Source organism: Camelus ferus, chromosome 29 (genome assembly GCF_009834535.1).
Source record: "Camelus ferus isolate YT-003-E chromosome 29, BCGSAC_Cfer_1.0, whole genome shotgun sequence".
Lineage (NCBI taxonomy): Eukaryota > Metazoa > Chordata > Mammalia > Artiodactyla > Camelidae > Camelus > Camelus ferus.
Window position 1 is genome coordinate 21,174,226 of NC_045724.1, and position 1,130,209 is coordinate 22,304,434.

At 41.9% G+C, this 1,130,209-nt stretch overlaps 5 protein-coding genes, 3 long non-coding RNA genes and 2 pseudogenes across 18 annotated transcripts in view; 5 read left to right on the forward strand and 5 right to left on the reverse strand.

Moving 5' to 3' along the window:
- GGH (gamma-glutamyl hydrolase) overlaps positions 1 to 8,658 on the forward strand; it is a 17,752-nt gene extending 9,094 nt beyond the window's left edge. Inside the window, exons 4-9 of the mRNA XM_032470178.1 lie at positions 163 to 247; positions 1,649 to 1,787; positions 3,889 to 3,995; positions 4,088 to 4,178; positions 6,658 to 6,795; positions 8,289 to 8,658. Of these exons, the coding sequence (XP_032326069.1) occupies positions 163 to 247; positions 1,649 to 1,787; positions 3,889 to 3,995; positions 4,088 to 4,178; positions 6,658 to 6,795; positions 8,289 to 8,410 (682 nt within the window). The 3' untranslated portion in view covers positions 8,411 to 8,658. The remainder of the gene's footprint in view (positions 1 to 162; positions 248 to 1,648; positions 1,788 to 3,888; positions 3,996 to 4,087; positions 4,179 to 6,657; positions 6,796 to 8,288) is intronic.
- A 21,608-nt stretch (positions 8,659 to 30,266) lies between these two features.
- NKAIN3 (sodium/potassium transporting ATPase interacting 3) lies at positions 30,267 to 439,536 on the reverse strand. Of its 3 annotated transcripts, none has more exons than XM_032470214.1 (7): positions 438,992 to 439,536; positions 234,370 to 234,507; positions 223,924 to 224,004; positions 132,676 to 132,873; positions 57,113 to 57,173; positions 40,164 to 40,233; positions 30,267 to 31,202 (listed from the first exon to the last, which is right to left on the reverse strand). In XM_032470214.1, the coding sequence occupies exons 1-7, from the start codon at positions 439,043 to 439,045 to the stop codon at positions 31,193 to 31,195; spliced, it is 612 nt and encodes a 203-aa protein (XP_032326105.1). In that variant the 5' UTR covers positions 439,046 to 439,536; the 3' UTR covers positions 30,267 to 31,192. The 3 variants fall into 3 exon arrangements, with proteins under 3 accessions (XP_032326105.1, XP_032326106.1, XP_032326107.1); XM_032470215.1 differs by having other exon boundaries at positions 40,154 to 40,233; XM_032470216.1 differs by lacking the exon at positions 40,164 to 40,233 and having other exon boundaries at positions 438,992 to 439,534.
- Positions 439,537 to 443,555: 4,019 nt separating this feature from the next.
- Positions 443,556 to 536,921, reverse strand: LOC116660517. Of its 3 annotated transcripts, XR_004316091.1 has the most exons (6): positions 536,294 to 536,921; positions 532,909 to 534,930; positions 531,515 to 531,635; positions 453,032 to 453,147; positions 446,438 to 446,733; positions 443,556 to 444,374 (listed from the first exon to the last, which is right to left on the reverse strand). It is a non-coding gene; the product is annotated as an uncharacterized LOC116660517 (long non-coding RNA). The 3 variants fall into 3 exon arrangements; XR_004316092.1 differs by lacking the exons at positions 443,556 to 444,374; positions 446,438 to 446,733 and adding an exon at positions 448,205 to 448,790; XR_004316093.1 differs by lacking the exons at positions 443,556 to 444,374; positions 446,438 to 446,733; positions 453,032 to 453,147 and adding an exon at positions 484,966 to 485,199.
- Positions 536,922 to 548,640: 11,719 nt separating this feature from the next.
- LOC102507263 lies at positions 548,641 to 550,160 on the forward strand (annotated as a pseudogene).
- A 48,041-nt stretch (positions 550,161 to 598,201) lies between these two features.
- Positions 598,202 to 761,035, forward strand: ASPH (aspartate beta-hydroxylase). Of its 7 annotated transcripts, none has more exons than XM_032470005.1 (26): positions 598,205 to 598,579; positions 630,412 to 630,561; positions 633,612 to 633,680; positions 659,720 to 659,812; positions 661,512 to 661,586; positions 665,557 to 665,673; positions 666,082 to 666,114; positions 666,604 to 666,660; positions 667,155 to 667,202; positions 667,656 to 667,688; positions 672,309 to 672,347; positions 672,698 to 672,733; positions 676,289 to 676,333; positions 685,039 to 685,080; positions 706,681 to 706,766; positions 711,919 to 712,005; positions 714,877 to 715,027; positions 717,399 to 717,535; positions 723,002 to 723,100; positions 725,138 to 725,227; positions 729,436 to 729,573; positions 743,506 to 743,641; positions 749,253 to 749,344; positions 749,713 to 749,846; positions 751,734 to 751,819; positions 755,829 to 761,035. In XM_032470005.1, exons 1-26 carry the CDS (start codon positions 598,456 to 598,458, stop codon positions 755,909 to 755,911), a joined length of 2,280 nt encoding a protein of 759 aa, XP_032325896.1. In that variant the 5' UTR covers positions 598,205 to 598,455; the 3' UTR covers positions 755,912 to 761,035. The 7 variants fall into 7 exon arrangements, with proteins under 7 accessions (XP_032325901.1, XP_032325899.1, XP_032325896.1 ...); XM_014560193.2 differs by lacking the exon at positions 598,205 to 598,579 and adding an exon at positions 624,831 to 625,020; XM_032470008.1 differs by lacking the exon at positions 723,002 to 723,100 and having other exon boundaries at positions 598,204 to 598,579.
- On the forward strand, positions 699,353 to 699,465 carry LOC116660545 (annotated as a pseudogene).
- Positions 759,713 to 873,708, reverse strand: CLVS1 (clavesin 1). The gene is made up of 6 exons (XM_006185807.2): positions 873,406 to 873,708; positions 861,272 to 861,899; positions 813,738 to 813,912; positions 776,804 to 776,914; positions 773,324 to 773,559; positions 759,713 to 759,800 (listed from the first exon to the last, which is right to left on the reverse strand). Exons 2-6 carry the CDS (start codon positions 861,724 to 861,726, stop codon positions 759,713 to 759,715), a joined length of 1,065 nt encoding a protein of 354 aa, XP_006185869.1. The 5' UTR covers positions 861,727 to 861,899; positions 873,406 to 873,708.
- Positions 807,082 to 812,910, reverse strand: LOC116660463. The gene is made up of 3 exons (XR_004315998.1): positions 812,900 to 812,910; positions 811,970 to 811,975; positions 807,082 to 807,159 (listed from the first exon to the last, which is right to left on the reverse strand). It is a non-coding gene; the product is annotated as an uncharacterized LOC116660463 (long non-coding RNA).
- Positions 847,623 to 861,277, forward strand: LOC116660462. Its single transcript, XR_004315997.1, has 3 exons — positions 847,623 to 847,828; positions 854,157 to 854,319; positions 861,151 to 861,277. It is a non-coding gene; the product is annotated as an uncharacterized LOC116660462 (long non-coding RNA).
- A 177,035-nt stretch (positions 873,709 to 1,050,743) lies between the features above and the next one.
- Positions 1,050,744 to 1,103,627, reverse strand: LOC116660461 (translation initiation factor IF-2-like). Its single transcript, XM_032470004.1, has 2 exons — positions 1,102,460 to 1,103,627; positions 1,050,744 to 1,051,435 (listed from the first exon to the last, which is right to left on the reverse strand). Exons 1-2 carry the CDS (start codon positions 1,103,004 to 1,103,006, stop codon positions 1,051,416 to 1,051,418), a joined length of 567 nt encoding a protein of 188 aa, XP_032325895.1. The 5' UTR covers positions 1,103,007 to 1,103,627; the 3' UTR covers positions 1,050,744 to 1,051,415.
- Between the last annotated feature and the right edge of the window lie 26,582 nt (positions 1,103,628 to 1,130,209).

The following is a 1,130,209-nucleotide window of genomic DNA, read 5'->3' on the forward strand; positions in this document are numbered from 1 at the left end:
GGGTGGGATTATAAATATTGTATATGTTCTTTTTGCCTTTTCTCATTTTCTATAATGATCTTGCTGCTTATGTTATAAGGAAAAGTTGTTTTAAAATAAAGAGATGGTTTATTTCCTGCCGGGGGCAGGGGTTGAAATGCACCCTATTTGACGCTGTTTCAGGGTCCTTTTCCCAGGAGGAAGCGTTAACCTCAAGAAGTCAGGTTACGCCCAGGTGGCCAGAATATTTTACAAGTTGGCCATACAGGTAAATATCAGTTATTTCCTGTTATTCCAGGTGAGTTTTTGTAATTTTCTGTGAGGATAATCCTTCCCCTAAGCACACAGTAGTGCTTCCTTCACAGTTCCTGCAGCCCGTCACCCTATCACTTTCGGGGTGGCTCTCGCCCATCTTCTGTGTGGCTCTCTTACTCCTGGGCTTCCAGGACCTTCCAGGGCCCTGCTGCCTGGCCCTCTGTGCTCGTTACTGTGCACCAGGCCCTCCTGGTGGCTTAGTGAGCTGTTTTTATTATGTACTGGGCATTGTTCATGTGTTACTAACTCTCATCTCCCCTTGAAAGCTGCTCTTCGTTCCAGCTCACTCAGCCCTCTGACCTTTCTTAACAATTTCCTAAGACTGTCAGACTCCACGTGCGGTGGCTTGCAGGGCCTCTCAGCTCCCTGGGGGTCTCACACCAGGCCTGCCTTTGCACCACGGCTCAGACCCTGTCTCTCCCCTGAACTATCACCAGCAATTTTCCAGTAAATCTTGCTGGCTCTATTCCCCTCCCGCCTTTAAATAGTTCTCTGAGGAATTGCTCTTAGCATATGAGATGCCTGTTTGAAAACTTAATGGCTGACTAGATAACCTGTAGGTTTTTATACTCTTTGAGTCAAGACGTCCAGTATGTCCACAACCCACTTTTTCTAGACTTCCCTTTTGCGGGTAATTGAAGCCAGGCTGGTGTTGCCAGCACATACTCTGCCCTCCCGCTTTCCATCTGTTGCTTTCTGCCCCGTCCCTGACTTGTGCCTTAGCCACCTTTCAGGGCCAGGGGGCAGCTCCTCTTCTGTGGAGGTTTCCCTGCCTACCCCAGCTAGAGTGGCATCCTTCCCCCTCCTAACTTTTAGAGTATTTTGTTGTAGAATTGTTCAGACACTCCAGCTCTGTGACATGACAGGGTCTGTGACCTTAAGGGGCTTATATTCTCAGAGACAGATTATCTTGACATTAGCTGTTCGTGTCTCATCGGACGTTGTGGTCCTGACGCTTTTTGAGGTCTTCCTCATTTCCTAACGTTTGGAGCACCTGGTACATGCTCAGTGGATAATTCTGGAAAAACTAGTGAAGAAAATTGAAATTTGATAATGTGAGTGATTTAAAAGGCATTCAGGAAACATATACACGAACATTAATAAAGTCTCTTCCTTTTGCTTACAAAGACTTGTGTAACTGGCTTTTTCAGTTAAAAAACAAAAAAATAAGGAGCTACCTCACCCATAAGACTCAAAGATCTATGTTTAAAATGTGATTAGCTACTGGAAGATTTCAAAGCAAAGGAAAATGCTTAGCAACCTTGAACTTCCCTGTCTTGTAATCACAAACCAAGTGTATAATTTTTATTTTGAGAAGTTTGAATGAGCTTTTTTTTCTCGTTACTCTGCTAAGAGTTTTGATGATGGAGACTATTTTCCCGTGTGGGGCACGTGCCTTGGATTTGAAGAGCTCGCCTATCTGATCAGTGGAGAGTGCTTGTTAACACTCACGGATACTGTTGGAGTTAAAATGGCGCTGAACTTCACCGCAGGTAAGAATTCTCTTTTTGACCCTTTTCGAAATATTAACTGGGCAGGATTACTAAGTAGCAAATATTGAAGTAAAAAATGTCAATAACATTGATTAATTTAAAAATTGTTTGTACAGGCTGAAGATGTGAATGATCACTTTTTGTACTGAGTAATGAGGATGTTTTAAGGAATTTTGATTGTTGATAACTCATTGCTTTAATCAATTTCAGGACCATATGTGATTAAAAACTCTAAAATTGGACCTGGTTTTGAGTCCTACCTTTTGTTACTTCTGCCTTGGGGAATCATTTAACCTCTGTCACCTTTAATTACCTGATTAGTAAAAGCGTTTACCTCTTAGAGTTTTTTATGAGGATTAAATAAGATATAATGTTTTCTAGGTACAGTGCTAAGCACTTTAACTATAACGCTCATAAATGTTAGCTATTTTATTGTTGTCAGCATTTTTCCCTTGGCTGTGTGCTGTGTTTCAACCCCAGCTGGTGTGGACTGCAGTTCCATTCTGGACTAACCACCTGGAGTTAGCACAGGCTCCAGTTAGAGGTCATCTTCCTGACTAGACTGCCCTTGGGTCAGATACCAGCCACAGGGCACGTCCCTGAGCCACCCACACTTCTGACCAACTCGCCACAAACTTGGGGATTCCCGTACTCCCTCTCAGGTTTAATAATTCATTGGAATGACTGACAAGACTCAGGAAAGTACTGTGTTTGCAATAACAGTTTTGCTGGGAAGACGCACATGGGATGGGGTCTGGGAGAGGATGCAGAACTTGCATGCCCTCTCCCTGTTGCGTCAGGGTGCCTCGCTGTCCTCACTGTCCTGGTACATCAGTGTGTACACCAGCCAGGAAGCCCCAGTGAGCCTTGGTGTTCAGAATTTTTACTGGGGCTTCATGATTAACTCTTTGACTGTGTTATTGAACTCAGTCTGCTGTCTCCCTCCCATCCCTGGAGGTCAGGCTGACTCGAAGTCAGACCTCCTCTAACCATGGTTAATCTTTCTAATGACCAGCCTCATCCTGAAGCTGTCCAGGGGCCACCCAGTGTCACCTCATTAGGTTACAGAGACACATCTGTCACTCTTGAACTTCCAAGGGTTTTGCAAGCTCCCTGTCGGGAACCCAAGACAAAGACCAGACAAATTCTTCATTATTCCACTCTGGGTAAATAATGATTCTTGTAAGTTGCTTGATCTCTGAATCCTCAGATTTGAATGCTACCAAACATTCCTGTTCTCATAAGGATTTCGGATGGAAAGTAGTGCTTGTCACACACAGAACCTTTAAAATGCTCTGTACTTTTCAAAGCTCTTTCTCACAGTATCTCACTTAATTATTGCAAGAACTCTCTGGGAAGTATATGTATTAGGTTAATCTGTTTGGGCCATGTGTGGTGAAAACCCAGTTTATACAAAAAAGGAACAGAATTTGCTGAAGATGTCACTGGGTTTTCACTATCTGGGGCACTGGGATTCTCGTGGAAGCCGTAAGCATCATGAGTGAGGCTCCTTTAGGGACAGCTGGCACCAGGGCCTGCAACACCATTGGGATTTTTTAAATCCCTTTGCTGGTGTGTGAGTCTAGGTGTCAATCTCCAGAGCCTTCAGTGAGGTAAATTGCTTTTTTAAAAAAAAATCTATACCAAGTAGAAATTTCTTGGCTTCATTAATGTTTTCTCTACATTGTCGGTATTTTTAATCTTTTAAGTCCCAGATACCTTTGAAAATATGTTGAAAGTTCTGGATCCTTTCCTGGGAAGACAACTATATATACATGTGGAAAATTTTACCTATTTTTCAGCCCTGTCTAGAGATCTCAAATTTAAAATTCTCTGCTTACTCTGTGGCTAGCCTGCTAAATATCATGTCCAAAGAATTTTAGTTATTCATGTTCCAGTTCTAGAGGAAAAGTACTCAAGTGTGGAACATGTTTGGATTTATGTGTTAAACTTACTCTGTGCTTGGCTGGAGTATTTTTGTGGAAATGATGTGTTTCCTTGTCATTTAGTCATATTGATTATGTCTTAGTAATGGCCTCTCTCTGGCTGTAGATCAGTGACTTCAGTGGATTTTACTTTCTCTGTGTTTAAATTATTTCAGGTATATTGCACAGCAGAATGTTCCAGAATTTTCCTGCCAACTTGCTGCTGTCATTAGCAAAAGAACCTCTGACTGCAAACTTCCACAAGTGGAGCCTCTCCATGAAGGTATCCCATTAATCATACAATGAAATTAATGCATTTAGATTTAATAGAAGTAATCGTTTTGTTTTCATTTTTGTTTTATTTCTGTACTTTAGAATTTTACGATGAATGAAAAGTTAAAGAAGTTTTTCAACGTATTAACTACAAATACAGATGGCAAGATTGAGTTTGTTTCAACAATGGAAGGTATGTTCACTGCACATGTATGCTTTATTTCACTTATTATGTCTGTATTTATTAATTTTGACTTTATAATTCTCTTAAGAATAAAATCATTTTACTTTGGAGACTGAAGTTGGAAGTTAGGGCATTTGTGGAGACAGGAGACCTGCTTTGTCCCTGTTCCAAATCCTTCTTCCTCGCCCCAGTCTGGAAGATGAGCCAGGTCCGCCTCCTCCATCCCACTTCAGCATCAGCCATCTCCCACCTGGGCTGCAGCAGGAGCCTCCTAACCTGTCCACAAGCCTGCCTCCCAGCCGGCCGCCGCCTATACCCTGCATGGCCCTTCAGCATGTGGAGGGTGGAGCCTAGATTTACCGGATTGTGTTCTCTGCTGACTCTCCCGCCATCATCACTAGCCTGTGTTCCCATGCGTCCCCTGGCGCACACAGCCCTCCTCCGCAGAGCAGCCTTTTTCAGCCCTGTGCTTTTTCCTATGTTCTTTCTTCTCTGAAAAGCGTCCCTTCCCCCATCCCCTCTGCTGATGAGCTCTCAGCTGGCTCTGAGGACCCAGGCCGGTGGTCACCTCCCGGGGGGCTGTGCCTGCCCGTTATGCTCCCCCCCCCCCCCCCCCCCGCCACCGCGTCTGCAGTGCTCCTGAGCCACCTGGGATGGCTCTCTGCCTTATCTGCTCCTGCTCTGGCTGTCCCCTTAGGCCTAGAGCTCATTGGGAGCTGGAGCTGTGGTGTTGTCGTCTTTGTTTCCAGGACTTATGTAAATCTCAATAGAGGTTGAATGGATGACTCATTATTTAAATGAAAGACTATTGGGTTGGAACTTAGGAAATCAGGTTCCATGTTTTTTCTCTTCCTGGCTATGTCATCATACTAGGCTCGTTTGGAAATTGTATCCTCTGAAAATGTTCTGACACCTGCTAGCTGGGAACACGTGCGATGCTCTTACTCGCTTATTTCCTTTCTTTTCTTGATACTTTTGTTCTGAATTAGTGAGGCAGGGCGTGCTTCCTACAGTTGTTGGGAGCCTGCGTTGATCTCTTAGTAAAGCAGTTTACAAAAGAAGAGTAAATCTCACTTGTTTCTGGTTGTCAGTGTGTTTCTGTGTATCCTTCCATCCATCTATCTGAAAAGTCTTTGTTACAATTTATCACTTAAGGCATTTCTTATCCTAAATAATACTTTTCTTATCTCAAAGAAGTACATTAGAAGATCTGCCTTTCAGTTGCCTCTGTGTAGCAGTTCATTTCCTAGTCATCCAGGCTGGGGGTCGCCTGCTGGTAGCTTCACGTGTGGTCCCAGATGAGAGAGAGGGAGAGAGAGAAGGAGGTCACGAGGAAGCAGGGAGAGGGGCTGTGGGGAGCGGCGGAGCCGTATGACCAGGGCTGCTTGCTGGTGGATTTTTTTCCTTGTGTGAACCCCAAGAAGCTGGGATAAAATATGTTTCCTTCTTGTGACGCGATCTCTAGCAGCAGGGTTTCATGGGCTGTGAGAGGACAGTGCCCTTTCCCCAGCTGCTGCTGCTTTCAGGACAGGTCCTTTCTCCAGGCGTTCCCCCACGGTCGACAAGGTTAGAATATACAAGCAAAAATAATAACAGGAAGGAGTTTTTTCCAATTAAAATGAGGCGAGGCATATGTGAAGAAGAAAAGAGATGAGTTTATAAATTTTTCAGAAGGTAAATATTACACTCATTCACATTTTTTAAAAATTGTGGAATTTTAAAAACAGACTTAGAAGTAGAGTAATCTAGTGACCCCCAGGACCTTTCTGTAAGCGTCAACAACTGTCACATTTGTTTGGCCGTTCTTGTTTCATAGCTACTTTCGCCCCATGCCAGGTTATTTTTGAAGTAAATGCTAGGGATCATGTCATTTTAAGTATAAAGGTATTTAAGAAGTCTGAAAATAATTGAACTATGTTACCAAAAATCTTTCACACCAAATTTAAACTTTTAAAGACTATTTAAAAATTGTCACAGTGAGGTCACAAGCCATTCCGCAGACTGAGAGAGAGACATAGTTTGGTTGAGACAAACTGGCTTACATAAAAGGACACCAAAAATACTGGCATAGTTCATATTCATTTGCGTAAGTCGTTACAGGAGAGGATGAAAATGCGGTATGAAGTGGGGGAAGAGAGACCCTTGTGGAAGGTGTTTGTTTGCAATCAGATGTGCACTTGACTGTGGAGCTGGGAGCTACTCAATTATTTCACTCTGCTCTGATTACCTAGTAAAGCAAATCATGTTTCAAATTGTAAAAGGTTGAAAGTCAGTGAAGTATTGTATTATGAACTTTCGTATCGACTGAACTGAAATTATTTTGTCTGAGAAAACGTGCACATTGTACTTTCATACTGTGAGTTATAAAGTAATGTTTCACATCGGATGTAAAACATAATTTAATATAGGATGGAAAGCGTAATTTAATACGTAACATCCTAGACCATTCTTACTGCTTAATACTTAGCAGTTCGTGTTCTTCCTGCAGGATACCTGTATCCAGTATATGGCGTCCAGTGGCATCCAGAGAAATCTCCTTACGAGTGGGGAAAATTTAGAGGCATTTCTCATACATCTAATGCTGTGAAGGCTGCATTTTACTTAGCAGAGTTCTTCGTGGCTGAAGGTAATATGTGGGGGTATGATTTTATCACTCTGGTGTGGTTTTGAAGGAAATTGCCCTTGCCTGAACTTTTGCGTACTCTCTTGCTCTATAGCTGTTCCCTAGATTTAACTTTTAAAAACATTAATTCATGTGAAAACCCTGAGATTGAGATATTAGTCATTTAAATCAAATGGACAGTCATTTCAGTTAACAGTATTATACACTCTAGAGTGGGCTGAATTCTTGAACAACAGCATAAGGACTGGTTTTTTTTTCCTTTCTTTCTTGAATACTTTATTTTTTTTAGATTCTCCCCATTACTCTTTTCAGGAATAATGCTTGTATTTTAACATTCTCTGAGAATGGGATCTTATTTTTTAAGACAGTTACATAAATCGAATCTATACTCATCAGTCTGTGATTTTAAGGCTGCCTGTCTGTGAGCATTGGTACACTGGAGAAAGTTAATACACTTTGCCTGCTTTTTCATGATGGAAACACAGACGCATTCACACTTTGTTATCTTCATGGGTTAGCTGAGAATTTGGTCATAGGTGCTTAAGTTTTAGTTGAGCGGCACGGGTGTAGGAGCTGCAGACCCAGCCCGCAAGGAACAGGGCATCACTCAGGCGAGGGGCGGCTGAGAGGGAACTTCAACGAGCCTTGTTTGCATCCTTTCTCCAAGATGGCCCCAAGTTTTTATCAACCCTCCTATCTACCCTCACAGGTAAAGTGCCTCCTTCTAAGGTCTCTGTGCTTTAAAATCATGCTCAGGTGATAATAGTCCCAGGAAACATTTTCATGTCCCGTGTGTAGGAGTAAATGAGGAGAACAGTGGGCAGAGAAAAGCTTTTTGCAGTATTATCACCGAGCAAGGCCATTTGTGGTTTGCATTTTCCAATATCCCTCTTTCTCAAGATGCCGTAAAAGCCTGTGTTTGCTTTATTTTGCCTTGAGGGTAAAGTCTGAGTGCTCACACCCTCACACCCAAAGTGTAGCCACGCCAGCTTCTCTGTGCCTCCTTGTTCTTCACATTTCTGCCTTCTCTTTGGGGAGTGCCTCACTTCTCCACCTGCCTCAGCTTTGCCAGTTTCTCCATCCTCTTTACTCTGAAGCATCTCCATGCAGTTAGTCTATAAAAACATTCCAGTATCCGATTCTGTGTGGTTGCTGGACCAGACTTCTTGAGTGTTAGGACCTCGCCCCGTGTGTGTTTCTGTCCACAGACCCTGCATCGGGCCTTGCACACAGTAGGCACCTTGTAGGCATCTGAATGAAAGAGGGGGCTGTGGGTACCACTTGGGGTCCGGTGCAGGGCTGGCGTGGCTGCTGTCAGTCGGTAACTACTCCAGGTCAGGTGCTGCTTTACTTGGGGGAAATTTGGGAAGACATGTCTCCTTTTTGCTGGTATTGTCCCACTCAATAATGCTGATTATAAGAAGAAATGTTATAAAGTAGCCTTTTGAAAATTCTATTCTGTCTTTGTAAAAATTAACGCTTTCTTTTTCTTGCAGCTCGGAAAAACAATCATCATTTTGAATCTGATGTTGAAGAAGGCAAAGCACTAATTTATCAGTTCAGTCCAGTTTATACTGGAAATATTTCTTCATTTCAGCAAACTTATATATTTGATTGAAAGCCTTTGATGTGTTAACAGAGGAATTTTGATTAATTCCATGATTAAATTGTTAAAATAATTTGCTATACATGGCAAAAATAGAAAGTCACAGAGATTCCTTTTCTGTGTGTTACTGGCTCTGATCCTTCATTCGGTTTATATGACTATTTATATCACATTTGATAGTCAGTGAGACAAATGATCATAGTGTATTTCACAGAAAAACTTTTATGTGAGGTTTTGACAAAATAAATATTGAAATTACAGATATTTTTTCTAACTGATTGATTCTGGAAATATAAAACCACTCCCTACCCGTCCACTTCATTCTTGCTGAAGATTGTTTTTTAATTTTTTATTGAGTTATAGTTAACATACAACATTATATGAGTGTCAGTTATGCAAGAGTGATTAGATATTTTTATACATTTCAAAATGATCGCCACAATACTGTCCAGTTACTGTCACCACATGATGTTGTTACGATATTACTGTGTTGTCTATGTGTGTGTTATATCCCCATAATTCATTAATTTTATAACTGAAAGTTTATATCTTTTAATTCCCTTCACCTGCTTTGCCCAACCCCCTACCTCCCTCTCCTCTGGTGACCACCTATTTGTTCTCTGCATCTATGACTATTTCTGTTTAGATATGTTTGTTCATTTGTTTTGTTTTTTAGATCCCACATGTAACTGAAGTTATACAGTATTTGTCTTTCTCTGTCTGACTTATTTCATTTAGCATAAGACCCTCCAGATCCATCTATATTGTCATAAATGGCAAGATTTCATTCTTTTTTATGGCTGAATAATATTTCATTGTGTATATGTATATGCACAGTGGAATATATATGCGAATATATAGGTGTAGATGCATATATGTGTATATACATACACGTGTATGTGTGTATATACGTATCTGTACATATGTGTATGTATATGTGTGTGTATGTGTATTTATACCACATCTTCTATCCATGGACACCTAGGTTGCTTCTGTATCTTGGCTGTTGTAAGTAATGCTGCAGTGAACATGGGTGCACCTGTCTTTTTGAATTAGTGGCCTTTGCTTTCTTCAGATAAATACCCAGGAGTGGAATTGCTAGATCGTATGGTAGTTGCAAGTTCAGTTTTTTGAGGAAACTCTCCATCCTGTTTTCCATAGAGGCTGCACCGGTTTACATTCCTACCAGCAGTGCATGAGGGTTCTCTCTTCTCCGCATCCTCACCAACACTTGCTCTCGCTTGTCTTTTTGATGATAGCCGTTCTGACAGATGTGTGATGGTGTCTCATTGTGGGTCTGATTTGCATTTCCCTGACGATTGGCTGTGTGTCTGAAGACTCTTTTTAAACCTGCCTCTAGTTCACTGTGATGTCTCCCTCCTTTGAGTCTCTGGAGTATTTAGTGTGTTTGTGTGTGTGTGTGTGTGTGTGTGTGTGTGCGTGCGCGTGTGCACGCACCTCCTGAAAGCAGTTTGTGTTTTGAACTTTTTATCTCCCGCAATGTTTAACACAGTAGGGCCTCAGTAAACAGCTGTGACTATTTATAAATGAACTGTTTTCCATGGGAAAAATTACTTGAGTGCTGTCATAAATCTACTTGGGCATATTTTAATATATTTCTCAGTCTAGACTTCCCTCTTCCACCCTCCCCATCCCATATACCCTCAAAAACACTGAATTGCAGGCAGTACAACCAAGCAGGTAAAAGAGAGGATATTTTGTGCTGTTTCTGACAGCATGTGTATGGCTGCGTGTCTGTCTTACCTATCAGAATAGCAAGAAAATCTATCACTTTCTCGTATGAGAATAATTAGGAGAAAAAGGCCTTTTGCTCATTAGAGACAGAAACTTTATTATTAAGCTTATAATTTTCTGGCATTTAAAATTTTTCTCTCTAAAAATGAATGAAGTTTGTAGTCCATAAAACACTTTCATTCTCATGGTTTAGAATTAATGGAAGGATTTTGCAGAGATGAGTCAGGAACACTAGGTGTCAGGAGAGAACCAGCTAACCTGATGTTTAACAGGTTGTGTTTCAACCTGTTGAACCAGTTGGAAGAGTAGATATTTTTTAAAAAACACCTTTATTGTGTTTGGTTCCTGTAAGAATACGCAATGGAGAAAAGACAGTTTCTTCAGTAAGTGGTGCTGGAAAAACTGGACAGCTGCCTGTCAAAGACTGAAATTGGAACATTCTCTAACACCGTATACAAAAATAAACTCAAAATGGATTAAAGACTTAAATGTAAGACCAGATACTATAAAACCCCTAGAGGAAAACCTAGGCAGAACACTCTTGGACATAAAGCACAGCAGTTAATTTTTTGAATCAGCTCCTGGAGTAATAGAAATAAAAGGAAAAATAAATCAGATCTAATTAAACTTAAAAGCTTTTGCACAGCTAGGGATGCCAACAACAAAATAAAAAGACAACCTACAGAATGGGAGAAAATATTTGCAAATGATGCCACCAACAAAGAACTAATTTCTAAAATACACAAACATACATCTCATACACCTTAATACCAAAAAAACAGGTAACCCAGTCAAAAAATAGGCAGAAGACCTAAACAGACATCTCTCCAAAGAAGACATCCCGACGGCCAACAAGCACATGAAAAGATGCTGAACATCACTAATTGTCAGAGAATTGCAAATCAAAACTACAGTGAAGTATCACCTCACACCAGTCAGAATGGCCATCATTCAAAAGTCTACAAACGATAAATGCTGAAGAGGGTGTGGAGAAAAAGGAACCCTCCTACACCGTTGGTGGGAAGGTAAATTGTTGTAGCCACTATGAAGGACAGTATGGAGATCCCTTAAAAAACTAAAAACAGACTTACCATATGATCCAGCAATCCCACTCCTGGGCATATATCTGGAGAAAACTGAAAAAAGACACATTGCACCCCAATGTTCATAAGCACACTATTTGCAATAGCCGAGACATGGAAACAACCCAAATGGCCATTAACAGAAGACTGGATAAAGAAGGTATGGTATATATATATGCAATGGAATACTACTCAGCCATAAAATAGAAGAGTAGATTTTATTTAGCTCATGATTCTGTGGGTCTGCTGGGCAGTCCTTTGGCCTGGGAGGGTAGTGAGTTAGCACGCACGTGCCCTGCCTGAGACCCAGGTCCTTCCCAAGTAGGCCTAGGAGGTGCTGAATGCATTGAGAGGGGGTTAATTCACTTCTTCAGCTGTGAACTGTGTCTTTTGTCCAAGCGCTGGGCCGGTTGTCCACTGTGGCCCTTTCAAAACATAGAAGTAGAACTGCTAAAATTTTCAGCCTCAAGGCCGACAACCTGCTACTGCCACTGAGCTATACCCAGCCCCCCTTGTAATATATTTCAATGTATGACTAATGCTTTCTTACTGGATTCTTTTTAAAGAATTTGTTTTGATATCATTTCCTTTTTATATGTTAAATGAGTGTGAGAATTATTTTGTTGAGTCCTCAAAACCCTCCCCCTCCTCAACATGGATTTTTATTGCCAGTACAATAAGCCCATATGTTTATTAAGAAAAACTCACACCTTCACAATGTTTAGGTTTTTTCACACAGAGGTATACAATGCATCTTTTATTCCTCTTAATTTAGTTAGGTAGTTTCATATACATTTCTTACTAAAAATTTTCATAGGTGTTTTGTTGTCTATTATTATTTCTCAATGGGATTTATTAATTTCCTTTCTGAATGGAAAACTTTAAACATACATCCCTTGGACTCATCAGAATAAGATGTCCTTTAATATTTTTAACAGATTTTTGTGTGTGGGGGCTGTGGTGGGGTCTTGGTGTACTGACCTTCCACTGATACTTGTCTGTAAATCTTGTGCCTGTTCTTTGTTGAGCCATTTAGTAATTCTAGTAACGTTTAAGCTGATTCCTAAGGGCTTATGATATTTTACTTATTATATATAATATATGTGTCCGTAAATGTCTATAACTGTATATTACACATAAATATATCAGGATTATTAATTGACATTTTCTTTTTATACGTGTATGCCTTTTCCACCTTCTACATGATGATTCTTTCCTGGAAATAAGAAATTGAACGTGCAAGTTAAATTAAGGAGGGCCGAATCACTTGGATATTTAAATGGTGCAATTAACATAGAATGGTTGAGGTATACAGATGTGTACTTTACACGAGTAAAAGCATTCCAGGAGGCGAAGGAGTATTCACAGCATGTAATTGTCCGGATGGCATTAGCCCAAGCCAGCTGTTTACAGGCAGGATCGGGTGTGTGTGTGGATTGCTGCTGCTCTGGTACTTCCAATTAAGCTTTCACCTATTCTTTACTTTCAAACAGAAAGGTCTGACAAACTGTGCAGTGCCTCCAGGTCCTCCTGGAAGCCACACAAGTGATGCCCTCGTGTTGAACTGCAAAGAGCTGATGCTGTGCTAATGAATGTGTCAGGAGACTGCAGTTCCGGCCTCATCGCTTCTAATTAAGGCCTCAGGAACTCTGAGAACCTTGCCAGGTCTCTGCCTTGGGCCATTTTAATGTGTTACCATTCTAAAGTCTGGCTGATAATTTTGATTTTTTTCCCCTTCTGTAGGATTTTCTCAATTGTTGTGATAGAAAAGTCATTTACTTTCTCTTTCATAATAGAAACTTTCTTTTTTAGAAACTTTTAATTTTGAAATAATTTGTTCTTACAGAAAACTTGCAATCCCTATGCAAATAATTCCCATCTGTCTTTGACACAGATTACCCAGTTGTTAACATTTTATATGTTTGCACTATCGTGCTCTCTGTCTCTGCTTTGTGTATGTGTGTCTATGTGCACTATGTATGCATACGCACACACGCACACACACACACACTTTTTTTTTAACTACCTGAGATTAAATTGCTGGTGTGTTATTACCTCTTACCCCGAAATACTTCAATGTATATTTTCTAAGAACAGGAATATTTTCTTACATGATACTGTGTAATTATCAACAGCAACAAATTATTAAAACCTTGGCAGTTGTCCTGCTATTGGTCTTTAGAGCAAATGAAACAAAAAAGGGTTGGGGGAAGGGGTCAGGGATCTAATCCAGAACCACGTGCTGCATTTAGTTGTCATGTCTTCTCAGTCTCCCTTAATCTTTTCCTCAGTCTTTATCTTTCATAACCTTGAATTCCTAAAGACTATAGGAGAGTTATTTTGTGGAAGCTTTCTCTTAATCCTAAAAATCCTCAATCTTCAACTAATTCCAGAGGCATGACCTTTAACTTGCATTTGAGGCTTTCTTGCTTCCCACTCAAATCCCTTGTCAAACCAGCACACACAGAAAGGAACATAAATCTGACTCCAAAAAGCAATGAGGAGTGATAGGTCTTTAGTGGAAGTTTTCATTTTATTTTTTTATGAGGCTGTGGAGGAGGTGGGCGAGTGCATGGTCACAAGTACACTGGGATTTCTTGCCACACTCTGTGGACCTCGCGCAGTAAGTTCCGTGGTCCCTCCAACCTCCTGCCCTCTCTGCTCCTGCAGGCTCTCCCAGACCTTGCCCTCTTCCTGCTCCTCGGTCACCTGTCCCCAGTCTTCCTTCTTTCATGTATCTCCTGACGCTTGTAGGTCCGGGTAGCTTTCCTTGGGTTTTGTTTGGCCACAACCTGACTCCACACTTAGCACAACAGAGGGTGAGAGGTGAGAGCGAGGGTCTTCCTTCCCCGCCATCCCAGAGCACAGTGAACGCTCCGAGTTTCTTTGGCACTCTGGTCACTCAGAGTGTGAAAGTGAATGGGCGGGACGGCCGCTGGAGGGGGAGGCGTTTGGGGTGTGTTCCCTGATTCTCAGCCCAGCTGCACCCTCACGAGGGGAAGGGGAGACTTTCAGCCCCCTTACTTAGTCTGGATGGGAAGTGTCATGGCGTCGGTGCACGATGGGCACTTCTAATCGGCAAGGCTAATTTTACTGTAAGGAGGGCATGATGAGCAAAAGGTTACATTCGGACATTGGCGATTCCTGCTTTTTCCCATCATTTTTTGTTGTCCTCCAGTACACTTGTCACCCAAAATGTGTGATTTTTTTTTACCAGTCCAGAGGTTCCTGCTTTCCTCTTTCTGCCCAAAGACCCCCATTGTTCACAAGATGTATGATTTCCTGCCATTTGGCCCATGCTCCCCTTTCTCTGCTCATATCTAGCTATCTGCCTGCTCTAACAAAAGAATAAGAAAATGAATGAGAGAAGACTAATGTTCTAGGGGACTCACTCATACGTCAGAGCCTGTGTTACCTGCTCTCCGTGTATCTTCTCACTTAACGACCAGATGGGATCGGGGTCAGCCTCCTTTTGTGGGTAAGAAACCTCAGGCTCAAAGACGCGGAGTGAGGGAGTGATGGAACTGGAGTGGATGGAAACATCAGAAATGCAGAAAGATTAGAGATGGGAGGGAGGGAGGGAGGCCAGGGAAGACAGGAGAGGGGACGGGGCCAGTGCAGAGCGTGGGATGTGGTGGTACCCTAAGCAGCACTTCCTCTCTGACTGCCCGCTCCTCCGTCCTCCTAAAATGTTTGCTCTGTAACCGTGCCCGCAACTCAGGGAAACTGCTTCAGCTGGCTTTATTCCCCAGGACACATTATCCCTGAAGGAATTGTTCAATGAAGAGCTCTAAAAGGACAGCATTAACTGAAGTTAACTGAAGATATCTGGTCTTCTTTTATTCCTCGTCACCAAAACAACGAAGACAGAACAAGGCACCATTAGTGCTGATGCTCCAATCCATGCGGGTCTTCATCGGAGCCTGTTCACACAGCCGTTTAAGGAGGCATCAGCTTTTGGGGAAAATACTTTTTGAAAGCAAACCTAATGAAGTCATTTCTACACAGTCTGGAAGCAGCAATGTCTCTTATGATTGAATCTCCATGTCCAAAGTATTGACTAACGTCAGGGATCATTTATTGTGTGTCACGGCGATCTGAATAAGCATCTACTTTGCTCTGCGTGGGCATCAGTGTATTTTCAAAGGAGAAAATGAAATCAAATCTCTGTTGAAGTAAGAGGCATAGTGCAGCGCCCTTGTTCTTTGCCAACATTTTGGTTTTTAAAGAAGCATGCAGTTCCTAGTATTTGGGGGTATGTGGTACTCAGAGAGGTAGGTTTGGATGTGACTCGACTTCCGCGGTGCCAGTGGGGCCAAATACCCTCCAGTGGTTTCTCACGGAATGAAACCGCCACTTGCACTGACCTACAAGGCTGTGAGTCTGGCCGCTACCCTCTGCCCTCCACCTCCCAGTCTTTTCCCACATCTCTCCTCCACACTCACTGTACTCCAGCCACGAGGGCTCTGTCCAGTTCCTTGCTTGTGTCCTCTTCTTTCTGGACTCAGAGTGTTTGCACTTGCAGTGAAATAAGAGGTGTCACCTGACCACTGTGTCCAAGATAGGGCCCCATTCCACGTCCCTTCGCTCTCCATCACATCAGTCTGTTTCTGTTTTCACAGCATGATCTCCATCTGAATTTATTTTTCATTTGTTCATTGGTTTGCTCCAAGTTTACAAACCCTGGGATTATTGGATTTGTCTTTGCTCATCAAGATGTGAGCTTCTTGACGGCTGCTAGAGACCAAGTCCCTAGAAATTTTCTTTAGTCTTTAGGAGATTTTATAAATGCAAATGACTAACGGTCAGCATTTCTTCACTTTCTCTGATAGAAAGAATAACGTCCCACACAAACATTGGTAAATGTCAGTTGAAGTCCCACATAGTTGAAACAAAGATCTAGCTGGATTCCCAGACTGTAACCATTCAAGACACAGAGAATCACCATGTGAATCTCTTAACTGGAGAAATTGTATCTGTTTGGCTCATGGCTAACACCCGTGTCCAGCACAGAGTCTGGCACATTATAGACATTCAATGGCTACTTGCTGAAAAGTTAAATAAATAACACTGCAGGTAAGATCATTGCTCTCGGTGAACTGGGAGGCTCTCAGAGGATGAAAGAGATGCTAGAAGGCTGAAAATGGACAACCAACGCAAGAATGTTTAGAAAGTGGAAGAAAGCAGATTTTACAAATCATAAACTGATGAATTTAGTGAAAATCCTAAGTAAGACGCTAAGATATTATAAAATCTTGTAAAAACCAGTTGTGGTGGTTAAGAACTAATATGAATTCAGGTCAGATACATCATTTCTTCTTCATAAAGTTAAGATATTAGACTGCACTAGAGAGATTAGGAAAATGATGAATCTGGGTTTCAGGACAATGCTCTAAAGGAGAGCATTGCCTCAGATTCAAAGGAAGCATTCGAGGTCTGACAGATGGGACTATGTGGTAATTCAGCAGTAATCTCTGTCTAACTTACCCTATTCAACAATCTGTAGCCTCTGTATAAAAAAAAACATCTTTTTACATGTGTAAGTCACGTGAATTTGAGAAGAATAACCAATAGTTTGATCTAAAAAGTTGGAAGTTACAATAACATGATCCTATTGAAATGATTGGCTGAATCTAAGGAAATTAAGTTTGCTAGGAGACAATATGAGTACCTGAAATTGAGTCGAATAAACCTATCGGGCAGATACGCAGGGTGGGGAGTTTCTACTTGACAGTAGTAGCGTGTGGGAGGGAAAACCCCCAAGCTTTTGGCTCGAGGTGATGACAAAATTAATAAGTATGAGCAGAGTAATATGACTGCCAAAAAGCTAATGTGATTCACATTCGTAAAGCACTCAGGAGACTCAGAATGTAGTCAGTGCAGTTAGAGTTCAACATGGAACTATGGAAGCAGAACGGAAATTCTCGGAGTAGAAGGAGACCCATTCTGTCCACTAAATTCAGAATCTTCCACGAGTGAGAGCCCCATAATTACATGTGGGTTTTCAGTGGGATAACATTTGACTTGGGTCTTGAAGATTGAGTGAAACATATCTAGCCTTCGAGACAATATGAGCGTTCTACGTACAGAAAAGGGCTTCCATGTAACAGAAGCGTGAAAAAGCAGGAGAAATGTTTGGACACGAATGTGAAAGAGACACAGAGGATGTGACAAAGGGAGCAGTAAGAGGCAAGGCTGACACTGTACGTAGGGTCAGATGATAGGAGATCTTATATTTCAAGCAAAGGAGTTTGAATCTGATTCTTTATTCTGAGATTTTACACAGGGTGATAAAACAACGCTCAGACTTGCTGGTGTGCTGACCCCAGAGCTTTTAGGGAAAAGTGGAGGGTCTAAGCTCCATTAGCAGGATGTTAAATAAGAGATGCTGAGGGTTAGAATGAAGGTGGTGGTGTTAGGTAGTTTAGATAGAAATGAGCATTGGGCAGGGAGAGAGGAAGAGGAAGGAACAATCCAGAACACAAGGAACCTGAGCTGTCAATCAACAAATCAATCAAACATTCAATCAGTCAATCACGAAACCATGATATAAAAACAGGAAAAAGGAGGGAAGGGCGCCATTTCTCCTCTCTTGGATGGGCCCGCTCCCGATTCTCAGGAGTGCACTATCCTTCGCTATTTTTTTACTTCACTAAAAAAATCTTGCTTATATCATGCTTTTTGTCTCACGTCAGAAATGCTTTTTTTTCAGGGGACTAAGCACCGAGGTAATTCTTATTTCCCTTTTCCTGGTACCAGTGGCAGTGGGATTGGAGAGGACAGGCTAAGAGATGATATTTAAGTCATTGTCACACAAGTGAAAAATGGAGGAAAAATAAAATTCAACATAAGCTTAGTGTAGGGAAGGAATATATGCTAGTCCGTTGTTTAAATTCATAGCTGTGATTAGATTATAGGAGTGGCTGATATGATTTCTCTGTGTCCAGCTAGGCTTAGAAATTCAAACTCCCATTTGAGGGAAAAGGCAGTAAGAATAGCAATTTAAATGTTTCTTTATTTTGCTTGAAAGCACATGGGAACCTGGAGACTAGACTACGTTTCAATTTTTTTGATACATGGAAAAGGAAAATGTGTTGTCTTTTATGTTGTACTTGCATCTCTGAGGGCAGAATCTGGACTACACCACTGAAACACCCCCCGCCCCCATCTTGTAAATAAACTTAGTTTTAGAATTATAGAAAAATTGCAAAACTCGAGTTCCCATGCATCCCAATACCCCTCCCCCCTCTTTTCTGGGATGAGCCCACTGTGAGTTGCTAGTCAGTTGGTTCAAGACAAATTCATTCACTGTTCTTGGGGAAGCCCAATTTGGGGACAGAATCCTAGTGCACACACCTCAGGCCAGATGTTTAGTACTCTGGCAAATAATGTAAGTAACAGTACTCTCTTCAGTAATCTCTGGAGATAACGCTGATGTTAAGGAGATTTTACTCCCTTATTGGGGTGAGGTGAGGGTGTTTTGACAACCCAACCGGAAACAGTGCAGAAATCAACAGGTCTCCTGGGAGGAGGGACCAGGTGGGAGTTTAAGTGGTGAGGGGCTGCAGAGACGGCCCCAAAGGTGAATTCAGAATAACCCCAGGCCCACTGGTACCTGAGATGTACTTTTAAGCTTTTCTTTCTGGGATGTAAACCCCTTATTTCTTGTCAGACCTTAGTAAGATTTATCAATTACAAAGGCTGGTTTCAGCTTTGTTTGGGAAATAAAGCCCTGGAGTTCCTGCTTCGGGGATAAGTTGCCTGGGGTGAACCGTGAGGACAGGAGGACATTACGAGGAAGTCAGAGTCATTGGCAGAGCGGCCGTGAGTGGCTGTCTGCAGGGAGCCCATCCAAGCAGCACCTGGGTGGATTTATGGAGCACTTGAACTCTCCCCAGGGATGCCTGGAAATTCGTGGGGGAAGGGACTGGGCTTCCTAGAGCCTGAGATGTAACTTTCATTTGTTTATGAAATACAGGGCTAACTCCTTGAAATCTGAAGAATGGAAGAACATTCACGATGCATGCCTTTTCTAATTTCACTGTAATAAATACATACTAGAATGGGGAGAAAACTTATTAAAAACAATAGTCATCTTTTACTTCAATGTGCATTTTTATTCATCATTGAAAAGAATAATCTATTATACTGCTAATTTATTGTAAATGTACCCAGAAAGGGTCCATAGAGACATAAAAAAATGTATGCAGTTTCTATTAAATAACACTTTCTGGTCACTTTGGAATATGAGTATAATACACAAGTGTTATATGCACAAAAAATGTAAAAAGGAATTATGAAAACAAGTTTTACTACCAGTTTATAAAAGAAAAAAAGGCATTCATTTTCCACAGGCTACCAAAATCATATAGGAGGGTTCCTAACAGAATTCGACCTTTTCAGTTAATTCATCTGGTAGCTCAATTATCTGTAGAAAAGAAGTTAATATACAGTGAAGTCACTACACAGTGTTAAGGGGCAGTAGAAAGTCATATCGGTACAAAATATTATTGGAGATTTTTACATTAAGTTGCAATGTCAAGATGGGGACGCACCTTGGCTGGCAAGTAATCTAAGAATTGTTCAAGATTGAAAGTTTTTCCTTTTTTTAAATGACATCTGTTGGTAAAAATGGTAAAGGTTAAAAACTTGTAGAAACAGACAGCAGGTGCAATGTCCTTGTCTTCTTACCAGCAGATCCTTGCCTTTGAAACATGGTGCGAAGCCTTCTATGCTTCCCAAATTTTCCATAAGATGGCAGAGTTGATATTACAAACGGGAGCGCAAACTCATTCCTTTGATCACAGCAACAAAGAGACTTAGAGGCATACTAACTCTTTCAATACTGCCGTCCTCTTTCAGTAAAAAATAATAAAAGCAATAATACTGAGTTTGTTAGAAACAATATCAAAGAAGCAATCACATGTGTAACCTCGGCAACTGCGGCATTACGTGGGGACTGAAAGCAGTCTGAAAGTCTGAAAAGACTGCTTTTGCCCCTTGACTGAGTGCCCTTACCCATCTGCTCGGGGTTTTATTTAAACACTGACCCATCAAACTAGGCCCTGGGGAACCACCCGCGGACCACCGGATGGAACAAAAAAAAAATCTGTTGATATGACTGAGGGCGTGGTGGCCCTGACTGCCTTTGTTTGCGAGTCGCTGTAGACTTGGTATCTTTGCTGTGAAGGCAGAGATCCTTCACACCTGCTTAGGTCCCTCTGAAACATGTGACTGCAGTTCTGGAATTGTTATCCCGGTCCCGGGCAGTAGAGGGCTCACTTTGTCCATTTGCTCTACCATCCAGAGTCACAACAGAGCATCAGGCACAGGTCTGCCCAGGCGAACCTGGTAGCCTGTGGCTGAGTGAGACCTCAGTCTGATAGAGTGAACAGGTGTCACTTATGGGGGCCGAACCCAAAGGAAGCAGCTTATGACCACCTGAAAGCTACTAGGATTTCTTGTGTAAACGTCTCAAGGATGTGCGTTTGATTTGTTTTTGTCACTCCCGCAGCTTCCTGTGCAAGGTAGATGCTCACTGAGTGTTGGCTGAATCACAGGGAGAGATGGAGGGAGGCTGTGGAGGGGGTCTCCTTCCTGCTGGGGAGGCTGGGACCCAGCATCTGGAGGAAGGAGAGCCCCGGGCTTCCCCGCCAGGCCCGGCTTGTGCAGAGCAGAAGCTGGCATTGACCCGGGGCGTGGCATTAATACGCCTCTTCCCCCCCGGACTGGGAGCTGCTGGTGGGCAAACTCTTCTGGGGTTTGCCTGTGCATCTCTGGTGCCTGCACAGCCCCTCGCGGTCAGGAGGCGCGCAGCGGGGTGTTCTGAGAGGAAGAGGCAGCAGCCTTTGGTCGCCACCAGGGGATTCTGCCGCGTGGTGTAGCTTCCAAGAGGCCAATCTCCACCACGGAGACGGTGGACCAGAGGCTAGAAGGGTACCTATCTGCAGAGAAGCTTCGAGACCAGGAGTACCTTCTGCATATGGTCAGTTTGACACACCAAAGTGCAAATCAGACTCGTCTATGAATGAAGGCGTCCCAGTGTGTGAGAAGCTGCCATTATCAAGAGAGAAGAGATTTCCTTCCACAGACGGCTGACAGGCCAAGAACGCCCCCAGGAGGAGTGCTTTGGGGAATGGAGAAGGAGGGTAAACACTTCCCGTGGAGAAGGCAGGCGCCCCTCCAGCTTTTTGCAAAGGCTTTCCTTGTCCGTGAAACATCCCAGGACTTGAATATTTTTGCAACTGAAAAAAATCAGGGCAGTCTACTAGAAGAGGTACTTTTGCAACTACAAGAGTGAGAGAGAATTTACTGGAGGGGAAAGTTGCGGAGAGCTAATTCCAAGGCCCACAATCTTGAGAATCTGTTCATTTTTTTCTCTCCGGAGAGAGTGGCTCACAAGAGCACGGCTCCTATACAGAATATTTGGGGAATGTCTTTGGTACTACTGATACTTTAACCTTTTAAATACCTAAGCATCTTTATTTTAACCATTTTGAACAGTGAGTTTTCCAAAATCAAATGTATGCACCTATTTAGGAAGACTGTACCCGCAGCAGGGCCAACGTATAAAGCTGTGCGGTTATACAGGCCCTGTGACGCCACATTTAAAGGGTTTCCACTCAAATTACAGGCTTTGAAGATCTGTATGGTTATTTGAGAAATTTTCCAGTTGATGATGAAGTGTCTAATTTAAATAAAAATCAGTAATATATTTTAGGACAAATGAAAGTATCTTGATTAAGGGGTTCCTGTTCCCAATTTACAAAAAACCTTTTTACTGATAATCTGGATTGATCATTATAGGAATAAAATGCTATTGTTGGAAGCAGCACAATGTTGCCCACAGACTCTACCAAGTGTATTCATTCTCACCTTATATCTTTCCAGACAGCTGTGCTGTAGATTTTTGTTTTTTATTTTTTGAAGTTCACTTTTTTTTATTGAATTATAATCAGTTTACAATGTTGAGTCAATTTCCAGTGTAGAGCACAATTTTTCAGTTATACATGAACATACTTATATTCATTGTCGCATTATTTTTCGCTGTAGGTGTTTATATTAATTTTCTATCTCTGTTCGTTTAGTTAGGGAGAGTATGTTAAATTATTGTACGTATTTCTGCTTATTTTATACAATACCCATCTTTCTGATTTTCTGCTTGAAATCTGTCATGTGATAGAAAACAGCATCATTAAGATAATTAGAATTGTATGTAAATTAAGAGTAAACAGGATTTAAACAAAGGGTTGGGAAACTTTTCTATGGAAAAAACTCAGGAGTTCAGAGCTGGATTTGATAACATGCTTGGGATGGTCAGAGACCTTTCCTGTTTTTGCCTCGGTTCTCGGTTCTGCTGTGGGCAGAGGCTGCCCGGAAGCAAAGGTCTTGTCATATGTCAAGGAGTCTCAGAAAAACTTGAAAAGTAAGCACAACTGAGAAGATCACGTTTCCTCGTCTTTTCATCGACAACGGCAGAAATCCCTTCGTGTTTTCAGATCGGGAACGTCTCAGGGGAAGTTCTCACCTACGCACTTCTACCGCGGGATGAGAAATAACTTTTGTTATTCTGAAAAGAGACTAAAACAGGCATTTTGCTTTAGGAAATTACTACTCTTCGCTTCAGATTTTCCCCTAAAGACTTAGAAGTATTTTGAAATGTTAATAGCCCAATTCCCTTTGAGTTAGACTGGAGGAAACTGGGATATCCATGTCTTTGCAAGAAAACAAGACTTTTCGCAGTTACCACTGATGCTCGTGGTACCCTGGGCTGCGAGCATCTTAGGTTTGCAGGGAAAGTCTACTTTCTTAAGAGGTTTTAATTTTCATGCTTCCCCATATTTATAGATATGGAAATGTGAAGATCAGGCAGAATAAAATCAAGGAGGGTTGATGGCCAAGGGGCCCTGAAACAAAAGAGGAAAGAAGAAAACGGGATCAGAAGCCCTCCTTCCTGACCCTCCTCTATACTTCATTCTTGACAGAGATGAATCGGGCCGACATGACCCAAGCTCGGAGACTTTAGAACAAAGTGTTCACCGGCCCGGAGCACAACCAGAACTTTACAGAGGGCCAGGCGGTTTCGATTTCTGGGTGAACTTTGGATATTTGAGTTCCGTAATTGATGGCTTTTCTCTGTGCAGTTACAAAATCTAAAGATCAATCGATTTTTTTTTCTTAATTCACCACACTAAACAAATGGTTTGAAAATAACAAATAAGATGGAATTCATGAGCTTTGCTTGCCCTATAAAAACAACTTAAGCATGCTGCATGAATCGCCCCTATTTCCATCCTCTAAGATTATTTAACGTTGTGCTCTGTATACTCTATTTTGCTTTAAAATGTTTTGCACAGGAAACTAATTTTCTTATGTAGAGTGATGGCAAAAATAAGGAGCCATGGAAGGACCTAGATAGATATTTATAGGTATTGGTTGAATAAGTGGGTTAAGTGTGACAATTTATAATACTGAAACCCCTGGATGGTGCAAAGAGAGGCCTGCACAACACAGTGCAAGTTATGATGAAGGAGCGGGAAGGCCAATCGCCCTTCACGTGTAGAACGTTCTGTTTGTACCGTCATGATCTGAATGCAGCAGGAATGCATACCATGATGAGGCTCTTGGCTTCATACTACACAGGGGACCCGAGTAAACTATTCTATAAAACTGCATTCAGTGACCGCTATTTTAGGTTTAAAAAAGATTTAAGATGCCAAGAGTGGAAGAGAGTTAATTCCATTTAAAAATAAAGAGGTTTAAAGAAGTGAAACCATGGGAGGCAGTTAAAAAGTGACTCCAAGCAACTATTTACAAACTCACTTCTCAGGAACAAAAGTCTTTAGAAGAGATTGATATTTGGTAGTTAAAAGTCAACTACCTTCTGGCTGACAACAAAGCACGAGAAGGCTGGACCAGGGCAGGCAGAATTATGTTGAAACCATGAGTGAAAAAAGAAGGCAGGCAGGACTGAGCTGTTCTTGTCTTGAGGAAGCAAAGAGCAGTGGCTTGAGGCCTGGGATTTTTTGTTCGTCCTGAGAAGACAAAGTGCTAAGATGTGAGCCCACTGAATGGGGGGGCTCTCTGGTGCTGAGATCCAGGCAGAGGGGAAGTGAAGGGGGAGCAAGTGTCTTTCTTAGCTGCCCGAACAGTGACCACCAGGGCCTGGAGCACATGTGAAAAACATCATCAGACTGCAGTCAACAGCCAAGGCCCGGTTCCGTCTGCCCTTGTGACATCCAATGGCCACCAAATGTAGAGGAAAGAAGGCTAGACAAAGCTTGCCTAGCAGACCGGATGGGACCGGGGACAATCCCTGGCACATACCAGCCTCCATCTTCTCTCTGAATCAAACAAATCAATAGCTGAGGTCCTTTCAACACTACAGGCTGATCTTAGAAAGAACATGTGGTCCCAGGCATCTTACTTCTTTCAAACTCTCGCTCCCTATAATAATCCTACACATTTATCCTTCAGGGAACTGGGTCACATGGTGCATTCTAACAATGTGATTGTCAGAAAGGGATGTACTGAGTGAAGTTTGTGTGTGGATGTGTGTGTACTGCATGGATAAGGCAGCCAGTCTGATCTCAGTTATCAGTGTCAGCTGCCAGATTTGCAGGCACAAGGTGTGGGGACAGTAGAACCAGCTATTGTCACTGATGGAAATCACTTCATGGGAGATTGTTTAATGAGTAGTACCTGGAAGGTTTCTGCCTCTGTTTCTCTCTCTTTCACACACACACAAACACACACACTGAGCCTAGGAGAAATAGATGATGAAATCTAACTGCAAAACGTTTGATGATTTCCCTCAATTGTATTGTTTTCTTAGAGAAACAGATTATCAAGTAGTTTAAGATGCAGTCGGCCCCTCCGTATCCGTGGGCTGCCACATCCGTGGACACGGGGTGTGTTGGGTGGGAGGTGACTGTGTTCACATTTGTGCCGTTTTATTGAAGGGATCTGAGCATGGAGGATTTGGGGATCCGTGGGGGCTCCTGGATCCAACTTCCCATGGACACAGGGGGAGGACTGTACACACTCCGTTCTAGTCAATATGATGTTCTTAGAGAAAGACAGATGAAAGGAAACACAAGGCTAACTTGTGCTGAGAGAAGATAGCAGAAAAGGAAAAATTATATACTTTTCACTTGAACGTCCTTTCTCACCTGCTTAAGCATCGATGTCCATTACATATTTGCTGAATTGAATGAAAAGGAGATACTGACACTACTAATCAATTCAGAAGAAGAAGTGCTGCCAAAATAAGAGTCAAAGAGTTATGACCAGAGAAGAATTCCTGTATTTTTGAGGCAGAACAGTGAGAACCAAGGCAAGAATTAGATTGGTTCTTGAATTTTAAGTTCACTTTCCAGAGAAGGAAAGTGAAAATAAGCTCTGCAGAATTATGGGAAACACAGAAGGGTCTTGTGTCCTAGATTTATTTTTTCTTTCTGAGAAGAAAGGCAGGAAGATGAGGTAGAAATTCTCACTTCACAGAGCTGATGATTAATTCCTCACAGTATTGAAGAATTTATGTATTTTTTGTAATGTATTATAATTAAAGTAAATGAAAACATGATTCCAAAAAATCATGTCAACTAGTTTGAACTGTGTGGCAGAGACTGTCAAGCATCCTTTAATGTGCATTTCCTTTTCTTACTATGACATGAAGCCCTTAAACTCTAGATGGGTGCGAGGCCCCCAAGAACAAAGGCTACAATTGCCAACTCTTCTTGCAGCTGGATTTGATGTGCAACTTGTGAGACACACTTTGAAATGAAAGAAGCACCTTTCTCCCATTTTCCTCCTTTTTGGCTGGAATACAAATGCAATGGCTGGAACTTTGGCAGCCATTTTGAGCCTCCTTAGGACCTTGAGAATGGCAAGACACATAATGAAGCAGCAAGAGAGAAGGAGCCTGGGTCCCTGTCCCTAGGAAACCTACATCCAACTCTTTGCCATCTCCAGAATTTTGAAATATGAAGAGACACAGACCTGTATCTTGTTTAAGCCATGTTCATTTTTCTTTTCCTGTCACGTGTAGATAACCCTAGTCCTAACTAATGTAGATTGACAAGGTTGTCTGCCAAAGCAATTCCATGAGAATAACTAGAGAGATTATTGGTTTCTTCAATTGTTTTCAAAAGCTTAACTCTGGAGAGCAAAGAAAAACATGCCCTGGATGGAAAATGGTCCAGTGTTTGTTTTATCAAAGAAACAAGAACAGCAACCCTGAGTTAAAGATTGTTGTGTCCAAATCCAAAGTAGGTAGACTTTCAAATTTGAATTTTTCCTTCCTTCCTGCCCCTCTCCTCCCTTCCTCTTTCTTTTCTCCTTTCTTTCTTTCCTATCTTATTTCTTCTTCTTTTTACCTAATTTAGTTCTCAAGTTCAAGTGAGAGCATATTTTGGATTCTTTGAATATTTTATTTTAAAAAGTTTTGTCTTTAACCCAATTCTTGCCCTTTATATGCTAGCAAGTCTAAGGAAGATGATTCATTTTTAACCTGACACCAAATTTTTCTACAAATATCAATATTTAAGAAGTTTACCGACCTTCTAGAAACAGCATTTTTTTTGTAGCCCTCAATAAAGAAATTAAGCTTTTTCAGGATGAAAAGAGAGATGCTGCCTACAGATTGTGACTTTTTTGAGAATTCTCTTTTTTTGAAGAATTCTTTATTAATTCATTCTTATATAAAATACATCGGCTTCCTTTCTGCATTACACACTCTGTGGTTACGTGAGAAGTAATTCCCTCTATGAGTTCTACTTTTGGGCATAACATCCTTGAGCGGGGGGCCTATTTATCATGGATTTTTGAGCAGGGTTCATAAACCTTATCCAGCAAAGGTTACAGATGACTCTTATATGGGAAGAAAACGAAAACAGACATTTAAGATTTCTAAGTTTAAAAAGATCAATTATTGCTATTGTTTCCTACTTAACTGAGTTATCCACTGGAAACAGCCACCACCTTGGGCTGCAAGGTCGAGTTAGAACATCTGTGTTCTAGTTCACTGTCAAAGTTCTCCTGGTTACATACTAAAGTAACTCAGAAGTGACAAGCGAGTGTTTCCTTTGAGAAATAATTAGCCAGAATGTTTACTCCAGAGTGAATCCACATTTTGGGATACTATACATTTTTAAATTAGGTATGAAATGAAGATCTGTTTATTCTTGGCAAGATTCCTTTCTAATTTGCAAAGATTGAAAAGAGCAATTTTGGTTTTTACTTGCTTCTCAATTAGCAGAGTCATGATGGCTCTCCCCGGATTGGCAATGTATATTTTAGCTGATGGTGATGAAGACAGATTCCTCTCCATCACGAGTGTCCCATTCATTAAGTGAGACAGATGGCAGCCTTGCTTTGTTTTGTTAGATGCAGCCTCCTGAAGCTGGCTTGTCCCTTTTTTTAGGTCTAGAGGAGATAGCAGGGCTTATTTTTCTGAAGGAAAAAAGAAAGAAGTCAATATTTTGCTAGGCAAGATGTCAAGTTATCCTCAAAACAAGGATGCCAACAGCCTCGCAGAGGGGAGTGATGTGGACATAAGTTTTGTTTCAGGGACACGTACCCTCACGTTGTTTGGCAGATGGAAGGCTAAGATACTTGTGGACCTACTAGCTGGGAGCTTCTCCCACGGGGTGTTTGAGATTTCTCTGACGTAGGCTGCTCCACATCCCCAAAAATGTATTCTGTCCCTTGGGACTTCTCTAAGTAACCCCCTCTGCCCCCCGCCACTCCCCTGCTTAATTTTTGCTGCTTTGAAACATGGCTGGAAGCTGAAATAAAAGGTAAATGGAAAGCATCCCAGTGGCCTATGACTCCACACATATAAGGGTAAGTCACTGACAGAAGATAGAAGGCACGGCCAGGGCAGGTTTGACCAAGGTTCCCAAGACACCATCCCAGGTTTGTTCAGAGAGGAAAATAAACCTTGATTTTAACTTTCCCCTTCTCCATTCCTGTCAGCACTGGGGATGATGGGTAATGGGTGTCCTATCTCCAGCTTTACCAGGACCACTTCTGAGGAGAGTGCTTGAACCTGGCGCTGGACCATCTCTTAGGATGCGGAGATCCTAGCAAATGAATACAGGCTGAATATACACCTTCATCTTCCCTCGCCCTGAGCAGACACACACTTGCATAGAGAGTCAAGATTTGGCAAGATCGTAGATACAGTGAACACGTCCTTGTCGAAACCCTGCTTCCTGACGCAGGGTGCAGTGTGGGCGGGGAGGGGCAAAAGCTGCAGAACCCGGCCATGGTCGCGTGTAAGAGGCAGCCCGCTCGAGGGTACCGCGTCGGAATCACCCCGGTCACAGGGCGGCGGCCGAGTGTTACTGCACAACCTTACACTTCTTTTCATCCTTTGGTCTTAAGTAAGCAGAACCTCTAACGACTGACCAGGAAGAGGAGAGGCAGGGAGGGAGGAGGAGGGGTGGGAGATCCGACTTGTTTCTGATGATTGGCACATTTTCTGGAACTTTAGAATTATTCTGGATTGCTGTGATTGGGGGTTGAAAACAGTTACAACTTAATTACATAAATGAAGAAAGATTAAAAACTAAAAACACACATACCATATTAAGTAGTTACCTCTATTGAATAGCCATAGAAAAACCACCAGTGTAAGGCTTTCCTCCTCAGATCTGTCACCTGCAGGGAGACAAGCTCCAGGACCCTGCAGTGCACCAGAGACGTATGTACACTTACGTGGGGGTGAAACAGCAGCACAGGTTAGCGTGGTTCTAGTCTGTGAAGTGTTCACTGTGTTTTGTTTATGTGTGTGTGGGGGGTGATGAAATGATAGTTTACAATATTTAACTGTTAATTTTATTCTTCTGTCTTACTGATTTTGATAGTCTATTAGCTTTCTCCATAATAATAACTCATATTAGTCCTGACATTGGAATGCAAAAGTTATTTTTTAATTGAGAAATGCAATGTTTAGTGTATCTTATTTCTAATCTCTTAAATCTGGGCAACTTTTTCAAGCTACTTTTTACAAAACTTGGAAGAGTCTGGCGTTTGCATGGGCTTTGCACCTCACTTGAGTGGGTGGATCGCAAGAGCTCTAGACAGGATCCAACGTGCTGTCTGACATTACAGAAATAACTGCCCTTTTCAACTGTGGCGTGCTGCACAGTTTACGGAATGATTTTTCATTTGTATCTACTCCTCACCACACCCTTGGGAGGTGGAGATTAGAGTCCTGCTCTATGGATGAGGACATTTCCAGGGCTGAGGTGTCCAGCCCTGTCTGAGACCTCAGCGGTGGGCTGGGGCTTCAAGGGCCCCCTTTCGCCCTCCAGCTTCTCCTTCCTTCGGCTGTAACTTGTGTCCTCTGAACACAGCAGGACTCCAGGCCCCACACCAAATTTATGAGGCTTCAGGCTCCCTCAACTGTACAAAGGTAGCTTGGATCGGGCCTTCTCCCCAGTCCCTGCTAGCTCCTCTTCTTTCTGAATTTGGATTTATTCAGGGGAATGAAAAGTGCTGGGGTTCAGTGGGTGTCAGCTGACTGACCAGGCACAGTCCAGAGGCTCTGAGCAAAACAGGCCTCCAGGAAGCCCGCAGGGTTTGTCATGAACTGGGAGCAACCAGAGCAGGATTTATTGTATAAATTCTGACTCTTAAGCATCTCATAAAATATATGGGCTTCAAGGAAGAAGAAGAAGGAAAAAAAAAAAACCCCTCTACACACATACAAAAATTTGCACACGATTTTGGATGGTTTTAGGCTGGCTTCTTAGAGCTGTATGGACCAAGTTAACAACTTCTGGATAATTAGTGCCCATGGATGCAATTTCATGGCCTATAGAAGGCCTCATCTTGGTTGTTACACAACATGAGCAAAGCTTATTTTGAGTTGGGAAATAGTCATGGAAAGACAGGAATGGAAAAAACTGTGATGTGTTTTCAGGACAATTTTTTTTCATGGAAAATTCTGTTTCCCATGTGACTTTCTTGGTTATTGGGAGGGGGAAGGAGAAAGAAAAGTTGATGTAGGACAAATATAAATATCTTCTTTAGAAGTGTTTATGGAGAATTCCACATCATTTGAATACTTTTTTGGAACATCTTAAGAGCAATATTCCTGGTGGCAGGTTTATGGTTGCGATTTCTGTCCCAAAGAGCCACAAGCTGTATATTTAGGTCCGATGCCAGTGTCAGGAGTGGCATAAAGAGTAGAAAATCTGAACCTCAGAGAGACCCAGAGACCCTTTGGAGGGAACGATACTCTACTAGTCCTTTCACTCTTTCGTACTCCCATGACATATATTTTTCAGAACATAGGAAGAACAAGATGTCATGTGTGAATCTGAACATTCAGATGCCATAAAATTATTCTGCATTTGGGAAAATCGAGAACAAATTAGGACTCCTCCTTTGGTCTTGCGATGCTGAAAAATGGTCCCTGCTGAGTCTGAAAGCCTGATCCACTATCTGTATCCATTTCTCAGCTGTCAACCACAGCATCTAACTCCCTGCTGAGGAGCCCCAGGTACTGTCCGCAAATGCAAACTCCGTCCAGCCTGGGATCACCCCAGCAGTCAGCGGTAGGGACTTCACAGCTCAACAACACAAACCAGCATTTCTCTTAGAATTGGCGGTAGAAGATTTTCAGAGAATGGTTTTCATTTTGCATGCCTCACATTAAATATTGTTAAAAAATTAAAAACCCATTTTTTTTTTACAATTTACAAGTATTCCTATAAGAAGGAAATGACTAAAAAAATACCCACCCAAGCACCCACCACTCATCTAGCGAATAATGCTAAGAATACATAGGCTGTGACCGAAGAAGGCTGTGACTCGTGGGGAAGCGGGGAGGTGCAGCCCATCCTCGGGAAGAAGGTGAGACATGTGGATGCAGAGAGGTGTGGTCCACGGCGCTTTGCTTCCTAAGTCAAATTCAGCAGCCACGTTTCAGAGCCAAGGCCATTACTTATTTCGACCTAAAACAGAAGATAGGAATTGCTTTAAAAGACTTCAAAATTGAAAGCTAAATTTCCTTTCTGTTCATCCAGGCTTTTCAAAGATGAACTGTAGCCAGAAGAAGGATAAACCCCTGGGCTCCCTGATTTTCAGGTCAGGGCAGGGCCAGCAGGTGTCAACACCAGAGTATCAGACTTGTGGTTTCCTGGGGAGGAAGTGCCAGCCACATGGCAGTCAGGAAGTGACGTCCAGGTGTGGCCTTTGGCTGCCTTGGGGTAAAGATGACAGGGCAGCATTATGTCCCCCAGTTGCCAGCTACACCCCTAGCCTAATCTCGCTACAGCTTTCTGTGGGTTGCCTGCTCAAGAACCACCCTCGCTTTCCTACAGCCTGACCATCCACCCACGTCCCTTACATACATCCCGCCCTGTGATGGTCAGTTTTATGTGTCAGTTTTGCTAGACCATAGCACTCGGATACTGGGTTGAACACCGGTCTCAATGTCATCGTGAAGGTATTTTTTAAAGACGAGATTAACATTTAAATCAATAGACTTTGAGTAAAGTAGATTTGCTCCGTGATGTGGGTGGGTCTTGTTCCATCAGTTGAAGGCATTAACAGCAAAGACTGAGGTCCCTGGAGGAAGAAGGAATTCTGTCTCTACACTGTTCTTAGATTCAAGCCTTCCCTGGGTCTCTAGTTGGCCAGCCTACCCTGCAGATCTTGGACTTGCCAGTCTCTGCAACCCCATGAGCCAATTTCTTAAAATTCTCTCTCTCTCTCTCCACACACATACACAGCCTAATGGTTCTGTTTCTCTGGAATTCACACTCATCTCCAGTCACTCTTGTTGCCATACATCTGACAAACACTCTGAGCGTCTTTCTGACTCTCCACTAGGCAGTGAGCCTTTGGAAGGTGAGGGTCCCAGGCTCACACATCTTCCCACAGCATCAACCTCAGCACAGAGTCTGCCACGTAGTTGGCACCTAGTAAATATTTGTTGGGTACTTTTTGCTCTCATTGTTTCTCTCATGTGGAAAAAGTCTTAGCTGATCCAAATCTAGTCATCTTTGAGGTTCAAGTTGAAACTGGTTCTCCTCTGTGAAGACTCCACCGCGACCTCAGCCGCGTTGCTTTCTCAGCCTGCTAACGGCAGCTCCGTGCTATCCGCCAGGCCCCACGTGGAGCCCACGGTGCTCGGCGCCACGACTAACTGTGCTCTGATCGTCCCAGTCAGCTACGGAAGTTCTCTCCCTCCAGCTAAATGACGAGCAGCTTGCCAGTGGAGACTGTGTTTCGCACTTATTTTTATGTCCCCATCAAGCAGTGCTCTCCCATTAACTCAGTTCAATGACTTTCTCTTTGACTTTTTAGTCATAATGTGAAATAGCTGAAAAAAATTCCCAGTTTCCCTGTTTCATGTTTTGGCAGCGGCTCTTCTCCCTGGAAGCTCGGTTCCCTCCCCACCGCTTGGGAGTGGGGGCTCTTCAGTTCTCTCCTCATCTTCCCACACGTTTTCTCTGCCCTGTATTCCTCTACATTCTGGAAAACATAGCCCACATGCTTGCCCTTTTACCCCGCTGTTGTTTAACAAGGATTTAAACTGAAAGCTAAAGGGATGAGATTAAAATGCTGGGCTATTTACAGTTTTATACAACCTTCTGGAGTGTTAGCTTTGGGCATTGGGAATAACGTCTGCAAGGAGTTTTCAAGAAGAACATAAAGCAACTTTGAGAAGAGGCATTGAGAGGGAAGCCTAATGGCAACCCTGCCTTAGGTTTTATTAACAGGTTGATTTTGAAAAATCATACATAACCAGAAGTAGAGAGAATGGCATTATGAATACTTACAGTACCCACCGTCCTGCTTCAAGTAAAATAAAAATGATCTAATCAAGTCTCATGTATTCACTATGGCTTTTTTTTTTTTTGTGGCTAGAGTATTTAATTAATTAATTAATTTATTTTCTCTTTGGTGCAGAGTTAGTTTATTGAAGTATCTTTCCCCCTCCTTTTTATTGAAATGTAGTTGATTTACAATGCATTCATTTCTGATGTACAGAATAGTGATTGAGTTATACATGTATACATACAAATATACTTTTTCATATTCTTTTCCATTGCAGGTTACTGCAAGCCATTGACTACAGTTCCCTGTGCTCTACAGTAGGACCTTGTTGTCTGTCTATTCTGTACATAGTCTGTATCTGGGCTGGAATGTTTAAAAGCACATCCTAGACATGTCATGTCCTCGTCAGCACATCTTCATGACTGCTCTGACTCAGAGATTCCTGGTCAGGGACGTGAACCAATTGGTTGCCATGGTTTGGCAAGGGGTGTGCGTGTCTGTGCTCTTGGCAGCTAGTGGGTGAAGGGCGAGAATGGTGCCAAATGTCCCCAGATGCACAGGGGAGCCCCCACTGCAAAGAATGATCTGGTCTAGAGTTAACAGAGGTTGAGAAACTCTGCTCAACTGATAAGAATTTATTTTTCTTCTTTTTTTTTAACCTATTCATTAGCATATCCATCAAAATAAACAATAACTTCTTAATATTATTTACATCCAATCCATAGTCACATTTCCCCAATTGTCTAAAAGCATCTCGTTACCGTTGGTTTGTTGAAATCAGAATCCAAACAAGGTATACACATTGTATTTGACTAGCATGTCTCTTAAATCTCTTTTAATTAGTAAGAGTTTGCTCACCCCCTCCTCCCTTTTATTCATTTGTCTTATACTATTTCCCACATTCTAGACTGGCTGATCGTTTCCTTGTGGTGAGATTTAACTTACTCTGTTATTCTTGTATTTTCTACACTCAGGCCAAGATCAATCAGTCCAAGCTGTTCCCATAGAGGGTGCTGTCTCTTCTTAGCATCACCTCAGGAGACACATAACGTCTAGCTGTCACTCTTTTAATGACGGATCAATGAGTCTGGGCAGAGAGTTTGAGTTTTGGGAGCCCTAAGATCATTGCTTTTTGCAGATGTTTGTAGATATGGTAGCAGTTACCTAAGGGGTACCTATCCTCAAGGCAGAATGAAATCAAATAATAAGATAATGATGTTATTTCAAAGTGCATCTCCTGAGAGCTTGTCATTGTCTCTTTTTCTCTTGCTCTTTTAAGTCTCTCTGTGTCACTTCTGGGTGTGCGTGCGTGTGTGTGTGTGTGTGCGTGTGTGTGCTTGTGTGTGCTTTACTCTGTGTTTTGTTATGTTCTTTCTTATGTCTTGTTTCTCCCCAGAATCTATCATAACATTGAGATTATGCATATTTTTAATGTGAATATAAAATGAAAAAAATATACTTAACATAAGATTTGGTTTATGTTCATACCTTTAATTTTAAAATCAGTGGCTACTTTCTGTTGGAAAACAGGGCCAAGTGAAGTTACTTTTACTTATGCTGGTTAAGCCATCAAAAAGAATGAAATAATGCCATTTGCAGCAACATGGATGGACCTAGAGATTATCATATTAAGTGAAGTAAGTCAGAGGCAAATATCTTATGATATCACTTACATATGGAATCTAAAAATGATACAAATTCTATTTACAAACCAAAAACAGACTCACAGACATAGAAAACAAATTATGTTTACCAAAGGGGAAAGGGCGGGGGAAGGATAAATTAGGAGTTAGGGATTAACAGATGTACATTATTATATATAACACAGATAAACAACAAAGACCCACTGTACAGCACAGGGAACTATACTCAATTTCTTGTAATAACATCTAATGGAAAAGAATCTGCAAAGAAAAATATACATGCATGTATATGCATAACTGAATTGCTTTGCCGTACACCTGAAACTAACATTGTAACTCAACTGTACTTCAATGAAAAATAAAATGTAAAAAATACTTATGCTGATTAATTTTGGGGGAGGGTGCTCCGTATCTCCACATCACTGCATAAATTTGTTTTCTTGCTATTCACATCAATGACAAATACTGAGAAGAATCCTGGGACTTCACACAAATTGACAGCTTCCTTGGAGGGCACCACGCCGATATGAGTTTCTCATTTTGGAAAAGGCTTCATGCGCTAAGGGCCACCTCCTTTGTGCTAAGGCAAGCAGGCAGGGAAGCCCGCCTCTCCTTTGGGACGGCCAAGAGTGCACCCAGGGCATCACCACTGGAGCACTCTGCACTCTTGAGGCAGCTCTCGGGAGAGTTCATGGCTCTGTAAGTGCCCACCATTGCCAGGGGCTGCTGGGAGCCCTCGGGCAACAGAACTCTATGCTGAGTAACGGGAAACATGAGCCAGCCATGGCTGTGAGCAGAGTACAGACACCTTGCTCTGTGTGTCCTGGGGGACCAACACGATGGACGAGCGTGAGCGTGTGAAAGCCAATCAAGGACAAATGAAAACAGTATCAAGCCAGAGGGCTGTCACTTCATGTCTTCAGATGCTTGGTCCAGAAATGAGGAGTGATGAGGTAGATGAAGGTTCCCCAAATGCAGCTCATTAATACATTGCTAGGGTTTTTCAATCAGGGTTTGAAAGCACATCATTGTCACCTCTCTAACCCCTACACACACACACACACACACACACACACACACACCCCCTAGGTGTTGTCCTCCTAAGTGTTTTTTTTGGGGGGGAGGTAATTAGCTTTATTTATTTATTATTATTTTTAAAGGCAGGTACTGGGGATTGAACCCAGGACCTTGTGCATGCTAAGCACGTGCTCTACCACTGAGCTATCCCCTCCACCCCTCCTCGCTGGTATTTAATCTCATGTTGGAAATGCATAATGGCCTGGCAGCGACTTGCAAGGATACTGAAACAAAACAGCTGCTCCCAGGAAAGAGCAGATGGACATCGCCACCCCTGGCTCCATCCAGCAGTCCTGATCGTTGGAGGTGAATATCCTCTGAGTCTGGACCGTCAGAGGCGGAGGACAGGCAGGAAGGGACGGGTGGGAGCTGACTGCCGGGCCAGAGCATTTGTCTTTCAGAACTTAGTTGCGGCAGCAGACACTTGATCAGCAGCGGTCACATAGCATGTAACAATCTTTTGTGAAGAAAAATTAGCCTCCAGCAAAGGCAATCAGGCAAGCCAAGACACCAGAGAAAAAGTCAAGTTCTCATTTGGAAACCTTAGAAAAAGATCAGCTAAAAGCAGTGGGAAAAGCTTTTTTCATCAAGTCGTTCTTAACTGCAGTCACGGGGCGTCTTCCTCATGGAAATGTCTATCATCATCAGATCTCCCTCTGCTTCTGTTGCGAAACTCAGTTCTGAGATTCCACTGCTGTCTTTCTTGGATAAACTGCCTCAGCCTAATTATTTTTATGCAAAGAATTACCTCTACATGGAGCTTAATTTTCCCACTACCCAGTCACTAACAATTATGGTAATTTTGACAAACCTCAAAGTAAGTTCAGCTGCTCACAGTGACGTTCTCTGATATTCTGTATCTCTTTCATGGCTGCATGGGTCTATGCCAAGCCATTTTTCTTCCTGAGAGGTGAATCTGCTTCTGTGAGCCCTCTCCCCTTGGTGACTGCTGCTTCTACCATCAGCTGCCACGTTAGGTGTCCCTTCAAAGCCACCGCTGACCACATGAGTAACCCTTGCCCTTCCCCTGTCGTGAAAGGTGGTCTAGTAGCAGCAAGGAGAAGATCCAGGTTGTACTTGCGTTGAGAATTACAGCCCCGTCATGTGGGGCCATGAAAGATAATGGACCCCAGCACAGGCTACCCTTGACCTGGGTACCACATATCCCCAAGTCAGACCCAGATGACATCACTGGAAGCATCTCTTTAGCCTCCAGTATAAAGAGTCATGTCATTTAGATGGCGAAGCAATGGCGGCTGAGGGTCTCAGAGCATCCCCACTAGAAGCTGTCAAGATTCCTCTTCTGCGTAATCATCTGCTTCCTTATGGATTTGCTGACTTTATGGGAGAACTACGGCAAAGGCAGGCCAGACTCAATAGGCACAAATTTCAGCTTCATCCTCTGTAGGATGGCCAAGCAAATTAGCCTCTATGCAGGGGACCCCTGTTTTCTTCTGCTGCTTTTGATCAGCTCCTCATCATCCTTCCAAAGTCAGCCCAGGCATCATCTCCCAGAGGAGGCTTCCCCCTCCAAGTGAGAAGTAAACGTTCTCTCTTCTGCCAAAAATTGCCTCGGGGACATCGTTTCATATCTACTTATTTCTACGTAGGTCCCCTCTCCTAGATCATTAGCTGCCGGAGGTCAAAGCTTAGGTATTACTCATCCTTGTGTCTCCAGCATGGGGCCCGGTACACACATTGTAAGTGATCAGGAAGCAGTTGAAAATGCAAGTAAACCAATTCATTTGACCAGTGGGCCTTGATAGCTTGATGCCATCACTTTAAAGAGAGCCAAAGCATGAAAGACCAAATCTATACGTAAACTGCCTCATCCCATCCCATCACCCCAGTACATTCACAGGCATTTGGACTGTGGGCCCTAGAAAAATACATTAATGATTATGAGCAATGATATGATCAAATGCAAGAATGAAGGCTCCCTGTACAAGTCTGCAGCATCCGCCACGAACGGAGTGTCTGCTTGTAACCACCCGTCTAGAATTGAAAGTTATCCGTCTACATCGGAGTGCCTGGGGATATGATAAGGATTTTCCCAATCCCCTTAACAAAGTGGTGTCTTAAAACCTGACTTTGGACGCCATGGAGATTAGAGCCTCCATGAAAGTTAAGAGCCACGGTTCACTCCCTCCTCTAACATCTTAGTCCAGAAATTTGGAGTTTTCTCCAAGTCTGTTGCTGGTACAATGGATAGGGCACCACTGAGCGGGTACAACGAAATCCAGTATAAAGGACTTACGGAAAGAAATCAAGCAGGCTGAGTGATGCTGACTGGATAAACTGCAATATTTGCACACCTGAGGGGGGCACACACACTGACCTCTTAAACCGTTTCACGCACAATGGTTTTAATTCAGGGTTTAGTTTGATCTTGCCGATTCCCACTCCCTCCATGGTTGAAAGGCATTCTGTATTCATCTGACATAATAATACGCATAATCTATCAAAGCAGAAACTTGTTCTCTTGCTTTCTGCAGCCTGTGTTGATGCCACATTCAGCTGAAAAGGTGTGGCGTTCAGCACTGAACAGGGTAGTTGAGAAACCCCTTTGAGGAGGGAGTGGAGTTGATCAAAGCCGTTTAGGTAATCTTGCGAAGACGTCTCTTGTGTTCTTGATTCACAGAGATGGAAGGGACTTGAGGGAACAGAGATGGAAGTCCCTTGGCTCTGGGCTGTGCCACCGGACACCCTTTCCAGGTTCACGGGTACACGAGTGTCATTCAAGAAAGGAGATTCGATTACCAACGTTAATCAGTTGCTGTTTTTAATAACCTTCCCTCGTAGAAAGACCTTTCTCACATCTGACCAATATCTTGCCTAGTGCAGTTTCTCTGCCAAGTTATTTTTTTCACAGTGTAGACGAAAGAAATCATTCATCATCCTCTTCTCACATAACAAATACTTAGAAGACTTTCCAAGTCACCACCAGGCATTGTTTTAGCTCTTTTCTCACTTTCAATGGACCGATCATCCTTGTCATTGTCACAGTCCCTGCCAAGTTCCCCAGACCCACAAATATCAGCTTTTGGAGTAGATCCCTGACAGGCACTCAGCAGTGTGAGTAATGAGGTGGTGGCTGCTTGGTTCCAGAGTGTTACATAAGGTGAAAGTCTTTTCCAAGTTGGATTTGCTTTAAGAAAACAATATGTATTTAAACATCTCTCATGTGACAGGCACAGTGCTGATTTTTGTAGCTTCCGAGCTATGTTTCCTTTAGCTCATTCTGCCGGTATAAAACTAATTTCACCTGGGGAGATGCAGGTGCCTGGGCAGGCTTCTCAGGGTGTCAGTCCCCAAAGAAGCTGGGGGAGGGGCCTGCAGACTTGGGCAGGAGCCACTGTGGCAAAGAGGCTGCCGATGAAGCCTTCTCAGACGTGTTTCTTACACCAGTGACTGTTTTTACAAATTTCCTCTGCCACCATGAAATTACAGGGCAATGGGCTGAAAGAATCAGAATCTGAGCAAGTCCACAATGTCATGGTGAGAGTTGACCATCCAGGACAGATCCCAGCTCCACCACTTGCTACTTGAGAGACTAGGAAAGTTGCTCCTCCTCTGAGAACTTCATGTCCCTTGTTTATAAAGTAGATTATTAACTAGTACATTACAGCGTCTTCATGGGGACTAAGTGAGATGAACTGTGCAGAGTGGTTAGCACATGAGCGCTATCATTTTATGCAGCCGTCTGTTTGCTACTTAGAGCTTTCGAAGAGTGGAGTCACTGTATCTATTGTCTTGTTTTCTAGTATTTTATCAATCAACTGACCATAATTCCTTCCTTATACGCAACTGAAATCTGTCCAGTTTGAGGTGTTTTTGTTGTAGCTGTTGACTTCCTTCCATGTTCTCTAGGGACGGTTGGTCAAATATTTGAGTACTGGACATATTCACGGACCGCTTTACAGATGCTCTACGTACCTTCTCCCATTTAATTCATCCTCCTCCTTCTCCGCCTATGAAGCCATATTACAGATGACAGAAGCAAGACTCAGAGACATCAAAGAAGGCCCTTGAAACCACACAGGCAGAGCCTGGATCCCAACTTGGGTTTTCTTCCCTTTTCCCTCTCCTAGGCTGCCCGCAAGACACATATTTAGTCTCTCTTCTGCAGACTGAATCATTTGTTTTTCCAACTCAGCAGTCAACAACTGATAAGAAAAATGAAATAAAACTATCATTTTAGAAACATACACCACGTCACCAACTTCAAATCCTTTTGGGGATGAGCAAGAACAATGATAAAGTTGGGTTACATGTGAAAGGTGTGTTTTAAATATGAGTGGAAAATTAAACCAGTAATTAGTAGCAGCAGGTCCAAATTATGTCAGGTTTGGTTAGTTGTGGCCAAGTTAGAAGGATTAATATTTTCCATCTCATCACACCTTTACTTACAGACGAACAGGCTTTAATTCAACATGATCCTGGTAGTAGGGGTGTGCAGTAAGTCCACCTATGAAATCAACTGAGAACACAACATAGCCCAGTATGAATACATGTGTAAATAAAAACGCACATAACAGCAGGTGCTTAAAAGAACACATACAAGTAATAGCGACAAAACATCTGCCTACCACAAAATGGAAAAATGTGTCTTTCATATAAAAGACTTAAAAATATTACCAATAGTCAAAAAAGGGAAAATTAAAAAAAAACACACACACATAGAACTTGGGATCTTAGGGACTGAAAAATCACAGTTGTTGTTGGCCTTAGTGAAAAATGAAGTAACATTAAATAACATTAGATTTTAAATAATGTGTTTGTCCTTAGGCAAACAGATATGCCCTTTCCCCCAATACATCAAAAGGTATACCATTTCTTCTTGTTGCCAGAATCCATTTTTTTTTCCTTAAGAATATTTATTGCATCATTAGAAAGACCTTTGAGAAGTCACAAGATCTATGTCCTTGCCTTCTGTCCTCAAGCCATCCCTGACAAATAAGCACCTGCCTTTTGAGAGAAGGTTTCATCTCCTCTCCGGTGGTGGTATGGTGCTTGGTTCACAGGCTGTATGGATTCACTATTTTTGGTAATATTCTTCCTAATTTCTTCCTGTTTTGATCAAAGCCTCAACCTTTCTTTTTCAATCCTAATGTCTATGGATAATCTTAGTTCTCTTCTCCTGTTCTGTAATTTTTTTGTCACAGCCCATTAAAAATATTAATGAGTTTATACCAAGCTCTGGTTACATTTGAGGACTCAAACATTAACAGGTCCACGGGCACGGAGGGACACAGCTCTCAGTGCGCACGCACGTGTGTGTGTGTGTGTGTGTGTGTGTGTGTTTAGGTACACAGAATATGAATATTACATCACATCCTCAGTTCAGGACAGGCATGCTAGTGAACTGTGATTTAGGGAGAGGTGAACTAGCCTAGAAGGTGATCTGCTTTGACCTGCTCTCTTGTTTTGTCTCCATTGGAGGAGGTGAGGTAAGGCTTCACAGGTCACTGTGTAGACATGAGCTTTGGAATCCTGCGGGGTTCACAATGACCAGGGGACAAGGGACCCTCTCCAGGTAATCCCCCTGGACACCAGACAAGCATGAAGCCCATCCTTTTCCTATTAAGTCCTGTGAGTTACCTGGATACAACCTTAACAGAGAGAAATAGCGAGAGGGAAGTCAATCTGAGACACTAAAAAGATTTTCCCAGAGAGAACAAGCAGTGCCTTAGGGGCCATGTAGTCAGATTGGATTATGTTTTATAGATCAGATATTTAATCAAATATCCACTGTCTCACCTTGTTGACCAATGGGTGGGAATTTAGAAGGAAGATCATTTGATCGATTAAGATCATTGATTAAAAGTTGAATGACCATATAATTTACAGGACAATTTTAGACATTAAAAGGTGTATTAAAGTAAACAAATTATAAATATATACATTTGTGAGTCAAATAATTCAATGGAAAGATTATATTAACAATAAAATCTATTTATAAAAATAAAAAATCAAAAACGAATATCTGTATTCATTAAAGCAAAAAAAGAAAGAAAACTTCCTTATATTTATCATTTGAATATTAAAATATAACATTAACAGGGTGATTATTTTTGGTGTAAATTCATGTACTGCTGTGAATCCACTCCTTGGCCCACCTCTGTCTCTAATACACCACATCACTGGTATTCTGGGGAAAAACACACACATAATAAATAGTTTTTCAATATGGTCTTATTATTTTGTAAATTTACTTATAATCTTATTCAAAATTTCTTTTTATGATTAATAAATTTGAAAATTTTGATACCTTAATTGACTCTGTAAATCAAAGTATTTTTAACTATGAAAACATTTTCTGTACAAGGTTCTGGTAAATCCCAAGCAAGTTAGCTAAAGGGAGGATCTGTGTGACATAGTTTAGCCCAAATGCTTTCCCAGGAACTGTTATTTTACTTCCACTTAGCACATCTGTCTTTGCCAAAAATTTTACAAGATACAAAACTTAAATTGTATCTATTTATGATTCTTTTTAGGTCTTCTTGTGAATTAACTTCAATTCATTTTGATGCAGAATATAAATTTGTAGAATCAAACACAGGGACTCTGTTAAAAGAGTCTTTTTTTCAAGTTGAGATATTTCAATAGGAAATTATAAAACTGAAAATTAAATCCTGTATAACATTTGAACTCTCATTATTTCATTCATCCAGTTCTCTTGCTTTTGTGAGCATATATTTCAGTGTTCTCCTTTTTTTATGCGCTTTCACTTATTGCCATTTACTAAAAGCTTCAAAAGATAATTTTGGGAATGCTTCATTTGTTGAATTCTATTTAAATTCTTCAACTGATCCTGAATGCAGTGTAACTAAAACGTTGAAGACATTTATACAAATACTCACAAGCATTATAGGAAACGTAGATTAATTTACAAAGTAGTTCTTCAAAGGCTGGAATAACCCTCTCTCTGATGGATGGAGAGAAGCAAAGAGAGATAATGTATTGTGTCATCCTGAAATGTTTTCATTTGTTTGTTTTCAACATCAACTTCTTTACAAAAATATTCTCAGGGAAATGCAAACCATGCTGAGACACTACTTTATATCCACTAAAATAGCTATAATAAATAAAATGAGATAATCACAAATGTTGGTAAAGATGTGGAGAACCTGGAACCCTCATGCACTGCTGGGAGGAATGTAAAATGGTGCAACCACTTTGGAGAACAGTTAGGCAGTTCTTAAAATGGTTAAATATAGAGTCACCATATGACCCAATAATTCTACTCCTAGGCATGTACCCAAGAGAAATGAAAACATATGTCTACACAAAAACATGCACACAAGTATTTATAATAAGCAAAAGGTGGAAAAAATATTGTAGTTCACTTACCCTACTGCGTGTGAGTGTGTATGTATACATACAAATTTTGAGAACTTGACAAGACTGTCAAAAAAGCAACTATTAAGGAGGAATCATTGAAAAGTAGGTGATTATAAAACTGAAAACATCAAGAATCCTTTATGGAGGAAGCACAACAACAGAAGCCAGATGTTTCCATATTAAAAAAATAATGTTTTATGCACACACCAACACTTCCTATTTGCCAGAGTAGAAAGAGAGTTTAAGTCAAGAGAAACACTGACGTGTAAATGGAGGGCAGGAATATACATCTTGAAAGCTTTTTAAAATAATGTTTTAAAAAATCAAGAATTTTATTTTTTTTTAAAGATGATTTGAAATACTTGAAAACAACTCAGCAGGAAAGATCTTTGGCTTTTGAGTGTGCAGAATGGTGATAACAGCACACTGTCAGGAACATAAAGCAACTGTGCATCCTAAAAGTCACTGTCATGAGAAAGATGTGAGAAGATGCTGAATTAAGCAGTTTCTCCAGTAGAAATAAGGAGATGAATTTCAATGAAACATGGGAAGCAACAGAAGAGTCATGGAAATGCTTTTGGAGGTATTAAAAAAGGAAATATCCAGAAATCTGCAGTCATTCCGGCGAGAACACCATCTAAGTGTCTCTGGCAGAAGAGTGCCCTTGGAAGAGACCGGGAAGACAGAAGGAAGGAGGCAGGGGGATGGGGCACAGCTTGCCGGGTGACCTGCAGGATACTTCTGTTGAATTCCATATACTCTGGTTATCAATGTCTTAAAACGTAAAACGAAGAATTAGCACAATTAAGACCTGGCATCCACAGTGCAGAACAACCAGTAACACAAAGCCCTGACCTCTTCCTCGTTCTCAGGAAGCCGAGGTGTTACTATACCAGATCCCTCAGGGGGAGCCCATGGCAGCCAGGAACACCACGGGTTGTTGTCCTTTCCAATTTATTTCCTGTGCCAACTTCAAAAGCACAGCCAAGCGACTTCTTGGAAGAAATTAAGTTACTTGCAACGGAATATCTTTGTGGTGACTCACTGTAACCACTGCAAATCCCTGACAGGGATTCTCACTGACCTGGAGGAATTGCAAAGCTACTTTGGATTGAAAGCATCATCTTACTGTACGAATACTGACTGGTTTTCCACTTGTAATAGAGTCATAGCCAACTGCAGCTTTTCTGTTTGACTACAGGAAACATTCAGTCATAAATGAAGTTTCCAACAGATGGCTGAGGGCGACTGACTCAGTGCCTCCCTCAGACATCGCAAACCTGATGGACACCTAAAGCAACACAGACCATTTCCAGTGCGCACTCAAGCTATCATTCTGTCCCCAGTTTAATATACTCACCAAATAATTGACCAGAGTGGAGGTATTTTCTTTCTGATCCAGCTCTGTTGCACGCTGCCTGGTCCCTGAACTGGGAAACACCAAGACACCACTGTACCACTGCGTTTAGCTCAGAGAAATGAAAAGACTCTGGCAGATGAGGACCGATTCACATATGCATTCTGAATGCTTCCTTGTCTATCACTGTTCCTGCTGTGTGGTTATGAGACTGTTCTAATAAGCATTTATTTTATAAGTTGCCGGCAATAATGTCTTTTTTAAAAAAAAATTCTTTTTTTATTGCCGTATAGGCAATTTACAATGTTAGTTTCAGATGTACAGCAAAGCGATTCAGTTATACATATACATATATATATATATATATATATATATATTTGTTTCTTTTCCATTACAGCTCATTACGAGAAATTGAATATAGTTCCCTTTTATATATAGTAATGTGTATCTGTTAATCCCAGACTCCTAAGTTACCCCTCTCCTCCCCATTTCCCCTCTGGTAACCACAGTTTGTCTTCTATGTCCCTGAGTCTATTTCTGGTTTATAAATAAAATTTGTATCTTTTTTAAGATTCCACATATACGCGATAGCATATGAAGAATACTCTCATTTGACATCAGTAATGTCTTAAGGAAGCATTACTTCGGCCCTTTAAAGAATTCAAATATGGAGGTCGTCAGATGGTGATTGACTTGTTCCGTGATATGAATTCATAAGAGACAAGCCGGGGAAGAGGCTCGACATCAGCTGAGTTCATGCAGAGAGGCCCTTAAAGACCACTGGGAGGCCTCTGCAGCTTCCCACAGGTAATGAAAGCTTTTAGGAGAGACCAGCTATTTCAGAGGCAGTCAGCCACTGAACTCTGCCCGCGTTACTAGGGAACCAGCCAGTTCGCAGCATTACTGGTCTCCTGCCATCTCCCGCCTGAAGAATCAGAGCTTTCAGAGGGCACGGCCCGCTGTGCCAAACCGCAGGCCACGGTCGGGCTGCTCACAGCACATGAAGTGGCCGCAGGGGTGCCCGGATGGGCTGCTAAACCCAGCGCACTTCACAGTGTCCTGAAACGCTGCTGACGCCCAGCGCGGAGAAACTTCATGAACCTTGAGAGCTGTTCAAGCAGGCAGATGACACCCCGAGGGCAAGCTTTGTGGCTCTTCTTTACTGTGCTCTTTATGATGCAAGAAGTTTCAAATCTCTTCCGCCTTTCAGAAAGCATGTGAAGCGGAAGAAGGGGAGCAGTGGCACCAGTGAGATGCTCCAGGCGGAGTCGGCCCCACCTGGAAGAGCAGAGCCCACAGCCCCAGAGGCTGTGTCATCCAGATCAGAGTTTTCCAACACTTCTATCTCTTCCTGCCTGGTAACAGGCAGATGGACTCCTCTCACCTCAGTCTAGTTCCCCTCTGTCTTAGGCAGAGAACTGATACAGCTCAATTGACCTGGCTGGCAATTTGGCCTGGAAAACACTTGACAGTTGTCACCGGGGAAAGTCTGGAGGGTCTAGAAGCAACCCCAGGTCTGTCTGGGAGTCCCAGCCCCTCCTCATCCGAGAGAGCAGGAGCGGAGGCAATTCGAGGCCAGAAGTCTTCAACGGGGGGCTGCGTGCGCTGGGCAGAGGGGAGGACTGCCCACGTGGTGTGTGGGCAGGCACAGCTCAAGATGGTTAATTCCGAGAGCCTTATTCCAAAATGCATGTGTCCTGAGAAGGTACCTGTGACCATTCTGGTGGTTGACTCACTCCTCCTCTTCCACAGTTGTCTTCTTTTCGCTGTGCTGAAGGGCGTCTGCCCCCGCCACCAGGACGGGCTCACATCTTAGTGCGCCGCCCAGGGCGCGACAGCCTCCAGGGCACTAAACAGAACGGCATCTTTAATTTCTTGTGATGGATGATCACAAAGTGACAGCTACTAACCACGAGGCAGGTGGTTTCCAATTTTTGCTTCCAAAATAATTGAAGGAGAACCTAACCGATTTGTCAGTTGTAACACTTAAAAAGTAATTTTTGATAATGGATCACTGTATACTTTCGGATATATATTTCAGCTACTTTATCTAGAATTCCATTCGTTCCCATTTGTCCTGTCCCCTTTCCTCCTTTATTGCTTCTCTTTTGTATTTATCACCATTTACCATGCTGTACTATACATCTTACTTTAAAAAAATCTTATGTGATGTCTCACCCCTTCACTACAATTTAAGCTTTATAAGATAAGAAGTTTTGTCTGATCTTGTCTGATTTTGTTCCTTGTTATATTTCCAGCACCTAGAACAGTGCTTGGGACAAGGTAAGCCCTCAAAAATATCTGGGGAAAGAAGGAGTTGAAACAAGCAAGGGACATTGTTGTAAACAGTTTCCTCTCATTCTCATATTTCTTTTTTTCTGTGAACAGAAAATATCTATAAAAAAATTAAACAGAAAATTTCTATAAATACAACACTAGCACCAAACATTGAAAGTCCCTGAGGGTAGTCTATTGGATTCTAGGAATAACTAATATTCATCCATGAATACATAAACTAATTGAAACAAAACCACTCTGTCCAATTTATTAAGAGTTACCCCTTCCAATAACTATTTCATTTGATGTGTAAGACTTATTCATCCATATCTGTTAATATATTTATGTTTGCTCAGTCATGTTAGTAACCAATAATTGCAATTATAACCCCATCTAAAGAAGAATTTTAACACTAAAAGTCTGGTCACAGGAAAAAAATTAAATTCTTATTCATAGGAATAAATCTAAAAATTTGCATATCCTCACACTGAATACAACAAAATATATTAAGAGAAATTAAAGATGCCTTAAACAAATGGAAGAATCTAGAACAGTCACAGATTGTGAAATTCAATATTATAGCTGCCAGTTAATTTGTGGATCAGTTAATCTATGGATTCAAAGCAATCTCAGTAAAGATCTTCGGCAGTTTAATCAAGATGCTGATTCTAAAACGTATGTAAAAAGGCAGAAGAATAACTAAAGACTAGTTAAGACTAAGTCTCGAAATAAACCATAAAACTTCCTAATTTAAGATTTAAGAATGATAACTGGATTATACAGATTAAGAACTTTTATACAGTGAAAGATAACACGGAGAATGACATGTAATCTATAAGCAATTTTTCATTGCAGACGTGTGGAAGACTAAGAAAAAACTTTCAGGAATAAATATGTTACATTAAAACGGAATTTTATGACTGAAAAGGAACGGAGGTCTAAGTTCAAAAGAAAATGGAGCAATTTAAAATTTCCACTGTTAATTAAAGTTTGTTTAGGTACTTTTAAGTGGGTAATTATGAACATTAAATTGCTATGACACTGAGACCACATGGGATACATTGGAAAGAGTAATGCCTCAGATTTATTACTAAATACTGTAGTGATTTTGTAATGGGTCAACCTCTCTAAGCTGGAATTGTGTCTCCTGAACTCCCTGCGTCTATGGTTCTAAGTTAGTGTTGGCTACACGAGATGTTTGTGTGGGACGTGAAAGACAGACGTGAAGCTCAGGAAGCTGGTATAGGGTCCAGGTCCCACTGTAGCTTGTACTTGGAGGACTGACAGCCAAGATCAAGACGTGTTTGACAACGGAGACCACCCTGGACCCTTGCACAGCTCCGTAGATGCCAGCAGGAAAGACGGGAAAGGACAGGGGCTGCACAGTCCTGCCCCGCACAGCTCGCACCGCATCAGCCCTGAGCTCAGAATCAGTCCTGGGAGGAGCCCAGCCCTCCCCACGCTGACACCTGATGTGGCCGAGAAATCCCTGAAATGGCTGAGTTCTCCTGGCAGTGATCACCAAGGGGAGGACATGCTGAATCTGGTTTCGTGAAAAGAAGGGAAGGTATGTTTTTGCTTTTTAAAGATCATACCCACAGCATTTATCATATCATATTCTGTTACATTTTACTGAGCCAGACTTGAATACTGACAGTCTTCTAATTTCATTGTATAGCCATACGGAATTTCACAGTGATTAAAAGTGAACAGTGTTTTGGGGGGAGAGGAGACGGAGAGTTCTGTTTTCACAATTTTGTAGTATTTGAATTGCATCCTAAAATTCTGTTATTCTAATGATAAGCCTCACATGGTGAATGTTCTTGCTAACAAGACAATTGATTTGGAGCAAGGTCACTGGGCGTGTTACATCACATATGCCTCTCCATGTCCAATTAAATTCTAGTGGGCTAGCTCGTTATTTTTCTCTACATTGTGCAAATAATTTACATTCTCACTCACTATTTAAATATGAATGTCCTAGTTTTAATCTAGTGAGTCACCAATATATCTTTCTTTATCTACGTATAAAGAATTTTGTTTTTATCCTTGTTGGAAAGAAGGCACAACTGGATGTTTGAAAGCCTATGGACTTTAGTCCTGGAAGCTTCTGGATCAAATATTAGTTCCATTTCTTCGAGGCTGTGAGTTGGGAAAATTCTCAGTGTACTCGTCTGTAAAATGGGCATAATGACAGCCCCCTGGGATGTGGTGGCCCTAGATGAGATAGGGGCCATGGAGTGCTGGTGCACAGGAGGCACGCAGCTGACACTGACATAATTCACCATTTATCTTACTCTGCTGACACAGTCCTATTGATTGTTGATTTCCAAAATGTCAAAAGGTTCATTTAGCTTAGGATAACAATAGTTTGTGAGAATTCCAACATCCTGTTTCCTCTGTGCTCACAAAGAGCGTCTGTCCTTGGGGAATTTGTACTGAGCTTGTGTCTGGCTTGATGTTCTCATTTTAGAAAGAGTAGCCAGTCTGGAGGAGGGGAAACTGATTACTCCCCCACGTTCTGAAGCCTGAGGTTTCATATCCTATGAGCATTTTCTCTTCTGGAAAAGTAAGCCTCCTGGTATAAAGATGTAGCAAGACAGAAAGTAAAGCTCCCTGGAGGCAGAATTTTCAGAGTTGTGTCACGTGGGATCCCGGCTCTTCCTCTGTCCAGGGCTGGTGTTGAGTATTCCCTGAGCACGTGTCTGGCCCAGGAGACCCGCCCCGTGTACCCGGGACACTCCTGATGACCATATTTAAAGCTTTTGACTGGCTTTGCCTTTATTCTCTACTTCTTCCCCACAGCAGCACAAACCCTGAGGGGAGATCTCTCTCTCTCTTTTTTTATTGGTATTTCAAGTCACTCCGTGGGATTCTTTGTAGATAATATATCTTTTTTCTGTGCCAAGTGCACAGAGTGACTTCTTCCTAATGCTTTCAGCATTACACGTATTTTAGTTACTCTGTAAGGATCCCAGGAACTGCCTTTAGCATTTTGTCTGTGATTCCCGCGCAGGGGAACCTGTATAGTGGCCCTACAGGGTGCTTTGATAATAAGCCCCTGCTACCGTGGCTCCTCTCCTGGCTCTGGTTTACGGGAGCTGTGTCACCTTTATGCAGATGCTGTAACACACCAGCTCCCACCGACCTACTTCCTCCACGCACATATGCTTTTTACTTCTGATTTTTCTTGTGTTCGAAAGAAAGGCACTAGGTTCTTTTCTAGCCCCCTTTTCTTACTTCAGTTTTCATCTATAATCATATACTTTATTCCCTTTACAGTTACTCAGCTCTTTTAAAGCCACACGGACTGTGCTATACTTACCCCTTTGGTTAATCTGCATCAGTAGCTCAGTACTTGAGGGGACTGGCTACTTAACTCTTGTAACTACTAGTTTGGCTTTACTGAAGACCCTTTCAAAGTTTCTCTAATTTTTCAATTACTATCTGCTCAAAATCACTGGTGGCTGAAGGCCTTTGTGTCACTACTGCTGAAGCTCATTCAGAAGAATACTGTATTCTAGAGAAAATAAGATTTTAAAAACATTCTGAGAAGACCTCCCTTTTCTATTCTTGGAGCTCCCTTTTCGTTTATATTCGGCTGCATTCCCAGCCTTTGTTTCTCTCAGTGGGTCCAGATCTCTGGAATCAGATGTTCCCATAATCAGTGCTGACAATTTCTTCCCATTTCAAAAATTTTCTAAGAGTAGACAATATTAAATAGTGGAATGATGATATTTAAATAATGGCATGGATTTTAAAAATCTCTTTGGGGTCAATAAGGCAGAAGAAATCTCTGAGAAGAAAAATATTGCTTAAAAAAGGTAGGGGCTAAAAGCAGTTCTAAGAATTTGTCGAAACAGTTATAACCTTTTCCTTATTTTTTTCTCAGTTATCCAATTTTTCTCCCAATGTAAATATTTTTATCATTCTCATTTAAATCTACACAATATTTTACTTTGCTCTATAAATCAAGTGACAAACACTCGTTGACTCTGAAGTCTCTTTATAATTAATTGCTCTGCCTGCTTCTATGGTTTTTAACATTTCCCCTTTCAATATTATTTTCTTTTTAAAAAATAGCCTCTATTTTTATTTTGGATTACTCTTGATATTTTTGATTCTGGGACAGTCTCCATCCCCAAAATGCCATTTCTTCAGAGATCATCTTTATAAATTCTTCTCTCTTTCTGTGAATGACTGTTCAAAGAAAATTGAATCTGATCATATTCTTCCCGAGATGAAGTCCATTCACTGACTCCACATTATCTACCAGAGCATCTCAGCTGGTGTGACCTGAGCAGGTACAGATGTCACCAGACAATTCCCTCATTCCCTGGTGTGTGTGTGTGTGTGTGTGTGTGTGTGTGTGTGCTGAGTACGGCTTGGGGTAGCTAGCCCTCTGGGTGGTCATTTCTTACCGAGTGCCTTATAAATATTAGCCTTCTCTGTAAGTGTCGAGATATAAAATAGGTGGGGAATCACTGGGGTAAGACAGAATCCAAGGTCCCTCAAAGACCGACCCTGCCACTCACTTAGTGGACTGAATATACCCAACTGCTCATCACTTCCTGTGTCATCCAGGCTTTCCCCAGGCCTTGCTGAGTATCTCATGGGTTTTTTTGCTGAGTATCTCATGACATATTTTTGCCAGTATTTTAAATGTGTTTTCTTTGCTCCTTTCCTGGTGATGTAACATTCTTCATACAAGACCATGTTCTCATGCTCTGAGCAGCTGTGCTGGATGCTCTGACTCACAATTAGCCTCTGCTTAACTTTTCTGTGCATCTGATTCACTTTATACAGACCATTATCTGCACTTCACTCTTTCATCATTATTTACATGCCTGGCTCACTTATTAGAATGTAAAATCTCTTAGGAAAGGGACCAAGTCTCATTCATCTCTGTATCCTTATGGTTTAATACAGAGAAGTCTTTCAATAACTGTTTCTTGAAGAAATGAATCAATACATCAACAAAAGATTAGCTATTTAAGCTTGTTTAAAGCCCTAAAATTAAACAATAACATGCTGGATCTGGACGGGTTAATGGAACTCAGAACAAAAAGAGATACGAAAGAAATGCAGAATCCAGTCAAATATTTAAATCTTTCTGAGAAATGGCAACCTATGTGGACTATAGGAAGAATGCAGAATTCCATCACGAGATATGATTGAAAGAAGTAAATGGAATGTCAACAAAGCATCTGAGTCACATGAGAGGACATTAAGATGTTTTGAAGAGTTAGCAAGTATAAAACCAACCAAAAAGAGACTCTTAAGAGGAGTAAAGTCTTCTCTCTACTCATCTAATCAGCTTAGTCCTGGTGTTGTGTTGCTGTTGAATTAATCACATTTGAAGGGTATGGAATGAGCTCTCCTCTTCTTCCACCAACTATTTAAAAAAGCTCTGAAAATCCATTAGTGGGAAGTTATAATCCTCTTGGAATTTACAGCCTGCTTCCCAGCTGAAAATCCTCTAACTTGCAACAAACTCCAGTTGTTTGAGATGCTTATTTATTGGAGAAAGCGTTTCCAACACGAGGGATTGACTATAGAGAGAACAAAGAAAGCCAATTCCACAATTTTAAAACACTAAAGTAAAAATTTAAGATTTTGTGGTCATTGGGATAATCTGTGTTTACTTTGTACGTAAAATCTTTGTGTTTCTTAACATAATCAGATCGATGACGTTAGACCTGGCAGGTTGATCATGCAAAATCAATTCAAAATTTGAATTTGGTAATTAATTTTATGCTTGTGATTTTTAGATTGAAAGACATAGGAACATTTTGCTAAATTTGTGTATATTTAAGAGAATTTAAGATTTAATATATGGATACATTTATTTTATTAGATTTATTGGATTTGCTGGAATAGTTTAAAAACTAGGGAGTGTTTTGTTTATTAGGAGGACTGTTTGAAGGGCTTCTACAGAATTCATGAGTGCAGGTTAAGTGTTTAAAGGACTTTAAATCGTAAATGGAATAGATTATTTAAAGGAATTTAGATTATTGAATTTAAGTAGGTCAAATAATAATTAAAAGTTTAATGGAATATTATTCATTAGAAAACCTTAGAAAGGAGTGAAATTCTGACATGATACAATATGGATAAACCTTGAAAACATTATGGTAAGTAAAGTAAATCAGACACAAAAGAACAAATACTGTATAATTCCAATTATGTGAGGCACCTAGCACAGGTAAATACACAGAGATGGAGAATAGGACAGAGGTTCCCCTATGCACCCCCCTAAATGTTCCCCTTATAACTGCTAACCCCCCCTCCCTTCCCTGCTCTCCCCACAATCCCACAGCAAATACCGCCTCAGTGCCCTCCCACCACCTGCTGTTCTGATGCCCACAGTGGGGTGTTTGCTTTGGACGTGTAAGATCCCCCGTCCATTAAACTGTGGATGTGTCTGTCGCTGACTCTGGGCTCCTCCTTCCAACAGGGCTTGCAGGCTTATGGGGTGCAGAACAACAATCCTCAAACATCCATGTCTGCAAGACTCACAAAACAATGAGCAAGTTTCTATTTTGAGGATCATCCAGGCCTCTTCTGTTTTCTCTCCTTCCCCTGGTGCCCGACCTTTGGGTCATTCTACTTCTCTAGGGCTTCTCTAGACATTACAGTGAGGACGGGAGACTTAGAAATTAACACTCAGACTAGTCAATTTCTCTCCTTTTGTTTCTCTATTAAATTCTTAGGGGTTAGGGGTGATTCTTATTTCCAATTCACATCATTGCTATGGGGATACTACCTTATTCTATTAAAAGGAATTCCTGGGAAGACAGGCGAATACATGAATGCTAGCCTGCAGGAAGCCTCAAGGACAGCAGAGACATGGAATGTTCTTCCAAGAGTCAGGCATCCTTCCAATGAAAAGTTCCCCAAAAGTATATTACCAGGGGTCAGATGGTTGCATAAAGAGCTATCTTGAGATGTTCAGTGGAAAATATTGAACCTACATCTGGGGAGTTCATTTCCTTTACAAAAGCTATCACTTAGGGTTTTCAATGTACATTGCTCCTGCCATTCATATACAACTCAGAGTGGCCTTTGTGAGCTCAAACAGATGTCCCAGTTGCAATTTGCAACCTAATATCAGAAGTAATGCTAGCAACAGATCCTCTGAAAAAGCCTGGCAATGTTTATACAAGTTAATAAACAATGTTTATACATCTTTCGCCTCCTCTCCACACTTCCTTGAATTAAAACCATTCTTTTTAGTAAGTCTAACAAGGTAGTAACAAGCCCACAAGTACAGTTTTCACCAGTGGATGGTTCACAAACAAGATGTTGACATATTTTTATGACTACAGGTTCCAGATATCCTGGTGTCACCGAAATGTTCATAGAGATGGAGAGATATTAAAAAAAGAAATAAAAAAAATGAAACAGATATAAATAGGGTTATTCATTAGAATGAATGATGGAAAGCATTGATCCTGCCCAGCAGGACCCTTCCTTTTGTGAGCTTTTTATTTCATTGTCTTTGACCTGCAATCATAGTCTTTATAGGAAATAGTGAAAGAAGCTGAGAGGTAACTAAGAAGCTGAGTGGCTGGAAATAAATGTTTCCTCAAGCATTTATTACCCTTCAGAAATGTCCGTCAGCTGAAATGTTAGTCCCAGAGAACCACTTAAGCAGTGCAGAGGAGAAGCGGGTAGTTATTAATTTTTAAGGCTGGCTGACAGCTTTCAGTCCAAGAACAAGGCTTAACTTTGCATTTTGAATAATGCAGAGATTTTCATTAGTCAGAATAGAAATCGAAATGATGAATGACACATTGTCTGCCAGAATGCTGTGACATTACATTATCTGTTTGCAGTTACCTTTCAGAAGAAGCTTTCCAGAAGTATACTTAGGTAAATTGGAAGGCTACCGGTATTGTTTGCTTATTTTATGTTTAAAGTTTGTAAAAACAATACGAAGGATGCGTCTTCTGATTGTGGGTTGGTAATGCCATATCCGAAGGCCCGTCCGTTATTGCACCTGAAAGCTAAGTGCTGGCACAAATTGTACTGGTCCACGAGATCATTGCAATTGGTTTCAGGCATTTATTTTTGCTCACATCTGCCTTCTGAAGATTCTGGGACAATGTAATTACCAACTGCACTTTGAGTCTTACTTCTTTCAATAAAAAATGTAAAATTACCCTCCCTTGAGAACTATCAGACTAAAAGGTTTGTGATTGCTTTTCTCTGTCATCTCTCTTCCAGCAGATTATCATGTCAGGTTGGTCTAGGGCATAGTAACTTCTTTTGAGCACCCAAGACCCTTTGGCTCTAAGTATTATTTGAATTGATGGCAACACAGCTACTATATTCAGATGTCTCTTGGTAACTTAATGTATGGCCCTAATAACAAACACTAGAATTAAACCAGTAATAGAATAGGCTGCCAGCAGCCGCTTCAATGCCGGTTTGATGGGCATTGAAATAGCTGATTCAGAGATTTCTATGGAGAAACTTAAGCTACTTAAAGACTGTAAAGTCAATGAAACTGCAGTATCTGCCAGTAACAAGACAATCCACATACACTGACATTATTACTCTGAAGATAGGCTGATAGAAGGTCAAAAACCTTCTACCCAATTTAGATGAGCCTTTTATTCTGCATGTCATTTTGTATTTCCAAGTTTTGTTTAAAATCACAAACCTCAAGGAAAGTCCTTTATATATTTATTCTACTAGAGAAAAATAAGACTATTGATGAATCCGTCTGCCCTCTCACTATAAGGTAGGACGAAGCATTAGCATCGTTTGAGAGCCTCCAACCAGTTCAGTGAGGAGGAGGAGAAAGAGGACCCTTTAGGTACCTACTCGAAAGTGCCTGATAAGGTATTCAGTGGGGATTTATCCATCCGTGTGTCATTTTGGTGGAAGTATTTATTTAGCCCCAATTCTAGTCCTTTTCTTTAGGTCCCAATTCCAGTTGAAATTGCTCAGGCTCACCCTCAGCTGGTTGGTTTTTGGCTGCTCAGGCTGTCTTAGCCGTGCGTTGGAAGCACATTGCTGATTTTCTGTACATTAACTTTGTCAGATTGTGGAACTACGAATGGAATACCTGAAAACACACTTTCCGAAGTCAACTTCATAGTCACAAGGGTTGTCATTACAATCGCACTTTTGAAATGCCAGAAAATTTCCAGCTCATTTAGCATTAAAAAAAAATACCGCCAAGCAAACACAAAGGAGATGATGGGGTATGTTTGCCTGATGAGTTTCATCTCAAGGTTTACTATTTCTTTCAGTTGCTTAAATAAATCCTCATTGTCAGCTGGATTCCAGGTCATATACCAGACACTGTTCCTATTTGGTAGGCAAGCACTCACCAGATCCTTTGGGAGTTGTGTTCTAGAAAGAAGTTGTGATGGCTGGCTAGACACTTACCTTCATTCTGTAAAAAAGAGTCAACTTTACAACCCAGACCGTAATCACAGCGATAGAACCAAACCCCTGGGATGGTTGGGTGTGCTTTGCTTATCTAATAATAACTTACTTTTAAAAAGCAAATTAAACATTTTCTGTAGTATCACACTAGCCCAGAATGGAGTTGTGCCAGGAAGTGCCTTATGCATTACCAGATGCACAGTAAACCCCAGCCGTTAACCTGTGCTGCTAAATCTCCACCATATAACTTCAGGTAATTTGTCTGTTTTTTTTTTTTTTTTGAGTGTTCTGCTAAAATGTGACTACTTAGCTTTTTATCATTCCATTAATTCTTTTTCAGCATCTCTTTTTTTGGGGGGTGGGAGTTAATTAGGTTTATTTATTTATTCTTTTTTAGAGGAGATCCTAGGATTGAATCCACGAGCTCATGCGTGCTGAGCACGTGCTCTGCCACTGAGCCATACCCTCCCCGACCAGCAACTGTTGTTTTTTTTGTTTATTTTTTTTAACATCTTTCATTGAAGGCTGTCATTTTCATTTTCTCGGGGCATTTTATGTCATTTACAGACATGTAGCCATTGGCATAATATATTGTTGTACTGATGTTATCGTTATTAGTCAGATTTCAAAATTCTGCAGCCAGCATGCTTACAACTGGTGATGGATAAAACAACTCTCATTTTTCTACCTGGAAGAAAGTTTAGTCTCTGATGAAAAGTTACTGAGATGATACAACAGCAGGTTTTCAGCGTCTGTGTCTCTGGGCATCCTCCCACACCCCTTGGACTGAGAACTTTCATACTTAGTGCCACCTTACTTGTGAGCAGTGTACCTTACGAGTGTCTGGTTGTAACTTTACTACGCTGATTTCAATCATTTAAAATGCCAAAGAGAAACGATTTCATCGCCCTGTAACGGTTAGTTGTGGAAGCAGTATCTCATCTAAAATAACCCCACAGGTAGACACAGGAGTACTTACAGGTGTCCTCTTCTTCCATGAAAATACTGATCACATAACAGGCATACACAAAACCAACCAACTGCAAAGGAGAAAAAAAACACCTTAAAAATCTAGGACAGGTGTCCATGATTAGAGAGCCTATGTAACCAACAGATGAAGAACACACAGCAGTATCACCCATCAATTTGTAACAGGAAAAAAAAAACCTTTAAAATTTTTTATGCTACTTAAATGTTTTAAAAGAACAGCTGTGGTTTTAAAGAAACTTTTCATTTCTACTTGGCTTTAATAGCTTTCTAAAACAGTACAGAGAAATGGGAAAAACTGTAGATGTTTCACTTAGGTTTTGATTTGGGGTTTACAGTTTTTATATTTTAAAATCACCACAGATTATTCAGAACATATATTTTAAAGTTTTGACTATTTATAGAGCAATTTGTAGCAACCCTCATTATTATTACAACTGCTTTAATGTTTAATAACCACAAAGGGAGTCAAAATATGTTCATTGCAAATTAAATACCAATCATTTACTTAATTATTTAAAATGCTCTGAGAATATACACTCTTTTTAAATGCTAAATTGTTTTGTTAATTATATCATAAAGAAAGGCATTATCTTTCAGGTCATTCCTCATAACGTGAGAGAGAAGAGATAATTTACACTTCTGGTACTAAAGGTTAAAAGAATAAATTCAAGGGCTAGGCTGGAGACTTTCTGGTTTTTCCCACTGTTTTCTGCACTTATTCTGCTGAGAAGATGACTTTCATTCTATGGAGCCAGAGACACTGCAATTTCTGGAGGACAAACTTGTCCATGAATCTAGTCTAGTCTAAAATTACTCCAAGTACTTTGATGAAAAATAGATACTTCAAAATAAGGTATAAAGTCTGTCCTCTTGCCCTTCTTCCCTGCACATCTGCAAGTTGAAATCAGACCCAAGCTGAGGAGGAGAGTTTTTAAGTGGATGAGAGTTTGCACTGGCCTGGGCTGGACTTTTAAACATCTACGAGGGACCAAAAGACCTACAGGTTCTGCCTGAAATGTGACCCAAAGGGTGAGACAAACTATGACTATGGAACTGAAGGGCTGGTAGGAGAAGGAATAAAAATTGCCTTTTGATGATATTCTACTAAGTCCAGTTCATTCCATAAACCAGTTGCATAGAGAAGAAAGAGATGGCCCATGAGCCTATAACTAAGAACTTTCTAAGGGATTTTTTCCCCAGTCCTTTATATTATAGTTGGTGAATATCCCAGTTACGTTCTTATGACCCAAGTCAATACTTATCAGAAGCTTATTAATAGCTACCCAAATTTGCACAATTTAAAGTTACTATAATGCATTTAAGCAATCTCCTACTATTGAAAGTTGTTCTCCAAGTTTCTATATTATAAATACTATTATAATGAATAATAATGCCTTTCCTATAGTTTGGATTTTCTGATTTCCAGAGATGCCATCAATATTTTATGCCTTTTTTACACATTCTTAAATTGCTTTTCAAAAGGTTTGTTTTATCTTTTATCCTACGATAGCACAGAATGACAGTGCTTGCTTTGTCATGGCCTTAGTAGCATAAGATTTTTCATTTAAAAAGTATATGCCAGCATAATAGACAAAATGACAGCTCTTCATTTATTTCATTTGCAATAGTTATATTTCACATGGAATATTTTCATATTTTGTTACCCACTTATATTTTTTCTATTCTGAATTATCTGAAGAAGTCCCTTTTCTATTTATTAACTTCATGCTATTTTCGTTAATTTGTATGAATCCTTGTGGGGTTTGTATACTGAGCCTTTGTTATATTTGCTGTAATTTTTTTTTCCTCTTTATCTCAGCAAGTGATAGTAATGGCTTCATAACTGAGGGGTGTTTTCTTAGTAAACTGTATATTGGAAGGCATCTGCCAACAAATAACTTTCTGGTTTCTTAGCAGACTCTATCTTAGGGGGGGTGTGTGTGTGTGTGTGTAACTCAAGAACTTTCTTGTATTAACTCTGATGCTGCTGTAATAAATGACCACAAATGCAGTAGACTAAAATAACCCAGATTTATTATCTATAGTTCTGGAGGTCAGAAGTCTGATAACGGTTCTCATTGGGCTACAACCCAGGTGTTAGCAGGACAGCACTCCTTCTGGAGTCTTTTTGTCTTTTTCAGCTTCTAGAGGACACCTGTGCTCCTTGGCTTATGATCCCATTTTTCCATCTTCAAGGTCAGCAACCTTGAACTGAGTCCTTCTTATGCTGCCATGTCCCTGGTTCTCCCTCTTCTGCTCCTTGTTCCACTTTTAAAAACCCTTGCAATTACATTGGACCCACCTGGATAATCCAGGATAATTTCCTCATTTTTAAGGTCACCTGATTAGCAACCTTAATTCCCTCTGCAACCTTAATTCATTCCCTTTTGGAGCTTAAGACATGGACGTCTTTGAGGGGCCATTACTCTGCCTACCACATCCGTGAACTTGTATTTTAGGTTCTCTGTAAACCTCTGCACAATTTAAAACACAGTGAAGAAGGAGAAGTGATACTGAAGAAATTATTTACGTTTTAATGTATGAAGTAAAATTATAGCATCCTGATTAAAAAAAAAAGAAAGAACTACAGAGACATGAATGTGGAACCAAGTATTATCAACACAGATCCTGTTTCAATCACAGTACAAATGCAATAAAAAGTTCTTGGAATTGAAAGAACATTTATAATAGCTAATATGCATATTTGCTTATCATGTGCTGAATAGTGTTCTAAGCTCTTCTCATAATAATCCACATAACCCTCAAAAGAAACCTAGCAAGTAGCTGCTGTGATGATCTCATTTTAGAGATGGGGGAACAAAGGCAGCAGAAGTTCAGTGACTTACCCAGTGACGGGCACCCAATTTAATTAGCTAGTGAGAGGCAGAACTGGGGCTCAAACCCAGCCTGTCATTGGTAGTGTTTGCCTGTGAAACTTTCCCTCTTAAAAAAATAAAATAAACAGTCCATCAAAACAAACAAAAAAAGTAATTTCAAAATAAAGTTTCAGGCTAACTTCTGAGTATGAGTAAGGTTGTGACAAGGCTTAGTGTTGTATTTGCCGTCCCCTCCCTCCCAGCGAGGGTCTGCAGACCCACAAGGTTGCTGAATCGTATACCATATCAGAAATGATTATCTGACATTAATTAATAAAGGGAAATGCAGGTCATAAAAAAACCAACTTGAAAGGAAACTTTGAGAAGTCACTTTGCACATTAATCCGTTCCTCTCAGGAAATGCCATCTTCTAATATTGGGGAGAAAACTACTCTCAGAAATCCGGTGTCTGCACCTCTAGTCTGTGTTTTCACACCTTTGCCATAAATGTGTATCGACAAGCAGAACATAATTATTTCAAGCAGTTCTGATCTCAAATACATAGTTTCCTGGACAATTTAAATTTTGAAGATATTGTCTCTTTAATTTCATTAGATCATCATCGTTTCCACTTTGTACTGTAGCCGACAGTTTTATATGAGGAGGAGGGTACATGTCAGCTCTGCCATTAAAAAAAATTTTTTTTCCATGCCTGTGTCCATAATTTGTTTTATTTTCCACCCATTGATTCTTGGAGGAAAAGTTTTAAGCTACACGATCATTTTCTGAGCATTAGTCTTCTGAAAACTAGGCTATATAATCTGTAAACCTACTTACCTAGCACATAAGTTAAATCTCGCAAATCATTATTTTTTCATCTAAGTAGGTGAAAGATAAGCCGAATGTTATTGATTGATTGATTGATTGATTGATTTATAATCATTGTACAATGTTGTGTCAAATTCCAGTGTAGAGCACAATTTTTCAGTTATGCATGAACATATATAAGCCGAATGTTTTGACTGAGTGCCGCAGGACTTTTTAGAAAAAAGCTAAGGCCTTCACGATAGCTCAGTACTACAATGAATATTATTTTTCTACTTTCCTAATAGACTACAAATCTTTAGAAAAACATATAGTACTTCTACCTACACCTTTATGTTGATCTGAAGTAAGATAAATCATTCTTTTGTCTTCATTGTTATCTTTTAAGGTGGCAATGGTGTCTAAAGTGTGGATTAGCATATTATTAGCCTCTTTGACAGGGAACGTACTTTGGTGTCTTCTAATATTAGCTCATTCCACTTGGCACGCTGGGTCCATCAGCATTTACTGGTTGGCTCATTGGCATTTACTGGAAGAAAGGCCAGAGGATTGATGAGAAGGACCCTTGAGAGCAAACTCAGTCAACTCAATGTTGAAGCACTGTTTTCAAACATCAATATGTAGAGTTAATTTGATAGGGTTGAAAAAATCCCATCCTGAGAGAGAAGTTTTCACTGAAAACTAAGTCTGCCTCACTCTCCTCTGGATAAGATGTCTGGAAAATAGTCATTGTTAATGGCTGTCCCGTAAATTGCTTTGTGACTTACTTATACATTTAAAGATACAAATCTAAGCAACCCATATAAGATAAAATTTTTGTGTGCGTGGCAAACTTTTTAATGATTCTAATACAAGTTTCCTTCTAGGTTAAACAGAAAGGGGTTGACCAGATGGCTAACACTAAAGAACAAATGTGAGTTAGGTAGCCCTGATCTCATCATTTGAGTAAGTGCAGTGGAAATTCAGGGAGAGGTTTGGGGTTAGGATGAGACACTGAGCAAGTTAGAACTGCGTAAGAAGATGATCACGGATGTACGTTTATAAAGGCAAAAGGGCCCAGCTCATTTGAATAATCTTTTTAAAGTATGTTTTTACTCAACTTTCATTTATCTTGTATTTCTTCCCTGTGTCTTAGGACCATGGATTATTTTGAAATTATTGTTAACTCTGAAAAGATTAATTGTCTATGTACTGAAGATAGTTGGTCAATATGTTTATTTTTCTTTTTCCAAATGAGTCTTTTGACTAATGGAAAGTAAGATCAGCTTCTTAATTATAGTGACACCAGGTTTCCCTTCCCTGTTCAGTGAATTTTTTGTTGTTAATGAAATGTGGGACCAACCAGTTTTAAAATGACAGCGCAATGCACAGCAACAGAAAAGTTGTCAGGTCCAATTGTTTACTAATGGACTTTAATAATATCTTGATAGATGAAAAGAAAGGAATTTTGGCCAAGTAACTGAAATGTACAATGCCATTAGCTGGAAACAGTCAGATAAAGACATGCCATCCTAGAAATATTAGATCATTGTCCAGGCTTTCAAACAGAATTTGCCAGCCATAATCTCAATATTATAACAAATGAATTAATTAAAATATATCCTTTTACTTTTGCTTTATTGATTGGTATTCTAATAAAATATTTATGGCCAAAATTACTTTTGCTATCATGATTAAACAAACTGGCTGTTTAATTAATAATGTTATTCTCATGAGAACGTGTCTAGACATCATGTTAATCACTAATTTGTAGATGGCTGACTGTTGAGTAGTTCTTGGTTTCCCAGAATATGAGTTGAAATAGTCCCTGTGGCTTTCTGCTTATCTCCAAGAAATGGAATAAAATGCGTTCTTGCCAATAGCAAAGACACACAAAATAAATAACAGCAGGGTAATAGTCCTGATTACGTCTGCTTTAAATAAGGGTTTGAAAGAGTCATTCATTTTAAAGACACCCTTTTTCTCTTCCATTAAAGCCGTCCATCTCTACAGTGATAATGTTTACACAATTTTCTCCTCCGTACTGTAAATTCTGAGGGCATAGATTCCATCTTTTTCAATATGTTAAATAGATGCAAATGGCAAAAGATTAGATTCCAACACCCTTTTATGTGAAGGGATGGATTCATTTTTATAAGTAGGATTCGTTTTTTTTTTAATTGAAGTATAGTCGGTTTACAACGTTGTGCTAATTTCTGGTATACTCCAGTGATTCAGTTTTATGTATATATGTATAATATAAAGACCCACATATATATATACATATATTTACATATTTTCATTATAGGCTATTACATGGTGTTGACTATAGCTCCCTGCGCTACATACAGTGGGACCTTGTTGTTTATCTATTTTATATATAATAGTGTGTATCTGCAGATCCCGAACTTAAGGCTGATTTGTCTTGGCCGCAGGCCTTGTGTAACGATTGATGGGAATCAGGTTTCACACATGCAGATGCTAGGATGACACACGCCTGTGTGTCCTGCTAATTGTGGGTCTTAGTAAGAATGAATCCAAAAAATGAGTCATCCCTAAGAGCATGAGTGTCTCAAGGGACCAGTTTGGGGTGACATGCATGGGTAAGAAGAGCCCATTTAGGGATTTCAGAGAGAGGAGCTCATTCCAGCATAAACTTAGGTGAGAGAGTTTGTAGGTCTGAGGGAAGCCAAAAGGATTCTTGAACAGAAAGAACTCTCCAACTGCTCTCGCAAACCTCCCGGCATTCACACCAACAGCGAAGCCCTAAAGCTGAAGAGAATCCGTAAGGAATGACAGAAGTTTCTCTAGTTGACCCACAGGTTCTAAACTGCTTTCTGTTGGTTAATTTTTTCTCAAGTCCAAAATGACTTTGTACAAGTCTCGGCCAAAGCTGTCTCCGGGAGGCAGGCAGAGGCTGACACGCCGGGCTCTGTGCAGGGTCAGGTCCCTAGGAAAGTCATTAAGCGGAACGTCTGTGAGTAGAAAGCTTCCGTATGTAATTTATTTGGGTTAAGGTGTTACGTTGCTTATAAAAAAGGAAGGGCTGCCTCACGTCCAGAGCTGTGCAGCGTCTGGGGTTTCACTCCGCTTGTAAGCTAACAGGTCAGCCTGCTGGCCTTTCATGGGCGCTGGCCGGAGACAAGGATGTCACCATTCACAGCGCAGAAACCAGCACGAGCCTCATGCCTCTTTGCTGTGTCCCCGCGGCCCTTGGGCCACGATGGAGCCCTGCGCATGCGGTGGGCTGTGTTCTGCGAGAGAAACGTTGGGTCATTTTAGGCATTTCTCTAAGTCAAGAAAAAGTCAAACAATAGAGAAATGAGCAAGGAACACAAGTATCTAGCCACAGAGAGAGAAAGAAAACTGACAAACTGTGGAAGGATGTCAGACATCAGTCATACATTAAATGCACACTAAGATTACAAGAAAGTCATTTTGTCACCCAATTTTGCATCTTTTTTTTTTATTTTTGTGGGTGTGTGTTAGGGTGTCAGATATTCTCATATACTACGTTTGGAAGAACAATTTGGCAAAAACCATTATACTCTTTCGCCTTGTAATTTTACCTGTAAAAACCCGCTATGCTGAAATATTTTTTAAATCTCTATAATGATTTTTTTTTGAGCTACTTTTATAGCAAGAGGAAGCAAGCCTCCTGTTTGTCAGGGGTGGGGTGGGGGAGCAGTTACCTCATCCCTAAAGGTTGCTTGCTGAAAACACAACTCTGAGAAATTGCTCAGGTAAAGAGCAATGATAAATTTGGAGGTCATCTGTGTGTCTGTAGATGGCACTCACAGCCACGTGACTGGACTAGATCCCTAAGTCAGTGAGTGAAGGCAGAGAAGGGATCCAGGGATGAAGCTCTGGAACAAGATGACACTTGGGGGTTGGAGAGAAGCCCCGCCTCCTGCAAAAGAGACTGAAAAGGACTGACTCAAGACCTATACAAGAAAGAGATACAAGACAGGGAGAGCGATCAGCCTCCCTAAAGGACTGTGCAAGGCCGAGGGCAAGGAGCACCGTGTTACTGACCACTGGGTTGAGCAAAGCGGAGGAAATGGGTGACCCTGATGGGAGTTGTTTTGATGCAGGGTGGGGCAAAAATCTGATCGGAGTGGGTTCAAGAGAAAAATAGGAGGTGAATAACTGTTTCAGGGAAGGGCATAGCTCAGTGGCAGAGCACGTGCTCAGCCTGCACGAAGTCCTGGGTTCAATCCCCAGGGCCTCCATTTAAAAAAATAATTACATAAATAAACCTAATTACCTCCTCCGCATCCTCCTCCCCTAAAAAAAGACAAAACAAAAACCCCACAACTGTTTCCAGGAGTTTTGCCTAAACGGGGCATAGGGAAAGAAACAGAATCTGGAGAAAGATGAGGTTTTTTGTGTATTTGGTTTCGTTTTTAAAACTGGGCATGACTACAACACGTTTGTTTTCTGATGTGAATAAACTCTTTCTTAAAACATGATTTGCATTCACATTCTGGGGCAATGGAGAACAGACGTCATCCTCCCCTCCCCAGCACACAGACGCGTTTTGTCTGCTTCCAAGCCCTCAATTATCCTGCCTCAGCCTGGCTTTCAAGACTTTTCTCACTCCTGTCTGCTGTGAGCCTGTGTTCCAGCTCCCTGGGCACACCCCATTCTCTGCCTGCCCACGACCCCCTAACCTGTTCTCACATCTCTGTTTGCACAAACCCTCGCATCCTTTCAGCCCTGTTGTTGAGGTCACTTGCTCCGACCTCCCCCATGGCTGCGACTCTTGTCTGAACTGTCTCCACACCGTGTTGCTCTCTCTCTAATGGCAGTTCCCAGGACTGCCTGTATGTGCGCTGGTTATCTTTCCAGTAGATCCTGGAGAGCAGGACCCTCCTGAGAGAGCTGACGGAGTGGCCACATCCTCTGAGATCCTGCCCGGGTCCCTGCGCCTTCCCTGACTTTGGTCCAGCCTTGCATTCCACGAGGAAGACACGGCTCCCATGACTGCACACATCCCTCTGCCTGCCTGTCTCCACTGCCAGGCTCCTTCAAGGTGAGAACTCTTTCTCAGTGCCACTTTGCATTCCTGCCACAGCACCTGGTACAAAGAAGGTACTCATTAGATGCTTTTGGGTGAATAAATGATGAGAAGCAAGGTATTCCAAAGCAAAGCGAGGCAGGGAAACCAGTCTGGCTGAAACACAGTGGGTGAATATCAGAATTCCAACACGGTGGCAATGCAGAAACTCCCACACGGTCCCTGTGCCCCTCAGCCAGCTCTGCTCACGTGCTGCAGTAGCCCTTGACTCGGTAAGTTCCATAGATTTTTGCTGCTTTGCTTTGACACCTCCTGGATCACATAACAAACATGAGAACAAGACAATGACTGTCCCATCTTAGACGGATGGATGAAACAAACATGCAGAAAGAAAGGGATACTGGGACACGAGGCTCTTGTCACTTATGAGTTAACTGTTGGCTGATTCTGTATGAAATCAAACTTTTGAAGTACGTTAAAAATAGCTACAGGAGTTCCTGAATACTTGCTGCTGCCTTTTCTGAGGAGAGGAGAATCAATGTGATGGGATAATCATTTTCCAGCCACTTGATTGAAGAGATACAGTGGTTTTTTAAGGAACGGTAGTGCTCCAGCCCTCGCAGCAAGTCCAAATGCAGCCTGCCCTCTCAGACATCAGGATGACAGACAGCAGACTGTCCAGATGTGCGACACATGGTTGCTAATTTGGGAATCTTCTGGTTCCCTCTACTAGGAGGGGTGAGGGGTCAGCTCTGTGCAGTGGCTCACCCCCAGTTTTGGGCTGGGCGGCGGGCAGATCCTTCCTTTGCAGGGAGTCATTAAAACAACTCCGAGACTGAAGAACAGGCAGCAGGTGGACGGTCTCATCGCACAGTGCTGTGTGGACACATTGCTTTCTCTGTGGCTCCCAGGAGGGCCTTTTCATGCAACTGTCACCCACATCCATCTGTTTTCTCCTGTGTGCCTGGCAGAACAGAAGCCTAGGGTCTCAGGATCCTTGGGGGAGGAGGTCCGAGGAGACACTGGCTTCTCATGTATTTGGATCACTCTGGGGACAGTGTCCTCGTAACCCGAGTAATTCCTCACCTATTTGTTTTTTAATCAAGCTGCTCCTGCTTCTTCAGGAATCCAGAATTAGAGTTATGTCTGTTTATGGAAGGTGTCCTTCGCCAAGTGAAGCCTGAAATTATCTGAAGGCATTTGGTTCCCTGTCCTAAGAGTCCCACTGGCACCCTGGGCTCCAAATGAATCAATGAATATGGAAATAAGTTGCTTTCTCCGCGATGACCATAAAAATGCACAGCAGCAACAGCACCGCGTTTGTTTGGGCTTCGGGGATTTATTACCCTGATGTGTATGAGAAGCACTTGTGTGGATAGTCAAAATGGAAAACAAATGGCTTGCTGGCTTCTACCAAGGAAGATAAGCTTTTTAACGACAGGGTTTTGTGATGCAGACGCTGCACAAGCCAGCTCAGAGGACACAAACGTTACTCTGACTTGCCAAGGGCGGGGCTCTCCGCGCGTTTCCCGCATGGAGTCACGGAGGACTAAGAGCAAACCAACCAACCAGCCACCCGACCTCTTGAGGTTGATCATTTCATCTGCGACCTTTCCAAGTGTCCACTGCCAAGCTCAATAACTCTGCAATGCTACCGTGTAAAACCTGGTAGGGTCATAGTACCTGCGCTACAAGGTAATTTGAAGAAAGATGTTTCTATGAAGGAAAATGTCTTCTAGTTCTTACCCACGTTACAATCCTCACTGTAAAGCTGAAAATGAATAGTGTAACTGTGAGATGAACATAAGTGTAGTTTGAAGATACGGACTTCTTTTTGTGATGGTGCCGGAAGGTGGTGGGTAAGTTCGTGGGTGAGCATACCCGTCTTTGTGGAGATGGGGACTTATTCCAAGTTACCCCAAGCTCTGTCTCCTCCATCCCTGACCCTCTGAAGGAGTCAGGTCCAGGTAACTGTAGTAGAAGCTGGGCTTCGGCAGGAGCCCTCCGCCTGTGTCCACTCGGACTGGCCTCCGACTTGCTTGTTCCATCTCTGTCCCCGTTCCCATCTTGAGCTGTTTATTCCACTCTCTAGCAACTCAGACCTCTTGTTCTGATGACTCATTTTCCATCTGCTCCCTGGCTTACTAGAGAATATTGACTCTTTTTGTGCCTTCAGGGTCAAGGGTGAGCACCCTCTGGTCTCAGGAGAGACAGTCTTGCCAATATGCACTCAAAGCCACCTGGCCGCTGGACCACGCAGCCCAACAGTGGGATGTGTGTCTCCAAACATTATGTGTTGAGAACTGCAATCCCCAGAGCACCCACTGGGAGGCAGTAGACGGCAGAGCAGCTGTGCTCCGAGCCCCAGGCTGAGGCCGCCAGGCACTGCCCCGCATACAGATCTGCATGTCTCTCCACTGCCCCCTGCTCTCACCGAGGACCTGGCTCAGTCAGAAATGGGGTTATTCAGGGGCCATTAACAAATGGCAATGTCTGGAGCCCTGTCTGTTGTGGACACTGCTTCTGCCATCCAGACAGTCATGTAACCTCAGTAGATGTCTCAGCCCCTTGCAGCAGATGGAGTTGTACACGGACATACAGGGTTTATGGCTCTCAGGAGAACCCAAACGAAAGACAGGCGTTCTTTTGCTCGGGAGTATCTACTGAATTTGAGGGGAGACATCTTGCAATAGAAGTCTGCTTGTCTGTGATCAAATGGGGTTTCACAGTCTTCTTTTAATATTTTTAAAAAAACCTTAATGACTTAAAAAATTTTTTTAATGAATGTACCGGGGATTGAACCCAGGACCTCGTGCATGCTAAGTGCTCTAACACTGAGCTATTACCCTCCCCCAATTTTCACAGGCTTCTTAATTTGTTTGAGGGACATTTTGAGAGTCCCACCTAGTGACATGTGGCAGATGCTATGATCCATTTGGCTGAATTAGCATATGGAGTCAATTCCACCTAATTTCACCTTCTTGAACAAGAGTCAGAAGGAGACTGATGATGCTGTGGTCTCATTCTGGGAAGGCCCCAGGGAGTTCTGTGTGAGAAACCAGCCATGGTGCCCAGATGCACCAGCCTTTGTAACTAATGAAGCTTTGAGTGAAGCAGATGTGCAGCCTGGGACCTACTTCACAGTCGTGCAGCAGGTCACCCACCCTCCCCTCAGGGTCCAGGGTGGGGGGATCTCGTGTCATGGACCATCTGACCTCCCTGGATGGTCTCAGTGAAGTAAGTGCTGTCTACTCTATACATTGCTCACCGCATGCCCTGTGCTTTTCAAATGATGATTTAAACAGTCAAAAGCATTTTTTAAAAGCATAAGTACCAGGTTTGAGTCAAAAGCATAAAATAATTCTAAGATGCTTGTGTCTAATTATCTGGAGTTTTAAAACTGGATATTTTTCCAATCCAATGGACAACAGTCATCATTATTCCTTATAATATGCTGAAATCATGAGAAGGGAGACATTTTTCCACTAATGTTACCCACTTTCTTATCACCCTGAGAGTTCCTTTTCTAAGATGGCTTTGGAATGATCTCAGAACTATATGACTATGATGTTTCCCTTCAAATTCTGGTGCCTGTTAGGGTCAAGACAAATTCATTGTTACTGGAGTTTAATTGATTACTGAATGCTTTGTTGAAATTCAGGTGCACCTTGTATTTGGATCCAAGCACAGTCCAGTAATGACTGAAAATGCAACAAGGTTAATTCAGTATGACCTACTGTGAGAAAGTCTACATTGACCTCTAGGGATCCTAACATCTTTGTTACTAAGAATCCTCAAATAGTGTGTTTAAGACTCTATTCCATTGCAGGATGGTAGAGGGATGGAGTTAAGTTTTCTGCTCTACAATTTGTGGAACTTCATCTTTCAGAAAAATCAAAGAGTTGCCAGGTCCAGGAAGGAAAACTTAGAGAACCATTCTGGTAGCAATCTTGGTTTCCTGCCTTGATGAAAGCCAGTCGTGTGATTTATGGAAGTTGGGGATGGGCTCTGAGTTGTAAGAGCCACACCCAAACTGTTACAATCTAAATGTCTCACACAAAGCCGTGTTCTACTGGTGTGGGTCAGTGCGATCCTCATGGGAGCAGCTGCTCCCGGGGTGCCAGAGCTGGCTCTCAGTCACCCTGGCTGTCCCAGGTTGGCCCCTTCAAGGCAGACATCTCAGGTCCAATTGTCAACCTCCATCAAAGAGTAACCACATTCCAGAAAGGAATTCCAGAAGGTATTTGGCAGCTGGCGTGTTAATCAGAAAGGATATTTGGGCTGGGTAGGAGGGGTCAGATTGAAAGACAGTAGTTTAAAAACGATTTTTTCAACTAACTTCTTTTTGGATTAAAATATTATACTCCAGGAACTGGTGAAATTTCTAGATGCTTTAAAAACCTAAGTTATACTTTGCATGAGTCTTTGCAGACATAGTGTACCCACAAAAGTCATAAATAAGAAAATGACATTCTTTGCAGCTTTCTTTGTGAGTGAGAATAAATGGCACCTCTGCTTCTACTTCAGGTGTTTAAAAACGAGAAGAGCCGACAATAGCTCGGACTGTTGGTTTCCTGTTTCCGTTCTGCTTTTTCAGTTATCAGACTGAAACTGTTTCACTCTATGGACATCCCAGGAGGAAGGTTTTAAGGGCTGGTTCAGTGGTCATTAAAGCTGGGTCTCCCTACTCTGCCCCGAAAGGTAGAAACTGGGTGGCAAAGAGCTTTGATGTCACATAATCTCAGCGGGAGAGAATGGTGTTCAGTGAGCTTTAAAAATACACTTCTTAAAATGGCGCTTGAGGTCCCTCAAGGCTTTCTTCCACAGAATCACTGATGGAAAGCATGTGTTCCCTACGTTTGATAGTTTTCTGCTTTTCTACATGATGGGAGCTGAGCTGAGAGAATGAGCTTATTCCTTACAGAGAATTCTCGAGAATATCTCAATGGGCATATGACATTTCATTAGAAAAAGAGACCAAGGTAACCATTTGTAGCAACATTTTGAGTAGTTAGTAGGTACTCAGTGCTAAGTTCTTCAGAATTTAACTTTCACAACATGTTTGTGAGGTGAATATTACCATCTCTCTTTTGTGGATGAAGAAATGAAGGATCACAACATCTAGGATCAGGTTACACAGCTCGTGAAATCAAGCACAAGGCAACAGTCTGCAAAGGTCGATGCCTTTGACCTAGTTCGCACTGTCTCTGCATTCACCGGGCAAGACCTGAGAAGATGAAGTTGGCTTCGTTAGAGCTTCTCCACTGATGGAGGCACCGTGGCAAGTGGCTTCCTGCTGCCCTCCCAACAGCCCTGGGCTCCCGTCCATTTCTGCTCATTGATGGACCAAACCAAGCCCAATCCTGAATCACTTCTGCTCTTCTATTTTTTGCCCCTACTCTTGGGTCACACAGTAGAGCAGAACCACAGTGCTCAGGCCGTGTAAATAAGAGAAAATGATTTCTAACGTCCTCAGCGTCAACTGTGGTCCTCACCTCCCTCCTCAGGTTCACCCCCAGCCTTGCCTTGACCTCAGCTTCACTTCCGGTGCTCGGCAATTTCTGGCTTCGCACCTTGCTCCTGACCTTCAGGGATTCTTCTACTGGGCATCAAATCCCAGTGGCCACCAGATCCCGTTAAACCCATCTTGGCAAATCAGTTTATCTTTTCATTCACAGTTTCCCATCTCTTCAAGCGAGAATACATTAAGAGATTGCTTCCATTGACTTTTCCTGCACTAAACATTTTTGATCCTGCAGAACTCTGAAGTCTAACTCCACACTGTCTTTATCCCTACCTCTTACTTTGTTGAGTGTAAGACTGTTAAAGTGAACCAATTAATATATACACAGACACACCATATTGCATTTCTTTCTCCATGTATGCCTTCGTTCATTCGTAATGCACCTCAGGATAAGGAATCTTTCCTCTTTAAAGATCACCCCCGTCCCTCTAATGTCTTTTCTTATCTTGATTTGCAAAGATCTTTCTTTTGCTCTTTTGAGTTTGTCTCCAGTATCTCCTTTTCACAGACTCTCTTCCTCCTGCCTTCCAAAATGTTTAGTTTTCCCTTATCTCACAAAAATGTCACTTGATTCTGCGATGTCTCACAGCTCCTTCCTTCCGCCCACAAATGTCTGAAATGAATGTTGTTATCAGCTGCCTCCTTTCCTCTGCTTTTCATTCCTTCCTTAATTCACTGTGATTTGGCTTCAGGCCCCATTTTTCTGCTGAGATTGCTCTTTTAAAGGTTAGCAGTCTACATTTTGTCAAATCTAATGGACTTTTTATCCATCCGACCTCGCAGAGAGTCGACATTATGCTCCAACTAGGCTGTGAGTGTTAAGCTCTGCGGGCTCCCCCATCTCCATCCATTCCTCCAGTGCCACTTAGCTGCCTCTGGACTTCAGCAGCCCCAGTGCCTAGAAGCAGCGCGTGCTATGGTGACAGCGGACCGAAAGGCTAGGTCAAGGGTGGGGCTCGGCCATGAGCGACCCTTTGACATTAGCAGCACGGTCTTGTGCAAGTGTTATGTCGACTTGCCCTTGGGTAAAAGACAATGAGCTAGGACAATCCAGGCTTGGCACAGACTGAGGGTGGGAAAGATCTGCCTGGGACCTGAGGGGGCAGGGCTGACTCCAAGACAAACTTCAGGAAAGAGTCAACATCAGCTCTGATCCTGCCTCCAGTCACTAGTCTAGGTTGTTCTGACTCAAGAGAGCAAAGGGGCCAGGATCTGGCTTCAGGGAGATGATACAGTCTCAGAAATGTACTGAGATTAGAGCAAAAGAACCAAGAACGCTGACTGACGGTACAAGAAGGAGTCAATGTGTCAGGACGGTAACCCCTCCGTGTCCGTGGTTTCTCTTTCTGCAGTTTCAGTTACCCTCGGTCAACTACAGCCCGAAAATATTAGATGGAAAATTCCAGAAATAAACAATCTGTAAGTTATAAGTTTTGAGTAGCGAGGTGAAATCTCGCGCCGCCCCACTTCGACTCGCCCAGGACGTGACTCCTCCCTTGTCCAGCGGGTGTCCTGCCCGTTAGTCGCTTAGAAGCCAACTCCTTGTCAGATCGACTGTCCCCTGACTGCAGTGTTTGTGTTCAAGTAACCCTTATTTTATTAGTAATGGCCCTAAAATGCAAGAGTCGTGACGTTGGCGATACGGACATGCCCAAGGGAAGCAGTGAAATGCTCCCTTTAAGTGAAAAGGTGAAATTTCTTGACTTAAGGGAAAAAAAAAAAAGCCATGCTGAGGTTGCTGGGGTCTGGGGTGAGACACGTCTACACGTCTACCTGTGAGACTGTGAAGAAGGAGAAGGGAGTTCGTGCTGGTTTCACTGTTGCGCCTCAAACTGCAAAAGTTACAGCCACAGTGTGCGGTGAGGGTTTAGTTCAGGTGGAAAAGGCGTAATTTTATACAATAAGATATTTTGATAGAGAGAGACTACAGTCACATAACTTTTATTAAAATATATTGTTTTAATTGCTTTATTTTATTATTGTGGTTGTTAATCTGTTACTGTGCCTAATTTATAAAATGAACATTATCACAGGCACGTATGTACAGGAGAAAACACGGTACCACGTATACAGGGTTTTGTCTATCTGCAGTTTCAGGCATCCACCAGGGGTCCTGGAACTTATACCCCAGGATTAGGGGGAAGTACTACATGTGGAACTTTCTGGAAAGCTCTTTAAAGAGAGCTGACTGCTGGGAAGCACATCTTTTTGTTCTTCTTTCTTGGCTGGAATGCTGATGTGATAGATTTCACTCTAGCTACCATTTTGTGATCATGAGGTGACTTTTAGGATGAAAACTGCATCCCAAGAAGGATGAGGAAGAAATATTAAAAGAGATTCTCTAATGACCATGGAGCTACCATTATATGTCTGCTGTGCCTGCTTCCAGATCCTTCTTAGGTGACAGTAAAACAAATCTCTACCTTCTAGATAATTATTATTTGGGCTTTCTATTACTGGTAGCTAAATTCGATTATGAGCTGGTACTGTGTACACGCAATATCTCTGGATAATTATCCACAGAACTGATATTGGCTGTTGCCTCTTGGGAGGAGAACTGACACACCCAGATTTATCAGGGGCTAGGAGGAAAATTTAAATTTTATAGTATTCCCTTCTGTCCTTTTTAGAGTTCCCATTTCAAGAAGATAATAACAACAAAAAGTGCAAATAAATAATAACAAAAAACATAAACAAAACAAAAAAGTGAAACAGAAACAATAGAAATGTGAGAGACTTGACTTCTTGAGTGTTCAAGAAAAACATACTGCAAATTTTCCATCCCTGTTTTCACACCCTTTGAATGGTATTTTCTTTTCATTAAAGGTGAAGGTGGATCCAGCTGCATTTTATGAATTTAATCAGATTTTTGTACATGAGTGGAAATTAGCATGCATAACTGACACTCAGCTCTGATTTTCTATCTTGCCTTCTGTAGAATTTTGTGTCAGCATCACTACCCAAATAATTAAAAGCTCCAGCATTTTTGCCACTAAAATCATATCTCCAAGACTTTGAATTCATATTTATGACTGATAACAAGTGAGTAAAGGGCTAAGGAAGAAGTGATTCTTAATGTGTCTTTGTTGGATGTTGATACAATTTAATCTATCTAACGCAGTGCTGGATTATCCGTGGGAGCGTCATTTTATGGAAATATCCTAGAAGGCACAGATCTTTATGTACGATCAAAATGCAATTAATCAAGATCATTAAAAAATCTTCTGCTTACACAAACACCTCCACTTACTTTTCAGGGCTTTGTTTTTATGACAAAGTCAACCTTCTTTCTCCTCTAGTTAGAGAAAAGTTCTCTCTTTGTCCAGACATTCCTTATTTTCTCTTCCTTCCAACACTTTAATCACAGATCTTTCCAGTGTCTGGATGGCTGTCTCCATTTTTACTTTCCCCAGTTGTGTATATCTTTGTGTACACACATACACACTCACACACACACACACTCATTCAGGGAGTAACTCATACTGCACAGTAAATGTCACAGGCTCTCCCTGACTCCTCCCGGCTGCAATGAATCCCCAGAGGAAATCCCATGAACCAGTGTCCTTTATCTACATCCAGCCCACAGGTATGCTTCTTTAAGATGTTAAGATGGTTGCCAAAAAGATTATTTTGGAAGATGCCACAAAAAATTTAAAATTTTTAGTTTTTCCTTAAAACAATTGGTCCTGAAGTCCTGCGTGTCTACAATCAGCTCCACCTGAACAGCTGCTGCTCTTCCAAACAGAGCAGCCTCAGATATCTGGGGGTCCCCACACCCTGCTGCCTGGCCTCTGAGCTATGTGAGTGAGTCTTGCCCCTGATCCTCTGGGCATGCGGGAGCCTGAAAACGCGGCCCGAGAGCAGGAGTGGGGAGGGGGCGTGAGCGAGCTGACCTGAGCACAGAAGTCGGTGCAGACCTTTGCAAGTGTCTGCGTTTGTCTGGAGAGAGTCACGCCTCAGGCACACCTAGAACTATGTCCCGCCTGTACAAGAGCCCAGCGCGGATTGCCCGCTCCTGCCTGAAATAGTCACACAATTTATCTTCTTACTAAGCCAACTGTTTACACCAATGTACATTTTAAAGCTGGACTGGCATCTACTGGGTGTTAGAGGTTCCCCCCTATATTTTGTAAGTCGGGTAACTGGCCTGCAGAACTAGGTATCACTGCCCAATACACCTTATTACCATTTCTCTCCTGTTTTATGCCTGTGTGTCTCAGCTTCCCAAATTAACGACAGACTCCTGGAGGGAGCGGTACCATTTTTTATGTATTTCTGGAAGCTAATAGAAGACTCTCTATATATGAATATATACATATATTATATATATATGTATATGAATAAGTTGGTACCTAAATGTTCTTTTTACCAAATGAAACCAGGATTTTGCCATGAGAGCATCTTTCCCTCCTAATCTTTAAGATCTCCTTCCTTCACGTTTAAATTTATTTTCACTTGAATTAAGAGTGACAAACCTGGCTTTGTTTATTTTCTTTGACAGTGTATTTGTATCTATATTTTCAAGCATATAATCTGAACATCTCAACAAGGGGCAAATAACCACAGCCTGGAAAGTGAAAGATAAATCTTACTCACACTTCATTAGTTCAAGAAACAGCTTCTCCCATCAGTTAATATGATGATAGTTTTTAAAATGCCTGCCAGCCTCCCCCATGGTGCTGATGTGAAGGGAAGTTAATCTAGGGCCGGAAAGGAAGCGGATTTGGAAAGAGATTTTACAGATGTCGTCTGAAATGTTAACCTTTCTATGCAAGGCTCTGACCGTGAAATAATGTTATCTTGAGTACAGTGCTGCTTTTTCTCCCCCCCGTTTTTTAAAAAAAAATTCTGAAAAGTTTTACCTTACATGATACCTAGAGATGTCTCTTCTCAGAAAAGTAATTAAATGATTGTGTCACAAAGAACCACTAAAATATATTAAATCCTTGTTAAAATGGATAAAAGCCACTTATGGAATCTGCTGTAGCCTTTTCCCCACACGTGTTTGTCTGTCCTAGTCTTGTTATTTTTGCTTTCACTATAGTTTTAATCCTGCGAATAGAAGGATTTTAAGCCTTATTCCACTTACAGATAGATTCTCAAACTGTTTTCAGCCTGCACTTTGCTGACATCCTTTCTCTGCTAATTCATTCAGTTAAGAATATTTCTGTGTGAAGATGGAAGGAGGAAGGGAGAGGAAGGGAAGAGGAAGAGGGAGAAGAGGAGGAAGAAGGAGCAGAAAGATGAGATGGAGAGAAAGAGAAAGAGAAGGAGGAAGAGAGGGGGTGGTGTGCCTGAGGCTGAAACCATGGCTTTTATAGAAATTTTATTTGCATTTTAGAAAAAGCTAAGTCACCATGCAAACTGCCAAATAAGGAAGGAATTTTGTCTTTTTCAAAGACTTAACAGGGGTAGTATTTCAATAGTTAACAGTGAAGTCAAACTGGCTCAATTTGTCCCCCACCTCCCCTCTCTCCTCTGCTCGTTGGCCTCCGGAAGGGTCCAGTGTCACCGTGTTCTTCCACATTGCTCCCTTTCAGATAGTCTCAGATGCCTCATTGGCATTAAAAAGTAATATCACAGCCATCTGGTGGTCTTCAAAGGATAAACTATTGAAGGGATAAAGCCATCCAACGATCTTAAAGGGACAGAGGATGTAAGATGGCACGTTAACTAGCAGCAGAGAAGGGCTTCGTCTAGTGATGAGAGTGGCGACGTGATGGACAGACCACACAGCCCAGAACAGTGCCATGCACTTCCACTCTGGGTGAGCAGGTCAGCCCTGCCGGGAAGGGAACCTCAAATCCTGTCTCACTCCGTGGTGAGTGTGCAAACACGGATGTGCGGGGAGCAGGGACAGCTTCAGGGAGCTCCAGGCAGAGTGGAAGGAAACCCAACTGGAATGATAACTGCCTTGAATACATTTCAGACCTGCTTGTTTCTTCTACACTATCGTCCAAGAGGCACAGGCAGAAATGAAACACTTTACTTGTGGGCAGAGAAATTACCTTCCAATGAATCAGAAAACAGCTAGTGGAACACACATCGGCTGAAAGGAAGAAACGGTCTGAATGGCCAGTTTTCACCTGCATCCTGCGTGTAGGCGGAGGACTTGAGTGAGGAAACACCTGCAGGACCTCTCTCTTCATTGTTGTGCAAGTTAGATAACAAAGGGAAAATCAGAGACATACAACTATCGATGCTCATTGGCTAAAGATCTGTTCGGTGGTCAGTACACTTACTTGCTGTCAGAACTTAAACATGTTTCAATAATCCCCTTCGAAGGGCAGTGTTTTTACAACTTTAGTAACACTGGCCTGCTATCCCTCTGGGAGGGGTTATTAAAACACTTTAATGCTGCTTCAGATCAATGGATTCAAGAAGGATAATGTGGATTCCGACAGAACTGTCAGCTAAGCTGAAGATGTATTCAACTGAAGAACACGTTTGAAATAAATATTCTTACAGCCACCAAAACATATCACACTTAAATTGGGAAGGCGAATATACAGTGCATATTAATTTCAACCAAAATCTTACTGAAGGAAACAAAATTATTTTAGCTTTCATTATGCCACTCCATTGTGGTTTCTCAAGATGAAACTGGAAATATTAATAAGATGCATTTTCTCTCTTTTCAAGCCCAGGCCTGATTCAATGTCACCCCACACTCACACCAGTGTCCGACTTTGCTCCCCAAGTGCTCCTCTCTGACTCTTGGCCATGTCTCAGGGTCGATCCCAAGCTCTTTGCCATGAAAGCTTCCCGAGCACAACTTGGATGTCCCTGAAATTTCATGTCATGTCTATTCTGAGTCTCCAAGAATTCTGGTACCAATTCCATGACTGGGTTTTCCCCCACACCACTAAGCAATTCTCCAACATCAGCTGGGTGTCCTTCAAATGAACTCAGTTCTGATGTATCTACCTGGAGATAACATCAGAGCCCACAAGAACCCCCCTTCCCCCCGCCTTCAGATGCCAGTTGCAAGTCCAAGTCATTACTTGGGCTTCTGACCAACTAGCTCTACACTGGACGTTCCAATGACCCCTTCCTGGGGTTTGTTTATTTGGCTGGTGTGGCTCACAGAATTCAGAGAAATACTTTACTCACTAGATTATTGGTTTATTAGAAAAGGCTACAACTCCGATGTGGCCAGATGGAAGAGACGTAGGTGGTAAGGTATGGGGAAAGGGCATGGAACTTCCATGCTGCTTCCGGTATCCACTCTCCCTAAATCACAACGTGTAAAAAAACCTGGAAGCGTTCTGAATCCCACTTTTGGGGGGTTATGTGGAAGCCTCATCATATAGGCAAGATTGATGAAAACATTGCTATTGGTGATTTTTTTTCAAACTCCAACCTCCCCCAATCTTGGAGGTCTGGGGTTGGGACTGAAAGTTCCAGTTCTCGAATCACATGGCTGGCTCTCCTCGCAAGCAACCCTTCCTCAGGTGCAGTCTAAAAGTCGCCTCATAACATAATAAAAGACACTTTTATCACTCTCATCACTTAGGAAATTCTGAGAGTTTTAGGAGCTCTGTGCCCAAAATGGGGATGACCAAATACATATTTCTTATCAATCACAATATCAGAGTTTCTTAATGACATACCACGTTAGCTGTTTTGCTTAATTTCCAAGAACCGGAACAAATTCTCCCTCTTTACTTTTTAATCATTAAAAAAATATTTATACAAAAGTGCATATCAGAGCTCAATCATGGTTAGATTTTACCAGTAGGAAGTGATAGCTATCTCCTAGATAGAATCACAGGATTTACTCTCTGCAGCCCTAGTTCATCACCTTCATATACTGCATTATCTTGGTAGTCCTTTGAAGGACCTCTTCTAATGTTTAAGAGGATTTAAAATTTTTATCTCATAGTCACTTTATTTTATTTTTCTGTGCAGGCTTTGTCCTAGTTCATTGCTAGCACACCACACTTGTCTGATAAATTCATGCTAAAATATTGAATATAGTTTGGATGAGTGCAAAAAAAGGTAAGAAGGATTCTTCAAAACTAGCTTGGCAAAATCCAGCAACACATAAAAAAGATTATACATCATGACCAAGTGGGGTTCATCCCAGGGACACAAGAGTGGTTCAACATATGCAAATCAGTCAATGTAATAACATCACATCAACAAGAGAAAGGACAAAAACCACATGATCATCTCAATAGATGCAGAAAAAGCATTTGATAAAAGTTTGTATTTATGATAAAAACTCTCACCAAAGTGGGTATAGAGGGAACATATCTCAACATCATAAAAGCTATATATGACAAACCTACAGCCAGCATAGTAGTCAACGGTGAAAAACTCAAAAGCTTCCCACTAAAATCTGGGACGAGACAAGGATGCCCACTATCACCACTCCTATTCAACATAGTCTTGGAAGTCCTAGCCACAGCAATCAGACAAGAGAGAGAAATAAAAGGGATCCAAATTGGAAAAGAAGAGGTAAAAGTGTCACTATATGCTGACGACATGTTACTATATATAGAAAACCCTAAAAGGCCCACACAAAAGCTACTAGAGCTGAACAAAGAATTCAGCAAGGTAGCAGGTTACAAGATTAACGTTCAAAAATCAGTTGCATTCCTTTACACTAACGATGAATCAACAGAAAAAAAAAGTAAAGAAACAATCCCCTTTAAAATAGCACCCAAAGTAATAAAATACCTAGGAATAAATCTAACCAAGGAGGTGAAAGAATTATACACAGAGAACAATAAACCATTGATGAAGGAAATAAAGAAAACTTAAAAAAATAGAAAGATATCCCATGCTCTTGGATTGGAAGAGTCAATGTTGTTAAAATGGTCACACGGCCCAAGGCAATCTACAGATTTAATGCAATCCCTATCAAATTACCCAGGACATATTTCACAGAACTAGAACAAATCATAATAAAATTTATATGGAACCATCAAAGACCTAGAATTGCCAAAGCATTACTGAAGAGAAAGAAAGAGGCTGGAGGAATAACTCTCCCAGACTTCAGACAATACTATAGAGCTACAGTCATCAAGACAGCATGGTATTGGTACCAAAACAGACATATAGACCAATGCAGAATAGAGAGCCCAGAAACAAACCCACAAACTTTTGGGCAACTAATCTTCTACAAAGGAGGCAAGAATATACAATGGAATACAGTCTCTTCAGCAAATGGTGTTGGGAAAACTGGACGGCAGCATGTAAAGCAATGAAGCTAGAACACTCCCTTACACCATACACAAAAATAAACTCAAAATGGATCAAAGACTTAAACATAAGACAAGATACAATAAACCTCTTAGAAGGAAATATAGGCAAAACATTATCTGACATACATCTCAAAAATGTTCTCCTAGAACAGTCTACTCAAGCAATAGAAATAAAAGCAAGAATAAACAAATGGGACCTAATGAAACTTACAAGCTTCTGCACAGCAAAGGAAACCATAAGTAAAACAAAAAGACAACCTACAGAATGGGAGAAAATTTTTGCAAATGAAACTGACAGAGGCTTGATCTCCAGAATATATAAGCAGCTCATATGACTTAATAAGAAACAACCAAATAGCCCAATCCAAAAATGGGCAAAAGACCTAAACAAGCAATTCTCCAAGGAAGACATACAAATGATCAATGGGCACATGAAAAATGCTCAGTATCACTAATTATCAGAGAAATGCAAATCGAAACTATAATGAGGTATCACCTCACACCAGTCAGAATGGCCGTCATTCAAAAATCCACAAACGACAAATGCTGAAGAGGCTGTGGAGAAAGGGGAACCCTCCTACACTGCTGGTGGGAATGCAGTTTGGTGCAGCCACTGTGGAAAACAGTATGGAGATTCTTCAAAAGACTAGGAATAGACTTACCATATGACTCAAGAATCCCACTCCTGGGCATATATCCAGAAGGAACCCTACTTCAGGATGAAACCTGCACCCCATTGTTCATAGCAGCACTATTTACAATAGCCAAGACATGGAAACAGCCTAAATGTCCATCAACAGATGACTGGATAAAGAAGAGGTAGTATATTTATACAGTGGAATACTACTCAGCCATAAAACCCGACAATATAACGCCATTTGCAGCAACATGGATGCTCCTGAAGAATGTCATTCTCAGTGAAGCAAGCCAGAAAGAAAAAGAAAAATATCATATGAGATCGCTCACATGTGGAATCTAAAAAAAAAAACAAAACAAAAAAACCCCCACAAACAAAGCATAAATACAAAACAGAAACAGACTCACAGACATAGAATACAAACTTGTGGTTGCCAAGGGGGTGGAGGGTGGGAAGGGATAGACTGGGATTTCAAAACTGTAGAATAGATAAACAAGATTATACTGTATAGCACAGGGAAATATACACAAGATCTTATGGTAGCTCACAGAGAAAAAAATGTGACAGTGAATATATATATGTTCATGTATAACTGAAAAATTGTGCTCTACACTGGAATTTGATACAATATTGTGAAATGATTATAAATCAGTAAAAAATGTTAAAAAATAAATAAATAAAACAGAAAGGAAAAAAAAAAAAACCTAGCTTGGCAAAACAACAGACAAATAGATCCAATGGAACAGAATGGAGAGCCCAGAAATAGATTCACATAATACGGTCAACTGATCTTTGACAAAGGAGCAAAGGTAACACAATGGAGCAAAGACAGTGTTTTCAACAGTTGGTTTTGGAACAACTGGACATCCACATGTAAAAAAAATATATGTGTGTGTGTGTGTGTGTGTGTATATATATACTCTACACAAAAATTAACTCAAAATAGGTCATGGACTTAAGTGTAAAACACAAAACTATAAAACTCCTAGATGATACTATAGAAGAAAATCTAGGTGACCTCGGATATAGTAATGTCTTGGTAGATAGAATCTCCAAGGCACAGTCCATTAGAGAAATAATAAGATGAGTTTCATTAAGATTAAAATGTTCTCTTCTGTAAAAGACACTGTCAAGAGAATGAGTAGACAAATTATAGACTTGTAAAGAAAATATTTCTTCAGACCTGTTGATAAAAATTTGCCAAAGACAGATCTGATAAAGAACCATTATCCAATGTATACAAAGAACCCTTAAAACTCAGCGATATAAAAATGAGCAGTCTTATTGAAAAATGGGCCAAAGACCTGAACAGACATCTCACAAAAGAAGAAACATGATTGGCAAATAAGCACATAAAAAGATAGTCAGCAGTGTATGTCATCAGGGAATTTAAAATTAGAACTACAGTGAGCTCCCACCACACATCTCTCAAAACGGCCAAAATCCAGAACTCTGACAACCGAGTAATGAGAAGGACACGAAGCAACAGGAATTCTCCTTCATCGCTGGTGGGAATGCAAAGTGGAGCACTTTGGAAACAGTTTGGCAGTTTCCTACAAAATGAAACATATTCTTAACATTTGATCCAGCAATCACATTCCTACTTTGGGTACTTGCCAAAAGGAGCTGAAAACCTACATCCACACAAAAACCTGTGCATGGATTTTTGTATCAGTTATATTCGTAACTGCCCAAACTTGGAAGCAACCAAGATGTCCTTCGGAGGGGAACGTCTGTTTCCTCCTCTAAAAATGAGGGTGGTAATACTATATCTAGCCCATGAGTGGAACATCTGCTTGGATTAACTGAATTATTATAAGGAAAGTGATTAGGTTGTGTCTGGATGGGGTAAGCCTTACATATGCATCTTAGCAAGGACTGGAGATCCAGAATTGTGAGAAGGCTCTGGAGTTTAAGGAGCTTTTATGACCCTTGTGAATAGGATGACAGGTCCCTGGGGGACGGATTGGACCTGAAACCAAACTGCACTCTCAGGAGAGGCTGCTGACCTCCTGGCAACAGCCGTCTCTGTTCAGAGGTGGGCGGTGGGCAGCGTGGGCTCTTCGCAGGGACACGCCCGGCTCTGAGCCCCCTCATCTGGACCCTCGGTTGACAGCTCCTTCAGTCAGTGCCACCTACTGAATGACAGCAAAGCCGGAAGTGAAGCTCTCACAGGGCACAAGCACTAAGTGAAGGCTGGGCAGGTTGAGAGGTTTCAACGGTTAACGCATCCGCCACCAGCAAGACCCTCCTGTCGGACGAGGGAAATCGCACAGTTAGGTTTTGCTTTTTCCGAGAGGATGTATGAACTGATAAGAAAAGGATTATTTGATTAATCAAGGCATTGTCTCCGCTGGGATTTTATAGGTTGAATTCACTCACAGAAGGAAATGTAAACCAAACAAAGCAATATATTTCTTCCTTCAAACATTGAATCTATTTATTGCCTTGCTGAAAAAACCCTCCCAGCATTCTAAAACACCAGAAAAAACAAATCCGGAAGGCTGCTATGAAGCAGATTATTGCGCAGAGCTGATCCCCGGCGGAAACGCGAAGTGTCCTGTGAGACCTCTTTGTATCTTTCTATATGTTGACACCATTGTTTCACCGAAAAATGAGCCTCCTTCCATTTGTTCACGGGGAAAATGGATATTGTGTTGTGAATATAAAAGTATTCGTTTTTGATAGGACTAAATAATGGATCGTTTTTGGCATAAAAAAGGTTAAGCAGGGGTGAGGAGTCTGGCTCTAGGCCACAACCCTTTGTGCGCTCCTTCAGGCCCGACCACAAGCGACGGTAGAGCCCGTGCCGGGTGAGCCCTCTCCCCGCACCAGCTCGGTGACGGCCAGGGCACGCGGTCCACTCAAGGGCCCAGCCCTCCCCCTCCCCCAGCCCTGCTCGTCTAGGGGCCTCCATTTGGAGGCCTATTTATGAAGCAGCTCCCTGCAGAGGCCCTTCGCAGGTGCTTCTGCTGAGACCACCTTACGGGGAGAGGGGCTTGAAGACATGGTCTCCATCTGATTCAGATGCAACACTTTTCCCTCCTGGTCCTTCCCGCCTCACTCCCCTGGCCCCCAGGTCTACAGAACAGCAGGGGCCCTTGGTGTGGGGCTCCCTTCTAAGTGACATGACCCCCCACGCCCCATGCACACCAACACACCTGACCCCCACACTGACCCGGTTCCGTGGGGAAAACAGAACCTGGGGAGCCAGCACATCCTGTCTCCTGCTCACACGGTCACAGGGAGTGAATACGGGCTTGACTGGTTCCTTCGGTTTGGCTCCTTGTCTAACTGACCGCTTGGACCCATGGCCGCTGGGCCCTCTGTCCCCGCAGGGAGCACGGATGGACTCACGGCATTCACTCCTTCCCCTCTGAGAAATATGTCTTCCATCCACAGGGCCATTCGGCTGAGTCATCCCTTTCTTACGCATTCAAAAAGCAGAAGCACACAGTGTGGTACCTCAAGGCTCGAACACAGCCGGCAGCTCTACTGCCTGATGCTTGGGTGGGAGGGCACCTAATGTGAGTGTCAGCTTGGACAGTTTCTGGGTTTTCATCTTCAGCTGTGCTAGCTGTGAGGGGGCCCCTCTGCTGGGCAGGAACCTGATGGACCCCAGATGTATACGCCTGGGGTCTCCTTGCCTCTTAGAGGTTTGAAATACGTAGCTCAGAACCGAGGCCAGCCCTAAGTCCTCTGGGGTCTCTCAGCAAGTTCCTTGTCCTCCCTCTCAGCCTCAGAGTTCTCTGTCCTGTGTCTGCAGGCACACACTTTGCTCTATCTCAAACCCCCAAAGGGTTCTGTTTCTGAAGTTAGATATTTCACTCTCCCTTGTAAATTACTTTTCCCCCTGCAGAGAGCTCGGCCGAGGTATCCCAGATGGGGCACAGATCTCTGTTTCCCCATCATTTTCCACAAGAGAACTGGTGAAAATGGTAATTCTATAGAAGGCATGAAGGGCTCCAGGGAGGGGGCCCCCTCCTGTGTCTCCTGCCGTCTCCACCATCCCAAGCCCTGCTCCCGTCCAAAAGCCCAGCTCCCTTCTGCAGCACGGCCCCTGGGGCTCTGTTCTGGGAAGGACCGCCCAGCCCGGGCTCCACCCGCTGGTGCGGGGCAGTGGCCTGAGCGCCGGGCTTCCCCTGATCTGTGAAGTCTGGGGAATAACACTGTCTTCATCTCATGAGGGATACTGGCTGACCTCTACTTGGCCACTGCCTGGAAGAAGGAAAGTAAATATTCTGTCATTAGGATCGAGTCTTCTGCTGCCTCTAGCACACAGAATCACTCCAAAGCAGAGCGCTATTCCAGACAACTTCCCTCCCAGGAAACGTGTTAAAAACAAAAGCCAGTCTTTGCCTGCAGGGTTCCCAGTCTGAGTTCTGTTGTGAAAGAACACAAACCCCCAAATAGACCTTTTTCTGCCACTTTTCTAAAGCTAAACAGTCACACCAGATGGCTTCTGTTCATGGTTTCCAGCCTTTCTAACCTCAAGTGAATATCTATTTCTTTTTAAAATCTGATTTAAATTCTGCATCGTTTTCTTACCTTGTTATCTTAAAATAAGTTTCTACTCTTCCTTTTATCCCTTTTAATTTCAAAGAATTCTGCTTGGTTTCAGTTCCCTAGATGAATCCTACTTAGTTTATTCCTCAGAAGTTGTCTTCCTTCTAAATTAATCTTCCCACTGGAAAACCACCACCAAAAAATCAATCATTTTATTTTCCTTTCTTAAAAATATTTTTCTAAAAAGTTAAAAACATCTTATCTTTAGACTAGACGTGCCTTTTCCACATTCTTTGCCAAGGACACCCAGACCAGGGCACACCATCCTCCTGCTCTGTCCTTTCCGCGGCCACGTTACACTTCGCTCGTCCTCACCCATGTTTTTCTCATGCTCCGTTCCCATCAATAGTCTGTTGTCAGAAAGCCACAGGGGCAAGGAGAAAAGGTCTTTTAGCTCGTTTTACGTTTTGCTTCAATCTTTTAATTTTCCCCCCTGCCTCCACTGTGGGCAGCAGGGGCAAAGGTCTGAATAATAATTCAGGAGATGTATTTGTGTAGCTTGTAGGTCCATCTATCGGCAGGTTATGGAAATGCTACACGTGTTGTTATAAAGCAGAGCATCTGAAGACAGCCCTCCCGGTCAACACTCACTCGGCTACTTAGAACCTGAGCCTCTCTGGGTTTATAGATGCAGTTTCCCCTTACTAAGTTTTTCAGAATATGAGACCTGAGTAATGATGCTCAGCAGGACACCCTCACAGAAATGATAACACTCCGTGTTCATAAGAGTCCCAGAGAGCAGGCAGGACTCAGTGCACAGGATGAATCAAAGTCACAGCATCGTGGTATCATCAGTACATGAATTTTATGTCTGAAGCCAAACCAGGTCTGGGGTTAATCCAAGCCCAAATCCTCTTTTGTCTCAAACATCTTGCTACTTCGATATAAATTGTTTCTACCTGAATTATTGAGATAAATACCTTCTCGGCCCATTTCCCTTTTGCTAGTAAAGTCCTAGCTTGTAATGGAAGCAAATACCAGGTCATGAGGAGCAAAAATGAAAACGAACCAAGACTGAATGAAAAAGAAACATGAAAAGGAAAAAAAAAAAAAAAAAACTCTACCATCAGGATGATACAATGACTTTTGCTTTCATTAAAGTTTCAGGTCCGTATGCTACACCACGGCAGGTTATTTAAAATTGTCGTGAGCCTCCACTGTTCATAATGTGGCTTTTTATTCTAGTGAGAGCATCTGTTTCCTTTTCTAATCATCACATTTCTCTTCTTTTCCCTTTAAAGGTGCTTTTCAATCTCCAGACACCCTGGTCCTTTAATGCATTCTAGTCAGAGCCAGTATATTCTTTGCAGAACGACAAGAGGAGAGAGTACAAGGTTTCCTGTCAGTTGAGTGATGTGGTCGCTGATTTGCTGATATGTCTTAAAGCCGTTTTATTTTTTTCACAGCTGGATGTACTGCATTTCTCTGTGCATGTGTTTGTGAATTTACGTAGGTATTTTCAGTGTAAACACTCTTGTGCACGTACTGCCCGGTGATCGATTTCATTTGGGGAGATGGCCCAAGGAAAAGCTTTCTATTCTCTGCTTTTAGACCGCTAGCAAAGAGAGGTTATTAAAAGTACGTAATTTGCTGCTTTAAATATCTAAATTCAACACCAGGCTATTAGATTTGTCATCATCAACTAATATGCTTGCTCCTGGGCAGTGCACATTAGTATGAAATTTCTTACGGCAACTCATTATTCCTGGCCTCCAAGAGTTTCCTTCTTAAGTTGCCTGCGGGGTCACAGGCTACTCAGAAAACAGTGTCAGGGATGTGGGGTCTGTATGAGCAGAGGCTGCAGATTCCCATCTGAGTAACAGGGAGCCACCGGCCAGTCAGTTCTCAGTTCTCTCCTGCTATCTCTTATTTTCTTGCTGGACTTTCTCATGTGTCTCATTTTGGTTTAGTACTTAGTATGTTTATGAGTGAAAATAATGATTATAGTGATTTTCACATATTGATCATTGATGCTGGGCTCGATGTTGAGGGCTTTATATGTGATCTCACCCAATCTTTAAAATAATCTTATGAAGAAATTACTACCATTCTAATTTTGTAAATAAGAAACGGAACCGTGGGAAGACTAATTTCATTGCCCGTTGTGATGCAGTGCAGAGTGGCATGTCAGAATCTGAACCTAGTGTGTGTGGCTAAAGATCATGCTTTTAACCATGAGATACTCTGCCTCCCTTAGTGAATGAAAATAAGAACGAGGTCCTGTAATGACTGTTTCTTTGATTGGCCTCTTCCTCAATTTCAGAGATGTATGGTGGGAAGGATGAAAGTGCCTGGATCCTCTGATACAGCTATACACACACACGTGCACACACACGCACAGACATGTACTCACATGCACACATGTGGGTACACACACAGCTACACAAAACACGTGTACATGCATGCACACACATACAAATGCACAGACATAGACACTTACACCTGAAATTGTTCACTCCTGTACTGTCAGGTGGGAAAGTAAACCACTTGTAAACTCTTTTCAGAGTTTATGGGAAAAACAACTTGGGTCACCTTTCCCCCTGATCTGAGACCCCCAAACTTCACTTGTATAATCTAAAGTCTTCGTGGAATATTCTTATTCTTCTCAGCCTCTGTGTTATTTTTGTGTGTGTCTTTATTCTTTCCATTTTTTCAAGTCATTGACTTGTGTTCTACCTTGCCTAAAATCTAAACGTTAATATTATCTTCTCCAATTCCAAAATGATCTTCCATGACCTTTAAAAACTCTTGAGTGTATTTTATTTAGAGCTAAGACTTTTTCATGATTTTCAAAACCCTTTGGCATGCAGGAAGGGAAACTCAGATATTATCATACAAGCTAAATCTTTTTTTCCATGGAAATGTTTTAAATTCTTTTTCAATTGAACTCTTCTTTTCAGGTTTTTAATATCTGATTCTCTTTACCAGAAACCAGTTTTCTTCAATCTCTTTAACTTTCAACATAAAAATATTTTAATTTTTACTTTGTCTTAACTGCAAGGAATCACGATTTCCTATGTGACTTTGTTATGATCTCACTCATTGGTTCCATAGCAGATTTTTTTTTTTTTTTTTGGCAAATTACTCACTACCTTCTTTCTGGAACTGCTTTATACCAGCATCTACACAGAAAGGTTCTTCTTCCTTCTCTTTGACTATATTTTACGTGATGCATTGGATCGGTCCTATAAATAAGAAGTCAAATAATTTTGTTTTTGCCTTAACATACAGAGGGGCGGATGTCTAGCTTTATTAGTATTAATTTTATAATTGGATTCCTGGTAGTATAGTCACCTTTTTGCAAACAGTATCAATAGCCAGACTGAACTACAGATCAAACAGATTGCAGTCAATGCAACACGGTAAACGTAGAAGCGTGGTTAGGACAAGCAGAGCTTTATCATGCCAGGAAACAACTGGAGCCCTAAATGCACCATATGGGTAACAAGAGAGTTAATTTGTTTCACAAGTGACATCAAAGACTAAATGAAAAAAGGTATCATGTCAGCTGCTTCATAGCACATTGAGATAAATCTACCTACTTTATTCCTTCACTCATTTAAAGTTATTTTAGGATATGAAGTTAAGGCTTCTGCTTCAAACCTCTTCGTGGTCTAAACCTAAAATCATTCACAATATCAAATACTGATCAAATGCCAACTAATGAAAAGGTGCAAAATAGTTTCTCGGTAACAAATGCTAATATCCTAGTATAATCTGAAATTACAAAATAGCATTAAAGTTATACTATTTGGAAAGAATAAAGGTGCTGTTTCTTTTATGTCACTAAGTTGACTCCTTTCAAGTAACACAATGAATTCTCACAATATTTTTAAAGTGAACTGAAAACTTGTATGAGGTTGATCTCGTGCTGGTCTAAAGGACCCCATGAATCCCCGTGGGATGAATAACCAAGGGAAGTGTCCCTTTCTGCCATGTCTCTGTTGGCTCATCCGGGCAGATGAGGTGTGAGGAGAGTAGAAGGCCAAGGGATTTGAGGCCATAGCGAGGCACAGGGAACTGGATTCCCAGCACGTCGTTATATTTTTTTAAATATCTTATTTATTTAGTTTTTTGCAGAGGAAGGTAATTAGATTTATTTATTTACTTAATGGAGGTACTGGGGATTGAACCCAGGACCTCATGCATGCTAAGCATGCACTCTACCACTTAAGCTATACCCTTCCCCTCTGTGAAAGGGGCAATTTGACAGAGCCAATAAGATACGGTGGGGTGGGGGTGGGCGTATCATGGTTCCCGTGAGGCTGAGGAGAAAGGTACCATCTCCGCTGTCAGGGCCACAGCGGAGCCCTAAGCTTCAGCAAAGAAGAAGCCGGGATTATGCTGTATGCCAAAAATCGACACATTGTAATTGACTATAATTCAATTAAAAAAGAAGAAAAAAAAAGAAGCTGGGATATTGGCTTTGGCGCAGAGAAGGAGGGAGGATCAAGTCGTAAGAGGGCTGAGCCCTGAGAAGCACCCAGAGAGCTCTGAGGGAAAGAGAAGCTCCGAACAAGATCTGAAGCAGGTTTCTTCTCCCTGGACGCAGTGCAGAGATTGACCCAACCCACCCTGCCCTGGCATCTGACATCGTTGACCCGGTTCCTCACCACCAGGGACAAACTCTCATCTTCCCAGGAGGCCTCTGTGTCTGTCTCTGCTTTTGGGTCATGTCCTAACAAATCTGGGTCTCCCATGGTGTGTGTGTGGGGGGTGCATCACACTAGATAACACAACAATCTTTGCTGTGCTCCCAAATAACTGTATTTTTTGGTATTATTATGTGAATTAAAATGTTGAGTGGGAAGCTCTGCGTGCAGTTCAGCACCATGAAAGAAAAAAGTGGGGAGCCTGAGTTGACCCGTGATGTTACTTGGGACCTGGACTTTGTATTCCTGCAACAGATAATTTTGGAAAGCCCCCCAAAAGTTTGATGAAGTTGGTTTCCTACCAGCTTTGTAGTTGGCTAGTCCAATATAGGCATGAAATGGGCAGCTGAATCTCGTTTTCTATCTCAAGGACTTTCATGGAATTTACTGTTAGTCAATTCACATCACTGATGTGTCTACTCCCTGGCCTTGGAATGGTCTGGTGGCAGAGGGCAGCTGGTGCTTAAAAGTAACAAGGATGAAACTGGTGATTAATACGGCCAGGGATGTTCTGCAGGTAGAGGATGAGTGTGCTTGGAGAAGCTGGCATGGCCTTCTCTGACAGAGGGTATAAATTGAAGTCTAGGCAGTTCTGCTATAATGCTCGCTTTGGAGATGTGTGATTGATGTATTAGGGAACAAATTCAACGTAATGCAAGTTTTACATTTGCTCATGTGTGAGTCTGTCCATGAGAAAAATAAGCAAACACAGACAGCTTCACACAGCGGAACCAAATTGTGTAGAAAAACACAAAATGCAGGTGCGAACACACCTCATACACCCCCAGCTACCTTGGTTTACCACATGTGTTATGAGCTGAGTTACAACTTTCCATCAAATTTCAGGTATTTTTTTCTTCCACCGCCTCACAATGACTCACAAGCTGTAACCCTCTGTCATCCACTTTCACAAGTGAAAAAGTGCAGACCTTTCTCTTTCTAGGTAAAACACCATATTTATTATAATATTCACCCATTTCTTAATCATTTAATATATGCAGAACTATGCTACCATTTTTAATAGCTTCACATTTTTTTATATGCCACTGATTAAATTTTTGAGTGTTGTCCCCCTGGCCCCACTTCCCCCATAAGCCCTGTGGTTTTTATTGTGCAGTTTTTTTTAGGGACACATCTATTCTTTCAGAGCAGAACTGGTGTCATACTTGGTTTATCCACTAATATGATCAGGATGGATTAAAAAAGGTTTGGGAACGATATCTGTGATTGCATTCTGGGATTCTGGGGGAAGAGTCCTTCCAGTCCATCATTCTTGATGGTATGAATACGGCTTTCACAGAATAAGGGTGTTGTCCTAACACTGCCATGAAGAATTTAATAGAAACCAAAGTGCCTGAGAAGCAATGCGGACACAAGGTGGAGGAGATGGAAGGTGATGAGTGCTCTCCTGGGGCCAGCAGGTGCTTCTCCCTGCTTTTTGCTGCTCCAAGGTGACCAACAGTCAGTCTGGCCAGGGCTGCAAGGACAACTCTGCATGTATTGTAAACAATTGGGCAGCTGGGGACCTTCAGAAATTAAATTGTAGTAGGTTGAAAGTGGTCTTCCCGGCTCTGTGATTTGGGAAGGTGCTGGATCTGGCAGTGAGAGGAACGAAGAGGGCCAGCAAATAAACCAGACCTTGGCTGCTTGCGTGTGTCACTGAGATTCTGTTGGTCTGTGTTAATGGGTCATTTGGCTCCCATCAGAAAGTGCTGCCAGCATTTTGTGAATGGATGGTTAGGGTTTGGTGGGAAACAGCTCACCCTCCCACGTGAGCCAGCTGGGCGCCACAGAGCTGGTCTTCAGATGGAGACAGTTGCGTTACCAGCCCTCCTCCCTGTGGGCTTCGCAGCCTTCCCACGCTCCCTCCCGGGGCTGCTGTCCACAGTGACGTGTCACATGTCTGGGTTGTTTAATATTGACTTAATGTTAAATCAGTATATGCAGGTCCTAACTTTTTAATTTTCAATTTAAATGTTAATCTCCCCCTGAGCTTTATTGAGATCTAGTTGACATAGAACATTGTGTAAGTGTAGGGTGTACAATGTGACGACTGTGAGGCATAACTCTTGCTAGACCTCTGACAACTACTGAAACAGCTGGTGGCCTCATACCTGTTTTGTGGGAGCAGTGATCTTTCTTTTCTTTTCTTTTAATTTCTTTTTTTTTAGGGGGGGAAATAATTAAGTTTATTTATTTACTTATTTATTTATGTATTTATTTATTTATTAATGGAGGTACCAGGGATTGAATCCAGGACCTCCTGCATATACGCACACTAATGCTGAGCTATTCCCTCCCCCAGAGCAGTGATTTTTTAAAAGTGTTTTGTGCAGCTCAGGGTGCTTTGAAGGAATGTCAAGAGAGAGGAAGGGGGAAAAGAGAAAGGAAGGGAAAGGCATTGGGCAGAGAGGCCCCTCCCCCACTTCAATGTAAGCAGATCTACCTTTATGTTTTATAACTGGGATTTGTTATTGGCTGAAGTGTGTCCCTTCAAAAGATTTTGAAGTCCTAACCCCCAGTGCCTGTGAATGTAACCTTATTTGGAAATAGGGTCTTTGCAGATAATTAAGGTGAGGTCGTTAGAATGGGCCCTAATCCAACATGACTGGCATCCTTATAAAAAGGGGAAATTCAGACCCAGAGACAGGTGCACACAGGAAGAACGGCCTCTGGAGATGAAGGCAGAGCTGAAGTGATGCTTCTACAAGCCCAAAATGCCAGCGATACCAGAACCCAGGAGAGACGCATGGAACAGACTCTCCCTCACAGCCCTCAGAAGGAACCAACCCTGCCGACAGCTTGGTTTTGGACTTTCAGCCTCCGGAAACTTGAGATAGTAAATTTCTGTTGCTTAAGCCACTTACTTGGTGTGGTACTTTGTTATAGTAGCCCTAGGAAACTAGCACAGAGTTCTGGGTGGAATTCCATTTGACCAAAAAAAAAAAAAAAAAAAAAAAAAAGCATAAAGCATTCTGAGGTTTAAATCATGTGAAAATTACTGGGTTAGAGAGAGGTGGGCCAGGTGGAGAACTGTGGATGCTTCCAGTACAGAACTGTGCCAGTCAAAGGACACAAGACCTCCTTGTGCCAAGAGTCTACGAAAGCAAAGTCAAATGCACGCTTCCTGACATGGGCATCCAGTGGGTGCTTTCACAGTGGGGCTGGTACTGTATAGTTTGAATGAGTCATAAGAAGAAAGACAGATGCTCCTCAGCAACTAGATTACTCAATAACCCAATGTAACCAGGAACAGAAAAGGCTGAGAGGCCTCCATGTACCCCCAGCCCTCCGTATCCATGGGTTCCCCATTTGCAGATTTGAAATATTTGAGGAAATGTCCAGAAAGTTTCAAAAAGCAAAACTTGAATTTGCTGCACACTGGCAACTATTTACATAGCATTTACATTGTATGAGGTACCATAAGTAATTTGAAGATGATTTAAAGTAACAGGAGGATGTGCACGGGTTAGATGCAAATCCTACTCCGTTTTATATCAGGGACTTGAGCATCCGTGGATTTTGGTATCCTTGGAGGGTCTGGGAACCAATACCGCACTGATACGGAGGGACAACTGCATATTCAAAGTGGCCTTGGTAAGTTCAAAATAGGGTCTTCATCTGTTTTTCATGACTATGACTACATGTTCTCAGGAATCCCTGTTCACTATGAACTGTGGGTCACCTGTGCTGGTACACAAGCCAGGAGTCAATGGGAAGGTACGGATTCTGGATTATGAATTTACTTAACAGCTGGTGCTCGTTGCACCAGATGTGCATCCCTGCTTCTTCTCTTGACGAGGAGGAGAGACAGTAGGTGGGCACATGGGTCCCTTCTGTAGATTTCTTTCATTAAATCCCCCACGGATGCCGTGTTTGACTGGTCATGAGCACAAGTGCCTGGCAGATCAATAGCTCAGGCAGAGGGGTGGGAGTCAGGCAGGGTTTGGCTTGAAAAGTCTAAATACATTTCAGAGACCTGGGGTTTCTGGGTTAGGGATGGTGCACTGTGTTTTCTTTGGTACTCCAGGATGTGCGCTGGCAGAGGGGGGATGCGGGGGGATGCTAGAAGTGACGGGGAAAGCACCAGAAGTTAGCCTTGGCTTTCAGAGATTTCAAATGGCACTGAACCAGCCCCTGCATCCTTGGAATTAAAAGGCTGTGAAGGACCAGGTGGTGTCCAGGAATATATATCCGTGGTGATACTCAAAATCACGAGTGGGTCCAGTAGGTCTTGTAGCACTGACCACAGACTGGAATTGTCTTTGGACATTGGGTTCGTGGTGTTGTCACCCAGTTGAAGGAGTTACTCCATCATCACACAGGGTCCTGTGTGTGTGTGGATGTGGCCATCTGTTGAATAGCAGTCTATGTCCCTGCTGGACTAAAGCAGCGCTTGAAGGATCCCCGGGGAATGAGGTTTCCAGCTCAGTCATGCAGCCCCAGCAGCCCTCCCCAGGCCCCCCAGCAGACGTCATCACTGATCAAGGCCTACGTTTATGTTTGTGCTGAACCCAGATGAGGCCTCAGAATTCTTAATCACACGGCTCTCTAGGGAGCTGCTCCCCACAGATGAGCTGTCCTGCAGGATGAACCCTGTCTGTCCTGCCTGCACTAGGCTTGGAGTAGGCATCTGGCATAATGCGAACTGCCTGTCCCGAAATGGGGCCAGCCTGGTGACCCAGTTCCCAGAAAGCTCCAGCATCTCCACTGGAGGAGCTCATCCGGCTGGAAGTATCCAGGTTCTCGTCTCAGATGTATGGGTTGAGGGTCGTCTGGCTGTTGGTGTGAGCCGTCTGCAAGAACACAGGTCACCTCGGCCAGCTGCTCCTAGTCACCACTTGCAACCCAAGGTCAAGTGGTCCGTCCGAGACCACTGGGCATCAGAGTTCACCTGACATTGTTACACTGTAGATGAGGAGACCCCCGACCTCAAAGCCACAAGCAAGCAAGCATGGGCAAGCACCAAGGACCATCCGCAGGGCCTGATCACACACCTCCAGGGTCTGACCCGGACCTTGTTCAGCAGGAAGATGCAGGAGTGAACCACCCCCACCCGCCGCCCAGTGACTGAGAGACTCCCTCTGCTGGGTCTCTTAGCTCTGCGGGGCTGGGCCAGGTTCTCACAAGGGGCCATGGGCCAAGTTCTCAGTCACCTGTGAGTATAAATTGTTTGCAATATTAATATAAAGCAGAAGCAAGGGAGGAAAAGGCAAACGGGCACTGACAGAACCTGGCACCGCGAACACCATCTTATTCATCTTCTAACAGCCCCACGAGGTGGGTGGTGTGGTTTCATTTCACAGATCGGAAGAGCGAAGCTCAGGGACTGTGTACCCTGCCTGCAGTCACAGGTAGGAAGGGGCAGAAGGGAGGGCAGATTTAGGCGTGCCCAGGGTGCCTCATTCCTCCGGCATCTGCTCCACCACACCACGTTCCCGTGCTGGGAAGGGAGCCGCATCTTTCCTATCACGTGTTTTGCTGCTTGAGAAATTCAAACAGCTCCGTATTGTTTCTGGTTTCTACCCCGTAGCCAGAGTCTAAACAGACCTATGAAATACTGTCATCTCCCTACCCAAACTTCTAGTCTGCCGTTCGTAATATTTCTGACATTTCTGAGGTCATCCCTCTTCCTGCCCTCGACACAGACGAATCCGGCTCCGTGATTCAAAATGAAAAAGCAAAATGGCAACAAATGTCAAGTGCAACAGTGATTCTTTCAGACAAAGCACCAAGAGAGCAAAGCTATTAAAAACTTCATTCTCCTCTGCCCTTCCATTTACTGGGCTGCATCCTCTGTGCTGCTGAAATCAGCACCATCCGAAGCGAAATCTCTACGAGTGCAACCCGGGACGCAGCACCTTCTCTGTAAGTGTGAATCTAACCAGAGCAAGACCACGAATAGCTTGCTTTGTTTTGGGGGTTGGTGGGAAAGAGCCAGTAAATTCCATATTTTTATTGATAAAGAAAGAGAGCAGGGATATGAACATAAAAGCTCATTATCTTTAAAACAACTTAGATTTACCTGTATATTTATTTGATTTTGGTTAAATATAACTAAACTCCTCCCAGTGAGCATTATTTTACTTGAAGTAAGGGAATAGACAAAGTTAATGGGAATAAGAAAACTTGCTCTTTACAAGGGAACTATACTTCCATTTAAGTTAGAAAACAAATAGCAAGAAAGTTATGCTTTGTTATGTACATTTGACACATCATCACTGGCATCATTTCATAAACTACGCACACTGACACACGATTAAATCATGCCATCAAGTCCTGAAAAAGTAGTGTAAGACTGATACTGTGTTTTTAACTTTGAATTTAAACATGTGATTCAAATCAACCCTTCATTTAGAAAAACAGAAAACGCTGAACCACTTGTCACATTTCTTACACTCTTGATAAATCTTGCCCTGGTTGTCTAGTCATTGATTTCTCAGAAAATTCATCTGTCAAAGCTCTTTTAGTTCATGCCTCTCTGATAGACATTCATCACTCACTGGACTGAAAACACACAGGCTTTCTCTCCTCACCCTTTACACATCACTTTAGTGGTTTTCATTGCTCTTCTTCTTTGATAGCATGGATTTTGTGTGATCATACACAGATTTAAAACAAAAAAAACTCAAGTACCGAGTGACGTTTTTCTGTCTTCTGGGTTTCAATTCAGTCTTGGAAATTTGACTTTCTGAATTCACTCTTTATCTTCTAAAAGGACTGGAGGCCTGGTTAGCTGTGTGTTGACAAGAATCACAAAGCAGGTCTATTTTTTCTTAAGTAAAATGAGAGAGCACAGAAAAACGGGGTGATGTTTAGGTCATGTTTAGTAAAATTAATGTGAATTTGGTAGCATGTTGGGTTTGTAGTGAACAAAACCTGTCTTTTCCCTGGGTGATTTTTTCTTTTCTTTTCTTTTTAACAGAAAAAATTCTCCCTGCCAGAATTCGATGCCTGATCAGCACACCTGTCTGTGAGGCTTATTATGTGAATGTCTGCTTAAAACTTCCTTTTCTCTCATTTCATTTCACATCTTCTGGGATAACTGTGATGAGCAAAGGTAATAAATACAAATGCTACATCATTTACTTAGGAAGTTTTCAATCTTGACCCGATGCTCTTTCGTCATTCATCTTGGGTCCTATATTCACTCTGTGTCCAGAACTTCTCCCCGGCAGGACTCAGCTTCAGGTCCCATGGGATGTGGACCTTCTTGTTTAGGGGAGGAGCGATGGGGAGTTAATAAGGGCAAGAAGGCAGCTCTGTTAGGTACAGGGTTGTTTTATCACTTCAGCAGCTGGTCAATGAATTTATATTACGAAGGGGAAGATTTATAAAACATGGAACGGGGTGGGAAAAAGAGAATTAAAACTATGTAAGCACTGAAGTCATCCCCTTTATAGCAACTAAAAAATCCAGCACGTGGCAAAACATTCCTGTTTTGCTTCTAGTTACATCCAAGTATGTTCTAAGTCTGGAGAGCCGTTCTTCAATGATTTATGGTTGTGTACAATGTACGTGGTGGGTAGAACAGGCATTATTTCATCCAAGTCTCCTTTTGGATGTGGTACATGAAGATGGTGGTCCTGGTGGGCATTGAGCAGCGTAAGACCTTCTTAGATAGAGTTCCTTGTTGGGTGGTGGTAGTGTAATTCATGGAAATTCATCAATTATCCAGGCCCAGTGCCTCGGTCTCCTGGCAGACCAGGGAGTGACCAATAGCCATGGGAAAGTCAAATGGGGACAGTTGCCACAGAAAAACAAGGTCCTTTCACCAGTCAGTCTTTCTCATTCTTGTCTTTGTCTTGTCAGTCTTCCTCTTCCATAAACTTCAAGAAGACCCCATCAATTCTAATACATCAGCATCCAGATTGACAAAATTAATACAGAACAAGGAAAGAAAGTGTCCCTAGCCCTTATCTTTCCAGGCTGCCCAGCCTTTTAACTAACATCTTTGGGCTACAATATAAATTTAAGTGTTTGCAAAAAAAAGTTAAACCCTGGCTATGGACATCTGAAAATATTGAAATTAGAATCAAAACAGCATCCGGGGAGGGCAGTGGAATGAGGATCTTCTTACGATGCAAAAATTTCCTTTTAATCCATCCTTCGATTAAAAACAAAAATTTTCTTGTGCCTTGATTTCCCACTTTGTTGCCAGTGAGAGCCTAAAACTTAAGTAAGTCTCTTAATCGTAAGTAGTTAATCTGTGGTTTTCTGAGAGGAATCTGAAATCCCTACTGTCCCCAGAAATAAATCCTCCTTCTTGGACGTGAGAACAGACCGTTTCTAAGGAGTTGTTTTATTCTGTGGATACAGTCACTTTCTATCCAGCCTTATGTTCAGTAACCCTGGAGAGCTCCCCCATTATGCCTTCTATAAATAATGGAATCATGTCTTTTCAAAGCTCAAGGCAGAAATGCAAATACGTTGAATCGCAAAAAACAAAAACAAAAAACAAACCAAAAAAACAACTTTCAGGCCAGGGATGTCCTGTCCTATCAGCTAGTGATCTGCGTGTTTGAGGCATTTAAGTTCATATTTCAGCTTTTGCCCCACTGGCAGTTCCTGTTACTACGCTATTAATTTGGCATATCAATAGCTTTTTATTGTGAAGTTGCAAAGTGCCTCAAATCACTTCTTAGTTATAGGTTTTAGGATGTTTCCCATAAAGTTTAGGGCCTTAAACGACTAATGAGACAGTCCTGAAGCTCACTTCTCACGTGGCATTTCACGGGGCAAAGAGGGAAGGTCACGCATAGCGTGAACACCAGCAAAGGGCGGGAGGGATGGGGCGGTGCCCCGGGCTCCCTCCTGTAGCAGCCGTTCATTTCAGAAAGAGATACAGGTCGGAAACAGGTCCTGAAACACACTCTACGAGTCTCCTAGCGCTGCTCGAGCCAATTACCAGAAACTTAGTCGCTTAAAGCAACATAAATTTATCATCTTACACGACAAAGTCAAAACTCCGAGATGAGTTGCCCCTGGCCAACACCCGGGAAGGGCTGCGGCGCCCCCCGGAGGCTCTAGAAGAGACTCCCTTCCTTGCCTTTTCCAGCTTCTAAGCTGCTAGACCCCTCCCGTCTTCCTCGGCTCAGGGCCCCCTTCCCTCTGCATCTTGAATGCGCATGTCTCATTTCTCTGACTCTCTCTTCCGTTCCCCTCTTCCACCTTTAAAGATTTTAGTGATTATATTGGGCTTATTTGCGTAATCTCCTTACCCTGAAGCCCTTACTCTTACGCACATTTGCAAAGTCCCATGTGCCACGGAACGCAACATTTTAATAGGTTCTGCGATCAGGACGCACACATTTTCAGGGGGGGCATTATGCTGCCTACTGAACCCCCTGGACACAGCAGACGTGAGAACTCTCTACCTTGCCTACTCAGTTTGAAAGTCCCTGTGGGAAATGCAAGATGTAACCCACGAAAGTGGGCCCTGAGGGGCCAAGATGGTGAGATGCTGTGCTCAGCTGCTCAGGTGGTTCTTCTTTCTCAAACGTCCTCACTAGGTCACATACTCAGTACAGACTTGTTCTCGTTCCTTCTTTTGTCATCGTTGCATTTTTCCTTTCTGTGGGTTGAGTTACCAGCTTTTCAACAAAGTTAGTAGACACTGAGGACTGAGAAGGTATATAATACTGTTAAAATGACTGGAGAAATCACAGCGTAGCATTTGCCTTGCTGAGAATTATGACATTTGTTTGTGGAATGTCTCTGATCCCAGAAAGTCAATCAGCACTGGGAAAGCAAAGCTTCTATCAGTCTGACACTCAGGCAGTCAGGCCCTCTGGAGCTCTCCTCCTAGAAACAAGTTCTTAAAAACTAAGGAATGTAGAAAGTAGGGAGAACAGACAGGAAGCAGAGGAAAGAAAATCACACATTCCTTTTCATTGCTTTTTTCTGATCCTCCAGATTTAAATAAAGCAAGCCCTAGAGAAAAGAATCACGTTTTCATTGGAAAGTTACTTACTTAGAGAAAGCCTGGTCGTTGCCTGTGGTGGAACTGAGCAGATTACGTTCAACAATGGCATATGCGTTATAAACTCTGAGTTCATAACCAGGTCACTAAATAAGTCACCACCCCCTTGAGATCTTTCTTTTTCGTGTGGAACTAACAACTGAAGAATGATGTGGGTTAGGGAAGATGTATGCGGGAAATATTTTCCCCCTGGTGATAACAGAAAAGCTTGGCTCATGTTGACAAAAGCCACTCATTCATTCAAAAAGTACTTCTTAAATGTCTATTAGGACCGATGCTGTGGGGGAGTGTGTCGCTGCGAATGTGTAAATGTGAAAATAAAACCCATTTCTACCCTCTATCTAGTTTATAATCTAGAAGGAAAATCCTATAATTTATGTGTGATTTGGGGGTTCAGTGAAGACATTTTATAAATGTCTCTGATTTTCTGCAGTCTGAAAGCCACTTCTGATTTCATTTATCTGATCCATTCCAAGTCATCAAAAGAAGTTCTCTAGATCTAAAAAAGATTTATTTCCTTTTATTTATAATTTTAAAAGCCTGAAACACCACTACTTTGGATAGGAATATCTTTTGTTGTTTTGTTTGATTTTCTATTAGTTCGTAAGAGACCTTTTTGGAAGTCCAACTCCATTTGATGGAACCTCCCATCTATCACTCTGTGGTGGGGGGAAAGTGTGTTTTTTCAGTATTGGCCAAAAAACTCCTAAAATCTTTAACTAGAAGAGTCTGTCAGGCTTGGCATATTTTAGGTTGGTTAAAAAAAGACACCTGAGAGTGTGTATACATAAGGGAGTTAAGGAGGGATGAAGAATTCTCGTCATTAAGGCTTTAGAAGGAGGAAAGAAGTACCGTCAGAAAGAGTGTGACACAGAACCAGCTGTCAGCTGCCGCCCGGGAGGGAGCTGGGAGCGGATATATTCCAGAAGAGCGGTGAGCTTATGCCAGAAACATCTACATGCCGCGGCGCTCGGGTGTGGAGCCGTGAACCCAGGAGCAAGGAGGAGCCCCCCAGGCATATAGGAACGTCCCCCCTAGCATCTGAAGCTAAGAAGGTTAATGACCAGTCACTCATCTTCCTGCCTTGGAGGAGTACAAGTTATCCTCAGGAAGACCAGTATCATTGTCTGGCTCAGGCGGAAGGATTTCGATGTATATTCACCTTTTACTCGGATGATTGGAAATTGGTGTCTCGAATGCAAAGGAGTTTATTCCGTTGGATGTGATCATCGATTACTTTGTGCAAATTCAAGCAAATACATGATTTTTTTCTAGCTCTTCTCTCTAATAATTGTATCTTATAAATGCAAAGTCTTTCATATATTTAGTTAATCACTCCCCCACCAACCAATATTCCCATCTGCTTGATCTAAAGGATGGGTTCTCTCTGGCTAAAACTTATGTAGGCCACACCTGGGGGGGGCAGGATAACATTTATACATCTAATAAGACAATTGTGGAATACCTTGAGTGTGACCCTAGCTACAGAATTTTACTTGTTTGCATCTTCCATTTCTTATCAGGTTTCCACCAAATCTACAGGTCTTTCTAAATGTCCCAGCTTTCTCCTCCGGTGTTCAGAGAAGCACTCTGAATAGTGCCTTTACACACATTCTGATACCATCACCTACTTGTCAATCCTAGGATTTAACCACTTCCTCCATATAGTTTTATTTTCCTAACAAGTTTGCAAGACCCAAGAGGGCTTATTTACTCTTACCTCTCATTAGCTTTTAGGCTGTAATTTACCAATAGTAGACGTTTAATAAACACTTGCCAACTATCCAGCCAAACCAATTTAAAAAATGTAAGTTCAAGGTCTCTCTCTTGATATCAACCCCCCCACCCTGAGCATTCTACAGCTCCCAAAACAATATCCCCTTTGTGGGGAGGGGTGCATATTGGATCGTGTTTATGGTAAATTGCTTTTGTGATTTCGAATCATTTTTGGCACAAGAGACCAAGTGAATTAGCTCAGTGTCTTGTTTGTCATTAACCACAAAGCATACTGAATTTAGAAAAATTGTGTGAATGTTATTTGATAGTACATTACATTTTGTCAAACCTAGCTGGGCCAAAAGTTATTCTGTCACAAATCAGTAAACAGATGGAAAATGCAACATTCTGAGCTACAGAGTTGGAACAGAAATTGCATGCTCTGGTCACCGAAATACCACCATGATTGAGTACGAAGATACAATGCCATACACGCTGTTTTCACATTCAGACAAAGATTTCCATTAAACAATAAAAAATCACTTTACGATAACTCTAAAATCTTACTGGAGTTTTCAGGGTACCTTAAATTGCCTGATACTGATTGTGGGGGTCTTTCCTAAGCATCTAAATTACTGAATACCCACGGCTGATCATTATTAAACCATGAATCGCTGATTTAAATATATCATGAAGTAATGTCTTAACCTTAAATAGAGCCGGTGTTACCTTCCCTATCTCATGAAGATGCACAGAATCAATCAACTTCAAACATCTTAAACAGACTGCAAGTTTGTGAAGATGGAAAGAAGATAACATTCATTAAAAATAAATGCCAGCTCATTATACACAATGTCACTCACAAGGTCCTGCCACTGGGGAAGCAGGTTACTCCTTGCTCATGTTTTCTTAGAAAACAAGTAGTGAGGTCCTGCAGGAACGTCAGACGGAGGCAGCGCTGTGAATCTAGGCTTTTCTGTGAGTGAATCTGACAGAAATTGTGTTTACTCCCTTTAGTGATAAACGTACCTGTCACACATCAACGCTCCAGGCAAACCCACTTTTTGTTTATTAAAAGGTTTAGATTTCACTCTCTGCTTAGTTCTTCATTCAGATATTAGTGCCTTGAATGCCTTGAATTGACTAAACTATGCTTAAGTTCCTAGGCAGGGTCCCGAGTTCAGCTTCTTACTTATCTCTGGACAGTTGCTTCATGCCAGAGTCTTCTTTCTCTCTACCACTGACCTCACCATGGAGATCTGGAAGCCCTTAGAGCCAGAGCTTTGGAGGCAGCCCCGGGAGGGGCCCCGCCCAAATCCATCCATGAGCCGGGTCTGCGCACAGCTGACCCCTGGTCCATGCTGCTGACTTTGTTCTCTGCCCTCACTGCTGTCAGACGTGTCCGTGCAATCCTCGGTGGTTGAGAAGAGCAGCTGCTGCTTTGCCTTCTGATTTTTCTTTTTTTCTTTTTCTTTGTTGCATTTTCTTTATTGAGTTATAATAAAGACAGATTCTGACTAGAAGATTTAAAGAATTGGTCATGACTCTTGAAACATTCATTCTTGTTGGTACTAGATCCAACTCCTGAGCCGCAGCCAATGTGATTGCCATCTGGAGTGGATGAACAGTGGTTTGAGCCTTCTGATTTTACTAAAAGGGAATCTACTTTTTTTCCCCAAAGAAATTTTTTTCCCAGTTTTTACTGAGAAATAATTCACATACATCACTGTATACGTTCAAGGTATACACAGTGTGATGGTTTGAGTTACATATATTGTGAAATGATTGCCACAGTAGATGCAGTTAACATCCTCCGTCTCCTATAGACACAATAAAAAGAAAAGAAAACAATTTCTCCTTGTGATGAGGCCTCTTGGGATCTTAATAGCTTTCCTACATATCGTGTCGTAGTATTAACTAGAGTCATCATGTTGGCCACGACATCTCCAGTACTTACTTATCTTAAACTGGGAGCTTATACCTTTCAGCCGCCTTCCTCCAATTCCCACTCCTCCCACCTAGAAGGGAATCTCGAAGTTGGTCAGAGAGGCCCGACTGACTTTGTGAAACTCAGAGTGCTCGAACTTGGGGGTGAAAGATAGGATTGTACTTAATAAATTTGCTAAACCTTTCTTATGTGTTACTGTTACAGATCTTCATGCATTATATTAGAATCCAAAACAAACGGGTGTGCTATATTAAAACATTTATTTTAGATATGGGAGTTGAGTGGGAATTTCATGTTTTATTTTCTCGCCCAGGATTTTCAGCAGTACAACTACTTCTATAGCCGGATATAGAGCTATTTTAATGGCAGACTTTGGCTAGGAGGGTGAACATACATTCAAAAAAATCAGAAAAAAAATCAATAACAGAGACTCTAAGGAGGAAAGGAATTAATTTACCTTTAGAAGAATTTATGGCAAATGATATCAATCAAGCCCTTGTTATGTGCAGGGATCTATACTGTGTTCACATTTATTATTTGATTTTTCATCCCCTTAGTCAATGTTATTTACTGTTTATACCCCCCCTTGAGTTTAATATTAAAACTCAGATTTAATTCTAGTACATACACTTCAGTTTATTGAAGACAGTAGGAGAAATGGATTTGTTTATTTCTTGGTGGGAAAAATTAGTAATAATCAAACATGACTCTGAGATTCCTGACAAGCTGTCACCAAAAAATCATTCGAAGCACGTTCAAAAATGCCGTGCTACATGATGTACGGCCATGGCCCATCATCCAGAAGTAAAAGCAAAAAACAAGAAAAATACTGGTTTGTGAAGTGTATCTAGAAATTTTCTATGTTCTTTCATGAATCTGGGATCTTTTCTGTTTCTGGCTTCTGGAGCCCACTCTGCGCACCCTGAAGTTCAAATATACATCCAATCACAGAATCCCGGCTCCCCCTTCGATAGATGCTCTTGCTTTTCGTGATTGAAACACAATGATGGTTTCTTCAGTTTGTTCATTTCCCACTTCACTTCAAAGCCAATTTGAAGCACATGCAGAAATTTAAAAATAAATCTCTCTCTCATTTCGTGATGGAAGCTGGGAAGCACATCTTCCGGGAGTCTACCTTAGGCACAAAGAGCTTTAAGGAACAAAAATTTTGTATTTATAAGAGAAAGATAGGTGGTTATGTTTTAAAGTGGTTTTTCTTTTAAATATATATGTACATGTGTATGGAATCACCAAACTATAGAAAAAGGAGCAAAAACAAATTAGCCTTGTGACTTTGCCTCCATATGGTCATTCTTCTTCTTATTTTTGTTATTACTCATTTGTCAAAAATTATAAAGTCACAGGACTTAAACACCCTGTCAATATGATGTGGCTATTTAATAAATGTCAGGGTTCCTCTGAAATACACCTGGTCTTACTATCTTTTATTTTCATGTCCATTCAGGATCAACATTGTTGTGCTTTCTTTTGTCTTTAGAACAAAGTTACTTCAGGAACCTCTCTCCCTGGTTTGCCTGTAGCAATTCTGTTCTCATTGAATTTCTTTATCTTTTTTGGCAATGACATGGGACATCACACTCCTGGTCCACCTAGTCCCAACTGATTTTCTGTGTGTCTGAACTGCTGGGGGATGAGACACTAGGATGCACAAGAGTCTCATGGGCTGCTTGTTAAAGATGTAGGTTTCTGCATCTCCAAGAGACTCTTTTTCAGTAGGTTTGGTGAGGGGTGGGGATTTGCTTTTCTCATAAAACTTCAGACCATTGTGGTGCAGGTTTTCGAGGCTGGCACACTAACAAACTCTGCCCTAAGTCAGTGACTCATGAATCTGAGGCCCACTTTTTCCCGAGGAGCTCTCCTGGCGATCCATCATTGTATGACAAACCTCCCCGACACTTAGTAGCTTAAAGCAACCACAGTAATTTATTTTGCGCACAGATTTGCAATGTGGGCAGAGCGTGGTGGGAATGTCTTATCTCTGTCCCCGTGATGTCAGCTGAGGTGGTCAGCTCACAGCTGGAAGTCCACTTCCAGCACAGCTCACTCAGGGTTTGGCAACTTGGCGCTGGCCGCTGGCTGTCAGCCAGGAGCCTTGGTTTCTTTCTACATGGGATTATCCATGGAGCCACCTGGGCTTCCTCACAGCGTGGAGATTGGATTCCAAGAGTGAATGTTCCAGGAGAAGGGAAGTGGAAGCTCCCAGTCTGTTAAAACCTAGCCCAAGAAACGAAATGTTTTGGGGATACGAAATTATTTCCTCTGCATTCCATTTGCCAAAGCTGAAAGAGAGCTCTCGCAGGTTCAAGAGGAGGGGACAAAGACCCTACCTCTCAATGGGAAAGTGTCAAAGGATTTTTGACTATTTTCAATCTGTTACAGTAACTTGATTATTTCAGACTGTGATCACTAAAAGGGAATTTAGAGGGAATCTAGTCGATTGGCTTCCAAATTAAGGTGGATGATGAACGACTGGGGTGCAAATAGAAAATATTGAAATTTCTTTATTTTTTTCATCCTTTTGGGGGGTATATCATCATGCAATAAAGTAGATGATTTTGCTTTTGGTCTCCAGCTATATAAATTTTAATACACGAATAGATTTGCATAGCCACCGCTGTAATCAAGATACAGAACATAACTTTTAACATCTCAAGAAACTGTCTTATACTATCTTTATAGTTACACCTTTACCTCACCCCGGCAAACACTGATTAATTTTCTATGATGACAGTTTCCTCTTTTCAAGAACATCGGAATAGCAGAGTAATTTACCTTTAGAGACTGGCTTCTCACAAGGTATTTGAGAATCACCTATGTTGTTGTACAGGTCACTAGTTTGTTCCTTTATATTATTGATACATTGCATTGTACGAATATACCAGACAGCTTATCTGTTCACCTGCTACAGGACATCTGGGCTGTTTCCAGCTTTCAGCTTTCACAAATAAATCTGCTATGGACACTCGTATATAGAACTTCCTTATATTTTAACTCATCCATTAAGAATATTTACCTGTGAGGGAAGTTTAAAAATGCAAAATAATACATTGGTACAGTAATACATAGTTATAATTTACATATAAGTTGCGTGTAAGTTCTCATTAACTTACTGGCAAGGGTGTGTGATCAAAAAGTTTGAAGATTGTGTTGATCATGGTTGAAGCTGGGTGACAGATACATGGGGCTTCCTTATAATGTACTTTCTATTCTTTTATTTGTTTCAAAAATTTAAAAAGGTTTGCAGACCTCTCTCTGGTCCACTGTACTCGGGTGATGGGTGGACAGCTGAGCCTTGAGAGTATCACGGACTCAGGAGGAGACGGCAGAGACACACCCAGGTCTTCTGCCTCTTTCCAGAGTGTTATCCTGCTAACCAGCCGATTTCGGTGAAATAACAAATTGCATAAGGATTTTAAGTTAACTACATGTCACATTTTAGCATTTGGTAACCACCTATGTGGAAGAATTGATGGATACTTAAAAAAAAATCACACTGGAGAGCAAATTGCAGTCAGTGACACTGCTCTTTTCCATCCTTTTTTTTCTATTCCTCCCTTCCCCTGGGACACGAGACATATGCACTGTGGACAGAACAAATCAGCAGGCTTCTGAGAACTGAAAGTCCTCACTCTCTTTGCCTAGCGTGCGACGAGATCCTATTTTTTCTTGGCCTTTTACTAATGCCAGCAAACAGCATAAAAACGATGGATGAAGCCTTTAGCCTGGGTACGATTCTGCCACACTGAGGCCAAGGGGCTTCGCTGGTCAGAAGCCAGCACATGCCATGCTGCACTTCTTTATTGCTAGGGGTTTGGCTTGGGAAATGGTTTGTTTACTTTTAATTGCTATTTATTTATCTACTATTTCCTGCTCTAAAGGGAAAATTAAACCACCCAGATGTGCTTAGCTTGGCTAAAACCTACCAAAGACAGTTCTTCCCCTTCCACACTTAGACCTCGATGATCCATCAACGACAAAGGGGAAAGACTGAAACTAGGGGGTACAGAGTTGTCTCTGATCCACCAAGGAAACCAAGTTTGAAACACATGCCCATAGTTCCTTACAATTCAGGCAAGTCTCAGCTTTTCAAGTTCTCGCTTACTTCCTCTGTTTTCCCAGCTACAGGACAAGGAGAGCATTGTATTTCCGATAAATAATGCATAATTAATTAGCATTTCCAAAAGCATAGTACCCTTCACATATAGTTGTGTTCTCTGTACCAAAACAGCAGGTACGAATGAGATCAGATTTTTGTCCTGCAGCAATCAGTTCCTGTTGTTTGGCAATTCTGAAGTGCTTAGGGGTGGAACCCAATTTCTCTGGGTTCATCTGTTTAAAATCCACCTTGTTCCTATGGAACGGAGAGAATTCTTCTACGTGGGAAATCTTATTTAACAAAGTTAGAGAAAAAAAGGACACTTGCTCTAAGGAAATTTGAATACGTACTGCCTTAGAGAACTTCATAGTTCTGAATTAAATAGAATATGGAGGTCAGGAGGCAGGCTGCCCACATTTTTGAGTATGGCTACTCAATATTTGAGTAGCCTACTCAAGCAAGTTTAAATACATAGAAGTTTGTTCTTTTTATTCCTGAGACGAGATTTTTAAGTTTATACATGCACACATTTTAGAGATAAATAAACTCTTATTGTAATACCTATTTTATTTATGCCTTCTGGCCTCAAATAACTTCTAAGGACTTTTCAATGATCTGCTGTTCTCCTAACTTAAGAAACAAGGCTAATGTTGAACTTCGGTCACTGAAGTGCAGTATCCATTTATGTATGCAGTTTCACCCTGACGACTGGAGGTGCGAGAGGAAGGGGTCTGAGTTGATGGCGCGGTGGTGATGACTGGGGCTGGGAGGTCTGAACCAGGAGCACGTATTTTGATCTAGGGTGAAGCATTCGTTCTAACTCACCCTCAAGGTTGTTTCTGATGTGCCTGTACAAGATCTGTTCTTTGTTGTTTCCCGAGGTGTGACTTCTTCCCTGTCCTTCGTTCCCTTGCTCCAGGCTCTCTGGGACTGACGGGGCTGCATGAAACCAACCAGCAGTCAGGGGCTGCGGGTCCGACGACTTGACCCTCGGGGGTAGTACCAGGGAGTGACTGAACTCTGTCATCTCACACGTCACAGCAACGCGATTTCCAAATCTGGCTGCACAGAAGGATTACCTGGGGAGCTTTGCACACCTCGGTCTCTGGACCTCGTTTCATACCCAGTCATGAAGATCTCCAGAGAGCAGGACTCAAGAAGCTTTTAAAACACCCCTGGGTAATTCTGCTGGTCAGCCCTCTGTTGACCATTGTTTCAACTGGTTTGCTTGACTGGTTCAAATAGAGGTATAAAGGTAACTCACACACCTACACACTCACCCACACGCTGTCATAACTAGTCAACCCAGCGGGACACTTCATCTGCTGGCTTCTATCGCATGATAGCACCTGGGCACTTGGGGAGGCAGCCTATGGAGATTAGAGAGACAAAAATACCCCCATTTTCTCCATAGTAACTCAGCTGTATATACACACTGCATGAGGGACTTGCCCCAGAATGCTGAACTGATAATAGAAGACACTTAATGATCTTTTTATATATATATATAGCTGAAAAATTTCACAGGAATTATAAGTAAGATCACCAAGTTTGATAAAGCTTGCCCACTATTTTTGGGGAAAAATCTACTTCCTAATGTGTACTTCAAAATGTCCTTAAATTTGCTCAGACTGTGACTCGTGAACTGTTTCATTCACTGCAGGAGACAGAGTGAGGAGTGGGTGGGAGGCCCGGGGCTTTGCTCTAATCTCTGAAATCTTTGTGACGCAATATGGCAAACTTGGAGAAAGTCACAATCTCCTTTCCGGCTTTTTTTTGAAGGGGAGGGGAGTGCCGTGTTCAGTCACCTCTCAGGTCTCTGCGCTCTGTATTCTCTGGCGGTCGTCATCTATTAAGCAGCTGTCAGAACTGTGCTGGCCACCGTCCCCCTGGTGTTCACCACTTAGGGAGGGTGACACAACACCTCCTTGAAGTGACAGTGACATGTAGCATCAGGAACAACTGCTTAGGGCAGAGCAGACCCTCCCCAGGGGCCGGGTCCTTCCTCCTCCAGCTCTGGAGTGTTGGTGGTTGATGGCTCTTTACCCAATCACTTTTGGAAAACTGCTCTCAGCTGCAGAAAGCTGTCCCATCCCAGGTCAGGGAGGGTCCCCATCCAATGGCTTGTACATGTAGGAATAAAAAACCGCAGTCTCCTTCCATCCGAGGGAAGAACCTGGAAGGGCTCTGGCAGCTCAGTGCTCCCTGGGGACTGGCTGATGTCCCTGCCGGGATTTCACTGCAGCTCAGCTCTCCCCTCTGTTCAGTTCACTGCTTCGCTTCACCCCGGGCTTCACCCTGAGGACACACTCCATTAAACTTCTGGTGGGCAAATTTCCATCTCAGAGCCTGTTTCTCAGGGAATCCAATCTAAGACAGCTGGTGTGGGAGTTTAATTTTGGTACTACAGAGTTTGAGATCGGAACAACCCTGCCTTGAGCCCAAATGACACTTTTATGGGAATTCGAAGGAGTTGTCATTACTCATCTATCAGAGAATTATTGCCCTGAATACACAAACATAACGATGAAGGCGGAAGGCGCTCCCGCAGGTGAGCTTCACGTCGGAAGGTGGACCCTTGAAGTGGAAAGGTAGACTTGTGCCAGATCGTGAAGGGCTTTACTAACCAGTTTGTGGATTTTTGTCTTCTCAATGCTACACTGTCATTTATCCTGAAGTTCAAGGGCTGGTCATATGATGCTCACTTTTAAACCAAATTTAAGTAATGATTCTTTTCACAGATGCTGTATTTGAATTTGCTATATGGCTTCAATTCCATAACATTCCTGAAATATATCCTTGTGAGTTTTCTGTTCATGTGATATGCAGTTTATTTCTACTTAGCATTACAATGTCACGGGGGAAAGGATCTGCGATTTCTGGTGTATTTGTGTGTTTGTTCACTGAGGAACATCTTTAGGAGAAGGGCGAGTCTCTTAAATCTGGTCTCCGGGACTTCTCAGGCTACACATGACACCGTAAATAACTGGAACACTTAGCCCCATGATGGCAAACATAATGTGATGTAGCGCCCTCCCATGTCTGTACAGAACACGAGAGTTGAGAACCGTTCCCCAAATTTGGTTCCAACACAAGTCTTTCTTAGATTCCCCTAGATTAGTTAATTTTATTCTGTGATATTTTCTTATAATACTAAACCACACATAACTAGCCTGTGTATTACACACATGCAAGTCAGATTATGAAGGTCAAATGCTTTCAAGATTGATCAACCTATAATTTAACCCATATTAATGCTTTTACTGAAACAATCTTGTCATGCTAACAAGTCAATGGCTTTCTATTTCTGCATTTTTATCAATAGATTTTTTTTTGATGTCTTATACTCAAAATCCTTCAAATATTCTCTCCCATTCCAGAGAGAGGAAATAAATTATGCGCCACCATCAAGAAGATACAATCAGCAATAGAACCACCACTATAGATCAGTGGGTGCCTTTTTCTTTTGACAATATGCTTCATTTTGATAACAGAAGGATGTGGTCACCTTGCTCAACCCAATTTAAACTTCGCAGAGGGTCATAAACTAATCATGAGAAACTAGATTTTCACAGTTGCATCCTGGAGGGGATTTTTTTCCCCAGTCCTAAACTGTAGCTTTGGTCATCAGCCTCTGTGCACTGGCTTTTCAGTAGCAAGGCTTCGGACACGTTGCGCCCAAAAGTAGAGCTTCTGTGGCTTTCTTTTTCCAGTGTGCAGTGAATCCAGCTTTATTATTACCTCATTTCCCTCAATGACAGCGTGTTACTCAGTAAGACCCATTAATGGGCACATGAATGCCAGGACCTGGCACTTTGGGTTTCTCAGGAATCTCCCACCTACTCTGTCCTTCAAATGCGACGAATGTGGGAGCTCAGGAAGGGCATTTTTAGCAACCAAATATGTTACCTTTTATAATCTCAACTAACATTTAAGTTTATATGGATCAGGAAGATGCGGATCGGGCACACAGGCCTGTGTCCTTCACTTTGATGTATAATTTAGAACTTCATGGCCACTCCAAAAATAATGACATGCTTCAAAATGAGACAGGAGGCAGTATTATCTCTCTGATTCTGTTTCTTGCTCAAAAAGTCCTCCTCATTCCACAGGAGATTGCCGATGACACTGATGGAAGGTACCAGCCCGGAATCAACTGCTTTTTCTCCTTCTAAGGTGACAGTCTTTACAGACAGAAACTTTTTCTAGTGACAAGAAAGACATTTAAGTGTTTGAGTATTAAAGCTGATGGTTGGTATGGAGACAAGGCTTCCACTTCAAAAGAGTGAAAGAGGAAATAAAAACATAAACAAAAGAGAAAATAAAATTTGCCACTGCCCTGTCTCCATGCTAATGGCTTGTGATGCATAAAACGTGGCCACAGATTATCACCTGCTTGGGAGGTAGATACTGGAGAGTTGACTTTGGCAGTTATAAAAGAAAACATTTACGATCAATAGAGATGGGGAAGACATTCTACGAGGCAACAATCGGTATCATTCTTACTTCAACTGTCACTTTATAGAAACCAAAAGCTCAAACTCTGTAGCTCATTATTACAAAACATAACTTAGGCTTGAATTTTGCAGGTGCATCAAGGTAAACTGCAATCAGCACTATTTAAAACACTCCTGCTTATAACTACGCCCATGCTAGGTTCAGGAGAATAAAAATAACCACAAAACACATATGGCAAAGATAATTAAACAAACAAAATAAAGCCTTTGTAGACTTAGATTGCTTCAAATTATTTAGCTAAATATGCACATTTGTGTTTATGTTTGTTTACTTAGAATTTCTTCTTGGTGAATTGTTACAGCTCCCTGATATAATATGCTTGCCTCATCAAACACTTCCTCAGCCCTCACCTACTCCATGGAGTTCCAAACCTGACATCAATTTCCCGTGGTTCTCTTCCTTACCTCCTCCCATCGCTCTTCCACCTGCACCTCCTGCAATCACGCCTTAGTTTGTGGGCTCACCAGAGTTCTGCCTTTGATCTTGCCTTCCTGCTCTACATGTCCCCCCCGGGTGTGGCATACCTTACACCCCAACAGAGGACAACTTACCTCCTATTCTCAGCGCTGCCTGGATGGCTGTAGACCTTCAAAGCGAGCGTGCCTAACACCTCCCTCCTAACGTCCTCCCTCCCCAGCCTGTTCTAAGTTCTGTGTTCTCCACTTAGCTTAATGTTGCTACTATCAACTGGTTATTCGGCTTCCTCCCTTTTCTTCTGCTGGGCCTCCAAATCTTAAATAAATCTGTCTCAGCCAAAGCATTTCCTTCCATTCCTGATGTCACAGTGTGGTTCAGCCTTTCATCGCCTCTTGTCTAGACCATTTCAAAATCTCCCTCTTTTTTATGTTGCCGTTACCAGATCGTTCCCCTTTTATCCCACACTGCGTCACGGTCTGATACCTACAGAACAAATACGACTCTGTTATTCCTCCATCTCAAACCTGCATGGCTCTCTTTTGCCTATAGGATTAAAAACAGATTTGTAAGTCTGGAAAAATTTGTTAGTTAGGAAGGGCTTAGCCATATAGTTGCTGTCTTTCAGGTTCATAATCTCACCAGCTGACATGGTTTCCCGTCTACGCTTGGCTCCAGCCAATCGTTTCCTAAGATAAACTTTTTTCTTTTAAATCAGTGCTGTTTTCCCTGCCTGGGATTACTTTCTTTCATCTAGCAGGTCCACCCTCAAACTTTAAATATTTTTCTTTATTTTTTAAAAAATAAAATTTATTTACTAAGGCTATTTGAAGTTTGTTTTCTAAATTTATTAAATTTTCTGTAAGCTTTTGGGTAAAAGTTTTCAAATCCTAACAGCTTATTCTCAGAGTCAAAAGTGTGGGTTTACAATTTCAGAACTGATAAAAATCATTCATAAATCCAATAGTGATGGAGATAAAGAGATCTTTTCCCCAGTAGTTCCTCTGAAAAAAAATTCCATCTTCATCCAGTCCACAGAGAAGGCAAAAATTGCTCCAATAAATTCTCCTTTCCCCCAATGGTACCTAATTGGAATACAGAAGATTTTGACCCTGAAGAAAATATTACTAGTGTGACTGAAAAATGAATCAATGCTGCCTGTGATTCAGAATAAATTAAAATGAAGATTAGGCGTGAAATGTTCTGTTATGTAAGAGGTGATGATTAAGGAACCTATTTTACTTACTATTATGGAAATTTCCAAACATAGAATTAGCTTCGGGAGAATAGTGTAAATGAATCCCCATTTACCCATCAACCAACTTCAACAGTTAGTAACTTTTTGTCAATTGTGAGTCATCTATAATCCACAATTATATTTTTTTGGAGTATTTTACGGCAAAGCCCAGTCATCATACTATTTTATTTGTAAATAATTTGGTTTGTAATTCAAACATAAAAGAGTTTTAAAAACAAAAACATTATATATAACAAAATTGTTATTAACAATATTATACCCTATTCATATTATTACTATTTAATCATTATTAACAATAATTTCTTTTACTATTCCATCCAACCTGTTTTCAAATTTCTTCAGTTTTCCCATAAATATCTTTTTCACAGTTGTTTCATTCAAGCGAGGACTACATATTACATTTGGTTGATGTGTTTAAGTGTCTTTTTACCGAAAATCACCTTTTTCATTTATATCATTTATTTGTTGAAGAAATTAGACAATTTATCCCATAGAATTTTTCACATTCTGAAAAATGTCTACTTAACCCTTTATGACTAAACTCATATGTTCACTCTAGGATGCTGTCACTGATTCCCGGAGACAGGTTTTGCCATCTCTGTGATTCTGCAGCACTTGGCTCATGGAATCATCAGGTTATTTTGAGGCCGTTTACAATGTTTTACTTTCCCAGTAGATTAGGAGGATTTTGAAGACCAGAATCTTATCTTATTCAATTTTGTATCCCCAGGGCTTAATGTCATGCTTGATATGTGATTGGTGCGTCATAAATTTTTGCTAAGTGGCTGAGTAAATGAACAACTAAGATAGAAGACAGTCATACTGGGAAAGGGAAGCTGACATCGGGATTTCATCATTAGGAAAGGAGATAAAGAAAAATCTGATTGATGCTTTGCACGCATCATTCACAGGGCTGAATTCCTTTATAGGGGCTATAACTTGTTTCTCCCCCAAACTGCTTAATTCTTGCATGAAAATGATAAAAAAAAAAAAATCCTGCTATATGTATGACTTTATAACTCTATAAGGAATGGGAAACAAACACAAAAACGATGAATGAAGATGAAGCCTGAGACCTGCTAGTCGCTGGTCTGGGAGCAGGCCGTGGCTCCAGAGTTTTGATCTATTGACAGGAATGTGGTTGAGGGTTTTCCACAAAACACCAGCACAGGCTCACTGAAGCCTGGGGCTGAGGTGAACTCCTTTGACGTGTGAAAGGAGATTATGGCTGAGGACTTGCTGCCTGAAGCTGCGGCTCTGCAAGAAGCTCCCAGAGGCTCAAGGAGCTGTAAAAGCAAACACTCATCTAATCTCCACAAAAAGAACTGGACCAAGCTGCCTGTTGGCTCTGTGATGTTCTCAATATCAGAGGGAGAGCTCTGCAGAACCACTCTAAGACCTGGTCCTCAACTGAAAGCCTGGGGTCAGTGACAGGGGCAGGGAGGGGGGAGGTGACAAATAGACCTGGAGAGGGTGAATTTAGGAAAAGAAAGAGAGAAAAAAGCCCTTCTACTTAAAAAGAATTCATCAACTAAAATTCTAGAATACATGGAAATTTTCATCTAAGAAGCATAGTAAATAAAATCAACAATTGGAACATGAATTTATCTCAGATTTTTAAAAAACCTATGAGTATAACAAAAGCTTTAAGTCATGATTATTTAATATACTCAAAAAGACAATTTTAAAACATCCATCAAAAATGAAAAATAATTATGAAAAATAACCATGCAGTGATAAAACAAGAATAGCTAGATATAATATGAGAAAACCTTTAGAGATCTTTATAATTTAAATAGATACAAAAAACCTTTAGAGATTTTCATAATTAAAAAAAAAAACCCATAGCCATTGAAATAAACACTGATCTTTACATTGAGGAGAGAGTTAAGACACATATAAAACAAAATAAAAGGCTCCAAAATACAGCTGATAGTGGTTCTAGAAAACAGATTGGAATAAATGAGAAAAAAAAGGACTATTTAGAGAGATAGGAAATATTTACAGAATTGAAGAAAAATGATTAATCACATCAAGATTCTATTCCAAGCATTGAACGAAGTGTATAAAAATAAATCCAGATCTGAACACGTTGAAGATAAGGAGAGAATCTTAAAAGCTATCACCCACAGGTAATTAGACTGACAGCAGATGTATACTGCCCATCATTGATACCAGAGGCTGTGGAATAATAGCTTAACACTGCTGAGGAAAAATTTTCTAAACAGCATCGTTCAAACTTTATGATGAAATATTTCAAACCTATCCAAAACTAGAGTCAACCAGAGTGAGCACAAAGAAAAATGGTTTTGAACACAGGATTGAGGAAATCTGACACCCAAAGCATCACTTAATTAACAAAATAATTATTAAAGGCAGTATTTCAGCAAGAGGAAAAATGGACTTTGAGAGAATATGTAAGTCACAAGAAGAGGTGATGAACATAGAAACTAGTTAATGATTTTAATAAACTATTGATTATAAGAAAAATGTCAACCAAAACTTGTGTGTATGTTTAGAACAAGTAGAACAAAAACTCCAGGAAATAAAAACAAGATGGAGGGGTACTCATTGTACTGCTGAAGTGTGACATGGTCTTACCATTCAAGGAGGAGAATAGATATATTAACTAAATTTAGACTGTTAAAATGCATATATACATATATACACACACACATATATATAAATACTAAAGATTAAGAGTAATAAAAGGCATACAGATTGGAAAGGAAGAAATAAAACTGTCCCCATTGCAGATGACATAATTGTCCATATAGAAAAAAATCTTGAAGAATATACCAAACAAAAACCCACCCTAGAACTAATAAGAGTATTATGTAGAAAATCAATCATATTTCTATATGCCAATAATGAATATGTGGAAACCAAAATTTGAAAATACATTTACAATCACTCCAAAGAAAATGAAACACTTAGGCATACATTAACAAAATATGTACAGGGATCTGTATGCTGCAAATTACAAAATGCCAAGTAAAGAAATCAAAGAAGCTCTAAACAGTGAAGAGACACACCATATTCTTTCAGTCTCAATAAAGTCAAAGGTATCATTTTCCCCCAAATTGATCTATAGATTTAATGTGATTCCTAACAAGATCCTAGCAATGATTCTGTAGCCATAGACAAGCTTAATTTTTTTTTTGGGGGGGGTGTAATTAGGTTTATTTGTTTGTTTAATGGAGGTACTGTGTATTGAACCCAGGACCACATGCATGCTAAGCATGTGCTCTACCACTGAGCTATACCCTCCCTTCTATTATTTTAAAATTTATGCAGAATTACACAGGCCCTGGGATACGTGAAGCAATCCTGAAAAAGAATAAAGTGGGAAGAACCATTCTAATCACTATTTGGTCCTCCTGTGTATATAGATTCTAACCTCCTATTTAGTCCTCCATAAAATGGAGTCAGCCATAAAAAAGAAAAAAATAATGCCATTTACAGCAACGTGGATGGACCTGGAGATTGTCATACTAAGTGAAGTTAGCCAGAAAGAGAAATACCATATGGTATCACTTATAGGTGGAATCTAAAAAGATGACGCAAATGAACTTATTTACAGAACAGAAACAAACTCATATAGAAAACAAACTTACGGTTACTTGGGGGAAAGAGGAGTGGAAGGGATAAATTGGGAGTTCGGGATTTGCAGATACACACTACTATAGATAAACAACAAGGTCCTACTGTAGAGCACAGGGAACTGTATTTGATATTGTGTAATAACCTATAATGAAAAAGAATATGAAAAGGAATGTATAAATGTATAACTGAAACACTCTGCTGTATACCATAAATTAACACAACATTGTAAACCAACTATACTTAAATAAATTTAAAAAAAAACTATATATTATGCAACTACCACACAACCCAGCAACGGCATTCTTGAGCATTTATCCCAGAGAAATGAGAACTATGTTCACAGCAAAAGCTGTACACAAGTGTTTACAGCAGCTTTATGTGTAACAGACAAAAGCTGCAGACCATCTTGAACAGGCACGTGGTTAAACAAAGTATGATGTATCTTCATCAAGGAATACTACCAGGACAGCAATGGAAGGGGGTGATTGATACATGCAGCTACTTGGATACGTCTACAGGGAATTATGCTGAGTGAGAAAAAGCAGTCCCAAACCTTTACATCCTTTATAAACCCATTTATATAACATTTTTGAAATGACAACATTGTAGAAATAGAGGATGGATTAGTGATTGCCAGAGATCAGGTATTGAGGTGGGGAAGGTGGGTAGGGGCGTAGGAGAGAGGGAAGTGGGTGTAGGTTACAAAATAGCAATAGGAAGGGTGTTTGCCATGAGGAAAATGTTCTGTATCTTGACTGTAACAATGTCAATATCCTGTCTGTGATAATATTGTTTTGCAAGATACAGTTCTCATTGGGGGAAACGAGCTAAAAATGTACAGGCACACTGTTTATAATTTCTTACAACTACATGGAAATCTATACTTATCTTAAAATAAAAAAGTTCAATTAAAAATGTAAAGAAGAAACTAAATGTCATCTTTAATGGGAGAAAATATATACACAGTTTGCAAGTGAGGAGCAAATAAATACAGAGGTAACATATATAAGTAAGAGCAAGAGTAACTAAAACTATCAAGTTAGCAGAAGTCAGGAAAAGAGAGACAAGAAAGCAAAAGTAAATACTTACCTACCTACCTACCTACCTACCTACCTACATACATACGCTCACAGTACGGTAAATAAAAACATAATAAAAGATGGAAGTTTGTCCAACAAACAGAAATGTATTCAGCTCACATGTTAGAAGACAGCTGTCCCCTTAAGATTTTACATTTCCTAAATGAGAAAACCGAAGTCCATGGAACTTGAATGACTTGTGGGTATTCTCAAAGAAAACTGCATTCAGGGTCCAGACTGAAGCCCAGTCCCCCTAATTCCCATGCTCACAGGCCATAAATAAAAAACAAAAAACCAAAAATCTTTTACTCCAGGAATGACTTACTCCACCAAATATCTCCCGTCAGGCTTGCTGGCCTGCCTTGCGATGCCCTCAAGTAGTAAAAGAAGGGAAATGTGCCTGAAAACTGAATTATGTTTTTCTCCGGAGGAAAGGCTCTTCTGTATTTCAAAGGTCATTTATTTTTCAATTTTGCCATTTTTCAATTTCTCATCACGTGGCTGAGGGAACCTACCCTGAATCTAACACTTGTGAACACGATCACTCAAACCAGTGACTGAGTTCCTAACTTCCCACCTCCTGAAGCTAAGTTGCTTCCCCGACCCTCAGGGGCAGGTGGAGGGTCTGATCCCTGCACTTAGGGGCTAACTCCCACCTTGGACTTCCTGAGGGAGATGCCATGAATGATGTGCTCGCTAAATGAGAGCAACCAAGGGCTCTGGATTTTGATTACTATTAGTCTATTTGCTTTCACTATCATGAAAATGAGTGAATGGAAAAAAATATGTACAAATTAACAAAAAGAAAATCTATCCTTCATTGTAAAAAAGTTTTGTAAACTAAGTGCTAGATTTATAAAAGAGTGAACGAGTAATGTGCGCTTTGGGGAACCCATTATGAGTTTGGATATCGTCATCGGTGCATCCCCTCTGATGCTACCCTTCAGAGGACCTGGGCTTGGCCCCCATCTGATGTGTGCTTGGTTAATGTAGATGGCTGGAAATAAGCAAGATACTGTTCTGGTGATTTTTGAATGCTAGGACAGCTTTCCTAAAATTCTCCAGAGTTCACTGATGCTGGAGAAAATCCCAGGACGGCCCAGCTCCGCATGTCTTCTGATTTGTGTCACGATTTTCTGTTTATTGCAAATTGTTTTAGGCTTTATAATAGAATTCAATACTGAAATGGAATTCCGTTGCAATAGGTAAGTGGCAGCCTGGTAGGCCTGGTCTCTGTTGAGCAAAGTTTGCTCTCAGTCCATGGTCCTGGTGACTTTAACCACCAGACCGGGCTACTTCGTACCACAAACAGCGCCGAGCAGAGCGCCTCCCTCCCTAGACTCCCTCCTCTATGCAGATGTGTAATGGCCAGAATCAATCACTGGCATATACCGATGAATAACCTAGTTGTGTGTACCGGGGAGCAATTCAACATTAAGTAGGAAACGAGCTCCAGACAGACTGGCGCTCTTCAGGATCCGCCGGTTCTAGGTTTTGCATTCCCTCTCCTTACCACACCCCATCCCCGAGAGCCCCACATCCAGTTAAATTTGAGGAAAGCGACAGTGAACCAGCCCAAATTCTGACCTTGAAGCCGTCTGCCAGGCCCTCACGTGCTCCTGCATCCCTGGCTCCTCGGGCAGCCACCTTGGACTTCAGGAGAGCCCAGGTCTGCACCCCACTCAGTGGCGGGGCCACTCCCTCCAGCGGATATATTTTCTCCATGTCTCCTTTCTACATTTTTCGGGACTCTTCCTGCTTCTAAATTCTCAGTTGCTATGTGTATCAGCATCCTGGGGCTGCTTCACAAAGTACCACCAACCGAACGGTTGAAACAGCAGAAACTCACTGTCTCACAGTCCTGGAGGCTGGAAGTCTGAGATCGAGGTGTGCGCAGGGCCGTGCTCGCTCGGAAGGCACCAGAGAAGGATCCGTTCCAGGCCCTCTCCTACCTTCTGAGAGGTCCACGGCTGGTGGCCGCATATTATCCATTCTTCGCATACCTGTGTCTCCAAATTTCCCCCTTTGTGTAATGATACCAGTCATAGGGTATCAGGGTTCCTGCTACTCCAGCTTGACTTCACTTTAACTGTATCTGCAAGACCCCATTTATAAACACGGTCACATTCTGAAGCACCGGAGGTCAGGATTTCAATGCGTGAAGTCTTTGAGGACAATTTTCAACACATAACAACACCACAGTTTCTTTAACTTGTGGAAACACTGTTCCTCATTTAAAATTTTTTTCTTTATTCCTTTGTTCACTTATTCATTCAACCCATATTTACTGAAAGCTCATCACACGTCAGACACTCTGCCAGGCATTAGAAGAAACAAACAAGAGTGAAAGGACTTAAGGACACACAGGTGAGCAAAGACGGACATTCCTTTTAGACTCCTCAGTACAAATTTAAAGAGGATGACTCAGGTTTTTCCCAAGACTGCTTTAACTGGTCAAGATCTGCCCGATTTTGCGAGAATCATTCATCTAACTCACACATCTACAGATTTCCTAAAAGTGCCTGTTGCTAAATTTACCTATAATCGAGGAGTCTTTTGTACTGATTTCATCATTCGTTATTTGTAAACTGTATTTTCGTGAACTTTGAGTCGACCAGAGGACTCATTTATTTAAGTTTTAGAATCCATTTACCATGTTACTGCTTAGCTGTGAAACTGATTTTTGATAAAGAAAGGCACTGTAAGAAAAAGAGTTTTAAGCCCCCTGAGGAGGAATCCTTCTTGGAACTAAAACATTCCGCCTTTTCCAGAGAATGAAGAGTGAGCCAAATGAAAAATACAGAAGAAACAGCAGGAGGAAGATGTTTTCACCCAACTCCTGTTACAGCAGAGTGGAGCTTTCCGTCTCTGAATAAAGTGCACTGGAGAGGTCTCTGTTCTCTCTGTGAATGACCCCGAGTGACCTCATGAGATAGACTCTTTCTTTGCTGGGGGGAAGTCACATTGAAGGTTCTAATGGTTTGTTTTCAGAATGACAGCCTGTCCAGTGATGCCTTGAAATTCCCGTTAGGTTTAGTGTGTGTGTACACGTGTGTACGTGTGTGTGCACGTGCAAAGTAAGAGCTAATGTTCTCTCACCTTAAAAATTCTGCCTCCTTTCTACTGAACTAAACGACACAGCACTCAACGTCCTTGTCCTCTGCACAGCACAAGTCAGGCTAGGACTGGGGCTCCTGGCTCAACTCAGACTCTGAGGTTTAAGTGGTGAAAGAAAGTGTTCTCCGCAAACCCAGCTGTCTGCGTACATGCAGACTTCACAGGCCTCAGTGTGAGGAATTCAGACCGGCTGTCTCCTATCGGGTCGTGCTGTGCACCACGTGTGTACTTGTTCAGTATAGTCATCTGGTTGGATCCAGCAGCTCTGTCCCCTAGGCAGAGACTGGGGGCAGTGTCTGCCATCTGCCGATGACTTCAAAATCACCAGTGACATCTAACTTGGTGAGCCTCAAGCCAAAGATGGAGAACGGAAGGCAGTCATGTTGCACGCTGTTGCCCAAACCAACACACTTTTTGAAATGGTCTTTGAAAGAGCTGGAGTCTTGGTTGGGATCTGGAGATGTGGTGGATGTCTGAGGAGTCATAAATTTCAAGGTTAGGATCACTTACATACACACACACACACGCACACGCACACGCACACATGCACACACAGATGTATACATATGTGTGTATTTAAACACGAAAAATAAATATTAATTTCAACCCCAAATAAGACTTGCTGATGTAGTTAAAGTGAGTTCATGTAATATTGATTTCAGGGGCCTAATGATATTTTAGGTGACTAATATTAGCATACTTTTGAACATTCACGACGCTCCAGGCTACCTTCTGTGTTATCTAATTAAATTAAAAAGCTGTGAAGCACTATTAAGTTTTCAATCCCCTTTTAATTGCATTCTAGAGCTGAGAAAACAAAGACTTGGAGAAATTCAGGCACTTCTAGCTGAAGGTTCTACAGCTAGTCATTCTGGAGCTGAGACTCAAACTTCAGACCACCTGATTCTGAAATGGGTGGGGCTTTCCCCACTACATAACTCGGCTTTAAAATCTCTTTTAAACATGAGGTCCACAGACATCCAAGGGGTTTGTGGATGGAGTTCAGGGGGTCCGTGAACATGGCGGGGAAAAGTGCATCTTTCTTTTCACCCACCTCCAACTGAATGCCAGCCCTTATTTCAGTTATAAATGTTCGCAACAAACCTTAGCAGTATTAGCTCTTGTTTTTGTTTGGATTTATGCTTATGTGGGAGGGAAGAAGAGGGGTGAGATTTGAATAGTGGACAGAGAAAGCAGAAAGGTTACACAGAATCCAGGTGATGGGAATCCAGGTTATACATATTTGTAGCCTTTAAATAAGTGGTACTAACACATGTCAGAGAATCAGAATTACCTTTAGAATTTGTTAAATATACAAATTCCTGGACCTCACTGTCCTGAAATTTTGATGCAGAGGCAATTTCTGATCATCTGCACCATGATATGCACACAGAAGGTACACAATGGGGGTTGAAGGGGATGGATGGATGGATGGATGGATGGATAGAGGATGGATGAATACTTGAATGAATGAAGGAAAAAGACAGTAAAAAAAGAAGCAGGAGCCAAGAGCGAGTGAGGCTGCTGACTGCAGCTAAGGGCTGTGTTCTTGAGGCCACACTGCCTGTCACTGCCTCTCTCCCCACCGCCCCTGCATTCCCACAGAGTTAGACTCTGCTTAATGCTGGAAAGACAAATTATTACAGCGTCTCAGGAGTGCAGGCAACTGTCAGGAAGCCTCGCATTACTGGCAACTCTCCCCCAGACGAATAGAAACTGCAGAAGATGAAGAAGAAAGAAAACAAGGGTAAGGCGGGGGTTGAGACTGAACAGACCTCCAAGACTCCTGCTCACCACCTTTCCGTTTCCTTTGCCAACTCCTCACTCACCTCCAGAAACACTTTAATGGGTTGAAGGACAGTGTTTTAAGTGTATTTGTTGGGGGAGGGAGCGATAGGTTTTCCCGAGAGTAGCTTCAGGCTTGAGCACTACTTTCTAAGCTCTGTTACTGAGTACCGTTTCTGCCCGATGACATTTTATTTATTAAGCACATTTGTTAGTGACAGTTGAATGGATTTTTCTTGTACTTACACACCACATCGGAAGTAAAAAAGGAATGTTCTCTGACATTCGTCTCATGCTCTATTTGATATTTATTGGAGCCAGACTAGAATCTACACATGTTAAAAATAATCACCTCATTATGAAGCCATTTATTGCCAGTCAAGCCACCTTACTTCCTGTAGAGAAATAACATGCCGTGTGTGCAAAGGCTACTAATAGTGGCCAAAAAAAGGAAATAAAACCCCAAAGAGATGATAAGAGAAAGCAAAGCCACCACCAGCCCTGAAGCTCACAGGTTCTCCTAGTGACTACTGGAGTTACAAGAGACGTTTTGTATTTTAAAAACCAAAAAGCAAATACTCATGTATGTCTAAAATGGTAGGTAAAAGGAATGACCCTCCACCATCACTTATATACTTAAAGGATTTAGTTAATAAAACAGGGCACCATGCTGTTGCTTCTTAATTAGTGATATTTTCCTTCCCTCTGGCTCAAACTCCAGCAAAGATAGGGATTATTTAATCCCAAAATGTCAGGTTTGATGTGGATTATGGATATTCTGGGTAATGATATTAAGGACACATTTCTTGGATATTCTTAGAGCTGAAAAAGAAATGTAATGGGGTCCGAGACACACGCCCAACTTTAGGGGGGAAAAGAGCAGTGCCTGCCTGTCACATGCGCTTCCTGGGGAAGCGGCCCCACCCGCACCTCCCGCCACTAACTGCCATGCTATTCCCAGAGTCACAGATAACTGACCTGCAGGTGGGGAGTGAATCCAAAGGCAGACAGACAGACAGCTTATAAACTGGCCTGTGACCTGTAGCCTAGCATCAAACAAGGGGCTGAGCCAATGAGAGTCATCCTCTCAGAATTCCAAAACGTGCACCGTCTCAGTCACCAGAGAGAGCTGAGCCCAAAGGGTTACGACTTGGAGAAGGACGGTGGGGGGGGGGGGTGTATCACGTGTATTGTAAACTGACAGCATGAAGGAGCGGAAACTGAGCAAGACAAGGGAGCCGATGGCTAGAGAAGAAAAAGTGGGATGAGCCATCAGGAAGAACAGCAAGCCACGGCAAGGGCAGTGGAGGCTCACTGTCATCCTAACACAGCAAGAGAAGCCAATGTATGTTGATGTGCAGTGTTGAGAAAGTACCAGAACTTTTAAAAATAAGCGGCTATTTCCTTATTGAGTTTTCCTCTTTGCTCTGGTTGCCAAGGACATTCATAATGATCATGTTTAGTCACTGCAGATTTTCTCAGGCAACAGATTTTGCTCTCTCTCTCTCTCTGACTTTTGATTATGACTTTGTTTTACTAATAGCTGTTTTTGGTCTTTTTATTTCTGGTGCCTTATTATTAGCAGCCTACATCTTTTTGAGGAGTAGACAGGATCTGAAAATATCTGCAAAATCAGAAGTGATAGATTTTGGGGTTTTGTTCGTTCAACATATATAGCACATAGACTTGGAAATGGGATGTATTTATTGCTTAAGCGATGCCATGCCTTTCAAAATAAAAAAAAAAGAATCTGTTTATTTCCTCCAAGCCACGTGGGAGGATTAACATTATGTAGTGTACAGAGATACAGAATCATTTTAAGGAAAGTGCTTTTTTTCCCCCTTCTTCTTTCTCCTTTTGTTCTTATGTTCAGTCTGTTCACAAGGGATTGATCCTTATTCCCAGCCAACAAAGGTAAATCTGCTAGCCCGTGGACTCCACATTGTCCTGCTCCAGGTTGGGGTAGAGAGCAGCTGTGGGTCTGATCGCTCCCCAATGGCAGCATATGCTCACAATTGCCCTCCAGGAGTGCGCCTCCGACAGCTGCATTCAGAGTGTTCACAGGAGCCAAACGCGGTCCAGCCTTTAACATATTAAGAAGTAACCAAATCATCAGGGTTTCATACTTCCCTGGCACCGTGCAGGTTACAGACCTTTCTCAAAGGGTAAAAGCTTATGCTGCTTTCTTTAGTTCAGCAATAAATATTTATGGGATTACCAGCCCATTGTAAATGGGATAACCAAACGCATTCTAATGCAAAACTGCTGGCTGCTTATCTAGCCGTTTGACAGAATGCAATTACACGACCAATTCTCTTTTTTGTGCCCTTCTGTCACTGCTCCCTGAATCACTCATGATGGACCCCTGGTAGGTGTTTTTCCCCCAACTTTTCCCAGCATCCATTGTAAACAAGGTTAGACACATCCACTATCGTATGTTATCCCATAAGTTACTCTGTTAATGTCCTGATATGAAAATATTTTTTTTCTACTGCCACAGAGACAATTTCTATTGACTGTTTTCCCCCACCTACAATATAGGTCACACTTCCCTATATACTGTTTCTTTGTACACTTCATGTCTCTCTTTTTGTTTTGAAAACTGGACATTTTAGATAATATAGAAACCCTTGATTCTTCTTTTTTCCCCCAAAGGGTTGTTGTTTTCTTTTGCTTTACATTAACTTGCCTGAGCTTAATCTTGGTATGTAGCTTCTCAGGCCTCTGTTCAGTTTTTTTTTTAAACCTATTTTTATTTTAGGATCCTAGAGGTCACCACTATGTCTGCATAGCTTAGGAGTTGGTCAGTGATTGGTTAGACATTTGCCCAAACACCTAAAGCTACTAAATCTCCTACCATCTGCTGATGCGTCTATGTGTAGCTTGTGGGGTACATCCGACATTCAAGCAAGGTGACCCCCAATAATTCTCTCCTTCTAGTATTTTTGCCCTTATGTAATCTACTCCTCCTGAGAGTGGGCAGCACCTGAGACTTGCTCTGAACAATAGAATATGGCAAAGATGTATGAGGTGATGAGATGATGAGATGAGATGATGAGACGTCCTTCTCATGACACATTTCACTACATGGCAAAGTGATGAGATGTAACGCTCATGATTATTTTGTTACATAAAACTGGGAAGCTGCACATGTGCAGGAGAGAATCTAGGGGGTACAAGCTCTCCAAACACCCCTGGATGACTGGGTGACTGCACACATATGGAGGACATAGGAAAAAGAAAAATCCAGGAAAGATTTGAAAATTGGTTGAATCCTCTTCTCAGCACAAAGTCCATGTCCATTTCCATGACAGAACTCAGGGCAAGGGCAAGCATCCCATGACCGTAGCTACTTCTTCTTTCCAGATTACACCTCATGGGGGCAGAGAGTGTCCTAGGTCTCGGGCAGAACTCTAAGCCTCACCTACAGCTTCACAAGGAGGAGACAGAGCCAGGCTTTTTGCCTTAGGGACAAAGGGATCACGGCTAATAAACCCGCAACTGCTGCCAATTCAAATACAGAATCTTGTCAGCAAAGCACTAATCAAAAATGTCGGTGATGTCCTATGAGACAAGACTGCAAGATGGGTTGGAAGGTAATCTTCCGGTGACAAGCCAGAAGAGTGGGATGTGAACGAAGACTAGATACTCTTTGATACTCAGGAGGCAGAACTATAGATGGAAGTTCCAACGTGATGGATTTTGGATCTACAGACAAAAAGTCATCCTGAAACCTTGGAGCAGTCCAATGAGTGGGACTGCCTGGAGGGGTAATGAGCTGCATGTTCAAGCAGAGGCCGCATCACCATTTGTCAGGGATGCCACAGATTCGCACTGGCCAATAGAAACATACGGTGACATGCATGTGACTTTAAATTGTCTAGTAGCCAACAGCCAACCAAGGTGGGGCTGGTTTGGGTACGGCTTGATCTGCCTGTCTCCCTCTGTCTCTGTATGTCCTTCTTCACAGCTGGTTTTGCCTCAGGTAGTCCCTCTCCACACGGTGGCTGCCTGTATCTGCAAACGCAAGCCCTCCTAATTCAGCACGCTTGCAGGAAAGAAGTGGTATTTCCTAAAAGTTGGGAATTGTTGAACTGAGTCCCAAGGACCAGCTTACCTCACATGACTCTCCCTGAACCAACCCCTGGGTCCAGAGGAAGCAACATGCTGATGACACTTTCTGGGCCTCGCGTCTAGCCCTGGAGCTGGAGGGTGGTGGGGGCAGCCCCGCCCGGCCGGAGCCCACCTTCACCGTGTAGAGGGCAGGAGTGGGCGTGTGGCTCTCTAACTGTGAGGCAGTGGATGTGCTGTTATCAGAGGCTGGGGGTGTGGAAGCTGGCCAGCAAAGACAATAGATGTCTGCTCTTTCCCGCTGTGTCCCGTACGTGCAGGACACAGAAGTCCCACAAGTTGAAGACGTTGACTTCTACGAAATCGTGAGATAGTTGAGCAAAATCTGCAGATTGACTCTTTAGAACCCTAATATCTTTCCAAAACATATACTAAGTGAAACATTTATATCTATTCTGCCTTTTGCTTTATGGATTAACAAAGTATCCTTAATAAGCACAGTCATTTTGGGATATATCTGAACCAAGTTTGATGCCCCCTCCCCAATGGCTGACCACAGGAAAATGGATAAGATGTTTATGTTGTGTCCCAATTTACTCCTACGTAAATTAGACAAAATAAGGTCTACTCTGCATTACTCTTGAAAAGATTATGCAAGGTGATATTTCAAAGGAAGAAGCCAAGCACATAGTATACACCCAGGAAATGATAGCTATGCTTTTGTTTGTTTGTTTGTTTGTTTTGTGGGGGAGACAATTAGGTTTGTTTATTTATTTTTATTTTTTTTTAAATGGAGGTCCTGGGGATTGAACCCAGGAGCTCATGCATACTAAGCATGAACTCTACCACTGAGATACATCCTACCCCCCTGATTTTTTTTTTTAATTATTATCATTGGTTTTAAAATCCTTTGCAGCCAAGCCTTACAACACGGTTTTCTATTTATTTAGATTAATTTAACTGCCTAATTAAAAGCTGTTGTGTATCCTGAAGATTTTAATTGTTCATGTTTCATTGTCTGCATGGCTTCCCGATTATCTTTGCTACTAAGTAATAATTATGCATTGCAAATATTTGCTTGAATTTTATATAAACCAGTTTTAAATGAAAGAGCTATTTACATAATCAATTTAAATAAAGAGCACCACTTCCTCGCAGCTTTCTTGCTACCAACTTTACTTTTAGTCAAATGTGAACGGCTAATACTGCACTAATTTCTTTAAACCATTATGAAATGACAATCAATTTAAGTGCCATTAGAATGGCAAGACTTTTCCATCTGGGAAGGCACACTTTCCACTTCCAGATGGTGCTCCTTTTAGGCTAACTATATCAGCCTTGTGATATTTCTGGAAGTATTTCTCTAATAATTAAAACTATTTAAAAAAATCTATGTTTCATTCCCATTATTTCTTATGTCAAGAAGAGATGGAAGCTGCCAGTGAAGCAAAGTTCCTGGACTCTCCCATTTTGGTAACTAGCAGCATCCCCTACCCCACTGCTCAAACCCAAGCCCCAAGCTTCGTCTTTCTTCCCTTTCCTCACGTGCCACGTCCTCTCTTCAGCAAGAACTGCTGTGTAGACATTTCTAGTTCTGTTGCTACCACCCGAGTCCAAGCCACCATCTCCTCTCATGTGGTCTATTGGAATAGCCTACAAATTAGTTTTTCTTATTCTGTTCTTATTCTCCTCAGATCCACTCTCCAAGCAGCTACAGACTTGCTTTCCTAAATACAGAGCACGCCCCTCTCCTGGCTGAAACACAGTAACAGTTCCCAGCGTTTTGTAATCCAACTCAAATTCTGTACCATGTCTTCTTTAACCTCTACCACTTCTCTGACTTCACCTTTCATCACTCTCTCCCGTATTTTCCAAGTTCCAGCCATGTGAATCTTTCTGTCTCCTCTGGAATATTCCTAGACCCACACTTGAAATGACTTCTTTTGTGTCTCAGCTCAAATGCTACTTCCCAGGATATGTCTTCTCCGGCTACTCTGATAAGTAGTGACTAAACCAATTTGATCATTTACAGTCTTTAAGTCCTTTTGTGTGTGGGGGGGGGATAGATATTTAGAGGAAGTCAAGGGCCAAAGTTTTTCTCTCTCTCAAACTGGCTACCAGCAAGCAAGCAAAAACCCGTCTAGACTCTGCCACATGTGCACCAATACTGCAGTCAGCACCCCTTTTCTCAGGATTAAGACTGACGTTTCAGCACATGCTAAGCAACTGATACTGGAAGCACTCTCATAGCACTGGATTTAAAAAAAAATCACAATTCTAATCATTGTAAACGTATCAAATGAGATAAGTGGAAAATACCAGAAAGCCATACGCCATCAACCACAACAATCATAACATAATTTGATGATTGTGAAGTGACTTCAGGGTAGATTTCATTTTAATATAAAAAGAAAATCTATTGGGAATCTTGTCTCGCTGGTGTGTTACACGAGGAAAGTCAGAAATCAGCAACTAGTATTTTTGCTGCTGGAAGGCTGAACAGTCTAATCAGGACAATGTGTGCAGGGGCTGAGCTTTGAATGTTCACTTAGCTGAGATGCCAAGGAGTTCATCTATAAGTGATAAGTATTTTAGGTGTGTATACTTTATTCACTACTTCCCTTTAGTGTAAGTTTTTACGTGTCAGTTCAGCTCCATATCCAATAAATACTTTCACGTTGCTATTCATTTGAATTGGAGTTACTATGGAGAAATGACTTTTTGATTCTGACAGCTTTCTGCTGCATTATAAGAGCCTGCACATCATACCATCATTCCACAAAAATGGCTTGGCAATTTTCTATGAATTTTTTTTTTTAAAGTAAAGGAATCTGTTCACAGAGGAAGGGTTCTAGAAAAAATGTTTCAATATTAAAAAAGTTAATAAGAACCTTTAGGACCTAGGATATGACAATAGAGTACTGTTTCACATTAAAATAGACTGAACAATTTTAAAAGAAAATTTGCCACATTTTAAAAAATTCAAAGATTTAAACATATATATTTTGCCACAGTTTCATATGTAACTGCCAGGAGAGTTAAAAACAAACAACAACAACAACAACAACAAAACCCCCAAACAAGACCAGAGAACAGGGAAAGGAAAATCTCTGAAGAAAAATTCCTCAGCATTGAGGTACAACCTCTTTGAATTCAGGGTAGAATTTTCCTTTCATTGAACTAGAGCACGGAAAGATCTTTGGAGTTTTTTATTCTAGTCTTTAGTCTTCCTTGAAAATTTTAATTCAAATACGTTCTAAAACCCTATTTTAAACCATGCATATTTATACGCAGGTTAAAGAACAATAATGAATGAACTACGTAAGTGAGGGTGAGACCACTGCATCGCTGCATCGCGCCTCCCACAGTGGCTCTGGGCTCGGCCACATGAGTTGCTGCCAGGGGGACGATCGCAGGCAGGACTCTCAAGTAGAGGCTTGGTGATGCTTGCACATTGGGCTCCTCTGCTTGGAACCCGGCTGCCTTGCTCTAAGAAAGCCTGTCAAGTTTTCTTCGAAGAGAGAAGCCATGTGGAGGAGAAAGTGGGGCAACAGCCGGCCGCAGACATCTGAGGGAGGGCTCCCTGGGTGTCCTAAGGCCATCAGAGCTCCTGGCTGAGAGGTTCGTGTGAGACACCCTGGCCAGTGTCACGTGGAGCAGAACTACCCAGCTGAGCCCTTCTCGAAGCCCTGATCCACCGAACTCTAAGCAACACATTGATGTTACGTAGTCACAGTTTGGGGTGGTTTGTTACAGAGCAGCAGGTAACGGATACAGTAAGTGACAGCAAGGACTCCTAAAGTCTCTCTGGAAATAATTCCAAGGTACATTCTCCACTGCCAAACGCCTCCTAGACATCTGTCATCTGTTTATTTATTATTAAGCCTGTATCTCTTATTCTGACTCTAACCAGTTGGCTAGAAGAACTGAGATGGCTGACGTATGTGAAAAGGATTGTGAGAACGGCTTTATTGCTCATTGACTCAAACAAAATGCCACATCTTTGTTGGATTTCAAGGAAAGAGCATTATTGATGATGGATATATATTAAATGAATTGCACTCTGCAATGTGATCAAATTGTGGGTGGGACAACCAGGTACAGAGTAAATATCATTAAGGAACTCCCAGCACATGAGTCTTCTGTAGTTCAATCAAGCCACGTCCCCTCTGTTTCTCTATATGGAATTGTACCCTCACAACAAATTTTAGGCACTAAAACGTGTAAGACTCTCTGGAGGAATTTATTTTCTCAAGGAATCATAAATATGAGGTTTATTAGATTGAGAAAGCCAGCGGGTATGTTTGATCCTTCTTTCTCTAAGTGTTCATTCACATAAGGAGCTAACGCGCCTTAGGAAAAGAATGCACTGGAACTAGAAGCAGTAGCAGAAGCGTGTTAGAAGGGAGGAGCCAATGGACAATGCTTCTGGGGAAAAGTGACACAATCCCACTGAATTTTGTGTGTTCTATCTCAAGTTAGAAGCCATAGCGACTAACTGGTTCTAAAAACAAAGTGTCTGGATGCCAAGAGGAAAAAGATGCAATCTGTCATTAAACATAACGAATGCTGGGATAATAGCGGTTACTATCATTGTTCCATGTTCTTACCTGTGGCGTTATCTACCAGGGGACTGTGGACGGAAGGGTTAGATGTAAAATGCCATTACAGAGAGTCCTGATCAGACAAAGACACGAAAGAGGTACTTACAGAGAGGAGAATCTGAACAGCACTGTGGATGACCTCCAGGTACTGGAAGTCGACGATGCAGCCCGTGACGGAGACGTACGTGTAATCGTCCATCATGCCGTGTGCTGACGGGGGCAGCACCCTTCGGACACAGCCGGGCCCGTGTTCCCGCCACCACGACCGGTGTACAGAGATGTTGAATGTCATTAGATCTGTATCCTAGTGGGTAGGAGACAAGAGAGAGAAAGGAGACCATCATATCACATCACATCTTTGCTCTTCACGTTAAGACGAATTCAGGAGAGATGAAATTGCTGAAATGGTTTAAATTTCAAGTAAAAAGTGACGAAAGACAAAGCGAGCAATGGCCACATGTATCGTATGGCTAAGTGGCTCATTTTTCACTGGGGTTATAATTATTCAACGTGGAGATAGAATTCTTCCAATAATAACATTTTAAGGTTAGCACACATCAAAAATCCAGAGATGATACGTTTATTTAAAAAATTCATATGCTTATTTTAAAATTATTTTGTCTATACTGAAATTTTCTTCTGTGTTTTCTTCTTGCTTCATTGTCATTAGAATTATCCTCATGGGCTAACATTTATTGCCCTTAGTGTTTGTGGAGGGTCAGCTATGAAGGACTAAGGTTATAATGCTTTTGTCCTAAACAATGGTTTGAAAAGAATACATGAGGAACCAAGACTCTTGACTCTCAGATAAATTAGAGATTATGGCCGCCCCTGTGGACACCTGAGGAGGTGTGGTGATGGAGAGAGAGCAAGGGTGCCCACAGACCACAGGCCAGGATGTGGATCTGCAGGGAGCCGTGGATATAGGAGCAGCTGGTCGATTTCCCAGCCTCCACTCCCATCAAGCTCACTGTCGCTAGTGCCAGGGGGACATGCGGAGTGGGCACCACTTTTGCTTAGCCGCCCAGGGGCTGCCTGCTGATTGTCCAGGACAAATGATGCTCATCTGTGCATTCCAGTGCCGCTCGGAGGACCATCCCCACCTCAGTGGCATGGAACACTCCTAAGTGTCAGAAATTGAATTTGGAACTCTGAAAACTTAGGGGAAGCTGGTGCAAAGTGGAAAGCCCTTGAACTTCTAGCTGACCAGCGTGAGACCTGCCCTGGACAAGGTCAGTGGAAACCCCTCCCTTGTTATCCTCTGCTCTATGTGGTACCTGCATCTTCAGATGAGAAACATTTCCAGTTCACATTAGTAGGCAGCTTTTCCATGGTTTTAGATTTACCTCAACACAAATGATTCCAAGAATCATTATAAGAATGCCTTTGATTAGATCAATAATAAAACATTTTATATCTTTTTTTTTTGGGTTGTTGGTTTGCTACATATATTCTGTTACCATCACAGCTACAGCATTTTATGGATAATAAGACATTTTCCATCATCTTTTTTTTTCTTTTTTGGTTATTAGTTTGCTACATGTATCATTTATACTTACCCTCTGGAGAGAAAATATTACAGAAAAATAATTGCTCTTGTGAGTGAATTCAGTTTAACACAAGGCAATTTACCTGCAGGCAAACTGCACACTGATCCCTTTCCTGGCCATTAGATTTAATCTCTGGAAGTTAGTCTTGGTCACTACAGAAGAACTATGATTTCCCATCTTAATAGAATTCATCAGGTTCAGGATGAACTAGCATGATCTCAAAATTCATAGCAATTTCTGTTCTGGAAGTGTCCTTACCCAGTGGCCTCTTCTATTGCAGGGCTGTAAGTTCCTTTCAATATGACTTTGACTAAAATTTATATTACCCAAATAAAACAAAAGTGAATTTAAGAACTAATGGTACATGTTTGTTACACTCATAAAAATCTCTCAGTGTGGTTCTCACTTAATTTGCTGGCACTATAACATATTTATAAACTGTATTATTTTTTGCAATGGCTGTATTAAAATTTGAATGAGAACATCAACAGCATCAAACTATATTTAAAATTCTAAACTCTTAATTAAATTTGGAATAAAGTTTTATCGTAAGTTTGTGTCTGATTTCTATCTCCTTCGACAGTTAGATATCAAACATTAAAAAAAAACTCAACACATAATCAACTCAGTTTTGCATGAGGCACATCAGAGGGAATGCAACTCAGAAAACCACAATTTTTTTTTAAATAAAAAGAACTAAATAAATGAATACAGAAGATCACTTATTTTCTTGACTCTTCCGGTTATCATAGCAAAGCCTATAGTTTTGAAATACATGGTTTAGTGTTAAACCATAGATCAACAAAGTGACCTTAAAAATAATTATGAGTAGCTCAAATGTCATTTCTTTTCCATTTCTTGGCATTAAATATTATCTGATAATTTAAGCACACTATGGTTAAAAAAATTGACAAGCAATGTCTTTGCCATCAGAATTTAAAAGATGTAAATAATGGTGTTTGTATTTATGCAAGTGTGTGTGATTACCAAAGGACAGTTGGTAAAACAAAGAAAGCAAGGAGAGAGAGGAGAAACATGGGAGGTGTGGGGACTGCCTGGGAAGAGACAGTGTCAAGGCCAACAGGAGGAAGAATTTCAGGGCAGTTGGTCACACCACGGTCAAAAAGCCTCCTAAAACAAAACATACACACAAACCAACAACAGTGAATTTGCAGATCCGTGGGGCAATACCAGGAGAGTGCTGGGAGTGAAAAAAACGGATTTCAAGGAATTGAGGGGATTGAGACAGATGATTTGATGTTTTTTCACGAAGTGTGGAAGTCAAGGTGGTAAGAACATGGGATGATGGCTTCAAGGGTGCACAGGAGAACACGAGTGAACATGTGGAGAATAAGATACTGGCTGTATCTCCTCACACTCCCAACCTTATGACTTAAAATTACTCCAGAATGTCTGCCCTTCTCTAAATAATCTACTCAGGTAAATATTAAATGTTTACAAGCCCCTTCGTCTCATTAGTGTGAATCCCAAACTTGTTCCCATTTTCTTCGAATACTTGAATTTTTTAAAAAAGAGACATTTCCAGAATGATTTGAAATGTTCATTAACTTGGGTATGCGGACATGCCTGCCCACATTATTTGCAGTAAGTGTAGCCACCGTATTGGAATTAGCTCACGTCCTGAAGAATTCAGTGTTCACTTTCTATTATAGTAGACCACTCTATAAATTTTCATTAATCAAGGAGTTACTCACTCTTATTCTTCTTTGTTCTTTTAATCATCTGCTTTTTTGTATGTGTCTAATTTAACTTTAGCTAATCCTCTCTATTGCTAGAAATGGACTCCCAACCTCTGATAATATTCATTTTTCTCCCCTTTCTCCTTAGTTGTGGCTCAAAGGGTCACTGAATCCAATCTTACATGGCGATCCGCTTTTTGTCTTTTCACTTTCTTTGATCATAAGCCAGCCCAGCTGGAAGTGAAAATGTGACCCTGAGGAGAAGTCCACATGTATTTAAGGAAATAGATTTCAGTTTTAGAGTCGGCTTTGAGTTTACATTTATATAATAGAATTCATGTCAATTGAAACTTCTTCTGAAGGACTGTTCATCTCAGAATAGGAACTGGGAAAGTTGAAACAACTTTCTTACATTTCCAATTATTTTCTTTTCACCCAAGCATCAAACATTTCAGAGCGTACTGTAGATCCATGTAACAAGGGACAAACACAGTGCTTGCTAGTGAGGCTTAAGTGTTTGGAGCCCATAATACAAAGACTTAGTGTCAATTCAAATATCTCAACCAGTGTATATTATTTTCCTACATCAAAAGCAGCTCTTAGAGACAGGCTTAAAAGGCATCCAAGCTTCCATTGGAAAGTGATTGCCATCTGCCGTTGCTCTCTTACAGAATCCTTCTGCAAGCCACCCGCACATCATGACGGTGTTGGCCTGTGCTGCTGGTGCCGAAACTGAGGAAGGTTTGCAGAGGGGGCAGTGGCCATTGATTTTGATTTTCTATTTCTTACCCTTACAACTAGGCATCGCTGGGGCTTTTCAATTGTCTACTATTGATCAGGGGCCAGAGGCAGAGCTAAAAGTAATCAAGCCTTCTGTCTTCATTCTTGGGCTTTAATTCCCTAGACTGAGCCATTTTGGGAAGCCCTGAAGTCTCATCCATCTATTCAGCAGGTACTTATGGAGTTTCTAAAACGAGTTATGCACTGGGATTTAAGAGTGAATGTAAGATCTTATTCTTGCCCTCACGGAACGTATATTCTAGTGGAGAACACAGGCAATAAAGTAGACAGAAATACTTATACGTCTTAAAAACTAACATAAAGGCAATAACGTGGTGGAGAGTGACTGGGATGAGGAGTGGAGTTATCTTATAAGAGATGGTCAGAGAAGGCGTCTCTCATGGTGGGTATTTGGGCCAAGACCTGTTGGATGAGAAAGAACCAGACACGTGAAGATGTGGGGAAAGTGTCGCATGCAAACAGAACTAACAGGAGACGTAGGAAGCAAGCCCTGATGAGGAGTCGGGATTTTACATAAAGTCCAGCTGGGAAGTCAAATCCTCGTCTCACCTGCTTTGCATTTTTCAAAAGATCATTCTAAGAACTGTGTAGAGAATGGATTTGACTGGGGCAGAGGTGGAAGCCAGTTAGGGGGGTATTGTAGCAGGTAAGGAAAGGGGGCAGCCGTAGAAGGGGCAGGACAGGGGTGTGATGTATTTTGGAGGCAGAATAGCATGTGGAGATGAGAAGAGATAAATGAAGGCGACTCCAGCGTCTGATTGAGCAGGAGGGCACCCATCTGCTGAAGGCAGTTCTCTGACAGAGGGGGCAGAGCCAGCCAGTTACTCAACAGCCAATAAGTCAACTGCTGGGGAGTGTGCACACCAGCCCCATAAAGGGGGAACACATGGGGCACGGAAGCAGTATTTATCTGTGTATTTATATGAATTTACCATTTTAAAACCATTTTCCTTATACGTGGGTTAAAACAAGGCATCACGCTAAAGAGTGTTAGAAAAGAGGATTTTCAATGTAAGAGAAAAGAGTCAGTTATGAGATCAAAGAAAATAAATGTAAATACTGTGACCTGCAAAACAGTCTACTGTTCCTGTTGGTAACATAAATTTTAGTAATATATTTTAATCTGTTTTTTTACTTTAGAAACGAAAACGAAAATATTGCCTGTTATCAATTAGTCCTCAGAATGATGACATCAGTTCACTTAAACTTCCTCCGGATGTTATCTAAACAACTTTTAACATCATGCCCTGAGTTGTGGCTCTAGTGCATTCAGTCACGCTGTTAAGTATACAGTTTTTACTAAAATGTATCATGTTTGTGTTCATTTATTTTGTTCTGATCTTTTAATCCAATCAGTTGAATACCTTAGCCCCACAGTAAAAAGCACTTGAAAAAGTAACTATTGCTGAGTCATATATTTGTATTCATATCTGGGTTAGCTGAATTTTAGGATTAGTACAGTTTTAGTCTGGAAGTGTACATATTCATTGTTTCATTTACAGGATTAGTATACGCTCCTGCCTGTCAGTCTTTGAAGGTTTGGTACTGTGGGCACTTTCTACATGTAAGTACTGCTGGGAAAAAAAGTATGTGATGCTAACACTGAATGGAAAATATCAAAATGCACTCATGATTTAAAATTATTATATAAAATGTGTGTGAGTGTGTGTGTGTGTGTGTGAGAGTGGGTATGTGTATCTGTGCATGTGAGTGTGTGTGTGCGTGTGAGATCTCTGTCCACTGAAATGGCTTGGAAACAACGTCATCCCAGCAGCAGTGAGCGTCTCCGGTTCGTGCTCTCTGACACGCTCCCTCACTAAAAAGAACCAAGGTTATTCCCTGGAGAAATGCCAGATCCAGGTGTGGTGAAGGAAGCAACAAGGAAAGTGTGCAATATATCTTTGTGCTAGAAATTAAGAAAACTTTCACAAATTGATGAGTCATGTTAAAAGGACCTGGGGCCAGTGTGAAGGGTCTCCCACTGGTTAATGTTATGATCATCTGAGCATTAAAGAACAATGAGGCAGACCAAACGCATTGAATCAGTGAAGATCTGTGACTCCATAATGCTCAGAAAAGAAAGGCAGATATTAACATTCAAAGGAGTTTTTTAAACAATACCATCTCTGTGCTTTTCATTCAGTTTTGCTATGAACTGCTCTAAAAAAGGAAGTTTATTAATTATAAAAATCAACTTTACTTGAAAAATGAGTGATAAAAGGAAAGGAATTAGGCATTTATTGTGCCTTTCCAGCAGGAATTATGTATCAAGATAACCCAATTGATGAGGTAAAGTCTACCTAACTGGTGAACGCCAGGCGATAAATGTAGAAGGAATGAAAGGATTTTTTTTTAATTACAAATTATAATGAAATTATTTGATTCTTATAAGGATTAGCAATTGGTTATTAAAAATTAAATAGTTAATTCAGGTAGTATCAAAGTACATAATACAGATTTCTTTTTTAGTGTCAAACAGCACTTACAGAATAATAATAATAAAAATAATAATAAATTTCAGAACTTGTGAAATATACATAAAATGATATTCAGGGAAAAATTTATGGCATTAAATATTCATAGCAGAAAAGAATAAAGGCTGAGAATTAATGAGCTAAGCAGGTAGTTCAAAGATTTAAGAATAACAAGTTAAGACTATATGAGAAGAAAAGATGTAGATACAGATTTGATTAACAAATGTATATTATGTGCCTACCCTGTGCTGGGATCAGGGATTAATCCATGAACAAATGAGACAAAATCCCTGCTTTAGTGAAGCTAACATTCTAGTATGAGAAGATAGACAACAAATAGAAGAAAACATGTAGTCTCTTTTGTGTTAGAAGATGAGTATTATTTCAAAGAATGTAAAGTAAGGGCATCAGAAACATATAAAAGCAGAAATGGAGGGAGAAGCAAGATGGTGGAGTAGAAGGATGCTCGTGGCTCACCCTCTCCCACAAGTACACCAAGACTCACATCTACGGACCCACTCAGCCAACCAGAGCACCTGCCGAACTCCGACAGAACATCGCCCTCTTTGAAAGACAAAGAACCATATAAAAGCAGAAATGAATTAAAGATACAGTAGAAAGGATCAACAAAGCACAAATTTGTGTCTTTTAAATGCTAATAGAACTGACAGCATCCTGGTACCAGTGATCAAAGTTGCTACGCTTGTCACTGTCCAGGTGGCGTGGTTTCCCCTCATCCACAGGACAATGATCAGCCTTAAACAGAATAAAGTGGTAACATCCAGAAGTTTAAAATGGGCACGCCGTATGACTCTGCAGTTTTACCCTTCTGAATTTACCGAGCTCACGTACACACCTGTCGTGTTTTACGTTGGTTTGTCTACTGAGGTGCGTCGGGTTCATAGGGAAGAACCAGGGATGTCCCTGCAGAAACAGCCTTCCAAAAGCTGAGCATTTGTGCATGGAATGTCACAACATTTTTCAATGCAATGAAAAAAACATTTCTTACCAGTGATGCCTCAAACATTATTTGTAAAAGTATAATGTACATTCACAGATATTGACATTCATGGTATGTAACTGCTGTGGCTGATGGCACTAAGATTTGCCTACAGGTGATTTTTTCACAATAAGTACACATTTTGTTTGCAATCTATGAATTTTAAACACCTGTAGTTTACTTAGTTAATTGCCAAGCCCATTCAAGACATCTGGCTTCTCTGTCTTTGTGTTAATCAATAATTATTTGATTACAGTGTTATGCCATTTATGCTAATTAGGATTTTGAGACCATAAAATTGTGCTACCTTTGTGCTTCGTGCAGGTACTAATGTGTTGTATTTATAGTTTGCTGTAGTCATAATTCATGCATGCATATGCATGTATGCTCACATTTTCATTTGCACAACAGAAATTTTTCTATTCAGTCTGGTTTTTTTGGGGTTTTTTTTGCTAAGTTTACCATCTGAAAAGAATACCCTTACTCATTTTTCAATTTTGGGAGGAAAATTCCTTGTTTGAGAGAAAAAAAATAGATACTTGTTTTAACAGGATAGAATCCTTTTAAAAAAATAAAGAGGAAAAGTCATATGGTCCTTTTAGTTGCTCCCTTGTTGAAAGGAAGCTGATAAAGAGGGCAGAATTGGTATTTTGACCCATGGATGTGGCTCCTGGTGTGGTTTAAAACCCTTTGCAAAGGAAGATTGTTTTTCTTAATTGCTTCCTTTGCTAAAATAATTGTGAAGCCTGGAAAGAGGTCTGATTAATTGCCAACCTGGATGTGGTAAAATCTCTCTGGAAGGTTCGCATCTATCACCATCCATCTCAAGTTGCAGAGTAACCACCTTGGACGGCTTGCAGGAGGCAGCCTCTAGGGATCCGGAAGTCTCTGAGACAATGACTCAAATACAGCTCTGGCTGGAGTTCCACTGTGGCAGTGGGATGGGTGTCAGCCCGTTCTTAACTGCGTTGGGGTTTCTCGTGTTCCATACAAGTCTTGGTGTGTGTACATATGTTCAGGGGGAAGGGGCTAAACTGAGAATAAAAGCTTACATCTACCCACAGTACTCATTTTGAGAATCTTGTCTCTTTTCATGTCTTCATAGAGCTCTTGCTATGACTGTGAGTAATCACGCCACGTTTGACAATGCTTCATGCCAACATTAGCTCTCTGTCCTCCATCTAAGCAAGATTAGGTGTCACTAGCCACATAGTCCACAAATATTTAAGGCCCAGGGCCTCAAAGGAGCTACCTAAATAGTGAACACTGCTTATTTTATCACTGTTTAATTCTTTGAATGGGGCGGGGGATGCTATTTAAGGCTATAGTTTAACCCCAAGCTGAGTCATGGAAGGATCTTTCCTAATGTCCTGAGGAGCTCAGGGTGCGTCCAAACTACTAATTAAATCATATTAGAAAGTGAATTCTTACTAGTAATGATTAATCCCAATAATTGTAATTCCCCCAAATGAAGTAAAGACCACATTTAGCTCTTCCTTAATTAAAGATGAATCTGAAGTTTTCCAAAGAATATTTGAATCTTTTTCAATTTTCACACCATGGGGAGGCATATCAATGTCTGACTGGCCTTACAGAGAGCAGCTACTTTTAAAACATCCAAACTCGTCCAAAAGCACGCTTAGCTACACTTTCCGTAAGTACCTGAACGAGTTCACACACAACTGAGAAAGCCTCTCCCCTTTGATGGTTCTGCTGCTAGCCGCCAAACAGCCCTCTCGCCACGAGCTGGGATTATTTCCAGGGGGAATCTTGCCAGATGGAATCTTCAAGAGATGTGGGTAGTTATAGTGGCTACATCTTCTGCAGTGTCTGGAGTGGCAGTGGTGCCTGGCTATGCTCTGCCCTATTTCCCCTTTGTCTGAACACAAGGAGACTTCAAACAGTGTAGGTTTCCTCCTTGTAAATATATACATCTAGGTCATTATACACTTAAAAATCTCATTAGGTCACAAGATCTTCTCTGAGAGTGAGTGCACACATTTTTTTTTCTTGCTCATCTCTTTAACAGAAATGCTATCTGTATAGTCTTTGTTCTCTATTCGTCATTGTACCAAGAAATATTTTCATATTTTCTTCATGAGCACTTTATAATCCAAAGATACATAATCGATATTAATTATAATATATTGGTGAGTGCAGAACAGAGGTATTTAGAACGACTTTAATTCAGAGCCATTGCTGTAGGAAGTGACTCACGCAGTCTGATAGAGTTTATCTTTAAGAACGATGCTTCGAGCAGTTTGCCCATCAGTGACAAGGCATGGTGGCTTCTTATTCGTTATCTGAGGATAAATATTGCACATCAGGAGCTCTGTGCAGACTGAAAGGCACGGTGTGGGGGCTGTGGTTTGGGGATGTGGACGGTGGTCCAATCAGTAATCAGAAGATTCCCACATGGCCCCTGCGGCTGGAAGATCTGATCAACCAAGGGTCCAGCTCTTTTGTCTCTGAGTCTGGGAGTGAGATACACAGTTTTTGAGGAAGTCTAGCATTTCCAAAGTTAGTTTGGAGACTTTCCAGAAATAGATCAAACAGGAGAAGATTTTTTTTCTTTTTACTGTCAGAACTATTCTTTCTTTAAAGGTCTGTTTCCTCGGTGAAGGGCAGTGCTTCTAAGGGCCCCGTTTGGCTGGGGAAGAAGGCCCCGTAGCCCTCAAGGGCAGCAGCTGGCCCCCAGACATGGCAAATGAGACTGAAAAGGCACTTTGCCTGCCTCCTCATCATAGCCTCACTGTCAAAAATAAAAAATCTCAATTTGGGTTGCAGGCTATTGGCTGACTTAAAAATTTTTTTTTAAACTTTTAATCAAAGGAGAATTAAAATAGAAGGACAGGCACTCGCACTCACTCTCCAGCCTTGGTCATGCCATTTTCCTTCACCGCTAACATTCTGTCCTTCCAGGCCACACGCCAAAGAGCAGTACTGTAATACTCCAGGCAAGTTCCATAAAATTGCAATTTAAAAGTCCAGGTAGCTCCCTTACATTTTAAAATTGAGGTGGTCTTCAGTAGAAGATTATGCTATTTGGCACATCTGCCTCTATTTGGGGAAAGTTATGTATTTAAAATTCAGCTTCTAGATGTGAGTCTGGTGAGGGCTATCGGACCCCAAGGCAGACTAGGTCATGAGAAAGGCACTGGAATTGGCGAACACGTGTGACATAAATTCTGTAAGGGCAGAAATTTCCCAATTATCCCCTCCCCACGATCTCACCCTTTATTAGAAACCAGCATGCTCTCTGTTATGTGGTCCTCAGTAGAGACTGGTGAGGAAGGAAGGGCAGGGGTACATGTGTACTGCGTACTGATGCATTCTGGGTAAGGATGGACTGACATCACATGTCTCAGAGTTACAGCTTGCTAACAAGATACAGCAGCTGCCTTTTCTAGTGGGCAGGCTAACGTGGGGAAGAACAATTTCCCTCCTCTTCTCACCCCTTTCCCCTTGTCCAGAATCTAAACAGTAGTTTCTCTCTGAGTCATCCAACAAATGCGAGAATTTTGCAGTAGAAAGCCAGGTAACTTGATGGCTTGGGCCATCATTGGCTTTGGGAAATAGTGCATGGAAAAGAGAGCTAGAAGGAAATAAAGGAGAGGAAATAAATGCTGCCATTGTCAAAGAAAGAGCAATTGTCTGGGCCAAGGAGCAAAGGGAATTTTATGGGGACAGTGAACTTGGAATCCATGGGTCAGAGAGCCACGCACTACATACAATTAATGAAAAACAGAATTTGAATTACAAGATAATAATTCCATTGAGAATTTCTGTAGCTATTTAATGATTCATAATATACTTTGGTCATTTATACTAACTCATGACCATGAATCCTGCTCTCAAATTCAAATAGCTTGTAATAGAATGCACTACACGATGCATATTTCTTTATTAACATTTAGAAATAAAGATGTTCCTATAATTTACTGTGAATGTTTAAACATGTTAGGGCCATCATCTCATCATAAAATACCAAGAATTGTTATTGAAAACATTTGGGGACCATCTATATAATTATTCTCAGTATTGAAAAAAAAAATCCCATTTTGGGGATGTATAAATTACAGCTTCTTAGTTCTATAAATATCCAATTTGGCCATAATTACACATAAAATGAGGGCTTTGGTTTATGTTTGTGTGTGAATTGTGGTAACTTTTTGCTAGGTCAATTCCTACATCTGATAGAAATGTATTCAGAAGATTTGAAAGCATGTCAATCAGCCCGTGGCATCAGTGTTGGTAATGGCTGAAACTCACCTGTCAGGCAAAGCATAAGACAAATGGATTATCTGTGGACATTTTGCTGAGACTCAATTGAGAACAAAGCCAGATGCTTAGAGTAAAAATAACAGACAAGATCTCAGCTGATTGTTGGACAGTGATTCATAGGACTAGCTCATCCCTGAACTTCTCATTGTGACCTAAAATGCCAAAGGCTAGTTCCCAAGAGAATGTAACCAGGTTCCCAGTCAATGCAGAGTTGCCAGTGAACAGAAGGAAGAACTTCAGTAACAAGAATATGGTCCATTTTCAGAAGGCTAGTTACTTCTGACGGCTCTTAGATTTTTCATGGAGTGATGGCAGGTCTTCCCCACCTTTCTGCCTCACCCCTGCACCCGCTGCCACACATGCCTCTTGTCCCACAACTGGGAAAAGCAGAATAATGTGGAGAAGACTCCAAGGAGCTCAACTTGCATAGGAAAGAAGAGGGAACGACAGATTCCAAACTAGCCTTCTCTGATCTAAGTTTCCACATCACACACAGGTTAAACATTGCATTGGAAGAATTCTGAGGACCACCCTGTGCCTAATATTTAATGGAAGGCAATCAACGTTCTGATCTTTCTGGACTCATGAGGTGGGAGTAGCAGCAGCAGTGCCTCCCCAGTGACATTTTTCTACTGTCTTTGTCCAGACTTGGACACAGCCAGTTCATATCCAAAAGGACACCTATTTTTTTTCCTACTGTGAGTCCAGCTTTGTAACGAAAGCACCCCATGAACTCAGCATTCTACTGGCAACAAGAAGCAAATCCCAGTCAATTGAGAAACTACCACTATTGGCAAATCTATGTGTCTTCCTGCCCTTTGACCCTTTTCACATTAGTGTAATTTATCTTTTTATGGCTTGTCTTACCCTCCAATTTTATGTTCCTCAGGAGTTGGCATGGATTCATTTTTGTGTCATTAGTGCCAAACATAGAGTGGATGTGTAATAAATGCTTATTGAAGGAATTAGTGATTCTCAAATAAAATAAATAATATACGCACTTTAAAATCAAAAGGTCAATTCCAAATGTATTGTAGAGTTAAACATAAAATGTAAACCATAAAAGAATTAGAAGAAAAGCATGAATATTTATCTTAGGGTGAGGAAGTACTACATAAACACAAATAGCAAAGGAAGAAAACAAGAACATGACAGAGAACAGACAGGATAAGTTTGCTTTAAAAAGTGGCTAATGAGAAGGAGAAGTGGCTGGAATCAAGAACTGACTGCCTGGTGCCTGTGTTACACTTGGCTGCTTTTAGGAGTGGTTTCACTATAACTGAGTATTTTCAACTACATGTTAAAAGGAACAATATTCATGTAAATAACACTGTGTTTACATAGATAAATTGGTTTAATACTTTAGGGGAAAATGCTACGTGAGTTAAACAAGATGCATTAAAATGTCTTTTAAAAACCTAACGAATAATTGTTTTGACTATATTTTTCAGAATTGAGTCAACTATCCTGATATCCCTTTGGTGTGATCTCAGAATTAAAGTACTAGGGAATTACTTATTTGTAAAATATGTACAGTTTGACAAATCCTCAAGGTTGTAACAAGAAAAAGTCCTTCTATCTATCACAGCCTTTTTTTTTTTTTTTTTTTTGCTGGACTTGTTTTACTGGTCGTATGCCACACTAAGCCAAAAAACCCCACCATCGCAGATTAAGGAGCCTAAGAGATAATCAAGAAAAAATCATGTTTTGGAAGATTCATAAATTTGATTCTTATACCAGTAATTTTTGCCATCTGATTCATTATCACAAAGATTTTGGAGAGTAAATTATTGTTTGTCTAGTAAATTTAAAAGGTTTGAAGTTCTGTTTACAAATCCTATTTTCTATACTCACGCAGAAACACATATTTATAAGGAAGAACCAGAACTAAATATTGCTTTAATAAGAATCTTAATCTGTGTACATAAATAATGACACTTCCAAAATTAACTTAATCAACGTAGAATCCAAAATTAGCCCTTGATCAAATTAGCTGGATAATGGTTATTCATTATTTGGTACTGAAAAAAACACAACTTTAATTACAATAAATTATGGAACACATAGCAAAACATACAGCTTTAGTTTTTCTTAAAAGACTCTTGTATCAAAATGTCAGTCTCATTAGGCAGAAATCACTAAACCGACGAAGCCAAGAGTAAAGGGCAGGCAGGACCTAAAAATCACCTTTCAAACTTGAGAAGCATAATGTGTTATAGAAAATACACTATTTCTAGGGAAATGACTCAGTGAAGACTTTCCAAAATATCATAAAATACTTTAGCTGGAAAACGAATATTCTTTCTCTAGATTAAGTGTGAGCATTTAACAATTCAAGCCACAGAGGCTGAGTTGCGCCTGCCTCCCATTTCACAGTCTGGGTGTGACAGTATTTTGACTACTGCAGTCCAACCCTCATTTGCAGGAAAACTCAGTGCTGTCTCCTGATTGAATGTTACTTTGCTGCAGCAATTTTAAAGGAGAACTGAAACTGTACAAAAGTGACTGTGGATATAGCCTCCTTGCTAATTTTGCATCTAAGACATGACTTCAGTAGCAGGTGTTAATTTCTAGGTAAATCCGGGCTGGTCTTCTTGAAAGATAATTCCTACCAGCTGCTGTTCTCTAGGTTTCTGAGAATCCCAGCTTCCAGGACAAAGGGAGCAACTCCCCACGTGTCTGCAGCGTTCTGATGCCCGCTCTTTAGAACGATATTAATCTCGATGCCACGGATTCATGTATTTTTTAATCTACTTCAAGAACAAAAAGGACATAATGGCCCATTAGGAAACATTAAATCCCGATCATTCCGTTAATGTTCGCGCTAATACGTGTTCTATAAAGTTGCTCACTTCTGTAACTAAGACTCTGGTGTCACGGGTTAATGAGCCACACGGTGCCTAATGTTGTACATCGGCTGTTAATCCATTATCAGGAAAGGACTGATCTATCGCCCTAGCAGACAGATCAGAAGTCCTGTAGGGGGAAATGAACCCCCACCCTTTATTGCTACGTCTTACAGATGTGCAGAGCATTTGCACAAGCTATCATATTTGATTCTAAAATCCATTCTCTAAACTCAGGAGGCTGTGTGTTACTATTTGTTGGGAGCGCCTGGCAGGGAAGCACAGCATCCTCGTGGGATGGGGTCTCTTCTTATTGGGAAGGTTACTGGCTGACTGTGCAGCTTCTGGAGGGAGGCACTGGGGACACAGATGTGCAGATACTCACTCAGAACAACCTGGGTGACCTAGTTCTGATTTTTGGGTGAGTAGGCACTGTTTCAACCAAGTTAGCAGTTACAGGGCAGAGGAGGGAGGCATATACAGCTGCTGACTCATTCCTCCTCTCTTCCATTATGCCTTATGTCAAGTTCTCTGGATGCACCAATGCCAGCAGCCTTTTCATCATATTCACAGTAGATGGGGAAAGGGTGCTGAATCTGTTCCTTTATGCTCCCTCCCCGCATGTCCTGATCTCAGCAAAGTGACTACCCTCAGCTCTGGGATGTCCTGATAGTTGCCAAAGGTGAGTCTGTTATCCTATCAGGTAATTGTTCAAGGGAAAGGCTTGATACCCAACTCCTGTAAGGCAGATGTGTGAGAAAATCTGTTGCAAGGACTGGAAACTTTTTTTCATATCTGGAGAGCACCATAATTGCTTTTTCTGGACATTGTCACAACAGCACAACAAGAAAAGCAGCCACCATAATAGAGAACACCTATGTAGCACCTACAATGTGCCAGCCACCGTTTGTAGCACGACATGTGTTTTAACTGACTTAATCCTCACGACAGCACCTGGGGTAGGTGATGCCGTTCTGCTGACCTTGTCGATGAGGAAGGAACCAGCTACCAAGTTCTGAAGCCTAGAACGGTTGCCACCTCCCTGTTTCCTAATGCAACGTTGTCATTCTCAGTCAAAGTTGAGTATACTTGGGCTCATTCTCCGTACAAGTGATTTGCTTGAATTGATAGCCAACAAGGAGCAGATCTAATGTGGGAAGCCAGGCTGAGGTGGCAAAACAGATGTGGAAATAATCAGGACTCTTGATGACATCACCCCATCAATCAATCTTGAAACCTGCTCTACTTCCGGGGCTTTGGGATGTGAGATGCTAAATGCCCTTAATGTATACGGCACTTTGAATCAGAGTTTCTGTTACTTCCAGCATGAAGTTCCCAACTATCCAAGAGTCATCTTTTAGCACTAACTAAGGATGCAGCTACTTGTGTTTGGATTTGGCCTTGTGATTTTGGGTCAGTTATTTTTTTTTTTTTTCCTTCTGAGGGAATGTATCTTTTCCCTTTTTCATTTATAAAATGGGAATGTTAATGGCTCCCACTAACATGTGTGATAAGGATCAGATGATACAACACAGTCAAAGCACTTAAAACAGTGCAGGTGGAGGTCCTATTTGTGAATATTTAGTGAATATTAGTGATTTCAAAATTTATTATATTTATTATCATTACTTTGTTATATTTTATTTTTAAGCCTTGGTATTTTTCTAACCTGTAAAATGTGAATACCAATAAATTTGGAGGGTTGTTATGAGGATTAAATGAAATAATCCATATAAAGTGTTTAGCAGAGTATTTGGCATATGCAAAACGTTCAATAGAGATTCATTTTTTCTTTCCAATTAATTTTTTATTTTAATCAAAACATAAGATGTAAAAGGTTAAAAAATGCTGAAGACTTATAAAGAAGAAAAGCAGTCCTTTCTATTTTATGAGTTAAAGCTATCCTAGCATGTTATTTTCCTTTAAAAAATTATATACACTAAAAAATAATACTGTCATCACTTAGGTAAAGATTTACTCCTCCAATAAACCAGTCTGAATATGAACTTCATTCTTTTTTTATAAATGAAAACCAATTACAGTGTGTGCAAACTGTTGTATAAGAAATGCCATACTACTATACAAGCAGTTGGTCTGTTTCTAAAATGAAGAATGGAGACATGTCTGGCAAATTCCACTGCTTGCTCATCCATAAACTTGTATAGATCAAATATCCAAGCACAACAATTAAATACCTGACACTACACCCCTAAGGAAATATTATACTATCTGGATCAACTGAAACCGTGATCTATCAAGAGCTAGTGGTGTAAGTATAATTCTGGCTGAAATAAATGTTAATAATAACCACCTGATTTGAAAAAAATTCCAAATACATTCCAATTAGTTTTCTAGCTCACTCGGAAACTGATGACATTTTACACAGAAGCAATAAATTAAAATTCCATTTGCATTGTTGAATTTAGTCATAGAATGAGGGCTTCTGTATATCAAAGTCACATTTAATAACATATAAACCATAGAACTCTACTTCAATCTGTTCTTGATTTGGGAGCTAACAAGTTTTAACCTATAAAAATTCACTTAGCAGCAATTCCTAGTAATTGAATAATATCCACTTCATGATAGACATGCCGTGTAACCAAACGCAAACAGTAATCTCGGTAATTCTTAGTGACTGACATTGTGCTTTCTCAATAACTATTTGCTGGATAGACAGGAATACAGGAGTAGATAAAATACCCATTCAAAGTATTGTTAACTTTTTCCAGTGTAGATTCTTAACTTACGGAGCTACCAATATGTTGAGTTATTAGGGAAAAAAAGAGATATTTAATTTTATTAATTTCTCAAATGTATAAATCTCTACTATGTGAAAATGCTGTCATACTATGTTTTGGCTGTACTTAAGGTATTCATCTATTCAGTTCTACAAATACCAGCTCAGTGTCTATTAAGTGCAAAACACTGTCATACGCCACGAGGGAGTCAAAATGAAAACTTGGTCTCTTATTGAGCTGGGGTACTGAAAAACCCTTACAAAAACTATAGTAAATGGATACATTTTAAAGACATAATCTACAAGGGTGTGGGAAACATGAGAGGAGGTAAAGGGCACACAGTTTTGAAAGACAGAAGCAAATGGAGAGAAAGACAGGGAGAGACCCGAGTCACCCATGCAGAGCCATAAAAAGCCTCAGTTACTTCTGGGGTGGTGGTGAAGAGGGCGGCTCTGAAATCAGGCAGCCTGGGCAGAATCTAAGAACCAGTTAGACCTCTGATGTCTTCTGCTCCTTACTGCTGCGTGTGCCTCCTTCGCCTAGAGTCTGGAGATGTATTCACTAGCAAGGGAAAACCAGATATCTTTAGCTGGCCAATGCTACCCACAGTTGAGGGTGTATGTACCATGCTGACAATGTGGGATTAAGGATCAGATGCATGCCAAATGAGGGATACAAAGACCCCCAGCCTCTGTCCCTAATTGGTTCTCAGGATGTTGGCTCTCAGATCCCTCCCCACGAGATAGAAATTGGAAGGTTCTTTCTCGGGGAACTTGATCTGTTCCAAAGCAATAAAGACAAAGATACTAACACCTGGAATTCCTGAACAAATGGTCCACACAGGCCAATTCACAGTGTAACTCAGAACTGAGAAGCCCCATGATGTGCTCAGCAGGGCCAGTCAGGTTTTAAAATCCTCACTCATGATCATGCACCAAAAGCCAAGGATGAGGAGAATCCGAGGAAAGGCTCTCAAAGATAAAGACTCAAACAAACAGACAAACAAAAAAAGGAAAGCAACTTTGAGAAAACAGATTATGCAGGGAGGAAAAACATGAGAAACAAAACAATTCGGAACATGTACACACCAAAAATAGGATGCTATAAATGCAGAACATTCAAACTGAAAAAAAAAAAAAGGAACATCTGAATTAGAAACACAGTAACACACATGGAAATTCAGTAAGATTGGAAGGTAAAGTTTTAAGAAATCTTTCTGCAAATAGAATAAAAAGACAATGAATGGAAAATAGAGAAAAGGCGAGAAACTAGATGAGTGCAGACTACCCGATATTTGAGTGATAGAATTGCCCATTAGAAATGGAGGACGCAGAACACGGAGGGGAGAACATTAGCAACAAATGATTTAAGAACATTTCCCCAAAATACAGGTGCTAAGTTTCCAGAAAGAGAGGGTCCACTAAACGTCCAGCATGAGACGCCTTATTAGTGAAGAGCCTCACATTTCCCAGAACTCACCCATTAGCAGGTCTGGTGATGCTCAAGGGCTCTCAGAATCCCTCAAGCCAGACCATGATTTAACTCTCTCAAGTGCCTTGAAATATGAAAGACTAAATCCTGGAACTCTGTCTGGGTGATAATTTAATTGAAAATAATAAAGCAGGATAAGGAAAATCCCTGGACAGTATCATATTATTTAATAAACATCTTAAAGATAAACACGAGGGAGGATTTTTCCATAATGTCATTATTTATGCAACTTTTAAGAACATTCATCATCCACATCAAAATGTGATGTACCTTTTGGCCTGTTAACTTCTACACAAATGGTGTGTCATGGTTCCAAATTGTGCCAGGTAGTGCCAGTGAAAAAAAATGAATGATTCTTTAGCAGCACTATGTACAATAGCCAAAACATGGAAACAACCTAAATGTCCATTGACAGATGACTGGATAAAGAAGTTGTGGTTTATTTATACAATGGAATACTACTCAGCCATAAAAAGAATAAAACAATTCCATTTGCTGCAACATGGATGGACCTGGAGAATGTCATTCTAAGTGAAGTAAGCCAGAAAGAGAAAGAAAAATACCATATGAGACCCCTTACATGTGGAATCTAAAAAAGGCAGACAGAAATGAACTTATTTACAAAACAGAAACAGACTCACAGACATAGAAAGCAAATTTACAGTTACCGAGGAAAAGGGGAAAGGGAGTGGGAAGGGATAAATTGGGAGTTTGGGATTTGCAGATACTAACTACTAGATATAAAATAGATAAACAACAAGGTTCTGCTGTATAGCACAGGGAACTGTATTCAATATCTTGTAGTAACTATAATGAAAAAGAATATGAAAATGAATATATGTACGTATATGTATGACTGAAACATTATGCTGTACATCAGAAATCGACACAACATTGTAAACTGACTATACTTCAATTTAAAAAAAAGAATGATTCTTAAGCCTTTCATTCCATTTGACTGAATCATTGTTCTCAGCCACAAATGAGCCATTCAATGTCGGGCATGCAAGGATGAAACCAGGCTTTATCTTGTAGGAAGGAGGCTAGGAGACTCTCTTCTGGGATATCTGACAGCTGGAGAGCAAGGCCAAATTACCCCAATATGAAGGAGATGGCCAAGAAGACACAGCATTTGTCAAGCATTTTTGAGCAATCTTTCCCCTAAGATGGGGGACAGAGCCCACAGCAAATGGGGAAAAACAAATGAAGTACTGGGAAGAAACAGACACTCTAATGGCAAAGATAGCTCTCTTCAGAAAAAAGAGCACAGAAGGCAGAGAGAAATGTTCTAACTATGAAGATGAAGATTTTATTAAAAGGGAAAATTTAGGGGAAAAACAATCTTTAGGGTATTGAAAATATTATGGTGTAAATGAAAAGCTCACTTAGAAATGTTAGAAAATAAAGTTAAAGACATCTTTCAGAGAAGTTCCAAAGAAGCTTAAAAAGTCGTCAAGAAAGGAAAAGTATTTGTATTTTACCATATGTCTCATCTGCAAATACCATTTTTATAGTCATAGTCAAATAAATAATGAATAATAAAAATAATAAGATATAGCAAAACAAAATTCACCTTGCTAATTTGCAAGAGTAGATGTAACAGCCTATATTTAATGATTATCTTGCTGAAATGGTCTGCTGATCTTAAAAATCCCAATTAGAAAATGATGTTGTTAAAAAGAAAAAGAATTTGCTTCAGAGGATACCTAGTGAAAGATGACCAAAACGGTGGCTATTATGAGATTAAGCAAATTGTATGACTTAGTTAACTGTGGTTTTAGGTAATATATTTTTAATAAATTCAGGTAATGAATGCGTGTACTGCTTGCAAGGTAGAGGAAATTAAATTTAGTAGCTCTGTCATGGAACAATACCCCTGTCCCCCCAGTCCCAAGAATAATGAGCTCCTTTGGAATATATTATCCTAATGGAGCTCATTCCATGATGCTATGGAATGAAAGGATGAAATATTGGTGCAAATGGAGGCAATCATTAATGCTGACAATGTGATTCAGTGCAGCACAGCTCCCCATGGTTTTTATTTTTAATTCTTCTGTTATTACATGGCTTGAAGTTTACATTGATGTGTGGCGGGATATTAACAGTCCTTAAATTTGACTTAGGAATCAAAATAAAACAACCAGCCCAAATTTCCCAGAATGAAATTCTGGAGACACAACTTGACATGTTGCTAAGTGGGTTCTACAACAACAGAACTATTTCAGAGACAAAAGTTCAAGTCAAATCATCTAGAATTTTCAAAAATGGACCTATGACTAATGATACAACATTGGTGACAATTTATAAGAATCTTTAAAATAAAGTGCTGGCCCCTGACTCTAAATTGCAAAATGTAAACCATCTAGAAAAATCCCCAAACCGTGTCTAGGCTCAGGCATCAGTGTTCATCCCTGGTAATACAAATAAAGTAATTATTAGTTTGATGGGGAAATGAACTGTCCACAGGCTCTTTGTCTTTTTATATACGTGATCTGCATAAGAATCTAACTTTCAAGATCAAAATAAACAAACATTTGCTTCTAAAATGTCCACAATTTCCATATTAAAATATTTTCCCAGTGCTTTTGACACCCCTTCTCCATTTTTCTCAAACACTGTAATTGTGTGCTCTTCTGTCTTAAACGGATGAGTTCTGAGTGGAACGATACCAACAATATTGGTTTAGAAGATGTATTTTTTTTTGTCAAATATAATACACACATGATATATTCAAATTTTAAAGTGAGCCCAGGCGGCCATGGCAGAACTGAAAATTGCATCATTTGATTCGAGGTCCAACATTCATTCTACTTTTTCAGCATCCTTTGGTTGCAGGCCTTCAAGTGCAAAGACATCGTGGGGATGACCCAAAGGGGTGCGGTGCAGCCACTGACCTGACGATGCTTATCATCTAGATATGAAGACAAGCATGTAAAGAACTAGATCACCAAACACAGAAGCATGGAGCAAGGTCCATAACAGGCACAGAAGCACACATGGCAACTGTCCACCCATCAGATGCATGCGTGGAATTGGAAGCAAAAGATGCCACTCTCGTGCATTCTGTGCACCTGGGGGCAAGTGGACGCTGTTGCCTTCAGCCCTGCAAGTTAGAGCTTTGGAAACATTGGTTCCAAATGGGCACACACAGGGGGACTTCCAGGAGAAGGTGGCATTTGGACTTGGAAGAATGGGTAGCATCTCAATCAGTAGAGGTGATTGTACCCTTCACATTACTTTTTTTTTCCACATAGGACCCTGCTGCATAGCACTCTGCAGGTTTTGTGTCCCATTTCTTTCCTCAGTACTGAAAATAGGGTTGTACTTTTATTTCCACACAGACAAGCACAGGAGTGGGAGCAAATTGCGGATCTGCCGGGAGCTGCGCTACCCGCACTGAACTGCCCGCCAAGGGTTTCAGCTGTCTGTCCATCTGAGGGACCCCCTGTGTTTCCACAACCCATAAAACATGCAAGGATTAAATCTGAGATTTTTCTAATTGAGAGTTAGAAAGCATGACGATAACATACGTGACCATGGTAAAGTGTTGGGTACAGGCTGGGCATGGGGACAAATGGCTGGTTACGTTGTGAAGAAATGAGCATCAGATGCAGCATCAAACGTAGACTCCACTGGCCTGATGCCATGTCTGAAAGCACCCAGATGGCCAAGTCCTCACATCTAGTGCATTCGAGCAGCGTTATGCATCAAAATGAGAGAAAAGGTTCTGGGGTCTGCACGTGGTTATAGTCTAGTGATAAAAAGCTTACAACCTAAGCCACACACGGGGATTAATACAAGGTAAATCTGGCTGGATTTAATGCTGACCTTCACGAACAAGTTACTTTTCAGCAACTACAGATGGGTTTATAGGGGAAAAGGCTAGCTGTGTATAATTTTACAGCTAAGATAAAGGATTAAAATGCAAACATAATATTTAGAATTAATTTGTTTCTGGCCAAGAGTACCATGGAGCTATTAGGGTCCATAAAATAAATGGATGGAAGACAATGCTATACAAATATAATATGTTCCGTTTGGAAAACACAGTCTGATGATGATGTGTTCTGTTTTGCCTGTGACAGAGGAAGTCCATTGGCTTCCAACTATGTTTGTGGACGACTCAGTCAACAATACACAGAACAACAACGAAACAGTTAATTGATTGTTTTAAAAATGTGGTGAAATAATTTTTTTAAATGCTGGGTAAACACATGTGCTTCAGACTATGTATTTGAGCTTTTTGTACAGAACTTGTTATTTCTGCATCTCCATCTTCCTTGCCAGGGGTGAAGATTAATAGGTGATTCAAGGTTTAAATAATGCATGTCTACCAAATTGACCATTCTGATTGAATTAGGAGGTGAATGGGAAAAGAGATTATATTTCTGGGAGTCTGCACGGTATTTCATAGTTCATCAAACACTTCCACATTTGAGTGAAATTATCCTGGGGCAATTTTGGAAAAATATCATTTCTCCATTTTTTAGCTCAGGAAATGGCCAATGCAGGTTGCAACAATCTGACTCAAAGTGCCAGCATCAAAGCCACGGGCCTGTGCAGCTTCTCTGAATTATCAAGTAAGTTCACACTCCCAAAACTGCTTCAGACATTTCTTCTCCCCTCCTTTCACCCCCACACTTCCTCCAGTCGATGGTTTAGCACAGGAGAAAAGTGAGTGGCCTAAACTACCTGCTCATCCTGAATTTCAAAATCACCAGCAAGCAATTAAGTAACCAAGGAATTTTTACTAATCTGCTCTAAAAATGTCAACATACTAAGTAATAATTCATAGATCACTCATCTTTCCATTCTGCATAGTGGATAATTTTGAGTAGCATAAAATCTGTGAACTTACCTTTCTGTGGTATCAGACCGCGAGGACCACAGTTCCTGACTAACTGATCATAATTTCGGGAATGCTAATAAGAGCCAAGCAAATTTAAAGCTCTTCCTTTGACAACACCAAATGACAGGACAAGGATGAATAAACCATGGAAAAAGGAGGTTAGGCTTTTGAAGATCTTAAGTTCAACTAACAGACCCCCTCCTCCTCCACCCTCCCTGTCTCCCCTCCCCCAACAAAAGTAGGGAAGTGATGGAAGAGAAGCAGGGATTTAGAAGCACTGGATACGCAGGGCTTCCTGGTGAGTGACAGCAGCAACCACTTCATCAGAAGGTCTACAATATCGAAAGCAGTTTATTTCAGTAGCACTCATTCCACGCTGCAGGGCAATGCCAATTAAAGACATTTTTAATTGATCATCACTCATGGTTTAATATAGATTCTCAATGTAAGTGACTTAGAAATGAGCACAATTATGGAGAAATCTAGCAATGTGCTTCCTAGTAATGCAGTGTATCACACTCATTTCCTTGAACTTGTCTGACCTTTGTTCAACAGCTTTTGCGGGGCTACACCACATTCCGAATTTCCAAAAAGTAGGAAGCAATATTGTGAAAATGATTTTAGGATAAATTATTAAGGAATGGCGTGTAAATACCCTGAGGAAGGTCACAAGGAATCCGGCACGTGTCTCAGAACAAGAACATCAGTGTTTATTTCCGTGACTGGGTTGGCAAACGGAGAATGTAGAGAGCTAGTCATTCAGGACTAGGTCTTAAACTGGCAAAATCTGAGACAATACTCTTATTCTGAATGTAGCAAGAAATGCGAATGACATAAGTGGCTTAGAAATTATCTACATCATAGTCCTTCAATGGTGCTCATTAATAAGTTGATGTCAGAATATATATGTTTATATATATGTATAAATGAATCACTATGCTGTACACCAGAAATTAACACAACATTATAAATCAACTAAACTTCAATTTAAAAAAAGAGAAAAATAAAGCACAGGGCAAGTAAAAGATTAAATAAATAAATACAGTGATATCAGTCACAGGGGAAGTTTCAGGAGGAAAGCTGCAGGCTCCCATCTTTTCAACTGTCCTCTTCAGCATTTTTCCAGTTACTTGCATTTCTTACCTAAAGAGACAGAGGCATACTCCCCTCCCCTCAATCTGTAGTTGAAGTTAAATTCATGATTAGTAAATATGCTGAATCAAAACTGTCTTCACATGATGTAGCCATGGACTGAAGTCTAGGAAGTTCCTGTTTAATTGGAAAAAATAAGGTCCTACAGCTGGCTGTACACAGTGGGGAACAGCAGCCTAATAGTCTTAGGAATTCAATTCGATAGGAATTGCATACGAGTCAGTATAGCCCCCCCAAAAGCAAACATGATTGTAGGCTGAATTAATAACAGGAAAATATCTAGAAGTGACAGGGTGGTGATGCTCTGCCCTGTGCCGAAGGGTGCACTCAATTCTGGGTGTGGCTTTGCAGGAGATGGAAGGAGGGCTCAGATGACAGATGAACGTGACCTGAGGTCAGTCATGAAACGCGTCAGTGTTTTTACCTGGATCAGCACAGACTAAGTATTTGAGTGGAGTATGAGAATTCTCATCAAATATTTGAAGGTCTAATATTTAGAAGTGAGGTTTGAGAAGAGTACTTAACCTTTCCCCTTCTGATGGGCATAATCACATTAGTCTATTGACTCTGTGAAAAACGGGAACACATTTTCACCATTTTCACTTTGTTCTATTTTCTTTCCACTTCCCAGTTTATACTGATTTAATGTGTTATTTTAGATCCAATATATGGTTATTACATTACTTGTAATAGATAAAGATGTAAAAGATAAAGCAGTGAACAAAATAGACAGAGATCCCCACTCTTAAGGACTTTGTGTTCTAGCATTTGGGAGGTGCCAGAGGTTGGGAGGAGGAGAGAGACAAACAACAAAAAATAAACATAATAAATAAGGGCATTATTAAGTATGTTAGAAAGTGAAGAATGCTATAAAAAAAAAAGAGGAAAAATAGAGTTTCTTGGGGGTGGAGGAAGTTGGCAATTTTAAAGAGGGAGTGATGAGGATATTCTCATCAAGAAAGTGATATCTGAGAGTCTTAAGGAAGAGGAGGCAGAGAGCCATGAGAATAATTCATGGAAGAAAATACCAGGTAGAGGAAACAGCATGTGCAAAGGCCCTGAGGCAGGCAGATTCCCAGCATAGGGAAACAAAGAGGTTAGTGTGGCTGGAGCAGAGTGAACAAGTAGCAGGAGAGAGGATGAGGATGGAGAGGTAATGGGGAGGTCAGGAGGGATGTTCCTATAGATCATGTCGGGCCCTGTAGGCTGCTGTAAGGACCTGGCTTTTGCTTCGAAGTGCAGTAAGGAGCCATGCAGAGCACTGAGCAGAGGGCTGCCACGTTCTGACCTATGTTTTAAAAGAACTGCTCTGGCTACAGTCTTGAAAATAGGCTGCTGAGGAGCAGGTGTGAAGAGATGCAGACCAAATCTCTTCTGTTTATTCCCCAGTAAAGTACGAAGGAAGCATTTTAACAGTGCCATTTTCCATTTATTATATACTTTTAAAATTTTTTACTAGGAAAAAAATGTCACAGAGCATCTCACAGAGAAATCAGCTGAACTATATGACTGGAAGAAACCTTGAGAAACAATCTATTCTACCTTGCCTCAGTCAGATAGTGCCCCAGTAAATGATTTCAGATATATATGAATCTGTTTTTACCCTAGAATACTTCTCGTAAAAGAAATTTCACAGCTTCTTATAATCCATACTCCAAAGTTTCTAAGATGTCTCTTTTAGAAATGCCTTCTTATGTCAAATAAGAATTCTTCATTCTATAAATTACAATTTAAGTCACAGTTTATTCTCTCCTCTCTCTCTCTCTCTCTGAGAATGGGAACTTAAAGAGCGCTAAAATGTAGAATCAAAAACCCAGATTTCGAATACCACAGGATTCTAACCTCACTGGCATACTGTGTAACCTCTGTGATATCACTCTGTCTCCATGTATAAATTAAGTAGCAGATGTAGACCTTCCTTTAGCTCCTAGGGAGAAATGAGCTCTGTAAGTCTCAGATATAATTAGAATCATTGTTGGTATTCTCTTCTCATTAGAAATGGAGAATTAATCCAGTCCCTTACTAGGATTTTAACTCAGCAAGATGGTGTATGTTGCCTGCAGATATGAAATCTTCAGGGAGCATTAAGTCATTCATTCTGAGTCAGGGGGTAAAAAACACTCTGAATTCACCAAAAGCATTTAATCCAGATTTAGAGTCATTCTTACTCTATTACAATGAGTGACCTTTAAGGAAAAAATCCTGACAGTAATTTAAAAGAACTTTAACAGAACCTTCAATACAGCTAACATAGACTCTCTTAAAAATATACTTTAGGTATTACAGGGATGAAAATTGGGTAGATAACTGAGTGAAAACTTACTTGAAGGCCATTAAAATTTAAAACTCAACAGCTCAGTTTCCCAATTTAAAATATATACATATATATGATTTAATATATGTATATAATTATATATAATTATTTATATATTAATATTATATGATACATAATTATATGATGTATAATTTAATATATTATATATGTATATTAATATATTGATATATATACATATATATGATTTTAAAATATTCCCTTCATTTGTAACCATTTTTCTTAAGGTGCCAGCAATAACTAACCTTGTGCACAGCATAGCGTCTGTGTTGACCATATCTTAAATGGACCTCTTCAGCTTTCTTCCTGCTTTCCCAAGGCTTGTTATTAAAATTATTCATCCTTAGCTCCAGGCTCAGTTTTGGACTTACTGTCAATTATTCCAGTCTGCCCTTCCTGAGCCCTCACAGAGCACTGTGGATTCCACTCTCAGAGACGCTCAATATTCTTTGCCCTACGTCCACGGACAATTTCCCACTCCACCTCATTATCCAGCAGCCTGGATTATCTCACTGCCTCCTCGCTGGTCCCTCGCATATGGCTTCCTCTCTAATTCACTCTCCAGGCTATTTCCGAACTTACTTTCTTAAAGCTTGGCTCTTGTTTTTCATTCAAGTATCACTGAACCATCACCAGATGGCATGTACTGTAGTAGGTGCTGGTGATGTGAAGGTGAATAAGACTTGGTCCTTCCACTTGTGGAAACTGCAACTAAGTTTGGCAGAGAGACATGTAATTAAGTCATTTTGATCCAGTACGATTAGTGAAACATGAGCACATACAAAGTGCTGTGGCAACAGGAGGAAGGGATCCAGGTTTCTAAGGGGCAAGGCATCAGGGAGGATGTCCAGTTTTGCTTTCGAGGGTTGGTTAGATGTAACCCCAGTCATTGTCTATTTCCATGTAAATGACATTTGCTCTTTTCCTAGAGCACACTGGCCTTTGTTTCCCCTAGGCCCATGCTTTTTAAATCGGATTCTTCAGGTCCTTAAGATTAGTTAGAGGTGCTTTGGGAGCCTTGCAAGAGGTGCTTAAGATGGGATGGGTGAGAAACCAAGGGGCAGTGTTCTTGTATCTCTACCCTATATTTGAAAAGAGTCAGCTCTGCTTTTATTTGTTTTATGTGTGAGGTTCCATGTAAGACTGTGTTTGAGAAAGCTATTTAAACAATTTTGCTCAAGATAGTGGGGAGGACTCATGCGGTTTTAGTATTCACTTAGTACTGGCATCAGACTTGGAGGAATAACCATTTTGTGCCACAATGTAGAGAAAGACTGGGCTGAGCCGTGGCTGTGACCCTGGACAAATGACTGTAAGTCTCATGACTATGAGATTCTGGGGCCAAGAGTATATAAAGGTAGCAAATCATATCAGAAAGCTTGTTCCTTCCAGTCTTTCCAGATGAGACATCTGCCTTTTGTCATGGGGTGCAAATTCTAATGTTGTAGGGAGCAGATTACAGAATGCTTCAAAGAGAGAGAAGGTGTTTTATACTTAAATATCATTTGATCAAGATACCATTATGACTTCAATATAATCATCTTCCAATTAAAACTAGGTGAGCTGAATTATCTCTGTCCTTCCTACATAACTTGGAGAACCCAAGGAACCACAGCCAGAGCTAACTGGAATGTTATAATACTGATAACATTTAGGAAATATAATTGATGGGACCTAAGACTAAATGTGAGACATGAGAGAGAGAAAGAATGGTCACGTCTTTACTGAGCTTCTGGCTTGTGCTTTGGAATGGATAATAGTGGTCCTTATCTAAAAGAATACACAAGAAAGTGAGAAGCATAGAAGGAAAGACACTAAGATTCACTTGGAGACAGGCTGAGGTGGGCATGCATGAGAAGCACCCAGAATGTAGTTTGATAAATGAGTCCAGAGCTCAAGACAGAGTCTGGGAGGGGTATAGATCTGGGAGTCATAGGTATGGCATTAGTGAAAATCAATGAAGTGGATGAAATTGCTGAGGGGCAATTTTTGAATGAGAAGAGAAGGCTGGGGATGAACTGTTGGGTGGCCCCAAATTAAGGGAGGACATGGAAGAAGAGAGCTTATAATGAAAACTGAGGAATAAATATTAGATAAATAAGAAATAAACCAGGAAAGAGTGGTTATCATTAAACCCACAGGAAAAGAGAATTTTAGGAACAAATAAATGGCAATCAGTGCTAATGTCTGCAAACAAGCACCCTCTGCTATAACTCATTGTGCCTTCAACTGATCATAGAACAAACCTCTACTTCTTAGTGTGGAATGGAAATCCCTCCCAAATCTCATTTCTGATCCTCTTTCCCACGAACCCCCAGCATCCGCCTGTGCTTCTGTTCTAACCGCAGGGCTCTTGGGCCTTTAAGGAATAGGTTTTCTGCTTTTCACACATTGCTCTTCACACCTGGAAGCTTCTTACATGTTATCTTTGCCAGTTGGGCTCCTACTTATCCTTGAAGTTCGAGGTGATTTGACTGAAAAAATGGTCCCTGTACCTAAGCTTCCTGCAATATAACTTTGAGGAGCCTTCTATCAAGAGGTGGAGTCTATCTTTCCAGCTCTTGAATCTGCGCTGGCTTCTGGACCTGCTCCGGCCAATGGAATGAATCACGTGATGTATTCCAGTTCTGAGTGTAGGTTTCAAGTGGCCTTGAGAATTTTCATTTTCTCTCTTGGAACCCTGCCTGTGACTCAAGAAAAAGCCTAGGATGATCTGCTGGAAGATATCAGACCATGCAAAGAAGAGTCAAGTCCATCCCAGGCCAGCGACCAACAGTGCAGTCCAGGAACATGTGAGAGAACTCAGCCAAGATGAGTGGAGCTGCCTGCCTGACCCGAGCTGATCACAGATGCATGAATATTTCCAACTGAGCCAGAGGCCCTCAGGCTGACCTTTAGACTCATGAGCAATAACAAATGTTTATTACTTTATGCCACTGTTTTACTGTGATTTGTTACACAGCAACAGCTAACTGATAGTGATCTAGCTCAGGTCTCATCAGTTCCATGAACCCTACCTTGATGAATCTTGCTAAGAAAACAAAATAAAAACCAAAAGCAAAGTATATTTGACCCTTGAGTAACACAAGTTTGAACTGTAGGGGTCCACTTACACATGATTTTTTTTTAAATAAATATACTAGGAAAGTTTTTGGAGATTTGTGACAATTTGAAAAATCTTGCAGATGAACTGTGTGGCTTAAAAATATGGAAAAATTAAGAAAGAGATATATCATAAATGCACAAAATACATGCAGATAGTAGTCTATCCTTACACAGGCACACTATGAGTGATATTTAACATAAAATTGATAATGTGTTAGTTTTCTTACTGCTTTTTAATTTTGCTTTCCGAGAATTACATTACTATACAGTGCACCTCTCTCCCTCTTGTAACTGGAGAAACGGAGAATCAGCCTATCATCACAGGTAAATGGTTTTTTAAAAAAGTAATAATGTTTCCAATCCTGTGTCATGAAGATGACTGTGATACCGTGTGCTGTACAAATTTTATAACGATACACTCATTCGTGTACAGGCTGGGCTACCATGAAGCAATCATACTGCTGCTTCTTCATATCAATGCATGGATTGTTATAACCGTAAATACATGAATTTCTTTTTCACATTATCTTTTTATTTCTGATGCCTAGTGTTAGTAATATGTATAACATCTCCAGTGCTCTGTATCATATAAGACGATAGTATGTAGGCACTGAACTTATGTATAAATACAGTACAACGCTGTAAGTGTATTTTCTCCTCCTTACGATTTTCTTAGTAACCTTTCCTTTTCTCTAGCTTACTTTGTTACAAGGGTACAGCATGTAATACATATGTACATACAAAGCATGTATTAATAAGCCTGCTCAGGTTATAGGTAAGGCTTCTGGTCAACAGCAGGCTAGTAGTAGTTAGCTTTGGGGGAGTTAAAAGTTACACAGGAGGGTTTTCATCTGCACTGGGGTCGGCAGTCTCAGCCCTCACCTAGTTCAAGAACCAGCTGCAGTCGCTCCCCTTTCATAGACGCGAGTGGCCTGAAAGGAGGAGATACAGGAAGATAGGACCCAGAACCCCCAGGGCCCGACGGGCTTGTTAAGAATGCCAGAACATTCTCAAAGACATCGAATGTTTTTTTTGCTCCCTCCTTTGGCTAAAACACAAAAACCAACCAACAACAAAGTCTTAAAATTATGTTTAGAGTTAAAAAAGGTTTGGAATCTGGAGGCAATTGGAAGTCTATGTGAACGCATCCAAGAGCGCTCTGTTCCCCTTCCCTCCGTGGCCCCAGTGAGAGCCCCCCACTGTTGTACTCAGCCTCGGCTCCCCGCTCTGCTTGGTTTTGAAGCCGTGCATTTGGACCAGGCTTAGAGTCAGAGACAATGGAGTGAGCGCGTCTCACCCTCTTTCTGAGGCTGCATTCCGCAGCGGAGGCACTTAAACCCCTCCGAGGCTCACTCGAGTCGCCTCTACAGGGACACCTGCTTCGGTGCGCAAGGCCCTTCCGCGGAGCAGGAGATCTCGCGAAAAGCGAGGCAGAGAAGCTACTTGGCTTCAAGCACTTGGTATTTAAAAACAAAAACAAAAACAAAAAACCAACAACACTGAACAATACACTTGAAACCGTGGAACGCTAAGATATGGGAATGTTTTTGAAGGCTTCTGGGAGTCGGACGACTTGATCCTGTGCTGTCGACGATAGAGATTGTGCGTGATGCCCTCCCGCATCGGAGCGGGAACAAACCGTTATCTTCATAATTTATTCCATGGTTTCCAGCGAGGCCCCCAAGTCTCAGGGAACCGGCTGAGGCATTGGGCAAGCGGAGAGTCGCCCTCCACCGGGGCCGCCCACGCCGCGCCCGGAGGCGCCCGCATCGCCTTGCACCTTTCCCGGGGTGCCGCTTACTCAGACGGTCTCAGGCAGCTGCTCCATCAGTGGGACGTTCTGCTTGTGTGAAGGGCGCACAGCTGCCAGGGAGAGCCTTCTGCGCGCTGCAGTGGGAGAAGCTAACCGGCTGGGAGAGCCTCTGTCCCAGCGCCTGGGTCCCTCCGCACCCAGCTTCTGGACGCCTGTCTCCACGTCAGCGCTGCCAGCCCGGCCGGCGGAGACGGAAACTTTCGCAGAGGCGTCCATGCTGAATACCTCCTGCTTCGCAGTGATGGGTTTGGAAAACGTCCCAGCCGGTGCATCTGCCTTGGCATAATCGCTTGTACTTCAGAGAATGAGGCTTTTCAAGGGAGGCAGTGAGAACATCCACATCTCCTCACAGAGGGAGGCTGACATCGCTTCCCTCTTTCAGGGACAAGTGCGCCTGCCTTGTCGGGCTCTGCCCCCGGCGTTGTAGCTGCCGGAGAATGCGTGTAGCCAGGACGGGGCCACTTGGCGCAGGAGACCCGCTGGGGCGGGCCGGGTGGGGGGTGGGGAGAGGGGCTGTGATGGGTGGAGTGGATGGGAGGGGGGACCAGGGCCAAGGAGCCTTTATCTTCCTCGTCACCTTGTAGTATCCGTTTTCCCTTTTTTTGTTTTTTTGCTTGTTTGATTGTTTCTCAGTGTGGAGGCCAGGTGACCCGACACCAAGGAGCTTCCTTTGATACCACTGGAGGAACCTGAGATTTATGTTTCCTGTCTTCCACGAATGTACAGACCCAGCCAGTGCTTTGTAAATCTCTTTCCTGGCTTAGCCTTCCTGCTCTGTGATTAAATCTCACACTTATACTCAAATTCATATAATTTCAGGGTCAAAGAGACAAAGACACAGAAGAGGAAATTCTGTTATGGGTGTAGGAATTCTGGGCATCTGGGTGGAGTTAGCAGGAATATCTGAACATTCCTTAATATAATGTTCTTCTGATATAAATGTAGAGTGAGCGCCTCTGAGGTCCATTTTATGAAGAATGAGAAAGAACCTTTTAAGAACAAGCATATAATCTACTGAGGTTTTAAACCCAGGTTTATTAGTATGACATTGGTTGTTGAATGGACATTCATGGGGTAAATGGACTAAATTAATTGGGAACTTCTGATGAGGTCAAATCCATGTCTGCCTAAAACCCAAAATGTACAATGTCCTAGTGTAAACTCTTCTTAAAAGCAGAAGAAAATGAACAATGCGAGATGAAATCAGACTGATGGCTTAAATACTGGCATGTGTGGGAGGAGGGGCCTGCCCCTGGGTGCTGTGTTCCCTGATGAGGAACACACGGCCAGCTAGACAGAACACCTGCAAGACTAGAGGCATTTATTTCAAGCATCTACTCAGATGGGTGAGCACTTTGGTCCCTTCACAACGGCAGCAAGTCTAGTGATGAGGAGAGACTTAGAAATCTTAACTAGATATCTTAGAAATAACTGCCAAATAAGTTCTCACAAGGAAATAGATGATAGTTTGTGTTAAAATGTATTTCCCTCCTCCACAGAGAAGCAAACAGAATAGCAAATAAAAATTGGTACACAGACTGTGCAAACTATAAAAGGAATGCACGTTTGCCATTGTCATTTGGCACGTTTAAAGGGATTTAAAAACATGGAAAAGGATTTTAAATGATATACATTCTTTATTACCAGGCTTTAAGTTAACTCAAGGAAGGATCTTTCAATATTCCATATTTTAATAGGAAAAACTAAGCCATCTCATGCCCATTTTATCTAAAGAATGGATGACAGCATGGAAATGTTTGTTCTTGAGATAAGACTTTGTAGGGGAAGATAAGACATTAGGCGTGTGTGTGTGTGTTTGTGTGAGTGTAACAGAAAGCAGGCTTGTTCTTCATGATTTCCTTTACATGTGCTGTCTCAGTGCCCTTGTGTTTTCTTTCACAGCACTTCTAACATTTGTAATTCTCTGTTTATTCTGGATACACTATGTCTCCTTAAGACAAGGTATACACTTATTTCATTCTCTGATGTATCACAGGGTCTATTCCATGGTTTGGAATAAGGTAAATGCTGAATCAATGTTTCACAAGTGAATGAAGAATGAATTTTGACCATTAATGGATGGAAATAATATTCAGCAAACATCTACCATGACAAACACGATACCAGGCAATTAGGTATATTTACCTCATATAATCTTCCCTATGATTCTGGCAGACAGGTATTGTCAGCTCCATTTTACAGATGAATAAGTGGACACTTACAGAGGTTAGCTGAACATTTTTGTCCATTTATGTCCAAGGCCACTATTGCTTGGACAATGATGGCCATTGTCTGCTGCCCGTAATGAAAACAGATGCCAATTCAATGTAGGGATGGACTGTCGAAGAAATCTCACAATTCTGGAGTGCACGCTTTTATGAGGAACCGAATGATCTGTCACTGGAATTATGGAGTCCACCTGACCATCTGTCAGGAACATATAATAGAGAAGACGGGAACGGAGGTTGAATGGGAAACCCTCTAATGTTCCTCTCAATGCTAAAACTTTAATTTACTGTCTGGCCATATGCTGAAGTGGCAGAATAATACGGTCCTTTCCCCCTTTTGGCATTTCCCTCTTTTTCTTTTCCTTTTAAAGCAGATGGTTGCTATTGTGCTTGTTGCCCCAGGAGAAGGATGTACAGACAACAGTCAAAGTCGGCTCTCTTTTGGCTTTTCCATTACAAAAGCCTGAGCCTTCAGGGGAAGTGGGAAGCTTCAGGGCACAGATGAAATATTTGAGAGAAAGACTGAAAAGAAAAATAAAATAAAAGAGCATGGCTCTCCCACCTTTTGAAAAAAGATAACCTGGATTGATGAGTTAGAATGAGATGAACAAAGTGCAGAGGAGTTAATGATCAGTGAGGTTCTTGATGCTTCAGAGACAGAGATTCCCTTGAGCTTCCTGCATGGGTAGAGACGTGTCGAAGCAGAACTGCCCCAGAAAGGCTTTGAGGTACTAGAGGATGCTAGAGACCACACCTGTTTCCAAAAACCCTGGGGAGATAGAAGAACCCAGAAAAACATTGCCTGGAAGGGGTACCCAGGCATCCTAGCTGGAGAGGCACCAGGTGACCCCAGGATGAAAGGGACACACCTTGATCCAGGGCTTGGCTTTTCAGGAGCTCCGCCTCCCACCCAGCTAAGCCCAGACGCAACGCTGGGGAAGGGAAGGAACCCTGCCGGGATCAGAAGAGTGGAACAGGGAGCTTGATGATTTGTTCTGAAACCTCAAGGCTCATCAAACCGAAGCTTGAATGTTTCTTCTTAACCCCTTACTTGTCATTCCTGCGGTTTTCTGGTGCTTTTAGCCAGATGAAACGAAAACACACCCGTTCCTCCAGTGAGAACAGTGTGTGTTCTGAGTCGTTCAAATGTGACCTTATGATGGAACTCACGTGTTAATGGGGTTAAATCATTTATTTTGAGAGACTATCTTCATCCATTCATTTCTGTTAGTTCTCCTAGTCTTTAAGCCTAGGTTTGGAGCCTCACATAAAATCACACCTGTCTCCCCGAGGTAATGGTTGGTGGAGCAGGAGAAGGGGTGGACAGCCTCTCTCTAGTCCTTTCTCTAATAACATGCTTTCTCTGTACGTTGTACAGTTTGCCATGTCAGGGTCTTTTGTGAAGCAAACCCCGAAAGCACAAGAGACTGAACGGGGGAAATGCCCGTGAGAGAGAAGGTGCAGAGGGAGCAGGACTGGCCGGGGGAGCTCGCAGTCCCCGGTGCGGGCCTGACACCTCTGAAAGGAGAAAGGGGAGGAGGAGGGTTGCGTAGAGAGGACTCGGGTTTGAGTGCCGCTCTGAACAAAGGCGCCTACGGTTGTAAAGACGGCGTGTTAAAGCAGGGCTTCATCTGGCAGGAATGGCCCAGCTCCTGTGCCTCCACTGTGCTTACAGATGAGCCGGGAACAGCCTGGGAGAGTGGCCGAAAGGCAGTGGGACTGTAATATGGCCAAGAAGTGCCTGGTTTAAATGACCAGGCAATCATCTGAGAACATCTCCTCCCTAACGACTTCACAGTCACACTGTTGCAATGAGTCATTTTCCCCTCACCTCACTAGACAGAGACCTTAACTGTTCATATACAGATGTTCCCTGCTTTGCAAAATTTCATCTTACGCCATTTCGCTTCTGTGGAAGACCTACTTTGGTACCTGTTTTCGCTAACCAGAAGATACTTGAAGAGGATTTTTACTTTTATTGGAAAAAAAGCAAAAATAGCATTCAGTGTTTGTGCTGCAGTGAGCCCAGCTGTTACAGAGGCAGCAGGCACCCTGAGCAGTGGAAGTGGCATCTCCAAGATCCCTACCTGGGACCCACACTCAGCATCCCAGCATCCAGCCACCAAGGCTTTGAACCATGTCTGTGAGCATCTGTATTTTATCTTGATTTATTCTGTGCATCTGTCCTAAGGTCATTGCTTCTTCACTTCACACCATTTCGGCTTACAAAAGGCTTCGTAGGAAACCTCTACTTTCGGGTAGCGAGGAAACCTGTATACAGTTTTGCAGACATCCTTTATATAGATTCCATCAACAGCCCAATTAAACCTCTTGGGGCATGTGTTTGGGTGCCACCGTGACTGTAAATAGTGACGAAGCTTAGAAAAAATAGAATTCCCCACTTAACTAAAAGGATAAGCAAAGAGAAATTAATGTTGTTGAACTTGCTTTGTTAAAAGGAAAGAATGAGGGAAATCCTAGTGATTTATTAAAAGTGATTGTTATTGATCAATTTTCTAAAGTGAGTGAACCAAAGAAGTGCTTCAGAAGCAAAGAACGAAAGTTTATGAAATTCAGTTTCTTCAAGGTGTGAGTTAATGAAAATGAAAGTTAATGAATCTGAATAAAAAGGAAGGTACTTTGCGAGTCAGTGACTAAAAATGAGGGCTGAAGACTTTTTAATATGCTTTTTTTCCTAAACCAAATGGCATAATAATAGAGGCTGACTAGAAGATCTCACCTGAGTCCCAGTCTTCACGGGACCACTTTGCTGTCTTGAGCTACAGCGAGTTTAAGCTCTATATGCCCCAGATGGATGGGATATTAAGAACCCTTCCCACCTGTTGTCATAAACCTCACTAAGGACGGACCTCGGCTTGCTTGGAAGGAAAGCGTCACTGGAGGTAAGAGCCTTTACGGCAGCCTGACACGCTGGCGCCAGTCTTCCCAGCACACGGGGACGTGAGGCTGTTACGTGCAGAGCAGGATGCTGTCTTCCTGATCCACACCTGAGAACAAAGCTGTGTACAGGTAGTCCTCCATCCTTCTCTCACAGAACTGCCACCTGTGGGACCAGCTGTCCCCCACCTGGTTTTGCTGGGAGGTGCTGGATCCACAGAACTCACTTTGCATCTCTCCCATCATGAACTCCCGCCCCAACACACCCCAATAAACAAGATGACACAAAATGATCCCTTTTTCAGGACAGCAGAGTTTGGAAAGGATGGGGAAAGGTGTACTTTGCTTCCCTCAAACTGAAGAAGGAATGTTTCAAGGAACTAGCTCTTTAAAGAGGGCTGTGCCTATAAGAATTGAAGATTGACAGTTCTCTCCTTGTAGGGGGAGGAGAACACGGGGGAGAGAGAGCACGGGGGGTCCTGTCAGCAGGGATGAGCCCTAGACCACTGTCCTCCTCTTTCCCCTTGACCACCCTTGAGTTCCCAGTTCTTGAAAGGCCAGATGGATCCCGAACATGCCTGTGGGCCTCAGGTTGGTAACGAGTGATGGATGAGATTGGGATGACAGACCGCACATATTTCACAGGGATCAAGGGAAGACGCCAGCGGGGGCTGGTCAGGAGATGTGGCCACATCTGACCCATCCCATCCCTGGGGGAGCTGCTGAGGAGTGAGGCCCACTGGTGACACACCATCTATCCTTGTCAAAAGCTATGCACAAGCCACATCAGCAGTGTGAGCATCCAAAACAGAAACACAACGTCACCCCGGGCAGTCCACTAAGAGCCCTCTCATCTCTGCCTCTTCTCCCTACCCCGACCTCTGTGTGATACAAGTCGGGGAGAGTCTTGTGAGAGCCGGGCAGGGCAGAAGGAAGAAAAGAGTTATAAAATGTTTATGAGACTCTGCATGTGACGAACTCTAAGTGGCTGATTTAAAAACCGAATAAAACTAAGTTAAGGATTGTAGCTCTGGTTTTATTATGGGCTCACTGAACAAGCAGAAAAGGCAGGAAGCAGCAGCAGATCTGGAACAGTTATGGACAAATAAGAGTTCTGTTTTCACACCCCCAACACATTATTTCTTAGTAAACCAGCTACTTGTTGCAGATAAAAGGTTAATAATACCCATTCTCATGCTGCGTGAGAGTCTGACCTTGGGCAACTCTCTCTGTGTCCTGGTGACTTGGGAAAGATCATATGTACCAACTACATAGGATACGTATGATAAAAAGTGACCCATGATTGGCAAATTACATCTGGACGGGGAATATCTACGAGAGATGCTGCAGAGAAGCCATAATTTGGGGCTTTCCTGAGTAAATGCCATGTCCCTACCTGGGAATCCATGGGGGTGCTTCAAAAGACACGGAATTCCCTGATGGAAGACGCTTTTAAGGAAATGCACCCCCTGGACCTGGCTGGTGTAAAATTCCTCTTAGACTTGACATGCTGGGAGGGCTGTTTCAAGAACGCTCAAGGAGGAGAGCGCCTCACCGCCCAGTCAGCAAGCTCTGGCTCCTGCCTCAGGCCTTCTCAGTGCTGGGGCCAAGTGTGGTCTGTGACGGTCCTGAGTCTCCACCCTGGCTGTCGAGGGCTCTGGGCTGTCATGAACCCATGGTCCTCCCATGTCTCTGTCCAGTTGTCTGCAGTCTTTCTCCGCCAGCCCGTTTGGAACTCTTGTTCTGCGTGGCCTTCCTACTCTGCTCACACTCTTCCCTATTGGGGGTGCCTTTCCTCACTGTTTCTTCTTACCCTTCCTGCATGTGGAACCTCGCCCATCCTTGAAGGCTCACCTTTTGAGCTCCTAGAAAGCTCCATATCAGACACACTGTAACCTTTTCTGCACTTTCCCTATGTCACATCTCATACTGTCCCACAGTACAGTTAAAGCTAGTCTCCAAGCTCCTTGGGGAAAGAGAATGTGATTTTTTTTTAAATTTTATGTTCTCATGATGGTTTATTAACAAATCATAAGTAATGCTTTACTGAATGGCTAGCTGTCATCTGGTCCCTTAGCGTCTGATCATCTCTAGTTGGTTGGCTGGCTAATGGATCTCTAACACCAGACAGTAGGCTTTATCTGAGAGATCTCATTAAGTCTTTTTCAGCACTGAAACTTCATTGTCCTGGATAGTGTCCAGTATGTTCCAGGCACCTCACCCATCAAGTGTTGGATAAATGAATGAAGGCATAAAACTGAAAATTTAGGAAGTAATTTTGGTGTCTTCATACACAAAATAGAATTATTTAGTGATTCACAGTTACTTTTATACACCAGAATGACACCCTCAAAGTATCTGTAGACTCAGTATTCTTGTATTTCCAGGCAATTTGTCATACTCACCATGGACAATTAACTATTATAAAACATGGACATTTTAAGAGTTTCTAGAGGATGCTGAAGTTTGAGAGATACGAGAGTTAATTATCTACTGTTTCCTACTGCCTGGAATATTCTAATAGGATAACTGCTAACATGCTCCTTTATTATTCTCAAGAATAAGACATTCCTCTGTGGTAGAGAGACCACTTGGAGATCTCCTATATGGTAGAGCCTGCATTTAGAATCTATACTGAGACTACAAAGTCTAAAATGATAAAAGTTATCTTCCACTGGCAGGTGGAAATGGAATTTCCTGGCTTTAATCTCAGACAGACTTGGACTTGAATCCCAGCCCAAACACGAGCTGTGTGCACTTGAACAATTTATTCCAACTCTTGTCTATAACCTGGGGGTGACAGTAATCCAGTTTCAGAGGGCTGTGATGAGGACAAAGTGAGGTACTGAACAGAGGTACTAGTGACAACTCCAGTTTCCTTTACGCCCTGCAGCCAGCTCAACATTTAATGTGAATTGTCTTCACAACAGCCCTTCAAAGTCAATACTATTATCCTTATTTTTCAGATAAAGAAACAAGCACAGTGAGTTGCCTGAGACCTAGTAAGTGCGTAATAAATATATGTTGCTAACATAACTACCTGTATTGATGGATATATACTGTTGCATATATTTTAATCAAGTTATATATTTTTGGTATATACAATTTGATGAAAATATATGCTAATAGTAATAGCTTAAGGAACATTACAATGCATCTGATGCTTTAACACTTCATGTGGGCATCTAATTTAATCATCATAGTATGCCTATGTGATGTGATTATTACTCCCATTTAGCAGATGAGGAAACTGAGGCTTAAATAGTCTAAGCCATGTGTCTGAAGTCACACAGCTAAAAAGCCAGTAGTTAAAGCCTGCCTGCCTAAGTCCAGAGCTGGCATGAGTAAGCCTACCTTGCACAGTGACTGAGTCTAAGCTTCTGTAAAGTGGGGATCAAAGCTGCTTAGCTACCTCACAAGACTGCTGTGAATGTGAGGTTACGTATCCTCTGGGCAAAGACCTGGCACTCTGCCTGGCATGGAAGAGGCCAGTTATGGAGGGGAGCTCCTCTCCCAGTCCCCATAAGGGTTTCTGAGAACCTCCTCTCATGCTTGCAGTCTTCTTCAGAGAATTATTGCAACAGAATTACAGGAAATGGATTCTCTGTGGGTGGGTACTTTAAATAAATAAAGCTAAGGTACAAAGTAACAGGAAGACCAATGTCAAATAAATCCTCTCTTTTCTAATTTAAAACAATTTCAAAATCAGAGTCCATGTGTTATGACTAGAAGGCACGGTGGGCCTGACTGTGTCAACAGATTGAGGATGGAGACGGAGATGGCAGGTCCCCCTGCTTCCATGGGAACCTCCCACCAGGCCGGCGTCACCTCGTCACCTCCTGCCCCACCAGCAAGCCTGGTCCTGCCTCAGAAGCACGCCTTTGCCTGGTGGTCCTGATGTGCCTCTGGCTAGGGAGCTGGGGAACAACAGCTGCCGGCTCCCGTTCACTTCCTCTGTGGTCCACATTGACATATTAGCACCCCTGACCCTCAGGGTCCAGCCAGAACTTCCACAGGTGTCTGCACAGCACTGGGGATGGTGGTATCAACGTGACTGCTCTTCCAGGAAGGAAAGGGGACCCTGCTCTTGGTATTTCCCATTTCCTGCATAAATCAGGTCACCATGAGTTTTGGATGGACTTCCTGGCCCTCAGTCAGAAGCAAAATGCATATACTTGTCCAGGATAGAGCAGTTGTAAGAAAAAATATTCACTCTGATTTGTAATTAATACATAAATTATTTCTGTGAATATCTATTAAGGTGATTTGGAAACATAGGCATTTTGATCATGAAAAAGCTGAATTCAGTGATCTTTGATAATGCATGAGGCATCTGAAACTTTTAAAGGAATTGGCACAAGAAAAAAATCTTCCTAGAGACAGAGAAAAATTGCTTTTCATTTTTACATAACGCTATGAGGGTTACAGAGCTTATTTGCATATATTAATGTGCACAATAATCTTTTCAGATAGGTAGGTTATGTATTCTTAACCTCATTTCACAAATGTACAAATTGAAACTCAGAAACATTAGCATGAAAAATCAATTAACTTCTTCACTCTCAGATGAAAGCTGAACAAAGACCACACTGCCTCCTGGAATTTCCAGGAAGCTTGTGCAGAAACCGTGTGTGGAAGCCTGTGTGTCTACAGCTTAGTCTAAGATACAGGGAGGAGAGTGCGGTGGGGGGGGGGGAGACCTGATGCTGGAACTGCTTTCCCCCTCTTTTAAATCCCCTTCTCTGGAGGTCTGGTAACTGGCCCTACTCTCACGAAAGACTCAGCAAGAACATTTGGTCTACTCTGTGACGTGAGCATCAGTGTTAAAGGATTCTAACAATCTTATTGCCTCTTCCCTTCACATGTTCTCCTCTTGGAGTATCACCCATAGCTAAATTCACTTCCCACCTACAGCTGCCTCGTTGGGCATCTCCACCTGGATGCCCGGCTGGTACTTAAAACTGATCATGTCCAAATGGAATTAGTCACCATCCCCATCAAAATCTATCCGTCTACATGTTAAGCAAATGAATAGCAACACACCAGTCTAATTGCCATTAAGTAGTTAATTATTTGCTTCCTGCCATCTTTTATCTTTTGTGCTTCTGATGACAGTGACACCACTGTAGTGCCCCAACTGCGAGCACAATACTTGGAGATATTTGCTTAATTAACACGAAGTGGGGCAGTGCTAGGCACAAGGAGCTTCATTAACAGAGAGAGGCAGACACAAGGACAAATAGGAACAGGAGGTAGACACCCACAGAAAGGGCACTGAAGCTATAACCAAGGCAGCAGTCGTGCCTGCTTCTGCCGAAGTAAGCGGTGACTTCCCAGAGGAGGGACACCTGGCTGGTTCTTGCATCTGCGTTCACCAGGCAGACGGTCACGGGAGGCAGTTTCAGGGGAAGCGTCGGCACGAGCCGAGGCACAGGCGTGAAAGAGCCTGGACGTCTGGGGAGCTCTGAGTTCTTCCAGACCGTCTAGATGAAGTCAGAGGGACAGGGAGGGATCACCAGATCATGGGAATCTGCACGTGTTTCCTAGGTAGGGAGGAAGTTTTCTGCAGCCCAGTGATCAGCCCTGGCTGCACGACACAGTGGAATCACATGGAACACTCTGTATGCACAACAAAGCCTCTCTGAAGCCTTGGAATCATTTATGATGCCAGAGGTGATTTACAGCTGATTTCTAGGTTTTAAGCAAGAGAATCTTAATTATATTGATGCCATGATTCTGATTCTTATACATACATTTTTAAAAGCAGATAAGCAGAAGCCGAGCGAGGTACGTGTTTGTCCCCGTCCTCCAATGCTGAACACTTACAATTGTTTGTGTGGAGGAAGACGGATGTGATAGATGCTTTCAGGTAAAAAGGGAGCTATATCTAGTGGTTTTCAAGAAATTCATGTTGTTTTCTTCTAGGCTCTCATCTTTTGAAAAATGTTTTAGTATGCTGCCTCCATTCTCACACACTTAAAACTTTAAAGTTTACATGGGAGACAGGTCACCCAGGAGGAGACCAGGTAACAATGTGTCTTACTTCTCTTCATGAGCTGAGATCTTTGAGAGCCTGTCTGACATTTTTTCACTTAAAAAAAAAAAAAATCTTCTCATGCCTAAGAACTTTCTGTTATATCTTTTCAGGTGCTCTTGAAAATAGTTTTAAGACTTAGATGCTTAAAACTGAAAATTTAGTGCCAAGATTTTAATGACTTTAGAATACAGATAAGTAAGCATCATTAAAAATCTCTTCCTGAAAACATCAGAGAGTTGCTTAAGTGGGGGTAGAATCATGTTGGAAGAATAAAAATATCATTTTTTCTGTGAAAGTTTAATACCAGGAAGCTATGTGGTTTATTATTGCATTCTTATCAGGGTTTTTATTTTAAAAATTAACAAAATAAAAATTATTAAGATTCTTTGATAGAAGCAAAAGAAAGCAAATCTAGCTACTTGAGTACGAAAATGTTTATTTGGGAAGATATCAGTGTGCGTATGTGCCGGAGCAGATGTGGGTCTCACAGAAATGGCAGGAGAATAGGGACCAGTCTTAGAAACAGGTGGAAACCAAGAAAACTACAGAGGGACAAAAATCAGGGAGCAGGAACCATGGTTTCCATATTTTAACTTGTCAGGACCCCACTACTGGGATTTAAAAATCTGCATCCATTCTCTCCCAGCAGGACCACACGTAACAGCAGAAAGATCCATTTCCAAAAGAAAATCGGGGCCCTTTTAGGAAGGAGCCACCTCCTGGCTAGCCACAGCAGCACTCATTCTCACGACAGCACCTGTAGATCCAGGGATCCCGAGACCAGGTCCTCCCTCCTCGGAAAGCCACAGAATGGCGAAAGGGTTAGCAGCGCTGTGACCGACTGTGCTTCATGTCAAGAGGCCTAAAGCACTGGGTCCAGTGGTATACATCTCAAGGATAAAACGCCAAAGCTTCAAGATACTGAGACTGAGTCAAAGGGGTGCTTATGGTTATTCTTTATATTGTAGATGGAAGAAAATGCTGCGGGTGCCAGTCCTGTTGTTCTGTCATTCATAGAGATTGAGCCCCTTAAATCACACACACTTAATAAAGAACAGTTGTCCTAAAAGAGAAGGGACAAGAAACCCTTGAGCAAGAAACGAGGTCATCTTTATCCAAGTCTTCATTCTCTGTATCCCTTCTTAGCAAAGGTGAGCTTTGCTTTTAAATTTTAACTTCGATTTTTAGTATTGTTAGGTAGTTAGATAAGTGGGAGAACCGGGCAGACAGGGGGAGGGGGGGGAGGAGAGGGGGAGGGGGAGAAGAAGGAGGTATGGTCCAGAAGATGGCAGTGTGCCCGCCTTCAGCATAAAGGGGCTTTGCTTCCTCTAAATGAGTGCCGGCAAGAAACTGGTTAGAACCCAGAATTAGGTTCTTTACTTTTCTGAGAAAGGGACTAAAACGAGGTCTAGTTTTTAAGTATATAATTTGCCTGGGGACACCTCCTCACTATCCACACACTTAATCGTACATTATAAAACCAGTGGTGTGTTCTGGGATGTTTCCTTCTGAATCTGCTCCAGATAGTCTCTGTTAATCTTCACTACGTCTCTGTGAGGTGTGGCCATAAGATCAACTATTTCCCTTTAAGAGAAAGAAGAGAAGGAAAGTGGTTTGCCCAAGATCACTCACCAAATTAGACCCAGCATAAAGCCCGGGTCCCACGTCTCCTGTTCCTGTGCTCAGTCAGGAACCCTTGCCGCCCCTAGCCGACGGCGTGGCTCCAGGCCAGCCAAGCAGGCAGACCTCCCCCTGGGATGCTCGGCCAGCCGGAGAGGATGCAGCCCACTGCACGGCCAGTCCAGTCTTACCCTCAGGCCAGAAAGCTGCACACACTAAATAGATCACAGCCTCCCATCTCATCCAGCACAGTGGATGGTACTGGAAAATCTCAGTCTCATAAACCCTTTGTTGTCACAACAAGAGCAAAAGCAGAGTACTTGTGAGTCACATTCATCTATTAAAAAACTGAAAGTTTAATACATGTACAACCCTGAGGTGTTTGCCAGCTATCACCCCACTTCACCCTTCCAGAGCACCGCGAGGTACGTGCAAAGACCCTAACGCAGAGCTGGTGCGCCACAGCCAGGACCTGGGCTCAGATCTAACTTCGTCCTCCTTGTGAGAACTGGAGGCCCCTGAAGGCGAGTCCTTCCCGGCGGGTTACTGACCTCATGGGGACAGGAGAGACAAACCCAGGGAGTCATCTCAGAGGCTGGCTCGGCAGGGGCTGGGAGACGGATTGGAATGTGTGTCCCCCTGTTACCTCTGGGCTGTGGTAGGAATTTAATGTCGTGACCTTGGCATAGTCAAGCCCAGGGTCAAAGTGATCCCATGGAGATAGGAATGGTTTCTGATTGAATGGAATCTTGGATGGAGAACAGGATGAATTCCACGTGGGGAGGGGTTCCCGGGATGTTCCTCTCAGGGGGCTGGACCGCCCACTGTTTACCACTCCTTTCTCCCCATCACTGCCCCATTTCAAGAGCCTCGAAGAACTCCTGAATTCCAGATATGCACTCCAGTGTAAATATGCAGAACATTCTGACACTTAAAAATATGTCCCTAGCAAAGTAGGACAGGTTAGAATTACAGTGTAGCCTGTAGGCAGAAGGGAGAGAAATGACTGGGTAATACTTCACTTCCTGAAGTTCCAAGGAGTAGATTACCAGCCAGTTGCTGCAGAGGGAGGCTAAAATTACTAACCAAATCAACAAACGCACAGGCTAGAAAACAAATAAATTACTTCAACACTATTTCAAAAATCCACGTTTCATCAATGATAAATCACTGAGAGGAAGGAAAGCTATGACTACTGTACTTATTTAAAGGGCTCAATATATGACTCAATATCTTCCTGGTGTGATACATTCATTTATTCAAAAGTGCACCATCAAATTATCTGAGTGGGTCAGCCTCGTTTCCATATAATATGCCGAGCAGTGATAAATTAGAACCCTGAGCTTCTGCTGCCTCAGTTCCCCAATGAGAAGCTCAATTTGTTTCTTTCCAGATAAAGCAAACAAATAAACTAAATGACTCTTTCCAAAGTTTACTGAAGAATCTTGCACTACATCCTCAAGACCAAATTAAATTTTGCCAAAGGATGGTGTGTCGTGTTTCTGAGGCTCACCGCACAACTGTCACAGGGCTGGTCATCTAAAAAGAATCCTTTAATGCAGGGGAAGGTTGAGAGACTGTCACGAGAACAGTGCCATAGGGTTGGAACTTTGCAGTGATCTCATGATTTTGTGAAAACACACTCTCAGAATGTTACGCAGAGCGCATTCAAATTTTAATTCCAAAGCCAAACACGAGTGCTTGGGATTATCCATGCCCTGGCTGCTCTTCATTAGTGCAAATAATTAAAAGCCGACGATAAACAGAAAGGCACATGGACTGCCGAAATAAACCGCGAGATCTACATTCTCTGTAGCCATTCTGTTTCCTGCTGTCTGCTGGGTTATTTGCACGTTCCCGGAGTTTTCCCTGTTTGTTCCACTTGATGACTGCTGAGGGACGGGATCAGCAGTTTTATCTTGATCCCTCAAATGAGGAACTTCAGACTGAGACGCAGTCTTGGCCAAGGTCACCCCAGAAGGGGCAGAACAGATAATAGACTGCAGCCTGTTTCCCTGGGCAGGGCTCTTCCTACTGTACCATTTCCACGGTCTGTTTTACAGAAAGCACCAACAGCTGGCACCCTGCACTCACTGAAGTGTATTTACTGATTGCCGATCGCATGCAGGGAACTATTTTATATTTCTGGTACTGTGGACAGAATGCTGAACAGCCTAAAGCTCCTGCCTCCGTGATACGAAGGGGTTGATAAGACAACATGTAAACCATGAAGGTCCCTTCTTTTACTTCCTTCAGCTTTTTGCTCACAGGAGAAATGAACAGTTGGGGGACGGGCTGTGAACACAAAAGATGCTAAGAGGATGAGCTGCTTATTTGTGGGAGCCCCAGTTTCCTTTTACCAAGAACTGGCTGTGGGCACACGGCAAGGTGCACTTTGCTTCTTACCCAGTGCATATGTAAAATGGATCCAAATGAATATAATGAAATGTAGAGTATTGACCAACCAGTCTATTAAAGTAAATATTATTGAATATATGCTACACTATATTATTTCAGTTTCTAAAATGGATTCTGACATCTTAAGAGGTTCCATTGTATACCTATGAAATATTTACAAAACTGTTCTGAGCCGCTGATAAATAATAGCAAATTTCAGACATGCTTAGATAGCTATTTTGAAAAATAGAATTCCATAGATAGGCAGACCTTTTAAACAATGAGAGAGTTGAAAGGTTTTAGATACTGTTTCTAGCCTGAACAAAAGAGCTGAAACAATGAAAGTTATAAACAGAATTAAACTGCAGTATAGCATCACATACTGGAACTTGACCTTTCTGATGCCTGAGTTTAGAAAACATAGAGAATACCGTTTAAAAAAAAAAAAGACTCATTTACACAAAAGGACTCTTAATAAAATCATCAGGTATTTGGTAATACACTAATTTTACTAGCCACGTCCATTGTCTTTCCTTACTTGTGGGTTTCTCTATCTGCCCTGAATGGTCTTAGCTGCAGGCAAACTCAGAAATACAGAACTCTATTTCAGGCTTGTCTTTATAAAATAAGAAAAAACTGACTAGGGCCATGGTTACAAAAGAGCTGACAGGAAAAATGAGAAGCATATTTAATTTGGGGAGTGGTTGGACTAGGTATTTAATTTTATTTTTGGGGGGAAGAAGGTAATTAGGTTTATTTATTTTTTAATTGACGTACTGGGGGTTGAACCCAGGACCTAAGCACGCACTCTGCCACTGAGCTGTACATATCCCCTTGGACATTTAGACTAACCATGAAAAACACTCTTATTCCAATTCACAAATTCAAAGCCCAAAATCACATTCTTTGGGGAAGTACAATTTCTGAGTGTAAGTGCAGTTTATAAAGTGACATTCTAATTTATGAGGCTGAGTCACAGAAGAACCTAAAACACAGGATTCCATCAGTCTCTGCTCCTTGCTTATTTGTTTCTTTCGTTTGCTATGTTTCTCAATGTATGAGATAACAGCTGCTGAAACTCTGCAAGCCTCTAAAATATTCTCACACTTAAAAATCTGTGTCCTGATTTTCAAGGCTGAGATCAGAACAAGTTCCTGAATAAGATTTTCTAAATTGGAAAACAGGGAGCGTCATGGAGAATTAACTGTAGCCTGCATTCAGAATGGCAGCAAATTCCGCTCCGGACAGGTCCCCGCTGCTCTGCACGGTGGCGAGGCCACTGCTCACAGAAGGCAGCCTCTGTCAGGTGGGTTCTCGGCTGCCAGCCTTTCCCTGAGGTCCTTCTGCCGGAGACATCCCTCTGGTCCCTCGGGGAGACAGGGCCATGAGGTCTGGCCTGAGCAGATGATTTTTGTTCAATTGTATTTGAAGATTCAAAGGAAAAGAGGCATATTTTATTTCCAGTACAATCTTCCCAAGATAGCAATTACTTCAGCGTCCACCATTTCCCATACCCGCTATTTGCTCATGATTCACCACAATTCCATGTCCCTCTTACTTTTTCTACTCCTCACGAGGGATCTCCTCATACCGTGTTGACAATCACCTGTTGTTTATCTATCTCCTGTTGCCAAAATATAACATCCTAGCTCCCTCCTGAACTCCAAACCCATTTATCCTGCTGCCTACTAGCCATCTCCAAGTGGATGCTTCATGCTCGAAATTGACCATCTTTGTCTTCCTCTACCAATCTGCTCCGTCTCTCCAATTTTTTTTTTTTTTTTTTTTTTTTTTTTTTTTGGATTTTGGCAGATAGATTACCATCCAAACAGTTGCCTAAACCAGAGATCTGGGACTCACCATCATTCTGCCTCACTTTGCCTTACCAAGTTCTATGTTGAGTCCACCCATTTTTTACATGGATATATCCTGTCCTTTCCTCTCTGTCCAACCTTATAGTCACTTGAAAAAAATATTCTGCAGTATCACTGCAGCCTCCTGAATGGTCTCCTTTCTTCTAGCCTTGCTTCCTTGTAATGTATTCTCTCTTCTGGAGCCAGAGTTAAGAGTTCTAAAATTCAAATCCTAAAATCTGTCAACAACCACCTGTGATACAGAGAAGTGACTTGGGACATTTTTCTGAGTGAAAGTTCACTCTTTTTTATTGAAAGTCTCTCCCGGAGGTGGAAGTACACTTGTTGGACTGAAGCAATGAAGGTGAAACCCAGACCCTTTTCAGCTCAGATTCACCTCCACCCCATCTCTGTCCCCCTGATAGTCTGAAAACAGGTGACTTGTAATCATCGCTTCATGACCCTCAGTTTACCTCCTCATACTGATTCTTACCATCTCTCTTACCACCCACACCTGCATCTCCAAGTCTTTTTGCGCCGTATCTGGACTTTGGAGGGAAGATTGACTGACCTGGGCTGTCGGTGGCCACAGGCTTTCTTCTGTGCCTCGGTCTGGACCACGCCTGTGAGCAGTGATGGTCTGGGATCTCCCTGCCTGACCAGGATGCCCATTACTCTCTCCTGTTTGAGATCTCTTGTTCCTTACTTCTTATGAGTTCTTCTCACTTGTGTGTTGTTTTCTGTTCATTCTCATGTTTGCCAGAACAAAGCCTCCATTGTTGCATGAGGAAAACTGAGTGTGTGTGTGTGAGTGTGAGTGAGAGTACACAGAAGTGAATGAATGAATGTGTATGTGTGTGTGTGAGTGGAAGTGAGTGAGTGTGTGTATGTGTGTGTATATGAGCTAAATTTTCAGAGATCCTGTTTGTCTGAAAATGTCCTTACTATGTCCTCACTTCATTAATAATTGGGCTTGGTCTATATTTATAACAGGAAATAATTTTTCCTCCAATTTTCAAGTTCAGGAGTTTTTCTCCATTGTCCTTTACCTTCCACTATGTCTAAAGAAATAAAAAGTCACTCTAGAGGGAGGGCATAGCTCAACTGGTTGAGCGCATGCTTAGCATGCACAGAGTCCTGGGTTCAATCCCCAGTACCTCCATTAAAGAAATAAATAAATAAACCTAATTTCCTTCCCCCTCAAAATAAAAAGTCATTCTAATTTGATCTTTCTGTATTTGACCTGTTTTTGTTTCTTTCCTCTAGACATTTGTAGCATCTTCTAATTGTCCCAATTGCTCTGAAATTTCACAGTGATGTGCCTGACTGTGGATTTATCTTGGCCATTGGAGCTTCTCAGTCTGACAACTCATGTCCTACTGTCCTAGGGAGTGTTCCTGAGTTGCTTCATTGATTCCACACCCCCACCACCTTTTTCCAGAACTCCTACTACATGGATGCTGGATTTAGACTTTCATACCTATTCTTCTAACTTTCTTTTATTTTTAATTTTGGCTTCCATTCTTTTTACAGGAAAGGAATTTTATCAGCTCTTACTGGGTTCTTTATTTCTGCTATCATGTTTTTAATTTCCAAGAGCTCAGTTTAGTTTTCAGTGTTCCTTAAAGCACCTTGTCTGGTATTGCAAAATCTTTTCTTATTTCATTTAGAATGTTACAATAGAGGGTTTTTTTTTCTCCACTGTGTTTACTTTTTTTTTTTTTTTAGCACAGTCTATGTTTCTCAAAGTTTATTTTATTTCTGCCCTGCATTGCTTTATCCTTCACTTTAAAGGCTCTCTTTAGGTATGTCAGCCTTTGGGTGTCTGTTCATGATTAAGAGTGAGGGATTAAGACAATGATTAGAATCTTGGAATCCATAGGAAGGCTTGTCGATTTCGAGCTTCTTTGTGGTGATTTTGTGTGTGTTCTCAACCCGTAACATCATAATGTTTCTTTTCTCGTAAAAGAACTGAACTAAGTGTATGTCCTGATCATACAGGCAACAAATCAAACTCCATCCTACACCAGTGGAACAGTAGGGCCGCTGCAGCCCTGTGTATGACTAGCCAAACACTTACACAGATCACAGATTCAGTGCAAAGTCTCTTCCTCTGTTAAACCTGCTTTAGTTTCATCCTGCCCCCGGCCCCCCGACCCAGACAAAATTAACTGCATCCTCCTTTGTGCTGTCAGACACCTTGTATATTTCTTTATTTTAGGCCCTGCAATTTTCATAATAACTTGCTTATGTATCACCTTAAATTCATATTCCCTTGAAGGGAAAGCTAGGTCTTTTTCAGCTTTTCAGCTCCAATACATGGACTGGTACCTGCTATGGACTGAATTGTACCCTCTTCTAAAATTCATACATGGAATTAGTGCCCTTGTAAGAACAGACACCAGAGAGATTGCTATCTCTCTCTCTCTCTCTCTCTCTCTCTCTCTCTCTCTCTCTCTCTCTCTCTCTCTCTCTCTCTCTGTGATCTGAGGACATAGCATCGACGTGGCCTTCTACAAGCCGGGAAGAGGCACCCATCAGAACACAACCACGCTGACACCCTGGTCTTGAACCTCTAGCCTCCAGAATGTGCAAAAGTAAATTTCTACTGTTTAAGGCACCCAGTCTATGGTATTTTGTTAAGGCAGCCTAAGCTGACTGACACAGTGTCTGACCCGGAAAAAAAACCCTGTAACAATCCTGACTAAATCAAGGGGGGTCTGTTGCTCTGGACACAAATTCTAAAGAGCTTGGACCAATGCACCAAAATGAAGAATATCACATTCCTGTTTTCCTGAGCTCTGGTCTCTCCGTCTCCTTTCATAAACGGACAGTTATTCGGAGCGTAGTTTCCATATCAGACCTGAGTGTGTCCCTGGCTCTGACACCTGACCAGCGGTAGGACCACAATTTATCTGCAGCTGTTTCCTTTTCTGTTAAAGGGAGCCATGTGTGCATCTACCTCAAAGGGGTGTTTGGAGAATTGAAGGTATAGTGCTTAGAAGAGCTTTTTATGCTAACATTCTAAGAATGAGACGTTTCTCTTATTCTTCTAAAACATGTTATCTTTCTTCTGAGAATGAGTTCAGCCCACCTGACTGGCAGGGCTTTAGTGCAGCTGCAGGGGGGCCGGCGTGAGCAGAGCCTTCGGCAGTGTGTTCACCAGCCAGTCTGAATTCTCACTTCTCTTAAGAGACAGTCTGGATGATTAGTTCGATTTGAAGGGCAGAAGTTCTAGATGGAGGTAATTCCATACAAAGTATTGAAAGACTCTGCTGAGCTGCCATGAAAATTGCCAAGTAATATTCCTCTCAAACCTTCCACAAGGGGGACCATCACCTGGCAAGGACACCTAATGAGGTGAATATTAGAGAGTTATGCAAATCGCTCCAATATGAGCCTTGAAAATTGTTAGTCCTCTTTCATTCCTTGGGTGTTTCTCTTTAGCAATTCAACGCATTAAAGGACTTTAAAAAAAAAAAGCTGTAACACCTTTTTTATCATGCAAATATGAATATAAAATGTGAATAAAAATTAAATTATAAATTATAAGTTGAGGAAAAGGGACATGAATCAGTGTCATTCTGAAAATAAATCTACTTTTCCCAGGGGGGATAATCTCACAAATGCATGCTCTTTTCTTTCAAAAAAAGATGTTTTTCTTTTCGCAGGCACTGGTGGGAAATCAGAATTAATTCAAATGAAGGTTCATTAAAAAAATACACATCTTTTTGGCATTCTCTGGACTTTTAAAACAGTTTGAAAGGTTTAATTAAGATCCTGCAGGAGATAAAACAAAAGCACTCCTGTTACAAATACTGTTGGACTGGAAGTGGCAACGAACATCGTTCAGATGCAGAAAACACTGTTTCGGTTGGTATAAAGCCGCTAAGTATAATTGTTCTGTAGCATCTTTAGTGGTGCCCATACCAATCTTGCATTTTCTGTTTGTCTAAAAGTGTGTTTAAAATGTGGCGTCAGGACTGACTGAGTTCCATGAAATAATGAGAAGAACAAGCAGACCCATGGCAGGCATCTGACCATATACGGGCAATGTGCACCCCCCCCACCCCGTATTTTGGTCCTTAATTGGTGACAATTGAAATCATTGAACTCAGTACCCACACACTGTAAATGGGTGTGTAACCAGAGAAAATACTTGTTCATTGCATTTGTCTTACTCATGAGATGAGACCTGCTGAAAACCATCCCAACCTCAAAGAATTCATCATCAAGTCAGGGAGAATGAGAGGTAAAAAGGCAGAAACACAGACAACCAAAAGTGATAAATGCACATTACATGCTCTAAAAATAATTAAAATTCCCCATAGATATTTAAGAATGTGGTCTCTCACTGTGTAATGTAACTGACGCTGAGCTGTTTAACTCACTTTGGGATCATTTGCCTGGAGGTAGGTCATCTGATGATGGATTAGAACAAACAGTGGCTGGAGGCACAAAGATCACCTTGGGTGTTGTTATTTTAGTCTAAGCCAGAGGTAGTGAGCATGTGAATTTTGCACTATATTTTGAACAGGAAGGAAGAATGGATAAGAGAAGCACTGGGAAAAGAAGTTGAGACTACAGTGAGAGATTTGCTACAAATTCATGTAAAGATAAGAGTTGTGATGCAGTGAAGAATCATATACAATTGATACAACCACTTCTACCTCCATAGTAACTAGAAAGACCAGACATCAGAATCAAAATGTAATTTAACTCAGCCATCAGAAGGACAGGACACTGTGTTCTGTAAAACTCCAGACTGGGTGACTACTGTGGGCTTCTCCTTGCTCAGGTAGGTCAGGCATCTTAAAAGGATCTATATTTAATTAAAGTCCACTGTCTACCTGGCACAGGGTTAAGTAATTGGGGAGAATAGAAGATTAAGATCAAATTGACTTATTATCATGGAAACATTACAACTGTTTAAAGTGGATGGGGGTCTATCTGGGCTCTGGCAACTCTGAAGAGCCCCAGGTGATGCAGCACACCTGTCCCCTAGATGAGGTCCAGGGCAGCAGGGCTCCAAGACCCCAAGATTGTTTGCAGGGGTCATCTCTGCTTGATCCCGTGGGTTCTCTAAACATTTTGTTTGCCTTTCTCCATCCTTTCCCAAGTAGATGAAACTGTGTTTTAAGGGATGAGGAAAGAGGATGAAGAGGCAATAAGAATGTCCTGACTTCAGCTAGCACTGCTCCACTGAAACCATCCTCACTGAAGTTACCAACAATCTTTGTCATTAAAGCCATCAAATCTAATGGACCCTTTTCTGCTTCTGTAAGTAATCAGGTGTCTTTGGTTACAAATGACAGAAAACAACTCAAGCTGACTTCAGAAAAACAAAAGGGCATTTATCGCTCACAAAATGTAAAAGTCCCAGCCTTCTGACTCTTTACCCGTTGTTCTAGCGAAATTCCTGGCATGGAGTCCCACTGGTCTGGTCGGTTCACATGCCATCCGTGTGCTCACAGAGGTCACACACTGATTGTTTGCAACTGGACCATGTACTAACCCTGGAAACCACTGGATGGGGTTCACTCAACCCAAACCAAGGGAACCAGGAGTAAAGGAGGCATGGTTCCCACAGGAAAATGAACGCACACAACCAGAAGCACAGGGAACCCACACACGCGCACTGCTGTGTTCACTGTATTTGACTTGACAGGACATCTGACACTGATGACCCGTTCTAGTGACATGGCCTCTCTTGCTACCTTTGACATTATTCACTTTTCCCAGTTCTCCTGCTCCTCCTTCTCAGGCTCCTCCACGGGGCTTCCCTGCTCCCGTTTATGCACTGTCCCAAACTGCCCAGGACGCCAGCTGCTTGCTCTGACCCCTAGCTGAAGGGAATCCATGGAGACTCACCCTGTTTCATCATTTATGAAATTTCAGCTTCGGATGCCGTTACTTCACCTCCTGACACCTCCCGTGTCTCAGCCTTTCCCAGGGACACTGACTGAGCTGTGGCAAAGCCCCCATCACGTCCAGTGCTTGGAAAGCAGTGGGGACTGGAAGCTCCCTCATGGAGCCTTGACTGGACTCTTGGATGCTCTGGCTTCCCCAGGGCTGCCCGGGAGGACTGAGGGAATGAACACCGTAAGAGGCAAATTTTGATCAATGAGAGACAAGACAGGGAAGGAGGTGGGTGACCAATTGCCCTTTCTTACAGACTTTCAGACTCACAGCAAGTCCCACAGGGCCTCTCGGGAGATGTGTCCCCTGACTCAGCACCAGGCTGCGCTCCCTGCAACGCTAACTGGGTGATGCATCATTGTGCGTTTGCTTCCCTGATTTTCCTGCTTCACTCCTGCTTTCTCTCAGTCTTAGTCTTGCTGAGCTAAGCTTAGCATTAGCTTCACTTTGGGCTTTGCTTCATAGGAAAGCTGGGCTAGGACACTAGACTGTCTTTCTCTGATTAATGCACATTCATGGTGCTCCACAGGGTACCTCCCGGGCCACTTCTCATCTTACAACCCACATCCTTCTGGGGAGACATCACTCTCTCCCACGACTTCCATCACCAGCTGTAATCTGATGACTCCCAGGTCTCCGTTTCCACTCTGGCTCCTCTCTGGAGCTCCAGCTCCACCGACCAGCTGTTACTGGACATTACTCCTTGGAAAGCTTGCAGGGATTTCCAACTCAACATGCCCCAGATCCATCCACATGCCAAACCCAAACTGCTCTTCCCTTGGGATTTCCTTTCCTAGTGGATGGCACCGCCACACGTCCAGTTGCCTAAATCAGAAACCTGGAATCACCTTGATCCCTCACTGTCTCTTACTCCTCACTGCTCACATCCAACCTCCCACCAGGACTTGACATTTCTGTCTTCTAAATAAAACTGAGCCACAACAACGTCATTCCATCTCCACGGCATCTTCCTACCTTGCCTACGTGCGTGCCTCCAGCTCACTGTCTGTGGAGCAGTACACCTTTATTTATTTTTACTATTTTCCCCAACTTTAATGATGTACAGTTGACTTAGAGCATTGTGTAAGTTTCCTAGGTACAATGTGTCAATTTTATACACTTAAATATTCCAAAATGATTACCGGGTGGGTGCTGTGTGGTGGAGGAAGTGGGGGTTACAGGTCAAAGAGCACAGGCTTCCAGTTAGAAGGGTAAGAGCAGATTTAAGATCCTTTAAAACATCAATCTCAAAGGCTGTTATTTCAGATAAAACTTCCTTAAACACGCTTGATGCCCCCTGCCCTACCTTCATCTCCAGGTTCATTTCTTGCCTCTCGGAAATCTAGGAGATTTAGGCTTCACATCCACTGTTTTCACTGCTTCTTCATCTAACTAACTTCTGCTCATGCTTCAGATCTCAGCCCGAGCCTCACTTCCTCCTGGAAGCCCTCCTTTATCTCCACCCTCTCCCCAGTCCAGGTCAGCGGCTACCGCACCTGTGTATCCGCTCTCCCAGCACTTATGGTGCTGAATCTGACATCCGCTTTAATTCTTTTCTTTCTGGAGAGTGGTAGGTCCTCTGTCTGCCTTGTGCATGATTGCTTTCCCCAGAGCCTGACACAGGGACTGGTTTAAAGATACTCCTAGTGCATAAGCACCTTTACAAGTAATTTTCGCACCTGGCGTTTGGTGTCAAGTCCCAGAACATCCAGTGTTTTCTCCTCGGAATTTCAGACAACTGTTGTGTGCAGTCTCACCTATGCACCCTTCCAACACCTCTCCTTACAGATCACAAGTGATGGTATAAAAATGATTTTAAATACATGTGCTCCAAAGCAGAATATATATTGACTAGCTCTACAAAATAACATCACATAGAAATGCGTGCAGGCTTCATCAATTGTAATAAATGTACCCCACTGGTCGGGGAATGCTTATAATGGGGGAGATTATGCATGCGTGGAGGTGAGGAGTCGGTGAAAGATCTCTGTACCTTCTGCTCAGTTTTGTTGTGAACCTAAAGCTGCTCTAAAAATAAAGTCTATTAAAAAAAATTAAAGCAGTATGGGCATAGAACTCGACATGCTAAAAAATATCAAACAAACACAATACTCAAAACAGAGACATAAAACCCAGCTCATATAGAAGGACTTCAATTTGCTGTCTAATTATTTTGAAAATGCTTTAAATTAAGCTGCACAGGAATTAACAAAAGTAAAAATGGTTTCCTTGATCATTTCACCACTGTCAAAGGCACGGGCAACCGCTGTTTTCAACTTTGACCTAGTTACATCTGCCTAAAAAAGAAATGTGAATAAATCTCGATACCTAAAAAAGACATGCATGCAACTGTTATTATATATTGCGAAGCTTGCTTCCATTCTGTCTTCCAGAGTAAAAAACCCAGTGTTAAAGAACTGATTTCACAGCAAATGAGTTAATTAAGCACTTGGCATTGCTTGCCGGGGACTACGGACCAGGAGCTGGGGCTACAAGTCATCTTTTTATTCTTTTATGCCTCTTTGAGCTGATATTCATGGCTGTTTTTACCCCCATGGCTCTCAGTCCTAGAGCTTTGACTCTGTGGCTGATCTAACCTATTGTACCTTTAAAAATATTTTTTGATTATTATAATTTTTGCTTGTGTTTTTATTTTATTCCCTGCTACTTTATGTGATCACATGCATTACATTTTTGCTCTGTTTCTAGCTTATCATCTGTTGGATAGAAGTTGCTGATGGCAATTTTTAGGTTATAAAACATAATCTGGGCTCATATCATGAATGGGCATTTTTAAATGTAATAGATTTCCAAAGAAATCAACTTTATGTAAAAGCTAAGCCTGTTCAAAATGGATAAATACAATGGCTTATTATAAACATTAGGAACATTTAAATTAACCTCCACATTTTATGGTCAGAACAAGCAATTATAGGCTGGGCAAGGATATTTTTATGTCTAAGCATATTATCTTTGACATTAGTTTTCTTTAGTATGTTGCATGACTTTTTTGGAGTTGGGTGAATAAATGAGAAGACTCCACAGGCATGGATTCAAAACCAAGCACTGTGCGCTGTTCTGCAGTTTCATATATAAATAAAAATAAATATATTATTAGTAGGAGTGAATTAGGTCCCTAAAAAATCACTTTCTAAGCCTTATTTAAACCTTTTACTTGAGTTGAGTACGTGGGTTGAGAGGATAAAGTTGACCAGTAGACATGTGACCAGCAATCTCCAGTCAGTCAACATACCTGCACCCATAGTTCCTAAGCGGATGAGAAAAATACGTTTGGATTTTTAGATCATTGCAACCGATATCCCTATCTATCTATCTACAATCTCATATGCTTCATCCCAAAAGTATTTGGTATGCACTTCAAAGTAATCAATTTCAAGATGTAATTATAAAGCTGAAAATCGCTTTTGAGAACAGTTGTTACGGAAACGACAGGCCAGCCAAGAAACAAGCACCACTCGGAGGGTTGGAGTATTCAGATGTATTACGCTGGTGGGCTCAGAGGGGCTTCTGCTCCGAAGCGCTGAGCACCTCCAAGACGTGCGCATGAGGTTTTATAGGGTAAAGTACAAGCTTGGGGTATTCGGCCAATAGGCATGGAACAGCTTTAGCAGCATCATTATCACAAAAGTGGAGGCAGGGAGGCAGCAAACCAACATTCCAAAGCCAGATATATATCTTTGAAAATTCAGCTGGCTAGCAAAAAAACATGACCAGCAAACCAACACTAATTAACTTAGATTTACAAGTTAGTCCAGCAGAACTCAGATCAGTATTCCGATACTTAGATTTGTGAGTTATCTTGTTAGCCCAGCCCAGCCTCTCCTTCACATTCCTAGACTTGTGAGTTATCTTGTTAGAACAGCCTGGCTTTTCCTTCACATGGTTCTATTTTGGCAAGTAGAATATTAATTTCATGTAAATTAATTACACAAAATGGGTCCTCAGATTAACTAGGAAATAATTCTGGAAACTGTTTTCCAGGCTAAACAACTGAGAGAACTTGAGCCCCAGATGATCTGCATCATAAAGTTGCGCTAATGGCAAGAGCACTCGTCAAGAATGCAAACCGCAGAGTATCTTCAATTGTCTAAGGCAAATCTGGTGCTCAGCAGTAACCATGTCCTTTACTTAATAACCCAGCAAAATGCTCTTTAGAAATGTGGAGCCTCGAGCTTTCAGAGAACCCATCTCTTCATATAAATTTGGTGAATTCTTTTATCTTCAATCCAGTGTGATTTTCAATTTAAAAGGGCGGGGGGTTTTAAAAATTGTGTTTGTGTAGACGATCTCGTTACACCCTGATTATTTGAAAGACATTCATCTTCATTCATATTTAAATAAAACCTCAGAAAAACCAAAGGCTGTCCCTCCTGCTACTCTTTTCCAAACACAGCATGACTTCATCGTATTTATTCAGAGGATAAGCAGTGTCGTTCATGTATCACCTGGTAAGACTTTTCACTCCTTGAAAACTGAAAAGAGTAAATTTTTAAGGGAAAGGGAAGATTTTTGGTTAAACCTGTCCAAAGTATGAACACGCAATGTCTCCAAAGAATTGCAGATTCAGCTTCACCCCCGAAATGTCCTTATTTTTGTGCTATCCAACTCTGTGACCTGAAACCCCTAGGGGATCGCTCGCAGATCAGTCGTCATCCAAGCTCTGTTCTTTTTAAACCCCTTGGCTTCTGCTGCCCAGTGGTTCTTAATTAGTATTGGAATCAGACCATCAAGAGACTGCTCTGATTTGCCTTAGGCAAATAAGCTAATCAAGCAAAGTTAGAGCCATTTCCTGCAAGTAAAGTTTGCTGTGTAATCCCCTCTGGGTGTTCCTTCAACCTACCCAGTGAGAAAAGGCAACAAAATTCAGGTTTTCCAGACATAACACAGCTCTGGCTGGTCTGCCTGCCTACGAAGCTACAGAGCTGAGTGGAGATAACAGCATAAACAATTAATTATGCAAACAAATTAATCAGGAACCAGTTATTATTCATCTGTCTGGTGCTTGACACTGTGCTACGTGCTGCAGGTAATAAAGAATAAAAACCTTCCAAATGCATATTAATTTCTGAAGAACCATTACAAAAACCAAAAGGTAGTCAGAGGGAAAATGCTAAAATCAATACGTATAATCAATATGCAGCCATTACTGAGCTTTTTAGTCATAACCAAAAATAACTGATCTACAGTCATCCTCTCCAAAGACTTCATTATGTGAACATCTGATTCAGTTCATCTTAAAAAGATTCCTAAAAGTCACTATTCTGAATTTCTAGGAAATCTGGGATATGGTATATAGAAAGATAAAAGGCTAAATAAATTAAATAGGGATTTATTCTTCCAAAAACCTAAAAATGTCATTTTGAAAGATGTTTATTTCTCCTGGTTTTCTTTAAAAAATATTAGCTGTACTCCTTAATTAAAATGGTGCACCTGGTGTGCGTGAAGATTTCTTATTAAAGATAAGAATATAAAAGCTTCACATTTCAGCCATCAGGGTCCCAAAAGGAAGGGGTTGGTACAATCAATTCAGGATATTTTGAGGAGGTCTAGTTTGCAAAGGGAGTAGTTACGAAGACTGTGACAGGGTCTCGAAGAATGACAGAGGACAGTGCAGGAGAACTTAAAATGGAGTAAGCTGAATGAGACACTCCAGGAAATGTTTCCAGCACTTTCCCTTTGTCCTGTGCCTTGTCAACGTAAACGTTTAACACTGGTTGATGCCACATATCACATCCTGCCTCTAGCTTTGTCTGCATCTCCACGCCTCTCATTTCCAGGGACTGCTCCCTGCCACCGCCCATGATTTGTAGCATGTAACTTCCTGATGTGGAAGACCTGGTCCGCGGCCAAGGAGTCAGAGGAGGAATGGGGAAAAGTGTTTTTTCAAAAATATGAAAAATGTGGGGAAAGTACTGGAGGTGGGTCTTTATTCAAAACGAATCTTTCTCCTACCATGACTGTTTTTTAAAAAAATGTTTCGGAGGAGATTCCATCGCTATAAGGATGGGTCAACCATGCACTTTCTGTAGGGGGTCACTCTATGAACTTTCATATTTTGATGAAGCCACATTTTCAGATTTTTACATATTTCCACAAAGGAGAACATGTTCTTAGAATACTGTCCCGTGAGCTGTCCTAGCTTTAGAAAATTAACTGAAGCCCCCAAAGTTAGCGAGTCTACCAGCTGTTCCTTTTGGGCTGGATAAGGAACTGCTGTAACCACATTTTTGTGCCTTTCCAGGATGCTGTTTGTCATGTGTGATGGGCAGAGGGGTCGACATAAAATAGGCTGTGTATTTCACCTCATGGAAACCCGACCCTCACAGTCTCCCATGTGCCCTTAACCTTGGTCTCTCCTGGTGCAGGACAGACAGACCTCGCCCCCAGACCCGGACACTGGTGGCCTCTTTCTGCAGTACTATTTGCACCACTGTTATGCATCCTGATTCTCTAGAATGAATGACAAAAGCCCAAGACTTAGAGTACTTCCCCTTTGCAGGACAAAGTCATCCATTTAGGCTCATTTATAAGTGGTTCCGAAGGGCTGAGGATTCCTCGTGATGGAACACTAACTGCAGATGAGAACGTCCTCTGGAGAAGCCTCCTAATGGCTTCGTTCCATTATTTTGTTCCTGTGCAGGAAACTCCAGGCTGAGAGAGCTTCTCATTTCTCAGCAGTCATCTGATTAGTGTCTTTGTCCTGGAGTTCTCCCAGAGGGGTGGGCAGAAAAAGAGCAGAAATCACCTGCTCCAGCAGGACTGGCAGATGGGGCAGCTCATCTCCATGCACATGCTCTCGCGCAGGTGCTGTGTTTCTTCCACACGTGGATTGGTCCATATAATAAAGGAATATTGCAGTGAACTCTCTGAGCAGCCTCAAGGGTGCTCTTCAAAGACTCCAGGTGATGAAACGGAAGAAAAGGTTAAACACTGAAAACTTTACTGATTAGAGGAAAACAGTTGCTTCATGCCTCGTTACGTCTGGTATTAGCTTTTGTTATTTAAAAATTTTTTTTGAAACCACGCTTTCCCAAAACACACTGAATTCATATTTTTTTAGAGGAAACTGATAGATACTATGTGTACAAAATGAAAAAGGGAGTTAATTCACTACAAAGGAGCAAAAAATTCAACTTTAAACCATTATAAGTAGGCGGGTGTAGTACAGACTTCATCACGATGGAATGAGCATTTCTAACTATTGTGTATTTTTCAAATATCAATTTATCATCACTAATTACTATCATTATAGAATATGAACATAAGATTAATGGGAATTTCTGAGTTCACTAATGAGGTCCTTTGTAGCAAAATTTTTACCAGGGACATGATTTCCTTTTGTTAGGGCAGCAGTATAATTAATTCAGCTCTCTAATTATGAGGAACATCTTAAACAGAGATAAAAGTTTCATCAATGGAAGCATGCCCACTTAAAATGCTATCTTAGACGTAGCCGCAATTCACAAATGAATGATTAGTCTCCAAGTAGAGAACAAACACTATATGATACCACTTATATGTGGAATCTAAAAAATAATACAAATGCACTTATTTACAAAGCAGAAACAGTACGGTTACCAAAAGGGAAGGGGCGAGGGGAGGGATAAATTAGGAGTGCGGGGTTAACAGATACACACCACTATATATAAAATAGAACAACAACAAGGATTTACTGTATAACTCAGGACACTGTATTCAATTTCTTATAAGAACCTATAATGAAAAAGACTCTGAAAAGGATATGTATATATGAATATATATGTGTATGCATATATATAACGAAATCACTTTGCTGTACACCTGAAACTAACACAATATTGTAAATCAACTCTAGTTCAATAAAAAATCATGCTAGCATATTATATTTAAAATACATAAGTTTTGTGTTAAAATATATACATGTGAGAAACTGCTAAACCAATATAAATCATTGCTCTTCTTACGTGATCACCTACATGTAAGGAAAAAGGGTGTCATAGCTGAGGGAAGGGGGTAGCCATCGAAAAACCACCGTGAAGTCAAGCACCAGGGTTCCCTGGTGTCACACATCGGCAGCATCTCAGCATCTACAAATGGTGCTGCGCTTGTCTGTACAGTGTTCACCTGGCCATGGACACTGTATTACAGTTTCCATGTCTGACAGCATCCAATGCCTGATCTGTGCCGGATACGGAGACAGCCTCATGATTAAAACACCAATATGACCTTGTACCCACCATGATGTGACTTAAAACCTAGTCACAGAGACTTCCAAACCAACCATGAGCGTTTAAGGCACAGATGTTAAGACAGAAGAAAGGGAAAAGGGCCCTGGGAGCTCACAGGAGAGGAGAGAGCTTTGGCAGGAAGGTTTTCAGGGGAGGTGGTGCTGGAGCTGGATTTTGAGGGTAAGGGGTTAGCGATGCAACAGAGGGGGTTCTAGACACGTGAGTGCAGAGAAGTCTCTGAGAACAAAAACAAGCTGGGAACAGATGGAATGAAAGCCACCTGTGGGGGACAGTGAAGAGAAGAAAGTGAAAAATCTGGCCAAGGCTAGTTCGTGAGGGACTCTGAGCATCTTGTTAAGTATTTTGGCCTTTCTTCTGAAAGCTGTGAGCAACTACTGAGGGGTCACAAATATTGGAGTGACATGACCAAGTTTTCATTTTTGGAATATTATTCTGGTATCAGGACGCTGTGGGCAGGAGAGAATGGGGAGGGTATAGAGCCGTTTTTCGTGTTTTGGGAGTAGGTTTGGGTGAAGGGTGGCCTCCCTCACCACGGCACAGGCTATGGGAGAAGGAGCAGGGTGGGGGAGGGGAACGCAAGGTCAGGACATCACAGAGCAGCGCAGAGGACGAAACGCCCAGACACATTCAGAGGCACCCGTGCGGAGGTCAGGAGTGACGTCCATCTAGGGACACGGATTTTAGAGGAAGTTGGAGAGAGTGGTCGAAAGCGTCCAGTGCTTCAGAAAATTCTAGCAAAAGGGGACCAACAGGAACTGACTTGAATTGGCAAGGAGTGGTCATTAATGACCACTGGGAGAGCGACGCCATTGGAAATGGGAGGGCCCCTCCTTCTGGGGAGAAAGTGGGAGGTTTGAAGTAGAGACTGAAAATGGATTTGTCCTTCTAGAAACTTGGCTGTGAAAAGAGAGATACAAGATTAGATGTAAAAGAAAGGTGCCTTTCTCTTAATGTGGGAGACAAGGCTTGAGGCTTGTTTATATGATAAAAAGAAAAATCCAGCAGTGCAGAGAGAATAACAACATTTGAAGGAAAGATGCAATTTCTAGAGGAAGCAGGTGCCAGGCGGAAGTGCGTCTCTTTGTCTCTTTCTCTGAGCCAGAGAGAAAAAGTGATTACAGAGAGAGAGAAGGTAAGCTGAGGCAAGTCACAACTGACTGTCTTTGTTTCCACTTTGAAATAAGAAGCATTGTCCCCTGCAGAGCTGGGTGGGGATGAGGGTCGGGCTTGTGACTTGAGTGACGTATCGGAGACGGAGGTGCTGCGACGGAGGAGGTCCCACGTTCTGCACACATCTCATCTCAGGGTTGGTGACTTGCTGAATATATTTGGAAAATCTAAGAAATACTTCTTTTCTAGGGGCAGATGGTCCATCAGCCTTCGAGAACTAAAGCTTCATTATTATCTGATTATGAAGTGCTACTTTTAATGAAGAGTCCCAGCTCTCCAACACTAATTAGGTGAAATCCCATTAGAATTGTCTGCTGAATGGCTTACCCCTCATTTTCCTGCAGAACATCATTTATATTCAGATGGAAGAAAGGTCATCCTACAGTATGTTTTTACAGTTCAGACTCTACCTCTTGCTTAAACAATTATCTAATGCAATTACATTAGAGTTACTAGTATGCACCTTTAAAGAATCCAAAATGAATCCAACTCTTGGGTACAGATCCAAACGTAAACCTCATAAACTCATATGTCTAATGAAAAGGAGTGAATTTGAAATACGTTAATTAGCATTTTCCCATCTAAAAGAACATGTTTCTCCCAAATTCCATCATAGTCCAATGCTTGGAATTTTTTTTCCTGAGTGATAATGAATTGATATTGAACCATTTGTTCTCCCTCAAGTCCCTCCTTCCTAATCAATGGAAAACATATATTAACTCCTTAATCTATGTATGTTGTTGCAAAATAAGGATGTCTAATATTTATTGAGTGCCTACTATGCATCAGGATTGTTCCAGATGATTTTACTGGTGTCATCTCTCTACTCCGAGCAATCTTAGGAGGTAGGTGCTATTATCGTGAGGACGAGGTTATTTTTCCATTCTGTTTGCTGCTATATCTCTACCACTTACAGCAGTGTCTGGCACACAGTAGGGCTGCAAAACATATTTACTCAATAAGTGAAATTCCATTCGACAGATGGAGAAACTGAGCCTCAGAGATGCTAACTAGCCACCTAAGGTTGGAGCAAATTAAGTGAGCAAATATAAGCAAAGGATAGCGGTGAGGATGGAATGCATTCATATGTATGAGTTAGGACAGGACCTAGCAAACCAGTCACACTGCCCAGGTGACTAGCCAACATTTCTAGGGTTGACGGTTTCCTCTGCATCTTGCCGTCAGGACCAGGCAAGCCTTCTTCTCTCTGTGCTTCCAGCCTCTGAGCCAGTGTCTTACATACATGAGGTTCTACCCAAACGTGCTGGGGGGAAAAAATGTTTTCAAATAGGCGTTTTTGAGAGATCAATGAATTTTTGTTTTAGTACAAGGAAAATGAATTTAAGGCATACATTCAATAATCATTTAACAAATAGTATCAAGGACTATTACATTCCAAGTCCTCTGCTGGGTGTTTGGAATAAAATGTTGAAGAAAAACCAAAACGGGAGGCCCTGACCTCATAGAAGTTGAGAGATAACATAGATATACCTTCCTTTTTTTTCAGTCTTGACTAGGAAGTCACCTAAAACCATGACTTACGCATGAGAAAACCATAAAAACTTCTTAATAACTGGAACACAAATTAAAGTGCTAACAGTGATTAAAAGCATGACCTCAGCAAAAGCATTAAGAACAGAGCACATGTAAAGATTAGAGGTAAACAACACAGACAGGAAAGGATGACTACTTATTAATATTTGGAAGAGGACGACAGAACAGCCTGGAAGAACGACTTTAAATGACTGAGCATTGCCTAATAAGAAGTAACATTCTACAATCCGAAAATGAAATATTTAGATTGGAAATGAAAACAAAAAAAGCTGGTCATGATGAAATTGTTTAGGTAATGGGATAATTTATCCAAAAGCATCCTATTTTCAAGTACTGGGGATGACAAAATATGCAAGATTTGCTATGCAAGCCACGCACAAGCCCAGTGGGGAAAACAGAAGCACATCAATGATGGGTTTTGTCGTGCAGCAACGTGGAAGGGCACCTCACTCTGCGCTGAGGTGAGACATGCCAGCCTCTCACTGACACCAGCTTGGATTTAGCCCCAGCCTCCTCTCCAGGCCCCGAGACTCATGAGCTGTTCCCCAGAGTTGAGATATGAGATCGCTTTCTAGTCTCCATTAAGTTCTTTGACCTTTGCGACCTTCAGCAACCCCACCTGCGAAGTAGAATGATGCTCTCACTCACAATGCAAGCACGGTAACCATATTTATTGGGAGCCCTTGGGGTTTCAGAGGGCAGGATGCCTTAACAGACGCGTGAAGTTGTGGTCACAACGGATCCTGCGTGTTGAGCGTGGAGGGACTTTGTTCTCAAGATCTTATTTCACCTTTTCACGGCCTGGGAAGTGGGCCCTCTTCTTCTCCAGGAGGAGGAACCCATGTCCCTTTGGGATTCAGGGGTTTGTCTGAGTGCATGTGGCTACTCAGGGTGGAAACTGGAATGACCTTTCTGGTTCCAAAGTCCACTTTCAGTCCTCTGGGCCCTGCCACTTCCCAGAAAATGGGTCTTTCCTTCAAATCTCCACAAAACTAGCATCCTAAAGATGACAAGAGACAAGAGAAACATCCTTCCCCATCCTCTATTTTTACCAGAGTGGTGACTTTTTCACAGGCCAAGGAGATTTTAAATGTGACAAGCGTTGTGAAAAGGCTAGTGGTTAAAATGGCTGCAGTCACTACCACGTCGTCATCTTGACCAGCTGTGGTACCCGGGCCGGCATCAGCTTCGCTTCAAAGCATGTAACACCAGCCGAACTCTACACTCTCTCTCTCTGGTCCTCTTCCCATCCCAGCTCCTGAGTTCTCCAGGCTTCAAGAAACACACTCCTCTCATCACCCTTCCCGCAGCGCAGCATAGCTTCTCATCATCCAGCATCCCCTGTCCCAGCCACGTCTAAGGGTAAGGCAGCCCGATCGCTCTCACAGTAACTCACAGTAACCTCCCCACAACTGCTGACCAACCCCAGCCTCCTAGGACACGGGCATTTTAATCACTGACGCACTGGAGTAACAATAGCTGGCACTTGCACGGCACCCTATTGCTCACAAATACACCTGAGGCAGATTTAATTCTCTGAGCTGCTGTATCCGTATTTCTCAAACACAGAAGCTAGATTTTAGAGAGAGTGATTGGCTCAGAGTCATACTGCTGCTAAGTGACAGAGCCACACCTTGAATGCAGACCCTCTCATTCGTGATTGTATATTCCGTCTAGTATCTCTCACAGCTGCCCTTGGGCACTGTTTTTTATTTTATTTTATTTTATTTTTTATTGACATGTAGTTGATTTATGATGTTAGTTTCAGGTGTACAGCAAAGCAATTCAGTTATACATATACACACATATATACATATTTTCAGATTCTTTTCCATTATATGTTATTACAAGAAATTGAATATAGTTCCCTGTGCTCTACAGTAAGTCCTTGTTGTTTATCTATTTTATATATAGTGTTTTATCTGCTAATCCCAAACTCCTAATTTATCCCTCCCCTCGCCCTTTCCCTTTTGGTAACCATAGTTCATTTTCTCTGTCCGTGAGTCTATTTTGGGTTTGTAAATAAGATTTGTATCCCTCCCCCCCTTTTTTTTTTAGATTCCTGGTTTTTGAGGAGGATAACCTTCTTCCTTGGCTCCTTCCTAGTTCTGGCCACCAGCACATCCTTCCTTTGAGCCATAGCATGGATAAAGCATTCAGCTGGCCATCCTTCAAAAACTTGCTAACTATTCCTCTGTAGTTCACTGACACATGGAACAGAGTTAATTGTTAATTTGGCAACACAGAGGCAAGGGCAGATGACTTACTGTCTGAAGTTAGTACTTACGGAAAAATGCTTTCAGCCAAAGTGCACCGTTTTTCTCACTGATTCACTGCATGTGTGGTGGATACTCCTTTCAGCACCTTCCATCTCATTTAACTCTTAGTTCACCCTGCGAGGAACCAGCTGTCATTACGTGCATTTTGTAGATGGGAACTCTGAGGTCCAGCGAGGTAACCTGCCAGAGAGCTGGCATGTGGAGGGGAGAGGCCAACCTCTGGAGTGCGTCCACAGAGCCCCAGCTTTAGACCTGATGCCCCAGTCACTGTGTCGCATGGACCTCCTGGGGACGCCTGCAGAGGCTGGTGGTAGATGAGAGTGCCATCAGCTACGTCCAGGCAGGACATACGACTTTCTACCATGACTTCGTGCTCCTGAGGCTTTCTCAGTGTTTGCGCCTCAGAGGCCACTTGATGTATTTGCTCTAAGAACAGCCCCTGAAATCTCCATTTGATCTGAACTCACCTTCCCCATTTGTGGGATTTATTGGGCCCAGCGTAAAATATGCATTTCTATCAGGAACAAAGAAATCCATTTCTACATTTCCGCCTAAATGTGGCTTTTCTCCAAGGAAATCAATGGAGGTTGAGTGGCTCTGGAGGGCTTGTCTGAGACGTACTAATAGAATCACTGCGTGTCCCTATCCCGTCTACTTGCTGTGTTGGGAGACAAGAAACTCCAGCTGGTGCCTACACCCCAACGGGGAGGGTGGGGGTGAGAGCTAATGAGCACAGAAATATCTCAAGGGCTAGTGAGCTAGAAATTGAGCCTTCCCCCAAAGTAAGCATCTCACAAGTACAGGATTCATGAGCTGTTGTCCTTGTGCAAATTATTTAAACTCTCAGTGCCTCGGTTTCCTCATCACAGGGTTGCTGTCTGGATTATGTCACATTAACACATGCAAAATGTTTGTAACAATGTCTGACATTTAGGTAATAAATGTTCAATACCTGTGATTTGTCTTTGCTGTGAGTAGATACATAATGCTGATAAAATAGTGGTCAGGGCTCAAAAGACCCATAAGAGAAGGGGGGGGGGAACCAGGCAAATTCCAATTCTTTCTCACCCTTCAACTCTCCTGTCACATGTCACCTTTTCTTCTCCATTCCTTAGGCAAACCGAAGTGCTCCTTCTCCTTCATTTCTCATGCTTTATTACTCTGTCAGAGTAACTGCCAGGCTTATCACAACCTGTTAGGCAGGAACTATTCCACTATTCCTGTCCCCTTTTTTCAGATGAGGAAGTTGAGGTGTGATGTGAAGCCATCTGCCTGAGTCACAGAGTTGGTAAGTGGTGGAGGCAGGACTCAAATGGAGCAGAAATCTAGTGATCGGTGTCACATAACTCACTGTAGCACAGCACTTAATTAGCTCTGAGTCAGAAAAATCGGAAGGGGAGTCCAGATTCCACCATTATATCAGCCCTAGGACCTCAAGCAAACTCTAGTTTCTTGATCTGTTAAATGTGAATCATGGTATTTACCCCTTGGACTCTTGTGAGAATTAAATGAGATAGTACTTGCTGGGAACCAGTAGGAACTAATTAATCAAAGCTTTTATTAAAACCGTCTACCACTTCTAGACCTCCATCCCAGCTTCATGTCTCTAAGACAAGGTCCAGCATGTCATGGGTACTGATGAATGAATGGGTGGATGGATGGGTGGAAGAATGAGATGTGAAGGATTAAGTCAAGCTGAGAATATTATGCTCTGAAATATCACATCAAGGTTATGCTATAGATCAGTTGTTCAGACCATAATTAGCATTGTTATTTTAATATAAATATATGCTTTGCTGGACATTTTCTGCATACAGTATTGACGGTAGGAGAAATCATACAAATATAAAAGTTAGGCATAGCCATAAACTTTATAAATGGCTGTGTTGATTGGTTAACATTTCTAGGTACTTAAACAATGTCTATACAAATGTATGATTTTTTTTCTAATTGTAATATCCCTTGGCACTTACATGACAATATCTAGAAGCATCTATCAGTAACGTTACTGAAAAATTTACCATCCACTATTTGTACTCCAGAACACTTTTGTTATGACTATTATGACTAGTGTTCCTCAGACTAGTACCCTGTCCTTTGCACGTGTTGATCATCAACGTAAGTTTCTGGCATTTTTTCTGCCATCGCTGATCTCACAGGAGAACAAGCACGTCCTGAATCGTCTGCCAGGCCTGTGACAGAGGGGCCCCTTATGACCTCACTGCGGGTGGTTTTGAGAAACATCCCATTGCTATTATCCAGACAGAAACATGGAGATTTTCCTTTCCTAAAGCTAATGGTCTCAGATACTGGATGTTCTCTTAGTTTCCGTGTCTCTGTCTCCAGAGAGACACCTTTTTTCTTTTTATTTTCTTCTCTTCTGGAGCCTTTGGACGCTTTGCATGGCTTATGGTCAACCAAAGTTTCCTACATTTTCATCATTCTGTCATATATTTTCCACTTCAGAAAAGAAATATTGACTCTGAGGCATGTCCATTGGCCCCAGAGCACCTTGATTAATGACAATTACAAGGCTGATAAGGAAAGAGAGGAAAGAAGAAATGTGTTTACAAATCCTGAGACCCCAGATCCATGAATTTGCCCTGTTTCTCTCCTGCAGGATGTGCTCCATCTGACATCTTTCCATCTTCTCTTGAGCCGTTTGATCCTGGTTCAGAGCCTGCTCCCCTAAATCGCATTCTTAGAGATTATGATCTGCTTCCATATCCAAACAGCTACGTTAGAGCTGTCTGGGTTATAAGCAAATACACGGGTAGTGCTTTAGTTCAGACTTTTTTATATTTCCTTAGAGAAGGAAAGGCCAGAGTGGTTATATGCACTCATTTTATTTCCAGGGAACAGTTGCTTGATTTTAGCTTATTTGACAGTATTTGAATGCAGTGGTCAATATTAGCACTAAGTTGACATTCTTTTTTTCTTTTCTTTTTTTTCCCCAGCATTATGTTTGCATTTATTTTTTATTGAATGAAAGATGTTTTAAATTCTACAGTGTTTTGCAATTTTCATAAGTCTAGGCCGATATTCTTCATAAATAGAAAGAGAAATAACAAGAGGAATGAAAGAAGAGGAAGACAGGTGGATTTAGGAGATCAAAGACCTCAATAGTTCAGCAGTAGCAACAAAGGGAGAGGAGGAAAGTGATGTGTGTGCGTTCTGGACTAGACCTTTGGAGAACTGCTGAGAGCAGACTGCCGGGAAGAGGACGCAGCTGAGATCCCTCGTCTCAGCTGGTTGAAATGGACTGTAGTTTATCCTCAGTTAATATCCAATTATGTCTTTTTTCTCCCAGCCTCACTTCATCCATGGATTTCTAGATTTAACACACAAAAAAAGCTCTCTCATTCTGAACATGTTAATTCAGTCTTACACAAGGAATAAAATTACAGCTAAATTAATGAACTCAAAATGGGCCACCAGGTTAAATATAAAACATAAAACTGTGAAACTTATTCGAAAAATAAGAAAATCTTCAGGGTCTAGGGCTAGCAAAGAGTTCTTAGACTTGAAACCAAAAGTATTATCCATAAAGAAGGAAAGTTGATAAGCTGCATCGCATCAAATTTAAAAACATTTGCTCTAGTATAGAGCCTGTTAAGAGGATGACAAGACAGTCTACAGACTGGGAGAAAATATTTGTAAACCACATCTCTGACAAAGGACCAGTATCTAGAATATATAAAGAAATCTCAAAGCTTAACATTAAAAAACCCCCAACAAATCCAATTAGAAAATGGGGCAAAAGACATGGAGAGACATTTCACCAATGGCAAATAAACACATGAAAAGATATTCTACACCATCAGCCATTAAGGAAATACAAATTAAAACCACACTGAGATATCTCTATGCACCCATCAGATTGGCTACACTATGTAATAGTGACAACACCAAATGCTGACGAATATGCGGAGAAACTAGATATTCATACATTGATAGTGGGCAGGCAAATGGTCCAGTCACTCTAGAAGACAGTTCAGCAGTTTTCCATGAAACTAAGCATGCAACTACCAAACGATCCAGCAATTACACACCTAGGCAACTATCCCAGAAAAATGAAAACTTCACATTCACACAAAACCTGCACTCAAACGTTCACATAAGTTTCACTTGTGATAGCCAAGAGCTGGAAACCACCTGGACGTCCACCCAGATGTGCGGATGGTTAAATAAGCCAGCACATCCATATCACGGAATAAAAACTCGGCAATAAAAAGGAATCAACGATTGATGCATGTAACAACTTGGGTGAATCTCTAGAGAATTATGCTGAATAAAAAGGGGTTATCCCTAAAAGCTATATACTGTATGATTCCATTTATATAACATTCTGAAATAACAAAATTATAGAAACGGAGAACAGATGAGTGGTTTCCAGACTTTAACAATGGGAGGAAAGTATGTGTCTATAAAAGGGTAACATAAGGGAGCCTGTGGGGATGGAAATAGTCTATTTCTTGAGTGTACCCATGGGAACATCTTGGCTGTGACACTGAACAACAGTTTGGCAAGACGCTACCACTGGAGACAATTGCACAAAGGATACACAGGCTCTGTCTGCATCAATTCTTATAATTCTGTTGAATCTACAATTGTCTGACAATAAAAATTTAATTAAGTGCTGAGCTATGTATATACTAGGTACTCATGCATACGCATACACACAAAATGTATACATATGCCGAGCTTAACAAATGGGAATACTAAAATACAATGAGTGGTGGAATTGGGGAAAGATAGATTTTTTTTCTTCATTATAAGTCAATACATTTTTCAGTTTTTAAAAAATGTTTATATAATAACATTTATAATTGGCAACAACAAAACATAAGAGCTTGGGCCATGGTCACCCACTCAATTCATAGTTGAAGACTTCAGACTTTTTCTAGGAGAGTGTCATAAAAAATGGCAACTTATTGAAAACCTGGATCTGATATTAAATAAATTATCCTTTCCTTCTCTCCAAACTGATGACTTTTATAATTAATGGGCTAATTTCACTGCAAATCTTCAAGTCAGTAATATTAATTAAAGAGAAGACTTGTAAATGACCTTCTGGAAAGGACTTATCTCTTAATTTGCCCACAAATGAGCACTTGCCATTACTTCTTAATCAATACCAGGAAGCTGGCCAGAATTAATACCAAGCCTCTTGGTTTCAGCCACTTTTAAGAGCACTCAGGATCACCATATGCAGACTGTTCAGGACCAGCCCTGCATTACCCTTCAATTTACCTGACCTTTCAGGCAGTGAGTGCATTTAAGGCATTTATAGGCTTGGCCTGAGTAACTGGCAACTTTCATTACTTTAATCATTGACCAAAAGCTTTTGGAAATGTCAGCCTTTTCTATGCCATTGTTTAATATGCTAATAAGATCATTAATACCTTCCTTGACTAAGAAAAGGGTCTGATACATAAAGAAAGTGGTAGGAGGCTGGAGGGGGAGGGGGAAGAATAAAACTTTATTTTTATTTCTAGGAAAAAAATTGGAGCAACTTCCCCACTTCCTTTCTTCTTGGATTCGTGGTAGCATAAATGGTGGCTAGCAGGTTTCCAAGAATTGATACTTAGAGGCAAAATGCACTTGCCTCTTACGGGAGATCTTGGTCTAAAGTCATCACAGAAGGTGAAAATCAAATATAACATATTCCAAATGCCCCCAGTATCCCTTAAACTGTCCAGAAAGACTTGCTAACACACCTCTGCATCTAGCACATTCCTGTAGCTCCTCCTGTCAGCACTAGCCCGTGGTTAGTTCATTTTCTTTCTCAAGGATGTTGATGACTGCGATTTTTTGGGAACATCTTGACAAGCATTTCACTAATGTGTCAACAGTTAGAAAGACCCTGAAAACCACTGGCACGTTCTTTCAGTACATTTTGCCCACGTGCATCGGCTGTTTCAGGCTTGAGTGTTTCCATCCCCTTGATAATATGAGTGACTCAGCATGGGAATGGCCAGCTTGAATTCAGTTAAGCTCACTTGCATCCCTCTGACTGCACTGTAACATCCACCCACTGCAGCAGCATCCTCACATGAGACCCCTGGTTACATTCTCCTGCTTAAATGAAATAGAGTTTCTCCAAGTTGGAGCCTGAGGTCTAACAACAAACATGCATTGAATCCAAATGCTTGTTCCACTGTAGCAAAAAGTGTAGAGTACCTATTTTAAATTGCTTCTCTCCTTTTTTTTTTTCCCTAATGAAGGAAAAAGCCATGCCAAATAAACAAATGAAAAAAAAAATTTAAAAGGCAAGCCACACAAGTAATCGTCCACTGCAAGGGCAGCATTACAACCTGTTTTCACACAGCTGGATGGAACAGTATCTTTGGACCAGCTCCGCTTTAAGATTCACCCTTCTTGCCTTGTTCTCGGCTAGGTTGACTGCTAGGCAGTTACTGGATTCTAGTAAGTCACTGAGATGCTTTCATCCCCAAATCTGCATCCCATCCCCGACGACATCCATGGGTGTGGGTCTGATATTCGAAGTCTGACTCTCCCTTTAAGCACTTATTCAATGTGTGTTCACCAGAGATTTAACATCTCAGAAACATGATTTCCTCGTCTGCAGAGCAGGGTGAACGAAGGGCACAGTGCAGTACTAAATGGGGCGACGTGGCTGGAGCTGCTGTGAATTGCAAGTTTCCGCTGCTGCTCTAACCACGAGGATAACCAACGAAGCAGCAAGCGGGGGGTGGCCAGCCACTGTTTCAGATCCTAATTACAGAGCTGTGAGAAGATAATTTTTCAGATAATTTAGGGCCAAAGCCCTCCTGAAATCTGCAAACACAAATGTTGATTTGCAGCCTTTGATGACTGAATGCACGAGATTACTACGCTAAGTCTCCTTATCACTTTAGGTAGGGTAGCCTGGGTGTCAGCCACGCGGGCAGAGTTCCATTTATTCATAAATCTCCCATGTCTCAGGCTTTCTGGCTGCTTAGATAGGTCAGAAGGCTCTCAGTGGCTGGGGAGGAAGGTATGAATACAGTAATATGTTTGCCCTGGGTTTTTTCTTTTTTTTCCCTTCCATTTTGTGATTCTTTTATATACCAGAGGCAACTGTCAATAACGGATGCAATCTTAGTCTTGGAGACAGCAGCCCAGGATTAAAAACCACATTTGCCAGACATCAGTTGTCTGACCAGGAGTAAATTATTTACTTTTTCTGAACCTTCCATTTTCTTATCTGTGTCAGGGGCAAGGCCACCTTCTTTGGGAGTTTGATGTCAGAGTGAAATAAGTTCCCTGTGCGAACTTGCCAGCTACCCAGCTGGCCTTCAGGTCCTTGTGTCTCCTGGGTTTCTTTTCGCCTTTTCCAATCTCCGCACTCAGTGTCTTTCTCATTCTGGGTGAACCACAGCATCTCGTGTCTGGGTGTTTTGAAAGTTCTTTTCTCACTGGGATGGTCATTAAAGAGGCCATGACTAGGGTGACATAATAAAATATATAATGTCTTTTGTAATTATTCACAAGGAGCCCCTTTTGACCTTACCTGAGTTTATGCTGACAAGGTGAATCTGAGGGAATGAGAGCCTTAGACAGATCAGGGAGAGAGCTGGTTGCTAGCAGGAGCAACCACAGAATGAGAAGGTTGGAACTTTCAGCCCCACCCCTTCTGGGGAGGAGAGAGGGGCTTGTAATTGAGCTCGAACACCAATGGCCAATGGATTTTATCAATTATGCCTGCATAATGAAACTTCCTTGAAAAACTCTGGAACAACCTGGTTCCAGTAGCTTCTGGGTTGGTGAACAGAGCAACATGTCGAGATGCTGGGAGGGTGGCACACCTGCAGAGGGTGCAGAAGCCCCTCCCCGACTCCCTGCCCGCTCTTCCCTGCCCATTTGGCTGTTCCTGAGGTGTATCCTTTATAACGAACCAATGCTCGTAAGTAGAGTGCCTTCGTGAATCCAAGTAAGGGTTTGTAAGAACTCCTGAATTTGTAGTTGTCTGGGCAGAAGTTTGAGTAGCCCAGGGGTCCGATTCGCAGCTGGCACGTGACATGGGCCGGTCTTCGTGGGACTGAGCCCCTGAGCTGTGGAGTCTGAGCCCCTGAGCTGTGGAGTCTGAGCTACCTCTGGGCAGTTAGCGTCAGAACTGAATTGAATAGTTAGACACTCAGCTGGTGTTTGAGATCAGAGAATGGATCAGCGTCAGAATTGAATCACACAGTTAAGACTTTCTCAAAAAATAAAAATATGGATTTAAGCATAACTGGTTCTCTTTGAAATTAGAAGAATTTCACGGTAAACTTACACAAGTTGGTAGAAAAAAGGACTTTCTAACCAACTCTCAGTTTCAAAAGCCTTTTGTTCCTCTCTCTCTCTCTCAATGTTAAAGCCTGCCTTTGCTTGAAAATACCTCACATCTTGGTTTCCTTTTCCCATGGAAGTTTCCTATATATGTATGTGTGTGTATGTGTGTATATATATATATATGATACGTATATGTACACATATATATATTTATGAAGTACATCAACTATTGAGGCAAAGATTTTGATTAGTCTAAAAATGCAGAGTGGATTTATCACAAAATGAAGAAAGTTAGGCTCAGGAAGAAAAGTGAGGCAGGTGAAGTTAAAGAGAGTAGGAAGGAAGGAAGGAAGAAAAGGGCTAGTCGGGAAGGTGGAAGGAGTGGACGCCTCAAAGCATGGAGAGGCTGCTCTGCGTCACAAGAGGCCTTGTCTTCTCACTGCACTCTGATGTCATTACTGTCAACCCTCTGTACTCACAGGTTCAGTATTTGCTGACTCAAACAACTGCAGGTAGAAAATCTTCGAAGAAATATGATTCCAGAACGCTGCAAAATGCAAAACTCGAATTTGCCTTGAACTCGACAACTATTTACTCAGCATTTACATTCTATTTACAGCTATTTACATAGCATTTACATTGTATTAGGTATTATAAGTAATCTAGAGAAAATTTACAGTGTACAGGAGGACACGCCTACACTATACACAAATACTGTGCTGTGTTATAGAAGCGATTTGAGCATCTGAGGATTTGGGTCTTGGCAAGGGTCCCGGAACCACTTCCCTGTGGGTACCTGGGGATGACTGTACTGTTGCTCTCTTATAAGTGAGAAAACTACGGCACCAAGACCGTAGCACAATGGGCAGAGACAGAATTTAAAGCTCTCCCATACACCACCTCTGGTCCTTTAGCAACTTCTGTCCGTTCCGGTTTCCAACTGCAAGTCAGTTCAGATTCCTCTCCCCTCTGCCACTGCCACCACCCTGCCACCACCTTAGTCCAGGCCACCCTGACTTCTTCCTGGGACCACCACAGTCATCTCTCCGTGGGTCCTCTTGCTTCTACGCTTGTTTCCTATATGACAGTCACACGGATTTTTTATCTTGTCATTCCCCTATGCTCAACCTTCCATTGGGTTCTCATTAGATTTGGCCAAATCCAAATCCTCACCATGAACTACCAGGTTCCTACAGGACCTTGTCACTCCCCAGCTCTTCATCCTCATGGCTTGCCCTCCTCACCTGGTTCACGGCACGTTAGCCACACCACACAGCATCCCTGCTGTTAGCGCGCATAGCAGGCACCCTCCTACCTTGGGAACTGGCATCCCCTGTATCTGTGCGTGGCTTGCTTCTGTCTGTCCCTTGGGCCTCTTAACTCTGTCTTTCCATGAGGTCACCCTCCCTCCCCTATCCTGCCTTTTTTTCTCTTGATAGCACTAAACACAAGATATTATATCGTGTACTTATTTGCTGATGCATTATGTCTCTTCTACTTCAGTAAAATCTCTGTGAGAAGATTCTTTTCAACCCCCCAATATATTCTAGCATCTACAATAATACCGGCACAGACAAGATGCTCAGTGAATTTGTTGTCCTCCAGTGTCTGATTCCAAGGCCAAGGAAAGAAAATACTTAAGACAGTTGGAATTTATTTTAAAGAAAATTTCTGTCTTGAAAAATATGTAGAAAATGAACGTTTTCTGGTAAGCACTATGCCTCTGGCACATTTATAGCAGCATTTCTTCCTGCCTTACAGACCTGACAAAGTGTTTTGATGACTACTGTCATGTTCGGTAAAGCCCCTTGAGCTACGTGAAGAAAAACACAATATAAATGCAAAGAAATAATAAACCACCCCTCTGTTTGGTGCTCATAACAGAATACATGAGGCTTCTGATGATTTAGTGAAGAATAAAGCAGGGAGTTTCTACAGGTCAAGAAATAGATCAAGTGAAAAATCATTATAGTCTGACCCAAGCAGCAAGGGCCTTTAGTGGGTAAACCTGTCACGATTGAGACCTTGGGCATTCATTTCCTGATGTTTTCAACAATGGGGAAAGCCTCTCCATTCAAGGCATTCTGTTAGCTGTCACCATTATTACACGAATCTTCAAACAGATAAACCTTGATTTTATTGCCTACAACATAGCTATTTTTAATTAAGCCAACATTTTTCCCGTCTGTAAATATATATATTTACATTAAAAATACATATGCAAAGAATGAACAATGAAACTGTATGATTTCATTGGATAGATCCATCCAAAGCCAAAATTGTAGAAGTAGTTTAAAACTTAACACGTGGTTGCTAAGAGAATTTTTCTACTGCCTTAAATGGCAAAACAGTAAGTCTGCTGAGCCACTGTAGAGCTGTGCCAGTCTTCAATGTAATGCTTTAAAAGTAGTCCATTCATGTGAGTTTTAATTTTATTGATTTTTTTACATTAAAAAAAAAAACCTCTGGGTAAAGCCAGAGTTATGTCTAATACGAATTTCTAGCTATTAAAAATTGATTCTTGGCTTTTATGATAAATGTCTAGCATTTTATATTTTGCTTTTAATATCTGACATAGAGGATAAAAAATTAATTTATCAAAGGGTTATCTTGTTTTCTCCTTTTGGGAAAAGCATGTAGGAAAAAATGCTTAAACAAAACACAGGACATGCCATCCGTCTGTAACAGAGTTTATAGACCCAGCCAGATGGGCAAATAGACAAAGAGCAGAAAGCAGAAGAAAGAAGGCATTTGTCTTAGTTTCTGGATTGATTTTATTGCTAACAACTAGACACAAAGGAACTCTGGACTTATTTCTTGTCTGGAAAACTAAACTCATTAAAAAGTATTATTACTATTGTGATCTGTGATTTCAGAAAAGGAATTTCAGTTACAACTCTGATTTGCGATATGTAAGCTTGTTAGGAATCCTTGGAGGAGTTGATAATGTAAACATTGGGAATAAATTTTAAAATATACCAGAAGTCCAATTCTTAGTAGAGCTCCAAAAATAATCAGTCGTAGGTCATACTTAGTCATATTTAAATTATGAGATGCTGTATTGATGTATGTTCTTCCTATAGAAGTCCTCCTTCGAGATACCCCTTCAAGATACCTTAGAGTATCAGATTCCACCAGGGGCTAAGACCATCTTCATTTCACTTTTTACACATTCAAATACGATGAAATTATTGTTACTGACTTAATCCCAATAGGGAAAGACATGGAAAGAAATTACACTAATAAAAATGGGATTTTCCTTTGATCAGCTTCTTATGAAGAAGCACAAAGTAAACTTCTGGTTCAGGATTAAAGTGATCACACCCCCTAGACAGCACAGGACTCAGGAAATACGTGGACAGTGATTTCTTCTCCAAGAAACAAAGCCCATCACATGCTTTTCTCATGGGCAAGTGCAGTAGAGCACTGAGTGATGCAAAGGTGCTCAGCGGCCCAGGAGCAGGTGCATCGCCCTTCTCCGACAGTGCTCATTTGCATATGCACGTTTAATCCCAGCAGGAGGTGTGCGTTCAGGGGTCTCCCAGGGCAGAAATATAGACATTCTCAGGTAAAAGTAGTTCTTCATAAACTTTATAACCTCATTCCAAACTCCAGTTGTCAGTGAACAGCTTTCCAGATTGACATCTTAAATCAAGAAAATGTCACACGTGTACAGTAACTGGCCTAATCTTTTCTGTAAATTGCTGCCTGTGGTTTTCAAAAACGTAGTAAATTGCCGGCAATTGACAATGTGTCTCCCTGCACGGCTACCTTCACTGCTGCACAGTTAACAAATCAGTCTTAAATTATTCATCAGATCACCCAATGTCTAGGCTCTTCTGACTGTCATTGATTCAGGGACCAGTAGCCAGCCTGCCTATTATACTAAAGCGAAATTCATACCATGCTCTCGGCATGTAAGATTAATTGTATGTAGGAAATAATAACTACACACTTTGTCTCAGGATCTCAGTTAAGGGAAAGCACAACTCACTGCTTCTGCTCAATGCTTCTGCTGTTCTCTGCTGCCCTGAAGCAGGACAGAGTATCTTCTCACACTAACACTTAAAATAGTCTTACTGCCCCCTGATACTTCAAATACACAGAGGAAGTGCTTTTTTTGTTAATTCTATTCTTAAGGACAAGCACAAATGATGAATTTTATGTACAAGTTAAAACATCAGATGGCCCATGTAGAAATGATGCCATCAGACCATTGCATATTGTTCTGGAAATAGGGTCGATGACTCCAGACAGCTTAACCAAATTGAATTTTTGTGGTTAAAATAAGTGTGGGGATAGAGTGCTTGTTCTGAAAGGACTTCTTAAGTCAATGCCATTTTTCTTTCAGCAGCACACAGAGGGCTTTGCAGGAAGCATGTCTGCCTTTCCACTTTGCGAATCAGTTACTGGCTCTCAGCTAAATAGTGCAGTTGTGCAATGAAACAGTCTTACATTTGAGGAGCACATTTGTCTATTATGCTCAGGGAAATGAACATCAGATTATTTTGAGAGGACCACCAGCATTCTGGCATCTTCCTCCAACTGTGCCTAAACAGATATGTCCAGGCCACTGGCAGTCATGACCTGTATACCCAGAAAGCTCCCTTGTTTAGAGCATGTCCTTACATGTCCACCTCCCATGTGACCTTGGCTCTGATGCATGTAACCCCATAGAGTTCTCTCTCCAATATATTCTGGCCAGAAGAGAGTCTGGGAAGAGTGTGGGATGGAGGCGGGTGGACTGATGAAAATTCACTACCGGGAGTTAAAAAAAGTAGCATCTCAAAGCGCTTCTCTCGTGGGTGGCAGGCCAATAAGAGCGTTTGTGTTTGGAAGGTCAGCAGGTCAGCGTGGTGCTCGTAATGCTGTTCTTTACTGAGTGTGTACAGTCCTCACTCACCCCATCTTCGTTCGGAAGCCTTCCCTGATCCTGGCGATACTATGGAATCAGAGTCCTTTTGAGACAAGAGGGAAGGGGGCAGAGCACAACCACTGAAGGACTGACACAGCAATTGAGGACAGGACAAAGTGGTCGCGACCAAGCTGGCAGAAGATTCGACTTCCAGTAGATCTTGAGCCTCATGGCGCACCCACAGACGCCACGACAGTTCCTACGCTGACCATGAGAGATCAAAAAATGGGCAGGGACCCAATTCCGGGAAATCCCTGCACCTTCCCCAGCATAGTTGGAATAACCCTCCTACTGGTTAGCATATAAAATTACCGAGCCCATGAAAACAAACAAGTCCGCACCTCGTGGTCACTCTCTCTCTTGTCTTCTGAGAAGGCCCACACTCTGTCTACGGAGTGTGTATCTGCTTCTGCTTTAAACTAAACACCCCACACCTCTCAGTCTCTCTCCCCTCACCTGTCTGAGATGGCCTGCATTCTGCCTGTGGAGTGTGTGTCTCCTAAGCCATTTTCCCTCCTGAGTGAGACAGACCGCACTCTGTCTGTGGAGTGTGTATCTCTCTATGTAAACTTGCTTTCATTTTTACCAGGCCTTGCTCTTGAATTCTTTACTGTGTGAGGCAAGAACCTATCCTCTGGAAACATCTTTGACCAATTTTGACCTTCTTATGTTCAACCTAGGAACTGTCATGGCACCTGTGGGTGTGCCCTGAGGCTCAAGGACTATTGGAAGTCGAATTTATCCCTTCCCAACTACTTCCCTCACTGGCAACCAATAGTTTGTTCTCTATGTCTGTGAGTCTGTTTCTGTTTTGTAAATAAATTCATTTGTGTCTTTTTTAATAGATTCCACATGTGAGTGATAAATGGTATTTTTCTTCCTCTTTCTGGCTTACTTTGCTTAGACTGACGATCTCCAGGTCCATCCATGTTGCTGCAAATGGCATTATTTTATTCTTTCTTATGGCTGAGTAGTATAACTCTTAGTTGTGTAACTATACCACAACCTCTTCATCCAGTCTTCTGTCGACGGACATTTAGGTGTTACAAAGATTTTTGTGATGAGAACTTTTAAGATCTACTCTCCTAGCATATTCTAAGAATATAGTACAATATTGTTAACTATAGTCGCCAGGCTGTACATTACATCCCCAGGACTTATTCTTCTTATAACTGGAAGTTTGTACCTTTGGGCAACCTTCACCCATTTTTCAAACCCCTCACCCTCTGTCCCTGGAATTCACCAATCTATTCTCTGTATCTGTGAGGTGTTTTTTTTTAGGTTCTACATATTAGTGTATTGTACAGTATTAGTCTTTCTCTGTCTGACTTACTTCACCTTGTATAATGCCCTCAAGTTCCATCCATGTTCCTGCAAATGGCAGGATTTCCTTCTTCATCATGACTGAATAATATTCCTATAATATATCACATTTCTTTATCCATTCATCTGGTGATGGACACTTAGGTTGTTTCCATGTCTTGGCTGTTGTAAATAATACTGCAAAGAACATGGGAATACTTTGGGTGGAATTGTTGGATCATACGGTTGTTCTATTTTTAATTTTCAAGGACCTTCCATACAGTTTTCCATAGTGACTGTCTCACACCTTGGTTTTAGTCCATTGAGACTCATGTCTGATTTCTAAACCTATAGAAGAAGGGTGAGTAAGGTTTGTGTTCTTCTAAGTGTAAGATTTGTGTTCTGTAAGTCACTAAGCTTAAGCTTGCCTCTAAACTGAGTTAGCTCTTGAGTAGCTTCCTCAGAAGTCCTTCACAAGTCTTCTACTTACAGCTCAATGGCCAGAACTTGGATAATTCCACCTACTCATATAAAGGCACAGGAAATAGTTCTTTAGCATTTCCATCTAAAACAGGCCGATTTTCCCTGACTCTTGACCAGAAGGAGGGGCAAGAGATAATGCAAGATAACTAGAAACTGTCTGCCCCATTTAAGGAGAGAGTGATTAGATGGAAGTAGCTGAATACCTAGAAAATGAGGAAAGCAATGTGATTTTTCACAGAAAGTTACATTTCCCTTTTGTAAATTAATTCAGCAAATAGTCTTCCTTTTTCTTTTCATTTAGCTAAAGTACATTCAGTTTTGTTCCTCTCCATCTAATTTTAATCTTAGACATATATATATATTTAAAGTTTCTATACTTTTGGGTGATTAAGAATTACTGATGTTCAGATTTCACAAATAAGTTCTCACAGACCTTGAACCATACCAGCTTCTACAAGAATAAAGCAGAATTACTTCTTTTGAATGACTTCATTTATTTTCACAGCTTCATTTGTTATCTGACTGTGAGATATTCCATCTGGTGCCTGAAGTAGGCTCAGAGTTCCCAGAAAAAAAGCCAACTTCTCAGGGAATCTGGACCACTGGATGCTTCGAGGTGCTGATTTTAACAGGCGAGCACAGTGACAATTCCTGCTTTTCTCCTGTTATTCCTAAGTCAGAAAACAGGCAAAGGGCGGTAAATGCTGTGGGCTTCCCAGGGGTGGAGTAGATACATGCTCATCCTGGGTCCTGGACACTCAGATTCTTCCTGTGTCCTTCTCCCCTTTAATTCTGTCACTCAGATTCTTCCCGTGTCCTTCTCCCCTTTAATTCTGTCACCCTGTGCCTCTGTTCAGTGGTCTGTGCTGGGAGCAGCCAGCTCTGCCTCATCTTCTGGGTGAGTCTTTGCTCCAGGCACTTTTTCTTTCTGTTTTCCTCTCTGTTGGCAGACAGGACAGGAGGAGCTGGAATAACTCACGTTTCCCGACGCTCGTCCCCGGAGCAGGTCCGTGCTGTGGCCACCGCCCTGGTCAGCCCCGCTGCTGGGCCGACATGATATGAACGGAGCTTCACAGCAAAGGACATCTCCTTACAAGGATTTCTGAATTGTCTTTCCCGTAGCACCTCCTTGTGTCAAAAGCGAGCAAAACGTATCTCCCTTCCCAGCTTCTTGTCTTTGGCACTAAACTTCTGGCCAATTATTTTTATTTTTCACATCTTTCCCTATAAGTCTGATTGATTTTCTCATCATTCAGCTCCCATTGTATTTTCAAGCTTATCTTTTCTGAGCCGGGCGGGGGGCGGGGGCAGGTGGGGGACACACAGCATTAGGGTTCCAGCTGCTGCCGTAAACAGCCAAACTGCAAATTGGATGCAGAGGTACATTTACTACCATCTATGTTCAAGACTTGAACTCAGATTAGTCTGAAACCTCACGCCATCACAGGACAACGGCTCAGAGAGAAACTTTCTCTGGGCAAAGAGAACGTTTTAGATATGATTACTGTTAGCTGTGATTTCCCTCCCACAGGCTACGTAGGAAAATCTGATTCAAAGCATTGAAATGACGTGTTTGTCTCTATCTGAGAGTAAAGTCAGGCTCCTCTTTTCCTGCAGGGCTTTTCAGCTTCATGTTCATCACTTATAATCTGACCGTGTGGTGCTATTTTATTTTATAAGGCTACTCGGTGGTATATGCTGCTGTTCTGGTTTAAAAAAGTAAATAAATGCAGCAAACTCAATGTTACCAGTCTCTCTTTTATAATCTTATGAACCGTTGCAAATGTCACCTGAAATTCTTCACCAGCAGGCTTGTACTCTTAACTGGCATTTCCACAACAAAGAGAGTGTGTCTTCAGAACAAACTAATCAGCATCACAAGAAAATCCCAAATCTTAACGGCCTTTACTCATGTTTTATTTGTTCCACATACTGTTGTTCTGAAATGATCTTATGTTCAACTGACTGCATCAAAAAATTGGCAGTAGCCTCTTCACGTTGCCTTTAAAAACACAGCAAAGCATTTGAATGTAAGCTATAAAAGTGTGGTTTCTCTGCAGAATCCAGTTTTTTTTTTTTAAATAATCATGACATGGAAATTCAGCAGCCACATTCCACTCAGAATGGCTTAACATTATATAACCTGTGGCTCTTATCAAACTTACATCTATTGGAATAATTATGGACATGTTAAAATAAATACTGTTTTATCAAATTTAGTGGCAGAATTAGCCAACTTGCAGACTGTCACATGAGCAGCGGCCATTGGTAGCAGCTGGAAAAGCCTAAGGGGAGGACCCTTGCAGCCTGCGTCATCAGCGCAGGGCTAAAGCTGGACGAGCAGGACTACTTCCTGTGTCCTCTCCCAGAGGAGTGGAGTCAAGGGAAGGGAGGAGAGAGACGTGTGTAAAGGCCTCAGGCATGGTCAGCCCAGGTGAGGGGAGAACGGGTCTGAATCAGACAGGAGACCAATTTCTAATGACGAAAGTCATCACAGAATCTGTTGCCCGGTGTAATGAGGAATGGGAATACGGTTTGAAACAAAATAGTTGGGAGACAGTTTATTCAGAGAAATAAAACCGTTTCATAATGATGATCCAATGAGCTGAGACAATAAACTAGTTATTCAGTTACCTTTGCCTGGGCCCTGTTCAACACGGTGACTCTAATTCTACAGCAACAAGCAGCACTCCTCTTGATAGAATAATAGATCCGTCTGCTTTTTTGAAAAAACTACATAAACCTCTACAGAAGGGCCTACGCTCATCACATGAACTTCTGGTTAAAAATCCCTAGCACCACCCAGGCTGCAGCAGCTACTTAGTTTATCGTGGTTTCTATATGTCGTCGGACTATCATGTGGAGGCAAACTGCATTTTCTGAGCAAAGGTTTTCAAAATACTTGTGTGAGATGAAATCTATGAAAAACATAACATCGAGTTTATACGTGCATTTTCTCTAAGGCGGAAAATAAACTATTATTTTACAAGGACCCTGAAGATGTTCTTTTCAGAAGCTATGTTCACCTAGACATAGGCCAAAGGAAAAAGGTAGAGTTTAAGTCCTTTGAAATATGAAATGTCTAACCATATTTTTGCTGCCATGTTATTATTATTTTTTTAAAGAACATAATTGCATCACTTTGGAAAAGGACTGTGCAGGAAACAAACATGAAAATAAACATTTGCAAGGTTTGGGGTCTCATTTTGATTTAATGCCTAAAAGCAGACTGTGATGGTCCTTCCTTTATAGGTCCTGAATGACTGGAAAGATATTCACCACCACCTCCAGGCCCCCTCAACTCCCCAGTCATTATTTCAGACAGAAACATTCTTTCGAGACAGCAGGATAAGTGTATGCTAATGTATTAGTTCAGAACCTGAAATATTTTGTTATTCTAGTGAACTGAAAGCTTATGCATTTTTCCAAAGGGTTTCATTGATACAGATATGTTATAAATAAACCTCATGGTACAGTAAATAGAGTATCATTTTTGTAGTTTCAAAAGTAGGCATAGTTTTGCCGGATTTCTTGGCTGCTATTCCTATATTGTTTGCTGATACATTATTTTCAAATGAAGATATTTCATATCCTAGCTTCAGCCCTGCATAAACAGCACATTTCAAGATTCCTTTTGAAAAATATCTGAGGAGGAAGAAATCAGCAGGAGGAAAGAATAAAGGCAAGTTTAATACTCCCTACTAAATTCAGTTAACTTGTATTCATTTAAATAAGGAAACACACTGTACATTACTGATTTAGTGTGAAACTGCCAACAGAGAAAGAATTCTTTGAGATGTAAAAATATTTAGAATGTTTATTAAAAATAATGGATGGACTGTAAGCAGCTCAAGGGAACTGAGAGTGCTATCTGCTATGCAATTGCTCCTACACAGAGCTCTGTTGATGGTCTACAAGTCTTCTACTTGAAAGTGCCCGCCCAAGGACAAGGGTAGTGGGAAAAGCCAACCTTGAAGGAAAATGAATCTTGATCCACAAGGAGAACTTTCCCAATGAGTACAGAGGGACAATTCAGGCTAGGTAATAAGAATGAGCCTTGAGAAAGAAGAATGATCTCACTGACCCTGCCAGGCTGCTCAGGAGGAAAATTCAACTGAAGAATCTCACGAGAGAAGAGGACCCTCATGAACGTGTGGTGACAATTCAAGTCAAAAGAGGACAAGAAAGTGCTATTATTGCCATTTGGGAAAACAGTTTAAATTCTTGCAAGAATCAAAATACCCACATATCAGGTCACTATAGAAAAAGTACAATCATTAAAACATGATATAGAGAAACAAATGAAGGTAGCTTTCCTTTTGTGTGAAGCCATGTGAAACACCTGTATTGAGGACCAGTCAGTGAGGGCCAGCCCATCTCCCTCCTCAGCTTCTTGCCTAAATTTTTAGAAGACAAATCTTTAGAGAATTTCTTTGCATTCATTTTCATGCCTAAATTATGCTCATGCAGTCATACAAAGTCTGAATTCTATGAAAATGTGTCACACTGAGAATTCTCTAGGATTACTGATGTGTAAGTTCCATGCTTTCAGGAAAAGTCAATTAGAAGAAATATTAGCCTAAAGTTCTACAATTTGGAGTAATCAAAACAGATGTCATGAGACATCCGCTTAATTCATTCAGAATTAAAAGCAAGAAAGACTCGAGTTCTCAACATAACTTATCTTTCAGTATCCTCAAATGTAGCAAATGAGTTGGGTTTTCATAATTACATTCTGAATGTATTCCTAGGAAGAAGAAAATGATTTCAAGTCTTGCAACTTCCAAAGCAGCAGCAATAACTTATTAATTGTACCCTTGGTGATTGTAAAGTGAGGCAGGAAAAACAGCCTTAGAGACTCCAAAGATGCATAAAATTCTCCCAGGGGGAGCAGTAGGGACACCAGGAGAATCTTGCTGCAGAAGCATTTCAAAAAAGCTATTTACATGTTGAAGGAAAAGGGTTTAATTAATAGTGTTACAGCCGTGAAGTTCATATGCAGATCCGAGGTCCTGTCACAAGGGACTGTTATATACTTTTTAAACAAGTCACTCAGTCCTGCATTTTGCCCCTTTTACAGCTCTTGCATAGTAATGAATGTATGTCCCCAAGGTTTTTCAGAATGAGGATCATGATGTCTGTTAATTTCTTAATAATAATAAAGATGATGATGCAGACAGGCAATGAGGAGAATCACTTTTTACTGAAACCTCATGATACGCCAGGATCCTTCTAAGTCCTCTGTATGAATGAGCTTTTTTAATTCTTTCAACAAGCCAGTAAACTCAGTGCTGTGGTTTTCCTCATTTTGCAGAAAAGGAAACCGAGGCTCTAGTTAATTATATAAGCGCAGATGCTGTTGGTTATCTACCCACAGTCATCCCCAACCTGCCCATAATGCACACATTCCTTAAAACTGCATATCCGTTTCCTTCAGGTTCTGGAAGGTCTGGGGAGAATCGGGACCTCAAGACCACAGTAACAATGTATATGCAGAGCTATGGGCAGAATCTGAAGGTTATGATCAAGAATTCCCATAGCAGGCTAGACGTATGACTGCTCAGGGCCAGGAGAATGTGCACTATTAGTTAATCAGAATGGTTAAGTAATGCCCATCATTGGAGGAACACCCAAAGCCACTAGAGATGTTATGGAAATTCATCTGGATCCAGTTTTTAGAGAAATATTCACTCTTTTAGAATGGATATTTTGGGTAAAACTCAAGATGGAGATAATCTTTTAATCTATCCAAGTGGGTAATTCCAAGAAATGCCTTCATGAACGAGCAGGGGATGGAGAGCTCTAGACAGTTAGTATATAAACTAGCACACGTGGACAAGAAATACTTTATGAAATGGAGGGCAACCTGGAAAAGTGGTAGAGGTGCTTGGGTTTATCAAGGGTCCTTAACTCTGCTCTAGTTTCCAGAATAGATTTCCTACAGATTGGAACTGAGGCTTAACTGGGGCTAGAGAGGGAGATGTTACCAGCAACTGAAACAGTAAATATAAGGAGAACAACAGAAAATCTTTAGGATGGATGTTCCTTCTGGAGTCATCTATCCTTTTAATGATCTAGAACACTTGGTTGACTGCTTAATGGCATTTGAATGGGTAATAAAATGAGTAACTGGGACTACTATACCATTTTTTTTTAACCCTGAGCCTAAAGCAATGAGGAAAAAAAAAAAAAAAACCTTGACATGTACATTGATACCAGAAAAACAGTTACAAGAAGCAGTACATAAAGGCCACCTTGGGCAGCGGAGGGAAATCAGCCTTGCGTGGAACAAATCACTGCTATTATTGTTTTATTTTTGAAGAATTAAAAAAAATTATCACAGAATTGTTTTGAAGCTTACCTGAGTTATCATATTTGATGTGCTTAAAAAAATGCTAAACACGAAACAAGCACTGGTTATTGTCACCATTGGAAAATGGTCCTGTTTTTATATTCACAGAGACTTTTGGGGTTCAATGATTTGCCTAAGGGCCCATAGTTTATAAGTGTTAAAGACAGTATTTGAATGAAAGGCTTTTGATTTGAAACTCAACCTTCTTTCAACACACTATGATGACAGTCCCATAGAACACATCTCCTCTGGTCTAATTTATTCCAAATCAATTAATAGGGAGGGAAATAAAAGATAATTTTCACCCAGTGAAATAAAAATATGATTGAAAATGACCATTCAAATCACAAGATACAAAATGCTATGGGTTGAAAAAATGCTATGCTTAACTTATTATTCACAATTATTTTATTCATAAAGTTTGCATTTTAAAATTACTTAATAATCTGCATGTTACAGACAACAACTGGGCATTGATTTAGGTTTTTTTTTTCTAGTCTTAGAAATTAGTGGTGAAATGAGATTAATAGCACAAATATTAAAGGGAGGTACTGGTGCATTTGTACTGGAACTCAGTATTAGAAATGTCATTTCTGGTTCCTGAATACATTTGCCAATGTGAGAAAATGATGACAAGTTCTAATTATTAAGTTATTATAGTGTAGAACAAGCAGTAACTACCTCCGGAGGCTCTGGAGAAAATCGTTCAGGGATTTTTACTGCTTGGCTGAATCAAAAATTCTTTGTTACAAGTGGAATTCAACAGAGCCTGACAATTCTAAAAGTCCCTATGCTGGCCAAGGCAACTTTTCTAAGACCTAAACCACAAATGCTAGCAGAAGACCATTATGTCACTTAAAGAAATTGGAGACCATCACACAACAATATAATAAGTTTGCACACATAGAATTGATAACAAGGAATCTGAACATTAGATTATAGCTTTCTTATACTTTTTGTAATTATACTGTTAAGTTCCTTCTCTACAATTTCAAGTGAGAACTATGCTGGTTTATGAGAAAAATATTTAAGAAACACAACTAGAAACTTAACCCAAGATGCTCTTCCGTTTGGGTGGTAATCAAAAGATGGTTCTGTGACAGTCGTAATAAAAATTATGTGCGTTGCCGACATGAGTGCTAGACAGACAGAAATAACATTTGTGTCATGCTGCATCAACACAACTGTTTTCTGATCAGAATTTCACAACAGGTATCACCACGCCGATGTACTTAGTTGTTACAAAGCGTATGTTCCACTTACACACAGTGAGGATTTCATTCTCTGTCAAACATTTTTCTTCAGCGTTACTATTCACAGCAAAGATAGCAACTCAGTATTCATAATTGCTACATTTACATCTTAGTCAATCCCTCTTCCCACTTTAAAAACAAGAATGTTCAAAACCATTTTTCACTTAATATCTGGGGCTGTGGTCACGGGGACATGAGGCCTTTTTAAACTGAACATGAGGACACACTGGAAGCTAAGTTCCACTACACGTTAACAATCATAAAGCCATGGTTTTGGAGTTCCACTGTATTAAATGCTCCCAAGATCATTCTTTCCTGAATGGTATCCAAATTCTTTTTTTTAAATTAGTGTTCCATTTGTAATGTTACCTGCCTTATTTCTTGGTGTTCTCTTCTTAAAATGTACTTCAAAAGCATGATAATAACTTACCTTAGAGAGCCCACCTACTTCCAAATAGAAGCAGATAATGAACACATTCCAGGTGACCCAGAGGGCAGTCCATACTGTATACTGGAGAGAAAGGGTAGGGGGAGAAAGAGAATAAAAATGTGCAGATGAAAGACATGTAAGCTAAATAAATCAATAATAAAACTGCCAATAAGTCTGTCTTCTGGGAAGAAACAGGGTGCACTCAGAAAAGAGTGCTCCTTACGAGGTCCCCTAAGATCTCTAGAAATTAAATATCCAATAGTTTCTACTGCTTTCAGTAGATGCCAATAAAACTAGATTTATTTTTAAAGTGCTTTGCTGGCTTGCAGTTGCACGTTACATCCAAGTGCTGATTTGATTTTGCTTTTCTGAGTACTAGCTTTTCCGAGGAACACCATTATGCAAATTTCCTGTGGGCTATCTATCTATCTATCTATCCATCTTTTAGTTATAATATCAAACCATCAAGTTTTTAGGAATGTTAGTCAAAACTCTTCACTTCCATATCACTGAATGAGGATCATGTTTGAAAATGGATATGTGGAATAACATTAATAAACTTTCAACTGTTAAACTAATTTATTAAGAGTGAAGTGTGTGCCTCTAATATTATTACAGAATATAATATGAGCACGTAAAATATTTTTTCAAAAGCATAGAAATTAATAAAAAGGATTAAGAATGAGCATGTAAACAACAGATTTCCATAATGGGAAAATACTTTCCAATCACATCCAACACACTCTCCACAGGCTAGCCTTACTGATGAATTGGTTTTATTAATGTATTATGTATTAGCAAATGCCTTCCTCAAGAGTACTAGTCAGACTGAATTAAGATAGCCTTAGATCAAAACTCATCAATGGAGAGGGTCTCAGGGCTCAATTCATCCCGTCACTTTCTTCTGCAGACAAAGGCATGGAGGTCTGGAAACTGACATACAGAACAGCTTGGATGACTGGGGATGGAATTTTCCATGGCAACACAATGAACAGATCACATACAATGGTTTGCTCATCCACTTTCTTTTACTACAAAAATCTATGAATTCTTAACTTCTTAAATAGGCATACTAATTACATTATTGTTTTCTGTTGTTAACTAAGATAAATGTTGAAATAACATACTAGCTATTGCTAAATTAAGATAAATACTGAAATAATTTATTAGCTTATTCTATGCTGTGCCAAATAATAGACTTACGGATTTCAAACACTGTATAAAACAGCCATGTTCTTATTAGAAACCTTATCAGAAGCTCTTTAACTTTTTCTGAAATTCAATTTACATTTTGGATCTTTGTCATTTATGATTTTTAAAAAAGGAATAATACACTTGTAATAATGAGTTAAGGCTCTGAAATGACTGGAGATTTAGAGGAGTTGGAAAATACGTTGAAAAGTTAATGTAAGTTAAAATACATATTGAGGCTTTTGCTGTTTGGGGATATTGTTGACCTGCTGATACATCCTGTTAGCAAAGTCTTCTAGTGTGAATGGACCTGGATGTTTTCTTAACAATGGGCCAAATGCATTGAAATGTATTTTTCTGAACCACAAAATGTTCCCATGAACTTTGAAAATAGCTAACCTACATTCTCAACGTATACTTTTTGCAAACAGATAAAGTCACAATAACCACAACAAATTTTAAAGATGTTGCTAATAAGACGGCACCCAGTATCTGATATTTTTCATTCTAAATAAATCTAATTATGGGTATATGTGAATGAAGCAGCAGTGCAGACCGCTAAGTCATGAGAAAAAACCCAGTGGTAAAGGTTAAGGAAAGGACATCAAATAAAGCAAGACTCAAAGAAGGAAATGAACTGAATTAACTGCAAAACCACATGATTATTAATTATTAGGACCGCGAACCTAAACCTGTAAGTATTCTTTTAGAAATATAAATCAACCCATAGTCATAAAAATACGTAATAAAATGTATCCCTTCAAAATAAAAGCACAGACCTAGTGATTGGACTGTATTCTGATCCCTCCCATTGTACCTTTGGTGTTACTTCCAAACATTCAAAGATAAAATTGTCAGGCTGAGTAGACTCCAGCCATCAGCTCCTAGATTCCTAACAATAACACGAGTCACTACTCTGCGGCTTTCCACACTCCAGGTCCTGTGTTAAGCACTTTACAAGGATCACGTCCCTCAGTCATCACGCTAAAGCCGAGGTAGAGAGTTAGTCACTTGATCACCCAGTTAGTGTCAGAGTTGGGACAGGAACTCTGACAGTTTGACTCCAGAGCTGGGGTCCTTGGAGTCACATGATAGGCTTCACTTCCAAAGATCTTACGAAAAGGACTACAGATTAATTTGCAACTTGGCACTTCACCGAATTTTCCAACTTATCAAATGACCAATTCACCAAATTACCAGTTGACCCAAAATTTATGTCACTCATATGTATTCTATAACTGGCAGTGCTTTTGGAATGATGAAGTCTTTTGTATTTGCTATTAATGTGCCATGCATTCTATAAATGTCATGGTTTTAAAGCAATACTGTAAGTTTCTTTATCCTAACACATTGGTTCGTTGAGAACAAAGAATATAGCAAATAGCAAATATCACTGAAATTTGGATTGTTATGAGATGTAAACTATACACCTCAGTGTGTACCTGAGACTCAAGTCTCTGCATAGAGATAAAAGGAAAGGATTTCTAGCAACACAAATAACACATCCATAGGAATTTACCTAGACAGAAAGTATTAGAACAGCATATGTTATGAGATGGGCTCTCCTCCCTGCCTTCTTTCTGATGTGAGTTAATTTATAGTTCAATTGAAACTAGACTATAAAGAAAAGGAGATAACACTCCATTTTTAAGAAATACCTTTTGGTCATCATAGAGCACTCCCACCAGCTCAGATAACCACATAGACTTACTCGCAGTATAGAAGACTTACCCTCCCAATGCAAAATAAAAAAATCACTTTGTATAATTATCTATCCATCTATTTACCTCTCATCTATCCGTCTATAAGCTATCAATCTATTTATCTATCCTACTTTGCTTATGTTCAGTACACACATTTTAAATCCTAATTTACTGAGACAATGGGTCTAAAGATGAGCAAACATTTGTGTGTTCTATGTGGCTTCCTGAACAGTTCATAGCTTTGTGAGGCTATTTGAGCAGTTTTTAATTGAAATGAACTTTAGAACTCTTACAGTCTATTTCTTTCTCATTCAGCAATTAGTCCATGACATGAATTATTTTTACTTTCTGAGCTTGTCTGTTTTTCAATTGCCAGGAAGGCCATTCAATCATTCATTCATTCACATGTGAATCGATCAGATACAATATTATGCACAATATGTTAGACATAAAAAAGGGTAGACTCCTCGCTCACTCATGGTTCTAATATTTTCTGGAGTTTTGTATTCACATCCAGGGGGATTTAAATCTGGGACCACTGAATGGAAGCCTCACACTCTTAATAGCCACGTTGCGCATTGGCTCAGGGGGGAGACGTATGATGACACAGCGGAAAATGTTCCTGTGAAACAATTCAAACGAAAGCAAGTTGCTGCTCTTTGCATGTGAACATTCGTATGAAAGTCCGAATAACTAACCTGTGCACTTAGCATACTTACTTGGCTTTAAAAAAATTTTTAAAGGAGGTTTTGAGTTAATTTTTATTTCAAAGTTAATCTTTACTCCAAAAAATGTCAAGTTAGCTAATGCTTCTGCATTTAAATTAATGTAAAACTGCTTGATTAAATTAACTTACTACCCATGAAATAATAAATATTTAAATAATTCTAGGACAGAATCTTACTCTGGACTTCATAAGTAAGATTGTAAAATATTTGACATAGGAGTAAAATGTATGGGAGTAACCAGCTGATTCCAGAGCAGTACTTTATGACTGTTCAATATGATTTCCAGCCCACACTCTGCTTCATTTTGTCTACAGCCAAAGAAACACAAAAGGTGCATTCAAACGCTATGATTAAACTTGGTGTTCCCTAATGAATGTATCCCGCCTTGTATCTTAGTTAAAATAAATTTAAACAGTGAAAGAGTTCCATATAACAAGGTTGTTTTTGTGTTCTAAAAATAAATGTAGAAATAGCAAATCTGTACTTCATCAGCTGAGACAGTGTCCAAAGGGGAATTACTGCTCTTTCGTTTTGTGATTTGGGTGAATTTTTCTAACAGTCTTTGCAGTGGGTCCTCCTCAATTACAGAGGCAGGAGCTCATGACGTTATGTTAATTAGAAAAAAAAAATCAGTTGAGGAGTAAGTCAGCTAAGGGTAGGTGTAGGCAGAGCAGGCGTACTAAAATCCACGATGCATTTCATCCTGTAAATCCCAGAGTTCAGATGGAGATAAGCAAGGCTGGAAGGCCAGTTTACTTTGCTGAACTGTTGTTGACAAGTTCTGAGATAAGAAATCACTGTCCAGTCCATTCTGTAAGATCGTTTCATCTACGAACCTTCAATTCATTTATTATTTGTTCAATCAAGTATTACGCACCTTTAAAGGCCCGTGCATATCAGGATAACTTAGAATCCAGCCCTGGCTGTGCAGCATCTGCCTTCCAGGAGGACACTGTTGAGTGAAGCCAGGCGGACCTGGAGGCCACGATGGCAGCTGTGGGGAGAGGCAGGATGGAGTCTCCAAGAACCAAGGGAGCAGAGAGGAAGAGGCACTGCGCCCGGAGCGGGCTGGTCAGGGAAGGCTCTGAAAGGTGACCGACTCCGTTGAAGAATTATTAAGGGTTTTCCAAGCGGGTAAGGAGACTAGGGTGTTGCAGGTAGAAGGTGCAGTGTGTGCAAACCAAGGTGGCAAGAAGCAGCATGTGGTCTTCGGAAAACACAAATCACTCAGCACGGCTGGCTGGCGTGAGTCAGGAAGGTGGGGAGGGCGGGAGGTGCAGGAGAGGTAAGTACAGGAGCAGGTCTGTAAGCTTTGATTTCCACTCTGAGGAGATGGACGTTTGCCTGTGGACGTTGGAGAGCTTGTTCTGTGTGGTCCTCTACCTGAACCATTCTCATAAGGGTGATTGGTTCTTCAAAGTCAGCTGTGATAAACCCTGTTTGTCCTAAGAATTGGCGGTAACTTACCATCTGTGTTTTGATGCTCCAAAATATCTGTTAGCTTGAAATGGATTACATTTAATTGGCATTATTGGTGACTTTCAGTCAATAATGGAAGCCAAGACTAAGAACACCAACCAGGCCAGTTGGGGACAAAAATCTGCAATCAAAAAGCCCTCTCCCTGCTCAGTGAAAAGTCAGTATGGATTTCTGACCCGGTCTTCTCTCACTGCCATAGAAAAGCTGCTGCCTTGGAGGTATCCCTTGATTAATGTCATCCACGCCATATTCATTTGCAGGCATTTTCATATCAGAATTAATTCCAGGCCATCAACTGTGGCTTTAAACCAAAACATTCATGAAAACAACTCAGGGATGGGCCATTTGTGGTGTGATAAAGATAATATCCAACAGCAATACCAAAAGTTCCGATATCATAATTTATACAGACAAAGGAACCACATCATCGGGAATCTGATGGTGGAAGCAAAGCCGAGCTGGTGGTAAAGCAACTCCACAAACCTAACAGTATCATCCACTTCTGCCACTTACTGTCTAGGTTCCCTGGGCAAGTCACTTAACCTCTCCTTAACTCTTACCTTGCCTATAAAATGAGAGACGCTAACACACATCCACAGGACATTTGTGAAGATTAAACCAAAGGATGTGTTTGGCATGGATAATTCATTGCTTCCCTTCTCTCCCTTTCCTCGGAGACGGTCTTGAATGAGATAGCAAATAAAATGATGGCGATTTGGTTGGTATACGCATCAAGAGACAGTCAAGATGAGCAAACACGTGGATTGTTTGTCTTGTAGACATCTTTCTTTGAAGATTCTGAAAGACCTAAATCTGCCTCCCTCGATACACAGGAGGGAGAGGGGAGAGGAGGATGTGAGGAAAAGATACCAGAGAAAGAATGACACTGGTCCTATCGTAAGCAGTCCAGGGACCGGCAGGGAACTAGACAAGAAAGACAATGAGTATTTATTGAGGACCTATTACATTCCATGTGCTCAAAGAACACTTTGTCTAGTAGAAGAGACATAAATGTGAACAAATTATAAAGCATGCCCAGGACACAGAGGCAAAGGAGCAGGCAGTGATTAACTGCTAAAGCACATGGGATGGGGTGAGTATGAGGGACTGAGGGCACGTAGCTAGAGGATGGGACAACGCCAGCTGAGGCTGCGAGAGCCACAGGCTGGAGAAGCAGGTGGAGGGGAGGGTCCTCGATGCTGAAGTGCACAAACCTTCTTCCCAAACCTCTTTCCCTGTCGTTTCATCACCTCCGGAGAGCCCAGCAACCTGCACCTCCTCACTCCTTACATGGTGAGTTCCCGGAAAGCAGGCAATATACCTTCTTTGCTGTTTATCCAGCCCTGGCACAGAAGAGCAGGTCCTCAGTGAGAGCTCAGCGAGGGAATGCCAACTACTACATCCCACTGGGGGCTCGCTGTGCTTCCTGCCCTGGACCCCCCTTCGGTCCCCTGTACCCTGGGGGGCTCACACTCATGCTGCAGGTCTCAGCCCCCCAATCACTCCTGCAGGGTCAGATTACACATCTCGTGGCACAATGTGCTCTTTTTTGACACTTGCTACAGGTGCAGTGTAACGTCTGTGCGGATGATTATATGATAAAACATGCTTGTCCTCACCAGACTGTAAGGCAAGGACTGAGAAGGGCAGGAAATAACATGTCTGTATTTGCTCAGCAGTGTGCCCCACGTGGAACACGATGCCAGGTACAGAGTAGAAACCCAATAAATAAGGCTTGAATAAATAAGTTTAAAAAATGGAAGAAAGGAGGTGGAGAAAAAAAGAAATAAGGGAAGAAAGGAGAAAGGAAGAGAAGAAAGGAAGGAAGGAAAGCAGGAAGGAGGGACTGTGAGACTCAAGTTTGGTCAGGGGTTCAACCAAGAATATTCTTAGATTTTCATCCTGCTAAGAGTTAGTGAAGGTTTTAAGCCAGTGATTTAGAAAATGTACAAAGGACACGCTGGACGGGAGGAAGCTGAAATCAAGCCAGCAGTCCATGCACAGGAAGGAGACTGTGGAGGGCAGGAGATGAGTGAAGAGGGTCCAGAGCTAACATGCAGAGGGAAGAAACATCAGGACTGAATACGTCCCAACAGCATCATCCCATGGACTGCCATCGGTGTCCTAGCCTTCTGGCATTTTGTGTTTCAGTACAACAGCAACATCATAAAATAAAAGGCTGCAGGAAGTAAAAGTGCTCTGTGTTCATAGCAACAAACGGGAACATAAAACCCGGTAATAGTTTGCTATTATGCACATTAAAGTCTCTTACGCTGCAAGCCCGCCGCTGTGAAACCCCCTTCTCCTGGACGCGCAGTGGCTCAGCAGGGGCTGCTTTCAGAGAAGGTGCAGCACGAGCTGTTCAGCCCTGCAACCAGCCGAGTGACACAAACGCCCTCCTGTGCCTAGGGCAGCAAGCCTGAGTTCAGTCATGTGCTGTGGGCCGGTTACCTCCACTTCCGTGTGATATATTGAAAGATACCAAAAAGCCAATTTTGAGATTCAAAAAGAGAATTGATGCATTTACAGAAAAATGTATAACCTTTTTCATTTTGATGGTGTGATTGGATTAAACCAAAATGGAAAGATGGCGTATGTTTTAAGTCTCCATTTTTCCTCCTAGTGAGGCAGTCATTGCTTTTTTTTTTTTTAACATTTTTTATTTATAATTGATTTATAAACATTTTTATTGATTTAATTGATTTATATTGATTTTACAATGTTGTGTCAAATTCCAGTGTAGAGCACAATTTTTTGGTTATACATGAACATATATATATATTGTCACATTTTTTTCTCTGTGGGCTACCATAAGATCTCACGTATATTTCTCTGTGCTATACAGTATAATCTTGTTTAACAATTCTACAATTTTGAAATCCTGTCTATCCTTTCCCACCCCCTTGGCAACCACAAGTTTGTATTCTATGTCTGTGAGTCTGTTTCTGTTTTGTATTTATGCTTTTTTTTTTTTTTTAGATTCCACATATGAGTGATCTCATATGGTATTTTTCTTTCTCTTTCTGGCTTACTTCACTTAGAATGACATTCTCCAAGAGCATCCATGTTGCTGCAAATGGTGTTATGTTGTCAGTTTTTATGGCTGAGTAGTATTCCATTGTATAAATATACCACCTTTATCCAGTCATCCGTTGATGGACATTTAGGCTGTTTCCATGTCTTGGCTATTGTAAATAGTGCTGCTATGAACATTGGGGTGCAGGTTTCATCCTGAAGTAGGGTTCTTTCTGTGTATATGCCCAGGAGCGGGATTCCTGGGTCATATGGTAAGTCTATTCCTAGTCTTTTGAGGAATCTCCATACTGTTTTCCACAGTGGCTGCACCAAACTGCATTCCCACCAGCAGTGTAGGAGGGTTCCCCTTTCTCCACAGCCTCTCCAGCATTTGTCGTTTGTGGATTTTTGAATGATGGCCATTCTGACTGGTGTGAGGTGATACCTCATTGTAGTTTTGATTTGCATTTCTCTGATAATTAGTGATATTGAGCATTTTTTCATGTGCCTATTGATCATTTGTATTTCTTCCTTGGAGAATTACTTGTTTAGGTCTTTTGCCCATTTTTGGATTGGGATGTTTGGTTGTTTCTTATTAAGTCGTATGAGCTGCTTATATATTCTGGAGATCAAGCCTTTGTCAGTTTCATCTGCAAAAATTTTCTCCCATTCCGTAGGTTGTCTTTTTGTTTTACTTCTGGTTTCCTTTGCTGTGCAGAAGCTTGTAAGTTTCATTAGGTCCCATTTGTTTATTCTTGCTTTTATTTCTATTGCTTGAGTAGACTGTTCTAGGAGAACATTTTTGAGATGTATGTCAGATAATGTTTTGCCTATATTATCTTCTAGGAGGTTTATTGTATCTTGTCTTATGTTTAAGTCTTTGATCCATTTTGAATTTATTTCTGTGTATGGTATAAGGGAGTGTTCTAGCTTCATTGCTTTACATGCTGCTGTCCAGTTTTCCCAACACCATTTGCTGAAGAGACTGTCTTTATTCCACTGTATATTCTTGCCTCCTTTGTTGAAGATTAGTTGCCCAAAAGTTTGTGGGTTCATTTCTGGGCTCTCTATTCTGCATTGGTCTATATGTCTGTTTTGGTACCAATACCATGCTGTCTTGATGACTGTAGCTCTATAGTATTGTCTGAAGTCTGGGAGAGTTATTCCTCCAGCCTCTTTCTTTCTCTTCAGTAATGCTTTGGCAATTCTAGGTCTTTGATGGTTCCATATAAATTTTATTATGATTTGTTCTAGTTCTGTGAAATATGTCCTGGGTAATTTGATAGGGATTGCATTAATCTGTAGATTGCCCTGGGCCATGTGACCATTTTAACAATATTGGTTCTTCCAATCCAAGAGCATGGGATATCTTTCCATTTTTTAAAGTCTTCTTTATTTCCTTAATCAATGGTTTATCGTTTTCTGTGTATAATTCTTTCACCTCCTTGGTAAGATTTATTCCTAGGTATTTTATTACTTTGGGTGCTGAGGCAGTCATTGCTTTGCAAGAAAATATTCACTAATTCTACTGAACATTTTATTTTTTTCAGGCTCAATAAGCATTTTAGAGTGTGTTACTCCTAATTACAATTACTTACGCATGCGTGGTATTTCTCACAATGTTTTTGTACATGTGGCCTAAAATAGCTCCCTCTTTTTATGGCAAACAAAACTAATAACTGGAAATAACTCTCAGTCAGTTGTGGAGCACAGCATATGCCTTATTCAATTTTCCCGCAACGGAGGCTGTGCTGACCATGTCTGTCACAGTTTAGAGTATGGGCTTAATGTTTTAAATTTATCTTAACAAAATGTTAAAATGTTTAGTGATATACAGTACATAATACATCAGTGGGGAGCACTAAATAACCTTCAGCACATGCATTTGTAATGTCCTAAATCAATTAAAATTAAATTATATTATTTCCATCAGTTATTAAGCAGTTATGGCTAGGTAGGGTTGCTTTTTAGGGTTAATGGAATACAACATTAAAATGACAGTTAATGCACATTTATATCTCATCTGACATCAAGACCACAACCAGTCCCCCTGCTCTATCCACATCCCATTTTAAATTTCCTCGTGAAACTTGATTTCAGGTACAGTGCGAGCTGCACTACGCGTCTCACGCTTAGAGTCAGGATGCTTTGCTTCCATTTTAAGCATCACTGAGTCTTTCCCACAGATAATCATCTCTCAACAGAGTTCAGTAATGAAGGCAGAGCAGCAACAGCACATGATACCAGAGGGAGCAGCTTAAATTATTTTATTCTTCTCACCACAGATTGGTAGTGTTTATATGAAAAGATACAGTAAAAGTAAGACTTACCACCACAATATATCGAGGTCTGTACTGAATGGTTCCAAACAAACCCAAAATGACGACTATTATATGTAGAAAATTTCCAAGAATGGGCGCCCACTGGAAGCCAAGGAAGTCAAAGATCTGCCTCTCTAAAGCTGAGAGCTACAACAAAGCAAAGAGAGTCCATGAGCATCTTACCTACGCACATCAGACCACTTTAATCTTGGTTTCACAGCTGGAGGAGGCTGGGTAGTCAATTTCAGCCCCACTTATGGACACCATTGTCGTTGAGACTGAGACACCCATTTCATGTACTCTTTTATGCAACTTCTCTGAGCAAATATACTAAGATAAATTTGAGCATCATGACTTCAAGTATATACAGATTTGAAGCCTATCAGGGGAGCTAGACATATAGTTCTGAAACCATTTTCTGTAGCAGCAAATCCAGGCGGTTGCCTTAGGGTATCACACTTTACGATATTAACTCATCATTCTTGGTACACTTTTTCAAAATGAAGCGTACTTATTTACTTACTTTGAGCTCACATCCCTGATCTAAAACTAAGTTAAACAGACCCTTTGAATCCTATTTTACTGAGATCGTACACCTACATGAAAATTCATGTTAGATCAGGTTCAGTCCTTTTTAAATACCCAAATAAAAATTATGTGGCAATAACAATTTTAGACATGTTTCAGTTTATTATATTTGCATTACATTTTTAAGTAATTCTAAAATATATTAAAATACACACTTAAACCATTTATGAGGAAACAGATGAATTTCACAAAGTCCAGTGACTGCCAACAGTGTCATTATCATGTACAAATGATATTTATTGCATTTTATATCTCAAAATTTTTATAATTCCACCTGCTGTATTTGGACACGAATCTTATATATTTCAAGCATTTTTCTAGCTTTACTCTGATAAAATAGTAATTCTAAGAAAATGATCCAACGATTAACTACACTGACGAAACTACAGATTTGAAATGAAAATGGTACCCTAGGTATTTTCCTAGTTACATGGCAGGTGTATGACTGAACAGCTTTAATTTCCTTGGACAGAAAGAAATGTCCTCTCTCCAGTGAGCTGAGTTGACCCTGGTGAAGATTCCCCTTCAACCAGCTGTGGAGGAGAAGGGAAATGAGCAATACCCGAAGACAACCACACCAGAACCACCTTCGTTTCGTGGTTATTTCCTGATCATCAAGTGATTTGCACCATTCCCGGCACTCACCCCTGGGAGGATGCACAGAAATGGCTTAAACACAAAATAATCAGAGCAAGGTGAGAAGCAGCACTGTGTTCTCAATCCCCTGTTTGTCTCTGCTTGGGACTCTGGTTAGTTCCCAGGAACCTTCCCCTAAAAATGCAGCATTTTATTTATTGGCCCATCAGTGATGTAAATATGCAGGTTTTCTTTAAGTGTCCAAACAGGATGGATGTGTTGAGGAAAAAAACCAAAAAATCCTGAAGAGCAGCTGCAGGCAATTCATTCTGAAAAGCAATCCTGTTTTGAAGCTGTGGCGCATCACAAAAACCTTTAAAGTGAACTTTTCAAACAGGGAAAAACCGTCTTCTTTTCTGTCAGAAGACGCACGGATAGCACTCTCTTTTATGGTATCAAAGAAAATGCAAGGAAAGAGAAGCCGAGGTAACACCACTTATTAGCAAATCTGCCTTTCTTATTGAGGGCGCCCTGTATCCCTACTTATTAATATTTATTCTCTGATAACTTAAAATGGATTTATAGTGGCTTGATAAGAGCACAAAGAAACAGTCATAAAAACAAACAAACTGAGGGGAGACGGTGTCAAGGATGAGGGCAGAGGCAGCTAAAGCAACTATATAAACCATGAAAACTACTTTTGAGTATTGGATTTTAAAAAGTCAGCTGACAACGACAAAAAGCCCTTCAAAAGTAAACAAAATACTGTTGCATTTTGTATTAATTATTTTATCTAGTTTCCACGTTAAGCTGCTAAGTCGTTTAGTTTAGAGGCAAAAATAGTCTCTCTAAATGTCATCATCTCTAGAGATACCACTTTCTGCCTTACAGCTTGACATTCATAAGAATAAAGACCTAGGGCCCCCAAATGAAATGAAATGATATCCAGGTTGCTTTGTTAACTCAAGAAAAGCATGAATATATATTATGAATATATTTTAGAAACGTCTCTGTCAAACTGGTCTCACAATGATGTGGTCCAGCCACTGGAGCAGACCAGGGAGGGCAGATCAGGTGCATCTCTTCCCAGCCCCACAGTCAGGAGTGACTTCAAGCTGGGAACTTGATATTGGCCATTGTATTTACCACATGGACATCGGGAAATGCTAAAAAAAAAAAAAAAAAAAAAAAAAAAAAAAAAAAATCCAAAGCCTTGTTTATTTGTTATGAGAGCCTACGGTTATATATTTACCTGTGATCCAAGTGAATATATGGCCCCTAGAGAACAGGGGCTCTGACTCAGGAAAGCAGTGAAGGGAAGTGATCACATGTTCAACGTAGCATCCAGAGGAAGGAAGCATCCAGCTCAGCTGAGAGCAGGGGATGGAGGGACAGCGGCCAAAGGAAATGAGAACGGGGACGGCATGAAGTATTCAGGAACTAGACTCTAAAGGCAAAGTGCATGTGAGCGGTGAAGGATGAATCAGGTCAGCCGAGCTTACATCTTCACTGTGACCAAGGAAAACTTGCTGGTTGGATGCTGTTACAAGTATTAAAAATGAGAAGGAAAATGACAATTTTGAAGTTAATGTGTTGGAATCCCTTATTGGAAGACCTCACTCGGCATCAAATTACATATTCCAGTTGTGGCTTTTCCTTCTCTCTCTTTTTTTTAAGGCAAATTAAAACCTGGTGTGAACGGTCCACCTGGATAATCCCTCAAAGGAAGGAGCTGTGACCTTTCCCCTTGAGCTCCATACAGGTGTGGAGGTGTGGAGGCCCTCCCCTCTCTATCCGTTGATATGTGCACAAAAAGTGAAGTGCTTTTCAGTTTAGGTTAAACCAAATATAATTAGGATAACTGAAACCATAGGTAAGGACTGGGCAAAACATTTCCTGGAAGGAAACTAAAAATAACTTTCGGGTTACTCACTGTTATGGATTATTTTAATAACTACGCTTCTCATATCAACCCAGTTGGCTTGACTAAATACACAAAGTTTCAAACTGTGCGGTTTAATTATGGGAAATGAGGATCTTATAATTGTGGGAATGCTTAAAATATTTCCTTCAGCATCATACATGTTTTGAAAAAATTCTTACACTTTACCAACAGGTTGTTGTCAAGAGAGGGGTCTTCAGACGTGTGTTCCAGCCCCGCAGACACCGAGGGAGACATGAGACAGACCAGGCCATAAAGAAATGAGGCAGGGAATGCTTTGCTTCCTCTTTTCCTACCAAGTCAGTAATGCGCTGAGTGAGAGCTCCACAAAAATTAGGTGGAAGGGAATAATCTGTTAGTGTTTGTTTGAGGATGTCCTTTGATCACTCAACAGGGTGGTTACGTCATTTGATTCAGTGTCTAAGCACCCTCCCCCGCCAGAAGTTACCCCACAGCCTCACTCCTCCCACTGTGCCAAGCAGACACCCACCTTAAAAAAGGCAGTTCCAGTCCATGAAGAGCTCAAGCCAGGAAGAAGGCAACTGTTGCAGCAAAAGCCCAAAGAGCCAATTTGTTACAGAACAGTGACTGAAGATAAAATTCCAGCCCTCCAGTGGAGCCGTAATAGATCCAGGAGCACTAATGCTGAACCCCGACAAACAGCTGGTGGGAGCACACCTGCTGTGGCCTTTCTGACGCCCACGGAGGTGTTACTTAAATGGCAGCTCAGCATGAGGAGACAGAAGAGAGGGTTGTGGGCCAGACGTTTCTCTGAGGGCCCTTTCGTGTTTTTATTTGTAGTAGAGGCCACCTGCAAAATTCCTTCTCTAAAGATTTGCCTTTAAGTGTGCATTTCAGCAAGAACTAGATCTTTCATTTGGGAATGAAATTAAATGTTTCTTCTTTAGAAAACAATATTGAAAAAAATCTTGTCAAAGTATTTATGCTATAGGAAACCATTCTCACTTGAAAATTAGAATGTACAGTAGATACTAAGTAATAGTTAATGGTGTTAAAGTAGGTTAACACCTCCCACTGTCATTATTATTATTATTATTAATTTGAGGGTTCACTTTGTCTTTCTCTTGCTACCCTAGTTTCACGACATAGCAGTGGCTTGAGTGTCCCATTGCTGTCATGTCCTGGGAAGGACGCTGCTGATGCAGCAAACCACTGAACATGGAGGATGTCTTCGACTGCAGAACTGCTGAAACCCTTAGACAATGATTGAGGTGTTTCGGGTATAAACTTGCATTTTACTTTCTTCCTCACAATTATCACTAACCAAGAGCTATGATCTAATGTGGGGACATGGTCTTCATTAACTTGATATGGTGTCTTTAATCTTCACTGTCAGGGTGAGGCAGGAAGGAAGAGGGCAGGGCACAGCCATTCAAGGAAAGACACAGCAATTAACACCAAGGTGGCAGAAAATTCAACCCCCAGTAGGCTTTGAGGCCCAAGATGGCAGGAGATCTGACTCCCAGTAGGCCTCGAGCTTCATTATACGCTCATTGTAATACATTAGCATGGTGAATGACTACAGCCACAGGCACCATGACAGTTCCAAGGCTGATCATAAAAGGTCAAAAAGTGGGCGACCCCAATTCTGAGAGTCCCCACCCCGTCTCCAAAGTAGTTAGAAAGTCCTCCCACTTGTAAGCATATGGAATAACCCAGCTCATTAAACACTAACAACCCCACACCTTGTGGCCTTTCTCTTGCCTTCTTAAATGGCCTGTGCTCTGTCTATGGAGTATGTGTCCCTCTGAATAAATCCACTTTTACTCAACTGTGGTTTGCTCTTGAATTCTTACCTGTCTGAAGCCAAGGACCCACACTTGGCAGGGCCCGTCCCAGGAACACAACTGAGACCAGCACGGGGCCATCCTCTCACCCCACAAACTGAATTAACCACTTTTCAATCGTGCTCATGCTTTTTGGACATTAAAATGTTTCTCAGAAGACCAGAAAGCTGGATCAGCCTCTTGGTTTCCAGGCATTTTTATTTTGTAAGTGTACAAATTGACTCAATAGATTAGGACCTATCATGTGTTCTGTTTTCTGGTCCCTCTTCTAGTGGTAGGGGTTAAATAAGTCAGTTTACGCAGCTACACTGATCATACAGAAATATACTGACGACCTCCTAAGCTTTTATCTCAGACATGCTCACTTCCTCGCTTCTAGTGAATATGCATATTTGTAAATTTTGTTATAAGGATAATGCATTTGCTATAATTTTACGTGTAGTAAGTATAATTACTGTTCCGTACAACTACTTAAAGTGATAATAATAATATAGAAGAACACATTTATGGTGCTTTCATCTATTAAATAGGTTCTGGCACCAGTTCCAGTCTGTGTGGAGGTGCTTTGTCCACACCAATAAACAATTCTTGGGAGCCCAGCTATGTGTTCTAGAATTCAACTCAGTTCTGACATGACCTACCAGGAGACAGCATCAGACTCCACATGCTAAGGGTTCAGCCTAAGAAGACTGCTCTCTGCACCCCGCCAACTTCAGATGTTAGTCTTAAGTCCAGGGTGCTATCTGTCCTTCTGACCGACTGGTTAATAAATCAGAGGTTCCCAAGACCCCTTCCTCGGGTTTGATTAATTTGCTAGGGTCACTCCCAGAACTCAGAGAAACATTTTACTTAGTAGATTGCTGGTTTATTACAAAAGGATATAATTCAGGAACAGCCGAATGGATGAGAAGCACAGGGCAAGGTGTGGGGAAAGGGAAGGGGGCTTCCACACCCTCTCCCAGCATGCCACCCTCGGGCACTTCCACATGTCCCCGACTGGAAATCTCTCTGGACCCTCCTCTCCTTTTGGTTTTTCATGGTGGCTTCATTGCATAGGCATGATTGATTAAGTCCTTGACCACTGATGATTGAACTTGATCTCCAGCCTCTCTCCTCTCTTCTCCCAGAGGCTGGGACTGAAAGTTCCAGTCCTCTAATCAACTGGTTAGTTCTCCTGACAATCAACCTCCCTCCTTAGGAGCTTTCCAAAAGTCACCTTGTTAACATGACAGAAGAAACCTTTGTCTCTCTCGTCGCTTAGGAAATTCCAAGGGATTTTGGAGCTGTGAGCCAGAAAGGAGGTATGAAGACCAACTATATATTTCTTACTATAGATGACAATATCATCCCTATGTCTCAGAGTGCATATCTACTCTAAAGTAAAAGAAGAACGCATGTTTTTACAAATCTATTTTCATTTCTGAGAAAGTTGGGGGAAAAGAGCAAGCTAATATTTGCCCACCATCTACTTCATGGTAAGCATTACATATAATTTTTCTTTAACTGCTAATAAAAAAACTTCATGAAGTACATATTTTACCCTATTTTTACAGAGATTTAAGGGGTATCTACACACTCAAGAAACTCAACTAGTGGATATTAGAATCAGTATGAGAATCGACCTCAGTCAGGCTCCAGATTCCAAATTTTTTATACTACAGTATGACCTTTCCCTGAAGGTTTAGATTAATTCCTACATTGCTTAAATGCTTTATTAAAAATGTATGTACAGTTTAGAAAGTGCTTTCACAGACTTCTTCATTTGTACAAGGTTTCAATCAAAATCACTTGTCAAGCCAAGAACCAGGAAGATCTCAAACTGAATGAAAGTAAGACAAGCAACAGATGGCAACACCAAGAGGAGAGAGATATGAAAATTATCTAAGATGTTAAAGCAGCCATAATAAAAATTATTCAATAGGCAATTACAAGCATATTTGCAACAAAAAATTAGGAAGCCTCAAACAACAAAAAGTGAAATTCCCAGCAAAGAAAAAGGACATATAAAGAATTAAATGTTAATTTTAGGACTCAAAATACAGTAACTGAAATAAAAAGCTCAGTGGGCTTAACAACAGAAAGAAAAGGACAGAGGAAAGAATCAGTGAACTAGATAAAACAATAAAGATGAGATGTGTGTGGTTCCAGCTTTATGAGAAGGGTCCTACACTGCCGGCTTGGGTAGTCCTTTGGAATTTATTTCTTCTACCCCATTCTAGGGTTAGGGTAAGGATTACGGTCAGGTTTACAGCAAAATGATTCAGTTATATATATATATATACACACACACATACATACATACATTTTTTTCAATTTCTTTTCAATTACAGCTTATTACAAGAAATTGAATATAGTCCCCTGTGCTGTACAGTAGGTTCTCGCTGCTTATCCACCTCACATGTAGTAATGTATATCTGTCAATCCCAAATTCCCAAGCTATCTCTGCCCCCCCCATAACCATAGTTTGTTTTCTATAAAACATTTTTTAAATCAGACATTTACAGTTGTTTTTAACAGCAGTGATGTTCAGGGAAAACTATTCTACCATTCTGTCAGAAATACGTCTTCCAAAATGTTTCTGATCTCAAGTAGTATATTGCCTTTACTACATGTTCTCCTTAAGGAATTTAAAAATTCTGCTAATTTTTTTAATTAGGAAACTACTGACATAGTTCATGCCTGGATTTTGAGGCAAAGTGGGAGCTTGCGCTCATTCAGTTCCCCATCAAGCAATATCACTGTTTAATGTAAACACTGGAACAAATACAAGAAGAAATCCTCTTTGATAACAGTGATTAAAATTTGATTTTTCATAATTAGGTTATGCATTTTTAGAAACTCATGATTCAGCCTGTGTTCAGTGGAAAAAATACTGCATGCTCATTCTCATCATGTGAACATTAGAGGACCAGTCTGTGGCATAAGATACAAGGTTTTAATAATCCAGGGCCTGGGTCAGCTTATGTTTGTATCAGACATCAAACAGCCACACAAAGAGCATAGCAGTGTTTTGCATCCTGTATCTGTACAGTAAATATTCGTCAAGTAACATTCTCTTCTCTTCAGAGAAAGAAGACACTTTTTTTGAGAGAGAGAGAGAGAAATTGCAGTGAAAATATTTGGTGGGTAGTTTTGCTTTAATTCATGATGGATTGAGTAAATAAAATGGGCATCTCCATGAGTTGGGTGAAGTAAAGGAAATGGTTTGACAAGTGAAGAAGTAACTCCTGAATGGAGAAATAAGGAGATGAATAATGTGATGATTTATTTATGGTATGTTTCTACATTAAGCTGATAAAAATGGTCATACTAGCCTCATTACCCTTCCCTAAATTACTGAATCCTACATAACTTTTACATGGAAGGAGATTGGGAGCTTTTGTTTCTTTGTCTCCAGCACATCCAGCACCATCTGCTTTTCCTCTCCTAGCCTTCTCGCCATGGCAACACTGTATTGATTCGCCAGCGAGATCGCGATTGTATGGTCAACTTTATGTAACACTCTATTGCCAACCATGAATCCAGCGATCTCCTTTTCCTAACTTTGTTTTCAGAGTCACCTTCCAGCGACTGCGTCGCTGCATTCTAGGGCACGCCACCCAGAGCGGAGAGGTGGTGTTTTTAGTAAAAGGTGCTTTTATCCCAGCAGCTGTCTCAGAGCCAGACCTTCTCCAGCAGTTCTTTTGTGAAAGTTAAGACCTGGCTGGCAACTAAAAGTGTGCACACTTGTCAACAGCATTAACTGAGATTTCAACATCTCAAACCAGACAAAAGAGAAGCAGGGGACCTGGCACCAGTTTCAGAAATAGCACGTTTCTTGCTCCTTTGTTCCACATAGCGCCATTCAGGGGACAGTTTAATAAGAACTGGACGCTTCTTTAGTCATTGAATGGAGACATCCATGACACCAGAAATGTGAGTGAATTGCTCATCAAGATGGGACTTTCTTTCATCTTTACGGTTTAACTAAGAAGAGCTTGCAGGCACGGCATTAGGACAGGTCACCAGTACAAAGAAATCATTAAACTCTCCATCAAGGGATTATCAGATTCACGTTGTGAACAGCTTGGCAAACTTATAGACTGGTAAGTTTCCAGTGAAACTCTGGAATCAGAATGCTATTTTTCATCTAATAACTACTAAATGAATCAGAATAAATCTTCAAATAAGTGAGAAAAGGAACACATATTTAGAAAGTAAAACACAGAGAACACTAGAACTGATTGTGATAGGTAAATGTTGCTCAAACAACGGTCAACAAGGTCCTCACTCTGTATTTCCTCAACAATTACATTTCTGTGGCTCTACAATATTTAGAATATGTTGAATTCAATAGTTGTATGTTGGGTAAATGATTGTATGTTGGGTAAATGACTGTATGTTGGGTAAATGAATTATGATCAAGGCATAGGGAACTTAACGGAAAGACACACGTCCACGACTACTTGGATATTTTGCAGCTAGTAAGACTGATTGAAAATATTTGCCAAGAAATATCATCAAAAAGACAGTTTTTCCATCCAGATATAGTAAAGGTACAGCAAGTCTTTCCAAGAGAGATGTTACTTAAGCCAAAGATGCAGGATCAAATAAAAGTACATGGCAAGCAATATCTCTGATATCAAAGTTTATCTACCAATATTTCAAGAGTAAGTATATTTCGCACATTTCCCATCTGACATCCGCACCTAAAAGTCTTCTTGCTGAAACTACTGGAAAAGTGATGGATTGGTTTTTACAATGATACACCTCTGGTGTCTCTGAATGCAACTCAAATTACCAACTTATTTCCAAAGGTCTCAAAACACCTGCTCAAAGGTAATAGCCTTCTGTCCTCTCTGACCTTTGTAGGTTGAGTTAAAAGTTGGTAAGTCAGAAGCAAGCCCTATTCCAGCATCAAACATTCAAACAATGCAATACTAATTTCTCTCGGTTTTTAATACTCTTATTTTCTCTTTTATGGTAATTATGAAGGCACAGATAGGCATCCTTCCCCCCAGCTCCTTTGATTTTCCTCTTCATTATGGTTCAATTGCACTGATACTTCAAACCAAACTAGTCCATGGTTGAAACAACAACAAAACAACAGAACAAAAACTCTATGGATGTATATAACTCTCTGTTCGAATTACATTAGTCCAAACCAAACAGATACTGAACTTGAAGTGAAATTAGACACCTTAGAGAGTCAGACTTTGCCTTTCCTTCCTCCATCCTAGCCCATCTCCCCTTATCTACTAGGAAGGAGCAGCATTCAGAAAACGCTAAAGCTGATGATGGAGTTACATTCACACATTCCAGAATAGCCACCAACAGAAGTTTTCTCTTCTTCAAATCATCATTCACTATGGGACTTTGCATAAACAGCCCAATATAAGAATGTTTGTCCTCTACTCTCGAGGACTTAGTATGGGGTCAAGAGTCTACCCAAAACCCACAGTCAAGCTGAGGAGATGGGCAAATAAATCAGTCACACAAATACCATGGAGCAGTGATGGGGAGGAGGAAGAGAGCGGCAGAGATGACACTGGAAACCCCCAGCAGATCATCGGTAGCTTCAAGGGGCTTCTGGGACAACAGAGTCAGGGTTTGTAAATAAGATGACTCTCCATTGTTTCCCTTATTTCAGTCAAAGACACATTTCATGTGTTCTTGCTGTTCGTGCTCACTCCCTTCCCCAGCTTCTATACAAAGGAGATCCTATTCTAAGAATCTGTAAGAATTTCTTACACCGTACAGCCCATCTAATTTTATAGGAACACATTAAATGCACCAAAGTATTTTTATTTGTATAAAATGCAATGCTCATTTTCGCTTCAGAGAACTTTAATAAATACGAGTTTTTCCTTGTGAACCCTACTCTTTTAAAATCATTTCTACTCTCCATCTCTGGATAAACATTGCTTAAAGTAACTGTGTCTCATTGTTTGTACAGAATGTCTCAGACTGTAAGTTCAATTCAGCCAATGTCAGTGATGTTCTATCAATCTAGGCAATGCCAGAGATTTTAAAAAAAAGAAGAGAGATCACTGTTTTCTTAAAAGGGCTTTAGAACCTAGTAGGAATGATAAGTCAAGTTCTTAAATGATGAAGCAGAACGAGATAAATGATAGAAAAGAGGTAAAGACCAGGTACTGCCCTAGTTCAGGGAGGGGATGGAATTATAGCTTCTTGAGTGTTCATATTTTTCAAAGGAAAAGAGGGAGCTGGTAAGAAACAGAAGGATAAACTCCCTTTAAAGGCCATGGTATGATAGTGAAGCCAAGGAGAAAGAGAAATATTTACCAACAAAAGTGACGTGACTGGAGATTCTAGCAAAAGGGAAATCGATATGGACATGCAAACTACAATCCTAAGAGCTTACAGTAACTTGTTGGTCCTCCACACTGGTTCTTACATCACTAGCAACAGCATTTGCTCATGCTTTTAATTCACGTGCCCATTCTTTCAAGGAACATATACTGAGTGGTCTGCTAGGCTCTCCAGGTAGCAGGTGAGCAAAAGGAAACTTCTTTTCTCAGGAATGTTGCACCTCTAGACACACGAGGATGCCACGAGATGTATGTGCAGATGTGAGTGTATGTGTGCATTTGCACCTGTAAGTACAATCTCTCAAATATTCTTATAAATATTAATCCAAAGACATTTATCTAGAAGTACAGATCACTTAAGGGAGAAAAAGAGTCAGAGATAAAAAGAGAGAGGAAGAAGCAAGTTGGGGGGGAGACTGGTGGGGACAGACAAGAAAAGTGTCCATCTGGATAAGAGAAAAGAATCAATAGGTCAAAGTAAAAGAGACTTTGTTTGTCGTCAGTCAAACTGATTTCAACATGGACTTACGTCTTCAAATTGCTAAACAGGAATTTTCCTTCTCTGGTGAAAATGCAAAAAGTTAAAGTGACAACATCAGTGGCTAGCTGGTTTTACCTAATAACATTATTTTCAAATGGAAAGGTTGTAGGCAGGAAGATGAAGGGCCATACTTGTTATGGAGGATAGATTTTACACAAGATGAAAACCAAGACATGATTTTAAATTAGGAAAAAAAGTAATGCAATAACACTGATGAACACAGAGGCTATTCCGCTAAGTGAAATAAGCCAGAACAAATATTGTATAATTCTGCTCATATGAGATATCTACAGTAGTCAAGCTCACAGAAGAACAGAGTACAGTAGTGGCTGCTGAGGGCTATGGAGAGAGAAATGGGGAACTGATATTCAGCAGATATAGAGTGTCAGTTAAGCTAGATGGAAAGATCTGGAGATCTGCTTTACAACGTGGTGCCTACAGTTCACAATACCAGATTTTGCACTTAAACATCTGTTAAGAGGGTAGATCTCATGTTAAGTGCTACTAATATAATAAAAATTTAAATTAAAAAATTAGAAAAAAATGTAACTTAGAACAAAAGAGGCCAAAAGAAAAGAGGTGTGGGGGAGAGGGGGGGACATGCTACCCAGTTGGATTTAAAGATGAGGGAGTTTTGCAGCACCTTGTTTGATACCGGGAATTCCTAACGGTCTATAATTCATTTTACTGAACGTCTGGATGAGGACAGTTAAAATGAAGAGGGCAAGAGCTCTTCCTTAATGGCCTTGTAAGTTTTGTCCAATTTTAGGGAATACTAAAGAATTTACAAGAAAAATGAGAACATTAACATAATCTATAAAAATTCATTCACTCTTACAGTTAATGAAATGTTTTCAAAATCTGCTTAGTTTCTCTAAAGGGAGTGTGGACTTCTGCAATGAAATATGTGGCGGGAAGCATGAATGATGTCTAATAATAGTAAAATATTACTACTGTAGTTTCTTTATTGCATAATTTACTGAAAACTGTTATTATAAAAAAGGAACAATTTTAAAAGGAATTAAATCATCCATAATCTATACATCTTAACTAGCTTACACTTCTCTTTTTCCCATCTTCCTGTTATTTATTACTTATGCATATTAAAAACTATGAACACACAAAAACGCACTGTTACAACCATTTTTTTTCCCTTAAGATAATATAAATTTTCATGTTGTTAGAGTTCTGGCAACTATTATTTCTTGAGGTACATTTTATTCTACCAGGTTGACATGTTATAATTTACTTTATATTTTTATTCCAATGGGGATTTTTTTCACTAACGTTCATTGAACATTCACAGGTGCCAGGTGCCCTGTGTGGCATGTGGACCCAGGGATGAATGAGTGGCAGAGCTAGCCGGTCCTGGAGCAGCACGAGCAACCCTCGCACCCCTGACTCCCCAACCCCCACCCCCTCATCATCCTCCTGCCCAAGAAGGGAGCCATGGTGCTAGGATGGGGCTGGAGGGAAGGTGGAACTGAGTCCTGACAGGCAAGTAACTGATTTGAAACTGTCAAACCCTTTCTTCAGCATCACCGTTCTTTAACAAATGCTCCCAAGTTTAGTATTTACAGTTAGGCAAAATGTGAAATATGTTTCAAACAGTAAAATACTGAGCCTATTTTCAGTTCATTTATTAAAGGTCAACTTTAACTCTAGCAAGTTTACTCTGCAAATGCATAGGGGACAAAGGGATTATCAGAAAAAATATCAATCACCTTTTTGTCACTGCAGAAATTGAATTTCTGTTCTCTTCTGTCCAGGGAAGAGCATGGGAGTGGACAGGTCTTACAAGATGAACAAACTCGAGAGATCTTAAATCAACAGAGGTTGTGCTTTTATCTTCAGCTATAATTAAAAGATTTAGAACGTAAGACTTCGTAGTGTCAAAGCGTGGGTGTGGACAGAGGCATCAGAAGCACCTGGGAGGTCGTCCGCAGAATCCTGGGCCCCACCAAGAACTACAGAATCTAAACCAACATTTGAGCATGATTTCCAGGGGACTGTCACGCACTTCCAAATCTGAGAAACTGCCTGAGAGAACACCTTCATCGTGACTGCACGCCACACCGTGTGCCAGTCCACGTGGCCAGGGAAGCCGTCAGCCCTGGACTCTCCCCGCAGCCTGAAGCCCAGTAACAGCTGACCCTTCAGGCCGTCTTTGCTTGCAGGTGATTGGAGAACCGATGCCATCATCCGTTTAGACCATCACTGAGCTGGTGGCCAGGGGCCATCTTAAGGAATGGCCTCGAAATTCTGTAAGCATTTGACAGGTGATTCAAACAATAGAAATGTAATCACTAAAGTCATGGAATACAGACTTCTGTTTCTCCTCACCGCCAGTCTGGTGGCCTCGGAGTTGACCTTTCCGATGAGAAATGAATACACAAGAAAAAGCCCCTGATAGTCAGCTGAAGCTGCCATAAGTCAGCACCTTATTTTTAGTAATTACGAATGCTATTCCTCTTCAAACAATGCTCTTTTAGTTACCTTTGCTTTTGGCAAACCCATATGAGAGAAAATTGAACCTCTGAGGGCTGGAGAGAAGGAGGTATGGTCCTGTGTTAATCGCCGGCCAGGAGCTTCGAGAGGAAGATGGACCAACCAAGACCTCTCTAAGGACAACAGTGAACGCATCATGTCCCAGTGCCAGAAAAGTCAGGCAGCTCCCATCGAGGGCAGATCACTAGGGACAATGGCAACTCATTCAAAGTGTATCTGGTTGTAGCAACTGCTGATGCCACCATGGGGCCCAACTGTGACTCATGAACAGCCTCAACCTTGTCTGACTTCAGATGAGTCCCTCAATCCGTCTTGAGACCTTAGACACCAATGATGTAGGCTCAGCTGTACCAGGTCTTCACAAATCCACTCTCCCCGCTGGCATCACACACCAGATAATAGAATATTCACTGTTCATTTAAAACCATATGCTGCATTGGCACAAACCCCATCCTTCAATATTTACAGCTGTGCTGGCTCCCCTGATGCCCTCCGTCAGAATAGTGGGGATGGCGTGCTGAGGGTAATGGCAAGACTTAAACGTCCACTATTGCATTTCCTTTTGTTATCTGTTCCAACATTTTATAAGCTTATGCTTAAATAGAATAAAATTATATGAATTATTTCAACCAGAGGCAATCCAGAGACTTCTGATTTGAAATAGTGTCTGGTTAATATTCACAACACAGCCTTTCCGAACTCACACAGTGATAATGATGGAGACACCAAAACTGGAAATTCAGAGACGTGCAACACAAACAAAGGGCCAGTTGCAGAATTGGGGAGAAATGATCACTGTTTTCAGTGTTGTTGAACTAGTTGGTTATTAAACTATATGAATGTATAGTTTGATAAAAATTTAAAATAATAAGTCACCAAGGGTGTTACAGTTCTTCTTGATTGAAAGCTGACACATTTATTAATGCAAAGAGGATGCAATGCTTAGACCATTTGTCACGTTTTGTTTTGAATGTGACTGATTGACATAAACAACACACATTAGAATGTTTACTTCAGAAAGAAGTGGGAAAAAAATGCACCCAGGTTGTTTAATGTCTTCATGGGATCGATCAAAAGAAACCCTTTGAATCTTTTTCAAAGATCTGCACACAATATAGCTCTAATCTTGGTGATTTGTAGGAAGAGTCTATGACAATTGGCCAATTTCCTACTGCAGTAAAGCTGAAATCAGTGCTTATACTTGTTTTCTGGCAGTTTGACAACTGACTCTTCAGATGTTTCAGGTAAAGCCCTCAGTTTTCCTTCAGTTTGGGATGTTTATACTTCGCTGCTCCCATAACTTCATCTTTGATGATTCAGTTATTCTTATTGAGTCATCATGCAAGAAATTAATGCTTCAGGATGTCACATTTGTAAAGTTATGCTGCTAAGTTTGCACTCAAGTTCAAAAGGAACTGATGATCGGTTTGAATAGTCCTGGAGCCAATGTAAGAATGACATGCACGTTTCAGGGCAGAGACACAGGAATCAGCAGGTAGAATAAGGCGCCCCACCAGTCGTGTTTATTCATTTGTGGAACATCCACTGACTGCCTCTCGGGAGCCTCGCACTGTTCTAGGTGCTCGGAGGGTAGTGGGAGTAGATAAACAAGTTTTCTATATGCACGACAGTATAGCGGGCGATGACAGAGGGCCCGGGGATGGAGTGGGAAGGGAGATGCTGTGGTATATTTCACTATCTGCTTAAATAAATGTGTATCAGTTCATCTGCTCAAAATTAGTATAAGCAGAGATGCACTAAGAGTCAAGGTGGCAGGAAAAACTCCTTGTAGAAACTGTGCCGTGTACTGCAGAGGAACATACCGATGGCACAAGGACCCAGAAATAACACTAATTTTAACGGAGACCACAGAGGCTGAAGTTGCATTCAGTGCTGATGTAATACCTGAGATTTGTCACTAGTGGAAGAATCCTCCTATTACATGAAATCCCAACAGAATCAGGTTTGTGGCTGAAACTAAGCAATGTGAATTTTATGGCAACACACACGCTGAACCCACTTTCTTTTGGAACTCTGTTTAAGATTTATTTTGTAGGGAAAAAAAGACCACTCGCCATAAAGCGACTTTGTGACAAGAACTCTCTTTCCCAATGACATGTTTAGAGATCAAGCCAGACCTACGATTTCCCGAAGCTCCTCGAGGCTCTGTTTTCCTGCTCCTTCTCCCTGTGCTCTGACACCTGCTTTCTGTCAGGGGAAGTGGCTTCTAGCAGATGTTGGACTCGGGGACGCTGGGCCGTAATCACAGTTGCCATCACTACGAGGTGCGGTACAAAGACCACATAGCTCTGTCCTTGAACTCGGCTTCTCTGAGGTTGCGTCAAAAAGTGAACATCCTCCTGCTTCTGCAAATGCTGTGTTGAGCAGGAGTATCTTTCAAAAGCAACCTGATCAAAGTGCCCCCGAAAGCAGAAGTCAACTCTCAAAGTCACCAGCTCCACTTCGTAGTGACTAGGCGATTTATCTTCTAAGATTCCTAAAAATGTGGCAACTACAGTCTTCCCTCAGTATCCAAGGGAGACTGATTCCAGGACCCCCACCTGCAGGATCACATAGTACTGCAGTGTTTATTGAAAAAAAAAATCTACGAATAAGTGGACCCGCACAGTTCAAACCCACGTCGTTCAAGGGCCATCCGTAGTCTCTATGAAACTACACGCTACAGCTCAAAGGCATTGCTGATTGAGAGCTGTTGGATGAAAAATATAAAAGCGGGAAATTGACTAGAGCATCGCCAGATATAACAAGATGCAATTAGGGGAAAGTGGCCAGAGGTAATGAAGTCTAACTAAGAAAAGCAGAATCTTCCTGGGAAGTGAGGCTGGAGAAGAATGTGTTTCTTATCGAAGCCATTGTACCACTTATGCCACCTTAAAAGGATGTAGAGGTCTCTGCCAACAGGGGCAGCACCAAGGATGAGGTGCTGTAGAACCCCAAGGACATCTATGTAAGTGGGAAAAATCATATAAAAAATAAAGACATCTTTAAAAAAAAAAAACATGGCCAGTACACCCTAAGAAAAACCAGTGCATTTACTCAACAAACACAACTTCAAAACAAATTCCTTATCTCTTCCTTCCAACTAGAGTGTTGCTCCTGTGCCCCATCTATACAAAAATTCTGGAGCTTGGTTAGACAACAACCAGTGACAGCATGACTGGGACATTATGCTGCACACTAGAAACTGACAGATTGTAACTGACTATCGTTCAAAAAAATAATAAAAATGTCAACCGCCACAAAAAAAACCCCCCAACCAATTACATAATGAGTTCCTTTGGTGTCTGGCTGTCAGGACATACTAGCTTTTTGTCTTCATTGGAAATGTGCCTTAACCAGAATTTACTCTACAGTAGAAGTGTAGGGTAACAATTCATGGCTTCGTTCTCTTTCCTAAACTGATGTAGTGCTTCCTGCCAAAGCCAGCCCTTGAGTACATGGTGCCATGTGTGCAGGTGCTTGCTCCCTGATGAGATGGGCCTCCCTTCTGAGGATCACTGCTGACTTTGGGATCTCCTCTCTCCTGGTGGGAAGGCAGAACTCAGCAATACTGGACTGAGTCGACAAATCATGATTCCTCCTCCATGTGCATTGGGAAGATGATTGGAATGTAGCTGAGAATGGTTTGGATTGTATATAAAATGCATTTCAGTTTGGGAGAAATGAATGGAGTTTTACTGCCAGCATTACAATATCACTTAAGAGAATCTGAGCACGTTGCCTCTCTAGACACTGTTTCACTTGTCAGAAGAATTTAATTCAGGAGGTAAGAAAAAGGAGCAGCTATTTCAAGAAGGCTTTATAGGTCCTTCCAGAGACAGTTTTGTGGCCACAGAATCCCTTCCTGTCTAGTTTCTCCAGATCTTCCTGGAGGTGTCCAGGGATCCACCACTTAGACCATCCAGGAAACGCCCACTGCTGTTCTACTGGCCCCTTATCCAATTTCTGTATAGAAGATGCTAAAAGCAAATGCAATTCAGTAAATCCAATTGCTTAGAGTCTATAAAAGGACATATATTAACATCATTGTTAAATTAACACTTGACATACATATAATAGGTGTTTAATAACTGCTCTGTAGGTTTATGCCTAAAATATATAAATATATATTTTCAGATCTAGTAGAGAAAGCAACCAGATCATGCCACCCTTCTCTTCTTCAGCTAGAGACTTGGCATCATGGGTGTTTGCAGTCTTGCTTTCTGAAGGCATTATGATGATAAATTTATGTTTAAATGAATTTTATTCTTAAAAATGTTATAAACACTTTTTTTTAAATCATGTTCCAAATGGCTCCACTTATAGTAATGCTTCAAAAATACTGAGGAACATTTTCTTGAAAATTTTAATGCATGGTCCAAGAGAACTTAAAGATAGATAGATAGATCTATGTCTATACATAGAGAGATACAGATTTACCAATTCACACATGTGTGCATCTATTTATACAATATATGTATATACACATATGATGTGCATCACCTGACACATCTATGACTGAGGCAGCACATACACTGTGACATATGCTACCAGTACTTCAATAAGATGAGCAGTATATGGATTCAACTCGGTGCTCATCTGCCAGGTCTATCACTTTTGGATGCAAAGAGGAATCACTTAGTGTTAACTGAATGGTGGTAATGACTCCATCAAGACAGTCCAATTCCAAGTTTTATAAATAATGCTACTCATAAACAAAACATGCACACAAATCAATTTGAATTTCAATATACATCTGCAATGAGCAGAATGTTATTTGTCGAGCTGTGTTTCACAAGAAGCTGCTTATGAATACTTCCTTTGGGACCATTCGGTGGTACTTTCAGAAAATCAGAAAACATACAAAGAGAGAAACAACAAATGGAAGGTTCTGCTGCAAAGAAAGAAGCATTTCCCTGACAGGGAGTGGTAGCCACATGGAAGGTACCTGTTAGACCAGTGGCTCTCAAAGTGTGGTCCAGGAGCCGCAGAGTCAACAGATGCAAATGTTTCTAATTCCTGCTAGAAATAGAAATGCCTGGGCCCCACCCCGGATTTACAGAACAGTCTGGGCAGATCCCAGCACTCTGGTTTAGCAGGCCCTCCAGGCCATTCTGACCCGTCCTGAAGTATGAAAACCATGCATTAGGCTATCAGATAGTGACAAGGAAGAGCTGGCTTTTCAGTTCACATGTGAGACTCACCTTATGTTGGTGTTGGGGGGGTGAAAAAATACACTTAATTATGGTCAAAGTGACGTAATTCCCAACCACCAAATGAAGTGTGGGCTGTGGTAATTTCATAATTCAGCAGTATCTACACTGCAAAAGAGAAGCTGCACTACAGAGTCAAGCCAGAGGGGGCGCTGTTCTATTTACTAGCATCTCTGTTGGCTGGTCTTTTCTTCAGACTCGCCAGGTGTTCCATCCTATCTAGCCTGGTTCTCACTAACCTTTAAAGGGAGCAACTCTTGCCACTTACAGCTGCTGTTTAGCTGGGAGCCAGGCTTCCCGAGCACAGCCATTTGAACGCACATTGGATTCAGCCTACTAAGGGGAAGCGCTTCCATTTCATGACCATGGTGCTTCATAGAGCCCCAGATCCAAGGCAAGAAATTCATCAGAGAATAAAGCAAGCCCCAGGCAAAGCTCAATAGCTGGACAAAGCTCCGCCCACCTTTCCTCATTATCATGAATTTGCCGTGGTGATGACGATGACCTGAAGGCAGAGCATCGCTGCTGGGGGACGAGCTCCGCCCTCGGCGGACCCCTCACTCTCCAGTGTGCTCCAGTTCTCCACTTCAATCTGCCGCCTTTCCTTCATGTCTAAAACCTTTGTAAATTTGGACGATTTTACAGAATAACTATTATCATAACTTTGTTTTCCATAATTCCATGGTGGAGGAGTTCTGTTTACTCAGAGTCTGGAGAGAAAAGACTTTAAAAATCCAGGCATAATTATCATTTCTGTGAATATAATATGAACTATCAATTTATACATGTGAGCTTATTCTCTCTGTGTAAGTAATGATCAAAGACTCAGAGAAAAGGGAGAACCATTTTAAAAGTTTAAGAAGCTCCAAAAACCCAGCTACACGGGGGTGGAGGGTATAGCTCAGTGGTAGCGCATATACTTAGCATATGCAAGGTCCTGGGTTCAATTCCCTGTACCTCTATTAAGAAAGCAAATAAAAAATCTCTTCAGCTTCAATACACACACACACACACACACACGCGCGCACACACACACACAATCTACAAATTTAAGAAACAGTGTCAGGAAGGAGAAGAATTTACAAAATGAAGGTTTCACCTGAAGAAACTCTGCCTCCCAAATGCAATTATGTTCCTCAGAGGATGATTCTCCCCATCCAAGCATCCTGAAACCCTGGTTTGGGAGGTAGAATCTGAAGATGACCACATAAAGGTCCCCAGTCCTGGTCCTGAGGTGGCTAGAAGCCAAATGATAAAATAGAAGAATTTTTTGGTGTCACCATATGGAATCCCAATCTAATTTCTCTAGCTGTTCCACTGTAGTGGGGCTGTGCTGTAAGCTGCTCTCCCAAAGGGAACAGCTGTTAACAGTTTTAGTTATTACTTGTGAAAATTCCATCTTTTCACATTTTTTTTTCCCTTGGGATAATCACACTTCAAAAGTGTTTACTTAAAGTCACATTTTCAGTGGAGCCTCTCCTGATCAAAGTATACATTACAGCTCCTGGCCCAACTCCCTTTTTATTTCCTGTTTTCTTTTCCTCAGTGGAACATTTCATCATCTCCAAATTACATATTTTATGTATTTATTTGATTTATTTTCTGTCTCCCCCACTAGAATGTCAGAGAGTTTTGTTTGGCCAGTGGTTGTATACACAGTGCCCGGAAGAGCGAGTGACACTGGGTGGACACCAAAAGATTTATGGAAAGAATGAGTAAATGTATATTCTAGGGGACGATATTTCCTCCGTCCAAAATGCCGACTCACCTGTGCTGGAATGTAAAGCACCAAACCCAACAGTGATATGGGAAGTGGAGCAGAATTTTTCATGCACAGTCCCTCAAATCTCACTACCTCTCAGTGTGGACACTTGACCTAGAAGGAGTCGGAGATGCAGGTGCTGGGGAGGGCTGCCACAGTCTTAGGCTACTTCAATAAACTTTCTCACAGAGTGGAATTGAAAGGCGGAGCCGATCACCAAGTGATCACAACACACTGACTTCTAAGCGAACTTATACACCGAAATATTTCCAGTATGGTGTTCACCCAGAGACGCCGAAATGCTGACACGCACACACTACAAAGCTATGCATCATCCCCAAACCAATGCGAAACGCTGAGCCTGTCTGCCAAGGACACTAATTCTTAAAGAGATTAGCTTCCTAGCTCTATCAAAACACAGGATAATTATAGCATCATGTTCATTACGCTGCAGCCAGCAAAGCACACATTCATCCTAATGCAGCTTCTCCCCCTTGGGGCTTCAGCACAAATATAGACGTTATCCTTTGGACCGGATCGTGAAGGCACAGAGCCTCAGTCTAGGGTATTAAACAGGGTATGCTTGGCAGAACCAGACTGCAGCCTTGGCACGGGTGAGTGGCTCTGTCTCTCTGCCAGGCCTTGACGTCACCTCCTGGTGCCACGAGGCTGACCTTCACCTTCAGCGAACAGTCCTGATCAGTGTGATGACAAGGTACATGCTAGGTGATCATCTCATTTCTCATGGATGTCACTGACAGAGGAGAGTTTAATAGAGCCCCTGGCCAAACTGAGCTGTGCTCATCAAAGAAAGCACCAGACCAGGAGCTCTAACCAAAGCACAGATGCCAAAGACAGTCAAAGAGCGTGTCCATGGGGGCTCCCAAGTAAAATTCTAAATGACAATATGTTTCCCCAGACGTGCTGTACTGTATTAAGTCCCTGCTTCATACTGTCATCTGAGGGAACAGGCAGTCGTGAGAACACCTGGCAGGAAGCGCAGTGCGGGGGACTGATCCAGATTTCCAGCGGGGAGCAGGATTCTGTGCAGCTGAGAGCCACGCTCACACCACGGGGGCAGGCAGTGCAGATGCCCAGCAGCTCGGTCTGGCTGCTTCCCTTCCATCTGTCTGTTCCTCCCCAGTCAGACCAGGCACCATCAGAGCAGGGCGTTGGGAGAAGAAAATCCACCAGCCAGTTCTTTACTTCAGACCATCTCTATGTCAATGCATCTTAAACTTAAACAATTATGTTCTCCGTGTCAAACGGGCCTAGTAAAACCTGCTCACTCACACCGTCTCTGGACTTTTCTCTTCTACACGGTCTATTTGAGGGTCTTCGTCATCACTACTATCGGCAGTTGACTCTTCATTTGATATACAGTCAGCTTCTTCCTCAAGTACCTGCAGGTCTCCTGCATCAATAATCCCTAGAGATCCATTCTCATCTACATCTCTTGTACTTCTTATTTCATCATCAGAAGCTTTATCTCCAGTTCCATCTATTTGAATTATCTCATTCACATCATCATCAGTTACCTGAATGCTTAAATCCATTTGAGAATTAGCATCTGTATAGCACAGGGAATCTTAAACTACATGGTGGGTCCTCGTATTTCTTCATTCCTTTACTCAGAAAAAAATTATAAGCCCTCTACTCTGCAGTGACAGTGGGCTGGGGACACGGGAGATCACGATCCCCGTCCTTGAAGAGCCCAGTATAGTTGGGAGAACTGACTCAAGATTAGAGCTGTACACAGAGACTGCTGCCACAGTGGTTAGAAATATATAAAAAATAATAGACCCAGTGGGCCAGGAATTCAAGGAGGGAGCAACTAAGATTGTCTAAATATGGAAGGAAATAACTTATGAAACAAACGAAATTCATATGCTGCTTTAAGGGGAGATAAGTCCTTGTAAGGCATGTTTGGCAGATTTAGTAGAGTACAGTGTGCTGAACACAGACAGAAAGAAGTGAAAAGACAAGAGGTGCCTAATGTTCACAGTCACCTACTGTTCCTGTCTTACTAAGAGGACACGAGGAACCGGCAGGTCTCTGGTGAGCTGTGGGTGTGGGCGGGGGTGTTTGTTACTGCATCTCACAGACAGACACATGTGTTCTAGGTTCAGGAACTGTCTATCTCTGGCCCCCCGAGTCTGGTCCTCATAACCACCATCAGTGAAGAAGGCTGATGTGAAAGAGAGAGACAGGAGATACGAATGGGATGGGACATAAACCAAGATTCTTGAAGTGTCGTTCCTTATTAAAGTGAAAAGCCCACTCTTAGATTGAATGTAAGCAAAATTTAAAACCAGAAAACGTAGGGTTGAGAAAAAAGCAGAATGCAATACTGTTTGCATTTCCCTACATCTGAAGGGAGTTTATACGCAGAGGAAAACAATTTTCTAAGTTGTTTTAATAATTAGTGCTTTTAATCCAAAAGCCAACAGCAGGAGAATCAGTGAACAACATGATGTTCTGGTCTGAATTCACACAGGTCTCCAGCCAGCTGCCGAGGTATCAGTTCTCAGGGCCATAGGACAAAGACCTAGCTTTAAGAAGTTCCTTGGGTTTGGCTTGTAGTTGGGCTTAGGTTCTCCAGCCTATTTAATGGAAGCTGTGCGTGAAGTATGTTTACCACAGAGACTTGTTAAAGAGTTTGGGACTGTGGGATGGAAACAGAAAATGGTTCCAGGGTTTGTTTCATGTTTCAGAGGCACTTCCTGTCTGGCAGTAACCAATTCTCAAATGCCTAATCACTCCCCACCCCCATTTCACTGCTCAGTTCTTTTGACTATTGTTCCATTTGTTGACAATGACAAGTTCCATGACGTTATTGCAAGCCATCCCCAACCTCTTGGAATGTGGTGAGTAAATGCATTAAGTAAAAGCAAACTAGCCAATGCAAGGTCAACAGACCTGCTGCAGCCAGATCAGGTGGAATCCGGACTCGCCGACATGCGAGCTCATAGAGGAAGTGTCCAGCACCACGACTGAGATACTGTGGGCTTTACAACACAGAGACAGACCCACAGACATAGAAAACAAGCTTACGGTTACCAGGGGAGAAAGGGGGTAGGGAGGGATAAACTGGGAGTTCGGGATTTGTAGATACACACTACTATATATAAAATAGATAAACAACAAAGTCCTACTGTAGAGCATAGGGAACTGTACTCAATACTTGTAATGGCTTGTGATGAAAAAGAATATGAAAAGGAATACACATATTATATATATATATGAATGAGTCCATATGCTGTGCACCAGAAATTAACACAACATTGCAAACCAACTATACTTCAATAAAAAAGAACGCAATCATGGTGAATGATAGTAAATACGAAAAAAAAAAAACCCTATCAAACTGAAAAAAAAACACAAAAACAAAACAAAAAGATACTGTGGGATTGCTTTGCTTCCTGTGGAAACATCAGAGCTCGGCTTGGCATGTCTGTGCTCCAGGGCTCGCTCTGCACACGCGCTGTAAGTCTCATGGGCCCTCCCGCGTGTCCTGAAAGTGTAAGAGGGCGTGTCTACCTTATTCTCGTAGGAGGAGGCAGAAAGGAGCAATGTGTTAGTAAGATTTGCCTGAAATAATTCGAAGCTCAACTACAGAAGGCCTTAGTTAGGGTTCGGGTAATTTTTTTTCCTTTTAAATTAAAGAAATTTCAAGGTTATCATGTAAGAATGCCACTCTAACTTGCATCCTGATTAGCTTTCTTGAATAGCAGAGAAAAAGGCTGAATTACAGGAAGAGGCCAGGAACTGCACTCAACCCCAGGTGCGCCCAGGGGAGTGTGCTGAGTATGTGGACGCATCTGCTCCGTGAGATACAGGAGAAGGAGGTGGAGAACTGCTGGTCTAGCAGAATGAAAGCGGGCTTTGCTGTCCCTGATGATAATTCTGCCTCGGCCACTGTGACTTCGGTCAAGTGAGTTAACTTCTAGGCACCTTGGCTTTCTTACCTGTAAAAATTGGCAAAATGGTACCTACCATTTAGTGGGATAAAATGGTATGAAGTGTAGGCTCTCAGTATGTGACTTACGCCCTCTTCCCTCCTGAAGTGTTCTGAATAATTACTACGCAAACTAGGAAGCTTTTGGTTGCAAATAACAGAAAAGCCAACTCAAACTGGCATAGACCACGTGGAATGTGCTGGCCCCGAAAGGGACAAATGTCAACCAGGCTTCATGGGTGTGGTTATCTACTGGCTGAGGCGGTCACCGGGAACCTGTTACTTGGTACCCCTCAAGTCCTCTTCCCACAGAGCCCAAGTATTAGGAGAGCCCCCCTAATGCAGGTGGCTGTCTACCGCTCTCAGGAGGGAGGGCTTCCAGGGGCGAGGGGGAGACAGAGAGACAGAGATTGATCACCATGTCAACATTACTGGAACAACATGGCGGCTACACAGAGGAGACGATGGTATGGATCAGATGCGGGGGAGGCAACCACGAAGTCCACTGCAGTAGCAGTAACACTGGCAGTGCAAAGTCCTCATGGAAACCTTTTATGTTACATTTATTCTACAAAAATACACAAAATAAATGTGCTACATTTATTCATATATATACATATGCATATATGTAGGTACCATATTGAGAGAAGGTTTTACTCTAAGGAGCATGGACAGGAGCAGTAGACCAGGGCCCACACTCTCTGACACCGCCCCATCACCTCTCGGACGGGAAGTGTGGGAATTAAAGGGAGGGTTTATCTACCCTTTAGAATTCACTCGGTTTCACCCAATTGTTTTCTTTTTTTATATAAAATCACACAGATAGATACATTTTCCTCACTAAAATACACACACCAGCAAAATCAAAAATCCTTTTATTAAATCCTTCATCAACAACCACGTTCATCTTGATACCGTCAAGTCACAGCTCAGAGCTGGCAAGCATCCCGAGGCTTCGTTATACTCTTGACATTTCTGAAGCAATTTTATACATAAAGCGTGAACACTTCTGATTAATGTTTATTACCGAGTCCTGACTGGGCTGGAGAGGTACACATACTAATATATTTTCTGAAGCATGTGTTCTCAACCTGTCCATAGCATTTACTACAGAGCAAATATCCTTCCCGTCTGAAATATAGGGAAGAAAACTGAGGGCCAGTGAGCTGACTCCCAAATATATAGTAAATGATCTGCTCATCATAAAGGCATTGTGTGTCCTGAAACTTCCAGAACAGTCACAAGTTCAGAAACCTTACCTTGCTGTTTCAACTGGGGTGCTCTAACCCCATTATTGTAAAGATATGTAAAGATATTGTAAAGATATGGTTCCCGGTTTGCTGTTGTTATGGAGGGGGAAGGTTTGATTGGCCCTGAACTGCAGTTAACGGTGAGTTAACATATGTCAGCCCTTTGACTGTAAGTAAGATAACTTACTTTTTCATTTTCAATAATAGAAGAACCAGTAAACCTCATGGCTATGCTCAGTAAAGTGGATCTGACCACTCCATTCCATTAACTCCTATCTATGGTCCAGTCATTTGACCTCTGAGTCATTTGGCTAAAACATGGGAGGTTTTGGCCTTCACCTTAGCCCAGGATGGGAGGCTGACTGGACAGAACTATCATGTACCCAGTCGTGAGTTTCTGTCTCTCTGGTTTGGAGACCATACTGGGATTCCAGACTGGGGACCAGAAGAAAGATAGAGGTTTATCTCTTAGAGACACTGGTATAAACATACGTGGAGAAGCTGCAGTGTGGGTGGAGGGACAACTGGGGACTGATGCTGGATGCAGAAGCAGGACCCCTGACATGGCACCATCTAACATGTGTGTGGCGGGGATGGCACGGGTGGTGGGTGGATGCAGGAGGGTGGCTTCATCACTGCTGCTGTTGTTAAACTGCAGATTCCCATGGGCTAAGCCTGAACCAAGTGCATGCGGAGAACCATGGAGTGGTCACCAGGGGATACTGCTTTGCCCACTCCTAACCATAAAGCCTTGGGAAGTGCTGAAAACTCTCTGAGCCCTTCCTTCTCCTTTCTAAAATGACATTCATTTCAAATCCAGCATTCCCCGGTTTTAAATTTAACGGGATCATGGCATTTTTGTTTGCTCCATCAAATAAGGTTTGGAGATTTCTTATAATGCCAAACACTCCTACTTAAATATCCTAAAAACGGACCTGGTTTCTTAGGAAGCATATTTCAAGTATAAGAAGCAATCAAGCAACCTATTATTTAAAATATTGCCCTCTATGTAAATAGGTATATAATATTCAGAGGTAATTCAGTTCATCCTCTACTCCACGATAGAATTCTACTCCAAAATACTCGTGATTAAGGAAAAGCCCGCGTCTTGCTATGACTGGAAATTCGCCATAGGGGCCCATTCTAATTTGAGAATTTGAGTTGAACTCTGGTTCTGCAGTTGAACCCAAGGATCTTGCCCTCATTCTGTCCTTGGGAGCGATCTGTCTCATGTTTAAATTTGCATTGTACGTTGCATTATCTTATTGTTGCTTGTGTCCCTCTTAGTCCTCCCCTATCCCACTCACTCTTACTCCTTCAGTCTTCCTCTCACCCCATCCATCCTTCACAGGCCTTTCATCCTGCAGGTTGCCCCTTCTGATCCCGCTAAACGATCGACGTCTCTCACCACACATGCTAGACGTAGTCCTCCAGCTGAGGCATGGCCCCAGAAACCACCACTAAACTGGGGTATGTTATGTCCTTTAAGACCCTCTTTGTAACTTGTGATCTGCTAGAATCCCCGGTTATGTAATGTGAACTGCTGTTTGCTTCCCCTCCCAAAGTTTAACATGAGACACATACATTTCACTCATTACCGTAACCAGCTGGCCTTTGCCCAGTGTCAGGCAAGAGTCAGATTTCCTTGCTATCCCCGAATTCACAGACAGGACCATAAAACTGTGGTTCTATCAAATACTTAACTCAGATTTTTGAAACTTTAGATCAATAGCAACAATCTTGGATTAACCACCTACAAAGGTTTTACCGTAGATTTTAATTCCTTCAGAAGCTTTATATAGATGAGTGAATCTTCATGAGACTATCTGATAACAACCGAATCTAAATGTTTGGAGAAAAGTTATCAACCTCTCAGTGATCTCACCTTGTTTTCTCTATTTTTACTTAAATTCTGAATTATTTCCAATATATACATATAATTTACTCACTGCTGTATTTGTACCAGAATTCCTTTTTTTTTTTCCCTGAAGCACAAGCATAATGGTTGCAGGCATCTTTGTGCAGCTCTCCTTTTAAACTGGAAGACAGATTAAATATAACTTTCAATTATTTATAGGGTCAAAGACAGAGGAACTCTTCCAATGAAACTTTTGCTATAAATCCCTCTGATTAGCACCAAATCCTACCCCATTCCAAAGAGGCACAAGAGGCAGGTGTATGAAATGGAAGAGAAAAAGGCCATCACCCCGCGGGATGCCTGCGCAGGTTTACCGGAAGCAAGGGCTCCTTCTGACGTCATCCTCTCCTCTAGCTGGGAAATCATCTCTTCTCCCCCCCCCCCACCTCCTCCCACTACTCAAAATTTTTTCTCTTGAAATGTCACTTTTGAAAAGGTTACAATTCACTCTTAAGTATGCATCCCTGAGTAAGTATTTGAAAAAATGTAATCAGTTCTCCTTAGGGGGTTCTGTGGCAGGATTCTTGGTACCCAGCTCCCCATTAAAGCTAATCTCAGCATAGCTGATGGCACGCAGCAGAATTAAACAGCTGTCATGAATCGAAGACATTCATACGAAGTCATTTGTTCTTTGAGGGTCTCTCCACACCCTCCCCGCCCCCCCCACCACAGTAGGATGAGGTGACAGAGCAGTAGATGTTTCCATACGGGCTCTTTCTGATGGACCCTTCAGTAACATCAATGCTTATTTGCAATGAACACATCTTTAACACAACCCTTTACATCAACAAACAAAGGTAGCTATTAAACCGGAGAGTCCCAACAATTCTCTGAAGGCCTGTATTCATTTTATAAAACCTCAAGATAACGCTCGTAATGAGAGTAAACAAGTAGCCTGCACCTCGGGTGGACAGAGCACTCTTTAGAATAGTGAGGAACACAGCACAACTGTTCAGTTTAAAACCTTTGCCAAGGAAGCAAAACAAATTTGAAAAGTTCTGGATAGTGACCTTAAAAGGATGGGGCGTGCCTGGAGATTTCAAATAATTGAAGAATGCCACGTGGGTTAATTGATGTCAGCAGAGCAAGGCTGAGGAAGTCACTCACTGTGGATGGAAGATGAATAATTCGTTCCATTCAGGGCTGTTTTCTGAATGACCTGTGCAGATTCCCATCAGCAGACAGAATTAGTTATCTCTGCCAATGTGTCCCTTTAGGGCCTGCTCATTTTTCAACCCACTGCCATTTGGTTGAGTTATTCCCTAAATGAATCAATCACTAATTCATAATTAGATCCAACACCAGCATAAATCTCTGCAGTGGAAAACTATGGAAATGACAACGTGGGTCTTAAGGCAAACCAGAGATGAAGCACATTTGTCATTCTTGAAACCAACTGAGTCTTGGCTTAAACTCTTGGTCAAGACATACTAGCGAGATTTTTGAGTAGTTCTGTGTGATGATCTTAATACTTCACCTGTTCATCTATTCTTGTTTTTTTTTATATACTACATGGCAATCTTTCTAGAGTAGTGGATTTATCAATGTCATTGACATAAAAAGTCTTATCACCAGCTCTGTGTTACAGGAAGTATTATGTGAAAGCAACTATTGTTACTTTAAGGCCAGATTGTCATCCTAGAGGACCAAAGCCGTACAGGAGAAACTCCTGTGGCTATGCTAAAGCTCTATAAAATAATGGACTGTAAAACGATAAAGCTGGCTCACCAGCTGGATCTCTAACTCATCCCCCTCTCTGTGAGGCTTGAAGTCCTGGCATGCCAGGACTGGCATCTTGTGAGAACTCACTGCTTCTCTGTGTCCTTGTCCCACTGACGCCCCAAAGTGCAGCTGACCCTACCTGCACGCGTGGGAGACAAAGGACTAGTGCTTCCTTACCCTCTGCTGATGTTCAGAACCCTGGTGCCTTTGTCAGAACCAAGAGACCTCACCAGAATGCTGTGCACACCTAGAGTGTGGACCTTCACATGTTCCTTTCCTGTATCAGGAAAGTATCTCCCAGTCCTAAACATTTTGATTTCTGGTATACAACAGTCAGTACCAGTGGGTTATTTAATTATGCTCTCTCCCCAGTTCGCCTAGCTGTTCCCTTCTCACTGAACTAACTTAACACTTGGTATCTGTTTCAGTGTCTAACGGATGTGGAGGAATGTGGTCGGTACTGAGAAACGTGGTCACTGTGCTGTTGTGGTCCGAGGACCAGCATTCCCTGGCCCTCTCTCACCAGATAGGGTCTTAGATGAGTGCATGTTTCATGTACAAATATGATGAGACCTGAGCTCAGAAAAAATCCTAGCTTGCTGCCCTTTTAAGCTCTTTGCTTCCTATTCACTCTCAGCCCCATGAAAGGATGAGGGTAGCCATGCAACGTGAATGTCATTGCCACCACTGCCTCCTACCAACTGTCCAGTCCAGGGAACACAAGCCTAATCTCAATCAAAACATTGAGAACGTCTACATCATACATTCAAAATGTTTTAACAGCAATGATAGCATTTAAGAATTCAGACTTCCCCAGACCAGGAAATAAAGTGATTTAGGGAAAACCTTAACTAACTCTTATTTAGGAATAAAGATTTTGATGACATCAGCTGGAGATGCTTTCCAGTTTCTTGAATCATTCTTTCTTGAATTGACAACCCCTGAGTACTCTGCATTGATGAGTCTCTTGAACTAAATTGGAACTGATGTTGTGGAGAATCACATGCTGCAATCCGGGTCCACATCCAGGATGCTCTTTTTGTCCATCATTCAGCTGCCCTGCCCTCAGTGAAAGCAACTCAAGATGTTTGCAAGTGGGGTCAAAGGCCTGGCTCTGTGCATTTAATTCAGCATGGTCATGTCGTCGGCCTCAGCAGTCTTCTGCAGGCCACTTTTTAGTAGGATGTACGTGTGCCCCTCAGAGACACACACAGGATTTACTGCCCACTCACCATGCTCACACTCATGCCCGTACAAGGATTCCTCCACTGCTTCCACAGCTAAGCACTTGCTCAATTATCAACACACTCCCAGGCAAGAAAAAATGTTAGAAAACTCTATAGAACCAGTCATGTAATCACAAAGATTCATTGTTCTTCCAAAATCAACATTTAAAAACAGCTGGCGTGTGGCCTCTCCACCCATGGGCTATCTCACCACTGCAGAATCAGAGCAGGGTGAGACCTTGAGCGAACAGTCCCTCGGTCCTTCAGGAAGCCTGCAACTAAATCATCGCAGACAGGAGAACATCCGTCCTAATTTTCTTGAGCTCCAGGGACAGAGCTCTCACGGCGTCCTAGTCTGAAAAGAGAGAACACCTTTCTTACTGTCAAACAGCCTCTCCCTTTAAAGCTGAAGTCTATTCATCGTGCCTGGCTCTCGTGTGAGATGGAGAACCACCTCTCTAACGATTTTTATGTCACCCACTCTTTCCTCACAGATGGAAATCAGCTCCTGCCTTGAGGGCTGTATTTCCGCAAAACTTTTAAAAGATTAAAATAGTCTGGTGACATTCACTTGTTTCTCAAAGTTATCTCTATTTCTTCTGAGCTCGTAAGTCCAGACTTAAATATTATTTACCAGTAAAATCTAACCAGATCCGAATAAAATAATAAGTCTCTGTGTTGCCCAAAATGGTAGCCGCTAGCCACATGTGTACTGGAAACAGTGGCCAGTGTGACTGAGAGGTTGAATTTTCAATTGTATTTAATTTTACTTGATTTAACTTTAGATTTAAAGACGTACTTGCTACAATGTTTGGAAGACTTTTAAGTATGTTTGGAACAACTTGGGTTTGTGAATCTACTTTTGCAAATGTAAATTTTATGACATACAAATAATGTTCAAATATTGCTGATGAAAATTTAGCACCTGCTTTGAGATCTCTTTTAGTCTATAATACAGAGAGGACTCTGAAATTTTTAAATAAAAAAAAATTTTAAGCATTTCATTAATATTTTTATATTGATTGCATGTTGGAATTAGAATATTTTGGATATACTGGATACTGTGGACTAAGTATTTGTGTCCCCACCAAAAAATTATTATGATTATTATGATTATGATTATGATTACTTTATTGTTGAAGTCCTAATCCCCAATGTGACAGTATTTGGGGCCTTTCAGAGGCTGATAGGTGATGGGGGTGGAGTTCCCGCCAGCACCCAACCCAGCTGGCACCTTGATCTCGGACTTCTGGCCTCCAGAACTATAAGAAATAAATGTCTGCTGTTTAAGCCCCAAGCAGGTGGTATTTTGTTATGGTAGCCCGAGCTGACTAAGAATGTGGGTTAAAAAATATGTATTATCAAAATCCATTTTACTTTTTTTTGAACTGTTTTTTATGTAACCGATCACAATCCTGGAAAGAATCCCTTGATGGGAGTTCTATCTCTTACTGTATTTCCTCTCATAAGCATCATAAATTTGACACAGGATTAAAAGATTGAAAGAGGAAAGGAAGGAAGTCGGGGGAGGATTTACGGTCGTCTATGTGGCCTCAGCATCCCAGCCAGGTGCCAGGCTAAGGCACCGGGACATGTAAGGAACACAAACAAGTTCACTGTAAGGTTTTTTGTTTCTGTTCATTTTGTTTCCAATTTTGCACATGATAGATGTGAAGTGGGAGTCCATACAAAAAGGGCAAAGGCTGAAAAAGGGGGGTTATGCGTCCTCAGTCATCGGCTGCCCTGGGATGGCCTCGGACAGCCCAGCGCAGGGGCGGTGCCTGCGTCACACGTGGTGTGAGGTGTGTGTGCAAGGACGGGGCTGGAGGCTTGTACTCGAAGGCCAAATTCATAGACTAAGAGGTCTTGGCAATTTGAAAATTTAGGAAGCTATTTTGAATGCAACCAGTTCTGAAAATATTGGCAGCTCTGTAACTTGGAAATGATTTTTTGAAGTGTTCCTGCCTGGATTCGAGCTGAGAAGGGGCCCGTCACCAGACCTAGCTCTGTCCAGGAGGAGAGATGACCGTGCAGAGGTGCCCACAGAGGGTGGGTTTGGAGGAAATGGTGTTCACTTCTAGCATCTTAAGTTAAAAGCTGCCTTTTATTTCCTCTTGAACCCCTTTCCAGTGTCTCCTAATGATAGCAAAAGAATATGCTGTGTGTGCTCCATGGGCATGAATATTGCATACGTTCTCATGGATACTGATCTCCTAATAAAGCAAATGTGTAGTGACCAGCAGCTTTCCTTTGATGTGATGTGTATTCATGACAGCACCATTTGAAGGGGCAGGAAAGTGAATCTGGCCTGTTCTGACAGAGAAACTCTCAGGAGGTTAAAAGCAGAAGACATGAGATTTCTGCTTCCAGATCTTTTAATGAATCATCATGAGAATTTTAGCAAGTCAACTTTCCCCTTCAACTTTTCCTTGACGTTTTGAAATACCAACTTTTGTTACTTTACCTACTTTCAATATGCTAACACTGCCCGGAATTCAATCATACTAATATTCGAGACCACCTGAAGGCAGGGACCATCCCCAACTTCTCTTGTGTGTCCTGAGTCTTGGCACAAAGGTCTACATGAAACGTTGTGGGGTGTTTCTTTTTACTTTTAGGAAAAACCCTGTCCACCTTCCCCATTGCTGAAGCTGTTCAGTATTAGGATTGGAATGCTAAAAGGAGTCTGAGAGATTGCCTGGTAAATCCCTCCACGGCAGAACTGACAAAGCTGGGACCCATGCATTGATGTTCACATCTAAATCCTGTAGCTCCGTAGCAGAAAACTGCACTAGAATCCAGGTCACAAGAAGATTTGCTTCTTCGTGCTGCATTTTAGCAACAGCTGTGGTAATGCAGGCGGACATCTAGGGGCGACTCAGGTACACAGACAATGTATTGTAAAGTCTCTTAAGTTGAAAGAGTCATGTTTAAAAGAGTGATTTTTACTGTGTTTTTAAAAAAACAATTGTTAATCTTTTGATGCCTGATGTTCTTGATGCCAAAAGTTAAAACCAAATGTTTCATACACGATGAAATTGTGTATCTTTAGTGCCCAGCATCACTTAGGGAGCATTAACTGTGTGCCAGAAACTGTGCCCAACACGTCACACGCACTCTCTCATTGAATGCGTCAACATCGGGGGAGGTAGGCACTAATGCTGCTGATGCTTTGCGACGAGGAAACTGATACACGGAGAGGTTACCTAAACAGTGCAAAGTCAAACATCAATCTGTTCCAGTGATGAAATCAACTGGGCAGCAGCAGGTGCGGAGCTGTACCTGAGTCTTCCCTGTCTGCTCGCACAGTCAGCTCATTTGGCTAAATATGACCAGGCAGGTGAGCTCCTGCTGGTGATTTCCATGCCATCTGAAGTGGAAGATACAGATATTGATGTAGACAGAGGTATAGTTTCAGATGTAGATGTGGATATGTTTCTCCTAGCTAGTTCTCCTTTGTAATGAAATTCTTAAAAGCAAATATTAAAAATAGACCCACTGTAAACAAACTGTTGACCACAGCATCTCAGGAAAACTTAAAATCCATGATCCGGAGAGAACAAGGCCTTATACATCCCAAGCTGCTAATGCTGGAGTATTTGTTTTTACTTTTCTGGTCATACGCCCTGTGTGGTGGAAACTCTGAGTGCCTGCCCACACCCCATTCTTAAACTTTCTGCCTCTTTGCAGGTAGGTGCTTGTTCTGGACAATGGTTGATGAGTGCATCTTGACAAAAGAGGATATGCTGTGGATGCTCACTACAGTGCTGTTGGTGACATGAAAGAAACAGAAGAAATTTAGGAGAGGGAAGTAAAATGTGCAAGGTTATGTTACGGAACTTAGAGATACATTAGAGGTACATCCGGTGCTTGCACAGATGTTAAAAAGTGTTGAACCGAAAGAAAATGTTGAGTCAGAACGACCCTTTGGCACAGTTGCATTTTCTTTAAATGTAGCATAATGTTGTTTTATTGAGAACAAGCACAGACAAAAACAATATTGTAGTGGCATATTCCCAGTCAAGGATCCAATTTAAGGGCACTGTATGTAAAAAGAAACTAAGCTGCTATGATTAGTAAATCTGTGAACTGGCGTGTAATCTATGCTACTCTTAACCCAACGGAGCAGACCCAACTCTACGCATCCTCACTAATTGGCAAACACCAATTTCAGATGAAACAGAGGGAAACCTAGGTGCAGCATTCGTTGTATTCCAATAGGGATATTTGCTTTAGGAAAGCAATACTTGAAAATTCAGAATCCAGAAATACAAATGGATGTGCAGTGTTGTTTCAGGGTCACAACTATGCCCGTGCCTTGCCTCTAGAAAACCTGAGTGAAGAGCTGGATGCTGAACAAGAGCTGATGAGACAGGACGCAGCTTTGCAAATGCGTTGCCAGAACCCGCATTACATTTCATTGGAGTAAATGGCTTTAGTAATTTTTTTCCTAGCAAGGTATGAAGCAGCCATTTACCATAATGCATTACTACTATTTATACACATGAAACTACACAGGGCTTCTGTCTTCTAGGAACGTAAATGCTTTGATAAGAGAAGATTATTTATTTTTCCCAGTAATGTACTTGATGCTGAGTTGTCCAATTCAGTTTCTTTTGACATTTTATATTATTATTTTTTTCAAAAATGGACTTAACGACGCCAGTAGGAAAGCAAATAGTGTGATAAACTCATTTACTTAGTGAGTTTCCCATATATCCTGCCGCCATATTTTTTTTGTGTGGTTAAAATTTATTTGTTTCTAAATACTTGTTGTGAAGCTAGTTATTTGTCACTTGCTGGTAATGTACCATCTGTTCAGAGAAAATGAGAAACATGATAAATAAAAGTTTTCTTGATCAGGAAGGAAAGCCAAGATGAGGCTGAAACGCAGGATTTACCTGCGCTTAAACACGAGGTTATGTAAATAGACAGCCCAGCTGAGAGGCACGGTTTCATCTGCAGCAGCAGCAGCTCAGATGCAAACAGTGTGACTAACACTCAGTTTGTTCCCTGCACATGAAGAAGATTTCCAGCATCAGTAACTGCGCTGTGGACACTGCCCTTTGGGACCTGTGTCTGTGGGAGTCCCGCAAGGTGTCTCTTCCCCTAAAGTAGCTTCCAGATGAAAAGATTAGTAAGTATTAAGACTGGAATTTGAGATCAAGGGAGGCAGTTTGGAGGATTAAAAAACAGAAATGAGTATCAACCTGAAACAGGACCAACTATAAACCTGGGAAAGAAGTCAGGGGGATCTAAAGCTCCAAGTCCCTTAAAACCAGAGAAAACATGGTCACATATCGGGAAGGTCCTGTTTCCTTGGCCTGAACCTAGGAGGCAGAAATGAGAACACGTTTCCAGGTTTTCATTAAATATTTAAAAGAGAAAACTGAGGTAAAAGAAATGAGTTCAGAGCATTAGAGAGAGGAGCTAGTTGGGGGTACCAGGGACTGGCTGGCAGTACACGCCTTACCCACCTAAACTCTCCCATCGATGGCTACAGATTCATTAGCTGGACAGTCACCACAATAGTTCATTTAATAAATCAAACATCCATCAATTATTTTAGTAGCTTCCATAGACAAGAACTTTTCAAAGTCCTGGGAACATCATATCAAGTCAGCATTATCTCAGTTCTCCAGAACTTCATGGTATGAAATGAAAGTCATTCACTCATTCATTTTGGCTGAGAGAATTCTGTCTGTTGAGCATCCACTCCATGCCAGGCACCATGCAAGACACTGGGCTCCAACCATGAGCAAGGGAGATGACCATTTAGACGACGAAAGGGATATTAATGAAAGAACCACAAAAACAACCCCATGGTCATAAATAAAGACAAGCACCACGCATGAGTGGGGCAAGGCTCTCTGAGGACACAGACCTGAACACTGAGAAAGGCTGCCCCAGGGAAGAGGGTCTTGAGCCGTGATCACTTAGAGATTCTGTGCAGGAAATGGATGGGCTGGACCTTCTGAATAAGTGAAAGACCAGTGGGATTTGGGTGGAGGAAGCAAGAGGGAGGTAAATGTGCATCAGAGATGAAGAGAGAGTCGCTCTGCAGGGCTTTGGATGAAGTGCAAGGCCCTTTGTCCGTCTCCTGAGAATAACAGGAAATCCTTGAAAAGTTTTAAAGCAGAGAACAGTCATCACACTGTTTTTGTCTGGAAAAGATCCTTCCACTGCAGCGCAAAGTGCAGCTTGGAGAACAGTCAGCAGGACACCAGGAGATTAAAAAGAAGACTTTTTCAGTGATCTGGGTGGGGCTCACCTGGGGGGTGGCTACAGTGGGCTTGGGGAGATTTAGAGAGCCATTGGTCACTGAATCAATGACTAAATATAGTGAAATAGGCACTATAAACAGTGGGTTAAGGGACCAGAATCCCCAGAGGCGAGTCACAGGAACTAGACTGCAGGAAAGCGCCCTGAAAGAAACGCCTCTTGAATGAAGCTATGAATGAGGGATTGTTTATTGACTAAAACCAAGAAGAGGAAGTGATATTTCAGGGCCTGCGGAGAGCAAGAGGGGAGACACAGAGGCTGCGATGCGTGCGGGAAGCCAGACCAAAGGCAGAAAGGACACTCAAAAGTTTGTGCTGGAGGTTTCTGAACAGCAAGTATACACCTGGCAAGTTCTGCGTGTCCCATCAGGAGAGGTGAGACAAGGACAGAAACTGGACAGAGACCTTGAAGCCCTGCCATTTATACGGCAAACAAGGCAGGGGGAATCCCAGCGAAGGACATTGAGAAGGAGCAGCTGGTGTTGCAGAAGGAAAACACACGGAGAAGGAGGGTGGGTCAAAGGGTCAAACACCAAGAAGATGTCAAGCGAGAAGACTGAAAACCGACTATGGCATCTGGCCGTATGAGGTCCATCCGTAACATGGCCCCCGCATGTTATCCGCACTTACCTCCCACCACGCTGCTGAGACTCAATGTCCAGGCCGTTCCCTCTCTCCTCCGCTTCCTTCCCCTTCTTGCTAACAGACCTTGTTTCCATATGGGACTCAATCATAAACGGTCCAAGACAAGCACAGCAAGTCCTTCTGTTTTTGCAGTGATTGACCTAGTGACGGCCACGAGTCTCAGGACAGAGGTGAGCTGCCAGGGCCAAGTGGCAGCAAGAGCCCAAGTGCTAAGGATGGTGGGGAGAAGGAAGAGAAGCCTGGGTCGCTGAGGACTCAGCAAGACCCGGGACCAGCTACCTCCAGGCTCTCGTAGAATAAACCGTGAATGCCCCTTCACTTAAAGCTAGTTTAGGAGTTGTTGCTCCTTCATCTGAAAGCATTTCCAACAGATGTAACACCTAACTCTTCACCATTTTGTGTCCATTCTCCCCTTTATTCATTTTGATTCCTCTCCCAAGAGACCCTTTACCAAAATCTTCACGTATCCCAAGTCAACCCAACTTCCAAGGCCCTTTTAAGTGTCACTTTCCATCATGTGGTTTTTCTCTCCGCTTCCCAGTCCTAGGGAACTACTCCCCCTTCCCACCCCCCCACCATCTATTTCCCTTTCTGTAAATCTCTCTGACCATGTAAAGTATAGGTGTCCTCACGCTTGCCTGTGCCCCTTGCTGGACCTTAATTCACTCCAGGGAAAGATTCGTCCAAATTATCTTAATTTCCCGGCACCTGATGCAGTGTTCTGTCCATCGGAGCTCCTTAACCAATTGAGTGACTTAATGAAAGGACTACATGTTTCAACACGTATGAAGCTAGTAATAGAGATATTGGAGAGTGACGATAAGAAAGAAAATTTCTAGTAAAATAGTCAAGGTCAGAGGGAAGAGTAGATAGCAGTTTCAGGCGCAGCTTCAAGGAGAACGGCACATCGCTGGAATCACGGACCCGTGTCTCACGGCAGCGTGGTGGTGACTGTGCACGCTGGCACCAGGCTGCTTATGGTGCTTCAAGGTAAGATTGCAACGGCCCCTGCATTTCATTAATAGCCCAGAGATCAACACAAGGCCGTTTTTGTTAACCCGGCGGCAGGCAGCACTGGCAACAAAAGAAGCGAGCATATGGAGCCCAGACCTACGTGAAAGCAACAGACAAAGGGTGTAAAGAACAAGGGCCACAAGTCTCCCCGGCTGGGACCCTGCACCTGGACAGATGGCCCGGTGGGTGGTCAAGGTGGTTCTGAGACAGCAGACCAGGATTGGCGGGACCAACGAGAAAGTGAGGTGAAGGATAAGAAGACATGTGTCTCTAAATGCTTTTCTCAGCCTTTGACAAAGCTTTTCTAGATGAAACCCCGCTGCACACCCCTCCCCTACTCCCCGTGATCAGGGCTCTGTAGTTTACGCTGGTCTGGCACTCATTTCAGTGCAGGTCCTTCAGCTGTCTGTCCCTTGTGCTGGGTATTTTTGCTCTCCCCATAAGGCGATAAGATAGACCCCACAAAGAAAGCCAGCTCCCCCCTAAAGATAGTACCGAGCGGTGCATATTCAGAGGGGACCATGTATGATTGATGATTATGGAGAGAAGTGACGAATTCCAAAAAGACTTTCCTTTAAAAAGCTCTACTGTGTAACACAGGGAACCATATTCCAAATCTTATAATAACCTACAATGGAAAAGAACCTGAAAAAGAATATGTCTATATATCTATATATAACTGAATCACTTTGCTGTGCACCAGAAACTAACAGAACATTGTAAATCAACTATACTCCAATAAAAATAAAATTAAATTAAAAAAAGAGGCAAAAGAAACCCTACTGAATTGTGCAGAGGCATGAGGGCACACTGGGGTTACTGAAAATGATAATCTTTCTTTTTCTGGGTGTTTGTTACATTGGGGTGATTACTATATGTACCGTTATACACTTAAAATTGGTATACATTTCTGTATGTATGTTATTCTTCAATAAAATGTTTAAAAAAAACTTATTGAAAAGTTCATGCTGAAATATCTCTATACTGAAAGAAAACCCATAATAAAACTCATATGAATATGGGGGCCAGGCTGAGAGCTGAGGACAGGGAGGGACTGAATCTCCCTCACTGTGAACTACTGACCATGCCATCTTGGAAGAATGCTTTGAGCATTTGAGACATGCTCAAAGATTTTGGAGGTCCTCCCAACAGACTCAGGCAGGAGGCACGGCTAACTGGTCCCCAGCAGATGAGGGGCTGGGTGTGTGGGTCCCACTCTAGTTGCAGGAGCCACAGCCTAGCGTGACCGTGTATGGGACATTTATGATGGGAAGCACAGGGAACCTGGTGGTTGTGCCTTGGTTTGAGTGGGCTGGAAAGTAAAGAAAGATTCAAAAAGTGAGGTCCACGGTGGAGGGAGAAGGGGCAAAAGTGAGTCTGAAGCAAAGAACTGAAAACTAAGCCAAAAAAGGTCTTCAGTTGGGAAGCCTGGCCTGGAGTGACCGCGGTTCTCCTCTGAACAGATCAGCTTCCTCTTTCTTGTGCTGCTTCTCTGCATTTGTGGGAAAGTCTCACTGCTCTCCAATCAAAATCTCTCTGGGTTTTCGAGACCTGTCGTCTCCCTGGCCCAGTGCACCAGTTTCAGTGACTATCTAGAGAAAGAGGAGTCAGAGGAATTATTTCCTGAGAAACAATAAGGTCCCACCTTCCTTATGGAGGCCCCACCCCTAAGTTGTGGCAGATGTCTGTTTCAGCTGAGCCTGAAGAACCACACCCCAGGATGTTTTCCAGCACTTTTTATCCTGTGGAACGGAAATGTGGTTCTTTCAGGCACCCCGATGAGCTGGCAGAGTCTTTCTGAAGGTCACCCGATACCATCTCAGGCCCCCATCCCTTTCTTCATGTCCTTTCTGCAAGCCTGCACTCCATCAGTGGCCGGGGCAGTGGGCGGCCCAGTACAGGCATGGTGACTTTTACAGATCCCATATGGAACAGCTTTGAATGTGCTGAATAATTTGTTACAACCGTGGGAAGTGGGAGCAGGTTTGTAACAGAAAGGAAAAGAGAGTCATATTAATAATGTCTCCTCCATCCGGCCTGGGACACTGCTTTTAAAAAAGAGACCAAGAAAGAAATGACGCACAGCTTTGCAGCTTCAACCAGTGGTGTATGCTTTTAACATTTCGGGGAAGGTGAAGGCATTGAGCAGAAAGCCCTGTAAGGAACTGGGAGGGGCCGTCAGCCAGAGCTACGTGGGGACAGCTGTGGCCTGAGGCACCGGTCTGCCCCATAGGTCAGTCATTCCCACAGGATTCAAATTAGGTTGCCTGGGAAGAATACAATCAAACACTATTGGCTAGAGGGGAAAAGTGAAACATGATTCTCTTATTCACAGTAAGTATTTACTGAGTGTGTGCTGTGTGCGGACCCAGGCAGCTGCTGAGGTACTGATGACGCTGGTTTTCAATAAATCCCAGCGAGTAACTAACTCATAATCCACGAGCAGCATTTTATGCTTTGTTCACATTCGAGGCTCAAATCAGAAATCCTCGTCCATCTGGTTGTATCCACAATATTCAAGATTGTCTCAATTTGGTACAGCGAAGCTGACAAACACATAATAGAAATATTTTTTTTTCCTAACCAGTCACACACTTTGGAAAACAATGGGAAATTATTCACACGGTGCAGAATTATCTTTATTCAGAAGATCACATAAGCCGCATGTTCACAATCAAAAACATTTTATGTTCGCAGTAAACACCAGTCATTTATGCAGGAGTTTCCTAGGGTTGGGAGATATTTTTATTGCCTCATTTTGCTTCTGTCAAAGAAATGGAAGAGATGCTTTTAACCTATTATCAATTCTACATCAGGTGTAGAGTCGGGCAAAGCATTAAAAAGAGATAGGGGAGGAGAGGAGGGATCTCCACCGATCCCTGTAAAGGAAGCAGATTTGGACGTGGTCACCCAGACACCCTCTTTAATTCTAACCTTATAAAGCAGGAAAAATGTATATGTCCTAATTCACAGAGGCACACACATCCCCACACACAGTTACTCATGGATTCTAAGGAAATGTAACTTTAGTTACTGTTTCAGGGAAAGGGTCCACGTGTAACTCTCTCCTTTGAGCAGGGAGTTGGAAAGTCACACTCTCCACTGTAAATTAGCAAGTCAGTAAGGCAGTTCGGCAGACAGAATAAAGGCCCCCCGCAAACATCGTCACACTCATCTCCAGATTATTGGATATATTCCTTTGAATGACAAAAAAGCCTTGCCAAGGTGATTAAATTAAAGACCTTACAATGAGACCAGTCTGGGTTTTCTAGGTGTGCCCAGTCTCATCACATGGGTCCTGAAAGCAGAGGCTCTGCCCTAGCCGTAGTCAGAGGCAGGTGTGGCCAGAGAGATGCAATGTTGCTGGCTTTAAAGAGGGGGTGCACCAGCCAGGGGACAGGGTGGTCTCTAGAAGCTGGAAAAGGCCACAGATTCTGCCTTAGTGTCTCCATGAAGGAACCAAGTCCTGCCAGCACCTGGATTTGAGCCCAGTGGGAACTGTATGAGGGCTTCCAACCTGCAGAGCTGTAAGATAATAAATGTGGTTATTCTGAGCCACTGCTTTGTGGTAACTCTTTATAGCAGCAACAAAAGACCGACACAGGTGGGCTGGCAAATAAGGCTTCCTTAGTGCTAATATCTCAAATAAATACACAAAACTGTTTTGACTAAAATGTCAATGATTACTATTCGAGGTAGGTCTGGTTACATTCGGTAACAGCATGGACAAAATCAGGCAACAGTGCTTGATGTCAACAACCATATAGCAAGTCCCTTCTACAGAGTAGGGAATATTAATTGCTTTTCAATATTCATTAAGTCATATAAAGTTATGCTTCTGTTTTGATTATGAAAGCATTGTTGAGGGCCTTACCCTTTATTTCACTCAGTATATTCTATGTAATGTACCAAATGGGAAGTTTCTCTCAAAGTTTAGAACCAGGAGAAATTTTCCTCTTCATATGCATAGTGAACGGTTGTAGACAGTCCCCTAAGATTGTTTCAAGTATGTGACTTAGTCCCACAATTGTGTGTGTGTGTGTGAGTAGGAGCCAGATCTGTCTTGTTCTTAGTTACTTTCAACACCTAGTGCTAAACACAAGGGATTCACCCCCAAATTATTTGTGAACTGAATGAATTAATGACTAAATCTTAACTGAGGAATGGCTCAGGGCGGGGTTTTGTGCAAAGCCAGTCCTTGCCGATTGTCGTGTTGACTTCATCATCAGCAGAACTGCTTTTCTTGGTTCTTCCTTTACTGTTTCTTCTTTCTTTTTTCTAGCTTCATTACATTTGTGTCGTCTGCTCTCAAAGGACTTAGCTTGTGGGGAAAAAAAGAATACTTGCATACTAACTATGATAGGATGAAACAGCACTAAAAAAGATATTTAAGTGACACAGGAACCAAAAGAAAGAAGCGGCTAAAAGTCACTGGCACTTTGTTCTGGGAAGAAGGGCTTCTAAAGTGAAGGAGTGTCACTGACACCGATGGCTGTCTGGGGGACACTGAATAACCTAGTGTTGCTAGCGCATAAACTAGTGGGAGAAGAATCTGGAGAAGATGGTAGGGTAACACAGTAAAGGACAAGGACACTGAGCTGAGGAAGTGCGGTGTCCACCCTAGGCAGCAGCGAGCTCCCCAAGGGTTCTGAGAAGCCTGACGTGCTTATTTCTGTGTTTCAAGCAAACAAAGTAGAACAAAAGTCTGATGACAACATAATGGTTAGTTTCGAGAAATCAGAATGTTGTTGTTACAACACTCCAGGGAGCAAACAGCCAGCACTAAGACCTAGACGGCCTGGGATGGACTTCGAGGGAAGCTGAAGAAGTAGAATGGACACGACCCGGCCAGTGACTGGAAGTGAGGACTGGGAGGGAGGGGAAGAGAAAATGGCTCTGGGATGATGACGTTTTGATTAGAGCAACAGGAATACAAGAGAGAGGCATTGAAGAGACAGATCTCCTCTGTGTAGAATGACAACCCCTTGCCAGGTTTAGTTCCAGACACTTTATATTCACAGTCACTCTACAGAGTAGGTCCCCTCGCCTTCTTTCTCCAGCTGCACGAGGAGTTTCAGTGTCTTCTCCATGGTCCTGCAGCAATTTAGAGGCAGAAATCTCCCCCTGGTCCATCAGAGGACAAGGTCGTGCCCTTCATGGTCTCCTTCACAGTCCAGTTTCATTCTGGACACGGTGAGCTTGAAACCCAGAAGAACAGTCACTCCCAGAAAGCCGTTACAGATGTGCACGTGGTGCCCCTGAGAATACCTGGGGCGTGCGATTTCAAGTCACCTGAGAGTCGATGACGGCTGGGGAAGCATCTGAGGGAATTTGGGAAGGACACATGGGAACAGAGAAGACCAGGAATGTTACTCCTGAAGGGTTGGTGGAGAAGGAGTCAGAAGGGGAAGCTGAGAAGTAGCAGGAGGAGTGAGAAATGAAGGGGAGAGCGGCACAGGAGTCTAGCGGGGCGTGTCCAGAAGGAGCGGGTGGTCACCTGGAATAACCTAGAAACATTACAGGAGGGTGAGAAACAGGAAGGGGTCACTGAATTTTGCAAAGGGAAACCCATTATGGACCCGGCAAGGGCAGCATCGTGTGAACCGTCAGGTTATTGGGAGAGCCCAGAAGCAAGACTGGAGGGCTGGGTGGTGAGGACGAACGAAGAAATAAAGCCTGTTCTTTATGACATTTAGCGTGACAGGAAGAATAAAGACAGGGCAGAGGATGCAGGAACAAGGGGAAGAAAGAGAAGGTACTTTTTTCTGTATATTTGAATGCATATAGGCAAGTTTCATTAGGTACAACCAGCGGTGGAGAGGGAAGAGTATGCATATATGAGAAAGCGACAGATTTTCCTCACTGTCTCGGGAGGTCAGATGTGAATGCTGACGCTCAGCGCTGGGCTCCATCCCCCTGATGGCCACCTGCTGTGGTGGCAGGGGTCACTGCAGGACAGACTGCAGACAGAGCTCTGGGCAGCTCTACGGCACATCTAGAAAACGGGGACCATTCAAACCCTCTTTAACTTAAATATAATATCCAATGAGGTTATATTGGTATTTAAAATGCATCCACTTAGGACAAATGCTGCCTGAGACATGACTCATGGCTTAGCACAGTTGTATGGTTGGTAAATACCGAGGACAGTCACTCGAGTGGATGATTTTACTTTGCACACATCCTGGAGCACCAGTTTGAATATTCACACACAGTGAGTGGAAGTCCAGTGGCTTACGTTTGCTACAGTGATTGATTTCAGCTTTTAAGTGAGCGATCATAAAACAATACTTAGAGGAGGAAGAATATCAGGGAAGGTCTGGCCCCGTCGTACAGATTACACAACAGCGAGGACGCACATTTTGCAGAAAGCTCAGACATCAGTGGTGGAGAGACCAGAATCGAGTCTGAGTCCAGAAGGGGAGCCTCAAGAGCAGGAAAAACTTAGAATCAGCAACAGCCCTGAGAGATGAGGTGACCTGGAAAAGACACGTGTGAAGAGACAGCTATGTAAGGCAGAGGGAGTTGAGAAAGCCAAGGAAGGTTGGCAAGAGAAGCATGTCAGCCCTGAGCAGAAAGTCTGAAAGGAGCACAATCCAGGTTGCATCCGAGATTATTCTGCCCCTGGAAGAGCAATTTTCAAAAGAGAGAAGAGAAAGACTTAGGATTTAGTAGGCTTACGGGGGTGAGGGCTGGGGGTGGGACCTCCCACAGCCCTCATGGAGAGTCATGGTGTGATTTCTTCCTCTACATCCTGTTCTTTCCTAGAGTCACTATATTTTCAACAAAACTGGGGGATTTGGGAACAATACAATTATGTTATCAATGATCTTTGCCTTCCCCAAATTCTCGGCTCAGTCTAGTTGGAAACAGCCAAAAAACAACATAAATGGGACCACTAGAAAAAGGAACATGTGTACACATCTGTTGATGGGCATGCAGTTAGCATAACAGAGGAACAACTGATATATTCTCAAATTTCCTGAAAACCTGAAATGCTTTTCTTTTGGTTAGCGGTCACATTTGGCCGAGTGAACCCCACTTCCTCCCTCATGACAGCCGAGGCACCATCCCCGCTGCTCCCAGGATGAGCGCTGATTGGGCCGCACTCCCTCCCCGGTGCCTTTGGGTCTCCTTCCCTCCCGGGGTCTCTCTGATGACTCCCTCTCCCTCCCTGTCCAAACCCCTCTGCCTCCACCCTGATGTCAAATACAGCTTGTTCTTCCTAGGTCCAACAACAGTGTCCTTTCCTGGACCAGATCCTCCCCACCGCGGGGTCCTTCTCTCTCGCCCTTCTCACTGGTACGTGGTGTCACAGAGGTAACATCTAATCGTCTTCTGATCGTTTCTTACATTTTAGAACAAAGTCTGACATTTTTCTCCTGGGCTTTAAGCCCATGTTGCATTTGTCGTCGGTGGAGGAAGACATGATAAATGCTCTTATCTAAAGCTTTCAACTGCTCAAATAAATCTCCAAGAAAGCAGACAAGATTCAAAGAGCATAGGATTACAAAAAAGAACATTTGCGTTCAAATCCAGACTCTGACACTGACTCACCATGTGGGGTTGAGGACGATAGAATTCTCTGGCACACTGAAATCCCCAGGCCCTGCGACATTGCTCAGTGACCAGCCGTCCACACATTCAGACCCTTCCAAACACACTTCCGTGAAGTGTTCACTGAAGTTAGTGTCAACCTTAAAACATTAGGTCTGATCTTCCTCTTGAAATAAATCATCAGTTCTCCCCTCGTGTTATCAGTTCTTAGAAGATGCTTCAAACATGTCAAGACAGAATAAAAAGGAAGATTAATTGATGAACTGAAAAATCCTTGCAGTGACAAGGACATAAAAAGAAAAAGAGAGAGAGAGGGGAAGAAAAAAAAAGACCAGAGCTAGGGCACTGCCTTCTTTTGTAGTCCTTGTTTATCTCAGGTTTCAAGGTTTTATCAGTGGGATGGCCAGCTTACAGCCTTAAAAACATGCTGCCAAAATTGTTAATAAAGGGGAACATGTAAGTCCTCCTCTTGTCATTAACTAACCTTGATTAAAGCTCCTATTTATAGTGACTTTCAACCCCTTGGAAGATACGATGCCTATAACCTTTGCCGTTTTATTTCCCTTCCCAATGAGACGCAAAACAGCCTTTTCTTCTAAGTTAACATAAATAAAGTTTAATTTTGCTTGAAGACGTTAAATGAAACACCTCTCAAATAAATGGAAGATACCATGAATAGTGCAAAGTTGAATTTGGGACTCATTCAGTGGCATTCTGTCCTAAACAAGCAGCAAAAAGAACAGAAAATCCAGCTTCTATCTTCAAAAAGTGTGATCCTGGCAGCTTCTACCAAGTTCCCATCATGGGCCAGGAAACACCTTTTCATCCTTACAGCAGTCTTTCGTCTCGGTGTCCCATTACTTCTATCTTAGTTATGTTTAGGACAGTCACACGGCACAATCTGACACCTGCTACAGAACCAGGTATCAACAAGGAACCCCTTCCTGGGGTCCAGTGGAGAATCTGAACTGGTAAAAGTGGGAGAACATGGAATAAAAAGGATTACAGGTAGAAAGCTACAAAAGGAGACACTTGAGTCAGTCTTGAAACTATAATGAGATGCAAATAAATGGTATTACGTGGGAAGAACATTCCAAAAGCTAAAATGAAATAAAAGAATAGTGTCTGGCAAGGAAGGTCCACCTGTGCTTTGCTTGCTCCATGTCGGGTGTCCCCACTACGCTGTAAGATTCATCACCTCCGAGGCTCTGCCTTGCTCCCAGCTACAATTCCAAGTCCTAGTCTACAGTAACACAAGCTGAATGAAGGGAAATGCATGTGTAATCACTTAGTAGACTGAGTCATTGACCCAATTCTTTATTCATCATGTATCTGGGATATTTGCCTTGTAACTTTTCAGCTCCTCCCTAAAATGTGACTTTTCAGCTCCTCCCTAAAATGGCCATTCTGTTATGGACTGAATGTGTTTTTCCAAAATTCATATATTGACACCCTAATCTGCAATATGATGGTATTTGGAGGTGGGGCTTTGGGGAGGTAACTAAATTAAGATCAGGTCCTGAGGGGGGGGCCCTCATGATGTGATTAGTGACCTTGTAAGAAGAGAGCTCCCTCTCCAGGCACAGGCATGGGGGAGAGGCCCTGTGAGCCCACAGCGAGCGGAGGCTGCGTACAAGCCAGGAGGAGAGCTCTGACCAAGAACTGGACCTGCTTGTGCCTTGACCTTGGATGTCCCAGCCTCCAGACCCATGAGAAATGTATGTCTATTGTATAAGCCACCTACTGTATGGTATTTTGCTATTGCAGCGTGAGTTGACTAAGACACACTCACTGACTTAGGACTTAGCCATGTAATTTGCTTTGACCAATGAGACTGTATCAGATGTAATCCACGCAGAGGCTTGAAATGCACTTGCTTTGTCTGTTGGGCTTCTGCCGATACCACAAGGCGCACACAGTGGAGTGCATAGGATAGTAGAATGCAAGAGACAACTGAACACTCATATAACAAAGTTGAAGCATTAAGACGCCATTTGGGTTTGAGAGTGGAGCTGGAGGTAGGAATGCGATCAGCAGAAGGCAGCTGAAGGACAGTCTTCATAATCCAATTTAAAAGTTGCCATTTCAGAAGGAAGTCCGAGGAGGAAAGCAATGACATTATAGAATCTTAACAATGGAGTTGAATAAGATAAACCCAAAACTAGAGACTACAGAAATAAGCATTCTTCAGACCAGTTCTGTCCTGCTCAGCGACAGCGGTTGCCATCTGCTATCTTTATGGCCCATTTTTTTTTTTTGACAAAGCAAACAGGGATCTTGTTTTACACTGTGTTAAATATTATTCTCAATCCATCCCAAAGGCTTGATGATTAAAACCTTCCTCACGTGTGATGGTAAAGTACAGTCATAATCAATGTGCATCTGCTAAACACACACACACCTTGCAATGTTCTAAAAACCAAATAAAAAACTAAGCAACAAGAGAGGGTGTGAATGCATGAATGCCAAGTGAAGAGGCTTACCCACCTTCCCCTTTCCCACTCAGCCACTTCAACGGTAGGTGCCAATAGGCTGACTAACGCTAATCCTAAGATTTTTGTAGTTAATAAGCCCAGGCTGACAATGCCAGAAACTCAGTCTGCAGCAATCAGTAAACGAAAATCCCCAAATGCTAGGAACTCAGAGAAACGTAAATATCCAAGGGCATGGGAATCAAAGCCCCAGCTGCACAGCACCAGACTGGCTCTCAACATCAAGTTCAAATTCGGCTCTCGGTGCATTTTATCAGGGGTATTCTGGGTCTCTCCTAGATGCTTAAGGGGCTTCTCCTAATTGGAATTGCCCTCTGTGAAATAGGATGAAGGCCTTTGGTATGTCTCTACTGAAAATAGGCCTGGAACCAAGCAGGAACTGGTGGGTTGGAAGTGAATTATAGGATTAGCAGGCCATTTTCTGCTCCTATTGTAAGAGTTTATTCTAAACTAAATTGCCTGCAAGGCAACAGACACCTTTACAACTTGTGCCAGGAGCTTGAAAAGAAAATTCAGGTTATATCTAGAAGTCCCTACCCACGTATCTTGTATTCCACTGAACTTTGCTTCAATTATCATCACTGGTTTTTGTTGCTAAAAAAGAATGTACATCCCATCTTCCACTATTCATCTTCAAGTCTACAATGGAGACAAGCATTTTATGTTCAGTAGTTCATTTTGCTATAATTTGTCATTCTCTTTCTTTCCCTCAAATTCTACATTTTCATGACTAAAAGCTATTGAATGACATAGTTTAGAAGTTTCCTCTTTCTGTAATAGCTATCAAAAAGCACTTCAAACACTTTGAATTTTGTCAAGGTAAGACATACAGAATTTACTTTAGCCTAGAGCAGAAGAAACAACTTCTTTTCCAGATTATCAGCTCCTTAGTTGGCAGCTGTATCATTAAGGAAATGTCTTTTTTTTTTTTTTTAAGACCTTGAACTTCAATGCCTTCTTAACTGTGAAACTCATTAAGTGTTCAGAAATGACATTATTCTCTAAAGCTCATACCCATTAAGCAGAGCATACCCATTATAGTTACAGAGGTGAGGAGGCAGGAAAATTGGAGACCACAGACTGAAATTAAAGCATTCCCACCAAGAAACTAATTGCATAAACAATACAGAGCAAATGAAACTTCTGCTCCCCCAAAGAGGCGCTAAAATTAGTTTAAGCTAATCACATAGCACAACCCATGTTAGCTCTGCCTTTTTGAAGGAGGGTCTGGAGTAGCTCTTTTCGAAGAGGCAGAAGGGTCTCTCTTCCCAAATTCCCTGACACCATTGAAACCTACTCTTCATATTCATTTTAACTCTACCATGAGGTCTGTTGAATAGATGCATGTGTGAGTAAATGAACGAATGGATGCATGTGAGCTTGGGACAAGCAACGCAAGTGGATGTCCTACTAAACTTGTTTCAGCAGTTCCGCGTGTCAGCCAGAATCAGAGGGGGAGATATTGCTGCATGGAATTCCTTTCTCTGTGGTTCTGCTCCTTCCACGGGAGCTCTCTCCATCTCTGATCGCCATCCAGGAGGCTCTGGACAAGCCCTGACACCTAGCACTTTCAACATCAATTAGGCAGGACTGCCGGTAAAGACCAGAAACTCACTGGAGTTATTAAAACATGTGACTTTTCCCCATGTACAGTGCTCTGGTCAGAAGGCTGGCTATATCAGTTTTTATGCCCCTTGGGAGGCAATGTAAGATGAGCATTATTAGCAGTCTAGTTTAAAACCGCTTATTTCTTCTTGTGTGTATTTATAGTTTTCTGCCTTTTTTTAATGTTTACAAAATTTCAGCAGTAAGCATATCATTAAAAGCTATTAAATTAAAAGGGCATGATGATTTTAATAAAAGCATGTAACTACAAATGACACTTACAAATATAAGGTGTCCCCAAACTCAATGTTCAGTTACTAGACTGAAAATTCCTTGCTTAGACTGATCGAATGGGGGCAAGCTCTGGTTCAACTGTGCAGTGAGTGAGCCCTGGGCTGGAGTCAGCACAGCCGGGCCCCATTGCTAAAGGGTTTTCCAGTGGGAAGGAGCAGGCTTGGGACTCAGCCCTCGGGTTAACTTATTAGCTGTGTGACCTTGAGCAAACTACCTCACCCTTATGAATCTCAATTCTCTTATCTGTAAGTTAGGACTCTTAGTTCACAGAGCTGTTGAGATATTAAGTAATGTGGATAAACAGCTTAGCTCAGTACAAGATAAATCAATGAATGATAGTAAAAATATCTATACTTTGGGTGCTTCAGTTAACTCTCTATAGTTCAGTTTTCTTTCTTTTTTATGTATTTAAAAAAAATTCTAAAGTCCTTCCTGTCCCACAAGAGTTCATTTGTAATCAATTTTATATATTCTCTGTTTAACTAACCCCCAAGAGCTGACAGCAGGTCTGCTTTTGTATCCCCCATTACACTTGCATCACTGATCAAATGAATTTATTGAAAATAGCCAGTTTAGCACTAAAGAGATATACCTACTACGTAATTCTCAAAGTGCTGATTTTAACATTTAATTAATACTCTCTGCTCATTTATTTCTTTCTAGTTCTTAGCTATATAGATCTCCTTTCCTCTGGCTGGCATAGTGTCTATTTTTCTGCCTACATAACAACTCTCTTTTCTTACTAGTGTCAATCCCTCATTCAAATCTATTCTTAATTATTGAATTATTATTACCAAATATGATCGAATCTTATTATCAAGTCTATTCAAAATTATTTAACAAGGATTTACATAACTTATACATAATCGGGCATGAAACAGTCACAGAAGAACTGCACTGCAGCAGGCAAACAGTTTTAACTACAGCTGCTGTAGCAAAGTGTGATAATGGATAGTGAGAGGCAGGAAGTAACCACAGAATAAAGGGCTTCTGATAATGGAGGCAGAGATTTCCAAGTAGACCTCAGACCAGACGTTGCTCTTTCCCTCCAAAATTGCTACCAATTAAATTACTGATAGCATTTTCTGTTATTCACATGCAGCTGCAAAAGGCATAATTGCAAAATTGGTAGAAAATCATACTTCCGACATTTTCACAGATTTGTAAAGTAACAAGTCAGAACATTTGAACTAACTGCTGCAACAAACAATAGCTGGAAGGTCTGTGTTCAGACTGAAATGTGAACAACTGCAGAGAGAGTTGAGTAACATCTTGAGATTATTACGTTAGCTCTGATATAAAGAAGAAAACAATTCAATATGGCAGAGCATGGGCCAAATACACAGCACCTGGTAAGACAAGAAGAAAACCAGGATCAAAGGAGACTCCACTTCCCCTGGCCCTCTTTCTCACCCAACCTTCTGGAGAAGGTTTCTATTAGTCATTCTGCATCCCTGAAATACATAATGTGATTGCTTCATCTCTTATTGTCTCCTGTATTTCTTATCATTCCTTCCTCTCAAAGAGGATGGTCATAAAAATTGCTACTGCATCAACTAGAGAAGTAGAACCAGGAAGAGATAATATATTAGGAGATTTAGTGCAAGGAGCTGGCTTATAATATGGCTGTGAGGCCCAGATATACAAATCTGAAATCATTAGGACAGGCCACCATGAAGGGCAGATTAGAATCCAAGGCCAGGCAGGGGTACAAGTGGAATTTCTTCTCTTAGGGAAGCCAAGCTCTATTTTTGAGGGCTTTCAACTAATCAAATAAGGCTCACTCAGGTTATCTAAAGTAATCTCTCTTGCGTAAAGTCAACTGATTATGAACTTTAATCACATCTACAAAACATCAGCACAGGAACACCAAGATTAGTGATTGAATTACTAGGGACTGGACCTTGCCAGACTGACACCTGGAAAAGACTATCACAGCTGTTATTACCACTTTCAATATGAATAAATAATATTTACTAAACTACGATACATGTTTTCAACTTGCTTAACATCTGATCCTCAAAATAACACTGAGAAATTGGATTAGGGTTTATTGTGCCCAATTCATAAGAGAGAAATCTGAGGCTCAGATAACTTGAATTTATCTAGGGTCATACAAGGAAATGATGGACTTGGACCTGAAGCCAGACTGTTGGTGCCGTGGGCTACTCTTGGCAGCACATCCTGATGTAGATCACTGCTCCAGGTATTCGCCAAAGGCATCAGGCAATATTAATGAAGTGGTCATGTGAGAATTTCAATTTGCAAGGTAGGAAAGTTCTGTCTCAGACGATAATTATAAATTATTTTAAATTCAATGTAGCATGTACTTGGCTTATTGACTGCCTAATTGATATTTGTTATGAGCAAAGAACATGATTAAAATAAAATGCAAACTCACAGCTCTTTTGAACACACTAAATGTTTTGTCTTCATTTTCCAAACTTGTTATACCTAGAACCTACCTCTCATAGCGTTTGATTTAAAGAAAAGAAAAAACCTCCATTATTCAGATATTAAAAGCAAGGCACAGGGGAACATACAGAGACCTTTCACAGACCCTTCAAGTATTAATTCACTCTCAAACAACTGCCTGCCTAACAGGTAACAGATAAGTGATTAGGCTAATATGTTTCTATAATTAAAAGGTTTACATAATTTTAAAGATTACAGGGTGCATATATTAAATTTAATGCTATGAATGCATAATTCAAAACTTAGACAAATGTATGTTTAGCATTGAAATTTTCAAATCCAATAAATTGATGTTTAAGTCATATAATAAATGATACTAGTAAAAATAATAATAATTTAAAAAGTAGTGATAATGTATCGAACTCTTAGCCTGTCTGCCATTCTGCTAGAATATTTTAACATAAAATATCATTAACATTCCGAGGAAACTTCTGTGGCAGGGACAGTTTGAGGGAAAGTAAGGAGACACAGCTGCTGAGCAGCAGATGCACAGTTTGAACGAAGGTCTAACTCACTCCAGGCTCTCAGTTCTCAGCCCCACCAACTACTCAAATGAATGCAGCCTTACACATAGATATTCCTCAAAATCTCAAACTTTACAATGATTTTGTCTTGCTCACAGTAGTCTGTTATTCTTTTTCTTCTATCAGTAGCAGCCCCTTCAGGTATTCAGCTCCCTCTACCAATCCAATTATTCCAGGCTAACAAGAAGCCTACACACAGATAACTTTCACCCCAAGCCTTCCATGGGACGGAAAGGAAATCAGATTCCCAGGAAACAGCAACATGTATTAGTCATCACCTCACTTATTCATTCATTCATAGTAAATATTGACTGGTGGGCTACCCTTTCAGATCAGCAATAGTAGAGATGAAAAAGAAAAAAGTCTGCTCTCAAGGAATTTGTTGTCTTTTGTGGTGGGGCAATGGGACACGTATACAAAACAATAAGTCAAACATCACGATAAAGGAGGGTACAGGTGCTCTGCAATCCCAGGGAAGTTGACAGTTAGCTCACCCATGAAGGATGGATCAGAATCAGGAGAGAGAAGAAACGCCTTCAAGGCACGGAGAACAGGATGAATAGTGGCACCAAGATAAGTCAGAGTCTGAAATGTTTCCAGAACACTCAGACGTTCTTTGTGGGTGAAGCGACCAAAAGCAGGTGAGGAGGTGGTGTTCCTGGGATATGAGGAGGTTGGGCTCAAACTTGGTGGGGCTGTTGCCAAATTTACTGCAGCACTGGATTCCATTCAGCCAAAGGGAGCTAACTTTATAAATCTGAGTTTACAGGTACAATGCTGAAGCTCATAAAAATGAAAATTAGATTTTAAGGTAAAACTTTGCCAACGATGAAATGGACCAGTCCCATCTCCCCAGTGGTCCAGCTGCCTGCCTGAAAATGTCATAAGCTGCAACAGTGAAGTTCTCACATTTGAAGGACCACATCAAGTTTCTGTAACAGATTTGCACGTTTGTCATTCTTCTGGTATATGCCCCCAAACTCTATTCCCACATGCAATCTGTAGCTGGCAATGGAACCAGCCTAAACACAGCAAATAAAGAATGACAATGGGCATGTTTCAAAAGATTGTAATAGGCTTACAAGATGTGTGGTGATAATGGGGTTGCATGACATTAGTATTAAGAGCTTCAGAATAATCCTCCCTTTATCGAGTCATAATTTGTTAAATTGTCATGTGTATTTTGTGATCTTATTTGACAATGCAGATATTCAAAACTCTTGAAAAAAAAATTTGAAAGGAGTGCATCACTCAAACATTAGGCAGTTGAGTAGTCACTGAGCCCACCTGGGATTTCAACTGTCTCTTCACAGTAACAGCATTCTTTGAATTACAACACGAAATGCTGCCTTTGACTCTACAACTGTACCACCTCCTTGACATTCATATAAAAAAAGGAGAGTGAACTTTCATTTTAGAAACCAGTGCCTCCCTCCCAGCAGACGTCCACTGTCCACATTGCCTTTATCTCTTTGCCTCAGCGTGAGGCACTTCCTCAAGACTCTCCCAAACTCTGCCATCCGTGAGCCCTGCACAGCTGGCCTTTTTCCACCGAGCAACCCCCAGAATTCTGGGTTTTTGATGATTACCAAGGCAGCACAGATTGTCTCGGTGTCTTAGCACAACCAGTGCCATTTTGGACACCAAACACAGCATGTCAGTAACCCGCTCTGCCCTCTCCAGCTCATCAGTGCCCCACGGCCAGTGACCTCCTGAGCTGTGTGCGAAGTGCAGTGAGGCTAATTAGGACCTTTGGTGATATTTTCAGTGCTTCAGCCTTTATTCTGACAACGGTGAATTCTCTGATCGAGCCTGGTCTAGGGACTGGGTGTTCCAGTTATTGGTCAATTGAAAGAAAGAAAGTACAGGTGTCAGAGGTGTCTGTGCTTGTGAGAGTCGGGCTGGGCTGAAATGACAAGATTGATTGTGTCAACCTGCTGCCTCCATTCTGTGGAGTCACCAGATGCCTACACAGCGGCGAGGCAACTTCCAAAACTGTCATCTACCCTACTGTACAGGGCCCCCCTCCCCATCCTGGTCCGTCCAGCCTCTCCTCAGAAAGAGGATGCGGAGTGAAGTCGTCGCCAGTCACCGTTTACTGAGCCTTGAGACAATCATAAACAGCAATAAGAGCAGGAAAACTGCGCCGGGAAGATTAATAATGTCCTTCCCACTTTTCCAATCCACGGTGTGTGTCCAAAGTTTTCTCTATGAGTGTTTGTGAAGCTGTAATAAAGGATATTACTTTTTCACATAGCCTGGGGTCAAAGATACCACGTCCAAAATCAAATGCAGGTGAGCAAGACAGCCTGCTCAGCTTCGGGTGAGTGGTACCGGAGATGAATCCTGTTTCCAAGTTTCATTTGAGCAATATTTCAAATTACCATGAGGGGATGGTCTGGATATTTAATACATTAACTGTCTGAGTGCCAAATATTCAGATGAAAGAATTTACACAAAGAAAAATTTAAAAGAAGGAGGAGGAGGAGAAGAGTGGGAATAAGAAGAAGAAAGAAAGAAGGAAACCATATGACCCTGAGCCAAGGATGTGATGAATTAACTCCTTATATGACTGTTCATCTTTGAAGAAGCAGATTCTCACCTATCCAGGTTCCCTTTCTTCTTTTTTAAAAAAATTTTTACTGAAGTGTAGTTGATTTACAACATTTGTTTTAAGTGTACAGCAACGTGACTCAGTTACACATTTACATACATATATAGTTTTCTTTTCAGATTCGTTTCCATTATATGTTATTACAAGAAATTGAATATAGTTCCCTGTGCTCTACAGTAGGTCCTGTTGATCTATTTTATATATAGTAATGTGTATCTGTTGATCCCTAACCCCTAATTTATCCCTCCCCACCCTTTCCCCTTTGGTAACTGTTGTTTGTTTTCTATGTCTGTGAGTTTGTTTTTGGTTTGTAAATAGAATCTGTACCATTTTTTTTTTTAGATTCCATATATAAGTGATATATGATATATGTCTTTCTCTATCTGACTTACATCACTCAATATGATAATCTCCAAGTCCATTCATGTTGCTACAAATGGCAATATTTCATTCTTTTTTATGGCTGAGTAGTATTCCACTATATATATATATACACACTATAACACACACACACACACCCCACATTTTCTCTGTCCAGTCATCTGGACATCAACTTCACATTTAGGTTGTGAGGTTCCCTTTCTTCTTGACTCCAGTGTCTACCTCCCTTCCTGGAACTCTCTTCTCTCATAGCATCACTTTATCCTTCTCAGCTGGGTCTTGACTTCTCCAACTTTCTCAATCTCCTTTGCTGGCTCATTTTATTTTACCTCTTAAATGATGGTGTCCCTATGTCCTCAGCATTTTTTCTTTCTGCTTTGCTGTGTGATTTAATTCTGTCTCCTAGTGTTAACCACATACCAACAATTTCCCAAATTTCCTTTCGTCTCCATTCCTGATCTCACTCTTAAGCTGACACTCTCATCTGCACTGCACATTTTCAGCTAAAAAGCCTACAACTCTTTCCTAATTAACATTGACTTATTGTCATCATTCAGCCCTGCCCCCTACCCATATTTCATAAATCAGTTAATGCATTATCAATCCCCTGCTCACTCAAGCTAAAACACTTCCCTTCAGGCTTCATGTCTGATCTGTCATTAAATCTTGAAAGTCAACCTCCAGAATCACTCTCTAATCCATCGACTCTTCTCTTTCCCCAGGGCCATTGCCTTGTTTAGATTTTAGTCTCTTCTCCCCAAATAAATGCTACAGACCCCTCAGTGACCTCTCCAGCTCTGCACTCTCGTCCCTTCAGCCCATCCTCAGTCCTGCAGCTCCGTAGGACACAGTTCTTTCCTCCACAGTCTACTCTGGGGATTCTCTGATTAACATAGGATTTTATCACACTCAGTGTTTACTTGTATCCCAAAGCCTATGATGATTTCTCTAGTTGGTGGACCTAGTGTCTTGTATTCTATCAAGTCATAAGAAGGCAATGCATTCAACTTGCAGCTTTGGTTATTTCTATGAATTTCTAGACAAACTGTAGCAAAGCTATCCTACCCTGCTTTCATTCTTTTTTTAACTGCATCAATTATTAAATCAATGGACATTTAGCAAATGCTACCATGAAACCGCCTCTGTGCTAGTTAGTGGGAATTTAGAGGTGAGCTCTCAAACAGCTCAGAGTTCAAGTTGGGGCGGCAGAAATAAATGGATAGTTAATATATAATGGGTTATAAGTCCAACGACAGAGTCCTTGCACAGGAATTCTTGTGTCTATAAGGGATGAACACATTACCCAACTTGGGGCCTTCTTAGAGAAAGTGCCACCTGAGAAGAGTCTTAATGGATGAGTAAGAGATGGCTAGCAAAAGGGCAGAGGGAAAGGGAGGTGCAGGGAGGTCAGCAGTCGTACGTCTGTGCAAGGACTTCCAAGACCTTAGGTGCTGCTGGAGCATCACGTATGAGAAGAGGGTGGAAAGGGGAGGAGATTTTGCACAGTTAATAATATCCTTGGTTACAAGAAATCAGAAGTGAATATGAATATCTCAATCAAGGAAAAATTTAGCATCAACCTGTCAAAAAAATCAATCAGTATGAAATGGCAATGAGATCATGATTATAAATATGAGCAGCATGAGAGATGCTGGGTTTTTAAATGACTACGCCCAGGCATCCAGCTCTTCCAGTAACAGTCAGTCCAGGAAGGCTGGGCTGTTTGGGTTTTCTTGGGATTAGTGACTCCTCTGTCTGAGTCCCCTTTTCTGCGGATCCCTGGGGAATTACTTCATTCTGATCATTCCTCAATTTTGTCTCTGTCAATTCTGCATTTGACAGACACCGAGAAGAAGCACCCCCTGCCTTCATTGCTGCCCACCCCCAACCCAGTCTACGACCCATCACTATTCAGCAGACTCCAGAAGTCCAGGACTTTTGTGTCTGGCTTCAAAGAAAGCACCAAAGTTACTCAAGGAATGGTTTTTCTGGATACAGTCCAGAGCTGTCCTTTAAATAGAAACGCAGGGCTTTGCTTAACAAGCCCTGAGGCACCCTTCCTCTGGGACCGTTTTGAAAGTGTCTTAGGCTGACTTTTCCTGGAGGACTTCAGGAAATCCCAAGTCGGTCCTCTAATTTCTGTGTCCAAACAGGAATGAGAATTTAATGACTTCTTCCCTAACTTCATCTTGAAAAAAAAAATGATCACATGGAGAACAAAGAGTGATTTGAATTCCCATTTAAATTCCTGTGAAGAGAGATGTTCTATGAAAACCAAGTGATGTTTAAAAAAAAAACTTTGACTCAAAAGAAAATCAAGCTAAATTCTAGAATATTCTGCGAAGATACAAGGGCTTTTCTCATTGTCTTCTGTCATTCCTTTGTCTTTGCCTTTCTCCCTTGTTTCTTTGTTATTGAGAATTCCACTGAGGGTGACTGGGACAGAAATACTCTGACCAACACGGCACCAAATGAAGCTTGCAAAATAACATTAAATAACTAAGGCTGATTTGCTTCTGAAAGTTTACTCTGGACCCCTGGGGGATAGTATACTCCTAGCTCTTCTCCTAGAGTCACTGCTCTAGGATCAGAGACAACAGACACATTCTGTCCCCTTCCTTCCTCACTTTGAATAAGGTTCCTGTCGAGTGTATCCAGTTTTTCCAGAACCGTCTTAGCCCCTATTCGGCACTCCCTTCTCCTCAATGCCCCCAACTGATGTGTTATTCTCAAGACTGAGAACAATGTGCGGCAAGTCCCAAAGGTGACAAACAATGTCCCATCCACGAAAATGCAAACACGGAGGACAGGGTGGGGTCTTTGCAGCTAGGACCCGGGTTCAAATCCAGACCTCACCACGTGGAAGCCGTGTGAGTCCAGGCAATGTGATTTCTCTCTGCACCAGTTTCCTCACCTTACACAATTGGATGGCAACATCTACCTCACAGTGATGCTTTGAGGATTAAATGAGACCGTATATGTAGAACCTGGGATGGTAAGTGGTTAATAAATTATAGTACTAGTAAGAGCAATAATGAAATGAATCCATAAATATTTAGGTCGGTTCCTGTGGAAACACTCACATCTAGGGATTAATTATTAGACTGCTCAGATTCAGAGCAATCAGCTAAGTAACATGTCAAGTCCAACACATCTTAGGTCCCCTAGAGCCCCGAGGCCAGCACCTGCAGACTACACTGGATGCACGGGGAGAAAAGGGAAACAGGAGGATTGGAAAAGGAGACGGGGTGGGGGGGCAGGGGAGGCCGCCCCTGAGCCAGACCTGCCTGACCCGAGTCCGTGCAGTCGGTCTCCATGCTGTGTGCTGTACACGGCAGGGTGTTCCGTCCTCTGAGAACCTTCTGGGTGCCCAGCACTGTGCCCCCACACACTGCCACATCCAACACCCTGCTCTGCAATCGTAAGAGCATCAGCTGAGCAACACTGTTCTCAGTCCTGGCTGTGCCTCAGAATTATTCAGGGAGCTCTTCAAAAAACCTGACGTGCAGCCCCCCATTCCATCTCTCCACCTTTGATGTCCTGGCTTATTTCATACAGTGCATGGCTCAGGAAATAAGTATTTTTAAAACCTTACCCGTGGATTTTAGAGGACTACCAGGTTGAGAAGCACTATGGAAAAGTGCTACTTATATTAACAGTAAAGATGATTAATAGTAAAGATGATCATACTAAAACTAGCCTGGATTGGAAGTTTACTTCATTAAAAAGGTGGGTGAGGGTAGAGCTCAGCGGTAGAGCCTGCGCTTAGCGCGCGTGAGGTCCTGGGTTCCGTCCCCAGTACTTCACTTAAAAAAAAAGTACTTCATGCTGCTCCCTATGCTCAGTGCAGGTTACACAGCTTGCCAGTGGTGGATTCAGGATTGGAAATTAGGTCTGAATGATTTCAATGTTTGTATTTTTAACCAGTATCACGTATGTGTCTTAGGTTAATTTTTAATTTGATGGGCCATCCATATAATATAACTCAATATTAGCATACTGCATGACTTTACTTCCTCCCAAGGTAACGTACAGTCATTTCAGCCATGGTCACGGGAGCCTACGACCCTGGCATCGCAGGGTGGCAGTTAAAAGCATGCATAGACTCTGGGCCTGGATAACCTTGGTTCAAATACTGGCCCTACCACTAACCAGCTGAATACCTGGCTCTACTAGTTGCCATTTGCATAACTTCTGTGTTCTTCAGTTTCCTCATCAGTAAAATGGGAATAATAATTCTAGTTATTATTATTATAATAAAAAACCTTACAGAGTTCATTGTAGAGGATTAAAGTACTGCGTGGTGAATAGTGTCTGGCATATGGTAAGAGCTATACAAGTTTTGTTGTCTTTCTTCACCATTATGTACCTAATTGAGCCAGCGCCCAAAGGTGGGAATTTCAGGAATCATGGAAGTCTGTTGGGGAGACACTTTGGAAGGTTAGCTCTTTGCCACATTTCTAGGATCACACGACATTTGTGGCCATTCGGTTCTGAATCTTGAGCACGCACGGGGAGTAATGTGTGTCACGTTTTTCTTTCCCCAAAGCACACGGTATATGGATTCATTTTATGAGCTATCTTTTTTCCTACGGAACAATTTCTGTTTCAGGCCTCAGAAGCATCTTAGGTATAAGATAGGTACAAAAGCCTGGTTATTTCCCATCCTTTCTCTTATTAAATTATCCACAAGGTACAATAAAACATAGAACAGTCCTCTGTTTATCCTTTCTGCTTATCAATTTTCAGACTTTGTCAGTGCAATAAGCAGTATGTTGTTGAGGGGTTTTATTTGAGTTTTCTATTTTAGAAATGTCTCTATTGTAAAAAATCTCCTGTTATGTATGTGTTAGTTTTAGTTCACAGAAGCTAGTATGCTTCCTCAGTACCAACTAGGTTCTGGAAACTATTTAATATACATATTTTTTCTAATATTTCCTTAATCTCCTGTATTTTATAGGTGAGCCTGTTTCTCTGCCCTTGTTCCCAGAATGTCATTCCTCTTTTTCTCAACTTCCAGCCTGCATTATGTTTCGATGGGAGTCACGACTACCTGTTTCTTCTCTATTGCTGACTCTCTCTTTCCCATTTTGTCTCTCCGTGGGACTCTTGAGGTCCTACACCTCCCAGAAGCCGCCTCTCAGAATGAAGCAAACACCCCGACCTCCTAGAAATACGGTTTCTCTCCCCCAAGGAAGCTCACTGCATAGACATATGAAAGAGAGAGCCATAAGCATGGTCCTGTTGGGAGAATTGTTTCTGGGGCTCTGTGGCCACGATGAGGGAGCCACAGTGCCCCGTGAGGGCCGTGAAGTAGAGATGAGTAACAGCCAGTGTCGCTCCCTCCCCAGTGGCCTCTGCAGTGGCCCCGCACAGAGACGGCCCACGGTGCGCACTCATCCCATCACCAGGGGAAACACTTCTCACTGCCGCTGGGAAAAGGATGCGCTGTTGTCCCTGTCCTTGGCAAAGGACTCCAGAAGATGCCGGTGTGTGTGTGTGTGTGTGTGTGTGTGTGTGTGTGTGTGTGACAACAGGGATGTAACTCTAAGCCCATCCCTGCCCTCATTCCTGTCCTGGCAAGGAGCCTGTGCCCACGCTGCTCACCTCCACGTACATTTCCCCACGTGATTGATGCTCTGACATTTGTAACCAGCTGTTTCCTCCCCACATGAGCACTTCCTGCACCGCCTTTTCCCCTCTGCCCAGGGGATCCTAATCATTTCCTCTGATTGCTCTTGTACCTGTCCTATGTTTTCCCCAATCAAAGCTGCCTCTGTATTTGCAGTCAAAACACATATCTTTCCATCCTAAAGTCACAGTGTGCTCCCTCCCGTCTCGTTTCCCTTTGTCTTGGTTTGTGGTGATTCATTTTAGAATTCCTGTGATCGCTTTATAGAGAAAAGCAGGATATTATTTATGGAACAAGAGATAGGGACAAACAGATAGAGGTAAAAAAAATAAATTACCCAAAATGTTGTATGTGGGGGAGTGTACAATGGCTTCTGAATGACTACAGAAACAAACAGATGGAAACGCTACAACAGGTCCTTGCGCCTAACAGTCCTTCAGCAGCACAGAGATACATGGTTGTATTCTCTGCTCCCACAGTAATTGTTTCAAACATTGCGCACACTCAACTTTTCTAAATTCCATCTGCATAGCACAGACAATTTACTACCCTGCCACCTCTCTCTGTGTTTTCATACGTCTCTTTCTCAGTGACAACATTTCTATAAAATAAGAGCCATGGGTATAAAATTCCAAGCCTCTTAACTTGATCGTGGCAGAGAGCAGCAAAATCCTTCAGACTGGTCTTGGTACAAAGCTAACGTGAAACTGTCAGCCGTAAACTATAATGACGGTAGCCGTGAACATCTAGTGAACGCTCGCCATGTCCCAGGTGTTCTTCCAGATAACTGACTTCTTTGGTTTCATTTTATTCTCATCACAACTTCAGGAAGAATGTGTTGTTATGTACATCTGGAATGTGTGTAGTTTACTGTACAGAAATCATACCCCAATAAAGGTGATAATAATAATAATAATAATTATAATAATAATAAAAATAAAAAATAATAATAATAATAGAAGAAGAATGTGTTATTACTGAGAAGGACTTGAGTCTGAGTGATTTGCTCAAGTTCACGAGTACAGACCGCTTTGGTCTGACCTCATCACACCCTACGCTCTTGCTCTTACTGACTGCGCTCTACTATGATTTACATTGATTGGTTAAAATGTTTGTTCACATTCTTTATCAATAATTTTTTTTTCACTTTACATCTATGTGAGTTTTCACAGGGCCCTCAGATCGCACCATCCCGGGAGCCCATCACAAACTATGTTCTGGAAGGTCTGCCTCTGGGGTTGGGCAGCGCCAGAGCCCGGGCTTTGCGCTCCTGCTCGTCAAGAATGATGCGATCTTTGTGAACTTCCAGGATTTAATGAGGTGGCAACGTGAAATGGGTCTGGAGAGAAAAGGACATGATTACCAACGTGGTTGTCAAACTTTAGTGTTCCCTGAAATCACCTGTGGGAGCTTGTGAGACACGCAGACGTCCCAGTCTACCCACAAGCATTTGGTTTCAGTTTAAGGTGGATCCTGGGATTCCAAAATTCAAAAGCAGAGTGGCTAGAAGAAAGGATGAGTACAGGGTTTCTTGGGGGGGACGATGGAATATTTTTAAGTTAGGTTATGATGATGGCTGCAACACTCTGCAAATACACTAAAAAATACTGCATCAGATCCTTTAGATAGATGAACTCTAGGGCATATAAATTGTATCTCAGTAAAGCTGTTGGAAAAAAAAATCACAAGCATCACTCACCACATCAGGACAGCCTTCCAGGCAAGTCCTGCTGACCGCAGCTCCTAGAGGCCCGCGAAGAGCAGGGCTGGGATGGGCTGGGCCTCTGAGCTAGAAGGGCTGTGGTTTTTTCATTCACTTCAGAAAACTAAAGTACTTTATGACAAAGGTAGAGAGGAAAACATGGTCTCTTTTCGGTCCTCGAAAGTCTTTGTTCCTTTTTTCCATTTTTTTTTCCCCCAGAGAGGAGTGCTGTAAATGAGTATGTTTCAGTATCTCGTCTACTGGCTTTTTTAGTTAAGCCTCTTTTTATTATTTTTATAATCATCACTCTAGGAATGACAATACACATTCATAATTTATCATGATCAACCCTGAATTCGTATTACATGTTTTCACCTATAATGTAAGGTATTTTAATTGACTTTTTAAAAATTTAAGAGAGAAAATAATCTTTTATATTTACCCTTATCAAACTTCTTTATTGCTTACTGTAGATATGAATTTCCACCTGGCACCACTTCCCTTCAGCCTGAAAAACTCTCTAGCCATTTTGATAGTACAAATCTGCTGCCAGCCATGTTTCTCACCTTCTATCTGAAAATATTTCTATTTAACCATAATTTTTGAAAGTTTTTTTTACCATTCTATAGAATTCTAGGTTGCCATTACCGTTTAGCTTTTGCCTTTTAGCACTGCAGAGGTTTTGCACCATTTTCTTTTGGCTCTTGTTGTTTCTGACAATGTCAAATTATTATTATTCCCTGTAGGTATTGATTTTTTTTTCTTTTTCTTGGCTTGCAGGATCGTGAGGTCTTTTTCCGCTTTCTATCCCAGCTCCTTGCCTCTCTTACTCAGCAAAGTTCCCCAAGATGGAATTGTTAGGCAGAGAGGATTACTTTGTGCTTGGGGTGGCATCAGATTAAAAAATGACACGCCAGCCCAAAGATCCACCCAGTATTTACTGGTTGGAGCAAAGACAGTCCTTCTCTGGCTGGTGGCCTCCTCCGTGCTCCCTGACCACAGCCTCAGAACCTGGTCTCACCTCTGTCGGCCACTCCCTCTGGTGTTAGGCCTTTAATATTTCTTTGTGCTCATGATTCCTCATGTCTTTTAAAAAATTTTGATCATTTCTGTTTGTATGTTGGCCTGGTGATTTCTGTTTTTTTTTCACATAAACAAAGATCTTGCACCTCCTTCTGGATCCAAACTGAAAGTGGAACTCCTCTGTTTCCAAGGAGCTTAAAATCTGACTGAAGACACATAGCAGGACTGGGTTGGAAATGCCAGCTGCTAAGTGAATAAGAATCAATCTCCTGAGAGACCAGAGGAGGAAGCAGGGCTGCCAGATCTGATACAGGACATCCAGCTAAACTTGAATTTCATGTAGACAAGAACACAAGATTTTATGCAAAACTGAAATATTGTGCTCTACACTGGAATTTAACACAACATTGTAAATTGATTATAACTCAATAAAAAAAGTTAAAAAAAAGAATGCAATATTTTAATAAGAGCATATCCCAAATATTGCATGGGCTATAATGATGTTGAAAAATATTCCTTGTTTATCTGAAATTCAAATTTAACTGGACATCCTGCATTTTTTCTAAATTTGTCCCTAATAAGGAAGAGCCATGAGTAGGAGAAAAATGGCTCTAGAAGCAACTAAAAACTGAGCCAGGCTGTTAAAGAAGGACTGAAATGTTCAAATTTGCCACATCACATGTATACAGATGAGTAGTGGTAGGAGAAATGATCAGAGAAATGTGTCAGGTTCAGAATGCCTGAGGATTCTGAATGCCATTCTGAGAAGAATGGACTCTATTTTGCTGGCAAAGATGAATAAGACAGATCCTCAGCAAGTCCCTCATTTTTGACCTCTTTAAAGGTAACGGAAGCAATAAGAGTCAATTTTTATGGTAGAGGGCTTCCTGAAGAACGCCCTTTTCCGATTTTATAGGGCTTTTTGCTTCAGTAAGACGCCATTTTCCTTTTTATGCTTTTCCTTAGGATTTTTTTTTTTTACAGTCTTCATTTGTTCAGGTATGAGAAATGATGATGTCTCTACCTTCAGAAACGTGAAACAAATAAGATTTTCTATTTCTGCCAAAGAAATATAAACCTAGAGCATGTAGGAATTGACAAATGCCAAACAATAGGCTTTCAACCGTGCTTATTTGAAGCAACTTGCTGTCCTTCAGCGCACAATTACAAATCATCCTCTCAAGCTCTTCACAATCTCAGACCTGCCAAGAGCTAATTAACTGCTCTGACGGTGGAAAGACATCAGGCACAGCTTCTGAATGACTGTAAGGTATTTAATTTGAATCAAAGGAGAATTAAAAAGCAGTGGTGAGCGACTGTTGTAGCAGACTGAGAATGCCTATATCAAAGATTCTTATTTGATTTCAAAACCGTCTCCTGGAAATTTATATTGGAGTGAATGGTTTAAAGTGTGGGCCAGCGTTCCAGAGCAGTGAGCAGGGACGGAAACGGTGATCATGAGTGTGTGATGGAGCACCCTCCCAGCAGGGACTGTTTCGTCCTTGAGCATCTTTCCTGCTTTTGATCAGTGGTCAGAACATGAGCGAGGATGCCTGGTGCTTCACTTCATGGTCAGAACAGCTAAGCTTCCCCTAATGTGTGTAACTGAATCCAGTGACCTCTGCATCCAAACTAATTTGAGGAACACATGCATAATCTAATAAATGCCCTCGTCATTAACGTGCAGCTGTTTGCAGTCACCGTGCAGCCTCGCCCTTCACCCCGATCCTAGCCCCAGGTCTGAGAAGTGGCAGCAGGGATGGGATTTGTCCTTAGGTCCCTTCTGAGAGAGCTGTGCAGATAGATGACTTCAGCTAAGTCTTCTGGCTGCTTCTGTCTCCTCCCCATTTCACCCCCAACTACACTTACGTTAACAAGAGGAGAGGAAAATTAGTTTTTGAGGTGCCTAGAACTTTCATGTGTTATTCTATTTAATTCTTACAAGAGTATCTCCAGGGTAGCATTATTCCTATTTTCAAGATTAAAAAAGCCTCAGAGCTTTGCTGTCGTGCACATCATTTAGACTCAGGTGGGCTGACTCCAACCACATCTGCTTCCTCCCTGACCACACAGCCTAGCTTTCCTTCTAGAATCTTCAGCTCCAGTTTTCTGTGTAGCCAATCCCTGATTGAATGCTGATTTCACGTGACATTTCCCTAAAACTTCCCTCCCACCCAAAGGTGGAGTCCTACCTATAACTGAGTTCAGCTCCTTCCAGGGATGGGGTTGAGTTGTCCTTCTCAGGCCATGTGTGACTCAGCTCCCTAAATGGCTCAGATTTCCAGGTCCTTCACCATCCCAGCCCCCACCTCCACCTCCTGTGTTAAAGCAGAAAGTGCCATTTACGTTCATAGCCATCAGAGTCCTTCTGCCTCGTGGGGATTTGATCATTTTTTCCTAGCTAGTTTTCCAAGTCTCAAGTACCTCCTTCCACAGAAGGCAGCTAAGTGTATGCATATACAATTTTTTACCAGTAACTCTAATGTTTTTACAAGACACAAGAGATTTTCCTCTTTTAAATAATATCCTGCAACTTTTCACGGAACTTAATTTTAACAGAACCTATAAAACGTTCCAAGCATATTTAAAAGTAAAAGAAAAATACAGCATCTACATAATTATCACCAAGACTGAACAGATGTTAACATATTGTAGTTTGTTTCAGATCATTTTTTTAAAGAAATACGTTTACAGACATTGTTAAAATGTTACCTCCAGCCCATACTCCTTCCTCCCTAGAAGTATCCACTCTCCTGACACTGGCATGGTTCATTCCCAGGCATGTTTCTGAACTTCTATAATAGAAATAAATTCATCAATAAATAATATGTGTGTGTATTTTAAAGATTTATATAGTTGAAATCTAACTGCACATATTTTTTTTACTTTCTCCCACTTTTTTGTGGATGTCTATCCAAGTAAAACTAAATGAGCTCAAGGAGGTTTTTCATTTAATCACAGTACACCAGAAAAACAAACAAACAAACAAAAATGAAAATCTAATTGCTCCTCTCTTGTGCAGTGTTTACATAAATGTGATTTATGGAATGGAATGCTATCAAAGCTCTCTAGCAGTTAAAATGGATCAACAAGATCTACACATCTTTGTAACACTTAAGTTCTTTTTTTTTTTTTTTCAAAATGCATTTAGGCCAAGGAAAGCAATGAATATAAAGTGAGTTTTTACAATAGTAGGTTTCTGTTTGTGTCTTTTTAAGATTGATCCCTTGGTAATATAAAATATTGAATGATTTAGTACATAAAAATTCTTAGTGTTATCCCTGGTGGAGAAGAAAAGAAAAAAAAAAAAAAAAAACAGTGCTTCGGATTGTCTTTATCTAAATCTCTGCTTTACCTTCAGCTCATGTGTTCAATCCTGCAATGCAGATAGCACAGAGGGGCAGGATTCTGACACTAAATTAAGTCAACGTGTGAGCAAACTCTGACTCTCATTCCGATCTGTCACTGACTCCACTAAAAAGTCAGGATAAAGGAAGTCTACCTTCTGTTCTTAATAAATGATTCCCATTTACTGAACTTGTGTATGGCAGGCAGATCAGTGATTCTGTTCAGAGGCAGGGTCTTTTTGGCTATCTGGTCTTATCAAGTTAGTTCTGAAAAGACTTCAGATAGCTCATTTGTATGCAGACCACAATGTCCACATCAGCAGGTCTAACTACCACAGCATCCCACCTGCCATATATAGCTGACAGTAAATTACTTTCAATATTACCTCCAGACCAGTTACAGCTACAGTGGTGTGCGAATAATGCATGTGTGCACGTTGCTAGCGTCAGTAGGTACTCAATCAATAAAACAATATTGCTCAGTATTTCAGCAGAGCAGAGGTCTGATAAGGTAATGGTGGCCTGAAATATGTTAATAAGTATATTTCGTAAAAGCTCTGTTAGCGGAGACAGGGCCACTATGAAGTGGGAGAGCCGCAAAGCCTGCTGGGACCTGGGCAGCTCAGAGCTGGAATTCTGCTGAGAAACTTTGCCGCGGTTGGACCTGGGAGCGAAGCGATGTGTGAGGCAGGCAGGAAGCACTGAGCCATCACCTGAGTTGGTGAGGCAAAACAGCGATTCTCTGACCTGCCGGAATAGGTCAGGTTGTCCTGCCATAAGCTTTCATTGCGCACTGCAATCTTGTGTAGTGAGCTTATCACAAAAGGTATGCAATTCTTTGTAAAACTGTGTGATTAAGGTTTCTTTCCCCTGCCAGATGCTTCACTGGCTGGAATATGCTACACCTGTCTCGTCTGTTACCTGTCCCCAGTGCCAAGCAAAGCTCCTGGAACACAGTTAATGAGAAAGTTATTAAAATAGTTAAAGGGATATTAAGGGGAGGGTCCCAATGTAGAAGTCCTATTGGGCACCAGTCATGATAAGGCAGGTCTTCTCTGTGTCTCCTCCCCACATCTGACCAATCCAGCGGGAGCAGCAGGTCAGTAATTCCAGACGAGCAATAGAGTGGAGCTCAGATCACAGGTCTGAATTCAGGCCCCTTGGTTGCATTATTCACCTGCGTTATTCACCTGCTATGTGACTTTGAGCAAGTTACTTAACTTTCCTAAGCCTCCACTCTCCTATCTGTAAAATGGATAACGGTTTCATACATTGTTATTAAGGATGAGCAAATCCTAATTTGTTTAGCTAAATGAATAAGCCTGAATGGCTTACTGAGCGAGGAAATGAATACTCAGCAGGAACTGTCAATGCGGATAGAGTTCAAATGCATGCTGAAACAATTCTGGCCACATCTAAGTCTGAGTGGACAGGAAAACACTTTGAAATAGTATGCATTTATGGTTTATTGTTGAAGATGTAATTAGTCCCTGCATTTCTTTCCTTCTTCAAAAGTTTGTTTATTCTGTAGTTATTATGTTAACATTCTTGTTTTATTTAAGTGTTTTCTTGTTGATTAGCACGCATTTATGTAGCCAGGATAATTAGGTTGAATTACATCAATTTGGAGAGGTTAAATTCTAGTAATTATACATTTGCAACTTATAATTAGAGTATAAATTTGATGATGGTATATTACTCGCAATGCATACAATAATGCAATTTAAGAAAGATGTTAACTTAGAGTCCAGGATACTGTTGACTTAAGCAATCTATTTAGTCTGTAAAAATGTTTGAGTTTGAATATTCTAAAAAAAGAAACTGTAAGTTGATACCTTCCCATTTTATAGTTGAAAATATTATGTTGTATCTGTTTTTAAAATGTTTTCCAAATCGGTAGAAAGCCATTTAGGAGATGACGTGAGAAAACAGAAATGTCTTCTACGTGCTTAACTTGGTACATTGAAATGTACATTCCATCTTCACGTTTGAGTTACAGTTCCAGGTATTTTTTACAAACAAATTGTAAGCTGTACTATTAAATAGCTCTGTGATAGATAATTTGTAGGTATATCTCTATTTCAAGCATACTTAGGCAGGTGCAATGTCATTGATATCAAGAAAAGAGTTGACTACTAACATTTCTCAGAGTCAGCACTGAATAACTAGAAAGCTTAGTTGACCATAAACTATTTTGCTTTTCCAAAACAGTTATACCTGAAGCCGCCCCCAACCCATCATGGGGGACTTCTCTTAACATTAGAAGGTTAGAGGCTCTATCTGTCAACATCTTTAAATAGAACATTCTAACTAGCATTTCAGATATACCCTCTAGCATTACAATTCTAACAAGCTTTCAAATGTTTTGAAACAAAAACAAGAAAAAAGGAAGGCGCGCATAGTGGATTTTTTTACAATGTTTTTTATGAATCAAATAATAGTAATTATTCCTTTTAACTTTCTAAATACTGCATCTTTCACTTATTTATTTTTGAATACATTTTATTTGGGAGTAATTGAAGATTTACAGAATGATTGCAAAAACAGTACAGAGAGTTCCACGTACCCTTTACTTTTTGGTTTTTTTGTTGCAGGATATGGAGACAAAGATACATAGATAGATCTCTATAGGCAGATCTTGAGAGAGAGAGAGAGAGATTCAAATATACACAAAGCAAGGGAAAGATCACATATAAAATGAAAGCATTTAGGGACAAAGCGTCAGCTTTAGGGCCAAGGAGAATCAGCAAATTACCGAGTTAATACAGTTTTCCATATTGTGACACAGTTTTTAGGTATCACAAAATTCAGTTCAAGGACCTGAGTTTTAATAACAAATGTTTGTTCAACAGACCCTTGGCCCATTCTAAGATATGTCTGCTAGCTTCCATGGCAGGACTTAAAAAGCACCGAGTTACAATATTACAACGTCAACCATAATAGGAACGTTGTGTTTCTGCTAAGTAGCTCTGTGTTGCAAGGTGGATTGCATTGATTTTCAACATTTTCCAAGGTAGCATCAATGCTAATTGCTAATAAGCCTTATACTATGCCTGAAATAGATTTTAAATTTGCTGGATTCTATTAAACTGAACTTTAATGGGTCAAACTTACTTTCATTGCACATTTTGTTGTTCTTACTTAAACAGAAACATTTATTAGCTCTGAGCAGAATTACAAAAATGAATAAAAAGGTCAGCCTTCCCTTTAAGGAAAAATCTAAAAGGAGAAATAGAAATGAAGAACATACAAGATTCTGTAGAAGACCTAATATGAGATGTGGTGTAAGATTTGAGCCCACAAAAAGCTGTGGGAGCTTTGAGAACATATGTGGCTGAAAGAAGCAGCCTTTAGTCTCTGGGAATGACTGGAATGTTCTGGGCACTCAGTAATAAGGGGGAAGCTCGTTCTATGAAAAGAAAACGGTATGACCCAAGGTTTGCAAAACCAGCCCACGGAGTGCACATGCCCTGTGAAGTGGCTAGTTGTCAAATGGATGGACAACGTTTCAGAGGCATCAGAAAGACCTTCATCTGACAAATGAACGTTGTTCTACAAAGGCAAAGACTTGGAAAGCCGTCTGCCTCAGCTGCTTTTCCAAATCAAGATGAGCAACAGGACATACTTTCTTCTCGTCCTTCATTCACAGCGACAGCTGCTTCAGGGTCTGGAGTGAAATTACCAACAGCCATCATTCACACCACAGAAGGGTTGGGTCAATGACCGCCAAACCCAACCACACATCACGCTGCAGTCTCGCTTCCGTGGACAGGTAACGTTTTGACATGTTGTATTTTTAAAAAGCCTTATTCCTTTTTTCACAAACATGCATCCACTTAACATGATCAGGTACACACACTTTCTCTCTATAATTTTTCTGACTCCTTAGGTGTGGCAAATAAGTTTTTGCAGAGAGAGCACCAGGAGGAAGCAATCAAGTCAAAGGCTGAATACAAGACACAGACACACACTCTCTCAGAAACGGCAGCCTCAACTAAGCAGTGGAGGAACACAGATTAACCTCAACAGAGTCAGACTTGCAGATACTCAAGACAGGAAAACAGCGATGTGCTGTGAATTATCTACTGTAGCGCTATCATTTCTGTTTCCTGTAAAACCAGAACATTTGAAGACCAGATAACACTGGACTAATACACTAACCATTCCCCTCTGGGACCTGCCTATAGACACAATCCAAGCCAAAGAGACAGAAAATCTGCAGGTAATCAATAGTGAGCTATGGCAGTGTGGTGGCTTAGGTAATTTTGGCCATGTGCCTATTTCATCCACCTGAGACAGACTTAAGTAAATCCTCCTTGAATAAAAACTCATTGGGTATTATAAGAAGGTGCTAATGACCATGGTAAGAAAAAGTAATCTATAAGGTATGACAGACTCAAATTGTTTCTGATTATACCTACATATGCCTAATTTAATATACTAGGAGCTATTGTTGTAAATTTGAATCAATGGTAAACTGTGCTTAAATCATGATTTACTCAATATTTTTTATCAATTGTTACCTACCAAGAAAAAAGAGCTCCCAGCCAGAAAAGTAAGAAAATAGATTTTTCAAATGAAATTAGGAAGTGTCTTGCAAAGAAGAAAAATAAGAATTACAAACCACAAGTGGAAATCATTGTGTGCTCAATTACATTAAAATCACACACTCATATACTTCAAGAAGGCTGAAATTTGAAGGAACACTAGAGAAACATCCTCCCCAAAAGTCGCAGATCACAGTTGAAGACGTCAAAGTCAGCATGCCTATTCTCCCACAGGTGGAAGGAATCTGCTTTTTCATCCATCACTGCAAGTGGACTGTCTCATCTCTGAACCCCACCAGTGCCAGAGAAGCTTGATGCTTTACGAGGCAGTTTGCTGTGCTCGTGTGTGCACATTCTGATTTGATTTTAAGTCCTGCTGCCCAGATACAGATCTCATCTTCTGTGTGTTTTTGCTGTATTTTCCTGAGCACAATGAGTGAGTTGTGTTATTCTTCTGAGTGGACCGTGTGGGTGTTCAAACATTCTTAATTAGGAATTGAGGCACCCTGGAAAATAAAGTAAGCGTGTGTATGTGTTCGTGTAAGCAGTATGTGTAACAGGTAGTGTTCTACTAAACAGCAGTGTAATCTTCATGCCCCTTTGGTTTTTCTGACCTCAGATATTTTGCCCAATGAGAGGTAATTTCTGAAGATTCCCAGGTTTGCTTCTAGCTGTAATGTCCTAGGAATCTGAGTACTGGTTTAATTAAATTTAAAATACTTTCCTGTCATCATCTCCATTAGGTATGGAAAAGAACCCCTTTAGTAATTAGGAGACTAACTGAAATATAAAAATAACAGATTTTTTAAAGTCTCAAATATTATTGACTGTGAATGATGTTAAGTAATCTATTTCCACTGTGAAACATTCAGTATTTAGGATTCTACAAAATGTTTTTATGGCAGATTTTAGAGTAGATCTTCCCATCAAACATCCACCAGAGAGCATGAGTCTAGAAACAGATAGCTCACATGGTGCTTATCACCACTTTGCATTTTCTAGGTGAGTTGCTGTCCGACTAGCTAAGTTAACTGCTGTTTGAAATGCTCGGGAATACTGATCAATGCAGGAAAATGGCAGATGATACGGATATTGGGGTTTCATCACGCATCACTCTGACATTTGTTTGAACCTGATTTTTGTTTTGCAAACTCAGTAATTTCTACCTTAACTTCCTGCCTAGCTTCAAGTGTTTTCACCTGTCTTGTAAATTATCAGATATGAAGCAGTGACCTAACAGCTAAGGATGAGCCGGAACACCTACCAGTCGGAGAAAGAGGGAACTGCTAGTGTCATGCTGGGTCTGGAAATGTACATGAGAAAGAGAGAGACAGAGAGACAGAGGCAGAGTGTAAAATGCACTCAGGATGCGACTGGCGAGGGAAATACACAGAACTTAACGTCTTTTTCAAACACTATTTAGAAATATTTATTTCCTTCACTAGTAGCCACATATATGTTATTTAGAACATGTATAGCACATTCTGGTTTGCTTCTCTTCTGAGAAACTCATAAAAAATGTACTTCTGAGAATTCCAGCCTAATCTCTGTGTAAGTTATCTATCTAATCTATAAACCCATAATCATACATTACGCAAGCTTTGGATAATCATCTAATAATCACAGACTGATTTGGGGAATCCTTTGAGGCTTATCACACTGCTGTCTTTGCTGTCCGTGTTGGAATGGCCACTGGATTTTTAAACCAAGCAGACTTTTTAGCACCTAGGATTGTTTTCAAGGGAAGATGATCCAATGGTGAACGACTGGGTTTTTAGTCAATTGTATTTTATGATAAGTGGAGCTGCTTTAAAAATTACTGTAAGCTAAGTCATGAATGACAGCTGCCTCTTCTCCAAACTAATTTGAAAAAAATATAATCATAATTCGATTTAATATTTCCAAAAACTGATGTCAAAACATAATTTTGCATGAATATCACCCATATGACCTTTGGAGAAAAGTCACAACATCTCACTGTTCACTGTATGTATTTCCTCATCGACAAAGTGGCCAATCACCTCTGTCTGCTGTTCTGCAAGGTTGCAGCGATATGCTTTCAGAGTACATAACACCAAAACAATATAAGACATTCTTCCAAACTATTTTAATTATTTAGGAATTGGATCAAAATTTCTTTTGCAGGGATTCAAGGTTCTAGGTTTGGATTCTGAATTATGTGGTAGATCTCTAAGAAGACACCAGAGCAGCAATCAGTGGCCAGGACCCTGGAGCCACACTGATGGGGCTCCATTTCCTAGCCCTGCAGTTAACGCTCTGCGTGACCTGGACCACCTCCTCAGCCTTTCTGAGCCTTAGTTCTTTACCTGCGCAGTGTGGGTAACAACAGCTTGTCCTCAAGGGTTATTCTAAAGGTTAAATGAGTCATTATTTGAAGTGCTTAATGCAGTGCCTGGCAAATAGCTAGCCCCTATATACCTAATAATTATTACCATTAAATTGATTAAGTGGAATTTGCTTTGCAGAAGCAACCCTAAGGCAACTACTGGCCTGTTGTAGAATATGTTAAGAGGTTTGAGATGTAACCCACTTTCTTTTCTATCTTACCCGTACCCTGACACCAAATCTTATCCTCAGTCCACATGAACGAATATTTCTGAAATAATGTGGATGTTAAGACCAAATGATGAATAAGTAGCCATCTGCTCTGAAAGTTGGAGGTTAGGACCCGGGATAATTCAAACATCAGTCCCTTCAAACATCATGCAGGTGATTTTAATAAATCTGGGGGATGTCCTTTTCTTCCTGTGCTCTTGCCAGTCCTTACGTGACGTTCTAGCAAACAGCGAAGGCAAGCCAGAATTTCATCAGCTCACTCAATCATAGCAGCAGTAAAAAGCTCTTTGTTCAAACTAAGATTGCAATGCTATTGATAATAACAACATACTTTGGCCATCTGATTTATGACGATGGTGGCTCTGCAGATGTAGTGGAGTTTTTCAAGTACAATTTGATAAACTAAAGTAAGATTTAGCCTCAGTTTTTCATTTGTATGGTCACAACATTCCTCATGAATTAGCCAAGGATGGCAAAGTGGAAGGAGAGAAATGACTGAAATAAAGACTGAGAGCCACCAATCAGTCACCGAAAGCACAATGGAACTATCCCCTCCCCACCAGCAAGGGTAGAGGGAACAATAAACAAGCATTAAAACTCACTAATAACCTGAATACAAAGAATACTGGAATTAAAAATACATAATTTTGCTTTTGCTGGAGGCTCTGGTCTTAGATATTGTGGATACACATTCATCTTCTTGCTAAGACTTACTTCAGTCAAAGCCATTTATATCCACTACTGACAGATGGCAAACCCAGTAGGGAAGGACCACACATGGTCTACGCCACGTGGTGGCTTAACGAGACCTTACTGTATTTTACTAAAGACGAGTTGTTCCGACACTTTAGTAAGGTGTGAACTCATCCGGAAGTAAAGGGAGGAGGTGGGGGACCCCTGACACTTGTTCTCTTTCTAAACCATAAGCAAACCTTACTTAAAAACTCACTCATTCTGAAGACAGACTCTAACCTCCTTCAATCACATATACATGACCCAAAGGCCGGAAAAGAAAGAAAAAAGAAACAGAACTCAAGTGCATGTCCAAGTTTATTGTTAGTTTTATGACAGAACTCACTGAAATCTGAGAGAGCGGAGACCAGGGCTATATTCCACATAAATGGACAAATCTGCCCTAACAGCCCCATCACAGGGCCACGTATGGGCAACAGATCACTCTGACAGTCCTGAGTGCTCCGTGGGCTCTAAATATTTTATGCCCTCCCCATTTGTGAAGGCTTCCCGTCAAATACAAATATACAGCGGGATAGAGCAGGCTGGCGTTCTGGAAGTCGGGCACAGATTTAACGGACGACAGAGTTAAGCCTGGCTCCTAGCCTGAGGTTTGTGTTCATTCACTTAGAATCTCATGAAGTATTTGTCAACACGGCCCTGTGCAACTTGGAAAAGTATGCAGAAAAGTGGATCCCATAACTCTGTAAGCCCTGCTCCTAAAGACCAGTTGTTTTTCACTTAAATGAAGCTGTCCAACCCCAGATGAAAAAGCATTTTGAGATTTCTGGTGCGCGTTAAACATTCGGAGTTCCTTTACAAATATCACGTTACAGCTTCATGTGGTTAAACCTTTGAGTTAGTGAGTGTAAACTCTATAAAAGAAGAGAAACAAATGGCACAGTTTGAAAATCCTCAGGTAACATCTGCTCCTTCCACTGACATGGGGTAAGACAAGTTTAAAGCCAAACTAGAACTGTGTTCTCATTGCCAATAGCACCAAAGAAGAAAGCAAGCTGGAAAGACCAATTAAGCGGACCATGGGGATTTTTCTGTGCATTTAAAAAAATCCTACTACATCATAACCCTTATAATAAAGGTTTCCTTAATTTTAAGTCTCTTGAATTTGGCAGCATAACCTGAACTGACCCAGAAAGAAACTACATATCTCCTTTGTCCTCTTTGTGAGAATTCTGATGCATTCCCCTGCGGAAATACTAATGTGTTTGGTTAGGGAGCTCTGTCTCCAACTCTACTGAGGGTTTTTTTTGTTTGTTTGTTTTTCACAAACTTTATACTGTATGTGTCATACCACATTTCTGAAAGCTGGAAAGTTCTGAATTCTGAAACACATCTCACCCTATGCATTTTGGATGAGGAACTGTGGATCTCTGATAAAGTAAAAAAAAATTAATATGACCTTACAGGAAGCTTAAAGACTATATATGAGATGCTCATGACAGGTGCTGTTGAGAGTTCTGATGTGACCTAACAGGCATTTCACTCCAGGATTAAACAGGCCAGAGTGAAGACAATACCACCAACCATTTTTTTGCAGAGTATTGTAGGAAGTACCGTTCGCAATAAGATCCACTAACTCCTTACCGTGAAATCCCTTAGAGTTTTGAAAATGCTATAGCTGGACACCTGTCTTCTCTGATTTTATTTATATGAGATTAACCAAAGCAAACTGGGCAAGCACGACTATTTCTAAGTGCTAATGCTCAGAGAGGTAGAGCTGTCCGGCTAATAACTGGTGAAATTCAGACAAGCTCTTCTGATTCCTATGATACTGTGTTTTGTTTTATACCCAGTATATACCATCCAGCCTCAAGATCCTGCACAAAAACTTTAAAAAAATTTTTGTTTTTTAAAAACTTTCCCCATCCCTGCATTTGTCTTATTGAAATTAAAGTGCATCAATGATCACATCTATAGGAAACATACATTAATAAAAGATTGTGACTGATATTCTTAAGATGACGTTTTCAGAAACTAATAACATTAAAGAACTGCTGAGTACTATGACTCAATGTTTAGATTAATAGATAGATACATAGTTTTTATACGAACAGAATAAACATTTTAAGTACACATGGAACATACATAAAAGTCAATGATGAATTAACTCTTAAAGGAAACCTCAATAAATGTCAAAGAATCCATATCGGATACATGAAAAATTATTACAAACCAATAAAAACAGTAACTAAAATTGCATGTATCTGTAAACCAAAAGACTCAGGACCAAACTTGGGTTAAAATGGTAATAATATGGGAAATTAGGAACAGTTCAGAGCTAAATGACAATTTAAAAACTACACATTGACAAGGGCTAGACACAACTAACAAGAAATTTATAGGAAAAATTAAAACTTTAAATGGATTTACCAGAAAACAAGAACTGAAAAAAAAAATTAAGAAATAAGAAAAGGAAAAGATAATAAAGCCAAAAAAATAGAAAGGAAGTAACAAAATTAATCTCAGCAATCACTGAAATAAAAAGTAAACACTAACAATTCAAAAAGATGAACAAAGCAAAATTGATCATTTGAAAATACTAAAAGACAAACTTCTGTTAATACTTATATATTTTTAATGAATATGGGAGATGAAAGATCCATATAAACAAATTATAGAATGTAAGAAAAGAAGTATGTCCAGATATGAAAACTTAAAATATTTTCTTTATCATATGCCACTAAATTTGGAAATCTTAAAAAGGATACATTTCTGGAAAAATATAAAATGCCATAACTGGTAATATTGGTTTAATGAATATGATGATGGCCATTAAAAAATTAAAATATGAATTAAACATTTTCATTTTCATCAAAAAATGTACTCAAGGCCCAGACAGTTTTACAAAAAACTCTATCAAACTTTCAGGGGTAGATAATACAAACTGGATAATGAAATAAAAAAAAAGACATTTGTATGGGGATTTCTCAGGTATGAAAGAAAATCCAAATTAATTAAATTGGCTCCTCAAAATAAAACATTTAACAAAAACAGCACTTTATTTTCAAGAGTGCTTGTTAGGATAAAATATTTTAATACTAGAACACGAAACAATACAATTCATCAAATTAATGAATTAATGGGAAAGTATAGGATTTTCTCAGATGAAAAAAAGTATTTGATGGAATTCAACATCATAATAAAAATTCTGAGAAAAGTAAAACTAAAGGAAAATTCCTTAACTTGATAATGGCAAGGTATCAAAACCCCACAAAAACATAATGGGGTGACTTTGGCGCATATCCCCCCAGTTTTATTGAGCTGTAACTGACATTAAGCACTGTATAAGTTTAGGGTGTGCTGTATAATGATTTGACTTACATATATTGTGAAATAATTACACAATAAGCTTAGTTAACATCCATTATCTCACAGAGATTAAAAAAAGAAAGAAAGAAAGAAAAAGAAAAGATATTTTTCCCTTGGGACGAGAACGCTTGGATCTACTCTCAACAAATTTCATATGTATAGAGCAGTGGTGAATATTTTTAAAAAGAGGAAATGAGGCAAAGATGTTCCTTATCAATATTTTTTGCTTTATTGTTCTATATAGTACTGAAGGTCCTAGAAAATGCAATAAGAAAAGATAAAATGAAAAGAGGTATAAGAATTGAAAAAGAAAGTGATAAAGAGTCATTACTTACCAATATATGTTCATCTACAAAGAAATGCCAATAGAATTAACACATAAATTCTTAAAAATAAGATAGTTCTGGAAAGTTGTCAGATTATGAAATCAATGTTCAAAAATTCTTCTACGCAAGGAATAACCAAATAGGAAATAAAATAAAGTGGAAAATAAGATATTATTCAAACTAGCAAAAAGATAATAAAATATCTTGGAATTATTTATGGATGAATACATAAGACAGTGTAGAGAAAAATTTTTTTTATTTTAAAACTTTATTAACTACTGACAGATATAAAAGACCTGAATAAATGGAAAGTTACACTCTGTTCCCTGACAGACAACCTCATATTGTAAAGATGTTAAATTTTATCATATATCTACAATGAAGACTTGGGGAAGTGACTCATCCAATATATCAAGACATATGAAAAAGAAAAAAAAAGATAAAACAAAGCAAAGTACCATAGCTACCACAGTAAAAAGAATATGGAGCTTAATTATCTCTTAAAATCAGTAACATTATGTGCTAAAAAAAATCCCTTAGCCCTTTGCTTGAACCCATGAGACCCAAAGTGTATTCAAAACTGTACACGAAGTGACAAGCAAGAGGTAAACACAAATAAACAGTGTAGAAAACAGACAAACCAAGCTGAGCGTGTGGACCACTCATCACCAGAAGAAGCCTTAGCAACAGGGGAGGATACATGGCAACGGGAGACAGGCTTGGCATCCAGGACGATTTTGAGAGCAAAGTTTGCACAAGTCACGGGAGTTTTGAAATAGGTCAGGATATTTAGAGCAGAAGTTTTGTGCAAGTATTTATCGCCTCATACTCAGTCAACTCTTGTAATAGCCACACACTGATCTGCCTGCCTCCAGCACCCACGGCCAGGTTAATCTTCCTGGAATGCTGCATGTCAGGAGAATAAGAAGGTCTGAGGAAAAAAATGTTTCATTGCCATCTTTATTTCACAGTCCTTAGCTCTGTCTTGATGAAAAAAGAGAGTGTAGCCACTACAGACTTACTGAGGAACAAGGGAGACTTACATGCATACATGTACATATTATATACAGCTAAGTTATACAGTTATATACCATTAAATGTGTAAATATAATCTTACATATGTATACCTAGTTATATATATGTATAGTTGTATATATAGTTTTATATATATACACAGAAAATTTATATATTTATATATTTGAGCATGAACATGTATGTAGGTTGCAGGGTAACTAGCAGTGGAAGTCAGATGAGCGGGACATGTTGACAATGGAAGAAGATGGAACAGACTGGATGAAGAGCAATTTGACACCACGGTCTGGGACGGGAGGCAGGGATCTTATTTCCCAAGACTGAGTGGAAGTGACTGTCTTGTCAATATATTGGCTCCACTGATTCCTCCCACAGCTACTGACCAAAATGCTGCATTGCCAGCTGCAAATTTTGTCTGAATCTTGACCAGCTTCTCTTCTTCAGTGAAGGTTGGACAAGGACCCTTTGGTTGACATTAGTTTCTGAATGAGACCAAAGAAGTCATAAAATTCACACCTGAAGGGCACCCTTAGTTGGGGTTGGGTGTTGTTCGAGGTTTTCCCTTCTGGGTCCTTTCGGTGTTCCATGTGGAAGGTAACTAAGAAGAATAACAAATCAATATTGGAGACAATGATGTTTTCTGAATTCAAGAACTGCCCTGACCTTGGACTTGTGTGAAGGGGTAAATAAAATGCACATTTCATGAAAGGCAGAGTATCCAATCCCGGTTACAAAGAGGAAGGCAGAATTCAATGAAAAAAGTGGGTCCTGAATGTCTTTCCATTAAAATCAACATCCAGGTGTAAGCAAAAAGAAAAAAAAAAAAAAAAAGCCTTTCTGCTCATGTTAATATCTTCTTCCCAACAGAGTAAGTAAAACAATAAAAACAGCAATAAACCAAGACTGGGATAAAGGTTGATCCCGTGCAGTAAAGTGAACAATGCTTCCGCTGTATGAGCACATGTTCATAATTCAACAGCAAACAAACAAACGAAGATGCTTCTCCGCTGACTGCACCTCATGTCTGGTGGCAGTGGCTGTTCTATGCAAATGAACTGAGGAAGCTGTGAAAGGAGAACATCTTTGATAGCATCTGCCTGAAAACATTCAGAACGCTCAGCATTTGAATCCGTGCAGCTAAGTACAAACGTTAATGGCTCTGCCTTAGACTGGGCGGGGTACCGAGACTGCCGCGTCTGACACGGAACGGAACGCCTCGTGAGGTGAGCCTATCAGTGTGCTGCATGCCTAATTTTCTTTTTACCCTGGATGGATGCTGAGGTGCGGAGACACTTGATGGAAACCTATTCCTTAGCCATAATGATGCTGGTATTTTTAATTTGCTTTCTTGCTTCCAGGCTCAAACACCTGCTAAGTCTGATCTTTTTAAGAACTGAAAAGCCTGGGCCAGAGGGAAGCAATATTACACTAACAGAGAAGCAGGAGCTGCACGGTAACTGTCTTAACACTATCCTAAGATGCTGCACATCCCTTACAATTTGTGAACTGCAAGTGTACTTAACAGGGTCTTCTCTGCAGTGTGGAAGGGTCCACGCTTCACAATCCAGCGGACCTGGGCTCTCATTCTGGGACATCACCCACCGGCTGTGCCAGTGTGGACCACAGCCGGAATCATCATTTACTTTTCACATCACTTCCCCTGCTTGACATCTCTTAAGAGCTCCCTAGTGATCCTTGGATAAAGCCTAATATCCTTAATTAACTTGGCCTAGAAGGTCCTGCATGCCAGGCTTTGCCCACCCTTCTGGTCTAATCTTGTGCTCCACCTCTGCTTACTGTCCATCCCCCAGCTACGCCGGCCTCTTTCATTGCCCAGGACACTGCTCTGGCACCCGGGGATCAGCAACTGTGGGGGTATCAGCAGTCCTGAGCGCAGATGTTGGCACTGTCATGGCGGCTGCTCCTGACACTGGCCTTGAGGACATCTTTGATAAATGGGAGCCAAGGAGAGAGATAATATAGTAGGTGACTGGAGGTGATTCTGGGTGACAGACTGATCTGTCAGCTACGAGGCTCACTGATGTACCCGTAAGTCACAGATCGGGGAAGAAGTGGGGCTTCACAGCAGTGGTAACTGGGTGCAAACGTAACTGTCCTATTTGAGCACACAGCTCACTTCTGACTTTGGCACACTGACTCCCCATACTCAAGAAAGAGTGAACAAAAATTGATTTTACGTATTGCTTTCAATAAGGATTGGACCATTACCTATGGAAGGACAGACAAGAAAAGTGTGAAACTTGCACAGAGAAGCACAGAGACAGGGCTGAAAGGAAAGGAGGAGAGAGGAGCGGGGAAGACAGAGGGGTGCAGAAAGGGGGGCACGGAGCCAGGGGCAGCCACTTCTCCTGCAAGATGCTCCGTGTTCCCTCCACCAGGCACCCGCTCCTGGGATCCACGATGTATTTTCAAATTAGGGAGCATTACATATAACAACAATCAGTATATGATTATTAGAGAAAATTTGGAAAATTAGAAACGCAAGAAGGTTAAAAAGTAATGACCCAAGGTCCTCGCATAGAAAACCAAATCAAGTTAAACCTCTGCTGTGTTCTCTCCTGGTCATTTGTTTGTTTGTTTGTTTGTTTACTTTATTGAGTTATAGTCAGTTTACAATGTTGTGTCAATTTCCAGTGTAGAGCACAATGCTTCAGTCATACACGAATATACACATATACTCATTTTCACATCCTCCTCATCGTGTCTTGACACAGTTTCCAGACTTATTTTTAGTTTTTAACATAGTTGACAACTTATTCCTTTCACAGCAGTTTCTCAAGCTATCCTAAATTCTTCCTAAACTTCGATTTAGAGAACTGTATTGATTCCACCAGGAAGACAGAACATCATATATTTACCCACATTCCCTACTTGGATGCTGAAGTCCCCTCCAGCATTTTACATATAGAAATAGTCCTCATACATTTCCAAGTTCACAGGCCCTACGAGGAACATGAGGACTTCCAAAATGTTGTCTTTACTGCTTCCAGTGGCCATCATAACTTAGAATTTCATGGACCCCTCCCTGCACAGGAAGACAAGAAGACAAAGCCTGTAGCATCTATGAGTAATTTTAAGTCATTGCTAGAAGTGACAGAAAAACACTGCCCAGTCATCAGTCAACTCTGCAGGATGTCCACGCTCACAGCTAAAATGGAGCCTGGGCATAAATAAAACATCTCAATCTTCTGCTGTCTGTGTGTATCTGTAGGCCTGGGGAAATTCACATTAGAAAGAAAACTTTTCTTTCTTTAAGAGTGTTAAAGCTTCATTTCTACTCAGGAGAAATTTTAGGATGATTCCTTGAGGGGACTTCAAATAAGTCAGTGATACCTGTTTTCCTGTTTTAGTGTCTGTCCTGTGTGATATTATATGTCATTAATGATCTAATGGTTCTTCAAATGCTTTTCGTCTCTTCCACCAAAAGAAAGCCATTTTACTTCTGCCCACGCTAATACTATTGATAATTTCACATCTAATAACAGCAATTTCTAATCATACGTCTCTCCTTTCTAACTTACCTGCCTCTATTTTTTATTGAAGTTTTATTGAAGTCAGTTTACAATGTTGTGTCAATATCTATTTTAATCTCATGAAATGAAACCTAAAGTGATAAGAAAAAACAATATATTGAAGAATCTAAAACAACCTTAACCTTTCATTTACTTTGGCACGCTTTACTTAGATTTAAATATAATTATTAATTCATTTTCACATGCATCCCTCTTTTTTGCTATGTCCTACACATTAAAATTACACTTTTCTTTTAACTTTGCAGGATCTTAATTTCTTAATTCTGATTGTGCAAAGTCTGGTACCTTTGACAAATGTGAAAAATGCTGGCTGCCAAGTCACATGGCAACTGTTCTGTAGCCTATGACATCATCATTCATGCTACAACAAGGTAGATTTCTGATTCCCTGCTATTTGCATGAAAAGCTCTTTGACATTTAGATCATTGTTATTTTAGGAAATTGGTCAACGTGTGAGAACTCCTAATTAAGTGACCAAACTAAAATTTCTGAAAAAAGGAGACTGTCTCTAATTTCTATGTGTTAATATAATCGCTTTATTGTGTATTTAACAACTACTCACAAAAAAAGATGAAGACTGGAATCTACTGGCGCTTAAGTAAAATTTCTACATTCATTAAGCTGGTGCTCACAGCTGTTTTATAACCACTTAATCTGACAAGGAGGAATGTAATGGCTGTATTCTGCACCACTCAAAATCTCCATATTAAATACTATTTAAACAAATAAAAGATGTCTGTATAGTTTAGACTCTTCTCAGAAAGTACCCTTACATAAAATTCACAGCCCTGAATTCAGCTGTACCCAAAAGCAAGAAAAACTACCGGACTGCCTTCACTAGAATGCAGCTAGTAGGATTTGGGGTAAATTATGAGAGAAAGAAGACTTTTAAAGAACTTTGATTTTTGCACTTTAAAATCTCCATTTATTAGTGAAGATGAGATACTGGCTCTTCCACATACCCTCTGGTGGACCTGTGAGATCCAAAATATCTGAAGGACAATTTGATGATCTGTTACATCAGAGTTTTAAAATGTCCATGTGCTCTGACTCAACAACTTCCCTTTAGGGATTTGTCTTGAAGGGAAAAAAAAAAAAAAAAAAACAAAGGCAAGCAAAAAGATTTATATCTAAAAATATTTATCCCAGCGTTTCTTTATGATATTAAAATACTGGGAATAAAATAGAGGACAATTACATATGTTAAAAAATTATAGCATATTCATATAAAAGCATATTGTGTAGAATGCTTAATGAGTAGGGAAAATATTACCATCACGTTTTTGAGTAAAGAAGGCCTAAAAGTAGTTTTTGCAGTATGATACAAAGTTTAAAAAACTTATTCTGACTTAGATGTATATCACAGGATAAGTTTCTTAAATGATACAGATCAGAATCACCAGAGAGGTGATTTTTATATTTTAACTATTTAAAAATATTTTCTACATTTATAATAAGCATATATTACTTTGCAATCTTTGAATCTCTGATAACAATACATATTAATTTCTAAGCACGTTAAGGGGTTAAAAGAGTGAACTTTATCTTTGGGTCACTTATATGTACTTATATGCATTGGCACAACTCACTGAAATTTAGCGTAGTTACTTTTAGCAAGAGCTCCCTTTGTAAGGAGTTTGTAAGGAGTTTGTAAGGAGTTTGACTTCATACATCCACTTAAGTTGATGATTTTTACTTTTCATATGATCCATTTGTTTAGCAGTTCCGTCCTCTCATATTATAACTCTGTCAGCGTGTGGTTTGGGTCAAGGGAGAAATACAAGGAGCTGGAGAGATTTTATTGTGTCTACCACCTTTAGTTGTCAGAATCAGAAGTTGCTGTGATTCAGAAACTGGTTATTCGGTCCCCAGGAAGAATGCTTTTAACCATCAGAAAGCCAGCCCTGCCGGCCAGTACAGTTCCCATACTTCCAGCAGCTGAAGATGACTGGAAAAGACAGCAAACCCTAGGGAAGAATTTCAAAGCCCGAACTGTGTGCTTCAGCAGCCAGAGGTGTTAGGGAGGACTAACGATTGTCAATTTATCAGAAATTTCCACTTGATTTTCACCTCCTTTTCTTCTCCTCCTTTTTTCCTCCCCATCCTCACCCCTCTAGTCCTTCCACTTATGCCCTCAGAGCTCACTGACCTTTAGCACTCTCCTGGGTAACGTCCACTATTGGGAAAGAGAGCATATCTTGATGTGTAAGAATAATTTATGTACATCAAACCTCCTTCAGTGTTAATAGATGTTCTATGAAAACTCGAGGAAAAGAAAGGTATTCAATGGTTAGCTCATTTATCTTTTAACCACAGGATTTCTAAGCTCCTTAATACACATGTGTATAGTTAATTCTCAAGAAAGGTCTATAGACTGAATGCTTCCCAAATTTAATCTTCATGTAACCTTTTTCATCATGAGACATATCCAGCACTCATGCTTTCCAAAAGATATTTTTGAAATTCTCAGCCTAAGTCCAGTGGTATTTCCCTTTACGGTAGAGTCTGAAGCCTTTATGGAAAGGAGTGACCTGATCATGATGTAATTTCTTGCTCTGCCTGTTCCAGGTGCAGGGACACAGACTTGGAGGAGAAGTGGACCCTTCCTGAAATCTTCCTCAAATATGCATCGCTGGGTCTTTATCTTAAGACAAACCCTGGTTCTGAGAAAGCTGAACAGTCCTACCACCCAGCAGGGTCTACTCAGGGCTGAAAAGCTCGAGGCTGCATTTTCAGCTACTTCTAATGTCACAGAATCCAGGAATTGTTCCCTGGCTGCTCCCCACGGGAGCCCCCATCTTTGGCATTCTCGTCCCACATTTTTCCTGTCACCTTCTTCCCTGTTTCTTTGTTCTCTGTCTCTCACCTGGTGAAATCTGAGGGCAGAGACCTTGACTGACTCACCTCCAGAGCACTCTCGGCACCCCGCAAAATGCCTTTCACACCTTGGATTCCTCTTAACTATCGTTGAACAAATAAGAAATGAGAAGAAATACAGTTGAGGCTTTCATGCCTCAACCATAGCAACAGGGCCTAAATCCTGCTCAATTTTGAGGGTCAGTTCCAGTGTCAGCTCCCAAAAGACACCGTTTCTGACTTTCTTTAGAAGAATAGAGCTCTTTTGTAATGTCAATACAGCTCATACCACTCAACAACAAAGAAACACAAGCAACCAATCAAAAAACAGGCAGAAAATCTAAATAGACATTTCTCCAATGAAGACATACAGATGGCCAACAGACACATGAAAATATGCTCAATGTCACTAATTATCAGAGAAATGCAAATGGAAACTACAATGAGGAATCACCTCACATCAGTCAGAATGACCATCATTCAAAAGTTCACGAATGATAAACACTGGAGAGGGTGTGGAGAAAAGGGAACCCTCCTACATTGCTGGTGGGAATGCACTTTGGTGCAACCACTATGGAAAACACTATGGAGACTCCTTAAACTAAAAATGATCCAGCAATCCCTCTCCTGGGCATATATCCAGAGAAAACTCTAATTCAAAAAGATACATGCACCCCAATGTTCATAGCAGTACTGTTTAAAACAGCCAAGACATGGAAGCAACCTAAATGTCCATCAACAGATGGCTGGATAAAGAAGTTGTGGGGGTGTGTGTGTGTGTGTGTATTCATGAATATATATATATGAATATATTATATATATATGAATATTGCTCAGTCATAAAAAAGAATGAAATAATGCCATTTGCAACATGGATGGACCCAGAGATTATCATATTAAGTGAGGTTAAGTCAGAGAAGACAAAAATCACATTACATCACTTATAGGTGAATCTTAAAAATATGATACAATAAACTTATCTACAAAACAGAAACAGACTTACAGACATAGAAAACAAACTTATGGCTACTAAGGGGGAAAGGGGGGAAAGGGATAAATTAGGAGTTTGGGATTAGCAGATACAAACTACTATATATAAAATAAACAACAATGTCCTACTGTATAGCATATGGAACTACATTCAATATCTTGTAATAACCTATAATGAAAAAGTATATATATATACATACACATATATAACTAGGTCAACATGCTGTATAACAGAAACTAACACAACATTGTAAATCAGCTATACTTCAATTAAGAAAAGAAAGATGAATGTCAATACAGACCTCTCTCAGAGTACTTATCCCAGAGTGTAACTGAGTATTTTTGCTGCATTTCCTTCACTAGATCTTGCCCTGTTCACCTTGGTGTTGGTGTGGCCAGTGTTGAGCTCACGGAGACTACAGTGTTTGGAGCGAATATGAAATCTGTATTCAAAATTCATTCACATGGTCCAGGCTAAGGAGTTTAAACTGAGATGTACTCTCTCTTCGATAATGCATTACACTTTGGATAGGCTATTTCCCTTGACACAGCCCTCAAGGAAGATCAAAGGCAGCATGAAAAAATGTATGTGTGATATTATGACAGACATCAAATCTCATGCTAACGTACAGTTTCTGTCACAGATTAATTTGATGCATAAGCCCTTAAGTCACATCAATATCATAGAAGGTTTTCTGGGTCACGAATCTAAACCATTCCACAGTTCTCTCTTCTAACATAGAAGTAGTTCATTAAAATGATTGTCTAGTTGCAAGGAAATAATTTCCCTATATCTTGAAGTTCCTCCAAGTGGTAAAAGAGCTCTCAGGCTGTTTTCCCTTTGACTGAAAATGCAGGACTCGGCTGGGAAATTAAACAAAACCACTTCTGCGGGGATTTCTAGTATCTGGTAATTTCTGACTTCCATGGAACCATCATAATGACCCCATTTTCCTGTAGTAGTTTTACAACATTAGAGAACTTCTTTGTGCATTTTTATGGATTATTTTCAGTGATTTGGCCATCTTTTGGGGACCAACAGATTGAAGAGACTATAAAGAGAAATGATCAATTTAGAAGTTACTTTCAGACAAAACAGGAATCAACTGGTTCTCCATGACTTTTCTATGACTTATTTTATTACTTTTGCTAAAAATGATTCTCTCTCAGATAAATGTCTAAAGGGCCTTGACATGGGGTAACTACGTGTCACTTATAGTTTAATTAGGTGGATATAGTTCTTAGAGCAAGTTCATTAACTTTTCCCTTTTTACATGCCTTTCTTTTGATTGTTCTTAGAGCATCTCCAGCAGATAATTAAGCATTCTCCAAGGCACTTTTACAGTCCTTGTTACCATCGATTGCTAACAAGACTTAGCAGAAAATAAATCACCTTTTTTTTTTTAGGTTCCCCGAAAACATCAAAAAAAAAAAACCCTTTGTTATTTTAGAATACAAGAAAATCAATTGCTTCAGCAATAATGCTTTGCAGATACAAGCCTTGAGTAAGTATAAACACAAAGATGTTATTTGTTTCATTTTGTGATGGTTTAATCTATTTGTTAAAAGACACTTTTACTTGAAATTATGATTGTTTCCTCAATCTTCACCTCTCTGAATTTACAATTTCAAGTACGATATTGGTTTACTGTTGGTCACATATCTTAGTCAATTTAACATAAATTAGTTCGGTCAGAGTTCTGGGCAAGTAACAGAGTATGGCTGACAGAAATAAAATGCTATTACTGTGTTTATTTTGAATATAAGCTGTACTTAACTTAAAGAGTGGAGATACAAGTGAAAAAACCATGAGGTGCACCTTAATTCGTTCTGCTCTTTGTTAGATACATTTAGAGAATGAGTTTTCATGTTTTCAGAACATCCGCTTTCAAAGAACACGGCCTGATTAATGACTAGAATTAAAGCAACCCAACCCAGCTCTGACTCAGACTGTGTTTGGCTATGACATAAGAAGACTCACCCAATGAAAGAAAGAATGTTTCCTAAGGAACATTAATATAAACTGCAAAGACATAAACATGTTTGTAAAATGTTGAGTGCTTTATCTACCCATCGTCCTAACTTCTTCCTAAATCATACTTCTGTGCCAATTCTCAGTAAACCAGGTTCCTGCCATGGGTACCAACTTTGTGCCCTATGCCTAAGCTGCCTGCCTGCCTCTCCAGGGTCTACAAGAACCCTACTAATTACTCAGTAGCCACGTGGACTTCCATCCTCTCCATGATTCTTGCCCAGCTGCCCCTCTCCAAGCACATATAGCTGTATCTCTATATATCTAAATTGAGACAGTTCCTTTAATCTACCCTCTTCAGAGGAATACCTGCTCTCAAATGCAAAGTTTCTCTTTTGACTTCTTTTGAGGAGATGGTTAAGAATAGCTCCATTAGCAGTGCAGCCACAGCAGACACGCTAGGCTGTGCTGGATGCGATGGCCATGCCCATGTGCAACACCGATGCCCCTGGCTCTGCAGGAGTGTGTTAATAACCAGAGGTGGCAGAAGGCACACCCTCAACAACCAATCGGCTCTTCTGAGAAAACACACAGAAAATTATCTCTTGGAGGCAGAACCAAAGGCAGCTAGCTCTGCACACAGAGACATTCTCTGTGCGTAGAAAAATGTACTGATAGACCAACTCTGTATTAATGACATTATTAGCAATGATTGTTTTGTGACTAATAATTGTCAGCATCAGGATACACATTACCTCAATTCTTCTTCAGAAAACTCTTTATTATTATCTACACTTCAGATAAGGAAATTGAAGCTACCGGATGATTAGGGACTTGTTCCAGCCAGCAAGCGATGGAGTGAGGATGGGAGCCCACATTAGAGTCTCAGAATATTTAAAGATGGACACCTCCAAATTTAGACACTATATACACATAAAGGTGCCCATGCGTGTGTATATACATACATATATATGCATTGTATGTATATCTATAACATGAATGCTGTATTATATAAATACATAAAGATCTTAGATTTTTAAAAGGACATACGTGCTAGAGGTGAAGAACTTGAGGCTGAGCACAGATGGAGAATAAAGCTCACATCAGTGGGTGAATTCCATGAGGAGGGTTCCATGCCTATTTTTTGCAGTTAACTAGCTGCCCACTCAAATATCCAGGCTGCCTTCTACAATTTCCTTTAGAAAGAGGAAGTCCAGCCAGTGACAACACTTTCTAATTGCTTTAAGGCCATATGACTTTTTCTCACTAAAGTATAAGTGAGTTATGTCACTCCTTGCCTGATGTAGGTAAATATCCTCTATGTCCTCATATTCTCATCTCGGCCAGCTTAGACATGTCAGGGCCGTGGCGAAAAGAAGCCAGGGTTCTTGCATCGTTCCTTGGGTGATAGCTCCTCTATGGAACTACCCAATAAGTAACATCTATTTTGCACAAGCGACAAATTTTTATTGGGTGAAGTCACTGAGATTTAGGGATTGTTTCTTATGGTAGTTTGCCTATGCTGAGAAGAAAATAATTTTTTAATTGTTCTATTTCCATTGTTTAGGATGGTATATAAAAAAATAATCAGTAAGTACTTCCTTTCTGCCATATGCATAGCTGTGGTAGAGATGGTGGTGTACACGTCAGAGATGGAGAATAAATTGAACACCTGGAGTGACTTCAGTCAACTGTGTTGCCTCAAGACCTGAGTTGAAAAACTTCTGGGGTAACATTCATTTACAGTGAGAAAGAGTGTGTAATTGATCACTAATGTCTCACGTGAGTGCAAGATGGGAGAGATGGGACATGTGCCGAGTGTTAGCAATTTGTGATTTTTTAAAGGCCACCCTCCATCCCGTGGTAGGGACTGCCCTTGTGGGTGCCTGCTGCTCTGGTTTACAGTCCTCAGCCCTGTGTGGTGTTCTCCCAGCCACAGAGGCTGAGTTGGATGCCCGAACACGTGAAGGAGATAATTTGCCATGTCTTAAGACCTGACATAGTCATCTGACGAAGTGATGAGGAATTCTGCCTGCTGGTGTTTATGCTATTTTGGTGTAGCACAGCTGTTTAATCCCTGAGCTCTGTTGAATAAAAATTGGACATTACAGAAAATCACATCTTTGCAAAATTTTGCAAAGGATTACACCGTCATTAAATTCACTTAAGTGTTTTTTTAAATTAATTTATGGTTATATATTTAAACTGAACTGAAAGATGGTCTAATTCCTATTTCAGTCTTATTTTTATAAACTCTACAGACATTTTTCTTTCTTCCTGAAATGTGGTTTACTGCTCATGTAAACATTGGGTTAATCTTCACTGATGCAAATCTTCAAACTTATTAATCCAAAAGATGCCCATTTGAATGGCTATTTGGGTAGTTTCTGATAATCTCATGAAGCCTAAACTTGTAAAACGTGACACGTCTATTTTAAAAGGCTAAATAAGCCCCCAATTTTATGCCATTTCTCTATCTCTTGTATTATTGATATGCTTAAGGTCAATAGCTTCAAAAGGAAATAAGATTATTTTCACAAAAAAAATAATTTTTCAAGCCTAGGCTGTATTGCTCTGATACTTAAATACTAAAATGTGCAACATGGAAATACCAATTACATTTTAAAAATGAATGTCTGGATTTGGAATACAAATTGCTTAGTTATTGTAACCACCCTATTGAGTTGGATGTAATCAGATCTGAGGCATAAGTTTCAGGTGGGAGTGTGTGTGTGTGCGTGTGTGTGTGCGCACCTGCGAGAGAGAGAGATCAGATAAGTCTGGATCATGATACACTAAACAAATGATATTTCTTCATCATTGTCATCATCATGATCAACTGTATACAGAGTCATAAAAGAGCCTGAACAACTCAGCCAGGCATATTTTCATTTTGTAAGGCAGAGAGTAACAATAAATAAAAAGCTAATACCGTATTTTAATATTAACTATTTCTAGAGTCTACACTTGCAGCACCCTTCACCTTTATCACAGGTTCTATCACAGATTAACTCCAAACTCAGATTTGCAGGTGGTAATGTGTCAATGTTTATGGATATTCCTCAAGGACATCTTGACTCTAAGCCATAAACTAGGAAAACTCCCCGCATCCTTTTGCTGAAACAGATGGCCTAATACAATCATTTTACTAAGAATGATGCTTTTTTCATACCCTTGATGAGTCCACCTTCCTTTATCTCTTGTTGCCACATCGCAGGTCTTTGATCTCAGGGTGGGTCTCTCTCTTTTGCACACATGCATGTGCGCGCGCGCGCACACACACACACACCCATCTATCATCTCAAGTCTCAAAAGCTTAAGATGCTGAAATGGATAATATTTTTAAGTAAGTCCTAATTCACAGATAAGTAATCTGGGATCTAGAGAGGTTACATACTTGCCTGAGATTCAACCCAAAATCTATGAGATCCCAAACACCCAATCCTAACTACCCTGCATATAAACACTCTACACCACATCACTGACGTGAAAGTATTCTGGGTGAACACTCTTGCAAGTCTCCAAATTTCCACTCTGGTAATACTGACAATTAGTCATTAATGCTAAAATATGACAAGTCTGTATCTTGCTTGCTCACATTCCCTGCTTTTCACGTTATCTCTAGTGGAAAGCAGGTAACACTTCATACATCGTAGCCTAATATCAGCTGGGGACTAAGGTCCTCAGCCAAAAGGAACAAACAGAGATGTCATGGAACACAGTTCTTTTCAGCCATGTTAATATCCTGTGAAGACTTTGTAAGACCAGTTGAAGGAGTATTTATTGTGCTGAACTGAATCCAGTTTGCTGAGGGGGAAAAAAAAGGGTTGAATCATTGTTCCTGTTTCTTTGACTGCTCTTATCAAATCTTCAGCAGAATTGCTAAGAATAGTTGTACCAACACACATTTTGTTAAGAAGTGATTACACCCTAGGACCAAGCAGTGTTTAAGAATAGTACCACTGAGTAATTTTTCTTCACCGTCCCTATTCCTCAACGTGAATGTAAAATATCTGAAAACTAAATCAAAGCTTTGGAATTAAGAGGTACACACTTCCAGTTATAAAACAAGTCATAGGAATGCATTGTACAGCACTGAGAATATGATCAGTGGTACTGTAATAGCTTTGGATGGGGACAGAGGGTTACTAGACTTATGGTGAAGGTCACTATGTAATGTATTAAAATGTTGAATCACTGTGTTGTACACCTGAAATGAACATACAATTGTACATCAACTATACTTCAATAATAAGATAAAGTGTCTTGACAAGGATGTACTGTGTCTGCTTCATTGACAATGAAGCTCTCTATATACAGTACACAGAAAAGTTCACTGAAATAGAACTAACATATTTAAAAGTAAAATCTTGCTGTAGTTTAAAACAAAGCAATATATTCCAAACATGGTCTGTGCTGAAGTCAGGAGTTGCAGTGGTGGGGAGAATTGGGAAAGTTGGGAAAATGGAAAGTGCCTTTTTTTTTTTTTTTTTTTTGGAAAGTGCCTTTATTTAAGTATTTAAGTGGCTTGATTTTTTTATAAATTTTTAATTTATTTTTTAAATCATTTTTTATAAAATCTCAAATCAGACCTATCTATATGCAAATACAAAAATATATTCCCAAAGTTTATCAATATTTATTTCAGATTTTTGTCTTTGTTGATTCACTCAGTGGCTAATCAATAATGTATTATCTATACACCATGACATATGTTAAGTTCCAATTATATCTAATATTGATGAAGTAAATAATAATAAGGAGAAAAATCACGTAAGAGTTTTGTATCTGCAGTAAAATTAGTGATTTCTAAGTTTATTTGAATTAAAAGTTATAACATTAATAATTCATGTTATTTTTCTATCTCCTATTTTAGTATTTAAAGTATGTTAAGGTATAGAAAGTCATTCCTCTACTCCAGCATATTTTCATTTAATATAATGTACACTTATTCCAGGGTAATGACATATTTTATTTCATTGAGAAAACAAGCATAACCAAAACTTCTTGAACAGTCTTGATTTAAATTTCATACTTTAGATATTTCCTTCAGTGTGTTTAGGGATTTTAAAAACAAAGTTTCAGCATTGGTTTCAGCTTAGTTAGCTGTCATTGACTAAAATTCAATTGGAGGAACAAAGTTTTAAAATGATGCTTTGGAATTTGTTGCTCTGCGAAGTCTCTATACATGAACAACACTCATACATTTAAGACTGAGAGCTGCATCCTCATTCATAGCTGAATGACGGAAATATCTCAGAGCTCATTTAAATCTCAGTATAAGGAGAAAAGATGGCAATGGGCATTTTAATTTTTATATTTAAAAGTAACTGAATGAATAACTTTAAGAGTAAGAATAAAAAGATAATTCAAATCAATTTTATTAAAACATATACTAATTCAAGAATAGAAACTTTTTTCATAACATATGTTCCTGGCTTTGAAGATTATGACATGCATAAGAAATGCACAGCATCCTTTGAAGGAAACTGACTGCTCATCAACTTCCATGAACTAGGAACATAGTCATCTTGTAAATTCTAATTCCAAATGTTAAACACATCTTTTATCTTTAATACAGCTTAACAAAACTTCTCATTTTTCTTGTCTTTGAATTGTCAAAATGCAATTCTTTAAACAACTGTCAAGGTTTATAATTTTGTTTTTGATCAATCTAATAGAGTTTTCATTTCTACATTATGTAGTTCCTTTTTACCACCTTTGTAAATGCACTGCTGAATCAGAACTCCGAAGATGGTACCCAGCAATCTGTGAAATATCAGAGGGACTCCTGTTAAAACTAAGAACACAAATTGGAGGATGGCTATTGGTCATAACTATTTATCACTTTTTTGGAAATTCTGGCCAGTGGTTTAAGGCATATAACAGAAATAAGAGATCAAGTTTCTTTCAAGGAAAAGATAAAATGTGTCATCAAGACAATTAACTGAGAAACTACTCCAATTAATGTCATAGTTCAGTAAAATGTCATGTAAAAGATAGAGCCACAGTATTTCCAGCTAGAGTTCTACTGGAAGAAAATTTTGACTCACAATAGTAATGCAAGTGTAAAACATTAAAAAATACTATAAAAGAAATATCCTTGATTTACATTTTTAAAACTACAAGTCTTTAATAAGACACTAAAGAAGATTTGAACAGAACTTAGACTGATGCTTGTATATAAAAAGAGACTATTACAAATCAACGAATTCTTCCAAAGTTAGCTTAATATTTTAATACAATCCCAATCAAAAGTAAATTAGTTGTTTAAAAATTAACCCCCTAAATCTAAGAGAACAAATAATAAGAGTATCTAGGGAAATATTTGAAGTGCTAATTATTAAATATTTATTATTCCATTAAGGTAGAAAACCTACAAAGTGTGAGACTCAAGCAAAAACTAAAAAACAAACCCGAGAGTGATGGTCATATTGCTGAACTAACCATCTGGCAGTCACTAAACATTCAGAATGTGTCTTGCTAGAATACTCCATACTCATGTACCCTAGCCAAACATCAGTTCTGGAGTGCAACAAAATAGAACAGATCAACCTTAAAGTCATGCTAGATTGCAGAAGAATATAACAAAAATTTAAATATAATATCAAACAAATTACTTTAAAATACTAAAAAAAAAAAAGCTACTAATTTATAAAAATAAGTATCAAGTTGAATATTTCTCTTCTTAGCATTTTCAAAAAACAAAACCCAAAAAAGCCTTCTGTAGATAAAAACAGAATTACAAGTGATAAGAACAGATAAACAGAAAGATACTACATGTTCATGGATTGAAAGGATTAATATTATTAAAATGTCCAAACAACCCAAAGGAATCTACAGATTCAATGAAATTCTTATCAAGAGACCAACAGCATATGTCATAGAACTAGAACAAATAATCCCCAAACCTGTACAGAACCACAAATGACCACCCTGAGTAGCCAAAGCAATCCTGAGAAGGAAGAAGGAAGGTGGAGTTAAAAGCCTTTGGAGATGTAATAGCTCCTTTATTCTGGACTCCCAGCCTCCAGGACTGTGCAATTTCTGCTGTTTAGAAGCCACCCAGTTTGTGGTATTTTTGCATGGTAGCCTGAATGGACTAGGGCTTGACTGCATCAGCAATGTGGTCAGCTACATTACGATAAAGAAAATGCATCTTACTAAACCAGTGAAGTGTCACCTGAAACTTATTATATATGAATTTTTTTCTTTAAGTTTTCCCAGATATAAAGAATAAAGTTGTCTACTTTAATTTATTTGCATAACCACATATGAATCTGAGAAGCATACGACTACCCTTTTTAAATGTAGAATTAGACACAGGAATACATAATAGGAAGAAGAAAATTCTTAAATACTTATTGCACTAAAAGATCATTGTTTAAATCAGTGGAAATTCATTAAAACTACTTTTAGATCTTAAAAAAATGGTATAAGTGGTATCTCAATGTGTGTAAATATGCTGTTTTCAATGTAATACTTTAAAGTTAAAATCACAGATTCTATCACAGGGTCTGTGTTTGAGCCAATTTTATAGCCCAGAAATTAGTACACAACAGCTTTATAATGTAAATTTAAAATTACTTTAAAGTAAGAGTGACTAGTCTTCTACATTTTTTTTTAAATGGGAAAGGAAGTTTTTGCTTTATATCTTATATCTTGAGTAACTTACAATCTTATTTTCCTGTGTTTGGAAAATAAATCTTGGGTCTTCATATAAATTTTATGTATTTCTTAAATTTATGTAGATTCTTAAATGTATGTAAATTTATGTGCACCATCTTAAATGCTCACACACAGTTCATAAACTATAGCAGATGCTAATTCTTGTGAGGTGCAGCCTTTCCCACTCTAAGATGTTGAAAATACACTCAATGAAATTATTTACATGCCTTAAACATTTAATAGTTGCCCATATCAGGTCAACAAGCATTTATTGAATACATTGTACATGCTCAGCCATGTATTAGGCATTGAGGAGAGAGACTAAATATAAGCCTGACTTCCCTAAGTAAGGTGTTGGAACAATATTTCATTAAACATTTGTGGTGACTAAGATAAATTGCCCTTGGTTATACTGGAGTGAGCAATATTGATCGAAGAATGTATTGGAGAAAGGAGACTCATAAATTTCACACAATTGGATACTGGTTCAAAATAATTTACAGTCAAGTGATAAATTGCATAGTGTAAATTATTAATACTTTGTTAGTTAAGAGAAGTGAGAAATTAGTGAGCTTAGAAAGGGAGAAAGTCTCATCAAGAATGCTTGGGGAAAAAAGAAAAACGCTTGAGTTTAGACTTGAAACAGGAGCAAGATACAGGCAGGGAGAAAGGGCGAGGTTACAGCTGGGAAGAGCAGAAGAGAAATGCATTGAGAAGGGGGAGAGCAGGGTATGCGAAAGGAAAACTTGGGTGCTCCACAACTCAGAGTAACAGACAAAAGAGTTGCAGTAAGAGTGAAATACATAATTTTATCAGCGAGTTTTAGCCAAATATATATTAGTGATCTGATCTATATTATTACTTTGGAACCATGAGGAAGTGTGCAAATGTGGCCTAGGAACAGCCATGAGGTAATTCACCTAGGGGTGCGAAAAACCAGTAGACAGCCTGCCAGAGAAACAAAACGGACTGAGGGAAGTAACTGAGCAGGCTAGGACCGTAAACCAGGATCCGTGCGTGCCCATTGTATACCGTAGGTAACCGAGAGTTAGCTTTATAAAAAATTTATCATCTATTTTCCAAAGACTGCAGGGGCAGAGAGTGTGATCTAGTGCAGAGAGGACTAATTGGGAGTCAAGAGACCCCAGTTCCACTCCAAGTTCCAACATAGCTGTGCTCTGCGACTTGGAGCAATTCGCCACATTCATTGTATTTCAATTGTCTCCCCGTAAACAAGATATACTGCTTATCGCCCACCACCCTCCGCAAAACTTGAAGATCTAAATGAGTTATTGCTTGGAGAGGAGTTTGTGCTCCTGAGGAAAAAGACGTACATCCTTCAAGATAGCAATGCTTTAATTTAAACAAAATAACTCCAACACAATCATATTCTCACTCTGCATAACAACACAGTGGATTTTAGAAGATTTATGTGGGTTTTTTTTTAAGGAAATAGGTCATTAAAGGCATAGGTGGGATGCTAAATTTTATCTTCTACTCTAATTAAACGTCAGAATGGTAGCAGGCATCAGTGTCTTTGGCACAGCAAGGGCAACGGCATCCTTATGAAACTCTAAAATCTTAAATATGGTGAAGGACACCGCTGATTAACAGAAATGCCATTCCTGAGCTGGGAGGTTTAAGATGATTCCTCTAGACACCCCAAAGAACACCCCAAATGTCCCAATACGCAGAATAATACTTAGTGGACACCTGTTGTGAACTCCATCAGATTGCTAATATATATATATATATAATAAAATTTTATAAAATTGCCTTTTCAAAGGCTCCATCCTCTCTCCCTGAACAATAAACTGAGGTTAAAATAAAGGAGATTAATCATCACACTCAGTATAGAAAATGTTGAAGGAAGTCACTCTAACCTGGTACCCAGGAAACAAAGACACATCAAGAGGATTCTCTGAAGTGGTAGATGGGGACGTTTTCCTAATGGCAATTAACACAAGAAATGTCGTGGGGCAAAACAAATGGAGGACTTGTTCTAGGAGTAAAGTGTAAGCTAATTTAGCGTACTTTCTTGCAGAACAGATTAAGTACAACTAAACATGGAGGACTTAATATAAAGTAGGTTCTCAATAAATTGTTGCTAATATCATATCTCAAAATACAATTTATACCCTTAAGAGACTAAAACAAAAGGTGAGATTTCTATTTTTAAAGAATAGTTTATATCCAGGACAAATAAAATGATGCTAAAGTTCTAACTTTGAGTCTACTCCAGTACCATTCAACAGAAATATAATAGGAACTATATATGTAATATTACATGTCCTTGTAGGAATAAAAAAGTACAAAGGAACAGATAAAATTAACTACATTAATATATTCTGTTTAACTTACTATATCTAAAACATTATCATTTCAACATATAATCAACATAAAAGTTTTTAATAAGATAGTTTCCATTCTTTCTCACACTAAGTCTTTGAAATATGATATGTATTTTATCTCCAGTTGGATACCAAATTTTTACTCATTAAAGTGAAATACAGCCCTACCAAAATAGTAAAGTTACATGTAATGGAAAAATATTTTATGCAGATTATTTTTACATTTTAATTTAAGATAATTAAGATCAACTAAAATGAAAAATTCAGTCCCTCAGTCTTAACAGATAATTCATTAAAATGTATTTATAAAATTTGTCCCCTCCCACTCTCATGGCCCTTCCACTATTCAAAGTAGACCGTGAAGCTGAGGTTTAGTTCCTCAGAGGAGGAGAGAATGCAAATAGAATCAAATGTTAACTTTTGACCTAAAATAAACCTCAAGACCCATAGCAAATAATATTCAGAGCTAATGCATTACATTGTAATAATTAGGCCTTTCTGAATCTCCAAAATATTAAGAACATGAAGGACTTGGAGGGGGTGAGAATTCATGTTGACAGAGAACCTCTTTCCCTGCTCAGAGGAGATGCAGTGGGACAGACAGTCTGTGTCAATCTTCCCATCCCTGTAAGTTCACTTCCCTCTCCCATCCAGAGGTGGGTGCTATTTTCCCTTCTCCTGAATCTAAGCTAGTTTGATGGCTTGCTTTGACCAAGGGACTGCTACAAGGTGCTGGTAAACAGGCCTGGCAGCTTCAGCTTTCACTTCTGGATACCTGAGTGATCATATTAAACAGCTGAGCTACACTGATGGAGCATCTACATGAGAAAGAGGTCCAGCCAGGCCTCAGGTGTCCCAGCCATCCCAGCTGAGGTAGCAGCAATGGGAAGAAGATTTTCAACCTGACTTAAGGCTCCAGATGGCCACAGTCACTTAAATGACCTCAGATAAGACTGACAGAAAATCAGCCCAGATTGCCTATTCATGGGCAAATAAATGGTTGTTGTTTTAAACCACAAATTTGGGATGTTTGTTACACAGCACTAGATAACTGATACAAACAGTTGAATGTAGGCAGGCAAGAGATTCAGCTAACGGCAGAGGTTTCTGAGACAGCACCTCTTAACCTACTATCCCTCCAAACAGTCTCAGTGTGTGGTGGGCATGAGAATTAAAGAAGGTCTATATAGATTTTCCCTTTGGAGAAGAGGTGTCTGTCTGATTGGTGATGAGACCTACGTTGGATTTCTAGGTGAAGACTAAAACAGTACACTTCCTAGGAAAGACTCCAAAAGCAGAATAGTGAAGCATCAGCCTAAAAGAAAAGACGGCCAGACATGTCTGGACAGAGGATTTAAAAGTCTTCTGAACTTTCTCAAAGTAGTAGTCTCAAAGGAGGTAGGGAAATGCTCGTGACTCTGACAGGTGTGCAGACATGGTCTGGGTCGCGCGAGCTGTCTCCAGCAGTGGATGCAATAAAGATAAGGAGAGGTTAGTGAAGATCAGCAGCTTCAAAACACCATTCTGAATGTCAGAAGAGGATGGAGGATGCCCACAGACCAGGTGGCCCTCTCCCCGAAGACCATAAACCCAGTCCAAGCCTCCCAACTCCACACTGGAATTTAGATGCCACCGGAGGGAGAAGTGGGGTCGTGGGGGAGGTAGGAGTGGGGTGGGGAGAGGATAAGAATGCAGAACTGGCTGAGTTTAAACCCTGAATTGAAACTCTGATTAATAATTGCTGAATTTGCCAGTCTTACTCCCAGAAATGATACCAAAGGGAACAGGAACTTGGATTCTGAAGTTTAACATTTATCAAAAAATAATGTTGCATTCCTTGGCCACTTGAGTCTGCGACTACTGCATACATATTGTCTTTATCTTTAGTTTGTGAATTCCTCACCCCTGCCCTGTAACATATCTGTCTATGACTTTTACAAGATCTGGGAAATAGCACCTTTCCATCCATGGTAAACAAGGAGTAAATTTTTGCAGCTTTAGTAGAGTATTACCAATTACATTTTGTTGGTATTTTCCCACCCTTCTGGAGTAATATTCCCTAACTTCTATATACTTTAAATGGTTTTACATTATAGTATAAAAGTTGTAAGAAATTAAAGACTATTCTGATCTGTTATGTTGTTAGGGTGTGTGTGCAGGTGTGTGTGTTGGCATATGTGTGCTCTCCCACACACACTAAAGCCTTGTTTTGGTGTTGCATGTCCAGTTGTGACTGTGACACATATGCATAAGTGAGGTAACTATTAGTGTTTTTATGACCTTACATAATTAGTAACTTTCATATCATCTTTTTTACGAGCCTCTATGATACTAGTAAAGTTTGAATCCTTGAATTCCTTATCATTATTAACAAATGGAAAGACAGTTGCCAATAATAATAAAACCAAATTTACAAGGATGTTTTCTTACCCAAAAAGCATTTATAAGACCAAGTGATACCATATTGAAAGAATTCCCAGTGAGGCAAGAATTTCCTCAAACACGAACAACGGAATATCATGTGATGTTCCAAAAGAAAACACATTGGCTCCTTCAAGCAACTGAGCATGCATTTCTCTGGTGTCACTTCCCAGCTAATAATGATTAATTTACATTTTCTATGAACTAGGAACACACATTCCACTGAAACAGAATATAGGGTTCTGCACTGTCATAACCTTCCTTAACCTTTTACTTCACCTTTTATGCCAATAAATCAACACCTCTGCACACTGTCAACATGGAGATGTGTGCTGCTGTTACGGTGGAGGAGACTGATAGTGTTGAATATGAAATAGAGTTTTCTCAACTCCAAATCATATATTTTATTTCCAGTATTTTTGAAGAGTGTAGTTAGGATATTTTTATTTAAATCCACTCTGCAGCTTTTAAATAACAACACGTATGAATTCTGATTTTAAAAATGGAAAGACAATCACCAAAAATAGTTGCTTCTCTGTTCATCTTACCAAATAGATGCAACACTTTGACAGTTAATCAACATAAGTTTTATTTTTTTTTTCTGCTCTATCTGTCCTGTTCCGGGATGACCTATTCATTTTAATGGTTTGCTAGACTCCCATTTAATGGTTCAATGAATGTAATACATTTGTGCTTTTCTTTGCATAATGAAGTGGCCAAATAAGCAAGATAATTTTTTGAAGCTTATGAAGCTAAAGGCTCTCAAAACAATTCAAATGTTTCAACTTCCCATTATAATTGTAAAACTTGTCTAAATGCTAGCCTTACACGTGAAAACTAGCTCCAAATGTGAGCTTTACTTGACTACAAAATCATCCATCAAATTATACACATGTTTAGAAAGTTGCACTTAAAGAAATGCTCTTCATGTTGGTGCAATAAACTTACTTCTCTGTGTCACATGTGTATTCAGTTTTGAATTACTCTGGAATCAGGTAATTGCCAATAAACTTAACTACTGTTCAGAGTGAAAATATTCTGTAGTAACAATTTTCAAACTGTCCCACTCCTCATAGAATATTGAACTATTTGGCAGCTTTGATAATTTATCAGTCTTAATTTTCTTCTACTAAATATTGGTTTAGTGTTTTAATTAGCATTTTGTCAAGTTGTCTAGTGAACTTTTGGTGGTGGTGGTTTTTACTAAGAGAAAATCAGAGATTAATGTGCCAAAAAGATAGCTCTCAAGTCAGGACAGAATGAGTCAGACAGCGTCACTCCATGAACCACAAGAAAATGTTTGTGATATTTTTTGATACTAAATATTTTTCCCAAATGAATATAATATTTTTCACATATACACACAAACTCGTCTTCATACTACACTAAACAACTGTGGTGTTAAAAACCCACCTATATTCATATTTCCCATTGTAATCTGCAAACTAAACCTCAAAGATTGGCACGTGCCTTTATTTTTATCGTTGCTTTATTTTCACTAAAACTTATTTTTAAGTCACATGTTTATACATTTTACTTCTGATCCATAGGGTTTCCTAATTTTCCTATTTTGTCTGATACGTTTCAGTGTATCTTTTCCCCCTTCATTGTAACCAAATTACCTTTCTGTGTATTACAGGCTGACTCCCCTTTCTTTCGTTTTCATCTTCCATCAGTTCAACCCCAGGTGTAATCTTAATGCTCATCCTTTTTATTTAATGTTGTCTCTTGGTTTTTACCGTATTCTACACCCTGAATTTGGCCATTATTTCCATCAACCAAATTAGTGCCATTTCATTTAAGTCTCATCTAAATAAATGTTTTAATTAAAGCCACCTCTTTGACCACTAAGGCTGTGATAGAGACATGGCCTCCCCACGGAGCAGCCAAGGAAAGTTCCCATGGGTACCAAGACAAAAAGCTGTGTGCGTCCACACAGACAACCACTATTCTGGACCATCTATTCCTGCAGAGGCCAGAAAGGCACATCAGGTTCTCCTTAGACTGAACCGAATTCCATTATTCTCAAAAAAAAAAAAAAAAAAACCCAAAACTAGACAAAGTAACATTGTCTAAGATAAGTCATTACTGCTACTGTGCAATAAATGATACTCAATCGGCCTAGAGGCGTAATTGCATTCCCCTCAAGTACAGAGCTACATCAGGAAGCTATTTAATAAAGTTATTCTACTTTCTTGGCATCTCTTTTCCTTGAGATCCACCTGTGCATATTCCTGCATCCAGATATGCTAAACAAATTTGCTCAGAGTTTCTCTTTTCTGCAAATATGTTTATTGCAAGATGTCGGGAAGAGGAATGAGACAATTATGCAGTGATCCTAAACCCTTTCTACACCCTAGAAAGAGGGCAGCCCAGAGAAACCCTCAGCTCGGTGCAGCCACGGCTGCCTGGGGTGGCTGGACAGGGCCCCCATGGCCAGGCCCCCGCATGCCCACCTCAGCCTGGCCTGGGAAGCACCTCTGCCAGCACCTCCTTTCCTCACTGAAGTGCCAGGGAAGGGCATTTCTACCCTTATTTCTCCCTGTGGCTCTTCTGCACGGGAAAAGGTACCCAACACCAGGAGAGACCTTGCGTTCCTGGGGCCATGTTTCCCCCCTGGGGGGAGTTAAGGTGTAAAAGGTTGGGACTCACAACTGGTTGTGCGACTGGGGAGCTTTTTCTTCTGTGGATGAGACTGTGTTCTGGTTGAGGGGTTTTGTGTTGCCAGTTTCCACGGAGCAACCTCCCTCCCTGCTGCCAGAACCTTTTCAGGCACAGAATCTGCCCTTGGCAGTCTCTCTACCTGCACCTCAGCAGGTGAGGCCAATATGGGCTGTACCTGCAGGGCCCGCTCTAAGTTTTTTTTGTTTTGTTCTGTTTTTTCCCAGTTTTACCAGAGGAGTCCCTGTTTTGGAGGTGTAAGGCACTAGCCTGGCTGCATTAATGAAGTTGATGGACCCAGCTGCTCCCTTAACCACAGAGTGTTTGGTCAGCTAGAGATTTCCTAACACCTGGAGGGCCCAGACTGTGGACCAGAAGGCAAGCCTCGTGCCCATCCACACTCTCAGTACAACGGACAGCAGTCGGATCTGGCCTGAATCCCAATTTGGAAACAAGATAATTGGGAAAGTTACGCAAACTCATTGAGCTCTGGTGTCTTTATTTTAAAATTAGGATAATACAACCTTGATGGCTGTTTTAAAAATTAATTTGGATGACTGTAAAATGCCTGAAGTAGAACTTGGCAGTGCAATATAATGGCTGGGATTTGATAAAAGTAGCCACTTAGGTGTGAACTGCAATTAGTCAACTTACGCCTGAAGATTTTCCTCAAACACTTGGTGGTGTTTTTTGTTGTTGTCACCACATATTACTTTTGTTGGGCCTAAATGACTATGACCAATCATTATAAACAAGTTTTGCTTAGATATTATTTGCTAAAATCATGAAATAAATCTGTGCCCCACATACAATGTTCACCTGTTAAATTAGAGATGGCTATATTTATAATTGAACAAAGAAAATCTAATAGGTTTTATATCTTAGGAATTATCTATATAAATTACTAATCTAAAAAAACACTTTGGGGACCTTAAAATACATTTATAAAACTCAAGCATTTTATTCAACATGTAAAACCTTCACAATAACATTTAATGTTGTAAATGCTGATGCACAGAAGCTGATACGGCATATCAGCTTTAGTCCAATATTAGTAAATTAAGGTCTATAACAATTTAAAAGCAAGTATTTTGGAAAACCACAGATTTTTGAAAGTTAGTGTTCTATGACAAGAGGTAATAATTTATTCTGATACTCCAGAATGTCATTAAATAGCAAGGCATATGAGTTAAATTTACCCAGGCTAAATACGCCAGACCTCATGGAAGAATATTTGGAGAGTAATTTTTTAATTTATATAAAAGAGAAATCTTTTTGTTGCCAGATATTTACCCAGGCAACAAGAAGCCATAAGCAGAGTTGTTGCTCCTCCTTCCTCAAGATAAGACAGAAAAGCATTTGGAACTGTATGCTCAAAATTATAATTACTACCAATCTTACTACAGACACTGTGGAATTTTAGAATTGACAATCGCTGTGCATTTAATCTAGCACAACGTCTTCATTTTATAGACGAGGAAAGTGGGTAAGTGACCTTCCCAACGTGTCAGCAGCACCAAGACATGTGCCCAACTGGAGGAATATGATCACAACAGACAGGTTTTTGCCTTTTTCTCCTCAAATTGGGGGTAGGATCACATGTAAGAGGAACAAAGCTGATGATAGCCAATGTGATCTATTTATTGACCTGTGTCCCCCATAAAATAATGGGTCCTTTCTGAACATAAGCACCAGTGCTGGAGGTAAGATGAACCACTTCACTTAGCGCAGAAGTCAGTTGACAGTGACTTACTCAGAGGTCAAAAATGGCAGCCTGCGTGTGAATCTGCCACGTGGTGCGTGGTGAATCTGCCATGAGCTCATTTTAATTTCATCCACTCTACGTCTGGGACATAAACTTCATCAAGGGAAAAAAAAAATCTAACATTCTGGCTTTATTGAAATCGCATAGGCCCTTATACCACGTGGCCCACAGTTCCATGTGGCAGCATTTGTCTAGAACTAAGTAGTGGTCGATGATTATCTGCTACTGATGGGACAAGAACTCCCCCATTCACTACAGAATCCACCATTCCCTGCTGTGTGACACCCAGGTCAATTATGCTACCTGCCCGGCCTGGATGGGTACTCGCGATCATCTGTGAAGATGATCCTATAAATCAATAAAATCCTTTACTACAAGCAGTATGACCTTTCATGTACATCCCAAATCTTAGAGACACGTCATCTGTTACCATGTAGCTGGGATGTCTGATTCATTATTGCGTCTCTTCCACCCCTTCACGTATTGATTTGGAGTTTTCAAGCTCACTATTTCACTTGGTCCTCACAACAACCTGGGAGTTGAATTGCAGGAGTTTTAGAAGTCACGCTTTGCAGATGAGAGAAATGAGACTTAGAAAGGTTAAGTCACTCTCCCGAGGCCGCTCAGTAAATGGCAGAACTGGTGCTCAAACTCTGGGCTTCTAAGGCCAGCAGGCTTTTCCACTGTATCATGCTGCCTTACTAAGTCAGTCATTCTAATAACCCTGGACACTTCAATCGTGCTGTAACTTCTTCCCCTGATAACCATGTTAGGTCAAAAAGCAAGTTATCATATTATAAATTCATTCATTTATTTATTTTTATCATTTATTTAAAAATCAGACTTAACTAAAATCATGCATTGAGGTGACAGAGCAATCAGAAGCCAGCATTCCTCTTTAAGAGAGACATGTCCTTTATAGTCTAGTGTTTTTTGTTTTTTGTTTTTGCCTAGCAGTAACCTTTCCAGACTCGCCAGGGGTAACTGTAGCTACCGCTTACCAGTGATAGTGCTTTATTAGGAGCTTTCCATTTTCCAAAATTCTTAATTTTCAAAACAATCCTATGGGGTGGGTATTATTATAACTACTTTTACACGTGAGCAAACTGAGATTTGGAGCAAGTAAGAAGCAAGTTACCTGACTTATGAAATTGGCAATGTGACTTTGCCACGTCCTTTCAAAAAGTGGAGTCTCTTTCTCTACACTGCAACTCTGGGGCTTGGCCAAGTGACTTTCTTTGGTTCAGAGAATAGCAAATTAGATGTCAGCAGAGGATGAAAAAAAATGCTTATGCAAGCAAGAGAAGTCCCAGTGCACAAGCACTATTCCAACCACTGCACTTGGTACACTGAGACCTCTGTGTGAGTGAGCCCCACCTACCCTGGGAGATGTCACCTGGAGGAGACCTGAGGCTCCCTGGCCAATAGCCTGGTGACCACCAGTCCTAGGATGAGGCCATCCTGCACTGTTCAATGGATAAAGAAATGATGGCATATATATACAATCCATCTCACCCATGCTGATACACACAGAGACCTGAAGCAACCTCAAGTGCATTATGCTAAGGAAAAGGACCAGGCCAAAAAGCATGCACACTGCAGATCTCACTTTTACACCTTTCTGGAAATGATGAAGGTATAGAGACAGAAGACATATCAGTTGTTGCCCAAGGTGAGGGGCAGGAGAGGGTTTAACTACAAAGGGACAACACAAGGGAATTGGGGGTTAATGGAACTGTTCTGTATATTGATTGTGTTTGTGGTTATATGATGCTATGTATTTGTCAAAACTCATAGGATGGTCATCAAAAAGACTGAATTTTACTGCACGTAAACTAAAACAAAATTTTAAAAATACTCTCTCTTCTGGTTAACTGTGGAATTGTGCAGAGCCGGCAGAGCTGAAGTCAGAAGAACCTGCCTGGATTATTTATATTCTGTATCCACATGTTACTATCTGAGTGATTTAAATAAATAACATAATGTCTCTGAGCCTCAGTTAATAATATGTAAATGGAAATAACAATACCCACCTGGGGCTTTCATGCTTCATTTGTGAAATGAGGCAAGTAATACTCTCCAGAGTTACGGCTTGGAGTTAAATGAGAGCATGTCTGTAGAAGGTCTGGCACAAAGTAAGTGCTCAATAAAGGGACATGATGATGGTACGGATGCTTATGATGGTGGTAATGACAGAGAGGAAGGAAATGACAGTCTCCATGAGGGGAACACCATTTGGGGAGAATTTCTGCTGCTATGGAACTAGGAGGATTCTCAGAGTTCTGATTCTAAATACAGATTGTGTCAGTATGTCCTCCTGAAGGATCCTGCACCGCACCGGTAGTGAGACTTTCAACAAAGGGAGGCTTCCAAGGTGAGCGAACTCAGCAGCCCTATATTAGGTACTTAGTACATGCGACACACTGTCAAACACATGTTCCATGTCGTCTTTGCATTTATCGTTTCTGAAAGGTCTCCTTCAACAAACTACAATGACGTAAGACACCTACAGATCTTCAGCTTACCCTTGATTAAGGAAGCCCCCCTGTAACCCTAGCTGTCACCTCTGAGGTCATCCTCTGGGATCCTTCATTCCTTTATGGAATTCTGGAGTCTGCACCTATGACTGACTTTTCAGCGAAAGCTATTTTTGTTATTCTGGTTCCTTTGCCTGCAGTAAGTCCTTAGAGTCAAGAAAATCATCTAAGTCACTGAATCTTTGGATGATCAATGCTCAAAATATAAACATGGCTCTCGTTCACACCTGAACGCAGCACAGGGAGATCCTTCACCACTGGGGACAAGGAGGGGTTCCAGCTCCCATGTCCTCCTGAACAGGGGGACTTCTCAGCTTAATATTGATGGAGTTTAGCCAGAAGTTAGAAGAGGGAATGATCAACCTGCACATGCAGATTGGTAAAAATATTATTAAGAAATTCATGTCCAGGGGACAACTCATGAATATGTATGTGTTCACTGATACTAACCCCCTATCATTACTTGGAAAGAACCTAAGCTAGGAGTCAGGACACTGGGCCCTAGTCCTGGCTGTAGATAAAATTCTGTCTATTCCATAGAGACCTAGGCTGGAGTAAGTCCATTTGGTTTAACTATTCATATAACCGGCCATGTTACCTAGTTTGGGACAGACGTGGAGAAATGACATACCTTAATATTGCTAAACGACACCTCATTTCCTTGTTCTATGTAATTTGTAAAGTATTTTCCCTTAATATAAATAAAGCACCATCCTAATCAAACAATATTTTATAAACCTAAAGGATTAGATGTTTGACTCCTGGGGGTTGTGGAGGAAACAGTAAAAGGGCACCCTTGTATTAAGTGGCTCCACGCATGCTTGAAGCTTTAGGCAAAGAGCAAAATTTCAGCTTGAATTTGATTAGCAAGATAAGAATGTCTTGGTGAATGGGGAGAAGACTGATTTCAGCCTTCTTACAGGTTCTCATACAAAGAAAAAGTAAGTAAAAATTTTAGCTCCGGGAAAGACTGTCAGTGCCAAGGGGAAGAAAAAGCAAACTAATTAAAGTTCCAAACATTCAGAAATGATAAAGGGTCTTGTAAAGTATGCAAATAGTACTTTATTCACCTTTATGATTCTAGAAAATGTAATATGGAGTAAAGCAGAGTTAATTTATGTTTTAATTGCAAAACCAAGTAATTGATATTTTTAAGAACAGGGATACTCAAGAGTAGATCACAATGGGTTTTTTCAACAGGCCCCGTAAGAAGTAAATTATAAAGTCCCCATTTGTGCCTCACAGGAAAAAAAGAACCCATTACCATTCGCTCTTTATTGGCTTAATAGCTCTTCCGAACGGCTTACAGCCGGGCTTGTAAGTCACACGTGAACGTCTAATTGAGCTCACCTGTTGTGATCTGCTTTAAGTGCCCGTGTTTTCCATGGCAGCTGCAGATTGCTGAGACCAAGGCTCTTACCATAAATGCTTTAAAATAATTGAGGGAGCTCTTTCCTTTGTCTTGCTCTCACTTTACATCACTTGAATGTTAAACAGAAACTACTCAAGTTCGGAAACTCAGGGGTTGATCATGGACGCTTGCCTATCTCACAGGGCTGAGACAGCCTCTCCTGCCCATCCCTGGAGACAGGGCTCTCCTGGACCAGCACCCGCACTCCTCAGCCCTGTTTACCTCTGTCGAAGCCCAGACACAGGCCTGTGCTCACCAGCTGGCGTTGTGAGGGCCTTGGGTGCTGCTGACCAGTGCTGGCAAGCGGGGCGTCCACCTCCCGGACAGTCGATCAGTCAGAGGTGTGGAAATCCCTAGAATTCTCTAGCCCATATTCTCACTGTCGCCTGACGGGGGAAAGAGGTGGAAAGCTTGTTATAGGAATGTGGCAACCAAGGGAACAACCACACTTACGGCCAAAGTGACAGTCCAAGTGGTGGCCTCGGTTATCCTTTGGAGGCCTGCGAATGAGTTCACTTAGCTTTTGAAAGCGGAAAATATTTATTAAGTCAAAATCTTTTTCATGACATCCTAGCTCATATTAAAGGCTACGTTGTCTTTCATTCTTCAGCCAGACGTCTACCTAAGCCATTTCAAACCAGAATATTTTGTCATGTTTTCAAACCATGTTAACATTCTGGTTACCAAACTCCTTTGCCAAACAATTTTACTATTTAACAACCCTCGCTGCCAAGACAATTTTCTCTAAATATAATAGTCAGCTCCCTCAGGTAGTGAGATACAATGGCAGGAGATGTGCAAGGGAAATGCAGGTTACTCTATTCACTACACCGATTACTTTATATTTTCTACTCCATCAAGGCCATAGCATACGCAGAACAGCGTGTTAACACCTCCATGCACTTGAAAATGGCCACCACTTCCCGCATTCTCTTTCCTGACCACTAATGTTGCACATGTCCCTGCAGAGCCCACTGGAAACTGAAACTACAAATGTCCTTAATAATAGAACAAAATTCTTAAAAGAAACAGGTGTTAGATTGAAAACGCTTCTGAAAAACAAAGCACTGAAAAGAAAAATAAGTCTTTAATTATTTTTAAAAGACTAAATGAGAGAATTTGGAAGGTCTATTTTCAAGGAAGAATAGAGAACGAAGTTGTGTTCATATATATGAAACTATGCTTTCCTGTGTGTGTGTGTGTGTGTGTGTGTGTGTGTACAAAAGACAGAGAAAGAGACAAACGGAGAATTTTTTAAAAAGAGGAGTGCACGTGTTCTCAGCAATCAACATTTTTTCATAGTAGAAAATTCCATCCTAATTAAATGCTAATTAGGTAGTAAAATGTGTTTTTATTCTACTGTTAATTTTCCATTACATTAACCTTCTCATCAAAACTTATGTTTACATATTAAAGTTTTCTAACGATAGAATTTCATTAAAAAAAGTTTAGAATGCTTGATCTGCATAAAATGTAGGTCTTCCTAAAGGGTTATCATTTTGTACTTTATAGAGAAATACATAGATGTATATATAATTAAGTGTAAAAGTAGCTATTGTGGTATTAAAGGAGTGCTTTCCACAAAGAAACCATTCTAGATAAGAGAAGAGGATTAGATATTAATTTACCAATATCTAGAGGAAAATGTATTATATTTTCTATTGAAATTATCCTGGAACTGCATGAAAAATGCTCTTTAACTTAAAGAATAATGCCTAAACATATTAGCATTTGAAAACACCGTAATATCATCTGTCTCGTCCTTCCAATGTGTAACTCTTGACTTCCCTGTCAGCTTCTGAGGAATAAAGAATCTGAGTCATTCTGTACGTCTGCCCTCTCCCGGGGGCTTGGAACACATAGGTGCTCAGTAAGTGTCTGCAACCAGATGGGTCTCTCGCTAGGTTTACTCTTCTCCAGTGCAACCTGTGTATTTTCCCCTGGACGTTCATGATCTCATGATTTTTGTCAACCAGAAAAGACTGTTTTCCTTTTTCTCAGCCTATTTCAACTCAATCTGCTTTTAAGCATGGACTCAAACATCACACCCTCATAAAGCTGACCATCTGAACCTCTTCTAAATATCCACCGACTTTTCAGGAAGGAACTGTCACCACAACCAGGTCCAGGTTAGGAGTACAACTCGACAGTGCAGGACCCTTCTAAGAAGCCCACCCAGGGGTACCCCAGGCTGGACGTGCGAGTGCAGGAGCGAGACCGAGAGGCAGTTATCACCGCTTCTCACCTGAAAACACAGGTCTGCCTGCAGATCAGCCCACAGGACAGAGATCGCGGAAGCATCACAGACGGGCCTGGATGCAGGGCGGTCTCAGACAATGGCAGGCACTGAAGGTCTGCAGGCATCGCTTGGGAGTGTCTGTCACAGAAAAGCTAGCTTTTGAGGCTGGGAATGACGTTCCTGGGCACACTGGCGCACTGGAGATGGCACACACATGTGACCAGCCAGGAAGAGAGTGGCTGGAGATGCGAGCTGGGCCTGGGCCCTTTGGGAGCCACCATGAAAAGGAGGCATTCAGGGTCAAGGTGATAAAAGGGCCCAAAGAATTTAGGTTGTCCGGGAAGGCCCTTCTGCACAGATGCACATTTCTAAATTCCATGCAGGAGCTTAGTTGCTAAACTCCCGCCGATACCTCGGCATTTAACGTGCGCCGAGGGCCCCAGGATGGGGAGCCTTAGCGACAAGAATGCAGACAGAGAAGTGTCCTGCTTCTGGGGTGACCTTCTCTTTGACAGGAAGGTTCCCCCAGCCCAGGGAACTGCCCCCTCACAGCTCTCAACCCAGTTGCAGCTCTATATTTTAAATATGATTTGAGTGATTTTCATTAATGGCAGAATGGAGGCGCCTTTAGGGCAGAGATCGGCCCGGGCGTTGACGGGTTCCCCGCAACCGCCGCAGCGCCCAGCGTGAAGCAGGAGCTCCGCGCAGGGACTTAAGCAAACACGGTGATGGGGAAAAGGTGGGTCAAAGCCGCAGGAAACAAAACTGACACAGAAAGGCAGCACCGAGATACATGGACAGAAGTTTTGTGCAGAACAAATCCTGAAAATGTATCATTTTTAAGTATTTTTTTTCCAATAAGAGTTTTAAGAGTGCATGTGAGTTAAGTGTTCTAATATTATTAAAGACTCTTCCTGGAAGCGCTTGGCCATCATCCCGAGCAGGCTGTCAGGCAGCAGGATATATTCTGAATACACTTTGCTTATGAAATACTGAATCTACTTTGAAACACACTATAAAATACTGAATATACTTGGCTTGGTCTCTCTAATCAGTAAATTAGGCGGTAGGACTGGCACTCCCTAGTCCTAAAAACATCATCTATGCTTATGAACTAAAATCTAGCAGAGTGTGCTGGGAAGTGGGGTATATAGCTCAAGTGGTAGAGTGCATGCTTAGCAAGTACGTGGTCCTGGGTGAAAAGGCTGAGCTGGTTCATTCAAAACATATTAGGTTAACTTTAAATTCAACATTGAGAATCATTCATTTGTTTCAAATAATGCATCTCAATTGAGGAGCCTGGATTGTCTAAATCAGGGTGGGGAGAACAGAATATTTACACATTAAGAAATATTGAAAATGGACTATTCAAAAGAGTAACAAACCCACAAAGAAAGGAAGCAAAAACTGTGCAAATACTGCCAATAAATCATGCAGCTCTCTTTATAAGTGCACAGGTTTTACTTGTGATTATTTTTACTAAAGTTCAATGAATCCTGTATTCAAAAAATACACTTTATTGCAATAAATGGAGATCATATGCTGTGACTGTTAACCCAGGTTAAAACTTCTCCTTTTAACGCACCTCTGCTTAAAGTTCCACTGACTTGGGCCTGGTCAGGTTCCCTTCAAACCTCCAAACCTACTCCCCACTCCCACCCCTAAGATCTCCTTTACTACCTGCACCGGTAAAGCTATAGAGGGAAAACCATAAAAACTGACTGCATCAGTGTGCAGTTTGCTACTAAGAGGCCCTCATTTCATGGTTCAAACTCACAGTTGAAAACTAGCAGTAACCTGCCCCAGGGGAAGGGGTGTAAACACTCCTTATTTGGTCAGAGCTGCGCAGCAACCCTTCATGGCTGGATCCCTGAAATCTCAGACCTCTGAGGTGTGTCATTGCTCCTGGGGAAACCACAGCGTAATTTTAGCTTTGCAAATTTCGGCTAACTACAGGTAGGCTGCGATTGCCAATACTGATGAGCTACACTCAGACGCTGCAGAAGCTCTGTGGTCTAGTAAGAAAATATCTTACATGGACTTTTTAAGTGAGTAGCACTAGTCAGAAGTGATTTTATTCCAAAGACGGCCACTAATACCACTCTTTTGAGTATTGTATTTTAAGGGTGGCCTTCTGAGCTCAAGAAGTATCGTTTCTACAAAGGGGACTGGGAGTCAAGTCTACAACTTACTGAGGTGACAACACCTTTGTGATAAGGAAGTGCCTTTGTAGATGGACTGCTGTAACTAATGACACCTCATTTCCTCAGTGCAATAAAATGTAACCCAAGTCTTCATTTAAGAAAGTTTTTGATTGGCTTTGCTTTCCTTACACCAATCTTACATCAAATGATTCATTGTTTCAACTGTCAAGGTGTTTCATGGGAATGAAACCCTAAGTCTCAAATGACTTATCCAAAAGCCTTGCTTTAAGCACTATATACAACAGCCAAGACATGGAAACAACTTAAATGTCCATAGACAGATGGCTGGGTAAGAAAGCTGTGGTATATTTATACAATGGAATACTACTCAGCCATAAAAAGAATAAAATAATGTCATTTGCAGCAACATGGATGGACCTGGAGATCGTCATTCTAAGTGAAGTAAGACAGAAAGAGAAAGACAAATACCATAGAGTATCACTTATATGTGGAATCTAAAAAAAAAAAAAAAAAGACAATAGAACTTAAATACAAAACAGAAACAGACTCACAGACATAGAAGACAAACTTACAGTTACCAGGAAGGGAAGGAGTGGGAAGGGATAAATTGGGAGTTCAACATTTGCAGATACTAACTACTATACATAAAATAGTTAAAGAAATTTACACTGTAGAGCACAGGGAACGATATTCAATATCTTGTAGTAACCTATAATGAAAAAGAATATGAAAATGAATATATGTATGTGTATGTATGACTGAAATATTATGCTGTGCACCAGAAATTGACACATTGTAACTGAGTATACTTCAATTAAAAAAAAAAAAAGCCTTGCTTCAGAAGGATTCTAAACTTCCAAACTGAATACAGTAAGACAGCAAGCAAAACAGATGAGTATGATCTCTCCTCTCTCAATGGGAGTAAGGGCACCTCAAAATATTGGCAGGTAGGCAAGATTTTTGACATTCACGCCAAGAATTCTACTAGCTTATGAAACCATATTTATTTTTATAATAAAGTTAGGAGAATTTCAGTGTAAAAATCTTAAAAGTAAATCTGGCCAGGAAAATTTCCTAACCCATACTTTATTTATTTAGTGATAGAACACTCAACAGGAGACATTTTCATTTTTCAAAGTTCATCTAAAATTCGACAGTCTTTTAGGGTAACCTCTATTTATCTGGAACAAAAAGGGATCATAGTTGGGAGAAAACGTAATACCTCACACAGATCTTGGCACTTAACTCTCATAAACAGCAACGTATGACTCTCTTTCTAGTGATACTTTCAAACAATCCACAGTAATTTTCTTTCAATTTTCTAGAAACCGAATTTCTGAGTCAAAAGAGATGCATGAATTCTACAGTTTTTTTAGAAAAAATGTTTTGCTAAACTGCTTTCCAGAATTTGCTTATCCTAAATGTCAGGTTTAGGGACATTTATTTTCCTAAACAAAGACCAACAACAGAAAATATAGTTTTTAAAAACCCCTTCAAAAAGAGAAAAAGGGAACCGTGAAACTGTTTGCCTTAAGATCAAAAGGTGAAGGACAATAAAAGGCAGAGATCAAACAAGAGGTGCTGGTTATCATTTTATCCTTTGGCTTCAGAATGCTATTTTGACTTCCTCTCAAGTGTAAAGAAAGTGAAGGGAAGTCATCTAAGTAAAGATAAAAAGTTCAATGAACTGTTCTTCCATATTCTGGCCACTCTCCATAATTAATCAATGGACTCATATCTAACAGGACTTTAAGGTCACACACCAGTCATACACATGTTTAAGTCCTTAGAAACCCAGAAATCAGTTGAAAGTTACCTGACAATACTTTTTCAAGTAATAGATGAATTATGTCTGCTTATTGAAAGATCTGTTAGAAAAAACTTTACATGCACAAATACATGGAGGCGGGGAGAATGTAATAGATATTGTGGTTAAATTTTACCTTTGCTTTACTTTTGGCAAGTTTAGAAGCAGCATTGCCTTTTCGGGTGCTAAGAACAGCAGCAGTAATTTTTTAGGTCTGACAGGTACCGAAAGTCCAGTGGGAGTAAACAGACAGCGACACCACACAGTACAGGATCATGAGTTTTCTGTATTTTAATTACATTAGCAAAAATGTGTTTGATCATCTAAAATAACTTATTTGATTCAAACCAAGTGGTAACTAAACCACCTTGGACAGGCAAGTGGCTTTGGAGACGGATCTCAGGGGGCCAAGCAGCACAGCAGAGACAACGTTAGCTGTTTCTGAGATTGACAGCCTTCATTTTCACTTGGCAGAATTTCCACCAGACAGTCCTGACGGGGTCATGTCAGAACCAGCTCCTATCAATGTCTAGTCAACTGGCCTTCACTGCAGCCTCATGCCAGCAAAACGTACTCCTAGTTTTTAGCATTGGAACATCTCTTTCTCACAATAACTCATTAGACTCTGTAGATTTATCCTTCTAGGGTTTAGAAGGAAACTTGAGTTTCAGAATATACTAAATGTGACTCAATTTGACCTACCAGGAATGACTTGTGAAATGGTTACACACACACACACACACACACACACATACACACACACACACACACACACACAAATGCAAGAAGCTCAACATTTATTTTATACCCAGACTACAAAGTTTACAAAGATAAACTCTTTCATTTTTCTATTGGTCTTTTTGTTAAGTTGAATTCCTTTTGAAGCCACATCCTTTCCATTTTAAACGTTTAAGGCATAACTACATGTAGCAAAATTCAGCCACTTCAGTGGACAGTTCTGCAAGGTGAGATAAATACATAGAGTCAAATACCCTCCACCACCACCTAGATATAGTACATTTCCATTACCCTGCAAAATTCTCTTTTGCTCCCTTGTAATCAGCCCCTCTGACAGCCACCCATTTCTCCTACAGTTTTCCAGAGCATCATATAAATGGAATCATTTCAAATCTAGCTTCTTTTACTTCACATGTTGTTTTTGAGATTCAGCCATGTTGAGATTCATCAGGCGTTCACCCCTTTATATTGCGCAACAGTATTCCATTGTGCGGACATACCACAATTTATTTATCCATTCCAAAATTGAAGGATATTTGGGTTGTGAAATCACAGCTTCTTTATTTTAATTTTATTTTATTTGGGGGGAAGGTAATTAGGTTTATTTAATTTTTTTTAATGGAGGTACTGGGGATTGAATCCAGGACATTGTGCATGCTAGGCATGTTTTCTACCACTGATCTATACCCTCCCTCTCACAGCTTCTTGTATCTCATTTTTTCTTCATTAATAGAATTTAAGGTTTATGGTCAAAATTTCCATTTTTATATCTTTGAATTACTCTTAAGCTATGTTCCATTTTAAAGCTTCTGGCCTTGAGATTATACTTATCCATATTATGAATTTTTAAAAATATTTTGTTTATCACTTTTATTTCATTCTCTTGTTATTGTAAGCTTGAAGGTAGATAACTTCTTTCAAAGGTTACCATCACTTCCACATTCAGAGCCTATTTCTCTTCATATAAATACACACATTTTCAATAATAGAGTCTGCTTTAACCTACTGTTGCATCAGTACAAAATCAGCCATCGGTAAATGGAAATACATTTGATTTTACCTTTACATCTAGCCAAACAAGTGCAAATTGTTTCTGGAAACAAGACAAGAGTTTTTTTGTTTTGTTTTGTTTGTTTGTTTGCTTTTTTGGTCTCCTCTTACCATTGAAAATTTTGTTATTGTGCCATGATGGAAATAAATGCTAGCTATTGTTTTAAAAATAAACATCTTCAAGATTGACTGCTTGACAATACCAGGGTCCAGGTGGACTTCCAAATGCAAAGAGACATCCAGACAGACAGATAAATCAAGGTCTTTTTCCTTATCCCTTTCTAATATCTTGTGATGGAAAGAAGAAAATTTGTCAACAGTTAGATGGCCATATGAATTCATACTCTCAGCCCAAACTGCAAATTGCTTATTAATGGTCTCATGTCTCATACCAAGCATAGTTTCTCAAGGGCTTATGAAATTGTTTGATATGAAAAAAGAATTGGCTCTAAACTATGAAAAGAAAATGCTCTCTTTTGCTAGAGCTCTTGAGTATGCAGCAAGATTGCTAAGATGTCATGTCCAATGATAAATAAATTATGCAAAGACAAACAATTTCAAAAAATAAAAAATAAAAATAAACATCTTCAGGGAGGGTGGATATAGCTCAGTGGTAGAGCACATGCTTAGCATGCATGAGGTCCTGGGTTCAGTCCCCAGTCCCTCCATTAAAATAAACAAACAAACAACCATCTTCATGGAAATTGGATTTAATAAAATATTACAGCTCACACTTGAGAGACAATGTTACAAAAAGTGATCTATCTCTGCCTTTTTGTGTGTTCTGCTCTTTTGTAAATACTTCATAATGTTGTGGTTTTATGAGCATATAATTGGCTGCCATCTTCATTTAGATAACTTGGAATCACAAAATAAAAACGGATCAAAAAACAATACCATTTTAAGATGAGGCCAGCATACAAACAAGCATGTAAAACTCAAATTTACCTTTCAAAACTGCAAGAAAGCACATCCCTGTTTAAATAACACCTATTGCTCCAGCCACTTAATTCTGACACAAAATGTGTGATGTGAATATCCACCACCAGATAAAGGTCTAAAGATATTCATTCAGCTGACAGCCTTCTCCTCCTTCAAGCAGAAAACCATATATTTTGTTAGAAACATGAAAAGGCAGTATATTAGTACCAAAGTTCAGAGAAAGTAATGAACTAACTCTCTACCTGCTTAAAAAAGAATAATATTAAGAGACAACAAGCCGCATTTGTTCGTGACGTTTTTGTCTTTTTAGAGAAATTATAGTAAAAATTAACAATGTGCCTTCTGTATATAACTAAATATTATATAAAGTTTATATGTGTGTGTAATATAAAATACAGTTTTTCTTTTTCTTTTTAAGCAGCTGTTTAAATACATAAAGGGCAAAGACTCACACATGTATCCCATTAAGTTCTGATCTACAAGGTCACACAGCTATTTAATATGGATTTTCTTCAATCCCAGAAAATCTAATCAGAATTGAAAGCCATTTTATGTTGATTGGATAAAGCCAGAACTAAGTTATATCTTTGATACATGTTCCTATTGTCAAATATTAAACAAAAGGAAAAAAGAAAAACAGAAAAGCAAAGACATTTTGACAAATCCTTGTCAAAGAGGCAAAGGGGATACCAGTCTACAAGAAATAAAGGAGGCGTAAATAAATCACCAAAAATAATTTACCATAGGAATCAGAAGGAAAGTTTAGAAACTCCCTTAGCATTCTCATTAGTGCCCCGAAAGAACAGGCAAAAATTTGAAACAACAGCATGCAATACAATATAGGTATGTGAAATAAGGAATGAATTTGAGTATATTAAAATTACTACAAAGTGTACAAGCTGAATTAAAACCCACATTGGAGAGCAGAAATTTACATTTCAGAATTTACACTGCAGAAAATAAAATCAAGGACCTGGAGACAGGGAAATCGCTCCGAGAACTCAGAAGTCAAGCCGAAGATATAAAACACGAAAACCATGATGAGCATGGAGGGCAAACAACAGTGATCTAAGCTACAGATCGCATTAGTTGTCCCCCAGGAAGAAGCAATAACTGAAGTACAAAGAAAATGGAGCTAAGTCTTATTTTAGAAATCAACAAAAATGTTCTTACTATGCATGTAAGCACTAATTTCATTCCAGCCAAAAAACAGCAGAAAGTGACCTATATGTAGATGGATCTTGAAAGGACAAGGGAAGGAAAAATAAAATTAAAATAAAACCAAATAAAAAAAGACAAGAAGAAAAGGAGGGATGAAAGCAGAAAGAGAAAAAGACAGAAAAAGAGAGAGAATTAGGGAAACTGACTTCAAATAATGACAATAACAACAACACAAACAAAAGTATGTTGTCTGGATTTGGCTTTCCTGGGGCATTAAATTCGGAAAGACAGAAGCATAATGTTGACAGAGCCTGTGAATGAGTTAGCGGGGTGAGGTGTCAGCCGTATTATTACAGGTGCATTAAAGCAGCAGCAGGGTAATAGACCAAGTTACGCTATGACTCAGGACGTATCACATTTATGTGCTCATCTTTACAAATGTTCTTTAAGATTTAAGATTGCTACAGCCAACCTTGAAAAGAAACAATTCTGCAACTCAGGCCTCAGATAAGACTAGATTGGTGAGTCTACCTCCTGGGTTTAAATCTCAAAGGAAGTAATTCCAGGTGTCTTGTGCAGCCTGGGGCAGCTGGACTCTGCAAAATTCCAGCAGCTTTTCTTCTGCATCTGTCACTCCCAGTCACAAAAGATGAGTTTCTTAAACCACATTCTTGGCCGTGGCTCAAAGAAAATGTTTAGTAATTGTAACAGTTATTTATTACAAAAAGTAGTGTTGGCTCCATTCTTGGTAATATTCCTTATCTACCAATATTGAACATGGTGCTAGAATTATCAAAAAGGCTCTACTTTCCCGTCACAAAAGCCAAGTTGTTACAGAAATCAACACTGTCACAGTGCTTACAGAATATATTTATATTTTGCAAATCTTAAGCCTGTTGAAAGGCATATATCAATTTTTTTCTTTTACACTGAAGACTAATAATTCATCCAATCACAAATATTTTTGTAGCCTCAGCCTAGAACATGTGAATGTTCCTGAGTTAATTCTGTTTAAAATCAATATATGATGTATAGTCATAACCATGAATAATGATATTCAGACGAAAACAAGATAGTAAGGAAATGCATTAAAATGCAAAATGCTAATAGAAGTCCTCCACAAATAATAAAGCTATATGCAATCTCTTTCTTCCCCAGTTCTTTTTTTCCTATGTTTTAATGAGTACACTTGTATTGAATATTTTTGAAAAATATGGAAAGAACATAGGCAGATGCTCAAGCTCACACTGCTCAGATGAATGCACATTAAATCACCAGTGAGATGGCATGTCCTGCTCAAAAGATAAACCGAAATGTACAGTCAGAAAGTCCTGAGTGATGGTGTAGTGGGCAGTACCCGCTCTGGGATCCTGCGGGGAGGCGTGCAAACTGTGACAGCAGGACGCAGCAAAGTCAAAGTCTTGTGTTTTGGTAATTTACTCATTTCACTTCTATAGGCTTGGAGAAATTCTTGTGGTGTGTGTACAAGGAGATGTACATCCAATGGTTTATTTCAACAGAGTCTGTGAGAATAAAACTTAGAAACAACATGGATGTCCATTCGTCCACATAGAATACTGGACAGAAATTAAAGTAAGCAAACTGGAGCTTCACGTGTCAACACGAATAAATCTCAAAAACATTAGGTTCAGCAGAAAAAGCAACAGTAGTGCTACAGGGCACATATTTAAATGTTATGTACTAGCACTTAAATAAAGCTTAAATGTGCAAAAGAATAGCATACTGTTTATGGGTCCCTAAATACAGAGGGAAGTATGGAAAGATTATTGGGAAAAATAAACACCACATGCTGCCATGGGGAGGATGGGAGGGAATGGGTTTAGCAAGAAATACACAGGTGTTGAGTTTTTTCTCTGTACTTTTCTGTGTGCTTGAAAAAAAAATCAAAATAATAATACCGAATTATAATAAGATCAAATCTTTTTTTATTTAAACAATCCTCACAAGTATAAAATGAAGAGAAATGATTTGAAAAACAAGGGATCTAGATTTTGGCTGATTTTTAGATGCCATCTATTTCAATGCCTCACCCTCCAATATATTTGAGGAGTTACAATCAGTTCCCTGTTACATCTGAGCTTTGAACAAATCACCTTTAAGCACTGCTGGTTTGTCTTGAAGAGCAGTTTGGACAGTGAGTCTGCAAATAAAAATTTTGAACACACGTATATTTTAATTAATTGAAGCAAGAAAAACTTAAGTGAACTATGGGACTGAAATACCCCACAGGTAAAAAAACTGATTAGAATGGGAAGAAGAGAAGAGTAAAATTTCCTGTAATCATTCTGAAACTCCAAAGAGGAGAGGAACCACTGTATGAAAATGTTGGCATCTATCAAACAAGCTGCTTGTTTATTTAAAAATAAATAAAATCCAGACTCTAGATTCCAATCAGTGTTTAAAATTACAAGGGGCTAGATGCAGGTCAACAAGTATAGTAAAAAAGACCACTGGGTTTGCTAAATCCTTCGTGATCATATTCTGTAATTTTACAAACTATCTCTTATTATGTAAGTTTCAGGCGAACAGCATTATCATTTCACATCTGTATGTGCTATAAATTGGTCACCATCACTGTCTAGTTACCATAGTTACCATCCATCACCATATAATTGACCTCATTTACTCATTTTGCCCATTTCCCAACCTCCTTTCCCTCTGGTAACCATCAAGCCGATCTCTGTTTAGTTTATGAGTTTGTTTTTGTTTTATTTTGTTTGTTCATTTGTTTGGGCTTTTTAGATTCCACATACAAGTGAAATCATACGGTATTTGTTTTTCTCTGTCTGATTCACTTCATTCAGCATGATGCCTTCCAGGTCCATCCATGTTGTCACAAGGGCAGGATTTCGCTTCATTCTTTTCAGCAGCTGAGTCGTATTCCACTTGATCACGGTGATGTACCTTTTAAAGCATCGCTGGACTCAGCCTGCTGACAATCTGCTGAGGATCTTTGCTTCTTTGTCAAGTACACTGGCCTAGAAATTTCTTTTCTCATGGTGTTCTTGTCTGCTTCCGGTTATTAGGGTAACGCTGAATTTGTACAATGTGTTTTGAAGTTTCCCCTATTCAGTTTTTTTGAAGAGCTTAAGAAGCATAGGTATTAAATTTTCTTTGCATGATTTGTAGAATTCACTAGTGAAGACATCTGGTCATTGGCTTTTATTTGGGGGGAGATTTTTGGTTACTATTTCAACTTCTTTACTAGTAACCTCTCTGTTCAGATTTTCGATTTCTTCATGATTCAGTCTTGGAAGATTGTATGTTTCTAGGAATCTATCCATTTCACGTAGGCTGTCCAATTTGTTGATGTCTAAGTGTGGCAGTCTCTCAGGATCCTTCGTATTTCTGTGGTATCACTTGCAACTTCTCTTTCATTTCTGATTTTATTTGAGTTCTCTTTTTTCTTGGCTAGTCTAGCTAGTTTGGTTTGGTTTTGTTTTGTTTTTTCCCTGAGGTTTTGTCTTGTTCTTTTGATTGGAACATATTCCTCTGTCTCCACCTTTTGCCCAGTTCTCTGGGTTTGTTCCTGTGTATTAGGGAAATCAGCCACCTCCCCCAGCGTGGAGAGAGTGGCCTTACTGAGGAGATGTCCGCAAGGTTCAGAGGTACCATCCCAACGGCTACCTGGGACAGGTGCTCCAGGGATGCCCCTGTGTGGGCGCCTGTGCCCGCCTGATGTGATGGGGCCACTGATGCCGCTGCAGGTGCTGGTGGGCAGGGCTGGCCCCTGAGCTGGCTGTGGGACTGCCCCAGACCATTGCATGTGTCAGGTGGGGCTAGTGCCTATCTCGCTGCGAGGCTCAGCCAAAGCCCGGGGAGGGCAGGGCTCTCAGCCGGGTGCACAACTGTCAGTAACAGGTTAGAGGGAGAATTTGAAAATGGCTCCCACCAGTGTCTCCATCCCAAATGGTTCTGCGTCTCTCTTCAAGATGAGTATAAGTGGGTCCCCTTCACCTGTTGTCCGTGTGCTTTTCCAACTGGTATTTTTGTGCTGGTTTTGAGGTCAAGGCCAGTGTTGGGTGTGGGCCTTTTAAGAGTTGAGTTTTCCATTCCCTGCAATCCTAGATTTTCCTGAATGTATGCCTTGTTGGTTTTCAAGGCCAGTGTTTGGGGGGGCTTGTGTCCCCTGTGCAGGACTCAGGGGTGGGAGTGCCTGATGGAGCTGGAATCCCTCACTCTTCAGGGAAAAGATCTGAATCTTCATGATCCGTCCCGCTTGTGGGTGTTGCTGTGGCTGGGGTGTGTGTTTTCCTTGGTGAGACGGTCTCTCCACCCTTCCTATCTATCTTAATGCTATCCTTTCATCCTTTGTCATGGAGGTTCTGCTCATCCAATTTCCAAATTCTTTTCTGGAATTATTCCCTGTGTAGCTACAGATTTGTTGTGTTCATGGCAAGAGGAAAGTTCCAGATCTTCCTACACTGTCATCTTGAACCCCTCCTACGAACTTTCTAAGTTAGAGGAGTTAAATGATTTGAGAAAAAAAAAATTTTTTACAGAAGTTTTATAATTACCTTTAAGGCATTGCTCAAAGTCTGGATTTGCTAGTTGACTTTTTGTATGTTAATAGGCCTGCATCTATTAATATACTCATGAAGTAATGTCCTAATTTGCTTTAGTGCTTTCACTTAATGGAACAACAGAGGACATATAGAAAACTATTCATTTACTCATTAACATGCCCAATAAACATTCCCATTTCCTTATACTCCAATGGGATTTAAAGAAAGAGAGATGTGAAAATTTTTAAACTCACATTAACCTCTAGAGAAGGAAAATCAAATGAGAAATATCCTCTGGGTAACCATTCCCCATTATTAGGGTACACTGCATCATTCTACATAAGAATTTTTTTTTATTTCTGATCTGTATAGAAAAATAGAAAGAAAATAAGAACGAATTAAACACCTTTCCAATTTCAGACTAGCTCAATTCATTTCTTCTGCTTGAAAAAGAAACTCTCTCTTTCCTCATCAAGTGTTGTCTGTGGGTTTTTCCCGGTGCCGTGCCCCATTCTCCCTCCTTCTGGAGTTGACATGGAAACCCTGGGTACTACCTGGCGTGAGGTGACAGATACACGCCCAGCTCTTTAAAAGCCAGAAACCATTATGACCACTTGGGTTATGCTGAACCCTCTGAATTTGTCCCTTTAATTCCTGCCTCCTGCTCCTATACTGTTTCCTAAATTATGTCCTATTACTGAGAGTGATTCTTACAGCACACCCCCTTGCTTACCCTTGGTGCCCATTCACTCATTCAACATTTATTGGAATTCTCTGCTGGAGCATAGCTGGCACTAGGTGCCAGAGAGAATCTCCGTCGTCCAGAACTGGATGGTCCGGGGTGGGGGGGAACAGACTAAAAGACAAATCAGTTACAGTGACTATGAAAGGCGCCTGAGCAGGTAGCACAGAATGTGTATTCCACCCATTTTGGAGGGGCCTGGGCATGCCTCCTGGAGGAAGAGACACGGAAGCTAAGACCTAAAGTGACAACCGGAGTTAACACGGTGAAAGGGGAGGAAGTAAACATTACAGGCAGAGGAAACCGCAAGTACAAAGCCTAGAGGTAGAAAGAAACTTGCTCGAGACTGCTCACTACTGCAGCCACGGGGCACGGCAGAGGAAGCCTTATTTTTAAACACGTAAGTCTTCACTGCTCACTTGACATTACATCAATTAAAAATAAATAAGGACTTACTAATGTTAAGCATATGAATCATTGAGCACATACTTGTATTAAGACTATGGGTCATTAGGTACAACATTTAAAACCACCACGGACCTGCACGGATTTTCAATAATTCATTTGTCTCAACTCCCTAGAAATTCTGAGTTAGTAACAGTTATTCTCTGTTTAAAACTGGAATGAGAAAGAAAATGGGCTGCTAGCAACTAAATAAATAACTTTTTAACTTCATTCCTTCATTTAATCGTTGTACAAATATTTAATGAGTTCCTCCTTTCGCTGAGCACTTTTCTCAAGATGCTTACTATGCAAGTGGAAGGAAGGAAAGAACAACACTCACAAAGGAAACAACTAAACACATCATGTCACACTTCAAATACAAACATTCGAGGCAGAGCTGAGCAAATGATCCAGAAACCTAAGATCGAGTCACATAAAAATTTTCATTTACTAAAAACGCTGCTAAAATTCTTTCTAATAAGTGGCATTGGTTAGACTTCCTTTGCAGCTTTCGAAATAACCACGAGTCAAGGGTTCACTTCGTAGAGTTGGACTCCGTTGATCAGGGACAGTGAGCAATCCTAGCAGACAGTGCCAAACGGCGCCTTGGGGAGCTTAAGTGCTCTGGCTTTAGAGACTGGCTGTCATCCTGACTCTGGCATTTTCTAACTCGATGAAATTCAATAGGTTATTTAACCTGATACAAATCTCATTCTTTTTTTTTTTTAATAATATAAAGATACAAATGATAATAATGTTAGTACAAACTTGGGTATTTGCGGTGGAATAGGAGTCAATCCATGTTCAATGAGTTCATTCCTGTTAAGTTCTTAGAGCAGCGCCTGGCCTGCCCTAAGCACGCTAGTACCTGAATTCTGATCCATGAAGAGCACAGTGAGGCCCTCGCTTTTCGGAGCCCCGCCGTGAGGTTTATGAACTACTCTGGCTTCCTATGCTCTCAGCAGCCATCACAAAAGGACTATTCACTGCTCCAAACGGTAAAGAAGCTGGTTTCCTTTTAAACAAGCCTACCCGGTTATGTCCTGATAGCAGTTTTCTATGAGATTAAATAATCAGGTGTTAAGCACAATCTGCTTGGGAACCTCCAACCGTAACCAGCCCACCCACGTGCTGATCCCACAGGCAGACGCTCAGCCATTCACACACCGAACCACAGCTGCTCAGTGCAACAGTTACCCTGTGGCTGCATCATCCAGACACACACCGCCTCCCCTCCTCCCTGGCTGCATCCCCTGCCCCCCACCCCCCCGGAAAGGGCTTCAGCACAAGTGCCTCTGCTGTGAGACTAGACTCGGGGGAATCTCGCATGCGGGTGGCCCTGAAGAGCTGCAGGGCGCACGGATGTCACAGAGGTGCTCCCAGGCATAGAGGAGCTTGACACTAGGATTGCTTCTCCTTGTCATTTATGTCATAGTAACTTTGGAATCAACCTCCATCCCCTCAACTGGGAATGTTACCACCAAGCTCCACTTAGCTTTTACACAGGGACCAGAATGGAGGCTTACGTGGGTTTCCCACTGCTTTCCTTAAGACAACACAGGGAAGTGGTGCCTTCAGAGGAAAGGTGCAGTGATGTACTCCTCCCACAGACTGCGTGTGCTGCCCACATCAGAGAACCAGTGCTGGCTGCCTTGCTGGTTCTCATAGAGGACTTGTTCTGGCCTCATCCTGCTCCCCTCCAGGTTGTGGAGGTGTGGAGCGACTATGAGGTGGATGACAGCCACTGGTCCTCGTGATTGGGTGGAGCCTGGAGAGTAGGGTCTCTCTCTGACTTGCCTCCCCTTGAACCAGAGAGGCAGCAATCCTGGGTAAGCATCTCTACGCTGCAGATCCAAACCTGCCCTCTGATGCAGCGGTCCACGCGCTAGCCTGGGGATCAGGAAGTGTTTGTACGTCCACTTCACTCGCTGACAGAAACCACGCAGTCTAATGGCTCTTATCAGGTGAAAACCAAAAAGTCATATTTTGATCTCTGTCAGTGTCTATGTCTCAACTGTTTCTAAACCAGATACACAGAAAGGATAGAAATGATATTCACTGATCTCCTCTAATACCAACCCTTAGTTCTTTAAGAAAAAGAATGTTTAAATATAAGAATCTTATCTCAGGTACATGGGAATTTGTGAAAGACTTTAAAAGCAGAGCTAAGAAGATGGAGACTCCTCTAGGAATTGTCCTCGCACTTTTAATTCTTTCTGTTTGTTTGCTTGGTTTCTGTACTTGTATAAACCGATGAACTCTGTTAACATTTAAGTTGATATTTTATATTTATTAATAAATCTGAGAAAATAAGTGGAATAAGCTAGTTACACAAGCAATTGACTATAACTTAAAGCATGATTTTTTAGCAACACAAATGCTGAAGACATCTTTTAATTCACTGTTAAAGGGCAATTTGTGTCCGACGATCCCGAGGTGCACCGTGTGAAGAGGCACTGGCTTCAGCAGGGCTCACCTTTCAGAAATTACATATTCTATGACTCATATCTAAGAGAACATGTTTAATTTTTTGAACTAATGCATAAAAATGCAAATATGAGCTCATGTATATCTATGCTTACATATCGTGGAATAAAACTTCTTTTTTAGGCTTACGTGGCATTTTGTACCTTATCAACCACCATTAAAATGCATTAAATGGCTCTAATAATGATGCACAATTGACCTGCCCAGCACTTCAGGGCTCCTAATCATGTTGAATTTCTGCCTGAAAATGAAGAACAGCCTAATTATCAAACTACCAACTTCAGGTACTTTTGAGTTTTTGGGTTTTTTTTTTTAAGTCTAAGAACATTAATTAGCTTCAACTCTCAATCTTATAAACTTATGTACTTCTGGGTGAAACTATCAATGACAGAATTCCAGCATTTTCTCCATGTGTGCCTGCGATATTAACAACAATTAGGCTTGATAAATTGGACAGACTTTCCCATTTGCTGACTTTCCCGTTTGCGCTCTCCACAGCATGAATCTGTAATGTATTCCAATATTTAGTCTTTAAAAAAATTTTTTTACTTTGTTTTAGGGGGGAGGTAATTAGATATTTATTTATTCATTTATTTATTTAGTTATATGGAGGTACCGGGAATTGAACCCAGGACCCCGTGCATGCTAACCACGCACTCTTCCACTGAGCTATATCCTCCACCTCCAATACTTACTTCTAAAATATCAACCAAGATCAGAAACCTAATGTTTAATTAGTCCATGTGCTACTTACAAAGAACAATCATCTAAGAACAATTTTAAATATAGAGTAGAACTAGCGAATAGTACAACTTATTAGCATTTCAAGAGTGTAGACTATACTCTCTGTGGCAATCAAAGCCCTCTTTTCTAATTTTAAACTCCTCTGACAGTTACTGGAGTTTGGGGGCAGTGACCACGAGAGGTGAGGTGAGGATGGAGGGAGTAAGGGGGGCCCTGGACCACATTTAGGAGTTGGGGCATTATTGTTCAGGCTTGCCTTTCTTAGAGCAGTAACAGATGTTTTGCCAAACAGAAGAATTTTATTACCAAATAATTTAGGAATATAATGCTACTTGGGAAAACAAAGAGATGCTTTGATTCTAGGACTTCTAAGAGCCTTTTATATGCAAATGAGCATTTTTCAGCAGTAAGAATTTTGAATATACTCCATAGAATTTCCAATTGCCTTTTTACTTGTCAATATGCTTTTTTAAGAGAACATCTCTTTACAGAACTTGGGATCACAAAATGCACTTTAGGTATGACTTTAGGCAAAAAGGAGACATTTAGAGATTTCAATCTTAGGAGTGACATGGTTTGGCTTGTATTTAGGATAGATGTTAACCACTATATGTAAAAATAGATAAAAAAAGAAATTCTGTAGGGCACAGGGAACTATATTCAATACCTTGTAATAACCTTTAATGAAAAAGAAAATGAAAATGAATATATGTATATACATGCATGACTGGGACATTGTGCTGTACACCAGAAATGGACACATTGTAACTGACAGTATTTCAATGAAAAAAAAATATATATAGACTGCTCTGAGGGCTGTGTGAAAAGAGGCTGCATGGTGCTCATGGAGCCAGTCAAGACAGGATGATCAAGGTCAGAACGAAAACAGCAGTGGTCAGGAATACAGAGGCATAATGACTAGAATCTAATGAGGAAAAATAACTGGCAGAACTTGGCAATTAGGTTGATAAGGAAGTACATCAAAGATGCCTCCCAAATTTGAAGTTTAGGTGACTGGGTAAATATGGGTGGCAACCATCCAGGTAGAGAATAATGGAGAAGCATCATGAACAAATACACAAACACATGGAAATAACAGTTTATCAAGTTCTTTCACACTCATTATTTTGTCCAACGCTCATAACAACTCTAAGACGTAAGGAGTGTCCATGGTTTTCTCCATTTTAATGAGGAGAAAAATGGGATTGGAATTTCAAATTACTCAACTGAAGTAAGCTAAAACACATGTAATAAGGTGAGGGCTCCCCTCCACCACCTAAATCACGTCTCAGTAAAGAGAAAATGTCTCTCCATTTAAGCTCTTAGAAGATCTCTCATGGATCAGAGCTCTATGTAATTGTCTGTGTTTTTAAGTAACTGCATTAGCCTAAATATTCTCCACCAATTCTAGTTGAGATGCTTCTAGAGCTCAGCTGAATAAACTGATAGAAAGAGGGAGCCAAGAACCGTAACCTGGATTTAGGATTAACGCTTAGGATTCTGTCCTCACACCTGCCACTGTTGGTGGTTATTGAATTAAAATGTTGCTTGAAAATCCATATGGTGGTGTTCCATTTTAAAGATCACGACACACCTACAACGTAGATGTAGAAAGAACTTTGCTGATATATTTATGGTTTGAGATCAAATTTGTAGTAGCAACATCATATGCAGAAACAAAACCTACCGAATTTTTAAAAACTTCTGTGAATGCAGAAATGATGGTCAAAAACACTGCATTAAATGACCCCAGAGTGACTCCAGATGTGGAAGATATGTGAGAAGTTGAATGACATTGCTTCAGGAAATGAGAGAAAAAGCAGTTTTACAAATATATCATAAAATGACATATGTGATTTTAAGTATGTATGAGTAATTCCAATTATAAATTAAGAATTATAAATAAGTCGTAGACTTTCATCTACATCTCTAAGAGCCATACATTTATATTGGTCAAAAATATTAGTTTCTCTCGTTGAGAAAGTGGGAGAATCGTCTTTTATGCAGAGTTGCCTTTTACTCAGGCTTCCGTGATGTTTAAATCCTGTCCCACTTTTCAAGACCACCACTGTTCCATTCACTCAAGAGATGCCTTGATTAAATTCTATTAAAGCTGAAATTGGGAAGCCAAAGCTGACCTTGGAAGCAAGAGAGGCAGTAATGTGGAATTAGGGATAACATATATGGTACTGACTCTCTAAACTGTGTTGGAGATTTCAAAGTTTGCTTCTGAAATTGGAAGAACACAAGGCTTCCAGAAAATGAAACACTATATGTGCTGTGACTCAGGGTGTTTATCGGGAAACAATATGGTGGCGTGAACAGAGCTCTAAGCTTGAAAACAATCTTGTGACCCTTCTTCAAATGACTCATTTCTGTTGGAAGACAAATCTCCTTGGGTCTTTTGCATTTCTGCACATCTTGACTGTGAGACACTGACTGCCCTTTATTCTGGACTATATTTTCAAAGATGTTTGGCTAGCAAACAGCCTCAGAAGACAAAGACAGTATCTCCCCCAGAGAAAAGGGCAGACATATGTATTCCCCAGTATAATAAAGATCAATCTCCTTGCAGAGGGAGGGGCAGACACACTTTCTGCCCACAGGGAAAGGTTCAGAGTCCTTAAGCTCAGAGCTCTTCTGAATACAGCCCACCACTGAGTCCGTGTGTCAGATGGACTTGGCTATTCCCTCTGCGGGACCTGGGGCTCAGGGGTCAGGCGCACGGATGCTGCCTCCAGTCTCCCGTGTGTAATAACCTGTCTTCCACGTCTGACCCTGGAGCCCTAGGTCTTCTCCCCTGAAACTGTGACCAGCCAACTTGCTCGTGTGCAAGGATGGTGAAATCTCAGCCCCTTCACTGGTCTCAAAATTCCAAGCATTCCTCCCTTTACTTGTCTAGAATAAAAACGGCTTGAGCTAGACCATCTTGAGTTTCCTCTCAAGCTCAATGAGTGTATACGGTTTATATCAAGAATATAAGTAGCCTGGACAAAAGTGGTGCTTCTGCTTTATGTTCTGATTGTTCAACAATTCTTAAAGCTGTTTTTCCAAAAGAATTTCACATCAAATGCTTTGAGCTTTATATTTCCTCTTTCCTAAAACAAAACATAACAAAAACAAAACAAAGAACCCTACAGTGACCTGCATGCTTTCCATTTACTTTTAAGAACAAAACCTGCTCTATTCAGTTAAAACTTCAGCCCTTAAACATCTCAGGCTGATTTGTAATCAGTCTCTTCTCAGATCCCTCATGTGCCCTCACTTCCTTTAACAAGCCATTCAAATACAGCTTTAGTTTTTTGTGCTTGGGGGAGAGGTAATTACGTTTTTATTTATGTATTTTTAACGGAGGTACTGGGGATTGAATCCAGGACCTCATGCCTGCCAAGCTCATACTTTACCACTGAGCTAAACCCTCCCCTCAATAGCTGTAGCTCTGAAGGTTCTCCTGAAAATGTCTATTAACATCATACCTCTGAAATCTTAAACCAGTTCGTCTATTTTATATCTAAAGTTTGTGTTTGCAGCTGTTTCAATTCCAGCGACGTTAGCCACACACACACAGAAAATGTTACTCTTCATGTTTGGTAAGAAAAAGTATCCATTCATATTGGACAAAAATTTCTCTGTAAGGAGCAGGAAATTTATTCATGCATTAATAAGTATTTATTGAGTCCCTACTATGTGCCAGGAACTGAAACAGATGTTATAAAAATTAACAAAATATGATCATTGCCGTCACCAAGTGTCCAATAAAATAGAGCAATCTATAATCTAGTGCTATCTTGTAAAGCCTCATTTTCCTTAGCAAACAGATACTACACCATTCATACATTAACAAGAAGTTCTGAATAATAGCTGAATGAATAAATATATTGATAATGAATGAAGAAATACAATTGTGCAAACTGAGGCGAATCCAGGCTATGTATCAAATACACGCTTTGGCAGCCTGGGGATTTCTGAAATCATTTCAGATCAGGAATGTTAATAAAAACTCATTTCCTTGCAGAAAGCAGAATTTAAATTCTAATTGCGTGAAAATCCCTGGGCTAATATTTCTTAATAAGAACGCACATAGAAACAATTAAACTACACTTAAACCAACCCTGTCTTAGGATCGACCTTTTTTTTTTTTTTTTTAACTTTTGGAAAGCAGACAAAGGTTCACCTGCTGCAGTTTACCCTTGTCAGAGATTTCTCATACTGACCCTCAGGCATATTTGGGGGGCTGGACTGCACCCTGAGGCTTTGTAGGTTTTAATCTTAAAGACACAGATGACACTACATCTGGGGATTAGACTGTAGATCTGATCTGATTGCTGATCTAGCAAGAAGGCAGATGGACTGGTGCTTCCCATGGGTCAGACCTCCACATCATCAATCTGCCTGACTGTACCGAGGGGTAGGTCTGGGTCCCTGAAGCTAGAGCAGAGTTATTACGATGCAATGGGTGTTTGTAAAGGCTGACTCCTTGAGATTTTTATCCTTAATTCATTCACTCCACAGTTACTAATCTGGTGCCTATATTATGGGAGCCTCTAACTAGGAAAAAAGTAGTGGGAGTGCTGCAGAGACAAACGGTGTGTTGGTGGCCCTGAGGGACCCGCAGTGCAGAAGGAGAAAGGTGGGGATCACCAGGAACGTGACCAGTGATGCCCTCGTGGTGGTCGGGCGTTCAGGTGAGGTTCGGAGAGTGTGAGATAAAGTTGTCTCAGGAGATAAAAAGCAACTGTTTCCCATCTGCTTCTTTAAGATCAAGTTTCAGTCTCTGCTTCTCCAATCACACTTTTCCTAAGTCTCATCTCTTCCCCAACGTTACCTAAGACTTATGTTTAGAACCAGCTTTATCGACTAAGTCTATCCCGATTTCTACCAGTTGAACAAATTATAGTCAGTCTCTTCTCTAACATCCATGTCCAGTGCTACTCTTTTCTGTCTGGTTAGGGTTTTGCCCCAAACCTAGGCTTTAACTTTCCTAAATTCACTTCCTGCTCCAAATTCAGCCCATTCTCCACTCCCTGCCTCTCTAAAGCTCCAACACACCCCAGTGGGATAAACTATTTAAAAATCCCATTGCTACACCCCCATACTGAGACACTGGGACCCTCTAGGCAACTGGGAGACTACCACCCTGGGCACACAGCTTCAGCTGCTCCAAAAAGTATGACAAAAAAACACAATGATGTTGTATTATAAGAAATAAAACAAGAAATACTGAGAAACAGTATGAGGCTCAGGGAATAGTCAGACTCTTTCTTTGTCCATATGGAGTTAGGCACAAAGCAACTACTACCAGCATGACATGCTCCAGTTCAGGTGTGTTTCAGCCATAGCCTGCTCAAGGATTACGCAGCGGCTTAAGTGGAAGAGATCATCGCTTCTGCTAGACTGAAATGGGAAAATCTGAAATCGGAAGGGACTTACCTACAAACCAGCTGTAACAGGGAATCTTCTCGTCCCTGCTGAATGGGACATATGGGCTTTGGCTCATATTCGACTGTAACTCTAATCTTCCAGACTAATACCCCCAACTACTTCAAAAGCTTGTCATACAACATGTTTTCATGCATCCTCTAGTTTGTCAGGGTTTATTTTAAAATCTGGGTCCTCCAGGTGAGTGCTGCCCAGTGGAGAGTTTTGTTAATCTCAGCACTGCACACCTGTAGGGCAACCCAAGATTGAGTTACTCCCTTTTAGAGGCCAGACACTCTCTTCCCTAATATCCACGTCCAGTTCTAATCTTTTCTGTCTGGTTAGGGTTTTGCCCAAACCTAGGCTTTAACTTTCCTGAATTCATTTCAGGAAAATGAACTGTATGAATTGAGTTTGTATGGTTCCCATACAAACTGTGAACAACTGAAATCTCTGGCTATTTGTACATTAATATTATTAAATATATATTCCCCCATTTTGTGCTTGGGGGGTTGATTTATATATATAATATATCATCTTATCTGTTTCTTTTCATCATGCATGCCAACAGAAATATTTTTCAACTTTAATAATGTCACTAAATTTATCTACAATGACTAAAAGACCATGTCATCTTCAAACATGATAAGTGTGCTTCCTGGAATTAGCAGCCTTACAAAAGAAGGAAAAAGAGTTTAACTTAGATGACTTGGTTTTAGTGAACCAGGAGGTGTCCTAGTGATGACTACATTCTTCTAAAAGTAGTCATCTTCTGTTCCCTGTTTATTAGCCCTGTGCTGGAGATTAACAGTATAATAACCTACAGTTGCTTGAATTTATCTTTTCTTCAGCTTTGGAAATTAAAATCAAGATCGTCTATTTCTGACAGCCTAGTATGTTTGTAGACAAAGATTTTTTAAAAAAATTTAAAAAAAATAAAAATAAAAATTCTGACAGTGACTCTAAAATTGTACACTCAGACTCTTTTGAGACCTTACAATTCTTCCGCTTGAGATCTCACCTAAATAACCAAATGCTTTCTCACCACCTGATCCCCTATGCGAACGACAAAGAGTCTCTTCCAATTTAAAGTTCATTCTCTTACTTGGACAATATGGAAGAAATAAAAGTAAGTGGTTCTTGCTTTCTCATTCATTCTATAGCCTCATATTCATCGACCCAGACACAGACCTGTCACACCTTTCCTGTTATTCTTGTTCCAAACAGCTTTGCAAGAATACTTCTTCAATTCTTGAACATTTTTCAAAACATCCACCACTCGTAGGATTTGATTGTCTGGCATTACATTAACATGTTTATTCCTCTTTTTCTCCCCAGAATCCTTATTTAGTTTTAAGCACCTTTCCTTTGATCTTTTTACGTGCATCTCCTTTCAAAAGGTTGATTTAATAGGGGTCTAGTTATAGTCGCACAGAGAGTTTTAGTTTTCGATCTTCATTAGAATCACTTGTAACTGTAGAGTCAGGATTTGCATTTTGAAAGTCTCTTACCATTCCCAGATAATCTCTCTCTTTGAACATTGGAATGAATCTCTTTTTCTAAACTTCTCTGACATCTTTTTTTTTTTTTTTTTTTTAAGAAAAAGTAATGTTTGTATCTGGAGGTACCCAACATTCCTTTTTCTCTGCATCATGACTCCTTAGTTAATAGCATGATGGGCTCCTGAGGTTCCCACAAGATTTTAAAGCACCAAACATTTTCCTCTTTGGAGAGAATTAATTCAACAAAAGCTCCTATCTTCTTCCATAGAAATGCAATTTTAAGTTATGACAAGTAGTCTGCTTTTAGTGAACTGAATTTACAGTCGAAGTCTTCACATCAAAATCCTTCATTACTACTCTGCTCTCCAGAACTAACTTAGAACTTGTCCTGGGGAGCATCACTTGTAACTGTATCTGTTCATGGCAGACATTTGTGCTAGTTCTTCAGGATTGGATGCTGTCATCCACTCATTCACTTCTCTAAATATCCTCAGTTCTCCTGACTATCACTCATCATTGGCTTTTTTAGGGTGACCGTAATAAATGAAAGGTAAGCTGAGGATGTGGTGTCAGTCATTTGTTCCTGCAATAAGGCTACTATGCAGTCATTGTGCCCATTACAAATACTATGCAAAGGGGCACTGAGTCATTATACCCTGATGTTTCTCTGGTTCGTGGAGAACTCAGTCTAAGTCTTACAGTCCACCGTGGCCCGGATGATTCTGCAGTGATCTGCTAAGGTAGCAGAACATGACTTGGATGTACCCTTCTGGTGGCATGAAGACCGAGCTCCAGGAACATCAAAGTAGAAGCCTCCAGCTGACTCAGCAGTAGCCAGGTCTAGCCATTTCCTGACCTTTTAAAGCTACGAGGATCAACTTTAGATCTTCAAAATAGCAGAACTGAATTATCCACTCACACGGCTCACTCACTTATTCTGTATGTATCTACTGTTAACGCCTTTGGAATGTACATGTGATTACTTACATCCAAGATCATTTGAATGTATGTTACTTTAAGAGTCAGTTTCAGAGCTGAATAAGGCTTAAAAATCATTGAAACTTCATATTATACTGCCTAATATGGTACACTACACAGTTCCAACCTTTTTAGTTTTAACAGTGGCTTACTACCTGTTTAGCAAACCAGTAAACTGACTTCAGTCAACACATAAAAGCATACTGAGTGGCAGGATTAAAAAATATATATATAGCAATTAAAACTGTGTCCTTATTAGATCCTACAGTTCACCCCTTCCCACTGCCAACTCAGAAGAAAAGCAAAGTACAGAGAAGAGAAAAATATAATGCACCATTCTCTATTAAAGTAGGATGGTGGTTACTAGGGGCTGAAAGGGTGGGAAAATTGAGACATTAGTCAAAGGGTACAAACTTGCTGTTGGAAAATGAGTAAGTTCTGTGAATCTAATGTGCAGCATTGTGACTAGAGTTACCCACACTGTACTATATACTTGAAGGTTGCTAAGACACTAAGCCTTAAATGTTCTCACCACAAAAGAGAAATGATAATTACTTGACATGATGTAGTTGTTAGGTAATGCTATGGTGGGAACCACACTGCAATATACACGTGTATCACATCAAGAATGATAAAGGAAATACAATATGCAACAGCTAGAAAGTTGAAAATAACATTCTATGCTTATATTTTCCACTGAGTTTTTCTTCACAGATTTGCTTCCTATAAGTATACTCTCAGTTTTTCCTCCAAACGTCTGTTATTGGAACATCAGTAGTTATATCAAAATATGCCTTGCTCCATCTTTCTAAGATCTACCGTGACTCCCACCGGATCCTAAGAAAGCAAATTTTAACCTCTCAAGGGCAGCTCTGTCTGTGACTGATGGCCTAGCCCAACTTTTGCACATTATTAATATATTCTTTTCAGAATGCAGTATAGAGAGCACAGGCAGCTGTACCGTGCTGGCTGTGGTGGCTGTGATAACCCTCTTATATTCAACACATCAGTGAAAGAGCAGCCCTGTCATTCAGTGTCACCAGAAGAGAGACATCAAGAGCTCTAGGAGTTCCTTTATGTCCAAGTCTCAGGCTTCCCCACACAGGAGGCAACCTGATGGCCGGCAGTGTGTGACCAGGTGAGAGTCAAAACGCATTAATGGATTCAGGCAGCAAAAAACCCAGCACTTTTGTTAAAGGAAAAGCTTGATTTAAAAGGTTTCTACTGCATTGGTCTTTGTTGATATAATCTGTATTCAAAAGAAAACCTAAATATGTCCCAAACTTTATTATGAATATATGGACATTTATATAAGATGCTGAATAGTTCTAAGTACCAATAAAATATTTCCAATTTTCCAAAGCAAACAAAAAGAAAATGTTTTTATTTTCTTCCTTTCTTTCTTTTCTTTTTCTTTCTTTTTGCTTGAGAGTTGAGAGGTTGTAAAGAGTGATTATTTATTGTTTTGAAATTTTAGAATTCCAGCCACAGCTTTGGAGGGAGGGAGAGAGGCAGACACCTCTTTGGCTTTGTATCCTCCTTTTGCCCAAATATTGAAACAACTATTTTTTCTCTACTGGGAAAAAAAAAGCCAGAGATACGAATGGTTTCCCAATACTGACAGAATGGATTCAACTTTGGATTGACAGTTGAAAGACCTACATCGTCGTCTTGACTTTGTCTCTAAACATTTATTTCTAAATAATGTATAGTTTAATAGCTTTTAAAAGGGATTTGTGGAGTGACTTGCAATAAAAACGTGCATACAAAAGAAAGAAAAAAAACATAAAAGGGTTAAATAGGAAATCAGTGAACAAGACAGAGTAAAAAGGGAGAACTTTTTCCTAACCTGGGGTCCTGGGCACCAAGTGGAAAAGGAAACATGACGGACCTCACGGGTCACTTCTGCGGAAGGGAGGCCCACCAATCCTTGACAGCAGAAGTCGTTTCTGGTTTTTGTTGTGTTTTGTTCCCCAGTTCTAAACTTCAGAAAGAATTTTTTCGTGTAGATCTTTATATAAAAAGGCATCAAGTTAGACTCTTCTTTAGAAAATGTAAAAAGCTCTGGGTAAAGGTTAAAGGTATTTTATTGAACTGTACTTGAGCAGAGGTAATTTTTTGAGAGTTAATACACTGTAGTCAAGTAAATTGTCTTTGAGGCTCTGCCTCGCTGGAAGGAGGGCCTGGATGGCTCCATGACCTCTTTTGCTTCTTAGTCAATAAAGCAGAGATTTGATTAGATTAACATACAAAGCTCTATTATTTGTAGAGCTAATCTCATTTAGACTTTCCATTACTGTTAACATGCCATCCAAACCCAGAAACCCACAGAACAGGGTTTCATATCACCTTTTTGTCATAAAATTAAAATCACAGACATATTTGGAAACAAATTACATACTTTAAGTAAGAGACAAGGTCTGTCATAGTACCTGAAAAACAATGCCTGTTGAATTAACAGAGGAACACAAGCATTTCAAAGTTCCAAATGCCTTTTATATTTTGTCTTTAAAAGTTTCAGATTAACAGATAACAAGTGAACTGCCTGTATGTCCTGTGAATTCTAAATTAAACAACACAGAAACCTTGCTGTAGCCAACGGCAGTTCCAAGGGTAACGGAATAGCACTAAAATGCATGCTGCAATGTGTAGATAAATTAAAATGTAATTACTTTAATGGGTAGTAAAGGTGAGCAAAATATGCCACCCCAAAATATGCCTCTTTGGTTTATTGATTATTTTGAGCTGGTTATTTTTAAGAAATCGACACAGGAGAAGTTCTGAACAGTGAGCAGAAATTACCCTTTTGCAAGAGACATTTTCATTTATAAGGGAAATCTCCATTTGATGTCTCCTCTGTATCAGGAAGAGAAGGAAATTTCTGTCAACTCTTACCAATGGAGAAGGCAATGACTTAAATCTGTGTAACAATCTTACTATTATGCACTGTGTGTTTCTGGGTAACCTCCTGTAGCTGGAATCCTCCCTTTCCCCAACTAACATCTTCTTTTGTCTTCAGTGCAGATGTTACTTAAGGAGGTGGCTCAGGTCCTTTCTGGGAGGAAGGTTAAAAGTTTCACCTTGTCTCTTTCTTTCCAAATTAGATTAGCAGGAAAAAATATTTATGAGAATTAGTACCTAGGGTAAAGTGACTTTGGTAAAGATGTTTGTTGTAAGTATTCTGGTTTCTATTGATTCTCTTTTTCCCAGAGATGGTCATTATTTCCTTTTGTCTCTGTCTTTTGTGTCATCTATAAGAAGGAGAACTGCAGGTCTCACAAGGGTTTCCTTTTGTCTTGCTCTGTCTTGAGAGCTTAGCTTTGTGACAGGGAGAACATTCATTCTGATCTCTCCCAGCTGAAGGATGCAAGGGCTGGCATGCATCCGGCAGACAGCTGAGCAGGCTGTGAATCCATGAGCAGCATTTCCTTTGTCCTGCCATACCAGCTCTCAAGGCAGTGTGTCATAAAGAGTCCTGGTCCAAAAAGGGCTTTAGTCATCTCAACCTTCATTGCCTCATTAGTGCTGGAATGGTCCCATTCCAGGACTGCCTGGCTGGTGACACAGATGAGCAGGTCTGTGACTGGAGGCATCTCGCGTTCTTGTGGGATACCAGAACACCGTGTCCACTACACCATTCTCACCCTCCGTGGCAAAGAAGGTTTCGTCTCTTAGGCTAACTTTGGAGTGAACTTTCTGGATCTTGTGAGGACATTTTCTTCTGCACTCTTTTTTGGAATGCCTTTGCATTCATAGTTAAGCTATAAAAAGGATTACTGATTTGAGTCGTTACTGAAATAACAATCCTAGTTGTCAATGGTCAGATGGATCCTCTGAACTGGAAACACTTTTATATATGAAAGACCAAACTTTAGAGAGCTCTCAACCTAAACAACCGTCTTATGAATACCAAGAGAATGATCAAATTGAAAAGAAGACATGAGGAGTGTGTCGGTCAGCCTTAGGAGCTCCTGTAACAAGACAAAATTACAAAGCCTTTTTTTCCTTCCACTTTCAGAAGAGCCTATTAAGCTTAGAGAAGAGTTAGAAAGACCAGTGGCCATTCAGTCCCTGCTCACAGGGACCTAGGCTGGCTATTAAGGAGTGTTCTTCCCACTCACGATTATATTGATTATATCGTAGTTATCAGACAAGCCAGAGGGCTCCCTGCAGAAAACCTCCTTCACAGGGAAAGCAAATGACCAGAATTTCTCTCAGGTCTTCCTAAAAATGAGCAGAAAGTGGATTAACTGAAGGCTAATGTTCAGTGGCTGATAGAAACAATAGCACAGGTTTTTTCCCATAAGGAAATTTGTTTCAAGGTTGAATTATAAACTCAGAAAAAAAGGAAAGCATTTGAAGGCTTTTGTTAAATACTTTATACAGAACCTTTAAAGCATAATGCATTAAACCCTGAAGCTCTGGAACACAGGACTCTTTATTTCCATTTTAGTTGGAAATCTCCCTGATACAAAGAAGCAAATTGAAAATGTAGTTGGATGGGTAGGTAAGCATCTTGATCATTCAGGCTGCTATCCTGTTCTTTGGGGAACTGGAAACTACTGTCTTTGTCTTGTGAATCTCTCCAAAACTAGAAATGCAGCTAGAAGCAATTCAAAGTCCACGTATCCTCACCAATCTCAAACCTCTCCTACTCATCTCAGAATGCTTGTAAAAGATCAGGGCAGTGGAAACAGAATTGTCCTATATGTAAGAAAAAGAAAGAAAAATTTAATAATTACCCTAGACCTCTGATAATAGGCAAATACACCTCACTTCTTGGAGAAAGACTGGATATTTCTTTTGTGCCTTTGAAATGGAAATGTTCTACCTTGTCTTCTCTAGGACTTAAGAGCCTTTTTTGAAATGCAAAATGTAGGGAAATGATTCTCATCAGAAGGGAAATAAAGGAGCTATTTGGAAATTGGACGAATAAAGAATCTTAAAAGTCTTCTCCACAAATGTTAATAAAAAAAAGCTCTAAGTATCTGAGTAGGTAAACTTAACCTTTTCCAACTTCAGAAACATACTTTGGATCCCCAGCCATTCTTTTATAAACTAGTGAATTTTGTATTATTGTACCTGACTCATGTCTAAAATTTTAGAATGGAAGTTATAAGGTCTCTGTTTACGTCTATATGTTTGTTTTTGTGTTTGTATATACATACGTTGTAAATGTGCGATACTTTTCTACCTCTGGATGGTATTGCCAAACTTAATTTGTAAAACAGCTCAATTTGACTAGTTTAAAGGACACACACTTATATAGACTGGTTATTTCAAAACTCTCAGAAGTATAGAAACTAACCTAAATGTTTTTCAAGTTAAATAATCTGAGATTAATTTTAATAAATAAAGGCTAGTTTAAGTTTGTTGTTTTAATTAACACAGTCATGTCTACAGAGTAAAACTTAATTAGATATACAATTTTTTATGGTACCTCGGTTTACTAGTCATAAGTTCATGTTATCTCTGGTACAAAATTTGTCAGCAAGAAAAATAGCATGGTATAATATCTCACTTTGTCTAATGACTCATAAAATTTTGTGAGTAGTCTAGACATAGTTGTTGGGAGCAAGTGATTCAGACAGATGTAAATGGGATAAGATTTTGGGGGTAAATTTTTCAGCAATAATTATATACTTTAGAGTATGATCACTCAAAAATAGGTTTCTCAAATCTCTTCAGTCACTTGAAACTTTAGAGTTTTGCTAAGTTAAGTTAAATAATGGGAAATTCATTGAATAAATAGATCACTTCCAAATAAAATAAATTATTCGGCATTAATTACTGAACATAGGTTTATCTATTTTGGCTTCTTATTACAGAGGAACTTAAAGTATTTGGGTCTACTGGTAAACATAATTTATGCCACATTGAAAAAATTATACAGTGAGGAAACATATGCTTTGAGAAATTATGAAATATATTCATACCTTAGCCAATCTAAATAAATTTGCTAGTGTAATAGACAGTTCACACTTGCTTGCTTCTTCATTTTTCATTAGAAAGTAAAGTTTTTAGGGGTTAAGAATTCTAATTAATATATGCAAGTAAAACAACTCTGTATGCAAGGAAAGCAGAATGTGTTTTTGGCTAAGAATACGTATGAGATATGAGGATGCATGTTTGTTAAGGGAAGAGAAAGTAAATTTGTCCTAAAGTAAAACTGGTTGTTTCAGAATGGGAAGGAGAATAAAGAACAAAATGAAATAGAAAGTTAGGAAGAGAGAGAGGAGAAGAAGAAAGAAAGAGAAGAGAGTTTTACCCTGTGTAATCAAGACAGCTAAAACTGAATTGTTGTTATAAGGATTTTTTAGATAAACCTTAACAGCAATAGGGTACTTATGTAAAACTAGAACTTATTTTCTTCCATCTGCTAAAAGGGAAAAGTTTTATGGACTATTAGTCAACTCCTGATAAGCAAATATGAAGGGCTTTCTTCATCTTTTAAGTAATCCACCTCGGAAGCATGGATTTTATGTCTTACCAAAATAATTTCCTGTGCTTCATGTTGTCTTTATCAGGTCTTTGATTACTTTAAAAAAAAAAAAAAACTGTCTTCTCAATATTAAAAGAGCAAATTTTTGCTCACAACTATGTAACCTCCTGTATTTACCTTTAAAATCCCTTACCACTTTGGTTAAATAGGTAAGTATTGCTTCATAATCACCTAAGATCCTATTTAGGCAAGTGTCCAAACCCTTTGATATTTTTTATAAACTTCCCCAAATCAAATTCTAAAGGAAGAATTACCTTTTTAACCTTGAAATAACTTTGGATTTTTTCCAGAAGGTGCCTGGAATATGTCAAAAGATTTGTTCTCTCTCCTGATAAAAGAGAGATGCTAAACTAATGAGACTTATTTGATACATTAAACTACGTGGGAAGAATTGTCAAATAAGAGATAATAAGGCGCCTTCTTTATGGTGTATTTGTGTAGCTGCATGTTAATGCTCCAGAAATTGTGAAACAGTCCCACAAATATGATATTTCCTGGTATAATGCTATCACTGGTAATTTTAGTCATTATCTTAAAATGTCACGTTACAGAAATACCCAGATTTCCTCATCAATAGCATTATAATGAACTCTCATCAGACCTTTAACCATGGCCATTTTTAAATCTTTTTGTCATTTGTAGAAGTTACTGTTTTACTTGGCTTCCCAGCTTCAAGGTTTTTAAAAATGCAATCTAAGATTCTGTATGAAAAGTTCCAGCAAAGGAGATTTAAAAGAGCCTATATGATCAATCACTATTCTTGCTACATTTGTGTAAATAATCAGGCCAAGTTTATTGAAACTAGACTTAGTTTGCAAACAAATTAGTGTTTACTGTAATTATCTGTGGTAGAAATGGGGGGTGACTGTAGAGAGAAAAATTATGTATCAGTAGAAACTATAATAAACCTCCGTGGATGTCAGATTCTACTGGTTGAGGGGGGAACTAATATAGCCTCATTCAGCAGGTGGCATAGAGTAGAACTTACTATTACAAATACCACTGAGAATGTACAAGATACCTTTTGGAATATTATCAGCACTGGGTGACCATCTTCACATGGCCTGGTACATATAAATTCCAAATATTTGGGCTAGTTCTCCATATTCTACCAATGCTCTTTTTTACACCGATTCTTGAAGTCACAGGGCCGGAAGATTCATTTTAAATCCACTTAATGGCTCATAGACCTTACACCTAAGGAAGGGCTAGAGTCATAAAACAGGATACAAATCCACTGAGGCAATGCTTTTACTTGCCAACAGTTTGGTGATGGATAACTGTAATTATTCTCTAAAGCGGGATTTGGAAATTTTCTATGGCTTTTAGTTACTCATTCTAAACGCTTTCAAATAATGATACTTGAGCCCAAAGCCATATGTAAAGCATTTAATGATGTCCATTTATGTCTCTATTAATACTTCAGAATGCCTATCACTCTAAAAACGGGAGAAACATTCATGTTGTTTATTTTCACTGTTGATGATAATATGCATAGCTAAGAAAAATAATACATCAGGTTAATGCTTAGTAAGTCCTCTTCCAAAGTGGCTGTTTACACCTGCCTCCAGGAAAAGACCAGATAAATGTGACTGTCACACGATTTCCATAAGGGCATCGCGGTATTTCTTAAATGGTATTAAACCTCACTTAAGTGGCCCCTGGGACACCTATGCAGCATGCAGAATTACTGCCTTAGTATTATTTAAAATGTGTGTCATATTTCCAGATTGCATTCATTTGGCCAGTGGGACATGCACTGTAATGAGCTAGTACCAGATTCACCTGAGCTATAAAAATAAATAATAACTACATGATAATCTTTTGATGTACAGCCAAGAATCATTTAATTTCTAGAGTCATAAAAAGGTGAAACGAACCACGAATTCAAAAATGCCGATGAGTACTTGAAGGGAATATCCTTTAGAGATGGATAACTTTAGCCTTTTTGTACAATAAAAAAACTAATTTCTTAGGGGAAAAGTTGCCAGTAAAATGACACATTTTTAAACTAGTGTAATGGGAAACCTGAAAATATTTTTAAGAGTATTAGCCTGTGCTTTTTCATAATCCATCTTGTAAACTGTGCCAGAAAATCTTTTCATAAAGAAATGAATAATCAAAAACAAAAATAGAAACACCGTATCATACCGAATCGCCGGACCAGAGGTTGCTGATCGCAGACCTAGGTCCATAGCGCAGCTCATTCATAGTTTAGCAGGTTCCTTAAGTCATCTAACCTTGTAAGCCTTCGGACTCCTTATGTACAGAAGGAAAGGATATTACTACCTACATCACTGAATCATTATGATGAGAAATGAGGAAATCTCATGGAAATTTTCCTTGTAAATTGCAAGCCATTATGCAGATGTTACGTTATTCATTAGTCTAGTTGAGAAAGTCACCCCAAATTACAAACATTCACGTACAGTCTCTTTAACTTGAGGTTTTAACATTTCGGTTTCAATATACTTTGTGCTTAATTCTTTCTGAAGGTGAGGTTTTGTTTTTACTCAAAATATAAACTCAGAAAATACCAAACCAGTCACTTACTAACAATGGATATATAGGACAGAAATAAGACATTCTCCTGGAAGTCTAAAGCATCTAATGCTAAAACACTCTTACTGAACTTTCACAAATTCTGTGAGGCAGAAACTAGGGGTTAAGAATGTAATGGACTGAGAAACATTTTCTTATTTCGGGAGCATTTATGATTTCACACGTTCCCTTTCAAAGTCCTTTTAACAGCTCTGACATGAGGCACCACTGCAGCTTCAGAAGAAATGGAGACAGGTTGAAAGGCATACAAATAAAAAGGCTTCCTATTAGAATCAAAATGGAAATAACTCCTTAATTGTTCCCTTCAAATTCATATCATGATCAGTCAGAGCATGTTTCTGCCCAGGTCACCCAGCTGGGGAGTTCCTCACGACTTCAAAGACATCTCCGCTGAGAGGAGACGTCAGCTGAACCATATCTGAAGACAGAGTTAAACATGAAAAAAAAAAAAAAAAGGATTTTTTTTTATTTTTCTGAAAGAGCCCTTATAAAGCACTGTTTAATTGGTCTTTCACAAACAAAGACAAAGACACACAATAACCTACGGATCCTGGAGCTGTGAACTAGTTGTTCAAAGTCTAGTTGGGAGATATTTGCCCCTAACGCTCATTAACTCACTTTCCAGATCAACCAGGATGAAAACCAAACTCTTTCCTAGAGCAGATAAGAAAGAATTATTCAAGCTTTCCCAACTCTTACAGCAGAACAAAGGCTTCCTCCGCTCAGAGCTTTCTTCTTTGGGTGGGAGTTTTCAGAAAAAGAAGTGGAACGTTCGGATGCAGTGCTCCCAGCCCTTCGGCCACGTCACACGCATTTACCATCTATTCTTTGCCAGATGCTGTGCTGATGGGACCAGGCATGTGAGGGATGGTCGCTGCCTTCAAGGAGTTCACTACCCAGCAGGAGAGACTATCACATGGTTCACAAATTAGTATATGGTGGGATGAGACCTGGCAGGGTTGGGAATCAGAGATAGCAGTTTGGTTGTCCAAGAAGGGGCAAGACGCAGGCTGAATCTTCTTGGACACGTGGGCGTTAGCTGGGGAAAGGAGGTGGGGAGCAGTCAGAGGACAGAGCAGGAGTGATGGGGCAGAAATGACCCCCAGAGCTTAATACGGCTGTGCAGAGGGCTTAGTGGGGAGAGAGAGCTGGACGAGGGGAGGCAAGAGGAGTGAGCCAAGGGATTTGTGTCCAACCAGAGTTTGGACCAGGACCTTGGTGACACAGGAAGCACTGGGTCATCAATGGTGTCCATCACCCGAGACAACTGGACCAGAGGAGGAGCACGTAGGAGTTAGGCTTCCTGGGTCCTTCGTGTAGAAAGTGGAAGGCAAATATGCCTAATTATATACGGCAGCATCACCTTCTGCCAATTCTAACTTCTTAATATGCCTCGGATCCAACCTCCTCCCGTCCTCCAGCACTGCCCTCTATCCAGCCCCCACCTGCACTTCCTCACTGTGTCAGCTCCCCCTTGTCTCCAGGCTTACCCTGCCTTGGACTCTGAACTGAACCCATGTTCCTGCCCAGAGATCTTCAGTGGCTGTCCTAGAACTTCAGGACAAAAATCAAACTTCTTCCTTCTCCACTGTTACCCACTCACCTCTCCTCCCTCATTCTTCGTCCCTCCCATTTGCCCACATGAACCCTATCCCGTGAACTGCTCTGCCTGCTTCTGCCCTGGGCCTTTGTTTGATCACCTTCCTCCTTCTGTCTGGAATACTGTGTCTCTCCTGTCCACACTTTGCTCTGGAAACCTCCCCATCCTCATCCTTGGAGCCTCAGATTAAGGATCACTTCTTCAGCTGTTCCTGGTCTCCGGGACTGAGAGAGGCTGCTTCCATGGGCTCTAATCCCACCTACCTCTGGCTTAGCAGTAAATTAGTGCATCATTAGTTTTCCTGGACTAGAAGCTTCTTGAAGCCTGGGACAGTGTCTTATCCATCTACGTGCCTCTGTATTAGTCTACCTAGTATTGTATAAAAACCGTCCTCTGTGTATTAGGGTAAAAGAACAAACACTCATTATCTCACAAAGAGTTGGGAATTCCAGAGCAGTTTTTCCAGGTGGTCCTGGCACAGGGCCTCTCCTGAGGCTGCAACCAAGGTGTCAGCTGGGGCTGCCATCACGTGACACTGGACTGGGTTTGAGAGCATCCCCTGGGCAGCTCACTCATATGACTGCTGGTAGGAGGCTACAGTTCCTCACTACAAGGGCCACTCCCTAGCACCACCAAGGACACAGTTTCCCCAAGAGAATGATTAAAGAGATGTAATGTCCAAGATGGAAGCCACAGTCTTTTATGACCTCATCTCAGAAGTGACATACCATAATTTATGCAGTATTTTACTGGTCACACAGCCAACCTTCGTACAACGAGGGAGTGGAGGGGGCCATATAAGGGTGTGAGTATCAGGAGGCAGGAATCACTGGGGACGAGCTTGAGGCTGGATCTGCCTCCCATGTACAGCCTAAGATTAGCCCGTAAGAGGTTCTAACAGATATCTGAGAATTAATTAATAAATGAATAAATAAAAAAGTAATGAGTTTAAGCAAAGTTTTAGGCTAATTACTCTGGATTTTTATCTTTTCAATATATTTTTCTATTTAAAAAAAAAGTATGCCATAATCTCTGGGAAGTTAAAGTCTTCTTTTGCATAAGATACTTGGCACGATGAGGACTGGTTTAATGGTACACGGTTATTTATTCCCAGAAGGCTGAGTAGACAGAAAAGCTCTGTGAGATAATATTCACAGTCATTTTTTTATATCTTGAAAAGGGGGTGGGGGAGAAATAATGCTACCCATAGATTCTCATGCTTTGCTTGTAATAGGACTCATCTTACTATGAGCATTTTGATATATTTAAGCTGATTAAAAGGTAAAGGAAAACAACATCTGAAATAGTAGGTTCATTAAGCAAGAAAATGAGAACCATAAACAATTCAAAGGATATTAAACTATTTTACTTTTCATTAAACTTGTGAATTCTGTAGAAGGCAATGCTGAGCTTTGTGAGAAGTAATTCAAAAACTAAATTATTTTAATCATAGACTGGTCTACTGACACTGTTTTCCAGCTGAATTGCACTAAATGCCATTCAACTGTTCTAGTAAATTTTTTAGCCCAAAGGTACAATTGATAAGCATTTCTCCATCTGCCCTTAAATAAAGTAAGCTGGCATAATCGATGAATCAATGCACAATGCAACATTGTAATATGATGGTAACAGTGCTGAAGACTGAACCAGTAAGAAAAAACTTATTATTAAGGTAGTTGTTTTAAAATAATACACATTTTTTAAAAAGCTGTAGAAGGAAAACTATAAAGCCTTGCTGAAAGAAATCAAAGAAGACATAAATAAATGGAAGGACATCCCATGTTCATAGATTGGAAGAGTTAACACTGCTAGAATGTCTATACTACCCAAAGCAATCTACAGATTCAATGCAATCCCAATAAAAATCTCAATAACATTTTTTTGCAGAAGTAGAAAAATCCATACTAAAATTTACATGAAGTTTGAAGTAATCTTGAACAGCCAAACAATCTTGCAAATGAACGGAGTTAGAGGACTCACATTTCCTGATTTCAAAGCTTACTACAAAGCTATAGTAATCAAAACAAAGTTGTACTGGATATACAAACCAATACAATAGGACAGAATAAACAGTCCAGAAATAAACCCTCACATCAATGGTCAAATGATTTTCAGCAAGGGTACCATGCCCACTCAGTGAGGGGAAAGAGTCTTTTCAACAAATGGTGCTGGGAAAACTGAATATCCACATGTAAAAGAATGAAATTGGACCCCCACCTAACACCATATACAAAAATTAACTCAAAATGGATCAAAAACATAATATCAGAGCTAAAACTACAAAATTCTTAGAAGAAAACATACAGCAAAAGCTTTATGATATTGGATTTGGCAATGATTTCTTTGATATGACACCAGAGGCACTGGCAACTAAAATAAAAACAGACAAATAGGCTTCATGAAAAGTTAAAACTTCTTGCATCAAAGGACACTATCACTATCAACAGAATAGGAGATAATATTTGCAAATCAAATATCTGATAAAGGATTAGTATCTGGAATACATACTTAGAACTCCTAAAATTCAACAACAAGAAATCAAACAACCAATTCAAAAATGAGCAAAGGATTAGAACAGACACATTTATCCTAAGAAGACATACAAAGGCCAATAAGAACATGAAAAGCTGCTCAACGTCACTAATCATTAGGGAAATGCACATCAAAACCACAGCAAGACATTACCTCACACCCTAATAGGATAGCTACTATAAGAAAAGAAAAGTAAAGAAAAGAAAAGAAAAGAAAAGAGAAGAGAAAAAAGAAAAGAAAGGAAAAGAAAGGTGTCAGCCAGGATGTGGAGAAACTGGAACACTTGTGGACTGTTGAGAATTTAACACGATGTGGAAAATAACATGGCAGTTTCTCAAAAAATCAAAAATAGATTTATCATGGGATCCAGCAATTCCATTTCTAGATATATATCCAAAAAAATTGTAAGCCAGGTCTCAATGAGATCTCTGTGCACCTATCTTCACAGCAGCACTATTCACAAAAGCTAAAACATGGAAGCAACCCAAGTGTCCATCAGCAGATAAATGGATGAGCAAAATGTGGCATATACATACACTGGAATATTAATCAGCCTTAAAAAGGAAGGAAGTTCTGACATATGCCACTCGGATGAACCTTGAGGACATTTTACTAAGTGAAATAAGCCAGTCACAAAAAGGCAAATACTATATTATTCCACTTACAAGAGATATCTAGAATTGTCAAAATTATAGAGACAAAAAGTATAATGGTGGTTGCCAGGTAATGGTTTTGGGGCAGAAATGGGGAGTTTTGCTTAATGCATAGAGTTTCCATTTAGCAAGATGGAAAGAGTTCTGGGGATGGATGGTGGTGATGGCTACATAACAAATAAATGTATCTAATACCACTGAATGATACACACAGAAATGATTAAGATGACAGATTTTATGTTATGTGTATTTTACAACAATAAAACCAATAAAAAATTTGGGGGGGGATCTAGAAAGAAGTGGAAGAAAGGAACAGGTGGGAACTGTGTGGTAATGGAAATGTTTATTTTATATATAGTAATATGTATCTGTAATGAGTTTTTAATATAATCTTATTACTGATTTATTTTTTAGATTGTAAACACTTTAAATATAAAGGTTTTTATTTAGAAATCCAGCTGAGCCAGTTTAATAAAGGTTTGTGGTCCTCTTTTTTAAAAATGGATTTTATTTTTTGGAGCCATTGGAGGTTTACAGGCACATGAGTAGAAGTCAGAGTTCCCATATACACCCACTACGCACCCCCTCTCAGGTTTCCCTATTATTAACGTCTTGCCTTAGTATGGTACCCTTGTTATAACTGATGTATCTATAGTGATCATTTGTTGTTAACTAAAGTCCATAGTTTACATTAGGGTTCACCCTTGGTGTTGTGCATCCTAGGAGTTTTGACAAATGTACAATGGCATTATAGTTTCATGCAGAGTATCTCACTGCCTTAAAAATCCCCTGTGTGCCACTTACCTAGCCCCTAGACTCTGGTACCCAGTGATCTTTTTGCTGGGTCCATAGTTCTGCCTTGTCCAGAAAGTTGTATAGTTGGAATCACATAGTTTGTGCCCTTTCAAAGCCTACTAAAGGACACCTTGGTTACGTCCAAGTTTGGGTAATTATGAATAAAGCTGTTACACACATTCACATGCAGGTTTTTGTGTGAGCATAAGTTTTAAACTCATTTGGTTAAGTACCAAGGGGCGTGACTGCTAAATCATACAATAAGAGCATGCTTAGTTTTGTAAAAAATCACCAAATTGTCTTCCAAAGTGGCTGCACTATTTTGCATTCCCACCAGCAGAGACACTGCTTGTTTCACAGCCTCGCCAGCATTCCAGTGTTGTCCGTGATTTGAGTACTAACCACTCCAAAAGGCATACAGTTTTCAGTTACAATTCCCTGGTGACTTATGACGCTGAGCATCTTTTCATACGTTCACTGGCCATCGGTATAACATCTTTGGTGAGGTATCTGTTCAGATTTTTCGCCCATTCTTTAAATTGGGTTGTTTGTTTCCTTATTGTTGAGTTTTAGGTGTTCTTTGTATATTTTGGACACCAATCCTTTATCGGTTATATCTTTTGCAAATATTTTCTCCCCGTCTATGGTGTCACGTTCTTAGTTTGACTAACTTGCTCACTCATCTTTATATGACCTTCAAAACTTAGAATAGGCTCCTCGCATGGTATTTATTCAGCGAGTGTTTGTAGATGCCCATTTAAAGCGCTTTTCCACTATAGCCTGGGTTTGCAAGAAAACGTTTGTTTTGTGTGGGCACGTTTTCAAATATTCCACAGTAATCATCCTGAGAACAAATGCTGATCTATTTCTACCCACCCTCCAGAAACAAAATTTGAGTTTGCATGAAACAGAGAGAAGCTTGATGAAGATATATCAGTCTGCTTTCAGGACTGCCACTCGTTCACAGAGTTACTTGCATTTTGAGTAAGAAGACTCGTGTTTTTTCCTAACTTGGACAACAGCCGCCAGTGCAAAGACTGACACCGTCACACCGCCGCACTGGGCCACGTGGCTGACGTCCGCCCTTTCTGAAGCTAACCACGCCTGCATCTTTCAGATACACTTACATTTCAGGCAATGGAAGCAGCAATTCCAATTGTCCAAGATAAATGATCTTTAAAAAATATTTTTCTCGCTAAATCAACCCCAACTGAAGCATTACGGACAATGGGGGGATTCCAACTAAGGTAAAGATCACTCATCTCCTGACATTTGCAACAAACCCTGAAGGATCCCTGAGGCTACCCTGGAAATTGAGGTCAAGACATTGAATAGATGGGTCCTGGGCAGAAAGTCCTCTAAATAAGTGAACAGAAATCTGTGAAATAACACTACTCAGGCCATTATGTTTACATTACAATTTGTGTTTGGAGTTGCACTCTGGAAAATTGACTGTGTAGGAGCTTTCTATGAATTCCATTTTCAATCCTATTTTCCTTCCTCATTTCTTTTTAAACAACTCTAACACACAGTGAGGTGGGGGTTCTTACTTAGAGAACACGTGCTAAAACCTATCTGCTGTCCTTGTCAGAAAAGAGAAATGTGTCCTGTATGATGACGGTGTCTCAAAAACCTGTTCAGTCTTCCTGATCTATTTCCGCCAAACACCAGGCTCTTCTGTACCCCAGGAAGGTCTTGCCGGCAGAGCACGGCTACAGAAAACAAAGCAAGCTGGGAGAGTCATCTCATCTGCCACTCAGGGTTACAGCTCCCGAGATTCAACCTCCTGAAACAACAAGTTTTTCTTCACAAGAGAATTTTGGGTTCCGTGTTCATGACTACAGATCCTGGTCACATGAGAGTTTGCTAGCATTAAAAACAGGATGAAATGCCTACTCAAAGGAAGCAGTGTTTGGATTATTGGCAAGTATGTTATTTGGCAAGACAGAATCATCATTGGAGCATCTCGAATGGATAGAGTTCCTTTTAACTAAAGACCACCTATCTGAGGAAGTTCCAAATTCTAATTAACACCCGTTGGGGGTCGGGGGTAGGGGCTGACGCTTAGGTCCTGCTTCTGCCGAGGAAAATGTGTGTGCTGCAGGCCAGCACTGCAGCCGGGGCCGGGCAATGACCGTGGAAGGGAATCCCTTCCACAAGGAAACAGTGGCTTCCTAGCAACAGAGTCAAGGCTGTCTACTGGGGACTCACTAATCTAAGGTCAAGGACAGGAGTCTGGTTTCTTCACCAGTCTTGGGGCTCTCGTGATAGCCAGAAGGAGGCCTTTTCACTTGCTCAACACGATGGGAACAGTAAGACCCAACGGAAGGGCTGGGAAAATGTCACACCTGAGCAGCACTGACCGCCACTACAGCCAGACTGTGACTCTAGATTATGTCCACAGAATGACACTTTAACATTGTAGGAACATTTTTCGAGGTGCAGTTAAACAGTGAGACTTCTAAAATGTGCCTAGTAATTTAGAAATTTATAATTTTTCACCCAATTGTGCTTTATATACTTAACTCAATATTGTATTAAAAATGCAGCATATTTTAAAACTTCCCTTAATTCACAGCCTTATTCTGAGTGCCTGCATAGGAAACTAAGAGATAGATAGTTTTTCAGAAGGTGGATTTACCCACTAAAGGATGCTTATAAATCAGTCTTCCATAGAGAAAATTAGCAGAAGCAATTCTGATAAAAACGCAAGCAGACATTTTTCTGCAGAGCTCCTTAACTGAAAACACTGCTGAGTCTCCCCTCCCTGCCACAGACAGGCTTTATCTCATTGACAGCAGTATCTCCGGGGCTTTGTACACAGTATCCCCAATCAACGTTTTGTGAATGAATAAAATAAGTGAACAAAAGAGTACGGAGATCCAGAACCGTAAGAAGCTTGGTATCTGGTCTGCATGTGGGCTTAGAGCACTGGGAACAGCTGTGTTCATATCTCTATCCTTTTTCAAAAGGTGCTAGAATTCTTATAACACAGTTTCTGAAAGGACAGATTTTTATGCTTTTTGGAACCTGTGAGTGAAAGATGTAGAAATTTCCCCGAACAGAAAAGCCTTTTCATGCCTTCAGCACATGTGTCTATTACTCCTATCAGTAACATCTACTCTTCCCCTTGGGTCCCTTATAATTGATACCGGCTTTTTCAGAATTGCTGACATTTATGCCCTGAGCACTTGCTCATCCGAAGCAATGTTCTGACTTACATCACAGGGAGGTTTGTATGCCAGGTGTGTATCAACACCTGCACTGCCATTTTCCTTCAGCCTTCAGAATAAAGGGAGGAAAAATCAGAATGAATGCCAAATAAAACTCTGCAAAAAAACAGTATTGTTATTTCAAAGATGCAACTTTCATTATTTAAATGACCTACAGCAACGAGTTAACGTCATTCAGTCCGTAGAACTGATTTCCTGAAAGAAAGTCTCGATTATCCATTTAAGCAATAATCGGAAAACCTCGAGAGAGTTTACACAAATTAGTGTTCTGCAACAACTTCATGGATTAAAGCCACACGTCGATAATCAGCTTGGAAGAGAGACAGAGAAGAAGTAAATGGTTCTTGTTTCTTTGCTTGAAATCATAGTTGGTAACAGGATGGAGGGTAGTAGTAGCTAATTTAAACTTAAACGGGAGGGCGTGTGAGCTCACCACTCACCTGAGACTTCATTTCATTACCCTCCCTTATACCAACTATCAAGCATTCTCTCCTCCTGAAAATTGGAGGCACAAAAATATGACAACTCATTAAGAAGAAGACTTGAATACTCAGCTTTGAATCTGCAGATTCCTTCTAGCAGTTTCTTGAGAACACAGTCTTTGCAACTATAAACCCAGAACATGTCCCACCTCCTAGCATGCCTTTTAAAGCACATGTGCAAAAGTAATGTGGGGGAGGGGATGCGGAAGGTGGGATCCTGTATACTTACCCCACTTTCTTCCCTAAAGTAGATCCTATATAGCTGGATGATAAAGAAGATTCCAGCAGGACAGTTCATTCAATCCATGGACACCCAGAATCTATTGTGATCAGCAACATTTTTTGCTTATATAAACCTAACATTTTTCTTCCTTCAAGCCCTCGCATATTTCTACGTATCTGACATCTAAAAAGATTAAGCAGTTGCAAAAGATGCACTTTTCACTGTACTAAGTTACATTTTCAAATAAAATTACTACATTACTCTTTTAATTATATCCTTCAAGTCTAAATATTAGAGTGAATCCAAAACCATCTACTTCGAAGGACACATCATGTTTTTAAGAGTCAGAAATCTTACACAGCTTCTCTGTCTCCTTGAATTCATACTGACATTTTGCATCCCCCGAAGAATTTCATTCTCATGGTTAACTTTTTTCCTTAAAACTTTCATTCAAACTACCTTATTTCTTTGCAAAAATATGTCTACAATTCAGATTTTATTTTCTGTCACTACACATCATTCCTTCTGTCAACCCTAACATCAGTGTTTTGACTGCTCTTACTTTGGTCCTCCACTGGCTTTTACTCCTTTCATGACAGTGAAATTAGGGATGGGTTAGAGTATGGAGTCCCTTGCGGGCAGTCAGTGTGTCCCCAGGAGAAGCAGCTGCTCAGCACCCCCCTCCACCCAGGTCTCATGGGGGCAGCAGACTGACAAGGACGGGACCCCCAGATGCACAGGCTCAGCACTGGCAAGCCCGCTACAGCAGAGTGACATACATCTCAGGAGGGCATTCAGATTACCAAGCTCACAAAAATCAAAGAATGCAACTTGACTCTTCCAGTGCATACTGAGAAAGAAAACCGGTGTAGAACTGACGAGGTCACGACGAGTACATGCCTGCATTTGGTGTCAAATGTTCAGGTTAATATTTCTTGGTGAGTGCTGAGATTGGAAACAGGCAAGTTTGTCATATGATTTGAAAGGGATAATAGCATTAGTGTACGATGGTTTGCAGTGTCTGTCTGCTTGGTGGTCAGTCACTCTGAACGTGGAATTCTTTGACCTGGCTCTTTGGCCAAACCTATCACTCCACTAAAACTCTCAGTTACTGAATGATCAATGTCAAAATTTTGACACTCTAACTTTTCTTGTTCTGTGTTCTATTGCTGATCAATACCTCTCTCCTCTCCATCTCCCTCGCCTCCCCGACACACTGCCTTCCAATGATTGACAGATACACCCCTTGTTATGAATATATTCAGTCAGGTATTTCTCTGGCTGGGAAAAACTACCTCATTAAGAATTTCCACAGTTTGGCTCTTTCTTATTGCATTCTGCGTTCATAGTTCAACTTTCTGAGCTGGTTTATCGCTCTTAACTCTAAATTCTTGGGAGATACCTAATTATTACCCACTGCCATGTACAACAAAAGGTAAAAAAGTCCTCATTTCAAAAACTCCTTCAAGAAGTTTGAAGGTGGTCAAAAGGTACAAACTTCCAGTTGTAAAATAAGTAAGTCCTGCAGATATAATATATACAGCATGGTGACTGCAGTTAATAATACTGCACTGCATATTTGAAAGTTGCTAAGAGATTAGATCCTAAAAGTTCTCATGACAAGAAAAACTGGTACCTGTGTGGTGATGGAGGTTAACTAGACTTATTGTGGTGACCTTTTCACATTATATTCATATATTGAATCATGACATTGTCCACTGGATACTGAAATATTATATGTCAATTGTATCTCATTTAGAGAAAGAACTTCTTGACAAAAAATATATATATACTATTTAGTTCTGTCCCCAAATACTCAAATTCAGTAATGCAAATAATAAAAAAAAATCCCCAGCACTTAAAATAGTAAGACATTTAATAAATATGAAGGAAAAGCACAAGCAGAACTGAATCAGTGGCAGATAAAAACTAAATTTTTTAACAATGCAAGTTTAAAATTAATACATGAAAAGAAAGCTCAGTCAAAATATTTGACTACAGACTAAAACTCCAAGAGCAATATTAATAGTCCAAGGAAGGTGACTACACTGAGAGTGCTCGGTTAGGAGGCGGCCGCTTCCCTGGCTAGGTTCTGGCGTGTTTCTCCGAGTGCTGTCCAGCGCCTGTCACTAGAACCCAGGGAAATGGCTGGGACATGAGTCAGGAGAGAGTACAGAGAGCCAGCGCTTGGAGGCCAAAGTCCCCATTTGCCAAGGCAGTGATGAGAGTGAATCAAAGTCCTTAAACCTAATAATATATCCAAGGACCACAAATTTCGGGAACCCAGATGGAGAAGGTGGGTGGAGACCAGCCTATGTTTCCCTGACCACAAGTTTGTGCCCACGAGCCCAAGAAGGAGGGCCTGGCGACACCATGAAGCTTAGACCTTGGGGAGATTTACAGGATGCTCAGCAGGATTGAGCAGACGTGCAGAGAAAGAGAATGGGCTTCCACTGTCTCTAGAAAGGAAGTCCAATCTTGCCCTTTAAAAACGAGTGGTTGCCAGGGGAAAGGGTCTGGGAAGGGATAAATCTGGGAGTTTGAGATCTGCAAATGTTAGCCACTATATATAAAAACAGATAAAAACCAGATTTCTTCTGTATAGCCCAGGGAATTATATTCAATGCCTTGTAATAACCTTTAATGAAAATGAATATGAAAATGAATATATGTATGTATATGCATGGCTGGGACACTGTGCTGTACACCAGAAATTGACACACTGTAACTGACTGTACTTCAATTAAAAAAAAAAAAAGAGTGGCATCTAGGAGTGCATTTGTCAATAAGAAACAAGGAAGTCAGTGGGCACTCTCTCAACTGTATTAGCACATGTTTATCCTAATTAATAACTGTATTCTTCAATGAGATGAGTTTTTAAGGTAGTTGCAGTTTTTGCAATACCCTCTTGTCAAAATTACATCTGCATGCATTATAGAATTCCCTAACTCAAATTTTATTTTCTCCTAAAACCCTGTTTCTGCTGAATGATCTGTAACCAGTGAAACTTTAAAGTCATATTTAATAGAAAATATCTGTTTTCAAACAGTTATCAACCCTTAAAATAGCAATAAAAATGGATTTGTAACTCTGAGGGTTGAAAGATTAAAAAATACTTTAAATTTTGTATAATCAAGGGTAAATGATGTGTTATGGTAAATATGATGCAAAGAATAGTCTGTTAATGGAGAAACTATTCTGTACCCGGCAATGTGCTATTTCCTTTATGTACCCTCCTTCTGGTCCTTGAAACAGTTCATAACTTTTTCACATTACTGACCTGAAGTCACACAGCAAATGAGGCTTAGAACTGGAGATTTAACCATGCTTCCCTCCCATATTTCGCTCTTTTCCACTAAAATGGAGATCTCCCACAGCAAGGTTTGGTCCATCTAAAAATGGATTTTCTTGTGATTTATAAGTAGCTTCTACTGTCCCATGAACTTTACCTTGGACATGCCTACACCAAGGACACAATCACAGCAGGATGCTGTGACTCTAGGCAAGTTAGAACAGAAGCAGATGCTTTTCTATGGCATCCAGTGGTGCTTAAACTCCTGATATGTGAAACAATTATATCCAGACTATTAGTCTCAGAATGAATCAGCCCGGGGTGCAGGTCAGTTAGCAACAGGGAGGCTCATCTCTTACACCTGCTGGCTCTCGATTCCTTATTCTTTCTTCATTCTACTCGCATACTTACATTTCAGAAAGTATGTGTAGAGTGTCTACCTGTGCTGGGTAAATCGTCTTGGAAGACTCAATTATGCATAAGAAAACTGCTTCTCCAGCATGGTATTTGCACAAAGTGAACTGGACCTCCAAGCTGCACTACCTCCTCTGTCCCCCAATGGGGACTGGCAGAGCACTGATAACTTCTTGCACTGGCTCCCTTCCTGCTGGATTACACACGTAAACAGGTGGATTTGAACAGATACACAACTCCTCAGCAATGCGTTTTCACACCATCCCCTGGGATGTATTCCTGTAGCTGACTCTGCTTGTCCTCTTCCAGTTTCAACAGAAAAAGTCACTTGCCCAGGATCCCGCGGCTGGTTAGGGACAGGAGGAAATCTGTTCCATTTTCTACTTCCCTGCTCCTGGCAACTTCTTAAAAAGACAGCTCTAACCACATTTTCTTTCAAAATATGAAATTAGAAAGAGAAGATTATTAGATACTCCCTTGGAAATTAAACCTATAAAACTGTGACAACTCTTGCAATTCTGCATTGGTTATTTTTATTCTACACATTCATAATCCTATAAAACTAAAATTAAGACATTAAGTTTTGAGCTTTAGATGCTGTATTTCTTTTATTAATCAGGCAATATTTTCAATACATATATTTAAAGATTCGGCAATCCCAACAACTTGGAATTTGAAGTTGCCTTATTTTTCAAGGTAAAATTTTGAAAACTAAGTTGATTCCTACCTAAGATGTGTTATATCCAATTTGAGAGAAAGCAACAAAGGAGAGTGCCTGTCAGTGCTATGTTTTGGTAAGTCAACTATATTTTCTGTAGCTTCCAAATTATGTATGCAAACCCCTTTATCAAATTAAGCTACAAATTCCAAAAGGGTCCTCATTTTAAGGCAATCTATTCTGCAATTAGCATTATCTGGTCCCGATAAGGCTCACTTAGGGAACTTGAAGTGTAGTTAGGTATTAGCAAACACCTTTTGGGGGGAAATCTTATCAAAAATGAGTGGACTAAAAATTGGATTCTCAGTCATTGGCGGTTTTTCAAGAGTCCCATGACCACTTCAGCAAATGAGAAGAGGGAGCCGCATTCACAGCAGAGCGTTTCCAAGGTTATTAGTCTCATCCAGGGCTCATCCCACATTTTCACATATTTCATTTTAATTGTCACAGAATCCATGACCAAAGAGCACAGCTGTTTTCAAAGGAAACAGTAAATCAACCACCAGAGAATGCATTTCCCCAACTGTCCTTGCTCTGGTTGAATTCTATGCCCTGTTTGTAATAGTCCCAAGGAGTCCAAAACCATGATCAGGAAACAAAACTTCTTCATTGCCTGCTCATTCGACCCACGAGAGTTCAGGCTTGCAGCTCGGGTGACTTGCAACATGCACCTGTCACGATGCCACTGCTTCTTAAAAGACCCAAGTGGGAGGGGTCTACAGCCTAAACTTCTACGTAATATCATTGCGGTAAAAAGAAACCCCGAGGATGGTGAGCAACACAAACCATGAATCATTTGACAGAGATGCCCTCAATGACATTTTGTTATGATCGGATCAACCATGACTATCATGACATTTCCTTTCTGCATTTCTTTACCAAGAAGAAAACAAGCCATGGGATATGCTCTCTGGAGATCTACTGTTGGCTTTTCTCACCTCTGAAACAATGTAGAGGATAAGATTCACATCTTTGGATGTGAGGCTATAGCTCAAGAGGTAGAGCACCTGCCTAGCATGCACAAGGTCCTGGGTTCAATCCCCAGCACCTCCTCCAAAGGTAAATAAACAAATGAACCTAATTACCAGCCCCAACTTCAAAAAAATAATTAATTAATTCAGATTCACATCTTTAGGGCAGCGAACATTCACTGAGTGCTTTCTGTGCGCCTGACACTAAGACAAAAGCCAGGAAATCACTATCAAAGTTCTAATGGACATACTGACGTCCCTGATGGTCTCAAAGTTGGGCCACTCTGTGACTCTAATGAAGCACACAGTCGGTTAAAACAATATCTTAAAATTCATGTTTATTTTCTCCTTATCACTGATACAGCTTCTGTGTAATGCACTTTAATTACTTTTCTGTGCAGCACCTAGAGAGGATGCCTGCTCTTTGAAATCCTGACCTGTAGATCTCCCTTTGATAAAAGGGCTGTGAAGCAGTTGGGCAGCCAGCCGAGGTAAGAAGGAGGGCTTTTATTCCTGTGGTTTAGGGCAGTGGAAGAGACTAATGAGAAGGACAGAAAGGCTTTCTTCCTGATGAATAGGTGACCCACATGAATGCCCTCGGTTTACCCACTTGGCGACCCTGACGCAGAGGACGCTGCTAAGCCCACGCCTCGATGAATAGCTTCGCGTGAGAATTCTGAACGTGTCAAGGGGGCAGTTCTAGATGAATGTGTTTTTACTCATCTTGGAAGCCTTGTGGGGTAATTAGGCAGGGGAGAACACTTGGACTGAGTCAGGAGCGGTATTCAGGCTGCTTTTAGGATAGTCTGTGGCAGCAGCTGTTGAAAACCAAGAATTTTCCAAAAGGTACCAGGGTAAGGTAGCTCTCGGTAGGGCTTTTCCAGATGAAATCCACAGCTGAAGGCCCTACCGACATCTCTGGTTTGAGTTCAACTTTGGTTGTGTGCAAGGCAGTGCTCACATTCACTTCAAGGGCTCTTGTATGTGTTACCCTAAAAGGTTGACTCAAACTGAAAGACTAATTTTGGAGTTTTGCTTTTGCCATATTAAAGCCAATAGCAACCACAGAACTTGTGTGAGTGTGTGTGTGTGTGTGTGTGTGTGAGAGAGAGAGAGAGAGAGAGATGGAGTGGGGAGGGGAGAGAAACAGAAGGACAGAGAGAAAGAGAAGAGAGGGGTGGAATTGTTCTGCAATAGAAAAATCTGGATATGTTCCCATTTCTCTGCCCAAGACGAACAGCTTTACTTCTACTCAAGTGTAGCTGAGGCTTGGTAAACTCTAATAAGGTGACTCAACCCTGGTTCTGCTTTTCCCCAGAGAACTCACTGAGTGGTTATAAATTACATGCAGCCCCAGATCTCCTAGGAAAGGTCATCAGACAGCTTGCAGGTGGTGGCAGTGTGTTCCTGTCATGAGGGCAGCATTCATGCCATGCCCAGCTGGGTTCTGGTTGGTGGACATGTTCCCAAATTCTAGGGAGAAGACAGAGACAGAGAGTGCCAGCAGTGTGTGCACTTTACGGGCTGGAGGAGTCCTTTCAAGCTAAATGCTGGCCTCTCTGCTCATCGTCCAGTGGGGGAAGCTGGAGTCACAGGTCCACACAGTGAAGCTGTAACAGCCATCATCACTGCAGGCCAGGCTACATCACACTGAAGCCATCGCCTTTTTGTGTGACAGGTCCAGCGGAGCACTCCCGCACACTGAGGTCCTGGACCAGCGATGGTGACTCTACCTACCTACCAAGTGCCTCCTGACCCACGAAGAACCCCTCCTCACCCCTCATGTTACATTTCACCCTGTGCATGCCTCTAGCATAGTCTTTGTCTCCTTAAATGGTAATGACATGTTTATTGGCTTCTCTTCCCTATCACCTGTGAGTTCACTGAAAATGGGGGCTGTGTGACATCATCTTTGTACGACCTCCATACAGGGGGCAGGACACACAGGCGCACACAGCCATGCCTGACACATGAAAAATTTTATAGAATGAATGAATGAAGCATTAAATTGGGTTTAGCTCCTCTTCAACGCTTCAGCCTCCCAAAGCACAAACAAAATCTTAGAGAGCCAGGTTAAGATCACTGCAGAGGAAAGAACAGTGCAGGGTTTGAAAAGAGATGTGTATTGATCAGAACCAGAGACACTACTGACTCAAATTTCCCACCACCGCTTGCCAGGTGATCGAGTACTACACACTTAACTTCTGTGTGTCTCATGTTACTAATCTCTAAAATGCCTCTCGTATAGAATTACTTGAGGTCTTAGAACAGATGACAGCAATGACACCTGCTGCACCATGTCTGGCAAAGCGAAGGCACATGGCATGTAAAGGATCTTGTTTATAAGATGCTTGAGGACAATGGAGGAGAAATTCGTCATGGGAAAGACGTTTTGTGTCGGAGTCTCCATGGTCCAGTGGCAGGAGGTTATTCCTTTAGGGCTATTACTGGCCTAGATCAAATGGCAGGCTTTTTAGAGCCAAAGGCCAGTGACCTACTAAATCACGTTTACACGGGGAAGATGAAACCCAAGCACTGTGTAGAAAAGATTGCACTGGACCTCACTATAAAAATCAGAGGGTGATGTTTATGAGTATTTGCAGCTTTCAAGGCCTGGGTGGCTTCAAAAGGACTTTGCAGATACTGCAGGTCATCCAGAATCTCACATAGCTCAGGATTACGGAGGCAAGCATTATATATATCTGGTATGTTTCAATATCAGCTCACATATACATTCATTTGGTTATTCACTGATTTGTTACTCTTATACAATTAGTGAACCACAGCACCAGGCATGAGCAAGACAACGAGGAATAAGCCAGTCTATCTTCAGTGAGCTCCCGCTGCGAGAGAGGAAACTCTGTGGTCTTCTAAAATGTGGTGGGTTGCAGCCTCTCTGTCCTGCCTTCAGGTCTCAGCATAGACATCACTTCCTCGAAAAGCTCTCCTCCTCCCCTATGACCTTCCAGACCAGTCTGGGTCCTTCTGATCCCCACAGAGCCCTGATATTTCTCCTCTGCATACTGAACCACATTCCACTTCTCCGGGGTCAATCATCACCACTTGACCAGACAGTCCAGGAGGTTAAGTTCCCTGTGTCTGAAGCACAAGAGCTGTTCAACAGATGCTGAGCGAACATAAGGTGGGAGTCAGAAGAGAGACGGGAACAAACAAGAGTGTCAAGTAGCCTGAGATGTCAGCAGTGTGAAATGCCCCCGGGGAAAACCAAATCAGACCAAAAGAAAGAAGAAAATGAACAGCATCTGTGGTATTTGTCAGTAAGAAAGCCTTTATCAAGGCCAGCGTTAGAAGAATGAGGCAGGAAAAAAGACTGCATTTATTTGAGAAGTAAATTACAGTGGAGGAAGTAGAGATGGCAGGTAGAAACGGGTTTTGAGAAAACAGATTAACAGCTAGAAGGAATGAGGTGAATGAGGGAAAAGGAAGAGGTTGAAAATATAAGAGAGAGAAAGCATTACGGAGTGAAGATACAATTCCTTGAAAGCAACTGAAAGATCTATTTACAATAATGTATATAAATGTGCACATTCTTGTACACTGGACATTATCAGAAAATAATGGTAATTATATAAAGTATATAGAGTCTCAACATGTAGCTCCCAAAGCACTAAATATCTAGATGATTATTTACGTAAAAAAAAAAAAATCTTTCGCATTCCTGAAGCCACATATATTTTCAGTGCTGTTTTAACTTTTCTAGAAAGGGAAAGCCAATGACCGCACACGTATGACCACAAGTGCACATCACATCTAAAGTAGATCATTTAACTGCTTGTCCAATGAAAGTACAAACCCTTTTCAGGCTCTCACAATCTGTCACCCTAGGACCATTACTCTATCCCCAGGCCTGTCCCGGGTTTGCCCAGAGTGAAATCAGCAAATACTCGTGAATAAAAACATGAATAAAATTTCTTCACTCTTTACTTTGCTTCTTGACTTGAAGCGAATTGAGCCCTGTCCCTCTCCTATTTGATCAGAACCTGGTTTTACATCATCTCATCTCTGAGCTTGCCAATCTGAATTCAGTCTTCCTCCCTGCCACCCAGGTTCCCTCCTGGATTTCGCGTCTCCCCGACTTGCCACTCTGGAAATTAGACCTAGGCTCTCTTACGTAGTTTCTGGATTTATCTGTATTCCAAAAAGCTCAGCCCAACTCCTTGACCATGCAGACACCACTTCCCCCAGTGCCCAACACCCAGAGGGATCACATGACCTGTGGGAAACAGGAAGAGGAGGAAAGAGACATATAGGAGGTGGAGCCAGCATTCATTTCTACCGTTTCCCCATTTTCTTCTATTGAGCCAAGGACACTGAAGCTCTAGGACAGCTGACAAAAAAGTGAAAGTGAATCGTGGGGTGGGTCCTCACACCGGAGCATAATGAGATAGGTTTACACAAGGAGATGACACTGAGAAGAGGATGCTACGTATATAAAAAGAAAGAATAATAGAGACACTATAATATAATAATAATGAGATTATACACGAGGGCACTCTACAAGAGAATCCTAAATAAAATAATCCATATAATATCATAATTAGTTCAAATTAAAATCAAATACTTATCTTCAGTGCTAAAAACATATTTAATGACTTAAGATCACCCATTCCTAAAGATATTGCTTGTATTTTCTTGCATAATAAAATATCTATTTCAAATTGACTATCTTGATATTCCAATGGGAAGTGTTAGATTTATGTGGACAGTAAAATCTTTTAGAATAAATAAAAATAATTTTTTAAACTTTCTGATTTTTTTCTTATGATTTTTGGAATACAGGAACATCTTCAAATTCTTATTTTTAAACTTTCTAAGCTTATTCCCAATTTGAGAAACTATAAAATGACAACAAAAAAGATTTTCTAATAGAGCACAAATAAAACATCCTACTGTGGTCTTTACACAATTTTCATAACGTGTGTATATTCCTTTCTTGTGTTTTTAGACATCTTTTTACCTCATTATAATAATAGTGCATGCAATTTGTGTCTCGCTTTGCATTTATCACTGTGCATCAAGCATTTTTCTTTCTGGCTACTTAATTTTCTTTATTGTTATTTTAAAAGACTGCCTGTTTTTCTACAACGAAGATATTCTATATTTGAGTGTCCTCTTATGGTTGATTGTTGTTTTACTTCCAGTTTTTAAGGAATGCCACAATGAACAGTTTTGAGCACTAATTTACTGGGTTTTAATCATTCCACTCTTAATTTTATGAACGCTTATAAAAAGACCTTCGTTATGCTATTGCAAATATTTCCTTACTATTTTGCTTCCTTTTTAGTTTCTGTCACACATTTTTAGCCTTCACAGAATCACAGATCCTTTCTTTTGTGATTTCCCAACATTAAAAAATACAGAATTATACTCCTGCAGAAACTGATAGTTTATGGTGAGGTTTTATGCTCAGCCTTCCCCAAATTTCTAATCAGTTCTTGCAATACCCCTAACTACATAATCCTCCTCATCTTCATTGTTTTGTAATTCTTTCTTCAATCATCACGAAATTCTAAAATATGAAGAATATTTCTGGGAAGACTGTTCTGTTTCATAGGTCTATTTCTTTTGTGCCCAAATCATAAAACTCTGTTTGTAAATTAATTTGCCTTTAATATGCCTATACTAGCTATAGAGGTGTTCCCCTTAAATAACATTTAAATAAAAAAAAATTTACTACTGTTTTCTTCAAGTGAGCTATGGAATAATTCCTTTGAATTTACAAGAATGTCCTCTTTAGATTTTTATTTAATTTTATTAAACAAATGAATTACATTGCAGAGAATTCATATTTGTATACACTGAACATTTTTAAAATACAGCAATGACCAGTCTCTTCGTGTACCAAAATCTTTCTTCTTTATGAAGTTTGATGGTCTTCCATTTGTAGGCCTGCACAAGATCTACTAAGTTTACTACTATTGTAATGTTTATTTTATTTGCTTATAGTGCATTCTCTTTCTCATTATAATTTTTACTTCATAATGGTTAGTATATTAAAGGAACTTCAAAATCCAAGGAGAAGCAAAAGTACACATTCAAGAAACATGTCATGATTCAATGGACCAAAAACACCCAGAGAGGTTTCTGACCCCATCACACCTTCTCTGCTCCACCAAAAATGTTCCTTGCTAGCTGACTATGAATCCTCTAAACCTTTTAAATTATGTATAGGAAAAATGTGTTCAGCCATTTTCCCATTTGGTGGTAAAAATTAAAATTTAAGATGAACTCTGAAAGTCACAGTAAACATGATTTTAGCTGAAAAAGATTTTTAAGTGCTTTGTATTTATCCCATCTGTAATATTTTTGTTTCAGGACTTTGATTTATTTTTAATTATTAGAACTATATATTTTAAAGTAGGTAATAATGAGTCAAAATTGACCGTGGTTTGTATGTCTGTCTGTCTGTATGGATGGATGGATTTATTTATTTATTTATTTGGATTTTTTAATTTAAAAAATTAGTTGTTTTTTGGAAAGACAAGCTATAGTATATGGCTTTTTTTTTTTTTTTGGAGTGGGGGAGATAATTAGGTTGGTTTGTTTGTTCGTTTGTTTTTATTTTTTAATGGAGGTGCTGGGGACTGAACCCAGGACATTGTGCATGCTAAGCATGTGCTCTACCCCTGAGCTATACCCTCCCCCCACAGATTTTTATTTTTTATAATTAGAAATTAAACTTGTTACTGAAGTCTGTCTTTGCTTTTCCATCTGAGTGGATAATCTCATTGGGATCCATACCTACCTTTTATCTAATCATGTTCCCCAGACAGAGATAAGGGACATATCAGCAGGACTATAATTTCATTTGTTGCTTCTCCTTTAATTTAATTTTGTTAATACATCTGTTCCAGAAAGAGTTCTTCTTATCTATTGTGAATTAAAATAATACAATTATGTTTCATGTTATTATAAACATTTTTTTTTCATGTTTATTGCAGGGCCTCCTCTCAGGAGGGATTCCCTCCACCCCTGCCAACTCACCTACACACAAACACCACCGCCACCACCACACAAGCAAACTCGGGTCCAACTGGATGATACAAATGAAGCTTCCAGTCATCAGCAACAATGTGTCACAAACGCTACAAGATGTGAAAATCATTTAGCCCCTCAGATCCTACAAATGATTCTTCTTCTGATTATGATTTCGAACAAAGCACTGCCTTTCCTCAAATTTCCAATTTAGAATTTCTTGATCAACACTCAAGTTCGAAGTCACACATTTTTAGACCAAAAATATAGCACAAAATTGATAACAAAATACAGTGTTTCTTTCTAAATAAGGAGAAATGTGGCAAAGGCAGTAAAATAAAGCCTTTCGATATCTACATATCATTATACTTCTGTCATATTTCTAAAACTAACTAAAAAACTTCTTTTAATATATCAAATATGAACATCACTGTAAGTCTGTTAAATAAAGGAACAAGAAGACTTGGGGTAAGACACAGGAGACTTCCCTTTTTTGAATGACCATCAAGTTCTAAACTCACAAAATGTTTGTTTCTCTCAAATTACCTTGAATATAGATACTATCCATACATGAAAAAGTGTAATGATAGAACAAAATTCATTTACACTGAAACTTTCCATGAAGGGGGAAAATGTTCTTCAACCCTGAGCTCGCCAGCTGAGGAGCTTTGATTCCAGCAAGATGACCGGACTCCAGTCTGCCTGGAAAGTGGAACTGTGAGCCGTGGGAGAGTGAAGCCTGCAGTCGGGGCTGCCTTTCTGGCACGAGCCACTGGACCACTCCATCCAGGCTCCATTTACCGTAAAACTGGCCCCTGACAGTACTTTGTCTGAGCACCCATCACCCCAAAACCTCTGATCCACAGAATCATGGAGGCTCTGAAGGCAATGGTGGAAGAGAATAGAGGTTTTCTCTTTACACAGAGTTTTCTCACTAATTCTAAAAACAAGCAACAAACAAGCAAACAAAAAACTCTAATGTATAAAAAGCTGAAAAATGATGGACTAGCCAGGTATTTTTCACCATGTAAAAACAGCTTATTAACAAGAGAGAAATGACCAAACCAAAACATATATTCAACCTTGTTAGCAAGTTCATGTCAATACAGACACTGGCTGCTTAATTACACCAGACAGCATGGGTTCCTGAGCTCCTCAACACGGAGAAGCTGTGTCTCAGAAATATGGGAAAAACGTTATCTTTCTGTCTCTAAACTTCTTCCCATTCATTCAACCCCTTGACAAAAAATCCACTGAGTACCTACTCCATCTCAGAGACTCTGAGTGATAGGATAGAGCAGTGAGGAAGCAGAGACGGTCCCCCATGCACACTCATTTCTCAAAGTCTTGGAGGTACACACAATACACTAAATAAACACATGGCTACAAGTCGTGATAAATATCACGAAGGGGAAAAAAATAATGGTGATAACTGGAGGAACAGATTGAGGTTATAAAGTAAGAGAAGGCATCTTTAGAAAGAGTGGTATTACACTGACCCCTACAAGAAAAGCCAGCGGGCACACAGTAAACTAGGAGCAGTGGCACGTGGGAAGGCTGTGGGTAGGAAGAGCGTGGGGCTTTGGAGGACAGACCAAAGGCCAGTGTGGCTGCAGCCAAGCAGGAGATCAGGCTAGAGAGGCAGGCAGGGGGCAGACAGTCCAGGTTGTGGACTGAGGATTATCATCTTAACTGCGGTGGGAAGTTGTTGACAGAATTCATACTGTGGTGGGTCCGAATCAGATCTGAGCTATTCCTAGAAAGATCACCAGGGCTGCCAAGTGCAGGATGAGGGGAGGCAGAGCAGCTGACCGAGCAGGTGCCCACGGTGGTCTAGCAAGAGGTGCTGCCATATTCCTGGCCGGCGGTAGCCGCAATGGAGAAAAGCAAATACAGTCAAGAGCTACCCAGGGATAGAACCTGGAAGACTCGGAAATGGATCAGGTAGGAGAAGGGAGGGAGGGAGGGAGGTTCTCAGGTCTCTGTAATGAGCTGCGGATGGAAACGGGTGCCAGAGGTGGAAAACTGGCCAAGTGGGTGAGAAAAAGGAGGCAATCGAGGGCTTTGGCATCTTCCACGAGGGTGGCCAGTGAGGAAGAGAGCAATGGGCTGGGGCCACGTGGGCTGGGAGTGCAAAGGGAGATCTGGGCTGTACCTGAAATGGGACGTCAATTACATCACTTCCCAGGGGGATTGCTTATCAACCCTGGGAATGGAAGAGGGTAACCTTCTCCAGATCAAGGTGTAAGTTAGTGTTTGGTTAGACAGAGAAAAAGGCAGAAGGAGGAATGGCTATTGGGTAAGCAACCAAAAAGTCCACCGCCAAAATCCATTATATCTACAAAATCAAGGAGGGAAACTCAGACGTCACGTTTTTCCAATGCCAAAAAGCATTTGAAAAAAAAATCAAATTAACATTTAATCTTAATGAAACTACTAAGTAAAATAGGAAGAGAAGAAAATTAACAGAAACTAACAGACAATATTATCCTCAACATTAACTCAATATTATCCTTTGTCTCATTTGAAATGAGAGATTCAACAATGACCACTATTCCATTGTTACTTCCCACTGTCTTAGAGGTTTTAGTGAAGGCGATAAAACAAAAAAATTGAAGTAATCTATACAAAAAGAAAATAAAACACTATCTCTTCTGCTGATATGATTAGAAGATATACGATGTCCTGGTATGAAGTAACTGATCTAATTAATACACAGTTTTAGTAAGGTAGTGCAGCACCAAGTAAATGCACTAAAATCAGTCATTTTTCTATATTTTAGCAATATACCCTTGTAAACCAGAATATATCCCATTCTCAACTGTTAAAAAATAGAAAAGCAATATAAAATATTAAGGAATATATATTCACAAGGAAGATAGCAATTCTATGAGAAATGAAAATCTCAGGGACCAAAGGAAAAATGTAATCCTTTTCTTCAATGGGAAGATTTTATATCACACACACAGTCTTCTAATACATAAATTTAATCCAATTTTTATTAGAATCTCACAGTCAGTTTTTTAATGGACAAAGTGATCTTGAATTTTATATAGAAGCACCATTCAAAAATGTCTAAAAGCAGTTGTGAAACAGGAACATATGTACTATGCGTATATAAATAATCTTCAAAGACATGTGTTAATATTCTTGTCTTTATAGAGCATAAAAATGAAACTCGTAAATAACTGTGTTGTCCTCAGTAACAAGGCTAGTCAGTGGATCAGGATTCAAACCCAAGTCAGCTTACCTCCAAGGCACATGTTAGTGCTTTGAAACCACACAGAGTCCACGATCAACAGGATGATGGCCTGACACCCCATCAGCTTTGCTAATGCACTTTTGTCTGAATATTAGAGCTTAAACCTTATAAAAATGAGTCAGAGACTAATCTTACTCTCACATCTGCACATCCTGTGAAGCAGGGGTCTGTTATACCCCATGCCCAGACAAGGGGGCATTCCTCTAAATCCATGTCCTGGTTGTGTCTGCCCCGGGGATACTGAGATGGGGCAAATCAAACACAAATTCAAGGAAAGAAACCATTCTGTTTGATTTTTTGCTCCTTGTCTCTTCAGACCAGCCTTGCCAGACCCCCTAAAGGAAGGGCAGACGGGGGCCATGTGGATTTCCAGAAGAGGAAAGTGATCCAAGGATCCATTTAAAAGTTACTCCCAACAACAGGACACCAACATTGAAAGGTGACACAAAGAGAAAGAAGGACCTATGAAGTATGCTGTATGCCTTGGGAAGGGCAGAAGCTTTGGGTCCTCTCTAGAGTCTAAACTGCAATTAACGGGTTACTTTAACTCACAGGCTCTAGGAGAATTGCAGAATAGAAAGGACATATCCATTAACAAACTCCTCCTGATCAGGATGCCTAAAGTCCCTAGTATTTTATTTTAATAATATCTTTTCTGTAATTCAATTAGAAATACTGCCTATGAAGGAAAGATACTTTCTGACAAAGCTCTTCAAATAAATTCACCTCAAGAAATATTTTCTACTATGAGCAAGGACTATGGATGATGAAAGCTGATTGAAATGCTGTTCTCAGGGAGCCGACAGTCCAGTGTGCAGGACACGAATAGTCACCTCAAGGCAGAATACGGTGCCACCAGAGGCACTGTGGAAGCAGGAAGGAAGGGGAAAGAGGTACTTTCCTAGGAGGATTTGAGCAGGTTCACTGAGGAACAGCTATATAAACTGGGACCAGAGTCTTGACAGGGCAGTGATGGGTGAGGACGGGAAGAGGAGAAGGGAGTCATCAGGTGAGGAAACACGCGGAAACTAGAGTTTACAGCTTATGCTGAAGCCGAGCGATCCAGCGTGACTGGCAGAGCACAGACAGCAGGTGTGTAAAGGTGAGTGTGCTTCTCGGTGGGAAGTGGGTGAGAGACAGCGGGGGAGGATGGCTCAAGGGCAGTAGAGAACAGCAAGCAGTTAGAATCAGACTATGGAAAGATGCTAAGAATTGGTACCTGGTTTTTTTGGGCGATGGAAACCCACCAAAAGACTTTTAACAGATGGGTCATGGAATAACCAGTAATGTCTGTGTCCCACTGGAAATACACTGAGGCTTTCGTGTAAGCTGTTTTCTGAAAAAAATGCAAGGAATTTAGAAATGTTCCACGGTAAATTTTCTAAAAGGAAACCAAACATAGGTCCAAGTAACTATAGCCTGAGTGTGGATAAAAGCCATTGACTTGTTCCCATTAGCTCCCCCATAAAAGCTCCCAAGCAGCTCAGTCTTGTACTGAAATGAACTGGTTGCTGTCCAGTTAAGAATACAAATCAGGCTCCTAGCCCAGCCACCACTGAATGCCATCTCTACCCCTTCAGGTCAGGACTGTTCCTTTAATCAGAAACAACAACTCACTGGGCTACAGGTACTTGCTGGGGAATCACTCACTGACTGATGCTGGGAACTGGCCAAGAATACTAATATTTGAAAGTGATAGTTTAATGGGAATCCATTCATTTAAATTACACAACTTCTATCATATTAAATTATAATATAAATAGAGGATTCCTAGACAGCATTATCTCTGGCTCATGGAGAAGCCCTTTTTCGAAATATGGGACAGTATTGTGTCTTCCACCTTTGAGAGCGAGTATATGAGAAATGTTCACTTAGAGATATTTCTGTATCTTCTTTCACCCAAATAGAAAAAAAAACATAGTCAAGGACATTGACCATTATATTTTACCACTTCTTTACATGAAGCTTGCTTAGATACATTTTGCATTCTTTTTACTTGCAAGGTAGGGTTGATAACGCTGTTTTAGTTTCTGATAACGCTGTCAGAAACTAAATCCTGAACAATGTATTACAAAGGGAATAGAGCACTGAATTTAGAAGCTCAGAGTCAAATTAATGGTCCAATGATGATACTCAGCTGCAGACATCTGATATAATAACTTCCTTTCTTTAAACCATCTTTGCTCTATATTAAATTCAGTTTGATTGAATAAACATTTATTGAGTATCTACAAGACACCAAGCACTTGGCCAGACATTTGGGATGCAGATATAAATAAGTATCTTATCTTACACTTAAAAAAATATGTAAGCTACCACAAGTCCAGTAAATGGAAGAATGTGCATATAAATAAATATGCCCAGATGGATAATACATTTTCAATTTTCTAGGAGAAAAGTTGTGTCTAATTTAGCCTTTTTTTTTTCTCAGTATAGAAGTATGGAAAATTGAGTTGATAAATCACGTAAAATCCTAAGGGAAGAAAAACTTCAGTTGCTTTCGGGCTTCCTGGTCCAGATATTTCTGTAGGACTGTCTGTTACCTTCCTCTGTCAACTCCAGAGGAAAGGGGACTGAACAGGGATGGGATCTGAAGGCCCTTGGGTGTCAAGTTTCGTCCACAACTCAGGAGGTGGCCTCACAAGGGGCAGTGGGGCCAATAACAGTGGTGCCACAAGGATAGCTCTAAAAGCCACCCTGAGGGGACCCCAAATCCTACTGCCAAGCCTGGCCAGGGACAGGAGAGGAGAGACCAGGATGGAATCCCTGAAAAAATGCCCCCCACAATCTGCTTCAGCCCTGGCTGGTTTTAGTTGCAGCCTCTTAACTCTAATTCTCATTCCAGGGACACCTTAAAAGAACTCATAGCTCCTAATACTGAGATACACCAAAGCTAGCGTTTCCAAAAAGATGCACATGCTGTCTTTGTAAGTGAGCACAGCACACATTTGTGTATTCTTTCAACTTGTCTCCATATCATAAAATACACAACTCAGCAGAAGCATTATTTGGCCAAGGCTCTGTAGTTGGCAACCTCAGATCAATGGCTTAGGAAGGACACATTCTCAGTTTTACAGGGACTTGTTCTTCTCCAGTGAGTGTCTCTATTTCAGGGGCTTTAGCATTTGTAAAGTCTGGGACGTATTAGGGGAAAGATGAAAGGAGAAGTTTTATGATGCCTGTTGAAGGGTCCGAGGTCAATCTGTCTTTATTTTCCAGAAATACGCACATAGTGGAAATTACAGTCATTCTAGGGCATTCCTGGACTAACACTTTAATTGACTGTGTTGCTACTTTTCACGAAAAAGAATCTGAAAATTCAAAGGTCAGTTTCTCCACCAGCTTGCCCACAGATATGTGTCTAAACCACTGAACTCAGGTGCCAAGAAGCCATTTGTACCAAACTTATCTAGGATTCTTATTGGCTTCTGTGTAAATAATTACATATGGGGGATTCTCCAGTTTCAGGTTTACTTGTGCATCTCATGCACACCACGTTCATGCTTTACCATTTCCTCTTGCTGAAATTCTGCCCACTGTGCTTGCTCCTGCTGGGTCTTAAAGGGGCTGTGAAACTAGAACAGTAAGGACAGCGCCAAAGAAAGTAGAAAAAGACTGAATGGCCATCGCTGCCACCACCATCTTCCCCTAAGTCCTACTCATGGGGGCTACAATGAGCAAAAAACAGACAACGTCCCAGAGTCCCACAGACAGTTTTCTGAGCCATCAGCACTGACGCCATGTTGCTTCACCCCCAGCCCAGCTGAGACTCCCTTCTTCTACCCTCTCAGGGACAACCCTTCCCGTCTAAAACATAGCCAGAAACAGAGGAGGGAGGCCCTGTGGACTATGTGGTCTAAAGGTCTAAGAAAGGAAAAGTGGAAGAAGGACTTGCTCGTGGGCAGGCAGGGGGGCATTTCAGATTTTCCATGTATCTGAATAATATTTTCAAACTTTAATTTACACATATTGTCTTCATAATTCATACTCCTTTTGTGTCGTTTTTTGCATGATGTCTCTTGAATCTACACATGATTTAAAAAAATAGATAAATGTATCACCAAAGGAGTCAAAGCGGTTCATGAGCCTGTCATATTTATTTCCAAAGTACATAAAATACAAATTTTTTAAAATAGAATGTCCACATCGCCGAAAATGTAGACTGTTATCAGTCAGGGCTTGAAATCAATCCCTTTCAGTCTTTAACTAAGCTTGCAAGTGGAAGCATAAATATCGTCAGTTTATTTGAAAGTTCAGGAAACAAAAGCACTCCAGATCATTGGCTTTAGGGGTTTAATGAGTGCAGCTTCTATTCAGCGTGGTTTCAGCAGCTCCGGCTCGCGCTCCATCAGCAGTTCTTCCTTCCTTACCATCTGCAGAGCCATTAGGGCACCCTAGGCATCTTCCTTAAGCAGGTCTGTGTCCAATGAATATTCTGTCAAACCACCTGCCTAGTAAACAAGGTATCTGGAACTCTAAGGGGGGTTCGGTGTGTGTGTTCCCTAATGCCAGAAATCCTCAGAACAGAAGAAGAGGAAAGTCAGACCTTACCAGGAAAATGGCCTAATTACGTGTTTTTCAGGAGTCCATGAGAAATTTATTAGCAATCAATTGGCCGTTACAGAGAATGGACATTATGGTTAACAAGATGGAAGAAATGGTCTGTGCACTAACTTGCCTTCTAATGAAAGGACAAAATGGAGAACTGAGTTAAGGGTACTGTCAGTACGATGTCTACAGTCATCAAAGCGAGGCACTAGGAAAGCTAATTAGCAGGTAACTGCAACCCGTAAAAATAATTTTTATTAAATGAGAAACACCAAAGAATTCAGACCCTTAAAGTATTAAGAAACATTGCGGGGTGGGAATAGCTCTGTGGTAGAGCACGTGCTTAGCATGCATTCAATCCCCAGCACTTCCATTAAAAAAGTAAATAAATAAAATAAGAAAAGAAAAATTTTAACTATTAAGAAACATTTACACCCAATGAAATGCAAAGATCTTACTTATACAATTCAGTAAGTTTTGACAAATGTATACACCCTTTAGCCAACAACCCAGTGGAGATACAGAAATTTCTGCCATTCCAGAAAGTTTCCACTTGCCACCTTCCAATCCACTCTTCTTCCTCCTCCCTCCATCCATAATGACTTCTATCATAATAAAGGTTCTCCAACTCAAAATAAATACACAGTAAGAACTTCATGTTTTCTTCTAGAGGATCATGTCTCTCCTCTTTCTCTCATTATAACATTTTTGACACTCACTCACTCATGTACTTGAGTGCCTCAGTAGTCCATTCAGAAGCTTTGGGATATTTGGGTTGTTTGCAGTTTGGGGGTATTATGAATAAAGCTACTATGAAACTTGTGTACAAGTCTTCTTTGTTTTGACTATCACTTTCTTATGAAATAATAGGAGAGGGATTCTGGAGTGGAGTAAACCTGTGTTCACATTTCTGAGAAGCTGCCGGTTTTCCCATTTTGCTTTGTGCCAAACATGCACGAGGACTGTGCTCGCTCCACATGCTCACGGCCATTCGTGTTGTTAGTCCTTTAATGGGCAAGAAACAGGACTTCCTTGTGATTTTAACTTGCATTTTCCTGATGAACAATAACTAAGAATATTTTTCATATGCTGACTGTCATTTGTATAGTCCTCGTGTGGATGTCTCAACTCCTGTGTCCATTTTTAAATTGGGCTTTTAGTCTTTTAATCATTGGTTTGTACTGATTTTCTTAAAAATATTCTAAACCCAAGTCTCTTGTCAGGAGGGTGTAGTGCAAATATTATCTATGGTGTGTGTCTTATCTTTTCATTTGTTACGTTGGTCTTTGGATGAACAGAAGGTTTTCATTTGATGAAGTAGTTTCTCATTTCTTTTTCCTTTAAGGGTATTGCTTTTGTACAATGCCTTTGTGTGTTCCAAGGTTGCAATGCTATTCTTTTGTGTTTTCTTCTAGAAAGTTAGTTCAGCTTCTGTGTCTGAACTATGTTTATATCTAAAGTCCATCTCAAATTAATTTTTGTGAATGGAATTAAATAGGGGTCAAAATTCATTTTTTTCCATATGTCTATCCTGAGTTCTAGCACCACCCACTGAAAAGATTTTCTTTACTCCTTTGTATTGTCTTGGAGCCTTTGTCAAAAATTAATAGACCAAATACATGTAGGACTATTCAGACCTCCTTATGTTCCTTTACTCTACGTGTGTACCTTTATGCCACGCCACGCCGTCTTGATTGTTGGAGGGTTTACAGTAAATCTTGAAACAGGGCAGAAGTCCTTCAACCTCGTTCTTCATCATGATTGTTTTGGATATCTGGGTGCTTTACATTCCATTTACATTTTAGAATCAGCTGGTCTATTTCTTTAAAAAACATTAAGATTTTTGATTGGGTTTATGTTGAATCTATTATTCTGCAGCTTTCAGGTGCACTGTTTTACAAATATCAGTTTTGTCAGTTTGGCTTAAAGTGCGGTTTAAATCTTTCACATCCTTGCTGATTTTCCTGTCTGATTTTCCTGTTGATTTCTGAGAGATGCTGAAATTGTCAGTTGTGAGTTTATCTATTTATTTTCCCCTATAGTTCTGTTGGTTTTACTTAATATATTTTGAAATTCTCTTAATAGTTGAATACACATTAGCATCTTTTAATTGACCCTTTTATCTTTATTTTAAAAATGTTCCCCTTTGTAAGTGGCCATACTCTTTTTCTGATTTCCATTTTGCTTAGGGTTCATAAAGCCCACTAGCTTTTTGATGCTTGTTGTTGGCATAGCACATCTATCTCCATCTCAGATTTTTAATTGCATACATTGTAATTTCGATTTTTTTGAATCCAGTCTGGCAACTCACATATTTTAATGGGAGTGTTTAATTAATTTATATTTGATGCAATTATTGATTTGGTTGGGATTTTCTATTGATAGCATCATAGAACTTTTGCTCATTTATCAGCTATGATTTTTATATCATTGTTCCTCCTCTCTTGCTTTTTCTAGGGTTATTATCATTATTATTTTAAATTTTATTTTCTCTGCTGGCTTCAAAGATGTACCTCTTTGAGCGACCTTTTCTGTTTTGGGTAGGGATCATTACATGATCCTTTACTTTTTGCAGTCTACTTAGAAATTAACATTGTAATACTTCTTATAAAATAAAACAATCTTTCAGCAATATAATTCCATTTATTTGTCCCATCTCTTTTTCATAGGTTTTACATCTACTTGTGATATAATATCCATAATACCATGCCATTATTTTTATTGCTTTTTAAAGAATAAAAATTATTTATCCAGATATTTATAATTTCTGATGCTATTCTTTGCAACTTGTGGCTCAGCCCACAGCCAACGTCCTGAGACCTAACTTCATCGGCTCCTTATCCCCCGCTGTGCAGTCCCCTCTCTCTGTCCTCTGCTCCACAAACTTCAGTCGTGACCTCCAATTCCTGCCTCCTCCTGTCAGCAACAGCTCTGCTCTCTGGGTGGCTCAGTCCCTGCTTCACATTCAGAAAGCACTGTTCAGAGTCTCCCTCTTCTCAAGGTCATAGTCCTGAACGGTCTGGTGTCCAACGCCTGAAAATCACCACCTCATCTATTCCGTCCAGCATTACAGTTGTTTACGTCAAAAGAGTAAATTCAGTGCCAGTTACTTCATCTGCCAGAAGCAGAAGTCTACAGATAATTAAAGGAGGATTCTAAAAATAAATAAAGTGAACTTTATTCAAAGCTATATCCAAAATCCATGTTAATTTACTTTAATCCTTCCTTTAAAACAACAAAAAAAAGTTAATCTCTTTGTTTTGGATTTCAGATTGGAAAAATAGCTCTATATAGTACAGTTTCATCATAACTTTAAAGATGACTCTTTATTAAACAGTTCCAGGGAAGGTGATAAAGTTTCATACCACACAAGCTACATCACGTAAGCAATAATGAGTCATCTTCCTTTCCAATGAGAGGTCAGTCACCACCCACAGCCCACAGCCTGCAGAGGGAGAGTCTGCAACACTGGGCAGCCCAGAAGGGTCACCAGGGTGAGAGACAGACATTAGTGGTCACCAATAACACCTGCCCACTCACACACATACACATCGCCACAAACCCACCCAGGTCTAAGTTTAACTTCGGAGTAGACCAGATGCTCAAACATACAACTCTCCTTCTGCTCAATTAGAAATCAGAAATTATGTCACAGATTCAGAAAATACCCTAAAAAGGGGTATCTTGTTTATACAATATTCTATTCAATAACTGTTGAAAAGGTTCATTAAAAACTTAGCTGAAACACACTTGTTTCTTAAATAAATTTATATTGAAATTCAAGAGTATGTATCCTTGAATTCAAAAGTAGTTTGTTTTTGGACATTTTCTGAAAAGGGCATTTTATACATCATTATTAAAATTGAAATTCAGTGATCAATACAATTTAACTATTATTAGCAAATAATTAAATTATACAGATCAAAAGAAAAAATAAACAGTTCAAAGATCAATTGAACAGAATCTTTTGTGGTAAAAGTAAGGAGTAGTAGGAAAATTCAGAAAAGTAATGAGAAAATTAACATTTTATTCACCATTGCACAGAAACATTCATTGAATTCTAAAGCACAGAAATATTACCTGAATTCTAAAAAGAGAGTCAAAATAATTATTTTATTCTGACGACCAACTTGAACAAATTGAAACTATTCCTAATGGAAAAAGCATTGAAAATTACTATTCTCATTAATTTAAGCATGACTGCTAGTAATTATAAATTCCTGGCCTTTTCATTTTAACCTTTCACAGCTCTCTATTGAACACTGCCTGAAAGAAATTGATGAACAAATAACTTGGGAAATTTGCCGACCTAATACAGAAAAGTGATTTTAAAAGACAAAACTGAATATGCCAGTAAATACAAAATTAATACGAAGCATATACATCCTTTATAGTGTGTCATCTCTCATTTTTATAACTGATCGCTAGGATTGAGCTTGAGGTAATTAGAAGTTCAATAATTGCTTCATTTCTAGTTTTTCTTAAGCCCGCTGACATTGCCTAGCAATGTGGAACCTTGTCGCCACTCAAAAATACTTCTCTTTAATTACTAATTTAAAAAATAAAAACCAAAACTGACATTACAGACCTATACTAGTAACCTACCATGCTCTCAAATCTGAATTTTTTTCCTACATTTCCAACAGATCGTGTCTTCTTTAAACCCAAGAAAAAGACACCCTGATTCTCTCCACAGCTAAGTTAGAGCCTCAAATAGTTATTTTTCCTTAACATCTAAAAAGTCACAGGAATTTCCAAGAAGAAAATGAATGGTAACCTTCAAATTCAGAAGAGTGAATATTGTTCAATATGTGTTCTCCACTTCAACACTAAAATAATTAAAAGGCTCACATCATGGTAATATTCATAGAAATAGTTTTCTGATAATAGCATTACATTAGAAAAACTATAATACTATAAAAATTGTACATTGTGAGTCACTAAACTATACTAAATAATACTTTAAATAAAAATTATAAATGGTTCTCCTACTCCTTTAACATAAATAATATTTGGCTACTTTTACAGCACTTAGATTAACTCTATTTTTCATCAAAACTGGACTTCAAACTGGAAAAGTCAGGATTTATACAATAAAAAAAGGAAATTGAAATGTCTCTGACTATGGAAGTAACAGTCTTACAACTTGAGAAAAACGGCAGAAAAAAATCTCAGAATTACATACTCTCTTACTTTCACTTTTTTTGAATCAAGATGGAACATGAAATAATACACCAAATGCCTAAAAAGAAAGTTACACTCAAGAAATACATAAAGTAACCAGACTCCCTGCCAAACACACACACACACACACACACACAAACACACACACACACACACACACACACAAACACACACACACACACACACACACACAGCCTCAGAGAATTCAAGTCTCAGGTCCAACTGAGTGTTACCACAGCGCAGAATCCCAGTGTTGTGTTATCACAGCCGATCGCAGGAACCACGGATCACGACAGCACCCAACCTCACAATGACTAGTGAAGGATACCGACACAGGTTCTCTTTGAAGACTCCAGCCAAGCTCCTCGGAGCTTGCTTCTTGAGTGGGACTGCCACCCTTGGCCTCTGAAGACTGGAGCAAACACTAACACAGCTCCTAACAGCTAAAGGCTGCACGCCAAAGAGGACCCTAACCCTCCTTAAAGTGCCTGCCCGAGAACACTCAAGGCTGCCAGGAGGTTAGTTTGTTCCAGCCGACACCTGAAAGGAAGGTCCCCATCTCCCAGTGTCCGTGGGTGGGTAGCTGAATCCAAATCATAAGTACCAGTTTGCAAACCTTTCCCATGGACCCTCTCCCCCCACTTTGTAATCTTCCACTTCCCCAGCTCCACAGAGCCCCCGCCACCTCTCCCCCCCCCCTTTAAAATGCCCATCACCTCTGTACAAATCCAAGTTGAGCTCAGCCCCCCTGGACTCCTTTCCCTACTGCAGCAGCGTATTACTAATTAAAATCTGTCCTTACTGCTTCAGCTGAGTGGGGCTCGTGCCTCTCTGACAGCACGAGTGACAGCAGGCACACCTGCAGTGATGGAGAACCCTGAACCACCACGGCCTCAAAAAGGGCTTCTTCCCAGACTGGGTGCAATTTGGTTTCAGAGTGACAAATGAGTGCTAAGTATGTGTATAGCACAAATGTTCTCCAAAAAAAAAATAGGTTTAGGGCTTCTTAGTTTTTATATTTCAGTCCTCATCCAAATAAAAAACTCATATGACTAACTTCCACTCTCCTGCCACCTGCGTCACATGAACTCCAGGTTTATTTATTCACAACAGGTAATCAAGACAGAAAAAGAATATGAAAGATATTCTTAGATATGAGCTTCTTAGATAATCTTTCTGTTACTAACTCTCCTTGGAATGTTTGCAGGATGTCTGATGGAAGTCAGCAGTGGCCCAGGGTGTCCTTAAGAAGGAGGAAGGGAGTGAAGGCCACTGTTAACTCTTTCCTTCCCACAGAGGGTCCTAATGGACCCATAACTGACCTCAGAACTACAGTCAGAAGTCTGTGCAGTCATGTTACAAGACATGAAAACCCCATTTGGGCAAATATCTCAAAGGAGCAGGTGCAGGGGTGGGACCAGTAAGTTTTCATCTCTTCTTAGCAAACTGCAGAAATATACAAGTAAGCAGATGATTCACTAAAAGCCAGCTTTATGTGAGAAATAGTAGGCTAAATATAAGGAAATCTTTTTCTGAATGTTATATGTCCAACAAGATACTTGATTCGTCAAGAAAGTGATGGCTTCTGCATCCTACCCTTCCCATCAGAGAACCCAGACAGAGAGTTGCATCTCAGTGGGATGTCATTTACTGTTTTAGGCAAGAATTCCTCATTGTGCAGGACTTCCTGTTCACTGAAGGGTCAGCTCTGCCCTTTGGGCACCTAAGTGCCAGGAGCACCTCATCCACTCCCCACTCCCATCACTGTGACAACCAAAATGTCCCCACACAGTCCAAACAAATGCCCCACGTGAGTGGAAGGATGCTGTACCGCCCTGGATGAAGGCCACATGAGAGAAGGTGCTGTGGGAATTCCAAAGGCAAATTGTGGAATCACCTGAATCCAAGATCCACTTCCACTCCAAAAGTCTATCCGTTCATTCCCTCATTCATTCGCTTGTAGAACAAACTTTCACCCAACACCTCTTACATCAAAACACTACGATCCTGCCGTCTCTTCTGAGGCTGGCTGCAGGGCAGGCTTTTTTCTATAGCTTAACCACCAGTTACTGCCTCTACTATTAGCCACACCTTTTTATGAATTGCTCAGCTGGGCTGTGTCAGCAGAGGACTCCTGCCTCTAACAAACTGGCAGCCAGGCCAGCGGCGTCCGGCTCCCCATGGGCCCTCGCTGGCCGTCCCCTAAGTGTGGCGGGGCAGGGGGCTGGAGAACCGCCGTATTTCAGCATCCTTCTTCGTACGGCCCTGGGAGAGGTGAGAGAGAGGAAATCAACCCTCTCTCTTCTCAGAAGAGAGGGACTGTGGTAGCTGATCTCTAAAACATAACTGAATTCTTTTTTTTTTTAAAAAGGATAAAGATCCTAAATCCTTTCTAGTGCTACCACACCACTGGACCAACGGAACCCTTTGTATCATGAAAGGATTAAAATACAACCCTTGGTAATTGCTTACTGCATGGAAAATACAGCGTTAGGAAAGCATTACATTATCACCTGGATAAAGTGTAACTGAAATTCTTAGCTCATACTACCCTGAACACTTCCTAATACCACCAGGTCAGAGCTGGGGTTTATTTTTCAGCTCTGAGGCACCCCCTGCTACTTTACCACAGACGACAAAACCAGGCTATTCTCCATTCTCTCCCTGGATCTGTCCCATGCAAAGCTCCCTTTTTAAAATCCCCACTGTCTGGGTCTGCCACAAGTCTTGGGCTTAAAGATAATAGTAAGAACAAACAAGTCAAAGAGTTGATTGCAATAACAAAGCTCCTTTGTGGCCCTATCTTGCTGGCATGAGCTATTCTGTTGAAAGTTTAGGTCACGGTAAATCTTACTCATGCTGCATTCCAACCCAGCAAAAACATCGCCACTGAGATTTATAATTTAAGATTTTGATTCTGTGTCATTCCTACCTAGAACTAAAACAGCCTGTAAACACTTTGAAAAAAATTTCAGAGAGAATACTCTGTTTCCTGTTTGATGCTGAGAAATATGTCTGTTCTTATGAGTGACATCTAAAAGTATTAGTTAGGTTTTTAGTATCAATTTTTAAGCTTTTCACAAATTTTCAAAAGAACAGTAAGAATAAAATTTCACCAGGCACCCTAAACTTCCATGTAGCTAGCTCTTCTATACTGCAGTATCAATATCTCATCATGCTCTCAAAATAAAAATCTGATATTTGGGTTAGCAAAGAATGGAGAAAAGCATGAAGACCTCCACATGAACTCAAGTAAAATTAATTAATTAAGCTGGTTTGCATTATTTGTACTGCATCATCAATTATTATTACTATTTTACTTAAACTAAATAGATATTTTTAGAAGATAGAGGGGCTAATTTTGCTCCACGGTTTCTTTTGATGACTTCTCGTGAAATGCTGGATCTGATGAGAAAGTTTAATTATGCATTATGTACATACTAGGGTTTTCCATCCAAAGACAGAGTCAGCAACATTAATGAGATTATCAAAAGCCACACAGGTCAGAGCTGCTGACCTGAAGTAACTTACAACTGACTACAATTGACAATATATGGCTGTGATAGGAAAAATAAATCTTAGGGTAGAGCCACATAGTTTGATAAATGCTAAAATCTTCAGAAATGTGATACTAAAAATGTACATATCTGGGCATTAAAGATGAATGTTCCAAAGTTTGCTTTCAGAGCCCTATACACTTGCTACGTGATGCATGCATTGACTAGAACAGAATATCACCTGCAAAAAGGAAGATCGTCAAAGATAATTAGGATTGTATGCCCAGCTCAGCAGTAGAAAGAAAAAAAATGGACTGCTCCAAAGATACACTGTCTGACTTTTCTCAAAGCAATTTTCTAGGGAATTGGAATATGAGAAGCTATAAGATCAAGAGAGAATTCCATAAACTGGGCAATTTTCAGTTTACCAGAGGGCTTCGTTACAAAGAAGTGTTTGAATGTTGGCTGTCTGGCACTCTCTGGGGTTGAAAATGGTTTCTGAAAGCCCACGAAAGCCCAGGGAAGCCAGAGTGCTGCTGATACATAGTGTTGCCACATTAGTGACGTTTCCAGCTAAATTTATGCACCACGCACAGGGGTTTTATCAAGCAATGGCCTTCTACATTGCAGAATTACAGAGAATAATCTGCCTACATATTACATCTAACCCCATGACAAGAGAGGGGGACAGTGACCCGTGGGGCAGAAATCACATTAACTGCACGTAGAACACATCACCTATTCACGAGAGGGCATCACGCAAGTCATTCTCCCTGGGTTGGACTTTCCCAGGATTCTGATAGCAGGTACCCAGTGAGCATCAAACAAAAAGAGCCTTTGTAACATAGCAGAAAGGACCTGGGTCTATACATTCATGACGCACAGCTCGATTCCCAGCTCTGCTTTGCCTCCCAGTGATGTGACCTTGGGCAAAACACTCAGCCTCTCTACATCTCATTCTCCCTATCAGTAAAATAGGAGTAACACTGGCTATGTGCAGGGTTTGGATGAAAAATAGAATTACATAAAATTCCTAGCATAACAGATACTCTATAAGGTTGAGCTATGACCACACCTCCTGATTGCAACATTGTCAGTGGTTATGCCATTTTCTGCTAATTTTAGGTCTTCAGAGAAACACACAGAAGAGCCACTCTCATGTCCTCCTCACCCGTAGGATGCTGGATCTGTTCATACTGTGAGGAGTCCTGCCCGGCGGCTGGGTCACACTAAACTAGGCCTGGACAGTTCTGCACAGACTGGTCCAGAGAGGGCAGGTGACCCAATACTGGTCAATTAAAGATGCAGAGAAACCTGGAAAAAACTTTCTTTCCCAATGAAAAGAGAGCTGTGAAAGAAGAAAGGCTCTTTTCCATCTGCCCACTTCCTTCCCAAGTTGAGTATTTTCATGTGAAAGCATGCGGCTTGGAACTGCAGAAGGCATAGCGTCACCAGAGCAGCAAAGACCCAGAGAATCCCAGAAACATCACGTACAGCCTGAACATCGTTGAACTGGTAATCCAACCCCAGCAACGACTTCCCTCTCAATTTCTTATCACGTGAGGTTTATTAACAAGCACTCAGAGCTTCTCTGAAAATTAAAAAAAGGAAAACAGACATTTTTCCAAGGAATATATACAAAAGGCCAGTGGGTACATGAAAAGATGCTCAGTATTATCAGTCATTAGGAAATGCAAATTAAAGCCACACTGAAGTATCACTTCATACCTGTTAACATGGTCACCATCAAAAAAAAAAAAAAAAAAAAAAAACAAGAGCTAACAAACGCTGGTGTGGATGTCCAGAAAAGACAGTCCTTGTGCACTGTTGGTGGGACTTGTAAACTGGTACAGCCAGTATGGGAAGCAATATGGAGGTTCCCCCCAAAATGCATAACAGAACTACCATATGATCCAGCAACTCCACCTCTGGGAATAGACCCACAGGAAACAAAAACACTAATTCAGATGGATATCTTCACCCCCATGTTCACAGCAGCATTATTAACAATAGCTAAGACATGGAAACACCCTAAGTGTCCACTGATGGATGAATGGATAAAGAAGTTATTATATGATATATACATAGTAACTGGAATATATATTTCAGCCATAGAAAATAAGAAAATCCTACCTTTTGTAACAACATGGAATGACCATGAAGGCATCATGCTAAGTGAAATAAGGCAAAGAAAGACCAGTTCTTTATGCCCTGACTTACACATGGAATCTAAAAAAAGCAACAAACTGACAGAAAAAGAGATCAGATACAGGCTACCAGAAGTGGAGGAGGGTTGAGGGTGGCTGGAGGAAGGCAGTCACCAAGTACAACTGTCCAGTTATAAGATAAGTAAGTACTAGGGATGTAGCAGTACAGAACGATGACTGTAGCTAACACTGCTGTATGGTGTACAGGAAAGTTGTTAAGAGAGTAGATTCTACTGGTTCTCATCATGAGCCAAGTACGTTTTTTTCTTTTCTATCTCTTTGTTTTGTATTGTGTCTATGTGGCATGATGAGTATTAGCTGAACTTACTGCTATAATCATTTTCACAATGTATGTAAATTAAACCTTCATGCTGTACACTTTAAACTTATGCAGTAGCATATGTCAACTATTCCTCAGTAAAAGTAGAAAAAAAGCATCACTTCTAGATACGCCGGTCAGGGTGCCTCTGACAAGAGCTTAGCATCTGGACCAGCAGACCAACTAAAGCAGACCACGCTCAGGAATGCTGGTGGGCACTATCTGCTGATAACCTGAAGAGAACAAGAGGGCAGAGGAAGGGAGAATTTGCTCTCTCTGTCTGAGCTGGAACATCTGTCTTCTCCTGCCCTTGGACGTCAGCCCTCCTGGTCCTCAGACTTGGACTGGACTTCCTAGTTCTCCAGTTTGTAGACAACAGGTGGGGATGTCCAGCCTCCATTATCACATAAACCAGCTCCTCTAAGAAATCTCCTCATATATGCATATAATGGGATATATGTCTGCACATCATCATGGTTCTGTCTCTCTGGAGAACACCGACTTAGGCAGCCTGGATCCATCCTCTTAGACAGAAGCAGCCCCAGTCCATTCTATTCTCTTTAAAGCGTCATAGAAGTAATTTCCAAAATCTTCTTCCAGGAAACTTCACAACACATCTTGTGCAGACAAAAGTGTTTACAGAGCTGGAGCACGCCTGCCATTTTGCAGAAGAGAGTAATTATAGAGCAGTCACCGCTGTGCCTTCACTGTGGTGGGAAAAGCAAACGGACTGGTAAAAAGAAACACACATCTACCCTCAAGCTCCACGTAGTCATTTTAAACAAGGACTCGGGATGGAGACAGTTAAGAATTGATCACTTGCACACCTAAATTAACGTCAAACTCGCCATCTGTAATGGCACCTTTTATGCACCTGTTTCATCCACCCTGTGCTGCAGTAAGGCGCAAGCTTCTGATACCACTTTTCTCTGATGTCAAGGAAGTGGCTGTTCTGGAAATTTCACATGGCTCCTGTCTCAGCTATACGAGTGAGAAAGGCCAGCTCATAAAACACTGCGCCAGGTGGCCTCTGAGGGCCTCCAGAAGAGTGCCACGCTCACAAAAATACAGCCCAGGAGAGGATTCATGGCATGACACAGGCAGATGGTGGTCACAGGAGCAGCGCCACAGGCACTGTTCCGTTGTAATTTTACCATCACAATGGGCAGCTGAACAGATCGAGCTGCAGCTGGGGTTTGCGGAAGGAGGGTGCTCCGTGATGGAAGTCGGTATGTAAACCTCAGTGCCCGCATCTTTCTCTGCAGTAAGAGATGGATGCACGAAGCACAAGTAACAGATGGAGCTAAATGTGGTGCTAAGTTAACAACAATTGCACCTTCCTAGACCGATAGGCCCAGTGCAGTAACACAGGTTAGAAACACAGGTGAGCAGGTGTCAGACCTCGGGAACCACCAAGAAAGCTTGGGAACCAAGTGGGTAAGAGGGAACAAGGGACCACTCTTGTAAGGTGTCCAAGTCTCCCTGGTAAGTCATCTTGCTGTATTGTTATCATTCATTCTTTCTGCTTCTGAGAAAAAAAAAGTTTGAAGTATATGATTTAAAGTCTTAACGGCAACCAGTTGAAGACTGATGATACACATGCCATTGTGATTGTCAATACTGGTTCAGTAACGGGGCTGGATCAGAATACACAGAGGGGGACAGTGGTTCCAGGGATGAAGGAAACACAGACGGAAGCAGGAGGAGGTGGCGGGGGCTGGGGGAGTGCATTTTCCTTACAACATTCTGAGACAGTTCCTTGTGATGCTGAACACCGTCAGGCTGAACAATCTGAATTCCTCCATTTTTCCATCTGAACTATTTCCAAATTAGCATCCGCTTTAAGTTTGACTGTACATTTCTCAAAATATTTCACTATGAGAAATATGAAATCATCACATCCTTTTGTTTAACCATACCTGATCGGTGCTGACAAGACAGGATTGCTGTGTATCATGCGTACACATATGCCTTTCAATAGTCTCTGCCGTGAGGGTCTCAGGCTGCTGAGTCTTCTTTGTCTGCAGTTATTACTCTTCTGATCTTTATCTCCAGGACTTTCCCGCAGATGGTTATTATTGCACATAATGGAGCTTACACACGAATGGGTAGTTTAATGCTGTCAAAAACACCCTTTCCCCTATATCTGAATATGTTAGAAAAAAGTAAGTCCAAATATCAGGAACTCCCAGAAATGTCCAAGGATTTTTTTCCCTTAGGCTTATAGATGAAGCTTGTAAAACGTGCCGTGACTTACTGCACTATCTTCTCCCTCACATTTACTTCAATCCGGACAACCTACTTCTAAGGTCTGCGAACTTTCCGCTGCCATCCTGGGTCAAGCTGGATCACGTTAAACGCTGTCCTTTGAGCGCTAATCCTGCAGTCTGGTTGCGGTTCCCCTGTAAGGTCAGCCTTCGGTACTCACTTAAGCACGTTGGAGAAAACTGAGTACACCGCAGCGAGCCACCCTCAGTGCAACCCCGAGGCCTGTGGGATGATGGTTCTCCATTGCCTTTCCTTTCCCTGGGGGTCATGGAAAGCACATTGGCGTTGCAGGTCAAGTTTGACCCAAATCTCAATTTCAGATTACCACTTAGTTAAATATAATGCTGTACACCAGAAATTGATACAAGCTGTCAACTGACTATACTTCAATAAAATACATATATAAATAATAAATACATAAATATAATGCAAGATACAAATCAACAAAAGAAGTGTATCTCTATTAGTAAAAAAGGGCTTTAACCACCATTCCCCTAAGGGCATTTTAAACCTTTCATTGGTAGAATGGCAACTCACCTGACCTTTCAAAATCAAATTAAATTTTTTGATGACTAAAAACATAAGAAATACAAGTTTGGATGTCTGAAAATATATTTAAATTATCTCTCCAGCTTTGGTATGGTCCCCTAAAATATGCAAATAATATTATTTCTTCAGTATAATGGAACAAAAGTAAAGCATCTTGAATTGGAATCTGTGCATTTTTTTTCCAACTACCAAACTAATTTGTCATAAATAAAGAAAAATACACTAAAAAAAAAAAATCAACACTCTGTACTTGTGTTGTCTGGAATGAAAAGCGAGCCATTATTTATACCCTAAACTCCCCCAAACCTCTGCCTTCCATCAGGAGTATCGGGAGTGAAGGAGTTAAAAAGTACGTACAAAGACACTCAGGACTAGTCCAACTAACATATTAATAATAGATGACCAGCGCTCCTCTGTATGACGCTGTGAAATGTTACAAAACGTTAAGTCTCCGACTTGTGAAACGCTTCAACACAGCCACGCGTGAGAAGGACAGATCCCCGGGGACAACTGCATCCGTACCTCCAACCACGACTCCTTTTAGATGAAAAGGCTGGGAGGGAATCTTTGCAGGCTTCCTAAAGGTTCAACGGCTTCTTCTAATCTTTTCCCTAATTGGGCCTGCGTTTAAGACACTCAGTCAATGATGTGGCTGCCATATTTAGATCTCTGACAACCATACACTCCCGGGTCAAGGGAGAGTTTCCCATCAGAGAGCAAAAAGGATTCGTGGCTTCAAGTCTTACAGAGAGAGAGGATACTTACAAGTAGAGGCCCCTGATGGTATTAGAAGATTGTATCTGGACAGTGAGAGCACTGTCAGAAGTGGTTTATCTGTAGAAAAAAGTAGAGCATGCTAAAATTGCAGAGTATTTGGTCTGCAGAAAGCTTGCATTTCATTCTTTTGTTGTGGGATAAATGGGGGTGCCTCCTGAGGGAATCTAAAAATAGATAACCATCACGAGGAAAGCTACCTTCTACTAACAGAAATGCGAGAAAAAGAAGGCTGTGCCTAAAGAGTTACATGCCTCTTCTTACTACTTAAGTTACTCGGATCGTCTTTTAAAAATCACATTCTATATAAAGAAATTGCTTGCTTAAAGAACTATGCTTTCACTCAAAAAGTTTGGCCTGAGCCCAGAGAAACAATTCTTCTAATCCAGTCTTCCTGGTAACACACGCAAAATTTTGTTACCCTCAGTTTCACATTTCTGATGCCTTAGCCTGTATCATAGCATCTGCTTTCTGTATACTGCCTAATTTTTCTAAGCTGTAAGTGGGAATAATATTAACATCTGCCTCATGGAGATGTTACAGGGACAAAACAAGGGAACTGAGATGCAATAGGATTTGTAACTGATTATTTTTTAAAATTCAGAAAATAGATTTTATGAGCCAAATAATCTCTTAGGGTGTTCTCAAATAAATCATCTCTCTCAGACTCCTGCAAGACTGAATATTTAGCATTTCAATGTAGGCGACAATGGAAAGTCGAAGCTCACCCCAAGTCTGAAAGAACCGAATGTGGTGTAAGAGGGTAATTTGGTCTTTTTGCCACCGATCACTGGACATCCCTGTGGAAGGAGCTAACGAGGACCAACAGGTAGGCAGGTGGAGCAGCTGGGCACGGAGTGTCCCCCTTCCTCATCCCACTGATGGGAACCAATCAACACCCACTAGCAGAAATGACTTTCCCTCTCAGGGAGGGATTCTAGAGTCTAGTCAGTCACCTGGGAGTGACACTTATGAACCACTGTCAATCCTGGATCACTAGTCACAAGTCAGCTATCAAATACAATGTTTAGGGTGATTCGAAAGCTATCATATAAAAGGAGTTAATATTGGAATTTTTGAAAATAAAAACTTCTCCATTATGTTTAGACAACTTTGCAGATGCACTCAAAGCAACACATGAAACATTTAGGTTAGGAAATATACTTTCTATTCATGCATTAATTAGTTGCCTTAGGGGCTTATAAATCAGTTCCTATATGTACCAGGAAGAAATGGGCTTTCTTCTGACGAAAGCCCCACCCCAGGGCGGCTGGTAAATGATCAGTAACTGGCTCTGAGCAGTGAGAGGAGGGCCTAATTGGAGTCTGTGGACCTTCATGATGTGAATACTTCCACCATAATAGATTTTTAGCTACCAATGTGACGTCACTGGATGCAGAGTTGGAGAACAATGCTAAATAGCAGGCTGTTACACAGAATTTCTACCATAGAGACACCATAGATATAAGCTTGTCCCTGGAGCACATGTAACAGTGCAATGTGGTAAAATAATTAGGAAGGGTTGAGTTTGGGTAAAAGTTTATTTATTTATTTATTTATTATTTATTTATTTATTATGTTTGCCTTTAATACAATTTAAAATGTATACAATGAATGTTCAATAAAGGCTGTGTTTAACAACTGGCCCACAGAATTTCTGGGAACATAAGGGGAAACTCTCCCCAGTTGGTATGAGCTGGTCCCAGCACATCATCGCTTCCATCTGCTACTTATCCTCCAGATAAAAGGCAAATGTACAGAAGATAGCATGGAAATCACAGTGCAAGAAATTCATTTTAACTGTAAGGAGGGTTTTGCTACCAGGAAAAATTTCCATTCTGAGAGATATTTAAGAATCAACAGGAGGGTCTATGGTATCAAAGATCTTCGCACTGTCTTGCTGAAGTGCTAAGGATGGGTCTAGACAATTTCTTAAGGACCCCTGAAGTCTAAAATATGGTACCTTACATAACTATAATTTGAAAGAGCACTCTCATCAAGAATTTACATTTTAAATACAGATTGATAATGAGGTGCCATTAACGAGAATTTTATATTTCCCATTATCTTAATTATGATCAGTCACACCTAGTTATCAGTACGAGTGCAGAGCATTCCACTCTGTACCTTAATTAACCAATTTGACCAGTCAACCTCTATAGACTGGGCTTTCCACACGTAAGCACTTACTACACTACGTATTAATCAACACCAAAGCACACCAGGTCTCCGATGACTGGAAGAGAGAGAAACCGTCAGAAATGTATTTACGCCTTATCATCACATCCATTGAGCCCATAATCGCTTACGAGAATCTGATTGCTAAGATGTTATTCCAGTACCTCTCGTTAATAAAGGAATGGGGCCTCTGTATGAAACCATTCTCAGTGCAAGTACCTATAGACGGGGTGGAGAGAAGAAACCCAAACATTTAATTTTACTTAATGACTCAGGAATATTAATCGGGAAAACCATTCTAAAGAGTGGTCCTCTATACAGAAAAGAAAAAAAAAAAGAAAAGAAAAAAAATCCCTAGAAAGACAGAACAAGACCATTAACATTGCCATGATCTTACCCCAGCTTCGCTTAACAAAGGACCATCTAATTCTTGCCATCAGAGCCCTTGCCCCCACCCCAACTCCTGTTGCCCCCTGGTCTTCACCCTCATTTTCCTTTCCCAATAGACAGATGCTTCTCATCCAAATCAAGGAACTGGGGACCCTCTTACAAGAGTCAAAGAACAATCTGCTAGTTCAACAGTTTCACCTTCCCTAACTTTGTTTTTTACTATGCTCATCCTAAATTGTCTGTTCTCCAGTACTCTACCTAGACAATGTAAAGAATGTTCCATCAAAGGACATTTAGAGCCTATCTCCTATTTTATTTTAGTATCTCTGCCAAATAGATCAAATTAAAAATGTAAATTGGATAGTTTGTGCTCTGTGTCATTGCTTGTTCTACCATATAACTGGCATTCAGAATACAAATCATTGATGAAGTGTAATCTTTTAGCATAATGTTATATTCTGTCATAAATGCTTGAAGGATTCACACACATTAACATCAATTAGTGTTAACGGGGATTAAAAGCATACATTTTTGATGCACCTAAGAAAGGTCCACTTTAACGATATCAAGTATTTACCAAATAGTCCATCTAAAATTGACACTCAAAACGTCTTCAAAGTTGTTTGAAACATCTCTCTTTTTCAAAATTAATGTTAACATTACTTTAAAGCACAAATAAAAAGTATTTCAAGAAAATCAAAATAAACAATTAAAAAGATAATCATTTGTGGTTTTCTTTTTCATCTTCTCGGTTCTAAGTTACTACAAATCCTCACTTACCGATGAATCAGCTTTACTTTCAGAATGATTATATGTATTTATTCTCTGATTCCATATCAGCTCAGAATATTAGGCAGCTAAGTTTCAAAATGCGAAACTGAAAGACACCCCATTCTCCAGCCCTGTGTCAGGGCGCCCCTCCTGGCAAGCAGATTAAGTGCTGGGTTTCTACCTAACACAGAGCAGCTCTGGGCCCGCACGCACACAGCCTTCCGTTAGGGCTCTGAGCGCACACGCTCTGCTCCTGATCTCCCTGCATCCCTCAGTCTTGCTGGTCGTCTGTCTTCTTCCCAGCCCTAGTGGTATTGCTCCATTCACCAGGGCTTTGGAAAGAAGGGAAAGAAGATGGCTTGCCGTTTCGTTCCAAAAGCTCCCCAATTTTGTGTTTTCCATTCTGATTTTTATTTTTACCTTCAACGAGTAATTTTTATTTAGCATTTGAAATCCTGGTTTTTAAAGCAAGATGCACTTCACCTGATGAAAACAAATGCTTAAGAAAATTGTCAAAATATTCATAAATAGACCCAGGGGTTTTTATTCTACTCACATATCCAAACTTTTTCAAATAAATGGCAAAGTTTATATTAATATGTATTTTGTCTCTAATGCCAAAATCTTAAATAATATTGGTTCAACATTGTTGACTTACTATATTGTGTTAGTTTCCAGTGTATAGCATAGTGATTCAGTTATACATTTATTTATATATTTTTTTCATATTCTTTTTCATTATAGATTATTACAAGATATTGAATATAATTCCCTGTGCTAGTACAGTAGGACCTTGTTGTTTATCGGTTTTATACATAGTAGTTTGTATCTGCTAATTGCAAACCCCTAATTTATCCCTCTCCTACCCCTTTTCCCTTTTGGTAACCATAGGTTTGTTTCCTAAGTCTCTGTTGACTCAGAATTTCTTACTCTTAAATCTGAAATTCTTCCTTTATATTTAATCTAGATAATTGCTCAAATCTTTCCTGGAGATCTATTCATTGTAAAATCTGAGAGAAAGGTGAACAAATATGGACAAAGCAGCTAATTTTTTTTAAAAATAGAAAATACTATTGCACTTCTGGGGATAGAAAGCAATTTGTTTTTCAACATCTTATGATAAAGATTATCCTCTCAGGGGGGCAAAAAACTAGGCAAAACAAAAATGCACATGGAAGTGACCAGAATGAAAATGATTTTATTAAAACTGGGGACAATTTTTTTAAAAAATTAATAGTGCCTGATAGTTTATGAAAAATAAAACAAGTCTATATAAATATTTCCATGTCCGCAAACTTTGTTCATTTCCCTTCTCTCAGTTTTACTGCTCTGAGTCCTCGTCTCCATGCTGTGCTCATCTGTCTTGATACCTTCGCTCTTCTGTGATCTCCTCCGGGGCTTTAAATGCCAGGATTGCTCATGGAGCCAAGTTCTGAACCTTCAGTCCAAAGTTGTCCTCTGAGCTCCAAGCTCATATACCTGGCCTCAGTGGTCAGACTCCTACAGTATCTCAGAAAGAACCCTCCCGTCTCCAGACAAACACTCCTGGCCCCACCTCCACACCCACAACACCCAATTTTCCCACTTTCAGTGAAAGCACCACAGTTAAATCCTGTTACGCACAACGTGTAGGTCAACCCCTTAGCAAGCCCTAGTCTTTTCCTCCTAAGTCACGTCTCAAGTCCATCCTTCCCCATCTGTTCCGTTGTGACATGTGTCTGACTCAAATGATCTCTGGCTCAGAATAGCAGGCCAGCCCGTCTCCCGTTTCTTCTCTTGTTTCTCTCTAATCTCCTCTCTACTCAGCAATGAGAGTGTTTTGAAACACAAGTCATTTGACACCATGACTCCGTGTAAAATGCGGATTCACACTGCTCCTTGAATGAAACCCGGGGCCACCACAGAGGTCCAATGCCATCTCCCCGCCTGCACTCCGCCCCATGCTCCGCCCTGGCCACACCCGGCCCCGGTCACAGCCAGGAAGGCACCAGGCTCTTTCAAACCTGGAGGCTCCGCACCTTTGGCTTCCTCTGCTGAGAATGATTCCCCCCTCTTGACATGACTGAGAGGTTTTCCTGACTGTCCACAGCTAAGACCCCCCCGCCCACTTCTCTACGTGTAATACACGTCTCATCTCCTTGATGGCACTTAGTATTTGTAATTAGGTAATCTTTGTTTACACATTTATTGACAGCCCTTCTGCCCTCAGACATAAACTCCATCAGAGCAGGTCTACCTCTGAAGCGTTTGCACCTGTACACCCAGTGCTTGGGACTATATGAATATTTGTTGAATGTTGTTTATTATTCCAAGTAAAAGAAGCAGAGAACACAGTAAAGAGAGTGCAGATTCAAATGTGAACCTGACTCCATCGCTGGGCAATCTTGGGCATGTTATGTAAACTCCTGACCTCAATTTCTGAATCTCTAAAATGAGTGGTTGTGAGAATTACATGATTTCATAGATATAAAGTATCTAGAACAATGCCTGGCACATCAGAAAACACTCGGTCAAGTTTAGCTCTTTATTTGTGCATTAATTTATTCTCCAAAGACTTAGAGAGGGCTTACCCTTTGCAGGGTGTAGTGGAAGATTCTGTGAGTAAATCAAAGTCTTTGCCATTTGTGGACTTGAAATCCAGCAAAAAAAAAAAAAAAAAAAAAGCACACAAAGAGATAAACACAAAGAAACATGTGATTAGTGTTCTTTGAAAATAAAAAATAAAAGACCCGTATTAGTTTGCTGGAGCTGTCATCAACAAGTTCCACAAACTGAGTGGCTGAAAGCACAATAATTTATTGTGTTGCAGTTCTGGAGGCTGGAGGTTTAATACCAAGGTGTTGGCAGGGTTGTGTCCCCCTGAGTGCTGTGGGGAGAACTTGACCCCCGCCTCTCTGGCAGCTCCAGTGGTTTGCTGGCCCTCTTTGTCTTTCTTTGCCTAGTGGACTATTACCCTGTTCTCTGTCTTAATTGTCACCTGGCGTTCCTGCATGTGTGCCCGCCTGTGTCCCGACTTCCCCTTTAGATAATGATACTCATCTTAACTAACCAATTACATCTGCAATTATCCCTTTTCCAAATAAGGTCAGATTCTGAGTTACTGGGGACTAGGACATCAACATTAAGAATTTGGGGAGGGCACAGTTCAACGGACAGGACGATCAGAACACTTTTCCTAAGCAAATGCAACACCCTGGAGGTACATTTAAAGAACAAGAGAGTTACAAATGGATTTGGATTTGTAGAAACCTGGCTAACGCAGATTACTGAAATGATTTCAACACCAACCACGTTATAACTAAAGTCTCGCTGTTAGCCAAAAATTTAATTTCCCTAAACTTTTCAAGTTTCATAAGATGAACCAGAGTATTTAAAAACAGGAAAAGAATAGAAACTAAATGATTACAAATAACATTTCTCAGAAGAGAAAAAAAAAGCCATTAAAATAAAAAACATGTTCAAACAAAAGTATCAGTATATCTACATAGAAAAATAAATGCACCTCGGCACCCACGTCCAGGTGTCTGTGATAAGTGAGTGGCACACTTCATAAAACTTAGTTTAAAAACATGTTACTGCCACTGACACCGCCATCATTCAGGCACTTTTCGGTGCGTTTTATCTCAGCATCATAGTGTCACAGGTGGTCATGAGACAGTCTGAATGTGGAGGGGAGGGAAAGTTAACTCAACTGACTTTCACTTGAAAACAGGAAAGGAAGATTACTAATTTTATTTCGTTTTACAGGACGTTCTCTAAAATAAAAACATAGAGCCCATCGATGTGTTAAGAGCTGCTCGTTTTCTAGAAATCTTCTAAAGACTCCTGTTACTGTGGATATGCAAAGTAAGAGTCTGGAACGTTGTTCCCCTGAACGTGAGGCCTCACTGGAATAGGGTGGTCCCCTGTCCATAAAGCGATGCAAGGAGCAATAAACCTCTAGTCACGACCACATCCGGGGACAAAACTGCCCCCTGTGACGTCGAGAAGACATCGAAAGCTCTGTGGGAGCAAATCCCTGCCAAGCTAAGCTCAGCACTTCACTGTGTGGCCTCTGACAAGATGGCTTGGAGGTACACGTGGAGGAAATTCAGACTTAAAAACAGGCCCTTAAGATTCATTTAAATATGGCGGCTACAGTTTACTAAAAGCATATGATAAAGTGTTTTACACATTTATAATAGTGGAATACACATCATTTTAAAACAAGCAAAATCTAAAGTATCCTCACGAAAACGTGTTTCAGGTTCTGGGATGACTTGCTGAATCTGTTACCCGGGGATGCACTGCTTTTTCAGAAGAGATTTACTTTGCAGTTTCCTCTGGCCAGGGACGCATGCGAGTCACGTGCTCTTTAAGTTCACTAGCAGAATTAAGAACGGGAATGTGAAATTGGAGGCCAACACACAAATGTGCTCGAGGGCAAAAGCCTGGAGGAGGAGTAGTGATGGGAGGTGGTCAGAGCAGCTCAATGAAGGAAGGAGAAAGAAGCCTGAGATTTTGCAAACCAAAGCTCACCCAAACACACACGCCTCAAAACGGTACATTCTCCCCAGTGACATTCCCCAATCTGGGGAGAGGGGAGGTCAGATAAAATGGGAATAAGATAGTAAAAACCTTTTGTTTGTGTCTTTTAACTTTTAGCAGGAGCTAACGGACCATCTTTCAATGGCCCACATAGTTACCTTAGCCATTAGCATGTAGATTCTCTCCAGCAAACGCATCTTCCGAATGCCATTTCCCCTCAACCCCCACACTTACGGACTGCCTCATCACCTCCATCTTCCAACAGTTGGTGGGAGCAGGAAAAAACATGAAAGGGAAAAAAAAGACAGCTGGTTCTGGTGGAAAGAACTCTACACGTGGGAGTCCTACCTGGTGGTATGCTGGAGCAGGTGTGCACCGGCTCAGAGGGCTGGTTCAGCTTTTAGGATGGAGTGAGCCAGCTGTTAAACACGACCATCATTAGTAAATAAGTAATAAAAACTTTAAGGAAATCATGGAAAACAGAGGTACTAAATATTTAAAGCACATCCTTTTCTAATTATTTTACTGTGTTTTACTTTACACTTTGAGGTTATTTGTGCCTGTTTTATCTGTATGATGGAAATACCATGTAATGGCGTACTTGAAATTGACCAGGGTAGGAGTATTTACACCAAAGAAATGGGTAAATGTGAAAAATCAGGGTGTAACGCTGTTTTGTTGATTGTCTAGACTTAAGAAAGCACTGGAGAATTTTTTTCTAATACTGTATATTAAACCTAAAAGGTGTCATGTCATTACATTACCAATAGCACAAAAGAACCAAGACAACCCAATAAAAAAAATGGGCAGAAGCCCTAAACAGACATTTGCTCAAAGAAGACAGACAGATGGGCAACAGGCACGTGAAAGTGGCTCACATCGCAGATTATCAGAGAAACGCAAATTAAAACTACAATGAGGTATCACCCCACACCGTCAAGACGGCTGTCATCAAAAAGCCTACAAACAATAAATGCTGGAGAGGACGTGGGGAAAAAGGATCCCTCCTACACTGCTGGTGCGAATGTAAACTGGTGCAGCCACAATGGAAAATAGTGTGAAGTTTCCTTAAAAAGCTAAAAAACAGACTTACCATATGATCCCACAATCCCACTCCTGGGCATGTATCCAGAAAAGAAGAAAACTCTTAATTCGAAAAGATACATGCATCCCAATGCTCCTGGCAGCACTATTCACAATAACCAAGGCATGGAAGCAACCTGAGTGTCCATCAACAGATGAATGGATAAAGAGGGTGTGGTATTATACACAACGGAATATCACTCAGCTATAAAAAAGAACAAAATATTTTCATTTGCAGCAACATGGATGGACCTAGAGATCATCATACTTAGTGAAGTAAGTCAGACAGAGGAAGATAAATATTATATGATATCACTTACATGTGGAATCTAAAAAAAAAATACAAATCAACTTATTTACAAAACAGAAATAGACTCACAAACTTATGGTTACCAAAAGGGAAAGGGGAGGAAGAGGGATAAATTAGGATTACGGGATTAACAAATACACACCACTATATATAAAAATAGACAGGCAACAAGGACCCACTGTAGAGCACAAGGAACTATATGCAATATCTTATAATAACCTATAATGAAAAAGACTCTGAAGCTATACACCTGAAATGAACACAGTATTGTAAATCAACTACCGTTAACTTTTCTAAAAAAAGAATTGAGGAAATAATTTTCCAGTACTTGAAAACTGTAACCCAATTCAGCAGAGAATCTGCTCTGTGTTGGAGGAGGTCACGGGGAGGACTTGACCTCCAGCTGACCCTCGAGCCGGAGCAGGGCAGTGGGAGGCTCCTCACCCGCCCAGTCCTTGGGACGTGCGTCCTGCCCACCATGCCCACAGTAGGCGCCGTTTCAAGGATGCAGCCTGGACAGAAGAATGTGTCCTTGAGACCATCCAGACAGTGGACATGACTGAACCCAGTGAAGGCTTCTAAAACTTTAAAGGTTCTGACCACTGGAGGTGGAGATCCACTCATCCAGCAGCGCCCCAGACAGACCATAGTAAGTCCCCTCATTTATTAAACCTGCCACCTAGCAACCAGGAGTGGCCTGCCTCTTCTGTCCTTCCTTGTCCTCCGTCTACAGGGGCCAGTTTAGAACTCCCCCTGGGAAAGTTCCCGAGGTTTCAAACCAAAATCACGTGATTGATGGAGTCAAGCTCCAATACTGACTTCCTTGTTTCACTTTCCTATTCCTGCTCAAAGGAAGTAAAAAATGTTAACCAACTTTTATGTCAGAACTACAGAACCAAGAGTTCATCAAGTGCAAAAAAAGAGATTTCTGCCAGAATTAATCGGCTGTGTAGAATTTACAATAAAGAGCACTGCATATTTTATTATTGTTTGTCAAAGTGAGTGCTGTACATCCTCTATATGCACAACACTTAGAATGTATTATGTAAGAATGTAACATAGATATACGTTTTGTTTTGTCCAAGATCCAATCATTAAGTGTTTACCATCACTCTGATGTCTCTACCCACCAAAAACTATTGATTTGAAGAAACTGTTTAACTCTGTGAGGTTAAGGGTGATCTTCCTCACCTGCAAACTAGTAACATGGGTGCCTTCCTCAGAGGATAATTTTAGAAGTAAAATAGTGCTTATGCAAAAGCCCTGTATGGATTGCAAATATTCATTACCATCATCAGTTCAGCAGTATGGTTTGGCTTCTAATATGAGCGCTCCTAAGGACTTGAAAGTTGAATCATGTTTCATCCTTTACTTTCAGGCTGCTTGCAGTCTAGTAATGTGTGAATCATTTAAGAAAAGTAATATAAGAGGATGAACGTGTTCTAACAGAGGAAAAAGCAAAGTACTATGCAATTAAATGAAAAGAAGTGATTGATTTTTCACCTGGAGCACCAGGGAAGACTTCATGGAGAAGGCAGAATTTTGAGATAAGCTTTGAAGAGTAAGTTGCATTTCTATCAACTGAGAAGGTGTATGTAGAAAGGCATTCCAGGCTGATACATGAAACTACAAAACCCATTGTCATCACAACTATTACAACATCAACTAAGGAAGTCATAATTGTGTTGATAAATCTGCTGCATCAAAAACCCTTACATGTTATGTCCATGTAAAACAGAAAGAATTATGCCATAATAGATTACACAATGCAGTGTGCCTGTCTGCAACGTTGCATCTTCAAAGTTTGACTAAATATTTATTTAGTTTTCCCAGCTATGTCCACTTCTAATAACCAAAGTGTAAATTATTCTCTGGCCTTCCTTCCTTAATGAAAGAAAACATTCATGGTCAAGTAAATTTTTAAATTATTTTTTCAAGAAAACTCCATAAAAATACATGCTATTTCACAAGACAGAAGGGGCTATTCCACAGGTTTAAAGGAAAGTAGCCCTGATTTCAGATCCATAAATACATAAATTATGCACACATCATGTAAACACTGAAGAGCACGTCTAAAGTGAGGGTTTAATGGGAGAGTAAAACACCGAGGCAAGAGAAAAGTGAAACCTTTTAAAGCGTTCATGGGTACAAGGACTAACTATTAAAGAAACAGCATTATTTTATCCCTTGCAAGATTGACATTACTCAGTCAAGTTCACTGAAAAGCTTTTTCCTCTTGGGAGTCAAAATATACTAGCTAATATTTGTGGCTTTAACAAACAACACTTGGAAGAAAGGCTGGCAGAGCAGCTACAGAATCTGTCTTAAGTGTAGTAAAAGGGTCTGTTAATCCCTCACACACGAAAGCTGACACAGGTCTGTGGCCTTGACCTCACGCGACTACGGAACAGACCAGGGGGCGGTCTAGGTCCCTACAGGACATGTGTTAAGCAAAGCATTCGCTCCACGCTGAGAGCCCTTTCATTCCCCACTCTGCTCTCCAACTTCCCAGCCCATGCCCTCCCTGGCGAGCCAGCGCGCCTTCTCTCCCTGATGACAGCAGTCAGTCTGTCGCTGTCTGAACACGCGACATGTCACCAAAATTTAAACAGAAATTGGAAGGGCAGGGGCTGCAATACTCTGTTTAAAAACCCAAAGCGACCTCCTTCCCGGAGCGCCGCGACTCCTCAGCCACCCCCTTTCAACCTGCTGAGGGGAAGAACCACCTCTCTCTTAACTGAGACTGGAAGCTGGTCCCGTCTCCTCAGAACCTGGGCTTTCCCACGCCCCTTCGGATTGCGCCGAGTTCCTGAAAACCATCCCGAGAAGAAAGAGCCCGCAAGCCCCAGCGAAACTTGAGCGGGGATGCGGCGGTGCTAAAGCCAGCTGTCCAACCCGGCGGCGGGAAACGCTCCCTCCCCCGGCGCCGGGCAGCGGCCTCGGGACCTCGTGGCGACGCACGGCGGGGTCGCGTGAACCCCCGCGCCCGGCACCTCGAGGAGACCGCGCCCTCCCGCAGGTCAGGGGCGACGCGGTGAGTGCTCGCGGCGGGAGCGCAGCGAGAGTCGCCGCGGTGGGGAGGGCGCGGGCCGGCGGGAGCGCGGGGCTGGGCCGCCCGCCCCGTGCCCGGAGCTGCGGGTCCGCAGAGGGAGCAGGGGAGGCCGTGCCCGGGCAGGGGCCGGCCGGCGGGGGACGCGCGGGGAACTCACCAGCTGCAGCGCGCAGAGGCAGATGAGGGAGCAGCGCCCGGTGCAGCAGCCCATGGTGCCCGCGGCGTCCGAGCGGCGCGCGCCGCGAGAGTCGCGTAGTCCGGCGCCGCTGCCTCCCGACTCCGGAGCAGCCCCCGCGCGGCGCTCGCCCGGCCTGGCCCAGGCTCGCCCGCCCCGCGGCCGCCGCTCGCCGCTCTCGGGGCTGGGCTCGCGCGCCGCCTTTGTTAGTTTCCCGGGCGGGCAGAGGTCAGAACGGCACGCACGACCCGAGCGTCTGGCGGGGGTCCCTGCCTCCCACCGTGCGGGGCTGCTGCTTCGGGGCGGGGGGCGGAAGGGAGGCTACAGATGGTGAGTGGGTGGAAGTCTGTTTAGGGGAGGGGAGTATGTAGGAGGTGGGCGCCTGAAAAGTGGAGTGGGCTGTGGGGGTGGGGGGGCGGCGATGAATGAGAGGGAGCGCCACGGAGGAGGATCGGCCTGTCTTGTTAGGAGTCTTGGGAGAGAGAGGACGAGGGACAGAATGAGAATGAGAAGGAATATGAATGAGCGCGAATGAGGGCGGCTGCGGGTGCTGGAGTCCCCCCTGTGGCGGGTGGAGCTGCGAAGACCCGGGCCGGCCTTCCTCGCTGGGGGCTGTGCTGGGTGTTGGGAGGGTGGTCGGAGGCGCGTGAGGAGGGGACAGGGCTTGGCCGAGGTGCCCCGGGGTGGAGAGGGTGGAGTTGAGACGGCTTGGCGTCCACGGGAAGAAGGGCCCGGAGGACAGAAGCCAAGAGCAGAAAGCGGAGCGCCTGGCCGAGCCCCGGACGGCGGGGTGCGAGCGCGGGCGCGTCCGCTCGGCCGGCGCCGGGCGCGCAGCTCCGGGGTCTCCCCTGCAGCTGCAGTCGGCTGCCCGGAGGGCGCCTCTGCCGGAGTCTCGGAGGGAAAGTTGACCGAGTGGGCTCGGCGAGAGGCGACGCGGCCGAGACGCGGCGGCCCGGAGCGCAGGGCTTGAGCCGGACGCCGCCGGGAGACCTGGCTTAGGTTGCTCAGCTACGCGGCTGTTAGAAATTGTCGCCAGGCGTGAAAGAAGAGAAGGCGAGACAGAAGGGGCTGCGTGGCCTTTTCTAGGAATGGTAAATGTGTCCGGGATGAGGGTAAATATGCTTTCTTCCTCGAATTACATTGTTGGAGAGTTGCTTGGAAATAAGACCTGGTCCCGGCTAGTCAAGACCCCGGACTAACTCTCCGTGAACCACAAGGAGACTCTTACTCCCTGTCACCTGCTAGCTTGGAGCGGAGGAGATCCGCGGACGATTACATTGCTTCAGGCTCAATGTCACACCTCACGGGCACGTTTGCTATACCTGGTGCAGCTACGCAGGGAGCTCGCGAACCTAGAAGAGCAGGGACAAGCCTCCTGGCCCGTTGTCTTAAAAAGGGCTTTCTGCAGAACTTGGCACAGAAACCCCATTCTAACCCGCTGCTGCCCTCCTGGGTCCTTAGTGGTAGGCTAGTGAGAAAAGGAAAGAGATCTTCGCGTTTTTAAAGATTCACTCTGTGCCTGGAAACTCTGCTCAAGCCATTCCTTGGCATTAACTGGCTGTCTAGGAACAGTTCCTTCAGGACTTATGTTTATAATTTAAAACGGTTGTAATTTCCAGGAAAATCGTCGTATATCTTTGAAATGCTAGTAGGGAGGTAGGGATGCACAAGTGACTTCAGGATTCGGGTCACTGAAGGATCAAGAATATTCATCTGTTCCACCTCTGTCCATTGTCTTGGAGAAGGGGAATAATAGAGTCAGAAGCCTTTTTTTTTTTAACTCAACCTTTAAGACATCAGAGATCAAGGATTATGAGAAGCACGCTTCTTTTATGCACAATAAACACAACCATCACCACTCATGATGAGTGGAAAGCATAAGAAACCACAGACCCTGACGAAAAGGTAATTTAGCATATAGAAAACAACTGCAGAAAGTTCCGGGCCACAGAGCCCTCTGAAGAGGGAGAGGACATGAACTAGTCTACCTACAACTTCCAGAAACTACCACAGCCTCTTCACCTGCAGTGATTGTGATGAATGATGATCATAAACCTAGCGGCCCTTCCTTCCCTCCGCATTACATATGTTTACTCCAATATCCTTTTTTTTTTCATCATTTATTCATTTAGGAAGTACCATATTTGCAGCTAAGATGTACTGGGTCCTTGCCAGGCACCAGGCACCAGTCTAAGTGATTTCTGTATGTTCATTTATTTAATCCTCACAACAGCCTATGAAATGGGTGCTGTGAGCATACACTGTGAAAAGATGCGGAAAAGGGAACCAGCATCCCATGGCTACTGAATGGATGATGAAGAAGAACACAAAGCTAGGTCATCTGACTCAAGAGCTTCTTGATTTACACATTCACCATGCTGCCTATGAAGCTTCAGACACGCGTGACACCTGCCCAGGTGCTAACTGCTCGCTGGGAAGTAGGCAGAGTAATCTGCATTGATCCTTCCCCCTCCAGACTCAGTGCCACCCACGTGATGTGATTCCAGGGGACCAGGAGTGTCCTCCTGTACCTTTCCCTTTCCCACTGCACCCTCTACTGACAGATCCAGGCTGGAGTTTCTTCCTTATATGATAAAGACAGTTGAAAATGCATTTGGCTTTGAGAGAGAGGAAGAAGGAAGATGCAGAGATAGCACAATGCTAGTAATAAGAAATTGTGTGAAACTACCTGCAGTTTTCTCTGCGGTCTCTTATTCTCATTTTCTAAACTGAACTGCATCATGAACTAAAAATCCTCCTCCCTTCCTTGTTTCCTTCTGTCCTCAATGCCACCCTCAAATATTTCTTTCTTGCTTCTTTTCTTAATTCCTCATTCTGTCAAGGGCTATGCTAGCTGCCAAGTTTGCAGAGGTAAGTGACACACACACACCCCCCTTTCCCCTCAGGGGCTTGGAGGTGGGAAGGGAGGGCAGAGGGGTCAGTGAAGCAGAGCGCACTTGGCGCCCACTGCTTCCTGGAGTTCCCTCCCTGGGAGGAACAGCCAATCTGATGTGTGGTTGGTTATGCCACTTCCTCACTGTAGAACCTCAGACAAGTCACTTTGCTCTCCTGTGAGTCCTCGTTTTCCTGTATAAAGTGGGTGTGATGGATGGCTCGCCCCAGAGGACTAAGTCTGCCATTTGTTCTGTCTTCCACCTCTGTGTGTCTTGTACCCTCGCCTGATGTAGGTCTCAGCCTCATGTCATGTCCCAGAGAAGCTTCGTTGACCACGCCATCTGATGTAACGCCCCAGTCAGTCTATTGTATTTTCAAGCAAACCACTGATTTGTTTGCTTTATAATTTCCCATCTCCCCCACTCCAAAACAATGCACTTTCTCCAGTGCTTATAACAATAGTTAAACTCAATATTTGTGCATGAAAAGAGACAATGTATGCACACTTTTAGTATAATGCTTCACACACAGTGTTGAATATATACATGTACACACATATATCGCATATAGTACATCTTAAACATATACATATATACATGCACACATACCCTAATGAAATCTGAGTCTGTCTTTTTCTCTTTCTTCCACCTCTTTTAGTTCTCACTTTCTTGGAAAAATTCCTTTTGAGAAACTCCAGTTCGGTCTCCCTTAAACTTGAGAGAGAAGTACATTGTCTCTGCACAGAAGAGTGGGTAGAAAAGAGAGCCCCTAGAGGCCAGACCTGGAAGTGCAGATTTCTAGCTTCCACAGGACTTTCGAATACTAGGATTTTGAGACACCAGCTTGAAGGAATTTAAGTTCTGCCTTAATTATGGCACTGTTTGGGGGGGTTTGTTTTGAAGCCTTCCAGTTGGGCATTTTTGTATACATGAAATAGTGTGCAGTCTGATCAAACATTCCTCTGTCTCTACTGAGGAAAGTTCATAAAGGTGCCACTAAATATGTGTTTTTTCTCTGGTACCTGCTTGAAGGTGGGCCCCTCCTTGGAGCAAGCAAATTGAAATCCTCTGCAACGGGCTTATCTTCATGAATATCTGACAGACACTGTAATGACAGTGTGGCTGCTCGGATGGAGCAAAGATAAGGTTTACACTGGAGCAAAATTTCGAGACGCACCTGTGGAGGGTTTAAAGCTTGGCGGTGAAGGCTGAGGTACATTGCTGGGCTGTCCAATGCTTGTTGAGACCGCAATCAATTCTAGTTAGAATTGATTAACGTAGTAATAAATGTCCCAGAATATTGGGGACATGGGAGAGACAGCAGTTCTAATTTCAGTGTTTCCTTACTCGCTAAGAAGAGAGATACATCTTGCTATTAAAAGCACTTTAGATCATAACGTTTAAAACTGAGCCCCCCTACCAATCCCAGAGGGCTGTTTTATTAAAAGGTAGGATGAGAAAGAAGTGGCAGATGGACAGGTGGTGTGGGAGTGTTTTTAAAGACACCGGAAAGCCCAGAGGATGCAAAAATTACAAAAGGAGAAAGAACAAAAGACATTTCTTTGGTACATTTTGCTTCAAGAATTAGTGATAACTAGTTTTAAAATTTGAAAGAGATAGCCAAGTATCATCTTTTTTAAATTTCCGTTTGGGTTAAAAACTAAGCCTTAATCATATTTCCCTGTCATGACCATGCTGTAGTGGTGCAATGACGCTGATCTGGTGGGTGCTATGACCATGATTGGGATTGCTATGACATGCCTGTAGAGTTTACCAAGCACTGTAGTGGGTGTCGGAAGTGAAACCTGGCCCCTGCAACTGTCTGGAAGGAGAAATAAGATTACAAAGAAATAACTGCAAGCCTCATAACAAGTAGTAGTAGTTACAGTAGTAGACGACTAGGAGTAAGAGAGAATTAGACACTAGGTTAGTAAATTTCTGGAATGCCTGCCTGCGTAGCTGAAGCTTTAATTTCTAGGTCACTTCTATCTAAACTTATTTTATCAGGTACCATTGTCAGTAAAAAAAAAAAAAAAAAATTGAAAATACACCAGAGAAAACACACACACACACACACACACACACACACATACACACACACACACACACACACACCAGTCAATTCTCATTATTCACAGAACCTTTATTTGCAAAGTCTGCTACTAGTGAACATGTGTTTTTAACCCCTAATCACTACCCACAGCACCTCTGCAGGCATTTGCAGGGGAAAATTTGAGTCCGTGAAGGCAGGTTCCCAAGTGAAGACAAATTAGGTTATACTTTGCCCTCTTGTTTCACTTCTCATACTGTAAACATGTGTCCTTTTCCCAGTCTACTTAGTGCCATACTTTCCACATTTTTGTGCCTTTTGCTGGGGATTTTGTTGTTCAGGTGGCCCCCAGTCTTAGTGCTGAAGTGTTCCTGAGTTCTGGAAGTCCAGTGTTCCCAAGCCCAAGGTGGCTGTGGAGGGCCTGGTGGAGGAAATACGTGTGTTAGGTAAGCTGTGTTCAGGCCCAAGTATGGTGCTGCAGTCTGTGAGTCAAAGGTCAATGAATTAACAAAATATATTAAATAAGTCTTTTAGAAGAGAAATAGACATAAAACAAAATCTTGTTTTAACTTTTTTCAGCTGGGCACACAAGGACAGATTATAATGAGTTGATGTAGACAATTCAGGTATTTTTTTTCTGTTTGATTAACTATTAAGCCAAAATAAACATGTCTTTGAATAAAATTTTTAATACAGGCTAATCAGAGCAGGACCCTGGAATTTTACCAGTTGTTCCTTCCATAATACAAGCTTTCCAAAGTCACTGTCCTAAGCCATTTTTCTTATTGAAAATTTTATTAGGCACTTATCCTCTGTTGTGCAGTTTCTATTAGGGATTGCATTATGAAACCCATCACTGTCTGCTGGAGTCCATATAGTAAATGAGACACTACTGTCTTCTACAAATGGAGTCACAGAGACCACAGGAGGAGACTCTCAGAAAACGGGGACATGGTGGCAGCATAAAATGAGACAAAAAGGCCAGTATTTAAGTCTGAAGAAGACTAGAGCATCCCAAATAGGATCTAAATCTATTGAGGGCTAGATTTAGAAAATGGCCTGTAGGAGTTCGGGATTTCAAAGATGAAGGAATGCTGGCTGATACAGAGGTCCAGATCATCATCATGGGAGGGACTGGGAAAAACAGTTAATTGGAAGTGAAAATAGGCACCCAGTAGTCAAAGAACACTGCCTCCCTGAACATGGCAGGAATTGGGATGGAAAGAAGAATCCATGAACCAAGCACTACAGTTCTCCCTAAACAAAGTGTTTTTAAACGGGTACAGCAAATGAGAGTATGTTCGGACAGTACATTTAGATTAGCATGAAGCTCCACTTCTTTGTCTTACAGGGCTGTATGTTCTTTTACACAAAACTTCCTTCCTTGCACTTCTTATTAGAACCATGTGGGCATGGAAATACTGGTAGCTTTTCAGATAAAAGTGCAAAGTGAAATGTATTCTGTGTTTTAGTGGAGCTTTACTCCACTCCTAAAATAAACTACCAAGTGGAAGATTCAAGACTTGAGGTCTATTTATTAACAGGCTGCTAAGGACAGCATTTGTACTGTCCTTTCCTGGAAATCTTACTAACTCGACACTAGTCAATCCATCACAGCTTCACAAAGGAGGCCATGAAAAGCATGCCTGTCTCCTGCACTTGAAATTGAAATTAGCCTGATTGGATTGCACAAACAGTCCTCTGCAGTCAGCCCTCGTTGAATTCAAAGGATTCATATGCATGGAAGAAAAAAAATTCAAAGCTACAAAGAGTTGAGAATGTGGAGCCAATAATGTCCTTTTTTCACTTAAGGTTTAAAATAACAAGCAAAAAACCAAAAACAAAAGCACAAACCAAAAATAAATCCCTGCCGTTTCGAAACAATCAATTTTAAAACTGTACTTAGATGATTAATCTGTTTATTTGTCATTTTATAGCTACAGGTGGCTCTAAATATTACTACTGAAGTTTAAGTCAATTGTCTTTATGTACCTTTTGAAATACATCTTGCTTTGATAAGTGAAAAAAAAAGATATTCCTGAAATTCTGCTACGTTCATTTTAACATTTACAGTAGGTGTGCAAATATCAGTGTGCGCAGGGCCAGGCAGGAGGCGTGGTCATGGAAGCAGTCTGGATGGGAAATGTGGTGAACTTGTTTAAAGGGGCAGCCATGACTCGGCCTCAGCCAACTGCTGCCCTGCAGGGAGCTGAAACAGCACTGCCTGGTCTACAGATTGTCAAGAAAAGGCTGAAAATTGGATTTTTGTGTGGCCTCTCCCAATTTCTCCACAATTGCAATTAATTAAGAAATTAAAACACTGTGTGGGCTAACAAGACAAATGAGTCCCATTTATCATATTTCATAGAGAAATCAGTTGCTAGGGTGTGTGGAGCAAAACATGAAAAGGTAGGGTTGTTTGAAAATTAGTAACTACAAGAAACCTCTGCTTCTTCTAAGTTGGAGGAGGATGGTGGCAGTTACCTCAAGGCTTCAGATGTCCAAGTTGAGCTTCCTGAGCAGGAGCCTAGGAAGCTGCCCTTCTGGGGCTGGGCCGGTACTGCTGGTTCTGAAGCTGCCACCATGAGGACTCCCGTATCAGCGGCTACAGCTGCAGCTGTATTGTCATTACTTCCTGAATTATCCCCATTGCTTCCCCTGGAGCCTCCAGCACAAGGATCCCTCAGTGCTGCTACTGCCGCCGAAACCAGCGTTGTTACTACTTGCAGAACTGTGGCCACTGCAGCAATTACTACCAGTGCAGCCCCCACAGGGGCCAGCTGTAGAGGAAGCAGAAAGAGTCACTCCCCTCCTCCAGCTGCGTAACTTTCAGCCACTTCCTCCCACAGGCAGATGGCATAGAAATGATATGCCGATTTAAGAGCACAGATGCAAAATTCTCCTGAAAATATTAGACAAATATGTTGACCATATATATACAAAAAGTAATCTATCAGTAATACAGAATAATGGCACTGGTTTTATCTAGCAATGCAGGAATGCATGAACAATAGAAAGTCTTTTAATGTCATTTACCACATTAACAGATTGAAGGAGGAAAACTATAGGATTACCTCAGAAGATGCAAGAAAAAAACATAAGATAAAATCCAATACCCATTTATATTAGGGGGTTTTTACCACCCTAAGAATAGAAGACAACTTGCTTAACCTGGTATGTTTATCTATAACAAAACCATCAACATTATCATATTTCATGTTGAAACATAATCCATATTTTCTATAAAAGCCAAGGGAAGGAAAGAAGTGTCTGCTGACACTGCTTGTATTTATGATAGTCTAGAGTTCTTGGCCAGTGCAGTAAGACAGAACAAAGAAATGTTAAGAAATTAGAAACAGAAAAAGACACAAACTGTCATTGTTTGAAGATGTTTAAATTACCTATTTAAAAAACCAGAAAATCTGTAGTTAACACTATTCAAATCAGTAAGGGTTTTAGACATAAAGTCAAAGTAAAAAAATCAACAAAAGTATTATAACACTGAAGCAACAAATTAGAAAGTATTATTTAAAAAATATAACACTTATAACAGCATTAAACATTAACGTACCTAAGACTTAATCCAGAAAACATGTATAAGACTTTGCACTTAATTTTATTGAGTGACATAAATACATGCATATACCTACATAAAAACACAGGTATACCAGTTCATGGATGGGAAGGTATAGCATCATAAAGATGGCAATCTATAAATTTATAGTTATTCCAATAAATACTTCACTAGTATTTTTCTTACACCTTGATCATTAAAGTCATACTGGAAATCAATGGAAAGGATGAGCCATGATTATTTTGAAGTATAATACTCTTTCAAATATTAAAACTTATTAAAATTATGATTAAAATTTCTTGCTTTGACTTAGTGATATACTAATAAACCAATGGGGAAAAATATATAGCATCAAAAATTAGATCCATGGACTCACTGACTATTTTGGACTGGTAATGAGACATTAGGTGTGACAAATCAGTGGGAAAATTATACTATTTAATACATAATGCTGGAATAATTGACTATCCATATATAAATAAAATCTGTATGTTGTATCATATGACAAAAATCCATTTGGGTTATAGACTTAAGTAAGAAAAGTGAATTTTTAAAATATTTAAATGACTTTGGTGTTAGAAAGGGTTTATTAAACAAATACCAGAAAACAGGAAGAACAAAAGAAAAGATTGATAAATTAGAGTATATGAAAATTTATGACTTTAGGCATCCTAAATTAAGGTTAAATGCCAGTTAGAAAAGCTGAATAAAATAATTACTATGAAACCACAAAATATAATATCCACTATATATAGAGGATCCCTACAAATCAATGAGATAAGTAATTCAATAGGAAAAAAAATGGTTAAAGATTCTGATACAATATTCACAAAAGATGATAAAAATGAATGGTGAATTATTGTGGAAATACAATTTAAAACAGCAAGGTACAATTTAACAACCACAAGACTGTGATCATTGCCTGAATGAAAATATAAAACTATGGCAGGAACTCACATATTGCTAAGAGGAGTTTAAATCACAGTTTTGGAGAGTAATTTGACAATATATGGTAAAACTGAAAAAAAAAGTATATGTAAATAATATATATATTATAGGTTGTTATATGTAAGTATAAATATAAATATATGCTACCAGACTGTACATTTTATATATGTGTACACTATATATATGTAATTCCACAAGGTAAATCTTCTTCCTAGAGAAGGTTTCTTCCTTCTTCCTTTGGTACATGGTACACACGTACCAAAAAAAGACATGTCCAAGGATGTTTGTTGGATCTCTATTGGTAATAGGTAAAAACTGGAAAAAAAAATATAAAAGCCCATTATTAGGGGAATTGAAAAGTAAATTGCAATATGTGAATAGAATGTAAAACTATACATCAATTAAAATTAATTATTTGAATGTATATGGATCAGTATGGATAAATATTGAAAACAATGTTGAGTGAAAAAATAGCAGATACCAAAAATATGCTAAAAATGGTGTAATTTATCTGAAATGTAAAAAGCACATATGGTAACACAGGTTGTTTATGGCCACACACACACACGTGGACACACACAAATGTTGGGATATTTGGGGAATAAGATGGGGACAAAAGCTTCCATTATGTTTATAAAATTTATTTCTTATAAAGAAAAAAATGATCTGAAGCAATATGGTAGATATTTACTTTGTATGTTCTAATAAAAAAAAACTAGAAGGAAAAAAGAATGATTTTAACAAATTTAAAGACAGGTGTTTTTTTGAATTTTTATATTATCTTCTATGCTCTATTTGCTTGTCCTACATCAGTATATATTATTTTTATCTAATTTGCACTATATGGAAGCTAATACCATTAGAATTATACCCTAAAATAAATCCTCTTTTATTTATATTGGTCCTAAAGGCTTAAATATTTTTCATACACAGACCCAGGCTTTGCCTTCCAGAAACAGTGCATGCCAAACAGACCAGTAGTCAGGAAAAATATTGAATTTGGATACTCTGTAGGTATTTCTTTTCATTATTCTGCATATCTTTTATTGGCACCCATTCTTCATCCTAGAAGAATATAAAGAAGACAGATACAAGATTTTGGGGTGTCTTAGTCTCTTTGAGCTGCTATAACAAAATACCATGGACTGGGTGGCTTATACACAACAGAAATTTATTTCTCACTGTTCTGGAGGCTGTAAGTCCAAAATCAAGGTGTCACGAGATTCAGTGTGGTAGCTGGTGAGGGCCTGTTTCCTGGTTCATAGACTGCTGACTTCTCTCTGAGTCCTCACATGGTGCAAGGGGCAAGAGATCTCTGTGCTTAACCTTCTCAGATTGTACAAAGTCTTGGACAGGTGAGGATGCCTCATTTGGCATTTTGATGGAATTCTTCACCCCTGCCCGTCAATCAAAACTATCAAAGTAGAATATGAGCCCTGGGTAAAAGGCACTCCACCAGCACTGGGACAGTATTTGCTGAAATAGATGAATAAGGGCGAAGTTGCATGAAGGATGAAGACATGTTTATCCTTATTCCATAGATTAGAAAGCTGAAGCCTGGGCAGGCTAAGGATTGTGCCCAGGGTACCACTGTGAGTTTAAGGCAGTGGCTCCTCAATCTTGCACGACTTGTGACAGTGTACTGTATCTGAATACTGACCAAAATCCACAACCCTAGCTCTATCTCAGGACCCTCTTTTCAAACAAAGCTATCATGTAGATGGTTAGGAAAGGGGCAGTTGTGTGGATCCCAGGAAATGCTGCCGCCGTAGTACATCACTGTCTTTTATAAACGACCATAACCCACCTTAGAGAGGCTGTAAACACTGAGAAGTTGGGAGTGTTTCTTTCCATAAAACTGATCACTCCAAATACTTGTAACGAAATAAAGGAATGTCATTTCAATTATGAAGTCACAAATATTTTAAAAGAGGGGAGAAAAGATCACTTTTTAAAGCAATCCTCAAGATTCCCTCCAGATTCATTTGGCATTTTGTACTTCCAACTGTTCTACAACATCAACTTGTGTTATTCAGCGTTGATACCATAACCCACTTAGAAATACCAAATGTCTTCATGACCACATATTAATTAGCCAAAGAAAAGGAAATACATACGAGCCAATTATTCCAGGACATAATCTTATCCTCAGAAGGAAATTTGATAATAGAAGGGTTTGGCGCACTTTTTTTTATTTTAAGAGTATCAAACTAATTCCTGAATAAAATATAATGCACTAAGATAATCTGGTTCAATAAAAGATACAGCAGCCTTATGCCCTCTCTAATGAAGAAAATTAATTTCCTGGCCTATATGAAATGTCAGGATTCACATCTAAGATTTCCATGAACTAAAACCAATCAACTAATAACAAACAGTTACAGTTAAGGGAAAAAACTGAAATAGTAATGCTATCAAAGAGGTTATGTGATGATGATTTCCATTTAATAAATAAAGATTTTTGTACATTTTCCTAAATATAAATTCTTCAAGGAAAATAGAATGTTCTATTAACACAGGAGAAACACACAAATGGAATAAATGAATATCCTTTCTTCTTTTGAATAAAATAAATGTCAATTACTTGGCCCATGATATACTGAGTTGGATACACAGAAAAAAAGAACGTGATTAAATAGCTTCTCATTTGGTGCATTGTTTATGGATTCAGTCTTGATGATAATGCACTGAAATACAATCAATCACTGATTTTAATTTCCTTTATTGTGTTATAGACAGATGAAAAGGAAAGAGAACTGAATGAAGGATGGTTTAGCCAGGCTGTGCACCGTCTCGGGCTCCAGACGGCATACACTTCCTGTGTTCTTTGCAACATCACTAAGCATGGCTACGCTGCACTGCCCACCTCACACAGTCTGTGCGGTTCACAGAGCGCTCCCCTAAGAGGTGGAGTTAAAAAAGGAGCCGCCACCTTACTCTGTATCTGTGAGGGAATCCATACAGCAATGAACTTACTTTTCATGAATCACATAATAAAAAAAGCCCTTTATTCTATATGTTATTACATGTTCTAAAAACTACAAGATCAATAACAGTTGCCTTTCACATTACCAAGCACTCAATGATCAAGAGTGTATTTGCTAATACTGTTCATTATAATACGGTTGGCACTTCCTGGTTTTTTTCTCCCTCTTTCTCACTCTCTTTTTTAACCAGACAAATGTTAATCAGAATTTATAATATAAAGTGAATGAAATTACTGTGTAGAGATGAGGATAATAATTAATTTTTCTTCATTAAGTTGAATATTTTCTAAGGAGTAGAGTAAAACCTAAAGAAATAATCTGTAATTAAAAATCTGAAATATCTTAAGCTTTATTTCCAGGGAGAATATAGTTGATTCTTGAAAAACATCGGGCTTAGGGGCCTCAACCCTCTGCAGAGTCAAAAACCCACTTATAACTCGTAGTCAGCCTCTGCATCCCGTGCCTCCCCTTACCCCGAGGTTCCTCTGTATCCTCGATTCCACATCCGTGGGTTTGACCAAAGGTGGATCGTGTAGTACTGCAGGAATTACCAGTGAAAAAAAATTCATGTATAAGTGGACCTGTGAAGTTCAAACCCATGTTGTTCAAGGGTCAACTGTAGGGGATTTTTAAGCCTTTTATTCAGCACCCAGGTTTACTACCCGAGCACCATCAGTTCTGAAATCCTTCAGCTGGAGAAGTTGTTTCTTCAAGAAACTTCTTCAAAATGCCTGACTTTTCCTGGAAATCCATACATAGAGCCTCTTATCTTGGATCTCCATCAATACAATGTCAGTACAACTGGTTAAAAAATGTGAAGTATTTGGTGACTAAATAAGGATTCCTCCTTCCAGACCGTCCTCTCTGCTCAAGGGGATGCAAACCTCCCCCACACCACTGACTGCCCCCAAGGCACCCAGTACCCAAAAGGCATTTATTTGCTTCTGTGTATCTTATCCTGGTGACTCTGTGCTCCTTGAGGGACAGAGTCATGATTTCTCCATCCCTGTATCTCCCAGGGCCAAGGACAATGTCTGGTATCTGAGTTTAATAAAATGAAAAGGACAATTGAAGAATCCTCATATTGAAATAAAATCCACTCTTGTATCCCTTGCCATTGAATCTTTGGATATTTATGAATAATCCAAAGCACACTTAAGTCATTCCATATTGTTCTGTGTGTGTGTGTATGTGTGTTTTAATCAAAGGTGTGACTTGGGCTGTGCCCTTTAGGTCCAGGAGGGAGCTAAACCTCTCCCCAGCCAGAAAGGTTTTTAAGATGCCAAAAGGTCATATACAGAAAAATATAAATACATATATATATAAATGACACTCATATCCTTATGAAAGTCTCATGCAAGTCAGGAAGCAGGCAACACGGTGGTCCATGGTTACATTCAGGGTCACGGCCGCTTCTCTGCACCGCCCCATTGCTCCTTTCCTTTCTCAGTATGAAGCCTCCTGGCGGCCTTGCACTTACCCTCCATCACCATATAAGCTGGTGCACAGATGAATGAGACCAGCAGGGGGCAGGGCCCTGCAGTCATGGAGGTAGGGAAGGTGACTTACCAGTAAGGCTGAGAGTCATCACAGGCACGTTATACGGAAGAGAGAGGAGGGACTGGAGCTGCGAGGCTCTCTCTTCATCTGATTGATTTCACAGCTCCTTTCTGCCCCAGTACCACCTGCATAAGAAATCATTCTATATCAAACTGGAAAGAAGACTAAAGAATAAATGCCATAAATAAATCCTTATTATTTACTATCTTCTAGAATATTTCAATAAAAGCCATCAGCCTGAAAATTCTGTCCTGAAGCTCTATGTCTAAGCCAGTATCTGTGATGTCAGAATTTGGTGTGCTCCATTCAAACTGGTTCCCAGTTTAAACTCTAGTGTGGTGAGAATATAAGCTAAAGATTAATCCTGAAAATTACAACTTTTAGGAAGTAAAACCACATAAAAATTAAAATCCACTTCAGTGTATATAAAATAGTTAGGACAAACTGCCCACAGCTCATACTTCAAGGACAAATGGTGGGAAAACAAATAGCCAAGTCCAAGGTCGCAGGTAACTTCCCCATCCTCGCGTGGACCCTCAGTACCAGGATTAGAATGGGATTGAAACCTACTTGCAATCAATAATAATAATAAAAAAGTGCGTCCCTATAACTCCATGGAACTACTTTCCATAAATTTTCACTTAATGGAATTGAACTGAAAGTGGTTCCAAGGCATTCAAAGCAGTCTTATTGTCACGTGGGGACACAGCACAAGAAGCCCCCTTAAACATCAGACCTCAAGGTCAGGGAGAGGAGAGAGACTGCCTCTGTGTTTCTTTCCGCCCTGAAACTCGGCCGTGTGCTAAGTGGCCACGCTGATGGAAGGCAAGAAACAAAGATGTAAACCAGCAGACGTGTCCCCAGGAAAAGCAGGCAGAGCAGGCAACAGAACAGATAATAAATGTAGCCAAAGGAAAAGGAGAAAAGCTCTTCTCTCTTGCCATAAATAAATGGAATAAAATAGCCAGCAGAAGAAAAGTGTACACACAAGGGGAGATGCTCTGGGATGTGTGGCTTATTACCCATGTATTTTTGTCAGGGATACACTTCTCTTTGACTCCGTAACGCCAGAAAATTGGTACACAGTTAAAAACAACAGAAAGGTGAAAACAAATATTAAGTAGAACGCTCAAACTGCTTTTGGTGGAAGTAGAAGGGCACTGATGATTGCTTTAAATCACCACGTCAGACCTTATAGAGATTTGGACTTTAAGCTCTCATTTCCTCTCCTGCCTCGCAAATTGATTTGAGATATAATGAAGTGCTGTTTGTGAAGCACTTGTATCTTTAAATAATGACTGTGAAAGGAAGGCAGATGATGGTCAAAGGAGGAAGTATTCTTTCCAGAGCTGAGCAGGTTTTATCCAGAGACACCGACTCTGTGAGACTTCGGCCGCTGCAGCTGGGACGCACTTCTGATACCTGGACTTCACCTCTTGGCAAGCAGCGACGAGTTGTCCCTATCAACTGTCAGACACTGCTTCCTTGATCTCCCAATCAGATCAAAGCTGCCACTCACCTCTCTTTTATCTCTTTTACTCTTGAGATAAAATCAAGAGTCATTTGTGCATCCTCACACCAAAAATTGAAAACTATCTAACTATGTCACTCCCCCTGGGAAAGAGACTCACGGTATTCAATTTGTAGCCATGGTATAGGATGTTGAAAAGCTAAAACCTGTCTGGCTTCTTGGTTATCAAAAGGAAAAACCAGATACATTGCAACCGACTACTACAGGAGTATCAGAAATCTCAGAACTGCCATGTTGTTTACATTTTCTGCAATGCTGGTAACATTAAGTTAGGAAAGATACTATGTGGTGTTAGAACAGAGTCCAGAAAGTGATATCAACAAAACTGCTCAGAAATAGAAGGAAGTCTTAGCTTTAAACGTCAAGTCCAAATTGATCTGTAGACAGAAAGAGACTCCCTCCTGGAAAAAAAAAAATGCAGCCAAATGCTCAACAATAGAGACAAAAGATGAGCTAGGCAAACTCATTACAGTGACGCGGAAGCTGATAAACCGCAGGACAGACACAAAGCTCTCTGTTAAAAGAGCAATCTGAGGCTCTCCACTCAACCTGCCAGCTGCAGCTAACATGAACATCTCTTAACAAGAAATGTGCAGGGGATGGAAAAAATGAAGGAGCGATTCACTGAATGAGACAGAAAGCTCCAGATCAGTCAAAGGCACCACCTGAAATGCCTGGAGCTGGTTCTGTGCCAATGCCCAATGACGCAGCAAAAAAAAATCCGCTATCAGCTGCTCAGAAGGGGTCAACATTCAGCATACCTAAAACTTAGCTAACTATTTGTCGAACATCCTCCACATCTGGAGCAGGGAAAGCCTGACCCAGCTGAGCCAAATGTCATTTATGGGAGAGAGAATGAGTGCGGAAGAGCAGATCAACCACCTCCTCCTGCCAGATTCCAAACGTCCTTGCGGATTAAGCCTTGTTCAGAGCATCTGGGATTTTGCATGGGATCTAGATGTGTTGGCTTACACACATCTTGGCTCTAAATGAGTCCAAGTCTGCCGGTCTGGACAAATGTTACTCCAAGCTATGGAGACAATTCGGGCCAGAAATCATATATGCTCAAAGATTCAAAATAGGATTGTGCAGCTTGAAAAGAAAGAGGTTTGCAAGAACCAGGGAGATGCTTTGCTAACGCCTCCCGGAGGGTCAGGGGAGCTTCCTATAGAGGAGTCACAGCTTCCAGCTCCTGCTTCTGAGTCCCCTCAAGCGCACACGCCCAGGCCCTGCTTCCCTCCCACCCCATCAGTGTCAGAGGACGTCAGGGCCCTAGAGCCAGCCACGCGTGCCAACTGCGGGGCTCTGCCAGCAGGCCATCCCTGCTTGGGGACTCCCTATCAGCTCGGTGAGACCTTCCCAGACCCACACAGTGGTCTGAGGCCTTTCCTCCCCAGTGGTTCCCTTCCCTTCTCCTCGCACAGGAGCCACCCCTGCAGGACAGTCTAAAGGCTCCTTTCTCCTGCTCCCTGCCTCCCTCTTTATCCTTCATAGCACGTCCTCAATAAACTGCCTGCATGCCTTCCCCTGCCTACCCCTGCCTGGGTAACTGCTGCTTTGAGGGCATAAGCTTGTATCTACAAACTGTAGTCTTTGCTTCTACAAACTAGATTCCACCTATGGAGGAGACGAGAGTGATTCATCAAGATGTTTGTTTAGAATCAGGGAAAAGCACAGCATGGATTTCTTAACTGCAAGTCATGTAAGATTTAAATGCTTTCCTTTCTCAACAGGGTTACTGGAATGACACGTGGGGGGAAATGCAGAAGACATTTGTATTTTCACAAGGCATCTGGTGATGTCTCGCATATGACTGCATTTGGCCTATGAGCAACGAGCAGTGACTAACACAGACTGAGCTCACCAAGGACACTTCAGAGGGAAGGCTGCGAGGGATGTTTGAGAGAGGTGCACTCAGGGAAAATGGAGAAGACTGGGCAAAGACCCAGCAGGCTAACAGCTGCCATCCACTGGGATGTTTTCAGGCCATTTACAGTGCACCAGGCGGTGTATGAAACACGTTGCATGTTGCATACTACATGTATATAAACACACAAAACCATACTGCCGTCCTTTAGATGAGCCCATGAAACATGATTTCCTCCTGTTAAGGATGAGGAAGCCAAAGCAGGGGCAGCTGCTTTAACTTAACAAAGAATGTGCACCGTTGGTTAAGAGCCAGGAAATAACCCCCTCCAGGCACTAACACAGATGCCTCATTGATGGGGTGGTACCTGGGCAGAGTCGCTGGTAGGACAAGGGGGCGGCTGGGGAGGGTGGGGGTTAGGTCAGGGGATGAGATTACTCCCTCTTAATGCCACATCGTAGCAGACATGTCACATGCTCCCCTCACAGCAACGTGGCCCACTTCCGATTTTACTTTTAATTGCGGTGGACAGTTCCACTGAAGCTCAGCCTGCTTGTGCTCTCAGCATCCCAACTAATCAAACACCTGCATCTTTTGCTGTTTTCTCACAAGATCTTATCCAACTTAATGAGATCTCATTTCAGCCTGTGTTCATATGCAGCCTAGAATGACAGAAACTTAGCAGCTCCGTTAGGGAAAGGGAGCCACTGGGTAAATCTGGGGGCATTCCCTCTGCTCTGAACAGCCACAGCAAACTGGAGCTCCCTATCAATTATAGTAGCATCCTAGAAAATTCACCGCTGTGTTGGCTTTTCGTCTTTCCATGTCTCAATTTCCTTACTTCCTCATTCCCTTAAGATCACCTCAAAAATAAAGGCACTCTCATCCTTGTCACAGGCTGTCCTGTTAGGGGACCGTAAACCAAGACAGTATAAGAAGTGATTCCGGAAAGTACTCAGAGTGCGGTTCTGGAGCTGGGTCTGTCACAGAGCACCAGCCCACCTCCGATGCCTGGAGGAGGCGGTAATCCCTGGAGCTCTCAGCATCCCAATTACCAAACCATACGTGAGGTGACTGGGGCGAGGGACAGGAGAGAAGGGTAAGCACTGGGTCCCGCAGTCCTAGCACAGGGACATTATGAGGCAATGGTAAATGCGAAGGTTATGGAGTTGGCTGACTTTTTATAACTGCCTTAAAAGGCTAGAACAAAAAAAGAGAATCAGGCTCAGGTTGGTCTGGAGCAGGCTGTGACAGCCAGGACTCATGGCTACACTTACGTGCCTCCGGCAGACGTATGGGAAAATGTGTTAAACACGCAGCCCAGATTTAAGCGATAAGGATGAGAGCTCAGTGGAAACTGACTGTACCATCTGGAGAGGAATATTCTGCTAAAGGAAGGGCCCTCTTTGGAAATAATGGCCCCTAGAGGCCTGAGCTGGGGACTATTAGACGTTGCATCAAACAGAGGTACAAGCAGAATTGCCTCCCTTCCCCTCACTTCCAGCAACGCACCTGCAGAACATGTGCTGTGCGGGTCTCACGTCCCACACAACACACGGGAGATGAACAACAGAAAACAGTCCACCGGGGACAGTAAGGGACAGCTTGCCCTGAAACTTACTGGATATTTTAGACTCCTTGTTTCACCATAGGAAGGATTATATTTTATAGTGCAATCAATTCTGATCACCGTCAGGAGCTAAAGCGGGAGTGTGGTTGCAATGCGGGGATCCCCTGGGGTGCTTTGGTGCGTCTACGCCTGATGATTACTGAACAGACAATTGCAACAACCACTGCTCCAAACAGGGCAAGGCAATCAGGAATGCAGATCCCTCTGGGATGAAGGTCCGCGGCTCTCTACCAGGTGAGCGGCTTAGTGCTGCCACAGTAAGGGATGAGGGTGAGGGACATCTGGAAGCTGGGGCTGCAGAGGGAGGTGATAAATGCCACTTGCAGTCTCGATACCCGTTGCAGCAGAGAGGACATAGCCTTCTCTACTAAGCCTGCCTATATAAAACTACCTGATAGAAACTGCAGCCAGTCCCACCTTGAAAATGTGGTGACAGAGTGGACTTAGCGAGGGACACAACACGGTCTGAAAAGTGCAGCAGGCTGGACTGCAGCGGATGCCGCTTGGCTCATCTCCTGTTAGCATCACCTGCAGTGCACAGTGGCACGAGCTCTGACTCACCTTGCTGTACCTCAAACAGGCACGACCCGAGTCAGTGCTCCCGGCTCCAGGGCTTTCTAAGATGCCAACAGAACCCTTGCCAGTTGTAGGCACAGCCTAAAGGCATATCCTTGGCAGTGACCTTCAACCAACAGGAGATGAGTGTCAGCAGATAAAGGCTGCAGCCTCCTGCCTTTGGTGAGGACATTTCTGGGAAACATCCTGTTCATTTCTCGGAGGTTCTGAACGAACTGCCCAGTCGCCTTTAGCGGTGGAAACAGCAATGCACACATACTGGCCTTCCTCCCTCTGCATCCTTCTGTCTCCCTCCCTTCCTCACTCTGCTTCCTGAGCTCATCTCTCAGACAAATTACCTGCCCAGAATCCCCTTTTCAAGCTCTACTTTTAGAGGAAACTGAACTAAAACACACAAAATGTCTCCAAAATCTTCCTGTTCTCTGCTTTATGACAAAGGTGCTCACTCCTGCTGGAGGTGGAGCTGGACTGAATATTGGAGAAGGAACATTTATGATTCAGAGCCCAGGAGCAGTGTGAGTCTGGGGTATGTGCCAGATTTTAGATTTCCACTGCTTTGCAGAATCTTCACCTTAAAACTTAGAGATGCTGAAAACCCACTATCACACACAGCCAGATGAGTTATTGCTACTGGAATTTTTAAGTCACTCAGATAACATATTTTTAGAGAAAATCTACCCTAGAGCAAAATTGGAAGCATTGGCGGGAATATTCCTTAGGCCTATAATTTTTCACCTTTCAGACTCTCTTACATACCCAGTTCAAGCTATCATTAATACTGCTTTGGGGCATTCCAAGTTGTCCCCAGTGAGCAGTCTGCTACCAGCTCTAAACACTCTCGAAGACACGTGAAGTTCAAGCAGTGTCTAAGAGCTTAGATCAATGAGTCATGAAGAAGCTAAATGGGATGGCTAGCTTCACAGGACCCCCTGACCCCATGTGCAACACCGAGGAATGCTGACAGATGGCCTCTGAGGCAGAGCAGCTAAAATAACACTCAGCATTCTGTGGTTTCCAGTCCCGAATTATTCACTGGTATTCCACTGCCATGCCTTTGAAATACGTGACATTACCCTCATTATTCTGAATAGAGGAAAATAGATTAAAAGTGACTTATTTAATAATGTAGTGGTCAAAAATTTAAAAACTGGAACTCAGTAGTTCCTGAGTTCAGAATTATCTCCTTTGGCTGTTTAAGCTGGAAGAGTTCAAAGTGAACTGATGTTTCATCCAAGAAATTATTGTTCTATGTGCTATTTCTTGCTGTGTTCCAGAAACAAGTAATGTCAAAAATCCTTTAAATGAAAGGCTTGGGCTTCAAGCTCTTGGGAGCGAAAGATGTTTTGTTGCAATCAACAGGCCAGGGAGGTACCAGAGAATTCAAAAACCACTGCTGAAGACAGTAAAAGAATATTTGCTAGTCTTTACTTATCTCAAATAGATAAAAGAGGAGGTGCAGACCAGGAGTGGATTGACAGTCAGGAGCAGGGAGTGGAACTGACAACTGACTGTGTGTCCACAAGTCATCCAAGACTAAGGCACCGTTCCTTTATTATGCTGCTGAGCTGAATAGCCTTCCATCTAGAGTGCTCATTGCAGAATGTGAGCACAAGGAATTCATTTTTTCTGTACTACAAATTTCCTTCAAAATCTGGTTAAGTTGTAAGGCTGTCAGCATAGCTGACACCTTCTTGGGTTTGTACAGTTCCTCTTGTCCTTTTGCTGACCCTACCCAGGACTGTACTGTGAGGTAAGTCACTTCTCTGTCATCAGGGGCTTTGTGGTTAATAGGTATTTTTTAATAATCATTAGGACAGGTGGCTTCTATGTTCTGTTGGTCCCCAAACAATAATGAAGAGTTTCGCTGCCATATTCCCAGTGCCCATAAGACTAGTTACCCGTTCATAAATCTTGACTTAGGAATATATATCCTGTTTGCAAGCGCAGACCACCCCCTATACCCTAAGTTAACTATAAAATTGTTCCAGTGGCCCCTTAGTGGTGCCGAGTGCAGCTGCGTATGCTTCCGGATGGTCATCCGCCACATCGGATCCTGGTCCCACCCTGTGAGTGACCCTAAAATAAACTGATCCATTGATTACATGGAGCCGCCAGCCTCATTTTTCAGCCTCAAGATACCTTCTCTGTCAGGTAGGCACTTTTCATTTACCTCCATCCTCCAACAAAAATGAATACATTATTTAAATTACTTTATCTTTTTATATAGACATCATTTCTGAAATTCCACAAAGCTATATCCCAGAAAAAGTAACAGTCTTCTCAACGTAGATGAATCTAGTGAAAGCTAATGAGTTTAGGAGACAAGAATTACACTAACATAAAGTAAATTATCATAACATTTGAAAGTAAACACTGAAACCTATATGTCGCTTTCCTAAAAAAAAAACAACTCTGGAATGCATATTAAAAATACAGGTTTCTGGACCTTGTCCAGGACCAATGAATCAGAATGTCCTCGGACAGAGTCCAGGTATGTAAACTTTTAAACAAATTCCACTCCCACCTTCCCCTCCATTAGCACACGACTTACTGAGTCCCGGGAAGTTTGGAGAAACAGAACCCCGCATGTCGTGCTTCTGATCTCTGTGTTTGGAAAGCAGCAAGTTGCATGAAGTCTGGTTGATAAAAGCATACTCGAGTTGGGATTTATTTTTCTCACATACCAAGAAGTCTGCATGTAAGCGCCTGCTGGCTTTGTTCCGACCGTGCCGTGAGGCCAGGGCCAGTGTCTGCAGACCCTCTGGGCCTCTTCCTTGAAACTGTCACCCAACACCAGACTCCTGCTCAGCTCACTTTTAAAAACCCCTGTTGTCGCTCCCCAGAGGCTGCAGCCTGGGGCGTGCACACAGTCATCTGCATTACCAGGGTTCTCTTCAGCTGTCTCTCTTTCATCAATCTGCTAAGCGGTCTACCTCTGATTGTATCATCTGTAGCTTTTAGGTTACACTAAATAGTCGACTAATCGCTCTATTGTTTGCAATAATGGCTCGGGGCATAAATTTTTGAAGTCCCTATTTGAGGTTCGTTCTGACTCCTGGCAGACTCTTTTTTTTTTTCCCCCTTTCTCTGCTAAAGTAGCTGGCCTTCAATTTAACCTGCTGATTTCAAGGAGGTACCAAACCTCCACTGTTTTTGAAAGCAACCTCAGGCTTGAACATACGCACATTCAGTTCCAAATAAAGTCAGAGTTGGGGGGAAAAGCTTCAGAGCTCTAACCTGCCTTTCTCTGTGAGCAAAATCTCTGAGCCACTGTTCTTGAGCTGGGAATGGGGATGTGGTCCCCTTCTTTCAGAATGGCGCTCGTGATTTATGAGGAGGATGCTGGCAAGGCAGCAGACTCGAGTCGCCTCAGGTCGTGTCTCTCAGTTTGAGCCCCCAGGAATAAGAGATCTAGGGGGGAAGGTGATTAGGACCTGCCAGGCCTCGAGGAGAGGCTCTGGCCTGTAAGTGGGGCCGGGTGGAGGAAGAGCCCCAACATCTTAGGCTCACTTGGAATTTAGCCTCTGCAACAAGAAACTGGGAGACAATTAGAAATCCTGGCAGCCTGTTCCTCTGGGAAAGATGTCACAGCCCTGGACCAAGTCCTGCGAGGAGGGAGAGCCTATTTCCCGACTACATCCACCTGAGGAGTGGTTCCTGGAGAGTTGAGTGTGGACAGAGGGAGCAGGTCACGGTCGAGAGATGCCGACTCTGTTCGGACCAAGATTTAGGAGATTTTTTTGAGAGGAAAAAAAAAAGTTTCTTCATTTTTTGGTATAATCTTAGCACAATTTCCAGAGACTTTGCATTTTTAAAAAAACTAATATTCACCAGTTCCGACTGTCGCTGGGGAACCGGTCAGTGGAGCTCCTTCTCACTGTTCTGGAAGTCACTCCTTTCCTTGATTTTTCAGGCCTGTTAACACGTGACAGAACTGACATCTCCATCCATGATATTAGTTGTAAGTTATTTTCTCCCAGTTTGTCATCTGTCTTTCTACATCACTTGCGGTGTCTTGCTTTGGCATGACATTTAAAAATAAAATTGTATGTAGCTTATGTAATCATTTTCCTCTTACTGGATTTTGACTCTTAGTTGGAAAAACATTCTCCCCTTCATGTGATAAAGTAAGATGCTCATTTTCCCTTCGTACTTGTACGGTTTAATTTTTACATTTACACCTCCAACCATTTTCAGTTTGTTGAAGTGGGTTGTGCGAGGTATAATTTTTAAGTCACCTTGTTCTAAACGGCTAATTAGATGTTTCAAACTAATGATTAAAAATTCCATCTTCTTCTGAGGCACCTGAGATCACACCTTTATCATTTAAAAGTTTTCCACATATATTTTATTTGCTTTCAGACTCCATTCTGTTTTATTGGTGTATCAGTCTATTTATGAGTTCTTTTAATTACAGAGACATTCTATTTTTAAATTTTAAATTTTTAAATGGCTAGCCTCTTGCAACTCAATTACTAGTTTTCAGGGTTTTCAGACAGTTATGATTTATTTATTGTTTAATTTTATTAATTTTAGAATTAGCTTGTACAGCTCCAGACCAAGAAAATAAAATTAAGCCTTTTGGATTCTGTTATCACATTAAATTTATACATTAACTTTGGAAGCACTGACACCTTTTGATTGAGTTGTTCTATTCAAAACCATAGAAGTTCTGTCCATCCATTTGAGCCTAACTTTCTCTGCTTTTTAGTGGTATTTTAGTTTTTTCCTCAATTAGATTTTGCACGTGACTTGTTAACAATATTTCTGGGTATTTGTTGCTGTGGTTTTGTCTTCCAACATATTTTATGCATTGTTGCTTTTGGTCGATAAAAGGGCTGTTGATTTTGTGTTTGTGTGTTTTTATAACCTGCTAAATTACTAATTCTTATTGTTTACATTAATTTTTTTACCGATTGCCTTTGGTTTTCTAGGTATGCTATCATAAAGTCTACAAATAAAAATAATTTTCTTCCTTTCTTTTAATTGTTACATCTCAAATTATTATTGTTACATCTCTGAGGAATTGGCTAATTCCCTCAACATAATAAATTAATAGTAAGTAGTAGTGGATAGTAAAGTAATTCTTGCCTTGTTAATGGTCTTAGTGAGAATAAAAAAGATGTTTCCTTGTCAATTAAGATGCGGGTGTTGATTTGCCTCCATTTTCCTGGAATAAACTCTACTTACTTTGATGCATCTTTTTTATGATATTGTTGGATTCTATTTACTAATGATTTATTTGTAACATTTTATTAATATCTGTGATTCACAAAAAAACCTGTATATGAAACTTTACAGCCACTTACTCATAATCATTCCGCACTGGAAGTTCCCCTCATGTCTTTCAACTGGTGAATGGATTCTTTAACAAGGTGGTACATTAATACAATGAAATACTTCTCAGCAATTTAAAACAAAAGAACTATTGATATACACAACACCACGCATGAATCTCAAAAAGGCTTTGATAAGTAAAAGAAGGCAGATTGAAAAGGCTATCTATTGTAGGATTCCATTTATATGATACTCTGGAAGAGATAAAACTGCAGGAAAGGAGACTGTATCATTGGTGGCAGGTTAGGAGACCAGGAGAAGGGCTGACTACAGAGGGACTGCAGGAGGAGTTTTGGGGGAGCAACGGAAGGGTCTGTAACTCGATTGTGGTAGGAGTTGCACAACTCTATGTATGCACTTGTCAAAACTCATAAAACCATACACCAATAAGAGTGTACTCATTATATGTAAGTATAAAAAATAAAAATGAAGTAGGCAGGAAACAGGAAAGTACAAAGGCAAAAACAAGTACAAGGAAAATAAACATGCTGGATATCTTCCATTTCTGTTACCAAGTTACTCTTACCCCTCCTTCACACCCCTCTGTGTGCTGCCCTTTTTAGGCAACATCAACATGTTCCTTTACCATCAGTGCTTGGCGGGCTTGGCCACGTGGAGCCTCCATCATGAGATCAGAAGGGAGGAAGGTGATGCTAGGCTGTGGATTCTCCTGGCTCCTTCCCTGTGGGGCAGGCTCAGGCCGGCTATGATCCTCCACCAACCCCCGGACCCCTCTAGTCATTCCACCAACATGAATTTTCCCTTGAACTTTCCAGTATTTACTTCTCTCATCCCTTTTGATCTAGAAATAATAATGCCTACTCATACTGGCCCTAGGGAATTGCACTATCTTTGATGATTTCCTTACCTCTCTGTTCATACTTCTGTTAAGTATTCCTGTATTAAAATCTCTCAAATCATCCAGTTTTAATTTGCCACCCATTTCATGCAGAGACCCTAACTATTACAGTGACTGAAGACTCATGAGAATGATTTCAGCATGTTCTTGGGAGAGTGAGGCCAGCTTGCCTGAAATAAGAAGTTCTAGTTTGAATAAGTAAGAAATAAGATGGAAACACAGAGTGAGGCCATGATCAGCAAGGTCACAGTATCTAAAACTTGGTTCATCTTAATTATTTCAGGAAAAATGAAACCACTGGAAACTTCTGAACAGAAAATGGGTATTATTAAAGTAACATTTAATAAAGACTGGCTTTAACATGCTGGATGGATTGGAGCTGGAAATAATTGAACAATTAAAAGAATGATACAGTGAGGGAAGCTACATAATAATTATACACGGGAAATGACAAGCTTAGAAAATTAGATTTTGGAAATGAAGCAGATACAAGACAGGAAAGAATAAGATGAGCCAAAGATGACTGTGAAGTTTGAAGTCTAGGTGACTGGAGGAAGGACGATGTTATTAAAGGTGGCATTCTGGAGGAGAGAAGACTGATCTATGGACAAAGATGACGTCTGAAAAAGCCACAAGTAGTGAGATGCAGGGACCCCAAAGAGATGTTTAAGTTCTGAAAAACCCAACATGCTTTAGAGAGTGTGAACTGGGATCCTCAAATATGTAAAGGCAAATAAACGTCTTTTAGATGAGGGTGGCTGGCAGGACAGGGCAATATACACGGTGCAGCAACTTCTGAAGGGATAAGAAGGGGTAGGCAAACTGAAGTTACTACTCTGTATTTTTCAAAGAAATTCCAGTGGTGATGAAGATTAGAGTTAAGAAAAGACTTATCAGAGAAGGCTCAGCAAATCAGCAATTGCTCTAACAAGTTCAGCGCAGTGGATTTCTTCATGCACATACCTCACACGTTTCTTTCATCTCAAAAGATTAAGGCTAAATATTAAGGAGGCATTTCAGCGACTTAACTTCCATCACCTCCAGATGAGTGAAAAAGCACTGCAACAAAGACGACAGCCCAGCTTCTGAGGTTCTGAGTTCTCCCTGGATCAGCTTCTCCAGCAGTGTTTCCCAGTGGTCAGAACTTCATGACTCAAGGTTGACAGTGAAATTTCGAGTTCACATTTTTATCTATGAATCAGAAGGCTCAGAGGAATTGGTAACAGACACTAAAGGGAACCTTACCAAAAAACGTACCTGATTTCCAGAGTCACTTTTTAGTTTCTTAGAAAAAAAAATACATCTGTGATGGTGGATTTTTCAGTTGTGAAAGGTATCACTGCTGTGATATTTGCCCTTAGGTTTTCTTCATTGTCTTCGTCTTGGAGGGTTAAAGTAATAGTACATAGGCAGTTTATGGGTGTAAGCCCCAGAAAAATTAATAAAAGGATACTCTACTCTTTAAAACATATTTATTAACATATCATAAATGAATGCAGAATCCTAACAGTAGGCTTTATTATTAATATTTTATTGTGGTGGAAAAACATTAATTTTCCCAGAATATATGTTGTACACCTTGAGGGTGGATTTCACTCTTATTTGTTCTTAATTTTACTGATATAAAAACTGATGCTTGTATGTGAAGAGAAATGCCCAAAGTCACAGAACAAGCTGGCTTCTATAACACTGCAAGCAATAAACTCACCCCATCATCTAATATGCAACTCATTTTTGACAAAATATACATCAAGAAAAAGTTCATTTTAACATCATGAATAATAGTAAATAACTTAGCTAATTAATGCATTTATCAGACTCACTATAAAATGTAATGGAGCAACACCTCTCAATATCAATATATTATAGCAGATAATAAGGGACATTTTAAGTGGACACATAGACAGGGATTTACTCAGTTCTTGGTATTTCACTGAATTACTCAAGTCACAAAAGCTCTAACAAGTACTTCCCAGCAGGGACGGAATAAATAAAGAAACCTAATTGAGGGAATGTTTCATTTAAAAAACAATAGGCATTGTATTATTTAAAAGTTTATTGATACAAATCTGAATTGGTTCTCTCCTTCAGGCTTAGAGAAGAGTAGACATTCCCTTGGGAAATTTTCTGAGCTTTCCTCAAGGCCGAAAAACTTGGTTTTATATAGATTAATAACCTTAAAATTGTATCCTCTAAGAAACGTTTAATAGCCTGATGGATTGTGGTATAGTGCAAGTGGTCTCGATGAAATGTTATCTTTTACTTGTTTTCAGCACAGCAAAAAGGGACTTCATATAATTGTAGTCTCCCCTCTGCAATGTATTTTCCATTACTCTCTGAGTTTATCATGAAGAGTAACGGAGCTTTGATTAAAAAAGGAACATCGCCGCTCCTCCAGTCAGGCCTCACCAAGGGCAGGCCTGCACATCTTTCTCTAACTCTCCTCCCCATAAACATGACAGACAGCAACGGTAAAATACATCAGATCATGACAATTGTGCAAGGACAGCTATATGTCTCCAGTTCCTCATGAAACATTCACAGAACGTTTCTAACCATTGCCCTGCGTATGCTCATTCATCTTCAGTTTCCCTTCTTCAGAACAAGGCAGAAACGTACTAAAAGGGCCAAAGTCTATCAGCCTTTAGCCCATCAGCGCAGTTGTTAACCCATTGGCATGATTCTAAAGATCTAAGTAGAAAGAGCGACATAAAAAAATCAATGTATTCTGTTTCCTTCTCGTACTTTTCACTTCTCTCATTCGGTTTCTTACCACGCCTACCCAGACTTACTGCTATGGTCTTCCAGCTGATCTGCCTGGCTCTTCGGTTTTGCGTTTCAATCCATCCTTCATGTATTCCAGACAGAACCTCAGGTCTGCAATCTGCATTCTCACTGCCCAGGGTTCCTTCTCTACCCCACTCCCACTCCCCATCCATTCATCCCTCTGCCCCCCATTCTGCTTGCAATCTCTCTTCAGATGTTAAGGCCATCTGGGTTTGCCCCTGTTTGCCTTTCCCATCGTTCCATTGTTCTGGGCTTTATGCTGTTTCCTGTCCAAGTCATGTGATTGTGATTTGATGACGACCTCTCACTGATAAAACCTGATGAGTTTCCAGTGGGCTCAACCTAATACATCTTGCAGAAATATTTGTGTGAATCTGTTTTAGCACACTGGGATTTCTCATCTCTCTTTCTTTAATCTGTGATGATGTTTCTTTCATACTATTCCAATAAGACAATTCCTGGTACTTTTAAAGGCTAACATTTTATGTGTCTGTAATCACTTTAAGCATACAAAAGGCAATTTGACTGTCCACAACGTACTGTCAGAGTATTTTTGAACACTGGAAGCACCTCTGGGCAAAGTGAAGTGCATTGTTCCCTAAATTGATATTGATCTTCCATTTAAGGTTATTACTACAGGACTGAGTATCTTCTACATGTGCGGTTTTACATATGACCACGAGAAATTACGTAAATGCTCACTTAGTCATATGGGCCTATTGTTTAGGATCTACTTTTTTTTTTTTTAATTTTAGGTTGTTTTATTCTTTTCAAAAAAATTTTTGTTGTTTTTTTTTCCCCTGGGGGTGGGAGGTAATTAGGTTTGTTTGTTTGTTTTCTTGTTTGTTTGTGAATGGTGGTCCTGGGGAGTCAACCCAGGACTTTGTGCATGCTAAACACACTCTACCACTGAGCTATACCCTCCCCCCAGGATTTACATTTGTAAATTGCTCATATGGGAGAGATTGGTCCTGCCCTTTGTGGAGATAACAAGGGGGTGATATAAATCCAATGATATACCTCTTGTTCTGATTTTAGGTATACAGAATTAAGTATAAGCAGAAACTGGTTTTTTGGGGTTTTTTTGTTTTTTTTTTTTACTCTCTTTACCCCTTTTTCTCATCAAAGCAAAATTCTGAAAGCCACATAGGCGCATTCATTCGACAATGTAGAATTTGCTGTTGAAAGACACTCTGTCCCAGAGCATGTATCATGTTAGATGGTATCTGCACAAAGCCTTTTATTCAAACTCTTAGGAGCAGATGTGCTTCTGAATGCAGAATTTTTCAAGTTTCAGGAAAGTAAAACAGTGCATGCATCTTCTGTTACAAAATTCTCCCAGGGGAGCCCTAAACAGTATCCTATAATCAAACACAGAAATGTGTCAGCAGTGAAAATCACGACGATTCACTCAGGAATAATGAAGTTTATAAATGGTCTCACATCAAGACAGACAAGGTTTTGCAGCCAAATGAGTTATAGAGACAGTTTTCACTTTTTATAGCTTTTTGGATTTCAGTATGGTAAAGGCTTGTGAACCTGTGGTGTTTAATAAAACCTGGAACATAATTTTTGCCCTCAAGGAACCCAACAAGGGTTAATATTTAATTAGTCCATACTGGTAGGGTCATACTGGTGTTAAAATACCGAAATTTTTTTCCAGTAATTAAGTGGCCACTGTCGCAAGCCATTCAAGGAGTCTTCCCTCCAACCCATTCATTCCCTGGATCTCTGGGACCCTCCCTGCACCCACCATGACCCAACAAGTGACGGAGCAACTCCTGGCTCCACAACCAACCTCTGTGTAGTTGGTGGGGGCCTGAGTCGTACCACTTGTTCACAATTTTGAGTATCAGTCCTGAAGTCACAGGATAGTGAATTTCTTCTAGTAAAGCCAGAGGATTTTGACAGAAAGAGGAGCGGTTGGGAGAACTAAGGAGCCCTACTTCCTTTTATTTTTACTTTTATAGATCAAAGGTTTAGGTAAGCAGAAAGCCAATGAAATAATCTGTGATGCCATGTCTCTACTACTCCAAGAAGGACAACTGTCCCCAAGTGGACAACCAGGGCGAGTGACCCCAGGAAAGAGAGTCTTCCATGATCCCTTCTCAGTGGCTTTCATAGTTAAACTCATTTTATTTACCTCAAATGTAGAAAATTCCATATATACTTGTTAATTTTTTTTCAACTGGTGTTAATTTTTAACATGGCATAATTGAACGAGAACATGATTTGATGAAAGACCTGTTGTTGAGAATGTCTCCTTTTTAGAAATGATAACCCTGAGCACATTCTAACGTCACTGAAAATTGTTTTTTTTTTATTTTTCACCTTTAAAACAAGTATAATAATTCCTATTTGATGCCAGCACGTTTGTGAAAACTGAATGAGATGACGTATATTGCTAAACAAACCCAAGGCATTTATTTTTATGAGGTGAAAAATGCCTCTTAGGTTTCTTTTTGGTTTTTTTTTCCCATTGAATTTGATCAGCACTGATGGCTGTACCTATAAATGAGATGCACTGATGTGTCCCCACCCTGCCCAGCTGCCCAGAGGGCAGTGAATTGAGTGGATACTAATTAGGGCTTTCATTTACAAACTGCTCCGTATTCTAATTTAGCACGAGAGGCAGTACAGCACAGTAGTAAGAGAGCGGGCTCTGGAACATGGCTGCCTTGTCTTAAAGCCCAGCTCTGGCACTTCCTAGCTTGAGCAAGTTTACTTGGCCTCTTTGTTATTCTCATTAGTAAAATAAGGGTAATAATTGTACCTATCTCATCGTATTATTATAACTATCAGTTTCTGCTGCGGTGTTAATGGTGCGAGTCAGTCTGCTGCCTTCGAGGCCACTATGTATTCAGTTTCTCCAGGGCCCTGCAATCAAGGAACTCAGCTTATCAGACCTTTCTTGTTGTCACTGCCACTGCTGCTGCTCTTCATCTCTTTCCTCTTCTCTCTCCTTTTTTCCTCTTCCTCAATGTCCTATCCTCCTCCTCCTTCTAAAATTCATCTGCAGTGCATTATCTGTTAGTACAAAACTCTAAGTAACCTATTATTTTTCGCTCTTCCAACTCTAAAGTCCCCATGCCTGTATTCCCCAGTTCGTCTTGACAACACTGCAAGAGCTCATCTCACAAAAAAAAGAAAGGTCCCCATTCTCTTGTTATCATCCCTTCAGATTTTGACTCCTTCTCCTTTGCAGACATCTCTGTTCTTACCCCATCACATACCTAACATTGTGACTCAGACGTCCTATCATAATCTTTTTTCTGTAGTGTGTGGTATTTATTGAAATAAAATACATGAATGACAGTAAGAGCACAAATAAGGGAAAAGGACATGGATCTACATTCCTCTAGTTTTCTTTTTTTTTCTTTTTTTTAACTTTTTTTATTGAGTTGTAGTCATTTTACAATGTTGTGTCAAATTCCAGTGTAGAGCACAATTTTTCAGTTATACATGAACATACATAGTCACATTTTTTTTTGCTGTGAGCTACTATTATAATCTTCATTACAATGAAGTGCACTCCACCAAATCAATGTCTCCCCTCCCCCAATCTCTCTGCCACCCACAAATTTAGCCATGTTTCTTAGTCTACGTCACAGCTTGCTGACAAGCAATGTTCAATTTTCTCTCCTATTTTTAATGCCTATTCCTAATACACCATTTCAAAGAAATACTGTTAAGGCCACAACATTTAAATGGCCAAGCATGAGCCATCTAAGTCCATGGAGTAAGGATTTTGATACTGTAAGTTTTTACACATTAAAGTTGGTTATGCTTATAAGACATTCCCTATAGAGGTTTTCCTATATCTTCATTTTAAGTCAAAATCTTAGATGACTAACTGCATTTCAGGGTAACACAGACTCAGTAGCAAAGTTCATTACCCTTGCTAACTTGGCATTGCCTTAGAAACCTGGTCTTTTTAACACCATTTCTTCAATAACCTGAACGTTGAGAGAATAACTATGAAACATACAAAGAAGAGTAATTCAAGGTTTTTTTTTCCCTTCTTTTCTTATTTCTCCAGTGGCTTTCAAGTAACAATGGTTGCTTTTGTTCAGGTTTCTCAGCAAAGACAGATCAAGATAAAAGCATATATGCTAACATCTGACTGACTTAGCAACTATAAGGTGATGTGATGATGGAAGCAGAAACTAGGCAAATCATCCAGCAGCCCAGGAATGCCACGGCTGCTGGAAGCTGGAAGAAGCAAGGAGCCGATACTCCCCTAGAACCTGCGGAAGGACCTAGCTCTGATGGTTCCTTGAGTTTAGCCTGGTAAAACTGATTTTGACCCTCTGACTTCCAGAAGTGTAAACAAATGAATATGTGTTGTCTTAAGACATTAAGTATGTGGTAATCTGTTATGGTAGCAATAGGAAACTGATACATATTTTGGTACCAGAAATGGGATGTTTCTATAACAAATACCTAAAACATTGTAAGCAGAATTTTAGTAGAAATACGAACATTAAAGTTTGCAGGCAAGAACTCAGAGGTAATGAGCAACATACTGTTGGAAGCTATACAAAAGGAGATCGTTGTTATATACTAGCAGAAATCTTAGCTGAATTGTGTCACATACTTATATGGAAAGCAGGCTGTGTAATTGGTGACCTTGAATTTTTATCTGAGCAAAGTTTTGAAACTATAGCTTGGTTTCTTCATGTTGATTACAGTCAAATTTGAGAGGAAAGAGATAAATTGAGAGAACTATTAAGCAAAAAGGAACCAGGATTTGATGATTTGGGAGATTCCCAGCCTACCCGGATTGCAAAAGATGCTAAAATTAGGAGATTCTCTATCAGGAAAGAATACTCTGGAGAGAAAGCCAAGGGTGTGTCTGGACAACCTTTTTCCAGTTCCTGGGAAGAATCAAAAGATCAAAGTATTCAGTCACACAAAGGACTCTTTTAAGGGATGAGGCACGCAAGTCATAAATGCTCACGACCATATCAGCAGAAGCCAAAAACAGAGGTGAGATTATCCAGAAAAGACCTCTGAATGGGCCTTTGTCTAGTGGATTGAATACCTGCGACATATGTGGGAAACCTACAGGGATTCTGCAAATGTTGTATCAGCAGAAACACTGCCAGATTGCACTGAAAGGGATTGAGAGGATAAAATTAAAGAAGGCTATTGGATTTTACATACAGGAAACAGGCTGATAAAACCACTCAGCTACAAACATAAATTACTCTTCATTAAAAGAAAGAATAACTCAGAGGGCACATGAGGGGCCCAGAGAGCAAAACCTCAGTCCTAGAGGGTGGAGCCTTGAGCCAAGTAGATGGCGCCAAGAACCACAGAGAATTATTCTCTGGCCTGGAAACTGATAGAGGTTTCTATCTCAAAACTGGATTTCAAAATTACTTGGGAATTCTTTACTCCTACCATTTTATCCCTTTTGGGATGAGAATTGGAATAATTTCTTCCTTAAATATTTGAAAGAATTCACAAGCGAACTCATCTGGCCCTAGTGCTTTCTATTTTGGAAAGTAATTATTGATTTGATTATTTATTCAATTTCTTGTATAGATATAGATCTATTAAGATTTTTTTTCTCATGTGAGCTTTGGAAGATTGTGTTTTTCAAGGAATCAGTCCATTTCATGTAGGATATCAATTTGCCCTGTGATTTCACTTTTCTTCTGGATTTAAGAAGAGATGCTCAGCTTTCTCCTTGTTCTTAGGATAGAGTAGTAACTTCCAAGCTCCTTACATACTGGACCAAATCCAGGAATCTCAGAGTTATTTTGTTAAGCACCATAGTTGAGGAGTGAAAGAATGTAATAAAGATGAAGGATTAAGGGACTTTATTCATTGAGTGCTAGAGACTTGAGCTGCATAGAACGAGTCAACAGAGGGATGAGGTTGCAAGTAGAGAAGAGGGAGAACCAGATGGAGAACCAGATAGGAGAGAACACAGTATTGAACATGGGTGAGAAGAGAATACTTGAATAGAAGAGTGAAACCCTCCTCATTAGAGATTGATGATTCTATTGCTCACCAGGGGGATGTTTAAACACAGTACAGAGTAAGGCTTGATGTCATTCTCCACCCGTCTTCAAGTGGACAGGTGAACCAGCAAAATAAGATACTGAGAAATGCTAATAATGTGTAGTGTTCAGAAGACAAATGAGGTAAGTAACACTTGTGCCAGTCCAAAAACCACATGGACTTTCAATATGCCCTTTATCATACCTTCCTGATCTTCGTATCTGGAAATCTTCTATTCTCTCCTTCTCCTCCCAAACTATGTGACCCTTTATCTCTACTTTTCTCAGTACTAATCTCTCTGTGTGTTGCATTATAGTGACTTCTTAATTTTTTTGAGATGAATATTGATTGGAAAATATTTATTGAGTACTTACACTGTACTCAACAGGCCTCACATCTCTTAATAAAAGGACTGAAATTGGGAACTTTCTGTAATTCATTCCTGATTCCACCAAAGGGTCTGAACCAGGGTTTTGTATTCATGTAGATGACAGGCAGATATTCCGATAAATTAAAAATAAGTGAAGCTATTTTCATGTCAGCATGCTCATGCATGCATTTATTAAATGACAAATGACAGCTGAAAGTACTAAGCTTTTCTCCTGAATTATGTCACTTAATCCTCATACAAATTTGTGATGTAGATATGGTTAGTTCTATTAACTTAGTTTTGAGACTGCTAAATGATTTACTCAAAGTCTCACAACTAATAAGCACTCTGATCCATGCTTAACTAATGCCAGTAGCATATTTTTAAACCACTGTCTTCTTCAGCCTATAAAGTACACTGCCTGTACACATACACTTGACCTTCCACCATCAGAATGCATCAGAAATGCCAAGGTCAAAATTAAGCAAAGGAATGTTGAGGACAAGCAGAAAGGAAGAACTTCACCCAGGAATACTCAAGCTGTGTAATCACAGATAATACAGTGGTACTATGATTTAAAAACCAGCCAACACACACACACCTCCTGAAAAGAGAGTCTCTGTTGGTGACATCCGCCCTTGCTCACAGGACACCAACAAGCGCAGGAACTCAGGCTCAGCCTGTCATCATCTGCTCAGACGTAGTGTGTCTGCCTGTCTGTGCACATAACCTATCACCACACAGCTCGACCACAATTTACCCGACTCCTTGTCATGGTTCATCTTTTGCTTTCAGTCTTGGCCTTGGTGCTTAGACTGCTAAAAAGTGTCCTAAGGGTTTGCCAAGACTATCTGGTGACAATCACCCAGCTTACTGCAGCACAAGCACTCTGTGGAGTTGGGGGCACTTGATTGAAAATCACTTACTCCATCCCCGAGAAGTAATATTTCCAGTTTATTTCACACAGACAACACTTTTTCAAATTCAGAGAGAATGTCTGTTTCCATAGCACAGGTAATTTATTCCAGTTACTTAAGATTAATCTCTAAATCCATGTGCCATTGGTAATTTAGGATGGATATAAGGAAGAATTTCCTGAGAGCCTCATGGGCTATTAAACACTGAAATGTGCTACAGAAGAAAATTGAAGGACCCTCTTTCTTCAAAAGTCTTTAGAAGTGGAATCAATGAACATTATCCAGCGTGGGCTAGGGTGCACCCATGTGAAGGCAGGGATATGGAATAGATGACTTCTCAAGGGCTGGCTTTCTATGATTCATGCTTGAAAATCAATGATCCATGTTGAGAAAAATTCTATCTTATCAGTATGTGAAGAAAGCAAACATAAAATATTCTTGAGGCAATGATAAGCATTGATAGAATTAAACCAATACTGCTGCCTTCGAAGACCTTTACCAAGTTTCACTGATTGCAAACATGGCAGTGATACTACAATCTGGGGGGGAGGGGGGGACCACAGTTTTTAGTGTAATACTTAAAACTCATGCAGTGAGAATGGAGAAAATCTTTCAAAAACACTCACATTTATTTACTGTCTACATTTAGTAAACATGAGGGGTTAGAAATCTTCCAAAATGCTGGCCCTGTATCCATATTATAAACAAAACTAAAGATATAAATGGCTCTCAAAGATAGTACCATGCTATTTTTAAATGGAATATAATCTATTTTTCTATACTCATAGGTTTTTTTTTTAGGTAACTAGTCTTTTTTTTAATATATAAACTTTTTTATTGAGTTATAGTCATTTTACAATGTTGTCTTTTTTTTAAGTTTTTTGTTTGTTTGTTTGAGGGGGGAGGTTTATTTACTTACTTATTTTAGAGCAGGTACCTGGGATTGAACACAGGACCTCATGCATGCTAAACATGTGCTCTACCACTTGAGCTATACCCTCCCCCCGATACTCTTAGATTATTAAGGCAGTTCTCTACTGAACTTGGGATCTTTTAGGACCAGGAAGATAGTAGAGCCTGCATTTGGGAGGAACTTCAAGGGAGTGCCAGATTACTCCAACTAAGAAAAGCAGAAGCCTACTTGGGATTAGAACGCTAATGGTCAATGAGGTGTCAACAACCCCATGGAAATGTCGCTGCCTGAAGTTCCAATAAAGATCCCTGTTGGAAAGGAAACTGACTAATGAGTTGGACAGAACTTGTCTCGGACCTTCTGCTGGATGCTGCTGACTAAACCCCAGAGCTAGTGCTCCTCCTGCCATCGCGTCTTCATCCAGTCCTCCTCCCCCAAATTGACTGCACCTCATATCACTCAATTCATCCACCTGCCCTCCCACCTTTCCCAACTCCAGCCATGTATGGTTGTTCAGGTTGTTTAATAATATACAAAGTTAAAAAGTTTTATTATTTTTTTATGAGTCCCTTCTTGATACTTTTCCAGCCTCTCTTGCAGCTATGGTTGACCGTATCAAACAGTTTAATTCACCTCTATTTGAGTAGTAACAAGTAACTCTCAGATCTGATATTAAGAAATCCCAATTGATCAATAACAACTTTGAATCCGTAATCACACTTCTGGGTGCCAGGCATTCTGTGACAGCCCTATACTCCTGAAAGTATCGGCAACAGCTACACTCCAGCCCAACCCTCCACAGCCAGAGATCAATGGATCCCTAAGTGGTCTTGCTTCTGGACATCATCAGTCCTGAAGTCTGTGCTTCTCCAAGCCCTAAGTAAGATCAGCAATTGCTATATTCAGAGATACTGCAACCTCTAAGCTCAATTTTTCTTTGTCTAATAAACAACAAATTCACCTTTCTGTTTTAGATTTTGAGTGATGACTTTTTTCTTTGACATCACTACTTAAACTCAATGGTTCTCTTTGATCAGGTGTGCTTCCTCTGGAGTCACAAGCTATCACAAAATGTGCAGCCCAAGGAAACAGCCTTCCAAGTCTAGACTGACTAATCCTAAGTCTTTAATAATGCCATTACCAAGTGTGGTGCTCTGATCTTGGGAAATAATTATGCCAATTGTATAGATGACACCACAGACAGAGCTGTCTTTGTAAAAGCAAGATACTAGACAATTTTGGCAGGAGGGCTGTACATGGTAGGGCATGCTGTCTCTCATGATGGAATGTCAGAATCAAAATGGGGAAAATATAAAATGTTTACCTGAGCCCCCTCCACCTGCCATTAATTAAGATCAAGATGGCCTGACCTCTTATCTCTACTGTATTTTTTTTCCTGCATAGCCAGACAGGAAAGAGCCAAAATCCCAAAAAATGGGGATTTATGCTTTTTAAAATCTAGGCATCTAAGGAAGTAAAAACGTTAAATAGGAAAGTTAAAAGATGTGAACTATTTTAATTATAACGTTAGCCACTGGGAAGTATAGTCTGAGAGTCTTTCTAGTATAAAAATAACCTCCTTTGCTTTAGAGATATTTGGAAAGTGAAAGTATGTAACTTTGATAAACATCACTGCTCACTGGATTATAGCCAGCCTAAAAAACAAACAAACAAAAAAGTCAAAACTGTAAACTGCTGAAATTCCCTTCAATTCTGTAATAAGTAAATAAGTTGTAGTATATTCAAATAATAGAATATTAAATGTCAATGAGAATAAAAATCCTACAACTACCAGTAAGTAACAAAGTGGATACTTACCACAAACACAATGCACAGCAAAGGCAGTCAGACACAAAAGGGAAACCAGCACTGTGGTGTCAGACGTAAGCATAAGGGTCGCCAGTCTGGGGATAATTAGTGAGTGCGTGGAGCACTGGGGGCTTCTGGAAAGGTGGTAATAGCCAATTCTTTGATCTGCAAGCTGCTGAGTTTCTGAAAACTCATCAAAAGGTGCATTTAAGACATGGGCACTTTTTGTTTAAGTATATGCTTAAATTAAAAGTTAAAAAAACTGCTTGACCCCACATGTCCCTCAACTACCACACATACACATGATTTAGAATGGGCTTTCCGCAGTAAGTGTTCTATCCTTGCTAAATTTCCTGTGTCCACTTTCTCACACTGATTTCTCTGTAAAACCCAGTCCAGCTGGTCTTTTTTTTTTTTTCACCCACTGCTCAGCAACAGGGCTCCTTTGAAGGCCACAAATGACCCTAAACCAGTGGCTAGTTTTCTGTCTTCATCTTACTTGACTTCCCAGCAGCACTTGCTGCATTGATCATTGTTCTTGAAAAAATTTTATCCTTTGGCTTTGTGACACTACGTTCTCCATGTTGGCCACTTCTCTGTAGTATCCCTTGCTCAGTATAACAAATAAAACCAGGAAAATGACATAACTAGAATTCACATAACACTACAAACTTCAAATTACCCGTAAGTATAGACGTAGACACCTATTTTCAGCAGGGCCATCTCTCAACTTTGCAGACAGATGGATGGTGAAGGTGGGGAGGAGGGCTTGGAAAAACTGCTGAGGAAGAGGGAAGAGGAGAAGAAATGGCCATGACTGATCGAAAATGTCCCAGAAAGAGAAAGTGCACTGTAAGTGTGAAAATACAGAAAAACATTTCCGATAAATAAGAGCACTGACAGGAGAGAAGGGGCGTAACAGTGTGTGGGGTTCCCAGTGACAAGACTGAGAGGCATTATTTCTGAAGGATGAGAATAGGAGAAAGAGAGTGGCGTTTTTTTGGTGACTGGAAAGTAAACAGAAAAAAGAAGCAGGAAGGGAAAAATGTGATCAAGCTGGACGAAAAGAAAATAAAACAAAACCAAGGGCATACAATCTCTGTCCACACTAACCAATAATCCAAACAAATCAAGAATTTTCCACTCTTGAAAATTCAAGTGAAATTTGAAAGGTTCAAGTGAAACAGGGAACTTATAACCCATCCCACTGGCATCTTGTCCACACGCTGCGTAGACGTAAGCTGTCTGTATCTACACACTCAACTATTAAGGAGGGAGACAGTGCTTCTCTCCCAGGTGAAAATTCTCTCTCAGGAGAGAACCACAAAGCAGAAGAAAACACTAACACAATATTTCAAACTGAATTAAATATCCCCAGACAAGTGTTTGTGGACATACAGCCAGAAGAAGAAGAAACGTGCATATTAAGGAAAGGATGAAATGAAAGTTGATTGAACTCAGTGAAGAAGGAGGAGGAGGACGAGGGTGAGGACAAGGGAAAAATTACAGCAGCAACAACGTCTAAATTAGGAGGTTCCCCAGGAGAATAGGCTTAAACAAAAATGTAATACGGGACTTTGGAGAAAATAGGAAAACAACCAAGAGAATGAAAATGAGTTAAAATTAGACATAAAAAGGATAAGAAGAAAATTGGTTAAAATGAAAAATAGGTAAATGTAAAAACATGACATAATAAAAAAATAATAAAACAGAGCCAGTATTTATTTATTTAATATAAAAATTCCTGGAAATAAAATAAGAACTCTTTTTTTTAAATATGGAAGATACCCAGAAGCTACCTGAGAACTTTTCTTGAAACAACCACAGAGAAAAGGTTGGAAGCAGTAAGTCACTCACAGCAACACGACACTTGGCTAGATGGCTAACCTACTGGCCCGAGCAGCAGACACTCAGCCAGACTCCCCAGGGCTCTACTTCCTTCTGTGCCTTCCCCCAGCGTGGGAACACTGCTAGAAATCTGTCTGCTCTTGGCATTATCCAAAAGTCCTGGTGGGCTCCTGTCATAGACATACGACGAGGACCTCTGGTCTATTTCCCTGGACCCAGAGACCACAGCCCAGGGACTCACCTTACTTTGCGTTCACTTGAGCGAGTAATGACTCCTGAATTACCAGCACCCACTTTCTGTGGTTAGGCTGATGCATGCTTTTCCATTGAAAATGCTGCTCTGTTGTTGTTTAGCTTTTTATGTTGCTTTTAAGAAACCTAGTGTCAGTCAATTCTCTTGCCCTTTTAAGTTATTGATCTTTTTTGTCTGTAAGTTGAAAGGATTAGCCTGTAAGTCCTAAAGATTTTTTTAAAGTCTCATACATTTATTAACATACATCTTGGAGTTGACCACGGTTAAGGTCCAGCCCAGCCAGCTCTCTCTTCTGTAAGGTTTCACATGTCAAAGCACATCACACGAGTTGTCATTTTAGTCATATCAATAAATGTGGGTAGGATTAACTCAACTATTGTAAGAAGACTTTTAATTTTACCAAAGAAGTAATGTGAAACCATAATCCTGTACATAAGTAATATACCTAAAATAATGTGATCCAAAACTCTAAAATAAAGTTTAGGGACATATTGGTCAAATGGTCAAATGGAAACATTAAGAAAGTAGGTTTAGAGGGATGGTATAGCTCAGTGGTAGAGCACATGCTTAGCATGCACAAGGTCCTGGGTTCAATCACCAGAACCTCCATTAAAAAAAAAAATAAAATAAAATAAATTCCAAAAAGAAAGAAAGTAGGATTTGTGATCCTGATAGGCACAGTTAAGCAAGTGAAAAAAAATTAGGTGTGACAGAGGACACTTTTAATAATAAAAGCCATGATTTCCAATAAAGATGTAACAGTTACAAACATGGATATACCAAATAAATAATAACTACCCTTAGACTAAAAAAATACAGCTGTTGAAAGTTTTTGGTGACTGTCTGCCTTTCTCCTTACCCCAATTATTATATATTAGCCTGTTCTGCTTTTCCAATTGGAAAAAAAAATCAAAAGTACCCTTGTCGTCCCTTTATGTTGTCCATAGGCAGTTTACCTCCTTTTTTAATCATTAGGATAAATATGTGCACCTAGGATGGCAAGGGAAGCGAGGGGTGAGTCTTGACGTAGCTATCAGCGTTCTGAAAAGCCCTCTTCAAAGGACAGAGGAGCCGTGGTTCTGAGGCACGGGCTTGGGGAGTCACATGCAAACAGTTTGAGCCCCAGCTCTGCCGAGTCCTCAGTATGTGGCTGTGAGCCAGTGATTTAACCTCTCCAACCTTCAGTTCCACTACCTATGTAGTGAGGATCATAAAAGAGCCTTCTTTTTGCTTTGTTGTGGAAAGGTACCGAGGTGATATGCTTGACACGGTGCTGGTGCATGACAGCCGTGGGTAAATTGTACCTTTATTTTTTTTTTTAATTCATCTCTCTTATTAACACTAAATACTCTATGTTATTTATGGAACTCCTTTTGTGTAAATGTATCAAAACCCACATAGTGATACAAATACACAATAAATAATTAAGAAAGGATTATTCACCTCACTGAACAGATCACAGCAAGACCTTCTCAAATTATAAGCCACTGTAATGTATTTACTTTTTGTTAACAAGTAATTCCCAAAACACTTTTCATAAACACATAAATATGTATATAAAGAGAACCAAGCAATTAAGATTTATATACTTGAAGAATATACACATCATATTTATATGTCAGGCATCCTTAATGATGCCACAGCAGTTGAACATGTCATTACCCGTATCAGTGCCTTCATTCTAGATTATCATCAGTTAGTGAACAGGCAATGGCTATATTTAACTTGCCTTCTTCCTTGCTTCCTATTTGTACATACTACTAAAAAATATTAATGTCGACAAGATAACGTGTTTTCCAAAGTTTCTCAAAACTAATCCTGTTACGCAAGTATGCAGTAAAGAAAAAAAAAAAAAAAGTCTTTTTGTGTTAGAATTTGCTTCTCCCTCCAGGTGACTCTACATGTCAGGGCACGATGAAATTGTCCTCCCTCAGGGTTGGATGGACCAGGCTGCTCAGATCTAGAGAGAAGAGCGTAACCGTCTCTGGGTGCAGAAAGCCTGGGTGGAGGAGCTCTCAGGATCAAGAGGACAAAAATGAGAGTTATGTGATCGACCGGTTATCGTGGGGTTGATGAATGAAAGTGAAAATGGTTCCCAGAAATGTACTCATGATTTAAAAAAAATAATAATTCTGGTAGTATTGTAACCTTGCGATTAGGAGACAAGGCAGTTTTTCTGCTAAAAAAATTCAAGCGAATGTAGAGGTTTTCCCTGTTATCTCAGCAGCATTAGAAGGTGGGAGGGAGTTTGCTTTGTTCTCAGCCCTTCCCCGCCAAGCTCCATCTGTGCAGAGTCATCATTTTCTGTACACGAAAAGGCATCCTACCTATCTAGGTCTGAAAAGATGCCCAGGAGAAAGCAAAACACTGATGCGGAATTTAAAGGGCACCGGAAACAATAAAAAACACAACAGGTCGATTGAACCAAGAGTCTGCTGGCCTCTCCGTGTTGGGGGGTTGTGGAGAACTTCACAAAGCGCACTAGGTCAGGGCTCCCCGGAAATGATCGGCAGGAATACAGTCCTTCCTTGAGCACAAAGATTTGTCTCAACCAAGGACCCTCACTGAGGAAAATATTCTCTGTCCTCTGCACAGCGTTTTCACTATTTGACCAAATCATTCTTCAGGTAAAAACTGTCGCGTGGAGACGGTTGATTACATTAGTTCTTTGAAGAAAAAATAGTTTCTTAGAAGCACACCCTCTATCAGGAGACACAAATGTCTTCCAGTTTCACAGGCACCATCTTATACTGGCTAAAATAAAAGGCTACTTTCGAGGCACATATGAGCTAAGTGAACAAGTGTGATACACACACGACGCTTTTTTCTTTCTTTCTTCAGAGTAGAGGTTCTTCCATGAAATGCAATTTATCTGTTTATACTTTCTTGGAGACCAGCTCTACTTTCACAGCCCAGAAAGGCCTCGCTTAACGTCTGCCAACCTTCTCTTTTGAGCTCTGGTCACTCCATCCCCTTCCTTGCTCTACTTTGGATTACCGAGGTGAGGTGAAATACTTCACTGATTTTATGTAAAATCACACTGCACCTACTTCTGTGTGCACCTGTGTGTGACACTGGTTGTGTTTAAGGTGCTCCTTTACTCTTAGTAAGTTAACAAACAAACATAAATACCTAGAGTCTTAAAGGTGTCAAAATGATGTTAAAATCCATTAAAAGAAGCTTAAACTGGACGCAGTTAGTTTCCCATCTCTATGATTGCCTTTGTTTGATTTCCAGGGTCATTTTGAGTCTGTGGCAAACTGTTGCTTTTGTTAGAGTACTTGTAATTCCACAGGGGAGAACAAAGAAAAAGAGAAAGAAATAAGGAAGATCAGAAAAATGTACATAACAACGGTATATTCAGGAAAACATAATATAGATTGCTAACCGTTATGAAAGTAAGATTTACTTTCAAAGCATGTTAGACTTTCACTTGTAATATTGGCATCAGAAACAGAAGTATATTTTTATTTACTTAATTTTTTTAGTTTGTAAGGAAAATCTCTAACTTAACATACCGTTTTTATTGTTGAAAAAGTGTGAATACGTAACCTAACAATTACAAAATGTAAATTCAGAAGACATAACTAACCTAATTATCTTAGGTATCTATCATATCTGACATGGCTCATAATAGTATTGAAAACAGGACTATTCTTAGCCTGACCCCTAGTGTTAACAGCAAATATGTGTGTATTCTGATAGTATTAGGCCAAAAAAATTGTTTCAAAAGAAATACACACCCATAATCTTTTTCACTATAGAGTAATTCATCCTTTGTGAGTAAAGACCAAAGCTCAGAAGCGTCGAACCAGAAGCGGCTCAGAGATTAACACCTTCAACTGATAGATGAGAAACCTGAGCCTGGCAATTTTTAGGATCATAGAATTACTCTGAGTTAGTGAGCAGAGCTGGGTTTCAGTCTTTGCACCCACACCACTGGCCATAAACCAGTTTTACAACCACAGGAAAACAATCTTTGGCTTTAGATCCCTGTCATCACCACTGCCTGAGCCCTGCCACGGCTAAGATGCAGGTACACTCCTTGCGTGCCTGTAGGCGAGTTCAAGTCTCTCAAAAGGGCCAGAGAAAGAATTTATTCTTTATTAATCCAGCTCTGAGTTTAGAGCTGTCTGACTTTACTCTAGTCAACCGACAATCTTAGTAATTATCCACCCATGTACAAGACATTCCCAAGCGCAGCTCCTTAATTCAACCAACTCATGTTTCCTTCCTTTCTCTGGTGGGAGGAAATCTCTTACGGCAGAAGCCCTCTGACGCTTTCCTTTACAACTTCAGGTGATATATACTTAACAGATAAAGGAGAACTGTGGATTGTTTGCTTATTTTTCTTAAGATCTGGTACATCCAGCTCTTCTGATATCCTTTGCACTACATAAACTTATTTCTTTCACATTCCCATTGAGTTATGTGATGCAAAAGTAAACAAGCCTACAGTAGCAGACATTTCTGAGTTTCGTTAACCTGGAAAAAGTGCTCATTTTACCTGATGCTTAAGAGGTCATTTCTCTGGACATTAAATTCAAGGTTAGCAATCAGTTTCTTTTAGCACATCAGATATTCATCTCTCTTCTGCTTGTCATTTATGCTTCAGAAAAGTCACTTGTCCATCAGAAAGCTTCTGCTTCAACTTTTTTAAAATTTGGTTTTCTACAGTTTCACTGTGATGACTCTTGGTATGTGTTTCCTTTTGTGTAACTTGGGACTCATTAGGACTTCAAAAGTGAGGATTAAGATCTTTCATCTGTTCTGAAACATTATCAGTCAGTATCTTTTGAAACATTTCTTCTGTCCCATTTATTCTTTTGTCTCCTTTAGGAATCCATGCTTAGAGCGTCTCATGTTCTTCTGTTAGTGTCTTAACCTCTTTTCCACCTCCTATCTCCATTTCCTTATCCTTTATTCTGGATCCTATCTTCTCATCTATCTTGGTTTTCTCTTCATTTACATCAAATCTGTTACTAGCATGGTCATTGAATTTTTAATTTAGTTAATCTATTTTAGTTAATTTTAGTTTATTTTTATTAGAATATATTTTTACAACAGTTTTAGATAGAAAAATTAAGAAGCTAGTACAGAGAATTCCTATATACTCTCTACCCAGTTTCTCCTATTATTAACATTTTACATTATTATGACACACTTGTTACAGTTAATGATCTAATATTGATATACTATTACTAACTAAAGACCGTAGTTTATTTAAATGTCCTTAGACTTTACCCAATGTTCTTTTTCTGTCCCAGGATCTTGTCTAGGATACCACATTGAATTCAGTTGTTTTTTCAGGCTCCTCTTGGCTGTGACAGTTTCTCTGACTTTCCTGGTTTGGAGCAGTTTTGAGGATTATTGGTCAGGTATTTCGCAGAATGCTCTTCTACTGGAATCTGTATGATGTTTTCTCATGATTAGACAGGGAATGAAATAGCAAATGTTGCTGTAAGGATCTGTTAAGAAAAATTTGAATAGTAACACTGGAATTTCATTTCCTTGAAATTTGAAATGATTTAGCTTCTAGTGTTTTTTTTCCTTGTCTAGGGTAGATCAGATGCCTCTAGGAATTTCTGATCAGTTATGTTTTAATTTTCTGTGTGGTGACCCTGTTTACTCATGTATTTTAAGCATGGATTAGGAGTCAGATTTCAGATGATTTCTTCTCTGTAATTACTGTGATATCACTGAAAATATGTTGATCTCTTGGACTAAGAAACTCAATGTATCAATGACAATGATTTTTACAGGACAATAGTGTTTTACTGAGCTGTCAAAAAAACAATATGTCACACGACATTTTCTTTTGAACAAGATAAAAGATTTTAGATGACAGATCCCAATGAAACATTAATTCCATCAGTATTTGAAATATTAACCAGGGTATCTCTATAGATTAAAAGGTGTGTTCAGAATGTAAAGAAAATATTGGCAGTTGATATGTAAGTTGTTTATCTTTATCTTTTCCCCTACTTAAACGTACAGAGAATTGACAATATAACGGCCAAAGAGGAAGAACACAGAAAAGGGGATTTTTTAATCATTCCTAATTGATCAGCTAAATATTGATTTGAAGTTATCAAGTAACTGATTCATAACAGTATCAACAATTTCTAAAAACTGATTTTCTAGAAGTTGAAATTCTTTACAGAAAATTAATAATACACAAAATTTATATTTTAATACTGAAGTTTACAATGTAATAACCTAGTGAATCAGATTTCTTAAATTTTCTTTTTGTATTGATAGCTTGACTTTTAACTGCCTAAAAATCACTTAAGTCCAGGAGGCCTTGTAACATCAGAAATTGGTATATTCATGCTTTAAATCATCTATAAAATTAAGTTGGATTAAATTTGCACCCTACTGTATCTTGAAAGCTGTGTATTTGAGGATAAAATTCAACCTAAATGGTTCCTTCTGTTTTTCATTATAGAAAAACTAAAAATCACAGGTCATTAGTGGAATATACATAAATTATTCCACCTAATTCATAATTTTTTATTCTATTCCCAAATACTCAATTTACTCTCTATTTGAATTTTACCAGCAAAAATAAAAAGACCAGTGTAAAATATAATATTTTAAGCAATATATCCTATCAAAGAAAAAAATGGAATTTCTGCAAGAAGAAAACCACAATGAGTTTTTAATATTAGCAATGCAATTACCTTGATTTCTCAGGTATGTAATAATATACCAGTCAGAGCTTTATGTGTGTTATTTTAAACATATGGATTAGGGTCCAATGTCACCCTGAAAAAATCCCTCATAAAGGAAGTTCAAAACCTACGGACTAAAGAGGAGCAATCGCCAATGCAAGAGTGCTGATTCTCTAACGTGCTCCTTAGCGCCAGCGATGTTGAAAGAGAAATCCAAAGACTTTCTTCTTCAAGCACAGTTCCTATAGCAACCCCCAAATGGTGGCTGTGTTTTCTCCCAACTTGGATGCTGTGCTGGAAAGCGAGGCAGGTGGTTGGCCTGCTCTTCTTACTGTTGTTTTTCAAACTATTCTCCTTCACTTCTGTCCAAAGACCCTCAAGCTCTGAATTTCACACAGCAGATAATTCTTCTTACAACTAACATTTTTGGTTTCATTTCTTATTTCCGCTCATTTCTATTGATTCTAGACCTAGCTCCTATCACTCCTTTTATGACATGTGGGACTTTCTCTTGCTTTAATTCTTGGCAGTTTTGTTATACACGTACTAATCCTTGCCACGCTCTGGCCTCTCAGTTGCTTGATCTCCTTTTCACAGTGACTTTCTCGATCCACTTTTCTCAGACACTCACTCTCACGGCCATATCTAAGATCTTGTCATTGCCAATCTCTGTACAACAAAACAGCAGCCTCTGTGCAGATCCTAATCTCTGACACTAAATATAAGGACAATCAGCTGCCCCCGTCACCAACAGAAACCTGTTCAACAACAGATAGGGCTAAGTGTCCTGAGACGTTGAGAATTCACACTAGCCCCAACTACTTCCCCAGTTGAAACAGAAAAGATGGAGCTGCTGAACATCTTTTGTCCTTCATAGATAGAACCAAACTGAGATGTGCATTAAGACTCTTTGTGCTGCTTACACCTGTGGTGTTTCAACATTAATCTACAGAAGCCATAAATGTTCTAACACATTCTGCAAGCACTGAAAAAAAAAAAGAAAAGAAAAAGAAGGGTGATGGAAGAAGTAGATTACGATGTTACTAAAAATAATTTTTGTAAACACACAAAATAATAGCTCCAAGTAAAATCCACTCAAAGAAATGGTGATTTGAATTTACCCTTTGAAATCAACTTAAATGAGATTGACCGGGTTAGTGTGTTCAAATTAGGGCTATGATTATCTAGGTTATTTAAATTTAAATTTTGAATGCAAGTTATTGTCAAAATGCAAGGGATTTAGTTTACCCTAGCAAAGAGCTCTATTTGCTAATTATAGGCTTAATGTTAAATTAGGTCCTATTTCTCGGTAGCAGCAATGTAATCAGAGGAGAATCCCGTGCCTCTATTAAACATTTACATTAGAACGGCCTAATTATGTCAGGATTTGTTTGGGTAGCACTGGCAGATGTTCTGAAAGGACTGTGGAAAATGCAGTCACTGATTCATAAGAGATGAGCATTCACTTATGACCATCTCGACATCAGAGCAGGATATGTGATTGCATGAAATTAAGAAATGTACTCGTAGCTTCTCAGTATAATTCATTACAATAGATCATCTGAGCCCCTGTAACGAAGGAACTTGTTCTCCATTTGCCTCGGGAAAATATTGCTAGAATTCATAAAAGAAGCCTAGGAAACTTTAAGCATTTTAAAATTCAGTGTTGTAGAACAAAAAGCTATTTAAATTATTGTAATCATAGTTTTAATGCTGGGGGAAAACAATCACATAAGCTACTTTTGTTCCAACTGAACACACATTTCCTAAGCCCTCTCTAGCTTCACAAAGACACAATAATGCTGTGAGATTTTACTGGTGTAAGTCCTGGTGGCTCACAGTTGAGTAGATGGTACCAGGTCAGTCAATGCCACTCAAAGAGAAGTGCAGCTGGCTCTGTTTCCTCTACTTCATTTCGTGATATGATGCTTGAAGGGCTAATCACAGGTCAGATAAGCCAAAGAAGGAAGAATCAAGGCTGCTGCAGGTGACACAGTTCTTGCCCAAAGACAGAAGCTCCGGGTCCAGACTTACTTCCTGTCTTCTCCTGCACTCCTGCCTAAGGCCCAAGAGTCCGCTATGCTAAGCTCATTTCACAGCGTCAGGACATCCTCCAGGCTCTCTGAAAGTCTTCTGCTCATAATACGCTTGTTTTCACCCATTTTCCCTAGATTCTGCCTCATATCTACGATCTTCCCTGTCTGCCTGGCTCGCTCTCTGACAAATAAATTGGTTGGACAGTCTGCCTGATTTTCTTTTGAAATTCTTTTCCATGAACCTACTCCTTGGGTGACCCCCTGGATTCCACATAGTGTAGCTCATAGAGGACAGACCCCCTGACATGCATGCACTTCCCATGGAATCTGACCAAATTCCTGGGACACACAGTGCATGGAGCCCCTGCATTCTCAGGAAGGGGGTTCAGAGAAAGTACGGTCCTGCTGACAATGTGACCTCCAGCTTCTAGCCTCCAGAACCATGAGACAATTTCCTTGTTTTAAATGAACCGGTTTGAGGCACTTGCTATGGCAGCACTGGGGAACTAACATACTTTCCTTCCCCCTCGTCCCACAGCTGAGCCGGACCAAGTGTTGCAATGATCTGTGGTCACTGATGCAGCCTCCCTGAACTCATCTCGGGAAGGCGGCGCTGGGGGACAGGGCGCTACAGAAACTGCGGGAAACAGTCGTGAGTGTGCCTGCCACACTGGCGCTCCCATCCAAGTACGGTGTTTCGGATTCACAGGAAGCCCAAGGTCAGGGGAGAACAAAAAGAGCACACTCTTAAGAGTCAGACAGACCTGGGTTCTAATCTGATCTCCGCTGATTTCTGGCTTCTGATTTTGAGAAACGTTCCCTAATCATTTTGGTTTTCTGTGTCTTAATGTTTGAAATGTAGTTAATAATATTTGCCTTACTATGTTGCTACAGGATGTGGGAAGAAATGTATATAAATTACCCCAAAACTGCTATTATAGTAACCATAGAGAGTTCAAATTATCTATAATGCACAAAACAAAACGCATCAATTGACAATGGTCTACATCTCTGTTTAAATGACTTTCTCTAATCCTCTTCTGGTGGGACCTGGTTTCACGGCCAGGGATCTACTCTGCATTAATTTGATAATGGGAAAATGTTTGCATAAGAACTTCATTAATGCAAAACAAATTTCTTAGTTTCATATTACTTTAATATTAACAATGATATGTCTTAAAGTGTCCACATTTCATTAAATTTCAGTAAACTGTATAGTTTGAACAAGATGTGAATATAAATTATTCATGTACAAACAAAGCATTCATGTTTCTACCAAAACTAACCTTTGGGGAATCACAGGTACCATGTGATAAAAATGACTGAAAAGCATACAGATGCCAGGGGAAAATGGCATTAAGCTTGATTTTGTAAGTACCCAGTGTTGCCAACTGAAGTGAGGACATAATTAATGTGGAATCAGTTTTCAATATGAGATTTTATAGACAATTATAAAAATTACCCCCAGGTCAGATTTAATAGTTAAATGATTTTCAGGAAAAAAGAGATAATTATTCCTACTCTGTTGCATTCAACAACAAAAAAAAGTTTTTGTGTCTACCGTGTGCTAGATACAGAGATTATAAAGGTAAGATTCAGTTTCTGATTACAAAGCAATTACAGCTACAGGAACTCATGGACTACAAACCACTTTTTAAAACTCATGTAATTTTTCATAAATTTTGGTCTTCAAGTTAAAAAATGAGAATAAAATTATGTATTAATATTTTTGTGAAAGTGGTTCGTACCTGATTAGACATTCACCCCAAAATTCACATTGGGCCCTCAATTATCGGGACTGTTTTTTCATAGACATCTAAATCACTGTTTAGCTTTGTATTTCATAAAAAATCATGATGGTCTTTCTACTTGATGTGTCTACAGCAACAGCACAGCACCTGGCAATAAAGTAGAATTTATATAAATATTGCTAAACAAATGAAATAAACAATTAATGTATACTGAATATTGATATTTTAAAATATGCCTCCTGAGTCCTTGGTGGAATGATACAAAATAATTTCATTATGTAAATGCAAAACAAATTAAAATTATCTCAAATAAAACTAATTACTGAGAGCCCTGGCTGGTGTGAATGAATGGTCTGATTAAATCTGACCACTTACTTTTTGTGAAACATAATTTAGCAGATCTGCACATGAATAGAAGAGGAAAATTAAATTAGTTTACTTAAAATGGAAAATTCTGGAAGAGTTCACAAATGAAATAGTCTCATTGATCAAAAACCAAGTCTTCTGCAATTTGTGAACTATTTAAATATCACAGGAATAACTGTCATTTGAGCCAGGATCTGACTGGCACTGAGACATTTTGTCATTCACCCAGTGTGAGTCCTGAGTTTGGATTATAAACATTAGCAGGAACTCTCTATTCACCACCAACTCTTCAATTCAGCCAAATTCTGATGTCAGTTTATGCAAATGTGGCTCAGTTGCAGCCTTGATTAACTCAGGTTCCATACTCTGACTACTACATAATGTGATGGTATTACCTGCTGATTTAAAACCTTTCTGGAGCCCTCCAGTCCCCCAAGATAAAGTCCACACTCACAAAGTCTAGACGGCTCTCAAGATCTGCCTTTCCACCCTCTGGCCCCAAGTCTGCTCCAGAACAGCCATCCCACTCCTCTCTCAGCACCTACGGAGGCTCAGCTCCCTCTTAACTCCGAGCCTCAGGGTTTGCAGTCCCTTTACGAGGAAAGCTCTTCTCACTCTCCACCTGGATAACCCATTCCTGCTCTTTGAGTGTCATTTTACACTTTATTTCCCTGAGGAGAAAATGATCATATCCTAAGATTGGAGGATAGGTATTGTGTTTACCTTGTTGAATCCACAGCATTAAGTAAATCCCTAGCCTTTATAAAGATTTCATTCATCCTTTCAATCCTTCACTCATCCAACCAATATTTATTGATCATCTAATACCTGCCAGTCATTGTTCTAGACATGAGAGACGTAATAACAATGTGGTACCAAGCCCCTTCCTCCTGAGGCTTACACTCCTGTGATTCATACAGGCAAGTGAGACATGAAGACAGATCATTTCAGAAGGTCATGAACACTAGGAGGAAGATCTGTCATGGGTCTGGGGTAGGGTCTTCTTGGAGAAGGTTTCATTTGAGTGGGGTCTAAAAAAATAAAGCCACGAAGCATCATGGTTTTAGGCGACAGACAAATCCTGAGGCATGCTGCAAGTCCTGGTTTGCAGTTTGAATTTGATTTTAAATCATAAAGCCACTGGAGGATACAGAGCAGAGGAGGGCCATGTTCCCGTAAAGCTTTAGAAAAATTACACTATTGCTAATGAAATGTAGGAGGAGCACGAGTGGAAGCAGAAGTGATGATGGCCTAGGGTTTAGAGGGATGACTGGCAAGATTCAGGATCTAATTTGGAAATAGAGTTTTGAAGCCATCTGATAGTTTAAATGTAGAAGATGAAAGAGAGAAATCAGTAAGTACTTACTGAAATTAATTCTCTTATTTCATTTTAAGAATAATGCAAAAAGAAGAGTTTTACAGTACATCATGGTTTCTCAATCTCAGCACTACTGACATTTTGATCTGGATAATTCTGTCGTGAGGAACTGTCCAGTGTTTTGTAGAATGTCTAGCAGCATCCTGACCCCAACACACTAGATGCCAGAAGCAGCCAATTAAGTCTCCAGACATTGCCAGATATCCCCAGGGAATAAAATCTGACCTGGTTGAAAAACACTGGATTAGATACATAAAATGATACTTCATTTGTAATCATATTGTAAATATGATGCTATGCTATACTTATGGGAAGTGATAATATTTTCTATTCTTAGAATTTTCAAGTAAAAGATTATAACCATCTTTTCTAGATGGCTTGTTGGCAGCTGTTTTGTGAGAATCTTTACAGATGCATCAGTCAACAATTAATAGTTATTTTAATATTTAGAGCAAGGTATCTGCAGTACAAGCCTGCTGATAAATCCTGCCTATGCCATTCATTGGCTGGGGTTAGATGATAACAACCTTTCTCATGGGGATTGTTTTGCACGGAAAACCTGAAAAACACCTACAACAGTTCCTGGCACACAGTAAGCACTCAATACATTAGTTGCTGTTGAGAAAACTACCAGCGGCTTATGGGGGACTCCACAAAGAAAAGTAACTTTCTCTTCTCAAAGAACCATATCTGTACCTCCTACCAAATAACAGTAATATAAGAGGTGATTGAAGTTGCTGTGACTTATTTCAGAGTCCCTGTCAGGATGAGACGAGTCATGGAATGGGGCTTTATCTAGAGGCTGCTTGACACTTGTCTCAGATGCTTCAGGGACATTTCTGCCTATCCTCAGCCCTCCCTCTTCTCAATGTAGAGGCATTTCCAGGGTAGAGTGATTGGGAAAGCAGTGGGTGGCTCTTTGGAAGTTCTGGAGAATGTGGATTCTCTTCAGAGACTGGAGGTATGAACAAGCTGAAGAGTGACACTGATTAGCCATTTAATTCATGATGTACTTAAGAGATGCAATTTTTTTCTTATACAAAACATCACAGTTATAAACTGATGCCCACTATAACTAATCTGACATCATGAGTTATGTGACTCAGTCTCAGAGCAAAGAATGCACAGACCAAGAATTATAGGCAACTACAAAATAACTCAAGTATTCTGTGTATTTTTCCCATGAAGTGAATAGTACATGTACACAGTCCATGGCTATGTTTAGCTTTTTTTCCTTTTCTTCATATAAATAAATCCCTTAAGCCTCATGGCTTATACCTACCATCCCCCAAACGTCTTCCTCAGTCTGAATCTTACCCATCTCTTTTTTTCTACTGCTCCCTTCTAATTTTCAATCTGCAATACAACATTCAAAAGGTCAAATATGGTAGATAAGAGAGGAAGAAAACTGAGCAGGGGAGGCTAGCCTACTCATTGATGGACAAATGGCAAAAACACAAGGGATGATAATACACTGATATATTTGTCTGATCCCAGCAGTGTATAATTTTGCCACACTGTTTTCTTCTTTCCTAAAGTTTCTCATGTTTTAAATTGACCTCCTGATGGACAAATCATGGATCAAATAGTACATTTGTCCAGTATGATCTCTATACTGTCCCATCTTGTTCGATTTTCCTTGCCAGACTCTACTGCCCTCCACCAGTCTCAGGTAAATTAGCATATGTGTATTCATTTCAGGTCACATTTTCAAATCCTCCATGATTTATGGCTTGTACAGTGTCGATACAGGTTAAATTGCAAATATAAGTATACTTATATTAATATTTAATATAATTTAACTCTTATTTAATTAAACTATTTCCTCAACTACTCCAAAAATACTTTGTCGCCTTGCACATATGGTAATCTCCACCTTCACATCATTATACTTAACATGCCCTTCCTTAGTAAAATCCTCCATCCTCTCCTTTTTACCAAATAGTTTTGCTGACATTGAAGGCTCATTTCAGCTGTTTGCAATGAAGCTTTCCTACTCTATTAATTTATAATAATTCCTCTATTTTAACAAGTGAAGCATTAATAATTTATACTATCCAAGATGTCAGTTGACTAGAAAATTTTTTGTACTAATTGTTTTTACTTTATAAGCCTCATTTCCTCAATAAGATTGTGAGATCTTCAATCAGTGGAGCTTGCTGGCATAACTAAAGAAGATTTATCTTAATTACCACAAATGAGAAATAAAATGTCTTTTTGATGTCTCTCTTAGGCATATATTTATCCTTACCCTGTCCCTTAGCACCTAGCACTTAAGTGGGCACATACAAGGTATCCAATGAATATTTGTTCACATGACATGGCAGATAGGCAAATACCTTCATTACATGTATTTATATAACATAAAAGAGAATGATATCCCTCACTAAAGATTCCATGGGCCTGTAATATATGAACTGTGTATGTTATGTGAGTTCTTAGGAAGTGTTCCGTATAACTTAAAAAAACAATATTTAATTGATGCCAAAGATTTTTTTCCTAATCTAGGAAATAAAATTATAAGTTGCTCAAGGTAGAATTTAAGCAGTGGTTCTCAAATTTCAGCAGAATCAGAATCTCCTGGAGAGAATGTGATACATTAAGCAAGCTGCTGAGTTGACCTCCAAGTCTCTGATCAATTGGCCCAGGGCTGGGTGTACTTACTAGAACTTTTGGATTTACTGTGTTAGTGAATCTGAAAGCCTATGTGATTATATGACTAAAACCTGGATGCAAGCGTGGTCTGCCTTTAAAGATGTTGAGATTCAAAATTTTCCCGGCACAGTAGAGAGAAAGGAATGCAAAACTTTTTGCAAGAAGAATATTAGAAACAATAAGCCTGAGAAAAGAAAAACAATAAGCCTGTTCCTCCAAGTGTTGGAACCCTGTAATCAAAGGACAGGCTTTGTATATGAGTAGAATTTAATATTTTATATTCAAGATTCAATTCCTACACAGTTAATGATTCTTAAAGTGTCACTGACTCCTAGTGTGGATACCAGTTTAGAACTGGATCCAAAGCTAGGACTTCTATTTCCTAAGTGAGTATTTTTCTATAAAAGTATAATTTTAGTAGTCAAGCTCCAGGACTTTATTTATTTTTGTCAAAATTACTTTTTCCTAATATTATACAACAGAAAGTAGCCAGACATAATGGAATGACATCATAGGAGCTTAATATTTTACTAAACAGAATAGTTACATATCAGGGTGTTTACAATGAATTCTCAGAGAAATAGAAGACATTATCTGTTAAGAATCTAAAAAGTACCTTTGCCCATTTTGTATTCTGAAGCAATTTTTTTGGATGATGACTGAGAATGTTACTTAATATTATTAGCTAGTTTTAGTGATACTTACATAGATGAATAGGCCACTGTGAAATTACAATCAAGAGGATATGATCTGATGCTGTATTTATTAATAAACTGTGCTTTTTGGAGACTTTCTCTGATGCAAAATATACTGAAATAAATTTTAGGCACATTTTAATGTCTTATCAGGAATCAATATAATGAAACTTTGGACTGAAAAATGGTATCTGAATAAAACCTTTGTATTTTCCATTTAAGACTAAGTGCCTTAAATATCTCAATACAGGAGATATGTCATCAAAGATGTCCCTTTTGGATTAATATATTTAAACATTAATAAAGCACTAAAATTACCCCAATTTTGACATAAACAGTAAATCAAAAGTTAAGAAAAGAAAAAAAACAAAATCCTGTACACTAGAGAAAGAAGTAATTAAGGCAGGAACTGAGTGAACAGAGTGAGAGGAGGAATTCAGGGAATCATTTTTCAGATCAAATCAAGTAGATTGTTATAAAATAACAATAAAGGGAGGATTTTGATATCAGATAGACCTAGGTTTAAATTCTGGCTCTTTCATTTGTCTGCTGTGGGACTTAAGTGTTGTGTTTAAATCCCCAAGTTGCTCTGTTTTTCTCTGTAAAATGGGGCTAATACCTGACTTTCCATATGTCATACTCTTGACTTGGAGTTTGTCTCTGTCCCTCATCACGACTGCACCTACAACCTGTAGTTCACAATTTTAATATTGCTCCTTCAGCAAAGTCTTCCCATGTCACCTGAATTTATCTTTTATGGATTTGACAACAATGGAAGTTGATAAACGGTGGTTAGTGTTTAATGTCTCTCCTCTTTGCTAGTCTGGTTATGAGAACAGAGGTTATTTTTGTATTGTTAGTAGCATCCTCTCAACATATGCTCAATATACATGTATAGGATGGATGGATGGATATCACAGAAAGCGTCTGACACAAGTAGATAGGCAATAAATGACAGTTAATACTATGTTCATCGTTTGTATTTTTATATTATAATTGCTATAATTTACTGTGAAGACTTTAATAAAAATATGCTGTGGTGTTATTTTGTGCAGTGACCTTTTTTGTCCAACACAGATTAGAGACTATAGTATAAAAATCAAAGGGCAAATTTTATCACTTCATCAGATGACTACGCTGGGTCTTAACTTACTTGCAGAGTTTTACAGACGCAGAACTTTTTAGAATAGGAAGTTTTCCTTTTGTTCTGATGCCACAAAAAATGCTGATATTCTCTTTAGTTTATACTTTTTTAAACAATTCACTTTTGACTGTAGGCACAAGCATTAAGACATGGTAAATGATCCACTCAGCACATTCAGGCATCCGCTCTTCTGTACAGCTAGCAAACTTAGCACAGAGAGTTAGAGGTCATAACCCAATCCAGCCAGGTGGCCAAGATCCATCTTTCCTCCAAACAGGACCTTTTCTACCAGCTCTCTGGTCCCAGGGAGGCACTGTCAATTTGCTGGAAACTCATGTGGCATGTATGCACCCAGGTCAGTACATACAAAAGGAGAGGTAACTATTCTTCCAAGACTAACTCCCCCAAAATCCTTGACCCCTATTCCATAAAGGACTCATACAAAAGAAATTCCGCTGAAAGATTAAATTCCCTCTCTGGTAAAGCCTGGACCATTCCCATAATGAGGACTGAGGAATGAATAGTATGAGCCTTTTAAAAACTGTTAGGACCCTGACTTAAACAGCATTACTGAAAAGAAAGGATGCAAAAGTCTATTCCAAGAGTTAATTGTTTTCCTTATAAAAGTCATAGAAATTGATCGTTGAGAATACAGCTAAGCGTAATAACACTACTTACTGAAAACCATTGTCAACAGTGGTGTTTGATCTCTCTGGCCCCTTTGAGATGTATGTGTGTGTAGAAATTTATGATCTAGATAAGATGGATAAATCTTTAGTTTTTGTCTACCTTATGTATACGAAACAAATGTAAAATATTATATATATGAAACAAATGTAAAATACCACAGTACTTCATAAACGTTATTCCATTTTTTTCTACACTATAATTGTATTGATTATGTAATACTGTTATTATAGAATATTTACATAATAACATTATTGTTGGAAAATTTACATATTAACTTAGTGTTGAACATTGTATAGTTTTCTTTCTTTATACATATAAAGCTCTAGCATTTTTCACGCGTATTTGCATATCTGACTGATGGTTTTATCAGGATTATTTCTAAAAGTGTAATTTCCTGGTAAACAGTATGCAAATCTTCAAAGATATTATTACATGTTGCCAAACCATTATCCACAATTTTTGTACCAATTGTACTCATTAGTGCGTATGGAGGGATCTGTTTCCTGGTGCCTCCAAAACGCCAGTCACTTATTAAGCTTAAATGTGTTGTGCTACACTGGTGCCAAGAAAGAAACTGATACGGCTTTGCTCTTCAGGAAAGTAAAGGTGTCTGGGTGGCGCTGTCCCAGACACTCTGAAGCAGAGCTAGTTTTCTGGGTCAGCTGAAAGAGCTCCCAAAAGATTTTCCCTCCACGGGTGACTTTTCCTCCGTCTGAAACTGCCTGTGGGTACGGGTCTGCAGAATTTCTCTGCTCCATAGCTAATGCGTATTGAATGCTTACAATGTGCTTTACGCTGATATAAGTTAATGTTTACAATTACCTTATAACATAGCTACCGTAACCCCAACTTCCAAAATACCTGCTGTTACACCAAAGTTCTAAATGGGAAAACTGAGGCACAATAAAGTTAAATAAATTATAACTTGCATGTTCTGCAACCAGTTAAGTGATGGAACTGAGATTTAAATGAAGCTGGCCCAACCCAGAGTGCCCGCTCTGCACCACGACATGACATGCTGGAGAAAAGAGTGGTGATGAGTGGGAATGCACCTTTCTCTCTGATGTGTGTATTGTGTAGAAAACATGTGAATTGATTTGACATAACAGTTTTTTTTTTTTTCCCTTTGGCAATCCTATTCTTTTCTATGCCTGGAGCTCAGACTGAACTAATTTATGCTGGATCTATTGACACATAAACTTACAGTAACCAGCATTGTATTCAAACTTGTAAGTGAAACACTCAATTTCATTTATATGAGCCAATCGATAGATTCAAATACTGCAAATTGAAACAAATGGCATCTGTGTGCTTACTCTAATTCCAACTTTTATCTGAAAGCATTATTGCTATAGTAACCGATTTTATCGTACTCAAAAAAAAGATTCTCAAAAAAATTCTATTAACCTAGAAATACTGAGTTAGTTTCTGCTGTCTTATTAGCAATCAATGGTAATAAAGACTCTGAAGGTGCCTTAGAGAATGCTTAACTATCTTTTTGAGATCCTCTGTGAACAAATGAAAGAGAGGCTTATAAAAAATTAATTAACTTGTCCTAAAGACTATACATATCCAATTAAAGTATAAATAAAATACTGTTAACTCACCATATGTTGCTTGATGTATAATAGGTGATTTATGCAGGAGGAAAAAATAAGCAATAAAAATATTTTAGAACTAATCAGTTACCTTAACCTAGTTCCCTTTAAAGGCACGTCTTCTAGTTTGAGAATTTTTCTCTATTTTCCCCTTAAATTATTCCTCTTTAGAAGATGGCCAAATGGCCCAAAATAATTCACAGGAACACACAGAAAAGGTCTCTGATCTTGCAAAGATGTCCAGGGAAAAGAGGATCATTATCATGGTTATCTGCAAGTCTGAAATCTTCACAAACTGCTGGGTACAGATCCCTTTAGATATTTTATTTAGTTTTTCAACTCAGTCTTACCTTCCTGGTAGAGGAAGAACTTAGCCAAGGCCCTCTTCATTTTGAAGTCCTTAAACAAGAAATTTGGGAGTATTTTTTTTAATTACCCATCACTATAAAATTATTTTAATGAACTACTAATTAAGAAGGGTTGTCACTCAAAACACTCTCCATGACACTGATGTGAATTAAGGGCTTATACTCCAAAGTAACTTGGAAAAGACACGGTGCATTAGCATGCTTTTTTGTGCCTTATAATGTCATATGTTACATTTTGTCATGTTATCTCTGATCTTTTCACCAGGGAATAGCTTAACTGAAGTGTACTGCACCTTAAAAATTACCTGCTTGTCCTAGACCATGTGACTTGAGTATGAGGTTTATAGCATCACAAAGATTAGATTATGTCTCAATATGAGCATGCAGCACTGAATCTAAGAAACGAGTATTGTGTCCCTTAACATGGCTATCCAGAAGACTGCAGTACGTTTTAGACTTCCTCAGCACTCTTACGTCCACAGTGTTTTCATATGTGATCAGGGCTCAGTCCTAACCACCACTCTATGCCCTAAGTCTCATTTGATGACTTGGTACAGGTTGAATCAGGAAATTAAATCTCTCTCACTCAGAGATATGCAAGAGACCACTCACCACTCTTACAGCAGTAGTAAAACCCAAGTGGAATAATACTTAATTTATAATTAATTCCATAGAACCTTTTATATTAGCAAGAGTTTCACAAATATTGTAGTTTCTGCATTTGGCCAGAAGGCACAGAAGACTCAGGAGACTGCTTTTCTGATTGTAATCCTGAGAATAAGCCAGAGAAGCTGTAAAGTCACAGTAAGCCACGCTGGAGTAACCAGTATCAGATTCTGCCTCCTGGCATAAACAACTGGGAAGACAATTGGGCACAATATATGAAACAGCTGACTTTACACATTGAACAACAGGCAGTGGAGGGCTGTGATCCCTGAGAAAATTAAAATGAACAAAGAAGTTTATAAATTGCCCTGAGGTTTTTCATGGAGGCACTTACAAAATCAGCTTATAAGAGCAGACCATGGAGATTCTGCTGAATTGAGGAGGTAGAAGTTGCATTCTGATGAGGTCCTAGCAGCCGAAATTTTAAAGACAGCGTATTGGAGAGGAGGGAGATGTGCAGAGAAAGAGCTCTAGAAATCTGCGTGGAGTTCCACTTGGATTTATTTCTGAACGTTGATTTGTTCGTGTACAGCATAGATACCCTGAAGCCAGGAAAACAGATACTCTTAATTATAAAATGAACAATTCCTAGAGATCACCCAGAGATATAAGATGTTCAGGTTACAACATGCCATAGAAGAAATGTCTCAGTGAACAATCAGGGTACTCAGTGGAGAAATCAGGAAAATTATATCTCAGCAATAAGGTTAATTTATACCACAGCAAACCTAGTCCAGACCCACCCTAAAAAGCTTTAAAAAGAAGCTTCCATCAAGCTGTTCCACAAATTACTTGATACCAAAACTAACTTCAATATTTTTTTGTGTGTTTTCATTTTGGTTTTTATGGAAGTATGGTTTATTTAGAATATTCTGCTAATTTCTGGTGTATAGCATAGTGATTCATACATAAATATGTATAAATATTATTTTTCATATTCTTTTTTTTACACCAAGTTGTATTTTCATTTTTGCTCAAAATATTTTAAAATTTCTTGAGACTTCTTTGACCCATGTGTTTTAGGTATGTTGCTTAATTTCCAAATATTTGGGGCCAGTATAGCTATCTTTCTGTTATCAATTTCTAGTTTAATTCCACTGTGGCCTGAAACACATTTTGTATGATTTCTATTTTAGAAAATATGTTAAGTATTTTTATGGTCACCCAGCTGGCAAAGGATACACAGGGTTTTTATTCAAGCCCACTGTTTTCTAAAAGGTATTCTCCTTCTACAAGGAAGGCTCACATGTATGCAACGTACTATTCATAAACCTAGCAATAACAGAGGTGGTGCATTCTGGAGAACTATTAGGACAATTACCATGCAGCTCCAACCTCTCAGTTAATATTATTTTGACTCCATTCAGCCCTTCTCTTCAGTTCACAGTAAGACCAAACGAGCAGTGTTTAAGCATAAAATTAAAAGTCCAAACTGAAACACAAACACTACTGCATGGCTAACACACACACTTCCCTCGAAGGTCTCTGCATGCAGCACTGATCCTGCAGGATCTTTTTACATTTATACCTTTACTACAACAGCCCTCAGTCAGCAATTCCTTTGAACTTTAGGTGCAATTCCACAGGGGCTGTTATAAATTCTTCAGGAATCCTGTGTTTTGGTGGAAACAACACAAAGGCTTCATCAAGCACAAGTAAAGCTGGTGACTTTTAAAGCTGACTTACTTTTCCTGAGACACTTTGATCAGACTGCTTTATTAAAAGCACTCTGCTCAGCACTGGACTTTCCAGAACCTTATGGAGGAGAGTGAATGTCCTTCACTTCTTGACATGACCTCATAGAAGCCCAGTTCAAGGGCAGATCCATGTGGTCTTTGTGCCACACCTCATAGTGATGGCAACCGTGATGACAGCCCAGCCTCCCCAGAGTCCAGTGTCTGCCAGGAGCTGCTTCCCCGGAGAGACAGCAGGTGTTTGCACACAGGGAGAAGGGGAAGGAAACCAGCCTGAGGGGCTTCAGAAAATAATATTTCTGACTTGACTGCTAAACACATACTTTGTAATAATTTTCCTGGCTGCAGGATAGGTTGTATATTTTTATTTTTCTCTTCTTATTTTGTTTTCCCCAAAATAGATCGAGAAGAGATGTTCAAAAACAAAGCAGTTTCAGAATGAATGTTACTGCCAGGAAGTTCAAATTCATTTCAGCCACAAAACTGATTCCTGTTGGATTTCTGCACTGTAGGTGTTGTAAGACAGTTTCTCTACTACTGACTAATTTCAAATAACTTGTAACATTGAGTATGATTTCAACCTTGGCTACTCAGTTAAAGTTAATGATGATTTCTCTATTCTTTGTCATTAATATTTTTCTGTAAAAACTCTTTATAATACCTTGTTATCTAGTGAAATCCTACATTTTCCAGTTCTTAGAATTTGAACCAAGAATAGGAAGGAAAAAAAAGGAGAGAAAAAAGAACATATTCAAATGTATTCAAGGAGTCAATGGAATATAAAAATAGCATCTCTTTCCCCCATATTACACTTTATTCCATCTGACACACTACACACTGACTATAACTCCCATTAAAATGGAGATATTATCTTCCTCCCCTAGCATCTAAATCAGTGCCAGGGAAAGAGGAGGCATTTAATAGATATTTATTAAAGGAATGATCAAGATTGGTGTGGCTTCCAGTTCTCCTGTTTTTTAAATCTGATGCACTCTACACACTAATTCCACTGTCTGTGACATTAAATGTGTGTCATTCTCACGATAGTTTTTGAACTCTCCTGAAACTGATCAATTTCTTTCACATAGGAAGGAAAATTAGCAACACAACACCGCATGACAAATGACATTATGAGGATGAATTACTTACTTGAATAACTGAATCATCATGGGTAAATTTATAGGAACTATAAAAAATAAATCTGATTTGGAATCAAGGAACATTGAAATAGATACACCTTTAAGATCTGAAAGGTCACACTAAACTGGCAGAAATGAGGGTAGTGATTTATTTCAGGTCCCCTGCAATATGAAATTGGCCATCTGTCATAGAATCTCACTAAGAATCACCAGGATCTGAGACACATGCTGCACAGATGAGGAAAAAAAAAAACTTAGAGTGACTTTCTGACTGAGTCACAGGGAACTGTCTGGGCAAACTGTCTTTTGAGTTCTCTCAAGAGGACACATTCTTATATTAGTCAATCAGCCACATTCAAAATAAAGACAAAGATCTATGAATTGCTTCATTTTCTGTTTATGAGTAGAGTCAGCTTTACTTTGTAGGAAGCAATAATACATTGTGAGAGGTTTATAGTATTTAATTCATTCTTAAAGTTATCAAAGATATCATTGCCTTAGAAATTAACCCCTTTAACTATGCTTATGACATACAGCAGTCCCCTGCCCACATCAGCTCCTAATTTCTGCTCTCCAGTAGAAACAATTTATAAAATTTCTAGTAAGTAGCCATTTTTACATACAAACTGGCAAATCATATGGTTCAGCTTCCTACTTTCACTGTGTGTATGCATAAGCAATGTAAAGTATCTGCTCATGGGTCAAACATGGAATTCTTTAATCAACATTACTTTTTAGAATAATCTGTATGTGTAACTCTAGCTAATTCATATTATTCTCTTCCATAATATCTCATGTATTTATCCAATTTCCTTGTGACAGGCATTTCAGTTATATTCACATTTTGTTGTTTACAAACAGCACTGCTGTAAATACTCCTGTTCATGCCTTCAGTGTCTCTGTTTTACAATTCTTCTGGGTTATATACTTAGCAATGGAATTTCTGGATCTTAAAGTATATACATCTTCACCTTTACTTGGTGTTGACCGACTGTGATCCAAAATAGCTGTATCACTGTACCCTCCTGAGAGCAGTATGTAAATATTCCTCTGCCCCTTGGCTTCCAATCACTGACAGTGCTTTGTAACGTCAGAAGTTTTCCCAATATTCTTTACATCCATCCTGGTGCACCACCAGAGCCCACCTCTCCCAGAGACACCTGGGAATGCCACTTCTGAGGCTCTGTGATGCAAATCAGGTTACTGATTCTTGTCCTTCTCCACTCACTGCTTTGATTCTGGTTTTCTTGGATCTGTTATATCAGCTCCTGCTTGTCTTTCTGCTTTCCACCCTACAAAATTTGGTTGCCATCGTCACCTATATTTTCTTCACCTTGGTGGATTTATGCCTTTATAAATCCCTAAAATAGTATTATTTTAGTGGCGTTTCAGGCAGGATTTCAGATAAACCAGTGTGTTCAATCATTATCTTTAACTAGAAACCATTTTATAGTGTTTTATTTGTATACACATCAGTCTCTGTTGCAAGTACTCAACTCTGCATTATAGCTCGAAGCAGCAATAGACAATACATAAATTAAAGGGCACTAGCTGTGCTCAAAGAAAACAATATTTACAAAAACAGAGCGAACTGGATTTGGCTTATGAGCCATATTTTGCTGACCTCTCTATAAACCCACTGCCTGGCTGTCTGACATTTTGAGTAGTGTGTGAAAAAATACATTCCCCAATATACATTGCTTCCAGGACTTGCCTTGGCCATACCTCTGCCATTTATACATTAGCTGTGAGACCTTATAACTCACTAATGAAAATTCAAGAGAATCTTCTCTCTCCACTCTCAGTTTCAGGTTTTTCTGACCATTCCAATCTGAATGGAGGTGAGCTAGAAGAGGCTGACAGAACATTGTCTGCCTCCAAAAACCCAAGTCAGTTTTTTAGTTGATCTCATGTCTGAACTTAGGAGCAGCAAGTGAAGCAGTGTTGGGGTGGGCTCTCTGTAAACTGCTTTCACACATTCTTGCTGGGTTTGTCTTTGAGCAATAAGCCTGTGTAGACCACCAATTGTGTTTTTCATCTGATTACATAATTCCCAATCAATCTCCACTGGAAATCAGAATTCTCTTGAATTGTATTTGTCATTTTCCTTTCACTTAAGTGGAATTTTAAGCATGGTGGAAAACAGTACGAGAGGAAAACACAATTTCAGATATTTAGGACTTGCTGTACATGTAGCATTCCATCCCTCAGATTCTGGCAGAGGAGCATTGTAGGAGCCAGCACAGCTGTAAATATTGAAGGATAGGATTTGTGCCAATGCTGCATATGGTTTTAGATGAACAATGAATATTCTATTATCTGGTGTGTGATGCCAGGGAGGAAGTGGGTTTGTAGAGGCCTGGAGCAGCTGAACCTACATCACAGAATATACCCTTTTGTTATCACTGGTGTCTAAAGTCTAAAGATGGATTGAGGGACTCATTTGAAGAAGAAAGACAGGGTGAGATTGCTAATAAATTACAGCCGTGTCCAAAATTGGCACCAGCACTTGCTACAATCAAATACATTTTGAATGACCTGCTAGTGTCCCTAGTGATCTGTACTTTATCTGAGCTGCCTGGATGGATGGATTTCCAAACATTAGTAGCATGGTGTTTCATTCCTGTTCCTAGAGAGGTCTCCATTATAAAAGTTTCATTTCTACCTTCTGATCAGCTATTAAAGGATTAAGCTATCCTCATTTCTCCAGCACACTGTGTGTGTGTGTGTGTGTGTATACACACACACATATATATACACATATATATTATATCTTAAGTGTATGTGTTCTTATGTGTATATACGTATATACGCATATACATACATATATACATGTACACACACACACATACATGTTTCTCTGACAGGAGTTTCCCAAAAGCAGATTTCCAATTAAATTAAAAGACTATTTGGCCAAAGAAGAGTATCTTTCCCACTGAGTAAAAATGAAGTTTCAACTTATGACGGCTTCAGTGGGCTGTCAGGGCTTTCCTGCCATGCTGCTCACTCATTCCTGGTCAGACAGGCTCTGCGTGGTCAAGAAGAGCTGAGAGGCTGGTGCTCTGACCATGAGGAGAAATACAAATCAGCATTCACTGACCATGCTAATGTTTGATTCTGTTTGAAAATATCTGAAGAATTCTCATGAATGTTACTTAAAATGGCCCCTGAGCACTCAATGATGATCTGAAGTGGAATAAAATCATAAATTTTCTTGAGCCCATCAGAGGCCTGAAGTTGCAGTGTAGTGAAGCGGGGTAAATTCCAAATCGTGACAACCCACCTAAGCAGAGGCAGAATAAGGAAGTCTTTCACCTTTGCAGAACACAGACAGAAGAGGCAGCTACCAAAGTAAGTGGATACTAAGCAGTCAGCCGCAACGCTAACAGTCACCAAGAGTGGGCTAGCGTAACAGTTTAGAATCATTGGAGCCACAGACACAAGGGAAATGTGTACTGACTTGCAACCTTTTTTCCATAGTTCTCCACTGAGTGCCTACGTGAAATACCCAGAATTAGTTCTGGATAAACATCCATAAGTGAAATTGTTAGATCACAAGGTAGTTCTATTTTTAATTTTTTGAGGAACCTCCATACTGTTTTCCATAGTGACTACATCGATTCACATTTGCATTAGCAGTACATGAAGGTTCCCTTTTTTTCACATCCTTGTCAACACTATTTGTTGTGTTGTTGACAATAGCCATTCTGACTGGTGTGAGCTGGTATCTCATTGTGGTTTTAATTTTTCATTTCCCTTATGATTAGTGATGTTGAACATCTTTTTATGGGTCTGTTGTCCATCTGTATGTCTTCCTTGAAAAAATGTCTATTTAGATCCTCTGCCCATTTTTTAGTCAGATTCTCTTTTTTTATATTCTTTCTCCTCTGTTTTGCCACTTTCTATCAGAACTTGGTCTTTAAAAAAAAAAGATATTCTTATATATGTCCCTAAATTCCCCCTCTTTTCACTTGAAAAATGGAAACAAAAATAGACAAATTTTAATTTCACCTTCATTTGTGATCCATAAAAACACATGGTTTACATTATTCTAAAGTCATTTGTTTAATTTGCATTAATTACTGAGGGACTAAACTCTTCACCATTTTTAGATTTCTAAGCCCCATTAGGACAATGATGTTGTTTCTAATCTCAGAGAGTTTTAAAATCTCTGACAGTAACTGGATTAGTCTTTACATCATTAGTGAATCTGGGGTTCTCTAGCTAGTGTGAGACAATGAAACTTTAAAATATTTAAATATTTAAATTTACTTTAAAATATTTTAAGAGTATAAAATCATTTGTATTATGTTAAATTTCTTAAGAAAAGGATTATATTTATTACAGTTTGAAGAAAAACATGTATGTTGTATATTTATACAAATAAAAAGGCAGTGTATTGGATCAGCTTCTATAAATTTAAATGTGTGTACACTCTAAATTTTATAGAACCTTGAGCAGGATCTGCTGTGTAGAGAAGATGGGGAAAGAAAATATACGCAGGACGAACAAGTTAAAAAAATGTTGACAGGAGCAAAGAAAATAATGTAAATTTCTCTTATGTTGTTAAATATATTCAATTCTCATCATTCTCAGTAGTTATGCTCTATAAATTCACCACAAACACTAAATTGGTGAATGCTGAACCAGTGTTCCTAATGGAAAAGCAGGCTTAGGTTCCTGTAAGACTCTGGTGTAACATTTTCATCAATAGATCAATACATAATCTTGTTTTATGCGTGCTTCTGTTCAAAGACATTTTATGTAATATGTTTTGTTGATTAATTAACATTCAATTCATGGCCAAGAGCAGTATAACTTTGCCTAAACTAAGCGATCCAATTATGTGTATTATCCAATACACATATTTTCTCTGTAAAGTATATCACAACCTTCTTATATTTAGGAATTCTAAACAACCCTTCAGCAGAATGCTTGAGGGCCATTTTGAACAGAAAAATCACCAACAAAGAAATCACAAAAATGTTTTTTAAAAATGTCTCACTAAATAGAATGCACAAAGGACACTTGTTTACTGCACATGCATGTTGGGTGACTCAAAACTTTTGCCCCTCTCTGCACATGTCCACGTATGACCACAAAATCACAAGTACTGATACTGGCGTTACAAATAAAGTTAGAAAGTAGACAAATACACAAAAAAAGGAATCTGAAAATCATGAGGAGAGACTCTACTGTCTCTGACAACCTAGAAGACCATAGGGCTATCCATCCTCTCCCAGGGTGTTCCCATCACGCACCTACTGACCCCGTAGCCCTCAGCCTTTCTCTGCACAGTGTGAAGGGTGATTAATTTATCCATATCCTCACCTTTACTGTGAGCTCTAAGTAAACTCTGACCCCAGTAGAGTAGAGGTAATGAGTAATGAAATGTTAGTCTATATAAAAGGTACATGAGTGAATATAGTTGTAAAGTCTAATTAATCTACCTCAGGTGTTACCCATTAATGTTCTTCACAGCCTTCTGGGGTACAAGGGAGCATAAGGGGTGGTGATGGAGAAGAAACAGCAAATGTGGAGGACTCCAGGCTTTCTAACTTCACTTCAGCTCAGTTTCTATGTGCTTAATGTCAGATGGCAGGGAAAAAAAAATGTTATTCCCTAAATTTGGCAAATAATTTTGCTATAAGAGATCTATCTGGCCAAGTACATTTTTATTATTTTGCATATTGAGTTTAATGAATTTATTTCTGGAAACATTAGTTATTACTTTACATTAATGAGGTAGAAAGAAATGATTTGGAGGGTCAAATTTCCCTAAAAATGCATATTCTGAAAATCCTTAATATGGGCCAATAAGTAATGATGGTAATACCAGCATAGTTGAAGACATTTGTTTTTCTTTACACTGAGTTTCTTATGCTTTGATTCAGGATACAATATATTTATTTATTTATGATACTATATTTATAACAATGCATGTTATAAATATAGAGCAACACATATATAATTGTTTGGAAAACTCAAAGCAAGAGTTTTATTACCATAGGATAAGGTTAGTTTGGACAACACTTACAAATCAAGATTAGTTGTGGTCTTCCTATTTCTTATGTATTTACATGAATATATATTTTAATTATCTTAGTCATTATTAAAAATAATAGTACAAGAATGCCTCAGCAAAAAATGGTGAAAGAAGAAATTCTTAAACCCTTCTCTCCATAAAAACTATGAAAAAATGGCCAAAAAAACTGCCAAAGTCCACTTTTTCACAATTCTGGAAAATAAATGACAAGCTTGCAGCAACCCAGTGATGGATTATAAACAAAATTTTGGTAAGATTAGTGAGCACTTGGTTTTTAACTGACTGTAAACCCACCTCCCAATCCCCAGTGGAAGCTTTAAAATTGAGTCTGCCTTCACAGTACTAGTACCAGAAGAAACAGAACACATCTGATTTGTAATTTGTTATTAGCTCATCTGTCTAGTAGCTCCCTGGATGATATAATCAAAAGGCTTGTCTTTAATCTCACCTGCCTGGAACTCTCCTTTCCTATGATGCCAGCCAGGGGCATTTGTTGAAAATATTTACAGAGAAATGGTTTAGTTATGTCTTAGCATATACATGAAAAAAGAAAGAATCTTAAAGTATGCTCAAAAAGATTAAGAGTTGGTTTTTTATCAGAAATCATGGAAGGCAGTGAGATGACATATTCAAAGTGCTAGAAAAATAGAAAAAGTGTCAACCAAGAATTCTATACCCTGCATTTTTTAATCAAATTCTTTGTTTTTTTGAATAATGAGTTGTCTGAGATCTTTATGTATTTTGGATACATTAAGCCCTTGTCAAATGTGTCACTTATGAATATATTCTCCTATTCAGTAAGTTGCCTCTTATTTTGTTGATGGTTCCCTTTCCTGTGCAAAAGTATTTACTAGTTTGATGTAATCCCATTTGTTTATTTTTGCTTTTGTTTCCTTTGCCTGAGAATATAAATCAAAAAGTTATTGCTAAGACCGATTTCAAAGACCATACTGCCTGTGTTTTCTTCTAAGAGTTTTATGGTTTCAGGTCTTGCATTTAAGTGTTAAATTCTGAGCTTATTTTTGTATATGGTGTGAGAAAGTAGTCCAGTTTGATTCTTTTGTATGTAGCTGGCTAGATTTCCCAACAACACTTACTGAATTGGCTGTCTCTTCCCTGTAGTATATTCTCACCTCTTTTGTCAAAGGTTAACTGGCCATACAAGTGTGAGCTTATGTCTGGGCTCTCTATTCTGTCCCACTGACCTGTGTGTCTATTTTGTGCCGGGACTATACTGTTTTGATTACTGAAGCTTTGTAGCCTCTATGAAAAACAATCCCTCATCAAGTTAAACATAGTATTATCATATGAGCCAATAATTCTCCTCCTAGGTATATACCCCAAAGAATTGAAAACAGGTTTTCAAACAAATACTAGTACAGAAATGTTCACAGTAGCACTATTCACAATAACTAGAAGGTGGAAACAATCCAAATGTCTATCAAAGGATGAACAGATATGCCAAATTTGGTATTCCCAGATAATGGAATATTATGCAGCTATAATAAATAATGAAGTAGTAATACATGTTATAACATGGATGGACCTTGGAAACATGTTAAGTAAACGAAGCCAGACATGCAATGCCATATATTCTATGATTCTATTTCTATGAAATGCCCAGAGTAGGCAAATCCATAAAGACAGAAAGCAGATATGTGACTTCCAGAGGCTGGGGAAGGGGGCATGGGGAATGACTACTAAATGTGTAGGGAGTTTCCATTTGGGGTGATGAAAAAGTTCTGAAACTAGATAGTGGTGATGACTGCTCAACATTATGAATGTACTTAATGCCACTGAACTGTACATTTTTAAATGCTTAAAATGGTAAATTTTATGTTATGTGTATTTTACCACAATAAAAAAAGTCTCAGCAAGAAACTAACAACCATCTAAAAAATGGGGTAAGGATTTAAATAGACATTTCTCCAGAGAAGTTATATAAGTGGCTGATAAGCCCATGAAAGAAATCCACATCATAAGTCACTAGGAAAATGCAAATGAAAGCCACAATGAGAAATCACTTTATGTTCACTAGGATGGCTATAATAAAAAAGAAAAAAAAGATAAATAACAATTGTTAGCAAGGCCTGGGGAAATTGGACCCTTGTGCATTGCTAATTGGCTTGTTAAATGGTGCAATCTGTGAAGAACCATTCTGCAGTCCCTTAAATAGTTAGAGTTACCACGTGGCCCAACAATTCTACTCCTTCAAATATAACCAAGAGAGGTGAAATCAAATGTCCATGCAAAAACTTATCCATGAATGTTCCTAACAGTATTATTTGTAATAGCCAAAAAGTAGAAACAACTCACATTGTTCATCAGTTGATTGATGAAAGAACAAATATTGTATATCCAAGCTCTGGAATATCATTTGCCCATAAAAAGGAATGAAGTACTGATAACTATTGTAAGAATACAGACACAAAAAGCCACATATTATGTGATTTCATTTATATGAAATTTCTGGAGTGAATAAATCCATAGAAACAGAAAACAGATTAGTGAATTCCAGAGCCTGTGGGGAGGAGGCAATTCAGAGTGAATGCTAATTAATATTAAGGTTTCTTTTGGGGAGTGATGAAAATGCTCTGGAGTAGGGTAATGGTGATGGTTGTGCAACATTTCAGTATACCAAAACACACTGAATTGCACACTTTAAAATGATTAAAATGATGAATTTTGTTATGTAAACTTCATCTTAATTAAAAATAATATGGTACACATATATCGAGATTTTCATTGTAAAAGTATTAGTCATAATATTTTCAGCTGTTAACAACATGCATATGATAATAAACTTGTAAACAATTTAAAATTTTTTGTGTCCTGGATATCTGCCATACTGTGAGGCCTCTGGACTCATCTTACTCTTAGTTGGGCTAAGGCGAAAAAAGTCTTATCTCAACATGAACTTTATATCCTCTTTTGTTGTTATTGCGGTTACCATTCAATGACTAAATAGTGAGTCCATTCTCATTACATTGTATCCTCATTGACATTTCTTCTCTTACAAATTGCTTACTATGCTGCATTCTCAGTTATTGCTGTTTACAGTATGTGCACTTGGCTAGCTAGATCTTGACTCTTACCAAAACCGAAACGACGACAACAACAAAACTGATGTAATAGTTCTGGCCCTGAGGTTGCCTCTGGGATGATGGGGTTTCTCCCATAAAATTCCAACTCTGCGCTCTGTGTGGTTTGCTCTAAAAGGTGGCACCTCAGCCACTGACTTTGACTCAGCTGTTGACTCAGAACCTTGACTCTGAAAGCACACAGCCAGATGTCAGTGGACAGGGCATTCCTAGACAAAATGGAGTGTGAGGTCCCACTACATTTACAGAAAATAGAGAAACAAGCTGGACAGCACTAAGAAGAAATAATAACTTTCTTAATAAAATTTAGATGTGAGAAATCCTACAAGACAATCACCTGACCTCTTAAAAAAAGAAGGAAAAACTAGAAGAAAGGAAAAAAAGAAAAGAAGAGTGTTTGGTCATTTGTGAGAACATTTTCTTCATGTTATTTTCTTGTTTTATGTTATTTATATGCTCCATTACCTGGACTGTTCTTTTTTTTTTTTTTTTTAGTCTACTGTAGTCTATAATAAAATTAAAATTATTATGTAAGAAAGAATTATTGAAGTTTTTTTTAAATGTTCATGCCTATTACTAAGTGAAAAATCAAGGCAACAAACTAGATATTCATTTGATTTACAAAAACTATATACACTACAAAAATATACATGCATGCCATAAACATGTGAGATGTATGTATTTAAAAATGAAAAGAAACTGTACTAACATATTAATAGTGTTTTTATGTATAATAGGAATGGGAGTAATTATATGATTTTGATTTCCTTCTTGATACTTCTGTGAATTCAGACATTTTTGATAGTAAAAGCATCTCTTACTTTTACAAATAATAAAATTTACAATGGACGTAATTGTCCTTAATTGCCTAAAATAATCTTTCATCACATGATTTGTGTGAATTGGTACCTCCACCATTCACATCCTGGAGTCTGGAATGATAAGCGAACTACAACTTTATATCCCATGGATTTTCTTGTGAGAAAATAACAGTCTTGAATTTGTTTAATGCCAGTAAGTGGCTTGAAGATGAAAACTACTATGTAAGTGCTAAGTATTGATTGTTATTGATCATTAAGAACCACTCGACACAGCATAAGTGATTTTTTTCATTACTTGCATGAAAGCAATTTTCTCTACACCAAGGGTAAGGACTTACTCATAATATTGACATTTTTTTAAATGTATTACTAGGAGCCATGACATGCTGGAAACACTTCTCTCTCCTTTCATTTAAGTCCTATTATATGTTGTGAAGTCAGGTCTGTATTTATTTATGTCAAATGCTATATTGCTGCATCATAAATTTTGCAGAAAAGTGCTCTATCAATGAAGCTTTCAGGAAACAATAACTGGTTTTGGAAACAAGAATGGCTTAGGAACAAGTAGGTTTGGTGAGGAGCTGGTCTACTCAGTACTAAAGTGGTGAAAACTGCAACTGGTAATGGTTCCTATCTTGGTGACAAAGCTTATATTGAAACTTACCCTCATTAAACAAAGAGGTTTTTTTGTTTTGTTTTTTTACTGCATGATTTTAGGATGTTATGATAGAAATAAAATAGGATCAAGAGATGAAACATAGTCTTAGCTCTGCAGCTAATTAGCTGATTGTTCTTGCTTCTCATATAGCCAGTAGGAATAACATATCCCATTCTTTTATTAGCATCATATGAGATTAGCATCATATGAGATTAACAGATGTGGAAAAATTAAAGTGCTAAATAATTTTTTCTCTATAATATTGCTATTCTTCCAGACTTTGGAGCATTCCTTTAATGCTTTGGCTTATTCCTTGACATATTGAGAAAGAGTTGGTAACATATTGGTGAAATAGTTGTCACCTGCTTCCTATGATTTTGTCATCACTCTGCTAGTTGATTGCTGAGTCATCACACAGGATTCTCTAAAGAAGTTCATACATCTAGTATCAATCATTGATTAATCCCAAGAGCAACTATGCCCATTCAACTCCCTTAAGGTACATGGACTTAAATTGTAGAGACCTTACAGGAACCTAACTCAAATATTCTAAGATAATTAGTTCACCTAGTAATGCTATTTTGAAGAATAATTTGTACAAATATATTTGGTATTTTTAAAAATTACCTCCTCCATAGATTTATGATTGCTCCTCACTCATAAGCACTGCAGTAAGGTCACTTGGGTCAGTTTTAGCTGATACAAAAAGTCAAAGAACAGGAAAAAACAAGACCCACCTCAACTTCTCCAAGCAAAGAATCTCCAACGCACTAGGACTATTGGGAGTAAATCTCTACGAAGTATAACTGTGATATGAGGGTCATTATATTACTTCTCAGAGCCATACACAATATTTAAAGGCATGATTTGAAATACTGTTTTTTCTAGACCTTGACTATCCACAGAAACCAGGGATCAATCAACTCCAAACATAAAAAGTCTTTGGGAGAATGGCTGCATATTAGGAAACTTTAGAGCACAAGAAGAGTGGGCAATGGTGGGGGATCTGTGGGCTACAAGGACTTACCAAGTCTAAAGATATGCTACATTAATAACCCAAGACACTTATTTGAAATTTTCTGGGAAATGATCAGTTTAGCTAATGTGAATTCTAATTAGAGCTTTTAAAGTCTCATTTTAAAGAAAGGGCAAATGCTTCAAAATATAGTGATTATAAAATAATTTTGGACATGACTTCCTAAACTATTAAACAAAGCTTTTTCAGAAGACAGCATCAATTGACACAATATGCTTAAACTTCACAGTTTGATTCACGACTGTGAAGCGGGTCTGTATTGATTCTCAAGCTACTATCGTTATATTGTTTCTGCCTATATAGTCAGCAGGAAGAATAAGAATAAAAGGCAGCTCACTTTACTTACAATGAATTTGAGGGTACTCAGTTCTTAAGTACATTCTTATCCTATTTTATTTTGGACAAAGCTCATTCTATAGATTCAGCATAGGCAAATGTCCAGGAACATGCCCTGTTATCTGGAGTTTTTGTAAGTTATCTATTTAAGTACAAATTGAATTTAGCAAGTACAGACAAAATATGTATTATATACAGGTGTACAAAGTATCATAATAGGCATTTTAGGCAATGCAGAGATCAGTGGAAATGACCGCTTTCAAGAGATCATCTGTGTGCGCGTATGTGTAACTTAGGCATACGAAAGCAGAGTAGGCCCATCTCTGGCAGTGCTGGAAAGAGAAAGAAGTTTAATGCGATGTGATACTTTTTCTTTTGCCACAACATGCCTAATATACAATAGAACTTTAAGCCCCTCATGTCTTTAATTTAATATACTTTTACACTATTGAATACGACTTACATTCTAGTCTAGAACTCTAATGAAATTTTCAACTCTAATGTTTTTTCTATCGGTTGATTCTAAATATTATAAACAAAAAATGACATTTATTTTATGACATACAAACATACTTAATGTGAAAGTATTAGCTAAGATCACATTGCTCTTCTAGTCCCAACATCACAACTCATGTGTTTATGTACTTTATTACGTTCTTACACTCAAAATTATGACAATTTTTTAAATTCTTTTAATGTGAATCATGTTTTTCAAGTAACAGTTGGGTTTGTTTCCTTTATTGATTCTTTCCTTCCTTTTTTCCTTTTTGGTAATATCTGCTTTCCTTTCACCTTTTCTATCCTGAGAAAATAAGACATGTATTTATATTTCCGTATCCCTAATAACATCTCATTATTGTGCATTCCGCCTGCCTCACAGGGATCATTCTACTTCTCTTCTTCAAGGTTCTGATTCTTGTTCAGTCAGACTGGTTGACTGGTTGCTTCATATTCAACTTCTTGATTTCCTAGAGGGTCTAAATGCTGTTCTTTATTACTGAACTTTGTAACTTCATTGTACCCTCCAGTTATTAGATTGTATGCATCAATACATTGAACTGTATGCATTAACACACTTATTTAAAGAAGGTAGTAAATTTTAGCATTTGTAAGCCCTTCAGTCTCTGTTGCAACTACTCAACTCTGCCACTGTAGCACAAAAGCAGCCATAGGCAATATGTAAATAAATGGGTATGGCTGTGTTCTAATAAAACTTTATTTAGAAAAGCAGATATTGGGCCATTTGTCCTACCTCACTCTCTTATTTGCATGGGATCTTTAGTATTAGCATTCTAAGATTCCTCCATTCTTCTGTTCTAATCTGGACTGATTGCTTCCTACTACAGTTAATTACTATTAACCAGTGATGGATGTTTACTGCTGTCTTGGGTCAGAGTCACTATTTTTAGAACTCATATTTTCATCTTTCTGGATTTGCTCCCTCACTTTCCTATACTATCAGACAATGAACCAATAAAAGAGTATTAGTGTTTTTTTCTGATGTCTTACTTATTTGAAAATCATTTCATTCGTAGTTTAGCTAAGTATAAAATTCTAGGTTGAATAAAACTTTACCTCAGAATGCTGACAACACTGCTGCCTTTTATCCTGACATTCATGTTGCTGAAGAGAAGTCTAATGCTGGTCTAAATTTAGATCTTTTGTAAGTAATCTGCTTCTTTTTTCTCTTGGAAAATTTTATAATCTTTTAAATGTAGGAGTTCTGGAGTAACACAGTGATGTGTCAACATGTGAGTCATTTTTACTCAGACTACTCTCCATTCAATAGGACACTGAAACTTGAAAATTGGTCTCCCTTTAATTCCTAGAAAAATCTCTTAATTATTTGACAATTTCTTATCCTTTACTTTTTTCTCTCTGTTTTTTTTTTGAAACTTCTATTAGGAGAAAGCAAAATTCTTTGTTGCTTTATGTCTCTCATTAGCAATTTAAAATTTCTATCCCTGCCTATTGTTTGTGTTCAGGATACTTCTAACAATATTAACTTCCAAATATCTGAATTGTTTATTTCAGCATATTTCTAGTGACTGATGAAATTAAATTTATATTTTAGGACTTAAACATATAGACAGACAGATGCAGATATGTCTATATATACATTTAGTCATGATGTGGTCTTAAGTTGTTTTAAATTTGCAGAATTTTCTTTCAGTCAATGATCTTCTTATTATGTTCTGTGTATTTCTGGTGGTATTGTGTTAAGAGTTGGGAAAATTTGGAAATATTTACTTGTTGCTAGGTAATTTATATAAGAAATCAATATTTATTCATAATATGTAATTAGTTAATAAACTGTTAGTTTTGACAATGAGTTAAGCTTACTCATTAACCTCACTTTTTATTATAACCATTTGACAAAATATTTCCAATATATACTTCAAACTCTTTCTGATCTAACAGAATAATAGGAATATATATATACAATTACTCCAAGGTAGTAAAATGATGTCCTTAGACATGTTTTAAAGTGTAGAGATTCTTTGCTGGAAAATTACATGATTAAATGTTCCAAAGAATTTTAAAAGCTTTTTTTTCCTTGTTTACTTTCTGTTGTTGGTAGTTTGCTTCTTATTATAGGTTTTCTTCAGCTAAGCTGCTTCTTGATATGATTCGCTCTCTTCATTTATCTTATTGTTTTGTCTTTTATTCTGCATGAGTTATTTTAGGTGACCTTTTATTTTTGTTGTTATTTCAAGCCACATCAAATGTATTTTTAAGGTATTCATGGAATAGATCAGTGGGTGATGATGGTTAGGGAGACAGAGAGAGAAAGAGAAAGAAAGGAAGAAAGAAAGGAAGGAAGGAAGGAAGGAAGGAAGAAAGGGAAAAAAAAGAAAGGGAGGGAGGGAGGGAGAGAGAGAGAAAGTCTCCTCCCTTGGTAAAGAATACAGATCTCCTAATAGGTTTCATTATTTAGAGTCTTTTTCATTTTGGCCTAATATCATCAAATGGAATGTTACCCATGCATTTTCTGGCAGAACAGGAAATTGTTTTTATCTGTTTGAAAATTTTACCTTGAATGTTTTGTCCTGCATGACAGTTTTAAAATAATGTTGTTCTCAGACTGTCTCGTCTGTAACTGCACTTCTGGGATCTGTTTTTCTGAGCTCAGCACTTGTTTTTGTGCCTTCAGGCTATACATGGACCAAGAAACAAATGGCTGCATATTTAGTGGATGGTTCATGGCAACAAATTAGAATCAGAGACAAACAGGGAATTGAAAGGCTGTCCTTTTATTTATATCACTCTGATCACTTTGCTTTTTGGTCATCTCTATGTATCTTTCAGTATATGGGTGCTGGAGACAGTGACAAGTCACTTAATAATTAGAGGAGATACCCATGATATGAATGTGGTTCTGGCGTGGTTGTCTTCAGGCACTTGCTCCTTTCTTTTCTCCTCCACAGCTTACTGAAGGTGAATCTTAACTGAGGTAGACTCAGCTTACTGGATGAAGGACATTGCTCTTTGTCAACGGAGATGAAAGCTATCCAAACAGCTGCCGTGCATGTCTAGTGATATCCTTCAGGTGCCATTTTCACTTCTAATTTGTTGCTTCCCATGTTATCAGTGTAACTAATCATTGGTTCATTTTGTTAGAATTACTATTTCATCAGCGTAAATCTAGAGGGGGAAATGCCTGAAATGTATCAGACAGTATTGTAGCATAGCAGGCAGCACTATAAAAATTATAGGTATAGAATGTAAGACTTATACATGATAATGATTTTGATAGTCACTGAACTTCATGAAATTCTGTTGCATCATCAAAAAATATATAAATGCATAGTTTAGTATATTTCATAATTGCTTAACAATATTATACATATAGTGAAAATCGATTAACAGTAATGTACCCCAAAACTCTCGTGGGCCTATAATTTGCATTTGACTATTCCAAAAAAGTTTTTACCTAACAAAAATTATCTTGTAAAGGTTAGATCTCCACAAAATGTATTTCAAAGGGATTGCTTTCCTCCAGTTTGAACCATGGTTTGAGGACAAAGTAAGTAACAGGGAAGCTTTGTTTTTAGTAAGTGATTAGTTCTCATCAAAATTGCTATTGAGAAAAAAAGAAAAATTAAGACAATACGTATTTGCACACAGGGAGAAATAATTTCCTCTGCATAGCATTAGCTGTTATTGTAAGCCTGAAATTACTGTCCAAAAAGTAAGCCAATTATGTTATCAAGCACGGTAAGAAATTTAAATCATAAGTTTTCTGGATTTTACTAATATGGACAACTTAAATATACATTTCTCTGTTTAGCTTCAACATCTATTTTATACTTGAAATCATAATCCTTGTAAGATCCTTGGCACATTCAGAGAAAAATAATATAAAATAATTTATGAAATTGGTAGCAAACATCTATTAATATGTTGCCATAATATGAAACTGAATATGCAGACCTCACGAACTGTTTCAGTTGTTATGACTTTGAAATTTAGGGGCTTAAGCAATTATTTATCATGCTCACAAATTTGGTTGTAAGACATTAGTCAGGGCCCTGTGGAAATGACTTGCCTCTCTGCTCCGTGATGTCTGGGATCTCAACTGGAAGACTTCAAGGCTGGAAAACAGCCTCTGAAGGCTCGCTCACATATAGTCTGGCAGCTGATGCAGGCTGTTGGCTAAGATCTTAGCTGGTGCTGTCAATCAGAGCTCCTATGCTAAGCCCACCATGTGGCCTGGTTTCTCTTCACAGCATTGTGGTGTGTCCACGGGAGAACAGCCAAAGACTGGGAGGAGCCAGGTGGAAGTTATATAACCAACTGTGACCTAACCTCTAGTTCTTGAATTCTGTCATATGCTCCTTGTCAAGACCACAGCTCTGTCTAATTTCAAGGGGAGGGGAATTAGACTCCATCTCTCGATGGGGGAGTGGCAAGGTTGTGGAAAAGGATATGGGACAAGAAATACTCTATGGTCATTTTTGGAAACTGTAATCTGCCACATTAACCATGAAAAAAATATCAAAATAGTATAAGTGTACATAAATTAAACATTACTAGATTGTCATGTTGGGTTTTTTTATTGAAACTTTCAGCCTCTTTAAGAGACGTATCTTTGACTTCCTTGACTTCCTATTGCTTCTATTATTGGTAATTTTCTACATATAATAGTTGCTGTACAGATTCGTTTAGGTCAGAATAGTTCTTAACACAGTGGTTGGAAGTATCTTATGTTATCATGTCTTTTCATTAAAACACTCCCGAATTGTTACAAGAGGATGAATGAAATAATTTGTCATTCACTTTGACATCATATTATAGAATTACTGCTCTAGAAATTGAATATTAAATTATATTGAGAAAGGACTGTCTGCAAAGAGGATAACAGGGGCTTGCTTATTAAAATACTGAATATTTTACAGTGAGAACAAAACAGAACACCAAGTCGACCTAACAGCACATCTAAATTCAAGGTTTGCTCAGGGAATTTAAAATGCAGTCTGACCAGAATCAGAGGACAGATTTTGGCCGTGCAAAAAGAGATGAATATAGTGATGATCAGATACAAATTATAAATGTAAAAACTCTGAAAACCTATTTAAAATAATTCCTGTCTGAAGATCGAAAATAACAATGTAATTCAAATTATAACTAATTTCATAAATTACAAACACATACACTGAATTTATTTTTGACTCATCCAGAATAAACTTCACTCTGTATATTACTGAGTATTTCTCCAAATCATTAGGCTAATTTGGGAAGAAAAAGGAAAACACAAAAACTCTGTATTCTAGCTCTTCCAAGTATGATCGCTACACACCCTACTCTGGGCAAATAACTAGTTTGGTTACAGAATTACTTAGTGCTTTCCTCTGCAGTGCGTTAGTCTTGAAGAATATCTTTTTCTCCTCAAAACGTGCCAGTGTTCAGTGCTGACTTAAATTTATCCTTTTCTGCCTAAAAAATAAAGCTGTAAATATTTTTCCAAAAGCAACAATTTCCTTGTCTGAAACTCAAAATATACCTTATTTTCTATCACATCACAGAGGTGAAAATAACTCAGACCACAGAATCATCTCTGTGTTCAAAATGTCTGCCAGGGGGCACCTTGAGGATTTTAATATCAGCTGGCTTGTTTCCTGGGTTAAGAAAGTTCTGCTTTATTTTTAATTCTGCAAAAGTTATCCTTTGTAATCTTCTGTGTAATCTACTGAACACTTGTCCTGTGGTACTGGAGTTGGAGGCATGATGACTGATGCCTTTCAAAATATTAAACTATTATTGAATTCTGATGGTTGTAGTTTGTTACTTAGGAACATGAAGCACTTTTACTTATCACTGACTTTTTATTTTATGCTCTTCTGCTCAGTTACCAAATACCAGATGGCCCAGAAACCAATTGCTTCTACTGGATAGAGAATGCATTATGATAGTATTGTTTTCAAGCCTCATAGCTTTTACCCTCTAGATACCAGCCCTTTCAATTTGTACACAGCTACTGCTTTCATTTTCACTTCTATCATCTCTTTCCTAGCTCTTTTCCTCCACAATCTATCTTTTACATTATTCCTAATCCATGTTGTTCCTTTGCCTATACTTCTTTGTTGGCCCCTTATTCCCAGCAGGATGAAATGGAAAACAGTCAACAATCCCCTTTCCTAGACCACCTGCATGACCAAACTCATCTTACTGCTTACTGCTGAGAATAAGCCTGTGAAATATGGCTTAAACGTACTGAAGCTTCCAGAAAAAGTGGCAGTGATTTTACCCCTTAACTTGAAGTAGATTCTACCCCTTAATTTCAAAGGCCAGATCGATTCAATTATTCTCCAATCTACACAAAGGAAGAATTAGACAAAGCCAGAAAATGCAGCTTCAATAGGGATCTAGGAGGCCATGGGTGGCTAGTTAATGAACATGGGCAATATTTCTTTCCCCAAACTGCAGCCTGTCAACTGCAGGGAGGTTCAACAAGGAACTCACTACAGGAAGCCCTGCCCTAACTGCACAGTGAACAACCCTGACACCAGACCCCCCAGAGGGCCCCAGATAAGGCTCACTCGGACCAGAGGGACAAGTCCTGGGGAAGAATGGCAGATAGGACACATTTTCTGAGTGGACAGAAGCACTCCTGCTAGAACTGAAAGGGCAGCTGAAGTGGCTAAGGTATTACTAAGAGAAATAATGCCCAGGTGTGGGTTCCCAGGACCCCTACAAAGTGATCATGGTCCAGCATTTGTGTCTCAAGTGACAAAGGGAATAATAAGTGCCCTGGACGTAAAACTGGACCTTGAACTCAGTCTGGAGACCCCAATTGTTGGGGCAAGTAAAGAGATCCAATCAGGACTTGAAATGGGCCTTAACAGAGCTATGCCAGGAAAGTCAAGAAAATTTAATTAAGTTGCTTCAGATTGCTCTGCTCCAATTACGGTCAGCCCCAAGGGATAAGGTAAAGTTAGGTGCATCTGAACTACTGTATGGTAGACCCATTTCCCAAGCCCGAAAAAAGGGACTTCTTAACATCCTTGAAATGGAACAGCTCAAGTTTCCCTCCAGGTAGAAGAAAGCATAAAAGGTCTCATGGAATATGGTGACGAGGTGCTGGCCACACCCATGGACCTGGCCCTCCCCCGCTTCCGGCCAGGAGACTGGGTGCACCTAAAACCCCGGAAAACCGACAGCGCGCAAGATCAGCACCAGTGGACCAGACCCCACCCAGTGCGGCTCACTGCCCACCTGCCCTGAAGCTGCAGGGGTCACGCCGGGGGGACATCACGCCCAAGTGAGGAGACCCCAGAGCCCCAACCTCTTATTAAGAGACAACCCGGGCCCCAGAGCCCCGACTGCTGTGTGAACCTCTCCCTGCCCTGAAGCTTCTCTTTTGAAAAACCAGAGTGGGAGCAGGGAGACTGAGGCCTGGGCAGTGATCGCCCACATCAGGGCACACCTGCCTACAGGCCGGAGACCTAGAGACCTTCACTCTAGGAAAAATTTGACAGGGGACCACGATTTTCCTGCTGATACGTGAGCCATGCATCTAAAACTGTCCGGCTGTCCTTTGTTTCCAGAAGGTTAGACAGTGGTCGGCCAGGGATGTGAACAGTCAGGGCCGAGCCTGGTGACAAGCCGACACACCTCAAGGCGCTGGGGAGACCCCACCCCGGTCTGGACGACGCCCACCCTCAGCGAGAAGCAGTCACACAAGACCGGCCTGTGCCCCGCCGCCTCGAGAACGAGGAGCGGGCCGGAAGGCAGAGGAGGGGTGTGTCAGGGCCAAGCCCGTCAGCAACTCTCAGGAAATAAAAACAGAATCGGGATAAGAAAATAAAGTAACCTTCTTTTTCCTCCTTTGCACTTAGTCAGCTCTCTCTCGCTCACAGCCGGCCGCACAACGAAGCCTCACCGCGGGGAAATTCCGACCAGTGCTCCAGGCTCAAGATGTCGGCGCCCACACCGCGATTAGCGGGCCCGTGTGCAGAAGAGTCCCGCCCTGTGAGCAGCGCCCGCTCCTGCGCGGGGGGAGCTCCGCCCCTCCCACAACGCAGCCACGCCCACAGTCCTTGGGGTCGGGCAGGCAGTGTGCTCCAGAGCTGAGCGGGCACATCCCCATTCCCTGATCCAAGAATGAAGCTTTCAGCCTCATTCTATTGGCTCTAGTGATACCGCAGAAGGACCCACTCGGGAGGGTAAGAGACACTTTTACAACTGTTACATCAGTCTCTCCAGCACGAACATCAGCGAAGTACAGGATTCTCCCGATTCCTGCGGAAGCCGGATTTGATTGCCTTCCAAATACAAGAACAGCGTGTGTCGAATTTTTACTTAAGTGATTTAAATATTTTCTTGTATACGGCAGAATTTGTTATTGTAAAGCACCTAGATAGTATGATTAAATAAAAAGCCGTATCTACTTTTAAAATTTCTTATTTCCAGCTATAGTCTTCAACTGTGTGCTGTTGTTTCAAGTCACTCTCAAAGCTTTCTGAGGATCGTGAAGGGCCTTGACTTGCCCTTGTGGTTTGGATCTTAGAAAACCTGCCTTGACCAGCACAAACTCTTACAGAATCTCTCTGACAAAACCTCCAGTGAGGCCCATGTTGTAAAAAAGGGCATCAATCCAGTTAAGCAGTGAGATATCCCCAGAGAATTTCCTCTAAAACCCTCAGAGGTGGTTTCTGTTTGTTCTACATTATAATCACTGTATAGCTAGAACCATCGCCACTTCTCCCATCAGTGAATGTGTTCTTGGACCACACAGTGCACTGTTTATAGTTTATCCCCCACCTCCCCTTCCTTTTCTCAGTTACTGCTGCATAAATTACCGACATTTCAACAACCCAAAGATCCAATCTTCTTCCTCCACTCAATAAGAACACTGGTCCAGAGCAAGAAAGGGTCTCAAGTAAGAAAGCCAGAGTGATCAATTTTAAGTATCACATTGTGTATTATCCTTCTTTCAAGAATCACATGCCTAAACTGCCTGATGTTTAGTACCTGAAAATAGTTCCTTCTTGTATTTTTTTCCCAACTATGCTGTTATTTTCATCAAAAGAATAATTAAAATTTCATGGCTAGAAGTGTCCATTCTTTAAGTTTTTGGATTATTGTGATCACATTGTAGATAAAATACATATACTTATTTTTTTCATTTTACATAGTGCAAACCTTTCTCATATTGTTATAAACCCTTAATATATTTTAATAATTTATGCTAATCAAGTAGGTAAATAATTTTCTTAACTATTTCACTAATTTTCAACAATTGTTACTTCCAAAGTTACTACTACAATTAATGATATGATGAAAATCATTAGTTTTCTTTGTTTAAATTTACTTTATTAGAATTGTAGAACTGAAATTATGAGTATAAACAGAATGTGTATTTAAAAGATGCCTTAAAACTAGGGTGTAAAACTCCTGCCTTTGTGGAAATTGCAATTGCACTGTTGTTGGGGAGGTTGGGAGAGGCTATGAGCAATGACTATAATAACATAAGATAACATATATAAACAATAACAGATATAAACAATGAATATGATAAAAGGAAATTATGCAGTATGCTCAAAAGTGATGAGCTCTATGGAAAAAAAGTAAATCAGGGTAAGAGAAACTGGTGGTGAGGCACTTGGAAGCATTTGGGAGCTTGGTTTTCAGATTCATTCGCCTTGTAGTGTCAAGATGTGATGGCAGATATAGGTCCTACTTCCTTAAACATTAAAGTCCAGGAGATAGAACTTTGCTTTTGTTTGTTTGTTTTAAAAACTGAGAAAAATTTCCCACACAAGTCAGGCAGCAAAAATAACCATAAACTTTGATCACAAGCCTTCTAAAAACTAATTGCCTCCTCTGTGCACATTATTTTATTTATTTGATCCCTGACTCTTCTGTGTCGAATTCCCCATTTCATTTTCTCAGTACGTTATGTGTAGAGTCTGGACCAACTTTAGTTGTAAAATTTGGTCATTAAATTTCCTTCTTATGTCTGCTCCCTGGCCAAGCAAACCACACTTGTGGCTTGTGGCCTGAGGGTTTCCTCCTCACCCCACACTTCCTCCGCCAGACCCTGCCACCTGGGCAGGGGACAGGATGGAGCAGTGGTGCTCAGCTAAGCCAGACTAAAGCTGGAGGGAAGCTGGGAGGTGATCCTGCTCTAACTCCACTTCTCTTACATCACTGAGGCTCTGCTGAAGTGATAGTCTCCAAATTTATCCGCTTCCTTTATGTGCACCCATGAAAACATTTCTTTCTTAATAAATCTATGATTATTTAAATATGTGAGTTAGGTCACCGTTTGCAAAAATTAAAGCATTGCGAGTCGGCTGTGACTGGGAAACATCAGTGAAAGCAGTACTGTGCTCCAGAGAAAACTGTTTTAATAGCGGAGATCTAGTGCAATGTGTTGCTCTGCTTTTTGCAAGGAGATTCACATGTCCAGGTGCAATTCTTGATGGAGCATACTTAATACCAGGTCATTCTAGAATAACAATGTGTTGAGCAAATAAAACAATAAATGCTATTAAGATTGTGGATTCTTTTGCTGTGATGTCAATTCATGTATTTAATGGATTTACTCTTACTGTTGAGAAACTTCGATTAAGAGGAAAATCTAAATCTAAATCTAAAATCTAAAGCCTTTTAGGTGACATAAGCAATGGTTCATAAGATAATAAAGGGGAGCCTAATAAACATTTATTTGCATGCCACTTACTGTTTTGCTCAACACAACAGCAATTTATGCCTTCAAGTAGTTTGATACAATAGTGAAGAATACCACCATGAAATTAAAAAGTCACTGATGAGCATTTAGCTGAAAGGTCTTGCAGGAATAGCGCTTGCAATACAATGATGAAACACTACCTTCTGAAATATTACAAAGGGAAAAAAAAAGAGTCACTGAATTGCTAGGCAGATTTGCCTCAATAACTCATTTGATAAGAATCACACTTAGAGGCAGATTTTTAAAATTTCTCATTGCACAGAGAAAGTTTATAGTTGGTATATGAGAAATTGTGGGTAAAGGCTTTGGCGAGGCTTTGTGTGCGTATAAGAGGCACCAGAGTACCTGGGTGTCTGATTTGTGGTTTGACTGGCGTGGTAGTCACAGGACGCTCACAAGACTTCTCCATCCCCTACTTTAGAGGAGTAAGGCTGAGAATGAAGAGTAAGCAGAATGATGAGGAAATCCAATCAGTTATGTAAGAAAGATAGGGGAAAGGGTTGGTTGGAGCCTGAACAGCCAGTGTAGACTGTAAAGTAACCTGGAGCAGACAAGTCATTGGTTAGGATAATAGAACAGAAAGATAGCAGGAGAGCTTGGAGCCTTGTGTGTTTGTGGAGCTGTTACATCATATCTAGACTGTCTTGCTACTGGATTTCTTGTATATGAGAGAGTATCTTGTAAGCCGTTGTTTGCGGGCTTTTCTGTGCTATACAACTCAATCTGGTCTGAACCAATACATTCAAAGCTTAATTTAGAACGTATCAGCATGGTAATACGTGCTCTGGCAATACACCAGATAGCCAGCTTCTGTCCTCATGAAATGTTCTATATAACAGGAAACAGACAATTTAATAAATGATAATGAGAAAATGTGAAAAGTGTCATAATAAGGGACTTCTCTAGAATTCTGTGTACATACAGCAGGAGTGTAAAACACAAGGATGAGCCAAGGTCTCCTGGAGGAAAACATGATGGGTTTATAAGCTGCAGTGTTTAAAAACCAAGAGAATACAGCCTTAACACTTAATATTTAATGCTGATATTTACAAATGAGGACAATGTTCATGATCAACTGCATGTAAGAAAAGCAGTTTTTCCTGTTCCCTGTGATGAATCTGTGTTGTTCTGTCCATCTCCGTTCCACACTGCTCTAGACTCTTCTTTTACCTGTAGTTTATACTTACAAATACACATCATCATGAATCAGAATGTGGATCAGTGCCCTTAGAAGGGAGTCTTTAGAGAAATGCTCTAAATGAAACTGCTGAGCTACAATCTTGTAGACCAGAGCAACTGTGACATGCCTTCTAGATGGGGATCCTGCTAAGGTGCCCTGAAGTCAATCTTCCTGAACAAATATGGATAAAAGTGCTTCTCAAATACAAGACTCCTTCATGACTTATGTGTATGATTTAGCTTAGAGCCAGGACTGATCAAAAACTCCCTTCAAGGAAGGGTAAATATGCGTCCAGAAAATCCCCTTAAGAAAGTACACCGATAGGAAAAAAAGTTGTTAAGAAGTCTTTTCGGAACAAAGTACAAAACTATATTCAGTGTCTTGTAGTGACCTATAATGAAAAGGAATATGGGAACGAATATATGTCTGTATCTGTGTGACTGAACTATTATGCTGTACACTAGAAATTGACAGAGCATTGTAGACTGACAATGCTTCGGTTAAAAAAAATTGACCATTAAATATTTTTCAAAAGCAAAAAAAAAATTGTAGTTTGAAATAAAAAAATAAAACTAAATCTTGATATATGGTCAACATATACAACAGTGAAGTTAGATTCAAATTATATAATTTTTATAGTTTCTGGATTTCCATTCCTCAAGAAATGTGACATTATGTTAAATAAAGTGCCAGAAAAGCTTGTGAATAACTTAAAGAAAATGATAACTTAGTATATAACTAACAAAAGTAAAGAAAAATACCCAAAAAAAAGAATAAAGTACAATATCCCTAAACTTATTTTAGAAACAACATTCTATCTATTTGAGCTCTTTGAGATGATCTAGTCCTGGTTTCAGAACCATGTGCAATGGTGTAAAAGTACCATTTCTTAATGGGCTGTCTGATGTTTTAGGTTGTACATATAACGAATCATTTTATTGTTGTCCTATAATTATACAATTAATTGAGGAAAAAAATTCCTCTGTATGTGAACCATTAGGAGGCATTGTTAGTCTACGGAAACAGCCTGCTCCCCTTCAGAGAAGCGTCGGACAGCAGGAGCCCTGAGTAGTGAACTGTGCCCAACATTCACTGAGATACTAAGACAGAGGATGAGTTATTTTTCCTGCGTACAGTTTTAATTTTACATTTGAAGAGAATAGAAACAATCAGGTGGCACATGTTACCTCAGTATAGAAGACAGAATTCCAGGTCCCTGAAATCAAGGGCTGTCCATCAGAACGAAGACATTGGGTGATCTGATGAATAATTTAAGACTGATTTGTTAACTGTGCAGCAGTGAAGGTAGCCATGCAGGGAGACACATTGTCAATTGCCAGCAATTTACTACGTTTTTGAAAACCACGGGCAGCAATTTACAGAAAAGATTAGGCCAGTTACTGTACACGTGTGACATTTTCTTGATTTAAGATGTCAATCTGGAAAGCTGTTCACTGACAACTGGCATTTGGGATGAGGTTATAAAGTTTATGAAGAACTGCTTTTACCTGAGAATGTCTATATTTCTGCCCTGTGAGACCCCTGAACGCACACCTCCTGCTGGGATTAAATGTGCATATGCAAATGAGCACTGTCTAGAAGGGCGATGCACCTGCTCTGGGACCATTAAGTACCTTTGCATCACTCAGTGCTCTAATGCACTTGCCCGTGAGAAAGCATGGTGATGGGCTTTGTTTCTTAGAGCTGATATTATTTCAAAGAAAATACTATAAATATATTGTATTTAATCCTAAACCATCTCCATAGATATAATTACTTTAATCCTATACCAAAATTCTTATTTTTCAATTGCTTTTCAAAAAAAATATGGTATGAACAAACTAGAAAATTACCCTTGGATACCACAGTAATAGTTGCTGAAGGTAAGACCCACTGATGAACGATAAAGTCAATGAGAAAAACTTCGAGGAGAAAAAGGTTACCCTCAAAGTATCTATCTGCAAACATTTACTAATTACTGTGTGAGTTTTAACCTATGCCCACAATTTTTTTTTACACATTCCTCTCTCCTCCAGGTGAAACTTAATATTCCTTCCTTTCAGTATGGACTGGATTTAGTGACATGCTTCCAAAGAACGGAGCATGGAAAGGAGGAAATGGTAACTCTACTGTGGAGAAACCCTGTCAGACAGACCCTTAACCAAATGACCTAGGTTAGCCTCACCAAGAACAAAGCATGCTGGTGTCATGTATCACATGATATGATGTGATGAGTGGGGCACTTTCACCTCTGTGACATCCTTCCCCCAAATCCATAATCCTAGTCTAATTGTGAGGAAACAACAGAAAAACCCAAATGAAGGATACTCTACAAAATACCCAGTGTTCTTCAAAAGCCTCTATGCCAAGCTCATAAAAATCAAGTAAAGACTAAAAAACTGTCAGAGATTGGAGATGCAACTAAGTTAACTAAATAAAACTTAGTATCTAAAGTTGGATCCTGGAACAACAGAGGAAATTAAAACAGGTATTAGTGGGAAAATGAGTGAAATAAAAATAAAGTCTCTAGCTTGGTTAATAGAGTTTTACCAATATTAATACTTTAGTTTTGATAAATGTACCATCATTATGAAACTTGTTAACATTAGTAGAAGCTGAGTGAAAGTAGGTAAGAATCCTCTGTACAGTCTTTGAGTCTCTAGATGTAAAACTATTTCAATGCAAACAGCGAAAAAAAAATTTAAAAGGAAGAAAGTGGTCAACGGACACTATGGGTTGCATTGTGTTCCCCCAAAGGCGTGTTGACATCCTAACCCCTAGGACCTCAGAATGGGACCTTATAGGAAACAGGATTCTTACAGATGTCATTAATGAAGATGAGGTCATCCTGAAGTAGAGTGGGACCTTAATTTAATATGACTGATGTCCTTTTAAGAAAACACACACACACACACACACACACACACACACACACACACGAAAAGAGGAAGCCGAGATTGGAGCGCTGCATGCAGTTTCAAGCCAAGGAGCATGAGGACTACTGGCCTCCACCAGAAGCTAGGAAGTTCCAAGGAAGTTTCTCGTCACTGGTTTCAGAGGAAGCATAGTTCTGCAGACACTTTGATTTTGGACTTTCCAGCCTCCAGAATTCTGAGACTGTTTTCTGTTGTGTTAAGCCACCCAGTTTGTGGTACTTTGTTACTTTGGGAAGCTAATACAGTTGAAAACCAGAGTAGACGTCTCACCACATTATTTATTAGTGTAAGCTATTTTGATCTGTTTCTTGCTAGTATTAAAGTTTTCCTTGAATTTTAAAGAAACTACTTTGCCAGTTAAAACTGTAAACTATAAGATGTCCTGAAGGATGATGGCTACTCAAAGAGCATTTATGGGACAAAGATTCCATAATTCAAATGCAATTGGGGGGTACAACCTGTGTTTGATCATTTCTCCGTGCTTTAGAATAAATTAAATTTAGTGTATATTTCTAAATTTATTCTTAGTGTTCATATGAATTCATTAAATTTTCAATATTTACCAGGATGTTTAAACCTTGTAAACCAGGGTTCTTATTATAATTCCTACACTGAAATTGCATATGCTAATTGTCATTATTTAAAATATAAGTTGAAGTTTTGTTTTCCATATGAGAGTCAACAGGTCCTTCTTGTTTAGCAATAAAATATAGCTGAACATTGATACTTACAGCTTTTTCTGTCTTATACAGGTTACCATTCAACTCTGATAATTTGTTTCAATCTTTCTTTCCCTCTAATTTTTTCCTCAAAAAAGAAAAGAATAAAGACTATTTGAAAAATTACTTTTTTTAATCTTTGATCTCTATTTTTAAGAGTTAAATGTAAAGTGGTAGATTTGATGGTAGAAGTTAAACACCAAAGGGGTTTGTGAATAAAAACTATTGTTTGACAATTATCCTGACTCTACTCGGATGTTTTTGTTTGTGATTGCAGAAAGACACAATTATTTGTTTAAAACAAATCATTAGAGCTGACATTACACCATACAAGATGAATTATACATTCAGATAAGTGGACAGACAAGATGCATCTGAAAGGGCTGGGGATTTTGGGTCTACTTTTTAAACACTATTTTGAAGACTGACAGATTCAGCTCTAAACTGTCTCAGCTGTCATTTTTACTTTGCCATGTGAGGCTTATCGTGACAGAACTCAGACTTTACGTTACTGGCATACTCCTTCACTAGGTAAGAAGTCACCATGATTTTGGAATGGCAATTGGCAATTTCGTTATACCAAACATCCACAGTGATAGCTAACAAAGTTTATATTTCCATTCCCTTAAGGCTTTTTAGACCCTAAAAATAATAAATATATTCAAAATTATTATTAATTGAAAAGCATTTAAAATTCTATATTCATACTTGACTTTGGAGACCAATTGGTTAAATCCTGTGCTTTTATTGTTTTTTCTTTTCCCTGAAAACTTAGATTAGCCATAATGTAAAAAAGGGAGTAATTTCAGAGGGGAAATGTTGGCCTGTTTAGAGATAGCCTGAGCCTCTGCCATACCTAATTTCTTAACCTTCCAAATCTGACTCAAGCATCATTTTACCTGTGTTTGCCTGTGTTGTCGACACTGATGATGCTCTCGTGAATGTTGGCTCACTGCCTCTGACCAGCTCAGCTGCTAGGCTTCTGCAGGCAGATTCAGTGTCCTATTTGTCTTTCCATTCCTAGGACATATCAAGTAGTTAGTGCAGAGAAGGCATCTAATAAAGTCACAGTCACATCTTAAAACTATATGTCAAATGCATAACATGGTTATGTAATCATGGATGCGAAAGCACAGCACGCTGAAAAGACAAGCACCAGAACACACTGGAAAGGCTGCTTAGAGTTCACGCCCAGGGGACTGAGCTTCCTCATTAGATGGACTTTTCTCAGACAGCATACCTTTTATCTTAAAAACAAGCCATCATACACATTTTAAAATGTACATTTGTTTACAAGTCTTTCCATTTTATATATATCTATGTTTGCCCATGCGTGTGTAAGTTTAATATATTATTAGCATTTTTTTCTAATGAAGTTCTTTTTACTGATGAACTCTTAGGAAATAGTAATGCCCCCCTAAAATGCATTGTGAAATGCTGAGCCAGGGCTGAAAATGACACCAGGCTTTCTTCTGAGTACATGAAGATGAATTTTACAGTGCTTTATTCTTTTCAGTTCTGTAAGTTTGAAAATATATTCTGTTAGATTGAAACAGAGTTTGAAGAGCAAAGCATGCACTAGTACAACTTTGGAGCAAAATTCTTAATTAGGAGATAGGATTTAAATGGTCCTGAAGGAGTACGAAAGAGAGTAAATTCACACCCTTATTGGAACAGAAATTCTACTCAAATTTAATTAAAATGTATTCCTGTCATTTTTTTCCTACCAGAGGGGAAATGTTCCATTTCTGTCTATTCTGCAGGGGGAGGCCAAGGACCTGAGACGGAACAGCTCTCGGCTACAGGAGTGGAGCAGGGCAGCTCCTGGAGGATTCTCAGCAGGTGTGTGTGGAGGCTGCAAAGTGTAGGTCACAGCCTGGCTCCAGAGTCCGCCTCTTCTAATTTCAGATTCTCATTTTGCCACCTGATAGCTGGGTGACTGAGCAAGTTACCTGACTTCCCTGAGCTTCAGTTCTGCTTCTGTAAAAATTAGTTGAAACCTCACAGAATTGCTGTGGGTGTTATTTAAAGGATAACGTTTATTACATAGTGAATCTTTGTTGTATTTATTTTACCATGTTTGAGAAATTAGAAATAAAATCCTCCCTGAGGATATACATTCCTACTCTTCTTATTCTCCATTTGATAGTCTCTTTGATTATTTCTTCTTTGTTTCTGCCACCAATTTCATTTCTCATAGAAATGAACTCCCTAATCAACTCTAGATCTGTTTTAGAAACTTCACATTTTTGGATGGGGGTTCCAAGTATAAAAAAAAAAAAGTTAAATTTACATCTGTAGTGCTGACTTTTCTCTGGAGTTCCATATTTCTTGCAGTGGGAAAAATAGCAATGCTTGAATTTCTTGTCATTAATGAAAACTTGGTGGACACCTGCATCATCTCTAGCTTTGCTGTTTTCCATCTGCCCTCTGCCTTTGGACAACTGGAATCAGCTGTGAGTTCTTTGGGACCAGGAACCCTGTTGCTTTCATCTCCATCCGTATGACCTGAGCACAGTGCAGGACAGGTGGTCAGTAAATAGTTGGCAAGTAAGTGAGTGAATGAATGAAGAATGGAGAGTTTTCCTGATTGAAAAGGGTAATAACAATGGAAAAAGAAGGAACATAAAAGTTAGAATAAAAGATATCACTAATCATTTTCCTCTTTAGCTAAAAAAATAATTGTTTGGGGCTGGGCAATTGTGATTGGAAATGCCAACTTTTCAATTCTATTAATAACGAACTAATCCCCAGTGCCCGCTACTCAGTCTGTGACATAGCTACCCCTCAAATATTTCATGTTGGTGGGTCATCATGAGGGTTTCCTGAGACAACCTCAAGAAATAAAAATATAGGATTTACCTACTTCAAAAATTCCAAATACCCAATAAGTTTGCATCTAAAGGGACACAAGAATACACATGCTCACTCACTGACACAAACACAAACACACACATGCAACCACACACTTATCCTTCCCATTATGATGCTGTCCCTCCCTGCCAACCACAATAAGAGTAAATACCTCTCTGCTCTAAAACAATGAAATATGCAGTAGTAAAAATCAGCTTTTAAAATATAAATCTCTCAGAAATTTTCAAGTCATATCCTTAGTGGGTTCTAAGAAAACAAAAAAACTCAGCCTAACTATAAAGTGCTCTAAGACCAAGTTTAAGTATGTGTAATTTGAGCACATGTAAATTAAATGTTTGTCAATATTCTATGTAAATTGGGTATATGTAAATTTAAGGTTAATATGGATACATGTAAATTGTAGCTACCTCTGTGACAGCATTTCAGTTGTGTCCTTCAGTAACTTTAATGACATAGATTGAATCCTTAATCTCTTCTAGAACCTTTCCCACTTACTAGATTGCCCTTATAAAAGTGTAATCAAACAAGTGCTAGAGAAATAATTTATACACTTTTCAGTGCATTGATTCTCAAAATAAGAGGAAATGATGCCATGGCTTAAATTCTGCTACCAAGGACTGAATGAGAGAACTAAGTATATTCAACTAATCTTAAATTCATACAGTTATAAAAATAATCATCATCATTGGTAAATTACACAACTTAGCACATCTCTGCTGCATCAGAGTAACTGAAACATGACACTACACTCTCTCACTTTAATTTTTTTCAGAAAATTTGATTTATCCAAAGGGAAGTATATTCTTCATGTGTCATAAAACAGTGTAGAATTTCCTGTTTCACACACACATCAATAGAAATCAAGTTCCTTTTTAAAATAAAATAAATCTCTATATTTTCTTGGAAAAGTATCATTTAAAGTTTACTGTTCTAGAGGAGAATATTTTGATAACAAAAATTCATAGCAGACAAACCAGACATAAAACTGGTATTTTCCTCTTTCTTGATCAGGAGTGTTTGAGGAGCACTCCTGAAACTGATCAAAAGCTCCTAGCAATTGTGACATTTTGGGGTGGGAGTTTCTTTTTCTTTTCTTGTATTGAAGTGTAGATGACATACAAAATCATATTAGTTTCAGGTATACAACGTAGTGATTCAACATTTATATACATTATGAACGGATCATATCTTAAGTCTAGTAACCATCTGTCACAATACAAAGTTATTACAATATTATTGATGCTGTAGGCTAGGCTGTGCATTGCATACCCCTGACAATTTATTTTATAACTGGAAGTTTGTACCAAATGACAGAGATGATTGGCTAAAATAACATCCTCTTTAAATGAAAAAATAATTTTTTTGCCATGTCTTTTTCTGCTTTGTGTTTTTGCAGGATCTTGGTTGAGACTTCATATTCCTCTTTAAACTCACAGGATACCTATGGTAAACAATAAGATGTATAGGTTTAAAGTCAAAATTCATTTGAGTGTGTTTTCTGATTTCTTAACTGCACCTGAAAGATTAAATTCTTTTCTGAAAGGAAAAGGGAACGCGTTTGCAAAAACTAATTTCCTCTGGGAAAAGTGGGGTTTTCAGAACAATTTTAATGTTTTTTTTATTTTTCTTTGGTTTATAACTTGTGACTTAATTTTTATTCACACTTTATATTCCTATTTGCATGACAATGAGATGCTCTGTCATTTTTAAACACCTCTTTATCATCTGAATTGCTGAAGGAAGAACACTAAGAGGTAAAACAGAGTGAGGATTTTTAAATCTCATGTTGGATCAACTTCCCTAATCCTCCAACATTCAGCACTAATTAGCGGTGGCAGACAACCATCTTCCTTGTGGAAGGTTTGGAATGCACATTTTATCACAATTTTCAGATTTTCATGGCAGCTCAATAATACCAACTCATATTTTTTTTTTAATGGGATCACTTCTGTAATGGAAGTCTGGGCCTTCAATGATAAGAATTATCATCCGAAATTTCTCCTAACAGAATCAACATTTGCGTGGCTGACCTGTGTTCCAAACACTCTCCTCTCACTTCTGATCCAGCAGCTTAGTCTAAGGCACTGCCAAGCATTGGCTGAACCAAGATTATTTTGCAAAAGAGTGATAAAGACTTCCGGTAAAGTCAGGGAAACTTCCCTTCCAAAAATCACAGGACAAAAATAAAGCTCCAAAACCAACTTTTTTTCCTTTTCAGTGAGTCTATTTGCAAAATATTCCTGAGGATGTTTTGAGGAGGTTGGTTCTGTGGGATAATGAGGAGGAAGCTGGTTCATAAAAAGCCCTTGTTCCTCGGTTTTAATTATGCTGGTAGAAGATGGCGATGTCCTAGATGCGAGGCCTCCGCCAAGCACTGTCCACATGTTACCTTCCTGGGTTATTTCACATAGCACACAGAGAAAGGGAGATTTATTAGCCTTTTTTTTTTTTTTTTTTTTTTTTTTTTTAAGAGAATGAAACTGAGTTACAGGTTCTTAATTTAAGAGAGTCAGGTCAAATACAAAACCTCAACATTTAGAATCTCTTTACCTTACTCAACAGTGGACAGTGGAGGGAAACCTTCAAACTTTGGCAGGACAAATATTTCCTACTTAGAGTATATACCGGGGCAAAGCATGCATTAAGCAAGGGTACAATAAGGACGTTTTCAAACAAGAAAGGTCTCAAAAAAAAAAAAAACAAAAAAAACCAAAAAAAATACCTAACAAAAACAGTAACATTTCTTAAGACGCTGTGGCTAACAAAAGAGTAAAGTGAAAATGGAAAGGGCAAAGGAAACTTACAAGTTACAGGGAACGGGAGATGACAAATGGTAAGAAGCGCTTTCTCCACTCCTCTTGAATCCATACTGGCCTGTAACTTTCTTGGGACAATGAAACAGCAGCAAAAGTGACATAAACAGAAGCGTAAAAGCGCTTGCGTTTTAGACTTCCTCATTACTGCTCCTGAGACCTATCTGCACTGCGTGGAAAAGCTTGAGCTTGCCCGAGGAATGATGAAAAAAACCACATGGCCCGGTCACGCCCCCGGTGAACATGCCCAGCGGATTAACCCCAGTAACGGAGGTCCCTTGCTGGATACCATTGGGACCGAGGATTGAGTGCAACCGAGACACGCAAAAAAAAAAAAAAAAAAAAAAAAAAAAAATCCCTGGGCTGATCCCGGTCTAAACTGCTGATCCACAAAAATTAGAAGTCAAATAAATGGTGATTGTTTTAAGCAACTGACTTTTGGGGTCGTTTTTATGCTGTGAGACATACTGATGATGAAATTGGAAGCTACATGTGGGCGGTTAAAATATGTGGCTTTGGCTTTGAGACTAGGCAGAAGCTGGAGAAACAATGAAGAAGCTGGCTGCAAATTCGGAAAAGTTTGCAAATTTGTAAAAACTTGAGTTATATGTAGGAGAACAACAACGGACAAAATAAACACCTGCAGCAACTTGGAAGAGAGGAAGTACAGAATGAATTTGCATTTCTTTTATGATACATGTGGGAAGAGGGAGCTGAGTTAAAGAAAGACTTGTATAGTTTTAAAGCAGAATTTAGAGGAAATTTAAAAGCCTCAGGACTGAACGAGTTAGAAAATAAAACTTTTTCACATTCCACCTCTCCGTGCAGTAAAATTCTTAATGGTAAAGATCAAATCAAGAGTATGGCTATAAAAAAAATTGTTAAGATCTATAAAAGATTTAGGGTAGTGTCTAGAAACACCTTTCAACGAGGTAAAAAGGTTTCTAACAAACTTAAAGACATATTTTAAGGGTTTTATCCAAGCAAAAGAGCCTCCGGTTCCACTTAAAGGGGCTGAGATTGTTCAAACTGCAGGAGGGCCTCTAGACTCACAAAATAGGTTTGGAACTCTGCCTGCATTAGTTCTTCCTCTCTGTCACATTTCTCCCTGTGTCAGATGACGATGACTCAAGAGAAGATGCTAGTCTATGAGGAAGCTGAGCTGGGGACACACTGAGTTGGGTCTCAGTGGCGTTTATTTAGGTAGTTCACAGACACTTGTGAGTCCTGTTAAATTACTGTGTTGTCCCAGATGGAAGTAACTTCCAGTGCTTTTCCCCTTGTGCCTGACGTGTTCTGATCCCACATCACCTTACTCTTTCTCCTTCAAACGCCCTCTCCCTGACCCTGCACCCATAATGGCATTCTCTATCCTCTTCTCTTGCTTTATTTTTCATCATCAAACCTGTCTCTCATAAAGTACGTCGCTTGTTTTCTGCTTGACTTTTTCCCCCCAACTTAGAGCTTCAGCTCTCAGAGGTCAAGGTCTTTGTCTTGTTCATCAGTGTATCTCCAGTGTTTAAGACTGAGCTAGCCCTGTGTAAATACTAGTGGAATGAATGAAATAATACCCTTAAAGATTTTTAGTAGTGTCCATTTTAATATTATTAAAATAAAAATCCATATTGAAAGATGCAATAGGACAGAGAAATTATATTTTGAAACTTAGATATTAACAAGTTTCATGAATTGCAGGAGAAGAATTTGAGATCAGAGCAGTCTTTTTACTTTCTACTCAGTCTTGTTTCTATTACAACACTCAAACTGTCTTCCTCAATGATATGTTAAATAAAAATGTGTTTATTTGGGAATCCATACATTTGCGTCATAGTCTGCGATAAGACGGCTGAATCAAAAATTAGACTCTTTACTAAGTCAACATCTTATCACACTAAATGTTGATATACACGGTGCAATTTATTTAAAAATAAACTTGGGAAAAGAAAGGGAGAGAATGGTAACTTTCAGTTTATTTTTAATTTTTAAATTACAGATATATAGATGAATATATCCATATTATTATCACCTGTTTTACAGTGAATCAATAACCACTTTCCTTTAATGTGCATATAAATGTAGTTAACATTTTTGTAGAACTATTACATAAAAGTAAAAAGTTAGAGAAAATGCTATAACTGAGTCTTACTTTGATTCTCTACCTGCCTAAAATTTTAGACTATGCTTGTCAACGATGATAAAGAAAAAGACAAAGTGAAGAGGTGACACTTCTTTTTTAACCTTAATTTCTAACTAACCCTGCCAAGATCATAACAGAATCTAAACCAATTTTAATATAGCTATAGCTTTTTCCAAACTTTAGATTTTTTTCTATTTTAGAGAAACGAGTTTTGTTGTAGAAATGTGTGCGAAGTATCTAATCATGCTGGTTTGTACACACACAACAAAGGATAAGGGGAAAAGATACACATTGCAAAGCTATATCAAGGGGCTGAGTGACTTGAGGTTTTATAAATATATTTTTTTTCCCCTAGCTCCTTCTGTTTGGCTAGTTGAATGACTGTCATTTTGTATCTATTCCTTGGAGGCACTGACATGGTGAGGGTGCATTGTGAGGATGGAACTGTCAGAACCCACTGAGTATTTAGATATTGCACTAGTGAATTACATTCACAAAGGGCGGCTTATAGGAAAGTGGGATTGCTCTTCTATTACTATTCTTTTGAGTGTTAAGGAAATGGGCTGGTAGTTACAGAACAATGATGCATTTTCCCTTTCCTCCGGCTACCATCTCTTTTGTGTTGCTTAGCTACAATTGCGCAAACCTTAAGGCTTTTGTCCGCAGGCATTTAGCCCAAGGATGAACTTCTCTTCTTCAGCTAGCTTTAAATAATCCAAGAAAGCAAGGCAAGGCACTCGGAAAACAGGTTCCTCATGCCAGATTCTATAGACGAGAACAAGAAACCACATTGTTCATTAGAAACCTAAAGGACAAAGACTTGAAATAAATATGCTACATTGTTTTTCTTGCTCAGTGTGGTATCTCCAATAAAAGCATTTTTCATGAGCTAACTGACTTTACCTGCTATCCCCTCCTTAAAGGTGAATTTGAGAAGTCAGCTCTTTTCTCTTAGGAAGGCTGCTTTTTATTATTTGCATGGTACTTAAATGGGCCGATCTCCTTAAGTGGCAGAATGTAGCTTGGGGACTTGCAGTTTTAAGCTTTTTCCTCCCACAATGTTTCAAAGAGCCACACAGCATGATCAGAAGTATTATCACTAAGTAACTCCTCCCCCAAATTGTCATACCAGAGTAATAGCATGTTACCCTTGAGAAGTGTATTTCTGGAAACATTTTAATTTTCTGAGCTGCTTAAAATAACAGAACAAAATGGCAATAATGATGCTGTTTGCTCCTTTAGTATTCTGGCTATCTGAGGACCTAAGAATAACTTTGGATCCCTGATCTACAGATATTGCGGTTGCCAGTTATGCCGTTTGGTCTGGATAGAGTCTCTAATAGTACCCCAATTTCTTTAGGGAGTGTAAATCCAGGTGTCACTTCTCAATAAAGATGCACCAGCCAGAGACATTTCTTCCCCTGCGTGTTGCTTTTATCTCACCATATGGTCCATATCTCCTGGGAACTGGCAACTTGACTGAGCGAGGTGATGGAGAAGGGATGCTGGGGGTATTTCAGTCCCCCTGAAGTGGGGGGGGGGCGGGGTTCCTGCCCAGGCTGTTCATGTTTAGAGATGGTCGTTGTGCAACCTGTGTCTGGTTGTACGCATGTCTGTGGCCCTTTGTTTCTCCCTTTGCCTTTTTTCTGCTTCCAAACCTGCTATGCTAGGTTTGTATCGATTCTGTGAGACTCTGCCCAGAGGATAGCACACACCCACACCCCTAATCCTTTCTTGCAAACAAATGCCTTTTGCTCCAGTTAGAACTAGTTTCTGTTGTTTGTGACAAAGAATTCTAACTGATACTGATGCCAAGAGTCTAAATTTTATAGAAAAGAAGATAACCAAAATCCTAGGGGGGATGTACTTGACCCAGTCCTCAAAAGTTGAACGTTCATGGTTAAGTTTGTGAATCATGAAAATGTGGTAAGACCAGTGATACAGGGTAAAAAAGTTCATGTAATGTCTTAGGATATAGTTATGTTTTCGTTGACACTTTACCTTCATATGAGACGTCTTAGTGTGCTGCCTTCATTTTCGAAGATTTGATATGTTAAACCTTCATTCTCAAAGATTTGATAGATAGAAAGTGTTCAACCAAATTTGCATAACACCAAATGCCATTAGGCTTCCTCCCATCTTACTTTACCTGATGAGTTGGACTTTTTGAGTTTTAGTTTTTCTTTTTTCCTTCCTCTTTTTTTTTTTTTTTTTTTTTGAGAGCTCATTTGTACTTTTAAGAAATCTATTTATGCCCGGGAACATTCTGTTATTTCCTTCAGCTGCTCTTCACAGTGATTTAACATTAAACTGTATAAAACTGAAATTTTAGTGCCAAGATTGTGTTGATTTGGTGGTACAGACGAGTCAGCATTTGTGATATTAGAAGATTGTTCAGACTGTTAGAATCTTTTCCAAAAATATTGTTTACAGTGAAATTATAACACTAAAAATGGATGTGGGCTTAGAAAGTTCTATTCACCTCTGAGTGATTTTATTAAAATATTGGAGAAAATAAATATCTATTCATAAGAAGGCACCATTAAGTGCAGTATACATGTTTTTGTATTAGCATGATTTCAAAGCTCATTTCAGAACAAGGAATATTACTAGGTAAAAAATAGGATATTTCAAAATAACAAAAGGAAAAATTTATCAAGAGCACATAGTTCTAAATATGTACGCCACCAACAGCAGACCTTCAAAATATGTAAAATAAAAACTGTCAGAAATCAAGGAAAGAGACAAATCCACAATTTTACTTGGAGATTCCAACACTACTGTCTCCATAACTATAGAAGAAGTCAAGAAGAAATCAGTGAGGAAAAAGAAGACCAGAACAATAAGATTAAAAAATGTCACCCACCCTAATTGACTTTATAGAACACTGCACCCAAAATCTTTCTTTTCACATTCATATAGACAATTCGCTGAGAGACTCAGTAAGTTTAAGAAGCTAGAAAGCATACAAAGCAAAAAGAAACTAGAAATTAGTCACAGAAGGGTATTTGAAAAATCCCAAATATTTGGAAATTATACAGTATCCTTCTAAATAGTTCATAAATCAAAGAAGAAATCAGAAGACAAATAAGGAAATTTTTTTAATCAATGAAAATGAAAACACAATATACTACAATTTGTGAAAAGTTGGTAAAGCAGTGCTTGAAGGAATTGATAGTGTTAAATGCCTATATGGGAGTAGAAGAAATATCTCAAGTCAATGATTCACTTTAAAAAGCTAGAGGGAAAAAGAAGCAAATTGTACCTAACATTAACAGAAGGAAGGAAGTCATGCAGGTAAACGGGACAACATTTGTTCAGTAAAACATAAGGATGTACCATTTTGCTGTAACTTTTACTGTGACTGTTTGTTAGTTTATATAACAGTGTTACCTGTTGTCTTGGGCTAATTTTCCTTCACGTCATTCTTTAGTGTCTTAAATTATTTCATCAATGAAATAAAATTAAAAACACTTGCTGGATAGTTGTGGTCATTACCATGTAAGGGAGAGCTCTGTAAACTGAAAAGCACAATCAAATGTGAAATTACTTTTTTTTTTTTTTGGCTATCTGTAACAATAGCCAAATAGTCACAGCTATTAGTTGAAATTCTTTGCATTATAAATATTCAGAATTCTGTATTCTTTTTAAATATCAATCAATATTTCCACATCAACTGCTTTTCCTCTTGGGTGGTTGTCTTTCACTCAATAGACATTTGCTATGAAAGATGGTGCAGGGAATTAAATTCAAAAAATAAAGTCATCGAACTCAAACCTTCTTGTGAAGTCTATCGGGTAACAGCCACAGACAACCCAAGGACGACCCATCACAGAGTGAGGAATGCTGTGACCAGGAAGCACAAAGAAGGAAAGTCCCGTATACATCCCTTCCTCTGGACCTTTTTCAGCAGATGTCAGAGCCACTCTCCTTCTCCCAGAGGCTGGGATAATGCAGGTGTTGAAATGAATTCACAACATGGATGAAGGCAATTAGGTCTTCAGCGAAGGTCATTCGGTGCCGGGTCATTCTGTCTGAGATTCCGCAGAAGGCTGTGAGCCTCAACACTGACTAATGTGGAAAAGCCTCCTGACATCTTAAGAAAAGTGCTCAAATGAGCACATTTTGTGGCTAATGCATTTTCTGTGTCTCACGGGTCTCCAGTGCAGAGTCAATGACACTAATGGTAGCTTTCATCCCCTCTTGCATTCAACACCACGTGTTGCTGTGACAGGTGGCACCCCAAGCACGTCTTGTTTTCCCTGTAGTTACATTCAGACGTACATCTGGGCCTTGCTATTTTGCGTTTGTTTTTAAATTAGAGAGCAGACAATTTGCTTGACGTTTTTCCTCCTTTTGCCTTCAATAATAGCTTTATTTGCGTTAAAGTACCCACACACAAAAAGTACTTTTTCCTGCTGATCAGTGGAAATTATACTCTGAGGAGGATTCCTTTGTAACAGGGGAGTAGCTAAGATAGCCAAGTGGGGACAGAAATAAAGACCTTACATTTACTGATTGCCTCTTTCATGCCAGCCTCAGTATCTTCACACAGGAAATTTACTGTCTGGGCCCTTTGGTTCTTAATCCTCTGCCTACTAGTCTTCTGGACTGGGTTCCTCAAACCTGCTGTAGAGATTCTCCCCAGCGTGTCCCCTAGCTGAATGCCTGAGCTGCCCTGATAGCTACACTGGGTTTTGATTTCCCTGACTCAGTGAATGCCAGCCTCCTCCTGTTCCATCACATTCTTGACTGTGGTCCCTCAATGGCTGACCTGGTCTATCCAAGCTATAAATTTGCAAATAAAATTACACGATCTCATGCCTTTGAGCTGATTTTTATCAACAATGCCACCAGTGATTAAGTGAACAGGAGATCTATATTTCAAGTAGAAAAGATAGGAAAGAGTTCAAATATTTGTTAATGTCATAGGTCACATCCCATGGGAACAAGACTTTGAGGCAGAGATTTGCTGCAGGAAGTTGATTGGGAAATGCTTTCAGAATCCACACTCCTGAAGGACTAAGGAAGCAGAATTGATCAGACAGAATGTGTTCCTTTTTTTTGTTGCTGTTGCCATAACAAACTGCCTTTAAAATATATATGTTTTTGCTTTTAAAGTATAATATATAACATATAAATTACCTACCTAGGATCTGGGAAGTAATTGTTGCTCAGTAAATTGCAGTTATCATGTTAGGATTTACTGCAGTATAATCCCAGTTGTTGACTTCGCTCTTCCACTAAATAACTGTAACTTACAGAACAAGATATTATACTATTTGTCATTTTATATTTAGTCCCAGAACAGTACCTGCATGTAGCAACCTATTTAATGCTTGTTGATTGGCTAGTTGATTGTTTGGGTGGCTAACTGAATAAATGGATGGATTTCCACTCCTAATTCTTTACTTAGGCTTCCTCTTAAAAGCCTTCTATGCTATCTTCTCAATAGGACTTTTCTAAACTTATCTGCCCAATACAAGTTCTCCACTCCAGCCGGACTCATTTCCTCCAATCCAAAAATACTGTCATTCAGTCTCACGCCACACCTGATTTCATGTCTTCCCTCGCCATCCAAACCCAACCCAGGTATCAAGATCCAGACTGAGTCCCACCTTCCCATGAAGACGTCCCATCTCACTATTCTTACCAGGGGGTTTTCAGTTTGGAATTCTCATCTTCCTACACATCTGTAACCCTCATTTTGCACTTTGATGTAATAACTTGTGCTGTTGTTTGTGTTTCATCTTGTTCATCGTAATGAGATCAGATGTGTCTAAGCTCTTTTAAGACAGGAAGTGTATCTCACATCCTCTTTCATCCATTCTGAGTGTTCCCCCCACATTTCAACAACTCTGAAGTCAGAATGTATTTTACAAGCAATGCTGTAGCTTTGGACTGCAGAGTGTTCTTGTACAGAGGACCTGAGTTCGCTTCTGTCAGAAACTACCCATCTGAAACGACTTTAGAGTAGAATCAGTAGTGCATATTCAGACTACAAAGATGAGTGAGCCCCAGCTTCACACGTTCAAGGAAGCCTTGTTCTCCTCCCTTGCCCAGGGCAGAGACGGAGGCAATTTCCCTTGCCCTTTTCTGCTTGTCAGGCTTATTTCTCGTTCACTTTTATACCAAGTTTACAATAACCCTTGTCTCAACTCAATGCGGGGTCTTCTACTGCTCTTGGCACTCTCTTCCCTAACTGAAAATGAAATAATAATCCTCGTGACAAATGGTGGCACCTTAGAGTCAATTTAATATCATAATACTTTCTGTGCCCCAAGTGCTTGATGTAGTATTATTAGAAGATTAACATGTATATGCTAAATGGAATTGAAGTCACCCTGGAAGCTTTTTTCCTTCTTACTTCACAACCTACCTCTTGGTCTAATCCGTTTCCTTTTACTTACCTGACAACCTGGACATTAGGCAACAAGCCAGCCTTAGTGGAGAGCAGTATGTCTTACTTCTGCAGCCTCTGAAATCAGGCTGCTGGGTTTGTATGTTGGCCTGTTTAGCTTCCTAGCTCTCAGACCTGAGACATAGAGCTTAACCTCTTTAAACCTTAATTTCCTCATTGGCAAAATGGGGGCTACTGTAGTATTGCTGAGGGATGATGTGAGCATTAATGTAGAATTAATATAGAAAATCATGTAAAGTGTTTGACCTAGTTCCAGGGTCAATGCAATGCTGGCTGACTCCGTGTTAGTATATTCCTAGTCAAGTCATACATAAACGTCTTTCACGGATACCAGCAAAAATAATAATACATATTTAGATCTTACTATTTCTCAGCCAATCATCTGTGCCTCAGTTTCTGCTTCTGGGAGTGGGAATAATAACAGTACTGATCTTCTAGGGCTGCTATGAAGATGAAGTGAGATAATACATTGAAAATACATGGCATGAGCTGTTGGTACTTCCATCATTACCTAATTTCATCCCCTTCACAGAGCTTTAAAATTGGTGCTGTTGCCACTGTGGAAAACAGTACACAGTTTCCTTAAAAACTAAAAATGGAGCTACCATATGATCCAGCAATCCCACTTCTGGGCATATACCCAGAGAAAACTCTAATTCAAAATGATACATGCACCCCTATGTTCATAGCAGCACTATTTACAATACCCAAGATATGGAAGCAACCTAAATGCCCATCAGCAGATAAATGGATAAAGAAGATATAGGTAGGTAGGTAGATAGATAGATAGATAGGTAGATAGACAGATAGATATTATATAAAATATATACATACATGCAGTGGAATACTACTCATCCATAAAAAGGAATGGAAGAATGCCATTTATAGCAATATGGATGGACCTAGAGATTATCATACTAAGTGAAGTAAGTCAGGAAGAGAATGATAAATATTATATGATACCACTTACATGTGGAATCTAAAAAAAAATGATACAAATGAGCTTATTTGTGAAACAGAAACAGACTCACACACATAGAAAACAAGTTACCAAAGGGGAAAGAAGGTAGGGGAGGGATCAATTAGGAGTTTGGAAACTATGCAATATCGTCTAGCAAACCATAATGGAAAAAATATGAAAAAGAATATATATATGTATAACTGAATCACTTTGCTGTACACCAGAAACTAACACAACATTGTAAATCAACTGTAGGTCAATTTAAAAAAATGGTGCTATTGTTACCCCCAGTTATGGACCAGAGCTGGACTGAATTGTTCGAGTGCACACGGTTAGTACTATCTGAGCCGGGGTTGCAGCCCAGGCCTGCCTGGCATGAGAATGTGAAGCACCGTCATTTCCACCTGCCAGTGGAAAGTAACTGTGAAATGCGCCTTGCCCTTTAAGCCATTTCTGCTCAGCACAGATTCTGAGTGAACTCTTTATCAAACATGAATGTAAAAAGTCTTTGAAAGTGATGTGGAGTCATCTTTTAGCCTGGAAACGGGTGAGGTTAGAAATATGGTTGTAGTTTAAACTGAGAACATATGGCTATGATTTAAATGTGAATTTAGCAAGTCAAAGAAAATGAGCAAGCAATAAAGGGAAAATTTGGAGTAGAAACTTCTGTATTTCCCGAACTTTTATAACAAATACCCAGAAGTCTCTTCACTTTGTCATCTCTAAAGCCATGTCAATTGTGTGCCATGTCAATTGTCTGCATTTCTCCATTTAAAGTGCCTTTTTATATTTTGAGAGTCATGGTAAAAAGTCTAGCAGCCCCTTTTTCAGTAAATGGTGCTTTTTTCGCATGATTAAATGGCTCCTTTATCTGCCTAGTACCTTCTAACCAGACCAGGGAAGAATAATTGCCTAGAAATTTCCTGTCCATCATGTATTATCTTTTAGAATAACGAAGCAAACATTAATAATTACCCTGTTAGAATTTATCAGGCAGTAGGAGGCATTAGTAGATAATTATCAAGTTCTCATCTCCTGAAATTCAGCATCTCTACAAAACCTTTAAAAATGCCCATGTTTTATAATAATTAATCTTGAAAAAAGCTATATTTTCCTACAGATATATTGATATTTATATTTGAAGAATTAATGGCTTTGATTTTACATACTCTTTTCCATATAATTATTTAGGAACCTCTAAATATAAGAATGCTGGCTCACAGATAATTTGGGAATCTTATTTATCAAAGTTATGGTTAAACATCAAATAAGGTTGTTTTTGTGCATGAAGGCAGTAATCATTATTTCCTAAAACTGCAGTTTCACTCAATTATGAATTCATTTGACACATTTTGTCTGAGCAGTTAGGATGTGCTAGGCAGTGGGACACAGCAATGAAAAAGACAGACAAGATCTCTACTCAAATGATATCTATAATCCGGTGGTGGGACACAGCCCTTCAACAAAACAATCAGAGAAAATACGAGCTAAAGGCAAACGTTCTGCGGAGTTAGAACAGGGAGGGGCCAGGAGGCAGCGACCGCGTATTACACCTTTACTGACTGACTGTTAGTAACTATCGATGAGGAACTAAAAAAAGTAAACCATAAATTTTGTCCATTAAAAGCTTATACTCTATAAGTTTACTGTACATAGACAAAAACAATTTATGGGTGTGAAAAATCACATGAGAAAGTTGTGGATAAAGTTTAAAGAAGCAGGAGGGGGTATAACTCAGTGGTGGAGTTCATGCTTAGCATGCACGAGGTCCTGTTCAGTCCCCAGTACCTCCACTGAAATAGCGAACTAAATAAATAAACCTAATTACCTCTCCCCTTCAAACAAGCAAACAAACAAATAAAGTTCAGAGAAGCCAAATGTAAGAGAAATTTCTTCCAAAAATGAGGACAAGGAGATGAGGCTTTATGGGAATAAAATAACATTTTTTGTGAATCTTGAAGTATGAATAGGATTCTATAGGTAGATAATTATGAAAGGATGAGAAGAGAGTCAACAAATCAATGAGTGTGAGCCAAGGGACAGAGGAGAAGTGTTGAGAAGCGCAAGCGGTCTTGCTGGGTGGAGTGTAGGAAGTGGCTGAGATTAGTGGGGGTGGTGGACCCGCAGAGAAAGACATTTTGAAATTGTGTTTGCATTGTTCCCCGGGACTGGATTGTCAGGATAAATTTCCTCTCTCAGATTCAAATATCTCAAGGTTCAAATTGAATGATGGATTCAGTACACTCAACAAATTTTATTTAAGTGTCTAATCTTGAATTGGCATTTTTCTAAATGCCTGAAATGTCTCTTATTTTCTTCCTTTATGATTTACCTGTGATATTGCTATTACACTCACAACCTTATAATAGACCAGGTGTCAGTAAACTTTTACTAAAGGGTGAGATATATCTTTAAATATTTTAGACTTTCAGGTCATATACTCTCTGTCACAATTACTCAACTCTGTCCTGGTAGCATGAAAGAAGTGATAAGCAATACACAGACAAATAAGTATCCCCATGTTCCAATAAAACTTTATTCATAAAAGTCGGCAGTTGGACAGCCAGTCTCTGAAACAGACTGGAAGCCTATGAAGGTAGAATCCATGTTTGCTCACTCTCAGTGCAATGATTTTATGTGGTGGATACATTACAAATATTTGTAAATTCAATAAAAGTTACATCATACATCACATCATCTTTTAAAAAATTTTTGGCAGGTCATCTTACATCGACTGCTTGAGTCACGCTGTAAGAAGCAGCAACCTCTCCTCTTCCTCTCCACCATCTCCTCGGCAGCCACAAAACAGCAACCTGTGCATGAGTGCATCTCCATCCACGTTGGCCAGGCTGGTGTCCAGATCGGCAATGCCTGCTGGGAGCTCTACTGCCTGGAACATGGCATCCAGCCCGATGGCTAGATGCCAGGTGACAAGACCATTGGGGGAGGAGATGACCCCTTCAACACCTTCTTCAGTGAGACAGGTGCTAGCAAGCATGTGCCAAGGGCAGTGTTCGTAGACCAGGAATCCACAGCCATTGATGAAGTTCGCACTGGCACCTACTGCCAGCTCTTCCACCCTGAGCAGCTCATCACAGGCAAAGAAGATGCTGCCAGTAACTATGCCTATGGTCACTACACCATTGGCAAGGAGATCATTGACCTCATCTTGGACTGAATTCAGAAACTGGCTGACCAGTGCACAGGTCTTCAGGGCTTCTTGGTTTTCCACAGCTTCAGTGGGGGAACTGGCTCTGGGTTGACCCACCTGCTGATGGAACATCTCTCTGTCGATTATGGCAAGAAGGCCAAGCTGGAGTTCTCCATTTACTCAGCCCCCAGGTTTCCACAGCTGTAGTTGAGCCCTACAGATCCATCCTCACAACCCACACCACCCTGGAGCACTCTGATTGTGCCTTCCTGGTAGACAACGAGGCCATCTATGACATCTGTCGTAGAAACCTCGATATTGAGCACCCAACCTACACAAACCTGAATAGGCTGATAGGTCAAATTGTATCCTCCATCACTGCTTCCCTGAGGTTTGATGGAGCCCTGCATGTTGATCTGACAGAATTCCAAATCAACCTGGTATTCTATCCTCGCATCCACTTCCCTCTGGCCACATATGCCCCTGTCATCTCTGCTGAGAAAGCCTACTATGAACAGCTTTCTGTAGCAGAGATCACCAACGCTTGCTTTGAGCCAGCCAACCAGATGCTGAAATGTGACCCTCACCATGGTAAGTACGTGGCTTGCTGCCTGTTGTACCGTGGTGACGTGGTCCCCCAAAGATGTCAGTGCTGCCATTGCCACCATCAAGAGCAAGCGTACCATCCAGTTTGTGGACTGGTGCCCCCCTGGCTTCAAAGTTGGCATTAATTGCCAGCCTCCCACCGTGGTACCTGTGGAGACCTGGCCAAAGCACAGCAGGCTGTGTGCATGCTGAGCAATACCACAGCCACTGCTGAGGCCTGCGTGCGCCTGGACCACGGGTCTGACTGATGTACGCCAAGCGTGCCTTTGTTCACTGGTATGTGGGCGAGGGCACGGGGGAAGGAGAGATTTCTGAGGCCCGTGAGGACATGGCTGCACTTGAGAAGGATTATGAGGAGGCGGGTGTAGGTTCTGTTGAAAGAGAGGGAGAGGAAGAAGGAGAGGAACACTCAAGTTAAAATGCCACAGAGGTGCTGCTTTTACAGGGAAGCTTGTTCTGTTCTAAACATTGAAAAGTTGTGCTCTGATCAGTCAGTCTGTATGTAGCAGTGTATACGCTCATGTACAATTACTGACCTGTGCTGTAAAACACAACGCTTTGTTACAGGCCCGAGCTATCCATTTCTCTGTTGGATTGAATAAAGTATTCCCTGTCTTAAAGAAAAATAAATTAATAGATAAAAAACTTTTAGTAGTGTCTTCTAAAGTCTTTCCACTTATGCGTAATGACCAATCACCAGATAGTTGATCAAATTAGCGCACTGTTGATCCATCTCATTTATTAAAATCATGTAAGTAATTGGGCTAAATATTTTATAGCCCCATCACTTCTGACATGTCAACAATAATTATTAGTGTAACTGCAAGATAATCCAACTATTTGTTCAAAGATCATATAATTAGTTGACTCAAATAATATATGATTTTCTTTGTTTTCCTATTCATTCAGACATGAGAAATTTGGAAAATAATTAAGAGTTTTTATTATTGTATCATCCTAATATACAAATATTTGCTTAACCTATGTTTAATAAATGGGTCAAAATTCTGCTTAATAATACTGGTAAAAGATGTGAAACTGGGGCCTGGACCTACATTAAAATCAAAAAAAGAATAATATAGAGAGTTTTGGTAGATGTCAGAAGAATCTGGCCAATTTTTTATGTAACTATTAATAATTCCAATAACATACATTTGGGAGGAAACTCCTGATACTGTATGCATAGGAAACATATCTGATGATAAAAATCCAAAGAATGGAAAATGCTAGCATGCAATTCCAAGCAACATTTTTGTTTATTATTGTTATAATTACTAAGTAGCTATACATACTAGCTAATCATCTTTTAGAAAATGCAATTCATATTTTAGAGTCCATCTAAGGGAAAATCCTGGCTCTATGACATACTGATTTCATCACTGTGAGTAAATCACTCAGCTTTACCTCACCTCAGTTTCCTCATCTGTGAAGTGGGTATAATAATAGTATCTACTGCATAGGTTTCTTTTAAGGATTAAATGAGTAAATTACATGAAGTATTTAAGAGAGAATCTGGCATGTAGGCAGGATTATATAAGAAACTAGTATTATTTTCTCATCAATTACCTTATTTTATTGGGGGTAATAATGATTTTCTAGCCAAAACATTCCTTTCTGACATTTAACAAAACATTATTTTCTGTCATATATGACAAAATGAAATGTTCAGTTGTCATACTGAACATTCTTCCATTCAACCAACATTTAAGATCCTGTATTGGAGGAGGTAAAGGAGAAATCACTGGAATAAAAACACCACATCCTCAGTTCCTTAGAGATGAATGTCAGCACAATTAATAGTTAGAAACCAAATGTTGCTTCGTTTTTAATTTGATGTGATTAATAAGAAGAAATTATCTCCTGCAGGTAGAATATAAAAGGAAACTGGAAAGAGCATTTCATCTTGACATAGAGTTGGCTTTGGACTCTTAAGAAGCAGATTGCACAGAATTTATCCACACCTACGTTCAGCAGAGAGCCTGGAGGAGAAGCTGCCCGGTGGCTTCTGGGCCAGCGTGATGCTCGAACTGCATCTTGATGGACCCAACTGAACACCAAATAAATAAAACATGGGAGCTGAAAGGGACATTAAATGCCAACCAGCCCAATCTCTATAGCTGATATTTAGAACAGTTAACGTAAAGGGCAAGTAATCTGTACAATGTATTATGCGCTACATTTCTTGTTGTCCCAATTTAAAATTATTGTTATCACAAGAGTGCTCAAATTTACGGCATTTCAAAGTTCTATACGCAAGTAGGAAGAATGTTCTATAGACATTAAGAGACATTTTAAAATTAGAACTTTAAAATATCCTCTACTTAGCCACATTTTAAAATGGAATTTTAAAATTTTTACGTAGAACTTTGAGAATTGGGCTTCTCTAAGTCATTACCTTTCTTTATGAGCTAGCAGGAAAAAAAAAAAAAAGGTCTGGATTGTGTGATCCGATCAGTACTACAAAGTTTTGCACCTGACAGCAGTACATATTTTGAGTAGCACTGATATAAACAAACACCTTAGAACATTTTAACATTTAATGTTTAGAAACATTTTAGAATTACCCAACCAAAGGAGAGAGGGAGCTGGGGCATTTTCCTGCAGCTCCTGAGGGTTACTGGTTACAGAGGGAGAAAGAGGATTTGGTGATGCCTGGCACTTCCAGACTCCCGTGTTTATTCAAGCAGCCCAGCCCTCAGGGGCTCCTGAGAAAGGCCTCAGACACAGAAGGACCGAGCACACCAGAGGGATGGGATGGGAGACTTTGAGGAATCTAAGCATCTGCTGCCGGCTTGCTGCTGGCTGTGGGAACTCCCTGAGCCTGCATGCGAAGAGGGCTAGTGATTCTGGACACTGCACTCAATGACAGGTGGACAGTGGGCGGAGAAATACTGAGCTCCTGGCGGCCTCACTGTGAGGTATGTCCTCCTCCTCCTCCCTGGGGTGAGTGCGGTGCACATCCTCCTCCTAATATGTCACGACAGTGGTTCAGGTTAAAAGCACACGATTTAAATGATTGGTGAGCAAGAACTACGCAAGATCATGGCATAGGTCCTGTTGTTACTCTAGCTGTGCACGTGGTTTTGAAGGTTTACTTGTGCTGAACAAACACAATATAGGACTGTCGTTTTTCCCCAGGTTTATGTTACAGCCATAAACCCTAAATAAACTACGTGTTCAGGGAACAAAAAAGCCATTAGCAAAACGCATTACATTTGTGCTTTTTCTATTAACATATTTTATTAGTTAAATATAAAATATACTGCCTACACCCTCTACTTATAATTACATATCTTGTTAGCTCTATTAAAAGAAAGAAAAAAATTCTAGATGCAAGGGAGTTTATCCTAACACTTAAATATCATCTAACACATTTGCTTTTGGGTTTTTTCCTTTTTGAATTTTAGTTGATTTACAATGTTGTGCTAGTTTCTGGTGGACAGCATAGTGATTCAGTGACACACACACATATATGTTCTTCTGCATATTCTTTTTCATTATAGGTTATTACAAGATACTGAATGCAGTTTTTTTGTGCTACACATTAAGACCTTGTTGTTTATCTGCCTTATATATAGTAGTTTGTGTCTCCTAATCCCAATCTCCTAATTTATCCCTCTCTTCCCTCTGTCCCCTTTGATAACCATAAGAGTATTTTCTATGTCTGTGAGTCTGTATCTGTTTGGTAAATAATTTCATTTGTATCATTTTTTTTTAGATTCCCCATATAGGTGATATCATATGATATTTGTGTTTCTCTTTCTGGCTTACTTCAGTTAGTATTATTATCTTTAAGTCCATCCATGTTGCTGCAAATGGCATTATTTCATTCTTTTTTATGACTGAGCAATATTCCATTGTGTGTGTGTGTGTGTGTGTGTGTGTGTGTGTGTGTGTGTGTGTTTGTATCACATCTTTATCCAGTCATCTGTTGATGGACATTTAGGTTGCTTCCATGTCTTGGCTGTTGTAAATAGTACCACTAGGAACATTGAGCATGTTTGCTTTTCTTTGTTTCTTTCTTTTTCAAAAATCTCCTGGAAGGTTGTGTTTCTCTCTGGTTGCTGAGGCTCGAGGTGTCCCGGTCCCATGCACAAAGTATATCCCCAAAGCTTATGGAAAGTTAAAAAGCTTCTGTTAGCCTATCTGTACAAACCCCAAAGCTTTATGGCGATATTAGTTAACATGAGTCTGAATTAGGAGCTTTGTCTCCTTTGCAGCATGTTCAACCGTGTTAAAACAGTAAGAGTGGGATCACAATGCTAACATAAGGAAGAGTGATTTAACGTTTTCCCCTTGTTTTTTCCAGTGTGTTTTCAGGCAGGAGTAATCTTCATGGTCTAGGTTCCCTAGAAAGCAAAGCCTGAAACACAACTTCACAGACTAACGTGTTTTGAGACATTTTAGTTTTTACCACTTTAATTCTTACCCTTTTGGGAAGGATTTTTCATTGTGAGCAAGTAGTGAATGCATGTTAAAGCAATTAAAAATGGGAGTTCAAAAGGCTTCATTTTAAGAAATGTATATTGAAATGTCCACCGTACATACAATAAGGCTGATTTTAGGATCTTTACACAAGGCAAGGCAATGGCAGCTGAAGTTTGAGCGTCACTGGAAAAGCACAGCTGTTCTTTGTCTGACCCCTACTGTCTGCCAAAAGTAAGTGTAGAATCAAAAAATGCCAAAGGAAAAACTTGACAGTCTCTTTTAAGAAATGGTGTTTTGTTTCATTCAAAACAAGAATTAAAAAAAAAAAAGTGTTCCAGAATAACATTTTACCTTCCCTAAACTATATACTAAGCACAGAAATATAAACCTACAAGGAACCTTAGATATTTTCAAATTCAGCTTTGCATCTGATAGAAAGACTGCTTTCAGGACTGTGAGCACAGATGGAAGTTGTCTGCAGGGCTCCACTTCTTTCCCCCTCACTCCACTGGTTTCTAATCTGTTCCAAGAGAGCAGGAAGATAATCTCTGGGGTTTTAAACACCCCCCGTACTACCCAAACACCACCAGAGCAGCATGACCAGCGTCACAGGGACAATGACATCCACCAGGACCACGCCCCTTTCCAAGAAACAAGTGCTCTCTCCTCCCTGAGGCTAAGACTCAAGCAAAGTGAAAAACAGAGGCGGGCACAGGGTTCTATCTGAGCCCCATCCTAGTTTACAACTTCCTGCTTTCCTTACGGTGAACAGAAGTAATTGCTCAGTAATTGTCCACCCCAGCCACAATTTACGTGGCCTTCCTCTTGGAGGCAGAGCTTCTTACAATTCAACCAATTATGTTTTCTTTGTCATTTTTTCTGCTTGTCGGTAATCTCTTCTTGTAGTTGGACGCCCTCTGATGATGTGCATGGAATGTCACTCCATGCGAAATTATCAGCCAGGGGCTTGTACTTTTCTCCATGGTTTCAAAAACAAACAAGGAACGTGCATTCCATTGGCTTTGCTTGTCTGTTTGAGGTTCTTTGTTGTTTTTTTCTCATATGACACGCAGCATCCATTCCTTTTGGTCTCTTTGCCCCTTCAAACTTCATTCCATCCTCAATTCACTTCTCCGTGTCTGCATTCTTAAAACACACTTTATGCAAATATTCATCCTCTTCACTGGTTACTGAACTCAGCCAGTTCACAGATGTTTTCCCAGAGGTGTGTGTCTAGTTTTAGATCTTCAAATAACTCAACTTTTCTTCCAAATTAATAAGAACATTTGTCCTAATTAATTTCTCTAATTCTGAACCAGGAGATTGTCCCTCAGGTGTTTTAAGATGCTTTCAACGAGACCTGACCTTTCAGATTGGCAGTTTAGCAGAAGTCTACATATCTGCTGTCCCAGTTACATTCAGTTCCTTCTCTGGGAGTATTGCTAAGTGACTCAAAGAAGGTCATGGTTAAAGATAGGATAATTATTAATCTCTGCTCTCATGTGTCTCTGTCGACTAGACTGAATATTTGAAACAGAAAAGCTCTTTTTAAAAATAATGGAAACTATTTTCAATAAAACCCTTCAAATATTTTGCAGGATAAGTGTACTTCATAGTTTGTTTGCTGTGTTTAGAAGTCTGTCAGGATCCAAAGCAGTAAATAGATGCTGAGAGTAATCATTTCTAAGAGGAGACCTACTCCTTAGCCATAAACCATACTGGATTCTGACATCTCTGTCCCCGACTCAGGACAACTGTGACCCCTCCCACCCAGCCTTTCTGGGTCTCCTGATCCCAGCATACCTTCTCCCCGTGGTCCAGTCCCCCATCCATTGTGTCAGCTCCTCCAGTGGTATTCGGATAAATCCCTCTTTTTGCTCAGAGACCATTTCTGTTGACTGAATCCCTGAACCCTCCCTGATACAGAAATTATTTCTAAAGAATAAGTTGTAGACAGCAGACGCTCAAAGAAACGGGGAAATTTGGAACTAGTCATCTGTCTAAAGATAAAGCAAAAGGCGATGAAATTCCCAACTGTAAACCCACAGGGGAATGTAGAACTTCACAAAGTGCTACAAAAACTAATTAAATTACCATGTACAGTCACCCCAAGTCAAGTTCTTTTCAGGGGAATGTTTTGGGTGGCTGCACGGCAGCTGACACAAAACGATTATGAAGAACTTTAGGACCTCAAACTGTCAAAATCAGGTGGCAGCTTTTAAGTGAAGGAAGTACAGTGCACGTGGAAGCCTAGTAAACGGCAGGCAGCCACATGGTAATCCCGTGACCTGCCCACGGCAACGCTGATGATGGTCAACTGAGCACAGATTTCCTGGAACCTCACAGACAAGGAGCCCAAATATCCTACTTTGTTTGTATGGAAAAAGTCCAGATCTGGGGAACAGAAGCCTCTCTTCAGCTACCACAATAGAGAATTGTAACCCTTGCTCAATCTCTACATGTTAATTAGTTCATAGACAAAGAGTTTCTTCAATAAAGACAAGACTGGGTACTCTTCAAGAAATATTCTGCAATAACCCCATTAAGTGTTCTGTATTTTGAATAAATGTCTTTAAAAATGGTCAGAATTCCCACATTAATTCCTTAATCGATGGCTACTGGGGTAGAAAGGGCCAAGCGGAGGTCCCTGGAATTTTCTGATCCTACTAATGGTATCCTCACAGGACAGCCATCGGGATAAGAACACCATTAACAACTTGAAAGATGTGCGAGCGGTGATTTCTCTCACAGCCCTACTTAATCCTCCAGTGGAATAACACCAAGATGAATTTTTTTTTTTTGAGAATGACAGTGAATTGTCATAAACTTAATTAGGTGAGGACACAAATGAAGGCTGCCGTTTCAGATTTTATCACACGGAAGCAAATCTGCACCACGCGTAGGCAGACACTAAAGGCAGGAGCCAGTTGTACCAGAAACAGCTAGATGGGCACCAACATGCTGTCCGCTTTTTCACAGCTTGCATTTCCCAGTGGGAAGCAGCAGTCTAGCTTTCTCCTCCCACCCTTGCACCAAGGTGTAACAAGCTCTTGGTTCTCACCAGTGGAATATGAATGAAAATGATGTGTGTCTCTTCTGAGCCAAGGAATTTTAAAAAGCAAATGTGCTTTCTTCACTTTCCCTTTTCACTGGCTGGAAGCAAAGGACTACACAGCTTTGTGGGGTGGTGGGCTCTGTGATTGGAAGGAGCCTGGACCAGTTAAACTTCTGCATGGAGGAAAGCCACTCACCAACCCAAAGCAGTCATCCTAGACTGTTATGTGACTGACAACTAAATTTTTATGACACTAAACCCCTGAAATTTGTGGTTATTTTTTCATCAGGTTGAGTCACCCAAAGAGATAGATCAGTTGAGTGCACAGATAGAGCTCGCTCTCACATACTTATGCAATTCCTACTTCCATCCTTACCTCAACCCACTCTTACATCCGCAGCAGGAATTCCCTACAAACATTCCATGAAGAAGGAAAAAACGTGAGCCTGATTTTCGGATGGCTGGCTCTGCACCGTATTCTACAGATTGGAATAGACTGTGTAATGACACAGCCCAGTCGGTGGACTCGGATGGAGGACAATGAGGAAGTGAAACACTTTCATGGGGCAGAACTTTGAGCAGTGTATTTCAATGTTCACTTTTTCTAGAAAAAGAGATGAACCATCAAGGAGCCACATGAACTCTTGAGCAGTAGCCAGATGGTGGAATAGTTGGGAAGAGAAAGAATGGGGGAGCGATGGGTGTGGGGAAGGGATATGTGACTGACCTCCCACAGGGGCGCAGGGCGTGACAGTGTGAGAATACGTGTGCCTCATGTGCACGCCTGCCAGAAGGTCACCACTGCAGACAGTCAGGCAGACAAAGTATCCTCTCTGGCAGCCTCCTCTTCAGCATACCCCCTTTTGCCTACTTATTCAACGGAATCATGAGAGAAGGGGCCAAGAGCACAGGAATGGAAGTTCCAAACGGATCAACAACTTGCTTGTCTGGCCAGAGCCTCTGCCAGGTATACAGTTTGCCAGAAGTAGTGACTAACTTTGAGTTTTGATAAGGTCCCTTGCTTCAAGATGACTAAGCAGCTATTTGCTGATCCTTTTTGTTGGACTTCTTCCACCATGAAAGGCGCAGTCGTTGGTAATTGATGGAATAGACACTCATTCTGGATTTGGATTTGATCTGCACGCCTCTCACAGCAGCGCCAGCACCACCCTCTACAAAAAAATAAACATCTTGTGCAAAATTACAGTACTGCCTACAGCATTGCTTATGACTAAGGACTTCCCTTTACAGTGAAAGACATAGTGTGGGTTAATGCTTGTGGAATTCACATAAACCCCGTCATCCAGAAGTAGCTGGCTTTATAGAGCACTGGGATGACCCAGTCAGTCCTCAGTTACAGTGAAAGCTATAACTGTAAATATTTCGTTCTCTCTTACAGGAAATAGGGAATTATCTGAGCTATCAAGTGTTGTATGGTATTCTTTCTTCCACATCTAGAACGCCCAGGTCCAGGATCCAAGGGGTGGAAGCGGAAGTTGTACCGTTCATGAGTACATCTAATCACCTGTTCACAAAATGTTTGCCTTCTATCCCAGAGACTCTAGGCCCTGCTGGTTTAGAGATTATAGCATTTATTCTAGTTATCTAGTTCTGCATGAAAAACCTCCCTCCTTTTTAATGGCTTAAAAAACAAGAACATTTATTTTCTTCATGAATATGCAGTTTGGACATGACTTGACAGGAGCAGTGAAGAGGTCCAAAGACTAAAAGCTGGAATTATCTGAAGGCTCATTCCTCACAGTCTGAAATTTCGACTGGAATCACTCAAACAGCTGGGCTGGAGGAGATGGGACTTCTTGAACATCTCCATCTCTATAGCATCTTCACATGGTCCTTCATGCACGGTAGCTTCAAAGTAGCTGGACCTCCTTTGTGTCAGCTCAGGACTCCCAGGCACACACAGTTTAGGGTTCTTTAGGAAGTTATATAAAAATACTGAATGTTCTAGCAATTCTGCTTCTTCATATACACACCAAAAGAATTAAAGAACACATATTCCAACAGAAATTTATAAAGAATGTTCATAGTAGCACTACTCGCAATAGCCAAAAGTAGAAGCAACCCAAATGTCTATCAATGGATAAACCAAATGTGGTATATCCATGCAATGGTATATTAGTAAATCATAAAAAAGGAATGAAGTACTGTTACAACATGGATGTGCTTTGAAAACATTATGCTAAGTGAAAGAAACCAGTCACAAAGGCCACCTATTGTATAACCGCATTCATATAAAATTTCCAGAATAGGAAAATCTACAGGGAAAAAAGTTTCACAGTTGCCATCAGCTGGGAAGAGGAGGACATGGAGAGGGCACGCTAATGTGTATGAGGTTTCTTTTGGGTACGATGCAAGTGTTCTAATATAAAGTAGTGGTGATCATTGCACAACTCTTTAATATACTAAGTATTATACTAAATATTACATATACTAAAGGCCAAGAATTTTATACTTTAAATGGATGAATCTTCTGACATGTGTATTGTCAATAAAGCTATTACAGTTGACCCTTGAACAATATGCATTTGAACTGTATGAGTCTATTCATAGGAGATTTTTTTTAAAATAGTAAATACTACAATACACATGATCCACGGTTGGTTGAGTCAGAGAAGATCATGAACTGAGGATGTGGAGAGACCGTGGGTACACAAAAACTGAATTTGGAGGGTTGACTATAAATTATAAGCAGGTTTTGGACTGTACCCAGTATAGGCACCCCCAACTACCTCGTTGTCTATAGGGCAACTGTAGTTAAAATGTATCACACATAAAATTTTCCACCTGATGTTTTGTAATCCTTGTATTCTTGGATAAATTGTATCTGTCTTTACCCCACAGTATCTTCAAAGAAAGCATTCCAACAACGAAAAGATGGGATTTTTGTGTATGAAAGATACAATATACAGTGAATTCCAACAATATAACTATCCAGATGCCTCCAAAGTGAAGTAATATACTGTGGCTCTCACTAGGTGACACAGAGCCCCAAGTCACCCAGGAAACAGCTCCTCAAAAGAGAGTTATAAAGAGACACAGCTGTACGATGCAGGAATCCTGCCAGCTGGCCTGGTATGTTTCATACCTCCAGGGATACTGAAAGACAGGGGTTACTTTACCCTCAGGATTTAAAAGATCTTCTTAAGGCACAGTCTCCATGGAAACTTCAACTTCACACTCTATCCCCAGCCTTTGTGTCCTAGAAGAACATCCTCCTGAACACATGCTCATGACATCCATGAAAAGATTTTTCATATTTTCTGAAAAATGCCTGAAATATAAGCCAACTCTTTATGCCTGTTATCAAAACACAAGTTTTAAAAGAAAACTCTTTGGGTGATAAAGAGTCTGTATACTTACTGACTGGAATTTTTCACATTAAAAATATGAACTTCTAAAAGCCAACATATGGTAGTTGGAACCTGGACATCCTGGGCTAGAAGTCAGGATGGCTGAGTTATAACCTTCCCTATCATTAGAAGGAACTTAGCCAAGGCATTTAATCCTTCTCAGCCTCAGTTTTCTCTCTTGGGGAACTAAGGGATTGAACTTGAAGTTTTCTTAGATTCCTAGTAGCTTAAATATTGTATGTCCCTGTGAATTTGAAGAATAACTCAAATTCTGGGCAATTTTGGCTTAAGTAGAGCTCAGTATCCCAGTCTTAAATGACTCAGAGCACTAGGATGAGGCCTCACTCACAGAAGCCCCCTATTCCTACCACTGAGTGTAGAAAGTCTTGGTTGTGTGGAGCACATCAGGCTTCCCCTGAAGTTCCTCTTCTGTCCTTAAGGACCAAGACAGAACACACGCCTCTTCCTCCATCAATAGGAATTACAAGTGCAACAGAGGTCTCCTCCCTCAGACCCTGTGTCCCTATCAGCAGGGGTGACGGGGCAACTCCTGAAACCCTGAAATGCATTGTGGTCTACAGCACCCTGATCTCTCGGTTCCTCCATCTCTTCTCTACAGCGATCTTGCCCACCTTCTCAAGGCGCTATTCCAGTTCTGTCATTACCAGTAACTGCAGGACAGGACAGGACAGCGGTTCCTGCTCAGCCCTCTGCCTGCAGCCCAGATACATGAGAAGAGAGCCTCCCTGGTCATCCACAAAAGCCCTTGCAGTGACACTTAGGAATAAATGACCAGGGACTTGGAGACACTCATCTGGCCAGCCTGCTTCTTCTACTTAAAAAATAAAACATGATGGGTCTTTTTGTTCTGTACAGAGATGCTCAAATGACGATGAACATCAGTGCCTGTTTGTATGATTTATACCATCGCTCTCAAATAAATAAAATACCTAGATTGTGTAGCACACACTCACGTTCCCCATAATGTCATTTAAATAAATCAACCAATAAATATAAATAAATATAGAAGCTGGAAGGAGTGGGCCATCCCAGCGTAAACCAAAAAAATTAAATTGCAGCTCCCCCAGCAAAGTCAACTCCAGCACATAGTGATTGAGATTTACTTTTTGTAAATAGTCTACGTGAGATGGACTTAGTGAGCTACCTTAAGGTAGAGTTATGATTTTCTAGCTCAGTTTGATTTCCATTCTGAATACAAGTCATTATCAAAATGCAAGGGATTTAGTTTGCCCTAGCAGAAGAGCACTATTCACTAATTACAGGCTTAATGTTAAATTAGGTCCTGTTTCTCAGCAGCAGCAAAGTAATCAGAGGAGAATCCCATGCCTCTATTAAACATTTACATTAGAACCTCCTAATTACTCCAGGATTTGTTTGGGTAGCACTGGCAGATGTTCTGAAAGGCTGTGGAAAATGCACTCGGTTTCACAGGAGATGAACATTCATTTAGGACCATCCTGACCTCAGAGCAGGGTACATGAGTGCACGTGTGGATCACGAAATACACCGGGTCTTTTCTGATATAATTCAGTTAAATGCATGATCTGAGCACCCGTCATGAAGCTATTTATTCTCCATCGGCCTCAGGAAAATATTGTAAATGTTCACAAAGGAAGTCCACTAAACTTTGCTCCTTCCACAGCTGAGTGTTATGGAGACAGAAGGTTATTTAAATGATTATAATCAGAGTTTTAATCTTATTTTTAAAAAGCAATAAACCCACTTGAATCTCCACTGTGCCGGCTGATAGCCCACTATTTCAAGACCGCGGTACACAACAGAAGGCATGAGATTTGAGAGAATTTGAGACTTTGAGACTTTGCTTGTGTGAAGCCCTGGTGGTTTGGAGTGGAGTGGGGGGCACCATGCCAGCCGTCTCTGCTTAACAAAGAGGTGAACAGAGCTGGCTCTGTTTTCTGTACTTCCTCACATGCTGGCCTACTTGGAGGGTAGCTGTGAGCCAAACAAGTGACAGATGGCACGTTTGCGCCAATGAGACACACGGGTGCAGGAGGCTCCTCCCCCGCCACGCTCAGGAGCCGCCACGCTCCACGTAGGTATCAGGTTGCTCCAGCCGGGAAGGCTTGGGGCACAGTTACTTGGGTGCATGGGCTTGGCACTAAAATGGGGCTTGGCACTAACGGAGTTTGGCAGGTGGCATGGGTGACCCCTGTTCTGGGACCTCACTGGCCATTTCCTTTCTCAAGGAGGTATTCCAGAACATTAAAACGACTTCCCTCTAGAACCAAGAACTCCCAGCATTGACTTTTTCTTTCTTCGAAGTCAGATTATTCCTGAGAAAAAGAAAAATTAAGTTTAAGTCTGGAAGAATGAGATTCTCCTTTACAGGTAGTTTTGGGGGAAATCTGAGAACGTAATCCTACTTCCCTTCCAGCCCACCTTCCTGTGTCACTGGCTCTCCTGCCACCCCTCCTCTGATGCTCTGAGCTGTCGTCTTTCTCCCCTTTCCTATGCCGCCCAGGGCCTGTTCTTCTGATATTATAGGTAAGAAAGAGAAAATTCCTTGAAGACAGTGGCTAGCTTTAGACACCATCAGATCCCCAAAATCTAGCTCAATGCTAGAATATAATAGGGACATCATAAATGCTTATTGAGCAAGTTTTGAAAGGGCAATAGAATATCAAGAAAATAGGAAGAAAGAATCAGGATTATCTGTGTAGCATAATGTATATTCCCCAAAGAAGTAAGTTACATTAAGCAAAAACTCAGTGTATTAAATGTCCACACTCCTTCCATCAAAAGAGAAAACCTATTTCTTGCCTTCCTTGAATCTGGACTGACTTTGTATGTGTCTTTGCCCAATAAAGCACAAGGTAAGTAACATCCTATTCATTACAAAGCCTCGTTCCTAAGAGACCTTCTAAATACTGTTCTTGCTCCCTTGGAAGCCTGAAGCCAGTGCATTCAGCAGAAGTGGGGTATAGCCTCTTGGAGGATGAGAAGGCACATGGAGGAGAGTCAAGTTGCTCTAGTCAACAACCAGCACCAACCGCCAGACATACAAGGCCCCTTGCAGAGCCATCCACCATCAAAAGAACCACTCACACTGCAAACCAGCAGAATCATGAGAAATAATCAATCACTGTTGCCTTCTTGGGGTCAGTTGCCAGCAAGAGATCACTGAAATGCTCCATGCTGTCCAGGTCGTCAGCACCTCTCCTGAGACCACCACCAGTGTCTGGAGTCCACGGTCCTCTACAACAAGGCTGCAACCCGTCTCTGCAGCTCAGGGCATCTTCAGGCTCCCCCAGCCAGCCACTGCTCGGAATCCACTTGCTTTCATCCATTTTCCTAGGATTCTGTCCCTTTGCTTTATACCCGGATCCTCTCCACCTCACTCTCCACAACAAATTAATCGGCTGGATGGTCCACTTGATTTTTGTTTGAAATTCTTCCCCTTGAACCTACTACTTGGGTCACCTCCCCACCGGGTTCCATGTAGCACAGCCCACGGAGGACTGACCCACTTCTCAGTGACCTGGACCAGAGGCCTGGGACATGCATGCCCCTTCTCCAAGAAAAGAGTTCTTCAGACCAGTGCTTTCACTTGGAATATTTTAAAGGGAAACAAAACAAAACAAAACAAAACAAAACAAAACAACAAAAAAAACCTGTGGATAAAGATAACTTATGTAATGAAAAAACAATTATGAAACACTATCTTGGACACAAAGCTATACCCTCTCTCCACGTACCATTACTGCTATTTGTAGTAAGTTTTGGCCTTTGTATCTGCAAATGCTCAACAGTAACCTTCAGGGAGCTCTTTACTGATTGATTGCATTGTTATTTATTATCCCAGGAGTAGCCTTGTCTGTTTACTTGGTCTGTAGTGGGTGCCCTTTGACCTGAGTCTAGAGTCCCCTTCTGTGGTGACATTCTCCTTGCTAATTTTCTAAATACTTTGAAAATAATAGTCATTTCAAGCTACTGTTAGTGGGAACATTCATTGTCTGGTTGGGGTTCTGGCTAAAAATGACAACAAAACCCTTCCAGCATTCCAGAGTTCTGGAGTTAGTGTGACCAGTAACTGCCCCATGGCTGTTGCTGCCACTCAGGGCTGTGTTTCTACCCGAATCTTTCCGGTCACAATCAGTGCACCTGCAGATTCAGCCGCTGTGCCGGGGGCAGCCCGTTGTGACCGGTGGCCATGGAAATCACCCTTCTGCCCTTCCCAGGTCACCAGCCCTCTCTCCGGGCAGTGGGCTCCCTCCCGAGTGTTCATTTGCAAACTGAGATCAGGATGTATGCTCTGAACTGAGCACTGGTCTTTTTCTGTTGAGCCTTACCCACGGACTGCCACCTTCTACTGCCTACATTTTACTGGACGTTTCTGTCATCCAGGGTCTCAGTGGTCTATTTCAACCTTCGTTTCTGTTTTCATTGTTTTTCTCAGCGTCAGCATTTCTGACATTTCATGTTGGAAATGGTCATTTTCTTGGAAGCTGGAAGTTTAACTGAAGGAGGCTTTGATATGCAGTGAGGGGCCAGAGGATTCAGCTGGGTTCTTCTGATGAGCACATGAAAACACTCTTCTCTGGGGTCTGTTAATCAGACACGTTTGCTGATTACTTTTTAGAACTGTGTTGTCACTCATAGTTCTGAGCTTAGGGAGGCCACTGACCCTCCATCCTGTACCCTGAATGACAGTCTTCGGCAAATGGTGACAAAATAATACAAGATCTAATAGTTCAGATGCACACTTTTTATATTTTTTCTGTAATCATTTATTAAGGTGAGCCAAAGCGATTGGAGGTAAAAGATATACAACTTTGCTGAGAAAGAAATTTAGAATGAGTCTACAATTACATCCAATGTGAGACACACATTGTCCTTCCTTCTCAAGATTCAATTGTCCAAACACTCCTGAAACAGGTAACAGCCAGTATTCCAGATTTATTAAAGCTGGAATATGTAGAGAGGAAATATGTGCGTAAGTTGAAACACACAAATTTTTAAATTCTACCTCTTCATCAAAGTCGCTCACTTCGAGGACAGGCCATGTAATCATGTACCTGACCCATTACTAGGATATGTTTCTTCACTTTTAAGCAACATCTCTTAAGAGATGTCAGGGCTTGTTTAAAAATGTTTTTCATGTACTGTAGCTGGGAATCCTTCCAAAATGCTCTGTTTATCTCTAATCCACACCTTCTCTGTAAACAGCCATGACTGTTCACTTCAAAAATAAGCACCAACTTGGATGCTAAATTAACCATGTGATTTCTTCATCAGAAACAGAAAATGAGAAGGAAAACATCAAACCTATTAAAATATTAATGGAACTTTTACAAAATCATTTTACTTATGGAAAAGAAAAATACTGCTTTCGGGTTAGAGAACTATTTTAGCAAGATAGAATATTTAGTTTAAAAAAATTTTAATAGAATCCTAAAGTTAGAATTCAGAGGAAATCATTCCTATCAAAAACTCATCATGCCTTTCATGTAGGATTTTTGCCATAATTTAATGTATGGGGCTCCTATCACATTTATAATCTTACTTAAGATATAAAATTGAGGGTAAAATACAATCGCATCTACATGAACTCTAGAAAGAAGGAATCTGGTCAGTAGTGCTGGCAAGCAGGTCAGTGGTTGCCTGGGCTGGGGAGGGGGGTGTCGGGAATAAATGAGGAGGGGCCCAAGTGAACTTCTAGAGGTGATGAAAATGTTCTGTATCTTGACTGCATGGTAATTTCTGCATGGGCATATGCATTCGTCAAAACCACCAAATCATTCCCTTAAAGGGGGTGCATTTTACTGAATGTAAATGATGCTTCCATAAAGATGACCTCCCCCCAAAAAACCAAAAATAAAACAAAACAAAGGTACGTACAATATTCCAAATATATATACACCAAGATTTTGAGAATAATTTTAAACCAAGATCTATCTTTAGCTTAATTGCAAGAATCTTAGGTAAAAACTTTAATATGTTCCCAAATTCTTCATATTTATGTTTTAATTTCTTTCTCTTTTTCTGCCATGCTTCATTACTGACCTCTACTGAGCATTGAGTAGATTTTACAAGAAAATTTAGAAGCCTTATCTTAATAGGTTTTCTTCCTACTAGTTACTGTTTCTCCATAAATATATATGCTTATTAAAACTAAAGCACTTAAGTGACACACTTCTAGTAGAATGATTAGTACAGCAATCTGCAGGGTCAGGATAATCGTATGTCCATCAGAGGTGCCGCACGGACTGAAAACTGATTTGCCTTGAGAGGCAGTCTATTCAAGTCATTCTCACATCTTTCCAAAGAGCTTTAAATGTTTACTATATTCTGTAGGAGGGGGTTCGCTAGTCCTGGAGATGGCCAGACATGATCTCAACGTAATCTCATTGTAATGGCCATATACCTGTTTGTATGCATTTCCTCTTGTTTTAAATATATGCCTAGTGTCAAACACATGATAGACAATATTACTGTTGGCAAGAAGGAGAGGAGGACATAGTAAGCTACACTGTGACTCACCAGACATACGGCATGGACCGCAGGTGCACCCCAGAACCGCTAAATGGATCTGTCTGAATCGGCGAAGCTATTAGGTGAAGGCTAGAGATTGGAAAAATGCTGTTTATGATGATTCTCCAAGAAACTGGTCCCAGCTTTTCTCAAACTCTGCAGAACCTTGTTATACAAATCTTTGAACATTGCAAATTCTAATTTTGGGGAAAAGGGAACTTGTTTGTGCATCTAGATGGGAGAGCAGTTGCTTGGAAAAATGCGAAAGGAGCAAGAGAAATATTTGCTGCTCGGGCAAGCACAGGCTAGAGCTTCCCAGATGCAGGAGAGAAGCGTTCGCAGGTGTGTGCAGTGGCAACATCAGGCGTCCGTGCATTATAATACTTACTGTGGCACAGGTCTCATAGGAAAACCTGTCTTTAACCACCAGGTGTATCAGTTTATGCCTGATCTTTCCTTTTACCACAAGGGAAAAAAAAAAGACTTTGCATTTATTAGGGTAAGTTTATCCTTCCAAAGGAAGAATAATACTTTTATCATTTTTTTCCCTAAAGCATGCTCTTCAGAAACATTTTTAAAAGAATATTTTCTGTGATTATTTTCCCACAGTGATTTTCAAAGTACTTCCTGTTTTTAGTGCTGTAATCCATGTCTACCCTCCTCAGAGAAAAAGATGACCAAGGAGTGTTTCTTGGTAAATGCTCTGGGTTTATTCCAGCTTGTTTTGTAATAATAAAAAAAAAAATTCTGGAACATGTTAGTTGGTAGAAATGAAGCCTTTTTAACAAAGCCATGTTCCACATGTAGAACATGTTGAAATGCTACTGAGGCAGGAAATCAAAACAGAATTGTTAAGAATTATCAAGAAGAATGCCCTGTATGTGTGTGTGTAAAAAAAGAGACCTATTCTTACTCAGTTTTAAAAACGTACATTTTCTTTTAGAACTAGAAAGCAGTATTGATTTCAAGTATTCTTGTTTACCACTGAATAATTTTCCCCAAGGAGCAGGGAGGAGACAATGCAATAGATTTGTTGATATAATTACTACTGAACAAATAAACTACAAATAAACCACAAATAAACCCATGTCTCTATGGATGCAAGTGTGATTTATTAAACACAAAGAAATCAACTGTATTCCCAACTCCAAATCCAAATGCATAAAAATTAAAAGCAGCAGCTACCTATAATATTTACAGTGTAACCTTAGAATTCTCTCAAGAATTGGGCTAGTGTATGAATAAAAGTCATAGAGATAGAAACCATTATTGCCAGGGCGAGGCCTATGTAGAAGAAATCAGAGCACAAGGTTGAAAATGGTTTGTTCTAAAAGGGACAACCTTCTATAAATGAAGGGTGGTAGGAGCTGAGGAGACAGATCACAGGACCAGAGGGCAATCGAGAGGGCTTCCTGGAAGAAGTGGCAGTTGAGGTGGACCCTGAGAAGTATGACTTGGATGTGCAAAGATACGTAGGAATGAGGGAAAGAAAAGCCAGAATAAGCAAAGCAACAAAGATGGAAAAGTATGGAAGGTACAGCCTTCAAGAAATAAAATCAGCTTGGAAGAAGCCAGTGTGCACGAAGGAAATTACTCTTAACAGCTAAAACCTGCCAGAAACCGTGACTTTCTGTTTACAGCATGTCATTTAATCCTCAGCACAATCCTATGAGGCAGGTACGATTTTATCATGATGATAAAATGAGGACATTAGAGCACAGGAGGATTAAGAAACTCGTCTACGTTTCTCCAGATGGGAAGGGACACAGCTAATGTTCATACCCAGAAAGTAGGAGTTCAGAGCCTGTTTTCTTCCCTGAAGCATCATATTTTACCCCAGACTAAACTCAGCACCTTCTGCCCTGGTTGCTTTCTCCTGGAGAAGAAGAGAAGTTTCTGAGCTGGAGACCAGGAGGGGAGATGGTTGAAATGATCACACCGCAGGAGAGGGTGACTCCTGGGCTGTGGTGCAGAGGACAGATTGCAGGTTGGGCAGTGTGAGGAGGCAGAAGAGCAGAGAACTGCGCCAAGCAGACGGCAGTGAGGGTCTGAAACACAGAACAGGTTTTATGGGAAAAGGAACAGAATTGGACCAATGTTACTTGACGTTGGATAGTCTGGCCAGAGCAATCCAGCGTTAATACGACCTGGAAAATGTTTTAAATTTGAGTGAATAAAAAGATGGTGACGCTATTAGCAAATAAATAAATAAATAAAATGTGGGCGATAAACCAAGTTCCGACTGAAGGAATGCTGGGCTTAGGGGTGTATTGTATTCAAGGTGACTGTGGGTTACCTGGATCAAAATGTCTGGTGTAAACGTAGGGAGAGTCAGGAGAAAGAAACCGAAAGAGGCAGGCTTGGGAGGCACCTACAGAGAGGTCAGGGTTGAAGCCGCAGAGAGCCAGGCACCCGCGATAGCTAGTGATGCAGGGAAAGCGAAGGAAAGACTTGTTAACATTTGTGGAGTGGGGAGAGGGGCAGACTGCTTAAAAATCATTATTAACACACAAGCAAGTAAAAAAAAAATTGTAAACCCACCAATTAAAAACTTAAGTCAAGTAGGTAGTGTTTCCTACCTCAGTTCCACTCCCCAGAGGTAGTAACAGCAAAGTGCTTGCCCTGCATCCTTCTCAGCCCCTTCCTTTGCTTATTCAAATGGAGGCTCAGGGTCCCCTTGGAGGACCCGCCCATCTCAAAAACCTATGCCCTTCCAATTCATTCTCCAGCAACATTTAACAAATACTAGAGGGAAAATGGATTTCTGAGCTCAGAAGCATATAAACCTATAATTATGGTTGGGTAGAAGGAAACATACAAAACATTAGTGTACTAAATTTATAGGACTGAAGTACTTTATTAAAACGTAGGGGTTTTAAACCATACACTCAAATATTCAAATGCCAGTTTTTAATGGAGGAAAGTAATTATAAGTATTATATTAATTAAGCACTTAAGTACTTCAGACGGCTGGTTTGATATGCAATTTTGGTTGCTTTACTTCCCTATAAATATTCAAAACAAACAAAAAAATAATTACAGTGAGGAATTTATGAAGGCTTTTATGAATTAAGCCTGTCCAGTGGAGGCAGAATTGCAAGCTTACAATGATGGATTAGATCAGACCCTACTCCAACAATCAGAGAAGTCAGCTAATAAGTCAGCTTTTTGGACAATACAGACAGAGAAGATAAAGAACATTTTTGACTCATTCCGATAAAGACTTTCTAAATCTTTGTAGTCACAATATTGTGTCAACGGGAACAGTAAGCTTCAAAAGCAGAGTACTCACTGGTTTTACCAGTAAGATGAATAGCTAAGATGAACATCTGTCCTTCTGTTAGAATGTGAGTTCCATGAGGATGTTTTATGCTTCTTTTTTCTTATCATGTCCCCAGGCTGTAGTAGCATTACACGGAGCAGATGATCAATGCCAGTGGAAGGAAGGAAGGAGGGAGAAAGGGAGGGAGGGAGGGAGGGACACAGGAAGGAGGGATCGAGGGAGGGAGCCTCCCCACTTGGACCAACTACTTAAACCAGACCATGTCAGGCTGCACTCAGGGAATCAGGTCCAGTCTTAACAGTGGCCACTCACAATCTTCATGTTTATTTTAAAGACAAAGAAGAAAGAAGGTTCTAATTGCGTAGAAGCACTCTCTCCTGGCCTGGCATCATCAGAGAGCTCCTTGGCCTTCTTTTTGCAGAATAGCTTCCCCAAAATTATTTTCAAAAGTGTGAAGTCAGCCACTCCACATTTTTTAAACATCTGACCAAGGATCTCATTTATTTTTCCACTCCACCATTAATAGACTACCTCAGTTATGAAGATACTTAAAATACTAAAAATTTCCCTAGCAAAAGATGGGTTAAATGCACACACACAAAAAATTTCACATTTACCATATTTATTTTAGGGAGATAAGAATGTTCCCACCTTGAAACTAGCTTGGTGAAAACTTTCCTCAATGATCTGAGCAACTTTTATATAAATGCTATTTTAAAAAATATGTGGCCATTTACAAAGCATTGAAAAATATATTTTCTGAACAATCGTGTGAGAAAATAGGAAATCCCATTTTATAGATTAGAAAATGGAGGCTCAGAAATATTAAACAACATACTTAAAGTTACAGAACTAGGAAGAGGAGGAACAGATGCATGAACTTTATCTCCTTCTTCCAACCAACTAGCCGACTCAAAGGAAAAAATTGTTTTCGATTATTTGTGTGTAATTTATAAACCAAGGCAAGCAGATTGCCATTAGCCCCCACTTTCTAATCTCTCACTAAGTTATCATAAAAAGATGATAGCTCTGTAGGAATGGATTATATTTTCATGGGAGAGATTCCTCCATGTGGTTAAAAATGACACAAACTCTGCTTCAATCACTTACGCATATGAGAAGCCCTTTTTATATGTTTCAGAACACACAGTTGTCAAGCTGCTCCATCTATTTTATTTGTTTTGAAATTCATATTTGTGTATCTTTCCACTGCTAATGCCTCTCCGTGACCTTCTAGGCTGGCATTGCCATCAGAGAACTAGAAAATCTGCCTGCTGACTGCAGTTAGTCAGCAACACAAGGACACTCCAGCATTCCCAGCCCATCAGGGTTTTTAGGTTTCTCCAGCTGGACTGAGCCATCACACACAAATATCTTAGTCAAGTGCATACAAACGGTTGACAGAATCTTAGGTGATAGGGAAGTTCAGGTCTTTAGCAGCCACAGACGATGTGAGTTTTGGAATTCTCTATTGTCTCCAGCTGCTGGACTCTAGCTTGAGTCACCAGAGACACAAGAATGCCACCAGAAGCTGCTTGATACATGCAGAGAGAAACAGCCTTTTCTGGAACAGATGTTTCCTTTTAAGGCATTTTATTGAGAATAAGCAAATTTGTTGGAATAATAACCCATTTTAATAATAGATCACATGTAAACACCATATGGAATTAAATGGGGTTGTTTTGGATGTGGTTAGCATCTGGTTTCCGGTGCAGAGGCGAGAGGACCCGATTTGAGGCAAAGCCCAGACGCAAGAATAGTGCCACCATTTATTCACTTGAAGCTGTTGCAGAGTCCCTTAATTCCTTGGATCCGGTTTTCCCATCAAAAAGGGAGGGATTCAGTAGGGGAAAATCACTGACATGCCTTTCAGAACTAATGTCTCATACATGTATTATTTTAAAGCAATCCGAAAAGGAAACAATATCCACAGAAACATCACAAACTGCTAAAAAGTCCTATGGTCCTTTATGATCATGTTAAGGCGAAATCGATACGATGTGCTGAGAAAGGTAGAACCAACGCCACCAAACAGGCCTTGTTCCCCATGCTTCTCCTGGTCCCCTCCCCAGAACCTCACCTTCTCTGCGCAGATGCCCCAAGTGCCTTTTCTTTTGTTTTGACCCAAGCTGATATAGAAACCCAGGTTCCAACTCCTCCCTGCTTCGAGTTACTCACCTCTGGGTATTCCCATATGTAAATGCATGTAAGCAAACTTCCGTTTGTCTCTTACTAACCTGTCTCTGGCCAGTCTCATCGATGGGCACCCAGCTGGAGAACCTAAGGCAGGTAGAAGAGATGTTTACCATCCCCTGCAGGGCCTAGTTTTGAGGACCTGTTTTTCCAGTGTACCCGGTGACCAAACATGAGTTACTCAACCTCGCTGAAATTGTTCATTTTAAAAAGGGAGAAGTTATTTATGTGCACATGGTTTTGGTGAGATTAAATGAGATGCTGAATATGAGGAGTCTCTGTACATTAAAAAATTAAGGAAATTAATTTTTAAGGATTTTAAATACACTAAGAATATCATTATGGAACCATGCAGAAAGCTGGAACCGGCACTAAGGGGACAACACCAAAACCACCTCCACTTCATCCTGTGTCTTCCATGTGGCAAGAGAGGATTCTAGCTGAAGCTAACTTGGGACTTGCAAACAGGGACACCTGTCCTTAGCAGCTGTGAGATCTCGTAGTTGACTTACAGTGTTAGTTTCAGGTGTAAGGCAAAGCAATTCAGTTACACACACACATAGATATATACATTTTTTTCTCTTCAGATTCTTTTCTATTATGTGTTTTTACAAGAAATTGAACATAGTTCCCTGTTCAATACAGTAGGTCCTTGTTGTTTATCTATTTTACATATAATGTGTATCTGTTAATCCCAAACTCCTAATTTATCCCTTCCCACACCTCTCCCTGCCCTTTGGTAACCACAGTTTATTTGCTATGTCCATGAGTCCGTTTTTAGTTTGTAAACAGAATTTTATCATTTTTTTTAGATTTCACATGTAAGTGATATTATATGATATTTGTCTTTCTCTTTCTGACTTCATTTAATCTCTAGATCCAAATGTTGCTGAAAATGGTATTATTTCACTCTTTTTTATGGCTGAGTAATATTCCATTATATATGTATATTACATCTTTACCCAGTCCATCTGTAGATGGACGTTTAAGTTGTTTCCATGTATTGGCAATTGTAAATAGTGCTACTATGAACATTGAGCATATGTCTTTTTGAATTAGAGTTTTCTCTGGATATATGCCCAAAAGTGGGATTGCTGGATCATGCGGTAAGTCTATTTTTAGTTTAAAAAATTTTTTTAAATACAAACTTCATAGGCAATATAGAATGGTTATAAATTCTTGTTTGAACACTAACCTTCCATTATTAGCTGCATGAAATGGAGCAAGTCACGTAATCTCGCAGAGCCTCAGCTACCACAGCTGTAAAATGAGGACAATCATTTGCACCTCTAGTGCTGTAGTGAGGGTTAAATGTGATGATTACCTTAAAATGCTTCTGTACAGACTGGTCTTCTGAAATACTAACAAATATTTTAAATTCAAGGGATTTTAACTTTAAATTGTCAGTTTTACACACATCTGAAGTTTGGAAAGTACCGAAGCTTTTCTAAAAATCTTTAATTCCCCAGCTATGTGTCCAATATAGGTTGTTTTGTTCTGAACTATTTCACGTGACTGGTGGCCATGGTCACCCTTGTTTGTGCATACGACCCATGTGATCTGGGAGTTGGTGTAGCCCCAAACTAGGACAAGGATTTTGAGCCCTATTATCATGCATGACCAGGAAGAGATCAAAGTAGTCTTTATTTTTCTCTCTGAAATTTAATACAAACTGACAGACCATAAGCAGCAATTTCTGTATCCTGTGTCAGTTCCAAGGAGCACACCACACCTCCTGACCTCCGCCTGACCTTGAGTTCTCTGCTGTTCCTCTGGGCATGAATGGAAATTTACTCCCCAGCGCACTCCCCTTCTGTCCTCTTTGCTTTCTGCCCAAGATCTGCTAAATAAAAAAATGTCAGGCTTCCAGGTTCCTTTCAAAACATTGTACAGTACAGGTTTGTTAAGTAATAATAATAATAAATGAGAGAAAGCAAACAAGCAGGCAAGCTACACATGGTTCCTGTCTCTGAGCAGCAGCTGTTAGGACCAACACACAGCCCAGCATAGGGTACACAACCCCTAGAAAGGGGCCGCTGGAGATGACTCTGGATTCGTTTGGGATGAGTGGACCCCTAAGATGCATCTAATTATTCCAATGTCAGTTGGCTACTAAACTGATCAAGTGGAAGAGAAACTTACGTTCAGTCTTGGATAAACTTTTTGGAAATTGTGTGAACTTGGTCAAATTTTATATGATAGCCAGAACTGTTTCCATCTAATAATGTTTGTAAAAATCCTTTGGGGACCTAAAAAAAGACTTTTTCCCCCCCAAATTCAGAATGTTAAAGACAATTAGATAAAAAGATGAATGTTGAATGTCTCCTAATCTACTCTAAGATCCACATCTTTGGTGTTAAATTAACTGTTGAATCTAGCATTTCCAGGGTAGAGCTGAATTTCATATGGAATTAAAGGTGACTGATGTTTTTGTGTGTGCAGAAGCTATTCACCCTACCTAGATATTTCTAAAAGCCAGCTATTCTTCATTTTAATTATTAGAAAAAGTAGAGTAGGGCTGACAGACTTAGCAAACAAAAATATAGAACTCCTGTATTTTGAAATTCAAATTTAATCAGAAGTCCTGTATTTTACATAGTGACCCTAAGTTAGGGAAAAATTTCAACATAAACAAAATTTAAAAATTAAATGTTAATGATCACATAGAAGTAGGCTGGTTAGGACTACAGTAAACTATAAAGCTTCTGCAAAGCCAAAGAAGGAAATGATCAACACAATGAGAAGGCAACCCACTGAACAGGAGAAAATATTTGTAAATCATTTCTCTGACAAGAGGCTAATATGGTTGCCAGAGGTATGGGTGGGAGAAATGAGTGAATTGTTTTGTTTTTGTTTTTTTGCTTAAAGAGACTGAATAAAAATAAATTTTTCCTCCCACTCCCCCCCCCCCCCAGAAGATTTAACACATGGCTAGCATAATTAATTCAGGGTGAGGGACTGCAAGTTTAAAATGTACATCTGTTTTGCTTCAGCTATCATAATAGCATTTTTAAAAGCACCAACCTTTGGAATGGAATCACTTCTGAACACTATAAAAACAGAATCTAGCACTTGGAGACAAGAGCAGTAAGCCCCAAACTTCACTTCAAACAAAATTCCCACTTTTAAAATCTAAGAGACTAATTGACACGTCTTGCTTTCTCATATATTGTTTTTGTAGGATCTTCTGATTTTGAAATTGACTTTAAATGAATTCTAATGCTGTGCTTTTTGCCTTGATACGCTTATTTATGTCATTAATATTCACTCTTTTTCATATTTAAAGTAGAACTTTATTTTCATTTTGCCTTTACTTCAAAAATTAGAAATAATTGTATTCCTGAGGAATACTGCCCTAAAAAAATTATGCCATTTATAGATTACATCACTGAATTATTTGGGACTCTTTTGATTGAAAATGGCATAAACCTAGCTCAAATCAATTTAAACAGAAGAGGGGGGTTTTATCGGCTCACATGATTTTAGGTATGGTAAGAACAGAAGACTAACAATCCATCAGGTATGTATCTCTGTCTCTCCTTCTGGTTCTCTCTGCAAGTTCTCTGAAGTTCTTTAAGTTCTTCACATGACAGGGGACATTGTTGTCACACACATATCCTAATAATTCTGGAACCAGGAAAGAGGAGTATTTTTTTCCTAGATCAACTGTGAAAAGTCTCCCCCAGGGGAGAATTCTGATTGGCCTAACTTTGGTCATGTGCTAATCTCTCATCCAATCACACAGTGAGGTGGCAAACTGTGATTAGTGGTTACCACTAGAACCATGTGGCTTGAAGGAATGCTTTGGAGGGAAAAAAAAGAGTTATATGCAGGGAAAAAGTATTAACTTTAGTCACTAAGTTAAAAAACATGAACAGAAATACAATTTTTAAAGACTAAAATTCATTATTTTAAAGAAAATGTATCTCCTTCCATCAAAAACTCTCTAACATACCACAGTATATTGACATCACCTTTTTATGTTTGTTCCTTCCGCTGAATGGCCAGCTCCCCAAAGAATCAATTATTATATGATATTTGGATTTATAATGCTGGCATCTAACTTTATCCAGAGCACATAGCAGATAATTAAGAAGTGTTTGTTGAACTGAGTAGATAAGTATACATTAAAATCATTTGCCAATAGCAACAGAACATGGTAACATTGTCCTGGGATCACAACCAGAACCCTAGTCACCCTCAACACACATACACACACACACACACACACACACACACAAACAGAAAATCTGAATAAATAAAGGATGAAATTTAGATAATAATACTAATGATGATATATTAATCGGTTTATTAATTGAGACAAATGTCCCATGCTAATGTAAGAAGTTTATAATTAGGGGAAATGGCTTTGGGATATATGGGATTTCTCTCTATCTTCCCATTATGTCTGTAAATCTAAAACTGTGGGTATTGGAGTTCTCCAGAGAATCAGAACTAATAGGAGACAGATAGGTAGATGAGAGGAGGTTTATTATAGAAATTTGCCCACACAGTTACGGAGACAAGTCCCACAGTCTGCTGTATGCAAGCCTGAGAGCCAGGAAAACCAGCGGGGGAGGTACTGGTCTAAGTCCTAGAGTCCAAAGGCCCGAGAACCAGGAGCTCCAGTGTCCAAGGATAGGAGAGGCTAGATATCTCGGCTCAAGAAAAAAAGGAGAATTTGCCCTTTCTCTCCACCTTTTTGTTCAACTCTGCAACAGATTGGATGAAGCCCACCCACGTTGGCGAGGACAGACCTGCTTTATGGTCTGCCATTCAAATGTTGATCTCTTCTGGAAATTTCCTCAGAGACACATCCAGAAAGGTTTTTACCAGCTATCTGTCTATCCCTTTGCCCAGCTAAGTTGACACATAATATTAAACACTATACGCTTCTTTAAAAAAATAACAATAAATATATATTATTATCAGTTAATTCTAGGTATTTAAAATTTTTCATTATGACTCCCTCTAATTCATGTTATTCAACAGTGTTCGTTTTAAATTTTCAATATTTGAGTTTTAATTTAACTTTTTTGTTATTAATTTCTACCTCAGTTGCATTATGATCAAAGATCATAGTCAACATAATATTTCTGTGTTGAAATTTTTGAGACTATATGGCTGAGAATGTGATCAATTTTTATGTTTTATGTTTGCAGAGGAAATATGTATTCTATACTTGGTAGAAGGAGAACTCCTAAAAGTCTACTAGGTCCAACTATTATTTTTATTGTTTAGGTCTTCTTTTTACTGCTCATTTTTGTTTGCTTAGCCTTCAACACTTAGGAGAGCTGAACTGAAACCTCCCAGTTTAATGGTGAATTTCTCGATGTCTTCCTACTGTTGTCAATTTTTGCCTCACATATTTTGAAGGTCTTACTAGGTGTTTAATGACTTGAACATTTTCTCATTATGCAGTTACAGCCTTCACTTCTTTATCCTAAAATCTCTATTAATATGAAACACCAACTCTCCTTTAGTTAATACCTTCCCAACATGTTTTTAACATCTTTTGCCTTCAACCTTTGTATCAAGTATGCTTAGGTGTGTCTTTTGTAAATAGGATCTGTCAATATTTGTTTTTCAACTGGCATGCTTAGCTTATTTGCTTTTACTTAGTAACTGTTACCCACTTCTTTCTACCACCTTTGTCTATCATAGTAGCTTGTTCTCACTTTTTCTATGGTTCACTTTAATCACCCAAAAGACAAGAATTTTATTGTTCTCACATCCCTGGACCTGTCTCCCAACACTCATCAGTTCTATACCAGGCAAATCTTTGGCGACTGGTCATAGCAGCCTGTAAAGACGACAAACAGCATCAAAGTATTTGATCTTCTCTTCACACTATCTCTTGCAACATTCTTCCCTAGATTTGTCTTTAAACACGGCTCACAAAACTCTCTTCAGTGAGGATTTTTGCATGGCAAGATGTCCAAAGACTTACATGCCTGAAACTACTTATCTCATGCCTTTCAGGTTTGAACCATAGTTTGTGTGGATATAAAATTCATGTGTTCTAAGTTTTTTGCTTCCATGCTTCTAAAACACTACTCCACTCTCTGTAGTAATCTGACTTATATTCTTTTGTATTCTTTTCTCTCTATGTGTAGGTTTTGGAATTTCCTCTTTGTCCTTGGTGGGATTAAGTTTCACCATAAGCTATGGTTGGTTTTCCTTTTCTCTTTAGTTCTCTGTGTGTCTTTCCATTCTAAGACCTATTTTTTAAAATTAATTCTGCAAAATTTATTTATTCTTTATAAGTATATAAATAAAATAAAATTTTAAAATGTGTTTATTATTTCTTCAAATATTTCTTTAAATATTTATTCTTCTCCATTTTTAATTTTTGTCTCTTTCTGGGACTCTTTTTTTTTAACATTTTTTATTGAGTTATAATCATTTTACAATGTTGTGTCAAATTCCAGTGTAGAGCACAATTTTTCAGTTATACATGAACATATATATATATTCATTGTCACATTTTCTTCTCTGTGAGCTACCATAAGATCTTGTGTATATTTCCCTGTGCTATACAGTATAATCTTGTTTATCTGTTCTACATTTTGAAATCCCAGTCTATCCCTTCCCACCCCCCGCTCCCTTGGCAACCACAAGTTTGTATTCTATGTCTATGAGTCTGTTTTTGATTTGTATTTATGTTTTGTTTTTTTGTTTGCTTTTTTTTTTAGATTCCACATATGAGCGGTCTCATATGGTATTTTTCTTTCTCTTTCTGGCTTACTTCACTTAGAATGACATTCTCCAGGAACATCCATGTTGCTGCAAATGGCGTTGTGTTGTCAGTTTTTATGGCTGAATAGTATTCCATTGTATAAATATACCACATCTTCTTTATCCAGTCATCTGTTGATGGACATTTAGGCTGTTTCCATGTCTTGGCTATTGTAAATAGTGCTGCTATGAAACTGGGGTGCAGGTGTCATTTTGAAGTAGGGTTCCTTCTGGATATATGCCCAGGAGCAGGATTCCTGGGTCATATGGTATCTTTCTGGGACTCTTTTTAATTAGATATTCTACTTTTATCTTCCATATCATATAACTTTTATTTTATAATATTTTTATTTCTCTGCTCTTTCTTCCCTTCTGGGAGATTTTCCAAGTCTGGTGTTCCAATTCATTAATTCATTCCTTGGCTGTATCCATTTCATTACTCTTCACGCTGATGTGTGTTTTGTTAAAAGTAAAACTATGGAAATACCAAACATTTCTGCTTGGTTCTCATTGTTTTTCTTGTTCTTATTGCTAATATCTTTTCTTATCTCAATTTCCATGCTTATCACGCCACATTTAAATTTTTGGTTCATCTGTTTGAAGAGTTCTACCTCTTATGGGGACTGTAACAGTATGTTTTTCTTTGCAGTGCTCCTCTAGAGTCTTAGTATCTTGTTGGATGAGTTCCTGTTGGTCCTGAACCTATAGGGCAATGCATCAGACAAGACCCCAGAGAGTATGAACTTAGTGAGCTCAGAGGAGGAGTAATGAATGCACCCTGGTGGGGAGAGCCCCAACCACAAACCACATCAATCAACCAGCCGTCCTGCCTCCACACACCTCAGCTTCTTCACTCTGTCAGCCCCGCCCACTCCACCCACTCCAAGCTGCGCAGGCCTGGGGACACTCTCCAGATGATCATTCCTATCTGGTGGCTTTGGAGGGACAAGGATGAGGAAAGCACTGCCCAAAGTCAGTCCCCGCTTGTTCTTCTCAATTCTTAGGCACAAGACATCCATGCTGCCCAGATTTTCCTCCAAAAGACCCTTGAACCATAATGCTAGGTTTCTACAGGTGGCCAGGTAGGCACTGTGTGGCCCAAGGCAGCAGCAGGAAGAGCAACAGTAGAACTCTGCAGCGTCCTTCCTCCATTCTCCTCCCACCACATCAGCATCACCCCACCTCCTACCGCCCACCCGAACCGCTCCCCACCCACACACCACCCCATTTCTTCCCCACCCCTGCAGTTTTGTAGTTTTTTTCCTGGTGTTTCTCTTCCATCCTTCCTCCAAGGTTGACCTCTTGTTGGGGGGATATAGAGAAATCAGCACTTCATAGAAACTGGAAACTGATGACTGTAGTGCCTTAACACATCCACATGAAAGGCTTTCTTTTGTACAGCAGCACAGTGCAGCGCCCTCCCCTGAGCTGTCTGGGGCCAGGAGCCCATGGGTTTCAGAAGAAGAAGGCAATGATACTCTTTCGTTATAAGATTACAAACTTCAAGGAGCTGTTTGAGTGGGGGTGCTGAGAACATACATTTGAAAAGAATCGGTGTTCCCCTAGTCAAATTTTAAGGGCCAATCATTGTATTGAGACATTTAACGTTCTTTATGTAAATATTAACTGGGTGCACATCCTTATTTTAGGAGCATATAGAAAGGAAAAGCAAAGCAAAGTTTTCTTTCTTCTCCTTTCTTTCTTTCTTTTTTTTTTTAAGCAATGTAGATGTTCAGGTTGGTCTGCAGCTTTGGGGATGCTTGCTTGGGTCATCCTTCAGGCGAGGACAGTGGGAACCATGGCAATAGATGAAATTCATGAGAGAAGCCATCAGAGGAGGATGAAATGGTGAAGGACACCCCCTCCCCAACCAAAGAGCAGATGGGGAGAAGGAACCCCCGAAAGAATTGGGGAGCAGCGAGAGGAAGAAGCAAAACCATGAGCAGGAATATTTGCGAAGCCAGAGAAATCTGGTGTTTCACAGATGAGCAACAGCCACAGGTGTCCACACCGGGATGAAGTGGCCTTGATTTTAGGTACAAGGAGGTTATGGAATTCAGAATGCTAGAAGCAGAAAGCAAAATTGAATTAGGGATGAACAGATAGTGAAGGAGACAGCAAGTATGGGCAACTGTGCCAAGCAGTTTAGTTGTGAAGTGGTGGAGATAGGGAGGAAATAGGAGGGGTTTCCATTCATAAAAGTACTGAGCACGTTCAAATGACTAAGGCAACAGACCTCAACCATGGCCACCAAGTAATGCCACCTGGGAAGCTTCAATACATACCTGTGGTCAGACCCTGCCCACAGATATTCTGATTTAATTAGTCTGGACTGAGGGCCAGGCATTATGCTGTTTTGCAAGTGCCCTAAGTACAGCCAGATTGGAAGCCTCTAGTCCAAAGGAAGGACCCAGGAGAGAAGGGAAGAGAGAACATGTAAGAGAGAAAAAAAGATGACCACTGACGGGAAAGGGGCTCGGGCCGGGGCAGAGGACCTGGTCTTTCTTCTGTTGGGGAAGGAGAAAGGGAGGAAAGGCTGGGTTCAGGAGTCGGCAGGGGCTCGCCTGGGGTAGGGCAGGGTGCCCGTCCTGGGTGTCAGGCTGCGATTCTTTGTGAAGTAGGAAGACAAGCCCTCTGCTGAGGGACCTGGGGAGTATTTGGAGAAGGTACTAAGGACAGAAGGGAAGAGTTGGAGAGGCTGCCACAGCAGGAGCCTGAAGCAGAAATGCTAACGCTGTTGAGGACCCATTGGAGGCTGTGGTGGAGTTCTTACGTGACTTTCTCTGGCAATGTTAAGATTCCAGGTTTGCTCAGAAGCCTGGCCAAGTGGACGTGTAGAGTTACACTGGTTCTTGACTGAGACGCCAAGGGACATGATGGGAAAAGTGCAGACAAAGGGAGTGATAGATGTGGACTGCAAAATCTGGGCATGATAGAGAAGGACTTGAAGAGACAGGAGGGCTGGTGGGAAGAAAACAGAATGTTCGAGAGACAGGAAGGATCAATGAGACTGAAAAGGAAGCAGCAATACCTGAAAAGGAGCTGAGCAATGAAAGCAGAAGATTGCAGTGCTGTAATCAGTGAGAAGATGTTGGAACTTGAGTCTTCAGACATGCATAGAGCTGGATGAAGACCAGGTCTGGGTACTGCCAAGGGTGTGCGTGGCTGAGGGAAACTAGGAGAAGCATCAGAACATTTCATTTTGTAGAATACCCATTTCCCCAAATATCTCCATTAGGAGTTACTTATCATTTATATTTGTGGTATATAATTATACTACAAATGGTATAAATAAATATATACTAGATATAATGTATATTTATAACTATAGTTTGCCCAGCATTTTTTTGAAAACAGAAAAAGGGAGGGGAAAGAAATAAAAAAGGAAAAACTTGTATAGACATATACAGATAAGAAGGACTAGATGAACCTAAACTAAAACGTTAACAGTGAGGTCATGGTTAATTTTTTTCTCTTTTATTTTGTACAACAGTCCAATATTTCCATAATCATGGAAGGTGATGCATTTTATATTTAAAAGAAAACAGTTTGCCCTAGATGAATTTTGCTCTTTCAAGATGTGTCAGCCTGGAAAGGAAGCAGTATTCTGAACTACGGAACAGATTGCCCCGTACTCGCACTAAGAACCTAAGGCAAACGGTAATTCCAATGTCACTTTCTTTCTGGCTCATTTTAAACTGTGAGATAGCAATCGGGCCTGACTATTTGGATTTATAAATATTTACCCTTGAGACGAGTTCCTTATGTTGAATATGTTGACTCAATAAATGCAAGCTGACATTGATATATTACAAGGCTTCCTCTTTCAAGGGCTGGGTATTGTATTGAAAGAACTTCGTGAAGGAGAACAAGAAGGCAAGCAAAGAGCTTCTGTGGCTACCCCAGTCTAACCTGCAACCTCTCCAGCAGACACACGCCTACATTTTCTGTTCCCCTTTCATGCTTATTTTCCTCCGAAGCACTTACTAACATCGAACCTGTACCACTGAAGTGTGTGAGATCTGGTACCCATACATACACACAGGTGTCCATGTATCTTTGGTATAGATTAAATCAGAAATTCGGATGTAGCTGGCCAGTGGTAGGATGTGACGGTTGTAATTGTTTGAAGCTCCCGAGGTGATTGCTACAGGCCGCCAGGATGCCACATAATCGACTCAGTTAAATCAAAGTGGAATTTTTGGAGGCTTGCTGCCTTGTTCCAGGAATAGCAAGACATTCTCTGGGCTGCTAACATTCCTGCCACCTTTGGTCTCCCCAACCCGAATAATACCTGGTTGTTCAATTCCCTGATACACCTGTCCTCAGTGTCTGCCTTTTTGTCTCTCCTTCGCAAAATTTAACTAAATTAACCAAGTAGAAAGGAAGAAAATAGATGCCTAACGTCCTTGGAAAAACAAGTAAAGGGTAAATCACATCTCTTAGGGACTTCAAAAGGGCAAAAGGAAAGAAATGCATTGGATGGAAAAATAACACCTGCAAGAACTTGCCAAGAGCTGCTTTAAAATGTTGAATGGTGAGTAGAGGTCCACAGCTTACACAAGTCCCATCGGAGTTCACTAGAAACCCTGGAGTGACAGCTGGCAAGCTCACATAGGGCAGCTTTAAGGAAGCTCACCCGGGATTACAAAGCAGCAGCTGGCAGGACTGGACTACAGGTGAAACTGACTCAGATGACATAAACCGTACTTTAAAAAAAAAATCACTTTCTTAACAGCATCGTCTTTGTTTCCCCAAGTTTTGCTTTTGAAATAATTGTAGGCTTACAGGAAATTGCAAAGAAAATATAGAGACATCCCATGTACCTTTCATTTGATTTCCCCCAATGGTTGCATCTTATATAATTACAGACCAATATCAAAGCCAGGAAACCGGCATTGGTACAACATGTGCAGTTCTACGCCGTTTTTATCACACGTGTAGATTCAGGCACCATCACTGCAACTGAGATACAGAAATATCCCACCATTTTCATTTCTCTGGGATAAATACCCAGGAGTGTGATTGCCATGTCTTCCTGGTGGGTTGACTTTTCTATCCTTATGGTCCTCTCTGTACCTGGCAATTCTCTTTGCTCTCAAGTCTGCTTTATCTGACTTCTTCTGACTAATGTTTACATGATATATCTTTTTCCATTCTTTTACTTTTAGCCTACCTATATTGTTGCGGTTGAACTGAATTTATTATAGACTGCATATAATTGTGTCATTGATTTTAAAACAAAAAGAAAAATTAATAGACTATTTGTTAGAGGTTTAGGTGGATGGAAAAATTTTGCAGTGAGTAGAGGGTCCTCATATACCTTTTTCCTTCTCTCTCCCTCTCCTGACAACTTTCCTATTATTAAGGTCTTGCACTAGTGAGGAACATTTGTTAACAACTGATAACCCAATACTGATAAATTATTATTAACAAAAGTTCATCCTTTACATTAGGGTTCACTTTTGTGTTGTACATCCTATGGTTTAGACAAATGCATGATGTCGTGTGCCTGTACATTAGTTTCACTACCTGAAAAATCTCCTGTGCTCACCACCTCCTCATCCTTCCCTTCCCCTCCCCCCACAAATCCTCAACAACCTCCGATCATTTTACTGTCTGTCTAGTTTTGCCTTTTCCAGAATGTCATGTAGCCAGAATCGTACAGTGTGCAGCCTTTTTAGATTGGCTTCCTCTACTTGGCAATCTACATTTAACATTCCTCCATGACTTTTTGTGGCTTTGGAGGCTCTTTTTTTTTTTAACATTGAATCCTGTTCCATTGTATGGTTATGTCACGGTTTGTTTATTCATTCACACACTGAAGGACATCTTGACTGCTTCCCAGTTTTGGTAATTATAAACAAAGCTTCTGTAAACACTCATGTGCAGTTTCTTGTGTATGCATGTTTTCAACTCATTTAGGTAAATACTAAGGAAAATTGTATCTATTCCATCATTCTGGAAGGAGAAGTCTTCTAGCTGGCACTATCTGAGAAGAGGAAATCAATGTATTGTTAATCTGTAGCTACTGATTTTTTTAACCATATCTATAATTCCTTTTAATTAACATAAGGATACATCAAGTGTGCTCTCTCTAGCCAAAAGATGAAGAAAGGGGTAGCCTAGAAATACAGAGTATCTTTTTAGTATTAGCAATCACCTGACATTAACTGAACCATTACCAGACCCAAAGTGCTAAACTGAATATGGTTTAAAAATTAAAGATAGTCTCTGTACAAGGAACTCTCACATTCAAAACAAGTAGATTGTATCACTCAGCCCAAATTTCTGCACATCCCTGCTACATAACTGCATTGACATTTTGGTGATAGGAATGAGATTTTTTTTAAGTATTATCTAACTCTCTTAGAGAATCATAAACCCCCTAACTGTGAAAGAAAATGGAGAAAATTAAATGAAGTCAACTGAGAGAAGGTCAGCGGGGAAGCCAGGGCCTGTGGTTTTAGAGGTCATGAACAAGATATTGATCTGTGCTAGACCAGGTAGAAGGCTACTGAAGGCTTTTTGCTGTTGGCCTAGGTCTGGCCTACGCTTTGCAGCAGTCACCCTGGATGCTGGAGGAGGGCAGTGCACCGGGGGCACAGGCAGGAACTGGGCAACCACGTCAGGGGCTCTTCCAGGAGACGGTGGCAGTTCAGGAAGGACTAGTTGTAGTGGAGGTGGTGAGAAGAACTGTGATACTGAACATATTTCCAATTTTAAGCTGGAAGAATTTGCCGATGCACTAAATGAGTGACGGGAGCAGAACACGGGGCATCAGGGTAGACACCGCGTTTTAGACCCTGGGCAGTTGGGTGAACTATGGTGCTGCCTCCTGAAACAGGGGACACTGCGTGGGGAGCAGGTCTCCAGAGACAAACCTGGAAACCCTGATATAGTATGTGTTTGACCTCAACACTTTTTGAGATAAACATAGGACCTTTAGGAATCCCTCAAATTCATAAACACTACCATAACCTGTAATTTTCCCCAGAAAATACAGTACAGTGGCCTCTTCCTTTTCGTCCCTCAAAGCTCTTTCTTTTGTTTGGGAACAGTTATGGCCGAGGCCAGAGAACTCTCTTGAAATGGTGTCACAAATGCCCCTCTCTGTTTGCTCCGTGGTACACCCATCCAGGGTCTGACTGTTCCACACAGAAATTTGACATCTCACTCTAGTTTATCCAGAAAGTTTAAATTTTAGCTAAGGATTTTTTTTTAGACGTTTCACTTCCATCATCGGCATCAGCAGTAGTTTCTTTTTTGGCTGCTCTTCAAAACTTCAAACCCCACAAGTGTTTCTAAATACAGGACAATGACTCAGCCTAAGAAAGCCGAGTCACGACGAGATGGCTAAGTGAGCTCGGAGCATCTCTCAGCAGCATTCAGGAAAGTCAGCCTGCCTAGACCTAAAATACTCAACTGTATATGCCAGTAAAATTTGAAATTATTTCAAGTTATGAACCCAGCAGTCTCACAAATGGTTAAAACCATGACCTTTTTTTGTAATTTAATTACTGTAAAGATTACAGTATAAACACCAACAATTGTTTGTTTTTGTTTTCTAAATCATGAAGAACAATCCAGTTTTTGAGAATGCATATCAATACTTCAATTCTCTTAAAAAATAAGTTTTTTTTTTAAATTGGAGGGGTAAGTAGGTTTATTTATCTATTTTATTTATTTGTAATGATTTTTAATGGAGGATACTGGAGATTGAATCCAGGACCGCATGCATTTTAACATTGATTTATACCCTCCCTCCAAACCACAAATTTTAAATCCAAGAATGTCTAAGTTGATCACATCCAGTTTCTGTCAATTTGTTTTATATCCTATATGCTGTCCATGAAGTCATGCATATGGTCTGAGACCTCTCCTCTTATGCCCTATGGTAATAGAAGCCTTCCCCTGACTACTTTTAAGAATGTGTTAAAACCTCAATAGAATTTAAGATATCCCAAAGAGGACATGTCTAAACAGAAACAGGAAGACCTTGGTTTAAGTCCTGTCTCTGCTATTTACAAGCTGTGTGACTTCTGGAAAGTTGCTTAGCCTCTCTGAGCATGTTTCTCCATCTTTCAGTGGGGATAATGACACCTACCTTAACAGGTGTTTGAAAATGACCCAGAGTAAAGACCTGCGGTGGTCACAGAGATGCACACCTCAGACTGTCCCTCAAGAGATCCTGCCGTGAGCTCAGTCAGCCAACAGCCCTGCTGCCACACCTTTGGATTTCCCGTGGCATTTACAGGGAGGCCATTCCCACCAACCCAAGAGCAAGCATGGCAGGAGTATTAGAGCTGGCCATTTGGCCTCTAAAATTTAAACTCTGCTGGGAGTTCCCATTGTCCTGGCTGAGATTTTTCTCAGAGCTGTTTTGCACGACCTACAACTATTTCTACCCAATCCTCTTTCCTTTCCTCTCTCCATGCACAGTCAGACTGCATCACAGGCTGAAGGAGCTCCCTGTCTCCTCCTGTTCCCTACGCTGCATCCTTCATAGGTGTTTCCTTCCACACACCTCTTGCATGTCTGGTTCATCTTAGCATCCGTCTCTCATAGGATCCTAACTGACACGCCAGAGTAGGACCTTGGATGGGGGTCTTGAGTGGTCCAGCATTTCTTCTCACCAGAACATACAGCACATGGCTGCCTCCTTGCAAGATTACTTGCAAGCAGCTAGTTCAACATTAGCCAGGCTAGAAAATTTCTCTTCTGTAACTGCTCTTGACCTGTGACCTCCAAAGCACATATATCAACTTCCCAGCATGATTTTGTCTTTACTCTTTAGAATTCTTAGTTCCGCCTTTGTGTTGTGTTCATTATCACCCCTCCCCACCCCATCCCATCACTACCGCAGCCCCTTAAACCTTCTAAGTTCCTGGAAATACAAACACAGATGACCTCAGGAAGTGGGTCATAATCCACCTAAATTAACATTACCAAGGAAACAAGAACTCAACTGTGCAACCAGCCAGACAGCCTGGGCAAGCATGGGCAAACCTGTGCTCCAGAGCCAGACTGCCAGGGCACAGATCCTGAAACCGCCGCTTACCACAAACATTGTCCTCACAAAGACATGTGTGACTGAGTAACTGGCACCTCAATTCCTTCATTTTGTAAAATTCAGATAACAATCCCAAGTGAATGTTCACTGCTTATCAATGACTGCTATTACATATATAACCCTAACATTTTTTCCCCCAGTAAATTAGGATGCCTTTATGAATGTTTTAGAGAACCAAGTTAAAGTTAAGGGATTGTTTCCTACATCTTTTAATTTAGACAACTTGCACAGTATCAGTTAAGCTAGATCAGAGTGCACAGTGCCTGACCATACAGAGTCCACTACCAATGAATCCACCTTCACAGACTGCAGAGGTTGGGTGGAGGGAAGGAAGAATTAAAGGAAAAAGAGAAAAAGTAGAAAAGAATACGGTAGAAAGAAAGCTAGAAAATAAAATAATATTTAGGATCATGGAGTAAAGATAAGCTATCAACTTAGAAGGATGTTTATTTCTGAATTTATGAAGTAATGCAGCAGAAAGAATTGTGGCCTGGCTGTAAGGCAGAGGCAGTGTTTCTCAATATATTTAAAAGCTTTATTGATGTATAGATGATATTAAAAAAAACTGCACTTGTTTAATGTATACAATTTGATGAGTTTGGACTTAAAGCTATGAAACCATCACAGTCAAGTCAGCTTTAAAAAAACCAAAAAACTATTGTCCCCTGTCCTGTGAGAACCCTATTTAGATATTTCTATTCCTGTAATCATCCCCGCACCCCAGGAAAACTTAATACCACAGATATACTACATATCTGTTCATGTACGATGGCCCTTTGGAGGTGATCATTGTAATATTTAAAAATGTCTTGCCCCAAGAACCAGTTTCCCTGCTTTGGAGGCAACATTGCCCTTTGCTGGACGGTGCCTTGAGTTCTAGTCCTGCGTTAACTGCTTATACAGCCTTTGCAAGTCCCCTCACTCTTTGATTCTCCATGTTCTCATTTGTAAAATGAAGAAGTTGAACAATGTCCCTGAAGACAGCGGCAGCCCGGGAGGCCTGACTTCCCTGCGGTGTGTGTGGACCCCGGGCAGCCGACTCCTCCTGCCCCGCCTGCCTCCTCGTCCACCCTCCTTCACGGGCAGAGGGAGAAGACAGCACACTGTGTTGTGACTGTGTTTGTGCACCATCTCCCTCCAAACCCACCTGAGCTCCTCGAAGACGAGATCCACGGGCGTTTGGTACAGTAGCCGGCAGGAAGCGGGCAGTCTGCCGACGCTGTAGGATGGGCTACACAGTGTGTGCACAGGCTGAAGCGGATGAAACTGGCGACGTTAAGCCTCTTTGGCACCCGGCATGCAAACGAACTCAGGCACTACAAAACTAAATGGCACCTGCCTTGTACTGTAGCTCACAAGGTAGTATCTGGCATTTCAAGTGGTCAACAAATGTTTAAGGAAGGAAAGAAAGTTGACAGAAAGAAAAAAGCAAAGAAATTAACTCGTTACCAGTTTCATATTTCTTCAAAAGCGCCTAGTAGCTTTTAGCTGGAGCAGACTGTTCTCTCCTAGATTCGGCAGGTTAATGAGCTTGGCCAAAACCAGGCGTGTAGTGGCATTACCAGGGAAAAATTTTATACTCTTTATAGTAAATCTGTCATAAAAAGTAAGAAGGAAACTATTGTAAAGCACTCTCTAGTTTCTAAGGGACTTTCTCATTAAGTGTTTCACTGCAGGCTTCAGAAAATTTCCACCAAGTGCAAAAGGCAGTCAAACGAAGTAAATCCACTGAACGAGTGATAGGACCATTCCACTGTCAGCCACAGTTTTATCTTATGCAGATGTCTTAAGCATTATCTTCACAGACTGGTTGATAGTATTCAAAGTTGCCGTGGATACGACATAATGATGTAACCCATTTGCCATTTCTTGTCCTCAGCCCCCCAACCCCGTGAATAGACTAAGAAAATGTAAGAAACCAGTCCCACTATGCAGCTACAAGGCTTAGCATCACAGCCTGCAAGAGGGAGAAGGGACTTCATCTTCCCGGGCTTGTGTTTGTAACCTTAGGTACACGAAACCATACAATTGACTGGGAAACTTTAAGCTGTGAGACTGTTTCTCAGGACGCTCCATCTGTCCATCCAATGACGAAGGTGGACCAGCTTCACGAGGACCGTGACCATTCACGTATGAGATAATGGAGCTGGAGAGGCCAAGGGAATTAACTCCTTGGGGTTTCACAGCACTGGATAGAGGCAGAATTGGACTTCCAGCACTCCTGGTTAAGTGGTATTTCCCCCGTCACTCACATGTCTTCAGGAGCCATAAATTTTTTACTTTAATCAGGAAATAGTTATACCCATGTGTTCCTGAATTAGAATGTGAAAGGGTCTTGCACAAGCCTGCCGAGTTTATCCTAAGTTTCCAGCATTTAATTGGGATGAGTTAGCATTACCTTAATTATACAATCTCAGCAGTAAAGCATACAGAAAATGAGTCATTTCACAAGGTGAAAATTTGGTGGGTGCACATTAAAATTTGAACAGGACTGGTAATGTTCCATGATTACAGACTAGCACATATATTCATATGAATATATATGAATATTCATATATATTCTGAACCTTGGAAATGGTTCAGGCAGAGGCCATTATTTAAAGATTAAGAAACTGGGAGAAAATCTCATTTGTAACCTGAACAACCTTAACTCATATACAAAAAGCAGCAGTGACGTTGCTGGAAAAGCTTATTATAACCATGTAAATGCCAAGGATAAAAGTTTTAGAAGGTCACAATGCCAAAGTGACAAGTGGGAAGATAGGAAATATCAGAATTATGGGAAATACGATTTCCCTTAGTTCTTGCCCAAATTATCTGAGGAGTACCTTTTAAAAACATAGTATCTTATCAGCAAGAATAAAATCAAGAATATCACCTAAGGACAAACAATTTATTAGATGCCTAACTTATGTAAGAATAGGGAAACGGTTGTAGCTGGTTTAAAACAAAAATAGGATTTTGCACCTCATCCATACTTACCCTTTTTTCTAGCTCCTTCATCCACTCAGATCTCCAGATGTCATATTGTCCTCCCATCAAACTAGCTAAAGGTCAGGATCCTAGAAGATAAAGCCCTGGCAATGTTGTCATGTCTATCTGGCAAACTGCCAAAATCTCAAAAACTGCAGAGAAATAAAACCCTTTAAGCATGCTACCTTATTAGCAAATGTCCAAATATTTTTCTGACCTGTGCAGTTCCGAAAATAGTAGAGTGTGGATCTGTGAAAAGGGGGCTCCAGCTTCAAAAAGGAGGAGGATACAATGAGTGCACTTCCTGGTGACCAGGCAGCCTACAGAGTTCCCCCGAGTGTCGCAGGATGCACTGCTCCCCTCTCTTTCAAAGCCTTCCAGATCACCCTGGAGGGAGAGGGAAGCCTTGGATGCCAAGATTTGTCACCTTGGAGGAGGTGCTGGGGGATGTGGAGGGAGCGCTGGTCTCAGGACTCCTGTGCCTCCGCCCCGGGGTACCCCGTCTGGAGGAGGACCCCTGAACCGGGGAGAGAAGTGGGCCCCAGAGATGGGCTGTGTCAGGCTTCCCTGGCACTGTTGACTGTTCGTAAGGTTCCCCCACCCCCTTCCAGGAGATAATACTCTGGGCTAGTCTCTCTGGCAGGTTGCCTTATTTATTTGCCAAGTTGTTATTCTGTAGGATCTGAGCCAGAGGCGGGCCAGTTTTTTGCCAGTCATGCTGCATCTGCCATCCTCCCGCCCCTACTCCTTGTATTTTTACTGGGAATCTCAAGTGTGGGGCTCGGACAAAGGAGGGCTTTCTGCTGCACCGTGGAGATTGTGCCCAGTAACTCCAGGACTTCTCACCTTGCTGAGCATCAGCCATGGAAAGCGTTTTAGCGCTGAGCCCACAGGATCTCCCAGGCTGAAAATGCTGAGGCCTGCTTTGTTGACGGGCCAGGGAGAAAAGGTGGGGGGGAGGGACCAGCCGGCACCCCCACTCTGCATGCTTCGTCCTCCTTTGCGCCCCATACGTGTGCCGGAGTGAAGCGGGGTTCCCGTGGCACCCTCGCAGGCAACTCTGAAGGGGGAAGGCCTTGGAGAATAAATAGCAGGAGGGGAAGGGGCAGAGGGCTCTCACACAACTTTCCCTGATGCTTCGAGGCAAAGGATGGTAAAGGAATGGGGGGAACATCACAGTGCTGGGCGGTGGTCACCCCTTCTTTACAACCGCCGGCGTTGTGGTCAGACTGCACACAGCGCGACTTAGACTCGAATAAGCATAATCCAGTGACAGCTGCTGCTTGTAAGAGCTGCTTCTTCTGAGAAACCGAATTTGAATCTAGTGAGTCCATATGTATCTTTAATACTAGAAGTGATCCTTTCAACCTGAGACTTGACTTTCTTTTTTTAAGCATTAGATGAAAAACCTGAACTGGCAGGACACAATAGCCTCTGTGAAATCCACCAAATTCTCAATGGCCAGGCATATATGTCCAACCACTGTATACAGGACTGAGCGTGATTCTGGAATTAGAACCAACTTCTTCTAATGTGAAAATAGAAACAAACAAAAGACCCCCAGGCAACCTTGGCTCAAAGGTTGTTTTTCTTTTTTCACATCCTAGTTTTCTGTCATTCACAGGTTCTCTTCTCTGTCCCATGCTGGCCTGATTTGGAAGCCACAGTGTTATTCTGAGGTTCTCATTCTAAATGTAGAAGGTTGTCAGTTTCTCTGTTTACAATTGGTCAGATTTCACATTTTAAGTAGGTATTCAGTATATGTAGGTCTCTACTGCGGGCTACAGAATTTCTTACGGGATTACCGCACAGATTCATACAATGGCTCCTTCTCTTCCTGTGCTTGCTTTTTGATTTCTGAGCTTAGCTATTCATGGCTGCCCAGAGTAGTGTGACGGGAGAACGCTAAGTGGGCAACTTTTTCCTACTTTTTAAGAAAATAATGGACATTTCTGGTTGCTTGTTACTTGAAAAGATTTCTCCCTTTGTCAAAAAGACATTAATTTCACATTTCTTGTTTTGCATTACTGTAAAATACAAGCCCCTGCCTGCCGCTTCCCAGTGTTTTAAAGGCTAGCCATTTAATACCCACGTGTGGAGTGCTCACCAAGGACACTTCAGCTTGAGAGTACAGGAGGTAAGGTAGGGCTTGGGGGCTAAACCGAGGGGGTGACAGGTGAAGAGTTTTGTGGCCCTCTGATCTGTGTGGCAAAAGCATTCTCCACGCAGAGGCACGACAAGTGCAAAGGGCCTGAGGTGCAATGTTTATGTGACACCTGCTGTGCACTGGACACTGCCCAGGCCACCAGGAATACATAGGTGAGGATGGCCATGGTTTCCTAAATATTGTTTGTGACTTTATTTTTGCACAAGCCTGAGCCCTATATCAAGCTTTTCACATCTGATTTCAATTTTCTCAAATTTGAGAAAGAGAATTTTAAAAATCTCTCGGAATTTGCCTAAGTGGTCAAAACATCTGTGCTTAGGCTTTTACACAATTGCTTCTCTAAGGATACCTTTTGGTAGCTGCCTCCCTCATTTCTTCTTATGTGTTGGAGCTAGAAAAACTAAGAGCAATACTGGATGTCATAAAGAAGTAGAGAAAATAAAATCACATAATACATGAGACAGCCTCTTGGAAATGATTTCCACTAAGTTCTGCTAGACTAATATGCTTTCTGGTGCTGGGAGGAGTAGCTTCAGTGCACGTCTAGCATATTGGTGTCTCTGTCTCTAACTCAAAGGAATTTGCCAACAGAGAAATGAGTTCATCCAGTGAAGTCAGCATTGTAGTGGTTCCACAAAGGATTAGAAAATACTCAGGACTGTTAGTGTAGAGCCACAACATATGTTAAACCGTTAACAATTTTTAAAATGAATGGATATCATACTTCTTAAAATAAAGAAATACTATAGAATGTCAAACGTATTAGGATTGGTCTTTAGGTTAATAAAATCTTGCTGCAATGATACAGAGAGACACTCCCTGTTTTCCATGCTAGCAAGTTCTTTGGAAAAGTCCCTTTGGATTTATTTTTTTGGTACAGGCTCAGTAATGTTTATCATGTGCTTATGAAACTGCGGAATAGATTCAAGTCAGCACGATGACCATATAAAAAGGGCTGAGCCAATACTAACTTTATGTGGGGTATGCATGATTTCCCATCAACTGTCAAGAAGTTGACTAATTGATTCAAGTTGCATATTGCAATTAAACTGTTTATTGTAAGGCAAAAACATCTGCTTTATGTATCTAGACTTGATGAAATTGGAGGATCCTAGAAACTGGTTTCAAGATACTTTTCTTTGGACAAGGGACCTGTTTCCACTGGAAGAGAATCGTTTTCATGAAAGACACAGAAATTACTATATTAGTTATAGAAGCGTGTGCACGCGCACACACACACACACACACACACACACACAGCCATTAGATTCTTAAGGCAAATATAGTTTAAGTAAAACTACCTTGCAAATAAACTGAATCCTTGAGATTCCTCCACTTTTTCTTTCTTTTCTTGATTTCTCCAATACTTTCTAAAGACTCCTAAATCACATTAGTATTCCCTTTTATATAGCATAGAGCTGCCAGGCATATAAGCAGTAGTTATTCTCCAATTGTTTGACTTTTCTCCATGCTTAAGTTTCTTTCTGGCACTAAGTTTGACGTGTAAGAAGAATCGATTAATTCTATGAGTTCCCTAGACTAGGAAACTTAAGGCTTAGAAATAGCTATTACTTCATGGGGAGAGGGTACAGCTCAAGTGGTAGAGCACATGCTTAGCATGCAGGAGGTCCTGGGTTCAATCCCCAGTACCTCCTCTAAAAAAGATAAATGAACCTAATTACTTCCCCCACCAAAATAAAATAACTAAATAATATAATAATAAATAAAACATAAAGCTATTAGAAATAGCTATTACTTAAATGCTATTTATTAGGGAGAGAATTTGGTACTAAGTACCACCAATCCTGATAGAAAATGTAAAGAATTGAAATGAAAAAAAGAACTACTAGTTTCTTAGCTAATATGTTTTCAGATTATTTTTCTATATCATAACAGTATTTCCAATTCTAATCTATTTTTGACTAGATTTTAAATTACTTCTTCTTTATAAAGTCATTCTATGTATTTATAACATAGATGTTAGCCAGCCTTATTTTTTCTACGGTAGTACAAAGTCAAGCTGTTTGATGAAAATGACAGCTTATTTACTTGTTGAAATATAACTCATATGGGAATAATTGCTTTGAGAATACTTTGAGTACAGAATGTCTTTAAAGTGTTCTTGGGTTTACCAACATAGCCTTCCACTGCAACAAATTCTATTAGTGTAAAATGAAAACACACAACCGAATCATCATGATAAGTCAAAATTCATTTTTTCTACTGTGGCAGAGTTTACCATGATAAATAAAGAGGGAAATGTTCATTTTTAGTTTGCACCTATAAAATTTCACATTAGGAAGACTGCATAAAAATGAGAGCCATTGTCTAGGAAGCAGGTAAAAAATGCAACTTTAAAACAATGTTTTAGTAGCTATATGTAAGTCCAGAAATACTTAATTTGGAAAGTATTTAACTGGAGGTTGTGAAGGATCAACACAAGGGAAAAAAAACAAGTAGGACAAATCTTGTCCTCAAGTTCTCACTTGTAAATCCCAGTGGTGAAGACAATGGAAAGTTTGTGGAAATATCTGAAAGGCACATTTGGCCTAGTTCAAAAGCTCTATTAAATTAATATTTTAATACATTGTCCTAGTTAGGTCTTGTTTTTATGGTCCTTCTAACATTGCTTCACCCAGGGTTCATTCATAGCTTACTCAGAAATCACAGAAATGTTTAATTTCAAAGATACCCTAACTTCCTTTGACCCAATGCCGAGAAAAAGACCTATGTAAAGAAATTCACAGTTCCAAGGTATAAACTTTGTGTTTTTTAATGCTCATAAGGAGGGAAGTATAAACAGATGCAAATTGTATAATATTGGTACTTAGCTTGCAGGAATTTAGTCCCTGAAACTAAACTGAATATAGCTGAAAATATCTAATGTCATGAACCTTGTTGTAAGTTTTATTTTGTAATACTGAGTGTATAAAGGTCATTGTAGCTGTTACCTTGTATTTGAAAGAGGAAGTCAGGAAACCTCTAACGTCCTGTGATCTGTATTTATAAAGTCACTGTCTTGGCCTGGTACTGCCTATGATGCACAGCAATGTACCTTGTCAATGGTACCAGATTTGGTTTCTGGCAATGCAGGAGCAAAGCATCGTTTCATGACATCGTGGAGTCAGTTATCAAAGAAACTTGAGTTCCTCAAAGAGGTGGATCTGGATAAGTACCCACTATCAGGTTTCAGACCCATCTTTGCAGGTAGGACCAGGCAGGCTTTGGGGAGATGTTTGGTAAAAGAAGAAATCAGTGAGACATTCTTTGGTTAAAACGAAGCCTTGTCCTAGAAGGAGAGTTTGGACCATGGGCTCTGGAGCCAGTTGGACGGAGTTCATATCCCTGCTGCATCACTTACTGGCTCTGTGGACCTCCTTACTTTAACCTCTCTGGACCTGAGTTACCTCATCCTTTAAAAATGGACACAATAATAGAGTTTTGTCGGAATTTAAGAGTTCAAATATCTTCAGCTGTTTTCTCAGCTTACTTTCATTAATTTATATTAAGTTCTATCACTTAGTCTCTTAGCCCAGCTTTCCACGCCCATCATCCCAACTTCCCATTGAATAAGGGGGCCTACGGGAGACAGGATGTGTGAAGGCAGGAGATGCTATTAGATAAAACCCCAAAGAGCTGCTTCAGTAAAAACTGTGAGATTCCCTGCCCCTGCTCTATCTTGATAACTATCTACCACTGTTTCACAAAAAAGAGAGGCCTTCCCCTCATTACGCAACACTGCTCTCTGTGGATTTCTGTGTATCACTAGAAAGTGGACAACTGCGGGGGGCCATTCGCAGTAGAAGCGAGTGAGTCCAGGGACCTGCCGATGCGGGGTGGCTGGCTGGAGAAGAGGAATAAAAGCAGATGCCACACTGCAACCATGTCTCTGGTTCCTCTAACACGGTCAAGAATTGGTGACAGCGTTAAGAAGTTAACCAGAAATGTATCAAATCACCCAACATGTCTGACTTGTCTGTTACGCACCAAGCATTGCGCTGGCCATTGGCGACCCAAAGATGACGATGACATCCCTGGCCTCAAGTCCCCGTCTGGCTCACCCAGGGACCCAGATATTTTTAAGATCACACGCGCAATTCAGAGGGAGCTGGAGCCCCGGCAATCTGCGGCTGCATGGGGACCCACGGTTGGGGACATCATAGGAAGATAAACGTAGGCTTCAGCCCAGCGAAGAGAGATTTCAGATACATGGTGCCATGCAGGGCAAGGAAATGAACTTTTTGTTTTATATTTACGTCTGTACGTCTTCAGTAAGATCGTCCGAACGTGCTGATGGCACGAATGAAGTCCTGCTGTAAAACCCAACGGATCAATTACGTGTGGCTTAACCATTTAATTCCTGCTAACATCACCATTTCAGAAATGTGTCAATACCGACAAGAAACACATTTCTTTCGCAAGAAGGGGGATTGCATCTCTTGATGTCTGTGTATAGGAAACCGGCAGAGGAACAAAATTCCGGTGAAAGGCCAAGAGGCGGTGGGCTCCGACTGGACACTGCACACGTGTCGCCGGCCCCGCCCCCGCGCCCCGCCCCATCCCGATTATACGGGGTCAGCCAACGCTCGCGAGAGCCCGCTCGCCTTCCACGTTTGCCACGTTCCAAAGGACCAGGACAGACTGGAAAGTCGAAAGCGGCTCGCGCTCCCGGGCGGCTGCGTCGCGCCAGAACGGCCCTGAGTCTGCAGGGGGCGGGGAAGCGCGGCAGTGTTCCGCCCCATCACAGAAGCCATTGTGATTGGCTCCATGCTCCGTCACTTAGCTTTCCTCGGGAGGGCAGGGGCGGGGCTCAGCCGGGAAGGGGCGTGGCCGAGGGGCAGGAGAGCGGCGCGCTCTCGCGCCGGGAGGGTAGTCACCAGTTGGGCACACGCGAGGGCCGGGCGCGCGCAGGAGGCACGCGGGCGAAAATCCTCAGAGGCGCTGCGGGCGGTGCCGAGACGCAGGCGCTGCTGCAGGAGCCGCGATCCGCACCCGCTGCAGCGCCCGCCGCCATCAGCGCCCCCCGCGGCCCCCGCGCACCGAGGGAGCTCCCCACCCCTCGCCTGCTGCAGCGGTGCGCGCCATGGCCCCGCGCAAGAATGCCAAGGGCGGCGGCGGCAACAGCAGCAGCAGCAGCAGCAGCGGCGGCTCCAGCAGCCCGAGCAGCTCCACCAGCGGCGGCAGCAGCAGCCCCGGGGCCCGGAGAGGTCAGAGGCGCTCCTGGGCCGGCTCTGGGGGTGGGGCCCGGGCTGCGGGCGCTGCGGGTCCGGCTCCCCAGATGCGCCGTGCGTCTCCTCCATCCTCCGTGCTGTTGCTACTCTGGGCGCAGGGCGGAGGCCGCGCTCGGTGGGCCTGGAGGGGCCGGGCGGAGCGGGGTCCGCGGCCTCGGGTTGGTCACGCCGGGGAGCCCCTTCCCGGCTGATCCCTCAGCTGCACGGCGCAGCCAAGTTGGGGGTTCTATGGAAAGACTCTTGGCTTTCCTTGGAATTGATGGGAGTAGGAGAAACGATTTACCTTTGCCGTGCATATTTTGGGGCATTTGGAAAGGAGCCAAAGTCAGAGAAAATAAGTTCCTGCCAAACCAGCAGCTTTTAAAAGCAACTGAAAAAGAATATTCTGTGAGGGCTGCAGGGGTGTGTGTGGAGGGAGGAGTGATTGAAATGTTCTTGGAGATTACTTTAAATATTTTTGCCTTAATTAACTTTCTTAACGTGCGTTATAGTTGCCTTTAAAGTATCACAGAATACGGTAGAATACTGGGCGAGCTTCTCTATTTTTCCTCTTTGTCTTATCTTTAAAAAAAAAATCTATTGGATATTCACCTTTCTCCTCCCTGTGCTTACCCAGCAAAGAGAGAACAGATGTTTTAAATCTGTTTCATCTCATATTTCAGTGGTTCTCGGGTTCTTTTTATAATTCTTTTGACTCATATTTAGGATATTGAAACTGCAATACACATGTGTATTGAATGTGACCTGTAAACTTTCCTTTTTGAAATAATTTAGATTCTGTTTCCTGAGGTCTACATGTAGTGTAGTTATGTATATCAAAAAAGTAAATCGGATAACTATAGTCATCCTTCAAAGAACCATTTTTAAAATAGCACTTGTCACTGTCTGAAGTTATTTATTTTCACGTGTATTGCCTTCCTGTGTTACTCCCTTGTGTTCATTCCTATTCCAACTCCTAGAGTGGGTCTATCCCTTAATAGATGCTTAGTAAATATTTGATTCGCGAATCAAAGTACATTTGATTTGCGTACATTTAAATGGTGAAAGTAGTTCAGTTAAAATCACTGCATACATTTACATTCTGAAACCTAATATTTGTATCGTAAAGGGAAAAAAGGTACACACAGTTTCAATTGCAAAGCAATATTAATTCACCCTTGGCGGAAGTGAAGTTTGTGTTCCTTTGTCACTTGCCCTCAAATGACAGTCGGTTTACTTAACAGGCAGAAGAGTAGATGAACTGTATCAGGCGGCTCTGGCCACACTTTCCCAAGTTTCTAAATGAGAAGAGCCATCCTGCAGCTTAAGCACCGAGCAGAGAAAACTGACAAACCGGACTCTAATGTTAATTGTTTTCAAAAGTTTTCTGTAACCGTTTACAAGTGAAGCACATCTTTGTCCCATTTTGTCCTTTGTGGTCATGGGAGGGCTGGCTGCATCTGAAGAAGTGGCTGTACGTGGTCTGGTATTGGTAAGAATGAGTATAGGGAAGTGTGTATTGTATTCCCACCCCCAGTGGTTCAGTAACTGACCCAGTTTTAACAGGTGGGTCATAAATTTAGGAAATGTTAGGACATAAGTGAACATATTCCGACTTTCACATTCAGGCATTTTAGAGCAAGTTCTGTCCACATTTGAGGGTCTATAGCCTTTTAAGCGTTTTGCACATCAATTCTATAATTGTCATGAAATAGACATAGTATATAAAAGAGAATATGTAAAAGAGAGAAGTGCCTGTATTACTAGAAAAAAACCCCCCAAACATTCAAAGAGTTAGTCTTACGTGTTACATAACGAGTATTCTTTCTCTGCTGCTGCTTCTTTTTTTTTTTTTTTTTTTGAGTAAATACTGAGTTCTGACTGTGTGCCAGGTAGAAGGCACTGGAGAAGGAAAGGAGGTCCTGTTCTCTCAGTTGTGAACAGTTACACCGCAGTGTGAAAGTGTGATTCTATTTATACTGGCTTATAGCAGGTTATACCGGAAAGGTCATGCCACTTCTCTTTTGTAGCTATATTTATTGGATCACTGATGTGTAGATATTGATGCCCAAATCAATTCCCTGTGCTGGGGAAACTGTAGAAGCTGAAGAAATTTTAGAAGTAGCTTTACCGTGAATCCCATTCATCTCCCTTCTCCAGTCTCATAGATGAGGAAATTAATGCCCAGAAAGATTGTCTGGTTCATTAATGGTCATAGAGTTCTAGGAAACCCAGCTAGTTAATGGATGATCCAGACTAAACCCAGATTTTCTGTTGTTCATTCATTATACCATAATCCTGGATTTGAGGTTCTCTAAAATCTCTAATTGTAAGATTTTATGGGAGTCTTGAAGTTGAAGTAGATTCTTTGAAGTTTCCTTTGGCATACTGCGCCTAGTTATTTAAGAAAAGTATGCTTTTGTCATGTCACCGATTACATTTTCTTTGACTAAAATTAAGTTTGAAGCAGTCACCTTTGAAATCTTAGTTTGAGAAGAAGTATATGGGCTCAAATAGTATGTTTTTGACATGTTTTGCATTAAAAGTCTGAAGCTGATGATGACATTGATCACATTATTTCTTAAACTTTTGTATGGAAGTGTGGTGTGAAAGACCCAGTCCTTTGAAGCTTGCATTTTAGGGAAAATGTGATTATCTGGCCTTCTGTTTATCTCGGTGATCATTTTATGGAAACGTGATGTTTTGAAATTGGAGCTTTGGGGATTTATATAACACTTAGATTTTTTTAAAGCAGGTGTCTGCTTTTCATTTAAGTCTTCAGTTTAAATTGAAAGATAAAATGCCTAGTTTTTTTTGCAGAACTTAATTTTACCTTTTCCGTTTTATTCTTTAAAATATAAAAGAAACATGAATAAGTTGGACATCTTACCCTTAACTAGCATATAAAAAATTGACTTGCTTGGCCGTTTGGGGCCAGGAGGAACCTCTTTCAGCTTTATTGATTTGAAATTCTTTGGTTGAGAAGGATCGTGATGTGCTTTTGGACTTATTTTGTAGTTACAGGCACTGGAATGTATAACATTTTTGTTTAGGTTTTCCCTTTTAAGTATCATTCATTCTTTGACTGTAGCTTCTCATTTGCTACAGGGATGTAAACATCTGACTTTGTAATATTGTGTTGCCACTATATCACGCTTTACCGGTAGGTGTCGCTGTGGAATACTTTATCCTCGTTCAATTTGAAGCTTCAGATTGTGTAACCAACTAGTTTTTGGTATAATCAGTCCTGTACGTACTCAGAACCGCTGATGGACAACTACTTAAAAACACTCAGCCAGGGAGGTGGGTATAGCTCAGTGGTAGAGCTCATGCTTAGCATGTGCGAGGTCCTGGGCTCAATCCCCAACACCTCCATCAAAACAAACAAACAAAACTGCTCAGCCAAAGTCTCTAGATTTGAAGCTTAGTAGTAAGAGTTGGTCCCTAGCAGTCTTACTTATTTAGGCAGTCATCTTATTTAGGATTAAATGCATTCATATCTGTAAAATGTATGCATTCGCAGATATATTTGATGGGTGTTAATCATTTAGAAATTTTTTTTCTTTCTTTCTACTTTCAGTATCTCTTAGATTCCTCGGTAGTTAACAGATACAATACATTGCTGATGCCTTCTGGCTCCCTTGAATGAGGAGGCCTTGGTGGAAGTTCCCTTTCTGCAGCCAGAGACTGGCGGTTCGGGCCAGTTGCTTAATCCTCTGTTAGTCATTCCAGAAGGAAAAGAGAGGAGGTCCATAATTCCTCCACTGTAGGAACTGTGTTCTCTGTTTCATGTTCAGGTGAGCAGCATTTTGACCACCTGGCCAGATCATAGAAAACTTACTGCTAAAAAATGTTCTGAGGGAATTCTTGAACACAGTTTTAAGAAGACCAAACGTATGCACCTGTATTGGGCTTAGGAAGTAAAAGGAGAGATCTGTGTTTTAGCTTTGCTGTAAAATCGTGTGTCTCAGAGAGATTACTAGAAAATGAGAGGTTTTCATTTTCAGCCAGTTACCAACAGGGTCACGTGGATAAAGGGTCATGTGGGCTGTCCACTTGATTTTTAGTTAGTATCAGAGTTTAACCCTTGAGCTCTCTGGTCCCAGTAGAATAAACCTTTTTTCTCCACAAAGGCAGTGTAGTTTGGAGAAGTCCGATGACTGGGATTTGTATCCATTTAAAAACCATGTGGCAGGTCACTCAAAATTTCTAATCCTTCTCTCATATGGAAAGAATTAATCAGTTGTGATGGCCCTAAAAGCAATTTTACATGCCTTTGTGTTTCTCAGATGTTTTCGTGCAAGTACCTCCAGGGGTAAGTTGAGTACGAACTTCGGAGTGTGTAAGGCCGTAGAGCTAAGCAGGTTATTGCAGGTTTGAACATTGTTTAATGCTTCATTTAAAGAAACCATTTTCTGCTACATCCTGTGGCATCTGTTTTAAGTGAAATGGATGTTCTAGAGGCGGCGTTTATCCTGGGCCTTGAGTACCACTTGACACATTTCTATCTACCTCGGGGGCGGGGGGGGGGTGCGGTAAGTATCCCATCTGCCCATCAGCCTTCAAGTTGCGGATTTATCCTCTAATCCGAGATCTGTAACGTTATTTTTTTCTTACCAGAGCTCAGATACATTTTAGCCTTTGGATGCTACCCCAGCACAGTGTTTTAATATCCTGAAAATACGCAACTTACTTTGTGTCTTGGATACTTCTGCATATCCTACTGATTTAACTTCACTCTGTACCGAGATACAGATACGTTTTAAAATTAATGTTCCTTTAAAAAACCTTGTATGCATGTAGAGCCCATGTACAGTTTTCTGTACGGATTTCTGTACGGATTTCTAAAGAAAGCCTCAGCCATCCGTTGGGAGACATGGGGGTGCCTGGACTGGCTCCTGTTTTTCAGTATCTGCTGCCCCAGCGTCGTGTGCACAGCGCTGCACCCATGGGTTTAGGGCTGGGCAGACGCGTGTCTGGCGTAGCCCTGCACATCTGGCCATTTCTCCTAGAGGACCAGAGATGAAGATGTTCATTGCTTCCTCTTCTCTGTGTGCCACCATAGGGGCACCTGTTTCAGAGTCTAGTGCTTTAACCATTTCACTTTCTTCTGGCAGTGCTGGGAGTCAAGGTGGTATTTGCTTGTCAGTCATTATTAATTTTTAATGAGCAGGCTTCAGGCATTTGGTCTGCACTTAATATTTGTGTTTTCAGGGATGTGTCCTGGCTATCTTTGGCTGATATGGGTATCCTTTCATGGCAGATCACTGATCAGACTGATGATGCTGAGGACATGTTTGCTGTAGGTAACTTATTAGACTCAAAGGAAATTTTGAGCTTACTCGGTAAATAAATCTTTAGAAAATTTAGTTACATAAGATCTTTTGAAGGATTGGGGCCGTTCTTTGGCACCCTGTGAGACCCAGGTGATTTGCCTGGTCGTCCTGGCTGTGGTGTGAGTGTCATCACCTGTCATAGAGGCTCTCTGTGCTCCAGTGCGGAATGGGCTGGGGGTGGTGGAGGAGGGGGGTCCAGTTAGAGCAGAGTGGAAACCACGATTGCAGTGCCTGGAGAGATGCCAGCATTTCTCTCCTGGGTGTGTTCCTACAGATTTAACCCTGTGACTCATTCTGTATGGAAGTCAGCAGGCCTCAGTCTTCATTTTGAAGTGAGAGAATATTGAGAAAATAATTTTATCCCGTAACCAAGATTGTGTAACTGCCTTTTCTCATATTTGATATCGGTTTGACAGCCTTTGCTGTGATTCCATAGCGCAGGCTCAGTGTGATTTTGTTGTCCTGTCCTCTGTCTGACTCTGGTTCCTGCTTATTACGATGCTCGCATACAGTTTCTCCCCCTGTCTTCCCCACTCTGTTTTATTTCCATTTTCCTGAATTGGTATACCCGAAAGCCTTTTTGGTCTTTGCTTCACAGGTAGATTTTATTTAGAAGTTATTTTTTCCCCTTACATGAAAATAAAAATCTGTGTTGTACATGTTTGTTGAAGGAACACCTAGCATTTAACTTTTCCTTTCTTTCGGTTAGATCAGTTTGAATAAGATGCTTGTCACTTACTGAATTTTATAAAATGTTTATAAACTATTTCATGCTTTTTGGTGGAGAGCCATCTCTGTAACTTTTAGAATAGAAATATTTCTATGTGCTGCTCTTTAAAACTGTTATCTATTTGAAATATTACATATTAAGATGTATAAATAGGTAGAAAGAGTAATGTAGTGGTTCCAGTGTATCCACCACACAGGTGAGGATGTAAAATGTTACCGCATTCTTGGTTTCTCCTCTCCTGTGTTGTACCTTCCAACCATGCCTACACTTTGTGATAATCATTCTCATGCATTTCTTGATAATATGTAACACACACATAATACATGTTGTGTTGCACCTTATATACTGTGTTTCCACTTGTGTAAAATACATCTATTGCTAAATGCTGTATCTATGAAAACTGCTTAGGAAGTATTATCATTTTCCCTGTGTATATTTGTGTATACTTGTTTAGCACATGTTAAAAGTTTTATGCATAGGCTCATACATGGCGTACTAATTTGGCACTATTTGTTTGAGATGCTACCAAACTCGGGCTCTTTGTTTTCCTATAAATGTGTTTACTGTATGAACATATTCAGTGTATGAAGGTGCCATTTTTTGATTGGCCATCCTGGTGTCCAAGACCACCTGGCTTGTTGCATTTTTTCTTTTGAACACTCTTGCCCTAAACACTCTTGGGTCTGTCCAGCCCCTTGTGCACATGTTTAAATGTTTTCCTAGAGCATAACTTAGGATTGGAATTGTTGGGTCACGGCAAATGCATGTGCTGACTTTTTTTTTCACCCCAAAGTGGTTGTATCGCTTTGCACTCCCACCCCCTCGTGAGTGCAGCCGCACTGCCCACGCTCGGTAAGCTTTGATATTTGCAAGTTTAGTGGGTGTGAAGTAGTGTTTTGTGTCTTAAACTTGCCTTTTCCTGATCGCCAGTGAGGTGACTGGAGACAATAGCCATTTGTGTTTCCTTTTCTGTGAATCGCCTATTTATCTTTTTTGCCTATTTTTCTAGGGGTTTGTTTCTTTGGGTAGTTCTGATTTGTAGGGTTTTCTTTCTTTATCCAGAACCTCTTGATTATTTTCGGGAAAGAACTCCCAGTCTGTGATTACTCACACTGTCATTTTCTGTGGTATATTTTATTGAACAGAAGTTTTAGATTTTTTAAAATATATTAATAGTAGCATTTTTTTCTATTTTCTACTTTATGGTTTGTGCTCTTGTGCTTTATTTAAGATATCCTTTCTTATATAAGATCATAAAACATTCTCTACTTTTTTTCTAAAATATCTTAAATTTTGCTTTTCATGTTTAGATGTCTAAACCACAGGTTGTAGATTTAATTGTATATATTGTGAGGTAGAGATCTGATTCAGTATTTTTTTTTAAAAAATGGATAATGAAAATTTCCTGTACTATTAGTCGAAGTGTCTTCTTCCTACACTAGTCCACAGTGTCACCTACACACGTGTGGCTCTGATTTGTTGCTGGCGTGGAGGGGCAGGACCTCAGCCTGCCACTCTCCACAGCATCTCTGATTGGGCAGGTCTTTCACCATCGTCCTCACTGTTTTTGGACCTTTCCTCACCCATGTCTGTATTTTTAAAAATCTGCTTATCAAGTAAGTTTCATGAAAAGTATTTCAGGATTTTGACTGGATTTGTATTGAATTTATAGAACCATTTGGGACGAATACACAAATACAATATTGCATCTTCCTGCACACGAAAGTAGTATAATTTCCTCCTGGTGTAAGTCTTAACAATTAATTTTGATAGTTTTACTCAAAAGTAATACAGTTCTTTTATTAAATTTAGTCTAAGTACTTTATATTTTTTTTTTGAAACTAACATTAGGGAAAAATTTAAGTATACACCGAAGCTGAAAGAATGGTATAATGAGCCCCATCATCTCGATGTTATGGTGGTTAACATTGAATATATTTGCTTTATATCATACTCATAAATTAGACTGTTCTTTTATGCACTTTAAAGTGAGATTTAGACATCAGTACGTCTCGTTTCTAAACATTGATGCATGACTGTCCTTAAAGCTCAAATTTGTTATGGTCCCTGCCCTCCCCAACGAGGTAATACTCCCATACAGTGAATTGCATGAATCCTAGTGTGCGATTTGAGGAGTCTTTATAAATGTAAACATCTGTGTAACCCAGCCCAAGATGGAGAATGTTTCCGTCACCCCAGGAAAGTCTCTCAACCCTCTTCATTGTCGCCATCTCAGTCCTCAGAGCAACCACTGCACTGACTTTTCTCGCCTTCGGTCTGCATCGTCTGTTTTAGACTTTCATCTTGTCAGCACTTTTAACGTAAGGCTTCTTTGACTCAGCATAATTTTGAGGCTTGTCCGTGCTGCATACATGAGTCCCTTGTTCCTTTTTATTGCCAGAAAGTCCCTTGTGTGACCGTAGCACCGTGGGTTAAGCCATTCGTTTATTGATGGATGCTTGGGCCGTTTGGACTCATAGGAAGAGCAGTCTATGAATATTGTAATGTTGTAGACAGTTTTTTTCTTCTTTTGGTGGACATATGTCTTCATTTCTCTTGAGCAAATGGCGAAGAATGAGTGGGTTATAGGGTAGGTGTATGTTTAGTTTTATTTAAAAAAGAAAAAAAAAACCCTGCCAAACTATTTCCAGAGCGGTTGTACAATTTAATTGACGCTCCCACCGGCAGTGTGGGGGGGTTCCAGGTGCTGCCGTCCTCTTAGTTTTAGCCATTCTGGTGGGTGTTCAGCGGCCTCTCTCTGTAGTTTGAAATTGTATTTCCCTGGCACTGGGTACATTATGTTGTTCAAAACTGAACTTAACTCTCTTTATGAATAAAACATAATGATTATTTTATGGGCTTTAGCTACTTAGTCTGTTTCATTGTTAATCAATAAACACACTGGGAGCCCTGGGGGGCCTGAGACAGATGGAGATCCAGTCACCCATGGGCTCTGTGGCTCATATGAAGGCCCTGGTAGATTTATGTGCTAAACTAATTACCCTTTTGCTCTGTAAGGTTATATAAAGTAGGACATTTTTAAGGTCAAATTCAAGTATGTAAAGATGCAAAGTTTATAAGCAACTTGTATTTATTTTGTATTTTCTTCTAGAGGTAGTGCACTATTTGTGTTATTAAGTCCCCAGGCCAGTTTTTAGAATCCTCTTGTGATCGGTGAGACATTTAAGATGACGAATTAGGATAGAATGGGTTTAAGACAAGAGCACTGTTCACCAGCTTAAGTACTGACTTGGAATAAATTACATGCATTCAAGACCTTCCCCACCACTGGCCCCTCAGCAGTGCCTTGCAGGCTCCCCGGGGTTCCTTAGTTGGTGTTTGCCAGGTTTTCAGCACCAGCTATTTAAATCTTCAACTTCTTGAGCTTGGACCCTTCCTCCTTTCCATCCAGTTTTAGCAGACAGCTTCCTCCCATTGCTCAGGAAAACCAGAGGACATCTTTACGAGTGCTCATCCTTTCAGTGATGGGTGGGATTGGCCTCTGAGTTGCATGACATTTGGAGGCAACTGACACGAGACTGATTGCCCTGCTTAGTGGGGAGACAGGGTCTAGGACCTATGATGGCTGCAAAAGTCAGTACAGTTGAGAATCTCAGTGAAATATTGCTCTGATTGAGGCGTGAAAGTACCCAACAGCTGAAGTAGGTCTTGAATGTTCAGTAAAGCGCCTTTTCTTTCTTCAGGCCGAGGAGGAGGCCCAGTGGAGTGGTGGGTGAGGGGAGGTGAGCCAGCATCATGGTTAGAACTTGGAATCTTGGCAGTCACAGCGATTCCGGACCTTTGGCCCCCACCCACCTAAGAGGGAAGCCAAGGCTGGGTTGGAATCCTGCGTCTCTCTGGGGACCCCGAGTGGTCACCACTTTCCCAGAGACCTGAAGCATCTCCTTGCTTCCCCTCGAGAGCTCTCCTCCACCGCCTCCCACAGCCTGTACCCCCTTCTTTGGTCTTTCTCATTAAATAAAAAACAAAACAGGAGACAAACATCTTGTGCTCTTCCTCCTGTACCCAGCCAGACACTATGAATGGGTAGTGAGGCTTCTTGTCTTCTCTTCAGATCTTTCTGGAACCAACAGAGACTAATCCTTTATCTGCTCTCTAAAGGACAGACTTCCCCAGGGGTCTTTGCTTGGCCCTGTTCTAACCCCGTGCTATTAATAACTTAATAACTTAATAACTTAATAACCACAGTGACCAAGGGAAAACACAGCACCGGTTCCTGACTGTTAACCTTGCATCAGACACTGTGTACTTCTTAATGTTTGAGCATTGAAGTCTCGCAGTAATCCTCTAAATTCTGTCTCTGTAGATGAAGAAGTGGAAGCTTAGATTAGTTTGTCAAGGATCGTGGAGCTCAGGAAAGTCAGGGCAAGAGTGTAGATCCCAATTCTGACTCCAGAGCTACTTTAGTTGAACATTTTAGATCCTCATTCGTTGTTGCTTAGATTGTTCATAACTGGTCCTCTTGCATCCATCTGTCACGGTCATCTTTGTAAACTGGAGATTAGATTATGTCCCTTCCTTCTTTGAAACGCTTGAGTGGTTCCCCAGGTGCTCAAGATGTAGTTGAGGTTCCCTGGCTTCACCTAGGAGGCACTTCATGGTCCTGCCCTTCTCATCAGCTCTAGCTATTCTCGGCCTCACTCCCTTTATGTTTATACTGTTTAAGCCACATCTAGTCACTCTCCGCAGTCTCTGCACTTGCATGAACTGGTTCTTCTGAGACAGCTCCTCGTGTCCCCTTTCCTGTGTGGCTTCCGTGTGTCACGCAGGATGCTGTTCCTCCATCATCTTCCCGGAGACTGGGTTTTGGAAGCCACTTCCTCCTCCCCGAGCACGCGCTTCTGTGGCATCCTCCACGTATCACTGTCTCAGCATCCTCGTTCATTGACTGGTTCCTTCAGCAGATGAAAGTGTGGCCCAATCACAGACAACGAAACGTCAGACGGAGCTGGACCCAGCTGTGAGCCCTGCCACTCATTTTGGACCTTTAGTGACTCATCAGACTCCCCTAAGCGTCTTTAAACATCTGTCTTTCAAGTGAAGATGAAAGTACGTCATAGTTACGAAGACGGGCTGTGAAGTGGCTCGTAGTAGGTGTTTCGTAACTACAGTTATACGTGGTGATGGTGATGCTGTTATGAACAAAACAGACATTTGTACTGTGACAATCTGTTGTCTTTCATTCTTGCTTAATGGTCAGGGCAGCATCTGTGTTGGGAACAGACACCAGACTCAAACTTCCATTAACAACTAGGAATTGGTTTCATGCCGTTGGGGCTACACGCTTCCCTGTCCATGCCCAGCAGAACAAGGAGGCTTTTTCTATTCTGCTTAGAGCAGGGCTCCTGGCTCATCGGTTTCCATTGACTCAGTCCTGCCTGTCTCCCCATCGCTGGCTGCGGAGGGGTGGCCACGATTGTCCAGATCTGGGGTCGGCATCGCGGCCACACGATCTCCCTGGCAACTACTCGTGTCATTTTCTCCGGTTATTGCATTTTTCTTTCTATTTCTTTTCAACTGATTTAAAGAGTGAAAACCAGTCTTAGCTCCTGGTTCATACAAAAACGGTCGGTGGACTGCGGTTTGCTCACCCTGGTCCAGAGCGCTTGCGAGGGATGGGAGAGTCACTCCTAATGTTTGGTGTAGGTAAGCGCCATCTTTTGTTTTCTTTTTACCTCCAGTGAGTAATGATTGGCTGTAGTAGGTGCTCAGTAAATATTAGAATGAACGAACACAGGTAAAAGTCTTACTTCCCCCTCATAAACCAAAAGAGCACCGAGGGCAGAAGCTGTGTTTCTGTGACTTCTGTGCTGCCTTGAATGTCTTAAGTGCCCAAAATTATGTGTTGCATGGGTGGGTTTCTTTCTTTTGTTCTTTTTTTTTTTTTTTTTTTTTTTTAGGTTTATGTTATGGGCCAGAACACAGATCACAAAGTCCTCTTGATGTTTATTGATGTTAAAAGTGCTGGAGCTAAAGAAGTAAAATTACTAGGATGTGGAGAATTGTCTAAGTTCATCAAGTCCTTTAATGGGTTCTGCTCAGGCAGCGTGCTGGTCGTTTGGGCAGAGTGGTACTTACGCCAGGGGAGGCATGTGGGGTTTGTTCATTCCGATCAGGAGGAAGGTTGGGCAGAAGCAGGCATTTGTTTGTTCTGCCTGTTGTGAAACTAGAAGAGCTCTGCTTACTTGGCAAGATTTTCAATTTCCCCACATTTTATTCTTACATATGACTGTCAGATAGGCTAAAAGTGTTTACATCAATACTAAAATACTGCTAAATTTCTGTTCCCTTTATTTTTTGGTTTTGTCTTTTAGAATTCTTTCATAAGTATTATGAATATTTCCTCCTGGACTGAAGGCTAAGATTTTTCAATTTTAGTGAAAAAATTAAGAAAAAACTATGAACAATGCTAATGTTTGTCAAGGAGATTGTAAACGCTGTATCTTTAAAATTCAAAATAATGATTCTTTCCAAATGATTGTTTTCATCCACATTGATCATAGACCCTTTTACCGTAATACGGTACTTGTTAAAGTGAATTTTTATTTTATTTTTACTTGTTTTCCTTCCACTGGACTGGGTACTGAGCGGGCTCTCTTGTTCATGGCTGTAGTGCTGGGTAGGGATTTCAAGAATATTTGTTGAATGAGTGAATTGTTCAAGTGCTTGGGGAAAACTGTGGAAGGCTTTTAAAATTTACCATCCTGTGATTTTGATTACTTTGTGTTTTAAGGTTTTTCTTAGCTTATAGAGCAGAAAGCACGTTGTTTTGCTGATCTGAATTATATGTTGACCAGAAATGTTCTATTTAGAGCAAGACTCCTATCCAGTATGATATTACAAATATTTGACCACTGCCAGGAGAGAGAACCCACCTGGTCAGGACAGCAGCTGTCAAACAGCTGTTCTTTCTGCCCAAAAAATGAGGTTCTCTGCAACTTGCATAAAGCTTTGAGACCTCAGCCTTTTCAGCCGGTCAGATTTTGGGGGGGTCATACTCCTAGGACCTTTGGCAGTGGACTAGCGTGGTAATTCTGGAACAGAGCCAAGAGAGAAGTATTTCAAGCAATTTGCTGCGCTGCAGCCTAAGCTTAGGGCAGCAGGTGGGCTGCATGGTGACTTTTGTTCCTGGTGACCTCAGCCCGGGAGAGCGGGACCGTGTCTGGGGAAACTGGAGCCGGGGGAGGTGACAGAGGGAATTCGGAGCAAAAGGAATCAGTAAGGGTAAAGTTAGGGGGCACCTGAACAGATGGTGACATCGACCATCACTTTGGTTTTGAACTGGGGCAGGATTGGGAGGAAAGGATGGACTTAGGCAGTGGGATGGGGCGGCTGAGTCCTTGAAGCCGGTGGGGTTCTAGCTGGACCTGCCCCGGCCGTTCCTGCCCCTCACTCAGCACCAGCCTGTCCTCTGCTGCCCTGTGGTTTGGTTATGTTTTCAGAATACTCCATGTGTGTTAGATTGTTTTACCATCTAGATGGCACCAAAACATTTTATAATTCCATTGTTTTTTGTGTGGGAATATCATGTAAATTGTCCAGTGACGTTAATGAGGGTTTACTTTGTTCCAGGTCCTGTGCTCCATGGGGAGGGGAGACACCAGTCAAATCTAACACCAGCCTCTGGGCAGTCACCATCCCAGAAGGTTCCCGCAGAGCAGGGAATACTTGCTGAGTGAGTGAGGTGTGCACGATCAGGGAGCAGGGGAAGGGAGACTAACGTGAGAACCAGCTGAGGCTTTTCAAGATTCTCCAAACTACCAGCCCCGGCTCAAGTTTTCTGGGAAGTTACCCTTTGGGGAATCATGCAAATTAAAAGAGGTGACAAAGACAGTCGACGGACAAACGGCCCGTTTTTATTAAGGGAAAGAAAAGTAGATTCAGGGCCACTGCAAACTGACATCTCCTGACAGTCCTAGGCAGATTCTAGAATCAAACAGTGTGTTTTTGTGTGTAGGAATGAAAGCCGCGAACACTAGGAGACACTGCAGGTTTACCGAGTGCGTCTTCTACTGTGCATTTTGATAAGGTTTCTAGAATAAGTGGTCGGGATACAATCTTCTGATTTTTCCTGACTTCACCAGGATATTTAACACCATCCCTGAGAATCACCCTGTACCTGAGATGGAGAAACGTCTGTCCTGTGACAGCGTTTGAATCACAGCTGACCTTAGCACTGTGCCCACACAGCCCTGATTTAACAGGTTGATGCCATCAACTCTGAGAGAGCCCTGCCCAGTTCACGCTCCCAAAGTAGCAGGTGGCACAGAGGCAAGCGGAGTTAGTCCTGGGAGGGAAAGAGACCCCGTGCCCAGCCGGGAAGGTGCGCTTTGGGTTGCACACTTTTGCAAAATGAACTTGTTGAGGGTAAGCCGGACAGGCTTGAAGCAGGTATATTTTCAAGAAGGCCTGGTGTTGCCTTTAGTTTGGGTTTGGTTTCTTTAATTGCTTGCAGTCTTCGAGGACACTGCCTGCACCATGTGTTTGATGAGGTGTCCCCTTGAGCGTCGGTGTCATCCGAAACCGGAGTGAGGGAGGCGCAGTTCCCCTCTGGGTTGGTCCAGCTGCGTCTGGAATTGTCTCAGTTGCGGGGGGCGGTGTGTTGGGGGACGATGGTGGAGACTGCTCAGAGGGGAGCGCCTCCTGGATGAGGCCCTGGGGGGAGGGTATGTTAACCTGTGGGGAGGGGTGGACACCCTGGGGACCCTGGCCCAGATGGGGAGACCCCTGGGAGGCGGCAGATGCGTTATATTTATACTCCCAGGGGAATTGGAGGGGAAACTCAGGGCATCCCGTGGAAGATACCCCATGAGCGCAAAGAGATCTGTGGGCAGAACTGACATGCAGGAACGTGGAGCGGAGACTGGTTCCCCTTGTGGGAGGCCAGTGGGGAACGGGTGTTCTGCTCATTGTGGCTGGGTTTAGGGCTTGGTCCTTGACTGCTCTTACTTACTTCTTTTTAAATCAGTTTAATTTTGTTTTTATTTTTGTATTTACCCAGCCTTTTCTTTTGGAACTCTTAAACCTATTTAATAGCAAAAAGAATTGTACACTGCAGGAATCCTGTGCTCTTCACCTGGGTTTACTGACCGCTGGCCATGTTTGCTCTCTTTGTGTGTTGACCTTCCTTTCTCTCCCTCCTCTCTCTCTGGGGCCTCTCTGAAGGTGAGCTGTTAGTCATCATGGCAGTTTAACTAGTTTAATTGGCATAACTGCTTCCTTCCCTGAGCATCTCCTATAGACAAGGACCCTCTCCTGCGGAACCACAGTAGGGTTCTCAAACCCAGGAAATGGTAGCACTGACACACGGTTATCTGACTGCCCTCCCCATTCAGATTTCTCCAGGAGTCTCTAGAAGCATCCTTGAAACTTGGTGTTTTTCACTTTCACATTTTTTTTACTGATTCAGAATCCAGTCATGACTTTACCTGGGAGCTTTTAAACATTTCAGATTCTTAGCCCTTGAGTATGATTCTTTAGGACTGGAATGGACTTGGAAATCTGTATTTCCCCAACTTTTTAGTTTGAAAAAATTCAGACCTTTGAGACGGTTATAAGAAAGATTCATAAAGATTCACCAGTTGCTTTATGCTTTTGCATTTTCTAATTGTCTCTCTATCCACACAAGTACACCATTTTATAAATTAATTCATTTTGCTCCTGGACCATTTGCAAGTTAAATCATGATACTTTACCCCTGAATTCTTCAACATGGTTTTCCTAGAAACAGGGATATGCTCCTACAGAACCACGGTGTCATCATCACACTCAGGAAACTTAGCACACCTTACAGCACCGTTACCTGGTTAAAGTCCATATTCAGATCTTCCTAACTTATTCCAATAATATCCTGTAAACAGCCTCCCCCACCTTTGAATTCTTGATGCCTCCTTTAAATATCTTTTAATAAAAGATATTTTATTAAAATAAATTTCCCCCCACAAAGTCTCACAATATGCCCTTCCTCTAACATACGGTGATTTTTTGTGACTTTCTAACGATCTTACAAGGTGGATAGGGTGAAAATCACAGTAAAGAGAACCTTTTTGATGTCTTCCTTTACAGCACTCTGGTAATTTAAATGTGTGAGTCACGGGAAGCTGGGGGGAAACACACAGAGAAAAACACAGGTTTCCTTAAGATTATCAAAATTCTCTTGCTTTTACTCCGTGATAACCCACCACTAGCAGACGTTCAGCTGACTTCCTGGACTTGAGTTTCATGGCTGTTCTTTTCACCCACACAGTGTTGGAGCCAGTAACTGACTTCTGTGGACGGTTGTGTCACAGGTCCAGCGACTGTGTAAAAAGTGCTGAAATAGGTGTCACATTTCAGAATGTAAAGCATGGGAAGCCTGCCAAGGTTTAAGTAACATTTTCCAATTTGGTGACATATACATGTACATATACATATACATATACATGTATATATATATATATAATTAATCCGTTAGACATCGTCCAAATTAAAAACTTCTTCCCATTAAAAGATACCTTACGAAAATGAGTAGGACAGTCATAGCCTGGGAGAACATTTTGTAACACATGTATCTGTTAAAGGAGACATGTCCAGGAAACACAAAGAACTCCTACAGTTCAATTAAAAAAAAAACAATTAAAAAATAGGCAAGTGTGCAAAAGATTTGAATAAACAGTTCATAAAGATACATCAGTGGTTAATAAGCACATGAAAAAAGTGCTGAAACACTGGCTCTCAGGGGAATGGGAATTAAACCACAGTGAGATGCCACTGCATGCTCGTCAGAGTGGCTAAAATTAAAAAGACTGACAACACCAAAAAATACTGGCGAGATTGCAGAACAAAAGAACTCTTATACATTCTTGGTGGGTGCATGAAATGGTGGAGCCACTTCGGTAAAAGGTCTGGCAGTTTCTTGTACCACTGAGTGAACTTGTGCCCTGTAACCCAGCCATTCTGCTCCGAGTTACTTAACCGGGATAAAAGCAAGCATATGTTCCTAATACACAAGTAATAGTCTTGTACAAGAATGTTCCCAGCAGCTTTGTTTGTACTAGTCCAAAATGGGAAACATTCCAGCTTCTACCAATAGGAGAATACACTCTGGTATGTCCTGGTGTATTTGTCCAGCGGAACACTTTCCAGCAGCAGGAAGGAACGGGGTACCACTGTGCGTAGCCTCCATGGCTCCCCGGAACTGTCAGGCTCAGGGAGGGAAGCCTTACACAAGCAAGCACCTGCGGTGTGGGGCCATTTTTATGACATTTCAAGAACAGGCAGAACCAACCTATAGTGAAAAAAAGGCAGAACAGTGGGGCTGCCCCTGGGGTTCGGGCTGGTCTGGAATGTGGCTGGTGAGGGCCTGAGAGAGCTTAGGGTGGCCTTCATGTTCTGTGTCTTGACAGGGATTTGGGTCACACAGTGTTTTTTTTTTTTGAAATACAGTTGATTTACAATGTTGTGTTAGTTTTAGGTGTACAGCAGAGTGATTCAGTTTCATACATACATAACATATATATATTCTTTTTCAGATTCTTTTCCATTATAGGTTCTTACAAGATACTGTAACATAGTATCTGAATATAGTTTGAATATAGTGAATATAGTTCCCTGTGCTGTACAGTAGGTTCTTGTTACCCATTTTCTACATAGTAGTATGTATATGTTAATCCCAAACTCCTAATTTATTCCTTCCTCCCCCACCTTTCCCCTTTGGTAACCAGTTTGTTTTCTATGTCTGTGAGTCTTTCTGGTTTTGTATCATTTTTTTAGATTTCACATATAAGTGATATATGATGTTTGCCTTTCTCTATCTTACTTACTTCACTTAATATGATAATCTCTAGGTCCACCCATGTTGCTGCAAGTGGCTTTTTTATGGCTGAGTAATATTTCATTGTATATGCACAGTGTATTTTTTTCGTGAAAACTCAGGGAATGTACACTTAAAATTAGGGCATTTCATCTCATGTAAATTGTATGTAAAAATGATACATATTGAACTGTATTTTATTATATAGAAGCTGAAGTCCTTAGGAGAACTGTGCTGATGTCTGCAGGTTATTTTGAAATGCATTAGACATGAAAAATGGATTAATGGCTTGATGTAGAAGGACAAATAGATATGCCATAAGCAAGACAATACAACATTAATCGTTGACTCTAAGTGATACATCTATGAGTATTCTACATAAAATTCTTTCAGCTGTGTTGTGTGTTCAGAAATTTTCATAATAAAATATTTTGAAAATATTCATGTATTGTTTGTTTGAATCACATGAAATAATCATTTTTATGGGTCAAAAATGGTCAAATGCTGGTGGTTTTTTATGGGTCAGCCTAACATACGCAACCACATTTTGTAGCTGCTTTATTTCACAGTCTTTGTCTAACAGGCTGTTATATGAAGCATCATTTTCCTCCAGTCTTTGTGGTTTGTTGGACCAGATGAGTCTCTGGGTAGCAGAGGCTCTTGACTGTCTCTGGGACAGATTCCTTTATACCACAGTCACCCTCTATTTCCAAAAGTCTGTCTGGTTTAAATATGATCTCATTTTCAATACAGTTTTTGTCTCCTACTGGCAGGAAGGCAGGGGGGCCTGAAGTGGGGAGGTGGTGTTACACCCCCTCCGCATGATCTGCTTTGGGGTGGTGCCCTCCCTGCCTCTTGCGGGCTCTGGCTCAGCAAGAGAGCTGGGGAAGGGAGAGGAGGAGAAGGAAGGGCCTGTGCCCTCACAGTCCCTATCAGTTGATAGGACAGCTGACCACAGTTGCCCACAAGTGACAGGCACTCAAATGCTTCCTGTGTGAATTCTTTGGAAGGCCTGGTGGGACCTCCCCACAGCGTATGACTTCTTCCAACCCTCCTGGATGTCCACTCCTGATAGAACACTCCCCTCTTTCTTGCTCCTGGGGGCCCCTTGCCTGGCAGTCAGCCCTACTGAGTGAGATACTGGCAAGATACTGTAGACCCTGGTCCTCCCTTACTGCCATCTTCGGGTCCTGGGAAGCTGACACCTTGCCAGGCGTGCCGAATGCTTGGTAGCTGCTGCTTTTTCTCTGCAGCTGTCCCTCCCCGATGGGTTCTCTGTCCTGCTCATCTCGGCTTAGGGTGGGCCATCAAGGCTGCTGCCAGTCCTCAGGCACTCCTGGTCTCTACGAGGGATCCTCCTGCAGGACCTCTCTCTCCTTTGGCTTTAGACAGGGAATTTTTGGAATTTATAAATGAATATTCGTACTTTACCAAGTTTGTTGAAAACTGAGGTTCATTTTTCTACAAAGGTTGGCTATTTAGCTCTTGGCAAAGCTATGGAATTTCCACTGGAGACACGTATGTAAGAAAGGATGCAGTTCCTGTAATCTGGGGGAAGGACACTGTTAGCGAGTCATCGATACATTTAATTGGTCATGATTTCTGCAAGGAGTCAGGTAAACTGAACCATCCAAGGGAACTGTCCTCACAAGACTGCCCTCACTGCAGACACCAGCCACAGGTTTGGGGGTCCCCAGGGCTGCTATCGCTTCAGGCCAGCTGGCCACAATTTTGGAGGTCCCCACAACTAATCTCAGGTTTGATAATTTGTTGGGATAACTTGGAACTCAGGAAAGTACTCTACCCACCATTGGTTTTATTACAGGGAAAGGATACAAATTAGAATTAGGTAAAGGAAGAGACGCAGGGCAACGTGGGAAGGTTCCAAACACAAAGGTCCCCTCGTCCTCAGGGACATCAGCGTGTGACAGCACATATGGAGTATTGCCAACTAGGGGAGCTCATCTGAGCCTGGGGTACCCAGAGGTTTTTAATTGGGGCCCCATCACATACTGCAAGCGTGACTGGCCTGAACTGGTACAGCCGTACAGCTGGTCCCAAAGCCTCATCGTAAATCACATTGCTAGACTGTCTGATGGTCAAAGCCCCCAAGCAAACGAATCACTCCTATCAGGCAGAACATTCCAGGGACCTCCGCGTAGGCAAGGGCAAAAGCCAAACCTCTCTTGGGGTAAAGTTAATTCTTTACTATGCAATTTTACAATTGCATTCGTTCTTGTTTTTTATTATTTTTTTATCAGCTTCATTATTATGAATTTATTAAGTGAAGGGTTCTTGGCTGTCCCTAGAATATTTTGTGATGCATAGTTGTGTCAATTACCCTTTCTGTTGTGTTTTCAGCTTCCTACCAATGGCATTTTGGTCCATCACAGATTCCCCAGGTGGAGTTGATGGATCCATGTTCTGATTCAGTTGTTCCCTTTTGCAGGGAATCAGTAGTGACAGACAGAGGCGTCTGCCGGGGCAGTGTTTCCTCAACGTGGGGTTCCAGAGAATAGCATACAAGGATTCTGAGCCATATCCTGAGGCTGATAGAGAGAGGGGTTGCTAATACTTCACTTTGCCTTTCTTATCCTGATGCAAATGGAAATGACTTTCTCATTCTTGTCTTATGAAATTCTAAAACCCACGGCTCCCCCGGCTCACGCCTTTGGCCACTTGTGCCTTTTCCGCGCAGTTAGGAGCTGCGTGAGGGGTCTGCCTGTCGGACCAGATGAGCGGGGTCCTGCACCTCGTTCGTGCTGGGGCCTTCTGCATTCAACCTGGGTGTCAGTCGGCCAAGATCAGTGGGGAATTGATCTGACCCAGGGCCCAGTGTGGGTCCGTCAGGAGCCCCTGGGCTTTGTGCTTGAGCTCTCTCTTTCTGAAGAATGTGTAGGTCTTTTCTTCTTAGGAATGAATTTTAGGATCATTAAATTTCCTGGAGATGAGGAAACCCGAAGTGACCTGGCACTTGTTGGACCGTTTTTCCAGTGCCTTTGCCCCCTTACTTCTGAAGTGTTAGCAGGAAGAGGTTTGATTACTCGTGTAATATCAAGGATTTGAGAAAGAATTTACCTGCTTTTTTAGCAAGTTGGTGCCAGGCAAACGTACAGGAATGAATAAGGCAGATTCAGTCTTAAACTTGCATGAAACTTGCATTCTGGAGTTAGGAAGAGATTAAGAAACTTAATTATTCTAGTTGTCTAATTACCAGTGAAATAACACTTTGAAGAAGTCCATGCTACTGTGAGAGGATATTCGGAAATGCTTCCTTGAAGTGGAGTGGGAGGGGGAGCTGGGCTGGGGGCAGCAGTGCTGGCATCCCAGGAAGAGGGAGTGGCCTGTGCCGAGGTCTTGCCTCAAGACAGGACAGCGCATGGTGTGTGTTTTTGTGGCTGGAGTATAGACAGCTTGGGGAAGTGGCATGAAACTAAATCCCGAGTGACAGACTGGGGACATGTCAAGTGGGGTCTTAAAGGCCACACTGAAGATTTAAATTTTATCCTAAGACTACTGTCAAGCCATTGAGGGATTTTAACAGGGTCATGATAGAATCAGATTTTTAAAAAATCATCCTGGCAGCTGTCTGGAGCAATGAAGTTTATGTTAAGGCGTTGTAATAGTCTAGGAGAGGACGCTAATGGATTTGGATGACCACAGTGAAGAGGCGGAACTGTGGGTCATTTCAGACACAATTTCCCACTTTTTCATGTCATGCTGCACACAAATTGCTTTTTAAAATATCACACTGGGGTCCATAGACAAGGATAACCCAAGTATGAGGGGAGTTCATATGTTGACATAGTTGTAACCCGTTTGCCTGATGGAGAAACTCTGATTTGAGAGATAAGCGTTTGGGAAAAGAGGAGAGTATAAAGTCAAGGATGAACCCCAGGTTTTCGGTTGAAGCAACTGGCTTGATGGAAAGGCTTATGAGATTTAGAACAGTAGAGAGGAGGTGGGAGGGATCATGGGTTCGATTGTGTAGATGCAAAGTACAGGGTTTCTGTAAGTCAGTCACATGGGATGTTGAGGAGACAGATATGTGGGTTTGGAGCTTAAAGGAAAGAAGAAATTAAGCCATATAGAAGGTAGGTAAAATCAACGAGGAAGCTGGCATAGGACCAAGGTTTACGGAATTCCCACATTTAAAAGTCAACTAGAGGAGAATGAACTAGCGAAGGAGATTAGGGATTAGAATGTCCAGAAAGGCCGGAGAAATACCAGATGATTCTGAACTAATGAAAGCCAAGGGAAGAAAATGTTTAAGAAGGAGGGAGAATTCTTCTGAGAGGACAAATCAGGTGAGGACTGGAAATTTTCCATTGAGTCTAATGACCTGGAGGTGACTGGTGTGACATTGGAGCTACTACACCAGAGGCACGTGCAGAAGCCAGATTGCAACCTCCAGGTTGTAAGGAGTCGGCAGGTGGTTAGAAAACGAAAGCAGTGAAGTGGCAGCTCTGCTGAGAATGTCATCTGTGGTGGGGAGGAGGAAGGGCAGGGGCCAGCTGTGGGTGGAGGGAGGATGTCGTAAAGGCAGAGCCCGGTGTACAGGAGAGTGACAGGACAGGGTGTAAGGCCGCCGAGGGTGGAGGGGGTGGAGGCATTAGGAGCAACGCAGAGAATGAATGCAGGTGAATTTCAGTTTGTGATGGTCGGCAGTGCCCAGTCAAGACAGCTTCCTGCTGACGGTTCTGTCTTCTCTGTGATGTAAGAGGCTTTGGTGGTTTTTTTTGAGTTTGAGAAGATCGACCAGAGGCAGAGACGTTAGACACAGTCATCGTGGAGAAGGGGACAGTGAGCTCTGGAGGGATGTGATGGGACTGACAGGCAGTCCCAAGGGCTGGCTGCCCTTGGCTCACTGTGCCCTGTGTCTGGTCTTCACTCGGTTGCCCCGCTGCCCTTGCAGCCGTGCGGAGGGGGGAGAGCTGTGTCTGTGCAGGGCGCCAACTGCTGCAGATGGAGGCAGGGAGCAAATAGAGCCGCAGGGGAGTTTAGTGAGTCGGGGAGTGATTCAAACGATGAACTGTGGACTCTTAAGGCGGATTTGGAAAGATGTGAAGGCAGGAGGTGAAGAGGGGGTAAGAAAAAGGAAAAGCAAGAGAAGTACAGGACCCAAGAAGAAACTGATGGGGAAACAAGCTGGAAACACGGGAGGCTGTGATCAGAGTGGATGTTTTTATTCTGTGCATCATGTACTCAATAGACCGTGAACCTTCCCTTGTAGAGGGCGCATTCCCTGACTGGGAGCGGCGTGTCTAAATAGATTGTCCTCAGTGTCTGCTGAGTTGTCTTTGCTCACTTCTGCAATGCAAACTATTTAGTATTAGGTTTAGAATGGTAAAACTTGCTCATGTTTGCCTCAGAGACCATATACAGATGAAAAGTTTTTACTTCTGTCTTGAAGAACTGCACGTTTGGTATCTCGTGGTACCCTGTGGTCCTTAATGATGTATCCAAGTAGGCAGAGCTTTCTTAGCAGGGCTGCATCGTCTGTTAGGTGCTGTGCCAGGAGAAATTTCAACAGGAGTGAAGACGCGATTAGGGAGGCTAATTAAGTTGGGTCTGTGACAAGGTCCATGGTGAGAATGTAGGAATGAGTGTGGATAGAACGGAGGGGACCAGATCACTGGGGATGGAGAAATGAAGGAAAGAGAACCTGACGTGTTGGCCACACCAATGGACGCTGAAATTCCATGGTTACGGCTGGAATCGAGTGAAGAAGCCCTCACTGCGGGGGAGAGGGCGCTGGCCGCGGCAATGGCGGCGATGGTGGCGGAGGGTCGTGGAACTGGGCGGCGGGACCTCAGGTTCTGCTGCTGTTCTTTTTCCTTTTTTAGGTGGTCAGGAATGATAGCCTGGAACTCAGTGAAAAGCAAGAGCTCCTTTGCCCGCTGCAGACCTGAGAATGAGGAGGGCCAGTGCGGTGATTCTGTGTGCGTGGCCCCAAGACCAGCAGGGTCAGGTCACCTGGGAACTTACTAGGAATGCACATTCTCAGGCCCCACTCCAGATGTGCAGAGTCAGGAACTCTGGGGCGGGCCCAGCAGTCTGTGATTTGAGCCGCCCTCCAGGTGACTTTGATGTGCTCCAGAGTTTGAGAACCACTGCTGTCAGTGAGAGCTGCTTGAGTGAGGGGAGGGACGGCGTCAGCACTGATCCATGAGAGCTGTGATGGGTTTTTCCCCTGGTTGGTTTTGGAGGCAGGCAGAGCCCGGGACTCCGTGGTCATTGCTCTTGGCTCCTGTGGTCTCCGGTAGCATCAGGCTGATGGTAACGGTGTCAGAGCACGTTGTAGAAGCTTGCTCTTTGGTTGGATCTAGTGCGAGTTTGCTGTTGGTCCCAGCAGCTGTTACAAGGAATAGTTAATATTACTTTAGCTCCCTTTGCTAGACTTTTAAAAACATGATTTGATGTATGCAAATTTTATTTTTTTTAAAGTTTTATAACCATTTCCCACCATAAAAATGTATTGTTATTATAGTTTTTATAAGAGATAGTTAATTGAAATTCAGGATTTCTTTTTCCTTAAGAAATGTGATAGATTAAATATTATTGCAGAGAGATTTATCCTAAACACTCGATCTAGAATAGCAGGTATGCTGTTATTGAGAAACTGAGGAGAGAAGATATTTTATTGAAATGACTGTAGAACTGTTGCAGAAGACAAAGGAGAAGGTTAAGTCTGTGACGTGTGAACATGTGTGACAAAGGCTTGTGCAGGAGGTCTATTGGAGCTGTGTTGAAGGAGCCTCAGGGGGAGGCGTACCCACACTTAGCAGCTGTGGTTCTTGTCTCAGGTCAGCGTTTGGCCCCAGACCTGGAATTTAGGATGCAGCTGGCCTTGCACAGGCCTGTGAAGGGAGACAGGAGACCCCAGCAGCCCCTGCAGTCTTGATGGCAGGGTAGGATCATGAAAAGAGCTGGGTATTGGAGATGAGGAGACATGTCCAGATCGATTCAATCCAAATATGTTGCATGCATGACTTCCGCAAACATCTGCATGCCTCATTCACGCCAAGACATGTTGTACAGGCAAGGAAATTGAGGCCCAGAGGTTTGATGTCTTCCCAGGTAGCCGGAACTGGATCCAGGGCTCTGAAGTCTGAAACGGGCTACTCACCATGTAAGTGAAGTGGCTTGGTCTCCAGTGGTCCCAAGAAGGGTCTCTTGTCACTCTCCCTCTCCCTCTGAGAACAACAAAAAGAAGCTTCTGAAATATTTGTCTAATAAATTGGTATGGTGGTTGGTCATCGGTCTTCCACCCCTGTCAGCAGATGAATCGTGGTCATCTAACGTTTTAGCAAACACTCACTTCAGTGAGATAGATCCCTGAGGAAGGGAGTGGCTCCTGGGACAGGACACCTAAGACGCTGGTCAGTTCTGACTAGTTGTCCCTGGTGCCCTGTCTAGTCTGTCCCGGTTCTGGGCCATCACATATCCGTATCATAGGTTGCTGACTCCTTTTCGGAATGTTTAACTGTTGAATTTGCACTGGAAGAATTCAGTTTGACTGAAAGCATAAAAGACACGTAAGCAACGTTGAAAGGTTGCTGCCTCGCTCTGGATCCTGTTTGTGCTAAGTTAATATAGTGTACTAACCCGAGCTCTGAGGAATTCTGTGAGCCGCTCATGTTAAATCAGTGAATAAACAGTACTGGAATTGGGCTGGTTTTATTTCACAGAAGAGAATATTCGGAGATGGGGCTGGAGGGGAGTGGAAGGAAATCAGAGTGCAGTTGTGCAGTCTCTTTCCAGGGCCCGAGGTGGTGGTCCCTAAGTGACAGCTCTTACGGCTGCACTTCCTTCTTTCCCCGTCGCCTCCCTCCAAGCCTGCCCGCCTTCCTCTGTCTCCCTCCTTCTTTAGGGAAACACGTTTTTATTGTTGCTCTACTTGTGCCTTCGGAGGAGTTCGCCTTGGATGGGAACGCCTCTGAATCAGAATTCTAGAGCATTAATTCATTTCTCACCATTTAGGGCTCTGTTTCACTCAAACAAACTGAAGTAGTGGCCTTTCCATGCAGGCATTTGGTGAGATCCTGAAACCCCAATGCAAGCTGTTCCCGGGGCGTGGGGCCGTGTTGTATAGCAAGACTTGTTTTGGTTTTGAATGACTTGGTCCCTAGGCTAAAACCATTAAAGACTGGTTACAAAAACCCAGCGCACCAGCAGCACGGTTGTTCCATTCCATTTTCTTCTGCATGCCTGATTTTTTTTTTTTTTTTTTTTTTTTTTTTAGGGTTTGGAGGTGGGGGGGATAGGACCAACCCAGAAAGGAGTCCTGTTAGTGGGAGAAAGGCTGTCGGACTGTCAGCAGAGCGCTTTCAGCCTGAGCGATTAGCAGTATTTGGCCACGAGGAAGCGGCCTCTAAAAATAACTGGTGAGTTTGCAGTCAGGTCCAGTTTCAGCGTGGAGGCCTCACCCGAGGGGCGGCTGGCCAGTCCGCGGCTCCAGCAGGGAAGGGAGGCGGTGTGCCTGGTACCTGCTGATAGGGCTCTGGTTTTTTCTTCAGTATATATTATTCATGGATTGAAGGCATCAAAATGGCTGAAGGTAAAGGTATATTTTTATTGTTTGGGTTAAAAGTGGCATGGGTTCTAGCTGACAGTTTTTAGCTTGCCTTTCAGTTGTGCGCTCTTGAGATATTTTTGGCTAAGTGCTTTGACTGCGTCTTCTACGTTTTCTATTTTGAACGTCTGGCGACTTTGATTTTTCACGATAGTTGAATTTTTCATGGAATAATCTGTCTTTCATGTGAATACTAAGTTTTAGTGTCTTACCTTAGAATATCTTTTAGTGTATCGTGCTTCCAAAGATTGCATTTTACAAACTTCAGAAAAATAAATAAGTGGTCTGTCTTGGTCTTATAAGTTAATTCCAATGAATTTAAAGAATTGTGTGCATTCAGCTCTCATGTAAAATTGTAGGAAATTTAAGGGCTGTGTAAGTCCTGTCTTGTATTAATGAGCACACTTAGAGCACACACAAGCAAAGGTTTAACCATATGTGGAAACGGACCTAATTTTTGTGAAGCAAAATTGTTCGTATTAGAGAGACTCATTCATTGCTCAATAAATGCAAAGAAAAGACACTAGGATTTTCTTTTGTTTTCTTAAATTGAATCATTAACCTTCAGGTGTTCTTTAATAGTGTGTTGAATTTGCATTTTTTGTATGTGTTTGTTTTTGCTTTTCTTTGTAGGTTAAGATTGTCTTTTCATTTGATTGAAGGCAAGCTACATTGTCTCATGTTGAAAATGGATTTAAGAAAAAAAAATAGATGCATTAAGACTGCTTCCAACTCTCAGCTGCCTGAGTAGCCACTGGAAGGATTCTATTATTAGTATGGAGAATATGAGTATCTCTGCTTTGAACACTGTTTTAAATAAATGGTTAGAATGGGTCACTTGACTCTTCTGATAAACTGCCCCATGTTGCCCTGAAGAAGGTTATGACTTATATACCTAAGTTTTAGTTCCTTTAGAAGGCAATTCTCTTCCCCTTGGATTGCTTAATCTACACAGTGAGGCAAAATCATCTGTTACTTCTGACCTGCTTTTAACCGTCCTCGGCTCCCAAAGGGAAACATTTTGTAACGTGGAAAAGTAATCAGTTTGATGAGTTGTTTTTGTGGGTTTTTTAAAAACGTTCAATGTGTATAAATGTGGCATAAATATGGAATCTCCAGGATAAAGCCCACCAAAACTCACAAATGGTTGATTTGTCATTCAGTTAATTGTAGTTCCAGTTGATTAATGGGCTGCTGTTCAGGTACTGGGGTACGTCTTCTGCTTCCCCTTTCCTTAACCAAATAAATAAAATTGCCTGTTGTCCTGGATCCAGTCTTCATGTCGGACAGACTCATTCCATGCTCGGCGTGGTAATTCTCTGTGCTTGGTGGTGTGTGAGAACATCTGATTTGGAGGTTATTACTTTTGACGGGTCAACATGGAAGGAAATGAATCACACAGTGCTTGCCGTGTTCTTAACCCCCATTAAAAAACGTTTTTGACTAATCCCTGGGGCTACAGGGTGAATGTGGAGCCAGGAAGTAAAATGAAGATTCTTAGATTGATTCTGATCTTAGAGGAGAGGGACAGCTACAAGGTGTGCTTCCAGAATACATTTGGAACAGAGTGCTGGTTTCAGGTTTGCTTAGGGAGTTTTGAACTCTCTGAAGGGTTTATCTTACTGTGCTTTTTTGAGTTTCATTGGACAGAAACCAATCTGCCCTTTGGGACTAGACATACCGTATTTACAAAGTGACAAATCAGGAGTGTGTTATTTGGTGTCAATTAAAAAGTTCCCCTGAAAATGGTGTCTTGGGAAAGACTCCTTTCTATAATTTACTGTTTTGTTCCTTTATGGAATTAGTAAATATTAACAGTAAAAAGATTAATACTGTTAGAGTAACACCTCATTTATTTGATGTTATAAAGGTGATGGATAAAATAATGCTAATAATCATTTCATATTCTAACTAACACACACCAATTATTTTCTTGACATTTACCTTTAAAAATAATAAATCTGTTTAATTAAAGACATTTTGAATGATAATCTTTCCAAGATTTATACTTATCTTGTATTCTTAAACACTTTAAAATAATATTTTAATGACAGAATTAATATGAATATCATTATTACCTTGTACTAAAGGTTATTTTAATAGTTAGGGACTAGTCAGGGTTTGCCTCTGAGCATCGGTTATAAATGGCCTCCTGCCACAGCTCTTTCCAGGTCTCATGTCTGCCCTGCTGTGTTCAGACATTCTATGGGCTGTTCTTCCATCAGCAGTTTGTTGCTTTAACTCACTCCTTTAGGTTAGGCTGTCTTTAAAGTCTGTCCTTTAGTTTTGTGCAGTAAGTTAGGAAACTTGATTGAAGTTATTAGAATCATGTCTATAATAACTGTAAATAGAGTCTAGGTAAAGCTGTGTTTTTTCTCTCTCTTCCCCCTTCTGATCCCTTCTCTCTGTTTTGGTAAATGCATTCATATAATTTTTTTTTTAAAGCCCTTTTCCACTTTTTACGTATATTTGGTATTGGAGGCCAGCAACTTAGATAAGTATTACTGAATTAACTTGGACAAATGATACTTCCCTTTTGAGAATCTCAGGGATTTCCCTCCACTTCTGCTTCAAAAAAGAGGTAGAAGGAAAAAAAAGAGAGAGGTAGAAGTGGAGAAAGAGTTGGGCTTTGAGTTCAAATGACTGTTTAGTTTTATTCGCTATTTCTTTATAAACTTCTTTTAAATAGCATAGCCTGGGGTGTGCTTTTATTGAGGTGCACGTTTTGAAAACTTAATTCTGGAGTAAAAATTGTGTCATGTCTGGCACATAAATGCTGAATAAATGCATTAAATGAATGAATAAAAGGATGAACTTTATTTAGTCTTACTATTTTCTCGTTAGTAATACACAGTACCAGAGACTGGTGTCAGTGACAGAATGTCCTGGAGGAGATAAGACAAGAACCCAGTTTTCCTGCCATTTTAACATTTATTTTAAATAAAAAAAAATTAAGTTTGATTCTTAGATAGTAACCGAGGGAGAAACAGCCTTAGTCATTAACTATTACAGTGCCTTATTTGGAAGTAAATAGATATTGTCCGAGGGCATTATTCTTATTATAGTTAGAATTCTATGCAAATGGGTGTGTATGCATGTATTGATTTGTTATTAAGAAATAAGGGTTTTTAAAATATAGTCTTAAAAATGCCTTCATGTTTATCAAAGTTTAATAAATCAGACACACAACACAGTGTTGAATCTGGTGCTCCTGTACCCCTACATAAACTATTTCTTTTTTTTTTTCTTTTTTAAATTTTTAGTGGTGCTTTATTTTATATTGTTCTTCTTATAATTCCTATGCTTCAGACACATACAAATATTGGAAATCATCATTTTCCCCCACCAACATTGAAGAAATTTTTACATAGTCTCCCCTCCCATGGCTATGTTCAGATCATAAAACAGTGAAGCCTGTTTTAAGTGGATTTAATAAGCAACATTATGACCTGTGCCCAGCAAGTATTTTTTAATGCATAAATTATGTTTATATAGCCAGCTTTTAGGAGACTTTTCATAGATCATGTTAGAAACAGGAAGGAAGGAAGGAAAGAAAGAAAGAAGGAAAGAAAGAAAATAAAGAAAGAAATTAGATGGCCAAATGCTATTTGGGAGGCATAGTTCTGTAGATTCATCATAGAATTATTTACACATTGGCTTTTATTGATGGGTCTGTTAATATTTAAAGACCATTAAAAAGGAAATTGGCTTTTTCTTTAAGAATGAAATTTGTTTTATTTGGTCATTGGTTTATATACTTAAATACAGATATATAAAGATGTGTACATACGTACGTACACTCTCTAAGATTGATACAGTTTTTATGGCCCCTTTTGAAAAGTTGATCTAGTGGTTGGTTTAAAAAATGTATATTTCTTTTTCACAAGAACAGTGGGTACTATATGCTTGATCTGAGCCCCTAGTATATCCCTGCCAGTATTCCCTAATTAGAGCTGGATGTAGAGTCAGAAAGCAGGTCCTAGGTCAGAGCTAGTGAGGTTTCTGAAGTCACATAATTTGGCCCATTTATATGGATCAAGGAATTCAGGACCATTAGAAGTCAGGGTTTATTCCTGTCTCTGCCCAACTTGTGTTTGGGTGACTTTGGGTCATTTCACCTTTTTTCTGTAAAACAGATGATTATTTCTATCCTTACTTCCAGTGATTCTCAACCAGGCACTGCCCTTGTAGGGACACTTGGAAATATTTGGGGGCGTGTTTACGTGTCATAACCACGGGGAGCTCCTTACCTGTGGGACCAGCGAGAACCAGGGATGCCCGTTGCCCTGAAGTGCAAGAAACAGTCACACAGGATGAAGGATTGTCCTGTTTAAACATCTGGAAATGCCCTCTTGAGAAACACTGACAGGACCATTATGAGAATCAGGAGGTGACCGGGCTCCACCAGGAGAGGACAGTGTCCTGCTCTGCTGCCTGGTTGACAAGCTTTTCCTTTTCTTGAAGGGCATGTGGGGGTATCTCATATCCCTTTAATTTATTCACATTTATATAATATCCCTTTTTAAGAGAAATTTGAGTTTTTAATGATCCTTTTAAGGACAGCATTGACCATTTTCTCTTAATATCACTTGACTGTCATTACTTTTGCTTATTTTTGGCTGTAAGAATATTTTCAGAAGAGTGTTAAGTATATTAAACATATCAAATGTGATGCATGGCACTTCTGGTTGACAGCAGTTTACAGAGCTGTTTCCTGCATTGAGATCAATTGTGAAAACCTTTTCCTGTTTCCGTGGGTCCCAGTGAGTTTCGTGAAGGAGGAGGAATGAACTGTCCTGTGTGGCTTCTCTTCTTCCCCGACCTCTGTTTCCTATAAATAATTTCCTTCCTTCTTCTGCCTGTCTCTGGCTAAGAAGATGGAGTGTTTGGTGGGGGTGGAAGTAGGGGGAGCTTTTTCTATGGCAGTTAATAGAGTTTTTAAGATTCTACAGAAACTAAACGGGACAGAGAAGAGAATTTGGCTACATTTGTGATTTCATTAAGTTCTTGATATGCTGTGAACTTTGAAAAAGATTGTATTTAGGTAGTTTGGATAAAGAACTTGGAAGGAATACATGTGTTTTATCAATTTTTATTTTAAAAAATTGTTAGCCCATTAGTAGCTTCTTTCTCTTATTCCTTTGATGTTGGGGTCTTAGGTGTGTGGTGGTGAGTCTGAGCATAGTCTTTCCCAGTTTCAGTGCTTTATTTTTGTAACATGATTTGGGAATTTAAACAAAAACTATGTTGGAAATGATTTATCATTGTAAGTACCATCAAATTCCTGGGGAACGTGTTCCAGTGAAAAGAGTTTCAATAGAATTGCATTTTCTTCTTAGATAATGACATTTGTACGTCTGTTTTATTTCTTAACAGAGGCAAAGCACGGAGGACAAAAGAATGGGAAGAAAGGAGGACTTTCTGGGAGTTCCTTTTTCACGTGGTTTATGGTCATCGCATTGCTGGGAGTGTGGACATCAGTGGCTGTCGTCTGGTTTGATCTGGTTGACTATGAGGAAGTGTTAGGTAAGGATTCTGATGCCGTTGATTTCTGGAGCCTTTCAGTGGTTCTCAGTTGGGTAGGAACAAAAGGGGGTGTTACCAGGGTTACCTTGGAGCAGTGGTTGCAACTTCTTTGAACATGATCTCTAGTAGAAAAAAATAGGCTTTATGTTGTATGTATACCACACAGAAATGCTTATCAAATAGTACTTACTCTCAAAGACATGGGATATTCTATCATTTCTATTCCATTTTGTTATACGATGAATTTTTAAAATACTGGTCATGAGCCACGGAATTTATTTAAGGACCCATAAATGGATCATTTATTTATTTTTTTGGAGGGGGTGGTAATTAGGTTTGTTTATTTCTTTATTTTCAGAGGAGGTGCTGGGGATTGAACCCAGGACCTTGTGCATGCTAAGCACGTGCTCTGCCACTTGAAGCTATACCCTCATCCCCCCATGAATGGGTCATAAACACACAATTTGCAAGACCCTGCCTGAGGAGGGCATCTCAAAGCACACCCCTCTGTGTCCTTGTTGGAACTGTGTGCGTGATGTGGGAGTGTGCATGCACATGTGCATGTGTAGATGTGGTCTGTAGGCTGTTTCGAGCAAGGTGTCATGTTGCTTCTGATAACTGGCTTTTCTTTTCCTTTTCTTTCCCTGTAATCACTGCAGGTTTTTTTTTTTATGATTTTTACATTAGTGATTCTGTACAATTTTGGGAGCCATACTCTTTGTTTCACCTGACTAAGTCTTTTTTTTTTTTTGAAATTGAGATAAAACTTAACATAAAATTCAATATTGTAAATATGTAAAAATGTACAATTCACTGGCTTTTTACATGTTCATTATTTTGTGCTGTCATCATCATCATTAATTTCAGAATATTCCCATCCCCCACTTCTTTCCACTCCTGGCAAGCACTGCTGCACTCTCTGTGTCCAGGGGTTTGCCTGTTCTGGACATTTCGTGTGGATGGAGTCATACAGCATGCGGCCCTTTGTGTCTGCTCTCTCGCACCTAGCATAGTGTTTCCGAGGTTTGACCCTGATCCCATGTTATGGTAGAATAATATTCCATCGTATGGATACACCACATTTTACTCTTCCATTCATCAGTGATGGACATTGGGGTCATTTCCACTTTTTGGCTATTGTGAGTGAGTGTCCTTCCTCTGTAATAATCCAATGAAAGATGTGAGCCCCGTCACTGGAAAAAAACGCGCACTTCTCTACGTGTGCAGTGTTGCAGGGAAAACCCCCTCTTCCATAGGCCCTCCTGGGCTTTTGCTTTACTTAGCAGGTTATAGCCAGTCTCCCTGCGGGGAAAGGCAAAGACTAATAAAGCGCCCTTACATGGAATCTGCCTGTTGTTGAAGCGTCTCATTTTTCTCACTTTGAGGCAAGTGTCTGGATAGACTAGTAGAGTGACAGAAGAAGAATTTTACTTTGGAGACAAACTTCTGAATAGATCTGTACTTTGGTTGACCTACAGTGATACGCTGCTAGGGAAAGTCTATTACACAAAAGAAGAGATTTAAACTATGTGTATCTTTAAGCGCAAATAACAATTTTCGTGTTTTTGCATGCATGCAGCCAAAGCCAAGGACTTCCGTTATAACTTATCAGAGGTACTTCAAGGTAGGCCGTTGGCGATGCGTTTTAAGTCTGCATGTGCTGGTCTCTAAAACGGCTACTCATTTGGTTACCACCTCCATCAGGGAATGTAGGTGTAGGACCAGTTTCCCCTTTTAAGTTTGTCAGAAGTAGGGTGTTTTCTATCTTTTTAATGTTATCTGAACTCTGAGCTATAGGTATCCTTGACTGCAAGATGAGTGCTTTTCATTTATATTTTCTTAGAATGGGTTATATAGAAATGATAACTTCCTTCTCTCTCCATTATTCAGATTATCCTTTTTAATGTGTGTGTGCTGTGTACACTAGACTCCTCCACGGCAAGTTAACTGTTTTCCCGAGTAGCACAGAGGCTGCGGGAGGGTCAGGGTTGGTCACAGCCACTCGGTTCTCAAGGTTCTTCCTGCTCTTAATGCGATGTTTTAATTTACTTTTTATGAAGAAGTGGTGGCAGTGCTGATTTTTTAATACTGATGCTGTACTTGTGAATGTCGTTTGAAATATTGTTTAAAATATTAAATTGTCTCTTTGCAGCCGTTGTCCAATGATGACCTGTAAATCATGTTGACTTTAGGATGTTTAGAGGGAATTGAATAGTATTGGACTCGTTTTTGATAGGCTAAACATAATGGTGCTCCAAGATGATAAAGCTTCATTTTTTTATTAAAGCCTTAAAATATACACTTGCTGTTCTTGGAGCAGGAGGGCTTTTTGTACTGTCTTCTCAGCTTAGCTGTTCTAAGCCTTATTTTTTTTTCCATAGTAGCAAGTGGTTGGTACTAATTATGTTTTTAAATAGGACGACTGTAAGTTTTCCTTTGTAATTTCAAAAAGCCAGTTTTACACACTTTATTTCCAGAAGCCTTTTTTTTTAAGATTGACTCATAATGCTTCTGTTATAAATCATTATTGTAAAATACAAAATTAGTCATCCTCTTATTCTTATACTCGGTGTTAATTATATTTGGTTTTTATTTGAGGCTTAGTGGGTATTCTTTTGTTTTGAATACTGATAGTGTGAGAAACTTCTATACTTTAGGAACATTAAATTTCATGTAACTGTTAGAAATGGATCAGTATTGTTTCTTCTATATGTTGAAAATTTTACCTAAAAATTTGTTTAGCAGTAAGATTTTTTAAAAAATTATTCTGAAATGATTCACTCTCAGGGTATTGTTAAACCCTTTAAGAAAATACTACCTCAGTTATATTTCTTAGGTTTGTTAGGTGAACATTTTCTGAATCTCTAAGTGAATTGCCTTTATTTTTAGGTGAGATATTCATTTAGCATTGCTCTTCAGGATTAAAGGAGCAAAGAGTTGCATTGATTGGTAGCATCAATGGACGATATGCAGGACTGTAAGCAGTGGTAACACTGTATTAAATTTGTTTTCCCTTTTGTCTCGCATCTATCTTTCCTCCCCTCTTGTAGGAAAACTAGGAATCTACGATGCTGATGGTGATGGAGATTTTGATGTGGATGATGCCAAAGTTTTATTAGGCAAGTACACATTTTGTGTTTTATTAGTGGTGGTAAAATGTTGGAAACAAAGTAATATTTTTTGCTTTAATAATGTCTGTGTCAATCATTTACATTTTATGGAAGATGTTTTCCCACTTAAATCATATGTTTCATTCTTTTTGGGATGTTAAATGGCTTACTTATTTTTCCATAGACTCTCACATTTCAATTTACTTTTACAGATGGATAAGTATAGTGCTCTGGCACAGGTGATTTTAATAAGTAAAATAATTTCCTACGTGTTTTTAGATTTTAAAGCATTTTATATTCTGAATTTAACATTTGAACATATAGGAAATGTCCTAGTCTGTTTTCAAATGTGGTAATCACAGTCATTCTTTAGCATCGTTTGACATAATCAGTTCTATTTGAAAGTGTAAGTTTCTGAAGGCTTACATAAATTCATCTTGAAATAAGATAATGGTAGTGGGCGTCTTAAAATGTCCTATGCATATTTGAAAGGTTACATTAAAATATGATCTAGTAGTCTTTGGCCAGTTTCTTGATTTTTTTTTTTAAGTCTTGGACCCTTCTCTTTTATCACCAGAATTACCTGTCTTTATCATTGAGATTTTTTTTTTGTAATAAAGATGTGTTATTCCTTAATTTATTTTAAAATGCTTTCATACTAGAAAGCATGGTGCTAATTTTAATATGCAAATTTTATATAATCTGGCCCAGTGAGATATGTATTTCTGCTTGTTAAACAGCATCCTTTCCTTTGTTTTAGTATGTAGCATAATATGTATTAAAACATTTTTAAGTATTAGAAAAGCAATGAATATGGCAAGGTATTCTACATTAAGCTTAATAGAATAATGACACAAAGAAATTCTTTCTAGATGCACGATTTTGGGTGTATTTTATGGATACCAAAAAAAATGGGAGCTACTGCATCTGTAACCAGTGAAACTTCAGTAGATTAACTGTAACCTCCTTACAACACATTTTAGTTGTGGTTAAATGTAATAAAGCTGCTTAATTTTGACTTTATGTTTTCTTGTTACTGCTTGGTGAGAATCATATTTGCTGCTTAACAGTAAAAGCATCCTATCCATGAAATTTCTTTCCCTGTCTTAACCTTAATAGAATTTTCTGTATAATTTTGTCATTTGGGTTTCTATAAATATAGCAGATCTTCAGAAGACTATAATCCTGGGCACATGAAAGAAAGAAAATTATATAAAACTTATATCAGGATGATGCTGATTTGCTTGCCTATGAATGATTTATTACTCCATTTTGTTACTTTACTTTAAATGACAGACTGTATTTATTACTGTACTTTGTCAATTTTTGGATGGGGAGGTGCTTAAAATCAGCTATCTGGTCTGTCAGGAAATGCCAACTATTAAATTAAAATTCTTTTATCGCATGTTGATTTCTATTGCAAACTTACATTAGCAACTTGCTTTTTAGTATTTTAGATTTCGAAAGTTTATTCCCATTAATATTTTTAAGCAACCATTAAGAGTTTAAGTAACTAATTTAGACATTGCCATTTGCAGGTAGCCACATACTGTGGTGCAGGCAAATGGTAACTCGTTCCTTTTACAAGAATCATATGCTTGGCGATAGAACCAAATTGGTGAATCTGAGGGTTCATTTGGTAATTTGACTGTAAATGCACAAAGGCTAAGGTCAGCTCTTTTACTGTGTACATGTACTAATTCACAGTTGGTTTGTGGTTTTGGTAAACATGAAAGGAAACCTGACGGGAACTGTCAGGCTTGCTTTTGTCCTCACCTTCTTTCTATGGCATTTGAATTCTGTGCATGAAATACAACCTTGACTGGAACTGAATTTTGTGACAAAAGTTCTTTTCTAGTTTGTGAGGTTGTGCCTCTGTTACTGGCAGGTGGTTGCAAGAACCTGGTGAAATTGTCGGGGTTCAGAGGCTCGGCATGTTCAGGGAGAGGTTACAGGGGAGCAGATTCAGTGAGTGTGTCCCCCCAAAAGGAGCCAGACCTCCTGAGTGAGTTCTCATTGGAGAAGCAGCTCCAGGCTAGTTGCTTTGAATTAAGGCAGAGGGAGTCCCCTGGGAGGGGTGCAAGCAGGAAGTCAGAGATTAGGTGGGACCTTGGCCTGGCAGGTGTGGTAATAGTTACACCAAACTTTCATAGGTTTGGCATTTCTTTCATTAGTATTTCTTTCTGGAGTCTTAAGTAAATTTGCATGCATCTAAATCCGATTACTTTGAGGAAATGTATACGTTCATGTTTACATTTCTTTCACATTTCAAAATTTCACCCTTCTTAGGAACTGTAAAGCAAGACTGAAATACGTGAGTGAATCAAGATTGGTAGCCATCATTAATTTATTATTTCGTTATTTCTGGCGGTGGCCTTTACGATGTACTTTGAAAACAGCCTAAGCTTTTTCTTGTTTACAGTAGCTTCTGACTTTTGTGGCCAAATTATCTAAAATAAAATATCTTTGATTTTTAGTTTGGATTATCAGACACTACATTGTCTGAAAGTGTATTCTTTGAAAGCTTGTTTCCCAAATAAAATCTGTGGGAAAGAGGACTAAATGCTGAGTAACGTTTTCTTAGAGTAAAACCACCTGTGGATTCCACGGTTGTCCTTCTGTCCTGTGACCAGTGTCTAGCTGGCACCGTATCAGGTATGGCTGGAAAGCGAAAGGGAAAGTGATTCATACAGTCTTGAAAAAAATTCATAAGTTGAAAAAAAAAATTCGTAGAGCCTTGAAAAAAGTTTGTAGACTGACAGATGCCTGAGTGAGCTGAAGAGAAGGGAGGGCTGGATCTTGCCCCATCAAAGGCGTTCATACCCTGTTCCTTGGTCCAGACCCGCTCTTAGACGTTAAGGAATTGTGTACCCAGAATATATTTTCTTTTTCTCTTTAGGCTTAAGAACTGCAAGAAGGCTGCGCAGTTGGCTGAATAGTTTTGTTCACATACTTTTGCATGTTTGTCGTGCACTTCAGCTCATCATACTGGAGGGCAGGAAAGGTTTATATTTTATGCTCGACGCTTGGAAGCATTTAGATTGGAAAATGAGAAAAATAAAAATGTTTATTCTAAATATACAGCTGTAGTGTTTTTGGACGGAACGAAGAAACTGTTATTCCCACAGAGGCTTGGGTGGTAATACGGATCTCTGTCCCAAGCACTTGTCAACTGTTAGATTCAGAGAGGAAACTTTCTGGGTGGGTCAAAAAATAATTTAAATACCAACTACGATTTATGGCTTTTTCCTACCCAGACACATGAAGGCCGGCCCAGTGGAGTTCCTCTGTGGACTAATGCAGGAAAAACTCACTCTGATCTTTGACATTAAACTAGCTGTCTTGTTATCATCTCTGACCTGCCAGGCTGGATTGCCAGTAGTTATGCTGTGTGGAGGAATTGTGTTGCCAAAGCCAGAAAATACCGAATTAAGTGGTTGTAATCTAAAAAGCTCTGCAGTCATGCATGTGCACGTTTCTTACAGCCAGAACCCTCAACCCGGTTTTTTTTTTTTTTTCCCTAAAAATTGTAGCTCTTGCTGCATAGAGCCAGACAGTGTAGATTAGACCCTGATACCTACTGGAGCCGAGACACTGGTCTTACCCAAGGCCGGTTCTTCACAGGAAAGAACAGTGATGAAAAACCATATATATGTCGCTTTCTTTCTATCACGGGCGTTTGTTTTGGGGCGAAGACTTAACAACAACAGGAATCTTAGCAGCAGAAGCTAATTTCATGAGCTGATAGGGAGGGAGCTCTGGAATGTTCCTGTTGCAGATGGCTGGTGGAGGCCTCGGTCATGTTTCATGCCGGTAAGACTGAGCAAATTGTTATTAATAGCTGACTCTTCTCATTGGTCAGAGTTACAGGACCATGAGTCAGCAGCCAGAGCATTAGAAAGCTAACATTCTATAGTGCTAAAACCTAAGTGGGTTACTTGATACATATGACTTGAGCACGTTGGTGTCCCTCTGTAGGAGCTGTGAACAGTCACCCTGCTTGCTAGTCATGTGAATTCCAGAGTTTCCTAAATTCACTACCAGCTCCTAAGGGGGAACGTTTGAGGCAATGAACGTCTCCATTTCCGGTGACTATTTATTGATGTACGTACACGTCTGTCTCATCAGCTCTCGGTAATACCGGGTCGCTGAATGAGCAGAGGTGGGGGTAGTCAGAGGGGTCTGTCTTTTTATTCCTCAGACTGCTTTCACTCACTTTTCCCGCTGACGTCAGTCAGTCCGTTTGGGCTGATACAATCTTGTGTTTTCTGGCTCTAGATTCTCGAAAGACAAAGGCAAACCCAGTCAGGGGCTGGTAGGAACGGAGAGGTTGGGTCACACTGCCTTTCCTCTTATACATGTGGCTGAGAGTTGATTGTCGGGTGTGCATCTTAATCGATTTCTTTATTTTCCAAAATGTCTTTTCTGTAAACTTCCTTGGCCATGATGCACAGCCTTTTTGAGATCACGTTTCCTCCACTCCTTTTTTTCCACCTAACTGCTCTCCTTATTTTGTCTTTCTCTCTTCCTTTATTCTTATGTAGGCCTGACCAAAGATGGCAGTAATGAAAATATTGATTCTCTTGAGGAAGTCCTTAATATTTTAGCAGAGGAAAGTTCAGATTGGTTTTATGGTTTCCTCTCATTCCTCTATGATATAATGACTCCCTTTGAAATGCTAGAAGAAGAAGAAGAAGAAAGCGAAACGGCAGATGGTGTTGATGGTACGTCACAGAATGAAGGAGTTCAGGGAAAGACTTGTGTCATTTTGGATTTACATAACCAGTAACTTTGATTCAGGGACTGAAGTCATTGGCTTACGAACCCCGGACGCAGCCTCCTTTTTCCTTCTTCCCTTTGCTCACCCAGGGCTTAGCGTGCAGTGGGGCAGCCGTGATGGAACAATACAAGGCAACCATGTGTGCTTTCTCCCAGTACGGCTGGCTCCTAGCGAGTCCCCTGCTTCGCTTTCCCACTTGTGGAAAGTGGGAACCCTGCATTCTCCTAGCCGTCTGCAAAGTGCATTGAGAATGACATAGTATAATTGGTTTCTGTATCTTTTTGTTGTAAGTCATGTATTCACTGAACTAAACTTAGAAACTTAATAGCAAATTGTTTTGTGATTAACCCTTGCTGTTTGTCCTTCTAACACACTATCAATTAAGATGATTATAACGGAATTGATTGTAGAATATTTATAGCATGATTCAGAAACTAAATGCTTCTCTGTTGATCTTTAACATGACTGATGTATAAAAAGATGGTTCATTAAAAAGCCGATTTTTTTTAAAAAATTGTAATTTGTTTAGGTTGATTTGTCAGGTTAATACAAATTTCAGTGTAAGAGTCTGTATTAATGGTGCTTTTAAAATTATTCAAAAACAACCCCATGTTTTTGCCTTAGGGTAGTTAAGTTACTGTATTCAGATGGTAGTGTGTCTGAATATTTCTGTCTATGAAAGCAAAATTTATTTTCAGTTTTCTTTCCAAGTATACATCCAGAGATAGTAATTCGAATTTTTTAAAAGCAGGCATATTACTGAAGAAGGAAAATGTGAACATGTGTCTTAAATAATGTTGTACATATTAAAATTATTCATCCTAAATAATGGTCTTTTTCCATTTTTTCCTGCATTACCTAATAATTGGCTATCAACTTTGGCTTAGGAATAATATGATTTTTAGGTTTGTAAATTAAATTTATTAAAGTGATAATTCTTTTTAGGAGAGTCCATTTTTGCCGTTAGAAAACCTTTAAAAACACCTTTGTATCAATTCATTTAAAATGAGTTTGCTTTAGTGATAGCAAAAGCAGTTGTGTTACCCATATCTAACATGAATTCCTTAAAATGAGATTTTATTCATTTTCTACTTCAAACAAAGCTCTTACAGCTTGAGAGCGGTAAGACCTAAGACCTTTGGTTTCTTTTACCTTTTTTATTGAATGGTATTTCATATTTTTACATCTCTTTGAGCTTCTCTGAAACTTAGCTTAGCATTGGTTCTTTGTAGAGCTTAAAACTGGAAAATACTGGCACATTTTAACATTTTATTTAACAGTAATAATTTCTACTTTTCAAATATTCATTCCTTAGCTTTTCCTATTTAATCGTATTGCTTTCAGTAAGTGGAATATTCACCCAGTTTTTCAGAGGGGACTATGACAAATTTAGCTTCTTTTTCAGAAATCACAGGCTGGAGCCTGAAAGTAGTCGTCTCAGATCAGAACGCTGGAAGCACATCGGCTTCCCCCGGAGTCAGCATTTATGTGTGTCAGGGAAGACTGTCTGATTGGCTGATCTTATTTTTAAAAAGTGTTATTCAGTAACTACTTTTGGAAATAGATGCACGTGTCGTACATTGGACAGTGAGCTAACACTGCAATTACTGTTTTAACTCTAGTTTGTCTTTTCCTAATTATTTGGGGAATGTGGGGAATTCATTCTGTTAATGTTTCTGACAGTCACATCTGATTATGTAATGTTAATATTCTGGAACAAATGGATATGATTTAATAATGTTCTTTCTGAAAGTTTATGTAGTTTATGCGCAAATTTATCCTGTCTTCCAGTTTGAATTTGAGTACTGTGAAATACCAGTTTAAATTCAAAAGAAGTCTTAGGCCTCACTCTCAGAGACATTCACTTAGCCAGCTGTCTGAGATGTATTTTTTTAAGGCAGTCTTGTTTCTTAATGCTTCATTGCTACTAACTCTAAAAGATGTTTGATCAGTTTATGAGAAGTAAATAATTAAATTTATGTGTTATCAATGTTTAGAATCATTAATTTCTCATCTGGCTTGGTTTTTTGTCATGATACTAATGCACATTTTATGTACAGAAATTAATTATGCTTTATTTTTGTAAGTGAAAAATAAGGGTGTGGGGTAATAATTTGCCATTTATTTTGTACCCCCTCTGATCAACCCTTTTGAAAAGCCTCTGACGAAGGTAAAAATCCAGATAGCTGGTGAACCCCTGACTTCTGTGACTTCCTTCAACTTGTGCCTAAGGCTTGCTTTGGTGAGAAAATAAAGGTATTTGCAAAACTGATATAGAGTATTTTGAAGCCAGTCAGTGTTGCTTCACTTGCATTTTACTTATTATACATGTTACAATTCTTAATTAAGGATTTATTGTGTAATTTTCTGTTTGATTATAGGAATATTCTTCTCGCTTACGTCTTTTAAACTTAGGAACTTACTTAAAAAGGCAAAGTTGTAATCTGTGTGTTTGACTGTTTGTTTATAGTGATGAAATTTTACATTGTACTCAATTCACTGCGTTTCCAGCTTGGAACAACTGAAGGGACTTTGCGGAACGTGCCCTGAGTTCATCTCCTCAGAGCTGCCCTTGCATCCTCAGATGCACTGCACTTTGTCCAATTGCAAAGGCATTGGGTTCTCTGGAGTTTGGTGCAAAAACAAGGAAGTGGAACTCAGGGGACTTAGCTAGACTGAACAAAATGTTTCCTTGTCTGTCCTGATGCTTATAGATTTGGAGAATTATTGAAAAGAGGTATAGAGGGTTATGGCTGTGAACACCTGGCAGTTATAATTTTGGGGGATTGATACTCAGTGACCGTTTCTAAAGAAGATTCTGGTCTATAGGACCAATAAGATGTTTTCTGCAATTTGGGCTGTGGAATTTTCTTTGATCACCATGCCTATTTGGAGCACTTCTGTAAAATTCAGTGACGCAGACTTTATTGTCACAAATTGATTGATGAAACAGTATGCTGAATTCTCTGCCTCTGTTATTTATTGAGATAACTGTGTAATACACAGGAGTAGATATTAACTAAAGTGTGAAGTCTTTGAAGTTAGGAGTCAGGGTAGGCTGCATTTGAATCCCTCTTCAAAGCTGAACCCAACGTAGGATATTTATTAAATGTTTGCTGGGGTTAGTCCTAATGAGTGAGAACTCCAGGAGTTATTCATTAAATAGTAGAACACTGATTTTTTTTAAACAGCTTAAAAAGTGAAAAAAAAGTTGAATTTTTTTTTCAAGAGAAATAACATTTTGAAGTTCCTACGATACACTGACCTATGTTAGCAGAGGTCTTTAGGTGATCTCTCTTGATATCTCATTTGTATTTGAATCTGCATTTTATCTTTATTCGAACTCTCAGTCTCTGGATGTCATCCCTTCTTAAACTTTCAGTCTTTCAGTTCTCTTATGTTCTGATCTTCCTTTGTCATTGAGGATCCGAAGGCTCAGTAGCTTCCTTTTTTCAAAAATGTCTGGGGTTATATTGCCACACCACCTATCTAAGAATAAAAAAGAAACTGATACAGTGTCTTGGCATGCCTTTTACCAAGACTAGACATTTGTCCTTGAGCAGCAGTCTGCTTAGCTCACGGAACTGTTCCTTAGGCATTTGAGGCCTGATCTGTAGTCATCGTTGAAATAAATTAGGGCGTTTCGTATGGGCAGGAGGCTCAGGATGATTCACTGGTCTCACCAGGGACTGTGAGAATGACTGAGATGACCTAAGGATGACATGATACCCTGCTGACCAATTCTGTGACCATCTCCCTGAGAGTCTGCAGCAGCTACTTGGGTTTCTGTAACGGAGCCAGTCTCCCAAAATCGTGTCTGCTGCATGTGGTGAGACCATGGGTCCAACCAGGGGCTTAATGATACAGCATTTTAATTTCATACGGAACATTTCACCTTGAAAATGTGTGTCGGATAGTGGCTCTGAGGCAGTGGCCAAAATAATGTTAATTACCTTTAGGTTCTAAGAGAGGAATATAAGACCTGCTTTTTCTTTCAAATATCTGTATAAGAATTCCCAAATAGTCAACAGAGCTATTAACAATAATCAGCTTAAAACCACTGGGATAAGCATACAGTTTCAAAAAGAAGTGTACAACGTGATGATTCCTTTTATTTACTTCTGGGGGGCCATTCTCTTCACTCGTAACCGTATCCTAACATGTCTCTGATGACCGCCTTCACCTGGAATGTCTTCTATCAGTAAAAACAACTTGTATCCAAATGGATTGCAAAGTACCAATACCAAGGTGTTTCCTTTTCACACTCTAATTATTTTCTCAGTACAACTTGGAAACTATTTTTAAGGAATTTTATTGTCATGAAGTTTATTGTTTAATGGAATTGTCTCCCCTCCCTCCCCCTTTTTTCCCCCTCCTGGGCATTGGCTATGGTAGTAAAGAGAGAAAAGGAGAAAAAGAGGGCACACTTGTTGATTTTGGACACTACTGTAGTGCGAGTTCACATCAGCCATAGATATGAATAATACTAATTTAATTCTGTTTAGAATTAATGATTATATAAAAGCAAAGCCTTACGTACTTGTGGTTTTCTGTGGGGCTACTTCAGTAATGTCCCCAAACTTGAACTTGTCTTTCTTTCTTTTTTCCTTTTTTCTTTTCCTTTACATGCTGTCACCAAGCCAGGATCACCACTGACCCCTTCTCCACCATAGGGCTTCACACTGTGGTGGGAAAACGATCTATTCTGTGTTCACCTGAATCCAGCCTCCATGAGGTGCTCCCTGCTTGGTGACAGTTCTCTTTAGTTGGTGTTCAGACACTTTCTTTCCATCTTCTTTCCTCTGTAGAGGTGGTTTTGCTTTCTGCTTTATCAAGATGGTCCACTCTGGCTTGGGTTCCATTCATTGGCATCTCTCTACACTGCACAGCACTTTTTTTTACCCTGAGAAGTGCATTGAGTCATTGTTTCCTCTCTCACTGGTCACGTTTTGGAAGCTTGACTTCTGCCCTGTGGCTGCACCTCCTCCCTCTAGCCTCATTCTTTCTTCCTCACAGACTTCAGCTTCCTCTAGCCTTCAAAGTGCACGAATGGAGATAAAATTCTTCGAACCCTGTTCCTTTTGTGCCCCCTGAGAATCTTGGGAAATTCCGTAGAGGATCACTTTTCCTCGAAGGAGGGAAGAGAGGCCCTGATGAGCACCCTGGGGTGTTGCTCACCTTCCTTCCTACCTGTTTCTCATCGTAACCTGACTGCCTCTTGTAAAACTGTAACCTTACAGGACACTTACTAACGTAATTCAGTACTGTCCTCATCCTAAACCTGTCCTCATGCTTTCCTTCCTTCTGCTGCTGCTTTGACCTTTAAAACCCTGAGTTTTCTGTTTACCTTTATTTATTTGTTTGTTTGCCTGCATTTTCTTGACTGTCCCCATTTTCTTTATTACATAGAGGCTCCCGTGTGCCCTTCTGTTTCCTAAGTGCTCTGCTTTCCTTCACGTGTGTGCTTTTTCCTTCAGGAACTGAATATGATCATGGTGGTTTAAATGATTCATTCAGTCTTTGTCATGTCAAAAATACCGAAACATTATTGACTATATGCTTTAAGTTCAGAAAAGGAAGCTTAAGTCGATACTTTGGAATTTTAACCAGTGCCTTGCCCATTGTCAATTTGTGACTCTTTAAGGATTTATACTCCAACGGGAAAAGTTTTAAATCTTCAGTGCTTATTATTTTTTCCTGTTTCACGAATCTGATGTTAATCTAATCTTTGCCTTATTAACAACAGATGTTAACTAGCCTTTTCATCAGTGTAGTCCTTTTGACTCTATCATCATAGTGGGGTGGGGGTGGGAGGCAGGGTGGTCTGATTTCCACCTTTCTGCTTTTTGAGCGAAAATCTGGGCCTTCCAGTCAAGAACATGCAGGCCTTAGGAGGCGATATTAGCATCACTGAAGGTGTGTTTTAATGCTTTATGCTAATTTCTTTTGCACATTGGATAATACCCATATATTTAAAAGCTGGCATTGCAAGAGTAAGTTTGGTATTTTACTAAAATGAACTTCACTGGGGAGTAGCCCAAGGTGGCATTCAGTATTACAAGGTAGTGTGCTGGTTTTGATAGAGTTTAGGGAAAAACTGGGCTTTGCTTGTGAAAAATAATTGTCCTACACACACTAGTTTTGGTTATGTACACATACCCAGTAACTGGACAGATAAAGATAGCCATGGGGAGCAGTTAATTCCCATTTCTGTTTTTAATGTAGTCAGTGGCAAGACATGCTAATACTCCCCCACCCCCCCCCAGAATGATAATGGTGATATCTCAACCCAAATAAATCTCCATTCTCAAATGGACTGTCTCATTTGATGGAAACAAATTGTCATGGACAGAGAAAGGGGAAGGAATTTAGCAGTGGAGCATGATTCGATCAGTATAACAGATCTCGTTATAATCCAGTATAAAATACCCAGTTTGGCAGGTGGGAGTGTGATTACGGTTTTGAGAAACATACAAAGGGGATTCTACAGTTTCTAGCAGGAGTATGTGTGAAAGGGTTAGGGGCTTTCTTGTGACACCGCTTCAGACCTTAGCCGTGGAGTGAAAGGTTGTGCATGGTGCTGCCCCCTGCAGGAGATGAGCTGTAATCACCTACCCTGGTTAACCCAGGAAATGGATGGGCAACTTGGAATGCCACTTTGGAAAGTCGGCTGATACATGAGTATAAAATAACATTTATGCAGCCAGGAAATAGAATTGGGACCATGACTTGGCTGAAATGCTAAGTACAGATTGATTGCAATCAGAATGTATAGAGAGGTATGCGGTATTGACATTTGTTAGAAGGTTAAAAAGAAACCCATTATCAGAACTTCCATTTGCCTGGAGAGGAAGTAGAAAGCCTTTGCAAAGCTTTTAGGTGAAGTATAAGAAAATTAATATATACCTCCATAATAGTGTCATTCTTTTACTCATGTAATTTTTTATAAAGAAAGTTTGAAACTATGGGGGGAAAAGCCATGATTATTCAGATGATACAGAGTCAGATTCTATCAAAATATGCTATCCTTTTTTGGGGTGGCAGTGATGATTGAGTAGGGAAGTAGGGTCCCCGGGAACTTTCCCCTCTGGTGTTTGTAATTGATCATCTGTATCCAAGTGGAAGTCCACTATCCAGGCACCGCTGAGAGGGAGACCCCATTTCCAGGGGGTAACTAGACTTTTCTAAAGCCAACAATTCTTTCAGATCTAAGGCAGCTTATAAAGTTGACTACGTCAAAAGTGATTTTAATGCACTTTTTGGTTATAGATAGTGGGAGTAAGGTTCTAAAATGACATATTTGTATGTTGAAGGACTGAATATTTTTAGTGATAAATTTAAGAAAATTTAATAGATGCATCAATTTCAACTATTTTACAGATAATAATTTTTTAAATTGCCTTGATATTTTCTGTTTATAACCTATTTTCATCTTGTAAATACCAACAGAAGGACCTGGTGGGGTAGCCAAGAGAAAAACTAAGGCTAAAGGTATTTTCTGTTTGTCAAATTAGCCTTGAGTGGATCAAGTTTAATGCTTGAAAATGCATGACAGATATTATGTAGATGCCGTTACTAATGCCAAACCTTATTGCTTTTTGGTTTTGGGTGCACCTTTGCGCATAAGTAGTTTTATCAAGACTTCATTTTTAAAGAATTTTCTGCCTCGGGCCTATAATTTTAAGTAATTTCCTTCTCATGTTATCAAAACCTTATAACAGTCTCTAAATTCCACATATTAAGTTTACAGTATACGCATCCTACTTACCTTCCAACCTCTGAACACTTGCTCAGTTTGAATTTTTTAGTTCCTATTGGAAATAAAGATGAATTCATCGGTGATTGATTGCATTTCTCCAAAAGCTCTCATGAGGCTGTCTTAGAGCACAGTAAACAATAAAAGTCAGTGTGATCACATTTGTAGTTTTCAGTAAAATGAAAACTTAGATTTATAATCTGGAGCACTGTGTTATGCTGTTAGAAAATTTGCCGTGTTTGATGTTTTGGTTCATTAAGAATTATAACACCTGTTAACCACTGTGTAGAAGCTAACAGCTTATTATTACAGCCTTATTTTGTATCCCTGTGGTTTTTCTTGTTCACATGTAAATATTTCTGTCCTCCAGGGAAAGGGGCATGGAGGAAGTGCATGCTTTTCTTTATACATCTGTAATATTCTTTCGTGTTCAGGTGCTTGGCACATTGTTTGTAGTTTGACTTTAGTGAAACATTAACAGATGGGATTTTACTACGTGATTTGTATTTTAATTTTAGGATTAGGAAATTTTAGCATTTTAACTTTGGCATCCCACCTGAATCATTCCTGGAAAAAATACAGAATTTTTTTTTTCTGATTTTTATTCTGATACAAATAATTATGGAATAAGTGGCCAATGAAGTGTAAGTTTATTCCTTGATCTCTAGAGGGGTAAATTAAACATTAGAGGTTTAATATTTTAAAAACCATGTGCAGAATAAGACCTGCCAGCCCTGCACAAGCATAGTGTTCTTGCAGTGGCTTCGTCTGTTACTCTGAGCAGCCCCAAAGGAGAATGAGGACTCGGAGGATGGCTGATGATTTATGAATTCTCTTCTGTATTTTTATAAGGTTTTAATAAGATTGTCAGGAAGAATTGAATAACATTTTGTCCTGTGTGAGTTTTACATGATTTTGATGGGCAGAAACAGCTTCCACATTTTATCACATTAAAGAAATCTTTCTCTTTTTCGTTTCCACTTAAATGCTACATTATACAGCGAACACCTTGCTTCTCTTATGGTTTCCTAGTGAGAGAGCAAGAGAGTGAAATTCAAAGCTTTTGCTAGCAGCACTGTTCAACTGTTATTTACAGCAAGTTGAAAGCAGCGCCTCACACAAGATTTGGAATCACCTGTAAATGTTTGTCTTACTGCTGTCTCCCCCGTGAGCTCGGACAAGATGTATGTTGGCTTGGAGTGGCACTACATAAAATAACAGGAAATATACTTAAAGGAATACTGATTTCATAATGTTGAACATAAGCAGAAAAGAAGTTCTACTTGTCATTTTGAATACCATAGATAACGAATTTAAAATTTCATGCTTGTGTGGAAATTGTATTTTTCTTAACTAAGAAAATGAAATGGTACTTCGCTTCTCATTTGTGCATAATATTTTCAAGGAGTGTAAGCACAAGTATTTTAAGGACGTAAAAATTTTTGTTAGAGCTAAAGACTTTTAAATTGTCTTTGTTCAAATACTTGCCCGTTATGGAAAATGCATTCTTATATTGCCAGTGTTCCTTTAATTATGTTGTTACAGCTGTAAAATGTGAGTTCTTAATGCTTTGTGTAAAGTACTGCCTTTATGGATGGACTCATTAACACTGCATGCTAACCTTGTCTTGAGACAAATCATGCCGTATTTCAAGCTGGAAAAATATGATGGCAAGGTCGTAGCATTTCTTTTATAGCTGATACTTTATAGAGATTTGCATCTGTTTTTAGCCAATTTAAAGCTAGTGGATGAAAGTCACTTTTTGAACGATCATTTCATGTGTGTGGGGAGGTATAAAAAAAAGACAACACTTTTGCACTAAATTGCTGTCCTATGAATTGAGAGATGCCTTCAATAAACGTTTTTTCCTTTGATTGGAAAACCCGAAAGTTAAAGAACTCACTAAAGAAGAGCTCAAGAAGGAAAAAGAGAAGCCTGGGTCCAGGAAGGGAAGTAAGGATGAAGAGAGAAAAAGGGGGAAGAAGGAAAAAGAGGATGACCGGAAGGACAAGAAAATTGTGGATTCAGATGTTTCCCGGAAAGAGTCTCCTAAGAGTAAAAAGGACAGAGACAAAGAGGAAGTGGGACTCGATAAAGGCACTAAAACCAAGGAAAATAGGAAAAAGCCAACCAATGTAAAGGATATTTCTGGTGAAGTGGCACGCAGAGACAAAGATGATAGAAAGGAGGGGAGTTCTGCCAGACACGCACACCCAGCCACGGGAAATAACCAGAAGAGAGGGAACTGAAGCCCTGACAGCATCGTCCCAAGGATGCGCGGTTACATCCTTCGTCCTGATCTGCCGCTGACGGGCGGGCGTAGCAAACTTCGGCTTGCTCTGCTTGCTTAGTTACATCTGGAAGACGTGTCAGTTAGCCCTTGAATGCATTCACTGGTGCTCAGCAAGTAAATTCTTGGAAATTTAGGTACCTGTCTCATGCTTCTAAATTTAAAAGATGAAGCTTTCAAAATGGATGTAATAGAAATATGATGTAATAATGTTGATTTTTATTAATCTATCGATCATGTGTCTAGATGAATGTATGTGTATAATTTGCATTGTAATGAATTTATTGCTCGGTAATGTTTTCACTGGAGTTAAGACTATTAAAATCTCAAATAGCGTTTATAGGCAGAGTGATGTGTAAGGTTCAGGTACGAGCAATACTCAGGTAGGTAGGAAGTTACCTTCTTTCTCCGTTGCCGGTTGTTTTTCTTCCTTCCTTCTCCTTCCCGCTTTCCTGCCTGCCTTTCTTCCTCACCTACCCTCTTCCTTCTCCACTTCCTTTCTCCATCCCCTTTTCCTTCCTGTCCTCCCAGCTCTTCCCAGGGCACCTCCTCGGCCCTTTGCGGATCTGCGTTTCCCCTTCCCCAGGCCTTTCCCTCTGCTGTCTCTCTCTCCTCTCCTGTCTGTCCTCCTCAGTCTTACCCTTTCACCCCTCTTTTCACCCCTTCATGCCTCCTCACTCCTCTCCCCTCCTCAAGTTGCTTCTTTCCAACCATCCCTCCCCCACCTTTTCCTAATCTCCCAATAAATTCTTAATGTTTACTTTGTTCTGAGAATTCTAGAAACGGTCATGGGTAAAAGAGAATTTTATGTAGAACAGCAGGGTATTTATGATATCTTTACAGACTCAGAATAGTTATAGAAAGGCTTTCCTTATTTCAAACTGGGATATCCTTTCGTTTTATAATCACAGTTTTTCAGTTGTTTTGGTTGAATGGCGTTTATTTTTCACATTTGATGGTATCGAAATTGTTTACCACTTCTAAGGAGTTGCAAATTGGGGGATCTAACTAGAGGTCAGAATTGAGTTCAGAAAACATTTAATAAAGTGAAATTTGAATAAGAAATACATTTCTCCAAATGGTTTGTGCTGTTCTGCATGAAGTCTTAAGTCTCTAATTGTGACTGGTGGTGAAATTCGGTTCTTGAATTTGAGAAGAGCAACCTGATTTGTTGAAACAGAATCAGAGGTGCTGCCCTAAAGATTTTATTTTTTTTTAAAAATGAGTGTTCAACTTTTTTCTATGAAGAGCTTAAAAATAGAGATTTTTGGCCTAATTAAGGATATTTCAAATCAGGAAGGAGTAAGCATTAAGTGTCAAAAGTTTCTAAAAGTATTGTACCCCTCCCCTTTTTAAAATATGTTTGTACCTTTTATGGCTTAAAATCAAACACACATTTAATTGACACAAAGTCCAACTGACATAATAAAATTATACAGCAAGGGGGAAGTCCTAGGGAACACCTAGTCTGATATCTCTAATTCAGTCCTATCATTTTATTGTTTAAAAACTGAGGTCTGAAGAAATTGTCATACATGGTAACTTGGGGTTTCGTATGTTGTTTGGTTGGGATTTGGTTGTTTTTATAGATTGATTACAGGAACACAGTAAACCAAACAGGGAACTCGATGGCTGGTTTGCTTGGCAAATGCAGGGGCACTGCCTTGAGAGGAATAGACCCCAAGTACAGACCTGTAGTGGGAGCTGTTTCTTCCTAGCGCTCTTCTCAACAGATCTTGGCTCTGAGCGTTTCTACTTGACTTGATTCTACTTGGAGGTGAGGAGTGTGGCCCTCAGATAGATCTTCCTCTTTTAGCCATCCTTGTGCAAAGATGCAGTTTTCTGGGACGGCCCTGGGAGGAAAGTCCTGGGAGATCTGGGCTGTCCTGCTTAGGTCTGGCGAGCCTCTGTGATCGCTCCTGTCATTGGGGATGGCTTGGTCTTCCCAGGCAGGCTCCTGTGCACAAAGCTGTGGGTGGGGGCTGAGGGGGTCCCTCTCAAACCGTATGAAGTATTCCTGCAGAAAACGGTTTGTAGGAGGAGCAGAGGGAGGCTCTGACAAGCACTGGAAAGAACAAGAAGCAAAACTGTCTAGCAACTGTATAAAAGTTACAACCTTTTAAAGATAAATCCTTTTTAGAAACACTTTTTTTCCATCAATAAATGCTTACTATAGGAGGGGAGAAAACCTTGCAGTTAGAGCTTGCTGGATTGATTTTTTTAAATTTATGTACCAAACTTTAAGTGTTGATTTCTGTACAGATAATTTTTTTCCTCCCTTGCAGAAAAGGGCAGAGAATTATAATTACATTTACTGAGGGCATTCTAATAACTTTTACCTTGGTTTTTAAGGACAGTCAATAGCTATGAGGCATAAAGTACACAAATACTAAATTCTGAGAAAATGAGTGAAAAAAATTTAGAATAACCCTAATGAGGGTAAGAATATAAATATCTGTTGTTATTTAATAAAGCACTTGGAAATATTTTAGTTCTATCACTGAGTTTTCCTTTGAATATCAGCTCAAGAATTGAATTGAAACATCTTTCCTAAAACATTAAAAATATTTCAAGAGCTCTTGTGAACTGGCAATCGGCTTATTTTCTTGCTTTCTTTTTTCCTTCCTTCCATTTCTTTAGTAAACAAGGCTTCAACTGAATTTTATTGAAGTTGAGGTCACTTATCCAACTCTGTTGGCGCTTACTGTCCACCTAAACAAGCTTAGTGCAAGGTACTTCTGATCATGATTAATGGGTTAAAATTATGCTCGCTTTCTCATTTTTACTCACTTTTCTATTCACTGTGTAGTTATTTCTATATTCTGCTGCTTCATATTGTTATGTAAGGATAATTAAAACCAGAAAGGTCACCCTTTTAAAATAAGTCAACTAAAAAACAAGGACAAAAATTTCATAATACGAAGTAGTTGGGAGTCAGAAAATCCTAAAGAGTGAAAATTAAATACTAAGAATGTAAATTGATTTTGTTATTATCACTAACAAATTATTTAAGTTTCACTAAGAAATGATACACAGAATTCTAAAAAATGACGTTATTGGCATAGTTGTCCTTAAATTTTTTTATGGCAGTATTTCCCATGTGAGTAGCAGTCATTGTAAAGACAGTTTTATAGAAATATTTGGGGCCCTGTCAGTTTTTTCAGGAATCTTTTATCCTTTCATATTCAAAATACTTTCTTTGGAAGCACTTTATCATCCCTGAATTTTTTTCCCTTCCGTTGCTGTGATGTGTGACATCTGTGTTTCATTTGTTAATGGCTTTGTTTGTGAATCACAGTTATTTCTAGCATTACTTGTAATCAACTGTTTGAAATCTAATTTTTTTTTTTTTTACAAGATTTTCAGTTTTGCTTTATGGATAATTGGCATTGTGTATAGATGGCCCCATGACATCTCAAAATGAGGGAGAGACTGGTAAAGAAATTGACATAAATCTGTTAGTGTGAAAGTTTGAGTTAATCCCAGGGGTTAATTCTGCAAGTGACTGGTTCACAGAGACTGTTCTGTAGTGTTAAGGCCTGTTGAGTCACACAGCTTTGTAAGTTCAGAGTTCTCATAATTATTATTTGGGTAATAAGGGCTCCCTCTATATACTTCCATTAGGAAACAAAGACATTTTAATGATCTAAGTTAACTGAAATGTCATTGTCTGTGAAACGGGTTAGTGGTGTATGCTGTGTCTCCCCCATTCCTTCTGTTAACGCCTGTTGGTGGCAGTTCTCTGGATTGATCGCTCAGATTAGTTCACTGTAAAATGTGTCTTGGAAAGGCTGGTTTTCCTCACTTTTCCCTCAAGGTGGTTGTGAGAACAGCTGGTGTTGCCTGTGCATGAGGGGCTGGTACATTGTTGGCACTCAAATGGTAAAAGTCTACCAAGTTGTTTCAGTCATTAAAAATCTGGAAACCCTGGGGCTGTGATTCCCACTCCTACTTTTATCAACATTTTATGAGACAAATATTCAAGTCCTTTGTCCTCTGAAACTAATGTATCTTTGTGAAACAGGTGTGCTGGGCCCTGCTTTGTTCTGCAGAGATCACTGAGGGGGCAAAAACGAGTAACTCTAACGGTGGCATGTGTGTAGAGCCACAGGAATGCTTAGTTATTTAAAGGGTACTGCTACCACAGGGAAACCGAAGCTGTGAACTACAAAGGCCAGAAAAGTTATGGAGAAATAACGTGTCGTCTTAAGTATATGGTATAAATGAGAACTTTCACACCCAGTCTAATTGTGGAAAACTCATTCATAAGTTTGCTTTGTAGTCAGGACACGTTTTTCCACAGAAGCGATTTTATGGTCTTCAGAGCTTTCTACTCCAGTCTACAAAAACCTACTTAATTCCTAATTTTCAGTTTTGTTAAGTCTTGGTGTAACTGTTTCTATCAAAGAGGCATTCCTCATTCTTCCTCAGAATATTAGGAACACGTTTAGTTTTACTTCTAAGTATTTTCCGTAATTCTTTCGGTTATCTGTGTGAATCCAATTCAAATTAGCTTACGTGGACAAAAAACACTGACTGGCTCACATAACGGTGCAGACCAGGGGCAGCTGTGGCTTTTGTCCTTTGGTTGTACGAGACCTGGATGCCCAGACAGTGGCCTGGGCCTCTCTCTCCATCTTTGGACTCTCTCCGGAGCTGGGCTTCCTTCTCAGGCAGCCTGCCTGGGGTCGAGGCCCCTGTGCTCACATTTACCCCTGTTCCTTACAGGGTCGGGGTATGGGCTGACAGAGCTGTGATCCCAAGACCGTGGGCATGTGAGTGCTGGCCTGAAAACAGTGGGGTGATGGGAAACCAGTTCCTCAATGAAAGTCAGTGTGCTTCTACCAGGAGAAGGGGGAATGGGTGCAGGGCAGACCACACAGTGAATATTTATACCTGTACTTCATCTGCACCCGATGCAGGCAGTTTATGGAATTATTTTCCGCTTTTCCTCTCCTCTCCCCAGGCCTCCTCGTGCTGCTGCCCAAATGTGAAGGGTTGGATGGGCTGAACCTGAATGGGTGTCTCAGAGTCAGAGCCTTGGGAACGGAGAGAACTCAGCAATAACCTTAGGCAGTTAGAGGAATACAAGAGAATATTGCCGTATGATAAATGCTACCATTTAGTTATCAGGTGAACTAGGCTTATTTTGTTGTTAAGCTCCTTATGTATTCCCCTGGTTCTATTTAAAGAGAAAGTTTTTGTTCTTAGGAAACTGAAGGCTGAGTATTACATAGCAGACCCACAAGGCTTATTCTCATGAAAACCTTGTTTGGGGTACTTGGAAAAAAATCCTCAGTAACCATCGGTAGTCTCATGTCCTACCTCCTCCATTTGCCTGAGGATGAAACCACCTTAAGTAGTTGTCTATTACTAGTTTGGGGTGTCATTTTTACATAGAAATCAGTGTCTGCAAAAGCTTCCATTTTGTAAGCCCTGCCGAGCAGAACATCTTCTATTTTTCATGGTTCTCATTTCATACCTCATTTGATTTCATTTTTTGTATGTATTCATCAGTCTTTATTAGGATCTGTACATCGTGGAGGTCTGTCTGTCACTTCTCCCTTGCCTCAAACATTTCCTCTCTTGTATCCTAAGAGATCAGAGGAAGGCATATACTTAAAGTGTCTATGTTGTTTTTTTTCATGGTGAAATAAGACCCCACATGCTGTGTCATTTCTATTTCCCATTTACTGATTCGTGGGAGAGATATTCAGAGTATCTGCAGTGTGCTGGGGCTGTTCTGGGGATACCGTCCCTACAATGAGATGCTATGAGATAAACAAGGGACGGGGGGAAAATACACTGGACTGTTGCTAGCACTGCCCACTTCCCCTCTGCCTACACTGCACTCCCAGTCTGGGCTGGGCTGCCTTCTGCCTCTTGCAGGATCCTCCTGAGTCGTCACATCTGCACTCACTCCTCTGATCCTCGCAGGTGGGTGGACTGTGTACCTTCCAGTTACCATGCTCGTCACTTTGCTTCATTCTTGGACTTTGCTGCCAGGCTATGATTTTTATTCAGTGCTTATCATAGTGACAGACAATAGTAGGCATTCAATGTATGTGTATTGAATGCTCAACATATAAAACAGATATTTAAAAAATATTTCGGGATCTGTATGCAATTAATAATATTACAAAGGGGGAAATTTTTTTTTAAAGAAAAGCCCAGAAGTTTCTTAAGTACTTGTTTTAACCACCTTATAAACTGCCTTTAACTGTGTTCATGTTGTTGCGTGTACGTGTGCAGGGAGCGGGGTTAATTTGTTCCTTTGGAGGAAATAAAGGAAATAATTAACTGATGGAAAAAATGTATGTTTGCTGGGTTTAAATGACCTTACTTAATTCTGAAAACTTTGCTAAGGAGGTACTGTTGTGTCTGCTTTGTGTGCTCGTGGGGACCAGAGTTGCAGCAGTGGTAACGTGCTGAAGGCGAGATTCCGATGGAACCCAAAGGCAGCCCTCTTGGTTCCCGTACCTGAGCGCTGACTCACGATCTCACGTTTCAAGACGTTAAACTGAGTCCACTCCACTCCAGCCTTTATGGAGTCCCTTTGTTGGTCCCCAAAACCAGGCTCTTGGGAGCTTTTTGGCAGTATTTAATTCTTTTGAGATTTATGCCATCCTCTTCCTGAAATCTGTCTGTCCATCTTGGGTCGTGTAAAGATCTTTTGAGTCTGGAATGGCTCGTATTGTGCATCAAGGAGCAGCTCTTCTGGTTCCTGGCAGTCTCAGGAGCTGTCGGGCTGCTCCTGGGGTATCTGCTGACATTGTATGTGCTGATTTTACAAGCCAAGAACAACTGCGAGCGTTAGTGTGGCCAGTTAGGATGTGTGCCTTTCTGGCTTATTGATTTCCAGAATATTTCTCAAGTTTCATGTACCTGTTAGGGATATTCTTGGGGTAGGTTGATTTATGCTGTTAGACCGCTTGCATTTGAGGCAGTCAGTAGCAGTCCTGAGCTCTTCCCCTGCATGAACAGCAGCAGCTGGAGTAACCTGGATGGGTAAGATAAAAATTGTATTCCTCTGTACGCCCCTAAATTAGTAAACCAGAGACTGATAAGCTAGTTTTTAAATATGCCTTAGCTTTTATGAGCTAAGTATGTGACATCTTATGAAGCATACTGCTATGTATAATCCTTACTTCCCCAGATTTTGTGGAGGAAGCAGATTGTATATAATTCTTAGGAAAGGTGAATCCTTTACCCTCACTCAGTAAAGTCCTCCTCCGTGATCGGGGGTCCAGGACCTTCCTGAGTCTCAGGCCCGTGCTCTCCAGCTGCGCTGGCCACCTGGCCCCTCCGCACTCCAGCACCCTCCCTGCCGAGGAATTTCGTACTTGCTGGTCCAGACCTTAACCAGGAGACTCTTCCCCAGTGTAACCCACACAGCCACACCCCTGATCTCTGTCAGGAACCTGTTCAAGTGAGTCCTTTCCTCATCAGTTTATTGGAAACAGTCCCGCCCCTTTCCCTCAGGGCCTGGTACTCCCTGTCATGGTCTTCCCCATGCCGTCCTTCCTCACCTCAGGTACTCTAAATAGTCCCTATTTCTTATCTTTTTAATTGCTCCCTTCCCGTGGGAGGTAGGGCTTTTGTGTGTTGGTTTTCTATAGGACTTCCTTGCATTAGTGAGCGCTAAATGTTTGTTGAATGACTGGCTGCAATATGCAATTTAGTAAGTTTTAATCCATTGTGCATTTATGGGAAGAAAATGCATTTATTCTTTTTCGTGATGATTAGGTGATGTTGGGCAGCAGTGAATGAAGTAAGCTAATCCTGGGCTGAGGTAACTGTGTCAGACAATCAAATTTGCACAAGAGCTCGTTGCATTTAATTTTTATAACTTACCCCATTTTTTAATTAAAGTCGGAGGAAAAACTATACATTTGTTAAATGAAAACATTTAAAAAATTTTCCTAATATATCTCATGTGCCCAAAGAACTAAAAACAAGGTATGTTTTAAGAGAATTAGTTGGTTTTCCAAATCCTACAAGAGCTGTTGTGGTTGACTTGCAACATTCATTCAACCCAAGCTAATTACTGTCAAGCAATTGTCCTCCTGTTGGTCTTGCGAGCTTAGGAGTGGAAGTGGGTTCTGGTTTTGACTACTAAAGCTGAAAGGAAAGATGGCTGGGAGTTTCCAGAGAAGATTTCCTCAAGCCTAATAAGAAAGAAGCAGAGCAAGAGGTGGTCCTTTGCTTCTGGACATCATCTTGTCTGAAACGGGAGCTTGCAGCTGGGGATCCCTGGGTGCCAGCCCCAGGATGAAACCAGCGCGGAGAGCATGTCTGCCTGCCTCTGCACTACTTGTGAAGTTAGATAATAAGTTTCCTTCTTGCCAGTGTGAGTTGGTATTCTGTGACTTGCAGCCCCAGGAACATCAAAACTGATACATACAGGAGAGGGTATAGCTCAGTGGTAGAGTGCCTGCTTAGCATGCACGAGGTCCTAGTTCAATACCCAGTACCTCCACTAAAAAAAAAGAAGACTTTGATGAAAACTGATACATTCATTTCATAACCTAATTTTGAATATTTATTTCAGTGCTATATCTTGCCACCATGTGTACCTTATAATAAATCCAAGTTGAAAACCTTTCCTTTGCCTTGTATGTATTTATTTTTCTTGCTTATTTTTTTTTTAACTTTTTGCCTAAAGTCTTGTATGAGATGTGGATTTACCACTATTTTCTGGGGAACACTTATCCGTAGCTTCATGAACTAAAATGGATTTGGGTGGCAAAAACTTTTTCGGAAACACCAGGGCAAAAGCTTCCATATGGGTTATCAAAACAATAACAATTATTCTAGAATGTGTTTTTGCTAAATATTAGAAAGTTTATAAGGGTCTAGGGAAGGAGATGTGTTAATACAATTTCAGCTTCTTTGAAGTTTACAAAATAGTTTATTTTTGCACTGAATTCTCCTCTGGAAAATAGCTGTTACCTGGTATCAATATTTACAATTTTGCTGCCACTTCAGACGGAAAAGAAAACTGCTCAATGTTTTCTCTTGTGACGTGCTTTTGCTTTCTCCTGTTGTTTTTCACGTTTTAAATTTAGATTTGAGAGACAAATAACTTCCAGGCGATTTAGAGAAAGCTGGTTATTAGGGGCCTTGTAGGCCTGGATATTGGTTTTCAAACACTTTTAGCATCAACTTTTTTTTTTTCAAACGAAACTTTTCTCGAAATCCAATACGAATGGGATTTTCAGGCAGCTTAAATCTTTATTGTTTGATGGGGAAATATTTTACTGCTTATTGAACCCATGGAGCACAATTTGAAAACCTGCTATAGATGGGATTGGTGAAGAAAGACCCTAGTAATTTTTCTTCCAAACTGAGATATTTTTGAGTGCAGAATAATTGTACCAAGGCAACAGGCATAAACAGACTGTGCGGGCTAACTGCGCTTGCGGTACTGAAATGCTGGGTGCTGCTGGAGCACGGATAAGCGTCTCTTTGGTAAATAGTGGGAGGGACACTGATGCGAGTCCCCCTTCCCTTGTCTACAGCCCACCCTAGTGCAGCTCAGGAGCCTGGCCCTGCAGGCAACCTGCAGCCTTTAAAGAGCAGAGTAGCCCCACCCTTGGGTGCACTCCGCCCTTCAGCATATGATCACTGAGCACCTGCTATGTGCCAGGTGTTTTCTGAGGTGCTGAGAGTGCAAAGATAAATGGCTTGATTCTGAACGCTCTCAAGGTTTACCCCATTCATTCAGCAACCCTTGGCAATGAGAAGGTCTGTACCTGTTAGACTAACAGTTGAGAGGTAGAAGCATGGGTTGTTTAAATGGAAAAGGGCACGGGGAGTTTTCAGCCCTGAATTTGGAATTTCAAATGTGATGTGTGTTAGTGAGCCTCCACCCCTTACCCCCAGCCACCACCCCCTGAAACTGAACTCCCTTCAGGATCTGTACCTGTTTGTGTAAGTTTCTCTCCGGAATCTACTTTATGGTTGTGAGTAGAAGGCAACTGTATGTGCTAGTGTTTGTTTTTCTAAGGTTAGGTTTTGGGGGTAAGTAGTGTCAGAAGTAAGTAGAGGAAATAGAAATGATGAGCTGGGGTCCTGTGAAGCTCTGTTTCACTGTCTTTTTAGGATTTGGGAAAGTGGGAATGTGTTTTTGTCAATGACAGAAGAAAGAAGAGATAAAGAAAGGGAAATAATAAGGAAAAATATAAAGAACCAAAACAGAAGAGTAAATGACATTGAAATGAGGATTTTCCAGACACATCGGTGTATCTACCATTAAGAGTTGTTTAAAGGTGCTTAAGATTAGAAAAGGCCCCTCAGTTCTGTCCTGACCTTTCACCCCAGCTGCTGATGTGCAGAACATATCCCCTTTAATAGCGACTCTTGGTACAAGATTCTCAGTGGGGTGGTGAGGAGCCCAAGGTTTGGTAAATGGAATAATCATGCCAATTAGTTTAGTTTTATAAATAGTTGTACTCAATTGAGGATGTATTTTAACGTGCTACATATAAAATATCAAAGGACTAAGTACAACAGATTTTAGACTACTTTGCCTTTAAAATAAGCGTTCATGTTCAACCCTGATGTCTTCTTTTCCTTAAGAAGTAAAAAGAAAAATAAAAGAACTTTTTTTCCCCATATCTTTGAGCTTTTATGGAATAATACGATTGCTTACAAGTGTTAACTTTAGAAGATTGTACATAGTGAGTTATGTATTATTTCCTCTCATCTTTAGCTATAGTTCTCAAGAAGAATAATTAATGAAATATAAATCAAAATATGGAGTGCAGACAAATAACAAGAGGAAGTTCCAATGCATCTTAGTTTTCTTGTTGCTGAATTTGGAGCTCAAGGCTTAGAAGTGAATTAGTCACTTACGAACACAAGAGGAGACTGAACTCATACTGAACTTCTGGCAAGTTCAGACATGACTTCTTGTTTTATTTTTTATGACTTCATACTTCAGAGATTTGTGAATATTTAAACAATGGTTACAGTTTTTTAAATGAAAGGATAATTTAGGTGAAGAGATGTTAAAGGCGCAGGTGAAGTTACAGAACAAACTGTTTTCCTCCTTCAGTTTTTAAGCATATCAACATGTTCATGTAGTATAAAGTCTCGGAAACTTTGAATTACTGGCCGTGTTGAAGAAGTGTTTGAGAATATGATTTTACTTGGTTTAATGTGTCGAAAAACAAAAACAAAAACAAAATCTTAAGTTAACTCTGTGAATAAAAATGCAGGCCTTAAAGAAAGATCTGCTCCAAAGCCAACAGTCCCACCAGAAGAGGCCGAGCCGTACCCTTGGCTGGAGGACCAGGTTCTGGAGGGGCCAGGTAAGCCTTCCTCTCATTCTGACCAGAGGCACCTCAGCTGCCAGGTATCCCAGGTAGCAGTTTGCAGAATCATGTTTTTGTTGCACAATATTTATAGAACAGTGAAATACCTTTTCTTCTTGTCTTCTGAAATTTTATAGTTTATTTCTTCCAGTAAAAATTTACATGGGATCGTTTTAATTTTTGAGATCAAGAATCGAAGGCACAGGTGGGTGCTCCTTGCTAAATCCTGGTTAAGAGCATCATGAACTAAATGTTGTTTCTTGATTCCAGTTCCAGGATTACTGTACCACGTTCCATTGAAAATAAAATTAGACACATATTGGACAGTACTTTTGTCCTCATTTGTCGCATTATGTAGTAGAGTAGGTCTCCTGGGTCCCCAGTCTTTAATATGAGCCTCCTGTCTACATCAGAAGACTTCCCAGGCCTCCATGTGATCACCTGTAAGCCTGTGTATATTACATGACTGCACAGATCAATTCAAGTACCTCCTTAGTCACCCAAAGGCCTGTGACTCATAGGATGAAAACCGCTGAAATCTCTGACTAAATTCGTAAATGAAACTTGATTCCATTACAATCATTTCCGATTTATGCTTTGACTTTTATTACAAAGTACTATTTAATTTCTGCACATTTTTCATTTACCCAGTAGTTCTCAAAATTTGGTTTCATCTTGCCACCTATTGGAGATGTTAGGTAATACGCTACATATTTGCTGGCAAGTTAATTACTGGGTCCAAATGGTACTTTGGCTGATCACTGCGTACTGGTGAATCATTTGATTTTCCTTCCTTCCTTTTAACAGAGGTCAATATGTTGCTCTCATTTTTTTGTCATTGCTCAAGTGGCAATCCCAGGAGAATTTTCTGTCTCTTCCATTCCTGTAGAATTGCTCTAATCCTACCAGGGCTAGAGTGAGTCTTCTTTTTAAGCTTTATCATTTAAATGTGTATTTAGATTTAGCACCTCAAATTTCACTTTGAACTAAATTTATAATTTAAAAGAGTCTTGCTTTTCAAAGCCAGTACTTACTCTGTAGTGTTGTACCACTTGCTTCCTTTTTTCATTTTTAATTCTTTGTTAATACTGCTCTTTGCATATTACTGATAAATTAAATTGTCCTCCTAAATCCTTCAGTCTGTTATCCACTCACACTTCCGGACACCTTCTGGGAGTGGGCACCCAACCCTGCCCATCCCAGCCCTCACACCAGCCGGGGGCCCTTCTCCTCGCTGTCAAGGGGGAGAGGGGTTGAGCACGTACTCTGCCGGCTAGTGAGCTCGTCTTCCACATTTATCCGTATTTCCCAGTACTTCCTTTTCTGAAAGCTCTGCCCTTCTTTATTCTACCACCAGCATAAATTTTGTTAACTAGAAACTGAAATGATTTTGCTCTGAGTGAGGTTTGTTTGTCTTTTTTAAAGAAAAATCTGAACCCAAATTAGTTTCCTATTTTTTGTAGCTTACGGAGAAGCCTTTTAGCATTTCTATCTGCTGTCAAAATAAAGCCAATTTAAAATATCTACTATATTTGCCAACATTGGGGGAAAAAGGGGCTATACTGAGATGAAAAAGGTGCAGAGTTGATATTAGTCAAATATATTCATTTTAATGTGTATATGTGGATACTGTATTTCATGTTCTACACTAATGTCTAAATTTTTTCTAATTAGTTATGTTCTGTAATTATTTTAGGGCCTCAGAATATTGAAGATGAAGTGCAAGAACAAATTCAGTCACTTCTCCATGAAACAGTATACACAGAACATGGTATGAATTAAAATCTATTTTTTCACACATTACCAAAATAATGGTTAGTTACATAAAATGACTTAGACGTTACTTTAAAATTTAAATGATAATTGAGTGTCCAGGGTTTTTTTAAAGTTATTAGAGGACAAGTATTTCTAAAGCAGCGCCACGGTCGTTTTACCCCATTTTCTTGTTAAGAGAACAAACAAATCGAGACTAATAACACATCAAGAACCGATGGCAGCACCAGAGGAGGGAGAGAGAACAGAACCAGGCGAGCTGTCACAGGCGCTCCGGGAGCTATCGTCAGCCCTCAGATTTTACTGAATGCTTGGGTGGCCACCAAAGCAAAAAGGAGACACTTTTAATTATGTCGGTGGCGTTACTAGAGAAGAAGTAAACATGCTGTTTACTTAGAGAACGTAACGCCTTTTCCCAGCTCTCACGTCTAAAAACTTTCTTATGTGAAGTTCTGTACAGAGAATGTGAAATGATACTGGAGAAACCAGTGCTTGAAGATTTTATGAGGCTGTTTCCTTGAAGCATCCCTTGATAAAAGCAGAGAGTATAACCCCAAAATGTAACTCTCAGAAGGATTTTGAAGAGGGCAGAACACATGGTGTTCTGATGCCTTCAGGGGTTTGGTGTGAGCTGAAAGTGATCCTAAAGGAAAAAGCCAAAAAAAGTTTCCTAAAAGCAAACAAAATGCCCTATCATTTAAGTCGGGCTTTAGCCGGCCTGCTAAGCTGTCTTATTCAGTCTTAGGTTAGGGGTTAAGTGAAGAGCGTCATGCCTAACTCCTCTGCTCCACTGGGGAGACGAGCTTCGGCTGAGTCGTAGGTTTTTACTGTTGGTTGCTAGGGGCCTGGGAGCCTGTGTCCATTTGTTAGTTACCAGTTTATTCTCACCTAGAAACACTACTTCACCGGAGTGTGTATCTGCCTGTCTGAGCACAGGCTTTTTCTTCCTACCCTTTTAAGAAAGTTTTCATTTTAACCTAACGCAAGAATGATGCAGTCTAGATACGGAAGTGATCTCAGTATGATGAGGTAAGGATGGTGGTGGTGAAACGCCAGGGCGCTCTGTGGGGCTTGCTCAGTCTTTGGGGTTAGGGGAGGCTTCCTGGAGGAAATGGTGCTTTGGTTTAGGAGCTGGAGGATGGTGTAGCGCCTTGCCAGGCAGATGTCAGCGAGATGTTTTCAACGGAGGCATGGCGCGTGTGAAAGTTCAGAGGTCAAAGAGGCTTGACGTGGTTCCGGCCGGCTGGCATGTGAAACACACAGGCGGAGAGACACGAGGGGTGGATATTTTTGCTTGATTCTAAGCGTGTGCGGGAGCGTTGGGTGTTCTGTCTGCAGCACGGGAAGTGAGTCAGAGGGAATGCTAGCAGGGAGATCGGATCGGGGTTGTGCTGGTGACCCAAGTGAGTCCAGATGCTGGTCAAACCAAATTTCACCCGAGGTGGCGAGCGAGGGAGGTAGAGGGTATGCCAGACCTTTAGGCGGGTGGGTGCAGGAGGCCCGAGGAGGGAGAAATCCTCCAGCACCTGTGCTCCGAGGACCTCTTTCTTTATCAAGGCTTTCTCCCTAGGAAAGTCACAGGCCGTGGCTTTAAGCATTATTTGCATTGCTTCCGAACATATATCTACAGCCCTGATCTGTCATCTGAGCTCTTGTTTTTATCTAACTGCATGTTCTTATTTCTATTTGCATGTTCTGTGGGTATCTCAACTTAAGAGGTTCCTAAAACTGAATTCTTGCTTCCACCACATCTCACAGCTCCCCCTTCCCCCCTCCAGAAATGTTTTACCCTATTCCAGCCTTCTGCATTTCACCTCCCTCTCACTTCGTTGCTAAAGGCAAACATCTGGGAGTTTTCCTTGTTTCTCTCTCTTCTCCCCTCCTATGTCATCTACCAGCAGTTCCCTTCAGCTTTGCCTCTAACACGTATTTTGACTTCTGCCACCATCCCCTCTTCTCACAACCACTGCAGTGGCACCCAGGTGGATCCCTGTTTCCATCTTTGTTCCTCAATACCCCATGTTTGATGTGGCCCAGCTCACTGTGCCTAATCTGGGCCCAGTCTCTCTCCCCTTGGTCACTTTTCTCTAGCCCAACTGGCCTTCTCTCTTTCCCATGCACTTGCCAAGCCTGTCCCTGCCATGGGGGCCTTTGTGATATCTTCTGTTAGTGTTTGCGTGTGTACATGTGTGTGTCCCCATTTTCACATTTTATCAGCCCAAACTTGGCCTCCTTGACACCATCTCTGAAGTAGACTCTGTCCCTGTCATTCTGGATTTCACTGTAAGGTTGAGGTCCTGCCATTGAATTTATTAGCAGTGTGGCTTTAGCAAAGTTTCTCGAGTCTCTCATCCTTCAAAGAGGCTACCCCATAGGGTTGGTGCAGCGGGTGCAGAGGGTGTGACAGTGCCTCCAGTGGGGTCTAGTAAGCTCCCAGGAACCTGTTCTCGTACCAGACAGTAGAGACTCAGACGGTGCACGGTACTTGGTTTGTTTTCCTACTGAAAACAGGGACTTCCATTGAATTGATGGCCGAGATGGCTCAGTCTGGCTCACATACAAACTGTCAGATTTCACTGAATAAATGAGAGTAAGGAAAAAGAATCATGGCAAGAAGAAAAACAGTAATAAAATTAGTGATAGGAGTTAGAATTGGTGATTTGTTTGCTGAGAAGCAGGAAATCTGAAATGAGGAGAAACAAGATAGCAGACTGATGAGAGGACAGGAAACAAATACTGTCAACATAAAAGGGTCTGACAGTCCAGTAACACCTGGGGGCGTCACTGGGCCACCCCAGAAGTAAAGTGACTAAGGACCCCATCCTGCAGTTTGCGGGGAGAGTTCAGAAGAAGTAGAAATAGTAATATTATTGCTAGGATGATGATGGCGGTGGTAAAAATATTAACAACAGCAGCAGCGCAACAGCAATAGAACCTAAATACTTATTATGGGCTAGGCATTTTCCTAAGTGCATCAGTCGTCACGATAATTCTGTGAGTAGGTACTCTTATTATTTCTTTTTTATGGAGCGAGAGCTTAGACACAGAGTAGTTAAGTAACTCACCCAGGGTCACACAGCTGTTGTGGAAGCACCTAAATCTGGAGTCAGATATTCCAGACCCCACACTCCTAACTCAATGCTGCACTGCACAGCTGAGTGTAGTTTGCTTGAGTTCCCTGGTTAGAGTGTTACACCCAGGGCAGCCTCTGATCGAGGCCGTGTCAAGTTACTACTGGGAGAATGTTTTGCACCACAATGACAAGCTAACCCGTATTGCAGTGGAGTAAGGTAGCGTGTCCAACAGCTACACAAAAGGAGCAGAGCAGTTCAGTATATCGTGAAAGTCTCAGGAGAGAAAATGGGCATCTTTGCATAACTTAAAGGCTAAACCTAGGAAGCTTTAAAGGCAAAGTGGAATGCAGCTGACCCAATGTAGATGACCTGGCAGCTGGTTTGGGGGGGGGGGCGCTGACGGTTCTTTGTGATAAAACATTTGCATAGAGTTATTTAAGATTGTTACATGGAATTTTATATCTGTTCTCAATGAAAGGTCACAAGGTGACCTTTTCTCTGACCTCATGATAATTGAAGAGGCAAATATAGTGATAATAATGAATTCACTTACTCACTTATTACGTATTTATTGAGAACTTCCTATGGCCAGTCATGGCCCTACGTGCTGGGCATACGTAGTGACCACAATATATGAGGTCCCTGTCCTTGGTGAGTTTATGTTCTAGTGAGAGCAGACCTGTTTCCCCCTGAGGTGGTCTGGCCCTTGGACAGAGGACAGAGCTCCAGAGTGGGCAGCAGCATGCTCAGTGGCCCAGAGGAGGGACAGGGAACGCCCAGCCGCTGAAGTGGGTATGCGGGAGCCTTTCAGATGGGGCGTGCATGTCTGTGTTGGCTGCCGCCTGGGGTCCTTGCTGTCCACCCGTGTCACTTTGTTCATCATCATTGTTCAAGGAGAGGACCTGCAGCAAGAACAGGATGGACCAGCAGCAGAACTACAGCCAGAAGACGGTGTCTTTGTAGGAAGTGATGCGGATGATGGATTTGAGCCCACTGGAGCACTTCATGAAGGTAGAACACAGTATTTTGGTTTCAGAATAAAATACAATAAATAATTTGTAATTTTGGTTATTGAAGTTTTTCTTTAAATACCTTTAAAACCAATATTTCACTTTCATCCAACTTTTTTTTTTTAAGTTGAAACTAAAAACAGGTATCCTCTAGACAGTACGGTTGGTGAATGGCTGCAAGGACTATATTAAAGCACATTACGAGAAAGTAAAGTAGATCCACTTCTCACAATATAGAACATTCTGGGAAACTGTTTTAGAAGCAAGCAGCTCCTAATTCATGAATGAATATATTTCCCAAAGCTTATAGTCATACCTTGATAAACATTCATTCAGAATATACATATGCAATATATAAACATGCCATTTTATGAAAGTGGTAATACTTATTTCATGTTATTTTTTCCAGAAACCGAAGATAGGTACCATGTAGAAGAGACAGGTAAGATTTTAACAGCATGTGTCTGTAAACACTGGAGTTACACCTCAATCTGGGAGTACTCAGGTGTTGAGTCCAAGGGAGGGGCGGGGAAATGCGTGTCCTTGCTCAGACTCACTTTGGCAGGTGCTTGCCGAGTGCGTCGGAGGAGGGTTCACCTGCACGACTGTTTCTGTCTCTCTGTGTCCTTGTCTCATTTTTTGTTGTGTGAATATAGTTGAATTTGCATCAGCTAAATGAGAATATGGCGCACCTTGATCTTGTGGTTCAGTTACAAACCCACTGACGATGAAGACTTTCTTATTCAGCTTTGTATTTGGCATTTAGCACAGTTAGTACCTGTTTGTTCCATGAGTGAATGTAAGCTTGAGCATCATTAGGATTTGATTTCTATCTTTACTAGAAATTGTGTTTTTTCATATTTTAAATATCAGGTGTGATACTTTTTTTTCAGACATATTTGTAATTTCCTAATTATTTCCTAATTTATAGCTTCACCAGCCTACAATCAGGATATGGAAGACGTGATATATGAACAGGAAAATCCAGGTCCGTGACATGTGTTTCTCTTTGAGGCAGTGGCCAAGGTCATTTTAACCCAGGGTTAATGACTCACTCTGATTCAATGCATAGGTCTCCTTAAATACTCAGTTTTTGCTTGCCCAGATACTTACAGAAATTTCTGAATATAGTTTAATATTACATGGAGAAATGAAGTAAAAAGGAGATGTGTTTTTCAAACCACTGTTGGGATTTTGGTCTTTGCAGATGGGATACTGGAAAGAATATTGGGGAATTAACAAGGCAGTAGGACGTAGTGGAGCCAGACGAGGGGCAGGTCCCAGTTTTGCTCCTTCTTGTATTTGTGATGTAGGGAGAAAATTATGGAACTTTATCCAGCTTAAGTTTTATTAAGTCATGATAATAGTATCTATCTTACACAGTTATGAAGATTAAAATTAATTTGTAAATATTTTAGAATGCTGTCTAACAAGGTATTTGGTTTTTTCATGTTTGGCAAAGGTATATTTTTTCTTTTTTAGAGTTGAGTGAACCAGCAGTAGATGATGATGGACAAATGTACCACACAGGTATTAAATGAATGTTTTTGTTCTATTTTAAACATTGCTTAAGGCTTTGCACTTACGATGCTGTGTTAACGTGGTGACTTTTCTTTCAAAGAGTCAAAGAAGTAATTTTAGCACCTAATACAAGACTTTTGGCTTTGTAACAAAATTGGATTATTTAAAGAATATCAGGCTTACATACTTTACCTCATCTACCACCCCTCCACAACAAAACAGCGTATTAATTCCTAATGCTCCTTTTGCATATCTTTATGCTAATTTGAGGAATTTTTATGAAAATAATATACCTACTCTTTCCTCTCATTGCTTTTGGGCACAGGCATTTCTCACGGATTGTACAAACGTTAATATTTAAAGGATTAATATTTCTGTATTTGAGATTAAGTTGTGTTTTTTAGCTAAGCAGTTACACAGAATGACTCAAGTAATACTTTGGTTTTATTCTCTTTTTTGCAGATGACGTAACATACCAAGACTATGATGAACAAGGTTTGAAAATGCTTCTTAACCTTAAGTTGCCTACTTGTTTTAAAATGTACTCATAGCTTGACTGTAAAGCACGGAGAGTGGTATTTTTAGTTACAAATACCATAACTTAAAACGTTCGAATGAATGGGTAGTTCTCAAAGAATTTACTTTAGGAGATTATTTATCTCCTCCAGGGGTTCCACCGTTGCCTAAATACTTTCTTAAACTCTTTGCAAGTTGCCTTTGGAAGCAGTTAAAAATTAATCAAGAAAACTTAATCTCACGACTGTATAGTCATAGCCCTCTTTTTATTAAACACGCCTTGTGCTTGAAAGACTACTTTAGTCAGAGCTTAACTACTCCAGCTGCCGCTGCAAATTCATTTCACTTAAATAAAGATGACCAATCTGCCAGCCTGGAAAAGGGTACAGAATTTCATTCCAGCCTTAAAGGGAGCTTGGAGAAAATGGTTCTGGCATCAGGTTCCGATTTAGGCAATTACAGTTCCTCTTGTAGCCCAAGGACTTCTCATGTGGTTTTATTAAGCTCCTCAAAGGAGATGATATTGTTACTACTTCCCAGATGAGAGAAGTAAGGTTCCAAGAGTGTATGTAATTTTGCATAAATTAATATGACTAAGAAGCCATAGAGCGAGTGGCGTATCCTTTTTATTCCAGTATCTAAAAAGATGACTGTAGAAGGAAAGAAGCCAGTTGGGTATAAGCAAGAAGGATGAAGAAACGTGCCGTGCTTGAGTCAGATGTGGAGGACATCCTATGTGCTGGATGGTCTTAGAGTTTAACATTCAAATATGAATAATATTGAATCTCTACTTTTAAAAAATTTGTGGTCTCATGATAGTTGGTGAATCTGAATTGAAGAAAGTTAGGAATGGCTGTGTGTAGATCTGATACACTAATTTATTAAGCGTGTGTTTTTAAGATTTGAAGCCCTACCAAGATCACCATTCACAATGACTGTTCCTAATGGGATATGAATGATATCATTGAAGGGATCCTGGAGTCTAACTCTAGGGACTAATATTTTTATAAGAAGTTAAATAACTTGGCCACGACAATTGCATTTAGATTTCAAGTTTGAATGTGAAGGAGAAAATAAGAATGTGAAAATTAAATTTGCATATAAATCCTTTTCTAATTTCTGCCAGTCATTATAGTGTTTTTCTAAATACGCTGGAAAGAACATGTTTGGGATGCACTTTGCAGACTAGTTCTAGGGAATTTTAAAGTCAAATTTGAAAGAAGTGTAAAATCAGATACTATGTTAAAAAAGATGTTGTGAAAGTAAAGGTACTTTCATAAGCAAAATATCACAATAAAAATAATTTAAAATGTTAACAGAGTGAAAATATGATCTGGGCAATCATCAGGATTTGATGAGGCATTTTGAATTACCTTGCCATAGAACGTAAACTTTTTCAAACCAAAGAGATCTAGTAGAACAGAGGATTATTCATTGTGTGCTAAAAAGATACCTCTGTGCACTACAGGAACCAAGCTAGGGAAACTAAGTATGTATATATATATAGCTGTAAGTAGGATGAAAATAAAGCCATTTTTCAGTGGGAGAACAGAATATATTCTGTATTAAACTCCCCAAACTCTGGAACTTGGAAAATAATATGGCTTGCCAAGGCTGTAGAGTGAACCAGCTTTCCGCATTAAAACTATCCTGGAAAGCATCACGCCAACACTGGGACACCTGGGACACGACAGGACAGTCTTAGCATCTACCTGATTTATTTATTCTTACACTACATACACTACATATATGTTACATGTCCTGTGTCCAAAACAGGACGCTGGAGCGGTTCTAGTGAAGAACACCCTCATGGTCCATATTCTCACAGTCCTTGTATTTTAGCAGTAGGGTAGAAATTATACAAATAATTTTAATTTGGTGTTCAGTTATAATTATGCTAAGTGCTGGTAAGAGTGAGCATAGCATATGACAAGAATATATAGCAAAGGGACCCTACCTAGTTTGTGGACCAGGGAAGGCTGAAGTATGAGCTGAAGGGTGGAACAGTTGATGAGGCCAGGGGAAAGTTGATGTGGCTGGGATGTAGACTGAAGCTTCTTATGGGAAGATGTGTCTGGAATGCTAAGCGTAAGAAGAGCGATGCGGGCTGAGGTTCTGAGATGGTCCAGGTCCAGAGGGTGCCTGCCATTAGTCAAGGATTTCCATCTTCACCTTAGAGCACTGTTCTAGGGCACTGCATTTTGTAAAGACTGATCTGTCTAAAAGGTAGTAAATAGACTGCATAGAGACAAGAGTGGATGTGGGGAGACCAGTTTGGTTACCACAGTTATCCAAGTGTGATCTTCCCTGAGTCACATCTCTGCCAAACACGGCGTCCAAGGAGATTAGTGTCAAGAACGAGGTGTTCAGTCATATCCCAGGCTGCTGAGGCCCCATGCAGGGTGAGCGCTGAAGCCCTGCCTTAGATTTCGCGCCGTATGGCCTCCCTAGTGACCTTGGCAAGAACTGTTTTCAGTGGACGGTGTTGGACAGAAATGAGAGTAGTTCAAACCAAGGTGGGGGCAGTGAAGGTGAAAGGAAGTGGACAAAGCTGAGAAATAGAAGGTAAAATTAGCAAGGCTTGATGTGCGGGTGTAGCTGGGGAGAGAGAACCAGATGTCGGGAACCATGTCCACTGTTCTGCTTATGCACCTGGTGGATGGTGTGTTTTTTCCCAAGACTGGGCGAGACTGGAAAACAGGCATGGGGCCAGAAGGTCATGAGTGCCATCTGTACATGCTGATAGCACCTGTTGAGCCATCCAAGGAGAGATAACAAATTAGCTGATGGATGGTGTTTGGATCTCAGAAGAGAAGTCTGTTCATGGCTGAGTTTGAGAATCATCAGACTGTGCATCGTGATTGAAGCCAAAGGACTGAGGTTATTTAAGGAAAGAGGATAGAGTGGGAAGAGAGGATATTCCATGGCTGGACGTTGATGAAAGGCAACGTTTAGTGCCTGGTGGGGAAAGGATGGAGTGACAAAGAAGATTAAAAAGGAGAATATGGTCACATTGGAGTCCAAGAACAGGAGTGTTTGAAGAGGAAGGAGCTGCTCGGAGATCTGATATGCTAAAGGCCGAGAGTAGGTGAGTGGCCTTAGAGGAGGCTCTTTAGGGATGTGGTCAGGGCCGGAAGGGAGACTGGAGTGGTGTGAGGAGAGGGTGTGAGGAGATAAGACAGCACGTGTAAATGACGCTGACTCTTTAAAGAAAGTAATTATGAAATAGAGGAAACAGAGGAAAAAGGGAAGCAGGCTCAAGGGAGAGCTTGTGGGTTTTGTTTTGTTTTGTTTTTTAAATTGAAATGCTGACAGGGTTTAGGGTGACAGTGGGCAGACATGCACTGCGCCTTTGTCTTCCACATGCCGCCAAAGGGATAGAAAACAATCTATTAAAATTGGCCCTCGCTCTACCCGAGCACTGGGAATAATGTCTGTAAGGTAGTAGATGCTCAAAAATTTTCCCTTTATTAAATGAATGAGAGTGCATTTGTAACTGTGCTCTTAGGGTATCAGAAAATGTGAGGCCTTTGGAAGGTGGGAAAAGCAGGGATCAGGCTCACTAGGAAAGCTGAGAGCCAGCCAGCAGGAGAGGAGACCACAGCCAAGACCAGGGCCCCCTTTGTGGTGAAGCAGAGGAACCTTGAGCTGACAGTAGATTTATTCAGGGAGATGCACACTCCATAGACAGAGTGCCGGCTATCTCAGCAGGTGCGAGAGGCCCCAGGATATGAGGTTACTAGTTTTTATGGGCTGGATCATTTCATATGCTAACAAGTGGGAGAATTATTCCAACTACTTGGGGGAAGCCAGAGATTTCCAGGAATTGGGCCCCCCACTCATTTTTTGGTGTTTTATGGTAAGCCTGGGAGCTGTCATGGCACCTGGGGAGTACCATTTAGCATGCTGACGTGTTACAGTGAGCATATGATGAGGCTCAAGGTTTCCTGGGAGTCAGATCTTCTGCCATCTTGGGCCTAGTTGGTTCTAACCTGTTTGTCATTCTTTCAGTGGCTGTGCCCTGCCCCCTTCCCCCCGTCTCATGATTAAGGTAGTGGATGGAGGGCCTGCCTGCTGAACCCTCATCCTCAGGGGCTGGAGGCAGGGCTGTTTGCTCCGGGTGAAAGGTCTGGTTGTTGCTCCCCGGGCAAAGTAGAGATAAACACTTGGATCCAAAATGATAAGTGGGCAGAGCCACGGGTAACTCAGAAGCTCCCCTACAGTCATGAAGAAAATAAAGGAAATTCAGCGCCACCCGGGAGTAAACACATTGCTGGATCCTGGTAACAAGGGCCTGTGGAGAACTTTACTTTTCCCCATTTTACAGGGAGGAACCGTATATAATCCATCTCATCGTCCGCTTTAGCCCATCTCCTCTGGCTAGAAGTGGCTGCCCCGTGATTTGAACCCAGGCCTGTTTCACTCCAGACCAAACACTTCCCCACTCTACTCTGTAACCTGCCGGTTCCCGGTGACTTAGCCCCAGAGGTTCAAGGATAAATTAGCCATTGTCTCTGCTCTTGCCTGGTACAGCCGGTGTTGTGTTATAATGGGAGTTACGCAGTGCTAAAGGATTATTTTTTTCTGTGTATTTTACAGTGTATGAGCCATCAAAAAGTGAACGGATAGAAAGTTCAGGTAAGGTTTCCCTCTCAGCAGGTGTTTCCTGCACGTCAGTTCCCCTTGTGTTTGTTAAAACAAGTATAATTTGTGAACAGAGATAAAATATAAGACATTCGCAAGTCATCAAGGAAGTAATGATAATGTTGACATATTTATTCCCTGTTTATGGTGCAGGGATAATACCAGCCTACTGATGTGTTCTTTGAATACTATTTAGAAAATAAAGTTGATATTCTAGTGAGTTTTCTATAAGAAGCCCCAATCTAAAAGGATCCAAATTTAGGTCTCTGAACAGATACAAATTAATTTAAGCACCTAATCAAGGTGAGGTAATGCAAGATGTGTTTGCTTTTCTTTTTTTTCAGATAATGCTGTAGACGATTCAAACATAATTCTAGAAGGTAAGTTAATTTTATAGAAGTCATTTTACTTTTTTTTAATTAAACTTATGTTCATTTCTTCAACAAGTATTTAATGAGCACTTACTATTCACTATCTATACAGTGCTTGGGGGCCAGGAGGATGAGAGTGCATAATTCTGTAAACAGGCTAGCATTCTAGTGGCCTAAGAGATGATGAAGTAATTAAAGATCATGAAAAGTGCAGTGATGGAGACAAAACCAGGGTCATATAATAGAAAGTAACTTGTTAGAGTGAAGAGGGCTGCCCTAAATAGGAGGAGGTGGTCTTGTGAGGAATTATCCACGGGCAGAGATGAGTTGAAAGTCTAGTCCTTTATGTTGTTATTCAGCTGGGAAAAAAATTTTTTTTAAGTATAGGGGTCTTTTCTGAAAAATAAAAATAGCAGCATATATCACATAGTGGTGTTCCGACATGACGTAGATTTCTGTAGGTCAAAGTGGTTTGCAAAGTTCTTTCCCATATTCTGTTTCTGTTGCTCATGAGGACACCAAAGAGGAATCCAGGCAAATGCCACTGTACTTACTTCACAAATGCAGGACTGAAAGGGGAGTGAGGTCCGGTGACTGGCGCCTAGTTCCAGGCTAAAAGTGGCTAAGCTAGTCTTCAACCCAGGCTGGGGGCCGGCAGTTGCCTCTGGGGTCCTTTTTTGTATTAGAAGTATGGTTGTTTTCCTACGACTTTTCAGGTGTTTTGCTAAGCCAGTCGAGGACACAGCAGAGACTCTAAAGGAATTCCTTGTGGTGGGTGGTGGGGCTCCAGACTCTGTACCTTCAGCCCAACCTGCAGTTTCTCTGTTCCTGCAGCGCTTGGGTGCACGTGAGAGGGAACTCACCATCTTCACGTGCCCACTGACCTTCTCTCCCCGTCTCCCCTTGTCTCGACTGGTTCCATCAATAAATACTTGGGTTCCCAAACCAGAAACCTAGGAGACAGCTCCTCTTCCTCTGTCTCTACAGCTAATCTCCAATCCTGTTGAATGGACTACTTGAACATCTCTCAAATTCAGTCTTTTCTCTCTGTGGCCCTAGTGGTCTAGTTCCATCTCTCATCATCTTCCTGGGCAGTGGCAGTAGCCCTCTGGCTGGTCTTCTTAACTCCATACTTGTCCCCTTCAAATTCACCTTTCACAAGGCTGTTAGGATGAACTCTTCAAAAGTATAAATCCGGCTATCTCAGTCCTGTCTGTAAACCCTTCCATTCGTCCCCATCTGCGTCAGGAAGGTTACTTACTGTTACAGGTAATAGAAAACCGAAGTTGAATTGACTTAAGCAATAAAGAGACAGATCAGTCAGGGCCTTGAAGGTCCTAGTAAGGACTTTGGATTATATTCTAAATACAGTGAGACTCTATGGAAATACGGAGATATGGCATAATCTGATTTATGTTTTGAAAAATTGCTTCTACTCTTAGAGGATGGATTGGATGGAGCACGAATGGAAGCAGGGACCGCCCCATTAGGAAATTATTGTGCCCTAATCCTAGGAAGTGATCATGGTGGCCTGGCGTAAGATCATGAAGTGGAAATGGAGGGGGAAGTTTCGAACTTGAGATGATTTTAGAATTTTAATTGACAAAACTTCCTGGTGGCTGTAAAGAGGACCTTTGGTTTGGTTTGAGTAACTGTTGGATGAGGGGGGCATTTACTGAGAAGAAGACTAGGATGTGGAAGAAACAGGTTTAGGGAAGAAAACCAAAGATTTCATATTAGACATGTTATGTTTGGGAATTATGGCAGATACCCAGGTGGAGGTACCAAGTAGGGGGTTGGATATGCCAGGGTGAACTAGGTAGGTGAGATCTGAGATACGTGTAAATGCTGGGAAGCCATCATCATGAAGATGGTATTAACTCCAGTGGAAACGGATCAGATCATTTTGGAGGTGCGTGTGGAGAGAGTAGACCAGTAGCCCCAGGACCGAGCTCTAAGGAATCCCAGCATTGTGAGGTCTGATGGAGCGCACACAACCAGCCAGTGAGGCAGGAGGAAAACCAGCAGAGGAGAATGAGAAAGAGCGGAAGAAAAGAGAGTATGTTTCATGCTGCTGCCGTTGGAACGCCAGGGCTTGCAAAGCATCGACTGCATTTGGTATCATAGAGAATCTTGCTGATCTTAGCAAAGCTATTTGAGTCAAGTGGGGGGAGTGAGAGCCGTACTGAAGTGGGTTTAAAAAGTGCTGGAGTAAGAAAAAGTAGGCTGCATCAGTAGGCAAACCTTTCAGGTGGTGCTGATAGAATTCTTTTAAAAAAAATCCTCTTGCTGTGTCATTACCAGAATACTTTTCAGATAAGTATGTTAAATGTACATTTTGTCCAGAACGCATTTAGATAAAAATTTGTCTTGCAATAATAATGTCTCCCTTAGTATAACATCAGTGATGGAAATAGCAGTGGGAGTGATTTGTACTTTATGATGCACACGGTTTTTTTCAAATGTAAAATGACGAAAGTGAAAGAAATTCCGAGAAAGATATTGGTAAAGTTGGTAAAGGGCTAATATGTCTCTAGATTGCTGACAACTGAATAAACAGGTAGACCATCAATAAACCAGTCACAACAAAGAAAGGCCGTGAACGTTCACGGTACTGCCGCTAGAAGGAGGACGTTTTCCCGAATATTAACAGGGGTCAGGAGAATATGTGTGATATTTTTCTGTTTCTTTTGTACTTTTATGTAAAATATTTTCAAATCTTCTATTTTGAGCATAGGTTACTCTTACCCTTAGAAGCCAATTAATGCAAGAATAAAATAATCAAAATACCTACATAGCTAATTTGAGTTTTAGAAAATGCTATTAAAAATGTCTCCTTTTGACCGAAGCTTGTTTCAAATCTTAAGGAGTAAGAGGAAAGCAGATACCGTCTTATCTGTAGATTAAGGTGATGTTAAATGGGTTGTTAGATATGAAGATATTAACACGTGATGTAATTTCATAGAGCAAATCAGATCAATGCATCATTCTACCGTTGGGTGTTGAGGCTCACAGTCTGTTTAGTTGTAAGTGGGTTGAAGTAGCCAGGGGGAAAGACTAGAAGTTAAAAGTTTGTATCCACATTTTTGACTAGTTTTAGAATATGTTATCTTGAATATTATTTTTCAAAAACTTTATGAAGGAGAGTGATGTATTTTTTACGATTCTACTTCCATTTTATTGTTCTGTGCTGTTAACAAGAATACAAGATGCTTTAAAAGTCTCTCCTCAGCTTTCTTATCAAGTCTCCTGCAAAACCATGGTGAAAACATAAGTTTTAGTTCATATCTCCTTTGCCAGACGGAGTTTTGAGGTTAGTCAGTTAGGCAGGTAATGTTTTAAAGCCTGTGGTTCAGAACAGTTGAGAAATAAACAACATTTTATGAAGTTACAGCTAATGTTTTCTTTGTTGTGATAGTGTAAAAACCTCCTGTTTTAGGATAATTGCACTCAAATCCCCCCACATTCTGTAAAAATCACCACTGTACCTCGAATGCCGGCAGTGTGTGTGTTGAGCACTGGTCCGCAGTGTGTAATGGGCCGTCCCTCTGTTACTTGTTGCAGAAACGCAGGCGCCCCCTGCAGAGGAGCACCAGGAAGTACCACCAGGTATGGCCTTTTGTTAGATGTCTTGCTTTTTCCTTTTTTCTTGTTTAATTTAAAAGGGGCTGTTGATAGTCACTCTAGCTGTATCAGATAATTCTATGGAGAGTAAAGCTCCTGAGAGAGGGATTAATTAATACCTAAATTTAAAAGGGAAATTTTCTGTTTTGGTGCATTGAGCCAAAGTAACGGAAAATACACTTTAGATTCAGTCTAGTACATGTTAGTTGAGCTCGAATTTGAAGAGTATTTATGATCAAAGTATTGTATGATTTTTGCCATTGTAGCTGGTGATCGTAGTAGAAGTTAGGGTGTTTTTTCCCCTTTTTTTGATTGACTGGCTGCTTGATGGAGGATGTGGACTCAGCATTGCCTTCAGATGAAAGTTGAATAGTGCGTAAATCTGCTCCATTGCTCCTCCTCCTCCCCGTTCCCCATCTTCCCTGAGAGCATCCTCAGTGCCTCACGGCGATCCAGGCTGCTTAGAACTTGTCCGTGTCCCGCAGTCCCTCCCGCCAGCCCAGCGGGTGACACCCACTTCTTTGCTTTTTCCTGCCGTCCCACACCTGTTCCTCTCATCATCAGTGCTTTTAAAGAATGAGAACAGCATTTCATTCAAGGCCTGTGCTTTCAAATACATTTTAGAGATGACATAACTATGCCTGCAATTGGAAGTTAACGTCTAGACCTCTTGTTCTCAAAATGGGGAAAAAATGTTTTATTCAGAGAGGATTTTCAAGCAACTCTTTCCCAAGTGTATTTCTCCCTTGTTTCTATGTTTTATTTGCATTTTTTTCCTTTTTGTGTCATTTATTGGTTCAGTTTTTACTCGTGCCTGCCAAATTTATTGAAACACTAAATTTCAAGAGAACAAAGCCTTGTATAATCAAAGACTATTTTTAGTTACACCACTGCTTGTGTTTGCTCATTTAATGGTTGGGACGTTCTAGGTTTTGACAGTTGTCACACCGTGTACATTTATAATAACACATACAAATGTTGAAGGGAACTGTGTTGTTAGGATTATATGAATGAGAAAAGAAATCCATGGAGACACTGATCTTTTAAATGATGGCTGCTGGGCATACATGTGTATTTTGTGTTTAAAAAAGATGCTCAACTTTCACGAAGAGATAGAATTTTAAAATTTGTGTGTCTCAAGTGTATGCACGTATTTCCTCTCTATATATTCCAGCTTTAATAAATCTGGAATATTTGGCTGTTACCCATTTCAGGAGTGTTTGGACAATTGAATCTTGAGAAGGAAGAAAAATGTGTGTCTCACACTGGATATAATTGTGGACTCATTCTAAATTTCTTTCTCAGCAAAGTTGTACATCTTTTACCTCCGATCGCTTTGGCTCACTTTAATAAATGATTACAGGGGGAAAAAAAGACACTCAGAGCAAGGAAGGTTGATGTTTTTGTCTTACTTTTGTAATTTCCTCTTCACTGATGAGCAATGCTTCACAGAGTGCCTTCTTTCTAATCTGAGGATGCAGGGCAGGTCACTGAATTCACATTTTGATTGGCATCCGTTCCTTTAAAGAAAATTGTTTTATGAGTATTCCTCAAAATAACGAGTTTCTACAACATTGGCTTTTTTTTTCTAGTTACAGTTCATATTTTTTAATATTGACCTGACTTTAATTGCAGGTATGAAATGTAATCTTTTCTAACCCAAAAGTTCTATGTTTTATAAATGAAGCCTAAGAATTTCCTTGGAACATAAATATAAAATACTAAGTGGTTGGCGGCTGGAATAAGGCCCTTTTTTTGGTGAGATATTTACCAGCCCTAGTAGATGAAAGGGAAGATTTGGTTCATAGGCACACTTCCTGCCACATAAGAGGCTTTATTAAGCATTATGTATGTAGTGCTCTTCCAGACACACTCCTGAATTAGCTCACTTAATATTTCCAGGAGCCCAAGAGATAGACATGCTGTCAGCTCCATTCTACAGATGAGAAAACTGAGGCCCAGCAAAGCAAAGTAACCTGCCCAGAGCTGACAAGTGGTAGATTCTTGCCTTCTGGCTCCAGTGTTCACTCTCTCAGCTGCTGTGCTCGAGGGTATTTTACACAAAGGCCTCGGAACTGATGAGTTCTGAGGGCTGTTTTGGTGAAAGGAGAGAGTAGATACTCTCAGGCCTCTTTCTCTTACTATGCATTAGTACTTCATTTAAGACTCAGAAGTGTTGAAGATTCATTATAATTCATTGTGGAAGAGTAAGTTGCCCAATAGTTTAAATTTTGCCATCTTTTGTTTCTATTTGTGAATTTATAAGTGCTTTGCAGGTGTGCTTTTGGTAAGGATGTTAAGGTCCTGAGAACTGATCATTCTCATAGTAGAAGTCAGTCATTTTGAACGCCAGATTTATTTTAAATTGATTTTGGAACCTCTGCTCCTTTAGTGGGTTTTCACCTTTGTCCTCGAAGTTGTAGTTTTACTTGAAATCATGCAGCACATTTCTAGCAGTTGGATAACAGAAGTATACATTGCACAAACTGGGTGGTTTATGAAGGAATCACTTAGGAAACTCATCAGAGTAAAATTTCCCACCAAACAGTACTTTTAGGCCATTTGACTAGCTGGTTCCTCTAAGAATTTTTGTGTCATGCCGTGCCCAAAGAAAAGTGAATACTATGTTCTGTGACCATAATCATCTTATTCAAAATGGCGACACGCGAGCGCCTGTGTTTCTGGGTGAGTCGCTGCTCTTGTCTCTGAAAGTGGCGATGACAGTTGTAACTCACCCCACCCTTGAATGTTCTAGCCAGGGGGTGATGGCTTCACTCGGGTGTGTCCGTCCAGAACTGTCACTCAGACCTCCCCTGTTGACCAGTAACACTGACCAATGAAGGCCCACCACCAGCTTTAGGCTGGCAGCAATAGGGGTCTTCGCTTATGGCAGTAAGTGCCTGATATGCAGGTTATTGTTCATGATTTGATCATTTATTCACGAAATCCATTAGGAAGCAGCTACAGTGGAGCAGGCTCTGCACTGGGCAGCGAGGATACACAGTGAACAATTCAGTGTCTGCCTTGTTGCGGTTCACAGATCTGTGGGTGGACAGCTGAGTCCAACAACCAGCACGGTGTCAGTTCCCTTCTCAGAGTGGGGTACAGGGCAGCACACGGAGGGGGACAACTAACCCAGCTTCAGGGGCCAGGGGTGCAGGGAGTGGGGGAAGGTCTCCCATGTGTCATGCTAGAGCTGAGCTTCGAGGGGCTGCTCGAAGTGACAGGAGCTGGCGAGTGGGAAGCGGGGGAGCAAGTGTGGGCGCAGCAAAGACCAAGACGGTGCGCCACGTAAGGGTGTAAGAAGACAAGGTGGATAGGTAGGCAGGTGGCACTTCTGGGAGAGTCCCCTCAAGGATGTTTGAAAATTTGAATCTGGGCCTAAAAGTGATAGGAAGGCACTGAAAAATTCCAACAGAGGAGTCACATGATCAGATCCAGATTTGAAAAGAGCAGTCCTGTGAGGAGGTGGAGACCAGTGAGGGGCAGGTGTGTTCATCGAAGCAGAAGTGGTGGGAGCGTGACCTGTGATAAGAAGGATGCAGAGCGTGCCCGTGGTAGAGAGGATGCAGAGCCAGGATTGATTTCTTGGACGTTGGCGTTGGAAGTAATTTGGTGGGAGAGGGGGCGGGCTGAGGGAGAAGAGGCCAGGACGATTCCCGTGTTTCTGGCTTGAATGAATGAATGAATGATGGAACCTTAATGGAGATGCCGAAGGCAGGGTGAGTGGAGACCGACTGGCCTGATTTTGGAGATGCTGGGTTTGCAGCTGGGTGAACCACTTCTGAGTGGAGACTTCTACACATATTCAGGGGCACATGTTTGGGTCCTTTAAAATCGTAACTGAGCTCTTAGCGTATTTGCCTTGTCATCAGTTAACCATCATTACACTTTGAACAAGTCCCCATCGTCTTGAGGATTTTTGGTCGCACAGGTTACAGAAATGCTTATTTCTTACAGTCCAGCTAACTGGTAAATTCGAGGAGAACCTGAAATCAAACCCATGTTTTTAAAACTTTATTTTGGGGTGTAATCTACACACAGGGAAGTGCTCAGCTGTTGAGGGTACACTTTGATGAACTTGGACACGTGATACATCCTTATACCCACTACAGAGAGTTCTTCCAGCCCCCAGAAATCTCTCCTTCTCCCCACTCAGTAACGTCCCCACCTAAGGTAACTCCCCTCCTGAGCTGTGTCATCGCAGATTGCTTTGCCTGCTTTTGAATTTGATTAAATAGAACCACGAGTAAACACACACAAATGCATATACGCTTGTTTTGTGACTGGTTTCTGTTGCTCACCATCATGACTGTTTTATCCACTTTGATAGGTATAGTACTTGGTCTTATTCATTGCTGTTTTTACTATAAATATACTCTATTTTTAAAATTCCATTCTACATTGATGGCTGTAGTGACTGTTTCTAGTTTAGGGCTATTATGAAGAAAGCTGCTGTGAGTTTTTCTATACATGTCTTTTGGTGGACGTAAACGCTCATTTCAGTTGGATATGTATTCAAGTATGCATACAGTTTCCAGTTATTTCTCATTAGCACCAAATAATTCTGCTTATATAAAAATTTCTGGTTACACATACACACACACATGTAGAAAGAAGATGGAAGGAAGGAAGGAAGGATGGAAGGAAGGAAAGATGGGTCAATCATAATCCAGCTTTAGAAATTATATCAAGATTTGGCCAGGCCTTTATGTGCACAAGCTCCTTTTTACTCTAATTGTAACATCGATCCGATGCTGTGATAATAAAATAAACCAGGTACTGAAGTTTGGAATAAGAAAGTATTTATAAAAAGTTGGACAGGAATGAATTTTGCTTTTAAAACACTGTATACCTTCTTTTTTAACCAGGCACTTACATATCAGCAATCACATTAGAATTGACATGAGATTATTTAAAATAATATATTCTAACTGCAACTTACAGTATCCTGTTGCTGTGCTGAAAATCCATCCTATATTTGTGTTTCAAATACCGTACTAGATTTATTCCCCATCTATTGCATTTCTTTTTAATACAGTGAGTGAAAACATTGATGGGAGAAAGAAATTTAGTGCTTGTATTTCTCAGAAGCCTGAAATTCTTAAATTCGGTTGTAACTCTCAGACGCTCTAAAGAACTTCAGATTTTCATTAGCTTTGCAAGTAACCCCCCAGGAACTTCTCTAGATATTCGTCATTCTATTAAGTTCATCATTCTATTAAGCAGGTTGCTCTTAAAAACAGCAACAACACAAAAGCAAAAAAGATTTACTTCGGTTGGCGGGGTTTTTTTTTTAATAAGTAGAGTAAAAATGAAGCAATTTCACAGTCTATGTCTAGTTGGTCCTTTAATTTAGATTTCCCCTTATTTTTGCAGATACTTAAAGCTTCAAAAAGACTGCCCCTACCACCACAGGAGGACCAGCTTACCCATACGCTCCAAAAGATGGCTGTGATAGATCTTGTGAAGTAATTACTGAGCAGACCAAGATCTTTGGGAATGAACACTAAAGATGTTTTGAATGAATCATAGTCCACTGGCATTTTAGTGTATTTTTTTTTTTAGAAACAAAAAATCACATGTAATGTTACATTCCTGCATGTCCTTTTTTTGATAGCCTTAGCGGATCTGTTGGATTTCTTTCCTTTTTCGTTCTGTGACACAGCTTTTTAGTCTTACCTGGATTTATGTGTTTTTCAGACAATACTTAATAATCATATTGATGATGTAGCAGCAATTGTCATGGCAGGGTTTTGATATATTTTATCAGTAATTAACACTAACTATGTGAGCTGACTTGTATGAACTGCGTTAAACACGAGCTAAAGCCACTAAGAGTGCCTTGTCTGAGCGCTCTTAGAAACACTCATAGGAGTCATCATTAGCTGTGAAGACCGGAGTTGTATATACCTGCACTGATCTTTATAAAAAAAACTCCTACACTAGCTTCGAGTATTCAGGGTAAAACTCAAAGTTGAGATTCCTGTAGCTTTTAGCTTATTAATTAGAAAAAATGTAATATTTCAATAAAAGCTTAAATTATCGTGGTTAATTTATTTTTCAAACTAAGGGGGGAAACATTAAAATTCCTTGCTAGGATGTAGGGAAAAGGAATGGCCTGTTACATCATGTGAAAATGCTTTTGGCCGCCTGGGATTGCTCGCAGAATAGCTGTATCCAGTCTGTTTGTTTAAATTTTAGAAAATCTCTTACCAGTGACTGGTGTGTAAATTGAAGGTGGTTCTGCTTTGGGCTAATTAAGCGATGCCGGCACAACACTGAAGACTGCTCCCTGCTCTTACTGCATCAACTCAACATCGCCTCTGGCGGGGTGACGCAGGGTGTGTGAAAAGTGCTCACAGAGCCAGGGACCTGCTGCTGCCTGACGTCTGAGCCTTTTCCTTTCCACACTGAAGGGGTTCTTCTGTTTTTAATGTGGCTTATCTGTGGCTTGAAAATAGTTGCTGTGATGAAAATACTCATTTGTTAGGAAAAAGGGTAGCTACACTCTCATTTTGAAAGGACCATGAGCTAAAAAAAAACCCTCAGAAGTGGTTTCATTGACATGCCGGGAGGAACTCTTGATTGTGTTCACATTGTTTTAAGATAAAGTGACGTTTTTCCTGCTTTTAGGGTTAAAAATCAAAGAGATTTTGTATTTTTATCTTATAGATCATAGATATAATGTAGAGAGTTATGCTGAACCAATGTGTAGTGAACTCCTAAGTAACGCGTTAGTTAAAAAAGAAAAAAAAAAGCAATAATTTTCTAAAGCTGTGATATGGGTAATACAGAGTTGCTACTCAGAATCTAATGAAGCTCTTACTTCATTTTGTGAATTATAGAACACTTCTTTTTATAAAGCCATATTTTTTTAGGGAAACTTAGGAGTGACGTAGAACTGATAAATGAATAAAATAAATTTTACTGGATTTTTGTATAGAATCATCTCTAGACTTCTGGACATTGAGGATTCATTATGCTGTGGTCAACTTCAGATACTTTTAGTTCCAAATATCTGAATTAATAAGCCTTGTCTTTACAAATAAATGCCCAGCTGGGCAACATCAATGGATTTTCTAAAAGTGATGTCAGTGTCTTCTGTTTAATGTTACTTCAGTGCAATAAAATGCCGAGGAGTTCTTCTCTACGTTGTCATTATTTGGAGGTGTATTTTTTTGTTTTGTTGCATAACAAAATTTGTTCATTTTGTGCTTTCTAGTAGTTTCAAATATTGCAGCATTTCTGATGACTCAAATCACAAAGGGGTGACTTCAAGCCCTTTCTTAACCTGTCTCTAATAGGTACTGTTTATTTATTTTGTTTAACGTTTACTGCTCTGCTACCTTTTCGGGGGCAGGATTACAGTGGAAGGCCCCCTGCGTCCATCCTGTTTAGGTTTCTGTCCAGCACCTGGAAGTTCTGACAGTTCCACCCCTCTCCCCTGGACCCCCTGCCACTTTCGCAGCCTCAGCTTCTCCTTTGCATGAAGAAGGAGATGAGACCTTCTGCAGAGGGTGTCAGGAGCCAAGAGACATGCCGCGTGCTTGGCAGCACTCCTGCCTCACTTCCTCTCCCCAGGGCCTCAGAGGAGGAAGACACTTGCCTGATGATGAAAATCCCCTCCTTGCATCAGGAGCCTGCTTCAGATTGACTTCCCACCTCCACAAAGTGAAATCTTTAATATGAATGAATGTGGGAGAGGGGATCCAAAATTCGGAATGACCATGACTGCACCCCTGATCCCACCTGCGTGGCACCCACACCCTCTCACGTCCACTGTGGTGAGAGGATGGAATGTGATATTTTAATCAATCTCCCAAACTCTATCCCATCCCCACTGCTATACACACGTACACACATGTTCCCAGAAATACTCAAAAGACTAGAGAAGTACTACTGGGACTACTGGTCTACCTTGAAAATCGACTAGTTCCTAATCTATATTCAACAATAGGCCAGACATGAGGTTATAAATGCAGAAATGTACACATGGTCAGGTCACATGCTGTTGATTTCTGTCGCACAGTGGATGTTGTTTGGCTGGTCCAGGTTCTTGGTGGATTTCACTGTGGTTGGCAGCCCATATTTGTGAGAGAGACACTAACTCTGATTAACTTAGTGAGCGGCTGACACAGGTGGGCTCTCGGTCCCACCCTGGCTCTCAGCAGGTGAGCTAGAGCACACCTGGGCTCGGTGCTGGCATCCCCAGTGGGTCACTTGTGGATGTGTGGAGTCCTTGAAGATGAGGCTAGAGTTCACAGTAGCGTGGTACGCTGTGTTCCTTTAAAGCACATGGTGCCTATTATAAAGTAGTATATGGTTTTTAGGAGACAATAAAAATACTGGATATGCTTTGAGTACGGCTTCTCCAGACTCAGTTTGTAGCCATAAAGGCACTTACTGTTGGTGGAGATGAACCCCATCGCTTCTTATAGACAAGAACACTCAGCCTGGTGCCTGATTCCTGCTTATTGCTCAGTGACGTTTATATGTAACTCAGATTCTGAATATTTCATAACAAATTGCATAGGTAAAGAATTCAGGATTTAGGAAAGCTGAATTGTTTGCTCAGAAATTTTTTGTAAACTGTATTTATTTGAATTCATGCAAAGATAGTCCTATATTCTGAGATTCTGAACGGTGACTCTTATGGTACTTAACTTTGTTTTGTCTTTACTTTTCAGAAACAAATAGAAAAACAGATGATCCAGAAAAAAAAGAAAAAGGTGAGATGATCAAATCAACCGCCTTTTAAGTATACGTGGGGAAATGTTATACTACCCATAAAAAGCATGACTTTATTTCACATCAGTGGTTAAATTGCCAGTGGGCTTATGATTTCAATGATTTTATCAACAGACATTAACTTTCTACACAAACATTAAGTGCTAAGTCTCTGGAGAGACCTTGGCTTCTAACCCTAGTTTTGCAGTTCACTACATGCGTGTCTTGAGAATTACTTAGTCTGTGCCTCAGTTTCCTCTTCTGTGATACAGGAGTAATAATGATAGTCCTAACTTCTAGAAACCGTAAGACTTGTTTCCACAATAGTAATTAAGTGAAAATGTATGTAAAGTGCTTACACAGTATCTAGCAGAGGAAGAGCACTTCCGAAATGTTAAAAATTACTAATTGTCACCCATGTTGACAACTACGCGAAGTCCAGAGATCCAAAGATTGCTAGAATATGTTCTTTTTGCAAGGAACTCTGAATTACTGGAAAGGCAGACGTGCAGTTACACCCATGTAAAACGTATCATCTCTGCCTTCCAAGAATTGATGACAGAGGCACTCTAATGAATTTAGGAACCCAGTAGATTTTTAATTCAATTCTCACAAAGGTTCCTAAACTTAGAGGAGCTATTTTTAAAGTTAAATCTGTAAAATTTATGTGGATGATCATAGCATAGTGGTTATACTTTAAGTATTAGTTGAATGATAAAATCTTCAGTGATTAAACATTATTAGAGTTTCAGGAGCGGCTTTATTTTGTAGTGATAAAAGCAGTGTTTACACTGAAAAGATACAGTCCACATAAGGTACAAGGTCTTGCTCTGTGCGAACACTACGGGAACACGTGGAGTTACTGGCCTCTGGCCATAATTTCACAGCCCTTAGGCTGGGAACAGGCATTTAGTTCATGCGGTTTTTTTTTTTTCTAACTAGCTGTTTATTTTTTATTAAAGTAATACACAGATTTAGTTTTTTTTAACTTTTCTAATAATCATATCAAACTTAATAGGTATAAAATAGGAGTCTGACCTTCCCCTCAAAACACAGTCCTCCTACGAACCTTCTCTTTCCTGCCTCCCTGTTGTCCCATCAGCAAACCCTGAGCCCGCTCTTCAGAGTGGATCTCGAATCCAGCTCCTTCCTGCTACCTTCCTCCTCTGCCACCCAGGTTGCAGCCACCACCATCTCTCCTGATTATTCCACATGCTTCTCAACTGGTCTTCCTTTGGCTTTAGAATCTTTCTCAATTCAGTGGCCACGGAGACCGTTTTAAAACTTAGGTCATATCACCTTGTTCAGATGCCTCCAGCATCTTCGTTTCTTCCTCAGAGTAAAACCAAAGTTCTTTGCAGGGGTTTACAAGGCCTCCGCCGACGTGTTCTCACTTCTCCCTTCTCTGCTGGTTTCCTCCCTAACCGCCTGTCCCGTGACTCTCTCTTTCCTGGTCTTGACTCCAGCCCCGCTGGCATCCCTGCCAGGCACACCCAGGACTCAGGGCCTTGGCGCTGGCCACTCCCTGGGGCCAAGTGTTCTCCCGATGCCCACACAGCTTGCTCCTTCAGCCTTACCTCAACTGTTGCCCTCTCAGGGGGCCTCCCTCCCCATCTAATTTCAGATTGCAGTGGGCTCTCTCTCCAGGGGCTTCAGGTCCTCCCCCTGTGCTGCCCGGCACCCTCCGCTGCCCGGCACCCTCCGCACAGCTTTATCCTCTGGGAGTTCTGAGCCTGAAGCGAGTTTTCCAGTGCATGGGAGGTGGGCTCCTTGGCTATTTCTTCATGGGACCAGTAGAGAGGATCTCCTGCAGCTCCCTGCTTCTCACTCTCCATCACACAGAGGGAAGGGGAAATGTCCCACTTCTGGAATATGCAGAGGGAAAAATGGAATGTCTTAAGAGTCAGATTTTAATTTCATAATAATAGAAATGGAGATTTTTTTTTAATGGTAATTGTAAATTCGTCTCAGGCTGAGCTATTCGGTTGCCTAATTTTCTACTCTTGTGTTACCCCCTTAAGTGTGTTGGTGAAGAGCTACAGGTGAGAGAAGGAAGGTTTTGTTTTTACTTAGAATTAATAATTCTGTGATCCCTTTCTTTTAGAGAATCAGGTTTAGTTTATTTTGACAGAGTCATGGTTTTGGAACAGGGCTAATTCCAAACGAATGCCATTAGGAAATGCTAGCTTCTTAAATTGAATCAGATTATTTACATGTTTTGGCCACAATTGCTATGTCAGTTTCTCCCCACTGGATGTCACCTTTGTCCACCTAGTCCGTGTTCCGCAACCACAGAGTGGGACTGACTGTGAGCTGCAAAGTAATGCAGTGGAAAAACGGCTTGCTAGATGTTCATTTCAGACAATTATTTTTATTTATCCATTTATTCAGTACACACTGAGTACCTGCTATGTGCCAGGCCCTATTTTAGGCACTGGAGCCAAAACGTTCAGTAAAAGCAAAGTCCCAGTTCTCATGATGCTCATAACTTAAAAATTACAGACCCCCCCATACACATACACTTTTTATATTTTAGTGTATGTGTTGGGGGAGATACGTAATTTTTAAAAAAATAGAAGAAGTATGAAAATATGAAAGTATGAATATGAAACAGGAGCAGAGTACAGAGAATGACAGTGGGCGGGCGTGTTGCTCTGTTGTTGGGCCTCCTGGACAGTGACATGTGGAGATGCAAGGTGGAAGGGAGCGAGCCGAGCAGCCAGCTGGGAGAGCTGAGTTCCAGGAGTGGAAAGCATGTTCATAGTCCTCGGGGGAGGTGCGCTTCGCGCATGTGAGGGTCAGTGAGGAGGCCAGTGTGGCCGGTGAGGACAGTGAGGGGAGAGAGGAAGGGTGAGATTAGAGGGGTTTCTAGGGTCTGAATCTCATAGGGCTTTGAATATTGTCTTGTGAGAGGGGAAGCTGTTGGGAGATTCTGAGAAGAAGATTGATAGGATCTGTTTTATGTTTTGAAAGGCCCATTCTGGATCTAGGGATGCAAGATTGCAAGCAGTGGGCCCACTTAGAAGATGACAACAGTAGTTCAGGCGAGGGATGTTGGCGACAGGATTAGGATGTGGGGTAGACATGGTGCGTGGCGGTTGGACCCTGCATATACTCGCACATGAGTTCTGTAGGATTTGCTAATGGCTAGGAGACGGGGCAGGAGAGAAGGAGGGGAGTCAAAAATTACTCAAAGCTTCTTAAAAAAGTGTGCTTTAACAAATTCATTGAAGGTAAAAGTATACAATGTGTTACTAATTTAATACATATCAAATGTCAGTGATTCACTGAGGATTTGTGAGCCTTTAAAGAAATTTGAGGAACAACAGAATATCCATGCCTGCAAAAGGGGTATGTGCTTTTGCTTCTGTGTGTATATCTGTGTGTGTGTTAGATAAAATCGCATTCGGATCAGGGACTTTTCCTGAAGTTCTCCTTTGATTGAGACTAATATCTAATACCCATTATACCATTCATTACAACTGAGGATATGCTTAAACTATATTTTTGTGAATGTCTTTAAGAAGTCATTTAAAGATTTCCTGGTTACTATTTGTATTCTTTTAAGAAGTAAATGTCAGTGCCCCAGCAAAACACCAGATGGCACTAGAAAGCAAGCCACACTTAAACACTAACAAATGACGTCTGTAATCTGGCTTAGAGGAAAGGCTGAGATGGCTGTGTTATTGTCCTTAAATCAGCATGATGCAACTGGTACCTGGTATGCTTGCTTCTGAGTTTTCTGTGATCAGGAGGAAAATAGAGAGAGAACCCACAAGGGCAACGATCAAGCCTCATTAAGAAGTCTTCTTGTTTTTTAAGTATACATATCTCTATGCAGTTTTTCCTGGGATTCTTCATAACCATTTATAACATATTTGAGCAAAAACAGAGTAAAAACTAGGCTCCTTAGGACAGCACATAAAGCCTCTCAGGACCTGGCTTCTGCTTATGGCTTTCCTCTGTTCAAAATGCTCTTCCTTGCCTCCTCACTTTACAATCACAAACTCCTGTTCCCTAGAATTGAGCGTAGAGATGACCTCTGCCAGGAAGCCTTCCCTGACTACACCCCCATCTCCTCCCCAAGACCAGAAGATGTGCTTGTCCTCTCTGTTCCCAAGGAATACTGTGTTTCAGATTTTTAGCACATGGTTTGAGTTTGCCCCATAATTTTTCATTTAAAAAACACTTCTTAAAGGTGGGAACTGTGACCTGCCCCACTCTACTCCCAGCCTAGTATTAGTTAAGGTTCTCCAGAGAAATAGAGCCAGTCGGGTGTGTGTGTGTGTGTGTGTGTGTGTGTGTGTGTGTGTGTGTGTGTGTGGAGAGACAGAGAGAGGCAGAGAGAGACACAGACACAGAGAGATGTATCTTAAGGAATTGGCTCATGACGCTGTGGAGGCAGTCAGTCTAACATCTGCAGAGCAGGCAGGCAAGCTGAAGACCCAGGAAAGAGTTGGTGTTGCAGCTCAAGGCCCAGGGCATTCTGGAGGCGGAATTCCCTCTACCCTGTAGGGGCAAGGCTGTCAGTCTTTTTCTTTAGGTCTTCAGCTGTTTGGATGAGGCCCACTAACATTATGAAGAATGATCTGCTTTACTCAACGTCTACTGATTGAAATGTTAGTCTCATCAAAAAAAATCTTCTCATCTAAAAAAATACATTCACAGCCACATCCAGACATGTTAGACCAAATATCTGGGTACCATGGCCTACTTAAGCTGATGCATAAAATTAACCATTCTGTCTGTCCAATGGCAACTAACCATTACATAGGAGCTGAATAAATAGTTGTAGTATGAAAAATGTGGATACTTCCATTGCCTGTAATTGCCTTTTCATCTGATGGTGAAAATATGAGATGCAAAGAGCCAAAACAGAGGACAAGAAGGTTTATAAACAGAATATCCAAGTTTGAATGAACTTTTAAGTGTCTACAATGTACTACATTTCAAGTTATCTTCACGTAGGTTCTCATTTAATCCTTAGCAAAAAATCTTGTGAATTAAGTATTTTTTAGCCATTGTTTCAATTTTTTTCTTCTTTCTCCATGACTTCTGGTACTCCAGTTAATTAGCTAATTAGTTAATTAATTAATTTATTAGACTGTATGATTCTGTCCCAGAGTTTTTGAAACTTTGTTAATTTTTTTTTCCCTTTGTTAAGTTTTCCTTCCTGTATTGAATAATTTCTCTTCTTCTATCTTAAAGTTCAGTGATTGCTTCTTTTGCCATTTCAAATTTGCTGTTGAGTCCATCTGGCAAAATTTTCATTCCAGCTCCTGTTCTTTTCAGCTTTAGATTTCTGATTTCTTCTTTTTTTTATAGTTTCAGTTTCACTGTTAAGATTGCATATCTGTTCAATCATTCATACCTTGTTTTTCTTTAATTCTTTGTACTCATTTATACTCCCTGATTGGAAGTGTTTTTCTAATACACCTGGTATCTGGGCACGCTCAAAGGCAGTTGCTGTTGACTACTTTTTTTTTTCCCTGATTATAGGTCAAGAGATTCCTGTTTCTTTGCATGTCTAGCAATTTTTGGTCAAAAGCTGGATGGTGTATATATTGTAGCAACTCTGGAATTTGTTTTGTTTTTAGGTGGGGGGACTGTTGGTGTCTAATACACAGTTAATTTGCCTGGACTCAAACTGAAAAATCTGTCTCCCCTGCAGTGTGAAGCAGCTACTGCCTCTGCTTAGTTTTTTTTTTTGGCTTCCAGCTGCTGTTTTTAAGTCTAGCCTTCTGGTGGGTGGGGGGTGGAGGTGCCCTGTGCCCGGGTGGTTTAGTGGTCTGCCGAAGATTTAGGCAGAATTCATTCAAAGTTTGGGGCTGGCTTCTGGGATTCCCCATCTAAGCTTCCGGTTGCTTTGTCAGCCCCAACTTATGCTCAAGTTACACCTCCAACAAGTAGGGTGTCTATTTTCTGCTGTTCAGACTGTGTGTGTATTGAGAACTGTATTCAGGCGAAACACAGGAGACTCCCACATTTCACCAGGAGCAGTTCTGTTTTTCGAAGGTCAATTTCTGCAGCAGTTTGCCTTCACGAAGGTCCCTGGTGATTCTTACCTCCCCTTCATGCCCCTGTGGAGTCCTCTCGTCACTGAATAGAGCTAACCTCTGTGACCAGTAGGGCATTGCAGAAATGACAGCATGACTTCCAAGGCTAGGGCATGAGGGACATCGTTCTCCTTTGGATACGTGCTCTGGGGGAAGCCAGCTGCCCTGTTGCGAGAATACACAGCAGCCCTTCAGGCAGGTGTGTGTAGCAAGGAACATGTCTAAGATAATAAACGTTTACGGTTGTTGTAAGTTGCTGAGTTTGGAGGTAGTTTGTTTTGCAGTCATGTTTAACAAATCCATCCTCTTCGAGTTTCTGCTTGCTTTTTTACCAGCCTCCCTGGGGCTACCCATGGAGACGGAAACTTATCAGTCAGCCAGGGGTTTGAGCAGAGTTTACTAGCAAGATCTCAGCCCTTTTGTGGCTCTCCTGCTTCCAAAATTTCTCCTTTAAATTTCTGTCTACTCTGTTGCTCTGAATGATGTCATCTGCTCCTTTTGGTAAGATCACTTTCTGACTTGGGGTGGTTGGTGAGTGCTCCACGCAAGAAAACTGCAAACTCACCATTCTTACCCAATGTAGAGAGAGTCTTTCAAGAATGAACTCTTCGATTTTTCAGTTTCTGCCTGTCTTTGGTCATTTTCCTGTGCCTTCAAATAGCTGTTTTAATGTTTCAGTGATATTTCATACGAATACTAACACTCTGAATACTGGAGAAGGTGGCTGTCTCACATTTGTAAGCCATTCTGGATTCCCTTACTGTGAGCTGCCCATTCATATTTTTAAAAATTTTTCTTGTTGATTTTCAGTGGCCTTATTTGTATTGCTGACATTAACCCCTTGTTGGGTTTTGTATTATCAAAACATCTTTCCAATTGGTTTTAAATCTATTAACTTCATGTACAGTGCCTTACAGGTACATAAATGGTTGGAATAAATGAATGTATGAGTGAATACATAAGAGAATGGTGTTCTCTGGTCTTTTTTGATCCTTTGAACAGGTCTAACAATATTTCCTTGTTTTCATATATTTTTCTATTATAAAATAATAAAATATGTACAAAAACATTGGACAATCTTGATTCACATGGCTTTGGCTTGGGAAGGGTAAAGCATGGTACTTCACTCAAACAGTTTATTCATTATCTTATTGAGATAAGAACAGTAGTACTTGGCTATGGTGACACCTGTGATCAAGCTTCAATTATTTGGTCTCTGAGGGTCGTTTCCATTGGTGCACATGGGCTTGACCAGGTCATCACTGCCTTGAACTTAATTCCTGCATGGTCAGTGTATGTAGATCTTCTGTCTTTTAGCTGCCCATTGGAGGCTTTGGTTCATCATCTTCAGCAGTAAAACACTATATATTTTTCATTATTAGTACCAAGAGCCTGCTTGGATGTAGGCTCGTGGTTCAGTTCAGGCCACCCCACTATGGCTTTGTAATTTTCCCATATTGTAGAAGAGCAACGTAGCAAGGGCACACTTAAACCAACTCGGGGAAGAGCTTTGAAAAAAACAATCTCCCTCCTACCCTTGCAGCTGTGAAAAGAGGTTATGAGATAACTGCTGTTGCAGATTTATTACAGTCATTACATCCAACAGCGGCAGTATTTGTAGTGGGTCCTAAAATACACCAGCAGTTATTGTCTGATTACTTCTACAGATAAGTTAATAATAGGAGATTTTGACTCTTATACAAGTCTGATTTAGAGAGAAGTTTAATTACACCAATTTTAGTGATTTAAATAAGCTCAGCATATATTACCAATCTCATCAAGTGTAGTAAAGGTTTGTAGTTGTGTTGAAATACACATGTGCTTTGTTTTTATTTTTCACTTCATGATTTTTAACTTTACTGCAGTTTGAGTGATAATTCAGGGCAGCTGTTTCCGCCAGAGTGCATCTTCAGTCAAATACACCACAGGACAATAATAGCAAATTCTTTGTTATCATTAAAATTCCATTCTAAAGTTTCCCGTTGAGCATTCAACATTTTATAACTGTAAGTTCTCTAATAATTGTGACAGCATGAACAGGGAAGTTAAATAGGTTTTTTAAGAAAAAGACTCAGATATTAGTGTGTTTTGAAATTATCATTAGGATCTAAATTTTCTTTTAATTGATGGGAAATGTGACCCTGTCTTCAAAGCAGAATAATCCACTTTATTCTGTATTAACACGTTGTCTGTTTGTACACTGAAGCAAATTAAAGAGTACATTAGCCACATATGCCCGAACTAGCTGAAAATTTCCAAAAATGTGCCGTAAAAAGACAATGCTGTTGGTAGTTGAATATGTTCATTTATTTCAACAGGTGGAAAGTGGATTAGTTTGAAAATGCATTACTGAAAATTATCTCTGATTACAGAGCTCTTCCCCATGGCATTTTTCATTCTTCTGATATAATGGTAGATGGTACTGACATTTACAGCAGTAATTCTTGCCATGTGTTTATGTTTTTCATTAAAAAATCAAGTATGTGTTGACAATAGAAAGTATTAGTAGCAGTGAAAATAAATCAAATCCTCTCTGTTTCGATTCGGGCAATTTTTATTACGTTCTGCCTGAGAAGCCGGTCTATTTACTCATCCCTAACACCATGTCAGTCAAGCTCAAGTCTTCATGGAGGGGTGACATTTGTGCTGGTCCTCAATTAGTGAGCAACGGTTGTATCTGTCAGTGCAATTCTCTTTGCACAGACCTGTGAATTCAGGTACCTAGTTAATGGCAGGAATGATGGGTTGATAAGAAAAACAAGTCCTAGGTGTTTCTGTGCACAGCCGGCTCGTCTTCACTGCAAGAGCAGTGTTACTAGGGTATCACGGGAACGTGCTCTATGAAACAGTTTAAGTTGATTAAAAATCCTGTCTTGAAACTTTTGACACTACCACTTTGGGGGAAAATTGTCATAATTTTTCCCTTTTTTTAATATCCAGTGATTTTTTTTTTTTTTTTACAATTTCTCTCCTTTGATTCTTCAATACCTTTGATAGTAGTTTTTGTTTGTTCCTTTCCTGTTTCACATAATAGATGAGGGCCCACTTCTAGGACTATGTACATATTCTTTATCTGGAGCCTTTGGGGCCAGTTAGCTACCATGATTGTATAATACCAACTCCACTCAAGTTGTGCGAAACACTCAAAACCAAATTCAAAATAAAGGTGGATGAAATCGGTTTACACAGCATGATGCCTTTAATCGATATCCTTTACATAAAAGCCAAGGCTTGATAAAAGTGTGTTTCAGGTAATAGCCTTGATTTTTATGCGTCATTGGAGTTTGTTCCTCTCCCCAAGGATCACTGACTTCTTTGTGCGTTGATACCAACGTATTAGTGATGTCATTACGAATGTCATTCAGCCAGTCATAGGATGCAAGGAGCCTTAATTGCAAATTATAGCTTCTACATAAAACCAATGAACTTGGGAGAGCTTTTTATTCCTGTGCCTTGTCACTTTGATTCATACCGCATCTTGCTTTTTAACTGCTGCCGTGAACCCTGTGTGCGTTTCTCTGCAGTATATTTTTCCATGGCACTTGCAGACAGAGACTCGGGCAGCATAAGACCCAGCAGGGCGTGTGTTGTCCTGCCATTAATTGCGTGCCTCTGTGCCTGGCAGGGAGGGAGGCCAGGTGCAGGCTGTCTTTTACGCCCTGAGAAGTATAATACCTCAACAGTGCGCTTCCTGTACTATTTCCGTATGATTATAAAACACGAGGGAAGGGACTTGTTAGAAAGAAAGAAAAAAGGAGGAACATTTTAAAATTGCCTTTTAGATTCATAGTATCTAAAACATACTTAGTGCACCAACACTGGAGTAACGGAAATACTCACAGGGTGTTTCCACTCTCGGTCAGTCATCTTAGACTGACTACGCGACTTGATCTATTTGGGTCTTAAAGTATGTGGCTGAATGTGGTGTTTGGAGGTTGAAACCCATAACACTACAGGAAGTTTGGAGATTTGGGAGTATTATTCAGCCTGCATCAGCCTTGAAAGTAGCTATCTTTTTTTGTTTTCTTTCTTTCTTTCCCTGAACATTTTCCTGGTAGCTATTTAAATTCCTCTTACTGGCATGAAGTCACTAGATCAGAACTAGAGAATTTTTGCGATGCAGTGAAACAGGTCCTTTTCCAGGGGTTTTTGTCTCAGCACCATCAATTCTAATTGCCATTTGATCTTGAACTTCATACTTGCCATTTGATCTTGAATATGTCTCTGAGACTCTTGGACCTTTTCTTTCTCCACGTGTGAAATGTGGAGGTGATTCTGCCTGCCCTCCTGCAGCTTTCAGTAAGTTGGGTGACCATTTCACTTTGTCCCTGGTGTCATGCTATACAAATAGGAGCAACCATTACCATTACTTTCCCCCGTTGCTATTTTATATAATAAAATGGACGCGATCCCCAAGTCCAGGTGCTGTTTAATGCTGTTTATTTGTATCTGTACCTTTTCTAAGAGGCTCTTGATGAATTCGATAAACTTCATCCGCACGACATCCCAATATATTTAATGTCTTAAGTACAAGAGAAGAATAGTGATTCTCCAGGGATGTCCCTCTAGAAAGTGTTTACGTGTGGAAAATGAGCATCGGCAAACTGAGAAAGGTGTGGGAATCCTGGAGAGCTACCTGAGGGATGCTTGCAGTGGCATCTCATTAAAGAGGAAATTTTGCTTACCTTCTGCCTCGGTTGTTAAAGCTTTATTAACACTGTTACGGAAAACAGCTAACTAAAAACTCTAACTGCTTAAGGGATTTATTAGAAAACTCAATCACACCATTAATGTCCATGTGTGCTTTAAATTGCTGGGGTAAAATAATGCATTCAGCAAGGAAGCAAGTTCCTGCTTTCCTCCCATGTGTCTGCCTGATTGTGCTATTGGTAGCTCATTCTTTAATTAAATGCGTCCAAAGATAGGATCAGCTAAAAGTGTTTACTGTATAAATAGTTTTCATTCCCAGGGTGCAAGTTTAAAACCCTGGTAAAAAGAGTTTGCCATCTGTTAAAAACCAAAACATGTGGTGTGCCGTTGCACAAAAATAAACCGCATATTATTCATAAAAAGAATCACAACAGATACTCTATCTCTCAGGCTGACAGTAATCTGTGATGTTTCAGAATGTCACCACCTCCTCTCTGAGTGACAGTGTGCTCAGTAGTGCACTATGTTTAAAAAAACATGATAATCTAGAAACACAGTGAAATTAACAGATGCATTTTTATTCAAGTGGAGACACAGTTGTCTGAATGTAACTGTTTCTCGTGAGAAATCGCAGCTTTTTTTTTTCTTTGGTATTTTCAGGTTTAATTATTTCTAGGAGTTTTATCTTCAACTCTTCTTTTCCCCTAAAATTTAACCATTGAATTTACCCAGGAATTTGACCCTCTCCCTTCACTGCCCTGCCCTCAGCCCTGCCACAGCTTCTTTTTTGACTGTTGCAGTCACGTCCACTTCTCCCCCTCTGCCTGTCCACTTAAGTGCGCTCACGACAAGAGAAATGTCCTAAAACACAGGTTATTTATGGTCACTCATCAAAACCATCAGTAACCACTGATTGTGGAACAGGGTCTGAATTCCTCAGGCTACTTTTCAAGAAACTTCTTAATCGGACTCCAAGCCATCTATGTAGCCTTGACCCCCAGGATTCCTGAACCAGAGTCTGGTGAAATTCCATCCAACTTTCCACAGATCCCTGAACTTGTGTCTTTCACGTTTCCACCTCGATATTTCCCTCTACGTGTGGAAGATTTTTCTCTGCTTCTGCCTCATCCCGAGTTAAATCTGTGCTTCAAGACTCGGCTAAACACCAAATTCTTCCTTAATTCTTACCTTGTGATCCCTGTTAGAAGTATTATTGCCTCGTTTCTTTGTGTTTCCAAAGTATTTTATAATTCTTGCTCTGCCTCATAATTTTCAATTTTCTAATAAGAAATCTGTTATCATCCTTATTTTTGTTTCCTTGTGTGTTCCTGTCTGTTCTGTCTACACTTAGAGTTCTCGTCTTATCACTGGTTTAGAAAAATCTGATTCTGTCTCTCAGGGATCACTGTCCTTCATTATCTTTAATTTCATTGACTTTGTTACTTTTCTGCTTTCTAAACTGTTGATATTTGCTCTGATCTTCGTTGTTTGCTTTATTCTACTGCTGTATGTTTAATTTGCTCTTCTTATTCTAGTTTTTAAGGTGGAAGCTTAAGCTTAAATAAAGCTTTATTTAAGCTTTATTTGCAACAATGTCTATTTTGCTGTCGTGGGGGGAGTGTTCTAGAAATGACAGTTAGGTCAACTTGGTTTACGCTCTTGTTCAGATCTTCTTTATCCTGCTGATATGCTTCCTACTTTTTCTGTCAATTGTTGGGTGAACAGTAGCAAAATCTCTAATGGATTTGCAGATTTTTTAATTCTCTTTACAGTTCTGCTGGTTTTTGATTCATGCGTTTTAAAGCTTGGTTACTAGATGCATAAACATTTAGAGTATTATGTTCCCCTAATGAGTTGACTCCTTTATCATTATGAAATAACCTTTACCATGGATAATATCCTTTGGACTGAAATCTATTTGACATTAATATGGGCACTTCAGCTTTCTTTTGATATTATTGGAACATCATGCCAATTTACTTCCGTTTGTTTCTAACTTATTTGTGTCTTTATATTTAAACTGTGTTTTTTGGAGTCAGGGTATAGTTGGGTCTTACTTTTTCATCCAAGCTGAAATTCTGCTTTTAACTGAGGTATTCATATTTAATGTGGTTGTTGATATGGTTAGGTTTAAACCTGTCATCTTACTGTAGGTTTTCTACTTGTCAAATCTTCTTCAAAGGGGGAAACCCTTTCTCTGCCTTCTCTTGGAGTAATCAAATAATTTTTCTGACTCCATTTATCTCCTTTGTTGGATTATTAGCCATAATTCTTTGTTTTCTTTAGTGGTTGTTTTAAGGTTTGTAGAATACATTCTTAACTTATTGCAGTCTGCCTTCAAGTGATATTATATTACTTCACATACACTATATAGAACCTTAAAGGAATATACTTTCTTCTTTCTTCGACTTTGTGTTACTCTTGTCATACATTTTACTTTTAAGTATGCTCCAAAGCCTGCACTACATGCTTATTATTTTTGTTTAAACAATTATTTTATTTAATTTGCTTTTAAAGAGTTTTAAATAACAAGGAAGAAAACACGTTGACCCATGCAGTTACTGTTTCCAGCCCTTTCAGTTTTTGTGTGTAAATCCATATTCCCCATGATTATCATTTCCTTCTACCTGAAGGATGTCATGTAACATATCTTGTAGCGTAAGCCAGCTGGTGATGAATCCTTTCAGCTTTTGTATGTCTGAAAAGCTTTTGTTTCAAGGGATATTATTGCTGGGTATAGAATTCTCAGTTGACTTTTTTTTTTCTGTTCATACTTTAAAAATACTGCTTCACTCTCTTCTATTTTTTTTTTCTAATAAGAAATCTTATCATCCTTTTTTTTGTTACCTTGTGTGTTACTGTCTATTCTGTCGACGTTTAGAGTTGCCATTTTATCACTGGTTTTGAAAAATTTGATTGTCTCTCAGGGATCACTGCCCTTCATTATCTGATGTGCAGTGTCTTGCAAACCGCTGTTTCATGAATGATATGGAAATATTTAGAAATTTGATTTTGTTTTGAAAGTATGCTTTCAACCTTAGTATTTGAAAATAACATCCCTTTCTTCATTATTGTTATTTCCACTACATCTATTTCCGAAGGGCAATGGCTTTACTTTTCAGTATATTGAATTATAGGTTTATGTCTCTGTTATTGATCCATATGCACCCTTGTCTGTAATGAAAATCTGGCATTTAAACATGCATTTTCTACTTGTTAAAATATCAGAAATCATTTATCTGTCACTTTATCATCCTGCTATTGCCTAAATAAACCCAACTATTTCTCATTCCACAGAGATCCAGATCTTTACAGCTGGGTTGCTTGTTGAAAGTTTGTGGTCACCTTACTGTCTCCCACTACCCCTCAAACCAAGACTAATACTTCCAGTAATATCAGGTTTTCATTTTTGGCACAGAGAGAAACTCCAAAGGCACTCTTGGGATTTCTTTCATTGCAATCATCAAATTGTACTGAAAGCTTTCCACGTGGGTTTGGTGAAATCTCTGATGCTGTCTGGAAAAATATGAGCCAGGTGTAACTTCTGTCTTAAACGATACACTGATCAAGCTTTGTGCAGTGGGCGTATCGTAGCCGGAGAGGTTTATCTGAGGTGTGCTTATTGCTAATTGAAAAGTTTTCCCATTACCCTCCCGTGACGACTTAAAAGATGTAATAATCAAAGCCAACTGCCAATATCAGTGCTGGCAAACATCAATCAAACGTATAGATCCTTATTGACATTTGAACAACTAAGTAAAAATTAAGGCAGTATTAGAAACTAAGCTTACAAATACCAAAGTTATTCACATGTATAACATATACTAATCTTTAGATCTATTTGAGGTGTTGCATGGCAGGGTTACCTATATTTATTATTTTTTGTTTTTCTCTTTGTAGTAGAGGTTCTTGTTGCTTCCCTCCACCTCCTTCATGATTCTCATTCGGTGGTGCTTGGAAATCTCTATTTTGTTTCATGTTCTCCTGGTGATACTGATGTGCATCCAGGCTTGAAAATTACTGTTTTATTTGACATTCCTGGGAAATCAACATTTTATAGAAACAAATATTTCAAGATGACTTTACCTTTAAGCACCATTTAAACAAAATAAACAAAACTTGGTAGATATCTTTCTGAAATACTTTTTACACATCTCTGCCTTTTTAAATTGTATGTTGCACACACACTGTACCTTTTATTGGTGGTTGGAGACTGTCGTGCCCATTTTAATGAGCATCCATTATTGTGCAGGGAAACCTTTTGGAGCTGTTGAGAACACAGCACTGTTGACCTCTGCACAGTTTGACCCATAATGCAGTGCTGTTTGAGCTGGGTTCATTTCTGATGGTTCTTCTGTCTTTCTTCCTTTAATCTGTTGGCTTCTACTTCCTGCTGCTGAGCGTATGTCTGATTCAAGCAACACTCACTTCCTCTTTCTAATTGACTTGTGATCAGTTGAAGCCTCTAGTCTCTAGAACGAGAAGATGGGAACTGTTAGAATTGTATCTAAGGTAAAACTGGGGAAGGCGGCTGTTCTTTTATGGAACAGCGAACATGGAGATGAAATTCATCATGTCTGAAGCAGCTGTTGGTAAACCTGTGGACTGCCTTGGCACTGAAGGGGTTTCCGTTATGTATAGAAAACACATCACTTAGCGTCTCTGAAATTTCTAATTTAACATATGGGGTCACATCTGTTAAAGGATTATTACTCTAGAAGGGGAGTGATGTATAATTTATTAAAATAACCCTGTGGGGAGAAAGCAGACTACATTTAATAAACTGGAATACTTGCTGGAGTCACTGACTGCTCCCAGCAGAATCCCACATTATTTCAATAGAGGAGCAGATGAAAACAATTGCCCTTTATCTAATGTTTACTGAGTTGTAGTAGCTTGTGTCTCTCCACTGAAAAACATTTATGTTAACTGTTCGGTTTCAGCTTTGAACGTTGAACTCCTGCTGGCGTGTAGCTGATACTTAATTCTTAGGAGAAGAGAAGTGCATTATTCCTTTGCTGTAGGAGGTGAAGGAAGGTGCCCCTCCCCTCTTCCCTCCAGGCTGCAGGGAAGGCTGGCAGGGAAGACGGTCCCCCAGAGTTGCCAGGATTTACCTCTTCTCCCCGTCCTGTGTACCTGCGAGGAAGATAGCATTAGAGGAAGTGGGCTCAGAAGGGGTCCTTTTTGGATCAGACATGTTAATTTTTCCTTTTTCACAGAGATAATACAAAGACTCCGGCCAGGAGCACCCCCACGGCTGGCTGCGGATGGGGTTTCTCAACAGTGAATAACATGCCCCTCTCTCAACGTGATAGCCGATTTAGTTCAGACCCCAGTGTGAAGTGTGGCAATAGAATACCTTGCACAATTCCCACTTTTAAATGAAAGGGAGAAAGAACTGAGGGCTCACACCCACCCCCGCTGCCTGTGTGCTGGGGGAGTGCTGGTCGAGAGGGGCTGGCCTTCCCTGTACCCGGCAGGAGGAATTTCATCAAAAATCCTCATACTGGATTCTTGACATCTTGAATGTTTTGCTCTATTGTTTCCCTTTTCTTTTTTTCTCATTTGCCTTAATTTATAGATTTCCTCACTGCCAGACAACTTCAGAGATTTTTTTTCTGACATTGAAATCTACCATTGATTTTAAAAAGAAAAGCAAAATTAACTTCCAGTTCTTACATAGGAAGATTAAAACACGTAGTGGGGGCTGTCTTGGGTTAACTGCTATTTACCGTGAATAATACTGCAATAAAGCATCGCCTGATTATTTCAGCTTCGGGCTGCATCTCAGAGATGGAGGGCATTTTTCTTGTGTCTTATTTTGGTCTTACTTTTCCTTCCCTTAAATCATTTTGCTTTTTAAATTATTTTTCATCTAACTCACCTGTAGCAGAGAGCAGTCCTTCAGATTTTATGTGGTCCTGCTTGAAACACACAGAAGGCCTCAGGGAGCAAGGGAAGTTCGAAGCGACTCTGTGGCTCCTTAGGTCTTTGTTGACCCAGGAGATACAAACTAGATGCAGGAATTGTTTGGCAAATTTATTGGTTGCCCAACATCTCTGCCAGGAAATGTTTGACCATTGACCAAATCTGGTATCTTAAAAAAAAAAATTAATTCCTCATTTACTGAGAAGATAGGTCATTCACATCTCCGATTTAATTAAAGAACAGAATTTTAAAGTAAATGAAATGGTGTTAAAGATGGAAGTCATGATTAACATTTATATGATGTTTTATGCCTCTTTATGGTTGGGAGGTGAGGGCCAGAGATTATCCCCATTTCATGAAGTGAGATTAAGCAAGTCGCCTAAGAAAGGCAGAACTGAGGCTCACACCCTGGCCTCCTCCAGACTGCAGACCCTGTGACCTTCCTGCGAAGCCAGGAATCCCTGTGTAATGTGTGAACACTGAGTCTTTTGAGACACAAAATGAAGGGAGATCGCCGTGACTATTTAATGACATTTATCCTCTGAGTCAAGTAGCACAAAGTTCAGCGACTTCCTTACACAACACAATACTTAAACTAATACTTAATTCCACTCTGTCATCACTCTCCGAGCACTTAGGAACACCATGTTTTTTAACTTCTGGGCCAGATGCCAGGTGTACAGCAAAATGGTCCACAGCATAGACGCTGGCATTGACCTCCTACCTGGCTCCAGTCTTGGCTCCTACTGGTGGCGCTTCGTGCAGTCTGGCTGAATTGCACACGTCTAGCAGAGTAAGTGATCAATAAAGTCAACTATTATTGCCAGCAAATAATTTGATAAGGCATTAAGCAGTGACTCTGAACATAAAAGCAAGCTGCTTAGTGAAGGTTTTCTGTTCCACTAAAATTGGCCGAACTTTGCAGTCCAGGAACTTACTAGTGAGTTGTGACTAGTGTTCTGCCATTTGTCTTCTAAATTGCTAAATATACTGAAAAACTAAAATAGAATAAGCAATAAATATTGGTGGTCTCTATCAGATCTTCAAGGGGGATGGTCTCACCCATGACCTTGTGTCCTTCTCTTCCTTTGTTGTCCATTGACACTTTTTGGACCAGACCTTCTTTATAAAGCAGGCTATTCTCATTCTCAATTCATTCTTTATCTTGGTGGCTCACAATTTTCTGATTGTTGTTTAAATAGCTGATATGCCTAAGTTTCGAATTGACATTGTCCTATCCTCCTCTAAAATATCTTTTTTTGATTGAGTTATAATTAACATATAATATTACTTTTGGGTGTACAGCATAGTGAGTCGATATTTTTTGTACATTTTGAAATGATCACCACAATAAGTTCAGTGAGCATCTGCTGTTGCAATATTATTGACTGTGTCCACTATGTGACATTCTGTCCCTATTATTTATTTTATAGCTGGAAATTTGTCCTTTTAATCTTTTTCCCCTATTTTACCCACCCCCTGACCCCCTCCCCTCTGGCGACCAGCAGTTTGTTCTCTGTCTCTATGAGTCTGTTTATGTCTTGTTTTGTTTTGTTTTTAGATTCCACGCATAAGTGAAATCGTACTGTAGTTGTCCCTCTGTGTCGCCTTATTTCACTTAGCATAATACCTTCTAGGTCCATCCATGTTGTGGTAAATGGCAAGATTTCATGGAACATCCCGATTCACTCATGCTTGCATGTATTTATATACGTTCAGAAGCATTTACTGAGGATTCTTTATGAGACGGGCTATGCACTGTGCTGTAAAGAAGTTATGAGAAAGACACGGTTCTTTTTTTCACAAAAATTAACAACCCAGCAAGGTGGACAGTGGTGTGGGGAAGTGAGTGCACATCATACATGACTAACTGAAGCACAGCCTGAAACTTTACCATTTCTAGAAACAAAGTATCCTATGAGCACAGAAAAAAAGTGGGGTTTTTTTGTTCTTGTTTTTGTTTTCTTTACAGGAAGACGTCTTTAGATGACTTGATAAGGACATGGCACTTACACTGGGTCTCGAAAGTTGAAATGAAAGTATTCTTTTGTAGAAATAGAGGCCAAAAGAAACCACCATGAGAAAAAATCATTGAAGTGTCAAAGTTCATGTGAAAATGTAGGTAACAGGAGGTGACAGGAGAGAGACAAGGAGCCAGTTTGTGAGAGGCAGTAAAGCCGGTTCCAGGAAACAACCGTGAGCGGTATTTCAGGATGTACGTATTTCCCTAGACCGAATACAGACTTCAGATAGGTTTTGAGTTGGTGGGAGAAGTTCTCGTTTTCTCTCTCTCTTTCTCAGAGTAAAGTTAAATGAAGGTCCTTGATCAGCCATACAAAATTGTATCAAAAGCAAATGGCAGCCCCGGGCAGAGCAGATGCTTTGGTCCTCGGCGTGGGCGTCTCGGATGCCGCGTCGGGGTGGGGTCGGGAGCCACAGCTGTCCACTCTTTGTCCTGCAGTTCTTGCTGTGCCACCTCTTAGAGCCGGGGTGGGCATCCTGGCTCTACAAAAAATTAAAAGGGATCAGTTTCTTATGGGGTCACTTACTCACAGGATGGGATTGGGTGGACAGTGATCTGGAAGCATTCACAGTGGCAGTGGCCACGGGGACCATTTGATAGCTAGCCTAGGTGAGGGGGTTTGTGCTTGGACATAGGGCGTGTATTCCTAAATCAACATTTATGAGTAGGTAACGGTCTTGTGGGCACCAGGCATATGCCAGAAAAGGTCTTCAGCAAGACGGCATCAGTGATGCACACAGCCATACAGGAGATGTCAAAGGACTAACCCTTTTGAAATCTCAGTGGCCACATCTGGGGAGTCAAGTTCCCCACTGGCCAGGAGGCTGATAGACTGAAAGGAGGCAGGTGTGAAGCACCTGGGCTGGAGACTGGCACACAGTGGGTGCGAAAATGTAGTAGCAAGTACTTTCAGTCTTTGGATAATTCCTCATGTTCCTTCTTCGCCCTGTTTTACTCGCTTCTCTAACCAGTTTTGTGATTTGGATAACAGACAAATATGACATCATCCTCTGAAACAGGGTAAATACAAGACAGAACGTGTGAGCCAAGAGCGAATTTCGTTTCTGATCTGAGCTTGAATCCTCTGTCACTAGGCACCTGGATTTACCATTCTTGTATTGCAGGAGAAAATTCACTGGGTAATATGTAGCTCAGTTTGGAAGTTAAACACAGCAAACCCTTTCAAGGCTGAAGACTGACCCTGAAGGGCCCAACATCCCGGGATCACCAGAGGGGCAGGCGCTGCAGAGGAGACGGGGAAGAAAACCAGGAGAGTGGGCGGCACAGAAGTCAGGGAGAGGGGTCGTCTCTGGAAGGAGGGAGTCCGCTGGGCCCGATGCTGCAGGGGGCCAGGTCAGACAGAGAAGGGAACAGGGGGACTTGCAGAGAGGGCGGGAGGGACCATTAGCGCTCAGATACAGAGCACTTACTGGATGTTGAAGACTGTGCCAGCTGACTACGTGCAGTGCTGATTTAATTCTCGGAAACTCTCCCCGCTTTGTATAGATTAGGACAGTGAGGGCTGGAAACATCTAGCACCAGCTTAGCTTAGGTCACAGAGCTGGGACAGGGCAGCGGGACTCAGACCCCTACCATCTGACTCTTAACCACTGAGCCTCCTTCCTTCCGGAAGACTGGCTTTTGCCCAAGTGGTGGGTGAGGAAGGAGCCCCGAGGGTTGAGAGGGAGCCAGGAGTGAGGGGAGGGGTTGGTTGTCTTGGTTGGTTGGTTTGCTGGCTTTAGGATGGCAGAGAGGTCAGCGCTGTCAAACGCCCATAGGGGGCTGCGGAGGGGATGGAGCCGGCAGCGCGCAGGCGCGGGCGGTGGGGCGTGCCCTTAGGAAGGAGGGCCCCTCGTCCTTCCTCACAGGACGGGCAGAAGGAATTGACGGTGTCAGGTTAACGTGGGAACATTGCGGAAGTTCCAGCTTACCCTTCAGGGTTCCAGTTTGCGCACGCCCGAGCCCGCAGGATTACTTGCTCTGGGCGTCCAGGGAGCACCGGCATGCGTCCTCCCTGCAGGCTCTGCCGGGGGTCCTCCAGCAGGACCGGCCCCGCCTGCTGGCTGTGACTTCCTGCTCCGTACATACGCACGCACGAGTACTTTCAGCTTGCATCTGAGACACGGTGCCACCCTGCAGGGGAAGGGACTGAGCTAAGCACACAAATGATTGTAATCAAAGCCATATGGGGAAGAACCACTATAGAAGAGGAACGCAGGTGCTCCGGACTTGAGTCGTGAGATAGGGAGGGACCGGGAAAGAAAACTGAGCACTCGGTGAGTGACGTGTGGACTGAGTGTGTTGTGAGCTGGCTCTTCAAGGATGGGCATATTTTCAGCTTATAAGGAAGAAGCCATTTTACATGGATAAATTAGAGTCAGAAATGATACAAGTCTTATTTGGGGAACGTGAGGTGGTCCGGTCTGGCTAAAGAATGGAATATGCTGGAATTTAGGTCCGTGATGCAATGGAAGGGCCTTCAGCCCTAGACTATGAAATCCTGCTCACTTGAGTTCCCTGGCTCCTACTAATCCGATGATCGCTAACGTTGTGGAAGAGCTCAAAAACGGCTGTAAGCAGTCCTTGGCCTTGGCCAAACTGCTGATGGTAAGAGTTTAGAAATCACACCTGCCATTTCATTCCAGAAATTAGGACACGATCCTGAGAATTTCAGGATGCCAGTATCACCCAGTCTCCCAAGAACACCTTTGAGCACATGAGCAAAGGGTTCAGGCCATCCCCCTGTGCCTTGCCAGTAACTGACTGAGTCTCACTGGGGGTGGGGTGAGCCGTGTGGGGAGGTGAACCGGGAATGCACTTGCTCCTGCAGTTATAGACTTGGGACCAATGCTAGGTTTCTTCCTACTCTTGTAAATCTCTATTCTTAATAACTATTTCCAGGTGAAAAAGTGAAATAAAAATTTAAAATCCCCTTTTTCTTTCAGCCAAGAAAAAGAAGCCTAAACTATTGAATAAATTTGATAAGACTATTAAAGCTGAACTCGATGCTGCAGAAAAACTCCGTAAAAGGGTAGGTTGATGTTCTGTTTTTCACAGAAATGTGCTGTGGTTTCATTGTTAAATAAACTCAGGCTTTACTCTTGATTTGTTTCTAAAAAACGCTGTAAGAGAACCTTTAAATAGAGGCACATCAGCATTCTGTGTGGAGTGAATCAAATGAAAAGAAAAACTGCAGCTGAAATGGTCAGACAGAAATAGAACTTTACCTGGAGTCCAGCCAACCTGGGAGCCTGCCCACTTCCATCTCAGTCTAGCTGTGTGGCTTTGGGCAAATCACTTGGTCATTCTGAGCCTCTGTTTCCTTATTTTAAGAAATGAGAATCATAGGTACTCTTCGTACTCCCTACTTGGTTTTTGTAAAGATCAAATGAGATTTTAAAAACAAAAAGCATCAGTTCTGTCAAGTACCGTATAAGTAGGGGTTGTGATTTTAAACTTTCTCGATGCAAAATGAAAAAAATTTGGTTAGTCCAGTACTCTTAGGATAGTTGCTGTAAAGTGAAATGATACTAGTTTTAAAATTCTTCTCACTTGGAGTTAACCTCATGCACCTCCAGTTTCCTGGGTGCTTGTTTTATGTCTTGCTTTGTTGTCAGTTAATATGAAATATCATTTACATTTGTTTGTGAATATTACAGTTTTTGAGGATAGTAAATTAACACTAGATTGAAGTTATCTGTTCTCTTAATTTGGTCGTGTTCATCTAATCATTGTGCCAAATATTTATTATAATATATTTAATAACATCTTCACTCCATCACCTACAGGCACACCTCATTGCACTGTGCTCCACTTGACTGTGGATATCATGTTTTTTACGAATTGAAAGTTTGTGGCAGCCTTGTATCAGACAAGTCTCTTGGCACCATTGTTCTAACAGCATTTGCTCACTTTGTGTCTCTGTGTCACATTTTGGTAATTCTCACGATATTTCAAACCTTCCACCAGCAAAAAGATTATGACTCACTGAAGGCTCAGATGATGATTAGCATTTTTTAGCAGTAAAGTATTTTTTGTTAAAGTATAGTTATTTTACGGTGTTGTGTCAGTTTCTGGTGTACAGCACAATGTTTCAGTCACACATGTACATACATTTATTCCTTTGCATATTCTTTTTCATTATAGATTACTACAAGATATTGAATACAGTTCCCTGTGCTGTACAGTATAAACTTGTTGTTTGTATTTTATATATAGTAGTATCAGCAAATCTTGAATTCCTAATTTATCCCTGCCCACCCTGAAGTATTTTTAGTTAAGGTGCGTGCATTGTGTTTTTTAGACATAAAGCTGCTGCAGCCTTCATAGACTGCAGTATGTGTAAACCTAACTTTCTATGCACTGGAAACCAAAACGTGCATGTGACTTGCTTTATCACGGTATTTGCTTTTTGTGATGGTCTGGAACCAAGCCCGTGAGATCACCATGGTCTGCCTGTGCTTGTTCTTTATGAAAATTTCTTTCTCTACTCTTTACTTGAATTTATACTCAGTGTAATATTCATTAGTTTTCCTGTAATGTGGTTATTAATCAGTAAACATTGGCTGCAAAAAAAAAAAAAAAAAGGAATAAGGAAACTCATAAATAAGCAACAACAATAAAAATACCCAAGTTAGGCACCAAAGCACAAGAATGTGCTTCCCACACATTTGTTGGCAATGTCCCAACAAGCATGGAGACGTCTGTAACTGGCATTAGGCAAGGTTCCCAGACCAAGGCCTGGCTTACCCTCTAAAACAGCCAATAGAAATGCAGTGACTTCAAAGAATATTGTAGCAAAGTCGCTATTCACTAAATTAACATCAAAAGATTTCTGTATCTGTCTTGTTTAACTTTATAAAATGGAGCCATCTACTATCTGTTGAAAATTTGCATTTCTTAATAGAAGTGGAGCAGGCATCTTCTTTTTCGGTCACCTTGTTGGGCATTCTCCACTGTCCCTGTGCTACACCCCATTGGCAAAAATGTGGGGTGCCTATTTCACAGGTGACTTTGGGGATAAAGAAAAACTAACAGCTTTCGAGAAGGATGTTTATGTAATTTTTTAAATTGATTTGCAAATGTTGGGTTAATTTCTAGTGTACAGCATCGTGATTTAGTTATATGTGCATATTCTTTTTCATATTCTTTTTCATCATAGGTTATTACAAGATATTGAATGTAGTTCCCTGTGCTCTACAGTAGGACCTGGTTTATCTGTTTTATGTATAGTAGTTTGTATCTGCTAATCCCAAAGCCCTAATTATAATGAATGGTAAAAAAGGGCTCAGTTATCAAAGGGTAAATAAGTCATTGAAACATAAAAGTGCTGGAACAATGCATGGAGTCTTCTCTGGTTCCTGCTTGTTTGGAGAAATGATGACGCTTCTCTCAAGGAGCACCGTGGATTTGGTAACATTGGTAGCAGAGTAAACAAAGGAGGAAGGAAGGGGCCACAGAGGCCATTCTTGCTTCTGAAACCACAGGGAGCCATGTTATTGACTGAATCGTCAGCGTAATTAAGTTTTTTAGGGTTGTCTTCATAGCCGGTATTTTCTAATAATGCCACCACCCACTACACTGGAAGAGCTGTGGCCCTAAGCACTCCCTGGTCAGAGGAGGCCTGTCTCGGGTCACATCCTAGCTTCAGATGCTCTGCGCCGTGGAAGTTTGAGGTCACTTTATTTTTCCTCCAAAAATGTAGAGCAATGTTTCCATCATCTATTTTTTAAAGATAATACTGTTTAAAACTCCTCCTTACACCCTAGAAAAGGGATTTGAGATGATACACCGAGATATTTGGCATCACTTGTGGGAGTCACTTATCATTACTGTATTGTACGTGGGGAAAAAAGAGACAGAGGGGGAAACGTAATCAAGCCAGAGTAGGGTCGACACACTCAAGTTCACACCGCAGGCTCTGAATGGGGCTGGAATACAGCAAACCGTAGTCAGAACAAGGGGCGTAACATCACACTCTAAGGTGAATTGCGTTCCCCAGAATAGCTGTTCTGCACCAGGTCCAGAGAGAAACGTTCTGCTGTTGGTCTTCATAAAGGGGACGCTGATGGATGACACAGGCTCCTCCCTAATGTCGCACCAGTGGATTCTGCATTGTCTCTGCGGGAGACAGTCTTAATGTCTTTTAACGCAGCCCATTGGCCTCATGCCAAAACAGGAGGAGCCAAAGCACATGTCTCTCCAGTGAACTGTCTTGGTCCTGGGATAAAAGATGAGCTATGTTGAGGAAGGGATGACTTGCAGGCCATTCTTCACAAGCATTCTATCTTATAGCTGAAATGTTTTAATAAAAATTGTATGATGGTGTCAGGAGCTATATTCTGTGTAAGAAGCTGGGGAAGGGGGGTTCTTTCAGACTAAAAGCGAACATATTTACTTTACCAGGTGAGAGCTGGGCTGATGGTCCCTTAGGAAGAGCACGTAGCCTCTGTGTTAAGGGATCCAGAGGACGCCTAGGACAGAGCCGAAATATTCCATTATTTTTATAAGCTTAATGGCCAACTAAGGGAGTGGTAAGCTGGGACAAAATACTGTAGCAACTTTGTTGTGAATATTGTTGTTTCTACGTTTAAAATCTGGAAATGGTGCATTCAGCATGATTTTCACAAAAATAGCTTCGACATTTGCAATTTAAGTTGCATAAGACATGTGGTAGGCTGAAAATAATCCCCCAAAAGACATCCATGTCCCAGTCCCTGGAGCCTGTAAATATTACTGTATTTGGAGAAAGATTTTTTGCAGACATGATTAAGTTAAGGAACTTAAGGTGGGGCCGATTATCCTGGGTTAGCCCGTTGGGCTCTAAATTCAGTCACATGTTTCCATATGAGAGAGAGGCAGCGGGAAATTTCATACAGACAAAATAGGAGAAGGCACACACAGAGAGGAGAAAGTAATGTGAAGACAGGACCAGATTCTCCCCTAGAACCTCTGGAGGAAGAATGGTCCTGTCGATGTCTTGATTTCAGCTCCAGCGAAACTGGTTTTGAACTTCTGTTCTCCAGAACTGGGAGGAAATGAATTTCTGTTGTTTTAAGCCACCAAGTGTGTGAATTATCCAGCAGCCACAGGAAACTAATACAGGGTACTTAAAAGAAAGTCACAAAGAAAAAGATATTTAACATGAATTCTTTATCTCTTGAAACCATTTGTGGAAGAAATGAAGTAGTGGTTTTTCAAACTGTTATCCAAAATATACAAACAGCTCTTAAAATTCAACAATAAGAAAACAAACAACCCAATTTAAAAAATAGGCCAAAGACCTTTAAAAACAACTCACCAAACAGCTTCAAATGGCAGATAAGCCTATGGACGATGAGCATGCATTTGCAGGTGGAATTTATGGATTTACCAATTTATAGGCAGCTGGTAAGGTTCAACTCAGAAAATCTGTCTCTGTCTGATGGCTCCAGTGTTCTACCATCCATTAGAAGCCAGGAGACATTTATTTCGCCCTGTGGAATGGCCCTGGATGGACAAAGGTGGGGAGAGAGTTCCCCACCTCCATGCCGAGACCCACCAGGTTTACCTGTTGCACATCCCACGTTTCCTTTCTTGCAGTGGTGACCAGAGATCTGTCAGAGGTGCTTGGACCATCTTCGTAAGGGTCCACATGGGCTTTGGGAGGGGTCACATGACACAGGCAGTGTGGCGCTCCAGCAACCAGCTGAGCCAAATCAACCCTGATGTCCGGCGAGTGACAGGTTCTGTAGCCAAGTGGTCCTCTCATCCTAAGTGCTTATTTTTCACCGTTTTAACAAGTAAACTTCAGATTTCTCATCTCAGACCTCAAAACACTCTGCCAGCAGCATTTCCCCCACAAGTTAAATCCTAAATGTATATAAATATATATATATACTTAAGAATGCATGTAGGAACCGTACTTATAGAGCGAAAGTGCAATTTCTTTAACAAAGACTCATATTACATCATTTGCCAGGCATCTGTCTTTTAAAAAAATGAAGTGTATTTATATTAATTTCTAGTTTTGTTTGCCATTATACAGTTAATTATTTAAAATCTTAAGATAAAAATTATCTTATACTCAGAATGGAGTCCAGAAAATTTTGACAAAATTACTTGATGAATATTAAATAACTGTATTGAACAACATTATGCATTTGAATTTATGGTTTTTATTGTTAATTGCCTTTTCCGAACAGGAAAAAATTGAGGAAGCACTGAATGCATTTGAAGAACTTGTTCGCAGGTATCCTCAGAGTCCAGGGGCGCGATATGGGAAGGCACAGGTATGTTGAAACCAGGCTACTAAGACACTGTTTTGATGTCCTTGTGTTCTGTATAATTGGATTTTCTCCACCCAGTATTTGCATTTTTGTTTTCCCTTCTAACTTGCATACAGAGTTAGTTTCTCATACATATGCATAAATTCAAGCAAGAAATACTGTTTTGAATAAGACAATTAATTACTGCTATTGTGTACTGATGAATTAGGTGCCATTCTTTTGCTCACCCTCCATACGGATTCTCTGTGGATTTGAGAAGAAGAGAACGAATAACACTTTTGTCACTGATTTCCCATCACTTCCATGTTTATTCCATGTAGAGCCACCACATAGTTTTCACTTCAGGCTTCTCAGAGCTTTAAGAACCTCATTTTATCACTGGAGGTTGCAAATTGTGCTTGGGGAAGACTTTTAAAATAGAGTGAAATGTACTTTGTTCCCTCAGTAGTTTCTGTCAGCCAACATTTCTTACCACCTACCTTATCCCCGTCTCCCACCCCCACCTGCTCCTTCCTTATCAGACTTTCTCCATCTTCCAGCCCCTCAGTTCAGGAAGTTTAACACATCCATCTATAGCCTCAGAAACCCTCTGTGGGCCACAGACTATTTTAGGCCCGGGATTATCATAAAAAACACCCTCACGGTCTCTGTCCTGGTGGATCTTATATTCCAATGGGAGATACTTTTTTAATTGAAGTAGAGTTGATTTACAATGTTGTGTTAGTTTCTGGTGTACAGCATACTGATTCAGTAACACACACACACGTATTCTTTTTCATATTCTTTTCCGTTATAGGTTATTACAAGAAGTTGAATGTAGTTCCCAACTCTAAGTAGGACCTTGTTTATCTGTTGTATATATGGTAGTTTGTATCTGCTAATCCCAAACTCCTAGTTTATTCCTCCTCCACCCTTTCCCCTTTGGTAACCATAAGTTTGCGTTCTATGTTTGTAAGTCTGTTTCTGTTTTATAAATAAGTTCATTTGTGTCATTTATTTTTAGATTCTGCATATAAGTGAGATGATATTTGTCTTTGTCTGACTTACTTCACTTAGTACAGTAATCTCTATGTCCATCCATATTGCTGCAAATGGCATTTCATTCTTTTTTATGACTGAGTAATATTCCATTTATATATATATATATATATATATATATTTTTTTTTTTTTTTTTTCCTCACAGTCTTCTTTATCCAATCATCTGTCAATGGACATTTAGGTTGCTTCCATGTCTTGGCTACTGTAAATAGTGCTGCTGTGAACATTGGGGTATCTTTTCAAATTAGAGTTTCCTCTGGATATATGCCTCCAGTGGGAGATATTTTAAAGTTCCATGCTCAAAAGCTTTTTAGTGGAAGCCCACTCTATGAAGGCTCTGTTCTAGGCACTGCAGATGCAGCCATCAGCCAAACACGTGGAGTTTTCATCGTAATGGGGAAGACAGTGCATGAGACACAGAAGTAAAATCTATTGCTTGCTACTGGGTACTTTGTCAGGAGACAAAAATAAAGACAAACACGGCCACTGGATGTGTGAGGGGGTTGAAATGTTGGATGGCGTAGCAGGAAAAGGTCTTACTGAGGAGGGGACATTTGAGCAAAACCCTGAGTCTTTATAAATAAATATATACTTAAAGAATATTAGAAGTGTTAAAAGTAAATAGAACATTTTGCATGATGCCATATGCCACAAAGAAAAAAGTCATGGAATAAAGAACATATTATTAAGCTCTTTTGGCTGCAGGCGATGTGATCCAGAGTGACATGGCAGACAACACTTGAGATGAGGCCTCCCTAGGGAGGTGACAAGTGGCTGAGACGTGACAAGGTCGAGGAAGGAGCTGTTCAGGCAGAGGGAACAGCAGAGGCAAAGGTCGTGGTGCAGGGACACAGCCTTGGCTTGATCCGCTGGGGAACAGGGGAGGGGTGTGCCGAGGGAGGGTGATGAGGGACAGGTGGGGCCAGGGCCTCACAGGTTGCATTCTCTGAGCACTGGGAAGCCCTAGGGGGGTTTGTGCATGGGCCTGCCCGCCTGGCTGCTTTTTAAATAAAAATTGCTTTGGTTACTGGATGGAGAATGGATTATGGCAGCAAAAGTGGAAACAAGAAGAATAGGAGAGTGTGGCAGGTGTCCTTGAGATGCGCTGGCTCGGACTGCGGTCCTGGTCATGGAGAGGAGAAGCGGACAAGGGCAGAGGTGAGAGGACTTGATGATGGCTTAGATTTAAGAGTCAGAGAGAGAGAGGACTCAAGGGCAACTTCGGGGTTTTTGGTTTGACTGTCAGCCCTGCTGGAAAACAACAGATGCAGAGCTGCAGAAATTTTCCAGACCCGGGAGAAGCCGACAACACCTTTTTGGAGAGGACAGTGCAGTCACTTGTGTATGACACTCACACGGAAACTAACACATCTAGAGATAAAACAAGTATGCTTTGCTCTGAACTAGAGGTGGCAACCACTCGAAATCCAGATGCTCAAATTCTTCCTATCTCCTCCTGAAAAACATACTAATTAAATTTGTATTAATTAAATTTGTGAAAGATGAATGCAAAGAAGTTCCTCTTATCCGTGGTACAATACAGATCGGGGTCAGCAGACAACAACTGTATCATTTCCATCAGCCCGAGCGCGTAACAGTCCTGCCTTTATGATCTTCTCTCTCATCTGTAGCTTGGTAGCTAACTTTTCTTCATATTTTTAAAATAGCACATCATGTTGCTTTCCTTTATTTTTTATTCCTGATAGAAAGAAAATTTTAATTTGTCTTGAATTGACTTTAAAGCATGTCCCAAAGTCACCTTTTGATAAATATTTGGGGTAATTGCAAATATAGCGTGTCCTGGGACATTTATCCCGTGTGGGAACTTCCTCCAGTGTGAAGATGATCTGGCTGAGAAGAGAAGGAGCAACGAGATTCTGCGCAGGGCCATCGAGACCTACCAGGAGGTGGCCAGCCTACCCGACGTCCCCGCAGACCTGGTGAAGCTGAGCCTGAAGCGGCGGTCAGACAGACAACAATTTCTCGGTAAGATGAAATAAGAACCAATCAGTAGCAAATGGTGTGCCTTCATGTTGAGAAGCTGTGCGTGCTCCTGGAAGAGTTCAGTTACATGGACGGATACCTGAGTTTTATCACTAATTTCAGGCAATTTATCTGATTGGGTCAGACTGAAATAGTAATCCTAACCTTCATAATTACAGAGAGGCAGACGGTATATTTGCTGCCTTCCCACCCCACACACACTTTACAGATGAAGCAAATGGAATTCTGAGAGGTTGGGGTATTTGCGTAAGGAGTCATAGCCGACAAAGGAGTAGGTCTGGAATCAAAAACTTCCTGCCGTGCTAAGTTCTTTTCTCTCTTAACTATCACCAACTGATTCATGGAGGCTGAAACCATCAGCAGGAACAATTTTTATAGAGGAATGTTAGCAGTTCTAAGCCCTCTAAAAATTTTACCTGTAAGTTTTTTACTCTCTACTAAAGAAGATGATAGACAAAAAAAAATTTAATGACTAATGCTTTGAAAAGATCAGCACAAAGCATCTTCTCTTACTGACCCGGGTTCCCAGTGCCAAAGGCAGGTGGGACTAACCGTATCCTAACTTCATTATAACCAGGCTAGTGACTGATTCTCTCTCACCCAAAATGCCATCGGTAAGCCAGGACGAAGGGATCGAAGCCTTGTATAACTGCTAAGGTGGGCTCTCTGCTGGCTGGATGAGTTACATAGACTAATTATCTTGATGTCACCAGGAGAGGCTCATAAAAGTCATATTCAACTGAGCCTCATATCAACCCTTCTGAGGGTTGGAGTTAAAGGCAGTGTGTCCCTTTGGTAGATGACTGAAATCTGTGCTAGGAGTAGAACCCACGTGATGATTAGAAACGAGAAGAAATGATCCATTAGACTTATATTCATAAAGGCCAGTCCAGGGAAAGAAAAGCATACAGCACACATGCAGGATGGAGGCACTCGCCTTGGGCGCAAAGTCAGTGTGACTGGGTCGTCCTCTTTCCTCGGGCTCTGATGTGGCTCTGTTTAGAACTGTGAATTTTGTATATTAATTTTGATCTTTAAAAAGAATGCATAAAATATCACCCCCCTTGATCACTGGATGTTTGGTGCCCTCTTAAACTTGGCACCAGGTGCCTCACTTGCCTATTTCCGGCCCTGGGGAAAGACAACCCTTCCTTCAAAACAGTCCTTCAGTATTTGAATGTCATCTTAACTCCCAGTGAGGAATCAGGCCAGTTCACTAGAGGAGGCTCTGAGGGACTTGTGCACAAAAGTGGTGGTGAATTGCTGGTGGTGCAAAGCGGAGAGGACGGGGAGGGCACGGCAGAAGGACCAGTTCTCACCTGGGCCTTTGTCGTGGTTAAACAGGGGAAGTTCAGAAGCGGAAGACAAGTCTGAGCCTAAGTTGGGCGGATGGGGAGGAAGGGTAGAGAGGTGGAGAATCAGATTTATTAGCAAAGGAGCAAATGGCTGAGCAAACCATCCGGATTGGCCAGTAATGGGTGGAGCGGGTGGTGGGGTAAGTTGGTGGTGTTTTATGCCAAAGAGTGTTTCTGTTAGGGGGGCATCCAGCTGCATTAGCTTACTGCTGGTCCTACTGGATCTTGGCTGATTTTCAGCTGGTGGTCACCTACGCCCTTTGGGTAATTAATTTGGTCATGTACACTCGTCCCATTTTTGTCTTTCTAGCTGTGGTGAGGAGTAATGACAGTTGGCCCCTGAAATCTTAAATTTCCATCAGACGGCCTGAAAAATGAACTGAAGCTGGGGTTTTCATGATTCATGTGTGCATAGCATCCTGTCGGCCACCAGAGGGTCCCCTAATACCGGATGATGTCTGCTTTGCTCTAGGATGAGGTCCTTACCGAGAGATGGCGCGAAGAGGACCTGTTAATGGGAAGCAGGGTCAGCACAGGACCTCAGCGCCTCTCCAAGTTTCACACGGGGGGCTGGACCCTGAAATTTATTAGACTTTGTATTTGCCTGCTCTGTATTCCTAAGTTTAAAGTTAATCGTAATAAACCCAAAACGTTCCAGTAAAACATTTTTAAAATGAGGAATTGGTAACTAAAGCTTTCTTAAGAGGGAATTTGACATAAAAAGGTAAATGTTGACAAATTTAGAAGATAAGGGTGTCTTTACAATATTTGTGACCTGTATTATGTTCAGTATCTACTGATGGGAGTGATTAACACCGTTGCAGCTGCTTAATGAGATCCTAATGGGTACTTAACCATCAGAAGAGAGAGTCAGATTTAAGCTGGTCTTCAGGCTCTGTTGAATTGTCTCTTATGGTTTGTAGTGTTGTATTGATACAAAGGTGTGCGTCCTCTGCTTTTATTTCTTTTCTTTTCTTTTTTTATTTCCACCGAATCAGGACACATGAGAGGTTCCCTGCTTACTCTACAGAAACTAGTTCAACTGTTTCCGGATGATACTGCTTTAAAGAATGACCTCGGAGTTGGGTACCTCTTGATGGGAGATAATGACAGTGCCAAGAAGGTTTATGAAGAGGTAAGCAAGCAGCAATTTTCTGTTAACTACGTCAAGTTATTTTGAACATGAAGTTCTAATGTTCTTTGTAAATTACATTTAGTCGGCCCAGTCTCTTTCTCTCTTTATTTTAAATTAAATCGAATTTAAGTATTATTATAGTGACATATCCTAAATTCTGTTTCATCCCTTTTTTTTACCTTCATCGAAAGATTTTAAATTTTAATTGACACTTGATATATCAAAACCTTCAACCTATCTCTAATTGCGAAATTTTAAAAACTTTTATATTTATCCGTCCACAAACAGCCTTTCTGAAAGAGTTCTTTATGATAGGAAGAGGAACTCAAAAATTTATGAACTTAAAGTCATGAAGTTAAAACGACATAAACTTTTTCTATATAATCTTTTACTTTTTTCACTGAACGTCCAAACTAGAGAGACCACCGCACTGCAGAACATAAGCCTTTCCAGCATCTGGAGTAAATTACTCACCTTTCAGAGGGCACTGACTATTTGATCCTCTAGCAAGGATACCTTTAAAAAGATGTCTCCTTGATAATGGATGCTTTAATCAACAACGGCTAAGTCACAAGTAACTATATAGTCTAGAAAACGGTGACTCCTTCAAGGAGGGGGGGATGTCATTTGGTACAGAATAAATAAAATGCCAAATGAACTTTGAAGCCGGAGCAAGTTGATATTGCTGTAAAAGAAAGATAAACACAGTTACTTGCTGTTTTCTAATTTAGACCTTGGGGTCAGTGGTTTTCAAGCTGGTGCATTTTGCATCAGAATGCTGCTAGTCGGTAGAGGCAATATGACTCCTTCTCTTTGCAAAGTGCTGTGGAGTATAGTGATTTTCTGCTCAGTCTAAGGACTGGGTCACCCCCACAAATGGTGCTTTCCTCCCTTTATTGCTGTTGGTCCCGTGATCAAATTTCAGAGCGGTTGTCTTTTGACCTTTGTCCTAATTTTTAAATTTTCTGAGAGAGCGAGAATAAGACCTTTGCTGTTTATAGCATCTCTAATCCCTGTTCAGAGTGGATTGAGCTTCCAGTGTTGAAAATTTGTGCCACGTGCTAAAGTAACCTGTTACAGGTCATAAAACGAGTTCGTATGGGACACTGTATTTGCTAATAGCTAAGACAACACACTGAGTGCCCTGTCTCATCGTGTTATCTCAGTGATCACCTGGGAACATGTGAATGTACGAATTGTCAAACTGTATCAGACATACTTACTACTCTAACATTGTTGCAAGCCACAAAGGTGGAATTCTAGAATTTCTTCCTTCCTCCCCAAAATACCCTGATCAAGTGTCTACACGGTGCCAAGCACGTCAGAGGTCCGGGCAGGACCTGAGAGCTCCCTGGCTTCTTTCAGCCACTGTGGATTTGTCCTCCATCTTCTCCAAACCTGCCTTGAATGTAATATAATCGTTCTTTTTACTGGATGCTAAGTCTCAGCTATGTGAAGCATTTTACCTCATCTTGAAAAATAAAACTTACCTGCTGTGATTCATACATTCGAAATCATAATCTCACCGGAATGAGCGTAACAGGAGGCAGAGAATCTGAAACACAGCCGTATGAGACAACCGAGCGGGTTTCTTTTTGAAGAAGCATCAGTAGCCTGAGGACAGGTGTGGGGTTTGCCTTTTGTTTACTCCCTCCAGTGCTAGGTTGATAAGCCGTATCTAATAGATTCTCTTTCCTTAACCAAAGTTCATCCTGACAGGCTTATGTCCCAGCCGAAGATCATTGGCAGGAAACTGAGAGTGTGATTTTGTCTTTTTTTCATGTTGATTTTTATCTTTGAGGAAATTTTAAAAAATCATTGATAATTCCCTTTCTGGCTTTCTTGTTGTTTTGTTTTGTTTTTGCTGTTTTTAGTTTCAACAAAGACTGACTGAAGGTACCTTGGCCACATCCCTGTCTTTTGGAGGCTCTCCTGGGCGTCCCTCCATGTTAGTGACACTACCAGTTACGAGACATGCAGTCGAAAATTCAGCCTCTTCCTGATTCTGCCCCCCCCCCCCACTCTTCAACGCATATCCGTTCTCTTAGTCAACGCATATTCATTGAAACCCACACACACTAGCTTGGGCAATGGTAGTTAAGGAAACAAACACAGTATGCCCTCATGGAGTTACAGTCTGGTACCAAATCACTAATTTCTATTATTTTTACCTCCTCAGTATCTTTCAAATCTCGTCCCTCTTTAACCCAGGAACTCATAGTGTGCCTTAAGTAGGGCAGACCCACCCCACACGGGCTTGCTCTCCTGGGACCTTCAGCAACACAAAGTGCAGATCTGACCAGCCCACCGTTGGCTTCAGCTCTTTAGTGGCTCCCACTGCCCACAGCCTTGGTCTTCAGACGTGTTCATTTGTGTCCCCTTGCGGTCAAAAATGTCCAAGCAAACACCCAGGATACGCATGCTTGTGTATTTATATATTATATCTGTGTGTATTTGTACCAATTTGCAATGTTCGTTGTAAAAGGTACACACTCTAAAATGGGTTTTAACGTGAAATGAAATTTTTCGAAGACTTTTAAAATTTCATTTAACTGCCAAAAATATGTTCACTCTGAAAATATTATAATTTAGTAATATCAATGTGCAGTACTATTTATGATTATATGAATTTTTTAGTCCTGGTAACACATCACACAGAGTTTGTCCTGGAACTGGAAATGTCATCTCTACCAGTTTGTTGCTGTCTATGCTGTGTGTGTGTGTGAACAGAGACAGAGAGAGAGAATCTGTGTAACATTTTAGTATTAATCCCAATTTGGGTTTCTTGGAAATCTTATAAAGCCTCTTGCCATTTTCTGAGGGTTTGTTGATTACAACTAGATAACACAGCCTGCGCATCCATTATGTAATGCATGTAAACTGTAGTAAGCACAGTAGGTGAGCATAAAGAATGAAGCGGGGGGGGGGGGGTGCAGCCCTGTCCATCACTCTGGGTCCTGATCCAGCCCACCCTCCCCTCACAATGGCAGGTGTGTGAGTGGGACGTGTGACTGTTCGCCATGCAGCTTAGAGGAGAGCCCTGGAGCGTCTGAATAGCAAATATTACATTTCAAAGACAATGCAAGTAGGGCACTTGTCATATCTTTCCACTCCCCAGAGGATTATCTGCACATGATACAAAACAGGGCCTTCCATGGTTTGCCTCCTGTCTGCTTCTCCAGTCTCATTCCCTTTGCTGTTTCTGACCCACTGTTCCTTTTTACTCACTTATCCTGTGCCTTGAATGCCTCGCTACAAAGTTCTCCATCTTCCTTTTCCCCAGTGAACTCCTATTCATCCTTAAATACCTTTCTGAACTTGCCCCTGCCATCCCCACCCTAGAGTGAGCTAGATGTCCTCTGTACCCACTGCATGCCTCGTGCCAATCACTGTGCTTACACTTAACCACACATTCTGTTGTCTGCTTGTGAGTCTGTCTCCCTCCCTTGACTCAGAGCTCCCTGAGAAGAGAGAGTAAATCTCATTTATGTTGATATGTCCAGAGCCTAGAAAAGTTCTGTGTGTTCTAAAATATCTAGTAAATTAATACATCAGCCAATGGCTTGAGCTGATGCCTGTGTCTACAGCAAACAGAAATGCCACCTGTGTCACTGCAGTCATTGTAATAATCCCTTCGTGATGAGTGAAGAACCGTGATCGGCCTCAGTGCAGTTCAGGACCAGAAGTATTTACTGGGCTTGCTCAGCATCTGGCTGTGGAAGGTATAGAAGAAGCAGAGTCTGCGCTTTCACAGGTCCCGCCGGGAAGGCGAGCCCGAGCCTGGCGGGCACCCAGCCCTGCAGTTAGCGCGGATTTCTCCGCGGCCCATCGTGTGCCGGGCACTGTTCTCAGCACTGGGGCTCAGCAGTGGGTGCAACAGACAAAATCTCCGTAGAGCTTACAACTCTGTGGGGGAAACCAAAATAAAATAAATCAGATGGTGATGAGTGCTACGAAGAAAAAGGAGTCAGTATAAAGAAGTTAGGAAGCGACAACGATGGGAGTGGAGGGTCTGTTTTATATCAGGTGATTGGGCAGAGGCTTCACTGAGATGGTGCTTTGCGCAAGGATTTCCTCAAGGTAAGGGAGTGGGCCACCTGGATGTCTGGGAGAAGAGGGTTGGAGGTAAAGGAGTACTGTGGGTGCAAAGGTCCTGGGGCAGGATTGCCTTTGACTTGCAATGCAACAGGAGGGAGTCCAGGGTGCCCTGGCTGGTGGGGGCAGGTAGCAGAGGAGACCAGAGGAGTAAGAGGCCCAGCCCAAGGGAGGTCTCGGAGGCTGTTCCTAGAATTTGGTCTTCCTGTCAGTGAAAGGAACCCATCTGGGTTTTGCGTAGAGGAGGGATGAGGTCTGACTTTGGACTTAGCAAGTCCATGCAGGACCCATGTGGAGAGTGGGTTACAGGAGAGTGGGGCTGGGGATGCAGGAGGCTCCTGGAAGAAGGCAGAGGAGAGATGAAGGACTTGGACCAGGTTGGCTGCAGTGGAGGAAGTGACAAGGGGTATGATTCAGAATATATTTTGAGTCTAGCACTGGCTGGGTTTGCAAATGGATGAGGGACAGGCACAGATACAAGACAGAAAATGCTAAAATATCGGTGGTGTGGACTGTGGACTCACCAAGGGTATGGGGTCCCTGCCTGGTGCACGTGCCCCGTCTGTGTAAAGATCCCACAATCCCCTTCCCTCCTCAGACTCAGGGATGAAGGGAAGCTCCAGGAATTCATCTTTTCTCTACACGCATTCAATTCAGACCTTCTTCACCTCTCACTTTTGTTCTGTAAATTAGTTTGTCTAAGCAGCTTCACAAGTTGAATGTTGTTGTTTGGATTTCTCACTGCTCATTTAATTTAGAGGCATTTTGCATAATTAATCTTTACTCATAATCAATGCATAAGATAATAAACAATATTAACCTAGGTTTTATCACAGAATGTTGGATTTGCTCACCACTTCATCCTCAGTCCTTAAAATGGTCTGGGTTTTCAAGAAATTTATGCTGGATGAATGGATCATGATATGTTTTGAATGCTTATCTAAATTTTCTCATAACTAAGGCAATATATGAAGCATGTATGTGAATCGATGTCTAATAACCATTCAGAGTTGACCTTAAGCATAGATAATGTAAAGCCGTTTTTCTTTATCACTGAAAAAAATTGAGGTCATAAAATTGATGGAGATTTTGCTGATTTGCGTTGTTAAAGCAACGCTTTCATGGTCATTGCCTTGTCATTCATTTCTTCATTCTAGGAAAACTAGTGTGTAGAAGTGGAAACTTTTTGAGTTGAGGGGAAATGGGGCCATTTAAGGCAAATGAATTGCAATGAGACAAAACTCTATAGCCTTTTAAGCTGTAACATCATAATCCAGTCCAAATACAGCAAAGTTAATTAAGATGTGTTTTGACAGTCATTTGTTGAATTCAGAGTCCACCACAATAGCTTTTTGTTTTCTTTGAGTTTAGGTTCTGAATGTGACGCCCAATGACGGTTTTGCTAAAGTGCATTATGGCTTTATCCTCAAGGCGCAGAACAAGATGGCGGAGAGCATCCCCTACCTAAAGGTCACTCCCTCCCTTCCTGTCTTTTCCTCTTCCAATCCCTTTGAGTCATTTGGACACTCTTGACTATGTGTTGGAGATTGATTGGCTGGCATTGCTGTCTTTTTAGCAACCAGAATGTATACCCTCTGAACATGACATTCATAGGCAGTGTGGACCTTCAGCATAATGAGACTGTCAGATGTAGATGGAAACTATGTGATTAGAGACTATTTGAAAAAGCTTTTATGAAGAGAGTCCTAAAACTGCAATTGTTATTGGTTGATCAAATACTTTAAAATATGTCCAGTGCATTAGTTCCTTTTACATTTCAATAATACATCAAAATTACTTTGAACAGGGTTCATGGTAACCTATACAAAGTGAGGTAACAAATGCAGACTGAATAGGCCAAATCCCCAAGAGCCTCATACCTTGAAACACTCAGATTAAAATATGCCGTCATTTTTTTTCTCACAAATCTAGTTGAATCCTCATTGGTTCACCAGAATCACATTTGGTCTAGCTCAGGGCTGTCCAACAGAACTTTCTGCCACAATGGAAATGTTCTTTATTTGTACTCTCTAATATGGTAACAAGTGACTACTGAGCATCTAAAATGTGGCTAGTGTGTCTGAGGAACTGAATTTTTAATTTTAATTTTCATTAATTTGAATTTAAATAGTAACATTTGCTAGTAGCTACCCTATCATTTGCTTGAATACCTGTGAAACTTTAAGTTGCACTTCTATAATCCACTTTTGTGATCTCTTTCTTTCACAAGACTTCAATCAGGGATCCCGAATAGTGACCTACTGATTGCAGATTGCTTGCAAGTTCTATCCAGCCAACATAATTCTCTTAGTTGAGCATCTGAATATTTTGTATAAAAAGGAAGATTTTTCGTTTCTCTGGGAAGGTGATATCTGGACCACATCCCAGCACAGAAGCTGAACAGTGGTGTCCCCTTGAGGTGGGCGTGTACCGCTCAGTCTGTCATGGCTGTCACTGGGCCTCTGCAACCTTCACGTTCCCTCCCACGACCCTGTGGGCACGTGGGTGTCTCTGATTTGAAGTGTTTCTCTTAGACTTCCTTTGACATAATAAAAAAAGGCCTAATTGTACTGTCCTGGCTCAGAGATGAGGACGCAGAGGGAGGAGCTGGTTAGCTAATGAGCAAGGACATTTATGTGAGCGTCTGTCAGTCAAGAGCCAGGACCACAGCTCTCCTCTCCCGGGTGATGCTTCTGTTCCTCGCCGCTGTTTTCCAACCTCATGCAAATAAAATTTCTCCCGAGTAAAAGATAATGGGCTTCTTGCAAAGAGGCCTCAAAGATGCAGATTCTGAGACGTTTAAATATGTCTTATCTTTGTCCTTCTTTTACTTTCCTAAATTCATTCACTTGCTTTAGTATTTTCTCTCTTCTTTTTGTTCTTACAGAAACTTAAATTTCAGTTCTTCTGTGGGTGCTGGGGATTGAAATCAGCTAAGTGTTTTAGAATAGAAGTTGTTTAATAACAATTATAGTTTCAAAGATTCCAACTGGCTTTACTCCTGTTGTATGTTCTGTAAAAGATTGCACTGAAAAGTGAAGACACATTTGTTTTGAGTGGGGAAAAAAAACATTACTTGCAGTTGGGTCTCTATCATTTCAAACCTCTATGAGCAACTAAACATTCTGGTTCAGGGATAAAAAAGCCTCTAGATAACATATGGTCAGATTTGGAGAGTAGAACAAATGTGATAGAAACCCGGCCAAAGAAATTGTCTGGGATATTGAAATGTGACTGCTCTCACAGAGACAATCCACAAAGCATCAGACTAATTTTATGGGCTATTCCACTGTTAATGGATGATGAATGTATTTTTAAATTTAACTTTATTACACCTTTTTGGTTTTGCATTGTAAATGTTGACCAGTAACCTAATTACCAAACTTTAATATTGAGATGGATTTTCTGGTTCTTAGATTTTAGTATGGTAAATGAAGATTAACTAAATCAATGAATTAAATCTGATATTTAATTCTTTGGTAAACACTAACACTGTCCTTCCTGCAGGAAGGAATAGAATCCGGGCATCCTGGCACTGACGACGGGAGATTCTATTTCCACCTGGGGGATGCCATGCAAAGAGTTGGGAACAAAGAGGTAAGGAGTTGGTGAGGCTTCTGTTTTCTTTAACAGAAGACAGAGGAGCAGGGAAATTATTCCTATGAGAAAGTTACAATTAAAAAAATATTTTGAGCATAAACTTTTGAAGGTGGTGATTTAAACTTTTTTAAATAACCCAGCTATTCCTGCTGAATCCTATAAAGAATTTTTGGGATTTGACTTTTATAATTTCATTCAAGAAAGTATGTGAATAATCATAAGAGCAGCCTCATATGTATGTATGTGTGTGTGTGTGTGTGTCTATATGTATCCGTGTGTGTGTGTGTGTTGTGCACGCTTCTGGGTATATATCTGTGTGTGTAGCTGTGTGTGTGTTGCCTTGAAAAAATTATTTTTTAAATTATGAAATGAAGAACTGTCTTTGAAGCTGTTTAAATATTTTAAAAATATTTTAACCGTTTACCTCGATTTATTTTTATTTGATTTTGGAATTTAAACAGTAGTTATTTTTTTAGAATGAAGTCTTCACTCAACTGTTTCCTAAGCACACTGAACCCAGTGGTTAATTAATTGTGTCATTTAACTTCTGCAGTATTTAATGCCAAGTTTAAGATGAACTCCTGGAGCTATGGTACTGACAGAAAATATAGCAGCTAAAACACGTCACGTTTTTCTTTGTGATTCCTTTTTTTCTGAATACAGTGTCCGTTTCTTTAAACATGATCTTGATCGTTAATCATGACATTATGCCCTGTAAATTCCCAAACGGTCATCATCCACCGTGGTTCATATAATGTTCCTGGGCCCATCCTCACCATCACACGACTCTAGGCTGTGCTCTCCTTAGAGTCAGGGATCAAAGGCTGAAGTGTGACCCTGGACCTTTGTAACCAGGCATCCCATATACGTAATAAAGTGACATGGAAGGATAACGTAGCTTCAGGTTTCCAAAATTCATAACATGGGACCATTTGGACAACTGAGGGTTCATTGGAGGAAGGGGTTTTGTGATGGAGTAATTGTCAGTCAGAGACACAAATCAATCTGGGGTAACAGAAATTTGGATAATTGACACTGTGTTCTTTCTGCATTTCCATGTATCTGTACCTTTCTCCTCTGACCTACCAGTCAGTCTGCTGGAATAGAATGAGAAATGAGAGGCGACGAGAAAGAAAGGAGAAGAAATTGCTGATTAGTAGTCACTTTTGTGTTCATCCTCTTAGATGTAAATACCCGGAGCCTCCTTTGAACGATTGGGATGAGAAGGATTTTGCTCCAGCATCCAACACTGGATGGATGTTCATATCTGGTTGCTGTAAATGTAATTGTCACTAATTAATTTACCTTTGAACATCTCAAGGTCCAGGGCAAAGACAGATAAAAGAAGTCTATGATTTATTCTCGCATCTTAGATGAAAACAGCCCTTTCTTCAAGGGCAAAGAACTCACTACTAAACACTTGTTAAGGGCTTGGGATTTGAACCTATGGGATTGTTCTATCAGTTTAATTGTCATTCATATGCAAAGAACAGCACAGTTCTTGAATTTAAAAAGCTCACAAAGATTCATTCTTCCAGGAGACACAAGCCTATAGAAACATATATTCTCCATAATGGGTGTTGCATCTGAATTAACTCTCGAGCTCTGAGTTTGCACACAGGGAAGCAAACATGCTTCACATTCTTAAGCATGGAGCTCACAGTGCAAAATAGAGATAAAGTCCTCTTTCCAAGCGGAGGCACCCATGATGCTTCCAGGCCAGTTGCAGCCACCTGTTGTCATCACATGTGTGAGTCCCATGCCCTGCCGTGCGCCAGGCAGGGCAGGCTGGGCTGGAGCCACAGACCACAGACCCCACATGCGGCCCAGGCTTTTCTGAGTTAGAGTCTCTGCATGTACTATTTCCACGTAGTGAGTGTGTGTGTGTGTGTGTGTCTGTGTGTGTAAACTATACCTGGCAACAATTTGAAGTAGAGTCGACATTGACATAGAGCACATTCCACAAGATGCCCAGATGTGCTTTCCATCTCTTTTAGTTTTCCTGATGAGAAATATAAAAAGGAAATAGTAAGGAGAACATTTTCAGAGGATTCTAGCACCTTGATCACTGATTTTCTAGCAGCTTTTATTATAAGGTAGTTTAGATGTTAGAAAAAAAAAAGCAACCTGGTTGAATTCACTGGGTGAACTATGCAATTGATGATGTCATTGAAGGTGATTTTTTTTAATTCCTAAGTATCACTTCACAGTTTTGTTTCTCTCAAAGTTAAAAGGCAGAGGAGTATAAAATCAAGGGTCCTGTTTGATGCACTAAGACAACCATGGAAAGTCAGGAGAAATTTTATAGACAGTTTAAACATGCCACTGTGAGCAAAGTCTCTTCCCAGGCATCCAGCATGGTGAGTGTTAAGGCCAGGACTGAAATTTAAGATACCTAATTCCTGAACTAGGCTTATGAAGTTTGCTATCATAGGTACGCATAACTGTAATACAATATAATGTAATTCATATAAAATGTGAGGTTTTCCTGTAATAATTTCTTTCTCTATTCTAACAATATGCCTAGTCCTTAAAATGAGTTGCTGATGATTCAAAAATTAATGGACTATAAGTTTCCAAAAATCATCTGTTGTAGTTAATGTTGTTCACTTTAACACTGACAAGTATGGGAAATAAAATCCTAAATTTAAGTTGGACAAAAATAACTAAAATCGTCAAATTAATTTCAATGGTAAAATGTTATAGTTTTTAAATCAGACAACCATGAGCCATTTTAGGTTTCTGGTTTTTAAAGATACTGCTTTATGGCTACCACTTACATGTATTTTAAGGAAAATGTGTAAGAGTGATTAGCATGTACGTTCTAATTTGAGCTATTATTGAGGAAGATAAATAAGATCACTTTTGTCTTTTTTTTTTTAATGATACAAAGATGGAAGGAGAGTGAAATAGGTTTCCAGGTGCCCTGGGTTATAGTTCGACATACTCAGTCTTTCTCGATCTCAGTTCCAGAATTTGTCAAATGGAGACATTTGGGGTTATTGGAAAGATCAAATGAAATACCACGAGCTAAATCACATAGTAGCCTGAAGAGTGTTGCTGAACATGGGAGTGGTTCTGCTCTCACACTTAAATTTTCTAACGAAGGAAATTTTGATATGTGACTTTTAAAAGTTATTATTTCTTACATCTAAAGTCTGTCTGGGGATTTATGAAGATACTTGTCTTGAATATCTTCTTAATCTGCTCCATGTTAAATGCCTGATTTCACTGATCAAAATGTGTGTTTGAAACCACTCTCCAAAAGTACGCATCAGATCAGAGTTTAAATAATGGAGGGGATACTATTATGCACCCTCCTGGAATCATCTTTTATTCTGAAGACAGTGGGGCATGCACGGTGCAGGAGACATGTGGGGAGGGCCACCAGGAGAGCATATGGTTGGGGTGTCACTTGAAGGGGACATATGGAACAGCATACTCTGCAGCCATCTGTCCCTGGAAAGGGTAGGTAGTTTTCTCAGAGGCAAGTTGTATCAAGTTACAGCTAGCCTGTAGCCACAAATGTTAGCCCTTATGGCAGAAAAAAAAATACTAGGAACAAAAATTCCCTTCTCCCAAATCGAATGTGGGCTGTCACTCGATGTATTGGCAACTGCGAACAGTCTTTCCTTCCTGTCTACTTATTTAATGGGGGATTTCCACTCTGTTACCTTGGGGAAACCTTCTTCATGTGGACATGGGAAGACAGCAAGATATTATTTGTATACTTGTGGACAGAAGTTACTCTGCATTTTAGCATTCTAATTCAGGAAGTGCAGATATCTGTGAAGAAAGTATTAAAATCATAATCATTTCCTTTTAAAGGAAACATAGAAATAGTATTTAGAAATGAAAACTAAAATATAAACATCGTCCCCTTTAGTGTCTTAAATGTATCCACCCAGCAAGGGTCTAGACGCTGCTGGACACCCTGGGAGAGAGTGTATGCAGTGTTGAGTCCTGTGTTAAAAAAAGCTTACAGCCTAGGAGTGAAAATAAAATACACACATTTATTTAAAAGAATATGTCATAATTAGAAGCCCAATCAACTAATAGTATTTATGTCAGTGTAACAGATTTGGGCCCTTGACTAGCAAGCTCTTTTTTTCACGTCACAAAGTCATACCTTATTTTTAGTGACTTTAATTGTAAAATTAGTAAAAATGTTTCATTTGGAGTTCAACCTTTCTGAATTCTTCCAGGCATATAAGTGGTATGAGCTTGGGCACAAGAGGGGCCACTTCGCATCTGTCTGGCAGCGCTCACTCTACAACGTGCGTGGACTGAGAGCCCAGCCTTGGTGGACCCCGAACGAAACGGGCTACACGGAGTTAGTGAAGGTGAGTGTTCATATTGCACCCACCCCGCATCCTTGCCTGTTTCCTCCTCAGAATTCAGAGAATGCTTCTCATGCAGAGGAGTGTCAGGGAGGAAACAGACTTTATTTCCAGGGACATTTGCAAAAAATATTGCAAAAAGAATCTTTTCATTCCATGAGCCAAGAGTTCAGATTAGGTGGTGAATAAAGGAATTTTTAAAAAAATTTTTTACTGAAGTGTAGTTGATTCACAATGTTAGGTTCAGGTGTACAGCAAAGTGCTTCAGTTGAATGTAGACATACATGCATGTATTTTCTTTTCAGATTCTTTTCCATTATATGTTATTACAAGAAATTGAATATAGTTCCCTGTGCTCTACAGTAGGTCCTTGTTGTTTATCTATTTTATATATAGTAATGTGTATCTGTTAATCCCAAACTCCTGATTTATCCCCACCCCCCTGCCCTTTCCCCTTTGGTAACCATAGTTTGTTTTCTATGTCCCTGAGTCTGTTTTTGGTTTGTAAATAAAATCTGTATAATTTTTTTTTAGATTACACATATAAGTGATATTATATGATAGTTGTCTTTCTCTATCTGACTTACTTCACTTAATAATCTCTACGTCCATCCATGTTGCTGCATATGGCATTATTTCCTTCTTTTTATGGCTGAGTAATATTCCATATATTACTATAATATTGCATATATATATATATATATAATCTCACATCTTCTTTATCCAGTCATCTCTTGATGGGCCTTTAGGTTGTTTCATTCGAAAGATAAAATAATGCCATTTGCAGCAACATGGGTGGACCTAGAGATTATCATACTAAGTGAAGAAAGGAATTAGTTGAAGACCAGTTCTCAAATATCTTGGCTTGAGGACCCCTTTACACACTTAAAACTTATTGAACACCCCAATGACTTTTCTTGTGTGTGTGTATTGGGGGTGAGGAGGCGGAATTATATTTATCCATATAATTTTTAGAAATTAAAACTGAAAGAAAATTTTATCTTTTTTAGGAATTCTTTGAAAATGAAATAGTAATAATAATTCCATTCCATGTAAATAGAAATAACTTTAAAAAATAATTCCATTTTCAAAACAAAAAAGTGAAGTGAGGAGATAGGAATTGTTTTCTATTTTTACAAATCTCTTTGATGTCTGGCCTAATGGAAGACGGGAGGGTTCTCACCACGACATCACACATGCACCCATCAGACATGGAAAACATACGTTCCTACAAAAATCCATACCTGAACGTTCCTAGTAGCACTTTTCATAATAGCAGGAAAGTGGAACTAACCCAGATGCCCATCTAAAAGATAAATGAAGGAAGAGACAAAGTGTGATCTACCTTCACAATGGCAATAAAAAAGAAGATGTACTGAGATACAGGGTACAATGTATACACATGTTATGTGGTCCCGTCTATGTGAACAGTCCAGATGGGCAAATCAACAGAGGGAGAAAGTAGAGTGGGGACAGCCAGGGCCTGAGGAGAGGGGCTGAGGATGAGTGACTGTTCATGCATAAGGAGCTACTTTCTGGTGTGATGAAAGTGTTCTAAAATTAGATAGTGTTGATGGTTTCACAATTGTGTAAATCTACTAAAAACCACTGAACCGTGAAAAGTTAGTTGAGCAGTTTTTGTGGTATGTGAGTTACGTCTCGATAAATCAGTTAAAAATGAGAAACTGTGATATATACATTGTATGTTCAAATATGTTAAAAAAAAAAATAAACAGATTTCCAGGGGTTGATGAAGAACACCTAACTGAACCAGGCAGTACAGCGAAGTTTAGAGCAGCAACTCCACAGCCATGTTGCTTGGTTTTGTGTGTTTGTTTTGTTTTGTTCTGTTTTTTGATTGAAGTATAGTATATTAGTCTCTGCCCAGGGACCCCTGTTGTTACATGATGTATGGTTTCCTGCATTTGGCCTGCATCCCCCTTTCTCTGCTCTTATCTCAATATCTGCCTGCTCTAACACATCCATGTTGCTGCAAATGGCAGAATTTCATTCTTCTTATGGCTGAGTAATATTCCACTATATATCTATATCTATATCTATATTTATGTATATGTCTATATCTCACATTTTCTTTATCCATCCTTCTGTAGATGGCAATACAGTGAAGCACTTTTGAGCATCAGCTCCAAAGCCACATTCCCTGTTTCTGATTTTTCGGCCCTGCCCCTTACTGGTTCTGTGACGCTGAGCAGCACTTCCTCATGTTTCCATCCATTCCATTATCTGCAAAGTGCCTGTGGAGATGGCCCTTGTTCCATAGCTGTTTATTTAATAAGTAAAGAGGAAGTCTCAATAAACATTAGTTATTATTATGATTTATAATTTTAATTTATGCATTACTTATTTTCCTAGGAAAATACTTCCTAGTTTCTAAAAAATAAGTTGGAAAGCCAATTTTAAATTTTATGTGTTATCAAAATAACATCACAGCTATCATGTTTCAAATGCCTCCTGTCTGCAATCAGTGTGCTGAGCACTTTTGTATATAATACTCTTCATCTTTACAACAACGCTTCACAATTGGTATGATTGTACCCACTTCTGTTTGAGTAAGTGAGGATGAGAGAAATTAAGAAATTTGCCCAAGGTCCCATCTTTAATGGGTCAGGTCTGGGATTTGAACTGAACTCTCCTTGTCCTCAGAGTCCATACCCTCACTGGTACCCCATTGCACCCTCAAAGGTCCTGAGGTCTGCTCTGATATCTCATGCTCCCTTTTTGCCAGTTTATTGCAGAATTCTCCCTCTCTGAGCTTCTTGATTTCAACTCTGCCTGTCTTAAGTTCTGCTTCCTTGAAGAAGACAAGCAAGGCCTGGGTGTTCATCACAGGGTCCCCCGCAGCGTAGAATCTCGGAATCTTGATTTTGTATACATTATGACTTTCAAAAAATTGAAAAAAGTAACTTCAAGGTGTCCATTTGCCAGTGATGACAGCGACAAGAGCCTGCTGTGCAGGGAACCCGGGGCCCAGGACCACTTAGTCAACACACACTTGCATGTCAAGATTTTCTTCCATTTTCAAATTACAGATTTGAATATGATGGATTTTAGATCACCACTCACGCATTGATATTTTAAAATGGAAACCTTCTAGAGGGGGTGGCTGCCACGTTTGGCTAAAATCCTTTTAGAACAATTACCCAGATCCTGGCCCTTACGTAACGATTAACCACCACAGATCGCACGTTTTCATTCAGATTGTTCTCAGTGCGTGTTCCAGTGAGCTGCAGAGTGCAGCTTTCTTGAAGGCAGGGGACAAAGTTCAGTCAAATGTATCAGCTCTGTTTTCTCATCTTGTTGAATTGCCACTGCTCGCCTTAGTGTGTAGCTTGCAATCCGGCAGTGCTGTGCCCTGGGGGTGTTAAAAAGCCTGTGCAACTTGATGGGAAAAAAAAAATGTAGAGAAAACTATCCCAGTAGAGTTTTTTCTTTTAGGCATATTTTCCTTGAAACCAAGTAAATTTTTTGCCCAAATAACAAGTATGAAAACCCTCTGCGCCTTGAGGGTATTTAACATAGAAATTGATAATTTGATAAATTAACAAAGATGAATTAAAATCTTCGCTAGGTTATAAATAGAAAAGGGAAGAGAAATCTCTTCAAGTGAGAGAAAAGCCATCGTTATCCTTAAGACTTTTGCTCTTTTTTTTTTTTTTTTTTTTTTTGAGATCTTCTTTTTGATCCGAATGATTCCATGGCTAATTGAGATGTAAACACGCACACATTGGAACCACTGAAGAGTCACTGAGGACCCACAACAGCCAATAGGAGCTGAAGTCCACAGTTCCAAATCACTCTTTTCTATTTTTTTTTCCCCTGCTGCCTCCCTTTGGTCACTGGGAAAAAGGGAAGCCCCTTCATCCTTTTTTGGAGTTTTCCAAAGCAGCTGCTGTAATATAAACATATAGCTTCGCAGCTGAGCTTTCCTTCCTCGTATTGTATTTTTCTTACAGCTGGAGGAGTGCCCAGTGATACTAGCCAGTGATCGGACCTGGTGCATGAGAATGATTGATGAGAACGATACTCTCTCTGGCATTGTCCCTCAGTCTGTGGCTTTTATTCATTAAGAAACCCATTGCATACGAATAATGTCACCCTGACAAAAATAAGATTTATCCAGGAATACATTTGTGGTTGAACATTTATATCTGTGTGGTTAAATATTTGAATGTTTTCACTGAACTGCTTTTGAAACCACTGGATTGAGACAGAAGCAAAAATGTCAGATTCGCAGTGGAATTAAGCTGCAAATTAAGAGGATTATCGATGTTATAGAAAAAGTATCAGAGTGTAAAGAAGAGCTGAAAGCAGGTTCTTGAGATTAACGTAATAGTTTATAATCCTATTTTTCTAAATCAGACTTGCGACTTTGGGATCCCAGTGATGCTTTCACTAAAAATGACAACAAAATGACCACGGGGGTCCAGAGAAGTTACAGAATGTCATGGTTCTGTGATTTGAACATGAACTTTAGAAGCAGATTAGTTTTGCTCTCGGCTCTGACGCCTTGGGAGAGTCATTCCCCTATCTAAGCCTCCCTTTCTTTCTCTCCAAATTCAAAATAATTGCCTCAGTTCCTCCTCTCCGGCAAGGCGCGAAAACACAACACAACAAAAGCCCACCTTTGTGGATGTTCCTGCCCTCACTCAGAGTCCACGCTCTGCTAGGGTCACAGTGTGGAATCTGATGCCGGTTATAGCCACATATCAAAAGGATGAAATATTTGAAAGGCTTTGAATTGTTTCAGAGTAAAAAGTCATTTTCTTTTTCGAAGCAAAATTGATCAGTTTTCAGCATTGGTCTGTTTGAAAAAAGAAAAAAAAGCCTAAAAATTGGCTTTATCTCTGACCGTCCTGGGGAGCTTGCGGTACAGTGTCTGACTTACCGCACAGCGCACTACGTTGCAGGATGTGCCTGGAGGTGGGTACACCGTTGCAGTTCCAAAATCTTTAATCAATGACGTCATGATATATATCTTAATATACACACACTCTGAGGGATGTGTTAAATATGCATATGTGCATACACATTATAGATCATTTGCTTATAAGTTATCAAGTGGTTTATTTTATATGTAAACGGAAGGTGTCTCTGTCAGACTTTCAACCCCTTGAGATTAAGGACTCTGGGGTTTTTACTTTCTCAGGACATAGCCCAGTGCGCTGTGTTCCGGCGTCCCTGCCAGTCTGGGCTGGAGCACAAGGAATGTGAGTCTCCTTTGCTGTCCGAGTCCTTGAAGCTCTCTGCCTGGATATTTCTCCTAGCAACCTGGACTATCCTCCTTCCTTTGTCCTAAGAGAAGCAGCCCTTTTTCTCCCACTCTTCAGAAAGAGCAAAACCCAGCTGTCCAAGACTCTTCTCTTGCCCTGTGCTATGTACTACAGGAAATCCTTTCCTTCCAGGAAGGATAATGAGGGACTGAAGATACGAGGGAACAACGAACATTTATAAAAATGGAGCCTTGACCCACAGCCTGCAGCAGCCTGCCTGGGAAACCAAGCCCTTTTCTACAATAAATAACCCAGGAAGCAGCCTGCTGTAGACCAGACTCGCAGGAAGCCAGATTGCTGTCTCCAGTGGTGATTCAGGAAGCTGAACCATCACTTCTGTAACATTCTGCCCCCAATGGCCGGGGCTTGATTAGTCACTGACAGCTTCCCTAATGTGTGTCCCTGCTTCCAACTTAGGACCAACTGAAAGGCAGATATGCTCCCCTGACCAGTCCTAGAAGACCTGGCTTCTAAGCAGACTGCCTACAGCTTCCCCAGTTCAACAGCCTCCAGTCAGGGCCCCCTTGAAGCCTCCCCTGTTTTCGCTGTCCCACTTCTTTGCCAGAACGCAGGTGATGGTGGCAGCTCCCTTGCTAGAGCGGGCTCTGAACACACAGTCCTTGTTCTTCTCGTTTGGCTGGTCTTTGTTTATCTCCACAATAAGAAATGTCAGATGATTTCCTTTATCTTTATATTCAAACTTGAAAAAAACAAGTGATCTGATTACCATGCAGTAGGACCAGCAAGAGATTGCTCTTTCTATGCGACTCATTTCCCCAGAGATTTTATTAAAATTGGTTTAGCTGTGAGAGCATTGCACTCTCTGTGGTGTTTGCTCTGGTTTCATAACTTCAGCTCAGCACTCCGGGGGCTTCCCCCACCGACCCTGGTGTGTTCTTTCTAAGGCAGAGGACGCCACTGCCCACGACTTCTCTTCACGCTGTGAAGTATAGGCATGTTTTGGCCAAGATTTAAGTAAACTGACTTTCTCTCCAGAAAATCAAATCTGAAATCCTAGAGTATAACAAGCACGTTCTTAGACAATTAGGTAAAATTTGATACACATTTTATTAATGCACCATTGTTATCCATTCATTCTGACTCCAATGTAATGCATAAAATTGGCCTAGAATAATCTTTGATCACATGTCTTTCTCTTAATTTAGAATCAGAACCTTTCAAAGTACATACACATCTCTGGGACTCCTCAATTGCCCAAGTCTGTGTTTTCTCAATTCCCTTTTACCTAACAGCTAATCACACACTGTTCTTACCTAATCTCGCTCATGTTCCTCTGAGCTCTGCCAGTTCTTGTATGATGTTATGGCTACATGTTAAAACCATAACTCTTTCTGACTTTCTCCATGACTGTGTTTTCCATGTTCTGCTGCTGTAGATTTACCTGATTTCCAATCCCCTTCCATCTGCTCTTTGCTTTCTTATCTGGATCTAGTTCTAACCTGAGTCTGTATTAGCGTTGTGGGTTAATCGTGTTCCCTCAAAAATTGTGTATTGAATTCCTAACCCTGCTAGTACCTCAGAATGTGCCTGGACTTTAAAGAGGTGGTTAAATTAAAACGAGTTCATTAGGGTGGCCCCTAATCCAGTATGACCCATGTCCTTATGAGAAAAGGAAATCTGGGCTTTTTAGTGACTGTGAAGCTGGGGAGACCCCAGCCGGGAAGAGGACATCAGATCTCATTGTCCTCCCAGCCCTTCAACTCTCCCCCGAAGCTCCCCAATAAAATGGTTTGATCCCCCCCATCAAGAAAAAAAAAGGAAATTTTAACACAGGGGTGTGTGCACACATGGAGAAAAGACCATGTGAGACCATGGAAGACGGCCACCCACACGCCAGGGAGAGAGGATCCAAAAGAAACCAGACCTGCTGCCACCTTGGTCTTGAACTTCCAGCCTCCAGAACTGGGACAATACATGCCCACTGTTTAAGGCGCCCAGTCTGTGGGATTTCACTGTGGCAGCCCTAGCAAACTAACCCTATCGGTGACTCCATAGCATCTGCAGCGTTCCCTAACTGCCTCAGCAAAAATGTGTCTCTGAACAGTCCTATTTCCCTCCACAGAAGAAAATATTTAAAGCTCAGTTAGATGAACTTTGTTTGACTAGGACAAAATTAAAATGATTGTCAAGCTTCAGGCATTGTAATCAGTTTTATCATTATCCGAGCACATCATGGACTCGGGGTACACCAGCCATGATGCAGGGAGAGAAGGAGAGTGTACAAGCCAAGAGGGGAAGAGAAACCAGCTGGCAGTAAGTCAATGTATGGCTTAGCAGAGTTTGGTTTAAAACGTAAAATATGCTGAGAATCATTTCTTCTCTCCCACTGCCACCTGTCTGTCATATGAAACAGCGTTACTCTGAGTTCGGCGACCTTTTGCAGACACATTTGAGGGAGTGGTAGAGGCTTTCACAGGCCAATAGGATGTTGTTTCTAAACTTCACTAAAAGGTTGGATTATATATTACAAGATCCTTCTAGTTTAAGAGAAAAGAAGCTAAGCAGTTGAAAGTAGTCAGCTGTTAGAAGTACAGAAAATATGAGTGAGGAAGGGTTAAGCAAAACTAGATACATACACTGAGCACCTCCCACATGAAAACAGCTGTCAGTGGCAGTAAAAGAATAAAAATGGTGTAAACCTACCAAAAAAACAAAAACAAAAGAAAACAGGAGGGAGACAGTGACAGATGGACAATGTCAGCATGGTTTCTGGAAATGGAGGAGAGAAATAGCTAACTTGGCAGATCCAAGAAAGCTGAGATTGAAGTAAGTAATTGCAGAAGGGCTTCCAAAGAGAAGGGATTTCAGGCGCCTGGTACTACAGCAACTAAAGAAATAATACGGCCTCAAAGAATAGGCCTAGCTATCGGGACATTTGAGGGTGCCCGAGAAAACATTGGCTTGACAATGGACCCATCAGTGAGGCTGTCAATCATAGGCCCTGCCCTTTCCCACAGAGTTTCCAATGACTAACTCAGTTCTGCAGGACTAATGGCCAAGCATCGCCACACATTGGAGACACCCTTCAACATGAAAGAAGATAAAACTAAAACAGAAAGAATTCTGTTGGTCAGGGGAAACAAAAGTTAAGGAGGAGATGCCAACTTAGTATTTCTAATACACTCAGGGCAATAAGAGAAGAGAGTGTATCCATCAAAAAAGAATGGGGAGCTATAAAAAGGAATAGTCCAAGACATAGGACTCTCAGAAATTTAAACATGTGATTTGCAGAGATAAGAATTTAATAGCAGTATTGGAAACTAAATCAAGGAGATCTTCCAGAAGGGAAAGCAAAGACAAAAATAGAAAATAGAAAAATTATGAAAATTAGAGTCTCAATTTAACATGTCTAATATATAAACAAAAGAAATTTCAGAAAGAGTAGGGGGAAAGATCGAGAGGAAATTATTAAAGAAATAATACTAGATAGTCTAGAACTGGAAATGTGAGTTTCCATACTGAGGAGACACTAGATGTTCAGCACTTACACTATGGCACATTTCCACGAGATTTCAGGAAACCAGAAGTAAAGAGATGATCTTAAAATTCTTGTCATTATCATCATAACTATACCTATGATCGCACAGTTACTTTTAGCACATTGATTTTCTTAGAGACTTTTGAGGAAAGGAATAGTATTTTAGCCTCTCTATAAATGAGGAATCTATGGCACAGAGTGGTTAAGTAACTTGCCCTACAACACACAGCTAGTAAATGACAGAGTCAGATTTCCAAACCAGGCAGTCTGGCTTCGTGTTTTACACTCCTAACCACTATACTGTACTGACTTTTATAAAGCTTCTGGTGGGAAAATTTTTTTAAAAAATCCAGTAGGTATCAAATTTCCCAACAGCAACACTAAACTTTGTAATGCATTGGATCAATGCTTTCAAAAGTCTACAGAGAAATTATTTACTACCTAGAATTCTGCACATAGTCAAGCCTTCAATCAAGTGTAAGAATAACTGCAGGTATTTTCAGAAATTCAATTTTACCCGTGGTGTGTCCTTTCTCAGGGACACAGATAATCCTCTATCTGGATTACAATCCAATAATTAGGGGGCCTGATACCGAGCAGAGGTCAAGAGAAGTTCCCTGGTGACAGCTGTCCAGCCAGTCCAGACAGCAGCCAGTTCAGAGCAAAGCAAGGTAGATAGCTACCAGAGGCTTACCTTCCAAAAAGAGAGAGAAAGAAAGAAAGTAGTGGCTTATATGTTTTTGGCAAAGGGTAGAATAGTACCAAGAGATTTTACAGCACTCGCTCAGCACTGTGAAGAGAGATAGTTATTACTGTTTTAGTTTAGGGCATTAGAAAATGAAGCCAAAGAAAAGGGAGCAGAATTTTTAAAATGTCACATGTGAAATGAAGTGTACTTGTCACAACTCAATAAAACCCAAATATGAGTTTACCCGGATGGAGGAAAAAATTGTGAAATGAGCTGAATGGCTAGATGGAGAAGAAGGAAAAGAAAACATTAAATTATTAACTTTGTTACCTTGCCTCATAGAAAATTAGTGATAAAGTCTAGAATGAGTAAATCAAGAAATAGTAGTATAAACATATTATTTAGAGGTAAGCAGGTGTAGATGAGAATAAATACTTAAAGGAATTAACTGGGGGTTGGACTCAGGACTGGGGAAAACTTGAGTAAGAGACTGCTGCTTTCATTAGAAGACTTGTAGTCATATTTGATGTTCAAAAAAATGTGTATTTCTTAATTGAATGAAAATAGTAAGGGGAAGGGTTAAGAATTAGCTTGGCTTGAGTTTGTGCATCTAAAGGCTTTCTGCAAGAAATCAGTCTTAGGAGAAGACTTTAAAAATAGGACTTAATCTAATTTGATGTTGAAGAGAAAGTGTGCCCTCTGAGTGGGGTGAGCAGAGCATCTGGGAAGGAAGGAAACGCGTTTCCCTCTGCGCCACCTTGCTCCTTTCGGGCACCAGTCTGTCATTCGGCACCTCTGTGTCTTGTATAACAAGGGCAAACAGGAAAGTTGTCTTTAAAAAAAAAACTCATCAGTGCACAAGGCAAAGTCCTTCAGCAATGCTTCCCTGGGGGACCCTGGGGAGACGAGGTGGGAGGGGACGGGAATGACCCTTCACATCTAAAAGACAGCCCGCGCTTATGGAAAATTTTAAAATTTTATTTAGTGATGCAATCACTTTAATGTATTCCCTCGGGCTTAGTGCCCTATTTTAGGAACAGAAGATCAGCTCTTTCTAAAGATGCCCCTGAAATCAGCTTTCAAGAGAAATGAAAAAGGCTGCCGTAAGAGGCACTGATAACCTCATTCGAAAAGTGATTTTATACGTTAGAGAGGCAGTTCTCCCGTCTGTGTGGCAGTTTGACAAGAATGGAGCAGATTTATCTAGCCCCTTGAAAAAGCTACGATAGCTATGGGGGGTGGTAGCGATTTAGGTGCATTTGAGAAGATATGACTCTCTGGGGTGTGGTTTGGGGTTTTTTTGTTTTTGTTTTTCCATGTAATCTTGGATTCTTGAGAAAACCACGGTATTCTCTCACTCCAGGAAACTGAGTGAGGGCTTTGCGTATCTCTGAATTGGAATTCAGTCTTTGACTTGCTGTTTATGAATTACCTTCTTGGGATGAAATAATACTGAAATTGTTACTGAACCAGGTTAGTTTGCCCTTTGTGCAGCAAGCCAAAATGCTGAGACATTGAGATTTGCAGCAAAAAAGGGGGGGGGGGTATGTGTTATTCACCAGGCAAAGATGGGAGAACCAGTCTCAGATCCACCTCCCCAAAGGCGAGGGGCTTGAGATAATTGTGGGATAAAGATTCCTGGGAGTGGAGAAACGTGATTGGACATAGGGAAAAGTTGAGATAATCCGTGTTCTGTGCAGGCGTATCTGATTGAGTTATGTGCTACTTCATGGAATATTTGTCTAAAGATGGAGGCACTAAGCATGATCCGAGGGTAGAATTTTGGACCATCCGATGCCAAAAGGTCATTTATCCGCCACCTACGCAGGCCCAGTGTTAAGGCTGGTGGTCCCAACCACCTTTGGCCGCTTGACCTTGCACTAGACACAGTTGACTCCAAGTTCTTGGAAAACAGCTCAGGCAAACATCTTATTGTTTAGGCTGCATGAAGCTCGGAGGGTGTGCAATTTGCAGCAAAGTAATTACGGCAAGCTTGCTCAGTGCAGGCGGGCTGCAAGCACAGGGGTTATAGCAAGCTATAAGACCAGCTCAGGAATTCCTGTTAGTCACCAGTGTCTGCTACCCCTGTGGGGCTCAGTTTCAGGGTGTTTTTTTTTTAACTCTATAGGACACAGTTTCAAGATTATCTGTGGACAGATGACCACCAGCGTAGAGCAGAGTGATGACAGGAGCGGCTCTACATGTTGACACAAGTCAATAGCTTTCATAGAAATAGAAATATAAAGCCAGGCATTGGCGCTGCTACTGTGGAAAACAATATGGAGGGTCCTCAAAAAAGGAAAAACAGAACTACCATATGACCTGGCAATCCCATTGCTGGGTCTAATATCCAAAGAAATGCAAATAAGAGTCAAAATAAAATATTGAAGAGATAGCTGCACTTTCATGTTCATTGTGCCATTATTCACAATAGCCAAGCTATGGAAACAACCTAAGTGTCCATCACTTAGGATGAGTGGATAAAGAAGATGCAAGATACAGACATGTGTGCAGACACAGTGGAATACTATATAGCCATGAAAGGGGGATTCTGCCATTTGCATCATGGATGGACCTTGAGGGCCTTATGCCAAGTGAGAGAAGCCAGACAGAAAGACGAATACTGTATGGTATTACTTACATGTGGAATCTAAATTAGGAAAAGCAAAAGTGAAACTCATAGAATCTGAGAGTATAAAAGTGGTTGCCAGGGGCCGGGTTGGTGAAGGAAATAGGGAGAGGTCAGTAAAGAGAACAGACTTTCAGCTATAAGATGAATAGGGTCTGAGGATCTAACCAATAACACGATGATGGTTTTTGATAACATTAGTATAAAATTGAAATTGGCTCAGAGAATAGAATTTAATTGTCTTCACCCAACCCCCAAAATAAATTAATTAAACATATGAGATGATAAATGTGTTAATCAAATGAGGGATTACTTTCACAAGGTATATGTATGTCAAATTACCATGATATACATACACTTTCAATATCTTACATTCTTATATGTTAATTATGACTCAGAGCTGAAATTTAAAAAAAAAAAAAGAAGCCAATAGACTCAAAGAAATAAGGGAGAAATAGAAGTATCAAATCAATATCTAATCTTCAAATCTATCTCTTGCCCTCAAATATTTGAATATACCTAATGTGGTCACACAATGTAAAAAATGTGCTCCCTGGATTTGGCTGAATTTGGCACCACGTGTCCACACAAATCTCTGAGGGCAAAGTCCTCTGTCTGGGCTGTCTGCCCAGCTTCTTATTGTTTTTCCCACACTGAATCATGAATTCATGAAGTGTGAGTTGATAAAAACACTGTACGTTATCCTGTGCTCTGCTCTACCCAGTGATCGGTCATCCAGCCTTCCCTTGAATAATTCAAAAGATTTATAAGGCGACTCAATCCATTTTCAGAGCGCACTGATCGTGGCTTCCCGCTTTCTGTATGTCAGAGTCTTCCTGTTTGTAAGCAGCTTTACTTCCATGCTCTTGAGCCCTGATTCTGGTCGACCTCAGCAGTAGTGTGCCTCCCTGTCCGCCTACCCACAGGCTCCACTACCACTTCTCATTTCACGTAGAAATGTTTGAAATTATTAACGTTTCAGAATCCTGGTTTATCTGTACAACCTAGCCTCTTGCACACAGTAGGGAAGCAGTTTTTATTCTTTTCTCCTGATGGTAGTTCCTCTGAGGTGGCCACTCAGGGTGCTTGCCCTGGCCTGCTGACCCCACTGCCCCCCCCCCCCCCACTGGTAATCAGCATCACAGTGTAGCGAGGATTCCCGGAGGGGAGCCTGTCTCTCTTCTTCCGGCGGCCGGACCCTTTCTGACGCAACCTAACGCGCTCTCGTAAGTCAGAAGTCAAGGGAATATTTTTGTTTGGCTGAGTTCTAAACACAAGGGCATTTATTTGCTTTGTTTTGCTATTAATTTTATAATACATCACATGCTCCAGTGGACATTTTCCAATGTTCTTGAATTAATATTTACCATGTTGAATGGCATCTTTATGAGGACCTCTACTGAGAGGTGGGATTACGTCTGTGATTTGCTTTCCAGTTTGGTTGCTCGGGTGTCAACACAGGGTCGTGATGTGATCTGATCAACAATCTCACTCCTCTTGTTAGGTTGCAGTCTTTAAAAAGGAAAAAAAAAAAAACCTTTAGGCCAACCTAAAAACAAATTATAGAGGAAATTACTCTCTGAGGTTCCTAGAAATTATTGAAATGTTTATGCTGCAAAGGCATTGGGTTCTGAAAAATAATATTAGGTGGGTTTCTTTTTTACAGCCTTGACAAGCGGCCCTAGAGGAAATTGAAATAAGCAATCTAGATGAGAGGGAAAATGTCATTACTTATTAATCAGGCAAACAAACAAAAAGCTGAATGTCATTATAAGGTGTCTTAACCAGGCATATTTTCAGTCCAGTAAAACCAGAATCTTCCCTCTAGTCCTTAGAAAGAAACTGGAAGTTAATCCGAGATGAAGGCCTTGCAGTGATGGATAAAGCCCAGGGCCTCTTCCTGCCGGAAGATGAGAACCTGAGGGAGAAGGGCGACTGGAGCCAGTTCACACTGTGGCAGCAAGGTGAGCCCCTGACTTCTGGATCCTTCCCCGCAACCTGGTGGGAAGGGGGCACTTCCGGCGATATTTCCCAGAGCCGGGACTCCCCGGCTTAGAGGAAGCTGCCGGGATACCCAGCTGATCAAAATCCCTTCATTACTTTTAAAAACTACATGTGAACACTCATTTGTGTGTGTGTGTGTGTGTGTGTGCATGTAAATATACATGTGTATGTGTGCATATGCACGTGTGTATTTGGATAAATATTCAGAGATTGTATTTTGATTTTCCCGGTCTTTGCTGTTAAATGGTACATTACAAAGAGTAACCCCACTGTACAGGCATAACTGAAGTCCACCATGAGCTCATCAGTGCCCTAGAGAGGGGCTTCCCTGGCACCTCCTTTGCTTCTGCACAGGAGACGATGTTGCACGCAAAATGGTGTCACCACGGGCAAGCGCCGTTGGGGGTGTTGATGGCACACCAGGGTGATGAGCCCATAAGAACGAATGTCTGAGCTCATCAAGAACAGGAAGTGGTTCACCATCAACCTAATACTCCCTGAGCTGAACGCAGGTCCAGGCACACAGTCAGGGCTCCAGGGTGTGCGTTCAGTGAGTCAGTATATCAGTCTCTCCTCAAAATGTGAAGCATTGACTCTTACCTTTAAAGCTCTTTGCAAGTCTCTTCTTGAAAATTCGAGTTAACTTGGGTTAACAACAACTGTACAAAAGTAAATCCATTTTGAGGACTAAACAGCACGTGTCTCACGTCTTTAGCTGCAGAAAGTAAATCAAGAGAATGATACGCAGTGGGTTTGTATTAAAGGACAAATAAGCCCATCGTTTAGCTCAGTCTGCTTCCAGAATACTCAGATTTACACAGCGGAGAAAGAAGGACGACTTCAGTAATATCTTCAAGGCAGCATCCATCGGAAGAGAGATCACGTGATTTCAAGTGACTGTCAGCTTTTTGCCAATGAGGTCTTTTTAAATAGGGCTTTAGAAAGGTCAATATGTGAACAACATGCTAATTTCATCTATTGGCATCTCACTCAGTGAGTCAGTTGTGTTGGCCTTGAGCACTCACCAGCTCACCGGATGCCTCGGTTCCGTCGACATCCTTATGCTTTGTAGATGCTGTTGGGCTTCCAAGAATAAGGCTTCAGAATAGTATCCATCCTGGCAGTAATTTCCAGAAACCATAGTCTCTGCTAAGAACATGTGCTTTAATAAGGTTGCAATATGCAAAGCATCATAGGGCGTATAGAAATATTAAGCAAGAAAGGAAGTAAATAACGGAGACTGATTGGAGGCAACGTTTTGACTTTTAAGTTTTGGGGTTTTTTTTAATTTTAACTGTAGCAAAATACACATATGTTAAAATTTACCACTTCAGTTATTTTTACATATACATTCAGCAGAGGCAGTTAAATCCATATATTCGTGCAACCAATCTCTAGAGATGTTTCATCTCGAAAAACTCAAACTCGATACCCAGTAACAACAGTCCCCATTGCCCCTCCCCCAGCCCTTGGCAACCACCGTGGTACTTCCTGTTGCTATTAAACTGACTACTTTAGACACTCGTATAAGTGGAATCACCCAGTGTGTGTTGACTTGTAAAATCATGTATTTTGATTATACCTGATTTTCCATAGTCATTTCTTGCAATATTTTTTACTTTCTTGGTATCTTTGTTAAATCCTTCTTCCCACTGAGTGGAATTTGTTATGTTCTTTTTTTTTTTTTTCTGAAGTTTGACAGTGATCAATTATGTTCTTTAAAAGAACTCAAATTACATCTCACCTTATTATGATTATGTTTTTCTAATTCCTGCTTTTATATTTTTCTTCCTCCTCTGGTTCTTTTGGCTGGTTGTTAATTTTTTTTCCTCTTTTAAACTTTTCAATTAGAACATCTTAGTAAATTTATTTTCATTATTTCTTCTTCAGTAATAAACGCATTTAAGGCTATGAACTGACCTCCGGATACAGATTTGGATGCTTTCCTTAAGCTGTAACGTGTATTTTCACTGGCACTATTTCCCAAAAAAGATTGCATTTCTATCTTGATTTCCATTTTTATTCAAAATAATTTAGAAGTGTGTGTGTAGGGGGGTATTTTAAGTATGTGTTTTCCAATCTTTTGTAGTTAATTAAGTAGAAATTAATTTCTAGTTTTATTTTATAATCATAAGATAATGTAACTCCCTTAGTTTCTCTTTTGGGAAGTTTTATTAAGACTCTTTGTAGACTTTTGTTTGTACTTCCAGGGGAACAGAGGGAATCCAGTTAACTATTTTCTGGAGGCAAATTAACAGCTTAAAGAATTCTGAAGGCCGCTGGTATCATAGCTCCCGTGGAAGCAAGATGGAATCCCTGAAGGCAGATGCCCTCTTGGGCGCCGCGACCTGGAGACAGAGGAGAGGGAATCCTGAGGCAGGAGGGGTCGGGGACGATGTGGGAAGGAGGGCAGCAGGCCACACTGAGAGCGCAGATCCAGACAAGAACCTCTTGAGTGTCTGACTTAGCGAAGACTTAGAGGTTGTCTAGTCTGGTGAGGAAAGGATGCTGCTGGATATGGAAAGGCCTTGAAACTGTGACTGCAAGCTTCATTTTTATCCAAAGGGAAGTTGGAATCATGGAACGTCTCTAAGGAGCCCAGTCAGTTCTGAAGTATATTTATTCCTTTTTAAATAATCAACTTTTTTAAGTTGGAGAAAAAAGAATCAACAGATATACATACTGATTTTTCCCCACAGATGTTTTCAAGTTGCTATGTGAATGCTACAGAACATCTGTTTTTCCCAAGTTTGTTTATTGTCACTAACAACAAACGCTAAAATACACAACAAACATGCCACACGTGAGCAGTCATTCTTTCTTCCAGAGACCGTGGGAGATGTGCTAGCTGATCCCAGTAGCCTTTTTGGATGAGCTCAACCTCTGAATCCTTCTCAACACAGTATTCCGATCAACTGATCAGAGTTGTCATGCAAGACAAACCTATTGTCATCCTAGCAGTAAAGCCTTGAAATTTAAGAAAGATACAACCCAGGACCTTTAAAACATCCCAGCTCCATGGCTACCCCTCAGAAAGTGCATTCACGTGCAAATGAAATACTCAATTGAGTCTTTCAGACCTGCGTTGGCAGTTAGATCTCTTTCTAGGGCCATTTCTCCAAAGAAACAAAGTTTATCACTTCTCAAAAGTTACTTTAAACTTTGTAAGAAATTAAAAAAAAAATAACAAAACCACATTGAGTTCAGCTGCTGGACAGCTGAATGGTTTGTTCTGCACAGCTGTGTTCAAATCCAAGCTGCAACAAAAAGGTAAATCATGCTTTAAAGCATAGCCTTTGGAGACCAGCAGTCCTGGGCTGGAGTCCTTGCTGCACCACCTGTTGGCATGTGATGTGGGCATGTTCCTGAATCTCTGAGCCTCAGATTCCTTGTCTGGAAAATGACGATGATCATAGAGCCCCAAATATGATGTTACTCGGGCCAGTGAGCAAAGGTCTGACATACAGATAAATGATTGTGATTCTGGTTTTTTATTACATCATAATCATACATTATGTAATAATAACAGTAATGGAGGTGGTCTTAGGTCTCAGTTAAGAACAGGGCTCTGGGTCCAATTCCTCCTCTTCCACTTACCGTGTGACCTCACGGTGCCTTGGTTCCTCTTCTATAAAATTTGATTCCAGTAGCACCTCCCTCACCAGGGGTCGTGGGCATCCGATGAGTGGTCTCTGGCCCACGCTGAGCACCGCGGAAGTGTGGTTGCGTTCCTAAACCCTCCCTATCGTGTGTGAGTCGTTAAAATCATCAAGGGCAATCCACGAAGGTCGAGCAGCTACCAGACAGTTCCTCCCCTTACCGGGAACCTGTGTACAGGCTAGAAAAGACTTACGTCTAAACAGCTAGAGGTGCTCTCCAGTCCAGTCCGGACCGAGTGGCAATCCTAGTGACCCAGTCCGTTAGGCTCCCCGTTTATTACCGAGCATTCATGTAAGACACACGTGTTTTCCAAGTGGCACATGTTCAGACCTCCCCGCTGTGCCCGTGGGACGTCCAGACACCTCTGGTTGCTCCTCAAGGCACCAGGCTTGACTTAACTGCTGCCTGAACAGCGCAGAACCCAGAATTGAGACATCTGCTACATCCCCCCAATCCTGCGTGTGGGAAGGCATGGAAAGCTAGGATTTAAAAACTCTTTATGAGGCTTATGCAGGAATCTGTTTCTTCAAACTGACATTTATCATTAAACTCATTTGGGGTGTTCAATTAATAACTGAAAACACCAACTCACATTTTACTCAAGAGGCAGAAGAAAACTAATGTAGACTTCAAAGTTGTTTTCTAAAATATTGAGGCCCATTTGACTGAGGAGAATGCCTTTCAGATGCATTCCTTATAACTCACATTTGTTCTCAGTATATGATTATCTTAGGACACAATTAACATTAATTAAATAAAATTAACCTCAGCTTTCGATGTATCAGTCCCTTATAGGAATCCTGAATAGGGAATTAAAATGTCTGTGTCAAAAAAATCCATTGTTTTGCTCTTCCATGAAAGCAATGATTGCTGGGTGTTCCTGAGCACATCTTCCCTAAGAAATGGTGATTTTGTGCATAATGGTGAAGAAATTTGTATAGTCCAGGGTACTTAAGACTATTCCCCAAATCTGTGTACCTGACACAGTCTTACAGAGACCACCGTGTCTGAGACCTCCTCCCCTCTTCATTTAAATCCTATTCTTTATCAACATGTAAAGGATGAGCTCCACGTTGAAAAATACATTAAATTTCAATGAGAAAATAATGTTTAGGTTATTAGAATATAGTCCTAGAAATGCACTTTTAGGTTAGAAATAGAACATAAGCTGTTTTCCTCCCTTGAGGGTGTATTAGCTTACTGTGGCTGCTGTAACAAATTGCCATAAATTTAGTGGCTTAAAATAACTCAGATGTAGTACTTTTATAGTTCTGGAGGTCAGAAGTGGGTCTCACTGGGCTAAAATCAAAGTTTCATCAGGGCTGCATTCCTTCCAGAGGCTCTAACTTCCAGAGACAGCCCACATTCCTTGGCTGAGTTCCCCCTCCGTCTTCAGAGCCAGCAATGGCCGATCAAGTCTTTCTCACTCTGGCACTGACCCTCCTGCCTCCCTCTTCTGCAATGAGACCCTGTGATCACACTGGGCACATCCAGTTAATCCACGATAACCCCCCTATTTATAGGTCAGCTGGTTAGTAATCTCATTGTCATCTGCCACCTTAATTTCCTGTTGCCATGTAACATACCATATCCACGGGTTCCTGGGCTGAGGATGTGGACATCTTTGGGAGGGGCCATTATTCTGCCTGCCACAGGGCGGAAAATAAGTATTCAACACATGCCTTGTCCGTTAGACTTCCTAAGTCAAACAGTCCAGCGCTGAGAGGAGGATTCTGGTCCTTGCTCTGCCAGTCACTGTCTAGTGGAGCAAAACACTGTCTTCTTGTGTTTACTCAGCTTCTCATTCTTACAGGGAGGGGGACAATCTAGATCATACGTGGTCAAAATGGGATGAGTTGAAGCTTTATTGTGATTTGTTTCTAACAATGGTTTTATCATTTATTGTTCTAGGAAGAAAAAATGAGAATGCCTGTAAAGGAGCACCTAAAACCTGTTCTTTACTCGATAAATTCCCCGAGACAACAGGATGCAGAAGGGGACAGGTACCCAGAATGATTTCAGGGCTGGGAAGAACCGCTATTAGGAATGAAGGAATGCTGACATTTACAAAGAAACAGTTATTTCCTTTGACCCACTGAATGCCTCTTTATTTGCTCAATTTCTACTGACACATCATTTCATGCCCTTGACGTCAGGACTGAGGGTGGAAAATGTTCGATGTCTATAGCTTTGTGGAAAATGGGAGTCATTACTTTAAGTTCCTTCACAAAGAAATAAGATGAGAATATAAATTCTGAGTGCTCCAAAGGCTCTAATCTAAACTGACAGTCATTTTGTGCTGTCACGTTATTTTAGCACATCTCCCACACCTGGATAAATGGATGAACAGTGTGGTATATTTTCTGTGCAGATCAAATATTCCGTCATGCACCCAGGAACCCACGTGTGGCCGCACACGGGACCCACAAACTGCAGGCTCCGAATGCACCTCGGCTTGGTGATTCCCAAGGAAGGCTGCAAGATCCGATGCGCCAACGAGACCAGGTATGTTTCCTCCCATTGTTTTCTGTCCTACTCAACACCTCGGAGGGCGGATGCTCGTTAAAACAAAGCAGTGTTCTGTTGGATTGTTTTACTTCCTTTGTAACTGAAGGAGACTGGGGTGCGTGGTGTTAATCTGAACCCCTTAGTCTCTGTCCCACCTCTGTGCTCTCTGTTGGTCTGAAGATACTCCCCAATTCCAGGGCTGCCCTCCTTCCTCATTTCTCCCCAGAGCACGCTCGTCTGGTCTATGAGCCTTCTGGCTTCTTTTTCTAGAGGGACAGACTTGCATTCAGGGCCAGCTAATTTGTACTGAGCCCTACACATAGGACCCGTTGTGTTTATTGCCTTCCAACTTGATTTGTTCATCAACGCAAAGAGTCTTTCTTCCTGAAGAAAACACCGGGTGACTTTTATACGTGTTGATCTAGAGAGACGGCGTGGCGCTGTGGACGCGGCTGCCTCTTTCTAATCCCAGCTCTGCCAGCTAACCCTGTGCACCCTTGGCCAGTGACTTAATCCCCTGGAGCCTCAGCCTCCTTACTTATAAAACCGGCAGTGATGCTGTCTGCTTTGCAGGGCTGTTGTATGGATTAAATGAAATAAAGCGTACAAGATACTCAGCCCCGGTTCTGGCGTGAGCGGGGACACGGTGACTGCTAGGGCCCCTTCCTCCCGTGCCTCTTCCAGCCCTCACCCTGTCACGCCCTTCACCTGGAACGCCCCTCTTTTCACGCTTCCACAATAAACATATGACTAAGATCCAACTTCGTTTCTTGAGAAGGAACCTCTCTTTTGACTTAGAATGTATACAGTGTATATTCTCAGTGACACTGTTCTTTATCTTCCATTGCTTTTTATTAGTATATATTAGTCTAATCTCTGTGCCTGAGCTGTAAGCGCCTGGAAAGCAGAAACCAAGCTGCTGTCTTCTGCATCTCTCACAGTCCTTAGTAGAGGTTTGATGGAGGGGGTGTTCAGGAGGGTACAGCGTCACTCATGTGGTTGCTAGCAGACACCTGCCTGCCCTGGGTGTGGTGCAGCAGCGCAGAGCGCTGTGGGACATTCCGAGCTGACCCACCTGGGGGCCTTTCCCTGCCAGCGGTGTCTAGTCAGGGGGAGAACGCAGCTGGAAAGTCGCGAGTCAGAGGGGCACAGGGAAGAATGCTGCAGGTGAGTCACTGGGCAGGCAGCTCGTTTACCCCTGAGATCTGGGGACCGTGACAGCGGTGGCTTTCAAAGACAAGGAAGGACTTGGACATTAAGAGCCAGGAGAGCGGGGCCTTCCAGGCTGAAAGGACAGCGCCTGCAGAGGCCCGGCTGACCGGCCGTGCACGAGGGCTGCTGAGTGAGTTCAGCGGCTGAGAGTGGGGGATCCCATTCAGAGGTGAACAGAAGCGCGCTGAAGGTTCCGAGAGTTTATCTGCGCGTATACAGATCGAGTCAGGCAGCGCCCAACCGAAGGTGGTCAGGAGGGCTCTGCCGCCAGGAGCTGGGGACCAGGTTTTCCTAGAGAAGAAGCTGAAGCAAAAACAAAGAAATTATTTGACTGGCAACAGCGGAAGCGCTGCCTTGTTTGGGGAAGCCTGCGTGGCTGTTGGTGATGGGGGGCTCGCAAGTCTCACCTTCTCAGATTCCAGCTGGGCTCGTGCTGGTTTCGGTTTGCTCACGTAGGCATTAGAGCCACCTCCATCTCAGTGCCTCCTTGTTTAATTACTTTAACAGCACGTAGAGAATGAGGTTGGAAAGAGCAGGTGGATTGGAAACTAGATCACAGAAGGCTTTGAGTACCAGACTAGTGGAACCAGACATTGGTAGGAAGGTGTTCAGAATCCATGGGTGAGCCCTCTGGGGACTTGGGGAGAGCAGTTAACAGACTTGTCGCCGCAGCCCACCCAGAAGAGCTGGAATTGGGATCCTGGCAAGAAAGGGAGAGTCAAGAGCAGATGCAGGAGATGCAATGAAGTTTGACTCAGGTGAGTCGAGTGTTGGGGGGAAGGGAGGGGAGTCCATTTTGGTCAGTTCGTGGGTGGTTAGCAAACATTGAGAACTTGGGAGGTGTGAGGCAGGTTAGGCGAACAGGTAATGAGTCCAGTGTTCATATACTTAAGCAATTTGGTGAATTAAAAACACCAGTCAAGTTTCTTTGCTCCTGTGTTAGCATGCTGTGTCTATGGCTGTCCAGACGCACAGAGCTAAGTCTACTTCCCGACAAGGAATGGTAGTTCCCACATTGAAAATAGACTGTGTACAAACATTTGTTCGTTGAACTGCAGGTTGGGAATTTGGACAGTTGGGATCCATGTTCCTGTAGTAATAATAAATGGCGTGGCGGTTCCTGGGCCAGCCCCTAAAAGCCTCTTAGCTCACGGTCTTTGTTCATAGGGCTCTAGCACCAGTGGCTGTTTACAATAATGCTTCTATGGGAAAATGTTTTCGCTTCAGATTTGAACATGATGTGTCTTCATAAAAGCAAATTAAGAGCACTGAAGTCCTATGAACTACCTGGATTCAAATCCTGGCTTCCCCTCTTATGAAGTGTAACTTTAGACAACTTGCATGGCCTCGCTGAGCCTCAGTTTCCTCATCTGTAAAACGGAAAGAATGAAAGAATGTCTTGGTGTGGTTTTGCGTATCAAAGTAACCCATATAAGTGCGCTCAGAACTGTGTCTCCAGGGTCATACACGGTAAATGTGCTCAGTACTTTTGAGCTTTCCTTGGGCTCTCCTCTGATTGCTGCAGAAATGGGGACTTCTGCCCCTTACTTTCCAGAAAGTGAGACCAAGCACGCCTGTACCTGTGAATGTGGTCCCTGTAGCCTGCAGTGTGCACTCTGGTGGGGATGGGGGTGGGGGCTTGCAGGAGCTAGGAGGGAGGAGGGGGATGGGAGGTCGAGGATGTGCGGGGCCAGGGCTGGGGATGTGATAGGCCTGAAGCTGGGAGGGGTGCCGGGGAAGGAAGGCAGAGCAGGGACAGGGGCTGGCCGCCCTGCTCCAGTCCTCCTTTTGTCCCCATGCCCCTCCCCCTGGGACTAGAGATCCCGGAGAAGGGGGCAGGGACATCCCATCTCTGTGGCCACGGGAGTTCTCCTCTCACTCTTCCCTTTCTTTGTCCCCCACTTTTAGGCTTTCTTAGCTATCTTACAGAGCCCTCTGCTACTAGGTGAGCTGGGACATGAAGAGGGGAAGTCAGAAGGGACAGAGAGAGTCAGCACAGGGGGTGGGCAGCAGGGCTGAATCCCCAGGCCCACTTGGAGGGGAGGGAGCCCTGCGGCAGCCTGGCTGGAACTGCTTTCCCCATGAGGGGCTGTGAGATATACTCGGGGTGCGCAGGTGCAGAACCTGTCAGGAAAAGAGATTCTTTATGAAGCTAGCCACCATCTGTTACTGAAATTATTATTTTGACATTAAATGAAATAGCAAATACCATACCCATTTCTCAGATGACAGTTTGAGAAGTATATCCTATGAAATATAATAGGAAAACTGAGGTAGTGAACAGGTTGGCTCAGAGAATTAAGAGAATTTCGGTGCTGAAAGGAGCCCTGGAGGCCACCTTGTCCACCTCCGTCGTTGCACAGATGGGGACACTGAGGCCCCCAAGTGAAGTGCTTTGTCACAGACACGTGGCTAGTTAGCAACAGTCAGAACAAGAACGCAGATGTCCTAGCTTCCAGAAAAAATGTTTGTCCCTGTAGATAGATAGACAGACAGACAGGGAAACTATGTGTGTGTATATTTCTGTCTGTATTATTAGGAGGAGAGAGAGAAGAGACGTGGCAATGATGCAGTTTTGCATTTCAATTCCAGTGTGTGCAGGGTTTCCAGTGCAGTCAGCACTGAGGGCTTTCTGCAGGTCAGAATTACGAAGAGCTGTATTACAGTAGCCTTATTCCTGAGCCCTTTGACCCTCTTCTCCATTCCGCTCAGCCTTCCGGGCCACCTCAGCATAGCAGCTACAGATACTAAGAATGTTCCCCAGTACCGTGATCTTGAGCTAAAGGTTCAGGCTGTAACGAAGCCAGCCTCGTTCCTTTCTGCTTCCTCCACAGAATCGCGATGTCCGTGCAGGCATCTGAACTAACCCCCCTGTGATTGCTTTGCTAGAAAATTACAACCATGTCATTTGCTGCCTCAGGACATTTAGCAGCGATCCCCGAGACGTGATCTGTAACATTTTTAGGTGGAAGACTCTCTGGGCACCTATATTGTTGTTTAACGTTATTAATGTTGATAGCAATTCTGTGACAAAATTATGGCTATTAGGCCTGAGCTGCAACCACTACCCCATCATCATTAATTATAATAATTTGAGAAATTGAGGAATTACACAATATTGGTGAATCGTGTGACCAGATATTTGTTATTTTAAGTATTTGGAAGTTTTATTGTCATATTCGTTAGTATGTCTGGGACAAATTGGCCTCCCACCTCACGGCCCCCCGACCCAGGATGTTTGGCAATGACTAGAGACATTTTTGATTGTCACAGCCGGTGGGGAAGCGCTCCTAGCATCCAGCGGGTGGAGGCCAGAGATCTGCTAACGTCTTACAGAGCACAGGACAGCCCCCACAACAGAGGATCATCTGGCAAAAATGTCAATAGTGCCAGGGTTGAAAAACTGTGCAGTATGTAATATTACCTAATTTAATATTGATCAATCACCTAGTAATGAACATAAAAGACAAATAATTTCCCCAAGGAGATCTTCCTTATAATGATGCAAGTAACTTGAAATCAAGCTAGAATTTTCCCTCCTATAATTTTAATTATTTGCTAATCCAGGATATAAATTTTGAAATGCTTGAGAGGAATTTTAATATCTAGAGAAAATTTCCTAGTAAAAATTTCATTTTAAAAGCATAGCTTAGCATTTAAGGTATTAGCAGTTAATACCTATTTGAAAAGGAAGAAAACGTTAGCATAGCTAATAAATTTTCTTTGGGTTTGGAAGGCATCACATGATTGCCGCCTGCATAGTTCTCTCTTGACTGCTTGATTTAGACTAGCACCATATTTAGATCTTAGCTCCTACACAGATACCTTACAAAGTAGTGCTGTCAGCATTGATTTAAAATATTCCACGGATAACCCACTTGTGTAGCTGGTAACATCAGAAATATAAACAATCTGCCTTTCCCTAAAATGGAACTTTAACAAATAGAATGGGTTGAAAAGAGAATCATTTGCTGTTGCACAGACATCCCCAGGTGTCCTGCAGGGTGTGGAGATGCCTTAGAGCCAGTCGCTGTCTGTAGGTCCATGCTCGTCCCTGAAACTCAGGGAGGATACCCGGGAGCCATTGACTGGGAGGTCGCCTTGGGAATGAGCCGCTGGGGCACACGGTTGAGTGCCTGCCCATCTAACAAGCCTTGCCTACAGCTGTACCAAGTATAAGTTTGCCCTTCAAATCTGTGCTATTAGAAGTCAGCATACTGGCTCCCTTTTTGGAGGAAGTGACTGGAAGGGGTCTGAGGTGATAGTCAGGTCCTAGTTCTTGATCTGGACGCTAGAACCCTGTGTGTTCTCAGCTTGTGAAAGTTTGTCCGGATTAGGATGTGCCGCTTTTCTGTACTTCGTATTTCTACAGAATGTTTAGAAAAAAAGAAAAAGGCAATATTGTGGATCCACTGAAGGCTTTTTCCAACCACGGAATGATATGATTAGTGCTGTGGTTTGGAAAGATCCATCCACTTGGCTATTTATAAAAACATCTAGGAAAGCCTTTCTACAATTTCAAAAAAAAAAAAGGGGGGGGGATACATTTGCCCTTAACACCTGCCCTTTTGTACACTTCCAGTACTGAGCATTGAAAATTGATGTTCATGGTTAGAATCCTGAAATTCTTTCTTAATCACCAAAGAAAGACTAAATCCTGGCTTGGTGTCCTATTGCAAAGGTTATCATGAGAATGCTTTCCTGAACACAGACATAGGATTGACCCTCAGACATCGGATCACAGGCTGCCGTCTTCTTCCATTCCAGGGCGTGGGAAGAAGGCAAGGTACTCATCTTTGACGACTCCTTTGAGCACGAGGTGTGGCAGGACGCCGCGTCTTTCCGGCTGATCTTCATCGTGGATGTGTGGCACCCAGAGCTGACACCCCAGCAGAGACGCAGCCTTCCTGCGATTTAACACGTCATTGTGCAGGCTCAGGACATGCAGACAGGTTGCCTTTCTGGTTCCATCTCCTCGGGTGTGGGCACAGACGTTCGAACACCAAGGCCCTTAATTCCCTTGATTTGCAGCCTGAAAAGTTCTAAACCTCCTCCTAGGGTTGGAAGACACAAAAGGGAATATTTGCCTCACTGCAATTCTTCTAGAAAACACCTGCCATATTTCATCTGTGACAGCCCCAATCTGATGCCTATATTCAAGGTGAACACGTGATAACGTATCTACCTTGCCAGCCAAAGATATTTTTTTCCACTTAGAATAAGTGAAATCAGTGTAAATGAGAGTATATGTAGAAACTGTGAATGGATTGCTTTAGCTTCTAATTTTTCTATGCAAGTGTATTTTTCTAGGGTAGTGAGACAATTCTAGCATCACATACCACTACTTCTTTGTTGATTTTAACAACAAGCTGCATAAATGCTTTACTTCTTGCTGTTTAACCGTGAATTCAGGCTTCCCTCTTGTAATTATTTTTAGTAAAAGGCACTCATATGAAAAAGGCAATTCTATTTTCCAAATACAAAGGAGAAAGACATAATTATGCCAGTATCTACGAACTGTTCCGCCCTCTCCCCTTTGAGTCTGTTTGCTTTTTTGTCTTCATGGAGAGCTGGTCTCGTAATTTCTCTCCTCACTCTATGAATGGTGGAGATACTGTCAAAATGGTATTTCTTTCTAAGGAGAACTTCTTACACTGAAAAAGGACTTGGAATCATTTTATATTGAGTTATAAAGATGACATATGTAAATATTTCAATGCCAAATATTAGGCATTGGGAGCGAAAAAAAAGTAAAATTTCTCCAAGTGAAGACTTTCTCTTGGGATCAGGTGGGCAGGGAGCTGTCTCTGAAACTGGGTTGGAATCCAGAGTGTCCTCTGTTGCGGATCTTTGTGAGTGACGAGGTCCTTCAGAGGATTTCCATCGCCATTTTGTAAAAATATGAAGGATGGTAGAGTGGAACACCAAGATTGCCAGGACCTTTGTCCTGGGAGTAGGAGGTCAAAATTGCTTTCCTCTTTGCAATTGTTTGGAAGACTCTGACCTCTCCGTGGCTTGAGAAACTTCTGCCATTTAAACCTCACTTTGAGATGGCAACTATCATTGATAGTTTAGCTTTAATATTACCCACAGCATAGAAATAACCATTGCCTACTTGTTCCAAAGATGATCACGTCATTAATTTAGGAGAATATTAATGCATTAAATTTTGTGTTTTTTAACTCAAAGCTAACTGGAAATGTTAGCTGTAAGAATGTAATGATATTCATGCACTGAATTTTTAGCCAATATGAACAAAATTGCTGAAGAAACGACACGCAGGTTAACCAGATTTCCTTCGCAGGTAGAAAAAGCACTTGTGTTTTCTTTCCCATTGAAGGACAAGGAGGAAACTCTCTTTATTTCATTTAAAACACAGTTTTGTGTTGTTGTTTTTGTTGTTTTTTCATTGAAGTGGACCCCTTTTGCTTGTCCTTCAGGACATTAGTTTTGGTCAAAGAGTTTACAGAATATTTGTCTTGTTTCCTTCTATCTTGCCAATATTGGAAAAATCTCATTAAAACAGATGAGGAAGCATATGTGGAAAAATATCAGAATTAATTTCCAAAGTCCAGAAGAAAAAAGCAAACTCTTGAAAAGTAAAAAGGCATTTATGTCCTTCAGTATTTATTGAACAGAGGAAATGACTGACAAAGGACAATACAATCCAGTGTTCATGTGATAACATTCATGTGACTTACTGAATTTTGTTCTTGTATGTATGTTGCATACACATGAAGAAATTCAAAGTGTATGTTGTCATTGTTGAACCATCATCTTACATTCATTTAATGAAATCATGGGATAGAGTAAAAACTAGCTCTTAACTTCATAATTATATTATGGTATTTAAAATCAGGTCACTCCAGTAGGATTATAAATATTGCCAATTGAAAAGCCAGAATTATTACTGTTGCAAAATGTTGGCAACAATTGACTCCAGTCACATTTCAAATACTTGGATCCCACAAGTATTTTATAAACTCAAGTAATAAAATGGGTTTTCTAATTCACTTTAATTCTTCATCTTTCTCTCCTATGTATCCTGGACTATAAAAAAAGTGTTCCAGTCACTGCATTGGTAGAATTATTTCAATGTCACTATTTTGTTATTTGAAATGTCTACACAAAATGAATTGGTTTTATTTGTCCTGTGATGCAATTAATTGTGAAATATTTTAAATTCTATTTTGATTTTATTTCAAGGGTGGAAAACAAAAGTCACTTCTGTTATTGTTCTCTGTCAGGTAGAAATCGTTGAGAAAGAGATGTAATAAGTGATTATGATTAGTAATCATATCTGTTGAGGGTGATCACGGCCAGTCGAATCACCTCTTTCCTTTGAATTTTTTAGCTAACAAATTAACCCTCCCAAATACTGCTCATTATCAACTAAAATACTTTTTATTTGACATTGAGTACCAACTGGTCATATTAATGAAGACCCCTGTCATGCAGACAGCTGGGAGAGTTAAGAGGTCACTAAAAAAAAAAGCTGGTTTGGGGAGACATGGCACACGTAAGGATATCATGTCCGATGCTACCTGTTCATTTTTATCTAATTTCCTTTGAATTGATAGTTGGGGACCCCATTTCTAAGGATAACAAAGAAATAAAATGATCTTTGGCATTTCAGCCTGCATTCCCGGTCTTCTCTTATTTTCAGGTCTTACCTATTTAGCCATCCTTAAGGGTCTTCCTCCATGATTGATATCTGCCCTCTCAGCAACAGCCAGGCCCTTTCTCCACACCTTTAACTGGTTGCAGGAGGAGCTGGGGGCGGTGGGGGCTGTTTAATACTTTTGTAGCACTTTTCTTTGCTGTAGTGACCCAAGTGAGGCAACTTGAATGGCTTCATTAATCACTGACATGTATTTTCAATGAGACCCCCCCCCCATTCTGCAGACACACATTTCTTGTGGGGAGTCACATTGCTAAGATGAAATAGTCATATTTCAAAATGTGTGTCTTTGTTTAAAATCAGCTCATGATAATCAGCTGGTGGCCTGACCAAAGATGTGACATCAAAATCATGTTTTGCAGGATATTAAAATAAACTCTGCAAACAATCAGACCTACAAAAATGTGCTCTGAGACTGAACAATTTGAAATTTGATGCTGGTGATGAGGTCGAAGAAAATAATTCAATATAGGAATGGAAATTACTGAAGATACTGTTGTTCGGGGGCCTTGCAGGACTTTAAACTTGACAATTGTGTCTGCACAGTTTAATTCTCATGTATCTACTTGGAAACACGCTTAATCTCAAATTGCAGAAACTGGAGAGGGTCTCTGCAATGCCTCAGAAAAATCCTGGTCCTAATGAAATGTGTGCATCAAATTTAGTTTCTTTCTCTTTTCAGTTCATTTAATGCCATGAATATGGAGTGAGGGGAACCTTGTTCACATAACTGCCTTGCTTCATCCTCCAATTCCTTCATCGAAAAAAAAAAAAAAAAAGCATCTCTCAAGTCTTTGTTCAACTTTGGCTGCTCAGACCAATGGCTGGTGACAGTCATTTCTGGGTGGCAAGAGTGGAGGCCCTTGTGGGAGCTGAACGCATGTGTCGTGGGGTCAGCTGCACATGTGCTTCCTGGTGGCTGCGTCCACTGCAGGCTGGCGATGTGCGGGAGCGTGGAGTGGCTCGGGGTTCAGTCCAGAGCCAGGAGTGGCTGCGTGTTCTCATTCTCCCCCTTCTCCTCATGTTTCAGGGTCCCAGCTTCTACCACAGACTGAGATCTAATAACAGGGGAAGGAAAAAGACACAATTACAAACAATTTACAGTAATGACCATTTTGGAACATTGGAGGGCATTCAGATTTTATGTCCCCTTATTAACCAAGACACTCAAAATAACTGCATAACTTCCCCCCCTTTTCTATCCCTCTTTTCTGTGCTTTTGTGTCTTCTACACCACATTGCTATCGAGAGAGGCATCTTGGAATCTTCTTTGTGGAAATCTCTTCTGTTGGTAGAAGGAACATGCGTTCTAGCCACAACTCTGCCCCAGTGTCTAAACATTCGACAGTTCTTGAGATCTATAAAGTCAAATAAATTTTGCTGGATTTTCACTGTTTCAGAACACTTTTTAGAGCTTTTGTTTCTCAAGGTCATAGGAAACTTATCATGTATGATGTTAAGACCATGAGATTTGAGGTCAGATGGTAAATGTAGACCCTACCCGTTACTGACAGAAGGGTCTTGGGGGAGTTCTTACAACTTTGGGCCTTTATTCTCTCACCTGTAAAACAGGTGAGAGAATTACCTACCTTCCAAGGTTGTTGAGAAAGACTAAAACTAATACTGTACACAAAGCATTTGACAAGCAATTGTAGTCAAAATTATGGAGCACTCTTATCACCATTGTTGCAATTATGGCAGTGATTTTTACTTTCTGATGTGTTCTCTTATATTGGAGTAATAACAATTTCCTGTTTATAACATGGATTGAAACTGAAATTATTTTCCAGCTTTATAGAGAAAAGATTATAAGAGCTATGCACACAGTAGACATTCAATCAACATTCACATACAAAAAAGTCAAAACATTAAGAAAATAGTTGAATTAGGTTGTTCAAATAAGCGAGATTTACATATATGTGCCAGTAAATGGTTAACTCAGTAGGCCTGAGTTGCCCAAACCCTCCACATTCCAAAAGTCTTCAGGACTGTCCTTTGACTGGCTCCTCTGAACTGATATGATTTGCATGCCTATGTGACTGACCCCTCCCCCCCCCAAAAAAAGCCCTGGGCACCAAGGCATGGGAGAGTCTCCCTGGTTGGTGACACTTCCTATGTGTTGTCACACGTCATTGCTGAGAGAATTAAGCTCTGTCTAGGTGAGTCCACTGGGAGGACAACTGGAAGCTTGCTACTGGTCCAGTGTACTTGCACTCCACCCAATACACCTGTTTCCTTTTCTGGGCTTAACCTGTATTCTTGTACTATAATAAACCATAACTCTGAAGTGTAACAGCTTTTCTGGGTCCTGTGAGTCCTTCTGGCAGATTGTCAAATCTGAGGGTGGTCCTGGTGATTCCAAGCACAATATATAATAACACTAATATTTGTTGTCTGTGCAGCTGGTATAGTTGTAACCTCTTTACAGGTACTGAGTTACTTCATTCTCACACCCTTAAGGAGGAGTGATATTATTGTCTCCATTTGGGGGATGGGAAAAGACTAAGGGGCAAAAAGGAAATCAAGTAACAAAGGAAAGGCAACACAAATAGGGAATGGAGAGTAGGACAGGCTTATCACCATCACAATACTCCTTGGTGTACCTAACGCGGCAGAGGTGTTTAGCTGAAATATTGAGTGTTCCTTCCACCTCACTGTAAATATTATTTTCTGCCTAAGGTCCTTATTTCCATTCAGGATGTGTGTGTACTGTAGAAAGTAGAGAGTAAAGAAATCAAGAAGCAAATCAGTAGAGTTGTCTCAAAACAACTGGGTTTCTACTCTAAATATCGATCTAGTCAAACAGTCCAACTTCAGGTACTAAGCGTAACCTTTGAAAATGAAATGGATTCACTTGCTCCTGGGACAGAGCAGGGGAAGCCCCAGGTAGTAGTGTAGTTCAGCTCTTTTATATATTACCTACATATATCTTAGCTTTAATGAAAGATCCTCTGTGTGTGTGTGTGTGTGTGTGTGTGTGTGTGTGTGTGTGTGTGTGTGTGTGTGTGTTGGGGAGAGCAGAAAGTAGATTTGTATAAGAAATAGAAAAGCCAAAGACCCAAAAGGCATTCAAACAAACAAACATGACAAACAGGAGTACAGCTGCCCGTGCAGGCCACCTCCGCCCAGCACCTTGGACAGCAGCCGCTTGATTGCTTTGCCCTCCAGGCTTCGGTGAAGATGGAGGATGTTGATGGCGGGTCCACTTTATAGACCCTAAACTGCATTTCTCTTCCTTCGTGCCAGTTGGCTTTGTTTTACAACATGGTGAGAGAATCACAGCCACAGAGTTAGAAGGGACCTTTGCAGGTGATCTAGATCAACCCACTAGGAAATATTCAGTAAGGGGCCTCTTCTGGAATATATCTGACTTGAGAAATTCACTCCTCCAAGCCCCTAGAGGAGCAGCTCGGCTAGAAAGTTCTTTCTTCCATTGAACTAAAACCTATCTTTTTGCAACTTCTGCGTGCTCTTTCTGATTCTGTCTGCTGGGGCCACCAGAATAGGTGTAATCCATCTGGCCCTTTAAGTATTTATCCAGTGCTGTCTAGCCCTCTCCCTGTCCCCACAAAGGCTAACCAAACTCCTCTTGAGCCAAGGTTTCTAACTTACACTCTCCTGCATCTCATCAACTGGCTGCCCTCAAAATAGAGTGAAATTATTGCTTCCTTTTTTTTTTTTTCTTTTTTGTATGCTTCTCCTGAAGCATAAAAAAATGCATCTAGATTTGACTTAGCCTTTCTGGCACTCATGTAACACAGCTGAAGGAAATTTTAGCTATTGTTACACATGCTGCTGTTAAACCATTTCTCTCCTATCTTGAAAATGTGTGGTTGAATATTAAATTTCATCTTTTTTAATTTAGCTCATATTATCACCATGTCTTCATCCTTTTGGATCTAGAAATTCGTTATCCATCCAAATTATTGTCTGTGATTTTCAGGAGTACTGGATTCATTTCCAAACTTTCCCTTCCCCTGTTTCGGGAGCCGCCATGGGGGGAAAAAAATCAATAAAATCTCAAGTATTGAATTTTCATAAAAAATCACTTATTTACGCTCACTCATGGTAAGAAACGTTTGTGAACGCCTCCTGCTATATGCCAGGGACTGTGACAAAACGTTCAGAAACCCTCATTCTGTAGTGGAAATGTTGTTTCAGTTACCCAGCCATAGACTCACAAACTGCGATTGGCGCCCAGGGAAGAGGATGTTTGGGGGAAGAGGTGCATTTGCTCTAGAAGGAAAGGAAGGAAGGAAAAGCTGTATTTCACACAGTGGCACCATTCGCAGTCCTTATTCAGGTGACTCTTCCCTCCACCTGGAGTCATATTTGGATCTATGTGGGGTTTTTTAAACAATCCCTACACTGACAACAGGGACACAGAATGCTAGTTCTCTCATCTCAGCCAATAAACTGTCTTGGGTAAGTGGCAGGTAACAATTGAACAGTTATGAGGAGCTGAGCATGAGGAATCAAACATAACGTCTTTTTTTCTTGTTTGCATTTTCCCTAATTGAGAAGGTCACATAGCATCTTTAGTTTCAGCGTGGTATAATTCCATTTACCTGGTCACGCAATGAATATCTGATATAAGTAACACATGATATTGTGAAGTATTTGAAATTCATTGGAAAAGCAGAAAGCAAATGTTGCCTTTTTGAGAATCTAGCCCAAAGAAATGAAGCCAAGAGAAACACTCTTCTTGAATCTTGCCCTTAGTCCATTTAGCTGAGTCAAAATACTCTCTGGGAAAACTGATCAACTGCTCACTGTTAAAAACATCTCCACCATTTGTAAACAGAGGGCTCAGGACATGTGCATTTTGTGTATTAACCATGGAAAAGCCACTTGCCTTGCAATCTTGTTGCCTAGATCCCTGTAGGTGGTAATCTCCTCATTCAGTGGCTTTGCCTTTTCACATGAAGATTAACACTTCTGCTAAAATAAACATTTCAGACTTTTCTCTGGGGTCCTCTTTCCCACACTGAAAGCCAGCTTAACCTCAAGGGCAAGCCCTGGAGTAATGTGAGCTGTTTCAGCCACCATTATCTCAGTGGTGTAGCAGAATACCCCAACCAAGGCTTCACTCTTGCCTTGAGAGGCGCATTTAATTTTCCTGCTATCATTTCCCCCTCTCTCTCTCTCCCTCCCTCTCTCTCTCTCTCCTCCTTCCTCCCTTCCTCCTTTGTACCTTTCCCCTTTCCTCTCCAAAATTTGGAACTTTCCCCACAAACTTAGAAAGCAGATATAGAGCAGTAGATTATTTACATTACAAAAGGATTCTTAATTTTACCGAGCAATTTACCAAAGCATTCCTTGAAGCAATGTCACCCTAGTGCACCTGAGCAATGAGAGTATTCAAGGTCATAATTAGTGTGTGTTGTGCCCAAATCCTTCAGAGGAACGCCAGGCGTCAGAGTGAGGTCTGCAGACGTCTTAGGGCCCAAACTGTATCGCAGCAAGTCACTGTCCTTGCCATCATCCTACTTCCTGTGTGTGTGCAGGTTTACAAAGTTTTGAGGAATGGTAATTCAATGTGGATTCAGGTGTCCTGAGGGGGTCAGAGGATTGTTCAAACAATACATTTCTAGCATGCAGCTATTTCTGGATAGTTTTTTCTCCTATCAATCATAACTTAAAGCAGCAACACAGCAAATGGCTGCAGGTGTCTGCCCCACCTGCTTTGAATGGAGTCATCTTTCGATAGATTTAGACTGGCTCAAAGAGCCGCCAGTCACTTTCGGAGCATTCTTAATTTTTCCTAATGGTTCTCCTCCCTCTGACATTGATGGTGCGCACCCTCAGTGGAATTACTTTGGTAGAATATGATGTTCTGAAGCAGGTAGAGAAATGCCAGAAGCTGCCACCAGCTGAGACAATGAGGCTGACTCATTCCACCTGAGTTTGAAAAGGGTGGCTAGTGTTCTTGATAAAAACTACCTTCCAGAATTCTATTTTTGAGTCAAATGACTTAAATGGATCTAAATGATGGGATGTTAATAGAACTTCTCTGATATGACTACGTTAGCCTGAATATCTGTTTTCTTCCCGAGTAGCTGTATCTTCCCCACTCAGGATGGGGTTTGGGGACAGCAGAGCGCATAGATGGTGTGATGGATGGAAAGCTTTTCAGTTGTGGCTTAAAGAAAGGGTACCATCAGGGCTGGCAGGAACAATGGGAACAGGGGAACAGACATCCCAGATAGCGGCAGTGGTCTGAGCAAAGGCAAATGCCCCCAAAAGATGCTCTGTAAGCCCTTGTAGGATGAATGAAGGAATAAATGAATGAATACACAAAAGTGCAAGAACAGACATGATAAAGGAGACAGAGCATTGGACTTTGCAGGAAGAGAACTAAATTGACACTATTTTCCCACCTACCAGCCCTGCGATCTGGGCTAAATCATTTAAGCTCTGTGTGTTTTAGCTACTTTCTGTCTCACATGGGGATAGTCATCTGTCTATTTTTAGCCCTTTTAATCTGTATTTTTAAAATTCTGTATTAAAAAAATTTTTTTTAAATTCTCAAAACCGGAAACACTCAATTTTTCAAGAACCTTCAGAATAAGTCCAGGAACATCTGTATCCAGGCTGGCACATGGGAAAATACTACAGTCTAGGGCTTTGTCACTTAAAGTGTGGTCCCCAGACCAGCAGCACGGGCACCCCCTGGGAGCTGCTGAGAAATGCAGATCCTCAGACCCACCCCAGCCATAGTGAATCTGAATCTGCATTTTAACAAGACCCTGGTGTTTTGTACACACGTGGTAATTTTCAAAGTATTGGTGCCTATCTAAAGAACTGTGGGGCACTTAGAACCTTTCCCCCGCCAGGTTTGCCTAAAAGGAAATCTGTTTTCAGCTACTTCAAGAAGAACAGTAAGGACCATCAGGTGTAGCTCATTCAAACCAAATTCCTGCTTCTGTTTACTAGTTGATGTAATATCAGAGTCAAAGGAGTTCATGGAATGCCTAATTGATGACTAGAGAAAAGCTATCTGTTTAGGAAAATCTGTCTTCAAACCTGGAAAAGATTTCAAGGGGCGGGAAGATATTTCAGAAATTTAAAGCTAAGCCATCCAGCTCTCCTACTTTACATTTTGTCAGAGTGTATGTCATACAATTCCTTTTTTCAAAAGTTTTGAGCATATACTAGATGCTAAATGAGGAAGGGAAAAAAGTCTCTGCCTTCAAGGTATTCACATGAAAGAGACAGGAAATTGATATAAAAGCACCTGTCTGTCACTCTGGCAGCTGTTTATATACTCATTTCAGAGAGTCTGCCAAGGCTGTGTCAACAGCTCTCACACACGTTGGATAGTCAGCATCGTGTCTTCTCTAAGCTGGGCATCCATGTAGGTGCTGAGCCAATCAGAGAAGCCCTGCTCAAGTTGCTGGTGGGGCTGATACACACAATGAACATGGAAGCAAATGGAAAGTTCTGGAAAGTGAGAAGTGCTGGGAAGCAAATGAATCAGGGCGCTGGGACAAAGAAGGCCCAGGGATAGGATGCACTTTCCTGAGGATGCACTCCTGGCCGAGATCAAAGATTACTGTGATTCATTTTGGGTCAGTGTTTTACTTTGGTCCCAATCAACGTTTATAAGATAAAGAGATCGAAAGAGTGACAACCACTAGCCTCTATAGAACTGGTCACCTGGAGACACCATGACGCCACTCTGAGTCTTATGAGAAGAAAATAATTCTGTTGATTGTTACAGATGCTTTATAGTTTAAGTTATGGGTATATAATCACCCCTGCTCCATCCCCAAGAGGGGTTCACAGTTTTGAAGGCACCAGCCTGCTGTGAGTCCCCTTTGCCCCGCAAAGCAGTAAAGCTGCCTCTTTCCTTCTAAGCTCCAAGACCCTGTCTCTGAGTTATTTGGCTCATCAGGGATGGGGGCCAATCTTTTCGCGACAGTAACACTAACAAAGACCAACAAGGAACATAGAAAACAAAGTTAGGGTTACTAAAGGGGAAGGTGGGGGGAGGGACAAGCTGGGAGTTTGGGATTAGCAGGAGCACACTACCATATATAAAATAGGCAAACAGCGAGGGTTTACTGTGCAGCACAGGGAACTTCATTCAGTAGTTTGTAAAGAATCAAAAACAGAAAAAGCAAGACCAGTAAGGATGTAACTGCTGGCCAAGCTGAAGAGGGCAGGCCCACCCCAGGACGGGGTGGGGGGTGGGAATTCAGGGCCCCCGCGAAGACAGGGCCTTCTCGGCACACAGAGGAAGAGAGGCGGGGGTCTGTGTCTCTAATCCCTCCCTCCTCAGCTTTGCCTCCTGTGCTCAGCACCCCTGTGCCCGGCCATGCTGGGCGCAGGGCCCCAAGGGCATAACATTCCTGCCCTAGGCATCAGTTAAGTGGGAAAAGGCCAGTGTAAGTCTGACTTCTGACCAGGCCTTCAAGGCTTCTCCCTTCGAGCCACCATGCCTATTCATTGCCTGCTTCTCTGTTAGGGGGTTGGGGGTTTTCATCGTTAGTGAGAAACTTCCACCAGGAAAGAATTTAAAATCCTAACAAAATGGGAATCCTTACGTATAACACTGGGGAAGGAGGAAAGCCACTGTTTACCATGCGGTCCTGTTCCTCTGTAGTGCTCGGAGGGCACAGGCCCCCCCCTCCACTGCCATCTGACAGCGACCTCTGAGGTTATGCCCACCTGAGAGCTGAGGAAGCCAAGACTCCACACAGGTTAAATGACTTGTCCAGGGTCACGTAACTAGAAAAATCAGTGGAAGAAAGTGACCAGAACCCACATCTAGTCTGATAAGAGGAGACTGGGGGGTGGGGGGAAGACAAATAAACAAGAAGAAGTGTAACCATTGCCCGAAAGTCTCAAAGCTGAAGCAAGCGGCCGGGGCTAGGATGCGGTGGCCCGCACCTGCCATCCCTGAGGCCCATCTTGAAGAGCACTGGGGCAAAGTGAAGCAGGGCCAGTGGCCTGATCACCATCAGCACAGGGACATGGGCAGCCACATCCCAGTGGGGGCCGTGAAGGGGTTTCCAGTGAGATGCTGGAGGCTCAACAATGCTCATTTAAGGCCTTGATGTGAAAACTCACAACACCCTAGTCTGGACACTTTAAGCCTGAATAACATCTACAAGGTTTGCTTAAACCTGAAAAGGAACTGTGGCTCTCTCTGCAAGCCCACATTGTTTTTATGATTGATGCTTCCAGGAGATTTTTATCATGTATCACTTGTCAAATACTTGTTTCATCCATATGATCATTAAAGCCTAGAAGGGAGATGCGCTGCTGGCTAGACGTTGAGTACAAACAGCAGTCAGCTCTATTGGAATCTGCTGGAATCGGGCAAAACATTTGTTTACCAACAGCAGTGTGTTCACAGGAAATAAACCGGCTTTGTTTTTCTTGCCTAGACTACATCTCCCTTTCCAAGTAGTTGCATCTGACTGTGGGGCCTCAGCAAACAGGAGTCTTTTTCAGAACCTACACTCTGAGTCATCAAACACTTTGCATTTGAAACAACACCCAGTCACACCCGTGTCTGTTCCTCTTCCTCTAATTCAATCCTCCTTCTTTGCTCTGCCAGGGGCTTAGAACTCCTCATCTCATCATCTGTCATGTCATTTGTTAAAAAAAAAAAATAGAGTGCTCCCACACACAACGTTTTATCTAGCCTTCTTCGTGTCCTTACACACTGAACCCACGGTATAGATTTTCCTTCACTCTAATGGTACATGGCTCTATAAGATGTGTTTGTAAGGAGAGGGGCACCCTTATTTCTGCCACAGCAAAGAAAGCTGTATAAAAGCAGAATATCCATCTTGGATACACAAATGATGGTGAGGCTAGGCAGCTATTTTTCCTGGTTCTTTAAGAAATGTTAACAAACTCCTGTCACCATCCACACAACACTCCACTAGCCAACAACTGGCACCAAACACAGGGGACGCATGGCTCACCCAAGAGGTCCTTGCTTCTAGAAGGGAAAACACCTCAGGCATTAGCTGCCTGAAGAGGAGTGACACACCGAGGGATACGAAGTCCACTCCTGCTGGAGCTGTAAAGCAGTCGCGAGACGGCTTAGAGGGCAGCAGGGACTGCTGGGCGTTCAGCGAGAAATGATACATTACATAGCTTCACTGAACGTAGCAGCTACATGGAACATCTGTTCCCGGCCATGCGGTAAAACGGACCCTTTTTGCCCTGACTGCTTAGAAGACAAGGGTCCTCCTGTTCCCACACCGCCGCCCCTCATTCTTTTCGTGTGGATTGGATTACATGACGATGAATCACTTTTGCCGGAAATGAGCACTTATCCAGCAAATGTGTACATTTACCCTATAAAACGCGGACTGCCTGCCGAAAGATCACCAAGGTCATGGCCAATTCTACTGACAGCTGAAGACAGTTACACTGACTTTTCTTTTTTTTTTTTTAACCACCCAGGCAGGAGCCAAGAGAGAACAACATGGCCAAAAGTTTCCTTCTGGTTCAGAAATCTGAACTCAATCCAGGAGTTCCCTCACACCCCCACCCCTCAAAAATAGCAGGTGGATCGCAGTGTCTCTTAGACACCATTCCTCTTCTAGGACAAGAGTTTAGGGACCATACGGATGAAGACATTTAGTCAAAGGGATCAAAAACAGTCCTTCCACCGTGTAGCTGGACAAGACCCCAAAGCGCTGGCCCCTCCGACCACCCAGTATACCAGGTAGACTAGGTGGGTCATTCCTTACTGGTGCCAGTGGAGGTGCAGCTCAGGTTTTTAAAGCCTCTTCCTCTATAAATAATTTTCTGTCTTCCTCATTAGTTCTAAAGGTTTAATAATTAAAAAAAAAAACAACGGAGTTATTGCATATACTCAGCCAAACCTTGTCTATAATCAGGCTGCATCCAAAACCCCTCAAATTACTGGACATTACAAAAATGGACAGCTTTGACTACATGAACGGTGCTATCTATAGCTAAAATAAATAAATAAATCCTGGGAACAAACATCTTTACATGGAAATACACACTGAAGGCAGCAGAATCATGGCCACGTCAGGCCAACTTAGACAGTCAGCACAGAATTAATAACCAAAACGTTCTGGGTGTGCTCTTCTATGTGGACGGGGGGATATTGCCATGTTTTGCATTGAGGTGCTTTGCTCACACTGGTCTTTTTGATTCCATGAAGTCCAGGGGCCTGTGGTCACGGCACTGAGGAGGTCTCCCTAAGTACCTGTCGAAGAATGTGGCCAGGCTGACGCACCACCCTGGGTATCTCCAAAATCACACTTGGCTCTGCTTTTCTTCAAAGTAACTCCATTTCGTGTCTGGGTGGCTGTGCCGTGGGCTGGATTTAGTTATCAGGCTCCATTCAGCTCACTGGCTGTACAAGGAAAGAGAAAATGTGCTTTTCTGCCTGTGGTGATTTTCCCGCTTCTCAGGAGGAACCATGGCTCCAACCGTCATCAGGCTTGGAGTTTCAGGGCTGAGACCTGAATGTTTATTTGGACAATTAATGAGCTAAATGAGCCTGGAGCCCCAGATAGCACATAAAAATGATAGTAACAAACCCTTTCCTTGTACAGCAGGGATGCCAGACTGAGCCCAGATCAAAATGCAGGCACAGCTGAGCATGCGGTGAGGGGACTTCCAGGAAACAGAGGATGGAAATTGTGAGTCAAAGTTCAGCCCAGTTCCATGAACTTAAATCAGCTTCCTGACCTTCTATCTCAAATACCGGAGTGGTGTTTTCCATCCTCTAGCCTCTGGGAGACAAGTGTACTGTGACATGTCAACAGTGGCTCTACTCAGAAAGACTTCTCTGGTCAAATAGCTTGGGTGATGCAGCTTTTTTTCCCTGCAGGACTTCTCAGGACCTTAGCAATGGTAATTAGAGGAAGGGAAATATTTTTTAAAATCTCAGTACCAGTGAAAAAGGGCATAACCGTGTACCATGTACTTAGATATTTTTTCACTAAAAAGTATTAAATGTGTATGGAGCACCTGCCACATGCAAGACATCACACTTTTGGAAGAAGCAAGCAGTGTGGCCGAATCCAACATCTCCAGACTCAAAGTTGGGAGACTTGCGCTGTATTCCCAGCTGTTCCACATGAGCAGTAATGGGCAAGGGGAGGGAGCGGTATCTTTACATTGTTGTTAATAGTCCATAAAATTTAACAGAAATTTACCACCTGAAAGACTAACACTTAAGTTAAACATTAAGTAATTTAGTTTTTATTAAAATTAAAGATCTTAGAAACTGATACAGCATTATAAACTGACTATACTTCAATAAAAAATAAATTAAAAAAAAAGAAGGAACTAGTTTAAAAAAAAAAGATCTTAGGTAGGAGAATTCCATGAAATAACACTGATTCCAGCATGGCAACATGAATCTGTGGTGATGCAGTAAATGCAGTGTCCTCGGTACCCAACATGGACACACATGGGCACACATACACACACACACACAGACACACACACACACAACCATAAGGTGAACAATGCCTCTGGATGGCATTTAAGGACCTCCTCCAGCTCTGAAATCTCCTAAGTTCCTGATAATAAGGAGAAGGATGAAATGTATTTTAAATGCAACTTTAACATCTTATATACAGTTTTTGTGCAGGGTGTTTATCCTGCAGACAGAAGCTGTCTGCAGTGGTTTAGCCAAGAGGAACCCACTCAAGATCAGTGAGAGGACGGCCCAAAATAGACTCTCTCTCTCCCTGGCCGCCCTGGCTTGGGTTGCTGGTTCCCATCCCAAGTCATTCCCTCCACCTTCCCAGGCAGCAGAAGCTCCTTCGGTTTGGACATCGTCCTCCAGTGTGAATCAGGGTGGACTCCAGCCATGCACATAATGGTGGGAACCTGGGTTCTGGCTGCAACCACTGAGCCACTGGAATCAACATTCCTGCAGCCACCTTGCTTTGCAACTTCTCATTATGTGAAATAATACATTTTCCTTATTCTTTAAAGCAGCTCAGTTGGAGTTTTGTCATATCCACAGCCAAATAATTATAACTGATACGAAGTCTATTTACTGTTATCTGTTGGGCAGTATTCAAAAGTTTAGTTACCTACTTTCTGATTCTAAAACATCTTGCAGTAGTAAATCAGATTAGGAGGAAGTGGGGTGCTTCAGACATAAAAACAGTCCTAAGAACCGAAAGTGAAAGCCAATGGTCTGGAAGCAAGGAAATAGACCGTAATAATTATTTTATAATTACAATATTAATATAATAATAATCTAATAATAATAGCAATGGCCTGGGAGCAAGGAAATAGACTATAAAAAATAAAAAACAAAAACAAGAGTTAAAAATATGAAACTCAGGGTTATCTAGTAACACTAGCAGCAGAAAATGCCGCACACTCAAAAGCCCACAAAGGCATCGTTATGTTGAAGAACAGATCAATATTGAAATAATTAGTGTAGATAAATTTTCATCCAAATTAATAATTTCTAAAAGTTTTTGTGCTTAGAGGTTGAATCAAAATTACCTGGGGGAAAAAGAGCTTGTCAGAACCCCTCATTCGTTGAGAATCTCACGCATCTTGGATTCCACTCTACACGTGTGCCGGAATGCGTTGTCCCGAGCCGCTTGGAACTCAGAGACAATTTGTGTTCATAAACCCCATTATGAAAAGTGAGTAGGTCCCAAGGACAGTCACAAAAGCCCACTTGACTCCAAATGGACCTGAAGACTACTGGGAACTCTGGAAGGATTAGGACTATGGGCGGCGTCTACCCACTGGAAGTTACAAAGCTGTTCCAGAGGTCAGACCCAGGTCATCTGGCCCCGAATAAGGACACGCTTCCTAAAGCCATGCCATAGGGCACACACTGCCCCATCAGCTGCCTGCCCATCTCTGGACCGTGCAACTTGGGGCTGGCTGACAGCCTGTGCTGGCGAACAGACCACCACATCAGGGAAGAAACTGAAAGAGATGACTTTTAAAGTTTCCACCAATTCTGCTTCCAATTTCCCCACACCCCTCTGGTTTCTGAGAGGTCAAAGGATGCTCTGAACAGCCTGGACTGCTGATTTTGGTCCTTCATAGCCCAGCTCAAATGTCCCCCGCTTTAGAAATAGATCCTAAAAGCCTTACTTGGCAGATTTTCCCAAGGCCCACTTCTCTGGGTTTTTTGGTTTTTGTTCTTGTTTTTGATTTGGGTTTTTTTGATGTCTTACTCATATTTGTACTTCCAGTGCCTAAATCAGAGCCTTTGACCAAGTAAATGCTCAATAAATGGTTCCAAATGCACAGATGAGAGGAACATTTTCTAGCAGGTTGCTTTTCATCCAGTGTGTCTCAAAGGTCCCACATTTCATTCGCTGTGAATTAACAGACTCCCTAGAGACGAGTACTGAAATCACGACATAAGTGAGGTCCCAGCCTTTTACTGCTTCTTTCATACAATGGGGACAACTGAATTTCTGGGCCAGCCAAACCCCATCTACTTTCAATTTTGGTGAAATCAGCTGAGAATATATTGCAATGTATTCTACTCAAGTTCTGCGCCCGTAGAAGTCTTCGATTACTTAACCCACAATAAGCCCAAATCAAAAACACGTATTAACCTCTAACTGGGAGGCCTTACCTTTTCATTGGCTTGGGTGAGCACTCTCTCTCCAGGTTGGAGGATGTGTGTTTCACGTGCATTGCATTATAGGAGGTGTGAGTGTAGTCATTTTCATCGCTGTAGTCAGGACCGAGTAACGTCCGGGCCCAGGTTCCCATGTCATAAGGAGGAAGAGTTCCTCCAAACTCAGAGGGCAAAAATTCAGGGTGTATTAGCTGGTGGAGGCTGTTTAAATTGTTTCCATGCAGGAAAATCTGAAAAGAAAAAAATAATTAGTGACTAAAATATCTAAAACATATGACAAAGCATTTAATCTGACACACAATTTAGCAATGACAGAGTGGATACACTGCTGGTGATCATGGTATTTAAAAAGGCATTCAATTTTGTGTCTGTAGCTTAGTCTTCATAAAATGTTAATTTATTGCTCAGAAAAGAAGCTGAATTAATAATCCTTGAAAGTGAAGTTCGTGAACAAATTGGGTATTATTTGGCCTTGGCCCAAATTTACACATACAGTCATCCCTTAATTATCCCTGTGGATGAAAAGAGTAGCGATGAAGACCCCCCCAGCCCCCAGTCATGCTTCACAGACATCCCCACATTGCCCTGTACCCCCCTCAACCCTCCCCATCCTTCCCAGGCCTACATCACAACAGCTTCTTCCTCACTCTGTCCCACTCCTGTCCCTCCCCACCCTCCCTCCAATTAACTCTTCATTATGTGATGGCTTCTATTTTTTTTTTTTTCTGATTTGTTCATTTACATCTTGCTTCCCCACAGGAAAAGCAGAATGCAGGAAAAGGGACAGTGTTTTCTTACTCTTTTAAAACGTCCCTGTCCCAGGGTGGTGTGGGCACAGGGTGAAAAACGCAATGCTTAGTCAATAGAATGGAAAGCTGTGACCTGAGAATTTACAGTGGGATATTTTTGCAGCATTTTTCTATTTTTGTCTGGATTGAGAGCCAATCCCCTCCACAAACAAGTCTGCATCTTCTAAACATGTGGTGGATGGTGATGGAAATTAGTCAAACAGGGAAGAAACAGCCCCCAATAACAACTATTTGCAGACAAGTCCGTGAAGTGGACAAGCCACAATAATAATTAGCATTGCCTATGATTTAGGAACTGACTTCTGAAAGTTTATTTAAAGTGCATCTGTCTAATGGCATCGGTCCCCACAGTCCATGTTGCAGGTTCAATACCCAAATATAGGACCATCAATTACACCCGCACACCCCACACTGAGCCGTCATGAAATGTAAGTGAGATTTTAAAAAACACTCGTAGCATAGCAATATACCACATACGTATTATATTATGCCACATACTATATACCGCAGCATCCCTTGTTTATTGTGATTCATCTCACTGCCCTTCACAGATACTGTGCTTTTTATAAATTGAAGTTTTATGGCAACACTACGTTGAGCAAGTCCATTGCCGTCATTTCTCCAACAGCATTTGTTCACCTCCTGTCTCTGTGTCACATTTTGATAATTGTCTGTATATTTCAGACTTCTTCATGATTATTATATTTTTGTGGTGATCTGTGATCAGTGATCTTTGATGTTACTATTGCAATTTTTTGTTGTTTTGTATTTTTAATTAAGGTATGACTTTTTTTTTTTTAGACATAATGCTACTGCACACTCAGACTACAGGATAGGGTAAACACAACCATCTACGTACTGGGAAACCAAAACATTCACGTAACTTGCTTTATTGCAATGCCGCTTTTTGAGGTGGTCTGGAACTAAACCCGCAATATCTCTGAGGTATCGCCTGCCTTTTACCATGTACTGTGTAAGTATATAATAAACCCTTGCTACGTTGTCTGTTGTACAGATTTTAACTTTTGATGTAATGGCATCATTGTTTTAAAGAGGAAGGGGACAAGAAGCTAAGTGCTAAAACTCTTCACAAGAATACTGTAGCACCCCAGAAAGCAATGTACACTGGATTGTTGAGTATGACTGAATTTTAACAATGATTTTTTTTTCAAGAAATTCACGTACTCTGGCTTTTGCAAAATATCTCACAGGAGGAATTGGAGTATTTGGAGCTAAACACCGATCCTGGTGTTAGGAGCAAGCATTTGTACCCGCCCACCTAATGCCTCCAGTTCTTAGAGGAAAAGGACCCGGGGGTCCTGTGGGATGGAGGGATTCTGCAGGTCAGAGGCTGGACCCGCCACCTGTCAGATTCTGCTCTGCACCCCAGAGCTCCAGAAACCCCCTTTGATGGCACATCACCAAATGTCGATTGCTTTGTGGGAGGAATTCCCACTGGCTCTTTCCAGAGTAGAAGGTGAAGCCAATGAAAAGTGTGAAGCCAAACTGGGGACAATCTAGGCCACTTCTCTGTCCTTAGCACCGTCCTGAGCCCTAGACAGATTGCAAATTGTCCCAGAGGGTCTCTGCTTCCTGGGGCTGGTGAATTCTATTTCCTAGTTTCATGCTCATTTGGGGACAGAAGAATTACTGCTCCCATACCCCACTGCAGTGTTTCCTAAGGACCTGGAAGCATCTGAGGTCCAGGAGTTAGGAAGCCTGCAGAGTGTGTACTGGGGGTTCCCTCACATCATCATTCTCCCACTAAATGCTTGGAGCTCTTCCCCAGCATAGGCTTCCTGAGGTAGAGAAGCTTATGGAAAGTTCTGAAAGACTGACTCTGGTTCCCTTAAGAAGTGAGGCTGCTGAGCCAAGCAAGAGCTGGAATCAGAAGCTTATAAGAAAAGAGAGCTAACTGGTACAGAGAAGTAAGGGTCACTGCGTCTCTACTCCAGGACTGGCTCCATGTTACCCGCCTTCTTATGCTGCCTCATTGAATTACCCCAACCGCGCTGTGATGTGAGTGTCAGTTTTTTCATTTCATAAATGAGGAAACTGAGATTCAGAGTGGTTAAGGAATGTGTGGTTTCTCAACTAATCTGAATGCCGTGAAAAAAAACCCAGCTCTGATGGAAGATTCTGGCTTCCCAAATGTCGTCAGCTGATGCCATCAATATTTAAAAAACTTCTTCCAAAGAGCATGATTATTTCCAGTGAAGGATGCTTTCCCAGTCTCAAAGCTGATGGAGTTGGCAGCTATAACCCAAGAGCCACAGGGAAAAATACAAATTATCAACAGTTTTCATAGCAATAATACATTTGCAGGGCAAAATGTTAGCTCTTAAAATATTCCATGAACAGGAAGCTGCTTGACCCGGTATCTCCCACAAGCATCTACAGTGAAACAGGCATCTGGTATTTGCATGCCTTCGATGTTTCCTTTGGTTTGTCACCGGGACTCTAAAATACCCCAATTCTACTAAATTATTGATTAAATCCATGCCATTTGCAAACTCCAGCTGAGGCTCATATGCTCAAGGACTGAAGAAAAGCAGAAAAAAAATACGATGAAAAATAAAGAGAGAGGGAACGAGAGAGAGATTGCAAGGAGGGGCTTCGTAATTGTCCCTCTGAATCCCCCACTTTGGGTATTTGTTTTCATTACCCGTTTCCTGGTCTTGTCTTTAAGGAATGGCTTGATGAGCGTGTACAGGGCGTGAATGTACCAGGGCTGGTTGACAAAATGGACTCCTCCGAAGCGGGCAGGAAAGCTGTCCTGGGGCAGAAAGAGAGAAACACACAGCAGTCAGCACACATCGCAGGTTAGAGGGGCTTCTTCGTGGCTTCAGTTCCCACAGCCCTCAGCACGTGATCTCTCTCCTGCCCCTCCTTCTCTGCCCTCCCGCGCCAGCCCTCTGTACTGGGTGATCAGGACAATAGCCGAACTTTCTGGGTGATCGAGGCTGTGGAGGATGGGACTGGAAAAGGATTTCGAAGGCTCTTCAGAGATGGGGCTCTCTGGAATCCCCCAAATTCTGACAACATGTGTAGCACCTTTTTCACAGATTTCAGAACTAGCTCCTTATTCCATCCTGGGACCAAAACAGTAGGTCCCAGGGAAAGACTCTTGCTGATTGATGGGATAGTTGATTCCCCTAACGGGGGTCAACACATTTTGGTTTTTTTAAAATTTATTTATTATTGAAGTATAGTTGATTTACAATGTTGCATTAGTTTGTGGTGCACAGCATAGTGATTCAGTTATACATATATATATTCCTTTTCATATTCTTTTTCATTAAACGCTATTACATGATGTTGAATACAGTTCCCTGTGCTGTACAGTAGGACCTTGCCGTTTATCTATTTTATATGTAGTAGTTAGTATCTGAAAATCCCAAACTCCCCGTTTAACACTCCACACCTCCTCCCTCTCCTCACTGGTAACCACAAGTTTATTTTCTATGTCTGTGAGTTTGCTTCTATTTTGTAATAAGTTTGTCTCATTTTTTGTTGAGATTCCACATATAAGTGATATCATATGATATTTTTCTTTCTTTTTCTGGCTTACTTCACTTAGTATGACGATCTCCAGGTCCATCCATGTTGCTGTCAATGGTGTTATTTTATTCTTTTTATGGCTGAATAGTGTTCCATTGTATAAATATGCCACAACTTCTTTTTTTTTCCTTCAGTTTTTGGGTTTTTTGGTAGGGGGGAGGTCAGTAGGTTTGTTTGTTTGTTTGTTTGTTTATACTTAGAGGAAATACTGGGGATTGAACCCAAGACCTCATGCATGCTAAGTATGTGCTCTACCATTTGAGCTATACTGTGCCCCCATGCCAAAACTTCTTTATTCAGTCTTCTGTCTATATGCTTTGTAAATATCAGGAAACAAGAGCATTTTTTTTAATGTTTCCAATTTTAGACTCCAGCTCAGGGCATACACTTATGCTTTAGAAGCTGAGGAGCTGCTCTGGGTGCTAATTAGACCCATAGAACAGGGGACCTTGATGATAAAGCCTGAGATTTGTGACCCACAGCACCAGGTCCTGAGTTCCTGAGGAAGGGCTTCCAAAGGTTGCATTCACTGTGGTTAATGGAATTAAAAAGTAAGAACATCTAATGCAATTTGAATTTGCCTAGTGTGCTGGCAATCAAATTTATCTCAACAAACATCTTTGTAAAGTGTTAGGAAGATGGGATAAAAAGGGAAGGAGCTTCACTATCTGAGCTAACAGTTCAGGTAGTTAGCTGCTCCTCGGGGGTGTGTGAAACGCCTTGCCTGAGTCTTTTTAAGTAATGAGAAAGGGAGGTTGTTAACTTTTTTCAGAGCCCTTTGAGTCAGCAGGCTCCTACGCCGAGACCCAGTTTCCAATGTAGGTACATGGAACTGTGCTTAAAGGTTGACCTTTAACAGACATAACAATAATTTTGCTTCAATCTAGACATTTTACAGAGTACAAAGGAATTAAATATTTTGAAGTTTAAACTAGATAATTTCAGTAAAAGGGCTTTGTTTTGCAGGGTGTGTATTTTTTGTTTTGTCTATTTGTTAGAAACTTACTGAAACCACCAAGTGAGGGTGGAGAGACCACTGATACCAATTTGTACAGTGGTCATAATCTCTCACTATTCCAGATGTGAATTTAGAAAAACAGAACTTCTTAATAAGGTTTTCTTTTTCTTTTTTTGGTACAGTTCGGGATCTAAAAATTTTTTGGTTTCTTAAAAAGAAAGACCATTTCCAGAAGTTTTGCCTTTGCAATAAGTGCTGAGCAATGGCCTTAGTCTTTTGGGGCCTTTTGAACTTGCTACTCAGAAGTGTGATTCATTATCCCACACACTGTGGGTTCTGGGGCTGCAGGAGGAGAACAGAGGGAAGGGTTTATCAGTATATCAGGTCTCTATCTTTTTCAATAGGACCAATAAAAGGGTTTGTATTTCTATTGCGAGTCTATTTGTTATATATTCCTAGGGTGGTAAAGTGGAAGAAAACCCTGTAAATAATACTCCAGAGGCAACAGGCAAAATTTCAAAGAAAATATTAACTTTTAAAAAATATCTAAAGACTCCTAATTTTAGTCTATGGAACCTCAATCCCCAAAGACAGCAACACTGTCTTCTATCTGTGTCAGAAGAGGTTGAAAAAAAAAGTACTGGGCTGAGACCCCTTCAGTTGTCTCCAGGTTGGCCCGGGCTTGGAGTCGGTCTTCTTGAAGACACGAGATTTTATTGATCTCATTCAGGTCAGCAAGCAAATAGGTGCAGATAAATGCAGGCAAAATCCTGTGCCGCAATCAATTTGGGGTTTGAACACAGGGTCACTTGTCTTCAAGTCCCTCCTGTAAAGTTCAAATGAAAGGCTCTCCTGTGTAATAAGGAGATGTTCTGGGTGTCCTTGAATGAGCCTGACTGCGTTATTGAAAATGCTGTGTGTGTGTGTGTGTGTATTGTGCAAAGGGAAAAGTGAGGGAAAGGAAAATTAGCAAACACAACCCTCTTTTAAGCAGTGCCTGATCTCATTAGCAAACCACAGATAAAAGGAAAGTTGTCTGTCACACAGCTGTCTCCCAGGACCCCAGCGGATTCCACCACCTCATGGGGGTGCATTTCTTAGGGTCTTAGGGCTGGAGCAGCAGACTTACCTCAAGATGGTAAACCTTGACTGGATGACAGTGTAACACTTTGTTTTTCAGACTTCTTAGCAACTAAAGAGTATGCTCCAAAACCATATCCCAGGTTCAAGAAAATGGCATTAATTTTGTGCATTTCATGCATTTATCAATAAATATATAACATCATTTCAATTTATAAAGATATTCAAATTATAAAAATTTTCCCCAGTTTACTTTAATTTTATTTCCTTATTACAAAAATTATACCCATCCTAGAAAAGTACAAGATAGATTAAAAAACATAATTTGAAAAATTAGACAATACAGAAAGATGAGAAAGAAGAAAAGAAAAAACACCTACCATCCCGCTGCTAAAGACGTACTCTGACTATTTTCTATCATGCAGGGCAAGCTATGTTATGTTATAGGAACACGACCCCTACTTTTTATCATTTAAAACTGAAAAGGTTTATTTCTTGCTCAGGCAAAATGTCCCTGCTGAGTTGGCAGGAGCCGGGCTGGATTTGCTCTCAGCCAAGGATACATCCTCCTCTGGGGGCCAGTCCCCTAAAAATCACACACACTGTATGATTCCATTTATATGACATTCTTCAAATGACAAAATTATAGAAACAACAGTTTACTGGTTACCAGGGGTTAGACAGCGGGTGGGGGTTGAAGGAAGTGGGTGTGGCTATAAAAGGGTAAGGGAGAGATCCTTGCAGTGATGAAAACATTCTGTATCTTGACTATATTGATGTCAATACTCTGGTCGCGATACTGCTCTGAAGTTGTTGCAAGATGTTACCAGTGGGGGAAACGAAATAAAGGATCTCTGTATTATCTGTCACAAATGCATGTATATCTACACTCACCTCAAAATAAAAATTAAAGAATATGATTGTTGTGAATATTTCAAAACTCCCCAAAATACAAGTAGCCATTTTTTTTAAGTAGAGTAGAAGCATTTCTAAGGATGATCTTTCCTGCCTTTTGTGAAATGTTAAACAAAAAACGCCAAGGTAAATGTAAGGTACAAGCTACGTTGCAGGACCTTCTAAGGGGCTCTTCTGTATTTTGTTTGGGAGTCTTGGGCTGTGTTAAGTGATTCTTGCAATCCATTAGAAACATCCTTCATTTTTCAATGGGCACTTCATTTTCACACTGCCTTGATTCAAGCATCACTCAGCAGCCTTTTCTTGTATTTGATCAAGATTGAGGAACAACACGGTAGAGGCAAAACCATTTCTTCCCTCCTTCTTTGACAATCAGATATGGATATTACTGGTGGCAGCTGGCCGAGTTTCCTGCTGGACAATGAAGCACTTATGAGTGCTATTCTCTAAGATTTGTAATGCCTGCAGGGTAACAGACTTCCAAAAGGGTTCAAAATACACCTGACCTCAAAATCACATTGCCCTGTGAAGCTTGGGGAGCTCTGTTCAATCCGGCTGCCCCCTTGAACCCCTATCCTTCCTTACCTCTTCTATTGCTCTTACTTGGAAACCGGAACAGGATCACTCAAATTCACAAATACTGTGCTCTGCCCCCACCATCTAGTAATGTTCCTCTGAAAACCAAATGCAAAGAAAAGAGAGAGGATGAGCACATGAGCTGCCTTTTAGACCGTCTGCCTCCTTCCCTTTAGTAGCTCTGAGTGTCTTTTAGGACCTTGGCAGAAGGCATCCATTCATTCACAGAACTGCATCTGTGTAGGTCTGCAGAGGGCATGAATACACAAGCTTGAAGTTAGGATTGATCTGTCCAGTTTGTGCATGTCCTACTGATGACACCCATTTCCCACATCAGAACAGACAGATAAAAACATTTTCAGCTGCATAAATGGGCTTCACTGATGCAAGAGGGCCTTCTAAAAAAGTGCTATGTTTTATAGTGATGGATTTCTATTATAGCACATAGTACTCATTAGTGTGAAAGTCACACATCCACCTATTTGCAAGGAGATGGAGAGCTCATGGAATGGCAGTTACAGGCCAAATGCTTTACATACGTCAGCAGCAAGCATCAGGAAGAAAAGCGTGTGCTTATTAGAGAGGCCGCCGGGCAACGGCTCCGCTGATGATGGGCTGTGGGTTTTCTTTGCTTATGTGCTCCTAGAAGGCAGTGTTGGTTTCTGAGAAGCTGTACCAACCCCGTGCTCTCCTGAGAGCAGGAAAGGCTGGGTTTTTTTTTTTTAATCCTGGTTCAAATTAGGCCATACTGGAGGGTGAAGTCTTTTATCTGCAGATTCTAGAACAGTTATAACCCTTTGGCAATTCTCCCAAACAGAGTGAGCAAAACTGGCCTTCTGTCAGTCACACTGGCCCAGACCAGCAGGTCAGGCTCAGAACCTTCCCTGGCTGCGACCTGAACCAGTTTCCTTGATCATCTCTTTCATATTTAATTCTGTTCAGCAGTTCGACCAGCAGTCATTGAGCTTCTCCTAGGAGTAAAATGCAGGGGTTGGGGGATGGATAAGACACATTTAGTGTCTCCAATCCGTTCATGGTCTGTCTGGTGGGAGAGGCAGGGAAATGACGCTTTGTTTGAGGAAAAGACACAGAACTCAGAAGTCAGGGTCTGTGGTTAAACAGCTTAGGTAACCAGAGGTGAAGGTCAACGAAGGGTGGGTGGGGAGGGGATAGCTCAGTGGTATAGTGCGTATAGTGCCCACTTAGCATGCATGAAGTCCACCCCCAGTAGCTCCATTACAAAAATAAATAATATAGATAAACAACAAAGACCTACTGTAGAGCACAGGGAACTATATGCAATTTCTTGTAATAACATATAATGGGACAGAATCTGAAAATAAAAAATATATATGTATGCATATGCAAAACTGAATTGCTTTGCTGTACACCTGAAGCTAGCATTGTAAATCAACCACACTTCAATAAAAAAGTAAAATTTTAAAAATATATAAATAAATAAACAGAATTACCTTCCCCTCCAAGATAAAAGAAATGATTTAAAAAAAGATAAGATCAGGGAAGGCTGAATGTTCTGCAGCAGTCAGGTTTTTTAATAAACCTTATAGAAAAGAGCTAACAAAACATTTGGTGATTAATGAATACACGTGACTATGTTTTAGAGTCTTCAAGAGTTTATTTGCCACCAGGAGTCCCTGTATTTTTCTTAGCCTCATTTTCTAAGAATGAGCTTACAGATAATCTCTATTTTAAAAAATTAAAAAAAAATTTTTTTAAGGAAGGAAAGGAGCGAAGGAGGGAGGGAAGTAGATCAAAAATCATCTCATGGTGCCTATCTGTCAAATTTTTGCCAAGACAACAGAAAATGTTGTCCATAAATTTAAAGACTATAAATTTAAAGAATATCTTGATGACACTGGTATCTGCATCACACCTGGTAGAAAAGCCTTAAGAGCAAGAAAACCAAGATAATCCCAACTGCTTTTTCACTTCCTATTTAATGAAGCTCCAACCCTGTAAAAGACAGTGTTATTAGTTCCATTTTAGGAATGAGAACATTGAGGCCCAAAGAGTTTAACTAATTCACCCCATGACCTATAACCAGTGTGCTTTGGAGTCAGGATTTGAATCCAGGTATTTTTAACTCCAGAGTTCCTATATTGTCTGCAAATTCCTTTAAATAAAAGGAAGGAAAGTTGTTGAAATACATTAAATAATAATAATCAGATTTGAAGTTTCCAGACTTGCATAAATAACGGATAGGTTAGTTGCTATTACCTTGTTGAGCCAGGCTTAACATGCTTCTTTAGCATGACTAAGGTCAACAGCAAGGGTCAGGGGGTTAGGAAATTAGTCTTAGGAACTCTAGAAGTCTGTCTTGGGCCCCGTGGACGATGCATCTTTAACTGGTGGTTTGCAAATATGCACTTAAGCTCGACATGCAAAGTCCAGAAGCTTCTAGAATCAGGAAGTTATGCCAGAGAAGCCCGAGAGCTTACGGAGACGTAAAGAAAGGTACAGAGTATAACTGAAGCATGTAGCTCTGTGAAGCGGCTGCTCCCAGGGACAGACAGTGTTCCCGGAGGAAATCCCAAAGAATTATGTTAAACTGTATTAATGTAAGAAGGTAAAAGAGAAGCCTGATTTCCGATTCAGCTTTGGAGTTCCCTTGGCTGGTGAAACAATTACAGGTCCCTAAAGGCCCTCAGCCTTCAGTGTGTCAGCAAATTTTTCTTTTTTTCATTGCTTATTCAGATGCATTCTCAGATCTCTTAGAGAAAATTCCCTAGTTCCCCTATTATTCTCTTCCTTATTTTCCCCCAAACACTTCTTAAACAAACAAACCTTATTGGTAGTCTTGTTTGTACCCTCATTTGTTCCTTTCTAAATTCATTGGTCTAGTCATTAATTCTTCCTACATTCTCATCCCACTTTTATTGGTCGGTCACCCAGTAGTGTGCCTGGTTCTGGGGGCAAATGTGGACTAGGTGGCCCTGGTTCTCCTCTTCTCCAGCCACGGGCCCTCATACGGCTTCCACTGAGGCACCCTCCATCATCTCAGGACGGATGGGACAGCTTGCATTCTATGCAACAAAGTTACTGACTTCATTTGTGTTCACCAAACTCACTGGTCAGGTCTAGCTCAGGGGTCTCCAATCTTTTTGATAGTGTGTACTTACATATAAATTGGATGCATGGATAAAATCAGAATCAATGTGGTTAGAAAATAAAAGCTTTTCTTCCTATACATCAGTGGTCATCTTGTGCACCACCCTGGGGCTACTAATCTCTCCCTTCTTAACTACAACATGTGTGTTTCCTTGCCTTGAGGAAGCAAATAGGCAGCCACTTGTTGGAAACACTTTGTATTTCTGGAGCACAAACAGCATGGGCCAAATATTGGCAGAGGCCACGAAGGCTCCTGAGAGCTGCTGCCCTTCTCAGGTCCCAGGAAGCCTGTAGTTCTGCGGGCATCTCAGCAGCTCTGCCATCCTGTGAACAGGGCCCCCCAGGCACTCTTGATGAACAGCTGATGATTTTGATGACTTTGAATAAAAGTCTACACCTTGGCATGACTTAGCCATCACCATCTGGAAGACAATTAAGAACCTCCTAGCATCCATTTTTTCTTGTTATAGATTTTACCCCTTTTTTTTAAAACTAGATAATGTTCCAATACACATTTCTGACCTGACTGTGGAAATAGACTGGGAGGCTGACACTTGTGCAGCCCTAAACCTCTAGCTTCCAGGGCAGGTGCTCCAGCTTCTGGTACGAGGCCACACTTGGTGACCACCTGGCCACTGCTCAGGAGGCCACCTTTTTGCTCCTGCTCTCAGGAAAGTGTTAAAGGCAAAAATGAATAATGTGAAAAATGGGCCTGATAGGAAGTGACAAAGCCTATGAGAGCAGAGAAATGCAGAGAGAAGTGGTTTTTGGGGAAAAGGCCTTAGAATATAGATGAGGCAAGAGCCAGTGAGGATAATTAAGCCAAAAGCCTTGGGCTCCCCTGTTTTCTAGGACTGGGAAAGTTGGATAACTATTTCCATTTCCCAACCCTCTAACCGTGCCTAACTTCTGCTTCTTTCTGTGCCTTATGGTGGGGTATAGAGAGTAAGTTAAATCTCATGAATCTATAAAATATGTTAATAAATTGCCTGATAAGCTGGCAGATTGCCCCTGGATGGGAGACCTAAAGCAGAGGCAGGTGCCATGCGGAGGAGCCCTTGGACAACTCACTTGACTGCCCTGGGGGAAGCTACCTGCCTGAGAGGGTCAGTGAAGGGTTTGTTCCTGCACGGATAGGCTCAGTTTAATCATATTAACTCTCAGCACCTTAACAGTGTTTCTTTCCTCTCTGTAGATGGCTTTCTCGGTTGATTGCAGGCTGGGTCCCTACACCAATCTGGAAGACTTGGACCCCACCTACTGCCCCAGCCAAGGAGAAGGCTATTTCTCCATCTCTTGAAAAGACAATTTGAGACCTGACAGTTCACAATCATGTGTTTGTTAAAGATATCTCATTCTTAAAACTAACACAACATTGTAAATCAACTAGACTTCAGTTAACAAAAAAAAAAGTCTCATTCTGTTCTCTATTTCATGTCATAAAAATATCCCAGCCACAAAAGAAGGAGAGAAAAAAAAAGAATGGAAAATATCAAAAATAAGTTTTCTGGTAAATTTCAAATAAAGCTTGGGTTCCCTGTTTTTCTTCTTCATCTTTTATAACCTGCACATTGTTTAAAGTCCCCTGCAGATCTTTCCTAACTGCATGAACCCCTGGGTTATGCGTGTCTTCCTCGGAGCTCTGTAGCATCTTGAGCCCTCCTTTATTCACATACTTCTCATTTTTCTTTGTAAGTATTAACTTATATATCTATCGTTCCTACAAAACTGTGAGCCACTTTGGGGCAGGAACCCAGATTTATTTATTTTTCTTCCCCATGATTTCTCATTTTATTTTATTTTGTTATGTTACATATTATTATTTTCTGGTGACCTAGCACACAGTACTCAGTGTTCCTTGATTGACTAGGTCCCCCCAGGGTTAAATTATTCATCAGTTATTCAAAATTAGAAATGAAGTTTCCCATAAGTTCCATGTTCAGAATGGCAGCTGCATTCCTGGAATCATCAATAACTCCCCCCAAGTATGTATCAGCCATCAAGGAGACGTATATTAGCTATGAGTAGCCAAAAGCAATTCTACTGCAATATTAATGGAGTATACCCCTGAACAACCTGGGGGTTAGGGACATCAACCCTCCAGGCAGTAGAAAATCTTCTATAATTTATAGCCTGCTCTCTGCATCCATGGTTCCTCCGTATCCATGCAAAGCCCAAGTACCCTCAGGTACTGTGTGCCCCATCTTCCTAACAAGCAGAAAGGGCCTGGCTGCTCCTCCATCGCATCCAGCCTCAGGTCCTATAGTATTGTAGAACTTACTACTGGAAACATTTACTATTGGACAAACGTACCATTGGAAAAAATGCACGAATGAGCAGTCCCTCACAGTTCAATCCTATATTTCAAGGTTCAGCCATACATCCTTTGCATCTTGTGAAGATTGCTGATAATTTGCCCCATAAAACAAATCTCTGACTGGGAGCTTTAAACAGAACTGAAAGGGGGTTGAGATGTCGACCCTGAGCTGAGCCAGCCTGCTCAGGGCTGAGGGACCCACCACGCCTCCAGCCTCACAGGGCACCCAATTCAAAGGCCTCAGCAAAATGACAAATTGTCTGTCACGGCCTTTAAGTATCATTTACACATTGATAAAATCCAAATGTTAATTCCAAAAATGCACAGAAGGTTCTGAATGTAAATCAGAAGGGCAAAATTGAAGAGGAAGTAATAGGTATCTGTTCTTAGTGGGAGGGAAGTAAGTGTAATTAAAGAAGATTCGTAATTTAGAGAATCAATGTCTATGATTCTGAGTAGGAAGATCTAGGGAATTTAGAGCTTCATATACTGGGTCTTAACTCCTTAACGGATATTCAAGGCCCTCTAAAAAATACCTCTTAGCCTTAAGCTCTGCCTCCCCTTATGGGCAACTGGGTCTCACCCCACCAGCCCCACGCTGTTCCTGGAACACAGGGCTCAGCCCCGCCCGGAGTTACCAGCATGGAGGTGGTGGCGAGCAGCCACGCCCTTTCTGCTTGCACTGGGGTTGGGATGCCAGCCTGCCTGAGGGCACTCTGGCTTTGTATCCACTCATTACAACACCACCAGCGCCATCCCTACTACTCTTATAACCAGAGTAGATGCCAACGCATGGCTTCTGCTATAATTCCAACTAATTTCCGAGATCCCAGTCAAATCCCCCTTCTCACAAAGCCCTCATCGTGTTGTTGTTGGTTTTTCCAAATCTTCACAGTACTCCCACTGCTTTCAGTGCATATCTCACAGGGTGTGTGTGCTTTCTAAGCTGAATTTTAAAAGTAGACATCAGAAAATGTGACAATGAATGTATGTATGTTCATGCATAACTGAAAAATTGTGCTCTACATGGAATTTGACACATTGTAAAATATATATATCTTGACTATAACTCAAAAAAAGTTTTAAAAAGTAGACATCAGAAATTTAGAAATGAAATCAGAAATAATTTCAGATTTGTATTTTGTTTTCATTATTGGTTTACATGTTCACATCCCCACCAGGCCATCAGTTTCTCTACCGATGAAACTCTGTCCTTCCCTCCTTTACCCCCAGGACCTAGCGTGGTGGGAGCCACACAGTAAGTTGCGGAACCTTTGCTAACAAGCGTGAAGGGTGAGTGAGGCAGCGACTGCCTTTCAGGAGGTGAGCCTTCCTGAGCGCACAGCATCCTCTCCTCTCCTTCGGTGGCTACGCAGGTGCTGCCTGAGTGTTGGCTGAATTGCATGAAAACACGCGGGTTTGCTTTTCTCTGAGAAAGACAGACAGAGGGCTGGCGTAACTGCACATGCCAGCTGGGGTCAGGGTAGGCGTCATTCCACCCCCACAAAGGGCTCTAATTCTGAGATAAGTGGGACAGATTCGGAAGAGACAGGGAGAGCGGATGAAAGTGAGTTGAGAACGAGCGAGCGACAACGAGGGAGAGGGCGTTGGAGAGAGTGAGGAGTGTGACAGTGAGCGAGGGGTGAGTGTGAACCAGCGGGAGTGAGGGAGGTGAGATGTGTGAGCAGGTGCACAGGTGAGTATGACTGTGGGGGGGGTGCGGTGCGTGAGGGGGAGGGAGGGGCCTGGGCAGGGCGGGTAGGGGGAGGGCGGGGAGGGGCGGGGCGGGGGGGGGGCCGGGGGCGGGGCCTGCGCGCAACCACGCGCCCTGAGCGGGACTGAGAAAGCCACGCGGGGCCCACGAGGAGGGCGGCCGGTGCCCTTTGGGCGCCCTGGGGCCGAAGTGGGCGCCGCTCCCTCCGTAGCTCCGCCGAGGAAGGTCGTCCCCGAGGCCCTGGAGCTGCGCTCCTGCTGAGAGTTGTTAAGTATTCTTCCTTCAGGTTTAACTTCTCTTTCTGTCTCTGTCTCTCCCTGTCTCCCGGCCCCTTTCCGTCCCTGTCTCTCTCCCTCTGCCTCCGTCTCCCACTGTCTCTGTCTCTGTGGCTCGGGACGGGGAGGAGAGGCAGGGCCCAGTCTCTCCTGGTCTCCCAGGCTGTGAGGACCCTACGGGTCACTTGGCAGCACTGAGCGTGGGTGAGGGGCCGGGTCTGCTTTGCGGTTCCAAGGACCTCAGGGCTTTGCTCAGAGTGGAGCAAGCTCTGGAGCCTGAAAAACACTTTTTTTTTTTTTCCTATTTCATTTTCCTTTCTTTTCTTTTTTTCTCCTCTTCTCTTCTTTTCCTTTCTCTTCTCCCTCTCTCTTTTCTTTTTTGCCTTACTCCTTTATGTATGTCTGTTTTTCCTAAATATATTCTTGGAAGCCTACGTTTCCATAATTCATCTATTAAAAATTAATGATTATCTGCTCCTCAGAACAACTTTTAGGATGTGGATCCAACAGCCTGGAGGGAAAGTCTAAATCCCCCCACATATAGAAACTTTAAAAAGCACTGCATTCACCATCTTACAAATAAAAGCGCAGAGAATGGAGGAAAAAATAGTTCTGTATACCCACAAATTCCAGCTTTAGTGATAAGTCTGATGGGGTGGAGGTGAGGAGAGGTGCAGACAGTAGAAGTAGCATGAAGGAGGCTGTTCTGATGGAGGGCACATGGCTTCTGACCCAAGAAATCATACCATCAGCTTTGAGCAATCAGCTGTATTTCTTTTCACAGCCAATGAATTTTTATTGAGTAAACTTTCTCAAAGCAACTAAATCTAGTGGGTATTAAAACTTACTTTTGAGCCCCAGTAATTAAAACAGTGTGGGATCTGTGCATGAGAGCCCCAAGTATATATGTCATATAATGAAAATGGCAAGTATAATCAGAAGGGTAGAAATAAATGTGTCCATAAATAGTGTTGGTGTGACCACACAGCCATCTAGGAAAATGACGACAATGAGAAAAACTCACACTGTATACTAGGATAAACTGCAAAAATTTAAAATGCGAAATAAAAAGAAGCCATAAAATTTTAGGAGAAAATCCAGAAACCATACAAAATTGATAAATACTACAATTAAAAAAAATCCTCTTACCTAACAAAAACAAAACAAAGCAAAAAAATCCTTCAAGTAAAATCAAAAGATAACTGAAAGAAAACTATAAGAAATATCTGCAATACATATGACAAAGAGCTAATCTCCCTAATATAAACTGATAAGACCAACAGCATAATGGAGAAAATGGGAAAGAGATATGAACAAAAAATTAATGGGAAAGGAAAGACAGATTCCACTCTAACATATGAAAAGATGCTCCACTTCAGTCATAATTACAGAAATGTAAATTAACATATCACTGAGATATTTTTCATTCTTTCAGTCTGTCAAAAATCCAAAAGTTTGAGGATACATGGTGTTGGCAAGGCCTTGGGTAATAGGCATTGTCATAATGATTGATGGTAGTAGATGTTGCAGTGCTTCCCCCGTGGAGGGATATTTTTGAAGATTTACCCAAATTACAAGTGGATAATTTTAATTCATACAAAAATCCTACTTCTGGGACTTTATCTTGCAGATATAATTGTACATGTCCAAAATAACATATGTACAAACTTGTTCCTTGGTGCATTTTGGTTGGAATAGCAAAAGATTGGAATTAGACCAAATATCCATTTATATACAACTATAATTAGAAAATGGTGGTACATCCATATGATAGAATAATATGTACCTGTGAAAACAAGGAGAAACTTCTCTATGTGCTGAAGGGAAAGATTTCCTTTCTATGAAATGATATGCTGAAATCCTCAAGACATGTTTAAATAATAAAGTAAGGTGGATAACACTGTATAGAGTACAGAATGTTTGTATAAAAAGGGGAGAATAAGAATATATACTTTTGTTTCTTTACACAAAAAACAAAGACATAAGAAAGTAATGAAAGAAGTTACCCTTGTGGAAATGAAGGAGAGGAATGAAGTGGAAATGTTTCCTGAATACCTCTGTATATTGTTTTGATTTATATGCTATGTGAATGGATTACACCTTCAAAACTTTATATATATATTATGTGTCAGTCATATTGAAATATGTCTGATTTTAATAGTGTCACTGAAAAAGTCCTCTTTAGGAAAACCAAAACAAATCTCAAACCTGCTTCTTACAAATTACTCTATCTCCTTTTTTGTTTTTCTTTCTGTTCCCGTTAGGGCTTTTAAGCTTGACATATGTCTTCCTTTGACTTGGAGAAGAAGATAAATAACCGTGCTGATGAGTGGCCTGAGGATTTGGGGTGTTCTGTCAACAATATGGAGACCACCGTTTGCCATTAACTCTGGATATCTGTCTCCGAGACGTCAGCTTTCTTAATGCACTGAGTGTTTTACTCTATAGATCACTGTTCTCAGCTGGCTCACAACAGCCAAGTAGATCAACAGCTGTCATGTTTCCTCCCCAGAGTGGTGGAGGTAAGTCTCTCACTGAGATGAATAGCACCAGGATCCCAGGTATTTGCACCTACAGGCCAGAGCCCGTTTTCCTCAGTTATCAACAGTGGTTTATATATCGTTTGATTTTTATAATGCTTCCCTGCACAATATAACAATTCCTAAATGCCCCTATGTAGGTCAGACAAAGTCAAGGCTGTGACTTGCTGCAGGTGTATGAAACCCTGCAGCACCCTGGTCTGGTGGGTCGATTTTTAGGTCTAGAGGTGGGTCAGGTTCTAACATCAGGTGGCGCACACCTGGAGGAGGTGAGCTGGGGAGTTGGAGGAAGGAGGAAGCTTCCACTTGCCTGTCTTTCCAAGCTGATGATTTTTAAACTCTCTTCTCCTAAAAGGCCTTTGCACTTGTGGTTTCGTCTGCCTAGAAGTTGCTGTTCCGGATCTTTGAATGTCTGTTTTCTCCGCGTCATTGCGATGTAAGCTCCAATTCTCCCTTTTGAGAGATACTTCTGTTGCTTCCTCACACATCTCCCATTACTCTATCACATCTTCATCTTTTACCTTCTTGCTGGCGTTAATCACTGTCTGAAATGGTCCTGTTTACTTAGTTTTTGCTTGTTTATCATTTATTACCCCACCTCTGTCTACCACTTAATAGACTACAGATTCCAGAAGAGCAGGGACCTGGTCTGTCTTTCCTTCCCACATATTCTCAGTGCTTAGAACAGAGTCTGACCCACACTAAGACCTCCATAAACATTTGATGAATGAATAAATGAAAGGTTAGAGTCCATGTCTGATTGGGTTTGGCAAATGAAAAACTTTTAACAAATACTCATTCAAGTAAACTCTTCTTAGACATGGACGTTGCCTTTTAAAACACTCAGTCTGGTGAAGAAAAGACTGGGGTGACCTTTGCTTGTTCAGTCATCACTCGTCTATCACACTTAGGACAATTACTGATATCTCAGAAATTCTGAATAAAAGCAGCTTTTAAAAAAATAACTCTAGTTTTGGTTAAGAAGACTCCAAATGCATTCAAAAGCTTATTTAACTTACAAGGCTTATTTAACTATCAAAAGGGTTATTATACATGTAATTTCTTTCTTGAGAATCAGTGGAACTTGTGCTAGGACTGAATTTATTTTTCCTTGAATAATTTAAAAATCAATTGCATGAAATTCTTTGTCATCAGCAATGCAGTCTTTCTTTAGGTGCTTTATTTCAATCTCAAATGCCATTTTTGTAAGTGTGAAAATAGATTTTTAAATTGTATAAGCAACTAGCATTTATTGATGTGTTGGTTTAGTAAATCCTAACCACAAGGCTACATTTACAATATTAATAGTCCTGGAGACATAATTAGTTACATTTAAAAATACAAATAATATCTGTGCTTTTTAATGACGTTTAAATCCCTTTTTGGAAAAAGCGTTTTCCTTTTCTAACACGTGTTCTTTCCTGGTGAGGTAAAATTAGAGATAGTGAGCTAGGCTTTGAAAAAGGAAATGGGCATCTCTTGGGTGTCCAGACATGGTGCTGGCTATTGTTCATACGTTGGGAACCAACTAAATATTCTCTGGAATTTTCTGCCAACCACTCAGCCTTTGCGGAACAACCCTTGTGGGCTATATTGTGTAATGCAGTCTACATTGTGAGATGGGCCCCTGTGGAACCAAATGCCTTTGATCTGGGCCCAAGATAAATCTTATTTTATTAAATTTATCATTAATAATAATGAGGTTCAATATACTGTAAAATCCATAAAACTACAGAATCTTGTCTTGAAGGATTTTTGATTAAGGTGATTTTATCTGGAAAGAATTTTATGTCAGACTTCATGGAATCAGTCAGTTAATTAGAAAGTACCCTAAATTCTTGTCCATTCTTATGATTATACATTAATTACTTTTGCCTTGAATTTTATTATAATGAACACATGCCTAAAAATCACATTTTAGATCAAAGGAGTTGAAACACAACTGATTACCAGTCTATGTGTAGTGAATTAGTGTAGAAGAGGGTTTTCTTGGACCACAGAGGAGGGAAGGTCATGGGCCATGCACTTATTTTTGTCACTATTTCCTTTTCTAAATTCATGGATCTGTTGCAACAGATATTGTTTTGGAAGATGGGTTAGAGTTCACATGAGCAGTGTATTGAATGGTTGAGATATCTGAATTGGGTGAAGTAACAGAAATTAAAGAGAAATTACTCTCTCCAAACACACAGAGCCATGAGTTAAATATTTGGACTCTTCATCTTACCTATAAACAGGACATAGGAGCTTTAATTCTAAAAAGGGTAGAGGGTTCGCCTGATAATGGACTTTCACACACTGCAGAGGGAAATGCAGATTGGTGGATCATGTCTGAAAGGCAATTTCTAATACGTATCAGGCACCTTAAAATATTTATCGATTTTGACCCAAGAATTTCAAGGTGCACAAAAGGATTTGTAGACAGCAGCAGTTCTTAAAGTGCAGTCTGCCATCCTGCAGGGATCCTTGAGGCCATTTTAGGGTGACCACAAGGTCAAAACTATTTCCATAATAATATCAGGATGATTTGCCTTTTTCACTGCATTGCCATTTGCACCAACAGTGCAACACAAATCAAGACAGTGGCACCAAACTGTACTAGAACTCGTTGTCTTCCACACTGCCAGCCCCGGGGGAGAAATACATGTCAGGTCCACAAACCAGTAACTCTGTGGAATCTCGACCCTTGAATACACATCTTTTTAGTGTTTCATGTGAGGAAATGGGTGTTTCACGTGAAGCACTTCCACTGTGCACGGAGGTTCCTCCAGGTTCTCTCGAGAAAATGCCCTTGTGTCATGGTTTGACTTGGGAGCTGAGCTAGCTGCTTTTCACGTGGGACACCATTTATTTGTGAAAGAAGAACTGAATGGCAAAGCACGGATATTCAGATTTGGGGTTTTAGCAGATACTGTCTCCAAAATGAACAAAACAATCTTGTCATTTCGAGGGAACAAGTGGTAGTATTTTTAAGTCGGGAGAGTCAGGGCTAGAGGCCAGGCTAGTATGGTAATTAACACAGGCATAATTTAGATGACTTGGTGCGTGCATTCACTGCCCCTGAAGGTTCTTTGTGACATTCAAAAATACCCAGTTGGTGGCTCAAGCAGCGGCCATTTCCCTGTAGCTTCAGTTGAGCAGGGCTGCGATTTGATTCTGGTGGGCAACCCCCAGGTCAGTAGTGACTGGTTGGTTGAAGCCACATGTGATGGTCCATCCTACTCTTTTTTGGCCAGGGCTTGGGATTGAGCTTGGCATTGAATCTCCTCCTTTGTCATATCAGGGGCTCTTGGGGACAGGCTGAGCTCAGGGCTCTGCTGACAGATCTCTGGAGGGATGAGTATCAAATGCCAAAGTTTATTATCTGAGATGCAGTTAGCACTTTAGTTCCTCCATCCTTGTAAGGTATGCAGGTAGCCAGACACATGCCTTTATTGCAAATCCACTGTCCATTTCCCTCTCTTTAATTAATTCATAGCAACCTGATCTGTGTTTTCCGCCTTCGAGTTTCCAGAGGTTCCTTCTCATCAGCTTGTGGGGTGTTTGTTATGCTCTTTTGTTAGTTAAGAGTTGCTGTTTTGAAAAACCCTGTTTTCTGCAAACTTTCTAGGTGTTAGCTCTTATAAAGTAGGCTGATTGTAATGGATCTTTCACCTGATCAGTAAAGATGAGGATGTCTTTTTTAATTAAAAATCCCCCATAAGCATTGAAATGAAATACGATAAGGAGGTGCATGTGTCAAATATAATTCACTCTTAGAACAAACATTTATTATAATTCCACTAATGAATCATTGTGGTAAATAAAAATCAAAATAGGAGGTCTTTGCTTTCAAAGAACTTATCATCTAGGGAAGACGAGAGAGTAGTAAACAGACTCAGAATGCTCCGAGATGGAGCTAAGATGGAAATGTGAACACGGGCCCAGAGGGCTGGGGAGGGAGCTGGGAGCGGATCAGAGGGCCGGGGATGATATTCTGGATGAGGAGCCTAGCCTTCAAGGCACCCAAAACTCTTGCCCCAAGTCCCCTGTCCGTGTTTATGCTCCAGTGTTTCCAGTAAGAACTCTTTAGCTCAGGCAGATCTCTGCTCACTCTCATAAATTCACCATGCTTGTTCCTGTTCCAAGGATCTTGCTTAAATATTTCCTGTGTCTGGAATTCTCTTACTACTCTCTCTGTAGCCAAATTTTTCCTATTGCTTAATGCCCACCTCACTTCCCGGAGCCTTCTAAGCACCCCAGCCTCCTTTTGAGAGGCAGTATTTGGCATTTCCTCAAATGCCCTTTCTACATGTTCCCGTAGAATCCTCTGTTCATCCCTGCCTAGGTACTTACATATCCAGCTGCCAACATGAATCTCCACTTGGAAGATTTCAAGCTTATAATGTACAAAACTAAACTCCTGAGCTCCCTGACCCCACTCCCCCCATTGGTTTCACCTGAAGTCTTGCCTCCTCTCCATCCTTCCCCATTCTCCTAGGAATGAGCCCCCACCCAAACCCTGAATTCATCTTTGAATCCTTTCTGTTTCAAAAATCATGCATCCAATCCTGGTGGCTCTAACTTAAAATATGTCCAGAATCTGGTTCTCTTCCCACCGTCTCCACTGTTCTCACTCTGATCTCAGCCACTAGAATAATCTGTAGCCTGAATTTTGTCCATCGTCTCCTGACCTGTTTCCCTGCTTCTGCTCTTGTACCTCAAGTCCGTTCTTCACAAGCAGCCAGAATAATCTGTTTAAAACATAAATTTGGTTGCATCACTTTTCTACTTAAAGACCTCCAGTTGTTCCCCGTTTTACTAAGACCAAAGTCCTTCCAGGGTCCATAGGGCACTCAGCCTCTCTGACCACATCTCCTACCACTGCTCTCAGTCTCTTGACTCCAGAACTAGAGCTTTTTTGCTATTCTGTGACTACTCCAGCACTCCCACCTCAGGACACTGGCTTGGCTGCCCCTTCTGCTTGGAGCGTCCCTCCCACAATAGCTGTATGGCTAACAACCTCATCTCCTTCCAGTCTCAGCACCCGTGTCACCTTCTCAATGAGGCCAATCACAATGACTCTAACTTACAGCAGATTCTCATCCATGTGCCAGCAGTCTGCCACCCTAACCTGTTTTTTTCTTTTCCATAGTATTTACTTTTTATCATATGATATAACATCTATCTATTTGCTTATTGTCTTCCTCTGCCAACTAGAATGTGTGCTTTGTCTGAGCGGAGATTTTGGTCTCTTTAATTCATTGCTGTATCACGAGCACCCCTAGGATAGTGTCTGTGATGCTACGTGCTGCATGAATACATAAGGTATCTGTTAACTTGCATTACTCCCTCACTAGGCTATAAATTCCTTGAACACACAGATTCTGAATCATTCAACATTATCTAATCAACATCCAGCCCAGGACTGGCGTATTGCTAGTGCACAATCAGTAACTGTAAGTCTCTACACTGAGCTACTATATTCTGTACTACCCATTTTAACATTTAATTATTGACTGCTTCTAGTGTCTCACTGACTCTTCTTTGTGAGTGTTAACCATTTGGTGAAACTTGCTTTTATTGCAGTCAGGGGCTGCAACTCATTTCTTTTGTGCATGAACATGGTTGTTTACCTAGTATATATTCTACCGTATTTTTGAGTTAAATGGAACGTATAATGACTGGTGGTGGATATTGTTGGTAAGGGGTGGGAGAAATGAGGGATAAAAGTCCCTCAGAAGGTGTTTCCTAGAGAGCATTGTTTCCAGTAATTTAGACCAGACTCAGAACTTTGTTTCTGCCTGATGTGTCTTTTTATTGGTCATCCACATTTTCCTGCATTTTTATTCCGAAGGCTCTGGAACAGCTCCATTTACCTTTAGGGTCTCTTGCTTTTGATGACTGCTAAGAACTTTAGGGTTGTGTAAGGCTTTTTATTTATACATATACATATGCTCAATATTATAAAATAGCATAAATCTCAACATGCATCCATCCATCTGCCCAAATTACTGAGTGGGTGCCAGGCACTGAGGATGAAAGATGGTTAATATATGACCCCTGCCTATAAGAAATTTATCCCACCTGTATAACAGAAACTTAAATCAACAGTGCAGAACAGTGTGTTAAACTCCATCATAGTAATATGTGCAGTGTGTTATAAGAATACAGAAGAAGGGCATTTAAACCAGATCTAGTTAATTGACATCTTTTAAAATTAGTGGCACTTAAGCTGTGTCTTGAAGTATAATTAGGAGGTAATGAGTAGGGATAAAGCAGAAGATAAAACAAAGAGACACGAGGTAACATGGAATGTTAGGAACCACATGCAGTTTGCTATAGATAGAGGTGAACATTTTGGAAAGAAGGTTGGAAAAGAATGTGCAGAGAAGCTACCCCAAGATGAGACAGGGAGAGCAAGCAGGGGAAACTCTAGAAGGGTCTTCTATCACAGGATATGGAGCATTAACTCCACCTGATAAGAAATAAGTAGCTATTGAAAGGTTTTAAAAAGAGATGGTGGTGATGCACTGAACAAACTAGGAATAGAAAGAAATTTCCTCAACCTAATATAGGGCATCTACAAACAGACAATTAACCTCACACCTAATGGTGAAAGACTGCTTTTCCCTGATGCCAGGAGCAAGACAAGGATGTCTGTTCTCACCACCTCTATTCTATATTGTACTAGAGGTTCTAGCCAAGGCCATTAAGCAAGAAAAATAAATAAAAGGCACCCAGATGGGAAAAGCAGTTCAACTATCTTCAGTTGACATGATCTAGTGTATATAAAATCCTAAGGAATCCAGTTTTAAAAACTACTAGGACTAATAAATGAGTTAGGCAAAGTTGTAGTCTACAAGATTAATACACAAACATTAATTATATTTCAATACACCAGCAATGAAAAATGAAAATTAATTTCATTTAAAATATCATCAAAAAGAATAAAATACCTAGAAATAAATTTAACAAAAAAAGTGCAACACTTGTATAATGAAAACTATAAAATATTCTTGCAGGAAGCTAAGTATCCAGATAAATGGAATGACATCTCATGTTCATGTACTGGAGGATAATATTATTATGATGTACTCCAGAGGAGGTCTAGAGATTCAGTGCAGTCCCTATCAAAGTCCTACTTCCATTTCTTTTTCTCCCCCAAATTGACAGACTGATCCTGAAATACATATGAAAATGTGAGGGACCTGGAATAGCTAAGTCAATCTTGAAAAAGAAGAGTAAAGTTGAATGATTTACATTTCACAATTTAAAACTTATTTCAAAGCTACAATAATCAAGACAGTGTTAATACTAGCATAGTACAGACATAATGGAATAATGGAGTAAAATTGAGAGCCCAGAAATAAATCCATACATTTATGGTCAGTTGATTTCCATGAAGGGAAGCAATACCATTTAATGGGGAAAGAGTAGTTTTTTCAACCAGCGATGCAGGAACAAGTGGATGTTTTCATGCAAAAGACTGAAGTTGGAACCCTACCTTCCACTATACACAAAAATTAAGTCAAAATGAATTATAGACCTAAATGTGAAACTCTTAGGAAAAAATATAGGAGTGACTCTTCATGACCTCAGGTTAGGCAATGTTTTGTTTTTGTTTTTGATATGATGCCAAAAGTACACACACAAAGAGCGATAGACTGAATTTCATCAAAATTAAAAACTTTTATGCTTCAAAGGATAGAAAGTGAAAGCACAACTTACTGAATGGGAAAAATATTTGCAAATGACATATCTGACAAGGGAATTGTATCCAGAATACATATATGTTTTACAACTCAATAATAAAAAGACAAATAACCCCCAGAAAATTAGAAAAGAATTTGAATAGATAATTTTCCAAAAAGCTGTACAAATGGCCACTAAACACAGGGAAAGATCCTTGGTATCATTAGTCGCTAGGAAAATGCAGAGCAATGAGATATATAGCTTCACACCAACAAATATGAATGTTACTAAAAAAAAGACAATAAATAGTGTTGGCAAGGATGTGGAGAAATGGGGGCCCTCATACATTACTGGGGGAATATAAAATGGCGAAGCTACTTTGTGTACGTGAATGTTCATAGCAAGATAATTCATAATTGTCAAAAGTGGGAAGAACTAGAATGGCTATCAATTGACAAATGGGTAAAAAAATTGGGGTGGATCTTCAATCAAATATTATTCAGCAATAAAAAGGAGTGAAGTACTGTTAGATACTAGATAAGCCTTGAAAACATGTGAAGTGAAAGAAGCCAGTCACAAAGGAGCATGTATTGTATGATTCTTTTAATGTAAAACATCCAGAATTGGCAAATCTATCCAGACAGAAAGTAGATTAGTAGTTTCCCACAGCTCTGGAAGGAATGGAGGAAGTGATGAATGTGGAATGACTGGTAATGTGGGTGGGATTTTATTGAGGGGTGGTAAAAATGTTCTAACAGTAGCTTATGGTAATGGTTACAGAACTCTGTGGATATACTAAAAACCACTAAATGTACACTTTAAATGAGTGAATTATATGGTATGTGAGTTTATATCTCAATAAAAAGTAAAAAGGAAAAACACCAAAATGCGAATTGTGGTTCTCTCTGGACTGAGGAATTATGGTTAATTTTTATTTTCTTTTTCATTTTTTTGAAATTTCCATTTTCATTTTTTTGAAATTTCCAATAAGCTCCAGTAAAATTTTTTTTACTTTTTATTTTTTAAACTTATCATGAAAAATATTTATCAAATTCAAACTAAAGGAAATGGTGCATATTACAAGACAGAATTGACTTTTAGCATGATAATATGGAACCTTTAGAAGAATCAAAGCAAGTCTAGAAGGGAGATAAAAAAAAAAGAATTAAAAAATAAAGATAGCTTAAGAGACTTATAAGGACACTATCAAATAGACTAACATTCTTGTTATAGGACTTTCAGAAGGAGAAGAGAGAGAGAAAGGGGCATAAATCTTATTTGAAATTATAGTGGCTGAAAATTACCCTAACCTGGGGAAGAAAACAGATCCAGGAAGGTCAGAGAGTTCCAACAATAAGAACCCAAAGAGACCCACACCAAGACACACTATAATTAAAATGTCAAAAGTTAAAGACAAGGTGATAATATTAAAGCAGCAAGAGAAAAACAACTTGTTATATATAAGGGAAACCTTGTAAGGCTGCCAGCAGATCTTTTCAGCAGAAACTCTGTAGACTAGCTGGAGTGGCACTATGTATTCGAAGTACTGAAAGAAGAAAAACTTTCAACCAAGAATACTGTACCTAGCAAAAGTCATCATTCAGAATTGAAAAATAACACGTCTTCTAGACAAGCAAAAGCTAAAGACATTCATCGTCACTAAGCCAGCCCTATAAGAAATTTTAAAGGAAATTATTTAAACTGAAAAAAGGAGTGCTAATTGGTAATAAGGAAACATTTGAAAACGCATGTCTGACTGGAAAGGTAAATATATAGTAAAGTAGTGGATCAGTCACTTATGAAGCTAGTATGAAAGTTAAAAGACATAAGCAGTGAAAAATAACTATGATTACGATAGCTAGCCAAGGGATGCACAAGATAGAAAGATGTAAAATGTGTACCAAAAACATAAAATATTGAGGGGAGGAGTAAAAATGTTGTGCTTTAGAATGGGATCAAACTGAAGTAGTTATGAACTTAGATTGTTATAGATACAAGGTGTTATATGTAAGCCTTATAGTAACCACAAACAAAAAATCTAGTAAACGCACAAAAGATAAAGAGAAAGGAGTATAAGGGTACACAACTAATCAAACCACAAGGAAGAGAGCAAGAGAAGAAAGGAACAGAGAGAAACTACCAAAAAAGCCATAAAGCAGCTAAGAAAATCACAACAAGTACATACCTATTAATAATTAATTTAAATGTAAACAGAATAAATTCTCAAATCAAAAGACAGAGTGGTTGAATGGATCAAAAATCAAGACCCATCTATGTGCTGCCTGTGAGAGACTCATTTTATGCCTTAGGACACACACAGACTGAACGTGAAGGGATGGAAAAAGATACTCTGTGCAAGTGGGAACCAAAAGAAAGCTGGAATATCTGTACCTTTATCAGACAAAATCAACTTTAAAACAAAGACTATAATAAGAGGCAAAGAAGAGTGTTACATCATGGTAAAGGGGTCAGTCTAACAAGAAGATAAAACATTTGTAAATATTTATGCACCCAATATAGGAGCACCTAAATATATAAAGCTAATGGACCCAAAGAAAAAATTGATAGCAATACAATAATAGTAGGGGACTTTAATACCCCTCTTACAGCAACAGATAGATCATCCAGACAGAAAATCAATAAAGAAACATTGGCTTGAAATGACACACTAGACCAACTGACTTAACAGATATATATAGAACATTCCAACAAAAGCAACAAAATACACATTCTTCCCAAACGCACATGGAACATTCTCCAGGATAAGTCATATATTAGACCACAAAGAAAGTCATAATAAATTTAAGAGGATTGAAATCGTATCAAGCATCTTCTCTTACTACAGTGGTATGAAGCTAGAAATCAATTACATGAAAAAAAAAAAACTGAAAAATGTACAAATATGTGGAGATTAAACAACATGCTAGTGAACAATCAATGGGTCAAAGAAGAAATCAAATGGTAAATAAAAAATACACCTTGAGACAAATGAAAATGGAAAAATAACACCAAAATTTGTGGGATGCAGCAAAAGCAGTTCTAAGAGAAAAGTTTATAGTGACAAATGCCTACCTCAAAAGTCTTAAATAAGCAAGCTAACTTTACAGCTCAAGGATCTAGAAGAACAACAACAGCAAAGAAGCCCAAAGTTATTAGAAGGAAGGAAATAACAAAGGTTAGGGTATAAATGAATGAAATAGAGACAAAAATAATAGAAATGATGAAAGAAAGTAAGAGCTGGTTCTTTGACAAAATAAACAACATTGATAAACCTCCAGCTAAACTCATCAAGAAGAAGAGAAAGAAGACTCAAACAAATAGAATCAGAAATGAAAGAGGAGATACTACACTGGATAGCATCGAAATATAAAGGATCATAAAAGATTACTATGAGCAATTATACACCAACAAATTAGGCGGCCTACAAGAAATGGATAAATTCCTAGAAACATACAACCTACCAAGACTGAATCAAAAAGACATAGAAAATCTGAACAGACCAATTACTAGCAAAGATATTGAATCAGTAATCAAAAATCTACAACAAACAAAAGTCCAGGACCAGACACAGCTTCATTGATGAATTCTACCAAACATTCAAAGAAGAATTAATACCAGTGGATGAGTAGAGCTGCTTATGGTTGCTCTTAAATACTGAATGTTATGTTTATGTTCATCATTTATTATTTTGTCTATGTATCTATTATACTTGGGGTTAACAGAATTATTATGTGTAGCTAACTTTTTAAAATTAAAGAATAGTTGATTTACGTAGCTAACCTTTTAATGGAAGGTATTATAATAAGACATTCAATTTTTTGTAAACTTAAAAAATGTGAATATTATAGGGGGGAAAACCCACAGGAACAATCAAGAAATAGAACTCTCTATCAAAGTACCCAACCATAACATGCTCAGACCAGAGAGAAATATTTCAGTATGTTCTCAGTCTTTACATCTACCAAGATGTCATAGCTTCTGAGTCAGGTCCTCTCTTCACTAGAGCTCTTTCAAAACTGAGTTCCCCCACCCAAAGTCTTAAAATCCACTTTAACATTCCTCTGTCCTCTTGTTTTTCTAAGACTATCTTAATTAAAACCTCAGTTAATGGAACAAGTTATTCATAATTTCTTCCAAATCCTTAATGAGTCTGTGGATTAAGGCATTAGGGAGTATGCCTTTTAATTAATGACATTTAAGTTGAGCTGGTATTAACTTAATCTTTTAAGTTTTTTTCACATTGTTAATACCCTCCATTAAACATCTTTAAATTACTAAACTCCACTCTAACATTGTTGAAGGAAGAGAACTCATCTTTTTGACTGTATTTTTAAAAATTCCTTAGCAGTGAAAAGTATTTTCCAAACTCTTCAGTCTAGCTTTTGTGACCAACAAAAATTGCCCTGTGCCTGGTCAACACATCTCATTTTTCCTTTTCTCCCAAGTGGCACCAAAAAACACCACGCTAATCTTTATCCCATCCTGGGGGCATGACCAGCTGGTCTCTCCACCTATGCCTGCTTGGAATTTTGGTGCATGGTATGTTGAATAAATAGCGGTCAAATTCAAGTGAGGCACCATCATCACCACCATCATCATAACCATCATCAGCAACATCAGGTTTGATTAATTTTATCCCAGGATAGAAAATATGAGCGTCTTTGAGATGTTTGTCACACCCTATGGTTATCCTCATTTCTTGTCCCATAAGCACCAGACTGTTCCCCAAACAGTTCAGCTAGAATACCCAGGTCAAGGTATGTAGCAGGCTTGCCCATTTACCATCCTCAGTGAGAGGAGCCATCATAAATCAATGCCATCATTCTTTTGGGCCTGAGTTGCATTCAAATTATTTAGACTGGTATGTGGGGGCGAGCCTATTTTCCATCCCTGACATAAGCACTAAGGCTATTTCTAGAAAGGTGAAGTTACAGATTTGTAGCACTGGGTGATAAAAAGCATTTTATAATTATCTAGTCCAGTATTGTTAAGAGTGGTCCCAGGACCACCACATCAGGGTCAGCTGCTAACTTTTTGGAAATACTAATTCTCACCTACCCCCGCCCTGTCCCAACATACTGAATCAGACACTCCTGTAATCGGAGTTTTAACAAGCCCTCGAGCAATTTGGCTACATGATTAAGTTGTAGAACCACTGCTCTTGTCCAGTCCCGGCTGGGTTTTGCTGACGAATAACCTTAGGTCTGCAGGTGTTATGCCATTTTCTCAAGGTTATCCATGGAATTACAGTTGCCAAAGAGAAATTAAACTGAACTTCCTAATTCTTAGATGCTAGATTGAATAGCAAGTAGAGGATTGTAGGAAAACTTCCCTCTAATTTCTACCTTACATTTAAGTGAACATTTTTGTCATTTCCCACCATCTTTTGGGGGCCACCTCTCCAACATTCTTGGTCTGTGAGATTCAGGTATAGCACCTTGGGTGGGCTCATAATGTGATCTGGCCAGAGCACCCTCAATCCCCTCACTCCTGCCAAGAGTGTGGAGAAAGCTCATCTGAAAATGAAGTCAATACAGAGGAAAGTGTAAATGAGGGAAGGACAGAGAAAGAGAGACTGAGTTCTTGATGGCACTGCTTCAACTCTGACTCCAGATCTAGCTGAGCCTGGAAGACAGAGCAGCTCTGAACTTTTCTGTTGTATAAATGCTCCCGTCCATCTTTGTTTTGCTTTTGCCAGACTTGAGTTATTTTTCTATTCCATAATACCAAAAGAGCTCTGACTGAGTCTTTGGCAATGTGTATTATTTTAATATCTACAATTTAATCACCAGAGAATGTGGGTTTGCAGGGCAGGGTTTTCCACACAGGTTTTTCAACAGGGGGCCCTTCAAGAATGCAGAATAACTGCTTCACTCTGTGGCACCAGGTCCCCGAGGACACTGACAGCTCGTAGTAGGCCATGTTTCTGCAAATCTAGAATATATTCAGAACTGAGTCCCTGGATAGCCATGTCACACTTCATTTCATAATTATGAGAGGCAGAGATCCCTTCTTTTGTGCAGTGAGGAATATTAACCTGGAACTGAACAATTCACAAAGGTTGGTTCTTTGTCAGGACTGATCTTCCACAGCTGTGTGACGCCCCTTAATAGATTCTTCTGCTGAAAATCTTGTCCAATGGAAAAGTAAGATGAAATATTCTCTCCACTACCATCTTCCCACTCCCTCTCCTCCAGTTCCTCTATCCTCCCATCCCCTGTGGTCCGTGGGACACACTTCTTGATAGAGTTATCTCCCTTTCTCCACCGCCCTCCTCAAGCCAGCGCTTTCGAGGTGCCAGTTCCCACGGCTGCACTGAAAGGGTCTCCCGCCTTGAAGCCTCCTTCCCTTAGTTTCTTTTGGGAGATGAGCGCCTGGTTCTTTTCAGCCTTCCCATCTCAGCCTCCCCTTTCTCTTTTGTGGACTCCTCCTCATCTAAGTTATTCATTTATGTTGCTCTTCACTTGGATTCTTTTTGCAGTCATTCATCTTCACTCGATAGCTTTTCCCTGGATGATCTTTTCCTTTCCTGTGATTTCAAATGCCATCAACTCTATAGATCCAGCCCGGACCTCCCCTCTCAGCTCATGCTTAATATAAACAAAATACCCCACGGGCTGTTAAACTCAGCGTGTCCAACACTCAGATAATGCTCCTTGTCTCCCCACACCTGGCCACCCCATCTGCACCATCTCATTTGTTGGCACCACCCCACCCTTCATCCTAGCTGCACACCTCAGCTTCCTCCCCGTCTCCTCCTCCACTTTCCATTCTCAAGCATCCAGCCACCCAGCACTGCCTTACTCTTCTTCCTTTGTAGCTATCGAAAACCTTTTATCACTCCTAATTTAGCCTACTTGTTACTTGAATGACTGAATGACTGCATTGCCTTCTATTCGGTTCCCCTGCCTTTGAATATCAATCTGTGTTGCCGTCCTACTCTAATATGTGCAGTGTCCCCCGTGTCTGCAGAAAGAGACCAAGCTCCGTAGCATGGCACTGGGGCACACAGCTCCTTGCCTGGCCCTTGTGCACGCCACGATTATCAATTAATTCCACTTCTCTGTCCTGTTGAGTGATGTCTTGCCTCTGCATTTTTGCCGGTAACATTTCCTCTGCCTGAAATTCCTCCCACCCTGCCCTCACTTGGCTATTCCACGCTCATCCGCTAAGAATTAGCTCAGTTGTGGGAGGCCATTCCTAACTCCCCCTGCCTAGATTGGGATTTTACTAACCTGGTGCATATCTCCCTTTCTGCACGTGCAACATTGTTTGCACCATTTGTTTGTAGATCTGCCTCTGCTCTGAACGATGTCCTGTTGAGAGCAGGGACTGCGCCTGTTTACTTTTGTGTCTGATTCAAAGTCAAGTCTTAGTAACTGTTTCTTGAATGGATGAATCAGAACATTGGCTAGGTCGATAATGCACTGGAGTTCAGAAAAGCCATTTATCAAAAATACGCCACAGATAGACCAGTGTAATTGGAACTGTCTTAAATGGGCTCTCCTGTCTGCCACCAGGATCACTGGAGTGTCATTAGCTCTAATTACCTAACTGAATTTAATTGATACTTAACAAGGTAGAGCATTAGAGCGGATATTTTATTCCTCTGATATTTCCATAATAGCACATTGCACGATTGCAAATTCAGGATTACAGCTTTGTGGCCTGAGAAGAAAAAAATGTAGTTTGTTTATAGAGAAAGTGTTCTTCAAACACACCCGAAGTGTCCAGAAAATATGAAATAAGAACCTTCTTTGCAAAATACATACAAATATCCTTTTCCTTCAATCTCTTCCTATCTAATATTCCTGAACACGTGAAAATTGTAAGGATCAATCAAAGACTGTAAATGTTCCTGCTGAAAAGATTCCGACAGGATGAAAGAGGTGAATTTTGATCCCATTAATCACCCAACTGCTAAGGCATTGGGAGGAGACTGTTCGGTGACAAGGAAAGGATGACAACAGATAAACAGAAAGGAAAAGCACTTCAAGTGTCACAGTCTGAGCAGGTGACACCAGTGTGGACCTAAGTCATCAGCTGAGGTGAGCAGGGAGGAGGAGGTCCCTTGTTCGGGGCCGGTGGACAGGCTGGTGAGGTCTAATTGTCAAGGGTCCAGACTTGACAGAGCTGGGCCTTGGATAGCAGTTTTGTGTAAATCCATGCACTAGAGCCACAGGAGCCCCCAGACAAGGTCTGGCTTCTGCGTTCTTTCAATGACTCTACCGTTCAGTGAGCAATGACTATGGTCCAGGCGCTTTTCATGCGCTGTTTAATTTCTGCCGTAGACCTGTGAAGTAGTACTCTTTTGACACCGCATTTTTCCAGATGACAAAACTAAAACTGATAGAGGATAATGACTTGCCTGAGGACTTTATGTGGCGGAGCCAGGACTGAGACCCAAATCATTGACTCTGCTGTCAAGGGCATCAAAGTGCTGTTGTACCCGCAGCAGCAGCAGCAGCACCTCGGAACGTTTTTGAAGGCTAAACTCCTGGGCTCTGCTCCAGATCTCTGGAATCAGAAACTGGGCGTGGGGTCCAGAGGTGTGGGTTGGAACAAGCCCTCCAGGGTGTCTGTGCACTTAAAGTCGAGATCCGTCTCATTACACCGCGATACCATCTGTGAGAGCGGTGCTCCTCCAGGTTGACCGTGAGCACAGATCACGTGGGGAACTCCTTGAAACGCAGCTTGACTCAGGAGGCGTGGGGTAGGGCCTGAGGTTCTGCATTTCTAACCAGCTCCTGGTGATGCTGAGCTTGCTGGTTTGCAGGCTGCACTTTGTGTAATGAAGCCCTAGAAGGTAAGCTTCAGGAAGCCAGGCTGCTTTGCTCTCTGCCGTTACCCCATTTAGTCCCCGACCCACATTTTCTGTTGAATGAATACGCCATGCGTCAGTATGTCTGCATGTCTGAGACATAGACTGTTGGTTTGGTGTGAATCTACTACTAACTTCAAACCCATCTGCCCAACCAGCCTTTCCAAATTTCTGATCACACCAACCATTCATTTATAAACCCTCAGGAACTGTCACATTTCCCACTGACTTGACAGCCATTTTACTGTTCCAGTCTTTCAAGTGAATAGGACACTTTGGATTCCCCAAGGTGAACGTATCGTATGTTTTGGAAAAGGGGTGAAAAAGTAGGGTGTGGGACAGAGGCTAGAGAGAATGGACGAAGGTAGGAAACAGTGTAACAGAAAGGGATGCCCAGACAATTTGCAGTTGGTTGAACCTCAGAGCATTGCTTTAACCCCCTCTCACCTTTGTTGTAAGAGTTGAGAAAGCAATGGACCTCCTTTTGCACTAGACTGGCTCAGAGCTTTCGGGAACGTTTAAATCAAAGTTGATATAACTATTATAAAACCATTTTTAACAATAACAACAACAAAAGTCACGCAGTAAACCTTGAACTTGGATGAAGAATTAATGAACTAATAAAATGTCTAATTGGCCAGAGGAAAATTACATAAGCACAGAAATGAGGAAAGTTTTAAAAAGAGTGCTTCCTAGATCTACTCTGATGAATGAAAAGCCTCTCTAAACCCTTAACAAACTCCTGGATCCTTAGGGAATCAAATATTTTGAAAGTAGCTCACAGGATGGAAGGCCACAGCTCTTCCTAAGTGAAAGATTTCGGCGCAGTAAGCTCTTTAAGTATCTGGGGTGTCAGAACGTTGATAAATGCTGTGTGTTGATTGTAATGGTTGGGAGGCAGTGATTTACAAGAAATAATACCAAAAATTGACTTTGGAAACATTGCAAAATTCAAGAACAGGACTTCAGCATGCTGCTCATTCTGCCAGAATTCCCCAGCAGAATTGAGAATAATGCTGTGCCATATTAAAATGATGGCATAAATATTACTTTGTTTGATTAAAATATAAACAAGTTGTAATGAACAGATTACAACGACTCTTTTAGACATTATTGACCACATTTAAGAGATCAAAAAGCAGAGTGAAAGAAAAGGACCCCCAGGCATTCTCAAAGTTGGTATTTTAACTAAAATATTTTGAACTAATATTCATAGAATATTTATGTAACTGGGACAACTTAATATTCTAAACAATGACATATCCTCAGAGCATTGTTCTAAAAGGAGGAATATATACTACATATGCTATTAGAATTTCATGATTGGCTAATCCAGGGTAACTTGATGTAGAAATCTGATGATCCCCTAAAGAGCAGTCTTCTACATGATTATTATTATGACTCATTAATTCAGCCTATGAAGTATGTAACCAAAGTTCTATGCACATGCCATTTTTGTTGATGGTGGTTGTCAGAGACAGTACAATTACCCTTTTTTCATAAGGACTTTATTTTTTAGAGCAGTTTTAGGTTCACAGCAAAGTTGAGGGGAAGGGACAGAGATTTCCCATATATCCTCTGCTCCCACACATGTGTAGCCTCCCTCATTATCAACAGCCCCCACTGGAGTGGTACCTTTGTTATGACTCATGAGCCTACACTGACACATCATAATCGCCCAAAGTCCACAGCTTACATTATGGTTCCCTCTTGGTGTTGTACATTCCATGATATCATACATCCTCTGTGCTACACCTGTTCACCCCTCCTTGTCCCTGCCCACAGCTCCTGGTCATCACCGATCCTTCTATTGTCTCTATAGCTGTATCTTTTCCAGAATGTCCTAGAGTTGGAATCATTCAGTACATAGCCTTTTCAGATTGGCTTCTTTCACTTAGTAACATGAATTTAATGTTCCTTCATGTCTTTTCTTGGTTTGGTAGCTCATTTCTGTTAGCACTAAATAGTGTTCCATTGTCTTGATGTATGACAATTTATTTAGCTATTCACCTATAAAAGGTATCTTGGTTGCTTCCAAGTTTTGTCAATAATGAATAAAGCTGTTAGAAACATTCATGTGCACGTAAGTTTTCAACTCCTTTGGGTAGATACCAAGGAGTGCAACTGCTGGGTCATATGATAAAAGTATGTTTAGTTTTGAAAGAAAAACAACAAACTTTCTTTCAAACTGGCCGTACCATTTTGCATTCTCATCAGCAATGAATGAGGGTTCCTGTTCTCCACATCCTTACCAGGATTTGGTGTTGTCAGTGTTCCAGATTTTGGCCATTCTAATAGGTGTGTAGTGGTATTTTGTTGTTGTTTTAATTTGTATTTCCCTGATGATATGTGATGCGACACATCTTTTCATATGCTTGTTTGCCACCTGTATATCTTCTTTGGTGACGTTATGTTAAGGTTTTTGGCCCGTTTTTAAATTGGAATGTTTGTTTTCGTATTGTTGAGTTTAAAGAGTTCTTTGTATATTTTGAATAACAGTCATTTATCAAGTGTATCTTTTGGAAATATTTTCTCCCAGTCTGTGGCTTTTCTTCTCGTTCTTTTGACAGTGTCTTTTGCAGAGTAGAAGTTTTTAATTTTAATGACGTTCAGCTTATAAATTGTTTCTTTCATGGATTGGCTCTTTGGTGTTGTATCTAAAAAGTCATCACCATAACCAAGGTCACATAGATTTCCTCCTATGTCATCTTCTAGGAGTTTTATAGTCTTGTCTTTTACATTTAAGTTTGTCATCCATTTTGAGTTAATTTTTGTGAAAGGTGTAAAGACTTGGTTTTCTGCATGTAGATGTCTAGTGGTTCTAGCACCATTTGTTGAAAAGACTGTCTTTGCTGCATTGCATTGCTTTTGTTCTTTTGTCAGAGATTAGTTGGGTATATATAATTGCCTTTTATTTTACTTGTAAAAATTTGAATTGAAGTTTGGTTGATTTACAGTATTTTATTAGCTTTAGATGTACAACATAGTTATTAGATATTTTTATAAATTATACACCATAGAAAGTTATTGTAAAATATCATCTGTATTCCCTGTGCTATAAATTATATCCCTGCATCTCATTTGTTTTATAACTAGTAGTTTATATGTCTTAATTCCCTTCATCTGTTTAACTTCTCCCCCGTCTCTCCCCTCTGGTAACCATTACTTTGTTCTCTGTATCTGTAAGTCTGTTTCTGTTTTGTTATATTTGTTCATTTGCTTTGTTTTTTAGGTTCCACATTTAAGTGAAAACATACAATATTTGTCTTTCTCTGTCTGACATTTCACTAAGCATAATATCCTCCAGGTCCACCCAGGTGGTTGAAAATGGCAAGATTTCATTTTTATGGCTGAGTAATATTCCATTGTATATAAGTACTATACCTTCTTTATCCATTCATCTGTTGATGGGTACTTAGGTCGCTTCCATATCTTGGCTATTGTAAATAATGCTGTTATAAACATTGAGGTGCATATATATCTTTTCAAGTTAGTGTTTCATTTTCTTCAGATAAAGTCCCAGGAATAGAATTGCTAGATCATATGGTAGTTCTATTTTTAATTTTTTGAAGGCTCTCCATACTGTTTTCCATAGTGGCTGTACCATTACCATTCCAACAAGTGGTGTACCTTTCTCCACATTCTTGTTATTTCTTCTTTCTGATGACAGCCATAGTGTCAGGTGATAGCTCATTGTTGTTTTAATTTCCATTTCCTTGATGATGAATGATGTTGAGCATCTTTTCATGTGCCTGTTGGCCATCTTTATGTCTTCACTGGAAAAACACCTATTTAGGTCCTCTGCCCATTTTTAAATTGGATTTTTTTTAATGGTGAGTTGTATGACAGAAGACTGTCACCAAGTTGCTAGCCCAGCACCCATCACCTGTATATTACCTCGTATCACCTCCACCTTGGGGATAATGGAGACTGGATGTAGCCAAGAGAAAAAGCAGTTAAACATCCAGATTCAATAAATTACATTACATTACAGGATATTCCAAATATCTTTTGCTTATTGAGGTGGATATTCTCATATGCTACCAGCCCTCCTTCAGGACTGAGGATTTATTCCCCAGCTGCTTGTGGTGCTACCAGGAGCAAGTTCTCAGAAAACAGTGCCATCTGGGGCCCCAGGCTGAAGAGGGCCACTTTCCCCAAACTCCCAACCGCTTGTCGGGGCAGCCTGCACCCTGTGTGGAACTATGAGGGTCCAGTCCCTTGGCCCCAGTCAGGGACAACTCTGAGGGGTCATCTCAGTTTCAGTTCACCTGAGGCTTTCATCCCAGACCCTGGTACACGACAAGAGAAGGCCCAGACGGGACTCATTTTGCCCCACAAAAGATCATCTAGTATTTCTTTTAAAAATATATTATGAACTTATATACAGCTTTAGATTTTAAAACACATGCACATACATTAACTCAGTGAGACCCACATCGGCCTAGAGAAGTTGGCAGGGGACATTTTATATAATCCACACACTTCCAAAAAGAAAAACTGGAACACAGGGTTGGAAAAAGTACATTTTTCTTCCTCATTTATGAAAGAAAAACTTATAAATACATAGAACTTGAATCACAGCTACCTACACATGTAATGAGTTATCTCTTTTTAGAAAGATAAAATTACATGAAGCCTGTACTACCACAGAAAATCCTGGCGAGATGGCCAGCATAATTACAGGGCATGAAATAAACCTTGCAGCTTACTTGAAAACACCCTTTGATAAAAAGCTTTAAGGAGAGAGAGATCAGATGTTCAGGGGCTTAGATGAAAGAAGGTTGGAGAAAAAGAGGGCTAAGAGAAAGTGACCGACAGTAAAAGACATTCAAGTCTATGCTTGAGATTTTGAAGGCGAGGCAGGAGGCTGTAGTCTGGAAATGCAAAAGCGACTTTAAAAAATGTGCCCCCCGAGACACCGCATGATGTAGCGACCCAGGGTAACGTGGCGTTCTTGGAACAGGGTGTACTTGTTCCTCTTCTGAAATGCCTGCTCTGCTTTTGTTCCTCTGGAAATAGGAAACCCTTGCAACAAAATAGGGTCCATTGAACAAACAAGTTTATCAGAAGCCCAGTAAGTGCTACCTATTTGCTGGGAGCCAAATGTGAATCAGCCAGAGTTTTAAAAACAGGCTCATCAATTACTCATTACACTGGAGTATGATGAGTAATTGAAATGGGTCTTCCTATTCTTGTACTTGGAAGAGCACGAATAGTGACTGATCAGAGAATTAACAAATATTTTGCAATCTATGTAGCTGCATGTGAGTGCCATCTATTGGGAGTTAGGGCAGGGGGAGGGTCACCCCACTGACTCAATCTTCCTACAAAATTAAAAAGAAACCTGAGTTTTATCTATGCTGATTCTGAATCTTCCTAAACTATGCCCCTTTTTTTTTTTGGTACTATGATAGTGTGTCACTGGAAAGCTAAGCAGCATTGCCCCTCTGAGTTTGTTACTCTCTTTTTTTGTAGCGTCTTCGGTTCCTTTAAGGGACCCTCAGAGACGGGCTGTCCTAATCTCTGCAGCACAGAAGCCCCTTCCCCAAAGTCCTGACAACTGGTCATTTTTTGCACTGATGATTTACTTTAGTACAAACCCCTCAGCATGTTGCATTCTGGAAGTGAGGATCCACAAGACGCATTTTCTTGTACAAAGATGCTTCTAGAAACCTTGGAAAGCCCCCAGGCCACTGCAGTACAAGAGCATTGCTCATAAAGCAGATATTTTCTAGTTTTAATTTTTGTGAACTCTCAGATGGATTTGACTAAACATTTCCGAGCTTTATTCATAATTGCTACAGTGGGTAATTTGTGCCTGTGGTAACAGTAATTTAGAGTTGTTAATGAAAATGAAGGCTAATGTAAAAAAAAAAAAAAACCTGAACTCAGGCTGAGGTAAAAATATGGGGTATTCACAGGTGGATTCTATCAAAGTTTCTTTTTCCATTCTCAAAGACAAATATGACTTTGGTTGCAATAAGAGGAAAGTACATGGTCATATACAGTCCCGTATTTTACATTCGTTGAACATACCTGCAACCCTTCAATGGCCAGCTTGAGGATTGAAGGTGTCAGTTTGGAGGCTTGTTTGAAGGAAAAATTACTCCAGTCTATAATTAAAATGAAACCATTTATCTGAAGCTCTGGATCTTCAATGAGGACTTCCAGTGACAGCAGGATGGCGCGAAGGATGTCTGTGAAGGAGTTCCTGCAGCCAAAGCAGAAAGGAGAGGCGGCGTGTGAATATCAGCGGTTGACAGCACTTTGCCGTAAAGCGCTGGCCGCCTCTCTCCACCGCTCTGTGAGCCCAGCCTGCCAGGATGTAACACCGTTGTCCAGGACCCACAGCCACTCAAGATACATTTGCTGAACTTCACAGGAACAATGCTTTGAGAATCACAGGATGAAACCTCCCTTTGACCTGACTGCACCCCAAAGTTTGCAAGGCATCTCTCTTTTGTGTTTCCATGGGTCTTTCTTCTCTGCTTCCACCGCAGCACTGATTGCATTTCATTAAAATGCAGCCCTTACTTGCCTCTGCCTCCTTGGCTGTCCTCACAGTTGTGTCCCCAGTACTTAGCTGCTCATGAGTCATTGCTGAACACAGGAGGAAAGACCTTAATCAGAGGCACTTGTTCTGATTAAACCTCTTATTCCTTTTGTATGTTTAAAGTCTTGCTAGAAGTGTAAAAACAACCATGGAATTGATGCTATTTTTTAACATCAATTCATGGATAGAGAAAAAAAAAAACCTAAGCAATAAGAATAGCTTACTTTCATTGAAGGTTTACAGAGTGTGATTCGGGAAGGAAAATGCTTGGAGTGCCTCCGTAACTATGACGACAGGTAGACCTGAGTATAAACTAGAGTGACAGTTCTCTAGTGTTGTGTGTTCTTCCATATCAGATAATCCTAGTCGCTAGTTGATTTTTGTTTTAAATAATTTTCAGACACAAAGAAATGATGGCATAGTCATTTTGCTAATTCCCCCAGCAAATTTTCTGAGCTATAAATGTAAGATCTTAAAGTATCTCGAAATTCATTGGTTTGGGTTTTTTTTTTTTTTTTTTTTTTTTTGGTAAGTAGGAGAATATAAGCTTGAATGTCAAGTGGTGGCAAAATCTGTTTTTTCTTCAAGCTATCATTATAATCAGAAGCTGTGTCCTCTCATGAAATCAGAGGAAATGATCAGATTCCTGAGCGTGTCAGTCTGGTTCAAATTCTAACCAAGTCTAATGATTCTAGATTAGAAATCAGAAAATATGTGATCAAATATGGGATTAACAGATACAAACTACTACATATAAAATAGACAAGCATCAAGGATTTATTGTACATAAAGCACAGGGAATTTTACTTAATATCTTGTAATAACCTATAATAGAATATAATCTGCAGGAAAAAAACCCAAAACAAAAACCATATCACTATGCTGTACAACTGAAACTAACACAGTATTGTAAATCAGCTATACTTCAATGAAACAAAAACAAAACAAATAAACAAACAAACAAAAACCCCAGTAAACCAGTAAGAATTTACTGAATGCCTATTATAAGCTGAAAGCTGTGTTGCATACTTGAAATTGTAAAATAGTGTGTTATATTTCTACTTTCAAGGAGCCCTTAATTTAGTTGGGCTGGGGTAGGAAATTAGCAACATGAGTTGAAAGGAATTGATAAAATTTGAGTAGTCAAGACGAGTTTATGGAGGGATGAAAGCTTGGGATAAGCCTTGAAGGATAAATAGGATTTCAGTGGGTAAGTGGGAGAAAGAGTAAGCTATTTCAGGAGAGAGGAGTGACACATGTGGAAAATAAACATATCCGCCCATTCTGTTTCTGTACAGTTCGTCTTACTAAAGTTTTTTTCCTTGTATCAAGCAAAAATATTCCTCCCCCAAATCCACCCACTACTGAGTGTAGATCTGCTACAAAGAAAAAAACCTCAGGCTTTCCTATACCACACATTTTCAGTTACGTAAACATGGTGGTTGTGAAGCCATATATAATCTCTAGATTTAAAAAAAATATTAGAAACTTTAACCATGTCCCATAGGAAGTGGTTTTGAACATTGTTCTCATCGTTACCATTTCCTTTTAGATCTCTTCTCCTCTGATTTTTAAAGATGCCAAATTCCTATTAATGTAGGGTAAGTTTTCATTAGGGCTTGGTTTGGTTTCTATTTTTATATTCGTATCGAATATGATCTAAAGACCCAAGTCCTTTTTTGCAGATGCAGCTTTGTATTGGGAAGAAGCAATGATTTAAGTGGAGCATAAGACCAAAGGTTGTGAGTTTAGGCAGTTCCAAAGGAAAAGATGGAAGTGGCCGTTGGTAAACTGGAAATGGCCCATAGGGAATTAGAGAGCCTGATCTCGGATAAGCTTTCTTAGGAAGAGGACACACATGGAAAGAATCAGAACACTTAGAAAAGCTAAGCCTTATGTAAAGTACATACGGTACTGAGGTTTAAGGAAGAAGAATTAAGGAAATAGAAGATGAGAGGATCAAGATAGCCGTATGTTTTAAAAGAGATGGGAGAGAGTGTTTCAAGAAGTAAGGAGATGCTAGATTGCATTACCTCATTACTGCCTCCAAATTCTTCACTTATCTGACATCCACACACTAGCTGTGTGTTGACCTCATTGATGACAGAGTGTATTTCTCACTCTTTGGTCATGTGACTTGCTCTGATGGTGTGTGACTGAAATGACAGTGTGCCAATTCTGGGCCTAGCTCTTAAAGACTTCAGATGTTACTACTTGTTCTCTTACCTTCTTCCATTGCCATGATTAAAAAAAAAAAAAAGGCCACAGCTGGATTTCTAGACTGAATAGAAGGATGAGAAACACAAACTAGTGACTCCCCAGCCAACTAGCCACCCAGCTGAACTCAGCCTAGATAAACTCTAGCTGCCCCACAGATGTGTGAGTACTAATTTTCAAGCACTTTTTGAAGCCACTGACTTTGGGTAATGGTTTCTTACAAATGAACAGCTACTCAATACCAGAGGGTAATTAACCAAGTCAAGAACAACAGAAAGATAAAGGAGAATAAGGAAGGAGAAAGGGCTGTTGTATTTGACAATAAGCAGATCTTTGGAGAGTTTTGAAATAGCCCTTTTCATTGAACGGTAAATATAGAAATCATTGATTATGAAGATCTTTAGCAAATCACTTAACTGTGTCTCATTTTACTTCCGTGTAAATGAGAGCTCGCACCTCTTCTACCACACACCCACGTGTGTTCACTCTCACGAAAAAACACTGAATCCTGGAAACCTGAAAACCATTTTATGCATTTTCAAGACCAGAACCTTATTGATGGATAGGCATTGCCTACAATCACAATTCTATCAGCGTCGTTTAGCACTTATCTCAGAATGAACTAACAAGTGACAAATGGTTCTTTACATGTCTTCAGTCCTTTTCTGTAATTTGCACAGCATTTATGTAGTCAGCCATGGATTAGATCAGTTTTGGATTGATAATTAAAAGCGCAAATTTGAAAATGTATGTGAAAGCACGATGTGTAAACTGCAGATTGCCAATGGAACGTAAAGAACTTTTCTCAAAAAATGATTATTTTAAATTAGAACTTGTTAATGATTTATCTGCAGGAGACTCATCATTATATTTTGAGCGATTAGAGATTATGAAAAGTGACTCATTTGTAGTTCTAGTATTGTTTTTATGAGTTGAGCATCCAGCATCACTACTTATGGCTTTAAAATCCAAGTCAACAGCATAATACAAATTAGATGTAAAATAGTGGAAAATAGTATGTGCTTTCCCTATAAGAACATATTTAAATTCAAGAAGTGACTCCTTTGTGCTTTGAATTTTTAGTGGAGATTTTAGAACCTAGATCCCAGGGCTAGACTAATATAGGAAAAAAGAGGCTAAATGTGATCAGGTAGTCACGTAACGGTATGATGTGGTTGCCAGTGACACTATTTCTCAGAAAAAGCAGTGGGAAGCCTTTTAGTCAATTCTGAAATCACAGTGCATATTTCTATGCTAATTTTTCTGCATGTAACAGCAAGAAGTCTGCTAATGTTAGTAGTTAAAACTCTTTTTGGCCAATTCTATCTTAAAACCTCTTAGCTTCACACTCAATATCATCGCGTTTATAATTTTTTTTCTTGGGGACTTTTAGGGTCCTCCTTAAACCACAAAATAGTTGTGCAGATAGTTTGACACCAAATATCTATTTACAGGTGCAGAAACATGCATTTGTGTATGTTTTTTTATCTTTCATTCCACTTGAAGTTCTTTCAAAGTTAATTAGTGAAATAACCATGGCATGATTTTTGCACTTACTGAGAGTGCTTTGCCCCTTATTTGATAATGATGCTTAAGCCCACATGGAGAGAAACACGTGTTCCCTCTGCAATGCTTCTGATGCATTTTAGCCTCTAGACATGGGAGGAACCTCTTGGCAAAATAGCCAGAGAACCCTTACTTAAGGGCTTGGCATCCTGACTACCAGTCACCAAGCATGCAACTCTGCAGAAGATCAAAGTCCAACCAGGGGTGATTTCCCATTCCTCCATGTAAAGGTCTGTTGTAAGAGTTATGCAAAATGATATGTGTGAAGGTTCTTTGTGAATTGCAAAACATCCAAATAGGCAGCATTTGTGCTTGCGTGGATTATAGAGATACCCCTCTTGGTGACACTGCTTTGCAGCAGGACAGTGGGAAGTGTGCAAATCCATTGTGTTTTGTCCAGGTGACCCTATTTTCTCCTCTTTTAGGGTGGAGGGTCTTTGAAAAATGTTCTGGAGTGCGAATTCTGGTGATGCATTTTCCTAAATGTGTTCTAAAAATTAGTACATGAATCAGGTTTTAACTGGATGCTCTCTATGTGTCATTGTGCATCTAGGCAAATGAATCTTTAATCTCAGTGGAGTAATCAAGGAAAAGTTTTCAAAAAAAACTGTGTTCTGAAAATATTAGGTCAAAGAAGATGCTAACAAAAATGTTTAGCTTTGCTGTGGTTGGATTAATATTTGCAAGATCTTTCTTAATCTTAAATTTATTACCCTGAATGTTAGCTGGAAAGTCAAATTAGTTAATGACTTTTCTTAGCAGGGGTAGTCACCCAGAGAACAGAAGCCTGGGATTTAACTCTGCCTCATACAGTTTGATGAAGCTCATATGCTTAAGAGGAGAAAGAAAGAAAGAAAAGGAAGGAGAAAGCATGGAAGGAAGAAAAGAGGAAGAAAGAAAGGAAAAGAAAGAAAAAAATCTTGTAATTAATTTTGATCTCCATTAATTTTATTCTATTCTGGTCAGTAAAGACAATTTTTGGTTTTGTGTTAGCATAAGAATATAATTCCTTGCAACGCCTATTGTTTTATTATTAGTTGTAATACGGGCATATCTGGCTCTCAAAGCCTCAACATCAGATAAAAAGAATAATGTGTTTAATATTATTCAAACATCTTTTTGAGGCCCAATTCCTGCGTGCAGAGTTTTAGATAAGGGACAACCGACAACATCTCTTTTTTTCTGAATTTTTGGTTCTGTTCAGGTCACAGAACCTCACTAAAATGTTATGTTTTTTATGGAAACAAGTACAGTTATTTTAAATGTTTGTCACCACCAAGGATGGCAGTGATGTCAGATGTGTGTCCTTAAGCACTTTTTTCATCATGGCTCATATTTATAGAATAATATGCTACTAAGTACCATATATGCAAGAGTTGGAAAGAAAACTAAGCTTCAGGATTGATTTTGGTTGGCCATGGCTGCATTCACATAAGGTTAGTGTGGGCATAAATGAAGGCAGTAAGAAAGTTACAGTCTGTAACACTTAATAATAAATGCCTATACAGAAGTTTACGGATGGGGATGCTGGTATACCACAAGATCCTTAGCCCACTGGGAAAGCACTGGTCCGAAACACCACTTTAAGACAGCCTGAAATGCAGGCAAGGAAGAGGGGGATTTCATTAGCTTTCTAGATGGGGACTGGGCCAGGGTCTAGAGGGAGCAGCAGCAGCAGAAGGGAAAACCCACCCCAGTGGAAGTGAGCTGTGAGTTTTCATCTATTACTAAACACCTATGAAAAATTAATTTCATGCTTGTCTATTCTGGTAACTCCCTTGGCTGAAGAGCTTCAAAAAAGTGAAAACTAGGAAGGGTCTCAAGAATGCAAAAATGCACTTAGTACTAGAAACGGAGCTCTGATCATATCAGCCTAACTAGGGTCATACATAGCAAGATCTCTTCTGATGTGGGTGAATTAGTGTGGATGGCCACTTTATTCTTACTTACAGTGGCATTCAGTCGACATTTATAGATCTTGCATGGAGTTCACGGTAACGTACCAGCCACTGACTGAAATGGAATCCTCTTTTCTCTGAGCCTGCCTGGGTCTTACAGCCATACAGTCACTTTCACGATAAGAAGCTGGACAATAAAAAGAGGAGACATTTTAGGAAAACGTCCATCTCATGGTACTACATTGCTTTGAGTGATGTTATCCTCCTGTGGTCCTTCCCTCTGGATGATGTGCTGCAGCCACTCTTGCAATCAAGAGGCTCCTTTCCAAAATCACAAACTCTGATGATAGTGTGTGAGGCAACTTGAATTAAACAGTGCATTAGCAAAACAGCTGTACGGATGTTGCATTGCATGGAAGGCACGCCCGTGACTTGAGTTGGAAGTATGCAACATCTCATAACTTTAACTAATTCATAAAATTGCCTATCTTCAATAAAAACAACAAACTTCTATACTTAATACAGAGATCAATATATTCTGTCAGGATAGCAAGATCTTAAAACCAAGAGAAGATGCAAGGCTGTAAAATTAGTTGCCTGTAACTAGGAGAGTCAACCCTGAAAAAGATGGGTAATTCACATCAGAAGATTTAATGGACACTGATTGAATTTAGAGAGTCTGCGATCTGATTGAAGTTTTCAAAGTTGGTTTATCCTTTCCCCTTTTGAAAATTCTAGCCTTCTTAATCACCAGCTACAGAAACAGCAGCAAGCAATCAAATGCATGAAAGATTAAAAGGAAAGAGCCATAGGAAGTCATTATGTAATGGAAAGAAAAAGCTTATTTTCATAGATAGTATATTCAGGATAGCTTTATAATCTGCTCTGACAGAAATGCAACTTGTTAGCCGGTTTCCAGATAGGCATCCCCCTGTCTGGCTCTCGCCCTTCAACTGTTTCATCTTCCTCAAGACACCCCAAGGTTATTGGATTCTCGGAGAGAGAAAGACACAAGGCTCCCGTGACTGTCAGAGCTGTCAGGCTCAAGAAGACCCTTACCACTGTTTACACTGTCTCTGCGTCTTGGCACCACTAAGGCAAGTCTGGTGGGGAGAATTTTGCATCTTGATCAACTCCTAAAATGCTTAGTAATGGTAAGTCACAATAATGACAAGCGCCTTGATCATCCTTGGGAAACCAGAAGAAATATATTCCACAGCCCAGAGGGGAAAAGCCTCCTGCAGACCTCACCTACACTTCTTCCAGAACTGAACACGTGCTTCACTTCAGCAGCAAAATCCCTTTTGGAGTTTTCAGAAGACAGCTTGGGCCATGAGTGCTGTGCCTGTAATAGGTAATTGGCAGGACCAGACCTGTCAGAAGAGAGATGTGGGAATTCCTAGAATTCTTCCAGAAGAGGGCCCAGGTGCACATTCCCTGAGGCCCCAACTCAGCCCAAATCAGGAATGTCAGGGAGACAGAAGAGTGGCAGTGCCCTTCCCTGTGCCCTTTTCAGAAACCAGTCACCTGGAAGGTTCCATGGACTCACTTCCTGAGCCCCAGTCAAAACACAAGCTCTTCTTTTCACCCTGCTTAATTCTGGGACTCGGAAGCAAAACAAAAGGTAACACTTGTTATAGGTTCATGAAAGAATAAACATAGGCTCAACATAGTTGATTTAACAACAACAACAAAATCAACCAAGGGGTTGGCTGGCTTTCCTAGCTGAGGGCCAGTGTGCTGGGAGGGCTCATTTTGCCCTATAAGGTGACTCTACTCACGGAAGCTCTGGTGCCTCTCTAAGGAATTCTTTTATGGAGGTGGTTAAAGACAACATTGGTTTCTTTTACTTAAATTACATCACAGATTATCACTCGGCAATTCTCTAAGCAATTAGAGCCAGTAGTTATTATTTACTGCGACCACTGAACAGAAGCTACGCTGCAGGAGACACAGTAAAACATCAGCATCCATTTGTCTTCAGCGTAGGTCCAGAATCTCCTCCTTAGGACAGAACAGAACAGAACTTGGAAAATGCATTACAGATGTGTATAGGCACATAATGTATATATTTTAATACTCACACAAAGAGAAAATACAACATTTTGGGACTTGGGATTTTGCTGTAGGGAGATTTCATTGCCTATGTTCATCCTAACAAAATCTCAGAGACAGTAAGGGCTGACTTAGAAAGATCAGCAGTTTAATTTCCAAAGAGGAAAAGAGGAAAAAATTTAAATGCTCAGGCTCTGGAAAGTGCTGTCTCAAATATTCCCTCTTGCTTTGGTCCTTGCCTGCTACAAGCTGATGGGCTCTTAACTGTTCCTTTTCTATCAGTGAAGGCATACGGAGAGTATTTCTAGTTCTGGCTCATGCAGACCATTCCCAGAGGAAAGAGCTGGAATTTTCTGCCTCCTTCAGGCACATTCAGGAACACGGGATGGTACTTACCCATCAGCGTGGTTCTCTAGGCCATCAGGCAATACATAGGCACTGCAAATAATGACTGACTGCAGCAAACCAAAGTCTGGGGAAGGTTGGAGGGAGGGAGCGTGGATTAAGATGAGGTTGGGTCTTCCAGAATGGATTTAACAATCCAAGTAGAATGAGGCAGCTGAGAGTTAGCAGAAATTCTGGTGATCTCACAGTGACTTTTCAGCAGAAGGTAGGATCACTCCCTCACCACTTTGGAGGACATCTGGTTATGTGTATGGGAAGGGGTCATTACTGCTTTTGACAATATTTGGAGAATTCTGCCACGGTTTACAGAGCAGTGGCCAGCAATGCTATGTATCCTGCAACATGCAGTACAGGCGCCAGAATAAGGTCCCATCCCAAATGCCAGTAGCTTCTTTATCTTCAATAGTGAAAGTTCAGATCCAGAGAAGTTCAAAGAAACCACAGGAGCCGTGAGCTGCACAGTCTTAGCAAGGTTCCCGACTCCTGGGTCCAGGATGCCTGTCACATCTCTGAGACTCACAGAACATTCAAAGGAAGAAACACTGACTCAGATGGGAGGCTGAGCAGTGTGCAGAATCAAGAATTGTTCTTGCTACTTCTCTCTTGCACTGTCTTCCTCTGTGACTATTCTTTTCCTTCTCTTCATTGGGCTAACTCATTCTTTGAGTCTTGAATCAAATGACACTGCGTGAAGGAGACTTTCCTACCACAGGAAGTAGCAGAGCATTGACAAGTACTCCCACTAGACTAAACTTTAGCCAGTCTCCTCTGAGTTTTTTTTTTTTTTTTTCCAACCAGGCCTCACCCTTGTCCCACATCCTTGGGCTGCAGAGCCCAGTTTTAGCAAAGAGAACTGCTAACCCAGTTTATTGAGATTCTTCCCACCTTTGACATCTTGAATCAAGTTTTTCTTCCTGCCCCATCCTTGACACCTAACTGAGTTCCTCTTAGTGATTCTTCATCTGCTCCCTCTCCCTGCCCATCGGCTATAAATCCCCCTTGTCCTTTGTCAGACTCTCTCTCCTATTACAAGAGTCTTGACCCCTATATGCCTGTATACGTGTGGTACAGGCACACCTCGTGCTATTAAGCTTTGCCTTGTTGCACTTCACAGATACTATGTCTTTCACTAATTGAAGGTTTATGGCAACCTTGCATCAAGCAAGTCTGTCAGTGCTGTTTTTCCAATGGCATTTGCTCCCTTTGTGTCTCTGTGTTATATTTTGGTAATTCTCAACAATATTTCAAACTTTTTCATTATTACTGTATTTGTTATGGTGATCTGTGATCGGTGATCTTTGATGTTACTATTATAATTGTTTCAGGGCACCAAGAATTGTGCCCATATAAGAACTTAATGGGTAAACGTGTGAGTTCCAGCTGCTCCACTGACTGGCCATTCCCCCATCTCTCTCCCTCTCCTTGGGCCTCCCTATTCCCTAAGACACAACGACATTGAACTTAGGCCAATAACCAGTGACCAAACAATGGCCTCTCGGCTCTCAAGTGAAAGGAAGAGTAGCATATCTCTCACTTTAAATCAAAAGCTGAATGTAATTAAGCTTAGTGAGGAAGGCATATTGAAAGCCAAGATAAAGCCAAAAGCCAGGCCTCTTGCACCAAACAATTAGCCAAGTTGTAAATACAAAGGGAAAATTCTTGATGAAAATTTAAAGTGCTACTCCAGTGAACACATGAATGATTAAAAAAAGCAAAACATCCTCATTGCTGATATGGAGAAAGTTTTAGTGGTCTGGATAGAAGATCAAAGCAGCCATAGTATTCCCTTAAGCCAGAGAAAGGCCCTAGCTTTCTTCAGTTCTATGAGCAGGTGAGGAAGCCACACAAGGAAAGTGTGAAGCCAGCAGAGGTGGGTTCATGAGGTTGAAGGAAAGAAGTTGTCTTCAAAACATCTCAGTGCAGGTGAAGCAGCAGGTGCAGATGTAGAAGCTGCAGCAAGTTCTCCAGAAGTTGTAGCTCAGATAATTCATGAAGGTGCTGCACCAAGCAACAGATTTGCAGTGTAGACAGAACAGCCTTGTATTGGAAGAAGATGCCATCTAGGACTTTAATAGCTAGAGAGGAGAAGTCAATGCCTGACTTCAAAGCTTTGAAGGGCAGGCTGACTTCTTTTTAGAAGCTAAAGCAGCTAGTGACTTTAAGTTGAATCCTTGGCCCTTTTAGAATGATGCTAAATCTACTCTGCCTGTGCTCTGTAAGTGGAACAACAAAGCCTGAATGACAGCACGTCTGCTCACAACATGGTTTACTGAGTATTTTAGGCCCACTGTTGAGACCTACTGCTCAGAAAAAAGATTCTTTTCAAAATATCACTGCTCACTGACAATGCACCTTGTCATCCAAGACTTCTCATGGAGATATACAGTGAGATTAATGTTGTTTTCATGCCTGCTAACACAACCTTCATTATGCATCCCACGGATCAAAGAGTAATTTAGAATTTTGAGTCTTATGATTTAAGAAATATATTTCATAACGCTATAGCTGTCATAGGTATTGAGTCCTCTGATGGGTCTGGACAAAGTAAATTGAGAACTTTAATATTAAAAACTCTTTGCCTGGCCCTAGATCCTGAAGATTTTCTCCTATTTTTTTCTAAGAATATTATAGTTATGCAATTTTACATTTAAATCTATGACCCATTTTGAGATAACTTTTATACAGGATGCAAGATTTAAGTTGAGGCTTTAAAATTTTTTTAACCTATGGACATCCAGTTACAAGTGCACCATCTGTTGAAAAGGCTGTCCTTCCTCCATTGAATTCCTTTTGCACCTTTGCCAAAAATCATTTGGTATATAAGTGTGAGTCTGTTTCTGAGTTCTCTTCTTTCTTTTATTGATCTATGTGTTTTTCCTTCCAACAATACCACAAATAGCTATAAAGCAAGCCTTCATATTGAGTAGTGAGTGGTTCCTCACACTTGATTCTGGTTTGTCAAAATTGTTTTAATTATTCTAAGTTCTGTACCTTTCCATATAAATTTTAGAGTAGGCTTGTGTATGTCTATAAAAAAAAACTTGCTGGAATTTGAATAGGAAGTACATTAGGCCTGTATTCCAATTTGGGGGAGAATTAGCATTTTTACTATGTTAAGTCTTCTAGTTCATGAACATGGAATATTTCTCCATTTGTTTAGGGCTTCTTTGGTTTATTTCATCAACATTTTGTAGTTTTCAGGATACAGATCTTGTACATGTTTTGTGAATTGTATACCTAGATATTTCATTTTCTTTGGAGCTATGGCTTCTGCCACTGTGGTTTCAGATGAAAAAGTCCACTGTCTCTTGCATTAGTGTTCCTCTGTGTGCAGTGGGTCTCTGGCAGCTTTCAAGATTTTTTCTTTGTCTTTAGTTTAAGAATATTTAATTATGATGTGTCTTAATTTGTTTTATTCTGTTTGGAATTCATTCAGCTTCTTGGATCTGTAAGTTTGCATTTTTCCACCAAATTTAGGAAATCTTCAGCCATCGTTTCTTTAAATACTGTTCCAATTCACTCTCTCCTCTCCCTCTGGAACTCTGATCATACAAATGTATGATTTTATGATTTTGTCCCACAGACCTCTGTTCAGTTTTTTTTTTTTTCAGTCTCTTTTATTTGTTGAGGTTGGCTAAAATTCTGTCGATCTGTCCTCAAGTTTACTGACTCTATCCTTTTTCTCCATTCTACTATTGAGATAGAAAGGTTTTAAATTTTTTCTTTTGTGATTTTTTCTTTTTAGTTCTATACTTTCCACTTGGTTCTTTTTTTATAACCTTTATTCTTTTGCTGAGATTTTTCTATTTTTTCTCAATGTGCAGCTCACAGTATATTGTTGGAGAGAGGACTGTTAGATCCTGGAGGAGGAATGAGGCCACCTGGGGTGTTTTCTGTTGCTAGGTTGGATGTCAGGAAGCATCGGGGCTGGGCCACTTTCTTCCATGGGTGAGGATGTAAGATGCCCTGTGGCTGTGTTGTTTTCCAGTCCTGAGGTCTTAAACCAGTTGACCTTCTCCTTGCCACCTTCCAGGGATCTTCTCTGGTTGTCTTTGGTGTCATTTCCAGGGATTACAGTTATGGTTACAGGGGAGGAGCAAAGAGAAGCCCATCTATGCCATTTTGTCTGGAAGAGAAGTCAGAAGAGACTGCTTTTTAAAGGCTTTTTCTTCCCAAAGCAAGGGTTCTTAATCTCAAGTTGTGTTTTGTGTCTTTGTATGCATCTGCCTTTCTCTGCATCTTGGAGTTTTTATTTGTTTATCAAGAGAGCACAGTAAAAAGCGTTCCTCTCCCGGGCCAGTTGCACAGCCACACCAGCTATGCCCAGATGACGGGTTTCCGTGAACGGGCTCAGCTGGGCTCTTGGCCACCCTTGCCTCTCCTCACCCAGGAGAGTCAGAGCCTCAGTGCTGCATGTTGGTCAGAATCCTGAACTTGAGCAGCCTCTAGAACAGAAGTTCTACAAGGGTAATGTCTCCATGCATTTTGCTCACCACCATATCCTCAGAGCCGAGAGTCGTGCCTGGCCTAGTGAAGTCATTCAGTAAACATCCGTGTGAATAACACCTGGACTGGAGCTAAACCAGCCCAGGAACACCGCACAGCCCCAGAACTTCCTTCTGAGCTCGGAGTAGCTCACTTACAGTCCTTTATGGGGAAGAGAGATTGTTCAAAAGGGAGTGAAGGCCTCATGGAGAAAGCCCTATTCAATTTAGAGCTTCCTGGGGTGCCCTGACAATGGGGGTTCCTTGGAGGAGTCTAGACCTGAGCAAGTAGAGAGGAAGGACCAGATTCAGGGGACACTATAAAGTGACTTACAAGGGCCAGCCACATGTGGTTGACTTACAAGGCTGCCAACCACATATTTCTGGGACAGATGAGGACATGCATCCATTCCCTACCAACCCCCTCATACACCCCAAAATTTTCTAGAAATTGCCACCAGCCCAGTATGGCCACCCACCAGGCAAGCAGTACATCATCTCTATTCAACTGCATAGGCAGAGGGAGGTGAGGAAGCCTTTGCAAGAAAGGTCCGGGCGCTCCCGTAGCTCTGCTACCGTCACTACCGTGTGGACGACGGGGAACCACACCGTTAACTAAAGGCTCCACTCAGCTTCATTTCTTCTACTCATCATGTTAATTGCTTTGCTAATTTTTGCTTTACCTCTGATTTCAGTGCACGTAAACAAAAACATAATGATATAAGAGGGGGAAAGAGAACATGCATTTTCTAAACTGTCTGGGGGTTGAGGATTGTTTGAATGTGTGTGTACTTTTAACAAGATGGTAGATTACACCATTAGCTTATCTTCAGAGTAATAAAAGCTACCATTCAGGAACCAGAACTCTTCTAACGGTTTATTGAAATGGTTCCCTCTTGCAATGCATTGTCGTCGCACTTTACGATAAGGAGAAAAGTATGTTCCAGTACAACATCAGATAATGCCAGAGACACAGGATTGCAAGAGAAATAGCTCACTTGGGAACTAGAAGAAGTGAAGAAAGTGTATCGAGTGAGAGACACTAACTACATCTCTGGTAAATGAAGGTAAAGTAAGGACTCACATGGGACACCCCATTCTCTTCCGTGGTCAAAGACCTGAGGAGGAGGGTGAGTAGAGAGGAATCATAGCTTAATGTGCTTTAGTTAATTTAATACCCCACAGACTATTGGTCTATGCAGCAGGTAAAATTAAACCTTTCTTAAAACACTTCTTCCATGGCAGAGAGACCACATGCCTCAGCGCTGCCGATCAGCGATTCCTTGGAAGGGGCTTAAAAGATGCAGGCAGTGTAGTGCACGAATGTGCTGTGTTTGAAAAGCCCTAGAGGGCCAGGAAGTGCTTGGTGCAACTGCCTAGAGTGACCATCAAGGGTAATTCCTTCCCCAGGAAACTAACTTATGGAGGCTTATTCTGTTTTCATATTTTTTTCTCTTTGGCATTTTCAAATAAGGCGAGTTTGGCCGTTTGGAATCAAGTCCACTAGAATTGCAAATAACTTCTTTTTTTTTTTTTTTAAACTGGCTCCAAGTGGTAAATCAGGAAGGTTCTGAGCACTCAGATGGGGAACCAAACAGAAAGAACAAAAACCTTCTTGACATATGTTCTGACCCATCTGACAACCTAAATTCGGTCCTCCTAGGACATGGCACTGCCCCAAACACAGGTTCACACGCGGAAATCTGAGAGGCTTCCTTGGCCTCTGGCTTCTCCTGTTCCTCTCACTTGTGCCCAGTCAGTCACGGAGCCCTGTCGACTTTACCTCCCAGTAACTTCAGTCGGTCCAGGTCTCCTCATCTCCATCACCACCTTGCCCCTGCAGCCCCCTTCATCTCTGCGGGAGACCGCCTCGGGCTGGTCTCTGCTGCTTTCACTCTTACAACCCTCTAATCCAGGCTCAGCCCACAGGCAGAGGAAATGCTTTAAGAGACGAAGCTGATTATACCGTCTTTCCTTGGAACTTCCAACGGCTTCCTCCCGCTTTGTCTTAGGATGACCCACCAGGCTCTGTACGGCTTGGTCTCACCCCCTCCCCTACAAAAGTGCAGGCAACTTGGGGCTCATTCTTGGTGCTGCTGCCGCCCCCGCCTATGAGCTGTGCTCCCTTGGAGTTAGTTGTACAACAACTCCGAGTGCGTGTACATTGAACAAGAGAAGGAAGGACCACTACAGGGGTGGGGTACCACTCTCCCCGCAAGCTCTCACTGGTCCGCATCACTAGCCTTCTTGAGTTCCCTGAAGGTGCCGTGACTTTTACCACCTGAGGACATTCTGTTGGCCGGGGGCCGGGGATGCTAACCCTGGCTCTTTCGGATCTATCTCCGGTGCCTGCCCACAGCAGATCGGGGGCTCTCTCTTTCCATTCCTTAGAGTCCTGTTCTTCTCTCCCAAATACTTATCACACTCGTGCTTAAAAAATTAGACGGGACATTATTCGTGTGATGAATTGTTTCACAACTGTCTCTGCCGTTAGAGCAGAAGTCCCGTGGGTGCAGGTCTGCCGTCTGCCTTGCTCCTGGCGCTGTGTCTTACTCGGGGCAGGGGCCCAAGGTTTTTCCAATGAATGAAACACCTGGGGTGGGGGGAGTCAAAACCAGTTACAAGGAAACTCAGGGGAGCAAAATCTTGAAGATTTGCTAGTGAGAAAGTGATGACAAATACAAATTAATTTCCTGCCACCTTTGTACAAATTAGAGTCGTGTAAAAGGTTATTAGTGTGTGGTAGGAGTCCTTATATCTTAGGGAATGCAAACATATTTGCACAGAATTTAAGGGTCTCTGAAAGACTCCCATCCTTGGTGTTTCTTTGACTCTTTAGTTTCCTCATCTGTGTCCTCTACAGCTCTGTGTGAAAACTGCTCAGGGCATTGGTTTCCACCCTGGCTTCTCAGCTGGGGAGTTTTTCCAAGGTACTCATGCCTTGCTCTGCACCCAGAGATCCTGATGTGTTCATCTTGGGGTGAGTCCCAGGCAGCCTGGGTTAAGAAACACAGACTGAGATTCCATACCAGATGTGTACAGCTCTTCACCAGATTGCCCTATGCAGGTACGCTGGAAGTTCTTTCATTTTTAAATAAATCTTCTTTAGGATTTGATGTACGTGATTTTACTCTGAGCCATTGGACCAGTATGTTTCTTTTTCAAGTGTATCATCACCACAGAGTTAAGTGTGCGCTCTCTCCATTGTCTGAAACAACCGAGAACAGATGTGTGCTGGGAGCAGTGGAGTCACTCTGGAGCTGATTTTGGCTGAGTTTCCCGAAATACCAGCCTTATAACCTCCCCGCCCCCGCCCCAGGTGACCCTGCCAGCCTCTGGGTCCAGTTACTCCAACACCTGCTGCCACCATCTCTAGCCCCCCTCAGCTGAGGAAGGAGACTGTTTACTCATCTCTCCTCTTCTCCGCTTCTTCCTTTCCTTCTCTCTCTCCTTTTTCTCCTTTTCCCATTTTCTGCTTGCATTCTGTCTGAGTCAAGGCTCTACCTTTCAACAACCTGTTCTTTCCCTGTAGCTGCTGAAAAATACCCACATGTGCCATCAAGCCAGACACCGAGGATCCCCTGACGGGGAAGAGAGAAAAGGGTAGGCGCAGTATTCTAGGGAACAGCAAGTCCTCCAGATGTGATGAAGAGTTTCCAGGACTGTAAGCATTGCTTCTGCCCCCGAGCACCCTTGCCTTTAGAAGAGAGTGTCCCCTGCGTGCTCCGTGACCTTTCTGAGTGACCTTCAGCCTGTCAGTGCGTCCAGTGTGGGGCACTCGCATGAAAGGTCTTTGAGCAGAGCAACCTCAGCCTGGTCTTTGCTTTGAGGATAGAAATTAAAATACAAATGGGATGGTGTAAGTAATCTTCATCAGGGTTCTGTCAATAATGGAACAAATACAATTACAAGAATTATAATAAAGGAAAAAGTAATTGATAAGTGTACAGGGCACATGGTTGTGAGAAACTAAGTTGAACCTGCTTCGTCTTGGCTCGTGTGGCTGTGCTCTCAGGCTCCTTGGTAGGAATGATCTCTTTCAATAAGCTAATAAAGGGATTTGTCTTTATTAGAAACCTTGAATATGATAGTTTGGAAAATTACCACTAAAGTGATACTGCATAGCAACAAACGAGCAACTTGGAGCCAGCAAAATACACATTTGCCTTTTGGTAACACAGTGGGTCACATGGATATAATTTTCCCCAAATGATATATGCCTTTTGCAAAACCTCAATTTAAGCAGGGGAAAAAATCAGTAGTATTTATCAAAGAAGTGTATCCCATGGCTAAAAAGTTAAGATAAATATTGGATCTAGGGGAGACAATGGAACTGGTTCCTCCAAGGGAAAAAGTACCTCAGATCCTTTTGGTTGTTCATTATTTGTGGAGCACCCACGTGTGGGGCTCTGTGCTGGAAATCAGAACAGCTGAGAGAGGAGGCCAGCTGCACTGTACTCCAGTTTATGCTGCAAGATGCCAGCATTGAGGGGTGAGCAGATTGCCGTGGCTCCTAGAGGAGATGGAGGTTATCCAGCCAAGCTGGATTGCTCTGTTTCCCAGAGACAGAGTCTACCCTTACTACAACGGGCTGAGCACCGAGCTCGACCTGGTCCTACTGAATTAAAGAGAGATTGATCTTGCGTTGTCCTCTCGATAGTCCCTGGGACATGTGGCCACCGTGGTTAATGGTGAGACAGCAGTGTCTGAATTGTTGCATCCGAATTTATCAGCTTGACTTGATCAAGTCTGTTACTTTTTTAATTTCTCTGTGACTCAAGCTCCTGGTCCGTATCATCAAAATGATGGCGCCAAATGCATAGGATTTTTTTTGTGACAGAATTAGCCTTGAAAAGGTGCAATAAAGATCAATTTTTTTTTTTTTTCAGCAGAGGTTAACTGAACTCTGTGGACCACTCACTGAGCCAGTTTCAGGGACAGCGGACGTGAAGGAAGCCCAGCTTTGGTTTTCAAGCTTACAGTTCAGGAGAAGACCGAGAAGAAAGCCACCCAGTACATCTCACATGGTAAGTGCAATGGTGAACAGGATGGTGAGGAAGCAGACAGGTACCTCGGGGAGTTGTGTGCAGAGCGGATGTGGGTATCGGCAATACGCGCTGACCGCACACTTCGCTGGCTATGTCCCAGAGGAGCTGTAGAATTGGAGGCAGGGTCCTCTTCTCTTAGCAGGCATCTGCTCTCTTTTCTCTCTCCCCAACCAGGCCAATGATGCAGTTAGAAGGGCCCTGAGCTCCCTCTGGTTGGGGAGGCAAGTTCCTCCCCCTGTGCAAGGGGCAGGATGGAGTCAGGGTGAGATGTGGGCGTGAGGAGGAGGGTGCTGATAGGTGGAGCCCGCTGGACACTCCAAGGAGAGAAAAGCAGGTGCAGCCCAGCCCCCCACATGTTGCTGACAGAGAGATGTGGGCACACCACCCCTGGCGCGCTCTCTGCAAACACCCTCAGGAGTCTGGGGTGTTCGGAGCTGGTTAACTAAAGGTTAGACATTCTATCGCCTTACCCTGGAAAGCTGACTAACACATTTTTGTGACTCTTTGAATCTGCCATTCTCAGTTGCTGAGCGTTCAGAGCCTGCCAGGAAATGGCAGTGAGCGCAGCATCCATTCAAAGAGAGGAAACGGCAGCCGTTTTCACTCAGGAGGCTTCACACCCAAGGCTTCTCCAGATTCCCATCAAAGCCACCAGTTAGGTGCTGGTGGCTTTATCCCAATCTGCTAAGACAACCTTGGCTTTCGCCTCCAGCCTTGAAAGGTGGAAAATACTACCAGACGTCTCCTGGGTATACTTTTTTGTCTGAAACAAAATTCTGAACCCCAGGGAAAAAGTCTGTCTTGGTGATGCTCAAAACAAATCCGCCTGGATTGTAGTTCTCGGAGGCGTGCTGTGCCTGGAAGAGCTGGCCATCCCAGCAGCGCCAGATGGTGGGTGCGGAATTGATTCGGGGGTCCTCCTGAGAGATGCTGGAGGAAATGGACACGGATGTGAGTTCTCAGCCTGGGAGCCAGGCCCGTGATTTGGGACATGCATATTCACAAGTGCCCCAGAGTAGAACGGACAGCCAGCTGTGAACACACTGTGTGTGTGGAAAATGGCCCATGGAGGACAATGAGCTCGGGGCGGCCGGCCAGAGGACCACGTCATTCATTTGTGGGGTTTAACACAGGTCTGTTATCTTTAACAGCTTCATGCTTCTATCCAATTTTAGTCCCAGTACAATTTTCAGACCCGCTTCCCTCTGAACAGAATGATGGACTTATCAACGTGTGGGATAGAATTCATTCTGTTGTGGTGGCTAAAAATGACAAACACTGAACCGATCAACAAGCCGAAAAGGAAATGTTTTCTATTGTTTACCGACTAGGCATACTGTGTTCTTCTCCGTGCATTTTAAAGGTATGTGTTTTTATCAACAGCACTTTAAGAGCAGGTCATTATCTGCAGCGCCTGCATCCTGCCTGTGATGCTTGCGCTGAGCTGACAGAACGGACGCCTAGTTTACAAAACAGAACGAAGCAAAAACCAGGAACTACAAATTGTCTCTCTATTCCCCAAACTGCCAACCTGGAAATATTCTACCCCAGAAGTTTAAAATTATTGAAACAGTCTTAAAAAAGAGAGATTATTCAGAAACAAAATTTCCATTTGCTTTCAACAGTACAATATTGAAATTCATCCAAATTAGAAATATACCTGACCTTGCTAGAATATTAGGAGTTTTCATTCCCTTTCTTTCTTTCTTCCTTCCTTCCTTCTTTCCTTCCTTCCTTTTTCTTTCTTTCTTTCTTAGTCCATCAGCTTGCCTGAGGTATACTCTCCTGAATACCTATTAGCTGATGAGATAGAGGCCAAACATTTTGATTCGGTGACTTATCTCTCAATGATGTCCAGGGGTTCTGGGCCCCTCAGCTGATGTTCTGTGAGGGATATGTGGCACAGTGACCTTCCTGGGACACAGGTCACAGGTCTGGCTCTGACTGGGTCACTTCAGCAACTCACCCAGGGCTGATAACTGTCCACACGTGGTCCCCTGCTGGCCTGGTTCTGAATTGCTCAAATATGAAGATCTCTTGCGTCCTAAGCATATGTCCTAGAGCCTGAGAGCTGAGACCATCTGCCTTTCTGCTCTGTTCACCACGCACAGGGCCCAGAGTGCTGGGGGGGGAGAGGTCTGGCGCGCACTTTCCCTGAGTCACCACACCCCCCTATTTCCACTTCAGAAGGGGAAGGGAGAGTGGAGGGGGGCCCGTGACAGCAGCTCCTGCTGGCTGCCCCTGGCCCGCGAGGGGCAGCGGGTGCAGTGCCCCCCACTCTCTGGGGACCGTCTTTATGAGCCAGGCCAGAAGGAGCCCCTCCACCGCCCATCCTCTAGGCAGCCTTGGTCCCTCACAACAAACACACATACACAAAACATTTCCTTCTTCCACCACACTCACTGACTCGGGAGAACAGAGGAGGGTGAACTGGCTGTGAATTAGACCTTGACTCAGTCTAACTTTGCCACTGGGTCTGAGCACAGCAGCTAGATGGGCAGGGCCTCTGCCAGGCGGAGGAAGCGTGCGATCAGAGCAGAGGCCCCCCTGATTGCTTCCCACGCCAGGACCTCAGCCCGAGAGCTGCATGCTATTCCTGCCACAGGAAGGAGACCCACCAGTCTGGCTGCTCCCTGGGAAGCGCTGCCACCCGTGGAGGAGTATGACTTTGGAAAGAGCAAAGACAGGGGCTTAGGAACCAGAGAGGCTCGAGCTAGGATCCTGTGTCTTTATTTAATTGCGTAATCTTAGGAACTGACCTAACGTTTCTGAGTCACTATTTACTCTGTTGATAAAAACACATACCTTTAAAATGCATGGAGAATACATTTTGCAGAGGATAATAGCACCCTTCTGGGCTCACTGAGAGGATTAAGATACATGTAAGCCTATATTCGTGATCCTCAAAGTGTGGTCCCTGCACCAGCACCACCTGAGAATGTATTAAAAATGCAAATTCTCAGACGCCCCTACTCTGCCTACTGAGCCAGAAACTCTTGGGGGTGAGGCGCGGCCAGCCCTGATTTTCACCAGCCTTCCAGGGGATCCTGATGCACCTCACGTTTGAGAACCACGGGTCAATTTAAAGGTGCCTATTACCATGTCTGGAATCGTAAATGCTTGGCAAATTATAGTCTTCCCCACCGCACCCCACCCCATTTCCCCATTCAGAAATAAAAAAGAATAAAGCCTTAAAATTTCTCCCTTACTCATAACAATTCAATTCAATTGAGATATTTGCAGAAAAAAAGGCTCTGCACCTGGAATTATAAGGACACAACATGAAGGGACAGGAAAAGGGTCACACTGGGCTCCACGGGTCATTCGAAGGGTCTGGACATTTTCCTGAGGAAATACACAGACACTGGAAATTGTTGCGGTCGCCTCACTTTGCAGTGCCAAGTCTCCAGGAAACTCTCCTACCGCTGGTTCCTTGTCTGGCAGTGAGATCTTTTGAAAGTCAATTCTGCCACTAACTACTTGTATAATCTGAGGAAAATCAATTTCTGCAATCTTTGCATTCTTTATCATCGTTTTAAAAGCAAGGGCCTAGCGTAAATATTCTCCGGTGGTCTGTAAGAGGTGGGAGAGCTAGTGAGCTCTGGATGTCACACAAACCCGGGTATAGATCCCAGCCCCGCCGCTTCCTTAGCTAGATGGCCTTGAGCGAGTTATTTCATGATTCTGGTCTTTGGTTCCCTTGTCTTGAAAATAAAGCCCGCAGTAGCCCAGCCTTGACATCTGTTTTGGGGATTGATGGCTGTATGTGAAGACACTGAAGCAGCAGCCCACATTGCAGAAGAGCTGAGGGCTGCTCTGAAAGGCAGCACGGGGTAGCCGAAGTCTCTGAGACCTGGCACGTGCCGTGTAGTGTTTCTGGAATGGCAGGGAGCGTGGAGGGGAGCAGGTTGTTTGAAGCAGGCTGTGTGAGTCAGAGGGAGGGGGCTGTGAGAACCCCAACTAGAAATGGGCACCAAGTGCAGTGGGCAGTGATCGGGCAGTTCTGTTTTGTTAGTTGCTCTCCGAAGGAGGAGAAAAATCTCCCATCAGCCAGAAAAGCCTCCTTTTCCCTGGTCCACTTGGACGCAAGCTTTGCTGCATAAAGTTCCCAAAGCACATTTGCCTTTATGATCTTCCCTGATATTTCCTGGTTCAGAGCTGATGCCTGGCTCTCCACCTGGGTAGAGCCTGGTCATCCATTAAGACCCCACACAGCCATCGCTGCCTGCCCGTCTCCCCACGTGAGGTGCTGCGCCTCTGCGTTGCCGTGGCAACCGGCATACTTATTTATCACAGACAGCACTTACTACATTTTATGGAATTACTTTACTCAGTTATTGCCCTCATTAGCCCCTGAGTTTTTCAGGCATAGCCATCTTGCTTATTCATCTTGACAATATTGAAATTTACCCAATCCTTGTGATCTTGGAAAACAGCGAAGGTTAAGGAGCCTCTCCATCCTTTGTGTACCAGGAAATGAGGGCTGACGGCAAAGAACCACCAGACTCACAGAGGTGCCCCCCTCCTTGGGGAGACAGACACTGACTCCCCAACTCCCCATTCTTTGCTGCATAAGTGATTCTCTTAAATGCCGGTCCCTGCTGATCAGTGGAGCAAAATGGTTGTTAACTAGATTTGGTTGAGTTTCTCCTTCCCTTAGACCCTGAAGGTTGGCTCATCCTCACCTGGTCTCAGGGTAAAAGATTCTCTGATCTGCCCTCCGTCTGGTCATCCTTTCATCCCACTTCTCACATGCTGTTCTTTCTAGCACAGTTTACCCCTCCCTATATAAGAAGACTCTTCCTGCCTAACCCGTGAAACGCTTGCAGATTGTATGTTCACAGTGTTCTCCCAATTGCAATAGTCCCCTTGCCTTCTGCTGCAGGGGAGCGCAGAGGAACTTGGAATTTTCCACTCTGCATGTCATCTGTGAGCAGAAGTTCCTTCTGCAAGCACTACTGCCTGTCCCAGCTCCACTTGCCACGGGCCCCTGTGACTTCCCACATACTGGACAGGGTGACTGCGTGGTATAGATTGTGCCCTGTTGTTTTTCTTTTTTTCTGAAAAAAAATTCTTAAAAAAAATGAAAAGCAACTCATTGAGTTACCTTGCAGTGGTGTGTATTTAAATCTTTTTTAGCCTAGTTTCAGCATGGTGCAATTTAAAATAAATAATTTGAACTTATTTAAATCCTGAATTGCAGAAAAAAATTATTTACTACTCTTGCAATAATCTTTTTGAATAAAGTCTCTCTTTACTAATTCCAGATTTGTTTTTTATTTGATAGTACATTTATTCTCACACAGTAAGCACTTAGTAAACATTTTAAGCCATCATTGCTTTTGCTAGTTTTGAAACTCAGTGTTTCTAATTAATAATAAATCCCCAAGCTTCCTTTCTATTTTATTTTCCTTGCAAGCTCCAGTTGTCTTGTACCATTGGGTCGGTATCTTCTCTTTACCTTCTCTTACTCTGTCACCCTGTCACCTGTCACTAGATAAGTGGGCTTTGATTTTTAAAGGAGGTTTCTGATTATGATTACTTCTTACTATGATTTTATTTATTACTTTACCTGTTGCCACTGGATATGTACATTATTAAAATTTCAAATTTTGCCATATCTTTATTCTTGCCCTAATTCAAAGGGTATTTCAAAACTTTTTTGCTTCCTAAGTAATGTAATAAAAAACATAATCAGTAAATGCATGTGAAATGAATGGACTAAAAAATTTTAATGGCATTTAAAGCAACTCATAGGTATTTTAAGGGCCAACATTGTCAATAGTATCCTCCCATGAAAGTACAAAGAAAATATATGAACAAAATGAAAGAAACGTGTTAGAGCTTCCAGTTAAATGTGGCAGATCGAGCATATGAGTTCATTTCTTCTCTATTTAAAACCTCATTTACATAAGAGTAAAGGAATTTTTTTTAAAAATGTGTAAACCTTGGGAACAAAGAGAACATATGGCAAAATGATAGCAGACGAGAGATCCCGCCGGTTTGGGGAAGTTAACAAGCAGGTGGACGAGTGGCTGCCTGACGTGGCAGGCCTGAGGAAGGAAGCCGGCAAGAAGCAAGTGGGTTGTGCGTCACGAACCCCTGGAAACGCTCAGGAGACAGTCTTCTCTGAAGGCTGAGCGGCTTTAGGGTAAGGGACTGGCTCAAACCAGGGGAGTCTGTGCCAAGTGTTTCAAGGAGCAGCTAAACATCAGATTCCCACCCAGCAGATGCAGGGACAGTTTACTCTCTGGGGAGCTGGAACAGAGAGCTTCCAGGATGCCACGGCCAGCTGGGGCCAGACCCAGGGCCAAACAGGGGATTTGGTGAGGGGCTGTTTCTAAAAGTGCAGACCCCCTGCCCTGTTCCTCCACACCAGCTCCCAGAGAGCCGGCACCGCCCTCACTGCTGCCAGTGGACTGGGAGGACTTCTCTTCGAGGATGCTGACCTGTGCAGGAAAACAGACCTGCAGATTCTGACAGCTGGGGAGTCCTCCAAGGAAAGACACAGCCTGTCACCTTGTCGTGTCCCCGTGGAGCTCACGGGCCCCTCCCAGGCAGGCTGACCTTCCAAATGGGTGTTCAGTGCCCCCACTCTTAAGGATGGCTTAGCCAAGGATCAAGAACAAATGAGGAAACAAAAAACTTGGAGACAATGAGAAAATGCAAGAAGGAGGATTGTAATTAATGTCATCAGAGAGATAAAAACATTGCATCTATCGGGAAAAAGAATAAGATGTTGTTAACAACACAACCAGTCTTAGAAAGGAGAAGTGTGATCATGTGTGAAAAATGCAGAGAAGGATGAGAAGGTCATGTCAAGAAAACCTCAAAAAAAAAAAAAAAAAACCAAAAATATAGAAAGTGGGAGAATAAAGTAAAAAATTTTAGAAGTTAACTCCTATATCAAATATTCAGATAACAGAAGTTACAAAAATAAAAAATTGGAGAAAATGGAGGAGAAGATTTAACAACAAGAAGTAATAATAAAGTAAGAAAGTTTCCCTGTACTTAAACACATGAATTTTCAGATTGGATATGTTCATGGAATGTTCAACTGAGTAAATGAAAAAGACCCAGACCAAAGCCATCGATATAAAATGACAGAACACCAGGAAATACCTCCTGAGAGAGGCTCCAGGAGAGAAGAAATATACCCCACATGAAGGACCAAGGATTCAAGTATCACTGGATTTAGCAACAATATTGGGAGCTTGAAGACAATAAAGCAGAACCTCCAAAATTCTGAAGGAAAATAATTTCCAACCTACAAATATGATACCAAGCTTAGTGTGAAAATGAAATAAAATATTTTTAACCTCCAATGTATCTTCCATGCACCCCTCTCAACAACATGATTAAATATACCAGGAAAGAAGAAGGCGTGGGGTCCCAAAGGTGTCAGAGACAACACAAAGGAGAAATGAAGGACGTTCTAAAAGGAGTGGAGAAGAGAGGTGATGGGTGACAGTGGGTTTGGACAACTGTGAAAGGAGGGACTTCTCTAACAGACAGAACAAAGCTATTAGCAATTGTGTTTGAAGAAACAGGAGATTTAGTCCAGTCATCTGTTGGGGGTGCATTATTGTTGGTCACAGACAGGCCAAGGGTGGAGGCCTCCAGCCCTCGGCCCACCGCAGCCCTTTCCTTTACCACGAGGGGTCTTGCACATGCCTGTGGTCTCTATCCACCCATCCTTGGCCTTGGAGTGTGCACACAGCAAAAACATCTGCCTTTGCAAGGAGGGACCTGAAAGGGCGCTTGGGACCAGCTGGGCAGGGAAGTCTGGAATCCAGGGTTTCAGAAGCCAGGTCTAGGAGGGCAGAGGGGCACAGGCTCCAGGTGGGCATGCCCCTGCCCCCTTGGCTTCCTTGGCAAAGGAATCCTGTGCTGTAGAGGTGCGAGGATGGGGGAAAGCCAGGGTCTAAGCCTCATGTCCAAGGGCAAAGGGCAGTTCTGGATACATGTAATCTCTTATAAAAGCAATTACTAACGTAAGAGGATAACAACATATTGTATAAGGAAGGAAACGTCATCATACTGTTAAAAAATATTTTTTTTTACTGTTAAAAAATATTTAAAATAGAATCAGCTTTTTAATGTGGCTCAGCTATGACTACTATTTATATAGTTACAATGATATAAATACTAAATGTTAATTGAGTCCTAGGTTGTGTTTTAATTATTTTAAGAGGTTGGGGAGAAGGAAAATTTATGTGCAGGTTGGGGTGAAGCTTTCCTAGTAGAATTCCTAAATAGCAACTTAAACTAAAATAATAAACACATAGCAATTTATGCATGTCAGTTAAAGATACGCAAGTAAATACCAGAAGATGCAGTTGAAATGATTGAAAACGTTCACCTCTGTACAAGGGAGTTAGAGATAGAGATAATGAGAGGCGGAGAGATGCTGCCTACGGCTCAAAGGCTATTATAATTTGGCCTTTGAAACTATTTACATTATTACCTTGATAAAATAAAAATTAAATTAGAAAAGAAGATCATTAGAAGGAAATACTGGGGAAAAGATGAATAAGAAAAAATGGAGAGAAAATATAGAAGCATCAAAAGGAAGGAACCCCCAACGTTTTTAGAATAAAAAATAAAAATAATAAAAAGTAAAAGTAAAAGAATGTAGGGGTCCAACTTTCAGACATAACAATGAAAATTTTAGGCACAGTGCACCATTCAGCAAACTTCCATGGATTGTCGTTCATTTATTTTATTGCCTTACTTTGTTCCTCCTAACACGCCTGTATGTTAGCAAATGTTCAGAGTAGATAGAGTGCAGGGTGAGGCAGGAGGGGAGTTAATACCAAAAGGCAAATCTCTGTTTCCAGGAGACTCACTTCCTGCTGAGAGACAACCAGCATAAATGGGAAAATGTGAAAACACAAATGAGAGACACACAGAAATCCGTCTAGGGCAGATCAGAAATGAGTGTGCAGGCTGGGGGACTTCTGCAACTTCAGGAAATTTGCAGTCTAAAGGATGCTTTTTGGGAGGAATGGATTTTTTCTGATGAATGAAGAAAAGACAGGTCTTGGATGGAGATAAGGGAGGTGATAAAAAAAAGAGTAAGATTGGCCAGGACAGTGCTGAAGGGGACAGCAGGCAAGTTATATACGATGAAGAAACAGGGGAGCCTGCCCACCTGTCGTGGCTCTGACTTAACCCCGCCCATCCCGTGTGTCCAAGTCTTAGGTTCAAGGTCCATCTCCACATAAGCCACAAATGTGCCCTACTAGAAAGACAACAGTAATTTCTCTCCTCCTCATCTTTAGTTGGGGTCTCTCATCCTCATTTGGGGCACTTAGGATTTTTCTGCCAGGTGTCCTGATCCAGCCATTCCCTGGATTAGAAGGCCACCTAGAAAGAGCGTGATCTTTGACACTGAATTTGACATTGAATTTGAGTTAGAACTCCTGCTTCGTCTACTGGCTACGGCAACGGTATTGAGCAAGCTCACAGAACTCCCGGGGCCTGTTTCCTCACCTGTGAACTGGGCATAATAAATGTGTAATTTGCACTGATTTTGGAAGAATGGAGATAATGTACTTATGTGCCTGTCAAAGAGCACGTGTGAAAGACACGGTAGCTGCCCTTATTATTACCAAGATTACGATTATTGGCACAAATATTCTTTTCTCAATCAAACTGCACACTTCTTGAGAACAGGAACTTGTCTTCTTCCTGCTCAGAACCACAGTGCCAGGCTCACGGTGGATACCACTGAATCTGTGCAGATTGGTCAAGACCAGGATGGCACAGTGTGTGCTCAGAGAAGGAGAACCCGATGCTACGAATAAACGCTGACGGTTGTGGGGAGGCTCCTGAATCTACTCCTGACCCAGGAGCAGGGAAGGACACTTAAGGGTAGGTGATCCTGTTATGTTGTGACCCCCCTTTAAATGAAGAAGAGAAAAATGCTTTCAGAAGTATCTGAAAAATATTTTTTTCCAGTGCTCACATAGGCATAAAATCAAACCGAAGAGTTGAAACTTTTAAGTCATAGTTGGAATTAGAACTGCAAGTTCAGTTTAATTTTTATTCAGCTTAAATATTGAGGAACAACTGAATGCAACACTCTGAGAATATAGATAATATATAGTCTTTCATGTTAAAGGGATAAAATACTCATGTTACAAATAATTCTAAAAGTGATTGGAAATTTTGTGTTCACTGTTCTAACCATGAAGAAGTAGGCGTGTAAAATGAGGCTCTGGATTTTAAATAACAGAGCATCCTCATGACAACAACACCACCACCTGTGCTGTTTGCTACACATGTTTATGCTCAGTTTTTACCATATTTTAAGTTGCTGGGATTTAAAGTCATTTTGATTATTTCAAGATGAAATGTGTTGCAATATATAGAAACAATGCTCCCTCCCTTTTTTTTAAGTAAAGAGGAAAAGTTAGGTTTCTTCCTTAAAGGGCTCTCTCTGAATTTTCTCATGTTCTCTCCACCTAATGGTTTCATTTACACAGACATATATGGTGAAATGTATTCATAAGTGTGAATTTTTCTTGCCTCTGGTACAAAGAGATCTACTTTAGCTCACTTTCTTATAATAGCCTGAACACTGTATTCATGAGAGTTGTCAGATCGAAAGTCCTTTAACTGAACTGAACATGTTTTTAGGGTTTTCGAGTATTAAAAGATAAAATCAGCATTTTTCTGGCCACATTTATTATGTGGAGTGAAATCCTTCTAAACCATAGGGAAAGAAATGTCTTTGAAAGTATCTGATTGCCAAGTCTGTTTTAAATAGAACATCAGATTTGGAATTACTAACCTCAGTTCTTCTTCCTCCTTCACTTCCAAAAATCTCTGTTATAGTACTTATTTATATTAGGTGATCTGCTTGGTGCTGCAAGGAATACAGAAATTAACAGGACCTGGCTTCTGTGGTACATTATTTCATGGTCACACATTCCTCCTGTCTCAGGAGACATCTCCATTTGTAATGTGACTCTGGTGCACCCCTCATCCAGAGATAGAGTCTCTGAATGTTTAGAGCACTTGGAATAGATCAGAACTAAACATAAAAAGATCCCCATTCTTATTCTCAGAGTTTATATTCTAGTGAGGCTGGAGTAAGGGTCAAAAAAAAGAGCAACCAGAGAAATAGACTAAACAAATAAACTAGATAATATTTTAGAGCTTGGTCAGTGTGTGGAAAAAGGAGAGTAGGACAGAAGAGGGGAGCTGGCATGCAGGGGTTGGGAGGGGGCCACACGCGAAATAAGCCACTGAGAATATGACCTCTGAGCAGAGACTTGAAGGAGGAGAGGAAGTGTCAGAGCCATTTACTCCTCTGAAGTAGATATTTTGCAAGAAACAAGAGAAAATATTTTAAAATTTCTCATTTGTCCATTCAAAAAATCCCAGAGAATATTGCACTGATGGAACTTTAAGAAGACGATGTGAAGAGGGGTCACTCTGGTAAGAGAAATGGCCTAGACTTTGCACAACTCTACTGCTTAATAAGAAACAACAAGAGAGAAATCAGCTGTAGCAATATAGGGAATATTTCCCAACACAAAGAGACACTCTAGAAAAACTAGAGTGTACACTGTTTCAAGAAAAGAATGGCAGGATAACAGCCACTCCTAAGCATAAAGGGAGGAGTTTTTCAGCATCTGAAAGGAGGAAGAGGGAGAGCAGGAGGGAATGATAGGAATCCAGAGAAAAAAATCAAATCACCCAGAAAAAAATGTCCACAAAAGTTTCACGTTGTTCTCAGAGCGCTCAGCAGGTCAAAGTGCTAGGAATCAATCTCGCAGACCACTGCGGAAGTCTGGAGAATAAAGCCTCCGAGAAACAGCAGGAGCACGTCCTCGGCTGGTCAGACACGCAGAATTCTACTGTCAGGGCAGCCTTCCTGCATAAGCTGCTGGAAAAACTATGCCAGGACGATGAAGCACATAGGAAAACAAGTCCAGAGTGGAGAAGTCTTGGCAGATGGATAGGCACCGGGCAGAAAAATGAGTGAGATGCAGAGATGGATTTGAATGTGTGTTTTAAATGGTTATAAAATTAATTTCTAAAAAGTTAATTACTGAAAGATATTTTTAAGTGAATTGACCACTTTTATTTCTAAGATTTTAGAAACCAAATTATGGCCTCCATAATCGCAGAGTTCTGAAGGAAAAGTAGAATTAGAGTGGTGGGTGGGGTGTAAAAAGGAACAGTATTACATGTCTTATCTTCCACGAGAGATGGTTTTCAAAATTGCTAATTTATTACTTAATAAATTGAGTTAATTCCCCATATATAGATCTAGGATTGTCTTTCAAAAATCTAAGTTAACCACTGTTAACATTGAAAGCACAAAGCTTACTTTTTAAAAAATTTTTGTCAGTAAAAATAACAAATAAAAATAAATGCATATAGCAAAAATGAACAAACCAAAAGAACGTGCACAGAAATAGCAAAGAATAAAAAGTGTTAAACAGTAACACCACCATCCGTTACAGTTATAATGTGTAAGCAGCACAGCTAAAACAGAATAACACAGGGAAGCTTAAAGCAATTAAGGTGATAGCTCCAAAGGAAGTGCTGTAGAGGCAGCTTTTGTCTGTATAAAATAATTAAAAAGGAAAGAGAGCATGTATGTTCTACAAACAAAAGCTATAATCAATGCTAAAGATAAAACGAACAATGTAGTACTTATAAGAAAGCCGAGCTATAGAGAGACAGATAAAAAATAGTTACATTGAAAGAATTTGACACATTGCTGTCAATCTGTGACAGAATACATAGGCGAAAATAAAGATATAAAAGGTGGTTGATAAAAATAGAGAACAAAATTACCAATATTTTTAGAGTATGTGATTGTATGCTTGAGACTCAAGAACATAAAAACATACATAAGGTGAATAAATATAAGGAAACTATACAAATATTTGTATATTAGAAATTCTGCTTAAGAGGGTAGGATAGGCTGGTGCCGGAAAGCAGAAACCTTCCCCCACACAGAAATGTGGGATAAATATAATTTTAAACTGTTAATTCATAGCTGAAGTCAAAAGTAAGAAAGTGGAATCTTCACGGGTCACAAATGAAGCAGGAATCATCCGAGGGATGAGGGATTGGAAGCCTTATGGAGCAGGTGAACCAGAGCTAGCTCTTAGGGGCTAGAGTTTAATGCTTCCAAAGTGATGAGATGGAAACCAAAGGCCTGGGACTGAAACTAGAATTGTCTCCCCACATAAGATGAGGAGCTGGAAAACTGGGGCTCCTAGCTGAAACAGGAATAAAGAAAGTTCTGCCTGCCTGTACTTGGGCGTGACATGGAATGGCTTAGCCCATGGTTGGGGGTGGGAGGAGATAGTCTCCGCAGATGACATGATGTTATATATATTAAAGACTGCACTGAAAAGCTGTTAGAACTAATAAACGAATTCAGTAAGTTTTCAGGATACAAACCTCATGTACAAAAGTCAGTTGCATTTCTATATGCGAACAACGAACTACCAGAAAAAGAAATTAAGAAAACAGTCCCATTTACAATAGCTGCAAAACACACACACACACACACACACACACACACACTTAGGAATAAATTTAACTAAGGAGGTGAAATATTTGTACACTGGAAATTATAAAACACTGAATGAAATTGAAGGAAACACAAATAAATGGAAAGATACTCTGTTCATGGATTAGAATAATTAATGTTGTTTAAATGTCCACACTACCCAAAGCAACCTACAGATTCAGAGAAATGGCTATCAAAATTGCATTGACATTTTTCACAGCAAGAGAACAAACAATCCTAAAGTTTGTAAGGAGCCACGAAAGACCCCAAATAGCCAAAGAAATCTTGAGTAAAAAGAACAAAGCTGGAAGCATCACACTTCCTGATTTCAAGCCATGTTACAGAGCTATCATCATCCAGACAGTATGATTTTGGCATAAAAACAGACACTAGAGAGAAAAACCAGATTGCCTGTGAAGAATCATCAGACTGGCAATAGAATACTTTTTTAGAGCAACCAGAATGCAGTTAATTATATCTCCACAGTGTTTAGGTAAAACAATTTTTAATCTAGAGCTGTATACCTATTTAAAATATTACTTAAGAGTAAAGAAGAAGTTACATTTTCAAACGTATGGAGATTGCTAAGAGAGTTTACTAGCCACAGCCCCTCACTTCAGCAAGAAGAAAATAAATTCAAAGAGGAGCCATGTGCAAGATTTAGCAGTGAGCAGAGAAATTGGTAAAACACTTTGGAAAATTTGAAAAGGCATTATTTGGAAGTGATCACAACAACAATAACAGTAACTGTGGGTTGAATACATGGTAGGGCTAAACCAGCAGACAGCAGTGATTCTAAATATGGGGAAGTTCAGAGATAAGTTAGAGCCTTTTTTTTTTTTTTCTTATTCTGGATGAGAATAGAGAGACTGACCTCAGACTTTTTTTTTTTTTTTTTCAAAATCTGTTGATAAAACATCCACGTTAAAATTTGGAGAATAACATGTAAAATAATAGAAGTAGATAACTTCCAAACCAAAGGGTAGGAGTAGGGGGAAGCAGGAAAAAATAAAACTTGATCAGACTAGCAGAAAGCAGTGCTTTAATGACAGTGTACATAAGAACACACTGCATTGTGAGGCGAGGAAAGAGAGGTGCTCTCATAGACTGCTGGTGGGAATAGAAACGGGAACGTTATTTGTGGAAAGCAGTTTAACTACATGGACAAGAGCCATATGAATTTTCATTGCTTATTAGTTCAACTTCTTGGAATTTATCCTAAGGGGGAAAAAAACCAAAGATGTAGAGAAATGTTTATATAGAAAGATGCTCATTGTACCATTATTTATACTGGTCCAAAATTGAAAACAGCCAAATGCTCAGCATTAACTGAGTTTTAAGCTATCTAGTCATAATTTTGTGCTCAATGCATATTTAGTAAACGAATAAAGTAACATTATATAATTTTAAGTGAAAAAAAGGAGATTAATAAACAAAGTAGCGGTTACCAGTGGAGAGAGGGAAGTAGGGAGGGACAAGATAGGGGGTGGGGATTAAGAGACACAAACTACTAAACATAAAATAGATAAGCAGCAAGGATATATTGTACAGTACAGAGAAATATAGCCATTATTTTGTAATAACTTTAGATAGAGTATAATCTATAAAAATATTAAATCTCTATGCTATACACCTGAAACTAATATAATATTGTAAATCAACTATTCATCAGTAAAAAACTACTGAATTGAAAAAAACAGGTTAATTTAAAAAAATTGATATTTATTGAGTGCTAAGTATGGGTCAGTCGTTTTTCTGAGACTATTTGCATTAACTGCTTTAATTCTCATTACAACCCTTTGAGGTTGATTCAGTTACTATCCTCATTTTAGTGGGTGATTAAATTGAGGCACAGAGTGTTTAAGTAATCACCACATTGAGTATGAGTCCAGCCATGGCTCTTAGGGTCTTTATCACTGTGCTACCCTAATATCCAGTATAAGCCCAACTGTGTGTGTGTGTGTGTGTGTGTGTGTGCAAAATACACCTCAATTCTCAATGTGAAAAGTGGTTATAGCTCAGTGGTGGGGTTATGGATGGTTTTTAATGTCCTAACACTTTCTCTGTTGTCACAATTTTCATCAATGCTTAACTCTTTTTTTTTTCAGTTTTATAGGTGTATTTTTTCAGATTATTTTCCATTATAGGTTATGATAAGATACTGAATCTAGTTCTCTGTGCTATACCGGAAATCCTCGTTGCTTATCTACTTTATGTGTAGTAGTAATGCTTCCTCTTATAACCACACAGCCGTTCATGTTTAGGATAGAGCGGTCAATCCATCCGACGGCCCTTCCATAAGACCATCCAGTAGGATGTCTGCCTCTCCAGGACACCCCAGAATGACACGCACAGGTGAGCCAGCACGAGGGAAAGCGAAAGTGGTGATGCTTAAACAACTCTTGGCAGTGAACCTCTTCTTCTTTTTCTTTTCTTTTCTCCAGAGATGATAAATTTTATTAGCAAGATCATGTTAAATTTACATAAGAAATCCCCCACATTGTGACAGTTTTGTACAATGCTTTCAGCCACATACACGCTACGTTATTTGGAACTGTCCGTCTGTGAAGTTGATTACTGTGTAGCTCTGTTTGCTTTCACTTTCCCAGGCTTCATACTCTGCAGCAAACACAGTTATAATGTAGAACTGCGTTCCTTAGTTTTCCCTAAAAACTTTGGAATGACATTCCTAATAAGAGTTTCTGCAAATATGCTTTTAAAAGTACATCAACACGTTGGCTTCTTCTCAGTGTGCATTTTCTAGTTTAGGAAGACTTCAGCCATGTTGTTCACTGTTCTACATTCAGTAAATTTATAAAATTTTCTCCCTTGTGGGGGTTCTGGCAGTGAACCTCTTGAGAAATTTTTGGAAACTGAGGACCTTCTAAACTAAATGCACATGTGTCTAAGATTTCAGGAGTTTCACAGATTCCCAGTAGTTAAATGTTGACCTGAACTCTCAGCCCTCAGGTTAAGAAGGACCCCGGTGCACGTGCCTCACTTGTTCAGCAGTCTCAGTTACCTAGACCGCTGTGGAGAACGGGGGGAGGAGGCATTCCCACGTTTCTCCCCAACTAAGGTGTCCGTGTGCTCGTGATCCTCGCCAGTATCTGTGCCCCTATCCATATCCCTGGGTGTCTGGGTGCTGAAGGGACTAAAGCAGTAGAAATTTAAATCTATAAATATAAGAATTACATTTTGGCCACTGTGGGGGGCCAGGGTCACATGATATGTGAGAAGGAGGTGGCAGCTCAGGTGAGGGGACCAAAGGCCCAGTGACGACACTGTTGGGGTCCCCATTGCCTTAGAGTCGGTGTTCAGGGAAGACAAGGGATGTTGTAAAAGATAAACAGACAGACAAGCTACTTTATTTTGCCCAGTATATTCTTGATGAGAGACAAAGGCTTATATTTAATAGCCAGAAAAATCTAAGCATAAAAATATAAAGGATAGTTGCCATTTTGGTAAAAGCAGGTTTTAGTCCAAGTGTAAATGCCAACATAGGTCCTGTCCTGTTAGGCTGGAGCAAATATTACACAGAGGAAAGACACTTCAGTCAGAGTGGGGAGAGGGGCTGTAGCGTATGAATCTAAGTTTCCAAAAACCTTGGAAGGAAAACTGCCCAGGTTTTCAGTTTTGCACGGAATCAGCAATGGAAGGTGCTTCATGCCCTGCCTGCTGGTGCGTTAGGCAGAACTATGTCTCTGAGCATACAGGTGAGATGCTGTAAAATTCATGTACTGCTGCAGCTCATTGACTTTATTTCTTGGGATTCCCCATAGGTCTTCACCCAAAGCATATAATTCAACAAGCTTAGTTTTCTGGCTTCCTAATCCACAGAAAACTAGGAGGAAGGATTTTGAAGCAAGCCAAATAACAGTAACCAATTAATAGCTAAGAGGAGAAAGAAGAATTAAAAATAAAAATTAGGAAGTGCATATAGCATGGCAGCACGGGCCATGTAGCATGGGAGCAAAGCCCATATACTCCAAGAATCCTCATCATGGTAGTTATTTCACAGACCAGGGCGTAATAACTTATGTTCATTGTAGTCACCATTTGTCATTAAAAAAAAAAAGAATTACACTATATTTAACAAGGGTAAGGAGTACATAATGCATTCTAAGGGTTAAAAAAACCCAAACTGAATAAGATACAATTTTGAAATTGGCTTTTAAAAGGCAACCCTCAGCTATCTGAAGATTTAACTTCTCTGGGATCCCCTCTTCCCTTAGAGATGTAAGCTAAATGAGGCATCGCATACTATTCTGGGGGATTTCACAGGTCAAATATCAACCTGAAATACTCTAGCTGTGGTGGCGGGATATGCTAACCAATACGCATGCTATAAAATTATATGATGGATTAACTCATCAGAAACTCCTCAGGCAACGTGTGATCAATATAACCCGCACAAACCTGCCCGGGTGAGGAGGATCCTGAGTAGAAGTAAGAAGCCGTTCATGAAGAATGAGGCAGGGAGTTGGGCTTCCGTTCCCTGGGCATTGCAGGGAAGGAAGTGCCCTGAACAATGGAGGTTTCTCTCCCCTCGGTCTTCCACACAGTGACACACGTAGAATGCAGGCCACATACTTCCACATCATTATGAGATGAGGAAACTGCAGCTGAGCTCATCACACAATGGACGGAGCCTTGACAGACCCCACAACAGTGACCCCTTTTCCATGCCCTGCTTGTTCCTGCTACTTCTGGGCCATTCCCTGCCTCCGATATGTCATACTGAGCATCACAGGGTGAGGAAGGGGTGGACAGAGCATCCTTATCGCTTCCTCCTTTATTCTCAAGTTCAGTTGCACATGTTCCAGTCCCCTTAACAAGAATATTGCTGTTAGGAAGTATCTACAAAGACTCTCTCCCCTTTGGGCTTTCCATTGTTCCAAACTGCTCCCTACCAATCAGTCAAGAGGACGTTATTGGGCCCTACTCTGTACCATGGATACCAGGGAGAAAAAGACACAGCATTCCGCCTCCAGGAGCATCCCTGACAAAGTGTGTGGTGAAGATCCGTGTGACAGGCATTCAGGGAAGAACAAAGGAAGAGATCGTGCTGCCCTAGCCAGGGGCGAAGCGCTTAGTGTGGATGGGAGCTTTGGAAGATGAGCAGGGCGTGATCTGCCCTCAGGCATTAAGCCCAAATTCCTGTGGCCAGCAAGGCCTCTCATTCCCGGCCTCTGCCGCCTGCACCTCTCTTCACGTGAGCCCCGGACAGTCTGTGCTCAGTGGAACCAACTAGGGTCTTCCCACGGGGCTCGCTCTCTCCCCGGTCCCTGCGCAGTGTGCTGTCTCCCTCACACTCCTCCCCTCTGCCTGCTCAATCTCACTTCTCCTTCATGCCAGATAATGCCTCCAGGAAGATTTCTCTGAGGCCTCAGCTTCCCAGTTGGGTCAGATGCCTCTTCTCTGGACTCCCATAGGGCCCATGCTCACCTCATTACGGGAATGAAAACTGAGTAGTGGGAACTATGGAAGCAAAGGTGGGAAAGAGCTTCAGTGAGTGGGGAGCGAGAGAAACCGGGGAGGAGGGAGGCTCATTCACCTCCGGTGGAAGATGTCCTTTGGATAAGGAAAGTAATGCCAGATTCTTAAGATTTTATACTGCAAAATGTATGGCAAAGAGACTGAACCAGCTTTGCTGGAGAGCCATTAAAGATTCCCAAGCAGGGACTTTGCAACAGATTTTGAGCAATCAGAGGGCAGGGGGCACCGTCCCCAACAGCAGACCCCAAACAATCAGACATCGTGAAGAAGGAGAAAGAGAAATACTCGGGATCAAATGACCAACCAGCCTTGTAGTTTTGTCCAGATCAAATACCCTCCATTTAAAATGAGGGTAATAATTCTCCTTCGTGAATTGTTGTGAGGATTAAGTCAACAACATGGCACAGGAGATGCCCGGTGCCTGGGAGCGTTACCGATATGAACATGCTCTACGCCAGGAGACACGGGCTGTTATTTGCGGGAGTGCCGTATCTGAAATTAGATGCAGAGACACTCAGCAGGGAGTATGAGAGACACGGAAGAAATCGAGGCAAAGAGAAGGGGAAAATGATGAGAAACAGAATGTGCAAAGAAAGAACAACACATCACTTTAAAACCTTCACACCAGAATTTTACCCACTCTTTATTTCCCTGTCCGATGGTATGGTTTGCAGGAGAGTGGCAATAACTTCTCCTGCTTTATAGGACACTCACAATGAATGGCTTCTGAGCTTGATTTACAGCCTCAGCGAAGGGCAAGCATTTAATCATTCCCCAAAGCTGTTTAAGGTTCCGTATATCACCGTTCAAGAGTGATTATCTAGGAACCATATTTAAAGGGCAGGAGAGCCGGCGGCTAGTCTGAGGGCTGAGGTTCGGGGCTCAGGGATTGGGGGTTTCCTTCGAAGCTCTACAGCGTGCTCCTTGTTAAAGAATCAAAAGATGCTTCCTGGCTTATTGAGAACTGGGGAGAGCAACTAACAGCCCCAAAGAGCTTCAAGTCATACAGGAAAAGGCCCCAGAGCTTGCAACGCACCCATTCAGGAAGTCACCCGTGCCCATGAGAAAATCTCACACGGGCAACATGTGATTAGAGATGCCCTTTCTCTGGGCCCTCTTTTACCAGCATCAGCCTGTTAAAGAGCAGACAGACCCAGCAGCACAACTGCAGGTTAAGGAACTGAGCCAAGCTCTGGGTTGGCTGCTTTACCCAGGCCACACTCTGGGAAGGAGAAAATTATTCTCAGACCCTCAGATTTCTAGCCATCAGAGGGGACCCTTCCATCTACAAGGTGATGAGTGTCATGTATTTTCAACTCCTGGGTTTATAAGTGAGGATTTGGAAGGACAGCTGTCCTGGAAAGATAGGCCGTCAATAAAAGCTTGCTCTCCTGGTTCTCACAGTGGTCTCCTCCCGCCACAGACCCGCCCGGCCATGTGACATCTGACATCTCCCTGAGGGGCAGCCACCCAGTGAGGCAGGGACATGCATTGCTGTGTTATCTCAGAGCAGGGACTCCTCTGCTCTGCCTTCCATTCAGTCTATGCAGGAGACGCTTCTAACACACAGGCTATCAAGGATCTGCACCCAGAGGAAGAGGATGCTGACCGCGGGCAGAAAGCCACCGAGCCCTGGCCTGTGAGGACCAGCGTGAGTGCTGGAGGAGGCCTGATAAGGAGTTTTTGTGGAGGCAGAAGGGGATGTAAAAGAAATACTTGAAGAACTATTTAGCTGACCCATGTGGCCAGCCGTACACTTGTCCAGCAGATTGAAAAAGCAGTGTAAACTCCTCTAACTCCATTTCCTTATCAATCACCAACTTTTTAGGAGCACACAGCAGAGAAATATTCCGTTTTATATGATCTTTAAACTGAGAAATCGTATCTTGGGCATTTTAGACTCTGGATTCGGTAGAAGTGAGAAAGCCAGCTGAATTACGGGAAAAGGGGAACAGCTCTCTCTCTCTCATGACCCCTTCCTACCTCGTACCTCGTGTAACCCTCACAGCTCTGCCGAGGACACACACTAGTTACTGGACAGCGAGGACACCGAGGGGGGGAGGACCTCTGTATCTTGTCAAGGTCACAGAGCTGGTAAGCAGCAATGCCGGGGTCTGTTGGCCAACAAGCCAGCATGGGAACGCTCATTTTAATAGAAGAAACGGGTAGGCAAAGACGACGCCTTCAATCACTGTCTTAAATCAGACTCAGGACCGCTTTCTGTAACATATTCCATGTAATCTCCAGATTCATTTTCTGGGCTGGGATTTAAAAAAAAATCAAACTTGTTTTTGTTGTCACTGTTACCATTGTTAAATTATTAGGGTGGATAGGACAGCATCTTTAACCTTTGATTTGCCAGGTTTCTGTGAGATTGGAGCATGTGGCAACAGGGTTTGCCTTTTGAGCTCTGAGGTCCTTTTCAAGTCTTTGGGAACTTGAGCGGAGGCCTCCTGAATGTCTGTTTTAATGGCCCCTCCAAATTCGGCAATTAGGTTTTGGTGGTAAGCTGTGAAGAACTGGTATTTGAATGGAGTTAGGTCTGAGAGCCAGCTTGTTTTAACCATTTACCAGCTGTGTGACCTTGGATAGGTTACCTAACATCTCTGAGTCTCAATCGCATCATCTACAAAATATGGATATTAACAGGGACTACCCAAGAGCATTACTGCCTACCACGTGGTAAGCACTCAACACTTTTTTGGTTGCAATAACTGTACTTCTCTTCAGTTCATTTTTGCTCACTCCCAAGGTCACAACAGTTGGAAAACTGATCACTACGAGAACGATTCTGGAAATGCTTCTGTGGGAAGAGCAAACTGCTGAACATTTTCTTGAACCTCCGTCAGTTGGCCATGGGATTGGGAGGAGGGTCACCTTGTGGCCCTGGGGAGAAGCACAACGTCCACCTGACTTGCCTCCTCTTCTCGCGTCCCCGGGATTCAGCATTGACATATTAGCAATCTGGCCCCTTTTGTTCACGAGTTCTTATACTTAGGACAGTGAAACTGAATGAGGTGCCGACCCCCTGCTGCTTGTAAAAGTCTCTTTTATGCTCTTGCAAAAGCTAAAGGTGAACCTCAATCTAGTGGCTTATTTATATTTAGAAGAGTTATACCCCACCTACCGCCTCAGGGTTTTAATCAGAAGAGAGAACCTACTTAATGCTCATCTCCCCCCACAGACCTGTCGGGACATGTGCCGCGTCAGCCCTTTGGAGGTTGCCACAGGTCAGCAACAACCTGGTGACATCTGAAGGAGCTGGATCTCCAGCACATCCATCAAATAATGACCGCATGGCATGGGGGGATGAGGAGCAGCTGAACACCTTCCCAGAAAAAAAAGTGGTGAGTGGAAAAGCACCTGCTCCCTAGGAGCAGACAGAGTCCAGGTGGTTTTCTTCATTATAAGGTAGATATGGCAGCGTCCTTGCTTTCTGAATTGTGACCGCAGGAAAGGCAAGTACCCTGGTAACATTCATCTTCCCGACGTTTCGGGCCTGCAGGGACAAGGGGCTGGGGCGAGATGTCATTCTGGTGTTAGGAGCTTCCTTGGAGCTTCAGGACCTTGCCCAGAGCTGGAGGACTGTGTCCGGTCAGCATGTTTAAGGAGTGCATGCAGGAATGAGGGAGGCTTGGATTCATCCCATGAAATGATGAGTCTTGCCTGTTGGTGGGCACCACACCCACTTTCTCATTTGCTCAAACTGAGCTGATGAGCCCCTCTCCACTCGCTTTCTCCCCACTCATGGGAGGGACTAGACAGCCCCTCCACATTCAGCCCTCAGAATCATCTCCTCTTCTGGTGCACCCTCTGGTAAGGCATGCCCTCCACGGTCTGAGCCTCATGGGTTCTCCCACACCGAGCCACCCTGGGCTTCTTGGCTAGAAGATGGAGCTCAGAGACGGCTGTGAAAAAACCTTGCATGTGGCCCCTTAGCAACAACCAGTGATTCAGATTTTGATTGTCCAAAGCTTTGGAAGCCTTGAGTTCAGGGTAGGAATGAGACCACAGCTAGGGTTTAGTGGAAAAGCATAGATTCTATGTTCAGACAGATGAGGGAAGAATTCCATCTCTGTTATAGATTATCTACACACATAACAGAGATCCTTATGGGACTATGAGGGGAATTAGAAATCACATACACAAGACACTTGGCACAAAGATGCTCAACAAAGGGTGTTATTGACATTGGTGTGAGGACGTTTTTAGACACGCCCCATGAGGAGTTCTCAAAGTGGGTTCTAGCTCCTCTGAGGGCTTTGGAAATAAGAAGGTGGTCGTTCTGGTGATGACGCTGCCTGGGAGAGGGGATGCTAAACATGCCACAATGCTCAACACAGTAAGAACTAAGCAGCTTCCAATGCCAGTTGTGCTTCTTTCCAGCATCTCTGCCCCTGAATCTCAGGTCCTCTCCACTGTGACTCATTGTCCTCGTCCACATCTCTGTCCACCACCAGGAAATCCACTGACAGCCTTTCAGAAGCTCCATGGAAGATCTGACATACCTGATCACTCAGGGGCTGAGCAGTTGGCTCCAAATGTCTTTGGAATGAGCTTGGAATTGGAAACCCTGAGTCTAAATTTTTCCATCGATGAGTCATAGTGTTCCTTGATTAGAAAGGACCTTCTCCTCCCCTCCTCTGTTATTTGTACGTTAGTGATACTGAAACATTAAATCAGACAATGTACAGGGAAGTGCTTGGGAACCGTAAGGCCCCGTGCAGCTGCGTAGCGTACGGATGTGAGGTGCTATGTACTGTCACGTAATTGACTAGAGACAGCTTAAAGCTCTTCCCTTGGGAATCTGACTGGGCTGAGCAATGCTCTGCCAAGGGGCATATTGGAGCCTGGGGCACAAGTTAAAATCAATAATTCTTATCCTGCCTTCTTTAAAATTTTTGGTATTTTGATCATCAGGAATTTTTCTTTGCATTAATTTTGAGTCTGAAAATATTTTATAACAATATTATTTCCTTTGATGAGTAAGTGTTTGGGCGTCCCCCTTACATTTTGCACCCCAGGCACATGCCCCACCCCCTCACCCTCGTCCTGGCCCTGGGGCTGGGGTCTTGGCTCAGGCTCCCTAATCTTTAATCCAGATGGTTGTGCTTCAGTGCAAATCTTTTGTCCCTTGTTCCACGTGTTAGGGAAGGAGAGCCTACAGGATTCATCGCCTTCTTATAATAACTCTGTGTACTTGAAGGTAGTAATCAGGCTGTTCATCGCCTCCTTTTCTCTCCACTAAATCACCCTAATGGAGCTCTTCCTTAGAGCGCCTCAGCTTCCTCAAAGATCCAACTCATCAACTAATTTTCAACTTAGCTGCTGGTTTTTGAGCTTTCCGTCGTGAGAAACAATCGACACACTGACAAAAGAAGGTCCAGTGTAATTTTATATAATACGATTTGCGGTGCGTTTCCAGTTGTTTTTTCTCCCACTGGAGTACTTGGGGACCAGCTGGCCTACACACAGCACTAATGGGTACTCTTGTCATCTGTTGTGAGGCTTCTGTCACCTGGACCCCGATCCCCAACACTTTTCTTATATCCTGAGACTACAAGAAACAAGATGGGTGGGGGCAGTAAGACCAGGCGGCTTCTCAGCACCTCCCAGCCACAACGGAGCTACTGTGGAGGACTTCTGGGCACGCTGGCTTGGGGTCTCAGCCGAATTTTTTACACTTTTCAGGGGGAGGGAAATTAGTAATAGCGTCAAATTCTGCCGACCTTAGAAAGAACATCTTGTGACCCAGTATCCTAGATATTTGCCTGGTATGAGGTTTTTTTTTTTCTTAAGAAAAAAACTGCCATTTATTGAACATCAACTAGTGCTAATCATGGACCCACTTTACAGGTGAGAAACTGAGGATAACAAGCATTTAAGCCACTTGCTAAGGATCCTGTGGCTGGTTAGGAGGCGGCTGGGATTGGAAGCTGGCCATCTAGCTTCAGAGTTTGTGCATTTAATGCCCATTCTTTTCTACCCTCGAACCCCATCAACTAGAGCAACTTAGTTAATCTCTCAACAGCTCCACATGCTAGAGTATCCCCATTTCCATCTGATAAAACTGAGGCTCCAGGAAGCAAAATACCTTGAGCAAGTTGAATGCTTTTTTTTTTTTTTAACTGAGCAAAATCCAGAAAAAATCGGCATGTTCCTCCATGCTGACATTCCCCTCCGTGGGGAAGGCATTCACAGGCAGATCAGGCCGTGTGAGCCGGTGCAGGTACGCCACTCAGAAAGAAGCAAGAAACAGATTTCTTTTTGATCAGATCTTGAGGGACAAATTGTGAATTCTTGCAGATGCCGGCGTGAGTTTAGGTGCGAAAGATCAAAAGGCTCACTGAGCAGTCGTGTCCCCCCGGGCCTCCATCACACACCGGGCTGGCGAACTGAAACGTACGCTCTGTTGACCCTGGAGGTGTCCGCTTCATTTTATGAATGAGTGTGTAGGTGCTGGTTTAATCTAACTCGTTTTGGTTCAGCCTGGCAGCCCTAGGAAAGACAGAAGTCAGGTAGCTCCTGCTGAGACACAGTTTCTGGAGGAGGCCAGCGTTTGCTCTGGTCCACTGGAGACCCCGTTCCCCTCTCGGCACACCTAGCCCTGCAGGGCCCCTGGTGGACACAGCTCCCACCTCCCTTCATCCTGTGCTCCTGCTTGGGCTGTCTGGGTCTAGATGAATGAGATTTACATTGTTTTCATAAATATTAATAACCATTTTAATCTCAGTAAACCTTTCATAGGAGACAGTCAAATCACTTTCCAGTCATCTCAGGCTCCCCACGAGAGTCAAGTAATCATTTGGCAAAGCTGAGCCAACTCTTCAGGACTCCGGGCCCCAGTAGGCTAGGTCTGTGTGACATGAAACATGTCTACGGAGAAAGCAAATGTGCTAGGGATGGGCCAGGGATGGTTCACATGCATCGGCCCACTTCCGTTTTCAAATACTGTACCCCGTCTCTATTTTTAATTTCTTTACCATCTGTGCTCTATTATTTTTGCAGTGGGATGTTCTATAATATTAATGATAATCTAGACACTACTGTTTATTAAGTGCATATCATGTGCCAAGCAATGAGCTGTGTGCCTTAAAAGCATTACTTCAGTCATTCCTTCAAATGCCATTATTGAAAAGCCATCATTATCATCCCCATCTTACAGATGAGAAAACTGAGCCTCAGAGAGATTGCTTGTCCCACGTCCTATAACCAGTAAATCACATGACAGTATCTGGGTTCAAACAGGTTTGTTTGCTTCTGACGACCTTTGGCTGTCAGTGGGATAGCCTTACCTTTCACCTTCTTATTAAAACCAAAATGGTTTGGAACAAATAATATTCTACAATTTGAAAAAAAAAATTGCCTCAAGTAGACTCAGCCTTCTGGTGGGAGGGAGGAGGGGTGGAAGAAAGAGACTGTGTGTGTGTGTGTGTGTGTGTGTGTGTGTGTGTTTGTGTGTGTGTATGTGAGAAGGAGAGAGACTGCGAGAGAGAGAGGGAGAGAGAGATTACTTCAAAGAGCCTAGGAGCCTATAAAGTGAATTTTAAAATCCCTTTCCATCCAAGGGATCAGGCCAAATGAGTTTCGCATTCATGAGCCATTAGAGCTGGAAGATATCTCAGGGGTTACCTAGTTCAAGCGTTTTATTTTACACATGAGGAACTGAGGGACAGAGACGTCAAGTAACTCATTCAAGGTTATCATCATCAGAAGGGTTTGAATTATTCCCTCAGAGACTTGTTTCTTCTCGCTTCTCACACATTTTGAGATGCACACAGACCAAGGACTAATACAAGACAAGACATCTTACGATGATTTATCTCTTCGCGTATAAGTCATCCCTTGCTAGTGTTGGAGGCATCATCTGTCTCAGCAGATGGAGGTTCTAGAACACCGACCACAAGTGAGCACAAGTGACATCACCAGGCTCGCTCTCCATAATCATCACATTTTCCTGTTTCAAAATCCGCAATATTAATGTGCCGTTCTGAAGAGAACGGCTGTTCCCTCTAGTTTAAGGCTCATGTCCTGTGTTGATCGTTTGTGTCTCAGGAGGAGTTCTCCTATAGTGGATGGAAGTCAGCTGTCTGTATGTTTGTACCATAGCTGGACAATGGGTGGCCCAGTGAGCTCTTTGCTAAGAGAAACCTTGCGTTTTCATCACTGTCCTCAGTGCCTTAGCACTAACCCTGGCACACATTATATACTAGTCAAACGTTTGTTGGGTGGATGACACATGGGTGAGTTTAAGGACCTGCAGATCCTTCTTATCAGTAGAGCGCTGGAGCAAGAGGCTCATCCTTAATGCTTGTGGAACAACAGAATGGAACTGTGGCAGGGCAGCCCCGGCCCAGGTGCAGACCTGACCAGTTTCTAGGCTGAGAGTCTTAAACCATTCAGATGCCTTTTCAGGGTTAGATTGGCCTATTCCAATTCACCAACCAGAAAACAGCAGTGGTCACTGAGGTGTCCTACACTACTTAAGAGGAATGGTCAAATGAAACAGTAAAGGGGCACCCTGGAAACCCCTTTTCATTATATTTGGAGGAGGGGTTCTTAATATATTTCTAAAATTAAACCTGTGTTTCCCCAAGTACCATAAAAAACTCAGTATGATCCCATTGTGAGAGCTCAAGCCACAGGTGGAGTTTTGGAGATTGATTCGTGCATTCTTTTTCATTCAACATTTATCGGCTATTGCTCCATGTGCCAAAAAAATAAACATGAGAGGAGCACAGCCCTGCCCTCAAGGAGCCTGCACACTTGGAGAAGGTTAAGAAAGAACACACAAGTAGATGTGCAATTGCAATAAAGCTAGGTTAACATAGCTCTTTCTCAGGTTAGACCACTGGGGCTGACCCCCTACTCCATATTTCACTCGTTGTGTGACACTAAGTGAGGTACGTAACTTCTCAAAACCTTGTGTCATCAAATGTGAAATAGAGATCCTAGTAATACCTATCATGCAAAGTTCTTGGATGGATTAAATGAGATAATATGTATATATAAATGCTTAGCATAGTATGTGGTACGTATTCAAAAATATGAGCTACAATAACAGTGGTTCTTACACCCCTATTATAAATGCTGTAATGGAAATATGCGAACAGAGGAAGGCACCTCACTTAAACAGGGTTGGGATGGGAGGCACATAAAGACTCCCTTCCCGAAGAGCCAGAAAGATCGGTGGATGAGTCAGTAGGCAGGCTACATCTGACATGGTTAGAATTGGCATAAGAAACAGTTGGCCCCTCCTTTAAGTGTCTGGTGGGGCAAGTCCAAAGACTTGGAAGCATGTAGAAGCTTTAGCTGTTTAAGGCAAGGCTGATACTTCCAGCCAGCTGGACCAGAGAGCACAAAGAAAGTCAGAAGGTGAAGCAGAACAGGCAAGAGATGCAGAAGGTGGATCATAAAGGGCTTTACTTTACTTTGAAGACCTTGCAAGTCATTGAGGAATTTTAATGAGAGGAGTGACATAACAGAATTTTGGAAGGGTTACATAGTCAGTATGGTGAAGACTAGAATGGCTCAGAGGAGGCTAGACCAGAGGCAGGAGTCTGCAGCGGTGACGCAGGTGAGGAATGATGAGAAGTTACACTAGGACAATAGCCATGGGGGCAAAGAGAGGCGGCTTTAAGAAGAAAGGGGTAGGGCTTGGCAATTAATTGGATGTGAGGAGCAAGGACAAGGAGCAGTCCAGGATGCCACCCAGATTTCTGGCCCAAGAGACTGGATGGATGGAAGACTGGATAGAGTGGGGAAAGTGATGCACTCATTTTGGGACATGTTGGGTTTGCAGTGCTTTATAGGACTGTCAGGAGAAATGGCTAGCAGGCATCTGGATAGAAAGGTCTGGCACGCAGAAGCAGTGTCGGCTATTAGAGGCATGGTGGGGATCCAAGAAATTATTTCATGTATTGAAAACGCTTGATTTAAAGCCATCTACTGAATCCATTTTTGTAGTTGTTGTTAAAGATGAGAACACTGAAGACAGAATATATGTTTCTTCTAGAATACCGCCTTTCAACTTTATTAAAGTAAACGACCCACTTTGATGAATAGAATAATAACTTCTAAGGTCTCTAAGCAATTCTAGCACCGTGATTCTATTGTTCTAAAACATCATAATCACCTTTTGATGACAGTAAACCCGTGGCCTTAAATTTTCTTTGCAGATGTGTGGAGTATGTATTTTCTAAATGAAAGCCCATTATCTGCAAAGGCATACAGCCCCAAACATGCAGTGACGATGCTTATGGAAAAGAAAAACCAAGTAAAGACACTATCTACATTTACCTACTCTGATCCCAATTGGCTGCAAACAGCAGAAGAATCTTCCTGCCGTAGTGATCGCGGTTTTCCAGCACTCCAGGGAACCCGTCAATGAGAGCTCTCTTAATGCCAGGATCATCGGCCTTGAAGTTTTTGAACATGTCCAGGTTTAGCTGGCGGTACTGGAAGTACTGGGCCAGGAGTCTAAAGGCATCTGCTTGGTGAAACTTCCTGGCTCGGAGAAATCTCAGGATGAAGGCATCATCTGTACGTAAAAATCCAATGTCAGGCCTGGTGATGATCATGTCCCTGACTTGTTGAATATCCTGGTGTAAAACATCTGGGTTTTCGTTCAGTTCCAGGCGAGCTTTCTCTATGGTCTCTGGGCTGAGTCCAGCCTGTAAATGGGTCATTTTGGACAGATCTCCTTTCCAAGTACTTAATTTCTGATCTTTGTGAAGAAAAGAGACTGGTCCCATTCACGTGACGGTCTGCTGAAACTGCGACCCATTCAACAGTTTGTTCGATACCAAGCTGCCAGTGAAACAGACAAATAGAGGGTCTTGTTTTTGTTCCTGGAAAGCAGCAGGACATTCAGGTCCTAGGTGGTGGTGGCCATCCGAAAGAGAAGCAAAACCGAGGCCATGGCTTACTGCAAGACAGAGGCACAGAAGAGAAACAAGACAGATGATACAAGGAAAGTCCGGGAAAATTCACTGGAAATCAGAAAAGCAGTGTATTATGCTGTGGATCTGATTAGAGGAATAAAGAATATATTCTATTTAAAATAGGATATTTGGCATAATTTTCTTATTGACAACTTCAATGCATAATATGCAAGTATTTGCAACGCGTTTCAGAAGTTTTAGTTAACGGTGTAGGGTCAGATCAGTAATAGATTGCTCTTTTGTGAATTGCCCTGAGAAACCCTGAGAGAGATCCCTCTCTGTTACAACGTGCTTTATGGGGCTGTTCTCAGGCCTCGCTATGCAGGAAAATTATGGCCTCCTATTACCTTATTTCCTCAAACAGCTTCTTTCACAGAAATACCCTCTCCTCTACCTTTTTTTTTTTTTTAAGGCAGCCATTTGCAGCTTAACAATAAAAAGGGACTTTTAAAAGACATCTTATTTTAACCTCATGGTACCTAATTACTCAAAACTGAACTAACTGAACTGGAGCAGGGAGAGAAGGACAGGCTTATGGCTGGAGGCTTGACCTTCAATAATCATATTCACCAGAAGCGAGACAGGGGCTCACGTGAGGACATTTACAAGCGGTTTTACTATCTGCCTTTGTCACTCTCCTGCTGAAGACAAAAGGACGTGAAATTCTTGGTTGCCTCCCTACCTAACTCAAAATCCATATGGGCTTAAAAGCCATTCCTTTCTAAAGCAACTTTTCTTTTGTCCTGAGATGTTACTTCACTTAGTGTTTTTAATCCCCGTGGATACATCCCTTACACTTTTTTCTACCTAAGTGGTACACAGAGAAATGCCCGTATGATTTGCATCTTTCTCCGTTTAAATATAAGTGAGCTCTCTCAGTCATCGGTTTGGTCTAATCTAGAAGTTCCAAAACCCAGAAGCCATACTAGCTGTGCAGACACTTGGAAGCATGTATTTTTCTTCTAGCTTTCCTGGGTCAAACTGTCTGCAACCAGAGGTAGAATATTTACTCCCAACCTAATTATTCATGCTTCATCATGGAAAATAATTCTAAAGACAAAATGAGTCTTTTACTTAATTTAGGACTAGAGGAATCTCTTCAGGGAGACAGCTCACACATTGCTGCTTTCTGTGGCCTTTGTGATATGGACGAGATAAAGGACAGTTCAGATAATGAGCATTCATTTTCAGGATAAAAGAACAGTAAAAATCTTATTTATGAAATGTTCACTTTGTAAAGTAATTTGTAAGAAAATAGCATTTAGCTCTGTAATGTATGAAAATATGAAATATGACAGCCTTTATTCTCACTGATTCTTAAGGATTTGGAAGAGTCAAGGAAATTAGTGCTATGAACTATTCTCAGGATTGGGAGAAACTTCAAAACCCATCTAGTCAAAGCCCATCTGACACCAAAATTTCCTCTAATAACCTCACCACAACCCTTCAAAAAGTTCCTTCTTTGAAAAGTTCTCCCTCCTGAATTCATCTCTACACCCACTGCAATCTACCTGTGACTGCTCTCACCAACCAATGACTGGGATGGTAGTATAATTTATTATCCAAATGGAAACAGTGAGGGGGGGCACTAATAATAGTACTGGAACAACATGCATAAGTGGGGATCATTCCAAGCAAACCCAGACGGAGGATCGCTCTCCTAGTGAATGACGTTTCTGTTGCTACGTCTGATAGGCAAATTTTGGTCACCTATTAAGGGTGACCTCTGTCAGCATTTGACATTGATGACTTCATCTTTCTTAAAACCCTCCCAGTCTCCCCCTCTTTTCTCTGACTCCATACACCCTGTTTTCCTCCTAACCTCTATCCATTCCGGCTCAGCCTTCTGCTTCTGTGCTCACCACTTCAATATGCTGTTTTCCAGAATCTGCCTCTTGATTTGACCACCTCCACGTGGAGAATTTAAGTCCATAGTGCTGTCCTGATCTTCAGGCTGCACATCCAACTGCTTACTTAGATGTCCCCTGGACACCACAAACTCAGTATGTTCAAAACCAAACTAATCATAGTTCCTCATCCTGAATTTGCTGCTCCATCTCTGTCTCTTAGTGACTGACATCGTCTTCTGTGTAGTTCCCACGCTAGAAACCTGAGAGTCAACTATTACTCCACCCTCTCCCTCACCGCCCACATCCAGGCAATCTCTGCCGTAATATTCCTCAAATCTTCCCAGTTCTTTCCATCTGTTTTTGCCGTCTTTGTCTAGGCCACGTCACCGTTCATCTGTTTAGTCCTGCAACATTCTCCCTCTGGTACCCTTGCAGCGAGCCTTCTCCTTTTCCAGTCCATTCTTTATGTTAAGTTGAAATCTACTCATGTCACTCCTTGATTGACATTGATCAATAGCTTCCTTTTCCCAGGATGAAGTATGAAATTTTGAGGCATGGTTTCCAAGACTCTTTATCATCTGGTCCCTGTCTGTCTGTCCACATTCACCATCCAGCCATGCAGCCACACTGAGACACTTGTGGTTTTTTCTCTCCTCTCCAGGTCTTGGCAAAGAATGCTTTTTTTGTCTAGGATGACCACTGATTAACCCCTCTTAACCCTTGAGGAGTCATCCTGGAGATCATTTTATCCAGGAACCTTTCCTGACCTTCAGAGGTCACAGGTAGCCCCCCAGCCCTGAGCACACCACATTTTATTGCCATTTTCCTCTCTCTCTCCTTGCTCTGAACTCCTTGCACAGAATCTCATTAATTATCTGGATCTTACTCATGTGCATATCCCCAGTACAGTGCCTGGCACACAGAGGGTCAGCTTCATGAGCAGAACAGAGCTGCTTTGCTGTGTCCACCACCTATCCTCAGTGCCTGGAACAGTGCCTGCACTGAGTAGGTGCCATATGTATACACACAGATAGAACTAATGAATACAGGAAGTAGTCAGAATGTTTCAATGGGTAAGTGGTTTCCCCTTCTATTCCAGTACCTCTAGGACTATTTTCCTTAAATGACGGTGTTACAGCTGCCTTTGAATTTCCTCCCTCAGCTACAAAGTATTTTTTTCTAGGAGATGTTAGCCGAGACACATTGTATTTCAGATCGTGGCCTCCTGAAAGCATGCTGAGTGATGTTCACAGTTCCAAGCCATGACACAGGGTGCTCAGAGCACAAGGCAGAGCAAAGGCTCCTCCTTGACAGAATATTTAAAGCAGCTGGGAGCAAGTTACTTACCTTACAGCTCAGGGAACTCAACAATGTCGCTAAGATAAATTACTACGGGTTCAAGGGGAGAGTTGAGGTGGCGTTTTTCATGGCTTACTTCCACACATAGTTATGCCTCCCATCTATAATCTCTGATGTAAATTTGCTTCAATCTCTATCTTTATTCTGTGCTCAGCATACAGTAGAAGCTGCTGGGGAGAATACGCAAGCCAGGGTCACTGAGTTTCATACTTAAGATGAAATAGATATTTTCCATGAAAGGCAAATCCTTCATTTCAGAAGTCTGAATAGACTGCAACTTAAATAACAACTTCAACCGATAATATTTAAGGCACTCAAGATGCTATGCTCTACCAGAATGTTCTCCAGGTGTAGCATTTTCAATTGATTGCAATCTTTTGTTCACATGAAGGACTTGGTTCTCATTCAACTTTTCTGAATTGATCGAACAAGTATAAAGGATACATCAGCCTTGGTATCACTTAAAGAAGTAGGAATGGTGGTATTAATAATAGTTGCTTCAATTTATTATTTATTATAACTGTGTTTATTATGCCCCCAGGCACTTGCATACTCTCTTTTTATGTATTACATTATTTAATCCTTAAATGTATGAGTATATTATTGCCCCCATTTTTCAGATGAAGAAACTGAGGAGCAGAGATGGGAAATGACTTTCCCTAGGTTACATAGTTACTGAGAGGCAGAAACTGGGTTTAAGCTTAAGTAATATTCCTGCAGCCCTATGCTCTTTACTGCTGTGCTGTTCTGCCCTCATATGTAGTGGAGAGATTCTAATATTTACTACTTAAGACACACGAGACCTTTAGCAAGTCACTTTCCCTCTCAGAATCTCACTCTCCTTTCCAGAACTTCCTTCCGGACTTAGCATTCTGTAGGCCTAAATGTGCCTAAGGGGTTAACAGACATTTTTAGGTGGCCTAACACCATACTTTACAAATGTCCAGTTACCATCTTGTCCTCGTATTTCACCGGTGGGTGACGGGACCTGTTTAAAATCTAGCTATCTGTGTCTTTTTGCAGCTATCACTGATAAATGTGCTCTTCCTTTCTGTATTTTCCTGTAACTGAAAGGACAGGTCAAAGGCCCTGCCATTCTACCTGAAGGGCTGATGTTTTGCTGTGCCTAGTAGAGTGCCAAACACGGCCTGGGCACTGACGTGTCCTTGATCGTCCAAAAGGGCACTTTAGGCAGATTCATGTGAGCCCTGGAAACTCTCTCCCCCAATGATGGTTCGATCTTAAACTATTCTTTGTTTAGAGATTCTTCAAAATACACAAAGAATAACTCACTACACTCTCTGGGAAGTCCAAGGTAGAAGCTGACTTCCAGTTCTAATCCATGCCTTTTCTAATGAACTGGAAATTTAGGTAGCGGTATTTTTGTTTGAGGGGGAGGAAAGAAGTGCCTCCATATCATGACATTTGAAATCGTGGCATCCATAGAGTCCAGATTTCTACTTCATCTCAGATTTCCACTAGAAAAAAATATATTTGTATATTTCCTCATACAGAATTCAGTCTTAAGAAAGTGTATTTTCACACACACACACTTACAAACACATACCCTAGTCTTTATGAACCAAGGAATCTAAGTGGAAAAATTATTTCAGAAAGTGTAATAATTCAAATGAAATCTATTTTGGTTATTTTATAATCTGTTATTCTCCTTTATTTATTATCTTTAGAAACACACATTAGATACAGTGGTAACAATTAGAACAGTAAGAAGAATGTCTTATCTAGAAATATGTACATGTGTGTATGTATTATTTCAAAACATTTTACATCAATTATCTTTTTTCATTGTTGCAATGATCTGGCAATAGGTGGAAGAAAGGTAATTCCCTGGGAGATGCTGAGAGTCATGGGAAATCATGTAGGTAAAAGTGCTTTGAAAATGAAATGCTCGTTTACATTTACTGTAATATTCTTGTTGATACCATATTTTTGTTGTCTCCAGGTAAATAAAAAGATATTGAGACCTAGAACAGCTAAGCACCAGGCTTAAATCGGATAATGAGCTAATATTAAAACTGAGGGAAAAAATAAACATTCACTGAGTGCTTGTTATGTGCCTTGGGCTTTGATAGTACATGATCTAATCTCCACACCAACCTCCAAAGCTGGGTTATTACTTATTAGATGAAAGGATAAACCTGAGATTTAGATAGATTAAGTATAACTGGAAGAACGAAGATTCACACGCAAACCTGCCTGACCCAAAGTCCGTGTGTTGTCCATGACCCTACCCTGCCTCTCAACGTAGGCGCTTTCTCTATACCACACCGGGTACCAGTTCTCTTAGATTCACTCACACAACAGGCACAGACCTACACCCCGATCAGTCCTAAGAAAGAAAATATAAGGGATGTAAAATTGACCAAATTTGGGAGGAAACAGTGTATCATTGTCCTGACCAGAAGGATGGAATTTATAAAGACTAAATATTACTTGAAATATAAGAACATCAATAACTGATGAACATTATCTCAAATATGCATTGCTTCTGGGTGTTCCAAGTATTATGAAGAACAATTTCAAGTACACATAAATTTATATTAATACAAATATAAAATGAAAAACTATACCCATATTTGTTTTGTGGATTTCTCTTATAAGAAAAAGATGAAGGATGAATCTCAGTGATAAAACATGTCACATGATGGTCTAATCGACTACCTCAACCATCAGTGTGAAAGGTATGTTTCCAAATGTTAAATGTGTATTGAATGAGATTTAACCCTTATGACTCTTCACCTTTCTAAAATCTCACTTGGAAATTTTTAACTGAGAAGTATTTTCCCCTAGGAATAATGCTGAAAGGAATTTTTATACTGAGTGAAATAAAAATAGACGGCTGCTGATGTATCAAAACCGAAATCAAAAATCACAGTGAGCAAAAATCTTTTTTTAAGTACAGTTCTATCTGAAGTCTTCCCTGAAAGACAGCATGCCCCCTTACTGCCAGTGGGGCCGGTATGTGCACCGCAGAGTTGGCTGATGACGACATTCTGTGATGCTAACCAGAAAGGCGTCTTATTTTCAAACGACGAATTTGAGGCTGACCATTAGGACGTGTAGGACTTCTCTGCATAAACACAGGCAAAGGAGCAGAAGCCCTGGGAGTAACAGATGGGCCCCCAATCCATCGACTTTCTATCAAACATTAGCCAACTTGCAGACACGAACTGTCTACACCCAGGGCAGGGAGAGCAGTCTGGAGGGATAAAGGGGAGACCTTTAATCACCTGAAAGTGTAGCGTGGCCAGGATTTAGTCCCTGGCTCATAGTCAACTTTCCATCACTCTTAGCTCGGTCCTAGCCCAGGGCTTACCTTTGCCACATAAATACTCATTTTGTAGGCTCCTTTGGCTCCCTTTAAAATAGCAACTAAGCACACAGTCATCTGCCCCATTTGCTCTCGCTCTTAAGAAAGATTAAAAGTAAATGGGAATGAGTTCTGTCAGAGTAGAAACACTGAGAACTACTACCCAAAACAGACACCAGATCAGGATTAGAATAGGCTGGGACTCAGATGAAGTGGACCCGTGTGACAGAGGAGGATGGCGTCCTGTTCTGGAACAATCTATACAACTTTTATCCTTTTAGTTTGCTTTGGAGAAAATAATATGAGGAGGTAAAGGGAAAGGCAGCCTGTAAGGAAGGCATAGGACTTTTCAGCCTCCTTACTGTGTTAAGTGGAAAAGTTTTTAGTTGAAGTAGTGTTTACCTTACACCTCACTGTATTTTAAACAGAGTCTACAGGGGGAAAAATTATTGAGACGTAGGAAATTAAACTGGAATGATTTTCTATGCCATTAAAACATCCCCATAAGAAGTCATTGGCAGTCAGTGCCCCAGTTTTAAAAACAGATTCTTGTGCCTCTTAGGAGTGTCAGTGAGAAAGGAAGGAAACGAAAATCCTTGGAAGAGGGTATTTCTCTAAAAATAGACTCTTTTTGAGAAAGAGAATTTGGAGGAATGTAAGAAAGGCAGGGCTCGCCCAAAGATGGCCGTTCAGCCCACCAGTCCCCTCTTCCTTTTCCACACAGTGCTTTTCCCAGCACATCTGTGTGACCGGGACCCTTCTTCTGGACGTGACCTGGCAGACTGTGGAAGTGGCAGGAATCAGAGTTAAGAGAACTGCGGGGTGGAGGTGAAATGCAGCAGAGGTGGGAGGACAGGGGCTGTTTGCATAACCTTCTCCTCAACTAGAGCTATGATTTCTGAGCTCTTACTGTCTCACAACTTGGAGTGGTTTTTGCTTTGTTTCAGTGTGAGTGATTATTTAATAATCAGGCATAAAGGTGGGGATGTTAAAAAAGGAGGGATTTGTTTTTGGCCATTGCTTCTCAAAGTGTGGTCCGTGGACCCGCAGCATCAGCAGCTCCTGGAGCTCGTTAGGAATGCAGATGTCAGGACCCTCCCAGACCTGCTGAATGGGTAGCAGAATCCCCAGTTAATTTTGATGCTCGGTAATGATTGAGAAGTACTGACCTAGAAGGTTGGTAGTGAATCAAAGGGGTTGAGAAAGTAGGTTAGTGACCCCCGAATTCAGAGCTCACTCTGTCTGTGGACAGCAGTGCCACTTTGTCCAAGAGGAAGGCAAAAGCACCTCCAATGTGTTCCTTCCTTTTGGAGCACGGACACTCAAAAAAGATCATCCCGTTAATTGTTCTCACACTTCTTGCATGCTCTATACACCAACCAAAAGCAGTGAAGAAAGGAAGATGGGAGGGAGCAAGAGAAAGTGAGAGAGACGGAGAAAGAAAAGGAGAAAGGAAAGGAAAGAGAAAAGTCTTACATGCTTTGTTCATTTTGTTTTATTTTAACCACACATAAACCTAGACACCTTTTATTTGTAGAGCCTGGGATTGGAGTTCCCAGTTGCCATTCCCAGGCCCACTAGTACTCTCCTACTTCCTCTAAAACTACAAAATAGTGAACACTGAATACCCTATGTACTTGACACACATGCAGATATGGAACTTAACTTTACATAAGCCATTTGAGCAATAATAGAGGCTGAATTGATGTGATATTTTAAGAAGAAGAGGGTGGAGAATGCAGTCTGCACAGTATCTACAAATTGGAGATTTGGCTAAAAGGGTTCAGAAGACAAGAATGGATCATCTCAAACACATATGGGGAAATTCCTGCTGGCTCAGAAGTCAAGAAGAAGAAAAGCTCATAGAAAATTAGCCTCCCACACAGACACTTTCACACAATAACGGGCCTGTAAAGCGGGGAGCATAGGGTTACCTGGTGGGAGACAATATAATAACGGTCTGTGGGAGGCAGCAGAGGTAGTGAAGAACAATGAACCTGTTAACTGAACAAACGAAAGCTTTTTTTGGAGAGGAGAGTGACCAGTTGATTTCCCCATCCATGTAGAATCAAGCCAAAGAAGATAAACTTTCATTAAACTAAGAAAATCTTGGATTGGAAATTAAGCACAGTTTTCTCGAGAGGAATGTAGCACTTGGGGCTAACATTAGCAGCTACACTCAGTAGCTACACTGCAGTAATTCATACTGTGGATCTCCTCCTGAAATGAATTTATTCTGGTAAAATCTGGATGAAATGAAGAGTAATCAGAACAATCAAAATTTGGGAGAAAGGTGTAATGAGGGAAAAGATCCCTCTTGGCTTGAGAGAAATTTCTGGGCTGATTGCATGTGGCCAAACCTCATGCTTTCTATACCCAGCCTGCTTCACTGCCTCCTCTGAGTCACCATGTAAAGAGACACCGGAGAAGAGCCAAGTCAGCCTGGATCCACTGACTAAGGGTGGCTCCCCTGGGAAACTGTGCAAAGTCGTGAGTAGACTTTTCAGGGTTACTGAGGGGTCCCTTTCTAAAGCCTGCAGAAGTGAACAGACACTACCAATTCTGAGGAGTTCTCAATTCCTCCTTTTGGGAAATGAAGGGCCTTCCAGCTTTATACTCCATGATTCTAAAAGGATGCACCCCTCTGTGAACATGTCTACAAAAATGTATGGTGCCTCTCTGCGAGAAAATATGTTTTCTGTTCACCTTTATTCACATTTTATAAAAATGAAAAAGTTCTGTTATTGAAAATACGTAAAAAAGCAAAATAGCCCTTAATTAAAAAAAAAAAAAGAAGCCTGGATAGCAGCACTCTATAAAAATTAATAAGCTCAGCATATCTCAGTCAAAGAAAGGCATCCCTTCTGAGACAGATGCCTGTAAATCTCACTGAAGCAACATTGTTTTGACATTTCCCCAACCTCAGGAAATTTTATTAAGCATAGGAAGAAGTAGCATTGAAGGCACTAGTTCCTGGCCTGAGTTTCTGGTTCAAAGCAGCTAGAACTGGCAATATGTACACTTTTAAAAATTGTCTGGGCTGAGCCATTCTTTGCAGACAGATAAGGGAGTTTTAAGAATCGTCTTGCCTGGGGACTTGAGAGGTCTGGTTTACTGTGGATATTATCAATCTAAGGACAATCTATGGATGACCAAATATTCTCCTTCTCTAAAATCCATTTCACCAAATATTTTCCCTAGTTTTCTTGGTTCAAAAGTGAGTGAATTTTAGAGGCAGATAGAATTAATTCTCAGCAGTAAATAACTTTTAACAAAATACTACTTGTTCCTTATTCAAGAAGAGTATTTGGTGGGAATTTTTTTTCAAAACTTCCAGCAGATCCTTGTTTGTACCTATTCTTTATTTTTGAAAGTGCCTCTGATGATAACCAAGCTGGTTTAGACAAAACTTGCTTCTTTTTTTTTCAAAGAAGCAGAGTAAATGTACAAGGGCAATTTTTAAATTAACTTTTTCCGTACTCTGGTTTGAACTTCGTTGTTAATGTGACCTGACATTATTCCCATATGAAAGAAAATATGATCCATCTCATTTTTAATAAAGATACTGATTTTATGAAAAACAACTTGCTAGAAAAAAAAAACATTTTGCTTTTCAGTAATAATTGATTAAATGAGTACCCACCGAAAGATTTTTATTTATGACAGGTGCAGGCACTTCTTTTCTGAGGTTTGTTAGCTCTAATAAAATAGATGATCCTGGCTACATCAAAGAGGTGCTGTAACTTGGGTTTGGACCTTCAAGATATTTGAAGATGTTCCAACTTCCTTTCAGTTGAAACAGAAAATCTTAGCACTCTAAAACCAGAAACCTGGTAGAACACAGTTATATAAAATGCCTTTTCAATTTTTTTCACTCTATTACCCTTTACTATTATAGGAAAATGGTGTTATCGCCTGATTACTGAGAAAGCACACAACATTCTCGCCTTCCAAATCCGAGTCAGTCCTTGGCTAGGATGAACAAAGCCAGGCCATCTGCTCTGAATATCATTACTACTTTGGCCATTTGGGCAAGGGATCTATCTTCCCTGCTTCAAAGAGGGGTTTAAGATTGGAAAATTGAAATTAGATAAATAGACAGGAAGGGACATTTAGACAGAGAACACTTTCCAATGAGAGCCCCATTTGTTAGATTTTATCATCACCATCATTTTAATTTTTATTCTGGGGTTAATCTTTGGGGGTCTCCACTTCACAAAACATTTCATTAAAGAACTTAATTCCAGAGTTTCTACAATAAACACTTAGGAAGGAAGACCGGTGTGGGGGTGAATATGAGTCATCAGTCACCCCCCCCCCCCCGCTTCCTGGTGATTCTCCATTGGAAAACCAGGAACACAGACTGAGTTTATATATCTGTTATACCGGAATAACATTATACCCCAGGCCATGTTAATTTCCTGAACTAAACAGCCCCTAATCTGCTGAAAGGCAGCTGGCTAACTGCTGGTGTCTGGCAAGTGCCCCATCTGTCCCCCGCCCGGGGTCTCTCTCCTGTCTTCACTTTCCCTTTCTCTCAAGCAGGCATCTCTCTTTGTTTCCAGGGGTGTAGTCCACATGAACTTTCCTTCCTGTGCCTGAAAACTTGGGCTCTTTTCCTCTATCCTGCCGACCTCCGGCTTTGTCTAAGTGACAAGACACAGTTGTGTTGACTGTAGTTACGGCGCTGGTGATGGTGGAGATCATGACGGTGATGGTGGAGATGGGGGTGCTGATGGTGTAAGGAGCGCAGGCTGAACGGGCGCCGGGAGGAGGATGGACCACGGAGACGGTGGAGAGTGGGGTGCGAGAGGGATGGCGTGCAGAGGGATTGCAGGTGGGAGCTGTCCACGCACCGAAGTGCTGAAACGCCGCAGCCATGGATCGCAAGAGCAGGGAAAGGCGGGGAGGCGCTGCAAATACAGAAGGGAGAAAAAAGGCAACAAATACCTTCACACGGCCGCCCAGCCTTGCTTTGGGAATGTGTTTCTGCAGGTGTCCTCGGTGCTGAGCTGAGTGGGTGAGATCCCCTATTCTGGCAGGTTCGGGCTCAGATTTCTCTAGAAAGCTGTGAATGAGAGCCCCGGCTCCTAGGGGCTGTGATTTTGGTAGGAGGCGTGTGCGCCCGAGACTCTGTCCTTCTATACAGAGCCTGGCTTTCCCCTGGGTCCTAAATGCCTCCGAACCGTTGCTCTCTCCCTGTTCCGTCAAGACAATGCGAAGAATTGCTGTAATCTTGTAACATCTGGGACAAAAAAGTCCGGGAACCGTTACCTTCCCCCCACCCCACAGAGAACCTTAAAAAACAAAATCTTTTAAACAGACTAATGCAAGCTCTGAAACAGACCCGTGTCTGTGTGTGTGTGTGTTTGTGTGTGTGTGAATTTAACAAATGAGAAAGTATTCTAAGCCTATGGGGAAAAGGATGGATTATTTTATTAAGAAATGTTGGTAAGAAAGTGAATGATTTGGAAAAGATTCAAATTAAAGCCCTATCGTACCAAAATTATTTCCACATAGATTAAAAAGCTAACTAAAAAAGTAAAATAAATAAATAAATAAATAAAAATAAAAACTAGAAGAACATAAGAAATATTTTACCAATTTCAGAATAGGGAAGATTTTCTAAGCTCCAGAGGAATAGAAGCAATCATAAAAAAAAAAAAAAAAAGGCCAGTAAGTGTTAATGCATAAAAATACTTTTGAATGTAAAAATATCATAAAAACACAAATATAAATGACCACTTAGAAAAACGCCACAGCACATGTATGTTTCATGCATAAAATATCTCATATGTCAAAAGAAAAACACTGTCAGCCTCCGAGAAAAAAAGGAGGACAAGCACGTGACAAAGAATTCACTAAAGAAAGGTGAATGCATTAGAAACATACATTTAAAAATCAACCTCACATATAAACAGAGTTATGTAATTTAAAATAGTGTAATTTTGGCTAAGGGTTGAAACCCACTTAATGTCTTATATTGTTGAGATAATGGTGAGAAAGTATAACCTTTCTATAAATCTATTTCACAACATACATTGTATCATAATATATATATATATATATTTAGACCCAATAATTCTACTTTATGCACCTTATGCTGGGGATATAATTATATGTGCAGATAAAGATTTATGTATATAAATTTAATTCATGATCATAGAAATTGTCAAAATAATAAAAAGCATCACTTTTTTTGTATATAACCTACAGTATTTGCAGCCATCAAAAACACATTTTTGAAAACTACTGTAGACAAAGAAACATGCTCACAAAATGGTAAGTAAAGAAAAGCAAGATACCAAATACAGTACCCCCCCATCATCAAGTTGGTAAGATCATAGGATAGGATGATGGGATTATAGGCAAATTTGTTTTTACCAAGTTGGAAGACTTGATTTTCTTCCTTATATTTATCTACTGTTTTCATATTTACTAAAAAACTAAATATTTTAATGCAATCTTTTTATCGTACATTTTACAGAGGACTTTAAAGCTATCAGAATTCTTCCAACTCTGACATAGCGTTACATTGTTATTTACTTATCTGTGTATGTCTCTCTCTCTCTCTCCAATAGAATATAAGCACCACATGGTAGAAAATGTTTTGTTCACGCTTGCTTCCCAAGGACCTAGAAGTATGCCTGAGTGTCACATGAGTTCAATAAGTATTTGTTGAATAGAAAAATGAATGTACAAATGAATGAATGAATGAATGAGTGATTGGATGATATAATCCCCAACATACAGATACACTTTGAAACATTGTATAAAACTGTGAATTTCATATAGAAAGTTATCCAAAAAATTATAGCACATCAAAATGATCTGAAGTTGCTGCTGAGTTTTAATCACATATTAGCTCAATTAAAAGGACATCTTCAAAGATATAGCTAATCATGGATATGACTTGCAAAGTAGCACCAAATGGGAACTTTTTAGAAGAAAAAAGTTTTCCTGTAATTAATCTACAGTCTGATACTGTTCATTTCTTCTTGATCCTGATCCCTTTAAAAACTCTGCTGACTTTCCTTTCTTCTGAGATGTTAATATTAATTTTTCTGCTTCTCTTCCTCCTTTCCTCCTTTTTATAACCACTAATGGAAATATAAACCAAGACCAAGACCCAAGTGTCTCATTAGTCTGTGATATAAAAAACCTTTTTCAAAGTTTCAAATGAATTTGGCTACCTTTGCTCAGCTGGTGTTCCCTTTCAGTTTTTTTTTTTTTTTTTCATTATCAGTTATGACTTTTGAATGACATCAGTGATAACCTAACCAAGTTTTATTTGTATTTTTTAGGCTATGAGGCAGAAAAAAATTATATATGTGAGTAGATGTGTGTGTGTGTGTGTGTGTGTGTTGTGTGTACTCCCCTTCCTAAGAAATTTTTATAGAAGAAATTAACCCCACTTTACATGAGGCTGATCTTGTGATGGGACCCAGCGATGGAGAGAGTAACCACAAAAGCTACTGGCTGCCAGAATATGGTCTTAAACTCTGAAGGTTTTAAAAACAGGTTTAAAATTTAATTACACCAGTTAGAGTGAAAAAAATAGTTTTTAAAAAATAACTCACTTTTACTGATGATTAGAACAGATATATTCACTATGTTACAAGATTGACTTCTTCCCAAAGTGCCAATGAAAGTGTACCATTTCACTTATATTCAAGGGTATTATCCTTGTCTCCTTGTATTGTTTATGAAATATCATTTTGTACCATTTGAAGTTCTAGTCAAACAGGTGTCTAAGGACTGATGAAATGTTTGAAGACTAAGGTCAAATTGCAAAGGTAAAAAATATTTTATTTAACCATAAGGATAATTTATTTTCCTTATGTATGTTTTGTAATGTACATCTGAATACATTATCATAAGAGATTATCACTGATTTTTACTATCTAATATGCAGGCCAATTTTGAAGTTTAAGAGTTCGTATTAGTCGAGATAGGCTAGGTAATGCTGAAAGAACAAATTAACCCTGCAGTCCCAGGGGCTTCCCACAACAATGTCTTCTTTCTTGTTTACACTGGTTTGGGGGTTTAGAGGGGTGGGAAGAGGGGCTCTGTTTACCTAGTCACCTAGGGGCCAGGTGAAGAATTGGCACAGCAGGGAAGAACAACACATGGAGAACTTAGACCTGCTCTTATGCTTTAGCTTGGAAGTAACACGTGTCTTTTCTGCTCTCAGCCCATTGGCCAGAACAAGTCACTTGGCCCTGCCTTTATAAAAGGAAGCTGGGGAATGTGTGCAACAGGGATATTTGGTGAGCAATCAGTGTTTATGCAACAGTCTATCCTGTGGTTACCAAAAATATCCTAGCTCCCTTCTTAACACACATAGAACATACTCGACCCATCTTCAAAGATTCCTGTGATCATGACATCCAGTTCCAAGTTCCAGATCTCCAGGTTTTATGCAGTTGTCTTATCTCTACTATATATCCAGATGTGATCATCTTGTTCTAAAGATGTATAAACAAAAAAGGGAAATGATTTGCAACCCCTTCTTCCAACATACCCAATATATAAAATAAGGACAGGATAACCACAATAAACACTCCCATTTAGAAGGTGAAGGATAAGAAGATTCCTGGCATTCATTGAGCCCAGTAATTCTGAAATCACACTGCACAGATGTGACCAAGACCTCACACACTTGGAGTTAGAGGTTTTTTTTGTTTGTTTGTTTCTTTGTTTGTTTGTTTGTTTTTTAGAGCCTTACTCTGGTCTCTGGGAACAGTTTCTTATTCCTTTGTTCTCTTTGACCTCTGGCACCAAAGTCTGAAAAGTTCGTGTTTTTTCCATTATACACGTTGGCCACATCCAAAATGGGAATTACAGAATATGCCCTTTGCTGAAATTGAGTTTCCAATTTTAGTTTTGATTTCTGTTCTACTTGGATCACAGCAAACATCCAGCTCTTTGAATAACAGTATGCGCGCAAGAAACCACACAACCATGTAGCTAAGCATTTATAAATGTCAGCATTTATTTCCTCAAAAGTCTAAACGTGTAAGCAAGCTAAAAAGGTGATAAAGAGGTACACAAACTCTATCTCTGAATTGGTCAGTCTTTCTCCATCTTGACCACTACCAAATATCTTCTGCTTGTTGCTACTTCAGGGGATCTTGGAGAGATTCAGAAAGCCAGTGTCACAAGTTGCTCCATCACTGCTGTGGCAGGTTAGGTGTTTCTTCCAGCTGGAACCTGGATGGTATCGATACACCTCACATTCCATTGATTCAAAGTTGCAACATTCAGAGTTACATCATTAAGCTGGAGTATTCCTAGATGGCCACGTATCTAATCTGTCCTAGGCAACGTGACCATATGCTCATCAAAGTAGCTCATTTCCTTTGAAGTGACAAAGAAAAGCTAAAGATCAAATTAAGTTCATGTCTAGCCAATTTTCCGTGTAAGGCAGGTGTAAGCAAGTAGTTACAAACAGGATGAGGCATCCTCTGCAATATTTTGAAATATGCATACCTCAGCATCCTTAGGGGAGGCATAGTTTTTCAGCCCACTACCTTCCATAGGCGATTAGGGGGTGCACAAGTTCAGTTCTCTAAGGCTCATGGGTTTTTTATTCCAAGTTAATGTTTTGGTTTTTTTTTTTTTGAATAATTCTCTGAATACTTTAGAGGTGCATCTTCTGTCTGACTTAATCAGTTTAATGTTATAATATTCACACTATAGTTTTTTGAAGATATAAACCTAAGATCTGCTATATTTATTTGCTTTTTTATGTCCTCAGTAAATTTTTTACCTCTCAATATATTTGAGCCTCTCTGGAGTAGTAAGTGGTAAAGCCAGAGCCTTTATCTGAACTCTTGAAAAAGTCTAAACCATTGAAAGATTTTAGGTAACCGTGAAAACCACATCCTTAATCTGATTCTTGTCAACAATATTTGGTTTTAGTGGACTTTTCCTCAAATGCTTTCTTAATTTTCTCTTTTCCTTTGGGAGCAAAAATTGACTATTCCAGCATGGAGAGGTCTTGGATTTCTGGAAGTCTCTATTAACTTTTATCTCTACTTATAAAATCAGTCATCCCTTTCTTTCTCTCTTTACTGTCTTGCAAAAAGCAGCAAATAATAACCAAGACATACTGCTCCTAACACTTTGTTTTTCACCTACTTTCCCCTAGAAATTTGAATTCTTTAAGAATACAGCCTTACTCCTAAGCTATTGCAGGTGACAGTTTTGCCAAATGTTTTACCACGGGGTAACACGGGTTATCTTTCTTACCTTTGAAATCAGCCTCCTAACTGCATATTGCCAACCATTAAATCAGCACTATACCATTTATTTTTTTAATACAGAGATTTACTTCCAGGATTTGATAGGCTATGCTTTAATAATAAATAAACCTGAAGATCTCAGAGTCTTAATACAACAAAATTTTATTTCTCATGCTGGAGGTTCAGTACTAGTTGGCAGGAAGATGGGGTGTAAAGGCAATAGAAGGGCTCTGCTTTACAAAGTCAGACTCAGGACTCAAAGTCCCATCATTTGGAAAGCCATCGTGACAGGAGGAATGAATACATGAGAACGCATATTTACTCTTCCTTCTGCAACCTAGAAGTGACATGTATCCTTTCTACTCATAGTTCATTGACCAAAGTAAGTTATTTGGTTCTGTGTGAGTGCATGAAGCTGGCTTCAGTGGAGAGAGCAGTTGATGTGCAGTAGAACTTAATAGGGAAATGCAAACTTAAGCTCAATTCAATGTCTACTGTGTTTCAAACAAGGAACCCTAACCATTGCTATCAGATTACTTCTATGACTTGAAAACAAAAGAACTCAGTAATCAATATCAGTATGATTGAAGAAAGAATATGAGATTTGGAGACAGAAGGCTATGATTCAAGTCTCTGCTTCTGACCAGCTGTGGGATCGCAGGCAAATTACTGTAGTTAACACATGTTTTCTATCTGGACAATACTCCTTTGGAGGAACTCCTCTTCCTCTGCTATCTAATATTCCTGTCCAGACCATGTCAGGGGAAGGCACCTGACACCTTGGTTGATCATTGCTGCAGAGTGCCACAGTGGGTAAAGAATGTGGGGGGAGTGAAGCCCATGAGAGTTTGAAAACCTATAGAAAGAAAGTCCTGTGAGTCCCATTTCCTGTTCCAAGGTTTTGGTTCCTACAACTCTTCTCTCAACTGTCTGAGCCGCATGGACCAGCCCATCAAGCTAATTTGAACTGAATTCTAATTTCCATCTTTACTATTAAGTGGTTAATTAAAGTATTTAATTCTACTGATAGCAGTTTGAGGAAACCCTACAACTCAGACCATAATCTCTCTATGAAACCTGGTCCTATGAAGACAGTCTGCTTCCCTGGAAATTGGCCCCCTTAGTCAATACCTGACCTTGGAAAGAGAAAGTAAGAAATACTAGTGAGTTTAACAGGCATTACCCACACTAAGGCTTGCCTTTGAACTTTCTTACCTTTTAGCCGTATTACTTTGGGGAATCCCAACCTTTTCTACACACACCTCCTCTTTGTTAGGGCAAAAGTAAGCAGTTGAGTATAAGAAACTGTACACCTTAGTTCCCATCAAACCTCTGCAAAATGTTAGTGTCTTTTAGTGAGAGATTATTCATTAAGTCATAATAACTGTGTGTTAATGTCTTTCAAATTGCAAGGAGCAGATCAGGTGGGAGGATGTATAACTATACACAGTTTATAATACTAGTAATAGCTAAAATGCAGTAAGCTTTTGCTGTATATGAACAATGTGGTAAGGAGCTTACAAGCAATATGCCATCGAATCCTGATAACAATCCCATGAAGGGGGGATACTCCATTGCCCCCATTGTACCAGGTAAACTGAGTCATAGAGCGTTTAAGGACATAGCTGAATTATTTGGGCAGCTGGGAGTGTAACCCATGTCTGTTGCCAAGCTCAGTGCTCTTAACTACTATTCTGCTGCACTGTGTGAATCCCACAGGAGCTGGAGAACTCAAAGTGTCCTATCTCAGTGTTGCTCTTGTGGTCTCTTAGGTAGGTCCTATCTTGGCTTCTCTCTCCACTCTCTGCTTCTACCAGCAGCTCCTTTCCCTCATCTTTCTACTTCATGGCTTCTGCTCCGTATGCTTTATGCCTGTTGTCACCGCTCTCTGTCTCCTCCCCCGCTCTACTTACTGAAAGTCTCTCTGTGTGTTGCATTCAAACTTTCATAGAGCCACAATCTGATTGGCTCATTTAGTCGTTATCACGTGAGAAGTGTCCTCTCTGGTAAGAATCCTTTCATAGGCAGCATGGTAGGCTGTTCCCATTGCTAGCTGGCTTTTGCTCAGGACCAGCCCTGCTCTAGTTGACTGTGGCCAGGGTGACAGTGCGGTGACATCACCGTCGTGGAACACCCACAGATTCTTTTCTCAAAGGGGAACAGGAAAGGTGTTCAGAACTTCATGGCTTGTTAGTTAATTGTTGCTACATGTTCACGAATGTCTTTGCAGCTTTAGTGACTGAAAAATGGGCAAACCAGTCACTTGGCAAGTTTCCTAGGGTTTGAGATGTAGGATCAGTATATTTTTATGGGTGGAATATCATAAATGTCTGGAGTCAGGAGAGCAGGTTGGGATTACAGGGGTTCAATAGATGCTTTGGAGAGACAGGATGCAGCAGCAGAAACTCATTTTCCCACAGTTCTGGAGACTGCAAGACTGAAATCAAGATGTTCTCAAGTTCTGAAATCAAGATGGTTTCTGCTGAGGCCTCTCTCCTTGGCTGCAGACAACTGCCTTCTCACTGTTCCCATGCACACTCCTGGTGTCTCCTTCTCTTCTTATAAGGACACCAATCCTACTGGATTAGGGCCCAACCCTTATGACCTCATTTAACCTTAATTATCTCCATGAAGGCTCTACCTTCAGTACAGTCATTGGAGGTTAGAGCTTCGACATATGAATTCAGGGGGACACATTTCGGTTGGTAACACCTCCAAACTCTTTCCCTTACCCTTTGGGTCATGAGCTGCCCTGTGCTCATTCTGTGCATTCTTACACAGCCCAGCGATTAATGTTGCATTTCAGCACACTTCATTTCAGGACTGAAGGAAGAACATTTCTTTAGTGTTTTCTGGAAATTTTTGTAATGATGCTGTTGATTCTGCTCAGGAGAAGGAAACTGTGCAGAATAAATGGACAGATCCAAGTTGCTGGGTTCAGTTTGAGGAGTCGTTCTCATGGCCTCCAAGACTGAAAAGCACACGCATCTCAAGTGAGCTTTAATGCCATTTGAAGGAGACTGGAAAGTGCGTGTGCACATTGGGTGGAAATAACTGCTTATGAGGGCTGAAGTATTTTAAAGCATGTGATAAAAATTACTCCAAAATTTCTAATATTTTTGAGCTGTCATATTTGCAAATAAGGGCCTTTGTTTTCACTAATGAAGGCCCAGGGATATCTACCCCTAGTGTCTTTTAAAAAGGCTTTTTAAAGTATCTTTACTTTAAAAATGTAGTATATGTTAATGCAGACAGTTAATGATCTTACAATGTTCATTTATTTTTCTTTTCTATTTCAATATAAAACAACATTTTAATATAAAACTCATGATAAAATAACTCTTCAATACCAAATGTCAACAGTATGATTTTTTTTAAAAATTGGGTTCAGCAGAAATTGAACATCATTTTGAATTCCAAAAGAGAAATTCTGTCCAATACAAGGGATAAACTTCGGCAAGTGTGTATTTAATTAGGTTCGTTATTTATTTAGCATATTTAAACTATCCATTTAATTTAAAAATTAATCCTTTGCCCCCGTGCTTTGAATAATATGATCAATAATGTGTACAGAAAATATTTAAGTATGCTGACTTCTTATCCTATTTAAAATAAGATATTTAAAATTCACTTTTGTCTTCCATTCATATAAATTTTGATGCCTTCATGACAAATACTACCATGCTAGATGAGGTCTCATTTCTCCTAATAAAAATTAACCAATTTCAAAGTTATTCACATTATTTCTGAAATTCACAGTAATTGTGCCAAAAATTTTATTGAAACTCTGAAACTGGGTTAAATACCTTCTGGGTTCTAAACTCGCTGTATTTAACACATATATTATATACACATATTCATAAATAACCCACCAGTGAAGCACCAAACTTACATATTTATCTTATTAGACTGACATTCCACATTTATATCCATGTGATGTAGTTAAAATTTGCATCCTTCCAGGCCCCCAGGGCTTGCAGTGGATGTCTTAATAGGGGATCAGAAGGATCAGAGGAGAGTTATGGTTTGGGAAGTAAGTGCTGCAAATAGGCTCTAAATGGATTCCCGCCACTGTGAGCTCCTCTTTCTGTAGAATTGGAAGTATTTCTGCAGGTCTTTTCAGCAACCACAAGAGTTTGGTTTCTAAATTTGCAACTTGCAAGTCATTTCTTGGGAAGACCACAAGGGAAAAAGAGAAGTGGTCCTTCGGAGCAGGAGAGAAGTAAAGCAAAAGGGAGAGAGGAGCAGAGTTTCTGCATGAAGGCTTGGGATGAATGAGGAAGCCAAGGCACATCTGGGCCAAAAGTGGCCTTTCCTCCCTGCCCCATGGGAAGCCGGAGGTCACATGCAGAAGAGGAGCTGGCTTTGAAGGAGAACTCTTGTGGGCAGAGCTGTGCTGTAAGAAGGAAGGAGGCTGGGGTTAGGAAACACAATTCAGGTTTACTAAGCCCCAAGTTTTTTTCATCCCAAATGTAACCTGTATGGCCTGCATCACAAATTCTAAATGTAATAGTGGCATCACCAATGTCCTACGTTACTTACACATCCCTCCCAAAGCCTATCAGCAGTTCCCTTCACAGACAGCTGTTTTCTTATGTGGTTTCATTCATTCATTCTTTTTTCTTTCAATAATTATCCCATATACTATGTTAGGTGCCAAGAAGACAAAACTGATTAAGACATAATCCCTTGTCCTTGAGGTGCTTAAAGTCAAATAAGAGAGCTGAGTATGTGAGCAAACAATTATAGGGCAATCTGGTAAGAGCTGGATGAAGGTATGAAAAAGCCCTATGGAGCACAGGGGTGGCTTAGAAACTAAGAGTCTAGTTTAATTAAAATCTGAAAACAAAAGAGAATATTGCCAGAAAGACAACTTTACTGGTGCATAAATGCAAGAGTTTTTCAAGCAATCTTTCTAACTCATGTAGCCCTCCTGCTGGGACAGCTTCTTCACCCTGTAGAAGAGAAAAAAATGAGTGAATAAAGGGAAGAGAAAGGTATTCCAAATCTGTTGATCACATAGTGACTGAGAAATAGAAAAGGAAGAGATTGGAAAGAGAGTGTGAACACATATGAATGCAAATTGATGGCACTGGTCGGACTCAGAATGGTGGGATGATGTATTTTTAATTACCAGTCTGGACTTTGCCCTTCATTTTGTGGGCACCTGCCCTGATTGTTCATGGCTTCTTCCAAGTATCTTAGAAAACTATGAAAAGCTTTGTGCTCTTAACAAATGGTTAAGTCTTGAGTTCGTTCAGAAAGTGCAAGGAATCCAGAATTCCCCAAACTAAACCTTTCTCTGTTCCCTTTTATGTTTCTGTGATGCAGCTCAGACTCTTGACCACACTGATGGCAACTTAAATTAAGAAACATTGCTGCCCCTTATGCCAACCCCAATGATCCTTTTGAAATGAAGTCGTATGGACATAAGGAAATCTCGCATGAGTAACATGATGGCTAAGAAAAAAATAATTTCTGAACATACGATAAGATTTTATTTATTTGTTTTAATTCAGTGAGTTGTTCTTTTGAGGGATCAGTGGCATTTTAAAGGCAAGCACCTTTATGAATTTATTGGGAAATTTTGACTTCATGATTATAGAAAGAAATGCCATAATTTAGTCACCTTCTACAGGCCATTCCCTTCATTTTGCCAAATCAGCAATAAACCCAGCATGTGGGGTGGGGGGCAGGAGGTGTTGAATATAAGACTCAAAATCTAGCTTTCTCCTTCAGCCTGGTTAAACTACTCAACCTCCTAAGCTAAGCTTCCTTTTCATAATGCCTTCTTCTAAAATACTTCTGTGATTTCATAAAAGTATGAAATGTGACGTTAAGACCTAGACTTTTCATTGGTTCTGACTTTAATCTCTCACACCAGTACAACCACCCATGATGCCCAGAGGACTGCAGATGGAAAGTGAGGACATTTGTGAAGTAGCCTGAGTGCAAAACACGTCGCTCATCAGCTGCCTTGAACAGATCACTCACCTCACAGTGTCTTCACTTCCTTGCTGTGAAAACTGGGTCACAAACTGAAATGCACTGAGGTGCCAGGCAGGTATTACAAAGGCGTGAATGGGCTCAGACATCAGGCTGTGATAATGGGGGCAGCGTGGGGGACAGATCCGACTGCCTTTCCTAAAGGTGTTCAAACCCACAGTTAAAGAAACAAAAGCAATCTGTAGGCCAGATAAAGCCTGGAGGTCTCCTGTTTGCAACCTCTGGGTTAGGCAATAATTCTCTCCCTCTCCAGTTCTCATAATTCCGTAGTCTTTCTTTGGCTTAAAGTCGACACCTCCCAGCATCTGAGCTATCCCTGGATTGCAAATTGGGCACCTTTGGAAACTTCATTAATTCTTTGCACCACTGGAGAACCCTTCCATGAATTAACTTACTCAGTTGCACTCTTTATGTATTACTCAAGGATTGCGATCTTAGAACTGTCTGACAGCCTCATTTGTTCTTGGAGGAATGAACAGAGTCTGTAATATGAATTATGACCATACAAGCGACTACACGGGTTAATCAGTTTAAGAAAGTAGTACCAAATTTTAAGCCGCTTCATCTGGAGAAAAAAGGATGTGTTTTAAGTTCGTTTTAAGCCACCCAAACTTAAAAATAATCAGTGTTGGTGTCCTCCTTTGCCTTGATGTAGCTGCAAAATGGAGATAAATTCCTGGGCCCTGAAAATCAATAGCCATGTGATGAAAGAGGGAGGTAGCCATTTCCCTGCTTCGATGAAAACACTTCAGATTCGCTACATGTTAAAAGACACCTAGATCCCAATAGTAATGAGCTAACTGATCAGAATTTGGTTAAGATGGAGGAGGAGAAGAAAGCGACAATAGGAAGTTTCAAGGAATTAAGTGTGTCCTTGGTTAAGTGATTCATTGGAGTAGAGAAATGTCATTATCAATAACTGTCCAGAAGATTTAAACTCAAGGAAACAGAGCTAATTTCAGTGAGAACAAAGGAGTGCAGGGAGCAGCAGGGCAGGGAGAGTAAAGCCAAAGAGTGTGTAATCCAATCCAAGCAAATGGCAACAAAATAGAATAGAGTCTTTAAAATAGCATTGGAAGAATGGCTCTTAAACCATTTTTTAATCACCCATTGACTCCCAGTGTAACACCAGGCACAATAAAAATACTCAGTAAATTACTGTTGATTGCCTGACATGTGAAACATTTAAAATAAACTGAAAGTTGTTTTTAAGAATTTTTGTCCAGAATAATTAGCCATTTCTAATTCTAACAAATTCAAAATGACTCTCCTTTCACCAAACAGCTAGCATCAGGACTTTTTTTGTGTGTGTATGTGCTGAGTAACCACCAGGGCCCATGAATGGCAGGCGCTTTCCATGATCAGTCCATCAATAAAGAGTTAATTAATGGCCCTTTTCATGCCCGGTCCTGAGATAGATTCCTAATAGCAGTGAGCAGAATTTTCTTAAATAAATCAACTCAAAATGACAATATAGTTACAATAAAATGAAGCATATTTTATGGGTCTTGAAACATAATTATACTAACTTGGAAAGCTCATATTTGTTATACATGTAAAAAGGCAATAAACCCAAATTAGCTATGTACCTCAGTCATGATTATCATTTAATATATTTGCAATTAAGAAGGATGCTTAGATCAGTCACAAGAAGAGGGAAAACTAAACTAATATGGAAAGTTTGGCTTTTTAATCACAGCTGTTTAGGCAGTATATGAAAAATATAGGAGCTCTCTGTCTTTCAAGGCTGAAGATAATTTTTCCCATAGAATTATAGCCAGCTATATCCTTCATGCTAAAGGCTGAGAGAGTGAGCATGGGTGATCTAAAGCAAAGAGAACTTTAAAAAATAGTAGAAGGTTGTGTGCATGTGTGTGTTGGGGGAAGTATTTAAGACTTAGTATTTTATTTTATTCTGTTTTGCTTCTGTTGGTTTGAATTTTTAAATGCAACCAAGAGTACAGCACAGATTTTAATACAAAATGTATAAGATGCTAAATATCTGCTTGAAAATGGGAACTTTGATTTTTAGTAGTATCCCTGAATTACATGGACACTCAGCCTCCTGCAGATACAAAGACAAGCCCCATGCTGCTCTCATTTTTCTGGGCACCCCCCCCCCAGGTGGCACACAGTGAAAGGCTAGAGTAGGGGGCGAGGAAACTAAACTCTTGAGAGGACGAGTGACTACGGATGAAATGAATTGATGAGTAAATGGCAATTCCATGTCTGCCATCAGCTCCCCCACTCTTGGTCTGAATGTCTTGTCTCTCCTAAGGTTCTATCTCTGCACCCAGAAGTCAGTGCTAACTGACACCACCTCACAACTGGAGGCTTCAGCAATGAGCCCCGGATTCACCATGGACAGAGTTGCTATAAGAAGCCACAGTATTTTGACCAGGATCCCAAATAACACTCTATTTTTATTCCATAACAAATATCCATTAGGCACTTATCATTGGCCTGGCACCTTTTAGACACTGGGAACTTTCAAATAAAAGCAACAAATCCAGGTTTATTGAAGAGAAACATTATTCAAAAGGATTATTGCAAGGGAGGAAAGGGATGATTGCAGTTGTGGGAGAAGGAACATTACAAAAGGAAGGACACTGTGACCATAAGATCTGTGAACATCTCAAGGGTTAGGCAGCAAGGGCTTTGCTTTCATAGGAAGGAGTGAAGAGGCTAGAAAGAGTCGGGTGTGGGAGAGTGGGAGGGAGGAGTGGCCTGGTTGGACAGTAGATCACAGAATATCTTAGCCGGTGGTCGGCCTAGTCCTACCTGTCTGCTGGCTCAGCCTGAGGGTGGGCCAAAGTTCAGTGGCCTGGAGGAAAGAGAGAATACTGACCAGTTTGGTTAACAAGTATTTTGTTTCAGTTGATCAGTGGAGACAAGCAACTCGCTAATCAGTTATGAGGCAAAGAATAGAAATTTGGAAGCTCTGTGTCCAGCCTTGTTATGCGTAAACACGGGGCATCCATGAGGCTTATCTAAGTCATTCTGAGGAAGGATGGCTCTTTGTAAGCAAGCCGTTTCTTAAAATACAAAGGATGGGTGAGGGGTGTCTTAGCCGTCACTGTTTCCCAGGCTTTTAGGCATCGGGTAATGTTCAGCATTGTCAGGACATGGCAACAAAATAGAGAAAGTGGGTCCCCACGCTCAAGGACCTGACAGTCCATGGGAAGAGATGAACAGGGACCTCTAGGCCTGTCCATTAATTAGGTCATTTCAGATCCTGTTAAGCCTGTGAAGAGAAGAGGAGGCAATGACGATGGCGGGCAGTGACTGGTGGACCAGGCTTCTGAAGGTGGAGACAAGAGACAGTGTTCTGGAGGAGGTGTCTTTGAGCTGAGAAATAAATGATGCAAAAGAGCCATCGTGGTGGCTAGACCATCCTGACTGAGGCAGAGAACCTCAGTGAGACTGGAAAGGAAAGCAAGACCGGAGCAGGTGGGACTTCCAGGTGAGGAGCCTGGATCCCAGCTGCTCTGCAGAGGATGGACAGAAGCAGAGGGAAAGTGAAGGCAGGGAGGCAAGTGGAAGGGCCAGGAATTCAGCAGAGCTGAGAGCATGGTCTGGACCATCTGTGGTATTGGAACAGAGCCAAGTGAGAGAATTCAAAGTCGGCTTTGGAAGTAGAGCTAAAAAATTTAGAGGAGGCGTGAAGGAAGAGTAAGAACAAAAGCAAACCCTCGCCTATCTGCCGTGTGCTGGCGCTATTCTCAGTGCTTTACTGACGCGTTTTATCTTCACCAAAAATATGAAGAGATAGGTACTATTTACTGTTACCATTTTGAGGTGAGGAAACTGAGGCACATAAAGATTAAGTAACTTTATCTCTCCTACTAGCCAGCAAGTCAAAGGGTTGATAATATTGAATCTCAAGACATCATGGATTATAGCTAAGAGCCCATAAAAAGGAGTCCGGCAGGAACTGGGCAGGTTTCCAACGTTTGCAGAGGGAGAGCTGCCCAGTAGGGCTTCATTACTTTGCTAAACATGAATTCTCAAAGTGTGAAACAGCCATTTCCATCTATAAATACAAAACTGCATGTAAAAGTCAACTAAAAATAATCTGTGGGGCTTTGTTTACCACAACTCTGTATTTGCGGTCTCACAAACAACTGAGGGTTGCTATTCAAAGGAGAGCACGTAGGTAAAAAAAAATCACAATGCGTAAAACCCAACCCCTGTCCTTTGTGTGCTGGTGAAATTGGCGGGGAGGCTTAGCGGAAATCTTAAGCCGATTAAAGCGAACATGAGTTGGTTTTCAGTACCTTCACCAGCCAAGCCACCTGTTAACAAGGGACTCTTCTAGGTCATTTTTCACCTGTCAAGCTCCCAGGAAGGTGATCCTCCTCTTTCAAATGCCAGCTGATTCGGTCCCTAAAATGTGTATTTATCTTTCTGCCTTGAGACAGTACAGCACAGCAGGTTTAACTAAATTGCCAATAAGACCATCTTGAATTACTGGAACCCCCCCCCCAACGTCCACCCTTTTCAGCGCCTTCCACGAGAGCAGATGTGTGACAGGCTTTTGGTGCAACAAGCGCTCTTTGCTACTGTTGCTATGAACCTTCCGGCAGATGCCAGTGGGGAAAGGGCACGTCAAGGACCAGGAACCGGAAGGGTGAGAGCATCCCGAACACCGGCTGCCCTGTCACCCAGCACTGCCCACAGCCCGGGGAGGCAGGAAGTTGTCAAGGGGAGACTTGTCTGAACGCGGGGTGGGCTCTGGTCAGCAGAGGAAGGGCACCTCATCTCTACCCTTCCAGATGCTGATGCCAAAGACAAGTTCAGCAGAGGTGCTTTCATGGAAGGGGTGTCATTCTCTAGTCTCAGAACAAAAAATCCTTGTGAATTCCCACCAGAGATGCCCATGGAACTGTACATTTGATGGGTGGAGACTATCTTCCTGGACAGGCAAGCAGCGTCCTACAACGTGCTTTGAAAACATGAGGCAGTGAGACCTGCTGCCAGAAGGTGAAAGAAAGAGAAGACGCAGCGTTTCAACACAAGAGGAGAGCGGCCCTGGCTAGGAAAATGTGGACTCTGGGGCCCTCCCTCTTGCCGGGGCTCTCTGTCTCTCTGCATCTGGGCGGTGGATGAGGATGTTGTACAGAGTCCTCTCCTGCACTCCAGTCTGGCCCCAGACTCTATCCTTTCTTCTCTGCTGTTTTATTTATAATTCCTCCGAAACTAACTTTATTGTTCAAGGGATAGTTCACCTGTGTGGGGCTCTCAAACAGTATGGCTTCCCCAACGTTCCACAACCTCTCTCACACTCTCACACACTCTCCCCCTCTCTCACAGCACACTCAGAACAGGTGACAGTATTCGGAAGGCGCCAGCAAGGGAGACAAATGAGGCTGGCCAGGCGTCACCAGTCTAGACTGGGTCCTCGGGCCACCCCTGGGAGGCAGTGTCCGAGCACACACCGCTTGGAAGCGCTGGCTTAGATCAGGGAGCTCAAGCCACAGGCACTTGATTGTGTTAGGACAGGTAAAGGTGTAGGACCCCCTTTTATGCTATTATCAGGGCCCTGGAATGTAGATTCTGGGATCCAACACTTCAGTCTCAGAGCTGCTGAATCCAGATTCAAGGAGTTGGGGAGATCTGGGGATTTGAAAGTATACAAGCTCCTCATAGCACCATCACGCGTGTTAAGCTTGCAAACCTCTGTGTTCGGTGTCTCCATTCTCACCATCCCTGCTTCTTCCCCTGCATTGTGATCTTCCCTCTCTTGTTCCATTTCCTGGATGGGGTGCTTCCTCTGGGGTGCTGGCACTTACACGTTAGGATAATAGAAAGCAGAAGACAGACAAAAGACTCAGCAGAATTAAACACAGGACTCGGAGGCTAAGAGGCTGTCAGTATGTTTGGGCTGGACCGGGAAGGACCGCTCCTCGCTTTATACCCGAGACCCGGGAGCCCTGAAGCTCTTCCCCTCTCCTTCCCCCCCACCTCCCCCAGCTCTTATTAACCAACAGCTTCACCAGAGGGTAAAGGAAGAAGTGATGCATCCGTGGCTTCGGGAGGTGGCGAGAGAGAGGGGTAAAAACTCTTCTTCCCACTCAGCTGATACAGGCTGAGAATAGCTGTTTGTTGGCAAATCTAAAGGAAAAGGAAAAAGTGGTTTGACTCCTTCGTTGGGGCAGTGCACTGGCTTTATCACCTAATAGTCAGATTTGTTCATCAGACTTCCGACGTCCTGCCCTTCCAGAAGTTATAGACACAGCCGAGGGCGCCACGGTTACTGTAAATGAGTGACCTCAGGCACTTCCCTAACTCTCTGGCCATTAGTATCCTCGTTCATAAAAGGAAGGGACCGGACACCCAAATAAGTAAAATCGAGCACAGAAGTGCAATGAAGGAAACTGAGAAGGGACTGGAATAGAGAATGATAAAAACAGGGATCTGTCACCCTAGTTTACTGGGGCGCAGGGGCAGGGGAAAGCTGCCGTTTAAACTGAGAGCAAGCTGGGGAGAGTATAGCTCAATGGTAGAGCGCATGCTTAGCATGCACGAGGTACTGGGTTCAATCCTCGGTACTTCCATTAAAATTAAAAAAAAAAAAAGCTGAGAGCAGAAGGAGGTGGAAGATCGATCCTGCACTCTTGGTAGAGCTAATATTTTGTGTGAAGGAAGGGAACAGAGTCATCACTAAGCCTTGTCCACAGGCAAAGGAGGAAATACAAGACGGTGCTGCAGCTGGGAGAGCTGGGGCCAGAGCATCCCTGCATGCAGCGCCCTGCTGACAGCAGCCGCTCCCCCACCCCCACCCCCAGCAGCATCTGCTCTGCACCATCCGGACCCCAGCAGCTGCAGGTGGTGCCACGTGCTCTCAGGAGCTGCGTGCATATCTGTTCCCAAAGCCCAAGCTAGAAGGTGACTTTGAATGCACAGATGATGCTCAGTGAGCCAGGCTACTAAAATCTCTCTCCTTGTGATGGATAGGAGCCACAGGCTGCCTGCATTATTCCATTCCTCTGTTATCACATCCCTGGTTTTGCCCTCAGCACCTTGGCTGCAGTTATGCAAGTCGCCTGTTTAACCCAACCCCACCCAGGCCTGCACGTGACACCTGCCTGGTACCAGTTTTCTCAGGAAGGAAGATACCATGGTAGCAATTCCTACCTGTGAAGCGTTACCTTGGCACTGAAGGGTTACCTGACCTGCCGTGTTTTTGGAACTTCTGCTGATAAGCCAAGGTCAGGGACCCCTCTGATGTTGTGATTTATGTACTAGCAACTGTCCTTTTGTGCTATTATTGCCGTAAAATGGTCCCTCTGTGAACGATGCTACCACCTCTGTTGTCAGCACTCACCCAAATGGAAAGCCTGCCCAGAAAAGACAGTTGGACTTCCCAGGGATTTAAGCAATAGTTACTGTATTTTCATTTTTAAAATTGAAAATGAAGTTTTCCTTCTCAATGCACTCCCAAGTTGTTCACTAATGATATGCTGCAGGTTCTAAACAGAGATGATGTATTAAATCAGTTTATAAGTGGCTGGGAATAAACCTGTAATAGTTTGGCTGTAGAATTCTTACCGGCACCTGCCGTAGGAAATCTAATCTTTAATATACAACTTGTCAGGCATTGGAGCTTTTTAAATGTTTTGTAGGTGCGAGACCCCAGAGTTAGGGAATGGGCATCACCTGCCCTGGGTTTATGCTGTAGCTTTGGAATGTGTGAAATGAAACCACGGTTAGGCATTGCTTTTCCTCCAAACATTCTGTTGTGCAGAATAAGCTCTTAAGGGAACAAGAATATTAATTACATAATAATTTCACTAGACAAGAAAATAGAAGTTCTAATCTAAGTGATGTCTCCTTGTGCCCCCTCTTTATGACATAAACTCAGTGGCAATTTTGAAGGCACTTAAAATGGATGCTCTTTGTGGTTTAGTTGAGAGCCATTCAGCCGCTCCTGGCAAGGAGAGCGATAAATAACAGTGGTGCCTGTGCTGGTGACGTGGGTATAATGCCTGGGTCACAAGGGTGGGAACAGATTGTGCTGGCCTTGCACGTTGTGGGATGCTTCTGTCTCCTGGTCCACACCCCTGCCTCCCCTGGGCCACCTTTATTAAGTATATGGCTTAAGCCCAATTCGAAGAGGTTCTCCTGATGTGTATGTATTTGCTCAATCATATGAGACAACATTTTCTTCTCCTTTCTTTGCCAGGGGCAGGGCACTGCTTTGTACTTTCTAGGATGTAGGAGAAAAAGTAATCTTTTAAAATATAAAATAATCAATTCTTTGGAAAACTGAGTTGGGCTGCTTTCTGAATGAATATTATTCCCTTGACAACTTAAATACCAAGAAGTTTTTTTTGGATTTAGTTGATTAAAAATCTGCCAATCTACTTCACTTTTCTTAGCTTTACTGAGGTATAATCGACATATAAAATTGTAATTAAATTGTGCCAGTGCAATAACCTGATACACGTATACATGGAAAAAGGATTCCCCCATTCACCCATCGCCTCATATATTTACTCCCTCTCTTTTTTGGTGAGAACGTCTAAGTTCTACTCTTTTAGCAAATTTCAGTCACACGGTACAGTCTTAACTGTAGGCACCACGTTATGCATCAGATTCTCAGACTTTATTCTTATAACTGAAAGACTGTGTCCTTCACAGACCTCTCCCCATTTTCCCCAACCTCAGCCCCTGACATTCACTTTTCAGCTCCCTGTTTTTGTTTCAGCTCCCTGTTTTGTTTTGTTTTTTTAAGATTCCACATATAAGTGATCCTGCACAATATTTGTCTTTCTCTGTCTGACTTATTTCTTAGCGTAATGCCCTCTGGTTTCTTCCATGTTGTTGCAAATGACAGGATTTCCTTCCTTTCTTAAGGCTGAATGATATTCCATTGGGTGTATATACCACATTTTCTTGATCCATTCATCAGTTGCAGACATTTCGGTTGTTTCCACACCTTGGCTGTTGTAAATAATGCTGCAGTGAACATGGGGGCGCAGCTATCTCTTCTAGATAACGGTTTCAGTTCTTTCAGATACACACCCAGAAGTGGGATTGCTGGATCATATGGTGGTTCTATTTTTAATTTTTTGACAGGCCTCCACACACTGTTTTCCTTAGTGGCTGCACCAGTTTGCGTTCCCACCAAAAGTGCACAAGGGTTCCCTTTCCTCCACGTCCTCGCCACAAATCTATTTCTTGTTCGTTGTTAAATTCACTGTAAATGAAGGCGTTTGCAATTAAAATGAAGCTTGTTTCCATCTAAAGAAAAGAGGCAAGAGCGCTTGCGAAATTGAAGTGTAGCCGGTGGGAGCGGAGCGGAGCGGCAGGACCTGCTGGCTCGGCCCTGTTAGTGAGTTTTGCCCCTTGCTTTTCTTCATGCCCTCATTTCTTCCCATCTTGCCTTTTCTGCTGTCTTTGGCTTTCTCAGTAAAAGTCCTCCTCGTTATCATCACTATCACCATTAACAACCATGTATATGTATTTAATAGAACAGCAATGCATAGCAAGTCTTCTCTGGTAGCAAAACAGGGCATGTGAATAAAATATGCATAGTAATTCAGGGAAGCATAGCCAATGAGTGGCACGCAGGCATCTTTATTTTCTAAGTTCCTGATTTAGGTCAACATAGCCACTTACAGGCGTAACACTGAAGACCGGCCTGTCCATTTTCCCTTATGTTCTGCCTTCCTGTCTTCCCATGTTCCTTCTCTAACTTGCTCACCTTCCTCAAAGTCTCCCAGGCTTCTTGCCCTTACCTTGCTGAAAACACTCAGGAAGCAGTCCTGGAACGTGGGTGCAAACCTTACTGGCTTTGGAGCCTGCGCCCTGCACTGTGCATATACAAAATCCACTCCCTTCAACTTTGTGAGCAGACAGAAAGTTAATTTAATTAGAGAACAGAGAATTGATAGCACCCAAAACGATTTACCCAGCCTCTTCAAGTATGCTTGAGTCATATATAATTTAAGCATTTCTAGTCTGGAGTTAAGATGTATTTAAGACTTCTAAAATCTTAAAAGTCAGGATTTTAAATGTGTGGCTTTGCTGAACATAGATCAAATTTATAGGCATTGAAGGCCCGCCTGCCATCAACCTAAAGGATGACAGGACAGCTAAAGATGTTTTATCAGTACCTGCTTGCTGCAAAGGAGAAATCTGTCTACTCAGTTAGCCCAGAGACAGACGACGAAAGTGATGCTGCTAATGCATTTGCTGGAGGTGTCCCCCAAATCTGGGTTTTGTTTAAGTCAAATGGTAGAGCTGTCACTTATTGTAGCCCATTTTAAAATGTATGTGTTAATGATCACTCAAAACCATTTTTTCATGTTATTTCAGGAAAGAAAATAATTTTGAACATCAGAGAAAATTTTTTTAATTTGCACCAGACACATCATCTCAAACCCATACAATGTAAGACCTAAAGCTCTTATAAACTTATATTTCCACGTAGGAAATCAGAAACAGTAACATGTAAGTAGTTAAGTAGCTCTTTGTTCTGAAACTTGCCTTCTTTAATTCACTTAGAAACCCTATATGTTATGAGAAGCGTCTAGTGATTTATTTTGTCAAAATGGTCTGAAATCGCCTCCTTCACTAGTACCAGCTCCCAGATATAATAAGCAAAATGCATAAAAACCAGTCAATAACAATAGTCAGAACAGAGTTCCTGGTGCTAGTAATTTACCGTTTGATTCCTATATAGAGTAGGTCAGTTTTTAAAATATTTTAAAATCATGTGTGATTCCACCAACATAAGGTACTAGTCAAAATCATAGAGACAGAAAGCAGAATGGTGATTACCCGGGACTAGGGGCAGGGGTAATGGGGAGGTGCTGTTTTATGAGTATAGCATTTTCAGTTTGGGATGATAAACAGTTTTGGAGATGCATGGTGCTGGTAATTGTGTAACAATGTGAATGTATCTCGCATCATGGAGCTGTACACTTAAAAATGGTTAAAGTCTTACATTTTGCCATGTATCTTTTACCACAATAAAAATAAAACTGCAAAATAATATCTTAGCAGTAATAAGTAACTGGTGTGAAAGGAAGTTAGTTATGTATTCCTTAAGGCAAAGATGGTACTTAGATTTTTAAAGTGTACATCTCCCTTCTGTTCAGTAGGGTCTATTTTTATAGCAAGGTCAACTTTCAGGGTTTTTTAAAAAATTATGAACATTTCAGTGGCAAATCTTTCTATTATTTTTGACAGGTAGTACATAATGTGCTTCCTTAGAGATTTGTTTGACCTCTACTCCTGCTCTGTCGTCTTACTTAAAAAGATGGGCCTGAAACAAACATCATCCTGTTCCATGCCTAAGAGGAGAAAGGGACGGATCTGCTTGTAGAACAGAGGTGACTGTAAGAAGAAGCTTATAAAGAGGACAGAGCAGCACAGATCAATGCCTAAAATTATTTGTTTACTTTGTTTACTTACTTTCTGTCTCCTCACTCCTCCGCCACGCAGGCGAGAATTTGACTTCTGTAAGTCCTGAAGTTTTGTCTGGAGATTCTCCTTCTGTGCCCTCAGCGACTTGCATGGCTTTTGGCACATATTAACTGATTGATAAACACCTGCTGAAAGAATGAATAAATGGAGAAATGTGAAGAGAAGTCTGGTAATTTGAAGGCACCAGAACTCTGTCACAAGGCCAGATTTCTGGTATTGGCTTTGGCGCACTGTTGATTTAGTTGAGCAAACTCAAGCCCTTCCCCCCAACTCTCTGGCCGTCTATATCCTTGTTTATAAAAGGAAATCTGAGTTTCCTCCCCTGAAATATTCTGTTCACTCATCCTGTCTTCCTTAAGGCTCTAGAAAGGGCAGCATTATATCATTGAAGTGAATTCCCAGAAAGGTACAACCCCTTCCCCCCCCCCCCAAAAAAAAAAAAAACCTACAAAAATCAACAACAAAAACTAGTGACAAATATTTATTAGATAATGTAAATTTCAAGACGAATACTAAAAATGGTGAATGATCGTTTTACCGTAGTCAGGCAGAGTGAATGGCCAGTGCCAAAGCCCTAAATCAGAAATTAACTTGGCCTGTTAAGGAAACAGGGAAAAGGTCAACCTGAGTTGAGCACAGGGAGCACAGAGGAGAATGGGGTCGGACAGGAGGAAGTCAGGGGTCAGACCCTGAACGTCTAGGAGGTCGAGCTTATTCCAACAGTGGTATCCAGTCACCGGAGGGTCTCTGCAGAAGGGAGCATGCTAGACCCTCTCCATCTCCATCTCACCTCTACTTTTCAGGGTTTGCTGGCCTAATGTTTCCTTGCTGAAGCCATTTGCTTCTTAGGGGCAAGCCCTGTCGTAGATCAGAGGGCCATGGCCTAGGTCCCAGGCTCTGCAACTTGATGGGCAGGTGGCGTAGACGTGTCACGTAGCCACTCTAAGCCCGGTGCCTTTATTTTCTAAACAAGGAGATATTCGGGGTATCCATTTTGCAGGATTGATCTGAATGTTAAATGAAAGCTTAGCCTAAGTGATAGAGGAAAATGGGGCTCAGGAGGGTGGTCCCTGGGATTCTCCCCGTCAAGTGAGGGTCCTTGGCCTCCCGCAGGAAATAACTCAAGAATGAGCCACAGTAGAGTGAAGGTAGAATTATTCAGAGATACACACTCCATAGACAGAGTGCGGGCCATCCCAGAAGGCCAGAGAGAGCGACCATGAGGCGCGGGGGTGTTAGTTTTTATGGCTCAGTGACTTCATACGCTAACAAGTGGGAGAATTAGTCCAAATACTTTGGGGAGGGGGTGGGGATTTCCAGGTATTGGGCCACCACCCACTTTTAGACCTCCCATGGTCAGCCTAGGAACTGCCGTGGCACCTGTGGGAGTGCCATTTAGCGGCTAATGTATTACAATGAGCGCATAATGAAGCTCAGGTCCACTGGGAGTCGAATCTTCAATTGCTGTGTCATTCTTTTAATGGTCGTGTCTGCCGAGGGCCCCAGAGTTTTGTCAAGGCTGGAGAGAGGAGTCACTTTACCTCCCTAGACCTCAACATCTTCATCTCTTAAATTGCTAACTAAAGAAGTTTGGAAAAAAAAATGGCCTCTGAGTCCATTTTCATGTCCAGCTCTGTGACATCAAGTTTTTCAGAACAGAGGAAAACTCCTTTCTCCATGGACCACCTGGCTCTTCCATCTCCCCTGCTCCAAGCATCTCCAACAACCTCCTGAAAATAGACTTTATTGGGCTGGCCAGGGGATGGCTGCCTAGGCCAGCTCTGCCCGAAACAGGCATCATCCTGTGATTTGACTTTAATTTGCTAGAATTCTTAGGTTTGGAACAGAGCCTGGGCTAATTAAAAATTATTCTTTTTTGCCTTACTGATCATTGTCCCTTGGATATACTTCTCTTACAGACTTCATATAAAGAATTGATTAATGGAAGGCAGGATTTAAGTGTTTCTGGGTCCTCTGGCCATATTAGTGACACTTAGCACTTTGTTCATTAATTAATTATCCTCCAGTCCATCATCCACCAGCGCTGGAGGGAACAGTGTGTCGAGGATGCAGGTGTTGGCTCCTCTGACCTCTCGTCTTCTAAGTGAGGGCTCACGCACTGGAGCTGATTCCCCTGCCCAAGCTGTGTGACCTTAAGGAAGTGACTCGGCCTCTCTTGGCCACCCTTTCCTCATTTGTAAAATGAGGTCAGTGAACTAGATGATCCCTGTGGTCATTTCTATTTAGAAATCTGTAATCCTTCTTGTTTTTGTAAGTGAAGCCCAGCTGGATCTAGGCCCCGGGGAGCTATTAAAGAACAGAGCAGGTGCGGAGCACTGGGACGAGAGATGGGGTTTCACAAAAAGAAAAGGCTGTCCACCGAGGAACAGTGCCAGTGCCGCATTTGTGAAATTTTACTCTCGGCTCCAGAGCTCTGTGCTTGGTCAGCTTTCTGGGCCCCAGAGGGTTGTCTAAGCAAGAGGCAGCCTGTGAGGGAGGTCAGCGCACCCCACATCTTGGAAGGAGGCCTTCCCAGGGCCTGCTGCCACTGGAAACAAACCTACCTGCTCTCCCTCGGGACCCTGAGGTGCCCGGGCTGAACACATCCGCCCCCCACTGCCCACTGTCACCACGCCGACTGCCTTGCTGAGCCACTGTGTGCGTATCCATCACACGGTCTCTTTCGTCTTTTTCCGGCCTGAAGATCGTCCTGCCCCCTTGGCTGACGTGTTCTTCCCTCCCTGCCCTTGGCTTTGGAGGCGCTTTGCCTCATGTCAGCATCAGGTCAGCACAGCCAAGACGAGCAGAAGGGAGCCTGGCTCAGGCGCTGGGGATTTACGACACGGCCAACTCATTTCTGACAGTTCTGCTTCTTCACCAACTGTGGAAAGCGGTCCAGGAGACTCACTAAACATTCTGACATCAATAGCCCGTCTCAGCAGATTGGACCACGGCCTCTGCTTTCATCGGCCTGAAACCTGATTTCCTGGGGTGCCAGGCCCAGCTGACCACATGCCAGATGACACATCGCTTTGTTGACGGGGCTTCTGGTTCAGAGGCAGGACTGTAAACAAATAAGGAAAGTCCCAGAAGATCCTGACCCCAATGGTCTTTAATTCCAGCAACAAGAAGTGGCTGGTACATTCTGTCCAGCTTCAGGGCATGGAATGTGCCAGGGAACAAGGCATTCATACATTAACCTTCAGTTCAAATCATCTGATGTTTGTGGGTTCTGACATCCTAACAAACAAAGTCTCTCTTTCTCAACAACCCTGGTGGATATCAACCTGGGAAGAGGAACTGTGCATAGATGAACCAAAAATCTCCTTTCCCCCACCCACCCCTCTACTTTCTAGAAAATCTTGCCCTCAAAATCTATAATTATTATTATTTTTTTGCATGGCAAGACATGTTCAGAAGCTTTAAGAAAATAAGTGGTGTTTGGGGCTAAATTTGAATAAAACAAAACAAAACCTACAAGGTGTGTCCACTCGAGTTCCATTTTCTTGAGCTTCAATCGTAGGTATTGATAATAACACAGAACCAGGTGAATGCATCTATGATTTGAAATTCTCGCCCCTGAGACCATCTCAAAAAGGGGTGGGGGGCATTTCAGTGCAGCTCCGAGGGGCTTCTGTTGGAAACCTCTGTCTGTTTGCAGCCACAGCTCGTTTCTCTGTTCCCTTTGGAGGCAGCCCCAGGTCCTCCGGAATTTCTGTGTCCTGCTCACATGGTTGGATTTTGACCTTGGAAACCACCGTCTACATAGTCATTGCTTGTAGGACAGCCGAATGATGGAGACGCTCTTTCCATGAATTCTTGTACTGAGTGCCTCCCTCTACCCAGCTCCCTAGACTTTTCCTGTTTGAGTGGCAACCAGGTCCACCTCTGAGCTGCAGTTACACTGGTCATATGAAAAACAGCACTCACCTCGCTCTTTCCGGGGTAACAGCAATCGTTCCGAAGTGGCCTAGAATTGCACATCCCGTGCAGAGAAGACAGCCTCCTCCTTGGAGAGCTAGGGCGGGGGTAAGCCTCAGGCAGCGGATCTGTCGGCTCTGATTTTTCTTTTAAAGACCTAACTATGAAAACTAGCAAAAAATGGCACCATTTATGCCGAGGTCTGCGAGGTCCGAGCGCCCTCATTTGCCTGCCGAGACCCACGTCTTCTAACCAGCTCAAGACTCGGGCAGCATCACAAGGTTTAAGACTGATCCCTGGCTTGTCCTTGTCCACCTAGGTGATTTGGGACAAGTTAGGAATACTTCTAACTTCAGCTTCAGCTTTCTCATCTGAAAAGATGGGGAGAAGACAAGGATTCAATCACTTAGGGTGGTTGTGAGGATTAGATCAGATGGTGCGTGTAGTGACAGGAAGTCTATCCACCCCATCCTGATTGACTCTCCCCAGCTTATGGGGACTGGAGACATGCTTCTAGTTGACCTCACCTTGAGAACAGGCACGTGAGTCTGCATGCTGTGTACCCTGAACTCCTATCACAGAAATCTGGCATAAATCAGGAATTTGAGATTTGCAGATACTAACTACTATATATAAAATAGATAAATAAGTTTCTGCTTTATAGCACAGGGAACTGTATTCAATATCTCATAGTAACCTATAATGAAAAACATGAAAATGAAATACGAAAACATATGCATGTAGATGTATGACTGAAACATTGTGCTGGACACCAGAAATTGACACAACATTATAAATTGAATATACTTCAATAAAAAAATTTTTAATTTTTAAAAATCCGATGTATAGAAAGCATCTGCAGATATAAACTATTCCTATTTGTCAGAAGTATGGGAGACTGCTGCTTCCCACCTGATTCTCTCTGATTGCTGTCTGTGAAGGTCACGCCTGTGGCACTGAGGACTCACACACTCACACACCCTTCTGGGGAGGAGGGAGGCACCGTTCTCTGCACCGCAGGAGCAGGGGCAGCCAACGGTGAGCAGTTAGCACAGTTTGTCACTGATGCTGAAGAGTTCTTCCTGAAGTGCCAGGACCCCCGCACCACCCCCTCCCTGCTCTCCAGTCGGGTGGGGCCGCTGGGGAGGCACATGCTCCCTCCTGCTGGAGCAGCTGAATGAAAGCAAAGCTCAAACCCCTGCCTGTCTGGACTCAGATAAAAGGCATGTATGCGCTCTATCGATACAGATGGGCCCAGCAGGGATAATTCACCTCTTCCCTTGGAGTCATTATCTGCCGTTACTCATGCCCAGACACCAGGCTCTCCCATGCCAAGCTGACTCTCCAGCAGGAAGAGGAGGACAGAGGATGTCAGCGCTAGTCAGATCTGGCTGTGTCCCCCCAGCCAGGATGCCAGCACTGTCCAGCCAATGCCCTGGTTAGGATCCAGCCACCCAGTTCCCCACTTCCTGGTTGGAAGAGATTTCTGCACCAGGGTCAGTGCTGCTGGACTGAAGCCACCCCCGGGGAACTGGTACAGGTAACAGGATGCCGAGTGGTCCTTTTCCTGTTGCCTCAGATGGGTGGCTGGGACAAAAAACTAAAGCAAAGGGGTGTCACCTGCCCCCCCATTCTCAAGGAAATTATATATAACTGTGGGGTAGACACCCCTCCATGGTTTAAGAAGAAGTAATCCACTGACTCTGTTATCCATCCAGCTGCCACCCCGGCCTGTCTCCTACACCTTCCAGAGTCAGGTACAGAGAGGGGAAAAGAGTATCACTTACCCCCAGGGCGAGTGGCACACCTCCAGTCATTTCCTTTCTCTCTTTGGGGGATCTTCTCAGAAAGAGAGAAAGTCTCCAAGGAAAGCAAACCGAATACTGGGTGTGCAGAGAGAAGGGGCTGGCGTCTCAACCCACAGGTGGACGTCAGCCTTGCACAGGCCTGGGCAGCAGCCCGCGCCCCCCCGCCAGGCAAAGGATGGAGTGAGGGCAGGCCCAGGGCGGAGTGAGGATGGGCGTATGTCCCCCAGGTTGAATGGACACTGTGGATGAGAACTGTCCTTTCCCCAACTAAGAGGACAGGCTGACTGGAGGGGAGGGGAGACCCCGGCTCCGAGAGACTGAGGCACTGCTGGAGGCAGGCTGGGAGGAGGTCTGGTTCTGGGAGATGGAAAAGAGCTAAGCATTAAGCCAGGAATGAGTTTGAAGTTTTCAACTAGACTATACCAGCCTGGATTTTTCAAATAACTGAAAGTTACAAAAAGTGATGGGTTCTCCCTGAGACTTCATTAAGGAAGGAGAAATGGCTGATGGGGAGTGGCCGACAGCCAGGATGGGGAGGAAAATATGAAAAATAAGTCCATCCCATGTTTGTCCCCCACAGAGTTCATACACATAAATGACAAATGTCTAGCAATCCTGAGTGCCTCACAGTACAAATCAATTCAGAATATGTCGACACTCTGTAAATTCTCATGTAACCTATTGAAATAAAAAATGAAAAGCTTTAGCATAATTTGTCTGGTGGATAAACTAGTATCTCCTATTTTCTAATTTTCTTACTTAGTGGAGAGAGAAGAATGTGCACAATTCCCTTTTAAGCAATTTTTTTATTGGAGTGTAGTTGATTTAGTTACTGTGTTAGCTTCAGGTGTACAGCAAAGTGATTCAGTTACATGTACATATGTATGTGTCTATATTTTTTTATTCTTTCCATTATAAGTTATTACAAGATATTGAATATAGTTTCCTGTGCTATACAGTAAATCCTTGTTTGCCTATTTTATATATAGTAGTGGGTGTCTGTTAATCGCATACACCCGATTTATCCCTCCCCCCAACACTGCTTCCCGTCTGGTAACCGTAAGTTTGTTCTCTATGTCTGTGAGTCCGTTTCTGTTTTGTAAATAAGTTCATTTGTACTATTTTTTTAGGTTCCACATACAAGTGATATCATAATATTTGTCTGTCTGACTGACTTCATTTACTGTGGTAATCTCTAGGTCCATCTGTGTTGCAGCCAATAGCATTATTTCATTCTTTTTATGGCTGAGTGGTATTCAGAAGTATTGTTTATATATATCTATCTATACCACATCTTTATCCAATCATCTGTTGATGGACACTTAGGTTGCTTCCATGCCTTGGCTATTGTAAATAGTGCTGCTATGAGCAGTGGGGTGCATGTATCTTTTTCAAATTAAAGCCTTTGTCTTTTCCGGATATATGCTCAGGAGTGGGATTGCTGGGTCATATGGCAAGTCTATTTTTAGTTTTTTAAGGAACCTCCATACTGTTTTCCATAGTAGCTGCACCAATTTGCATTTCCTCCAACAGTGTAGGAAGGCTCCCTTTTCCCACACCCTCTCCGGCACTGGTTTGTAGACGTTTTAACGATGGCCATTCTGACTGGTCGGTATCAGGCGATACCTCATTGCAGCTTTGATTTGCGTTTCTCAAATAATCAGTGATGTTGAGCATCTTTTCTTGTGGCCATTGCCCATCCGTATGGCTTCTCTGGAGAAATCTCTATTTAGGTCTTGCCCATTTTTTGGATTGGGTTGTTTGCTTTTTTGATATTGAGCTGTAGGATCTGTTTGTATATTTTGGAAACTAAGCCCTCATCAGTTGCGTCCTTTGCAAATGTTTTCTCCCAGTCCATAGGCTTTTTTCATTTTGTTTGTGGTTTCTTTTACTGTGCAAAAGCTTATAAGTTTAATTAGGTCCTATTTGTTTATTTTTGCTTTTATGTCTATTGCCTTGGGAGACTGACCTAAGAAAATAAGTGCTACAATTCATGTTCGAGAATGTTCTGCCTATGTGCCTGTGTTCGCTAATAGGAATTTTATAGTGTCATGTCATGTATTTAATTAAGTCTTGAGGCCATTTTGAGTTTATTTTGGGGTATGGCGTGAGGGCTAAGCGATTTCTTTATAAAGGCCCAAACCTTCAGATGTTCAGTTGTGTGCTAAGGAGTCTGTCATTTGATTAATAAGTAATGATTTTTCTGGAAGATAGTAGAACGATTACTATCTTCTTCAGGCAGGCTAGAAAATAACCATAGTACTTTACCCTCTGTTAAAGCTGTACATGTTTATACAGTTTTTACATACTATTTTACTTTCCAAAGAGTCTAGGAAACCAAGACTAAAAATAAAGAAAATTCCAAACATTAAGCAAAGAGCTAAAGAGATGATCACATGTGTTTATTTTAATGCAGGCTCTCAGTGAATAATATAATTAATGCTGTTACACTTTGCTCAGGCGGCCTCACTTACAGGAGGGAAGATATAAAGAGACTGCCAGATAGTCGTCATAGTAACTGCTATGTTTTTGATGTTGGGTCAAAAAGTCCAGGGCAAAGGATATCCAAAGACTGATATGCGAGTTGTGGGGAGGCTCTCTAAGAAAGTTTCTAGATCCATGGATATTCATATTTTTTTCATATGATATTCATACGCTTATATTAAAGAGACTATGAATTATATCATGGTGGCCTCCAAAAACCGAGCCAGCACTGCAGATCTGGGTTGCAGCTCCCACTCAGTAGAATTCCCATGTGGCTGAATCTTTCAAATGAAGGAAACTGGTCTGGAAAAAAGCGGAGGTTCAGTAAGACTGCATTTTGACCGCAGCTTCTTATTCTAAAAGGTTCCAAAACTCTCCAAAAGTCCCAAATGAGGCCGACCCAAATGTTAAACAGACGTCTTTCATGCAGCTGACTGGAGCTCCCCAATGCAAACTGTACTTTTAAATTCTCCTCAGACTTTTCTCAGGGCTCCTTCTTTGGCTGTTCCTTTGACCACAAGGATCTGGAAGCATCTAATGTGATGGCAGCAAAATAAATGCCAGAAGTCATTGTGACCACCTCCACCACATCCACCTTCACACACACCCATCCCTGCATTGTGAATATCTTGCACAGTTTGAATGAGGTGGCCCTGGCCTCATTTCTAGGTGTGGGCCCCTACTGGTCTAAGCCAGATTCTCACACTTGAGTGTGCACAGCCATCACCTGGAGAGCTTGTTCAGTTTGAATCCCCAGTTTCTGATTCAGTTGTCTGGGGTGGGGCCTGAGAGCTTGCATTTCCAACAAGTTTCCAGGTGGAGATCCTGATGCTGCCAGATTTTCTGTTATCTGCCACCCACAGCACCTTAAATAATCCAGGAAGTGAATTCCAAAAGCATCTGTTACACTCAGGAGATGAAAACCCTCTCTTACCAAGTGGGTGAGGGAGTTACCAGGGTGGGTTTACTTTAGAGCAGTGGGTCTCAATCTTGACAACACATCAGAGTTAGCTGGGGCTCTTAAAAAAAAAACACAACTGAGACTCAGTCCCTACTCTCAAGAGATTCTAATTTCATTGCTCTGGGAAGACCTGAGCATCAGTATGTTTTAACCTCCCCAGTGATTCTAAAGTCCTTTTTAGTGGAAGCAAGGGACTCAGTGGACTCTGTCATGGGACCTGGTCCAGCTGGCCCAGTGAATTCAAATAGCTTTTCTGGATCCTGGGTCTCAGTAAATGACATTGTCCAGCTTTACATACTAAACCAAGTGGCTCATCCTGCTCAACCCAAATAGAAAGCCTAAGGAAGATGAACTGGAAGAAGGGAATGCAAACAAAAAGAGCAAATTACAAAGTACACAATTAAGATTAATTTAAATAGTAAAGATAACATTTGCCTTACAATACACTTTGGATGGACTTGAATACTTACAGCTAACACTTTAACAGTACTTACTGTGTTCCAGAGATTATGCTGTGCTTTTTTACTATCACCTGATGGATACCTCCTAATCACCTCTAAGGAGGATGCTGTCTTTCCCATGATCATTTTATAGATGAGATTATTGAAGTTCAGAGAAGTTAGTCACAGGCCCAAGGCCACACAGCCAGAGGGTAGGAGAGCTGGGCTCCAGACCTGGACCGTCTGTGCTGGATGCTGCCCTTCTGCGAATATTAACACTTGTGGTATTTAACTTATCCACCCAAAATAAAGCAAAGCAGACACAGGCCTGTGCTAGTCTCTGTCCAGGGTTAGCAAACAGTCTGTAAGGACCCATCTGTCACTGACCCCCACCCACCACCTCCTCAGTTTATTCTCTGGAGCTTTGCACATCTTAGAGAGGAAGGTCATTTCCAGAGGGCTCCGCGTTCCCCTCCTTGCTGATGTAAACATAAATAAGAGGACCCAAGTACCTGAAGGCTGTTAGCAAAGAGTCAGGCACCGTGCAAATGCGCCACCACTCGGCTGTTTGTTGAATCCAGGGTCTTGCTTCAAGGATCAGAACTCTCCCACCCGCGGGTTTAGCCTGGCATCCCCAAGTTTTCATTTCAGACTCCAGTGGCTTAAATCCCATCGTTCTGCCTTGGGCCATTTCCTTGGTCTCTGAGCCTCTGTTTCTCTATCTAAAAAGTGAACTAATTAGATTCAGTAATTAGAGTTATCCTGGGGAATAAATGAGAACACAGGCGGGCGCGGCGTGAGGTGAGGGCTCCGTGAGGGCCAGTCTCAGCGTTGTGAGTGTAAACCTGTCCATGGGGGGAATGCTGCTCCTTCTCCGGTGCACAGTTGACCCTTGAACAACACGTGTTTCAGCTGGGCGGGTCTTCTTATACACGGATATGTTCCACGCCATCCTAGGCTGGGTGAATCTGCGATGCAGAACCGCGAATACTGGGACGGACTCTGGGACTGGAGCATCCGGGGATTTTGATATCCAGGGCAGGTCCTGGATCCAATCCCCTGAGGGTACCAAAGAATGACTGTATTTCTGTTGACAGTGTCTGACATAGGAAAAAAAAATACTCAATAAATATTTTGAATAAATTAATGACTGAGTGGATGAGACAAACCACTTAGCTGTCGGCTTTAACTCACTCATGGAAATTCAGGGAACCTGGGAACAGATGTTTCTCAGAAAAGTCACTTCTATTTGGAACTAAACACAGAATCCCACAGACCTCCTCAACCTCTCAGGGTGCTAGTTTTTTATCTTTACACCACTTCTGGTATCATATTTCCATATATTTTCTTTCCAAACACTAACAGCTCCTCTTCCAATCGGATTTCTCTGTCTCGATCCTTGCTGATTCGCTGTCCTACTCACTGTCTTAGTGCAGGTCGGCCCAGCATTTCCGTTTCAGCACTGACAGTCCTGTGTTCAGGAAAACCTTTCTCACATTACTTTGCTTGTTACCTTGACATCTCTGAACTGTAAAAATTTAACATTTGGGTACCAGTCATGCAATATAAAATGTCTCAAAACAACTCATTCCTTTGCACCTGACTTTTGCCAAAGAGCAGCATAAACACCCGCCTTGGTGTCTTGTTTTGGATGTGATCATAATGGCAGAAACGTAAACATGAGAATGACTGTGTCAAATTTATGGAAAATAACTACTAATTTTTTGGCCAAAGCCAAAACAGGAATTTGTATAAAAAGTATGACTCATGTCCCTTCAAGATATTTTTCTTTAAGTTGGATTCTTTAAACAGAAGGAAATGTGACAAAATGCTTATAATTAAGCAAATAGCAGTGAGTTCTCATGAAAATGTAATGGTGTGGTTTCAGCCCAGGGTACATCAAAGGTTTGCTAGAAATGTGATTACGCCGTTTCCCAGAATCAGGTTTTACAGCTGTGTGCCTGATCAGAAAGATTGTAAAATCTCTCCCACAACAAAGGAATAGCATCTCTCACCTAATCCTTGAAAGGCTAGTTCCTCACATCCAAGTGGACTTTATTCTTAATGAGAATTCACTCAATATGGCACTCGTTGTCTGAGACAGACTCTCGTTTTATAAGGCAGTCAGCCTCGCTGTTCATTTATTAGGGTACATCTATCCAGCTAAGGACACACAGGGACATTGTGGTGGTAACACTGCCTTTTGTAGTGAGCCTTTCAACTGCTATCAGAACTTATCTGTTAGAGCCAGGCACTGATATAATATTGACCTGCTTCTGAGAAGCTACACTGAACACTGAAGCTGAGCAAGGAAAAACAGGTTTTCATAATGTGACAGGTGTTCTTCTGAGACAGTATCCCCCCTTATCCATGGGCGATACATTCCAAGACCCCCAGTGGATGCCTGAAAGCTTGGATGATCCCTAACCCTAAATATACTATGTTTTCTCCTATAGACAATACCTATGGTGACGTTTAGTTTATGAGGCACCGTGAGGGAATATCCAAGCTGCCAGCATCCCTACTCTTGCACTTGGGGGCCGTTATTAAGTAAAATCAGGGTTACTTGAACATAAGCACTGCCGGACGGTGTCAGTCGATCTGATAACCCAGCGGCTACTGAATGACTAAGTGGGATACGCTTGACAAAGCGGTGATTCCCATCCAGGGTGGAAAGGAGCAAGACCCCTCATGCTACTCAGAACCGCGCACAACGTACAACCTGTGAGTTGTTTATTTCTGGAATTTTCCGTTTAATATTTTTAGACCGTGGGTGACCCAAGGTAACTGAAACCATGGAAGGAGAAACCACAGATAAAGAGGGACTACTGTAATTCTAAAACTCCAGATCGTCAGAAAGGAACTCTCATGTATTCACACTACCTCAGCTGCGCCATCTTTAGACCTCAGGGCCCTCAGATGTCCTCACTGGACGGACGTGAATTATCATTTGCTGACACCACACCAGTGATTGCAAATAGAACCAGTTACATTCCCCCCACACCCATCCACCCTCCTCTGAGCTTCTTTTTCAGGGTCCGGTATTTAAATGAAGGGTTCACACCACAGGATGCCTGCATGATTGCCAGTGAAGAGGAGCTGATTTTGATAAAAAGTCAGCATGAAGAAGATCACTGTCTCAAATTTGGTTGATTTTTAAGGGCCAACTCAGTTCTGTATCAAATACTGTTGCGAGAAGAAAGACATCAACGTAGGAAAGTCAAGAGTTTGATATTTCTTCCCGCACTCACTCTGATCAGGTTAAAAACAACGTCAGCTATGTGCAAAACTAAGGTGCTGCTTGTGAGAAATACTTTCCAGCTTTAAGGGCCAAGGCTCACGTTGAAAGCATCATGGGTCTTAAAATCTGAAATTTTTGTTTTAATTAAAAATATATGTTTTGAGTATCTTATATGTTCCAAGGCAAGGATGCAGTCACTCTTCAAAAACAGGACTGCTAATAATGCCTTTGAACAATAAATTGTGGGCTGCTTTTCCTTTTAAAAGTAACGTCTATTCTTCACTGACGGATTTAGCTATCTTGGAAAGAGCTAATAGGCTTTTTAAAAATTATTGTTTGACCAGCTTCTTCTTTTTTATTTCTGGAACATATTAGTTTTCCTTCAGTAAACATCTCTGCTCCCTCCACTTGCAACACTTCTAAAGCCAAAACAAACCCAGAGATTATGTTCACTGTAGTCAAAGTTAGTTGTTATCACCCATGTCTCTCAAATTGGAAATGTAGAATTTTTTCCCTCTGTCTTAAAAAGCTTTCATGAAATGTCTTGAGAACTAAGCAAAGATGACTTTTTAGGGATAACATTAGAAACCTAATGGTTACACCGTCTTTCGTGGTGTAATTGGAAATGGTGGACGTGACTTCTTCCTGTGCACTACATGTAGCAGCTGGTACCCAGAAGGAAGCACCACCAGGATAGGCAGATGCATTCTGGGGATTCATGTTAGCCCAGGGGTTTCCAAGGGACTGAGTTGATGACAAAATTCCATTAATTCTAACTAATCATTTTGCCCTAGGATGTGCTGTCCAGCTAAGTGGCTCCGACCGTTCTAGCTGCAAATAGCCTGAGGTGCACAGATACGCACACTGACGTACAGAATGCATTCCCCTCCCACCAAAGTAGGATTTATTTTATTTCAGTTTTTAGCTTCGAGTCCAAGCATCATGCTAGTGGTTCATTCCCTGTAAAGCCATAAAGGGAACTGTGATATGAATTTACAAAAATCCCTTCAGAGTTGGAACTCCATCACCGGGATTTGAGAATCCAGTGGAAAATCTCGGTTTCAAATCCTAACATGTTCAGAGCACTGGAACAAGACTGCAAAAGATTTCACTTAACAATAACAATGCCTGATTTTTTAAAACCCATTTCCGAGGGTTTGATGAGTATAATAAACACTTGTCAACCGTAGTTAACGACCACTAGGCATGCAGGTCTTATGTTCATTTTTTTTTAAACTTCTGTTTTCAAAACTGTAAGATGACTTTGGTAAAACGCAAGTATGTCTTGCATTTCTGTTTCCCCCAAAGCTAGAGATGAGCACTCATGGTGCGTTTATGGAGGACTAGAAAGGAAAAGCCCTGCAGCCTTGAGCTAAGGACCGCCCCCACCCCCGGCTCAGTGACCCCACTGAGCGTGAATTAACCATTCCTGGTGAGAGGCTCTGCTTACTAGTTCGTCCCTCTCACCTGCAAAGGCTGTGAGCGCCTGAGCTCAGCCAGCGTCTCTTAGTCGTTTTTATATCATCCGAGGTCTGGTGCATAATAGATGCTTAATTAAAGCACCGATCCATGAGGCTAATATAGTCAACAGTATTCCAACAAAGTAGCTGAATGGTGATTTGAGGCATGTCTTTGGTCCAAAATGCAGTATTCACAGCATTGACATTTTAAAGGAGGTAAATGTATTTGAGCATTTCTTGCAGGCTGCTTCCCCAACCCCATTTGGTGTTCCTTTTCTCCCCTCAACATCAGCTAGTCTATTAGGAAATTAAAAATTGGCAAATGGCATTGTCATCCCCTTCATTTGGCCCCTCCCATGCGTTCCTTTGATTTGTGGGCACATGTATCTCAGAAAACTAGAAATATCTGAAACCCCAACTCTCCAATCTGTAAATAAGAGAGACTTTCTGTACATCAAGATCAAATCCACCTACACTGATGAGATGTTATTTATCACAACACTTGGAAATGTCTCAGAAAAGCTAATGAAAAATTCTAGAGGAGCTGAGATTTCAAGAAATGTAGATTAATTAGGATGGTATTTTAGAAAAGAGGTGGAAGAGTCTGTATCTGGACAAGTGATGAGCAGAATTTTTTGCATGATGGATAATTAAAGAAGGTTAAAGATGCTTGAAGCTGTGCTTTTGTTTTGAATAAAAATATATTTAGAGTGGCCTGGAGGTGGAATGTACTTTTTTTTTGGAAAGATTATGTCCTGACTTAATAGAAGAATACTAAATAAGAAACTTGCCCAACTATCATAGTCGACACCCATCCACACTAGACTGCCAGCATCCAGACCAGGGCCTGCTTCAGGGGCAGAGGCTGCCTCCTTTGTTCAGGTCCCAGTGGAGACAGAAAGCCGTGGGTTCAAATCCTTGTTATGTCTACTTGTCGAACTTCCTTGGATAAAATATTATTTCTAAACTACCATCTTGCAATCTTGTTTTAAGGTGATAAAACCAATCTGGTTTCCCCATCTTCATCCCCACACATCAGCCTCTTCTCTCGATTTAAGGACATTAATGTTGAGCACTTGTCATGCAGAGCCCAGCTGTCTGGGGCAGGATCTCTGTCTTTGTGGCGAAGCCGTGAGAAGGGTGCTAGTAAGTTCTGCTCAGCTTCTCCCTTCAGACACACCGGACGGTGAAGGGGCCCAGCAGATATGTTTAGAAAGCAGATTGTGGCTTCCAGGGCATATTTTTGGCCAGCAAGGCAAAGGCTTCTGGGGGAGATCTTCCATGCTACTCTTAAAGATTCTAGCCTCTCAGTCATATTCCCTTGTTGTCCAGGTTTTGTCATGTGTCAGTGAGACCTAATGAATTTAAAGAGTAAGGTGCCTGTGCTAACATTTAACCTATTGCCCTGTGAGAGAAGCCATTATAGACTCCAGTTAGAGATGCTTTTCTATGTCCTTCACGTCCTCCCCTGTTGGTCTGATCTACCCTTTATAAGATGACTGACTCACCAACTAAGGTTAGGTTCCACTGCCCAGTCACGGTGTCCATATACCTGAGAAGGACCCAAGAAGTGGAGTGAACAAGGGATGGGCTGACTCAGGGGCAGTAGGAGATAGGGGTCTGTTGACCCAAGGTCAGCTTCCTGGAAAGAAGCATCACTTACATTCCTCCGCCCATTGGCACAGCCATGGGAGTCAGTTCCTTTCCCTTGACAAAGTCATAAGTATCATTCAAAAGGCATGTAAAATCCTTTAAAGTTGGGGGACAACAGGGCTTTCCTATTGTTAATTGAATTCCACCTCTCTCAGCAGTGACTGGGAAACTTAAGTATGTGAGTAGGAGGACACTCGGAAACACACACACACAAACACACACACATTCAATTTCAGTGCTATGGGTTCAACATCATTGAACAAAAAGGGGGGAAATATAATGTCTCAAAGCTTCTTCTAGCTAGTAAGAGCCTGTTTGCAAGTAAATGAAAACTCAAGTGATTTCTCTCCATAATCACATTTTTTTAAAAGACCTTGACTAAACTTTAGCCTTGACATTGGAAAACAAGCTAGCTCATGAGGTTGGCCCAATATAACGCGAGCTTTAATTCATAGGCTGTCAAGTTCAGGTACACAGTGTGACTTTGGTACAATTACTCACCTCTTCTGTTGTTTTTAAAGTCTGTTCCCACTGATCTGTGGACCACATAGCCTTGCCAAAGCAAAAGTTTTGATGCTACTGTTTTTATATGGTCGGTTTAAAATGACTGCTAGGATATTTAATGCAGTCTAAAAACAAACTACTAAACTTTAAGGTTTTTTTAAGTAGGTCCTTTGAATACCTGACATCTTCATCCTGTGCCCAAACTGTATCCCATTTCTTCATCTCATCTTGGACCATAAAGCCTCCGGAGGTAAGGGATGGGGCTATCTGTGGTGCACATTTCTTAGAAAACAAAGCCTGAAAAACTGAACATTTACTTTGTTGCAGAGCAGGAGGAATGGTCAAAACATTTCCAGTGTGAAAATGGCTCTGCAGACTCAGAAACTCAGTCTTAATAGCATTCACAAGGGAAAGAGGGATTCGAAGACCAAACCATCATAAACTTGCTTTAAAACTGATGCATTAACCAGAGAGCCAGTCAGTTAATTCATGTGGCAAATAGAGCTAGCAGTGTGGGCCACTGTTCTCATGAGGTCTGGTTAGTGAATTCTTTCCCCAGAATACTAGCCGCGTGGGAGGTCAAATTTTAACCAGCAAGTTCCTTCGGGAGTAGGCAGTCAGGGTGCAGTGAGTTGGGTGGCTGTGTTAGTTTTCTAGCTCCTCCATAACAAAACACCACAGACTAGTTGGTTTAAATATCCTACACTTATTTTCTCACAGTTCTGGAGGCTAGAGGTCCCAGATCAGGGTGTCGGCAGATCTGGTTGGCTTCTTCCGAGGCCTCTCTCCTTGGGTTGTGGACGGCGTCTTCTCCCTGTGTCCTCTCCCCACCTTCCTCCACATGTCTGTGTCCACCTCCTCTTTGTATAAGGACACCAGTCAGACTGAATTAGGACCCACCCATATGACTTCATTGTACCTTCATTACCTCTTTAAAGACTCTGTCTCCAAACACAGTCACGTTATGAGTTCCTGGGAGTTAGGACTTCGCCCCATGAATTCTGGAGGGACACACTTCAGCCCATAACAATGCATGACCTTCAAGGCTAGTTCACCAACGTTGTCACAGCTCTGTGCACCCATCCTCATTGCAGGGTGAGCCCACCAAGCAGATGTGCGACGGTGAGGTCTCGTCAAGGCTCTCCCCCACGGCGCTGGAAACACTAGTTCTTGGTCTGTGGGATCCCCGTTCAGTTCAGTGATGACAGCCCCACCAGTGTCGCCACTTTCCTTCAGGGTATGGCTCAAGAAATTAGATCTAAGCTTCCTGGGCTGCACTTTTATTTCAGTCTTGTCTCTCTCAGCTGGCACCTTCCTGGGATTTGGAGTGTTCCCTGACTCTTGAGTCACATTTCCTCCCTCCCGTATGCTCTTCCATAAGTGGCCAAGCCCATCTATTCAGTGGGTTTCATTAAACACACAGGGGGCAGCCATATTTCAAAATTCCTCATTATACATTTTGGTTGCCATGAAACCATCAGATAAAGAAACAAGAATTAGAATATAGCCATAAAGACTTCTCGTAAAGTAATGTTGTTGATTGAATGCTATAAGCTTCCCTCTTTGTTTTAAACACATCAGTGATCACACACACACACACACACACACACACACTTAATTTGAATAACTTAAGTACAATGAAAAACAAAAGGAGTAACACATAGACCATAAATGGGCACAGCTATAAATGAAACTGACACTGCAGACTGGTTCTGGGTCAGAGTGCCCGCTGGCGTGAGAACGGGATGCTGTAAACCTAGCACTGCCATGGGGGTCCAGCCAACAGTGAAAGCTGTTTCTGGACAAGGAATTTCAGGAGACCAGATGGAGGCAACTTGAGGGCCATCAGATAGAGAGGGAAAAACAGAGGGAAGCTCTGAAAATAACCTATTTTGATACAACTGCAAGCTATCATTTCAAATCAGATGAGAAAAATGAACACTAGGAAGGATAACCGACAGACCACAATCAGGAATGACTTTCCTCCCACTGGGGAGGAAAAGTCGCGCAGACCTGTCATTCTCAAGTTTGACACACATCACAATCACCAAGGGATAGTGATAAAAATATAGATCACAGGTCCCCAAAGGTGCCAGCACAGGCAGAGAGTTGCTAGATACAATTCAGGACAATGAAAATCGTTTAGCACAGGTATGTCTCAAATTGTGTGAGATGCACTTATACTAAAAACAGTTGTTCATTCTTTATCTAAAATTCAAATTTAACTGGAAAATGACCAGCCAACTAAAAAACTAAAAGTTTGACCAGCCAGAAGAAAACTATTTTTTTTCTTTTTGGTTTTTGCTAAGTCTGGTAAGTAACCCTTACAAGAGTGAGCTCCCAACAAAATGGAGTAAGTAATAAACCTATGTGAAATGACTTTAATGTAAGTATGTTTTAGGACCTCAGAGATAAAGGAGGAAATAATGCTCAGTTAATTAAACTACAAAAGTATGGGGGAAAAAAAAAGACTAGGTAGACTAGCCAATTGCCCTCTGGAAATAATAATATATATTGACATGGAAATTAACTTTTAGAAACTTAACAAACTGGATAAACCCATGACAGGATAAAGGTAAAGGAAGAAGGGATGTGGTATGAAGTAATTTACTTGGAGGGCTGTACAGAGAGAGATGAAGATAAAAGGCATAAATGAGAGTTTAAGAGACACACAGGAGAGAGCAGAAGCTTCCTCGTGCTTCTGATAGGAGCTCTGTTCAGAAAGCTGGAGGGAAGGGGTGAGGGCTGAGAGCTGTCCACAACGGAGTACGGACAAGGGGCCTCAGAGGGGGGATAAAACAGAATCCATCAGAAGACGTCATATAGTAAAATGCAGAACACCGAGAATAAAGACAAAAATTTGTAAAGCCACTAGAGAGAAAAAAGTCCGAGTGCCACGAAAGGACCATTAGTGACGGTGGATGTCTCACCGGAGCAAGACGTGCCGGGAGAGCAGGGTGAGGTGTTTAAACAGGACCGGTCACCACCCCCGACACCCCGCTCTGAAAGAGCTGCAGGGGTGCTGAAATCAGCTGAGACTTCGATGTCACCTCATCACTAAAGCGATATCCCACCACCTTGGTCATAGAAGCAAGTCACAGGTCCCCCGTACACACACTCCGAAGAGGAGGGTCATGCAAGGTCATGAGCCACTGGGAGTCCTCCTAGAGTTCTGTCTGCCACTCTGATCTTCAGATTATCCGTCCAGTTGCCTCCTAGGTATCCGTGTCTGAGTCATCACAGGTATCAACAAACAAATTACGTCCAAAAGTAAGTCAATAATCTTTTCCTGGAAACTTGCCTCAAAACTCGCCCTTCCTCCTCTTTTGCAAAGCTCAGTTAATGTTGACCCAGTCACTCAAGTCCAAAAATAATGGCGGTCATCTTTCGCTCCTCATTGCCTCCCTCTGCTCCCATTCAAACAACATGCAGTTGAATCAGTCCCCTTCTTCCGTCTCTACTGTGTCTGCCTTAGTCAGGCAGTGGTCTTCCTGTACCTGGAAACTACACTTTAAGCCGGGCTTTAAGCCTTGAAGCTGGTTCCCCCACCGAGAGTCGTGCCCACCCAAATCCACACGATAGCCAGTGTTCTATCATGGTTCTGCCATGACTCTCTCTTCCTTTGCAGCTTTTTGGAAGCACTATGGAAATGTGTCAGTGAGCCTTTTCCATGAGGATGGGATAAAAATTCCTAAGCTTGATGCAGCCAGGCTGGGCAGTCAAGACGGCAACCTGCACACCGAGAGAAGACGCTTAGCCTCACCGTTGGGTGCTGGGCTCCGAGGCCAGCCCTGGATGCTGACTGGTCCCTCAAGCCTGGTCCACACATCTGTCATTCATTCCTCTCATCGTGTCTCTCCCTTAGAGTCGCCAGGTTGAAAATGCAGTCAGTGCCTGGAGAACATGGATGGTGTTATTTTAGTGATGGAGAAGTTTATTCAGATAACTCTCAGACTTAGGAGAATTGACATAAATTCTTGCACTGCTCTCCTCCAGCTGGACAATCTCACAAGAATCATTCTGTCTCTTGCATTCTATTTTTAGAAGGACCATACACCTGCCCACAGCTGTGTTTTAGAAATCCAAGGGGGTTTGTGAGAAAATTTCTCCAATCCTTTTAGAAAAACAGTGTGCGTGCAAATCGCTACTTTATTTTTCCTATCTGGTGGATATGTTCTGATAACTTTTATATTTTGTTAATTTTCATGTTCAAACACTGCAAAATACCCTCGTAATTCAAATGTAAAATTCACCCCAGCTTGGCAATTTCTGTAGGCTAATTTCTCAAGCTATTGCAGCTCTTGCCAAGAAAGACTAAGGATGTAATATTGTTCTGATTTATCTCATATTTCATCAGAACCCTTTCTTCAGAATTAATGATCTGGATACCTTGCTCCAAAGTATATGAAAGATATATTCTTTACAGAATTCTGCCATACAGTTGAAACTAAATCAGCATGTGTGTCTAGAAAAAAAAATCTATCATTTTCTGAAGCCAATAAATATCCCGTCTTAGCAAATGAACTGGGGATGAATCACAGAGAAGAATTACTTGATCCATCGCATGCAATACAATATTCGAAGGCATTTCTGCTTTCTGACTTCTCACTTTTAGTTCTGTTGGAGGACTGAGAACAAAGACGAAGTTACAGGGATGGATCTGAGTTTCCTGGAGAGCTGCGGGCTACAGCGCAGGAGCCCACGGCTCTCCCCTCGTTTTCATCTGCCTGCGAAGACCAGGGTCAGTTGGCTCCCACAGCAAAGCTCCTCAAGCAGAGCGATCCGTCAGAAATCTTTCCAAGGACCTCCAGTGGCAGAAGGCTGGTACTTCAAGACCAGGTTGCCAGGTGGAGACAAATTGAGTTAGAGCTGAGAATCCTGACTGAGAAATATCATACACCTTTGATCTCACATGTTCTGTGTGGATAAAAATGGTGTCAAATTAGGAGCCAAGGACTTTACAGTCACTTCCTCCTCACAAAACCTCATATATCCAGCTGGCACACGGAGGCTAAGAGTCCGTAGGTGAATTTTGGGAGGTTGCACAGCCGACCAGTGACAGAGCCAGGTTTTGAGCTCAGGTCTCTCTGTCTTTGTCAGTAGCTCTCAGACCTGAGTGTCCATCAGAATCACTGAGGGGCTTTTTTTTTTTTTAATTTTACCTTTTACTGAAGTGTAGTTGATTTACAATGTTAGTTTCAGGGGTGCAGCAAAGCAATTCAGTTGTACATGTACATACATTTATATATTTTCTTTTCAGATTCTTTTTCATCATAACTTATTACAAGAAACTGAATATAGTTCCCTGTGCTATACAGTATAGGACCCTGTTGTTTATATGTTTTATGCATAGTAGTGTGTGTCTGTTAATCCCAAACTCCTAATTTATCCCTCCCCAATCCTTTTCCCTTTGGTAACCAGAATTTGTTTTCTATGTCCGTGAGTCTATTTTTGGTTTGTAAATAAAATTTGTATCATTTTTTTAATTAAGACTCATAGACATGGAATACAAATTTGTGGTTGCCAAGGGGGAGGGGGGTGGAAAGGGACAGACTGGGAGTTCAAAATTTGTAGACACTGACAGGCATATGCAGAATAGATAAACAAGATTATACTGTATAGCACAGGGAAATATATACAAGATCTTGTGGTAGCTCACAGTGGAAAAAAAATATGACAATGAGTATATGTATTTTCATGTATAACTGAAAAATTGTGCTCTACACTGGAATTTGACACAACATTGTAAAATGACTGTAACTCAATTTAAAATGTAAAAAAAAAAGATTCCACATATAAGTGATATCATATGGTGTTTGTCTCTCTGTCTGACTTACTTCACTTAATATGATAATCTCTAGTTCCATCTACATTGCTGCAAATGGCATTATTTTATAAATTATTGGATGGATATATTTCATTCTGCTGGAGTATTTTTTTCTTCTTTGTGAGGTACAGAAGCAAATAATTGAAAAGGAAGTCAAGGAAAAATTGCAGTTTTATAAATTTCACCACGATTGGTTCTGGCTAATAATTTCTCAAGAACATCTCTACTCCACCACCTTGTTGTTTGTTGCCAAATGTTAAATTATAATTCAGGCCCAATAGTAAATAAATATTGAATTCCAAAAATGAGACATATGGTTGTTAATAATAATCAAAACCAAAAAAATTTCAAACTCACTAGTGATTAAATAAATGAAATAATAACAAGATACTACTTTGCCTATTGAATTGGCAAACTTAAAAAGGATGATAGTAACTAGCGCTGACATAATCGTGGGGTCAGTAATGTTTTATACATTATTAATGAAAGACAAATCAGCAAATCTTTCTGGAAGAGCATTAAGGCAAAATTTACATTAATTGCATACTTTTGGACTTAGCAATCTTATTTCATAGAACTCGTTCTAAGTTATTAATTTGGAAAATTCTCAAAGACGTATGTACAGTGATGTTTATAGCAGAGTTTTTCCATTAATGAAAAAAATTCTAAACAAATTAAATATTCAAAAAAAGTTGCTCCACATCAAAAAGGGGGGAGGAGGAATGAATCAAAGCCACTTGGAATGGAGGTGACCTGGAGGAGTCTGGCATGGAAGATGCCTTCAGCAGCTCTGGGTGCAAACAAAACAAACCAAAACGGCTGAGGAAAAGAAGGGGCTTCTAAGAGGACAGCTGTGGGTTGTGTGTCAGAGTCTCCTTGACACCTGCCGAGAAACGAGGACAGAAAGGGGACTGCTCTCTGGCTCCGTGGGTTCTGTGTTCTTAAGGCGTCTCCAAATAAACAACAAGAAACTCTTAGATATATCAGAACAGACTGGGTTCACGTTATTGGAGAGGGAGTCCAGAAAGCAGGTATAAAGCAGCACGCTATTTCTGCACATTCATATGCATGTATTTGCATGAGCAAAACTCTAAATGGACCTATAGTCCAAATTGCATGCAGGGGTAATTTTTTCTGTTGTCGTTTATCTAAATTTTCTGTTTTCTCTGGAATGAACACATTTTTATGGAACAAAACGAAGGAGGAAAATAAAAGACAAGTTGGGCACAAACACTCAGTGCTGTGCTGCGTTCAGGATTCAATGCCAGCCTCCCCCTGCTTAGAGAAAATCCCTGCCTCCTCCCCCGACACGTGCGTCCCTGGCTGTGTTTGCTTCTCATACGTGAGGCCGCCACCCTCCTCCAGGCGCATGGAATTCAAGGCAGCTCCATCACCAGTGTCTCTGGGCAGACGCCACCTCCTGCATAAAAACCAGCTTGAGTGACCAGCTACCCACCGCACCGGGTGCTGGAGCCACCAGCATGCATCTCCACCAGAGAGTGAAACGCGAGCAAGAGATAAACGAGGCACAGCAAGAAGACCGCTGAACCAAGCCTGTTACGCACCGTGAGAGGAGCTGCTGAAGGCACAACAACCTACAGTAGAGTTAAGGGAGAGGAAAACCTGAGATCCTCGAAAACCACATTGGAATCTTTAACTCAAACTCTAGAAAAGAAAAATTGAAAAAAAGGAGTATTTTAGGGGTATAATTTATCTATGTATATAATTTCATGGTTATACATGCAAATTGCCATCTAAGGGGAGATGGATGAATCAAATGTAAGTGAGCTAACACTTGTTCATGAGTTCATCTGAGACTTACACACAATTCTACTGTCATCTGCACTGACTAACAAGAAATGTTTATACTCAGGGAAAAACTTAGTCGAGGGAAGGAAGAATGTAATGGGCACTACGACTTCTGACCTGGAAAGACAATTCTCAGGGCAAATACGATGACTGTTATTCCAGCTGTAGACACTTGAAATTGGCAAAACTAGCATTTTCAGCTCTGCAGCCAGGTGAGCGCGTGTGACGCATGTTATTTCGCCTGCCAAGCATCACGCTCCAGTTCCTCTGTGGGCCCCAGCCTGCCCCAGTCCCCGTCCACGTTGCTCATCAAGAGCTCATCTCAGCCCCAGTTACTGAGTTGAAGGTTCATTAGCTAAGCTCCTGGAATGATGAAACCCCAGCATGCGGTAGTCAGGTGACAAAGCCCAGAGTTGGTAGGGGGTCCCCCACAGACGGGCTCTCTGCTCCACAAGGTGATTCAGGGGCCCAGGCTGTTTTCCCCTTGCACTGTCCTCGTAGTCTTTCTCGATTCTCCCGAGCATGACCTACAACTAGTGCCATTCTAGGTGGTCAGGGGAGACCTTGACACCTTGCATACAGTGGGTGCTCAAGGACATTAGAGCCTTATTAATTCTTTTCCGGAACTCCTGGGGGAGAAACGCTGTGAGAACACTGTCTGCAAGGGTCCAGCAGGAGTCATCAGCACTGGGTTTGCATTTCAGCATGTGGAAGAGGAGGTTGAGAAGCATGCTTTCAAGAAGGGACAGAAATGGCATCTCTCCGAGGGGAGTTTGCGTTTACAGTCCATTTTCGTTTCATTACCGGTCCGTGCAGATCGACAGAGATAAGACATCAGTTCATTCGGCTGAATGTTTTAATCTCACAGGAGGGAAATGCCAGCAGCAGACATGCCTTCCTTTGTCCCAGGTGCCCTTCCTTGATTCTCTTCTTCAATTCCAAGCACATTTATGGTAATGAGTTAGCCTGGCTGTGCGCTTCTCTGTGACCCTTTCCCCCACAGGCCACGTGGTGTTGGTGTGGGATGTCAGAGAGACATAAATCCCCGTTATGGAGATTGCAGTGAAAGGCACGGGAGCCTCCTCCCCCATCCTGTCAGCCCTGCAGGACCGCCTCACTCACACCATCCTTATCTCCAGGGCCGTCCCCGGGACCAGGTGACGGCAGTCAAATTTCAGGTGGCAACCAGGGAGGAAACAAGATTTGGAGTCACCGCAGTAATACTAACAGCTAGCGTTTGTATAGCCTTTAAACCTTGCAGGGGCCTTTCGCGTTAGCCACTAAATCATCACAGTCATTCTACAAGCTAGGTATTTGTACTACTATTCTCATTTTACAAATAAAGAAATTGAGCCTTGGAAAGCTATCATAAATAGTCTAAGATTACACTGCCAGCAAATTACCAAGCCTGGTAGCCAAATCCAAGACTTCTGACTCCAGAACCCATGTTCTTAGTACTTACCTAAAACAGCCTTCAGTACCACCTCCATGGAGAGCAGCTGGACAGGAACTATAAAAAGCTTGACATATGCACATGTGCTTTTTTCTGATGTGTAGAACTAGTCATTTATGGCAAGAAAATAGAAATATACATAAATTTATTCATCAGAATTTCAGTATAATGTGGAAATGTCACAAAATTACAGGCTAACTAATGTTTAAAAATAGGGCAGAAATAGGCACTGTTTCGGATCATTTGTGTGAGACACATTTACGTTTAATCCTTTCAGCTGGTTCTTTCCCCGGACACCAGTGGTTTCCTCGCAGGCAGGAGCTGATCAGCACTCAGCTGAAGACTGGAGGGCACTCTGCACATGGTCCAAGTTCCCTCCTGTACAGCTGTCTCTTCGGGACTCTGACCTGCAGACTTGACCCACCTCGGTCACATTTGGCTGAGCCTGGGCACCCTGCCCTCTCTGCCTGGAAACCCTCAGGCAGGAAGCTGGGGCTGGTACCAGGCTCACCTTGCTTGTCTCCCATCTCTCAGGGATCTTTGTCCTCTGTTGTCTGAGGTCTGGTCTCCCAGTCTGCTCAGGCTGCCATTACATATACCAGAGATCGGGTGCTTAAGCAATAGGAATGCATTTATTTTCTCACGTTTTGGAATCTAGAAGTCTGAGGCTAGAGTGCCGGCGTGGTGAGATGCAGGTGAGTGCCGAGTACCTGGCTTGCAGATGGCAGCTTTCTCATGGCGTCTTCACATGGCCTTTCCTTGGTGTGTGCACGTGGAACAAGTTCTCTTTCTCTCCCTCTTTTTATAAGGTCATCAGCCCTATTGGATTAGGACCCTACCCTCATGACTTTATTTAACCTTAATTACCTCCTAAAAGCTCTGTCTCTAAACACAGTCACACTGGGGGCTAGGGCTTCAACATATGAATTTAGGGGAACACAATTCAGTCATAGCATCCAGTATCCTAAAAACCATTATTTCATACATTGTCAAGTTTCCGGTTGTTTCTGGTGGAAGTATAAATCTAGTTTCTGTTACTCCATCTTTTCTGAAAATGGAAATCACGACCTCTTTTTAAAATTGTAAATTTCACACTCTCCCTCTAGTACAGAACTAACAAAACACAAAAAGCTACTGTAAACTCAGCAGTTCTTTTAAATATGCATTTTACTTATCCTAACAATATCTATATATACTTGAAAGAACAGTGGCACCTGTATTTGTGAGTCATTATTTTGTCTGCAGACAAAATTTAGCGGCTATTACAGATTTTAAAAACCTCTTGTAAATATAGTTCTAACATTCAGATTATAGATTCCAGGAACCAAGACCAAAAAGACTTCCACATTGATCTTCCACGAGTTTCTAAACTAAAATGTTAATGTAATTAATGACATTCACTAAAAAAAGTGGGGGTGATTGGTTCAGATAGAACAAATCATTTCAATCTAACCTCATTTTCTTTAGCTTAGTTACTGGATTGATGATGTTCCGGAGGAATACTTACACCTCTGGATGTCATGAAGGCCACTGGTCCCTTGTCTGCTGTGTGCTCTTGTGTATGTGTGTGAATACAGGAATGTGAGCCAGATAATAACTAAAGGGCAAACTGAAAAGAGGCCGGTGAGATGCCGTTCTAGAGGGGAGACACTAAATGCATACACATGGCATGTCATGCAGAATTTTCCCGGCTTGTCACAAAACCTGTTTCCTCCCCCTGTTGTTGGGCACAAAGCTAGAATATATTTCCCAGTCTCCTCCGCAGTTCCAGCCGGTAGAACCCGAGCAGAAGGGATTCGTGCCACTTCCAGGCTTGGCACAATTAGCATCCCCTGGAAAGCTCTCCATGCTCTTTATTTCTCCGTCAGCTGAGGCAGACGGGGGTGAACTCCCTAGAAGACCCACACCGCAGGGGGTGGAGGCCCAAGACGAAAGGCACCAGGTCCCCAGCTCACCCTCAGAGCAGACCGCGCACTAGGCCCGAGCATGACTTTGTGCTTTGTACGGGCGAGGAATAAATTTTGATTGTGTTTGAGCTGATGAGGAGGAAAAATTTTCCTCTGTCCTTCTTGGGTCTTTGGCTGGTCTAATAATCAAATTAACATAAGGCAGATAGCAGGAGAAAAACAAGTTTAACTGTGTAAGTACAGGGATCCCATAGGAATATGAGACCCAAGGGCAAGTCGGGCAGTTAAGACTTATGTACCATCCTGAGCTAAGGAACGGGAGAGGGGCCTGGGGCTTCACAGGGGAGGCGGGGGCTTCAATGAGGAGAGCAGATGTCTGGCAATTAGATGTGTGCCCTGCCACACACGGAGGTCATTCAGATAAAAGTTATTTCTGGTAAAAACAGCTCTCTCTCAGCCAGGCCCCTATCTAAATTTTTGTTGTTGTTTTTCTTGAATCTTGATTGCTTTCAGATTGAAATAATCCACGTGCCAAGGTGGCATATTTTAGGGTCACATATCCTACTCCCCTTCAGAACCGCTGAACATTTTCCAGATTTTTGTCACAGGAGCTGACGATACTCAATATAACGAAGACTCAAAATGTGGTGCTTCACTGTTCACATTTTAATAAACTAATTGGATCAAGATAAAATATAATCTCAATGAGTATAATTTATTTTTAAAACTCTTTAATTTTTCATGTTTTATTATTATTTTATGACTTTTTCTACTTTTAAAGTAATACACGCTCATTATGTATTTTGTAAGAATTTTCTTTGCAAACAGAAAAGTGAAAAAGAGAGACTGGCTGTCTTCTGTAATAAAACACTCAAGGATGACTGCTGTTAACGCCACCAGTCGTCTTGAAGCCACTTCAAACTCAGTTTATCCAGCATGGCACTCAGGATCTTCCCCCTAAATAAGGTCTTCTTTCAAGATTTCCTACTTCACCCAATAACACCATCCCTCCAACTGCATGAGCCCCAAACCGCAGAGTCATTCTTAACACTCGCCCTTCATATGGCCGATCTGTGACCTGCAGGAAATAGCTAACACAGACAAAAGGCATTGTGACCAATGAGAGCTGATAGTCCTGTCCCAGGACAGCAGTGGGCGGGAGGAGTTGTGATGCAGGCGGGTTGGGCAGAGCAAGCCGATGACCTGCGAGACTTTGAACGCGAAGGGGGCTTTTCACTCTCCGAGCACTGGGACTGCATTTTCCCTGATAAAATCCAACCCTCAGTCCAGCTCGAAATCTACCTCTTATATAAAGCTGTACTTGACTTCCACCCACAGCGGCCCAGCTCTGGCCCAGAGCACTTTCTTCCTCACAAAGGGACTCCACGTCCACTCCACGCGTGAGCTGCGTCGTACTGGCCTTGCACGCTTATGTACTTTGTTAAGGTGGATATGCTTGGTTGTCCCAGCTGGATTTAAAGTTATAGCTCTTGAGAGAAGGACTGTGACTATTCCTTTGTGCACTCGGCGTCTAGTACACTGCCTGCTCCCCTGGCTTGTTTATTTTAAAAAGAATGAGCAAATGCCTGCTGGCTTATTACCCTGGGCTGGAGTGTCAGCGAAGCCATGTGAGGAGCTGGGGTGAGTAGCTGCAGGCGCCATCCCACCTCCTTGTTGAACAGAAGGCAGACGACCGGTTTCCAAAGCAGGCAGCTTGCATTCTGACCACGACCTGGAGCACATCTAGAAGACTGCAGTTTCCAAGATGAGATTTCACTTACATCAAAAAAGGGATGAAACAGCCTGGCTGAGATTATTTCTCACTTGCTAATAAAAAAAAAAAAGTCCATTTAAATTGGCCCTCCTCCACCACACTTTTTAGGCTGATTAATTTCTCTCCCATCCTGACCTGCTGCTCTCTTCCACATCCAAATTCGCTATTTATTTCAATAATAATTCATTAACTTGATTTTTGTATAGACCACAAAACCTGCAAAATGTTTTCCACATTTCTTGCAGATCTGGTGGATGGTGATGGTGCTTTTATGCTGAAATGAAGCCATGGCTTTTAAAATCAATGAAACGGGGGCTCACAGGAGGCTGACACCTTGTGCCTGACGCCTGGGCGGTTAAATGGAGACTTCATTTTTTCCTTTTTTTTAAACTACTTTCTAAGAGACTCATATCTTCTGCTCAAGAGGCTCTGACTAAAAATAAACTCACACAGAGGGAAATTGAGCAGATGTGCCCATTCCCAATTTTCTCTATCCCTGTTCAACAGTACTGTATTTCTGTTGTCCCACAGAGTATTTGCTGAATGGAAGACTGAGATGTGCTCTTAAGTGTTTGTCTGTTTGCCTGTGTAGAAACAACTGTAGTCTTGAAAGAGAAAAATTATTGCTGAAAATCTGAGAAGAGATAACCTTTTACAGAATTGCTCTGATGCGTTTTATAATCACGGTGACTTTTGGAGTACTTCCTGTTATCCGGCATTGCGCGATGTAATTATGCCACGGGATTTTCATGCCAGTTTTGAGATGGGCGTTAATACTCTCCTTTTGCCAATGAGGATGTGAAGGCTCGGCAAGGTTGCTAACATCACTCAGGGCTGCTCAGTAAATGTGGGGGCTGGGGTTAAAAGCTGGGGCAGCCCGATCGCAAAGCCCAGCACTGAAGGGCCACGTCACTTTACATAAAGAGCTTGTTGGAGTGTCTTGTCATCTGTATCAGTTGTAATTGTCATTGCTGCTTATTGTTGCCGCTGGTTTAGGATGACAGTGTTGAGCATCTAAATATAGAGCATTACCAAATAGTGAGTGATCAAGGGTACCAGAGAAAGAGAGGGAGAGACAGAAGGACAGAGACAAACTAGGGGGCTAGGGAGAGAGGAAGGGAAAGAATGACACGTGCCGATGTCGTGGGAAAAGGCATCATTCTGAAATCTTACAGACCTGGCTACAAGTCCTGGCTCCCCGCATGGCTGCTGTGTAACATTGTACAAATGAAATCAACTATCTTATCTGTAAAATGGGTGAATAATAAGACGTCCTTTTGAGGGGTAATGATGTGCTCGTTGTCTTGATTGTGGGAATGATTTCACAGGTGTACACATAATGTCAAAATTTACAAATTATACACTAAGATGTATGCATTTTATTGTATGCTAAGTTACACCTCAATAAAACTAATAAAATAATAGTAATAGTAATAATAATAATAATAATAACAATAATAATAGCTCCTGTAAACTTTGGTTGCTGAGAGGATTAACGTTAATATATACTTAGAGGCTTCCATGTAGTCGGTTCTTAATAAGCATAGCTTTTATCTGAAGATTTATGTGTTGTTTATCTCCACTGAAGCTATTTCTTAATCCTTTACAGTTAGAAGATATTTGCAACATAGGACAGAGCAAGGAACAATCCCTCCATGGAATGTTTCTTACCAGCTGGCAAATAAGAAATGAATCCCTTAAGCCAGGTAAGCCTCATTTTCTTCTTCTGTAAAATGGGGAGAGAACCTGCCTCGGTGTGAGTGAAAGGAGCGGGATCGTTCGTATCAGCTTCCGTTTATGAGCAAACCTTCACTGAGATATGTCTGGGCTCCCGTTAGTCTGGGGATACGTGAGCAGAACAGAAAGACAAAGTTCTTACCCTCATGGAACTCTCATTCTGTTAAAGAAAAAATGATTCTGACACCTGTCAAAACAGTAAAGAAACCTTTATTCAAGACCATCGCCATAGATGTCAAGACTATCACAGTTGGGAAAAAAGGTCAGATTCAACTCTAAATACAACAAGGAAAAGTGGTGAGTTAACAGCTAAGGTGGGGGCTGGGGGTGGATGAGAAATTACTAAGAGGAAATGTCAACAGTGGGAGGACTTTTGCTAAACTGACTTAACAGGATTCTTGCTAAGACTGGGCTTGCCAGCCTGGCCAGAACTGGGTCAAGGGCTCAGAGGAGCCTGACTGACTGAAGTTCGGGCAAGGAGAGAGGTTTTATCAATTTCATCCTTTGAATATTCAACTGGACTCAACCAACCCTTGAGAAAAGCAAACGCCTATTAAAAAGGTTATTTATTTTTGTCATTGATGTCTGGTTATTGATTCATCAGTGGGAAAAGGAAGCTGGTGGGAAAGATTGGGAAATAATTTAGAAGCACACTCCTTGGGAAAGAATGGATGGGATAGCCAGAGACCCTGAGGGCAGAGATAAAAGTCAGCCTTCCTCCTCCTTCTGTTTGCTTAAGCAGCTGGAATCATGAAGGAGGCTGCCTCTCCTGGGCTGCCTAGGTTGGCTGGCCCCACCCAGGAAGGGTCTGGTAGAATTGGTTTGGTTTGGGGTGGGGGGATGGTTTTGTTTTGTTTTGTTTACTAAATATGGATTCTCTTTCATAGTGAGGACTCATAACGGGTAAAACAAAGGCTCAAAAAGCAAACATTGCTCACAGTGAAGAAAGATACTGATGTTAGTTAATTTTTAATGGGTTATTGACATACTATTGACACTGATTTCAGAGACACTACAATTAATTCTTGTCATCAGTAGGCATTTTTTAAAATTCAAGGGTAAAGTCCAGTTGAGTCCAAGAAGTCTTTCAAGTGGGGCCCTCCCAGCCTCGCCTGAAGCCCAGACTGAGCTGCTCCTCTACAGGAGACTTCACTTGCTGTTCCTTCTGGAACAAGCCAGGCCAAAGAGACGGAAACATGCCAGTCTCGGGTCCTCTTCCAGCGACCGGTGAGATAAAACGTCCAGCCTGGGGAAGTGTCAGTCACTTCTGATGTCAGCAAGAAGCCCAAGTCTGGGTGGAAATTCACTATAAATAATTCGGAGGGCCTCCCACTAAGTGTTGGAGAGTGCTCAGGACAATCAGGCTGCTCCTCATCGCTCTGAATTCCTTTCCCGGGTGTAGACAGTGGTTCGCTGGCTCCTTGCTCCTGCCCTTCTGCATTCCGTTCAGGACACAGCCCTCTTTTCTTTCTGTTGCACGTGTGACACTGCCCAGAGGAGCGTCTCGCCAGCCGTCCCTTCCCCTCCTGGTAATCAGCGAAAAGCAAGAAGCCTTGACTTTCTCTGATTAACTCAGACCCGTGCCTTGACTTACGGCATTTTGCATTCTCAGCAAGCTTTTAATTCCTGATAAATGATCAGGGGCCTGGGAAGGAGCCGCCCCAGGAGGAAGACGAGATCGCTCAGGAGGCTGAGGAAATCAAAGTGCTTTTCTCTGATTCAAATCCAATCTGGTTAATGGAGACAAGAGGCTGTTGTCTAAAAGCCATTCACCGCCGAGAAGGAGCCAACCTCCCTGCACCCACGGCCGGTGGTGGTCTTTGCAAAGGTCAGTCCTCCGGGTTGCTGTGAGCTGGATGCTGTGTCCCCGAGAATTCATAATTTTAAGCCCTAACCCCTTAATTTGACTGTATGTGAAGATAGGGCCTTTGGAAGTAACTGAGGTTAAATAAAGCCATGAGAGCAAGGCTCTGATCTGATAAGGTTACTGTCTTATAAGAAGAGGAAGAGACACCAGAGCTTGCTCTCTCTCTGTCTCTGTCTCTGTCTCTCTCTCTCTCTGTCTCTGTCTCTCTCTCTCTCTCTCTCTCTGCAGACACACAGAAGAAAGGCCATGTGAGGACGCAGCAAGAAGGTGACTGTCTACAAGCCAGGAACAGAGACCTCACCAAAACCCAAGTCAGCCTGGACCACGATCTTGGACTTCTAACCTCCAGAACTGTGAGAAATGAACATCTGTGGTCTGAGCCCCCCAGTCCACGGCATGTTGCAGCCCTTGCAGACCCAGACAGGCAGGACCACTGCAGCCAGCTCTCAGCGTCGTCTCCTGGGGCCTGCCTCTGCAGCTCGGCCTTCCTCCTGCCGGCCCCGGGACCAGCTGGGAAGCCAGGAGGAAGAGCTCGAGGTACCTAAGGCAGGTGCGGGTGGGGAAGAAGTCCCCTCCAGAAGAACATGCCTTCAACAAGTATTTACGGAGCATCTCTTGGGCCTGCAGCTCTGCCGAACAATGTCAAGTCTAAGCCCAGCTGGGAGCACAAAGAAAGCACCGTTACTAGCAGCCAGTGACGTCCAGATGCTGTCGCAACATGTCTTTATGATTCCCACCCTCACCTTTCAGTCTTTCAGAATCCATTTCAGATTGGCCACTGAGGTCTCAGTCTTGACCCCCCTTTCTTTCCCACCCTCGCCCACCTCCTGACCCAGACTTATTTTGCTGGGGTTGTTATACAGAAAAACTGCTGTGAACATTCGTGCATGTGTGGTTTTCATCTCTTGGATAAACACATAGGTCTTAGAGGAGATGTCAGTTCAACTTTAAAGACCCTGCCAAACAGGACGCCCCACTCTGCGCTTCACTAGCAACGTGAGTCCAATTACCCGGCATCACCTTTTGTCTTAGCCATTGTGGTGGGTGTGCCCCAGGACCTCACTGTGGTTTTAATTTGCATTTCCTAACGCATAGCGCATGCTTTTTTATGTGTTTGCTACCATTTCATCATCTTTTGTGAAGTGTGTAAGTCTTTTGTCCATTTCTTACTTGGGTTGTCTTTTTTTGTGATGGCGTTGCAGGAGTTCTTGATGTTCCAGAAACAAGCCATTTGTCACATGTGTGCATTGTGAATTATTTTTCCCCAGTCTGTGAATTGCCTATCAATTCTTGATGGTGTTTTTTAATACCTAGGAGTTTTTAATTTTGATAGTCTAATTTATTAATGTTTTTCTTTTCCAGTCTGCAGTTTTTAATGTCCTCTCTAGGAAATATATACCCACCTCAAGGTTGTAAAGCTAGCTCTGCATTTTATGCTGGTACCTTCATCACTTCCACCTTTTCAGTTAAGTCTGTGATCCATCTTCAGTTGATTTTTGTGTGTGGTGTGAGACAGAACGTGGTTCTTTATTTTTCCAAACACAGAGTTGTCCCAACACAGTCAGTTAATTCGATTTTCCTTTCCCCATTAAATGGCTTTGGTGCCTGGGTTAAAAGTCATTTGAACGTTTATGTGTGGAATTGGCCTTACTTTGATATGTTTATGTAAAAAAGGGCCCTTTCTTACCGGGGGTCAGGGTAGGGTTATGAAGGGAGGGAAGGGCACAGAGAAATCGGTTCTCACATGTACAAGGACTGAGCCGGGCCTGCTGTGAGGGGAGCAGGGGCCACCTGCCCTCAAACAGAAGAAATCCGCTGTGCATGAAGGCCGGGAGTGTTCAAGCTGGGAGGGGATCGCTGCAAACCAGGGAAGTTGCCACCTGAGGGCTAATTCTCACGCCAGTTTCTCCATCTTTCCGATGATGGGGGGTGGAGGGTGGTGCAGAAACTGTACTGGAAAGTAAGTCAAAAGAGCTGTTGGCATTTGCGAAGTATGGAGTCCCAGTTTTTTGTTTTCCTCCCCCACTGGAGGCAGAATTGTCCAGGCCTCAGGAGACCAAGCTTAGAAAAGTGTAGAAAAGAACAGCAAAAGCCACCACGGGCCACTCGAATGCTTGGCTGACCGCAGGAAGTGCTAAGAGTCATGCCCTTGACCCTGTGCCGCTCAGCTCTTTGTCTCACTGGACCGGAAACAAGCGTCCTTGTGCCTCAGGAGAGTGAGCCTGGAGCCCGGCAGCCAAGCCGGGTTTTCCAGGGGTTCCCATCACACCGACAAAGCACTTCGGGCCTTACCCTCGTCTGCTCCCAGGGGAGAGAGACACAGGGCAGGCGCTGTTGTGAGGACGGCTACAGAGCGGGGCCTGCAGAGAAGACGAGAGTCGCTCGGCCTTTACCAGGTGCCTTTCACCGGGGGATCCCAGAAATATTTTTGAAATATTGAATTAGGTCACATGTCTGTAAGGAAGGTATTATTATTATTATTATTCCTCAAATGAGAAAACGAAACAAAAAAGTAAAAGTGACTTTCCCAAGGCTACTCAGACGTGGGATTTCTAGCAGCGTGACGGTCACAGATTCTGAACTTCACCGCGGCCTCACCCCGCCCTCTCCCTGCCCCGCTGGTTCCTTAACGGCCAGAGGATGAGTCCACATGGCTGAAGCTGATAAGGTCGGTCAATGTCACACAACGCTGGATTCCTAAAGAGGAGGAAAAATTTTAATATAAAATATATTTTTCACTTAATCTCAAGGTCAGAATAAATTGAAGAGGTCATTTTTTTTAGTTAATTTTTTATTGAGTTATAGTCAGTTTACGATGTTGTGTCAATGTCAATTTCTGGTGTACAGCAGAATTTTTCAGTCATACATGAATGTACATATATTCGTTTTCATATTTTTTTTCACTGTGAGCTACTACAAGATCTTGAATATATTTCCCTGTGCTATACAGTATAAGCTCGTTTATCTATTCTATATATACCTGTCAGTGTCTATAAATCTCAAACTCCCAGTCTGTCCCTTCCCACCCCCCTCCCCCCTGGCAACCACAAGTTTGTATTCTATGTCTGTGAGTCTGTTTCTGTTTTATATTTAAGTTCATTTGTCATCTTTTTTTTTTAGATTTGACATATGAGTGATATCATATGGTATTTTTCTTTGTCTTTCTGGCTTTCTTCACTTAGAATGACATTCTGTAGAGGTCGTTTAAGCCATTTCTCATTCGTGTCCTGGCCTGCCATATTCTCTGAATGTATCAAGCCACAGGGAGTCGTCTCCAGAAAACACTGGTTCCAGTACCAGCCACCACCGATTGTTGGACCAGCCCACTTCCCATTCAGTTAGAATTGGCCTCCTTCTGACTCTCTGCGTTACTTCTGCTTTGGCCCTTTGTAATCCATTCGTATTTCCTTCCTTCCTTCCTTCCTTCCTTCCTTCCTTCCTTCCTTCCTTCCTTCCTTCCAGCTGCTATTTATTAAGCACCTATTTTGTGCTGTGTATCGGCTTGGGCTCCTGGGACACTGCACTGAACCAGAAAGAAAGGCCCTTGCCTCACAGGGATTATAAAGACAGAAGAAAAGAAAAAAACAAATGAATGACAATTTCAACTAGCGCTAAGTGTCGGAGAGGAAATTGAGCAGGATCATGAGGTCACAGGGGCCCGGGAGGAGGGGCTCCTTTCTGGGAGGGGTAGTGGAAGGCTCCTTTGAGCAACTGAGAAGAGGACATTTGAGCTGCAAAGTGAAAGTTCCTGGAATCACGCAACGTGTTTCCAGCCCTCTTTCCTCAGCCTCTTCTCGTATTTGAAACCAGGTAGCATGTGGAGGCACACAGACACCCCTGTCTTTTTCTTCTTGGTAAAATGTCTGTATTCCTCAGTCACTTCAGACACATACACCTGTTTATTGGTGTTGCTCTTAAAAAGTAGCGTTCAAAACTGGAGAGTCCCCTCTAGAGTTGGTCTGACTGCTAGAGGAGAGGTGGGTCCCTGAACGAGCTCCCTCGTCCTGGACTCCAACCTTCCAGTAACCCGACTTCTGTGCTTCCAGACGTTGAGTTGCCAAGGTCAGCAAGAGGATTTGAAAACTTCATTAGGATCTCATTAGTTCTCTCATTAACAAGCTCTCAGTCAACTAATTATAGTAAGTCTGTATCGCCCCTGTTGTTGCCGTACATTATCACTCGTATCCTGTAATTCTGTAACTTGTGGTGGGGAGGGGAGGCACGGTGGGGGCTGGGTCTCACTCGTTTTCTGTTGAGGCCCTCTGGCCACCTGCTTGATTTTTTTTTTTTTAACTGCAGATATTGTCATTAGGATTTTAACTGTCCTTCTCCGGTTCACGCCTCGATTTGATAAACATGACACCAACATTCAGCTCCAACTCATGATAAAAAAACCTCTCCCAGGAGGAGACGTGGAAGGACTAGGGACAGTCTCGCAGTTACCAACCTGTCTAATATACAATGAGCCAGTCCCACAGAAAAGAGACACATGCAAGATGCTTGCTGAAATCCACATACACTGTATACACTCACTCGTGACCCAGCAAACAAAGAAAGAAGGTCATTGTCGCTTGACATTCTTAAACCAGGGCCGAGTCCTGAATCCGAGCACTCGAAGTCTCCCCTTTTGAAGCTGTGTTCTAGAATCTTGCCTAATCCGTACATAGGCTCACCAGCTTAGGGAACACGTTTTTTTCTTTTCCTCTTTTGAAAATTCCAGCTTTCCTCCCTGGATCATGTTCCAGGATCCACCGAGGTTGCTGACAGCACTGCTGCGGTGGAAATGCTTTTTCTCAATGTCCTAAGACACAGTCCATTTCGGGCCAGAGACTTAGAATTTTATAAATCGTAACAGCCTCACTTTTACAATCGTTGATCTAATGTTGGGTCCCTTTTCAGTAGTCGGTCCCAGCATTTTCAGTAAGATCTTCATCCCTAAAAAATAAGTCAGGTTGAAAAGAGGAACTGAGTACTTCCCCCTTTATTGCTTGTTGCTCATTCCTTTTATTTGGGGATATAGAGCAGTTTCCCGAGAGTAAAGCAGAAAGTGAGCGACAGGGAGCCCATATGAGAAATAAATGAAAGACAGATACCGCACCATGTCACTCACATGTGGAATATAAAACACAAACAAACCAAAAAAGATAAATAAATAAAGGTGAAGAAACCAAACCAAACAAAAACAAGCATGTGGTTACCAGAGGGGAAGGAGCAAGGGTGGGAGAAATGGGTGAAGGGAATCAACTGTACAGCGATGGATGGAAGTCAAAGTGTTGGTGGTGAGCTGTAAGGTGTACAGAAGAACAAATGCAATATTGTACACATGAATGTTATAAACCAGCGTTACCTCAATTTTTTTAAATCTTTTTAAAAAAAAGAAAGAAATGAGATTTTACACCTACCTTTTCAGGATATTTTGAAAATTAAATTTCTAAATTGACCTGTGTTTGATCTAACCCCTATGCAGAGAAATTTCTTTCTGCCTCAGATGGCGTTCTCTGTTACACCCAAGATTTTTATCATTACCAAGTGTTTCCTTTTTCATCTGAAATGATTCCACCCATCGTTGCTTCTTGTAACTTCCTAGAAAGTAGACCTGTCACCAGAACAAGTGGGAAAATCTATCAGCAGCTCTGTAGTCACTGAGGGAGGCTTCAAGCCGAGGTCCGGATGTTTCCAGCCCTTATGCATGATTAGCTCTCTCCCCGAAGCCAGTCTTGGGGTTTGCATCCGGCACACATAATTCACTTCCTCTCTCAGGCAGGGCGATTCCACATCGACATACAGCGCCTTTTCTGTTTCTTGCTTTTCATCTTGACCAAGAAACTCTCCATCTTGGAAAGGGGACATTCTCAAAAGACAGAAGTTCTGTTTCAGTCACCCTTTTACAGAAGTTTCGTCTTGACCTGATGATCAATCTGGCCACCAGGAAAGTAACTCAAATATGAATTGTGCCTGTCTAATTAGCTATGTCTCCAAAACAGTATGTGAAAAATGCTCTTAGCCCAGGACTTACAAAGACCCTACAGTCATGGGGATGGTAAGGACTGAGTTCAACCCCTGCTGTGAAGTACACACAGCATACAACTCACACACATTTATTTACACGTGCATTTCTGCAGACAGACGTCACAAACTGCCAACAAAGGCACAAGAAATTGCTGGGGATGCTCGGCTTCAGCCGTCCTGCTGCTTCTTTGTTCGATTCAGCACCAGACCTGCTGCAGTTGTGACCCTTCGAGAATAGTCTTTCTGACGTGAATATATTCGCCTGTTCCACCACACCCTGTGGCTGCCTCAGCACCGCTCACAGAGCCGGGCCCTGCTGAGGGCGAGCGCCTCCCCGGCAGGAATGCGGACACAGAATGCCTTCCGCAGGGCGGGGGGCCCGAGCTGGTGCGCACTGCTCACATCTCCAGGGAGAGTCTCCCTCGTTCCTCAGAGTCGTTTCTCCCACCATCAGTCAGACTCCTCGCCCCTCTTCTCTAGCTGCCAGACTTAGTCCTCACTAAGTCAGGGTTAAACTCGGAAACCCAGGTTCATTGATTTCCACAGAGAGATTTCTTTTCTTGACTTCGAGTGATGCCATTACTTCTTAAAAAAAAAAAAAAAATATATATATATATATATATATATATATATATATATATACACGTATATATTTCACACACAACATTCAGCTAATAAAAATCTGAAGCACCGTTCATTGTTTTCAATGCAACAACACGCTGCAAGAAAATTCAGATTTTCAGACTGACGGAGGTGGTGACGGTGGCCTTCACACATAAGTAACCGAGCAGAGTGTTGCTGAAACTCATCATGAGACACAAACGAAAGAAGAAGTTTTGAACTGCACAATAATAGCAGGAGGTCTGGGGAAGCATTTGGAGGGAGAAGCAGCCTGGATTCGAATCAGAAGCCCCTCCGCTAACCCAGGACCGGAATCTAAGCTGGTTCTGTCAGCTTTCCGTGCCTCGGTTTCCTCACCTGTGAGCAGGAAGGTACACTGCCTCCTTGGCGGGTAACTGTGAAGAAGAGGCATGTTCACGGGCTACGAGAGGTACTGTGAGGTGCCGCTAAGGACAAGGTCACGTCAGCTGCCACTTCCCCACCCAGCACGGTGGTTCCCAGGACCGGTCACTGAGAAGCCCGGGGCCAGTGAGGCAGGAGGCGGGTAGGAGGACTGGGAGGACAGTGCCTGGCCCCGCAGGGCTGGCGGCCCCGCGTCTGTGCTGAGGGCGCCTCCTCCTCTGCTCCCCGCGTACTCCAAGCTCCAGGTTAAACCGGGTTTGGAGATGTCAGAGATGGAGTGGATCTGGGTATTTACCAGATTTTAATAGTCACCCTTCATTATTTCAGAAAACCATCTGCATGCCCACCCCAGCGTTTTTACTCTGATAGATGGATTTTAAAAAAATATCTTACTCAGAATTGAGATTATGGCTTCTGGTTTGCCCTGATGAGTGTGGTGGGTTTTTACCTTGTGTCTTTCAGTTTGAGGATTTCAAATTAATTCAGATCTAAAGATCATGATGACACACAAAGCGAAACTGAGAATTGATAGCATCTGAATAGCTGAAGAGAAAAAAAAAATTTAACACATCTAGTTTAGGTAATTGAAGCCAGGAACGCTATTAGTTTGGGTCCTTCGGTAAAATGTCTCAGCTCTGTAGCCGGATCTGCTGGGTAGATGATCCCACGGTCCTCATTTTAATAAAAAGTATGTTCTTTCAAAAATATCTAAGGAATGTAAAAATGGACTCGTTCAGTGAACATATCACTAGGTCAGAAACACCAGAAAGTTATGGTTACCAGGGCTTAAAGGGGGTGGGAAGGGATAAACTGGGAATTCGAAAATTGTACCTCTTGAGGAGTGATGGAAATGTTAGCTGTCTTGATTGTGGTGTTGGTTTCATGGGTGTCTACATCTATCAAAATTCAGCCAAGTGTACATCTGAAATAAGTGTAGTTTACTGTACAGGAACCAGGCCACAATAAAGGTGTTTAAAAAAAAAATAGAACCGCCAGCGAGGTCTGATCGCTCTTGACATAAAAGAAGGTGAGTATCTGTTTCTCTCTTTTCACCTCTAATTGCAGTTTTATCCTCAAAAGCTAAAGTTGACAAGGTAAGTGTGAGAGGCCTGCTTCCTCGACTCAACAGCTCCTGGAAGCCAGCATGCATACAAAGGATGGACTCGAGAAAGGAAAGGGGACAGAATTCTGAGCAGTACAGGCAGCCTCACCTTCAGATACTTTTCCTGTGATGGCGAGAGATGGGCCTGACCGTTCCCGCCCCTGACTTCCCGGGTTGGTTCTCAGCCAGCCAGGGAGAGTCCACTGAGACCCGCTTCCACACCCGGCCGACCAATGTCCCGGCTGTGGTGAGTGTTACAAGAGGCTTAGGCATGGGTTGGAAGCCAGGAGGTGAGACTGTACACGTGAGAACCCATGCCCAGAAAGTCCGAGGAGAGCAGCAAAGCCTAACCAGGAGCAAAGATCTCAGGGAAGATGTCCCCCTGCAGTTTGGGGGATTCCAGGACGAGGGCAGCTCAGCCCAGAATAAAAACTTTCTGAAACCATCACACAGTGGACCAGGCTCACTCTGGGCTCAGCAGGGCCTGGGCGACCACCTGTCCTGTGCTGCACCGGGAGGCAGGCATCAGATGTACCCCGCGTATCCAAAATTATCAAAGCCAAGCACGGCCCCCTACCCATGGTGTTCTGCACGAGGTACCTCATTAAGATAAGGGGGGAAGGGAAGAATTTTTTGTAACTTGGGCTTCACAAGAGAGCTTATGAGAGTAAGCAGTGCTCCACTCAAATAATACCTATTTCTATATATTCATCTCCAAGGCAGAGAGAGAGTTGCTGGCCTATAGGCCTGTATGTATAAACATGTATATTATAAATCAAAATACTGGCTAATAGACTCATATTCAATAAGCAGATAAATACAGAAATAAAATATAGGAAATAGAAAAAAAATATATATATGCCATTTTCTGAATGCTGTGATTTTTCTTAAGCGAGTTGATATACAACTGAGGTAGTAGAGTGAGACACCATGTGTCTCCATGTTTGTCGATGCTTTTTTGGGTGAGGTCATTTGACTGAAGAAAAGGAGACGGAGGAGGAGAACCGGAAGGGGAGGAGGAAGGGGCAGGCTGATACCACTGCAGACATTTTATAGGCGCCGACGTACTTTGTACACATGTGTATACATGATGACTATGGTTATTACTTCATTATACATCTGAGAAAACGGGAGCTCAGATGAGCGCAAATATGTGTAATAGTAAAATTAGTAAAAGGCGGAGATGAGTTTTCAACCCAGTTTCTTCTGAAGCCAACTCTTCGCTCTCTCCACCACCCTCGCCCCGCCCCTTGGTAACAAGGAGGAAGGCACCTGACTCACTGGACCTCCCACAACTCTCATGACTCACTGCTAACACATTTTCAAACAACAGGAATATTTTGCAAGATATTTTCATTCGAAGAAAAAGAATTAAAGTGCATATTCCTAAATGTGATTTGGGTTTTCTCCAGCTAGTTACAAGCGTTTCGCTTGCCTGTTCCAGGTGGGCATTTGATTCAGCCAAAGGGATCAATCACACCTAAAAGGACAGAAGAAACACTTCCCTCCAAATCACGCAGCAGCAGGCTCTTAGGGTCCTCCTGATTATCAAAGAAGAGGGTTTTCATTTGCGCCAAGGCCATGAGTGTGGGTACAATGGAGGATTTGAGGGTAATCATCCAAAGGGAAAAATCAATACTACCTGCAAAGAAATACAGCGACCTGGGGGACAGCGAAGACTCCAGCTTTTCTTAGCAGCACGGAGCCTTCACTCAAAGAGAGAATTATTGTTTATCCAGCCTAAGAAGACGACTTCACAGGGCTTCACAGAGTCGGTCCAGCTGCCCTGGAACCTTCTCCTCTTGGTCTCTATAAAGGTGCCCTTTTAAGCTGATTTAATTTTGAGCAGCTTGTGGACCATGGTTGGGACACTCAGCATGCTGTCTGCCAAGAGCTCTGCGAAGGACCAGCTGGGATTCTGGAACGCTGACTCAGCATCCCCAGGGTGAAGACACAGACAATGGAGACAAAACACGCCCCATCCTCCCGGCCAAATGGGGAAGGATTCAGGGCCACTTGCAGCCTCAAGGGTGTGCCCAGGAATCTGCGACATCGACATCGCAACCGGAAGCAGGGGTGAGGAATGGCAGGTCGATGGAAATAACGAAGGACAAAGAAAATGCTAAACATTTCTCCCTGCTGATCAACAGAATCAATATGGAAGGAGACACCTGTGGCCAATGGGGAGGGCAAGGCTGCCTGCCTCCTGTCACCTTCTGCCTTCTCAGCTCCCTTCACCCTGCTGTGATGCTCGGCTGCCTTCTAGATCGCAGCTTCGCTGGAAATGTGCCTGCATCCTTAGCATCCATAATGCAGCTGCCTGCCTTTCCTCCTGCCCAGGTCTTGGGTCTGCAGCCCCCTGTCCCTGCTGGCTTCAGCCTTCATCTCGGATGGCCCCTCCTGCTGCTGGCAGCGCCCCGGCAGACGGCGCTCCGTGCTGGGGGGAGGGAGAAGCGGCGGGGGGACGCGACAAGCGCGCTCACCATCTCTTGCAATTAAAACCATCTTTAAGCGGGAAGAATGTGTCATCAACTGATAAAATGCTAAATGACAACTCATGTTCATTCTGCGGAACAGAATTGTTGAATATTTCATTCCTATCACCTGTCCCTTTTCGGGCAACCCTCACATGGCAGGAAGGGCTCCCCGGGGAATTGCTTGAAAGGTTGGTGCCGGCAGCGAGCCCGGGTCCTGCGGCTGCCGCGCTCCCTCGGTCGGCGTCTCCATGCTGCCCTCTGCTGGACGACGGCGCCGCCGGCAACGCCCGAGCTGAGCCGCGCTGCTCCCGCGCTGCCAGATGCAGAGGGTACCTGTGCGGGATGGGGGGGGGGGGGGGTGTGGTTGTATAAAAGGGGGCACAGCAGAACTTCACCACCGTGGAAGGCATCGGTGGATGCTCGTCTGCTCTTACTGGCAGCGCGGCCGCTTCTACCCGCTCTCAGGCTGTCAGTGCACAAAATAAAGTCATTGTTGCCAAGGACTCCCCCCCGCCCCCACCCCCCGAAAGAGACTTGCTTATGGAACTAAGCTGTGTGTGAGAGGGGAGGGGTTTCCCACTAGGAAAGAGCGAAACAACACCTGGGGTATATAGACCGGATTTCCAGCATCCCCAGTGGTTTCAGCTTAAACTTCCAGTAGTCACCAAGGCATGGGCACCTCCCCTAGAGTTACTTTCCTTTGTGAAATGAGTTTTCAGCACACTGTCCTTAAGCTGCTACTCACCAATTCTGCACCTGCAAAAAAAATTCCAGAGGCCTCTAGACGGGTTAGGGCTCATTTGATTTAAGTGACAGAAAGCCTGGCTCCAATTGAAATAAAAACAAATATATTGGTTCCAAAAGTGAGAAGTCTAAACCTGGCTTGATCGGGGCTCTAATGATGTCACCAGGACCAGTTTCTCTTTCTCAACCCCTCCTTTCTCTTGCTCTCTCTCATCTCTTTCTCTTTCACATGGTCTTCATCTCCACAAGGCCTCTTCATCGGGGTGGAAAGATGGCTACTGGAGCTACAGGCCTGGCAAATTCTTACATGGGAGTTTTTCCCAGGATTCCCAGCCCAAACCCCATTGATTTGATTGCTTCTCATTGACACACATTGAATCAAGTGCTCACCCTGAATCAGTTCCTATGTGCGAACGGGAAAAAGCAGTTCACGTTGGGCTGAAGTCACACGCACCAGACAAATCGCAGGGGGGTTGGAAGGGGACAGGAGAGTGGACTATGGGTGTCCCAGACCAGCTGGCACCTGCTGCTGCTGCTAACTGCCCATCTAATGGGCGCTTTTCCACCCGAATCGCCCGACTTCCCTGGAGCACTTGCCTCCCTTCTTGGATCTCTCTTCTCCCTTTGACTTTCTTGATTACACCCTTCCCTCACCCTCTTCCTGTCTCAGTCTCCTTTCCAGGATCACCTTCTGGGCCACGTAAATCCAGGTGTACACCAAGGACTTTTCCTTAGGGCTCTTTTTGTTTCATGTACTTTCCATGAGCAATGCCATGCATCCTCTTGCTTTTAAACATCGCCCTAAGTCAACTGATGCCCAAATTTGTGTCTCCATGCATATATGGAGAACAATGGTCCTCCAAGGATGTCTACATCCTACCTTCCATCACCTGCGGCTGTGTTACGTCACAATGCTGGGAGCAGGGTTTACATCTGTCTCTTTCGGCATGTATTTAACTCTGTCGAAACTGTTTGCTTTCCTCTCTGCCTTCCCGACAGGCTAAGAGTTCCTTGAGGGGGACCTGTTTCGGTGTCCCCAGGACCAAGCACATCATCTGGCCCTTGGCTGATGCTTCACAGTCACAAATGTTATAACCCCCTGGCGGACATGAGTCCCCCCCGCCCCACGACGACCACCCCCGCTCTGCGGGGCAATAGAAGGACGCTGGCTCTCGCGGGACTCATGTTGGCAGTTACTGCTCTTCCAATACAGAATCTCACTGATTTCCGTGAAAAGAGCGATGCCACTCAGGTCCTTCTGTAAGGGAAGGCCTGTCCTGTGTGAGGCCCACCCCACCAAAACTGCATCTCAAGCAGGGTCATGCATCACCCCGTCAGGACAAGCCAAACGATGGCCCCACCTTGCACTGCTGACACGCTGCGTGCACCCTGAGCCGCCGCCTCCAGTATCACTTCACCCACGGAAGTCAGGCATCGCATCCCAGTAGGGACGCTGGAGCCCCGGTCACTCAGGAGCAAACCGGGCCCCGCACCTGCTCCCAGGGCATCTGGGGCTTCATGCTGGTGAGCACCTCTGGCCCGGGACAGCCCTGGATCAGCCACAAGAACCTCACCACTAAGGAAGCCCCTGGGAAAGGAGGTTCCCCTGGGGAAAACTGACGAGCAGGCGGGGCCCTGCCGCACAGAAGGGCAGGTGCTGCGATGCGATGTCTCTGATGGAAGGAAGGACACAGACAGGGCTGCTCTCTTCTCTTGTGAAAACGGAGGCTACTGCTTCCTGGGGGCAGGTGCTTTTTGGCACTAGCATCAAAAGCCAGCCCTGTGTGACCAGCCTCAGCACCCCACACAGGCCTGAGTTGTTCTAAGACTGTGTGTCTCCAGTTTCCAGAGCTTTCTGGAAACACCTTTCCAGGACTAGCCTGAGTGTCTTTGGTTGCAGGCTCTCTCTCCCCAACCTGCCCTAACCCCAGCATCACTTTTCACCGCCACCAGCAGCCCCTCCCAGCCTGAGCTCCCCAGCTCGGCCCAGAAGGGACCCCCAGCAAGAAGACTGAGGCCTGGTTTCTCACATCTTGGTTTCACTGACTGCAAAGAAGTGAAAGGCTTGCACGGTCATAAGGATGAAGGCAGTTTGAAGCTCCAGCCTGACCATTGCTCAGCGCAGGTGCTACCGGCATTCTGCTGGGATCGTGGCTCCTTTTCTGTGAGTGTCCAGATACAGCAGATCGTCCGGCATCCATGACCCCCACCCAGTCACTGTGGCTACCAACATGGGCCTTCACACCCCCAAAGGCCTCCTGGAATTTTAGGGGATGAGCCACCTTCAGGAAATCCCCTAGCGGTGAACTTCACGCAGTTTTCAAAAATGCTGGGTCACGTTCATCACGCTTTTCCAGACTGAGACCAAGCTTGGAAGCCCTGCCTTCGCCCTGGTTCCAGTCATCCTGTATTTGAATCTTTATTGAAAAAGAGTCTGGATTTAAAAAGCAGCTCTCACCTAAATCTTCCTCTGCAGGTATTAATGGTTAAGGAAACCATCTGTGCAGGCCAGAGGGAAGGATGCTCTCTGAACTAAAAAAGCCCTTGGCTAACCCATATTTCTTCTCTGCTGACAGCAAAGCCTCGGTGTTCACGTCTCCCAACGCCATGATCGAGAGCAACCTTCCCTCCTTCCCTGGCTTTCCCCTGCGTCCCCGCCACAGCCCCTTCTAGCCTATCCCTTCAGTAGCCACGCTGGCATCTTCTCGGTCAGAAAAGCTCAAACACAAGGTATTCGCTGCTCAGTATGGGCCCTCAACCCCCAGCAACTCATTCCATTTACACCCTGCTTCTGCACACTTCCCATGTCTGCTCACTGTTTTCACCTGCACAGCCACTGCCGTGCTCCACATCCAAGCCCGACACCTGGACAGTCAGCGGCCGCCTCCTGGCTGGCGTCGCTGGCAGCCATCCCTTCCCCACCTTGAATCCCTCCACTGCTGCCGGAGGGAACTTCCTAAAATGCAGACCTGCTCAGGTTAAAAATCTCTGCAGCCAAAGGAACTTAGTTACAAAACAGAAAGAGACTCACACACATAGAACACAAACTGATGGTCACCGAAGGGAAAGGGGAGGAGGGATAAATTAGGAGTTTGGGATTAGCAGATACAAACTGCTATACATAAAACTGATAAACAACAGGGTCCTTCTGTATAGCACAGGGAACTACATTCAGTACCTTGTAATGGCCTCTAATGGAAAAGAATCTGAAAAGGAATATATACATACATATATTTGAATCACTATACGTACACCAGAGACTAACACAGTGTTGTAAATCAACTATACTTCAATTAAAAAGAAAAAAAAGAAAAGAAAAACAAAACAAAACCAATCTCTGTGTCAAATTGCATGTGCACTGTTGTTGTGATAACATCCCAGCTCAGGGCCACAGGTGGAAATAACGTCCCTAGGGAACAACACTGGGCCATCGGAGGGGGCCCGAGGCTGGTGAGTGGTTGCTGTGGGGGCCCCGGCCCGGGGCTCAGGCACAGGATCCCCGTGGGGAGCTATCCCTGGGTGTGCAGGCGGGCACACCGGGGCTAACCTGCAAGTAGAAGAGGGTTTAGGACATCCGGGCCTAAAACAGACTCTGCGCCAAAATCCCTTCTAACCTTATGCATAGGGAGATTGTTATGATTTGATGCATCTGGGGTTTTAGAAACATCTCCGCCCTCTGCCCTGGCATCAGTTTTGCAGAGAAAGGAAGGGGCCCAGAGTAAATGCCAAGGCGCCCACGCAACTGCCTCCCAGGCTGCTGGGAGAATCTCAGAATCCTTTCCGTCAGCAGCAAGGGGGACGGGCCCATGGCCTGTGCATTTCACACCCTTGCCCCAGAGCCTGCGAATGCGCTTCAGAAAATGTCCTCTCCCTCCGCCTTCCTTCCCCCAGTTATGTGAATATATGTAACTGCCTTTTAGCTGAATGATTTGTACAAATAAAACAAAACAAAGCAAAACAAATGCTGTACTAATTATGTTTTAGAAGCATATTTCCTCACCCAAGATGCCAAGTTATAATTCATTTGGTTGGCTTCTAATCTGTTTGGCTTAAGAGCTTTTTTTGATTGATGACAGATATGTGAACTGATTCATTACATATTCATTCATTCATTCTGTTACTCTTTATTCACTGTCCAGAGAAAGCTTGGCATGAATGGGGCCAATCTGACATTCACACAGGCTCCATGTTGTTCAAGATCTCTTATGGAATATCTCGATCTACAGGGGAGCTTTGCAATATCTATGTGCTTTTAAACTCTTTAAACCAATTGCTCAATCAGGATTTTTTTTTTTAAAAAAAGCATATGTTTAAATTCAAACCAAAGAATATATTAACATTGTCTTGGCGAAGTGTGGTGCTTTAAATTATGTCTGCAAATTGTTTGAATGGCCTGCCATTGAGAGGCAGAAGTCTGTATGCCCTGTCCTTGGACCTGATTCAAATTTAGTGACTGGCTGACCAACAGAGTTTGCCAGAAATGATGCTACAGGACCATGTGTCATGAAAGTAATGTGGTTTTTTCCTGGTCTCTGGAATATTTTCAGGGAAGCTCCAAGTCTCTGTGTTGTAAGGTCTACCACCCAGAGGCCGCCATTCTGGGAGGAAGTGCCAGCTGGCCTGCAACCCCATGACCAAGACCCCATGAGGCGCCCTCCCGAGATGACACAGGGAGAGAGAGAGAGATGCCTGCTCAGCCCCTACTAGCCAGCCTCCCGCCGCTCCAGCTCCAGCTGGAGCTGACCCTGGGCAGGTCAGCCTCGCGGAGCCTCCCTGAATCCCTGATTCTTGGAAATAGTGGCTGATCACAAAATGATTATCGTCATTAAGGACCATTAAGTTTGGGAACGGCTGGTAACAGACATGAGAAGCAGCTATTCAGCAACATGCTTTTCAGACGTCCAGGCTGGAGAGAGAGAAGGAAGGGATAATAGCGCACAAGAGCCACAGCGTATTCTTGCACCAGTGAAGCTGCTGAAAGACAGGGCTGGCCGAAACCCTGCGGCAGGCTGAGAAGCCCCAGAGAGGAGACGAAAGGGCCCAGATGGAGGCCGCGCTCGGCGGCCGCCCTGGCTCTTATCCTGGGCCTCTTTCTCCTCTGGATCCTGGAGTCCGTACCTTGTTATGTAACTCATCAGTGAAAGGCTTCTCAGCACAGGAGCCGACCGCCCTCAAAGAAGCAGAGCAACCGTCAGGGAGAGAGAATGTGGAGGAAGGAATCCTACATGTGGAAGAGAAGACTCTGGAAAAATAGGTAGGTGATAAAGACATCACACAGACCCAACCCCCTGACTAGTCCTGACTGAAAGGGATTATGAAGGAATTTCTTTGAAAGCATCTTCACGATCGTAAAGAGTAAACCTAACCCCACGTGCCTGTGGAGCGATTTAGGCCTGACCCCTCGGAGCCTAATTGACTTTTGAGAAGAAGTTAGATGACAGTAATTCTTTCAGGCCTGAAGGTATCTGGGGTCACTACTAGGAAATACTTTTAGATTTAGGTGATCACATACAGTAAGAACTCAAAACATCAGATTATGCTGCTACCAAAAATCTGGTTTCAAAAAAAAGTATGAAATCAATCAACTGAAAGCTCTAGAGCAGCTGGTTAATGAGTTTTCAAAATCAGTATTTTTCTCACTATTGCTGCTTCCTAGATCGTCTGTGTTTATTTAAAACCTATCCTTCCATGAAAAAAAAAAATTTTTTTTTTAATCCAGTAAGTATTCATTTTAGCCCTGCTGGCAGTAGCCTAAAGAATGGGTATCTCCCACCGGATGTCCGTAACAGAAGTCCTCTAATAGTGACAGTCGTGTTTGTCACAAAGAACGGCTAACAGTATTTATTTTATATGGTTTATAGAACAGACTGTATATTTTGAAAAAATTGACAGAAGGGGATTCTAGTTTGGATTTTGCAAGGATGCAAAGTTTGATAATGAATATCCAATTGGAATACACAATGGAAGAAAACATACAAATCCTAGAGTGCAGTTTATCTCAACGATTAGTCAATTGGTTTAAAATAAACTCAGTGTGCTATCAGATACAGGTACACTATTCCATGAGCTCATCGGGCATATTCCAGTTAAAAATTGAGTTAAAATACTTTAAAAATTCATTGTATTTTTGTAAAGTGTAATTTTACAAAATTTATAGTCAGTTTTACATTGTAAACTGACTATAACTCAATGAAAACATTTTTTTAATTCATTGTATGTTTTCTCCACTTTATAGATACCTTTTGAAAAAAGTTTTTTAATTAAAGCATAGTCAATTTACAGTGTTGTGTTAGTTTCAGGTGTACAGCAGAGTGATCCAGCTATACATCTACGTATGCATATATATATATATTCTTTTTCAGATTCTTTCTCATTCTAGGTAGTTATAAGATATTGAATACAGTTCCCTGTGCTATCCAGTAGGCCCTTTTTGTCTATCTATTTTATATATAGTAGTGTGTATCTGTTAATCCCAAAGTCTATAGACACCTTTTTGTCCTAAGACATATAAACCTGTGTCTTAATTCTAATCAATATTTCTTTTAAAAAGCCAAGAGAGACAACTTTAGTTGCTGAAGTTTTTGCTCAGGGCCCTTTTGGGGTTCTTTTGGCAACCAGCTGGCCCCCTCCCTGTGGGCCTGTGCAGTGGTGAAGTCACCACACTCATTTCAAGCCCACCAGCAGCCTCACTCCCACCCAGCAGGAGGGGAAGAGACTGAAGGCCAAGATGGAACACACCCCCAGAATCCTAAAGTGTAGTTTATCTCAACCATTAGTCAATTGGTTCAGGATGAACATGTGACCTAAGCTGGGCCAATGAGAATCCTCTGTGCTGCCGCTTGGAATCGGAAGAAAAGACTGCCTTTCCCTTTCAAGATCATGGGCGGAAGGAACAGCACCTTGGGACTTTTCAGAATTCAGAGAAAAGCATGTCAGGAAAGGAGGAAACCTGACATGCAAAGAAAAAAACCATAAATAAGCTGCTCTGAAAAATGACAGAAAGAAAGAAAGAAAGTGATGACAACATTGTTTGAACCCCTGGCTCCAGCCAACCGAAAGAGTGAACGTTTTCGAAGACTTCAGATTAAATCCATCAGGGCTTCTGGCCCTTGCAATACAAAAAAACCCTGCTTAATACAACTTACGTGGATATTTTCATGTTTCTTTAATGCTATCAGTACCACTGAATACAAACAAGATATACTTTGCGTATATCAAAACATACATAACTTGGGTGTACAAAATATTCCAATTTTGTAAAACAATAATGTAAAAAGTAATTCCAGTTACAAAAGCAAACAATGTGTGCCCACTTACTATGTGCACGTGTGTGTGTAATGGGACAGACAGAAGAGAGAGCACACCACAGTGTCAGCTAGCCCGGCAGGACACGCCTCCACAACGTTCCCGGCAGGGCTCTGAGGACGCTTGGAGAGCTGAGTGATTTCCACGTCTCTGTATGCTGGTCATTCATTTCCAAACCTCCCGCAATAAACTGTGTTACATTTGGAATCAGACCGAAAAAAAAAAAAAATGCCCTTGAAAAAGACTCTACTCCATTTATCAAACCAGCAAGGCTATTTCTCATTAATTGTTGTTTTAATATTAATTAAGAACATTTATATGATGTTGAAAAATCAAACTAAAATATATTATCTGTCACAGTATTTCATTTCGTCTGTCTCAGACCCGTGTCTTCCTATTAATCTCCCCAGGATATTTGCATATCTCTTTTTAAAATTCCCTCACAGAAAACCTTCCTGTGTGCTGGGTAGGAAGCTGTCCTGACCCTGAGACAAAGACAGTGGAGTTTTTTAAGTTAGAAAATCCCTTTTGACTAAATTTAAACAATAGTTGAAAATTTAACTCTCCCAAGAATGAGAAGCTTTGCCTCCCTCACGTGACAGAGGCCTTTCCATCTTGCATTTTAAAGGTGGAAAAAAATCACTCATGTCTTTTTCAGTCAGTTTGAGCTAAGTGAGAAAAGAAATATTGTCTGGAAGAGACAAACCAAAATGAGGAACTGAATTTACGTAACTTTTTGAGTTTTAGTTTTGAGTAACCCCTTAACGGGGAAAACCTGCCTCTCCTAGCCTGGCTGGGCTGGGGCATAACCTGCTCTCCCACACAGCCCTCGCCCCCTCCCCAGACACCGCACACCTGTGGGCACAGCTTCCCCCCGTCAGGGAGGCAGGCAGACACAGAGAGCATGCCTGCCACGCCGAAGCCAAGGAAGGGGAGGACACAGGTTTAGCAGTTAAAGGCAGGACCCCGGGGTTCGATGCCTGAGCTCGGATCTCGAAGTCATCATTTTGAGTGCATGACCTTGGGCGAGCTGCTAATCTGTGGGCCTCCAGCCCCTCATCAGTTCGCAGATAATAGCAGTCACTACCCGAGAGGCGTGTGGAGAGACGTGAACAGTACCTCCACTGCCCAGCCCAGTCTCGCAAACACTGCAGGACTGTTTGCTATTACTATTGGCGAAGGGCTTTCACAGACGTTCACTCTCCTCTATTCCCTGACGTCCCCTGCTCCACTCATCCCCAAGGAGAACCCAGCACCACCCCCTCCGGCCTCACTTGGTGTGGGAGTCCCTTCCAAGGCTCCAGGGCCCGGACGGCATTTCCGCGGGCATCTCTACACCACGGTGTAGCTCGACGAGGATGAGGAGTATGACTGTGTCTTATTTTAGGGGATGGAAAGGAATGAGGGGATGGATTCCAACAGATGAGGAATTTGAGGCTCAGCGGTGACAAGCGGCTTCCGCTAGATCTCAAGGAGGTGAGGGCCGGCGTCTGGGGCTTTCGTTAAAGGGTCTGGAGGGACAGCAGTGACACACTGCAGTTTCATGTCGTAGAAAAAGAGACAAACTTGACTAGAAAGGGGGCAAGAGAAAGGGGCTGTTAAAAACAACGTATTTGGATCAAACTATGACAAACGCATGCTCCCTTTATGGGCAACGCGGGCCTCGCCTAGACGTGCGCACAGCAGGATAAAGCAGAGCCACGCACTCAGCCCCAGCAAACACGCGGCCCATCTCCTTCCAGGCACCCGCAGCTCACTGTGGAATCTGGTAGGAAATACTTTGCCTGTTTTTTTGTTTTTGTTTTTAAAGACCTAAGTCCTGTTGTCTGGTTATGGATTCGTTGCTTTCATTCGAATCATTGTTTTAAAACTCACTCAGTGATCGTGAATTTTGGAAGGTTGTTCTTCTGCCAAGGTTTGAACCTTTTCAGGTTAACTGCAGAGAAACAGTGATCCTGCCTGCCTGCTTCTAAACACAAGGATATTTTATTAACATTTCAGTGACTTTTTGACCCATTGATTCCCATCCATTTGCTGTTTTGTTTTTTAACATAGAGAAGTTTGTGCTTTGAAAGGAAGAGCCGTTTTGTCTCTGGGCCTTTGTCGTGCAAGAACAAAACTTTTAAATATTCCTTTTATTATTGAAGTACAGTCAGTTTACAATGTTGTGTCAATTTCTGGCGCACAGAATAATGTTTCAGTCGTACATATACACACATATATTCCTTTTCATGTTCATTTTCATTATACGTTACTACAAGATACTGAGTGTAGTTCCCTTTGCTCTACAGTAGGAACTTGTTGTTTATTTTACATATAGTGGTTAGTGTCTGCAAATCTTGAACTCCCAATTTATCGCTTTCGGGCCCCTTTCCCCCTTGGTAACCATAAGTTTGTTTTCCATGTCTGTGAGTCTGTTTCTGTTTTGTAAATAAGTTCACTTGTGTCTTTTCTTAAGAGCAAAATATTTTTAAACCCCTCTTTAAGACTCAAAAGGAAGTCCATTCTTTTTTTTTTTTCTTCTAATGTGTTTGGCACTGAAAGGAAGGAGAAGCAGGCGGCTTTCCCCGTGACTCTTGCCCTGGCCCCCTTTCTCTTTGTCTGGTTTGATGGTCAGGCTGTTCCAAAGCAGATGCAGAGCTGGGGTGCACACAGGCCACATGATGTCTGTGGGCAGCCAGGCCTGGAGAGCTGTGGTCACTCAGCCTCCACAAGGCCCTTCCTTCGAGCATTTCGTCTGTGGACACAGGTTGATCTGAAATTTATAAAACCTACAAAAGAATGACCCAAATCAGCACGGCATACTCTTCCCCCATCTTGGGGAGCAAAGTTTTCCATTCAACTAATAATGAAGAAAAGAATAAATATTTCCAGTTATTTTGAAACCATGGGAAAATTTTTAATATTTAAAAAAATTAATGTTTAAATTAATATTAAAATGTTTAATATTTAATATTAAAAATGGTTCCCCCAAACATTCCTGGTTAAAAATGGAAATTTGAGGAACAATCTGAAATCTACCTACTATACATACTTTTTAGCTTAATAGCATAAACGTACATTTGTTGTACCTTTTTTTTTTTGGTCATAAAAATTCACAGTGATTTTTACTCCACGTCAGGAAAGATGATGACAATAATTATCAAGTTACTGATTGAATTCATTTTCAAAGGCTTTAACGTTTCCTAGAAAAGGAGGTCCAAACTATGAAACTTTTTTAAGCACTAAATATCTCTTTGGTTTTGACCAATTTATGAAAAGCAGGCAAAAAAAAATGAAGAAACCATAAACGTTAACACCGAACACAGCAAGTGACAATTTCTGTACTTCAGGCCATCACAGAGCCAAGCACTCCTTTTCAGCAAAGGAGCTGGGAAAGCACTGAACCTGGCCCAAAGCATCTTTGGTCTTAGAAGTGTGTCCTCCTTGCCTCCTCTGATGCTACCGTTTTATCCCTTTCACTGCCTTCTGAAAATTCAAAGGCCCAACCTCACACTTTTATGTGATCTTTCATTTCTGGGTTTGCTGTATTTTTGTTTTTTTCTTAATATAGGCCAGTGGCTTTTGTGCGTTGGAAGAAATGGAGAAATAGGAGTCAGCAGTGAAGCCAGGAGACCAAAAGCCAAATCTGACCAAGTGTTGCCACTGGGTTGCCAGAAAAATGTGTCTGACAGCATCTGTCACATATTCCTGGCCTGGGAACCTGGAAGCGCTCTGAGTTTTGCAGCAGTTACACGTCCCCCTGCGTGCGTGGTGCTTCCCCTGCTCCAATGTGATGCTGCAGGGGTGCCGGTGTCGCTCACTGCATCACCCGAGAAGTTTCCAGGGACAAGAGCTCTCGACAAGGCCCTACTGATGTCTTTAGTAGAGTAGGTCTTTCTCCTTACTTCCTGCGAGCTTATAACAGAAGCTGCTTTGGCAGAACCAAATCAGCTCATCTCGCCCGGGTCGTTTTTGGAAGTCATGTCTGCCAGCAATAGACTGAAACACATACAGGTGTGGCTGAAGAAGGTGGCTTTAGACTCTTCAAAAGGTTTTATAGTTAAACTCAGAATAGATTTCACCGAATTTAGTGGTTTTTGGTTCTGTATTTGGTTTTGGTTTTGTTTTTTTACTTATGGGAAATTTAATGCTTCAGTTCATTCTGGTTCTTTACCTTCCACTGTGTGCACCTTACTGCTGTAGTTCAGTGTCTTTATTTCACTGGCATTCTTCTCTTCTGGAAGGCAACGTTTCCTTGTGAATAGTTTGCACGTATTCATGCCTCTCTTTTTTCGTCTAGATTCTTTTTATTTTGTGCGGCGTTCAGCAAGTGTAAGCCATAGAATGTACGTCCAGCGTCACTGACGGCTGCGTGTGGGTGGCCCGTTTCCGCTGGGATCTGCCTGCTGTTTTTACGTACGTTGTGCTTTGATGGTCAGCGGCCAACGGGCTCGAAACACTCAGCGTCTCTCTTGGATTGCACAGGACGCAGTATCTGTTCACTCAAGTTCTGATTCTTGTACAAAACCGGATGGACTGAGACATAATTACAGAGTCTGTGAAACAGTTTTATTTCCCAGAACGTGTCTAGACCCATCTGTAACAGCCACAAGATGCGCATTTCAGGGGTTCCTTCTGGAACATACTCCAACACACATACATACACACACACACTCACACACACACAGTAAATCCAATAGCTGAAATAAAAAAACTGCCATTATTCTAACCCTTACTATGCGCCAGACATTGTACTAAATGCTTGGCACACAGTATCTCATTTTGGTTCCCAATGATGGTGGAAAATGGCTATTGTCAGCCCCCACTTCACTAATGGACAGAGTGATTTGTCCCAAGTCACACAGGAGTAAGTATCAGAACGGCGTTTTGAGCCCAGGGCTCCATCCTGCCAAAGTCTTTGCCCCAAAACCCTATGCTTTAATGTCTCCTCTACAAAGGTCTGCTTCCAAAAACGTCTGTGGGAAAACATTATACAATCATTTTACTCATTTACAGATTCCAGCTTTTGTGTGCGTTCAGTGGTTGAAAATGACAAGCCAGAAAATTGCATGAATTTTTAAGAGCACAGAGAGATTTTTCGTTATCTTCTGATGCTGTCTTACACTCACATGAAGACACCGGAAACTCTGTTTTTATTTTTGTTTGTTGTTTTTTAATATTGAGTTGCATGTACTATTTAGTGACGAGAATATTACTGAGACAGAAAGTATGGAAACAAAAAATAAATCCAGAGGTTCACGAGGGCTGAAATAAAGGTTTCGTTCACTTTCTTTTAATGTTTGCAAGCTATTTCCTACAGCAAAAAAATGTTTGGCCATTCTAGAACTCTTGGTAAAGACATGAGTTATTTGCAATCTTTTTTTTAACCTTGAGATAATATAGTAGGTGAGATTTTCAACATCCTGCTCAAAGGGGAAGAAATTTGTTTAGCCGTTAGCTTGCTGATAAACATTAAGTTTATCAGTAGAAAAAAAATAACTTGATCGTTGCTTTTTTCTTCCTGTTTTGATCCATTAACTGCAAGAATGGTTTTATTGAGGAATCTGGGCTTTACATCACTTCTGTGGAAGACCCTCCCACAGAGCGCTTGTGTAGAAGGCCCAGTTAATTCGAAATCCAGAAGGTTTTCTGGGCGACTTGCTGTGGGTGATGCTTTTCTGCATTTAATTTTATTTCTCAGGATGGGGCTGGTCCCATTACAGGACTGTATCCTAGCCCAGAAAACAAAGGAGTCTTTCCTATGGGTAAAGCCGGGGGTCAGCAAACTATGGTCTGCTGGCTCTCGTCTTAAGGCCTGTCAGCTGAAAATGGTTTTACATTTTCAACTGATTGAAGAGAAATACAAGAAGAATCATATATCATGACACGTGAAAATGATTATGAAATTCAAATTTTCTGATCCATAAATAGGGTTTTAGTGGAACATGGCCACGGTCGTTCATTTACTTATCGCCTGTGGCTGCTTTGGAAACACAAAGACCAAGGGAGGGCACAGCTCAGCGGCAGAGCACGCGCTCAGCGCGCACGAGGGCCCGGGTTCGATCCCCAGCGCTGCCATGAGAAATAAATAAATAAATAAGCCCAATTACCTCTCCCCTCACCAAAACAAACAAACAAAAAAACCCAAAAGGACCAAGTTGAGAAGTGACTACAGGCCAACAAAACCTAAAATATTTACTACCTGGCCACTTACAGACAAAGCTGGCTGACCCCGGGTGCACAGAGTCAGTACACTTGTTGAAGGTTCTTTTGGAGCCCAGAGCCCTTCCGAGCTCTGGCTGGTTTCTTTTCATTGTTCCTTACTTGATGGCTTCTGAAATGTATACTTTGCGGTGGCTTAGCTTTCTATACGGATAAAAGTTCCAAATTTTAGCATGTTAAACCATTGTGCAGATTGTAGACTAAATAAGCATTCAGACTGGAAAGGGCCTGAAGAAACATCTATTGTCAAAAACCTGCCGTATCGTTTCTTGTCTTCTGAAACCAGATTCGCCGCGCAGACCACAGATGTCCCCCAGGGACTGGGTTCTGCCATCGTGTGAGCTGGGGGCTCCCACGTGGGTGTCCTGAGCTGGGACATCCCCAGGTGAGGAGATGCTGCGTGGCTGCTGACCTTGGAACTTGCTTTCCTGAAAAACTTTCCGGAGCCAGTGTGATTTTTCTTTGGTCCTTGGCCTCTTTTGCACAGATGGGGTGAAGGGTAGGCAGCTGGGCGGCCTCTGGGCGGAGCAGCAGGAAACTGCCTTCCTGTAGTCTGAATAGCAAGTTCTAATGTGAGGCAGGCTTTGCCCACCCACGTGGCTTTATCTTCTGCGTTTTCACTCTCAGTGTAGGTCGACTCACCCAAGCCACTCAAAACCATGTTTGTTTAATCTGAACCTTCCTGGGGGCTCAGCAGCCCGTGTGTATAAACACGGTCACTTTTACAACATTAACCCAACTTTCCTTTTCTTGTTCTGCCGCTCCCAAAGACCTTGGCCCTCCGCATTGTCCCACCACCCCCTGCAACGGATTTCTAGAAGTCCCTTGAGATGCCTGCATGTGCTTAAGAACCAGTTGTCAGCATAGTCACCCAGGAGCATCTGCCTCACTCTCCTGTCACGTGAAGGGGCACAAGGCTGCCTCGTGAATGGGAACCGTTGTGGACTCTGCCCTCCACCCCCTGGGCTCCCCAAACTGCTGATACTCCGGGTGCCAAGGCGGGGCAGCCGGCCACACAGAAAGGGGAGAAACTGCTTCCCAAATTGCACTGCTGCCCACAGTCAGGCATCCCACACTTACTGCTGTGTCCAGAGCCTCTCAAAGATGCCCACAGAAACAGAAAGTGATATTCAGATATCACTTATTCAAAGTTCGTCAGATTATTCCCATTTTACAGATTAAAAAAGGAAACTCACAGAGACGGATCCTGTGTCACCTGGTGGTGGCACCAGGACCTAAACCTCAGTCAGTCAAACTCCAAAACTTTGCTGGTTCCGTTGCTTTTCCAGTCTGGGGTTCAATCCAACTCTAGTTTTCTGTCACCTCTCAAACTTTTTAGACCCTCCCTTATGTTGGTCTGCTCTAACTCTTTTGAGAAAGCAAGGTCATAACGATCTTATTTCTAATCTCTTCCAGAAATACATGTGTAGTATTGACCTGCAAGGCTTTAACCAGCTATTTCAAGCCTTTAAAGAAAGAGTTACCGCTCTGCTTATTTGATTCCAAAGGTTTAAAAATGGGAAGCTTTGCGATTATTTGATCACCGTAGCAGTGTTCTGATATAAAATCTTACAAAGATAGCATCGAAAATGATAGACCAATTCTCATCTACAATAGAAATGCATGAAGTTCTACATCAAGTATTAGCGAGTTCAGTCAAGTGTGCATTACCAAGACTGATACACCAAGATCACGTACATTTATTCTAAAACTTCAGGAATGGTCAGAGGAAAAAATATGAACCTCTGAGCGTGCGTGTGGGTTTAGCATGGAGAACTTCACACCAGAATGATAATGGCAGTCACAGTAGGTGCTGGGATATAGATTCTGATTTTCTTCTTCCTTCTGCTTGTCTGTAAAGCCAATTGAAATATAATGAAGAGAAGATCTCACTTATAATAGCAACAACAGCAACAACAACAACAACAAACCATAAAATGCCCAGGTGACATTTAACAAGAAACCTGCAGTACTGATTTAAAGAACTTTAACTAAGGTTACTAAGAGAAGACTCTACTAATTGGAGAGATCTCAGGGCAAAAAAAAAAAAAAAGATGCCAAACTTCAGTAGAAATTTCAGGGAAATATTCTGAAACCTAGAAAAATGATTTTTAAACTTATTTGAGAGAATGAATATACGACAGCCAATAGTTTAAAAGAAAAAGACAACAGGAAAGAAGGATGATGAAGGCAGACTCATTCTCCCGGAGACTAAAACATGTTCTAAAGCCCCAGTAATTAAAAGGTGTACTAACAGCCAAGAACTAGGTAGATTTATAGGACAGGATAGAAGACCAGAAATAAACAAATAGATTATAACAGGAGCATTCAAATCAGCATGGAAATGATCCATAAATATAGTTAGGACCACTTGTTAACTAAAGAGAATTTCGACTGAATTAAGACTTCAATGTGAAAAATGAAACCACAAATGAACATTGCCCGTCTTTCTTTTCCACTCCTGGTCTTTTGGTGCCAAATCTGGAGGCTAATACACATCCAGCAAATCTATCTATAGCAAAAGTAAATGCCAAGAAGATAACGCAGAGAATACTGAGTCATCGTCCTCTGGAGACCAGTGACTGTGCCTTTTGGAGACAGAAGACCATCTTGCTTCTGTGATGAACCATCTTCACCTGCAGAATTTTAATCATCTGACAACTGTCATGATCTTTATGTTTGGGAATTTTCCAGGTTTTTTTGCACAGCAAAAGCTGAATGTTAATATGTGAATGCGTTCTTTTAAGCATCATTGTAAGTTTTTCAGAAAAAAATCCTGTTTATTTTTACAAATCTTCACAATTGTTTAATTATAAAAGGTGGGGGGGAATATCCACATTCATGGATAGCTGTCTTAGATTGGTATCCATCCTAAGACACAGCTTGAGACAGGGTGTCTTGTGAGATTAAGAAATCCGTCTTAGAAGGGGAGAGAGGGAAGGCCCTGGGGGGTGTGGGGAGGCGGTTGGAGGAGGGGAAGGAGGTGTTGGAACCTGGCCGCTGCCTGGCCCTTCCGGGCAGCTCTCCAGCACAAACCGCAGGGAGGGTCCCTCCTTGACAAAAGGGACTGATATTTTTTGTGCCTCCTGCCACTTCATCAGAGCCACAGGCTGCCCCCGTTTGGGGGTGGGGTGGCGGTGACAGAGCCTTAATTTCCCAGGTGAGGCAGCTCCGGTCAGCCAAGGCCCCGAGAGAAAGAGGCAACCAGTGGCCATCGGCAGCCAATCTGAAATTCCACCTCATCTGGGCATCCTGTTTTAGCTGTTTAATTTGGCAACATAGATGGGGCCCCAACACTCTGCACTCCAATGGCTCACAGGTACCAGGCTCTTTTATGGAAATTACTTCATTTAGACTTTGGACCAACTCTTTAAGAGTAGTAGCATTTTCCTTACATTACCAATGAGGAAAGTTATAGAAATAACTGGAGAAGCTGAAGGTGGACCCGGTATGAACCCCAAGCCAGAGGGCAGCCTCCACCAGCCACTCCTAATGGGGCCCCTCACATCACGCTCCCCCCTCCCCCCAGGTCCTCAGGTCGGCGCTTAGCCAAGGGGAAGAAACCCCAAAGAGACAGCTGCTTAGTGAATCCTACACGAAGATGGGGAAAAGCGCTGCTCACCCCTTTCCCTCCAGCCAGGAATCTTGCTGAGCAAAATGCTCTCTGCACTTGCAGGAAAGGCTGCTTCCCTGCTCAAGGCCACATGGCTCAGGACCAAGAGACAAGAGCAAACGGGAACAGGAGGGCTGAACGGAAACGCCCACAGGCCCCTGACTCAGCAGGGCTGCCCGTCCCACTAAAGAAAAAAGAGCCTCTAGGTCGTGAGCCCCAGACTCGGGTCTGAGCTTCGTAATAACAGACAGACAGGACATAGCCAGCCCCAAGGGTTGTGACTGGAAAGAAACGAGAGTCAGGAGAAAACATGACCCCTGGATTAGGACTCATATTTAGCCTGGTTGAGTCTTAAAAGATTTCTTCGAAGTTCTAATAGTCTTGCCCAAGCTCACACAGTAAGTGTAATATTAGACGTCCCAGCCTTTCTCCCAAACATAGTTTAGGGATGCTGGTATCTGAGTGTGAATATATACGTAGAAAGACACACACACACACACACACACACACACACACACACACACACACAAACACACACACACACACACACAACACACACACACACACACACACAGAAAGATGGAAAGAGTGAGAAGCAGGAATGGATTGAAATAGAGATCTATGGAACTATTTAGAGCTTTTGGATCCCAGAATTGCAGATCAACTAAGTAGCCAACAATAGTGAAATGAATGACACAGAAAAGTACCAAACCAGTGTCACTTCTTTTGCTAGAAAGGAGACATGTAACCATTAGTGTATATTTGCAACTAATATTGCAAATTTTTGTTGCACTGAATATAAGACCCAAAAGAGTAGAAAGTCTTGTCTATTTTGTTCCCTGATGAATCCCAATTGCCTGGGACAGAGCCTGGTACAGAGCAGCACTCAATGAACATTTGTTGAAGGAACTAAATTTCAGTTTATAAATAACCAGAGAGTGTAGAAACAAGTCGGTTCACAATTCCACCAAGCCAAAGGAAAAAGCATTCACTTGAACTCAAGAAACTGCTAAGAATGGGGGAGATATTTCCGAAGCCGCTCCAATGACATTCCAGTTCATTTCGGCAAACATGGTGGTCCCTGTGCACGTGGCATGACGCCTAGCAGAGGGGAGGGGGCGGCGCCTAGCGTAGGGGAGGGGGCGGTGCCTAGCGGAGGGGAGGGGGCGGTGCCTAGAGGAGGGGAGGGGGCGGCGCCTAGCAGAGGGGAGGCGGTGGCTCCTAGCGGAGGGGGGGGGGGGCGGCGCAGGCCTGGGCTGAGCGCGCACTCGCCTCATCGCTAATCCTCCCACGGCTATTGTGAGCCTCCCGACGCGCAGCCAGTTTAACCTTCACTCTAAATCCATTTTAAATATGCAGCTTGCTCTCCTGTGGGCCTGCCTCTCCAACACTTTTGTAGATCTTTTATTTGGCTGTTAAAAGTGACAGCTGGCCACCCACCTCTCGCTGAAGCGTGTTAGTGTGCTGTTTGCTTTCGGTTTGTTTGTTTCTGGAGAGTTCCGTGTACGGCATTCCCTTCCCTGTTTGAATTCAGGCAGTGGCTTCAGGTATAAAACGTCGTTCGATTAAACAAACCTTAACCAAGAGCCTACGAAGGACCCCCACCCCGCTGGGGAACTGGTAAAGGAGGGACTCAGGGGTAGGCAGGCAGACAGGTATGACTGTAGGACATGAAAAATACCCCAGCGCACAGAAAGAGAGGGGCCGAGGTGCAGCAGCAAAGGCAGGCAGAACTCTGCTGGGGGAATCCCAGCTGGCTTCCAGAAGAAGCCTGGAGGTGAACACAGAATATCAAGGTGGAGGTGAGGGGTAGAAGGAGGCTTGGCAGGTCCTGCGGGTCAAGTCGAGCTGACATGGGTCGTGTGACTCATGACGCCACCGTCTTCCTTTGTGCTCTAGCTGTGGATTCCTACATTTTGGGAGGATGAAGTTCTCTTTCTAAAGTGAAAAAAAAAAAAAAAAAGTTCAGGGATCTCCTACATGGAAACAGTTGTATTTTTAATAACCTAGGATTAAGAAAATGCATGTAAAAATGCAATAATACATGCCCAGAGATTAACTTACTTATTTACAGATTACAGTCTCTCCAAGCATTTGTGAGGCCTTATTAAGAGCACAGATGGTGCTTGGTGTATGGATGGGCTCCAATGACCTTGGCCGTGCGCGGCCACCTTGGCCTCACCCTCCACTCATGTGCCTGCAGATGCCCTGGCCCTGGAGCAGGAATCATCACTATTCCCCTGACTGGAGTTTTGAGTCAGGCAGGCATCAGAGCCATTCTCTGTTGCAAGACATTCTCTCTGGTAAGTATGAAAAATGCATTGAATGAGGAAGAACCTGGGGTCAGAGAAATCAGTTGAGAAGTGATTACATTTCAATGATAGAAGCTTTATGCAAAACTCTGTGTGTGTGTGTGTGTGTGTGCACAGACTCGCACGTGTGTTAGCTATGCAGAAAAGCTCTATTTGTACATCAAAGTGATTCAAGTTTGTTTTTTCAAATTCCTTTTATTTTTTTCTTCCTGGAAATACTGATGAAAGCTACTTTTTAAAAATCTGTATTTAAAAAATACCTCTTAAAATAAAAGACATTTTAAAATGCTGATCCAATCCTTGGGTATTCTTCTTTTAAAAAAAGCCATATGCTTTTGATTTATTTCAAAATACAATACAAAAAAATCTGTATTGTATAGGATAAGCCAAGTTTCCAAATGACGGTTTGAATGTGCTTCATGATTATTACAGATCACTACAGCTAATAACATGAAGACGCAGCAAAAACTCTTTTGTAACTTGGGTGAGTTTTTTCCTACTCCATCAAAATCATGGAAGTGAAGGACTCCATGAAATTCTCTTGGATTTCCCATCACTGCCGACTGCAACAAGCGAGACATGCACACTTTCTATATATCTTCCAAGCACATCAATTTTAGTCTGTTGAAACGACTGTTTAACCTCCCATTCAGCTCAAGAGCTTTGAAGTTGACCAGACGATGAATCCATCCTGACTCCTTGTTTACATGGACCAGGTTTCTTCCTTCTGCTGCTTGTAGCTCAAGTTTTCACTATCGATAATGCGAAGTTTTCAGAAAAGCAGAAATTTTGCAAGCTGAATTTGTTCTTCAAAGAGCAATGGGCTAAATTTGTTTACTTTCATGCCTACTGAAATCCCAGCATCCATCGCTTCTGAATACATGAAACACGCAAAGAGAAAAACAGATTTTATGATCTATGTTGATTATCTTTTGCATTGTGCCCCTGAATACCAAAAAGCCTAAAGACTTTGTAGTGGGTGTTTTGTTAAGCTTCTAGAGGACGGGTCCAGTTGAGAGACGATATAATAGGATCTAGTCTCCACTCATAAATCCCCACCATCCAGGAGAGAATAGAGCCTTGATGTTTGCATTCTTTTAAGCCAGCCCTTGCCTGAAGTTCACTCCTTCCTGAAATTCGACTCAACTGTTCAGCACATGTCGACCCCGCAGTAATGAATTGGCACCAGCCTAATTCTCAGGATGATTCATAGAGCACCTCAGATGAAGCCTATTATTTCCTCCAAAGTTAAAACAGTGATTCATCGTTAATCACTACAAGAAATGGGCTCAGTGATTCATAATTCTAAGCTTAAGGATCCCGTTTGCCTTTTGTTATTCCAGAAGTGGCACAGTTCACAGCCCTGGGCTGCCTACATCCTGACATGCACATTTTCTGATTAATTCTCTTTAAAAAGTCACGTACCCTGAGGATATTTACTTGGAACCCCAAAGCCTCTGAAAACTCACACTCTTTTCAGATACCCATCTTTTTCTGGATCCAGCTGCCCTCAGATTATCCAAGTTAACACAAGCACCCTCACCCAGAGAGTGAACGAATTAATCACAAACGAATAATCCTCATGGCTACCTTTGGTCTTCAGCAAAAAGCAGCACTTGGAGTAGGGCCCTTTGGATTGAAATGTACACCCATGGTTACTTATTCATCGCTATGTCTCACCTACAACCAGGTGGTCACCTTTGGCCAAGGAAGAACATGAACACAAATGAGGCGTCAGCATCCCATCCTGCTTGAAGTCATTGACAAGGACAGCCTCACGACTCTACATGGAAACTTCCATTGTGTCATTTGCCTGCTTGAGGCTGTTTTCTCTGAAGCTGCCCATCCTGCATATGGATTTGATGCTTTTCTGCATTATACAAAGAAAGTGAAAGCCTTCACCAAGATATTGCATCGTCGTCTGCCTCTCCCAGTGGTGATCAAGCAGTGCCTGAAGACCAGTATCTTCACTGCCTACACAGGGCTCAGGAGGACAACCTTCAGTACCAGAGCCAAGGCTCTGTTTTTTCTGTCCTCTTCCTTCTCCTCCTCCTCCTCCAGCTACCTCCTACCTGGTCCTCTCACTTCACTCACTTCCCTTTCTTTCCCCTCTCACTTTCCCCTCTTCCCATTTTTCCTAAGATAGCTTCCTCCTATGGACCCTGTAGTAAATCCCATATGACAGCTCAGCTCAGTAACAGCACTTAGGAATTAAATAGCATGGGAGAGGCATGGAGCTTGGCATTATGATCCATGATACACTCACAAGAAGTTATCATTTCTAACCATGTCAGTTAAGCAAGAATATTAAATTAAAGGCATCCATCTGGAAAGGAGGAAGTAAAACGATCTTTGTTTGTAGATGACATGACCTGATATATAGAAAACCCTAAGGAATCCACTAAAAAATGAATAGAACTAATAAGCAAGTTCAGCGAGGTTGCAGGATATGAGAAAAATACACAAAAATCAATTGTATCTCTATACAGTGGCAATGGAAAACATACAAAAGAAATTAAGAAAGCTATTCTGTTTACAGTAGCATCAACAGGAATAAATACTTAGAAATAAATTTAACAAAATAAGTGTAAAACTTATACTCAGAAACTTATAAAACCTGTTGACAAACATTAAAGGAGAACTCAGTTAAAGAAAAGGCATCTCATGTTCATGGATTGGACGACTTAAGACAACTGTTAATATGGCAGTACTCCCCAAATAGATCTACAGATTTGATGTAATCCCTGTCAAAACCCCAGATGACCTCTTTGCAGACATTGACAAGAATGGGATTAAAAAAAAAAAGTGATCCCACAGAATGGGATAAAATTTTTGTAAATAAAGTATCTGATAAGGAGTTTGTGTTGACTATATACATAATATTCTATATATATTATTCTATATATTTATTCAATACATTATATATATATATATGTGTGTGTGTTGTGTGTATATATATATATATATATATATATATATATATAGTATATGGTATATGTATTGTTACAACCCATCAGTAAAAAGACACCCAATTTTTAAAAAGAGAGCAAAGGATCCAGATAGACATTTATCCAAAGAGGATATACCAATGGCTAGCGAGCACAAAGAAAGCTGATCCACGTCATTAGCCATGAGGGAAACGCACATCAAAACCACAGTGAGATACCACTTTACACCCAGCAGGACGGCTGGAGTCAAAAAATGTTGGTGGATATGTGTAGAAACTGGAACGCTCATACTCTACTGGTGGGAATGTAAAATGCTGCAGCCGCTTTGGAAAACAATCTAGCAATTCCTCGGATGTTTAAATACACGGTCATGTTACCGCATGGTCCAGCAGCTCCACTCCTTAGGTATATGTAGAAGATAAATGAAACCGTATGTGTACACAAACATTTGCATGCAAATGCTCATAGACGCATCATTCACAACAGCCGCAAAATAGAAGCAACTCACATGTGTATCAACCGATGAGTGGATAAATAAAATGTGGTATATCCATACAATAAAAAATTATTCCACAATAAAAAGAAATGAAGTACAGATGCATATCAAAACACGGAAGAACCTTGAAAACATTCTACTAAGTTAAAGAATCCAGTCAAAAAGGACCATATATCTGTATTACATTTTCACAACAGGCAATTCCACAGAGTTGAGTTTAGTGGTTCCCCAGGGCTGGAGGAAGGGGGCAGCATTTGGGGGAACGGAAGTGATGGCTAAAGAATACGGGGTTTCCTTCTGGGGTGATCATGTCCTAAAATTAATTGTGATAATGGAAGCACAATTCTGTGAATACACTAAAAGCCATTGATTGTAACTTAAATGGGAGAATTGTATATTATATAATTACATCTTAAGCTGTTTTTGAAAAAGAAACAATTTAAAAGAAGAAACCCTAGCTTGAAAATTGTGGTTTTTTCAAAGCTTTTGTGGAAAAGACAAAGTAACATCTCCAGAGTACCAAAACATTTTAGGATACTCTTTGAAGTCCTGGTGTAATCTCTAGTGCTGGGGTTTACTCGCCAAGTTAGATCAGTCATTGGCTCTATTTGTATTATTTTTGCTTATGCCATAAAATAGTGATTAATAAGATAGCAACTAATAAACTAGTGATTAACAATTCAAAGGGTCAGTGCCTCACCATGTGTTGTGGTTCAAGATCACTGTCAGTGGTAGACGTTATCATGTTCATCAGGTACTTGTTCTGCCTAATGAAAACTCTCAGAAGTCTATCCTTCCAGTTAAATGCTGCTGTTCTAAGGGAACATTTCAGAAAAGACCCTTTGGTCAGGTATGAAATAGATTCATTCTTTGTTGTCCGTGCACCTGCAGGGGGTTCAATGGGATTAACAACTCTGGAGAGTGAAAAAGGAGGGGGTAGTGGGTGGCTCCCAGATTTCAGGCTACTCTTTACTTACCTTTCCCATGGCCCTGAACAAGACTGGAGGCTCATGAGTAATGGATAGCATTCAATCCACCAAAATATTGTGTTTTTAAAAATAACTACATTTATCACCTCTTTAAAAATGGCAACAGAGACCACCAGATGCCCCTTAATATCCATTTTCCTGTTCTTCCCTAGGAAGTTGCCTGGTAAACAGGACAATTCCTACCTTCCCCTGTAGCTCGGTGTGGTCACATGACTGCGTTCTGGACCAGGGAGAGAAGTAGGAGGGGGGTGTGCAATTTGCAAGACCTTTCCTTCAAAGGACAGCGGTACCTTTCTTTCCACCCTGCTTGCGTCCTGCTGGCCGGGGTGTGGACCTACGGCTTCACCCCAGCACCCACTTAAACCACCTAAAACTTGGTCTTGGTCAGAACATGGATTTGTGGAGACACTTCTATCATCCACTGAGAGCTTGTCCCCTCCCAGACACAACAGAGGAGGGGGAGTTCCCCATCCCTTGAAGTCTGGCTTGGCAATGTAATTTGCTCTGGCCAGGAAATGTCACCAGAAGTGACATTTATCATTTTAAGTTTAAAAGTTTATTGTCCGTGTCTGACTTGCCAGCACGATCGTCCTGTCATTACCACCGTGTAATGTTGATGCAACGTGAAAATAACGTTGTTTAAAATGATGTTCTTTTTCCCTGCAGCAGCCTCGCCTAACCCGCACAGAACAAGAACACTGAAGCTGAATACGGGCGAAGTGATCACAGGAAACCACTAGGATGCTTCTAATGTGTTTCCTGGCCTAGAAAAGTTATATGCCAAGCAATGTAGATATGCATTAAAAACATCCTCTTTGGAGTTGGAGGGGAAAAAAAAAAAAACTTGGTCTGGCAACAGGAGCTTTGCAGGAGGAGAGCAGGGGCAGGGGTCCCCATGCTGTTCCTGGAAAATCTGCTGCCAGAATTTTACATGAGAGAGAATGAAACCTTTTTCTTGTTTAAGCCGCTTCTGCTTAGCGTGTTCAGTCACTGGCCACCCCTCCTAGTCCTCCCCATTGGACCTGCCTGCCCACGAGTCTGCGGATGCTCCCAGTTCTCTAAAATCAAAGCCCAACCTTCCCAGCCAGGGAGTGGGATCTGAGGGTACAGCTTGGAGTGAGACTCATGTGACGGCCGAGCATGTGGCCATGGGGAGGGGGAGGGGCGTGTCTCAGGCCCTGAGCATAAAAGCCCTGCCCTGTTTCCCTGTGTGTGAGTCCCATCTCTCTCTGCAGGAGCCCTGCCTTCTAGCCAAATGGCGTGTGTTTGGTACACTCAGTATCCCCCGACCTATTTCTCTCTCCCCAGGCCTTTCTCTCTCCCTCTCAGTCTTTTTCAGTTTATTTCTTCTGCCTAAAACCTCTCCTATGCCTCTCACTAAACATCAGGTTCTCATCTTAGGCCCAGCTAAGTTTCCATCGCCCTCCTAAGTGTCCCTAACTCTTTTCCTCTGGATTTCTCCTGGGCTTTTTCTGCTGAGGGCCCACGTGGCACTCTACCGTACATCACGTTATATTGCTACTTGTCCTTCAAAGTATATCCTGTTTTCTCAAACAGATTATAATTTGCCTGAGGACAGGAATCATTTCTAGCACCTTTGCTGTCCCAGGAACCCAGAATAGTTGCTTGCACCTATTAGGAATTCAGTGACCACTTGCCACTGCTGTAAATGATGTTGTCAGTCCTAATCACAGACCTTCAGCAGATGGATGACCCTTGAAAGTTCCGTTCCATCGATGCCCTCAGCAAACCCTTTGTCCTTCAGACCCATCCTCTATGTGGTCTTCAAGAAATGCCTCTTGGAAGATTTCTCTGAGCCATTCAAGCTAATCTGCCTTAATTAGAATTTGTAAATATCTCTTCGATTACTCGTTACTTTATATAATAATTATTTGTTTGCTTGTTTATCTTTGCTCCTTGATTGCAAGCTCCTAAAAGATGAGCACTATGTCTTATTCATCTTAGATTTGCCTGCACCCAGCCAATGACTGGCATATAATAGACATTCAGTGAAGGTCTGATGAATAAGCAAATGAATCATAAATAAAGACAATGGCCCAAGGAGGCTGATGGCTTCCCACTGACTCGTACTCGGCCTTTCAAGCCAGTCTCTGGAGCCCTTTGACCCCAGGCCCCAGGCTTTCAGGGGCTCTGTGGATATTAACCATCCCCTTTGACGCCCACGCAGGTCACACAGCGGCCCCCTGTTCTGGCTCCACTGCAATGACAATGAAGTCCATGTGAAACCAGCCTGCATGCAAGTGAAACCAAGGAGAAGAGGTTGTTTGTCAAACTTAAAAGACAGATGTTAGTACTTCTCAGTTTCAAACTGAATCCTAACTCTTGTGAAGTTCAAGTTTCATTTCTGCTTGGCCAAATGGAATTTCCTGATTCTCTGTAAGAAAAGTTTAAGGTCCTATATTAGAAGACTGTGAGCACTTTGGGGCTCTAAGTGTTACCCAATTTTATTTTGGTGATTAATATACATCCCTTTTCCCTCAAAGAGCATAAGTTTTACGTTGCAAGAAAAAAATATCTGGGGCTTTGTTTTTGGCAAGATGTTCAGTGTGTTCCTCCACACAAAACAGGTAGAGACAATTTCCAAGATCCAACTGTCATTGGCTTGCACTCCTGGGCGGAAGCAGACTGGGGGTGGAAGAGGAGCAGGCTCTGTTCTCCACCCAGCTCTGACTCATGCAACCGTGGGGAAGTTGCTGAAATTCTCTAGTGCCTCTATGTCCCCATCTGGAAAATGGGCTAATCACCTGGCCTCCAATCTGCCTCCCTGGAGTGTTGCCAGGATTAATGGGTTAATAACGCTTGCAGAGCACTTTGAGCTGCGGATGAAAGATACAGAAGAACAAAGCATGACGATTATTCATAATTAAAAGCCCCAGCAGAAACGTTGGTCTGCGTTAACTCCCAGTACCACAATAACCAGAACTCAGACATACCGTAGAGCCAGTATTCAAATACACATCATTTATAAACTTTAAAATTTAAAAGGGGCTTTTAATCTGACCACATAATTACACTAACCTAACCTGTCTCCTGAGCAGAGTCATCATAATGGCTGTGGGTACTCGTGTGAGTCCATCCTTGCCCCGAGGAGGGGGTTACTGCCTTGACCCCAGACTAACGTGCACTGAGTGAGCTCTTGGATAGACCTTTTTGAAGAATTTTAGGGACATCAGGAGAATCACCTGCTCCCAACCATTCTCCCATGTGATTATGGATTCTTGAAGTTCTACCTTAATAGAAAACAAAACCCTTTTCAAATTAGAGAGAAGACTTAAAATCCAGCTGCTGCCCAGAGTAGCAGAGCGGTATACCCAGCCTGTGAATTAAGTCCACCCCACGTAAACGGTAGCCCATCCCGCCCTCCACCCAGCACAGGTTTCAGTAGGAAAGAGAGAAAACAAAGGACCTTGAGTTCACCCATGAGGATGAGTTCCTCCAAGAAAAGAGGGGCTGGGCGCAAAAGGAGAGACTTGGGTCCCAAAGAGAGTCATGGCCCCCTTCTCAAATGCATGCAGAGAGCAGTCTGCACAACCGAGAGTTTCTCCATCTTCCTCCAGGGCTTGGCCAACCTCACACCACACATTGCAATGCATAAGCCACGTGTACCAGAAATGCAGGGGAGTGAACCAGCGACCAGGGTGGTCCTTGCCAGTCTCTCAGGGGGAAAAAGCTCATCACACAGAACAACGCTCACAACACTTCTCCCAAGTGACCACGTACACCCTTCAGCAGTGGCCTCGGACACTCCTGCTGTGCAAAGTGCTCTTTTCACTTGTCCAGCTGATGTTTGAGTTGGACAGAAGAGAAAGCAGGGTTTGCGGAGTGGAGGGGCTATAGTACACCAGCTCCACGTGGGTCTGATGCAGATGCTAAAGCAGAGCAAGCCTGTGCCCGTGGACAGGACCGGCGATGACCCAGCACATCCACAGAAGCAGGCAGCGAGGGGGCCAGGTCTCTGAAGCCGGCCCTTCCGCCTGAAGGGTAAAGGCCCTGGGAGCCGGGATGACTTCTTCACACACGTGAAGCTCTGTCGTGTGACAGAGGAAATCCGCTTTCTGTGTGTCATTCCAGAGCACAGGACCGGGCCCAATGCCCAGCAGGCGAACACAGTTTAATCCAATAGAAGGACGTGCTTTCTAATAAGCACCAGCCCATGCTGGAGTTAGCCGGCCACTGTCCCCTTCCTGAACGCAAGCAGAGGCCAGTGAGCAAGATTTAAGTCTTAAAAAGTGACAGTTTACCGCGAAAAGCATTATTGAGTGGCATGCTGATATCAGAGGGGAAGAAAATAAAGAAAAAATTGAAATGTTTGCCTCACCAGTTCAGACACTGTGATGAACAAATCCTCTCTCAAGGCTCCTCTTTCCGTATTTATATCCTATTTATTATAAATGAGTCTTAGAGAATTTGAAGATTCATTATAAAGAATAATTGTTTGCTACAGATACATGGTGTTGCTTTTTATTCTAAAACAAAATGAAAAATTTCAAATAAATTCAGAATGGTACTGGGAAGCGGGTAGAACTAAAAATGGCAGAGATGAGTGAGCCGCATGGCTGAGAATGGACAACGTTGGCTGCGCACATTCCCCCTCTGTCCTGTAGGTGGCAGCACCCGTCTACAGCTGTCACATTCCCAGTCCATGGTGGCGAGAGGGCGCCTGGGTTGAGTGTGTCTGAGTCCAGCGGCTTCAATTTTCAGCACATCCAGCATAATCAATTAACATTTTAATATCATTAGGTAACTGCCTTTGCTGACGGAAAAAAAGGAAAGAGACGTAGACGTTAGTTCTGCCCGTCAGAAGGGGACGCAGGCCATTGATTCTATGCAAGAATATAGCTTGGGGCCTCACGATCATATTTGTTACTTTGACCTCATATCGAATCCTTTACCTTTCCTCTGCTGAGATCTACATGAGAGCAACAAAACCTGGCGTTTGCTATTCTCTTCTCCTTCCCAGGCAGGTTTTAGAAAGCAGCCAGTGAAGAAGTAGCCTACGCTAACCCAGTGAAAATTCAGAAAAGCTGTGAACTGTGTCCACAGCTAAAACCAGGACTCTGGGCTAATGTTGCTTTTTATTTAAAAAATAATAAAATATATATACATGTATATGTATGGAATGGAATAAATTATGTAAGTTATTAAAAATTAAAAGCCGGATGTGCCTGGAAACACCAAACATTCCGCTCCCTCTGTTTGGGGTTTCTGTGTTGATTTCTCACTGCGAAGCCCCTGGGCCAGAGAACATGGTGAGAGCAGGTCTCCAACCGCCATTAGGGTCAGTCGTTTGGAAAACTCAAAATACACGGTTGTATAAGATCCTCCAGGGCAAACATTTGCAACCAGCAGATCAGGATCAACCAGTAGGGTCACCTGGCTCCCCTGGGGGCTAGCCAAGTCAGGGCTGGCCACTCCCCGCCTGCTCATCCCCTTTCTCCCCCAGGTTTCCAGTTGGGAAAAGGACGGCCGGCTGATGACCCCTCAGAGGCCTCCCCTGGGTGGGCTTTCCCGCCCCAGCAGGCCCCCCACCCCACGCCCAGGCTCTCAATTTTTTAGGAAATAAAATAAAAATGTTCCACTTCTGGAGCAGCTGCCCGCCCCTGCTCTGGGGTCAGAAAGCCCCACTCTTTGGGGAATTTCCAAACCTTATTGTTTGTTTGATTTCCTGAAACCTGCCTCCTGCCCCTAAAAACCAAAAGCTGTTTTGCATAGTTGTTTTTCTTTCCTCTTTAATTAAAGAAAAACTGAGTAAGCGTTGTTTTGAAATTTTCACACCTCACCTAGACATAACTGGACACCAAGGTGGTGTGAAGTCAGGTTTGGGAGTGACTCACTTTCAAAATCTGGCAAATCTGTTATAAATAAGAGGAGAGATGGAGACATATTTAGTATTTTAAAGCATGTCCTTTCCGAATATTAACTAATGCTCAAACGTATTACTTGGAACTTATTTGAGAAAAATTATGAGATTTATATTGAAAACACGGGCTCTGTAATCGCGTGAGCCTCGTGGGCAGCCTTGGGAAAGTTGCCGTCTTACTTTGCCATCGCTGCCGTAGCGAAATACCACAGGCTGGGGCTTAAGCAACAGAAATCTGTCTCTTCATGGTTCTGGAGGCTGGAAGTCTGAGATCAAAGTGGCCTCGGAGTTGATTTCTTCTGAGGCCCCTCTTGCTTGCAAATGGCCGCCCTTTCCCTGTGTCTTCATGTGGTCTTTTCTCTATGTGTGTTCTAATCTCCACTTCTTAGAAAGACACCAGTCAGATTGGATTAGGGTCCACCCTAATGACCTCATTTCAATGTAATTACCTCTTTGAAGGTCCTATCTCCAAACTCAGTCACATTCTGAGGTACGAGGGGTTACGGCTTCAATAGACGAATTGAGGTGGAGGACGTAACCCAGCCATAGCAGTCACCCAACCTTTTGAGTCTCAATTTATTCCTATTTAAAACAAAGAAGATAATAGTAACAGCCCCTGTTTTCCTGAGGCTAGACTGCTATCATGCTGTAAAGCATGCAGCAGTGCGCAGAGCTCAGGGAATGCTAGCCGTGGTCCCTGCCACCATCGTCAACAAGGTCATCCTGGGGGGAGGGGCATATAGCTCAGTGGTAGAGCACGTGCTTAGCATGCACGATGTCCGGGGTTCAATCCCCAGCACCTCCATGAAAAATAAAAAATAAACAAACCTAATTAGCCCCTGCCCCATAAAGTCCTTAAAAAAAAAAAAAAAACCAAGGTAATAGTAAGAAGGCAAAAGACATGAACACACCCACCATCAATGCCTGGCATTGCTGAGTCAGAAAGACTGTGCTGGGAGGGGTGGGCAAGGGAAAAAGAGAGTTGAAAACATGATTTCCACAGACCTCCGCCACTTCTGACACACAGATATCTCAGAGCGGAAGATTGCTGGATCCCCAGGGAATTCCAGCAGAGGCGGGTCCACTGAAAGATCTGATTTCTAGAATTCAAATCAAACTTGGGTTCAGAGCAAGAAAAGAGAGATGTATCTTCCTTCCCTCAAAGACCACAGAGCTGGTGGTCGGGCAGAGAAGGAGCAGTGGCCAAAGGACGGAGCACCTCAGTGCTCCCAGGCACACCGTCTGGGATGAAGGTTTCCATTCAGAGCTCTCCTGGCAGAGACGAAGGCTGGCCTGTCTGTCCCAGTCGCCCTGGTGGCTGTGACACCTGCTGCTGGCATTGCAGCCAGCTGCTGAAACGGCATTGCTAAGGTAGCTCTAGAAAACCAAACCATGGCAGATAAAGGTGGTGATTTCTTCCGGGGGAGGGGTGGGGGGGGCGGAGGAGGGCTCCAAGAAAAAGCAACCGAGCCTGTATGTTCCAGAAGGAAAGGTAAACAAAGGCCCCCTGAGCGCCTCACTGTTTCCTCCTCCCTGAGCCTCCTCACTGCTTGCTTTCAATTTATGACACGCGGTACTAAAGAGATTGTCTATAGGTTTAATGTGGACATTTCCTTCATGCAGTAATCCTTTGAATCCCATTTGCTGTAAATTTCTTCAGAGTGACATTTTAAAAGAACCTTTTTTCTCATTAGTGAGCACATTGTGATGAGCTATCTTTTTCCAGTGTTTGGAGAAAACATGAATGAGCTAACTCACCCAAACTCGCCTCATCTGGCCTGCGTGCAGGAAGAAGGCATCACTCTGGCTGGTGCTCAACATGCAAGAAGTGCCCGGAAGGACCCTGGCCCAGCAGCTAGCGTGTTAGTTTCTTACTGTTGCTTTGTAACAAATTCCCACAAACTTCGTGCCTTAAAACAACACAAATGTTTTCCTGACAGTTCTAGGGCCTCAATCAAGGTGTCAGCAGAATCCAATTTTTCCCGGAGGCCCCAGGGGAGAATCTGTCCCTTCTCTCTTTCACCTTCTAGAGGCTTCTGGCATTCCTTGGCTAAATGGCCCCATCAGTCGAATCTCTGCTTCACATGGCCTCTTCCTCCGTCCCTGATTCCTCCTACATCCCTCTTAAAAGAATACCTGGATGAACCAGGATAATCTCCATGTCAAGATCCTTAACTGAATCACATCAGCGAAGTCCCTTTTGCCACATAAAGTAACAGCCACAGGTCCTGGGGATTCAGGCATGAACATATTTCTGGAGTCATTACTCGGCCTTCCACAGTCCACCCTCTGACCCCTTCAGAGATACACATGCAAAATCCATTCATTCACTCCATCTCAAGGTTCCCAAAGGTCTTAACCCATTACAACTTCAAATCCAAAATCTCATCCAAGTCTCATCAGCCCCCAAATCTCATCTAGGAAATCCAAATCAGGTACAGGTGAGTCTCTGCATATACTCTACCCGGGACAAAGCCCTCTCTTTCTGTGGACTCGTGAAATTAGAAAATGAATTGTAGGTTCCAGAAAAAACCGTGATGAGACACGCATAGGACAACACTTACAGACAGCCATTCAAGAAGGGGGACAATGACAGGAAACAGGGAGTGCTTGGGTCTCAACCAACATCCCAGTGCAACCAGGCGAACTCCATGGCGTTTCGGGACCTGGGAATGATTCTCCATGGCTCCTGGCCCACAGCTCCACCCTCCAAGTCATCTTTTTTCTCGAAGGGCACTGCATGTTTGCAGTTGAGTACTTTTATCAGTCTATCTCTGCTCTGTGGAATTTGGGGACTCCATCAGCCTTATTTTATTTCATCCTTTCTGTGTCCTTTTCAATCCCAGTGGCATATTCTTCTGGAAGAACATTCTCAAAAACCCATGGGCCATTATTCAGCCTGCCACGAGCATGGACAGGATATAATTAATAAAGGGAAGAAAGCCTTCTGCCTTCTGGAGGATGGACCAGGCTATCTGCATTATAAAGCACTACACACACAGAATGCCATCATTCAAAGCTCTTAAATGTGGATTTAAGGCATGTCAGGTCTTTAAATCTCGAGTTATACACTAGAACATGATATTATCTGAAAGACCTTTCAACTGTGATATGTCTCCTTATCGGAAAAGGAACGAGTGCTAAAAAGTAAAAACTCTACTGCCCAGAGGATGCTAATGACTAACAAAGAGAGAAATAACTTTAAAAGGAGGGAGGTGCTCAAATTACAGCAGGAGGTATGAGGGAGAACTTCCTCATAGGAACCCAGACTAGCATCAGGGTGGTTCACGAAGCCATGGGACCCGCTCCCTGGGAGATTCTTAATAATTTCTTTGGAAATTAATGACATCAAGGACTTTCTGTCCTGAGTTAGAGTCCCCATTGCTGGTAAGGTAGACATTGAAGAAGTGGTGATCAACAACTTTGGAAAACAATTTGGTAAAAATTAAAGTGATGCCATCTAACCCAGCAAGCCCTCCCCCAGGTATATACCCTATGGGCTCCTTTAAAACATGTAAGACAGGGTAGTAAATACTCGCAAAAATGCCAGTGAATCAAGTACCTATTGACAGGAAAAGCTATGAATACATCATTACACATTCACACAATGGACCACTGTACAGCAGCGAACATGGAGAAGCTTTTGCTATGTGCTTCAACACGGATGAATCTTAGTAACTTAATAGCAAGTGAATTAAGCAATTCATAGGAAAATGTTACATATAGTTCAAAACCACTTCATAAAGTTCAAATCAAGCAACACGTTATAGAATACTAACATGTGAAATAGAATTGTAAAGAAAAGGAACTAATGAAAATAAGGCAAACAGGATATTGATCACCTGGTAGTAGAGTGCACGGTGGGATCACAAAAGGAAAGTGCATGGCTTACTACATGGGTGTCACAGCTGGGTTCCTGCAGAACCCCCCAAGAAGATCCATGAAGGAGTCATGGAGAGCTCAAAGCCAGCTTGAGTTAGAGCATTCTGTTTCCCTTTCCCCGACTCCCTCCTCATGCTCCAACGCACAGGGGAATTGGTAGGAGCCCTAGGGATGGCAGTGCAGGTGACCATCCGAGAGGATGACCTCCAGCGGTGCGCCCGTGACGCCTCTGGATGCTAGTAGCTAAATTCTCACCTTTCCGAGTTGTGACAACCAAAACCATCACCAGATAGTACCAAATTTCAAGCAAGGGAGAGAGAGGGGCACAAAATCACCCCTGGTTGAGAACCACTACCCCACCTTGAGGTCTCTACTTTTTTTTTTCACTTGATGTTGGTTTCCTTTATGGGGAGTGTATTTTCAGGGTGACCACTTGCCCCAGTTTGCCTAAGACCGAGAGGTTTCCCAGGAAACAGAATGTTTGATGCCAAGATGGACAAAGTTCTGGGCAGACTAGGGCAATTTAGTCATTCTACTAAATGGAGACTCAAATCCTTGCAAATTCACCAGCATCTTTCTTTCATTCTAGCAGATGATGTTATCTTGGCCAGGCACTGAATTCTTGCTCTTAGTCTTATCTTCTCAGTAGCCTAGCCATGTTTTGCCTCATTTTCTAGCACAAAAGGGGGACATGTACACAATCCGAGTCTAGTCTGGTTTCTGAAGAAAAGTCCGATGTAATTCTTATCCCTGCCCCTTTATAAATAAATGTATTCCCCACCCCACCCTGGGGCTTCTTTGAAATTTTTCTCCTTGTCTTTGATTTTCTACAGTTTAAATATGATATACCAAGGCATCATTTCTTGGTATTTATCCTGCTTGGTGTTCTCTGAGCTTCCTGGTTCTGTGCTTCAGTGTCTATCATTAATTTTAGGAAATCCTCAACCATTATTCTTTTAATAGTTTTTCTGTTCCTCTCTCTTTCTTCTCCTCTGGTATTCCTGTTATGCAAATATCACACCTTTTGTAACTGTACCACAGTTCTTGCATATTCTGTTCAGACTTTTGCATTCCCTTTTCCCTTTGTGTTGTTTTGGAAGTTTGGACATTTCTTCAAGCGCACTGATTCTTTCCTCAGCTGTGTCCAGTCTATTGATGAGTGCATCAAAGGCATTCTTCATTTCTGTTACAGGGTTTTTGTTTGTTTGTTTTTGTTTTTAATTGCTAGCCCTCCTTTTGGTTCTTAGAGTTTCCATCTTCTCTGCTTACATTATCCATCTCTTCCTGAATGTTGTTCACTTTTGGAATTAAAGCCCTTAGCCTATTAATCATAGTTGGTTTAAATTCCCAGTTTCATAATTCTAACATCTCTGCCATATCTGAGTCTGATTCTGATGCTTGCTCTGTCTCTTCAAACTGTGATCTGTATCTTTTAGCATGTTTGTAATTTTTTGCTGAAAGCAGGGTACAATGTACAGGTGAAAGGAACCTGGTACAGTTTCCAGTGGAGGTTTCTGCTCTGGTACCTCTACTCCAATAAGCTGTGTTTCTCTGCATCTGCCTTTCTGAATCTCTAATTTTGGGGGCAGTGGTTTGTGCTATGACTTCAGTTCTCTGATGAATCTAATAAGAATCATTGATTTTCAGTTTGTTAAGCTTTTTTTCTTGCTGTGGGGATGGGAACAATGACTTCTAAGCTTTTTACAAGCCAGACTGAAAACCAGAAGTCTTCCCTTCTGTTTACACCCACAACAATAACACTCTAGTCTCTGCAGACCAAGATGCAGTTTACTTTATTTTGTCTCATCTAGGCTCCCCTCTAACTCCAGGCTCTTGTCAAGCACCCAGAGGAGAAATCCTGCATCAGCTCCCTCCAAAGGAACCAGCCAGTGATGGGGCCATCCTCATACCCTCCAGCCTGGCATGCCTGCTGGCTTCAGCAGGCATTGGCTCGGGAGAGGGGTGTTCATTGAGAGGAAGCCTGCACATACTCAAGTTGCCATCTTTTCAGAACGCTCTTTAATCCACCTGTACCTGATTTGTTGCCAAATCAAATGTAGATTCTGCCTCTTCTCTTTTTTTCCCTGCTGCCACCAGCCTGGCCCAGGTCCCCATTCCTTCTGCTCTCGCTTCCTCACAGGGCATTCTACCAGCTTCCTCTCTGCAGGGCTCTTCCCAAACCATCCCAGTTCAGTCCTCACTATCCGTGAAGCATGACTTGGATCATTTCACTGCTTCCTAAGAGCCTGTTGGTGTCTTCCCAGCACTTTCTGGATTATAGACAGCATTCTTATCCTGACATTTAGGACCAATCAACATCTCTAATCTGGACTCTCATCCATCTCCTACAAACAATCTACTTCCAGCCAAACTAAAATTACAGCGTTTTCCCAACACCTGGGCATTTCCTACTTCATGCCTTCGCCTTTATCATTTCCACTCTGCCGCCTAAAGGGCTGTCTTAGTTTGCCAAGTGCTTTTTCAGTCTTCACACACCATCTCCTTTAGAAAAGTACCAGCCGCACACACCACAACCTCATAACCAATAGCGAGCTCTTGTTCGCTCTTTCTGCCTTGTGAACCTCCAGGCCACCTTCCCTTTCAGCATTTAACACCATCTTTTATTAGAGAATGACTGTCCCACGGGCACCTGTCCGTCTGTCTATGATATTTCTAGTTGCCTGAGGACAGAGTCCATGCCTCGCTCATCCCCATGTCCTCCCACAACATCATGCTTAGCAAACAGTACATGCTCAATAAATCTATCCTGAAATGTAATTGAAACCCTGTTACTTTCAGAAGTCAACCCTTGGTTTTCAGCACACTCATTATGGGTTTTTGATGCGATGGATAACATAGATTATACACTATCCCTGACATCCACAAGGGAAAGAAGGCCTGGGGGCCAAATGAATCCCAGAGAGTAGATATGTTGATACACCTCTTCATGCCTCCTTCATCGTGTCTCTGTCCATAGCTACGTGTTTATCAACTCTCCACGTATTGACTACATTTTCTATCTTTTCTTAGCTTTTCTTTCCTCTTACTTAATGACCATTTTATCCCAAGGAACAAAGGTTTTAATCACTTTGTGAATGTTACAATGCACATGTTGGGAGTAGGCAACCAGGAGAGATACTGACAGCCAATGAGCCTGGTAATATGTACTGCTGGGTGTTTTATCTCCTCCAAATGACAAATTACTATAAATTATGGACTGTAAGCTGTTTTTCTTACAAATAGTGGCCACCACAACTGTTAGGTCCTTATTGCTAAGAAGCTGCTGTACTAAGAATATTCAAATTATCTGCCACTTGCCGTGATAAAATTCAGGGCCAGCAATAGAGAACTCCAGGTTTGGAATATTAGCCCCCTGCCTCCACTGGCTTTTCCCTCCACCTCATTGGAAACCACACAGCTACAATGATTATCAACATTCTCAGACACTAGAGTAAAAATAAACTTTTTTTATTGAGTTTTTATAACATAAAATTCACCGTTAGTGACATTTAGTACTGTCACAGTGTTGTGCAAAGTCACTGCTACCTAGACCCAGGTATACTGGCTTTTTTTTTTCTTTCCTGAATGGCTTTTTTGCTAAAATTAATTAGGACTGTTTTCTATAACATAAGCAGCCTTTAATTTTGCAAAACTGGATATTTTCAGTCTCTTTGACTCACCAGCTTTTGTAACTAGGGCAAATAAACAGCCCAAAAGAAAGAATCACTGTGTGGTCCCTTTGTTGGTCTGTGTAGAAAGAAGCATTTTGAAAGTAATAGGTAACAAATACTCATTTGCCCTGGGGGGACCAGGCGTCAGCTTGGATTCTAGCTGCCGGCAGTAAGCTCCTGGAACTATAACAAACCTGGATGAAACACAGGAGACCCAAGACCTTGGCACATTTTCACCTAAGCCAAGTCACACCATTAAACCTCAGTTAGGAAATATCAATAACTTGGGAAAAGTGGATTGCAGTTTAACGTATTACCAGCTGTCAGCACCTCAGGAGCTAAATTGAACCGCCAGGGAATTGAGATATGAAAAGTAAAGAGAGAAATCACAAGGGGTTCCTTTAATATCATCTGTGGCGTGTCCCCCCCACCCCCGACCTCACGCCACTGCCCCTCCCCAACAATGGAAGCAAACGCAAACAGGAAAAACAGAAGTTTTGTTTTGTTTTTAAAGAAATCGAATCAGTGATTATAAAATTCTAGAAATATAAAAGCTGATGTCTCAAAGACCTCTACTCTTGCTACGCTTTTATTTTATAATATAAACCAGATGTTTTGAGTTTTTTCCAAATAACGTCTTTCAGAGAAATAATGCTTGGTCTTTGGCATGTTTTTGATCTCACGGGTAAATTACTCCTACCTATTTTCCCCTCAGCCTTCACAAATAATGTTTTTAGAAAATTCTAAAAGTAAATATCCCCTAACTGGGCTAGTTTGAATTTTCAGTTTAATATTGCAAATTTATCACATAATAGGATGTTGGTTTTGAAAAATTTAATGAGAAAAAATGCATTTACAGGCATATCTCAGAGACATTGCACCTTAGGGTCCAGACCACCATAAGAAAGCAAATATCGCAATCAAGTGAGTCCCATGAATCTGCTGGTTTCCAGTGCATATAAAAGTTACGTTTACACTCCACTGTGGTCTGCTAAGTGTGCCAAAGCATTGTGTCCAAAAAAGTGTACTTACGTTTAAAAATATTTTATTGCTAAAAGATGCTGACCATCATCTAAGCCTTCAGAGAATTGTAGTAACATAAAAGATCACTGACCACCAACATAAACATGATAATGAAAAAATCTGAAAAATTTCGAGAATTATCAAAATGGGACAGAGACGTAGTGAGCCAACACGGTTGGAAAAATGACGTGCAGAGACTTATTCCACTTGAGGTTGCCACAAATCTTCATTTTATTTATTTTTTTTAAAAAAACAGTGGTATCTGCAAAGCACAATAAAGCCAAGTGCAATAAAACGGGGTACACCTGTGTATAACTCTTTTGACTCAATGACATCCAATTTGGGGGAAAATTTGGGAGGAAACATTAGCCCAATAGAGATAGTTGGCACACAGAGCGAGAAGAACCAGCCCGATGTACATGAAAACGCCTGAGGTCTCTACTCTGGTGGATTTTGTGTCGATCAACATCAAAAAGAAGAAAGGAAAATTAGCAACATCCACAAGTGTCCCTTGAACTTGCTGGATTTATTGTTAAAGTGAAAAAATACAACCAGTTTCAGAATGAATTAGATTAAATCTTCTGAGGTTTCACTCTAATCTGATGGTTTGCATGTATTCCAGGCTCATAGAAAACCCAAGTGGTAACACAAATTAAGATGACCATAAAAATAGATAGAAGCAGAAACCAGAAACTTCCACGCTTCCTGACCAAGGCACTACATCTCACCACACCTGACCCCTGCTCGGGACCGACTGCAGACAAACAAACACACAAAAACATCCAGGTGTCCTAAACCAAATCAGTCCCCAGTTAACCAATGAAAGTCCTCACTTGGGCCTCACAGCAGAGCACGCGGGCAGTTCCGCTGTGTGTGTCTTGGTCCCCCAGTTAACACAATCACACTGCAGAATGCAAAACAAATAAACCTTCCTCCTTCCTGCGGCCTGTGCCACGCAGCTTCTTTTATCAGCGGCCTCTTGCGCCCCTCAGACAGGCGGCCTTATCGGGCAGACAGTCTGGCCACGAATCCTGTCGGATCCAGGCCCGGGAGAGCCTGGACGGGGTTCTATTTAAAGCTTCAGATCAGCAGTCCCCGCGGCTTCCTCCGCCCTCAGCTCCACTTGTTAAGACAATAGGACAGCAGGGGCGCCTGATCCCAAGTCAAGCCAGCTCAGTCTGGCTCAAGGACACAAAGGCTGCGGGCGGAGGAGCCAGCCCCCTCGCTGCCCACTGCATGGCAACGCGAGCCTCCGGGGTGCAGACTCACAGGCCCCCCCACCCTGCGTCATCACGTGGCTGCGGCGTGGTCCGGGGCCCACTGAGACCTCCGGCGCTGCCTCTCCCAGCTGTTGGAGCGGAGTGAGGACTTGCATGCTGCCTAATCCAGAGCAGAGCGTTTCCTCTCATTCTCCTCCCCTCCAGCCCCAAGTTCAAACCCTGTTCTGCTGGCAGAAGCTTTGAACGGGTTTAATTGTAGCGGGCTTGGTGACTTTAAGGAGCTCAGGAATAGTTGAATGCTGTTCCTTCCGAGAAAGGTAGATTATCTGGTTTCTGGGCTGAGACCTGGCCCAAGCTCAATAGCATGTTTCGGTAAATATTTCAAGTAACAAATGTGAAAATATAAAACAGGAGCCATAACCTCAGAACAACACATTGAAGCGTGCCCGGGAACCGCGGTGCACAAGCATCACACTGGTGCTGGCCTAGCCGGAGGCTTGCCGCCAGCAGAGGGGAAGCTAGGAAATGCACTATTGCCAGAAGATGAAAAATGGGCCTCAGTTTTGGTGTAGGGGCTCTGGCCTTCTTCCAGTGGGACATATTAGAACCAATATCAGGGGTGGTACAGCAGGAGCTGCTAGGATGACGCATTCTCCCAACAGAGCCACCCAAACAGCTGGCAAGCTGCCCTGCCCCGCCCAGCTCCGTGAGCTCAGCAACATGGAAGCATCTGGTACATTCATCATCTTCTCCGTGGCGTGAATGGATGCTTAGGAGGCAGATAATTTTGCAGGCATATATGTGTGTATTATCATGCAGATACGACAATTATTTCATAATAGAAATGGAACCCGAATCATCTTTGCCTGACTTTTGATCCTGCCAGCGCTGCAGAAAAACACTCACTGATATGTTGGCTGGTCAGGAAATGGGAGCACAGAAGGAGAGAGAGATTACAGGCTACTCTGCTCGTTTGCTAACACGTGCTGTGATCTTAGCCCTATCTTGTGGGTATCTGATTTCACAGGGAAAAGGAAAAGGCAAATGGGAGACAAAGGGGCTCCCACCCAGCAGGCACACATTTTCCATACCAGTGTGTAGCTAAAAAATAGAACAGAGTCATATAAATAAGGCAAAAGCATATAAACAGACCAGATGCTGTAAAATGGTGCCAAAAAAAAAGAGAGAGAGAGAGAAGGAGAGAGATGGAGGAAGAGAGACAGAACTAATAAAGAAGAAAGAAATGTATAAAACTGACTTTTCCCATCATAACTTTCTTTCGAGTCAGATCAGGGTACCCTGCCCTGTTTCATTTCATGATAAGTAGATAGACAGATAGACAGACAGACATAGAGATAAATGATTTTCTTTAGATTTTAAACTCGGCAAGGGCCAGACATGGCACTATTCCTTGTTTAATTCCATAGCATCAAACTCTTGGTAGAAAATCCAATATTAATTTTTTTTCTGATGTAATTTGGCAAGAATTGGAAGATGTAGGGAAGAAGAAAGTTAAATAGGATCTGTGAGGACAGGTTTATCTGAGCTTGAATTGATTGAGCTGTAAAGAGAGGGAGGGGAAGGAGGGACTGTAATCCAAGCCATTGTGTCTGCCAAACTCCCTTGGTAATCAAGGCGGCAATGGTGGTTATTCAATGGCCCAAGACTTGCTGAGTATTTTCTAGGAAGAGCATGTTTGAAGAGGGAGGCAAGGATATTTGAGGGAAACCAGTACCTAACCAATCAATCATATTTATGGGCAATCAAAAATTAGGTGTTTATAACTTGGGAAATACCTGTATTGGCGTCATGCTTAGAGTAGTTTTAATCGTAGTTTAAGGCTAAGAAGATGTGACCAATTTAAAAGTTATTTCATTTTAATTTACATCTATTTCATGCATTTAAGGAATGTAGCAGCCCTATTAGCTTAGCTCAATCCCCATCTTTCAGCCTCTACAGAGGTCGCAGCTTGTCAACACTGGAGGATGCTTGTGCATTTTTATCTAGATAAACTTAGGGGTGCTTGACTGATCTGCCGTAATTCTTTCAAACTTTTGGTCCTGTTTTGGATCAATTCATTGCCCTTTCAGCCGGAGAGAAATGAACAGCCTCTGGGGAGAATGATCTCCACACACCTCTTTCATTTGCCAGTGGCTGCGACGTGAAAACAGCCACCTGCCACCACCTGGCATCCATCCATCAACCTGGGCCATGCTCCTTGAGCAGTTCATGGTGCCTCCCGTTCCTTAAGACTGCTGGAGGGTCCCTCCCCACAAGCTGGGCCAGTGATGAAGTGCTGACTTTGGAAAAAGTGTAGGTAAAGATTATAGCTTGATCATAAAAAGAAGCCATGTGTGTGCTCACTTGAACAGGAGGGGAAAAAAGACATAGAAAAGCATTTTAAAAGCGAAGGGGTAAAATAAAATAAAATAAATAAAAGGGAAGGGGTAATCTCCAATTTCTATTTCACTCTTCAGATTCTCAAAGATCAAACACTTCTATTGGAGACCTCTCTGTTCGGCCAAGCTGGGAATAATAGTTCCTTTCTCTGAATTCTCATGGTGTTTATTCATTTAACAGTTGTTAAATGCCTACGAAGTGTCAGGTGCTTTAAATGCATAGTTGTTTTTACAAACAAGCCTACAAGGAAACTATTATTATCCACCCCACCCCTCCACCACCATAAACATCATAAATACAAGAATCAGATGAAGGGAATTCAACTTGGAGGAAGTGCTGAAAACTACATGAAATAGAATATTATCAATAAAAAATGATAGCTGAACACCAAAAATATACAGACTTCAATCAAGGAAAACCTTATCGTTACACTTGGAGTTTATTATTTTTCACTAAGCTTGATTTTCCTAGAGATTTGAGAGATTTGACTTAAAGATAATAGGTAAACAGTTCTATTTGGAAGATAATTTGTTTCCTGGCAAACATACACTTATGATGCATGACTGTTTTATTTTATGCTGAGATGTGAGCTGAGAAATGTGATTTTGTTTGCTGTATGTGCACCATATGCAAAACCCCTTTGGTGCCAAATATGGGACGCAATGGACGGACCAGTTAGCTGTGTTTAAAGCTCCGTTCTAAACTTGAATACTCTAAATCAAGTTTTTGTTGATGTAACTGGAGTCAATTTTGGGTGCGTCTTTCTGGGTTTAACTCTTTCCTTATGTGAATTAGATAACCTGACCACGTTAAATAGTTTGTTTCATACGGATGTTCATAATGAGAGCATTACCATGCCAAATATACAACCAAGGTGGGTCATTAAAATACAGAACTTCTGCAAATTAAAACCTAATCATTCAGACCTCTTAAACCAAGAGAAATAGTATGGGTCCTTGAGAAACTATCAAAGAAATACTCTACCTTTAGTATTTTACATTAGCAACACAGGTCTGGAATTCACCCCCACAAATGAGAGTTGCGTTGTGAGATTGGATAAGATTACCAAAGAAGAAAGTCATGAAGGAGGGAGGTGGACCTTACAGGATAGACCCTTAATGGAAATCCGTCCAACTGGGCGTTAAGGGCAGTGACGAGGCGCCGGAGGAGCAGAGGAAAGACCGAGCCTGGCGACCGACGCCTGCTGTGAGGTGCGCCCCGAGCTGCGCCACTGTTAACACCCACGTGAGCAAATATTTACCTTCAAGAGGAGGAAAGGAAGGAGGGGAGAAGTAAAGAGGATTTAATATCACTCTTGTTACTTACATTTGGATAGGATTCCTGGAAATAATGAAAAGTGGGAGGGTTGGAACCTATGCACTGGGAATTGCCCGTGACCTTGCACGTTAAAAGGCTCCGGACTGCACTGCAAATGATGGAAAATGGGGACACGAGACAGGTGAGGAGGCTGCTGTGGTCATCCAGGAGAGCCGTGAGACTGCAGCCTCTTCACAGGCAGAGGGGACATCGTGGGAATGGACCCAAGGAATTAGAGAGACTCCTGGCAGGGGAAGGGTTGGGAGATGAACCCAGGAGTGCAGAGGGAGGACATGGACCCTGGGAGAACCTGGCGTGGCTAGGAGGAGGCCACCTTTTCTTTGCCAGTGGGAGGCCAGGTTGGGAGGACGGGCATGGGTGTAGGTAAATTGTAGGCAGAGAGTGGGAAGTTACCAGAGAGTATACACATGACCTCAATTTTCTCAGTGACTCATGAGAGGAGGCTGTCTGCTGAGAGCAAGGGGGCAGGAATTGAGACCGGGTCTTCAGAGGAGGGCCGAGGTGTAAAATCAGTCTTCTAACTGATTAGCACTGAGGATGAGACTCTGGGTCTCTCTGTGTGCATCTGAGGTCTGACAGCAACCTCTTCCTGGGGACCACAGACCCAGCTGTGTGCCCAGCACTGTGCGGGTGGCCCCCCAGAGACAGTTAACACAGCCGACTTACAGAGCTTTGCAGCCCTGGGGTCTTCGTCATATTTACCTAGCACTGAGGCCCAGAAGAAGCTATTGATTCCAAAGTGGCAGGTTTTTAAAAAATGGCTTGGATTATAGCTGTGAGTTTTTGTTTGTGCATTCAAAACATATGGCTTGTACCTATATATACATAAGTTGAATGCGTGTATATATATTAAATGAATATGTATGTATACACAAATATGACAGCATTAATGTAATATGTGTACAGGTGTATGTGTGCACATGTATGTGTATTATATATATATATATATGCACTATGCAGGTGTACTCACATATGTGTACTTGTAGTGACCAGGCATTCCACATGGATTTGTTGAATACATTCTACGTGTCATGAATATGCAAGATGAGGAAGAGACAATGATGAACAAAAACAAAGTGTCCACTGTTTTGGAACGAACAGTCTGGCGGTTAACACAAGGAGAGTTTCGAACCAACGTAAAATTACAACGTGGCTGGTGCTGTAAAGAGCTGCGCCCAGTGCAGTGAGAAGGTGTAATCAGCACGAGTCAGGTGGCGCCGTCCCACCTCAGGCCACAGGTCATGTCCTCGTCCTCCCGACCACATCACCATCCCTTTGAAGGTTGTGGGCCATCGCCTCCTCCTCTTTGTCTACAGCAGCCGACTCATGACCATGCACACAGCAGGTGCTCAGTGTGTGCTTGATGACCAAGCTGATGTCATGGGATGTTCATCAGCAGTTTGGGTTGTGACAGCCATGGGGACACCAACAGGCCTTTTGTTTAAAGGGAAACTACAGATGGGCGTCTTGGTGATGACAGAACGTCCCCAGTATCCTGCTGATTTGGCAGGAAAGCCACCCTCACTGGCCATGGCGTGGACTCTCATCTCAATGGAAAGTGTCACTGATACTTTGCCTTTTAGAAAAGCGCCAATCACAGTGTTCTTTGCATCAACGTACACTGAGGGTCTGTGTGCCTATTCCCCCTGGTTTTTCAGGGCAATTTCCATTGACCCACGAGGTTATTAGGGGAAATGGGGAGTGGTCATTCGATGGGTACCAAGTTTCCCTCTGGGATAATGAAAAATCCCTGGAACTGAAGAGTGGGGACAGTGGAGGTGGTTGTATAATATTGTGAATGTACTTAATGCCACTGAGTTATACACTTAAACTGGCAAGTGTTGTTATGTTTATTTTACACAGTAAAAAAAAACAGATTAAGTCTGGAAATTTGAAAAAAGAGAAGAAAACTAGTTATGAATAACTGTCACCTTTTTCTTAAAGTCTTCCAACAGTCCCGCATTTTCTCCCGACCAGATCCCAGCCAGGCCCCTCGTGGACTGGGTCCCGCCTGGCTCCTCCTGGGTCCATCCGTCTTGAACCCCATGCCCCAGCCAGGCCAGGCAGCGCGCACTGCTCCCACCACGCATCGCTTTTAGATGCCTCTGGGCTTTGCCTGCGCAGGTTCTGATCTCTGGGTCACTGTTCTCAGCCCCCGCCCTCCAGCTGGAAAACACCTTGTCACACACCTCAGCTTAGCCTTCTCCAAGAACTCTCCCCCTAAGTAAGTAAGAACACCCATTTATACCCCCCGGCCCCCGCCAGGGAAATGACGGCTCACTCGCTCTCCCCCTCACGTTCCCTTGTGAAGAGCATCATCACAGCAAAGACAACATGAAATGCACTTGTTTATTTATAGGTCTGTCTTCCTGTGCCGTGCCTTGCAGGGGCAGGGGCGGACTCTTTGTTTTATTTATGTAGTGTGGTTTTAAAAGCTTTGGCTCAGACTGTGTGACCTTGGGCAAGATATTTAACCTCTTTTAGGTCTGTTTCATCTTCCAAACAATTAAAATAATCATAATAATATTCTGTATGTCATAGAGTAGTTATAAGGAATAAACCAGATAACTCATGTGCTGTGCTTAGAGTGCAAATCGTTTGAAGGAAGGAAGCACGTGGCTGGTGACGAGGGCTCAGTGATTGATAGGATGGATATTTACGGCTCTGAGTTGACAAGGAGAATGACTAACCTAGTCCCAGATGTTTACTGAGAAAGACAGATGAAGAAGTTGAATGAATGGAAGAAAGAACATGAGGGGAACAGCTTTTGGTGTGTAGATCATAAGGTCGTCAGAACACTTCCAAGGACATCCCCTGCTTCTGCCATCAACCCTTCCACTGCCTCCAGACCCAGCCTGATCAGGATGCAGAGGTCTTTGTAACTGAAATACCACAGTCTTCTTAGAACACAACAACAAAAACTCTGTGAAACCAGTAAGAAAGGCTTTTTGTCATAGTCTTCTATCCCAAACCAGTGGAGGGCCCTCATGCCTTAAGGACTGTAAGGCAGTCCTTCTGTAGACTGTGGGGGACTTTCGAGTGTTTTCTGTACTTGACCCACTTGCATCAAAATTTTGGCAGTTGAGCCCCATTCCCTGAAAGTCAAATCAGTAAGTAACCTTTCCTCCAAGTCAGCTTGGCTTTGGGTGTAAATTCTTCTTTTGCATGAGCAGATGCTGGCTATTTTCAAGGTGGAGGGCTGGCTTATGCAGGGGGGACAAAACATTATGTGACACATACCCATTGTTTCTTCTAAGGCCACAGGCACTGCAGTGAATGTTGCTAGAGTCGTCCTGGTGATTGTACCAGGATTTCCAATTTCCATGCGGCCCCATTAAAGCAGACTCCACATCCAGCCCAAGAGGTGGAGCTTGGGACCCAGGCCTAAGCCATCAGCACGTCTCATTTCCTCATCCTTTGACCTTCTTGGATCATATGTGACCTAGTCAGAGCCAATGAATGCAATGGCATTTTCACCGCATCTTCTGGGGAAGGGACTGTCACCCGTAACCTTTGATCTAAAATATATGAGAATGAGTGGGTTAGCGGGGACATTTCTGGGGCCCATAAAACCCCCAACTGAAGTCAAAATAATGGAAGGCAGAACAGAGGAATAAAGTTTTAAAAAGTTGGCAGGTGCTACTGATAAGTTTGAGTCCTGAAGACAGTTGTGCCTGCCTGAAGTTAGTAACCTCTTTGCAGCTTCTGAGTCAATCAGTTCCCTTTTTGACTCAGCCAGTTTGGGTTGGGTTTTTCTGTAACCGCAACTCAATCATCCCAACTGGCAATCCATCAAAGCCGCTCTTCTCAAACGGGAGCTGCACATTGTGATTCCATCGAAAAGAGAACTGGTTTCTCTAGAGGACTCCCATGTGAGTGAATCAGGGCATATTCAAGAAGGTAAGTGTCTGTAAGAAAATCTCTCCCCGGGGGATGCCTGTGGTTCACATTTCTGTGTGGGCCAAGAAACTCCTATAAATTTTTATTCTTTTATCTAGAAAAGTGAATGCAAGTGTTTTGCTACTTTGAGGGGAGGAGCCGGAAACAGAGGTAGAGAAGGGAAGGCGTGAGGCAAAATATGAATGACTGTGCAGGAAGCAATATAGCCGAGGGCTGGCACGTGAGTACGTGCGGTGGGAATTCACGGCGGAGGAACTAATCAGGCAACGTTATCTGATCTGGAACAACAAGAAGAAGAAAGGGTCTCTTTCTTTTTCCCCTAGTTCGGTGTGTCTGAAAGCCCTGAGCAAGGGGGCAGGCCCTGGAAGTATCCAATCAGAAAACCTGGACTTCGGATTGTGCTGAAGTGGGGACCGCAAATCTCTAGGTGGTTTTCCAGAGACCAACCGTCGTTTCATTTTCAGAATGAAGCTGGACTTCTGTTTCCTGAGAACAGGGCAGGGTCTGGATTGAAAACAAAAGTCAGACGTGCTGATGCTTGAGTATTAAGAAGTATGGAGTTTCCTAAGTGTTTCTGCTGGTCTCCAGCCCAGGGCTGAGAAGGCTAAGAGAACCAGCATCCGTGAGGTTATTCCTCCAATGAGAAGCAACAGCCCAAAGCAATTACTCTGAACAATCGGAGTGTAGAGCTGCTCCCGTGGAAGGCAGCCGGATTTTCAGGAGGGCCTGGCCTTTGGGTAACAGGACTGGTTTCAGACTTGCTTCCAAATCTGTCTCTGTGGCTCTGGACAAGTTATTTATCCTCTCTGAATCTCTTTCCTCGTCTGTAAACATCAGTTAGATTCTTGAGAGAAGTTAAGTAGTTTGAATTATATCAAGAGTCTATAGCCCATAATAAGCACTCAAATAAATGGCAACAAAAAGATTTCATTTAATCTGGGGAGACTTAGCTGGAATACAGGCTGCAGGAACCAAGAAAGGGAGGCTATCTTCTCATCTGGCAGGCAGAGGGGGCAAAGTTCAGCCTCATTTTAATGTGATTTTCTGCAGAATAACCAAAGAAAAACACCAATTAGCCACCAAATTTCTGCATTTTTCTGGGTCCTTCGAAGCTCAGCAAAATCTTGTCCCTAAACTGCTGAACAACTCTGTAATTGCAGACTGACTAGAGATAAACCTAAATGGAACAGACGTTCATTGGACCATCAGTTTCTCAAGAGTAAGAATTGGCTTTTATTCCTCTTTTCAGGCCAGATACACAACTCAGTGCCTTACTGGTGGCTCAAGAAATTTTTATCCTCTTATCTAGAAAAATGAATGCATCTTCAGTCCAGCCAACTTAAACTTGGAATGTACTGAAGGAAGGAAGGAGGAAAAGAAAGAAGAGATGTCTTCTTGGTGTGCTAGTTAGGAAAAGAGCTAAGCTGCCAAGGGCTAATGAAGAGACCTCAACATTCAGAGGTTTAAAAGAAGACAGAAGTTTATTCATCCACCACACAACAGTGCCAAGGTGAGTGACCTTGCTGTACCAGGTCACTGTGATCCTCAGGGCACGGTCCTCACCCACGTGATTAGAGCTGATCACTGGCCTGAGAACATGAGAGGGAGTCCAGGGAAGCACACACATGATTTTAAGAACTGAATCCAGAAATAGCACACTTCACTTCTCACATTCCATGGGTAAGAACTCAGCCGCATGGCCATACCAAGCAACAAGAGAGGCTGCAGGATGGACGCACATCCTGTTGTTAAAGAAGATTAAAGACAAGTCACATGGTATTTGCAAGGCGTATAGCTGATAAAGGTCTTACATCATGAATATATAGACTCTCAAAACTCAACTATTAGAAAATCAACAACTCAAAGACAATGAACAAAAGATCAGAACAGACACTAAAGAATGTAGACAGATGGCAAATAAGCACATGAAGACGTGCTCAACACCATCATTTGTCACTAGGGACGTGCAAGATAACACATCTATTAGAATGCCTAAAATTGCAAAGATAGACAACATCAGTTGTCAGTGAAGATATGGAGGAACTAGAACTCTCATACATTTCTAGTGTATGAATCTAAAAATGGTACAATCAAGTGGAAACAGTTTATCAGTTCCTTAGAAACTGTTAGATAAGTGCCTACTGTATGACTCATCCTTTCTATCCCTAGATATTTACCCAACAAAAAAGAAAGCATATGTCCACACACAGACGTGAATATTCACTGCAGCTTTATTTGTAATATCCAAAAAACCTAGGAACAACCAAATGTCCAGCTGAAGCTGAGTGGAGAAACAAATTATATAATACCTATCTGGCGAAATACTATTCACCAGTAAAAATGAATGAACTCTTGAAATAAACAAGATGAGTCAGCATAGATGAATCCCCAAAAAATTACACTGAGTGAGAAAAGCCAGACCCAAAAGGGTATATACTGTATGATTCCATTTATGTAAAATTCTAGCAAATGCCAACGAATATATTGTAACAGAAAGCAGATTAGAAGTTGCCTAGGGAAGAAGGGATAAAGCAGAGAGGGACAGAGATGGGGGAAATTACAGAGGGATACAAGGAAGCTTTCTGGAGTCACAGATAAATTCTCCACCTTATTGTGGTGATGCTTTCGTGGGTGTAGACATGTGTCAAAATTAGTAACTTGTACAGTTTTAGGATGTGCAGTTCATTGTACATCAATTCTACCTCAGTTTTAAAAGTATATGTCCTTTTTTTTTTTATAGGTAATAAGGAGAACAGAATTTGGTGGTCAGTTGGAAGTATCCTCTACATCTTTTCTTTTTGTTACTCTACTATCAAGTCCTGGGATGTTTTGGACCCGAGGAGGAGAGACAATGGAAGGAAGATTTCTGTTGAGAAATGACTCAGGAAAGTGATCTACAGCTCTGGTCTCCTCCTGTAACTCACGAGCTTCTCGAGCCCCAGCCAAGCTTCCACCTTTGCCGTGTACTCGATTCTTTGCCATGAACACATCCCATCCAGCACAATTCCATTAAAACCTCCCATCCACTACCAGTCCATGGGGCCAACTTCAGTGACTCTGCACCCCAGCCTCAGCCCTGCCCGCCAGACCACAGCTGTCCCTGAAGCCCTGCTGCCACCAGACCCTACTCCAGTTCAGCCCACTAGACAAGTCTCTAGCTGGGTGGATGCTGACCAGGCCAACTGGGTCATTTTGCTTTCCCTGCCACTTCCAACAGAGTGAGGAAAGTTACTATCTCTGTATCTCACTGAAACTCGCTTAAAACATTTGCCCAGAATTCCAGTTAGCATCTGTGGGACTTTTTCTCCTAACACTCTTGAAAAAGATGTCTTTAAGCTCTTTTGCAGCAGCCACGCTCCTTCCCAACAGCACAGCACAGTCATATCAGTGATGCTTTGCAATCTTCCTAGGTGAAAGGCTGAAATATATGAAGGCATCATGAAAGAATTCTAGAGGCTTGGGCAGGATTATTCTAAGAATTTTTATCCATCCACTTCAAGCAATTTCTTCTGTTGATCTTTGGGATTACCACTGAAACAGCCAGGGCTTTTGCTGATTTATCCCAGAATATCATCCTTGTTGGTGCGTGGTTGTGGGGTCTTGCAGATGCAAAGATTTTTTCTCTGACTGGCTCAAAGTGGGATACCAGAGCTAAGTAAGAAATAAGCCTATGTAAGAATGAGAAGATTTAAGGATTATAATTGATTCTCATAAACTTAGTTTGGGAAAGCGAGGAGGAGGGGAGCGACTTCATCTTCCTCTATCATGTACTCAGACCTCACCTGAGACACAGAGGGTACTACCCAGCCTCCATTTACAACGAGATTTTTCTTGGAGGTGCACGTGTGCACGTGTGTGTGTGCGCGTGTGTGTGTGTGCGCACGCGTGTGTGTGTGAAGTATGCTAGGTTAGCCGGGTTCGATCAGCTGAAACGGTGCTGAGTAGAGTAGATAGCTGCTGATAAACCAAGGGAATATTTGAGAGAAGAGATGGAGCAGAGAAAATGCCCCAGGTTAGCTAACTTGAATTATACTGGGACAATGAGACTGGGGCGGTCCTGTTGACTGAAGGCCTCCCCTTCTGGATTCTTGGAGCAGAATTAGCAAAAACAAACAGCAGAAAAGCTTTTTTTCTAGCCAGAATTCTTAGTAGGCAGTCATGTGGGGGTAATTGTGCCTTTGTCTGGCTCCTGCTTCCTCTTCGCCCTCAGACCCTCTGATTTCTGCCTGAATGGACACTCTTGCTGCTGTTGGATCTTCGGGAAGTCAGGGAGGGGGAAAAAGGGGAGGGAGAGGAGCCCCACTCCCAGAGGCACCGCCATCCTGACAAAGGCCCTGGAGGCTCACTTCCCCTGCGCGGAGACAAGGCAGGGAGGAAGCTGGTGGTGATGGGCTGACTGATGTCAGGCACCGGGGTGGGTGAGTTTTCCTTCAGTATCTAACAAACCCTGACCGTGCTGATGAGAGGGGAATTACTAACCCCATCTTCATAGAATAAGGGACCCAGAGAAATAATTTACAGAATAATTTAACTTCAGGTGGTTAAACAAGTTGCCAGAACTTCACAGCTGCTATGTGGTGGGCTGGAAGCTGTTTCCCACATCCACCCGAGGGCAGGAGTTGACTCCCCAGTGAGGGGTAAGGAGGATGGGGAGTCTGCACTAGACTCAGTGTCCTGAAATGTGACAGTCAGGTTCTCAGTGCTAAATGACGTCCAGGTCTTATCGCGAGGGACAGAGAGACAGAGAAAGAGAGAGCGCGCGAGAGATCTTCATCTTGTCGGCCTCAGACCGCTGGAATATTTTGGTGTGGAGCCTCTCATTTTCAGATGCTTTACAAGAAAAGGATCAGGTCGACTTCTTTTGCTAGAGACTCTTTCCTTTTTTTTTTTTCTTCCCCCTGAGATGTTATTATAGATCCAGACTTTAGGGTGTTTAATTTCAATTTAGAAGTCAATGAGATAAGCAAAAGTCAGTAGGAAAGGAAATTAATTTAATAACCTCCCTTGAGGCCTGCCCCAACAAGTACGCCCAAATACTCTAGAGTCAGGGTCTGGTCACGGCCAGGGTCAAAAGCCTCTTGAGTATGGCCACAGAAGGCGGAACCCATTACACAGTCACCCCAAAGTCGGCTCGCAGCTAAACCGCACTTCCCAGCCTCCCTCGCAGGGAGGTGTGGCCGTGGTCCAGCGTCCGTCCTGCTCTGGTCAGGGGAAAATGAGCAGAATTGACCCACACGAATCCCAGGACTGGATCAGAAGTCACATGGGACCTCTGGGCACTCTTCTTCCCCAGCCGCTGGAATCCGTGGACTTCGGGAACTGTCTTGAGAGCCAAGTGCCGACCCTGAACCTGGTGATGCCACGAGAGGAGAGGAGTCTGACTGTGCAGTTGCACTGCGGAGGGGAGCCGCCAGGCCGGAAGCGTCCACTTGGGCTGTTCCCTGATCAGGACAGAAACTTGGCGGCAGCTCGAATGGGGGAATTTTTCTGTTACAGCAGCCAGCACTTCCTTAACCCACACACCGGAGGCTGAGTTCCACTCACCTTCTCGGGATCGGACACAAACCTAAAAGCACCAGAGTTGGGAGAATGAAAACCCTTCTTCTAGAAAGAAAAAAAGGCCCACGTACCACTGAGCCTCAGGACTTTTCTCTCCTGTGCTTTGTGTCCGACATGAAATGTGGACAGAGTTCGGGAAACATTTTCTTTATCTGGTTTAGAGAGCAGACTGCAATTGTAGCACCAAGAATATAGACCACCTCATTGAAGGGTAAAAGTTGTAAAGTGAAACATTCTTTTTCAGACCGATTGTGGGAGAAGGCCAAAGGAAATGAGCGAGAAGGGTGAATGATAGGGTCTTTAGGTAGTTTTACTGCAGTAAATAAAAAGTAGGCTGGACACCTGCTGCCTCCAGAAACCCTCAAAAACCCGCTTTGGTGAATCCAGACAATTTATGTGGTCCTGGCACCATTGTTTGGGTGCAACATGATGTTTTAAAGTGCTCGAGGGTGTTTAAAACAGTTTTTCTCCTCAACACTTTAAATTCGCCCTTCCTGCAAACGTGTTTAGTCTGGTAATGTGCACTATCTGTAATTGTCTGAGCAACAAGTAAACTTCATTCCAGCGTTCGTCAAATGCTATAAATTCCAAATTGGGGTGGGGGGGGGCACTTGGTTTAACAAGGTTTGTTGGGTCGGTCTCCTTCTTTACCATGATGGGAGGAAAGTATCTGTTTGGAAGGAAGGCTCCATGTCATCAGATAATGAAAGGTGTGAAAGGTGAGTCCTCTCCAAGGACATAAGGAATCGCAAACAGGAGCCAGCAATGATTTTAGATACATGGGACTTAGACCAAGACCTTTGGCGCAGAGACATCACAGGGCTCTCTGAAGTCCAGACTCCAGCGCAGGTAACCAGGAGTCACCACTGGAGCAGCGTTTACCTGGCCAGGGTGCAGGATGGGAAGAGCAGGGCTCTTCCAGGGCTGACTCACACATCCGACCACATAGGGAAGAGGGACGAGACAGCTGAACAACCTGTCTGCACCTGGACCGAGAAGGAGTGTGGAAACAAACTGCTTTCCTTTTCAGCACACGGAGAAGACACCCCAGATGGCACCCTGGATCTTCAGAGCTGAACGCCAGCACCATTGGATTACGGCCTGCACCCCATGTCTTTACGATGCTCCAGTGTGTGTGTGCCTGGCCCTTTAAGAACAGCTCCAGGCCAGAGAAACCCCATCCAGCAGAATTAGTCAGTTTGTTTTAGCAACTGCTTCCCGTGCCCTGGTCTCCCATTACTTTATCTGCATTCCCCAGATGCTGACCCCGTCGCCTCTAAGCCCACAACAGTTCCCTTCTGTGGCTTTCATCATCTCCTAGGGAACTCCCAGTACTGAGCCCTGGCAGCCCCACAAGATGTCATCTCCTGGGTCACAATGGAGCCAGATGGCCTCACCCAGCTTCTCTGGTTGCAACCCTACCTGCCCCAGATTTCAGGCCTGCGTCAGAGGCAGCTCCAGGAGGAGGTGGGGACATGACCCTGTTTGGTCCTGCCCGGGCCTCCACCGTGCAATTCCAGGCAGCTAAGAATAGTCCTGAATCTGGGAGTTGCTTAGTAAGGTCTAATTCAGAAGGCTGCCCTGCAGGGACCGCTAGGGTCTTTGACCAGTGGCTCCGGGACCATCTGGCCAGCCTTTGCGTGGCTGGTGAGGCAACCGCATGCCTTTCCTTACACCTTCCCCCACTGGCGAATAGCGGGTGTCAGAGAAACCCCTCGGGTGCAAGGGACAGAGGCTGATTCCAACGAGCTTAAAATAGAGAGTTCACTGGCTGGGAAATGACGTTGAGTCCAAGTGAGCAGCGGGCTTTGGGCAGAGCTGGATCCAGAGCTGTTTCAAATGCTCTTGCCAGCATCTGCCTCTCTCCATCTCACCCACTCGACAGGCAAGACATCTCCTAGAGGCCGGACTTGCACCCCAATGTGCAGCAACATCCAGGCAAGGGCCGGTCTGTCCTGCAGCTCCAGGAGGAGGCGGCCAGAGAGTGGTCTAACTGGCCAGGCTGGGCCGGTGCTCTACTCTGAGCCCACCACTGAGGCCAGGCGAGAGGGTCACCGTAGTCAGCCAGACCTGGGCCCCAAGCCCACGCTGTGGCTAAAGAAGGGGGCGGAGCCACAGTTAAAGCCTATTGAAGGAAAACCCTTACACAAAATCAGACCCAGCAGCGGCCCCACTTTGCTGGGACCGGCCGTCATCTGCGGACTTCAGTCTCCCTAGTCTGCCATCTGGCTCACCCCCTTCTCCTGGTCTCCTCTCCGCTCCCTGGCCTCTCATGCTGGAGGTCCCCCAGCTCAGGCCTTGACCCCTCTCTCCTGTCTCTGCCTGCTCCCCACTGGGCACCTCACTCTGCCTCTGACCTCGAGTGCCACCTGGGCACGGCGGGCACCGAGTTTTATCTGGAGACCGCCCCTCTCAGGAGCTCCAGGCTGCAGTCCTCCACTGGGATGACGGGCAGACATCTGGAGCACATACAGCACGCAGCTCCCCCCACGCCGCCCCTCCAGCCCCCTCCTCGCCCGTAAGGACGGAGCTCGGTTCTCACTGTTCATGCGCCAAATCCCAAACGCATCTTTGTCTCCACCCTTCCTCCCACACACCACATGCAGGCGGCCAGCCAATCAGGGCGTCCCACTGTCCGGTGTGGACTCTGACTGGTTCTCCCCTCCCCCGCCTTCGCCAGTCCGAGCCGGGTCACATCACGTCTCTCTCACCAGTGTGATTGCGTCCCCCAACCTGGGCTCCTGTCTCCACCTTGGTCCTCTTTGGTGTCCTCTCATCTCAGCTGCTCAGAATGAACCCATGGACATAGTCAGAAAATGAGTTCCTCGGATCAGCACCCCGAAGTGACCCTCAACGCACTCGGACTACACCTCTGCAGTTGTCTGCAAAGCCCCACCGGCTCCAGCCTCGCAGCCCGCACCCTCCCCATCTCCTCCCCGACACACTCTGCCGCCCCCCCCCCCCCCAAGCTCCACTCGCACCAGCCTCCTTGCTGCTCTTCTTGCTTACTGAGCAAAACGGTGCCTCGTGGCCTTTGCACCTGCTTCCTCATCTGCCTAGAGTCTTCTTTCCCCGGCTGTTTAAATGGCCTCCTTCTTCACACCCATGAGATTTTGAATCAAATACCCTTTTCAAAAAGTGAGGCCTTGGCCTGTCGCGCCTCTAAGACCGCAAACCCTTCTTGAGTCTGGTACTCTCTGTCCTCGTTCACTGTCTTAGTTTCCTCCAGAGTCGTTACATTCTAACACAGTTACTCTTTTTATTTTAAATGTATTTTTTACTTGTTTATTTAGTTTAATTGTTTGCATATTTATTTTAGTCCTTGTCTGTTTCCCCAGCACAGGACTACGCAGGGGGAGGGAGGTGGCTTCTGTCCGTGTGTTCAGTGCTGCAACCCCCGCGCCGGGCACTGGTAGGACAGGCCCTCGACAATCTGATGAGTGAACAAACTGCTCAGTCCCCCAGTCTGGCCCCCGCTATGGGGCAGTGGCCTTCAATCCCCGCCTCTGAGTCTCCACACAGGGTCCAGGAGGCAGCACAGAATCACAATCGAGGCCAAGGCAAGGTGGTAACACTGGGGCAGGAAAGGTGAGGCCAGGCCCCAGGACAGCAGGGAAAATGTGGCTGGGCTGCCACTCTGGTCTTGGGACGGGCCCAGCGGACCCTGGCTGGACAGGGTGGTGGGCGGGAGGCTATGTGACCTCAGTCCTTTGTGGGGCTGGCCCAGGGCAGATGCCCAGGATAAGCAGGGCAAACAGGGGACTGAACTCATGAGACACACTGAGGTCAAAGTGGGTAGGAGCCAAAATGCCCGCAACGCGCAGCGAGCTCAACCAGAGGCGTCGATCCCTCACCCTTCCCGCCAGGGCTGAGGAGTGTGAGCCCTGAAGATGCTCGGCTTTCCCGCAAGCCAGCGCCTCCTCTTACCTTAAAGGCTCAACTCTCTCTCTCATTTGACAGACTGCACCTCTTCGGACAGGACCCCAGTGGCTGGTTCTGGCAACGCCAGGAGGGCAGCCTCCCTGCTCCTCCCCAATAGCAGCAGGCTGGGGGCCAGCCTGGAGGAGGCCTTATCCTCCCAACCCCACTGCACCCAAAGCAAGTGTTTTAGCATTCCAGAATCGAAGACCCTCCAAATCCAATGTCAGCATTTCATCAGCCACAAACCTAAGCCAGAGGGTTGGGTCTGCAGCAATGGTTGTGCAGAGTGGATGCTCAGCTGGGGGCTTTTGACCAAGACCGTCCTGTCATCCTGTCATCCTGTTGAGAGGAGCCTGCATCTCCGAGGCCAGGCCTGGTTGCTTTACCTGGGGACTAGAAGCTCTCTCCTGGTATAGGAATTCACTGGAGAAATGGTGCTGGAGCAGTGCTGCAGAGGAACCTGGGGGCTCTGCCCCCGCGCAATCCCCCCCCCCCACTCTCCCCACCCCACCCTACTGCTCCCCTTTGCATGTCGGGCTGGGCCGGGGTCCCTCTTCCGGCTGATGGGGATCTCTGGCCCGGGCCACAATGCTCACATCTAAGCTCATTATCTGACTGGCTCGGACTTCCCCAGGGGTTGCAGGGAGGAGGAAAGGGAATTAAGCTCTTTGCATACATGGCCTTTTCAGTTGACAGAAATGCTGCCCAGGGATGCAGTGAACCCTCCTTCTGACTTCTCTCCCTACAGCATCAGGGCTGCAGGCCGCGTGCGGGCGCCAAGGGCAAGGGCTGCAACCATCGTGGTGTGAGACGAAATGTACCAAATGCTGCTGCCCTTCCCCGTTAATCCCTAAAGTGTGTCATCTGCAGGCAGATAATGAAGGAGAACGAAATTGCTCTGAGAACCCTGCGCCCGCCCCGGCCGGCCTTCTCCCCTCTGTGCAGGAGAGTGTCTCATCTCTGTGCCTGCGTGCCCTTGGGTGCCATGTGTGATCAGGCCAACGAGATCAGGGCTTTCCTCTTGCCTCACAGGCCCTCTGTTAGACCAGCATACTGTGTCCAAGTCCAATCAGCAGTGAGGTTTAATGTCCCTTTCTTTCCCAGAGCAGTCACCGCTGCCTAGAGAGCGCATTATCTGGGGAGAAATGATCCTGCCATCTGGAGCTCTTGGAGACTGAGGGATGGGGTGGGGTGGGATGCGAGACACAGGCACAGCACAAGAATGCATCTTCCGTGACTCCACGGATGAAGATCGAAGTCAACAGTCTCCTCAAATGGGCAAAATATGCATTTCCATATAAAGAATAATTTGGGGTTTGGGGTATAGGTCAGTGGTAGAGCGTGTGCTAGCATGCACAAGGTCCTGGGTTCAGTCCCCAGTACCTCCATAAAAAAATATAAATAAAAAAAGTCTTCCATTTATTAAAAAAAAAAGGAGAAGAATTTGGATGCAAAAGGAGGTCATTATTGAAACATACAAGGAGGGAAAGAGTGAGTAAACACAGTAAAAAATAAAATAAAATAGAAACAAGAATAGAAATTTCTGAGGTTGGAAATCACCTATAGGGATGTCGGTGCAGCTGAAATCAGACCCCAAGGAGTTAAGTCCAGTCTTAGCTAACAGCACCTGCTGGTAAGTCTGGGCACATTCAGTGTTATTGTGGTAAAGATAATAGCAGACGTGTTACAACAGCTCCATATACATTAGTGCCCACACAGTGTCACCTGTCTGTGAATTCAACTGAATCTGCTCACAGAATAATATAGGATTGCCATTGTCCCAGCTTAGAACTACACATTCAGTACTAAAAACAGTATCTCTGGCACTTCTGTGCAAGGCTCGACCCCAAAAAGTCTCATTATGGAACGTGGCCCCAGAGCCAAGAATGGCAGTCATTATGATAAGATGCATTAATATCAAAGGGTCGATAATTATTTTTACATTTCTCTTGGTGTCATCAGTGATCCTCTAAATTGTGCACCTCTTTTGGTCTAATCACATGTCCCAATAACCTCTAACCATATGCAAAATTTCATCACCAGCTGTTAAAAATTGCAGGAGATCTACCCAGTAGAATGTTTATTAGCCACCAGTTTGTTTCAAACTGAACCTCAAATTATAGTCAAGGTGATTTTGCTATCATTTAGTGATATTTAGCCCAAATCAGGTCAATTCAGAATTTATCATTGGCATGAAAATACTGAAGGCAGACGCTCTCCTCTCCTCTACCCTGGGCTGGGATGGTTTGAGCTGGCCACCAAAACTGCAGCAAAGGAGAGCAGTTGATACGCCCAAGAAAACTCAGTGGGAAAAAAATGACTTTGCCAGATTTGTGCTTATTGCTGTAGAAATTCCTACTCTTACCCACATTCAGTTCTCCTCTCCTCTTGTAAGTGGGCCATTGTCCCATGCTGTAGCCTAGACATGACAGTGAAAGTGTGACGCTGTTCCTAGGCTGAGTTATAGAAGAGTAGGTGACACCTTGCACCCTTTCTCGTCTCCTTCTGCAGGGTTCCTGTGAAAATTCAGCAAGCTGTATATTTCAGTGTGCCTTTCTAGGCATGCATTATTTTTCCACTAAAACATAAAAATAAGAGGTGGTGTTGAATACATTTTGCCCTCTGTGGTACCCTTCAGTTCTAAAAATTCTGCCATCTGGTAGCTCCATGGACCAGGGTTCTTAGTTTTGTTCATGGGGTAATGAACAAAACACCTTTCCCCACAAGGACCAAAGGTCAGTCAAAGGCTCAGATGTTCAGAATTCATCAAGGGAGCGCCTTACAGGAAAAACTGGTCAGGAAGGGAGGGAGTGAACCACGGCGGGAGAGAACAGAGCTGAGCAAGGCTATTGTCTCAGGTGAAGACCAGCCCCAACCTGACCCATGATGGGTCAGTCATTGCAGTCATTGCAGCTGGGCCCCCCAGCATGGAGGGCAGTGCAAGTTCCCTTGACAAGGCTGTTCCCATCGGCTGAGGGAAGTGTTTCAGAGAAGCAGCCACCTCTGGGAACCAGGGTATCTAAAATTGTGTAGATGGAAAGTGCAAATTTCCCAAGTCAGTCATGATGATGGAAATGATGGTGAACCCAGCCATGCCTGCTTCATGGAGCCACATTTTGACCTCTTAAGAATACAACACGAATAACAGTATTAGTCTAAAAAGTATCCTGAAATAATGCCTCATCCACACAGAGTGCCACCTTCAAGCTGGCAGCTCGGAGGCTTCTCCACTATCGTGTCAGGTTAGCGACTTATGAACCTGGGGGAGAGGGTGGCCTCAGCCACACCCTGTTTGCCAGGAAGTGAGTCTTTGGTCTAAGGAGATGTTATGTATGATCGCATGTCATAACCATGCTGGGAGCCCTTGGACAGTCTAAGGACCAAGTTCTCCTGGGCAGAAAAGACCAGTACATATCCAGAATATTCATCAGTCCCAGTGAGCGGACTCACCTCGCATCACAAAGGGACCTCCTCACACTCACACGCTGAGTACTCACTTCTTCATAAAGTGGGTCTGAGGAAATGGCTTTGATACCCAGGCCTGAGCAGGGAAGCGACACGCTAACTATGAGGGCAAAGAGGCTGACGTGGGCTTGAGGTACCTGACGAAGCTGCTGGAAGGATGGATCAGCGTCCGTCCTTACGTGGGTGCCTAGAGATCTAGGGGGTCTTATGTAGCAACTCACTCCACAACATAAACTCTCCTGACGTGAGAATTATTCCACTATAGGTCAAAAAAAAAAAAAGAGTATAAGATGGAAAGGGGAAAAATGTATTGTCTTTCAAGGCATCTTTCATGCAGGAAGGGCTCTCTGTGAGTCACACTTCAAACTGAGACAGCACTGTCCTTCCCAGAGGATTCTGAGAGCCTCCCCCTGCTTATCGCTGCCTCGCACATGGGAAGCATCGGCAAGGAGACTTGTTATGGACTCCCCGGAGCCCCAAGCCCTAAAACAGGGCTGGGCTGTGTGCAGCCTGGAGAAGAAGGGTATTCGTGCTTCCACCTACCCCTGTGATGCTGCAGTTCCAGAGTCCCAAGCATGTCAATAACCGTAGTTTTTTGCTTAATTCACAAACCAGAACGGAACTGCTGGAACGTTAGGAACTCAAGTCACACTGAACAACCAGAATCACAGCCAGAACTGACTTGTAAAGGGCACGCTGGAAAAACAGATCAGGAGTTTCACCCGGAACTTGCCTACACTGGCCCTCACCCAGGAGTCTCTTCCCCCGCACTCTGCACTGGCCCAGCTGCAACACAGGGGCCACCTCGTCAGGAAGCCCCTCCCTGACTGCCCCTCTGAGCCAGGTCACCCAACAATGCTCTCTCAACACATCTCTCTTCCTTCACAGCACTGATCGCAGTGAATAATTGCATGCTGATCAGTATGTTCACATGTTTAACACCTGCCTCCCCTGGTGACTGGAGGTTCTAGGGCAGCGTGTGGGGCTCACCCTGGACACCCCAATACACTGCCCCCAGCACCTGGGACTCCAAAACAGTGAATGTTTGTTGAAGAAGCAAATGAGTTCCCTTTATGAAACTGAAATCTTATACCTGTTACTGACCATCAAGCAGTTGGTTTGCTATGAAATTTTGGAAAGATGATCATTGTTACCAAATATTAAGTGTTTACCCACACTCATGTTCATAGCAGCATTATTCGCAATAACCAGAAGACGGAAGCAACCCAAGTGTCCATCAACAGATGGTGTATTCAAACAATGGAATATTATTCAACCATGAAAAGGAAAGACATTCTGACACAAGCTGCAACACGAATAAACCTTGAAGACATTATGTGAAGTAGATGAGCCAATCACAAAAGGACAAATACCATATAATTCTACTTAATATGAGGCACTTAGAGTGGCCCAATTCACAGTGACGGAAAGTAAAACGGTGGTGACCAGGGGCTAGCTGGAGAGAGGAATGTTTAATGGGCACTGAGTTTCAGTTTGGGAAAGATGAAAACGTTCTGGAGATGGGTGGTGGTGATGGTTGGACAAAAATGGGAATGTCCTTAATGCCACTGACTGCATGCTTAGAAATGGTTAAGATGGTAAGCTTCGTTATATGTGTTTTACCACAATATAAAAAAATAAAATTAAAACAAATATTTAAAATATTTAGTGTTTATTACCACCCAACTGCATGCTTTGGGTGCAATGGCAGTGTGGGGCATGTTTTGTATAAGTGTTAGCAAATACTGAAAATGTCGGTCACCTGTTGAAGGCAGGTTTTGTGTTCTGGCTGTGATTTTGGTGGCGTTTTCATCTCTCTCCTTTTCTAGGCAGAGAGGCGAGTGTCTAGTTCTGGGTCAGATATGCTGCGGGTGCTTAGAAACACTCTCTGTGTGGCTGGCTGGAGGGCCGCCAGGACACAGGGGTGTATAGACAAGAGGGCAGATTAATAGAAGGTTGTGCGTGATAAATAAAAGAAGTCGTTCAGAAGTGTGTTATCGGGGGAGGGTACGGCTCAAGTGGTAGAGTGCGTGTTTAGTATGCACAAGGTCCTGGGTTTGATCCCTGGCACCTCCTCCAAAAATAAATAAAATAAATTACTCGCCCCACCCCCAAGGAAAAAAAAGTGTACTAGGAAACTCGCGTTCATATCCTAGATTTTGGTAGTTAAGACACTGTACGTCCTCAAATCATTTCATTCCCTTTTCTAGTGAAATTTAAATAAATGATGAATACTTCTAAATCATCAAATTTGAAAGGAGTATTAAATAAGAAGGGCAGAATTTTAAATTATATTATACTATTGATTTCTGAAAGAAGTGTTTTATTCCCAAAGAGTCCCAAAACTCATAACCATCATTTTAACATTTACAAGTTCACCATTTTTATTAGCCACGTTTTACAGGACAGATAATTGGGGCAGAGAGATCAGTACCTTGTTTAAGAGAGGTGACCAAAAGTGATAGAGAAGGGGTACGAGCCAGAGCCCAGCTCATGAACCACAAGTCCTACTCGCTCTCCCTCTTACAGAAAGACGGAGGGAGTGGGAAGGGATGGGAAAGCAAAGAACCTTCTAGTTCAGTTTCCTAAAATTTAAAAGCCAAGTCATGATCAACTATTTGGTCCATTTTAATACAAACAACTCAGAATGGGGCTTCCGTGTCTTCTCCAGTTGGAGTCTAAGGTCTTGCTAAATGAAGTCTCTTGTTTCCCAGGATGTTGGGAACCTGCAGCTGCCCTGCGAGCCTGGCCAGAGGTCCCACAACACCCAGCGCCTCGCGCACTCTTCCTGTAACAGCGGATAACTTCCCTTAACCCTCCACAGTTTCCAGGAGGCTGCATTGTTCTCAAATCCCCATTCTGGAGTCCCAAAAGACCTCATTTCCTCGGGCTATTCTTTCCCCTTCCCAGGCAAATGGGGGATGGAGGTCCACTCTTCCATCCGCCTTGGCTCCAGTCACCAGCTCCTAAGGAACTGTGCAAAATACACTTAAAGTGGTAAGACGCCAGTGTCCCCCACGCAGGTTCTTTACCACCACAGGCACAGGGATGCGACCTCCAAGTAGTGTGGAGGTGGGAGGGAGAGCGGCAGGGCGGGGATGAGCAGGAAGCCCCAGAGAGAGGAGCCTTACAAAGACAGTCCAAGAAAGTCCATGACGACTGGGTCTGGATGGTATCAACCTGCTTGTAAAAACATTCAGCAGTGGACTCAGCATCCATAGTGCTCACCATTACAACACGGGGCACAGGGATCTATACTCAGTACCTTACAGTAACCTATAATGGAAAAGAATCTGAAAAAAAGAATGATGCATATATGTATAGCTGAATCACTTTGCTGCCCACCTGAAACTAACACAACCTTGTAAATTAACTATTCTGCAACTTTTAAAAATGGTGAAAAAATTCATCAGGTTCATCCAACAGTGGCATTGAATTAGAATTTATTCTAATAAATGTTTTTACTACTGATGTCAAGTTAAACTAGTTTATACACAGAGATAATATTTATAAACAGTAATTTTAAAAGAAAAAGAAAGTAATTTGGGGGGTGGTCTGTGTTTACTAGCACTCCACTCTCCTTGAGAAGTAGTTTATCATCATCACTGGGGTGTCTGCCTGATCTTCATTCTTTAAACAAGTCTGAGGAAGGCTTCCAGTGACTTAGAGAAACGGTATTTGTGTTACCCTGGGCAGACGCCTGCGTCTCTGTGGTTGTGTTAGAGATTACACTGCGCAGACCATCCCTTTCCCCGCTCTGAACTCTGGTCATCCCCCGACAGTGCAGACCAGCTCTCAGTAACCGCGAGACGCTAAGACCCCTGGGCCGGTCACGGGAGCCGGGCCATTGCTCGCCTGTTCCTCACAATTAGATTCAAAGTGCTGGCAATCTCTCTCCTGGCAGTAAGGCTGAGAAATCTTAAAATTGCACTTGGGTGTCTTGCCCTTATTTTTGTATAAAGAATAAAACAAAAAACATAGAACTTCAGACTGGAACATGCAAACAATAGAAGGAAATGACGGAGACACTGTGATGTCTGAGCTCTCAGGAACAGTGCAGCTTTGGTGAAGGAAGAATTTCAGGCTTCCCCCTCCTCCACCCTCCTTGTCACCGTCACTGTCAACGTAGTGAGGTCAGGGTGGGACATCAAAAGCTGCCGATCACCTCAAAAGAAAAAACTAAAGACCAAGAATTTCAGGAGTTTTTTTTTTTTGGGGGGGGGGTTGTTTGTTTGCTTTTTGCTTGATGCAGTTTGCATCCTTAAAATTTCAACCTTAACAATGAACACATTTCAGGGTATTAAAAAAAATCAGAAAATAATTTTTTTTAAATACACATTTTCACAAAAAGCTATATATATACTCCCACGTTCATGGAAGCATCATTTACAATCGCCAAGATATGGAAGCAACCTAAGTATTCATCAGTGGATGAGTGGATAAAAAGGATGTGGTATACACATACAGTGGAATATTATTCCACCATTAAAAAAATGAAATCTTGCCATTTGCGACGTGGATGGAACTTGAGGGCACTGTGCTAAGTAAAGTAAGTCAGACAAAGACAAATACTGTATGACCTCACTTATATGTGGGATCTTCGAACAAACACACAAGCTCATAGATACAGAGAACAGAGTAGTGGTTGCCGGAGGTGGGCGGTGGGGGCTGGGTGACACTGGCACAGGGAGTCAAAAAGTACAAACTTCCAGTTACAAAATAAGTAAGTCATGGGGACAGAATGTATAGCTGGTGACTACAGTTAATAATAGTGTATTGTATATTTGAAAGTTGCTGAGAGAGGATGTCTTTAAAGTTTTCATCACAAGAAAAAATACTTCGTAACTATGTGTGGTGACAGATGTTAACTAGACTTGTTTCAGTGATCATTTCACGATATATAAAAATATTGAATCATTATGTTGTACACTTGAAACTAATGTTGTATGTCAATTATACTTTAATAAAAAATACAATAAATAAACTGTGGTTCAACTCTGAAAAAAATGTATATGCATTTTCAAACAATATGCTCAATGCTTATCTTCAACTTCCAGACTCCTTTTCAGATGAAGTGTCTCTAAACTTAAAGCATGAGGTCTAATTATTAGCCTGAAAATAGTAGACTGTATCTACTCTCTGGAATACCTGGAAACACGAGGCTGCGGAAGGCAGGACAGCAAGACCTGGAGAAGCTTCCACTCGGCCTGGGAAAACAGAGCAGTAGTTGCTCAAATGATGAAGACCACGGCGGCAGGAAGGTTTCAACACAGGACTTCTGTCTGCCCTGATGTCCTTCCGGCCCCCCAGGGCGGTCTCCCCTCTCGGGGCGGAGGCAGGTCTGACCGACAGCATCGTTTGGTCACCCTTGATGCTACCTGAGCTCCCTGGGCCCGGCTGTGCTTTCTGGGCCTGCTGTCCCTGCTGGGTTGCCCACCGGCTCCTCACACCCCAGTCTCTTACACACCGTCTCTGAACCCATGTGGCAGTCAGGTATTTTTGTCTGAAAACTAAAACCCTCCACCACCACACTGCCTCCTTATTTGACCTTGTTTTGTGCCCTTGAAGCCTTCTCCCCAAATCCAGAAGACCTTCAGTCTTCAATCGTCTCTGCCATAAAATTTTAATTTTGTATCCTTCCCCTCATTTTCTCCTTTCTTTTTAAGTATAGCCAATTTACAATGTTGTGTTAATTTGTGGTGTACAGCATAGTGATTCAGTGAGATAGATATATATATATATTCCTTTTCATATTCTTTTCCATTAGAGGTCATTACAAGGTACTGAATATAGTTCCCTGTGCTGTACGGAAGGACCTTGTATCTATTTTATATATAGTAGTTAGTACCTGCAAATCAGATTTCAGGTTCCTGGGTAACCAGGAACTTTGCAGTTTGTTTGGTTTCTTTCCTCTGCTCTGCAGGTCTGTGTTCACTTACTCCTCCAAACGGAGAGCAACGAGTGTGAAACCCAAAGGCAGAAAGTGACACTTTTTTTAAAAAGGCACAGAGAAAAATTGGGACATTGTGAATTATTTGGGTGCGTCTGGCTTCAAAAGAACCGCAGAAGTTGTCTTTTTAGCATCTGGCTCTGGATGCTAGCATGGAGATGGATGGAGCAGAAGTAGGGGTCCAGGAGGCAGGGAGCCCCTCAGTGGGGAAGGGCTCATCCCTGGGAAGACGGCATCAGAAGCCTGTGCTCAGGGCCCTGCAGATGCCAAGTGTTTGTCCCGGGGACCAGGAGCCATGCCAGGCAGCAGGTCCAGAGACCAAAGCGAGTGCATGTCTTCTGTCCCTTTCCCGCGACCCTCCTGCCCACAGCCCTCTCTCCCTGAGCCGTAGGTCTTCACCTGAAGGCTGCCACACCATCCAGTTCTGCTCTCCTTGAGGAATCCTTCTTTCCTTCACCTCACCGGAATTCCTTTCTCTCCACCATAATAGCTACAGTTTACTGAGTAGCTCAGAACTTTATATGGACTAGGAGCTAATATATTCTGGAGCTTAAATACATGAGTTCATTCAATCCTCGCAGCAATGAAGCAGGTGTTCTTAGTCTCTTCATTTTACAAAGGAAGGAATTGAAGCCCTGAGAGTTCATAACATGCCCAAGGTTACAAACCCAGCTGAGATTTGGACCCAGGTAGCCTGACTTCCAAACTTAGATCTTTTTGACCGCTCCACCTCTCCTTCATGGCGGCCAACCTCTGCAAAGTCTTTAGGCAGATGCAGCTCAGGAATACGAGGACTTTCAGGTTGTAAAGGAGCCATCCTTAGCGGCAGGGACTTTCCCAGCACCTTGCAAAGACTGGTGTCTGGCACATGGTTTGTGCTCGATGAATATTGGATGAACAAGTGAGCATCTTGTCGGCAGCCACCTTGATCACTGGGCAGAAGCCCGCCCCAGAGCTGCTTTGTCAGGAGAGTCTGAGAGCCTGGGGGAGACCGTGCCTTGGCTCAGCACTGCATAGCCATGCATCTGAGGAAGGGTACCTGTAAAGTATGGAAGGAGTTCCTCTCTGCGCAGAGAAGTCGTCACCTTTATTTCTCCAAAACCAAATTTAGCTGTCTCTGGAGCTTCCCCCTCTTCACCGATGCTGGAAAATTTAGCCTTGCCAATTCATGATAATTTAGTCAATTCTAGATTTTTTTTTCAGTCCCTTTGAGATAAATACTTAGTCAGTTCATACGTTGCTCCCCGTGCCTTCTCATTTCCTTCTCCCCCAGAGTCACCTAAGTTCCGGGAAGAGGACCATTTCTTCTGTAAGACTGAAATTATTTCTGAATATACTGTTTGAAGATCATGGTCCTGTGAGTAGTAAGTCCTCCGGTCTGGATGGAGACAGAGTCATGAGTCTTGTGTGGTTGGCACAGGGCCACCCTGCCCAGGGGTGCACAGCCCACCTGTCATCAAATGGGCAGCCCCCGGGGGGGTCCAGGCTGGGCTGAGCCTGAGATTCACTGAGGTTTCCAGTGGTTTCTGTGATTATGGCAAGGAAACCTTAGATGCAGACATACCTTCCAACCTGGAGGGTTTGGGGGAGGATCTTCTGTCTCTGGAAACTGTCATGGACTTAGCATGACTTGTCAGAGTTATACAGTCAGACTGACTGAGCCACGTGGCAACTCAAATTGACCCAGACCTCCAGCCCCATTTTACAGCCTATATGAGTTAAGGGAAAAAATGAGCACCAACATTTTTGTGGCTTAACACAATCAAAATGTATTTCTCACCCAGATAACAGTCCGGCACAAGGGCTCCTGTTGGCCGGACTGTTCCATCTCGTGATTCTCACCATCTCCTGACAGATGGGGAAAGAGAGTGGTAAAGTCATCCCTGATTCTTCAAAACCTCAGCCCAGAAGTGACAAGTTTCACTTCCACTCTCGTTCCAGTGGCTGCTCTCTCTGCCCTGCCCCTCCCTGCATCCTTCCCTCCCTGGGGGCCCCCGCCGACAGCCAGACACTCACAGGGAGGCTACACCCTCCCCAGTGCCTGGGGAACCTCACAGCTGCCGGGGAGCCTGGGGTTCAGAGACAAACCTTGGTGACAAATAAACCCGGTTAAAGTTCCAACCCACCTCTAACATGCAAGGTCACCTTGAGCAAGTGATTTAGCTTGGGACTCAAGAGACGCATAAAGCGCTTAGCACAACCTTTGGCAGGTAAGTGCTTCATAAATGTGAGCTATAATGTTCACTGTCGTCTCCTAGTCAGATGGCAGAGGCCAGAGGAAGGACCTCAGACCCCGTGCCATTCGCTCCTGGCCACCGGAACCATCTGCCCGGCACTCGTTAGACTCTGGGAGAAGGGTGGGCACCCTGCCCCCTCTGCACCCCTCTGAGTCGGCACAGCCCAAGGAGGAGTCAAAGCAGAAACAGATGCAGGAGAGGGAAGAACATAGGGCAACGGAGGAGAGGTGGCAAGCAGAGGGCAGGGGAGGCAGGGGCAGTGGGCGAGGGTTGGCTGGGAGTCTGGATGAGGAGCGGGGAGGGCCCGCGGGGTACACGGGGCATGCCCTTGCCATCTCCCAGTCCAGCCCCCATCCACATCCCAGTAGACAGGGGCATGGGTCTTGGAAACTGTCCTTGTCCAAACTTAGTTGGGTAATGATTCACCCACGTCCTCATGTCAGAAGCACAGTAATGTTATCCAGCACTTGTTGTGCATTGAACTGTGTCCCCCCACCAAAAAAAAAGAAGGAAGTTGGCATCCTAACCCCTGGCACAGGTAAAAGTGACCTTATTAGAAAATAGGGTCTTTCCAGACGAAGTTAAGGTGAAGTCTTACTGGAGGCAGGTGGGTCCTTAAGGCAACGTGAGTGGTGTTCTTATAAGAAGACACACAGGGACAGGCCCACACAGAAGGAAGAAGCCTCGTGACCACAGAAGCAGAGATGGGCGTGCTACCCTGCGGCCTGAGGAACCCTGAGGGTGGACGGGCAGCATCGGGAGTTGCACCCCCAAGGAGGAACGAACCCGGCTGACAGCCCTAGAGCTGTGCGAGAATACATCTCTGTTGTTTTAAATCACCTAGTTCGTAGGGCTTTTGCTACAGAAGCCACAAGACACTAAGACAACCCTCAGACATTTAACAACTGTTATTGAGTGTTGACTCTCCTCTAGGTATTGTGAGCAAAACAGATCTGGTTCTTGCCTTCCTAAAGCTTACAGTCTGCTGGGAGAAACAGACGTTAATTAAATAGGCAGTTATGAAAGTCCAGGGTGCCACGTCTCCCTTTACCCCAAATGTGAGGGAGAAATGGGCTCTGGGTCACTTTTGATCCCCAGATCCCCACACTGCTTGCAATATAAATGCTTCATTAAAGGTGGACTGCATGCAGCTGGTTACCCTGAGATCAGGCTCTCCTGCAGAATCACGTTCAAAGCCACACCGCCATCAAAAGCCTTGAAACAATGATGTAAGTCTTTGGTCAAGATTCCTTGAGGAAGTGGCAGTGGGGAATTTACATCACAAGCACACAGCGAGAATCCATCCCCTGCAAAGTTCCTGTTTCCTCTCACCTGCCGCTCTCTGGAGGTTTTCCCCAACCCTGGTCTTTTCTCATGTAAAGAAATTTAACCTCTCTTGGCTTCTCAAAAAGGGTTCTGCTTAGATACCAGGAGAAGAGTGAAGCTATTTGATGTTTAGCCTTTATTTGTGTTCTTCTGTGAACTCATGAATTATCTAATGCACGCACAAATGACCAGCTCCCAGCAGTCTCGGGTCTTTGCATTTTGCAAAGTAGGAATGATTCTGAATTATTTAAGCAGACCTAGAAAGCCCAGAACTCTAACACTGCTCAGGAGCCCTTCTTCTAGGGCCAGGAAATTAACTAGCTTCTGTAAAGTATCTCTGATTTCTCAGCTACTATCTGATCTCGTGGTTTCTCACACGGGGCCTCCGGTGTAGTAGACACTTTTTGCATTTTCCCCCATCTGACTCCAGCTCACGGCTTTGTCAAGGTGCCCTACTAGAGGCCACAAAGAAGAACTGGGCTGGGGATTTACAGATGTGTGCTCCTGGGGAAGTCCCTCCACATCTCCGAGCCTCCAAGTGAGCCCACGCAAAGGGAGAGGATGCTATTAGAGTCCCCCGAAGGCCAGAGGAAGCTCCAGAATGCAATAAACTTAGGCAGCAGGCAGGGAGGATCAGAAAGATCAACCAAAGAGCAGAGCCTCGAAGAACGGAATCTTCTCAAGCTCTTGGCCACCCAGGACCGAGTGATTTGCTTCCCCATGTCAACATCTCTTTGGTAGCAATTTGCTTAGGAGATTCCTTGAGCAACCTGCATCCTTAGAAAAGCCAGTGACCAGGTTGCTACTTTCAGCTTCCCTGGCCCAGTAGAGAAACCTGGAACCCAGCCACTAAGGAAACTCAAGTTGAAAGGCTGAGGAATCTACAGAATTGGGCTTGACATGACCTGACACTTGAGCGGCCAGGAATTTGCTGCCTTCAATACTGTAATGCCTGGAATCCTAAACATCTTGTCGTTACTGATTTATTGTGATTATCCCACCTGGAACGAATTCATGTGGTATGAATTTTGATGTCACAGGGACAAGACTTTCATAAGAATTACTGTACGATTCAGCACTAATTCATCGAACTTTAAAGCAAAGTGTTGACAATCAATTCATATGACTCGGATCCTTAAGCCACAGGCAGAACCTCTATTGTAATTATTATTATTTACGAATTGTGCAAGGTATTTACAAATACGCGCATTCAGTTTTCTCCCAGTACCCCTTTCTTCTACCTATACGTCACCGCTGCCTTGCCAAACGGATCTGTCCAATCAATAATTCAGTGTCCTTATCTTTAAAGATGTCACCTTGTGTTTGCAGCTGTTAGCCCATCAATGCACGTAAAGATTTCTTAGCTGCTTCTACGGCAGTGAAACGTATCAAATTTTTACACCACGTTCATCTCAAGGACCATCCATTAGGAAAAACACTGGGATCTTTTCTATTATACCATGAAAATATTCTCTTGATTGCTTCCCATGCCTTATCACAGAGTGCCCAAGTCACCAATAAACAAAATCACCTTTTAAAATGTGGACATTAGAACCAGGTTACTTTGAGGGGAATAATATTAAAAGTCAGATGACTTCATATAAGCATATTTAGCATATCACCTCAAACATCCTGATGACAAGTGAAAAATGAAAAACAATGCAATATTTGTCATATTCTAACCAGACACTGGATATTATAAACACACAGCTCACCAGTTCCCTGGTGCAAATGGGAATGAGCAGGGACAAACACGCCAATGCTAGAGAAAATATTCAGAAAAGAAACGCCAAATGGTAAATCATCATGGTGCTGACGCTTCTTGAACTTGACCTTATAGATCTCAACAGCCAAAGAGAGTTATTTTTAAATGGGTCAAACTATACGTTTAATTTATATGAGGTCTTGAGATACAGACCCAAAGCAAAGGGGACACACATATATAATTTTGAGTTAGACAACTCATTTGATTAATTCCACTCCAATTTTTGGCATTTGATAAGCTCTCTCAGTATTTAAATTCCAAACCCCCAGAGCAAATGCCTTATGTCTACTGAATCCTTTTTTATTCCATAGTGTGTGTGTGTGTAGGTGCACAACCTAATGCAGGATGGTGAATAGTTTATTGTAAAGGACAAGATCGCAGTTAATGCACGTTCCCGTTGGCTTTTATTGGGAAGACAGCGTGGGTCTCCTTGAGACATTGTTTGTCTCACTGGTGGGCATGACAGTATGATGCATAAGATCTATCACGTTCATTTCCTTCCTGCGTTCTTCGCCCTGTTGGAACAGGCACGAGATGACGGTAATCTTATGAAAACTCAACATGATTTGTTTACTACTGAAGGTTTATTTAAGGCTGTCACCATGACCTGTATCCATTAGTAACCTCGCAGGTTCTTAAAGGGACACTAGTAACAATACCCGGTTTAAAAAAAATAATAAAACAAAACTCCACTGAGCTTTAGTAAAAGCCCATGTGAAAGGTGTTTCTTTGCTCCACTTCTCCACTGCCCTTCCATTCCATTTGAGACTCATTCTACACAAAAGACTTCAGGACTTCTTTAATAAGCCAATGTTATATGGTGAGGTGCACTCAAGAAAACAATTTTTAAAATGCTCTACAATCTTTTTCAGTGAAATTGGATTCTCATGACCTGACTCGGTTTTGAAATGTTTATTTACTAACATGCAAAGAAAACCAAGCCCCGCCGAAAGTTGCAGGTGTTCCCTCATATTTTCTAAGCCAGATCCATCACGTGTACTGCAGTGGTTCTGCGCTGACTGTGTTACAGATAGCCAAGTCAGCGTGGCGTCTGGAGGTCACAGCCAGCCCCGTGTGGGATAAACTCAGTGCCCATGGCATCCAGGGAAGAACTAAGCATTTGACCATGCACATCCTGGAAAAAACAGCTGCACTGACGAGAAATGAAAAGATGAATCAGGCCAGTCCTCAAAGAGGCCTCACCTTTCAGAGCAGAAGCAGCAGCTCTCACCTAGCCCTCTGTCTGGCGGCCACACTCCGGTGCGTCAGCACAATTGGCCCTTTCTGTCAACAGTTCCGCATCTGCTGATTCAACCAAACATGGGTTGAAACTTCTTTTAATTCCAGAAAGTTCCAAAATGCAAAACTTGAATTTGCCAAGCTGTCAACTATGTACATAGTGTTTACATTGTAATTAGGCATTATAAGTAATCTAGAGAAGATTGAAAGCACACAAGAGGATTGCGTAGGCTATATGCAAATACTATGCCATTTTAATGAGGGACTTGAGCATCCTCGGATTTTGGCATACATGAGGGATCCTGGAATCAATCCCCCTTGGATACCGAGGGACCACGGTACCTAAGGATTCAGTGTGCAGGTCCATGGAGCTTAACTCTGTTCAAAGTCATGTCAAGGGTCTGCAGAAGAGACACATAAAGCGCTATGTTTTGAAGTGTTTCATTTGTCAGCATGAAAGTGCTTCGTGTGTCCAGATATATGAAGCTACAGAGAAGGCAGTTAACAACCATTGCAAACCACGGTTTGCACATGACAAGAATGCTGCACAGACCTGAGTGTTTCGGGATGCTTTACCCAGGATTCAGTGGTTAGGTTAGGGCTGGACTCCCCCGGTGCCTCTTTAGTGAACCTTGGACCCACTCACCCCCAGCACCACCACCACCAAATTCCCTGCAGGGACGATGAAGTCATTTAGGAATTCCAGAATATACCAATGGCTGAAAAAACTTTGTTACCTCCTACGTGAATTTACAAGGTTGCCGTAACAAAGAGTCACAGACGAGGGGGCTTAAGCAGCAGGAATGCATCATCTCACAGTCTGGAGGCGAGAAGGATGAGCTCAAGGTGTCAGCAGCCTCAGTTCCTTCTGGGGCCCGTGGGAAGGGCCTCTCTCCTTGGCATGTGCTGTGTCCTCACACGGTCTTCCCTCTGCGCGTGTCTGTGTCCTCATCTCCTCTTCTTATGAGGACATCAGTCATACTGGATGAAGGTCCACCCTAACGACCTCATTCAACTTAATTACCTCTGAACAGACCCTGTCTCCAAGTAAGGCCACGTTCTGAGGTTCTGCGGGTTAGAATTTCAGCACGTGAATTTGGTGAGAGGGACACAGTTCAGGCCATAACATCTTCCTGCAGGGATTCTGGCATCAGCACAATCTTTAGACACTTTGTTTCTGGTTTTCCCCATAGAAGAATAAGAACAACAGACTTGGGACTGAGTTTGGGGGAGCTAGTTCCTATCTGTGTTTCTCTGCTAACTCCTTTAAACTCAGTGGAGGAAAAAAAAAAAACCTCACCAAACAAATTTTTATATTAGACAGGAGCTAGAAAGCCACAGCATGAAGAGGGCTAGATCAGGATGCAAGAGGGCAAGTCCAGGACATGGCGCCCGGACAGCATGCAGGCTGGCTGGTGAAGGCTTGGGGACCTCGGCCGAGCACAGGACCTCTCCCACAGTGACGTAACCATCACAAAATCCGTGCTATGATAGCAAAACAGACACCAGGAACTGCACGGTCAGGACATGAAGAAGAGCTCGCCCTCATCACCAGATGGCGCAAAGATGTTAACAGCCTGACCAAAGAGTCTTTGGTTTTTCCTCTGAGCACCAAGGAGGAAGGCTCTCAGGCCCTGGGTCCTTTAAGACCGGGGTTTTCTGCCTTAAATGCAAGCTCAGTAACAAGCCCTTCTGGCACCTTCCTCCTGCTCTTCTCGAATCAAATGAAGGCTGTGACTGAGTTTTGACTCTTGCTTGGAAGATAAAGTGGCCCTAGATCTCCAGGGACTTGTAACCTCGCACGTGCAGAAGAACTATAAATCACGCGCTCTTCTTCCCAACCCGGCGACTTCCTCCTTACGCTTCTTTCCTGTACAAACATCTGAAGAAAATGCTTCGAAACTGTGGGGCCACTGCTGTAAGGAAGGAGAGGCTTCCTTTTAAGGAGAGGAAAGGAGCTCCTTTGGAGGATGAGAGAAACGTGTGCTCACACTCACTGAACCCTGGGGCTTGGCGAAGCGAGCTCAACTTTTAAGAGGTGGTTCTAGCTGGTCATTTGAAGTAATTAACAGTGAAAATCTTTCAGAGAAAGCACAAAATAGACCATCCCAAACTCAGCGGACAGCCCAAAGCACCATCTGTTGCTACGTTGCACCGTCTGACTGGGAGACGAGGCGGCTGGCGAACTGGAAGGCACAGAAATACGCACTCTGAGCCCTCTGCCTGGGGCCCTCGTTGGCACGCCTGAATTATTATATTCTTAAAAATGTGTGAAAGCATGTAAGTGGCATATTTTTGTAACTCTCCTGAAGCAACAGAAATTAAAGCAAAAGTGTCAGGGAAGTTAGAAGTAAGGAATATTGTAACGCTGCTTTGGAGGGCTGTCCCTCCTAAACGCACAGAGTCATCACTCCATCGTTTGTTTATTTGCTAAAGTATCACTGCATTGAATGTCGTCGTTTAAACCAGCTTCTAAAACAACGGGTGGGTTGCAGTTGCCTTGACCAGGCCAGAATTCAACTCTGTTTCAGAACTGTCAAAGGGGAAAAAAATTGCCCTGGAAACAAAGTAGTCGTTAAAACCTAACACATGGCAAGACTCAGCATTGTCTTCATCTGGGAAATCATGCTCTTGGCATCAGCAGAGCCACTGTCTCTGAGCATCAATGTTCTCTTCAAGCAGCGTTGCACAAGAGCAGAGGCTGGCTTTTGGTAAAGAAGGAATGGCTTCCCAGATAACAGCAGTTTGACTAGGTCATCTGGGCTTTAATAAAGAAGAATGGAAGCAGCAGAACAGCTACCAGGCCAAACCCTGCAGCCTCTGCAGCTGGAACAGAAAACACCCCTCCAGCCTCGACAGCAAACCTCCCCAGGTTGTCCCCGCGACTTCCAGTTGACCCACAACGACAAAGCCCAAGGGAGCCGTTAACACACTAGCTGAGAGCACGGTCCTGCCTATGATTTTTTTTTACAGTGACATGAGCGAGACGGCCACCCCGGCTTTTCCGCGCCGCTCCCGGAGCTGCGCAGCCGGCGGCCGCGCCCGAATCGGCCGGTAGATGGCGCACCAAGCCTCCGAGCCGCGAGCAGCTCGGGCCGGCGAGGCAGGCAAGGATTTTGATTCAAAAAAAAAAACGTCAATTCTACTTGATGAACAATAATAATAAAGGAAATTGACTACTGGGCACCATAGAAATGAATTTTTAAAGCCCCGAAATCAAGCTATTTGAGATTATTTAATTTAATTTAGTAAATTTGAATAACTGCGATGTAATGACGCATGGCGGGGCATTTAGGTTTTACAGCTGCTAAATGCTCTTTGGGGTGATTGCTCTCGGTTGCATGGTCGCCAGAGAAGTCTGTCCCCATCTCCAAGCCCCGTAAACAATTGGAGGAGAGGATAATTACACGTTGGGAGAGAGGCAAGGAGAATCTACGGAGGGGAGAGAGATCCCCAGCTACAAAATTGCCCCCCTTGGAGGGTAGTACACCATCTCAAAAGTACTCCAAGACCAATGCCAAAGACCTTATTAATACAAACGCAGCAGCTGAGCCTTCCAGGTGCTTCCTGAAGTAGCAACCTCATCTCTGAATAAAACACGCAAGATCTATAACCAAACTTACATTCACATCTAAATTTTTTAAGTTGGCGAACACACATTTCAAAGAGCTTCGACACCGACAAACGAGGTCACCGCAAAATTCAGAAATTCAGTTCATCAAAATTTTGATCAATGAAAATTTTCTGCCAGCAGATGCAGAAAGTCGTCTCAAAGAGAGGCAGCCCGCACCTTCTCCCGCGTGCAGCCCCGGCGCAGGTGTGTCTGCGTGCACGCGCGCGCATTCGCTCCAGCATCTCTGAGGCTGCGCACATGCTGTCCGTACTCCCATCTTCTCTATTGTTTTCAGCATAACTGATTTTGGCACCAGCTCTTTAGCACTTTGGAAGGGCCTTCATTAGCACTGGGACAGTGTCCAAAAAGAATCCAGAAAAATCAACACATGGCTGCTCTTGTTCTCACGATAAATGACAGCTTTGGTGGAAAACAACAACAGTCAAGAAGCAAAACAAAAACCCGAAAGCAACAAGAGTAGCAGAAACGTGAACAGAGGAAGTCAGACATCACCAGCTCAGAAATCATTTTTAAATTTACATGTGTTTATTTATTCCATTTTTATGACTCTGTTCCTTTGCCACTCAGCCTCCGGGTACATTCACACCATTAAAAATACAAAGAGTGAAAGTATACTGAAGACCTGAGGAAAGAAAAACAACAGCCATGTGGGCTGATGTCTCTTTATAGACACAGACATGCTTATTATATTCTTAAACATGTGTGTGAGTACCTGGACTGCTATGACATGGTATAATTGCCCATGAAACTGTACCTGCCCCCAGGCTGAAGGCTGTCCGCTAAAGCTTCCACACCAGTGACCCACAATGACCCACAATTCTTTGGAACCAGAGTTCTGAGATGAGCCTTTCTTGGAAAATAGAATCTCTCTAATTACCTGAAAGTCTTGTGTCAAAACCACTCGTAGGAACTCTCGGGTAGTTCAGATGCCATGAAGACGTGTAGAGAAGGCAGTCACTTCTAAACTAATCGAAAATGCAATAATATTCAATATATGTGTATGTGCATGAACGTGTCCTTGCTCCGTACCTGATTAGGTAGATAACAGATCACACTTTGAAGGAAAGCAGTAACCAAACACACTGATTCAAAGGGTTAATTCCTTCACTCTTCAGCTGTCAAAACAATGGACAATTGAAGTGTGCGTGGCCCTTTAAGGCCAGAAGCTCTGCCCAGGAGACCAGCCGGCAAGGGAGAAAACCCCATTGGGTCTTAAGAAAAGAGAAGTCATTGTGCTATTCATTCCTCTATCAGTTCTTTGCCTTCTCTTTCCTCATTTTCACGGATTTTGTGAGTTGCTTCTAATCGGAGGGTCTTGAAACTTTTCAAGGAAAAGGGGGAATGGAACAGAAAAGCAGTGAAACAATTTTTAAAAAAGAAAAACAAAAGAAGGGAGAAAGTGCACAAGATTAGTAGGCATGCACTTGCTTCCTTCTTTTCTTAAAAAAAAAAAAAGTTTCACTGCTTTCCCATTCCTTTTTCCCTTCTTGAAAACTTTCAAGACCATCTTTGCTTCAGAACAGGAAAAGGCTGCGTGCCACGTGGGCTAGAACTGCCTTTTTGGGGTGCCCAGCCCGATGCTGCTGGTGGGGGTCCAAAGAAGGAAGCTGGATGTGAGGCGGTGGTGAGAGAAACCCCTGAAAGAACCAGATCATCAGCTTCAGACATCCTGGAAGAGTGGCTCTGGACTAATTCAAAGTCAGGAACAGCCCAAGATGGTAGACCAAGGCAGAGAGGAAGCGCGCATCTCCAAATTCTCTCCTTCATCCTCCGAATATTTATGAAGTGCCTCTGATGTGACAGGCACCAGGTGAAGCACGAGGCATATGCAACAGTAAACAAGCCGTCTCTTCTCAATGCCTTTCTTACTTACCCCCGGGCCACCATTTTGTCTGATCTCAAAGTCACTCAGTGCCCCAAGTCCTCTCACACGGGAGGCAGAGCTCAAAACCCTTGGGAGTCTGTGGACCAAGAGGAAATGGAGTCCGTCCCTCCCTGACCGCTGCACCTGAACAGGCGCCCTCTCGGGGGCTCCGCGTTTATTCCCAACTATCGTTTAAGGATCTGTTGATGACGGTTCATCCGTAGAAATGGCTCCATTTCATTCCATTGCTGACAATTATTATGAATAAGCGAACACAGTCTCACATTTGACAGGACTCTCCAAGAAGGACCAGAGAGCCAACTGAAAGTTTTCCAAAAGGAGGAGAGAGTCCAAATAGAACGGAGGCTTCTTCTCATCAGCCTGTTCAATAACCCTTCTCTCTTTCATCTCCCTGCAAGATGAGGATGGAAGCAGCCTGGCGTTTGGCAGGAAGACCAGTGTCAACACTCTCTATATTTACTTATTTATTGGCAGTTTGGAAGGCAGCCACCATTTATGGTCCTTCATCCCCAAATAGAGGGAGCAATGGTTCCTGCCAACAACGTTTCCATGCCACCTGACTGGGCTCTCTCTGCACAAGCCAAGGGGGGAAATGGGTCCAGGACATTCATCGTTGGCCGCCATGTTTATAACATATTTAAGGCTGCCTATACTCTAACAGAAGCCAAATGGAGAAGAGAGTGGGCTGCAAGCTCCCTGATATGGTTTAGCTCTCAGAGAAGCAAGGTTTGGAAAGGCAGAACCTGACTGCACCCACATCCAGCCACACAACTCCAATGTAGTCAAGCCCATATTGGCATTCTGTTTGAAGGTGTACATGGAGTGCTATGTGAGGACCTTGGAGAGGGTTTCAAAGAGGATGATGATATGTATGGGAAAACTGCCCTTCTGAGAAATGGCCAAGGACATTGGGATTTGTCTTAATGGAGCAAAGAGGGAAAACTAGATTGGGGGTGGGGGACCGATAAGAATCTTCAGAATGATACTGGAAGAGTGAGCTTGCCTTTGAGAGTAACGGTGGTTTTCAACTCTAGCACAGCCAGAACAAGAGAAATGGGACAATTTTAGAGCTGGATAGGTCCTTAGCAATTATCTAGTCTGACCTCTTCATCTGACAGATGATGAAGTTTATTTTTTAGGGAAAGAATCTGGACTAGAAGTAGGTTCCCTAAGTCTAAATAGAGCACTAGATTCTCACAATTAGCTGTTACCAGCATGGCAAGGATCAGTTTAGACATTATGAGAAGCACCGACCCATCACCAAAGGCAGTCCAAGCACGGGATAAATTCTAGACCAAGGTAAGCGAATCTGTTTGGTCAGGAGCGCAGCGCACCCCTTGCCGGGGGTGGTGAGACGTCCTGAAAGCCTGATAATGGGCTTAGGTGACTCGTTGGGCTGCCTATTACATTGCTTTAGAAAGCAGACTGACTGTGGGGACAGGGTACAGGGCGAGTCCCACCTGTCCAGCCATAGGAGAACACAGTTTTATTAAGTGCTGGAATGAGCCTAGTTATAAAGTCCAGAGAGCCTTCTAGACAGGCAGCTCGGCGGCAGCTCCCCAGGTCGTCCGTGCTTATAGGCAATTTCATGGGAAGCAGGTTGTGGACACACCGTGTAAGTTACTGAAGCTTGGTTGGCCTCCACCATGGCTGCAGCATGAAATTTCCCATTTGCTCCCCAGCTTCCAAATCCAAAGCAAAATTGCCACCAGCTGTGCTGTCAACTTTCTTTCTCCATTGCAAATGAAGAGCAAAGCGTCTTTGGTGATAACATGAGTGGAGAAAAATTTAGGGAACCCCTTCTCCACTGAGAGCTAGTCAACGTTGACCAAAGTCAAAGTCAACCTCACCACTTAAAGAGACATCATCTTCTCTCAAAGATGGCATCCTGCTTAGCTCAGTAGGTGGGATAATGAGCCCAGACTGGAGGTCAAAAAAGACCGGAAATCTTACCTTTCTGGTAAGAAAATACACACTCAAGATTTAAATGTGCCCACAGGAGAAATGTGACCAGAACAGTTTCAGCAATATAAATATTAATCAGTGTTGCAGAAATGAAATGAGTGATATATTTTCAGTTCCCCAAACACTTTGCTCTCCTTTTCACCCTGTATCTTTGCACACACCATTCCCTCTGCCATTCCCCAGCCCAGCTGCCATCTCCACTTGGCCAATTCCCACTCATCCCTCAAAACCCAACACAAATATCTTCTCAAGCGATATCTCCCATTGTTTCCACAACAGAATTAGGGACTCCCTCCTCTGGGATTCTAGGCATAAAATCTTACATTTTATACATCTGATCACACTATTAACACTGATCACATTAAACGGAAAGAAAAGGTAAGGAGGAGGGAAAAAACTCAGAGCTTTGGTGCTCGAGAAAAGAGACTGTTCAGCCCATGCTTATCACTTTTAAAGGCTGCAGACCAGAGCCTGTGTGGGCCTTTCTGGGGACACATTTAGTTGGCCTTCTTGCCCGCAGACCTGGAGACCAGGACTAGTCTTGGTGGCTGCTTTTATAGGAATTCTGTCCAGCTCTTTGTGGTTAAGGGCCATTTCTCACCCTCCACACGAGTAAGGCTTCGTTCAAATTGGAAATGATAGATGATTAACAGGCCTGAGAAAACGTGTTGTGCTACATTCAGAAAGGATGCAAATGACAAAAACACGTTGCCTTCTGGAGCGGCAGGGAAATGGCGGTGGGCAGAACGCACCCGGCTTCTTGCGCCTCTGTGTCTGGTAGACGGTTTTATGGCGTTTCACAGCACCGTGCGAAGGCACCACGGCATACCGGCATACCGTAACTCTCACAAAACAGCGTTTTCATGTGCTAATGGCAACAGAATCAGAAACACATGGATTTAATTTCCTGCAAAATACCCGGGGGTATAAAAATCAATGCAGGAAAGCCATTTGGCTAACTCTATTTGGGGCTTTTCTGAGCCCAAAAATTGTGAGAAATCATTGGAGATGGCTGTTGAGCCCAAAACCCCACCAGGTTCAGCCCTCCCCGAGCACAGCCCTGGCCTAATGTGATGTGAAACCCCGGCTGTCTTTTTGGAGAGAAGCAGGTGCTTGCTGTGTGGTACCTCCCCGGCTGCCATCTCCGCAGATTTCCTGCTTTCTGCTCTGAGTTCATTTGCTCAGCCTCTCCCACCGCAGAGCCGTCAGGGAGATCTCATTTTGGCAGCCGATCGGGATCCCTGCCTGAAAGTTGATAGAGGTTGAGCTATTTGCAGAAATAATGCTTTCCAGACGTACTAAACTGTCCCCTTCTTTCCAGATGGAGTGGCATTAGTGTTGCTTCCAGCCACTTCCTCACCTTCTGGTATACTTGTCAGTTCTCCCATATGCACCACAAGCCTCCCATATTCCGGGGAATCTCGGGAAACTGCTCAGACCCTCAGCTTCTCACCACTTGCATGCACAAATGCACACACACTCACACACACAGCCTCCGCTATTAGGTACACACGTGCAGTTTTCTTCCTTCACCTCCTGGGAGTCAACTTAGATTTTTCAGAGAGTGCTAATCGCTAAATGTGATGGCTTAGCAGCTCGGGGAATTAGACAGGCTTGAATGCATGGGCCTTCAAAGGAGTCCCTGGGCACGATGGTCATTTCCACCATCGGTAGCCCCCCGATGACTTTGTTATTCACATTGCCTTTGAGTGGCCTCTAGTTCTCAGTGTCAGAAGGAGCCCTGGGTGAAGAGGCTACTCCCTGGCCCCCCCCCAAAAAAAACCTCTTAGGAGATGAAGCAAGCTTCTGTGTGTTGGTGGCCCTTACATAAGACACTCCGGATAGCAGGACCCCATAACATTAGATCCATGTGCTATTTCCTTATTGAGAAATTGCCCAGTTGGCCATATTGTGTGAACCCGGGATGGTTTGAACGTGTCCAGGCCAGTAATCAGGTCCTTCTCCCAGGTCAGGTGTGGAGGTTCTTCCTAGCTCAGCAATTCGGTGCCCTCTGGGCTTCTGGAGTTACTTTCACACACTCAGATCTTCAGACTAACGTGGTGGGACAGGGCACTGGGCTGCGCGGTGGAGTCCAATACGCAGCCGCGCTCATTTGCCTACAAATAAGTGTCCCTTTCGGTTTATTATCACTCCGCCTCCTTTTCTGATTCCCTCCTGAAGCTGAGCTTTCTTTGTCAGGAGGAGAGGGAGTGGGGTGGAATGTCCTGCACGCAGACCCCCTCTCCCCTGCTCTCATTCCTCAGTGTGGCTGGCTTCTGTCCCTGAGTGTGTTCAGGATGGATATGCTCTCCCCCCAGATCTAAGATCTGCCCTGTTTCTGCTCTCACATCCTGGAGTGGAGGAAGGAGCAGGGTTAGCTTCTCAGAAGATCCGGGCATTGGAAACTCTCAGTGCTACCACACTCTGTGAAAGTCAGGCTGAGCAGCTCAGGTCAGCTACTAAACACAATAAAGACGAGATAGATCAGAGAATATCATTAAAAAATAAAAATAAAAACCCAGTGAATGTAATGGATATCTTCCTTGTCAACCCAATTCTTCGACCGTTACTCAGAATCAGTATATCCTGTGTGACCTTGGGCGAGTTACTTAACCCTTCTGCGCCTTAGATGCCTCACCTGTCAAGTCAGGCTACCCCTCGTAAATGCCTCATAGGTCTGTGGAGCAGATCATGGGAGACAAGGCACGTGAAGTGCTGAGAACAGGCACACCATGTGGTTTCTCAATGTGGGCTCGGAAACCAAACTAGGAATGTTCTTTCTACCTCCAGGAATGCTTACTTCCTATTACCTTCCATGCTTTTAGGGACTGAAAAGACCTCGGCTCTCAGCCAACAATTGCCACCAAGCAGATCTGATCTTTGTAACACTTCTGAGTCATCGTGGTCACTGATGTTCTGGTCCCTGACGTGTGGGTTGAGTCACTGCTGGTCATCTGGCCCCTGGGACCCTCACTGATGAATGCATTTCCCTCTGGAAAGTCATTGTGCAACTCTTGTGCCCAGCTCCGCTGTGTCCTCCCTGTCAGGACAGACGAGCGCTCAGCAGTCAAATTAATCGCTTCATTTGATCGACGGCGTGCCTTCCACCTTTTGCCCAAGTCTTCAGCGGCCTCGGCTTTTTCTCCCCACAGCTTGGCAGATTTGCCGTGTTTCTTAAAAGCCACAAACTTTTTTCCTTGGTGTCTCAAAACACATAAAGCAGCAACAAAGGACTCTTTTTTAAAAAAAACAAGTTACAGCAATCTTTTTTTTAACATTTCGAAATATGTCTTATTGCCGCCTTAATATGTAGGTACATTTTAGAAGTACAAAGCAACTGTTCCCCACCCATTTTCTTGAGGTCCACACTCTTCAATTCCTGGAAGTCCCGAAGAGTAAAATGTCACCTTCCCCAATCCTTTCTGCTACCACCGTTGATAAAAGAAAATGAAACATCTTTGCCGCCACCTCTCAACTCAGGCCTCTCAAGACATTGTGAGACCTGCTCCTGAAAGCAGAGGTGCAGAGCCAGAAAGGAGGGGTTTCCATTTAGCTGGTGACAGGAGAAACAAGTCCACGAGCACTGAGACCCCAGCCCCACAAGGGGGAATACCTTAAACCGTTCCATCAACACCAATTTACTTCGACCAGGTGATATTTTAATGAGCCAACCCCAGGGCTTTCTGACTTCTCCTGTCACTCCACCTTTAAAGAAAAAAAAAAAAAAAAAAAAAACCACTAAAAAAGCCAGAGAGTTGACACTTGCAGATGAGTCTAATTCCCTTTGTCCTGTGGCCATGCTCGGAGTTGGGAGAACTCCAAGTGCAGCGAGCTGATTTTTGCTGTCATCAGGCCTGACCCTGGCTCCCCTAGGAGGCCCACGGCCTGTCTGCTGCGGTGACAGGGAAAGGAGCCAGGCTTCCACTTGGGGTCCTCAGATGTGCAGCACATCAGGCCGCGTCCAGCCTGACGAGGGCAGCTGGATTGCATGAATTTTTAAAGTCAAACAACTGGTGGGGGGCGGGGGGGCGGGTCTTACACCCCCGCCCGCCTGGTGAAGTCCCCACGGAAGGGAGGCATGGACCCGGCATGTTGATTCTGGCACCGGCGCGCACAGTCCCCGGCTCTGAAGATGAGCTGACACGTGCAGATTTGCAGAGAAGCCATTCCAAAAGGTTAATTAAATATTACCATTGTTTTCTGAGCTATTAATGTGTGTCCTTTATTTCTTCACGTGAAGGCCTTCTCCCCACTCACAAATCAGAGTTTGGATTCGCTTCCCAATCCCTTCCCCTTTTTAAAACCTGGAAGGAGAATGACTGAGGGGGAGAGGGAGATGCAGAAACGCAGCTTGGAGCTGAGGAAAGAGAGGCTCTGGTCTGAAACGGAGCCCCTGAAACACACTCAGCTGCAGCTGGGGATTAGAATCGTGTCATTCAAGGAAGGTTCTAGAAAGGGGCCAGGAAGGAACCCCTGCTCTTTCCACCTGTATTTATTGGCTGATGTCATTGGCCACATCAGAGCTCAGGAATGTTGCGAGCTGACTGCCTTGGGTGATTCCGGGGAGGCTCAGTAAATAGCCAGTGAGGACCAAGATGGGAACACGGCCTGCCCTGCAAGGTGTGTCTGTCCCCTGCCACCTCCAAACCACGCTGTTTTCTCCCTGCCTGGGGCAGGGGCATCCTGACGTTGGCAGGACAAGGATCTCAATGCAAATGGGAGAGGGATTCCAAGACGGACAGCAAGGGAAAATAGAACCAAGGTCAGAGAGAGGACGCGGTTCCTCTCGGGCAGGAAGTGCCACCCTCTGTGACCACAGTTTACAAGAATCCTGAGCTACGATGAACGCAGCAGTCTGCAGGAAATCTCTCCAGACAGCCCATCTTCCAGAGCAAGCAGGACGTGTTTGGTTTGCAAAATCATAATGCCTCCCTAGATGTGGGGGACGAGGCAGGACACAATGCAGACAGGTGGGGACATGACGGCGTGGGCGGGGAGGGACTGGCACGGACGGGAAAAGGAGGGGAGGGCGGTCCCCAGTCTGGTCGTGCAGTCCTGTGCAGGACATGGACTCTGGTGTCCGCCCTCCCCACCTGCCCCCGTACCTGTCCTGCCTACTGAAATTCCGTCTGCAGAGGGATGAGCTTCCAAATGCAGACTTTGCAGCCCAAAGCCCTCCTCCAGCACTCTGGCTGGGCTTCCATAATGTTTCTCAATTCCTGATCGTTTCACTTTTAAACACAAATGGCTTTGCTATGGGGTTGTTAAAATGAAAAAATGAAAAGGAAAAGTACATAAAGTACCCAGCATCTAGTAAGCACTCTTACAAAGGAAGGGGAAAGAGGGAGAGTCAGCATGAGCAAGCAGGGGGAACCAGAGGGGGACATGGGGCTGGGGGTTCTGGATACCTCCCCCTTTTAAAGCCAGCTGTTAACAAGCCACCCCAGAGAGTCCTGGATCCAGCTTCCCTGCGTGAGCTCACTCCCTTCTTCTGCGGTCCCGACCCAGCATCCTGCCCTCGGCATTTACCCCAACACAGTCTCCTCTGGCTGGTGGGGTGGCCTTGACACACTGGCTACCACACCCAGAGCCGAGCCCCTGTGTACACGTTCACATCCTACAAACCAGTAAGAAAAACACAGTCAGCACCAACCCCCACCCAAAGTGGACAAGGGGACATCTGCAGAAGTATAAATCTGTAGTGAACTATGAAAAAATGTTCAACCTTGTTAACAAGCAAACAAGTATAAACAAAAACATCAAGATGGCCTCTTTAGGCTGCTAAATTGGCAAATTAAGGAAAGCAGTTCTACTGGGCGCTGGCCAGGGTGCAAGAGAGAGAGCACTCTTTTGGGCTAAGAGTATGTTCCTACTACACAAAGGACGCTGCAAAGTAACAAATGGCAAAGAGCCCAGTGGAAAAATGGGCAAAGGGATTGAACAGGCAATTCACAGAAGAGATGCAAGCCGTCAAGCAGGATTCGAGGTCGAGACTTCGACCTAGATGGGGACTTTTATTTAGAATGGCATCACCCTCACAACCAGGGAAGGCCAAGGTAAAACACACTACCAGCTCTTGGCCCCTGACATCCTAAGCACTGAAAACTTCTATTCCTGGAAGGCCTTGGGAAGCCGCCAGTCTCTCACCATCAGTAGGCATCGATATTCCTACTGAATTTATTGCACAATATCTATTTAAAGCACCAGAAATCTCTGACATCTCTATGTTCTTCCTTGAAGATTAAAAACCTGTTGTGTAGCCTCCTCCTTGTAAAAGGACACTCCCGATGCTTAGGGCCCCAGAAATACTAATGACTCAGAGGGCCCCTTTTCTCTAATTTAAAAAACACGTTTTCAAAATTTTCACACCATGGGCTTCTCTTCCCAGTGTTCTGATCCATTTTCTCCCTATTCCAGGCATTCTTTGATGAATCATCTCCCATTCTTTAACATCCCATTAAGAAGGTGGTGACCCATGCGGGCACAATATTATTCTTTTAAAAAAAACCTTAAAAAGCTTAAGTGCTGAGGATTGTAACCTTGTGATTACATTTTCAGCAAGACGGGGAGACAGTGACTGTGTTGCGTGTGTGAGACTCTCCTGCCAGCTAAGAATCCAAGCAGCTCTACTCAGATACAGCCCGTTCTTCACCATCATTCCTGGGAATTCTTCCCACTGTCCCTTCAGCTAAGCACCATCTCCCCTCCATCAAGATTGTCTTCGTTCCTGGGCAGGAGTCCCTGTGCCTGGAATCCTGCCCCGTCCCATCTCATCAAGCTGTCTCCTGCAATCATGCTACCGGCTCCTGAGACCCCGCTTCCGCCTCAGAGCCCTCCCCACTGAGAGAAGAGTGACCTCCTCCAGCTGCCCACCTGCCCGGAGCCACTGCAGCTCCCTCTCGCCTCCCCCAACGGTTGGCTCTGAACAGCCCCGGGCTCCCTGATGCCCTGCTCACTCAATGGCTACAGCATCCTCCACGTCCTTTTCTACGCCTGTCTGCGCGCAGGGCAGCCGGGGCTGGCTGTTATCAATGGGCTTCGCTTGGATCAGCAACTCGGGAAGCTGTGGAGGGATATTTGTGTTTTTGAGATCACCTTGCAAAGCAACACCAAGGACCAAGTTCCGCAGCTTGGGACGGCTGGGCTCTCATTCATGGTCAGGTCGAGACTCGAACCTCTCTGTGCCTGTCTCCAGCGTCCTTAGGAGAGAGTAATGCTGACTTAAACTGGCAAGATCTGAAAATTAAACTTAATAACAGTGACTTTGGTGAAATGAAGGACTGGCTTTCCTTTAAGTGGTTAAAATCACCACTAATGACTGGATCTAACTATTAGGATCCACCCTCCTGCAGTCGTATTTTCCTCATCTGTGATTCGATGTCCGTGTAATTGAACTGAATCCCACAAGGCTAGAAATCTGGTATCGAGGGCTATAAAACACCTTCAGTTGGTAAAATGTTTGGGAAGTTTCCTTTTAAATCCTTTTTCAGATTTTATTTCACACCCATTTCTCTCCTTTTATCTCTGGGAAAGATGCTTGCTTTTACAGTCTGCTCTTAATGCCAAAACAGAATCTCCCTTGTATTTCTTAGAATCTCGAGATCCTTTTCCGGTAAAAAGGAAAACAAATGTGCTGTAATTAAGGAAATTGGGGAAGTATTGGATCGCTACGGAACAGAACAAACCCTCCTCAACTTCCATGAGCTGGTAGCTCGAATATTTATACACAACCTGAAACAGGAAAATGCCAAGAATCACACAACCTTTCACTCATTTACCCTTAATTTTTTCCTAAACTGTTGTATGCATTTTTGTAAGCCACAATTTGAATGATGTACAGTTTAGGGTGAAATACAAAGATATGTTGACAGGATCCTATAAAATGATATTCTGTCGTCAACAGTGCTACAGAGGATTTTTCTTTTCCCTCTTCTGTCAGGAAATAAAAGAAACACAAACTCAGGATCTAAATCTCCAGTTTGTGCAAGTAATGTTTTCTTATTTCGTATAGGCACTGATAAAAAGACCCCAAGAAGGACAAACAATAATACATAATAAATTATAGATGCTAGAAAATTGAAGGGCATTATACTTCTGTGTTTCTACCTTCTAATCAACCAGTAGGGATGAGATGTCCTTCATCTGGTAGCTTACAGACCATTTGTTCACTCACACCCACTGTGTCGTGGTCACCTGCCCAGGACCTAAGCAGACAGCCTGGAAAAGCAGGTGAGCGGCCGCTGACTGCTGAACCCTGCCCCCGTCCTCCTCTCGCCATCTGATTTGGTCCAAGGGCATCCTTGAGAGGGGAGAGAGATGAGGAATGACCCTCCTCTCCATAAGAAGGAGGGGCCGTGAAGACTTGCAGGTACCAGTCTCTGCAGAACCTTTGTCAGCATCAAGGTCCCCTTCTGTCCCTCCCACACCGAGCAGACAATCCCTTCCCCAAATCCAGAAGATCAGCAATAATTGATTTGGCTTCCGGCCCGTACCCTTCTGGCACAAAAGCAACAGCACAGTTCACTAGCTCCTTCCGATTTCTCCCTGCCCTCCCTTAAAGAGAACCCTCGCGTCTGATTAAAATCGGTCATGCACCGGTCCTGGAGTGAAGAGGTGCTATTTATTTCTGTCAAGTTCTGCTTGGAAGGTTTGAGGCTTCCTCCTACCAGACATTTCACTAGTAAACAGAAAAGTTACCCATATTGTCATGCCTGCCCTGACCTGCAAGCTAGTGAACAATAAATCTTAATTACAGTTAAATGCCAAAATCTGCAAAGAAGGAGGCAGCGCTAGTCAACTGTGAATTGGCCGACTCCTCGCCTCGGCTGGGGTGCAGCTGCAGGAATACATAAATTAGTTTGCGATTTGTTTGTGCCGGAACAATCAGTCGAGGCGGTTTCTTAAGAGCATTTCCAGTGTCGGCGGACGCCCTGGCATTCAGCCTATTGCCACGTCAGATACAGGTGGCATCTGCGAACTTTTATTTTAAAGGACTTTCAGCATTATGCTTGGGTTAGTAAGAAAGCACTATTTCTAAATATCTCGGCAGGTTTCCAAAATAGTGCTCAGTCTCCTGACATCTGTTCCATCCACACTTGCTACCTTTGGGTTTATTCGGGGAGCCACTGAATAACCTTTTTGTTAACAATCTCCTTTTCACACCGTGCAGGGCCAGCGAGGCAGGCATCCATGCCGGGGCCTTTTAAAAAAAAATTTCCTGGTGCTGCAAAGCTCACGAACTCCTTGCTATTCAAGCGTGTGCTTGTCATCATGCTAAATAAAGCCACCCTGGTGTCCCCTTGCCTGGGTCCCCTTGACGTATTGGCACCTATATGCAAGAATTAGAAAGATGATTGCAGACATAACTCTGTTCAATGGCTTCAGGCTGTTCTATCAATTTTGAGACTGACAGGAGATCAGAGATGGAACTCGGAAGGAGGAATGGAGTTTGGGCTGCTCCGTGCTGGGACCCATGAATCAATCTGCAATCTACTCATCGTATTTTAGATGCAGATCCTGTTCTCCTTGGGAGTCAGTCACCTGCTTGACGCCCCTACCGGCAGTTTCCTAACAATAAGGCAGCCTTGGTTCCCAGGCCCCTGGAACCAGCAGAGGTGACAGCCGGCTGGCCGGGGATGCTGAGCTACTTCACTAATCAGGAGGTGGACATGTAAGTGTCCGACAGAGGTGGGGGGAAGGGGTACAAAATAGGCAGCTTTCTGTTGTATTTTTAAGAAAAATGTAAGAGGGAGCATTATTCAGTGTTTAGATGGCGATGTCAGTTTCACCTTGGATCCCCGTGCTGAGAGGACCCCCCTCCCTGCCCTAGGGCGCCGCTGCCCCAGCATCCCGGCGCCCCCGCTGCCCCAGCCACCTCGCCAGGCTCTCTCGCAGGGCCCCATGCTGTCACCAGTGGTCCTGCTTCCTGTTTGTGTTGCCGCTTTGTTGCTTCCTGGCGGTCACCCGGAGCCGCCCTTCTGCCGCGCCTCCACCCCAGGACTGGCTCTCTTCCCAGCTCTCTCTTGTGCTGGCAAATCTGTCTCTGTCCATCTCGTCCCTCTTGGTCTAAACCCCATGGTTGTTAAAGGACCCGATCTGGTGCTGGAGTCCTTGTCCCCAGGCCCCCGAGGGGTGAGGGTGGGCGTCTCGCAAGTGCTCTGATGCTCTGCAGACCTTCATCCCAAGAACTGGCTCAAAGTGTTCGTGCATTTGCGGCCTCACCTGCCCTTCTGCGTTCCTTTGAGGACGGGCAGGGAGGGGGGTTGTTTCCCGCTTGTATTGATGGAGAAAGAGGCCCAGAGGGACTGGGGGTTGAAGCGGTCCTGAGGAAGAGCAGGATGATTTGCAATCTGCTTACCCAGGCTGCAGGCTGCTAGTCCAGTTTGTACTGCAGGCCAAGCCTTGCCATGCGTTCTTGCATTTCATCTCCCAGAGGTATTATCAGCTTTATTTTATGAAACAAGGTTCAGAAACAGAACTTAGCATCTTGCCCAGCGTCGTGCAGCTGGCACATTGTCTGACTCAAATCTTCCCTCTCCGGGTACCGAGCTTTGCCGAGCTCCCCGCAAAGGCACCCTGACTTCATCCAGGGCTCTGCTCAAATGCCACACCTCACATGAAGCTTCTTTAGATAGATTGCTCTGTCCCCAACAGAACTTCCTGTCCCCTCACCCAGCTTTATCTTTCTTTGGAGCATTTATCACAATAAATATCATATATATAATAAATATTTAAAAAAAATTTTTTTACTTGTCTATCTGTTGCTAGCATGTGTATGAGGTCAGGGTCTTTGAATGTTTTGCTCACTGCTGTATCCTTCTGGTCTATGGCAGGCATTTAATAAATATCTGTGGAGGGAAGGAAGGGAGGATGGAAGGAAAGAAGGGAGGGAGGGAGGGAGGGAGGAAAGAAGGTGGGAGGCAGGTGGGAGGCAGGAGGGCTGCATTTCTTTCCAGTCATCATGTTTGGCCAGGTTGCCAGAAATGGCAGGCAATAATCCCATCTACATATGGAAAACTTGGGGGCATGAGGTGGGCTGTTCAGGATTCTACCATAAACCCCTGGTGGATCTAGGACTAAACCATCAAATTCTGTGACCAACAGACCAAACGTCCCTGGGAGCTGCTTCATGATGCTTCCCCAAGTCTTCTTCCTGCCTACCACAGAACTCTCGCCTAGACGTCCCTAATCCAGCCACCAACACTTCAGTGACAGCTGGGAAGCAGAAGGTGGCAGGCCTGTTGAGTTGACTCCTATGTCTTCCAGACAGAACATGGGTAACACCTATTGCCTTCCCACTGGCCCCTCCCCAGATCCGTACGTGTGTGTGTGTGTGTGTGTGTGTGTGTGTGTGTGTGTGTGTGTGTGTGTTTGCCTGGATCCCACAATTAAGTCTTTCCTGTGTCTAATACCCCTCATGCTCAGAGGATCCAAGAGGAAGCGTTTGGACCAGGACCCCCTAGAGTCAGCTCCACCAGAAATTCCACACGTGCACAGAGTCCCTGCAGAAACCCTGTGCTCTTCTTTGTCCTTTTAAGTTTTTTCCTCCGAGCTGCAGAGAACCAGTAAGGAAAGGAAGACAGCATATTTGCAACTCTCTTTCCTGGCCTCGGCCTCTGGGCCCAGGGAGGAGACAACTGAAAAGTCGAATGTGGAGCAGCAGATGTACAGACCAGATCAAGGTCAAAACCCAACTGCTCTCCCTGACTTTTCTTTTCCTTTTTCCATGTATGGTCCTTTGAGCAAGCTCACTGAACAGAGATGAACTCAAAAGACTGACTAAGCGGAATACTTTCACTCTCCCCTAATCATGGTGGCCCCCAAGGAGGCAACCCGAGGAGCTTCAGTGCAGGTGATGGGATGTAAGGGGGCTGGAAAATATGTGAGGCTGTTTTCTACCTCAAGGAGAGGAGCATCTCAGGTTAGACTAGAATACCGGTCAAAGTGGATTAACTGGAGGCACCCATGTGCTTTGAAGGATAAAAAGGAAGGAGAAATCACAGTTGACATAATCACAGTTCAGACAATCAGGAAAGATTTCATGGAAGATGTGGCTTCTGAAAGGAACAGCAGGATTTTAATAGGTGAAGACGGTGTGAAGGGAAGACGCCCTCGATGAACCAGTGGCAAAGTCCCCGCAGTGGAGACCAGGAAGTGCCAAGGGTGGGCTGGGGCAGAGGCTGGAGGGGTCTGGCCGGGGGATGCGGTACATGCCCACAGCCTGCAGAAGATGAGGCTGCGAAGGAACTAGGGCTCAGAAAGCCAGTCAAAGGAGCTGGCATTTGACGTAAAAGGCAAAGCAGAGTGAGTGGTCCAGCCCTACAATGGGATGGTACTCTGCAAGATGAATAAGATTTTTAAAAATTTGATTCAGATTTAACTAGTGTAAATTCAACTCTAAAAGCTGATATTTGAGTCAGTTATTGGACATTCCTAAGGTATGTTTGGACAACTTGGTTTGTGAATCTTCTCTGACAACTGTAAATCTTAACAAAAGTGAAATGCAGATGAAGTATATCTGATAAAATTTAACTTTTTTTCTTTTTAATTTTTTAATTGAAGTGTAGTTGATTTACAATGTTAGTTTCAGGTGTATGGCGAAGTGATTTAGTTATACATACACAGATACATCTATTTTCTTTTCAGTCTTTTCCATTACAGGTTATTATAAGAAATTGAATATAGATCCCTGTGCTATACAGGTCCTTGTTGTTTATCTAGTTTATGTATAGTAACGTGTAAAAATTTAACTTTAAAATTGAGATATACTGTAACTATGAGACACACTGGATTTGAAACTCTGTATGAAGAAAGGATACAAAATATCCTATTCATCATTCTGATGTGAATTACACTTTACAATGCTAGTATCTTGGATTGCTTGGGTTGAATTCAAATGTTATGAGAATGAAAACCAAAACAAAATGGCAAAGGGGAGTCACTGAAGGTCTTTGAGCTGGGCTGTCACCCGATTAAAGGTGCATTAAAATCATCATAATCACAATTAACAATGAATAATAACTTTGACGAAGTGTGTGAGGCAGATTGCAAGGAGGAGAGTTTAGAAACAAGAAAGATTTTTTTGAATGACTACATGAGAAATAACCTGAGTCAGAGACTCAGAGATACGCTCCACTCCCCACCTACGGTTCAGAAGTGGAACCCCGTTCTCAGGGATGTTCCCGCTGGGCTAGCACTCACCCTTAATCACTCCCCCAATACTTCACGGTCAAGAAAGTTCTGGGCTTTATTGGGAGGGGTCACTTACTGTGCGGGGTCACCCTGAAGGGTCCTGGACCAACCCCGACCCCTGGTTTGACTTGGAGGCAAACCTTACAAACTTTGTTACTGCACCTTGGGCTGGAATTTACCATTGGAAATGCGGCCTTTGTCACCCACACAAGGAGAACTGTTTTGCATTTGATGACATTTTCAAAATCGTGTGAAAAATCCTGACGTTTTTATTAGAAAATCTATAAAGCCCAAACAAATGGTTTCATGCTGCTTTGCCTCATTCTTCATAGGTTCATCGGCAATCCATCATCCCTCCCCCGCGCCTGTGCCCTCTCGCTCCCCTGGAACCCCTGAGCAAGAACGTCCTGCCCGGGAACAAAAGGGCCTCTCAGAGAAGCCCTTTCAACCTTAGTTGTCCTTTGCCTCTCAACTTTTACCCCTTAAATCAACTACCATCATCCCCTTTTCACTGGCTCCCCTCCTGGAAGGCTAAACAATGTTGTCACCTCCTTCCAGAAACTCTTCCTTTACGTCTCAGGACACTGATTTACAGAAGCTCAGCCCGCCTTCTCTTGAGTTAGACATGGACCCTCCTTCTCTGATCTCCCTTACCAATGATTAATCTTCCAGTTTGAACCAAATAATTGGATTCAGAGCAAATCAATGAAAGCTTTCTCTCCCGAAAAAATGATATGTCCCTTTTTAGATTGCCCCTTTGGATAAAGATCTCATCTACCCTAAATTTCAGCTAAGGTCACCTGCCTCACTCTGCCTCTCGGTCACCTGTACGCCCCCCACGATCACTCCATCTGTCCGTCCACCTAAGATCTCCTGCCTCTGCCCTCGGCTCCCTAAAACAAACCGTCGTTTGACTTCCTCTCGCCATCTCCAGCCTGGGGTCTCTTCCCTGCAGACCCATCTCCTGTCTCTGCCTCCCATTCATCTGCACAAGAGCCGACACTAGGCTCTGAAGCATGGGCGTCACTGCTCATCCAGTGGACCCTGTCACTCTTTCTGCATTTTCAAGTGAGTCTGGTTTCTCTGCCAACGCCATCCCCATTTGGCTCTTTCTTAGCTCTCCACCTGGCTCCCTCCTTGCTTTGATTAATCATCTTTTCTCTATGCCCTGTGTTCTACTCACCTATTTATTTATTTCTTCAACCAAATTTGTTGAATCAACCCACGGTTGGCCAAGGAGTGTTCAACACAAGTTTTCTCTTAAGAGACCTCAATTCATTTATTTTCGTTTCATTCTCACAATATCCTTATAAAGTAGAGAGAATGGAGATTATCATGTGCTCCATTTTAAAGATGGTAAAATGGAGGCTCAAAGAGGGTAGCCTCTTTCCTAAGGCTCCTCAGCTCATAAAGGGCAGAGGTGCTGCCTTTCTGCCAAACCCTGCAGTTTCACTTCCTTGTCCCCCGCTCTTCTGCATTCTCGCGTCTGCTTTCTGGCCGCTCCCATCTCTACCCCGTTCTCTGCTGGGCTCTCCTTCACCCACGCGGCTTCCTCTCTCCATCCCCTGCCCAGGCTCCTCCTGCACAGTAAGTAAGCACCCAGAGCCAACAGTCCTGTACCATCTCAGAGCCGATCCCCTGGTGGGGCTAAGAGCCCTTTCAGGTAGGATTTTGCTCTGAAAGGCTGTCATCCGTTGTCCCCCACCCGCTCTCCACCCTCTCTGCCATCCTGTCACCTCCATCTCACACACACCCATCACACCCCAGGATACTGGCCGCTTAATGGCAGGACTGTCTCCTGCATTCCCGAACCACCATGGGCTGTCAAACCTTGGGGGCTCATCTGTGTTTTTTCCCATCCTCAATGGGTTTTGTAGGACTCCCTGGGAGCAGACAGATAGTGCGGTGGTGGGAGGAGGGGAGGTACAGAAAAGGAAAACCCAGCGGGCAGATTCTCTGGCAGCACAAGGGACTAGCTGTGTCAACGTCACTGCTGCCGTGTGAGACAGTCAACAAACCTGTACTACAGGTAAGAGGAAAGGCTGCCCCCCCAAAAAATATATACATATATATATAGACTGCTTTGGTGTCGGTGTTTTCTTTTCAAACCGAGACTTTTGGGGTCATATTTACTGATTCCCCTCCAAGACCAGGAATAGATCCAAATTAATAGGAAATGCGGGGAACAGTAAATGCAATTCGCATAACACCCCACGCCTGGCAGGAATTCTTTTTGTCCCCTAATCCATCTCCTGTGCCACTGACTGTTACAGTAGCCAAACCAGTAGGCCTGCAGAGCCACAGAGCAGTGACACCCACCCTCGCCCTTCACTCTGGGGACCAGCGCCACCAGGCACAAGCTCTCACGTCCTCACAGGAAGCTTCAGTTGGAGATCCTGGTGTTGCACTGCAGCTATGGAATCAAGGTCACATGAGTTCACTGAACAAGGCTGAGGGCGTTCCAGCTTGAAGATGATACCAGGCTAGGTCAGAAGCAGGGAGCTAGTGCGTGGGGCCCACCGGCCAGTCCTCCCACCGTGACGCAGCACCTCCCTGCCTGTCCCCACTAATCACTGCCAACCAACAGCCTCAGCACGGCCAGCAAGAGGGTGGGACTAGCCGCTCTCTCCTCGTGTCTTTTGTCCTCCCCAGACAACACAACCAGGAGTCCACTACAAGAATTTTTTCTTATCGGAGACGAGGGAAAAGCACAAACTCTCAGGACCTCAGCTTGTTTTAAAAAAGAAGAAATGATGCCTTCCCTCTGACCTGTTCCCAACTTTCCTGCCACCCTACACACACACACACACACACACGCATGCATGCACATGCACACACACACACGCACGCACACTCACCTAGAAGCACCCTGAGGGTTATTAAGAATTTTGAGATTACTGTGAGCTCCTTTCCACGAACTCTGCAGGAGTATTTGAGTGTCTTTTGACCAGGACCACCTGGCTATTTAAAGTGATCCTGTACTATGTGAAAGAAAAAGTCTTAGGCTCTTTTCAGCTCAAAGAGTGAGAGCTTGGCAGCAGCTTGAGTATGGTGACAGCTTCATCTTTTGTTGGTGGCATTGCTTACAGGAAAGGTAGACAGTGTCCTCCGCCTGGGCTGGGGGGGCACGGCCCACCACGTCAGGAAGCTGTTCCCTTCCCAGGTGGGCAGCCAGGGCCGGTTCCCAGCAGCAACGTGGGAAAGTTGACATCAGACAGAGACTGGAAAATTTGTGATCTGCCACCTCCCTCCCCATTTGACTTTATTCTAATCAGCATAGATTTAACAAATGTGCACTATATATGTATATATTTACATATATGTAAATATACCACTATGTATTTGCATATATGAATATGTAAGCTTGTATTCATTTGCATACACATTTATACTAGATATATAGTTTGCTCTGAGCACATGCTCCAGACACTGATGTGGACTGCACTGTATGTCTGTCTGTATTTTAGGCAAGGATGTCCCACAATTGTTTCTAGATGCTAATCGCAGTGGCTCCCAGGACTCCCAGCAGGTCTGTCCGCTCTCTGAAAGCTCTTTGAGGGCTTCTCATCATTAGAATTCCCGGAGTTTTCGCCCCTTCCTTGCAAGCCATCTGGCCTCTCTGCACTGCAGCTGTAGTCGCCCTCCTCCTGCCACTCACACCTGAGCCTCTGACATCCCCCACCTGAAGCAAATCCATCCATCAAGACGGTCCGAAATGGCAACCAGACGTTCTTCCCCCAAACTCTAGTATTAAAATTTGACTTCTTTCAAACCTCCATTTAGGTTTCATGCTTAATTTTTTTTTCCCCTCAAATTCATTATTTCTGCTCTTGGGATAGACGTGGCTGTGCACGAGACGGAAACTGTCTACCTCCATGTAATCATTTGCCCAGTTAGCGGGGGCCGCTGGCCTCGGTGGTGTGCCTCTGGAACATTTATAATTGTCATTAACCAGAAAAGCAGAGAAGGTCAGAAGGAAGGGGCCCTTGAGAGTGAAAGGCTGCAGGCAAACGGCACGTGGGCTGGAAAGCCTGTGTCTACTTCTCTCCCAAAGAAGGGTGGGTGCCAGCCTGCAGGCCTTGCTCTTAGTCAGGAACCCTGGCTAGAGGGACATTCTGAGTGACAGACAGCCACCAGAGCACCACTCGGAGGAATTCATAACCGGTAGTGGCACCTGCAGGAGGCAGGAGCCTGGGAACGAGAAGAGAGAAAAGGCGGAGGAGGGGCGCCGGTTGGGGGGCTGCTGCTCCGACCTGGGATGGAGGTGGCCCCGCGGAAGGATGTTCAAGAGAGATTTTCACTTTTCTTATCTTTGGAACCAAGTAGCTCTTTCTCCCTCTTTCTTCATTTTTGTGGCTGTTGTTCCTGCTCCTCTTTGCTTGCTTTTGTGTTAACTGAAGAAACACTGAAAAGCTATTTTGTATGAAATCTCAAGCAACCCAAACGGCTCAGGACAGATTTTCCCTCCTTCTTCAGATGATAATTGTGAACTTGTGCTCCAGAGACACAGGGCATGGGACCAGGAGGATGACAGATGGACGACATCCTGAAACCCCTAACAGTATGTGGTCTGAGGAGACTCACCAGGTCGATTTTTGATCTGAGAGCACTGCAGCCAAAAAAAACATTCTTAGCTCTCCCCTCACTTGCCCTGTGCCAGCGGAGGGGCAGGCAGCAGCGAGGGGTGGGACGTGAGGGAGCCGGGCAGGAAACAGAAGTAAGTGAAGCCCGATTGCCAGTTTAGCCCAGTCAGAGCTGCAGGTTTACCCACTCACGAACCGCAGGTTATCTCAGCAAAAACACAGCACAATCAACACATATCAACATATTCTTTCTTTTTCTTATTGAAGTATAGTTGCTGTACAATATTATGTTACAGAGTTACAATATAGTGATCACAATTTTTAAAGGTTATACTCCATTTATAGTTATTGTGAAATATCAGCCGTATTCCCCATGCTGTACAACACATCCTACAGCTTATTTTATACCTAATAGTTTGCCCCTGTATTGCCCTCCTCTGCCCCTGTATTGCCCCTGCCCCCTTTCCTCTCCTATATGGTAACCGCTAATTTGTCTTCTATTTCTGTGGGTCTGCTTCTTTTTTGTTATGTTCACTAGTTTGTTGTGTTTTTTTAGATTCCACCTATAAGAGACAACATACTGTATTTGTCTTTCTCTGTCTGATTTATTCTACTTAGCATAATGCCCTCCAGGTCCATTCATGATGCTGCAAAGGGCAAAATTTCATTCTTTTTTATGGCAGAGTAGTTTTCCATTGTATCTATATACACATCTTCTTTATCCATCCACCTATTGATAGACACTTAGGCTGCTTCCATATCTTGGCTATTGTAAGTAGTGCTGCTATGAACATTGCGGGGCATGTATCTTTTCAAATTACTGTTCTTGTTTTTTGGAATATAAACCCAGGAGTAGAGTCATATGGTAGTTCTAATTTTAGTTTTTTGAGGAACTTCCATACTGTTTTCCACAGTGGTTGCACCAATTTACCTTCCCACCAACAGTGTATGAGGGTTCCCTTTTCTCTGCATCTTCATCAGCATTGGTTATTTGTATTCTTTTTGATGATCGTGATTCTGAAAACGCATCAACATACTGAACTCACACTTATCAAGTGCCTGCTTTATGCCAAGCTTTGACATACAATTTCTCATTCAGCTTTCTGTTATGGGCTGATTGTGACCCCACCACACACCAAAAATTCGTATGTTGAAGTCCTAACCCCCAGCACCTCAAAATGTGACTGTTTTTGGAGACAGGTCTTCAAAGAGGTAGTTAAGGGAAAATAAGGTTGTCGGGAGTGGATCTGAATCCAATCTGACTGCTGTCCTTATAAGAGGAGATGAGAACGCAGACCGGGGAAAGACCGTGTGAAAAAACAGGGAGAAGACAGAGGTGTCAGGAGAAATCAGCCCCACAGCCACCCTGGTCTCGGACGTCCAGCCTCCAGAGCTGGGAGACAGCAGCTTTCTGTCACTGAAGCCCCTGGCCTGTGGGATTTTGCACAGCTCGAGCAGACGTCCCCTCAGCCTGTAAGCTCAGTGTAGATGCAAGGGTGTGAAGCTCGGTGATGGACAGTAACTTGTGCGGAATCAAAATCATGAGGAGGCAGAGCAGGAATGAAAAGGCATCTTCTGGCTTGAACTCAGGAGCCTTGAACAGACAGTGGAACTTCCAGTTCCTAAGGTCAGGAGAAGCGCTAGGCCCAAAAGTGCCTTTCCACAGACGAGCAGGCCACCTGTAAACTCCCACCCTGGGGTAGCTCTAGAGAAATCACTGATGGGGAGGTCGGCGAGGGCCTGCAGTGAGGCTGTGCGACTCAAAGGAGCCAAGCCCTGAGCACTTCCGTGGGCAGGTCCTCCCGCCAGGGCTCCACATGTGTTCCACCAGACAATCCTCCCCTTGTCCCGTGAGCTCAGGACTACTGTTGCTCCCATTTTATACTTGGGAACTCCGAGGTGCAGAGGGGAAGTGATGGCTCAGGGCGACCAGCCAGCAGGAGGCCGATGGGACGACAGCCCAGACCAGCACGAGGCCCAAGTGCTGCCCACTGCAGAAAACCACTCTGGAGGGAGCGGTGCTGGGGCAGACACCCACACTTGGAACTTCACAGAAAGGAAGCCAAGGCCATTCCCAACTGACCAGATATGAGCTAAGTGGGAAACAGAGTCTGTGGTTTGGGGAGACGCTGTGAATCCCTCTTCCTAGGTCCAGAAGGTCGGTGAGGAGCCAAGGACCAAATACTGCCTTGGGCCCCCACCACCACCATTCAGTGAGACTGTTGTTATTTTTACATGAAATTCAAGGGAAATTGCATAAAGAACAAATTAAAGAAAGAAACAGCCCCACCACTGTCCATTTGTTGTGAGTCTTCCTTATCCCCTCATGACACTCTTGTGAGGTAGACCAAAAGGTATCTGTGCAACGCTCACCCCACCCTTCCTTCTCCTTGATGGTGAAAATGAGGCTCAATGAGGTGAATGACGCGCTCGCCATCCCGGCGGTGACAGGGCTCCTCCGTGGGGTTTCACGGACCGTCCACTCTTGTTGGCTGCTGCTGTTTCTGTGAAGCCCTTCCCACACCCGCTCCGGGTTCTCCCGGGGTCACCGTCCAGCACTCAAGGTGCCATGTCTCTCTCTTCTCAGGTCGCCTGGTTTGTCTAAGGCTAATAAGATCTTTCGTCCGTCTTCAATCTCTAGACTTCCAGAATTTTCAAAAAAACTATGAAGTTTACTCCAAAAAAAAAAAAATGCACATAAAGATTTCCACACAAGTTCTCGTGCAGTGGCTAGAGGTTCACAAACCTCCCAAAACACCTGGGTGCCACCCTCTGCCTGAGACGCTCCCTTGTTCTTCACTAACAAGCTTTAAGTCTCTTCTCTTCGTCAGTTTCTGCCCCCAGCAACGTTCCTCTCTTGGGTGCTCTGCATTGCACTGGTTCAAGGACGACCTCTGCTGCAGAAAGCGTCCTTCGGTTCACTTCCCGTGCTATTTTGTGCCACTTCCTGTCTGCTTGTTCTAGCACTTTCTCTCCACCTTCACGTCTCCTGGAAACACTGTCTTCTCCTGCATTCTGTACATCATGTGCTTGCAAGCTGATTGTCTGTTTTCTGTAACTGTGGCCCCTTCACTTCAACCGGCTACATTCAACTCACACTAAACAGGACCCTGGAAATAGGTGATGGAACACGAGAGACAATGAGGCCTGATTGAGCCCTCACAGAGTTTACAGGTGGGTAAAAAAATTAAAGCAGACACTTATGTACAAATTTGACATGTTTCTTTACAAAAATAGAGACGTGTGGTGTTCTTTGGGAGCACAGAGCAGAGCGACCTAAAGCAAGTTGCTGAATGAGCTGCCCTGAGGACATGGCCTCTCAGGGAAACCTGAGTGATCAGGGGTTGGCCAGACCAAGGGGGCGGGAGGGCACGCCAGGCTGAGCAAAGAGTCCGCTGGCTTCTAGCAACGGAGTGACTGGGCGGAGCTGAGAGCCTGCAGAATCCAGTGTGACAGGCACGAGTGAGAGGGCGCAGAAGCCGGACCGCGGCCATCCTGGAAAGCCACCAAAAGGCCAGTGCACTGTACACCAAGGATCGTGGGACCCGACAAAGCAATTTCAGTAGAGGAAAGACATGGTCTGGTATGGGGGAGGAGCTGAGAGCTTATTTTACTTTTTATTTTGAATTTTTGGCTATGCACTACATTCACAGGTTTTCAAAACCCAGAAAGCCTGGAAAGGTATTCAGTAAAAGCTTTTTTCCTGATCGTTTGCCTCTCTCCTAAATAGAGATCAATTTTTTTAATATAGTTTCTTATACATCCTACCTGACTTTTTCTATGCTTATTTATAAGCAAATAAAATGAGCAATTCTTATTTTTCTCCTTATATATTCAAAAAGTAGCATACCACGCCCAGTGTTTCAGACCTTGAATTTTTTGTGATAGTTTTGACCGTTTTGCATATTGTCAGTTTAGCTCTTAGTGTTAGTATGAGTATGAGTGTTACTTACCTTTTCACAAACATGTCTCTCCTCCCCGACCAGACGGTAAACTTTTGAGGGGCAGAAGCTGTGTCTTATTCAACTTTGTATAAGGTAGGTGTTTGTTTAAAAAAAATCTGTTGAACTGCAGTAGGTGATGAAAAAGGATCTTTGCGGAATAAATCAGTTACTATCAAAAAAATGTTAGTGCTTCATCTGGCCCGTTCACTTGATTTTCTTACTTTTGCTTATGTGGCTTTCCCAACATTCACAAAGGTAGACAGGATTCCTAGTGAACCCTACATCGTCATCCCCCAGCTTTGACAGTCATCAACATTTTGGTGACCTCAATTCTCATCTACCCACACCACCCACCCACTCTGGGGAAGGAGAGGGCTGCGGTATTTTAAAACAAACACAGACATCATGTCACTTCCTCTGTAAACACCCGAGAATGCAGCTCCAGCCGAGAAAACCTTTGCTTTAAGAACATAAGCCCGAGCCAACTAAATGAATAGTCCTCCTTCAGTCTCAGCTAATATCCACTCCACCGTCAGACTTCCCTGATTTTCTCTAAAACGTCTGCAGACAGTTGGCTCGTTGGAATCCGGAGCCACACAAAGCCTGTAATTACGATTTGGTCATTGTGTTGATAGTTCTCGTATCTCTTTGATACCATCACAGTCCACTCTCCCAGCCCTTTCACTTGTATGCCATTGATTTGTTAGAGAAACCGCGTCATTTGTCCTGCACAGTGCCCCACATTCTGTATTTGGCTGATTGCTTCTTTGTAGTGTCACATAACTTCCTTTCTGTCCTCCGTATTTTCCTGGAAACTGGCAAGATTTGTATTTTGAAAACATCATCCCAGCTGCTGTGGGAGAACTGATTGGAGGTGGGAGAGTGAACAGTGAGAGGCTGCGTTCTCACCAGGGCAGAAGCCAAGGGCTCCCCGGATGACCGCAGGGGCATGTGGTTCCAGGCCCTGTGTGGACCGAGAAATGGGCTGATTCAAGAAATACTTAGGAGACAGGCTCAACCAGACTTGGCGGCTACTGGAAAGGACTGTGCTTCTCAATGCTCTGTTCGGAATCTGGGACCTCACCATGAGACAAACAGAAAAAAATCTGCTTTCTCCTAAAAACATTTACATGTTTGCTGACAATCTCTTCCCAATTATCATTTATGACAAGTTTTAAGGGCATACAAAGTTGTCGTGTTATTGTTGGTATTAAATTTTATGGCTATGGCTTTAAAATGTAAACAAAAATTATTCCTTAAGTCGTTGGAAATGGTAATGATCCTCTTGGGAACAGCTTTTACTGCTATGGATACTGTAAAGCACAAAGATAATAAATTTAAATTGCAGTCTTAGTATTGGGAATATATTTTATTGCTTTGGCTAGAACACAAAGAAGCAGGATTCATAATTTTTTTCCCCAGCAACAGGTTTATACACAAGGATGCTGTGCCTGGTGTGTAGGGAGGATCAAAGGTCCCCAGCATCACAGGTCATGTGACAAGGCATAAACCTGGGCGATGGGAGCAGGTACGGAGAGACTTGACGCTTACAGGTGGTCAGGGAGCTGGGGAGGAGCAGGCCCAGTGAGGAGGAGGACGAGGAGGTGCAGGTGGTCACGTGGCATCAAGGGAGCGTCATCTGGGAGGATGCTAGCATCGCACCCACCAGGGCAGGCACGGCCTCACACGCTCCCGACCGGAGTCAGTTGTGAAAGCAACAGACCAAGGGCTCATGCGCCTCTTGGCGTCGTGGGCCTTTCACTCTGTGGACACTGCCTGGGGCTCCCTCTGCGTCCCCCTCAGTGAAGGGACCCCTGTGCACCAGGCCAGGAATCTAGAAAGCTTCTGACTCTCCTCCTTCACCCTGGGCACATAAGCAGTCACCAGCCCTCCCGGTTCTGCCCCACGGCTGTCTCCGTCTCTCCGTCTCATTTCAGGACGCCATCTTGTCTCACGGTCCTCTCACCACAGCCTCTTTGCTGCTTCCCATCTCGCCCCTTGCAGCCCGTCTTCCACGCTCATCTCGTTGACAATGAGCATGTTTACTGAGCATCAGCAATGTGCCTGGGTCTGTGCCAATAAGCAACTTATATCTGTGTCTCATTTTACCCTCATAACTTCCCTATGTTGAAGTGTTATCTCTTTTTCATAAATGAGGAAACTGAGTTCAGAGGTTAAATATAAACAAAGACTTAATGGACTTAGGAAGTTAACCAGGCATAAGCAGAAGATAAATTTTAGATCCTTTTTTGTCCTTCCATACCCCTTATTGCCATTTCTCCTTCCCCTTGTACCTTCCCTCCCTCCCTCCTTCCTTCCTTTCTTCCTTCCTTCCTTCTACAAGTAAACCCCAGGGAATGAAACATAAGAGCACTGCCGGTTTCTCCAGACTCATCCATCACCACAGCCCCAAGCAGCCATAGCTCTCAATGACCAAGTAACTTGTACTTCTTGGAATACCATTTGCTCTTATCGAGAATGTAAACCCTTTCCCTTTCACTATCTAAAGTCCAGTTATCCTTCCAGATTTATTTTAGACATCAGCACCAGGAAACCTACTTTTAAGCTACGCATTTCCAAATGCCATGAGCAGACAAACACACACACGCGCACGCGTGGCTGGATCTGTGGCTCTCCTCCCAGCCCCTGCGGTCCCCTGGGCACCTCCCCAGCACGGTGCTTGGCATACTACATTGTAACCACCTGCCTGGTCATAGAAGCACTTCTGGACTGTCCCTGGCCTGAGTGCAGAGCTTGTGTCTTTTGCGTGTGAACCCCCAGAATCCAGTACCTGCATCCTGGTGCACAGTGAGTGCCCAGTGACAGTTTGCTGAATGAATACACGAGCAAACCAAAAGTATAAAATACAATAAATTCAACAGTTATTATTAGAACGATGAGACATAAGCCTTTTCAATCTCAAAGAAATTTCAGGTCATGCTTTATTCAGTTGGAGGGATTGTATTTATAAACTGTGATTCGAATTCACTCTGCAATTACTCACCTGTCCCCATTCTAACACCTGGCAATGTGCTACCTAGAAACTCACGGCAGAGTATAATTACCAGAGAATAAGCAGTTCTTTTCAGGATACTTCAGCGAGTGCACGGAAAGTCACAGCGTAGCAACCGTACAAGTAAGCATGGGGAGTTATGTTTACTGTGTCACAGCAAAGTTGGAATGCTGCAGTCAGTCAAAAAAATTAGAAGGTTTAGTAAGTCCGAATCCTCTCAAATGCCAGAATCCACCTGACTTCTGTGAGCCTCTTGTTTGGGGGAAAATTCCTAAACTGTCAAGTTACGTGCAGCTCTCTTCTTCGCATCTGGTCCCCACTGAGGCCACACACTCACAGAGTCAGAGTACGGAATCTGGGAATATGGAAAGTGGGAGAAGTTGACAGGAACCAGGCCTCTGACCAGGGCCGGTGCCGGCCTCCACTTCTGTTTCCATAGAAACGGCCACCGGCTCAGCAAAAAGTAAGTTCATGATTCTTCCGCTTTGTTTTCCTTTCTTCTTCCTTTGTGATAACCCCTCCAAGTTTTGCTAATTAGAGAAAATGGGCTTGCGACTGAAACTCCCAACGTGCAAGAAGTTAAATACCCTCCGAGTCCAACAGCGTGCTTCTGCGCCGGGAACGGCTCCCCGCCCCCACCCGGGGGAGGCACTCACAGCCTCGGGACCCACAGTCATCTTCCCGGTCGCTCCCGGCAGTTGGATATCCTTTAGGACTGAACGCGTTGCTGGGCATTCACGACTGCCCCTACCAAACTGAGGTGAACGTGCTCCATAAGGCCTGTTTTTATGACATTAGTCTGGGAAAATGAAATCAAAAGGACTACTTTCAACAAAAATGTCCCGTGTGGACAGTTCAATACTCTTTCTCCGGCCCTGGTGATTGCTCTTATTGTATGCTGGATAAAGGCTCACCCGGCAGCTACCTGCTAGTTTGACAAGGCTGTTCTCTCGCCAGCAGGTTGCTTTAGCTTTTTTTTTTTTTTTTTTTTTTTTCGTCACAGCAGCCCTCTAATTCCAACAAACCCACTGGATTAACAAAAACCTGAAAGTAAAATAGCACAAAATGATATCCCCATGTGAGCTACTATTATACTTTGCAACCTGCAATTACACCAGTTCGACTAAATGCCCCCAAACATGACTGTATTAATTCAAGCCATTTCAGAACTGGTAAATATTTCCTCTTCTTGGATTTTCTGTTATTAGTAGTTTTCAGCAGAGAATTAGGAAGCAGGCCCAGGCCAGGGGAACTGATGGAGGACGGGGCCAACTGCCCCACCAAGATGACAGACGGTGAGGGGCTGGATCAGGAATGGGGATGAGAGTTGACAAAGTCGATTTGGAGAGAAAAAACGAACAGAAGAGAAGAGAGAACAAGATGAGAGAGAGGGAGGCCAGGGGAGATCAAGGAGGAGCTCCCGGGTGGGTAGGTGGGACAGAGCGGCCTGGCCCCGCGCCTGCAGCTGGTCAGTCATCTCAGAAGTAGGGTCCAGCCCAGCTGTGTGCCACGGCCACCGGGCATGCGCGGGACCCAGGTCACAGCTTTTAAGGACCGAGTTCAAGATGTCTTACGGTCTGAGAGTCAAATTGTTGAGAGATTTCTACCCGTGACAGAATCCTTGGACCAATACAGATGCAAGTGTGTAGTTAACTGACTCTATAAGAGAAAAAAAATTGTCCTAGCAAATACTGGGACATGAAGCTTCATGCTGTGAGTAGTATCTTTCTAAAATCAGGTACTAGAAAGGGAAAGATTTTCTAGAGAGACGGGGGATTCCCCCTGCACCATCCGCACCATCCGTCCCTTCCCGCGGGTGAGGATGGACTTTCGCACCTGCAGGTGAGGGAGACACCCAGGTAATGCTGGGCGGGGTCGTGGTCACAGTGCCTGTGGGGCTGAAGCCAGCGGAGGTGGGAAAGAACTGGCAGGGATGCAGGCCGAGCTGGACATTCTCCTTCCCGGAACAATAAACATCTCCTCCCAGAAATGTCACGTTCTAACCTCAGGGGCAGCTCTGCCAGGAAGAAGAGCACCTGCCCACACGTCCTGCAGGCAGGCGTCTGGGGGCGCGGGGGGGTCTTCCGTTCCTGCGCAGGCAGAGCTAAACAGCCAGCTGGAGCTCCTGGGCATCGTGCTAGCCTGGATTTCACACTGTTTGCACAATTACAAAACAACAGGACAACAGAAAAGGTGCCAATTTACTCCTGAAAGGCACAGGGACACCCCTCGTTCCCAGGGCTGGCACTCAGACACCATTGATCTCCCCATCCTTCTCCCAGTGGTACCTCATCCTGAGGGGCACCCCCACTCGCTCCTCCTTGGGATGGAGAAGCAGCCCCCTGCTGACGAGCCATCCTGGACCGAGGCCACACTGTGGTGGCAGCAGAGGGTTCCACAAATGCTGGCCCTTTGGTCGCTGTACCCTCCCTGACTGCCGCAAAGGGAAACCAGCTGCATCCCAAAAACAATTCCACTCCACAAACAATGCTGTGCCCGACTGTCATAATGAGGTCTGCTCCAAATATTGGCACACACACAAGATATTAATTAAAATAACATGTGTGATAAGTAATATTGGGATGCAAAGCACAGGACCCCTCTAAAGTCACAGTTGGTAATGACGGGAGTGCCTGTTAACACGCACTCAAAATCCAGGGCTGCCTTCGTGACAAAATTAGTCTCGGGGAGGTGACCTTGAGAGGCCACCTTGTGTGTGCGTCCTCCTGCTTATAAACTGAACAATGTCTAAACAACCCCACAAGAAGAGTGTCATCCTGATTCTCAAGTGCTGAGGGAAGAGACTCCCTGAGAACTCACGATTTAATTTCATAATAAATATTTGAGTACCAGTTAGTGTAAGGCTCTCTGCTTGGCACTGGGACAAGGGGCAAAGGGTGGGGACAGATCCACGGTTCTTGTTTTCAAGAAGTAACTAGTTGAGGGGAGGGTATGGCTTGGTGGTAGAGTGCATGCTTAGCATGCACAAGGTCCTGGGTTCAATCCCCAGTACCTCCATTAAAAATAAATAAAATAAATACACCTAATTACCCCCAAAAAACCAAATAAATAAAAATTTTAAAATACCCAAAAAAGGCAGTAACTGGTTATTGGCAGACAGAAAGTCCTTCTATAAGCCTCACCTACATCTTTCATGCTGCTGTTAAAAACCCACTGCCACTTGTTTAGTCCTTGACTGAGGACCCCACAGAATTCCAGTTCAAATGCTCCTAGAGATTTTACTAGGTACCAGGGACTTGGGGGCAAGGCTGACAACAGGTGAGTGTCCTTAGGTACTAAAGTTTCGCACTAACTCAATGCCGCGAAGCAATTGTGCACCATCTAATTTATCCAGACCTTTTAAATTATTACCAAATTTGACATTTATTGCCCCGGTTAGTACAGAAACCTACTGAGAGAGGAAAAGACCCCATTATCTTAATTCCAAAAGCATTTCCTATTCGTGGCTCCATCAACATTTCGGCATCTCATTAAATGTATTTAATTTCATTCTGTCAACAATAACCCACGTACCACACCAGTGACCACAACTTCAGTGTCCCAGCCCCTAAATTCTATTAGTGTTCAGGAAGCCTCATGGTTGCAGCATAATGTTCAATCAGTGCAGAGAAATTAATTAAATTAAAATTATTTTTATTGTGATTTAATTAGCTTGATTTAATTACTTTGTTCACTGACTGAGCATTCTGTTGTTATGGCCAGATCCTAGCTCTCATTCGTGGCATGAATGTTCCCATAGAATTACACATTTTCTCTGTTCAGCCAGTGGAGCGGGCTGGGGGAGTTTGCCAGAAACTCACGATTTATCACAATCAGCATCATCCCAAATTAGAGGAAGCATCCAGCAATGGGATAACTTCTAAATGAAGTGTCTGCAAGCAGGTCACACCACCAGCCGCGGCTGTTCATCCGTTGTATTTCAGAGTCAACCTGACACCTGGTCCAGTCTGCAGTGCCTGCTTCATCACTGGGCTGCTCCTGTGAGCTGCTGCCTCTCCGGGCGCCCGTGTGAGGGGTCCAGCTCCTGCACAGGGTGTCACCCCTACAGCAGACCTGGCCGGCCCTCCTTGGCCTCCCTGGACCCAGACTCCACACTCACGGTGCCCATTCAAGCCGGTGCTCCTGCCTCCTCTCCCTCTGAGCCTGAGCTGCACCATCTGAAAGTTAGTATTTCTTTTGATTGCAAATACGGGCAACAAACCACAGAGCCTTACCAGTCCCTGGGACTGGGTCACCAGAGCACACCAGCTATTTCCATGATTGCACTGGAGTTATTGGCCACATCTTGGAACACTTTACTTTCATCACTACTTCAAAACAACAGTGGGTACCGGACCCTCCACCCCAAGTAGGTCACACATGATCTCAGCTCTTCCCCCCACCCCGCCCTTCGCAGGTCACTCTGTAACGCTGTGTGTGATTCAGGCTGGACAACAGTGGCCTTCACACTGAGGTTTTTGAAAACTGAGGTCAGCTCTAACTTGCCTAGATTTGAAAATGTATCATGTTGATGAATGTGCTTAAAGTTGTACCAAGTTGTTTTCTTGTGTCCTAACAACTGCATGTCCATAGATGTGGCTTCCTGCACGGGCTTATGTGTCTCATGTTACGATGGGAAACCATTCTCTGAGAACGGGTCCCTAGGCTTTGTCAGACTGCTCTAACAACAGAGGCCCAGGCTTTTTCTGTCCCTGTGTTACTTTCCTAACTTACACAGCTCTGGTAGCTTCAAACAACAGAAATGTATTCTCTCAAGGTTCTGGAGGCCTGAAGCTCAGCGTCAGTCTCCCTGGGCAGAAATCAGGGCGTCGTGGGGCCACCCTCCCTCTGCAGACTCCACAGGAGACTCCTTGCCTGGCCTCTTCCAGCTTCTAGTGGCTGCCAGCATTCTTTTGCTTGTGGCCGCATCACTCCAATCTCTGTCTCCATCCACATGGCCTTTTCCTCTTCTGTGTGTGTTACCTCCCTCTGCCTCTCTCTTACAAGGACACTTTTGATGGTGTTTAGGGCCTAGCTGGATAGTCCTGGATAATCTCCCCATCTCAAGATGCTTAGCCTAATCACATCTGCCTAGTCGCAATAAAGTAACACTTTCAGGTCCCAGGGATGAGGCCCCGATATTTTGGGGGCCGCCATTCAGCCCACCGTAGTTTCTATGCTCAATTCTTCACTGACCATACAATTCTGGCCTTGAGAAAGGGACACAAAATGATTTTCAAGACATGACAAGCCTGGTACCAAGCTAAAACAGATGTCCATGCAAAGCCCACTGAAACAATGAGGTAAGAGTTAATGTGACGGTTAAAGAGAAAGCAGGACCTTTAAAAAATTAAGCTTTCACTACGGCCCAGGAGAGGAAACAGGGCTGTTGCTTCACCTCCAGATGAAGAAAGTACACGCTTTGCCAGCTTTGCTGCTGGAACACGTGTGGTCCCTGGCCCTGAGATCTCACCGGGCTCAGGTTGGCAGTTCTGTGCGTTCCTCCCCCACCGCTCCTCCTGCCCCCGGGGGGCTGTATTTCTGTGCTGTGCAAAGTGCTGAATGAGGAACTTATGCCACTGACCAGAAGTGAAAAAGGGCAGGGACTGTGTGTTTTTCAATTAAACAGAATAAGAGGAAGTAAGTGTTAACTGTGACTTGAGAAGTTCAGGCTACTGGTGAGGACAGAATCCTTGCAGCCAGGTGTGCCAACCCCGAGTTTACATCCAAAAGGTGTTCTCCAGCCTCCTCTTCCGATCCTCATGAAAACGATGTCTGGCTGATCCAGCAGCTGCCAGACAGCCTTCTCTGGTGAGAAATCAGACCCGGTCCCGCTCCAGCGCTGCCTCTGGTCACGTGATTTCATTCACAAAACCTGACCTCTCTAAGTGCCAGTTTCCTCAGCTGGGCCTGACGTACTACATGGGCTCCTGAAAGGCAGGACTCGCTCTTAATTTCCTGTCTGAAGCTTTGAGCATGTGGCCTGGCACACAGAGGACCCTTAATAGATATTCACTTACTTGAACTGAATGTCTGTCTCACACAACTTACAGTCCCAAAGGGACACTGGGCGTGCCGCCTCTGAGGGTCGCTCCCAGACTCTGCGTAGACAGACAGCATCCTGTGGCTGCAGATGTCCTCCTGGTTCTTGCACTAACTCACTTTGCAACATCCCTTCTGGCCTCATGACGCTTTCGTCCTTTTCATTGCCTCAGAGAGGACACATCTGCCCTGGAAATGAGCAGAGAGAGGTCTCCGTTACCCACGCTCATTCAGAGGGCACGCGCGGTCAAGGGCGACTGTGCACAAAACTCGGTGCCCGTCATCAGGCTGGAGAGACCTTCGAGATGATCTAGTTCAACATCCTCCCTTTACGGATAAGAAAGCTGAGAGCTGTCCAGCGTCACATGGCTGGTGGGCAGCAAAGCACCCAGCTGGCTAGCACCTACTGCTGGGTCTCCTAGCCCAGCGCTCTCCCTCCTCTGCTGTGAGCCTTCTTCAACGTCATGTCTTCACTCGGCGTCGTAAAACTGGCTCAGCGCACTGCCTCACGGCCAAGTGCTCCAAACCGTCAAAGAGTTGAGAATGTTACCGACTCCTCACACACAGGCTAGGTTGTGGGAACCCATAAATAAAAAACATTACAAGGTACTGGGAAAATGCAGGGTGTTTCAGCAGGGCTTGACTTTGTGCTATACCATTCTGAGTCCCTCTTACTGCCTTGCCTATGTTTGTTTAGTTACTAACCAGTAAGACTTGCAGGTGGCAGTTTGAACTGACGTGTTTGATACCCCCTCCCTTCCCAAATCCTACTGAAAGATCACAGTGATGTCAAGCAGGGAGAAAGTCTGGGACATACATGTAAAATAAAGAGGAATGGTATCAAGGAGCTAGAAACTTCGGAGACGCCGGCATGACTGAGTGCAGGTGGAAGTGGCAGGCCAAATGCGGATAAGCGCTATTCATTGCTGACAAAGACAGACCGTGTGGGTAGCAAGCAGGTGAAATTTCCCCCAAAGACTTGGGAAATTCTCAAAGTTTACCTGGAAGCAGAGGGGACGGTGGGACAGTTGGTCAGAAGCAAATGAGAGCAGTTTGGCAACCACATCTGTGTCTAACACAGAACTGCTGGCCACCCAGGAGGGACCCGGGGACAGCCCCTATCAGCACCTCCCCCACAAGAGGCTCAGAGGAGCTATTTGAAAAAAGTAGTGAATTCCTGAGGCAAAAATGCCTTCCCAGTAGTTTGCTATCAACTTTTCCCAGCTAAATAGACCCCTAAGCAAAGGAATTAAAACCACCAAATAAATAAAAACCTAAAATTCCCCCTCTGGGACTAAGAGAAAAGGAACCAGTACAATTTCTGATGAAACTATCTCAAATCTCCAAAATGAATAAATGTAGATCACCTTCCAAAGGGAAAAGCAAATCGAAAAAAATTAAATAAAAATCACAGAACATATGAAAATATTTAGGACACAAACAGAAAGAAGACATTTTTGAAGACTTGGAGCAAGTATTTATCTATGAAATAAATTTATCCCAAAAACAGGGGATAAGTTTAACACAATCTTTAATTTAGATTTTGGACAACCCTGAAAGGACATAATGGAAAATAGCTATAAAGAGGAAACAATTGATAAGTCTTCCTGTCAGTGAAAATCATGCTCCTAGAATTTCCTTTTTTAATCAGCTTTAACCTGGGCTGGGTGGGGGGCTGAGTAAATTTTCCAAAGATGGGAAATCTCCCAGCTCACGTGCTCTTTCGCAATGTGACCTTCCTCTGTCATCAAGAGGAGTCTATTTCTTCACATCCTTGAATCGTCATGGATCACGGTAGCAGAGAGACTAAGACTACTCTGACCGATAGAATGTGCTGGAAGTGACACTGTGCCGGCTCTGAGCACAGCCCTCAACTCGCCTGGCAGCTTCTGCTTCCTGACTATTGGAAGTCAGCAGCCAGGTAAAAGTGTGGCCACCCTGAGACGCCTACACTGTGAGAAGCCCAAGCCACACAGAAAGGCCCTGGAGAGTGAGATACCACGGGGGGTTGGGGGTAGGCGGGTGGGAAGGGAGGGGAGACAGGCCATGCCATGGGAGTAGAAGCCACCACAGAAGGAGATCCTCCATCCAAGCTGAACCAACTGAGGCCGTGTGATCAGAGATACACCATCCAGCCAAGCCAACAAACTCCCAACCCCAAAAATGATGAACAGACTGCAATGGTTATTCTAAGCCACAAAGTTTTGAGGTAGTTGGTTAAACAGAAATAGCTAACAGGCAAAGGCAGCCGACAGCAGTCTGCGGTGCCTTACAGAAGCAGGTGGGTTTGGTGACTCCACATTTGCTGAACGTTCAAATCCCAAGCCCACTTCCCCAGTCCAGCTCCCAGAATGCTGACAGCCAGGACCTTACCCTCCAGGCAGGAGGTGAGCAGAGTCTCCTCTGAGAAATCTGACCAGCTCTAGAGGAAGGGCGAAAGCAGGCGTTCCCCACAGCCACCCTACAGAGAAGTCCCTCTCGGCAGGACCCCACCCACAGGCACACAGCTTCCAATGAGTTTTCAGTCCCCCACCGTAAACAGGCACCAACAATCCAGGATTCCCAGACATCTGAGGAAGCCTCTAATATGAAAGAGACCTGTCCCCAAACACACAGATGAAAGGGGATTTAGCAGAAACAGAGACTACATGAGGAAAAGAAAAGGAAAAAGCAGAACGATCGTTATTGTCCTTGGAGCAGAGATAGAGGAAAAGATATCGCACCCACAAAACAAGAACAGAATGCTATTAAAAGGAAAAGTAAAAGACACCACCAAAAAAGAGAATTACAGACCAATATCACTAATGAACATAGATGCAAAAATCCTTACCAAAATACTAGCAAATAGAATCCAACAGCACATAAAAAAGATTATACATCATGATCAAGTGGGGTTCATCCCAGGGACACAAGGATGGTTCAACATACACAAATCAATCAACGTAATACATCACATCAACAAGAGAAAGGACAAAAACCACATGATCATCTCAATAGATGCAGAAAAAGCTTTTGATAAAATTCAACACCCATTTATTATAAAAACTCTCACCATTTTGATCAACTAATCTTCGACAAAGGAGGCAAGAATATACAATGGAATAAAGACAGTCTCTTCAGCAAATGGTATTGGGAAAACTGGACAGCAGTATGTAAAACAATGAAGCTAGAACACTCCCTTATACCATACACAAAAATAAACTCAAAATGGATCAAAGACTTAAACATAAGACAAGATACAATAAACCTCCTACAGGAAAATATAGGCAAAACATTATCTGACATACATCTCAAAAATATTCTCCTAGAAGAAATAAAAGCAAGAATAAACAAATGGGACCTAATGAAACGTACAAGCTTCTGCACAGCAAAGGAAACCATAAGTAAAACAAAAAGACAACCTACAGAATGGGAGAAAATTTTTGCAAATGAAACTGACAAAGGCTTGATCTCCAGAATATATAAGCAGCTCATACAACTTAATAAGAAACAACCAAACAACTCAATCCAAAGATGGGCAAAAGACCTAAACAAGCAATTCTCTAAGGAAGACATACAAATGATCAAAAGGCACATGAAAAAATGCTCAATATCACTAATTATCAGAGAAATGCAAATCAAAACTACAATGAGGTATCACCTCACACCAGTCAGGATGGCCATCATTCAAAAATCCACAAATGACAAATGCTGGAGAGGCTGTGGAGAAAGGGGAACCCTCCTACACTGCTGGTGGGAATGCAGTTTGGTGCAGCCACTATGGAAAACAATATGGAGATTCCTCAAAAGACTAGGAATAGACTTACCATATGACCCAGGAATCCCACTCCTGGGCTTATATCCAGAAGGAACCCTACTTCAGGATGACACCTGCACCCCAATGTTCATAGCAGCACTATTTACAATAGCCAAGACATGGAAACAGCCTAAATGTCCATCAACAGATGACTGGATAAAGATGTGGTATATTTATACAATGGAATACTATTCAGCCATAAAAACCAACAACATAACGCCATTTGCAGCAACATGGATGCTCCTGGAGAATGTCATTCTAAGTGAAGTAAGCCAGAAAGAGAAAGAAAAATACCATATGAGATCACTCATATGCGGAATCTAAAAAAAAAAACAAAAACATAAATACAAAACAGAAACAGACTCATAGACAGAATACAAACTTGTGGTTTCCAGGGGGACAAGGGGTGGGAAGGGACAGACTGGGACTTCAAAATGTAGAATAGAAAAACAAGATTGTACTGTGTAGCACAGGGAAATATATACAGGATCTTGTGGTGGCTCACAGAGAAAGAGAATGTGACAATGAATGTATGTATGTTCATGTATAACTGAAAAATTGTGCTCTACATTGGAATTTAACACAACACTGTAGAATGACTATAACTCAATAAAAAAATGTTAAAAAAATCGTTACGAAGGTAAACAGTATAAAAATGGGAAATACATAAACAGGCAGCTCATAAACAAGGAAATCCAAATGATGAATAAATATACGAAAAGATAAAAAAAGGAAAAGTAGTCAAAGAACAAAAAAGAGCTTTGGGGAATTAAATCAACGATAGTATAAATGAATAACTCAGCAGAAGGGCTGGAAGATAAGTTGAGGAAACATTTTGGAAAGGAGAGCAAAAGACAGAGATGGAAAATAAAAGAAAAAAGATAACGGAAATTAGAGGACTTGTACAGGCAAATAACCATCTGTTTATCCAAATAATAAAGGGTTCCAGAGAAAAAGAACAGAAAACAGAGAGGAGGAAATCACCAGTAAAGGAGTTCAAGGGCACCTCCCAGAACTGAAGGCCACACCAGTCTCGTTATCATGAAATTTCACAGCAGCCGTGGGAAAAAGAAGATTCTGCAAGAAGAGAAAGAGAAAAGGACTGAAAGAGAGATTGAGAGAACTATCACATACAAATGATAAGCAATTGAATGACTTAGGATTTCTCAACAGCAACCCACGGAGCTGAAAGACAATGGTGCGGTGCCTTCCAGGTTCTGCAAAATGATCCCCGTATTATCTGCCCAGACAAACTATGAGTCAAGGGCAGGTGTAGAAGGAAGTTACTTTCAGACATATGAAAAATTAACCTCCTACACACTGTTTCTTAGGAAATTATGAGAGAGTATGTTTCATAAAACAAAGGAATGAGCCAAGAAGGAAGAAGATATGAGATCCAGGACATAGGCTCCAACACAGCAGACCGATAAAGGGAACTCCAGGGCCAGTCGAGAAGAGGGATCTCCGACTCCGAATGGCAGTAGCCGGTCCACAGACAGAATCCCCCAGAAGATGGAGAGAAGGTGTCTTATGTGAATGCTCATCTCAGGAGAGACCTAGAACACTGGCCTAGGATCAGAGGTTGACAAATGTATGGAAAACCAAATAAATAAACAAACAAAACAATTATAACCCAGAGCAGTGTCCTAGAGAAGAAACACAGTGGGAACCCCATATGTGATTTTAAATTTGGGGGGAATCACATTAAAAGAAAGAGCTGAAATTAATTTCACTTCAATAGTATATTTTATGTAAGCTAATACATCCAAAACATTATTTCAACATAAAATCAATAAGAATTATTGAGATTTTTATATTCTTTTTCATATGAAGCCTTTGAGATCCAGTGTGTATTTTGCATCCATAGCTCATTTCAGTTTACACACTGAAATTTCTCAGAAATACTTGATTTCAGCTGTATTTAGTTTTCATTAAACTTGCAGTTGAAAAGGTAATTCACCTACCAAAGGTGTTCCATACATACTTAAATGTTTTCCGAAAACCATCAGCTTTTAATTTAGATGTAAAAGAATTAATTTGGATATAAAAGAAATAATACTAAAAATGAATTCCTTGGGCACAGTAGCCACATTTCAAGAACGCCAAAGCTCCATGTGGCTAGAGGCACTGGACAGCTAAGATCCAGAGAAATCCAAAAGTTATACAGAAAAGGAAAAATAATTGTAGTTAGTACGTGGCTCAGCTTTGAATAACATACTCTGAATATTCATTTAATCAAAATTATAATACGAACTCCACAGGGAAGATGGGGATGGGAAATGTTTGTTGTATCAAGGGAGGAAGAGGAAAGAAAGCTAAATCCTAAATGCCTGAAACTGAAAAATTAAAAAGCAGCAATGTAATCCTATTAAATAGAAACACAGAAATAAACACAAAAGGATTCTATCAACATAGCTCCACATGAACGCCCCGAGTAAGGAGAAGTGGAGGGGAAGGGGCTCGAGACTCCCGGTTTGGGGGGTTGGTTTTTGTTTTTTTCTAACAAACCTCACAGTACTGGCTGACCCTTTAAACTCATGCATGTACAATTTTGATTTTTAAAAATATCTTGCAAACTATACTTCAATAAAAATGTATATACACACAAAAAAAAATCTTGCAAAATGATCGTGGGAAGGTGAGTGGCATGAGAATGGCCTGTGTAACATGGCTGAGGTAGGACTGTCACTTGAAAATGTGACCCTTTCTCATTGTCTCATGGAAGGAGAAAAGCAGGGCAGGCATCCCCAAGAGGGAAACTAAGAGAAAGGGAGCGCCGAGGTGGGAGAGGCTGCCTCCTGGCCGAATACCAAATCTCATTCTAAGGAGCCTGCACCCAGAGCAGGCTCTGCAGACAGTACACAGAGTGGTTTCCTGGGGCTCCCAGAGGATGGGGATGGGAGGGTGGGTGCGGAAACCTTGTTCTCAGGGATTGAAGCCTTCCAGGCCACAGGGCCAGCGTGCACTGCATCCCACATCCTCCACATCTCACACCTGCCTCTCCGCCAGGCCCGGCTGCTCCCCGGGCGGCCCCTAGTCTGCCTCCTCTCCTCCAAGCCAAGCCCCCCATCCTTCATGGCCCAGTACCAAGCTTCTTTCCGTATTAATTTCTCCCAACTTCTACTGGTCTCACTAACAATCTTTTTATGTTATTTTTCAATCTCCCACAACTCATGTGCTATGTCTTACGCAGTTTGGGCCTTAATTACAAACTGTTATGAATTGCACGCTGTAATTTCACATATGATTTCCAAGCTGCAGGCTAAGAACAAGGACAAAATCCCCAGGTCTCCCGCAGGCCCCACCATACCCAGCACAAGATTCAACCCGTAGTACCGGTTTAAAGAGTGTTTGATGATTGATTGTTGCCGGTGGTGTTATATATGCATTCACCCACTTCTACAGTGGCTCCTATCACAGGAACTACGGTATTTTAGAGGTAAACAGATGGATGCGAGAGAATTTTTATACGTAGGAATGCAGATCCAGAGCTGAGTTACTGTTTCTTCAATCCATGGCACATTATAATTGGGCAGTATGCAATCTTTCCCTTCTTTAATTTTATTTGAATTTTTTCCCTGTATCCTTGACCCCATGACCTGTCTCCTTCCTCTCTCCCCACCCAACAGACACCTGTCTAAAGTGTCAGGAATGTGGCCTTGGAAACGTTCGTATCTTAAAGATAGAGTGTTGTTAGTGTGTGTGTGCTTTTTCTAACTTTATTAAAATAATATCACGCTAGAGATCTTGTTCTACGTCTTACTTTTTCACTCAACACTCCTTCTAGGGAATTACATCTAGCCATTGCCGCATTGCTGCATGGTGTTCCCCCAGAAGCTTCTACCACGTCTCATCTACCTCTTCCCCAAATGATGGACACCTATGTTGTCTCCAACTCCCTGGGACCCAAAGTGATGCCGTCAGGGGCATCCTTACACATGCGTGTTTCCATTCGGACGTGTGAAAGAGTTCATAAAAGGCATAATATACGATTTTTGAATTGCTCTCCAGAATGGCTCTGCCCACCTCACTTCCACCAGCTGTAGAAGAATTCACTGCTGTGTAATTCAGAAAGAGCTGTCAGACACAGTGGGACAGCGGAGCACCTCCAAAGATAAGTCTCACAGTGACTCTCATCAGCTCCATGAAAAGAGGAGGACAGAAAGACAGAGGCTGCTCTCGTGGGTCCTTTCCCCCAGGCCACAACCTTTAATGCAGGGACAGGGATGAGCTGCTTTCCTGACCTCCATTCTGTGCTGCTGACTCAGCTGTGCTCCTTGGGGTTCAACTTATTCCAGACAATGCTTTTGATTCCTATCTCAAAAGGTTCTCTAGCTTGGGAAAAGAAGGAGGGAAGAAGAAACAAGAGGAAATGAATTAACATCTGAACCCACAGGGTCTTAAAGGGTAAACACACACACACAATTAACTAGAAGGAATATGGCTTCCAGGGTACGTCTCTTCCCTGTCAGCGGGGGAGTTAATGAGCCCCTTTGCCAGCTGTGGCTGAGCGAAGTGTCTCTGTCTTTTCCTGCCCACACCCTCATCTGTCATGACCCAGGGTCCGCAGGGTCCCAGCAGCACACAGTTCCCCTGATTACCCACTTCCTGCCCTCCACCGGGGGGCGACCTGATCACGGTCCCTCTGAGTACACCTGGGCCATCATCTGCCCTCCTGAGCTATGCCCTGCGCCCTCCACGTGCCCGCACTGGAGCTCGAAGGTCAGACACGTGAGGCGTCGCTTCCCCACTTGGCCTCAGCTGCCACATCTAGAGAGCCGGGTGGCGGGACAGCAGATCAGATGCGGAGACGGAGGAAGACCAAGCCCTGGGACAGGGCAGGCCGCCTGGGCCCCCGCCCGCTGCATGCCCCTCCACGTCCTTCCCCAGTTCCCACCATCTGGGATCCGCCCAGGAGCTGCCAAACTCCTGATGGTCGCATCTGGCTTAAGAGAAGGAAACAAGGAGTGAGGAGACCTCGAGGAACAGGCAGCACTTGGCACGCACAATAGACGCAGCTGCTGTTTACAGCCCTGGTTTAGGGTGGCCTCGAGCTGGACCTCACACCTCCCCGCCCTGACTCTCCCCTGGGGGGCATTGTCTTACACGGGGCATCTGGAACCTCACAGTCCTGCAGCTCAGAAAAAAAAAAAAAAAGAAAGAAACAATCCATGAATTCCACGAAGCTATGAAACTATAACGAACTCTCTTCCTGGGAAAACTTCCCGACCCCGCTCTTAGGGTAAGGCAGGTCCATGCAGCTCCGAACTACCCTACATTCTCTCCTCGTTAAATGGGAACATAAAGATCAATTGTCCAGTGAAAATGCGACCCTATGAAGCCTCTTCCTAAATAACAGCCAACCAGGTTTGAAACACTCCTGATTTCTTAACTAGGGGGAAAAAACCATCAAGAACTCAGGCTGTCAGTTAAAAACCAGTATCACGCTGCATGGTAGGCTAGGACCTTCTGGGGCCCGTCCCGCTTGGTGTTGTCATCTGGGCGGTTCTTCTGGCCCCAGGGCATCTCCTCCCTGGTCTCGTCCCCATAGAAACAACCGGAGGAGCTGGCAGGCGCGGGTAAGGCGCTGTGAGCACCATCTGACTCCATCCGCGCCCTTCCAGCGCCCACTCCTGATTTCAGCCGCCTGCGCTGGCTCCGCTGGGCGAGGCGGTTTCTAATTACCTCCCTTCTGTTTTCTCCCTCCTCTCTTCTCCTCTCCCATCCTCTCCCCTCCCTGCTCCCTCCGAGGACAGCCTTTCCAAGAAATCGCACACACGCACACCTGGCACGGTGCGATAGGGAAGCTGCCATGGATACCGGGCCACCATTCCCACCCCGGTGGCGGCTCCTGGGAATAAGTAACTATCTCTAGAATGCTACATACTCCAGATGTGCGCCGCCTAGTGCCTGGAGACCCTGCTTCCTCATCTCATTATGCCTCTTTTTCTCCACAAGTTTCATATATGCACATCAAGCCTTCAGAAGGGGGGAAAATGGGAAATGGTAATCTTCCTTTTAATATGCTACCACATGCCAGCCTGGAACAGCTGTGCACACACAGCACGTTGGACTGGACATGAAATATAGCCCGCGACCATTTTTTAAGCATTCATTCCCAGGGCTTACAAAACACATTTACTTGGAGGGAGGTCACCCAGTCTTCCTTCTGCATAAAAAGGTGGCTTTGATATAGGTACAGCCATCTGGAAACAGCCTCCCCAGCCATTGATATGTAAAGTGCACACATCACACCATCTTGCTCGGGACTGTGCAGCAGGAGGCAGACACACACACACAGGCCCCGTAATTGTTTAAATATACAGCCTCCATGGTGCTTACCTTGCTCTGAAAACCCATTTGCCAGCAGCCTCGGTGACTCTGGACAGGCTGGGGGAGGTGGGGGGAAAGGGGTTGCAATTTGCTCACGGGGGCGTTTGTCTGTGTGCAGGAGGAGTGTCCTGGAATCCAGATTTGGGGGAGATTATTTGCACACTCTCCAGTGCTGATCCCGGCTTGCTAATAAGGAAGACTATTGTCAAGTCCATCATGGGAGTAAATAGCAAACACCCCATCGAAACGACACCTCTGCTCTTTTGATCATTACAGCCAAGCGTTTGCTTCCCTCCCTGCAAGACTTAGATCCCACCTTTAGTAACTGGTTTTGTCGGGCATTTAAAGGAAAAGAGCAAGGGCTCCAAGATCGCTAATTGATCTCCATGTAATCAGGGGGATGACTCTGCACGTTTATTGACACTTACTCTTTAGAAGGCGTAAGCCACCCGCCCTTGACAAGACCTTCATCGTACAGACCTTCCCCAAAGAAATTCTTGACCTCTGAAGCTATTTGACTTTTGTGTTGTCTCTTCCCTTTTTATTTACAAGGCTTGTTTTTCATCTTTGTTTTAAATTTTTTTTAATATCTACATGATACGGATAACAGAAATCTGCTGCGTTAAAATTTAAGCGTACTATCGCTTTCTCCCAAAAGAAATCCCAGAAAGGACACAGAGAGTGCTCTGGGTGACTCAAAGGGTTAAGCTGTTAAATGCACAAATAGCAGGGCTCCTGTTACCAGGAGGAGAGGGAGCTGCCTGGAAGCAGATCACTCTAGGTCAGCCTGTCCTTTACATTGTGAAGAGCTTGAAAGGAGCTAATAAACCCAGCCGCCTATGGCCAAGGTAATTTATTTTATATTCCTAGTCATCACATGCAATATTTTTTGGAGGGGGAGAGCAAATATAATTCAAGGAAAGTGATAAACAATAGGAAAAAAAAACCCACAATATCTAGTGATGCTTCTACCCCCAAGTCAAGAGAGCACGTGCCTTTCTCTGCATTTGTGGTGTATTTCTTATCCTGTTTGTGCATCAACATCTTCAAAGTGCTTCAGTGGCTGGTGGGAGGGGCAGTGCAGAGGGGTGATGGTGGCTCTGCCTGGCCTGAGGTCAGTGGTCCTTCCTGTGGGGGACGCAAATCCCCTGAGATGAGCAGCTCCCAGGGTGGGCACAGACATTTCTGCACAGCCACCTCCCAGCCTCCCACCTCCCCCCCTTCAGGAGACACATCCACTTGACTTCTGAATCGGCTCCTGGCTGGGAGCAATTACTGAGTGGACAGCCCTCCAGCTGATTTCCTGAGCCATCGTCCAGGACAGCTTCCCCCGAGCTCCGGGTGAGAGGCTGGGCCGTTCTGCTCCTGTCTCGCACTTGCCGCATTTCACGTGGATGAGGTCATTGGACCGCAGATGAGGTAACTGTGCAGCCCGCCTGTGAGCTGGGAGAGGTTGCCACATGACCATCCATGTAAACACAGCGAGGTCCCCTCGGGGCCTGCGACAGCTGGGCTCTGCTGCTGGCTGCCCTGCTGAGGGGTGGGAGCCACAGGACTCCTGGAGCTTGTCTGCACTCTTAAAGGAGCCAAATCACTGCCTGGGCTCCTATCACACACACACCCCCCCCCCTCCTCTGCCACCCAACACACACACAAACACACTGGTCCACTAGCTTCAGGGCAGAGGAACACCCTCGAGGGAGAAGCACCAGTGGCTCCCATGACAGATGTGCACGGGGCTTGTGGTGGGTGACTGAATGAATAACACAGCCTCTTAAAAATGGACCCCCCTCCAAAGGCAGAAAGGTGCCCAGGGCTGAGGGGCGCGTTCTCTGCAAGCCCACCTCTACACCTCCAGCATTTGGACATCTCATAATTGTCTCTAAGTTAGAAACGTGGCTGGAAAACAAGCATTTTTTTTAAAGCCAATAAAGAAATACATTTTTAAAGCTGCTCTAAACTACAGAGGACAGAATGTATTTCCAAACGTGGAACTTTGCTGCTCAAGTGGTCCAGGGTCCACAACTCTCAAGGTCAGACAGTTGTTTCCAAGGTCAAGGCAGATTAACTAAATCCTGCATCTTTCCCATGCTTTCCGTATTTATTCCTTTTTTATGGAGCCTGACCATGTGCAGAGCACTTTACCGAACACTGAGAATGTTATGAGACCAAGAGCTTGGTCTCCACGCCCAGGGAGCCCCCGCAAGGCAGTCAACCACCACCATCGTGCTAGCAGCACCCGCCAGTGAGGACAATAAAGGGGGCTGTGTGCCGGGACTGGAGACAGGGGAGCCACGAAAACGGAGGGCATCTCCAGGAAGACCTCCCTGAGAGCCTCACCGAGCTGAGACCAGAAGTGTGAGTCACAGTAAAAGGCACAACGGTAGAGAAGACACACGGCGGGGCGGGTCACACATCTTGCAACCACCTGTGAGGGACCTTCACCGTGATCCCCATTTTACAGATGCTCACACAGCTATAAGAGACGTTAAGTAACTTGCCCAAGGAAGTGGTAGAATCAGGATTTGAACCAAGGGGTGGGACCCCAGGACTTCCACTGTATAATCACGCTGCCCCAGACACAGTCACTGGGACCCTAAAATAAGGAGAGGCTCATAGCCAAGTGTGAGTGCACAGGAAGGGTGGGAAAACCCTGGTAGAGGAGACCTAGGTGATGGAGAGAACATTCTGGAAAGAGCAGCAAACCTGCATGCCCTTGTGTGTGTGTGTGTGTGTGTGTGTGTGTGTGTACGCACATAGTGAGAGAGAGTGAGAGAGAGAAAGAGAGAGAGAGAGGGAGGGAGAGACTTTGAAGCCATACGAAAGAATTTGAACTTTTTCCTAAGGGACACTGGGAAGTCATTGAAAGACTTTAGGCAGATTAATGAGGTAATCAGATTCATGTGTTTGAAATGTTGCTCTGGCCGTGGTGGGGAAACCGGACTGGAGAGCATGAAGGGCATGTTGGGATAATCTGAGTGACAAATAACGGCCAGGACTGAGAGGGAGCCGCAGGCACAGGACCATGGTCGGGAGGGGACTTCTCCCCAGGCGGCAGAACCAGCAAAGCTTGGTAATCCGCTGGCCATGGGGTGGTGTGTGGGCGGGTGGAGGGAAGGACAGAGGAAGAGGGAGGAAGGTATCTTCTGACAGAGCTGCAGGATGTGAAGGAAGATCAGGTTTCGAGATGCTTACCAGGCACGTAGACACGCAGATCTCAGGCTCAGGACGGAGATCTGGCCTGAAGACAGAGTGAGGCGCCCTGACGACACACACGGCAACTGAGCCTGGGGAGCCGGCGAGCGTGGCCGAGACGTCACTGACACCCCATTTCTTTACCTTTGGGTACTTGTAGAAAGGCACATTCTCCTGCACTGAAACAGAAGCTACATGAGGGCAGGGGCATGTTTTTCGTCTTGTTCTCTCTCCACTTGTCCCCCAGTACGTGACATCTGGAATACTGGCAACATTCCATAAGTACTGCAGAATAAAAGAAATGAAGGAGAACTCTTTCTCAGATAAGGTTACAAAAGGAAGACAGTCAGGGAGTTTTTAAAGTTTTAAAGCGTTTAAATTTTAAATTCCCCCTCAAAGCCTCAGCCCTCTGACACACTATGGAAGACGGGGAAATGGGTGTACAGATCGTGTCGTGCCCCAGTCTTGTTTGGCGTCAAGGCTGGCAGCAGTTACTTTCTGTCCCTAACCATGTTTGGGTCCTTCTTGCTTCATCAATCAAGGTTGACTCTAAATTTCAAAACAACACCAATAATAACATTGTTACTGTATGAATCTCATCCGCTGCAGCGCTGAGTGATGTGACTGTGCTCAGAGAAAAGTCTGTGTAGCAGACTTTTTCCCTTAGGAAGAAGTTCAAGCCCATCACTGAGCTTGTCCTGCCCAGAGGAGAGTGGGCCCCACATCAAGATCGAAGGCAGACAGGGAGAAAAGGGAAGCTTCATGCACTGTTGGTGGGAATGTAAATTGGTGCAGCCACTGTGGAGGACAAGATGGAGGTGCCTCGAAAAGCTAAAAACAGAACTGCCATCTGATCTAGGAACTGAGAAAACAAACACATTAATTTGAAAAGATATCCGCATCCCGATGTTCACTGTGGCATTATTTACAATAGCCAAGACGTGGCCAAGGTACGGAAGCAACCTGAGTGTCCACTGATAGATGAACAGATAAAGAAAACGTGATAGAATTCTAACCAAATATTAGCCATAAAAAGGAAGGAAATTTTGCCATTTGCAACAGCATGGATGGACCTTGAGGCATTATGGGAAGTGAAGTAAGTCAGACAGAGAAAGACAAATACAGCCCGATCTCACTTGTATGTGCAAAAAAACAAAACAAGCAAAACAAACCAAAACTCATAGATACAGAGAACAAACTGGTGGTCATCAGAGGGGAGAGGGTGGGGGTGGGCAAGATAGGTGAAGAGGGTTAAGAGGCACACGCCCCTAGTTTTATAACAAGTCAGTCATGAGATGTAATAGACAGCATAAGGAGTATGGTCAGTAATACTGTAATAACCTGGTATGGGGACAGGTGGTTACCAGGCTCACCATGGTGATCATTTTATAACATATGTAAACGTCAAATCATCATGTGGTACACCTGAAACTAACATAATACCGCACATTGCCTATAGTTCAATTGTAAAAAGATCAAATGTGTCCTCTTCTCTTAAATTACATCAGCTGATCGAAATCATGCCACATTTCAACTTACTTCATGTTTGAACTATAAATCTCTTATAAAATGTTTATTTTTCTCACAATTTCTATGGCCTTTTTTTCTGACTAAGAGAAGACATATGCACTTATCATGAAATTCTCCCAGGTTCTTAATCGCGTAATGTGCGTGATGCAACCCCCTTTCTTACTGAAGGCCGTCTTTACGGGCCCTCTGCCGTCCTGTGCTCGTTTGGACCACTTGTTTTCTGAGATGGCTGCACAGCTGTCAGCCCAGGGCTCCTTTTCACTGTGCTCCTGGGCTTGTTTCACTGTTTCTCAGATTACCATTCTTCTTCTTGATACTTTTTTGCTTTAATGTTGTGTTACTCTAGCTCAGCCTCACTAGTGTTTTCTCTGACCCATGGAAATACCAAAAACACTCTCATTTTACAGCCTCTGCACTGGCTCTTGCTCTCTGTTTAATGCTCCTCTCTCCTGCCTCAGACCTTTACAGAACTTGGTCCTTTATCTTATTCAAGCCAGGTTTTAAACATTGCCTCCTCACTGAGCCTCCCTCCCCTACCATCCAATCGCAAAAATAAACAAACAAAAACAACCTCTCAGTCATCCGCTATGAAAACTTCTTTTATTTTCAACATAGTACTCTCATTTCCTGGTAGTTTCTGGTTTTATTCACTTATTTATCTTCTGTTCCTCCCCATTAAAATGCCAGGTCCCAGAGAGCAGGAGTTTTTTCTGCCTTTTCTATCTGTAAACCCCAAGCCCTGGAGCAGTGAAACATGTGTAGGAGAGGCCCAGTAGACAGGCTGAGAGAGCTTTCAGGACGCCACACTCACACAGAACCCCCGTTTCTTCAACCCCATCCTTTGTCATAACAGAAGAGAGGTCAGCATCTTAGGATATTGCCTCTGCAATCCCGCTAACCTGAGCCTATAAGCTCTCAGATGGAAGAGGAGCTATAACTCGGTGCGACAAGATGCTGAAGGGCTTGGGGACATGCTTAAGGAAAAACAGGTGGTTGTCCTTTAGTTAACTTATCAGGGTTTGCTTAGCTGAAACAGGACGTAAGCTAAGAGGGAGAGATAAATGATTAAGTTTTGCTGTTAGAAATACAGAAGACTAGATACTTTGAAAACTCTTTCATTTCAAAATACTGAGATGCTGGATAGATTGAAGTATTATATGAATTGCTGAATAAGAGAAATTCTCAGAAACATAAAGTAAAATAAAACAAAACAAAATAAGCCATAAGAAAACTCAGGAGCTGGGGCTGCTCAGGAAACCAATGCCAATGCCAGGATTCTGCAGTAGGGATTATTAGCAAACCGCAGCACACAGGCCTACCACCTGTTTTTGTAAATAAAGTTTTATTGGCACATTGCCATGCCCATTCATCCACATATCGTTTATGGCTGCTTTTGTGCTACAACAGCAGAGCTGAGTATTTGCATCAGAGACCATATGGCCTGCAAGCTTAAAATATTTACCCTGATCCTTTAAGAAAACCCTTAATGGTTATGGAAATGGGCTCTTTGGACTGATACAAAGTGAGAGAGGAACCTCAAACTCAAAGGGGCTTACTCTCCAGGAAAAGGGTGGGCTAGAGAAACACACCTACTGGCAAAACAACCCACAGGGAAATCTCTCTTTTTTCACTACAGCTCCAGGTGGAAAATATTATTAATAATAGTAACAATAATAAAAATTTAAAAAGAATAATGATGGTCTTCCCAGGAATTTGTAATTATATGCCTGCTGTCACAGGAAGCTCAGGCTCAAATTTTCACTACCCATGTAATCTTCAAAACTCCAAACAAAGAAAATAAAATGGTCCCAGTTTGGTAACATCTCTGTGCCTGGTGGAGGGAAATGCAAACCTTCTCCAGAGCAAAGACTTCTTTACCCAGTCACATGAGGATTCCCACAGTTTAAGTTCAGTTAAATATGTTTTTAAAAAGAGAAAAAAATGTACCAAACCACAAGATTACCATCATCATAAGTGAAAGTCAACAGAAACAAGCATGATTTAATCCCCCAAGAAATTCAGATATTAGAATTATCAGATATACAACTTAAAACAAGTGTGTACAAAGCATTAAAAGAAATAAAAGATTAAAAAATTAACAAGCTTTGAAAAAGGAACTATCAAAAGTGACCAAACAAATCTGATAAAGAACCAAATATAACTATGGAAATAAAAATAAAACTATATATAATTAAAAACAACAACAACATATTATATATATACACACATACACACATAAGATATGTTCATACATATATGTGTATGGGTGTGTGCGTGTGTGTGTGTGTGTGTGTGTGTGTGTGTGTACTAATGGATATGTGAAACAGAAAAATAAACATGGATGAAGGGAGAATTAGTGATCTAAAGACAGATCTGAAGAAAACACTCAGAATGCAGCACAAAAAAATAAGAACATAGAAAACATAAAGAGAAATGGAGGAATGAATGAAAAGTTCTAACATACATCCAAGCAGAGTTACACAAGAAGGAATAGAAAGAATGTAGAGAGAAACCCTATTTGAAGAGCAAATAGCTGAGAAAATGCCAGAACTAATGCAAGACATAGATCTGCTAGCATAGGAAGTATATCCCAGGCAGGGTAAACTTTTCTAAGATAATCTCACACACTAGGCACCTCCTGTGAAACTGCAAAACACTAAAGCCAAAAAGAATGTCTTGAAAGCAACAAGAAAGGAAAGACAGATCACCAACCACAGAACGACTGTGGTCTGACGGCTGACTTCCAACAGAAACAATGAAGCCAAAAGACAGTGGAACCACATCTTCAGAGGCTGAAAGAAAATAACTATCAATCTAGAATTGTGTTCTCAGAAATATTATCTTTCAAAAATGATAAGAAAATGAAAACATTTTGGCTAATGAAAAACTTTACCATTAACAGACTCTTATCAAAGGAATATCTAAAGGATGAACATCTAGAAGACAAAATGATTCTAAAAGAATGCTTTGAAATAGAACAAGAAATGCCAAGCTTAATTGCTCAGGAAAGTAGAGAGGATTTTGAGGCAAGAGAAGAAAGCAAGACGAGAAAGCTGCCAAAAACATCAACACTTTGTGGGAGTCAGAAGAAATGTCTAATAGATGTTTTATTGTGTTTCTGTGGTGTGGCATGCACTGTGAATTCTTCTCCCTGAATTCCCACAATATCTTCAGTAAAGGACACATTTCTCTCAAGTGCTTTGGGGAGCTAAATTTACTTCTCAAGATAGGATGAAGAGCCTTTCTAACAGAAAGTTAGGGAAGCAGCCCCATTTCTACTAACTGCATCAGTGGCAGTTGATGGCAGGTTCCAAGCACAACCTTCAGGGACAAAAGAAATCAAGAAAGGACATTTACCAAGCACTCCTGCGACCAGGCACTGTGCACTGATCTTTTCCCACAGCACGTCATCGACCCCTCACATATAAGGTATACATAACCACAAGATATGTGTGGCCATTACACGGAGAAGGGTGCAGCCATGGTGAGATAAGCCTTACAAATTTGGAAATAAGTTTGTACCTAATAATTGCACTATACAATCAATACATAATGGATGAGTCAAAGCTCTACTATGTTTTTAATTAGAGGCGACCAGACTGTTGCCTAAATGAGGCATCAGCAAACTACAATCTAGAGGCCAAATCTACTGATTGTTTTTTACATTTTTTTAATGATTGAGGGGGGAAAAAAGAAAGAGAGAAAAATATTTTTGACAAAAACTACATGAAACTCACATTTCAGTATCCATACAATTTTCTTGGAACACAGCCTTGCTCATTCATTTACACCTAGTCTATGCCTTTTTTTGCCTCATCATGGCAGAGTGGAGTCATTGCAGCAGAGATAACAGGGTAGGGGCAGAGTAAGGTACAAGGGAAGAGGCTGGGCTGTTATTTCAGAGGAAATAACACCTGTGTATCAACAAGGATCCCCTAGACCCCCATTTGATACATGTACTCCACCTTTTCCTGCAGCTTCAGCTCGTCTTTCTTTCTGCCCAAAATATTTGGTATCAGACTCTTTACAGACAGTGTTTGCCAACCCCTGGCCTAATTGGTACTATTAACATATTTTTAATGTAATAATCAGAAAGGTCAGTGGGTGTTTCAAAAGGAAAAAAGTCAAGAAAATGAAAGCCAGATGTTCCCAGGCAAGTACTAACTTGTGAGGTTAGCTTGACAAAAGCCAGGAGTTAGCAAGACCTAGTCAGACCTGTTGCAAAACGGATGAACCCTGTTAAAATTGCATCTCAACAGTAGTCGTAGCACCATGTGTCGAGCAAGGCTCCATGCCACACGTTGTGCTTCACACCTTACACACGTTATTTAATGTAACACTCAAAACAAGACTATGAGGGAGGTGGGTATTATTTCCACTCTAGTGGTGGAAAAAATGAGGTTCAGAGAGGTTAAGTGGCTTTCCCAAGGCTATCCAGTGAGTTAGGGGGAAGTTGGAGCCTTGGACCATCTGATTCCAAAGCTCTCAATCACTAACCTACGCAGTTATTAATATTCTAATGTTATACCCACTGAGAAAATGTCAATTTGGTCACTACTTCCTCTGCAGCCTCTAGCCCAAAGCCTACAGCATCTTGGGTGATTAGAAATTGTTTGTTGAACACATGAAGGACCCTATGCTCACCCAGCAGGGTTTCTGTTATAGTCTGGCTTCCCAGGTAGTGGTCCACACGGAAAGACTGCATCAGAGAACTCAAGACTCCTGCCTCTTGCCAGCTGACTCTACCTCTATCAAGTCAAAGAAAAATGAAGCTTAATGTGTACATGAGTCACTTATGAAGTTGGTTAGTGGAAGTCAATCCCTGATCCACTCTTGGGTGACAACAAAAATCAAGATTTTTAGCCTGCAAAGCTGTGAGGACCAAGCCCTGTTCACACATCAGCGCCTGTGGACCTTTGGGGACCCACCTGATGACAGCCTGATGACAGTCTGTGCACAGATTCTCACAGCCTATGTGCTGTGAGCCCACAACGGTCCGACTAGGAAACGAAGACTTCAAGTGCCAAGGCCACCTTGCTCGTGGGAGCAAAGCTGGAGTTCAAAACCAGACCCTTCTTGCCCTGGGTCCGGGGCTGTTTCCTTCTGCCATAGCTTCTCTTTTGGATAACAAGATGCCAACAGTTTTCCATTTTCTTTAGTTACTCAAGAAATCCAGATAAATTTTAGGAAAAAAATTAACATAACAAATCCAAAAAATATTACACATAATCCTTCTCCCAGAGATGACATATTTTTATATTTTAGGTTATATTTTTCCAGATGTTTTTCTAATGTGTGCATGTTTTAACCAAAAATGCAGTTTATACTGTTTTATAATCTGCTTTGGCCTCTAATAGAGTGTGAATATTTTAGACATTCTAGATACACTTTTCATCATTTCTAATGTCATCATGTTTTATTATATCAATATACCATAATTTATTTAACCAAAAATCTTACTGTTAAACAACTGAGCTTGTCCTGCTTTTCAGCTTATAATCTAACATGTCTGTCTTATTCTTGGGAAGCAATTCCCCCCAAATCCAACCTTAGTCCTCACTTGACCTCTGTCTCAAATGCTAGTATTCCATCTGTAGCGTTAGCATCTTAGCAATGATAATCACCACTCTGGGACATCTTTGAGTTCAGAACCAATTCAAAGTAGACACGGTTGTTCAACATAGCAACTTTATTCCTAGTAAGTCTGAATAGTAGAGCACGGTTGAGAGATGGCCACAACTGGCTCTTCCTGATGGAAGATCACATCCAGACTGAAGGACAACCCAAAGCACCGCCTGGTACCTTCTGAGTTATGACAAGCACATAGCAAGGAGCAGACCCAGTGACACAGCACCTGGGACCAGGAGAGGATGGAACCTGTGACATTCATGGGCTGGCCAGTCTCTGGGAGAGGAGAACACGCACTTCTCACAACCTCGACAATCAGACCAAAACCCTGCCAGGCCCGGCTGAGGAAGGGATGAGGCCTGAGAAGAGCCTGGGAGGGTCATTCTAGCAGAAGGACCACCGCACTTAATGACACGCATCTACCCACGCCCACCTCTCCAGCTCCTGCCACCACCTCCTGCCACCACCTCTGTCTGCCTCCTCCTCCCCCAGCTCTGATTAGGGACGGCTCCTGGCAGCTTCCCCATATATCACGTGCCTCTTAGAAAGCCATGACCACAAAGCTACGTGTTCACTTTGGCCACGGCTGCCAGCTCAGCTGACTCAGCCCTGGTCAGAGTGGCCAGTCTGTGGAAGGCCCTTGTTTTGCTTCCATGTGAGTCATTCTGCAGAATTACAGGAGTTGATAAACTGCAGGCACTTCTTTCTTCTCTTCCTACCTCTGTCCCTTCCAGGCAGACACCAAAGGGTTCTGGTCACCTTTGGCGCTTCCGGGGGCACTGCAGCTCCCGTGGCCACCTGCTCCCTCCCGGAGGTCGCAAAGACTCCCATCCTGAACTTGTACTCCAACTGCCTTGTCTTCCCAAGACAGTATGATCAGTGGGTCAAAATCCCAGCTCTGCCCCTGGGCTATGTGACCTTGGAGGAGACACCCGGCTTCTCTGAACCACAGTGTCCTCATCTGCAGAATGAGGACCACAAGCCCCCTGTAGGCACTGCTGAAGCTGGCGCAGCAGCGGGCACGCCCTCCCGCCCCCCGCCAGCCCCACCACCCTCACACCCCGGCTGCTGCTTCACATGCCTCTCTGCTGTGGCCTCCACTCTTTCTGGCCTTGCTGGCATCTCCCCCCACCTCCCCGTGTCTGTCCTTCAACTTCCGCTTCGCCAGGAACTCTTTCCTACACCCAGGCTTGCTTGGTGCAGGCTTGCCCTCTCCGGTGTCCGTGGCCTCCCCTGCCTGCCTCTTTCTTACCTTCACCTCAGGGCTCTGAGATTCATCCCACACCTGCCTCCTCCTTACCTGTCTGTATCCCCCAAGGCGGGGGAGGCTTGAGCCTTTGTTCCCCATTTCTTGGCTCACTGACCAGACCAGACTCTAACAAAGGGTAAGGGGTAGGGACAGGAGAAGGTGTCCCCATCGCAGCATTCCTGAGTTCTGGAAATCTATGCAGTTTCTCCCTCCTAGTGTTCCTAACTCTCCAAACACAAAATCTTACCTCAGACTGCAAGCTGCCCTTTAAGGACCCTGGGACATGGACCAGGGCAGCTCTGCGGGCAGCTTTGTGTGTGCCGCCCCAGGGGTACTGGATCAGCGGCTCCCAGCCCAGGATTACAGAGAATCTGGAGCAGGAGGTGTCCACCCCGGAGCCCCGGGGCATGTGGGCACAACATCGGTCCCTCTCCAATACAAACAGCCCCGGAAAGACAATACCGGTTTGTTCCCAAGAGAGAGGAATTCTAAGCAGTTGCTATTTCCTGGATGACTGAGTAGTCTTTACCCTGAAACACGGATAGTCTGAGCAGATTTATTCAAAAACATCTTTTCCCCCTCATTTCAAATTAAGGAAGGGGTTCCATGTTACCTCTGCCTGGTCTGTGATGGTGATACTGGAAACAGTGGGGGCTGAGTGGGCGGGCTTCCAATGGATATTTCTGTACCACCCCTTCCACAGAATATGCAAATTTAAGCATAAAAACCAGACATGAGTGTACCCAGAAGAATGCCAAGTGCATGCACAGTTTTCTGGAAGACTTGCAGACATAATTCCACACAGTCTCATGGTGCAGATGATTTTGCAGGGAACATAGACTTTTTTTTTTTAGCTTGACTATCAGGCTAAGGAGAAAAACACTGTGGCCTTTTATAAGGGAAAGTGTCTCCCCAAGGAAATAATTGAAGGCCCCAATTGCTCAAGTCTTGCAAAAGAGACTGTACAAAGCTCTCCCGAAAATACTGTGGGGAATAATTCTGTGTTAGCTGGGGAATTGGCTAGATGATCTAATAGGTCTTTGCCCTCACTCTAATTTCTATGATTCATGTGTGACTTATTTAATTGTTATCATCTATTGCAGATATATAAAAGAATGCTTTTATTCTAAAAAATCTAAATTCAAATCACCTTTAATATCACACTAAGTTCTTACTCCCATCAGCCTTCAGAACATTGACATATTAACTTTTTGACCTACCCTGAATCCTCCCACTACCTCCCAGGATACAAAAAGTAAATGTGCGGTGCCGTTGGGTGTAACGGGGAGCCCCCGACCACAGTGCATTGAAAACAGGCTTGGGAGAACCAAGAGTTAAGTGAAGTCCCCCAGGAAATCCAACCTGTTGCAGGCTGCTAGTTCAGATGCTGCCTAGGGTCTAGGTGTAACCACAGCCAGGCAAACAATGCCTAACTGCCTTATCCTCAACAGCATTTAGCATTTAGCATGGTCAGAAAACCACCTGTTACTTGGGAGCGATTCAAAAGAAGTCTGAGCCATAATTAAAGCAATAATGAATAAAAACATATTATGAATCGCTACCCAAACCCCAGGCAGATGTGTGATTTCACTGTGGGCTTGATCTGTGCTATTAACTTGGAATTAAAAATAACAGACAACAAAACAGACCAAACCAAGACCCCGCCTTCCCCGGGGTATTATTTCCTTTCAAGTTGGTGACAGTTGTGGTTAGTAACCCACTGCAAGCAGAGTTGGCTCTTCTTGCAAACCTGAGTGGTGTCTGGCAGCAGGCAGCCAATCCAAATCAAATGCACCCCTGGACCAATGTGACCACCCATAAATGAAGCTGAAGAAGACAGGGGAGGGCCCAGAGGGTGGCCAGCCTCCCACAGTGCTGAAGGCTGTCTCACGTAGGCTGAAGCCAACAGCAGATCTTCTATCCTAGAAGAATACACGCCTGACCGCCCGGATCCCACCAGGAGATACCTCAGGCATTTCCCTGGGAAACACCTGATGTGTTTACATTTCTCCAACTGTCAGCAGAATTGCAACTGAACAACAAATTCACATGGAAGGGTCAGTTTCTACTTGCAAGTTCTGTTTGGCAGCTGTTGGCTGGCTTTTCGGGCTCTGATTCCATCTCTTTAAGCTCCTGTGAAATCTTCTGGGAGAGCCATGCTCAGAGAGGGTGAAGGAAAGGGCAGTGGGGGGTGAGGTGAGGAAGAGAGGGGCAAAGCAATTTTGTGGTACGCGGGTGATCATAACTTTGTATTAAACATTACTCTTAAAACAATTCAGAATTCAGTTGACATCTATGCAAATGTATGAAAAGTGGAAAAAGACAAGCTAGCGTTCATTTCAGAAACTGAAAGCACCGCTTTGATTTGCAATGATCTTTAATGTACCTCCTTTACCACAAAGAAACACTGCAAAGAAAGGGGCCCCAAATGTCACAAAATAAAACCTGACAACGTTCTGTTGGCGTGTATTTTAATTCTTGAACAATTACCCTGCCATATACATTTTATTCTTAAAGGTTATATATTGACACATTAAATTTTGGAACTGAAAGAGAAAATGACACATATAAATATCTCCAAATGTAGAACGGACTTTAAAATGTAGCTTATTAATCTGCGTGCGTGCGCGTACTATACTGAATCTGTGAAAAGTACAAGATGTGGCTGGTTTATTAAATCTGACTTCACGTTACCCTCAAAGACTTTGGTGTTTTTTAAGGTTTTTTTTTAATTATTTATTTTATTTTTAAGGGTTTTTTTGAGGGGGAGTAATTAGGTTTATATACTTGTTTCTTTTTAATGTTGGTACATTGGGCATTGAACCTGGAACGTCGTGCAAGCTAAGCACACACTCCACCACTGAGCTGTATCCTCCTCCCTCAAAGACTCTGAATATACGTGTTCATGCCCTGAAAAAGTTTTGAGGAAGTCTTTCCTGGGACAGCCTATCATCTACATTTATGACAGAATCTCTAGAGGGAAGGGTATAACTTAGTGGTAGAGCACGTGCTTAGAATGCACAGGGTTCTGCGTTCAATCCCCAGTACCTCCATTAAAATAAATAAGTAAATAAATAATATTTAAAATAAATAAATGAACTTTAAAAATTTTTTAAAGAACATAATCTGTAAACTAGCTAAAATAAGTGGTACTAATGTGAATTTGTGCTTGCGAGTGGACTTTGTGTGTCTGTAATCATGGCATTGCCCTCCGATGGTTCCCCATTGCCTTTCAAATTAATGACAGACGGTCAATAACTGAAAACTGCCCAAATATGGCCCTAAACATCTTTTCTGGATTCACCTTCCATCACTCTACAAACCTCATACCAGCCACAGACGATTCCCGGATGCTTCGCAAAGCTTGGTTACATTTTTTTTATCCCTATGTTTTTGCTCACCCGTTTCCTTCTTTCGAAATGCCCTTCCCAACCAATTCCAGTTGGAAACTCCCCCCCAGGATCATTTCCTGGACACCTTGACTGTGTTTTAGTCATCACTGTGTTCCTGGCATCTCTCACATGGACTTGGCAAAGGGTAAAGACTCAATATCCTTTGAATGAAGGAATTTCATAAACTTTTCAAAATCAATGTTTTAATTAAGTCTTTTCCTATACTTTTCTCTATTGGACCCCGGAGTTTGGTGCTGGAATTCTCTTGTGGGACTTCCCGTATCACATTCAGTATCACAGTAGCTTGTCTACTCCTCTCCCCCTCCCCCCAGCTCCCTTCCCATGGTTGTCTCCTCGTCTTGCTGACTGTCTGCTGAATATTCATTCACATACCTTACAGGTACCTTAGACTCACTCGGCATCTAACAACAGTAATACTATCTAACAAACACCGGCACAGTGCAGGACAAGCCCCCGGAAAACAACGTGGTGGGCACTCCACCACCTCCCCAGCCTCGTGTGGAGAAGACAGCCAGCTAGGATGGCGAATGGAGCCTCCTGCCATGGAAACAGTCTCCTGGCATAACCTGCCCCAGCCCACCGCCCCCCCTCCCAGAATCCCCTCCCAGCCCATTAGGAATATACTAACGACCATGCAGATGCTCACTTTGCCCTTATTTCACACATGGTCCTCCAGATGGGACCGACATTCTACACCATCCCGTTTTCCATTTGTGTGCACTTAACCCAACTAAAAGGCCACCAGCGGTGCCGTCTGCACACACTCCCAGGCCCTCTCATCCGCCCGTCTCTCTCCTTCCAGCTCTCTGCGGCTCTTCTTCCTTGTTTCTGTCTATTTCTCTGTTTCTCCTTTTTGCTCTGAGTTTCTCTCTCTCCATCTCTCTCTCCCTGTTTGAGTTTTGCTCTTCCTTTCTCTCCCCTTCTCTCTTGCTCTCTCTCTCAAACACACACACACACACACACACACACCCCATAACATGCTAATTGGGCTCCCAAGAGAGGCTGCCTCACCCGTCTAGGCAGCAGTGAACAGAGACGGGCAAGGAAGGGCGTACTTCACACCTGTCAATTAAGCTCAACTGCTTGTGTGAAAAGAGACCCAGTGCCCAGGAACAGGCCGACCTGGCTGGATGGGGCCCTGCCTCAGCTGTCCCTACAAAGTGGGCCCAGGGAACAAATGCTCCTTCTGTTTCCAGTGGACGAGAGCACATCCTGGAATGTCCCAGGAGCAGGTGTGGGCCCCTCCATAGGGGGCTGGGGCGGCCTGTTCCCAGCAAGTTTATAGAACTATATGTCCTGCAGTTGGCCAGCTATTTTTATAAAATTCCAATTACACAGCTAAAGGACAAACATCACATAAGGAGGAAATAGGTGACATCGCAGCGTGCATGTCACTGGAGTATGTCAGTAGCAGGGAAATGTCTTGAGACTGGACTGGCCATAATAGGAAAGAAATATGACCCGAAACAAAGGTGCCTCTATTAATATATTACTTTCGATTTAAAATGGTCTGCCAACTGGAACAGAGCCCATCAAGACTGAAAGCTGGATGTCGCCGCGAGGGAAGGCTGGGAGGATTTTTAAGGGTGTAGGCTGAGATCCAAGCCTTCATCTGTCACTTGATGCACTTGGCAGTTATCTGGGGGCTCACAGTGTTGAAAGCATGGTGCCAGCCACCGAGGACGTCCCCCCGCCTCACAGAGCTTACAGTTTAGAGGAGAATCAGGACAAGTGAGCAAGAAACGCCCACATGGTGTGGGGGGTGTCGTGCACGTGGGAGTCCAGGGTGTGACCAGGGAGGGTGGGGGCTGGGGAGGGACTCTGGTTGGGCAGCCAGGAAAGACCTCCCAAAGGACAGGACATGGAAGTTGAGTCCTGATGGAGGAGTAGGGCTCAGAACAGAGGGAAGGAGAGAGGGTTCCAGATGAAAGGGACAGAGTGCAAAGGCCAGAAGGAAGAAAAGATGGAGAGGGGAGGGAAGCCGGGTGACAGCGTCTGACGGGCCTGTGAAGGAACCTGGGCCTCATCCGCAGGTGAGTGGGAAGTTATTAAAGGGTTTCCAGACAGGCACAATGTGATCGGAACCACGCTTCAGACACTGGGCTATGACTCCCACAGACAGAAAAGAATGGTGGCGGCAAGAGGCTGTGTGGTGACACCCTGGAGAGAATGGAGAACTCCAGTGGTGCTCAGGAGGCAAATTGACCGGGCTTGATGGCTGGTTGTTTGATGGGCTGGTCAGGAGAAGGAATCAAGGATGACCTCTTGGTCAGAAAAGATGGAAGAAGAGTAGGGTGGTCAGGAGGTGACGTGCCTGCCTAGGACATGCTGACAGTGCTTAAGGACATCTGTGGCACTCAGACCCTAGAGTGACCCATGATCCAGCCTTGTGGAACCCCACCCCCTTGGGTGGGGTAGGACCTGTGACTTCCTTCCAGCCAAGCGGATGGGACGTCACTCCTGTGATTACACTAGGTTATAGAAGACTCTCTTCACCGCCTGGAGCTAGAGACTGTCCTGTGGGCTGGATGAAATGAGCAGCCAGGTGGGGAAGCCCAGGTGGTGCGGAGCAGCCTCGAGAACCTGAGGACGGGCGACCCTCAGTTACAGAGCCTCAAAGAAACTAATTCTTTCTTTAAATTGACGTATAGTTGGTTTACAATATTGTGTTAGTTTCAGGTGTACAGCATAGTGATTCAGTTGTATATATGTATGTCTGATTATTTTCCATTATAGGTTATTACAAAATATTAGATACAGTCCCTGGTGCTATAGAGTAAATCTTTGTTGCGTATGTATTTTTGTGTATGGTAGTTTGTATCTGCTAACGCCAAACTCCTAATTTATCTCTTCCCCGTTTTCCCCTTTGGTAACTGTAAGTTTATTTTCTATGTCTATGAGTATGTTTCTGTTTTGTGTATAGATTCGTGTGTATTATTCTTTAGATTCCACATATAAGTGAAATCATATAATGTTTGTCTTTGACTTCACTCAGTATGATACTCGAAGTGCATTCATGTTGCTGCAAATGGCAATATTTCAAATTTTTAATGGCTAAGTAGTAGTCGATTGTGTGTGTGTGTGTGTGTACACCACATATTCTTAAATCAATCATCTGTTGATGGGCACTTGGGTTGTTTCCATGTCTCAGCTATTGTAAATAGTCCTGCCATGAACATTGGGTGTGTGTACCTTTTCAAATTAGAGTTCATGTCTTTTCTAGATATATGCCCCAGAGTGGGACTGCTGGATCACATGATAGCTCTATTTTAGTTTTTTAGGGAACTTTTGTACTGTTTTCCACAGTGGTTGCAACAATTTACATTCCCATCAACAGCATAGGAGGGTTCATGGAAATTAATTCGGCCAACAACCTGAGTGAGCTTCGAAGTGGATTCTTCCCTCAGCTAAGCCTCCCGATGAGAGCACAGTCCAACCAACACTTTGATTCCAGCCTTGGAAGACTCTGAGTAAAGGACCCAGCTAAGCCATGCCTGATTCCTGGCCATGAAAATCATGAGATAATAAATGTGTGTCGGCTGAAGGCACTAAGTGTGTATTAATTTGTGGTGCAGTATTCAAAAAATTATACAGTATCTACTTGGAGATAGAGAACAAGCAATTGGATGTTTGGATCTGGACCACAAGACAGAGGTCAAGCCTGGAGATACAACTTGGCAATTATTAACCCATCAGTAGCAGCTGATGCCACGGGAAAGTACGCAGTGACAAAGAGAAAGTCCACGACAGAAACTTGAAGATCCACCAACATAGTGATGAACAGGAAGAGTCTCAAAGCATTCTGAGAAAGGGTGACCAGCAAGGCAGGAGAAAAACTAAGAATACAGTTGTATTCATCTCAGCCAGCATTTATTAAGAACTTTCCATGTAGAAGGTATCGTTCTAAGAAGACAGCAAATATTAACTCATTTAATTCTTACAAGCCTCCATGAGGCATTATTATGTTACTATCCTTATATACAGATGAGGCAAGGTGGGCGGGGAGAGACTAAGGAACTTACCCAAGGTCACACCGCTGGTAAATGGCGGAGCAAGGATTCTAACTCAGGTGACTGCCTCCAGAGCCCATGTTCTCACCCGTTTACGCCAAACTGACTCTGTTCTGAGGAACAGAAACTGGATGCAAACCAACTTGACCATAAGTGGGGATTTACTAGTTCACCATAACTAAAAAGATGAGGGGTGGACCATGTAGCATATTTCAGGCACACCTGAGGAGTCTGGAGCGATGTCATCTCTCTCGCTCTCGCTCTCGCTCTCTCTCTCGCTCTCTCTCTCGCTCTCTCTCGCTCTCGCGCGCTCTCTCTCTCTCTCTCTCTCTCTCTCTCTCTCTCTCTCTCTCTCGTCGCCAACCCCTCCTCCCTTCCACCCCTTCCTTCCTCTCTCTATCTCACAGCTCAGCTTCCCTCGGGTTGGCTTTAGTCTCAGATATGCTCTATGGATGCGATGGCCAAGACAGTTGGTATTATCTCTGCAGAAGAGCTCTTCTCCCATCCCTTGCCAACCCTAAACCAATTACAGGGTCCAGGGCGATAAGTCTCCCCTCCAAATTTAGGATCAATTGAGAGATGAATGCAAGAGCCAGATAAATAGAGTCCACATGTGAGATTTCAAGCAGAGGTTGGGGAGGGAAGGTAGGAAACAGACATGACTTAGGTGTTCAGCAAAAATGGGCTTTCTAACATGTTCCCAAGGGATGCTGACACCCCTTGTCCAGGGACCACACTTTGGGGACCACTACTCCTGAAAATCCCTCCGTGTGAAAGCAACAAGCAGAAGACAACGGTTCTTTCCTAATTTGCTATTTGAGCAGCTCAGGGCAGGTAGTGGGGTGGCTGAGGGAGACCAGACTTTTCATGGACAGCCCCGCAGGTAAGATAGGGGAGTTTCCAAAAGGAAAAGAGGGGTTTTTTTTCCAAAGGAGGAGGATCAGAAGATACGTAGCCCAGAACAACGCCTACTTTGGAGGTGCACCAGAGAAGCCGAAGGAAGGGTTTCTAAAAGAAGGGAGTGGGGAACACTGTCAGATGCTCAAATGGGTCATGAAGGTAAGGACTAAGGTGCTCTTGCTGGATTTAGCAGCATGGAGGCCATGTAACCTTGGACAGACCACATCTAAATGGGTGCTGATGGCAGAGATGGGTGATGAGGCCAGGTGCAGGAACTGACCAGGGCGTGTGGAACCACCTGCACCTGGGCAGGGAGGCGTGATCAAGGCAGTGGATACGGGGGCATTACATTTCTTTTTTTCACACGGAAGATGCTTAAGTGAGAGGAAAGGAGTCAGTAAGTAGACAAGAGGTTGAAAATACAGGGGAAAGAGGCTAGTCATGGAGTGAGGTCCTTAAGGAGGCAGGCACAAAGGAATACGGTGCAGGTGTAGGTGGGTTTGAGAGTTTAGTGGAGGGAAACGGAGCGTGTTCCCATCTGATGGCTTCTGTCTGCTCTGGGGAGGTAATCAATCAAGGGAGGTTCTAAAGCACTGGGTTGACAATTCTGTCTCTAGACAGAGTTCAAACTTGCTGCCTAACACTGGACAAATGACTCCAGCTCAACCAATGTCTATAAAGTGGGAGCAGTGATGAGACCATTCTTGATGGAAAACTGCTTAGTTAGCATTGTGCCTGGAAGTAGCAAATGCCCAGCAGGCATTTGACTGCTGCAGGTGAAGAGCCTGAGAAATGAGGTAGAGGCTATTAACCACAGAACTGCCAAGAGGTCACAGCTATTAGAGTTTAACTCCCACCAAAAGAAGTCACACCCTTGTTAATCCAGTGGGTCAGCTGTGGGTCCAAGCAGCCACATCACCAGTGACCCTCCCCAGCCTCTAACAGAGGGCCAACCCTGTCTGTGAAACTCTGAGAGCCAACATGCGCCCTGGAGAGGGAGTCAAAAGTCCTGATTCTGCCACCACCATGCTGTGGGGACGTGAGCATTTCAGAGGCAAGGCCACTATTAAGGTTACCTCTCGAGTTCCATCAAGACCAAACAGGTCGGTGTTTCAGAGGCTCAGAAGTGAGTCACTTGCCTACAATTGGCACCTTCAAGTGGATCTATTGTGTAAGATGCCCAGGAAGAGGAGTCAGGGGAGCCAGACTTAGAGAACCTGGGGAGACCAAAGGTGACTCTGCTCCGCATTCAGACCACCAGGGAGTCAAGGACGCTGCTTCCACTTCAGCCAATCAGTGAAAAGGGGCAAGCACTTTCCCGCTCCCATTCCTTCGCCTATTCCAGAGCTGAGCTGCATTTCCAACGATGTTTCTTCTCCTTGAATTCTTTGGGCATGAGTTGGTAAGAGAGCTGCCCCAGCTGTGAGTTCCAATTTAATCACAGGAAAAACAGAACCGCTCTAGTTCCTTTGTTCTTTTTCCAAAAGGTGAGGCTTTTCTGAGCTTCTGGTTTGGGTTTTATTTTATTTTTTTCCTTTATGATCGTTTACTTAGGGACTCACCAAAAGGCAGTTACCACATTTCATCAGTTCTAGGATGCCCGTTTTCCTCACATCCACCATCTGGGACGTGGAGATGCATTTTTTTAATTGAAGTAGGGTTGATTTACAATGTTGCCTTAGTTTCTGGTGTATAGCATAGTGATTCAGTAACACACGTAAGGTATATGTATATATTCTTTTTCATATTCTTTTTCATTATAGATTATTAAAAGATACTGAATGTAGTTCCAGTCCAGGGCACCTTAGCTCTGTGTAATAGTTAAATTGCCTATCTGGCAATCAGTGTCTTTGTTTTCATGAGCCATGGAAATTATTCTTCACTGGGTGCTTCAGTGCTAGGACTTTACATAAACGTTTTCCATGGGTCTAACCACAGCCCTGTACGCTCAATGTGATGCCCCATACTATGGCAGAACATGAGGATTCGCCAGATTGAGTGACCTGCTCGAGGCCACATGGTGAGTAAGCAGCAGAGTGGGATGGTGCCAAGTCACACCGCTTCCTGGAATCTTTCAGCTGGGTCAGAATCATCAACCACCCACAGCTGTGAACAGTGGTACAGAGGAGAGGAACAAGGTTCCCAGGAGGATTTTGGCTTAAACTAGATTGTAATGTAAGGACATATCCAGAGAACCATGTACAGAGAAATTTAGAACCAGCCATGAGAAGATGCAACCAGAGGACCATTACCTGCCCTGGGCCATCGAGTCTTGTAAACAGGGTCACAGTAATGACACCAGCTACCACTCATCAAGGAGTTGCCTGTAACTGGATCTTTGCCAAGCATTTTACCACATTGTCTTATTTATTCCCCAACAGCCCCCAGAAGTAGATATCATTTTCCTCATTAGAAACTGTTACTCAACAATATTTAAGTCACCCACCCAAGAGTACAGATCTAGCAAGGATCAGAACTGGAATTCAACTCTGCCCGGTTGACTTCAGGGAGAGCAGAACTCCTGTGCTATTCAGCACCACGGGCAAAGAAAGTGAGTAGACCAGATGACCGCTGAGGTCCTTACCCCTAAGAGGCAACAGTCCTGCTTTTGCAAATCAGCACACAATGGCACTGGGCTCAGTGAGGTGGGGATGACTGTGCCTCAGGAAGTTAAACATCAAACGACCATATGATCCAGTAATTTCACTGCTAAGTATAGACCTAAAAGAACTGAAAGCAGAGACTCAGACATTTGTACACCAGTGTTAGCAGCATTATTCACAAGAGCCAAAAAGATGAAAATACACCAAGTATCCAGCAACAGAGAAATGCTTAAACAAAATGGGGTGTATATATATTAAATGGAATATTTTTCAGCCTTACAAAGGAATGAAATTTTGATATATGCTACAACATGGACAAATCCTGAAGACATTGTGCTAACTGAACTAAGCCACACACAAAGGGCAAACACTGTATGAGTCCATTTATATGAGGTGCTTACCACAGGCAAATTCATAAATACTAGAGATCACCTTGGGCTGGAGGGAAGGGAGAATGGGGAGAATGTTTAATGGGTACAGACCTTCCGTTTGGGGTGATGACAAAGTTCTGGAGATGGGTGGTGGGGATGGGTGCACAACACTGAATGTACTTAATGCCCCTGAACTGTATACTTTAAAATAGTTATATTGGTAAGTGTTTTTACCAATTTTTTAACCACAATTTTTTAAACCACCACACCAAATAATAATAATAATAATAATAATAATAATAATAATAATAATAATAATAATAATAATGTACCTGGAACTAACTGTGCTACCCCAGAATAAGAACAGGAAAACTTCTAAGACCTGAGTTAAGACAGAAGTGAGGAATCGTGTTCCCAGAGCACCTCAAGAGGACCAGGTGAGGGCGGGAGCCGGGAGAGGTGCCGGTTCTGAGAAAGGAGAAGAGGCAGAGGCAGAGGATGTGCATTCACTAGACAACCCCGGGCACGGACCCAGAGGATCTCAGAGCAGATGGCAAGTTTGGTCATGACAGCAAGGGACAGCGAGGGATTTCATGTCACTGAGAAAGAAACCGTCCACCTCAGGGCTCTGGGGGGATCATCCTAAAAACAACGCACACCCGCCCTTTCACATATCAAACAATGCTGCATCCTTCCTGAACACTGTAAATAAACATCCGTACATCCTCATGTTCGTTGCAGTAAGGAAGCCGTGGACCTATGAAGTCACTACTTGGCCTTGAGGGGACATGGGGGTGATCTCATGTGCTTCCTCACATCGGATCCCAAATATCTGGATGACAGGGCGGGCGCAGCTCCTGATAAATGTGTGCTGACGTGTGCTTCCTGCGTGGCGGGAAGGCGTTCCCAGGTGGCTCTGAGATGCTCTGTCCCCCTCAGCGAGGCCGAGGCCAGACTCCTGCCCCGCCCTCCCCACCCCCACCCCCCCCCGCGCCCGGATGCCGGCCTGCCTCCTTTTGAAACAAGCACCACCCCGGTGGGATGGCGGGATGCTTTCATGCTGTTTTTACAGAGAAGGAAATACAGTACTCTGCTGAGAAGAATCAGGAAGGGCTGGAGTGCTCACCCATCTCAAGCCTCAACTGCGTGGGCGCTGTGGGCGGAGATGAGGCGGCAGATGAGACGGGCCCTGTCTCATCTGGGTACCGTGGGGGCCGCGGCTGAGTCTGCACTGGTTTCAAGATTTATCAGAAAAACAAACAAAGGAAAGTATTCTCTGAAAACGGAGCAAAAGTCCCAACTCGGGATCAGAGGACGGTCTCCTTTAATACCTCCAGGCTCGCTCTGTTTGGCCTGCGGAAATCTAAGAACCACCCAAGTCCATGCAGCCAAAGCTTTACCTGCGAGGTGTGGGCAGACTGGACCTGCGGGCCCGGCTGCGCTGGTGGCCGCCGCCTCCATCTCTGTGTCCCAGCATCCTTGCTCCAAAGCGAAGACACCAAAATAGGTAGTTTCTAAAGGTAGTGTATGTGCAATGCCGCCACTCATTTTGCATTTATAATTTTTAATAATAAAGGTAATATAACAATAAAATTAATGAAATGGAAACCGATTTAATGACCTCTAATCCTATTGTCCTAACATAGGTTGCTTCTTTTATATTTAAATGTTTTAAATCTTGCAGCATAACTGGTTTCACTAAGCATAACTGGTTCTGAAAAGTACTAAAATGTTTTAGCTGTTTTTTCAGAAAAAAAAATCTTACTAGCACATTTGTTTCTTTTTTTTTCTTTTTTTCATGGTTAAGCCCTTACACTCTCTAAACTGCAAGGCTCTGGTCTATGTCATGAGTACTCTCGGTGAGTTGGGACTTTTGCTCCGTTTGCAGTCAGAGGCTGACTTGTGTCCCCCACAATTCATGTGCTGAAGTTCTCAATTCCCCAAAAAAGTGAGCATATTTGAGGGGAGCTTTTCAAAAGAGGTAATTAAGTTGAAAATGAGGCCATTAGGTTGGGATCTAACATGGCAAGTGTCTCTATAAGAAGAGATTTGGACAGACACGCGCAGAGACCGGAAGACCGTGTGAGGACACATGGAGAAGGCAGCCGTCTGCAAACAAAGGAGGGAGGCCTCACAGGGAACCAACCCCGCCCACATCTGACCTCAGACTTCCAGCCCCCAGAACTGTGAGAAAATAAAAGTCTGTGGTTTAAGCCCCCCAGGCTGTGGTCATTTGCTCTGGGCAGCCCCAGCAAAGTAACACAGTGAGATATAACTGTCTTTCTTGGTAAACTACTGATCACACTAAATGGTCATTGACCACAAGGCCCATATAATAATATGCAGGAAAACACCTACAGATGCACACACACACATACACACACCATTTTATTTAATAGCTACAGGTCTATGAAATTGTAGCATAAGTGTGTTTTGCAACAATTTTGATCCTGTAACAGAACAGGGTCTTGCAAAGTAACCACATCCTCTCTGTCAGCTGCTTCTCCCTTCCTGCCACTCAGCTATACTCACACAGGCGCTTTGAGAGTGAGCCCAGGACAAGGGGTGAAGTGGAATATCTCTCTCCATCCCCACCTGCCTCTCTGATCTTTTCTGAGAAGGTCTGTTTAACAGTCCACCCACTTTTCCAAAATGGGGCAAGAGACAGCTTCCGTGTCCACGCATGCCCGCAGGGCCTTCAGAGTGGCGGTGAGCAGGAAGTGTTCTCCAGGGATCAGACCTTCAATGGCTCATTTCCACCACTCTCACCTGATCAGGCCCCCGGTGACTTGCCAGCCGCAGCCAGGGCAGCCCCCGTCCCCCGCGGGAATGCGCTGCGCTGCAATTTGCTTGTGGATGGAAAGCACCAGCTGCCCCCATCCAGGCCTGGTTGTGGGGGTGGCAGCCGAATAGAGACTTGTTTATGTTGTGATCAGCACAGCTTCACACAACAGCAAAGAGGAAAGAGAGGGTTGGGGTGTTTTTCTTCAGGGGAGCAGGCCACCTGGCTCTGCAGGTTGGAGTCGATATAAATGGGAACCACCAAGAGTTGAAAAGGTAAACAGCCCACACTTTCCTCATTCCCTGCGAAGTTCTAGTGACACAGTGGAGGTCAAAAGGGACGCACGTGGCCCTCTCAGGACCAAACTGCAGAAGAGCTGCAGAAAACAGCTGCCACCCAGCCCCCAGATGACCTCAAGGGGCGGGCAGCGTGAACAAGCGACAGGCATCGCGGTGTGGAAAAGCACCTACTATGCGCAAGAGAAAGGCTGGGGCCTGAACATCCCTGAGGGTGTCTAGTCTCCCAAACACCCAGGAGCAGCGCCAAGACCATTGCTAAAAGGCACAGCAACTTGAATGAGTCTCAGCAAGCCAACCGATTGCTGCTGCGGTTACAACCTAGTTTCAGCTTTTGCCTCCGCCAGACGGTTCCTCTTCCTTCTCATGGGGAACTCTCCCACGACCACTGTGACCTCCTCTCATTAAGGATCAGCCTCTGCAGTATCACTTCCTTTGCCTTGTCACTGGGGCCAAGAAAACGTAAGGGGGAGAGTGGCACCCATGTGGCCCTGCCCTTGGTGCTCCCTCCAGCCTCCCCTGTGATGTCATTTTTTGCAGAGACTGGGATGGAGGGAGGGTCCAGCCGGGCTTCCCACAGAGCACACCATCCATCCCCAGGCCTCTAGGTCTCTGCTGCCCTAAGGAAGCAGGAAACAGGGAAGACAGTCGCCAAAGCCATCAGAGGGGCTCTCGCTTCAGACTTGTTCAGAGTACATTTTAACGACTGTAATTTTAGCAAGAGGCGTTGACAAGGCAAAGGCAAGAGGCTGTGTCTCTGGACACGCCTCCTACTCACATCGCCCCGCCTACTCCTCGCAAGTTTGCGAAAGAGTCACACCCCTGTTCTGCAGACTGCAGACAAAGCACCTTCCTTCAGGCATTTGCTCCACGTCAGCTTCTCAGCGAAGCTTCCCCTGGCCATGCTCCCTAAAATATCAACACCAAACCCTGCTGGAACATTCTGATTTGTCTCCCTGTTTTGCTTTCTCACCACAGGACTTTTATCACTCTCCGACATGCCATTTGGCTTACTTCTCTTTAATGTCTGTCTCCCAGACTAAAATATATAATCTCTATATATTCATATATTATGAAAGCTCTGTGATGGTAGGATCACGTCTGTTTTGTTCACAGCGTATCCCCAGCTCCCAGCACAGCATGTAGCACACGGTGGAGGCTCATTCATAGCTGTTGAAGGAACAAATAAATCAATCAATAAGGCAACTGAAGTCCTGAGGTTGAATCCAACAATACCAGCTATTAGAAGGCAGAACCAGGAAGGAATTCAAAACTTTTGATACCAAATCTTGCCCCAGCACCACATGGCCTCCAGTCTGGGAGAAGCGGTAAAACTGCTCCATCAGTCCTTCCCCCACCCCAGCCCTGAGAGCTCCCCTAGGCTGTTACAAAGTCAGCTCTCTTAGATGCTGGTTGTTCTGTCTCTCCCTCTTCTCCTGACTCTCCAGGAAGCTGTATGAGTTTTTTCCCTACTCCATCTGCTGCAAAAGAAAGCCCCAGGGATGGAGGAGGTTCCAACACCCCAAGCTCTGTTTGTATTTTCATTTCGCCTCATCTTCCTCTGTTTGTCTTCTTTTGCCCGCCTGGAATCAGCTGTCACTTTCCTGTTGTCTCATGAGCCCTTCAGCTTGCCTTTGCTTTTCTAGCCTTTCTCCAAGAAAATGCAAACAGCAAGTGTTTGCTCCCCTTTGGGCCCAACTGCACCTCATTTTGTCTGGTCATCCGTCTCCCGGGGTGTCGGCTGGTGAGAAAGTTGTGATGCGGGAGGGGGGATCCTAAATTCTCGGGGCAGAAGGACTGCAGGAGGGTCCTGGGGGTGGGTGGGTAGAGAAGCCTGGGTGAAGCTTCACGCTGAAGACTGAGTAGAATGTAAGAGAGAACCCAGTGCCTCTGAACAGAATCTACCTGCACAGCCAGACTGTACAGGACCCACCAATGAAGGAGGTTAAACTGGGCTTCAGTGATGGCCACTCCCAGAAGCTACAGGCTGGGGTCTCCCCTTTCCAATACCAGTAATTATAAGAAGGGGCAGGCATGGCAGCCTCACTTGGGAGATCAGCTCAGGATCCCTAAGAAGGAGGTAACCTATTCAAAATATCATTGTGGGCTTGCACTGTTTTGGGTACCACCCCAAACCCTGAGGTCCAAAGCTCGGTCCTCGGGGAAGGTGCCTCGTTAGGAAAACACTGGAGGGTAAATGGTGGTCATAGGAGCACATGAGGACAGATAATGGTAATTATTGGGATAATGACCCAAAGCTGAGAGATGGGGCCCAGGTGACGCCCAGACCAGGCCAGCTTGCTGGAAAATCCAGCAGCATTCCTGTAACCTCACCAGCTTTGCTGGCAATGAACTCTTGAAAGGTGGGTTCAGAAACGAAGACACGTACATGGATTTTACAGAGAGAGGCTCTGAGCTAGACCCCAGGGTGAAATGACCAGAAGGGAAACGGAGGGAGGCTGAACTTCCTGGAAGCACGGAAAGGCTTTTCCAGTACCTCTCAGAGCCTTTACTCCTCTTGGCTTAAGTAGCTGCTGAATTAAAAATCATCCATATGGGTAAAATGACAAGATGTCTGGGATTTGCTCTCAAAGGTCTCCAGCAAACCGAAAGACGGGGAGGAGATGGAAGACACCTGATGGGCAAATGTTACACAGTTTACATAGTGAAGCTGGGTGAGGGTTACAAGGGACTTATTATACCAGTGGATCTCACAGTCCCCTGTCTAGATTAGCAGCATCTCCTGGAAACTTGCAAATTCTCAGGCTGCAGCAGGAGACCCCAGATCTACTAAATGAAAAACCCTGGGGTGGGGCCCAGCAATCTGAGTTTCCACCAAACCTCCCGAGGATGTGAGGACTCTGCTCAGTGAAGCTGGCATGCTCAAATTTGAGACCCACAGCAGACACCATTTTCTCTCCTTCAATGTTTGTGCAATTATTTCCATAATAAAGGCTTTAAAAACAAACCATCCCTCTGGGCATTTCTGTTGTTGAGTTGTTTATTTCTTACATCACTTGTCACCAATAGCTATGTAACTATTGTTTTCATCCTTTCCCAAAGCCAGAACAAAAAGTCAGGAAGCAGATGCACTACCACTCTCTCCCTCGCTCTCCCTCTGCAGTTTGCAAACGTAAACATCCTGTAAAAGACGCCGAGGCCGGGTACACAGCACTCACACCTGAAGAACTGGGTCTCAACGAGGCTCAGGAACAGCCCCTACCCCCAACCCCGGGGGTGCAGGGTGAGAGAGGCCGTCCTGGGGTCACCCTCCAAGGGTCTGGAGCCTAGGGGCACTGCCACGCACGGATCCTGGGGGATCACCCAGGGCTCCCGAGAAAAGCCCCCTGGCTTGACTCTCAAAACTGCACCTCTAAGACAAGGGTCCCTTGATCATGTCAGTCCTCCCTTGCAGAAGTTCTTTAGAAATAAGATCGAGACGGGAGCTCGGGGAGCTCGGGGCCAGCTCACATTGGGCCCCCACCTCTACCCTACCCCCCAGCACTATCCTCTCTCCTCCCTCCTGTTTCTGCTCCTGGGAGCATGCTTGGGAGGCCTGGGCGGCCAAGGGAGGGGAAGGGTTAACAAGCAGGGGCCACCTCCCCCTCCCCTGCAAGCCTGCCCTCCACCCCCCACCCCCCACGTGCTGTAAAACAATCCCTGGGTTTCCTCTTTAAGATGTTAGCCTCAGGGGCCATTATAGGAAAGAAAGGTAGCTGGGCTCTTTTATCTGAAAGAATCCATTAAGCGTGGCCTCGGTGGTGCCGCAGGGCCGCTGTTTATGGGCGGCTTCACCAGGGGACCCTGAGGGGACCCCTCCTCAGCCAGGACCCAGCCGCACCTGTACCCTATTTCACTACCACCACCACCACCACCACCACCCCCACCCGCCTGCAACTGGAATTGGAGGGGGAGTAGAGAGTAAGAAGCTCTCAAACCGAACCAGAGTTTAAAGAACAGAGCCTTGGAGCTCGCCGCTTTGAGGGAGGCGCGGCGGGGGGGGGGGGTGTCCCCCGGGGGGTCCCCCAGGGGGTCCCCCAAGCGCCCTGTTTCACACCTTCCTGCGTGCTCAGGGAGGAGGGTAAGCTTGCGACGACCACATGGGTACTGACTGACCCCCTCGCTGTCCCCCACTCTCCATGCAAGTCCGCACGTTGCCCCTGCGGTGCTGGACGCGGGAGGGGCGGCGCCGCAAAATGCACGCGTGTCCATCGGTCTGCGCGTCCGTCGAGGGCAGGGAGCGCATGGACGCGTCTGAGCCGCGGCCCCTGGGGCGCCCAGACGGCAGCCGCTCCCTCCCACCCGCTGGAAGGTGGCGCTGCGGACAAAGAGAGTTTTTCTCCACTGGGGGCCTGGAAGGTGGCCCTTTACCTTTCTTAGGAAGCAGCGGTGCCAAACGCCGGCTGGAAAGCCCTGGAGAAGACACTGGAGGTTTCGCGTCAGAGAGCAGTCTAACCCTGATTAAATATTTATGTCTTCCCCCAGGAACCGTTTGCCCAAATGCCCACTTGGTGCGCTCTATTACGGGCCTCCTAATCAAAACATCAAGGGAAGAAACTCCGACAGGCCCAAGGCCCAAGGCCCAGAGAAAGTGGCTTTGGATTCTGGTCCTGGGGCAGAGCAGGGCAGGGGAGGACCTTAGCAGCAGGGCCCTGGGAGGGTCCAGTGCGGTACTTTCGTGGAGCTCAGGAGGAGGGATAGGCCCGTTTTCAAACCGCCAACAATTCAGATTGTTAAGAGGAGAAAGGGTGTCAGGGAAGCAGCAAAACAAAACACGACGCTTTCTTTACATTCTCTGTGGTATCAAACCAAAGCCAGAACATCACGTCTCCTGCTTGAAATCTCGGTGGAATGACCCTCTTTGGATCTTCTCCTGCTCTTTCCTGATGAATATAAATATTTTCTCCACTTGCCATATGTTACTCACGCACTTGCACAGACCCCACCGCCACTGCCCTGCTGGGCTCCTTGCAAAAGGAGTCTGCGGGCCTCTCAACCAGGAGGGCGGGGGAGGAGGGAGCAGTGTTGTTCAAGGGACAATGTCACTTTCCTCTTCGTCAAGATTCTTTGTCAATTGCTGGGGAAATAATTGACCTCAAGCTACTTCAGTCACAACCAATAGAAAAATGGAATGGTGATGTGTCCAGCTGTTAAGAAGAGGCAGGCATGCAGGCTGGAAAACAAAGGTGCCCGGAATAGAGCTGACATGAAAAATATGTAAAGCTTCATGTCAAAATCCCTGGGAAACAGTGGAATTTCACTTAAAAAAAAAAAAAAAACCCTAATATTCTGCTCATTCGCTACACCTTCACATTTCTGGTCCTTAATTGATGCCTCTGGAGAGCTGAAAAGGAGAATCCCAACCCAGAACAGCCCACTCTTTCCTTAACTTGCACAACAGTATTTTTTCCCAACATCCTCCACTCAACTGGCAGCCAGAATGACAAGTTCTGTCTGATTCAGGGGCCCAGGGAATGGTTTGTGAGTTCAGTGAGTACTGTTTGGGGGTTTTGTTTGTAAGCAGCGTGAGAAAGAGACAGGAGGACAGGAGGAAAAGCAAGAGGGGCCCCCCAGGAGAACGCCAAGAAGAAATTCATAAATTGCCTTTGTCTGCTTCCCTGGGAGAGATAATAGTTTGTTAAAACAAATCTCCTCTTTCAGACCACAAAAATTCCCATCTAGGAAGCCGATTCTGTTCCGGGTTGGTCTGATCAGGAACGAATCAATGATGACACGATGTCAGAGATGCGGTAACAAGCAAAAACAGTATCAAACAGCAGCTTAACTGAGCCTCCATCGTGAGTTCTGAGCTCGAATGGTGTGGTTGGTCTTGCAAAGAGGAGAAAAGAAGACGTTGGGGGGGGGGGTAAAAAATCCATATGCTAGAAAAACTTGCATGATACATTCTCCTCTAATGTGTGGCTAAACCCACGTGCAGGTGTGTGAGTGCTGGTGACCAGCTATCGCACAGGAGAACTAACATCCCTGCCCTCTGCACAAAGGGTGGGATGGAATATCAATATGGTGCAAAGCCCTGCCACCAGGGCGGAAGAGGTCACCAGAGCTCACACGTGAATTTCTCAGCAGTCTGCATCTTCTCCATGGAGGTGCAGTGAGTGGTGGGTATGTGTACAAATCATCTTGCAAAGAAAGCAGGTTAAGTGCACAGAAAGTGCACTGTGGTAGAGGGAAGACTGATTAAAAACTACATGCAGATGTTCAGAGACATATATTTAGTGTCACTGGAGAAATTTCCCCAATAGCGTAATGCAACTTTCTCAGACAGAATTCTTGAAATTTGTGTGTCTGCTTGAAGATGACCTCAGGTAAACAGGTTAATGGGCAGATTTTCAAATCTCTCCAACCTCTCACAAGGACTTTCCAGGACCTTCTCCAAGGTTCATTCAAATCATAGCATAATCACTCACTATATTTTACTTCTCTCAGAATTTCTAACTCCAACCAGTGGGTTGGTATTAATTTAAAAATGAGAACCTGCTGAAGGAATTCTCTAGTTTCCATCATTGTTTGAAGCTGCTGACCCTTACTTCATTTGAAACTAGAGGTTTTTTTTTTCACTAACCATCCTTGAAAAGAGATGGATCTGGGCTGGTTTTGTTCTAGCTGGACCTGGAACTTTCATTCTAGAATCCAACAATTGTTCAACATGAAATACTGTAATTGTGCCTATTTAGCATTTCCCCCCCAAGTTCGCTTAATGGTTCAAAAAAGAAGCCTTTGAGTTGGCTGCCTAGTAATGGTAATAGATTTGCATTGAACTCTCCATGTCCTCTTTCAATCTCCCTGGTGACCCCTGCCATTCATTTGCAAGGTGGGAAACCAAGATTGGGGTGAAATGTGTGGCCATAGTAGTTAGTAAGGCTAATTGACTCTTGTGAGGATGAAACCTCTGACTTGGCCTCATTAGCCCTGCATTAAATCTAACATCTCAAAGTACAGTTGAGTGGACATAGCTCTTGCCTGGAATATATCTGTAATTTGGTAGAAATAATATAGTTCTAACTAAACACTGCCCTCTCTGTGAGATGTTCTGGACAAAACAGGAAATTAGAGTGAGATGTCAATCAATATTCTAGATTTATGAAAATTAAATGCTCTTAAAATATGGTTTTCATTCTGAACATAATTTATGTTTCTGTGTTTTTATTTAGATGGCAGGATTATGGGTAAATGATTTTTATTTTTGGTCTCAATTTTCCAAAATGTTACTGAGTGCTTATAACTACTTTTTAATGGAGTAAAGTATATGGTTGTTTATAAACATTTGTTCATATTCATGCATAAGGATCACTACAAAAAAATGATGTAAGTCCTGTTATGTCTTCTGGCGGAAGGGTGACTTGAACAAGCATAAAGGAAGGACAGTCAGCCACTGAAGGCTTCCTCCCGCCTGCCAAACATCCACAGTGTCAGCCCATTTCATCCCCTCTCCTGGGGAGGCAGACAGGATTGCTGATTTTACAGAGCAGGGAACTGAGGCTCTGAGAGAATACACACCACCCAAGCTGGCACCGGGAAAGGGGACATTCAGACTGTCTGTCTGCCCAGGCTCTTTCCTCCTGCTGCAAGGAACACATGGTAGCAGTAAAATCAACATTTAATAGGTTACATAAGAAAATAAACAATGTATCAACATCAAAAGTTCCACACTCACCAGTTCCACTGGCCTGACCACGCCCCTCACATTCACACACCCACGTGCACACACAGACATACATACATACATTTACACATATATATACAAACACATATACACATGTACATACACACATAGACGTACACACAGACGTACATACACATATACACAGAGACACATACACACATTACTGTCACTGCTTGGACCAAGGGTGATCACCTGATCCAAAGCCACCATGCCATTAACTTCTTAGTGCCGGTCAGATCCTCTCTCCTCAAGAATCTGAATAAAGAGATGTATAAGTTATGGTGAATTATAATGATAATAAGCTTTTCAACTCAGATGCTGGTCTGCTGGGGTAGGGAGCAGGGATAGCTCCCTCAAGAGCAAAGACATGGAGGACGGAGGCTCACGGAGGAGCAGAGAAGGCTGGTCCACTAGGGGGAAGTGGAGCAGAACGTAGGCACCAGGGCCACCCCGCCCGGTGCCCATCCTCACAGCTGTCCCGTGAGCAGCAGGCCTGGGGAGCTCGCTGTCTCCTAACCATTCCGCATTTTATTTGAGCTGGCTTGACTGCATTTCTTTCCTTACAACCAAAAGGTCTCAGAGATAAAAACAAATTATCTGAATGATCGTCTCAACTCTCCTCTGACCTTCCCAGTGGTGACCAGTGTCCCCAAGTTCACATCCATGTGGTTGTCTCTCAGGAACCTCAAACCAACATGCGCACAAGCAAGCCCATCCACGTCCCTTCCCCATTTCCCCACGTGTTCCCCGACTCAGCCAGTGTCACTAACACGCTCCAGTTGTCCAAGTCAGAAACCTAGGAGTTAGCCTCCCCTCCCCCCTCCTTTGCCTCCCGTATTCAGCCTACCGCAAGCCCTCTCAAATATGGCTTAAATCCATCCACTTCTCTGCCCGTCCACTGCCCTGCCCCCGTCCAGGCGCCATCACCTCGAATCTGGTACCTGCAGCAACCTCCTATACCCACACCCTTCTAAGGCTCAGGTCTGGCTGTTGCACACACGCACACACCAGCGTTTAAAATCCTCTTGTGCCTTTCCTTTGCCTTTTAGGGTAAAATCAAAACTCCCGAGCACAGTCTACAATGCCCTGGCCGCGCACCCTCTCCCGTCCTGCCTCTCAGCATCCCGCCCATGCCCTGCCCAGGTTGAACCTCTTTCAGTTCCTCAAAAATGTAGTGCTTTTCTGCCTGAGGGACTTTTGAGCACCCTGTTCCCCTGTGCGTGGAACTATCCCTCTGCCCGGCCACCTCCTGCTCTCCTGTCACGTCTCAGCTTAGATTCCATGTCCTCTGCAAAGCCCTGTCTGACTCTAACCTTAAGGCTGAATAACCCCAATATGCGGTCCTGAACCACTCAGAGCACTTACCAACCTTCATGGTCCTTCCTTGTTTGCAAAATCTGTCTTCCCTGCCTGATGGGAAAGTCCAGGCAGGCATATCCTCAATGCTGAGCCCACAGCACATGCTTAGGAAGTACTGGAGGAAGGCATGTATTGTGTTCATAACAACATATTGGTAGGTATTTTACTGAACCAGCTCATTTTTGTTATAAGCTATAACACCTTCTAAGGATCTGGTACAAGTCCTGAAAGGGAAGGTGGGAGATGAGGCCAGAGAGCAACATTAATCCTAGTATTTACTCTCACTGATGTTAGCACACCTGAAATTTCTCTTCCCTTTTTGCACCAGGCTGTAGCTTATAGTCTCATTACTCTGATCACACTTGGATTCTCTCTCCCCTTATGGCGAGTTCTTACCCAAGACCCTCTTGGATCTTCATGCAAATCAACCTCACAGCCCTTTCCAGATGTCTCTCTTCCTAAACATCAAACAGGGTGGACATTAGCCGAAGAAATCTTCATTACACACTTGCAGGTGCATATCATTCAGATGAGGAAACGAAGTCCCTGCACAGAGATGGCTGATGTAAGAGACCAGCGTGTTCTCTCCCTCCCACGGGCTGCCTTGGGACCAGTCAGTCTATGGCTGGACGGATCAGGGAGGAGAGCTCGGAGCTTGGGGGCAGGCAGGTAGTGACTAGACCATCACAGGAACAAAGTGCCCAGGAGCTGGATGTGTGTGGTGGTCTTGGAAAGGAAATAAGAGAGATTCTCAAAGGGAGATAGTGCAAGTGAAGATGCTTCAGACCTGGAGTCTCAGGGAAAGAGACCGTGGCTGGGAGGAAGGGTGTTCCGGAGGAGGTGGAACCAGTGTGGTTCTGAGAGTGGAGGTTGGGAGAGGATTTCTGACTGAGAGGGAAGATGATAATTTAGGTTTTAGACAGATTGGGTTTGTGATGCCACGAGAAGTCCAAGTGGAACTTAGAGTCTCAGGAAGTCATCTGCAGAGATGCAAGGACTGAGGATGACAATTTGGAGGCAACCCGTGTAGGGCCAGTAGTTGCAGGATGGATGAGGGAGACTCTCCAGTGTGAGCCCATTACAGGGTCAACAGGTACTCACTCAGTTCCATCAGGAAGACCAGAGAAGACTGGGAGAAGAACGTCAAATAGACAAAGAAGGCCAAGACCAGAAGCATTCAGAACACAGTGCGAGGTGACAAAGCCAGGGAAGGAGAGAGTTTCAGGAGTTGGTTTGCAACATTAAATGCTGATCATGTACTTGAGCCCTGGCCTTGGGCTCAGCACCTTTGAGGAAGCCTTCTTCAAGGACCTCATTCAATTCTCGAAGCAACTCTATGGGAGGGGGGGCTGTTATTATCCTCATTTCACAAATGAGCTGAATCTCTGAGAAATCCTGTAACTCATCAAGTTCCTGTGGACAGTAAAGGCAAGGCTAGGGTTCAAACCCATCGTCTCGGAACCCAGAGCTGGATCCTGGAAGAGGAAGGGAAAGATGGACTGAAGGACATCCCAGCATTCTGTGACCCTAGGTCACTCGACAGAACAAAACCAAAGTTTCTATTCTGGATGAGAATGGAAGTTGAAAGAGACAGGAAGTCTAGATACTCTTGTGAGTAAGTGAGGCAAGGACAGGGAGGGAGTCAGAGAGGTCTGAGAAAGGGCCCCGGCCTTGAGACGGTGGCCCTGCTTCTGTTCCACTGCTCTGTCCGGGTGTGAGCAAAGGAAGTACAGCTAGAGGGTTGCCACCGCGGGTGCTTTGAGACGGCCAAGGAGCCAGTGAGAGCTGGCAGTAGAGCTGAACTGTTCATCCACCACCCAGAGCCCTGGCTGCACACGGCCCCTCAACCCAGGTGGGCGGTGGAGGCCCTGAGAAGAACAGGGTGTGGGCAGACCAACCAGTTTAGAAACCAGGCCCAAGCTGCTGGGGGAGGGGGGAGGGAGGTGACGGGAAAAAAAGAAAGGCAATTGTAGGTGGGAGTTTGCTGAAAACAATTCTCTTTCTCAAACTTAGAGGCCTAGGGGTAAGTCAGAGGAGCTGTCCCACTCCCCACCTCGTCCCTATCTTCCTGCTGCCTTCTGGAATATTCCTTTATTTCTTCCTCTCCTCCGCAGTCTACCCAGGAATTGGAAAACCCTTGCCCGCCCATCAAAAACCTAAATTTAGGAATGAGACAAGCAGGAAAGGAAGGAGCGAGATGGGCTCTTTTCCCGGGGAACTCAGAGGTGACCTGGTGCTTTTACAGGAGAAAAGAGCCGGATCCGCCCTTGGAAGCTGACATAGACCACCAGAGAGAGGGAGGGAGGGGCACCACCGGCTCCTGGAAGAAATCTGAAGCAGGCCTGGGGCGCGGGATGCCCGGGCTCCCAGGAGAAGAGAGGCCCACGCCCAGGTCTGAGGGGGTTACTTCCGGGGCCCCGAATCTCTCCCAAGGGGAAATACTGGTCCTGGTCCCCGGCTCATGGGTCTCTCCCCTCGGATCGATGGAGACCAAGCCACAAGACACACCCGCTATACCCTCCCCTCCCCCAACCGTGACACCCTGGTCTTGCTCTACAGTAGCCGTGTCTTCCGCTCTCCATCAGTGTTGCCGACTTTCAAGTCAAGGCAAAGCAAATTCGCAGATAAAAAGGGCAACCAGTGCCCTCATAGCCGTTTTGCTGGTTTGCAGGTGGAAGTGAATCAGGGCAGATGCCAGTTGCAGGCAGCCTGTAGGTTATGACAGCACCCCCTGGAGTTGTGCACATCGTGACTCTGGCAAGTGAAGGAATCTTGAGCCTCCCCTCCACCCAGTTTCTCCCCAACCCTGAGACCTGGTCCTTCCCTCTGTCTCTGCAGCTCAAGCAGCTCCTCTCAGCCTCCCTGAGTCTCCTTGCCTGGACCACTCTTTCCAAGTGGTACCATGGCAGCCTCCCTTTCGTTTCTTGATCTCAGCTCAAATAGCTCTTCAGAGAGGCCTTCTCTCTATCCTGGGCTATTATTTTCAAAAGCTCTCACCCCTATCCAAAAGTCATTTTATTTTATTAATTTTTTAATTATCAAAAAAGATTGAATTCATGTTGAATAGCAGTAAGTAGATCTTTTAAGGCCAATTTATAATTTTAAAGAATACAGACCACAAAAACATATGCCATAAACCTTTATGCATGAAAAATGAAAGCATATTTATGTCACAAACTGCAACAAATGCTAAGTACGAAAACATAGTAATGAACCATTCAAAAATACTCCAAGGTATTTCTCAAAGTATTGCCAAAACTGTACAAAATATGTAAAGAATACTTTAAAAAATATAAAAAATATGAAAATATACAAAATACTTTTAAAAATCTGTGTTTATAGCATAAAACTGAAGTTGTAATTAGAGGATAATGGATTTATGTGTTTCCAAAAGTCATCTTAAAAATGACCTTTTAGCTCTCCCTCTCCTACGGAATGTAAGCACGGTCGAGGGGTGTCTTTTTCTCCTGTATCCTTGGCACCTGGTGTTTACCTGGCTGTGACTGAGGCTGCACAATAAGTCTATTAAACTGAATTTATCTGAACTGAAGCTTCCACCCACTACAAGCGACCGAACATTACAAATGATTTGTTCCCAAGCAATCAAAATTGAGCTGCAAATACTTATTTCTGCCCAGCCCTCAAAAATGGTCAGCAATCCTCTCCCTCCTCGTTTGCCTGTTTCATCTCACCAGATACTATATTTGGAATGTTGGGAACAACTGTAAACTCCCATCAGTTAAAGGGAGCCCATGACTTTAAAAAGACGGTCATCACTGAAGATGGTATAAAACACGCTGTAAAAGGAAAATCTCCAAAGGAGATGAAGGGCACCAGGAGTAGGGCGGCTCCATTTTATGAAGAGTTCCTAGGTGGTGCCTGACCAGCTGCTCCACCCAGTCAGATAGGCCAGCAGGGAAACCTGTTCGCGGCCCAGTTTAACCCTTCCCTGGCCCTCACCTTGCTAAGATGCTGGGAAAGATCAGAAGAATTCGGGGACTACTTGCTGACTGGAAGAAAACAGCAAAGGGATGGGGGGAAACTGATTCCAATGTTCCTCCCCACCCCCAAGCTTTCTTCTCCCAAAGAGCCCTCTGTTCGGGGAAATTAAAGGACTCCGATAGCAGATCACAAATCCAGGACAGAAAAGCTTCACTATGCAGCCAGAGGCTGTATTGTGGGTAACCAGACATTGGACACTTTTTTTTTTTGCTTATGAACTTTTGGAGACCATTCGAATAAAAGGCTGTTTGTTCCTGGACAAACACTCACCAGCAAAGAAGCCTTTAAGAGGGGGGGAATTTTTGTTTTGCATTTTCCCTTTGCCAAAAAAAAAAAAAAAGAGAGAGAGAGACAGAGACAGAGAGACAGAGACAGAGAGACACTTGCTCCACCTCCTTTCCAGATGAAAGAACCTGGACTAATTTGTTTACTGTTGCCGGGGAGTCGTGTTTACAAGTCCCTATGCCGCTGCGGTAAAAAGAAACGCTATTTTTAAAAAGTAAAAACCCACACAAGCCTCCATACGTAGGGCTTTTTTTCCTCTTCCTGTCTCCCCACCTTCATCTTACAGATGGCCCCAAACGTACAGGCCAAGCCAACGCTCAGGAGGTAACTCGGAGACAATTTCTTTCTTTCCCTACCTCCCTTCAGAGAAGGCCATACCCGAACGCAGGGAAGCCATCTCTTGTCAAAGTTCAAATCCTACCTGCCTCAAAAGCCACAGCCCAGATCTGCTCCTTTTCAGAAAACCCACTCCTGGCCTACATGAACCTCCACCCTTGGTTTCAGTCCCCATTTCCTCGCTGTCTTCATCCCCCCTTGTTCCATGGACTGCCTCTGAAATCAAGCTAGCAAGGTGTTGAATAATGTCCTTTTAAAAGAGGGTGTGATCTAACTGGGTCACTCACTGTGTGACTAATCACGGTTGCCTGTAACCACAGTGACTGTGGCTTCAACCTGACTTGGTCGTTTGTAAACCACAAAATGACCCAGCCATCTGCAGGGGCCGCTGGCTCTCAAGCTCGTGGACCCTCCCAGGCCTGGTTCCTCCTCAGCCACAGGAGAAATGGGAGCAGCCCTGGGCTTGGGGTCTCTGGGCACTTGGAGCAATCTGGATGGATAGATCTGACCCCTCAGATCCCCTCTTCCTCAAGTCTTTGCAAGCTCCAGCCTCAGCAAAAGCATTTGCCATGGTCGTGTTCTGGTCCCAAGTCCCCTTAGCAACATTGAGTCCAAAAGAGAAAAAGAAGGAGCCTTCAATACATCTTTTTTCCAAGAAAAAAAAGAAAAAGGAAAGGAAACAAGAAAAAAAACTCCCCCCAACTTAGCTGGGTCCTTTGCTGTTCCTATCACTTACTGATTTATTGCACTAAAACTTGATAAAATCCATAAATCTTTCCCCAATCACTACAGCAATTTAAGGAATTTTCAGGACAGAAGCATCCTTTGCCAAAGGGTCCCTCAGTGAGCCCTAAGTTAGAAACACCTGAGGTTGCTCTGACGCAATGCTGGCCTGGGGCGGGGGGCGGGGAGGCCGGGATCCTCAGGCTGGGCTACAAGGGAGAGTAATTAACCCCTTCCTTTCCTGCCACCTTGTCATCATTCTTGGCAGGCCTGCAGGGCTAAAAAAAAAAAATACTCAGGGCCAAGAGGTTTAATGATAAATGAGGAAGATGATTGTAGGGACAGTCCTGTCTGTCCTCACTGCCTATGAGCACAACCCCCAACACCAGCTCTCTGGAAATAAGAGTTTTTTCCTACATAGTTGGGGTAAAAGTAGCCACAGGTACACAGTGGACGCATCTCTTTCAGACCCGCCCCTTTACCTGTGTTCCCTTCACCCTCCTGAGCAATCCCTCAGGTAGAAACCCCCTTTTTTCTTTCTTATCACACTGAGTCAATAAGGTAACTGCTACTGTCTCGGGGAGGGGAAGAGGCGTTTTCTCCGAAAGGACAGACTGAAGCAACAAATGGGAAAGAAAACTGGCAACGCTTGTGAAATCCCAAACCGGATTGGTAAGAACAACATCATAAATTATGGATCCCTCGGGCCGCCTCCGACCTGTCACTGTGCGAGCCGTCTCCATGGACTTGCCAGGCGCAGGTGACATCGTGGTCCGGGCGCGCAGGTCGCCAGGGCCTCCGATGCTCCGAGGGGCGGAGGGTCCACGACCCCCGGGATGGCTCGGGGCCGGGCGCGGCGAGACCTGCGGGGACGGCGCCCCCGAGCCGGCCCGGCACAGGCTCGCCTTTGTCCGAGGGGACCCTAGCTGAGCACGCAGCGCGGGCCCAGCCAGGGGCGCGCGGGGCAGGGGTCGGGGCGCTGGGGCCGCGGCCTCCGTGGGCGGCGCGGTGAGGCCCGGAGCGGCCGGCGACATCTGCGCCAGGGCGCGGGGGCGGGAGGGAGGCGACACACGCGGGACGCCCATCTGGACAGGCTTTCCTCCCGCGCCAGCCGCGAGGACGAAGTCAAGGTCAGAGGCGGCTGGGGGCGCGGAGCCCCGACCCCTCAGCCCCGCGCCGTGCCCAGCTCCCCGCGGCCAGGCCGCGGGAGCCCCACCTCGCCCTTTGTCTTTCCGGCCCAGCAGCTGTGCCGTGACCCCCAGCATCCTTCGAGCTGTCAGGATTAAAGGAGCCTCCGCCCTGTTGAGAAACTGCAACTCCTGTCCCCCAACCCTCACCAACCCCACCTATTGTTTTGTTTTTGTTTTGCTTTTTGGCAGCAAGTCAACCACTCATCATAAGGTGGGCAAACCCCTCGGTTCATATTTAAATCTGTTTATGTGCCAAATTGGCCTGCTGTTCCCCACTTTCAGCTCGGTTACCCGCACTGCAGACACAATGAATCAGGAGATGAAAGTTCCCGAAAAACGACTCATCCTGCAGATGTTTTCTGCGGAAGGCTGCCCTACTGACCGGAGTGTAAAGGGGCTGTGTGTGTGTGTGACTGTGTGAGTGTGTGTGTGAAAAGCCTCACATTTGTTCTTCGGTGATGTGTCTTCAATGTGTGGCTTTGTTGTTTGTTTTTTTTTTTTTTTTTGATGATGATGATAACGATGATGATGAAAGGTCAATCATGAGACTCAAAAATAAGCAGCCTTCTCTAGCAAGCCCCTACTCTTAGAAATGAAGGGCAGAGTTGGGGTTTCTCGTGGGGTGGGGAAAAGGGAACTCCAAACCAGGCTGAATTGTGTGTGAGTTGGGCCCTGGAGAAAATTGTGGGCAGAGGAAATGTGGGGGGTGGTTTCCTGGATTTCTGTGGCAGGAAGAAACCACCAGTGGGAGGGAGGGCAGCGAGGGGAAGAGCGAGGGAGGGGCGGAGGAGGGGAGAGGGCTGGGAGGAGGGCCGAGGGCCTCCTTCAGACCGCGGGGGGAGGGCGGGTGGGCGGTGGAAGGCCGGGGCTGGCTTTGTTTGGCTCGTGCGGGCGGGGGCTGGGCCCCGGGAGCGCGCCTTCGAGCACACAGGCGGTCAGCTGCCCGGCGGAGGAACAGCTGGCACCTGTGCCTGGGATGCCGCGTGCATTAGCAGCGCCATCATTTAGCATCAGAGCATTACAGAGATAATGACTGCTAGTTAGAACAGCCGAGGACAGGAGGGCTTGAAGCCCCAGACCCCTCGGCTTATCAAACTCCCAGGTTACACGTGTAATTTCCAGCAGCGTTTGGAGGCCACCGCCTCTAACAAAGCTGCCAGTCTCTGACTCTAGATTCGACAGCTGGAACCAGTTCCCTGGGGCCCTTTTCCAGGTCTCATCCTAGCTCAAAGGTCAAATTAGGGTCAGAGATAAAATGTCAAAGGTCATCACACCAAAATTTTCTGATAACCTGGAATCCCAGAACTATCCTTTTCATCTGCAATTGAATAGGTCAAATAAAGGAGATCGGGGACTTTGGTCTTCAAACAACAGTAATCACTTTGAGAGTTCATCGGTGAGCTCTTTTTACCTGTCCGACACTGTGGAAGCACTTTAAAGAATTCTCTCCCTCAATCTTCACAGCCTTAAAAGGAGGACACTATTATCACAGCCATTTCACGGATGAGGAAACTGAGGCTTAGAGAGGCCCGGGAAGGCACACACAGTTACTCAGCATAGTTCTGCCCCACTGCCTAGAGGCTGAAACAGCAGTAGGTGCTAAAAGCTCACCAGAGAGCAAGGGGAATGGAGAACATATATTCTGATTTTCTACAGCCAACACCCTTTCCCAAAGCTTGAGATCTGGTACAAAAATGCTAGTTCTCCAAGCACACAAATCCTCATTCGGGTCAGAAGTAAATCTCACAGAAGTAAATCTTACGGGTTTCTGGAAACTAAAGAGTTTTCAAGAAGCACCTTCTTTGAGAGATTGGTATACTAATTTAATTAGCGAAAAAAATGGTTTTGCTTCATAAAAAGTTTGCCCTCAACACGTGAGACTAACTATGTGGACAATAATAAACTGCTTAGAAATCAAACTTGGCTTTACGTTTGAGCCCCATCTAGGCCGATAAACCCACTGCCTGACTCCTGACCTAATTTTTTTTTGACACTGTAATGCCTGCAGTCAGGGAGGACATTTCATTTCAGGTGTACATGCTGAACCACCAGATTATGATGCCAAACCAAAACATAATTGCTATTAGTACTGATAATAATTACTAATGGCATCACTCACATAAACAGGGCAGTTACTGTGAGTCAAGTATTGCACAAATGCTAAACATTCATTATCTCATTTAATCCGTGCAAAGAAAGCCCTGGCTTTTACCTCTTCCCCAGTCTCCTCCCAACACAGTAGCCAGAGAGCTCTTTTTTAAAACGTAAATGAGGTCAAGTGCTGCTCTTAAGTGAAGCCCTCCAGTGGCTTCCCAAAGTGCTCATGAACTGGCTTCAACTGCTTCCCTTGGCCCACAAGCAAGCACCATCTGGGCCTGTCTATTGCCTATTTACTCCTGCAGCCCACACCACTTTTCTCCAACCAAGAGACTGATACTCTGCTTCTTCAGCTTTCAAAGACATTTGCACCTCAGGGCCTTTGCACATGCCTTTCCCTCTGCCTGGAATCTCGAGCTTTTGCTGGGCTAATTTTTTCCATTCTTCAATTTAAGTGTCTCCACCTCATGGAGACCTTCCTTCAAGCCAATCAGATCACCCTATTTTTCCTTCATAACACTTAACATCATGTAAAATTGCTTATTTTTTGGTTGCTTACTTGCTCATTTCTCTCCCTGAGCCATCAGAGCCAACAGGACAGGGATACATATTCAGGGAGGCTCTCTGCTATATCCTCCATGCCTGGCGCTTCAGGGACACGTAATGGTATTTGTTAAACGAGTCAATACAGAAGCACTCTCGCAGGTGAATACTATTTTAACCCTCACTTTATAAATGAAGAAACTGAGGCACAAGGGTGGTGAATAACTTGCCTAAAATCCCACCACTGGAATGGGGCAAAGCTTTGATTGAAACCAAAACCACAATGACAAACACACATGATCGGGAAGAAATGTTAAGACCAAACTGGATTCTATAGAAAAGGAACTCGTGAACCACTTAAATTTACAGAAGGGGTAAAATACATCAGAGATGAATACATCATCTTGGCCACTTACTCCAGCCACAGAGGTTGACAGTATTCTGTGGCTTCAGATGCAATGTTTCCTACTATTTCTGATTTCTTTTAAAGGTTTCAAAGTATGTGAGAATTCAGACTATGTCTCTTCAAATAGCACGGGTTGACGGGCATTCCATCCAGTCATTTCTGCTCTTACCTAAGGAAACCAGCCAAACGTGGTTTTATCTCACAATAGTAGGAGCCAAATGTAACCACAAACCCAGTGACCTATTCATATAGTACAGTTGGCCCTCCCTAGGCACAGGTTCTAAGTCCTCAGATTCAACCACCCTCAAATCAAAAGTACTTGGGGGAAAAGAAGAGTTCCAGAAAGTTCCAAAGAGCAGAACTTGAATTTCTTCCATGCAGGCAACTATTTACATAGCATTTACACTGTATTAGGTATTATAACTCATCTAGAGATGATTTAAAATGTAAGGGAGGATGTGCATAGGTTATATATGCAAATACTTCGCCATTTTATATAGGGGACTTGAGCATCCTCAGATACCCTGGGACAATTCCCCTTGGCTACCGAGGGATGGCTGTACTTCTGAATCTTTGAATAAACCATAAGAAGCCCTCACGCAGGAGAACGGCAAAATTCAAAAAGAGGAGGGGCTGTTTTTATCCTTAAATTGCTGGAGTCCCTTCAAAATTAGGGATTTGCTCTTTCTCCAGACAGTGAGCAAACAGCTTTTTTTGTAACGAGGAAAAAGTCGTTGGTCTTATCTTTTTGTTGCTTTCACAGCTGAGATAAACCCGCACGCACATCCTACCAAGGAAGTGAGCAGAGTTCCCGCAAAGGCTGGCCGCTGCACATGCAGTGGCTCCCCTTCAGAGGACTGAAGTTTTCTGTTTCCTTCCGGCAGGAACCATCGCCGCTCTGTAGGAAAATACAGGAATTCTATTCACATGGAACAAAACACAACGAGCCCAGGGGGAGGGGGAGATTTTCCTGAAATACATGAGTTTCCCTGGTTTCACATGACACTGTGTTTGGTTTATAATTCACGTACCACAGGAGGCTGAAAATTGTCATTTCCTGGCCCCTCCAATGGTGGTTTTCCAGTGAGGAGAGCATTCTGACTAACTGATGCTGCTGTTTTTACTTTGACTCTTCATGTTTGTGAAAGAAAGCCGACTTACGCTTGCAGGGGGAGGGGATGGGAAGGTGGGCTGCAGAGAAACTACCTAGAGCTGGTCTTAGTATCAGTCACCTCCGCCTGTGCCAGGGTGTTAACAAGAAAAGCCTACCCACACAGACCGGCACTGATACGCATTTTCAGCATGGCATTTAGCGCGTATATGAGACATCACCTAACTTTCCATTGGATGGGTTTTTAAATACAAATATTCAGACCAAACTGAGATTTTTTTAGGAGAATTTTGTAACATCCAAACTTAATTATGAAAATAACAAGCAGGAGAGATTATACGCACTTGGTGTTTGTTAGTATACAGTTTTATTTTCACTGGTCCACTTAGTCTTTCATATGTCAAAGGGTGTGTGTGAGCGTGTGCATGCTGGGGATGGAGTTTTCCAATCCTGCGCTTCTACGTAACACGTATTTGCTGTTATATGTAACTAATGTTAAAGTTCAGCAGACAAAGTGAACCTTCAGTTTGCTCTGGTTTCATCAATGGTTTCTTCTCTCTTGTGCAGTTGTAAAGATTGTCTGGATGTGAAGGCTACTTGGGTCTGATTCAGCCCTTCAGGAAGGCCCCCAGGGACACGGGGGAAACCGTGGTGTATGGGGTGACATCAGCTGTCTGAGGAGGTGATGGGCTCCCAGGGACGTCTGTGAAAGTGCAGCTTACAGAAAGTCGAGAACCCCCATCTTACGGAGTCATGAGCAACACGTTCTCAGGAAGGTAATACCAAGTCAGCAAAGAAGAGCTCAGGCCGATCACAGCGAGTGAATGAAGGGAACCAACCTCAAGGAAGACTTACTGAGTTGGGGACTTTTAAAAAGGGACTTTGACCCAGAAACTGTCATTCTCTCCCCAGTATTGCTGGGGGAAGTGGGGAAGGGATGACTTGACCTCCTACTTAGAATGAGTAATGTTATTATGCGCTCTGGGATTGACCTCCCTGCATCAGAGATGGAGGCCAGAAGGACAGACGTCCGCCAGCCTCGTGTTGCACGGATCCTCGACCACGTGGCTGGCATATATATTCTGCATTAAGTATGAATTAACTGGACTTACGGTTGACATGTCAGTTTCTCGTGGGTTTTTGGTTAAGTAAGAGACAGTTCTGAGCCAACCACTTCCGAGTGACCTAACTATTCATTTCTTGCCCCGAGAACCCCGCAGCCAGACTGGGGACTCACCAGGGCCATGCTCCCTGGGAAACCAGCCTGCCCGGCCAACTAGCCGCCTAGGTGAAAGGTCCAGCGTCTTTCCAACCAAAGCAAAACCCCAGGGCACTGGGAGCCCCTGAAACAGAAAATGCTTATCTCCTCACAACCCTTCACCCCCGAGTTGGCACACCGACATCAGATATTTTCACCTGATTCATAACATTCATCAAAAAGCAGTTCTTTTTCAACAGTCTTGAAAATAGACACCCCAAAGTCAGAGTTTCTAGGGATTTTCCCTCCAGGAATAAATGAGGAAGAATCTTCCTAAATGGACATAACTATTTCTAGTGGGGCAAGAAGCCAGGAATATTTTCCAAGAAAATGAAAAGAAATTTCCACTTTTACTATTATGAGGTAGAAAGTAAATCCTCTTACCAATTGGAAGGATGAATGAATGAATGGATGAATGAGTGAGTGAATGAATGAACAGTGTCATTCAGTGAGAAAATGAGGGCTAATGCAGTCTCACTGATTTCAGAGGAAACACTTATCGGTTCGCAGGACTTTTTTCACTGCTAGAGGAGAGCCACACGTGATGCGATTACGTTGAGCAAGTTGGAGACAATTAGGCCAGGTTTCCAGAGAACATCCCGGCCCCAGAGGTTGGTGCTTGCCTCAAAGCCTCCCTCATCAGCATCGAGTTACTCAGGTGATCCTTCAATTTACCTGAAGGCATTAGAGGAATAATGTAAAAATCTAGAAGAACTGAGCTCATAAAGTGATAAGTAACACAACTCTGTGAGCCTATTAGAGGGGAAAATTGAAAAGGTTGCAGCCAATTATTAATAAGACAGGTGAACATGAGATGTCTGGAGAAGTGCTTGGACTACAGGAAACAGATTGCCGAAGTGAAAATGCTCCGAGCGGCCACCTGGCAGCCCTGGGGACGGATCCAGCCAGGAGAGGAGGTGTTTTGATGGTCCTCAGGGATTTTTTAAGAAAGCGAGCTAACGTGAAATCAAGATTTTTTTTTATGGAGGAAAATCTGCATTTTTACCTTCTCTTTCTCATACAATTAGAAACAGAATTTTTCATTTTTAGTTTGAGTCCACTAACCTGGGTCAGAAAGAGCAGGATAAAGTGATTGATCTTATCTAAACTGCCAATAAGTTTTGCTTTCAGGAAAATGAAACCACCATACTTCCAGAAGAAGGCCAGCACTCCTTCGGCAAGAGAGGCAGGAGCCCAGGACACAAAATTTAAGGAGGCACTCGCTGTCAGGCAAATGCAGGGCTGGAACCTGAGCAGGAGAGGGAGGGCCTCCTTAAATTCTGTGTTTGTGCCCCCCACCCACCTCTGGCCCACTAGTAATCACAGTGGGGTGGGAGGGAGACAGAATGCTAGATTCAACAAAGTCTCTTTTACTAAAATAAAATCAAAGAAGTATTGGGCTTCCTATTTCTATTTTATTTTAGAATTCAAATGACAAAACTCTAAATTTTAAACTCCCTGACTCCATCAATTCATCTAAGAACATGCTCTTAGAAGCTTTTAGAGGCTTTTCTCAGGACTGCCATCTGTGGTTTAACAAGGATGTTTCCTACTGCTCTGGAAACCCACCCGCCAAGCTCTGCACTCCGTGTGCATGTGGAATAGCTGAGCAATGTCTTTTTAACCTCTATTTTCCTAAAAACATCACGTGGTCACCTTTTAGCCTCTCTCAAACCCTTTCACCTTTTCTTCTCAAACCCATTTTCCTTTAGTCATTGAGATGGTAGGTTTCCAGTTTCCATCTAGTCATATACCCACCAGTGGTATCACCTAGAGTTTCAAAAAAAAAAAAAAAAAACACACACATAAAACTGTCTCTACAAAGATCTTTCTTTCAGCCAGTGCTGTTTTAGGTTTATATGGCATATACTAGAAATAATGGGGACTGATCCTTTTGAAAAATATTGAATGTACTCCTGAGGCCATGAAGCTCTGGTTGCTGCGCTCCATGAGCAAAGCAGACACTGATTGTACCTTCCACACAGCCCCTTTGATCTGTACACAGCACAGCTCTCTTCTTCTGGTTGATTATCCCAGGGAAAGGGGTCTGACCTGAAGGAGACAATCTGTAGGCTGGTTGGTGGCTATGAGGTGTCCTGCCGGACGCTTTGTGCTAGATGCTAACAAACCCAAGCAGATAACTTTCAGGGCACTGCAGTGTGAGATGTTAAAAAAGATATGACAACAGTGGAGTGAGCACAGGTGGAAAGAGAATCAGAGAAGAAGGCAAGCAGGGGGCACGAAGGTGTGGAAGTTGGGAGGCAGACAAAGCCTTGAGTTACTAGAGTCTGGAGGGAGCAGGGAGGAGGAGGGAGAGAAGACGTAGTGACTCGAGGCTCTGAGAGGCTGGCTTGGGCTGTGTCTGCCAGTGAGCATCCCTTGTCCTTTCTTCAGGCAGCAGCAGCGGGAACTGTCCTTGGAGCCGCCCTCCCCGCCCATTCTTCCCCCTACGCCAAATTCCGTGGCTTTCCTTTTAGGGAGTAGACTGACCCCCCTCTGCCTCCAGCTCCAGGACTGGCCCGTTAGAGCATCATATCCACCTGGCTGCAGAGACCAGCACAGAGATGGGCCTGGGGCCCAAACCAGGTCAGTGAAGCCAATGGAACTGGCTTCCAGAACTATTACCGTAACTGCAAAGAGAAGTCCTTCTGGCTGCAGTCGTGAAGCTAACACTGCCAGCAGCCCCAAAGTGAAGTCAGCCCGGAGAGAAGCAGAGCAAGGGGAGAGGGGAAAGGCTGAGTCACAAGGGCAGGGCCTCCCTCTAGGCCTCTCTGATGCAGAAGGAGGCACCGTGGTGGGGGCCTGTGGGGTGTGCATGACCCGGCACTTTCCTCGGAGGACAATGGTGTAGCTGGGTTCAGCTTGGAAGGGCCAGCCCTCATTCTTTCTAGCATATACTGTACAAACCTAACACCATACTTGCTGAAGGAAGGAAGCTTGGAATGCAGTGGCTTCTTAACAGGTGACAGCTATTATTATCAGGACACACCCCTCATCATCTGGTGGAGTCCCGCCTGTGACTCTCAGGGCAAAGTCAAACATTTGCAAAAGGATCCTTGAAAATCCTTTAAGAAGCCGCCACATTGGGGAGCATTTCTCCAAGGTCCAATACGTCCGGATTCTCCTCACTTCTGGACCGGTCACTGCTTGCTTAGAGTTTCTGTGTGGGCATTTGTGGAGAATCCATCTCTTTAAATGCCAGAGTGACAGAGATTGGGCCACAAAGGCACATGGCAGCTGAGACCCCCTGAGAGAAGGACAGACGTCTGACACCCGTCTCAGCCTCTGAGAGGTGCAGCTTGTTGAGTGAGCACACAGACAACGCTGCCTGCACTGTGACATGCTTAATCTGCCTGCCACCACTTTTTTTTCCCTTTTTGACCTTTCTTGCCAAACTCACTAAGGCAAATACACATGTGGGAATTATGCTGTGATATTATCATCTGTTCCAGTGAAGATACCACCATCAAATCTCATAATATGCAGATCAGCACCCAAATATCAGCTGCCCGGTCAGTCTGTTCAGAAAATACTTCGACATTTGGACTGTCTTTTCTCCAGCATATGACAAAAGCTAAAGGGGGCAGTTTCAGAAAGTAAACTTTGTGATAATTCTAAAGTAGCCCTTGGGAAACACTATGCAGATTGCTCAAAAAATTAAAAACAGAACTACCATACAATCCAGTAATTCCACTCCTGGGTATTTATCTGAAGAAAAGGAAAACATTAATTTGAAAAGATATCTGAACCCCTATGTTCACTGCAGCATTATTTACAACAGCCAAGATATGGAAGCAAACTTAGTGCCCATTGATAGATGATGTGGTATACATACAGGTACGTGTGTGTATGTGTATGTATGTGTGTGTGTGTATATATATATATTATTATAATATTATTCAGCCATAAAAAAGAATGAAATCTTGCCATTTGTGACAACATGGATGGACCTGGAGAGTATCATGCTAAGTGAAATAAGTCAGATAGAGAAAGACAAATACTGTATGATTTCACTTATATGTGGAATCTTAAAAAACAAACAAACAAACATAAATAAACAGAAACAGAGTTTGAGATGCAGGGAACAAACAGGTGTTTGCCAGAGTTGGGGGGGGGCGGTAGAGGGAGGGAGGAGAGAAATAGGTGAGAGAGATGAAGAGGTACAAACTTTCAGTTACGAAATAAATGAGTTGCAGGGATGAAATGTACAGTGTGGGGAATACAGTCAGCAGTTACACACTATCTCTGAGTGGTGACAAGGTCACGAGACTTATTGGGATGGTCAGTTTGAGATGTACAGAAATAGCAAATCACCATGCTGTGTAACAGGAACTAACATAGTGTTGGAGGTCAGTTGTACCTCGAGAACAAACAAATTCATAGGAAAAGTGATCAGATCTGTGGTTACCAGAGGTGGAGGCGAGGGGGAAATTGGATGAAGGCAGTCAAAGGTCCAAACTTCCAATTATAAGATACTTAAGTTCTAGGGTTGTAATGGGACAACATGATTAATATAATTAACCCTGCTGTATGTTATATATGAAAGTTGTTAAGAGAGTAAATCCTAAGAGTTCTCATCACAAGGAAAAAATACACATTGTTCCTATTTCTTTCCTAGTTGTATCTCTGAGATGGTGGATGTTCGCCAAACCTATTGTGATCTTTTCATGACGTATGTAAGTCAAATCCTTATGCTGTACACCTTATACCTACACAGTACCATGTGTCCATTATATCTCAGTAAAACTGGAAAAACATAAAATAGTTCCTAGATACTTCAAAGGGTAAGAGTTCAGCAACACAAAGGTTTGGCTTTCCCAAGAGCACTGTGATGGTGGATGCTAAGAGCAGCGTTTCCTCCCTGACCACTACTGACCTCACCGAGGGAGCACTTTTGTGGGAGCTCTGCACGGGGTCGGGGGGACAGTGTAGCAACAACGCCCACCTCCAAGACACGCAGGAAGTCAAGGTGTGGTGTCCTCAGAGGGCCTACGATAACCTTAAAGGAGAAACGGTTCAGTTAGCATTCCCTTTACACACTGAACCCAGACACTGATGGAGACGTGATATGATCTGAGAGGATGCCAGAGGACCTAGAAAAACTGAGACCAGAGGACAGAGGCAGGGGATGGGGATGGGGGTGGAAGGAAGGAGCGTGGAGCAAGGAGGGAAAGTCACTGAAGGCAAATAGTCCTATCGACTTTCCGCAGCTACGCCTGCTCCCTGGAGAGTTAGGGGATGGGGCCGGAGTGGAGCCAAGACCAGAAATAATCTGCCATAAGGCATGGGGCCCTATTAACCATCGGTCTGGTCCCTGTCTACTCTTTCCATCAAAAGATAGCAGACTAATAGAAGGGTTAGAAGTTTAGGGTCTGAGTCACAGAAATCTGAATTCAAATGCTGACTGTCACTTGGTTGTTTGCTGCCCTGGGGCAAGTTGCTTCAGTTCTTTTTGCCTCAGTTTCATCATCAGTGAAGGTGACAGTAATACTGTCCATCTCAAAGGACTGTAAGAGATAATGGATGAAAAATGCCCAGCACATAGAACATGTTCGGTAAATATCAGTTGCTTCTCCCCCATCTTAATTATTTATGCAGTGCCTGTGATAACTGATGTGCGTATAGGTTATCGACAAAGCGCCGCCCTCCTCTGGGCATCCTGAGGCTGTAGAGAATGCTTGGGATGTCACTGTGATCCCGCGCGTGTTTACAGTCAGCAGAAATTAATTCACGTAGGAGATTCGTCAGTGGCCATAGGCTTCAGGTCCCACTTAGAAAAGACCTTGAGCAAACGAAGAAAGAAACATTCAATGTCGGTAAGTGAATTTGGAACTTCACTAAAGTGGGCTCTTACTCAAGTGAAGTGGCATAAAATGTAAGTTTTGGTCTTTGCCTCTCAGGAGAAAAGTTGTAAGAAACACCATTTCAAGGACCCCAAATTCACACGAGAAAAAAAAAAAAACTGGAATATCTCTGTACCAGGCTCCATCACACACAAACCTGTTGAGAAGTCATCACTTATCTTTGCAACTTCAATCTTCCATTTGAGGATGGGTTTTCCCAACGTTTGCCCCACTAGCAGACTTACACTGTGTTGGTCGTTTTAGAAGAACAGAGACATCCTCGAGGATGAGACTCACATACATTTTCTGCTGAATTCCCCAATTTATTCTGGTTTGCCATCTTCTTCCTTTTCTTAAGACTCTAGATTCATGGAATTCTCTACTCATCTTTGGAAAGTAAACTGGTTAAGAAAGTAGCTCTGGTAATATTCATCATAGTTTTAAACAACTTTTTTTTTTTCCACTTCATCACCATCATAATTAATTTCATGGCTCAGGTACACGAAGAGATTTAAAGCGATGTTTATGAAATGAATTAGGCTCTCCCTCATCTTATTTAGAGTTCTCCATCGTGTATATATTCAAATTGTAATGGAGAGGCAATTTATGAGAAAGCTCTCTAGTGTCCTTGAGTCTGTATCCTCTAGAGGATTTATTATTTCGTTCTTCTCCTCCCCTGGGACCAGAAGACAGACCATGTGGCTAGGCAGCAGCTTTGCCACTTTTTGTTAGAAGTGTTCTTCACACGTCACATGTGGGCTATCTTGATAAGGCTCAGCAGTGGCGGCTGGGGAGGAGGGAGGTGGGAAGGGGGGGCAGAGTCAGGGCACCTACTGCTCAGTGGCATGTTCACGGGTTTCGTGTGAATGACGTTGCAAATGTCATCTTTAGTTCTAGGTGTGTGAGGCAACATGCAAGTGTTCACAGCCCTGGAATGAGGCTGGGGAGACCTGGTTCTAGTCCTGCCTTTGTCTTTATCTCACCCTTGATCCTCGGAAAAGCACATATTCCCAGTGGTCTCCTGCTTTGTCCACAAGGTGAGGAGGTTGCAACAGACTAAGGTCTCATCCAGCTATGAAATTCCATGATTTACCAATTTACTTATTTACCAACTGTTAAACTATGCATTCAGCCAGTCCTTACTTCAATACGTCTTTGGGGTTCGGGTAGTTGATTACACATATATATACACATTTTAAAAATTATATCTCTTTGTATTGAATCATATGATCAACAGGAAAACAACACTTAAGTTGGTTAGTTATTAGAGCTGCACTACCCAACATGGCAGCCATTAGCCACCATGGCTGTCTACATCCAAACATGTTCTTCCACCACACGAGCCACTTTTCAAGTGCAACATGGCCACAAGCGGCTAGTGGCAACAGCATAGAACAGCATAGATATAGAACATTCCCATCATCACAGAAGTTCCTATTGGACAGCACTGTAATTAGAAGGAAAATTGTTTCTAAATAAGAGACTAGCTCAGATGACCAAGACTGCCTATTATGATTATTAGGGTGTTCTTCCTCCTAATCCCAGATGGATAAATCATGATCTCCAAGGCCAGTCCCATAAGCAAATCATTTGGGGGCAGAATTTAAGGCACATCAAATGCCTGCTTAAAAATACCTTCCCCAGGAGTTTGTCATGGGGTTTCCCCACCCACTCTTTGCCCGTTTCTCTCTCTCCCTCCCACCCCGGCCAACTTCCTCCTCTCTCTGCTGATACCTGGTATCTAGTAACCCTGATGTAGTAACTCAGGGAAACAGCAGTTCAAGAAGAGAAAACAGAGCATTTTCCCCTCCATTCAAATGTGCCATTGATTATAGGCCATAATATTGCTTGTTTGTTCGTGAGTTTTAACTTTTGATGTTGAGATGATTTTAGACGTATTGAAGATCTGCCAAAATAAGAGAGAGTTCCCATACGTTCCCCATACAGCTCTCTCCCCCCATGTCAACTCCTTACATAACCATCATACAGTGATCAAAACTGAGAAATTAACGTTAGTATAATTCTATTAGCTAAACTGCAGACTTCACTTGGATTTCACGGTTTTTTCACTAGTGTCCTTTTTCTGTTCAGGGACCCAACCCAGTAACCCACATTGCCTTTAGCTATCATATCTCCTTGTCTCCTCCAATCAGTGACTGGTTCCTGAGTCTCTCCCAGGTCTTTCACAATCTTGACGCTGCTGTAGAGTGCTGGTCACTTATTTTGTAGAATGGTCCTCAAGTTGGCTTTGCCTGCTGTTTCCTCATGATTAGACTGAGGTCCTGCATCGCTGGGAAGGACTCTTCAGAGGTAACATATCCTCCATGGCACCTTATGTCGGGAGGTACAGAAGTGCTGTCTGGCTCAGGGACCACTGGAGCAAGTGAAGTTCCTGAGAAAGCAGATTCAATAGTGCCGATGCTTCTGTCTCATGACTGCAGCCAGCGGGTGTCGGGGTGGGAGCTGCACAGATAACCATGAGACGATAACCAGGGGTCTTCCTTGGATAGATTCTGCGATGTGATCTGGGGGTCTTATTCCTTCTTCTCTCACCCTCCTAGATTCTCTGAGGTTCCCAACATCTTTTTTATTGAGTTTCTTTTCTGCTTAAATCAACCACAGCAAGGTTCTGCTGCTTATAACTAAGAATGCTCACACATGGAGAAATTGGAAACAGAAGTGGTTATAGGAAACAGACCTCGAGGTAATGAGGGAAATCTGGGATTGGTTATCAGGTCTAGCTGTGGCAGATAGCAGGAAAAAAGTGCCGGTAAAATGTGACTGTCAGGCCCAGTGGCAAAGTGCTTCACCATGACCTGTAGTCCTCCGAATAAAGCGCCCATTCAGGGCAGGCTTCAGGGGCACGTGTGACTGCCGCCAAACAACAGTATGAAGGTCACAAGGAATCAAAAATCTAAGGGTGGGGCTCAAATATGGGAATTCTTGGCCAAAGCATAGTCAGAAAACATGGGACTTGTGTGACAGTTAAGATAAACTCTTATTTCTTGCAGGTAAGTCTGAGGAAGCCAACAGCCAGACTCGAAGTTGGATCATGAGGCCAATGAACTACATTGCCAATTGAATTCAAAGCTTTACTAGGTCTTTTATGCAAATTTTAGGGCACTGATTAGGAAAGAATAAAAGCCTAGGAGTGGAATAGGGGTCTAGGGAGGATCCAAGAGGCTCTGAGTGCTAGATCTTCTGGCTCCCCCTGCACCTTCCACGAAGGCTGTGACAGTCCATCCTTCCTTCTCCGACAAAGCCATGGCTGCCTTGTGGATGACCCCCCCATGACTGCACTGGAGCAAGGACTGTCCTAGTGCCCCATGCCTGCAGAACTCTTGGGCTTCTAGTTGGCTCCATGACTAAAGTCAGGTCCCAGGATGTTCTGAAGGTCGAGTGTAATCCGAAACCTGAGCAGAAAAGACTTTACATACAAAATAAGTGGTTTATTTTAGCGCAATCTGGCAAATACACATGGGGGTGTAGTCTGAAGAGCCACGCTAAGGAGGGAAGTACACATTCGTAGACTGAACTGAATGTAATTGACACGGGTGCATTTTCCAGAGAGTCTGGGTGCATCGAGTTAGCTCAGGCAGCTGGGAACCATTTCAGTTATTTATTTGTTTCACCAACTGAAGTCTGTGCTTATTGACGGTCCCTGCCGAGTGAGCTTGAGATGCCCAAAACTACTTGATAAAATGTGGATGAAGGAATCACTCCAAAGACTTCGAGTTTAGAGAGGGATGACTGTTGCCAAGCAGATTTATCATAAGGGAATAAAGTGAAATACAGTCCCTCAAACTTACCATGTCTCCAAGAAGGCCCCAAGAAAACACTCCCTTCATCAGAGCATCAAAAAATGCATGGCTGAAGTGAGAGCAAATGGTTTTGTATGGCACTAGGGTTGCCATTTTGCATAGGCTGCCAAACAACAGTATGAAAACACTCACGCCTGGAGACCTGGAACACTGTCCTTTAGTCAGAGAGGGAGCTTTCAGGCAGTGAGGTAAGAAATAGCGTTTTGACCGAAAGTCCTCTCCCGGGAGATTCAGTAAAATCTTAAACCCTTCCCCCAGGTACTGAGGTTGTCATCTCAACAATTCGTGGAATCCTCACTTAGGAAATGGAGCAAAAGCTACTATGATCAGTGAATTGGATTGAAGTCCTTGAAGCGTACTGACTGCCCCTGGCAAACAGTAAATCGGAAACTATGCTTTATCTCTGGGAGAACAGCAGAGATAACGTTCTTTAACCAAATATGTAGGGGGCCGTAAAGCACCTAACTCAGCCAGAGTCAGTTTCTGTTGCTTCTGACCAAGGATGCTCATTGGAAAGGAGTTGGAACCAGAAGTGTTTATAGGCAAGAGACCTCAGGGTGATGCTGAGGAAAGATGAGTTTTGGAGACCGAATGACAGTGGATTATCACAAGGTTCATAAAGTGGTTATTTTAACTGCCACCACTCTTCCAGAAGTGGTCTCTCTCTTCTGAAATAAATCAACAGAACTTCTGGTATTTCTGTGCAGGTAATTATCTTAAAAATTCTTCCCCCCCCCCCACTTCAATAAGTAGAGAACATTAGGTGTTTTTGCTGGGTTGGGCAGCAATACTTCTTCATCATCTGGCTTCAGAGCTCTCTGCCAGAGGGTCACTGACCATCTCTCTTCCCCCAAAGACATCACACTAGCCTACTACACTGAGAGCATCATAATAACAGAACTTGGAGAGCAGGAAATAGCAGACACCAAGATACCTTGGTAAGTTATGTGTAAGCCAAAGTTATCAGTAGATCCCATGAAAATAAAGGCCATCTCAGTAAAGTTTTTGAGAGCTCCACAGAAGGCATGAAGGGATATCTTCTCAAAGTGACGAACTACATGGAAACAACCTAAATGTCCACTTAAAGATGACTAGATAAAGAAGTTGTGGTACATATATACCATGGAATGCTATCCAGCCATCAAAAATAATAAAATAATGCCATTTGCAGCAACATGGATGGGCCTGGAGATTGTCACACTAAGTGAAGTAAGCAGAAGGAAAGAAAAACACTATGATATCACTTATTTATGGAATCTAAAAAAATGACACAAAGGAACTTATTTACAAAACAGAAACAGACTCACAGACATAGAAAACAAACTTATGAACTTATGGTTACTGGGGAGAAAAGGGGGTTGGGAGGGTTAAACTGGGAGTTCAGATTTATAGATACTAACCACTATATATAAAATAGATAAACAACAAAGTCCTACTGTATAGCACAGGGAAATATATTCAGTATCTTGTAATAACCTATAATGAAAAAAAAAATGAAAGGAATATATATACATATGTATAAATGAATCACTATGCTGTAATCACAGAAGCTACCACAACATTGTAATTGAATATACTTCAATTAAAAAAAAAGATAGACAAATAGATGAATGGAACTGAATATAGAATCCATGTACAACCCCATAAGTATGATCCATAAGAAAAACAAACTTGACAAATTGAACTTCATCAAAACTAAAAACTTATGCTCTTCCAAAGGCTCTATTAAGAGAGTGAATAAAGCCATCGACCAGAACATATTTACAAATTATACAGGTCTGATAAAGCACTTGTACCCAGATTATAAAAATAAGTTCCAAAATTCAAAAATAAGAAAACAAACACCCTCCTCCACAAATGGGCAGAAGTACTGAACAGACACCACCCTGAAGGAGAGCTACAGATGGCAAATAAGCACATGAAAAGATCTGTAACTTCATTAGTCATTAGGGAAATGCAAATTAAAGCCATAAAGATACACCACTATATACCTATTGGAATGTCTAAAATTAAGAGGACCATTCTATCTATTCCAAGTGTTGGTGGGTGGGTGGAGGAACTGGAACACCCAAACACTGCTGGCAGGAAAGTAAACTATTGCAACTGCTTTGGAAAGATAGTTTGGCAGTTTCATAAGAAGTTAAACATATACCTACCATATAATCTGGATGTTCCATGCATTTATCCAAAAGAAACAAAAGTGTATGTCTATTGAAACAACTCACAGCAGCTTTATAACAGCCAGGAACTGGAAAAAAAACTAGAATGTCCATCAGCAGGTGACTAAGGCACCTAAACTGATATACCCATACAATGGAATACTATTTTCTCTACCACAGGAAGAAATGAACTATTGATAAACACAGCATGAATGAATTTCCAAAACAATTATGCTTTGTAAAAGAAGGCAGACCAAAAAAAAAAAAAAAAGAGTACCCACCATCTAATTCTATGTATGTAACATTCTAGAAAATGCAAACTAACCTATAATGATGGAAAGCAGATCAGTGGTTGCCCATGGATGGTGGGAGGGGGGCAGGCAGGAGGGAGGGATTACAAAGAAACAAGAGGAAACTTTGGGGATGATGGATTTGTCATTATCTTGATTGTGGTGATGGTTTCACAGGTGTCCACACTGATCTCAACATGCTCAGTATAACATCTGCCAATGATATCGCAATAAAGCGGTTTAAAATAAGATAAACTCATAAAAGTTTTTTAAAAAGTAGAATGAGATACACAAACTACCATTTACATAATTATGTGTATACGCACATAAAACAACACACATTTTGAAAAAATAGAAGCAAATGTAAACACATATATATGTGATAGACATACTAGAAAGCCATCTCCTAGGTGGGTGTGAGCTGAGAGTTGGGAACTGGGGTAAAAGAGAAGAGAGAAACAAGAGAGAGACTTTGATAGACCAATGCTGATGAATGAGGAACACAATGAACTCAACTCTCCGCAGAAAAAGAATTTTTCTCTCATTTTTTATAAAAGAGTTTCCTAGGACAAGATAAGTTTTTGTCTCAATTCAAAAAGGGAACACTTCTGAGATTATTTTATGAAACTGATGTAATAATTTTGTCTCCAAGGGGAGACAAGTTACACTGTAGGACTTTTAGAGATGGACTTGTGGCTTGTATGTGTCACATCTCTGAAAACCCTGCTGGGAATCCTCCAGGCAGCAAAATGCTGCCCTTCCAAAAGGGCCTAATTACCTCGATGTTTCCAAAACTCCATCATACCCTCTGCCTGGGCCCATTGCACAGATGATGAAGTACCTTCAAGCTGTGTTTTCATATGTAGAGCTAATAACTCCTGGCTGCAGTTTCCCTTTAAATAAAACCAACAGTAACCAGAAGATATGCTTGGCAGAGAGGGCGCCCTCTGTAAAATTATTTATTTATCGTTTATTGCAGAGAAGTGGGATGGGGGGTGGAGGGGAGGGTGGTTAGAAAATAATTAAAAGTGTGTGCTTCCTTATAACACGCTATCTCCACTAACTGAACTTATAACCTGACATAAATACATTGCATACTGTAACCTGTTTCTCCTGATTATTAACCTTGAGTGTGGCAACCTATAAATCATCGCTGAAACAGCTGGCGCTCAGCATTGCCCCAAAGGTATATGATTACGATCGTTTTATATATATCTTGGTATGCAGACATGAAAAATTCATTGAAGAGGTTGGTATTGTAAGACTCATTGTAATGAATTTTCTCAAAAACATAGATCATGCTTAAAATAGGTGTCTGCTTATTATAATGCAGCCATTTATATCTTCTCGAATTACCTTGCCCACAGCTCAGCCATTTTCTTAAAGTCAAACACGATGATACCTAAACAGATTTACTGCAGTCACTTTGCATTGCTTAAAAGCAGAAGTTTGCTTCCTCACCTTTCTGTGTTAATGCCTACAAAATCTAAGGGTACGGATTTTTTTTTTTTTAAAGGGATTCACTGGGAAGGTCATTCCTTAAAGGTGCCCCATTTAGTTGGGTTTGTCAACTATGAACACAGAGAGTATAGAAACCCCCAGAATTGTTATTTTTCTCACAACTCCACTGCTCCTGCACAATGGTTCATATCAACATTGATTAGAATAATAAATGGGGACTCAAAGGGCCAACAAGTGTCAATGGGCCTTCCCCGTGCAGATGAAGTAACCCAGGGGTGGGTGGTGACCTCCTCAAGGTCACATATCTTGGAAAGAGGAGGTTCCAGACCTGGAGCCAAGTGTCAAGTGTGTAACAGTAATAAAATAATCACTCGATAGTGCTTCTAGTACAGGTATGGTCTGAATGCTGGACACGTGGTGGCCCACTGACTCCTCTCTGTGGGCTTGTGAAGTGGGCACTACACCACCACCATCATCACCACCACCACCACCACCATCATCATCACTACCACCACCACCACCACCACCACCATCATCATCACTACCACTATCGCCACCATCATTACCACCACCACCACCACCACCACCACCACCACCACCACCACCATCATCATCTCTACTTCACGTCTAAGGAACCAGGCCCAGGGAAGTGGAGTGGCTTGCCCTTGGCACGGACTTGTAATCGGCCGAGTAGGATTCAAGCAGACACACCCCAACCCAAGTCCAGATTCCTAACCACTGCTTTTTACTTCCTCGTGATGGTTTCTTATTTTCTCCTTTTCTGATGTGGCTAGCCAGACTTGTAAACTGTTGCTGTATGAATTCATAAAACACACAGGTGTTAGTTCACTGGGGCCAGCAGTAACAAAGTACCACGGATGAGGCAGGCTTAAACAACGAATCTATTCTCTCACCGTTCTAGAGACTAGAAGACCAGGATCAAGGTGTCTGCAGGGTTGGTTCCCTTTGAGGCCTCTTTCCTTGGCTTATGGGTGACCATCTTCTCTCTGAGTCTTCACATGGTCTTCTCTTGGTCTGTGTCCTAATCTCTCCTTTTTGTAAGGACACCAGTCACACGGGATCAGAGCCCACTGATATGACCTTGTTTTACCTTAATTTCTTCTTTAAAGACCCTGTCTCCAAATAAATCACATTCTGCAGCACTGGCGGGGGGGTGGGGTGGTGGTCAGGGCTTCAACACTTGAACAGACGGGGGCAGGGGACAACTCAGCCTCTAGAACAGTCTGCCTTTTTCCAGCGGAAAACATCTGATTAAAGACAAATAAACCTATATAATGGGAAGGGGTATGAAAAGGAATATACATATGTAGGCATAGACAGAGATGAATCACTGTGCTGTAACCAGAAATTAACACTTGTACATTGACCACACGGCAAATAAATAAATAAATAAATAGCCCTCATTCTTGTAGCTGCAGAAATCTTCATTCTTTACCAGATGGGAGCTGTTAAAACCAGCAAAACCTTTGTGTGTCCTTTTAAGCCAAGCTCTGGAGAAGAGCTGGTTTGCTTGGCCCTGACCCCATGATCCATCTGCCTCTGGCGCATCCTGAGCGGCTGCACTGCCCACCGCAGTGCCCAGAGGAGGCCCGGCCTGCCTTTGGGGCCCAGCATCAGGACTGAGCAGCAAGGTGACAAATAGCAGGGTGGGCTTTTTAGGTAAGAAGGCAGAAATCCAGACGCCCCCAAAAGGCAAGTGACTCACAGCCCGGAGGCCTTTTTCTTCTCAACTCAGCTGCTTCCTCAGAAGGATGGAAAATGGAGGGCAACTCTCCAGAGCCTATTTGGTTTTGTGCTGATTTGATTTTTACAGTGAAGGGTGAGCAGGGGCCTGGATGCGGGTCCTGTGGTGCCTCCGGGGTGAGATCTGGCAGCTGGAGGGGGCCTGCACATCTGGGCCCCCAGGAATCTGGGGCAGCCTGGCAGGGAGGTCACTCAGGCCCTGGGGCCAGCTTCCAGAGCCAGAGAGGGAGGAAAGGACTCATTTCTGTCCTCTCACTTTGTGTGAGGGCTGCGGGAAAGGCCCGGAGGTATATTCCCTTGCTCTGATTTCTATCAGCCTCAATCCTAATGAATCAGGGAAATAATTCATTCCACTAAAAACAAACACACACACTCATAGGAGAATCGCGTGGATACAATGGGGACAACCTTCCCAGTGGCACCATCATCACGCAGGGTCAGCAGGACAATAGTTGACATTGTGATCGTGTTTATTTTGTGCCGGTCCTGCTTGTGGTTCTACTTGCATTATCTCATCCAGTCTTCAAAACAGCCCTATATGGTAGGTGCCCTTTCTGTCCCTACTTGGTGCAGGAGCAAAGAGAGGCAGTCACGACTGCAGGCCCTGACACAATGGAGAGAGCGTCTCTGTCCAGGAGGCTTGTGGAGGGTGCGCAGTTAAGCTGTGAACTGGTTTTCCCTCTTAAGGGACTGGTCTTTCCTCTGCCTTTCCATTTCTAAGTGGCATTAAAAATGATTCCCAATCAACTCAAACCTAATTGTTTTGCTCTCTTTCTCACTACCCTCTCCAGCTGGGAGTCAGATGCTTTGAGGACCAGATGAAACTTAGGGACCCTCCTTCCAGAAACACACACACACACACACACACACACACACACAGAGTTGTGCATCCAACTTCAGAAAATCTGAGACCACCTTCACCTCCCTCCCACAAAGCCCGTCTGTGGACCCAAGTTAAAAATCCCTGTTTTAAAGCACAATTTTCCAATAACCAGGCCACCATCGACTCTTGAATCCTAAAAGCAATTTAGAGGGGGCATGATACTTTATTTTTTAATGACAGAGAATATAATAAGAGAAGAGTGTATCAGAGGAAGTAAGGATATGTTGCATTGTTTGAAGTTCTGAAAAAAAATCATACCCAAATATGCATATGGACCAGGCCCCAGTGCTGACTGTATTTCTCGCCAGTGCTCTGGAAGCCTCGCACCCACCCAGACTCTCTCCTCCCGGCTCTGCCTCGCTCTCACCGACGGAGCATTCAGGACTGGCACCAGCCTCATTTCTGCAGAACGTTCCTTACAGACCTGTCACCCCAGCCACTTCCTCAGTGCTTTTGGACTGCATCTCCTCTGCCCTCCGCTGAACTCACTAGATTTGGATGGTTTTAAAGTCACCCTTCATTGAGTATCAACTCAGTGCCAAGTGCTAAGAACTTTGCACAGTGACTATTTCCAACCTTCATACAAAACTACAAGGAGGCCTGATTGGCGTTATTAAGGATTATTATTTCAAATTTACAGTGAGGACTCTGAGGCTCAGAGGGGAGCTGCGCAGGGTACCATGCGGTGCGTGGTGGAGTTGCCTGTTTGCTGTCACAACGTGGTAGAAAGATCTCTGGGTTTACTTTCCAAAGACCTACCTGCAAGACCCAGCTAAACCACCCGCCCTCCGAGGATGGCTGAACCTTAACATCTTCCACCTCTTTAGTCACAACCAACTTGCAGTTTCAGTCGCATCAGTTGAGATAATGCATGAATACATGCTTTGAAATCTGTAAACTGTAGACAGATGTGTATTATTTACAAAAACTAGGTCAGCAACTTGCAAAGGGTCCAGAGTGCAAGGGCCCTGACTATACCCTTTGTCCCTCCCGCCCCCCTCAACACCCCTACTCCCCGCACAGCCTCCAGCTGCTGAAGGACAGGAATGATGCCTGTTACACCCTTTCTCTAGTGAGCTTTAAAAAAAAGTGTCCTTAATACACAAAAAGAATCCTTGACATTTATCCTTGAGACAAAGGAGGCTTCATGTAGGAAGCCCCGAGCACAGAGTGGCTGCCTGAGTCCATCAGGCAGGGGCGTCCAGGCCCAGGAGGAAATCCGCCGGGGACACCGGCAGTGACACTGTTCTCAGCCCCGACTGTCGTCACTTTCACTTCATTGCTGGTTCACCGACAAGAGACGTGGCATCACGACCATGTTCATACAGGAGCAGCTGATGTGCAAGGCATTTACCTGAAGTTTCCAAACGTTTTTTGTGGGGGAGCAGTAACTCAGATGCCTACATGGCCTCGCTTTCCAGTCAATCAAGATGAGTTTAAGCTGTTTGTGCGCTGGAAATGAGGTTGTCAGGTGCAGGGAGCTAAAATTACCTGGAGCCGAGGAGGACCCATCATGTTACCTGCCTTCTCCCAGATCTGGGGGCTCAGGATCTCCTTAATTATTCAGTACATTTAGCTACTGCTGACAGTCAGCCGGCTAGGATACTCTGTACCTGTAACAGCTATTCAAACTGTAAGTCTGCCTAAACCCTAACCGAGCTGTGGTGGATTTCAGTGTCTCCTACAGCATGCATTTTAGACGCTGGGAGCACATGTCCAGCAGCGGGGCACTGCGGTCAGTCCTCCCATCTGTGCACACTTCTCCCTGTGCCTTAATGTGATGTATACCAGCTACAAAATAACACAGTCAACTTTCTGATATTTGCAAGCATACATATAGAAACAAGTACAAGCATGTTGGAAATAAGGTGGCTGGAAATGAGTTTTTCCCCCATTTAAGTCTTTTGAGCTCCAGATACAAGGAGAAACAATGACTCTCAAAGTTGCTTTTTCTCCTGCCTCTAGTTTACACCTTGGTTTCCTAATCCCCTCTCTTCACAGGTCAGAGCCGGTTTGCTCATTTGGCCTGCTCCCAGACCACATTTAAAAAAAAATAAAGCACAAAAGCTTTTGTTTCCCTGCGTCACAAACAGTATTCAGGTTTTTGCAGTAACTGTCCCCAACAGGAGGATTTTAATGGTGATAGACTGGTAGCTGAACATCTCCTAGCAATAGACAGCTTTCTGGCTGAAATGTAAAGGAACACTTTCAGCTCTAAGTGCATCCTCCCCTCCGTCTGCCGGCTGTTGTGACGGCTAATGGCGCCCTTTCTCCAGAGCGGGCTGAGGGCCGGGGGGCAGAGCCAGGGACCCTTGTCCTTGATTTGCTCTTGCTGTTTTACTCCCTGTGTTTTTTCTAAATACACAAGTTCTGTACAAAATGGGGCTCCAAAGAAAAGGGGGCTTGGGGTTTGTGTGTAACTTTACATTTTGCAGAGTGAGGGGGAAAGGGAGAATTTTAAAGTTTTACGTAACCCTTCAGGCTACTGAGCCAGTCCAGCTGCTCCTCAGAAGCAGACCAGGCCAAGGCAGCAGAAACCCAGGGGCTGAGAAGGCCAGCTTCGTCCAGGCAAGAACAGGGCCTCTTCTGCAGACACAGTGGCCATCTCCCACTTTCCAAGGACGCTTACAAAATCAGATGGAAAAGATCCTGGAGCCACCTGGCAGGGCCTCCAGCCTCGTGGGAGAACATTAGCTCTGCAGCTCCAGACCCACAAACCGTTCTGAGAGCCCCAGCAGCCCGGAAAAGCCCTGTGGGTGGAGACGGATGGAGCCACACCAAGTGCTGGGGCCATTTCCCATCCTTGCATGAACTGTAAGTGCCAGACTTAGCTGGTGCTGCCTGTTAGGGCCACTCAGAAAGAACATTCACCCCTCCAAAAATTCTAGAGAATGAGCTTCAAGAATGTGCAAAGATACTTAGACTCTCAGTTGCATAGGTTACACTGTGAAACAACATGGATGTAAAGCAAGCTCATAACTGTACACACTTTTTTTAACTGGAACATCTTTCAGTCATCCTGTCCTGGTACTTTGGTCTTGCAGCATGAGATTCCAGAACCTTCTGGCTTGTTGTTCAGCTTACAACATCAGCTGTCATTAAAAGAGTGTGTAGTTTATTCTATTTTAGGCTGGGTTTTTTTTGTTTAAGATCATAGACCTGAATTAACGTGAACGGCCCACCGCTGGGCACACTGATGCTGAAGTCTGACTTCTAGTTCTTGCCACCACGCTGGTCTCACCGCTCGGACTTGGGCCAGGGATCCCACCTCATCAGGTAAAGGGGTGGTGGCAAGAACATCTGCCAAACTCACCAGGGTGTGGTGAGGATTAACTCACAAGTGCCTATTAACCAACAAAAATGCTGAATTCTAAAAATGTTAAGAGCTTCCAGACTCCCAAGGAAACATGGTGAAACATGTTGAACAGGAAGAATTTTCTGCTCTGAAACATGATGTGTACTCCCCAAACTATTACATTTCTAGCCTGCTTAGGTTTCAATCACCCAGCCTACATCCAAGTTGAAATCTCTTTAACTGCAGCTGACAATTATGAAACGGTTTTGGGTTGCAAAGGATGTGAAGCCACTGCGGTACCTGGCTTTCGTCACAAAGAAGAATCGGGTTTCTCTCAATTGTAATTTTGAAATTGAGCTTTCAGATCAAAATGCAGAGGCGGGCAAGGGACAATGGAGGAAGCCACCTAAAGTAGAGAATTAAGTGGTTCCTAAACAATATTTTGACTTAGTGTGTCCCTTTATTATACCTTTGAAATCGATTATGCCATCCTTTAGCTGTAACTCAAATTCACCATGACAGATTTATCTCGGAGCCCAGCAGAGACCTCACGAGTGAGAAGGGTTCACAGGAAGAAACCTACTGGGAGATACCACCACACTTAGATAACATGTCTGTTGTGTGTTTGGAGAAGGCTTCTGCCATCTTTGCTCAACTGATGAAAATTTCAACCAGCTTAGGAGCTAAATAAATTATAAAAGTCAATCGTCCTGGAGATAAAGATGTCAGATGAAAGAACACTTAAAATTTTAATTGTCATTACCCTATTCTTCAATTTAATTTAAATTACATGGTAAACATTCATTAAGGAGACACAGATTAGAATTCAACCTACAGTGGTAGAACCAAAACAAGATTCAAAGTGCAACAGACCCCCAAGGAGGGTGGAGCTACACTGCCAACACACACACACACACACAAACACACACACAGAGTTTTTTTAGTTTTGGTTTAGAGATTCAAGAATGGGCGCATTAGGAAAGTTGAGCAAAAACTTTAAACATACAAATGACTTCTGTAGTCCAAAATACTATGAAAATCACCATCTAACCCTTACAAGAAAAATCTCCAAATTGGGTGACTCTCCCAACAAAAAATTCAGTGATGAAATACTTTCACTGAAGGAGTCTGACATTACTTAATATTCCAGATGGTAATTTATTCATCTGTTTCACCAAATGTAGTTTACTTCACTATAAAACGTCTATAAAACTGTGGTAAATCTTACCTGTGCTAAGAAAATACATAACATTGCTCGTTAGAGAAACAAGTAGAATGAATAAGATATATTCTAATCCTTAAGTGCTTGTTAGTAGAAGTCATTTACATTGTTTTGCTTCCTAATGTAAATTTATTGGTGACTCTGGAGACACACTGTTCACTGCACATACGTTCTTACCTTGGCTACCTGTTAGAAATAATTTCTAAATACTCTTCTCAAAGATACTTAATAATTTTCATTGAACTGAAAAGATAACTTTGTAACAGGACATGGAAGGAAAGATTTCTGTTCCCAATATCTTTTCTACGAATACTAATCATGGAATTAAAAAAAAAAAAAAAAAAGCACAGCGTACACGCTTCATCTGTTGGTTTCACCTGTGGGTATATTTCAATAGGAGTAATATTGAAAAGTTAATTCAAATCATTCACATAACTTAAGCTGGACGCTCTGTCTCTTTAAAACATATATCAAATCCATTTACTGCTTCCATTTCCAATGCTACCTACTGCCTTGATCCAAGGCTGCTATGGCAGTCTCCCAAATGGAATTTCCGACTCCTCTTCCTAAGCCATCTTTTCCACACTGCAGCTACAGTGATTGTTTATTTTTAAAGAAAACAGGAATATGATATCACTTCCCAGCATAAAACCTCCCAAGGACTTTCTATGGCACTTAGAAAGGAAATCCAGATCCTCAACCAGGGCCAGCTTGGTCTCTACCGCCCAGATCTTCTAGGAAGACAGGCTCTCTGCCCTGCCTCTTCCACGCTGTTAACTAAGGGCCTTTTCATTGGCTCTTCCATTTGCCTGGAACTTTCTCCAACCAGCTTTGTCAGCCCACTGCTTCTCATCACTCAAGTGTAAGGAGGGCGGTCCCCTCCCCAGAGAGCTCCTCCCTGACTGTCCTGTCACCTTATTTAATAGCATTTCTTGAGCTATGAAAATTTTATGTTACCTGTTTATCATCTATCTCTTCCTATTAGCATATAAGCCCCATGACAGCAGGGGACCAGCCTATTTTTGTTTTCTGCTATATTTTTGCCACTAAAACAGAACCTAGCACATAGCACCCAATAAATGTTTGCTGATGAATGTTAATTACCCCAGCGCAGTGGTAAGTACC

Coding starts and splice junctions, on each gene's coding strand:
- NKAIN3 (XM_032470214.1), bottom strand. CDS start 439,045: ATGGGCTGCTGCACCGGGCGCTGCTCCCTCATCTGCCTCTGCGCGCTG. Junction 234,508..438,991: donor GCCTCTGCGCGCTGCAGCTG/GTGAGTTCCCCG, acceptor GCTTTGTTGTAG/CTCTCAGCTTTAGAGAGGCA. Junction 224,005..234,369: donor GACCTCGATATATTGTGGTG/GTAAGTCTTACT, acceptor CTTTCTCTCCAG/TATACAGTATGGACTGCCCT.
- LOC116660461 (XM_032470004.1), bottom strand. CDS start 1,103,006: ATGCTGGGGGTCACGGCACAGCTGCTGGGCCGGAAAGACAAAGGGCGA. Junction 1,051,436..1,102,459: donor GACGGCTCGCACAGTGACAG/GTCGGAGGCGGC, acceptor GCTCATTTCCAG/GGCAGATGTGTCCTCTCTGA.
- CLVS1 (XM_006185807.2), bottom strand. CDS start 861,726: ATGGGACCAGTCTCTTTTCTTCACAAAGATCAGAAATTAAGTACTTGG. Junction 813,913..861,271: donor GCCAATTGGGATCAGAGTAG/GTAAATGTAGAT, acceptor CTTTGGCTGCAG/GAACTCCTTCACAGACATCC. Junction 773,560..776,803: donor AAGACAAGACCAGGAAACGG/GTAATGAAAACA, acceptor TTTTCTTTTCAG/ATTTTCCTGCATGGAAACAA.
- ASPH (XM_032470005.1), top strand. CDS start 598,456: ATGGCCCCGCGCAAGAATGCCAAGGGCGGCGGCGGCAACAGCAGCAGC. Junction 723,101..725,137: donor AGAGCATCCCCTACCTAAAG/GTCACTCCCTCC, acceptor TCCTTCCTGCAG/GAAGGAATAGAATCCGGGCA. Junction 743,642..749,252: donor GTTCACACTGTGGCAGCAAG/GTGAGCCCCTGA, acceptor TTATTGTTCTAG/GAAGAAAAAATGAGAATGCC.